The sequence below is a fragment of the Balaenoptera physalus genome (assembly GCF_965194825.1).
Source record: "Balaenoptera physalus genome assembly, chromosome: 2".
Taxonomy (NCBI): domain Eukaryota; kingdom Metazoa; phylum Chordata; class Mammalia; order Artiodactyla; family Balaenopteridae; genus Balaenoptera; species Balaenoptera physalus.
The window spans coordinates 61,306,514-62,393,351 of NC_138883.1; the positions used below are offsets into that span (position 1 = coordinate 61,306,514).

At 38.2% G+C, this 1,086,838-nt stretch overlaps 6 protein-coding genes, 1 long non-coding RNA gene and 1 pseudogene across 30 annotated transcripts; 5 read left to right on the forward strand and 3 right to left on the reverse strand.

Annotated features, from left to right (window-relative positions):
• Positions 1 to 13,344: 13,344 nt before the first annotated feature.
• Positions 13,345 to 17,356, forward strand: FOXA1 (forkhead box A1). The gene is made up of 2 exons (XM_082452184.1): positions 13,345 to 13,540; positions 15,929 to 17,356. Exons 1-2 carry the CDS (start codon positions 13,469 to 13,471, stop codon positions 17,255 to 17,257), a joined length of 1,401 nt encoding a protein of 466 aa, XP_082308310.1. The 5' UTR covers positions 13,345 to 13,468; the 3' UTR covers positions 17,258 to 17,356.
• An 11,260-nt stretch (positions 17,357 to 28,616) lies between these two features.
• On the reverse strand, positions 28,617 to 364,973 carry MIPOL1 (mirror-image polydactyly 1). Of its 16 annotated transcripts, XR_014261134.1 has the most exons (15): positions 364,730 to 364,973; positions 364,273 to 364,341; positions 307,803 to 307,881; positions 291,376 to 291,416; positions 290,129 to 290,360; positions 288,454 to 288,604; positions 287,066 to 287,171; positions 268,135 to 268,264; positions 253,348 to 253,381; positions 252,918 to 253,088; positions 209,788 to 209,895; positions 153,480 to 153,574; positions 102,710 to 102,940; positions 101,789 to 101,920; positions 52,945 to 57,022 (listed from the first exon to the last, which is right to left on the reverse strand). XR_014261134.1 is itself a non-coding variant. In XM_082452170.1 (14 exons), the coding sequence occupies exons 2-14, from the start codon at positions 364,283 to 364,285 to the stop codon at positions 28,715 to 28,717; spliced, it is 1,524 nt and encodes a 507-aa protein (XP_082308296.1). In that variant the 5' UTR covers positions 364,286 to 364,341; positions 364,730 to 364,973; the 3' UTR covers positions 28,617 to 28,714. The 16 variants fall into 16 exon arrangements, 15 of the variants coding, with proteins under 15 accessions (XP_082308296.1, XP_082308289.1, XP_082308291.1 ...); XM_082452170.1 differs by lacking the exons at positions 52,945 to 57,022; positions 101,789 to 101,920 and adding an exon at positions 28,617 to 28,862 and having other exon boundaries at positions 288,454 to 288,589; XM_082452163.1 differs by lacking the exons at positions 52,945 to 57,022; positions 101,789 to 101,920 and adding an exon at positions 28,617 to 28,862.
• On the reverse strand, positions 184,825 to 199,018 carry LOC309656103 (eukaryotic translation initiation factor 2 subunit 3 pseudogene; annotated as a pseudogene). The gene has a single exon. The product of its transcript is annotated as a eukaryotic translation initiation factor 2 subunit 3 pseudogene (transcript).
• A 152-nt stretch (positions 364,974 to 365,125) lies between the features above and the next one.
• On the forward strand, positions 365,126 to 881,807 carry SLC25A21 (solute carrier family 25 member 21). Of its 6 annotated transcripts, none has more exons than XM_082452248.1 (11): positions 365,126 to 365,197; positions 382,309 to 382,662; positions 670,411 to 670,459; positions 729,318 to 729,401; positions 806,507 to 806,573; positions 820,807 to 820,866; positions 824,534 to 824,641; positions 840,043 to 840,207; positions 873,329 to 873,510; positions 874,427 to 874,479; positions 877,610 to 878,797. In XM_082452248.1, the coding sequence occupies exons 2-11, from the start codon at positions 382,593 to 382,595 to the stop codon at positions 877,669 to 877,671; spliced, it is 900 nt and encodes a 299-aa protein (XP_082308374.1). In that variant the 5' UTR covers positions 365,126 to 365,197; positions 382,309 to 382,592; the 3' UTR covers positions 877,672 to 878,797. The 6 variants fall into 6 exon arrangements, with proteins under 6 accessions (XP_082308374.1, XP_082308376.1, XP_082308378.1 ...); XM_082452250.1 differs by lacking the exons at positions 365,126 to 365,197; positions 877,610 to 878,797 and adding exons at positions 879,017 to 879,103; positions 879,781 to 881,807 and having other exon boundaries at positions 365,246 to 382,662; XM_082452252.1 differs by lacking the exon at positions 365,126 to 365,197 and adding an exon at positions 470,375 to 470,457 and having other exon boundaries at positions 365,246 to 382,662.
• LOC309656152 lies at positions 612,856 to 653,293 on the forward strand. Its single transcript, XR_014261182.1, has 2 exons — positions 612,856 to 645,995; positions 646,034 to 653,293. It is a non-coding gene; the product is annotated as an uncharacterized lncRNA (long non-coding RNA).
• Positions 878,889 to 910,866, reverse strand: PAX9 (paired box 9). Its single transcript, XM_082452215.1, has 5 exons — positions 900,242 to 910,866; positions 895,864 to 896,257; positions 894,482 to 895,108; positions 891,342 to 891,484; positions 878,889 to 882,102 (listed from the first exon to the last, which is right to left on the reverse strand). Exons 2-5 carry the CDS (start codon positions 895,865 to 895,867, stop codon positions 881,848 to 881,850), a joined length of 1,029 nt encoding a protein of 342 aa, XP_082308341.1. The 5' UTR covers positions 895,868 to 896,257; positions 900,242 to 910,866; the 3' UTR covers positions 878,889 to 881,847.
• A 65,502-nt stretch (positions 910,867 to 976,368) lies between these two features.
• On the forward strand, positions 976,369 to 977,860 carry NKX2-8 (NK2 homeobox 8; the record flags this gene model as incomplete). Its single annotated transcript, XM_082449301.1, has 2 exons — positions 976,369 to 976,630; positions 977,304 to 977,860. Exons 1-2 carry the CDS (start codon positions 976,474 to 976,476, stop codon positions 977,858 to 977,860), a joined length of 714 nt encoding a protein of 237 aa, XP_082305427.1. The 5' UTR covers positions 976,369 to 976,473.
• A 56,667-nt stretch (positions 977,861 to 1,034,527) lies between these two features.
• Positions 1,034,528 to 1,039,937, forward strand: NKX2-1 (NK2 homeobox 1). 3 transcript variants are annotated; one of them, XM_082450909.1, is made up of 3 exons: positions 1,034,528 to 1,034,643; positions 1,035,346 to 1,035,731; positions 1,036,689 to 1,039,937. In XM_082450909.1, the coding sequence occupies exons 1-3, from the start codon at positions 1,034,567 to 1,034,569 to the stop codon at positions 1,037,414 to 1,037,416; spliced, it is 1,191 nt and encodes a 396-aa protein (XP_082307035.1). In that variant the 5' UTR covers positions 1,034,528 to 1,034,566; the 3' UTR covers positions 1,037,417 to 1,039,937. The 3 variants fall into 3 exon arrangements, with proteins under 3 accessions (XP_082307035.1, XP_082307034.1, XP_082307033.1); XM_082450908.1 differs by lacking the exon at positions 1,034,528 to 1,034,643 and adding an exon at positions 1,035,060 to 1,035,246; XM_082450907.1 differs by lacking the exons at positions 1,034,528 to 1,034,643; positions 1,035,346 to 1,035,731 and adding an exon at positions 1,036,102 to 1,036,579.
• The last annotated feature ends 46,901 nt before the right edge of the window (positions 1,039,938 to 1,086,838 follow it).

A 1,086,838-nucleotide genomic window follows, 5' to 3' on the forward strand; every position in this document is an offset into this window, starting at 1 on the left:
AAAGAAAGAGAGAGAGAGAGAGGGAGAGGGAGGGAGGGAGGGAGGGAAGGGAGGGAGGGAGGGAGGGAGGAAGGAAAGAAGGGGGAGGGAGGGAGGGAGGAAGAAAGAAAGAAAGAAGGAGAAAGGAGGGAGGGAGGGAGGAAGGAAAGAAGGGGGAGGGAGGGAGGGAGGAAGAAAGCAAGGAAGAAAGGAGGAAAGAAAGAAAGGAGGAAAGGAAGGAAGGGAGGGAGGGAGGAAGGAAGGAAGGAAGAAAGAAAGGAGGAAAGAAAGAAAGGAGGAAAGAAAGGAAGGGAGGAAGGGAGGCAGGGAAGGAAGGAAGGGAGAAGGAAGGAAAGGGAAGAGGGGCAAGAGAGAGAAAGGAGGAATACAGTTAGTTATTAATCTAAAAGCATTTCAGATTCATTGTTGATATTGTAATGCCTTCGTATGAAAATGTTAGTACTTCTGGTGCCATCATAAAGAGAGAGAACTTAAACTCAAAGAGCAACATAAAATTACTCATCAATCACTGGAACACTGATTTCATCTAGTTCTTGTCACTCTCAAACTGCCACCTACCCATCCTCTTGTCATCTAGTTTTGGAGCCCCCTATTGGTTCACTACATAGCAAGTAAAGGAAGGTCCAGTGTAATATTCAGCTTCTGTACCTCCAATGTATCCTCACGGAACAAATTCCAAACAAAATTTTCCAAAGAGAATTCAAGGCCCCTCAAAATTAGGGCCTGCCCCAAGGTCTAACTTTTTGGAAAATAAATGATTAAGGTTATACCTTCACTTCATATAATAAATTCCAACTGGATAAAAAATTTTGTTATATGCAAGAGTGGCAGGTGTAGAAAAGACTTGTAAGCACTGAACTACAAAAGGCAGAAACTATAAATAAAAATATTGATGGATGTGTTCTTCAAAATCCATGCATTTAAGAATAAGTAAAATTATAGTGTAAATGAAAACCTGGTGAAAAACTCACAGTATTTATGGCAGACATGGGATTAATATTCTTTAAATGATAAATAGATAAGCACTCAAAACTTTAAATTGGCTAAAGAAGGTGCGAACAGAGATCCCAAAAGAAGAAACATATAGGACCAATAGAAATATAAAAATATTCAACTTCAGTAGTAATCTCTGAAATGCAAATTAAAACAATCATATGTAATTTTTGCCACACTACAAAGTTACGGGGTACATGCATAGGGGTGAGGATTTCTGTTGCTGTTTTGCTAGGTGTTGTGTAGCAAAATGTCTCAGAAGTCTTAAACACTTACGTCTTTTGATCCAGAAAGTTCACTTTTATTAACTTTTCCAAATAATAGAGATATGCAAAAGTTAACAATAATGATACTGAAGAATCGTTTCAATCATTAGAAGGCAAAACTCTTGTCTTAAATTGAGTCTCCTTAGTGTCTAGCACAGAGCCTGGGACATGGAGAGTGCTCATTGATAGACACACCTAAATAATATCACTGACTTAGCATTAGTCAAGACCAAGTTGTTGCCAGAGCACAGGTGCAGGGAGAACTGAGCTCAAAAAAAAAAAAACAGGTTGGATACTATCAATATTTGGTTTTAACATCAATTACTTTCACAATGATATCAAACGCAAATTAGCAAATTAACACGGCGAATATAAAACAAATATACTCAGAGTTTGCTCCCCTGCTAGACCCAAAGGCAGCCTTGCCTGCAGAAAGCAACCAGCACAGAAACCCTGGAGCTTTCACAACTGCACCCCACCATGGTGACAAGGAAAGAGTAGAGCCTTTTGATGAGTTATATGAAGATCACAATGGAAAGAGTTAAAGACATCATATTTGACTTCCATTCCTCTCCTCATCAGTTAGATCTCCACAGGGGACAGATGGCATGCTCAAAAGGCAGGGGGTTGGGGGGATACACACAGAGAATGGAAAGAACTGTTTACAGCGTATAGGCGGGGTTAAAGGGAACTAACATTCAAGGTCTAGCAACAGCAGGAAGGTATTACCACCCTTGATCTGAAGGGAAAAAGGGGTTAAAAAAAGAGGTGTTAGCAGAGCCCAGTGAGAGCTGAAACTGGGAAGAGGAGCTGCCTGACAGGAGCTATAGACACAGAGGCAGTTAAGGACAAAGCCACACTGATGCAGGGAGAAAGCAGGAGGAGTAAGTACTCCTACTGTTCTGTCCTCCCGTTCTCCATGCCTGCATCATTAACCCCACGTTGGCCAAATCCAACTGGAAGTCCCATGGCAAGGAAAACTGGGTAATGTGCCCCCATAGAGATTGGCCTCTGGGGCAGAGGACAGAACAGAGGAGGGAGCTCAGAGGAATAACAGAGAATAACTAGCAAAGTCTACTACCCAAAGTTGCCTGTACTGCTTTAATCCACAGAAACTAATGAACTGAGACAGCTTCCCCTGCCTTAGGGTCCTCCCTGGCATTGCTCACCCCAGCCTGCTCACCTACTTTCCCCGTGGTGACCTAATTAACATATGCCAGGCTTCCCTCCTGACCCTGAACTCTGATTTGACTCTAACACCTGAGCTTACGGAGTTCAGGAATGGACCCCTGGGGTGTCTCAGAAGTCTGGCGCCAGGCCTGATCTCAGGGTTTTTAAGGTAAGATAAAAATAGCAAGCACAGAGCAGAAAGAAAAGTCTGTGAGTAAGACTATCCACTTGAAAAGAAAAGATACAAATAACACTAATAAGCCTGGTCCAAAGCAGGTGTACCTGGCTGAGAACTAAGGATTTATTTTTCTTGGAGGTAGTGGATGGTATTTGACATTCCAGTTACACTTTACACTTCCAAAGGGCTTTGCTTAGGTGTTCTCCAAGTATGGTAATGCACTAGAGATTTTGCTGAGTTTGGGGTCAGACCATTTTTTTCTAAAGGTAAGCATATAAGACTGTTGGATATGCTTTGTAGCCTAAACACTGAGCTTAGAGAACCAATGCTTGGTTTATGCTTAGAAAAACTAACAACTCTCCCTAAGTAAGCTGTAAAAACAGAAGCTGCATTTAGCTAGGGATCCCTTGCTGCCTGAGACTTCTGTGTACCAGCCCACTTCCCCTGAATGCACCTCCCCCAATACCAATCCAAGGAAAATTAATAAGCTTTGAAGATGTGTTGTTTTTCTGTCCTCCAGTGAAGGAAATATTTTATTTTATCTGCCTGGTTCTTATTACTAAGTGAAGCAGAATTCAAACACTTACTAGAACCTTGTACACAGGACCTTCTTAGCCCATCCAAGCTCTGTCTGAAATATGTGGGCTGTTATTCATATGAGCTCCAGGGATTCACCCAAAACTTTAGCTCTTCCAAGCCTCCTCAGTAGGAAGGGTTAATCAACTCGTGAATTTTCACCTCATCAGATAAATCTATATGTATCTGGCAAAGTCCTTTTGTGGCTTGGTCTTTTCATATACTATAATTATTTGTCTTGATTACACCTCAGTGCCCCACTAAGCTTTCTTGCACATGCAAAGTACTGTTTAGGGTCTTCAATATTTGAAGGGTCAGACCTAAGTCCAGCATGCTTGCTTCATTTCAGATGGACTTAGACTACCAGAAAGAAACTTTTTTATAAGGGAATCTATACCAAATAATGATAAAAGACAGGAACTAAAGTTTCCTTGCAGTAGTATTGTCTCAGGTTTTGAGGACTTTAGAAAATGTCTTAAGTGATACTTCTCCAAATGAGTCCTAAGTGGTTTCTTCTAACTCAGTCCATGACAGGGACAGTGGAAGTGGAGAGGGTGATCCCAGGGAGAAACAAAAAAAGTGTTTGGGCGAATCAAGGGTCCTGCTTTCTCACCTCAGTGCTCCCCAAGTTCAGGTGCTGAGGGTGGAATAGCTGGAATAGCCTCCCAGAAGCCCAGACTCACTCCCTTCACCTCTCCCACTGGGATGCTTCCTGGATCCAGGCCCCAGGTCTTGCCTGAGGTCACCGGAGCCAGGGCAATGGTTTAGGTCCACCTAGTGTGCCTGTGCCCCGTCGACGGTGGGGAGGAGGAGAAGCAAAGAAGGGCTTCTGGAGCTGGACCTCCCTCCTCTCACGGGAGGGTGCGGGGGAAGACAATTTGTCTGGCTGCCCTGGGCAGGTTTTGCATGTCCTAGGGGTCCGGAGGCACGAGATCTCTCATCTCTTCGCCCCTTGAACCTCCTCCCGCCAGAAAGTCCTTAAGGTGTGCCTGATGCAGCCTCCGGACCTTCATCTGCCATTGCGCTCCCCAGAGGGCGGCCCCGCGGCTCAGGGAGTTTGGGAGGAGATTCTAGGCAGGGTCGCGATGGACGCCGAGACGTGGCTGGGCTTGCGGCCCTGTGCTCAATAGCCACGCGGGTTCTTCCTCCTCCCTGCCAGCTGTATCCGGGAGAGACCATGATTTCCAGGAGCCTGGCTTGTGACCACCTGGAAAAGACTGGTAAAAAGGGAGGGCCGAAGGCGCCTAGAATGCAGGTTCACTTTACCTGCCACTACGTGTTCCAGCATCCAGCACCGCCCAGGTTCCTAGAGTTCTGTGAAGGCGCTTTACTTTTGTTACCATTTATTGTACTTACACTCTGCACTCAACTGGTGCGATGTAGGTACTAATGTGCCCATTTTATAGTTGAAAAAACGGAGGCTCAGAGAGAGCAAGTCTCCTGCAGAGTACAGATTGGAATCCAGATCTGATTCCAAATCTGTGATCTTAAACATAAACCCTATTGTCCTTGTCGATGGCATGAACAAGCCAGGTTGGAGCTTGTGTAATGAGAGACTAAGCCTCAGAGGTGCCAGCCCTGCACAAGGGAGTGTGCAGAGCGCTGCAGCTGCTTCCTAGCTGAGGAGGCTTTGCCTGGTCTTAGAAACTGAAACACAGCCTCTACTTTTGCTGCTGCTGCTTGCTGTCTTTGGAGATGCTGGGAAATGGAAAAGGGAAAGGTTTTTGCCCAAAATTAACAGAGAAACATAGACCACGAAACTAGAGCAAACAGGAGGAAAATCTTCTGCTACCTGTTGTCCCAGAGTCTTTGCCCCTTGCAGAGAGATGCTTCACCACTCCAGAAGATGAGTCACACCTCCTCACCCTCCATCACCAGAATGGTTTCCTTCCTAGGTTCACACAGGTCCTGGTTCCCCTGGGTAGGGTCTTCAGACCTGACTGTTGCAGCAGCCACTCCAGGCTTTGTTCCTACAAGTGACGGCTGCTGGAACCCAGGCATCAAGTCCAGGCTCCTCATTTATGAAAGGAGGGAACTGAGGCCCGAAGTATCTGTCTGGGTTCCCCAGCAAACTCGGGTCGGTTGGAGGGTAGCCAAACTCCTGACCACGTCCCTCCACCCCTTTCAACATCCTGTCTGTATCTCCTCCTATCCTCTCTGGTCCAGGCTTCCTCCCTCTCCCATCTCTTGGGACAATGCCTTGGTTTATTCCCATTCCCGCACCTGAAGGAGTTTTGGAAGCTTCCGCCCCAGTGTAAACCTTCAACCCGAGCGCTGTGCTGTATTTATTGAAACCACTTCTCTTGGCGGGGGCGTGAGGGGAGGGTCATGAGGAGGTCAGAGGAGAGTAGTCATTCACAATGGAAGGTATTTTGGCAGAAGGAGGCCAGTGGGGTGAGGAGGGTGGGATCCACCCCTCCGACTGCATCATCGAAAGCATTTGAAAGAAAACAAACCACCAGCAGATCTGTTAGAAGCCTAAGCCTCCAAGGTGGGTCGCGCTCCATCCAAGTGCCAAGCCCCTCTCCCGGGCCGCGGGACCGGGGTCCCCGTGAGTAGCTGCCCCGGGAAGAAAGCGTGGTCTGAAAGCAGGGAGTTTGCCGCTCAGCTTCCCGGGCGGCATCCGAGCCTCGGCTGAGCTCACAACGCCGGTGCGGGTGGGGCGTAGGGGAACTGCACATCAAGGACACCAGATGCGGCTGGGGGGTATCGCGCTGCCAGGTGGCTTCCCGAGCGACAGCAGTCCAGAGGAAGAGGCAGACATGCATGCTCTCTCAAGGACTCCCACGCATGGTTTCATGTTAAATAAAACTTCAGGAGGAAAAGTTGACACGACGGGTCTCCAGTTAATACCTTGTAACAACATGGCAGGTTCTGAGAGGTTTGGTGGTCCTTTAAGAAAATCATTACATCCCACTGGGAAGGTGTGTAGACTAAAATGCTTTAGATCCTAAAAACAGGAAGACAATTAAGGTAAAAGCCTGATAATTTCGAGCGCGCTGCCACCTCCGTGGCGCGCTGAGCGTCTGGCACCCGGGAGGATCACATCTGTGACTCTCCCTGCGCAGCCCAGCCCTGTTCGCGCCCCACCCCCCAGGCGCCCCCCAGAGCCAGGGCGGGAACTCAGCGCGCCTCCCGCTGGAAGCCCGGGAGCACATCCCTGGACTAGCAGATCTGCTGCAAGCCTTTTTCTTCTCACTGCGTGGGATCGGCTTCATTTCTTGGACAATTTAAACATATTATTTAAACACGGAGGTTTCCTTTACAGCTCCGAGTGAAACATTTTGCCTGATGGAAAGTTGATGGGGTTCTTTAACTTTTAATCGATATCTTTATTGAAAGGTGCGCTGCTGCCTTTTCACAGCAGGGAAAGTAAAATATTTGCCTTGGGTCACACGTTGACGGCCCTAGATGGGCAAGCGCGACCACTGATTCTGCCAAAGGACAGGTACAGGTGAGGTGGGGGCATTTCCCATTTGATCATGTCACCACGATGATTTTGGTTTAAATTAAGCATTACTGCCAGGGAAAGAGCCATGCCCAGAGGGCCTGGAAGCCCGAGGATTCCAGGGCTCTGAGACCCTGGCCATTCTGCCAGAAATATCTGTCCATCCATTTGTTCATTCTACTGTCCGTTAGTCCATTCATTTCACAGGCCCACCAGACTGAGATGCGTCCCTGGGGGGCTCTCACTTGGAGACTTTGGAGTCAGTGGATACAGTTTCTAGGCTCTAGCATCCTTTCCCGTCTGACACCAACCTGGCTAGTCTCTGGATTGGGGCAGTTAGTTCAGTGATTGAGTCAACAAATCTTCGTAGAAGTCTACTATGCTCCAGGCTCTGCTCTGGCCGTGCAGACAACTGTGGTCCCCACCCTCAGAGAGCTTCTAATCCAGTGGGGGAGAGAAAAGAATGAAAAGACACAAATGGAATTTGCTGTCGAGGAGTGATAAGAGCCCGGCAGGAATTTAGAGCAGGGTGTGGACCTAAGGAGGGCAGACCTCAGTTGGTTGGGGAGGTCTGCAAAGTCCTCACCACAGACCCAGGGAGGCTGCACCGGACTTGCCACAGGTAATGCCCAGTGTTGGCAGCTGCGTTTCCTTACTTTGATCCATTTACAGTAGGCAACCAGGATGGCAGCATTCAGAAAGTGGTGAGAGTTCCTACAAATTTTGCTAGTATCCTAGCAAAAGGGAATGCTGCCAAGGAGGCCTCTTCCTAGTGTTTCTCTTTAGAATCAAACTCACTGCAATGTAAGCTAAGTACTGGTTTTGCTCTGTGACCCTTAGGACAAGGAAAATCAAGCAGCTTCATACAGATGCACTATTTTTAAAACAAAACTCTCCTCTGATGTTAGCTCTGGAATAGCTTGCTGGAAGTCCCAAAGCAGCCACTCAATAGTGTCCTCCAATCGAATTTTAATTTTAAATAATGAATGTAACCTCCCTCTAGTCATGCCATGCCAATCCAAAAACACAATTTTAAAATTAGGAGAGAGATCAGGAAGCCAATACAATGGGAAAAGCCTGGCTATAATGCATTTTTACCCTTTTCCCCCCATGTGTAGGATGATTTATATAATTGTTACAAAAGCATGTGTTAAATAGAACTATGTAAATTTGAGGGTAATCACATTTGAATAGCCCAAGTTAAACCACCAGGGCAGACTGAAGGGCCGTGGGAAAGCTCCTGGGTCTACGTGTGGTGGGGCGCGGGGGAGACGGGTGGATGGGGAAGGGGGCGGTTCAGGGACTGAGAAGTTAAACATTCGTCGACTGTTAGGGAAGGATTGAGGTTTAAGCTAACAGCCTCGACCCTCGGTTTCCGTCACTGCTCCCTACTAGCGTGAGCTTCTGCGCATTTGGAGGAGTCGAGGTTCTGAAACACCAATGCCCAGGCTTCCAGCCTCTTAGCTCTTGCATAGCCAGAGCAGCATACGGGGAAAACGTCGGGATCTCAAAGTCCCCCACCCACCCGCCCCGTCGGTGGCACACAGTAGGGACTCATCCACTCTAGTCCTTTTCTGCTCTCAGACCTAAAAGTTTGTCACGTTTCCCTCGAATTTTTCAACTCTGAAGCGCGCATTTCCAGCTCCTCCCCCAAGACCCCGTCCCTAGAGGTTTTCAAGTAGCCAGAGGAAAAGTGTGGGCACCACTAAGCAGAGATAGCACTCCAGGGGCGTGCAGGAGTGAGGGGAGACTAGTTGGGACTGGGGCACTTCCCCCAGCTGGCGCTGACCGATGTGAATAAAGCAGTCGTCGGTGGTAACTCGGAGAAACAGCTGCCTGAAGCCGCGCGACGGCCGTGGGGACCAGGCCTGGGCGGGGGGCGCCTTGTCCGCTACCCTCCAGGGAGAGAGGCTCCCGCTCTCTGCGAGGACCGACCAGACACTTCTACCTCCCAAGGCTAGTGATTGCTCAGGAGGGCAAGTCGCCCTTCCCAACACTTCTCGTTTGAATACATGAAAATGAGAGTTGCTTTTGGCAAGGAGATGCTGGCTCTCACGGCCAGAGAGACGGTTTTGTCGCCCGCGGGCGAGGCGGGGTGGGAAGTAGCTCCGGCTCCGGCATCCGGCTGCGGGCGAGCCAGGCCCGCGCCTCGGATCGCTCAGAAACGCGGCAGCGGTTCCAGGAGCGGTAGGGGAAGGGACACACCCAGTGGTAAAGAATTGGGATTCAAATGTTACATTAAATTTTTTTCAGTAAAGTGAAAGCCCTAGATGTGCATGTGTTGATCTACACACAGAAACACCGGCCAGGGCTGCGGCCGGAAAACTTAGACTTCCCCGCACGTAACAGACAAGACAGGTTAAGGCGGTCCCGTGGCCCCTACTACTGAGGGTCGGACGTCTTGTGAATTGTGAATTAATGTCTTAATTAATGACTTAATGATAGAAGGAAGGGCAGAGGAAGGACGGAAAGAAACAAAAGTAAAGGAGAAGAAAAGAGAGGCAGCCACGTAACAGGAGCTCGGTGCTTCTCTTCTGCCCTTCTGCACCTCGCACTGGTCCGGGCAGCGGCCGGACTCGAAGGCCGCGCCTCGGGCCGTTGTGGGCGCGAGGCTGACCGCAGGCGCGGGGGTCCGCCCTCTCGCGGCGCCCCGGCCCTTTCCCAGCTCCGGCACACACCTCTGTACTCGAAGGCCAGGCACAAGCAAGAGCAAACAGTTGCTTGCAGCGTCCCAGGCCTTCCTCAGTCCTAAACCGACCCGGGTCCCGGTCCCGGGCGACTCTGAACCGCGTGAAAGACGACAGGTCTTAGTTTCTTTGCGTCTGATTCTCCCCGGGGGGTGGAGGATTTAAGCTTCGTATCCGGGTGGCGGGTGGGAGCCTGCGGAGCAGCAGGAACCACTCTGCAGCGAGCGTGGCTGGGCCCACGGCCGCGGCCGCGATCTGGCTGAGACTCGTCGGGGGGAGGGTTGGAGGGGAAAGGTGACAGACTTTTCGACCCCGCCGCCCCGGCCCTGCTCTCTGCCCACCCGGCTAAACGGTCCCGCTGAACAGGCAGGACCTAGTGCCGCCAAAGGCAGCCAGCTGGGCCCGAGGCGCGAGCCCCCGGCCTTTGCTTCCTTCTCTCGAAGTCGTCACCCTCTGCTTCTCCCTGACCCGGTGAAGATCTGCGGAACGGGCTCCCAGCCACGTTATGCTGGGAAAGCGAAGCAGAGATGGCCGAGTTTGGCGGGTGGTCCACGTGCCGCCGGCTCCCTTGGCCTTACTGCGCGGGGAGCGGACCCCAAGGGCTTAGGAGGCGCAGCTTCCGCGAAGGGCGGGGCCCCTTCCTCCTTCCTCAGTCACCTGGAGTACCCGCGCACCTCACCGTCTTGACTGCCCCGACTCCCTTCATCGAAGGAGCCTGCCCTCCCCGCTACCTGGGCCACTCCAGGCTCGCGCTATTCGCCCTGGCCCAGGTGAGTTTGGCCCGGGACGCCCCAGGAGCCGCCACGTGGCTGCCCTCGGGGCTCCCTTGCCTCGAGTCCCCCCACCCCCAGCCTCCCCGATGCTGAAGGAAGGTCTGGTTCCCCGGAAAGCGCAGCAGTCTTCTGCAACGAGTAAAGACAGGGCCTATTTGGGAGAAAAGGTTGGAAATGGCTGCAGCAGCCAGGCACGTCACCTGGCTGTGTACCGGTCAGCAACCCAGAGGCAGCAGCTTTGTTGTACTTATTTATTTATTTATTTATTTGTTGTTTATTTTCCAAATCAAAGACCCAGCATGGCTCTGATGCTTCTTTTTTAAACCTCGGGGAAAGGACTGACAGACATCTGGGTACACTAGAACTTCACCTTCTAAACTTGTTAGGTGTCTTGGAATACCGCCACTGAGATGGAGAGAGGCTAGGAGCTCACCGAGCTGCCACCTTTCCTTCTTCTTGGCCTCGGGCAGTCAGCTCTATGAACCAAAACTCTCTGGCTGAGGGAGGCGTGCGGGATTCCAATCTCGCCTGCGGGCGCTCCCGGGGGGCGCCTTCGGGAGGATTCAGCGTTCCCTTCCCACGACAGGAGGCGCTGTGATCGCGGGCATTCCTTGGGCCGCGGACCCGGGAACCCCCAAGCTGGATCAAGGCTCTAAAGCTGGCAGAGGCCACTCTTCACCACCGATCTTGGGCTGTGAAGAAGCCCTAGAGAAACTTCGCTTTGGCCATCCCCTATGAAAAGTGGGCGCTTGTTCCCCCTTAAGCTGAGTTTTTGTTTTTAAGATGAGGCCTAGTAGGTTTGAGATGTGGGCTGAAAGGAAGAATATTTGATTTTCTAATTGACCCCCTTTACGGTTACAGCGTTTTGTTTGGTTTGTTTTTCCCTTAAAGCACCGGCTTTTTGTGCACCATAAAAGCTATTACTAAGTTGTTATTACCCATAGAAAATACCCTAGTCATGCTCGATATGGTTGAAGAGCCAAGAGGGCGTTGGAGAATCACCGCGGGGAGGAACAAGGAAGCTCATTAGCACTAAAAGTCCCCCTTCCCCCCATCGGGCTGAGGAGCCTCAGCATCCGTGTACTTTACAAATGAGACTGAGGTCCTGCTGCTGATGGGAACTTTGCACAAAAGCATTAGTTTCTGACTGTCGCCCTGAGAACTATGTGCAGACCCACACATGTGCAGATACATTTACACAAACTGATAGGACTGACTTGCAGTCACAGGGACAGGCTGCAGTTGGGGAGGGCTCCTGCTCTACTGAGTTCCAGGTGGATTTAATTTCACCCTCATTTCTTTTCTTACAATGTGACGTTTCTCCCCCCCCCCTTTTTTTTGTTTAAAAAAAAAAAGGAATTGAATCCAACGCTTTTATCTTTTTTATTTCCTTAACTGCACATCTTCACCCTCTCGTGCTCCCCTGCTGATTTAAGAGATTTGTTTGGTTCAAGGATTTAACGTGATTCTCTTGCCAGATTTCAAGGAAGAAAGATTTAAAAGAACAAAGCTGGGTGGGGGGGAAGGTATCTGTTTGGAAGACAAGTTAAAACACATTTCTTAAAATGAGATTAATAACAGTTTAAAACTTTGCCAAACAAGAATATTTTGCGGATTCTTAGTCCTTTTAGAAAGACTTTATTTTATAGCTACTTAAAGAAACCTAGTGGTTCTCGGAAAGTACAACACATACATGGTCACACACACACACTCAGAAACTCACACACGCACCATGGTGCAACCTCTCACCAACTCAGTGCTTATCACCCAGTCACTTTAGTTGGTCCTCCCCAGGACTTGTGGGCAATCCACTACCCAGAGCCTCATAGGAGCCAAGAGGCTTTGCTTGGAGGAGCACTTCCCACCGATGTCCAGGACTGATTAGAAACCAAGAGAACACCGGGGTCCCAGCCTGGCCACTCCAGATCAGCGATGGGACCAAGCACCGCCGTCACCACCGCTGGCTTCGGCCTGGCACCTCTCTAGCCGAGCAGATGCATTCCCGTGCCCAGACTCTCCCAGTGCGTATTTAGGGAGATGTCCCCTCCCCCTGACCTTTCCCTATCAGAAACCAGACTGTCGCCTCCAGCTTAGTCCCCGAGGCTGCGGAAGGGGGGCGGGAGGAGGAGCTGGGCAGAGGGAGGACGGCCCGACTCGGGTCCGCCTGCCCTATCACACAGACATCTGTTCTCAGTTTCTTCCTCTTTATGATCGCTACAGATGACAAGGGGGAGTAGAGCGGACCGAGGCGGAAAAAAAAAAAAAGTTATGTCATAAAGATATAAAACGGTGCTGTGACTCACCTGCTGTTAGCCGCAGGTACGGGTTTCGTGGCAGCGTCTCCACTCTGCTAGCCAGGAGCCCGGATCGGCCTAACGTCACTCAGCTTGGCTCAGATGGCCGAGTTTCTAGTGACGGGGCAAAAGTGGGGCTTTTTCCTTTATCAAGCCTGTAGACCGGGGCGGGGGCGGGGGAGTGGGAGTGGTGGAGGGAGTCTGTATTTTCCAGTCTTCCGCGGTTGAACTTTAGGTCAGGAATCAGAAGGGCGGGGGCTGGAAGCTGGCAGAAGAGTAGGAGGCAGGAGGGGCGCGGGACGGGGCCGCCGCAAGGGCCTCCGGAGGGCCGTTGGTCCCCCTGGGGAGACCCTGGGGTCATGTAGCCGCACTTCCCCGCGAGCCCGGCCTCCAACGCCACCGCCCCCAGCCCTTCTCCGGCTGCGACGTTCTCATCCAGAACCCTCGCTAGACCGCCCGGCCCCGCCTATTTTTCTTTTTTCCTCTTCCAAAGGGGGGTCACACACACACACACACCCACCACCCCATTTCCTTCTTCCCCCAGCCTCTCGGCTTAAACCAATTACGCCGCTTGGCAAACAAAGTGAGGGTGGGGTTTGGGGGAGGGGGCTCGGCGGGAGGGGGCGCAGGGGGCGCGCGCCGCGGCGGCGTGGCTGGGCGGGAGGCGCGGCGGCTGGACTGGCGGGCGGCCGCCTCGCAGGTGCACCTCGGGCTTTGTAGGTGCGAGCGTCTTTGTGCGGCGGACAAATGGGGAGAGGACGAGGAGGTGGGCACTCGAGCGACGTAAGATCCACATCAGCTCAACTGCACTCATCTCGCAGAGGCCGCCCGCTCACTTCCCGCGGAGGCGCTCCCGGGCGCCGCGCTCCGCGGCCGCCGCCTGCCCCCTCCCGCCCTGTTGCCGCCGCCGCCGCCGCGCACGCCGCGCTCCGCAGCGCCTGGCTTCCTCCTCGCTAGGGTGGCGTTGGGCCGGCGCGGGCGCTCAGTTGACTGCAGCTACTCCGCTCCCCGCCCCCCGCCCCGCGCGGCTGCCAGTCGCTTCGCACAGGGCTGGATGGTTGCATCGAGCAGGGTGGCTCCAGGATGTTAGGGGCTGTGAAGATGGAAGGGCACGAGAGCAGCGACTGGAACAGCTACTACGCCGACACACAGGAGGTGAGAGGCGGGCAGCAGGCGGGGGGTTCCTGGAGCCCGTACTGGGGGAGGCCGGGCGAGGCGGGCCCCCGGCAGGGCGGGGGGGCTGGCGGACTGGGGGCGCCTCCTCCGTGCCACCGCTGCCTACCCACCGGGTTTAGCCCAGGCCGGGCCTGGGCCGGGCCTGCGAGCCGGATCCGCAGCCCCGCCGGGGAACTGGATCCCGGCGATCGGCGCTCAGAGAGGGCGAGACGGTTTTAGGAAACTCTGGCTTTGAAAACACGCGCTCTGAGACGCACTTGCCTCTTCCCTGCCGAGAGCGGGAGCCAGAGCCCGGACCCGGGTCCCGAGCGCGGGTTGGCGGGCGGGCGCCAGCACGAGTTTGAAGCAACTTTGAAAAAGCCAGAATTCGCCCGCAGGGCCGCCTCTTCCTTCCGCAGTTGAATTCTCAGATGTCTTCTGATGAAAGCGCGCAGCCGCTAAGTTGAGCGTCTTCATAATGAAATGATTCCGAAATTTTGTAAAACTTCTTCAAAAGCCGTTTGGGGAGAAGTGTGCTCCTTCCTCTCTATAACCGCTGGGTGGCGCTAGTGCGAGCTGACTTTTCCTCCAGCACTCCGGGCGGGCGGAGAACCTGTTTCTCTTCATTGTCCCCTTGGTGGCACGTTCATGTGGTTTATTTTACAATGTGCACAAAGGGACTGCGAGGAAAACCAGGTACAGGCAGGACCACCACCTACTAAAAGTATTTGTCTGGAAATAGCTGGCGATTACCCTTCAATAGTTTACCATTATTGAAAACGTTTACTGAAACTGTCTTGGATAATCTTGGGAAGAGGAAAAGAAAAGTAAAAAATACTTTAAGACATGGACAGAAAAATATAAAATCAGGAAATATTTTCATGGTATATCTGTTTCATGGTTAAATCGGTTTTTTCACCTTTTATGTTTTCAAATAAAGTCATATTTTCTGATGAAAATAAATTTAAGGATATCATTATTTTTATCAAATCAACAGAGAAGTAGTTTTTATATTTCTGTACTCTATATTTTTTAACATATCTAGTGCATTCTCAGATTGCTATTGATAAGGGTTTTCTCCTACTGATGACTTAAGAAAGAGCTCAGAACTCTTCCTCAGATTTTTTTTTTTTTTTTTTTTTTTTTTTTTTTTTTTTTTTTTTTTTTTTTTTTTTTTTTTTTTTTTTTTTTCTTCCTCAGATTTAATTCAGATACAGTCATCTCCAGTCACTAGTCAATTAAATTCTCTATGAAAAGAGCTCCTTTACAGGTTAAAACTGGGAATTAGGAAGTAGAATAGCATTAAGAGAAAATAAGCGGACTTTGATTTTGGAATTGTAAAGTATTTGAAACTATTCGTATATAGTTTGAAAAGCCAGGTTTTGAGATTATCAGCGGCAAAATATCATCAGAATGTGGAAAAAATATGATTATTTCTACAAACTGTGTCACCAAAATTTTCAAGCCTTAGGGGCCTGGAAATAGGTAGTGAAATTAGTGCAAGTTTATGAATGGCTGTAAAGTCATGTTAAAGTTAAATGTATGTAGTGCATTGATATTATTATGCACCCTTCCCTACCCTTTCTCCTATTATAGATCTATTCTTAATTTTTTTCCAAAAGTTACTTAACTTCTGAGGTTTTTTTCCCTTTTAAAATTACAATTGCTACAAGTAGATGGAAAACACTACTTCTAAATATAATAAACAACAAAAAGTCACCATTTGGTGAAAACTGCTAAGACGGTAAAGCCAGTTGTTTGGAAATGTTTGGTCATATGGCCAGGGATGATTTGCTCTATCGGGGAGAGTTTAATTAACGGCCACCCCGCGCAGCCCAGGCCGCTACGTGGTCAGCCGGGCCTGGCAGGCTTAGGTGAGATGGGTGCCGAGCTGGTGCTCTTGCCCTCCTGGGCGCGGGGGCGGGGCTGCACCGCCATACACACCGTACCCTTAAGGTGGAGTGAATAAGCAAAGGATCAGAGATTAATTCTGTTTTCGGAGTTTTAACTCCTTTTAACCAAAAGGGCGCTTTGCCGAGGCCGTGCTGGGGTGGAAACGGATACCGCCTGGCATGGATAGAGGCGACGTAGGGGCCCTAGAAGCCGGCCCCCGAGCCTGGCGTGTAAGGCGATTACACATCTTCCCGGGGACATATTTTCTGTGAGCTCTTGTCTTTCATGCCTGCGGAGACAGGATTTTCCCCCTGCCGTGCAAGACAACTCTTTGCGGGTTCTGGGGAGGGCGCCCGACGGTTTGCCCCTGGTGGGGAGTCCTATGCTTTGCAGAAATGCTCTCCTCTTCTTTTCGGATTTGCCCCGGCCGGTAGGCCGCCTGCGCCCACTACTAACTCCGCCCTTCGGGGCCTCTTCACGCTGTCTCCGCTCCAGGCCTACTCCTCGGTCCCGGTCAGCAACATGAACTCGGGCCTGGGCACCATGAATTCCATGAACACGTACATGACCATGAACACCATGACCACGAGCGGCAACATGACCCCGGCTTCGTTCAACATGTCCTACGCAAACCCGGGCCTTGGCGCCGGCCTGAGCCCCGGGGCGGTGGCTGGCATGCCGGGCGGCTCTGCGGGCGCCATGAATACCATGACGGCGGGCGTGACGGCCATGGGGACGACGCTGAGCCCGGGCGGCATGGGGGCCATGGGCGCGCAGCCCGCGGCCTCCATGAACGGCCTGGGCCCCTACGCGGCTGCCATGAACCCGTGCATGAGCCCCATGGCGTACGCGCCGTCCAATTTGGGCCGCAGCCGGGCTGGTGGCGGCGGAGACGCCAAAACTTTCAAGCGCAGCTACCCACACGCCAAGCCGCCCTACTCGTACATTTCCCTCATCACCATGGCTATCCAGCAGGCGCCCAGCAAGATGCTCACACTGAGCGAGATCTATCAGTGGATCATGGACCTCTTCCCCTATTACCGGCAGAACCAGCAGCGCTGGCAGAACTCCATCCGCCACTCGCTCTCCTTCAACGACTGCTTCGTCAAAGTGGCCCGCTCCCCGGACAAGCCGGGCAAGGGTTCCTACTGGACGCTGCACCCGGACTCCGGCAACATGTTCGAGAACGGCTGTTACTTGCGCCGCCAGAAGCGCTTCAAGTGCGAGAAGCAGCCAGGGACCGGGGGCGGGAGCGGCGGCGGCGCCAAGGGCGGCCCTGAGAGCCGTAAGGACCCCTCGAGCGCTGCCAACCCCAGCGCCGACTCGCCCCTTCATCGGGGCGTGCACAGTAAGGCCGGCCAGCTAGAGGGCGCGCCGGCCCCCGGGCCCGCTGCCAGCCCCCAGACTCTGGACCACAGCGGGGCGGCGGCGACAGGGGGCGCCTCGGAGTTGAAGACTCCGGCCTCCTCGGCTGCACCTCCGATCAGCTCCGGGCCTGGGGCCCTGGTGTCTGTGCCCCCCTCCCACCCGGCGCATGGCCTGGCACCCCACGAGTCCCAGCTGCACCTGAAAGGGGACCCTCACTACTCCTTCAACCACCCTTTCTCTATCAACAACCTCATGTCCTCCTCGGAGCAGCAGCACAAGCTGGACTTCAAGTCATACGAGCAGGCGCTACAGTACTCGCCCTATGGCACCGCACTGCCCGCCAGCCTACCCCTCGGCAGCGCCTCGGTGGCCACGAGGAGCCCCATTGAGCCCTCAGCCCTGGAGCCAGCCTACTACCAAGGTGTGTATTCCAGACCCGTTCTAAACACTTCTTAGCTCCCTGGGACTGGGGGTTTGTCTGGCATGGCCATGCTGGTAGCAGGAGAGAGAGAGAGAAAGAGAGAAATCAACAGCAAACAAAACCACACATACCAAGCCGACAGCAGCATAGTAAAATCCCAACTATTTTTATTTTATTTTTTTGTGCACAATCTTTCCCCGAGTACAAAAGACTGTTACTTTGTTACTGTTGTTCCGAACGCTTTGTGTATATTACTACAAAAAAAAACAACCCCAAACCAACAAAAATTTTTCCTGCAAAGTTTAATGATCCACAAATGTATATATATAAAATCCTCCTACTTCCTTGTCCCTCTCCCTTTCTTTCCTCTTCCACCTGCAGACGTGTTCTAGTCTGTGCAGGATTTATTTAAAAAAAAAGAAAGATGGTCAAGCTTGTAAAATATTTGTTTGTGCTTTTTTTTCCCCTCCTCACCTAACCCCCATCCCCACATACACACACACAGGAGTTTACAGGTCTATGGCAATACTCTTAACCATAAGAACTGAAAGGGTGGAAAACAAGTAGACACTAGGGCTGTTAAAAGTATTGAAGGACAATGCTGCCATTATGCAGCAAAACATAAACAGATTATAAACATCAGAGCCACTTGTTTTTCAGCTTACATTTCGGATACATTCAGATAGCAGATGTCTTAAAATGAAATACATATATATCATATATGAACTTATGCACATGCTCAGCTATGTACATCTTCCATATATTTACATAACATATAGAGGTGATAGGTAGGAGATATACATGCTCTTGAAAGAGTTGCCTGACCAAGAAGTTACAAAGGCACCCTCCTCCCCTCCTCTCCACCCATATATAGCCCTGGGAATCAATTCCTTGAGAATTGCCCTCCTCAATAACTCTGTTCCTTGCTTTGCACAGGGCCATGGTTTTATCATTCTGAGGTCACATAACGTGTAAAATTAGCTTCTATGTATCCATACCGTTTAAAGGATATTTTTTCCAGAAAAAAAAGGGAATATTACAATGTTGGAGGAGAGATAAGTTATAGGGAGATGTATTTCAAAATTTGGTTCAAGATTCCAAAACCCAGTTGATTGTGGTCATTTTAATTATTGCCATCGTGTGCTTGTTTCATTCAGTGTTAATGCACTTTTCACAGTTGGACATGGTGTTAGTATAGCCAGACGGGTTTCATTATTATTCCTCTACGCTTTCTCAATGTTAATTTATTGCATGGTTTATTCTTTTTTTCTTTACAGCTGAAATTGCTTTAAATGATGGTTAAAATTACAAATTAAAATGTTAATTTTTATCAATGTGATTGTAATTAAAATATTTTGATTTAAATAATGAAAATGATAAATTTTAAGCCGTGGAATATGTTCTTGATCATTTGCAGTTAAGGACTTTAAATAAACCAAATGTTAACAAAAAGAGGATTTCTGTTATTTTCCTTAATTAAATCCAAAATGGATATTCTTAATATGATATTTTTCAAAGTCCAGGCACTGAATATAAATGACAAAAAGGAAAATAATCTAAAAAATTTGTTTTGTTTATGTTTATTATATGAACATCTAGCTAGTAAAAAGCAATTAAGGAGATTCAATAAAAGTTGATAAATAAAAAGGTAGATAAACTGATTTAATATCCTAAGACTTGAGATTTTTAAGATTCTTTATTCCCAGTAATGTTTACTTCAATTTTTGACAAGGTCTTAAGCCTTCTGTGTTTCCTTTGAGCCTTTCCACAATAAACTCAAATATTATTATTTTAACTACCTTCCCCCCTTCCCCAATGTATCATTTTCCTTTATCTGAAAAGTATTCGAGTAAGAATAAAATATCAGATGTAGCTGATAAAATTAAGTTGTCTACCACAGAGGATCCGGAACCCTCTTTTTATTAAAAGAGCAGCAAAATTTAACCATCATGGTAGCTTTAGAGGGGGCCCGGGGAGGCATGAGTTAATTCATTCCTGCAGGGGAAGCTTTGTGCCACCGGGACATTTCAGGGTTGCTGCTATTTTGTATTTTGTGAAGATATTTTTTTAAAATATTGTTTCTAATTTTTTTCCTGAGAGCTTAAAACTGATGATTTGTTTGCCTTCTAAGAAGCTTTTAAATGCAGCTTCACACCCCTACAGTTGGTTGAGATCACAAAATCATTAATCTCCTTTGATAGTAGGCTCACTTTCCAGTCCACCTATTTCTTTGTAAGCCTCGTTCGGATTGACATCAACAATAACAACACCAGCCCAAGCAGAGGCTGGCCTGCCTGAGCCCTTGTGTATGAACTCCATCCTCGCCAGGGCTTGAACTTGGACAGCCTTTACTTTGATCGCCCCACTCCTTACCGCGGACAAGATAAAAAGAGCTGTGTGAGTCCCTAAATTATCGCGTAATTGCCTCCCCAGATGAGAGAAGGGGTGCCATGTAGCACTTGAGAAAAATCCAGAGATCCAACCCCCGCTCTCACTTCAGCTAATGAAAGGAGGAGATGGAAATTACTGGTTTGAGTAATTTCACAATCTAATTTACAGGCCTCTCGGAAGGACGTTAAAGTCTCAAAGAGAGGAAAAAGCTTTCAATCCCAATAGTTATTTATATTTATACAACGGGCAAACGTTGGCAAATTCGAATTCCGAAAGTAATATAAAGGCGTGAGCTTGGGCCTCGGAATTTCACCCGGCCCCACTGAACCTAAGTCGTCTAACTTTGTTCCCTTCCCTCTCTTTAACATGTTAATAATATCAGTGTCTTGCATTCACCCACCAGGCTGAAGTCGGCCTATTAGCTCTTGCTCTTACTTGGCGTAGACTTTTTCAGGTTTTGCGGCGGCCGAGGCGCCGCGGGTTTACGGCCGAGGCCACTTTGTAGACCTGCCTGGGGAGCTAGCCCTGTGGGTGGCGGGGAGCGGGGCTCGCCTCGTGGGCTTCTCACGCGATTTTCTGACCGCTCCCTCAAGCCACCTCTGGGCGATGCCATCTGCGCCCCGTGCGTTAGGGAGCGCGCGGGCTGGGGTCGGGGCGGCCGGTTGCCGGGTAAGGAGGGCAGAGAGAAGGACCGCAAGCATCTCGAGGTGACAAGTGCAGTTAGTTCTTCATTGTTTGGGCATTTTCCCCTCCTAGCGAATAAATCTTCTGTTGAGCCCGAGACCTAAAAGTCAACAAAGAAGGCCAGGCGCCTCGTTACCGCTCCTGCGGCTCCAACGTCCGCGCTGCCGCGGCCGCTCCCGCTGCGTAATCCCTTCCTCGGAAACCCGGACACACAAACGCCGGAACGCCCGGGGCCAGGGCGCCGCGCCCCAGGGCCAGGAGGAAAACATCTGTGGTTTCGAGGGAGTGCTGGGACCCTCCCGGAGCGCGCCGCCTTCCCGCGACCCCCTCCCACCTCCCTTTTCGTCCTGGAGCGTCTATATTTCTTCACCTCGGAGGCTCCTGCAGAAGAGGGCCGGAAAGGGGATGCTGATCCCTCAGCTGCGGTCCACCGGACTCGCTTTATTTAGGAATTTCGCCCGAGGTGGGGGAGGGGTCTCCAGAGGGGAGGGAGGGAGGGAGGGAGAAGGGAAAACCTTCTTTTAGACCCAAGTGCAAAGCTCCGGAGGCCCTCCGATCCACTGACTACGCCACCGAGCAAACATTTTTAGAAAGCAAGAAAAATGTTTTGAGAGTGAGTATAGTGCTGGGGAGGGGAACTTCAGATGTTACCTTCACCTTGTCCCAGCCTGAAACATTTTTTTTAATGGATAAAAAAAAAGGCAACTAAATTTAGGGAAGAAGAAAAGCTCACCAGTTCTGCTCAGAAACTACACAACTTAGAAGTGTTCCCAAGTAGAAAGCAGCTCAGTGTTTCCTACACGATAGCTAATACAGTGTTTAAACCAAAGATAAAATTTAATTTCCATTGTCCCTTGGTGATCCCCTCATTGTAGAATAAACTGGTGAAAATTATTATGGGAGGAGGGATTAAACAAACAAAATCCTATTAAAGTTCTCAACTTCTGTTTTCATTTTCTGAAAGCTAGATACCCGACTGATTTCACTGAAAGTATAAAAAACATTAATTTACTCAGGAGTCTAACAGATTTGAATAAGCCATAGCAGAAAAGAATTCCTGGAGTGATAAAATTTTAAAACTTTGTTGTTTTGTCACTTTAAAAAATTGATCTCAATTCCACGAAAATGCTTATTACATTTCTTTCCAGAAAACTTCTGTGATCGATACAAATTCCTTTCAGTGGAGGCCAATGTAGGAGACCTGTAGCCCAAATTAATTAACCTTTCCTCAAGATCAATTGGTCTTCTGTTGATTTAGCAGCAATATTGCAGAACATTTAGCTATAATGTATTTTAATGTGATACCTCAATATGTCAAGAGGAAAAGCTCATTGAAAAGATAAAATTGCTTAAATTATGTAATGGATGTTTAATAAATTTGTAAAAATGTTTTACTTTCAAAAATTAAATGTTAATTGCTTATTTGAATTGTAGTAAAATGTGTTTGCAACTAAATGGAGTTAAGATAATGTCTAATTACTTCAAGGTAATTACGTGCAAAAAGGTGATTATTTTTAAGCTACCTTGGGCTAAATAGGAAATTAAATTATGCTGAAATTTAGAAATAAGATGTTCCTGAACTGAAAGAATCATTGGCATCTGCAGAAACTCATGAGAGTAAAAATGTAATTAAATGAAGTAACTTGGAAGGTTTTACAATCTTACTAATTAAAAATACAATCCATTTGGGAAGATATAAGGTTTTTTAAAAGAAGCCATTTATTCAAGTTTTATTTTCTACCAATGATCCAATTTACTGTATCCAAATAACATTTAATAACAGATTAAATATTCTGACTTTTTCTTCAAATAGTAAAGTTTGAGGCAATAATGTTTCCATTGGTGTTTCTCTTTTTAGCTCCTAGTCTAGCTCGTTTCATTGAACTTTGGACAGCTCAGACTGCAGCCCTCACCTTTTTTTTCTTCTCCAGCCATCATACTAGTAAGCAATTTGGGGCTGGAAAATACCCATTCAGTTCAACTTTAACTTGTAAAATGCATGCATTTTCCTACTTATAAATATATTTTTTAACCTAAGAAAGGGGAAATCCTCACTTGCTACCTTTCTTGTTCTAACTTCCTCATTTCTCCAATTGTTAGCTGTGACTGCGCAGTGTAAGAGCAGAGCTCATGATGAGCGTGAGCTCCCCTCTGCAGCCCTGGAAAGTGAGGAGCATCCCTCCTTCTAGATGCCACTTCCTGATATTTTGGGGTTCTCTATGTCCTAGTCAACTTAGAGTATAAAAGCAGAATATTCTCTCTCAAAATCCGGGAAGGAAAGGGCTTGAATGGAATAAATGCTTGAAGACTTCAAAATTCAAGTGGGATGCTAATTAAGTCACATCCAGATCAAGTTCAGACCCGGGCCAGCGCCACTCAGTGTGAGGTTGCCTTGGGTTGACTTTCTACTTCTTTCCTCAACTCCTCTTCAAGATTACACATCAGGGCCTTTTTCTTTTCTTTCTTTTTTAATTCCTGAAACTAAGAAAAACAACCTGGAAATACTCCTCCCCCAAAGCATTGCCTGGAATTAGGGAACAATGTTTTCAACTGGAAACCTTAGTTTCTTTCCCCTCTCTCCCATAAAATTTCGGTTACTCCTACGCTTCTCTAATCATGTCCCAGGTCAGTTTTCTCTCTCTCTCTCTCTCTCTCACTCTCTCTCTCTCTCTCTCACACACACACACGGAGTTATTTTAAAACAAGCAATTTAATGAGAAGAATGTAAGGGGCTTCGTGGGGGGTTGTTTCGTTTATATATTTAATTTTAAGGACCCATTATGCACGAGGGAGGAAGGAGGCTCCCGCCTAGCGCTGCACTCCTGCAGAACTGATTTTCTTTGCGCGATTCCGGTGACCGGGGTGTTTCTGGAACGTTTCCGTAGTTCTGGGTCCCATCTGGGAGCCTAGTGCTTCAGTCCCATAGCCCAGCTACAAACGCCTCCGGCTCCGAGGGCCACCTCCTGCCTCGTTCTCCACCGCTTTTTTCCTAGGTGGAGGCTGATTCACAAGCTTAGACTGCAATGAGCCGTATTGCAGCGCAGGGCACCGGCCAGGTTTCCTCTCCTCTTCCTGGAATCACACTGCCTTCTGCTGACACGCGCTTCCTTTGTGTTATGCCTGGCTAACATACTAATGGGGCGGATAACCCAGATCCTTTGAGGAGGGGTGGAGGGGGTTGGAGACACGGAAGGGAGAGAAGGGAACCGAACGGCTCTAGCTGCTGACCCTTGGGCCAACGTGCTCAGAGGCGGGCAGGCGGGCGGGCTGGTGGGCAGGAGGGGGAGGGGTGCGCGGGTTGCGAATCCAGGTGGGGAAAGTTTACGTTGAGGGCGCTGTAAGCAAACTTAAATGCCTGCACCAAGTATTTAGAAAGGGTGATCTGATGCTAATGTGCTGTCCTGCGTTCGGGACTGCGAGGCCCGGACGCCACGGACTCTAGAGTACCTGCCCCGCTGGCCGAGCGGCCGTGCGCCGGCTGCCGAGTGTCCGCTTCCCCGCCCCGTCCTCCGCCCCACCCCCCTGCCCTGAGCCGGGTCGCGCTGCGCGGTGTCCTCGAGCCACAGGTGAAAAGTTCTAACTGCGTGTCGCACGGGTGCCCCTCTCCGAGGTGTACACCTTCGCAGACTCATCAAGCTCTAGATAAGCCAGCCACCTTAGATGCTGGGTTCCAGCGACTAAAGACCTCCAACCTCCCCGGCCCGCTGCGCTCAGCGAGAGCCCTGCCTTCCCCGGCCTCACGTCTAAAGGGCTGTCTGGTCTCCCACTCGGAGCCTTAACTGATTAACCACGGCTGGAACTCCTGCGCTACGCCACAAAGTGGGCACGAGGAAACGCGACCCCGGGGCCGGAGGCCTGGGGCCCCAGAGGACGCTACCTCTTGGCGCGGGCCTGGTCTCGGGTCCCAGCCTCACAGCTCGCACGGCCGAGCCCCCTCTCCGCCAGGCCTGCGGCCCCGCCCGCCAGACGGTGCCCGGGCGCCCCGAGACATATGCTGTCCGCAGGCCGCGCGGCCCGACGTGGTGCTCATTGCAAAGGCGGTTCTCAGCCCATCAAAAGCCCAGGCTTTCTTCAGCCGTATGGGCCGCGAGGTGAACAACAATGCCCGGGCCCCTTCACTTCAAAAGCGGCGATCAGGGGAAAGGCTCCCCTAGAGAATTTTTTTTTTTTTCCTCCTCAGCCTTTCATTCCTGGTTTAAAAAAAAAAGGCATCAGCAACTCCAGGGCCCGGGCGAGCCTAATGCCCTTTGATGGGGATTGAATTCATTATCTCCAATAACACAATTGTGCTTGGCCAACGAAAAGAGCAAAGCAGAGCTCTATCCCGCCCGAGGGGCCCGGTCGGGCGGGGCGGGCAGGCGAGGAGCGCTCCTGGGACCCGCTCGTAGGCGCAGTCGCGGCGGGCCCGGCGGAGATGCTACACCCCCTACGCGCGGGGGCGCGGGCCCGCCGGGAGGCTGCAGGACCTGTGGCGCCGCCCGCGGAGGCAGCGCGGGGAGGGGGCGGGGCGGCTCTCTGGCTTGATTTATTTTTCGTGTCTCCCTTGCAACCATTCCCCGAGGGCGGCCCCTCCGGCTGGGTGTTTACTCGCTTCCCTCCCGGCCTCCAGCTGTGAAGCAGTCCCTGGCGCCCGGCCGCATCGGTCAGAAAGGACGCCCCTGGCTGAGCGCGAAGGGCTTCCAACATCCTGGCCGCGCCGCCCAACCCCGGCGCCCTCGGCTGGGAGCCAGCTTTACTCGCAACCCAGCACTGATAAACCGGGCTTTAAATCGCCCCTGCCCTGGACCCCCTCCGCTCAGGCTCTCCCCACTGGCTTTCACACCAGCCACCCGCACTGATGGCGGAACAGCGCCGGGAGCCTGAGCCTGGACGGCGGGACACCACTCCGGTACCCAGACGCTGGGTCCGAGCCCCGGGCATGAGGCGCCGTTCCTTCGCTTCCGGCCTGGTGGACCCTGTCCCGTACCCCGACATCCACGCGAGCGCCTCCTCCCGAGTTCCACTGCCATCCTTGCCCTTTCAGCCTCCTCCAGCCCCTGCTGTCCTGAGTGTACGCAGGTGAAAACAGGGGCTAAAACGGGCACTATTAGGTGCCTCGATTTCAGGTGTGTGTGTGAGCGAACTTCCCTAAGAATCATGAAGACTTCTCTATGGTTTACTGTCTAAAATTCGACTTTAAGTCATTTCATTACTAGGCATACTTCCTACACAATCCTATTTCCCCCCTCACTCATTACTGAGGACAGTATGTATTGCAGTTTTCAGTCAGATAAAGTATAATAATAAACAGAATTTAAAGTATGTTTGTTTATTTTTGCAAGAATACATAAAATGCTCTATGGTAGTAACTGGGTTAGGATTAGTCGTCCCTCGCCAATTAGTCATGACTATCCCAATCTTGAAGCAATTGACTCTTCACCTTTCTCTTCAGGGAATTAGAGCCAGCCCACATATACTGTAGGAGATAATATAGATAGGTAGATAGCTATATATGCCAGCATACATATGTGTGTATGCACACACACAATTAGATACGCTGATTTAGAGGAGCATACCTAAGATCTTTCTGTCCCTATGACTATCCCCAAAGCATGAAAGCAATAAATTAAGTGATCTGTTGACTTGGGGCAAACCAAGAAAAGCATTTCAGATTTAAGACTTTCACCTAGGCATTATTCTCATCAGGAGATACAGGAATTTAGTTATTTAATCCCCTTCAGCATTAAGTGGTGAAAACTTTACAAATTTAGCCCGTGGAACTCTGACCACTCCCTCCAATTTTTAGGCCTGGGTACCTGGTGGAGGTGGAGGAGAAAAGTCCATTGTGATAGGTAATGTTGAAGAGAAGACTTCAGTTCTTTTTCCATCCCTTTTCTTTTCTTTTTTTCTCTTCTTTTTGTCTTATAGAACAGCATCCTGAATATAACTTACATTAAAACATGCATTTACTTTTGTGAAGACTTTACGGTTTTCATTTACATCAAAAAGTATATAAAACATTTACTTGCAGATACTCTAAATCTCTAATAAAGAGGTCTATGGGTAATGCTAATCTTTAGATGCGTTATCAAACTCCAAATATGTATTACAGATTGTCAAGGAATGAGTGACTTCCCTCCTTCACCCTTACCCCACATTTTATTAACTTATTAAAGAATAGGTCTGAATCTTGGTGACCTATACATTTACAGTGTGGTGTTAAGTCACCTTTTATAAAATCTCTTTTGTAACATCAAGTGGAGGTTTAATCTTTGTCCTCAATATGACATACTATTCCACACCTGGGGGACTGCTGTGTTTCCTTTGTCTATTCATTATCACATGTTTAGAAATACTGGGAAGAGAAAGCCATTTATACAGGGTAAAGATGTCAGTGACTTGGATTTTACAGATTAACAATTTGAATAAGAGTTTAACATAACATGTACGACCAGAATAAATTATATATAGGTATAGCTATTTGGGGATTAATTTTTCCAACATTTTGAGGACTTCAGAGTAACCACATTCTGGACTCAGTGTAAGAACCATCCTGTGAGTAACAATATGTTCAAAACAACCACCAAAAAAGCTTTAATTCTGACGTATATCTGTCAGACCACAGAAGCTACAGGACAGTCTTGTGGCTTATCACATAAACAATTTGTCTAGTGCCAGAGCACGCATAAAGGATTATGTGACTTCAGGTGAGCAGGGTACCATAGGATGGATGAATTACTAAACAAAAGATACCATGATTTTCATGTAGATGTCTTCAACTATGAAACAAAATTAGGAGGGAAGGAAATGTAAAGCATTTCGGTAGAAATGAGAATTTAATGTTATCTAAAGTGTAACCCCAAAGCATATTTTAGCCTTGAGATTCACTGCCTGGGACTATAGAATATGGTAATGGAAAAGACCGATTTATTATGTTTTCTACTCCACTTACCTGTGAGATTCCTCCCCTCAGAGTTTTCACAAGTCAGGTCCAGAATAGATTTAAATGTCAAGAATAGAAGGACTCCCACTTCTTGAGTTTATCAATGTAATGGAGAAGCACTATATTCACAGTGCAAGACATCTTGCCAACAGAATATTTTCTCTGATATTTAGGTACAATCGACTTAAATTTTAAAAACGCTTCTTTGAGGATCCATTTTTATTCAGTCTTAAACCTGTTTCAGATACCTGGATGCCTGTGTCTCTAACTATTTATTTAACCAATCTATACACATTTACTTTCCTTAGTTCTCACCTAAGATTGATCCAAATAAAGTGTCCCAGGTGGGAAAACACCTTTAACAAGTATGAGCATTTGACTTTCTATTCTTAATACTGAAAGGGGAAAAAATAAAGTTAAACCTCAACAATTCCTTTGAATGATACCAGCATTATAAACAGGGGACTTGGCCCACTTGTGAGATGCCACCTAAATGCTACATCATACAGCTTAGCTTCTTCACCTTTTAAGTATGACTATTGTAAGAAGCCAAAGAACTTCAGCTTATCAAAACGTGTTGAGTTCCTAAATTATAAGAACAGAGTCAAAAAACCATCTGGAGGTTGGTTCATTTAGAAGAAATACTGTTTCTCAGGCTAAAGAGGGTTTAGGGTATTTGTTAATTTGTGGCCCACAGATTTACATGTGACCTACCAGGAATATATTATGTCAGAGTTTTATATAGTAAAAGAGACTGAGGAAGTTCATTATTAAAGTTCTAAAGAGAAGTTAAAGCTTTAAATTTCACTTTCAGAGATGCAGAAGCCTGGACCTTCAAAGCTGCATTTTGATTTGGAGTCTCAGACTCGAAACTGGACTCTGGGTTTCCAAGGCTCTGAAGGATTCACCCACTTTTTGTACAGTGACCACTGGGCCATGCTTTGCCAAGGATTAACACTCCAGGCTATACCCGTCTCTTAAGTTACAACATCTCTACTGAGTCAGGCAATTAGAAAGGAAATGTTTATTGAATTTGACAAATAATTCACTTTGGAAGTATAGTCACAGTAAGAACAGATTGAGAGTTAAGTATGGAGAAAAAATGAGAAATGAGAAGTGATTTCCACTGCATTCCACTCACCTATCTCATCTTATAAAATAGAATAGGTGAAAGGGAAAATTGGAATTTTAATAAAAATGAAAGGTTGTAAGGCTTGTGATGACTCAAAGAGTAACAGTAAGAAGTTGTGTAATAATATTATTATCTACATAAATGCATTGAATACAAGGTTGCAAAGATATCAGCTTCTCCCAAGTTGGCTGTTGGGTTCTGAGATGCACAAGTTCTACCCAATTCCTGTTTCATGTGGTGTAACAAGTTATGGTGTTGGGTTTTATTTGTCTCTGTATTTGGTATAACCTTAAAAATATTCAAAGAGCCTTCTTAAATAAAGTGAGGTCTGCATTTTTTCAGGACATATTTAAAGTCTCACATTCACTTACAGTTGTTGCCAGATGATGTGGTTTGTGAAACAACCTGAGATTTTAATAATAAGCACAAATTAACAGAGTAAAACATAGCCCTTTTTCTTTTAGCCTTATCTTCAGCAACAGAAAGCACCATATAGTAGCCAGTGTTCAACCTGAAAAATAAAAAATGTAGAACATAGTGAAAGATCTTTCTTAACTTACACTTAAGACTCCTGAAAATGGATTTATCATGAGGGGTAATAAACAATGATTAACATGCTATGACCAGAACGAAAATTTTTTTTTCTTAGTGTTTTCAAGTCAGGAGGTAAACTTGTTTTCAAGAGAAACAAGAAAATAGAGATTGTCAGGGAAATGTAAAGGATGAAAAGATGAGGGAAAGGGAGGGAGGGAGAAGTACCATAGCAGAAAAAGCAATGTATTGGATCTTATGTAGACTCACAGACCAAGAGACTGAGGGACTGAGAGATGGGATGGAGGCAAATTAATGGCTGGAGAGAGCTAGAGAGAGTGTGATGAGGAAGGGCCAGGCGTGAAAAGATTTTGTGTCACCATAGCAACGGGCTCAGCCCTGCTCCCCCTGAAGCCCATTCAGCTCTGAGCTGCCGGAACACGTTTTTAATTAAAGCGTATAAAAGTTGTTTTGTAAGGACTTCTCCTCATCCGATAGATTTCAAAATGGTTAATCAGGCTTCATCCCCTTTTGATGCTCACGAGAGCATGGGCTCCTGTGAGCACAGAAAATGCTGCTGCTGCCACTGCCCCTGAGTAAGTCATCTCTCAATCACACCTAATACTGGGGATGAGCAAAGCATCTAGTTATTTAGACACACATAAACAGAGAATTCAAGTGGGAGTGCTGGTGGGGTGGGAGTGGGGTCCATTTTTATGAGTGTAAGTGAAAATGTTGATTTTCTTTGCTCTAGATACTATGGAATTCATCCTTCTGGATGACTATTGTCTCTGGTTGATGTTCTATTTAGCTTTTGAAAACAGCAACATTTTTTCCCACCTTGGGAGATACAGTCCAAAAGCCAAAAATAAAAGTTACAAATTATTCGTATCAAATAATATTTAATCTTGTACGGGTATCCCAAGAAAGAGGTTTGCTGCACCACTCTTGTATAAAAAGATGCCAACCCATCCTATTTTTTTTTTAGGTAATAAAAGGGCTTTCACTTCTAAATCCTCCATAAATTCACAATACACAGCAACAGTTGCATTTTCTTTAGTAAAGTGGATGACAATTGAAAACAGCATCTTTTGTTGATTCACTAAACAATGTCTTAGCAAATGTCTTAGCAGATGACTCAAACCTTCTCCAAGCTTTTTCATCTCCCTTTCTCCTAAAGCCTGGCAGATGATCTTATTTCTAAGTTCACTGAAAAAGAAGAAAACTCCAACCTTCACTATAGTTCCCCAAGGCTAGTATGTTAGCCTGAGAAAGAAAAACAGCCCCTCACATTTGGAAACTGGCTTGACACTTCCAGCTAGGCTAGGCTATCCTTACAATTTGGTCCAGCATTCACAGTTAGGCCCAGGTGTTCTGTCAAACATAAACAACTTTAGGGGCTTTCCTGGTGGTGCAGTGGTTAAGAATCCGCCTGCCAGTGAGGGAAACACAGGTTCGAGCCCTGGCTCAGGAGGATCCCACATGCCGCGGAGCAACTAAGCCCGCGCACCACAACTACTGAAGCCCCCGCCCCTAGAGCCCGTGCTCCGCAACATGAGAAGCCACTAGGATGAGAGGCCCGCGCACGGCAGCGAAGAGTGGCCGCCGCTCTAGAGAAAGGCTGCGCAGCAACGGGGAAGCAACGCAGCCAAAAATAAACAAATAAATAGATTATTTAATTAAAAAACATAAACAACTTTATTGAACACCAATAGGAGACAAAGCCACTTTATAACTATAGAAAAGTGAGACAAAAAGAAGACTACTTTGTAATTTTTTCTAAGCACAGATATAAAAAAGGCACTGCAAACCACAAAAATAGCAAACACTCCCCCCATCTGAGCTAGGATTAGTAACTGTTGCTTCTTTATAAAGTACAGCTTTGGCTTTGTTTTACTCTTAACTCCTTCTAGATAAGATTTCTTAAGATACTCAAGCATAGTATTATCCCCACATCCTGACAGCATCCTATTAGAAGTCCCACTTTCTTGAGCCCTCCCTCAAACCAAATAGCACAAGCCCCCATACTATAAGTCCTAACACCCTCTTACTGAAATGCCACACGGTCCCTTATGATGTGTGGTCTCCCTTATTTGCAACAAGCAATAAACCCAACTTGTTCAACTATAAGTATATCCCTGTACCATTCTAAAAGTCCATCTCTGTCCCCAACAAAAGCTCCCATCTTATTTCTACACCTGTCTACAAGGTATTTCCATGAATATTTAATAAGTTTAAATGACAGCAACACATTTCTCTCAGTAACAAGGCATGCCTCCTGATGTCCTTATTTCTCTCATTCTCTTTGTCACTCAGGCTTGAGAAGTCATAGTCTTTGACGCATCCCTCTTATGGCCTATACATCTGTAATTAATTAATATGCTCTATCGATACCCCCCATTCCGCCAACCTTTTATTCCTTAACATCCTAAAGGTCACAATTTTATTTCCTACTACTGTCCACTACCTGCTGAAATAGCCTTCAGAATCTCTTGGCCAATTTTTGTCTGTATACCATTTCTAGCTTAATATTCCTGAGCACTAGCTTTCAGTGAACACAAATAAGTCCTACCTCTTGAGGCTAGAGTTTTCAGAGGTAGAATCAGGAATTACATATGAATAAATCGCATGATTCCCCCCGACACACAACTTACAAAAGATAAATGCCATTGGTGCACACATGGAATGGGGAGGGCAAGAATGCCCTGGCCACCGCAGGATCATTCTAGATCTATTCCAGATCTTTTCTTTGAGAAATATTTAAAAAGTGAGGTGCATTTAAAAGATTCTGGATTAGATGAGATCTGGACCAGCCTTGTGAAGGATGGTTTAGATTGAAGCTGTTTGGCCACAGAATAAAACATTTCTATTACATTGGAGGATAATTTAGTTATTTCAAGCATGAGTGAAAGAAATTAAAATATTTATTGCATATGATTCTAGAGGGCAAAATTAGGGCCAGAAGGTAGAAATTTGAGAGAATTACAGATTATAACTCAATATAAAGACATTTGTAGCACGGCTACAGAGTAGGTGACCTCAGGAAATAGTGAGCATCTCAATATTGAACATTCAAGGGTAGACTAGATGACCACTTGGGTAAACATGTCTCTCAATCTGTGCTTTATTTATTTAGCTATGATCATTAGACTTTCAATTACAATAGATTTGTTTCTTTTGAACAAAATAAACTTTTATTACATGTGTTCTATTTTTTCTTAAATAGTTAGCATTCATTTATTTTCTCACACATTTACCCTTCCAGGTGCTCTCCTTCTTTCCAATATTACTGTGATTCCATCTGTGATCACTTTCCATTTGCCTAATCAACTCCCTTTAGGATTTCTTTTATTGGAGTTGTGCTTGTGATATTCTCTGATTTTATTGCCAAGTTTTTAATTCTAGGTTATAGGGTTTTTTGTTTGTTTGTTTTTTTACTTTCAGCACTTTAAAGATACTACTTCATTTTATTTTGGATTCTGTTTATCTGAGAAGTCCTCATTCTTATTATTACCATTTTGAAATTAATATGTGTTTTTATTCTTATTTTTCCTCTTTTTTAAGTCTCTGATAATTTCAACAGCTGGGTCATCACTGGGTCTGGTTCTATTGACTATTTTATTTTTTCATATGGCTCTTCTTTCTTTTTAGTGTGTCTTGTATTTTTTAAAAATTAAATGCCAGATATTGTATACAAAAGAACAGTAGAAACTGAGGTAAATGCCCCAGATGGGAATACCCCATTCACTAATGGGGATCTGAGTGACTTTAGTTAGCATTTGAGGTGAGTTGGGTCTTGTGGCTGCTATAGTTACCTTTAACATACCACAGATTTGAAATTCCTCCAGTGGTGAGCTGGACTTCCACTATGTTGTGTTTGGTGTGAGGCCTGGAGAACTGGAGGGTTTTGTTTGTTTTCTGTTTCCCTGCTCCGCCTTCAGACTACAGCAGGTTATCTATGCCTGCAACATAGAGGGAGTCTACTTCCATGTTTCTGTTCCCCCCACCAGTACATGGCTGTTGCCAGTTACTAGATGCAAGGCTCATGGTGGGGCAGGGGAGGGGTTTCTCAGGCAGGGCCTATGCACCTCTTCCAGTAGCAGACAGTCTCTGCCTATTCAGTGCAGGGTCTAGAGCAGCGGTCCCCAACCTTTATGGCACCAGGGGCCGGTTTCGTGGAAGACAATTTTTCTACGGATGGGGGAGGGGGCATGGTTCAGGCGGTAAATGCAAGCGATGGGGGGCGGCAGATGAAGCTTTGCTCGCTCGCCCACTGTTCACCCCCTGCTGTGTGGCCCAGTTCTTAACAGGCCACGGACTGGTAGTGGTCTGCGGCCTGGGAGTTGGGGATTCGTGGCCTAGAGCACAGGCAAGTTCCTCTTCCTCCAAATTCCACCTTGTGTTGGCGGGGGCATCTTAGGTGTGAGTTAGTTTGGGAAGATCACCTTGATATAGTTGAAGCTGGTCTATTTACAATCTATCCTTACTCCTATGGCATAGCTTTCCCAGGATCTAAGTCAAAAGCTGAGTCTCTCCTCTTTGGTGAGGCTTGCACTCCATTTATTGTCTCCTCAGCATCATGGGACTGACTAATTCTCTTCTTAGCTTTTTATCTTCTTAGTAAGTGTTTTTTACTTGGTTTCTCTGTGTCTTGTCCTGAATTTAGCCTCTTAAAAATCAGAAAATGCCTTAAGGGAAAAATTGTACATAGTATGTTGGTCTCAACTGTCTATAGTTCTCGTCTCCTGATCTTGGCCCCTCATAGCATAGCTGCTTAATTTAGTTCTAAACTCCACTTTTGATTCTCCAGCCCAGCCAAACTGCCACAAACTCAAGAATGCTGCTTTTGTTATACTTCTATGCCCCAAACCTTGCATAGGCAAAGGCTTCAAGGGAAAAACACAGCTGGGAATGCAAGACTCACCTCAGTGTATTTTCCTTCTCTCCAGGATCCTGGTCCCTCAGGTCCTGGCTGCACTGGTTGTTCTCCAGTGCCTTCAGATTTTGTTTTGTTTTACTTTGCATTTTGTCCAAGTTTTATAGTTATTCTCAGTGAGTGAATTAATCTCATTCTATCAACTCTGTTACAGCCAGAAGCAGAACACGTTTCCTTATTCTAAACCCTGGTACTTAACGAACAATCAAGAGTTGGTGATTCTTATGAGATCCTCTTAATTACCTTGTGTTCAAGCCTCAAATTCATTCTCTTACTCATAATTAATGGATTGATGTATATTTGAGGTCATATTATGGTAGCATTTATTTTTCTGTAAATTTTGGTTGATTAGTCAATAAAGATCATGTCGTTATATATTGTAATTCTAGAAGAGTTGAATATCTTGGTACTATTTAATCTCGTATGTTTGTTTTACCTAAAGGGCAGAAAACCACAGATTAACATCATCATGAAGAGCAAACTTTCACACGTAAAATTCAGATCAGTGTACAGGGTTCATATTGGAGTTTACACTGTTTGAATTAGATAAATACATAACTGATTCAAAGTAATATAGTAGTTGAACAATATATAGAAAATAAGTACAGTGATACATGAATCTAGGTTAATCCAAAAATTCCCCTGAAAACAAATTTTAAGCTGGGTTTCAGATAGCTGGAGTGATAGTAAACTTTGCTGATGGAAGCAAAGAGTTAGAATGTTCCAGAGGTGAAGGACATTTTAAGCTAAAGATTGTTGGCAAATAGCAAGAAGATGGAAGATTAGGGAAGAAATGGAACTGTGTTAGTATTAAATAGTTTTATAATGTCTACAGAAAGAAAAAAGGAAAGATATGAAAAGGCATATAATCTGAGTTTACATTCAAAGCTAAGTCATGTAGGGTGGATTGAAAGAAGGAAGTGACTGATGTTGAGTGATCCTTTTAAGAAGGAAGCTGTAGTATGGTCACCAGCTAAATGAGGTAGTGATGGAGGTAAGTGGAAGGATTTGATTAATACTATAACTTGTGGACTCTTTCAGTGGAATGGATGGAGCTGAAGACAAGGAAGAGTGTAAGAGAATAAGTACAAGGAAATCAAATACCATTTTTAAAAAATGCTATTTTAAGATGGTTAAGCTGAGGAAGTGACAAATTGTGTTCTTGCAGGTAATAGGATGGAATTTCATGGCAGGGAGGATAAAAGATTTGGGTGCTATCTTTGTCTAATTGAATTTCAGGGGATGAATCTCCATGTGAGATTAATTTATTCATTAATATGGTCAATATATTTTTGTAGAACAATTACTATGTGTAAAACATTGTAATAGATAGTTATAGAGCTATATCAGATGATTCTTGACCTCAAAGAATGTACAGTCTGATAGGAGTGATGAGATAAAACTCATGGTTATTCAACCATGGGAAAAAATGTAGAAAATGGCAGTTTCAGTTCCTGGCACATGGTAGGTGCTCAGTAAAGTTGTGTTGAATGAAAGAATAAATGAATGAAAGGCACAGAGAGGCACATATAAATACTAAGAGTTGAGAAGAAAATCTATATGTGGGAAAATTAAGAAAGGCTTTTATAGGGAATATGACAACTAAGACCTAAGTGTCAGATAGGATTTAGATATAAGATTTCAGGGAGATGGTAGTTCCAGGAGGAAGTAACAGTGTCAGGAAATGGAAGGCAGAAAGATCAGAGTGCATAGAGGGGAAGGTGAAGTTGAAGCCTGAAAGAGGAAGCTACAGGAAGATAGAGCTGAGAAAGTAGGCTGGAACAAAAGTCTGCAGGGCTTTGAATTCTCTAAAAACTTTGGAGTTTATTCAGTAGGTAATATTTAGCATTAGAAAGATAATGTATGGACAATAAAATATTTGAATCACTTGAGGATATGTGGTTAGAGGTACAAAGAGAAATTATAAGAAAGTTGGAAGAGAGGAAAGAAATAGAAAGTTTCATCAGGTTACACTTTGCAATTGAGACTGTGGAATTCCTGAATAGAAAAAGGAATAGAATTAGGGATCAAAGACATTCATAATACAAGGGTGTAGATATGACCCTCCTTCAGTGCTAAGGCTCTTGCTGGAAGGACTTATGCTCTTGAGCTTGTACAAGTGGAATGCAATTTATTTACTAACACAGAAAAAGAAATCCATTACTATCATTGCACTTAATTGTGCTATGCAATGTGAAATTCCTTATTAAATCTTTTCAGAGGCAGCAAGCAAGAAGAGTTAGAAGGTAATTTCCAGGCAAAAGTAGTCTATATTCACTGTGTCTATTTCTACATTTTTCATTCACCTTAGTTCACTGCAATTTGGATTTTGTCTCTCATTACAGTAGAAATTGCTCTCATTAAAGTCATCATGGCCTCCTTAATTGCCAATCCCAATGGCACTTAGCTCCAACACCATCTCCTCTGGGAAGCCTTCCTTAATCTCATAGACAGGGCAAGATACACTTTCTTCTGTTCTGCTAAAGCACTCTGAGCCTACCTCTATTATGGTACCTATGATACTACATTACATTATTTACAGTTCTGTCATTCCCTCTGGACTGTGATTTCCATGAGGATAGAAACTGTGTCTTATTCAACTTTGTATCCCCAGCACTTGGGATGGTGTTGTCTGAATTACTGATAGAAACAAATACCCCCTCTATTATCTCTTTCAATCCTCTCATCAAGATATACTTTTAGAGAAATACTGAAGATTTCCAAAATATAATCAGAATGGAAACTGTCCTGAGGACTTCCAAATATAACCAGAATAGAAAAATATCCCCTGAGAACACTACTTTCACCTTCACTTGTACTGTAAATTATTTGTATGACCTTAAATGAGTAATATATTAATAGGGCTTAGATGCTTTACAATTGATTCTCTTGTCCCCTAGCCCTTACCCATTGCCACAGTACATCATCTGTAATTCTTGTGACTCTATTGTGATTTCATTGGTAAGGACAATTTTAATTTACGCTAAATGTTTTTAAGTGTCTCCTATGGTCAGTATGTTCTAGTTGGTGCTGGAGATTCACAGATAAAATAAGAATTAATACAATAATACATTTCATGAACAAACTCATTATTTATTATTTCTAATTTCATCTGACACGTATTTGTCTAGTAATAGAGCTCGTGGTCAGTAAAGATGCTCAGTATTTTATTATTTTGTTTTGCCACATCCTGACATCTTTAAAATTTAATAGGTGAAGACCACTCTTGTCTACATTGTTATAAACACACACACACACACACACACACACACACACACACACACACACAACCTCTTTTATCCAGTTTTGCAAATACTTTGGGATTCACCAAAATTCATTCATGTGGCGGTTTGGAATTATCTTTGGTTCTTTCTCTCCCTTTTGCTCCTTTATTTATTTATTTAATTTATTTATTTTTGGCTGCGTTGGGTCTTTGTTGGTGCGTGCGGGCTTTCTCTAGTTGCGGTGAGCGGGGGCGTTTCGGTGCGTGGGCTTCTCATTGCGGTGGTTTCTCTTGTTGTGGAGCATGGGCTCTAGGTGTGGGGGCTTCAGTAGTTGTGGCACGTGGGCTCAGTAGTTGCGGCTTGCGGGCTCTAGAGCACAGGCTCAGTAGTTGTGGCGCACGGGCTTAGTTGCTCCGGGGCATGTGGGATCTTCCCGGAGCAGGGGTCGAATCCATGTCCCCTGCACTGGCAGGCGGATTCTTAACCACTGAGCCACCAGGGAAGTCCTGCTCCTTTATTTTGTTTTTGCCAAAGTGCTTCTCACCATCATCTGCGAAGTCCACACTTTTCATTCTTTTCTTTGTTTCTGGTTAACATCTGCCTTTTCAGTCTTATACTTAATTATTACCACTTCTCCCATTATCTTGTTCATTTATCATTTTGACAATTTTACTCCTGTGAAAGATCTTCTTACAGATATCTTATGGTAGGACCATGAATAAATGATATGCTATACAGACATCTATATATGCCATGGATACAGTCACCCAAAGCCATTCTTGGAAAAATCTGGGGGCAACAGATGTATAGGGCTGTTATCTTTTAAGAAAGTCTGTATCAAACCAGTGTCTAATGCAGTGCAAATTCCAAGAGAAACAAGGATTTGAGTCTAAGAAGTAAATTAAAATGTTCCATTTGTCAACTCATTATTACTGTGAGCTTATAATTTCCATGAAAAATAATACATATTATGAATTTAAATAACAACATAGTATATAATCAAGTGCTAACATGTGGTAGAGACTAAGCTTCAATAAATGTGATATGAGGGTTGATTCGGGTGGAACCAATAAATGTAGGCAGGGCTGAAGTGGGGAACAATGATACCCTGATTTGATATTTCTTGTGATAAATGTCCTAACGTCCTAAATGTACTATGCATGTATTCCATAGTTTTTAAAAAACATCTTTATCAAACTAATTTTAAAATAATAGTTTAAATAAAATATACTATGTAATAAGGAAATATGTGACTGTAGGAATCTATAAATATTTTGCTATGAATTTTTTATTTTGCTATGAAATTTTCAATTTAATAATGCTGAAGATAGTTATTTTGAGTAGAAGAATTGAGTACTAGTCAAGTTAAATATCATGTTCATATTTTTAAAATTAATATCTAAGCTTATACTCAAATTTGTTTTTTTCTTAATGTAATAAAAGATAATGAAGGAAAATCATTTGAATAATTATGTTTGTTGGTAGATGCTATTAAAGAAACTTCAAGTACTATATATACTAACAAATGTAAAATAGATAGCTAGTGGGAAGCAGCCACATAGCACAGAGAGATCAGCTCAGTGCTTTGTGACCACCTAGAGGGGTGGGATAGGGAAGGTGGGAGGGAGACGCAAGAAGGAGGAGATATGGGGATATATGTATATGTATAGCTGATTCACTTTGTTATAAAGCAGAAACTAACACACCATTGTAAAGCAATTATACTCCAATAAAGATGTTAAAAAATTAAAAAAAAAGAAACTTCAAGTATTCATAAAAGCAGAATTTTAAAAAATGTAAACTTAAAAGTTTTTTGGGAAATACTCTCTGCTGCTTATAAACAACTGGTCTGTTATGAGGGCGGGAAGCAGCCATGGAAATTTTGCTTTTACTTTTAAAAAGAAGCCTTGGAGCGTCTGTGGATTTAGATACATTGAAAGCACTGCAAGATTATGCAAACAGACTGAAGGAAAACAGAGGTCAAAATTAGTCTTTCAAATACATCTCATCATTCCTAATGTAAACTTTTCTTCTAATGATTCTTTACTTCTAATAAGGCATAAACTATGCATACATGACAATGTTTGCTAGTAAATGAATCTTAGAAAAGATTTTCAGGAAATAAAATATTCTTTACAATGTACCATTTGTTAAAACAAGGTAATGAACAATAAGATATATAAGTATAAACTGGCTATATATTTATTTAATTTTAAAGTTATCAGAATTAAACCACTCATACTTAAAAGCAAGGCATAGTTGTTTGCCACAATTATTTTGATATATTTCTCTTCTAAGATTATTTTAAACTCAGGAAAGCAAGATTTGGAATGGGAAGAGTTAAAAAACACGAAGCAACAGTAACCCCATTTAGATAAGGGAATAGAGGGGTGGAGCAAGGGAACAATACACTAAAGTGCTTTTCTTTCACAGATCTTGGTTCAAATTAAGGTTAAATTCCACAGGAGGATGTGTTTTCCCCATATGGAGTCTTAAAGGACATGCCTTTGTTTCCAACTTCCCAGAGAAGATATATGTTAACACAAACAAAGCATTTCATAATAAATTTAACTTTTATAGAGTGACTAATGCCCCGTGGAGATAAGGTAGACTCTCAGTCACCTGTGTTTAATCCAGGCTGAAGATATTATGCCAAGAGCACACTGACAAAACTTTATTCCTTTCGAGAGAATGGCAGTAACGTGGTAGGGAGCAGAAAGGGTCTTGGTTTTAAAAGTCTCATTAGAATGACTCTCCCTTCCTCACTGTGAACACAGTTTAGCATTTATGTACTTTGGAAGGACAAAGAGGTGAGGTAAGCCTGCCAAAATTTGAACCTGGGTTTCTGGGAACCTGTTAGTAGGTCAACTGTTACAAATGTAAGAGAAGCTGCAAAGGAGCGTTAAATACTAGAAATTTGGAAGTTGGACTACAACTTTATTAAAGCCTGCATACTTTTTCTTCTTCTAGATCTCAAGTGAGGTGACATAATGTTAAAAATGCCACAGAGGACCACTATTATTCAATCAAACCAGCCTTTGGTGAAGAATAGGCGTAGGAGGCGGAACAGCATAGAGACAACTCTTTCTGCTAGAAATATTTACAGTTAACAGATAGAAAAATGTCTTTAAAAATTACTTGGGGTCTTATTAACAATAATTTATTAATCTATTTCTTCCTTCTAAGAAAGACAAATTACTTTTGTAAATAGTGCTTTTCTTTCCTCTTCCCCTTTCTTTTATCTGCACATTATTCTTTATTAACTAGATGCCTAATTCTTACGTCCTTATTCTTGCAAAATGTCTCCAAATTTGTGTCTAGGTAATTCACTCATTGACTATATCATCCTTTTTCCATGTGACTTCAATATTGACTTCAGTTGAAGATTGAAGATGTAAAAATTAGTCCTGCGGCATGTGAAAAAAATTCCTTTTGTCAGAGAGAGACAAAAAATCTATTTGTGTCAAACGTACCAAAATATCTGATCATATAGTATACAACATTTAATTTATTTTGTATATTTATGAATCATCCTTGATGAGAGGTTTAGGAAATCTATTTAAAATTTAAATAAAATAGAGTAACATTTTCCTCTCCCACTCACTAAAAACGGAGACACTGACATAGAAAAAATTTGATTTTAAATTGCTTTATGAGAATCTTGGAAACATCTCTTTAGTTTATTAATCTGCAGGTCACTAATATCAATTCTAGACAAAATTCTTATCATTTATTCCAAGCTACTAATTTCTTTATAGTGCTCAATTTCCTTCTTGTACTCTAAATTAAATTAAAAATATAAACTCCTTTCATCTTTTTATGTTGGCCAGTGACTAACAGAAGAAAAATTTTCTGGTCTTAGACTGCTAGACAAGAGTAAAGAGGTCTATCTTCTCAGGCTATGTAATACCAAATCCAAATTTCAGAAATCAATGAACTATTCAGAGAGGAATACCACAAGGGGGCAGGTGAATCCAGGCTAGGTCCTAGGTAAGAGGGTCTTAGTGTTGGGAATTCTGGCCAAAGGAGGGGGAAAGGTGAAATGAAAATCAGAAACAACTCTAAAGAGAATATTTCTCCATGAACTTAAGCATTATGTCTGGATTGTCCAAGTGAAATTTTATTTAAAATATATCCAAAGACATTTTTTACAATATACCAAGAAAATGAATAAAAGAAACCAAACCAATGTAGTCACACATTGAAAGTGCCTGCTATATTTACGAAGGCCAATAGTATAGTTTTATCAAGAAGAGAAAGGCTATACACAAACTGAGAAGAAATCCAAAATTTACTACAGAGCAATTAGGGTATACTTTGAAAATAAATTACAACCAGATGAAAAAGTATCAAATAATTAAAAAGATATATGAAAAGATACCTTTGCTTCAAAGTGATCTTAATAAGCAACAATTTCATAATAGAAGCATAAACTTTGAATAATAGAGCTATACCAGTTTTTTTTTCCCACAGAAAAATTGAGAAATTAATTTCAGACATTTTAGGAAAGATAAAAGCTGCTGCTTAAAAGAATCTGCTTTGATTTTCATTAGAAATTAAACTTAGCCTACCAATAGGAGGCAAAAATTGATGAAAAATAACTTCTCCTAAACAAATACTTAAAATTGACACTAGACATCACCCGTGAGACTGTCAATGACAATATCATCAGTCATATATATATATATATATACCTTCTATGCAAAGTAACCAGGATTAATTCTATTTGGTAAAACTGCAAACTATTGACAGCCTCCCTTTTATACTTCACTAAGGAAACACATTTAATTATTTGATGTGGGTAGATAGTGTATTATTTTATCTTTTACAGATTAGTAAAATGAAATGCATGGACCATTGTAGCATAAAATATAGTATAATATATAGTATAAAAGAGTATAACATATAATGTAGTATAATAAAGTGTACAAGTTTTGTCTCTTACTGGTGGATTTATTTAGTTCCTAATAAAAATTAGAATCTTTAAAATGCGCTTTTAAGTAGCTTCTCTTATTTATGATAAAATTAACTTCTTATTTAGGCTTCTATCATAATTTTTTATAGTAACATTGTAGAAGTCACTTCTTCTATTATAAATCTGTTGATTGATGAAGACATCTCCTAACAGACTTTAGGGAAAGCTAGTTTTTAGAATCTGGGGGCCAAGTTGAGTAATCTTTCTGTTATACTATGATATACTTGGTTTTTTAGTACCACAGAACTTAACACTGGCCAAAATATCATTAAGCTTATTTTTTTTTAAATTTATTTTATTTTTTTATACAGCAGATTCTTATTAGTTATCTATTTTATACATATTAGTGTATAAATGTCAATCCCAATCTCCCAATTCATCCCACCCCATCCCCCTCCCTTGGTATCCATACCTTTGTTCTCTACATCTGTGTCTCTATTTCTGCCTTGCAAACCGGTTCATCTGTACCATTTTTCTAGATTTCACATATATGCGTTAATATACGATATTTGTTTTTCTCTTTCTGACTTACTTCACTCTGTATGACAGTCACCAGGTCCATCCATATCTCTACAAATGACCCAATTTCGTTCCTTTTTAAGACATTAAGCCTATTTTTAAAGCAAAGCTCTGGACTCAAATATAAATGTCAATTCTTATGTCACCTTAACAAAGACTATTTTTTTCAAATTCACTCATTCTTCTCTTTGTGTGTATATGTGTATATAAATATACACACATATATAATATATGCTTATACACATAAGCTCACACACACACACATATACACACACACACATATGACGCAATCTGCTGGTGATATTTTAGGTTATTCGTTCTTCTCTTTTCAGTCTGTGAATTAGCTTTCTCTTCCTTGTCTTTCTTTATCCTAAGTAACTGCAGGGTCCTCAGAGGCTTTGTCACCTAAAGGACATGGAAGCAGCTTCTGCAATACTTGAAAATAATAATGCTTTGATTTGTCAATGTGAAAAGTTGGATGGCTTTTTAAAAGCTGACCAGTCCAGGGCTATTTGCACATAGTAGACATTCAATAAATATTTGTTGATTTGATTTATTCTAGGGTAAAGACTGGGTTACAACTCTTTTTTTTTCTTCACTGATGTGCTATGATTTAGCCTGTGTACAAATGCATTTATGAGTAACTATTAACGGTCATGGTCATTGAAGATGTTTTAGAGAGAAAAAATATCTAGATCTGCAGGCTGTTAGGAATAGCAATGATTGGGAGTTAAAGTTTAATAAAATACTCTAAGTAGTTATAGATGACAGACACCATAAGACAGGGTCTAACTGAAGTGCATTCTTATAAATTATTTGGAAACAAAGTAGCTACTTCATAGTTTTTGGATCAATCACATGTTGAAGGCTTACATTTTTGACTCCATATAATAAGGCAAAGGACGTTTTCATTTGAAAAAATTAGGGATTATATTTTGGTGATGAAATTTAGTGAGCATATTAAAGCCACATTATTGCCTTTGGCATATTCTCCCTTGTGAGAGTCACAAAAGTGTTTATGTATGTTTTATTGACAATTGAGAGGTCGTGAACATAAAAAATGAGAATTTCTCTCAAATTTCAAGTCATGTGTAACTTTTAAAGAGTTAAACTCTCTACTCCTATCATTCAAAAGAGCATAATTGATTTATTTCCGTTTCTCGTGACTAACAGCAAAAACTGTTTCTGAGCTTACAACATGTTAAATTTTGGCTCAAGGCAAATTTACAACAGCAAGGTTTATGATAAAATCTGTCAAAACATTAACCATGGTGGCACAAGTTTCAGCTCTTAACAGAAACGGGGAAGCAGGAGCTTAGGAATGGACGCATGTTTGTACTTCTAGCTCTGAAAATGCCTGCTTATGTCGTATATGAAAGTTACTAGATTCCTTTTTTTCTCATTTTACCCTAATGTGAAAGTTCTATAAGGTGATTATCTGTTTTAATTAACTGGTTTCAAAGAGATGGGAGATCCTAGGATTAAAGATATAAATCTAAGTAAAAAATTACTAGCTAAGAGAACTTCAGATGTTCAAGATGAAAGCTAAAAATCTATAGCATTTTCACTTATTGTCTGATGAATTTCAAGAAAATCAAGTCTTAACGTAGGTAGTGTCTTACACTTTTTGCTACTTTAAGACAAAGATTATTCATTTGGCCATGTGCCAGCATTTGAGCACTATTCATTAAGATGATTTTAATCTTTCGACATGGGAAACAATGTTGGTAGTTTGGGTTTACTATTTCTTGATGAGGAAAGAAGATGTATGTCCTAGAAAATTACTAACAAAATACTGTTATCAAAAGTGAGTCTTTCTGCTGGCAGTCAATTATAACCAAGATAGTTAACTTTGTGTGTGAGGCACGTACTAGGAATAATTTCAGAGAAGGACATACTATCTTGAAAAACATAATTTGATTAGACACAGCTAGGAAAGATGTATAAGAAGAAAGTCTTCTTTAGGGAACTTAAAGGTTTTCAGTGTGTTAATGTCATGGTCACACAAGTAAAGTGCAGTGAATATTCTATGCTTAAGTGTTTCAAAAAGCCTTTGATATTACTGACCTATTTATTGAAGAATGGTAGTCATTTTTAAGCTTTAGAATCTTCCTTCAACAAGGTGCATGATGAAAATTGGTGGAGACTAAAATAGAGATAAAATAAAATTAGTAACTAAATGTTAATTTTTGAAGCTGTAGCTTGGTGGGTAATGTTCATGAACAATTTATTTTGGCTCTCAAATATCTTACAATAGGGCTTAGGTATTGATAGAATAATAAAGAACCAGAAAATAAAATCTCAAGAAAGCTTATCAAAATAATCGGAATTCAGAAGACTTTAGTTACTTTTAGGAAATAAGGAATTACTGAATTTGAAATCATGATTTAAAGTGGATTGTAGCATTATCAGAAAGCATCCAAACATGCCCACTGCTTTATACATTGCTTGCCTTCTCCCTTTCTTTGAATTTTGACATACTTGGTTCCAGAAAGCAATTTAGTTATTACTGTTGTTCAATAAAGATTTAAATGACCTCTCTTGTGGTCTGGAAATTTTGTGTAAACTTTCCAAGACAACAAAACCACATCTTCACTTCATCATGGAGTGAAATTTCAAACTATGGACTGTATGGGACCAAAATTTAACAGAAACACAAGAAATTCTGATTAAAAAAAAACAAACCTAAAAAAAGAAAAACAAAAAAAACCCAAACCTAATCAAATCAAACATATTACCCCCTCCCCCCAACCCCAAAACTCTTCACTTTAAATTGATTACAATTAAAAGTTAAACTCTTTAGGTAAACTCAATGTTTCACCTGGTAATGTGCCAGGTGCTAGATAATTTGACATAATAGTATATTTTAATACCATTATTTTAAAAAAGGATACTCAAATCTTAATCTTTCAGTGTATATATATTTTAGAAAGACAGATTATACAGATGTTTATAAAACAAAAATATGGTTTGAAAATTTAGGTTTCATCATTAACGAGAATGATTATTCATTAAGTATTTACCTGTGCAAAGAAATATGAACAAGACTGAATTTCTGACCTCCAGAAGCTGCATGCTAATGGGAGATAGTACAGGAATAATGAAACAACAGGGAACTTAATAACTGCCCTAATAGAGATGAAGGAAGGGCTATAAATCATACAGAACAGAGATTTAACTTCTACTTGGTGGTGGGGTGGAGGTGGGGAATTAGGGAAAGCTTCATGTTAGGAGGTGGTATAAAAGTGTTCTTGAAGGATGAATTGGATTTAAACTCATGAAGTGAATATGACAGAGTAGAGGATTAAAAATGGCAAATGAATTAAATAATAGAAGTATAGAGTAGGAACTGAAATGGGGAGTAGCGTAGGGTCTAAGGTATTAGTACGAATGAGTCACTTTTATTAATATTCTTGCCATCCACAGAAAAACAAACTAACATATCAGAACCTCGATGTATGATTTGGGCAATTGGTTCTTTTAGAAAATTCCAAAATGGGCCCAGAAAACTTGCACACAGGCACTCTTCATTCTTTGATTCTAGAAATGATGAAGTCACTGTTTGTCTTATTGCAACTTAAAGACAATAATATCTGCAATATTTAAACTTACAGTCCACAAGGTAGCTATAATTCTTGAAAAAGTTGTTGCAATTTTTATAAAAGAAGAAATAAAGTGATTATATGACATGATTGAAGTCTTAATTGAAAGGAAACTGATTTCAAGTTTTTCTTATTTGACAAACGAGATTACATATTCACGTTCCTCTACGTCACCTAAATAAAAGTATATAATTACTCTTCATAGTATGACCATAATTTAAGAAAATAAGATGCAAAAAGCAAAACTAATTTTGTAAAGTGGTAAGACTATGATGTAAGACATTAGTAATCAGTGTACACATTCAAGTAGAGTAATTCTTCAAAGCAATAACACTGAGACATTTTATGTCAAATTATTATATCGCTGTTCAAACTATATTTGAATTTTCTCCTCCAGAATTATCTTCAGGACTTGTTTATAAGTTGGGGGAAAAAATTCAGTCTCCTCTCTTTTAGTCACCTGGTTTTAGTTTCAAAACAGTATGTTCAGAAGCAAAACGAAGCTTAGAGATTTAAAATCTAACTTGTCTTTAAAAAGCCAGTGTGTACATAATCTATATGGGTTTGAGAAACATTCTTTGTGACATTATCAGGAGGATCTCCCTAAGCAACAAAAACTGTTGGCATGGAAGAAAAGTCCACATGAGACAAAGTATATTTGACTGGTGCATTTGGCAGCTCTTACCTTTTCAAATATTACATAATTTTGGTTTCTCTATTTTATGCAAAGCTCCTAAGTTTTAAAACAAGTATACATTTTGAAGTTTCTGTTACAGTAGCTGTGATTTTTTGAAATAAAAGCCACTTCTTAATTTAAGCTTTCTTAGGTGCTACCTTGGTTTATTTCTTTATTTTTCATACATGTTATGAACGCTACTATTGAGGGGATCAGTTGGAATAGACAGGCAGGAGCATCTTACTTTCCGAAAGACATATGGTTTTATTTATAAAGCCAGAAATGTTGATTGCTGCTGTTTTCTAAGTCTTACCTTACATGGAACCAGTGTTAAAAGTTCGTTAGCTAGAGCTTAACAACACAATGGCTGAAGGAATGGAGTTACCACACAAGTGTTTAAATTCCATGCTGGATCCCTAGCTACAACAGAGAAGAAAGTTCAAACAACAAAAACAGAGTTGCAACGTCTGAACTTGTGTGTCACGGATACCTCTTACTCATCACCAGGAAGCTCTTATTCAGGGCAACCAGGCCCTCCCAAGCAACATGGTTAATTGAATAAGGATTCTGAATCTTTTGGCTGCAGATAAACCAAAGTGGCACATGGCTCATAACTCAAACATTTCATTTTAGGCAGCTGTTAGTTTTCTTGCCCAGGCTAATTTGGATTATTCAATCATTTTCTTTTCTCTAATGAAAAACTGCTTGTAGTTACTGTTGGGGACAAACAGCTGCAATTATGGATCTTGGAAGGTAAATTTATTACCTACTCATTTTAATCATGTATACAAGTGATACTAAATTCAGAACATTTTATTAGTAGTATAATTATACCTCTGTGTGTGTGTGTAAATTTAGTAACATTCAGCCCTGACTAGAGTTTCCTACTATGATGGACCTGGAACCTCCCACAGTGAGCAACTAAAAATGTTGGACAGAAAATTACAAACATCTCCTCAAATGCATCATGATGTTGGCAAGTTGCTAAGGAATACTCAGAGGCCAAAACCTAAGTTAAACTGGGAACCCTTAATGGTATGTGAAGCATGAAGGGCAGTTTTTACCTTGAGAGCATTTGACTTATGATAGAGGTGAAGTTGAGCTTTGGTGTTCATGGCCTCCTAATGGAGTAGGGGATAGGGGATAAAGTCCAGGGCCCACCCACGAAGAGAAATCTTAGACTATGAATGGAGGATAGAAAAAAATATTCCCCTTATGAATTTTATAAACACAAGCTAGCCCTCATGTGGATTTTCATCCCAGATTATTATTTAAGTGGCCCAATAAAATTCAAATTAAGATTTTAAAGTGTGCTAAGGCCTGTACATGTTCCCAGGTAGAAGCAAATGCAAAGCCTCTATGAAGGAACCCACCTTCAACTCAGGACTGAAAAGACCCACAGAGACTAATCCTAAGACATATAAGCTCACATTCATGAATCAGTAAACATCTAAAGAAACAAGGCAAGATAAATGTAGCTAGCAGAAATAATCTCAAAACTGGAGCAGTAAATACTTGAGATTTTAAAATAATCAGAAGTATAGAATAAGCACATTTAAAACATATAGGAAAATTAAAAAGGGGTTGAAAATATGAGATAGAAACGAGACAACAAAAATGATCAAATGGATTTGGGAATGAACAAAATATAACTTCCTGAAATGAAAAATATAATAACAGAAATTAAAAACTCACTGGAATTCTGCTTCCAGACAGAACAGAGTCGTTCATGGCAGACCAACTCTCCTGCCAAGGAACAACTAGTAAAGCTGGACAAAATACATAACATATTTGTTTAAAAGTATCAGAGAGGGGCTGAAACAAAGAAAACTAGAGGAACTAAGATTCCAGAGAAGAGAGAACTGAGAGGTAAACTGATGGTCTGCAGCCGCTCTTCCCCTGAAGGCATTTGCTGGCTCTGGGTTCGTCCTGGCAGAAGACTGCTGCTAGGGACAGGGAAACCAGCAGAGCTTTTGGCAATCTTTCAGGGCTGGAGCGACAGACCGGGAGAACCAAAGGGGCCTGAAACACATGCCTAGTTTCCCCTTCAAAGTATTTGGCAAATTCTGGGCTGTCGTAAGTGGGAGGTTAAAAAAGCTCAGATGAGAATATCTAAAAGGACTGGAGTGAAGATATTACCTTCACTGTTGAAAGCCTAGTGAGCTACCCCATAGCAAAAGAGGCAAACCAGAGAAAACAGCCTCACTCAAACTGCAACCCCGCTTCAACTCAGCATACCTGACTGGATTAAGGTGATTAGCTTCCACTCAATCTTTCCAATAGAGGAAAGGCTAAGCCCTCTCTGGTGGAAAACAAAATCACCTGGAGGATCAGGATGTCTTACATTAAATCAACAATTGATAGGCATGCCAAGAGACAGGACCACGCATCTAGACACCTAGAAACAAAACAGACAATAGAGAAAGACCCATGGGTGATTCAGATGTTGGAGTTGGCAGACATGGATTTTTAAGTACTATTTTACAGTAAGTAAGTTACTATAGTTTCTTATAGTTATAAGCAAAGGGGAGACAATATATTTAGAAAGATGAGTATTTCACCAGAGAATTGAAATGTACCAAAAACATCAAGAGGAGTCTGTAGAATTAAAAAATACAAAATCTGCAATTAAGAATTGAATAGATGGCTTTAACAGCAGAAGACAGGATTAGTAAAATAAAAGACAGGTAATTTTGAAAATTCAAAACTAATGCACATAGAGAAAAAAATGGAAAATACAGAAGAGATATGCGGGAACACAGTGAAAAAAAATATAAAAAATATATAATTGGAGTCACAGAAGGAGGGGGAAAAAGATACTGAGCAAAGATTTTCTAAAACTGACAAACAATATGAAGTCAGAGACTTAATAGGTCTATGAACTCAAGTAAAGAACATCACATCTAGGCACAAAATAAAACTTCCAAACAAAACGAAACAAAACAAAACAACCCCCAAAACCCAACAACGAAAAAGATCTAAAAAGCAATCAGAGAAAACAGAGATTTTACTTTCAGGAGAAGAACATTAAGACTGACAGCTGATTTCCCAACAGGGGAGAGGGAAGCTAGACATTAAGAAGATGACATTTTAAAAGAGTTATAGGAGAAGTTTTACTTTTGGCCATGATGGAATAACAGGGACCACATTTAACCTCCCCACCTTAAAAAACCAACCAACCAACCAACCGAACAAACCAAAACCAAAACCAAAACCAAAACCCCAAAACAAAACAAAAAAAGAAAAAGACCCACCAAAACCAAAGCAACAACAACAACAAAAACAACAGTGGGAATACCTGAATCAATGTTTTTGTACTTTGGACAACAGGCAGCACAGGACAGTGATCCCAGAGAGAAGGGAAAGAAATGGAGTCCTAAGATTACCCCAGTTTATCATATGGCAAGTTTACAGAGCAGAGTATAGGAGGGGGAACAAAACAGAGCCTGGCAGCTTCCCTGAGTCGAGAACATAAGACTTGGGAATTTGGGGAGGTCAAGGTGGTTAGAATTTGCAATCAAGAGTACTGGAGAGGGGAATTCTGGAACAAAAATTGCTGCACAGAGAGAGAGTGAGAGAGTGAGTGGGCTCTGGAGAGCTACAGAGCATTCCTTGAGTCTTCCTCTGAGTATGGACAAGCATATGTGTGTAAGTAAACTACCAAGGCTAAGGTAAGAACCGCCAGAAAGGCGCAGGCAGAACAATGACCAAAACTCACACATGGTTATGACCAGTCAGAGCAGAGAAAACTCCTACTGCACAGGGCATCAGGTATTCAGAGGGCGATTGGCTGAGCTGTGGGGGGAATCAGCCCTAGACTAAAGGCGCTCTGGTCCCACCTACTGAACCTCTCTCTCTCTCGTCTCTCTCTCTGTGTCTTTCTCTGTGTGTGTGTGTGTCTCTCCCTCTCTCTGAGTCTCTCTGTCTCTCTCTTTCTTCCTCTGTGTCTCAAAACTGTTTCCAAATAATGTAACTGCATCCCTGAAGAAAGTTTGAAAGTTTTCAATGAGAAACAAAAATATCTAACACCCAACAAATTAAAATTCACAATGACTGGCATCCAAAATAAGTTATCAGGCATACAAAGCAGAAAAATACAAGTCATGATTGCACAGCACAGGGAAACAGTCATTATTTTGTAATAACTTTAAATGGAGTATGATCTATAAAATATTGAACCACTATGTTGTACACCTGAAACTAATATAATATTATAAATCAACTATACTTCAACTAAAAAAATATAATTCATGATAAAGAAATCAATAGAAACAGACTTGGAAGTAGAACAGATAATAGAATTAACAGACAAGGACATTAAAACAGTTCTTATGACTGTATTTTTTATATTCCAGAAGATAAGGTAAAGCATGAAAAAATTAAGGAGAGAGATGAAAGACATTAAAAGGCCCCAATTTTCACTTTTAGAGACGAAAAATATGTCTGTGAAGAAAAAGGCTCTGGATGGGATTAAGAAGAGCACATTAGACACTGCAAAAGAAAAGTCTGGTAAATTTAAAGACAAAACAATAGAAACTATCCAAAATAAAACGCCCAGAGGAAAAAGAGACCTTCCCCAAAATGAACAAAGAATGAATGAGCTGTAGGACAATCTCAAGTGGCCTAATATATATTAAATAGAAGTTCCATTAAAGAGGAAAGAGGAAAGAGTTTGAGGACAAAAAATATTGAAAAAAATAATAGCCAAAATTTAAAAAAATTGATAAAGATTATAAACGCACAGTTCAGGAAGTTCAACAAATCATAAGCACAGAAGCATGCAGAAATTTATAACACATCACAATCAAATTGGCTAAAACAAGTGATAAAGGGAAAACCCTTAAAGCAGCCAAAGGATATATGTACAGAGAACAAAAATAAAAACGACAGCAGGAACAAAGCAAGCCAGAAACAGTAGAGCAACATCTGAAAATATTTTTCAAAAAGTTAACCTAGAATTCTATAGCCAGCAAAAAACTTTTCTTTTTCACAAAATGAAGGCACCAAAAAAAAAAAGAGAGAGAGAGAGAGATTTTCAAACATACAAAAGCTGAAAGAATTCATTACTTACAGCCCTGCACTGTATAAAAGATAAATACTTCAGGAAGAAAGAAAATGGTAACAGGTGGAAACTTGGATCTACATAAAGAAGAGCACCAGAAATGGTAAACACGTGGGTAAATATAAAATAAGGTTGTTCTTACTTTTTAAATCACCTTAAAAAATAGTTGATTGTTTAAAGCAAAAACAATAACAAAATTATTATTGTATACCTATGTAGAAGTAAAATCTATGACAATATCCCAAAGGCCATACATGGTGAGACAATTTTTTTACACAGTAATATGACAGTTTAGATATTACCAGTTTATAGAAACTTTACCCCAACAATTCCTACTGACCACCCCACCCTGGTCCTCTTTTAGCCATGTACCTTAAGCTTTAAATTCTAAGTTCACTACAGGTGATAGAGTGTTACATAGTCTGTTTATATTTACCTTATCTTGATTGAATAATCAAACACAACAGTAGCAATGTTTTTAGATTTCAGCTATTGGTTACAGCAAAATTCCACATACAAATTCCAAAATTAGTAGAGATGCCTTGTAGTAGATTTGAATCAGTCTACTATTTTTTATTTTTTTATTTTTTTATTTTTTTTTTTTTATTTTATTTTTTTTATTTTTTTTTTATTTTTTATTTTTTAGTCTACTATTTTTTAATTAAGAGAATTTGATTTCCCTTCTTAGGTTCTTTTTAACCATGTTTACCAAAAATACTATTTCTCTTTAATATTTTACTCCTGCAAGTAGTAAGGTACCTAATATATTTGTTCATAATGAATTTTATCTTCATTAAACTTGTCAGGAAAGTCAGACACAGTTTGACAGTGAACTTAATCTGTTTCCTTACTGCAGTATATTTTATAGGCATATTTAGTACAGTGTCTTCAGGACTGAACACTTATAAGTTTGATTAAATGTATAATAACTGCATTGAAATGTGTAGGATTTGCAGTAGAGAGTTTATATGACTAAAAAGTAAATATATATTTCAGATATCTGAGTTTGTGCATTAAAATGCACCTTTGTTAATAATCTGATAGTCAAGAAACTGGTGGCTTCCAAAGTACAAGCATTCTCCAAAACTATATTTAGAAAACAATATACATTAGAAAACAATATACAATAAACATTAAAAATAAGTGTATTAAGTATATTAAGATTTCTGCAAAGAAATATCAATAGGACACAATATTTTAATGATTCTTAAAAATATACATTTATCATTGTCCAATTCTATTTATGAAATCCTACATTAAAAATAACTTCAACCTTTATAAATTTAACTTAAAGTACATAATAAAAAAGAAAAGAAAACCTTTCCAAAAAAAAGTTATTCTAGTACAAGGATTACAAAAAATTTGGTAACTTGAGATGCTATTCTGGAACGTATGCTACTAGTTCAAATGTGCAAGCTCCAACTTAACAAATGTTTAAAATATTTGAGTTTTTAAAACAGTGCCAAAATAAACCACATCGTTTCTAGAGATGACATATTTAGCTAAGCACGAGCAATATCAATCTTTCAGCCATTTCATGTATTTATTTAAAAGCCTCAGAAACCACATGCATTTGTAATAAAAGATGAACAAAATGCTGAAATCACTGAAGCCTAACAATTGACTTATAAATCAATTTTTTAGAAAGACAAATGTATTTGTGTGTGTAGGTGTCTGTGTATTTATATATCTCTATATATCTCAATACGAATAGATAGACAGGTTAGCTGAAAATAGTAGTTATCAACAACACAATAATGTCTTGTGAAAAATTGGGGTTCTATACAAACCTTATGCCAGAAGACAAATGTATAGGCCATGGCTATTTTATCATTATAATGCCTCACTAGTCATGAGTATTTAAAGACAGACACTTCAATAATTATCTTTAAAAATACACTATCTACAAAATGGTTTTTGATGCAACTTTATTCAATATTAAAACTATAAATTTTTAATATTCTAACTCTTTTTGTGCAATAAACTAATTCTATTGGTAAGTGACCTGATAAGAAGATTCATCAGTTTATTTGAATACGGAAATATACAAAGGATCAACTTTCTCACTGAAAAAAGAAAAATATTTTAAATAATTTTAACATAATGGCTTATTTATAAACGTAGAATGAAACTTTCTCACATATTAATAATTAACTAATAACTTCGCTATAACTGCTTAGGCTTTGCTTATAAGCAACTCAGGCTATTTTTTATCAACAATGAATTGTCACAATATCCTAATCAGTGAAGGCTAAGGCTAAGGCTGCCACTATAACACTATAGGGAGGTAGTAATAATGTGATGCTATTTGCATATGCAGCTCATATTATAGTACTTCATTGAAAGAAATGTGTAGAAAATTCACACATATATGTATAAAAGAAATGGTACAATAATAAAATAAATTGCAGGAGTTAAAATCTTTGATTTTTAATTTTTTTTTTATGAAAGGTCTGGAGACCTACGGTTGCATGGAGTTTAGTCTTAAGATCTCAGCTTTAAGTCCTAGCCAGTCCTTGGCAAATTCCTAGCCCCGCTGAGAGTGTTTCCTTGCTTGCAAAATGTACTACTACTACTACTAAAATTACTATCATCATTATCATTATTACGTGGTTGATATATATAATATATTGTTATTATTATATGATTGTTGATAGGATCAAATAAAAATACAGATGGGAAAGGACTTTGTAAATCATCAAGTGCTACACGTTTATATGATCTTTTCTGCTTTTCCTCTGAACTACTTATTTTTTACAAGGGAAAGTAAATTCTCATGTTACTATAGGAATTAGACTTGATGTTTAAAGTAAACTCAAAGCAACCTCTCTGGGCAGTGGTGGAATACTTCAGATGTTGCATTATAATTGAATATGTAAAGAACTGATCTTCAGTGGGTAAGCTTATTCCTTCATACAACCCTCCCCGCCCCCCCCCAAAAAAAGACTACTTGAAGCATTTGTAATTTTGTAGACAACTCATTTTCAAGGGGATGTGGTAATTGGGGGAGTTTACCTACACTGAGCAATAGTAGATGTTAGAATTGTTTTGTAAATTTAACGTTATAATATCAAATTCTATAACAGTTCTGGATATTGATTATAGGAACTAGTTGTGCTAATCTGATTGTATAGTTATAAAAATAGATGTTTGGAAATTGTAAAATGTCTTTATTCTACACTTTGTGTTTTATAAAACCTCAAGCGAAATAACTCAATAAAGGTTTGTCTGTTCTTCAGGAATAAACTGAAAATTCAAGTTTACTTGTGATTTATTTGAAGAGGATTCAGGAATGGACTATTTTGTGACAAGAACTGTTTCTCTTTACTTACCCGCATGACTTGAAAGGTGCTCTTCCTTCACATAGGGAGCTGTTACATGTTTCAGTTAGAGCTCAGAGAGAAGATTACATGCATGACCAAATTATTCCAAATTTGTATAGTTATATAGTCACTGGTTTGTGAGAAGCTATAATTCTCTTTAGGACTGTAGAGTAAATCCAGTTAGTTTATTTTTAACCCCTATCGTTCCTTATTTTCTAATTCTCATAGTTAAAAAAAAATGTTTAAGTAGGCAACATGAGTAAATTCTAAATTTGAACTCAGTGGGATGAGTCTATCAGTTAATTCAATGGATTTAATAAGAAAGAAATAGAGCTTGTTTGCATCATGATTCTTTTGTTACCCTATGGTAAAGCACCTTTATCATAGAGTAAAAAAAGTTCAAAGGCATAATCTCCAATGGTGTTAATAAATTATTCTGTACTTGTCCTGAAAACAGGCAATGGTAGATTTAGTTCAATCTCAAAGATAAATTAAAAAATTGTATGGACTTAGAAAATTTTTCACTTGCCTACAAAATTTTCACTAATTCCATCTCTACTTGTCAATTTCATCCTGCTGCATTCATATTTATTTTCTATCAGCTTCTCATCTATTCAATCTAAAAATAAATTTTTTTTCCTATAGCCAAATACATGAATCTTAGTTTTATTCAAAATTTCATATGATTAGAAGTGACTGCCATGATGTAATTATTTTAAATTATCCCTTAAATTAAAAAAAAGTAGGTATCCTGAACCAAATCGCAGGTTTACTTTTTTCCCCAAGTCTTTATATTTTTAATTATAATTTTATTCTATATTATATATTAGATTCCCCTCCTCCATTACAAAAATTCAAATGATAATCTAAATAAAGATAATAAAAACGAATACTTAATATGTTTGATGGGCTCTTGCCTTTTAGCATCATGCTGGCACATGCTAATTTTCAAGCCAAAAGTATCCCAGCCTATTAGACAGACTTGGCAATTTCTACAGCTTAAATAGAGTTTAGATCATTATTCAGACCCAACATTAAAAAAATATTGACACCATGAATTTCTAAGTACACATTAACAATACCCTCTTTTTATTGAAAACAGTGTGCATTATTTGTAGTGAAAGAAAAATCATGCCTTTGATTAATGTAATTTTAATATACCAAACTCTTATTAAGGCAAATTACACATTTGATTCTTGGTATCTATACTTAATATTCTTTAAAACTAACAAAGATTACATGCATGCATTGAAGGAGGACTATATACTCTTATGTATGTGCTTCTCTCATTGGTTAAGAAATAAACTCTACATTGAAAAATGTATGTATTTGAAGTTTTGACCTAACACAGTGGATTAAGGTTTAGGCAATATTTACTTTGCTGTACTTTGATTCAGAAAGGGCCATATGTGAAGATATGATCCTGACCAACTTTACTATGTTTCTATAATGGTCTTTCAGCAAAAATCTTTATATTAAATACAGTGAGATATAAAATAGTTACAAAATAAGCTGCAACTTTATAGCTACCCATTGGTAAAAGTCTGTAGTTAATACATTTGGATAAATAACTCAAGTCAGCAGCAAAGTGGTTAAACATTTGTGATTTGATTTTATCTCAGCTTGGAATGTGGTTGGAGTGTCCCACTTCTAACAACTGTTTGCTAAGTTAAGGCTTTAGTGTTTACACAGTGTTGAATGAAGCAGCCTGGTCACCAGATGTGATTGCTTCCCCAGACTGTCGTTTTTTTCTCAGTCAGATCACTGTCCTCATGGTCCCTGTTCCAACCTTCTTCCTCAGGACGTCCACCAGCCTTTCCAACCTAAGTTGGGGGCAGGGGGGGCAGGAGGGAAAAAAATGATTATAAAAAGTGCAATTATTGTCAGGAATTTTTTGGCTGAAAAAGAACAGTATTTGCCTGTGACCAAGCACTCTTGGTAGTCATGTTAAGAAACAAAGCATTACTGTAAGTGAGAGACACGGGTGCAGAGTGCCAAGTATTTGAGGTTAAAAAAACAGCAAAAACACAAACTTTAACCCAGATCTTCAGATTATGTCAGCATTAGATGCTACATGAAAAATCTAAGATACTCATTTTAATACATTTACCTACTTGCATTACGGTTATGAATGAAGTCATTACTATGCAATGACAAGATGGCATATTAAACGTAGAGCAGTTTCAAACTGATTTTCACCAAGAGTACATATTTCAATACATAAATACTATCAGCCTTAGATCTGTTACCTAGCTAACTAAGTAACATATTGGTATACTGTACAACTGCTATGCATTAAATTTCTTCTGTTTAAAGCCAGGTATTAGGTGGCTAGGTTGGAAAAACTTGATATCTCAATGGTATGAATATAACTTAAATGTATAAAAATGATTTGATGCTAACAAAACCAGACTTTCTGTACTACATTTTAAAAGTTTCTATTCCTGAGTAATATAAATAGGCTAGCAATGACTACATATGCTTCTGAGTCAAAGATAAGTGATTTTTCAGTTGATTAAAAACTCACCAATTATACTGAAAATAGAGTCAAAAATTCAGAAGTCATTCGGTAGGTTCTTAGACTACTCTATGGGAGGGAAATCCCATTCATTGAATGAGTGAGAGTTTTGCTTGACAAAAGATGATGGAATCAGATCATTAATTTTTTTTCCTTATTATTTTCTTTACCGTAAGCATAAAACCTCAACCAAAAATCCTGCTTGGTGTCACATACACAGAAATCTTCTTTATAAGTGAAAATCACACCCAGCAGTTTTCATATACACAAAGCTCCCTCCTCAAAGACTGGTGAGTGACACAGTCTAGTCTGCTCCAGCTTGCCTCATTTATATGGACCCACGCATGAGGGTCCTTTGCAAATAAACACAGCACAGAGCTAGACACTAAAGGAATGAGGGTATTCTTAGCATCATACACACTGTTTTAGATGGACTAATTGGATGCATGCAACACTGAAAACAGCTGAAGATTATTGGATGATTCTGCATATATCAAGACTTCCGTTAATAGAAAACAGGAATATGAAACAAATAATTCAGTGCATAAAAATATCTTTGCTTTGAGAAATGTAGTAATGATCTTAGAGTAAAAAGGCAAATCTTGCTTAAATTTATTACTACAAATTTCTCAAATGTAAATTTTACACAAGTAACATACAACCATTAAACCAGCTTTAAGCTAGTGATGCAAATACTTGAACTAGAAGATTTACTGGACAATTCACTGTATTCACAGATAAGTCTGTATTAGTTGGACTTTCCCTAGTGATAAAAACTAGTGCTATTTTATACACTCTGAATACTATGATTCATAGGATTACATAAATCCTTTAGGACAAAGTTTCACTAAGTTGAATTGTGGAGGAGGGGGAAGAAAAATGTCACTATGAAATTCTAACTGTACTGTAAAATATGATAATAACTTGAATTAACTGTTAACAAATGACTCCCAGTAGAAACCTTGATATGCCACTAATAGAATTTCTCAGGATGTGCTGTAAAAAGTTAGAAAATATTACTTTCAAGTTGGTTAAATATATCCCTCCCCAAAATATCATTTGTACTACTATTAAAAAAACTTCCTCATAATGTAAAAGTAAGCTCTACTCTGCACAGTTATTATCACTATGAATTCTGATTCAACGGAATGCCAAATTACTGAGATGAACGTGTTTTGTGCTTCTTTTGCCTTCTCCTTTACAGATGGACTCATTTTACTTTAGTTTCTTTTTCATACAGTAGGATATCTCTCCATTTAGAACTCTTAATACATCTTGCTAAGGTAAGAGGTTAGGAGGAAATACTTAAATATCACATTTTGCAATGTATTTACTATATTTCAACAATTACTAGATCAACCACATTCTCAGTTTATTCAGGTTGAATGATTTATGAAAATTTGATCTCAGAAATGAGAAAAATGTCAATTGCTTAGTTTTATAAAAGCTTACTAAAAAAAAAAAAAAAAAAAAAAAGCTTACTGACTTTGGAAACACAATGAAGCACCTATTCTTTCCTGTAAGGAATGGACTACACCTGCCAAACATGGACTGTGCTGACAGGAAGGTAGGTGTGTCTGTCTGTCGAACCACCTTGCAGGATTTGCCTGCAGGCTATTCTTTACTGTCCAAATCAATAACATCCTTTAAAAAATTACGTAGTTTAATAAAATAGGCCCCAATGGCTTTACATGTTACTCAGCAATAGCTTCCCACAAACTTCATGAATAGGAAAAGGGTTAGATCTAAGATTAGAATTTCTCTATTTTAAATGACGAAACTGAAGCACAGACAAGGAAACCCTCATACAACGTCGTAAGATAAGACAGTTAACAAATATGGCCTGGTTTCCTTGTTCCTATTGCAAAGCTACTTCCACTAGAGTTTTGGCTACTAGAAAGCTACAGATTTCAGATTATAGGTTAATGTATTATTTGTCTTAATAGCTTCATTAAACTGTTTCCTCAAGTTACTACTTAAGTCAAATTGGGTATTTTTTAATTTAACACCTTTATTACAGTATAATTGCTTTAAAATGGTGTGTTACTTTCTGCTTTAGAACAAAGTGAATGAGTTATACATAAACATATATCTCCATATCCCCTCCCTGTTACGTCTCCCTCCCACCCTCTCTATCCCATCCCTCTAGGTGGTCACAAAGCACCGAGCTGATCTCCCTGTGCTATGTGGCTGCTACCCACTTGCTATCTATTTTACGTTTGGTAGTGTATATATGTCCATGCCACTCTCTCACTTCGTCCCAGCTTACCCTTCCCCCTCCCCATGTCCTCAAGTCCATTCTCTACGTCTGAGTCTTTATTCCTGTCCTGCCCCTAGGTTCTTCAGAACCATTTTTTTCCTTTAGATTCCATATGTATGTGTTAGCATATGTTATTTGTTTTTCTCTAACTTACTTCACTCTGTATGAAAGACTCTAGGTCCATCCACCTCACTACAAATAACTCAATTTCATTTCTTTTTATAGCTGAGTAATATTCCATTGTATATACTGGCCACATCTTCTTTATCCATTCCTCTGTCGATGGACACTTAGGTTGCTTCCACGTCTTGGCTACTGTAAATAGAGCTGCAATGAACACTGTGGTAAATGACTCTTTTTGAATTATGGTTTTCTCAGGGTATATGCCCAGTAGTGGGATTGCTGGGTCATATGGTAGTTCTATTTTTAGTTTTTTAAGGAACCTCCACACTGTTCTCTGTAGTGGCTGTATCAATTTACATTCCCACCAACAGTACAAGAGGGTTCCCTTTTCTCCACATCCTCTCCAGCATTTATTGTTTGTAGATTTTTTGATGATGGCCATTCTGACTCGTGTGAGGTGATACCTCATTGTAGTTTTGATTTGCATTTCCTAAATGATTAGTGATGTTGAGCACACTTTCATGTGTTTGTTGGCAATCTGTATATCTTCTTTGGAGAAATGTCTATTTAGGTCTTCTGCCCATTTTTGGATTGGGTTGTTTGTTTTTTTGATATTGAGCTGCATGAGCTGCTTGTAAATCTTGGAGATTAATCCTTTGTCAGTTGCTTCATTTGCAAATCTTTTCTCCCATTCTGAGGGTTGTCTTTTCATCTTGCTTATGTTTTCCTTTGCTGTGCAAAAGCTTTTAAGTTTCATTAGGTCCCATTTGTTTATTTTTGTTTTTATTTCCATTTCTCTAGGAGGTGGGTCAAAAAGGATCTTACTGTGACTTATGTCATAGAGTGTTCTGCCTATGTTTTCCTTTAAGAGTTTTATAGTGTCTGGCCTTCCATTTAGGTCTTTAATCCATTTTGAGTTTATTTCTGTGTATGGTGTTAGGGAGTGTTCTAATTTCATTCTTTTACATGTAGCTGTCCAGTTTTCCCAGCACCACTTATTGAAGAGGCTGTCTTTTCTCCACTGTATATTTTCACTCTTTTATCAAAGATAAGGTGACCATATGTGCATGGGTTTCTCTCTGGGCTTTCTATCCTGTTCCATCGATCTACATTTCTGTTTTTGTGTCAGTGCCATACTGTCTTGATTACTGTAGCTTTGTACTATAGTCTGAAGTCTGGGAGCCTGATTGCTCCAGCTCCATTTTTCTTTCTCAAGATTGCTTTGGCTATTCGGAGTCTTTTGTGTTTCCATACAAATTGTGAAATTTTTTTGTTCTAGTTCTGTGAAAAATGCCACTGGTAGTTTGATAGGGATTGCATTGAATCTGTAGATTGCTTTGGGTGGTAGAGTCATTTTTACAATGTTGATTCTTCCAATCCAAGAACATGGTATATCTCTCCATCTGTTTGTATCATCTTTCATTTTTTTCATCAGTGTCTTATAGTTTTCTGCATATAGGTCTTCTGTCTCCTTATGTAGGTTTATTCCTAGGTATTTTATTCTTTTTGTTGCAGTGGTAGATGGGAGTGTTTCCTTAATTTCTCTTTCAGATTTTTCATCATTGGTGTATGGGAATGCAAGAGATTTCTGTGCATTAATTTTGTATCCTGCTACTTTACCAAATTCATTGATTAGCTCTAGTAGTTTTCTGGTAGCATCTTTAGGATTCTCCATGAAGAGTATCATGTCATCTGCAAACAGTGACAGTTTTACTGCTTCTTTTCTGATTTGGATTCCTTTTATTTCTTTTTCTTCTCTGATTGCTGTGGTTAAAACTTCCCAAACTATGTTGAACAATAATGGTGAGAGTGGACAACCTTGTCTTGTTCCTGATGTTAGAGGAAATGGTTTCGATTTTTCACCATTGAGAACGATGTTGGCTGTGGGTTTGTCACATATGGCCTTTATTATGTTGAGGTAAGTTCCCTCTATGCTTACTTTCTGGTGGATTTTTATCATAAATGGGTGTTGAATATTGTCAAAAGCTTTTTCTGTATCTATTGAGATTATCATATGGTTTTTATCCTTCAGTTTGTTAATATGGTGTATCACATTGATTGATTTGTGTATACTGAAGAATCCTTGCATTCCTGGGATAAACCCGACTTGATCATGGTGCATGATCCTTTTAATGTGCTGCTGGATTCTGTTTGCTAGTATTTTGTTGAGGATTTTTGCATCTATGTTCACCATTGATATTGGCCTGAAGTTTTCTTTCTTTGTGACATCTTTGTCTGGTTTTGGAATCAGGGTGATGGTAGCTTCGTAGAATGAATTTGGGAGTGTTCCACCCTCTGCTATATTTTGGAAGAGTTTGAGAAGGATAGGTGTTAGCTCTTCTCTAAATGTTTGATAGAATTCGCCTGTGAAGCCATCTGGTCCTGGGCTTTTGTTTGTTGGAAGATTTTTAATCACAGTCTCAATTTCAGTTCTTGTGATTGGTCTGTCTAAATTTTCTATTTCTTCCTGGTTCAGCCTCGGAAGGTTGTGTTTTTCTAAGAATTTGTTCATTTCTTCCAGGTTGTTCATTTTATTGGCATAGAGTTGCTTGCAGTAATCTCTCATGATCCTTTGTATTTCTGCAGTATCAGTTGTTACTTCTCCTTTTTCATTTCTAATTCTATTGATTTGAGTCTTCTCCCTTTTTGTTCTTGTTGAGTCTGGCTAATAGTTTATCAATTTTGTTTATCTTCTCAAAGAACCAGCTTTTAGTTTTATTGATCTTTGCTATTGTTTCCTTCATTTCTTTTTCATTTATTTCTGATCTGATCTTTATGATTTCTTTCCTTCTGCTAACTTTGGGGTTTTTTTGTTCTTCTCTCTCTAATTGCTTTAGGTGTAAGGTTAGGTTGTTTATTTGAGATGTTTCTTGTTTCTTGAGGTAGGATTGTATTGCTATAAACTTCCCTCTTAGAACTGCTTTTGCTGCATCTCATAGGTTTTGGGTCGTCGTGTTTTCATTGTCATTGTTTCTAGGTATTTTTTGATTATCTCTTGGATTTCTTCAGTGATCTCTTGGTTATTTACTAGTGTATTGTTTAGCCTCCATGTGTTTGTATTTTCTACAGATTTTTTCCTGTAATTGATATCTAGTCTCATAGCGTTGTGGTCGGAAAAGATACTTGATATGATTTCAATTTTCTTAAATTTACCAAGGCTTTATTTCTGACCCAAGATATGATCTATCCTGGAGAATGTTTCATGAGCACTTGAGAAGAAAGTGTATTCTGTTGTTTTTGGATGGAATGTCCAATAAATATCAATTAAGTCCATCTTGTTTAATGTATCATTTAAAGTTTGTGTTTCCTTATTTATTTTCATTTTGGATGATCTGTCCATTGGTGAAAGTGGGGTGTTAAAGTCCCCTACTATGATTGTGCTACTGTCGATTTTTCTTTTGTGGTTGTTACCATTTGCCTTATGTATTGAGGTGCTCCTATGTTGGGTGCATAAATATTTACAATTGTTATATCTTCTTCTTGGATTGATCCCTTGATCAATATGTAGTGTCCTTCTTTGTCTCTTGTAATAGTCTTTATTTTAAAGTCTATTTTGTCTGATATGAGAATTGCTACTCCAGCTTTCTTTTGATTTCCATTTGCATGGAATATCGTTTTCCATCCCCTCACTTTCAGTCTGTATGTGTCCCTAGGTCTGAAGTGGCTCTCTTGTAGACAGCATATATACGGGTCTTGTTTTTGTATCCATTCAGCCAGTCTATGTCTTTTGGTTGGAGCCTTTAATCCATTTACATTTAAGGTAGTTATCGATATGTATGTTCCTATTACTATTTTCTTAATTGTTTTGGGTTTGTTATCGTAGGTCTTTTCCTTCTCTTGTGTTTCCTACCTAGAGAAGTTCCTTTAGCATTTGTTGTAAAACTGGTTTGGTGGTGCTGAATTCTCTTAGCTTTTGCTTGTCTGTAAAGGTTTTGATTTCTCTGTCGAATCTGAATGAGATCCTTGCTGGGTAGAGCAATGTTGGTTGTAGGTTTTCCCCTTTCATCACTTTAAATAAGTCCTGCCACTCCCTTCTGGCTTGCAGAGTTTCTTCTGAAAGATCAACTGTTAACCTTATGGGGATTCCCTTGTATGTTATTTGTTGATTTTCCCTTGTTGCTTTGAATATCTTTTCTTTGCATATAATTTTTGATAGCTTGGTTAATACGTGTCTTGGCATGTTTTTGCTTGGATTTTTCCTGTATGGGACTGTCTGCACTTCCTGGACTTGATTAACTATTTCCTTTCTCATATTAGGGAAGTTTTCAACTACAATCTTTTCAAATATTTTCTCAGTCCCTTTCTTTTTCTCTTCTTCTTCTGGGACCCCTATAATTCGAATGTTGGCACATTTAATGTTGTCTCAGAGGTCTCTCAGACTGCCCTCAATTCTTTTCATTCTTTTTTTCTTTATTCTGCTCTGCGGTAGTTATACCCAGTATTTTATTTTCCAGGTCACTTATCTGTTCCTCTGCCTCAGCTATTCTGCTATTGATTCCTTCTAGAGAATCTTTCATTTCATTTATTGTGTTGTTCATCATTGTTTGTTTGCTCTTTAGTTCTTTTAGGTCCTTGTTAAACGTTTCTTGTATTTTCTCCATTCTGTTTCCAAGATTTTGGATTATCTTTACTATCATTACTCTGAATTCTTTTTCAGGTAGATTGCCTATTTCCTCATTTGTTTGGTCTGGTGGGTTTTTACCTTGCTCCTTCATCTGCTGTGTGTTTCTCTGTCTTCTCATTTTGCTTAACTTACTGTTGTTTGGGGTCTCCTTTTCACAGGCTGCAGGTTCGTAGTCCCCTTTGTTTTTGGTATCTGCCCCCAGTGGCTAAGGTTGGTTCAGTGGGTTGTGTAGGCTTCCTGGTGGAGGGGACTGGTGCCTGTGTTCTGGTGGATCAGGCTAGATCTTGTCTTTCTGGTGGGCAGGACCATGTCTGGTGGTGTGTTTTGGGGTGTCTGTGAGCTTATTATGATATTAGGCAGCCTCTCTGCTAATGGGTGGGGTTGTGTTCCTGTCTTGCTAGTTGTTTGGCCTAGGGTGTCCAGCGCTGTAGCTTGCTGGTAGTTGAGTGGAGCTGGGTCTTAGCGTTGAGATGGAGATCTCTGGGAGAGCTTTGATATTATGTGGAGCTGAGAGGTCTCTGGTGGACCATTGATATTATGTGGAGCTGAGAGGTCTCTGGTGGACCATTGTCCTCACCTTGGCTCTCCTATATCAGAGGGACAGGCCTGACACCTGGCCGGAGCAACAAGACCCTGTCAGCCACACAGCTTAGAAGAAAAGGGAGAAAAAAAGAAAGAAGGAAAGGAAACAATAAAGTAAAACAGTTATTAAAATAAAGAATAAAAAATTATTAAAAATTTTTAAAAAATGAAAAGCAATAAATAAAAAAGAAAGAAAGAAGAGAGCAACTAAACCAAAAAACAAATCCACCAATGATAACAACTGCTAAAAAAATATACAAAAAAAACCCCACAAAAAAACCAAAAACGTACAGACAGATCCCTAGGATAAATGGTAAAAGCAAAACTATACAGACAAAATCACACAAAGTCCACTGCGTCAATTTTGGGATGATTTGTTGTCCTTTCAGGTATTCCAGAGATGCAGGGTACATCAAGTTGATTGTGGAGATTTAATCTGCTGCTCCTGAGGCTGCTGGGAGAGATTTCCCTTTCTCTTCTGTGTTTGCACAGCTCCTGGGGTTCAGCTTTGGATTTGGCCCCGTCTCTACGTGTAGGTCGCCTGAAGGTGTCTGTTCGTCCCTCAGACAGGATGGGGTTAAAGAAGCAGCTGCTTCGGGGGCTCTGGCTCACTCAGGCCGGGGGGAGGGAGGGGTACAGAATGCGGGGCGAGCCTGCGGTGGCAGAGGCCAGCGTGACGTTGCAGCAGCCTGAGGCGCGCCATGCGTTCTCCCGGGGAAGTTGTCCCTGGATCACGGGACCCTGGCACTGGCGGGCCGCACAGTATCCCGCGAGGGGAGGTGTGGATAGTGACCTGTGCTTGCACACAGGCTTCTTGGTGGCTGCAGCAGCTGCCTTAGCGTCTCATGCCTGTCTCTGGGGTCCGCACTGATAGTTGCAGCTCCTGCCTGTCTCTCAAGCTTGTTTAGGCAGTGCTCTGAATCCACTCTCCTCGTGCACCCCGAAACAATGGTCTCTTGCCTCTTAGGTAGTTCCAGACTTTTTCCCGGACTCTCTCCTGGCTAGCTGTGGCATAGTAGCCCCCTTCAGGCTGTGTTCACGAAGCCAACCCAAATTGGGTAAGTATTTACTGGTGTATTTCATCTGCTAGTTTAGTAACACATTATAAGAAAGTAAATTGATGACACTGTACCTAAGTAGGAAATAATAGTTACAATCTATTATTTTCTATAACAAATCTTTTTGTAAACTTAAAAATACATTTGCAGCTACATTTTAGAAAGAAATCCTAGTTTTTTCAGTTAACATCACTTTTATATTTTCTTTGTGTCTATGTAAGATGTATGTACTACAACGAAATACATAGTTTTCCATCAAGTAGATGAACCATAAGTTATTTACCAATTTTCTGAATTGGTTTACTTTCATTTTTCAATCTTAATGAATATTGTGATACATTTTAAAAGGCAAGTAATACGTAATGAATACTGACTATGTGCCAGGAACTATAAGAAGTAATTTATGCACATATTTAATTTTCATTACAACTCCATGGAGTAGATGTTATCATCAGATGACAAACCAAAACATATAGAAGGTAATTTGGTCACAGCCATACTGCTATTGAGTTTTGGAGTTGGAATACATTGCAAGGTGTAATTACCACATCCCTGATCTCTCTGATGTGCTACACTGCTTCCAAAAGTATTGTGACTTTTAAGGTTTATTTCTGATTTTTTTATGGGGTTGGACTACTCTTATGGACTAGATAATATTTTTTCCAAAGTGAGAGAAAGAAGTGAAAACAGGACAAATTCCTTATCCTCAATTGAAAAATCTCACTATAGATTCCATTTTTGAGAGCAATTTTTGTATCTGTCAATGTGAGAGGAGAATTCTCGTTGGCTGGACAATTTCCTCCCTAGAAAAAAACATTCCATTTCTACTATTTAGACAATGAGATTGCCTGATCAAACATATTTGTCTTCTGAATTTCATTTTTTCTAGGAGAAAGAACCAGGGAAATCCAAGAGACACGGATAAAAATCATCCTTCCAATAGAGGAGACAGAAAAGCCACTAGAAACGCTGCCCTTTGGGTTGGTCATTAGTATCAAAGATCTTGCCCTCTTTTAATCATGGCAGCAGGGCGCAAAAAACATTTAAATGTAGTTTCTTCTTTTACTATTATGGCTGTTCTTCCTCTGCTGGTCTCTTAGATGTTGTTTTATCACCTTTTCATAACACTTTTCATACTTTCCTCAAAAGTTGTTATTTGTTCCTTTGATTCCACTTAAATGCTTATGGCTCCCAAATACAGACCATTAACCTAAAACTCTCCTCTGAGTTTCAGACTCAAATATCCAACTGCCTTCAAGATATCTCCTTTTGCTTATTCCACAGGCATATGATAATGAGCATATCTAAAACAAAGCTTATTTTACCTTCCATGCATATTTCAGTATTTCTTATTTTGATTAATGTTGCCATTCATTAACTACCCAACCTTTAAGTTGAAAAAATTTAGAAAACCTTGGTCCATTGATTTTTTTTCTCTCACTGCAGCTTGGACCTGTGAAAACTTTGTGATGAAACCACTAATGTAGACAGTGGGAAGCAATAAAAGGGTTTTAACTCATCTAGTAACATCATTTACCTTTTAGAAAGATCACACTGGCAAGAATGTAGGGATGGGATGGAGGCAAGTTGGCCTATAGGTATGGAATCCAGATAGCTTCTAGTGAGCACAAAAATGTGAATGTACTTAAGGTCACAAAACTGCATACTTAAAAAAGTTTATGATATAGATTTAAGTTCAATCAATAAGCATTTGTTCAGTAATTCTTATAAATGAGGTACTGTTCTAGGCATTGATTATTCAAAGACTAGAACATGATTCTTGATAAGGAGCAGTAAGGTGGGGAAGCAGATCTTTATATGGTAACTGCAATAAGTTACTGGTAAATGCTGTACTAAAAGGATAAGCATGGGTACTATACAGAACCTAGCTTGGGCAGGGAAAAAGAAGAAGGGCCTGTAAAGGCTTTCTGATGATGCCTGAGTTAAGTTTTGAAGGATAAGAAGGAAACAGTCACCTCAAGAAGGGTGGGAACAGAGACGGGGCAGGATGGGCATTTCAGATAAAGGAAATAATATATGTACAGGCACTGAGGTATGAAAAGCATGATGTGTGTCAAGTCCTACCAGTTGTATGGTTTCTCAGGATCATGAAGTAGGGGGTGGAGGATGATGGGAAATAAGGCTGGAGAGGTTGGTCATGACTAGGTCTTGCTCTAGGTTGTAACTGAAGGCATGGGAGTAGATGGAAATGCCTAGAGAGAGACATAGGAAAGGAGAAGGGAGGTGAGAAGAGGATAGAACCAAAATGAAAACAAATACTTAAAGTAAAGAGACTGACAAAAGAATCTGAGAAAACAGTCAGGGAAGCAAAAGGTAAATCAAGAGTAGGTGCTGTCACAGAATTCAGAGTAGAGAATTTCAAGAAAGGAGTGATCAACAGGGTTAAATACTTAAACAAGATCAAGGTGAAAAATGACCATAAGATTTGGCAATTAGGAAATGACAACCTTTTCCGTGCAGCTTTAATGGCACAATAGAAGTGGGATGAAGCCTGAATGGAATGTGAAAAAGTGAAGACTAAGTATCAGCTTGGTTAGAAAGTATAAAAGCTTGGCTAGAAAGTAAAGAGGATTATAGTTACAGGGGAATATATGGCTGAGGAAGTTTTTAAAGAAATGGATGGCATGTGAATATGTTTATGGACTATGGAAGAGAAGACTGCAGGAAGACGCTAAAGTAAAAGGGAGGAAGACGATACCTTTTAAGCAGGATCTCAGAGGATGGAATCATAAGCAGAACTTGCAGCAATATCATTCAAAATATGACTGGACAACTTTTCCTTGGAGATTAAAGGGAAAGAGGTGGAAGGAATACAGCTGTGGATAACTTTGTAGGTGTGGAGGAATTTAACTGACAGAACTCACCATTGCTAGATTCAATTTTCCCCAAGGAGTTAAGAGGCAGAGTTCTCCGCTGAAAGCACAGGGTAAAGAAAAAGGCTGGAGGAGAATGGTGAAGGTTTAATGGGACAAGAAAGGGAGATGATCTGGGACATGTAAAAGGAATGTTAGTGGGATTGATGGGCCATTGACATTGAAGTTTCTTAGCATGAACACAGAAGTTGGGATAGAGAGGAAGACTGAATCAGGTGCCTGAAACCCACATTAAAGGAATGGCACTGATCAGGAGATCAGTAGATATCACTGAAGAGGAGAGAGAGTGATAATAAAGCTGGGTGGTATAAACCTCAAAGAAGGGAGGATTTTTACGTGGATGCAGAAGGTATGAAAGTAGCAAAGGGGAACCAGAGAACTCTCCTTCCTAGTACATAGGATATGGGGGAAAGACCAGTGTCCAGTGGGCTGCTAGGAAAGAAATGCCCTTGGTAAATTCAAATTTCAGGTAGAATGTATGTGTGAAATATTCAGTGCAGAAGTTGTGGAAAGATGCAAGGTAGTAACAATGGAAAGAAGGTTCCAGAGGCAAAATGAAAAGAGCCGAGGTCAGAGGATTATAGAGAAGGAAGAAAAGATGGGGAAGGGGACTTCCCTTGTGGTCCAGTGGTAAAGAATCTGCCTTATAATGCAGGGGACGTGGGTTCGATCCCTGGTCAGGGAACTAAGATCCCACATGCCACGGGGCAACTAAGCCCGCATGCCACAACTACTGAGCTGTGCGCCTCAATTAGAGTCAGCGTGCCGCAAACTACAGAGCCCATGCACTCTGGAACCCGTGCACCACAACTACAGAGCCCACGCACCCTGGAGCCTGCACACCACAACTACAGAGGAGCCCGCACGCCGCAATGAAAGATCCTGCATGCCTCAATGAAGATCCCACATGCCGCAACTAAGACCCGACGCAAAAACCTTTAAAAAAAAAAGAAAGAAAAGATGGGGAAGAAGGAAGCACACAGCTGCAAGAATGAGGATAAATAATCGATAGAGTGTACCCACTCTTCCATGCATAACTTGTAACCAATGAAATAAAAAGTTCCTTTTCAGTTTTAGGTACACTATGTAACTGAAAGATACAGACTAAGATACACACAGATGCACAAAAAATGTACATATATACACATATTTATAAATATGTAAAGACACGACCACATAACTATGAACACACGTGCACAAAAGTATGGGTAAGAAATAAGGGAATATCAATAGAAGACAGAATAAAATGGAGAGGAAAAGGAAGAAAGATTATTCACATTTGAAAGAGAATGGAGAAAGAATTTGTAAGTGAAAAGTTGAATGTAGAAGTAGATGGGAGAGTGGGTTGAAAAGTCATGGTGAAGAAAGTGGAAACAATAATTGGTAGAAAGTGGTTAGAATGGTGAACTGAATAATAATAACGCGGTCAACATTTTTCTTATATTAATAGGAAATTGGCCTCCTTGGATCTTCTACTTACTACCTAGACCTACCCTTTAAATCATTACCTTACTTGATTCCCTGTATGAGGTGTTGTCAAAATGTTAAGAGAATTGTCATGTCCTTCCTGTGTTATTTTTTTCAAGGTTAATACTTCCAGAGCTGTCAATCGTTTTTCACATTAAAGTTAATAGACTGCTAACCATATTGATTATTCTTTGTGCAGGTTCTCCAGCATGTCTAGTGTTTTTAAAAATATTAAGCCTGATCTAATAATAATCCAGTCTAATCATTAGAAAGGAAAGTGGGACTGATATCTCTCTTGATCTGGACTTTTACTTCTCTTTTGATGCTGCCATGTTTCATTACTGGCTTACACTGAGCTTTGGTGCAAATGAATCTACCCACTGGCCTGCTTTGCCTACCAAGCCAAGCCAAGTCTCTCCTATTTTGGACATATACAATTAATATTTCTGTATCAGTTATTTATTGCTGTGTAATAAAGCACCCCAAACTTGGTGGCTTAAAGCAACAGCTATTTTATTTAATCATGTTAGTTTGGGCTTGGTGCAGCTGGGCAGTTCTGCTGGCCTTGCCTTGAAGCACTCATGCAGCTACAGGCAACTGGAGCTGGGTGTTCATATGCCTGACAGTTGGTGCTGACTTCTGGCTAGGACTCTCTCTTCTTATGGATCTCATTCCCAAGTAGACTAGTCCAGACTTATTTACATGGTGAGCATGAGTTAGCAAGAGGGGAACACGGGCAATACCCTTGAGGCCTTGTTCAGAAGTCAACATCACTTAGTTTATTTTATTGGTCAAAGGGAGTCACAGGCCACCCCAGATTCAAAGGGTGGGGGAATAGATTCTACCATTTGACAGGAACAGCCACAAAAAAATTGTGGCTATATTGATCCTAAATGTTATGTAACTGGAAAAAAAAGGCTACCAAGTATACCTACATTTTACTATAAAACAAAGCTTTAACCCAAATCTGTGAATCTCTAATGGAGGAATTTCAGGTATCAATTGATAAGTGTTAAAAAAGATACATTTTGGAATTTGCATTATCTCTTAAACAACACCTAGGATGTGACTCTCATCTCCGTCAACATGTAAGATTGTCCCTATTTGTTGTCAACTGGGTGCTTTTTGCTGGATCTCCATTTATTTTGAAAAAAGAAAGAAAAACAAAAAATTTGGTACTTGCAATCAATATTTAGTTTTAAAGCATTGTTACTAAACATTTACTAATTAGTTTGTTGATTTCTACCATAATTTTCAATTTAATCAAACCTAATTCGATCCTTTCCCCAAAATCTTTTTGCTATATAAAACATATTTTGTTATTAGAATAAAAAATACAAGGAAATCATATAGATTAATTTAGCTCTTCAGATATGCTATTATACCAAGTACTATCATTCATTCATTCAGAAATATTTCTTGAGTATTTATTTTGTGAATGGCACCTTTTAAACAGTTGTGTTCTAAAACGTTTTTAATGTGTCTACTGTAGGTGTATGTTATATGAAGTCTTTTTATAAATACAAAATCCTCTGTAAAGATGTGCCATGAAAGGAATTTTCAGCTATAGCAAGTTATGATATAGTGAGCTCAGGTTATACCTTTTGCAAATAGTCCTAAGGTTTTTACATATTGTGGACAAGAGGGTGTATCACAGGAAGATAATGAGAAAGTGGGAATAAGTTGTCCTCACACATCACAATTTTGGGTCATTTAATTTACTATACTTTGTTTAGCTTCACTTTTAGATTGATATTAACACTAAGAAATTGCTTCCCATCTTGAAATTAAGCAATAAACTTGGATTTATCTTTGAGATTAAATAGAATATAGAAAAAACTTAATACATGTATATTCAATTGTGCTTAGATTAGATATATGACATTCCTTATTCAATGTCACTAATATCTAAGGCAGACAAGGCAATGAAAAGTTACCTATATTGTAAACATAGACTAACATTTGCTATCTTCTAAGTAACCTTGAAAAATTAGTCTCACCAATCAGTCATAGTACCAATTAGTGTCAATTTAGATGACTAGTAAACATACAAGTTAGAAATAGAACAATCAAAACATGTAAAACTTGGCATTCTTTACTTTTATTTCACCCTGCTTAAAAATTAGAACATGGAGAAGAATTAAAGCTGTATTTCCTTCTTTATAGGATCTCTAGAGTAATTCTACTTCAAGTTTTGGATTTTAATTTAATAACTTTGGTATAATTTTATCCAGGGCTTAATTAAGACTTTGTTAGTAAATTAGATGTCCAGATAGTCTGCTGGATTCCAATTGTCTATGGCAGTACTAGTGCAGTGGGTGATACTATTAGGAAAGTACTTACAGAAGATAATGGAGTTATTTTGCTTAAGTCCCTAACTTAACATCATAAAGTCATTGAGATAATAGGATGAATTAAGATCAAGTGACAATTTTATTGGGCTCTTTAACTTTGTCTGTCAGAGGATATTTAAGCCATATGTAAGATTCCCAAGAAAACTCAACACGAGTAACAAGCTCATGAAGCTCCATGAGGGCAGGGACAATATATATTTTGTTCATAACTGTATTCTTGTAACTAGCAGAATAGGCTCTCAAAAATCAATAGGATATTGTTTATTTGTTTGTGAACAAATATTACACACACATGCACATGTCAAGGGTCTCTGCAGAAGCACATTAAATGATAAAGCAGTTATTTGAAAAGAATAGATTTCTCCCACTTTAAATGCAGGGAGTTTGGAGGCTTGGTGGGAAAGATGTTAAATGAAATTTCATTCTTAGTGAGAACTAAGTTAAGGTTATCCTTTTCGTATCAGGAGGAATTTTGTCAATGTGATAACAATAAATTACTAATTCTGAAAACCAGCATTTTCAGCCCTTCTTTTTGATTTTGTATCTTATCAGGAGAAAAAAATGAAGCATACAAAGGAATAAAATTGCCATGGATGCACCTTCTATGCATCTTATGCATCTTCTATGGGAGAAGCCTCAGAGTCAAAAACAAGCAGGCACATGGCAATGTAGGAAAAACAAATTGAAAATAAGGTAAACCATTTTTAACTATTCCATTAAAAACTCTTGATTTCTAAGAATTGAAACAGTGGTATGTTAGTGGTATTTTTTAAAAAGGACACAGATTTGGGAAAGTTCCTTTTTCCTTTTTTTGAAAAAAATATTTATTTATTTGGCTGCACGGGTTCTTAGTTGCAGCTCACAGGATCCTTGTTGTGGCATGCGCATCTTTAGTTGTGGCATGTGGGATCTAGTTCCCTCACTAGGGATCGAACCCTGGCCCCCTGCATTGGGAGTGTGGAGTCTTAGCCACTGGACCACCAGGGAAGTCCCAAGTTCTCTTTTTCTTATTCTGGTTTTTGTGTTTTGCCCCTGCTCTGCAGCTTCTAGGATAGTCCTATGAATTACAATTTGCATAAATTATATCTTAAGGCACATAGAAGACCTTTATTTCTTTTAGACTGAAAGACTATTGATTATATCACTCTTCTATTTAAAATATCACAGTTTCACTATTTTTAGAGTGTATTTTGTTAAAAATTAAGGGTAATAAGTCATTTTCTTCTTAAATATTGTTTCAAGAACTGTTCAATTACATTCTCCTAAAAGTTCCTTTTTCCTATGAAGAAACTGATCCATGGTTTCAAGATAAGGATACAGTAAACAAAAGTTTGAAGTTTAATCTCATTCATGATATCATTAGATGGCTAGGCAGTCACTGCTTCTTTCTGTCAGTTTAAAATTGTATGTTATCGATCTTAGATACTTTATATATAGTCAAATTTTTAATACGAACAAGAGAAATTAATCATTCTAAAATATCAAAATTTAGCTAAGTAACATAACCATGAAAAGGCAGATTTCTCTGAAAAGTTTATGATGCATACTGGTCATAAAACATACATTATTTAATTAGAATTGCCATCAGAACATATTAAAGGAAAATATTTATAAAGATCTATACTATACATGTAAAAGAATGAAAGAGGTTTATATTTTCATCTATCTCAAAAGAGCATCTATTCCAAACATACACACATTTTTTGGGTAATTTATTGATACAGAATTCTGGATGCCTTCAAGGAGAGCATTTCCGACTGTTTCATTTCCTCCTGATTTCTTATTTTTATATGTCCTTGTAAATGTAATTTCCATTCTTTAATATCAATTCACTTCACAGTTAATACTTTTCAAGCACCACAGAAGACTTGAAATTAAATCACATGTATCTTTCTTTAAGTGTTAGTATTAAGGATGAAATGGGCTTTATTCTCGGTGTCTAGATTATTCACTGGTGGTAAGTTAGTGACGTAGGGACACTAACTTTTTTGAGCTGACAGGACAGTAGTAAATTGCAACAGGGACTGAGCTACAAAGATCTGAAATGTGAATTGTACTTATGTTCAAATTTACTTACAGTGAGTAACTTATTCACTGAGATGGATTTTTTACATGATTTCCTTTAGACTTACAGTATTTGTAGTGTTAACAATACATATAGGTTTTTATATTCTAGAAACTACCTTAAATTTGCCACAAGTAATAATAAATAAGGCCTCATATATTTATAATGATTATGATTTACAGAGTATTAGAGGGAAATTTGTAAGGCCAATAAAACCTATTCTCTTATCTTAATTGGTATAGCTATTTCCATCTGGATGTGAAGAGCTGGGCCTCAAACCTGCCTTCTGATAAAATTGATAAAATCCTAAAGGTTTTTCTCATATTCTATAAGGCATCATGCATGAAAATTATAATTTGTTATTTTTCCTTAGACTAGGTTTGGGTAATATGGTAGTGTTTACATCTTCTGGTATGTGTTTTGCTACCTAAATTTGGTAGAACTCCTTCTTTTGAGTAAATAATCTAGGTGGTATTAATGAATAATTGCTATAAATCTTTGCTAGTAGCCTGTCATCATCATGTGTCTTTTTAAACAAAATAATTATAAAAATTTTATAATTTTAAAATTTTAAAAATTTAATAATTTTATAATTATTAAAATCATTATAAAAATATATGCAGCAGAAAGCAGCATATATCTGGACTTTTAAATATTCACCCACCAGCCTCGTTCAGACAATTCTTCCCAATGCTCTCGCCTCAGGAACTGATCCGCTGCTTGCCCACTAGAGGAGTTACATATTGCCTTTTGAAGAATGACACCTCAAACCACAGCCTTGACATTTGGCCTATCTTTGAATGGCTTCAGATACAGCTCTTAAGAACAATCTTTATGATCCAGAATAACTTTGGACATTCTGACTTTTAGCACTGAACTCCACAGAAAGAGTTTAATTATGTGGAAAAAAGGGTTATATAATCTAAACTGCTATCATTCTAAAGACATTCTCATGGGTATTTCTATTATTCCCAGAGAAGAATCCTTAGAAGCCCTTCCCTTCTTTTGCTCTTCAGTTTCCGGAAGCCAATTTTGATGAGTTTTATATCTGCCATCTGAGAGTACTGTTCTCAAACTCAACTTAATATTTTTTCTCATAAGTTTATAAGTTAGAGTTACACAAAAAGAAAATGAAATTAGTTCTTAGCACTGAACTAAAGACATTCTATTAATGGCACTGTGTTGTTCCTATCTCTTAGGCAGAAAATCTTAAAATACCGACTACTTCTTTACCCTTCACATCTCTTTAGTCACCAAATTATATTGTTTTTCTCTATAGTGTTTCTGCTATGAATTCCTTCCTCCCATTCTCACTGCTACCAGCCTATACCAGCACACCAGTTCTCTATATTATTAGACTATATTATTGATTTCTTCTTAGCTGGTATTCTTATCTCTAACACCAACCTGCTTCAATTAATCTTCCACAATACTAAGTGGGACTGATGTTCCTAAAATGCTATTTCCATCATGTAACCTTTGCTACTTTCAAAACTCTACAATGGCTTCTTATTTCCTATCACATGAAATCTAAATGCCTCTGCATACTTTTGAAGGCTCTCAGTAATTCAGCCTAGCCTCGCCTACCTGATGTCATCCCACAGGAACCTCTGCTCCTGCCAGGCTGACCTCTGTACAGTCTCCTCTCATATATTATACTCACACGTGTACCTCTGCTTCATTTATGCTCTTTCTCTCCTCTCTTATCCTTTCTTCTTTCCTCTGTGCTAATTTGTATCCCACCCACTCTACAGGGCCAAGGTCAGTTTCCTTGAGGCCTTCCTTTTCTCTGTATTACCTGCACTGAACAATTAACAAGCTATTCAGTACCATTTTGTTAAATAATTAAAAAGGGCAATACATATATAAATATGTTACCAGCATTACATACAGATGCTAGATGGCAGACACTCTAACAATCCCACTTCTAGGAATCTGTGCCCTCCCTAAACATCTAGCTACAAGTATGTTCACTGCAGCAGTATTTGGAAACAACTAAGTACCAATGATCTAAATGTCTTGTGAGCAAGAGCTCTATAGCATACTTTTCACTTAGTCCACCAATTTGAGTGCTACATACGTAAAACAATTTTTTGGTGAGGTGTCTTTCTCTGTATCTTGTAATAACAGTAACATAGATGAAAATAAAATCCAAATTCATTGATTCCTCCCCATTACTGTTCCATATTTCTCACTAAAATCCCAAATCTTTCCAAGAGATAAAATATTTTAAATTCCATATAGTAGTCAGACTAACAAGAAACACAAGAAACTTTTTGCATTAATGCCTACAATGAAATGGCCAGGAGAAAAGGTATTGCCAGCTGTAAAGGAACAAGTTGCAAGAATTAATCTTACTCATAATCGTTACCTTTTTGCCAAAAAGTTTCCACAGGCAGCGTGCTTCTAATGCTATGTACATACACTCAACGACTTAAATCATTCATATGAACCTGTCAAAAGTGCTGGTCCACTATTTTGACATGCTTACTGAGAACAAAGGATAACTTACTATTGTCAAAGCAAGCTATTAACTCCTGTCTAAACTTTCTCTCTCAATCTGAACTACTGTAGGACGGCTCTTTGATGGGAATCACACTCTGCCTTTTTCAGCTTCACATCATTCTGCTCTATTACATGCCAGTGTCTTTGAAGGCTGCAAAGAAGCCATATTAACAAAGTATAGACATTTTGAATAAAAAGATTCTCAGTCCTTGTACCGTAAGAAGTACATCTAAAATTCTAGCTATCACTATATATCCTTATATAGTGATATAACTTTTTAACAATTTAGGTCATTATTATAATAGAAAGTATTTATGATAAGGTGTTTTATAATTACAGGGCAAGATGAAGTATTATCTATCTACTATTAAAAAACCCAGCACCGGCTTCCCTGGTGGCGCAGTGGTTGAGAATCTGCCTGCTAATGCAGGGGACATGGGTTCAAGCCCTGGTCCGGGAAGATCCCACATGCTGCAGAGCAGCTAGGTCCGTGAGCCACAAGTACTGAGCCTGCGTGTCTGGAGCCTGTGCTCCGCAACAAGAGAGGCTGCAATAGTGAGAGGCCCGCGCACCGCGATGAAGAGTGGCCCCCGCTTGCCACAACTAGAGAAAGCCCTCGCACAGAAACGAAGACCCAACACAGCCATAAAAATAAATAAATAAATAAATTAATTAATTAAAAAAACAAAACAAAACAAAAAAACCCAGCACCATATTTCTCCTTTCCATATGGCTGAAGAGATTTAAATCTGCTGTTCGTCAATGGCATCTCTACAAATGGCCTAACTGTATTCCTAATTAATAGAAACCTTTTCTAACAATTCTAAATACTTTTTAACTCAACGATTCCACTTCTAGGAATTTGTGTCCCCTGCAGTAATTGCAGATATGTGCAAATATTTAGATGCAAGAATGTTCATTGCAGCAGTACTTTAAAACAACTAGTAACAATAAATGAATTAAATAAATTATGGTATATCATACAATAGATTTAAAGCCATTTATTTAGTAAAACATTATGTATAATGATATAGAAAGTTATTCATAACATATCAAGTGAATCAGGTTATAAAACTGTATGTACTATATGAAAACATTTTTTTTAAATGTCAAGTTGCTTAGCAATATTTAAAAATTTTTCTAAAATTAGTGTATATTGCTTTAGTAATTTGCATATATATATATAGTGGTTAAAAAGCATTTTAAAAATGTTTGGCCTATCAAAACAATATTATTTAATATTTCTCTTGATAAAGCTGAACACATGTACTTAACTACTAAAGTGAACAAGAGGTCATTTAAAAGAAAAAAAAATGCAACCTCTTTCTATTCCCATTCTCACTTATTTTTTGTTGAACTCTCCACAGGTTTGGGGATCTAATAAGGCTGACAGAGAGCATGAGGCTTAAAAGTTACCCGAGGCTATAAAGTATTTTTATTCAGTATGTATATTTTGCAGGTTTAAAAATTTTACTTCTTGCTAGCTAGAAATTTCCCAGAAAAATAAATGAAGGGGTCATAAGGTACACAAAGATGGCAGAACTATTTATTTCATTGTTTTTTTAACATCATAAATCAAGGCCGTATGATTTTCCAGTTAAGTTTTTACAATATTTAAAAACATTATTTGAACTGAAAGAGACTTCTTATATAGTGAAGGCTACCTCAGGTACTTTCCTTTAATCTCCCACACCCAAATGAGGCCAATCCAGCAACTAAGAGCTCAAACCTCTCATTGTGTTTTGATCCTGTTTGTTTTATCCTTGCAGGATATTTGCTTTGGAAGAGGAGATTTATAGCTGAAGAACTATGACTAAATAGCTTATTTGCTAAGATAAACCAACCTGCATTAGTATTAAGGTAAAAAAACCATTACCTACTGGACTACTGATGAAAACAACCCTTTCTTTAAAAGAAAAAAGGTACACAAAAATCAAGTTTATAAATAGTTCTAATGCTTTTTCTATACAGATAATCATAAGTAACAATAAAAAAACCCCTCAAATAAGCAACTTAACAAATAAACCTGACACTGTAACAGAAAAAGTCTCTGTTGAAAAAAAAAAGTTTTAAACAAAAAAAATGTTCACTGTACATATAATAAAAAGCTAATTTATTTACTATCCAAAGAGTTCTTTCAAATCAACAAAAATTGATTAACAGTCCAATACAAAAATGGGAAAAGGTCATGAACAGGCAGTTCACATAAAAAGAAAAATATACTGCAATAAATATTAAAAATTGCTTAACTTTATTCATAATTAAGGGAATACATATTAAAACGAGATATAATTTTTCATCTTTCAGATTGGAAGGTTAAAAACTTTGATAATACTAAATAGTGATGAAGCTTAGGGAATAAGCATTCTCGCAGATTATTGTTGGTTGATACAACTTTTTAACAGAACAATTTGGCAATACTTAGAATTAAAGACACATACTTTTTTTAACCTTAAATTTTTCATTTCTAGAAATTTATCCTATAGATCTAGTGAAAGGACTACACAAAAATATGCTTAAGGAAGGCTGTTCACTTGTAGCATAGTTTGTAACAGCAAATTTAAAAAACCCAAATAAACAAACCCAAATTCTTTTCTCACAGAACTTGCACTCTAGTCTACAAAAGATATAGGTATACGGTAATATGTTTTAAGATTCAAAGTATTATTTCACAATGTTTTGTATTGGCTGGGAATTAGCAATTAATGCTTATATTTTTGAAAATCTGTAAGGAAGTTTATAATATTTTAGAGACTGAAATTTCAAAGTTAATTTTTTTAGCACTATTAAGATACACACACTCGCCTTTATCTTTCTTGGACACATCAGTATACATTCTTATTCATGGGTAGGCAAAATGCTTTGCTTAAAACAGGGATCATATTCACAGAACTGTGAGGAGAGGTTTTTAGGGAGAAGGTCAAAACAACTTAAATATGGGCTCTAATGAGAACTTGATGCTCTAAAGTAATATGAATTGTTTCTAGTTTCTCCTCTCTTTTAGTGGCCCATCCCTCAAAAGCTAGCTGGAGCCTGTAATAAAAGGACATCATTTCCAGAGAAAACCACAGATCCCTCTTTCAAAAAAAATCCTTTAGGTGTGGCACTTGACTTTTTCTTTTTATTTAATGCAACTAATAGGTGGTTATGCATCTCAGTAAACATAAAACTTAATTGACTTGTAAGATTCCAGAAAAAAAAAATTTAACAACAATGGAATAAAGTTTTGGGAAAATGTTGAAATAAAAAAAGCTTCCACTGTGACAAATCTCTCTCAATAAATTCAGCCTAGTCCATTAAGTTACTACATTATCTGATACTATAAAGCAGCATATATACAACTACCCTGACCAGAGGCCTGACATAAATATTAGCCTGGAGAAGCTAACATTTAATAAAGTTACTAAAATTTCTATTTAAAAATATTTATCACACTTTTGTGATTCTTATATCCCTAAAACTTAAACAACTTTTGCTATTCCATAATCTCTTAGAAATACTAGTGGTAAAGAAGCCATTAGGAATATTCTTTACTTTTTCCCACTGATTCTCCCAATCATCGAGAGATAGTCAATATACCATCACAGAGGAATGAGTGAGATCTTTCCTTTAAATTTCAATGATTGATATTATAGGCACAAAAATAATGCAAAGTCTTCATTGGATATCCTTTTGTTAATTTATCAGGTTCCAATTACCTTTTTATGGAAAAGGAGGCTCTATTCATAATCCTTCAATGTACAATTTCAAAACTGAAAAAGTTCTGAAAAACCAAAAGTATTTTTATAAGTTTGTTGCAAACTCATGTAACAGCAAAACCTGATCTAGGGTGGTAATTCATATATGTCACTGTGCTTCTCCACAACAAATGAAGATGTTTAATAAAGAGAATATACATCATATTACCTTTACAAAATTTGAACAATTCTAAATTCTGAAACACAGTCCTTAGGGCTTTAAATGAAGGATGTAGATCTGATTAGATTCTGTGTTGTTATTTCTTTAGTAGGTGAATATTGTACATATGCTAATGGCATATGCAATATTTTAAAAATCAAAATTTGGGAGGGCTTGAATCTTAGACCTTTTTTCTATGGCATGCTGTAACAGGTAACCAAGACTACTGGCAACATAACCCACAGAATTAATGAAACATATATGCTTTTCACAACTATGAAACCTCCCCTGACTGATCCAAGTCTGATGCAGGTATCCTCTTTAAGCGTTCCCATAGTAACACACACTTCCTCTTTCTAATTGCTGTTTACTTGTCAGTATCGTTTGCTAGACTGTAAGCTCAGTGATGGCAAATGCTGCTATCTTTAATTTTATCTACCAGTGATCCCCCGTGCCTACTTCAATGCTTGGTGAATAATACATACTTGGTTAAAATAATAATTGAATTGAAGAGCAGAAGAAATAAGTTTCAAAGAATTTTCTAAGTACCTTCACATAGTTCAAGGTATTTGGAAATGGGCAGGCACTACTCTCATTCAACTTTTATCTTATCATTATTTAAAGCTCTTTTTCATCTTATTTTACAAAAATATTTTAGCAGCTGTCCATTCACTGACATTTCTATTGTAACAATAATCATGTTTATTATTATTTCAACTTATTTTTTGGTAATCTTTCATGTTAATGATTATAATTATTTGCCCTTTTAAAATACGCTTCAGTGTTTAAAAACTTATATTTGGTAACAAATTTTTGCTGAATTTCCATTGCTACTGATTTTTTAAAAACTGCGTATAATCATTAATAGCATCAATATCAACAATGAACAGATCTGAAATACCAATAACCCTGCTACACTTCAGCATATATTCAAATAATACGGACTGGTTTCCTACCTTCACCACAGATGAGCACTCCCCCACCCCCGTTATTTTATTTTTTTCATTTTTACTAGTAGGACTGGCCTAAATCTTGACTCAGATTCTCTGCATTCATTTTTATTTGAAAGAGGCAAAAATCTAACCCCTCCCTCCTTGTTTCTTACACTAGCTAGTGGCACTTTGAATTTTAAAATTGAAATTTGTAAGTAGGAACTGACAGCACCAGAGACAGATTCTGCTGGCTACCCTGTTCGTGATCTATTAGTTTCTGAATATGCATGATTCCTGGTATTGGGTTGGCCAAAAAGTTCCTTCGGTTTTAAAGTAAAAATAAAAGACACATTTTTCATGTTCACCAAGAACATTATTGAACAACATATTCACCCTTTTGTTCCACTACCTTCAGTCGTTTTTCAGGCAACTTCATAATTCCATCTTCCCAAAACTTTTTATCTTTTGGAGAAAAGAACTGTTCCAGGTGCATTTCACAGTCTTCCAGGGAACTGAAATTTTTTCCATTAAGAGAATTTTGTAAAGACAGAAATTAATGGAAATCCAAAGGTGCAATGTCTGGTGAATACAGCGGATGAATCAGAACTTCCCAGCCAAGCTGTAACAGTTTTTGCCTGGTCATTAAAGAAACATGCAGTCTTGCGGTAATGTGATGGAAGATTATGCGTTTTCTGTTGACTACTTCCGGACGCTTTTTGTCGAGGGCTGCTTTAAGTTGGTCTAATTGGGAGCAGTACTTGCTGGAATTAACTGTTTGGTTTTCTGGAAGGAGCTCATAATAGAGGACTCCCTTCCAATCCCACCACAGACACAACATCACCTTCTTTGGATGAAGACCGGCTTTTGGTGTGTTTGGTGGTGGTTCATTTCGCTTGCCCCACGATCTCTTCTGTTCCACATTATTGTACAGTATCCACTTCTCATCACCCGACACAATTTGTTTTATTTTTTCTATTTTTAAAATTTTTTATTGGAGTATAATTGCTTTACAATGTTTTGTTAGTTTCTGCTGTAGAACAAAGTGAATCAGCTCTATGTATACATATATCCCCTCCCTCTTAAGCCTCCCCCCATCCCACCCCTCTAGGTCATCATAGAGCACCGAGCTGAGCTCCTTATGCTATATAGCAGCTTCCCACTAGCTAGCTATTTTACACATGGTAGCGTATATATGTCAATGCTACTCTCTCAATTCGTCCCACCCTCCCTGTCCCCCCCACCACTGTGTCCACAAATCCGTTCTCTACGTCTGCGTCTCTTTTCCTGCCCTGCAAATAGGATCATCAGTACCAGTTTTCTAGATTGCATATATATGCGTTAATATACGATATTTGTTTTTCTCTTTCTGACGGAACATTTTTGTTACGTTTAAATAGAGAATCGCATGCGGAAATATGATCAATGTGTTTTTCGCTTAACTTATGTGGAACCCTAACGTCAAAGTGATTAACATAACCAAGCCGGTGCAAATGATTTTCAATGCTTGATTTGGATATTTTGAGTATGTTGGCTATCTCCTGCGTGATATATTGATTTTTCTGAATGTCTCGATTTGATCGCTGTCAACTTCAACTGGTCTACCCAACCGTGGAGCATCGTCCAGCGAGAAATCTCCAGCACAAAACTTCACAAACCAGTTTTGACACATTCTATCAGTCACAGCACCTTCTCCATATACTGCACAAATCTTTTTTTGCATTTCATTTGTGTTTTTACCTTTCTGGAAATAATAAAGCATAATATGCTGAAAATGTTGCTTTTTTTCTTCAGTCTTCAATATTAAAATGGCTACACAAAAATCCACCAATTTTGATAAATTTTTTTTTAAATGCACGCTGATATGACGGCTGTCACAATACAATCTAACAAAACTGTTTTGAAATACGTTAAAGACAACTAAGCCATCTTATGGGAAAAACCGAACGAATATTTTGGCTAACCCAATACTTAAATTTTGGCTCAGGTGTTGGTTTCTGTAGAAGTTTTGACCTTGCCATGACCTTTGGTTTCTAGATAGGATCTTGTAGATTTTCAGAGGATTGCGATGGTTTCCTAAGGTCAGATTGCGGTTGTGCATTTTACAACTATCACTGCTCTTGAAGCAATATGATCAACTGAATGTCTTACAGACCACCAATTTTTAGCTACCCAAGGCCCAATAAAAGTAACTTAACCTTCTGAAAACTTTGTGGGAGGCAGCTTCTGACATAGCTCTCAATGATGCCTGCCTTCTGGTATTCACACCATTGTGTAATCCTCTCCCCATCGGTGTGGACTGGACCCAAGGACTTGCTTCTAATGAACAGAACGTGGCATAAATGATGGAATGTCACTTCTGTGATTAGGCAACAAAAGACTGTGACTTCCATTCTGCTAGCTTTCTCTCTCTCTCTCCTTCTCGCCTGCATTCCAGTAAAGCCACCTGCCATGTTGTGAGATGCTACATGGAGAGACCCACATAGCATGGAACCAAAGAAGGCCTGAGGCCTTGAGTGTGAGAAGAACTGAGTAGCTTTGCTCTAACAGCTTGTGAGAACTGAATCCTGACAACAACCATGTGAGACATCTAGAAAATAGATCCTTCCTAGTCAGGTCTTGAGATTACTGCTTGTGAGACACGTGGAGCCAGAGGATCCAGCTAAGCTGAGATCCCTTATCCAAAGAAACTGTGAAATAGTAAGAGTTCTAAGCTATGAAGTTTTGGAGTAATTTGTTATAGAGCAGAAGATAAGTAGGCTAATATAAACCTCAAAAGTATATTTTTTGTCCTGAAACAAAATATAACTAAATTATGGTTTCAAATTATATACTTAGATGGTTAAGATGTATTCATTATATCTTTTGTATGATATGTATTCATTATATCTTTTAATATGATACAAGTTCAATATTAGCAGGAAATATATATAACAAGGATGAATTCTGTCACAAAATATTGACACATATGTATGAATGACATAGTTTTAAAACCTAAGCTGATTCTTGGCAAGATGGTTCAATGAAAACTTTTGTATAAAAATGTTCTGTTCTATTAGATGGAAAAATATACTAACTAAATAGTGTTCATAGGTTACGCCTGGCATTGTAGACATCAATCATATCACAGTATGTTATCTGGCCTCCTCATATAGCCTAATGGTAAAGTTACCATGCAAGAGAACTGCAGGTTATCCTCTTTTCATTAGAATTTTAAGCTCTAAATATAAGTGATCACTTTAAATATGTGACATAAATCTCAAGTATTTTCTTAAAGGACCTGTTAACAATTCTGAACGTTTATCTGTTATAAATGTAAGCCCCTTTCTTGAGAAACTAAGACACCAAGAAGGATAGCTATTTGGAAGTCTTGCGTACTACTCAAATTAAACTCGTTAAAAATGTCCTTCCATTTCACATCTGTTCTTCCTCTAGTTTTCTCAGTCTCAATAAATGGTATTTCCATCTATCAGGTTGCTAAAGACAAAAATTTGGGAGCTTCCCTTAACACCCCGCATCTTATCCAGGCAGTTTACTGCTTGGATGCCATCCATGTACATCTCAAGTCCCACTCCTCTCTATCTCCAATGATACTCCCCTGGTCCAAGTCATCACAATTTCTCACGACTGCTATTCCTTCCTAGTGAGTCTCTCTACTTCTATTCTTATCTCATTCCAATCTATCCTCCACAGAGCATTCAGGGTTAATCTTTTAAAAATGCAAATCAGAACATGTACCCTCATTAAAATCTATCAACGACTTCCACTGCTTAAGCTAAAAAAAGGAAACTAACAGACAAAAAACCTTGACAAGGGTTACAATGTTCTTCAAGATCTGACTCTGCATACTACTCCATCCTCCTTTTTTGTTCCAAGCTGCCCTCTGGCCACAAAGATCTTCCTTCAGTTTCTCCCATGTGCCAAGTTCTTTGCTGTGGTTTCCACATGAAAGGTGTTTTTCCCCTGGCTGATTCCTATTTATACTTCTGGCCACAGCTTAGTAAAAACCTCATCCCTTTAACACAAATCTGAATTCAATCTGTTATATTCTCTTACAGTTTGTAGAGAATTTTCCCTCATCATGTTAAGGACAAATTGTAGTTACATACTTATTTGTATGAATATTTAATACTTATCTCTCCTGAACGAAGGTTTGCTTCATGAAATCAAGGTAGAGTTTGATTTTGTTCACCTGTGCCTGACACTGCACATGTTTTAAAAATATTTGTTGGATAAAGTCATGAATACAATTGTTCAAGATCCTGCTTATTATAATTGGTAAAATATTTAAATTATGGACTTTCATCCATTAAGAAACTTTCTCTTTCACCTTTTTTATTTAGAATGAAATACATTCATTTTTGAGATCTGAAAAAATTCTAATATTTATATTGGCATGGCTATTTACTTCCTCAATCAACCCAAATGTAATGATTTATACTTACTTTTTCACTTTACAATAACTAATTAGGATATCTACATCAACCAATTATAAATACAAACAACCACTTTCTAGTTGTCAAAGCGGCTATTTCTGAAAGTGACAAAATCTATCAGGAAAAGAGTATCAAAGCTATGTTTTATCATGAAAGTACAGTTTCATTAAAGAATTAGGCAGCCAGATAGGTTAGCTATTTAAGACTTGGCAAAATTTTAACAAGTAATGAAACGTTACATTAAGCAGGAATTATTTTAAAATGAGCAAGACAACATGATTGTAAAGGAACTTCTTTGATGCATTCATTTTATTACCTTCTAAACACATTTACTTAATCAATGTAGAGTTTATTGTGTTAAATTGTTACTTAAATGTATTTGAAAGTTTTTAATGCATTTTTGCTTCTATTATAATATGATATAGAAAATGTATGAAACCAATATAAAATTCAATGACTAAAGATAAAAATTTTATTAGCAGGTTCCAGTTTCACTCTCTAAGCAAGAAATATGATTTATTAATTTGCTCAAAGATACCACTAACATGTAGCTCTTCAGAATAATTACTTAAAATGTATTCCCATGATATAAATATTTTTATTGTTTTAGTATTCATTGGATCTACTATTCAAAAGTTATGAACAGTACTACAACCAATTTATACCACACAATACATGATGCATACTGTTAAAGTCAAATGTTCTCAGAGTCAATATAATCAAAACATACCTTTTTTGGACTCATGCATTCACTTATAGTTTGCTTATTATTGCTTCATAGAGATAGGATTTTGTACATTACAAGATTTTATTGATTTATTAGTTATAGAATATACTAAGCATACTCAGTAGACCGAAAAAGTTAGCTCTGGGGCTAGTATCATATAATAGCAAGTTGTAGAATACTTTAGAGCAAAATCAGAGTGTTGGCATAAATGATAAATACATAAAACTGGACTAGTAAAGACTAATATTTAGTAAGTCCCCTAACAAAGAAAATCAGGTCTTAGAGTTGTACACTTTGCTCATAATGAAAGGAATATTTATTAAGCATCTTAAAGCCTATAGTCAATTATTCTATAATAAACTATTAAATTTCGTTTTTTAAAAAATATTTTTTTATTTGAAGATATGTAAGGAAACCATTAACATTTATTTATTTGTTTATTTATTTAACATCTTTATTGGAGTATAATTGCTTTACAATGTTGTGTTAGTTTCTGCTGTATAACGAAGTGAATCAGCTATATGCATACGTATATACCCATATACCCTCCATCTTGCGTCTCCCTCCCACCCTCCTTATCCTACCCCTCTAGGTGGTCACAAAGTACCGAGCTGATGTCCCCGTGCGATGCAGCTGCTTCCCACTAGCTATCTATTTTACATTTGGTTGTGTGTATATGCCAATGCTACTCTCTCACTTCGTCCCAGCTTACCCTTCCCCCTCCCTGTGTCTTCATGTCCATTCTCTACGCCTGCGCCTTTATTCCTGTCCTGCCCCTAGGTTCATGAGAAACATTGTTTTTTTTAGATTCCATATATATGTGTTAGCATATGGTATTTGTTTTTCTCTTTCTGACTTACTTCACTCTGTATGACAGACTCTAGGTCCATCCACCTCTTTATCCATCCACCTCTTTATCCATTCATCTGTCGATGGACACTTAGGTTGCTTCTAAAAACCATTAACATTTATCTAATATGCTGTAATACATACGTTTTTCCAGCAAATGATTCCTTTCAATAACTTATATCCTAATTTAACTAATTCAGATAACTTACTCAACTTTAATATGTACTTGTTGGGGGGGCTGCTTAATAAATGATGAAATTATTTTAAAATATGCTTTTGAGGAAATAAATTTTTTTAAACAATATAAAAATGTGTTTAAATTGATGAAAGAGTAAAGTGGGTGTGTAAAACTTGTAATGAAATTCTCTAAAGGATCATTTTAAAAAATTTTGCACTTTAAAAATTCACAGATCATGTAGCTGCTGAAGGTGATAATGTTGCTAATGAGTAGTGTTCTGAGTTCTATTTTTGAAGCCAAAGCAAAAATTATTATTAAACATTTTTGCCTTTAATTAAATTAATTTATATAGCCTTTTAAAATGGACTAGTTTGAGGTCTTCTGAGTGCACATGAATGAGCAAAATGAAGGTTCAGCAAAGATCAGCATAGAATGTTCATGACTCAATCCCTCAGTTGATTTATCATATAGCTGAACATAGCTGGTCAACACGTTGTTTTGAGCAACTTTTTTTTCTTTTTAGCTGTAAATTGTTTAATTTCTACCTCTAATGGACCACTGAAATACTCAGAGGAAGCAGAAAGTAGACTGAATTTCAATTACAAATGAGGAGCATCAAAATAAATCCATAAATTCACCTCAAGATTCTCTTCACCAGATCTCTATGTTGTGTTCATTCTATCAGACTATTCATATTACTTATTTAGTAGCTGTTACTTAAAAAACAAAGTTAGAGAGAGAAAACACTGGAATAATAATAATAATATTAAATTTAGTTTTACATACATTGGAGTAAGCACCAAAAACACTCATAATGTGCTATTCGTGGAAATATTCTAGCAAATGTAGGCTAAAAAACCACTATTATTTCATTTTAAAAGTAAAATGTTAAGAATTCCCAATATCATCTCATAAGCAGTTATTTAATGCCATAATACATTACTAAATTTTAATCTATTAATACTTCCTTATATGTATTTCAAACATCATATGATGTTACATATGAATACTAAAGACTGTACTTAAAATAAAACTTATAAAACAATCAATGCAAATTAACTTCTTTATCTTACAACAATGCAAGAAGGATACTTAAAACTCTGCCTAGAGAATATGTATTACTATTAAAGGGAATTAAGAGTCAAGAAAGGTTCGGAAACGTTGCTATAACATTGCTGAGGTTTTTGATCATTTTAAACCCAGAAAAGTTTCAATTAATGATGGAGGAAGTAAGTCACTGATTTTTATACTGCCAAGTGAAATGCAGCAAGCTAGAATAACTGGTTAGTTTTATTAAGGTATCTTATTAAGATGGCTTATTAAGCTACTCACTATTGTTTTCATAGGGCTTTAGGCTGATACTAAACTTTAAAATGTAGGATTCTTTTCTTCCTAACTTTCATAAAAGTCATATATAATTAGCACTGAATGAAATTTTCTAATGTCAACATATCAAATTTTGATTAACAGGGAATACAAATCAACCTTATTCAAGTTTAATTCAAAAGACTGGCAACATCCTTTGGGAGACTAGTAGAGATAATATATCAATGAACCTTCAAACTTGAGACTAAGCCAGGGGCCTACAAAGTAAAAGTAATATTCAACTTATTAAGCTGGAATCATCACAGTAATTTTCTCTATCTGATTTATCTTTGATTCATAAATACCATATATTTTCAAACTGAAATCAACACTTAGGGTCTAGAATACAATCACGATCCTACTGTAGATAGATACAATAACCCAGCTACTCAGATGATTGAAATAAAGACAAAGCAACAATTGATAAAACTGGTGCAGGTAATGACCATAAAGTAAGAAACAGAAATTCAGACAGTGGTAGATTTTCTGGACAGTATATAATTAAAAACCTGGTCAATTCCCATAGGATGGGAAGAACCACAGTTGTTCAGCTCCATTATATGACTAACATTTCTGAACATGAAACACCATTCAGTATAAATCATACACACTAGGGTAACTCAGTAAAGTTGTTCTTACTTTTGAATGAGGGTAAACTAGAAGTGCCCTCTTAGAGTGTCTTTTTCATATTCTATAGAGTATTCAGCGCTACATCTAGGGTAGGTGAATGGGGCACTCAATTCAGATGAACAATTTAAAGAGGTGTAAAAAATCTCATTATCAGGATAAATATTTAAATGCAATATTCAAAAAAAAAATCAAAATTAACACAAAAACTCCATGATAAACAAAATATCAAAATTTAAATAAAGGATCAGTACCCTAGTCTAATATTGATAAAATCTCTAAGGCAAAACTTCTTTACATTATAGTGAGTTTCTTTAAAAGATGAATTTTGATAAAAGGTTGAATGATTTAGGTCTATCTTCTATCATTTACATAAGCACAGAATATTTGAGTAAGAAAAATTTCTAAAGTAAATTTTAATAATAAATCCCTAAATATTGTTTGAAGGCACCTGACATCTTAAATCCCCATGTCTAAGCCCTCTCTGATTTTTAAGCTCTGAACTCTCTGGTATATGCTAAGCAAGTTTCCCCAAACTAGACTGACTGACTTTAGTGCCAAAGTAGCTTCTTTTAACTCATTACATGGCTGATGAATGGTCTTTGCTTGAATTAATTACAGTGGGGGTTACAAGGTGGTGATTTTCTAATTCTATTATTCTATCTGTACTTGTTAACTGCCGTTCTCCTTTACAAAAGAGATTCTTCCTTTCCATCTTCCATCTTTTTTTTTTAAAGGATCTTTATAAACCCTAGATGTAACAATTAAGGATTCTATAGTCAAATACAGTTCTTCTTTTGAAGCATACATTATCCCAAATTTGGTCTATGGGAACGTTGTCAAGCTGCTCCTGTGCCCTTTCTACATGACTCTATTAGTCTCTGAGTACTTTCTTGCTTTCTGGCACAAAATGATAATCTAGACTCACTGTAGTTTCCATGCTCCAAACCTAGGAGCTTTGGTACCCTTTAATAGGAAATGTATTCAGAAACTAAAATCTGGGTGTTAGGTGTATCCCTTCCTTCTAAGGCCTTTTCAATGAATAGAGCTAAGGAAAAATATACATTTTTGAAAGCATGAATTCATATTGATAGTTTCAATTCAAATTGAATATTACAGTTGCTTTTTTCTAATGCCATCTATTTTACAGTGAAAATCTTGGCTCCTAATATTTATTTACATATTTCCTCAATCCAACAATATATAGAAAATAGTTTCAAAATTTTAATAATCAGTAGTACAACTAAGTATGAATATACTTAGCAAAGTTTAAGATTACTTTGCATTTCTTTTTGTTCTTAGAATATATGCCACTAATGATGTATATTCAGTCTGATAGTCAAAAGATATTTGAGTTAATTATTTTCTCTCTATAAGAATCTAACCAATCTCATATAGTTAGGTACATTGACTTCTATTTGTATTCACTTTCAGAGTTTGCTTTTTTTATCTTTTTCATTTGATTTTAATTTCTGAATATTTAAAACATATACATGGTTCAAAAGTCAAAACTATACAAAAAGGCAGTTAGAAAAGTTGCATTCCCATCCTATGCCTGCATCTCTTTCCCATCTATCTCCAAAGGTAACTATTTTCATTAGTTTCTGGTTTATCCTTCCTGTTCCTTTTATTCTTATTTCTCACATAAAAGATAGCATATTATAAATACTTGATTTTTTTCAGTTAGCGATATGTCAATCAGTATTAGTTTACAGACATCTTCCTTACTGTTTTTTTTTTTTTTTTTTTTTACAGTTGCATCATATCACGCTACGTGAATATTTGCCATAGTTTATTCAGCTACTCTGCTATTTGGGTTGTTTCTGTTTGCTATTAAAAGTAATACTGTAATTCTTACATTGTTTCATATTCAGGAGGTATATATTCAGGAGGGATTCCTAAAAGTGATTTTCTTTAGTCAAAGGATAAATGTAATTTTGTTAGATACCATCAAATTCTCCTCCATAGGGGTTTTTACCATTTTGCATTCTCACTAGTAATGTGTGAGAATGCACAGAATCCTCTTTACTTCCAGTTTCCAAGATCTATGTGGAGAATCACTTTTTCCAAAGTTACATGACATTTACATTATGTCTCTGAGGCTAAAATATTATTTTTCTAACTTACTATTTCTGGTTCCAAAGAGGTAATTATAACGTTTTCTCTAAAGTGTATATTACAAGTAGAAGATATTCTTCAGTCAATGGCTTGCATTTATAGAGTGTATTATATTTTTCAAAGCACTTTTATGCACTTGCATCTTGTTTGATCTGCACAGCCATGCTTTGAAGTAGATAGGGCAAGTCTATCAGCTCCATCTTCTAGATGAGGAAACTGAGAAGAAACACAAGTTAATAACTTGTACACACCCAGTTAATGACAGGCAAGGGTCTGTTAGTTTACTGGTATTTCTATTAGATACTAAGTTGCCTCCTTTTTAACTATCAATTCTAGTATTTTATTATATGTTTGTGTCACTTATTAAAGTATTAGGAATACAGACATTCATTATACTTACTTCACATATAGTAGAAATATGAAAGCTATTAATAAGTCATGTTCATATTTTAAGCTTATTTTGGAAAATAAAGTTTAATTTATTTGGGTTTAGCTCAAGAATTTTACAAACTATAAAGTGCTATCCAAGTCTAATAATAAAATTTATTCTGGAAAAATGCCCCATATTTTAATTTAAAGTAAGATTCAGTTATGTAAGCATAAATAACAAGTTGAATATAATGAATTACTTTTGAATATATATACAATTAGTATGAATTTATAAAATCTTAGAAAATCAAATGCAAAGTACCAAAAATGTAATTTCAAGACTGCATTGAAGCTCAAAGGCTTCCTTTGTACTAAACAATGTGTCTTTGCATTTTCTAAAAAGGCAAGACAAAAATTCTATTCCAAGTATAAAATATTTTGGCCTAAATTTTTAATTAGATTGATTCATCTTTGAGAATGGCAACATATATTTGTCCTATCAAGTGAGCTTCACGAAAACATTAACAGATGTTATAAATTGAGAGTCCTCAAACAAAAGCTGTGAAATCAATGAGTGTAAATATAAACTCTGATTTTGGTCTCTTTTTCATAATGTAAACTGCTTTCCATAAAACACAATCTGTAGGCTTGTCATTTATTTTTGAAGTTGAAAAATAACGAAAAGACTTTAGACCCACATATAAAAGGTACTCTTTTTATCCTTTTCTGAGACACTGACCTGTATACTCATTTAAAAATGAACACCACATCTTTACGTTATTAAATCTTTGTTTTGATCTATTAGTATTCACCAAAGTGCCATTTTATAAAACCTCACACTGAATAGACAAGGCTGGAGGTGACCATCTGCAGCTTTAGAGTCTGCGTTTGAATTGATGAAAAGAGCTTTGTGTTTTCATTGCCAAGTTTGATTCTTTCAGTCATTAGGCATTCCCCTCAGATCGCATCAATGAAGCCGTACTCTCTTACACCCATGTGTTAAATTCTCTTCTCCTCATGGTTTCCTTTGCCGGCTCTACTCAAGAATGACTATTGGGCCTTAGCCACATTCTTCTCACAGCTGTGTTAAAAAGAGCATCAGAAAGTCTTCTTAAAACCCATATGTGTATCTGGTCAGTTCTCTGTCTTAGGGTCACCTCACATTGTGGTGTGATTATACAGAGATTCATTCTTGTTCTTGAACTGTGCTACTCCCATCATTCTGGGAACGATTAGGCCCTATAGTCAGTAGTAGAGAACTTCTTGGAAGACTGATGTGAAATACACATAGTTCAGAAGGCAGATTTTTTTTAGTTTAAATTAAGGAAGAAGATGTTTCAAGATTTTAAATATGTTTATATGTTATTTTTACCATTATGTAGCTTGTCAAGTGGTAACATAAAGAGAAAGAACATATGCTTTCATTATGCTTTTAGGATACTGTTGTATGTGAAGGAAAAAGTCAAATGATGATGATGTCCCAAGAACTATTCGTTTGTATGCTATAAATGCCAGAGCAATTTAAAAAATTAAAATTACTTAAGTTCAGAGAGTTCCAAAATACTATTTACTATTTTTAGTTTTCACTTTTAGTTAGTCTTTCTATAGAAACACCTGATGAAGTAATAATCTGTAGTAGCAAAACTATTCTTTTCTTTATACTTAGGTTAAGAACTGAAGGAAAAAAACTGTTTCTGTTGAGTTGTTCAGGAATATATAACAATATAAGAAAGAAAGAAGATGGATTTAAGCTATATATGAATGGATTTAATCATTCATATTGCTATAGAATGATTTTTTTCTCTTTAAATGTAAATGATCAAGAATGAAGTTTATGTGTGGACACTGTTTATGATGTCACTATCAGACAGAGTTAGCCTGAAATAAACAAGATTCTTTCATTCTATACTTAGAGGGCCAAATGTGCATTTGGGAAAAATCCCTTAGTGGGGGGATACAGTCAAACATGGAATAATGGGGAGAAATAATCAAACATGGAGTCTTAGAATCCAAGTAAAATTTATATTTCTACTTGCTCTTGGGTTCAATTTAGATTTTTCAATTATATTTTGGGAATAAAACCTATACCTAGTAAGGAAGTGTACATCAGATTTTAGATGAGAATACTGACAATTTATTAAAAAAAACTCAGACCCTGATTTATATAAATATGCAGACATTTTCTATATCAACAGATAGATACATTATATCCACTCAGCTGTGTGTTTAAGAATAGAGAAAGCAGAAGAGGATGTTCCCAGTGAGTTATCGATGAGGCTGAGCAACATCCAGGCAGGGATGATGAAAACGTCTAAAAATCTAATTTCTACAATAGCTTCCTTTTTTCCTTTACTACAACGGAAGTATTCTAAAGTACACTAGTGGTTAGTGTTATTTGTTACCTTTCCTAGGAAGTTCAAATCACTTTATATATCTTATTTTTATCAATTCTAAAACTATTCTCAGGTAAGATGGTTCTCCTGTCTTCACAGAAGTACCCTGGAAGCAAGGTTTAAACAGTTAAGAAGGCTTTTAACTGGAGCTAAGAACAGAAGCAAGGAAAAGGGTACTGGTTAGAGCACATGACCCCTCTAAGGAACTTACATTTCATATACACGTGTGAAAATCACATTAGAATGCCTCTGCAGTATAAGAACTCCTGTCGTATTTTTTTCAGCCTGTCCAGTTTCAGTTAAAGTGTACTTGATCATTGTTAAGTGGGTCCTATAATTTCCCTAAAATAATAGGAATTCTTATCTCTGACTTTCAATTACTGTAACACTGCGATTAATGAAAAACAACAAAAATTCCTGCATTTTATTTAGTCTTAAACGAAAACTGTATGACTCTCTCTCTTATTTAACCCTTTTGTTCTTTTTCTCTCATTCCTCTCCATAGTGATCATCTGAAACATGTTTTCTCTACCTTAGTAGGCTGAAATGTGTACTAGCCCAACTCTAGATCACCTATTGGAAGAAAGATTCTGAAATGAAGAAGCAAATCAAATGTAAGAAGCCATGTTGTAATTTAACTTTTTAGTCCCTACTTTCATGCTTTTTATGATTCACTCCATAAAATTAACTATAAAAGGGAACTAATCAGGGACAGTGCAGATACTTAGGTTTAAAGAATCCCTTTTCTTCTTTAGCCTGGATCCTTCACTTTCCACTTCATTGGAACTTCTCAATTTTAATAATCCCACATTAATTCTTCCCTGGTAGAAAGAAATGAGCTAGACAATTAAAACTATGTTTCTTTTTCACGTCAAAGTGAGACATTCCTTGAAGATCAAGGTATAAGCCTCAATTCTTTAGTTTTTATAAAGAAATGAATATAATTATATCACCTATCAAACATGGTAGGTATCTCTGTATATAATAAAAGCAGCTCTAAGAAAACCTACTTTATGTACTCAATGGATAAGAAAGGTGATCCACTATACAAATATATAATGGAATTAAATTTTTTATAAAATACATACTTGTTTGATAGAGTACAACAAGACTTGTATTTCATAAGTTAAATATGTATTTAATTTAAAAACATGTGTTATGATTAAAAACCCAGAACATTAAATTCTTAAAAAACATATCATGTTCAAGAATAAAAATTAAGCATGCTAGAGGCTTTACGTTTTACGACAATTGTTTAGGAGGAATCTGAGTCCATCTTCCATATATAAATGACAATAAAGCTGTATCTAATTAGATCTAGATTTAGAAGGTGCCTTCCAAAGCTGACTGGGGTGTTCAACTGTACATAAACTAGAACAAATAAATTAACTATTTGATTTATTATTTGCTGAGGTATGTATCATATTTCACAGAGCTTTTTGAATCTCAAACATAAAAAAGATTGAAGAAATTTCCAGAAAAATTTTAAATCCTCTCATTTACTAATAATACTAATAAATCCAAGTCAACTTTCAACATTGTATTAAATATTGATTTAAACCTTGCGCTGAGAATTTATGAAATGCATTCCTTGATTCAATCAACAAGTATTTACAAAGTGTTCAGATACATCTAGCACTGCTCTGCAACTTGTAGTCCAACCAAGAATTTAGAGGAAAAATATCAAGATAAAGTTGGCAAGAAGCAGAACAATTTTAATGAAAACATAATGTAATTATATACAAAATTCACTGATGCTTTTCATATTAAACTATGTAAAACTATTTTAGCACAATTATTTTACTAATTATTAACCATTATGGTTAATATCAGATTCTAGAAATAGCAACAAAACTACAAAGTTTAGTAAAGTCTTTTGATGAAAAATGTAGGCTTTAAAAAAAAAAAAAAAGAATAGTAGGCTTTTTTTTTTTTTTTTTTTAAAGTCAAGAAACTGTGGAAATGCTCTGTTCCCCTTCCCAGCACCCAGAGTCGTCTACCCTGTTTTATAATTCAACCTGCAAACAGATTAAGCAGCTGAGTTTGTGGAAAGTATGTTTGCTCTACACTAAGAACCCTTGTGTGACACTATGGCGACTCCCCTGATACCTCGAAGAGAACTACAGACAGTTTTCACTCATCAGCAGGGAAACCAGGCTGAGAATTCACGATTTCTTTGTAACCTCAACTTCTTCATAGAAATCAGTATTTGGCCAACAGGCAGGAAAGACTTTTTATTAGCTTTACATGTTCTTTTCTTTTCTTTTCTTTCTGTCAATACCACTCAAAAGACACAGGATGCCCTATATTTCAAAAGGAAGTGTTTTATGCTGATCTTTGAAATTTTAATTATGCAATTAAAAATTAGAATACGTGCAAATGTTAAGTAACTGATTTTTTTTAAAGCATAGAAAGAAAATTCTAAATAGTTGATGAATTTTTTTTCTTGAAAATTTGTTAAAAGTTTACAATTTTTTCTTACATCTTTTAGTCCAATCTATTTATTATATAGTTATATTTTATGAGGGAACTTGAATAGTATCAGTGTAAATCTGGCCCACAGTTAAGATGATATGTGATAAAAGTTATTTCATTGTAAAACCTAGATCTTTGAGAGGTCTTCTAACCATATATGTCTGGTTGTAAACACTTTCATTTTAAGTAACTATGTATAGCTTAAACATGTTAAATTTAGTAAAATACATTTAAAAATTCCTTTGGGAAACTTGCTCTAGGCCAGAAGAAGTGTATCTGTAGATGGAAAGACAGATGGAAAAGTATAGCACAAAGAATCAGATTTCATAACCTCTTATGATAAAAAACATCATTTACTGGATTGGTGTGTCAGCTTTCTCTTTAATAAATGAGGATTATGGATGGTCTGGGCAAAACTATTAAAAGAAGTTTTTCTCACAAAGTTCTCGTGCTCTTAACCTGCTCTCTAGCCTCCACATAACTCTCTGAAACCAAGTGCATCCAGGATCGGCAAAAGAGTCATCTAAAAAGCTACATCACTATGTGCTCTTCTTCCACAAACATACACATTTTTTAAAGAGATGTACATAAGGAGAGTAATGCTTAACATGAAGGAATGGATTTCCATTGGTGAAATTTTAGGCTTTATGATACCTGGGCCAAGAGGCTATTTTGGGGCAGTGAGGTCTGGCATTTACCACATTTTACTTTATAAGTGACTATCTGCTATAAACACTGGCTTGTTTATGGATGGTAATTCTGTACAACTTTCCTTTCTAAGTATACTCCTATAGGTTAAAAAATTCAAGAAAAATGTTAGACTCTCAAAGAAATAAAATATAAATTTAAAATTCTACAATTATTAGAAATAGTATATGATCTCTCTGTCCTATTACTGAAGATTTCAGGTCTTTTAAATGTAATTAAATTTGATGGAAGTTGGTGGTTAGAACAAGGGTTAAAAGCTGATCACTAGCAAGTAAGAGATCCCAACTCTGAGGAGAGTGGAAGGAGTGGTGATGCCAGTGCCATACTCTTCTATGAAACTTGTGAGCTCTAGGTACTTGGCTGGGATAAAAAACTTTATCTAGGGTCTAGAGCACACCTGAAGTTTTCCTGTGTATTCCTGACCTGATCTGCTTTTATTTTATTCTGTCATTCTATTAAACTACTAAATTGTTCTAGTTCATATGTTCATAAGCATTTATAGAGTACCCACTTTACAGCAGGCATCTGTGCAAGTATTTGGAGGCAATGGGGATACAAAGAGGAATAGAATACTCTCTATGGCTTGGAAAAGCTCGATGATGAGTGATTTTACAGGGATTAGAGTAGATATACAAAGCAATTATAACATCTAGATGACTGAGACCTCTAATAAAGGTATGGACTAAGTATTACAAAAGAATTGAAGAATGAAAAAATAAAGAAGCATCATAGGGGTAACATTTAGACTAGAATTTAAGGAATAACAAAAATCTGGCCAGGTACTAAAAGGGAGGAAATACGTTTTTAGAAGAAGAAATAGCATGTGCAGAGATACTGTGGTAGGGGGCATGTGAGGAGATGCCACTAGAACAATGGCAGAAGGCCAGTGATAGGCCTCCTATATCATGCTAAGTTGTTTAAACTTTAACTTGTAGAGGTTGAAGGGTTCCTGAAAGATTTCAAATGGGGAAATAATATAACCTGATTTCTGTTTTAGAAAAATTAACTCTGGTGGTGGTGAGGAAGATAAACTTGAGAGAGCTAGAGGCAGGTAAACTAATTTTATGATTATTTCAATAGTCTAGAGGAATGATTATTTCAATAGTCATGAGGAATGATTAAGGCCTGAATTAATGCAATTAACAAGGGAAGAGGTGGAGGGAATCAGGAGATACTTAGGCAGCAAACAACAGGGACTGATGGCAAAGTGAACGTGAATGATAAGAAACAGTGAGGGAACAAGGACAGTTCTGAAACTGCTGAGGACTAGGAAAGTCACATCAACTCTCCCTGTGAAGCCAATATAACTGTCCAAATTTTTTAACTGAAAAACTTTTGCTTCCAGGAGTTAAGCAATTTGCCCTAAATCTCACAGGTAATAAATAGGTGGGAAAGCAGGGACTCAAACACAGGTCTGTCTGACTTGACCACAAAGCTTGTCTCTATCTTTTATACTGCACTGAATCTCATAGGACGAATATGTTTCTCATGAGGAGAAGGGCAAAAGGCTCCAAGGAGAGAGGCCAACGTATATAAATGCATTAGTCCTGAAAAGGTAGTGCCCTTCTGAAGAATGAGATAGTGCAGTATGAGTGAAATGACAAGAGAAGGAGGGACTATGCAACACGCATTGTTCTAAAAGCATCACACGTATTATCTCATCTAATTCTTACAACATCATGAAGTAGGTGTATTATTGTCCACATACTATTGCCCACGTCAACGCAGTGTTTTAAAATGTCCTAGTTCACATACCTATGCATTCTGAATCCAGAGCCTGAGCTTTTAAATTACCATGTTGAAGATATATGAGCATCTTTACTTATTTTACCATGCTCATATATAAATTTTATGATAAAGTATAATTAGGAATGGGCCATTGTATTCAATAATTAGGAAATTACTGGTAATCTTAAGAAGAACAATTTAGTATAAGAGCTAGCCATAGTGTATTGACTAGTAGAAGAGCAAATGGAAATTGAAAAACTAGAGGTAGTGAATACAGATCAGTTATTTAAGGAATTTGGTTGTGAAGGGAAAAGGGGAAATGTGGACCTTTTTAATTTAAATTTTAATTATTGCCTGGAATACTGACATATTTTCAAAGGACCTTCAAAAATAATTGCTAGTAATAGTGATTTCAGATTATATGGAGAATACTAATACCTAACAGAATACTAATACCTGCTAATATCTAACAAAGTCTTATACGTTGGCTTCCTGAAAGGTTATCATCTTATATCCAACAAAATAGGCTGATGCCCACATTAACGGTAATGAAGATACACTGCACACTTGAGGGCAATTAAAGATGATATGTAGTGGATTAAATATGAAACGGAAAGCCTGATAATATTTCATCTAGGTCTGATTGCTAGAAATCAGAATAAAAGATTTAACATTTAAATTAAAATTTAACATTTAACTCTTGTAAATGACATAAGTGTTGCACTTAAACTCTGTCCATGGATTGGTGCCATTTCCATTAAAAAGTCTTGATTTGTCTGTTGTTAAACGTGAAGAATAAGGACAATATAGTTAGTTTTTCAAAAGGTTAAACTTATTTAATTTAAAGCGTTATCTGAGAAATGTTATTTCTACTTCTTGGGGTACAAAGTTATTTCTTTTAAAAATAATAACAATAGCTGATGAGATCTAAAAAATAAAAGTTGACATTTCCAAATTTTTTTAGAAATCTAATTGCTCTCTGGGAAACACTGTTTTAGGGAATTTTAGTTATGTATAGAAATTAAAGGATTACAGGTAAAGAAAACTTTGAAATTTTTAAGTATTTGTATCCTTTAAGCAAATAGAGCTAAATCCGATCTTGACTGTCAAAAGTTACTGATTTGTAATTTACAATGAAATGAGATCCACCTAAATATCTATCTTGGGGTTCTTAGAATGTTAATATACTTTGTGAATAATCAGATACAGTTTCTGACTGAATATAAACTTAATCTTTAAACCTATAAAAATATAACACCATAACTCATAAGTTTCAAGGTACATATACTGTAAAGATTAATTCCTAATCTGTTTTAAAACAGTCTTGACTACATATTTACCTGATCTTGGGCTAGTAATCAAGATATAATTTCAGGGACGTTGAGGAAATGTTTGAGATGACTTATTTTCAAACAAAAAGTAGTGAGAAGTAAGAAACCTTGAAGTTACCACTACTTTTTCATACTGTAAAACTGAAAAAAAAAATTGTTAAGGAAGAAGGTATGTCTTAGAAATTGAATTCAATTAGGTGTGTGAATGATGTAATGCTGTTAACAATACATAAAAAAGGGCTCAGTTAAAATTACAAGTTCTATTACATTAAAGCTGCTTTAGAAAATTCTGCTACAGTGTTCAAGTGCCATAAATTAACAAGTGACTTCCTTGTCTGATAAGTTATTTGTTAATATTTTGCTATCTATCATTAAGGACTGACTGATTATGCAGCTTTATTTAAATTATAATAAAAATGCAAAGATTACTGAAAATACATATAATCATGTACTGTGAAAAGCTGTATTGAATACTTCAGAAGAACAAAACAGAAAATTAATTTCACTGTACTGGATTCTATGTGCCTAGAGGTCTCAGATTGCAAGGTCATAGATGATTTCAGCTCAAGTAGGATTATTGTGAAGCTAAATGAGTACAGTTGGTAACTTGACCGTCTCTTCCCCTTGCTAATTACCTATTACCTATGAACTGATTTTAATCGTATGGCCTCCATGAACTCCTGAAGATCAATTTATTCAATAAAAATGGTTTGCCCTAAATAGTAACCATGATTCCCAAGTAAATGACTTTTTGACCCCAAATATAGATATGACAGGCCGTCTAAAAAAGTTCATTTGGCTCAATCCACTTTTGTCTTAAACTATTAACAGCATAAATAATAAATAATATATTATTTAGTTGCCAAAAGAATGTGCTTTTGTTTTGTTTTGTTTCATGCTTTTGAAATAATGGAAGATCATTTTACTTACTTCTGAACTTTGTCATTGGCTGCTCGGGAGGCTTCTATGGTGTGCTGAAGCTCTAATTCCATGTTTGCTCGATCTGTCAGAGCTTGCTGCAGTTGGGTAGCTAGTTCGTCATTTTGTTGTTGAGTGATGGAAACAATATTCTCTCTATTTTTTAAAGCTTCTTCATAGGTACTAAGGGTATGGTTAAACTGATCCTTCAGATTTTCTTCTTGGGATAAAGATTTGTGTAAACTGAGAAAATATAAAAATAAATAATTTAAACATGAATATGTAGGCTGACTGACCAATAATCTATTTAACAAAAATCTCCAGTTAGAAATACCCATTTCTAAAAATCAATAAAGACAACTTAAATGGGTAAATAAAAATAATTTTTATATCACAATATTATACTTGATAATTATCCATTTCTCTGCTTCTAGGCTGAAAGCTACCCAGACAAATGATTATCTTTGCTACCAAAGCATACAAAAAGATGCTGCAGGATGTTAATTTAATTATATCAGTGTAAATATTACATTCAATTCTCTTTAAAAGGAATAGCAAAGAATTGGAGAATAAAGTATCTCTAGGTAAGTAAAAGAATATAATAAGCTGACTGCAAAGAAGTGAGAAGTAAGAGAATGGGCATCAGTTTAGGAGATCCAGGGTCTATTCGGCTAACACGTAATGAGAATGAATGAGATTTGTACAAATACTGATCAGCCTTATACACAGCATTTTCTACTTGTCACAATTGAGATATAAATGAAGTTAAAATCACAAGTCAACCTGCACAGAAATAATATGTATTCAGATATATTTTCTTTTTGTTAATGAATCTTATGCCAAATACATCCACTCATTAAGTCATACAGAGAAACAGCATATAAATTAAGACTAAATTAATGCAGAAGAAAATGCAGACAAATAGAATCTTAAAATGCTAAAGGTCAGATCTCTGATATGTCATTACACCTACCACCTGAGGTTATTTTGAAATGGCACCAAGCACCTCACTCAATTAAATAAAGACATTTTGAAAATATAAATATTTAATAACGGGAAATTTAAAATCCACACAGGAGATGTTCTTTTTTTATTAAATAAGATCATTTCAGTATATGCATACAAAAGAAATGTCGATGGGAGACTTGAAGTAAAACACCCTAACTATATAATACAGATTGATAATGTTGAAAGAAAGTAATATAATTCTTAAAGCTGCAGAAAGCTAGTCAGGGAACTTTAACTCTGGCTGAATATCTAGTCTGGTACTTTACCTAAAATTTTCAAACTAATTATAAATTTCTTCTTTTTGCTTAAATAGCCTATAAGCCTCTCCAGGGTGCTCACTTTGGAGAAGGTGTCACACAGAAATAAGATGGACTTGAGACAGGGATAGTTAGCATACCAAAAGAAATCATGTCAGAATTCAGTTTAGTCCCTAAGAAGAGAGAGGCTGCGAAACTGTGGTCAAGTGATTACTATATACGAAATAAGAATGGTGTATAGTGCCAGCTTTGCAGAGTGCAGAGAAAGTATCTTCCTTCATGGTTCTCACCTTGTTATGTATCTAACCCTTATTTCATTCTTCTTGGTTCTTTCTACCAATCTATATGCTTAAAGACTCCTGTCTCTTGCTCATTTTCCTAATTCTTTCTCTGTTCTCTCATACTTTCTGCATTCTTCCAACTTCCAATTTCTTTCAGTCTACTCTCTTCATTTACTGGAAACACCCAAGAAAGAAAGAAACTAAAAACAAACAAAACAAAAAAACCTTTAAAAAGTCTATGCTCTTTACCTTTAAATATCAATTTCTTTTTTTTTTTTCTTTAAGTTTTTGGCTGTGCCACACAGCATGTGGGAACTTAGCTCCCCGACCAGGGATTGAACCTGTGCCCCGCCACTTTGGAAGCCCGGAGTCTTAACCACTGGACCGCCAGGGAAGTCCCCAATTACATTTTAAATTACATAATTTGCACAAATCCAAAGTATTCAGCTTGACAAAATGTAAAGAATAAAATACAGAACAAACGCAGAACACTCCAGTCCTCCCAGTTGATCCCCTTTCCAAAGGTAATCACTAGTCCAACCTCTATCTAGATTAGTACTGCCTGTTTTTGAACTTGTTGTCTGACTTAATATTTTGCTTAACATAAAGTTTCTGAGATTCATCCTGTTGTTGTATGTAGTTCATTGTTTTTTATTCTATGAAGTATTCCATTGCATAAATACATAGCAACTTATTTAACCATTCCACTGTTGCTGCTATGAATAATTCCTGTATGCGTCTTTTGATGGACCTAAGTACCCATTTCTTTTTGGATTGTTTTTGGTTTTTTCCCCCAGCTTTATTGAGATATAACTGACATAAGTACTCATTTCTGGAGCAGAATTCCTCCATAGGGTGTATATATGTTCAGATTTAGTAGATACTGCAAAGTTTCCCAAAGTGGTCATACCAATTTATACTCCCATCAGCAATGGAGTTCCAGTTGCTCTATATGCACCCGTAGAGTGGGATTGCGAGTCCTCTTAACTTCAGCCATTTTAATGGGGGTGCAGTGACATTTCATTCTCTTAATGTTGTCTTTTGATGAATGTAAGTTCTTAACTTTAATGAAATCTAATTTATTATTATTCCATTAATGGCAGTGCTTTTTTGTGTCCAGTTAAAAAAATCATAGCCTGCCCTATTCTTTATATTTTCATCTTACATATATGCTCCTCATTTATTATTTATTTATTTAAAAAGGTATTTTAATTTATTTATTTTTGGCTGCGTTGGGTCTTCGTTGCTGCACGTGGGCTTTCTCTAGCTGCGGCGAGCAAGGGCTACTCTTCATTGCAGTGTGTGGGCTTCCGTAGTTGTGGCACATGGGCTCAGTAGTTGTGGCTCGTGGGCTCCAGAGCGCAGGCTCAGCGGTTGTGGTGCACGGGCTTAGTTGCTCTGTGGCAGGTGGAATCTTCTGGACCAGGGCTTGAACCCGTGTCCCCTGTGTTGGCAGGCGGATTCTTAACCACTGTGCCACCACGGAAGTCCTATGCTCTTCATTTAAAACTTGAAGTAGATCAGCATAGCTTGGGAATTCTGCATTTGTTTATGATACCTAAAACACTATCTAGTCTATTATAACCAATTAAATATTAAGAATCAATGACTCAATTTTTAAAATCATACCATTATTAAAATCAATATTATCCCCATTTAATCCCCTAATCATTCATCATTTACTAGTTTTCTACCATTTAGTCTTTTCCTTTTTTTGGCAAATTTATACTACCTGATTTTAATTTTTCTCTCAGATGGACCTGTAACTGGGACCCTTTATTCTCAAGCTCAAAAAGCTACTACTCATTCAAAATACTTTGGAAACCTTTAAATCCCCATCAAGTCTTTCTCAAACTGAAGCAGTAGCTACAGTGATCTCTTAAAAAGATAAATCAGATAATGTCACTCAAAATCCTGCAATAGCACCTCATCAAACTCAGAATAAATCTCTGAAGATAACAAATTACATATTTTAACTCACTAAACCTCACAACAACTTAGGAAGGGAGTCCTATTAATATTACTTTTTTACTAATGAAGAAACTGAAACAAAGAGGTAAGTAATTTAATTAATCTCATACCCCTACCCTAGCAGAGCCAGAATCTGGACACACGTCATAGCCTCCTTCCTGGGCTGGAATCCTCCCCTACTCGCCATGGGCTACAAAGCCCTCTATCATCTGGCCTCTCTACCTACCACCTTTTAGCAGACATTCCATTTCTCAGGTACAGTAAGCTTTTCCTACTTGAAGCATTTCTTTGAAATGCCTTTCCCTCCATGCTTCTATGTGACCAACTCCTACTCATTCACTAGGTCTCAGCATAAATACTACCTTCTCAGATAAACCTTTTATGTGTCTTTAGTCTAAACTTTGATGTTCCCTCCTTGTTATTCTGTCTCATAGAACCTCTTTTCCTTCTTAGAACTTACAATACTTTGTAGTTTTTTTCAGTTTCATCATGTGATTTACTTCCCAATTCCAACATATTAAATTACATAGGGCAATTTTATTTATGGGAAGAATGCATTCATAAATTTAATAAATCAAAATGTATATAATTTAGGGAAATTTTCTTATAGGAATAAAAGTGAAGTAGAGAGGATATATTCCCAGCATGTATAAATCTATAACAACTGAAGTGTATTTTTGTTTTAGTGCTGCATTTTCCCTCAGAAATCTCTTCCCTAAATTGACAAGAGGGCCACATTGTTCAGCTTTCTTCAGAGTCATATCACATTTAACCTCTGTGCAAAGTTGATTGAGATGCATTGATTTTCAGATGCATTTTTTTGTATAGCAGTGGCATTACAATTTAATGGCACTTAAATGACATTGTATGGGAAAATATTTTAAGTTATAGTAAGAATAAATTATAAAACAACAGAAAAGCTATTCAATCACTCTCAGAAATAGTGTGGCTCACACAATATTAACATAGGATGGTAATCATCCCTATTTATCATGAAGATAATGAAGTAATATAAAAAATTCAGTTAACTCTTCCAGTTTTGAAATTATATAATTCTTAATGAATTAATTTTTCTAATTTAGTATAGAAAGTGAGACTTTAAAAATATTTTTACTTAGTAATCTTTCATATAATCATAATTCGAATCCACATCAACTGTGACTATACATTATCTCTTCGGCTGCTCACCACATTGAGTCCAACAGCAGGCCAAGGTAGGAGATGCCATTCAATGGGTATTAGACCATTAAGTAGCATGTAATAGATTCCTTTCTGTAGTGGTTTCTGTCTTCATTTCAGTGTCTCCTGGTCTGTTCCCTCATGACTGTGGTCCTGACTATTTTCCTGATCTCTAACTCTCTGTACTGCCTCAGCCGAAAGTATCTCAGAATTTTCAGGTTTATGACCCACTTTTACATTTTGCTTGTAGATATTTATGGTCCCCTCAACTTGTGTTTACCTGCTTGTTGAACTCTCTCTCAACTGTAACATCACACATGGATGCATCTTATTCTTGCAAACTACTACTTTTCCATCTATACCAAGTTTTGATGCTACTTTTGTTGGCTTCTTGTTTCTGTGATCAACTGTTTAAGTCCTTTCATGAGATCACTTTATTCACCATCCCACAATATGCACTTACACTTCTGTTTATGCTTCATTTATTTACAGTAATTGCTCAAGCATTCATGTGATCTATATATAGTGTTTATTTTAATTGAATAAATATTCTTGGATTAAAAATTTAGAGATGAGATATCACAGTATAGGCAAATAGTTCTTTTTAAAAAATAATTAGTTAATTAATTAATTAATTTTTGGCTGCGTTGGGTTTTCATTGCTGTGTGTGGGCTTTCTTTAGTTGTGGTGAGCGGGGGCTACTCTTCGTTGCAGTGCGCGGGCTTCTCATTGTGGTGGCTTCTCTTGTTGCAGAGCACGGGCTTTAGGCACGTGGGCTTCAGTAGCTGTGGCGCGCGGGCTCAGCAGTTGTGGCTTGCGGGCTCTACAGTGCAGGATCAGTAGTTGTGGTGCACGGGCTTAGTTGCATGTGGGATCTTCCCAAACCAGGGCTCGAAGCCATGGCCCCTGCATTGGCAGGCGGATTCTTAACCACTGTGTCACCAGGGAAGTCCCAGGCCAACAGTTCTTAACTAGGAGTAATTTTGTCCCTCAGGGACATCTTGTAACATCTGGAGACATTTTTCACTGTTACAACTGGAGGGGGGGGGATGCTACTAGCATTTAGTGAATAGAGGCCAGAGATGTTGCTAAACATCCTACACTGCAGAGGACAGACCCTCACAACAAAGAATTATCTAGTCTAATACGTCAAGAATGCTAAATCTGGTAAATGAAAAGATGTCAGATTTGGACCTTGAAGAAGTAGATTCAAATTTCAGCCTTGCTGTTCACTCTGTCTGACCTTGGGAAAAATACTTTATACCTTTAAGTGTTAATTTCCTCAACCCTAAAACAATGAGAAAAATCTCACTGAGTTCACATGAGAACAAAATAAGGTGATCTACCTATGTGAAAATATCTAGCACAATATCTGGCAAAAAACAGGCATTCAGGGCTTCCCTGGTGGTGCAGCGGTTGAGAGTCTGCCTGCTAATGCAGGGGACACGGGTTCGAGCCCTGGTCTGGGAGGATCCCACGTGCCGCAGAGCAGCTGGGCCCATGAGCCACAATTACTGAGCCTGCACGTCTTGAGCCTGTGCCCCGTAGCGGGAGAGGCCACGAAAGTGAGAGGCCCGTGCACCGTGATGAAGAGTGGCCCCCGCTTGCCACAACTAGAGAAAGCCCTCGCACAGAAACGAAGACCCAACACAGCCATAAATAAAATAAATAAATAAATTTAAAAAAAAAGGCATTCATACATTGTATAATCTTTTAAGAAATAATTTATTTCTAATTAATTCTGTGTAAGATCTCATACAATATTTAGATATTTTATAAGTAGTTTGATGAAAAACAACTCCCTGTTGCTACAGGTTTTTCATGAATTGGGAGAACTAAACTAGTTTTCCTAACCTTTATCACTTACTGATAATATTATTAAATCATTCCGAAAAAAAAAAAAAAGAGGCAGGTTTGGCTTGTTTCACTGAATAAAAATAAATAAAGACAAAGCGAGTATGGAAAGCAGAAGTATGTGCTATGTTGTCCTCAGTATACATTTCCTGAAAGGACAGTGTCTGTTTTTACTTCCTGGTTTATTGCATGAATTAATTTGATCTGAGTTTCCGCCTTACTGTGATTGCCTTTTCTCAGAAGAACTTTTTTTTAACATTTCTTTCAAGGCAGGTGTACTGGTGACAAATTCCCTCAGTCTTTGTTTGTCTAAGAAAGTCTTTATTTCTCCTTCACTTCTGGAGGACAATTTCACTGGATATAGAATTCTAGGTTTATGTCCCAAGTTTTAGTCTGACATTCAAGGTGCTCCAGAATTCTGTTCTAGTTTTCTTTTCAGACTTTTTCTTAACTATTCTATCAAAAACTTTTATTCTAGCCAAATGGAAATATAAACTGTTCTTTAAAAATGCCCTCACACTTTTCACTCTGGGATTATTGCTCACACTGTTGCCTCCACTTGGAATGCTCTTTCCCTATCCCTCTAAGCGCCCGATCACTACACTTCAAGATCCAGATGAACTGCCAAACCGTCATGAAGTCACACTCCCATATCCTGCCCAAGGAGACACTACTTCCTCTAAGCTCCATACCCTTTCCATACCCCTTGTATTATATTCATCACTTTCTACTATCCTTTATAGCTACTTTATACTCATTTTATCTTCCCTACTTTAGTCTAATGCTATTGAAGGAAGGGGCCATTTTTTACTCTTCTTTATTTTCTTCTAGGGCCTAGCACAGTGGCTTCTCTATAAGAGGCAGACAAAAAGTATTTACTGAACATTGTTGCTTAAATGCTCCATTCAAACAAGTGGGCTCTAGTATTATAGAAGAGTCACATCAGTTTTATTTCCCTTCCTTTTCTCCTTATCTTTATGTGCAGCCTCATATTCTCCACTGCTTCCCTCATCCACACTCCATTCCATTCCATTTTTGAGGAATATTTAAAAATTAACATTTTTGTTTTGAGATCATTACAAATTCACATGCAGTTGTAAGAAATAATACAGAAAGATCCCTCATGTCCTTTACCACTTTCTCCCAAAAGTAACATTTTGTAAAGTTATAGTATAATAGCACCACCAAGATATTGACATTGATACAGTCAACATACAAAACAGTTATATCACCACGAAGATGCCTCATATTTCCCTACTTCCTTACCACTCCATTCCCTCCTTAAACCCTAAGAACCACTAATCTGTTTCCTATTTCTATAATGTGATTTCAAGAGGGTTATACAAATGGAAAGGTTTGGGGATTTTCTGTTGTCTCTCAGCATAGTTCTCTGGGGATTCATTCAGGTTATTGCATGTATCAATAATGGAATAAGAGTTTTTTTGAGGAAATGGTCTATTACTTCTAAATTGCCATTTTTATGCATGTAGAGTTGTTCATAGTAATCTCTTATTGTTTTTATCGTTACAAAGTCTATAGTGATATCCTATCATTCCTGATATTCATAATGTGTTTTCTCTCTGCTCTTATGTGCTTCTTTCTGTTCTTATTTTTAATATTTTCTTCCTTCTGCTTGCTTTGCATTTATTTTTTTGTTCTTTTTCCAGATTATTGAGGTAGGACCTTAGATTGTTGATTTGATACACTTCCAATTTTCCTAATGTATGTATTTAGTGCTAAAAATTTCCTTCTCAGCACTGCCTTAGCTATGTCCCAGAAATTTTGCTATGCTGTACTTTTATTTTCATTCACTTCCATATATATTTTTTAATTTCCCTTGGGAATTCTTCATTGACTCGTGGATTATTTAGAAATGTGCTGTTTAGTTCCCAAGTGTTAGGAGATTTGTTACATCTCCTTACCACATAAGGTAACAAAGGTTCCAGTGATTTAATGTGGGTATCTTTTGGGGGGGCCATTTTTGGCCTATTACAATTAATAAAATCAATAAACCTATAGCCAGGCTAACCAAGAAAAAAGAAAGAAGATAAAAATTACTAATATCAGAAATGAAAGAGAGGTCATCACTACTGATCCCAGGGACATTAACAGGATAATAAAGTAATGTTATTAACAACTCTATGTCCACAAATTTAATAACTTAGATAGATAAAATGGACCAAACTCCTTGCAAGATACAAACTACCAAAATTCACACAGGAGAAACAGACAATCTGAATAAGCCTTTATCTATTAAATAAATTGAATCAATAGTCAATGCATTCCAAAAAAGAAAGCATGAGGCCCACAGGAGTTAATCAAACATTTAAGGAAGAAATGATACCAATTCTTTTTTTTTTTTGATACCAATTCTTTAAAATCTCTTCCAGAAAGTAGGAACAGAGGAAATATTTCCTAATTCAATCTATGAGTCCAGCATTACCTTAATACCAAAACCAGATAAAGACATTATTAGAAAAGAAAACCTATAGAATATTATCTCTCATGTATATAGACGTAAAAATCCTCAACAAAATATTAGCAAATCAAACCCAAAAAAGTACATAAAGAATTATGCACTCCTATCCAGTAGGATTTCTTCTCGGTATAAAACATTAGAAAATCAATTAATGTAGTCCATTACAAAACAATCTAAAGAAGATAAATCATCTGATCATACCAATAAATGCAGAAGAAGCACTGGCAAATCTAATATCCATTCATGATAAAAACTCTCAGCTAACTAGGAAGAGAGAAGAAATTTCTCAACTTGATATAGAACATCTACAAAAAAAACCCTACACCTAACATCATACTTAATGGTGAGAAATTAGATGCTTTCTCCCAAAAATCAGGGCCAAGACAAGGATATCTCCTCACACCACTTCTGTTCAACACAGTACTGGATGTCTAGCTAATGTAATAAGACAAGAAAATGAAATAAAATGTATACAGATTAAGAAGGAAAAAATAAAACTGTCTTCATTCACAGATAACATGATTGTCTATGTAGAAAATCTCAAAGACTCAACGAAAACAAAACAACAAAAATCCTGGAACTAATTAGTCAGTATAACAAGGCTGCAGGATGTAAAGTTAATATAAAGTCAATTGCTTTCTTATGTTGCAGCAGTGAACAATTCCAATTTAAAATTAAAACATAATACCACTTATATTACCACTCTCCCAAACGAAATATTTAGATATAAATCTAACAAAATATGTATAGGATCTATATGAGGAAAACTCAGATGAAAGATATCAAAGGACTAAATAAATGGAGAGATATTCCATGTGCATGAATAAAAAGACTCAATATTGTTAAGATGTCAATTCTTCCTAACTTGTTCTATAGATTCAATGCAATTCCAATCAAAAGCCCAGAAAATTATTTTGTACATATTGACAAACTGATTCTAAAGTTCATATGGCTAGGCAAAAGATCCAGGACAGCCAACTCAATATTGAGGGACAACAAATATTGAGGGAGAACAAACAGAAGACTGACACCATCCAATTTCAGGACTTAAAGCTATAGCAATCAAGACAGCATTACACTGGCAAAAGAAGAGACAAACAGATCAATGGAAGAGAATAGAGAGCCTTGAAATAGATCCATACAACAATGGTCAACTGATCTCGACAAAAGAGCATAGGCAATTCAATGGACAAGGAATAGCCTTTTCTTTAACAAACTGTGCTGGAACAAATGGACATCCATACAAGAAAAGAAAATAATCTAGACCAAAAATTTACACCTTTCACAAAAAGTAACTAAAAATGTGTTATAGGCCTAAGGAGTAAAATGAAAAACTATATAACATCTAGAAGATAACATCAGAGAAAACTGAGGTGATCTTGGGTTTAATAATGAGTTTTTAGATACAACACCAACACCATGGATTTTTCATAACCCATGAAAAAAACAGATGTTAGACCTTATTAAAATTAAAAACATATGCTGCAAGACACACTGTTAAAAGAATGAAAAGACAATCCACAGACTGAAGAAAATCTTTGAAAAATACATATCTGATAAAGGACTAGTATGCAAAATATACAAAGAACTCTTAAAATGCAACAATAAGAAAATAAACCTCAATTAAAAAATAGACAAAAGAAGCAGATATATCACCAAAGAAGAAATACAGATGGCATATAAACATACAAAAAGAGGCTCAACATCATATGCTACCAGGGAATTGCAAATTAAAACAATGAGATACCACTATACCTATTGGAATAGCTAAATCCAGAAAAGTAGTAACACGAAATTCTGGTGAGGATGTGGAGCAACAGGAACTCTTGTTTATTGGTAGTGGGAATGCAAAACAGTACAAGTACTTTGAAAGACAGTTTGGCAGTTTCTTACAAAGCTACACATAATCTTACCATATGATACACTGATCGTGCTCCTAAGTGTTTACCCAATAGTAATGAAAACCTATGTCTACGCAACAACTTGAACGTGAGTGTTTATAGCAGCTTTATTCATAATTTCCCCAAACTGGAAGCAACCAAGATATCTTTCAATAGGCAAATATATAAACAAACTGTGGTACATCCATACAATGGGATATCATTTACTGATAAAAAAATGAGCTATCAAGCTGTGAAAACACATGGAGAAAACTTAAACGCATATTACTTACTGAAAGAAGCCAGTCTGGAAGGCTATATACTGCATGATTCCAACTATATGACACTGTGGAAAAGGCGAAACTACAGACACAGTAGAAAGGTCAGTAGTTGCCAAAGGTTCAGGGGGAGGCAGAGGCGGATAAAAAGGCAAAAGCACACGGTTGTTTTTTAAGTGCTGTGACACTATTCTATATGAAACTGTAACAGTGAGTACATGATGTTTTGCATTTTTCAAAACCCACAGAATGGTACAACACAAGGAGTGAGCCTTAATGTAAACTATGGACTTTAGGTAATGACAATGTATCAATATGGTTTCACTAACTGTAACAAATGTGCCACGCCAACACAAGATATTAATAATGGGGAAACTACGTGTGGGAGGAGGTATATAAGAACTCTGTATTATCTCAATTTTACTGTAAATCTAAACTGTTCTAATAAATAAAGTCTATTAAATCTCACCCTCCTAAGACACACACACACACACACACACACACACACACACACACACACACAGTAGTAATGAAGGTTGACTAACCATAAGTCCAGTAGGAATCAAAAGTGACATCAGATAGAAAAGAGGGCAAGCATAGCCAGCCATGGCATAATAGCCAAATCAGACCTAATCACACCTGAATTTAGCTATGTCTGTTATAAGTTATAAATTGAAGCATCTCCACAGGAGGACTTATCAGGTAGGGTAAACCCTACCTGTGATCAGGTGTCATATTTATGTAGACACTAGATAACAAGCTGTTGGAAATAGTGTAGAAGAAATCCCTGCACAATGTAGAAGACTGGACTCAGTCACCTCTAGGTATAAGTGAGCTCACAATGCTGAGGCCTAGTTAAATGCCAGATATCATAATTTGTCATCCTAATTCTACTGAAATGGGTACTCCATCTAAGAACAGTCACACAAAGGAAGAGTGTCACCCGCATAAGGGTCAGTTCTAGACAAAAAGATTTTTGAGGAGCTTGGCACACACTCTCATTAGCCAATTTCTTAGCAGATGGCTGAGAAGTTTGCTCAGCTACTGAAAACTATGTCCCATACCATCTGCATGAATAAATGATTTTACTAAAAATGTAAAAACCTCAAATAACCAACTGTTTGTTTTTTTAAAATTTATTATTTATTTATTTATTTTATTTTTCGCTGCATTCGGTCTTTGTTGCTGCGCGTGGGCTTTCTCTAGTTGCAGCGAGCAGGGGCTACTCTTCATTGCGGTGCGCAGGCTTCTCTTGTTGCAGAGCACGGGCTCTAGGCCCGCGGGCTCAGTAGTTGTGCCGCACAGGCTTAGTTGCTCCGTGACACGTGGGATCTTCCCAGACCAGGGCTCAAACCTGTGTCCCCTGCATTGGCAGGTGGATTCTTAACCACTGCACCACCAGAGAAGCCCTAACCAACTGTTCTTACATAGGGTAAATATTTTTCAATTTTATTAGTGATCCTAAGTGACTCACTTAGGAAAAGTAAATAAAGTCCTATTAGATATATAGTTTTATTTCACACTATATAAAGCTTAGGATAGCACTGATGCTGACCTCAGCTATGAGGTTTAAATAAATTCATTTTATGAGACCATTACAAACGCACAGTGCTTGATACACAGCTGTTGCTGTACAGTTATTTGGTTAATTGAATTGTTGAATAGGGTTCAGTCGGTATGCATACTGGAAGCATGTGCTTTGTTTTACTTGGAATTGGGTGGCGGCATGGTGACACGTCAGGCCCTGCTTCCCTTCCTCATGTAAATGAATGACTACTGTGTTCTGGGCACTTTGCTAGAGCTAGAGCTAGAGTAGTGACTAAACACACATTTCAAATTATTTTAAGTGCTATAAAGGAAGGGATGTGACATTTGAGTTGAAATTTAAAGGTAAGAGTAGGTATTAACTAGAAGAGAGGTGAAGGAAGCATTTCAGGCACAGGGAAGAACATGTGCCAAGGTCTTATAATAAGAGAAAGGATGGCTGATGAGCTCAATGAAGCCCAGTTACAACCAGTGTTTGTATCAGTGAACAAGTGGTTGGGTCTAGATCATAGAGGGCCTTTTTGGAACATGAGGACCAAACAGGAATTTGGTCTTTTTCTTAAGGCAAATGAGAAGCTGCTAAAAGATTTTAAAGAGAGGGGAACAAGACTTGCCTTTTAAAACAATTGCTCTGCTCTGGCCAGGGGGTGTTTTGTGTCTCTTCATCATCATATACGACAAACAGCCTCTAACCACTAAGATGTACCTTGCTCCTTCTCTGAGTGGAATTTCAAGAGAGCATGGAACTATATACTGAGGCTTAAATCTAGGAAATAAATTTCTAGAACTCACCTTTTATTTATTTTCTTGGGTCAGATATTCCACTTATGAAGATTTTTTGTTTTGTTTTGTTTTGTTTTCTGCCAGGGATTCTGACTAAGTTCAAAGGTATGCCAGTCTGGTCTAAAAGATGGGATTTCTCTTGGACCCAGTTTGGGATCATCTCATTTAGAATCAAATTGTCTGTGCTTGTTGTCTTCACCTCAAATTCTATTCAAGGCTCTGCCATCTGCTCTGTCCACAACAGCTCCAAAAAAGATCTTGTTGCTCAGTATAAAAGACATTTTTCAATCTTTATGTTATAGGACCTATCAGAAGCCAATTCTTTCTGGAAATGCCTTCTTTCCCTGCTTTCTATGAAAATACACTTCTGGTTTTCTGCTTCATCAAAAGTATTTCTTGATGCTTCTTAATCTCCTTTGGAGGCTTGTTTTCCTTTACCCATCCCTTAACTGTTGGTGTCTTCTCATTCTAGCCACTCTCCCTTGATTTCAAACCAGTCCCATGGCTTCACTCAATCATTTATTTCACTAATGACTCCTAACTTGGAAGTCTTTCTCTCCAGATCAGATTTCTATCCTGAGCACCAGATCTACACAACTACCTAGTAGACACCTTCACTTGACCATCCTGCAAATATCTACAACTCAGTATGTCTAAAACAAAACTCATGATCTCATTTTATATCCTTCTACTAATCAGCCCTTTCTTTCCCTCCCTTCTCACTGGGCATCACTTTCTACTCAGTGCTCATGCTCAAAACTTATGCATCATCCTTGACATCCATTTCTCACCTAAAAATCTAATCAATCCTTTTGATGGATCAATCTAATCAATCCCTTGCATCTTTCTAGTATTCTTTTCAGCTCCATTACCATTATCATAATTTAGAGTGCCTGCTACTATTTTCTTAAGTGGATTACTTCAATAGTCTTCAATTGCTCTTTGCCTTGAGTGAGTTTTCTAAAGCACAAATATGAATGTATGACTACCTGGATTAAAACTCTTCAATGACTCCTCACTGCTCTGAGGATAAAGTCCAAATTCCTTAAGCATCCTTTACAAAGCTCTTCATGCTTCTCTATCCAGCTCATTTCTCTTTATTCACCTATTTACCTCTATACTCAAGCCAGGATGAACAAATTTCATATCCCCTAGAACACTGACCTTATCCTCTTTTACTTAACTAGCCCCTACTCATCCTTTAGATCTCAGCATGGATATGAGTTTCTCTAAGAAATCTGACCTGTTGTCCAGATTAGGTGATCCTCTCATGTTTTCCTATAGTACTCTGACCTTCCAACTGGATAGATGTTAAGTGATTTATTTTTTCACCATTTGAGTGCCCAGAAAAGGATTTAATAAATATTTGTGGAATTGATTAATTAATTACTGGTTCCATAGGCTTGCTTCATGTGGTTCTTAATTTTTTTAATGTTTTAATGGTTGACTAGAATCTCTGTGATTGGTATGTGCCCTGCAGAATATAAACTATGGATATGTAGTACTGGTCTGTAGTTAACTGATGTGGCTTCCAGGTTGATTGCTTTGTGAACACTAAGAGTAATAAAAAGCCTAAGATTTAAAAAGAAAAAGAAAGAAAGAAAAGTAAGCAAAAATAACTCTGATGAATTATTCTCTTCTGGAAGGAGATTTTACATTGACTCTCATTAGTATGGCACCATTGTGGATTTCAGCAGTTTTCCTGGAATACTAGAAACAAGTGCTACTGGACTCCCCCCTGGTGGATGAATGAACATTTGCTTGTAGTGAAATAATCCTTGAAAGGAGTCATTCATTCAATAAATATTTACTGAGCAACTAGACATATATAGCACCAAGTACAAATTAAATGCTTGAGGATACAACAGTAACCAAAGCAGATAAAAATGTCTGATCTTACAGAGGTTTTGCTCACTACTCTATCTTTAGTGCCTGGAAGAACTGCTTAATATTTGTAAATTGATTAATTAACGTTACTTAAGGCCTGCTTCTAATCTGAATCATTCTGTACTTCCTTACATCTTGATAGCCTTCCATTCTAGATATAGGATTGCATGGCAGATGCATAGAGAAGGAAGAAGGAGAGCTGTAACACAATCCTCCTGGGGGTAACCTCTACACCTCTCCTATTTTCCTTTATATCTCTGATTTAAAAATCATTTTTAGGGACTTCCCTGGTGGTCCAGTGGCTAAGACTCCGTGCTCCCAATGCAGGGGGCCCGGGTTCGCTCCTTGGTCAGGGAACTAGATCCCACATGCCACAACTGAAAGATCCTGTATGCTGCAACTAAAGATCCCGCAAGCCACAAGAAGATCCTGCATGCGGCAATGAAGATCCAGCATGCCGCAACTAAGACCCGACACAGCCAAATAAATAAATAATTAATTAATTAAAAAAAATCATTTTTACCATAATTTAGTGTAATCAACAAATGCCAGCTTGTGAAATTTAAAGCAGGTCTCTTTATAGTGAATAGAGTTATAAGAAATTATCTTTTATCAGAATTTTGTTGATGATTTTGGCTATGGTAATTGTAGAGAAATGTTATTCACACACGCCAGAATGATTCCTTATTTTTAGGAAATTACACATGTGCTATATACATCTTATTTAAAAGGAAATCAATCTGTTAATTATTTTGTTATATTTTTTAGCAGTTGCTCTGTATAATATGTGAAAATTGAAGACATGAATAAAATCAGTCCAAACTTCCATCAGACTACTTTATCTACATGTTTTAGGGATTATGAAGATAAAAGTAAGGTTATTGTTTCTTTGAGAGCTAAAGAACTCAGTGAAGCATTCATTCAGGTTTCTTCAGAAGGGAATACTTGGTTTATCAGCAGTCTGATAACACTAAAACATGCCTTATATCACATTTACAGGCATCAGAATTCTTTCAAAAAAATGTAGCTAATAATCAGGATGAATGTCATTTACTTTTGTTTTGGTCTCCAGGAAATATTGTTTACTTTGCTTTAAAATTTATGTGAGTCATTTTGGTTATATGCCTTTTTTAATTAGGTTGAAGGAAGCAATCACTGGGGAGAAAGCGGAAATCAATTCTGATCTGATATTGATAGCTACTGTGCTGTAAACTGTGTGTTCTTTCTAATTAAATGTAAACATGTTCAGTTCTAAAGTCCAGCAGCAATGACAACAGTCGCTAGGAAAGATTGCCTAAGTACTTACTGCTCAACTGATCTGCTTGGCCTTTATTTCTTTCATAGTTGTGCTTGTGCAATCATTGCTGGGGTGAACGCTGGTTGTAACTGACTTTTTTTAGGTCATCTTCAGAGAAAATATTTGACAAGAATGTAGAGTGCTCTGTAATACCTAAAGTTATTTATTAACTATGTCCTTCTGATAGCTAATCAATGGCATTGCACAGAGTCAAATTTGTTACGCCAAACTGCCCCCCTGCCCAAAGCCGAGTCTTGGTAAATATTTAATGGCAGTAGAGGTGTTTTGCTAGTTATCAACTGATATGTTAAAGGACTCTTAAAAGCAACTTTATCTTGCTTTCCCTTCCATAAATGATTTGCTCAGCAATATAGTGTGTAGGTGTAAAAGCATCTGGCTTTCATTTTACTGAGTATCTTGCTCAGAAAAAGACCAAGTAAGAATAAACATGAAAAAATGCTCATTTTAATCAGTACTCTGTCACTTAAACATAAGAGGGGAAAACAAACCACCAACAAACTTCTCTCCTTGGTAAAATGCCAACTCAAAGCATAAAACAACCCAGCCCCTTTCACTGTACTAAACACTACACCAGACTTATTCAAAATCCATTGTACAGCCGCTGTCATCAGGAAATGTTATAAAGTTTCTGTTGCTACAGAGTTGCTACGTGCTCTGTAAAGATCAGAAGACGTCTGGATTTTTGCTTTTTATTCAACACAGTAAATGTTGGGTTTTACATCTTTACCTTTTTAATTACTGAATTTTAGGCCCTCTTGTTTCACTTACTCTAACTCCTGGCTGGGCAGGAAAAAATGGCAGTTTTATTTTTTAAATATGGAAGAAATCTCTTCAGACTTAAGTTTTATTAGAATACTTGATAACTGTTTAGAACCTTTCTAGAAATTAGGCTGATTTAAAATTTTTTTCACTTACTTAATTCTTATAGATTTTAAAGGAAGTTAACACATTTTTTATTCTGGCATGCCCATCAGTCTAAAAATTTAACACTAAATTGACTACTCAATACTGTCTTATGAAGTATGAATTTTAATAGCCTAAATCTAGAAGGTCACAAAATTATTCTCCTAAATATCAAATAAGAATGGGTGACTCAAAGCATTGTACTGAATTAATGGCCCTTTATGATGCATCCTACATCAAAAGGGTTTTCTTTATTGAAAATAAAGAAAAAAGTGTGAAAGTAAAAAGTTTAAGTTCTCAGAATGGAAAAATATTACAAATGTGCCAGATCTGAGGTGGAAACACTGGATTTCACAATCCTTGCATGATCTGTTTATTTACTTTGTGGTGGTCTGAAAGGAATGTTTATACATTTTTTTGCCTGACATGGCTAGTGTATAGAAGAGAAATAGCCGTCTACTATCAGTGACATATGAATTTTTAAGATATTACTGATGGGCCAATTGCTATGAAGGCAAGGTTTCTCAATTTTTCCTAAAATTCTTTCTAAGAGTTATTTAATAATATGGTGCTTTGAGAGAGCAAGGTACCATACTCCAACTTTAAAAGGAGTTTCATTTTGTACATTGTTGACCTCTGTATATTAAAGTTTAGAAAGATGGCATAGAATATGTATGTTTTTAAATAAGTATTTCTGGTTTATGTCTCTTGAAGACATGTCTATATTCATTTTGATATCTGATATTTTATGTGATATAATGGTATTTCCCTACTTCTCAAAATTTGGCCAGGGACCCAGGTCAGACCAGAACTAGGGGCAGGCCAGCAGGTACATGTCTGGGGCCTCAATTTTAAATGGTCACAAAAACCTCACCGGAATAAATTTAAAATATGGGGGTCATTAACTCATGTTGCACAGGTAACCAATTACTCATGTAAATGAAAAAATGTAAATTGGGGTACTGCTGATAAATAGATGGGTACCTCAACTGGAAATTTAAAACAATTTTTTTTGCTGTCTCTGATATACAATTACATATTATAATGTATGACAAATCACATCAACTACACTTTACCAGCCAGCTAACTTCTGAAACCACATAATATGGGGTGTGATGCCATAGGTGGTTTAGTTCTAATATGTTTCTTCAGAAACTGTCTGGTTTGGGAAGTTGCAAAAGACAAATAGAAGAAGCTATGGCAGTACATAGTAGGGCCACCTAGCCCAGATTGACTGAGAGGTAGGCAGGAGCTTCTTAGACGACATGATGTCTAATCTGAGGTTTGAAAAAGGAATAGGAGTTGCTCAATCAAACAAAGGTATATAAAGGATGTTGTAGCTAAAGAAGGTCATGTGTATCAGCATGGTGGTACGAGAAAAGCTTTGCTGAAAATACTTAACTCATTATAGACTTGCAAATATGTCCAGTCCTAAATAGAAACTTTCAGATCTTTGTAAAGTAGGGGAGGGAGAGGAGATTATTTTAAGAGGGAAAGAGAGTGTTCTCTTACTTCCAAGTATCTTCTGAAACTAAGAGACAGGATAACTGATGCTCTGATTGCTGTAAGGTCAATGTGTGGCAACTCTTTGGTCTGGTTGAGGATATGCTCATTTACTGTCATCACTCATTCATTCAACAAATATTTACAGAACATCTACTTTGTGCTAGACATAGCTCTAGGCATTATGGATAGAGTAATGAATGAAACAGACCAAGATCCCTACTCTTCTGAAATTTTTGAGAATGAAGTTTACTTGGCTTTATTAGCAAAGACCCACCTGGCAGGTGAGGTCCCTTCCTGGAGACCTAACATACAGCCCTAGTCTGAGAGCCTCTCATCTCTCACCTGTTTTCCACTCTATCCTCTACATAAAGACTCCCAGATACCAATTCTTTGGTTTTTAAAACTAATGCTTTATTTCAAATCTTGTATATATTTTCATGGTAAGTCCTCTTTTTATATTATATGTATCTCTGGAATAGATTTTCTGTCAACAAAGTATATCTTGCTATAATATGTCCTTTTTAATAGTAAAGGTATATTTGAATATTATGCAAACACCAAAAAGAATATTAGTTACAATTTTAAAGAACAATTCAATTGTAAAAACAGTTCCTTGAAGGTAGCCTGTAAAGTGAGTTTTCATATATCCATGCTTATTTTCCAAAAGATTTGATATTCTTATAAGAAAAAACATTAGAATGAACTGAAATATTTTGATAATAAGAAAAGGTCTGAAATCATTAATACTAGATTTTGTAGTATTCAACATCCATCTATATTCTGGTAATCACTGCCCATAAGAGGTTTACTCTGAGGAGAGACAAATATAACTTCTAGGTCTCTTAGAAGTAAATCATCAAAACAAACAAACCAACCAATCCAACAAACTGACAGTTAAATGATATAGCAGGGAAATTTCTACTGTCCTTACAGTCCAATATTTAGCTAGCTTTGGATTGAAATAGTGGATTAGGACAAGATGTACTGCTGCTGAGCTTATTGTAACAAAGAATGTTAGGCTCCTTTCAATAAGCAAGGTTGTATTTCCTTTATCTGAAAAATTCGTAGCTGCAACATGCTTGTTTTTCATTTATTAAGTTCCTATTGTGGGTATGTATAGAACTTATCTGTAATACAAATATAAACATGGGCCCAACTATAATTTGTTCTTCACTTGGGGAATATGTATCTGACCTTGTTCACTACTCAAGAAAATATCTGCTAATTGAAAGGTAGATTCAACTAGGAAAAAATATAAAAAAGACTGATTTGGATGGGTAAAGGACTGAAAGCTAGACTTTAGTTTATTTATTTTATTCAGTTTGTTCCTGCTATGGGTATGGTAAATTCATAAATAAAGAGCTACCAATATTAATATAATATAGAAGAAACCTATATTTTCATCTACATGAGACAGGGCTTCTGCAATAATATTGTCAGCATATATTACTTTTTTTTGTAACTTATTGAAACATATTGCAAAACAGAATACAATAACAAATGATTATTTTAACGAGAAAATTACATATATATGGATTAAACCTGATTTGGTAAACATGAATTTACCAAATTTGAGCTATTAAAGGGATCATTCACAACACAATGAAATAAATTTTAAAACTTAAAAACATGTAGTTTTCAAGAATAAGACATTTCTAAAAGTGTACCCGTTTCAAAAATATCTGAGTGTCTATAACATACCAAATACACTACTAGCCCAAGTGTTACAAACTGAATAAGGGTATGTCTGCCCTTAAGAAATTATAAGTGCAGTTGAGAAGACAGATAATTCTACTACAAACAGAGCAGAAGCAGACCTAATTTGGCTGGTGAATGGGAGGTGAGGATGGTAGTAGGTTATTTAGAAGAGAACAATTCTTAAACAGAAAAAAAAGTAAGCAAAAGCCTACTGGTGAATCAACTATACTCCAATAAAAACTTAAAAAAGAACAAAGCACACTGGTGAGAAAAAGAACAGCATGTGGGCAACTGTAAGCAGTCTGTTGTGGATGGGGTCTCAACTAGACGGCAGGAAGAGGGCAAAGATGACACTGAAGAGGCAGTCATGGGGGAGATCCTGAGGAGCCCTGAAAACTATGACATTATCCTGTGGGAATGGAGGACTATTACTGAAAGGCTTTAAGGAGGGAAATGGCAGCCACGAGTGGGGAATGGACCCGAAGACAGCAAAACTGGCTGCAGAGAAATTATTTAGGGGGCTATGCCAGTAGTTCAAGTGAGATATAATGAGGGTCTGAATAGGGTATTGGTAACCACGATTGAAGAGAAAACAGATTCAAGAAGTATTTAAGAAGGGAAATAGATGAATTTGTTGACTCAGGCATTTAGAAGGAAGATCAGTTTTTTAAATAAAGTTGCTGCCTTCAGTTTCAGACATTCTGAGTTGGGGTGCCCATGAAGTATCATCTGGAAATGTCCAGCAGATAGTTTTCATACATAGACTGAAGCTAAAGAGAAAAGTCTGGGCTGTGTATCTGCATTTGGGAATCATTAGCATACAGGTGGGGGTTAAAATCAGAGGAATAAGTAGAGGCAGTCCAGGGAAAAGATTTCTAAAATAATTATTATCACAAACAATGAAAAAAATTGCTGAGAGACAGTTATAATAAAAATAATAGACTTTTTTTTCCAGGAGAGACAGTGTCTTTTTTTCTGATATTCTAAGTGAAATAATAATAAAAAATATTTATCAGCTACCTCCTACGTGCTCAGTATTGAGAGAAATAAGAGAAATTTAAGACTTATTCCCTAGTTAACACTGCCAATACTTTATTTCTCACACAGATTCATATATAGATGCTTCTTCCGCTAGCTTTCGTATCACAACAGAGTACTTTACATTTTCATTCTGTTATTATCTTGGGACGCTTTTGTTATCCTTTGCCAGCAACAGGATCAAAAGCAGTGATTAAGAGGTGAAAAGAGCATGGGGTTTGTGGTCAAAGGCCCTGGGCTCTTCCATTTACAATGTATGCTTTTGGGCAAATTACTTAACTGAATTTTAGATGCCTCAATTTTAAGACAGACAATTTGCTTACTTCACACAGTTATTATGAGGATCAACTTAGATTATGATTATGAAAGAACTCTGCCAAAAGTAAATCTCTGTGTAAGTATTAGCTAACACCATCACTACACCTCTGTGGTAGACTACCTAGACAGCATGGGAAGTGAGGAGTGGAAGAGCCACATCAAGGTTGGCAAAGAAAACTGGCCCCGTAGAAGGCCAAACCTGGGAAGCATCCTGAAGCCTATAATCCAGTAGGAGTGAGACCTGGGGCTCTGAGCATTGTTCTGGTCAGAGAGCATGGAGTCATGAAGAGCCAGCAGACAAAACACAAGGTGCCTTGGATCAGCAGGTATTTATACTGGGGCAACTGTATGACCTAGTGCGGAAATATCTTATGTTATTTATTCTAGGTCATAGCTAACTAGAAACATTTTCCAGATTCTGATAACTGGCTGTTGAAAAAACTCTCTTGATTATAACAGTGTTTGAAAGCATCTCTTTAAAAATAACAGAATTCTTCAAATCACACATACATGAAAAAAAAATCTGGGATTCTGGCCTAAATGACAGACATTCAAACCTTGAATTTTGGGGAAAGGAAAAGAAAGTGATGATACTATTGAGTAACATCAATATTCACCAGTGGAATAATTCTGACTAAAGACCCTAGACAATTTCAATCATTAAGAGGTAACACTGCATATGCAAAGAACACTGGATTTGGTTAGAATACCTTGGTTCTAAACTCTATCCTTGTCACTAACAAGCCACGATACCTTGGCTGATCCTGTTTAACTTTTCTAGGACTGATTCCAAATCTGTAGATAAAAATGAAAATGATGCCTATTGTTTTACTGAGTGCTTTCAGTGTTTTAGGCACTCATTTGGGCATTTTACGTACGTTATACCTAATTTGTACAATAATGCTGAAAGGTAGTTATTATTTCCATTTAAAATGAGAAACTGGAGGCTAAAGAGGCTAAGTAATTTACCCAAGCTAGTAAACGGCTGAGTAGGGTTCCAATCACAATATATATTCTTCCAAAAATTGTCATTTTTGTTTTTTAAAATATGATTTTCTCAGGACTCTTTCAGCCTTAATATTTTATAAGACCAATGTTTAATCAAGTAAAACGAGTGCAAGTACACATTCTAAGTTCTTTTATGTAGGATATCAAAGATTAGTTATGGGATCCAAAGAAAACTACCGAGCCTCTCCTTGTTTCACTTTTTAAACCATTTTTATAAAGATAGTAATTCATGATATTAATTATCTCACAAGAGGTAGGAAATAAAAAGTGCTTATGACCTTGATGTGGAAGACACAAAGAATAATAATATATAATTGCCTATCATACATCTAAGAAATTTTCTGAAATTTTTTTAAATTAAAAAAATCAGTTTTAATGTTCTATGTATGACCTAATAATAAAGATTATCAGATGGGAATTGAAGGAAATTTCTTCCATTGGTAAGCAAAATGTACATGCTAACATCTTTCATTTTCCAATCCATTACTGCAGCTTTTTAATACCACTGCCTGGTTTCTGAAATGCAATTCCTTAGAAGTCCATTTCACCAAAAATACCTAAGGAATAAAGCTTAAGGAAGAAAGAATGAACATCCTGCTACTTGACATTAATCCCATTAACTCAGAGATCCTAACAGACAGATATGGCATTACTCCTAACTGGAAGACATTGAAATTAAAGCACAGGGCTTTAAAATTAATGGGAGTTGCACAACTGAAACACTGTATGTCAACTTGATAATATGCCCCTAAATTATTGTTCATGGAGAGTGCCATTCCTCTGTTTAATCAAGAGTTAAAGCATGTGCAGTAATTCCTTATTTTCATAATATTCTTTCTGACAATAAAGATAACAACTACGAGAGCAGTTTTTAGCTGGCTAAACCTGATGTACTGGTTTTGTTAATAAAAAATTCATGACAATTAATGAAATGGATCTATTAGGACAGTCCCCCAAAGTAGTACAGCTGCCCCACCTACAAATGAACTTCTCATGACCTATATTATCCAGAAAGAACTGTAGTAACTTGCTCTAAAAATTGTTACATACAAAAGGTTCACACACCAAATCAAAGCATTACTCAGAATCTGGCAAGATAATTCAAGAGAAGAATGTTTGATATGGCCACCTTTAATCAAGTTTTCATTTGTCGTTCATATTCACGAGACTATTTCTCTAATTAATGCTTTTCTACTATATTAAATTATAATGAATGCAAATCTACATTTTAAACATCATTTTAAGATATTCATAACTAACACTTGGCTGAATTCCAGATTTCATACTTTGTTATTTCAACTGCACTGAAAAGATAGATTACTGAGTAGCCATATCTCTTTCTTTTCATCTCAAGTCCTTAGTGGTCAAGTGCTAGGCAAAGAGAACAGACAAAAGAACTTTAAGATTAAAATGATTTGTTTGATATGCTTTGACAAATAAAACTCAGCAGAACACTTATTTCATACAGTTTCCCCCTTAAAAATAATCCTTTGCCTGAACTAAGTCATGCTTTGTGTTTAAAATCTATTGGGCGTTAACGCTTTTTCTAACATATATATGTATTTTTCTTTCATTAAACAATTTATGACTATCAGGGAGATAATTAACTCCATTTCCATATACAAAAGTCAGAGTCTACACAACAAAGTTCATTGTACAAGAATGACAGACTTGTACAAAAAGGCAGGTGATGTGTTGTGTTGCCCATGATGAGGATATGGAAAACTTATGACATACAATCTTTTCTAAACCAAAGAAGCCTTACCATATTTAATTTATCTTTAATTTAGGAATTAAAATTATTTAAAAAAATCTCTACTTACACAATAGCTAATGAAGTCCACATCAGATACTAAGCCTTTTTTTACCTATGAAAAGACATATGATGAGAGCCACCGGACGAAGAAGAATAAAACAATGTAAATAAACAGAAAACCTGATCCCTCAAAAAACAGTTTAGATGACAAAAATAGGAAAAAAATTAATATAGACAGGAGAGATATGAGAAGACAATATGTTGAGTATAAAAGAGCAGGATGCGGGGCTTCCCTGGTGGCGCAGTGGTTGAGAATCTGCCTGCCAATGCCGGGGACACGGGTTCGAGCCCTGGTCTGGGAAGATCCCACATGCCGCGGAGCAACTAGGCCCGTGAGCCACAACTACTGAGCCTGCGCGTCTGGAGCCTGTGCTCCGCAACAAGAGAGGCCACGACAGTGAGAGGCCCGCGCATCGCGATGAAGAGTGGCCCCCGCTTGCCACAAGTAGAGAAAGCCCTTGCACAGAAACGAAGACCCAACACAGTCAAAAATAAAAATAAATAAATAAATCAAACATACGCATCTGATAAAAAAAAAAAAGATCAGGATGCTATGAAAAAGGAATAAGACATAAGAAGGCATTTTTAGAGAATAAAAATTTCATTGACTAAATTAAAAGCAAGTAGAAGGACGTGACTGCACAATGTGAATGCATAATGCCAATGAACTGCACAGTTAAAAATGGTTAAAATGGTATACTTTGTTATATATATTTTACCACACTTAAAAAAAAATGAATGTGTGAACTTTTATGCAATTTGCTAAATGGGAGAATATTTCCCAGAAAAACTCCTTTTAACCAATAGCTGTGGTAGAAATTTTGTATCTACAAACAACTTATTTTTATTCTTGGAAATGGAAAGCTACTTAAAAGCAACAATGAGGAAGTAGACTGCATTATTTATACAAATAAATGTTTTCAACCCATTGACAAAAAAAAAAAAAGTTGAAAAAAAGTTGAGGAAATTTCTAAACCATGTATCAGAAAAAAAAAAAGAAAAATATGAATCAGTCCAGAAAGTACAACATCTGGTAATTAGGAAACCAGAAAGAGACCTAAGAAAGAAAGAAACAAAAAGAGGAGAGGAAACTCTCAAATAATCTTAAGGAGCATTTCTCAGGGATGAAAGACAAGACTCTTCCAATTGAAAACATCTATAAGTACGGAGCACGATAAATGAAAGACGATCCGCTCTCAGACCCTCCCTATGAGATTTCATAACATCAAGGTGAAAAAAAAATTAATATCTTTCATGAAAAAAAGTCTACAAAGGAAGACTGATTTGAATCATTATGGAATCAGTTACTGGAAATAGAAAAAGAGAAGAGTAATATCTTGAAAGTTTTGAAGGGATGTAATTTTCAAATTTAACTTCTATATTCAGAGAACTTAACCATCTACCCTTTGTTTGGAAGCTACTTGAACAGGAAATAAAGCAAGAAAGCAGACATGGAATCCTAGAAACAGAGAAACCAACCCATTAGAGAAGTGAAGAGAATTCCTAGGATGACAGCTGTGAAGCAGCCTAGAGAGCAACCAACAGGTCCAATTACAGCAGGAGGATGGAGGGCTCTGCTGAAAAAGGGAACTACAGAAAACAGAAAGTAAGAGTGACAAGATGGAAAAAAGCTGAAATAATAAAGCACAAGATCCAAGAAAAAGAAAGGTAATTAGAAATTTCAGACAAGATGAAACAACTGTAAAGAGAAAGTCATGGCTCAAGGAAGAAAAAGACACAAAATATGGTATGATTTTAAGTACTTGATGGAGTTTAAAGAATCCTTTTGTCTTGATCCAAAGAACATTCTTCTTTGGCACAGGGACTGACAAATTCAACCCAAAGGAAAGGAACTATAATTCTTGAACACCACATGGCCAGCATAGTTAATAACATTGCTTTCTGTTTTTCAAACAGGAAAAAATTTTAAATCTTAACATCATCTGTATATAAAGCAATAAAGAATTTCATTACTAATTCCACTGAAGGACAGGTGGAGAAAAGAAAATAAAACTCAAATTCTTCACCTTCATTCAACTTGTTGAACACTTTTTTAGGACAACTGGGACAATAAGAGTTCTTTACAGATCTATTTCAATGTTTTCTAGAAGTCTACATTTTGTCAGTGATTATACTGATAAACATAATTATTTAAAATACAATCTGAGTGAATGTTTGCCTTATTTTAATATTTTAACAATTGTTTGTGGATCATCTCTGACAAAGATTTCTTCCATTTTTAAAATTGATAATATCAGTGACAGAACCCATTAACAGGGAGATTAAAAGAAAATGAAATAGAGCTATTGATTCTTAGAAATGACTTTGACATGGCAAAAATTTCAGCGTGTCTGATCAAGTACCAATATATGAAATGAGAAAAATACTCCTCAGGTGACAAAAAAAAGAATGTGATCTCACTGCTATTCCCTTCTTTGCTGGCATAAACCAGATTTATTTTAAGGTAGTCTTTGAGAATGTCTGTGGAGTCATATATGAGTTAGAAAATAAATATGTAAAAATAAATACCTTGAGGAATACCTAAAGGAACATGTCTGTCGTGGAATTTGAACATAGTATATATTAATTAATAAATATTGACAAATGCAAAAACTACAAGTGATCTTCATACACATGAAAGAGTCAGCAGCATACTGATTTTGAAATCTGAGATCTTTTGGTTCTTTTAGTATAATTAACAGTGTAAAAGAAGACTTTCAGTTCTCTAAGATCCCTTTAAGAAGTTTTCCACCCCTTGAACTCCTGATTAACCCCACCCCACTGATTTTAAAAGGCAACAGCATAGCAAACAAAATTAATTTCCTTGTAAAGATTTTAAGACTATTTAACATGTAAGGAATAAAATGAACTAATAAGACTGAAAACAGCTAATGATTTTTCTGGTTATTATTTATTGGCAAATCAAACAATCTTTTAGGAAAAAATGGTCAATATAGTTTAATCAAAAAGAATTTTGCTATGTATTAGAACTTATTTATAATAATATCAACATCAATAATATCAAACAAAAATAACTTCCTGCTAGCAACACTGTGGGCAGTTTATAAATAAACTACTTCAACGCTAGAACTTAGACTAGTTTCAAACAAAGCAGCATATATAGGACACCTTGATTCACATCCTTGTTTCAGAATATGAGCTGCCTTCTGCAATGATACTTCTGTCCTACATCACCTCACACTGGGTATTGCTGCTCTTGCTATAGTAGAGAGGCTGTCCCCTTTAAAAGGAAGATTTGCCAGTCTTGAAGAGTTATAAAGGACTATTAGAACCTAACTGGGGTTTTCTCTCTGGTGAGTGATTGAACCAGTATCCTGAAACACAGCTTTTAAGTATTTAATTTTCTGTGGCTCAGACTATTTTTTTGTTTTCTTTTTTTTTTTTTTTTTTTTTAAATTTTATTTATTTATTTTATTTATGGCTGTGTTGGGTCCCCGTCTCCGTGCGAGGGCCCTCCCCAGCCGCGGCAAGCGGGGGCCACCCTTCATCGCGGCGCGCGGGCCTCCCACCGTCGCAGCCTCTCCCGTCGCGGAGCACAGGCTCCAGACGCGCAGGCCCAGCAATTGTGGCTCACGGGCCCAGCCGCTCCGCGGCACGTGGGATCTTCCCAGACCAGGGCTCGAACCCGTGTCCCCTGCATTGGCAGGCAGACTCCCAACCACTGCGCCACCAGGGAAGCCCTGTTTTCTTTTTAATTTAAGAGCATACCCAGTTCGCAGCCAAGTGATGAGGGAGGTATTCTTTAATACAGCCTACTCCTTTAAGGATTGTTTTATCAAATCAGCCATCAGGAGTCCTGAACTTTACCTGCGATCTTGCTCTTCCGTGTCAATGGTCAAGTCATCTTACCTCTCTGGTTCATCTGTCAACATTAATCACTGACTATCTACCCATACATTGAAAAGATAGGTACCAATATCCTTTAACTTCTTTGAGCAAAATAATGTCACATTGTATCTATATTTTTTTTTAAAAGGGAACTCGCTGGGATGAAATATTAGGGTAAATGAATATGTCATGTTGACTCTAGCTGCCAGTGGGAGTAAAATGCAAATCAGCGGCATCAACAAACTGTACTGAATTATCCACAGGCACATATCATTGTTCTGCTTCTTGTTACTCTATCTAAGTTTAACATGTTCTTATGCTTGCCACTTCTAATAAAATACACATGCAATGACACAAAGAAATATCTGTAAAACTGTTAAGCACTTCAGAGCCAGGTGCGTGTATCTGGAAGCTATGATTGTAAAGTTACCCAGATTGACTCAGTGAAATGAGGGAACTAGAATCTGTCTAATTAGGTTATATCTTATTGAAGCTAAAACATAAAGTTTGTGTATCTTTCTAAAAGTGTGATAATCATCTCTCACTGAGAGTAGAGCTAGACACCAAGAGAACTAGTCTAATCATTTATTTATTACACAAATAATTATTTAGCACCTACTATCAGACAGACAGTATATTAGATGCTGGAATAAAAATTCAAACAAGACAAAGTCCCCATCAAGGTAAATTTTGTGAATGATGTGAGGGTTAATGTTAATTTTTTACATATAGTTATCCAGTTGCACTATCACTATTTGTTGAATAGACTTTCCTTTTCCTGTAAACTGTCTTGTCTTCACCACTGAAAATAAATAGACCATATATGTGTGGGACTCTATTCTATTTCAATGATCTACATGGTACTTCTGTCCTTTCACCAGTACCAGTGTCTTCATATCTGTGACTTTACAGAATATATCTTTCAATCAGGTAGTATAATTCCTCCAATGGTTTGTTACATAAAATTGCTTTGGCAATTCTAAATCAATTGCATTTTCATATATATTTTGGAATTAGTTTGTCAATACCTATAATAGTGGTATACTTTTTATTAGGATAGTGTTAAATCTGCAGATGAATTTGGAGAGAATGAATATCTTAGCAATCCTGAAAACTTAGAAAAGTCTTCCCATTTATGAACACTGTGTATTTCTCCATTTATTGTACTTAGGTCTTCCATAATTACTTTCTGCATTCTGCAGTTTTCAGGGCACAGTGTTAGATTCATCCTTAAATTTTTCATAATTTTGAATGTGATCGTAAAAGAAACTACAAATTTAACTTCATTTTCTAACAGTCCATTGCTAATAGATGAAAATACGATTGATTCTTGGTTATACTGACCTGACTTCACTTATTCCAGTAGCTTTTTTGAAGATTCCTTAGGATTTTCTATGTATACAATCATATTGTCTATGAATAAAGGCAGCTTTATTTCTTTTCAATTTCCAATGATTATGGGCTTCCCTGGTGGCACAGTGGTTAAGAATCCACCTGCCAATGCAGGGGACACGGGTTCAAGCCCTGGTCCAGGAAGATCCCACGTGCCATGGAGCAACTAAGCCCGTGAGCCACAACTACTGAGCTTGCACTCTAGAGCCCATGAGCCACAACTACTGAGTCTGTGTGGTGCAACTACTGAAGCCTGCATGCAAGCCCGCATGCCTAGAGCCCGTGCTCCGCAACAAGAGAAGCCACCACAATGAGAAGCCCGCGCACCGCAACGAAGAGTAGCCCCCGCTCACCACAACTGGAGAAAGCCCAGGTGCAGCAACGAAGATACAACGCAGCCAAAAATAAATAAATAAATAAATAAATAAAAATTAAAAAGAAAAAGTTTCCAATGATTATGACTTCCTATGGGAAGTTATATTGAAGTGGTGAGTGAACTTCCCTGTCTTGTTCCTGATCTTACATAGAAAGCACTGAGTCTTATATCATTAAATACGTTAGCTGTAAGTTTTCCCCTAGATGTTCTTTATCAGTCAGATTGAGCAACTGAATGGGTTTTGAATTTTATCACATGCTTTTCCTATATCCATTGAGATAACTGTTTTTTCTTTATGTCGTTAACATGGTGAATTACATTCATTTTTAAATGTTAAATCAAACTTGCATTGCCACCTGGTCACAATGTAGTGTCCTTTTTATATACTGTTGGATTTGAGTTCCTAATTTTTGTTGAGGATTTGGCCTGTGGTTTTGGTTTTTTGCAATGCTTTCACCTGGTTTTTACACTAACATAAAATTGGCATAATCAACTAAGTTGGGATGTATTCCCATCTCTTCTATTTTCTGAGACTTTATGTTAAGATTGCTTATTGTTTTCCTTAAATGGTTGACAAAATTCACCACTAAAACACTTCGCCGTAGCATTTTTTTGTAAAATGTTTTAAACTATGAATGCAATGTCTTTAATAGACATAGGGCTGTTCAGTATTCATTTCTTCCTATGTCAAGTATGGGTTTACTTCTAGACTCTCAACTCTATTGAATTTATCTAGATATCTATCCTTATGCTAGCACCACACTGTTTTAATTACCATTGCTTTGTGGTAAGTTTTAAAAACAGGAAGTGTGAGTCTGCTTATTTTTTTATTTTTCAAGACAGTTTTTGCTGTCCTGGGTCCCTTGCCATCCCATATGCAATCTCTACAAATAAGACGGGATTCTGACAGGAATTATGTTGAATCTGTAAATCAATTTGGGGAGTGTTGCCATCTTAACAATATAGTCTTCTAATCCATGCACATGGGATGTCTTCCATTTATATTCTTTAATTTCTTTTAACAATGTTTTATAGTTTTCAAAGTGTATGAAATGTATTCCTAAGTATTTTACTCTTTTTGATGTTATTATAAATGTTGTTTACTTGATTTCATTTTTGGATTGCTCATTGCAAATGTATAGAAATATAACTCATTTCTGCATATTGATTTTGTATTCTGCAACCTTACAAAACTTAGTTTTTAATGAATTTCATAGGATTTCCAAAAATATGATCATGTAATCTGTGAACAGAGATAGTTTTACTTCTTCTTTTCCAATCTGGAAGCCTTTTATTACATTTTCTTGCCTAATTGCCCTTGCTACAACATACAGCACAATGTTAAGTAGAAGTGGTGAGGGTGAACATCTTTGTCTCATTTGTGATCTTAGGGAGAAAACACCCACCCTTTCATCATCAAGTATGATGTTACCTGTGGGTTTTTCAGAGATGCCCTTTTTCAGATTGAGAATATTCCTTTCTATTCCTATTCTGTTGGTTATTTTTGTTTGTTTTTTTTAATCATGAAAGGTTGTTGGATATTGTCAAATGCTTTTTCTGCATCTACTGGTGATCATGTGGGTTTGTTCTTTATTTTATTTTGTTTATGTTTACTTTTATATTAATGCATATGCGATATGTATGTGGATATGATGGTTAACTTTATATGTCAACTTGGCTGGGCCACAGTGCTCAAATAGTTGATTGGACATCCTAGATGTTTCTGTGAGGGTGGTTTTTGAATGAGATTAACATTTAAATTGGTGAACTTTGAGGAAAGCAGATTGCCCTCAATAATGTGGGTGGGCCTCACACAATCAGTTGAAGGTCTTACTAGAACAAAGACTGACCTCCCATAAGCAATAAGGAATTCTAGCAGTCGATTACCCTTGGAACCAAACTGCTACCATGGCCCTTCCCTGGTTCTTCAGCCTGATGGTCTTTGTACTTGAACTGCAATATCAGTTCTTCCCTGGGTCTCCAGACTGCCGGGCTACCCTTAAGATTTTGGATTTGTCAGCCTCCATAATCACATAATCACATGAGCTGATTCCTTAAATTAAATCTCTCTATATATGTACACACCCTATTGGTTATTTTTCTCTGGAGAACTCTAACTAATATAGATCTTGGTACCAGGAGTGGAGTTATATATATAACAAATACCTAAAAATGTGGACATGGTTTTGGAACTGGATAAAAGGTGGAGGCTGAAAGAGTTTTGAGATGCATGTTAGAAAAAGCCTATATTGCCTTGAAGAGACTGTTGGAGAAAATACGGATGTTAAAAGGTGATTCTGGTGAGGTCTCAGATGGATTCGAAGAACATGTCTTTAGAAACTGGAAGAAAGTTGACCCTTGTTTTAAAGTGGCAAACAACTTGGTCGAATTGTGTTCTAGTGTTGTGGAAAGTAGAAATTGTAAGTGATGAACTTGCATATTTAATTGAAGAGATTTCTAATACTGAAGGTGTGGCCTGGTTTCCCCTCACTGCTTAGGATAAAATGTAAGAGGAGAAAGATCAGTTGAAGTAATTGTTAAGTAAAAAGGAACCAGAACTTGAAGATTTGGAAAACTCTCAGCCTATCCATACTGCTAAAACTGAGAAAGTGTGTCCTGGAGAGAACACTAAGACAGGACATAAAGTGATTGCAGGTGTGACTCATGGATCTAATCAGCCATCTCAGCAGAAGCTAGGAATAGACATGGGATTATATCAGGAGAAACACTGCCAGTCTGGACTAAAGGGGACAGAGACAGGACAAAATGAAGGAAGGCTGTTGGACTTCTGAGATTCTGTAAGATGAGACAATAGAGATATCCATCTTGCTGCACAACATGTGTCATCCTTCAAGAAAGAGAAGAACAACCCTAGAGGTGGTTCAGATATCAAGAGCGCTGCCACTCTAAAACAGAATTACCATATGACCCAGCAATCCCACTACTGGGCATATACCCAGAGAAAACCATAATTCAAGAAGACACATGCACCCCAGTGTTCACTGCAGCACTATTTACAATAGCCAGGTCATGAAAGCAACCTAAATGCCCATCGACAGACGAATGGATAAAGAAGATGTGGTACATATATACAATGGAATATTACTCAGCCTTAAAAAGTAACGAACTTGGGTCATTTGTAGAGACGTGGATGGACCTAGAGACTGTCATACAGAGTGAAGTAAGTCAGAAAGAGAAAAACAAATATCGTATATTAATGCATATGTGTGGAATCTAGAAAAATGGTACAGATGAACCAGTTTGCAGGGCAGAAATAGAGACACAGATGTAGAGAACAAACGTATGGACACCAAGGGGGGAAAAGTGGTGGGGTGGTGGTGGTGGTGTGATGAATTGGGAGATTGGGATTGACATATATACACTAATATGTATAAAACAGATAACTAATAAGAACCTGTTGTATTAAATAAATAAATTAAATTAAATTAAAAAAAAATAGGGCTGCCACTCCCACTACAGGTCCAGGGGGAGAGGCTGTCTCCTCCTTAGTTTTATGGGGCCAGGCTCCCACCAAGGGTGAAGTGGTGACACTGCCAACCTAGTGGGCCTGGAGGTGGGGCTGCTACCTCACTGGGCCTGGAGAATAGAGCACTGAGTCAAAGATTATTCTAGAGCCTTAAAGTCTAATGGATTCTGCCCCGATAGGTTTTGGACTTGACTGGGAACTGTGACCCCCTTTCTTCTTCCTGATTTCTCCCTTTGGAATGGAAATGTCTAACCCTATGTTTGTCCCGCCACTGGATATTGGAAGCAGATAACTTGTCTGGTTTCACAGCTGGAAAGGAATTTTGCCTCAGGATGAATCATACCTCAAGTTTTGCCCACAACTAATTTAGATGAGATTTGGGACTTAGAGTGATGTTGTAATGGGTTAAGACTTTTGGGCTGTTGGAATGGGGATGAATGTGTTTTGAACGTGAGAAGGATGTATATTTTGGAGTGTTATGACTGAACTGTATCCCCTCCAGATTCATAGGCTTAAGCCCTAACTCCCACGTAACTCCCAGTGCCTCCGCATGTGCCTGTTTGGGGATACAGGGCTTTTAATGAGGTAGTTAAGATGAGGGCGTTCGGGTGGGCTCTAATACAACCTGACTGGCGACCTTATAAAAAGGGATCAGGGCATACAGAGATAGACATCAGGGATGTGTGCACACAGAGGAAGGGTCATGTGAGAGCGCAGCGAGGTGGCCACCTGCAAGTCAAGGAGAGAGACCGCAGGAGGAATCAGACCTCTGACACCTTGATCTTAAACTTCTAGTCTCCAAAACTGTGTGAAAACAAATTTTCATTGTTTAAGCTACCTAGCCTAAGGTATTTTGTTATGGCAGCCCTAGCAAAAGAATAAAGTGTATTCCACTTATTGATTTTCAGGTGTTAAACCAACTTTGCTTGGTCCACGGTAAATAATTCTTTTTATATGTTGCTGGGTTCAGTCTGCTAGTGTTTGGGTTTTTCTTAGAATAAACATATATGAAATATACTATTAGTGACATTTAGTATATTCACGATGTTGTACAATCACTATCACTATTTAGTTCCAGAACACCTTCATCATCCCCAAAGGAAATCTTGTATTCATTAAGCAGTTACTTTCCATTCCTCACTATCTCCAGGCCCTAGAAACCACTAATCTGCTTTCTGTCTCCATGAATTTGCTGATTCTGGATAATCCATGTCTAAAAAGTCATGCAGTATGTACCTTTGTATGTGGCTTTTTTCACTTAGCATGTTCATTCACCTTGTAGCATGTATCTGCATGCCATTCCTTTTCATGGCTGAACAATAGTCCATTGTATGTATATACCACACACTGTTTATCTATTCATTAGTTGATGGACATTGCAGTTTTTTCCACCTTTTGGCTATTGTGAACAAATCCGTTATGAACATTCATGCACAAGTTTTTGTTTGAGTATCTGTTTTCAATTCTTTTGGGTATATACCCAGGAATGCTGGGCAGCATGCTAATTCTATGTTTAACTTCTTAAGCAACCACCAAACTGTTTTCTACAGTGGCTGCACCATTTTACATTCCTACCAGCAAAGTATGCTGGTAAAGTATGAGAGTTCTGGTTTTTCTGCATCCTTGCCATTATTTGTTATTTTCCATTAAAAAAAATTATAGCCATTCTGATGGCTATAAATGTTAACTTTAATGATAATTACAACTTTGCTGGGGGACTTCCCTGGTGGTCCAGTGCTAAAGAATCCGCCTTCCAATGCAGGAGACGCGGGTTGGATCCCTGGTTGGGGAACTAAGATCCTACATGCCTCGGGGCAACCAAGTCCGCGTGCCACAACTACTGAGCTCACGCACCTCAAGGAGAGAGCCCGCGTGCCGCAAACTACATAGCCCACACGCCCTGGAGCCCGCAGGCCACAACGAGAGAGAAAAAACCCGCACGCCACAACTAGAGAGAAGCCCGTGTGCCGGAAGTGGAGAGAAACCCGAGCAGACCGTGCACCGTAATGAAAAGATGCCGCATGCCTCAACAAAGATCCCGTGAGCTGCAACTAAGACCCGATGCAGCCAAAAAAAATAAGGAAAATAAATAAATAAAATAAATAAATATTAAAAGAAAACTCTGCTGTATTTTGAGTTAGTTTATTATGAGACATAGCTCTGTGACTGTGTAAACCTGGAGGATCTTCTTTCTATCAGTATACTCCCATGCTTGAAATGAATTCACTGTATTTCTATTTAAGGTTCATCTCAGAGACTATTTTATGACAGTTCCATGATTCCATATTATACAAAAATTCATATGATAGTCTTCTGAATGGGTGCCAATACACCTCTTTTATGTGATACCAAACTCTAGTTTCAGTTCATAGTGGGTCAAATTTTAAATAGGCATAGTATATTTATTTTAGTTTTTACCTTTTACCAGCTGTGAGGAATATGAAAGAAGCTAAGAATTAGTGTTAATATACAGATCAAGAACAATGAGAGAAGTAGTAGATAATGCAGGAATTAATAGTATAATACATAGTATAAGAAACTGGCATAGAATTATTAAGTAAAATACTTTTGAAAAAAAAGTACTGTATAGCTAGTCACAGGAAAAAAGTTTAGAATTATACATTCCAAAATATCATGAAAATAGTAGTGGAACTAAAGCTCACTTCTATTTTTGTAATTTTGCATTTTCTACTATAAATATTATAAATAAATTTTGCTTGGATGACTAAAACGTTATAAAATACTTTCTTTGCACAAAATAGATAGCATGCAACACTTATTGCTTTTTTCTTTCATAGGTTGACTTACAATCTGTTTCTAATTTCACAAAATTATTGATGAATATCATATAATAGCCTATAAAAAGGAACAGGTGAAGACTGAAGTGAATGATGTATGTTCTAAAAAATTAGACATTCTCTCTCTATATATATATGTATACACACACACACATACATACACACATATTATAAGTATAAAAAATGGTAACTTGAAAAGTTCATTCAATGCTAACTACCTCATGAGATGAAGATGCAATTAGCAAAATTCTCACTGTGGAAACTCTACAGAACAAAGAAACCAGTTTTTCAACAAATAAATTGTAACAAAAAAAATAAAGGTGTAGTGGAAACATACAGATTAAAAAATATGTATCAACCAACTGCAATGTGTAGACCTTATTTAAATCATTAAAACAAATAAATTAATAAGACATTACAACATAATGAGACAACTGAAAGTTTGAACTGTGGATATTTGAGGATATTAAGAAATTACTGTTAAATTGTTACTAAGTGTTTTGATGGATTATAGTTATTTTTTAGAGATACATACTGTAATATTTATAGATGAAATTAAATGGTATATGAGATTTACTTTAAAATAATGCCAGAGAGTGTGCGCATGTGCATGAAGGTGTGGATGGAACCAGGCTGACCAGGAGTTGATAGTTCTGGAGGCAAGTGATGGGAATATGTGAAATTCATTCTTTCTTCTTTATATATATTCAAAATTTAAAAATTCATTTAAGCTTTCAAAATGCTTTAAACTTTATGTAAATTAGAAAGTATATTTCTTTTGAGTATAAATTTTATTTTTAATGTTTTTAAGAAAAAGTTCCAGATTCCCAAGGCTCTGTTTCCCTAGGGAATACAGAATCAAAACTGAATGCAAGCAAGTTGCAGGGAAAAGTATATAGTAAAATCCCATGTATGTGAAATACCAAATTTATGTATTTTATGTGTATATACATGCCTAGGAAAAGGTAGAAGAATAAATTTTAAAATGCTAAAAAACAAACAAACAAACCAACAACTGGATGCACGTTAGCATTCAAATTTCTGCAACTTTCTCTCAATTCCATAGCGTAACACAGTATGTTCATTACAACTTCTTCATTTTTGCTTTTATTGTTCTAGGCTAGAATGCCCTTCTTCCTCCTCCTCTCTTTCTTTCAGAATCCTGTTTGTTCATACCTCAGTTCCCAAGCATTCCATAAAACTCTGTTTATTTCAGTCTGCAATAATTTCTCCCTTCTGTAACTTTCTATGGCAATGCCAAATTATTTTATTTAACAGCATATAATCTTATATGCTCATTTTGAGCATACTTTTTCTTTCTTTCTACTTAATTATAATTTATTTGAGGGTAATAATTGCACCTTACCCTTTGTTACTCTATTTTCTATAAAAGACTATACAATTCTTTGCATAGAGTAGGCTCTTAATAAATTCGTATAGTACTGAAAATGGCTATTTGGTTAATGATTAGTTCTAAACATAGTTAATGTTATGTTAGTGATTGTGCTACGGCACTGATAAAATAACAATACCACAACATACAAATAAAAATAAATGATTGTGGGGATAAAATTACTTTCAAGCATAGTATTTACCTTTGTTGTCTGACATATGATACAATGCTAGAGCTTAAAGGTTCTTAAAAAAAAATTCAGAGGTAGTCTATAAATTCAGACACTGACTGCGGTTGTAATTCATATAGTTTGGCTGAACACAGACAAAGACTGTTGAACTCCAAAGCAGGTCAGGTTCTTTTATCATTTTAATATGTCTTTAACATGGTCTCAGAGGTGTGTTTTATGTGATAAACATATCAAGCATATCCAAATCAGGAAAATAATGCTGAAGTACCAGTTTTGCCTTAGCATTATTTATGAGAGAGGCAGGGGTCGGGGAAGCTGTCTAGCAGATAGAGTAAAAGGCCCAAGTATAAGACAGGTTAGGTAATATTTATACTTCTGTTACTGGCCCTGATGTGACCTAGAGCATGTTAGTTTATAGCTCTGTGTTTCAGTTTCCTCATCTGTGAAAAGGGATAATACCTCACAAGGATGTTGAAGAAGATAATGTTTGTACTGAACTACAAGATACAAGATAGAAAGAATAAGGAACATAACTTTAAAATTACATCCTTATTATTTTCTGGGGTAGACTTTAAAACAAAAAACATGGTATATTTTGAATGTGTACTCTATGAAAAATATATTTTTCATAGAGTAGAAAAAATTGAAGAATTATTAAATTTCTAATTCTCAATAGATTTCTGAACATTAAAATTTTCCTCTGTGAAAAACAACACCTGAAAATAAACTGTTAATCAAAAAGGGCCAAATCTAAGTTGAAGCACATCACTTTGACTAAATATTTTTCTAAGTGTCCCGTAACAAGAAAAAATATTAACCCTCTAATTCCAGTGAGAACTTGTTCCCAAAGAAAAATCAAACGATTCTGTATTGCAGTCACAATATTGTATTTTGAGCCAAAAACACTAAAAACATTTGAAATACATTAATAGAATCTCAAAGAAAAGCGAATGATAGATCAGTATAAACTCAGCATAGGTATTATAACAACAATGGTTCACACTTATTAAATACCTAAATCTGTACTCCGGTACGGTACAAATCATTTGACACACATTATTTCATTTGATTTTTCTCAAAAATAATATGATGCAGATATTAGTACAATTCCAATTTTACAGGTCAGGAAATTGAGGCTTAGAGAGGTTAATTACCTATCAAAGGTCACCTCAGCTAGGAAGTCAGAATCTACACCATCTGTCTTACTACAGCGTTAGCTAGGAATTAAAACACTATGTTGTACCAACAGAATCACTGCAAAACAAAAATTTTTACTAATAAAAAGATAAAGACCCAATTAAGTCAGATTTAGAAATAAGTGAAGTTTTCTTTATATAAATTATAACTTAAGTCTGTTTATGTCACCTTTTAATCATGTTACTAATTATAAACCAAAAACAAATATCGATTAAAAATCAAGTCAGAGAATAACACTTGACTTCTTGGTTTCACTTAGTTTTCAGGTGATAGAAGTTTTCAGGTGACAGAGTACAATAAGTGGATGAGTGATTATTTCAATTTTGAATCATATACAACAAAACAAAACAAATAAACAAAGAACAAATGAAACCAAACTAGAGTTAGAAAACGTATACATCTCAGTTATGAGCCAACAGTGTGTCCAACTTTCCAGATCAAAATCTCAATTCTCACATCTTTTCATATAATTGATGTTTTAGAAAATTTTTATGTTTTACAGTTCAGATCAGTTAACCAAGCTTGACAAGACAACTAAACTTTCTACGGATTAAAGCAAATTAAAATATTTATCAGCTCAGTAAAGTTTAATAAAACTAAACTAAAAGAATACCTAGGCTTTTGAATTTCTTCATTGTTTCATGAAATAACAGAATATTGTTTATTTCTGATCTAATCTGAACCAGTTATTTGGGGAAATACTGGAACTACAATAGTAGAATACTGACAATCACAAAACCCTTAAAAAACCCAACGGGAACAAGATATACTGCATAACAACATTTAAAACTTAACTAAAGAAAACAGTAAATTAAACCCTAATAAATTCTGAAGTTTCATAAATACCTGAGGTCTGAAATAGCACGGGGAAAAAATATTTTAATATTGACCTGAGTTCATAAAACACATTTTTGTTTGGAAATACAAGAAAAACATTCAATTAAGTCTTTTTTGACCTTTGCAAACTTTTGGAACATCACCTTAAACTTCAGAGAACAACTACTTCATGATTTAAAGAGTGAAGACTCTAACTACTTCACAGATAATTGAGACTGGAATATTTACACATTTAAATGCTCAACTGCAGGTAAACATTTGTCCTTTTGCGAGAGGCCCAGGTGGAAGGGCCCCACGGCAAAAAGACAATGTTAAGTCCCGGATATCTGACCGTACTGCCAGTGCCACCCAGTCTTAAAAATATTGCTGGATCATAATTATCATCCTCAGTCAATATTTACTAAGCTCTTTATGACAGCAGTGGCATTAGAAAGTTTATAAAAATCAAGAGTAGCTCAAAGATTTCAGTTTATTGTATCTTGGTCTGTAAGTTAACTTTGATTTTTATTTTTTTTTTTTGCAATTAATGAATCAATGTTTCTGAACAAAGGTCTTTATTATTAGCTATTATTTCCATTTATTTTAAATATTTTAAACTAGTTTAGATTCAATAAAACTTTAATACATTTAATAATGTATATACATCATATGCAGAAAGAGAAAACATTTATAATGCAAACATGCTAAATAAATCTAATTGTACTGAGTGAAGTCTCTTGAAATATGAAGGAATTTTCTCCTTTCATTGTCACTTCTGGCCATAACTAATGTTCATAGGATTGAAGTTTTGTTTTGTTTTGTTTTGTTTTCATACTATGTCATAATATTGACATTCAGTCCAGTAGGGATTGAAGTTTTTAAAAAGGCACCCTTTTCCTCACTAACCTGTCATGGGCCCCCACTTCTACCAAGTGGCAGAAGAATGTTATGATTAACACTTCTTTTAAAGTTTCTAATATTTTTCTTAACATTTTATTTTTTAAAGTGCTTGAATTTCTGAAATGTAAAGTACTTTGAAAAGTAGTTTAAAATATTGGTCAAACTTAAAACATAAATGAGGTTATCATTTATAGGCATCTATTTCATAAGGTAAGTGAATCTACTTTGGATTATCATTCCCTTATATATCTGATTGTGTTGTAAAGCACAACACTAATAAAATATATTAAAGAGATGAACTTCACTGATATAAATATATTATACACACACATATGTAGACATTACAGACCTATTTTTCATAGAAGCTTATTTTCTTCTAGGCATCAAATTTAATTTGTGCAGGTTATTATGAATAAAGGCATTAAAACTTGCAAACTCATTTTTATATAAAAGTAATGTATACACATAAAAAATTCAAACACTTGATTAGGTTATGAACGCAAGTTAAAATTTCCTCTCCTCTCATTCACCACGCATATAATAAACCTAACTTCTAGACATAGTTCCACTTCCCAGAACACCTGCTGTTGAGTTTCTGATGTATCAGAAAAAATTTTATTGACCATTAAGGATGCACCAAGCACGGATTCAGGTATAAGATGCAAAGGTAAATAAACAAAATCCTGGTCCTTGCAGAATTTAATTTCTTGAGGACAATCCACAAATACAGTATAGTGTCCTGTAGGCTTATTTCCATTATTAATGAATTATTAATTTCCATTATTAAGAAAAATAAAGGAGAGTAACAAATAGAGTGATGCAGTGAGGAGGTAGGTTATTTTAGACAGTGTGGTCAGGGACATTTAAGCAGAAAGTGGAGCAAAGTGAGAAGATGACTTGTGACACTGGGGAGGTGGGTGGGAGGTAGATCACTCCAAGCAGAGAAAAAAAAGTCAAGGCCCTGTGATGGGAGCATTCTTAGAATGTCTGAGATAATAAGGGAGCTGGTGTGGCTGGAGTGAAGCAAGAGTAGACACATGTTAAGAAATGAGGTTAGAGAGGTAGCCAGGGGCCAGTGCATAGTTATATGTGTACAAATACTTCTTTTATAATTAAATAAGAACACAACATACATCAGGGGGTCACAAATGTAAACGCTTATATGATTAAGGCAGTTGATGTTAAATGCATGAAGTAGGCAGGATGGAAAATGTGGTAAAATGGTAAATGCATGCCCCTTTTAGAGAAGGTAGCTTCTACGAAGCCTCAGCTAATTGCTGAAATACACAGGTGTGATGGTTAATTTTATGTGTCAACAATGGCTAGGCTATGGTGTCTACATGTTTGTTCAAACACCAGTCTAGATGTGGCTGCAAATGTATTTTTTAGATATGATTAATATTTAGATCAGTAGGCTTTGAGGAAAGCAGATTACTGTCCATAATATGGATGGGCCTCATCCGATCAGTTGAAGGCTTTAAGAGAAAGACTGAGATCTCCCGAGGAAGAAGGAATTCTGCATCTTGGAACTCCCAACTGCAACATCAGCTCTTTCCTGGTTATCCAGCCTGCTGGCTTGTCCTGCAGATTTTAGACTTACCAGCCCTCACAAATGTATGAGTCAATTCCTTAAACTAAATCTCTCTCCCTGTATATACACAGTCTATTGGTTCTGTTTCTCTGGAGAACCCTAATACACATGCCATGCTAAGGGTCCCCACAGTGGGCAGATCTTCCAGTGTTTTTTTTTTTCACTATAAGAAACAATATTGCAAATGAACATGGGATAATGATACTGTTTCCTAAGCATTTTTTTTAATCCTAAATTTCAAGAAAGGTAAAATCCAAACAAATGTTTCTGATAATGATTTTCAAATCTGAACACTGTTGGCCTGAAAAAAAAAAAGAAACTTTGTTGGCAGATGATACTTTCTTTATCATATGGAGACCTCATCTTGCCCCACACCCCTGCAACTGACTAATTGAAATGGCGAAGTAAGTCCATGTCATCTCCAATCATTTACTCATCATTGTTCTTATTATGTGTATTACACAGACTACCACTCTGCAGAAGAAACTTTTAATCTGAAGAAACTTTCAATCTAGTGTTAAATTTGATTATTTATTCACTTGTTTGGCAAATATTTACTGAAGGCCTATTATATATAAAGAATAGAAGCCCTAGCAGGGAAATACTCATACAACTATTACATAGGTAAGCATGAGGTATGTATTGTGAGAGAGCACTGTGAATAATTATGGTAGTTAATTTTAGGTAGAATGAGATCACTTCTGGTTGAGAAGATCAGAAAAAGATTACCAGAATAGTTAGTACTTATTGTGTTCTAAAGGCTCAATAAGAATCTGATAGGTTAGAGATGGAGTATTCCAGGGGGAATAAGGTGACATAAAAGAAAGCACTGAAGTGGGAAATTTGGGGGGGGCGCGGTGTGTGTCTAGGAAAGAGCGAACAACTCATTTTGAGAGTGCAAGTAATAGTTGATTTAGTATAACGAATATTTGTTGAGTGCCCACTATGTGTAAGGCAGTGTACTAGCATCAGTGACACAAATATGAATGAAACCAGAAGGTAAAAAGATGATTAGTGGAATACTAAATCAGAAAAAGAGGTGGCAAAAAAAAAAAAAAAAAAAAGAGGTTAGCGGCAATATCTAGGGTTCATGAGTGTTAGGTTAAAGAGTTTGGAATTTATTGTATAGGTAATGTGGTATTACTAAATACTGTTGATGGCCGATTGAGAGGTTGAGAATAACGTTTCAGGCATCTTAAGAGGAGTAAGGAATGGAGACAAGTAGATGAAGTAGCTAGAAAAGCCTGGGCATGAAAATGTACAAGTCTGGTCTAAGGCAGGAACTTTGCAAAAGAAGGAGACATTGCAAGGAAAAATCTAGCAAAATTTGGTTACTAATTAAATTTGTAAAAAGGAACAAATCAAAGATTACCTATGTAGAAGGCAACAGGCATCTGTGGAACTATAATAATAGTGCCAAGAACAAGGGAAACACTTTACTTTTTTGTTTAACAAAATATAAAACTAAATTTTTCTCAAGCTGATAAAAATAATGTCAATAGATGGCAAACTCCAGGATCTATAATTGGCAAGCCCATTCTAACTTTGGACCTTTTGCTAACCACAATGATTAAATGGCAAAATATTTTGTTAAATGTTTTTAAAAGAGAAAGCTGGGTCATTTTATACAATAAAAAAGAGCACTTGAGAGCTATACATGTTGAATTTTAGTCTTATTCTTATAACTTACTGTTAAAATAAGGCATAGAAAATAGTGAAACTCAGTAATGCAAAAAAAAATGTCCTTCTGGATACAAAGTCATAGAAGACATAAAATATTTTGTTAGAAATAGCCTCTGTAGTAATTTAATTGTTGTCTTATATGTCAATAAAGCAAAAACTTTTAGAGTATTTTGATCAATGATACTATTAATATATTTCCTTTGCACAGTACTTTACAGTTTTCAAAAAACATTCAACTAAATCATATCCCTGATTTTCATAATAAGCAGCTCAGATATTATTTGTTCACAGGTGAAGTAATTGACATACAGGTGCAACTCATTGGTATAAGAAGATAGTTCTTGATTCTAAACATCACTAAACAAAAAACTTAATCTGCCTCATATAAAAGGGTTATAAATTTCACAGAATGTTAGAACCAGAGAAAGCCTCAAGTCCAAGTTAAAGAAATTGAAACCTAGAAAGCTTGCAGCTTGCCTACATTAAAAAAAAATCTGATCAATGGGAAAGATGGAAGAATTCAGGTACTCTTTTGTTCTTTTTATTACTGCTTTGACAGCATGGTACCTTGACACAGCTCCACGATAGTCCCTATAGAAAATATATATATGACAAAATGTTTATGTCTTTGGGCAGTCCAGTTAGCACAACTGATTAGAACATAGAACTAAGAGGTCAGGATCGAGTGTTCAACCCCTCTTGATGAGGGATTTGCATTGAGAAAAATGTTGCTTCATGGCTAGAGTTGCATGCTATCATCACTGCTGATTGTCTTATTGATGCATAGTTCTGACTAAAAGAACACATAGTTGAATGAAAAACTATCACCGTCACACACACAAAAACAAACCCAACCAGTTCCTAGTGACAGTCAGTAATATTTCTGATTGCTAAGGATAACATATATACAGACAAAAAAATGGACATAAGAAGTAAAAAAGACCCACACTAAATAAAATTTATAAAAAGAATGTAGAAAATAAGCACTTCATCCTCTTTTTGAGTATATTTTACATGGCTTCTATCTTTATGGCTTCTGTGACTCTGAAATGTAGTATATCATGAACCCAGTAAGTAGGATTTATTTTTAGTCCTGTATTCACTATGCCAAACACTTAACTATTCTATTTAATTATTTAAAAAAATACTATTACAATTATAGGAAACGTATCACCTTAAAATATGAAGCACACTATTCAATATTTTTGGTCTAGAATGCGAAATTTACCATGTTCTGAAAGGCATCACAACTTCTCACTTGGAATTACACAAAACATAAAAAAAATTTAAAATATAATCTGCTACTATTACAAATATATTAAATCCTAGTCTACTGGCACCAAACAACAGGATCTAATTCTTATCTACACAGTTGAATTTATACTTTCTGTAAGCAAAAGGAAATATAAGGAAGCACTATAAAATCAGCAAACATTGAAACTTAGGCTTTCTCTCGATTAGAAAAGAGTTTGTTATTATTATGCCTCCTGAGCTTAGGAATGCAGCACTACAGGTTTAAAGAACAGGAAAAGATCATTACTAAATACAAATCTAACTCTTAAAAGTTTAAGATTCTTCCCTGATGAAACTGTTTAGACTAATGAAGCTGTTGCAAATGAATTCAGCATTCGGCACAAAGGAGGTACTAAGATTTTAGTAATATGTAAAATTTATTTTAAAGCTTCACTTTGCTATTCCTCTCCTGCTATCCTTTCTGCTTTAATGTGAAAGAGCCATCAGTTATAATGGTAAGTTTAGTATCCCTACCCATTCACCTCACTTGCCTCTGTCTCTAAGTGTGCCAAAGGACACAAAAGGCCAACATTTCCTTTTCTTAGTATTCAAAGTCTTCTAAAACTCAAAGGAAACAAACAGAATAGAGAAACCTCGTAATATCAATATATACTTCCATATTCCTTATTTCCATTCAGGGAAATGGAATGCTTATAATAACAGTAGCTCTTAGCATAACCCAGCAAAAGAAAATGATTTTTGGAAAAAAATTTAAAAAGAATAAGGTCAGTATCACTAATTGATAGAAGTAAAGGCAAATAAAATAAAATAGAATAAAAGTCATCAGCATATTTTAATCTGCTCCTAACACTAATAACTGATCACATATCCTCTTCTGCTTTGGCTGCTGGAAAGTCTGAAAGCCAGACTTATTCTTAAGGCTTATTCTTTCCCTGTTTCATGGTATACATGCAAGCTGACTTACTCCTGGCTCTAGCTTACTGTCCTATTCCTAGATTTTTCTCAGTGTATTTTTTCTTAATCATTGATGAACAACTTTCTTTGACATGACAAAATACACGTTATGTATGTATATGTACATATATATTTGCATGTAAAACTGATTTGAATAACTGAAAGTGTATTTTTTCTTAAACTTTATTTAAAAAATCCATTATCTATGATGACATACATACAAACATGCAAACACACATGAAAATTACATAATTAGTCTTGCTTTTCTTCACAATAAATATGGAACTTTTCCCTTGTCCTCTATAACAGAGGAAACTTTGAAGAAACAAAGGTAATATCTCTATGAATTTGTTGTGTTTCACGTATGGATTTGTAACCACCATCTATTCAGGTGTGTAAGAAATACTGTTTACTTTCACTTAAAGCAGAATCTGAGATTCCAGGAAATTTAAGCTTTGTTGTTTTGGGTAATTGTCTCTCCCTTCCTAGGATTCTACATCCCAGGGATCTTACTCCTGTTCCATTTAAAATAAATTTCTGTATATCCTCACAGAATGTTCTCTATACCTTAAAAAAAAAAGGAACTATTAACTGTGAGCTTAAATTTATTAACATTCACAGCTATTCTTATCTCCTTCGCTCCTGTCTATAAGCACAAGGTGACCATCTTCCTGTTCAAGGCAAACCCTTCTGCAGATTCTCAATTGCATCTCTTTCTAAATTTGGGGGAATTCTGTTCTCTCTGTTGGCTCCTTCCTATGAGCCATGAACATGCTCAAGTGTCTGCCATTTTTCAAAATCAAAAAACAAAATCCTTAACCCACATTCCTTTCTTCTCAACTATCATTAACATCTTTCTTATTCAAGTTTATTCAAGGATCACTTTATAGTCCAAATTGCTATGCTTCTTTCCCTCAAATCACTCTTGAACTTACAAAAAACTGGCTTCTATACCTAATACTGTATTAAAACTACTCTTGTAGAGGTCACTAATGACCACCTAATTTCAAACAAAAAGGATACTTTTTGCCCTCATCTTACTTAACCATTCAGAAACATCTGACTTTTAAAAAAAAAATCTCCATCCTTGGCTTCAGGGATATCATAGTTTTTGATTCTACTCTTACCTCACTGACTTCTTGTTGTAAAAATAAGTTTATCTTAACATTAGTTGAGCACTAACAACAAGCCAAATACTGTGCTAAGAGCTGTATATACTTAAAATAACTCTGTAAGATAGGTACTATAATTCTCATTTTACAAAAAAGAAATGGTCTTGGAGAGGTTCATTTATATAAGGTCACGCAAGGCAGGGCTGTCAACTGCAAATCCCTGTAGCTTAACGACATCATTAGCAGATTTTTTTTAAAAAAGTAGCAGTGAGAGGGGTCCTTGTGAAGCTTATCTTTGAGCCAATAATTGTTAACTCTTTATTTAGAAGAGGTTATTTAGCTGTTAGATTCATGTAGTTTAAAAAAAGTCTTTGAAAGATAACTGTTTAAGCTTCATAATTTTCAAAAATCTTTCAATAATCTTCCGCAATTCAGCAAAGAGGAGCATCAAGAATTGTTATCAAGGTTTGTTTTTCAGTAAGTAATGTCAATTCTTGCAAGGTTATCGCATTGCTCTCAGCATTCTCAGACACTGTCACTTTAACAACAGAGTACCTGCTGTCCTATCTCACGAGGACGGCAGGAGAGGTTTCCATAAAAACTCTCCCTATCAATGGGGTGAAACTACTACATACCATACTGCAATGTCCAAGGTCTGGGCACAAATCACACATTATTCATAAGTCTTAATAAAGGGTTTAATAAATGCTTCTATTATACTACCAAGAAGCAACCCTAATTTAATGCAGCTAACTGAAGTGTGAATGTAAAATGGCAGCCTTCAAACTTGGCTGCACATGGGAATTTCTAAGGAGCCTGAAACACACTGATAGCTGAGTCTTACCCCAAGAGATTCTGAAGTAATCGGCCTGGGATGGGATGGGGATCAGGATTTTTTAGAGGCTCCTCAAGTGATTCTAATGCACAGTTACAGTTGAGAATTCACTGGTGTAAAATACAGAGGAAAGACTGTTACATTTACTCTCTTAAAAAAAAAAAAATGGATGGGATGTCTTCAATGGCTATCAGGGTTCTGCTTACCTATGTGCCTACTGATTCTAACTGCAAGCAAATGATTCCCCACAGGCAGTCATCAAACAAACATACTTGGTATTCGATAACCATATTAGTTTCCTAGGGCTGCTGTGACAAAGTACCCAAACTAGGGGGCTTAAAACAAGAGAAATTTATTGTCTCACAGTTCCGGAGGCTACAAGTCCAAAATAAAGGTTTCTGCTGGGTTGTGTCCTCTTTGACAGCTGTAAGGGAGAATCCTTCCATGCCTCTTCTAGCTTTTGGTGTTTGCTGCCAATCCTTGGTATTCATGTGCTTGTAGATGCATCACTCCAGGCACAAGGCTGTCTTTACCCTGGGTCTTCATATAGTCTTCCCTCATGCTTGTGGCTCTGTGTCCAAATTTCTACTTTCTATAAAAACTTCAGTCATACTGGGTTAAAGCCCATGCTAATGACCTCATTTTAACTTAATTAGCTTTGTAAAGACCCTATTTCCAAATAAGATCACATTCTGAGGTACTAGGGGTTAAGACTTCAATATATTTTTTTGAGGGACCCAATTTAACCCATGACAATAACCAATTACTGTATATGTCAATAACATTGCTCCAAAACATGGGTTCTTCACATGAGGGTGGGGAAAATTTTTCATCTTTATTTTTCACTCTCATGTAAATACAGTATTTCCTACAATTATGAACACAGGCAACAAACTATAGTACTATTATTAGTGGCTCTTGAGAGTTTGCGCCATAGAAACCACTGGTATTTTCATGTCCCATTTCAGTGTTTGCAGTTATCCTCAAAATACCATTTACAGTCATCACTACTTTGAAATTACAGTTTTTAATAGACTTGCTGTTAGATCTAGTTATTTAATTATTAATATATTATAATGTATTAATAATGGCACATGTATTTTATTTCAGTAAAACTGATTTTGATTTAATTACATTTTATGCACTTATATTTTAAGAGGGGGATCAAATTTTAAAAAAATCTTTCAATAACCTACAGCTCCAGTTAGTGAATTCTTACATTTCAGACGAGGTTTTTAAAATCTTTGTGAGTATTAAAAAATATGCAGGGCATTGTACCTCACTTTTCAAACCTTTTTTTTTTTTTAAACTATGATCCACTGTGAGAATATATATTTTAAATATAGCCCAAGACACAATCTTATTTCTCTCTCACACAACACAAAACTGAAACAAAAATATCACAAAACAATATTCACCCTTTCTGCACTCTGACATTTTCTATTCTATTTCTTTTCATTAAAAAATGCCAGTGTGACCTACTGAATTAATTTCACAACTACTCTTGGAGCATAAATTAAATAAGTCTTAAAAATCCTTTAGTGGCCTTCCTTTAGAAACTTCTCACACTATGATAGGTGAAAGCCTATTATTACTGCTTTTCATGTACTATTTAAAAAATGTACGCCATCATTTTAGAGGTGTCATTTAGATGAGCAAATTGTTCAAGAGCTAAGCAGGTGCCATTTAGACAACTAGTTAAGAGTTATGTAAATTTTATAATTCCCATTTTATAATGGGAGTCTAAACTTATACTTTACCAAATGCAGGAAGGAAAAAAGGTACAATAATTAATATTTTATGCCTGAATCATTTTGAAACTACACAAATGTCTTAAGTGAATAATGTTTAATTTCATTGAGGTATTTCCTCATTCACCACTATAAAATTAGGTAGAAACATTTCCCAGACTAACATTTATTTATGCCTAGGATAAAAAGAATTTTACCTGTAGTAAACTCGAAGTGTCTGGATTTCTTCTTCCAGTTTTTTGTATTGTTGAACTGCAGTTTCTCTGGCTTGTTGCATAGCTAACAACTTTGCCTGCAATTAATTAATATTTTAAGAAATTTAATATTGGTTTGGTACATTAAAATACAGTACTATAGTATGAATAGAAGTCTTTAATTTCTGGGAGTTTAAAACCTATCATATTTTTAGTAGTGGTTCATAACTTCCCACAAAATAATCCAATTATATTAATAACAGAAATACTAAAGACATGAACATATTAAATTTACCAACTTTGCTCATTACTAAACTTCAACCTTATTCATCTGTATCATCAGATATATGCCTTTCTGCAATGTTTAACTTTATACACAGAATTCAGAAAGTGGAACGTGGGTTCAGAGCATTATCTAGAGATAAGCACAGTGGGTGTTTCACATATAAATTTTATGTGGCTCCACTGCCTGATTGCTAGATTTTCTTTTAACTTTATTAATAGAAACTCAGAAAATTCTAAATATGTTAAGCCATCTTTGATATTTAACATGAAAAAAAATACACAAGACTACAACCTGATTCTTACAGATATGATTTAACCTCTTCAATTCCTTTTCTGCAGAAAAAAAGAAAATCTCTAAAGGGAGAATGGCAGCAATCTTGAATGTTAGAAATATTTTATTCAAGGGATGTTATTGTTCATCTCTGCCTATAATACTCAAATTTTAAAGAGTCTTAATCAGTTTTTCAATAGGGTTCAAACTAGTAATTTTAAAAGAATTGTTACCTTCCAACCATCATTCCCACTGAATTTCAGGCATAGTCAAAAGGAGTTATCAACCCAACTTTTAAAGTATGGTACTGGTAAGTCAGATTTCAGTTTTGTTTATTCAAAGTTTAATTTCCATGAAAAGGCTATCTTTCACTTTAAATGGTGTTTGATAGATAACACAAAGCAAACTGGTATCACATACCTCACAAACTACACTAATTGTAATAATTAAAAAGTAATCAAAAGTTGGAGGCAGAAATTCACTAATTTTGCTGAAATCATATGACTTCACTAAAATTATTTTCTTGCATAAGAATGAAGTCACAAGACAAATTGTGAAATCTGATCATAGGAAAATTAATGAGTGTAATATAAATGAACATTAGACAATGCCACTTTTCTATTTTAATAATGCAGAATTATAAAAGCATGTAGCAGTTTACATCTTTGTATATAAAATTAGGCACTAAATTAATTAATTAGTTCTCTATCTGGGCTAGCAAATTCTAACAAAGAGTTACTTTTTAATTAAATTTAAGATGTTTGAGTGCTTGCTTCAACATGTCACATTTTAGAATTATAGATGAAACATTCTCAAAAATTATTAAAAAAGCATGTAAAGCTGGTTCTTGACGCCAATAATTAACAGCTTTGCCAGTTTTGAGTATACTATAATATGTGATTGAAATGGTAACTTGGAAGACAAGATACTCAATGTGACTAATAACAAATCAAAAAGAATTGCCCAAAAAAGGATATATCACATTCAACTTACAAAACATCAGACATCCTGTTGCATGCAATTTAAGAAATATCAAATATTTGACAGGTAACTGAGAATTTGCTAAATAAATATGTGACAATGTTAAATACCTTAGATGATTATTTTGAAGATTTTGTACCTGGTACTTCTGCAAAAAGCAAACCAAAACCCCCCCAAAAACCCAAACCAAGAAACAAAACCAACAGTGTTCTAGCAGGAAAAAGTCATAACAAAGATTCTGCCTAAGAAATTTCTGCAATGAAAATGAGATCGTGAGAACTGTACTTAAATTCCTGTGCTTTGGTAATAATGAATATTTCACTTCTCTTCCTATATTTAGTTGGCTACGAAGATTTGGTGTTGCTTCATAGCAATCCACTTAATTTATTAATTCCAAATGCCTAATCTTGTATCTAGGCCCTGGTGACTATGTTCAAAGTTATTATAAACTTTCTGGCATTACAAGCTCCTTCCGCTACTTTATCAGATATACGCTTACCTGGTCAACTTTGCCACAGTGATCCTGTTCAGTCTTGGTGGCTAGGATGAACTTCCTTCCCCACTACCTCAGGTATATCTGATCTAGATCGTTCAAACTGAGTAGTCTATCCCACTAGGCCCAGAAGAAAACTGAATCTTGATGAGGTCATTTGTATCCTGGATCCCGGTACACCAGACAGATCTAGATCCATTTCTTGGACTTCCTGGGTACATAAATCTTTTTTTTTTTTTTTTTTGGCTTAGGCTAGTTTGAGTTGGATTTATGGTATATGCAATGTAAGAAAATTTAACTAACTTAAATGTGCCACTTACGTCTACTGCGTTTCCTGCTTCCATTACTAATATCATATAATTCCACCACATTACAAGTCAAAAATATATTTCATCTCAAAAACAAAAAATTAGCAAACAACATACTTTTCCTGTTTCTCTGTCATCATATTTCCCATATTTCTGGTAATTACTTGTAAATCTCCCACCCCCAATCTTCAGTACTACAAATCTCCTTCTGAGATTTCCAGTTACCTGTTTGTTGTATATCCTTCCAGAAATAGCCTATACACATACAAGCATATATGTATATTTGCAACTAAATACATCTATTTACAATATTGATGGTACTCTTTACACACTGTTAAAAACCTTGTTTCAAATTTAAAAGAATTTTTGTTATTTTGCTTCCTATTAAAAAAGAAATCCTCCACCCCAACCCATATGTTGCACTCGCTAGCTGCATTCCCTTCCTTCCCTCCAACCCCCAAAGTGAATCACTTCCATGATTTTGGGTTCATCATTTTCAAGAATATTTTATACGTTTACTATGTAGTTATGTACTTACAGAAAATATATCTGATTGTTTACACATTTCTAAACTTTATATAAATGGAGTCTACACATTCGCAGACAATTGCGTTTTGGGACAGTATTATGCTTTTGACTCTTATTTGTATTAATATGTTTATCTATTCTGATTATAGTACCGTCACACGTTGTGAACATGTGCAGTACATTGGGATTATAGATATATTTGGACTTATTTTTACATGTTTTTCATATTTGGCATCCTTTTCCTTTGTTTCTTTTTTCCTCTACTTATACTGGATTAAAATATCTATATTCCCCTTTTTACTTACTATTTGGAATCTTTGTATTTATATTCTACCTTGAAATTTTGGATAAACATACTTAAAAATATATTTTTGAACAAAGCCTACAGTGAGTCAGAATTTCTATATACCATTAGCTCTCAGTATCTGTGGGTTCCACATCCACAGTTACTTGATGGCCGACTAAGGGACCTAAACATCCACAGATTTTGGTATCTGTGGGGGTCCTAGAACCAATGCCCTCCAGATAACGAGGGGCGACTGTATGGACAACTGTATGCTAAACGTTTTACACAAGTATAGCACTTTTTAAACTTGAATTTTTAGGCAAAAATTTTATTGAAGCAAAACATGCATCACATATGTAAGTATACACATGGATGAATTTTTTAGGCAGGCTTATTGAGTTATAATTTAGACAAAGTAAAAATTCACCCATTTTTGATGTACAGTTGTGTAAATTTTGAAAAATGTATAGAGTCATATAATAACAATCACAGTCAAGGTACAGAATATTTTCACTACCCCAAAATGTTCCTTCATGCAACACTGCAGTCAATGTCCTTCCTTTACATGCAGCCCCTGGCAACCACTGATGTGATTTTCACCCCTATAGGTTTCCGTTTTCTAGAACGCCATATAAATATCATATAGTAGGCAGCCTTTTGAATTTGGCTTCTTTTACTTAACGCTTTTAACATTCATTCATATTATTACATGTATCCGTAGTTCATTCCTTTATATCACTGAGCAATATTCCATGGCATGGATGTACAACAATGTGCATATTCTTTCACCAGTTGATGAATATTTGGATTGTTTCTACCTTTTGGCAGTTTTAATAAAGCTGCAATAAACATCTGCATATTGATCATTTTGTGGAAATACGCTTTCATTTCTCTTACTTACATAAACACCAAGGACTGGAATTGCTGGGTCCCATGATAAGTGTGTGTGTTTATATACTTTAAAAGTTATGTATTCTATTAAGTTATATACATTATAAAGAAACTGCCAAATGTGCTGCCTAAATTGATAAAACTTAAAAACATCTGTGCTTCAGCAAGGGAAACCATAAACAAAATGAAAAGACAACCTACAGAATGGGAGAAAATATTTGCAAATGATGCAGCCGACAAGGGATTAATTTCCAAAATATACAAACAGTTCATACAACTCAGGAACAAAAAAGAACAATCCAGTCAAAAAATGGGCAGAAAAACTAAATATGCATTTCTCCAAAGAAGACATACAGATGGCCAACAGGCACATGAAAAGATGCTCAACATCGCTAATTATTAGAGAAATGCAAATCAAAACTACAATGAGATACCACCTCACAACAGTCAGAATGTCCATCATTAAAAAGTCTACAAATAACAAATGCTGGAGAGGGTGTGGAAAAAAGGGAATCCTCCTAGACTGTTGGTGGGAATGTACGCTGGTGGAGCCACTATGGACAATAATATGAGGTTCCTCTAAAAACTAAAAATAGAGTTGCCATATGATCCAGTAATTACACTCCTGGGCATATACCCAGACAAAACTATAATTCGAAAAGATACATGCACCCTTATGTTCATAGTAGCACTATTCACAATAGCCAAGACATGGAAACAACCTAAATGTCCACTGACAGATGAATGGGTAAAGAAGATACATATACACAATGGAATACTACTCAGTCATAAAAAAGAATGAAATAATGCCATTTTAGCATCATGGATGGAACTAGAGCTTATCATACTAAGTGAAGTAACTCAGAAAGAGAAAGACAAATACCATATGATATCATTTACATGTGGAATCTAAAATATGCCACAAATGAACTTATCTGTGAAACAGAAACAGACTCATAGACATAGAAAACAGACTTGTGGTTACCAAGGGGGAGGTGGGTGGCAGAGGGATGGAGTGGGAGTTTGGGGTGAGCAGATGCAAACTATTATATATACAACAGATAAATAACAAGGTCTTACTGTATAGCACAGGGAACTATTTTCAAAGTCCTGTGATAAATCATAATGGAAAAGAATATAAAAAAGAATGTATATATACATATGTATAACTGAATCATTTTGCTGTACAGCAGAAATTAACACAACACTGTAAATCAACTATACTTCAATAAAAAACAAAACAAGGGCTTCCGTGGTGGTGCAGTGGTTAAGAATCTGCCTGCCAATGCAGGGGACACGGGTTTGAGCCCTGGTCCGGGAAGATCCCACATGCCGTGGAGCAACTAAGCCTGTGCGCCACAACTACTGAGCCTGCGCTCTAGAGCCCATGAGCCACAACTACTGAGCCTGCCGCGTGCCACAACTACTGAACCCCGTGTGCCTAAAGCCTGTGCTCCACAATAAGAGAAGCCCCCGCTTGCCACAACTAGAGAAAGCCCGCGTGCAGCAACGAAGACCCAACACAGCCAAAAATAAATAAATAAATGTATAAAAAACAAAACAAAACAAAAAGCATTTGTGGTTAACTATCAATACAATAGCAATGCCATTTGTTGAATGCCTTCTATGGGTTGGACATTGTACCAAGTACTTGAAATCCATTACTATAGTCTATCCTCACAATCAATCTATGAGATAGCTCCTAGTATCCCTATTTTACAGGTGATAAAACTGAGGTTCATGAACATTAAGCAACTTGTAAATATAACAGAGCTAGTGACTGACAGAACTCAAATACATATTCAAGCTTATTTGGTCCAAAATACATATTTCTCCCTTATACTTCAATATACAGCATTCTGGGATGTGTGTGTGTATGTGTGTGTGTTGTACCTTTTCTCTTTTTTTATTTCCAGTTTTATTAAGATATAATTGACATACAACATTGTATTAATTTTAGGTGTACAACATAATGATTTGGTGTATATACATATTGCAAAATAAACACCACAATAAGTTTAGTTAACATCCGTCACCTCACATGATTACAAATTTTTTTTCTTCTGATGAAAAGTTTTATGATTTACTCTCGTAGTAACTTTCAAATATATGATTCAGTATTGTTACTATGCTGTACATTATCACTTCTCCAGAACTTATTTACCTTAAATGACTGAAAAAAAATGTTGGTTAACTAATGTTAGGTTAACCTTTTAATTAAGTATCTCATTATTCTTAAACTATATCTATCTTCAGCAATGCCATCTAAATAGGACAACCATTCGTACTACTACTGGATTAGAAATGAACTACATCGTTTACTACTGGATTGGAAATGAACTACATCGTTTCCTTAGAATTTTACCTAGTAATGTGGAATGACAAAGAAAAGACTACACTATTCACATCACTGAACACTATTTGTTACGGATATTGTGGAGAAACCACTTTTATCTTACTTTAAAATCTTGTTATGTTTGTTTTTGAATGTGTTTTTAATAGTAATAGTCTGATACAGTTAAGCCTTCCTTTGGAACCTGCAAGACCATTAACAGAAATCTGTTTTTATCAGAGAACAGAGGCATTTGATCTTTTTTTTTTTTTTAACATCTTTATTGGAGTATAATTGCTTTACAATGGTGTGTTAGTTTCTGCTTTATAACAAAGTGAATCAGCTATACATATACATATATCCCCATATCCCATCCCTCTTGCATCTCCCTCCCACCCCTCCCTAACCCACCCCTCTAGGGGGTCACAAAGCACCCAGCTGATCTCTCAGTGCTACGTAACTGCTTCCCACTAGCTATGTATTTTACATTTGGTAGTATATATAAGTCCATAGGCATCTGATCTTATGTGTGATATCTGCTAAATAAAGAAACATATAGCACAAATTAAATCACGGAATCAAATAATGTTAGACCTGAAAAGGATCTCAGAGGTAATACAGTCCCCTACTTTTTTTAGGTGAGGAAACTTTTGCTAATACAACATGTTTAGGGAAACATTTGGAAATTGTTCAAGGTTTCATAGCTGGTTAGAAGAAAAGTTGGAACTAGAATACAACTATCTGGAAAATATTGCTTATTATTAACATGTAATTAACATGTGTGTTAATTGTTTTTTGTTTTTTTTTTTAAATTTTATTTATTTATTTTTGGTCGTGTTGGGTCTTCGTTTCTGTGCGAGGGCTTTCTCTAATTGCGGCAAGTGGGGGCCACTCTTCATTGCGGTGCGCGGGCCTCTCACCATCGCGGCCTCTCTTGTTGCGGAGCACAGGCTCCAGACGCGCAGGCTCAGTAGTTGTGGCTCACGGGCCCAGTTGCTCCGTGGCATGTGGGATCTTCCCAGACCAGGGCTCGAACCCGTGTCCCCCTGCACTGGCAGGCAGATTCTCAACCACTGCGCCACCAGGGAAGCCCGTGTTAATTGTTTTAATAGAAGTGTTTTACAGAGTAACCACAAGTATATAGACTGTGCTACATTATTAAACACATCTGTAAGATACCTTATTAGATGTTTTCAAACAATATGTCTAATTACACAATTGCTCAAACAATATGACTATAGCCATTCTAGTATTTGACTTTTGAACCTCAGAAGCATGTTAAGAACCTAGTAAAGAAACACTGCGAAAGGATATCTAAAAAAATTAGAAGCTACTATATCAGAAAGATACAAATTACTGATTTCAATTACATTTCCCCTTCATAGGAAGACTGGGATTGTCCACCACAGTATATCACTACAGTGTATTGCTCTTCAAAGGTTATTCCTCAGAGGTTGTTATGTTTTGTCCTCATGTCATGTCTCTCAGACCAAGGATGATCAGGTTCTAGACTTAAAAGCAGTCATATATGCACTGTCTAGTGATCTATCATCTGACATGAGAGAGGAAAGAAATGGAAACAGAAATAAAAACATTCATAGGCAGACATTGGCCTATGAGCAGTGAGAAGAAACCATGAAACAAGAGAAAAGGAGGGTAGAGAGAAGTATGCAAGAAAGAGAGCACAGCACAGTGATTAAGAACAAACTTGGGTTTGACTTCCAGCAATTAGTTCTTTGAATTATTCTATGAATAACTGAACAGGTTAGGGCCACTGAACCTCAGTTTTCTCTTTGATAAAATGGGGGTGATAATCATCACGTCTCAGGATGATTATACAATGATAAAATGAGATAACTTACCATACTATATAGCCAGATCAAAGTGAACAAATATATAAGCTGTACAATAGACACGATTGAAACTTTGATGTGAAATTATTGTGGAAATAACTTATGTCAGTAAGGAAGAGCATTGTATCAAGTAACAGGTCAATAAGGTGAGAAGGAATTGGGTTTAAAGTGTAAGTTCAAGCCATGTGGTCGTCTAAAGCATGGTTGTTAAGGACTATGATGATAGTAAATATTTTAGACTTGTGAGCCATAAAGATTCTGTTGTAACTACTCAATTATTGTTGTAAAGTGAAAGCAGCCATAGACAATATGTAAATGAACAAGCATGGCTGTATTCCAAAAAAACTTTATTTATAAAAACAGGCAGCCGGTCCAGAGGCCATAGTCTGCCGACTATGTATCTAGAGTACCAGAGACTACAGGTTTACACAGAGCCTGCTGAATATCTGTTGGTCTTTATAAGCTTTTGGTTAATGATGTCAGATACATGGGGAAATGAAGAAAGGAAATGTTTGATTTGTCTAGGTGAACATGTTTCTGGGGGCGATGAAACAAAATACCTGTAATTCATACTGTTCTAGAACAGGTTTGCCAGGGCACATAATGATAGGAAGGAAAAAAAGGAGTTAATAGTGGTTGTATGGCAACCACGAGCTTGCATGGTAACACTGCATTGTGACAGGAAACCATCTTGTCAGTGAGCCATGATTTCACCTATTGTATATAAAGCAAAATAAATGAATTTAAAAACCTTGCAGCTTTAAATTCTATTTTCCCTGATACTAATAAAGTTTCAACAGCATTCTTTTTATTTGTGTTTGCATGGCATATCTTTTTTATATCCTGTTAACGTCAATCTTCTTTACATGCCTAGGTTTAGACGTGACTACTGTAAACAGCGTAAAGGCAGACCTCAGAGATATTGCAAGTTCGGTTCCAGACCACCACAATAAAGTGAATATTGCAATAAACAAAGTGACATTAATTTTCTGGTTTCCCAGTGCATATAAATGTTATGTTTATACTATACTGTAGTCCATTAAGTATGCAACAGCATTATGTCTAAAAAAATGTGCATACCTTAATTAAAAAATACTTTATTGCTAAAAAATACTAACCATCATCTGAGCCTTCAGTGAGTCATAATCCTTTTGCAATAGTAACATCAGAGATCCCTGATCACAGATAACCATAACAAATATAATGAAAAAGTCTGAAATAGTGAGAACTATTAAAATGTGACACACAGTGAACAAATGCTGTTGGAAAAATGGCGCTGATAGACTTGCTTGACAAAGTGTTGCCACAAACCTCCAATTTGTAAAAAACTCAGTATCTGTGAAGCGCAATAAAGCAAGGTGCAATAAAATGAGGTTTGCCTGTATTTTTTTCCAGTCTAAAAATCTTTGTCTTTTAACTGGGACATTTGATCATTTTACATTTAATGTAATTACCTCTAGATTTGGGCTTAAGTATACATTCTTATTTTGTGCTTTCTATTTGCCCTGCCAGTTCTGTTACTTTTTTGTTTTAAAATTACCTTTTCTTGTTATATTTTGGGTTCTTTTATTATCACATTTCTCTTCTTTATTTGAACCTAATACTTCCTTCACATTCTTTTGACGGTTATCCCAGAAATTACAAGACTCAAGTTGACTTATCATAAATCTAATATTAATACTCCTGGACAATGAGAGGACCTAAAATCCTTTAACTCTATTTACTTTCCTCCCAATTTATTTGTTACTGTTCTTTAAATGTATTATAATTCATCTTATTTAGGTTTGAACCCCAAAGGACATTATTAATATTATTTTCTTGAGTCAATGTGCATTTATACTTGTCACTTTTTTTGTGTTTCATTCCTTCCTGGTTGGAAGGTTCCTTATGGCAGCCGTCCTCAACCTTTTTGGCACCAGGGATTGGTTTCGTGGAAGACAATTTTTCCAAGGACTGAGGGGTGGGGGGAATGGTTCAAGCGGTAATGCGAGTGATGGGGAGCAGCAGATGAAGCTTTGCTTGCTCGCCCACTGCTCACCTCCTGCTGTGAGGCCTGGTTCCTAACAGGCTGTGGACTGGTACCAGTCCATGGCCCTGGGGTTGGGGACCCCTGCCTTATGGAATCATGCTCCTTCTATTTAAAGAAAGTTTCTTTAATACAAAGCTGAAAATGACTAACTCAATTTTTAGTTGTCTGAAAATGTGTTATTTTCATGTTTTTTTCTTTTTTTGGAAATTGTATGTGATTCTTTTTCAGATTTGCCTGGTGTTTCCTAGAATACACTGTGGCTTATTCACATAGTTGTGATTCATAATCTATTTATTTAAATATTCATTGAAGCATTTTGTACATAGCTATTCTATATTCTACAGATGACTTTATTGTGTTAGTGTGTTCTCTTTTTGGGTTTGTTGTGTCTGTTGACTACCATTTATAATGGTTTTCTTTCTCATGTGCTTGATTGACCTTTGTTGTGCATTCACATTTTCCAGATAATAATTTATGGGAATTGTGCTGGACTAAATTGGCGATGCCTTTCTCTCAGGAGAACTTGTGTCTGTTTCATCAGGGAGTCAGTAGGGACAATTCCTAGATAAAGTTCAAGGAGTCTGGATTAATGCTGCAGTTTCTGGCTCAGATTGGGATCCCAAGTGAAGATCAAAGTACTTCTATAGATGTTTGCCCCTGGTGTAGCTGGGGTACACTTGTTTGCTTACCATTGGAGAGGGGGATGTTTCTGGTTCAACTCCCAATTTTTTGGTGAAGTAAAATCTTTGGAAGCTTTCGTCTAGTTTTTGTGAGTCTAGCAATGCATGAATTAGATTTTGTCCAGGACCTGGCAGGTCAGCAGCAGAACGGTCGCCACAGTATGTTTTTGCCACACTTCAGGAAGGAAAAGCCTATATTGAAATTTAACACATATTATGCAATCAAAAGTAGACCAAACTGTTTTTATAATTTAATGTTTGGAATTCTCACATTTGGTACATTAACTGGATTTAATTATTTTAATAGTTTAATAATTTTCCTGAATTGCTTTTCAATAGAAAAGATACAAGAGAAGGTTTCAGATTGCCACTTGCAAGCCCTTCTCTGAGAACAACCCACTGTGTGGCTATCCAGTCTAAAATCCAAATATATGAAATGTAAAGTAAAATTTTGAACACAGTCACCCTAACAATATTTTCAATATCATAACTTTTAAGCTCTGTATTAACTAGTGTGACATGATTAGTATTTCTTTTGCTTCCTGTCTTTAAACAATAGCCTCTTTGTTCTACAATAAATACAATATAATATAAGAATGAAAACTATTTAAAACAGTTTAATGGTCAGAATCACTACAGCAGCTAGCATGGTTCAGTTGAGTGATAAACTGTATCATAAGCTTGTTAGATGTCTGATTTCCAATAACTGCCACATATTCTAATTTAACAAATACTTAGGAGTTATCATAGTCTTGTTTATTTTAAAGGGGAAAAGTATATATAAGTAATTATTTAATTGATAAAATGTTGAAAAGTAGAAATTGAAACATTCCCCATTAACTACCTTTAACAACGTGAATCCTTCAGGAAAAAAAATTCCTTGTGGTGGGAGAACCACTTCTTAGGAAATTATTTACTTAAACCTCTCAGGTTTTAAGGTTATAAATAACAGTTAGTGTCAGAACCAGAATTTGAGTACAGAACTCTTAACTATCCATTAAATAAACAATCCTGAGTCTGTGCATTAACTACTTTGCCGACCTCTTCTCCAACTTTTAACAAGCTGTTATAGCCTATTGTGATGACTCTAAAGGTAACATAGTTTACTCCAATTTGTAGCTCTTTTTCTGTTCACTGTCATTTATTTTAAAGTCTTATTTTTGTGCTTTTATTTTTAGTGTATGATATCATTCAATTTTTAAGCCATAGTAATTTAACATATTTAATTTGAACCATTTCTTTGTCCATTAATTCAGACTGTGGAGGCTCTATCTTTTCCACTGAATGAACTCTATCTCAGAAGATACTACCTTGATCTTAAATTTGTTGCTAGTTAGATCCCATTAGATGTCTGGCTCCCAGGACTTCTTGACTATACCTCTGAAAGTCATTTATACCGATATGTACAAAACCACTGACCATCTCACTGGCTTCACTAATAATCTATCCATCATTTAATGAGATTTGCTTCTTTTAATGTCTAGAAAACAAGTTAATCATGCAGTATTCATAGTCTTCAGAGAATATCCATTAAATTATTGATTTTCTGTCTATCACACCACTTGTTCTTGAGGTTATTTCCTCTGGAAAAAAAAAATATATGCAAGAAAACACTTAAAGCATCAGCTGGAATGTGAGTTCCCCCCAAAAGTCCATTCTCCTTTCTCATGGCATGATACATTCCTTTCACCAAGCTTGCTCTCTCTGGTACTACCTAAGAACATGAGCACACAGAGAAAATTAAATTCTTATTTAAACTCAAGATGCAAACATTTCCCAAAATGACAATATTCCCCTCCTTTACAGGAGCTGTAAACATTTCTCTATAGGCCGGTGCTCTTCTATTTAGTTAGAATTTTAGTCAGCAGTATTTTGTTTATTTGTTCAGGATCGTGTATGTTTTTCACTACATCTATAATACACTTCACCACCTGAACACCTGCTGAACTAAACTTAAACTTGTCCTGCCAGCAAGAAATTTTGAAATTATGCAATCTGCAATTCAGTCCACGGCAAGCACTTGGGTAGAATTTCTTCTATACCTTTCAACATACCTAACAACAATTAAAGAACTGCCTGCGTAGAAATATTGCCAACTGAAAAGTTAGTGAAGCGAGTTTAATCAAGTGAACTTGAGTAACATTTTTGCTAAGGAATTTTCTAATACTCATATTAAATGAGTACCGTAATCACTGTCTATCAGATTAACCTTAACATTAATCTAAAATTTTATGAATGTATTAAAAGGAAAATCACTATGATCATGTAATTTCTAATTAATAAAAATATCATTCACTGTAAAGTTTTTATATATATAGGCTATAAAGAAAATGTAAGACTATGGAAAAGGCTACTGAAAAATCAGCCATGATAACTGGAAAAACATATTCTTATACAAAGGAAAACAGCATCTTAATAAGTTACATTCTACGTGGAAATTTTTAAATAGGTAAACATTAATATGTAACTAGCAAAAATTACAATTATATAAAACATAAATATAAAGCTTTATAACCAAGGTTATATGAAAGATATTTTTACTGAAATAGTTCATAATTAAATAAGAGTACTAAGAAATTTCAAAGAAAAGAAATGTTAATTTATAAGTCTCTCATTTGTGAAACCATTTTACTCTGGTTTCTAACACTAAGCCAGTAAATTTCCTAGTCATCTTAAAAATCAACAAGAAATAACTGAAGTTATCTGAATTAAAGACGAAGTTTTAAAAAAGACCAAGACACATTTTAAAGAAAAACAGAGGAAGCAAGATTTCACATACAAATTAAAAGTTTTCTTGAATACTTTAAGTTGACATAGAGGCATTAAACAAAGCAACTGAAGTTTTTAAGAGATGACAAAACAAAGGAAGAGAAACTGCTAAACCTGACTTCATTTGTGTTAATCAATATAAACATTAATTTAAACGAAAATTCTGTATATGAACGTGGAATTATTTGGGAGTTGTGTTTAAGCATGTGAAAAGCATAAAAAAAGAGAATTCCCTGTTTCCTTTTGGATGCTGCAGACAACAGCAACACAGCCTAGGGCACACTGCTGCGGATTTTAGCTGTTGTATGGAACTACTCAAAATGCTTTTGATCCATTTTATCTTGCAAGTTAGCAAAGAAATGTTGCAATAAGAAACACCAACAAAGATCTGAAAAAGTTAAGCTCTGGATTACCATATTGTGTTCTCTTGCCATTCAATGCTTCATACAAAGGCAGTGGTGTTCAAAGTAAGGGAAAAAAAGTGGAGGGAGAGAGAAAAAAGAGAAACTGGTTTCAGAGAGAGCAAAGCACAAAGTAAATAATATTCTTCTACATCCCTTCTTTCACAGATTGGATGTTAAAAGAGTTGCAGCAATTAGGCTTTTGTTAATTACCAGCTGTTGAAACAGATGTGTTGACTATCCTTATTAGCCAACAGTTGGGTGGGAAGAACAATTGATGCTCCCTAAAACCAACAGCCAGCTGCTCTGCAGTAATTATCTCCAATTAATAATACAGGTGATAAAGGCAAAAAGCTCCTATCCCACTGTTTCAATAACTTTGGTAGTTTTAATAACTATGGCTCTATCATTACACAGTAATAGAGAATACATTTATTACAACAAGTAAGGTTGTGTATTTGACTCGCATTAACCCTATGGTAGTTTCCATTATGCAATTTCTGGAGAAGGAAATCAGACAAGTGCTAAGAGTAGAAGCAGACATTCGGTAGGCTTTTATTTATCATATTTCAAATGTCACTGCCAACTTACTTCTCTAGTACTAACAATAATAGCTAAGCATTAAGTTCTTTGAAAAAGAGAAGCATAACTAAAATCTGTTCTTTTTGATTTCCAGGTGTTTTCACTGATCATGTTTTATATTCAGTTCACTGAAGCAATATATTTCCTCTTGGTAGGACTAAATATCAGTGTCTTGTTCCCTAGTTTACATTTCCTCAGTGACTGGTAGAAGCAATTTTACCAAACCCAAAAAGAATTTACTTCATAGAAGTAAACATTATTTTATGTACACAAAGAGATCAGCAAAGCAAACAAGCAAGCAGGAAAACAAAACATAAAACCTTACTTTTATTTTGTAGACATCATCTTATACAATATTCAAGTTTCTAATTATGATGATGTTAAAAAAGAAACATCACAATGGAGCAGACTAATAAAATAGGAATAATTATATGTATAAAAATTACTTTTCCTATTTTCTATTGTCAAATGTTCATATTAAAATTTCACTTAACAGAAATGTAAAACAAAGATTTTAAACAAGCCAGGTATCCATCTCTATCCTACAAAAAGGTATCTACAAGAATTTACAACCGTATCTATTCACTAATTAGAGAACACTTAAAGACACTGTCTTTCTGAAAACAAGGATTAGAGCTGGATGAATACACCCCTTTCACAAACCTTCCTCATGTCTCTGTTGGGTCATCATAAGCAGCTTGTTCTTCCAGAGTTAAATACAAAAGCTACTGATTATCAGTTCTGAACGCCCTCAGTTAGGCATCAGGACAATTAATAGGGACAGAAACTTTAAAAAACATGTAAATAAATCATTTCACCAAAAGAGGCTGTAATAAAAAAAAATAATGAACAAAGGCAAACTTTCTATAGAAATATTATTTAGGTTGCCACTTGGGCACTCTGGCTTTCCAATATGAAAAATCAGAAGCTTGCCACATTCCATGTAATTACTGGACTTTCAATATTTATATAATTATATAATTACAAACAAGAGAGATAAGCACATTACAAAAAAAGAGAAAGATGGCACATTTCTATGAAACCAATTTCCCATGAAAATTTGTAATATTTAAAACTATATAATTCATAAGGAAGCTCCTGATATATAGAAGCTAGCAAAATGTGCAAATAGAGGAGCAAACTGTTGGTTTTAATGTCTGGACATCTTTATTAGGCTGTAGAATTTATTCTGTGATTTCTCCGTTCTAATACAAGACCTAATTTCTCACATAGTACTGTTAAGAGCAAACATCTACCCTGACACTGGAGCAGTCCTCCTTTCCCTCTGCACTATGCAGGAATACTGGAAAAGTACACACGTGACACAGCAGCTGATCATGCTTTCTCTTCTCTGTGGAAAGGTACAGGTTGTAGTTACCATCCAAGGCAGCCATAGCTACTACTGAAGCAAGAGGGCCGTCCTCTCATTATATCCTAGGTGACCTAAACACAGGGAAGGCAGAAGTGAAACCTACTCCTAAACTCACTGCTGTTTAAAAATAAGCCAGGAAATATATATCCGCTCTCTTCCACAAAAAAAAAGAATGGCAATATGTAGTGAATATCTGATTGCTGCACACGATTCCTCTAAATGCTGCTTTTTTTGAAATTTAAAAATACCTAGGGATAACTCAGAACAGTACTCAAGTATTCACAGCTAATTTCAACAGGGGGTGCTTCAGATATCTTATTTTCATGCCAATTTCAATGCATTTCAATTTAAGAATTTTACTGTATGATTTAATAACCTGGGATACACATCTGCATTTTCTCATTCATAACATACATTTCCACTGTTCAGCATGCCTTTCCCACCTTGCTCACTGGCACACTCATTAACTTGCTCTGCATTCTTTCAAATCTCCCCACAAAAACTGTTCTTTGGGGCTTCCCTGGTGGCGCAGTGGTTGAGAATCTGCCTGCCAATGCAGGGGACAAGGGTTCAAGTCCTGGTCTGGGAAGATCCCATATGCCGCGGAGCAACTAGGCCCGTGAGCCACAACTACTGAGCCTGCGTGTCTGGAGCCTGTGCTCCGCAACAAGAGAGGCCACGATAGTGAGAGGCCCGTGCACCGCGATGAAGAGTGGTCCCCGCTTGCTGCAACTAGAGAAAGCCCTCGCACAGAAACGAAGACCCAACACAGCCAAAAATAAATAAATAAATAAAATTTTTAAAAAAACAAAAAAACAAAAAAAAACCTGTTCTTTGTCCTATGCTTCACTTCACCTTGTGTATATATCTATTATAGCATTCATCTAATTACATTTGCATTTTTTGTACATTTATCTACCCAATAGATGGCAAATTTCTTTTCCTTTTAGCATTTCCAGCATGTAGTATATAAGATCTTATTATATTTTCAGTGAATATAAATATTGAAAAAAAACAAAGATATCCTTGTCTACTTATTGTTCAAAAAGTAAATTTTTATAAATGTAAATCATATCATATAAAGATATGGTTTATTTAATTTAGGTTGACCTACCATGTATATCCCCATGAATAGAAAACTTTATCCTCTTAACTGAAATAATCAATTTGGCTTTACTGAATTTCATATTCCACATACTAATTCCAGTTTTACATCACCTCATAATTGATACACCTCATAAATAAAGGTAAAACCTTAAAAGTAAAAATAAGGTTTTTTAAAACCTCTTCTATCCTCACTTACCACTCCTACAGTTTACTTGAAATAGTTTAAAACTGTAGTCCATGCCATATTTTGGATTTTTCCTGTTGTATATAACATATTTTGAGAATCCTTTCTCAACGCATATCACAATTAAAATCATCTTATCACTGCTTAAATTTATCTATAAATTTTAAGGCATATTGGCTACCACTGGTTCTTATACATTATCTTTCCTTCTTTTGAGATCTGTTTTACTTTTCTTTAGGCTATAATACTTCTTCAAGTAAGGATAAGTAGGAACTTTCTTAGACTTACTTGTTAAAAAACAAAAGTCTTTGCTTTGCCCACTTGTATAAATGATATTTTGGATAGATATAGGATTCTTAGATTGCAGTATTTCCCTGTAAGATTTATTAATATAGTTGCACTGTACTACTATCAGTTTTGCAGGTGAGAAATTTAATACAAGTATGATGCTCTTTCCTTTACAAACCATTATTCCTATGCTGGAAAGGAAACATTTTCTCTTCACCAACAGAGTACAGATATTTTAGCCAGATATATCTATACACTTAACATATGTAAATAAATTTACATATGAGTAAAAAATTTATTCTACCCAGTCCTTGCGATGTACTTTCATTTTGATAACTTGAGTTTTTGTTTGGTTCAAGCGAATTTTCATCTATTATTTCTTTGAATATGGTTTCCCTTACATCTACTCCTTTCACTTCTAGAGTTACTCCTGTTTTCCACACACTAGGTTTTCTTTGTCTAGCATTTCACTCTAATTCTTTGTTTTCTCCCTTTGTTCTTCCAGATCACTAGATTTTTGTCCCTGATCATTCTGTTGTTCAAATCTCCTATGATATCTTTTTTTTAATGCTGGTCTATTTTGATCACTCCCTCAAAATATCTGACCCTTCATAAGAAGTCTTGTTTTAATTTTTAAGTTTTCTTCTTGTACTAAAACGGCTTCAACTGGAGCCAACTGTGTGGTAGAATATGGTCTTTCTCCATGCAGCAATCAAATTCTCTGAACTACATGTGGACTCTCAAGCCTATTCATATCAGCCCAAAAGGGTTCCCTCAGCACATCTGAAAACTACAGCAGTGTATTTGGAAGAGTGGTGATGAGCAAGATTTAGTAAGTAGTTTCTTCATTAGGCAGATTGGCAAGTTTCTCTTAGGGCATGATCATTAACTGGACAGAGATAGCTTCTTTCCAAGACAAGAGGGTCTACTGGAGCTCTGGTATTCAGGGCAAAAACAACTTTTATTCCACCACTTCTTTTCCTATCATTCATTCAAACTTTTAAAAGTTGTATTTGTTTTCCTTTTGTACAAATGGCAAATAGTCCTCCTTTTGGATCATAATATTGACTCCATAGGGAGTTAGTATTGATCCTGCAGGGTTCATTGAACTTTGTCCTATGCTTATCAATGACCTCCAGTCCCAGTAATTTGAACTTATGCACTTCATTCATTAAATACTCCAACAGCCTCCAAGCCAGTCTTTCCTACCTTCCTACACCTGCCCTAGTTAACTCTATTAAAACCTGTGAGATTACTTTCCTCCAACTCTGGTATTATCAAGTCACACATTTTATCATTCCTCCAGGAAAAAAACATCAGAACTGCCTTATTTCTATCATACCAAGTACAACCTCCTTTGCTTCACTTTCAAGAGTCCACTCTCTGACATCAGAGTTGTCCATAGGCTGACCAACCATTTTGGGAAACCCCTCCATGGGATGTAAAAAGTTCTGATCTTTGGCAATGGGTGCAGAAGTCTGGCAGCGGGGAGTACAAACTCATATGGTAGTCCAAAAAATAGGGCTGAAAGCAATACTGGTTTTAGTATCTGACGGACACAGCAAAATTATCTGCCTTTTCCTCTGCAGTTGCTGCTTTTTCCTCTGGCCACTAATTTAGCAACCATGATTTGTGGTTCACAATCATGGATCATTCATCATTGCATCACTCCTAGTGATGCAACTTAAGTTCAACAAAAGTACACTGTCAATGTTAACAGTTCATCTCTGACTTCCTCTGTGCAGTAATTGTTGTGCTTTGTATCAAGATAGTGCTAGTTTAATGCTTAACACAGTGAATATTATGAACATGCTTTCTAAGAGTTCAGATAATGAAAATGAGAATGACAATCTCAATGCCGGCATGACTGAGACATCACCAAAAATGAAGGCTAAACGAGAGGACACATGCACACGTAGATTAGGCAGATAAACAATCAAAACAGAACATACTGTAAGATATGCAGAGAGAATTTGGGGTTGGACACGCTGGAGAGCGAGATGTGAAAGAACATATGGAAACAATCTCCCAAGTCTGGGGTGAGACAGGCAAGTGTTTCTAAATCAATCAAAAGGGTTTTTTTGGTTTTTTTGGTCTCTCCAAATCACACCAATAATAATAAATTACATCAGGCTGCATTAGCCTGGGCATACTACACAAAACATACACAAATTATTGTTTTGTTTCCTTGACTGTTCTATGAAACTGAGTAAAATTACCTATTTTGGCTCAGAGGCTGCAACTACGGATAAACAAAAAGGGATTTTGATAAGAGTTGTGCTGGCCCCTTACAGTGTAGTGCTGACTTTGTCAGCACTTAATGGCAATCACGCTTTCTATACCATGTCAAGTGATGTGCCAAGTCAGAGCAACAAAAATCATCCCCCCTACTTATTAGGTATTTTCATTTGACAAATCGAGTTTCAAATTGTCTTCTTGATTTCTATGAGGGTTTTAAACCGTAGAAAACATAAAACAAAAGATTGTTGATATCTTGTCCAAATATAAACTAGACTTTTCTCATTTATCTGGATATTAGGCAGACAGTGTAAATGCAAATTTCGGCAGTTTCTTTTCAGTCTATAAACTTCTTCCCAAATAAAATGAAAAGATCTTACCTGTCAAATGTCCCTCACACCTTGTATGCAATACTTCTAACACAGGGGTATGATCTGTTTACCCGTGATACTGAGGCTTTTATAACGAAAGTTTTTGTTCACTTTTGATTCTCTCAAAACATGCAAAATTATTTAAGGAGATTCTTTACTTTATAGAAATGGAGGTAGACAGCCTCCTTAGATATGTGCCTATGATGGCTATCATTGTTGCTGGCCATAGAAAAGATATTAAAAGGCTGGCCTGTAATAAAATCATATTTTCAAAGTACAGGACAAAAAGAATGTCCTTCTATGATTTGGAAACACAATGAGGATATTTATATGCTTTTCTCTAAAACTGTTTGGTGATCACTGAAAAAGCTATAAGGAGCCTAAAGAAGGAAGAGTGGACCACCTGAGTTGTTTAATGTTATGTGTAGGTTGTGAAAAATACTTATACGACCAAAAAACAAACAAAGAAGACCAGTTTTTGGAATAAAACCGTTTTGGAACTCAAAGTCACCAGGAAGCAGCATTATATTAGTTTCCTAGGACTACTGGAACAAATTACCAGAGATTGGGTGGGTTAAAACCACAAGAATTATTCTCTCACAGTTCTGAGGCCAGCAAGGTGTCAGTAGGATTGCTTTCTTCCAGACACTATGAGAGAGAATCTGTTTTCTGCCTTTTTCCTGGCTTCTGGTGGTGGCCAGCAATCCTTAGCATCCCTTGGCTTGTGTACACATCACTCCAATCTCTGCCTCTGTCATCATATGGTTTTCTTTCCAGTGTCTTCTGAGTCTGTGTCCAAATCTTCCTCTTATAAGGACATCAGTCATTAGATTAGGGTCCACCTTCATGCAGTATAACCTCATTTTAACTTGATTACATTTGCAAAGATTTGATTTCCAAATAAGGTCACATTAATAGGTACCAGGGATTAGAACTTAAGGATTTTTTAGGAGGACACAATTCTACCCACTACAGGCAGACAAGTTAAACAGGGCTTTCTCAATTTCTGTAGTAAACTGTAACTTATTTGGAGTCCAATTTTGAATTCATGAGTTCAAACTACTTCTGTGTTCAACTGATGCTGAGAAAGCCTTTGAGAAAATTCAACATCCATTCATGATAAAAACTCTATAGAACGTCTTTGTTGTGATAAAGAGTATCTACAAAAAATTATAGCTAACAACGTACTTGAAGATGAAAGACTGAATGCTTTTCCCCAAGATTGGGAACAAGGCAATGAAGTCCACTCTAACCACTCTTACTCAACACAGTGCTGGGAGTTCCAGTCAGTGCAATAAGGAAAGAAGAGGAAAGAAGAGACATACACATGTGAAAGGAAGAAATTAAAAAGTCCCTATTTATAGACAAATGATGGCCAGTGTTGAAAATCCCAAGGAATCTTAAAAAACACCCCAAAACCCAAAGAACCTAGAACTAATAAGTGAGTTCATCAAGGCTGCAGGAAACAAGATAAACAAACGAAAATCATTTGTATTTCTGTATACTGGCAATATACAACTGGAAACACAAAATTAAAAACAATATTATTTACAATATTGATAATAAATACTTAAGTGTAAATCTAACAAAGCTTGTACAAGGTCTGTATGCTCAAAAAGACAACTGCTATTAAAGAAATCAAAGAAGACATAAATGGAGACACATATCGTGTTCATGGACTGTAAGATTCAAAATAGTAAAGATGTCAATTCTACTTGAATCAATCTATAGGTCAATTCCTAGCAAAATCTCAGCAGGATTTCTTGTAGATGTAGACAAGCTGATTTAAAAATTTACACAAGGTAAGGAAAGTAGAATAGCTAAAATAATTTTGAAAAGAAGAATAAAGTTGGAGTAATCACACTATTTAATTTTAAGACCTCCTATAAAGCCACAGAAATCAAGACAGTCTGGTATTGGTGAAGGGATAGACAGACAGATCAACAGAACAGATTGGCTAGTCCGGAAGTGAAGCCACACAAATACGGTTAATTGTTTTTTTGATAAAGGTGCAAAGCAATTCAACAGAGAGAGTCGAGTCCTTTAACAAATGGTGTTGGAACAATTAAACATCCATATGCAAAAAAAAAGAAAAAAAGAAAAAAAAAAGACTTCAACCTGCCACATGTTACACAAAAGTTAACTCAAAATGGATAAGTCTAAGTGTAAAATGTAAAACTATGTAACTTCTAGAAGAAAATGTAGAAGAATATCTTTATGACCTAGGATTAGGCAAAGAGTTCTTAGGATGATGCCAAAAACACAGTCCATAGATAAAATAATTGATTAACTGGAATTCATAAAAATGAAAAACATTTGTCCCACCAAAAGTACTAAAAAAATAGCTAATAGATCAAAATTCCATCCATCAGTGGTCCCCGCAACCGGTTACATATGAGAATCACCTGGAGAACTTTTTAAAAACAGATTTTCAGGGCCTATCACAGACCTACTGAATCAGATCCTCTGAGGGAGGGCTTTAGAATCTGTATTTTTTAAAAACTCTACAGGTAATTTTGATACACAGCTGATCCACAGACTATCATTTGGAAACAACTGTTATAACAAGAGAACACAGGATTGAGAGCACAGCAGATGGAATAGCTCTGAATAGAAGGAGGGATGTCACCTCCTCTGAGACATTAGGAAAGCAAATAAGGATGAGGTTGAGAGATCATACTTACTAGACCCATTTTCTCTGTGAAGTAAGATACAAGTTTATCCTCTCAGAGAGAAAGAGGAAGAGCACCGGAATTAAGACCTCTAAAAGAATAGTGGAAGTTAGAAACGGTTGTTGCAGAGATCATGCTAAAAGAATCGCTAAGGGGCACTTAGGACAAAATTAAGGTTGAAGATAAAGCCACAATCACAGCAACTGGCTCAACTGGGTAATTATTTTTTATAGCGGTTTAGGATTAAGAATGAAGAAATTGTACTGTATATACTTTGATGTCACCGCAATAACATAATGGTGACAAATTTGTGATGTATCTATAATTCAGACCACATTTGAACCTCGCTTATGCCACAATTTCCCAAACTGAGTGACAGGAAACTCGCAACCGATGTTAACTTGTGCTAAGGGAACAAAGGGTCCCTTGGTCTTATAAGTGTCCCTGCTGTACTTTAAATCTCTTTTAGAAATGCACAAAGAACATTAGAATATTAAAAACTTTGAGAAATCTCACAAAGAAATGTGTTTAATCTTGTTTAATAAGTATGCAAACTTATTTTCTGGGGAAGACTGCTTTTCAACACACTTATTAACATTCCCTCACTACGTTACTTGCAGTTTTGGAAAATGGGAACAAAATATCGATTTATCACATTGTATTTGATCTATTTGATGCAAGATATTCAGGTAAAAAATTCCAAGATTCCAAGTTTCCAAACATTCGCAAAATTCTATAATTAACTAAACATATTTTTATGTAGATTTTATTGTATTTTTTAAAGATTTTTTTTTTGATGTGGACCATTTTTAAAGTCTTTATTGAATTTGATACAGTACAGCTTCTGTTTTATGTTTTTTTTAAAGTCTTTATTGATTTTGTTACAATATTGCTTCTGTTTTATATTTTTGGTTTTTTGGCCCGAGGCATGAGGGATATTAGCTCCCCGACCAGGGATCAAACCCGCACCCCCTGCATTGGAAGCCGAAGTCTTAACCACTGGCCCTCCAGGGAAGTCCCCTTCATGTAGATTTTAAATGTATTTCTAACAATAATGTTGGACAAAGCACTAGGACATCCTGGATACCTAAAAAGTCCTTTCTTAAATCACAAATTAATGGAACACAACCAACATCAAACTCCTTAACTTATCACAAAGAATTATAGTCAAGGTCCAACCATTACTGCAGATTTTGGCATGAGGCAGGTCCATCTTAATCCACTTCCAATGATTTTTACTATTAAGTTGTTAGAGATAATAAACAATTAAAGAAAGGAAAAAGGTGAAGAAAATGAGATTGTACATTTTTCTTTTGGCAATGCATCTCTGGGGGAAATAAAGGTGAATGAGGTTAGTAATCCGCAGCTCTATTTTACTGGAGAAATGGGGGTGAGACCTTAGTCCTCTGAGGCCTAAAGAGTTAAGAAAGAATTTCTGATAGGTTGTTAGGTGATCTGACATAAGCTTACTGTGGGCAGAGCTAAGGATATGTACCTTATGTGTTAAAGTGAGAGGATGAAAAATAGCCCAAGATATTATCTCTACTTTCTCACTTTTCATTCATTCATTCATTCAACCTCACAAACTGAGGTTTGCTTCCATCAAAATATGAAAAGTTAAGGTGAAAACAATATTCAAACTGTTTACGTGTATGAATACATATCCTTCCTACACTGTATTTTTTTTTCTATATTTCAGATGTATCCTCCTTTGACACAGGTCTCCCTTTAACTACCACTCCATCTCTGTAGTTATACAGCAAACTGATACTTGTTTACATTATCTTTACTTTCTCATTACACATTTTCTCTTCAGCTTACTCCCCCAGAGCATTTATACCCATTGTTCCACTGAAAATGCTCCTACTGAGGTCACCATATAAGTCTCCGCACAGTCAAATCCAGCAAAAAGTATTTTTCTTCATTTCACTAGATGGACTATACAGCAATTGAAAGAGTTGACCCTATCCCTCTCTGACTTGAAAATTTCCTTGATTTCCTAGCTACTCCACTCTCCTGTGTCTTCCTACTCTCCTTTGTTGTTCCTTTTCTCTCCTCTCCTTCACCTCAAATATGTTAGAATGACACAGGGCTTCATCTTGTTCCTCTTCTCTATCTGTATTCTTCCCTTAATACTCTAATCTAGACCCATGGCCTATTAACCATGTATATAGATGATTCTAAAAATTTACATCCCCCGTCCTGGCTTCCTCTCTGAGAACCCCAAATGTCTGTACCTAACTGCTACCATGGTATATTCAAAGTGACTAAAGTGAAAACTAACATAGCCCATCGAAAACTTTGAGTTCTACCCTATCTCTTCTCATCTTTCCTACCTCAATTGCAATACTACCGTTCGCCCAGCCTAAAATCAGAACACTGATCCTTGAATCTTCTCTTTCCTTTAAGTTACTCCCCCAAGCACCCCCCACCAATGAACACAATCACCATCACTATGATATCCAAACACAGAATGCAAACATAAAAGTACTTTCAGCCGTTGTCTTGAACCCATCTACTCTTTCTACTTCTTAACACCCTAATCTAAGCCACTATCATCTCTCATCTAAGCTAATATAATAGTCTCCTAATGGTTCTCCCTGCTTCTATTCCTACCCTTTACAAACTCTATTACACATAGTAGTAGCCAGCATGATCTTCTTAAACCTTAAATTATGTCTCTCATTTGCTATTAAACACCACTGATACATACTTATCATAAAATCCAAAGTCTTATCAATGTAAAAGTCACTTTAAAAACATAATAAAGTTCCAGCTTACCTTTTATTCCCCCAAGTTTTAAAAATGTGGTAAAATACACATAACAAAATTTATCGTCTTAACTATTTTTAAGTGTACAGTTCAGTGGTATTAAACATATTCATAATGTTCTGCAATCATCACCACCATCCATAGCCATAATTTTTTACATTATGTAAAACTGAAACTCTATGCCCATTAAATAATAACTCTCTATTTCCCTCCACCCCCAAGCCCCTGGCAACCACCATTCTACTTTGTTATAATTTTGACTACTCTAAGTATCTCATCTAAGTGGAATCATAAAGTATTTGTCTTTTTGTGACTGGCTTATTTCATTTACCATAATGTCCTCAAGGTTCATTCATGTTGTAGCATGTGTCAGAATTTCCTTCCTTTTTAGGGGTGAATAATATTCAATTGCATGTATTCACCACATTTTGCTTATCCATGGACACTTGGGCTGCTTCCACATTTTACCTATTTTGAATAATGCTTCTATGAACATGGGTATAAAAATATCTCTTGAGACCCTGCTTTCAATTATTTTGGCTACATACCCTGAAGTGGAATTGCTGGATCATATGATAGTTTTACTTCTGATTTTTTGAGGAATACCATACTGTTTTCCACAGCGACTGAACCATTTTACATTCTCACTAACAGTGCACAAGGGTTCCAATTTCTCCACATCCTCACCAATGCTTATTATTTTGTCTTTTTTTTTTTTTTGATAGTAGCCATCCTAATGAGCGTGAGGGAGTGTATCATTGTAGTTTTGACTTGCATTTACCTAATGATTAGTGATGCTGAGTATCTTTTCATGTGCTTATTGGTTATTTGTATACCTTCTTTGGAGAAATGGCTATTCAAGTCCTTGCCCTTTTTTTAATTGGGTTGTTTTGGTTTTTTGCTGTTGAGTTTTAGAAGTTCTCTATATATTCTGGATATTAATTCCTTATTAATCATCGATATATGATTTGCAAATATTTTCTCCCATTCTATGCAGTCTTTTTACTCTGTTGGTATTGTCTTTTGATGAACAATTAAATAAAATTTTAATGAAATCCAACTTATCAATTTTTTCTTTGGTACCTATGTTTTTTAGATTCATATCCAAGAAATCACTGCCAAATTCAATGACATGAAGCCTTTGCCCTATGTTTTCTTCTAAAAATTTTATGATTTTAGCTGTTATATTTAGGTCTTTGGTCCACTTTGAGTTAATTTTTATATGTGATGTTAGGTAAGGGTCCAACTTCATTCTTTTGGGTGTGGATATCCAGTTTTCCCAGAATCACTTATTGAAAATACTGTCCTTTCCCCACTGAATGGTCTTGGCACCGGTGTCCAAATTCATTTGGTTATATATATACGTGAAGGTTTATTTCTGGGCTCTTTTATTCTACTCTATTGGTCTATATGTCTGTCTTTGTGCCATTAACACAGTGTTTTGATTACTACAGCTCTGTAGTAAGTTTTGAAATCAGGAATTTTGAGTACTTTGTTCTTTTTCAAGATTGTTTTGACTATTTGGGTTCCTTGAGATTCCATATGAATTTCAGGATGGGTTTTTCTATTTCTGCAACAAATGTTACTGGGATTTTGATAGGGATTTTTCATTGACTCTGTAGATTGTTCTGGGTAGTATTCTTTAACAATATTAAGTTTTCTAATCCATGAACATGGGATGTGTTTCCATTTATATATGTCTTCTTTAATGTCTTTCATCAAATTTCTTTTGTAGCTTTCATTGTACAAGTCTTTCCTCTCCTTGGTTAAGTTAAATGCTAAGTATTTTATTCTTTTTGATGCTATTATAAATGGAATTATTTTCATAATTTCCTTTTGAGATTGCTCATCATTAGTATATAAAAATGGAACTGATATTTGTATGTTGACTTGGAATTTTGTTACTCTGTTGACTTATTAGCTCTAATGGTGTTCTGGTGGACTCTTTAGGGTTTTCTATGTATAAGATCATGATCATCTGCAAAAAAGAGATCCAGCTTAACTTTCAGATCTAATTTTATATATCTATTCCCCCCTCACTCACTGTGTTCCAGCCATTTTGAATTTCTTCCTATTTACTCACTATATCATGTATATTCCTGCCTCAGAATGTTTATCAATTCCCCCACCCCCAAGTGCTCTTCCCATAAGTTCTTGTCTGCCAGGTTCATTGCCATTCAGCTGTTCTTATTCTAGCTTCTTGAGGTAGAATCTTAGAATATTTGCTTTCGGCCTTTTTGCTTTTCTAATAAATACATTTTAAGTATATCACTTTCCCTCTATGGTCTGTTTGAGTTGCAAAGTTCTCTCTCTCTCTAACTCCCCCTGCCCCCACTGTGTGTGTGTGTGTGTGTGTGTGTGTGTGTGTGTGTGTGTGTGTGTGTGTGTGTATATCAGGTGGTTAACTATATTGTTGAAATCTTCTATATCCTTTCTGATTTTGATTTGTTTGTTCTATCAATTACTGAGAAAGATGTGTTAAAATCTACCACATGATTGTAAATCTGTCTATTTCTCCTTTCAGTTCCATCAACTTTCACTTTATATATTCTGAAACTACTACTGGGTGTATATAGATTTAGAATTGTTATATTTTCTTTATATTTATCAATGTTAGATATCCTTTATTTCTAATATAATGCTTCTTAAAGTCCACTTTGTTTGCTATGAATATAAATACCTCAGCTTTATTTTAACACCTGCATAATGTTTCTTTTGTCACTCTTGACTTTCAGCTTTTTGTACCATTATAATTTAAGGTGTATTTCTTATAAGCAGTACACAGCTGGGTTTTGTTTTATTACATAGTCTGACAATCTCTGCTTTTTAATTAGAATATTTGTCCTTTTCATTTAGCAAACTACCCTTATTACAATTATGTTTACAATTTTAATCTTGGTTTCCATCTGATCCATTTTTTGCATTCCTTTTCTCTCCTTTATCATCATCTTTTGGATCATTCAATATATTCTATTATACCACCAATCTCCTTTAGTAGTTCCTAAGTATACATTGTTTCCTCTCTGATCTTTATTATTTCCTTCCTTCAGCTGACTTTAGGTTTTGTTTGTTCTTCTTTTTCTAATTCTTTTAAGTGGTAGCTTAGGTTGTTTATTTGAGATTTTTCTTCTTTTTAAGGAAGGCCTGTATTGCTATGAACTTCCCTCTAAGAACTGCTTTTGTTGCATCACATAGATTTTGTATAGTTGTGTTTTCATTTTCATTTGTCTCAAGGTATTTTTAAATTTCTGCTTTGATTTCATTGTTGTTCCTAAGCATGCATTGTTTAACATCCTTTTTCATGGTTATCTTAGAGATTCTAACTTTTCTAACTTGTTTTCCTGAATTTTAACTAATATGAACAGTTACTTTTATCAATCATGCTTAGACATTTTGAGTACATTACATGCTTGCTGGCGTTAGGGTTATTTTTGCCATGCATTTTAGTTATAAACACATTTTAAACCTCAGAAGGCATTATTGTTGTTGTTTTTGAATAGGCTACATTAAGTCAATATTTTAATGTTTCTCAGTACACTTATCCTTTTGGTTGCTCTTCATTCCTTCCTACATTTCTCTGTTTATGTTTGGAATTGTTTTCCATTTACCTGAAGAACTCCATTTACTATTTCTTTCAATGCAGACAAGCAAGTGACTAATTCTCTAAGTTTTTGTCCTTTCACTTTGAAGGATATTAAACTGGGCATAGAATTCTACATTGGCAACTTTTTCCAGAGCTTTAATTATGTCATTCTACTCTCTTCTGGTTTCCATTATTTCTACTGAGAAGGCAGCAGTCAGTCTTATTGTTGTTCTTTGAACAAACCATTTTCCTTAGTCTGCTTTTAAGATTTTCCTCCTTCTCTCTGAAGTTCAAAACTTTTACTATGTTGTGTCTATGTGTGGTTTTCATTTATTTATCCTGCTGGAAATTCTTAGAACTTCATGAATTTGTGGTTTGAAAGTATTCCATCAGTTTTGGGAAAATCTTGGTTGTTATCTCTTCAACTATTGCTTCTGTGCCACTGTTTTCCTCATCTCCTTCATTGACTCCAATTACACATATACTGGGCTATTTAAATTTCACCTGTCTTCTCAGATACATTTTTTTCTCACCCAAATTTCTTTGTATCTCTGTGCTTCAATTAAAAAATTTACTGTCAATCTGTTATTTAGTTTACTAATCTTGGCTTCAGCCCCTAAACCAATCTAGTAAGTTTGCAATTTCAGATACTGTGTTCTTCAGTTCTAGAATTTCCAATTGATCCTTTTATAGAGGTTCCAATTTTCTGGTGAAATACTTAATCTGCTTATCTGCTTTCTCTTTCATTTTCTCTATCTTTTTGAATATTTTAATCATAGCTATTATTTCTTTTTCCAATTTATCCCTCCCCCCCTTATCCCCTGGTAACCATAAGTTTGTTTTCTACACCTGTAACTCTATTTGTTTTGTAGATAAGTTCATTTATACCTTTTTTAGATTCCACATATAAGCAATATCATATGACATTTGTCTTTCTCTGTCTGACTTAACTTCACTCAGTATGACAATCTCTAAGGTCCATCCATGTTGCTGCATGTGCCATTATTTCATTCTTTTTTATGGCTGAGTAATATTCCATTGTATATATGTACCACATCTTCTTTATCCATTCTTCTGTTGATGGACATTTAGGATGCTCCCATGTCCTGGCTATTGTAACTAGTGCTGCAATGAACATTGGGGTGCATGTATCTTTTCGAATTATGGTTTTCTCCAGATATATGCCCAGGAGTGGGATTGCTGGATCATATGGTAGCTCTATTTTTAGTTTTTTAAGGAAACTCCATACTGTTCTCCATAGTGGCCGCACCAATTTACATTCCCACAAATAGTGCAGAAGGGTTCCTTTTCTCCACTCCCTCTCCAGCAGTTATTGTTTGTAGGTTTTTTTGATGATGACCATTCTGACTGGTGTGAAGTGATACCTAATTGTAGTTTTGATTTGCATTTCTCTAATAATTAGTGATGTTGAGCATCTTTTCATGTGCTTTTTAGCCATCTGTATGTCTTCTTTAGAAAACTGTCTATTTAGATCTTCTGCCCATTTTTTTAATTGGGTTGTTTTTTGATACAGAGCTGCATGAGCTGTTTGTACATTTTGGAGATTAATCCCTGGTCAGTTGTTTCATTTGCAAATATTTTCTCCCATTCTGAGGGTTTTCTTTTCATTTTGTTTATGGCTTCCTTTGCTGTGCAAAAGGTTTTAAGTTTACTTAGGTTCTATTTGTTTATTTTTGTTTTTATTTCCTTTACTCTGGGAGACAGACTGAAAAAGATTTTGCTGTGATTTATGTCAAGGAGTGTTCTGTCTATGTTTTCCTCTAAGAGTTTTATAATATCCAGCGTTACACTTAGGTCTTTAATCCATTTTGAGTTTATTTTTGTGTATGGTGTTAGGGAATGTTCTAATTTCATTCTTTTACATGTAGCTGTCCAGTTTTCCCAGTACCAGTTGTTGAAGAGACTGTCTTTTCTCCATTGTGTGTGTGTATATATATTATATATATATATATATATATTTATTTATTTTTTAATAAGAGAAAATCTTTATTTCAAACAGGGTCAGTGGTATGTATGCTATAGCAAAGGCTGGTTGTAACAGTAGTTTCATTTCAAACCTGAATTGATGCACAAATGTAACACTGTTTAATGATCAATTACTGCTAAAATGTGGATTAAATCCATCAGTCTACCAATTCTGACATTTATTATAGACCCTATTATTTACTTTAGTAGTAGAGGGTAATTTTCATCAGAAGAAAATGAAAACAACCTTACATTTCTACTAATGTAATGAACTGTATCCCCAGTATTGCTCTGAAATTATACCCCTAGGTTGTTAAGAGAAATTCTAACTTCATCCAAATGTATTATTTAACTGATAATCTTCAGTCATCATCTACTGTTGGTTTGATGTTACTCCTCTTCTTATCTGACCCCAACAATTAAATGCCAGTGTTTCTCAACTCTTCAGCTAAGGGCTATTTTTTCTCCTACTTCTGTGCACACAGGATTAGTGAGAACTATTTTACCCAAATCAGCCTTGACTGCACTAATTCTTCCTCTTGTTGAAAGGGATCCTATGTTCACCATAAGCACTTCATTCTTAGACAGCTCTTGCACCTTTGCTGCTTTTTTGTCTCCTTCTGTGCATGCACCAAGAAGTCGTCTAAGTAGGAAATAGGAAATTTCCAATTCTGTGAAGATCTCAGGTAAAGCTCCAACTGCACCAAGCACCTGTCCCATCATTCTGTCAGCCCGGCACAAAGTGGGATCAATTTTTGTTCCAACTCAAATAAGAGCCCCTGGAGCAGCATACTGAAGATCACTGTGTTCCACAAAAAGTGATACAATTTTGGAAAAGATTGGTTTACACATGAGTTTTCCTTCACTATCTTTGGAAACAATACCAGGTCTGACTGCTATCTCCTGGCTCACCTGAAACATGTAAGTGAGTAATCAAAATATGTGGGACAACACAAAAAAATATGGAACGTTTCACGAATTTGTGTGTCATCCTTGCGCAGGGCCCATGCTAATCTTCTCTGTATCATTCCGATTTTAGTATATGTGCTGCCAAAGCGAGCACTCTCCATTGTATATTTTTGTCTCCTTTGTCATAGATTAGGTGACCATAGGGGCGTGGGTTTATCACCAGACTTTCTATCTGTTCCATTGATCTATATTTCTGTTTTTGTGCCAGTACCATACTGTTTTGATGACTGTAGCTTTGTAGTATAGTCTGAGGTCAGGGAGTCAGATTCCTCCAGCTCCACTTTTCTTTCTCAAGATTGCTTTGGCTATCTGTGGGCTTTAGTGTTTCCATATATACTGTAAAATGTTTTGTTCTAATTCTGTGAAAAATGTCATTGGTAATTTCATAGGGATTGCATTGCTATTATTAAGTCCTTGTCCATCTAACTCCATCTAATATCTGGATCAACTTTGAGGTGTTTTATATAATGTGCATTTCTCCTAGTTTTGGTCATGTAGTCTTATCTTTTTTTGTGCCTAGTAATTTTCAACTGAATGCCTGTCATTGCTTGTAAAATAATGGTAGAGATTTAAGACATTATTTATTCTGGAGGTTCAGCCTTACTTATGCCAGGCAGATGGAGTAGGAGGTGATCACATTAATTCAAACAAGAACTGTGCAGTTGTAAATGCCAGTCTGTAGCCTCTGGTTCTCATAAAACAGCTGTGAAGTCCATCCTGATTCTCAGAGACTTTCTGTTTATGTTTTTAATCTCCTAACCTGTACAGCCTCAGATGTCCTGAAGGCACTACTAAATGTGCACTTGAATTCCCCTTCCCTCAACATCACCACCAAAAATCTGCTGGTTTTTCTGTGTCCTAGCAGTGACACTCCATGAGTATAAGGCTGGAATTTTCAGATTTCTACATACAGATAATCAGCAAATGCCTACAGGGTAAAAGTGACTAAAGAAATCAGTTCTCCTTTCAGATTTTTTGCTACCACTGTCTGGGGCAATTTTGTTCTCATTGCCCCCAACAGCTCTCTGATCCCTTTAAATAAATTACTTTTCTCAGTTGTTCTTGAAAGGAGTGCTGCAATGTTGTAAACCACTTGATCCCACCCAGAAGCAGAAGCTAAAGCCTTTTATTTCAAAACACACTGAATTTTCATGAAGAAATGATTCTCAAGAATAAAAAATCAAGGGCCAGAAGACACAACATAGAATATATACCATAAAAATTGATGAAAAAAAGAATAAAGACGTAGATTTCCAGACTGTCACGGAATCCAACTTAAAAAACACAGATCTATTCCATGTAGACCATGTGATTAGCCACAATATGTATGAATGAGTATGCATAAATATATGAATGTATATACACATATGCATGTTAAATTTGTGCTTATCGTCTTTTCTTTAAGAGTTGAAAAGGTAAGGAATAGAAACTAAATGCAGTTTTACTACATGCCTGCATAAATTTTTAGTCATGTTATTAAAGTAGAAATCTGTCTTTGGTTTGTTTTATTATGCTTCATTCTTTCTTAGTTCTTCTGACAAAATAATATTTCAAATTTCTTTTGGAAACCCATCTGTATTAGTCAGGATTCTCCAGAAAAACTGAACCAATAGGGTTCTAAGAAGTCCCACGATCTGCCATCTGCAAGTTGGACACCCAGGAAAACTTATGGTGTAGTTCAGTCTGAGTCTGAAGGCCTGAGGAACAGGGGAGTCAATATTGTAAGTCCCAGCCTGAGTCTGAAGGCCTAAGAACTATGGTAGCTGATAATGCAAATCCTAGTCCAAGTGTAGGAGAAGACTGATGTCCCAGCTCAAACAGTCAGGCAGGGAAGGAACAAATTCTCCCTTCTTCTGCCTTTTGTTCTATTCAGGTCCTCAATGGATTGGATCATGCTCGCCCACATTGGGGAGGGCAATCTGCTTTACTGAGTTCAACAATTCATATGTTAATCTTATCTGGAGACATATCCAGAAATAATGCTTAGCTAAATACCTGGGCAAACTGACACATAAAATTAACCATCACACCCTCCTTCCCCACTCACAATCTAGCTTTAGGGATAGACCTGTATTGTCCTAAGGCAGTCAGTATATTTCATTCCTTTGGCCACAACAATCATTTCAGAGATAAGTAAATAAACACATGATCCCTATTAGTCCAAGCCAAGTTAACTAGCCCCAATTCTAGGATTTCTATTTTTGATAATTTGCTTTTTCCTTTTAGACTTCAACTGGGAAGCATAAAGGCTGAAGTTTCTAGCTCCATATAACCTGAAAATTAAGCTAGTATACAGAGGAAAACAAACAAAATCCAGAGATGGAATAAAACTTCAGAGAGCAAGACTTTCCTGAAGCTGAAAAAAGGAATGAACTACTGATACACGCAACATGGATGAATCTCAAAATCATCATGCTGAAAGAAGCCAGATACAAAAGAGTACATATTATATGATTCTATTAATATAGCCTTCTAGAAAATGCAAATGAATTTATAGTGACAAAAAGCAGATCAGGGATTACTGGGGCCAGGGGTGGAGGGATGGATGACTGAAATGCTCTGTATCTTTATTATGACGGACACATATCTGTCAAAATTACTGAACTGTATACCCCTACGATGGATGCAATTTATTGTATTTAAATGATACCTCAATGAAGTTGACTAAAATTACAGTTAACAACTGAACAAAAAGTAATCTCTGGAAGTTAGCCTTATCCTTGGTCTTTCGGTTATGTGAAAAATAAGCATTTTTTTTTTTAAAGAAATTTTGGGTGTGATTTTCTGATCCTTGAAACAAGCAAACCATATCTGATGCAATTATATTAGGTTTACAAAATTTACTATGGTAAGCAAATATATTAATATATTTTTGAAAGATAGTCAGTATTGGTTGAATTAAAGGACTTACGTGCTTAATGACTCAGCTTTCTTTTAAATAAAAAACATGGTTCTCCAATAATGCTGATTAACTCGTTTTATTTTTAATCCTAAGAAGAGAGTCCAACAAAGTTTCTTAAGGTGTTACATTGTTTCAGAGTTGTTACTTAATGATTTTCCTGATCACTGATTATTTTTTCTGTTCATGCTTACTTCAAAATTGGACATGAAATAATATGTAATTCTCCAAGTTACATTATCATATATTTGCATAGTTACAAGCCATATCTTTGGCTTTATCTCTTGTTTCAATCATTTTATCTTGTCTCATTTAATTTTTAGAATATCTTTTGGATCATAACGTTTTCCCATTTCCCCTTAAAGTTATATGGGAAAATATTAGTTTTAGAGAAATATGAATTTTAAAACACCCAATGCTTTATAATAAATACATTCCAAACATAGGACTGATAGCTCAAGACTCAGGAAAATGCTGTGTATGTATAGAGAATTATGGTCTTACAACTAGGGAAGTTGAAAGTGTGCTTGAGACAGATACACACATTAAATTTTTATTAAAGAATTATAAATCTTATAGAACACAAAAAGTGACTACACATGAATTACGCTGAAACTTACATCAGAGATATATACTACTATCTAACAAGAGCTGCCACCAGGACAAAATTGGCACACCCAATGGAAATCCTGTATCAAGTTTCAAGAGTTAAGTTAAGCAATTTGACAGTTTCTGGAACAAATGTACTCACCGCACTAAGAGAATCTTTTCTCCCTTTTACTTCCTCATTAGTAGTCACAGAAAAGAAAACAATGGAAGATTTTAAATAAAATTATTCTTTTTCTCAGCAGTTTCATTTGCCCAAGATAGTTTTTCTGATTCAAGTTAAATCATATACAATAAAGTATTATTATAAATCCTTATTAAAATATTTTAGTTATTTGTCATATAACTTATGCCACTTAATTTTGCTGCTTTTCCTCTGTTTCAAACATTTTAAATTGTCTTTTTCTGAATTCTTTCATATTTTAACAACTTAATTATCAGTTATTTTCCTCAAGTTTTCATTATCTTTCAGGTGATACACATTATTATTACACATAATTCCTTTAAGATACTGTCTGTAGCTGAGCATTATCCACCTAGATGGATGCCTACACCAAAATGATTCCATTTTTGAAGTAGAATATCATCTTTTTTGCATCTTTTATGTAATAATATTAATTGCCTTTATCTTTCAATAATATAATAGGTATATTGTCAATTGCTTCTGTCTAGAAAAATGAGGTAATTATCATTTTTATTTCAAATCCCCTGAGGTGCTGAGATTAGGACACTGACAATGTGTAGCCATCATAGGATTTGAAGTATATTGTTAAAATACTATTTATATTTAAAGCTGGTAAAATCAGTGTCTGCTTTATGTTTTTCAATTCCTAACATGGTGATTTGTACTAAGCACTTAATACTTTATTTGACTTGGTGATTTTCTGATATACTAGGTTAACAACTGTCTATACAACTATCTAAAGAATTAACAACTATCTAAAGAAAATAAGACCTAGAATAGGGTTCTTATCCTGGGGCACATGGATGGGGTTGGGAGGGTAATAAACTCCTTGAAACTATAAACAAATTTCTGTGCATGTGTGTTTTTTAAGGGAAAAGCTTCAAAACCGGCATTTGCTTCTCAAAAGGGTTTAAATACATAAAATGTTAAAAACTAGTTATATGGAGAAATAAAGAACACCTATCTCTTACCAAAAGATAGAATTATTTCTTTTATACACCAAGGAGGCTTGACATTAACTGTAATCTCATGGAAATGTCTTGTTATTATAATCAAGAATTTGAATATTACAGGAATGCATCACAGAGTATATGACATCTGGCTTCAGTCTATAATTATGAGGTCTGAAAACAAAAAAATACTGAAACAAATAAATCAGTAAAAACTAAACTTCGTTAAACTAAACTGTCACAGGTAAGAATACCTCAACTTTGAGAATAATAAAGTTTATACAATATGTAGGTATCATTTGAATATTATAAAATAATAAGAAATGTCCAAAATAATTATTTAAAAAGCGCATGTCCCTAAATTGGAAACAATGACCAGTGAAGCAATGATAGGCAAGTTGAAACATCAACCTATATCCAAACCACTAAAGATAATAAATTAACAAAATAATGTAATACATGTTAGACTATATTCATTTCTCTCTGAAAAGGTATTGAATTTTCATTTTCATTTTTTTCAGTAACATCTTTATATTGTGAATGAAAATACATCTGTACAATATACTGAAGAGTTTTTCACCAGCCTTTTTCCAATCAGTGAACAAAAAGCAAAACATATCTATAAAAATAATTATATATTATAATCTATAGATTATGTAAATAATGCATTATCTGATGTACACATGTAAGTATATGAAGAGATAAAATGTATAAACTAATTAAATGCTTGCAACAGAAAACTGAAGTATAAAGTTTAATTCTTTCTCTGTATTATAAAAAACCCCAGCCATCATGAAGGCCTGTGCCATTCTTAGGCCACTTTCAGGCAGACTCTGAAAAGCTGGAAAGTAAACACAGGTGTTTTAAAACTAGAGCTGCTGTCACGGACAACCACAAACACCCTTAACTCTGATGTGGCAACGCCTCTTTCCCGCCCTCTGTTTTTTAAAGCAATGCCCGAAAAGAAAATGTCAAATGTTTCACCTTTCAACACCTCAAAACAAGTAAGAGCTTAAAGTATTGTTTTGCAAACCTCTAGCAAATAGATCATTTTTTCACTACTTTTAAATCTAGCCAATTAAACACTACTTGCATAAAACAAAAGCAGAATTTTGTAAAGAATTACTACCACCCCCAACTTTACACACCCCTCTACCACCATATTTTATAGCACTTTAGTTTCTGAGAGCAAAATCTTTTGTTTGACCACACTTAGATAGTTTGCTCTGTTGTATAATTTTTAGAGAAAGTATCTGATCTTCTATAAGGTTTAACATACAAATGAGAAATAAATAAGAATTTTTTTAAAAAAAAGCAGTCGAGTACCTTTGGTTACAATGCAAGGAAAGATTTAGATTAAGAAAAATTCAAAGCTTGAAAATATGTAATTCTCTTTTAGAAAACTGTTCTAATGAATACCTAAATAGGGGTAGAAACTGTTTACAGAGAAAAAGAGAAAGCAAAATAATTTCCAAACTGCTATAGACATGGAACTCATATTCATAAAAGGAATCAATTTTCTAATACTGAAATATCATTTAGTATACAAAGTCCCCCCATAATACTATAAAAGAGCCCCCCAAAGCAAAGATAACACTCATTAACAGTTGATGAGCTCTTACGTAACTACTGAATATAAAAACCAAGTGAATGAATTATTCACATTTTACCATAATCATCAAGAAACAGGTGCTGTTAAAAGAATGGCCAAGTTTCTATCAGTCCAAATAAATCTTGGGGGATATTTTGAGAGGTTTAGCCCTACCCTCAGAATTCCACATATAATTCCTTTCTGCAATTCATATTATAACTGCTCTGTGAAATCATACTTGTGTATTTGAGTATTCATAATAAAACACTAGTAGTTTCTCATTGCCCGAAGTTTTTTTGTAAAGAGAGATACTTGCCTTTCAAGATGACAAGAAAATGATAAAATAAAAAGTAATCAACAGGAATAAAAATTAAGAGTGAATAACGTTTTTAATCAGTACCTAGATTTTTCAAAAATTTCCTCAGATATGTTATAATTTTTTCTTGTATTACCTTTTTCAAAATTTAAAGAACTACATCAGAGCTGCACGATATTGGCTAATCAGAGGCAATCAACTGTAAATGAGAGAAAGCAAATAAACTTTTCCATCTTGTTCCGATTCACGCATGCATTGCTTCATCTCACATGTGAAGGACATTATACAGCATTAAGGGACAAAATAATAATATTAAGTTGTGACATAAACCAACAAAGTAAAGAAATTTAGAATTATGTTTGACAGTTCTGAACTAAGTCCACTGTACTTTGGTATCACTACACATACATGATACCTACAAGCACAAAGGAGCAAGGAAAGGGCAGTGTGTCAGCCTTAGAAGTTAATTTCCTGCTTTTGTTGGTTTATATTACCATCTAATATTACGTAAACAATCTGTTTCTAGGCAATTTATTTTTTCCATGATGAGCTGAGCTCATTTGGATGCTACCTTTTAGCATATAAAAATCCAGCTTAACAGCAACAGCACAAAAACCCACAATGGAATACTATTTAAAAATCAATTTACAAAAATATAAGATATACAATATCCACTTAACTGGAAAGAACATTATTACTTATATTTTACAACCTCTCAAAAGGTAAAGGTAATTGACACCAGAATTTATTAAAAAAAACAAATGATTTACCTTAGAATACTTAGAGTTTATTATTAATTATTTCTTGGTCTTTCTAAAGTAAAGTGATTACTTGAAAACTTATGGATCTAGATAAAAGTCTACATAAGTGACTACTAACACAAGTTAGATTCCAGAAACTTTTAAGAAGAATAAGTGAATTTTTTAAGAGGCAGCTCAGAGTTAAAAGCTGATCACCATATAATGCAACAAAAATACAGGGGACATATACACTTTTTGATCAGTGATCATGACTTAAGTTCATCATCCTCTTATTCTAGTAAAAAATGAATAGTCGTTCTACTATTTAAAATGAATAATTATGTAAAAAAATTTAATTTTAAAAACTGGCACTTTTAGAAATGACAGAAAAGTTCATATATCTTCAGAGTAAAACGCACAAAAATGATTCTGGACTTAATATAGCAAGTATCAAAAGGAAATGAAGATTTAATGAAATAGTCATAAACTGCAAATAATACAGTACTGGAAATAGAATATTGGATTATACTGGGAAGACTTCTATGGGCTATATAAAATCACACTGTATGATTTTGTGAAATTATTAAGGAAGCAGAAATACAAGAAAATATAAATGTCATTCAGATACAATTATGGTTGTGCAAGATTCAAAGTTAACGTTTTCTAAAGAAAGGGTTACAAGTTATCAAAACTCCTGAGGCTGCTATTTATCTAAAAATACTCAAGAGTTTTTTCAAGACTATAAAATATATTTTAAAACACGTATTTAATATGAATATAAGATAATAAAAATGTTGGTGGTATATTTTGTATTGTATTGAACTTTAAATACTAAGCAATAAATTATAGGATCTTTTAAAACGTGTCTACGAGTCACTAGGCAAGAGTGATTTTTCAAGATGCCTTTTTTGTTTCAGTTAAAATTAAAATCCATGCTGTCTAATCCTTGGAGTCAATTTGTAATTAAGGGGATTTGATGAGAGACCAGGCACTGAATTAATGATAAAATTTAATATCTGCTTTAATGCATCAACATAACAGAAAAACTAACCAACACTGAACAACAGAATGGAGTCATTTTGATACAGAAGACATACTATAGCTATGTCAATTTATGTCAAATGTTAGTTTTCTAAATAAATTAAATATGCCAAAGCTCTGTAGATGCATTACTAAAAACTATGTGTCTAAAAACCACTCAAGTAAAAAATGCTACTATAATAAGGATTTGCTTGGTACAGAAAACTACACTGTTAAATATAGTTACTTTTATTGAGAATTTTATGTAATCTCTAATGAAGGACTTAACTGCTTTCTATCATCATGTCTGAAATCAGAAATATTTTTACTTAGTAGCCAAAGTAAATTAATTGTATTTGATAATCTAAAGTTTTTAAAAAAAATATATTTTACTTTAGAAAGAACATGTAATATTAAAAAATCCATCAAATTAAATTTCATAGTATTTTAAAAAACCATCTGGACTTCGCACTACACTTTTCAGTATTACTACACTGGAATTCATAAGAGAATTTAATATGTCATTTATTCCAAATCACTATGAGGTACAACCTTGTGTAGAATTTGGTTGCTGGAAATGCTAAAAATGAAAGAGAAAATTTTCATTTGGCCAGCAATCTCTGTGTAGCCTCATCCAGCTTATCCCTAAAATACCAACAAAGAACTTTATAAAAGACATAAAACTGATGATGCCACAAAAATACTGATATCAGCCCAATCCAGAAATCAATTAGAAAATTAAACAAAACTAAAATTAAAAAGCACAATTGGTAGAAAACAAATGTTATTATTTTCAGAAACAAAAATTCCATAGGCCTAAAGAAGGCTGGGGAAATATTTTGTCCCTATTTTATGTCCAAACACCAAGTCTACGCCAGTAAGTTTCCAAAGTCAGTGCAATATATTCCAATTCAGTATGCTTTAGGTCAGGCCCAGATTTATTATTTTGTAAACATTCTTTTCATGATTCTGATATATGCCTCTGTTAAGAACCATTAACCTATACTCATTACCTAACAACCAATAGAGTGGACCTTTATTGTCTTTAAAGGTTCCCAGGGTACTATTTCCAACAATGCATCATGGACTCTGCTCTTTTACACCTTCTTGGCCACCATAATACCAAAGACCAATAGGTCAGGAAGAAAAGAGAGGAGATAATGAGGTGAGAGCAGAAGACAAGGGGAAGGTAGGACTGCTGATGTGGGCAGACTTAGGAAAGACTTGGGAAGAAGTCCTGGGAGCACTGAGAGTTTCTCACATATTACATTTCTTTTCAGATCAGTACTTATTTTGTTATTAAAACAATTTCATTCTAACACAAATCCCTCTCCAGTTTGGCCAGAGACAAGAGGACTCTGGCCAAACTGAAGACAGGATGAGTAGATATTATCTGGACAAAGGAAGTAAGGCAATAGATGATGCAGGGCATTTCAGTCAGAGGAAATACTAGGTCCAAAGACCAGATGATACAAAGACTGGAGAAAAATTTCAGCATCTATCTAAAGTCAGCTCACATAATGGTGAATCTGCCTGGTGTGCCTAAAACTGTCTCCTACTGAAGGTGTATGTCTTCATTCAAGTAGTCATTTTGATTAATTTTTTAGCATATTACAAAACATATAAAACAGGAGGGAAGCATGCAATGTAATGTTATATTTCTATCATTATTTATCAAAATAATATCTAAATTCCTAAAATAGTACTATGAAAGTCGAAATTAAAAAAACATTAGTAACCAATGTTAGGAGCAATTAAATGTAAGTATTCACAAGTATTACGTTTGGGGTTTGCCACTGATAATCTCCACAGAAGTTTCCCACATGTAATTCAGTATTCCTTTTATGGAAGAGGTAATAGTTCACAGTTGTTTCATCTGAACCTCATCAGTTTTATTGTATCTTGGTGTACTTGATGAACTTACACAGGCTTTGATGATTTGGCTATACCTGGTGCAGTAATCCACAGAGCCACCCTTTAATGCAATTGTTCATTTCAGAGAGCCTATAATGAATGCTGTCACAGCAATTCCCCATTTGGTATGCAAAGACTATAAACCTGGTCTAGCTGAGAGTCTTGCTTTTTATAAAGAAAGAAAAAAATTATCATGTGGAAAACAAAGCCTGCCATGGGAACAGAATGCTATTAGGAACCAGGATAGAATTTCTCTCCATCTCCCTTGTTCAGAATTTTGTGTTTTTTAATATATTGGCCCCAACTTTTCCAATTGGCTGATTCATAACTTCAGAGTACCCACGGCCTACAGCAGTCTACCTGGCCCTAAGCCTACCTTGGGATCGTTTGGTCCAGCATTCAAAGCTCACTGTCCTGTTCTCTCTCAGTTTCCCAATTCCAAATTATTAAATTATCATCTGACCTACCAATCTTTTTGAACCAGGCTAAACAGGTCATAACTAGCTAGCTTTGGGCTAGAGAGGCACACATCAGCTTTCTTATAAAAGGAGAATGGTTAAGGATATGTTAGCTATTATTCTCTCCATCTTAAAATCTTCCTCCAGGTCCCATTCACATTACACTCTAACCCTTACACTTTTACTTCACAGAAAAGCTCCTAAAAAATAATCTACCTTTCTCCCACTTTTAAACTTTTCATTAACTATACAATTTACTAGATTCAAGGCTACCACCGGAACCACTGAACTGAAACTGCAACTACAAAGCTACCACTGCCTTCCTAACTGTCAGATCAAATGGACACTTGTGATTTTATTTGACTTCTCTGTAGCATTTGACACTATGAACTACCCCTGTCACAGAACTTTATTCTATTCTGAATCTATGATAACACAATCTCTTTGTAATCCTTTTATCGTTCTGACTATTCCTTCTTAGTCTCCTTTGTGAACCACTTATTTTTGTGCACCAATAGAGAAATGTTGGAATTCACTATTGTTTCATTTATTTCTTTTCTTGTAAATCTGACCTCTGAGTACTCTCAAACACTTCAGTGATTTGAACTGCAACCTGCACAAGATCTGGTATCATCCTCTCCCTTCTCAAGTAATTTCCTGCCCCTATACTTCTCACTGTATGGTCACTTATGCTCTAAGACAAAGATGTACATGCAAGACTATTTTTCAAAGTTTTGCTTATGATATTGAACAGTTGGAATCAAAATATTCTAAATAGAAGACAGAAAATTACATGCTATGTATCAAGCACAGGGATCTACAGAGCCAACAAATGGATGATGCAGATTTGTATTTACATACAGAGAAAGATCTTTATGACATATTTGGTAAGTTACTCCATTTTTGTTTAAATTAAATCCATAACAATATAGAGAAAAAAGGCCTGGAATCATTGGCTTCAAGTGGTACAGGTGCCTGTTTCTGGAGCCACTGCTGTGGCCAAGGGAATCTGACATTCTGATTTGTCAGACCTGAGGCCACAGAGGTATATCACCTCCAACAAAACCACATCTGAGAATGAGGGAAAGTCTGTGTCTTACAGGAGAACAAGGGTTATAAAAATAGGGTGAAGGATGAATAAACTCTGAGTAGCAAAATTACTGCTGAACAGCACCATTATACTAGGTAAATGTAAAAACAAAACAAAACAAAGAAAAAAAAAGAAAGAAAAAGCAGTTGCTATCGTCTGAATTTTTTCATCACTCCAAAATTTCTATGTTGAAATCCTAACCCCCAAAGATGATGGTATTAGGAAGTACGAGCTTTGGTTTGGGAGGTGCTTAGGTTATGAGCGTGGAGGCTTCATGGTACTGATGTTCTTTTAAAAGACACCCCACAGTGATCCCTTGCCCCTTCTACCACATGAGGACACAGCAACAAGGTGCCGGCTATTAAAAAGGGAGAGGGCCCTAACCAGATCATTATCATACTGCTGCCTTGATCTTGGACTTCCCAGCCTCCAAAATTGTAAGAAATAAATTTCTGCTACTTACAAGGTACTTAGCCTGTGATATTTTGTTATAGCAGTCTGAATGAACCAAGAGAGTAGTGCTAATACATATATCAGAAATAGAAGACTTAAAGGTATGAAGCTGTAAGCAGTCTGAAGAGGAATATTATATAATGACGGAATGTACATGTATAGCCTAAGAAGATATAGTAGTCATAAACACTAGATAACAAAGAATGGAGCAGACAGATGTATAAAGCAAGAAATTCCTAGCAATATGAGAAAATTATAAAAATGCAATTACAGTGGAAGCTTAAATTGAGTTCAACTGAATATATATCGAACCTCATGCTCTGTGAACAGAGACTGTATTTTATTTATTTAGTCGATGATACCTTTCAAAGTGGACTATTTACATGGTGAGAAATAAAACATTAATATGTTTTAAAACATAGGAATTTAAATTATATTCTCTAAATTACCCTGGATCAACCAAAAAAATCAAAACAGAACAAACTAGTGAAAAAAAGTGAACATTTGATCCCTCCCAAAACTATAAGACAAAGTTGGAATTATAGTCAAGAGTAAAATGTGTAGCCTTATAATTTTACTTAAAAAAAAAAAAAAAAGACTGAGGTAAGCTAATTAACTTGTAAAAATTAGAACAAAAAAAATAAAAAGATTGAAAAGGTAAACAGAAATGGAAAATTTAACAAGTTGAAAGGGTAAATAAAACCAAGAACTAATTAAAAGAAAATAAAATGCATAAAGCCCAGGAAAGACTTTATAAGAAAAAAGAGAGAGAGAAGAAGAGAAAGAGAAAGCAAATATATGCCACAATACAGACGAGACAGTAAATACAGAGAAATAGAAGAGATTCAAAAATTAAGAAAATTATCTATAATTCTATCATACCAAATCTGGTAAGTTAAAGGGAATAGGGTGTTTCCTAGCAAAACATACAGACCAACAAAACTGACTTAAGAAACAGAAAAACTAGATAAATATATTGAAACAATTGAAAAGGCAATTAAATATTCTCTGTTATAAAAAGGCACCAAGAATACATGGTTTTAAAAATTGATTCTATTTAATACTTGAGGCAAGATCATTCTAATGCAATTTTTTTAAACTTTTTTTTTTGGCCACTCCCCTCGGCATGTGGGATCTTAGTTCCCCAGCGAGGGACTGAACCCGCACCCCCTGCATTGGAAGCGCAGAGTCTTAACCACTGGACGGCCAGAGAGTCCCCATTCTAATGCAATTTTAAACTTGTCAGGACCACAGCTGAAGGCAGAAATTTTGGTCATTCACTAAGCTAGTAACATTAACATCAAAACGGATACAGCCGGGCTTCCCTGGTGGCACAATGGTTGAGAATCTGTCTGCCAATGCAGGGGACACAGGTTCGAGCCCTGGTCTGGGAAGATCCCAAATGCCGCGGAGCAACTAGGCCCGTGAGCCACAGTTACTGAGCCTGCGCGTCTGGAGCCTGTGCTCCGCAACAAGAGAGGCCGCGACAGTGAGAGGCCCGTGCACCCTGATGAAGAGTGGCCCCCGCTCGCCGCAACTAGAGAAAGCCCTCGCACAGAAACGAAGACCCAACACAGCCAAAAATAAATAAATAAATAAATAAATAAATAAATAAGCTTTCATTAAAAAAAAAAAAGACGGATACAGCCAAAACAAGCCAGAACAAAGTTGGAGGACTCGGGTCATGATGACGTGCCTACTACAAAGCTACAGTGATCAATAGTGTGGTACCAGCATACAGAAAGATATATTAGATCAATGGAACAGAACTGAGAGCAGAGCTAAACCCTCATATTTATGACCAACTGACTTTTGAGAAGGTATCAAGACAATTCCGTGGGGGAAAAATAGTCTTTCAACAAATGGTGCAGAGAAAACTGGATATCCACATGTAAAGAAAGTATTTGGACTCCTACCTTACACAGTATCTAAAAATTCACTAAAAATTTGTCAAACATCTAAATGTTCAACCTAAACGTCCATCAGCTAATGAACTGATAAACAGAATACAGTATATCTATACAATGAATATTATGTATTAACCAAAAAGGAATGAGGTACTTACTGATACATGCTATAACATGAATAAACCTTGAAAATATTATGCTCAGTGAAAGAAGCCTGTCACAAAGGATCACATATTCCATGATTTCATTTACACAGAATATCCAGAAAGGCAAATCTACAGAGACAGAAAGTAGTTTAGCGGTTGCTTGGGACTAGGGGAAGGATGTTAGCAGGAATGGGGAATGAGAGCTAATGTGTACAGGATGTTTTAGGTGAGTGTTGAAAATGTTCTAAAATTAGACTGCGGTGATGGCTGAACAAATATGTGAATATACCAAAAAACACTGAATTGTAAACAGTAGATAAGTGAATTTTATGGTATATGAAACATTTATCAACAAAGCTGTAAAATGCAAAAAACAAAACCACTGATGGACAAAAGACCAAGAGAAAGCAAACAAAAACCAACAGAAAAAATGGGGAAAAAACATGAACAAATACATCTATTTATATTCACACACACAATCCCTTGAACACATGAAAAAAATTCAAACTTACTAACAATTAGAGAAATACTTTGGTAAAACAAAACCAAACCTGATACAGTAGAAAAAAAACCTCTCTAGGTAATTTTCATTTATATTTGAGATTGTGAACTTTGGAGATCAGTTGCCTTGGTTCAGATCTGAGGTCCACCAGTAACTATTACTCATAACATTGGTCACATTAGTGAACACATGTTGCTCAGTTTCTTACCCTACAAAATTATAAATAGTTGTACCAACTATCTCAAAGAGTCACTTTGAGGTCTAAATACTACTTAAATACTATATGTAAAGCATTAGTAACAGTTCCTGGCACTCAGTAAGTACTGTATGAAGGCAGACTATTATAAGTTTTAAAATTCTCAGGAAAACAGTGACAAAACAAATCCAAAATTTATTCAAGGAATTGTTCAACATCAAGAACTCAATAAAATGTGTTACATCTACTAATAAAAACTTTTAAAAAATTCTAGAAAGAAACTACTTAAATATGATGAAACAGTATCAAAATCCAACAGTAGATGTAATGTTTATGCCTAGGTCTCAGAAAGCTGGAACAAGCTGTCATTCCACATTGACAATAAGAAAAGCTGAATAAGGCACAAAGTCATAACTTTTCTTGAGTTCATTAGACAGCTAAGCTCAGAAGACAACCAGTCTTAATTTCAAGGAGGGACAAGCATCCAAGGCAAATGGGGTACACAGACTAGCTCACCTAGAAGAGAACATGAGAAGAAGGGTCAGCCAACACACAGAACCTTCAGAAATTCCTGACAAAAGGGGATTTGCACCTACTGGTAGATTTTTCCCACAGATCTCCACCAGGTGCTCATGAGAAATATCAAAGATAGGGTAGAAAACCAGAGATACCTTCCTACAGTGATAGACACTTGGAGGGGATATGGGGGAGGGAACTGGCTGCTGCTATAGAAAGGAGCAAACCACCCCCCCCCACCCCAGTCCCAGTTCCTTCTGTGAACAGAACAAAAGCCATATACAGCTAACAGAGGGGCAGTAACCCTCAGGACACAGAAAAAAAAAAAAATCCTGCTTGGGAATGGTAGAAGAAAGAACACTTTCTATCCCTGGGTGAGTGGCAGGAAATAGACCTGGTCACAGGATCCTATACCAATACCATTAGATAGCTTCTACACTGAGAGAGGGGAATGAAAGTCTCTCATACAATACCTGCCTCAGATACAGGTCAGAGTTTGTCTGCCATGGAAAGGAATCCTGAGGAAGCCCCACCCCAAAGTCCAAGCACAAAGGGACTGCATAAGATTGAAGCAGAAAACCCTCAGTCCCCCAACACCAGATGATACAAATCAGCATTCCAATGCTGGGAGAAGGGCAAGAGTGTACAGTGAGATACCCTCCAGGTGTAAGTATACAGGATCAACTAAAAACAAAATGGTGGAGTATGAACATTGAAAAAAATCCTCCAGTACCTGAGCTTCCATCCTGAGCATAAGACAACAGCAACCCATTCCAAGAGCAGCTTGAAACTTAGGATGCACTAACAGTGACCACAGCAATAACAAAACCCAAATCCATATCAACTCCTGAGTGGATCAACTCAATACTCATACTACTGGCCTGATGGAAGAAGTACTGTTCTATCCACAAGGTACAGCATTCAAAAAAAAAATTGTGAGACACGTGAAAAGCAAAAGCAAAACAAACAAACAACAAACATGTCAAAAAACAAAGCAATCACAAAACCAGACTCAGAGATGATCCATATACTGGAACTATCCAACTGAGACTCTAAATTATGAAGGAAAATATAAAATCCCATGGTAAGTGTCAAAACTAATGGGTGTAACGTAGAATCCATTCTCACTAAAATTAGGTAAAAGTCAGGTAAAATAGAGTATCTGTTATAATTCCTAGTCAAGATTAATTTGGCAGGTCTAGAAACTATGAGAGGGGAGAGGGAATATTATTAAAATTTCCTTTATATATCTTAGCACTGTTTTCACTGGCTATGATGAATATGTAAATTTTTTTAAAAAATTTATTTATTTATTTATTTATTTATGGCTGTGTTGGGTCTTCGTTTCTGTGTGAGGGCTTTCTCCAGTTGTGGCAAGCGGGGGCCACTCTTCATCGCGGTGCGCGGGCCTCTCACTATCGCGGCCTCTCTTGTTTCGGAGCACAGGCTCCAGACGCACAGGCTCAGTAATTGTGGCTCACGGGCCCAGCCGCTCCGCGGCATGTGGGATCCTCCCAGACCAGGGCTCGAACCCGTGTCCCCTGCATTAGCAGGCAGACTCTCAACCACTGCACCACCAGGGAAGCCCAAATATGTAAATTTTTAAACAATGTATTATTTTGAAATAATTCAAGACCCACGAAAACTTGCAGAGTAAGAAGAGTTCCTGTGTAGACGTCATCTAACTTCTCCCAATGATATCATATATGTACCACAGCATATTATCAAAGCCAGGAAATTGACATTGGAACAATTCTCTTAACTCGGATATAAACCTTATATGGATTTCATCTGTTTTTACATCCTCCCTCCATTACTTTCTGGTATAATTCTATGACGCTTTAATATTATAAAATTATAACTGTTATCACTACAAAGAAACTCCCTGTTACCCTTTAAGAATCATAGCATGCTCCGCAACCTAACTCCTAGAAACCACTAATCTGTTCTCTATCACAATGATTTTGTTACTTTGAGACTGTTATATAAGTAGAATCATATGAACAGAACCGTTAGAGATTGGCTTTTCTCATTTAGCATAATGCCCTTGAGACCCATCCAAGTCGTTGTATGTATCAATAAACTGTTCCTTTTTATTGCTGAGTAATATAAGCATACATCAGAGATAATGTGGGTTCGGTTCCAGACCACTGCAATAAAATGAATATCGCAATAAAGCGAGTCACATGAATTTTTTGGTTTCCCAGGGCATACAAAAGTTATGTTTATACTATACTGTAGTCTACTAGGTGTGCAATAGCATTATGTCTAAAAAATGTACAGATTTTAATTTAAAAATACTTTATTGCTAAAAAATGCTACCATCATCTGACAACACAGGGTTGCCACAATCTTCAATTTGTAAAAAAAATATAATATCTGCAAAGTGCAATTAAGCAAAGCACAATAAACCAACATACGCTGGTACTTCACTATATAGTCATCTATGAATATTATAATAATAATGTAAATACTAAACACTGATCTAACAAAAAGATGAGAAAGGTAAATCCTTATCTTCATAGTAGAAAGTCAGTTAATAATAACTAAAAAGGAAATATCAAGAAATAGTATAAGCTTTTCATTTAGAAATATAGTATAGATACAGAATAAACTGCTAAGAGTTGAAAGTGATTTCTTTTCTGGAGCAGAAACCAGGAGAGGTAAGATGAGGATGCTGATTACAATGTTTTTATTAAACCCTTATGTAATCATTCATTTTCAAAAACATGTGCTTTATCAAAAATAAAAATTTGAAAAATAATAAAATTTTTGTTTGCTAAATGTGATTAAATATTTACACGAAAATATTTTTCACAGCAGTGTTTATAAGAGTGCAAAATTGCGAGCAACCTAAATATTTAACATTAAGGGAAGATTTAAGAAAATCATGGTACATTTTTGGATTGCAATTATGTAATATATTAAGGTGATATTTATAGAATAAATGTACTGGATAATACTTATGAAGTGCTAAGCAGGGAAAGCAGGATACTAAATTGTACATGTGGTATTAATTCACTCAACAGATATTTATTCAATGGCTGCTATACGTATTTGCAGGAGATACATCTATAGCTAGTTTCAGCTGGTACACAAAGATATAGCTATACAAATTGTTAACATTTGGCATCTGTTATGATTGGTCATATTTGTGACTTATTGCCTGTCAAGTATTTTTAATACCATCAGTAGATACAGAGGTATATGAAGTAAACAAAAATCCCTGACCTCATGGAGCATTTATTCCCATCAGGAAAAGAGACAACAAATATAAGATGCAAGATGGCTTCATGCAATCACTTATTTCCCATGTTTTTATTTTTTTTTCTATTTCTACTTTATTTTAGTGGCCTTTTCAGATTCCTTATCGTCTCAATAATGTAAAATATTCTTAAAATAATAGCCTTCCTTTTTATTGTTCTTATCAGGAAAGTTATTTACGATAGCTCTGTTTTCTTACACTGATGAAAATGTTAGACTTAGTAAAGGTTTTGGGGTAGAAAAGTGTCACCTGTGTTTTAGAATGACAGCTAATGGAAGTGTGACAACTGATTACAAAGGTGAGAAACTGAGGACAAAAAAGTTAGTTAGGAGGGTACTATTACCATCTAGATCATGAACTTGACGTAGGGTAGAGGTATGATAATACAAAGGAGACAAATCACTGTTGCAGAATTGACAGGACTGGATACTCTATCACTTTGTAGTAGGTGAAAGCTTGAAAGGATATGAAGATTATGTCAATTATATTAGCCTACATGTCTAGGAGTATGGTAGTGCCATTAATTAATAGATGTTAACTGATCAATTTGGAAGTAAATAGAAAACTGTTGAGAATAATTTAAAATATAGGGCATTATGTCACCAGAAAAATAAGTCAGGGTATAGTTGCTTAAAGTTCTCAAAGTGGCTCACTGGCTAAAGGGCTCAATGGTGTTAAAGGCCAGCTTCTCTTGATGTTTGCTTCATAGCTATAAAATTGCTGCTGCTGTTCCAGGCAGCAAGTAAGTGTTCAAGGTAATAAGAAGGGAAGAAACAGTGCGGGCTGCATCTGTCATGTCAGGAAAACAAAAACTTATCCAGAGACACCCCTCCTTCTTCTCCCACCCCTGCTGCAGAATTCCTCTTATGTCTCATTGGCAAAAAGAAAGGCTCAGAAAGTGTTTAACTTTTCCAGCTTCAATAAAGCTGTCAAGGTAAACAAAGGAGACTATAACTAAGAATAAATGTTAAGTTATACAGTCAATAGTGTTTGGCTCAGGTCCTGACTTCTTCCTAGGTTGAAGAGAGGGCTTAGGAAGTCGAATTAGGGATTTGGTTTTAAGTTTATTGAGGTTAAGGAGTCACTAAGATATCCAAGTGGAAAGGCAGACAAAGCATCTGTTAGGATATAAATGATAGATGATGTCATAGGAACGGATGAAATTAGAAGAGACAACCCTACAACAAACAAAACACCAAATGCTGGCAAGAATACGGAGTAACAGAAACTGTCATTCATTACTGGTGGGAAGGCAAAATGGCATAGCCATTTTGGAAGACAGTTTGGTGGTTCCTCACCAAACTAAACATACTCTTACCATACGATTCAGCAATCAAAGTTCTTGGTATTTACCCCAATGAGTTGAAAAACTTATGTCCACAGAAAAACCTGCATGTGGATGCTTACAGCAGCTTTATTCATAATTGCCAAAATTTGGAAGCAACCAAGAGGTCCTTCATTAGGGGGGTGAATAAATAAACTGTGGTACATTCAGACAATGGAATATTATTCAATGCTAAAAAGAATGAAGTATAAAGCCATCAGAAGATATGGATGAACTTTAAATGCATATTACTAAGTGAAAGAAACCAATCTGAAAAGAACTACTACATGACATTCTGGAAAAGGCAAAACTATGGATACAGTAAAAAGATCAATGGCTGGTACATGTTGGGGGGAAGGAGGGATAAATAGGTGGAACACAAAGGATTTTTAGGTGAAACTCTTCTGTATGATACTATAATGGTACATACTTGTCATTTATATTTCTCAAAACCCACAGAATGTACAACACTAAGAGTGAGCCCTAATGTAAACTATGGACTTTGGGTTACACTGATGTAGATTCACGTATTGTAACAAATGTACAACTCTTGCACTGGATGCTAAAGGCATGTGGATGTATGGGGCACGGAATATGAGGGAGCTCTGTAGTTTGCTCGATTTTGCCGTGAAGCTAAAACTGCTCTAAAATAATAAAGTTTGAGGGTTTTTTCAGAAAGAAAAATTAAGGGAATAATCACATAACCCAGGGGAACATTTATACCTTAGGAATTGGTAGAAAAAGAGGCACCAGCTAAAGAATAACGACCAAAGAAAAGAAAAATGATGAGGATATAGAAATAAAGAACTACAAGAAAGAATTTCATAAAGGCAGGGGCCAACAAGATTGAAATGTGTTCCTCTTAGGCTGACTGGGTTATTGAGAAGGATATGAAATGATAAGTCTTAAAGGTTTAACCACCAGAGGTCACCTATAATTTAAGAAAGAATGTCTTTCAATGGAATTACAGTGTTGAAGGCCAATTGTAGGAGGTTAAAGATGTGTGATAAGGAAGGTAAATAAATAAAATAAAAGAGGAAAGAAAGGCACTTGATATGACATTTCTTATTAAATCTAATGCCTGCATATTTATGGCTATTCTACATTTACTTTAAAATCATTAAATGTTCAAAATTGTGTTCACCAAGAAACAAATTTCTTAATATAAGTGGATAAAATTTATTTTAAAAGAGAAAATAGTCTGTCTTTTTAATTTAAGTAACTCTCAGGGTATAGATTAGTATCAGTATAAATTCAGCCCCTCATCCTATATGTACCACTGTGTTCTATTTATTATTAGAGAAAATTGCAAATATTATAAAAGTAGGGAAAGTGTCATGCTAGCAAATTTATCTAGTATATATTCCATGCTACTTCAAAAATAATGCATATAAGTGATCACCAAAAGTCTAATTTTATGCTCTATCATAAAAATTAATTTAGAAAGAATTTCTTGGTTATTAGAATAAACAAAGACATTATTATTCAAATAGCACTAGATTACTTAAAAGTATATCCACGTATGATAATCATGTATTTGCAATAGTCATCACTTTGGAAAGTTCTATGCAATGTATGATCATTAGCTTAGATTTTTTTCCAAACCTATATCTAGGACTGTTTCCTTTAGGAATTATAGCATAATACAATGAAATAAAATATAAAATTTTCAGCTCTCATCCTATTCAAATTTATTTACTTATTTATATTACTTTTATTACTGATACTAATAATAGTACTACTTATGTTAAAATACTAGAAATATTATTGGCAGACTGAAAGCTCCTAGAGACAGTGACTCTCTTTAAGTATTCTTTCTAAAACTCATCTAATACTAAATAAATATTAAATCAGTTAACAAATTAAAAAAATGACACTTATAAATGCATTGTAAGAGATAAGCATACTGCTCAGAAAGGAGACAGTTTGTTCACCAAATAGCTTGGTAGTAAACTTATTATTATCCATATCTTATACGGCAACTTAAAGGCAAGAAGTGCAATAATAAAAGAACTAAATAAAGAATAAAGTCCCCCCCCCCAAAAAAGAATAAAGTCCCTGAAAGGTAAGAATAATTTTTAGAAAATGATTCAGAATAAAGCAGATATATTATAAATGACCTAATTTTTATAATAAACTTAAGGTTTCTCCATGAAGAATTATGGCACAAAATAACTAAAAAATGATCCAACACAGGGGCTTTAAAAAGACTGAATTGATGAGAGTTTTTAAAAATGACTTCTTATTCTACAAAAAATTTAAGTTGGTTTAGTTGATCAATGAAGTTATGAAGGATTAAAAGAACAGAAAAATCTGAGACTTTTGCACAAAAAGATGAGCAACTAGAAATATTTTAACGTAGTGTATTTGTCAGGAATAAAAATGTAGCTTTGTTTATATATTAAATTATATAGTCTACAGTTTATAGAGATTTCTATTTTACGGAGGTTTATTTTTATTTTGTTTTGAACTTCCAGGTTTCTTTTGGTCTACAGTTTGCCTTCTAATTTTAATAATCTCTTAGAAATATGCATCTTTTTCTCTTCATAAATAGCAGCTGCCACTTAATTCAATTTAACATAAATACACAACCAAAAATGCCAGAATAAAGACTATGCAATTATTATGTAACTTAACCTAGAATTTTTATTTTAGGTTCTATTTTAAATAGTAATAGCCATAACATATAGAGCACATAATATCTGTCCCCTAATGCTGGTAATAAATTAGCACTCATAATGGAAGCTGTCTTTAAAAGATTACATTACTTTTGATTTGCAAATATACATCTAAATAATTATATACTTAATTTTACTCATACAACAGTAAATTCCTCAGGGTAACTGAAAAATAATCACAGCAATTCTTTTCTTTCCCATTTATTGTTCTGGTCTATATATAAATTCAAGAGAAATAAAGAGAAAGTGCATTAAAGAATAATAGCAAAGTTATTACACACCCACCACTGAGAATTTCAAAATGAAGCTAAATACATTTTGTAGAAAAATCTGACTTCAACCATATCTCATACTTTATAAACAGGTTAAAATTATTTCCACATCAAAATGTCACCATTTTTCTCAATATCGGTAGATGATTCTGGCTTAATGATTTACCCTGCTAATGACATATTTTTTCATAATCTGCAGCAAAAAATGAATTTAAGACAACAAAGTACAATACAATCCTCTTGATAGCACATCTTTTTTTAACTGTACAGTAACAACAATGATGAATCTTTTATGTTTCCTGTGGATATGTTATGTTTTATTTTTAACCCGTTAATGAGAACGTAAGCACCTTGAGGGCAGGGACCCCTACTATGTCACAGGCACTATGCTAGGAACTGGGGCAAAGACAAAAGAAGAGAATGAAAAGTATCTTAAGAAAAAAAGATAATTAGTAGAATTGAAATAATGTCCTTTTTCATGATTACAGGATCTATATTAAATGAAACAGAACTTTTGTCATGATATGTACTCTTTACTTGTTACAAGTTCTAGTAGAATATATTTTCTCCCTCTTTTTTTGATGTAAGTAACATTTTAAGTACTCTTTCAATTCCCAAACATATTCACATACCTTTCAAGGAGTGTCAGTTCTGTGCGTTACTAATATTACAAGTCATTTAGAAAATTATTGTAATAATGGATGCAAAGAAAAAGCCCATTATTTAATTTTTTTTTCTTTCAGGGTGGCCACTTTTTATTAACTATAAAAGGTAACAACATATTTTGAAATCAGAAACAGAATGAACATATACCTGAAGTTATTATTATACCACCACTTGAAATTCAGAAAATATGTTGTTTTCATGTACACATACACGAAATAAAATAATACCATAACAGAAGGGTGCTGTATCTGTGTTTAAAGAACGGGTTGTTGGCAAACACCACAGCTCACTTCTGCTGAAATGTACACAACTGATATATGCAGCACAGAAAGCTGGCACCAAGGGCTTACAACCTTAATTTGCCTGCAAGAAGGAATGGAGATTTACCTTCAGAGCACGTTCTTGATTGTTTTCAGCAGTCAGATGTCTCACGTTGTTTGCTGAAGTCTGGTTCTGCTCTTTCAGATGATGAAGCTCCTGCTCTAGCCGTTTGCACTGCCACAGGGGAAGAATCCCATTAAGTAAAGGAGTTATAGCATTTTTTTCAACAACCCACATGAATTAATGTAAATAATACCATTGTATTCTCTAAAAGACAGAGTATCCTTTGCAATAAGAATAGTAAGTTAAAAGTCATGTTGAATATGAACAAAATAATATAGTTTATAATACTCTGGCAAATTCAATTGCAATTTTCAGTTTGACTTTTATTAATCTACATACTACCATATAAATTAGAAAAATACTTATTTCTTATAAAATTAAGATCAAACTATATTTAAAATTATTTTCTTCATTAGCCAAATGGCTTTCACTATGTATCTGCTGGCTGAATAAAAGTATACTTCTAAAAATCACAATAGGTTCTAAATAAACTACAATATGATATTTGTGATGACTTATTAATTTTTTAAAATAAAAATATATATGAGATTTTTCAGATTTTTAGAAATATCTAAAGAAACAGTTGAGTAGAGAAAAAAATAACAGCCAGACTGCTACATGACTAGGAAACAACTAAGGAAACAAGTGTTTTTAATTCCTATTTTGACTAAACCTTACTTTTAAGTAAAACAAGGGATAACAAAGACGTGACATGACATTTTGACCTACTGGTAATATATAAAAATGTAAGTAAAAAAGAAATTATTAACAAAAGCATAAATGGGCTAATAGAAGCATCTATGTTCAAAAAAATCACTGAAATGTCATGCCATTTGAAAACAAAATCTTAATATAAATATAGCAAACATTTTACACAATAATTGTACAGAATATAAACTGATATGCTGCATATCAGGACCATATGAAGATACAAGGGTTATTGGCAAAGGAATAAAGTACTAAATCTATCGTTCAGTAAAATATTAAAAAATCACTCCTTAATTTATCTATTTTTAAATTAGGATATTTAACAACCGATAAGTAAGTACACATACTGATTCAAGATCTAGACAAAGTTACTTCTACATTACCTGACAAATGGTTAACTGTCATAATGAATTAAAAATCATTATTATGATACAAAATCAAGATGCAGTCATAATCCAAACTGGCATTTTTTAGTACTCTAATGATGATTTCTGCCTCTGACCTCAATATTACTCTGCAATCTGTATCAGTATTTCCCAACCTTGAGTAATACACAAATTCTTTTAAAAGAAAAAGTCTTATCAAACTCCCGATATTCACTTAAATTATATACGTAGTGATGTTCACATAACAATGACATTTTTAAAAATTATGTGCCTAAAACCTTTGTGAGATGACATCATTTGGACTTTATTTGGAGGGGACACATGAGTTACATATTTGTATTTGTCCCTTTTTAGTTTGTAACAATTAAAGTACCTGGTCACAAATGCAATCAAAATACAAATGTGTTTACTGAAGACACAAATCATGAGGCATGAAAATGAATAAGACATAGAAGCATTACAATCTACTAGACATATTCTCAATTAGAATAATCATCTACATTTTCAATTAATTTTAATACAAACGATTACATACTAAGTATTTAGAATGACTAAATATGACCTATAAGGTTACAAAGGTGGGGTAGATAATTTTGGCTGTGGGAGTAAAAAAATGTTTCATGGAGCAGATGAAATCTAAGTTGGGCTTATTTTGCATACATAATTTTATAAGCTGAAAGAGGAGAAAGAGGAAGAATATAGGAGAGAAAGACTGAAGATAGAAATATCAGGGGTCAAGTGAGAAAGCATGGTCACGAGTTGTCTGACCACCTATTTTTTTGTGTTTCCAAGTAAATCAGAAATGATCCAAAGATAGAAACTTCTTTCTTTCTACATGATACACACAGAAAAATTCACTCACTCTTGCTCAAGAAATAAATGTTGAATTTATTTTCATTTCTTCATGAAGTTTAAATTTAACACTGACCTGGGAATCAAGCTGTGGCAAGCCAACAATAACTTTGAACTGAATAAAACCATACACAAATGCTCTTGTCAAATACATGTTTGTGACTTATACATATTCCCGAAATTGCATATTCTGTATAATTTTTCCTAGTTTGTTTTTTTAACCAAACTCTTTAACCTTGAAATTTATTTTGAATATTTATTTGGCTGTGCTGTGTCTTAGTTGCAGCACGTGGGATCTTTAGTTGCAGCATGCAGGCTCTTAGTTGCAGCATGCATGTTGGATCTAGTTCCCTGACCAGGGATCAAACCCAGGCACCCTGCATTGGGAGCGTGGAGTCTTAACTGCTGGACAACCAGGGAAGTCCCTGAAATTTATTCTGAAGCAAAGAGATAGAACTGTTTTTTCATTACCAAGTGCTACAATCTATTAATTATTGTCACTTTATGATTTTACATAATATTTGTAAAGTAGATAAAGATCCTACCCTTTAATTTACATCTCAAATTTTCTTGACATTGTCACCAATTTAGTCTCTATACATCTTTATATTTAAAATTTTAAAATTTAATTGTCATTTAAATATTTAAAAAAAGACAGGGAATAATACAACAGAAACTGTTGTACTGATCACTAGTATTTACTAAATGAAAATAAATTTGCTGTAATTCTTTCAGATTTCTAAAATATAAAATATTAGAACTTTATCACAAATTTTTCCTTCACCCAATCTCATTGCCATCGTTTTCTCCCTCAAGGAACCCCTATTTTGAAGTGCATTTTCATTCAACCAATATTTGTTAAGCACTTACTCTGTGCTAGGCATAATTATAAGTGGTGGTGGATACAGCATTTAACAAAATAGATAAAAGTCTCTGTCCCCATGGAACTCATATTCTAGATGGGAAAAGAGACAATAAAATAAATAAATGAAATACATAATATGATAGAAGGTGAAAATGTTATGGAGAAAAACAGATTAGAAACATATGGAGTACCAAAAGAGTAAGTATGGAAATCTTTTGTAACTTTAAATACGAGAAATTTTAAGTTGAGTAAACAATATTTGAATAAAGACACTGAGAAGACAAAGCAGTAAGTCTTCAGCTCTTTGGAAGCAGTGGTTCAAGCAAAAGGAACAAGTGAAAGGCTCTGAAGTGGAAGCTTGTCTGGTATGCTTGAGTATTAACAGGGGGAAGAATAGCAGGAATGAAGTAAGCAAGGGAAGAATACTGGGAGACGAGAAGAGAAGAGCCTTGAGATCTTACAGACCACGGCTTTTACTCTGAGTGGGAAAGTTGCTGGAGGGTTTGGAATAAAGAAGCACCATGATTTGCCTCATATTAATATAGGTTCACTCTTCCTGCTATGTTAGGAATAGACTACAGGAAGACCAGGGCAGAAGCAGGAAATCTAGCTGAGAGGTTACTGAGTCCAGGAGAGAGATGAGATGGCTCAGACTAGGATGGTAGGGAGCAGTGGAGGTAGACAGCAGCAGTCAGACTTTGGATGTATTTTAGAAGATGTAGCTCCCCAAATTCCCTTTAAGTGGTGGTCATTCTTCTCTTCTTGTTCCTGACTTTAAAAGGAATGCTTCTATCATATAATCATTTAGATGAATTTTGTTAGATATCACTGGTTACATCCATTTGAATATGTGTATATGTGTAGGAAAAATAGATACCTTAATTTGGTTTACAAATATTTTATATATCAGATTGCTGGTATGTTCCTAAGTAAGACTGACCTGTATTTTTCCTTTTTTGTGCTATCCTTTCCAGTTTTGTTATCAAGGTTGGATTAGTCTCACAAAAAGTGTTTTATTTTTGGAAACAGCTTATATAAAATTATCTATTCTTATAAGAATTGGTAGAAGTCCCCTATCAAACCATCTTAGCTTCCCTTCTGGGTTCAAGTTCCTCTTTTCAGAGGCACAGCTTTTAAAAGATCTCTCAGTGAGACATTCTGCCTAAAAATGTGATTATTTTGTTCTCGTGACACTCTTTACTGGATATAACAGTTATGACAAAAGTTGCATCTTCAGCACTTTGAAGATACTGTTCCATTGCAGTCTGGCATCTATTGCTGCTAATGTGAAGTCACTATTAGTCTGATAACCATTCTTTTATAGGTTTGTCTTTTCTCAATGGTTGCTTTAAAATTTTCTGTAGTTTAACTTTGGAGTTCTTCAATTCTACAATATGTCAAGAGGTGGATTTATTTTAATCTTCTGGATACTTTCTATGCTTCCAAACCTGGAAAACTCACAGCTATTATATTTTGAAATGTTACCTAGTTCACATTTTGAAACTCTTATAGGTCATGTATTAGATTTACTCATCTTCCTTTCATATCTTTATTTTTTATTTTTTTTTTATTTATTTTTGGCTGTGTTGGGTCTTTGTTGCTGTGCACAGGCTTTCTCTAGTTGCGGTGAGCAGGGGCTGCTCTTCGTTGTAATATGCAGGCTTCTCATTGCAGTGGCTTCTCTTGTTGCAGAGCACGGGCTCTGGGTGCGCGGACTTCAGTAGTTATGGCTCAGGCTCTAGAGTGCAGGCTCAGTAGTTCTGGCACACGGGCTTAGTTGCTCCATGGCATGTGGGATCTTCCCAGACCAGGGCTTGAACCCACGTCCCCTGCATTGGCAGGTGGATTCTTAACCACTGCGCCACCAGGGAAGTCCCTCCTTTCGTATCTTTTAATCTCTATTTCATATTTTAAATCTCTCAGTATGTGTGTGAATTCTGAGCATCTATCATTAATCAACTGAGATTCCTGATTCTATCTTCAGCCGTGTCTATCTCTTCCTCTGTTCACTTACCTTTTAATTTCAATGACTAGTGTTTTCACTTCTAGATATTTCCTTGTATTCTTTTTCAATTCTATCTTTTTTTCACAGGGCTCTTTTTTATATGTATTACTTAATGATTTCTCTGTTTAAATACACATATTTTATACTCTTTCATATTTTCCTATTATCTCAAATTGTTGATGGTCTCTTTTAATTGTGTCTCACAGTGGACTGTTTTCTTATGTGGAGAATCCTGTTTTGGTAGAAGTTTTATATTAACCTGTGTGTGGAAGAATTGCCCAGACTGGTTTTGCATTTGCTTCTTGTAGGGGTGATCCAAAGTTTTCATTCATCTGAGACAGGTTTTTGGTTTCTTTTGTAAAAAATTTTATTTATTTATTTATTTATTTATTTTTGGCTGCATTGGGTCTTCGTTGCCGTGCGCGGGCACACACTCTAGTTGCAGCGAGTGGGGGCTACTCTTCGTTGCGGTGCACAGGCTTCTCACTGCGGTGACTTCTCTTGTTGTGGAGCACGGGCTCTAGGTGTGTGGGCTTCAGTAGTTGTGGCTCACAGGCTCAGCAGTTGTGGCTCATGGGCTCTAGAGTGCAAGCTCAGTAGTTGTGGCACACGGGCTTAGTTGCTCTGCAGCATGTGGGATTTTCCCAAACTGGGGCTTGAACCCATGTCCCCTGCATTGGCAGGTGGGTTCTTAAGCACCAGGGAAGTCCCTAGGACAGGTTTTTATGCTAATGTCTTGTTTGTGAATCCTCACCATGATGGTTATTATATTTAGTGTCCAGCCCTTTGATTTCTCAGTATAATTGTCCCCCTTTGCTCAGTCATGACCAAAGACAAATTTCCTTGTCCCTTTCCTAAACCAGTAAGTTGTCTATTTTTCCTAGATTCCCTTATACTAAAGAGTTGTTCTTTCTATGGTTCTGGATATACATGCAAGGGTCTCCATTCAGTTCCCACCTCAAGTGGTCCCATCATCATTCCTTTTAAGGGCAATAAAATCCAAGTTCCTAGCCCTTGGGATCTATTTCTGGTCTTATATTCCTAGTTAACTGATATGTTTGTAACTCTTTAGGTTTCCTTTTTTTTTTTTTTGGTTTCCTCTTAATTTTTAATCTTCACAGATTTTCTCTTTCATTCCTTCTGAAAATATGGGGGGGAGGGTACTCGCGGGCCAATTTTTATATGAAATACTGTAACCAAGAGATAAATATAGCTTAATAAAGCTATTTTTGTGATGAGGACATTTATCTACATTGCATAGTTGGGCTCAGTTTCCATGGCCATGCAGTACAAGAGGGACAGAAGATAAGGCCCAGGGACCACTCAACGTGGCAAAGTGTCCCAAAGTGCCACACTTTCAGATGTTAAATGATTTTCCATAATTTAATGAATGAAAAGAAACAAGACAAATGCTATGGAAGAAGAATGTCCCTAAATTAAGTAATATATAGTTTATTCTATAGTTTCAGATGGCTTCGTTTTAAACTGACACAATTAATAATAACACAATATCTTCTGTGTTCATATTCTGCCAAACATTAATGTTCTTAAAAGTTCTAATGTGTGAATTAAGACCTAGGAGGTTTTATTTTTCATATTTTTTATACTTAAAAATTTTTAATACTCAAATTGAATTTAAGTAAATTCTACCTGTATAGTGTCAGTGTCCTTGAGAACTAGGATTCTCACCATAAAAGACAAAACATACAGATAAAAAACAAGTTAACTAAAAACACTTTAGTTCAGAACTTGAGTTGGAAGTATAAATATGAAGATACAAAGTTTTACCTTTAAAAAATGTGTGTGTGTGTGTTTAGTTTGTCCATTGAAAAAGGCTAGAAACAATAGGAGACCCAGGAGCAATGAGTACCCTTAGCACCCACACTGTGGGTTCCAAGTACCATTTCTTACTAAAAATAAAGAACTTCATGGATATATTGTTGACTACAAGTCTAGGACAAGAAATGTACAATGTGATCCAAGAACATATGTTCTTGGCGGAAGTTTTGTATTAACTATCAAAACTAAGGAAATACCAAAGAAACTCAGAAAGGACTCATGAACTAAACTGAAAAACTCCCCCACTAGCTAAAGACAAGACAGTCTGAACATCAGATTAATATACTAAGAGATCTAGGCACTGAGATCTGTTAACAACATAGTTTTTTCACAAACTGACATATGTTTCCAGATGAAACAACACAAACCACATGTAAAATAGTCTTGCTAATAAAAACTAATCTACATCTGATCAAGCCTCTAGATCAAATCACCATACTTACAAAAGACAGAAGAGAGGAACATGTTAAATGATACTACAGAGATGCAATGAATAAACTGGGAAATGCTACAATTTACATACTTTGTTTAAAAAAATAAATTCCAAGGGAAAAAAGAGACAGAAGGGAATCTATAAATTTTAAAAAGGCTTAAGAATCAATTCAATCATTTGCAATGTGTGATTCTTATTTAGATACAGGTTCAAAACAAAGAGAAAACGTTAGGATGTTTATGAGATCATTGGAATTTGAAAACTCATTGGATATTTCACAGTATTAAAGAACTGTTAATATTTTTGGTATGATAATGGTACTGTAGTCATGTTTTAAACAACTGTCCACATCTTTAAGAGATACACAATAAAAGTTATAGATAAAAATGACATTATGTCTGGGATTCCCTGCAAGATAATAATGAGGAGTAAATGAGTGGGGCATATAGATAAAAAAAATGGATAGTTGTTGTAGCAGGGTGAAAACATCACATAGGTTCATGATTCTGTGCTCTGTAAGATCACTAATAAGAAGAAAAGAATTAAATTTGCCTCTGCAAACAAACAAAACTAATTCTACAGTATGAGTGAGCTAAACACATAAAATATATCAAAATTTAATGGCAAATTTTTATTAAAGGATTTGACCCATATTTGCTATAAGATCTGTTTTCATCAGTAATTTCCTTTTACTCATTATTGTGAATTCTGAAGAATTTTATCAAGCAGAAAATACATTGTTATGATTCTGTTTTACTTTATGTTTACTTCCTGAAAGATTAACATGCCTTAAGTTTTTAACAAAAAGAGGGAATTCCCTGGTGGTCCAGTGGTTAGGACTCTGCACTTTCAGTGCTGAGGGCCTGGGTTCAAACCCTGGTTGGGGAATTAAGATCGGGCAAGCCACACAGGGTGGCAAAAAAAAAAAAAAAGTTTTAACAAAAAGTTCTCTCTAATATTGTCTAGGTTTTTAACAGCTGTTGTTTCTCCTCCTGTACAATCTCCTTTCAGTCACAAATCATGTTGACTGCGTTACAATCAAACATCTTCCCACTTGGATGCTATACAACTCTTTCCTTTGCAGACAAAAATAACACCAGACTCTTCCAGTCAAAACAGAAACTAAACTTTGGTGTCAATGTAAATTATGTACTTTGAACTGCAGACGGTTGGAAGCACTTAGGATTATATAAGTAAGTATTTTTCCTTTTCGTTTAGAAGAATTTTAAAAAATCACTTGATTTTAGATTAAAAAAAAATAAATAGAATGTTTTTCTCACATTACAATAACTTGGAATAAAGAGCTTCCAAATTCAAAATGGTAACTTGTTTCTTCAAAGCCCTGGCAAAGTATCAACAACTTGGTTAAATGAATAATTTATACAATACTGAGGTTTAAAAAAACCAAAGATTAAAAAAGAAAAACAATAATTATGTGACTGAGTCTCTGAAAACACATATGCTACAGCTGATACACACACGTATGTGTGCATGCACCTGTACACACAGACAAAACATAAATTATTTAGTAAACACTCATCGAGCATGCACTAGGCAATATTATACCACCACTTACCAGGCAACATGCCAGAAAATAAAACGCTTCTACCTATTTATATATATGATATCTTAATTATGTTTACATATACCATTTTGAAAACACCATATGAAAGTAAATAACTAAGGATTTAATAACAAAGACAGTAATTAATATTCATTTTAAACAATTAAATTGTTCAAAAAAGATTAAAGAAACATTTTAAATCACATAGTAAAAGTATTATTAGTAAACATGACAATTATTTAAAAAGGTGTCAACATGTATGTAGGTATTTGTTTAGTATGCTATGCTATTAAAATACCATTTTTGTAATACTGTTTAAGATTATTACATTAGTATTCATAAAAAAGCTGTTCATTTAAAAAATCATGGTTTACATCTCTGTTTCAAAATAAAAGTTAACACATGTGATTAATGATAGTCAATCGACTCTTAGTGAGAAATTAGTATGTGCCAGGCCCTGTTCTAAGAACTTTACATGTATTAAATCAGTCAATCTTCATGTGGACCCTATGAATTAGATATTATCCTGTTTGGCGGAGAAGGAAGCAGAAGCAGAGAGTAATACATACCTTCTTTAAAGTCATGCAACTAATAAGTAGGATTCAAATTCAGGCAGAATAATTGTTTATCAACAACATTTATAATGAACACACATAGGAAAATAGTAAAAGCAATGGAAATAGCTAGAACTACAGAAAAAAGTTGATGATGACATTTTAAAATTTGAACTTTGAGCATTTAGAGATAGTTAATTTTTAAAGTAGTACATAAATTTGATATAAGGAAGTACATAACATAGATCAGAGTGGAATATGAACTAGCCAGTATACACGATTACTACATTTAAGTCAGTTCATTCAGACCTAATCAAGTCTAAGCTAAATTAATAAAAACCACCTTGGCAATTATTTCTCACCTTTTAATTGCACATTCTATGGCTAACATAGTATCTGAAATCATAATGTTCTTTTTAGGAATATAAAACAAAAAATTGCTATTATTTCATTAATGGAAGTATTTTCTTTGAAATGAAGGCCTTTATAAAAGCTACATACATATATATGTATACATATATATACACACACACATTTTTACCCCTATATTAGTATGTTAACAAATATACTTATATATGCATATACAAAAACACACATACATTTATACATAATTATACATATATATATTTATATGTATATTTATGTATGCATATACAAATAGACCTGATATAATCAGGTCTTCACATGAAAATGTCCCAAATATCTATTTTTCCTTCATATAAACTGCAAACTCCAAGAAGGTAGAGCCCATAGCAAGGTACCTAAAACACAGGTGATATTAAATATGTATTTATTGCATTACTGTATTCCCTGCTTATAAATGGCATTTACCCAATCATCCTTGCTAAACCTGAAAATCATTTTAAGCTTCCTCCCATCTTTATCCTAAAGTTGGAGTAAGTCCTATTCCTTCAACATGCTTTATTCTCTCCCCTATGTCATACCTTTCATTCAGCCTCTAAGTTTCTCATTAACTGGCAAGTGTCATGGCTTCAGTCTGAAGCCCTTCCAAACCACCCTCTATTTTGGTAGTTCTCAAAGCTGGCTGCAAAACAATATCATCAGGGGAATTTTAAAAAAGAATGTGTGTGTGTATGTGTATGTGCACGTGTTTTCAGGTTGCATCTCAGAGCTAATAAATACTCTAGAAAGCTATTTCTAAAATACAACTCTGATCACACTAACTCCTACCTACCCTATCTTGATATCCTTTATTGGTTCTCCCACTGCTTACAGAATTAAAATTAAGTTTTGGAGAATGACAGTGGCATTTCATGAGCCAGACCCATTTCATATTTTCTCATTCCTCCTTAATTACACACTTGGTCTAGTTCAGACATGATAAATTATCCACAGTCCCCAAAATATAAACATTCCTTTCAACTTTCATGCCTTTGCACAAGTTTTTATATATATATGATTTACCCACACAGCACCAGACCCCATCTTTCCACTGGGAAGCCCTCCTGAGGAATACCATTCTCTCCTTGCTTCTGTGGACTCACTGCCCTTCCTTTATGTTCCCATCTGCAACCACCTGCTTAGCATTCTTGGTCACATCCACCTACAATCCCAGGGACAAATCCAGCATATAGTTCGCTGAAGCTATATAATGCATGCTTAATAAATAAATGATGTGAATTTTGTTTAATGAAATCTTATTTTTTCATATTAATTTCCTTGTAAAATTATAGGCATGTGCCACTAGACAATATTTAGGCTATCATATACTGTATTAATAAGCATAAATGCAGCATAAGAATATAGAAATCTGAAAACATTATACTTAAATAAAAATAACTAATTTTTAAATACAGAAATATGCAAAATGTTTTGATGATGATATATAATATTTCCATCACATCAGAAAGGACTTGGTGCTTCCAATCGGCCCTCATAGCCATAGGCTACCATTGTTCTGATTTGTAATTTCATGAATTATTTCACTTGTTCTTTAACTTCAAAAAAAACAATGAAACCTTTAAGTTGTAATCCTTTGACTTCTTTCAATCAACATATGTATTTGAGATTCATCTATGTTTTTCTGTGCATGAGTGGTTCATTCTTTTCAGGCAAAATAATATTCTACTGTATGAATATACCATAATTTGTCCATATTCCCAAAAAAGAAATGACAGTTGAGTTGTTTTTGGTATTTGGATATTATGAAAGAGCTCCTATAAACATTGTTCTAAAATTCCTACAGCATGTATATGTTTTCATTTTCCTTGGGTAAATACCTAAAAATGGAATTGCTAGGTCATGAAGTAGATATTGCTCAAGTGTATAAGAAACTGTCAAGCAGTTTTCAAATCCAGTTGTACCATTTTACATTCCCATTAGCAATGGATCAGAGTTTCAGTTGCTGCACATCCTCGCCAACATTTGCTGTTGTTGGTCTTTTTAATTTCAGATGCCACAGTGCATGTGATATGGTATCACATTTAAATTTGTGTTTCCCTGTTCACAAGTTATAGTAATCTTTTCATGTGTTCATCGAACATTTGTGAAGTTTTTTTCCAGTCTTTGGCCAATTTTTTTCTTGGGTTGTTTCTTTTTATTATCAATTTGTGGGAATTATTTAAATATACTTAATGCAAGTCCTGTGTCAGATACATGAATTGCAAATATTTTCTCCTAGGTTATGGCTTACCTTTTCATGTTCTTAAAGTTGGCTTTTGACAAGCATTAGTTTTAATTTTGTTAAAGTCAAATTTTTTGTTATGGTTGGAGCTATTTCTGTCCTTTCTGAAATCCTTGCCTACCTCAAGGCAATAAAGATATTTACCCATGGTTTCTTACAACATCTTTAAGGTTTGGTTTAAGCTTTCTTGTTTAGGTCTATAATCCACCTTGACTTTATTTTTGAGTATGGTGTGAGGGAAGAGTCAAGTTTCCTTTTAATTCTATACTGACACCCAGCTGTTCCACCACTATTTGTTGTAAATACATACCTTTCTCCAATGGACTGACCTGATGTCTTGGTCAAAAATCAAGAGTATCACAAGCAAAAGAATGAAGTTAGACAACTTTCTTAGGATATACAGAAAAATTAACTTAAATTTGATAACAGATCTAAATGTAAGAAATAAAACCATAAAAATCTTAGGAAAAAACAGGAGTAAGTCTTAGTGACGTTGGCTTCGGCATAACTTTCTAAGCCTTCAAGTGACAAAAGAAAAAAGATAAATGGGACTTCATCACACTGAAAAACTTTTGTGTTGCATATGACATCATTAAGAAGTGAAAAGATTACCCACAGAAAGGGAAAAATATTTCATAAATGATATATCTGATTTAAAAAAAAACAACCTTGTATCTACAACATATAAAGGACTCTTACTACTCAATAATAAAAAGAACAACATAACCAAACAACGGGCAAAGGACCAGAACAGACATTTCTCTAAAGTACATAAACAAATGGCCAATAAGCACAAAAGGCAGTCAGCATCATTAGCCATTAGGGAAATGTAAATCAAAACCACAATGAGGAGAATGACACCTGCAAGATGGTGGACAAACAAGCTCCAGGCCCTAGCTCCCTAATGGAAAAAAAAGTAAACAGCAAATGGACTAAAGCTTTGTGGGAATTCTAGAAAACAATTAAGGATCAGCAGCAACCAAATAAACCCCCAACCAATTTGACACTCTTCAAATTGGTAGGAAAATATGCAGCATTTTTACTTGCTCCTCCTGGACTGTCTCCATGGCACACCATAGTGATGTCAGTTGGGAGGAGGCTGCCCAATTTTCAGTTCCTCCTTTGGATGGAACAAAAGAGAGGCACTTGTTTCCAACATACTGGTCTGTCTAGGGGCTGCCCCAGGCACTTGTTTCTGTCTTTCCTGAACTGAAGTACTTATGGGAACGATGGCATGGTTTGCGTATTAGGTTGGAGGTTGCCAAAAGCTGTAGTGAATGCCGCAGTGATTGAGAGCTATGGGGGAACTGTAGAGCCGTGCTGTCTGGAGTCAAGAGATTATTAGCAGAGGACTACAATACATACCAAAGGCTTTGTGAAGAAGCAAGTGTGAGACTTTAAGAGAAATAAGCCATTTAAAAGCAGACAAGTATACAGAAGAATTGGAATAAAAGTGCACACATGGGCCCAGGGAAGATACATCTCCAGAAAAGGCTCAAGAGGACCTTCAGTCATCAGAGCAGGCTGATTAGTGAAAGTCTTCTGCACAGAGCCAGTCGACAGAGAATGCGAGATGTGGGTATTATTTCAAATGCCCAATTTTCAACAAAAAAATCAGAAGGCATACAAAGAAACAGGGAATCACAGACTATCTGAAAGAACAAAATAAATCCACAGAAACCAATCTTAAAGAAACACAGGTCTCAAACTTACTGGACAAAGAGTTTAAACCACTGTCTGAAGTATGATCAATGAGCTAAAGGAGAACATGAACAGAAAACTAAACAGTATCAGGAAAACAACACATGAACAAAATGAGGATATAAACAAAATAAAAGAATTATTTTTAAAAAGAACCTAACAGATATTTGGGGCTGGAAAACACAATACCTGAATTGAAAAATTCACTAGGGTGGTTCAACAGCAGACTCAAACAAGCAAAAAGAATCAGTAAACCTGAACAAAGATAATTTGAAATTACAGTGTCTGAGGAAAAAAGAAAAAATAATAAAGAAAAGTAAACAGAGCCTGAGGGATTTATGGTTCTATCAAGTGGACTAATATACACATTATGAAATTCAAAGAAAGTGAAGAGAGAGAGAAAGGGGATAGAGAGCTTATTTAGAGAAATAATGGCTGAAAACTTCCCAAACTTGAGGAAACACAGGATATAAAAATACACAAAACTCAACTAACTCCAAGTAGGATAAATATAAAGAGACTTGTACCAAGATACATTATAATCAAACTGTTGAAAGTCAAAGACAGATAATCTTGAAAGCAGCAAGAGAAATGCAACTGTTCATATACAAGGAATCCTCAATAAAATACCAATTGATTTCTCAGGAGACACTTTGCAGGCTAGAAGGCAGTGGGATGATATATTTAAATTGTTGAATGAAACAAACAAACAAACAACCCTGTCAAATGAGGATTTCATATCTGGCAAAAACATCCTTCAAAAATGAGGGCAAAATTAAGACATTCTCAGATAAACAAAACCTGAGAAAGTTCATTAACATTAAACCTGCTCTAACAAAAAATGCTAAAGAGAGTCTTTTGAGTTCAAATGAAAGGACAGTACAGAATAGCTAAAAGCCATATGAAAATATAAAAGTTATCCAGTAAAGGTAAGTACACAAATATAAAAAATCTTTATTACTGTAATTTTGGTTTGTCACCCCACTTTTTATTCTTTTATAGGATTTAAAGACAAAAGCATAGGATACTTAGAAATCTATGTTAATGAGTACATAATATATAAAGATGTAATCTGTGACAACAATAACATAAAGTGGGGGAATAGAGCTTTAAATGAGTATAGTTTTTTATGTGATTAAAGTTATCAGTTTGAAACAGATTGTTATAACATTTAGGATATTTTATGTGTAACCACAAAGAAAATATTTACAGAATATACACAAAAGGAAATCAGAAGGGAATCAAAGCACATCACTATAAAAAATCAACTGAAAACAAAGGAAGGCAGTAAGGGCTGAAATGAGAGACAAAGAAGCTATAAGATGTACCAAAAACAATGAATAAAATGGCAATAGTAAGTCCTTTTCTATCAGTTATTACTTGAAATGTAACTAGACTATATTCCTCAATCAAAAGACAAAGATTGACAGAATGGATTAAAAAGCCAGAATCCAACTATATGCTGTCTACAAGAGACTAACTTTAGATCTAAAGACATGCATGGGTTGAAAAAGATATTCCATGCAAATAGTAGCCAATAGAGAGCAGGGGTGGCTTTATTAACATCGAGCAGAACAGACTTTGTCAAAACTTGGTACAAAAGACAAATAAGGACAATATATGATAAAATGGTTACTCCACCAAGAAAACATAACAATAACATGGAGGCTTCACACTTCCTGATTTCAAAATTTATTACAAAGCCACAATAATCAAAAGAGTGTGGCATTGGCATAAAGACAGACATGTAGGCCAATGGATTAGAATAGAAAGCCTTGAAATAAACCCTTGTATATATGGTGAAAACTTTTTCCCCAAGGTTACCAAGACCATCCAATGGAGGAAAAGACAGTCTTTTCAAGAAATGGTGCTGAGAAAACTGGATATACACATGTAGAATAATGAAGCTGGACCTCTACTTTACACCATATACAAAATTAACTCAAAATGGATCAAAGACCTAAATAAATGTAAGAGGTAAAGCTATACAACTCCTAGAAGAAAACATAAGGGAAAAAGTTCAGGATACTGGGTTTGTCAATGACTTCCTGGATATGACACCAAAAGCACAGGCAACAAAAGACAAAACAGATAAATTGGACATCAAAATTAAGAACTTTTGTGCATCAAAGAACACAATCAACAGACTGAAAATGCCTCCCATGGAACAGGTGAAAATATCTGTAAATCACATACCTGATAAAGGTTTACTATCTAGAATACATAAATAACTCCTATAACTCAAAAACAAAAACACCAAACCTGATTAAGAAGTGGGCAAAGAACTTGAATAGACATTTCTCCAAAGAAGATACAAAAACGGCCAAAAAACATATGAAAAGATGTTCACCCTTACTAATCATTATGGAAATACAAATCAAAACCACATAATATACTACCTTACACCTATTAGGATGGCTATTATAAAACAAAAAACCCCAGAAAACAACAAGTGTCAGTAAGTATATGGAAATTGGAAGCCTTGTGCACTGTTGACGGGAATGTAAAATGATGCAGCCACTATGGATAACAGTATGACAGTTTCTTAAAATAGTAAAAATAGAATTACCGTATGATCTAGCAATTCCACTTCTGGGTGTATACTCAAAAGAATTGAAAGCAGGGCCTCAAGATATATTTGTACACCATGTTCACAGCAGCATTATTCACAATAGCCAAAAGGCAGAGGCAACCCAAGTATCCATTTTTGGATGAACAGATAAATATAATGTGGTATATACATAAAACAGAATATTATTCAGCCTTCAAAATAAAGGAATTCTGACACATTCTACAATATGGAGGACACCATGCTAAGTAAGTGAAATAAGCCAGTCACAAAAAGACAAATACAATCATCAAAATGTTAAATATAGAGTTGCCATATGACCCAGAAATTCCACTTTCAGATATACACCCAAGAGAAATGAAAATATAGGTCCACACAAAAACCTTAAATGTATGTTCAGAGTAGAATTACTTGTAATAAACACAAAGCAGAAATAAATGTCCATCAACTGACAAATGAATAACAAAATGTGGTATATCCATATTATTACTTGGCAATTTAAAAAGGATTAATTTAGCAATAAAAGTACTAATACATACTACCACATGGATGAACTTTAAGTGCATTATACAAAGTGAAAGAAGTTAGTCATAAAAGACCACATATTGTATGATTCCATTACATAAAATGTCTAGAATAGGTAAATCTATGTAGACAGACACTAGATTACTGGTTGCCTAGGGCTGGTGGAGGGCTGTTTTGGTGGAATGAATGGGAATGACTAATAATGGGTATAGAGTTTCTTTTGGGCTGATAAAAATATCCTAAAATTGTGAGAATGTACAACTCTGTGAATACAGTAAAAATGCTGAATTGTAACTTTAAATGTGTGAATAGCAAGTAAATCTCAATAAAGCTATTAACATGTAAAAAAAATTAAGGGACTATATATGAGATTTGTTTCTGGGCTCTCTACACTGTTCCACTGATTTGTGTATGCACAAAGCACAGTCTTGACTATTGTAGTTTTAGAGCAAGTCTTGAAATCAGATAGCATGAGTGCTCTAATTTCATTCTTTTATACTATTCAGCAATCATAATTGGTTCTTTCTGTAACTGCTAAACAATCTAGACAAAATCATTAACACTGTAGAAGGCTTGACTTTTCATTCACTTTGACCTAAGTGAAATTTATAAAACAATCAACAAATGCAGAATACACATTCTTCTCAAAGGAACAGTAAAAAAAAGACTATATGCTGGACCTTAAAATATATCACAATAAATTTGAAAAGACTGAAATCACAGAGTATATTTCTGCTCACAAGGGAACTAAATGAGAAATTAACAAGAATAAGATATCTAGAATATCCCTAAATATTTGGAGGTTAAACATTGTTAGACTGCTTGATATTGTTCCATAGATCACTGAGGTTGTATTCTTTTATTTTCATTTTTTCCTCTTTTCTTCAGGTTGGATAAATTGTAGAGATCTGTCTTCAAGTTCACTAATCTTTCATTGTATGGTCTCTAAACTGTTATTAAGCTTGTCCACTGAAGTTTTCATATCAGGTATTACAATTTTAGCTTTACAATTAAGCTCTTTCTAGAGTCTCATTTCCTTGCTGATATTACCATCAGTTCACTCATTGGGATCACCTTTCCTTTAAATCTTTCAAGGAACTTAGAATAACTTCTTCAAAGTACGTTTCTGCAATTTCTGACATATTGAGGTATGTCAAGACTTGTTTCTGTTGACTATATTTTCTCTGGACTGTGGGTCACATTTATCTGCTTCTAGTATTTTTAATTATATGCTGGTCATTGCAGGTGGTTCATTGTAAGGTACCTAGATTATATTGTCTTTATTTGAAGAATGCAGATTTTTCCTCTAGCAAAGAGTTAAGTTATTGCTGGATTCCTTTGCACCCATCAAATTTATTTTTACAATTTATTTGAGGTCTATTCCAGTTTTGAACTTAATCCTAGGGCGTGACTCTTAACCTAGCGCTGCTCTGTCTGATATGGTAGCCAGAAGGCACATGTGGCTATTAAGATTTAAGTATACATTAATTAAAACTAAATAAAATTTAAAATAAATTATTCTTTTGCACTAGCCACATTTAAAGTGCTCAAGAACCAAATGTAGTCCATGGCTACCAAACTGAACAATGCAGAGACATTTCCATTATTGTAGAATGTTCTATTAAACAGCATTGCATTCAGGCTTGGTCCTTAACCCAAGGAAGAATCAATTGAATGACCAAGATTCTCAGCAATGGACTTACTTCTTTTAACTCACAGTACTCTGGCAGTGCTTTTAAACCACTTGTGTGCAAGCCCTGTGCATGCACTGCAGAAGTCTTGGACAAGGACTGAAGGTGAATAAACACACAGATACCTGGTGTTTCCACTCTAGTCTCCCTCCAAACATATGGGCATAGTTTCCTCTGATCTAATATCATCTCCTGCAAGTTTCAGCTATTTCAAATACCTGGACTTAAATTTCTTCTTTTTTAGTGCAGCAAGATCACTGCTCTGCCTGAGTTATACCTTCCTGAGTCAGCAAGAGTAATTCCCAGGCACAATACAGGGAAATCATTGCGCTCACCTCTGTGCATTCCCGAGCAGCCTGTTGTTCACACATTTTTTTCCAATTTTATAATTGTTTTTTGAGGGAACACAAGATTGGTAATAATTACTCTGACATGACAAGAAGTCTCTATTGCTTTTCAAGGGACCAAAAGCAATTTTTCCCTAATAAGGAAAAGGTTCCTGCAGTATAGACTGGAATGATAAGTTTTCATTTATTTCAAACTGACTTAACACCCAACGAAACTCTTCCCTTCCAATTTCCTATAACTTTCAATATATCTTTTCCTAATATCTGTAAAACTGGTTATTTTCTATAATAGTCAACAGAAAATGAAATTATGTACATAAATTCCTAAACATTTCCTTAGTAGAAATTTCCCCCCAGGTTTTGCAATAATATGTAAATGATAATAATTACTGAATTATGAGTAAACTAAAAGTAAATTAGTAATAGTATTTACTTAGCTTCTAATAACTAGACACTGCTGACCTACCAAATGTGATTACTGAAGTGGAGAGTTATGAAATTACCTTTTCTGGATTTTAATTAGAACATATCTAGAAATGATTACCAACATTTGAGCTGTTAATAACATAAGAAACTAAGAGATTAAAAATGCAAGTAATACTTCCCTGAATAAAAAAGTAAGCCAAAACTAACTTATCATTTGTCCATTCAACCTACCCCTCTCTGAGCTCTCTTGCCCAGCATCCTAATTCTCTGGCTGTGTATTCTAACTGGCGGTGTATTATGGCACATTGTTCTGGGAGTTAAAAAAGGGAAGAGTAGGCTGATAAATCCAAGGGAGTAATCTAAACATGTTGCCCAAAAAATGAAGAAGGGAGAAAAATAAAAGCCACAGAGTCCCTTGATTTCAGTAGTATCTGCTGTGCTGGGAAGAGGCACCCCTCCCACCATACCCACAGCTTCTCAGGATCTCAATCTGCTGGGGTAGCCTTCAGGTCTAATAAAAAGAAAATGGCAATCTAACACCGAGGCTATTATATCTCACATCTAATGTATGAACTGTTAATTATGTCAATAATTATTAATTATATGGATTCATAATTACTTAATACATTAAAATTAAATTAGAAATGTGTTTATATAAAATTTAAGAGAAGTTGGTTTGTATTTTCCAGATGTTTTAGGATGATCACCTAAAATCTTAAATAGATTTGAGATTACAATTCTAGTCATTAAATTAAAAGTTACAGGGACTTCCCTGGTGGCACAGTGGTTAAGAATCCACCTGCCAATGCAGGGGACACGGGTTCGAGCCCTGGTCCAGGAAGATCCCACATGCCGTGGAGCAGCTAAGCCCCTGCGCCACAACTACTGAGCCTGCGTTCTGGAGCCCGTGAGCCACAACTACAGAGCTCACCAGCCACAACTACTGAAGCCCACGTGCCTAGAGCCCGTGCTCCGCAACAAGAGAAGCCACCATAATGAGAAGCCTGCTCACTGCAACAAAGAGTAGCCCCCGCTCGCCGCAACTAGAGAAAGCCCACACACAGCAACGAAGACCCAACGCAGCCAATAAATAAATAAATTAATTAATTTAAAAAAGTTACAATTCAAAGTTAATAACACTTCTTCAATTTCAATAATAAAAACTCTAGAACTGCTTTGAATTTTTGTTTTGTTATGAATTATATCAGAAAAGTACTACATTTCTAGTTTAATAGGAATAACCAGAAATAATGAATAGTATAACAATATTTTATAACTGAAATAATTAAAATAAAGATAACTATAAAATTACTACATAAAAGATCTAATCTAGCTTATTCAATTTCTATAATCTCTTCAGTGCTGCAAAGGCATTTATTTCTAACATGATGACTTTACTTCTCTGGCTAATGCCACGACTAGGATATGGTACTGTGATCCTTTTTGTACAGTTATAACCTTGTAATACTGAACCTTGTAGGTAGCTAATGGTCAGGAAAACAAAGTTCAGTAAATAATACCATTGTAATGAATTGGTTCTTAAGTAAACTTCAATGGATTTTCTCCAAATCCACAAACAAACAGTATAACCTAAATGCTAAGTTGGCAGTTATTGCACAAAATAATAGAGATGCTTCTTATATTATTGTAAAACACAAGGCAGAGTTCAGGAAATAGTATTAGTATGCACCGGATGATAGCCACAGTTTAATACTTTATTAAGCTCTTTTTTCAGTTATCGTATTCGTGGAATCACAGATGCCTCCTCCTCTTGGTTTGAAAACTTTGTTTGTTTGCTATTATAAATGTTGTAATCTCAATAGAGCTGTCAATTACTTAAGTGCTCATTCTTAATTTTCTTCTTTTATAATGTGTGTTGTCCAAATGTTGTTAAATCCTAACAGAAGCCACTCCAACTTCTAAGATTACAACAGGATAAAAACTAAAAAATTGTGTGATAAAGAAAAGTATCAACAAGTTGAAAATTATATAAAAGTTATTCTCTTTGAGAGGTAAGACTAATTATCTTTGAATATGTAAATATAACTAGTGTTCTCCATAGGAAACCAGTAAATACTTGTGGACTGATTTAGTGACTACTATAAGAAATGCTTTGGAAACTTGGGACAATTCTCAGGACACTTCCTAGTTTTTCAATGGAGTCAATCATTTCACCTATTTTTATTTATTTATTTGGCCACGCCATGTGGCTTGCAGGATATTAGTTCCCCAACCAGGGATCAAACCCATGCCCCGTGCAGTGGAAGCACAGGGTCCTAACCACTGGACCACCAGGGAATTCCCCATTTCACCTATTTAAAAAAAATGTTTAAATGTTCTTGAAACTGTTTTATTAATATGCATATGCAAAGCCAAGAACATCATCCAAACTATTTAGCAGTGATTAACTTAAGAGCAATCTCAGTGAAAAATAAGTCTACATTATATTCAGCTCCCTAAAGTCAACTAAAACTTGAATTCGCTTCTGGCTTAGCTCTTTCTCTTACCTACCCTCCTTGTACTTTTGGCATTATGGACTTTGTAAGTACTTTTTCATTGCCAAGATACTTCCATACATTCTTAAGCTTAATCCCTTTATTTCCTCAGCTCAATAAAAAACCACCTCACTTCCAGTGACACTTTCATCTACACCCTCTCTAGTACAGCGTACTCTTCTTTCATATACTGTTACTTCAGAGGCAGAAAAAAAGGACATGTATTTTTTCCTGGTTCTCAACTGTCATTTCCAGTCCACTAATCCTTCATTAAACAACCTTTTCACTTTTGAAATTTCTGTTATCCATTCATAATGTGTGGCCCACGGGCTAGTAGTGGTCCGAAACTGATACTGCCATGAAGCTAGTACTAAAATTCAGAAGAAGCAATTAAACATTTTATAGGAATTTCACAGAGCAAACTTTATGGCTTTGAACTCATTAAAAGAATGTTTGCTTGAATCTTGAATGTCTATATATTTCTTCGTTTCATTTTTTGATTAGTCATTTTTATTTTGTTATAAAAGTAGTGGTCCATAACGCATTGGAAAAATGTTTTTTTTTAAACTGGTTTTCACCACAGACAGTCTGAGAAGCACTGATTTGGATGACTTGCTTCTCATCTGTACCACTGTGATTTGACAACAAAGGTTACTTTCCCACATTAAAACATTTGTTTTCTTGTCAATATTCTAGACAAAAAAGCAAGAATCACCCATACAACACTCTAGCCTCACAATTTCTTGACTCATTTATTCCAATAAAATTACCTTCAAACAATAACCCCAGCCATATCCTCTCCTTAGTCCTCTTTAATCCTTAACTCTGAAACTCTTCTCTTGGATCACAAACTTTCATTCTCCTACCTTCTTACCAAAACTGCTCTTTACTGTTCTTACTGGAATAAACACTTTGTCCGGATATGGATTTGCTTCCCTGAATGCAATGTTTATACAAAAACAGCCATCCATGGACTTACAGAATGCCTTACCTATCACCATGAGATTCCACACAGCATTGTTCTGATCAAGGAACTCACTTCATAGCACATGAAGTGTTGCAATATGCTCATGCTCATGAACACTGATCTTACCAAGTTCCACATCATCCTGATGCACCTAGCTTGATAAAACAGTGGAATGGATTTTTGAAGACTTGATTATAGTGCCAGATATGTGGCAATACCTGGTGGGGCTAGGACAAGGTTCTCCATGACACTGTATATGCTCTAAACCAGAATCCAATATATATACAATGGAATATTACTCAGCCATAAAAAGAAATGAAATGGAGGTATTTGTAATGAGGTGGATGGAGTTAGAGTCTGTCATACAGAGTGAAGTAAGTCAGAAAGAGAAAAACAAACACAGTATGCTAACACATATATACGGAATCTAAGGGAAAAAAAAAAAAAAGGCCATGAAGAACCTAGTGGCAAGACGGGAATAAAGACACAGACCTACTAGAGAATGGACTTGAGGATATGGGGAGGGGGTGGGGTGAGATGTGACAGGGTAAGAGAGTGTCATGGACATATATACACTACCAAATGTAAAATAGATAACTAGTGGGAAGCAGCCGCATAGCACAGGGAGATCAGCTCGGTGCTTTGTGACCACCTAGAGGGGTGGGATGGGGAGGGTGGGAGGGAGGGAGATGCAAGAGGGAAGAGAAATGGGAACATATTGTATATGTATAACTGATTCACTTTGTTATAAAGCAGAAGCTAACACACCATTGTAAGGCAATTATACTTCAATAAAGATGTTAATAAAAAAAAAAAAATTAAAAAAAAAAAAAAAAAAAAGAATCCAATATATAGTACTTTTTCATCCACAGCCAATATTCACAGGTCCAGGAATCAAGGGGTTGAAATGGGAGTGGCTTCATTCATTATTACCCATAGTGATCCAATAGCAAGATTTTTGCTTCCCATCTCTGCAAACTGAGATTCTGTTAATCCAGAGGTCTTAGTTCCAAAGGGAGAAAAACTTCCACCTAGTGACATAACAAAAATTCCATTAAACTGGAAGTTGAAACTGTTACCTGGTCACTTAGGGCTCCTCATGCCTCTGAATCAATATGTAAGGAAGAAGGTTAATGTACTGGCTGGGGTAACTAATCCTGACTACCCAGGGGAAACAGAGTTGCTACTATACAATGGAGGTAAGGAGGAATATATCTAGAATACAGGAGACCCCTTGGGGCATCTCATAGCCATCTTATGTGTTATATCCATCTATATCTAGTGACTATGTCTTTAAAAAATGAGGGTTAAATAAAGATACATGCAGATAAATGAGAACTGAACTAAACAAGAGCACATGTATTTTAGAGAAGAGAAAGAGAGAGAGAGAAAGGAAAAAGGAAGGAAGGAAAGAAGGAAGGAGGGAGGGAGGGAGGGAGAGGGAAGGAAGGGCTAAAAGATGTTATTCAAGTTAGGGAAAATAACAAAAAAGGAAAATTCATTCCAACATGAAGAAACAGAGAGTATCTAAAATCAATGATGGATAAACATAGAAAAGTATATTTTTAATTCTCATAATTTCTTTAAAGGACAATTTATTATTTGAATCAAAATAAATATAAAAATATATGTCAATATATCAAAAGGATGAAGGCAAGTGAAATTTTACTGTTTTAAGATTCTTAAATTTAAACCATGTGGTGCATTATTAATATCAAGAAGACTGTGAGAAATACCATGGATTTAAAAAAAAACAAACTGAAAACTGTTAAGATGTCAATCCCCCTCCACTCCAATGATCTACTGATTCAACACAATCTAATCATAATCCCACCAGGCTTTTTATAGAAATTGAAAATCTGATTTTAATATTTGTAGGAAAATACAAAGAATCTATAATAACAAAAACAACCTTAAAAAAGAACAAAGTTGGAGGACTTTCAATGCCTAACATCAAAATTTACAGCAATCAATGCAGTGTGGCATTGGCATAAGCATAGAAAAATAGATCATTAAAATAGAATAGTATGTCCATAAATAGATATATATGGTCACTTAATTTTCAAAAAAATGACACCAAAGCCATTCAATGGGGTAAAAAATCACCTTTTCAACAAGTAGTGCTGGAACAACTGAATATTAACTTGTTCAGAAAATGATCCTGAATCTTATACTATACACAACAGTTAACTCTAAGTAAATCACTGATTAAAAGTAAAAACTAAAACAATAAAGCTTGTAGAGGAAAACACGGACAATATCTTTGTGATCTTGGGGTGAGTAAACATTTCTTAGACAAGGTACATTAAAATACTGATATACCAGACTTCATCAAAATTGAAAACCTCTGTCCATCAGAATATAAAATTAAGAAAATGAATAAACAAGAAAAGACTAGGAGAAAATATTTTTACTACATATATCTGACAACTGACTTTATCTAGAATATACAAAGAACACCTACAAATCAATAAAAAGTCAAATCACACTATTAAAAGATAGGCAAAAGACTTGAACGGATGTTCAAAAAGGAAGATGTATAAATGATCGATAAGCACATAAAAAAGTGTTCAACATTATTAGTCATTGGGAGATGTGAATTAGAACCACAATGATATATATATTACTAGACACCGAATAAAATAATTATAATTAAAAATACTGACAATTGTTGGTGAGTATATGGATCAATCAGAACTTCCATAAATTGCTGCTGAGACTGTAAAATGATACAACAACTTCAGTGAACAATTTGCGACCCAGCAATTCCACTTTTAGGTTTTTAACCAAGAGAATGAAAACTTACATCCACAAAAAGAGTTGTACAAGAATTCTCATAGTAGTCTTAGTCATAAGGGACAAAAACTGGACAAATTCAAGTTTCCTGTTCCATCAACAGGAAAATGAATAAGAAATGTAAGTTTATACACAATGGAATACTACTTATCAACAAAAAGGAAAGAACTACTGATACAAAGAGCAACATGGATGAATATCATAAATATTTTGCTGTCACTGTATAATCCACTTGAATGAAGTTCTAGAATAAGCAAAATAAATCTGTGGTTAAAAACAAAAAAGTTGTTTGGGTGGGGCAGGCGTGATTGGTAGGGAAGGGAAATAAATGAGGGGACATTCTTGGGATACGGAAATGTTCTATATCTTTATAGGGATGTGGTCGTGTGGGTGTATTTGCCAAAACTTGTCAAATTGGTGATTTAATATTTATGTATTTCATTTGTGTGTAAATTTTATCTGAAATAAAAACTGTAAATAAAAAGTAAACATACTAATAGCGAAAAACGCTCAATTTCCAATGATCACTAAAGCAAAATAACACTCATGAAGATCTAGAAATGTATTTATGATTTATAGATATATTTATTGAAAAATTTTCCAGATAAATTATAATTTAAAAGTATATTTTATTATATATTTTCACCTACTAATAACATTACTATAATTTTTTACCACAAAGGTTAAATAATATTAACAATGAGTTAATATATAAATTTGGAATTTTTTTCAAGGGTTTCTAATACTGAAACAGGCTATTAGTAACAATGAAAACCATTACCCCCTGAATCATTGCAAAGTATCGACATTAAATATTGAAATTAATTCTAGGAGGTGGTTTGGGAATCTGATCTTTTGTGATCCCAGAGCTTAGTACTATGATAGATGAGTCAAGTAGCAATGAATCAAACAAACCTTTAGGCAAATGTACAAGCACAGCCACAGAGTCATTTTCAAAAGAGTGGAGGCCTTGATGTTGAGAATACAAGTTTTATTTTAAAGTGTTCTGATACTTTGGACTAAAGACATATATTTTGTGGTGAATGATATATTCAGATATCTTTATGTTCCTCCTGCAATACTTGTGTAAGCAAGCCAAATAATTTTACTAGATATTTGGTTGCATATAATTGTGTTTTTGAAGATAAAATTTAGCAGAAATATAATCCACCAAGATGTTAACTGAAATCTTTCCTTATGAAATCAGAGAAGTACTGAAGAAACAAAACCACAGCAATTTGAATTTTTGTGCCCAAATGGCAGTTTATGAAACTATCAAGTAGTTTTCCAAGAATACTACTACAAAATTTGGGAATTTAAAAATGATAAATTTATAACTTACACAAAAAACTTCACAGTCTTTAGAATAAAGATGGCTTTCACACCAAAAAGTTTATAATACAGGCTCCTCAATACTTAGAGACTTCTACTAATTATCAAACCTGTTCATGGTTTAAATTCACACTCCTTGCAATCTTACCCAACACTGCTTCTTCTGGAAAATAAGGATGGGTTTACTATTACACCGAATAACAATATATCAAAGAAAATGGTATTGTGTACTTAATACAGTCTATTATATTTTTTAAAGTATTAGTTACAGTGCTGCTGAAGACTAATTTTTACGGAAATAATTTCAGATTTTGATATCTTAAGATGGCAAAACTATACGTAGATCTTTAGGATTGATATGCTGAAATGCATAGTCATCATTCTAACAGAATGACCCACAGGAATTAGCACAGAAAAAGAATAACAGAAATCTTACATCTACTTCAAAAAGATGAAGAAAATCTTAAGAAAAAAAAAATCAGTCCTTAACAGCAAGATGCAAGATTAGAAAAATACATATTTCTTACCTGCACAAGAATATAAGACACAAATAAATGTGATCATCTTAGGTATATTGAGATCTCTAGCATATAACTTTTCAGAAAAAGTAAAACTAATTATTGATGTAAAAATATGAGATTAGTGATTGCTATTGGGGAATGGTAGGGGCATGGATTAACTGGAAAGATCATGAGGGAAAATTCTGGGGTGATAACTAATTACATGCTATGCTGAAGAATTCAAAGGCCAAAGTACTGATGCCTGCATTAATTGAAATGCATTAAGTGAGTGAGATAAACTGACGGATAGAGGAAAGGATGGATAACACAGAGATAATGTAATAAATCAGGCTTAGCAAAATATTAACAATAGATTCCAGGTGGTAAGTAAATAGATATTCACTGTAAAATTCTTACAACTCTGCCATATGTCGAAAATATTTCATAAGAAAATGTCGGGGGACGTCCTATCTGAGCGAAGAACAGACGCCCTCAGGCGACCTACACGCAGAGGCGGGGCCAAATCCAAAGCTGAACCCCGGGAGCTGTGCGAACAAAGAAGAGAAAGTGAAATCTCTCCCAGCAGTCTCAGAAGCAGTGGATTAAAGCTCCACAATCAACCTGATGTACCCTGCATCTGTGGAATACCTCAATAAACAAAGAATCATCCCAAATTAAGGAGGTGGACTTTGGGAGAAAGATATATTATTTTTTCCCCTTTTTCTCTTTTTGTGAGTGTGTATGTGTATGCTTCTGTGTGAGATTTTGTCTGTATAGCTTTGCTTTCACCATTTGTCCTAGGGTTATGTCTGTCTGATTTTTTTTGTTTGTTTTTGGGTTTTTTTTTTTTACTTAAAAAAATTTTTTTTCTTAATAATTTTTTTTTAATAACTTTATTTTATCCTCATTCTTTCTATTTTTTCTCCCTTTTATTCTGAGCCGTATGGATGAAAGGCTCTTGGTGCTCCAGCCAGGCATCAGGGCTGTGCCTCTGAGGTGGGAGAGCCAACTTCAGGACACTGGTCCACAAGAGACCTCCCAGCTCCATGTAACACCAAACGGCGAAAATCTCCCAGAGATCTCCATCTCAACACCAAGACCCAGCTTCTCTCAACGACCAGCAAGCTACAGTGCTGGACACCCTCTGCCAAACAACTAGCAAGACAGGAACACAGCCCCATACATTAGCAGAGAGGCTGCCTAAAACCATAATAAGGCCACAGACACTCCAAAACACAGCACCAGACGTGGACCTGCCCACCAGAAAGACAAGATCCAGAATCATCCACCAGAACACAGGCACTAGTCCCCTCCACCAGGAAGCCTACACAACCCACTGAACCAACCTTAGTCACTGGAGACAGACACCAAAAACAACGGGAACTACGAACCTGCAGGTGTGAAAAAGAGACCCCAAACACAGTAAGATAAGCAAAATGAGAAGACAGAAAAACACACAGAAAATGAAAGAGCAAGGTTAAAACACACCAGACCTAACAAATGAAGAGGGAATAGGCAGTCTACCTGAAAAAGAATTCAGAATAATGATAGTAAAGATGACCCAAAATCTTGGAAATAGACAAAATGCAAGAAACATTTAACAAGGACGTAGAAGAACTAAAGACGAACCAAGCAACAATGAACAACACAATAAATGAAATTAAAAATACTCTAGAAGGGATCAATAGCAGAATAACTGAGGCAGAAGAACGGATAAGTGACCTGGAAGATAAAATAGTGGAAATGACTACTGCAGAGCAGAATAAAGAAAAAAGAATGAAAAGAACTGAGGACAGTCTCAGAGACCTCTGGGACAACATTAAATGCACCAACATTCGAATTATAGGGGTCCCAGAAGAAGAAGAGAAAAAGAAAGGGACTGAGAAAATATTTGAAGAGATTATAGTTGAAAACTTCCCTAATATGGGAAAGGAAATAGTTAATCAAGTCCTGGAAGCACAGAGAGTCCCATACAGGATAAACCCAAGGAGAAACACGCCAAGACACATATTAATCAAACTATCAAAAATTAAATATAAAGAAAACATATAAAAAACAGCAAGGGAAAAACAACAAATAACACATAAGGGAATCCCCATAAGGTTAACAGCTGATCTTTCAGCAGAAACTCTGCAAGCCAGAAGGGAGTGGCAGGACATATTTAAAGTGATGAAGGAGAAAAACCTACAACCAAGATTACTCTACCCAGCAAGGATCTCATTCAGATTTGATGCAGAAATTAAAACCTTTACAGAGAAGCAAAAGCTGAGAGAGTTCAGCACCACAAAACCAGCTTTACAACAAATGCTAAAGGAACTTCTCTAGGCAAGAAACACAAGAGAAGGAAAACACCTACAATAACAAACCCAAAACATTTAAGAAAATGGGAATAGGAACATACATATCGATAATTACCTTAAATGTAAATGGATTAAATGCTCCCACCAAAAGACACAGACTGGCTGAATGGATACAAAAACAAGACCCGTATATATGCTGTCTACAAGAGACCCACTTCAGACCTAGGGACACATACAGACTGGAAGTGAGGGAATGGAAAAAGATATTCCATGCAAATGGAAATCAAAAGAAAGCTGGAGCAGCAATTCTCATATCAGACAAAAGAGACTTTAAAATAAAGACTATTACAAGAGACAAAGAAGAACACTACATAATGATCAAGGGATCGATCCAAGAAGAAGATATAACAATTGTAAATATTTATGCACCCAACATATGAGCACCTCAATACATAAGGCAAATACTAACAGCCATAAAAGGAGAAAACGACAGTAACACAATCATAGTAGGGGACTTTAACACCCCACTTTCACCAACGGACAGATCATCCAAAATGAAAACAAATAAGGAAACACAAGCTCTAAATGATACATTAAACAAGATGGACTTAATTGATATTTATAGGACATTCCACCCAAAAACAACAGAATACACATTTTTCTCAAGTGCTCATGGAACACTCTCCAGGATAGATCATATCTTGGGTCACAAATCAAGCCTTGGTAAATTTAAGAAAATTGAAATCATATCAAGTATCTTTTCCGACCACAACGCTATGAGACTAGATATCAATTACAGGAAAAGATCTGTTAAAAATACAAACACATGGAGGCTAAACAATACACTACTTAAAAACAAAGTGATCACTGAAGAGATCAAAGGGGAAATCAAAAAATACCTAGAAACAAATGACAATGGAGACACGACGACCCAAAACCTATGGGATGCAGCAAAAGCAGTTCTAAGAGGGAAGTTTATAGCAATACAATCCTACCTTAAGAAACAGGAAACATCTCAAATAAACAACCTAACGTTGCACCTAAAGCAAGTAGAGAAAGAAGAACAAAAAACCCCAAAGTTAGCAGGAGGAAAGAAATCATAAAGATCAGATCAGAAATAAATCAAAAAGAAATGAAGGAAATGATAGCAAAGATCAATAAAACTAAAAGCTGGTTCTTTGAGAAGATAAACAAAATTGATAAACCATTAGCCAGACTCATCAAGAGAAAAAGGGAGAAGACTCAGATCAATAGAAATAGAAATGAAAAAGGAGAAGTAACCACTGACACTGCAGAAATACAAAGGATCATGAGAGATTACTACAAGCAACCCTATGCCAATAAAATGGACAGCCTAGAAGCAATGGACAAATTCTTAGAAAAGCACAACCTGCCGAGACTGAACCAGGAAGAAATAGAAAATATGAACAGACCAATCACAAGTAATGAAATTGAAACTGTGATTAAAAATCTTCCAACAAACAAAAGCTCAGGACCAGATGGCTTCACAGGCGAATTCTATCAAACATTTAGAGAAGAGCTAACACCTATCTTTCTCAAACTCTTCCAAAATATTGCAGAGGGAGGACCACTCCCCAACTCATTTTACGAGGCCACCATCACCCTGATACCAAAACCAGACAAAGATGTCACAAAGAAAGAAAACTATAGGCCAATATCACTGATGAACATAGATGCAAAAATCCTCAACTAAATACTAGCAAACAGAATCCAACAGCACATTAAAAGGATCATACACCATGATCAAGTGGGGTTTACTCCAGGAATGCAAGGATTCTTCAATATACACAAATGAATCAACGTGATACACCATATTAACAAACTGAAGGAGAAAAACCATATGATCATCTCAATAGATGCAGAGAAAGCTTTTGACAAAATTCAACACCCATTTATGATAAAAGCCCTGCAGAAAGTAGGCATTGACAGAACTTTCCTCAACATAATAAAGGCCATATATGACAAACCCACAGCCAACATCGTCCTCAATGGAGAAAAACTGAAACCATTTCCACTAAGATCAGGAACAAGACAAGGTTGCTCACTCTCACGACGACTATTCAACATAGTTTTGGAAGTTTTAGCCACAGCAATCAGAGAAGAAAAATAAATAAAAGTAATCCAAATTGGAAAAGAAGAAGTAAAGCTGTCACTGTTTGCAGATGACATGATACTATACGTAGAGAATCCTAAAGATGCAACCAGAAAACTACTAGAGCTAATCAATGAATTTGGTAAAGTAGCAGGATACAAAATTAACGCACAGAGATCTCTTGCATTCCTATACACTAATGATGAAAAATCTGAAAGTGAAATTAAGAAAACACTCCCATTCACTATTGCAAGAAAAAGAATAAAATATCTAGGAATAAACCTACCTAAGGAGACAAAATACATGTATGCAGAAAATTATAAGACACTGATGAAAGAAATTAAAGATGATACAAATAGATGGAGAGATATACCATGTTCTTGGATTGGAAGAATCAACATTGTGAAAATGACTCTACTACCCAAAGCAATCTACAGATTCAGTGCAATCCCTATCAAACCACTGGCATTTTTCACAGAACTAGAACAAAAAATTTCACAATTTGTATGGAAACACAAAAGACCATGAATAGCCAAAGCAATCTTGAGAATGAAAAATGGAGCTGGAGGAATCAGGCTCCCTGACTTCAGACTACACTACAAAGCTACAGTAATCAAGACAGTATGGTACTGGCACAAAAACAGAAATATAGATCAATGGAACAGGATAGAAAGCCCAGAGATAAACCCACGCACATATGGTCACCTTATCTTTGATAAAGGAGGCAAGAATATACAGTGGAGAAAACACAGCCTCTTCAATAAGTGGTGCTGGGAAAATTGGACAGCTACATATAAAAGAATGAAATTAGAACACTCCCTAACACCATACACAAAAATAAACTCAAAATGGATTAAAGACCTAAATGTAAGGCCAGACACTATCAAACTCTTAGAGGAAAATATAGGCAGAACACTCTATGAAATAAATCACAGCAAGATTCTTTTTGACCCATCTCCTAGAGAAATGGAAAGAAAAACAAAAGTAAACAAATGGGACCTAATGAAACTTAAAAGCTTTTGCACAGCAAAGGAAACCATAAACAAGACCAAAAGACAACCCTCAGAATGGGAGAAAATATTTGCAAACGAAGCAACTGACAAAGGATTAATCTCCAAAATTTACAAGCAGCTCATGCAGCTCAATATCAAAAAAACAAACAACCCAATCCAAAAATGGGCAGAAGACCTAAATAGACATTTCTTTAAAGATATAGAGATTGCCAACAAACACATGAAAGAATGCTCAACATCACTAATCATTAGAGAAATGCAAATTAAAACTACAATGAGATATCATCTCACACTGGTCAGAATGGCCATCATCAAAAAATCTACAAACAATAAATGCTGGAGAGGGTGTGGAGAAAAGGGAACCCTCTTGCACTGTTGGTGGGAATGTCAATTGATACAGTCACTATGGAGAACAGTATGGAGGTTCCTTAAAAAACTAAAAATAGAACTTCCATACGACCCAGCAATCCCACTACTGGGCATATACCCTGAGAAAACCATAATTCAAAAAGAGTCATGTACCAAAATGTTCATTGCAGCTCTATTTACAATAGCCAGGACATGGAAGCAACCTAAGTGTCCATCAACAGATGAATGGATTAAAGAAGATGTGGCATATATATACAATGGAATACTACTCAGCCATAAAAAGAAACGAAATTGAGTTATTTGTAGTGAGGTGGTTGGAGTTAGAATCTGTCATACAGAGTGAAGTGAGTCAGAAAGAGAAAAACAAATACAGTATGCTAACACATATATATGGAATCTAAGGAAAAAAAAACAAAAAAGGTCATGAAGAACCTAGTGGCAAGACGGGAATAAAGACACAGACCTACTAGAGAATGGACTTGAGGATATGGGGAGTGGGAAGGGTAAGCTGTGACAAAGTGAGAGAGTGGCATGGACATATATACACTACCAACGTAAAATAGCTAGCTAGTGGGAAGCAACCGCATAGCACAGGGAAATCTGCTCGGTGCTTTGGGACCACCTAGAGGGGTGGGATGGAGGGAGATGCAAGAGGGAAGAGATATGGGAACATATGTATATGTATAACTGATTCACTTTGTTATAAAGCAGAAACTAACACACATTGTAAAGCAATTATACTCCAATAAAGATGTTAAAGAAAAAAAAGAAAGAAAACCTATGGATGGGCTCATGCTTTCATTCATTCGACAAAAAAAAAAAAAAGAAAAGAAAATGTTGGGGGTAAAAGGTTGAAAGTAAGGATGGAAAAGGATATGACATTTCGATACTTAAGTAGACTTTAAGGCAAGAAGCATTATAAAAAAGATAAAAATGGACATTTCATAATGATAAATCAGTCTACTGAATAGGAAGATACAGTAATCCTAAAGATTTAAGAACCTAAGAACATGGCTTCAAAATAAATTAAGACAAAAGTTAACAGAATTAAAGGGAGAAAAATTCATCATAATCATTTGATACTTTAAACACCTCTCTCAGAAACAGATACACCAAGCAAGAATAAATCTATGAATACAGAACTGAAAAAAATGATTAATCTACTTGGCGTAAATGACATATAGAGAAGAACACGATATTCGGCAACTGCAGAATACACAATATTTTAGAGCACACAGCTCATCTAACAAATAAAGCCTGTCTTGGGGTCATAGAAAAGTATCAACAAATTTCTAAGGACTGAAATAATATAGTTTGTTTTCTCGCCACCGTGGAATTAAATTCTAACTCAATGACAGAAAGGTAACGTCAAATCTCCTAATGTTTAAGTATTAAGCAACACACTTCTAAATGCTTCATGGATTAAAGAAGAAATCACATGCAGAAAATAACAAATATTTTAAGGTATATAATAATGAAATACAACATATCAAAAACTTGTGGCATGCAGCTAAAGCAGTATACAAAGAAAAATTAATAGTTTTCATGAAAATATCAATGGTTTGGACTCAATATTGCTAAAAGGCCAATTTTCCTCTAATTGATCTTTAGAGTGCATGCAATTCCCATAAAAATACTAGCAGATTTTGTTTTTTAAGGGAAAATGACAAGCTGAACAAAGGACCAAGAATCCAGAAACAGACCCATACATATACAGCCACCTGATATACTACAATTCACTGGAGGCAGGAGGAAAGGAGATGATCTTTTTAATACATGATAGTGGGTCCAGTCAACTGGATATCCATAGGAAGAAAATGATGTACCTTGACCATATAAAAATTAATTTGGAACTGATGAAGACCTAAATGTGAAAGCTAAAATAATTAAGCTTCTAGAAGAAAGCATAGCAGAATGTGTTCATCACTCTGGGAAAGCAAGGGTTTCTTAAACAGAACACAAAACACATTAACTATAAGGAGAAAAAAAATTATAAAATTTACCTCATTAAAATTAAGAACTTTTGATGACAAAATTAGTCTTCACCAGCATTGTAACTAAGAGAATAAAAATGCAAGTCCCAAGCTATATAAGCATTTGTATCCAAATTATATGAATCAATAAGAAAAAAACAAATTTAATATTAGGCAAAAGTCTAACAGACATTTCACAAAGGATATCAAAATGGCCAATAAATATAAGAGGTGCTCAACATCATTAGTGATTAAGGAAATGCAAATTAAAGCCTAATGAAATACAACTATATCTCCATCAAAATGACGGAAATTAAAATAAATAATGATACCAAGTGTTAACTCTCACAACTAGAGACGCTCTTACATTGCTGGTGTAAACTGGTATAACAACTTCAGGAAAATGTTTGGCACTACCTACTAAAGCTAATAAATCTGTGACAGCTATTCTTCTCCTGTGTGTATACCTGTATATGCAGCAAAAGTAGTGAATGCTTATGCCCACCAAAAGACATGTAAAGAACAACCACAGTACTTCATTCATAATAAATCAAAAATAGAAACAACCTACATTTCTAACACCTGTTATTTTCATACAATAGAACATAACACCACAGTGAAAAAGATAAACCACTGATAACTGTAACAGTACACATCAACATACTGGCATAAATAACACTGGATGAATGAAATCAGACACGAAAAGAGTACATAGCACAATTCCTTTTATATGAAGTTTAGAAACATGCAAAATGACCTATGGTAAGTAAGTAAGAGTAGTGACTACCCTTGGAAAGGAATCCTGACTAGGAAGAGACAGAAGGAGTTCCTCTGGAGTGCTGCTTCTGGGTGCTGCTTACAAGACTATATACATTGGTCAAAGTTCATCAAATTTTTCACTTAAGATATGCATTCCTTACTGTAAGTTATACATCCATTAAATTGTTTTTTTTAAGTACAAGTTTAGCTATTCATATCTATTCCTCTATCATTTTTCCTGTTTAGACCCGCATTTCCTCTTGCCTGCATTATTACAATAGGATCTCAACTATTTCTTCAGCCTTGGACGTGTATTGCTCAACTCACTTTATGCAGTGCCGCCCAGAAATCTTCTTCAAGAATATACTTTCTATATTACCAGAAAACTAAAAAATCTCAGGGGACCCCACTGCCTATAAAATAAAGTCTAAATTCCTTAGCATTTTATTCCTCTAAAGTCCCCTTGAATGAAATCTCAAATAACATTTCTATGTACAATTTTTCTAGGAAGCAATTCAAAAATATATACTTATTTAAAATGTTTATATTCTTTGATCTAGTATTTCCACTTCTAGGAATTCTCCCTAAGGAAATAAACATGGATGTACATAAAAATTTAGCTACAAAAACGTTCCCACTACCAAAAGAAAAGAAAAAAACATAAACACCCTCCCAAATAGCACATAAGTTCAATAAATCTCAATATATCCATTTATAAATATACAAGAATATCTGACAAAATATAAAATCAAAGTGAAAAATCAGGTTATCAAGTAGTATATATGATATAATATGCATTGAAAAAAAGACAAAGGATCTGTATATGATTGTTTTCCCTTCTTGCTTATCTGTACTTTTCCAAAGTTATCTATAGTTTCAAAAAGTTGTAAAAATTTTATAATAAGAAGAAAGAAAAGTTACCAGAATAGATCAAATAGCAACAATATAATTCAGCAAGACGGACTGGAAAAAAATGCACAGGCAAATAACTGTATGATAGACAGGAAAGCAAATTAACAAACTGACAGGGGAAAAAATTAATAAAATTTAGAGTCACTATAATAAAGAATGTTGAACACGTTTCCTACTTTTCTTGAAAAATGAAACTCTAAATGTTATGATTTATTTTCTTTTCAAGTATGAGTTTTTTGTCAAACTTCTAATAACTTAACAAATCATTATTTTGCATCTATTAGGTGCTAGCTACTATGTGAACTACAAAGGATACAAAGTGAAGGCAACACTAACAATGGAGAGATTTAGAAACTTGGTTATGTTTTCCTCTGCTAAGGTTACCTTTGATGGTTACATCACTGGCCAAGACTCCGTGTTTACTTGAAGAGATTTGTTATTTTTATGTTCATTTACACACAAACCAAGACAACTACAGGCATCCTGGGGGTATTCACGGGGGATTGGTTCCAGGAGTTCCTGTGTATACCAAACCCCACAAATGCTCAAGTCCCTTATATAAAATGACATAGTACAATGAATACAGTTGACCCTTGAAAAACACCAGTTTGAATTACACAGGTCCACGTGGATTTTTTTCAATTGGTATACAGTTGGCCCTCCATATTCGGGATTTCCGCATCTATGGATTCAAAACCTACAGATACGGAGGGCTGACTATATTTAAAACCATTGCCTCTATAAATCTCCACCACCATCCACTGACCTATCACACTGGGAAACTAAATAAACCTAACATTTTCATTAAGAAAAGGATGGCCACCCCACTTCCTAAATTTATCAACTTGCCAACATATGTATCCATCCAAGTTCTTGGTATTCCTCTGTTAACAACGAACATAGTTTCACTGTCCCTAGCAAAAGACAACTCTTCCACTTATGTTCTAGATCACATCCCCTCTCAATTTACTTATCTACTCCAGGACTTTGCTACTGCAATACTCTCTTCTCTCCCTTAAAATCACCTTTCCTTCTTTTCTGGTTCACTTCCATCAACACAACAACATCATGTCTTAGAATCTCCCATTAAAAAAGAAAGAAAAACTCACCAACGACTCACCCTAACCCTAACCATAAGCCCCCTCTCCATCTATTGCCAATTTCTCTATCTCCATTACAGGGAGATAAAAGTTGTATACATTCACTCGGTTCAGTTCCTCACCTTCCATTCTGTCCTCTAACTACTCCAATGTGGCCTCTGTCCTGGACAAAACTCTTGTCAAGGCTCTCAACATCTCCCCTGTGATCAAATCTAAAAGTAACCATTCCATCTTCACCTTGCTTGACCTCTCAACACCATTCAAGGGAACTAATCATTCTCATCTTTTGCAAACACTTCCTTTTCTTGCCTTTTCTGACACCATACTCTCTTCAGTTTCCTTCTACCTCATTTGCTATCATTTCTAGTCTCCCCTGTGTGCTCCTTCTACTTTGGCCAACTGCTAAATTATTGACAGACCACAGGGCTTGATCCTAAGCCCTTTCTTTCTCAATTATCTTTCCCTGGTTTGATCTAGACCCACAGCTTTAACTATCTATATGCTGATGACTGCAATAGCCAAGTGCCTGCTCAATACTTCCATATGGATTTTTAAGAATCATCTCAAATATACTACATCCAGACAAAATGTAAATTCCCTTCCAAAATACGTTGATCTTCCCCCCAAAACTTGCCCATCACAAAAATGGAAGTGAATATCTATACACTGTTCAAGCCCAAAATAGACTCAGCCTAATTCTTCCAGCTCCCTTATGCCCCAAACCAATCTGTCTTCAAGGTCTACTCACTATACATTGAAATATTTCCCAAATCTGTCTACTTCTCTAAATCTACAATTGCCCCACTGAGCTACCATCAGTTTCATCTTTGACTTGGACTATTTCAACAGCCTTTCTCCCTCAATATCTTCTGCATTTATACATAACTTTTAGCCCTTACCATGGCATACAAGACCTTACAAATTTGTCTGCTGCCTATCTCTTCTACCTCATCACTTGCTGCTATCTTCCTTGCTCACTGCACTTCAACCATATTTAAGCTTGGAGTATTTACATCAGTGCCTTAAACACACTAAGCTTGTTCCCTCTCACAGGGCATTGCTGATGTATTCTTTTCTGATTCTCTTCACAGATTTTGCATGGCTGGATCCTTCTCCTCTTTCAAGTCTCAATTCAACTATTCACCAAAATTCAACAATTAAACAAAAGGACTGCCTTGATCACCCTATTTAAAGTGACAATCCTCCTACCAATTGCAGTCACTCTCCATTACCCTTTTATTTTCATTACATCCCTAACTGAAAATACTTTATTCATTTATTTGTTCACTATCTATATTTCCATACTAAAATGTAAGTTCCATAAGAGTAAGAGCCTTCTATATTTGGATCATTGCTGAATTCCCCAACACAGACATATAACAGGTCCTCAATAAAATGTGGATGAATGAATAATATTTCACTAACTTCTTTTAGTTCAATGTATCTTGAAATAGATCTAAAACAGCTAAGCTCATCAGTTCATTAATTCAACAAGCCTATATTTTGTGCCTACACTGTCTTAAGGACTAATAGACACAGATAAAGAACAGTTCCTACCTTCATGCTAGGTGGGAAGACAGGCATAAAGTCAGTTAACTGTACTGCAGTGTGACAAGTACTATAATAAGATGTAAAGTAAAATGTGGGCACAAAGAAGATATCTATAAATATTGCTTCATGTGAGAGAACTTTATTGAGAGATGATACTTAAATTAGCTTTAAAAAACTGTACTTTTTGTACATTGTTCAGCTGTCTTCCTAGAATTTTCTTCATTGTATTATTGGACTGGATTCATGTCTTCCTCTTATTTGATTTATCTTTCATTTTGTTGGGGCTTAGTGCATGGTATAGCTTGGGGCTATAGAGAAGGAGAAACCTGACTAGTGAAATGTTTAGCTGAATTTCTTTAATTAACCTGATGATTACCCCTTGGTCCTCCCTGCTTTTTGTATTTGTCAACTCTGGACCTGAAAGATCTCAGGATCTATAGTTTTCATTATAGCATTTGACAAAAATGAATTAACTATCAAAAAAAGATGTGCTAATTATATTCTGGTTAAAAGAGGCACATAAATGTTTTAAAAGTATTTTCAACAACAAACACAATTAAGAAAAGTGTACAAATTGAAAGGGTTAATATTGAATTTAGATATTTGGAGTGACTTATTTCCAGAAAATAGTGGTGAGTTAAGATTCTCTGCATGGTGTTCAGGTAATAGAAATTTATGATCAATCATTCAGCCTTGATAGACCAAGAAGGGAAAATTAACAACTAGAAGACAACAAAAAAGAGGAAACTCAGGGAAGGGGTTGAAGGATGCTGAGATGCTTAGCCTGCGGAAAGAGAAAATAGTGCTAATTAAGGTGAAATTTCTGTGGTATTCTTTCCAAAAACTCAAAATCTCACTCTAATCATAAGAAAATGGTATAGTTCCGGCTTGAGTCCGAAGGCCTGAGAACCAGGAGAGCCAATGATGTAAGATTCAGATGTTAATCTCATACAGAAACACCCCGAAATAACGTTTTACCAAATATCTGGACACCCTGTGGTCCAGTCAAGTTTTCACATAATTATCATACTATTCTTTGGGGTTCTGGCTAAATTAGGCTAGTTCTAGGGTAGCTTCGACTTCCAAGTACATGCATAGATGGTCAGAGCCTGGTAACAGGAGGCTTTGGGCCTCACTGATACTTGTAGTCGGTAGGATAATATTATAGAGATTTTCAGTTATTGGAACTCAGCTGGTACCTGATGCAGTAGGTGAAGGGCCTAGCCTCTGAGCACTGAATAAGTTAGGCATGGGAATGGAGGTTGGGATGTGGACTTTTGCCAAAAGGGCCAGGGGGGTTGGTATACAAAATATATCCAAAACACAAAAGCAAAGGCCTTGTAATAAATACTTGGAATATAGCAGGGATAAAGGAAGAAAGTGGTAAGTTCTCTATGTACATGGGTGTTTTAGTTAACTTAACAAAATAGATGATTTCTAAAAAATCAAATGTTTGAGTTTATAATTGTTTCAAGCACATAAAAATAGTTTTGGCTATCTCTTCAACAATATATTGAATGATCCAAGATTGAATACACTTGGTAGGGCACAAAATGCTAAAAACAGCTGCTCACTTTAAAAGTTTAAATTGAACTTTTCCCAATTTTAATCTGAAGATAAATGTCAGATTTCCACGTTGAGATAGAATAGAATCATTTGTGGCATAACAATTCTCCAGCCAAGAACAAGGAAAGCCAGATTAAATTTTTTAAAAATATCTGTTTAAGACATCAGAAGGTTGCTGCTGCAACAATAACTTGAGCAGCTAGGATTCTGAAGAGGGGTTAACTGGAGACAGGTGATTTGAAGATCTGAAGTCACTGTTTTCCCCCTGAATTTTAAAGCTTTGGAGAATGGGCAAGAGGCTGAGAAATCCGGCTTTGACTATACAGAGGGCTCCTGCTGGAGAACAGAGAAATCATCTAAGCTTCTGGCAGTTATGCAGGGCTGAAGTGATAAAATTGGAGATTTGAGACTTGGTTCCATCTCAAATCATTTGCTAACTCTCAAAACTGTATAGGGCTTAAAGTTAAAAAGCTAAGCCTTAAGCCCTGTGAAAAGAATAGTGGAGTTTCCCATAGTCTTACAATGCTAAAGAGACAAAACACTAGAATAGAGGATGCTTCAGGAGTAGATCCCTAGTGAATACTCTGCTCTCAGTGTGGGAAGCAAAAGTACAGGGGTGAACCACAAGCAGACCAAGACTTACCAAAACTTTCACCCAGCCTCCATGGGATATAGTAAAGAATTTCACACAGTGATATAAATGAACTAATAAGGAAACATTTTATGAAGTAGGAGAGAAAAGGGACAATTGGTTAAGTGATAACCTTAAGCAGGCAAGAAAAGATGTAAACTATGGTGAAACAGAGAAGTTGTCCTTAAACAGAAGCATGTAAAAAAGAAAGTAGAAAAGGCAGAGTATATGGGTGCAAATGCAGGTAGGCTGGTGAATGAAATGGTGGGGACAAGCAGAAATTCTTTTTTCTATTGGGAAGCAGACGTTGGATGCTTGAGGAGAAAGGAGAAAGATAAAATAGTCTTCCAGAGGCGGAGAGTGCGTGGAAGGTTGCCAGGCAACACCAAGGGTCTACTTGAAGATGGCGGTCATGAACTCGAGGTAAGTTCAGTCAGCAAATTTGTGTGATAGTCTCCTGCCATATAAAGCTGTAAAGGTGTAGAACAGGCAGAAAGTTAAATTTATAAAACTTAGGTTTTGCTAGGTGAGCAGGATAAAGGAAGAGAGGGCCAAAACAACTGAGGTTATATTACATGCAAGTTGGTGATAATTATGGTGAGCCATGGAATCCAAACTAGATAAAGAGGGAAGTGAGGACATGAGGGGATTAAGGGATAGGAAAAGAGGTGGTAAGATCAATATAATCAGGTGCCAGGAGAGTTGACAATTTGCTAGAGTTAGAGTTCTAGAGTGAGCTGGAAAGATAACAAATGGTGGTCATCAAGCAGGATGCTTGAAATTGAGACTGATAATGACCAAGAACAGGGTATAACCATAGGGTGGATGGCAGAAAGACTATAGCGTATGTGGATTATTGGAGGAGAGAGATTCAAAGAGATGAGAGGGATATTGAAAGTATCACCTACATAGATATTTAAATCACCAAGAACTGTGACAGGAGTAGGCTGAAGAAAGAGACAGTGAAGTAGATCCTGAAATCTTTAAGAAATGAGGGAAGCAACACGGGAGTGTGTACACGACTGCAACAGGAGTGTGTAATGGGTGATACAATCTGATGCATGGGCCTCAAAGCTGGAGGTGTTTAGAGAGAAAAAAGGAACAATGATCTAAAAACACGAATGAGGAACAAGCCTCCAAGCCCAGTGGTCCAACTGCTGGGCGAGGGAATATATTCACATTTGAGAGGACTGCAGTGGAAGCGGTATCCTCAGGGCGGTAATCAGGTTTCAGTTAGAGCAGGAAGGTGTAAGTAATGTTCAGAAAGGAATACCCTAATAATTTGATTCCTTTATCAATGTTTACTAAAAGGTACTGAATTAGGCACTGGGAATAAAACACTAATAAAGACAATGTCAGCCCTCACAAAACTGTGACTCAAGTAAGAAGTCTCATATAAAAGTGATTACTTTAAAGAATATAACTAAAATTTTATAAAAAGCTAACAGCTTTATTAGAATGCATATACTTGAAGAATGATATAACAAAATATGTGATTATTTTAATATAGCTAATCATTGTGGTATTAATTATAAGCTAAAAACTAATTCAAATTAAGAATATGTGGGGAAAAGTCATTTTTTAATGTAAAGAAAGAGGGGAAAATGGTAAGTGTATGCTTTTTACAGATATTGTACATGCAGTTACCTGAGACAAAGCAGCATCCCGTTCTTCAATCACTGCATTCATTTCTTCTGCAGTTATTCTCTTTTTACATTCCTTGGTCTTGTAGATTCTATCCACAATTATAGCTCCATTCTTCTGAATAGCTATCCCTGTGTCCGCATTGTTTATTCTGTTCAGTAATTCCTGTAATGTCTACCAACACCATTATATGTTAGTCAGACATGAAGTTTTAATATATTTTATTTAATATAGGGTTTTAATTAATAGGCACATGTGAATTGTAAATTGACTGAGTGAAGTTATTGAATTTTCATATTGCAGCAAAGATGTACATTATTAGTGTGTCAATTCTTCTTTTTCCCACATCTTAGTTCTTGAAACCCACTCAATTGAACTTAAGCCTCTAAGATATAAGACTGACATCAAGAAATCTCCTCAGAGAATGGCTTACCATGTCATTTTCTTCAGGGTTAATATTTTCTAGCCTAGAAAAAAGGGACACAGAAAGCCTGATCAGTAGCATTTCCTTAGTGCAGCAAAATGAGTTCGCTTTTTAAATCTTTAGAACCTCAAGTAATTTCATTCGACTAGTCTTTAGAGTCAACCATGACATTGAACATATTAAAGTGCCACCTGCTCGACTCCATCTTTCAATAATGCTCCATATCTTCTGCACTGACTTCAGACTGTTAAGTTATTAATGTTTACTGCTATATATGACTACAAGGATCAATTGTTCATATGTGCTTAGATGAAGAAAGTTCCCCAGTGATAGAAGTACTCATTCTCATCATTATATTTATTTCTAGACTTTCAATTCTTACCAGAAACTGTATTTCCTCTCCTTTTTGGACATTATCACAAATAAAACAAGGCAAGTATTTTTATTACAAAGTTTAACTATGTTCCCTCAAAAGCAATGACAAATAACTACCACTAAATTTGACCTGAAAATCTCCTGGTGCTACCTATTTGTTGAAACAAATATGCTATAAAGAAAGGCTGACCAAAATTGGTCACATTTTTACATGACTGTTATTTTCTTTTTTGCATAACATAGAATTATTCAATTTAAAGGCAAAAAAAGTAAACTGGTTCCCTTCATAAATGGACTTTTTGTCTTTCAAGAGTCATAGTGTTAACTGAAATGTTTGTTGATGTTGGTAAATTGAAGAAATGCAGTTAAAGTAAAGAAAGAAGTTCTAAATGACATATTTAGAAAATGTATATAATATAATTTAGGCAGTCATTAAATTGGGTAGATTAAGTGAAACCTGTAATGGGTACCAGTGAAATGACGGAGATTTTAGAAATGATTTCAATTATTTAAAAATTGTACTTAAAAGCTTAGATATCCAAATTCGTGTTTCAAGTTTTCCCCCTCCATTTCTGTGCTCCTGTGATTTAACATTTACTACAAAAAAAGGATACTAGGAAAAGATTACAAAAGACACTTAATAAATTTGTTACAAAATTGCTCCAAACTCCACAGTTCAATCAAACTGCTATAATCATGGAGAGAAAGTATAGATTTTAGAACATTGCATTTGCACAGGAAAAAATATGAACACATATCAAAAAAACTATTTCTACCCATATTTAAATGGTGTAAGTCAACAGGTAGGTGTAGTAATTTTGAATTATATATATTTAATGTTTATCTCAAACTACTAATGTTCCCTTGGATTCACATTCCAATAAGGGCAAATATGTACTCATCTTTTTCTCCCAAAATACATCAACAGTTTTCAAATATCCTGTTTCATAAAAGCTTAGTCTACAAAAACTATGAGGATAATCACTTCCTTTTTATTCAATTAAAAAACACAGTGGAAAAGTATAAGATAAAATTCTTACACTTATTTATGATCATGTAAAAGTATGTGAAAAACATGAGCGGCATTTAACCATCAGTTATTGGTTGGCTAAATATGATTTTTAGGGAAGCCATATGTGGTAAGGAATATTTACCTTAATGTTGTTCTTTTTAGATGAAATCAAACTAAGAGTCAATTAATGGCTGTTTCCAAAGAAGTTTCAATTTTTATAAACTTCGCAATTTATTAAACTTGATCATTTAAAATGTAAAAAGATACACGGAAATTAAGCATTTAGATTCACAGATTACTGGGAACTTAAAAAAAAATTAGTTTTCAATATTATGCAACTCCCTTTTTTTGTTTCAAAGAGTTACATATGATCAAAAAGAAAATAACAGTGTAGGTAGGTTAAGTAATTCATATATTCCAAATAATCAACATAACAAAAAGTACATGAAATTCCTATGTAATATTTATATGTTTTTTTCAGGTAATGCAAAATGAAGAACTGTTACTTTAAGGAAAAGCAAATGAAGAGTTTAAATGTTTTAAATTAACAGCTTTCAATAGGAAATGGTTAAGATAACTGTATTTAGTCTAATATTAAATTCCCTGCTAACAACCAAAATTTAAAAAAATTAAAATCAAATTTTCTTATCAGATGTTATATACTAGATCCTCGGCACATAAATTTAGCATTCTGACTATAAATAACTTATGTGATTACCCTTAAAAGTACATGATATATAGTGATTTATCATTTTCTGATAAATGAATCTGAATCATGTTTTGGTGAGTGAGTGTGTCAGGTATGACATGCAGGGCATGAGTGAGCCAAGTCAACCACTTGGCATGTGAATCTCTATTTTGCTTTATTATTAGCCTTTATAATTGATATAAATATAGTGATAAATGGTCACTAAGAGGAAAATAAAACTTAAAACCTTTTATTATACAGCAGGTTCTTATTTGCTGTACACCTGCAACTAACACAGCATTGTAAATCAACTATACTCCAATAAAAATTAAAAAAAAAATAATAACAATGCCTCTTTAAAAAAAATGAGGGACTTCCCTGGTGGCACAGTGGTTAAGAATCCATGCAAGGGACACGGGTTCAAGCCCTGGTCCAGGAAGATCCCACATGCTGCGGAGCAACTAAGCCCGTGTGCCACAACTACTGAGCCTGTGCTCTAGAGGCCATGAGCCACAACTACTGAGCCTGCGTGCCACAACTACTGAAGCCCACGTGCCTAGAGCCTGTGCTCTGCAACAAGAGAAGCCACCGCAATGAGAAGCCCACGCACCGCAACAAAGAGTAGCCCCTGCTTGCTCGCCACAACTAGAGAAAGCCCGCATGCAACAATGAGGACCCAACGCAGCCAAAAATAAAATAAATAAAATAATTAAAAAGAAAAACTCTTGTACCTACTAAAGTCTGCCTTTGTAGTGCAAACTCATTCATAGACAATATGTAAATGAACAGTTATGGTTGTGTTCAAATTTGCATTTCTTTAAAAGTTTCAGGAAGTATTTGTCACAGATATCAAAGATCAACTACATAGTAATTTAGTCTCAACTAGATTATATAGAGTAGGGACGAGCAAACTTTTTTTGTAAAGGGTCAGATAATATTTTAAGCTTTACCATATGTTCTCTGTTGCAGCTACTAAATTCTGCCTTTGAAGAAGAAAATCATTCACAGACAATATGTAAATGAACAGGTGTGGCTGTATTCAAATAAAACTTTATTTACAAAACAAGTGGAAGGCAGGATTTGCTCCATAGGTCCTTACTTTGCTGATCCCTGATACAGAGTATTGAAAAATGAGATCAGATCTTTGATGTTAATACACTGTAATGCCAATTCAGTATATTTGACACATTTTTCTGAGGTGGGTCATTCAATATCTAGTTAAAGATAAAAAACCAACAATAGTGGCTTCCAGAAAATTAAATTCAGTCTTACAATAAGGACATTACTTACTGTATCACTTAAGAAAACAAAAATTAGACAAACAACTTACCTTTAAGAAAAAGGAAGCAATTTGAAACAGTTATATAAGACACATAATTTTCTATGTAAAATGACTTTTTAGGTTTAAGGTTTACAAGCAGCATGTACAACACATAAAGTTTTATGAGCTTAATAAAGACAAAGTAATAGTCGGTATTATATGACATACAGCCAACAAACTACACATTATGTATCATTAATATGAAGTTTACAATTAAACAAAAGAATTTCAACCTTTCGTAATCTTTAAATTATGCCTACAACAGTCTAACTAGACAGTCATGATAATCAGTAAGAATATTGCTGAAGTAAATGACCATAGGTTCAAGTTTCAATTGATTTCCTATACCATGCAAATTCTGACTGACAACCTTGCACTCTAAGTGAAAAGACTCATGCATGAAATGTCACATTTCTTGATTTATTCCTAAATCAGTCAATATCACATCTTTTCTTTCTGAACCTATAGTCCTTTACCTTGTTCAATGGGAAGAAGCAAAACTTTGACCCCCCAAATGATAAAAAGAACTAGTGATCAGCTTATCAAAAAATTCTAAATTGTTTTTTTTTTCTCTAAGTCTCCTTTCTTACACAGTGCCACCTTTAATATAAAAAATACACCAACAATAACAGATTGAAAAATAGATACCATGGTCTCAAAAGTTGGAATGTACATATGCAAACATGTCTATATTGGCATGCATATGTAAGTCATTTTAACCTGAATCCTTTTTACTTTTTCCTAGTTTTGGATAAAAGCAAAAGAAACAAAGAAAAAAGCATTAGAAATTCAAGAGGTAAGGGAAAGCAGAGAAGCAGGAGAATTATAAGACAAGACAAACATTATACAGAAAGATGCAAAGTAGATCAGAAGTGGAAAAGATGATGAGAGAAAAAAGAAGGAAGGAATTTCCAGATTATAGGAAGCAAGAAGTAAGGAATTAAAACAAAAAGATGTGAAATAATTTATACAATTTCATCTTATGCTCAATGCCTCTAAATATGCCTTTCAGTCAAGCAAAGCTCAGTTATAAATTGGTTCTATCTTAACAAAGATTTAGTCTAAAATGCACTATTGAAGTTCAGAGCCTATAGACTTCAACTGAGTAGAAAAGAACCTCCACAGTGCCATTTAAAACTGTACTGACATGCTATTTGTTGTTGTTGTTGTTCTTGTTTCTTATGCATGATTTTTCCTGATCCCCTCACCTGAACCCCTAGACTGTAATACAGCTGTCTATAAACTTTTCTTAGGAACCAATAATTCTTCATATCACTTGATACTATTTTAAGTATTTATGTAATTATTCATATTTACTTAATGCTGATCTTCTTAACTAAATTGAGACCATAATGCTGTGTTCCCAGCAACTAGCGCTGTACTTGACACATAATAAATATTCAATAACTATTTACTGAATGGACTAATTAACTAAAAGATAAGTCTTGGGATGGGACTGTTTTCCTTTTCTCCATTCCCCATTCCTCCCTCAATAGGAATGCTACCAAGAACAAAATGAAAAAGGCTCTGCCTCAAGGAACCCTAATTTTCATGTACTGTAATAAAAACTATAACAAAACATATGTACAGATTAAAGTAAATAGACAATGGAAGTTTTAAAAGTTTAGGGAAGAAGGATAGGCTCAATTTAGATCCATCACTTAAAGAGAGAGAATGAACACAACTAAGAGATCAATTTAATAGGAGTTCTGAGGAAGAAGTTTTTGTTTGGATATGTGGGCAGGTGGTTGTGCTGCTGATAGGTACAGGGAATTAAGGAGGATCAGGTTTTAAAAATAAAATTAATAATTCCATTTTGGATATGCTAAGGTTGAGATGCCTGTATAGCACTGAGTTAGATAAGTCCTACAATGTGTAAGTGACTGACTATGACTCTTTGGGCAGGGAGTCAACCACTCTAAGTTTTTTCACCTATAAAGCCTGAATATCACTCAATGAGTTGTGACATTGTATAAAAAACTGATATGTTATCTTTTGGGGGTGAATTTTATTTCTAAAAACAGTAAAAACTATTTAGAAGCAAATTTTATGAATAAAATTGGTGATCAATCTACATAAAAGAATTATGGTCATAAATTACATGTTACGTATAGTACTGTGCAGCAGTTGACAAATTGAAGGTAATAGTACTTGCAAATCCCTAAAGAAAAGTTCTAAAGTTATTAATAGCTGCATTACTGAAAAAAAGAAAAAAGGTATCTATTTTGAAGAGTATGTTTAAAAACATTTGGTCCCAGCAACTGTTTTTGTAGATAAAAACAAACTGATTCTGAAAGGTATATGGAAAGGCAAATAGAATAGTCAAAATAATTAGAATAGTCAAAATAATTCTACAATAAAAGAGCAAAGTTTAGAGGGATGACATTATCCGATTTCAAGACGTAACATAAAGATTTAGTAATCAAGAATGTGTGGTATTGACAAAGGGATAGACACACAGATCAATGGACAGACAATAAAGTCCTGAAATTAACACACATGAATAGTCAAATGACTTTTGGCAAAGGTGCAAAGGAAATTAGTGGAGAAATGATACCATTTTCAACAAATGGTACTGGAATAAATAAATGTCCACATGCAAAAAAAAAAAAAGACCATTTACATGTACCATGTATCACTTTACACAAAAATCAACTCAAAATAGATTGTAGACCTAAATGTAAAACACGAAATTTATAACTTATACAAGAAAACATAGGAGAAAAATTGGTGCGACCTTACAAATGACAATGAGTTTTAGATTCAATACCAAAAGTACAAAACATGAAAGAAAAAACAATCAATAAACTGGATTTTATCAAAATTTAAAACTTATATCCTGCTAAGCACACTGTTAAAAGAAGAAAAATACAAAACATGGACAGGAAGAAAATATTTGAAAACCACATACCTGAAAAAGGACTTACATCCAGAATGTATAACGAACACTTAAAATTAACAAAAAGGAAACAAACAACCCAACTTAAAAAACTCGTCAAATATCTGAACAGACGTTTTACTAAAGAAGATATACAGATGGTAAATAAACATATAAAAAGGAGCTCAATATCATCTGTCATTAGAGAATGGCTAATGTTCAAAATAAGAAAAAAAGCAAAAAAAGAATGACAATTCCAAATGCTGGCAAGGATGGTAAGCAACAAGAACTCTGATTCATTGCTGGTGGGGTGGGCATATCCCTATAAAACATGACCCTGGAGCAGGTTGCAGTGCCAGTAAGTAAGAAAGTGTTAAAAAAATCAAAAGGATGGGAACATGTCAAAGGGATGTAGGAGCCACCTGAAAGAGTTTCCAATGGTCAAAGTTGGAATACTAAACAATAGCAAAGATCAATAAAACTAAAAGCTGGTACTTTGAGAAGATAAACAAAACTGATAAACCATTAGCCAGACTCACCAAGAAAAAAAGGGAGAAGACTCAAATCAGAATTAGAAATGAAAAAGGAGAAGTAACAACTGACACTGCAGAAATACAAAGGATCATGAGAGATTACTACAAGTAACTATATGCCAAAAAAATGGACAACCTGGAAGAAATGGACATATTCTTAGAAAAGCACAACCTTCCAAGACTGAACCAGGAAGAAAGAGAAAATATAAACAGACCAATCACAAGCACTGAAATTGAGACTGTGATTAAAAATCTTCCAACAAACAAAAGCCCAGGACCAGATGGCTTCACAGCAGAATTCTATCAAACATTTAGAGAAGAATTAACACCTTGCCTTCTCAAACTCTTCCAAAATATAGCAGAGAAAGGAACACTCCCAAACACATTCTATGAGGCCACCATCACCCTGACACCAAAACCAGACAAAGATGTCACAAAGAAAGAAAACTATAGGCCAATATCACTGATAAACACAGATACAAAAATATTCAACAAAATACTAGCAAACAGAATCCAACAGCACATTAAAAGGATCATACACCATGATCAAGTGGGGTTTATCCCATAAATGCAAGGATTCTTCAATATATGCAAATCAATCAATGTGATACACCATATTAACAAACTGAAGGAGAAAAACCATATGATCATCTCAATAGATGCAGAAAAAGCTTTTGACAAAATTCAACACTAATTTACGATAAAAACCTTCCAGAAAGTAGGCATAGAGGGAACTTACCTCAACATAATACAGGCCATGTATGACAAACCCACAGCCAACATCGTTCTCAATGGTGAAAAACTGAAACCATTTCCTCTAAGATCAGGAACAAGACAAGGTTGTCCACTCTCACGACTATTATTCAACATAGTTTTGGAAGTTTTAGTCACAGCAATCAGAGAAGAAAAAGAAATAAATGGAATCCAAATCAGAAAAGAAGAAATAAAGCTGTCACTGTTTGCTGATGAGATGATACTATACATAGAGAGTCCTAAAGATGCTACCAGAAAACTACTAGAGCTAATCAATGAATTTGGTAAAGTAGCAGGATACAAAATTAATGCACAGAAATCTCTTGCATTCCTATACACTAAGATGAAAAATCTGAAAGAGAAGTTAAGGAAACACTCCCATTTACCACTGCAACAAAAAGAATAAAATACCTAGGAATAAACCCACCTAAGGAGACAAAAGACCTGTATGCAGAAAACTGTAAGACACTGATGAAAGGAATTAAAGATGATACAAACAGATGGAGAGATATACCATGTTCTTGGATTGGAAGAATCAACAAGGTGAAAATGACTATACTACTCAAAGCAATCTACAGATGCAATGCAATCCCTATCAAACTATCAATGGCATTTTTCACAGAACTAGAACAAAAAATTTCACAATTTGTATGGAAACACAAAAGACCCTGAATAGCCAAAGCAATCTTGAGAAAGAAAAACAGAGCTGGAAGAATCAGGCTCCCTGACTTCAGACTATACTACAAAGCTACAGTAATCAAGACAGTATGGTACTGGCACAAAAACAGAAATATAGATCAATGGAACAGGATAGAAAGCCAGAGATAAACCCACGCACATATGGTCACCCTATCTTTGATAAAGGAGGCAAGAATATACAGTGGAGAAAAGACAGCCTCTTCAATAAGTGGTGCTGGGAAAACTGGACAGCTACATGTAAAAGAATGAAATTAGAACACTCCTTAACACCATACACAAAAATAAACTCAAAATGAACCTCCATACTGTTCTCCATAGTGGCTGTATCAATTTACATGGATTAAAGACCTAAATGTAAGGCCAGACACCAACAAACTCTTAGAGGAAAATATAGGCAGAACACTCTATGACATAAATCACAGCAAGATCCTTTTTGATCCACCTCCTAGAGAAATGGAAATAAAAACAAAACTAAACAAATGGGACCTAATGAAACTTAAAAGCTTTTGCACAGCAAAGGAAACCTAAACAAGATGAAAAGACAACCCTCAGAATGGGAGAAAATATTTGCAAATGAAGCAACTGACAAAGGAGTAATCTCCAAAACATAAAAGCAACTCATGCAGCTCAATATCAAAAAACAAACCACCCAATCCAAAAATGGGAAAAAGACCTAACTTGACATTTCTCCAAAGATATACAGATTGGCAACAAATACATGAAAGAATGCTCAACATCATTAATCATTAGAGAAATGCAAATTAAAACTACAATGAGATATCATCTCACACTGGTCAGAATGGCCATCATCCAAAAATCTACAAATAGTAAATGCTGGAGAGGGTGTGGAGAAAAGGGAACCCTCTTGCACTGTTGGTGGGAATGTAAATTGATACAGCCACTATGGAAGACAGTATGGAGGTTCCTTAAAAAACTAAAAATAGAACTACCATATGACCCAGCAATCCCACTACTGGGCATATACCCTGAGAAAACCATAATTCAAAAAGAGTCATGTACCAAAATGTTCACTGCAGCTCTATTTACAATAGCCAGGACATGGAAGCAACCTAAGTGTCCACCGACAGATGAATGGATGAAGAAGATGTGGCACATATATACAACGGAATATTACTCAGCCATATAAAGGAACGAATCTGAGTTATTTGTAGTGAGGTGGTTGGAGTTAGAATCTGTCATACAGAGTGAGGTAAGTCAGAAAGAGAAAAACAAATACCGTATGCTAACACATATATATGGAATCTAAAAGAAAACAAAAACCAAAAAGAAAATGGTCAGAAGAACATAAGGGCAAGATGGGAATAAAGATGCAGACCTACTAGAGAATGGACTTGAAGATACGGGGAGGGGGAAGGGTAAGCTGGGGTAAAGTGAGAGAGTGGCATGGTCATATATACACTACCAAACGTAAAATAGATAGCTAGTGGGAAGCAGCTGCATAGCACAGGGAGATCAGCTCGGTGCTTTGTGACCACCTAGAGGGGTGAGATAGGGAGGGTGGGAGGGAGGGAGATGCAAGAGGGAAGAGATATGGGGACATATGTACATGCATAACTGATTCACTTTGTTATAAAGCAGAAACTGACACACCATTGTAAAGCAATTATACTCTAATAAAGATGTTAAAAAAAAAAAAAGAAAGCCCAGAGATAAACCCACACACATATGGTCACATTATCTTTGATAAAGGAGGCAAGAATATACCATGGAGAAAAGACAGCCTCTTCAATAAGTGGTGCTGGGAAACTGAACAGCTACATGTAAAAGAATGAAATTAGAACACTCCCTAATACCATACACAAAAATAAATCCAAAATGGATTAAAGATCTAAATATAAGGCCAGACACCATCAAACTCTTAGAGGAAATCATAGGCAGAACACTCTATGACATAAATCGCAGCAAGATCCTTTTTGACCCACCTCCTAGAGAAATGGAAATAAAAACAAAAACAAACAAATGGGACCTAATGAAACTTAAAAGCTTTTGCAGAGCAAAGGAAAACACAAACAAGAGGAAAAGAAAGACAACCCTCAGAATGGGAAAAAATATTTGCAAATGAAGCAACTGACAAAGGATTAATCTCCAAAATTTACAAGCAGCTCATGCAACTCAATATCAAAAAAACAAACAACCCAATCCAAAAATGGGCAGAAGACCTAAATAGACATTCCTCTGAAGAATATATACAGATTGTCAACAAACACATGAAAGGATGCTCAACATCACTAATCATTAGAGAAATGCAAATCAAAACTACAATGAGGTATCACCTCACACTGGTCAGAATGGCCATCATCCAAAAATCTACAAACAATAAATGCTGGAGAGGGTGTGGAGAAAAGGGAACCCATGAGAATGTAATGGGAATGTAAATTGATACAGCCACTATGGAGAACAGTATGGAGGTTCCTTAAAAAACTAAAAATAGAACTAGCATACAACTCAGCAATCCCACTACTGGGCATATACCCTGAGAAAACCATAATTCAAAAAGAGTCATGTACCACAATGTTCATTGCAGCTCTATTTACAATAGCCAGGACATGGAAGCAACCTAAGTGTCCATCGACAGATGAATGGATAAAGAAGATGTGGCACATATACACAATGGAATATTACTCAGCCATAAAAAGAAATGAAATTGAGTTATTTGTGGTGATTGGATGGACCTAGAGACTGTCATACAGAGTGAAGTAAGAAAGAGAAAAACAAATACCGTATGCTAACACATATATGGAATCTTAAAAAAAAAAAATGGTTCTGAAGAACCTAGGGGCAGAACAGGAATAAAGATGCAGACGTAGAGAATGGACTTGAGGACACGGGGAGGGGGAAGGGTAAGCTGGGACGAAATGAGAGAGTGGCATGGACATATATACACTACCAAATGTAAAATAGATAGCTAGTGGGAAGCAGCCACATAGCACAGGGAGATCAGCTCAGTGCTTTGTAACCACCTAGAGGGGTGGGATAGGGAGGGTGGGAGAGAGACGCAAGAGGGAGGAGATATGGGGATATATGTATATATACAGCTGATTTGCTTTTTTGTAAAGGAGAAACTAACACACCATTGTAAAGCAATTATATTCCAATAAAGATGTTTTAAAAAAAAGAAAAAGCTGGAATACTCCAAGCAACAAAATAACATAGTATTAGATTATAATTCAAAGTATTAAATGAATATCAATGAGTCCATACAGATATAACTAAATAAAAAAATGAGGGATACAAATGTCCTGTACTGAAGAATTACAAATAATTTATATAGATATTCTCTGCTGAGGAAGCTAGAACTCAATTAACCTCCTAGCCCATACTCCCCAGCCCCATCATTGAGTATGGGCTGCACTTTAGTGATTTGCTTCAAAGAGTAGAGTATGAAAGAGGAATGTGGGTAACTTTACAGAAGAGAAACATGGCAAGTACTACCTTTTCCAGGTGACCAAGATTAACATCACTGGCTGTAAGTCATATTGATAGAAGACAACCTTGAAATGATGTGATGAAAATGGCATTTCACCCCTGTACTCTCTGTCCCATAAAACCAATACCTCAGTCTAATCATGAGAAAAACTTCAGAAAAACTGAAATTGAGAAACATTCTATAAAATACCTGACCAGTATTCCAGAACTCTCATCAAAAACAAGGAAAGTCTGAGAAAATGTCACAGAGCAGAGTAGGCAACGGAGACATCGTAACTAAATGTCTATGGAATCCTGGATAGGATCTTGGAAAATAAAAAGGACATCAGGGAAAAGTAGTGAAATCTGAATAAAGTGTGGCCTTTAGTAAATAGTTGTATAACAATGTTGATTTCTCCATATGGTGACATATGTACCATAGTAATGTAAGATGTTAGCAATAAGGGAAACTGGATGAGGGTTATAGGAACTCTGTACTATCTTCACAACTTTTCTGTAAATCTGAAAGTATTCTAAAATAAAAAGTTTATTGAAAAAAAAAGGCCAAGTAAAGATGGTGGAGTGAAATGTGAAAACAGAAATCTATGTATCCCATCACACACCACTTGAATGGAAGATAAAAATTAATCAAACAGCAAAGGACGCAGGACATCATGTAGTAATTTTTTAAAGTAGGGATAAGGTGGAGAGTGGAAAAATGATTTTGAACAGGTTCAACTAACTTCTCTTTTTACACATGAAAATAGGTATTGAGAAAAGACAGTGACCTCACCAAATCCTGGAAATTTTTCACTAATACCACACAGCTTGAAAATAACCTGAGAGACCAATGAGTTGAGTAGACAGACCAGAGAAAAGTAAAGAAAATCTTCCTGCATTACTGAAGAATCTTTACAGAGGAAGCAAGAATCATCAGGGCTGGCCGTTTTTTTTTTACTACACTGGTGGAACAAATAAAAGCCCAAAAGAAATACTCCATGGAATCAGGATATCCACAAGACGAGACAGAGTGAGCCGTCAGAGCAGTGCAAGACATCTAACAAAGTCCTACAAGCAGAGGACAGAACTTCAAACAAAATCGGTATCTAGCCCCAAGGAGGTCTTCCCAACCACTACTCCTACCCCACTGCCTTACAGCAATGAAGAAAAGTGGCCCAGAAGCACTACCTAGCCAAGAATCAGAGGAGAAGGCAAATAGGTTTCAAATAATATGAAATGTTTATCAAGGAAAATTCACTTGCACTGTATCAGAACAAAGAAAAGTTCTTGACAATTAAGCATGAGCAAGATGAAGAGAAATGACATGTCAACTATGAATTCACCACAAACACATGACAAAATATCATGCAAATGAGATAAAGATCATAATATAAAACATAAACCAAGAAAAAGAAAAAAATTGTCCTATCGTGGTTGGCATTCTAGAAAAACATAAGAAGAATATGAATTCAATAAAAGAAGTTCAAAGAGAAGATGCCAAAACAAAAGAGTAGATGAATAGGAAAATTGAAAACTTAAGGATAGACCTGAAACTTATATAATTAAAAAAAGAAAGAAAAGAAAACTTAAGGGAACATTGAGAATAAATAAACAAACAAAATATTTAATAAATGAACTAGAAAGAACAGGGAATGGGACAGTAACAGTTGGAATTACTAACTAAAGGAAAGGCTTAAAAGTATCACAGTGAATGCAGAGACAAAGACAGCAATTAAAATAATTATTGAAGAGATAATAGATAAGGATAAAAGTTCCCTATAAAAACAACTGAAGTCTCTAAAATGGAAAACCTAAAAAACAAATGTAAAATTTCCCTGAAATAAAGGAAGAATCAAATAGTCTTTAGAGAGGCATGCTGTGATTCTAAAAATATTATTACAGATCAACACGAACATCCTGATTAAGTTGTTCTACTTCAAGAATAAAGAAAAAAAAAAAAGAATAAAGAAAGAATCATTCAAGTACTCAGGCAGAAAAAACTAAACTACCTATAAGTGAGGAAAAAAGCGATATGATTGACCTCAGACTTCTTTTCAGCCAAACTCAATGTTAGAAAAGTCATTAACATTTTTACAGTGTTTAGAATGAAAAAATACTTGAGCCAAGAATTTTATTCATAACCAATTTGAATATAAGGATAACAAACAGCCAGTCTGGAGTATGTTAAAGTAGAGAATAAAGTATTTATAAACCCTTCCTTAAAAAACTATTTGAAAACGCAATTTGGTTACCCAGGAACTCCCCACAATAAAGAACTCAGGTGTAAAAATGCCATGTATGATAAAAGTTCGAGTAATGATTACTCAACTCTTCTAAATATAAAATAAAGGTTAAACAAGGGGGGGGGCACTTTGGCTATAGAATCCAATACAGCTTTTACAAATTTTTTAGAAGTAGAATTCATAAAGAAAAAGAAAAAAAGGAGTTTAAAACTGTTATTTATTTCATAGCTGAGAGTCAAATAATATTGCTTAACTAAAACACTGCACAAAAAATATTGATGAGAGTCCAACACCTTAATGTTTTTCCATCTCTTAAATTTAGACAGTTCTTTAGGGAATTAATATATCTTAATACATACCAGAACCAGAATCACCTGGTTCGCTTGCTAAAAATGTAGATTCTCAGGCTCTACCTTATTTCAGGCGTCAGGTCTCAGTTTAGGACCCACAGCTAAAAGATGTAAAAAGTAGTGGAGAATAGGAATGAGCATAGTAAGCAGAGAGCAGTAAAAGAACCCAGAGAGCTGAAATAAATCAAGGAGGTGATAATAAGGAGAGGGAAGAAAAGAGGAGTCACACAGGAAGGTAGAGTAAGGATATCAACAACAGAACTATGAAGAAATAAAGAAAGTAACTGTACTAAGAGTGTTGTGCATTTCTTTCTTTCTTTTCTTTTTTCTTTCTTTTTTTTTGGGGGGGGCTGAAAACTACTAGCGTGCCAAAAGTTTTAGAAAAAGACTGTGGGGATATGGAATTTACCACTGTAACATATAAGCATCAGTAACATTTTTAAACATGTAACCACCACATAATTCATGTACTTTATAAATGCTCCTAATGTCATATGTAGTTTTAAATGTGTACATACAGTTTTAGAGACATTTCCATATGCTTGGCTCGTGCAATTGCTTCATCTCTCTCCTCATTGGCTAACTGCAGTCGAGACATAATAGCTTCATCACGTTCTCTCTGTGCAAAATACACCTCTTCAACCAGAGCTACCAAAATATATAATTCATAATTAATTAGCGAAAATAAAGGAAAAGTGCATACTTTTAGCAAAAATAAAAAGCAAAAAAAATTATTTTATTCAACTGAGTTAGCATCAATTAGTTTACTTGAGAAAACATTATCTTTTTAAGCTACTGCAAAATTGAGATACTATTTCATACCCATAAAAGCAAAAATTAAAAGGTCAAATAGTAAAAAATATTGAGCTTGTGAAATAAAGGAAACACTCAAATATACTGCAGATAGGTGTATATGTTTCGACAACCATCTGATGAGTAATTTGGCAATGCTGAAGTTGTGCCTAGTCCATAACCTGGCAAATCTCCTCTTTGGCATGAAGCCTAGAGAAACTCTGGCACATGTGCACAAGGAAACATGTATAAAAATGCTTAGGAACAATGTATAAAAATGTTTATTTCAGCATTATATAATAGCAAAAACTTACAAATAACCCAGTTGTCCAATAACTGGAGCAGGAATAAATAAATTACTATACATTAAAAATGGAATACTATGCAGCATTTAAATGCATTAACTATGGACAAATGGACAAATCTCAAAAATGAAAATTTGACAAAAATAGCAAGTTGCAAAATAAAGCAAATCTATTATTTGTGGATAGACACAATTAGTAAAAAATATTAAAATAAACATGGAAATGATAAACACCAAATTCAGGACAGTAGTTACCTCAGTAAGATGATGGAAGGAGAGGAAGGGGAGAGTAAATGGGGGCAGAGTTGTGTTGGTTTAGCACTGAACATCTCTGGGGGCACCATTTATATCGATTATAATACAAATGACATCATGTAAACTTCTGCAGCACTATATAGGGAGCTTTTATGTTATCTGAAATTGTCATTTCTCAAACTTAATTTCTACTTGGAATCTTATATAACTTTTAAAATATCACTGCAATTTTAGACAGAAAGGGGCTCAAATACTTGGATCACTGAACCAAATTTATTTATACTGTCAAACCACAAAATAAACTTAGGAAAGACATTTGAAATGTTCTTTTAGGTCATAAAACACTGGGTTTCTGCTAAGATTTGTCATAGATTAATACACTGTTAATCAAGATAGTTACTTTTATACTACTTAAATTATAAGTAGTGGAAAAGAAAAAAAACCCTGAGAAAAAAGTAACTGTATCTCTTCCATAATACAGTATAAAATGGAACATGCAATGGCAAAGCAAAAGTCAAAACTACTTCTAAGAAGCTAAGCCTGAGGGAAGATGAATAAATTAATTAATTCATCAAATATTTATCAAGCTCCTGTGGCAGTCATCAATCCAGTTTTAAGGAATATGAATATAGCAGTCTAAGAAGTCCTTGTCATCCTAGAGTATACATTCTACTACAGGGAAACAGACAGTAGAGAGAAAAACAGGCCAAAAATTAGGTAGGTATGTAGGTATGTAGATAGTTTGAAGGAAAATACAGCTATCAGAGAAAAGAGAGTGATTTGGTAGATGGGGAATGGGGCAGACTATTTTAGAAAGGGTGGTCAGAAAAGACCTTTTTAAATAAGTGACATTTCAGCACATTCAAATATAGGAAGAGTAACTATATTCATATTTGAAAGTAGACTAAGCTGAAGAAAAACCGGGACAAAGGCCCTAGAAGCATTAGAGATATAACAGCAATATGGCTGGAGCACAGAGAGGGTGAGAGTTTTGGGAGATCACACTGTAAGTCACAGCAAGGAATTAAGATCTCATCTAAATATGATGGTAGCCAATGGCGGTTTCTGAGCAAGGAAATGACAGCATCACATTTACGTTTAAAAAGGAATTCTGGCTTCCAGGTGAGAAGTAGTTCATAGGGGGGGCAAACATGGAAGCAAACTCCAGTAGGGAGACTATAGGAGTAGTTCAAGCAAGAGTTCACATCAATAACCCACAAGAATAACCCTCTCCCTGAAACTTTAAGCTACCTAGAAATAAATATCAACTTCTAGAATAGGAACAATTTGAACAGATCTGTGTTTCAGAAGGAAACTCCCAGAGATGAGCATTCAGTGTGTGGAAGATGCAGGGATCACCTGCATCAACTTCCAAAAGTTGCAGGTTGGACTGTACATGCCCCTTAACCCAATATTAGATTATTATAAAAGTCCACATAAGAAACAATGAAACCCTGAAGTAAGACAACGGCAGCACAAAAGAGAAAGAAAATAGATTCAATTCGTAACAAAAAGTTAAGTATGTACCAAATTTCAGAGGAGAGAAAAATAGGACAGGTGACTTCACTAAGGCATCCCTCAACCTACCAAAAGGTAATCTCCATGAAACTCTGGGGTAAACAGGCTACTCTTCTCCTTACTGCTGCCACATAGATTCCAAGGCAAAAAAAAAAAAGTCTTAGCCCAGCATTCAAGGAAAACTGGAGTCTAGCTCTAGCCTACCTTCCAGCATCATCTACCACCATATTCCCTTTAAGACAGTATTTCACAAAATATAGGATGTGAAACACATTTTTTAATAGTTATGTCACTTTAATGTATATTAGAAAACCATAACTAGCACATCAGACTTATAATTTCTCTGAGTGGCATTTAATTTAATGTCCAGTTAAAATTCAAATTTCTTTAAATTACCCATATTGTTGAGGTAGATGCCAAAAAAGGGTAATTTTCCATTATTTCATTTATTTAAAGTTCAAAAACAAAAAAGAATGGCCTGGCTATTAAACTTAGGATAATGGTTACTAACTTTTGGAGGTAGTACTAGAAGGGAGGATGAGGAACTTTTCGTGATATCTGGTGACATTCTATTGGAAATATTTGGTTTTTTTACATCTGGGTGCTGGTTATACGTGTGTTCGCTTTCTGAGATTCATAAAACTGCAGTTATTTGTGCACTTTTTGGGTACAGACGTTAAAAGTAAAAAAAATTCCATTAAAATATATATTTATCTAGTTAAAAAGATGAGATTTTAAAAGAAAAACATTAAGTGAATAATAGGAAAAAAGTTAGCATATATGATAAAATCTTTGAGAGTATATGTTAGGATTAAATTTTAAGCAACACAGCCTTGTCCTTCTGGTCAAGACAGGGTAACAGGATCCAAATTTGTATTCCCACTTAAAACAATTTTTTTTTAATGGCAAAACGTGCATGGGATGACAGCTTTCAAGATGATAAGGAAACAAAGACAGAGACCTGAGAGAGGAAAACAAGAGTTGAGCCCTACGACTGGCCCAGCTTAATACATTGAAAGAGTTTTCTGGATATGGCACAGGAAAGGAAGAATCCAGGAGGAGGCCAGCAGACTCCACAATTTGAAGAGAGAAGAGTCTAGGGAAACCAAAGCAGCTAGAATTCACAAGACAGACTATCAGAGGAAAAAAGAGCTGCAAAGAGAGAAAGCTTTGGAGACACGCAGAGGGTATTCCTCAAGAAATCAGCTGAGGACTGAGCACACACATGTGAGTAAACTACCCATGCAGGGGAAAGAGCCACCTGAAAGCTTTAGAGGCATCAATGCCCTGAGCTCCACAAAACCAAAAATAGTACGTGTTCCCACTAGCCAGACTGGAAAAACTCCTGATTCATGAACTACTACATAGAATACACAGAAGGGTCTTGCTTCAGTAGTGGGGATTAATTAACCCTAGGCTTAACACTGCTCTGGTAATAACCTACCTATCTTTAAAGCATGACCCAGAAGTAGTGACCTGTTTCCAAGAAACATAACTATATCTCAGAACAAAGCTCAAAAATATTTTATAAGAATACAAAAATACCAGCTCCCAAAATGGTAAAGTTCATCATGTCTGGTATCCAATTACGAGGCATGCAATCAAGCAGCAAAATTAGGACCCATAAAGAGAAAATTTAATCAGCTAAAATTGATCAACATTTTGTCAACTAACACATAACCTTGTTTCATGTATGTTTCTTTTTAAAAACACCTTAGTTAATATATATTGTTGATTTATTAGCACTGAACTCCTGGCCAACAGTACAATAACTCATGCTTGAACAAAGTTTATCCATAACACACAACACAGCCTTCCGTGTTTCAGGAACATTAGATTGCATTTCAGCATGGAGCTGTTTTAAACAGTGAAATCACCAATAGAAGGTACAAAAATGCAATAAATGTAGCACTAAATAAGCTACAAAAAGGACACTTATTTACAATATAAGAGCTGAAACATAAAAGCAGAGTGTGGCCTTAAGATGATCAGATTGTTTTTCTTTTCTTGGTGTGTTATTTTGGTAATATTGATAGATTTTTAAATGGTAAACCAACCTTGCATTCCACAAAATAAATCACAGTCCCAAATGCAAAACCTAAAATTATGAAAGTTCTGGAGGAAAACCTCTTTGACTTTAGGTAGGCAAAGTTTCCTAACTATAATAATAGCAAAGCATAAACCAATTTTTAAAAATTGGTAAGTAGGACTTCAATTTAATTCAATTAAAAATTTCCACTCTTCAAAAGATGCTAAGAAAATGAAAAGACAAGCCACAGACTGGAAGAAAATAATTGCAAAGCATATATCTGACAAAAAGACTTGTATCTAGAACATAATTTTAAAAACTCTCAAAGCTCAATAACAAGGAAACAAAAAACCCAATTAAAAATTGGGCAAAAAACTTGAACACTTTTTTCAAAGTAGATATACTGATGGTAATAAGCACAAGAAAAGGTGTTCAACAGCTTTACTCATTACAGAAATGCAAATTAAAACTATGAGATAGCCACCACACGCAGCTGACCCTTGAACAACACCGGGGTTAGAGGTGGACCCCACCCCCCACCTCCTGCAGTCAAAAATCCGTGTATAACTTTACAGTCGGTCCTCTGTATCCACAGATGCAGAACCGTGGATCATGTAGTACAGTAGTATGTATTTATTGAAAAAAAAATGTGCATATAAGTGGACTTGTGGAGTTTAAATCGGTTTTGTTCAAGGGTTAACTATACAAACCTATTACAATGACTTATATGAAAAGCTGATTAAAGATGTTGGCAAGGATGTAAAACAACCTGGAACTTTCATACACTGCTGGTGGAATATAAGATAGTATAATCACATTATGTCAGTTTCTTAAAAAAGTAAATATACACCCACCACAAGATTCAGCTATTCCACTCATAAGTATTTATCCAAGAGAAATTAAGGCATAGAAATTAAAGCATATGTCTAAATACAAAGACTTCAATACAAATATTCATAGCATCTTTATTTATAAGAGCCAAAACCCAGAAAACACCCCAAATTTTTAGTAACAGATGAATGGTTAAACAAACTATATAACAAATTGTGCTAGAACAACTGGATATCCTCATGTATAAAACCAAATGCTTTTAATCAACAGTTTAGATAAAGTTAAGGAATTCTTGCTATGAACACAGCTTTTGGAAGATCCAGTAGTTTCCAGTACAATTTTCATATATTTTTTAAGGCTGTATCATTACTCCTATGTGGTTGTCTGTGCCACATTATTCTGCTTCTATGTATCAATTCATCATGCTGTTTTGAAAGAAATTTCTGCCCATAATGTAGTACACAGTAATGAATTTTATTTTCCCCTTCTAGTTGTATACAATCTCCTACGAAGGATATTCATAACAGCTTAGAGAAAACAACATGATGTATTATGAAGAATATGGGCTTTAATTCAGATCCAAGGTGTTGTCACAGTAAAGTTAGGCAACTTGTTTTTTTTATACTTTTCTTAAATTATGTTAGTCACCGTTCAGGTGTATAAAATGCACAGAATACCATCAGTTACGGTTATTAGGGGAAATTAAATGAGATGCTATATAAAAGCTCTTAGTCAAATAAAGTAGATTCTCAACAAACGTCAATTCCATGCCACCAATACCATCATCACTCTCAATCCACAGACTCACAATTTGGCTTCATTTCCAGACATATTAAAAATGTGATTTTGATTAATTTGGACCATTTATATCTATAGCCATTTCAACATTTCTTGCTTTTTTCATTTTTACCTTTTTTATTGGCATGCAAAAACTACAAATGGTAACTGAAGGAGATATTATTCAGAACACATTCAGAACACTACAGTATAATGACACAGGTCTGTACAAAATATGATATTCTAAGATATTTTTACATTATAAAATACTTCTAATTTGTGGGTCAGATAGGATGCACAAAATGATGCTAAACAGTCACCTAGGTACAGATTAACACGTATGTTACATTGCCCTGTAATATTCTGGCATATTGAAAGGTTAAAACACTATTTACTAAACTTTAAATGCCGACAGGCCTCCTATCACTTCTGTATAGTGTGATGAGATCTTTATAAAGTGACATTTAATGTAAGCTGTGTTCTACTTTATATACAATAACACTTGATTGAAAAGGTAAAGCTGTTAATATCAAGGGCTTTAATAAGTCTTGTTAACTCTATGCTTAAAGACAAATGCTTTACATCAAGGGTATATTGGGTCCTGTGTGATGAAGAGAAAACATTTTTCCCTCTATAATGCTGTATCAACTTTAAATATATAAACAATGTGTGTATCTAAAGAAGTATTCTAAGGTTAAATTTTAAAATGCCATAAAACACACACACACAAAAATCTGATTATATATTTTATAAATGCTAAGAAAAGTTTTCCAAAAGTAAGGTATTATAAAATGATAATTTTTAACACCTATTAGGTTATATGTGAAATTTGTTGATTACAAAAAACCTGATTCTTTTTCTAGAATTCAGTACTTCTAAAGAATCAATGTGCAACTCTCAAATATTTTTAGTAAAGAAAACTTAATTGTAAACACTGAGCTTTTCCAAGGTAGATGACTATTACAAAGTTCACTAGAAAATCAATATAGCATTTTAGTTGGAATTTGCTCATTAAACACCCACAGCTCTAATGCAAATTATGATGGAATGAATAAAGCAAATACATATGCTTCTTTCTTTTTATTAAATGTAAAATCTACTGTTAATTGCATCTCGTATGTCATACAAACTTTTCTCCTTAACTATTAAATAGAAGCTTTAACAAAAGTCATTAGAGATTCTCTTTCTTTGACTTGAATAAATTTCAATATTTGTTCAGTAAAGGTTCACAGCAGTTAAATTACATTAACAAATATTATTAGCTACTATGTAAGCCAACCCAGTAAAATACTTGTATTGTAGGTAGAACAAATCATTGGGTGTTTACAATAATATTTGGATATCTCCATTTTTAAACACGGTTATCAAATATCCTATAATTCTTAGTCAAATGAGAAAGATTCAGAGAGGATCACCCCCACCCGCCACCCACAAATACTCAAATTTGTTTAGTAAGCTAATTGTTTTCTAATATAGGCAAAAGTAAATATGAAGAAGCTGAACCATACTAAGTATGAGTTTATTGAATCAAGACAGAGTACATACTTCCTTAGTAGAACCCAAGTCTATTGACAAGCCCATATTCTACACTTCTCAAACTACTTTTAAAATACAGTAGCAGTGAGACAGTATATTGGAAAACATTCTAGTTTAAACACTGAATCATGATTCTCTAAATAACATAATTTGGAGGACAGACATTTCCCAGGAAAAAGAATCCATTTAACATCTTCAAGGTAGTTATGTAAACAGAAAAGGCTGAACTAAGGAGAGGGAAGAAGAAATCATTAGGATTTGAATTTGAAACATGTAAAATAATCACTGATTACAATTCAGCTTCCAAAATTCTAAGCAACAAATATAGATAATAGTTCGGTAAAAGACTTTATTATATATAAAAGAATTTCAGATTGTCTGAGCATTTACTATTATTGCTTTACATGATGTGAAATGAATTCCTTGCAAACATAACATTTAGTGTTTTACAAAACCACCCATATATATTCCAGAACCACAAACATTATGCTATGTCTTAATTTCCTTAAAATTTATAATTTCTCTTTGTTGGCATAAATTGCTTATTATAAATTTAAACACAGATGGTAAATGCCACACACCAGTAGAGAATTAACCAACCTATTCCAAGTAGTTTGATGGTTCTACTCTTGGCATTACATTGCTGGATTCAACTCATTTCGTCAGAACTTCTTTTACAAGCCAGAATATTGTATTTCTAAAACTGGATTTGAATGTTCACCATTTTACATGACTATTCTGTAAATAACCTTTTCTGATTAAAAATACAGGCTCGTAAAAATGTGGGGACAGAAATGTTTTGCATAGTTTTGTAACTTTCTGTGTATAATTAAAATAAACAGGATATGTTCTCATATTCTTCAGTATTATTCAAAATTATAAAATAGAATAGAATAGAATTTAATCATTTGGACATGACATATTTGATTGAACTAAGATGCTCCTAAAATCAGATTTTACACTGTTTCCAATTTTTCACTATATAAACAACACTGTAATGAACATCTTTGTACACAAATCTTTATGTATACACACAGGTAATTACTAAGGAAAATTCCTAGAAGTATGATTATTACATTAAAAAAGTTTTTTAAGCTCTTTACATATGTTTTAAAATTTTCCTCTGTAAAGCTGCTATAAATTTATACTTACCAAGAGTACAGAAACTGCTAAAGCTTGATTAGAAAATTATATAAAATTGTGACTTTAAGTAGCAAAAATATAAAACAGTAACTCTTTTTGGCAAAACTCGCAATCATTATATATATGTATTGAGTACAGATAACTCAAAAGACTATATAAGCACACTTTCCAAAAATGTTCTTTTTACATTCATACCTTTAATATATCTGATATTAGAGCTATAATTTTTTTTACATGTTTATTGGAGTATAAAATTGCTTTACAATGTTGTGTTACTTTCTGCTGTATAACAAAGTGAATCAGGTATATGTACACATATATCTCCATACCCCTCCCTCTTGTGTCTCCCTTCCACCCTCCCTATCCCACCCCTCTAGGTGGTCACAAAGCACCGAGCTGATCTCCCTGTGCTATGTAGCTGCTTCCCACTAGCTATCTATTTTACATTTGGTAGTGTATATATGCCAATGCTACTCTCTCACTTCGTCCCCGCTTACCCTTCCCCCTCCCTGTGTCCTCAGGTCCATTCTCTACATCTCCGTCTTTATTCCTCTCCTTCCCCTAGGTTCTTCAGAACCATTCTTTTTTTTTTTTAGATTCCATATATACGTGTTAGCATACGGTATTTGTTTTTCTCTTTCTGACTTACTTCACTCCGTATGACCGACTCTAGGTCCATCCACCTCACTACAAATTACTCAATTTCCTTTCCTTTCATGGCTGAGTAATATTCTATTGTATATATGTGCCATATCTTCTTTATCCATTCATCTGTTGATGGACACTTAGGTTGCTTCCATGTCCTGGCTATTGTAAATAGAGCTGCAATGAACACTGTAGTACATGACTCTTTTAGAATCATGGTTTTCTCAGGGTATATGTCCCATAGTGGGATTGTTGGGTCGTACGGTAGTTCTATTTTTAGTTTTTTAAGGAACCTCCAAACTATTCTCCATAGTGGCTGTATCAATTTACATTCCCATTACATTCCCACAGGTTCCCTTTTCTCCACAACCTCTCCAATATTTATTGTTTGTAGATTTTTTGATGATGGCCATTCTGACCAGTGTGAGGTGATACCTCATTGTAGTTTTGATTTGCATTTCTCTAATGATTAGTGATGTTGAGCATCCTTTCATGTGTTTGTTGGCAATCTGTATATCTTCTTTGGAGAAATGTCTATTTAGGTCTTCTGCCCATTTTTGGATTGGGTTGTTTGTTTTTTTGATATTGAGCTGCATGAGCTGCTTGTAAATTTTGGAGATTAATCCTTTGTCAGTTGCTTCATTTGCAAATATTTTTTCCCATTCTGAGGGTTGTCTTTCTTTTCATCTTATGTTTTCCTTTGCTGTGCAAAAGCTTTTAAGTTTCATTAGGTCCCATTTGTTTGTTTTTGTTTTTATTTCCATTTCTCTAGAAGGTGGGTCAAAAAGGTGCTGTGATTTATGTCATAGAGTGTTCTGCCTATGTTTTCCTCTAAGAGTTTTATAGTGTCCAGCCTTACATTTAGGTCTTTAATTCATTTTGCATTTATTTTTGTGTATGGTGTTAGGGAGTGTTCTAATTTCATTCTTTTACATGTAGCTGTCCAGTTTTCCCAGCACCACTTATTGAAGAGGCTGTCTTTTCTCTATGGTATATTCTTGCCTCCTTTATCAAAGATAAGGTGACCATATGTATGTGGGTTTATCTCTGGGCTTTCTATCCTGTTCTATTGATCTATATTTCTGTTTTTGTGCCAGTACTATGCAGTCTTGATTACTGTAGCTTTGTAGTATAGTCTGAAGTCCGGGAGCCTGATTCCTCCAGCTCCATTTTTCTTTCTCAACATTGCTTTGGCTATTCGAGGTCTTTTGTGTTTCCATACAAATTGTGAAATTTTTTGTTCTAGTTCTGTGAAAAATGCCATTGGTAGTTTGATAGGGATTGCACTGAATCTGCAGATTGCTTTGGGTAGTAGAGTCATTTTCATAATGTTGATTCTTCCCATCCAAGAACATGGTATATCTCTCTACCTGTTTGTATAATCTTTAATTCCTTTCATCATGTCTTATAGTTTTCTGCATACAGGTCTTTTGTCTCCTTAGGTAGATTTATTCCTAGGTATTCTATTCTTTTTGTTGCAGTAGTAAATGGGAGTGTTTCCTTAATTTCTCTTTCAAATTTTTCATCATTAGTGTATAGGAATGCAAGAGATTTCTGTGCATTAATTTTGTATCCTGCTACTTTACCAAATTCATTGATTTAGAGCTATAATTTTTAATATAAAAGAGATAAGCTCATCCCTGAAGTATTAAAATCAATATCAATAATTTTAGGCACTTTTCAAATATACTATTAAGGAGTATTTAACTTATTTTCTGCACAGAGTTTCTACTTTAAATTTTAACAGATACCAACATGAAAATTCTGTGAAATATAACTGCTACCTAACCTTTTTCCAAGATCATTTCCTCTTTAGAATTGGTTATTGTTATGTACGATGGTTTCTCTCTTTTCCTCTGTGAGACAGACTGAAGCAATGGGAAGACTATAAGCCTTCGAATCAGATGGACTAAGGTTCAAGTCACAGTCTTGACACTTAGTACCGACCATGTGTCTTTGGGCAAGTTACTTATTAGCCTCTCCAGGTTTACTTCCTCCCATGTAAGATGTAAATATTAACTAATTTATGAGATTATTTTAAGGATTAGAGACAATGTATAGAAGCACCTAGGATATAACTGGTACTCAGTGAATTGTAGCTAATATTAATATTTGATTATTTTTATGAAATTCTTAAATCTTTGATAATGTCAGAAGTCATGAAAACATTTTTGTTCTGTTTAGCTTTTAATTTAAATTCATAGTTCACTGTGAATAGATTTTAAAAGGGAAATAAACAGAAAAGTGAAACAAAAATGTTTGAAACGAAGGATTGGATGATGAGAAAAATTACCATTGAGATATATATATTTATTAGCATTTATTACTTTTTACTTAAATGTGAATCTGAAATAAAAGAAATGAGATGCACAGAATTTGGGTTTTAATCTAATATATATCTGTGATAAACCTTCATGTAGACTGTTACAACAGCATTTCCTTTGCTTCCCTGTTAGTTTTTACATAATGTGAATACTATCATTATAATGTGATCTCATGTTACAAAATTGGCCATACTCTACCTGTAAGCATTATTTGACCTGGCACTCATTATAATTTTCATACTCATAGGATTCTACAGCCAAAGATAATAATATAATCAGCATTCTACCTATCAATATTTCTAACTGCTGTATTTCACAGAGATGGGACTTTTTGTTTTTATCTGAAATGACTAGCTATATTCTTGAAGTCCTTTTTCCTTCCAAATTAAAAAATATATAGATAGATAGATACATGTAATACTCCATTATGTTAATACTGTTACATCATTTAAGTGTTAAAGACTAACATATTTTATTAATGCCCATTTATATACAGAAAAATGGGATTCCACTGTGCATTATTTCTTGAAAGCAAGTATTATGCTATTTTCTGTTCTTCTGATATATAGAACTAACTGACTCTTGTTCTTTTTAATCATTATACGGTCAGCATCATTTGAGATATGATATATGGTTAACAGGTAATTTTTTTTTACAAGAGAAAAATGTAAACATTTTCTATTACACAACAATTTTTATTTTTCTATGTTAATTAGTTGGGATGTCTTAATATATTCGCTATAATGGTAGATTACATACCTATACTTTTAACATTTACATGTTAACCTGAATAGGAAAACTTAAGTTATACGTTTCAGGGATTCTATGTTCTGGTGCTTTGGATAATAACATTAAACTCATCTCATCTCTACCAAAAATAAAAGAACATTCTCTGTAATAAGAAGGGCTTAACAATATTTTCTTTTATTTACAAGTCAGTCTAAATATGGGTGCCCAGGGAAGAATCTATGTTTAAAGAGAAAAAGCAGATTAAACGCTTGCAGAGTCAGTACAGTATGCTAACTAAGCAAATTATGTAACCACTGAATTATATGTAAAATGTAACTAAGATAAATAGATAGATAGATTGATTGATTGATTTATATAAATATAAGACTTAAAGAACTAAGGAGTTCTTCTGACTAAAACCCAATATTGGCCTTATTTCAGTTTAATTGGAAGAGGATCTCAAATTCATCTTCTCCATGAGATACCAGGAACGTGGATTTCTCTTTGTACCAAAGGTTAATAAGAAATGTGTCTGCAAAAGTCAAACAGCATTAAATACCAAAATCTGATTATTATTCTACAGGAGTTGTTCTGTCATTCATAATCTCTCCATGCTCCAAGCTTCCACAGCTAATCTTTAATGGATGACATGCAAGAAAGAAAAATAACTAAAATATAGAGCAGAGACTCTAAAGTGAGCATTTAAGAAATAGAAATATAAGGCTTTTGAAGAAATATAAATATTTTAAATATCACAAAATAACATAAAAACTATTTAAATAAATACTCGTATAAAAATTTACACATCTGTATACTGTAAATGCAATAGATTAATAAAAATTAAGAGACATTAAACACTAGACAATGCCCACTGAGACTGTTTCAGAAAAATGAAAGGCTTAATTAAACAAATTATTTTTAAAAGTTATAACCACGTCACTCACGTAAGAGTGATTAAATTAAATGGATTCAGATCAGGTCATACAATACTATCTCTCACTGTCAAACTTAATTTAAATAAAAGAATTTTTGAAGTATTTATGATTTAATCATTTTATTTAGATGAGAAAAGACATTTACCTAAAGGACAGAGACAATGTTTCAGTTGTGCTTCTCTAAAACATCCCCTAGTATTTGAAGGTCATACATGTCAATTTACAAATCATATCATCCACATATATAATTTAATGAGTTAAAACATAATAAGACCTACTTATCAAATTCCTTTTTCTTTTTTGTAGAGATGTAAAATTTTTTTTCATATTTTCAAACTTTCTAAATAAGGTTAATTCTGAAAGTCAAGGAAAACTAAAACCTGTGTGGATAAGATGAAGTAAATAAAATATATTTTTAACAAGGAATACATATCAATTCTTTGTGAAACAAAACCATATATAAGTAGCTATGAGATAGTTATTTATGTTAGTTACACTTTGATATGCCCCCTATTAGATCAAGAAGTCTTGAGAAAACACGATGGTGACATCATCACCTTATCATCATAATTACCATTTACTGAGTGCTTTCTAATGGGTTAAGCACTTCACAAACATTATCTCACTTAAACGTCACCAAACTATAAGGTAGGTTTTAACCAAATCTTAGTGAGGCTGTCACTTACACATGATAAGCAGTAGAAAGATTAGAACAAAGGTCTGAATCCAAAGTCTAAGCATTTAACCACTATCTACTACAATGGTGTATTATGAATGAGAAGTGACTGCAAACAAAAAGACATGTTCGAAATACCAAATCTGTTTTATTTGCTGATGCATATTCAGTGCCTAGCACAGTGCCTAGTACATAAAAACCCCTCAATAAACATTTCTTTAATTTTTAAAGAAGTTAGCATAGTCCCTATTAAGCACCTAATAAAAACAGTATCAATGGTGGTGGTGATGATGACAGTGATGTCAAAAAAGTAAGGGAAGGTAAAAAGGTCAACCATTTGAGATTTTATCATGATGTAGGTCACAACGGAGTTTCCAATTCTCATGAGATCACATTATAATGACAGTATTCACATTATGTAAAACTAACAGGGAAGCAAAGGAAATGCTATTGTAACAGTGTACATGAAGGTTTATCATAGGTATATATTAGATTAAAACCCAAATTCTGTGCTTCCCATTTCTTTTATTTCAGATTCACATTTAAGTAAAATGTAATAAATGCTAATAAATATACATATCTCAATGGTAATTTTTCTCATCATCCAATCCTTCGTTTCAAACTTTTTTGTTTCACTTTTCTGTTTATTTCCCTTTTAAAATCTATTCACAGTGAACTATGAATTTAAATTAAAAGCTAAACAGAACAAAAATGTTTTCATGACTTCTGACATTATCAAAGATTTAAGAATTTCATAAAGATAAAAATAATCAAATATTAATATTAGCTATAATTCACTGAGTACCAGTTATATCCTAGGTGCTTCTAAAACATTGTCTCTAATCCTTAAAATAATCTGGTAAATTAGTTAATATTTACATCTTACATGGGAGGAAGTAAACCTGGAGAGGCTAATAAATAACTTACCCAAAGGCACATGGTCGGTATTAAGTGTCAAGACTGTGACTTGAACCTTAGTCTCTGATTCGAAGGCTTATAGTCTTCCCATTGCTTCAACCTGTCTCACAAAGTACTGGGAACATTTTGTTTTATGCGGTTTTGATTATACAAGATTCTTATTCTTATAAATTATACAATCAGCTGGGGAGACAAGTTGGACTAACATATACATAAGTTACGTAATAAACACATAAAAGTAAAAAAGGGAGAAATCTGAAGGACAAGAAAAATGGCACAGTTTAAATGGCAAGATCTGATCAAAGCCATCACATGGATTTCACATGACGTTGGCTTATGTAATCTTTATGTGTTGAACCTATCACAGGAATTATTTTAAGATTAGAGATCAAGTAACTTAAAAAAATCACATCTTTTAAAAGTAACATTACTATTTCTAATACTAAATCACTGCAGAAAACCTGAAAAGGCAGAAAAAATCCTGTTAATTGAAGCATTTATACACCCATTAACACTATCAAAATTTGACTCTCATTTTATATTATATACATGTGTATATAGTTTTTTAACAGAAATTATAAATACAGCTTCCCCCTACTTCTTTCACTTAACTTTAATTCATAAAATTTTTTTCATATCATTAAATATTCTTTAAAAACGTTTTTTAATTACTGCACAATGTCTCATAGCATAAAGGTACCTGAATTTATTTAACCATTGCCTTATTATTCGATTGATTCTAATTCTATTGCTATCATAACTAATACTGATATGAATATTCTTATATATATATAAATCTTTACATTTAATATACTCAAAGAAAATGGCTATTTCCTTAGAATACCTCATATTTTAATTAACATTTTATTTGAAAAACCTATAGACATACATTTTTGTATCCTATTTGCAATTTCCAATGTTCAGATATTTTAGCACGTATTTCTTTTAATGTGGAATATTTTGGCTTTTAAAACATTTTATATTCTGCTTAAGTATACTATAATACTTTTATGTGTATGCACATTTGTAATATACTTTAGCAAATACATTTTTATTTTGAATATAAAAATGAGCAGTGATAGAAACAAATATCCATGCTTGTGTGGATTCTCTGTTCTTTCATATGACTAAATAAAACATTTATCACATGTACTCATAGTACCATAATGTTCCTCTTTCTATGAGGGTAGTAACATACTTTTGTTATTGTGTTTAGCTTTTTGATTACACTTACTATTGATCACGTAGGAGATAAGCTTTTTCAAGATTAGCTTTCTTTTTTAAGATAAACTTTTAAAAAATTCATGTATAATGAGAAAATATGAAAAAGTTCAAGAGTTACCAAGTCAGTTGATAAATTTCCTGTAGTTTCAAACCAATGGATTTCTTAAACAATTCAGTTTTTTTCTTTTGACATATTATAATAATAATTCTAAGGTTAAAATTAAAATATCTTAAAGTTTTTAATAAGATAGAACTAAAACATTAAAAAGTAAAGATACATTTTGAAAATTTATACTTTAAAAAACTTAGGGGATTTAAATTTTGAGTCATTTTTTTCTTTTTTTAAAATTTATTTATTTTTGGCTGCATTGAGTCTTTGTTGCTGCGCACAGGCTTTCTCTAGCTGCAGCGAGTGGGGGCTACTCTTCATTGTGGTATGCGGGCTTCTCACTGTGGTGGCTTCTCTTGTTGTGAAGCACAGGCTCTAGGCATGCGGGCTTCAGTAGCTGTGGCACATGGGCTCAGTAGTTGTGGCTCATGGGCTCTAGAGCGCAGGCTCAGTAGTTGTGGCGCATGGGCCTAGTTGCTCCGCGGCAGTAGGATCTTCCCGGACCAGGACTCGAACCCGTGTCCCCTGCATTGGCAGGTGGATTCTTAACCACTGCACCACCAGGGAAGTCCTTGAGTCATTTTTATAACTAAGTGGTTGGACATGTTTCTTTAGGATTGCTTAGCTCCAGAGAAACTATATAGCACTGCTATTTTCATCAATTTAGGAAGCTATAAAAATATCCTAAGCATCTTTCAAACATTCAACATTTATTAAAATAGTATTTTGTCATTAATGAGAAGAATTTGATCTTAACAAGAATCATAAAGCAATCAAATTCTTTCCATTTTATGCATGTGTGATTCATACTGTTTAGTAATAGGGAAGCCTTAAATATATACCAATAAATAAATATGTAAAGTATATGATTAGCTATATTACACAAAAGTTTAAAGAGTAAATATTAATGCTTAATGAATTTTCTCCTCCAAGAGATAAATGAGCTACCCAGATATATGAATTCATGATTTACAATAAATCACAATGGCCTAAATCTTATTAAATTACATCTGTTAAGACACATACAAAGTTAAATTATAATGCAAACACCTTAAAACAAATGTATTTCTTGTAATACCATTCCAGCAATTAGTATACATATTTGATTATAAAAAGCCAAGAAACTTCTAAATTGTTCTAAATTTATATTTGAATTATTTATTTTTAACATACTGTTAATTTTCCTTAAAATATATTACTCTCATATTTCCCCACTAAAAAAGAAACAAAAATTTCATAGTTGTTTAACATAATAGAAAAACAACCATCTGGTATTTGGCTGGAGTATTTATTTATGATCATCTTAGTTATATTTTCATGGTGATGTTCTACTTTGCACGGTAATATTTTGAAGACAGACAGTATCTGTTAATCATGTCTCTGACCTAAAACACCAGAATTCTTTCATATGCAACCAGGTTAAGTGGTTTGTTTTTTTTTTTAATTTTTTATGTATGTATGGCTGCTTTGGGTCCTCCTTGCTGCGTGTGGGCTTTCTCTGGTTGTGGCGAGTGGGGGCTACTCTTCACTGGTGTGCATGGGCTTCTCATTGCAGTGGCTTCTCTTGTTGAGGAGCACAGCCTTCAGTGGTTGTGACACGTGGGCTTCAGTAGTTGTGGCTCGCAGGCTCTAGAGCGCAGGCTCAGTAGTTGTGGTGCACGGGCTTAGTTGCTCCGAGGCATGTGGGATCCTCCTGGACCAGGGCTTGAACCAGTGTCCTCTGCGTTGGCAGATGGATTTTTAACCACTGCGCCACCAGCGAAGTCCCAGGTTAAGTGATTTATAAAGTATGATTATAACTTCAAACTAATCACAAAATACAATTACTTTTTAAAAGCATTCCAATTGATATAAAAATGTTAAAATAAGGGATCTATAAAATGCCTCTGAGTGCTAATTTCTACTATTCTATGAAATGTCTCTTTTCTTAACACACTAAAACAGTGTGAGGAAGAGAGTTACAGGGATAATATATAAAATGTAGAGAGAGAGAGAGACAGAGTCCATCAGAGACAACTGAGAATCACCTGATCATATCTGTAACACATCACAGATACATTTTAAAAATTTTCTCCTTGCCATGACCTGTGAATGAAGATAGACTCCAAAACATATTTCAGGCATTCATTTATAATCTTAAACTCTGGCAACCTTTTACCAGAAAACATTATCTTCAGGGAAAGATCTTTTCAGGGCAAACATTATCTTCATCATCACCCACGTCATCAGATGAAAATTAATTAACTGCACAAAACAGATTTTTGAATCAAATGTAGGTTTTCACTGGCAATGAATATATGACTATCTTCATACAAAGGAGAAGTATTTCCTCTCAACAAGCTAAAACAGTAAGTGGTATGTGAACTGCTGGTTGAAAGGTAGAGGCACTGGTAATCATTATTTCCCCTTGTTTGTTCAGGCCCTTCCAACAAAACAAACAACCTTTTTGTGATTGGATTGACATGGTGTTAACAATGCATTTAATGCCCAAATCAGTATGAATACAGGTAAAGCTCTCACTAATACCAGTACCAGGATGTTAAAGCCACCTATTTTCTAAGCAGCCAAAAAAAAAAGAAAGAAAGAAGACAGAGCTTTCCCTCCTTTGACAAATAAGCTAGTATGCTACTATTCACCAAGCCACATCAGATAATAACCTTGTGTATGACTTTGAATGCCATATGTTAATACTGATCTACTATACCTGCTGTTTTTTCAGCAATTTGAGCTTCTGTTGCTTTTTCTTGGAGTTCCAGTTTAAGCTTTAGTTTTCTCTGTTCTTTATCTTCTTTAGTCAGTTTTTCTTGAAGCTAAAACACATTGAAAAAAACATAGATTCTTACTAATAAATTTCTTGCACAAATATACTTAATCCCGAAGATAATTTTTGCTTTTCTCTAGACCCTTATAGAATAACTGTATTAACTTACTGAATACATAACTCCAGGGGGAAAAAAATTTAAGGTTTTAAGATATTTTATAAAATAATAATTACCTGAAATGACATAGAAATTATAAAAACATTTTAATATACACTTAATTTATGTGTGTGTATAGGCAAATGAAATTAAAGAAGGAACAACATTATTATTAAAAATAACTACTGCAGCAAAAAGCAATCTGATCCATTCTTTTGTCTTAAAGCAAAAGACTTGGAAGGGACTATCATAATAAAATAATGGGTAGCACAAATTATAGCTTCTTAGTAATTCTAATATTTTCAAACAAAATTAATTAAGATAATAATCTTAATATTTGATACAAATCTCCCTTTGAGAATGCTATGCCATCATATTCCATTTAAATTGGCATTGGCACCTGGCTCATAATTGGCATGTAATAAACAGCTGGTAAATGAAAATACAGAAAATATCTCAGGCTTTCATACAGGATCCCTCCAAATGTTTTCTTTTTAATTTCTCCCTCCGTTTATATCATTTGTGCTGTTTTCCGTCAGACACGATCAACATTCTTAACATCATGCTTCAGTTTGATTAGGTCAAACAACTAGAATATTAGAATCAGAAAAGTATGTAGAGGTTAAAAAGAAGAAAAAGAAGGCAAGCATAGAAAGTGAACATTATTTAATAACATTATTTAAAGCTCAAAGGAATGTAACTAGAAAAAGAGTCAGAAAAGATAAAACATGACATGACAAATTGGATTGGACAAAATGTAGCAGTATAAGATAACACAAGGTAAATGACAATATTTCCAAGCCTTGCTACTTTAAAGTTTACATATATTATTGAGGTGAAATACAGGGCACAGATACTACTAAAAAAAAGAAAAAAATGTTAAGAAAGTAACATGAAATCAATGAAGTAAAATTTGAATTTTTTAGGTACCACACATCTATGAAAAAGGAAGTGATATTGCAAGCCACCAAGGCAGGAAACCAAAGAAATTGCTTTTCACAGCTCATGTCTCAACTCAATCACACTGTGAATGGCATGGTATGGCAACAGCATAAAGCTACTGTTAAAGGATTAAAGTACACAATAAAACTGAATTATGATGAGTGACAAAGCAAACTTAGAAGGTCAACAGCTAAAAGTATACTGTACAATCATCAGACTTTCTATATTGTACCTTTTTATTGCTTGCTTTGAGAATGTCCAGTTCTTTGAGAAGTAATGCTATTGTTTCCTCTTCATTTAAGTCTGAAGTAACTTGACAAGGAATCATACATTTGTAATGTAAATCATTATTTCTATGTTCCATAATGCTGTAATAAAGAAAACTATTAAAACAATATACATATAATTTCAACTATATAGGATCTATACATTTTACACTTCAAATGGGGGAAACATTTAATTTTAACAGTAAGTATGTAAAGTTACTTAGTTTAAATTTTTTCTTGTTATGCACTGTTAAGAAAATACTATGGATGAAAAAGACTAAACATTGCAATTTCACAGAGGTGCTAATATACAATATATCACAGCAGTGCTAATACATCAATTTCACAGGGAGAGCTAAATCTGTGAAAAGCATTTAGTAATGTCTAGAGATTCATGGTTCAGTATACTTAAAGATCGCAGTTTTTAAGGGCTTGTGAATATTAATTCAATTTGTACTTCTTGTCAGGACTCTAGATACATTTCTTACTTTTCTGAAAATGGGAACAATAAATATTCTTTCATTATAATTGACAGAATATCATATTTTCATTATTAAATTCGTAACATTAAAAATGAAAACCTATTCCTGTAACATTTAGGCAAAAAAAAATTTGTACAATGTGTATGCTATTTGAGAACAATATTAACTTGTTAGCAAGTACTATAAAGGAAGGGAAGGGAAAAGAGATGACTTTAGCCTAATCTCTATTATTTACTTTTCCCATGTGGTTATAAAGTTTATCACCTCTTCATTCATCCCTACTCCCCAAAAATGTACTCCAAACTGCACTTTGATAAGAATATAACTGATTGCGAAGAAAGTGGAACATATTAATATATCTACTTCATTATATATTAATATTCATTAATATAGCTATTTCATAATTTTTAAGTAAATAGAAATAGCTATTCCTATGTAAAACTCCGTTAAACAGTATTCCATAAAATATGATTTTTGTCTGGACTGAAAACATAATATTTATATTTCAATATAATTATAAATTATATTAGTTTGAGAATCTTTAAATTTAGCAGTATTTTCATAGTACATGACTAATTATCAAAGTGCTTTTCTCCCATAGGTAAAAGTCACAGGTGTCAAAATTCAAATCCCTTCATGAAATAGGTAGCTACATAAAGTGAATGGGTAGAAACTACAGAATGCAAAATAATAAGGAAGGTAAATGGGAGAGTAGACAACCCTTCTAAAAGCATTCAAATTCATTTAAATGAAGAAAAGTGCTGACCAAAATCAAATCATATCTTTGGGCTTATTTTGTCTTGGAGCTGCCAGGTTATGGCTCTGATGAATAATATCCCATTTAATATCAACTTAATAGCTATTTCCAGATCCTTAATGAAAGGTCACTTAAAATAATATTCAACAAAAAAATATAAAACCTCATGACCTTCATTCAAACTCACCTTGTGCTTTTTCACTCAGTGATTTAGATACATTATATCAATGTAATGAAAATAGTAGAAAACTCTAGTATTAGATTCCTCAAATTCTAATAAGTTAATGATATGTCAAATTTAGGCCACATCAAAAAGAAGAAAGGGAGGGACAGAGAGAGGGAGGAAGGAAGGAAGAGTTCTCCCAATTCTTACTTTCTAAATCTAAGGCTGCTAGCACTCACTTGGACTTTTCTGTAGTGCAGTAAGCTGTCTCATCACCTAGATGAGGACTGATGACTTGAAAATTCCTTGATCTCTGCTCTGGCAATTCTATGCCCTCATAAGTAGCTTCATTAACTAATTCATTGGATTTCTGATGCATGCTTCCCTTAGAATTCACAGGCAGTTGCTCATCTAGCTGTGTACTTTTATTTCTCCCCGTGGTCTCTTGTTCAAGATAACCATGGGTTACGTCTGCATTTAAAACAAAACAAAAACATGAGATATGAAACACCATCATTACATATTAAATCAATCAAATGAATATTTTTGTGGAAATAAGAGCTCTCACAGCTTTAAACATGCACTTACTAACCTTACTCCTATTGTTATCAGATAAACATGTACAGGGTGATTTTGCCACAAATATTTCCATTTCCACAGTCAGTGGGCATTTAGGACAGTGGTTTACAACCTTAAGTGCACATCAGCTGAGGATTTTTTAAAAATCCTCAAGCTCAGGCCACATCTTCTACTAATTAAATCAAAATCTCTGGGAGTGATCACATGATTCCAGTATACAATCAAGGGTGGGAACCACTGACTTAGAGGTTATTATTTTCTACATTAACTTTTCTTTCCTAGATTTTGAAAAATAGGATGCAATAAGTTAACTGATTACAGTGAAATGATAATGTGCATGGAATTTGGGTATTGGCCTGAGTTAAAATTCTGGCTTTGCCAAGCACATAACTTTGGGGAAATTACTTTACCCTTCCATACCTCAGATTCTGGTTTGCAAAATGGACACATAATAGTACTTACTTGAGTTGTTGTAAGGATTAACTGAATTAAGAATTAATGAATGCAAAGTGCCTGGCCTAGTGTTTGGCACATCAATCAATGTTAGCTATTATTTTTGTAATCATCATCATATAAAAATGGAAATAATACAAGGAGAATTATTTTTAACTTCCATTTTGTCAGATATGTATTATACATTAGAGAATATTTTGTAATGCCTGGCTATCTCATAAATATTAGTTATTTTAAGCTGTAACTAGTAAATAATAGCTATTTCAAAGGAAGAGTGTATATCTGATGTTATAGTGAAATTCTGGGGAGAAAATGACACACAAGCAAGTGCACAAACAAACTCTTTTAACCAGTAAATCAGATCAATAGGCACAAATACTGATTGTAACTAGGACTTTATTATTTCCAACAGAAATAATTCTTCAACTTTTAAAAGCAGGTGAATCTCACCTACTTGTTGATGATGCCTTCTTTAACTTGCCGAACTTAAAATCCCTTTGAGGCAGAAGAAGAGTAGTTTTAGAATAAAAACAAATGGGAAACATAAATAAGGTACTCATTCTTTAAGAAGAAATTCTTTGCTTACATATATGCTGAAATTAGGTAGAGCCAGTCATAAACTCCAAGTCCTGGATATTATCTTATTGGTGGCTGAATGCTAGATCAGAAACCATTCGTTTTTGGTCAATTACTCTCTATTTCCCTGTGTTTGTGGGAATAAACTGGGAGAAAGTGCTATCATAATTACATACTGTGATATATCTATGAAATTTCATTATATTTTGTTTTAAACTTTAACAAATATGGTATCTGAAGATTATTTGTTGGTTCTTGACATTTCAAAACACTTAATTTGCTTTAGATGTTCATCATGCTACTTTTCTAGAATAGGCTGGTATTAGTACCCCCAAATCTGAATGAGGTATTATAAAATTTTATAAATGGACACTAAGGAATACCACTATCATTAACAGGCCATGCTTTTTTAACACTAACATATAACTTTATAGGCAATTCAAAGAAAGAAAATTATAAATAGTTATGGAAAACAGTATCAAAATAACAAAAATTGTCTCCAGGGGCATATCAGAAGGTAACTATTAGGCTCTATGCTATTCTCCAGTTTATGAGGTACAAAGATTCTTCAGAAGGTAAAAGGATAAGCCAAGGAGCATTGCCAGCTAGAAAAAGCCCCTAGTTCCCCATGACAACACCTTATCAATTGCTTCAGAATCTGAAGTCTTGACTCTGTGACCTGTTTTTGAGACCAAACTTACCATTATCTGCAACTTGTCCCATGTTTTCACCTCTGTATTTCTGGGTCTAGTGCAGCATCTCTCTTCTTTCAGTTTTTTATTTCTAACCTGTGAGTGCTTACTTTACCCCATCCCTGATATCTATATTGCTATTTGGTTACTAGATTTATAGCTCTCTTTCTCACTTCAGCTTACCTAATGTCAAATTTCATGATCCCTGAACTCTTGGTAAATCACTGCCTTTTAACCTGTGACTGTACTATATTCTCCAAACTGAGAGCAGACATGGAACCTTCTCAATAACAGGGCTCTTTACTGATCCCTCCTGGATCCTACTAATTATAACCCCCTGAAGTATTATCAAAATAAACTCATCAAGTTCTAACACACTTCTGGATTTTAATTTTAAATGTTTAATATTTTTGAAGAATTCATACTGTATGATTTGGCTCTGTTTCTGGATGTTTCTATCCTTGCTCTGTAGCAAAAGCTTTTAGATTCCTAACTGAAACTGTTCACCAGATATTTGGAACCTGCTCTACAACTATCCATACTCTTCCACTGAGAATTTAATTTTACTTTAGAGTAAACAGAGCTGATTTATAAAATTTTCCTTCCGGTCTTTTTTTTTTTTTTTTTTTTGGACCAACTGTTTTAGCAAATATTGCTTAAATCCTCTGAATGCTCTCAATACTTTTCTACTCTGCCATACTGCATTACCCGATATCAGAATTTGATCATTTGTATAGAAAGTTTGATGCCCTCAATTTATTTATTTATTCATTAATTTAATAATAATCCATGGAAATGCTGCAGTGTGATATATCCTGTGATAAGTACTGGGAAAACAAAGATGGGTAAGAAACAGATTCTTCCCTCAAGGACTCTACAGTAAGAGAAGGAAGACAAACTGATCTAGTAAGTAATTTGAATACAATGTACTAAGGAGTATGCTAGGGCTACAGAGACCACAAAAAAAAACATGCTAGACATCCTGATGCTCTACTGGAAGACTCGGAGAAGATTTCACAAAGGCATTTGTTCCAAAACAGGACAAGCAGAAATATGCAAAGTAATGAACTGTCAAAGAGTTTGAGCTTGGTGAAGTAAAGAGAAAGTTGACAGACTATAAGAATAAGAGAACAGGAAGAATGAGTACAGAAGAGAAGAAATAGCTTTAGGAAAAACACAAAGACATTTGTTGTTCTGAAAGGACAAGGTGCTATAGTTGAGTGAAAACTTGTAAAATGAGTAACACTGTAAAGACAAATTCCAAGATGTGGTAGATCTGGGAATGTGTTGATTAAATAGACTGATGATGAAGGTACTTGGAGAAGAGGAAGTCAAGGTATCAGGGTACAGGGAGTGCCATCTTTCAAGAAACTGAAGTCATTCAGAAAAATGGCAAGAAATGGAGAGGAGAAATGAAAGACAAATGCAAAAGACTTCACTGACTGCATAAACATGCTAAAGAAGACAGAGCCAGATGAGAAAGCTAACTGATGTTAGTTAACAGTCATTTCTTTCTACCTGTTTACTTTGAAATAATTCCAGTCTTATAAAAAAGTTGCAAAAATAGTACAATGAATTACTATACACTCTTCATCCAGATTCCTCAATGTTAACATTTTACCATGCTTGCTTTATTATTTATTCTATGTCTGTCTACCTACACATACATAATTTTTTCTGAAACATTTGACAGTAAGTTGCTGGCATGATACACTTCGACTTTTCAAGTCAAATTTTAAGATACTGCTGTATCATACTTCATTTTACCAAATTTTCTTTATCTTATTCACAGCTCAACTTAAATTCAGAGAATACGATAGTATTTAGTTACTCTAACTCAGTCTTCAATTATTTTTCCTAAACTCTCCAGCCCCAGAAGAAGGACTTCTATCAAGTGATAACAGGATGATGCCACTAAAAGCTTTAGTTGAGATGCTGTATTACCCCATCACTTGAAAGAAAATTGCATTAGAAATATACCAATAAAATGCAACAAAAAGTGAAGTTATAGGTCTGTTTCATACACTATTCGAGTAGAAAGATAAGATAGATGTTTTAAAGAACAATTCACTTCTGATTCAAATTCATCTCTAGGCAGATGAAAGTTTAAACTAAAACTATTCTATTGATTGCTCTCTATCTCTCTCATATGGTTTGAAATGGAAACTCTATAACTTTCTTTAGTAATTTGCTTCAGTGTCGAATCAATGTCATTGTTAATTGTTCCATCATTATGACTAACAGAATTAATACTATTTAAATTCATTTCTCCATAGGAACTTATAGAATAAGTTATTAATCTCTTCTTCATAATTCATAAGTCTATGAAATCGAACTTTCTTTTCTCAAATAACAGGAAATTTTTTATGACAACTATCAATCCCTTTATTTATTTGCTCTTCTGCAGGCACACTGCACTATTTGGACATAAGAATTTTAACCACTTCAAACCAAATATATTCCCCCATTTTTGCTATTATTATTTAATGCTATCACTGCCATGTAAACCTATCCTGTGACCATTTGAAAATGATGTTATGGAAGATTATTACTCACTATTCCTCAAATGCCACCTACTGCTATTGTTAGAGACAGTTTATTCATCTGGGCAAAGTGGGTAAATTTAGTAAAGACTTTTTAGAATCCTAATACTTAATACATGTGCCTAGGCCAGCTGTATTATATGCTTTGAAGACCCTGTATCTCCCTAGTGACTTTCATACTGTTTCCAATGGATCATTTTCATGATCTAACAAATTCTCCCCTTACTCCTGGAGGTATTACTATTGTCAACTATCCCAATGTTAGCGTTGCTACTAAATTCTCAGTTCCTTAGTCTAGAAAATTAACAGCATTATACTATTTCCTAACCTAGTAAAGAAAACTTAAGGATCCCTTTTGAGTTCAATTCTCCAGACAATTATACATTAATGTCAGTTAAATTGATTGAATTGAATTAATTGAATATACTCAGTTAAATTGATGCTACCCAAGAAATCATAAATCATGGCCAAAAATAACTGTTACTTCACAACTACTATATAGAAGTGAGGAGGTGGCTAGAATCAAATAGGGATTCTTAGAGGCTGGGGAATTTTGTTCTGTCTGGCTTTGTAAATAGTTTGTGACAACTGGTATCTGTGTAAATGGATTTGATGGTCCCCTGGGGGGTCAATACTGTTTACAGAGCTGTTTCTTCAGAGTGGTTGAGCTAGAATTGTCTCTAGGGATCCTACAGGGGTTACTCAGAATAGCAACATCTCCGGTACCTGAGAGCTCAGTGGCAGAAAAGAGAAAGAGGAATGGAGGTGCTATAGGCAGGTACATTCGAATAAATGGATCTCTCTCCTTCAGATGCAGGTGCTACTCAGGGGTACTTGTATCTAAAACGAACCATAAAGGAAGCAATTTGTTAATGTGCTCTCTGACACTTGCTAACATAATTGGTCACCACTTCTTTACACTCTATCTTTTCTTTTTTTGGAAAGGTTATTACTTATATCGTAGCATCTGATTTTATAAATAGAAAAAGAACAAAAACCTCACGTTTATTGCTTCTTTTGTATATTGTCTATCACTACATTATGTAAAAACACCAAAATGATATGATACTTTTTGCTATTAAATAAGTGTAAATTTGATTTCATGATGGAAGTACTATAGTAGTCCCATATTTTAAACAAATGTCTTTTTTTCAATGGTTAAGAATTTTTCTAAGCAAACATTAGTTTCAACACAGTATCAGCTAGTTGCTCCTAACCAATTCCTTAACTGAGTTACACGTAGATTATCTATCTGCATGTGTGTATAAATATTCTTTATTCCCTTTACTAAATATTTCCGACTATTTGCTTCCTTTATGTGTGTGTGGCGGTTAGTTTTCCACATAGATGCATATATGGGTTTTTCTATCCCCAAACATAAAAGAAGGACATCAGAAACTTTTGCCATATCATAGTGGTTCCACTTAATATGAGTGAGTACAAGAGCAAAGTTTAGACCTTCCAAGTAGAATACTGGTGTATTTAGAGTTTCCAAGCAGAACCACATACAGTGCATGGGCTCTGAAGACTGACTGCAGAGTTTGAATTCTGGCTCTACCACACAGCTGTATGGCCTTTACCAAATTACTAAACCTCTCATCAATTTCCCTATCAGTAAAAAGCACATAATAAAAGCACCTACCTCCAAAGGTTATTATGAGCATTAAATTATTTAAATTGTATAATCTCTTGGAAAAGTGTCAGTACAGAATACACACTCAATAAATGTTAGCTATTATTATTTGCAAGAATCTACTTAGCTAAAAGTAAAAGATTTTCTTATTAAAATGTAATAAGAATAAATAAAATATAGTAAGAAAAAGTTTTCTTATTAAAATAGCAGAAGACATGAACATGGAAAATAAATAAAATGTTACTTCGTTCAATGAAAAACATACAAAAAAGAGAAAATACTTAAGGTTAAAACTTGTAGTTAATACGTAATGGTTTAATAAAGTTTGTATAAGATTATAAAACTAATAAATTACAAAAGTAACAGAACTTCAAAATTCAGAAATCCTGACACTAATCTAAAGAAAGATCCTGAAAGAAAATTCAATCTCACAGAAAGAAAATTAAGAGTATATTTCTGTAAACTCAATCCCATGGCAGGAAAATAAGAAATTTAAATAACGTGTTTCTGTAACATAATTTGAACACTACCATATTGGCACATGATATTAGATATGATCAGGATCATAGCTAGTAGACCACAGGTACTTATCCTACAGAGATCCTAATTTAGGAGTCACAAGAAATTAGGTAACTTTTGGATCCTTGGCTTAAAATATGCAAACTTGTTACCTGGATACTGTATACTCTCTCAGGGGGTTTTCAATTTATTTTTCGGCTTGACCAGCCATAAGAAGAAGAAGAAAAAAAGTACTATAACTTTCATTTTCATTGTTCTGTATTCTCATTGCTCACATTTCAAGCATCCAAAACTACATATAGCCAGTGGCTGTTACGTTGAAAAGCACAGATACAGAGTTTTATGTGATTCTGATAAGGTGTATTATATATATTGAAGGAAAGTCAAAAACATGTGATGGGGGAGAGCCTGGATATAGCTATAAGATTTTGAAATAAGGCTTGATAAAGGTTTGTTAACCTGGAAAATCATGAAACCTGTGAATGTCAATAATTTATTCATTTGGACATAAATTCAAAATAAACTATATCCTTTACATTCCCATACATGGTTGTATCTCTAAATAAACATGTCAAAAAGAACTGGTAAGGTTATTTCATCTGTGATTAAGACAATTCAAAGGCTTAGTGTACCATGTTACAAATTATCCACTGACTAGTCACAGAAATCACTTTACTGAAATTTTGTTATTTGTTTTATTATTAAAAAATTAAAGTGGTGGTACTACACCAAATTTTTATAAGTTTTTGTTTGTTTCAAGTCTGAAATAGTCATGAACACATCCATATGCATTCAACACACTTCTGTGCAAGAACTGTTCTATTGTAACGTTTCAGCTTCTAAATTTTAACGTCTTTCATCAAATGAAGGCCATGAACACAGTATAATAGTGTAATTGCCTAAACCTTACACTGCCTAACTTATGAACATATTGCATAAATTAAAAGCTTTGTAAAAATTCTTTCACCCTATTTAAACCATTGTAAATATCATTTAAGCTAAAATGATTGTGAAAACTATCCTAAAATTAGATTAACTAGCACAACAGTACTCTTTATTCTCTTTTTTCCCCAGTGATATGAACTATTTGGCTACTTACTATATATTTCTAACCTTTTCAATTTTCCTGTTATAAGAATAATTTATATAAAGTAATTAAAAATATGAATCAACTAGGTAAGTCTTAAATTTCTACCACTGCAAGTAAAACAGGTTTCATAATTATATATTTTTTGTTTACTAAGTATGAACACATACTAATTATCTATGAATTCAACAATTCCATAAACCATTTATGGAAGGTAACTTTTCCAATAACAATTGTAAAGAGAGAAAAAAAACTATTTCTTTATACGTGCCTTTCATTTTATTTAAGAACATTTTTAGATTTGGAAAACAAAACAGAAGAATCACCAGTCAGATACCAAGTGGAAATCACTGAAACACAATGTTAGTTCTAATGGATGGATGATTGTATTTGGTCTTTTGAAACTTTGAAGTATAGGTAAGTCTTGATCACACAAATTAATAAATCCTAAAGCTGGAGTTAACAATAACCATTACACCCAAATTCTGCAGCTTAGCCCAGCCAATTTTTCAAAAGGTCAGGTTGTGAACTGGAGAAGATCAGGGAGGTCCACCGCATAGCTTTGTTGCCAGGCATCTCTCGTCTGGATTGTTGCAGGCATTTATTAGTATTCGTCAGCAGACTCAACAGAGCAAACAAGAAATTCAAGCACGAATAATAAAATGAAATGCTGCTATATAACCCTTTGTCATTCAGCAAATATGGGACTTTTTAGCTACATTGTTCCTAAACCTGGGTTACTACTTTAATTTTTCTCCCCAGTGCTGACTGAATGAGTATGCATGTGTGTTAAATGCAGAGCTCCCCTAACAACTGCAGGACTGCCATTTAATCTGTTGGTAGATGGACCATTTCCTGTGGGAACCCTAGCTATGATTTCCAGATCCACCAAATAAATCTCAGATTAAGATTCCAAATGAAACCTGCCTTTGGCAGATAAAAAATGTCAAGATGGATATAAACAGTAAAATTATAAATTATCTAGGTGTTGCATGACAAACCAATGTTCAATTTTTTTTTGTTGACATGTGCCTAGATATCAAAACTATATGAGACATTCATCAAATGTCACACTTTCATAATATTGGAGGCATCATTAAAACTGTTTGACTAAGGACCTCAAAGTGTTTAAGCAGTAGCTCAAAAGTATATTTGTGCAAAGTAGAAGAATAAATTTACATATCAGCAGCAGCTCATAAGGGATGGGTAAATATTCTGTTTATCTCTCATTGTAATTCAGGTTACTTTAAATACAAGGTTTTAGGAAATCATTATAGTCTATATGGCATCATTACATAACTTTCTATGTAAATGATGTATGTTTTATTCAAATTCACCATTTGTTTTGGGGGGAGGGAACAAAAGGAAAAGGAAGGGACTCTCATTTTATTAATCAGCTGTGACTATTATACTAGTGCCTTGTTAGTTGCACCATAGCATCATCAGCTCCTTGTTAGTAGCATTTTTTAACTTTTAAAAGCAGCATTGAAAACCTGAGACAAAAAAAGCCTAAGTAAAAAAAAAAGAAAAAATTATAATGTTTTCGTTTCAAGTGACTCTGGGGAGAGGCAGAGATCTTTAAAAAAGAAAAAGGTAATGAAAGACCAATATAGAACCTATTAGAGACCAATGGCCTATTAAAAATGCAGAGGAAGCCTCTGATGCTAGTCTCTACTGCATTCTCAGGAGATCAAGGACTTCCTTTTTAATGAAAATTTTTGTTTTGTCTTTGCTCTTCTTACCTGGGCTAATGCAGCACTATCCTGGTGTTAAAATATACTGGTTGATTATAAAATATAGGCAATCAAGGTTTCTGAAAGGAAAAAATCAGATTTGCTGAACTGAAATCATTATTTTTTTTTTAACTTTGAACTCTTGAAAGCAATTGAATAAAAGGTTTCAGTGACTCCAAATTCTGCAACATTTGGTTTCTTGATGAAGATTCAGAATTCATCTAATCTACTTAAAATGGGGATTTTTTCAAATTGTAAATTCTCTACACTTATTTTAATCTGTGGAAAGGATACAGAATATTATACATTCCATATTCCAAATGTTAGAATTTATATACAAGCCTGAATCCTTCAGGATGATGTATTTGTCCTGCTTCTCCTATCATATTTCCTTCAATGTGTGTTGCTGGTTCAAGGAAACTAAGGCTAAATAAACCCTACCCATCCTAATCTGTTAGGGATCAACATTAACCTGAAAATTCTGAACAGAAGGGGTAAAACTTTAAAAAACAGGATATTAATTAAGGAAGGAAATAAGGTATTTTGTGCTTAACTTTGATTATACTTCTATATTAAAATGCTCAAAATCAAAGAATGTTACTATGTTTTAGAGTACATCAAATTACCTTAAGTACAGCCAGTGAAACTATTAAAAAGGATACGATTTTTAATTTAAAAAATATTTAATTAGCAAAAACTAACATATTCAGTAACTATACAAGTATAATTTTATCATTGTGAACTGATCACTTTTAACTTTTCATCCACTAGCACCCTGATTTTAAAGTACCAAAAAGTTTCAATATGTGAAGACAAAAATCACCCAAAAAATAAAGTCCAAATAGAATTTTCTAAAATAATTACTTTTACCTTACATCTTGTCAGCACAATTATTCCATTTGACAAAAATTATCACTTTTACCCAAAAGCTACAGATTAGAATATTTTTAATTCAATCATTCATTCAGACTATGAAATAATCTATGTAACCGATTTCAAAATTTTATAGCCTGATTTGTTCTAAATCTGTTTTTCATTCCCCAAGAAAAAACAAAAAACAGAAAAGGCAAAACACAAAGAAAATTTGTATCTGAAACTTCTTCCCAAAATATAATAATGTCTTACACGATAGGTTGTTTTGATTAAAACACACTTACATACATGTACTAAAACCCCAAATTTTTAACTACCAGATTTATTTATAACCAAAAATAGTGAGTAAATGCAGTCACATCAGTCCTATTCTACAAACAGCCAGACAGCCTGAATCAACTGTGTAAATGGTCATAAATTCAGTCTATACACCACTGTATACTGATTCAGATCTACAAAATCAACAAAATGCCAATGCACACTCAGGACTTTACAGTAATTACGCTAAAGGTGACAAATGCAGCTACTATGGAGACCATAATAATCATCTTAAATATGATACACTGAAATTTGAATTTCTAGAAAATTTAAGATTCAATAATATTATATTGAGATTTGTGTCGTAACTATGTGGTCCAGGAAGTGCTCTGGCATGAAAGGGCCATAAGCAGAAATGGATGAGGACTTTTATCAAAGAGCTCAGAAACTTAAGAATGGAGAACTTACAACAAAGCAAAAAACTTTTGAGAAATTCAAGTAACTTTTCTATTTCAAAAAAATATATTTATATTTTCATGGCCACAAACAAATTTAAAAGAGCTTATTAAAAGTAGAATTGAGTTTCCTTAAACCAAAGAAATAGTCACAAGCTGTACAAAGAGAGGATCATATAGCATAGCAATGGAGAAGCAGTCCTATTAAAAAAAGAAATTTACCATTTTTCATGCTTATTCTTCTTAGTAATTGTCATTTTTATAAAATGAAGGACCAAAGGTGTAGTAAGAATTCCATGTGAAGAGTGTAGCCTGAACTGACCTACCTAAAACACCCTAAATTTAGTAAAAACAAACAAAAAAAGAAATAAAGAAAGACTCCTATTATCTCCCAAACTTCTCCCTTATTAAGAATTTATGGGCAGGTTCATCGACTGTAGCAAAGGTACCACTCCAGTGAGGGATGCTGACAGTGGCGGAAGCTGTGCTTGTGTGGGGTTATGAAGTAGGGGTATAATGGGAACTGTGTACTTCATGTTCAATTTTGCTGTGAACCTAAAACTGCTCTACAAAATAAAGTCTTTTTAAAAAACTGCCAAAATATAAAAGTAAAAAATATTTATGGCATAAATTCATAAATGTGAATTACTCATATCAGAAATGACGAGTCTCAAAACAGTTTTTAACAAACTTCATAACCAGCTAGAAAACTAAGTTGCCCTTATAAAAATTTTTTGGTTTTCCATTACATTTTCTTAATGAGGCCAAGAGTCAGGACAGAATCATTCATATCAAGCTTAAAAAACAGACACCCAGAATCTCATTTAGTTTGTAAACTTATTTTAAAAAAAAGAAATTAATTTTTTCTAAAACAGTATAACCGCCATCATGCTTTTAAGGATAGCCTTAGCATTTCCTCTGGAAATGAATCAATCCTTGTTGGCTCACTGCCAGTAGTCCTAAAACTACTCTCTCAAATATTCTGGATGGTCATGTGTAAGAAACTACCAGTACTCTATTAAGTTAGGTCCTATGGAGAGCAATAGTAAATTTAAGCAGACCTCGATATGCTCTTTTTTTAACCCTTCTATGGCAAAATGAAAATTAAAAATGTATTCTTAAATTCACACTTGCCAAAAGGAAAAAGGCACATTGTGTGATATCACTAGTCTGAAGATTTTTATTGCAATTGGGATTTCAATACAGACAAAATTAGATTTTACACTAAATGAATATTAACTGATTTTACATTCTATTCTACAAAATATAAATATAGTAAATACAAACTATGCTACTTAAAAGAAATCAAGTTTCTGATACTGAGGACATTATATCTGAAGAAAATAAACTTCCTATAAAACTAATAATAACCGTTTCAAATACTAGTATTTATGTTTCTTAATAATTTTGAAACTTTTTTGTAGATCTACCTTTCACAGCTGGATGGAATAACAATGACAACAACCACCACTTATCTAGGCCATGTAAAATACTTCAACAATCTATTTTTTTATAAACATCTATAAAAACCATTATCACCACCACACTATTGAAAATAATTACTCTGGTATGTGAAACCCATATTAAATAAACTCGTTTCCTGTTTCAGGTATTGTAGTAGGGCTTTTACATACACAGTCTCTAATCTTCAAAATGCTCCTAAAGGAAGTATCTCCCTATTCCACACACAAGAAAACTATGGCTTAAAAATAACTACAAAACTTCCACCCAAGTCCAGGTAGGTAGTAAATAGAAGATTGAAAAATTAAAACCCAGGTCTATCTAGTTCCAAAACCTATATTCTTTCTACTATAACATTTCACTGAAATTATTAAATGCATTAGTTCTCCAGTGCAATTTTCCTTTAAATTTAAACAAATAAAAATAAAATTAACAGACAAACAAAAAATTGTGTTACTCATTCAGGGAAAATATACCATTACTTACTAGAAAGCCAATTATTAAATACAATTCAAATCCTATAATTCAATACAGAATGACTAATTATGTAGATATTTTCAAAACCTTCAATTTCAAGGAGGGTCTAATCATAATGTCTAGGGAATCATTTTTTTTCTACCAGCTATCTCGCTGATAGAAATGGATGTCCATTCTATGCAAGTTGCCATTTCCTTCCTATCTGCTTTAAAATAAAATAGTTTATGAAGATGATATGAGATTCCATAATTTTTGTCATAATGATCAAAGACATTTAAAAGCATTCTAGTTGTTTTCCCATGGTGTTTCTATATATGTCTACTCTTATAAAATGCTTGCAAATCATGCAATAGCTTTAGATGTAATTCAATTACAGAACAATATATGGGCAAAAAGTAAAAAGAACACATACTTTGTGAAAAGAGAGAAAGATAAATGAACCAATAATAAAAGAGGTTGATGGTGGCACACAGGTTCCAAATGCCAAGCAAAAATAAATAGTATTCTGACTCAAGAAGAAACTAACAAACCACTTGTAAGTTACCTTTTGCTACGTTTTAGTTCTAGTTACTTATTTTGTTTGATAGAAAAACCATAAAAATCATGGAAACAAAATCATATCCTCTTTAGAAATAAAAACAGTTGCTTTTTACTTAAATCAGCAAGATTTTTAAAAATATTTGCTAGCCTCCAATAAACTGCAACATGTAAGAAATCTATTGACATAAGCAGTTCTAGAAGGTTTTTCATCTCTCAAGTTTCAAATGAGTTGATGATTTAGAATCATGCTCACTTTTTAAGCTTAAAATAGTTTAAAAACATATGATTCATATCTAAATTGAGATAATACATAAGTGAAAATAACTACTCTGTGTATAAAACACACATTAAATATAATTTCCTAAAATAATAAACCTAACAATAATATTAAAGAAACTCATAAAATTGAAAGGTTTTTGTCTAAAGCTTCTTCAAGCTGTATGATTCCTACCATTTCTTACCCTCAATTGGTAAGAAATATTTAAAACATAGCAAACAATGTTTAATTTGGGTAGGCACAGTAACCTTCTTTAACCTTTCTTAGGGAACACTGACCCCTAAAGGTTTTAAATTTAAATAAGTTTCACAATATTCTAAATTTAACTGGCATTCAGACCTCATTTTTACCTATATTATTGTAGGTATGTATACTTATGGCAGACATGTTTATTCATAAATAATACTTAAACTATTTCCAATGGACTGTTGTGTACGATAAAACAATTAAACCATGTTTCTGCTAATTTAATAAAAATCACCAAAATTTAAGAGCTATCCAGAAATTTATCATACTATTCCAAATAATTACTCGTAAGAGATTTCTGACCCCCATGAGTTTTTTCTTACATAGTTAAGTAAATAATAAGTAAATGCTAAAAAAGGCTAAACAATCATATAATAACTGACTCTTTCTGAGGGTTAACTTTGCATATGTCCTTTGTGCCATTTCATTTTTTTTCTTAAAAAGCAGGGGAAAAAAAAGAATGCTGAAAAACAGAAAGCTCTCATGAAAGGACAAAACATCATTTACTTCTTAAGAAGCCAGAAGATGTTACCAATGCTTGCTTGACAACACATGTTTACTCACTCACCTATTGCTTTCATCAACCTAAAATTTCATTCATTCAGGATTTTTTTTTAACTACCTAAAGAAACCTAGACAGTTTGTAGATGTCTTCACTCATCCTATCTACCAACCTCAGCTTTACATTTTCTAAACTGAGAATAATGACAAAAACTGAGAAAAATGTAATCGTTTTACCTGTTAACATTATTTACCTCATACTCTTTGACATCAAATATTTCAGCAATGTTTCTAAAATAAAGCTAGGAAAAGAATAACCATTTCAGCACTCCTTATAATAAAACTTCTAAGATGATGCAAAGTGTAATAAAAGTTTTTAATTAGCTCCATTTCCTTAAAAAAATAAGATAACTTTAAATAAAAATAACTATTTACAAGAACAGCCTATGAATATTTGTAAGATAGAGCTTTGAAGTAATCTGTGCTTTATGAAAAATCCCATGAACCCTGATATCAAAGAAATAACCATGTGAGATTTTACTGTTTAAACATATCACTTATCACAAAACTAAAAGATACTACATTTACCTGTTTAACTTTATTCGTTAATAATGTTTCATTAGTAGGCCCTTTATATAAAGGAATGTCTTATTCCTATTTCCAATGTCCAAAAAATGTCTGTAAAAATGCAAATTTTCTTAATGATGTTTCAGTCACGTCTGTGCCTCCTGCAAACTATTTATGCATCTGTCTTTAGCCCTAAAATCTTCCTTTCCATAAGTGTCCTACAGCAGCTAGGACAGCTTAGAGCAGCCTCAGCAGCTCCGTTCCTTAACATCTTTCCTGGTTATTTTACATTTATGAGAAGTATTTCTTCTATAGCCCCTATTCTTTAGATATATTAAAAATAATTCCTTTGGCTCCTTAAAGATCCTTTTGTCTGTAATGTGAACGACATGGCTTTCATAGCAATGCGGCCTCTGAATAGGAAACATAAGCAACAGGGGCATCATTATTTACTTCCTCTTTTCTTATTTTGTACATATATTGAGTAAGAACTGCTCTGAGTTCTTCAAAAGAAGAGTGTTTGCTTGCTTATTTGCATAAATGAGTAAAAACAACTACAACAAATCAGTTTTCGGCTTCACACCAATACATCCTTATCACAAACTTGAATATAAAGAGTAGACTAAAATTAAGTGCCCCAAAATCCATTCACTAAAGCTATTAACTTTGCATTAAAAACCTTTAACTATGTTACTCAGGTATTACTTGCTATTCCTTTATACACAATGCAATCAGTTACCTGGATTCTAAACTCATAACAAGTAGCCTAGAATCACAAATAAGAGGAGAAATGTTGCTAATGGTCGGCATAAACGACAAGAAAATTTATAACAGCGTAGAAATCAAAAACAAACGCAGAAATCAAAAAAGGTATACTCAGTACAGCATCTTTCTATTCCTCAAAAGACTGTGTAGCTATTAACTGATTTAGTTTAATGATGATAGAACAGTTCCCCAAAATGGCCTTTAACCTTCTGAAAAAGGTAACAATGTGGTTGATAAATGGTAAAGAAAGAGCCCTGTTGAAGGAGGGGGAATCAAAAGAGAGAGATGTGTGCAATGTTTTGGTAATAATTCTATTTTTTTTTTAATTTAGAGGAAATAAAAACGATGAACATAAAGGCCGAAGTCTTCAGTTATATGTAATACTATATTCAGAATGATTTGTTTTCCAAGGATTTCAGATTTGCAACTGTATCCAGATTTAGTGTAAAAGACTTCAATTAAAAACCTAACATTTTTTAAACCTCTGTCTTTATGGCCCTCTCTCTACCTTGCTCTATACATAGATAGATGTGCTCTACTTACCTACCTATGTACCCATACATGCATCCATCCCTCCATCCACCATTTCTCCCTTTTTCAGGCCATCTCTCAGTCTGCCTGTCTTTCAAACTGTATTTCTGTCTGACTGTTCTCTCCCTCTGCCTGTGCATATCTGTGTGCATCCTTTTCTCTGTTTCTCTCGTTGTCTCTGACTCTGTTTTCATGTCTCTGTCTCTGTTTCAAAGTACCTTTTTCTGCCTCCCTCTGCACATCTCTGTAAGTCTCTGTGGCCCTGACTCTCCAGGGTGAGTCCTCCTCTGACTCCGTTTCTTTGTGGGTGTCTCCGAGTGTGTCTTTTGGTGTGCATGTGTCTCTACATGTGTCTCTGTGCCTGTATGTGTCTTGGTCTGTTTCTCTGTGTATATGTGTCTCCCTCTCCATATATGTTTGTCTCTCTCTGTATATGTGTGTATCTTCCATGTCTCTTTAACTTTGTGTCTCTTTCTGAGTGTGTCTGCATGTACACCTGTGCCCCTCTATCTCAGTGTGTCTCTTCCCCAACTCCCTCTCCCTCTCCCTCCCTCTCTCTCTCTCTCTCACTCACTGTATGTCTCTGTCTCCTTCTCACCATGTTTCTCTCACTCTGGTATCTCTCCTTCTCTGTGAGTCTCAGTATGTGTGTCTCTTTTTGTGTGTATCTATGCATGTGTGTCTTTCTCTGTGTGTGTGCCTCTGTATATGTGTCTGTGTCTTTCTCAATGAGTTTAGTATCTCCCTCCTGTGTCTGTGTCTCCTTTCTCTGTTTGTGTTTCTTTCTCTGAGTATACCTCTCTGTATTCATTTCTCTACCATTCGTTCTCTCAATCTCCTCCATCACTTTGTGTGTGTTTCTCTCTCCCTGTGTGTCTGCTTTCCTTTTTTCTCTCAATATCTCTTGCTCTGTGTGTGTCCCTTTCTCTGTGTGTGCATGTCTCTTTCTCCATGTGTCTTTGTGTCCCTTTTGCAGAATGTGGGTCTCTTTGTGTGTGCCTCCTTCCTTGCATGTGTGTGTGCATGCGTGTGCACTTGCGCTTGTCTGCCTCTGTCTAATGGATTGGTTAGAACAAACACACTTCATTCAGTGCCTTAAACTAGCACAACACCTGGGGTTTGGTATTAATACCTTAAAAGTCCTTACCTTTTGACCGGTCGTCCATCTGTACTCCCGTTCCTGTTTGCTCTGGTAATGTCTCTGGTTTCTGCGCCAAGATTTGAAGCTAAAATAAAGCCAACTCTAGATAAATAAACTTAAAACAATATATCAGAACACACCTAAACCTTACCTTTGTTTAACAGAGAATTTACAGGATAAATGGTTTTCTAAAACATTTGTAATAGGACAATTAACTGTGTATTTCAATACATGAAATTAAATCTTTTTTCTCAGAAAAAAGTTCTTTCATTCACACCTATATTTTAGTAAATACAGTTCAGGTTAAGCTTCTAGACATTCTTGCTCCTTTGGTTAGGGAACCATTTAATTTATTTAACTTAAGTCTTTCCAACTACAATTTCAACAATTAAAAAAAAATTAAAAATTTACTCTATTTGTCAAATTTCAAATTTGATTTGAATGTATATTTTCATATAAAACGTTTCATACTTATAAAAGTAATTTTAAATGCTATTCTAATTTTTTAAAAGATTATCATTAACTTGTGGAATTACTGGTATTTCTCTCTTGCATTTGTTTTCATAATAAAAATGATAAAAGCTATGCAAGTTTGTTTTGGTTTTTTTTTTTTGCATGCTTTTAAGGAGAATAAAATTAGATTTACCTCACAGCTAGAACTCTGCGTTCTTTAAAAAGTCCTCAAATAAAGCTGTAGTAAGCTTCTCCTTTCCAATTTTCTCTAAATATGTTGATCTGGAGTTGGCAATCTTTTTCTAAGTTCCTCATTTACTTTTGGATTAGTTGAAAATATAGGAAGTTATTAATATCAAAGAAATATGTTCCAGTCAATGAAGCCACTTCCCTCCATATTGCCCAAAAAGGTTAATAATAATTGTGGTCTTTTAATAAGAGATTCATATAGCAAGACATGTAGAAAATACAGCCTTTAATAACCTCTGGAGTATTTTAAAACATGTCTTACAGGTCTTAATGTGCTTAGTAATATACTACTTAAAACCATAATTTTATCCCTCTTCAATATACAGTCACTCTTCCTCATCATTTACCCAGCTAATGAATGCCAGCAATTAGTAAAATGTAATCCCATTGCACAATCATTTTAATGCTTTTAGCACTCAGAAAAGTAAACACCAAATTAATACTGCTCAAGCCATATCAGATCCTAGTTGGAAGCAAGCAATTATAGTTCATCTCCTCAGGTGTAATTAAATGATTGGAATGATTTAGTTCCATAAATGCAAGTTAATTCATAAGCAAGCAACAAATATACTGGGAGTAATTACAAGAAACATTGACAGTCTAAGCAGGGCTAATTCTTTTATGAGACTGATATAGTAAAATGCTGCCCTCTCCTGGGCATATAAGTGAATATTTCAGAGCCAAAAACAAAACACGTCCCCCCAACCGAAAACCTAACTTTTAAAAAGACACTAAAAAAAAAACAAAAAAAACAATAAATCAATTTATCAATTTGATTTCATTCCTTATACAAAAAATTTTAATTTATGGCTTACTGTGATAATTTCTACACACCCTAGTAATTAATGCTTTTTCCATTCAAGTTCTGAATGAGTCCCAAAACATACCAGGCAATTCTTATAAATCTAATGAAACTAAATCATTCATATATAACACTGACTGCAAGTGAAACTTCTAGTACCCTCTTATACTGCAAGACCAATACCTATATTCTTTCACTGGTAAACCCGAACTGGCATGTTAGAGATAATAACTAAGCTATGCTTTTGTAAGTACTAAAATTTGTAAGAAAAATAATCTCTGATGAATGTAAAACAAAATACTCGGTATTATTGTAACTATACAAAATGGTCTAAAACGAATTGTTTTTAAGGAACTCCTATAACAAAAATAAAAACTAGAGCACAGGTATAATATCATTACAAGCACATTCTAAAACATAAAGAGGAGCAGGTAGTACACAAAATAAAACACACCCCAGTTTTACTTAAGCCATTCCCCACTTTTTACTTTCTTAGGCTAACATTCAAAACAAATTTACTTCAACACTACTCGATGCTTATTAACTAAACTTATACAAACTTTCAGAAATGTATTTATTATACATTTGAGTTATGCTATAATCAGTAAATCTGTATTAACACATATGTATTTGTAGCACTAAACCTATTCAGAATCATCCCTTTAACTTTCTGCAAAATTGAACATATTCTCAAATATTACCAGTAGCACAACAAATGTTTAATTCTCCAATAAATACAAAAGATACTTGTAGAGGATAATGTTTAACATACCAATATTTTTTGGTGGGGGGAAGGAACATTACTCCTTTCTATTATGCTTTTAAATTCATTAAAATAACCATATTCTAAGTCACGGCCTATGCAAGCTATAAAAATAAAATAAACCAAAATATTAAACAGTCTTGCCACTAAGTTTAAAATGTACAGCACATTTGCTTTGCCCTTGATGTCATAGTCTTATTTTTCAATTCATATCTTGTACACTGTAAGTTAATTGCTTTTGGAAAGTACTTATTATTCATGTAAAAATTAATGTGCCAATGTGTTTAAATCCTCTTAAATGACCATTCATGCATCTTTCTTCTTTAAGTACCAATGAAATCTGTCAAAAGACATCAATGCAAAATGGTCTTAAAGAAAGTTCTAATAGAGATTTTTTTCTGCTAACACAAGATTTTCATATTCACCAACTTTACTTAAATTCCATTAATTTTTTAAGCTACTTTTAATAAATTCACCAAGTAAAATTTTTAGGCCCCGAAGTCTGTCATTTGTGTTCCAGCTGACATTATGAATATTAATAACAGTGTTATCCTGATTAAATAGGCTTCATATGAAATCCCTGTGAATCCTATAGCTCAGACATCTCATTTTTCCAACTCTTTATGAATTTGGATTCAGACATTAAACTGGAAAAATCTTAAAAAACAGATTTAATGGCACATTTGCATATTGTCAAGCAAAAATTAGATGTTCTAATGATTCAAATAATTACAACTTACACATCTATATATTGTAATAGGACTAGAAGATTTTTGTAAACATCAACATATTTTACACATCTACTCATTATAGGACAAAGGATTAAGACTATTAAAATACGGATTCCTTTCTTTACACTCACCTTAAAGATTTGATATCAAGAACTTTTCAATCAAAAATTATATATTCACATTAAAACCAGCGGGATGATTTTTATAGTAGACATCAGATAAACTAGGCTTCTTAAAGTGCTAAATCATTATATCACAGACAAAATATGTTAATTGCTTTATCATTATTAATGTCACCAGGTTCAAGCAGGAAAATAAAATCTAACTAAACTTCGTTTTTAAGTTGTGTTAGAAAAAATTACCCATGTTAAAAAAGAAAAATAAAATCTTTACTATAACAGACAGAACATACCATATCAGCATCTGTTAAACTAAAATCTTCTCCATCACAGATTCCTGACCTCATTCCTCCAAGTTGTTTTTAGTTCTCAGAAGAAGTGAAAAAAGGAGAAATGAATAGCCAGGGAAACCACATACCCCCTTCTCTCTCTAAATATACTGGAAACTGAATATATCTGCCTAAATTTCCTACTTTCACCCTATCGAAAAACAGCGATTGAAAAAGATTAAACAAACATCTCTATGCTCTCAAACGGGACTTGACTCTCCTTGTTTACTCAGCAGTAAAATACTTGATGAAACAAAATTTGTTCTTTGACTAGTCTAAAATTTCTAATCTGCCTAAAAAATTATAAGTAATTCTGACATTTATCCTTCAAAATTAAACAATGCTTCTTTGATAGAAAGGCATTTAAAGAAGGAATTTCATTCCCCAATGTAACAACACCCAGGATTTTTTAAAACTTATTTTAAATAGGAGATACCCTTCTACCTTCCTCCACAAAAGCCACACATGGGCAAGGTGATCGGCTGACTTTGTTTAATGGTGTTTTTTTTCATAATGCCTCCTTAGTTAATCACAAATTTGTGTAATGTGAATCCAAAGTGTCAAACTAGGCATCATTTATAATACTGCCTCATATCCAACTATATGTAACTCCAATTATATCAAACTATAACCATGCCAAATTTTGCATTTTCTAGATTGAGAAATGTTGATAATTTCTGCACTGGAATGGTTTCATTAAATGGCCAAAGGAGAGCACTGTATTTCTGAGAGCCAGATATTTTAACATATAACCCAACATATACAACATATGCATATTTTCTACTGCTGGATTTTCATCTTATGAGACAAAAGTCTCTCAAATAGCCACAGTTCCTGGCACATTCTCTCACAAAAAGAATTCCTTTCACATCACAGCCCACTCCCTACCAAGCTCCAGACAACCCAAGTTCCCCACAGCCTGGAAAAGCAAGAAAAGGTTTAGGGAGAAAGGATAAAAGTAGCCCCATGCAATAGCTATCAAAATTTTAAATGCATATACTATTTGACCCCTCCACTACTAAAAGTCTTTTAAAAATATGTAGAACATATTTGTATGTACAAAGATACACACTGAAGCAGTATTTATTTGTATGAGAAAATACTCATGCTTTAGTCATACTGAACTTTTCTGTTCTTGAACTCACCAAGCTTATTCTTGCCTCAGAACCTTTATACTTAACTATTCCCTCTGCCTAGAATTCTCTTCTCTAGATCTCTAAACCATTTTTTCTTATCATTTAGGCCTTGCTCAAAATTCACCTCTTCAAAAAGGTATTGCCTGGCCATCCTATCTGAAGTAGAAACTCCTCTCTCACTCTCATCACATTACCTGTGCTACTACCTTCATGAAACCCATTTGTTTAGGTTTTATTTCATTGTTTTTGATATGTATCAGCCAACTATGTATAAGGAAATTACATTCAGACACAGCCCTTGCTTTTCTCTTTCATCTGTGTCCTTAGAAGGGTGTTTGGCATACAGTAAGTACTCAGTATGTATTTGATGGGCACACAGGTGGATAGACAGATGTGGAAGATTCTCTCAACAAGTATTTGTTAAGCACCTATATATTATGTGTCAGTCAACTGTTCTAGGAGTTAAATATAAAATAAATAGGTAAGACAAATAAATTTCCTACCCAAAATAAATCTTTAGCTAAAACAATACAGGTACAGAACATGGATAAATTAAAGACAGAAAAAAATGTAAAATTACACTTACATATGTAAATATACATGCTTGAATAGGATATACATAGAAAACTATTACCAGTGGTTACTCTGAAGAAAGGGCCTAAGAGTTGAGGTAGGGAAACTGAGAGACTGAGGGAAAGAAGTATTTCTGTTTCATTTTATATCTATCTATCTGTATAATTTGATTTTTTTTTACCAAGTACATGTATTATTTTTAACTTAATGATCAAATATTTATTAATAACCTTGGAATTTAACAAGAAACTCTGAAGGAAGCCACATTACATCTAAGAGATTCAAAATGAATAGAAAGAAAGTAATCTTTATGACTCCCTTGAAACTTTGAAAAAATAATTATTGCCTAATTAACTTTTATAATTATACTTTGTTATGGCTGTTTGCTTGCTTGCTTGGTTTATGTAGAGTGAAAAGTTCTAATTTAACTAATATATGGCAGAAATTTTTTAGAACAGAAAAGTTTAAAATGAATGAGTTTCCTGAGAATTAAGCATATATTTCTTAAAACAATCACACTGCTTTGTTCAATTAGGGACTATTTTAATAGCCTTAGTGTTCGGGATTCTAACGTTTAAAAGTTTATAATAGAATTACTATCAAAAAAAACGAACTACTTCCCCTCATTTAAAATCATGGAAGGGCATCAAATTAAGAGGAAATAAATATTTAGTGTTTAAAATATATGGCTTTCAGATTTTCAAAACCTGGAACACTGCATATACCAGACGGAACACTGCAATAGCTTTCAGTGCCAGTTACAAATGACACTTTGAGAATGAATCTGGTATTGCATGGCCTACTGATAAGATTTTAGAAAGCAAAACTTTAAAACTAGCGTTATTTTCAGAGGGTTAATGGGATACAGGATTTTCTAAAATATCCTGAAACGTTTTGCCCTAGGCCAAACTAAACTAAATCACTTAATCTAGCACAGAACAGAATATAAAAACAAAGTCATCTTATAGAATAGTTTCTCTACGGAACAAACAGCCTGTTTTCTTAAGATTCATGTGATTGCCAAGTTCTGATGCAAGGACACACTCCTTCACACAAAGGCTTACATTTCCACACAACCAACTGAAGTTCTTGGCAAATCAACGGTAAAAAAGTATTAAGAGTAACTTAAATCGATCTGTAATGACAACTGGTATGAGCAGCCACTTGAAATCAAATAAAAGAACAGTTGTCAGAAAAACGTCTTTCTAAAATAAAGATAATCATATAAGTTCTTAATTAATTCATCATATTTCATAATGCTTACTAACAGACTTTATCAAAAAACTGTTTAATAATTCTCTATAGTTTATATAGTTAAATAATAAGTAGTAACATGGACATTAACAAATAACATCAACATACTCTAATAACAAGTTATACTTTTGCATTTTGAATACTTTTTTTAGTATTAATTCTTTTCTCTTTTTATTGAAGTATAGTTGATTTACAATGTTGTGTTAGTTTGCATTTTGAATACTTTTTTTGTATTAATTCTTTTCCTTTTTTATTGAAGTATAGTTGCTTTACAATGTTGTGTTAGTTTGCATTTTGAATACTTAATAGCAATTCATACATTGTATAATAAATATAATGTTTATCTATGCAATTTGCTAAAATTACAGTACCTAATCATTCCCAATGGACAGTGTGCTGTATGCAAACTATGCATTTCACTTTTTAAATTGTAATGTTAAAGGCAACTTCTAGGTTGCAAAATACAATTACTAGAAACAAAATCTTTAAAGAAAGTACAACAAATGTTATGCTTGCAGCTCTAATTTCTTGTTCAATATCAAGAAAGTCACAGCCATCAGCTTCATTTATCTGACGACCTACTAAAGCTCATGTAACTTCTTAAGTCATTCTTAATAAATGTTTTTGTTAGTGAAAAGTATGTAATAAGAATATGATCCTAAAGTAGGTAATCCATAGTAAATGCAGAATAAAATACAATATGAAAAGGAAAAATGTAAGAAGCCAACCAGATAGAGAAATTTCCTTCAATAAACAATTTTATTCTTTCTGCATTTAAAATTATAAGATAATGTCAACTATAAATTATAAGTATTATACTAGCTCTTTTGTTCACCACACCATAAAGAGTTTCTTAGGATCTAGAAGTATATGTTCACTAAAAATCTGTTTCAGGAAAGTTATTTTTTAAAAAGTCTCAAGATGGCAAATCAACTGAGTTAAAAATATTACTTACAAAATTAATAGTAATACAACTGTACAGTGTTCCAAAGTACTAAATTAAGCAATGTGTGCTGTTAATTTTTTAAGATATTTTCCAAAAGATAATGCTCTTTCATTTTAAAAAATAAGAATTTTATTTAAGAAATTCCATCTCTATGATGTGTTGATTTATACTATATTCATGATTACCGCAAAATGGCTGTATGAATAACCTGACATTTTACACTACTAACTGTATAAGAAAACCTTTCATAAACTGCGTAGAAAATAAAGAGAAACCAAAAACTGAAACTTATCTAGTCATAAATATTAAAACTATTATAAAAGAGCAGTCAAGCATTATAAGGCTTCTGGTGGAAGTAACACTAACTAATAATAAACTAATAAAAGATATTATCCTGGGGTAGGAGTTGTGGGTAGAGATTGGGGGAGGGAGGAGAGCAGGATTCACAGGGCAGGCAGAATATGGTGTGTAAATGAAACAAGATTAACTATCATGAACTATGAAGGATAATTGTTGAAGCTGGGTTATGAGTACACAGGGGTTCATTATTCTGTTTCTCTACTCTTCTCTGTTTGCAATTTTCCATAATAAATAGTTTAAAATACATATTATAAAATAAAAGAGTATATACACTATCATTTACTTTCACAGAACTAGCAATGAGTATACCATTTTATAACAGAATGTTATCAAAATCTCATCAGTCTCATGTCTGATACATATATACGCACAACATATCACGCAACAAATATTGCACATCTTCCACGAATATATACACACACACCTCACACGGATTCTATACTGCATGTCATTTAGAGAAAAACCTAAAAATTTCATCTTAGTATGTAGGAACCGAAAAGAGAATATTATCCGCTGAGGGATATGTACTTTATTTATTAAAATGCTTTGGAATTACTCCCTGACCTTAAATTTAACAATTTCCTGAAAGTAAGACCTTATGTTACCAATGACCTAGTGCATATGGGAAACTGAATAGGTATACTCTGTCACCTTTAGCAAACATTCTCTTCACCAAGCCACTTAGAGGCCATCTGCTGAACCCTGAAGCAACATCCTAGTTAGTTACTGCTAGATTTGCAATGTAAGTAACCAAATTTATCATTTGTTGGAGACATAACTATATGAATCTGAAATATTCCCTAATTTCATCTTAAAAGACATGTATTTCCATTGCTAGATACGTTTTTCATTTGTAGAACAGTCATAGTTCTTTGTATATGCACAATAATTACCTTTTAGCTAACAAAGATGGTGATTTAGAAGAATCATAAGCAGAAATAGTGACAATGACTATACTACCATGTCTCAAAATATCAACACCTTTCACCATTTAATAGGTAAGTCTATACTTGCTTGGACCAACAAATTTAGGTAAATTTTATACTTCTTCACAACGTTTAAAAATTATTTTAAGGGCTTCCCTGGTGGCGCAGTGGTTGAGAGTCTGCCTGCCAATGCAGGGGACACGGGTTCGAGCCCTGGTCTGGGAAGATCCCACATGCCGCGGAGCAACTAGGCCCGTGAGCCACAACTACTGAGCCTGCGCGTCTGGAGCCTGTGCTCCGCAACAAGAGAGGCCGCGATAGTGAGAGGCCCGCGCACCGCGATGAAGAGTGGCCCCCACTTGCCGCAACTAGAGAAAGCCCTCGCACAGAAACGAAGACCCAACACAGCCATAAATAAATAAATAATTCCCATTTAAAAAAAAAAAAAAAAAAAAGCCTAACCTTTAAAAAAAAAATTATTTTAATAAATAACTCTTCGTATCAGTGAAAGAAATAAGTATGTCTGTAATCTTTCAGTAAGGTGAAATTATAGTTTGTCATAGGTCAGGTCCCACATTCATTTTCATTTTTATCTCTTCATTTTGAGGAACTGCAAATTCAAATCCCATTCCAGTTGAAATAATTAAGCATTTGCTGAAATGCCTCCTAAGAACTACCACTGCAAACTTTGAAATACTGACTAAAATATTTTTTAAAACATAGATAAGCTCAAAAGGAAGAACAAGAAACATCCACATGTCAAAATCAAACCATAACAGAGAGTAGGACTTGAAGCCAAGTAGTCCACGAGAAGATTGAGACCAAATAGGCTTAAAGGTTAGGGTTCAACTATGCAGACTTTCCCCTTTTTCCAACCACCTGCTCAATATGTGAGCCAGACACAAGGCACCCACCAAATTCGGTGGAAAAGTTAACTACCTAAGATCAAAACCAAAAGCCTTTGCCATGGTGGGGCAAGGAATCCAAACTTGTACTTAAGCCAATCAATTAATGTAAAACTGGTTAGCAACCTGAGATCATATAGTACAGCCAGAAATTTAAAAGGGGGGGGGGGAAGGAAAAAAAAGAGAGGGGGAAGTAGGTCATGAGCTAGATTCGTTTATAAGATAATTTCTTTTGAAAATAAACTCATAGCCACAAAAAACTATAACATATATGAAAGAATTTAACATAAGGAAAAGTAGTACAGGCATACAAAAGAGAGAGGTGGAGACTCATACTTGAATAACTAGAGAAAACTAGGCAACCTGAAATCAATCTTCAAAATAGGTATAATTTTAAATTGCCAGATTGATAAATCAACACAACCCATTAAATAAGAGCAGGCAGTTTTTACAGAAGCATAGATCGATATAAAAATGAACCAAGTAGAAATCGTTTAGAAATAAGAAATGTTAACTGAGGTTGAAACTCTATAGATGAAATAAAAACTAGAAAACAGTAGAGCACAGAATTAATGATTTGGAGGCAGAAGGGAAGAAATTCCTCAGAATCGTGCACAGAATAATAGAGTTTAAAAATATGAAAAAGTAGTTAAGCAACATGGAAGATAAAATAAGATGCTTCAACATATGCCTAATAAGGGTTAGAGAAGGGGAGAACCATAAAAAGAAAGGAAAAGCAAAATAATTATATGTACCCTAATTAGGACAGAAAATGTGTCCCTGGAAAAGAGTAACTGAATCAGTTATACAGTATTAACATCACATAATTCTCATGGAGATGCAGTCCCAGCAACACATTCTGGCAATGATCTTTCATTTTCTTCAAATTTCCTGAAGCTACTGCACATCTACATTGTTTTGTTAGCTACAAACCACAGTGAGGCATATAATACCCTTCATAATACCAAGAGATGTTTGAAAATGCTAAACCTGTTGATCTTTATCCTCTGTTGCCTCAACCTTTCTATCAAGGCACAAGCAGTCACCAATATAACTGCATGTTAATAGCCAGTGTGATACTATTTCCTCATTTTTTATAGTCCAGCATTATCACTTGCACATCTCTTGTCACCAATTTGGTCAAAACTGTTTGCCAAAAATCAAAATAAATGGCAGAATGCAAAGCCATACTTAAAGGCTGAGAGCATATAGTACAGTCTGCGGTCTTAGTTCTCACAAGCTAAGATCATATTACAGCTCTTGGAGCATAGGAAAAATATGTATTAGCAATGTTCTACAAAGTTTTTCTTTATATACACAGAAATAAAAATAGGACTCAAAAAAAAAAAATCACCTGGACCCACATCTACATTCTTTCTCAGGAAGCTAGTAGAGAACGTGCTCCACCAAAACGTGGGAGTAAAGTATGAAAGACGTGAAAATAACACCCAAGGTCATGGTGAGAAAAATCACAGGATAATAGCTATACACCAGACATACAGAAAAACCATTCAAAGTTGACAGCATTAAGAAAACTCCAGGAGCAATTTGCTCAAGAAATAGGTGTTTGAGAAGAGATTCAAATAAATGATAAGAGAGTTTGGGGTTGAATCAATAATAAATACACAGAAAACCAAGCAACAAGTAAATAAAATAGCAAAAAACTATGCAGGGGAGGGGGAAGGGAAAATAATCAAAATATACTACATGTATTAGTTGTGAATAGCATCTACATGACCATAATAATGTAAATGCTATATATTTTTCTATACAAAATTATAATATAACTATATTATAACAGAAAGTGAACATGTGTACTGGGGCAGAGGTATCGAAGAGACCTATATCCTTGTCTTAGTTACCAGGATCAGCTCTCCCAACTTTCACTCTTCCTTTCTATTTGGAAGAGGTTAACAGCTAAAAATTATACTTCCCAGTCTCTTTGTAGCTCATGGTCTGAACATAAAAAAAAAAAGTTCTACCAAGCAGATGTTCTCTAGCAAGATATGGAAGGAGAAAGTAAAGCAAAGGTCATCTGTCTGCTTTCAGCATGTAAGGTCAGGCAGCTATGATTGTTTCTGGTGGCAGAGACTCTGCAGTCTAATGTCCAGCATGAGCCTCCTAGATAAGACAGCCACCTGTGGTGTCAGCAGCAACAACAGCTTTCTGACCTCTAGATTGCAACAATATCACAACCCTGAACCATGGTCTAGAGATAGTCCCTGACTTCTGTTCCAGCACTTGGAATAATTTTGTAAGCTGTTAATTCCCTATATAAAGGACCTTTTGCTCGAAATACCTAGAGTTGTTGTTTTTGGGGGTTCTTTTTTGCTTTTTTTTGTTTTTTATTTCTTCTGTCCTATAATGCAGCGGTCCCCAACCTTTTTGGCACCAGTGACTGGTTTCGTGAAAGATGATTTTTCCACGGACTGGGGGAAGTGTATGGTTCAGGCAGTAATGCGAGCGATGGGGAGTGACAGATGAAGCTTCGCTCGCTCGCTTGCCTGCCACTCACCTCCTGCTGTGCGGCCCAGTTCCTAACAGGCCAAGGACTGGTACCGGTCTGGGGCCTGGGGGGTTGGGGACCCCTGCTATAATGTGACTGATATCCTCCCCACCTTTGAAAGCAGTAAGTCCATTAATTACGATAAAACTAGGGTAAGGAGGATCAAGAAGCTGGCATATAAGCATGCTATACAGAAATATTTCAGGAGATCTGATTCAAGATGGTGACATAGGAAAATCCTGAACTCACTTCCTCCTATGACCACAACAAAGCTACAAATACATGCGGAATAACTCTCCCTGAAAGGCAGCTAAAAACTGGATGAACAGAGTCTCCACGACAAAGGGTAAAAGGACAACCTTGAGGCAGGTAGGAGAGGCAGAGGTGGTCTCCCCAAGCGAAAAAACACACCCCAGCTTCAGCAATCCACGGACAGGGAAGACTACAAAGGTATGGTTATTTCCCCTGGGAGGGAAGGATTCAAGCTCCACATCAGGCACCCCAACCCCTAGATCCTGCACAAGAGAGAGAAGCCCCCAACAGCTGGCTTTGAAAACCAATGCAGAATATTCCCAGGAAAACTACAGAACTGCAGGAAAAGGAAAACCTGCTCTAAAGGGCTTGAGCACAGACTCATACCACCCAAAAACCAACATGAAAACACCTGGTTGAAAAGCACATGGAATGAAGGTAAAGGGGTTCCACCCACTAATCTTGAAACGTCTGCTGGTGAGGCAGGAACAGTTGGGACACTCCCTGGAGTCTGAGATACTGATGAGAATCATTTTTGTGATCTCAGGCTACCTTGCAGATGCTGGGGCTGGTGGGTGCCATTTTGAAATTCTCCCTCTAGCTTGTTAGCACCAGAGAGCACACCCTGTTGAGAGCCTTGCCCACCCCTGTCTCTGCTGGGACTCACAGCCAGAAGGGTGACAACTGCACCCATCAGCTCACTGCAGCAGCCACCATGAGGCCCTGAAGCCAGCTCCAACCACCAACACTCCATACCAGCAGTCACAGCCCCAACATAAAAGAATGCAGAAATACAAAGAATCATAAGAGACTACTGTGAACAATTATACACCAATAAATTGGACAGCTTAGAAGAAATGGATAAATTCTTAGAAACATATAATCTTCCAAGACTGAATCATGAAGAAACAGAAAATCTGAATAGACCAATTACTAGTAAGGAGATTGAAACCATAATCAAAAATCTCCCAAAAAACAAAAGCCCAAAACCAGATGGCTTCACTGGCAAATTCTACAAAACATTCAAAGAAGATTTAATACTTAACCTTTTCAAGCTCTTCCATCTGAAGAGGGAAATCTTCCAAACACATTTTATGAAACCAGCATTACCCTGATACCAAAACCAGACAAGGACACCACAAAAAGAAAAAATAAGAGGCTAACTTCCTTGATGATCATCAGTGCAAAAATTCTCAACAAAATACTACCAAACTGAATCCAACAATACATTAAAATGATCATACACTACAATCAAGTGGGATTTATTCCAGGGAATCAAGGATGATTCAACATCTGCAAATCAATCTACATGATACATCACATTTTAAAAAATGAAAAATAAAAATCATGATTATCTCAATGGATGCAGAAAATGTATTTGACAAAATTCAACATCCATTTATGATAAAAATTCTCAACAAAGTGGGTATAGAGGGAACATACCTCAACATAATAAAGGCTATATATGACAAACCCACAGCTGAATGGTTAAAAACTGAAAGCTTTTCCTCTAAGACCAGGAACAAGACAAGGATGCTCACTCTCACCACGTTCATTCAACAGAGTATTGAACATACCTACCCACAGCAAACAGGCAAGAAAAAGAAATAAAGCGCATCCAAATCAGAAAGAAAGAAGTAAAACTGTCACTATTTGCAGATGACGTGATACTATATAGAGAAATTCATAAAGATTCCACCAAAAAAAAAAAACCCAAAATGATTAGAACTAATAAATGAATACAGTAAAGTTGCAGGATACAAAATCAATATACAGAAATCTGTGGAATTTCTATACACTAATAATAAACTATCAGAGAAGGCAAATTAAAAAAAAAATCTCATTTACAACTGCATCAAAAAGCCTAAAATACCTAGAAATAAATTTAACCAAGGAGATGAAAACCTGTACACTAAAAACTATAAGATATTGATGAAAGAAACTGAAGAAGACACAAAAAAATGGAAAGATATTCTGTACTGATGGACTGGAAGAATTAATATTGTTTAAATGTCCATACTTCCCAAAGCAATCTACAGATTCAAGCAATCCCTATCAAAATTCCAATGACATATTTAACAGAACTTGAACATATAATTCTAAAATTTGTATGGAACCACAAAAGATCCTGAATAGCCAAAACAATCTTGAGGAAGAAGAACAAAACTGTAGGTATCACATTCTCTGACTTCAAACTACAGTTAATCCTTGAACAACTCAGGGGTTAGGAGTACTGACCCCCCATGTAGCTAAAAATAACATATAACCTTACAGTCGGTCCTCCATATCCAAGGGTCTGCATCTTCAGATTCAACCAACTGTGGATACTGTAGTACTGTAGTATATTTTTATTGAAAAAACTCTGTGTATAATGGACACACTCAGTTCAAACCCATGTTGTCCAAGGATCATCTGTATACTACAAAGTAATCAACAGTATGGTTTGGGTGCAAAAACAGTACACAGATGAATGGAAAGCAACTGAGAGCCCAGAAATAAAGCCATACATATATGGAAAATTAATCTACAACAAAGGAGCAAAGAACATACAATGGAGAAAGGACAGTCTCCTAAATCAGTAGTTTGGGGAAACTGGACAGCCACATGTAAAAGAATGAGACTAGAGCACTACCTTACACCATATACAAATATTAACTCAAAAGGAATTAGACTTGAATGTAAGACCTGAAATCATAAAATTCTTAATAGAAAACATAGGCAGTAATCTTACTGACATTGGCCTGCGGCAATGTTTTGGTGGATCTAACCCCCAAGGCAAAGGGAAACAAAAGCAAAAATAAATAAATGGGACTACATCAAACTAAAAAGCTTCTGCACAGCAAAGAAAACCATAATCAAAATGAAAAGGCAACCTACTGAATGGAAGAAGATATTTGTAAATTATATATCCAGTAAAGGGTTAGTATCCAAAATATATAAATACAACAACAACAAAACAAACAACCTGATTTAAAAAGTGGGCAGAGGATCTGAGTAGACATTTTCCAGAGAAGACATACAGATGGGAAAATAAAGAGAAAAGATGTTAGAAATCAATATTTATGAGGGAAATGCAAATTAAAACCAAAACGAGATATTATCTCACACCTGTTAGAAGGGTTATTATTGAAAAGACAAGAAATAACAAAATGTTGGAGAAGATGTGGAGAAAAGGGAACCCTCATAATACTGCTGGTGGGACTGTAAATTGGTGCAGCCACTATGGAAAACAGTACGGAGATTCCTCAAAAAATTACAAATAGAACTACCGTATGACCCAGCTATTCTACTTATTTTAGATAGTAATTTAGATAGTAATCATGACTCTTTCAACTATCACTTTCTTTTCAGCTGCTTGGATAAAATCATACATAAAATCCACCTAACCTGACCGAACCCATACAGTTTCACTTTTTATATTTACACTACAGTCCTGTTCATAATATATAGTTGAAAATTTTGAGTGGCAGTAAGCACATTAGTATTTTCACCACTACACTTAGGATTCAACTAAAACTTTATTTTCTTTACTTTAAAAATCAACTTCAAGATAAAATTTACATCATGTAAAAATGCATCCATTTCAAGTGTACACTTGATAAGTTTTGACAATTGTCTACAATGGTTTAATATAAAAAAAAAAACACCATTAAAATGTTGCTCACTGGGCTTCCCTGGTGACGCAGTGGTTAAGAATCCGCCTGCCAATGCAGGGGACATGGGTACGAGCCCTGGTCCGGGAAGATCCCACATGCCGCGGAGCAACTAAGCCCGTGCACCACAACCACTGAGCCTGTGTTCTAGAGCCCGCAAACCATAACTACTGAAGCCCGCGCGACTAGAGCCCATGCTCTGCACGCAACAACAGAAGCCACCTCAATGAGAAGCCTGCGCACTGCAACGAAGAGTAGCCCCAGCTCACTGCAACTAGAGAAAGCCTGTGCACGGCAACGAAGACCCAATGCAGCCAAAAATAAATAAATTAAATAAATTTTTAAAAAATGTTGCTCATGCCCCTTTGCAATGAATCTAACCCACTTCCCAATCTTAGGCAACCATTAATATGTGTTCCTTTACTATATAAATTTGATGCTACTTCTAGAGTTCTGTATAAATGGGCTCAAACAATGAACACTTGAGTAGTCCAGCTCCTTCCTGTGTGTGATTTTTCAAACTCAACCTTAAGCAATTACAAAAGCTTTACCTGGCAGGTGTCACAGCAAGAAGCTGCCCTTCCCACATCAGACTTTGCACAACCAATGTATTTGCAGTCTCTAAAGTGAGTTGCAGTCAAAGACTCAGGCCCCCCACCCCCGCTGGCCAACTCTTACGTGTATCTGCATTCCTAGCCATTCAGAGGTCTCTTTATCTAGAGCCTCCCTCAGAAGCAGACCTCCTTAAGGGGGGGTGGGGGGGGGTAAGGACACTTTTCTAAACTTTGAGTCAGTAAACAGCACTTTCCCACTCCTAGTCCTTTTCTCTCTCCCTCCTCCCTGCACTTCCCCCAACCTAGGTCCATAATAATGCAGCAACTTTTTGTTAGGGGTTCCCCAAGTAGTGAGATGACCCCCATGTTTGTGCTGATTCACCTGCCCCTCAGGCTTCCCTGGTGGTCTAGTGGTTAAGACTCCAAGCTTCCACCGCAGGGGGTGAGGGTTCGATACCTGGTCGGGAACTAAGATCCCACATGCTGCATGGCTTGGACAAAAAAGAAGTACTAACACCTGACCCTCAACTGGGTGCATCCACACATCCACTGGGGAAAAATGGAACAGCAGGGAGGTAGTGCTTTCTCTGGTTTAGCCTCTTGCTTATGCTATCACAGTAAGTGATTAAAGCTTTGACTATTAATTTCATTTTGGCTTATTGTTTTAATCTGCAACTGACACCTGGCTCATCAGCTCTCTCCAGCTCAGCTGAGCCCTGACAATACTCTCCTGTATCTGAATTTTTTCATTGAGAATAAAGTTTATGAGATTCATGTATGTTGTTGTATAAAACAGTAGACTGTTCCTTTTTATTGCTCAGTAATATTCTGTTGTATTGTTTAAAGATACTGCAGTTTGTTTATCCATTCACCTGTTAATGAATATTTGTTTGTTCCTAGTTGTTTGCTATTATGAATAAAACAGTAATGAATGTGCTGATACAAGCCTTTTTGCAGACATATGTTTTCGATTCTCTTGGATAAATATCCAGAGTGGAATTGCTGGGTCATATTAACTTTATAAGAAACTGCCAAATTGCTTCCTCAAGTAGTTGCACCATTTTACACATCTACCAGCCATGTGTGAGTTCCAGATGCTCCACAAAATAGATAGATACATATACACACATATATATACATATATATTTTTATTATTCATTGTAGCTTTTATTAATCACTGTAGCTAATATTACAATATTACAGATTGTAATATTACAACCTAGAACAGACAAAACACAATATATTTTGCTTTATCTGGTTTTTTATATTGATATAATTGACATATGACATTAGTTTCAGGTGTACAATATGATTCAGTATTTGTATATATTGCAACATCATCACCATAATAAGTCTAGTTAACAACCGTCACCATACATAGTTAACAAAAAATTTTTTTCTTGTGATGGCAACTTCTAAAATCTATTCTCTTAAGCAACTTTCAATTATGCAACACAGTATCACTAACTCGTGACCATGCTGTACATTACATCTCCATGATTTATTTCATTCTTTTTAATTTTAGTCATTTTCTTGTGTATGCAGTTGTATCTCATGATTTTAATTTGCATAACCTGCTTAATGATAATATGCATTTTCACAGATTTTCAGATTCTCGTGTGAAGTGTCTGCTCAACTCTTTTGCCTTTTTTTTTTTTTTTGAGTTGCTTGTCCTATTAGTAAGTGGTTATAGTTCTTTATATATTCTGAAAACAAGTCCTCTGTCAGATATATGTATTGTAAATATTTTCTCCCAGTCTGTGGTCTGCCTGTTCAGTTCCTCAATGGTGTCATTTGAGGAAATATTTTTATTTTAATGAAGTGCAACTTACCACTACTTTTTTCTTTTGAGCTTAATATTTTTTTGTGTTCTAAGAAATACTTACCAATCCCAAGGTCACAGCAATTTTCTTTTATGTTTTCTCCCACAGGTTTTGCAGTTTTAGGCTTCACATTTAGATCAATGTTTCATTTCAAATTTTGTATATGGTTATGAGGCAAGGGTCAATGTTCATTTCTTTCCCCCCAAACAGATATACAGTTATTCCAGCACCATTTGGTGAAAAGATTATCTTTTCTCCATTGAGTTACCTTGGCACCCATACTGAAGATGAGTTGACTATATATGTGTGGGTCTCATGTTTGGGCTCTTATTGTGTTCCAGGTCTACCCTTTCAATAATACCAATCTGTCTTCATTACATGAGCTTTGCAGTAAGTCTTGAAATTAGGTAGTATAAGTCCTACAACTTTATTATACTTCTAAAATATTACATTCTAGGCCCTGAGCATTTCCACATAAATACTGGCATGAGCTTGTATTAGTAAATTTCTTTTTAAAAAGCATGCTGGAATTTTGATGGAGATAGATGAATTAAGAAAGAATTAAAAGCTTAACCATCCAATCTATGAACATGGTACACCTCTTATCTTGTCTTCTTTAATTTCTCTCAATGTTTCATAGTTTTCAGTGTAAAGGTCTTGCACATACTTTATACAGGTTATTCCAAGTATTTAATGTTTTATAATGCTACTGTAAATGTAATTGTTTTGTTTTTTTCAACGTTCTCAGCTAAACATAGAAATACAATTGATTTTTTTTATATGAACTTTGAATCTTAAAACCTCACTAAATTCACTTATAAGTTCTGCTCATTTTATTTTAGACGCTTTAGGATTTTCTACATATAGAATCATGTCCTTTGCTAAGAAAGACATTTTTACTTCTTTGTTCACAGTCCATATGCCTTAATTTCTACAAAGCCAAGTAATTAAGACAGTGTGGTACTTGTGCAAGGATATAGAAATAGACCAATGGAATAAAGAGTTCACAAACAGACCCTCACACACACATGCATACACACTTGATTTATGGTGAATGATCCACTGCAGTGAGGAAAAGTTGGTCTTTTCAATAAATGATGCAGCATCAACTGGATATCCATAAAAAAAAAATTACTCTCCATTCCTACTTCATAGCATACTGAAAACTTAATCTGAGCTAGATGATAGATCTAAAAGTAGAACCTAAAGCCATCAAGCTTCTAGAAGAAAACTAAGGAAGAATATCCTATTGACCTTGGGATGGACAAAGATTTCTTAAAAGGGATACATTAAACACTAACTATAAAAGATTGACAAATTGGACTTTATTAAAATTAAGATTTTATGTTTATAAAAAAATGCCATTATGAGAATGAAAAGGCAAGCAAGAGGCTGGAAGAAGATATTTGCAACATGTTTAACTGATAAAAGACTCATATTCAAAAATATTTTAAAAAGCTCCTACAAATCTATATAAGAAAGACAACACAACTTTTTTTAAATTGGAAAATAAATTTCCATTTGACAAAAGAGTTAAAAAAAAAAAGGCTAATAAACATGTAAGAGGATCCCCAGAATCATTGGTCATCAGAGAAGTATAATTAAAGACACATTACACATATACCAGTGTGGCTACAACTAAAAGTTCTGACAAGGCAAACTGGTGGAAAAGATGTGAAACAACAAAAATTCTTGCATTCTTATTCATATGATATAAATTCTGGCTGAAAAAACCTAACTAAAACTCAAGCCCTGGTCCAATCTAGGAAACTCTGGAGAATGATGTGTGCCAGAAACATCAAAGACATCCTTAATCTTTGAAAAATAATTTAGTATCCCTTATGACCTCTCCCTAGACAGACAGCCCAGACTAGTAGGACTATTTGAGTTTTGGCAAAGCCACGTCTTCCACCTAAGGATGCTGCTAAGCCTATTAATAAAATCAAGACAAAGAAATCTGAATTTGAATAGGGCCCTAAGCCAAAATAACCAATAAAAGATTTACAAAGCATTGTCTCCCAGGCAGTGCCTCTAGGTCCTTTAGTCTAGGACATTATGACCTCAGTGCTCAAATTATTTTAGAATATCTTCAATGCTGACACAAGAAGGAAGGCAAGAGCCTTGGGCAGAAATCGATTATTACACCTCAGTAGATTTCAGGAGATGAGTAGAGTTTGGAAAAAGCTTCCTCATGTGTTCAATATAGCCCTTTAGACTACAGCTAACTTGTTATTGGGTATTAGTAGAGACAGCACCTATCATTGAAGGTCATCAAATAATCCTGAGGTAAAAAACACCCATCATGTGCTGGATGATGACAAAGAATCACTCAAATAAGGAGAAGGCTGCTCGGGAGAGCTCACTGATAACACAGAAATGTCACATGCAAGAGGTGTTCTGCACGGGTAAGTTCAGGAGGAGTTCATTGCATACACACACAGGCCCATTCACCACCTTTGAAGCCACTAATAGAAATACCCTCTCAGGACCTCCCAGTGTGAATTGCTGTATGATGTGAACCCTATGATTCTCAGCCAAAGCAAAACATTTCATTTGTTATAGCAATGGGAGTTCCCTAATTGTAATGGAGTGCTAAAGTCAGCCTGCCAAGAGGCATTTGTATCTTTTGCCAACTTCAAGATCAGTGGTGCCATGTTTTAAGCTTGAAATCGGCCACAGTGTGAGTATGCACACCACAAAAAACAAATGTGACAAATAAGAGCTTTTTTTCTTTTCTTTGTTTGTTTGGTTTTTTTTTTTGCCAGAGAGCCTATACTTTATCATTTACCAGCATACCACTGCCTATTTAAGAGTTGTGATATTTTTGAAAATCAGTCATATATGGCTTACAGGCAGTAAAACCATGGTGGAAGGCAGGAAAGGTAAATCTCCACAATGAACCTTTGCGGAAAGACCTAGATATTCACAAAATCTTGGGTCACTCCAGTACTGTCTGGCAAAAAGGCCTTGGATGATTGGGAAATAAAAAAACAATCCCTTAAGAAGTGTCCAGCTATAGAAGTCCCTGTGAACATTTATTTAAAAAAATTAAAATGCTGGTTCTGGGGGGTGGGGTTGGAATGCTGAGGCAAATGCCCTAGTTAGACTCTAGAACTAGACTCCCAAGTTCATGAAATGAGCAAGCATTGGGTCACACAGCAATACAAAGAGAGAACAAATGACAAGATATTTCCTCTGCACTGAATAAAACTGTATTATAAGTCAATAGGAGGGGACTTCCCTAGCGGTCCAGAGGTTGGGACTCCAAGCTCCCAAAACAGAGGGCGCAGGTTCAATCCCTGGTCAGGGAACTAGGATCCTGAAGGCCGTACCACGCGGCCAAAAAAAAAAAAAGTCAATAAGAGGAATGTCAGCAAAATGGCAGGCTAGAAAGCGCCAAGCTCTCATTACTGCAGAGCAATTAAAAAAAAAAAAAAGAAGCAGAAACAGCCGAAGCCAATTTTGTTGGAGCTCTGGAAAACAGTCAAAGTTAATAGCAGCCAAGCAAACACCAAATCAAGAAAAAGCCACCTTTAAAGTGGTAGGAGAGTTTTGCGGTGTTTCCCCTCACTGTTCCCCCACCAATGCAATGATGCAATGCAATACAATGATGGTCTTGTTCCTGAAGCAACAGCAGCCCAGTTCCCAGCTTCCTCCTTCTACCAGAGGGAATAGAGAAGACTTGATATGGAAATTATTGTGCAAGTCTTTTCTAACCTGTCTGGGGGGTATCTGAAGGACTGCCACCTAATTTGGAAATTAGGTGGGTAAAAAGGCAGTCAGTGCTTGGAAAAGCTGCAAGAAAACTACAGACCCACAGATACCCAGGGCAAGAAAAATGGAGACAGACACTAGACCATCTAAGGCCTGGAAGAGAAGCTAGGGCGAGAATCTGGAAAATTAACACACGTAAAAGTAGCTAAGCATATGGGAGAATTAAAAGAGTCAACTGCATGCTCAGAAAAGACCTGAGAAGACCTTAAGCTTTTACCTCAGGCTGATCCCTAGGCTCAGAGCAAGCCTAGTTAAGGGTTGAAGGAGTGCTTAACCACAGGGGTAATCTGCAAATACTGGAAGAGTTGGCATTCAAGGAAGTCTCTGTAAATATATTAGGTAGCATGAACTAAAGGAACAGAGACTTCAGTGATCACACACAATGAGGAAGAGTCTGCAAAAATAATTTGGAAAAGTCTCAAAACAAACTACTACAGCCTTCAATAGTTAAAAAAAAATAGGACAAAGAATTCGAACAGGTATTTCTTCAAAGAAGATAAACAAATGGCCAACAAATACATGAAAAGATGCTCGACATCACTAGCCATTAGGAAAATCCAAATCAAAACCACTTCGCACCCAATAGGATGGCTGGTATCAAAAAACTGAAAATACCAAAGTTGGCAAGGATGTGGGGGAAATGGAACCCTTGTGCACTGTTGGTAGAAATGTAAAAATGATGCAGCTGCTACAGAAAACAGTTTGGCGGCTCCTCAAAAAGTTAAACATAGAATTACCCATGGTTCAGCAATCCCACTGCTAGGTATATACCCCAAAGAATTGACATCAGGGACTCAAATACTTGTAAGTGAATGTTCATAGCAGCATTATTTATAATAGCCAAAAGATGGAAACAACCCAAGTGCCTATTAACAGATGAATGAATAAACAAAATGTGGCATATACATACAATGGAGTAATTTTCAACCTTAAAAAGAAGAAAATTCTGACACATGCTACAATATGGATGAACCTGGAAGGCATTATGCTATGTAAAATAAGCCAAACACCAAAGAACAAACACTTTATGATTCCACTTATATAAAGTACCTGAAATAGGCAAATTCATAGAGACAAAAAGTAGAATAGAGGTTATCAGGGGTTGGAGGAGGAGAGAATGGGGAGTTATTGTTTAATGGGTACAGAGTTTCTTTCTATTTGGGATGATGAAAGTTCTGGAAATGGGTAATGGCAATGGTTACACAACATTGTGAATATACTTAGTGCCACTGAAATGTCTACTCAAAAATGGTTAAAATGTTAAATTTTATGTTATGTATATTTTAACATATACACATACAAAGTAGAATGGATGCTATCTATGATTAATAAACAGTCCTCTAATTATAATATGCCCATACACAAAGTCAATGTTAATGGGTTAAAAATGGTCTAAGAAAAAAAAAAAAATGGTCTAAGACCTATTATTCCCAAACTGTGCCAAGGTATCCCAAAACACTGTAGCAAACATAGTGGGGTTCCATGTATATTTTAAATTTTCAAAGGAAAGAGCAACATCTTCTGAACACCACATGAACTACTAGTTCAAGGAGGTTCATTGTTAGAACATTAAATCTCACTACATTCTTTCAATGATTTCATATCTTTGCATTGCTGGGATAAAAAGCAAGTATCGTGCACAAATCAATGTGGAACAAGAAGAAGGCAGCTTAAAAGCACCATGAAAATATCACTAAGACACTAAGGGCATCATAAAAAAATGTTGAGGAACTTGTGCTTTAAGAATGCAGTAAGTGGACCATACTAGAGCTCTACCAGTACTGCAGAGACCTATAAACGAGTAGTGACTGGAATTGACACTTATTTTATTCTAGAATTTGCTTACACTTTAATGAAAGTATTAAACCACCAAGATTCAATTAAAGGTCTGGAACAGAAAACTGCTTATTAATTTGAACCACCTGAATATGTTTCCTCTGATTGTTACCTATGTACAAAATTAGGCAAAGAAACAAAATAGTACATGGACATAACACATTCCTTACCACTCTCAAAGTAATGATCTCAAAATTGGAACGGGCAATTAAAACATTTGTTACTTAAAATGACAGGAGATAGGGCATTGAGGGCTGGCTAACTCAACTGGGCCACTGAGTTAAAAAATTAAATATGAGAAGAAGTAAGAGGGGACCCCACCAGAAAGGTTTCTAGCAACTAAAGTGGCAGTTAAGGGGATGGTGGTAATGCAATTCACAATTTTCTATCTTTCCCACCTCACAAATTTTTCTTTCATCTTGTAGACCCAGCTGCGCCAAGATCAGGATAGCAGTGCCAGCAGAGGAAGATACTGCTGCACAGGACACATTATCCATAACATACAATCTGGCCGTACATATTCCTAAAGGAACTTTTGACTTCACTCCATGTAGCTAAATTAAGATTAACTGTAAGTGCTGCTTCATTACTAAGCAGGAGACAGTCCTTTAATTCTTTACTTGTCAAATTGTACAAAATTTTCTTAGGAAGAAACAAAAGCAGAGGTTCTGGCAAGGCTGCTGTAACTGCCTACCATGTGGACAGGCAGTGTGGCCAAATCAGAGCATTGCACCAGAGGAGGAAAAGTAGAGGTTAAAATGAATAATAAATGGAAACCAAAATAAATAGTGGCTAATAGTAAGGGAGCAGAGAAATGGGCTATGACACAAGGAAGAATGCTATTATTCTTTTTCCACAAGAACTTTTCAGAGCAAGAAAATAAGAATGACTGAGGCTGGGAAAAAGCAGTTAACCCATTATCTCTAGAAGAACTAAACTAATGCTGACTTACGACAACTACCTCAAGTGATTTGGAGAAAGGATACCAAAGAAAATCCCCTTAATGACTCACTTAAATGGGAATAAATTAGAATCATCATTTAAGTCATTTTTGTTGGTTATATTTATCACATTGGTTCCTTTGCAGTGCTTAATAAAAATTCTACCTTTCAATCAGGTGGGATGAATCATAATAGGTAGCAGACAATTGGTGTATTGTATTGCCACCAATCAAGATCACTCCCTCTTAAGAAAATTACTGGGGTATATGAGGGCAAAAGTACTGCTGCAGCTTAGTCACTGTGTGAAAAGCCTGCTGCTTTGTCCCTTTGGTTATAAAAGGCATGAATACAAATGAAATAGCATTCACAGGATTAAAGTGGTCTCTAAAAGAATGAATCTGATACAACATGATGGCTACTTATCACTCATAGATTTACCCCTGGAATTCAGTAAAGGGCTACTGTATTAAACCTTGTGGTTTACAAAGACTAAACTTTACGTGAAAGTGAAATACCCCTAATTGACAATTTCTTGGGGCACAAAATATATTTGGGTGTGTACATTATATTTAAATCACCCTCAGGCCGCAAGTACTCAATGCCAACAGGTTTTATGGTGGCTCTATCAACACTGGCCCCAACAATCAAGAGGCCACTAGGGAGCCTTAGGGATAAACTTGGATTACTGAACCAAGCCCAAAAAGGTGTTCCGAGAAGCACTTCATCAGGATAAAATATACTTATTACCTCAAATAGGGACACTAGAGGGTGCTTTATTCCAGAAGACTGGTCAAGACTAGCAGTCAGTTTAGAAAGATGAAGCTATACATGAGTGAATCTGATGCCTCATTAAGCCAGTGAAACAGTATACAACTCAGCTACACTAGAGGAGGCTTATACGCTTACCCAGGAAGAACTATTGAATATTTTAATCACCATGGAATCTGGCAGTTTTATATCGGCCATGAGATTTTAATCTTTCTGCCATGGCAGTATGATGTAACAATGAGATTATAGGTTCATTAACAGAATTAAATGAAAATCAAACTTATTTGAGCTCCAGGATAAAAAAAAAATTGAGGAGACTGATTTAAGGTCCTCATTTGATATGATACTTATGGAAAATGGACTAAAGAAAAAAAAAGGGAATTTGACTTCAGAAAAATTACACATGCAAGTAAATGCCTCCATCAACAAATATAAAAAGGTACAAGTATCTGTTGATGGAGGAGGAAAAAGAACAGTCAAAATGGCAAGAGTATATTTAAAAGACTTGTGAAGGGATACAGCTGCGATTAATACATCTTGCAGAAGAAATTCTCATTTTCCATTGGATGGCTCTCCTGGCAATATCAGGATATTAGTATGTTTCCCCTTTTATATAAAAGATTGCATATTTTCAAAGCAAATTTTGAAAAGATGACTGAGAAATACGTGGCAAGGAGATACTGATAAGGGACAGGTAGTAGACTGAATGAAGGAGCTAAGCTGATACATGACTGGGTTCCTCCCTCCTAAGAAATGCCTGAGGTGGTTATGACCTTAACCAAAACTTCTTATAAACCATGATGGATGGAATTTATTAGCTGAAATATAAATCTCTAATCAGTAAGTAACTTTTTCTTTTAACTGTTTTACTTATTTTCTCAGTATTAACTGCATTCATGATGTATTACAAAAGCTACACGTTAGGTACATTGTACAAGGAAAGTGTAATTATATACCAATTATTACATATCCACTAATGAGTTCATTACAAATTATATAATTAGGTATAAGTATTTTAAATGTCATACCATGATAACATCTATATATGATTATATAGATGTGGAAGAGTGTTTCAGTGATACATAGAAAATTTCTGGTTAGGGTTTGGGGATGGGCTCATAACACTTTATTACTCTTTCCATTTAACACAATGGAACACAGGTCCTCCCAGTATCAGAAAATTCACTTTTTAATACATTTTCACGATGGGATTATATTTGCACAATAAAGATTGCTATATTTATTAAACCCTAGGAAAAAAAATCTATGTATCTCCTCCATTTTCTGGTCCATTTGCACATTTATTTCATACCTATTCTATGTCTATATTATATAGAGATAGATTGATAGATTGATTGATCTATATTTATCTATATTTATTCCAAATGCCTTTTAAAAACTTTATGTTACGAAGTTTCTCAGAACCTCAGAGCTGGAAAGGACCTCAAAAAATCATTTAGTGATATTCCATCTCACAGAGGAAGAAACTTAGGGTTTAGGAAGATAAAGCAATTTCCTCCACAGTCAAAGAAACAAAGTCAAAGGTACATTAGAACTCCTAAGTTCAGTATTCTGAGTACTGTATCAGCTATTGGCCAACGTCTAATACTGATCTAAAGCAGTGGTCAGCAAACTTTTTCTATAAAGAGTGAGAGAGATTGGGATTGACATATATACACTAATATGTATAAAATGGATAACTAATAAGAACCTGCTGTATAAAAAAATAAATAAAATTCAAAAAAAAATAAAAGAGTGAGAGAGTGAATGTTGTAGGCTTTATGGGCTACGTGGTCTCTGTTGCAACTATGCCACTATAGCAATAAAGTAGCCACAAACAACGCATAATAAATGTGCATGGCTGTGTTCCAGCAAAATTTTATTTACAAAAACAGACAGCAGGCAAGTTTTTCCGATGGGCCATAATTTGCCAACTCCTGATTAAAGACTTGACTCAGATACTAAAAAAAATGTGGCTCCCAGTAAATACGGAAATAAGGAAGGTTGTCCATACTGTAATCCTCCTAGAAAAGTTAAAAGATCCCAGAGAAAATAAATCTGTTGACTCTGAAGACAGAGACATTAATTAAATGACTTTATTTATCAAATTATTATTTCAAAGGGTCCTTCATCTACTAATAATCTATCTAAAAATCAAGAGACCTGTGACTGAAAAAAAGTTACCCTATAAGAAATATCCTAAAAGAAAAGGCAAAGATTAGACCAGAATGCTAGAAACTATCTAAAGGTCACTCTATAAGTAAGTGGCTAAATAAAGTTTGGAACAACCAGAGCATATCATTATAATAATAACAGCACAATCATGGCTCATATTTTCTGAGTGCTTACTATATAAAAGGTAATGTACTAATGTAAAACAGATTTTAAAAGTCATTCACTAAATGATGTAGATCAATATGTACTGACACAAAAAGATATCTACAATATAATGAAAAATGAAAGAAATATCAGAAAAATATGCATAACGTGACTGCATTTATTTTTTTTTAAACTAAAAACTATATACATATACTGACATCTGTATGTGTGTTTGTACAAATGAAAACATAGAAATTAGTCTGGTAAAATACCCAGCTACTTTTAACAGTGGTTAACATAGAAAAGAGAAATGAGATTGACAGTAAGGTAAAATGCAAAACATTGAAAATGTGACAAATCTGGGTAGCTCAATACACATCTATTATTCTCTATGCTTTTCTGAATACTTGATACACTTCATAACACAAAACAAGATGCTATGTACAGTGGTACATAAATGTTAATGCATAATCAAAATATTACAATTATTAATTGCAAAAGATGAAGTGAAATTTTCTCAGGTGCTTGAAGTTCTATGGAAAAGAAAAATATCTGCTGATACCTTTGCCTCCATCCTATCCCACATGAAATCTCAGAGGCCCAAGTGGGGGGAAATTGAATTGAGAGCAATATTGCTAAAGAGAGGAAAGGTTTAAAAAATTACACACTGTAACTGGTGGTATAACTACATGTTAGAGAGACAAGCTATTGGGTTCTTGGTTGCTTAACAAGAGAAGGTACAATCTTGAGTGAAAATACACAGCTTAGAGAATTTAATGACTGACAGTGGCTATATCTGACAGACTATCAGTTATTATAAACAAGAACTTATCTACAATGCTCTGATTGTGAGTTTTCCCTTACTTTAAACATGCTAAATTCCTTCCAATTCCTTATGACAATGATCTAGTTTATATCATTTTCATATGAAGAGAGATAATCTAAAGTAAAATATTGCTAATTTTCTATTTAAAAAATGTACTTCTTTGAGAATTTAATAACTTATCCTTTTACAAAAACTACATTACTGGGTTTCTTTCTAAATTAATTAATATTTTTCAGAATAATTTCACAAGTTAATGGTTGACCGTTAGGAGAAACACAGAACAAAAAGTTTAAGTCGAAGAATTAATGGTCAGTGGTAAAGTGGTATCTATTAAGAAGTTCTACCTTATTTCACAATATATATGTATATTAAATCACCACATTGTACAACATAAATATATACAATTCTTATTAGTTAACTATATATCAATAAAGCTGGAAAATGTGGTTTACAATATAATAGAGCAAAGCTGAGGAAAAAAAGAGTTCTATTTTTTTTTCATGCCTTTTATTTTTTGAATTTTTTTTTAAAGATTTTTTTGATGTGGACCACTTTTTTTAAGTCTTTATTGAATTTGTTACAATATTACTTCTGTTTTATGTTTTGGTTTTTTGGCCACGAGGCATGTGGGATCTTAGCTCCCTGACTAGGGATCGAACCCACAGCCCCTGCATTGGAAGGTGAAGTCTTAACCACTGCACTGCCAGGGAAGTCCCAGAAGTTCTACCTTAAGTAAAAAGTTAATTTGAGTTATTCTCAATACAACAAACCAGGTTATTTGGACCAACCTTCCTGAAAACAACAAAAATATTGGATAAACTGTAATAAATAAAGTGACCTACGATCTGAAAAATATAGTAAGAAATTATTAGGCCAACAAATAGCTAAAGCAAGAACTCAGAGGGCAAACTACAGTAGATGCTGTGGTACAAAACCCAGATGTCTTTCAGTACCAAGGATACAACTCCCGCAGCTGCTAAGAGTGTAGCTACTGATAGCTTTCAGCTAAGACTTACCAGGAACAGCCCTCAGACAGAGAGAGCCACCTCGCCCAGGACCATGCCTCCTCCATCAGAGTAGCCTGTGTGCAGTCTGGGGTCTATCTGGGGGTACAAAAGCGAGCCTCTTGCCTCAAGATGAGATATCTCTAAAGGGCCATCTGAAGGATCAACTAAAGTCTTTCTTGCAATTGACTGTAGTTCAACTTTCTCCCTCTGCCCACTGCTGCTTCTCTCATTCCTCACAGATGTTGTTCCTGACAGTATTCCTCCAAAAAAATCTCGAAGTTTGTTTCAGAGGAAATCTAATCTATGAAAGAAGCTAAACACAGAATCTGATTTAGCCTAAGACTATTAGCCAAACATAACTAATTGAGCTGCTGGATTTCCTGGTCTTCTGAGGATCTATAAAGGAAGATAAATCCCAGAACGTGTCCCAAGGTACAGTCTACTAGAACATTCCTCTTATACAGATGTGGCCCCAAAGGTTATGAAGGTACCAAAGAAGGAGAGTGTACAGACACCAAAGAAATAAACTCCACCCATCACACCCACACTTATAGGACTGCAGCGAAATCTTCCATGGTATTGTCCAGAGCAGGAAAAAGAGGTCTTCAAGAAATTTTCACCACAAGCCAGTTCTCTCAAAGGTCTGCAACTCAAATTCACATCAACTGGGTGATCCAAAAAATGTCAAACTTGAATTTAGTTTCCAATGGATGCAGAGTGGTAGGGCCCTTTGCCACCTGGCACAAAAAAGCAAAGTTTCTCTCAAGAAAATAAATCTTTATACCAGTCATCCAAGAAGTACCACAGAAAAACAAAAACAAAAAAACAGAACTTTTAAAATATAATGAGTATCACACAGTGAAAAGTATCCAAGCACACAAAGAAATAATGCACTAAAATAAAGAACCAAAAGAAAAAAAAAAAAGTTGTGCAAGTCACAAGTAATTCAGCCTTTGGGGCTGTTATCAGATATAAATAATAAAACCATTCATACTGTGTTTTAGGAAATAAGAACAGACTTAAAATATCTGCAGAGAACATGAAGTGATAAAAACTGAACTAACATATATTAAAAGGAAATAAATGAAACTTCTATAAATACAATGTAACAACTGGAATGTAAAATTTAATGTGTGGTAACTTCCAGTAATGGCGACAGGGTAAAGTAGTTGAATGAACCTTCTTACAGAATAATTACAAAATTTAGACAAAATTAAGCCAATGGAAAGCATCCCAAAGCAGAAAAAAGACTGACAAGAATTTCTTCTTGAAAAACTGGAACTTCAAGAAGTAAGATTTATGAGTTTATGGCTTATTTGTCCAAGAAAATTCCCCAGGGGCTTCCCTGGTGGTGTAGTGGTTAAGAATCTGCCTGCCCATGCAGCGGACAGGGGTTCAAGCCCTGGTCCGGGAAAATCCCACGTGCCTCAGAGCAACTAAGCCCGTGTGCCACAACTACTGAGCCCATGTGCCACAACTACTGAAGCCTGAACGCCTAGAGCCCGTGCTCCGCAACAAGAGAAGCCACTGCAATGAGAAGCCCACGCACCGCAACAAAGAGTAGCCCCTGCTCGCCGCAACTAGAGAAAGCCCGTGCACAGCAACGAAGACCCAACGCAGCCAAAAATAAATAAATTAAAAGAAAGAAAGAAAGAAAGAAAATTCCCCAATCCTCACAACTACCTCAACAGAACAATGATCACAGCTGGCTTAAGATGGCAGAGGACAGAGATCAGGACTAGAAGACCACCTGGAAATCTAAGGGTAAGACTGGTTACAAGAGAATCAGACAGTAAAAACCAAAATCTCAGTATAAACTCTGCTCAGATCTCTGATGGACCACAAAACGGGGCATGCTCAGGGAAAAACGCAGCACGTCCACCAAAAAAACAAAAACAAAAACATGACAGAAGAAGTCTACCCTTGAAAGACTCTGTTGTTTTATTCCTTAAACTTTTGCTGAGTGTATTCCCCAAACAACAGGCAGCAAGGGCAACAGAGAGCTGAGGCCTGAGGTATTAGGGAACAAAGCCCAAGATAAGGAGAACAGTGGAAAATTAAGGGAACGATCCTCAGAAACAAGGAAAATACAAAAATTGTAAGCCTCCAAATCTGATAAGTGCTACCTAAATCCTTGGCGGACCACCAAACTATACTGGCACACCAGAGAATGAGGCTAAAAGAAAAAAAGCAGCATGTGAAAGATTGAGAACTAAACACAAATAGCAGCTAATGCAATGTTGAAATTCAGAGTTTGTAATTTGTGTTTAAACAACATAACTGCCTCCAAGGGAAAACCAACAAGAATACCAACCTTTAAAAGAATAAAACAGAATTTTCTGACATGCAAAGAAACAGTACCCAAGGTATACGAAAACTATAAACCCACAGATCCAGGAAGTTCAAGAAACTCCAAGCAGCAATAACCAGAAGAAAACTACATGATAGCACATGATAATTAAACTGTTCAAAACCAGTGTGAGGGACAAAACATTAAAAAGCAGTCAGAGAAAAAAGGACATGTTACATACTGAGAAACAAAGATAAAGATGACATCAGATTTCTTGCCAAAAACAATGCAAAGCAGAAGACAGTGGAGCAACGTCTTTAAAATACTGAAGGAAAAAACTGTGGATCTAGAATTCTACAGTTGGAAAAACATGTTTCAAAAACAAAAGCGAAATAAGGACTTTTCAAGTTAGTCCAATATTGAAAAATCAATCAATGTAATCCACCACAGTAATAGTCTAAACAACAAAAAACATGGTCATATGAAAAGATGCAGAAAAAGTACATCCTAAAATATAGGAAAACTCTCAGCAAACTATGAATAAAAGAAACTTTCTCCACTTAACAAATGGCATCTACAAAAATCCTAAAGCTAACATCATACTTAATGGTGAGAGACTGGAACTTTCCCCCCAAGCTCAGAAACAAAGCAAGGATGTCCACTCTCACCTCTCTTATTCATCAGAGTACTAGAAGTCTTAACCAGAGTTGTAGACAACATGATTATCCACGAAGAAAATCCCAGGAAATCTACACACACACATACACACACACTCTTAGAATACATGAGTTTTACAAGATTGCAGGATATAAGGTCAACACACAAGAGTCAATCATATTTTTGTACACAGCAAGGAACAATTTGAAAATGAAATTAAAGAAATAATACCATATATAAAAGCTAAAAGAAATTTAGGTAATACAGAATCTATGTGCTGAAAACAAACACTGATGAAAGAAATCAAGGTCTAAATAAATGGTGAGGCATATCATGATCATGAAAGAAGATTCAACATAGTAAAGATACCAATTCTTCCCCAAAGTAATCAATACATTTCATGCAATACCAATCAAAATCACAGTAGGATATTTTATAGATACCAAGTGATTCTAAAAATTAAATGAAAACTCAAAGGAATGAGAATTGCTAAAACAATTTTTAAGAGAAAGAACAAAGCTAGAAAAAGCACACTACCCAACTTTAAGATTTACTATAAAGCTAAAATAATGATGATAGCATGGTACCAGCAAAGAGAAAGGTGCCTAAATCAAAGGAACAAACTAGGGAGTCCAGAGATAAACCTAAATAAACATGACCACTTGATCTCTACCTACCAAAGGTGCAGAAACAATTCAAGAAAGGCTAATTTTCAACAAGCAATGTTGGAATGCCCAGATGTTTAAAAGAAAAAAAAAAACATAAACTAAACTTTACATCATTTGCAGAGATTAATTAAAATGGGTCATAGATCTAAATGAAAGCAGTAGGGATTTCCCTGGTGATCTGGTGGTTAAGACTCTGTGCTCCCAACGCAGGGGGAGAGGGTTCGATCCCTGGTCAGGGAGCTAAGATCCCACATGCCTCACGGCATGGCCAAAAAAAAAAAAAAGCAGTAAATCTATAAAATTTTTAGAAGAAACATAAGACCAAATACACCAGCAATGAACAACTGTATTTGAAATTAGGCATAAATCTAACAAAATATGGATAAGATCTATATGAGGAAAACTACAAAACTGTGGTTAAAAAAAAATCACAGATCTAAATAAATGGATAGATATTACATGTACGTGGAAAGGAAGACTCAATATTGTCAAGATATCAGTTATTCCAACTTGATCTATAGATTCAATGTGATTCCAATCAAAACCTGAGCAAGTTTTGTTGTTGATACTAATAAACTAATTCTAAAATTTAGAGACAAAAGATCCAGAAGAGCCAACACAATACTGAAGGAGAAGAACAAAGTCAGAATATTGACACTACACAATTTCAAGACTCAATAAAAGCTATTGTAATCAAGACAGTGTGGTATTAATGAAAGCAGAGACAAACAAATCAATGGAAATGGGCCCAGAAATAGACCCACATAAACAGAGTCAACTGATCTCTGACAAAGGAGTAAAGACAATTCAATGGAGAGAGAACAGTCTTTTCAACAAGTGGTACTGGAACAACTGGACATCCACATGCAAAAAATGAGTCTAGACTGTATATCTTTCACAAAAATTAACTCAAAACAGATCACAGACTTAAATGTAAAACACAATAAGATCAAAACTCCTAGACTATAACATAGATACAAGAGAATATTATTCAGTCTTAAAAAGGAATGAAATCCTGATACAGGCTATAACACGGTTGAATCTTGAAAATATTATGCTAAGTGAAATAAGCCAGACACAAAAGGACAAATACTGTATGGTTCCACTTATACAAGATACCTAGAATATTCAAATTCATAGAGAAAGAAAGTAGAACAGTGATTACCGGGGGCTGGGGGACGGAAAAATAACGAGTTACTGTTTAGTGAGTATAAAGGTTCTGTTTGGAACAAGGAAAAAGTTATAGAGATGGATAGTGGTAATGGGGCACACTGTGAATGCAGTCCATGCCACTATACTGTCCACTTAAAAATGGTTAAAATGATAAAACTTTATGTTATGCACACTTTTTTTTTGGTCGCACGTCTTGTGGGATCTTAGTTCCCTGACCAGGGATTGAACCCGGGGCCTCGGCAGTGAAAGCGCCGAATCCTAACCACTGGACCGCCAGGGAATGCCTACACTTTATCACAATAAAAAAAATTCATAGGAACAGACACCAAATGAAAAAGAAGTCATTACATAATAATTTAAAATGTAAAGTTAAATAGAAATTGTCAAACTTGATTTTTTATAATCTATCTTCATGTTCACAACAGACTCACCCAAAATGAAAGGGATCAGAAAAGTTCAACAACAACAACAAAATGATGTAAAAAGATACACCATATGAATATTAAGCAAAAGACCTTAAGCTGCTATGAGGCAAAATAGACTTTAAGGCAGAAAGAGGGTCCCTTCATAATAAGTTTCAATTTGCAAGGAAATAAAAATTCTAAATGTATACAAGCCTAATAACATAGCCTCTACATATGTAACACAGAAACTAACAGAACTTTCAGGAGAAAGTGGATAAATCCACAATGATGGAACAAGACCTCAGTAAGAATATGGAAGATTTACAAATGTCACTAACGAACTTGACCTAACAAATCTGAACATAAATTAATGCTCTATCCAACATCCATAATACACACTCTTGTTAACTACATATAATACTGACCATATTCTGGGAGCAAGGAGAATCAAATTTCAAAGAACTAAAGCTTGGTAGAGGGACTTCCCTGGTGGTCCAGTGGGTAAGACTCCATGCTCCCAACACAAGGGGCCCGGGTTCTAACCCTGGTCGGGGAACTAGATCCCACATGCATGCCACAACTAAGAGTTCACAAGCCACAGCTAAGAAGTCCACATGCCACAACTAAAAATCCCACGTGCTGCAACTAAGACCTGGTGCAGCCTAAATAAATAAATAAATAAAAATAAATATTTAAAAAAAAAGTACAAGAAAAAAAACTTGATAGAGCATCTTCTCTAATCACAATATAAGGTTAGATACAGATAACAAAAAGAAAATCCTACGTTTAGAAATTTAAATTCTCACATATTCAGAAATCAATAAAGTTCCCATATGTTCAGAAATTAATAAATAAGTCAATGAAAAAATCATGATTACATTTATAAAATATTTTGAACCCTACAATAACAAATTCCACAAAGCAAAACTTGTGAGATACAACTTAAGTACTACTTGGAGGCAACTTTATATCTTAAAATACATATATTAGGAAAGGAGACTGAAAATTAATGAGTTTGAGCTAAGAATCTATCAAAAGGAATTAGCACTAAAACAAAATAAGCTCAAAGACATTAGAAGGAAAGAATTAAGAGCAGAAATTAAATAGGAAATAAACATATCACTGAGAGAATTAACAAAGCCAAAAGTTGGTTCTTTGAAGAGAGTAAAAAACTTGACAACTCTTGTAAAACTGATCAAGAAGAAAGGAGAAAATACAAAAATAATCAATATCAGGATTAATAATATATATGTATAACACAACATTGTAAATCAACTATGCTTCAAAAAAAAAGAAGAATATTATTAACATCTTTATGGCAACATATTTGAAAATTTAGACGCAGCAAATACCTAGAAAAAAATAATTTCCAAAACTGACTCAGTAGATATAAAACACCTGACTAATCCTATAATTTTCAAAGAAATTAATCAGAAGTGGAAAATATTCCTGGGAAGTAACATATTTCAGAAATTATTATTATTCCAATCTTATGTGGAATTATTCCAATCTTACTTTAAAATTATCAGCAAGTAAAAGACAGCAAAATCTTACAAGGACAGCAGAAATCTTGATACCAAACCCATATAAGAATAGTATAAGAAAGAGGCAAACCTCATTAACGAACACAGATGTAAAAATTATAAACAAAATATTAGTAAGCAGAAACCAACAATATAGGAAAAGCAATCATGTACTGTGACTAAGTTGTGTTTATCTCATTATAGATTTATTCAATATTTGAAAAGAAATTAATGCATTCATTACTAACATCAAAGGATAGATAAACATCTATAGATGAAGCATCTGGTAAAATTCAACACGCATTTCTTTAAAAAAAACTCTTTGCATTCTAAAAATATAATAATCTGATAACAGGTGTCTTAAACAACAAGCAAGAAAAAAATCCTCTAAGAATGGTGAAACATTAAAAATTGTTCCCTTGATTATGGAACAAATCAAGAATCTTGGCTATTCACACTTCTTTCAACATCTACTTAAGGTCCTTGCCATTACAACAATGCAAAACCCCAAGGGAGAAAATAATACAACTTTATTGAGAGATATAAAGGAAACCTAAATAAATGGAGATATTTACTATAGTCATGGACTGGAAAACTTAAAATTATGAAGTGCCAATTCTGTTCAAACTGAATGCAGGCAAGCCAGTTAGGATTCAAGGGCAGAGTGAATGGCTATGAAGGCCACTAAAACCTCATTGGAATGAATTAGAAGTATGATGGCAGTTAACTAAGGTTTCTGTATGTCACTCTTATCTGGAAATTTTACAACATTCCTTGACAATACCTACTATACATGCAGTTGTACTGAGTTAAAATTCAAATGGCACTTTTTCTGGTGACCTACCTTATCCAATTTTGAAACTCATAAATATGCTTCCCAAGAAACTGTTGGTTCAGAAGTGAAAAGAAGAGCTACAGAACACTGAAAAATATTTTGCAAAATCTTTTTCAGAAATGTTTTCTTCAACTAGTGAAAGTTAATGTTTTACTGTTCTGTATAATGATTTCAAGATAATAAAATCAGTTTTCCTTACCCCCACTAAGTAAATGTCCAAACAATATCTACAGGTTTAAAGGGGCTATCCACTTGCCTCTGTCCAGTTCTATCTATACTTAACTTCATCAAAGCACTTGTCAAAGTGCATATTACTTACTTACGTGTTCCTCTCAATTAAGCAATCTGATTGAAAGGAGGCTTATATTTCTCATTGTTGTGCCTCACTCATAACACTGAAGAAGTGTGTGTTGAATTAATAAAATCACATTTTATAGATAAGGTTCTAAGAGAAGTTAATTGACCAGGTTAGAGTCTCACAACTAATATGGAGCAAAGCTACTCATTCATTTCTGTACTGAGCAAATATTTATTGTTCTAGGGCCTAAATTCTAGGACTAAAACCTAGACCTTCTGACTCCTAGTCAAAAAATCTTCTACCTTTTCTTAGTAATGAAATTGCTCTCAGAGAACTATAGTGGGGAAGAGAAACTCCTATTAGAGAGGAACTAACTCACTACTGAACAAAAATTGCCCGCCTTGTATATGTGGAGGAAGACAAGCCCTTGCTAGTTAAACATGAAGAGGCCAGAGAACCTAAGGACCAAAATTCAAACTTTTGTCTAAAGAAACAATTCAGCAACAAATCATAAAATCTGGAATCATAAAAAGATAAAAATCATTACATTTACTCAACAAGAAGACTGAAAAAGGCTATGTTATTTGCTAAACTATCTTTCTGGAGCCTTTGATAAAGTATTAATTTTCTTCTATCTAAATACATTTTGTTTTCTACTAATAATTTTTATTTAGATTTCCTCTAAATAATAATCAGTTAAAACAAGCATATGAACTATAGCAAGAAAGTAATATTAAGAGAGAAACAAACTTTAAATTACTAAGCACTTAAGTAAATGCTTTAACTTTAAATAACTTTCATCCAGGACATTCAGCATCTTCAAGAAAAATTTTGTGGAGAGTTATCTCTCAGTTATAAGCATCAAAATGTGAAACTTGTACATGTGTAATCACTCTGTTAAATAAAAGCACCTTTTGTACAGAATTTACAGAATTCCAAGCATTTTTCTGCCTCATAAACAAGTGCATAATCTAGGTTTTTTCCACAGCTTTCTCACACCTACTTTGATAGTAAATTTTTTTAGCCATTCACCTGACTGTTGCTAAACATCACCTTAGCTTTCACAGGAAGAACACTTTTTATAAAGATATTTCCATTAGCTCATCTAGATTGATTTAAATTATATGACAGATACAACTGGTATAAACAGGTTTGGGGACAAACTCGAGTCCTTCTTGGTATGTAAGTAAATCAACTGAACTAGTAGGAGCAGAAACATCTACAAGAGATCAATACTAGCCTGAACATTAAGCATACCACAGGCATCAGTCGGTATGTTTATACCAAAGGAAATGCAGAACTTTAGTTATTCTGGAAGATCATTAAGTGGAAGCCATTTAAGATAATTTCAACTGTATACTGAATTTTTAAAATATTTTTGGCTGTTAAGAGACCATCGGAATTAGCAATCCTACCAAAAAAATCAAAATTACCCATTCCCCACAGACGACTGGCAAATAACATTTTTATATATAAGGAATAAAGTTATATTTTACCTTTAGTTATTTATTATTTATTATTTACTTCTATTAATATACGGGTTACTGAAGTTTAATCTTAGTATTACCTCATCAGATAAATGGCCTTGTTTGCTAGAGAAATAACAAGTATACGTCGCCACCTAGTGGAAAAATAGACAAACATTTCCAGCACCTCTGTTTCAGTCCTTTTAACTACTTTCACAGCGAACCTAACAAAACTGACTTTTAAAAAGCCCATCTTTCACTCATAACAAGTAATTACAAGTTTTTTCCTAATCAATATTCTAGCCAACATTTTGCATTTGATCAGTGATATTTATGAATATTTGGGATTTCCTCAATATCTTCAAATGAACTTTTCTGTAGGAAAAAAGAACAGTAACAATTGATTTTGCAAAGGAAAAACTTAGAACTCACTGTTCCTTTAAAGAAGAGAATAAGATACACAAAAGTGTATTGTTGGTGTCAGTCTATTTATCTCTTGTAAAAAAAAAAAAGTGTATTGTGACAAAAGTCACTATACAAGCATACAAGTATGGAGTAATATTCTGTAGGCAAATACTAATGTAAAATGTTCTTCAAAGTTCCTAAGGTCATAATAACAAACAGCTAGGGAGATATGGACAAAACACAAGCAAGGTTTCTAAACACTTTTTTGACCTTTCCCCACTATTAAATAACATAATAAAAAATTTTTATATTTTTAAAATTTTGATGCAAAACTTAAATGTTATAGCAGCCTTTAAAGACTATGAAAAATTCCCCCTTTAATAACTACTTTAAATACACATATTTTAAAACTATAAAAACATTCTAATCATTAATGTAACTAAACTCAAATCAAACTCAATTATTTCTGAATCATGATGCAATGTATATAAATTTAACTTAATATAAAAGCTGATTAAAATCAGGCACCAGGCATGAAGAGGTATACAACCAGTAGTAATTACAAATCTAATACTCATTTCCACATCTCTGTATAAACTCATTATAAAATTTAAGTGTATTTCTCTTTATGTTGTCAATTTAATTAAAATTGTTGCTTAGTCCACTACTCTGTGATGTTAATTCATATGAATAATAGGGTTAGCAAACCTTAATCTTTTAATAATGTCTAAGGATTTAATACTACACTAATTCATATCTCTGGTGCCTATTGAGCACAGCACCTAGCAGAAGAGTACATATATTTTAATTTTATTTATTTATTTATTTATTTTTGGCTGTGCTGGGTCTTCGTTTCTGTGCGAGGGCTTTCTCCAGCTGCGGCAAGCGGGGGCCACTCTCTTCATCGCGGTGCGCGGGCCTCTCACCATCGCGGCCTCTCTTGTTGCGCAGCACAAGCTCCAGACGCGCAGGCTCAGTAGTTGTGGCTCACGGGCCCAGCTGCTCCACGGCACGTGGGATCCTCCCAGACCAGGGCTCGAACCCGTGTCCCCTGCATTGGCAGGCAGACTCTCAACCACCGTGCCACCAGGGAAGCCCGAGTACATATATTTTAAATGAACAATCCAACATAAAGACTTTTTATGAGACTGTTGGCTTATTTTGGGGAACTTTAACATTTTCAACCTTATAACTTTTCTTTATTGGTCAGGGTGCTTATTTTATCAAATCAAATTGTTTTAAATTTTTCTACCTTTTGGCTATCAAAAGAGACTAAAAATTTGAAGCAATGTACTTGCTTTGATAAACGCGCTTTTAAATTATTATTTCAGATCTTCAACCTGACCTGAGGCGGTGGGCAAGGATAGTATCAACAGTTGGAAGAAGGAAAATCCACTTGCTAAAACAAGAATCATATCCACAAATAACCCAACACAAAGTTTTCTGCTATCCTTGGTCACTATCATCTGACAAACTTTTCCATAGGAAAAGTTACTGGTTTATCAAAATTACCCTCTTGCCTAGATGCAAGGAATAAATTGTTTACTCTATTTATAAGGACAAAAAATGAAACTGTTTCCAGTTAAGACAAGGTTGGAGTTTTTTCCTAAGGATGATTTTTTATAAATTTATTTATTTTTGGCTGCGTTGCTGTGCATGGGCTTTCTCTAGTTGCGGCGAGCAGGGGCTACTCTTCGTTGCAATGTGCAGGCTTCTCATTGCGGTGTCTTCTCTTGTTGTGGAACACAGGCTCTAGGTGCGTGGGCTTCAGTAGTTGTGGCTCGTGGGCTCTAGAGTGCAGGCTCAGTAGTTGTGGTGCACAGGCTCAGTAGTTGTGGCGCATGGGCTTAGTTGCTCCGTGGCATGTGGGATCTTCCTGGACCAGGGCTCGAACCCGTGTCCCCTGCATTGGCAGGTGGATTCTTAACCACTGCGCCACGAGGGAAGTCCCTCCTAAGGATGTTTTATTCAGAAATTAGGAAGGCTTCCAGTTATTCAGAAACTAGGAAGGGTCAAGACAGCAAACTATAAAGATTGCTGGCTCTCCCCCAAAATCAACCTTGAAAAACTTGAAAAGTGAGAGGGAATCATGGACCTGAGGAACCAACCAACAACTTCAAGAAATCCATGTGTCAGCTGCTTTGAAAGAGGACTGGGGAAGAGGAGGACTATAGCCTTGGGTGAACAGCAGACACTGATGATGCAGAAAGAAGAGGTGAGAGAAAATTTTGCCTGGCTCTAACCTCCCCCATGTTGCATTAGAACAATTCTTGTCTGTCCCACCAACACAGAAATCAGGAGCAATAACCCAAGCTGCAAGTGCCATGGGGTAATAAGGCAGTGCAAAAATCCTACTGGGTCAGGAAAAGAGATGAGATCTGTCTTAGTCCATTTGGGCTGCTCTAACAAAAATACCACAGACTGGATGGCTCACAAACAACAGAAATTTACTTCTCACAGTTCTAGAGGCTGGAAGTCTGAGATAAGAGTGCCAGCATGGTCAGGTTATGGTGAGAGTCCTCTTTTGGGTTGCAGACTACCAATTTCTCATTGTACTCTCACATGGCAGAGAGCAGAGCTGGGAAGCAAACTCTCTAGTGACTCTTTTTTTTTTAATTAAAAAAATTGTTTTTCTTAATGTCAGCTCATTTGGAAGATATAAGCTGAAACTTTTTTTTTTAATTAATTATTCATTTGGCTGTGTTGCGTCTTAGTTGCGGTACGTGTGCGGGGTCTTCATTGCGGCGCGTGGGCTCCAGAGCGTTCAGACTCAGCAGTTGTGGCGTGGGCTCAGTAGTTGTGGCACACAGGCTCTCTAGCTGTGGCATAGGGGCTCTAGAGCGCACGGGCTCAGTAGTTGTGGAAGGTGGGCTTGGTTGCCCTGCAGAATGTTGGATCTTAATCCCCCGACCAGGGATCAAACCCATGTTGCCTGTGCTGGAAGGCAAATTCCTAACCACTGGACCACCACGGAAGTCTCTCTAGTGACTCTTGTAAGGGCACTAATCCCATTCATGAGGGTTCGTCCCTCATGACCTATTGAATCCTAATTACCTCCTAAGTTCCCACCTGGCACACCAAAGGTTTCAACATATGAATCTGGAGGAGACATAAACATTCAATTCACAACAAGATCTAACCATCATTTAATTTTTTATCTTCTCCCCTTGCAAACCCCAGACTGGTTGGATTATAAACCATAGCAATTCCTGTTCCTGAATGTACAGGAAAACTGCATTTCTTAGCCTTCTTTTTTTTAAAATTTATTTATTTAATTTATTTATTCTTCGCTCCGTTGGGTCTTCATTGCCGCGCGTGGGCTTTCTCTAATCGCAGCGAGCGGGGGCTACTCTTCATTGTGGTGCACGGGCTTCTCATTGCAGTGGCTTCTCTTGTGGTGGAGCACGGGCTCCAGGACGTGCAGACTCAGTAGTTGCGGCGCACGGACTTAGTTCCTCCGCAGCATGTGGGATGTTCCTGGACCAGGGATTGAACCCGTGTCCCCTGCACTGGCAGGCAGATTCTTAACCACTGTGCCACCAGGGAAGTCCCTTCCTAGCCTTCTTTACATTTGGGTCGTGTAACTGAGTTGTAGCCAAAGCAGTGTAGGCAGAAGAGATATAAGCCAATTTCAGAAATCATCCTTAAAGATATTCTATGAGATCCTCTAGCCTTCTCTTCCCCTCCTGCAACAACCTTAAAAACCACATTTGAGATGGTGGCCTCACAATACAGAAGGAACCTCGATCTCTAAGCCAAACTCTGTATGGGTGAGAAATAAACTTGTGTTGTATTAGGTACCAACAAATGTCAACAGTGATTCTATGGTACCTGAAACTCTTTAACTGCAAGCTCACCCCATCCCCTCTTCTGAAAATACACTCACTCTTCCTCTCACACACATTTCATTTTTTTAGACCTTGGATATACCTGTTCAGCTCCATTTCCAAACCCCAGATATGGGGAGACATAGTAGACAGTGGCTCTGTGATGGTTAAATGAAATCAACTGTACTAAATAAGTTCAAAGAACCAAAAACATGAACAGACTATAAAATGTTAACTGATCACCTCCTTGGGGAAATGTACCGTAAAGTTGAAAAGCAGACTGCCTCTGAAGCAGGAAAAGACAAGAAAAGAGAACCTCCCTTATAGAGTCTACAAAGGAACACAGTCCTACTAACATCATTTTAGCACAGTGGGAATCATTTCAGATTTCTAACCTCCAGAACTGTAAGATAATAAATTTGTGTTGTTTTAAGCCACTAGATTTGTGGTGATTTGTTACAGCTGTTGCAGCAGCAATAGGAAACTAATACATATGTCTCGTGAGTTTTCCAGCTCTCATAGCACCTATGTTCAGAGATATTTTTAGCCTCTCTTACAGAACAAATTTAAAATAAAAGAGGGATCACAGTCATGAATCAACTGGATATTGTGTTCTTGATGATCAGGAGCCTGCCAAAAGGCGTATCTCCACTCTCCCTAGAGGAGTTATTTCTCATACTATTCAGAAGAGAATCCTAACTCAGCATAGCCACATATTAGCTGAAGGATAAAACACTTTCTAAACAGAGTTCACTTTCACTCAGTCACTTCCTGTAACTAGTTTAGGGCTGATTATTGCGGAGTCATAAAATGAATATTTAGACACTGATGCTGCCACTTAGTAATGCTGTAGCTTTTGGCAAGTCATTTATTTTTTCTGTTCTAGGGAACTGAGGAAATAAGTGGTCACTAAAAATTTTAGATTTCACAAACTAGTAAAATTTCTAAAACAAAAATTGTTGCTAGGCTATTATTTTATAAAATAAAGAACATTTTAGCAGAATATATCTTCAAAAAAGACAACTGTTTAAATTGAATAAATTTAACTTTGTGCAAAAGCCAAGAACATTCTGGGAAGACCATGGTAGAAGCTGCATAATTTTTGAATCTCCCCAAATATCTCCATAAAAACAGACAGAGAGACCAGGATAGCAAAAACAAACCCATAAACAAAATATCAACCACAAAACTAGGTAAACACAAAAATACAACACCAACAACTATAAGACCTGCATGACATCCAACATCTGTGCAGGAAAGAGGAGAGGGGAACAACAGGGAGCAAAGCAGTATCTGAGAGCCACAAGAATCTCTATAAGCAGCAGGTATGTTCACAGCAAGCCAAGGTCCTCAACAAGGCCTGAAGTGAAGGGGCTGGAGCAGTCAAAGCCTTATGAACTCTCAAAACATTCGGACAATGTTTCTTGTACATTGAGGAGAAACTGAAAACAGTCGAAATTCAGCACGGAAGACACAATATGGACAAAATAAAAACAAAGTCCAGGAAATTCCCTGGCGGTCCAGTGGTTAGGACTCTGCACTCTCACTTCCAAGGGCCCAGGTTCCATCCCCCGTCGGGGAACTAAAAGCCCACAAGACACGCCGCATGGCCAAAAAAAAATTTTTTTTAATTAAAAAAATAAAGTAAAATAAAATAAAGAGAATATGGACAACACACAAAAATCAGCTAAAAAAAAAAAAAAAGTCCAGACAAAAGCTAGAGAAGGGAATAAATAATTACTTCTAAATAATTACTAAATAATTACTTACTTCTAAATAATTACTTACTTTTAAAAATAATTAAATAATTACTTACTTTTCTAAAATAATTACTTACTTTTAAAAATTTTCACAACTCATTTAGAAAATTTCAAAGGGCTTAAAAATCATTATATTCTTAAAACAAATACACTCGTTACAATCAACTATAATCATTAGAACTCAGAGCAAATCCAATAGTAATGTCAAATGATGCTGGATTCTTGATTTGGTAGAAATCACTGATAGAAAAAAAAATTAGAGACAGAAATTCTAGGCAGTGCCCAAATGACCATATCCCATAGAAAATAATCCAGAATACACTAAAACAAAAGTAGGAAGAAAGAAAAAAAGATCATTGCTTACATTCACCACCAAAATATGAAATACTCTTAAAATCTTAGTGTGTTTTCTTTGCCACTTTTGTTTTACATATTTATATATGTGCAACCAATGTCTACACATACTTGACTTTTTTCACAATATTATATCATAAGCATTTTTCTTCAGACCACTTCAATGGTTGTTTAATATTCCATTGGATGGCAACAACATTGCTTCCTGTTATGAATATCACTAGAAGGAACATCATTTTGGCAGCTCTTAAAAATCTCATTAATATTAAATGTGGCAATGTTAAAGAGTAGTCTTAATTTTTATCCACTGACAGGCAAATAATACAATCTTCTGTTTTTCATAAAGTAATTCCTAAAATTAAGAGCATGTTTTAGAAGAAAAATGATTCCAAAAAACTTCAGTGAAGAAAATAATTAATTTCTCTAATTTTTAAGGTATATTTACATGTAGACCAAAAGCTTCCAGAACCAGCTATTAATCATGTGACAAAATATTTTAAATGAGATTTTACTTCTAAAATGGCTAACAAACAAAAATATAGGCATTTTAAAGATGGGTATGAAGTTTTTAATTTAAACTAAAATGAAAATTAATCACCTGCAAGAAATAAAGGCAATAGAAACTAAGCCACTGAAATCCTAAGCTGAGTTTCTTAACCAGTAAAGAATCACAAGGAAACTCAGACAATGAGTTTTTGTATATGAACTTCCTAAGTTACAGTTCACCTACCCAAATGAATTAGAATAATCTTGCCCACTGTGCCAGCTCATGCCACTGAATAAAATGTTCTGCTTTGGGAGATCTTAAGCTGTATCACACAATATCTGCAGCTTCCATGCTGGTAACAAGCTGTTTGACATAAATTAAGGAAATAGCTTCAATTTACATTAAATTTAAAAGACAATAAGAGTATTAAACTACTAATTAGTTTCAAGACATGCTGCTTAAAGAAGAGGTCTGCCACACTTCAGAAAATGTCATTTAAAAAAATGAATTTAAGTATTTTAAAAAACTTTAAATTTTATGTATATGAGACAATGCAAAAGAGCATTTCAACACCCAAATACAAATAGTATCTGTAAGAAATTACCATTCAAATTCCACCCAAGAAGTAGAGCAATAATGCAAATTTTTTTTCTAATTATGTTATGAACACTTATATCCTTGTACCTTAACATAAAATGACGTGCTTTTAGGTCATACTTGGTAAGACATTACTTCCTAAAATCAAAACATTATTTAAAATAAATACATAAATAACAAAATGCACACTGTAGGGGTGAAAAACTTTTCCTTGATCCTCTTGGGATCCCTGGCTGGGCCTGAATAGTAAACTGACAAAGACAGATTAACAAGAGAAAAGCAGACAAGTTTATTTAATATAAGTTTTACATGACATGGGAGCCTTCAAAAGGAAATGAAGATGTGAAGAAAGCAGGCCCGAGCATTTTTACACTAGGTTTATGATGAAGAGTGGAAAGTCATGGAAAAACGTTATAGGACAAAAGGATATGAGCCAAGAGTAGTAAACTGGGGAAAACTTAGCAAGGCCTGTTCGTTCAGATTCCTTTTGGTATCCTCCATCTTTGAAGATAAGGATGTTCCTTTCCTCCAGATAGAGGGAGGGCACCTCTCACATGAGGTTCTTATGACCTGCTGCAGTGAGGAAAGGGGAGGTCTGAGAGTCCTTCCTGCACCTGCCATTTCTCAAAATCCTTCAGCTTTAAAATATTCAATATGCCAAGGTATTATATTTTGGGGTAGCATGTTCTGAATCCTGTCAACACAAAATGAAAATATCCTACAAATTACCCTTTCCTAACTATATATTATTTAGGATCATAGAGCACAGTGAAAAAAACAAGCAAATACTAATCAAAAGAAAGCAAAGTGGCTATATTAATATTAGACAAAGTGAAACACGAAACATTACCAAGACTAAGGACATTGAAGGGTTTAAGTCACTTACAAGACATAAATAATCCTAAATATGTAAGCACTTCACAACAAAATGTCAAAATACAAGAGGCGAAAATTGATGAAAGGAACAACAGACAAATCTGTGATTACAGCTGGAAACTTCACCATACCTCTCTTAGTAATTAAGAGAATAAGTACTCAGAAAATCAGCAAAGACAGAGAGGACTCAGCCTTATCAACCAACTTGACCTATTTGATATTTATAGACAGCTCTACCCAGCATAGGAGAATACACAATCTTTTCAAGTACACATGGCACATTTACCAAAAAAGACCCTATTCTGGTCCATAAAAAAAGACCTCAACACATGGATAAGAACTGAAATCATACAAATAATGTTATCTTACCACAAAATAAACTAGAAATCATTAACAAAAAGGTATCTCAGGAATCCCCAAACACTTCTAAATAACACATGGTTCAAAAGGAAGAGTAAAGGGAAATTTTTAAATATTTCAAACTGTATAAAAATGGAAACACAACATAACGAAAATTTGTGGGATATGGCTAGATCAGTGCTTAGAAGGAATTTATAGTATTAAACACATGTATTGAAAAAGAGAGGAGGGTTCCCTTCTCTCCACATCCTCTTCAGCATTTATTGTTTATAGATTTTTTGATGATGGCCATTCTGACCAGTGTGACGTGATACCTCACTGTAGTTTTCACTTGCATTTCTCTAATACTTAGTGATGTTGAGCATCTTTTCATGTGCTTTTTGGCCATATATATGTCTTCTGTGAAGAAATGTCTATTTAGATCTTCTGCCCATTTTCTGACTGGGTTATTTGTTTTTTTTGATATTGAGCTGCATGAGTTGCTTGTATATTTTGGAGATTAATCCCTTGTCAGTTGCTTCATTTGCAAATGTTGGTGGGAATGTAAATTGGTGCAGCCACTATGGAGAACAGTATGTAGGTTCCTTAAAAAACTAAAAATAGAACCATCATATGACCCAGCAATCCCACTCCTAGGCGTATACGTGGAGAAAACCATAATTCAAAAAGATGCATGTACCCCACTGTTCACTGCAGCACTATTTACAACATCCAGGACATGGAAGCAACCTAAATGTCCATTAACAGAGGAATGGATAAAGAAGATGTGGTACGTATATACAATGGAATATTACTCAGCCATAAAAAAAGAACAAAATAATGCCATTTGCAGCAACATGGATGGACCTAGAGATTATCATACTGAGTGAAGTAAGTCAGACACAGAAAGACAAGTATCATATGATATCGCTTACATGTGGAATCCAAAAATAAAGGGTACAGGGACTTCCCTGGTGGTCCAGTGGCTAAGACTCCATGCTTCCAAGGCAGGGGGCCCAGGTTTGATCCCTGGGCAGGGAACTAGATCCCACGTGCCACAACTAAGAGTTCCCATGCCACAACTAAAAAGATCCCGCATGCCATGCAACTAAAGATCCCACATGCCGCAGCTGAAGAACCTGCATGCAGCGACGAAGATCCCACGTGCTGCAACTAAGACCTGGTGCAGCCAAATAAATAAATAAATGAATATTAAAAAAAAAAAAAGTACAAATGAACTTACTTACAAAACAGAAGCGGAGTCATGGATGTAGAAAACAAACTTATGGTTATGGGGGGATAAGTGGGGGTAGGGATAAACTGGGAGATTGGAACTGACATATACACACTACTATATATAAAATCGATAACTAATAAGAACCTGCTGTATAGCACAGGGAACTCTACTCAATACTCTGTAATGGACTATATGGGAAAAAAATCTAAAAAAAAAAAAAGAGTGAATATATATATATGTATAACTGATTTACTTTGCTGTAAGCCTAAAACTAATACAACATTGTAAATCAACTGTACTCCCATAAAAATTTTTTAAAAAGGGGGGGGGGAGGACAGCCTCTCATTAGTACTTAAGCTTCCGCCTTTAAAAAAATGCAAAATTAAGAGAAAATTAAACTCAGAGTAAACAGAAGGATGGAAATGGTAAAGAGCAAAAATCAATGAAACTGAAAATGTGAAATCAACATAGAAAAATCAATGAAACCAAAAGCTGGTTCTTTGAAAAGAACAATGAAATTGATACCCTCTTGGCCAGACTGATCAAGATAAAAATAAAGATGACATATATTGCCAATATCAGGAAGAAGAGGAGGATATTAAAACAATCCCATACACATTAAAAAGATAAAAAGGGAATATTACAAATAACTTCACACCTATAAATTTGACAAATTCCTTGAAAGATACAATCTACCAAAGCTAACTCAGTAAGAATAGATAACCAGAATAGCCCTACATCTATTAAAGAAATTGAATTCATAGTTTTAAAAACCTTCCACAGAGAAAACTCCAGCCCCAGAGGATATAAGATCTCTTAATCCTTTCTTTCTTGGAAACCTCCTTCCTGAGGAGGCGTCTCTCAAATCTGGACCATCTGCTCTCTAGGTCTGCTATATAGCTGTCCTTCCTGGGACATCATTTCACTGTTTTCCTGGGTTGAATTTACTATTTCCTACAATCCAGGTCTTTCTTTCACTTCTTTATTTTGCTAGAGCACAACTTCTGAGGCTTTTCAGGTGTGAAAACATCTTTGTTCTAACTCCCATACTTCACTGATTGTTAACTAGCCATACTGCTGGTCAAGAAGACTGACGCTGATATATTCAATTCTTTTTTCTTTTTAGGTTTTCTCTCTGGAAACCTTCCGATTTCTTTTTTTTTTTATTGTTGGTGCTGTGAAATTTCACAAACATGTGCCTATGGCTAGGCTTTTTTATTTTTTTAAATTGAGTACTCTTAGGAAAAGAAACATAGAATGCTGTACACCTGGTTTTTAATGAAGGTTATTTTTGTTGGGGTGATAGAATTTGGGGCAATGTTTTGCTGTCAACTTTTTATTTATTTATGTTGCTTGAAAGAGTGTATAATGGTTATGCATTTATTATTTTCTTAATAAAAGAAAAGAGATAGTTGTAAAATAATACAGTATGACCACTGTTACATTAAGAAAATAAAAAAGCAAGCAAACTAAAACCGTGTGTTTGGATACATATATACACATAAGGAAATGCATAAAGAAAGGTCTGAAAGCATTCATTCCAGGATTCTACAGTTTCTACAATAGCCACTAAAAGAATTACAAAGCATGTATAATTTCTGAAATAACAGAGGGTAAAAAATGGAATAATATAAAATATGAATGGATGAAATGCTCCAACTACCAAATGCTCCAATTTTAAGATAAAGATGTCCCACTGGATTTTTAAAAATCCAATTCTATGTACACATTAATCAAAAGAAGGCTGATACAGCTATACCAAAATCAGAAAGAGGTCACAGATTGGAGAAGACTCAGGAAACATGACAACTAAATACAATGTGGGATCTGGATTGAGTCCTAGAACAGAAAAAGAACACTATTGTAACGGGAAAACTAGTGATAAAATGTATAGTGACTAGTATTGTACCAATATTAATTTCTTGGTTTTGATAATTGTACTATGATTATACATTGTGTTAACATTAGAAGCAGGGTGAAAGGTTTACAGGAATTCTCTGTACTATTTTTGCAACTTTTCAGGAAGTCTAAAATTATTTCAAAATAGTTTTTAAAAAATCAGATTAGACATTAAAACAAACAGCATTACTAGAGATAAAAAGGAACACTTCTTCATGGAACAAAGGTTCAATTCATAGGAAGATAGACTAATTAGAAAGTTGACTACGCTTCCAATAACATGACTTCAAAATAAATAAATCAAAAATTGACAGAAAACTCCTAGGGAGAAATAGAATCCTACACAGCGAGATTTAACACATAGTAAATTGTCAGTAACTGACAATCAAGCACAGGTGTGCACACGTACACACACACACGTACACACACACACACACACACACACCAGTAAGGAAAGAGAAGATTTTAACAACAGCATTAACAAACTTCACCTACTAGTCACATATAAAGCACTGTACCCATCAATTGCAGAAGTTACATCACACATACACACACACACAGTCATACTCATACAACATTTTTTAAAAAGCCAGATACAAAACTCATTTCAATGATTATTCAATTGAAAATACCTGATGGTAGTTACATGGGTATTAAATTTTTATTTATTCATTGAACTGTCCACATATATTTATATACTTCTTTTTTACATGTATTGAATTTCACAATAAAGATATTTAAAAGTTAACTGATCTATATTATTTATTTATATACTCATTTATTTATTTTTTCAGTTTTTCAAAACTTGTTCCACAGTAGCAAAAACCTCAAGATAAAACTATGAAGATGAGAAGCTGGTAAGCTCCAACAGAAAAATAAAACAAGATTCAGGATTAAGGGTTCCAGTAAAATCATCCCTGTTGTACTCTAGTAGCTTTCAAAACTTATAAATCAAGGGACACTAAAGGCAATTCTCAAAATAATATTTATACATACTCAAATCACCCTAATGCAAAACTGCAGATAAATAAGAGCAGACTACCTGGCTATCTACATCCCAAGCAGTATAAAATCTAAATTAAAAAGACCTTCAATACAGACAATATCTGAATCAGAGGTGCTCGTACCAATTGCCAAAAGCAGTTCTATGGTAAGTTTGTCCCATGATTACCCAATTTAATGAAATGCCAAACGAAACCAACCTTCAAAGTAATCATCTCTTTATGTTGCCATTTTTGAGAAAAACAAATACCTAGCAATTAAGTTAAAACAAACATAGGATAGTTAAATGGTTAATATTTTTCCTTGCACAAAGGTAAAAATAATATCCTCAAATATGCTTAAGATGTTAAAAATACATTGAAGCTATGTTTATAAAAAACTTCAAGGAGAATTATTCCTTTTACTAAAAGTTTTCTGAAATTAGTAAGAGCACTTTATTGGTTAGCTATTGCTACCTAATAAACCACCCCAAAACTTAGCAGCTTAAAACAATGCACATTTGTTTTCTCACACTTTCTGAGGAATTGGGTGTTGCTCAGTTAGGTTCTCAGTTCAGAGTCTCTCACAAGGTTGCGGCCACAGTGTCAGCCAGGGCGACAGTCATCTCAAAGCTTAACTCAGACACTATCTCCCAACTTCCGTCAGTGGTTGTTGGCAGGATTCAGTTCCTAGGGCGTTGTTGGTCTGCACAGGCTACTGGCCAAAGGCTCCCCTCTATTCCTTGACGGGTGAGGCTATCTATAGGTCAACTCATGATATGGCAGTTGGCTTCATCAAAGTGAGCAAGCAAGAGTGCGCCAGAAAAAAGGAAATTATAGTATTTTATAATCTAATCTCGTAAGTGACATCCCACCACTTTCGCCATATTCTATTACAAGGTCTAGTCTACAGTCAAGGGAAAGGGATTACACAAGACTGTGACTACACAGATACAGGGTTATCTTAGAAGGCCGCCTATCATAAGCAGCATAATGGAAAAAGCAACTGGAATAAAAAGTTAGGAGAACTGGATTCTAGTAACTATGGGACTCTACACAATCTCTCAAGGTCTTAATATTTTCACTGAAAAAAACTGAGAGGGCAGCCTAAACGACCTCAAGGGTTACTTAAATTCTAAATCCTGTATTTCTCTACTGTGTCTTTTGGAAAGGATTACCAAGGATTAGAGTTACTTGGTCAAAATGCCTCATTTTACAAAAGAGAGCTGAGTTGCAGGAAGGGTTAACACAGACAGGTAGTAAACCGCACTCATTCTGCTCTTATGCTCAGTGCTCTTTGCACTGTAATGTATTCCTTTCGCAATTAATACCCTAAAACAACACTATCCTTTCTTTATAACAGTCTCAAAATCCAATAAATTCAAAGGAAGAGAGAATAATAGTACTAACAAGAGCAGCCAGAATTGGATAATGTTGTGCAAGATATCTTTTTCTCTCATCAAACCCTAAAGCTATCTCTGTAGGTGGCATGAGAGATGAAACTGAACTATACTCTGCCCATCCCCAGTCTCAGGTATCTGGACATATTAGTAATAAGGGTATTTGCTGGAAGGCAAGTATGAAAGCAACAGATAATAGATCATAGCAGAGAAATATAGTCACCTTAAACAAAGTAAACAAGATTAATTATAACCTAAATGAAGTATCTAAAAACAGAAACTGCAACCAAAAAGGGCAAGGTTTGTCCCCACTGGAATCCTGGAAAGTGGACAGTCCCAGAAGTCAACAATGGCAATGCACGCAATGAAGGCAACGTCCATGGGAGCAGGTACTCGAGGAAGCTAATGACAACAACTGAACTGACAGATATATCCTTATGAACACAGAAACATCAATCGGGATCTAGTATCATTACACATTTCTACTACATAAATACCCTATTTGCTCCTATACCAGGTAGGGGTGGGAGGCGGTTTTCACTTGTCAAGAGAATCCCCTCCACCAGTATAAACCCTTTACCAGCCATAATAATTTGTAATGACTCCAACTCTGGTGCAAGAAGTGCAGTGAAAACATTGCATATAAGTACAACTGTGGTGTGTGGCAATTATAAAGCAGAAAGGTATTTGTATTAGTCAAAATATGTGTATATAAACACACACATAAATCAATGCATAAGTGGATCCAAAATTTCTATATAAGAAAGGCTTAAGGACACTAGTGGGTTGGTGGTGGAAACTGGGGCCTAGTGGTTATCTTAAATCTGTGTCTGCGTAACAATCAAGCAAGATCATCCATATCAAAGAAAACATCACATTGATGGAGACTGCCCCAAGCCTCTCATTAGTATTAGCATATATCTAAGTATATACCTAAATTCACTTCTATAAGCCATCTAAAGAAAAGAAAGTGTTAGCTAAAAATGTTAACATATTTTCAAAAGTTTTTTTGATACTTTTGGTGCTGAGTGAAAGGCAGGGGACCAAAAGTAAGAGAAGATGAACTGGACAGCCCAATGGGGCATTTAAGGAAGAGAGCACCTCCAACTTGGGCAGGGGTACCGCAGTTCAGTTTCATGGCCCAAGCCATTGACTTTTACTTCCTATATTATGAGCATACTCAATTGGGTAGATATAAATTTCAACCAAGCCATCCCATGATGGAACTGCTCAAAAGACAATATCCATCTCAAAGTATTGCAAAAAGTAGGTATGCTTTTTTATACTTTTACTCAGTGTCGACAACCGCCTGCATATTCATCTCTTTCTTAGCCTTTTATGCAAATCAACAAAGGGTTGTATTTCCTTTCTTTTCTTGCTTCTTAACCTGGGATGGGAGATAGCAGGAGCAATAAGAACAATTAAGAGAAGTCTCAAAGAGGTCTCTAATTAGTCTCAAGGTAAAACTGGTAAAAAGCAAAGGAAGTATGTTTAGAGATTTGAAATTTAACATCAAAACACTACAGCACACATTACTTAGTACTATTATGTATTTATACTTTTCCAATATAGCCCCATCTAATGATGTCACCAACAATGAGCAGAAGATCAAATGGTCATTTATGAACAGTCATTTTTCAACATAATAGTGGTTAGCAAAGGATGAAATGAAGGAAGGAAGGAAGGAAGTTAAAGAAAACAGAAAGGGAGGGAGGGAGGAAAGGAGGGAAGGTAAGCAGGGAAGCAAGCAAACAGGCAGGCAAAAAAAAAAAAAAAAAAAAGGAAAGAAGGAAGAAAGAAAATACAACAGAGACTGTACATGGCCTGCAAAGCCTAAAATACAGGCAGTCCTAGCTAGGACTGCTTTAACTGAAACTCTTCAAAGCAAGACTGCCTATATTAACTATCCAGCCCTTTACAGAAAATTTGATAACCCCTGCCAATGCAGATATCCAAATGGCCAATACGTAGACATATGAAGAGGTGTTAAATATCATTAGTCCTTACGGGAATTAGGGAAAAACCTCAATGTGATATCACTACCCACCAGAATGGGTAAAATGAAAAGGACAACGCTAAATGTTGCAAACATGTGCAGGAGCCAAAATTCTCAAACACTGATAACAGGAGTGTTAACTGACAACTAATTTGAACAACTTTTTGGTAGTGTATACCAGAAATACATATTTGCATATCCTATAATATAGCCATTTCACCAGTAGGTATACATCCAACAGAAATGTATACATATGTCCACCAAAGTACTTACAAAAAATGTTCAGAGCAGCCCTACTGGTAATACCCCAAAAATGGATGGAATACTGCTACATAACTTGTATAAATCTCATGAATATAATATTGAGCAAAAGTGAGACACAAAGGACTATAAACTGTATGATTCTATTTATATAAAGTCAATAATAAGTAAATTCATTGATGTCAGAAATTGAGATAACGGTTACCTTTGGAAAGGGGACACAAAGTGGGGCTTCTAGGATGCAAGTAATGTTTTTTCTTGGATATGCACACTTTGTGAAAATTCAATGAGCTGTACACTTATGATTCATGCACTTTTCTGTGTGTCTATTACGCTTTAATAATTAACACACTAGAAACATATCATATCTACAAACTCTATGCCTTTGAAGGAAAATTGTGTACATCTCTCGTTCACCTTTCGGATTTGCCATCATTACCTCTCCCCAGTGAGATATCTTAATTCCTGTTACCTTATATAGAAAGCAGCTTTGTTTTAATTAATTCTCTTGGTATACTGTTGCACAGGATACCCACGTTTATGTAACCGTCATTTTAGGTTAGTTGCACACTAGATCCCAAGGAGAAACTTTGAAAAGCCAGTAACTTGTTATTGTGAAAGTTATCTGGGGAAGGAAAAAAAAAAAAAACCTCCTTAAAATGTTTTGTTTGGCCCTTTGTTTGGCTCACCTTTGTCTACTACCACTGTGATTTAATCTGCCTAAAATGTTCAAAGGAGCTTTTCAAAAAGCCTGTTCTTGTGGAAAGTTTTTTCTTTCTACAACATCCTGTCTAATAATGCTGTTATCTTGTGTTTATCCAGTTCCTTTCATCCATGGAGCTTAAAGTACTTCACAAATAACTGTCGGGTGGTGTCACCTTCCAGTCAGCGAAATGTGGGCCCAGAGACATTGTGAACCCCCAAAAATTCTAACAGTACCGTTGTACAGCATGGCTCAGCGTGCCTAAAGAAGCACACATTCTTTGCCGAAACTTTCAAGTGTGAGACCTGAAATACAAAACGAATGAGTGACTCTCAAGGGCACAGAGTCAATCATAGGTTGAGCCAGGACCTGAACCCTCCAATTCACTGCCTCTTAAGGGAAAAGCAAACAAACAAAAACCTACACTCTTGAATATATGCTCAGCTGCAGAACTCTTGTAATAGGAAACAGGGGAAGATGCCAAAATCATGCCCAGAAAGAAGACCGGAGGACCCCACGACGCTGACCTTCGAGGGAGCCCCATCACTCCCGGCCACACGGGGCCAACCTTCACCGGGTGCAGTTTCTGCGCGGCCCCTTCTCCAAGGAGGCTACGGCCGGAAATTCCACGTCTGGCCTCAACCCACTCCTCCTTTTCTCCGGTCGCCCAAACCTCCCACCCTACCCGTTTACCTGAGATGCGCCCCGCACCGCCCCAGGAGTCGACTCTGCGCGCTCGCCCAGACTTTCTCAGGCCCGACGCGCAGGCACCACGTCAACCAATTGACGCTCACTCGGCGCCTCCCAGACCGGGGCTCTTCCGCGCGGGGAGGTGCGCTCGCCTGCGAACGTCCCCACGGGCCGCGACCGGGGAGCTAGCCAGCCGCCAGCCGCGCGAGGGGGCCCAAGGGGAGGAGAGGCTGAGCGGGCGCCGGGCGGGGGCAGGCGGCGCACACCGGGCGGGGGCAGGCGGCGCACACCGGGCATGCGCGTGCCGCACCACTAGGGACGTGGGGCGGGGGCGGGGGCGGGGGCGGGGGCGGGGGCGGGGCCTCCGGGCAACGGAGCGAGCTTGGGAAGTCTTCGCTGGAGTTTCGGGAAGTAAGAAGGCGGTGCTAGTAGTCTCCCCTCGGCTGCTCCGCAGGGCGCTACGGTTGTCAGGTCTGAGACGACGGACGCATTCTGTGAGAGTAAAATATTCCCCGGACAAAACCTAATGTGGTTAGAGGAGGGAAACTGCGTGCTTAAAAACGTGTCTTGTGGCCTCAACTTGAGCGTTGTCGAGTCTCCACAGGAGCAGGCGGAATTGTGGTTTCCGGTTTTGTTTGTGTGTGTTTTGGGGTGAGAGGGACAGTGGGGATGGGACCCCAGGGAGAGAAGAGGGCCGTGCTGGGAAGGGATGGTTGAATGAAAAAGGCCGCTGTTGGGCTCCAGTTGGATAAGCAAAAAGCAATACCTAGCTCCTAGACAAAGAATGCTTCAGACTAAAACTTGGAGATGGTTAACTTTTGATTTAAGTACTTAAGAAAGAGATATGGATACTTAACGTTCAGTATATGGATTCTTTAAGACAAAATGTTGAGCCTTCCAGAATTAAAAAATTAAGTCCTCAATTCGTGTACCTCCCTGTTGAAACAAGAAAGGACTACAGCTGATAGTAATTCACATGTGGTTTTCTTGCACTACAGATCAGTATTTCTTTTATGAATGTCACGTTAACTCCTTAAGATACCACATAGTTATTGAGCACATACTATGTGCCAGGGACTCTCTGGGTTTGCATAATAAGCAATAATGATGATTTCTTACACATTCCCAAAGAACAGGCATAATATGAAGTGTTGACAGTTTTCCAAGTTAGTGGTTAAAGTTAATGAAAGGAACTTACACTTTAGTAAAAAAGAGGAGTGAAAAAAAAAGAAAACATGAAAAAACTGGATGTAAATTAGTTGGAAGAAAATAGGTTATAATATTCACAAACTCTTGGTTATTATATTGTAATGAATGCGCAGTGCTCTGAAGAGGTTTTTTGTTTATAGATTCAGCTTTGAAATGCATTTTTCTTTACTTCAGTCAAGGTCTGAATCAGATATTTATGGACAAAAAGTACCATAAAAATATATGAGGCAAAAGAGGAGTGATATAGTTTGTCAGAGTAGATGGCAAGGGTACCCTAATCAGGAAAAATGATTTGTGAAAGGGTTTAAGGCCATCTCAAATTTATGTAAGAGAAAGGAGGGAAAGTTGCTTTTTCTAGCTAAGGAATAACAAGAAATAAGGGGGAGATAGTGACCACAACACTGAGAAAAGTCAAATAATGAATTTATAGGTTAAATTTAGAGAACATGCATATACTATTTTTTTGGGGGGGTAAAGGTGCATTAACCCTGGTTTTTTAAAACTCATTATCTGGATGCCAGAAGTCTCCAGGGTAAGGAGAAAATCCATATTTTCTTTCCTTTTAGTAACATGTTTTTTCTTCTGTTGTTTTTATTCAGTGAGTTCAAACATTATGCCTTTTCTCCTTAGTCCTTCCTCCAACTTACCTGAGGTTACTCCTTAATGTTCTTTTCCTGAACTTTTCATACCACAAGAGCTAATTTTTTCTCAACCGCCTTGCACCACCACCATCACTCACATGTACATTTTTCATTCTCTATCTTGCTAACAGTTGCCAGTCTACAAGGAATGAAAGGCACCAATTAGAGCTTTTCTTCTCTTCTCAAGCTAATTATCAAAGATGTTGTCTATGTCCTTATCCCTCCTATAAGTTGGATAAGTATGAGAGGGCAAAGAAAATGAACCTCTTTTTCATTACAGAGAGCAAAAGAATGTCAGTCAGATCATGAATACTGTCAAATTCACAAATATCATCAGCCTCCCACAATGTGCCAGCCACACCAATCAGTTGTGGAAATGAAATAATGAATTAAAACTATGCACACAAGTAGCTGAGAATGTCATGTGTATTAGTCAGGGTTCTCTAGAGAAACAGAAACTATAAGATTAGTTAGATAGATAGATAGATTTTTATTGTAAAGGGTATCTTGTTTTAATTTGCAATTCTGAGCTTAATCCTCTCCTGATCTCAGTATCTATTTATCTTCCACCATTCCCTTTCTTATGTACCTAATAACAGAACTTCAAAATACATAAAGCAAAATGTGCTAGGACCACAGAGAGAAATTCACAATTAATATAAAATTATAGTCAGAGATTTCACACTCATCTCTCAGAAATTGATAGAACAAGCAGACAGAAAATCAGTAAGTGTATGTAAGACTTGAACAACACTATCAACCACAACTCTATTAACCAACTTACCTAATTGACGTTATAGAACACCGATTAACAGCAGGATACACTTTCTTTTCAGGTCTGCATAAAATATTCCAAGACAGACCATAATCTATATCATAAATACAAATTCATTTAAAAGGATTAAAATGAGGAGTGGCATTAAGAAAATGGCAGAATATGCAACCCCATACCCTCCTTCTCCCATGGAGACACAAACTTAACAATAATACATGGGCCAATTGTCTTTGTGAGAAATCCAGAAACCAGTTAAGTGGGTCCTGCACCCAAGGTTAGTGTGAAACCAACTGTACCAATGCCTAGTGGGAAATTTTGTGGCACTCACTTGCAAGTGATCCACCCCCAATATAACATGATTGGGAGGAAACCCTCAACTCCCATCTTCTCCCTGAGGAGAGAAAGGAGTAGAACACATGTCCAGTGATCTGAATTTCCAAGAAAGAGCCTGAGTGACTGGTTTCTATCTTGCCTGAATCTAAGTATTGACAAGAATGGGTGGCCAGTTTGGGGCTGCTGAGAACAAAAGCAATCAATGTGCCCCAGAGTCCACCATACTACAGACAGAAGCTAGGTGGAAGTCCAGTACTACAGCTTACTACTGCGCCACAGAGGCCACAGTATTGCAGACAGGTGCCAGAGGGAGATCCTGAGTAGAAACTGGCAAACCTCTTCAATTATTAGATTACATGCACAAGCCCAAAGTGGTCACATCTCCAGATAAGGCTTTAAGAGGTCTCCAGGATCTCTAGCTGGATTGATTGTAGAAAGTCCTCCCTGTATGAAACCAGACCACAAAAACTGGGAGAGGTGGCTGATTTTTCAAATGCTGAAGTCCCAACAGAGGATGACAAGCCATACAAAGAAACAGGGAAACATGACCCATTGAAAGAAAAATTAAATTTGATACCTACCCTAAAGAAATGGAGATATATGAGTTACCAAAGAATTCAAAATAACCACCATGTGGATGCTCAGTGAATTAAAAGAGAGCACAGATCAATAATTGATGAAGTCAGGAAAACAATACATTAACAAATGAGAACATTAACAAAGAGGTAGAAACTATGGAGAAGACAAACAAATTCTGAAACTGAATTCTTCACCAGAGAGAGAAGAATCAGTGAAATCGAACACAGGACTTTCAAAATCACTTAGGCAGAGGAACAAGACGAAAAAAGAATGAAGAGAAATGTAGAGAGGCTAAGGGACTTGTGGGACACCAACATGTAGAATAACATAAGCATAATGGGAGTCCCAGAAGGAGAAGAAAAAGAGAGGACAGAGAGCCTATTTGAAGAAATAATGACTGCAGTCTCGCCAAATCTGAGAGAAATGGACATACAAATTCAGGAGGCTCAAAAACTCCAACTAGATAAATGTAAAGACCTGCACTGAGATACATTATAATCAAACTATCAAAAATCAGAGACAAAGAGTGAATCTTGAAAATGGCAAGAGAAAAACAACTTGTCCTGTACAAAGGAGCTTCTATTAGAATACAAGCAGATTTCTAAGTTGAAACTTTTCAGGCTAGAAAGGAGTGGAATGATGAATTCAAAGTGCTGAAGGAAAAAGAAAAAAACTGCCAATCAAGAATACTATATTCTGCAAAAATGTCTTTGAATAACAGAGGAGAAAAAGACTTTGCCAGATAAATTAAATCTGAAGGAGTTCCTCACCACTAGGCCTGCCCTACAAGAAATACTGAAGGAAACCATTCAAGTTGAAGTGAAAGAATGATAAACAGCAACACAAAACCGTATGAAAATATAAAACTCCCTGGTAAAGATAAATTTATAGACAAATATAGAATCCTACAGTATTGTAATGTAGATGCATCAATCACTTTTAAATGTGGTATAGAATTTAAAACATGAAAGCATGAGAAGTAGTTACAGATCTGTGTTAATGGATATGCAACATAAAAAGAAGTCATCTTTTGTGTGTGTCAAAATACAGGGTGGGACAGAGATGTAAAGGAATAGAGTTTTTATATGCAATTGAAATTAATTTTTTATCAGGTTAAAGTAGATTGTTACAACTTTAAGATGTTTTAGGTAATTGCAATGGTAACCACAAGGAAAATACATAGAATATGCATAATGGGGAAGGAGAAGGGCATCAAAACATGTCACTATAAAAAAAATCAATGAGACATTTAAAAATGACAAGAATAAATGAAGGGATAGGAAAAAAACTACAAGACATACAAAAAGCAATTAAGAAAATGGTGGGACTTCCCTGGTGGTGCATTGGATAAGAATCCACCTGCCAATGCAAGGGACATGGGTCCAGGAAGATCCCCCATGCTGTGGAGCAACTAAGCCCATGCATCACAACTATGGAGCCTGCGCTCTAGAGCCCATGAGCCACAACTACTGAGCCTGTGTGCCGCAACTACTGAAGCCCACGTGCCTAGAGCCCATGCTCCGCAACAAGAGAAGCCACTGCAATGAGAAGCCTGTGCACCACAAGGAAGAGTAGCCCCCACTCACCACAACTAGAGAAAGCCCGCGCGAAGCAACAAAGACCCAACACAGACAAAGTAATAAAAATAAAATTAAATCTTTAAAAAAAAAAAACGACAATAGGAAGTCCTTCCCTATTAGTAATTACTTTAAATGTAAATGTATTAAACACCCCAATTCAAATATGTACATTGGCTAAATGGATGAGGAAACAAGATCAACTATGTGTTGCCTACAAGAGACTCCCTTTAGATCTAAGGAAACACAGGTTAAAAGTGAAAGGAAGAAAAAAGATATTCCATACAATCAGAACTTGCAGAGAGCAGGAATGGCCATACTTGAATCAGATAAAATAGACTTTTAATTTATTTTTATTTTTTAAATTTTTGGCTGTGTTGGGTCTTCATTGCTGCATGTGGGCTTTCTCTAGTTGCGGCAAGTGGGGGCTACTCTTCATTTCGGTGTACAGGCTTCTCATTGTGGTGGCTTCTCTTGTTGTGGAGCACAGGCTCTAGGCACACGGGCTTCAGTAGTTGTGGGTCGCGGGCTCTAGAGCGCAGGCTCAGTAGTTGTTGCGCATGGGCTTAGTTGCTCCACGGCATGCGGGATCTTCTGGGACCAGGGCTCTAACCCATGACCCCTGCACTGGCAGGCAAATTCTTAACCACTGTGCCACCAGGGAAGTCCCAGATAAAATAGACTTTAAGATAGAAACTGTCACAAGAGACAAAGATGGACATTATATAATGATAAAAGTGTCAATTCACCAGCAAGACGTAACAATTTATAAATATACGTGCACCTAACATTAGAACTCCTAAATATATGAAGCAAACATTGACAGAACTGAAGGGAGAAATAGATTACAATATAATAATAGGAGACTTTAATACCCAACTTTCAATTAGAGGTAGAACAGCAAAACAGAAGATCAAATAAGGAAACAGAAAACTTGAACAACACTATAGACCAGTTCAACCTAACAGACATAAACAACACTACACCCAACAATAGCAGAATACACATTCTTAAGCACACATGCAACATTTCCAACATAAGTTAGGCCAGAAAACAAGTCTTAACAAATTTAAGAAGTTTGAAATAATATAAAGTACCTTCTCCAATCACAGTGAAAGAAACTAGAAATCAACAACAAGGAAAACAGGAAAATCCACAAATATATGGAAATTAAATAACTCACTATTAAATAACCAGTAGGTCAAAGAAGAAATCACAAGAGAATTTAGCAACTATCTGGAGACAAAACTACAACGTACCAAAACTAGGGGATGAAGCAAAAGGAATACTAATTGGGAAGTTTATAGTAGTAAATGCTTACATTAAAAAAAAAAGATCTCAAGTCAACAACCTAACTTTAGACCTCAAGGAGCTAGGAAAAGGAGACCAAAGGCAGCCCAAAATTAAAAGAAGGGCAGAAATAATAAAGATTAGAGCAGAGATAAATGAAATAGACTAGAAAAACAATTTAAAAAATCAACGAAGCCAAAGTTGATCTTTTTAAAGATCAACAAAATTGATAAGCCCTTACGTAGACTAAGAAAAAAAAAAGACTCATAATTAAATTAGAAATGAAATAGGAGACATTATCATTGATGTCACAGAATTTAAAAGGACCACAAGCAACAACTATAAACAATTATATGCCAACAAAATGTTTAACCTAGGAGAAGTTGATAAATTCCTAGAAACACACAACCTACCAAGATTGAATTAAGAAGAAATAAAAAATCTGAACAGACCTATAACTAGTAAGAAGATTGAAGCAGTAATCAAAAACCTCCCAACAAAGAAAAGTTCTGGACCAGATGGCTTCACTGGAGAATTCTACTAAACATTTAAGAATTAACACCAATCCTCCTCAGACTTCCAAAGAATTGAAGAGGAAAGCACACTTTCAAACTCATCCTATGAGGCCAGCATACTTTGATACCAAAACCAAAGACACAAAAAGAGAAAACTACAGACCAACATCCCTGATGAACAATGATGAAAAAATCCTCAACAGAATACTCCCAAATTGAATCCAACAGCACATTAAAATGATTATCTACCATCACCAAGTGGGATTTTTACCTGGAATGCAAGGATTTTTCAACATACAGAAATCAATCAATATAATATACTACATTAACAAAACAAAGGACAAAAACCACATAACCATCTCAATTGAAACAGAAAGAATTTGACAAAACTCAACACTCTTTCATGATTACGTGAAACAGGGACTTTCCTCGTGTTCCAGAGGGTAAGACTCCATGCTCCCAATGCAGGGGGCAGTTTGATCCCTGGTCAGGGAACTAGATCCCACATGCATGCCACAACTAAGAGTCCACATGCCGCAACTAAGAATTCCGCATGTTGCAACTAAGAAGCCCACATGCCCCAAGAAAGAAGCCCATGTGCTGCCACTAAGAAGTCCGTGTGCCGCAACTAAAGATCCCACATGCTGTAACAAAGATCCCGCATGCCACAACTAAGACCCAGCGCAGCCAAAATTAATTATTTAATTAATTAGTACTTTTTAAAAATAAAAAAAAAAGACTCAACAAAACTAAGAATAGAAGGAAACTATCTCAACATAATAAAAAGCCTATAGCAAACATCATGCTCAGTGGTGAAAGTCTGAAAGCTTTTCCCCTAAGATCAGGAACAAGGCAAGGATGCGCACTCTCACCATTACTATTCAACATAAAACAGGGATTCCTAGTCAGATCAGTCAGGCAAGAAAAACTAATAAAAGACGTCCACATTGGAAATAAAGAAGTAAAATTAGCTCTCTTCGCAGATGATATTATTTTATACTTTGAAAATCCTAAAGGTTCCACAATGAAGCTACTACAACTAATAAACAATTTCAGCAAGGTTTTAGAATATAAAAATCAATGCACAGAAATCAGTTATGTTTCTATACACTAACAATGACCAACCTGAAAAGGAAATTAAGAAAATGATTGCACTTACTATAGCATGAAAAAGGATACAATAATTAGCAATAAACTTAACTAAGGAAGTGAAAGACTTGTACACTGAGAACTATAAAATATTTCTAAAAAAAATCAAAGAAGGTACAAATAAATGGAAAGACATTCATGCTTGTAAATTGGAAGACAATATTTTTAAAATGTCCATACTACCCAAAGTGATCTACAGATTCAGTGCAATCCCTATCAAAATCCCAATGGCATTTTGTACAAAAGTAGAAAAAAATCCTAAAATTCATTTGGAGCCACAAAACCCTCTGAGTAGCTGAAGCAATCTTGAGAAAGAAGAACAAAGTGGAGGCCTCACACTTCCTGAGTTCAAAACATACTACAGACAGCTGTAATTAAGTGGCATTTTCCACGTCTCTTCACATAGTCTTCCCTCTGTGCATGTCTACCTGTGCCTAAATTTCCTCGTTTTATAAGGATACATCATATTGGACTAGGGTCACCCTAATGACCTCATTTTAATTTGATTACTCTGTAAATACCCTATTTCCAAATAGGTCATATTCTGAGGTACTGGGGATTAGGACTTCAACTCATCTTTTTTAGAGGACACAATTCAACCCATATCAATAACTTGAGAAACACGAAAATGAAAACACAACATACCAAGGTTATGGGATGCAACAAAAGCAGTGCTCATAGGGAAATTCATAGCTGTAGATGACTATATTAAAAAAGAAGACATCTCAAATCAATAGCTTAACTTTACACTTTAAGGAATTAGAAAATGGAGAAAACAGCAGAAGGAAAGAAATAAGATTACAGCTGAGATGAATGAAATAGAGAATAGGGGAAAAAATAAAATTAGCTAAACCAAAAGTTGGTTCTTCAAAAATGTTTTAAAATTTTCAAAACTTCAGCAACATTGACTAAGAAAAAAGAGAGAAGATGTTAATAAAATGAGAAATGAAAGTGGGGACATTACTACTGGCCTTACAGAAGTTGAAAGAATTATAAGAGAATATTATGTACAGTTGTATGCCAACAAATAAATAATTTAGATGAAATGGACACATTCCTCAAAATACATTACCAAAACTTACTCTAGAATAGAAAATCTCAACAGACCTACAAGTAAAGAGATTGAATCAGTAATTAAAACCATTCCAATAAAAACAAGTTCAAGACCAGATGGCTTCACAGATGAATTCTACCAAACATTTAAAGAATTAACACTGATTCTACTCAAACTTTTTCAAAAAATAGAGAGGAGGAAATACTTCCTAATACATTCTATGAGACCAGCATTTCCCTGCTACCAAAGCTAGAAAAAGATATCACAAGAAAACTACGGACCAATATCCCTTACAATGCAAATATACTAGCAAACCAAATTCAAAAGCACATTAAAAGGATTACAGTCCATGAACAAGTGAGATTTATCCCACTTTTGAAGAATAAAAAGGTGTTTTGACATAATAGAATCAATCCATGTAGTACATCATATTAATGTAACAAAAGAAAAATACCTACGTGATTATCTCAATAGATGTAGAAAAATCATTTGACAAAATTCAAACTCCTTTCATGTTAAAACACTCAGCAAAATAGGAATAGAAGGAAACTTCCTTAACATGATAAAAAGCATTTATGAAAAATCCACAGGTAACATCATATTTAATGTCAGGAACAAGACAAGAACACCTAATTTCATCACTGCTATTCAGCATTGTACTGGAAGTCCTAGAGAGAGCAATTATTCAAGAAAGAAGTAAAAGGCCTCCAAACTGGAAGAGAAGTAAAACTATCCCTATTTGCAAAGGAAATGATTCTATGTAGAAAAAAATCATGAAGAATCCACCAAAAAATTAATACATGAATTCAGCAGAGTTGCAGGTTACAATATCAATATACAAAAATCAGTTGTGTTTCCATATACCAGCAATGAATTATCCAAAAGGAAATTTTTAAAAATTCACTTACTACAGCATCCAAAATAATAAAATACCTAGTAATAAATTTAACCAAGGAAGTGAAAGGTTTGTATACTAAAAACTACAAAGCAGTGTTGAAAGAAATTAAAGATAATTAAATGAAAAGGCAGTCCATATTCATAGATTAGAAGACTTAATATTGTTAATATTGTTAAGATGGTACTACTGTCCAAAGTGACCTGCAGCTTCTGTCCAATCCCTATCAAAATTCCAATGGCCTTTCTTACATAAATCAACAAGCTGTTGCTCAAGTTCATATGGAATTGCAAGGGCCTCCAAATAGTCAAGACAATATTGAAAAAGAAAAAGCTGGAGAACTTACGTGTTCTGATTTCAAAGTTTTCAAAGCTATATTAATCAAAATAGGTACAGGCATAAAGATAGACATATTGACCAATGGAAAGAATAGAGAGCCCAGAAAGAAACCCAAGTATCTATGGCCAATTGATTTTCGACAAGGGTCCCAGGGCCATTCAGTGGGGAAAGAATAGACTATTCAGCTTTTGGATTTCATGAAAATTAAAAACTTGTGCATCAAAGGACATTATCAAGAAAATAAAGAATGGAAGAAACATTTGCAAATCATATATCTAATAAAGTTTAATATCCAGAATGTACAAAGAACTCTTACAGCTCAATAGCAAAAAGACAAACAACCCAATTAAAAAATGAGCAATGAATGGGCTTTAATAGACATTTTTCCAAAGAAGATATACAAATGGCCAACAAGCACATGAAAAAGATGGCTAACTTCATTGGTCATTGAGGAAATGCAAATCAAAGCCACAATGTGATACCACTTCACATTCTCAAACCAACAATGATGGCTATAATTTTTTTTTTTAATGGAAAATAACAAGTTTGGGGAGGAATGCAGAGGCACAGGAAGCTTTGTAAATTGCTGTGGAAGTGTAAAATGGTAAAGCCACTGTGGAAAACAGTTGGTAGTTCCAGTAATTCCACTCCTATGTATATACCTAAGAGAAATGAGACTTGTACACAAATGTTTATAGCAGCATTATTCATAATAGCCTAAAGGTGGAAACAATCCAAATGTCTATCAACAAATGAATGGATAAACAAAATATGCAACATACAATGGGATATTATTCGGTCATAAAAAGGAATGGAGTACTGATACATCCTACAACTTGGATGCATTTCTAAAATATGGTGCTAAGTGAAAGAAGTCAGACATGAATGGTTACATATTGTATGATTCCTTTTATATGAAACATTCAGAATAGGCCAATCCATAGAGACAGAAAGTATATCAGTGGTTGCCAGAAGCTGGGGAAGGGGTAAATGTGGAGTGATGACTTAAAGGGTATGAGGTGTTCTTCTGGCATGACTATGATTCATACACTGAATTAATATTTATTACATGCCTACTATGTGCCAGCCAGTATTACAGTCACTTTTTCATGGACTTTACATTCAGAAGGAGGAAAAGACTAAGAATAAACAAAAAAATACAGAATATATCTAGGTGTTGAAAATTGTAATGAAGAAAAATAAATCAGTCTAGATAAAGTGTGAAAAGATTAAGGAGAAGTACAATTTTACACAGGTAAAGCCTGCCTGTCAAAGTAATATTTGTGTCGATGGCCTGAAAGAAGTGAAGAAGCAAGTCATGGGAATGTCTAGGAAAAGGACCTTCCTGGCATAAGGAAAAGCAAAATGCAAAGAGGGGGAGCGTGCTTGGGAATGTTCAAAGGAATGCCCCCCAAAATCAGTGTGACGAGAGCAGGGTGAAAGAGAAAAGGATTAGGAAAAGAGTCTGAGGAGGTAGCCCTAAGCCAAATTACATAGGATCTTTAGGGCTATGGCTAAGACATTGGATTCTATTCTAAGGATGACAGGAAACCACTGGATGGCTTAGAACAGGTGAATAATATGTGAAATATGCTTTAAAAGGATCACTCTGGCTACTGTAACCACAATATTCAATTCAATTTATGGGAAATAGCCCAGACATCAATGTCTAGATTATCAGTTCTGAAGTCAGGAAATGTCAGGCTTTCCCACCCAACTCTTCCCCTAAATAGTTTGGTAATTTAGCCAAGGCCCTCAATCTCTTCACATCTCAGTCTCCTGAACTGTCAAATAAGAAATCGATTAAAGTCTCTTCCAGATCTGTCATTCCATGATTGTCGAAAGTTAAAATAGGCTTCACTATTATATTAGCTCTTTTACTTAAACCAGTGCTTCTCAACTAAGGGCATTTTTCCCCTGCAGGGGACATCTGGCTATGTCTGGAGACATTTTTGGTTGTCACAAATGGGGAAGGAGTTGCTACTGGCAGCTAGTGGGTAGAGACTAGGAATGCTGCTAAATATCTGGCATTGCACAGGACACCCTCCTGTAACAAAGAATTATCTGGCCCACAATGTCAATGGTGCTGTTGTCAAGAAACCCTGACTTGATAAATAGAAAATTCACACTATTTACACATAATAAAATTTATGGCACTGAAGTTAGTGCTTTTCTAACTTCAGATGTATAAAGTTCCTGATACATATTATCAAGTCATTGTTTATGAAAGTCCTTTGACTTTACCACAAGCTATTTACTGTGAATAATTGTACGTCTTTTCTGTATGGGTAGAAAAGCTGAAATAACAATTAGACCATAAAAACAATATAGCTAGTGATTCAGAAATAGGCCTCCTAAATTATATATACTTAGGTTCAAATAATATCTCAAATATTCAGTGTGACTTCAGGCAAAAGTTACCTAACCTCTGTGCCAGAATTTCCTCATTTGTAAGATGAGAATATCTCTATGATATTATGAATGAGATAATGGGTAACGAAATTCTTAGCCCAGTGCCTTGCATAAGTAAGCATTACATGAATATTGTAATTATTACAATTTGCAAGGCAGGCTGAATATGGCCTGAAGGTTGCAGATTGCTCTTCACTTTTCTATAATCTCTCGATTTCCCTCTGCCCTATTCTCTCTTTCTAAAAATATTTATTTATTTTATTTATTTGGTTGCATGGGGTCTTGGTTGTGGCAGGCGTGCTTCTTAGTTGTGGCAGGTATGCTCCTTAGTTGTGGCAGGTGGGCTCCTTAGTTGCAGCTCGCTGGCTCCTTAGTTGTGGCATGCAAACTCTTAGTTGTGGCATGCATGTGGGATCTAACTCCCTGACTGGGGATTGAACCCGGGCCCCCTGCAGTGGGAGCACAGAGTCTTAACCACTTTGCCGCCAGGAAGGTCCCTGCCCTATTCTCTTAGTTTGTTTTTTCTAATCTGCTGTGAACCAAGATATTAGATATCCACCCTATCAACCTTTTTAGAATTGGGTCTAAAATTAGTTCTAAGTGAACCTGGGAAGCTCCTAGGAGGAAAGTGCATGGATTTCTGCATGTTGACAGCTCAGAGGCCTTAACTCCTAGATTCACAGTTACATCTCAAATAACAGAACTCTGTAATATAAATGGCCTCTAAGTGTTGTTCTTATATCACAATAATATATTGAAAAAAGCTTCTCAAGTAATTATTTTGTCCATACTGCCCAGTTAAAGTCCCTTGGAACTTAGAAGTGCTCTGTTAGGTGATAGGATAATCTAATGCATCAGAACCTAAGATCTGTCCTAAATAATATGATGCCTTGGTATCTGTAAGTTATAAATCACTGAGAGCTTAGAGCAGTGATACTCAGACCGGCAGATTTTAAAGCACATAAGAGTCTTTCATTTGCAAACAGCATTTCTTTAATACTTCTAATACTTCTGCATAAGAATATTCTAGAATAATAGGTCTTTTGAATAGTTCAAGAGTTATAATCTCTTCTATTGGTCAAGATTTCTTAAGCTGGTATCCACAGACCACTCTTCCCAACTTCCCACCGTATTCCATGGATGGGCTCCATGTATGCTAAATTCTGCATTTGTGTGTCTGTGTGTATATAGAGAGTGTTTTTTTTTTTTAATGTTTTAGTGAATAATCTTTTTAAAAAAATTTTATTTATTTATTTTTGGCTGTGTTGGGTCTTCGTTGCTGTGCGCGGGCTTTCTCTAGTTGCGGCGAGCAGGGGGCCCCTCTTCGATGCGGTGCATGGCCTTCTCATTGCGGTGGCTTCTCTTGTTGCGAAGCATGGGCTCTAGGCACGTGGGCTTCAGTAGTTGTGGCACGTGGGCTCAGTAGTTGTGGCTTGCAGGCTCTAGAGCACAGGCTCAGTAGTTGTGGCGCACGGGATTAGTTGCTCCGTGGCATGTAGAATCTTCCTGGACCAGGGCTCAAACCCATGTCCCCTGAATTGGCAGGCAGATTCTTAACCACTGCGCCACCAGGGAAGCCCTAGAGAGTGTGTTTTGACATCTAAAGAAGAGAGTCTCTAGCCTACAACGGCTATGTATCTTTCAGGGAATGGTATTTTAAAATGTGACTCGCAGTTATAGTACATTGAGTACCATGGGATTATACAGCATTTTCCAGTTAGAAACTGATGAAGATAAACTTTAGACTTGAGGAAAACAAAATCTTTCAAAATGAGCAAATACTATAATTTTAAAGTATAGCTCTTTGTTACTAAACCTTTTCCCAAACTGTGGTTGACACTGCTAGTTGTTTCCCAATATGTTTTTCCCTTTTTCCATAATGGTATATATATTTTTTATGGACACATTGTCAGCCGGCAAAATACTACCTTTCCCAACCTCCCTTGTACCTAGGTTTAGCCCTAGTGGCCAAGTTCTAACCAATGAGATTTATGTAATTTCCAGGGCTTTCTTTGCCCTTCTTACCTTTCTTCCTCTCCGCTGGCCCGAGCTTTATTTGCGGCTTACAATTGTGTCATTACATGAGGGAGAAATAAAGTTCTATCTTGTTTAAGTCACTTATTTTGGTCTTGAACAGTAGCTGATCCAATGGCCCAATACAAAAACTTTATTCCAAAAAGATATTAAAGAAATTGTCAGATACTTAAGTTCAGTAAGTATTTTAAGGTTCCCAAAGGTTTAGTTTCTAGTCACTTTGCAAACTGATAAATCAATAATTTAATTATGTAGTTCTCAACCAAGATCAGCTAAATATAGTAAATCAATAATTAAAAAATATAAGCTTGATACTTTAGCAGTTTTGCTCTAATATTACAGCAAATATTAAAGCATTACGTAAAATAATAATAGAAAGAGTAATGTGATGGATTGTGTGTAAGGAATCTGAACTAGTAGGTCAAGTAAATTTTACTTTTCCCAGTGCTAAGCCTCCCAGCATTCCAATACTGGCCATGGGCAAATTTGGCTGCTGGTAAGACCTATGCCCCATAATCAGAGCTCTTAGCTCAGTGTGTACTTGTTGACTGTGGATCGACACTGGCTGACTCCCAAGCTCCAGAATGTTCTTATACCTAGGCCCTATCTCCTCAGCTAATCTGGAGGTGTAGGACTAGACTACCTGTAATATCAGGCCTTGCTTTTTTTACTCAAAGATATCTGTTCTAGTGCAGAGAGGTTAAAAAGAGGTAGCAATTTTCTAACAGGGTATTTGGAAAGATGTCTGGGAGAGTCTTCTGACTGAATCTGTAGGGATCTTGAGAGATTGAGGTCTTAGTGAGACCACAAACTTGCACCCACCTCCTCAGGTTAAAATATTCAGAGATTAAGATATTTATGAAAAAAAAAGATATTCATGGAAATAATGGATGATGTCAAAAGGCTGTCTTTAAATCTTGACCTGGGAGTATTATTGTATTTCCTGAAATAATCTAGGGAAGGCAAAAATTTACTTACATTGCAACATGGTATGATCTCTTCCATTAGATTATATGCTCCAAGGGAGGATTTTAACTGTTACATTGCCAGCTCATAATGCTGACACTCAGTAAACTCTCAATGAATGAATGTAGAATTTGGTTCAGTGTGTGCCTTGGGGTTTAATAGTATTTAATAATCCAACAAATTTCTTTAACTTTAAAAAATTCTCTACTTACATATGAGTAAATGAAATTAATTTTGGTAGCATTTAATTATTTTAGGTTTCAGTGTGAACGAATGTAGTTTGGCCTGTGGTTAATATTTAAATCTATAATGCCACGGCTATTAGAAGAGGGAATCCTGGCTATACCATTAACTTATGGTGTGATCTTGGGAAACTTAGTTTCTTCAATGGAAAATTAGGAAAACATTAGGAGCTCTGAAATTCTGATTTTAGTGCTTAGTAATATAATAGGTTCTCAGTATTTTTTGAATGAATAAGTGATTTTATATTGTACTCAAGACCTCATATTTAATTAGTAAAAGACTGAAACATAGCTCAAAAGCTTTTACTATATCTAAATAGCAAAAGTTTCTTAAAACTATTTCTTGGTAAACATTTCAAACTTAGTAATTTTAATCAAATATGAGAAAATTTGTTTTTGCGTATCTGATCACATAAGTAGCAAGTCTCTCGAATTCCTCACTTTAAATAATTTTGCCAGTCAGATTATCATTACCAGCTTTTAATAGCTCAGACTAAGAAATTAAAACAAAGTATAAAACCAATTATTGTATTTTGTACATTTAATTGGAAATCATATATATTAAGTTGAACCTTATTACATATTGCTGATATTCAATGGCCTTCAAAAATGGCAATTTTATATAGTTCAAACTGAATATGTTTAGTATTAAGTACCGTGTTTAAGAAATAATATGACAATAAGGGTTCCAAAGCGTCTCATTCTCCCTTTTACTCTTATCATTTCCTGCCTGTTAGGGGTGTGGCAGGTATTTTTCTAAAATTTGAGAATCTTGTGTCTCTCCTACAGAGTTTTTGCAACTTGTGGTTTAAAAATAGTATAAACTAGTATTTTTGTTTTGCTAACTATCCTAAAGGGCTAGTATGAATAATTAAACGTTTTACAGAGAAGAATATATTGGTAGTTACTTAGTGTTCCTTGATTATTTGGGTCAGTGGTTCGCAAACTCTAACATACATAACAATCACTGGAGAACTTATTAAAACACAGGTTTCTGAGCCCTATATCCAGAGATTCTGATTCAGTAGGTCAGGGCTGGAACATGAATTTACTTTTCTTACAAACGCACACATTACGCTGATGCCCACGGACGTGGGGTATAGATAGAAGAGACTTATTTGTAATAAGGCCTTCTTTTTTTTGGTCTTTCAGTAAATAAAACTCAAGTTGATGAGGTATGAGATATATTCCCTTAAGCCAAAACCATTTCTTAGAAAAGTACTATATACAGTAGCTCAATTGTAAGATACCTGTAAATTGGATTTATTTTGACTTAGTTGCTATAGCCCACAATTTCGGGACAACTAACTCCAAGGAATTTATTCACCTGTCCCTTCTTTAGAACTGCACTGTGCTCTGGCTTTCCAGAGGGCAAGGGTCGCCTGGGCCCTGCCGCTGGAGTTCTAGGCCAGGATCACTTTTTTACTTGCGTTATCAGAGGCAGAGCGGCCAGCTGGACAAACTCTGCAGAAGGCTCCTGATAGGGAAACCCGTGAGCGCCAATCTAGGAGACCAAACCGATCTGCGGCGGTCGACCAACCCAATCGCATCTGCGTGTCTTTTCTCCTTCAGGGTCCCTGCAGGAGCCCAGGGAGCAAAGCGGGGTCGAGAGGGAGCACCTGAAGCAGCGCAACAGGCAGGTCCCGACCCGCCGGAGATCACGCGGCGAGTCTGTGGCCCAAACCGCCCGCCGCCTCCGAGCAGTCGCCGGATTGCCGCCCCACAGGGAGCCACTTGGCCCAAGGACTAACCCAGCCCCGGCACTCTCGCTCAGGAGAGGCTCTGCAGGCCGGCATTCAGGCTGGCGAGCTCGCCCACGCATCTCAGCCCAAGCAGTGGTCGTCTGGCTTGCGAAGATGTCGGCCAAGCCCGCTGTCGGCTTCGTGAACGAGGCTTCTCGGCAGATCCTGGCCGGTGGTTCCGCTGGTAAGGCCGCCCCGCCGGGGGCTAGTCGTTTTTCCCTTCGCGTGTTCCGAAAACGTTTCTCAGACGAGTCTCCCCACCGAAGTTTTGCCTTCTTCCTCTGCCTTCCGCGCTCCCGGGGCAGAGCCTGCCGAGCCCGAGCCCGCGGAGCGCGCGGGCAAAGGAGGCCGGGAGCGGGCGGCGGGCGGCGGGCGGCGGGTGTCCCAGGTCAAGTCGCCGCGGCGCCCGCGCTGGCCGCTCTCGGGTTCCCCACCTTCTGTGTTCCTAGCTTGTAAAGCAAGGCAGGCAGCCCCAAGGCCTGCGACTTGGAGGAGGCCTTTTTGCCTGGCTGGCTATTTTATTTGAAATGATCCAGTTGGCGTCAGATTTAGTTGTGCTATCAGTTGTAGCCTCTTTTTTCCCGGGCTAACTCAGATCTAATGTAATTCCTACCTCCCTCGTTAAAGTATGTACCTCAGGACTCCACAGGTTTTCTTATTGCATGCTGTGCTAGCTTGCTTGCAGCTATTCGTGCCTTAATAAGCATATTAAAATTAAATGAATATATTAACACATGTAAACACCTTTGATATGATAGGTTCACATTAATTTATGGAGAGTTATGCTGTGGGGGAAAAAACCTTTAGGAAGAAACCTGTTATAACTAATCATGGAAATAATGACTAAGTGGCTAGAGAAAGTTACCCGCGGGATTATGTTATGTGAACGTATTTTAAAGATATTTTAAAATATAGATTATGAGTTGATTGAAAATTTAATCTTACATACTGTGATGCATTTTTTTATTATGAATATATAAAATAATATAGTTCACTCATCAGCATAAAACATTTTTATAAATGTAACTATTCTCTTAATAAATTATTATGGTAACACTAGTAAATCATATTAAGATGCCTAGATGTCTAATGTTTAACTTTGACTAGTAAATTTTATTTTCAAACAAATTTGGACAAATTATGACTAGTTATCATCATGTCACAAACTCCTTGCATCTAGGAGTACCACAAGCAGCCAGATATATCACTTAACAATCTCTACACTTTCCTAAAGATGACATCTCATTAATACGGCAATCAAGGCATTCATTTCTTATATGTAATTGTGCTATGTCTATTTGTTGTTATGATGTCAGTGACCCCACTTTCTACTTTTTTAGTTGTTTCCCAGTAGTGATGATGAATTTGCACCAATTTATACACCATTTTGGTCAAATTTCCACAATGTCCAAGACTCTGCCAGCTGTCCCTGACTTGGCTTAATTCAGAGTCCATGACCCTGATCAAATAAAACTCAGCTGGCCCAGTAGGGAAATGAAGCTAACTGGCGAACATCCTAACCTATGACTAGTGATTCATAAGTATCTGTATATTGGCTTGGATGATTATTCTGGGTATTAGACACAGCTAAACTCAAGGGATGTTAAAAGTAGATCAAACTCTAATCCTACTTACGCTGTTTTGTTGGATGATACATATTTGGCATAAATATAATGTGTTATTCCATCATGTTCTTACAATTGTAACTAATATGAATGAAAATTAGTACATTTATAAGATAAATTAAACAGCATAGTTGACTTACGTATTTAGTACTATTAAATTACAATTGATAAATGATGAGAGTAATTTATACTTTCATCATAGTGAAAAAGAGTCATTTTTTTTCCCACTTGGCCAATAACATTTTCATAAAACTTTATATTTACTGGACTTTTATAAGGCAGGCTAATCATGTTACATATACTACGTCAAGGGCCAAAAAGAAATTAATATATGAGAGGCAGAATTTTAATAAAAACAGAAAATACCTTTGCATTGCTAACACTGAAGTTCTGATTACTGATATTGTCATCAAATGCAACACCAGTGTGTGTATGTATTATATGATCTTTTGATGGTAAAGGTTAGAAATACTTTCTATGACTGTACAGTAGAAGCTAACACAACATTGTAAAGCAACTATACTCCAATAAAAAGTAATAAAAAAAATACATTCTAGCTTTCTTAAGGGTAAAAAAAAAAAGAAGCTGGAGAGGTTTACTGGAGAAATACTAGGGTATCTCATGGAATTCAAAGTCTGAAATGCATCCCTGAGAACTGACTATAATCAGGAGCTGGAGCACTGAGGGGATCTCGGGAAGTGAACTCTTGCCATTTCTTACTTCTTCCCTTGGCCAAATGGTTAAGCATTTCCAAGGCAGCAAGGTGGTGGCTAATGATTGGGTCCCAAGTAATACTTCTGTAGCCATTAGGATGGCTTGTCATACCTCCATAGATTTGCCCAGTGAGGAGTAAACATGACCAAATGGATTCAGACGGTTAATTGCTTACACAGACAGCAAAAGCAAGTCATTGTGGTGTCAGTTCCCTGTGCCCCTTGTTCTATAGACAACACTGTACTGAAGAGGCCAGATAACAGATGGTATGAGTGATGGGTCACTCTGTCGTTGAGGAGCCACCTCAGAACCACAGCCGAGCAGTTTTATAGACTTACGCTGAAGTCTGCAGCTTTACCCTAAGTGGGAATGAGGTGGAAAGTCTTGTGCTGAACTGAAACTAGGGAGATGGATGAGAAATGGCCTTGTGTCAGTCTTCCACAAGGTAACGGGAGAAACGCCTCCCAACAGCTCCTCACCAGGCTGTTTATCTTCCCTTATGTTAGAAGAAATCACAGGGCATTCTGCTAAGACTCAGGTCAGACTGTGGTCAAGCCTTGCCTACATGGTCTATGTGGAGATGAGCAAGGATGTCAGGGTGCCAAACTTTAGAGCTGTTTCCCTGTTCCTTCCTGGTATCTTCATCAGTTTTCTTTCTCACAGATGACTGCTGTTTTCTTCTCTTCAGTCCATGTGTCAGAATGTTGTCCCTAATAGCTCCTGAGCTTACATGCTCTTGACTTCTGTAAAGAAAGCAAGAGACTGACTTGCTTTTTTTTTTCAGTCCCAGTGTAAAATGCTGGGGAAGGACTCAAAATAACCCAGTATTGGTCAGGGGCCCACCTCTGCACCAATCAGTTGTAGCCAGTGCCCACGGGGAGGGGTGAGGATCTCAGGGGAGATTATTTTCCAAAGAAGCTTAAACACTTCATGAGATGGGCAGTTGGTGTCTTTTATAACGATATATGTGTCTTTTGTTAAAAGATGGTTTGTAATATTTGCATTTAAGAGACCAAATGATGCACTGATAGTTACTTGGACAATACACATCTAAAGACTGACCTTGAGTTTGTAGCTACAGCTATTATATATAGATATTGTTATCAATGGCAACTTTGTTTTATATGATGAAAGCTGTGCTCAAGACAAGACAATATGTACTGGAGTTTTATAGAGCAGGCTCCTAGTCTGCATTCTCAGCTTCAAGTAATAGCATAAAATTCAGGTGAGTGAGTAGAAGCCAATGATGAGAGCATCAGGAAGATCAACAAGGCCTAATACTGCAGAGGGGGTAAGGATGAGATGGAGAAGAGGCCATTGGATTAGTACTCAAAATTGGTCCATGGATGAGCAGCAGGGAGGGGCATGGTAGCGCCTGGAAGCTTGTTAAGAATATAGGATCTCAGGCTAAGCTTACTCCAGACCTACCATATCAGAACCTGCATTTTAGGAAGGTCCCCAAGTCACTGGTTTGTACTTTCAAGTTTTAGAAGCACTGAATTAGAAGACCTTTGAGAAAAGAGATTCCATAGAGTGGGAGCCAGATTGCAGAAGGTTGCAAGTTAAATCTTTCTTGGCTTTCATTGCTGACCAGAGAGAGAAGAATGAATTCTGTACTCCTTAACTGCGTGCCCTCAATTTAGCTTTCAGGCTTATTTTCCTGTCCTCTGCCATACATTCCATTCGGTTTCTGCTCAATAGATCTGCTCACTATACTCGAATGTTGCCTGTGCCTTTCCACCTTTATTCCCAATGCCTAGACTGTCTTCCCCTAATTTTCTCTACCTTTTGAAACCATGCCCATTTTCAAGGCCTGACTTGAAAACCATTTTCTGCATAAATGCTCCCAGATCGCCTCTACAGACATACCAGCTTTAACATTCTCATTAACATTGAATGATACAAGTAATAAAAATAACTAACATTTATGGAGTAAATACTAAGTGCCATACCCAGTTCTAAGCTTTACATGTATCAACATTTTAAATCCTAACCACACCTCCAGGATGAAGAAACTGATACCCAGAGGGCCTAATTAACTTGCCTGTGGTTGCACAAGCATGCAATCATTTCTGTAGGAACAGGCTACAAAAGGGACTAGGAAAATATTATTCCCATTGGCAGATATTTTTAGAAGTTGGAGAGATCAAGTCTACTATCCTTTATCATCTCTCTATCTTTTATTAGTTTACATCCCTTAAAATAACTTTTATCTACAAATACAATCCTTACGGTCTTTTTGCATAATAGTATCTTGCTCTCTCCAAATAATTCCATGTGTGGGCACAAGATTTGCATTTAGTGAAAAGGAAATTCTCAATCCATTTAGGGCCTCTATGTACAGTTGGGTAGATTGTGGACTGAAAAAGGGCTCTGGCCGCTTGAGCAAGTGGGACCTGAAATCTAGTCCATGCACTGATTCATAATCTATGTATCCTAGAGCAGAGATGAGTCCACCTTGGGGAGAAGGGAAACCTTTTTCTACTTCTTGAAAAGACACTAAATGGATTGGCAGCAAACCTGACAGCAACACTGACAGAATTCCCCCAAGCTTGCTAGGGCTCCCAAGATCCCTGGGCCTCAGCATCCCCCAGGTCCCACTTCATTCTGTTGTCTGCTCTCAGTGGGGCTCCGGCTCTGGGAGGTTTCCCTTTTATGCACATCTCTTCCTTTAGCCAGGAGCATAGCTCCACCTCAGACCCTCCCATTCTCCCTAATGACCAATTTGGGCTCTTCCATGTGTTTCCAAAGCTCATGGGGTTCTTATTTCCCATGTCATGTAGGAGCCTCTTAGGCCCGCACAAATGGGTATTCTCCCCAAGTTCTCATAGGGCTCTGGCACTCAACTTCAGAAATCTCCCTGGGTCTCTGATGAAGTCCCCTTGACCCCCTGAGAGACCCTGCTTTTGCCCAGGCCTGTCAGGCTCCCTCCTGAGGGCACACCTAGGCCCTGTCCACGCTGAATTTTCTCCACACTGGCATCGCTAGGACCCTCCTCCTCCTGCCTCCCAAAATCTTACACTCATATTACTTGACGTCTGCAAGTCCCACTCAGAGTTCTTCTTAGGGCATTTCTTCTCCATCTGTCTTATACATGATCACCATGCTGGCAGGACACTGATTTATTTCCCAAAATTTCCAGGCCGTTGTTTCTTCCTCTCCAGCCCCATCCTAATCCCCCATATCTTGTAGGCAAACACACTACCACATCTTCAATCACCGTTTTTATTTTGTCCATCTGGCTGGAGATGTCTTAGTCAAATTGTTTAGTCAAAGTATCCTGAAAATAAGTTTTCTAGTTTTGCACTCAACGCAGTTCAATTACTTTGTATAGTTTATCTCATTAATCATCTTCAAGGGATCAAATGAGAAAGTGAAATGAAAGACTTTCTGGAGGAGGAAAACCTGGGATTAATGGATAGGCTCCTGGGAGATTAACTATTGAGAGTATATGTAAAATGTACATTATATTGATGGGAGAGAGTCCAAGGCTTTCAACCTAAAAAGGTCACTAAAAAGGTATAGGATAATTTTAAATCTTATTTTCTAAACTCCTGATCTTATATATCTTATGTCACTTCATTTTCACAAGATTTCTACCTTTTCTTACTCTAACCCAAAATAGTTAAAATACAGTTAAAAGAAATGCATTAATAGGCAGAATGTATGCTAGTAGTTCTCTGGATTTTAATTTGGACTTGGTAATAAAAGGCTGATGCACCAGGGGGTAATCAAGGTTAAAATTTTGATCAAGGAAAATTCTTTTTCAGAATGCCTGCAAAGGGGACACACACGTGATTTGGATAAATGGCACCTTTGGAAATTCAGGATTTGGCAAACTGCATTTGTTTGATAATAAATAGCAGGTTGTAGTGAAACAGGTGAGCCTTTATGACACATCAAAGGGAGGCTGGAACCCATCATCTGGGTAATTAGGGAGGAAAAATTCCCCTTATTTCAACCCCCATAGGAGGAAGCAACTCTATTGATCAAATTAATTATGAAATACCTTTAAAGGATCTGTTTTAATTGAAATATAGTCTTGTCTCTCTCAAAGAAAATCTAGTTCTCAAAAATATGAATTTAAGAACAAATAAAATATGAATTACATAAGGACATGTCAAAGGATTTATCTTACTGTCCTTCACTGAAACATGTTTTAAAAGTGTAAGTATAGTATGTGGGCACATGAGTCAACTGATATAAGAACATGAAACAACGTTTACACATTTTAGGAACACCTTGTTAAACCAGCCCTTCCTTACTTCCCTACTCTCTGGCCCTGTGCCCCACCACTGTCTTGACTACAACATCTCAGACCATTGAGAATCTGGTGTTTTAGGTATAGCACAATAGGTGCTCAGAAATGTTTGTTGACTGTATTAATGAATAAATGTCAGAAGCCCAACCCACAGAATATTATTCTTAGGGTCCTACTCTGAAGAAAGAAAAGTACTCTGGGGTTCTAGTCATCAGACAACTGATACTTGCAACAATATTTTCCTTCAACAATATTTTATTCTATTGTAATCATTTAAGAAATGACGTGAAAACATTCAAGTCTGTAATCTCTGCCACCTTCTGAGTGAGAGGCCCATGATCACTTTTAAAATTTATGTATCATCTTTCGTTCCAGGACCCCAAACTGAAAAGAGATGCACCAATCATTTTTAAACATCTTTATGATTTACTTATGTGGTATCTTAAAATGACAATGAATGAAACCAGGTTAAGGGACTTCTACAGGATTCTTTATAATTGTTCCAGATTTTAACTCATTTTTCTTACCAATTTTCTTTTCCTTTTAAATTATTATGTTTGTGTCAATTATTTCCATACTTTGATGTGATCATGGTTTATACACCTTGTAAATATTATTTTTTAAAAAAAATTTTTATTGGAGTACAGTTCCTTTACAATGTTGTGTTAGTTTCTACTGTACAGCAAAGTGAATCAGTTATACGTATACATATATCCCCTTTTTTTTGATTTCCTTCCCATTTAGTCACCACAGAGCACTGAGTAGAGTTCCCTGTGCTATACAGTAAGTTCTCATTAGTGATCTATTTTTTTTTTTTTTTTAGTGATCTATTTTATATATAGTATCAATAGTGTATATATATATCAATCCCAGTCTCCCAATTCATCCCACCCCCACCTTTCCCCCTTGGTATCCAGATGTTTGTTCTCTACATCTGTGTGTCTATTTCTGCTTTGCATATAAGATCATCTATACTATTTTTCTAGATTCCACATATATGCATTAATATATGATAATTTGTTTTTCTCTTTCTGACTTACTTCACTCTGTATTACAGTCTCTAGGTCCATCCACGTCTCTACAAATGACCCAGTTTTGCTCCTTTTTATGGCTGAGTAATATTCCATTGTATATATGTACCACATCTTCTTTATCCATTCCTCTGTTGATGGACATTTAGGTTGCTTCCATGTCCTGGCTGTTATAAATAGTGCTACAATGAACATTGTGGTGTGTGTGTCTTTTTGAATGATGGCTTTCTCTGAGTATATGCCCAGGAGTGGGATTGCTGGGTCATATGGTAGTTCTGTCACCTTGTAAATATTCTAGTAGGTCTGTATCTTTTGAATGTTATTGGCAGTCCCTGTTTATTAGTTTGTTAGGGCTGTCTGAACAATGTACCACAAACTGGGTGGCATAAAACAACAGGAATTCATTGTCTCACAGTTCTGGAGGTTAGAAGTCTGAAATCAAAGTGTGGGCAGGGCTGGTTCCTTCCGAATCTGTTGTATGCCTCTCACCTAGCTTCTGGCAGTTGCCCACAATCCTTGTGTTCTTTGGCTGTTATCACATGGCTTTCTCTCCGTATTTGCCTCTGTGTCTGTATCCAAATTTCCCTCTTCTTATAAGAACACTGCTCATTGGATTAGGGCCCACTCCAGTCTGGTATGACCTCATCTTAACTTGATTATGTTTGCAAAGACCCTATTTCCAAATAAGGTCACATTCTCAGGTACCAGGGATTAGGACTTGTACATATATTCTGTGGGGGATACAATTCAACCCACAACAGGCACTTCATTTTATTTTTCTCTTCATATTGTGTTTCTCAGATTCACAGTCTGTATCTAAAGCTATGGTCCTGTGTTTCTCTTCCTTTCATTGTCAACCTTTGTGAAAAGTTCCTCACTCAGTTTTCAACCTACTCTAATTAGCATATCTGCCTTTACCTTTTTGCTGAAACTGTTAACTGCTGGTTTTTGTTCCTAATTTTACCTAATCTTGGTGGAATTTCACATCTGTAACCAATTTTTTAAGTTGTCTCTGCTGTTGATTTTCACCCCCTTCTCCATGTGTGATCACTCTTTTACTGTCTTCTTTGCTGGTTCTTCTTCTTTCCCTTTCCTTAAAAATTGATGTTCTGCAGGGTTCCAAGTTCTCTACCCATACCCACTCTGCTATCTCTGTGATCTCTGGCTTCAGTATTATCCACGTGCAGGTAACTCCCCGATCTATATTTCCAACTTTTCTGTGCCCCAAAGACTTGAATTTCTAAATTATACAGTAAAAATTATGTGGAAATCAAGAGTCATGTGGGTTCTAATGATTTTTAAAAATATTTCGGAGGTAAATTTTGAAACTGATGTTAGATCCTCAGATACCATTTTCTCTTTGTTACATAGCTGTGCTCATCCTTATTTTGAGTTCAGTTTTTCTCATTCATTCTTTTTGTTATCTTAAGAAGTTGCAAATGAACTTCTCTGGGTGCTTGTTTGGGTTGGGTGGATCCTACCTAATTATTTAGTCAATAATTACAATAAGACAACAGGAAATGATAAGGTAAATCTTAAGTGCTAACACTTATTGAATGACTACTATGTGTAAACACCTTACTTTGCTTAAATCGTCAATATTAACTTGTAATTTCTTGAGGATGAGGAAAGTGAAGCTTAGAGAAATTAAGTAACTTGCTCAAGGTCAGTGACAGCATGGGCTCAAACTCTGTTTTCTTTGCTTTCAAAGCTTTACTCTTACCCACTACCCCACCTTGCCTTGTATAATAGTATGCAGAATGATATATCAGGTTAGCAGCCCCCCATACAGAATACTGCCTTTGTAAGACCTCTTTTTTTTCTGGTTGGGTTAAATATTGTAGCTGCTCTGGGAACTTGAGTACTGATGAACCAACAGGGTCTACCCTTGGTGCAACTGGCCATTTCTTGTTTTTGCCAGATCTTTAAGTGCCAGCCACAGCACTGGTATGAAATTCTCCATATTACCCAGCAGGGGGCTCTGTCAGCATCTACAGGGCTACATCTTTTCTGCCAGCCCCTACAGGCAATTGATTATGAACAAGCTGAGCCTCAGTCCTCAGGTGATTGTTCATCGAACCCTTATACAATTAGGTAAGGCACTGGAATGACTCACTGAGCCGACTGGACAAGCTAATCTGTGACAAAGGAGGACATTTAAGTTGCATAAAAAATTGATTTGTCTTGAGCCTTTTAACTTGTATGAGTCTGGTAGCTCTAGGTTAGACGCAAGGGTGAATTTAGTTGAATGTCTGTAAAAACTAGAATGGACTATTGTAGGGAGAAGATATAACTTTGGAGAAAGAATAATGAAATATATGTTTCAATAGGATTGAATGACACCTAAAATAGAATTGTGACCAAAAAGTTTTACATTGTGTGTGTATGTGAGAGAGAAGACACGCCAATGTCCTAATATTTCTTGAAAAGTGACCTATATTTATGAATCATCAAGTCTACCCAAATCAGAATAATGCAATTATGTGAAACTTTGGTTTTAGTTCTTGTTCCTGTGGCTGTTGTTGTTATTATTACAATCATTATTTTGGAGAAAGGTTGTAGCGATAGAGTAAAATGCTTTGGAGAGATTTAATAATGAACAGGGTTATTCTGGAACTTTCTTCTAGGGTAGTACATTTGGTTAGCTACTGTATCACAGTGGGCAGTAACAGCTAAGAACTTCATTCTGTACTTGGGCAGACCTATAGATGGTGCTGTCTTCCTAATTTTGGTGATTTGCTCAAAAAAAAAAAAAAAAAGGGAAAAGCTTTCTGATGACAGTTAGATGTAGAAGTGTCTTGACTTTTAATTAGATTCCACCATTGTAAAACATTTGGAACAGGTGCCTTACATAGATTATAGAGGATTACACACTTGAAAAATGTAGAGGACTGTACTTTCAGAATTAATTTTTCCATTTAATTATAGTTCTTAGCTATATATGGAAAAGTAGGTTGCTATATATAAGAGGGGTGGAAGAAAGTAGTGCTTCCATCTATTGCCATAATGTGGTGCTTTTGAATTTAGGGTCCTAGATCAAATAACAATTGTTGATAAGCTTAACATAAATGTCATATTAGTTGCTTGTAGGTCTTGGAGATTACCTTGTGAAAACAGAACTCCTAGATTCCATAATTTTGTTTCTCTAAATTCTCAGGGTTAGAGTGTGTGTTACACTAAAAGTAAATGATAAGCTACTGTGAGCAGGATCTGGAGTGCCAAATGCATAGTTCTTTTTATTTATCTATCTGAGGCTGCCACTCAAAATGCCGTTTCTTGTCTTAATCTAGTGGGATTTAACATAAGAAAGTGAGAGATGTATGAAGAATATAGTTTTCTTTTTTTTTTTATTTAAAATTTTTATTTATTTATTTTTGGCTGCACTGGTTCTTCGTTGCTGTGTGCGGGCTTTCTCTAGTTGTGGTGAGCGGGGGCTACTCTTTGTTGCGGTGCACGGGCTTCTCATTGTGGTGGCTTCTCTTGTTGCGAAGCACAGGCTCTAGGCACGGCTTGCAGACTCTAGATCACAGGCTCAGTAGTTATGGCACGTGGGTTTAGCTGCTCTGCGGCATGTGGGATCTTCCTGGACCAGGGCTCTAACCCGTGTCCCCTGCATTGGCCGGCGGATGCTTAACCACTGCGCCACCAGGGAAGCCCCTATATTTTTCTTAAACATAACTTCCAAACAGGAAATTATCTTTCTTTAGGTTAGTAGTATACAGTGTGTTGTGGAGTTAATGGGAAATACCAGTAAGTCCTTTTTGCTGTAAATGAACCTTTAACCACGAGATGGCAGTATAACTTTCCCATGTCTTTTAAGCTGTTTCTAAAATGATTACTAAATTAAACAAATTATTTTTTAATGAGAAATGTATACAGTTATGAAATTTTAGGAAAAAAATAAAGAAGATGAATATTTAAAGTACTTAATATAAGAAGTACCAAAGACTCTAGCGATTTTTTTTGATTGAGCAGTTTTCATTGCACTAAACATGTTTATTTTATATTCTTTTAAGTTGAAAGTAGAAATGTGATGATATCAAAATTGTAAGGCATATCAGCAACTTTCCTTTACAGTGCAACGTAGTCTCGTGTTTGCCTGATAATGCATCAAGAAATGATAAGACTTTTTTGTATCCTTCATGTTTTCATGAAGATCTGCCTTGGCCTGTACCTTCTATTCTTTCAAGAACACATGTGCTGGAGATTAGAAGGCCAACAGAGAAGCAAAGAAAGGAAAGAAAAGAAAGAAAAGTAGAGATACTGGCACCTAAGTTATTTAAAAAAAAAAAAAAAAAAAAAAAAGAGGCAGCGGTGATGAAGTCTGGTGACCCTTGCTGGATTTATATATTCTGTGGTTTAAAAATGTATCATCCTTCCATTCAGCATTGGGTATTTAAATAGCCATTATCCAGTAGTATCTGTATTTTTAATGTTTTTATTGGTATGTTTATATATTACGTAGTATTATATTTCACTCTACATGGATGCTTTTCACAATTACTTTAGTTTTTTAAAAAAATTTTTGTGATTAATTTAAAAGATTACACTGGATCTATCTCTTGGTTTTTAAATCTTGCAAAGAGTGAGCCCCTTTTAGGTGGAGACCAAGTCTTATTTATTTTGTATCTCTAGGCCCAGCACAGTGCTTAGAATGTAGTAGCCACTCAGTAAATCTATTTTTATTTAAATTGCATTTGCTGCAAAGTAATACAGTTCTGCTGAGACCTATTTTGCTTTTGTGCCCCTGCCTAACCAGCCCTCAGTGTGGCAGAGGTAGAGAAAAGACCTTTTAGTTTAGAAGCCAAGTACTTTGAATTTTTTCGTAGCACCTTGTTTTGCCAGTGGTGAGGCAATGTTCCTTGTAGGAGTGATAGTTTCTCAGAACAGCACTGAAAGTAAGACTTTTATTTTTTGATCAAAGGTGTCTAAATGAAAATGGTCCTATGCTAAACAGTATGATTTGCTTTCTATAATGGGATATTTGACATCTACTCAATGTAAGATGTACAGTTGCTGCTTACGTGCAGCTATACACAGAAGTATTTTATATTGTAAACTCAAAAAGGAAGTCTGTTACTTTCCATTATTTACATAAGTTATAAATGGATGGCAAGTTTTTTTGTGGGCAAGTTAAAATTTAAAAAAAAGACAGTTACCATGTATGGAAGAACATATAAGACAAATATATAAGAAAAAAAGAGGAATGCAGTTATCATGTTTGAGAAAATATAGTTTCATGTAATACCTTAAATTTGTAGGTCATGTTCCAAAAATTTGTAGTTTTAGGTTAAGTTTTTTGCAATCAGGGTGCATTTCCTTCTAGAACAATGTTATGAAATTTGTAGGTGAGACGCAAAAATCTTTTTTTTAACCTGTAGTAAGTGTGAAATATCACTAATAGGAGCCCTGAACTCCCAGGACATTTAGGACTCTTAAGACCAAGTATAGGATCCTGTGCCCTTCTGAGGTTAACTTCCCTGGAGGGTTCAAGGGCTGTAAGCAATGGGGAGTGAGAGTGAGACATTTATATGTGGAGATAGCCTGGTGGCATCTCCTTAGCAATGAGACAGAAATGTGCCAGCAGCCAAGAGGGAAAGGGTGCCAGCAGGATAAGGAGGGCCCTTTGAATGCGGCTTCACATTCACAGAGGACCTTGTAAATTTAAACTTCTGGCATTTCTTTCAAATAAAGCTAGACATAAAGTCATTGCTTTTGTCATTGCAACTGTGTGTTTTAAAAGCATTACTATGTGAAATTCAGGCGTTTAAAATAAGCTACATGTTAATAACTCTGTTAGTTGCATTTCTTTACTTTTTAATAGAGGAAATTGAGAGTCTCAAAAAAAAACCGGAAGATCTTAGGTCTCTTTCAACCTCTGAGAAACTCTGGTCTTAAGGAACAAGGGCAAATGGGTTCTAGAAGTTCTCACTTCAGTTGTTTCTGGACATATTTGTGCAATGAATAAGTGGATGGATGGATGGATTTTGAATAGTCAGACAGCAGAGGAGGACCAAAGGGGAAGTACAAACCAAAGAACTGTAATATAGGAAGCATCAAGGTTGGAGAAAATGAGGGTTGTGGTGGTCATTAGTATGTATACGTTGTTAGGAAATTAATTATTTCTGCATTGGAAAATGTCTGCATTCTTTGTTATGATTTGTGCAGTCTATATGAACTTATGTATTCTTGCATTTGAATGAACATGAGGGAAGTCATACTTTTAATATATATTTTATTAACATTGCATAGCTGGAAAAATAGCCATATATTAAATTAAAAGAAAAATCCTAGTTTTTATATTTTATTGATCTGTAACATTGACATGTTTATTTAAATGTAAGAATTCATAATACTAATCGTTAAATAAGCTTGATGTAGAACAATGACAGATGCTAAAACATGTTCTTATTTCTCTCAGTAGACAATAAGCTCCCTGAGGATAAGAATCTTGGACTGTTTGGTATCCTGCTATATCCCCAGGGCCTAAAACAAAATCTGGTACAGGATAGGTACTCAATAAACATTTGTTGAATGAATACATGACTGAATGAATGAATGTCACATTTATTTTGGTTTTCAATTTTGAATGTTAATTAATTTGAAAAATTCTAAACCTTTCATCAAGACACTAGAGCATATATTGCTTCCTAAATGACCTGAAGGAGTTGGTTCAGTTCCCGCCAGGCCCAGTACATGTCATTGATGCTGAGGAGAATCACTGCTGCTCTCCTGCCACCAAAGTGAGACATTACCCCAGGAACCACGCACTGCTTAAGTTGCACTATTCCATTTTTATTCCTAACAGCTGCAAAGGAAGAAAAAGAAAATCCAAAGAGGCTTAGTTTTCCTGCCATGATTGTTCTAAGTAGGAGTCAATCTTGGAGGGATTTTAATCCTAAGTACCGCAAGTCCCATTGATTCTGCGAATGGATGTGTGTCTGGATCTTGACTGTGTGTGGGTGTAGACCTGTTTCTTCCCAATACCTGGTTTCTCAGGAATGATTATAACAAGTGTAGACTGATTGTTGAGTTGTTTACTATTTGGAGCTTGGTTTATTTTCTCAAACTCAAAGCCCTGTGTTTTAGTTGTGTTTTTTTCTAGTCAGTCTTTCTGCTTGTCCCATGTTCCCTCAAGAACTGCCAAGTCACCCCCACCATCATTGCAGACACAGAGAGATGCATGTAGTTACATGACAGGGGGCTTCTTTAGTGGGGTCAGAGCAACCTAATCTTTATTTTCTCTTCTGGTCTATTAAGTTTCTACTCTGGTATCCCAAAGAGTTATTTAACACATTCATTGTGTGTGTGTGTGTCTGTGTCTGTGTATGAATATATATATATATATATATATATATATATATATATGGAAACATTGATCTACCTCACTTTTGTTATTGGATCTTTGTTTTGGAATTACATAGTTTTCCAAAGATAGTTACACAGATGGCAAACTTTTGAGTACACCTTGGGAGCTAAGCAGTGAAACAGGTACAACTGAGATCAACAAAGAAGAAAATAGGACATCCCGTCAAGAGGCATCCATGTTTTGATAGTGAACTTTACCTTACAAAGAGAGTAGAGGTAGTACCAGGAGGTGGTGTCCTGTGGGGATTCTGATGCTTTACCACCTGGCATTAGATCCCAACTCGGATACTCGCTAGATGTGTTACCATGGGCAGGCAGTTTAACATGTCTGTGCTTCCTCCATAAAATATGGAGACATTGCAATCTGCTTCATAAGGCTGTTGGAAGGGTCAGATGGGTTGATATGTATAAAGTGCTTATAAATGTGCCTAGTAAGTGTAGTTGTTATTGATGGAGAGGGAACACATAGAAGTATTTAGGCATATTCCAAGCATTTTAGAAAATCTTCATAGATGAGTGACACATTATATGAATATAGGGTAACTGTAATTCTGTTGTACAATTTATAATGTAAACTCTATTTTTCTGTTTACCTTTTTGAAACCTAATCTTATTTTTGCTTTACTCGACTGATTTGGGGTGGTAGAGTCTTGTTTTTGTTCTCAAACCTGGATATCATTAATATAATCCTATTTTTCATCAGATGAAGTGGTCTTTTTATTCCCCAAATGGAGTCATTAGGTTGCTTCTGGAAATCTTCTTTCCAGTATTCCACAGTGAGCCTAGAGGAGTGATTCTCAATTCACAGCCCAGTGGTCACCCTGTCAAATAACTCGGGGTATGCCCTTATCCCAAGGCTTACTTTTTTAAAGGAGAAGGGCATTTATATTTTTGTAGTTATTCTATTTATCATTCGTAATAACTTTTAGTATCTTAAAATTGTATAGTAACGTTTGGAGTAAATTTTATCAAGCATCATTAATCAAGACAAGTAATAAAGACCTTGTCTTTAATTTAGTTATTTCCATATCCCACCCAGAGATAAAGAGACCACCTGATCAACAGCTACTGATTTATAGGTTAACTAGGTTCTGTTAGTCTTTTTCCCAGGCAAAATTATTACCCAAGTTTGTAATTAACTGTCTGTCCTCTTCTCATTAGTTTCTGTATCTTTTTCCAATCACTCAACTCCAAGGTTCAGTGCTCTCATTCAGGGCCTGTCCAGGGCTTCCCACCAAAGCCCCCCATGCTTTTTGACTCTCATCAATAGTGGCTTAATCTGACTTTTTTAAAACCCTGATTTTATTTTAGGAAAATTTTATTCTAGTAGCTAAATTGATATATTTAATTAATTGTATTTTGTTCCATGGGATAGTCTCCAAACTGCGCCTTTCACCCCGAAAACATTTAACTTAACGGTAGGCCAAGCAGGAAAAAGGTTTTGAACCACCTATAAAATAAACCCACCCCATCTACTTTGTCACCCCAATGTTGGAGAAAGCATAGAAGGTGCCTTTCATGGAACCCAGTATCTGATCCTTGATACTAATGGTTATGAAATTATCAGTCAAATGCCTTCTGTTTTCAACCTGGTTTCTTCCAAAAAACAACACACACACACACACACACACACACACACACACACACACGCAAATGAACATGCACATCAAAATACTTTCTAGCTGGGCTTTAAGCAGTTGTTCTATTATTTACACACTGACATTATTATTATTTACTGTGTATACAGTCTGCTTTTCAAAAATATTTTTTGAATTAGTTCTCCCCAGTGTTCATGAATTCATTCAGAAAATATTTCTTATATATACCAGGCCCTGTGATAACAGGTACATGTGGCTGATCTGATTTTAACTATGAGGAATGTGCAGCATAGAAAGGGTGGTAACAGTTAACTGAGTCCATTTGCCAAAAGGCCGGTGCTTAGTTCACCAAGCCTCACTAAAATTTGATATTTTGCTTTCGCAAGCTGGTTAGAAGAATTGCATAAAAATACTGCCAAATTTTGTCCCTTTTTATCCAAACTTTTTTAACTTGAAAAAGGAATTTCAATGTGTAAAACTTTCCATTATAAGGCCACCTGTAAACTTAAAATAGTCAAACTGTTTTTTCAGCTGCCTTCAGCTCTGTTTCTCAACTGACTAATACTGACAGATAAAGATGGCTTTCCCCTGAGAAGGATTGTTTTGTTTGTGGTTATTCTGTCACTACCAGGAGGGACAGCTCCCCTGATCTGTAGGGAATGCAGAGATGCAGTTTACAGACGGAATCATATGCTGACTAGCAACTGAAAAATAATAGTCAAATAATGATTTCATTGTTCCTTCCTGTGTCCATGACAACTGAGAGATATGCAGCTAGATCAGGACACTGCCTGGGAGTGTTTTTGTTTGTTTGTTTGTTTGTTTGTTTTTGCCTCAAATACTACAATTTTGAGAAAGTTTGTAATTTATTCTGACCATCAGGCTAAGGAGAAAAATGGACATTTTCAATATCTTGTTAAGTTTAGTGTTTTTATATCCCTGCAGGTAATTCTTTGGTTATTTCTATTCATTAGCACTCTGACTTGCCCCTTTAAAAGATCTGGTTTATGGCGTGGTTTCTACCATGAGGGTAGTTCCCTCTCTGGACTTGGAGTTGGAGAGAGCTGTCTCTGAGTCCTCTGTCAGCCAATTAACAGTGGTAGAACGTTGGGAGAGCTTCTTAATCTTTTTAATCTTCATGTCCTTATTCATAAAGTAGGAATTAATAACAGAATCTTTCCTCGTAAGGTTGTTGTGAGTTAAATGAGATAATGCACATAAAGCCTTCGCCTGCTACTTGGCACAAGGAAGCACCCCATAATTTGCTGTTTGTTGCTGTTATTAGTAATCTCCCCTACAAGACTATAAACTTCCAAAGCAGTGATTCTCAGCCTTGAGTGCACATTAGAGTCACCTGCGTAACTTTAAAATCTCTGATGCCAGGGCCACACCCAAGATCGACTAAATTAGCATCTTTGGGGGTTGGGTCCAGGACTTAGCATTTTAAAAATTGCTTCAGCTGATTCCAATGTGCAGCCGAAATTGAGAAATACTGTCCCTGAAGGTGGAGACTGTGTCATATTAAAGCACTCAGACGAATATGTATGAAAATCTTGCTTATGTGGATATTTTGAAAAATAAAAATCAGTATGATCTAGAAAAAAAAAGTGACACATAGTGCTTTGCATATTTTGTAACTGAATAGGGAAAAGCCAAATTAAGTGATTTTTCAAGGAGCCACTTACTATCAACATCATAGTAGAGCAAATCTACAAAGAAAGAAATGGAAACTTATAAAATATGTAGGAACCCAAAGTTTGAATGTGAGAAAGTTATACAAATGGGGACTACAGTAAAGCAAAATTATTTTTATATTTCAGTGTTTTTTTAAAAATGGAATTAACTGACAGCAATGATCATAAAGATAAATCTGTGCTATTTTAACACAGAGATCAGTATAAATTCCCACTTAGGTCATATCTGTGTTTAAATTTGGGGGAAAACCACTGGCAATAGAAGAATCATACTTTCATCATTGCTTATGCTGAATCAACATCTTTAGGCATCTATTATAGTATCAAACCTTTTGGAATGGGAAGGCTAATATCCAGGATAAACTCACTTGTATTAACTATATAAGAAGGCTGAATTTTTTCCTGGTAATTCAAAAGACATTAATAAGTTTTCAACATCTTATAAAGTTAAACAAAATGATACAAGACAAATTTTCCCAAGGGATTTCTTAGCCCCCAGTTTTTAAACTGTACTTCCAAAGTGAATTTCTCTTTATTTTGACGTAGCACGTTATTTTGGTAAACAAATTATCTTAATTTTAACCTTCTTCAAAGGAATGTCTTTTAATAAATACTTTGTCTCACATTCAGTATCTGTTTCTCTGTGTATACAGTTTTAACCTACATATATTGTTGAGAATCATCATAATAATTACACTTGTTTACTACTGTTAGTTTCTGGGATACTTTTTTATGTATGTTCTCGTTCAGTTTTCACAATACTTCAGTGAGGGTGCAGGTTAAGAATCATCCTCATTTTATAGGTGGGAAAACTAAGGCAGTTTATTAGTAGGCTGTTTCAATTGAACCAGGGTACAAATTCTTGGTTTTTTAGATGTTCCTTTCATTAACTAATTCATGCATTGACCAAGCATTATCAAGCTGTAGGTATGTGTTTTATGCAGCTCTAGGCAGTGGGCATCCAAGATGAGTAAGACACACTTCTTGCTTTTAAGGAGTTTCATACACAGTGTCACAAATGCATTTTAAAGTTCTTAGCCTGTAGCTATCAAGGCAGAATACATGACCTGAAATTACCATGGCCAAAGCTATCAGTTCTTCTGAGCCGTAGGCAGGAAGAAGAAAAGAATTGTGGGAGTTCTAAAATCCATAACTACCACCTTCTACAGTTAGATTTTGTCACAGCCTATTAGATGCAAGATCAGCCTGGACATTAATATCCCTTATATCCCTTGTGCCTGAATTTTCTGGTGATTTCTGCTACATTAGGGAATGTTACAGTGTTTTTCTAAGAATGTATTATTCAGTGATGCTTTAATTTGCCTTCTCCAGCTTTTCGACTCCTAACGTTCATTTTAGTTTTGGCAGAAACTGTTTTGAAGATGAAGCATTTTGGTTTATTTTTAATGCTAATTTATCTCAAGTATTTAGCTGGTTTTTGAAGTAATCCTGTTGCTGAATTAAAATACTCTTACTTACTAGAAACAAATTCTGCAGTAAGGTATAGAGTTTGTTTTAATTAAACTTTCTTTAAAATACATCAATTTTTTGCTAATTATAAAGTCTTGAAGGGAAATTATTGCCTTAACTGTCTTTTGTAATTAGCCATGTTCATTTTATTTTAAGGCATAAAGCATGAGTCAATTAAATGGATAGAACTATTTTAGTCCTTGTGGAGGATTCGTAGTTGCCCTAAAGGAAGAAAAGTTCAGAAGAATATTGTTAGTTTTTCAGTTACTGAGTGGAAACATTTTGTCTTGAAAATTTTCCTTGAATATTTTGCAATTGAAAATACATGAAGAGATAAAGGAATAGTGTATAATGTTGAAAAGCTAAAATATAAGTATTGTTAAACAGCAAATAAATGAAATACACCTCTTACTCTTGTAAGAAACTATTTTAACTTAATGTCAATAAAGTTTAAATTAGTTCAGACTTTTCTTATTAGAATAAATGTTTCCTTTTAAAATGCATGATAATCATAATCAAGACAAAATTTGTCCTGTTATTTATTTTCAAAATGATTGTACATGTTTAGCAGACTTTTGATTTAAATCCCCAGTGATATATTGGAGACAGATGTTTAGATGACCTCATGTTTAAAGTAATGTTATATTTGGACACAAGATTAAATTTTCCTTAAAATCTTTCCTTATAAGTTAAACTGTGTGGTAGTATACAAAAACTAATCAATGATTTGCAATGGATTAATGCAGTTCCTGTATTTTAAATAAAATTTTCTATCTTTTATGGAATTCCACAAAGTACAAAAGAGCTGATTATGAAACAGCTGTTTACAAATGAAAATACTGTTTTTGGCTGGTCAGCTAAATGGGAAACAGATTTGAAAAGTTCCATGAATTTGAATGCAAATTTACCATATCATTTATACTGAACCAAGGAACATTGGTAAAAGACTGCAACAATAGTTTACCAAAAAAAATTCAGTTGAAGACTGTTTTGTAGAATATTATATAAACATTTAAAATAGTTTTTCCTTTTTCAAAATCAAAATTATATTGAATACTTATGAAAATCAATATACCTATAATATGTAGCTAGTATTTTGGGAAGGTTTTGAAGGAACTCATAAACAATATTTAACATTTCAATGAAGAGAAATTAGCAGAGGGAGCTATTAGAAACGTATAGGCTATTGAGTAGAGTGAAATAGATAAAAGATAAGAGATATTGTTGAAAGACAATAAATTAATGTATGTGACAAATATGTTTAAGGCAGAGCTGTTTAGGTATAAGCATATTGTCATTTTCATCAGCAGCTAGCATGTTATCCTGGAAATCACATTGCTGTGGAAATTATAATTTAAAAAACATGGTCTGCAGTGAAAACCTTTACATTTCCCCTCAAATTTTAAACAGTCATTAAGAATTATTTATTTTGGAAATTATTTTACATACAGTTAAATAAGATTTAAAGGTCTTATCATATGAATTTTGAATATGACTCCTTTGAATGCCAAAGTACATAATTTACTTGAGGTAGTTCATGAGTTAAAACTTCTAGGAGAACTATTGTTTGTTTCTTTTTCTTTTTCTTTATCTCTTCTATTGTTTTTATGCTTGTCTCAGTTTTCTGTCATTGAGATCATGTTTCTTCAGTAGCTTTTTAAAAATCACATGGGGAATAAATGCCTTTTTGGGGGGGGGGGATATTACATCTGATTCTGTTGTCACTATAACAGAGTGGCTGTTAATTCCCTGAATGGTTGATAATCACTCGAGAGAGAGCAAGTAGAATATGTGCAAACTATTTTATACACTTATTTATTTATTTATTTATTTATTTACTTATTTATTTATGGCTGCGTTGGGTCTTTGTTGCTGTGCACGGGCTTTCTCTAGTTGTGGTGAGTGGGGGCTACTCTTCGTTGTGGTGCGCGGGCTTCTCATTGCGGTGGCTTCTGTTGTTGCGGAGCACGGGCTCCAGGCATGAGGGCTTCAGTAGTTGTGGGTCATGGGCTCTAGAGTGCAGGCTCAGTAGTTGTGGCGCACGGGCTTAGTTGCTCCACGGCATGTGGGATCTTCCCTGACCAGGGCTTGAACCCGTGTCCCCTGCATTGGCAGGCAGATTCTTAACCACTGGACCACCAGGGAAGTCCCTGTGCAAACTATTTTAAGAAACAAGTTTTTGGGCAAAATGAAAGCAAGAAGAATCTAGGAATGCAAGCAACATAAGTAAAAGCACTTAAAAATAAAAGACTATTATATTGACATTGATGAATCATGTCAATGGAAAAATAATGGAGGATCCATCTTTATCGTACTTGAATTGTTTTCTACATATTCTATTGAGTGTCAGTAGTTAATGAATACTTGTACAACGAATTCATTTGCATACAGACATGCTAAATGGTAGTAGACTATAAGTTTTAAAGAAGGGTCAATGCCTGTGGACCCTTTAATGATGTATCCTTTGCTTTTGAGAAGAGCAGATATAATTGCCACTTCCTAGATAAGGCAGACTACATGGTAGTGTTGGCTTATATCACATCATCCCATTCTTTTTGGCTTTATTTGTGATTCTGTAATGTAGTGATGTATAAGAATCAGGCAGCTGGCATCTCAGATGAAGATGCATTTGAGAGCCATTAAAAGAGGTTTTCTTATTTACTTATATTTCAGCCTAATGTCTTCACACACTTGACGTAAATAGTAAGAATGTTTTAAAGAAAATCAGCTGATATCTATGCTTGTAACAAGAAACTAAAATTGGGATTTTTTTTTTGTCTATGGGCAAAATTTAATTTTGGAAAGAAATGTAAATGATACAGATGAATGAATAGTAATACTTAAACATAAATGTAACATTTTAATACTGGTATTTAAAAATTCATGCCATACTGATTTTTGCCAAATGCATAATGTCATGTATCCACCATTACAGAATTATACAGATAGTTTCACTGCCCTAAAACCCCTTGTGTTCCACCACAGCACCTGACAACCATGACCTTTTTACTGTCTCTATATTTTTTCCTTTTCCAGAATGTCATGTAGTTGGAATCATACAGTATGTAGACTTTTCAGACTGACTTATTTCACTAAGCAATATACATTTAAGGTTTCCCATGTCTTTTCATGGCTGGATACCATTCCATTGTATGGGATGTATTCAGTACTACAATTTGTCAGTTTACCTATTGAAGGACATCTTGGTTGCTTTCAAGTTTTAACAATTATGAATAAAGCTGCTGTAAATATTTTTATTTTTATTTTTTATTAAAATATGGTTGATGTACATAGCCATTGTTTTATTTATTTATTTATTTTTTGGCTCCGCCATGTGGCATGCGGGATCTTAGTTCCCCAGCCAGGGATGGAACCCATGCCCCCTGCATTGGGAGCGTGGAGTCTTAACCACTAGACCACCAGGGAAGTCCCAAAGCTGCTGTAAATATTTGTGTGCAGATTTCTATGGATATAAGTTTTCAACTCATTTGGGTTAAATACCTAGGAGTGTGATTTCTGAATCATTGAAATATTTTTAAATGAACTTAACTGTAACAATGTCTCTGGTATATAAGAATATCCATATCTTTATTTTTTAATTAAATTAAGTAATTAATTTTTTTAAAATTATTTTTTATTGAAATATAGTTGATGTACAATGTTTCAGGTGTATAGCAAAGTGATTCAGTTATACATATATATATATGCTTTTTAAAAAATTCTTTTCCATTATAGGTCATTACAAGATATTGAATATAGTCTCCTGTGCTATACAGTAGGTCCTTGTTGTTTATCTATTTTATATGTAGTAGTGTGTATCTGTTAATCCCAAATTCCCAATTTATCCCCTACCCTTGGTAATCATAAGTTTGTTTTCTATGTCTGTGAGTGTATTTCTGTTTTGTAAATAAGTTCGTTTGTATCATTTTTTTTAGATTCTACATATAAGTGATATCATATGATATTTGTCTTTCCCTGTCTTCACTTAGTATGATAATCTCTAGGTGCATCCATGTTGCTGCAAATAGCATTATTTCATTCTTTTTTTATGGTTGAGTAATATTCCATTTTGGTATATATATATATATATATATATATATATATATATATATATATATATATATATCTTCTTTATCCATTCATCTGTTGATGGGCACTTGGGTTGCTTCCATGTCTTGGCTATTGTAAATATGCTGCTATGAACATTGAGGAAGGATATATGTATCTTTAGATAACAGTAGGAGAGGCAAAAATATGTTTCCTGGATTCATACAGTTGAATTCTAGATAAATAAATATTCACTTTCTGTTTCTTCCTATATAGTATACATAGGTATGAAAAGGTATTCAAATCCATGTTTGTTTATTTTTGATGAGATTTCAAGGTGAGATAAACTCATAATTTGATAAGACCATTACAGTTAATACTTAAGGATGGGTCATCTCAAAGACAGTGGAAAACATAGCACGTAAAAGATGACTACTAGAATATAGTCAGGAGATTGCAGTGTCTCCCTAGGTTTTTTTGAAGGTCTGTTTCTAAGTTAGTTGTACTAGAATTTGGTTCTGTGCTAGGTATCATTCAAAACCTTTGGTTAGATATACATCCTTCTACTTCCCCTGAACAACCAAGGACTTTTTAAGCTACGGCAGATAATACCAATACAGATATTCAAGATGGACTAGTCATTGAACTATCACAACTATATAAATGATATAACAATAGTTATTATCATAGTGCCTAACATTTAGTGAGCACTTACTATGTGCCAGGTACTGTTCTGAGACTAGAGCAGAACCAGGTTTTGTGGGATCTGTCAAAAACTTCATTTTACAAATAAGGAAACAGGAAGAGAGAAAGTTAAGTAACACTTGCTCATGTTGTAAGTGGCAGCACTGGAATGCAAACCCAGATGGTCTGGTTCCAGAGCTCTCACTGAAAAGCATAAAACATTACTATTTTACCTATTAAACTAAATTATTAAATTATGTGCAGAAAGAATTAAGTATACTTTTTGGATCAGTGAAGAGGGTGCTATAAGATTCAAACTTGGAGAAGACTTTCAACTGGGATAGAGGAGATCCAATAAAAATGATGTTGAGTAAATTTGCCAAGGGACAAAAGGGCAGGAATTATGGAAGAGAAATCTGTCTCTTCCATAATATAAAACTTGATTATGAATCTCCCTTTCAAGGGAATTATTTGGTAACTCCCTGTACTTAGATATTTTTTCTGGACCATTCAGTTTTCAAGCTCAGAACATAAAGACTAATCTAAAGAGTCAGTGTACTACAGTGGAAGAAGTTCTGAATGTCAGGATGCTTGATTTATAGTAATAATTCTGCCATAGAGGACCTCAGGAAAATTATTTTACCTAAGGGCCCTCTTAATTCTAGGACTGAAATTTGAAAATTTTAAAACTTGAACATTTTTTCACATACTTTTCACATAAATTAAAGTTGGATTTGGTGTGAAACCCATCACAGGGAATAAAGTTTATTTCATCTTTTAATTTTTCTAGTACTACCTATGAAACATCAATCTTCAAATCTCCTAAGCACAAAAACATTGGGTTATTTTGATCTTTATTCTGCTTTGTGTACCCCTCATCAAAACTGTCGCTCATCTCTCTGGCCTACCTCCTTCTCTCTATTTTGACCACCATTGTTTTGGTTTCTTATAGTTTCTTGGCTAGATGACCTCAATAATTATTTAGCTTCCTGGGTCAAATTTCTCAGGTCTTAGTTTAATAAACATTGAGTATATTGAGTATCTGCCTGGTGCCAGGTGCTAAGCTTGGACATGAGAAGACAACACGGAATAAGGTGGGTCCTGGGCCTGGAGGAGTCCACCTGTACTGTGAGACCCAAAAGAGGGAGCCAGGAACAACTTTACTGACGAAGTAAATAATTGTGTTGAGTATTGAAAGGTGAGTAGGAGTTTTCTGAGTGAACAAGGATGTTCTAGGCAGAGGATGTATCATTTGCAGTGGTATGGAAGCTTGAAGAATCAAATGGACTTAGTGGTGGATTGGAATGGGAAGTCGAGTGAGAAAAAGCCTCACGGTTATAGACTGGGTGAAGCTGATGTCTGATGCCGTTGAGCATGATAGGGAGTATCAGAAGAGGAACTCAGCAATAGTGAGCTATGTTTTATGTATGTGAGGTTTGAATTATTCAGTAGGTGGTTGGAAAATAGACGGGCTGTCTATGAAGTTTTGAGAGTCATCAGCATATTTATTAGTGATTCTTACATTGTGTGTATGTTGGGAAAGGGTATGTGTATCAGGACCACCCGAGGTGATTAAAAAGTACATCTCTACCTGAGATACTTAAACATTCCCCTCTCCACACCCTCTGCAGCCCTATTAAGAATCACAGTTACTAGAGAAGCCAGAAGGGCAGAAGAGCAGTACATTCAGAAATCAAAGTAGACGAGGAGAGGAGAAGAGGCAGCAGCTGCATTAAACGAGTCTAAAAAATGAATCACCTGAGAGATGGATAGAGAACCAGAAAAGAGTGCCCTGAAAGCTAAAGACCTTTTCAAGGAAGTCAGTAGTGTCAAGGGACTTCCCTGGTGGTGCAGTGGTTAAGAATCCACCTGCCAATGCAGGGGACACGGGTTCGAGCCCTGGTCCGGGAAGATCCCACGTGCCGCGGAGCAAGTAAGCCCGTGCGCCACAAGTACTGAGCCTGCACTCTAGAGCCCGCGAGCCGCAACTACTGAGCCCGCGTGCCTAGAGCCGGCGCTCCGCAACAAAAGAAGCCACCGCAATGAGAAGCCTGCACACTGCAACAAAGAGTAGCCTCCGCTCACTGCAACTAGAGAAAGCCCACGCACAGCTACAAAGACCCAACGCAGCCAAAAAAAAAAAAAAAAAAAAAAAAAAGTAGTGTCAAATGCTCTTCCAATCCGTCCAAAAATAGTTGCCTGAAAAACCTTTCTTCTACATTTCGCCCCATGTGCATCTGTCACCAGCAAGTTAAAATTCTGTGCCCTGGTGTTTAAAATTTCCACCTTTAAATTTGTACCTCCTACCCATGCTGTTCTCTCCCAACTTACCTGTGAGTATAGTGGAATGGAAGACAATCAGACTGTCTGGCTTTGAATCCCAGCTTCTCCATTTATTAACAGGTGACCTTGTCAAGTTCTACTTCACCATGGTTCAGTTTTTGCATTTTGGGATTAATAAAACTTATCAGTCTCATAGGGTTGCTGTGAAGGTTACATGAGTTAATGCAAGTAATGTGCCTGACTCAATTATTTTTATGTGTTGAACCTAAAAACATTGGTAGTACAGTATTGTCCTAAGTACCCTTAGCATGTTTCAAAGTACTTCACTAGCAATATAATATCTCCATCATTCAAGGTGCGGAAGAGAATATAAGGGCTATTCTGGACTAAAATTGTGATTTTCCTCCTCAGAAATCACAGATCATAGATACAGATAGCTATGACCAGGATGAATGATGCTGGTCTTCCTAAGCCCAAATGGAGACCAAAAGAAACAAAAATGAATTCTTGTTTTTTGTTACCCTAGGGTGGAAACTGCCTGAGACTTTGTGAACCACTGATCTAACCTGATCTCTCAATATGAACCTTTGCCTCTGGTTAAGCATGCTAGCTGTTCCTAATCATAGGACCTTCCTACTCATTCTCATGTTTCTCTAGGTGATGTTACTCTTACCTGAAGTGGCTTTGCAATAGGCTGTCAACCTAAGTCCCAGCCTAAGCAGTAGTTTTCATCCTTGGCTTCACATTAGAATCATCTGGAGAGTTAAAATAAAACAAAACCAAACCCATGGCCAGGTCACTCCCAAGACTAATTAAATCAGAATCTCTGGAGGTGGAACTGAAGCGTCAGTGCTCTTAAAAATTCCCCAGGTGATTCCATTGAGCAGCCAAGGTTAAGATCATTGCTCTAAACTAGTTAACTATTCTTGGAGATCTTTGATTAATCTAAATGATTAGTCATTCTCCCTTTAATACTTAAAATCTTAGTGTGAATCAGCAACTTGCTGATATGTTACTTACAGGAAAAAAAGGTCAGTCATTTTTATTTCACTGTGGGCATAATACTTCTCTTACCAGTGTAGGCAGTGCTATGCATCTATGAGGTCTTCTGCATATATCTGCTGGCTGACAACTGCTTTGGTTAGTACCAAACAGTCAAACATGAAACATCTTGTTGAGTATGCACCAATGAGCTTGGACTGATGCCACACCGGAATGTTCACAAAGGGACTTCATAAGATGAAATGTCATCACAACATGTGTCTGACTCAATGACATGCCCTAGTGTTACATTAAACAAATTCCTTTTGTTGCTGCTTTCTTAGAAACCCACAAAGATTCTGAGGTTAGTCTGTAATGACTCTCTGTTGAGGAGGGGGCATGTTTTAACTTCTTTACATTTAAAAAAAATTTTGTGTAACACACATAAAAATATACAAATTTTAACCATAGAGCTTGATGAATCATTCAAAGTGTACAAACTTGTGTAGCCACCACCCTAGTCAAGAAATAGAATATTACCAGCAACCTAGAAGCTCCCTTTACTCCTCCCTCCAATTATTACCTTCTTCCTCCCCAGCAATGGTAGGGCATTTAACTTTGGCTTTTCCTTTTTAGTGGCTAGATCCCCTCAGACTTCTTTCTCAATGAGGTGTATTTTGCTTGCCCACTAGGAGAACCTTTTTACAGTCTGGCCAAAGCCAGCAGCTTTTTTTCTATGATTATTTTCCCCATCTGTTTAGAATTCACATCCACATTGTATTGTTGCCTCATCTAATCAAGTGAGGGAATGTCTCAAGAGTATGTGCTCCATAAACTACTTAATTTTCTGAAATACTCACTGCCAGGGGCTTAATGAGAAACCACCAAATCTTCTTTGGCTATAAGTCTCTTTCAGGACCCGTGCTTTTCAAAAGAGCCGTGCCGTGCACATGAGCTGCTGTGAATTTAAAAAAAAGGTTTTTCTTAAATTTTTGCTTAGGTCATAGTTCCTATCATATTTGTAGTTGTAATAATGCACTTTATTATTTTTCTCTAGATGTGTGCTTTAAGCAACATAACATACTGCATATGCTTGTTGTAAGTAGAAAAGTTAAAAATAATCGGAAGATAGATCCAGTTTACACGTTAATGCAGAGCAAACGTCTTGCTGCTATCTCAGGATCTATATCATGATATCTCTGCGGACTCACACCAGCCATGGCTTTCTCTTAGTGGGGACAATCTGTTACAAAATGGATCTAGGCTGCTTTAATAGCAGGACTCAGCTTTATTTTTATTCTTTGTCATTCTAATAGGACACTGTGGTTATTGAGTCCTTGTTTTAAAAAAAGACTTTTAAAAGTTTTGGATAATGCCAAAGACACTGGTCTTGAGAAAAATTATTGAGATAATTTTCAACTGTATTTGGAGACTTTAATTCAGGCAAGAAATAAATATAGATTCCTTAATTATATTTATAAGAACTTTGAAACTGTATAATATAATTAGAAAAGACTGTAAACTTATTTTGAAAGCTACATGTGAGTACACTATGGAATATTGATTGTCTGCCTTCTGAGTGGACTGTTTTGAGCACTCTTATGTAAAATGTATTTAGTACAGTGTTCCTATATCAATGATAGAATATGGGACCTGGGGAAATGCACAGCTTTCCTCTATCCAAGATCAATCCTTTTATTATCTTGAGGGCTTATTATGGTTTTTGAAAAGTACAGGATTGTTGCTGGTGTAAATGTACGTGATAGTCACTTAGGAACAATCCTGAAAGGAACACTGGGAGGGTCTGGGTCATTGCTGAAGGGGGAGCATCATGTTTTCCATTTTCTCACCCAACTGTGTTCTAATCCAGACAAGTGGAACTGCACAGATAACTCTTGCCAACAGAAAGATCAGGACAATAGCATCTGCAAACTAGATGTTGACCTGCCACTGTGCATAATAAAGTGCCAGTTGTTGGGTTTCTCTAGGATGTAAATCCAAGAAGGTGATATTTATGGGACTGTGGGGTATAGCTGTCGTTGTATGAGTGCTGTGAAATCAGTGTTGGATCAGAAGCCAGAAATTTCTTGAAATAGAAGCAGCGGCTGTAGCAGTGGGTTCTCTGCTCTCTATCGCGTCCTTCTTGACCGGCACGTTCAAGTAGATCTTTCTGCATTGAGGAAATGTTCTATATCTGTGCTGTCCAATACAGTAGCTACTAGCCACAGGTGACTGTTGAGCACTTGAAATGTGGCCAGTGGGATTGAAGAAATTAATTTTTAATTTTATTTAATTATAATTAATTTATGTTTAAATGGTTATATATGGCTAGTAGCTACTGTATTGGACAGCACCATTTAGATTATGGGTTTGTGCAAACCAAGAAATAATGTTTAAAATGTAAAAGAATGGACCGTATTGACCTGTGTATTTACATTGAAGTGGGGAGATTCTTTTGTGTTAATACATCAGAATAACATAATTCAATCTAACTTATGCTTCACTTTAAGAGATAAAATTCTTCCTAAACAATATAATGTTATTGGGCTTAAAATAACAGATACTTAACTGTCTTATAGTTCTGGAGGCTAGAAGTCCAAAATCAATGTGTCAGCAGGGTTGGTTCCTCTGCAGGCAGTGAGGGAGAATCTAGCCTCTCTCTCCTAGCTTCTCGTGGTTGCTGATAGCGCTAGGCATTCCTTGGCTCAAATAACATAATGTTTTTAAACCATTGTAGTGTGGGCATTTCTTAAAGATGAATGCCTGTTCACATGAAAATAAGGAGATGTGGAATGGGCATTTCTGTTTTTATAGGAATGGCTGTGTTTAGCATGCAACAGACAAGAAAACTAGCTTCCACCTGTTAAGTATAGATTGTAACATAATTTTTTCTTGGTAAGTTTGCTTTTTGAATTCATAGGTCCCTTATCTTAGAGTCACATTCTCATAGCTTTTTGACTGATAGCAAAATATTTGGTTTCTCCTAGTCCTTAAAAATTTTAACAGTCTCTTTTTTGACAGCTTGTCATTGCCTTTACCAAGTGTCAATCTGTCCCATCTTTACCAGAATAATTCCACCACCATTTAAAACTGGAATAAGAAATTATGTTGGTTTTAGTCCACTTCCAGCTTCCTAACCAGGTCTCTAGTTTTGAGTTTTCCATATGCCAGTGTGTATTATTTGAGACAAGACGATTGAATGTAGCAGCTAGAGAACTGGCCTTTTTGCTCTTGAAAGTTTACTTTGCATTTGATCAATGAAGATATTAGATTTTAGGTTTATACAAGCAAAAAAGAACAATTTGTGACCCATTCTGACTCTGTGCCAAGTTAGTAATTGCCACACCCTCTTTCAAGCTTTCTTCATTGAGAGAAAAAAAGGCAGAAAAGCACTAGAAGTCAAAGATCTAGCTGCAGAGGAGGTCAAAACTGAGAGGGTGCTGGAAATGCATTGTGTAGTATTTTTTTTTTTAAACATCTTTATTGGGGTATAATTGCTTTACAATGGTGTGTTAGTTTCTGCTTTATAACAAAGTGAATCAGCTATACGTATACATATATCCCCATATCCCCTCCCTCTTGCCTCTCCCTCCCACCCTCCCTATCCCACCCCTCTAGGTGGTCACAAAGCTGATCTCCCTGTGCTATGTGGCTGCTTCCCACTAGCTATCTATTTTACATTTGGTAGTGTATATATGTCCATGCCACTCTCTCACTTCATCCCAGCTTACCCTTCCCCCTCCCCATGTCCTCAAGTCCATTCTCTACATCTACGTCTTTATTCCTGTCCTGCCTCTAGGTTCATCAGAACCATTTTCATTTTTTAGATTCCATATATATGTGTTAGCATACAGTATTTGTTTTTCTCTTTCTGACTTACTTCACTCTGTATGACAGTCTCTAGGTCCATCCACTTCACTACAGATAATTCAGTTTCGTTCCTTTTTATGGCTGAGTAGTATTCCATTGTATATATGTGCCACATCTTCTTTATCCATTCATCTGTTGATGGACACTTAGGTTGCTTCCACGTCCTGGCTATTGTAAACAGAGCTGCAATGAACATTGTGGTACGTGACTCTTTTTGAATTATGGTTTTCTCAGGGTATATGCCCCGTAGTGGGATTGCTGGGTTGTATGGTAGTTCTATTTTTAGATTTTTAAGGAACCTGCATACTGTTCTCCATAGTGGCTGTATCAATTTACATTCCCACCAACAGTGCAAGAGGGTTCCCTTTTCTCCACACCCTCTCGAGCATTTATTGTTTGTAGATTTTTTTGATGATGGCCATTCTGACTGGTGTGAGGTGATACCTCATGTGCATCATTTAATTAAAGTTCAAGTCAAAGAAATTTGTTTTGGCCAAATGGTAGGTATCCATGTAGGTATCTATACAGGTATCTCTCTGTAGAGGCAGCTGATGAATGGAAATTCCTGGTGTTTGGAGTGAGACATTCCTGGCTTAGAATCCTGGTTCTGCTACTCCTAGCTGTGTGACCTCAGGCAAATTTCCTAAGCCCTTTGAGCCTCAGTTTCCCCATTTGTAAAACAAAGGTAAAAATGCCCACTTTGCAAAGTTAATAGGATAATGTTTGCAATGTGCTTGGGACTTGGTTGGCACTTAATAAATGGTAGTTATTATTAATCCTGCCTAACCCAGGGCTGTATTATTATAAAAGTGCTACCCCATCACTCTCTTGTTTTCTTTTTTTTAATTTTTAAATTTATTATTATTATTATTTTTTGGCTCTGCTGCACAACATTTGGGATCTTAGTTCCCTGACTAGGGATCGAACCCACAACCCCTGCAGTGGAAGCCCAGAGTCTTAACCACTGGACCACCAGGGAAGTCCTCACTCTCTTGTTTTCCTTTTCAGTTTTACCTTAGTGGAACCTGGTGTTTTCAGAACAAGGGTGGGCAAGCAGTATCTCTTTAATATTAGTATTGTAGAAACATGTGTTTCAGGAATTTCCAGTAGACCCTGCTATTTTCTTTCAAGTCATATCAGTTGCATCTTCCCAAGCACAGGCCTGTAGCAAAAATATAATTCATTAACTTCCAGAAAAACCTCTTCCTGGGAACTCTATTAAAGAAAAAAAAGAACCATTGATTTTCTAGGACTTTCTTTATAAGGGAGGCTAAAATGTCCTTGTAAGCTCCTTGAAGGTAGGGAGGTGATGAACACATCTTGAATGTCCCTTTGTGCCCTGAATCTACAAGCCACTTTGTACATGCTTGTTAAATTGAATCAGACAGACATGTTCATGTAAACTTTTTGCTGTAATTGAACTATCATGTTGAGTTTATGGAAATCAGTGTGGTGACAAATAGCCTCTTATTTTTTATGTTTCATTACATGTGTCGTATAATTTTGCCAAAAACATAAAATTATACACATGTACATTCTTCCTTGCTAAACGTTCTTTTTTGTAGTCTCAATAACTTGTATGTGAAATGTACATTTACAGTAGTAATCTGGCATCACAAATAGGAAGTGAAGGATAAATACTATATGTAGTATTAAATAAATTCTACAAATGAGTTTTCCTTCCTTAATTTAGGTATACAATGATAAGGGCATTGATATTGGTCAAATTCCATTTCAGTGGTTCCAGTAAAGCACCAGTGCTGCCAAACTTTGGCTGATGCTTTTGTAATGGTGTCTTGTTGAGCCAGTGTTAGTGAACTAACAGTTCTGTGACAGTCAGCACAGCTAGTGCTCAGTTCAGTCCTTATTGATGACAAAGCTGTATAACTCCTGATTGTAGTATACACATAGCAGGTGTGTAGGGAAGAAAGCCATCAGCCAGTCCATAGTGGAGCAATGCCCTGACTTATGATTAAAATAAAAATATAGATAGTATTTTTAACCTGAGTTGTGTGTTGGATAAAAAGAGATGCGATGAAAGACTTAGGACCACATCTTTATATATTATCCATTTTGTTGAAAATTATGATATCATTTGTCAGATTATAGGTTGGAAAATGTAATTGCTCCTTATTTATATGAAGAAGGAATATTTCTTTTGAATTGTTAGGTACCTTGCGTTCCTTTTGACACTTACTCGATACAATGAGATCTTGCTGCAATATTTGGACAGCCTTCAAAGTAACTGAAATACTGTATATCCCAGTTGGCTTCTTCTCACTGTGCTAGGCCATAAGCACATAATGGATATTTAATGGGTCCAAAGACTTTGGAGTCTTTTGAAACAGAAAGGAAAGGGATTTCTAAACACTAAATCCTCCATTGAAGACTGCCTGTTTCTAGTCTATCTTCACTCAAATAGAACAATAGTAATTGTAACTCATAAGGTAGATATTTATAAAGTACTTTCTAGTTGTGAAAAAGTGCTAGATCGTCCTGCCTTCTGAAGCTAATTATTATATGTGAAGTAATAAGTTAGCATTTGGGTAACTGATTTTCTGCCTCTTAATCTAATCATAATTGTTATGTTTTGTTTTTTAAAATAATTGCTCTCTTACCATCAACTAGAATGTATGTTACTCCCACTTATCCTTTCACCAAATAACAGAATTAAAGAAAATCTAACCCAGTGTAGAAACAAGGAAGTTAGAGACTTTCAATCCTTTCTTACCTTGTTTCCCTTTGTCCTCTCTAGGTGCATATTTGAAATCCAAATGATAGCTTTCAGAGGTAGAATGGAACTTAGAGATCATCTAGTCCACTCACCTTTGTTTTATAGTGGCCAAAAGAGATCATATGATTTTCAGAAAATCATACCGCTAACGAGTGGCAGACCAGGGGCTTGTAGATTATAGATTCTGGACCCTTGGAGAATCTTCTCATAGCTGTTTACATTGACCTAAGTATCACCCCATTCCGTATGTGACTCTCCAGTGTTTAAGCATTTGCAGCCCTCTTTTTAGCAGGGTCCTTCCTTGAGCAAGTAAATTGTCTAATTCCCCAATTTTACACATGTGGAAACTGACACTTAAAGAAGTTGTGATTTGTCCAAGGTCACACAGCTTTTTAGTAGCATAACCAGGACAAGAGGCTTGGTGTCCTGACTTTTACCTAGTGCAGAGCTCTTTCTGTTGGGTGGCCATCTATCCAGGTCCCATTCACAGTTTACCCTATATTTGCATATAAGTGACATCTATAACCAAAAGAGGTCTTACTGATAATTGTAGCCTTGGAATTCAAACCCTCCAGCTTAAGAAAAGAATCATTATAACATGGCCATATGCTCAGGAATCGATTTTTATCTTCGCTACAGGTAACAATAATATATTGGGAAAATCTGCTTAGTGTTGTATATGCCCTATGATGTAACCCTAGGTATTAATCGCAGGTCTGCTGTCTTTAAACTGGATACTTTATTTACAGGGTTGTTGACAGATGTCCTTGGGCAAAGGTGATAAGAAATTGAAAATTCTGTTATTATTCAAGGTCCTATATCAGTGCCCCTGAAGGAAAAATAAAATGAGAAGGAAGTACCTTTAAGAGGATATTATTATTTTCTCTCTTTTAAAACCAACACAACTTAATTTGGGGAATTTGGAAAATACAGAAAAGCATAATGAAGAAAGTGAAAATCACTAGTAACTCTCCCACCCAGTGATAATCATGGTTATTTTGATATATTTCTTTCTGGTCTTTATGTGTTTATAAACGTATATATAGGCTCCTCATGATTCATTTTATAAAGTTTCATATTTTTAATTACATTATAAGAATATTTCTGTCATTTTGTGAGTGTAAACACTACTTTTTAATGTAGGTATTCCACAATTTATTTAATCAATTCCCTGTTGTTGACTACGTGTTCTTTCCAGTTTTTCACTATTTAAAAAACACATCATTGTATTAAATAGGAAAATTTGAAAGCCTAGTCAGAGGGAGTGTCTGGTGGGGCAACAGAATTAAGTGGCATGTTGATTCGCAGAGTTTGTTTTGTTTTGTTTTTCTTTTAGTTTTTAAAAATTGCTCCATAACAAGGAAAATCACATTCTTTCCTTTCTGTACACCTGAACACTCTTATCATGTTTGTTATATGTGCTTGTTTTCACTTAGTTGTTGATGATTGAAAGTGAGGAATTGGAAGGGCAATTTGTCCAAAGCTGGCTCACTCAGCCTGGGTGCATTTATCTACCTTAAAGGATTATTGTGAGGATGAAATGACCTAATACATAAAAAGTGCATGGACAATGCCATCTACATGCTATATGCTCAAGTAATGTTAACTGTTATTTGTTTACTATTTGCTATACACTTTGGAAAACAGTGACTCACAGATAGGTGTTTGAGGGGGTGCTATAGGATTCTCTGACCTTGGTTTGGTCTTATTCAATTGTTTTACTGATTATTAATTGATGACTTCTCAGATGATTGTTTCTTCCATTGTGCTTCTATAGTATTTTATTTCATACACTTGTCCTCATATTAATTTTCTCATATATATCCTTTTGGCTTATTTCTGATGGGAAGATTTTAAGGATATTGATGAAATGGAAGATATATTTAAATGGATGACGAAGATGATGAAGGGTCTAGAAGTCATTTCTTATGGGGGAGGGGGTGTTTAGTTCAGAAAATAAAACATAATGAAGGATTATACTATGAAAGTTAGATTAGGCTTCTGCATAACTCTAGAATGTATAATTTGGATTTATGGGTAAGAGTTACAAAGTGGTTTAACATAAGGAAGGGCTTGTAAACAATTAGAGGAATTCAACAAGAAAAAAATAATTATTCCTTGTCACAAGAGACATTCTCAGAAATGCTAGGAAGGAGTTTGAAGACCTATTAGGGCAAGGCATCATCCTAGTTGTCCTGGAGATAACCAAGATGGTTAAGTTCCTCAAGAAAGAAAAATGTTCTCACAAGGAAAAAAAAGTTCTCATCATGAGAAAAAAAAATGCTTACTATGAGGTGATGGTTGTTAACTAAACTTATTGTGGCAATCATTTCATGATATATACATATATCAAATCATTATGTTGTACACCTTAAACTAATACAGTGTTACCTGTCAACTGTATCTCAATAAAACGGGAGAAAAAAAGACAGAAAAATGTAACATAATAGAGCATGACAAGGGGGATAGAGAGACTATTGTCAGTAGAGATCAGAAGAGTTTACTGCTGTCTCTGGGCATTAGGGAACATGATAAAGGACATGACTTTCGAGCTAGTTTTTGAAAGAGAGAAAGATTGGAGCATGCGAGGAGATGGGGTATAAGGAAGGGTGTCAGCTTCTCCAGCATGAATTCCCCACTCATGATGTTTAATGAAGTCAGCACTTTTTTATTTAAAACAGATTGCGTGCTTGTACCCATATACTGCTAAATTATTATGTGCCTCTCACTCTTTTTTACACTTCCCTCCCCTCATTTGCATGTATATGCCATTTTATTCCCACCCAAAATGTCAGTGAGATTAAGAACATTGAATTAATTAAGCTCACATTCACACAACTTACCTCAAGGTCAGAGTCATGCCCCATCATGTAATCAGCCAAAAGAAAGGACCAAATAACTGAAGACATGATCACTCCAGTAAGGATATCATGAAAATCGAGGTTAGTCTTCAATAATTTTCTTGAGCTTTATCTAAGAGCAAGTGGGGTTACTAAACTTTTTGCTCAGCACAAGTGGTCTGGAGTTCTGAAAAAGTTTGAAAATTACTTTTAAAGGGTGCGTGGCCACCTGCTATTCCCTTGGGGTGTTTACTGAAGTCACCAAGGTTAAAAGACCTTGGCCACGATACTTTTTGCAAAAAAATATTTATTTGCCCCTTTTATTAGCTTCAGACTGTCCTGACCTCCTTTAACGAGTGACCTCAGCTCTGTAACACCCACAACAGCTCTCTCAATTTTCCCCTTATAAGAGGAAATAATAAAAGGATGAGGCTGGTAGTGCTTATACCAATGAGGACATTTTCACTCTTCAAGGTGTCGAATATATTTTTTCTACTTATATAAAATACATGGAAAACTTCTGCATAGTGTTCTCTCGTTGCTGGGCCTGCTGGAAATGCTGCCACTTATTAACGCCAAGAAGAGGACCTTAGAAAAAACATCCCAGGTCTTTTCCTTGACAATTTTTTTTTATCCCCCAAATTGAGCCAACACGCCTGGTAATGAAACCTGAAGGATGGCAGACCTACTGTAGTGTGCAGCATCTTTTTTTTCAACGGACCAAGGTGAAGTGGTCAGTGATGGTTTTCCTTGTGCTGCATCAGTGGCCTCACCTACGTCCTCTGCAGTACAGAGTTGGCAGCTATGCTTGGTGGCCTTTGTTTCTGACTCTGGATGAAAGTCAGAGAGGACTTAAAATTGGCATTGCATTCTCAGAGAACTGAAGGCAGTATTGATGAACATGAAATCCTTTTTGGTCATTTAAAAACATTTGTCATTTTTACTTTCTGTAACACATTTTATAATAACTTTTCAAGACATTTTCTTTCATTAAATGCATGTAAAATATATGCCTCTTATCAAAAGGGTCTAAAGCCTGGGACTTCTCTGGTGGCACAGTGGTTAAGACTCCGTGCTCCCAATGCAGGGGGCCCGGGTTCGATCCCTGGTCAGGGAACTAGATCCCACATGCATGCCGCAACTAAGAGTTTGCATGCCACAACTAAGGAGCCTGCGAGCTGCAACTAAGGAGCACGCCTGCTGCAACTAAGACCCAGTGCAACCAAAAAAAAAAAAAAGTCTAAAGCCCAATTGTTTAAAACACAGATCGATTGAACTTGGAGGTGGTGGATGAGGAGATAATTTGCTCCACTAACTTCTATATAAAACTTAGAAGTTATTAGAGGAAGGGGAAAAGTCTCTTAATTCTGATTCATTTCATAGTCAGTTTACTTAAAGAACAGCTTTCTTGAAGTTTTGAGTGATTAAATTTACAGGGTGTAAAAACGTCTATTATTATATTTTTGTAGTTAAATTTTAATATAGTTCTTATAGCTTACATGAAGTGTGTTCTTCATTGGATAGATTCACAAAAAATGTTTCTATCTTATTTTCTACTTTCTAATTTTTCCTTTTTTTTGGCCACACCGTGCAGCTTGCGGGATCTTAGTTCCCCAACCGGGGACTGGACCCACGCCCTCAGCAGTGAAAGTGCTGAGTCCTAACCACTGGACCACCAGGGAATTCCCCTTATTTTCTACTTTCTATTTCTAAAGTCTGAACACTGAATCTCCTTCTACCACTCATGTTGTTAGAGCACTGGTCCTTTATGACTACTTCTGTAAGAATGAGCACATCTTTTTCCCCCTTGGGTCAATGGCCCTTCTTGAGCTTGAACCCCACCTTTAAGGATGTGGGCTTTTGGTGTGTCAGCCAGGGCAGCAGAGGTGTTTTGTCAATGAGTAGCCTGTCTAACAGCTAACAAGACGGTAAATTTACCTTGTTCCTTCTAGACGTCTTTCATAGATCTAATATACCAGGGGGAGAAAAGGTGTTTCGCTAAACAGGATAGGAGTACATGTGATGGAACTGTGCCTCCTCCGAGCCGCTGATTCTCTCAGGCTGATTCTGTTGTATTCCTCTTTGCTTTGGATCTGAGACATGGCTGCAGTCATAAGTAATCTATTCAGTTTAGGAGTGAGAGATTCTAAATTAGCATTTTTATTCTTTTGGAAAAGATAAATTGCTCAAGAAGTTAGTGATAAAACAAACAGGTGCTTTAACATTTATTTTAGCTAAATAATTCTTTACTATTGTTAATTAAGAATGTGTTGCGTTTCATAGTACATGGATTTTGCCTCTTAAGTCCTATAAGTGTAATACCTAAATAATTCCCCGAGAAGCCCTCTTACCCTGAACCTTCCCATTCTACTTACTCTCCACCTACTCACTTTGGTAGTGGCCCCCCATTTGCCACAGTGGCTTCCTCTCTTCTGATAAATCCTGCCCTCAAGAAGGACCTAAGACTAGGAAAATCATATAATTTATCAAGATTGATAAAGCAGAGTTTTTAATAATTATTCTAGGACAAGAGGTATCAACTGGCACTGTCCAGGAACTTACTGTCACCCTGTGGGATCATGCACAATAAGAGCTATGTACTTGATAATACATTACAAATGTACCTCTCAGTGAGCCCTTTGCATTTTAATAGAGCTCAAATCTTTAAGTTAAAAAAAAGCATCCTAATGATGGATTTTCAGATATCATTTTCTAGGTAAGGAGACTATTAGAGTCAAAGAATAAGTAGAAAAGCCCTAAAATATAGTTCAGTGAATTACTCTGCCTAAATTTGAGGCTGGCTTTATTGACTCGGTAGTAGTTATCTCAATCCTTATCTTCAAAATAAGAAAAATAAGTTGTATTGTCATCAATAATAGGATGAATAAATTAACTGTATATATTGCCTTTTTGGGAGGGGGGAATCCACAAAAAAATTAGTCATTTTGTAGTTAAAAATATTTGTTAATTTAGTAAAGCATATATACTGTATTTAGTAATTGAACCTTTCCTCCAAAATGACAAACATAAAAATTATGTGTTTGGTGAATTTTATGTGTCCAGTAGCTACTTCCTTTTGCTTTGTTATCCTGTATTTTTATCCTAAGATTGCTCCTTGTATTTCAGCATTTAAGAAGGAGATGGCAGTATTGAGCCTTGACTCTCACTTGACACTATCTGAAGGAGTTTAAAATTCTTCATAAGAAGTATCACTTTAGCTAAATTCAGTTTCATCTCTTGGGATTTCATTTTCTACCCTCACTCCGCTTTGTAATTCCATATGGAGAATGAAAGAGTGCTCTAATATATGTTATATTAGATCTGTCATACAAAGATACTATCAAATTACTTATTCTCATTTCTGCACATCTAAGAACGCCGATTTATGGGACACATAGAAATAACCCTCTTCCGAAATAAAATGAGGGCCAGCTCTTAAGTGCAAAAATATGTTTACAATGTGCCTGTTTTCCTAAGGCTTTGACAGGAAGAATTAACTTTACATTTCCAAAACACAAAACCTTTGCTGAGCCACGTCTTATAGTAAATAAACTGCTCTCTGCGAATAAATTTTTCTTTTCTTTAGGGCAGTAGGCTGCTGCTAAGAAAATGACTTTTTTCCAGGGCTGATGCCCTGAAAAAAAGTTTAGATGATGAGAGGAATTATTTACTTAGTCTCCATTCACATCCACTGTTTTGCCTGCATTCCAAGTTTCAAAAGGATGATTCATATACCTTTTAGCTCTATGTTGAAAAATAAAATGAGTAACAGTGCCCTTTGTCAATACCAAAAGCAATTTAACAGTGCATTTTTAGGTTATAAACTTTGAGAAAGATAGAATGCTACCATGTAAAGTTGTAATAAGTTGTTTTTAAAAGTGTAAGCCAAGATTAGCAAACTAAGCTGCCATGTCAAACGATATGAAACAGCAGTTGGAATGGCACCCAATACTACAAGTTATATTTTGAAAAGCTGTCCTACCATGCTTAAAATATGTAAAAGCAATATTTTAACACGTGAGATTATGTGGGTTTCTTTGAAATCTGGGCAATTAAACCACATGCAAAAAGATGTGTAATTGTTTAGTTTGATTATCATTGATAGTGGGATTTTCTTTTGTGCCTTAATTTTTATATGTTTAAAATTATTGTTGAAATGTTACATGACGAATAATTTATGGATTTAACTAAGACAGCAAGCCTATTTGGTTTCCATTATAAGTGAAGGACCCAACAACAACATCTTCATTTCATATTGTTCCGATAAATTTAATGACATTATTATTTTTTTGAACCAAAAGGAAATTTCTTCTCAGCTGGATTCTTTCACTGTAGGTTTTAATCGCAAACTTTGAAAATGAGAACATAGCTATTATTTTTTATTAAAAGGATATGTTCTGGTTAGTTTGGAAAGGTCTGCTTAGTAAACGCTTCCAACAGCATGTCTAAGGACTTAAAATGTAATGCTGAAGTTAGAGGATGTAACATATGCCTTTGGTACCAGTGTGTCTTGTGTGTTGTAAGATGCACACATGGTGAATGCACAGGCCTGGTAAGAAAGTTTATACTACTCTCAGAACTCCAATTAAGAGTAGCCTTCTTACATATTCGTTACTTTGGGTGGGACAAAGGTATATACATTCAGTACCAAGCCCATCCTGTGAGGTGGATAGAAGTGAGAGATTGTATATTGTGTGCCATGATGCTTGAAACAGAGTGTCTTATGCATAACATGTGTTCACTTACTATATTCTGGCTGATTTAAATTTTATGACTATCCTTGCTCAGTAATTTCAACTTTGTTTTTAAAAGCACAGCTCATCCTTTAAAAAATCATTTTGAACTTTCTTAGCCTTCATGTTAGAGTAGGATTGTTTTTCTGGACAAGTTCTATTTTAAATAAATAAGTCTATGATGTGAATTTCTTTAAAATGTATTTCTACTACATGTATTTTATTTTATTTTTTTGGCCACGCTGCATGGCTTGTGGGATCTTAGTTCCGTGACCAGGGATTGAACCCGGGCCCTCAGCAGTGAGAGCACGGAGTCCTAACTACTGGACCACCAGGGAATTCCCTTTATATTTTAATTCTTAATGTAGTTGTTAAGTAGAAGAAACACTTGAAATAGTTAAATATTTTAGTTGAAGTGCTGAATAGTTACAATCACAGTATCTGAAGCATTCATTGGTTTTTAGCTTAATTAGAATGTGCTTTACACTTGCTAGATATGATATCTTACGCTGGTATAGAATGAAGCAACTCACTGGACATGATGTTTCAGTCATGCTTTAGTTGTCTCACCAGTATTTTAACCTTTTAAATATATTTGAGGCTGAATGCTGTTATCAGCAGAATCCCCTTAACTTTTCCCAGCAACCTGAATAGGTACAATGTCAAAGTTAAATACACTCTCCTAACCCTAGATGGATTTCTAGGAGGAACAAGTGCTAGGAAAATGCTGTGCACTAGAATTGTTAGTGTTTCTACATAAAGTGAGGAAGCCCTGAGGAGAGCCTTTCAGTACTTTGGAGTTATGTAGTAATGCGGTGAAGAAATTGGTGCGTGTTCTCCCTTTCCCATCAGTCCTTCCTGTGTCTTCCACGCAGGGGCAGGCCTTATATTATTTTGCTAGTGATGTGTGATCCTTATTAAAAAAATCCTCTTGATGTTTATTCATTCAAATGTTCATCAGACTCTTCTATAAACTAGTGATGCAGAGGAGGAGAACTAAAAATGGCCCTGTCCTGTTTTCAATACTCTGTAGCATCAGTTCCTGGCAAAGTTCAGTGGGGCCTTGGCAGTGCTGCCCTCCCCGACGTGTGCTTCATTATGGTGTGTAAAGAGCCACCTCTCTTAGCCAGGCTTGTCAGGATATAGCCCAAGGGAGAAGACGCCAGAGAGTCTAGGATATTTGTTCTTAAAGAAACTCCTTGATTGAGTGGTCAGGGCACATATATTAGCCAAAGGCTTGATGATATGCTGGTATCTGGCCATCCCGCATTTGGAGCAGGATATTATTCTGGATAGAAACGTCATTATTTCAATCGCTTTGGAGCCAGAACAATTGTTATCTTCAGCTGAAGTGCCTATTGTGTCTAGATATGTACCCCAAAGAACTCACTTGACATAATTTTACCAGAATACCATAGAAACTTGATTTGAATATAAACGAGAAAGCATCAAGATTCAGCTTTTCTGAAAAACAAAAGTGAAAACCAGCAATAACCCCCCCCAATAAAATGACATTCTGTTTAAGTTGTCCCACACTTCCTCACATCTACTTCCTTCCATGTGCTGCTAATTAGAATGAAGCTCTGCGATATATTGATAATGTGAAATTAAACAGATTGTTTACTCACTCTTAAAAATAGCACGTTTTATTAGAACAACCTCAGAGGGCCATTAAAGAAAATGATTTAAGTATTGCGCAGCAACAAATAATAGTGTCTAGTAAAATTGGATTTTTTTAACCTTCTAATATACTTGGTCTGTTTAGAAAACAAATACATTTAATTGTTTCCATCTCTTAAATATGTCTAGTGAGTTCAGTTTTTAGTTGCTGTACAAATAAATTGGTCCTAGTTGCATTGCTTTCTTTTAAACATCATTTCAAATTAGGGCTTAATGTGGTTTGAGCATTTTGCCAGAACAGTCATCCTACTTTTGTCTGAGGGTGGCTGATTACATCTATCTTTTCCCGCTTACAAATGCCAATATATTTAGAGGAATGCAAACCCAACCCTGAGACCATTTGTCATCACACGTTGATTGTAACTCTATGTTTTATTATCGTTCATAGGAGGAAAAGCAAACAATAAAGAGTCTGAGGAAAAATGGAATGTCAAGACATGCTAAACATTTTTATTACATCACCATGTTCAACCTATTTTTCTCTACCACTTTTAATGCTTAATTACCTGGGTTATTAAAAAATACATAAATACCTTCTCATGTTGGACTCAAAAATAGCTTTCATATATCTTAGTAGCAAATATTCAAGCAGGTATAAAATATATTGAATGGAAGAGAGAAGTTTAGCATTATTATTTCAAAGCAAAAGTTTCAATAATTATATATGGTATTCTCCAAGTAACTAAAGAAAAGGCTCTGAGGAAAGAAGGCAATGTCAGTGATAAAATAACGTATAATTGGTTTTGTGCCTGCATATATTCTTGGTGCTGTGTCTGTATTTGCCCAGTTTGTGTACACTCTCTATCATTCTCTATTTTATTGTCACGAGGAATGAAATTAAAGAATTAAGAGACTAGAAATATTTAGTCAGTTCCACCCCAAATCCATCCCTCAAAACAAAATGGAAAGGTAGAGATGTTTGTGTGATAGGGAAAAAAAGGTGTATTTTTAAGCTCCATGTAATAGGAAACTAGTAGACAGCCATAGTGAACATAGGAGCATGGTGAATGATTTCAGCCTCCTGCTGAAATTTCTTTTGGTCTGTTGAAATCTGAACCTAGCTGAAGTGTCTATGGAAACCCTCAGAGTCACTTTATGAAGCTTTCTTAGTGTGACTTGACGCTGTAGGAACTGAGCTAAGTTAAGACTCCCTGGTGATTTTAGCCTTCATAACATCGAGGCAGAGCCGCTTGTTGGGTGTTGTCTCTTTGCATCTATCCCTATATTTTTGTTTCCATTTGTTAATCATAATAAGGTAGAAGGAACTTATGTTAATTAGAATATAATCTAAGATGCCGTAATAAAGAGATCTTAAAATACAGAGACTCAAAAAAGGAAGAAGGCATACAGGAGTTTCTGTTCCGTAAGGTCAAGGAATGTAGGTTACTTCTATTTTTCCCTGATTTCCCTAGAGTATGATCCCCTTCTGCATAGTGAAAGCTGGGTTACCAGCACTATGTCCTCATCCCAGCCTGAACTGGTGGTGGTGTGGTCATAAGTAAGGAGGAGAAGCAACTTCCTTAATAAAGATATGACCTGAAATTGCTTACATCACTTTCTTTAACATCCCATTGGCTGGAACTTAGTCATATGGCCACTCCTAGCTGCAAAGGACTCTGGGAAGTGTAGCTGGGAATAGGCAATTATGTGTTCAGCTAAAAGTAAGTTGTAATGGTGGGGTTTTCTATAACCAAAAGGAAAGAAGAGTGGAATGAGTATTGGAGTGGTCTCTGCCAGAATGGTCTCTAACAGTTGTGATCTTCTCTAATTCAAATTCCTGATTTTCTTTATTTCTCTTCCCTTTACTCTTCTTTCTCCCTCTTTATTCTTATTCTTCTTTGCTTATTGCTTCCTTTCCCTTATTTTATACTGTAGTAATGACAATGCTAATATTCAGCGTAAATAGCTAGTGTTCATCAGTGGCCTGTGCCCTGTAGGAAGTAGGTAGAAAAAGAAAGAAACGAAAGAGCGAAAGTGAGAGAGAGAAAGGAGGAAAAGAGGAAGAAAGAAAGAAAGAAGGAAGGAAAGAAAGAACGAGAGAAAAAGAAAGAAAGAAAGGGAAAGAGAAAGAAAGAAAATGAAGGAAATGAAATAAGACTATAAGCCTTAGGAAGGCAGGGATTTTTGTCTGTTTTGTTCACAGCTGTATCTCCACTATCTAGAATATTGCCCAGCTCATTGTTGGTACCCAAATAATATTTGTTAAATGAATGAATGAATGGATTTATTTTTCCATCTCACTATTTGTCTTCAAGTTTGTTTCAAACTTTCAGCTCATCCAACATATGTACTAGTTCTCCATTAGAAAAATCTTCCCTGAGTGCAAAGTAGTAGGAATTTGCTATCTGCAAATTCTCAAACTGCCTCATAATAACGGACTTAACTTTTTTTGCTTTGTTTTGTTTTTATTTGTTTTATTTATTTATTTTTGGCTACATTGGATCTTCGTTGCGGTGCGTGGGCTTCTCATTGCAGTAGCTTCTCTTGTTGCAGAGCATGGGCTGTAGGCACACGGGCCTCAGTAGTTGTGGCACGAGGGCTTAGTAGTTGTGGCTCGTGGGCTCTAGAGCGCAGGCTCTGTAGTCATGGTGCACGGGCTTAGTTGCTCCGCGGCATGTGGGATCTTCCCGGACCAGGGCACGAACCTGTGTCCCCTGCATTGGCAGGTGGATTCTTAACCACTGCGCCACCAGGGAAGCCCCAACAGACTTAACTTTGTTTTTAGTTTGGATTTCATCTTTGAATAACATTATAATTAGTTGTTTCTCTAAGGGATGGTTGACATAGAATTATTATGTAAAAGAGCAAATGCATAGGAGGCAACCTATACCTTAAACATAATTTGGCTCTCCTTTGACAGGAGCGTGATTGGTGAAACTCTGGTTTCCTGCCCTCTTTTCAACCAGAGCAGGTTCACTCTTATCATTTTAACAGGTTGGGTTCATTAGTAAATTTTGTTGAAAAAAAAAGGGGTTCTTATTCTAACAAAAGTTTAGAATCCTTCCATTGAACTCAACTTCCTTAATTTATAGTTGAAAACACTGAGATCTAGAGAGAAGTAATTTTTCAAAGATTTCAAAGGCAGAGCCTGGTCCAGAATTTGTATCTCCTTACCCCTGGGCTGGATATCTTCCCGCTACACTGTGCATGCACTGGTTCCCAAGCATCCTTATATCAGTGATTTAGCATTGTTGTTCAAAAAATGAGTAGTTATCTTTTTTGGGATTATCTAGTGAGGTTTGGCATAAAATAGGAAACCAAGTTCTTCCAATAGTTTATAGTCTCTTAAAAACCAAATAACATGTATGATAAGTATTGATTCTAACAGGTTGTTCCTCCATTGTGAGTATTATATTATCCATTGTTATTATTGATAAATAGTTTGGGAATGAAATATTTTCATTGCCATGGCTTTAATTGACAATTATTGAGTGCAGTATGGTGGGGTCCCTTACATAACTGAATCATGGTGCTGGGGAGGTTTTGTGGGTGGGGATGACCCAGGCCCAGCCCAGGGACTGGCCTAAAGAGAAACAAGTGACCCCATCACCTTCTCTTCTGCATTCTTCAACCGAAGCATCAGGTACCTTCCTTGTATCTTTATCATAAAAAATTAAGTCTGTACATCCTGTGTTTTCGGTTCTGAGAAATAAAAGTTGAAGATTCCTTCATGCTTAGAAGGGCCTGTGTATGCCATATTTCAAATGGATGTGCTTATTTAATACTTCAGAATTGAATGATACTCACCTGTCCTCTGTAAGCCTATTAGGTGATTTTGGTAAATGTGAAAGTTGCCTTCATCCTGCTATTTACTATCTTATTTTGCATTTAATAATGAAGCAAGTTCTCTAGGGACTAGTTTTCTGGCTAACAAATGCCTTTGCAAACCAATACAAACTCTTAACGTAAAACAGAAGTAATCGAAGTTCAGAGGAAATGAGCTTATGGTTACCCTAGAGCATCGTTAGAAAGTCTGAAGTAGTGTTCATAAACCATTGTTTTATAGCAATTATACATTGTTTTTCACAAGTATGAAAATGTTCTTCATGGAAAGCATGGGTCAACTTAAAGTCAGAAGCGCTGGTTCTTGGAATACTATGATGTTATAAAGAATACTCAAAACATTTTAATAATATTGTATTAGTTTCATTATATATGTTTAAGCTGTTTTGGTTTTAGACATGCAATGTTAATAATTTTTACATCTCTGTGAGAAATCTAACTGGCAAAATATTATTTATTAAATTTCTGTTTTTATTTTCTTTCATAAAGACCTCAGATTATCTGTAAAAAAGAATTAGTCAACTATATGGCAGTTTTGCAATGTGAAAAAAGTTGTGAAGCACTGAAGGTATAATCCCTACCGTTATTTCCCATTCTGAGAAATGCCTCAGGAACCATGACAGAATCCAGGCCTATGAAAACCAAGTGACTTGCTTGCTCTTGGGCAGTTAGTTAGAAGTAGAGCTAAGGCTAGCATATGAGTCTCCTGACTGCATGACATCGTTTACTTTCACAACCACTCTTTATGACAGGTAAAGACAAAACGATTTTTCAAAAAGCCGAAATTGCATTTATGTATCTTGGCTTCGTATTTCACATTCTAATGACTAACAGATAAGATTTCACTGGAGCAAAAAATTAAGGGAATGCCACAAATCTGACACGTTTTTATGTACCAAAAGGTTTTTTCCTTCCCTCCTTCCCTCTTTCTTATCCTCTCTTCCTTCCTCCTTTCCTTCTTTCCTACCTTTCCTTCCTTGATCCTTTCTTCTTCTATTTGACCAGAGATTTATCGCTTAATTGAAGCAGAGTCAGTTGTTATGGCAATTTTTCTTCCCAAAGGAAGATAGAAATTATGATGGTGTGAATTATTCTATCCTTGTCTCAGTTTGAAGCATTTATTAAAAGCCCCCCCCCAACTCACACAATATATTGTGATCTACAAAGCTGTGAATTTCATGGTGATCAACTGAATGAAACTTCTTAATTTATAGGTAAGGAAACTTTAACCTAAGCTCTGCTTTTGCAAAGTAGGACAAAATGTAAGAAAAAAATGCAAGGAATATACTTAGATTTCTTCCCTTATTTTCAAAGAGATGAGTGCATTTGGTGAGATAGTAAATCAAAGAGGAGCAAAGTAAGTGATAGACTGTGATATAGTGGCCAATATGTCAGAAAGTAGAGTGTGGCGAAGTGAATGGATAGAAATCCCGGAACAAAAACTTGAAAGCTGAGGAGAGATACAAAAAGATAAAAAGGATATAATACCTTTATCCATTTTAGATGATCTTCTTCTTCCTGTATTTGTGAATTTCCATACCAAAAAGCCAGAACACAAAGGAATAGTCCCTCTGTCTCTCTCTCTTCTCTCTCACTCACACACATACACACACACACAGTTACACCCCATGATAGAACTCACACCTTTTAATTCCTAATATGTACGTTATTTTCCTGAATTTCAACTCATTTCTATAGCAGCAAGGTCTCATTATACTTTTTCTTTTTAAAAAAAACTATAGCTTTTCTTTCTGATGAATTACTTAGCAGTACTAGCCTTTTAAACTGTATTTTTAAATAACAAAACAGTTTATTCTTTTCATTCTGCTCATTTTTCTTGCCTATATGGAAATAATGAGCCAACCATAAAGTGGATATTATATAATGAAATTAGCAAAGCTTCCTTTCCAAGTTTCTTGACATAGTTTCTGGTTCAGTAATAATGGTTAAGAGTGACTTAATGATTTGTTTGTTTGTACTCTATCCTGACACTAAGGTTTCTATCACAAATGTTTGTTTTGTAAGAATAAAAAAGGCATTATAGGGGCTTCCCGGGTGGCGCAGTGGTTGAGAATCTGCCTGCCAATGCTAGGGGACACGGGTTCGAGCCCTGGTCTGGGAAGATCCCACATGCCGCGGAGCAACTAGGCCTGTGAGCCACAATTACTGAGCCTGCGCGTCTGGAGCCTGTGCTCCGCAACAAGAGAGGCCGCGATAGTGAGAGGCCCGCGCACCGTGATGAAGAGTGGCCCCCGTTTTCCGCAACTAGAGAAAGCCCTCGCACAGAAACGGAGACCCAACACAGCCATAAATGAATGAATGAATGAATGAATGAATAAATAAATAAATAGGATTATATACTCAAGGGCAATGAGTCCGCTAACAAACGTAAAGCATCCACCTTCATGCGTTGTGCATGATGGGAGATCAGCAGTTATAGAAGCTTCCTATGCAGCTCTCTGACATTTGTAACATTGCAAAATATCTTACATTTATACTCTTCTTTATAATGCCACAATAATATCATCTTGGGAGGTAGAAAGAGAGCAAACATTAGCATTCCCATTTTACAGATAGGGAAATTATGGGTAACAAAGCTTAAGAGCCTTGCCCGTGGTAGCAGAATAGGGCTTTTCTAAAAGGTTGACCCTGTAATTTATTGCCCAAACTTGGACAGTATTGAGAGTGAAAGGGATACTATTAATAATTATTGGGACAATAGTTATGATCTTGGACTGTCTCAGGGAAACTGAGACCTATTGTCACTTTTACTAGGATCCACAACTGATTCTTACATATTTCCATTTCTCAATGGTTCTCAGACTTCCCCTCTGTTCTTGCTAAGTATGTACAAATAAATATAATATATTATGAGAGGGAATGGCTGGGTTTGAACTTCACTTATTAGCTGTGGGCTCTGGGCAACCTCGAGCACCTTAACCTTTCTGTACTTCAGTTTCTCAATGAAATGGGGGTGATAATAATAATAATACTCACATTATAGGGATGTTATATGGCTTGAATGAGTAAAATTCTTGGCATAGTGACTAGCACTTAGTAAGCACTATGTACTTGATAAATAAAAATTTGAATATTGACCCTGATAACTACTTTTTAAAGGAAAAGTTAGAAGCTCTTTAGCTAAGAACATTCTTTTTATCCCAGAGCACATTTTCTGAATAAATTCTTGGAATATTGTCTACTTTTGGTGTACTTTGAATATCTATACCTGAAATTACTAATGTCTATACTAAGGTTTTCAAGGGACACGATCTTACTATCGTGTTAGTATGTAGCACTATTAACATGTACATGGTAAGACAGCATTAGCAAGCTAATTCTCATCTTGGAGCATTTTGGATTTGTAATGAAATGAGATTTAATAATAATCTACCATTTCTTGAATTTTGCTAATAGAATTCTATTAATTCTATTCTATTCTACTAATAGACCTTTATGTCTTTCTTTAAGCTAAGTAATCTGTTATAGTTGAGATCACTTGGTTTCTTCGTTTTACTAACTCAGGATATCTGTTTTTTTCCCCTTTTGGAATGGATAGCCTTGATTTATCCCCACACTGACTCTCCTCTTTCTTTCTTAAAATTGAAAATAAAATTAAAAAGCACAGTTTAAGATAGGAAACGCACAGAAAGGCATTTCCCCTGCAGTTTTGCATTGTGATGATTTGGCCCTGAGGAGAAAGACCCACACCTCCAGCCCCCCCAGGACCTGGTGGGCTTCTGTTTTGGATTCAGGATTGGACACCTCATTTTCCTTTAACCCTTTAGGCTTGCACCTTTTCAGTCAGACCACCTCTGACTAAAGCCATCACTGATTTGATGTTCACAATACTGAGATACTCACTATCTGTTTTATTTGGTGCATGAGTGAGTCCAAATCTAACTCTTTCCTGTGCTTCAAAATTTGGCTTTATTCTCCATTATTTGGGAAAAATGGTGGCATCCAGTTCTGAATTTTTTATTTGATCCCTTTTCTATCTCCTCCCTTAAACTACCACCCTTCTTAATATTTTCTCTGCCTTCCCAGTGATAACAATGCCATAGCTAGGGGAGGTAAAGGAACAGGAAATCCTAGGTAGCTGGACAAAGTCCCAGAAAAAAGAGCTGCACATACATTACTTTTTTTTTTTTTTTTGACTGCGCGGCACGGCATGCAAGATCTTAGTTTCCCGACCAGGGATCGAACCCGTGCCCACTGAAGTGGAAGCGTGGAGTCTTAACCACTGGACCGCTAGGGAAGTCCCATACATTACATTTTTTAAAACATTTTTTAAAGAAAGTAAAATTTCCAGTCCTAACTGCTGTAATTCATACATATAATAAAGTTATATTGTTGTCCAATAATTTAATATTTAATCATTACTTTTAAAATTTGTCAATTATTTTTATGTCTGTTATCTCATCTGCTGCATTATAATATTTGTGAAACATATTCTCGTTGTCCTCTTCTTACTGATGAAGAGACTGAAATGTGAGGGAACTCACATAAGACATTTAACACAGTCTATAAAAGTCAAAACTGGAACTATTAATGATCAAGAAGAAAATAAAATCACCCATAGTTCATCTCATTACCCAAATAAAACCACTGTTAACATTTTAGTGCATTGTCTTTCTTTTGTTTTTTCTATACATATATGGGTATTTGTATAAACATATTTAAATGTGTAATTTAACATAATTAACTGAATTTCTGTATTCTGCTTTTTTAAGTTATTCTTATATTGTAATGTCACTTAAAAATCTTGACAAACCTTTTTTTTTTTTTTTTTTTTGCCACGCCGCACAGCTTGAAGGATCTTAGTTCCCCCACCAGGAATTGAACCCAGGCCACAGCAGTGAAAGCTCCAAGTCCTAACCACTGGACCGCCAGGGAATCCCCTTGGCAAATCATAATTTAAAATCCATTGCATGACTATAAAGTTTGTTAGACCATTCTTCTATTATTGAACATTTACTTTTTTCAAATTTTTAACAATTAAAAATATGATAACATTATAATGAATGTCTTTGCATGTGAGTAGTTTTCATGTACCTAGTTATTACATTTTAATAGATAGTTGAGGTTTTTAAAGCATAGGGTGGTATCTTTACCCACTGGCATCTCTTGTGATAAATGATTTTCATCAGTAACATTGGCTAATATTCAGGGTAGATTCTATAGCCATCAAAAAGGGAACAATCTGATTTACAAAAAGAATGAGTTTATGACCTTGACCACATCAGCATTTGTGTGTTCACACAGGGTCAGACAAGCAGAGTTAGAGGAAGTAAGAATGAAGAAAAATAAACAGAGAAATGTAGAGTTTAAGTAGTGGAAGTTTTAGAGGTGGAAAACAGGAGGTATATCTGTGTTGGGAGAAATTGTACAAGTGAGAGAATGTCTGGTCAGTTAATTGTGCTTTGTATAAAAATCCTCACACCTGTTTGGTGTAGGCATTTTTAGATAAGATTAATACATTACTTTGCAGTACATGATAAAGACCTTTCGCGAGGGTTCTTTGTGAAATAATCATGTTAGATCTTTTTATTTAATTTCTTAATTTGTAATGGCTAATTAAGTTGGCTAACAGTGAAAGAGGAAGAAATGAGCTGGATGACCCAGGGAATGATAGTAATAGCTAATATTTATTGAACTCTATGTTTTAGGCAGTATTCTAAGCTTACATATAATGTCTACAATATAAATTGTGTTCTGCAGCCACCCAACCTGGTAGGTTATTTTCCTCATTTCATTAATGTGGAAACTGAAGTTACATAAATTGCCCAAAGTCAGGTGTGCTGACTCCAGAGTCCATTCACTTGACCACTGTATTATACTGTCTCCATTGTACAGCTCTACTCTACTGATGGTGCTCCACAGGGTATATCTGGATACAGTCAATAGGGAGTGGAGAAGTAAGCTCCCAACCTGAGTGGTGTCGGGCGGAGGAGGTCATCTGCTTGTTTTAACTGGCCATATCTCCAGTGCCTAGAATGAATAATGAATCAATGGATGCCATTTCCACCTCAGTCTTAAGTAAGAGATATATCGAATTTGACGGACATCTATTAAGTATCTACTCTGGGTTGGGCCCTGGGAAGACAAAGATGAATAACACATGATCCTGAACTCAAGAAGCTCATAGTCTAAAAGGAAAATGGACATGAAAAATATGATTAGATTACAGTGTGGTATGACAAAGAGGGATGTATAAGACAGTGAAGAAGAATGAAACCTTCAGGGAGGAAGTGACATTTGAACTGGGAGGAATAAAGATTGCCAGGGAGACAGGGGTGAGAGGGCCTGCCAGCAGAGCCTCCAGCTATGGAAGTTGGAGCACCACCTGTTGTTCGTTTTTAAATTAATTAAGAAGGAGTGCAATGCAGCATTTGGAGTTAGTCACAACTAGGTTCTTACCAACTATATGGTTTTACGCAAATTAGTCTTTCAGAGTTTAGAATTCTGAATCTGGAAAAGTAAGAAAAAATATGCTTACCTCAACACGAAGGTTAAAGAAGATATAGAGTTCCTAGTATAGAGCCTGTCATTGTTGATGCCCAGCAAATACTAATTATTAACACCCCAATTATGTAACTAAAAGAATGTGAAAAGCATCGTAGAACAAAGACTTTCTTACCTAAGGGGAGGAAAATGAAGCCTGGCAAGGTCTACCAAATAAGTGCAGAATAGTAAAGATAAAACACTGTCCTTCTGGAGTTCAGATTCCATTTATGACTGCTAAATGGAGACTGCTAAGAATAAAAGGCCTTAAAAAGACTTGAGAGGATTCTTGGGACAACAAATGACTGTTACATCAGAATGTTTTGATGTGTTAAGTGTAAATTACTCAGAAGCATATTGATTAAATTTCCTTTCAGCAATGCATGGGTTTCAACGTTAACGAGAAAGAGATGCAAGAACAGAGCCCCTCCTGGGTTAGGAACTCTGATGTTTGCCTCAGGAGGGTTTTAGGTGGACTCACAGAGCAAAGGCTGAGAGATGCTCCCTGGGGAAGGTCAAGAGGAGAAGGACCCTCGGCCCCAACTTTGGTGAAGTCCAAATGATTACAAATCTGTGTGGCCTCAACTCCAAAGGCTTGAAAAACATTCTAAGTCCTATTAGGAGTTTAGGTAATAGCCATCGGCCCAGAAAATGGTAGATCATTTTTTCTTCTTGTGAATGGTAAAATTCAGAGCTCTTCCTGTAAAAGAAGATAGAGGATTCCCCAGGCACCCAAAAGCAGAGAGTTCCTATGAAACCTTTCATAAGTGGTGTGAAGTGAAAGAAGCAGTTATCTTAGGACACATCTTGCTAACGGATGCACAAAAAAAGTTGAGATAGGGCTCAGATGCTCACAGACACAACAGTTCAAAGCTGTGGTGGCTTGATGCTGAGATGCTGAGTGTAGTTTCCCGGGAAGGAGCTTGGCGGTGACATTCTTGCCGCCATTCTCGCCGCTTGGGAGTGCTGTTACACTCCCTGCAAAACAAATGATGAACACTATTTTCGCTTTTCACCTTTTTTGCCTAAAAGCAAAAATCTTCGGATTTCTATCAGTTACCAAAAACAGGTACTAACATAGGTCTTTGATAACAGTGAAGACGAGTATAGAGAACTTTTGAAAAGCGGGGGTTAACTGTAATATCCTGGAAAACCAAACCTCCTTTGTAGCAGAAATGGACTTGAAAAGAAATATGGTTGTTCTCTTCTTTTATAGACAAGAGACTTGAGGCCCAAGTAGGTGAAATGACCTGCCTAACACTCCCCAATGAGTTCGTGACAGAGCTGCAACAAGAAACAAAGTCATCTAAGGAATTTCACACTCAAGAAAATTACTTGACTTCATCAAGGCCACACCCTAGGTAAAGTGGGCACTGAGGAAATTTCAGCCAAGATCTGTCTAGCTCCAGAGGCCACACACTTTCTACGACTCCACACTGCTGCTTTAAATTAATGAGGCATCCTTTTGACAAAGGTAGCATATGTTCATATTACATTATGACAGTAGAGAAGGATATTAAATGAAAACTGAGTCCTCCTCCCTCTCAGTGATCCTATCCCCTCTGCCCCCCCCAAGCCCTATATTTTCATTTCCTAGAGGTAAATACTGTAAACATTTTTTAATATTTACTTTCAGAAACTGTGTGTGTCTTTTTAAAAAGTTTTTATTTGGAGAAAAGCTCAAACTTGCAAAAAAGTTGCAAGAATGATAGAAAGAAACTTTTATCCAGATTCAGTGCTGTTGACATTTTGGCCCAGTTGCTTTATCATTTATTCTCTATAGCTGCCTCTCTGTCTGTCTATATATCTATCTACCTATCTATCCATCCATCCACCCATCCATCGATATTATTTTTGTCTGAACCAGTTGAGAGTAAATAGTTAACACTGTGGCCCTTTAATTTCTGTCTTAGTCCATTGGGCTGTTATAAAAGAAGACTGTACACTGGATGGCTTATAAATAACAGAAATTTATTTCTCACAACTCTGGAGCTGGGAAGTCCAAAATCAAGGCATCTGCTGATTCAATGTCTGGTGAGGGCCTGATTCCTGGTTCTCAAATGGCTGTCTGTCTTCTCGCTCTGTCCTCACAGAGCAGAAGGGGTGAGGGAGTCCGCTGGTCTCTTTTGTAAGGGCACTAATCCCATTCATGAGAGCTCCATCTTCATGACCTAATCATCTCCCAGAGGCCCACCTCTAAATACCATCATATCAGGCATCAGGATTCAACATATGAATTTTGGGGGGACATAATCGTTCAGTCTGTAGTAACCCCTAAATATTTCAGTGTGTATTTCCTAAGAATTAGGATATTCATAAGCATAATACAGTCATCAACTTCAATAAATTTGTCATTGATACAATACTTCTATCAGATTGATCCAACAATATATATTATAGTATTTTTCCCCCATCAGCATCAGGTCTAGTTTAGGATCTTGCATTGCACTTAGTTGTTATATCTCATGAGTCCCTGTCAATCTGGAATAATTCTTCAGCTGTTCTTTTTTATCTATAACATTGACATTTTTGAAGAATTTAATAGATTTTCATTTTGGGTTTGTCTGATGTTTCTTCATGGTTAGCTACTGGCTATACATTCTTGGGTGGAATACTATATAAGAGATATGGTGTTCTTTTAGGGTATCAGAGGCAAACATTCATATGCGCCTCATTTGTGATGCCAATTAAGGTATTGTTTATAGATATCTTTTTTATTCATGCCCTTTCTTCCATATGTTTTTACTGAATAACATAGTTATTTCAATTCAACACTATTTATGGAGTGCATATGTGCCAAACACTGTTCTAGACCTTGGTGATATAGCAGAGGTCAAAACAGGCAAAATTCCTGCTCTTACAGAGCTTACATGTTATTTTGGACATATATTTTTTATTACCATATGTAGAGCTATTTCAGTTTTTAAAAAACTGGATACTAGTTTTCTACTTTATTGTATTTATGTACCATAGTTTACTCAACCAGTCACCACTAATAACATTTAACTTGTTTCCACCTTTTTTTTTTTTTTTTGCTATTACCAGCCATGCTACCATAAGCATCCTGCAATGTGGTATATTCATCTAGATGCATGTGTGTAGGTATGTATATCTGTGTGCATGTATGAATGTTAGTGTGTATTTGTGGGTATGTGTGAATGTTTCAGCAAGTATGTATGTGTGTGTATAAACTTGTTTATCTGTGGAATAATTCCCTAAAAAAAGAATTTATGAATCAAACAAATTTGGTTTTTACATTCTGATAGATGCTACCATTTCCTTCTAGTTTTTGTTTTCAGTACAGTGTATTTTGTCCTCAGTACAGTGCTTATTTCTCCCAATCCTCACTGGGCATTGTCAAAGGTTTTCATCTTTTCCATACTAACTGGGATCATTTTAGCTGGATAGTCCAGCTTTTTCCAGGTCTGGCATGTAAAGTGCCCGGTTTTGTTTGATTGTTGCAGTGCTACTCATCTTGTCCTCCCCAAGACCCACCTCTGGTGAACAGAGAGACTGATCACAGGGTGGCTACTTATATCTTTAGAAAAAAATGCCTAATTATTTTCTTCTTCCAGCTTTACTGAAGTATAATAGACAAAAATCGTATGTATTTAAGATATACGATGTAATGTTTTGGTATATGTGAATGGTTACCGCAGTCAAGCTAATGACCACATCCATCACCTCACATAGTTTCATTTTTTGTGGGTGAGAACAATTGAGATCTACTCTGTTAGCTCATTTCAAGTATACAGTACAATATTGTTAACTGTAGTCACCATGTTGTACATTGGCACTCCCAAACTTCTTTATCTTGTATATCTGAAGCTTTGTACTTTTTGAACAACATTTCCCCGTTTCCCCCACCCTGCAGTCCCTGGAAACCACCATTCTACTCTACTTCTAAGAGTTGGACTTTTTTAGATTCCACCTATAAGTGAGAACATGCAGTATTTGTCTTTCTGAATCTGGCTTATTTCACTTAGTATAATGTCCTCCAGGTTCATACATGTTGTCACAAATGACAAGATTTCTTCTTTTTTTTAAGGCTGAATATTATCCCATTGTGTATATATATATATACACACACACACACATAGGGTTGGCCAAAAGGTTCGTTTGGTTTTTTTCCATAAGATGGCTCTGGTAGCACTTAGTTGTCTTTAACTTCATTCGAAACAATTTTGTTAGATTGTATTGTGACAGCTGTCATATATCAGCGTGCATTTAAAAAAAAAACTTACCAAAATTGGTGAATTTTTGTGTAGCCATTTTAATATTGAAGATGGAAAAAAAAGCAACATTTTCAGCATACTGTGCTTTATTATTTCAAGAAAGGTAAAAACACAACTGAAACGCAAAAAAAGATTTGTGCAGTGTATGGAGAAGGTGCTGTGACTGATCGAACGTGTCAAAAGTGGTTTGCAAAGTTTTGTGCTGGAGATTTCTCGCTGGACGTTGCTCCAGTCGGGTAGACCAGTTGAAGTTGATAGTGATCAAATCGAGACATTAGTTGACAGCAATCAACGTTATACCACGTGGGAGATAGCCGACATACACAAAATATCCAAATCAAGCATTGAAAATCATTTGCACCAGCTTGGTTATGTTAATTGCTTTGATATTTGGGTTCCACGTAAGTTAAGCGAAAAAAAACCTGCTTGACCATATTTCCGCATGTGATTCTCTACTTAAACATAACGAAAACGTTCCGTTTTTAAAACAAATTGTGATAGGCGATGAAAAGTGGATACTGTACAATAATGTGGAACAGAAGAGATTGTGGGGCAAGCGAAATGAACCACCACCAACCACACCAAAGGCCGGTCTTCATCAAAAGAAGATGATGTTGTGTATATGGTGGGATTGGAAGGGAGTCGTCTATTATGAGCTCCTTCTGGAAAACCAAACGATTAATTCCAACAAGTACTGCTCCCAGTTAGACCAACTGAAAGCAGCACTCGACGAAAAGCATCCGGAATTAGTCAACAGAAAACGCATAATCTTCCATCAGGATAAAGCAAGATCACATGTTTCTTTGATGACCAGGCAAAAAAACTGTTACAGCTTGGCTGGGAAGTTCTGATTCATTTGCCGTATTCACCAGACATTGCACCTTCGTATTTCCATTTATTTCAGTCCTTACAAAATTCTCTTAATGGAAAAAATTTCAATTCCCTGGAAGACTGTAAAAGGCACCTGGAACAGTTCTTTGCTCAAAAAGATAAAAAGTTTTGGGAAGATGGAATTATGAAGTTGCCTGAAAAATGGCAGAAGATAATGGAACAAAAGGATGAATATGTTGTTCAATAAAGTTCTTGGTGAACATGAAAAATGTGTATTTTATTTTTACTTAAAAACCAAAGGAACTTTTTGGCCAACCATATATATATATATCACATTTTCTTTATCCATTCATCCATTGATGGATGCTTAGATTGTTCCCTTTTCTTGGCTATTTGAATAATGCTGCAGTGAACATGGGTGTGCAAATATCTCTTCAAGATACTGATTTCCTTTCCTTTGGATATATACCCAGTAGTGGGATTGCTGGACCATATGGTAGTTCTGTTTTTAATTTTTTGAAGAACCACCATACTGTTTTCCATAGCAGCATCATTTTACATTCCCACCAACAGTGTATAAGGGTTATAGCTTCTCTACAACCTCACCAACACTTGTTATCTTTTGTTTTTTTGATAATAGCCATTCTAACAGGTGTGAAGTGATATCTCTTTGTGGTTTTGATTTGCACTCCTCTGATGACTAGTGATGTTGAGCATCTTTTCATATACCTGTATATCTTCTTTAGAGAAATGTCTATTCAGGTTCTTTGCCCATTTTTTTTTTTTAATTTTTGAATTTTACTTTATTTACTTTTTTATACAGTAGGTTCTTATTAGTCATCAATTTTATACACATCAGTGTATACGTGTCAATCCCAATCGCCCAATTCATCACCCCCCCACCCCCACCCCCCCAAGGCTTTCCCCCCTTGGTGTCCAGATGTTTGTTCTCTACATCTGTGTCTCAACTTCTGCCCTGCAAACCGGTTCATCTGTACCATTTTTATAGGTTGCACATACATGCGTTAATATATGATATTGGTTTTTCTCTTTCTGACTTACTTCACTCTGTATGACAGTCTCTAGATCCATCCACGTCTCAACAAATGACCCAATTTCATTCGTTTTTATGGCTGAGTAATATTCCATTGTATATATGTACCACATCTTCTTTATCCATTCGTCTGTCGATGGGCATTTAGGTTGCTTCCATGACCTGGCTATTGTAAATAGTGCAATGAACATTGGGGTGCATGTGTCTTTTTGAATTATGGTTTTCTCTGGGTATATGCCCAGTAGTGGGATTGCTGGATCATATGGTAATTCTATTTTTAGTTTTTTAAGGAACCTCCATACTGTTCTCCATAGTGGCTGTATCAATTTACATTCCCACCAACAGTGCAAGAGGGTTCCCTTTTCTCCACATGCTCTCCAGCATTTGCTGTTTGTAGATTTTCTGATGATGCCCATTCTAACTGGTGTGAGGTGATACCTCATTGTAGTTTTGATTTGCATTTCTCTAATAATTAGTGATGTTGAGCATCTTTTCATGTGCTTCTTGGCCATCTGTATGTCTTCTTTGGAGAAATGTCTATGTAGGTCTTCTGCCCATTTTTGGATTGGGGTGTTTGTTTTTTTAATATTGAGCTGCATGAGCTGTTTATATATTTTGGAGATTAATCCTTTGTCCATTTATTCGTTTGCAAATATTTTCTCCCATTCTGAGGGTTGTCTTTTCATCTTGTTTATGGTTTCCTTTGCTGTGCAAAAGCTTTGAAGTTTCATTAGGTCCCATTTGTTTACTTTTGTTTTTATTTCCATTACTCTAGGATGTGGATCAAAAAAGGTCTTGCTGGGATTTATGTCAAAGAGTGTTCTTCCTATGTTTTCCTCTAAGAGTTTTATAATGTCTGGTCTTACATTTAGGTCTCGAATCCATTTTGAGTTTATTTTTGTGTATAGTGTTAGGGAGTGTTCTAATTTCATTCTTTTACATGTAGCTGTCCAGTTTTCCCAGCACCACTTATTGAAGAGACTGTCTTTTCTCCATTGTATATCCTTGCCTCCTTTGTCATAGATTAGTTGACCATAGGTGTGTGGGTTTATCTCTGGGCTTTCTATCTTGTTCCATTGATCTATGTTTCTGTTTTTGTGCCAGTACCATATTGTCTTGATTACTGTAGCTTTGTAGTATAGTCTGAAGTCAGGGAGTCTGATTCCTCCAGCTCTGTTTTTTCCCCTCAAGACTGCTTTGGCTATTCGGGGTCTTTTGTGTCTCCATGCAAATTTTAAGATTTTTTGTTCTAGTTCCGTGAAAAATGCCATTGGTAATTTGATAGGGATTGCATTGAATCTGTAGATTGCTTTGGGTAGTATAGTCATTTTCACAGTATTGATGCTTCCAATCCAAGAACATGGTATATCTCTCAATCTGTTGGTATCATCTTTAATTTCTTTCATCAGTATCTTACAGTTTTCTGCATACAGGTCTTTTGTCTCCCTAGGTAGGTTTATTCCTAGGTATTTTATTCTTTTTGTTGCAATGGTAAATGGGAGTGTTACTTAACTTCTCTTTCAGATTTTTCATCATTAGTATATAGGAATGCAAGAGATTTCTGTGCATTAATTTTGTATCCTGCAACTTTACCAGATTTATTGATTAGCTCTAGTAGTTTTCTGGTGGCATTTTTAGGATTCTCTATGTATAGTATCATGTCATCTGCAAAGAGTGACACTTTTACTTCTTCTTTTCCAGTTTGTATTCCTTTTATTTCTTTTTCTTCTCTGATTGCCGTGGCTAGGACTTCCAAAACTAAGTTGAATAATAGTGGTGAGAGTGGACATCCTTGTCTTGTTCCTGATCTTAGAGGAAATGCTTTCAGTTTTTTACCATTGAGAATGATGTTTGCTGGGGCTTTGTCGTATATGGCATTTATTATGCTGAGGTAGGTTCCCTCCATGCCCACTTTCTGGAGAGTTTTTATCGTAAATAGGTGTTGAATTTTGTCAAAAGCTTTTTCTGCATCTATTGAGATGATCATATGGTTTTTATTCTTCAATTTGTTAATATGGTTTATCACATTGATTGATTTGCGTATATTGAAGAATCCTTGCATCCCTGGGATAAATCCCACTTGATCATGGTGTATGATCCTTTTAATGTGTTGTTGGATTCTGTTTGCTAGTATTTTGTTGAGGATTTTTGCATCTATATTCATCAGTGATATTGGTCTGTAATCTTATTTTTTTGTAGTATCTTTGTCTGGTTTTGGTATCAGGGTGATGGTGGCCTCATAGAATGAGTTTGGGAGTGTTTCTTCCTCTGCAATTTTTCGGAAGAGTTTTAGAAGGATGGGTGTTAGCTCTTCTCTAAATGTTTGATAGAATTCACCTGTGAAGCCATCTGGTCCTGGACTTTTGTTTGTTGGAAGATTTTTAATCACAGTTTCAATTTCATCACGTGTGATTGGTCTGTTCATATTTTCTATTTCTTCCTGGTTCAGTCTTGGAAGGTTATACCTTTCTAAGAATTTGTCCATTTCTTCCAGGTTGTCCATATTTTTGTCATAGAGTTGCTTGTAGTAGTCTCTTAGGATGCTTTGTATTTCTGCAGTGTCTGTTGTAACTTCTCCTTTTTCATTTCTAATTTTATTGATTTGAGTCCTCTCCCTCTTTTCCTTGAAGAGTCTGGCTAATGGTTTATCAATTTTGTTTATCCTCTCAAATAACCAGCTTTTAGTTTTATTGATTTTTGCTATTGTTTTCTTTGTTTCTATTTCATTTATTTCTGCTCTGATCTTTATGATTTCTTCCCTTCTGCTAACTTTGGATCTTGTTTGTTCTTCTTTCTCTAGTTCCTTTAAGTGTAAGGTTAGATTGTTTATTTGAGATTTTTCTTGTTTCTTGAGGTAGGCTTGTATAGCTATAAACTTCCCTCTTAGAACTGCTTTTGCTGCATCCCATAGATTTTAGATCATCGTGTTTTCATTGTCATTTGTCTCTAGGTATTTTTTGATTTCCTTTTTGATTTCTTCAGTGATCTCTTCGTTATTTAGTAACGTATTGTTTAGCCTCCATGTGTTTGTGTTTTTTACATTTTTTTCCCTGTAATTCATTTCTAATCTCATAGCATTGTGGTCAGAAAAGATGCTTGATATGATTTCAGTTTTCTTAAATTTACTGAGGCTTGATTTGTGACCCAAGATGTGATCTATCCTGGAGAATGTTCCGTGCACACTTGAGAAGAAAGTGTAATCTGCTGTTTTTGGATGGAATGTCCTATAAATATCAATTAAATCTGTCTGGTCTATTGGGTCATTTAAAGCTTGGGTTTCCTTATTAATTTTCTTTTTGAGTGATCTGTCCATTGGTGTAAGTGAGGTGTTAAAGTCCCCCACTATTATTGTGTTACTGTCGATTTCCTCTTTTATAGCTGTTAGCAGTTGCCTTATGTATTGAGGTGCTCCTATGTTGGGTGCATGTATATTTACAATTGTTATATCTTCTTCTTGGATTGATCCCTTGATCATTATGTAGTGTCCTTCCTTGTCTCTTGTAACATTCTTTATTTTAAAGTCTATCTTATCTGATATGAGTATTGCTACTCCAGCTTTCTTTTGATTTGCATTTGCATGGAATATCTTTTGCCACCCCCTCACTTTCAGTCTGTATGTGTCCCTAGGTCTGAAGTGGGTCTCTCGTAGACAGCGTATATATGGGTCTTGTTTTTGTATCCATTCAGCAAGCCTGTGTCTTTTGGTTGGAGCAGTTAATCCATTCACGTTTAAGGTAATTATCGATATGTATGTTCCTATGACCATTTTCTTAATTGTTTTGGGTTTGTTTTTGTAGGTCCTTTTCTTCTCTTGTGTTTCCCACTTAGCGAAGTTCCTTTAGCATTTGTTGTAGAGCTGGTTTGGTGGTGCTGAATTCTCTTAGCTTTTGCTTGTCTGTAAAGCTTTTGATTTCTGCATTGAATCTGAATGAGATCTTTGCTGGGTAGAGTAATCTTGGTTGTAGTTTCTTCCCTTTCATCACTTTAAATATATCATGCCACTCCCTTCTGGCTTGTAGAGTTTCTGCTGAGAAATCAGCTATTTATCTTATGGGAGTTCCCTTGTATGTTATTTGTTGTTTTTCCCTTGCTGCTTTCAAAAATTTTTCATTGTCTTTATTTTTTGCCAATTTGATTACTGTGTGTCTCGGCGTGTTCCTCCTTGGATTTACCCTGTATGGGACTCGCTGCGCTTCCTGGACTTCGGTGGCTATTTCCTTTCCCATATTAGGGAAGTTTTCAAATATAATCTCTTCAAATATTTTCTCTGGTCCTTTCTCTCTCTCTTCTCCTTCTGGGACCCCTATAATGCGAATGTTCTTGCATTTAATGTTGTCCCAGCGGTCTCTTAGGCTGTCTTCGTTTCTTTTCATTCTTTTTTCTTTATCCTGTTCCGCAGCAGTGAATTCCACCATTCTGTGTTCCAGGTCATGTATCCGTTCTTCTGCCTCAGTTATTCTGCTATTGATTCCTTGTAGTGTAGTTTTCATTTCAGTTATTGTATTGTTTATCTCTGTTTGTTTGTTCTTTAATTCTTCTGGGTCTTTGTTAAACATTTCTTGCATCTTTTCGATCTTTGGCTCCATTCTTTTTTGAGGTCCTGGATCATCTTCACTATCATTATTCTGAATTCTTTTTCTGGAAGGTTGCCTATCTCCACTTCATTTAGTTGTTTTTCTGGGGTTTTATCTTGTTCCTCCATCTGGTACATAGCCCTCTGCCTTTTCATCTTGTCTGTCTTTCTGTGAATGTGGTTTTTGTTCCATAGGCTGCAGGATTGTAGTTCTTCTTGCTTCTGCTCTGCCCATTTTTAAAACTGGGTTGTTTTCTTGTTATTGAGTTACTTGAGTTCCTAGTATATTTTGGATATTAATCCCTTATCAGATAGTTTGCAGATATTTTCTTCCATTCTGGAAGTTGTTTTTTCACTCTGTTGATTGTTTCCTTTGCTATGCAAAGCCTTGTAGTTTGATGCAGTACCATTTTTTATTTTTGCTTTTGTTGCCTGTGCTTAGGTTTTCATATCCAAAAAATCATTGCCCAGACCAATGTCAAGAAGCTTTTTCCTATATTTTCTTCTAGTAGTTTTACAGTTTCAGGTCTTACATTTAAATCTTTAATCCATTTTGAATTGATTTTTGTACATGGTATGAGATCAGGGTCCAATTTCATTCTTTTGCATATGGGTATCCAGTTTTCTTAACACCATTTATTGAAGAGATTGTCCTTTCCTTTTTGCCTCTTCTTGGCACCTTTGTCAAATATCATGTAATTATAAATGTGTAGATTTATTTCTAGGCTCTCTATTCTGTTCCATTGATGTACATATCTATTTTTATGCTGGTAGAATACTGTTTTGATTACTATACCTTTTGTAGTATATTTGAAATCAGGCAGAAGAACAATGCCTCCAGCTTTTTCTTGCTCAAGATTACTTTAGCTAGTCAGGGTCTTTTGTGGTACCATATGAATTTTAAGATTGATTTTTCTAGTTTTGTAAAGAATGATATTGGAATTTTGATAGGGATTGCATTGAATCTGTAGATTGCTTTGGGTAATATGAACATTTTAAACAGCTAATTCTTGATTGAAATCTTTTAGGAAAGAAATCTTTAAAATCTAAATTCCATTCTCGACTACATTGCTGTGATGTAGGAATGCTATCTAGGACTTAGAGACATTTTAGTAGGAAGCTAATGAAATAGTATAATCATAGATATATAACTGAGAAAAATGTACATTTAGACCCAAATTTTTTTATGCTATCTGATATATTCTATGAAGAATGGGCTGTAACAGTCTCCAAAATTGCTAGAGTATCACTCAAACATTTTTGAGACATATAGTAAACTGAAGAAGAAATATTTGTTCATGGCAGATGGCCGTAGAATTATTTTAAATGTTTAGCTAGATGTCCTGATTTCTCTTTAAGATTATTACTGAGTTTATTTTGGTGCGGGGTGGTTGGGTAGAATTTCAACATCTTGGGAGAAAAATTCAGATTAAATGAGTTTTTGTTGTTGTTGAAGAAACCATTAATTTTTCCATTTATGCCTTATCACTTCATCCTCTCCCCCCCCTTTTTTTTCCTGCAAGTCCGCTCCCCTCCATTCATCCTCCAAAAAGGAGGTGTGGATATTTTGAAAAGGAAGCCTCTTTCTTACATGCAATGAGTTTTGCCCACAATGGGCTAATTGCCAAAGCAGTTGGCCACCTGTGGGAGTAATTAGTCACTTGTCAGTCGTTCTGAAGTTAGTCAATTGCAGTTGCAATTTATTATACGCACAGTTTTGCATCCACAAATAACCGTGGCTTTTTAAACCACCCATGGAGAAAGAAAAGGTGGACAGAAACTTTAAAAAAGTTAGCATATTGCTTTACATTCATGAACGAGACTTGGGTAACACTCAGCCCTATTCATTTTATCCCAATGCACAGAATCTGACAGGGATACTGAAGAAAATGTATTCCAAAGTTCTCCTACTTGGAGGGGTGGGCTGGAGATATGATCATGTTTTCTTTGTAGTTTTACTTGAAAGTAAAAAAATGATTCTTGATCAGTTATATTAAGATTTTAGCCTTCTGTCGGACAGATGTATGTAATGTAAAATGAATCACTTTATGTATAAGGTAAGCATAAGAAGAACTTTGTTCTCACGGGTGGGCAGCAATGTGATAGCAGCCATTTTGGTTAACCATTGTGTGGTTAACTTGGTTTACTGTTATGATTACATCCACAGAAGGTATTCTCCATTCTACTAATTAAATTTTATATATTTATCAATTGCTGCTATTATCAGTCATGATGCCAGGAAGTAAAGAGTATATAAAAAGATGAATAAAAGATAAATCAGGTAATTAATGTTTCTGTGTGTGTGTGTGTGTGTGTGTGTGTGTGTGTATGTTAGGAGCAGGAGAGTAAAAACTAGCATGTAAATATATCAGGATTCTCTTGGGTACAGGAAAAACAGAATCTCACCCAAGTTGCCTTAAACAATGAAGGATATTTATTAGTATTTATTAGTTATTGAATTGAAATATTACAAAATAGATTGGGATAAATGTGAGACTTTTTTCCAGAAGCACAACACTATCACCAAGGACCCAGATTCTTTGCATTTCTCTGCTCTGCTTTCCATAGTGCCTGCTTCATCCTGAGGCTGGTTCCCACCGTGGCTCTTACAGAGAGGAACTGTTTTTCCCAGATGAACTCAGCCAATATCTCCTTGTGTGTCATTAACCCAGACTGAGTCATGTACTTGTTCCTAAATGAATCGGTGTGGCCAAGGGGATGGATGCCCTAATTGACTTAAAGGCCAGTAGCCTAGTCCTAGAGACAACTCCATTTGAACAGCATGAGTGGAAAATCTGAGACCTAGGTAGGTAGGGGGAGGAGGGAGATGGATGCTAGTAACAAAAACTGTCCACTACAGCAAATAACAATAATTCAAGTGCTGCAATAAGGTAGGGGCACAGTACAGAGTACTGTGTAAGGCGAGCTGGGTGTGGGTTGGCACTATTACTGCAGTGGTTATAGGTGTCATCAATGTTCATGTTCCTAGGATGCTAAAGAACAGAGCATATTTGAAGGACTTTGTAGCTTACCATGTTATTAGGAATTCTGTGGCCACCTACTTTATCAGTTAGCTCATGAAGGCTTTGCTTGACTTTTAGGCTATGACCCTTGTTTACGGAGAGAAAAAACTCTGAGACCTTCAGTGAGAAATCTGAAGGGAGAAAAAAATGTATGAATGTATACACAGTTGATCCTCATTATTTGCAGATTTAGTATTTGTGAATTTGTCTACTTGCTAAAATTTATTTGGAACCTCAAAATCAGTACTCGTGGTGCTTTCACGGTCATTTGCAGACATGTGCAGAGTGGTGAAAAATTTGAGTCATCTGAAGCCCACGTTCCCAGCTGGGGTCGAATTAGATGATGCTCTGCCTTCCTGTTTCAGCTCTCGTGCTGTAAACACGTGTCCCTTTCACAGTCTATTTAGTGCCACGTTCTTCGCATTTTCATGCCTTTTGTTGGTGATCTCACTGTTTAAAATGGCCCCCAAGCATAGTGCTGAAGTGCTGTCCAGTGTATCTAAATGCAAGAAGGCTGTGATGTGCCTTATGAGAAAATACATCTGTTAGGTAAGCTGTGTTCAGGACTGAGTTATAATGCTGTTGGTTGTGAGTTCAATATTAATACATCAACTATGTATTAAAATAAGGTGTCTTTAAACTGAGACACACATAAAATAAAGTTATGTACTGATTGGTTGATGAAAAGGATGTGACCAGAGGCTCTCAGGAACTCAGCCTTGTTATTTCCCTAGGAGCAATGGGTTTCGTATTGACTAATTCAGTGTTCACAGTGACTTCATAGAATATAACTTCTGCAAGTAATGAGAATCGACTGTATATGTGTGACTGCATTCAAACAAATGAAGAAAATATCTTGGTGCTATATCCAGGCAAGGATTCAACCACGGAATTCTAGTATGTAAAGGGATAAATGCTTTATTTTTAATTCCTGTTAGTTAAAAGGAAAGAGTTCAGAGTTTCTAAGTAGTCCATTTGAGGAGACATATCCAATCTATCTGCAAGTTACATTTCTCTCCACCTGGACTCTTCCACCTACCTCCTCTCCACCTTCTCTGAAATGATAGGCTGTGACTTACAGCTTCAGCTGACTATAGCTTCAGCCTCATTCACAGGATGTAATAAACAATAACACATGATGAAATCTGCTGTCTTGTCAAAGACCACATTTGTTATCTTCCTCTCCCTAATGCCCCCAAACCAAATGTCACAAAACTTTGAGCTTCCCCAGGAGATCATGAGTTGAGACCCACTAAGTAAATCGTGATGGGTAGGGTAAGGAGGTGTCTTCTGCATCTAGGGCTCTGCTTGCATCATTCCATTTGACTTTTGTTTCGCTCAAGCTTGGGGCTGTGTTGCCAGCAGCAAGTATGCTGACTGAAAACTGTCACAACAGCGATCATTACAATCTGGGAGTTGAGTTTGACTAGAACATATGTCTTCAATTTTAATAGCTCAGCTTCCCAGATGCCCTAAAGGAGAATATTGCCTGAGAAGGAGCTTTTCATGTAAGAATAATTTGTGTTAAGTAGCTCAGTGATCTGTTTGTTAGGTTAGAGCTGACAGTTTGTTTATATTTCTAAAGGGGTATGATGAATGGGGGAGAAGTTGATGCTAATTAGCCTAAATTGTTCCTAAGAATGTAGAGGGCTTTGCCAGTTTCATTGTTTCTGTTTCTTTGCACATTTTAAATAATTGAATGGAGCTCAGACCATTCATCATAATTTCAGGCAAGATGGAAATAAATGAATTTAGCACGGGTCTGCATGTGTAATGGAAGATGTCACTTTAAAGGGCAATTAGATAAGACATCAACTTGGGGCTAATGCAGACTAGTCTAATCCATTTGCATAAAAATATCAAACATGAACGTTTTCATTTACTCCATTAATTATCTCTGTCATCATAGGAGGATATAGTCCTTCTTTTTGAAAATCCATCTATGTCCATTAAAGAAGTAGTGCTGTGGTATAAAATTTGGGCTCAGGCTTCTGGACAAAAGATCTGTGGCCATCTCGCTAAGAAAGTACCCCCACCCCCCACCCCCGATGTCATCAAATGCCTCTAAGAAACCTGTTTGATGGTGGACTCAGTGCCTGGCCAGGTAGATAGTGAAAAAGGCAGCAGAGAAACATTTTTGAAACTTGGGATTCATATAATGGTATGAATTTCCCAGTAAGAGCTAATGTACCAGTGGGGGAGTATTTTCATTATTTCTCAAGAGTTCTCATATATTTATTTCTCATGTATGCTGGGTTACATAGTGATATGATGCTAAGCCTATGATGTAACTTCCTATCTGAGTCGATCCAGCATTTCCTCTGGGTAATAAGGTTAACATAAATGGATTATTTTGTAAGAGTGTAGGAAAATATATATGTTTTGTTAACACACATTTTGAGAGTTAAAATAAGAAAAAATGAAACTAAATTTAGAAAAGCCTATGATTTTTTTCAACCTTTTAATCCTCATTGGAGGCCATTCTTTTTTAATTTATGCACATAAAATACCACAGGAAGAGATGGTATAAATTTGTGGACTGTGGAGAATGAGTGAACATTTTTGAATCAGGATCTTTAAAAGGGGTGAAATTTGAGTATGATTAAGTTAGGAAAAAGCCTCGCTTACGGCGGAAGTCGGAGACTCTGTATACATTATGGGCATGTCATGGCTTTTAAAAAGTTATGTTAGACTTCTATACAAATTGTGAAGGAATTTGTATAACCCCAAACAAAATTCTGTGTGGTTCTGAACTTTACAAAGTTGATAAAAGAGAGAGAAATAATGCTGGTTATTATTCTGATCAGGAGCAAACCTTACTGTCGGTGGGCTAGTTGCTTGTACTGCTTGGGTGTTTTCTTGGTCGCTAGTTTTCTCGGAAGGAAATGATCCTAGGGCTATGCTAGCCATGTTTGTGCATATATGCCCTATAATTGGCATTTATTAAGGAGACCTTCAGTTTGATGGATGACTGTCAGAGCCGACCCTGCTGGCTTTGAAGAGAGTTGACTTTGCCGAGTTTTGTTACATTAACTCATTAGAACTCTGCACTGCTTCAACCCGCTCTATGTTTACTTTCTTATAATTAAGCTTTTTGAACAATTGATTTTCAGAGACTTGGCAGGGGCCCATTCCCAACTCGGAGACTTTGCCTGACAGAAAAGTATGCGAGGGAACAAATATTCAAAATAAGAACCTGTGACTATTAAAAGTAAGGTTTTTGTACTCTCTTTAGTTAGCTGCCCAGTTAATGAATTGCTCTTAAACATAAAATGGTTTATTAATTATCTTTATTTCGTTAACTGCATTATTCCTCTACTTAAAAAAAAAGTGAGTCCTACAAAAGCAACAGCTGTAGAAATATTTTCAAACCAGGGTATTTAAAATTAGAGCTTGTATGTATTATATTTTAGCAACAATGTAAGCAAATAATTAGGAAATAATTAGGAAAACAAAAGGCCATCTGAATTTAAAGATACATTTTCAAGAGAAAAAATGCATTATACATACATTTAAACATTTGATTGTGAATAACCAATACATCCAATTGTGTTTTTACTTTTACAATATGAAAATCCCCAAAGCTGTGATGACACGTTTAAAGTTAAAACTGGTATTTCACTTTCTCTTTTTAAACTCCAAAGAAAGTACACATGAAAATGCTGAAAACGGGGATCTTTTCCATGCGTTGGTGAGACGAACCGTATTTCCTCTAGGCTTGATGTCCCTCTCACACACTATCTGGAGAGGCACAGAACGGTGATGTGGTGTTTGGTGTGTGCAGTTTGAAATATTTTCAGTTGATAACTATAAAAACTAAACACTTGAGGAGAAAGGATGTGCTTTTACAAAAAGCAGACATGGTTGGAGAGCGTTTGCACTAGGATTTCAGACTCACTCATGGTTGTCTTTTTTCGGACTTGTTATAACCAGTTGATGAGGTGATTATCTGTGAGGTCTGTTTGCCAAAGATGGAGGCTTGATGAGTAGGTGCATTCATCACGTTGTCCCAATATCTAGATGAGTGAGAAAGGAAAATAAAGAATGAATGAGGAAGGAAAAATAAACAGCATCTATTTATGAAAATGAAGACCATGCTGGGTCATAATTTACAGGCAGCTCTCTAAGTAATGGGCTCTTAAAGTAATTTTATGGGGAGTGCTACTGTAAAACTGTACTAGGTCACTTGACTGGTGTTCACAGAAGGAGAGGGAAAATGAAACTTGGTTGTTTTCAGGTCACAGATAATTCAACTTTCCTTATTCTCTAAAAGGAACTTGAGTTAGCAGAAAATAGACTTCTTTGCCAATGAAGACAGCCTTTTAAGTTTAGTGATGAAGTTGATTCATTTGTATTTCATTCAGATGATGGAAGATACAAGTAATTGGCTGCCTTTTTGGTCCACGATGTTCAGTTAATGTATTCACAGTTATTACTAGATTAAAAAAATGAATTCACAGGTCAAAACTTCTTTTATTGTGAAGGAAACTGGCAGTCATCAAAAGAACCATTAAAAACAGTTTAATGAGGAAATATGTGACTGTTAAAGAAAAGCGTCTAGTCTAAACTTAGCAGGAGGGCCATGGATCCTTTTCCTAGGAGGCTGCAACAGTATAAGAAAATAGTCTTGCATCTTTTAGGCTTCTGCATAAATCTTCACTTCAGAAAGTCATTACTTTAGCTGTACAAATAAAATATAATTTTACATGGAAAGCCTGAAGCTAAAGTCAAGTCTTCCTGCTAATTTTATATTAAAATGTGTGAAATTATGTTTTAAACTTTTACTTGATATATAAGTGGTAACTAAGACTTTAATTTTAAGTGCTTTTTCCTTTCAACCTAAAAACAATAGCTAGCACTTATTGATGGTTCCTATGTAACAAGCACAGTTCTAAGTACTCCACATGGTTAACATTTAGTCATCACAGCCCCTTGAGTTGGGTGCTATTATTATCTTCACTTTAAAGGTTATTAAACTGAGGTACAGAGAGGATAAGTAACTTGGACAATGTCACACAGCTAGTAAACAGTAGGTTGGGGATTTGAACATAGGCATCCTGACTCCAGATTCAAGGCTCTTAACCACTCGGCAATGCAGTCCTTAGTTTGTTTAAGTAGTTGAAGATCTATACATAAACATCTAAATTCCCCAAATTTATTATTCAAAAGACTTTTGGAATGGTATTCCAAAGAATATTTCATTATGTTTAGAAACCTTTTCTAGAAGGAATATTATGTTAATATACCTATGCACATAGTAATATCCTTTTTTCTTAACTTTTGTATCCTGGCACATGACTAACAAAAGGGTTATAGGCTTAACAGTGTGGTCAAGTTTATACCACGTGTGGTTGTCGCATTTTGGGAGGGACAGGATTTGACCTATGGCCTACCCAAGCAGTTGTAATATTGAGCCATATCATAACAGCGTTCTGCATTGTTTTAAAACACAACCATTATTTTGAAAAGGAGATAAAGAAACAACAGTAAAAAAAAAAAAAAAAAAAATCTAGGCTCCAAGAGGTAGTTTCTATAAAAATTTGTCAAGTTTTCAGAAGTAAGTGTTTTGAAGTCTGTTTAACAAAGTCCAGCAATATTTAGGTTCAATAAAGGAGGCTGGTTTTTATCACTAGAGTGGAGTAATGAATTCTGGGATAATCTAAGTGATTAAGTGTTAAAAAATTATGGGTTTTTTTGTAACTTTAAGAAAGCGACATTGCAAAGTTGAGTGAATTACAGCTCATAAACCTCGTTGAAGAGAATTCAAAGGTATAAAATGCAGTACGTAATTCTTTTTTGGCATTCAGACTCCTAGACAAAGAGATTTTGATTGTCCTGACACCTCTGAATTATCTAGCAGAATACAATGTCCATATAGGAAATACTCTGATGAGGAGACGGGTGAGAATCAGCGTTTTCATCTCAAAGTAAAAAAACAGAAAGTGTGCACAAAGATAAAACTTATTTGAAGAAATTTAAGCAGTAGATAAAATTTTTAGTGTTTATTTATTCACCAAAACTGATTGAATGTGTTCTGTGGATTGAGTATACAGGAGTGAGCAAGACAGAGGGGCACTAATGTTCTAGCAAAGGAGACAGGAATAAACAAGTAATATAATGTCAGATAATCGTAAGAGTTGTAAAGAATGTAAAGCTGAGTAAGGGGATAGAAAGTGATGTCATTTGGGGACATGGAGTGGTTTCTATTTTAAATAGAGTGGTTAGGGAAGGCTTCCCTGAGATTCCTTTTGAACAAAAATCTAAACAAATAATACAGAGCAACAGTGGCATTTCTAGTATATTTGTCACCTGGGATAAATAATTTAACATTTCTCTCCTCTTTAGACAAAATTGTTTTTAGTAATATTCAATATTCATGCAGTGAAAGAATGATAATAATGGCCAGAAAAAAACAGCAATGAAAAAAAGTTGCTGAACTTCATGTATTATCATGCTAGTAACAAAATTATTTTTAAAAATAGAATAAACATACTGTACAAAAAAGGGGATGGAAGTAATGGATTAGTACTTTTTATCACGTCTTTTTTTTATAAAAAGGGAAAAATAACATACATCATATGCGGTTTGCACTGTTTCACTATTTTAAATCTTTTTTTTTTTGAACAGCTTTATTGAGATACACAGGCTGTAAAATTCGCCTATTAAAATTGTATAATTCAGTGGTTTTTAGTAAACACATAGAGTTGTGCAGTTATCATCACAATCAATTTTAGAACATTTTCATCACCCCAAAAGAAAAACCTCATACTCTTTATCAATCACCTCTTGTTTCCCCATACCACCAATCCTTCCCCCCAGTGCTAGGAAATGACGAATCCACTTTCTGGGTCTATAGATTTGCTTGTTTTGGACATTTCATATAGATGGAATCATAAATATGTTATCATTTGTGCCCTGTTTCTTTTATTTTGCATCATGTTTTTAATGTTCATCTGTGTCATAGCATTTATCAGTACTTCATTTCTTTATTGCTGAATAATATTCCGTTGCATGGATATACCATATTTTATTTATCTATTCATCAGTTGGTGGACATTTGGGTTGTTTCTACAGTTTTTCTATTATGAATAATGTTGTTATGAACATTTATGTGCAAGATTTTATTTGAACATATGTTTATATTTTGGGGGGTATATTCCTAGCAGTGCAATTACCAGGTCATATGGCAATTCTATGTTAAATCTTTTGAAGAACCGTCAGTCTGTTTTCCAAAGTGGTTGCATCATTTTACATCCCCAGCAGTAATGTATGAAGGGTCTAACTTCTCCAACACTCCTTGCCAATGCATGTTATTATCTAAAATTTTGATTCTGTCCATCTTTGTGGGTGTGAGGTGGTAGTTTATGGTGATTTTGATTTGCATTTCCCTGATGGCTAATGATGCTAAACATCTTTTCATTTTCTTATTGGCTATGTGTATGTTTTCTTTGCCCATTAAAAATTTTTTTAAATTTATTAAAAAAAAATTTGATATAATTTTAAAGGTTACTTTCTATTTATAGTTATTACAGAATATTAACTATATTCCTCATGTTGTACAACACATCCTAGAGCCTATCTTACACCCAATAGTTTGTACCTTTTACTTCCCACTCCTATATTGCCCCCTCCCTACACTGGTAACCACTAGTTTGTTTTCTATATCTGTGAGTCTGCTTCTTTTTTATTATATTCACTAGTTTGTTGTATTTTTTAGATTCCACACATAAGTGATATCATATAGTATTTGTGTTTCTCTGACTTACTTCACTTAGTATGATAATCTCTAGGCCCATCCACACCTCTGCAAATGGCACTGTTTCATTCCTTTTTATGGCTGAGTAATATTCCATTGTATATATGTACCACATCTTCTTTATCCATTCATCTGTTGATGGACACTTAGGTTGCTTCCATATCTTGGCAATTGTAAATAATGCTGCTGTGAACATTTGGGATGCATGTATCTTTTTGAATTGGTGTTTTTGCTTTTTTCGGATATATACCCAGGAGTGGAATTGCTGGGTCATATGGTAGTTATATTTTTAGTTTTTTGAGAAACCTCCGTAGAAGAAGAACTGTTTTCCACAGTTCTTTGCCCATTTTTAGTTGCTTTGTCTTTTTATTATTTAGTTGTAAGAATTCTTTATATATTCTAGATATGTCATTTATTAGATTTATGATTTGCGAATATTTTCTCACGTGCTATGGGTTGTCTTTTCATTTTCTTTTTTCTTTTTGGCTGTTTCAGGTCTTAGTTGCGGCACGTGGGATCTTTCGTTGTGGCACGTGGGCTTCTCTCTAGTTGTGGTGCGTGGGCTCCAGAGCGCACGGACTCAGTAGTTGTGGGGTGTGGGCTCTCTAGTTGTGGCGCACGGGCTCCAGAGTGTGCGGGCTCAGTAGTTGTGGCGCATGGACTCTCTAGTTGTGGCATGCAGGCTCAGTAGTTGTGGCACGCAGGCTTAGTTGCCCCCCTAGCATGTGGTATTTTAGTTCACTGACCAGGGATGGAATCCGCGTCCCTTGCATTGGAAGGCGGATTCTTAACTACTGGACCAGCAGGGAAGTCCCATCTTTTCATTTTCTTGATGGTTTCCTTTGAAGTACAAAAGTTTTTAATTTTGATACAGTCCAATTTCTATTTTTCTTTTGTTGTTTGTGCTGTTGGTATTATCTAAAAACTATGGCCTAATCCAAGATCACAAAGATTTACACCTATTTCTTTTTCTAAAAGTCTTATAGTTTCAGGTCTTGCATTTGGGTCTTTGGTACATTTTGAGTTGATATGAGATGGGGGTCCAACTTTATTCTTTTGCATGTGGATATCCAGTTGTCCTAACACCATGTGTTGAAGACTTTTTCCCCCATTGAATTGTTTTGGCAATTTTGTTGAAAATTAATTGATTGTAAACATGAGGCTTTATTTCTGGACTCTCAATTGTATTCCACTGACATATGTGACTGTCTTCATGCCAGTACCAACACTGCCTTGATTACTGTATCTTTGCAGTGAGTTTTTAAGTTGAGAAATGTGATCTTCCAACTGTTCTTCTTTTTGAAGACTGTTTTGGCTGCTCTGGCCCCCTTGAATTTCCCTATGTTTAAAATCTTAACTACAAATCAAAATTCCAAGAAGTCAAATAAGATGACAGAATTGAAGTAAGTCAAGTTCTATGTCTTCATCTTTACAGTCACTTCCACAATTTATTTCAAATCTACTGCTTAAATTAAGAAATATGTAGTAACAAAGGGGTTGTGTAGTAACACATAGTTTATCCCAAATAAACTATGACTATTCTGAAACTGTTGGGAATTTACTCTTCAGATGAATGCAAGCTGAATATCTGTGTTTGTGTCTGTTGGGGGCCACCTATATACCTGAGAGTTCTCCATATTAACTTCTCTGTAGAATACAATGTTTATTAAAGGACAAGTAACAAAATATTTTGGGTGGGAGCAGTATTTTATCACTAACACTGTTTAAAATTGCTGGTGCATGGTGATAAATAAAAAGTAGACTGACTTTTAGTTGGCTTTACTATTGTTTTAAAATTCTCAAAATTGCCTGTGTGCTGTGCTCCACCAGCCCACACTTGGGATGCTACTGAGGAGGAGCAGATCATTCTGAGATCTAGAGGAAGAGCTGCCCTGGAAGGGGGAACAGAAATGTTAAGGCCTTGAATGAGTGTGAGATCTTTACGGAACTGAAAGAAGGCCATTATTGTAGCTAAAGAATAGAAGTGGGGGGTGAGTGGTAGGGCATGTGAGGTTGGAGAGACTGGCAGCCAGGGAAAGTAGTATCTTACTGCTGGGACTACCATGTGACTTGTGGTCCGCCCCTTAGCACTGCTGAGAGTGAAAGAGGCCACTGTTAATTATATCATGACTACTGTTAGTTAATGGGATTTTCGACTTGGTTTGAATTTCAGATTTCTTGGCTACCAACAGGGTGAGCTTGGCAAGTTAAATATTCTTTCCATAGCCCTTTTCTTCATCTGGTAAAATAAGGATTATAATAATCCCTGCTTCATATGAGTGTTGTGAAGAGTTAATGGGATAAAGCACTTGCGTTGTGTCTAGCAGTATGATAAGCACTTAGCATATGTTATTATTATAGTTAAGAAGAAGATAATTCTCATTAGATAAAACTATGAACGTGTTTTAGGTGCTGCATTGTGAATCAGCTCTAGAAGTATATACCTACAACTGTATACCCTAGAACAGTGTATCAGTGCCTGGCATGTAGCAGGCTTTTAATACTTGTTGACTGAGTAAACGAATTTTGAATCCACTTAATAGTACTGTGTGGACTGAAAGAATGATTTCCATCCTATTACACCTGTTTTACTCTTAGAGCCTACCTTACCTGCTGATAAGTGTAAGAATAAGAAACATAAGCATAAGAAAATAAGAAAACATAAGCATAAGAAAAGTCCTGCCTCACAGCTGCAAACAATTTGATGTATTAAGCCAGTTAGGATAGATTTAAACTTGAAATTGATGAGACAGTTACATTGGGAGTTCCCTGGTGTTTGGGTATACAATGAACTTTAAACTTATTATACTATCTTCAAATAGAGGTAGTTGTAGAATTATATACTTTAAAATTAGTTTTATTTAGGTTGTTGTGCCGAATTATTGCTGAGTTAAACACAGAGTTACAAAATGCACTTTATTCACTACCATGGAAGAAATACTTCAAAAAATGACAACCCTAATTTCTATAGGAAAAATAATAGACCAAATTACTGTAAAGAGAGGCCTACAGAATGGGACCTACTCATATCAGATATGAATGGTTTCTGTTTTGTCCAGTGGCTATGTGATTGCCACAGCACGAAGTAGGTACTTGAGTGTGGGTGGGGAAAGGAAGAAGGAAGAGAACTAAAATTTCTGAATACCTATTATGGGCTAGGTACTTATGTGCTAGGAGATATGCATGTACTAATTCGTGGCTCAGAACCATCATGCGAGGTAGGTATCATCACTCTCTTTTCATTTCTGAGGACTGAAGCTTTAAAAAGACAAAAAAGAGAAATAAGTGGGCCAAATTTCTTCTCCAGGTGTCCCTATAAAACCCATTCTCTTTTTTACTACTACCTTTGGAAAGGGCACTTATATAGAAAGTTGCTATGTGGTTTTCCAGAAAAGTTGCTGCATTGTCGTAGTTTCCTGGCTCATATACTAAGAACCTTAGATACTGAAGAGATTCTAGTATGGTAATTGAATAGGATTATTCTTGCTAAGCCTTTATGTTTAGCCAGAGTTGATCTAATTCATTCCATAGTTTTCTATACAGTATCTTACTTTATATAATTTACAGTGCTGGAATTTGAAGCATCTGTAGTTGAAGTGCAGAATTAAGGAGACCACTGAAAATGTTTTAATTTTTAATTGTTACTATATTTCATCACGTAAGCAATATAGAGTTACAAAACTGTTAAACCAGTAATGATTTTGGCTTCATAATGTAGTCTTCTATCAGTAAGTCTTAAGAATAAATAAGACAATAAGAAATTCCTGTTTGATGTAACACTTGGGAGACAGGGACCGTTTATTTGGAGATGGTCATATTGATAGCAGCAAGGAGCAGAACATTATAAGTGGACTGAGTGCTAGTCGTGAGGCAAGACCACTGCAGGTGGCATGCCTTTTGTTTGGATCATGTCTTCTGACCCAACTTTGGCACAATTGTGTCATTTTCCACGCTGTATCACTAACATTGCATCTTCTGTCAGTTAAACTATTGTAAGAGATTATATCTGATGTTTTATCTAACATCAGGAGGAAACATACCCAAGGGTTAGAGAGAGTTAAAATGGCCCTTAAAAAAAACTCTTCTAATTTAGGTATCATTGTAATGCCTGTATAAACCCATGATTTTTCTCATGTTCTCAAGGTTGAAAAAGTTCACAAAAGCACCTTACTGGCAACATGGTCAGGGTCTCAGTGTGTCATTGGTAGTTACTATCAATTAGACTCTGGGGATGGGTAAAATATTCCTCCAGCTTAATAACATCTTGAATAACCCCCCACCTTTCTCTAAACTAGGTGACAGGATGAAGGAGAATAAATGGAGGTAGTAAATAACCATTTAACAACTTTGTTTATTTTACTCACAACTTTTGGATTAGCCAAAGGCAAGCATGTCTTTGGGTCTGGCTAAGCTTAGATGACCCTGCTACTATCCTGTTAAGTAGGCAAAATGTGGGGCAAGTGATGCCTATAAATTCTATGAGATGTCTTGATTATGGCGCATCCTGAATCTTAATTTCTATCTGGGATGGCTCACACTTCCTCTGTGGTGAATGAACCAGTCACTGATAAGTATATAGCAGGTCATGTGGCCTGTTGTGCCAGTAAAGAAAGAAATATATACATAAGTACATTCATTTGTTCAAAGAGTATTTATTAAATACCTCCCAAGTACCAGGTGCTGAGTAGTAATTAATAAGACAAACGTGGTCCCTGTCCTCATGGAGAGTACAGTAATGTGGAGGAGACACGCACACAATTAAATAGTATGTGATGAGTATTGCACTAGAAGTTTGGGTGTTTTACAAGCACAGTTGGGACCTTAATCTATTTTAGATCAAAGAAGTGTGTCCCTAAGAAATTGACATTTGGGTTAAGGATAGGCAGTGAGAACTGCATGTTCCAACTGAAAGCATGGCAGGTTCTACGGAGTAAAAGATGCTCAGTGTGACTGGAAGGGGAACTGAAACCTCATCAGTGGAGAAGTAGGCGTAGGCTAGACAGTAAGAGTCTTTCCAGTTAAGATGTTTAGACTTGACTGGAAGGATAATGAGAAATTATTGATGGACTTTACATCTGGCTGTCATGATCAGATTTGTGTTTGATGAGGATCATTTCAAGAAGGATTACTCCGAGGGCTGTGTGGAGGGTAAATGAATCGGATAGGAGTAAGATTAGTGGTAAGGAGACCCGTTAGGATGCTGTTTCAGGAAAATTCGTCAGAGATAACAATGACTTAGGATGACGGTGGAGATGGAGATAAAGGATATTAAAGTGATATTGGGGAGGCAGATTGATGGGATGTGGTCATTAGTTGGATGAGATAGAAGAGTCAAAGAGATCCTTGGATTAATTATTTGGGCTACCTGGGTAGACACTAAAGACAAGGAATGCAGAGGAAAACTTAGAGAAGAAAGAAAGGCAGTCAGTTCACTTCTGAACGTGATGCGCTGGAGGGCTTATGAGATACCAAGTAGGCTGTTGTTCATTAGGCAGTTAGATAAGCGGGTCCAAAGAGCAGCAGATCTGGACTGAGATAAAATATGAGGGTGACCAGTACATGGATGCTAACTGAGGCTCTGCAAGTCAATGCAGTTACTCAAAGTGCCTGGAATGAGAACAACAGAGGGCCTGTGACTGAGCCCTCAGAGAAACACTGACATTGAAAGGATCTTTTTCAAAGTGATGATTTAAAGATAATATTAGATGAAAACATCTTAAAAATGTTTTTAAAGAAAAGAGGAAGGCTTGCAAGCCTGAGAGTTTCCTTCCTTTTTCAGAACTGATTTCCCGTTTACTTGCACCTCAAGTGAAGTCATACAAATTCCAAATCAGAGTCTCTTCTGTTGTGGTTAAATTGATTCTTGAACACAAACCATTTTCAAACATGCAATGAAAAAAATGGGGAATAAAGGAAAACCAAAGCATCAAATTATCCATGGCTAAAACTTTTGAATTTAGCGCATAATCAAAGCAACCATAAAAAGCAGTGTTGCCAATATTCAGTGATGGCCAAAGAAAGACCTTGCTTCCTTTCCCTCTTTTCACTGCTGACTTGCAGTATCTTTCCATTTTTAAAATCCTTTAGAGATTTGGATCTCTTTGTATTCTCTTCCATCTTGATCTCACAGGTGTGTGGCAGAAACCAAGAATAATGGCTCCCAACTTGCTCTTTAACTGCTTGTAAAGGACCTTTGAGTAATTGGCAAAGCCACTCTCTTTTTTATGTGGACAAACCCATGTCCACAAAACTTTGATTTTTGGTAAGATTGTAGTGGAACTCTTCCTCCTTCTTAAACACATGGTGGACCTATTCCTTATCCTGACATATCATCCAACTTTGTTTCTGTTTTCCCCCCCTGGGGAAGATAATGTGGTTTACATTCTTTCAGAAGTCTTGGACACCAAGAATGTTGAGGTCAGCCCAACTGGGGAAGTGAAGGAAAGAATGTCAGCTAACCCAGCAGTGAAACCTCAGGAGTGTGCTTCATAAAGCCCATTTCTCCCTGTTTTTCTTTTTTTCCCTTTTGTATATTAACCACAAATAACCCATAGCCTTTAAATCAGCTTCACAAGAAGCCACCAATAAATGTTTAAGGCATCTCAACAAGGTTTCCAAGAAAGTCTTGAATGAAATTGTGTTTGTATGATGAGCAATGTATCAGCTTTCTTTTTTTTTTACCCACGGTCTCCTGTTGATGCAAAATTTACTGAAATGTCAAATTTTAAGAAATCAGGAAATGTAGCAGAAGGAATGGTTGTATTTCTCTGAAGTAACTACTTTTAAATGAAATAAATGAATGCTTAGTTGGACAGGGAAAGGTCAAGGAATGAGAGACTTACACGCCCTCCAAAATAATTGGATATTAGTGTGTTTTATGGGCAATTCTCACTGAGTACAGAGAAATATCTTTCTTTAAAAAATTTAGAAAACATTTCTAAAATGTTTTTGGATTTAAGTTCTTTTAGTTTGGGAAGAAGGAAAGCAAAGCCTGATGGAGTAGATTAACATTGAGAGTGTTGTTCCCGGCAGATTTTAGTGGCTTTTTTTTTTTTTTGGTCAAAACCTGTATATTTAACTGAATATTACATTAATACTTTCATTTAGATTTGGGCAAAACACACAAACATACTCAAATATACACACATATGTAAAAGTACTTTCTTTTCCTTTAGGAAATATTTTTAATACTATCCAGCAAAGATTATGAATGGCATGTAAATAACCAGTGTTGGATGGTATGAGAAAGAATAATACCAGGTTTTGAGTATTTTTATAGAGGGATCTGCTCCTTGTACACCTGGTCTTTCTTCTGAGGCATATTTCCATGTACTGTGTTACATGTTCTAAAATTCCTTTGTTATTCATTCCACAGAAATTTCCACGGGTTCATAGATTGTGCCTGGGTGTGTAACATAGTGTGAAGATAGTCAAGTAAAGGAATAGACAAAGGGAAAGCAAAGTAATTCACTTGAAATCCACAGACCTTTAGAATGCTGAAAAGTAAGTAAAAGCAGATGTTGTAAAGTTTAGAAAATCAAGACATTATTTTCCTGTTTCCATTGAATTTTTTCTAAACACATTATAAATAAGCTTTGAAGTAATACAAAGTCCTCTGTTTGTTTTGCTGATAGCATCTTTTGTAAAAAACTTTATCAATGCTTGTTTAAGTTATAGACTAAATGATATCTCAGTTGGTGAAAGAACTGACTGTATCTCCTGGCAAATACAATGCTGCAATGCTGAAATTACTTACAATGTCTGAGTCACTTAGATATATTGTTGATTAGATCTTTGAGGTTTAATGTTAAACAGCTCAGATATGCTGCTATCAGAGTACAAACATGGAACCCCAATATTTCATTATTCATACAATTTACATTTAATTTTATATTTTATGGAGACTTTATTTTACTCTGTAATAGAGAGAACCTACTCTATGAATCTTTGGAATTATTCTGAAGAAGGTGGGCTAGGAATTTGAAAATAAGGCTATTTATGCCACTCTCCTCCCTTCTACTATTCTCTAACGCAGACTCTTATTCAACTTTTAAAAGTCTTACAATGTGGTCTCTAGATATGAAGTCCATTTCAAAGGAACTGTCATTTTTCAGATTTGCTTCTAAAACTTAATACCTAAAAGAGCCCAGGGGAGAGTTCATTGCCAGAGCAAGGTGTTTGCCAGATCAGGGAAGTTCCAGGACAGGTGCCCATCTTCACACGCTCCTGCTGGCCCTCATCATTTGGAGTCACTGAATGTCTTCCAGCTGTTAGAGAATGTCCTAGGCTCAAAACAGCATCCCTGCTGAGGATATTTTCAGGGTCTAAGCCAATTCTGGAACTGACTGGCTGCTAAAATATGGAACGAGGGAAATCAGTTTCTATCAACGACATAAACCATCATCTGTCTGTTATTACCCATTCAGCTGGGTCACATATGACTCAATAATCAAATTACCACCCTATATATCTTAAATCTGTACGTTCATTTGACCACCATATGGACATGGGAAAACAAAAATAATTTAGGCTGTTCTCTTTATTTTGTTTCTTTTCAATGTGTTTTCTCTGTATATATAAGTAAAATGCCTGTAAAATTTTGAGAATTATATAATACAAAAAGCTAAAATCTCCAGTGGTGGCCTCACCTCCTCCTCCTCACTTGACATGTATTATTAACAGTTTGGTATGTATCAACCACTTAATCATTAATGGAACTTTCTATTGTTAATACTTTACTAATGCAATTTTGGCCTTTTAAAATTAATTTAAGTGGAAAATTAGCTGGATCAATCAATAAAAAAACTTCAAAGGTAGATAAAATTTAAGGGGGAAAAATAAAGCGATTTTTGTTTTGTTTTGTTATTTATGCTTCAACTTTTTTCAAGAAGCATTTGAAACAGCTTACAATACAAACTAGGGCAAAGGAAAATACAACCAAGAACCATTCATGAAGTGTAAATTAGAGAAAGAAAGGAGAAATATTCAGAGAAGAGGGGAATGTTAAGTCAAGAAGTTGGAGTGGTAGAAAGCTGTACTGTTTGATAAAAAACATTGCACAAGGTTTCAAAGTGGTCTTCCCAGTTCTTACTGGAATGCAAAAGGAAACCAGTTCCTCTGAGAAGAATTTGCATAGGCATCCATCTGTGGTCAAAACATGATCCTCACAGGGTCTATGTGATTAACAATGCTGCTTTCAGGTAGGGACGGTGCCTCACAGAACTTTGTGTTTCTAGGACCTAGCACCATGCTGTCCAATAGCAGACCCTAAACACATTTTATACAACAATAAATGAATGAAGCAGTGAATAAAACAATGAGAGAGTGACCACAGTACTTGTTAGCAGTTTATTTATAATGCATATGTGTTCCACCTATGATTGTTCTTTGTTATTGTCTCATCACCCATTAAATTCAAAAGCATAATGTTCAGTGCATTCTTTTTTTTTTAAACAAGTATTGTTGAGTGCCTAGTGGCACAGTTTTAGGAGCTGTAAATACTGAACTGTTTAAGACAGTTTGTGCTCTCACAGAGCTTGTAATCAAGTGGGGCAGATAGATAAGTAAAATTAAAAAAACAGCTACAATGTAGATAATCAAATAGATAAGTTCAGGATGCTGTGAGAGCCCATAGGAAGAATTGCTAATGCAGACCAAGGAAATGGGAGAGTCAAAATCCTTTACAGTCAAAACAGTGCTGCAGAATGTGTACAGAGAGACATGGTTGAGGTATAGCTTCCTTGTGATCTGGCCTAAAATAAGGATAACACTTGGGTGCTTGAGTGGTTAACATATACCATCCTCTTGACTATCAGATGTTTCAGGCAGGATTTGACAGTAACAGAATGGTTAAAGTTCTCTTAATTTTTCAAAATTGAGATTATTAGCAAGTATCTGAGGAAGAGATATCCTTCACTTTAGACTGAAGGACAGAGCCACATGAAGCATTAGGTAACATGTATTGTTGTAAACTCTGATGTCTCCATTAGGTCTCAGCAGGAAATGGCACACTTAAAAGGCGTAACTGAAGAGAGATTAATAGAAGAACTATTGAAAAAGTTGGGTACATTTAAGGAACCAACAGGGGAGAGTGCAGCACCAGGGCCTGGCAACAGTGGGAAACCATTACCAGCCCTGGCCATAGCTGAAGCAGGAGGAGAAGGCTGCCTTAGAGGATCTGTGGCCTTAACCAACAGAAACAATTCTAAGCCAGGTTTGGAGAGCAGAGAGCTGGGGAAAGAAATATTCAGCCCTCTCTCCCCTCTTGCCTTTGAATTCTTGTAGGTACCTCCCTTTGGTCGAACCTAACTGGATGCCAGAAGGCAAAGAGGGAGTACCGTTGATGCAGTCCTTAGAAATTAGCCTCCTGGGTAAAAGGTGGAGAAGAGAGGATGTAGAGGGGCAAATGAAGAATATCTAGCGTAACTGAGGATCCTGATTTCTAATTTCACAATGGAGAGCTGTCCAATTTCATTCAATAATGGATATAAAGTATATGTTAGGAAATATAGAAAACATTGATTTCAACCCTAGAAAAGAGTATCAAGTCATTAGAAACAACCATCTTTGTTGTAGAGAACACTTTATCTTTTTGATGCGTTTGAGATGTTCTATTGTTGGCAATGCTACAGAAAATATTAAAGATTGATCCATTAAGTATTAAGTTGTCTTTGGAGTAATATTTCTTTCTTCTTTCCTTATTTTCTAAAGTAAGATGCTGCCTGACTGATTTGGACAGAGGTGAACTGGGGAGATAAGGAGACTGGTTCTCAAGAGAATTGAAGAGTAGATTTCTGAGCCTCTTTCTAGAGCTGTATGGGGATTTTGTATCTCAGATGTGCAAAGGGATTTTTTTTTTTTTTATGTAGAAGAAAGGCAGGAGGTGATTTGGACACTACAGATGAGTTTCAAGAGTATATAAGTCTAGAGAAATTATTAAGTTCCATGGTCAACCAATGACCAATGGTCAACCAATGATGTATTCCCGGGAGGCCACCCTGGTTATGCTCAAATCAGACAGGTCAGCACTTTATCTTGAACTGATGCCAGAGTGCACAGTAACAGAGCATTTAACCTGGACACTAAGAAATCCTGTTGGCTTCAGGAGCAATGCCAGGAGAGAACCTGGGTAGCAGGGGCAGGCTGTACAGAATCAACCTGGGAACCAAGCTCAAGGGTAATGCCTTGTCCCAGGACTAAGTTGTCATATAAGTGTATATGTTTTTTATTATTATTGTTACTATTTTTGGTATTGAAAGACAATATATCTGATGGTGACTGTGCTTTCTACACGTGCATGTGTGACTGAAAGGACTGCTTCATAAGCAGTGGTTCTTTTAAGCCTGCTAGACAGTTTCCTGACTTCTTATTTTAAGTGATATTTCCAGAAACTGTTCTCCTTATGACTCTTGCTCTTTGGTTTGCAGTCAACCAGAAGCCTTACCTCAAATAAAACCCTGCTTGTCCCCTACTTCTGACTGAGTGTGGGAGGCTGCTGACAGTGATGCAATTTCCCAAAATTCGCTAATTTGAAGCTGCCTTTAGGACAGCCTGTGGAAATCAGAGCATGGGGCCTGGATGAAGAGTGTTCTCAGAATTTGGGATTGGTCTGAGAAAAATATGAAAATGAAAATACTATATTTCACAGATTTCAACATACATTCCCCCCCACACTTTAACATCTCTGAAACCCAGGTGTATTTTATAATTGCATTTTCCTGCTGCCGCATAAAACAATGGTGCATTCGATGATTGATGGACTCTTAGAGTCTTTGAAAAACTGAACCTTGAAAGGATGTAAAAATAATTTGGGTATTTCTCTATCTTGAGTGACCGAATGTATCTCTGGCACTAGAATATAACTCAAAAAGTCAGAAACCTAGTTAATTACTAGTAACCTATTAATAATTTTTATTAATAATTTTGTAATGATTACCAAAAATACTGAATTAAGAAACATTCTGAAGCTGCATTCTGACTCAGAGTCTGTTCCATTTATAAGGACTTTAATGGGTAGGGGATAGAAAGATGCTGCATGTGAGCCAGGCATTTATCTTCTTTCGTATAAAGTAATTGGAAAAGAATTGTCTACCTGGAGTTTATATTAAAAAAGGAATTGGAAATTGCTAACTTATAACTGTTTGTCTGGCATTGTCCAGGTCTCTGAAAAATAGTATCTGATGGGCACAAGTTGTCTGTATCACTGTAATGATAGTGATATATTCTGCAGTAGGATTAATTTAGCATACTTTTTCATTTTCATCAATACCATGTAAACATCTTTGCTTTTATTCTATGCTTGCCAAGAAACCTTCTGAATTAGCTTTCCAGGGGATTTATGCCCTTGAAGATCTATTGGATGTTTTATAAATGGGTAATCACTTTGGAATGTGGCTTAATATGAGCACAAATGGGCAAATATCCTAGTATCTTTCTTCTTTCTCTTTCATATGGTCACTGTACTTTAGCTTGTCTTATAAAATTATTTGAAAATTGTGCTTTCAAGGAAACTCTTGCTGTTTCAGAGCCTTGTGTGAAGAGGTCTTATCCTGGAAAAATTGATGTGACAGCTTGTCCAGTGAGGAAGGCAGCCCAGAATTAAGAGGAGGTGAACCTGACAAGGGCAACTTGCTTCTCACCCCTGCACCCTATCTTCACTGACAAACACCATTTCACCCAAAGCCCTTCTTGATTCCAGTGTGGTGGTGTGTGGTGATTCCACAAGTGTCTTAATCATTTCCAGGCGTGCTTATAAATTGTTTTAGAATAAACAATCTTTCTTTGTACCTCATTATGCACTGTACCAGGAACATGGTGTGCAGTTCTGGTCAGCAACCCTCAACGAAGACATGATTAAAGTGAGCGGGTCCAGAGAAAGTTAACTAACATGGGCGAAGGAGTAGGCTTCTATATTGATTAATTAGCTTAAATTGGTGAATTCATTCACTAAATATTTTTCTGCGTGTAGCATAAAAGGAGGAGGGCTCTATTTACAAAGGAAGAAGGTTGAGATAGAGGATATGATTAAAATCTATAAAATTATGAAAGCTATGCTTTCTCATTTATTGAATTCTGGTATACTAGAACTCAGAGCACTCTCAGAAACTTAAAAGAGGTCTACAATGAGTAGAAACTTGTGGAAAGCATTATCCGAGGATGTGGTGCAGATTGAAAATATAAACAGATTTATTAAAAGTTTAGATAAGCTCATGAATAACAGATTGGGGAAACAATGACACTTTGGGGTATGTCCACAACTCTTGAAGGAGATCAGACATACTCTTCTATTATATGTCCCTTGGTATGCCCATCAGAGAAGGAATATCATGCTGAATGGGCCATGGGGAAGATATATATTACAGTTGGATTAGGCAGGTAAGACAACTGCAAAAATGTGGGAAAAACTGGACTCATTAAATTATCCAGGTTCCAAAGACATGTAAATAAAATAACCACATGTGAATTCTAGGGCATTAGTGGTGGAAAGCCTCTGTGAAAGAGTGTACTTTGTACACTAGGAGCATCTGATCTTTGTTATCAGAGGAGCGAACAATAATGTGCATATGTTGGACACAGGCAGAATTAGGGATCATGTAACCTTCTGTTTCATAGACCACCATGTTGCTTGTGTCAAGCCTCTTTCTGCAGAGAACCAAGGTTTTGTCTGCAATTAATGCATAATAAATGAGACCCAGCCATATATATAAAAAAAGAAATGAAAATTTCCTTTAAGCTATATCCTTTTAAAATGTTCCTGGAAGGGGGCCTCTATTCTTTTATTTAAAACAAAACTGGAAATGTGGTAGAAATATTTTTGTAGTAATTTTTTTGCAAATAAATTTTATTGGCCTTCTTTGTTGTCTCTCCCAGTATGAATTAGTTCCTTACATGATTTACTTCTGTTTTCAACAAAGAAGGCTGAAACTAATTTAAATTAAAACAGCCTGCAGTTCTGTTAGGATGCATGTGGTACTGTTTCTCACCTTCTGTCTTCAGTGATGATAATAATGTATTTTTTCTTTCACCAATTTTCTGGCATGTTTTAAAAGGACATCTCCACATGTGTTCATAAGCACATATTTGTACACGCATGAGGGACAGAGGCATATAAAAATTATGAAGGCATAATCTATTATTGCCACCGATACTCACAACCAAGTTATGCTCTCAGCACTTTATCTTATGAAATGATGGATAAATATAGTTGCTCTTGAAAACCATATCCTTGAGTCTCAAAAATGATCAACTAATATGATCATACAGTTAAGTATTAAAAAAAGTTATAAGAGAAGTACCTTAAGTTTTTTTTTAAAGACTTGAATTGCTTGATTTAGCTCCTAATGTTTTGGTAGTCTCAAAAATTATGGGAAAATTAAGACTGTGTTTATAGCTCTTTTTCTGCTGTACTATTTCGTTATGGCCTTTTTATGTCTTTTACATGGGGTATACCTATTAGGTGTCAATAAGAAGTCAATGCCTATACAATATATTTTTCAACTGAGGACCATCATTTGTAACTGAAGAGGCAAGTACATTACACTGAATATTAGCATCTGGAAGCATTTTTCCAGGCAAGTGACTAATGAGTTTAAATCAATTAACACAGTTAAATCACATCTAAAATTTGATAGTACTAAATGATTTCAGTATAGCTATGTGATACAAATATACAAGATGTATTAATATCAAAGAATGCAACCAGAACTGAGAGAGCAAAACATATATAACTCTTTCTGACACATTCATTTAATGAAAATCTACTGCAGGTAAAATCATCATATCTTAATTTGTTATAGTGCTTTTACAGTTTAAGACACACTTTATTATACATTATTTTATTTGGCCCACAAAGAACTCTGTGTGAATTATCACTCCCACTTTATAGACAAGGAAACTGGTCTCAGAGAAAGCACTTTAATCAACATCACAAAAAAAATCTCCTAGTGTCTGATCTCCTCTATTCCTTTTACCACATGGCAGCTAGAGTGACCTTTCTCCTGCTTAAAATCCTTTGAAGACTTTGCATTGTCTGTATGTTTCTGTCCACAGCATAGCGACTTATGAGCCTATGCCTCTCCTGTGCCTGCCCATGTTCAAGCCAAAGCGTTGGAAACTTTTTCTGTAAGGCACCAGGTAGCAAATGTTTTAGACTTCATGGGCTATACAACTGTTGTTGTAGCATGAAATCACTCATAGGTTATATGCAAACAAATGCCCTCTAAGATTACTTTCCTTGAGGTATATTCTTTTAAAATTCCTTTATCTTCGGTCTACTGGAGGAAAAAAATCTCTTTATTTGCCTGAAAACATCTTTATAATAAAGATACTTTTGCTGTATATAGAATTCTAGGTTGGGGGTTTTCTCTCAGCACATTGAAGTTGTATTGTAATTCCACTGTCTTTTGGATTTCAGTTTTGTTTTTGTGAAGTCAGCTGTCAAATTGCTGCTCTTTTGGAAGTAATCTGTTCTTTTTTCCTCTACTTTCACTTTTTTGGTGTAATGCAGTTTTACTATGATGTTCCTTTAGGTGCATTTTATTTTATTCATTGTGATTCATGAATTTGTATTGGTGGCTTTTATCACTTCTAAAAAAATGTTAGTCATTACTTCTTCAATTTTGTCCCTGTTCCTGCCTCATTATTTTTCTCCTCTCTTTCTGGAACTCCAGTTAAACATATGTTTGCCCTTATTCCTTAGCCCATGTATCCTAACCTCTCTTATAGTTCCATTTTTTTCCACTATGATGCATTCTGAAAAATTTCCTTTTCCCTACTTTCTAGTGTACTAATTTTCCCCTTATCTATGTCTAGATTGCAGTTGTATCCATTCATTGAGATTCATTTTTAACCTTTTTATTTAGAAATAACCTTCAAACATTTAAAACATATGGATAAGTTGAAAGAATAAAAACAGTGCAAAGAACATCTGTAAACTCTTTGCCCAGATACGCTTACTATCAAGATTTTACTCCATTTGTTTAATCATTTGTGTTCTGTTTATGTATAATTTTATATATTATATAAATTATAGGTAATAATTTTTATATAGTTATACATATATACATATATGTATGTATATATATGTAAATAATTTTTTTCTGAAGCATTTGTGGGTAAGTTACATTCGTCATGGGCCTTTACCCCAATTACTTCACTGTTTATTTATGAAGAATAAGGGTATTTTCATGTAACTATAGTAAAGTTATCAATTTCAATAAATTTTTACATGGTAAGTTTAAAGTCAACAATTAGAAAGTATTGGTACAGGGCTTTTGTCTAATCTGCTGCATTCCATTTTCCAGTTGACTCTAGAGTGTTTTTTATAGCCTTTTTTTCCCCTCCACTTTAGTGTTCAGTCTAGAGTCAGGTATTGTATTCACTTGTCATGTCTGTTAAGCCTCCTTTAACCTGGAACATTTCCTTAGCCTTTCTTTGTCTTTTATGATATTTATATTTTGGAAGACTATAGCCCCTATGCCCACCTTTTATAAATAGAGTATTCCTAACTTGGGGTTTGTCTGATGTTCCCTCATGATTAGAGTCAGGTTATGCATGCTTGGCAAGAATACTGCATCTGTGATGCTGTGTCTTTCTCAGGGTATCATATCTGTAGGTGGTGATAGTAATTTTGATCAATCAGTTAATTTATCTGATTTCTCTACTGTATAATTACTTTTTCCTCTCTCTTGCAACTAATAAGTAGTTTGTGGGGTAACACTTTAAGATCATACAAATATCCTCCCTCTGGGAGGGGGAAATGGGGAGTTGCTGTTCAGTGGGTATAAGATTTAAGTTATGCAGGATGAATAAGTTCTAGAGATCTGCTGTACAACATTGTGCCTACAGCTAATTATATCATATTGTAGACTTAAAAATGAAGAGGGTAAATCTCATGTTAAGTGTTCTAACGTCAATTAAAAAATAAACCCTGTGTCTGGAGGAGATAATAAAATCAAGTAAATAAGTTAGCTGTGCATGCAAAAACAAACAGACAAAAACAGCAAACCCAAATAGATTGCTTTTTATCAAAATCTCCCCCTAGATTTAGCAATCACTGATGATTCTTGCCTGATCTAATCTTTACTGCAATTGTTACAAAAACATTTTAAATTAATTTTATTTTTCAATTGTAAAAGATCTATTCTTTTCAAATTTTCTAAGGGTACATTTTGATATTTTCCTTTCCCTTTTAAATTTTATTCTACATTTTCCTTATTTCTTTCAATATACTAGTAGGAATAACTGTTTTATAATATATGTCCAATGATTTGCTGTCTAAAGCCTTTGAAAATCTATTTCTGCACTTTACTGTTTCTGCTGGTTCTTGCTCATGGTACCTTTCTTTAAGTGATGTGAATTTGGTCTTCACATTTACTCAAGGGTCATCTTATGGTTGCAACTTCTCAGGGACTTTCCCCCCAATCTGCTCAGCAAAGACATGTTTCTTTATAGTCCTCTGGGGTTGGGGGTGGGATAGGGTACATTTACTTCTAGTTCACCCTTTCCTTTGAGGATATAGCCATTTGGGGAAACAGCAGAATGTAGGGATTTCTTTGATTTGTCTCCCCACCTTAAAGGACCTGAGCTTTGATTTCATTTCTCCTCACCCCAAGAGGTCTACAAATAAAAACTCAAAGTTACCTAATTGGCAAATGTCCTGGCGCAAAAGCAACTCCAGAGCTCTGCTCACCTCTCTGAGTTCCTGCTTCACTTAGATTTTAACCTGGTTATTCTGTACTCGTCAGCTTTTTAATGGGTTTAAGATGTTTTTCTGCATTATCTTATATTGTTTTCAGTGGGAAGACTGGTTTGAATAACCTAAGCTGCAATATTCCCCCATGCTATAATCTCTACATTGAGTGTTTTTCTTCATCAGTTCAAGTGTCACCTCCTTCATAAAGACTTCCCTGAACAAATCCCTCTCCCAAGGTACAATAGATTATTCTCTTACTCCCGTTTGCCTTCCTGTCTGTCTTTCCCAAAGAGACTATGAGTTCTTTGGGAGCAGGTGCCATATCTTGTTCATTTTTGTATCCCCAGGACCTAGTATTGTGGCTGGCAGATAATAGGCCCATAATAGATGTTTGTCAAATGAGTGAATGAAAGCAGATCCAACTTTCCTCTGGACCGTACTCTTTGAGAACTGGTGTGTCTTATTTGTCTTTGTGTTCCCAGTGCTTAGTATAGTGTCTGTCACATAGTAGGTGTCTAATAACTATTTGTTGAAAGAACTTTTTTGTCACCCTGGAATTGAGATAGGCTATGGGACAGAATGACCAGTGCAGTATACTCGTATACTAGGCCAGGGGACCCAAGCAGGTTAATTCATAGAATGGGTTGTTGGTGATGGTGGTAGCAATGGTGGTAGAAATACTGTGAGTCCTGAAAGGATACAATCTGGTTTATCTAGCCAAACAGAAGCAAATTTGGAATGTTTGGGGATTTATAATTCACAGTTGTTCAGAGATACAGGCTAGGGAAGAGGATCCAGATAGAAGTCATAGTTCAAACAACTCCAGAACTAGAAAGTTAGGTGGTGACTCTTAATGGCACAAGTGGAGGTGGTTTCAGGAAAGGTCTTCTTTGGCTTGCATTCTGGTCTTGAGACTTGATTGTTGTATGCGACTGTTGTGTGTATTGAGCAACACATGGGCTGCTCTTTAGGGTAAGGCAAACTTCTTTTGGGTTAGCTATTGCATCGAGGACTAAATTCTCTGGAGAAAGATTTTACTTTCACCAGGCCTGCTTTTAAGACTTCAAAATTTGGCTCCTTCTAGCCTGATTCATCTGTCACCTTTCCATAAGTGCCAGTAGAGCCAAAGTGTCCCAAAATCCTAGGAGTAATTGCTGCTCCTAGCCCTCCCTCCATAACAAATTCCCCAATTTGTGCCTTTGCACAAATATTTTCCCATTCCAGTATGCCTTTCTTTGTATCTACTCAGGGTTCAAGGCCCAACTGAAATTCCACCTCTGCTTAGATACCCTCTCTGTTATCCAGCCCATTGACCAGACTCCTATGAACTTATCTGAACTCTCAACATTTTGCATTTAATTATATTCAGTTTTGTCATGCTTCTTAATTATTTCACAAGGGTTACTCCTCTTTCCCAATCTTGATTGTTGGCTCCTTAAAGACTATTGTATTCACCCTGGTGGGCCATTCATTGCTCAAGAAATACTTTTTGACCTGTTGAGTATAGACAGAGACCATCCCCATACCTCTCAAATCCCCTGTCCTGTATGTGATAACATCCCAGAAAATTCTAGGAGTTGGATTGAATAGACAGTCCTTTTTGTTTTGTTTTATAATCTTTGTTTTACAAATATATGAGAGGAGATTATGTGGTTTGCTCAGCTTCAGGCATTTAGAGATTTAAGTCTGGGAGTGGCACAGTCAGAATTATAGTCTAAGCATGATGACTGCCGTTTAGGACCTATTCTCCTGACTTTTCTGTGAGAACACAGGCGTAGCATCATTTACCCTATAATAGGTAGTGTACCATGGGGATGTGGTATTGTTTTCCTTTCCTGACTTTCAGTGTCTATAGAATTTGGTTTAAATCAACACATTGGTGAAAGTTATACCAATTGGATTTGTTTAATCCATATGTAGTTAAAATTAAAGAATCACCAAAACAAAGTATTTCATTACTTCTGTTCTGTTTACAGGTTCTTTTTAGTGTTTTATTTAGACTGTCACAGCTACTCTGTACATGGCAAGAGCTATCAGTGGATTATTGTACATGGGGTTTCTACAGGGGGGCCATGGTGTTCGGACCATTTTCCCATGGAAGGCTCTGCCAGCCCTTACTGTGCCCTGGTGCTTTAAGTCTTCTTGTGGAGGTGGCCTCCCCTTAGGCGGTCATTCTGAAGAGCCTTTCAAGAACCTGAAATGTTGCCATTGGAGCGTTTCCCAGAAGGAAATTGAACCACAATTTTTTTGAAGTTCAGGGAACTCTCTACCAGGAGTATGTCATGTGTCTAGACATATTCTGATGTGTTTTTCATTACAATAATGCAATAACATGGGCTGCACCAAATGATAGGGTAAATTCATTAAGACTGTTTTCTTGTCCATTTCTTTCAAAACACTCAGCAAAAAGGACACTACGAACTATGGACTACCTATATGTAGCATCTCCCTTCTTTGTTTCTTTTCCCTTCTAATCTCTTTGTACTTAATTTTTTCTCTCCCCCCCCCCACTTTTTTTTTTTTGCTTCTCACTTTTCTCTGAATAGAAAAGTAAGAGTTTATCAATTCTACTATATTTCTCAACTGATTAGAGATTTAAAAAATCATCCTGAACTAATAGAGAGCAGGGAATTCCAAATAAATCAGCAGTTGCATAAGGGAAGGAATGAAATTTAACTAAGGAAATTGGGATCTCTGCTGCCATGAAGAAAATAAATGAGACAATGTAGAATCATTATAAGAAGACTGGGTGGTCTACAAGAAAGAGGGCAGATTGTGCAAACTGACATTTGAGGAATCAGCCTGAATGTTGTTGCTTGGGACCAGCGCTGTTCATTGGTGTCATAGCGAAATGTGCTTTATTTGTAGAATACTCGAGGAGCCCTGGCAGACAAGGGAGGCTCTGAAATACAGGAGGGCTTAACCTTCTTGTCTCTGAGGAGGTGTGCTTCCTGTTTAGAATGGGAAGTTCAGGGACCCTTACCCTAAGAATCTCCCTGGAATCCCAACCGACTGTCCCTGTTCCAGAAGCATCAGAGCACACCTGCAGGGAGAGGGCTTCTCTTCCAACCACCTGCATTCACTTCCTTGTGCGAACTGTGGTTCCAGAGATGGTTACCACCCTCTCCCAGCTTCAGCTTACAGCAAGAAGTAGGGGCTCTATTAGGCAAAACATCCCCTGGCTCAGGTTGCTCTTTGTGGTTTGGATTTCTGGTACCATTGTCTTAACCCACTGAACTTCCTAGCTTCTGGGCTCTGTCCCTCTTTCATGTCCAGGATTCCTTTGCTTCTCCTCACCTTGTCTAACTTGCTGAATTCTATTCTCTGTTTTTATTTCTGACCACAAATAACCATATTTGCCCCTGTAGATGTTTCCTGTTTTCTAAATGTCGGGGAACTCAGAGCCTCTATTCCAAGGTTGCAAACTGGTGGGCCAAGGGCCAAGTCTGACCTGCATTTATGTTTTTTTTGCCACATCTAGAGTTTATTGGCATCGTGTGTGTGTTTTATTTGAATCAGTTGCTAATATTTTCAAAATTGAAAACTTTCACGTTAAAATCTGGATTTCTGATGTCCCATGAAAAATTGAAAGATTTGGCAACTAATGCGTGGAACGGTGTATGTTTCTCCCATTAGTTCTCCATAGTTCCCACCGTTTCCTCTTTTTCTCATGGTTATTATTATTTTTTTTTTAATGTAGTGGAGTTAAGAGAGAAATGAAATATTTTCTTTTATCCCAGTGTTTTTAAATGTTTTCCTAACAAGATATCCTTCAATCTTGTTAGCTTCTCGATCCCCTTAAAAGCACTGACTTTGTGACCACTCCTTAGGCCTTGCTGGAGTGGAGCTTGCTAGGTGTTGGCCCCAAGTTTGGATCCAGAACTGTTGCTTGGTGCTCCTCTAGTTTCGACTGGGACTCTGCCAGTGCCCTTACCTGGACATCCCAGACTAGTTAATGGCTATACCTTGGGGTGGCAGTATTGGAAGATGTCAGGTTCCATCCATACAGGACCCTGTTTATGTTTGTCAACTCTGTGAAGACTTCCATTATAAACGATGATGCTTGCAGGTTCTGCCTTTGTGGTCATTTTCTCCCAGTGGCAAACACCAAAAAATCTATTCCTCGTGCTTTGTCTTTTTGCTTTTTTGCTTTTTCGTTTGTTTCAGTTAACCTATCCCAAATGGAGTTGTAGCTATTTTTAAAAATACAGTTCTGGGAATTCCCTGGCGGTTCAGGGGTTAGGACTCTTTGCTTTCACTGCCTAGGGGCCTAGGGCCCGGGTTCAATCCCTGGTCAGGGAACTAAGATCCCACAAGCTGTGCAGTGCAGCCGAAAAAAAAAAAAATGTGATTCTACTTCATATAATTCTATATGTAACTTCCATATGTCATCTGGAGGCCCAGCCTAGAAACAATAAGCCTTGTCTTAGAAGGAGGGGAAGAATAATTTGAGTGATAATGTATATCACAGTAACATACTGAAAGATACTATCATGTAATAATTAACCACTACATAATAGTTAATAGCACAGACTTTGGAGCCAGACTCTTTGGATTCATATTCATATCTGTCACTGTCTAGCTGTGTGTAGCTGTGGACAAGTTACTTAACCTTTTGACTCAGTTTCTTCATCTGTAATGTAGTGATGATAGTAACGGTATATACTTCATAGGGTTGCTGTCCTAGGGTTAAAAGCTGTTATTTATAAAATGTCTTCCACTTAATAAATACTCTATAAATGTTGGCTCTTACTGTTATTTGAACATCTCCTGTGTGATAGGCTCTTGTGTCAGATACAAAGATAAATAAGACATGATCCTTACCCTGAAGAAGCTGATGGTTTAATATATGAGAAGATAATAAATAATGGTAATACAGTATGAGCGTAACCACAGATACATTGAAGTTAGAATAGTGATCAGGGAGGGAGGGATACCTATCTGGAGAGGTCACGGAAGGCTTCATGGAGATATTTAACCTTTCTTGAGGGAAGAATTTTAGGGACAGGGAAGGAGTTGCCACCAGTTCAGATACCATGTACATTCGTCTGATCCAAGAGTGCAAGGCCAAGCAAGGCTCTCAGGAGCAGACTGGCAACTGGTGCCAGTCTGTACATTCCTCTGAGTGGAAAAGGATCAGTCTCCCAGATCAGCTATCAGCTTTAGCAAAACTTGACCACAAATGTGACAGACCCTCAAAAGATCTTGCTATGGCCTTTAAACTCTAATGTCCCCCCAATCCAATCGGTATTTCAGATATTGTTACAATGCACAGAGCATCTGTCTAGTCCAGGTAACGCTCCTTCTTACCAGACAAACAGAATCCAAGTACCCTAAAACTGGCTGGTCCAATCCCTTCATCTTACAGCTGAGCATATTAAAACTCATGAAGGAAGAGTAACTTTTATAAAATGATTGATTACCATATCTGACATGCCTGGACCCAAAGTAAATATTGAGATGCCTTTATTATTTCATATTATTTCACAGAAGTGATATAAAACAAAGATTGCCACTGAAGGTCTGCTTTAACAGTTGCATACACAAGTTGGTCAAATGAGTTATATCTTTACCAATTTAAAGTCTACCGAAAGAGTGGGGGTCACCTTAATGGTAGTAAAGATATAAGGGCTTTGTTAGGTACTAAGGATTGTGTTTTTCATCATTAAATTTCTGGCATTTAATACTTATTTGCTGAATTGATTTCAACAGATTTAATTGAACAGTAAGTATGGAGAATAATTTGCCATTTATATGCTTTAATCATTTTTCAAATTATTTAATAACATTTTGAAAGTTTTGTATGAATAGACTGTAGTTCTACTGTGCTTTGAATATGGGAAAGTTCTGGCTATAGGATCTCATGAACGCATTCCAAATTCAAAATTGCATGGATATGATCATTGCTGCGTGGGTAGAAAGCTGTCCATATGCCAAACATAAAAATACAAACCATTCCAGGCACTATGAGGGTTAGGCTGAAGGTTCATCTGTGCAATCTGTGTGGGTATCTGGGTCTTCAATGTTAATTTGTTAAGATATCAATGTTCTGGATCTTAATATGCGTATGTTGTTAAAATGGAAAATGCACTCAAAATACTGAAGGAAGCATCCACCAACAAGATAGAACTAAAAATCCAGGAATAAAATATTTTACCAAAGGAAAGCTTTTACTTGTATGAAAACTCAAGTTTACATAAAAAGTGACAACAATGTAATTCATCATTAGAAAGAAAAAAGGAGAGTAAGATAGGGTTTACTTCTAATTGTCCATAAGTATTCACTAGAATCAGTCAATGCTTAAGCCTTTTATTTTTAAAGGATTATTATATTTTATCTAATTGTTGCTAATGTCTATTGATTTAACTGGGAGAATTTAACAAGATTTTCAGATCCAGTAACTTTTTGGCTGAGGATATGAAAAGGGAGCTAGAAAAATCAAAGGAAACTGCACAGTTTGTATGAATATCCTCCATTTATAACAATTTGTCCTTCTTCTAGCTGAACTTACTGAAACTTTCCTAACTTAAATTTATCATAAAATTGACTGGCCAGAAGAAAAAAATACTTTATAAAGGACAACTAACTCAGGACACACCTGGAATACTGCTTTAGGTTCCAACTGTCATTGTATCACAGATGAAAGCGAAACAAAATTGTTTTTTAAAAAATGAGCTGGGATGAAGAATGTCAAGACTGAAAAAGCTAAAAATAGTTAGGGAGCCCATGACTTAAGAGAGGTTATTGTAGCCACGTATACATATTTGAAAGTTCTAAATCCAAAGGGAAGAAAATGGTACTGCGTTACTTTAGATATAATGGTAACAATTTAGAGGAGTATTTACATTAAATCTCAATTAAAAAATAATGAATTTGTGAAATCTGTCTTAAATGGTCTTTTACTTTCTCTTGAGATATGGTTAAAAAATCCAACTCTTAGTGTGTGGAAATTTATTTAAATGCTTCCATGGAGGGGAATGAGAAGATTTTGAAGTGTTTCTAGTCTTTATGGATTGAGGTTAAAATCAATACCATGTCTAGGTAAAGATTTTTGGAAGTTCGTATGTGAGAAAGAAAAGCCTGATGGTTTGCAAAGGTGTGATGGATGTGGATGAATGCTTGCCCCTTGTATGTAAAAATAAATTACCTTTCAGTGTTGACTTGGCTACAGACTCCAAGTCTGTAGTTGGAGGTCAGTGCACAGCAGGGTGGCCAGAATGTAAGGAAGAAAACTGTGGCAGGTCCATCGTGTGTGGACTTGGTGGAAAAGGGTGCGAGTCATTCATAGACTTGGAGAATGTGTAGATTATGGAGATGTGTGTTTGTCACTTTATGGATGTACAGATTGGATATTCTACTTTATAGAATTTATAGTACTTGTGAAGTTTCATAGTGTCTTCACTTAGCCTGTTACCTAATCTTTTAAAGAACAGAGTGAGATAGGAATCTTTGTCTCCAGTCTACAGCTCTGGACAGTCATTCCTGTGTCTGATGCATTGATGAGGATGCTTGCAAGATTAGGCTCAGCTAGGACTGTCATCTGGAGAGCCTATCTTTTGCCTCTCTAGCAGAAAGATCTCAGAGTAGTTGGATTTCCATGTATGACAGGTCAGGTCTACCAGCAAAACGTTTCAAAAGGGCCAGGTGGAAGCCTTAAGGCTTCTAAGTCATAAGAAATCCTAAGAAGTCACCTTTACTGCATTCTTTGACCAAGCAAGCTACTAAAGCGAGTCCAGATTCAAGAGGAAGGACATGAGATGCCACCTTTCAATGCGAGAGGCAGTGAAGAGTTTGTGGTACACATAATTTACTTCAGGCTACATTCCTACATTTCTACTAGGCGCAAAAGAGAGTTATCTTCTTCCCAATTCCCCCAAACTCTCATCTCATTATGGTCTCTTCTTTGAATCCTAATATTCATTGTCTGTTATGGACTGAATGTTTGTGTTCCCTCTGAAATTCTTTTGTTGAAATCCTATCCCCCAATGTGATGGTATTAGGATGTGGGCCTTTGGGGGGTAATTAGGTCATGAGGGTGGAGCCCTCATGAATGGGATTCGTGCCCTTATAAGAAGAGGCACTAGAGAGCTTGCTTCTTCTCTCTCTGCTCTCTGCCATGTTATGAAACAGCTAGAAGACGGCCATCTACAAACCAGAAAGTGGGTTCTTATGAGAACCAAATCTGCCAGCATCTTGATCTTAGACTTCGTAGCCTCCAGAACTGTACGAAATAAATGTTTGTTGTTTAAGCCACCCAGTCTATGGTAATTTGCTATAACAGCCTGAACTAAGACATTATCTAAATCAGATCCAGATGCTAATGAAGTTACTTGCGTGTGATTTCTCAGGTGTAGCATAGTTCCTTTCGATCTGACGTTCTGTGAATTAGAGACAAGTTTATCTAACCTTCCCCCACCCTTAACCCCTCCCCATATACCTAACATATGATGGTGGCAAAGGTATAAGATACCTACAATATACATTTCCATTCACAAAGGGGTAAAACAGGAGGTGCATAGCCAAGAAGGTCTATGGCAATTCTGAATTCCAGCTGGGCAGATGTCACCAGTTCAGTGACCAGGGCCCAATCCTTTTCCCTAGAAATGATTCTCTGTAGCTCTTGGCATGGACCTCTGGGCTTTTGTTTTCACACTGAGTCATTCTTTCTTTTCCTTTTTATTTGCAAAGTAACAACCTTCCCAGTCTGATTCCTGCTAGTAGAAGTTTGGGAATCAAATTCCTCTTTTTCTTTTGGATTGTCTTTGCACCTTTTATTTGAAGCTGATACACTTTCTTAAAGCAATTTATGGGCTTCCTGTGTATCAAATTACAATCCACTTAATTAGATAAAAGAAATGTCCCCATTTTATTCCAAAAATTTGCCCTTCTCAATGTTGAGCTGAATGTCTGGGTGCTGTGGGATAGTGACTTTAAAATAGAAGACTATTATTTAGCTGAAAAGTGCTATGAGGCACACCCTTAAGATTCCTGGAGGCCAGATTGTCTAGCAGAGAGGGTCTAAGAGGCATACCTGTATGATTCCTAGAGACTGTACTAGGCATACCCTTAAATGTTTTGGAGGTCTCACCAAAGAATTTTGGAGCCACAACTGACATCTTTATTCTGAGGCCATGCTTTACTTATAGGGCTCCAGATCTGATTTTTGCCCTGAAGCCATTTCTAACTTGAGAATATTTTGCTGGGAGAGATTAGAGATGAGAAACAGTTTTATTTAAACTTAGAAAGTCCTAGATCTTTTTTTCCCCCTCTAAATTCTTCTTAAAAACCAAACAATTCTTCTTTTAGTTCCTTTTTCTTCTATATTCCAAATTACTGAAGGCTGTAATATTGTCAAACTTTCTGCCATCATATAAGGGTCCCCCCTTTTCCAAACTCCATTAGCGTTTTTCTCACTGTCCTTTAAGTCCTCACCAACAGTCTCCCCAGACCCTTTAGCTGTCACTGCTAGTCTCCTTGAAGCTCTTCCGGCTTCTTCCCACCACCTAATCCCAAAACCAATGTTTTTACATATTTTAGGTTTTTGCTACTGCTGAACTCTACTTTCCAGGTGTAAAAATACGTTCCAGTTATGCATAACAAGCTATTTTACTATATCACATGCTTTTGTAGGTCAAGGATTTGAGCAGGTTTTGGCTGTGTGATTCTTTTGCTCCATGTGGCATCAACTAAGGTCAGTTGGTGGTATTCAGCTGTAGATGAGTGGGTCTGAGAGATCCAAGGTACTGTGTATGTGAGTACATGTCTGATGATAGTCAGGATGGCTGGGAGGCTAGGCTCAGCTAGGACTGTCAACTAGAACTGTCTTATTAGTGACAACTCAGGGCTCCCAGAGAATGTTCTAAGAGGACAAGATGAAAGATGCAAATCTTATTTTGACCTAGACTTTGAAGCCTCAGAATGTAATTTCCACAGCATTCTATCTCACAGGCAAGTTGCTAAAGCCAGCCCATACCAAGGGAAGAGAATTAGATTTCACTTCTAACTGGGAAGAATAACAAAGAATTTGTGGTCATCTTAATCTACCACACTTATTATTCTAAGATTAACTTCTTAAAAAATGGATCATTCACTCTGTATGACAGACTCTAGGTCCATCCACCTCACTACAAATAACTCAATTTTGTTTCTTTTATGACTGAGTCATATTCCATTGTATATATGTGCCACATCTTCTTTATCCATTCATCTGTCGATGGACACTTAGGTTGCTTCCATGTCCTGGCTGTTGTAAATAGTGCTGCAATGAACATTGTGGTACATGACTCTTTTTGAATTATGGTTTTCTCAGGGTATATGCCCAGCAGTGGGATTGCTGGGTCATATGGTAGTTCTATTTTTAGTTTTTTAAGGACCCTCCATACTGTTCTCCATAGTGGCTATAGTGACCACCTAGAGGGGTGGGATAAGGAGGGTGGGAGGAAGGCACAAGAGGGAGGGTATATGGGGATATACTTATGCATATAGCTGATTCACTTTGTTATACAGCAGAAACTAACACAACACTGTAAAGCAATTGAACTCCAATAAAGATGTTAAAAAAAAAAGGATCATTATCAATTCATGGATAAATATATTTGATGTGCTTCAATCCATTGAAGCTATCATTTTTTTATTGATGATCAAATTGTCTTATTTTTGACTAATATGAGCCTCCTCAAGTTGACTTCTGGATTCTTTTGACCTGGTACTAATAGCATGTGATACTTCTTCATTATCTGGTATGACAAAATGTTTCAGGCTTTACATTTCTTCCCTAAACCTAGAGTCAGCCATTTATCCAAGAAGTCCTGGTATCTTGTAGTGGGAAATATCAATAGTATTTTAAGACCACAAATTGGATGGTCCCACCAAAAGGATTATGAAAACAGTTAAGAAAATTATTTTTGCGCATGCTTTACCCCATTTCCTTCATTTGTAAAACTAGTTGTACTGTATTTACATTGCCAGAGTATGTGGCCATTGCATACTTTTTTGTAAAAATAACGTTATTTATTTATTTATTTTTGGCTGCATTGGGTCTCTGTCGCTGTGCGTGGGCTTTCTCTAGTTGCGGCGAGCTGGGGCTACTCTTCGTTGTGGTGCACAGGTTTCTCATTGCAGTGGCTTCTCTTGTTGCGGAGCACGGACTCTAGGCGTGTGAGCCCCGTAGTTGAGGCTCGTGGGCTCTAGAGCACAGGCTCAGTAGTTGTGGCACACGGGCTTAGTTGCTCCGTGGCATGTGGAATCTTCCTGGACCAGGGATTGAACCCAGACCCCAGCAGTGAAAGCCCAGAATCCTAACCACTAGATCACCAGGGAACTCCCTCTTCAGGTGATTCTGATGCATTGTCATGTTTGGAACCATTGGCCTAAAGTTCACAGTATCATTCTTCAGTGTTCTATAGCCCCGTCTCTGTATCAAGTTATATGATCAAAAACACATCTCTTTAGGAGAACACCGGAATCACAACTAACTGCTGAACAATCATTGACAGGAAGACACTGGAATTCACCAAAAAAGATACCCCACATCCAAAGACAAAGGAGAAGCTGCAATGAGACGGTAGCAGGGGCGCAATCACAACAAAATCATATCCCATAACTGCTGGGTGGGTGACTCACAAACTGGAGAACACTTATACCACAGAAGTCCACCCACTGGAGTGAAGGTTCTGAGCCCCACGTCAGGCTTCCTAACCTGGGGTTCCGACAACGGGGGGAGGAATTCCTAGAGAATCAGACTTTGAAGGCTAGTGGGATTTGATTGCAGGACTTCGACAGGACTGGGGGAAACAGAGACTCCACTCTTGGAGGGCACACACAAAGTAGTGTGTGCATCGGGACCCAGGGGAAGGAGCAGTGACCCCATAGGAGACTGAACCAGACCTACCTGCTAGTGTTGGAGGGTCTCTTGCAGAGGTGGGGGGGTGGCTCTGTCCCACCGTGAGGACAAGGACACTGGCAGCAGAAGTTCTGGGAAGTACTCATCCGAGTGAGCCCTCCCAGAGTCCGCCTTTAGCCCCACCAAAGAGCCTGGGTAGGCTCCAGTGTTGGGTCGCCTCAGGCCAAACAACCAACAGGGAGGGAACCCAGCCCCACCCACCAGCAGTCAAGTGGATTAAAGTTTTACTGAGCTCTGCCCACCAGAGCAACAGCCAGCTCTACCCACCACCAGTCCCCCCCATCAGGAAACTTGAACAAGCCTCTTAGATAGCCTCATCCACCAGAGGGCAGACAGCAGAAGCAAGAAGAACTACAGTCCTGCAGCCTATGGAACAAAAAACACATTCACAGAAAGATAGACAAGATGAAAAGGCAGAGGGCTATGTACCAGGTGAAGGAACAAGATAAAACCCCAGAAAAACAACTAAATGAAGTGGAGATCGGCAACCTTCCAGAAAAAGAATTTAGAATAATGATGGTGAAGATGATACAGGACCTCGGAAAAAGAATGGAGGCAAAGATCGAGAAGCTGCAAGAATTGTTTAACAAAGACCTAGAAGAATTAAAGAACAAACAAATAGAGATGAACAATACAATAACTGAAATGAAAAATACACTAGAAGGAATCAATAGCAGAATAACTGAAGCAGAAGAACGGATAAGTGACCTGGTGGAATGATGATTTATAAATCATCAAAATGATTTGTTTTATAATTTATCCTCCATGTCCAGTTTTGGTTAGCTTGTTATGCAATATAAGTGAAATATCAGGTTTTTACTCCTGTGCCCTTTTTATCATTAAAATTAACACAAAAAGTGCAAAAAAAAAAAAAAAAAAAAAAAAAAAAACCCAGACCCCAGCAGTGAAAGCCCAGAATCCCAGCAGTGAAAGCCCATGGAACAGAATAAAGAAAAAAAAGAATGAAAAGAAATGAAGACAGCCTAAGAGACTCTGGGCCAACATTAAACACAACAACATTCGCATTATAGGGGGTCCCAGAAGGAGAAGAGAGAGAGAAAGGACCAGAGAAAATATTTGAAGAGATTATATTTGAAAAATTCCCTAATATGGGAAAGGAAATAGCCACCCAAGTCCAGGAAGCGCAGAGTCCCATACAGGGTAAACCCAAGGAGAAACGTGCTGAGACACATAGTAATCAAACTGGCAAAAATTAAAGACAATGAAAAATTATTGAAAGCAGCAAGGGAAAAACAACAAATAACATACAAGGGAACTCCCATAAGATAAATAGCTGATTTCTCAGCAGAAACTCTACAAGCCAGAAGGGAGTGGCATGATATATTTAAAGTGATGAAAGGGAAGAAACTACAACCAAGATTACTCTACCCAGCAAAGATCTCATTCAGATTCAATGCAGAAATCAAAAGCTTTACAGACAAGCAAAAGCTAAGAGAATTCAGCACCACCAAACCAGCTCTACAACAAATGCTAAAGGAACTTCGCTAAGTGGGAAACACAAGAGAAGAAAAGGACCTACAAAAACAAAACCAAAACAACTAAGAAAATGGTCATAGGAACATACATATCGATAATTACCTTAAACGTGAATGGATTAACTGCTCCAACCAAAAGACACAGGCTTGCTGAATGGATACAAAAACAAGACCCATATATATGCTGTCTACAAGAGACCCACTTCAGACCTAGGGACACATACAGACTGAAAGTGAGGGGGTGGCAAAAGATATTCCATGCAAATGCAAATCAAAAGAAAGCTAGAGTAGCAATACTCATATCAGATTAAATAGACTTTAAAAGAAAGAATGTTACAAGAGACAAGGAAGGACACTACATAATGATCAAGGGATCAATCCAAGAAGAAGACATAACAATTATAAATACATATGCATGCAACATAGGAGCACCTCAATACATAAGGCAACTGCTAACAGCGATAAAAGAGGAAATTGACAGTAACACAATAATAGTGGGGGACTTTAACACCTCACTTACACCAATAGACAGATCATCCAAAATGAAAATAAATAAGGAAACAGAAGCTTTAAATGACACAATAGACCAGATAGATTTAATTGATATTTATAGGACATTCCATCCAAAAACAGCAAATTACACTTTCTTCTCAAGTGCGCATGGAGCATTCTCCAGGATAGACCACATCTTGGGTCACAAATCAAGCCTCAGTAAATTTAAGAAAATTGAAATCATATCAAGCATCTTTTCTGACCACAACGCTATGAGAAAAGAAATGAATTACAGGGAAAAAAATGTAAAAAACGCAAACACATGGAGGCTAAACAATACGTTACTAAATAACCAAGAGATCACTGAAGAAATCCAAGAGGAAATCAAAAAATACTTAGAGACAAATGACAATGAAAACACGACGATCAAAAACCTATGGGATGCAGCAAAAGCAGTTCTAAGAGGGAAGTTTACAGCTATACAAGCCTACCTCAAGAAACAAGAAAAATCTCAAATAAGCAATCTAACCTTACACCTAAAGGAACTAGAGAAAGAAGAACAAACAAAACCCAAAGTTAGCAGAAGGGAAGAAATCATAAAGATCAGAGCAGAAATAAATGAAATAGAAACAAAGAAAACAATAGCAAAGATCAATAAAACTAAAAGCTGGTTCTTTGAGGAGATAAAATTGATAAACCATTAGCCAGATTTATCAAGAGGGAGAGGACTCAAATCAGTAAAATTAGAAATGAAAAAGGAGAAGTTACAACAGACAATGCAGAAATACAAAGCATCCTAAGAGACTACTACAAGCAACTCTATGACAAAAACATGGACAACCTGGAAGAAATGGACAAATTCTTAGAAAGGTATAACCTTCCAAGACTGAACCAGGAAGAAATAGAAAATATGAACAGACCAATCACAAGTAATGAAAGTGAAACTGTGATTAAAAATCTCCGAACAAACAAAAGTCTAAGACCAGATGGCTTCACAGGTGAATTCTATCAAACATTTAGAGAAGAGTTAACACCCATGCTTCTCAAACTCTTCCAAAAAATTGCAGAAGAGGGAACACTCCCAAACTCATTCTATGAGGCCACCATCACCCTGATACCAAAACCAGACAAAGATACTACAAAAAAAAGAAAATTATGGACCAATATCACTGATGAATATAGATGCAAAACTCCTCAACAAAATACTAGCATACAGAATCCGACAACATATTAAAAGGATCATACACCACGATCAAGTGGGATTTATCCCAGGGATGCAAGGATTCTTCTAAATACGCAAATCAATCAATGTGATAACACCATATTAACAAATTGAAGAAGAACAACCATATGATCATCTCAATAGATGCAGAGAAAGCTTTTGACAAAATTCAACACCCATTTATGATAAAAATTCTCCAGAAAGTGGGCATAGAGGGAACCTACCTCAACATAATAAATACCGTATACAACAAACCCACAGCAAACATCATTCTCAATGGTGAAAAACTGAAAGCATTTTGTCTAAGATCAGGAACAAGACAAGGATGTCCACTGTCGCCACCATTATTCAACATAGTTTTGAAAGTCCTAGCCATGGCAATCAGAGAAGAAAATGAAATAAAAGGAATACAAATTGGAAAAGAAGAAGTAAAAGTGTCACTCTTTGCAGATGACGTGATACTATACATAGAGAATCCTAAAGATGCCACCAGAAAACTACTAGAGCTAATCAATGAATCTGGTAAAGTTGCAGGATACAAAATTAATGCACAGAAATCTCTTGCATTCCTATATACTAATGATGAAAAATCTGAAAGAGAAATTAAGGAAACACTCCCATTTACCATTGCAACAAAAAGAATAAAATACCCAAGAATAAACCTACCTAGGGATACAAAAGACCTGTATGCAGAAAACTATAAGACACTGACAAAAGAAATTAACGATGATGCCAACAGATGGAGAGATATACCATGTTCTTGGATTGGAAGAATCAGTATTGTGAAAATGACTATACTACCCAAAGCAATCTACAGATTCAATGCAATCCCTGTCAAATTACCAATGGCATTTTTTACAGAACTAGAACAAAAAATCTTAAAATGTGTATGGAGACAGAAAAGACCCCGAATAGCCAAAGTAGCCTTGAGGGAAAAAAGCAGAGCTGGAGGAATCAGACTCCCTGACTTCAGACTATACTACAAAGCTATAGTCATCAAGACAATACGGTACTGGCACAAAAACAGAAATATAGATCAATGGAACACGATAGAAAGCCCAGAGATAAACCCATGCACCTATAGTCAACTAATCTATGACAAAGGAGGCAAGAATATACAATGGAGAAAAGACAGTCTCTTCAATAAGTGGTGTTGGAAAAACTGGACAGCTACATGTAAAAGAATGAAATTAGAACACTCCCTAACACTATACACAAAAATAAACTCAAACTGTATTAGAGACCTAAATGTAAGACCGGACACTATAAAACTCTTAGAGGAAAACATAGGAAGAACACTCTTTGACATAAATCACAGCAAGATCTTTTTTGATCCACCTCCTAGAGTAATGGAAATAAAAACAAAAATAAACAAATGGAACCTAATGAAACTTAAATGCTTTTGCACAGCAAAGGAAACCATAAACAAGACGAAAAGACAACCCTTAGAATGGGAGAAAATATTTGCAAACGAATCAACGGACAAAGGATTAATCTCCAAAATATATAAACAGCTCATGCAGCTCAATATTAAAGAATCAAACAACCCCATCCAAAAATGGGCAGAAGACCTACATAGACATTTCTCCAAAGAAGACATACAGATGACCAAGAAGCACATGAAAAGCTGCTCAACATCACTAATTATTAGAGAAATGCAAATCAAAACTACAATGAGGTATCACCTCACACCAGTTAGAATGGGCATCATCAGAAAATCTACAAACAACAGATGCTGGATAGGGTGTGGAGAAAAGGGAACCCTCTTGCACTGTTGGTGGGAATGTAAATTGATACAGCCACTATGGAGAACAGTATGGAGTTTCCTTAAAAAACTAAAAATAGAACTACCATACGACCCAGCAATCCCACTACTGGGCATATACCCAGAGAAAACCATAATTCAAAAAGACACATGCACCCCAAAGTTCATTGCAGCACTATTTACAATAGTCAGGTCATGGAAGCAACCTAAATGCCCATCAACAGACGACTGGATAAAAAGTTGTGGTACATATATACAATGGAATATTACTCAGCCGTAAAAAGGAACGAAATTGGGTCATTTGTAGAGATGTGGATGGATCTAGAGACTGTCATACAGAGTGGAGTAACTCAGAAAGATAAAAACAAATATCGTTTATTAACCCATATATGTGGAACCTAGAAAAATGGTACAGATGAACCAGTTTGCAGGACAGAAATTGAGACACAGATGTAGAGAACAAATGTTTGGACACCAAGGGGGGAAAGCAGCAGGGGTTGGTGGTGGTGGTGTGATGAATTGGGAGATGGGGATTGACATGTATACACTGATGTGTATAAAATGGGTGACTAATAAGAACCTGCTGTGTAAAAAAAAATAAATAAAATAAAATTCAAAAATTAAAAAAGAACATCTCTTTGGTTCAGTTAAATGCTTTAACAGAACTATACTTTAATGCTGTGAATTAGACTTTTATCATATTAAGGGAAACATGTTAAGTATATAACTTGACTTTTTAGATGCAGTGACAACAATTTTATATTTAAATAATTCAAATAATGGTTTTAACTTAATAGTGAAACATGAAGTGTCATAAAACAAATCTCCCTTTCAGGTTGCATTTCACAGGGTCTCCTGGGTACCCTTCACATCCACTCTTCACTCTTCTCCAACATGCTCTGAAACTGGAGGGCTGGCCTCTGGACCGCTCAGTGGGCTCCCTTGTCCTCTGGCTTCCTGTTGAATTTAGCTAATGGGAGGCCCTGGTGGGAGATCAGGCAGGATAGAGCGAGAATGAGATTAGAGTATTTATCCACTATCTCCCTCGCTACCTGGTTGGTCTGTGTCCCCAGGACAGAGACTGCAGCTCCTATCAGCTGTGGATAGCCCTTTCCATGCAGCTATCTTCTCAGGGTCTGGCCCCCCTAGTCCTTTTAGGTTCCGGGGTGGGAATGGTTTCACTTATCCCAGGGTTCTGAACTACCTATTGTTCGTTTCCTTAAACCCTGCCTACCTATTTGTAAATAGTCCCTTTATTAAACTCTTCTTAAATTATCCAGTTTTCACTTGCCATCTGTTTCATACCTATCCTGACTGAATCACAGGTCATCATGGTCCAGGAATTCAGTGTAGGTGAATTAACTTGAAGGAAAAGCCTTTTGTAAATGTTAGGCCATTTCTAGTATTGTCTTGCATTCATCAATAATATTTCCTATTTGTAGTTCTGGAACCAGCCATGCTATTCCAAGCCCCCAAGTCATCATACACAGTATTTTTGCTGCCCCATTTTCCTCAGGTGGTCTTTGATAGCCGGCATTTTGAGATTAAGAACCCTAGAATATTTCTTCAAAAGGTATTTTAAAGAATATTTACAGACTGCCTAGATTCATGGAGTGGGAATGAAGTAGTGAACGAAAAAGTTCCTTTCCTCATAGAGCTTGTATACTACTGGAGGTCCCTAATATTAAAGAGGTAAACAAATACATGAACAAGGTAATTAAGATAGTTCTAAATCCAGTGGAAAAAGATGGAATAGGCTAAATTGATATATAGTAAGTGGGGTGTAGGAAGCAGTTATTTTACGTGGAGTAGCCTGAAGAGTAGATATTCTGTGTTATTGTCTGAAATAAGGTCAAAATACTTGAAAACCAGGCATGTAGGTGGCTAACCTGATTTTTTGCTAGGAAACTAAAATTCTGATTTGCTTTATGCCCAGAGAGTGGGCCATTCAAGCTTCTTACTAGTAGAGGCTGCAGGTTAATATTTTCATAGGAAGCTACCTTGGATCTCAGAACTACTTGGTTGCCACTTCAGCTTTTCATTATTGAGTTTTAGCAAGGAAGAGATGACTTTGGCTTGGAAGGTGTAGAAGATGGGCCAGATTTGTCATCTACGTCTACCCAAATGAATTAATTCTAATAAAGCTCCTAGTGCTTCCAAGACTTAGGACAACCACTAGAATATATGGTTCTGTTTCGCTGTGTTAGAAAAAAAGTGTGCCCCTCTAGGCTGATGAATTGAAGAAGAATCCAAGGTACCTCTGCCATTGGTAAACAGAGGGAGAGCTGGCTTTCAATTTCTACTTGCCCTCCTTGTTGTGAATCTTTGTGCAGTGTAGATACTGCTCAACTCTATGTGCTGCATCCCCGGATAATTACCTGGAGTTACTTCATATATGCATGAGTAAACATGAAAGATGTCTGATTTCCTAGGAGGAGCAATGCTTCTAAAGGACATTATTTTTGAAAAACTTCATTCGAGGTACACTTTATTTTTCTACCCTTCTTATTATATATTTTTTCACTAATATTATAAATTATTTTGAACACACTTCTCACCATAGGTAAAGTAATCCTGCCCAGTAGCTACTGGAAATAGTCATCGACTTTATTACTTCCTATGACAGCCGATCCGCATTGCTGTCATACAGGTGTGAAAACTAGTGTAGTGTTTTTACGCGTTGTGAAAGGAATTATATCAGTTTACAGTCACAGACATATGTATTACAGTCTAGAGCTGTGTCGTCCAGTACAGCAGCCACTAGCCACATGTGGCTCTTGAGCACTGGAAATGTTGCTTATCTGAATAAGCTGTGCTCTAAGTGTAAAGCAAACACCAGATTCGAAAGACTTTATGGGGGTGGGGAGTGATGGTGGTGGGATGAATTGGGAGATTGGGATTGACATATATACACTAATATGTATAAAATAGATAACAAATAAGAACCTGCTGTATAAAAAATTTTAAAAAAGACTTTGTACCAAAAAAATGAAATATTTTATTAATAATTTTTATGTTGATTACTTGCTGAAATGATAGTATTTGGGGTATATGGTGTTAAATAAGATATGCTATTAGAATTAATTTCATTTATTTTCAATGTGGCTACTAGAAAATTAGAAAGTACACATATGACTCACAATCGTGGCTCATTACGTATCTATTGCACAACATTGGTCTAAAGTGTGTACCTTTTAATTCTTATTTTAATAATTCTTGGATTCTTTGAAAGATGTGATGCCTCGATCTTTTTTACATTCATGATTTATTTTTTTTTTGCAAGACTTAGTGACTGATTTATTCAGTTACTATTGTTGAAACTTTGGAAATTCAAGAACATTTGGCAGTTGTTAGTGGTTTTTAACTCTGCTTGCTTTATAACCTGTATGGAGATTAAAAACAAATAAATAAAGCTTACCTTAACCCTACCCCTGCAGTTTCTGATTCAGAAGGTTTTTTGAGGGGTGGGAGGAGGAGTGGTGCGGCATATGTTTTAAAAAACAAAAATTAAAACAAACCCCCCTAGAGTGAGAGTTGAGAATAGCTAGTTTATGAGGCTACGACAAGATACAGTATTTGAAGTCAAGGCTGCCAGGGTAAAACTAGAAGGTGTAGCTGCACTACTTGCGTGTCTGAGTGGCTAAGCCCAAGGTTCCCAACAAGATTCAAGCCTGTAAAGGTTTGAGTGCTCACCATACATTAGCTCCCTTGATCCTCTGAAGAACTCTGAGTGTGAGGCACATATGCCCAACCTGTGTTTCACAGATGTGAAGCTGAGACTCAGAGAGGTTAGACAAGTACTTTCTCATTCAAGTTCCTAATTGCTTCCATGACCTGACTATTGTAAATAGTGCTGCAATGAACATTGGGGTGCATGTGTCTTTTTGAAATATGGTTTTCTCTGGGTATATGCCCAGTAGTGGGATTGCTGGGTCATATGGTAGTTCTATTTTTAGTTTTTTAAGGAACCTCCATACTGTTCTCCATAGTGGCTGTATCAATTTACATTCCCACCAACAGTGTATGAGGGTTCCCTTTTCTCCACACCCTCTCCAGCATTTATTGTTTGTAGATTTTTTGATGATGGCCGTTCTGACCAGTGTGAGATGATATTGCATTGTAGTTTTGATTTGCATTTCTCTAATGATTAATGATGTTGAGCATTCGTTCATGTGTTTGTTGGCAATCTGTATATCTTCTTTGGAGAAATGTGTATTTAGGTCTTCTGCCCATTTTTGGATTGGGTTGTTTGTCTTTTTGATACTGAGCTGCATGAGCTGCTTGTAAATTTTGGAGATTAATCCTTTGTCAGTTGCTTCATTTGCAAATATTTTCTCCCATTCTGAGGGCTGTCTTTGCGTCTTGTTTATGGTTTCCTTTGCTGTGCAAAAGCTTTTAAGTTTCATTAGGTCCCATTTGTTTATTTTTGTTTGTATTTCCATTTCTCTAGGAGGGGGGTCAAAAAGGATCTTGCTGTGATTTATGTCATAGAGTGTTCTGCCTATGTTTTCCTCCAAGAGTTTGATAGTGTCTGGCCTTACATTTAGGTCTTTAATCCATTTTGCATTTATTTTTGTGTATGGTGTTAGGGAGTATTCTAATTTCATTCTTTTACATGTAGCTGTCCAGTTTTCCCAGCACCACTTATTGAAGAGGCTGTCTTTACTCCACTGTATATTCTTGCCTCCTTTATCAAAGATAAGGTGACCATATGTGCGTGGGTTTATGTCTGGGCTTTCTATCGTGTTCCATTGATCTATATGTCTGTTTTGGTGCCAGTACCACCCTGTCTTGATTAATGTAGCTTTGTAGTATAGTCTGAAGTCAGGGAGCCTGATTCCTCCAGCTCCGTTTTTCGTCTCAAGATTGCTTTGGCTATTCAGGGTCTTTTGTGTTTCCATACAAATTGTGAAATTTTTTGTTCTAGTTCTGCGAAAAATGTCAGTGGTAGCTTGATAGGGATTGCATTGAATCTGTAGATTGCTTTGGGTAGTATAGTCATTTTCACGATATTGATTCTTCCAATCCAAGAACATGGTATTTCTCTCCATCTATTTGTATCATCTTTAATTTCTTTCATCAGTGTCTTATAATTTTCTGCATACAGGTATTTTGTCTCCTTAGGTAGGTTTATTCCTAGGTATTTTATTGTTTTTGTTGCAGTGGTAAATGGAAGTGTTTTCTTAATTTCACTTTCAGATTTTTCATCATTAGTGTATAGGAATACAAGAGATTTCTGTGCATTAATTTTGTATCCTGCTACTTTACGAAATTCATTGATTAGCTCTAGTAGTTTTCTGGTAGCATCTTTAGGATTCTCTATGTATAGTATCATGTCATCTGCAAACAGTGACAGCTTTACTTATTCTTTTCTGATTTGGATTCCTTTTATTTCCTTTTCTTCTCTGATTGCCGTGGCTAAAACTTCCAAAACTATGTTGAATAATAGTGGTGAGAGTGGGCAACCTTGTCTTGTTCCTGATCTTAGTGGTGAGAGTGGGCAACCTTGTCTTGTTCCTGATCTTAGTGGAAATCGTTTCAGTTTTTCACCATTGAGGACGAGGTTGACTCTGGGTTTGTCATATATGGCCTTTATTATGTTGAGGTAAATTCCCTCTATGCCTACTTTCTGGAGGGTTTTTATCATAAATGGTGTTGAATTTTGTCAAAAGCTTTCTCTGCATCTATTGAGATGATCATATGGTTTTTCTTCTTCAATTTGTTAATACGGTGTATCAGGTTGATTGATTTGCACATATTGAAGAATCCTTGTATTCCTGTGATAAACCCCACTTGATCATGGTGTGGGATCCTTTTAATGTGCTGTTGGATTCTGTTTGCTAGTATTTTGTTGAGGATTTTTGCATCTATGTTCATCAGTGATATTGGTCTGTAGTTTTCTTTTCTTGTGACATCTTTGTCTGGTTTTGGTATCAGGGTGATGGTGGCCTCGTAGAATGAGTTTGGGAGTGTTCCTCCCTCTGCTATATTTTGGAAGAGTTTGAGAAGGATAGGTGTTAGTTCTTCTCTAAATGTTTGATAGAATTCGCCTGTGAAGCCATGTGGTCCTGGGCTTTTGTTTCTTGGAAGATTTTTTTAAATTAATTAATTAATTAATTTATTTTTGGCTGCGTTGGATCTTCGTTTCTGCACGAGGACTTTCTCTAGTTGCGTGAGCGGGGGCCACCCCTCATCACGGTGCGCGGGCCTCTCACTATCGCGGCCTCTCTTGTTGCCGAGCACAGGCTCCAGATGCGTAGGCTCAATGTTTGTGGTGGGCCCAGTTGCTCCGAGGCATGTGGGATCTTCCCAGACCAGGGCTCGAACCCGTGTCCCCTACATTGGGAGGCGGATTCTCAACCACTGCGCCACCAGGGAAGCCCACTTGCAAGATTTTTAATCACAGTTTCAATTTCAGTGCTTGTGATTGGTCTCTTCATATTTTCTATTTCTTCCTGGTTCAGTCTCCTATGGTTGTGCTTTTCTAAGAATTTGTCCATTTCTTCCAGGTTGTCCATTTTATTGGCATATAGTTGCTTGTAGTAATCTGTCATGATCCTTTGTATTTCTGCAGTGTCAGTTGTTAGTTCCCCTTTTTCATTTCTAATTCTCTTGATTTCAGTCCTCCCTTTTTTTCTTGATGAGTCTGGCTAAGTTTATCAATTTTGTTTATCTTCTCAAAGAACCAGCTTTTAGTTTTACTGATCTTTGCTATTGTTTCCTTCATTTCTTTTTCATTTATTTCTGATCTGATCTTTATGATTTCTTTCCTTCTGCTAACTTTGGGGTTTTTTTTGTTCTTCTTTCTCTAATTGCTTTAGGTGTAAGGTTAGGTTCTTTACTTGAGATGTTTCCTGTTTCTTAAGGTAAGAATGTATTGTTATAAACTTCCTTCTTAGAACTGCTTTTGCTGCATCCCATAGGTTTTGGGTCGTCGTGTTTTCATTGTCATTTATTTCTAAGTATTTTTTGATTTCCTCTTTGGTTTCTTTAGTGATCTCTTGGTTATTAAGTAGTGTATTGTTTAGCCTCCATGTGTTTGTATTTTTTACTGTAATTGATATCTAGTCTCATAGCGTTGTGGTCAGAAAAGATACTAGATACGATTTCAATTTTCTTAAATTTACCAAGGCTTGATTTGTGACCCAAGATATGATCTATCCTGGAGAATGCTCCATGAGCACTTGAGAAGAAAGTGTATTCTGTTGCTTTTGGATGGAATGTCCTATAAATATCAATTAAATCTACCTAGTCTGTTGTGTCATTTAAAGCTTGTGTTTCCTTATTTATTTTCATTTTGGTTGATCAGTCCATTGGTGAAAGTGAGGTATTAACGTCCCCTAGTATGATTGTGTTACTGTTGATTTCCCCTTTTATGGCTGTTAGTATCTGCCTTATGTACTGAGGTGCTCTTATGTTGGGTGCATAAATATTTACAATTGTTATATCTTCTTCTTGGATTGATCCCTTGATCATTATGTAGCATCCTTCTTTGTCTCTTGTAATAGTCTTTGTTTTAAAGTCTATTTTGTCTGATATGAGAATTGCTACTCCAGCTTTCTTTTGATTTCCATTTGCATGGGGAGGGGATCTTTTTCCATCCCCTCACTTTCAGTCTGTATGTGTCCCTAGGTCTGAAGTGGGTCTCTTGTAGACAGCATATATATGGGTCTTGTTTTTGTATGCATTCAGCCAGTCTATGTCTTTTGGTTGGAGCATTTAATCCATTTACATTTAAGGTAATTGTCGATATACATGTTCCTATTACCATTTTCTTAATTGTTTTGGGTTTGTTATTGGAGACCTTTTCCTTCTCTTGTGTTTCCTGCCTAGAGAAGTTCCTTTAGCATTTGTTGTAAAGCTGGTTTGGTTGTGCTGAATTCTCTTAGCTTTTGCTTGTCTGTAAAGGTTTTAATTTCTCTGTTAAATCTGAATGAGATCCTTGCTAGATTGAGTAATCTTGGTTGTAGGTTTTTCCCTTTCATCACTTTAAATATGTTCTGCCACTCCCTTCTGCCTTGCAGAATTTCTGCTGAAAGATCAGCTGTTAACCTTATGGGGATTCCCTTGTGTGTTGTTTGTTGTTTTTCCCTTGCTGCTTTTAATATTTTTTCTTTGTATTTAATTTTTGATTGTTTGATTAATATGTGTCTTGGCATGTTTCTCCTCGGATTTATCCTGCATGGGACTCTCTGTGCTTCCTGGACTTGATTAACTATCTACTTTACCATATTAGGGAAGTTTTCAGATATAATCTCTTCAAATATTTTCTCAGTCTCTTTCTTTTTCTCTTCTTCTTCTGGGAGTCTATAATTCGAATGTTGGTGCTTTTTTTTTTTTTTTTTTTTGGTGCATTTAATATTGTCCCAGAGGTCTCTGAGACTGTCCTCAATTCTTCTCATTGTGTTTTCTTTATTCTGCTCTGTAGTAGTTATTTCCACTATTTTATCCTCCAGGTCACTTTTCTGTTCTTCTGCCTCAGTTATTCTGCTATTGATCCCTTCTAGAGAATTTTTAATTTTATTTATTGTGTTGTTCATGATTGTTTGCTCTTTATTTCTTCTAGGTCCTTGTTAAACGTTTCTTGTATTTTCTCCACTCTATTTCCAAGATTTTGGATCATCTTTACTATCATTATTCTGAATTCGTCTTCAGGTAGACTGCCTATTTCCTCTTCATTTGTTAGGTCTGGTGGGTTTTTACCTTGCTCCTTCATCTGCTGTGTGTTTCTGTGTCTTCTTATTTTGCTTAACTTACTGTGTTTGGGGTCCCCTTTTTGCAGGCTGCAGGTTCGTAGTTCCCGTTGTTTTTGGTGTCTGCCCCCAGTGGCTAAGGTTGGTTCAGTGGGTTGTGTAGGCTTCCTGGTGGAGGGGACTAGTGCCTGTGTTCTGGTCGATGAGGCTGGAAATTGTCTTTCTGGTGGGCAGGTCCACGTCTGGTGGTGTGTTTTGGGGTGTCTGTGACCTTATTATGATTTTAGGCAGCCTCTCTGCTAATGGGTGCGGTTGTGTTCCTGTCTTGCTAGTTGTTTGGCATAGGGTGTCCAGCACTGTAGCTTGCTGCTCATTGAGTGGAGCTGGGTCTTGGTGTTGAGATGGAGATGTCTGGCAGATTTTCGCCATTTGATATTTTGTGGAGCTGGGAGGTCTCTGGTGGACCAATGTCCTGAACTTGCCTCTCCCACCTCAGAGGCACAGCCCTGATGCCTGGCTGGAGCACCAAGAGCCTGTCATCCACGTCACTCAGAAAAAAAGGGAGAAAGAAAGAAAGAAGGAAAGAAGGAAAGAAAGAAAGAAAGGAAGGAAGGAAGGAAAGAAGAAAGGAAGGAAGGAAGGGAGATAAAATAAAATAAATTAAAATAAAATAAAATAAAAAGTTATTAAATTAAAAAAATAATTATTAAAAAAAATTTTTAAGTAATTAACAAAGAAAGAAAGAACAGAACAACCAAACCAAAAAACAAATTCACCAATGATAACAAGCACTGAAAACCATACTAAAAGAAGAAAAAACAGAAAAAAAAACAGAAAAAACAAAAAAAGCAGACAGACAGAACCCTAGGACAAATGGTAAAAGCAAAGCTATATATACAAAATAACACACAGAAGCATATGCATACACACTCAAAAAGAGAAAAAGGGAAAAAATATATATATGTATCGTTGCTCCCAAAGTCCATCTCCTGAATTTGGGATGATTCATTGTCTATTCAGGTATTACACAGATGTAGGTACATGAAGTTGATTGTGGAGATTTAATCCGCTGCTCCTGAGGCTGCTGGGAGAGCTTTCCCTTTCTCTTCTTTGTTCGCACAGCTCCCGGGGTTCAGCTTTGGATTTGGACCCGCCTCTGCGCATAGGTCGCCTGAGGGCGTCTGTTCTTCGTTCAGACAGGACGGGGTTAAAGGAGCAGCTGCTTCGGGGGCTCTGGCTCACTCAGGCCGAGGGGAGGGAGGGGTACGGATGCGGGTCGAGCCTGCGGCGGCAGAGGCCAGCGTGACGTTGCACCAGCCTGAGGCGTGCCGTGTGTTCTCCCAGGGAAGTTGTCCCTGGATCGCGGGACCATGGCAGTGGCGGGCTGCACAGGCTCCCAGGAGGGGAGGTGTGGATAGTGACCTGTGCTCGCACACAGGCTTCTTGGTGGCGGCAGCAGCAGCCTTAGCGTCTCATGCCCGTCTCTGGGATCCGCGCTGATAGCCGCAGCTTGCGCCCGTCCCTGGAGCTCCTTTAAGCAGCGCTCTTAATCCCCTCTCCTCGTGCACCAGGAAACAAAGAGGCAAGAAAAAGTCTCTTGCCTCTTCGGCAGTTCCAGGCCTTTTCCTGGACTCCCTCCCTATTAGCCGTGGCGCACTAGCTCCCTTCAGGCTGTGTTCACACCGCCAACGCCAGGCCTCTCCCTGCCATCTGACTGAAGCCCGAGCCTCAGCTCCCAGCCACCACCCGCCCTGGTGGGTGAGCAGACAAGCCTCTCGGGCTGGTGAGTGCAGGTCGGCACCGATCCTCTGTGCGGGAATCTCTCCGCTTTGCCCTCCGCAGCCCTGTTGCTGCGCTCTCCTCCGTGGGTCCGAAGCTTCCCCTTCCGCCACCCACAGTCTCTGCCCGCGAAGGGGCTTCCTAGTGTGTGGAAACCTTTCCTCCTTCACAGCTCCCTCCCACTGGTGCAGGTCCCGTCCCTATTCTTTTGTCTCTGTTTTTTCTTTTTTCTTTTGCCCTACCCAGGTACGTGGGGAGTTTTTTGCCTTTTGGAAGGTCTGAGGTCTGCCAGGGTTCAGTAGGTGTTGTCTAGGAGTTGTTCCACATGTAGATGTATTTCTGATGTATTTGTGGGGAGGAAGGTTATCTCCACGTCTTACTCTTCCACCATCTTGAAGCTCCTCCCTATGGTCTACCTTAATCTTGCAAAATCAGAGTGTGTTACTGTTCTCATGAGTTCTTAGGAGACAGCATTTTTTCCTGCAGGTTTTCCTTGGCTTCCTTTGAGATATTATGTTGAGGAAGGAATGGAAGTAGTGGTCATTTTTCAAAACAGCCTGAATAGGTATGCAAACATTGTAAACAATGGAAGAACTTTGTGAATGGACCTGGAAAGAAGTTTTTAAAGAATAATTTTCTGTCTAAAAAAGTCTTCATTCTTTGGGTGATTGTGGTCAGTTCCACATTAATTTTAAAATTTGCTTTTTTTTTACCCAAAGAAAGGACAAACATATATATATACATTTCTTTTAGGAGTGGTATGAAATCCAGCAGCTACAATTCTGTGCTATTAATATATGCTTATTGTTTTTCCTTATAAGCCTGATAAAGGTAATTGAAAGCCTGACATGGAGTGGGTGAAACATTGAAAACCACATCTACTTTGCATGAAATTCAAGAATGGTTTTGCTTTCTGTCACCACATATGGATATCAATAAAACACTTTTATTTTCTAAGAGCAAAGCAAGTCAAAAGCAGAAGATTGTATTTTGGTTTTTAATCAATGTGAACTTCTTTACTGCCCCATTTCAAAACTCTGCTGGGACTGATTTAATTGTTCTTGTTATGTTACATATTTTCTGTGTTTCTGGAATGATCGTGCTGTTTGATAAATAATTACTCAGCATTCATTCATTTATTTTTGCATTGCCATCTGGGTTTGGTGAGATCCAGAGCCTCCTACTTTTGCCTCTTAGCAAAGTTCCAGCAATGAGCCATGGTCTGCTCTTTGCTACATTGCCACTTAAGGTCATGTTTTGCTTATTGGTCCCATACTTCTGACTTTGTTCTGGTTTCACAGCAGTTGATTAGTATTGGTTATCCTTGTGTTAGTGCACAAAATGTGCACTTCAAAATATGTCTCAGTTACCTAGACAAAGTGTCTTACATGTTCCAAGCGTCTGGACTTGACACCCAGGCTTCATTTCCTTTAGCCTGCAGTGTGCTCTTCTTAATCTCACATGAATCGATTTCCAGATTGGTTTAAGGTTAATACAACCCCACCAGTATGCGTTTCCTTAGCCTCAATGCCTTTCCAAATCCTTTGACTCATTGTGACTTTTAGAATTTATTGAAGTCTTGGAAGGAAGACTAGTTAAATTATTTCATAGTTCCTGTACGAGAGACTTCTTTCTGATTAGTGCAACTCTGTAGTTACTTAGAGGCTTTTGAACTGTAATGTCTTAAAACAAACTACAGTAAGGCCAAATGTTCCGGATACCATTGTCCTGTTTGGCTCCTACTGAAGACAGACCCAAGGAATCTTGGGGGAGTAGGAACCAGGGGCGTTCCATGGGGCAGAAATAGTTCAACATTTGCAGCTGTGTTCATCAGCCCAATACACTTTCAGTTGTTTTCTCATTTCTGCTGGGACCTAAGAATCCCCTATCCTGTACAATCTGATGGTAGAAGTTCTAATGGTGGGGGGCAGTAAAGGCAGAACACAATCATGAATGTATACAGACTTTACAAAGTCCATCTAACATCTGCTTCATGGAAACTTGATCTGCAACAGTTTTCACTTTACAAGCTGTTATCTTGTTTGTACTTTGATATTAATTGCAAAGTGTCTCTAACAGAAAGTTCAGGATTTGCCATTATTATTAAAATGACTGTAGGGAGTAATATTTAACAAAATTTTCAAATCCTTTTTTGTTCTAAATACATACATATTGAGAGATAGTCCAATTCAGTTAAAATGCCATTTTGAATTTATTTAACCCTCCCCCTCCCCCAGCTGCCTGCATCCTGCAAAGCAATAAAATCCTTCTGTAGGGAGAAAACAGTATAAGGCCAATGTATGTCATAGACTATGATTGTGTGAGAGAAAACCTAGTTAATCTGATTAGACAGGCAATTAAGAGATGAGATATGCTCTAGCCTTCCTGTTCATAGCAACAGGTCTGGGAAAACCCAGCAGCTTCTTTGGAGAAGAGGTGGTGCAGCGTGAAGAGCAAGGACCCTAGAGCCAGGCTGCCTGTATTAGAGCTCTGGCCCCGCCACTTACTAGCTGTGTGACTTTAGGTAAGTTACTCAACTTCTTTATAATTTTGCTGTCTCATTTGCAAAATGAGGATGATGGTACACCTAACTAATAGGGTTGTTGTGAGAATTAAGTGAGTTAATTTATGTAAAGAATTTAGAACAGGTCCTGGCACAGAATAATCCCTCAGAAAGGTGCTAACTGGTGTTTTTAGGTATTGAAATGAAAAACATTGGTAATAAAGTATCAGCATAACCTTGTTTAGCATATTTCCAAGGGCTAGGAGACAATATAATCTCTATAATTCCTCCTTCATCCAGAGGGGAAAGATTATTTCACATATACTCTAGAGGGGAGAAATTGTGACTCTTCAAAAACCCTGGGGGTGAGTCAATCACAGAATCAGATAGAGAACCCAGGTTTCCTAATTCCTCGTCAGGTGCTGGACCACGATCAGGATGAATGATATTGAACAATGGCTCCTCTGTTCAGAGCCTGACCTTCCAGGTCCAAATGGAGACTCCAAAACAAACAAACATGAGGTCTTGTTTTTGTTACCCTGGGGTGAAACTGCTTTCGACTTTGGGGAATTAAACTCATTACTTTGAGCCTCTGGATGTCTTGGGGTTTCTTCACACTGAGTTCCTGTCATTATTTTGTGGTTCCCGATGATGAAACCCACTCTTTTCACTTTCCAATTTTGAAATATTAGTGAAGTTTTTTTTCTCCAGCAGTTTGTCTTTTCATTCAAGTGTACATGCCCTCACAGACTCCTTTAAATGATGGAAAGTATTAGATTAAAAAAATAATTACAGAAACATTATAGAATTCATTAATTCTATGATAATGATTTCCAGAGAGCTTTCCTTCATAATTGTCGTTTTCAGAAGAAACATGCTCAATTTTGCATTTAAATAAATAAGACAAAGTAAAATTTTGTATTTTTGTTTTCATTTTTTATATATTGTGAAACTAAGAGCGTATGGTTTAAAAAAAGGAAACCTAAACACATTGAGTTAAAATATTATTAATTACAAAATGGGAAAGATGTTTTTAGTCCTCGGCTTATGTTTCTTTACATACTTTTATTCATTCCTCTCTCTGCTGAGTGTCTACTATGTGCTAGACTTTGTTTTTAGCACCAGGGGTGGAAAGTAAGGCATAGTCCCTGCCCTCAAGACGCTTACAGTCTAGAAGAGAAGACAGGCAAGTGAACAAGCAGTTACAATAAAGAGTGATAAGTGCTTAAGTCTGGGTAAGTACAGGGAACTTCCAGAACATATAGGAGGGGCACTGTCTTCTATATGTTAAGGGGTGGAGACTGGTCAGGGGAAGGTTCCTGGGAAGATAATATCCTGAAATGAGATGTCAAAGGCAAGTAAACAAAGGCAATTCGGAAAGAGTTTAAGAGGGTTGCAAACTCATGTTAGCCAGAACAAATGAAGTGCCAGTGAAGGGGTACACAGGGGACTGCAGGTAGCTGTGTAGGTTTGGAGTTCAGACTAGAACATGGGGAGGAATGGAAAGAGGTACATCTTGAATGGTCGTTTATGCCATGCTAAGGAGTTAGGCCTTATCCTGGGAAATTCTTTAAGTATTTAAACAGGAATGATTTACTTAGATTTGTAATGAAATGAATGCATATAGGTGATATTAAGAAGGTGGAAACCAATGGACTTGAGTTGGATCTGTCATTAAATGTGGGGAAGATTTGAGAATGTCCCCGGGGTCCTGGCTAGGCCTGCAGGTGGCTGGTTCAGCAGTTACCTGAAATAAAGAATTAGAAGGGAATCAGGAAGATGGAGTGATGCTGTCAGTCCTAAATGCATTGGATTTGGATTTCCATGGGTTAAACAAGTGGAGATGTCTCATAAGGAGTTTAATCTATGCGTCTGGAGTGCAGGAAAAGTATTTAACCTGGTGGTACAGAGTTGGTAAGTTCTGGCATGTTAGGAGGAAGTTGAATATGTAAAGGGAAACAGAAGAGAATGATAGCCTGAGTATCATAGACCCATTGTTATAAAAAAAATTCACACATGCCTTGGATTACACAATAAATGTGTTTCCCCAAAGGCTGTGTGAACAAAACTTTTATAAATTAATTTTTAAGTTCTCTGAAAAGACTAATATATTAACAAATCTCAAAATGTGAAGAATGCTTTTTAATACAATTAATATCCTCCTAATTTATCTTCTTCATAAATTTTCTTAAATCAAGTTATATCTAAACAATCATTCTGTAAAGAGTTAGGAAATGTACCTAGAACTCAAACCAATGTTGTTTTCTACTTTCAAAAAAGAAACTTCAGAAAAATGAGAGTCTGAGAAATTCCTATGAAAATTGTTAGACATCTTTTGGAGATGGTAAAATTAAGTTTGTTGTTTTTATTTCATTTGTAAGGTTTTCCACCTAGAAGAAATTGGAGGGTATTTTGGAAATAAGTTTGATAATATCAAGAATAAGAATTTTTCTCCCTCAACATAACATAATATTTTTGCTGTTCTTGGAAATCAGAATAGACACTTTGCTATGTCCTGAGCTCGGCTTCCAGCTAGCCATGTGGCAGTTGAAGCAAAAAAATTTCACATTCTGCACTCTGTTTGCTCGCCAGCTTTAAAAACATGTCAACAAACTCAGAGTATCAAATTCACATGTCTGTTTTTCTATGGCAAGTAAAGGTTACTCCTTATTGTATTATGGGGAAAAGATCATGGAGGAAAAAAGTTACAGGGGAAGCACTTTCCTTAGCAGAAATTGCCTAAATCACAGCTTCTCCACTTGATGTGGTAAGAAAAATGAGGACTGATTCACTGAAGTTTTCCTGACCTCCTTCCACTCATTTACCTTGAGTTGGTCTAGTTTAAAGATACAATAATATTTACAATCTTTAGATTTAATTTGGATTAGGAAGGCTTTCCCAGTTTTGGTGAGGGTGTTGTTGAGAGAATTGGGATTCTTAATCATTTATGCGAAAATATATCCAACTTGTCACCTGCTAAGTACTGCATGATGTGAAAAAAATGGCAAAAGCGATGTTCATTGTGTTGTCAGAATTTTTTTTAGCTGTATATGTAAGCCCACTGCTGGACCTGACTGTCATGGTTTGGCTAAAGTCACATTACTAGATTTGAACCTGGAAGCACTTTATCCTTTTACATATTTCGTTAAATATCAGAAAATTCTGTAACTACAATTTCTGTTCCTACTCAACAGAAATAGATTACATCTATGATAGCTCATGCTCTGGCACCATTAAACAGTTGTTTTAGCATTTTAGTATGGCACATGGATTGATTTCTCAGAGACAGCTAGTTATAGACCCAGACTGACCATATTTCCAATTTACAAATATGCAAATAATGAGTGAGTTTTGAACCCCTTCTTGGTCACAGGCACTCAGTTACTGAAAAGTTTAAGGCAAAGCCTGTTCCTTTAGGAATTTCCAAACTAATTAAGGAGCAAAAATAAATATATGAGATACATGAGCTACTTTTTCCCCGCAAAGACAGTGTTTCCAAGAGCTGCATTTTAAGCCTTTTGCTCTTTCATTCTTTATCCCCTTCCTCCTTCAAGCCTGTAAATATGAGGAAATGTATCTTAATCTCCAGACTCCTGCACAGTCTAAACCCATATTTATATCCATCTAAGTTTTGGACTTCTCCCTTTGAATTTTATCATCCTCCCAAACCCTACTTTCACTTCTTAATCCCTTGTCTATTTACCTAGTTGCTCAAGTCTTAAATGTGGGAATCTACTTAACTCTTCCCTATGCATTTAATCAATCAACAGGTACTTAGAATTCTATTTCCTTTGTCTCTTTCAGTTTCTTTGTGGTCTTTCCACTTCCTCCAGTCTCTGCATCCACCATATGAGCCTACACCTCTATCCCCTCTCATCTGGGGGCACTTTGATACCCTCTTAATTGGTCTTCCTATCTCTGGTCTTGTTTTCTTCCAGTTCATTCTACACAGTAAGAAGTATATTTAATTATGTCATTCAATTGCTATTTAAATGTCTTTAATAAATCTCGATATTAATTTAAGCTTCTTACCCAGCATAAAAAGGTCCTTCTAACTAGCTTCCTCTGCCCCCATCATGCCAGGCATATAGAACTACTTGTAACTCTTTGACCTCACTCTGTAACAAATTTCTGCATATCCACCAAAACCCACCTCAAGCACTACTTCCTCCAGGAGGCTTTGCTGAACCTCTCCTCCCCAAGTCTAATTTACAGGGTCTTTGCTGAGGCTTCAAAAGCCCTGTATTTACCTCCCTTGCAGCATAGATCAAAAGTTTTTTGTCTGTCTCTATATTAGACACCAAATTAGATCCTTAAAGGCTGAGACCTAGCCTTTAGTGACTGTATATTCCAGTGTCTAGCACACTACCTGCCACAAAGAAGAGGCTCAATAAATGCCTTTCAGATAAGCATATCCTTACAGTGAAAGGCTACTCAGCAATTAAAATAAACATACTAATGATACATATGACAACATGGATGAATCTCCAAATAATCATGCCGAGTGAAAGAAGCCAGACAAAAAGGAGCACATACTATATGGTTCCACTTAAGTAAAATTCTAGAAAATGCAAATTAATCTATAGTGACAAAAAACAGATCAGTGGTTAGAGAGGCAGAAATGGGAGGGAGGGATAACAAAGGGGGATGAGGACACTCTTGGGGGTGATGAATATATTCATTAATATCTTGAATTATGGTAATAGTTTCACAGGTGTATACAAGTGTCAAAAATTATCTAGTTGTACATTTTCAATGTATACAATTTATGGCATGTCAATTATACCTTAGTTAAAAGCAACACCAGTAAGACAGAGGAATGAATGTGTTAATGCATGCCTTTAAACTTTATTAGGATATACAGTCAGGGACTTGACAAAGAGGCAGGATCATGTCTGCTGATAACCACGGTGCTCTGGTGGTGGCACCCCACAGTGTGCTTGGGCGGATGGGTCCCACCCCCACCTTACTGTCATGGTACCTCACCTGATGACTACTTAGTAACTGTTCCCTACTTCTAAGGCAGTGTCATACTCAATTGTTTGGGGGTATTGGAAGTAACTAAAACTTTGGATCATGGGATTATTGATTATATTCTAGAAGAAGCACAGTGGGGGCTGGGGAAAGGCATATCCCTTGTCCCTGTGGTGGTGGGGTGCGGGAGGTGTATGAATGGCAGTGATGCTGGAAAACCCAGGCCAGGTTGAGGGCATAAGACTGCTGGCATTTGTACGTCTTGGGGCACAGGAATCTGTGTATTAAGGAAAATGGAAAGGCAGATACTCTGCTAGTCTCTCACTAAGCCCAGAATTAAATGGAGCACAGATTTTAGGGCCAAGGAGAAGACTGGTCTACACCCTTCTCCCCCTATAACATTCTCACTTCCTGAATGTTCTCTAGACTCCTCTCTCAGGAGATACTTTTATTGCATAACAGGAAATGAGGCTTAAAATGGAAAATTCTTAAAAGAGTGAACATATTTGTGATAATCAATTTTAGGTAAAGTATGAAAAGTATTACATCTTGCTGTTTTTATTTGGAGAAGTTAGAAATTAAGAAGGCACTTAATACCTGAGGTTGGTAAAGGAGAGAGGACTCACAGATACTGAAGGGGAGACTAGAGGCAAAAGACACATTTTTCAGATGTTATTACTTTGCCAGCTCTATTATTCTTCAATTTTGTACCGACAATAGAAGGTGGCTATATGCTGTGTAACCTCAGAAATCTTGAGTCCAGAAGATGTTACTAATAAGCCTACATGATAACAAAGGACAGTGAGTGAATGGTCATTTAAGATATGCTTCGCCATCACAGACCAAAAAGCACGACCTCCAGAAAAGCAATTTCAGTCTTCAGTTCAGTCGGGTAACCATATTTCTTGATTTTCCTCCATTATAATACAGTGAGCACTGAGCGGAGAACTTTAGAAACACACAAAAAGTATTTGGTTATAAGATCATTCCGTACTTACAAGGAGCTTTACGTTTCAATAAGGACAAGAAGATATATGCAAATGAAAGAACAGAAGCAGAAGAATCATAGGAAAAATATAAACATCTGCAGAATATAGAAACATCTTTCTAAGCGACTTCTGTCATTGTGCAAACAGGATTGTTGAAGTGATTTGGTTGAGCAGAGCCCTACCGGGTTAGTTTAAGAGATGATTCCTGGCAGCGTTCTGAAGGAGGAGGGACATGCATTGACAAAGATGATCTGTGAAGACTTCTGGGCTGGGGGAATGTAGAGGTAGGAGCAAGAGGCTAAAATTCTCTTGAAATGTGAAAAATGACAAGAATCAGATACTGCTAAAATGTAAGCTAGAAATGTGTCAGGGGGACAGGGTTGAACATAAGCAAGAAAGAAGGGAAGGAATCACCAAAATCACCTCTGAAGTTTGGTGAAAAAAATTGTTAACTAATGGGGCAAAAGAAAAGGATGAAGTAGCATGAAAAGGGAGAAAAAAAGAGATGGAACTCTAGCCTTGCTTGATAAATTGTCAGGTAATGGCTTCTTCCATATGGAAACAATGCTGGCGATTTTAGGCTTCCCTTGTGTAGAGGATTCAGATAAAATTCAAAATCAAGTTAACTGCTTTTTTTAAAAAAAAGACTGATCATTATTAGCAAAAGTAAGATCATGGTGTGATGGTTCAGGGAACTCAGTACTGTGTACTAAAGGGGATCTTCTGAAAAATCCAAGTCTGTTACATGGCAAGAATGGTTAGAACTTAGAAATCCTGCCAAAGAAGGGGACTAGGAAAGGAAGGTGTGCCAGGTTAAAGAGCAAAATGACTTATCCGTTAGCAAAACATTTGAAAATTTTAAAATAATTTTGTTTCACCAAGAACTCCGAAGCCAAGTTCCTCACAGTCTTCCCCCAACCAACACTCAGCTCCCCGTCCCGCTTCCCCCCTTCTTTCTCCCCTTTTGAGATTATCTTTGGCTTCTAACCTGTCATGATGCATGTACCAGGGCACATTGTAAAATAATTTGATGTTCATTTATGGAAAGAGAAAACATTTCCTAAATCTTCTTTCCAGGCCACCTGTAAACCAGTGACAGGACTAGCTAAGTAAACAGGAAAGCCAGCATCCTCTGCTTCAGAAACCAAACACACACAAGGACTGATTCTCTGGATAGGTGGGTTAGTCATATCTGAACATCTGCTTTTCTTAGCCTTCCTCTCCTTTTGCCTCCCTTGATGTAGAAAGTCTTTGACTTTCTCTACTCATGTGAAAAAAACGTTCGCTTTATTAATAATGCAATGGAAGCAGGTTTAGATGACTTGAGCTTTAAAATTTTGGAAAGTCTGGGGAAGGGGTAGAAAAAGAAACCAACCAGATCCATTGATTAAAGAGCATACAAAAGAATACATTATAAAGAGATAGGCATTTTGGATTTTTTTTTTTTTAACTAAGAAAAGATTTCATCTTGTTGATAAATGTTGGGTATGTATGATAACAGAGCAGGTGTATTTTAAAACTGCCTGCAGCAAACAGAAAGACAGGTAGAAATCCACATATTGCATGGGAAGAGTCAGCTTAAGCCTCTGGATTTCACTCCATGTTCCTGATCTGCAGTTACTTTTTGATTATAGCACAGCCTTGGCATAAGAATTCGACTTGCTAAAAGTGTTCCAAGAAAAGAAAATCTCTGGCATTTCCTGTTGGTTGGAAGCTGTTTGGCTTTCTGCATTACTATTTAGTGTTATCATTGGCCAAGCACCTTTGCTGGGTAGAAAAATACTGGTGCAAATTTTACTGGCGATGTGGGAATAGAAGCCATAAAAATTCTCAATTTCCCTTTTAAAAACTTAACTCATTTGTCCAGGAGGAATGAATACAGAAAGACAAGAGATTTTAAACTTCCCGTACATCTGGGTACAGCAGTGTATTTTGACTCCAAGTACAATAAAACAACCTTACTTGCTGGTGGTATATGACATAATGACCCAAATATGTTTTAAAAAAATCATTTATTGCTGTACATAAACAGCGAAGTTAGCGCAAGGGATGATAAAATAACACGGGTAATTCTTCCTTTAGCTGGGAACCATTGGCGGCCCATTAGGATTCCAGATGTAGCTGTGTGTGCTTTTCCATTTGTTTTCCAATGTCTAGTGCTTATGCCCTTGGTACCTTGACGGTGCTTGTCAGGCATGTTGGCTTTTCAGCTTGAGGTCTTCCTTGGAGAAACACACTGATCAGGCTCTGGGCTATAAAGCACACTATTGTCTTGGGCCCAGTTTGTTGAGAATATAAGACCCAGGGCAGCCTCCTGCCAAAGGTCAAATACCAGCTTGACCAAAGTTCCTCAAGTCAACACTGGACCTCCCCAGACAAGAGACACTTCAACTCTTCCTGAAGAAAAAATGTTTTTATGTTTTTATCACTCTGTAATAACAGAGATTGTTAGAGTGCAAGTAAGCTGAAATGCATTTTGATAAATTATTTATTATAGTTACTCTCATAAAAGACAGCTCACAGGGACAGAAGCTTATAGATAAAATAAAAAATAAAATTTATTCACATGTTTTGGGCATTTAAAAAAAGAAGCAATCTCCCAGGCCAAGAGACAGTCTTAATAAGCAGTAGAGGAGGGCATAGCTGTAAAACTGTACAGATAGAATCATTGTATTTTAGGCAGAGAAAGAAAGCAGCTAAAAATAGAACCATAGCTAAGTTAGGCAGCGCCCTGACTGCCAAAAATGCATGTTTGAAATCAGGTGGGTGTTTCTTTATGAGTGACTTAGCCAAATGTAAAATTTATAGCCCAGTCTTGTATATACTCTAGCAAAGATTCAGTGCATCAGTTTATTACAAGGCTACTATTAAGGATGCTTAAAATTCCCCAGCTTTACACTCCTCACTCCAAGGGTCTAGCCTTAGCTAGTTATGATTGGGCCTGGCCCAGATGCTCTTATTAGAGAGGGATTTCAGTATTCAACAATACAGTTAGGCCTTTTCTGTGGTGCTGAATGCTCTTCCTCCAGGGGAGCTCAGTTCACCCCTCCTGTGTCCAACAACAGCAACTTCCCTTTGCTTCTTACCACTTTTCACCTGTGCCCTGGCTTAGCCAATCGAGGGGAATAATGCTTAAAGAAAACAAAATAAATAGCAGATGGTCGAGTGTACTCTGGGATGAATAAATTACGGCTGCAAAGGGGAAAAGTGACTTAGTGGATGCACACTGCTGTATTTGTCGCTGACATACAGGATGCTCAGCACGCTGACCTCAACATGTATCAGGCCCACCACCATTAATCACTCCACATAATCCAAGCCAGAAATTTATTGAGCCCAGGGGATCCATGACCCCTTGGAGTGGGAGCTGAGAAAGTGAACTGGAGGCAAAATATAAAATACAGAAGTGGCGCCAGATAAGATGGCAGTGGGTTTTCAGTGCCCAAGAAATTCAAGTGATTTTGGATGGACTTTATCCATGTGGAATCAGATGGAGTACAGTCATCTGAAGAGCTACATCCTGTATGGTAGGTTCATTTTCTCTAATAGATAGTAAAATAATTATCCCCCCCATGATATCACAGTGTCATTCCGGAAACTTTTCTAAGTTGCTAAATGGAACACAGCCTTTTAGACGTCAAATGGTTTATCAAATTCATCATCAAAATAAACCATGGAATACCTGTAACACAAATTTTCTTTGAAAAATTCAGGACTTAAATGTAATTTTTATTAATCAGAAGAAGTTTTAATCTGAAAAATTTGGCACTCTCCTAGTCTTCATCCATCCATTTGTGGTACTTTTTTCTCAGTTGAGCTACATCTCTTAACAGCTATATCCCGAGACCAAGGGACTAAAAATATATTTATATCCATCAGCATCCCCTGAATAGTTCCATCAAAAAAGAATACCAAAAGAAGAGGGGAGTAGAAAACAAAAGTAGATAAATAATAAATTTAGTTTCTTATAGACCCACTGAGTAATTTCCATCAGGTGTGCCCAGTTTCTTATAGTCCCTGGAGTGATGAATATCAAGTGGCTAGACTTTGTTCCAGTAATTGAATATCCATTCTTTCTCCTTGTTGCTTAGTTGAGTTTTTCTCACAGCATATTCTATTTCAGTTTCCTCAGAAAATATATTAAGATGAAGACTTTGAGGTGGAAGTAACCCAAATGTCCATCAACAGGTGAATGGACAAGAAATAAAATGTAGCATATACATACAATGGAATATTATTCAGCTTTAAAGAGGAAGAAAATCCTGTCACATGCTATAACATGGATGAACCTTGAGGACATTATGCTAAGTGAAATAAGCCAGTCACAAAGAGACAAATACTATATGATTCCACTTACTCTAGATATCTAAAATAGTCAAATTCATAGAAATAGAAAGTAGTGGTTTTCAAGGGCTGAGGGAAGGGGAAATGGGGAGCTGCTGTTTAGTGGGTATAGAGTTCCAGTTTTGCAAGATGAAAAAGTTCTGGACAGCCATTGTTCAACAATGTCAATATACTTAACACTATTAAAGGTCACTTAAAAATGGTTAAGATGGGGGCTTCCCTGGTGGCGCAGTGGTTGAGAATCTGCCTGCTAATGCAGGGGACATGGGTTCGAGCCCTGGTCTGGGAAGATCCCACATGCCACGGAGCAACTGGGCCCGTGAGCCACAACTGCTGAGCCTGTGCGTCTGGAGCCTGTGCTCCGCAACAAGAGAGGCCGCGACGGTGAAAGGCCCGCGCACCGCGATGAAGAGTGGCCCCCGATCGCCACAACTAGAGAAAAGCCCTCGCACAGAAACGAAGACCCAACACAGCAAAAATAAATAAATTAATTAATTAAAAAAAAAAAAAAAAAAAGCTGAAAAATGGTTAAGATGTTTAACTTCATGTTATTTTTTTTTTAACACAAAAGAAAAGAGGAAGACACTGGTTTTATTCTCCTTTACCTTTTTACTGTTTTTTAAAAATTTTATTTATTTATTTATTTTTGGCTGTGTTGGGTCTTCGTTGCTGTGCACAGGCTTTCTCTAGTTGCAGTGAGTGGGGGCTACTCTTTGTTACGGTGCGAGGGCTTCTCATTGTTGTGGCTACTCTTGTTGCGGAGCATGGGCTCTAGGCGCACATGCTTCAGTAGTTGCGGCACGTGGGCTCAGTAGTTGTGGCTCGTGGGCTCTAGAGCTCAGGCTCAGTAGTTGTGGCGCACGGGCTTAGTTGCTCCGCGGCATGTGGGATCTTCCCGGGCCAGGGCTCAAACCCATGTCCCTTGCATTGGCAGGCAGATTCTTAACCACTGCGCCACCAGGGAAGCCCCCGTTTTTACTGATTACAACAGTCCACTGGTATACATTGGGACTTGGTAATTGTTTAAGTTCTCCCAAAGGGCAGTATGTGGATTAATTTTTAAAATAAACAATATATTATGAAAAATTTCAAATATTCACTGAATAGAATAGTATAATCAACCACATATATCTATTACCAATGGTAATTTTACAACAATTATAATTATAATTAAATTATAATTACAACTGTGATTTTGCCGATCTTGTTTCATCTATTTTTCCACCTTTTTTTCCCCTGGAATATTTTGAAACAATGAATCGATTAATTTTTACTTACAGACTTGGCACTTATTTCAGAACTCAGAGTGTATTGTTTAAGATTTTGTCACATAAAAATAATATTTGTGATTTAGATATTATATTAGATATAATATAATAATATAATTAGATATATTAGATATTATATTATTTAGATTATTATATTATTTAGATATAATATTTTCTATTGTACCTTAATTCCTCAAATATAAAATTCAGATAGCTGTATAGGGCAAGACTGTGGGGAACGTCTGTGATTACAGGAATAAGAATGTTGAATGGGAATGATCAAACCCTCATGACTGAATTTGGTCCTGCTTTGGAAGTGCTAAAGAGTAGAGGACTAAAATGTTTAATTTTAGGAATTGGGAATTCTTTAAAGAGACCATCTTTGTTTCTTCTGAATATAGTATGAGATAAAATCTTTTTTTAAAAAAAAAATGTGTTGTTTTACTATTCCTGCCCAGAGAAGAAGAAAGAGCTAGTCTGGGTTCATCCACCCACCAGCCATGCGACCTTGGGTGATTTACTTCATCTTTCAGGGACCTTAATACCTTCATATGTAAAATGATGGCTTTGGAAAGAATAGCTGCTAAGGTCTTTTCTAATTTAACAATCCTATGATTTGAGACTAGGAGTGAATATTTTACTACAGAATATTTCAGTTGATTAAATTCATGGCTGAATTTACTCTAGTAAAGGCCCTAGCTTTTGATGTGGTAGCCACTATTCACAGGCTATGTAAGTTGGGGTATCTTCTCATAGCTCAGCCAAAAATCAAGTGAAAAAATACCTGTGATTCAAGGTAACCTGTAAGTTAGTGTGGAATAGTTGCCAAAACATCTTTGTAAGATCTATGAAAGTTTTATCGAAGTTGATGTGATAAATAGTATTTTATATTCTATACCCATTTTATATTCTAAATTTTTAAAACTTAAAATGAAAATAATCTATAATGAAATAATTTGAACTAAGGGGCTACTTGGTTACTTTGAACCAAGGAATTTTTTAAAAGAGGAATTTTTTCATTAGGGAATCTAAGAGGAAAAGGAAGAATCTGTGGGAAACATGCTTTGAAATGGTTGGCTGGAAGGGTGTAAGCTGTGTGATTGTAAGAAATACTGCTCACCATTCAAGTGCATATGTTCTTTTTTTTTTTAATTAATTAATTAATTAATTTATTTATTTTTGGCTGTGTTGGGTCTTCGTTTCTGTGTGAGGGCTTTCTCTAGTTGCGGCGAGCGGGGGCCACTCTTCATCGCGGTGCGCGGGCCTCTCACTATCGTGGCCTCTCTTGTTGCAGAGCACAGGCTCCAGACGCGCAGGCTCAGTAGTTGTGGCTCACGGGCCTAGTTGCTCCGCGGCATGTGGGATCTTCCCAGACCAGGGCTCGAACCCGTGTCCCCTGCATTGGCAGGCAGATTCTCAACCACTGCGCCACCAGGGAAGCCCTCACATGTTCTTTAGGGTAGTTTTTTAACAAGCATGCCCAGAAAGGCTTGCGGCCTTGGAAGGCTCTGGGTTGTTGTGAAGTGGCTCTTGTTAGAGTCCTGAGGAAAAGGAAGAAGAAGGCAAAGGGAGGAGCTTAGAGAATGCCAATCTTTGCAAAATCCATTTCCTTTGAATAGTGGTGTCCTGCTCATCTTCAGAGTAAATGTGAATGATCAAAGAAGCAAAGGAAGTAGAAAAGAATATCAGGAGTAACTAAGAGCTAGGGAAAGATCAGGGACTCAAAAGAAGTATTTGAGCATAACATAAGGGATTTTCAGGGAGGGACATTCTCTTTTCAGCATAGGGATTCTATCTGGAGGTACTGCTCTGACACTGCTTGTGGAAACCTGTCTAAGGAAAACTGAATAGAGTTTGACCTTATACTTGACTTAGCAGTTAAAGATGTACTGTTTAAGTAGCTCTGACTATGCCCCATTTTCTTTATAAATTTGAGTTAATGACATTTGCCTATTCACTAGGATTTACGCAGTAACAAGAGCAGGCTTTGTGTTTCTTGAAAAGAAAACACTGACTATGAAAAGTAGTGGGACCATTCCTCCATGTTACCCTCCTCGGATTGCAGACAGCTAAGAATGTAGACTGGCTTCTTGTGCCCTATCATTTTTGAAGATCTCAGTTAGTAGAATTTACATTAACTGTCTGAAAGGGAAAAATTAAACCTTCCTTTTAAATATTGCTTTTCACTGAGTTCCTCTCTAATCCTTAGGTAAATTGTACACTGTTGATCTAGTTCCACAGCACATTTTCTGAATGGAAACTCCAAACATGATATATTCTCCTATTTAAGGAATATTGACCCCAAAGAAGGATCAGAATGTGGAAACATTTTAGAGAAATAACACATGTAACTCTGTTGTTTCTGTTGTTCTGATGTGCTGGCAAGCACTAGTTAGAATAATTGGCAAGGGCTAGCAAGAAATACTGTTTAGCCTTAGGAAAGTTATGAAACTAGTCCACTGGAAATGTAAATATGTCATGTTTTGAGTCCAGCAATAATAATTACAACAAGAACATCTGAGACTTTTGCCTGGGCTTTACACCACTTAAGTAATTTTCTTCAAAATATTAATTTTCTGATGCAATCTTTTCTCTTTCCCTCTCTCTTTTTTGTTGGCAACCAAATTAAATGTATCTAAATGAATTTCAGTGCTCTAAAGATGTCACTTTATTGAAGAAATAATTTAAATAGTTGTTAGTATTAGAAAATATTTTTATGTTATTGTTTATTCATACATTTAAGTATCCATTCAGTGATATAATGGAGATTGGCTTAAAAATTAATAGTGGCCAAGACTTCAGTCCTTGTTTTCTTCAAGAACTTAACGTCTTGTGTTAGACACTATTTAAAATTTTTTTAACCATTTAAAAATAATTACTGGGGCATCATTTAAAAAACTACCAACAACCTACCAGTGATTTGTCCTTTGTTATCACAGACAAGCTGAAGCAGAAATAAAGCGTTTAAATAAGAGAGGAATAGCATTTATGATGGTGATAGATGAAGGAAAAGCAAAAGTCCACAAATAAGAAACGGAATTTGAAATGACTTGAGTAATTTGTCTTACTCTGAATAGTGTTAAACCCAAAAGCCTCTTCAAGAATCTTCCTTTGCTGTGATTCTTCATTATAATTGTTTTTCTTCCCAACCACTGTTGGTATGCCAATGTTGAATTAAAAAAATAAAAAGATTTACACTATTAAAATAGACTTGTTTGGGGGCTCAAGAAGTAGCTATTCATTGGTTACTCTTCATAAAATCTCTATACAAAAATGATCTTTACAGTTATTTGAGAATGGGGATATATCACTTCAGTAAAACTTGAAAAACTTAGTGTTTTAAAGTTAAAATATTAAAATATTTTCTCAGCATAGATACTGAAAGTTATTACTGTAATGTAATTATGTATTGTGTAATTATGTCTTGGAAGATTTAATCAATCGGTATTTGAAAAGGTTTATAGGTAAAGTTTTTAGAAGATTACGTTTCTGGAATTTTTTATACAGTGGAATTTCTGATGCTACAGTAAATTAAAAAGTTGGATGATTTTCATGTGATATCCTATTTCACTAATACAGAACAACCTTGAACCACACTAGAGCAATAATTACTTAACCTAAATCAGAGACCAAGCCAGGCCAAACAGCTGTTTTCATTTTGTTAGGAGATCCATTTGATTTACTCTTTTAGTCAGCTTTCATTACTGTAGAAGACAAAACTTCCCTTGAGTTTTTAACCCTGAATTCTCTGCCTTGTTTGCTGCCTGCTGTAAAATTGCATGGTTGAGCTGCCACAGCCGCTGAACACGCTCCGGAGCTACTGTAGTGCTGTGGGGAGGCTGCACTTCAGCTCGGGGGGAAAGAAGAGCTTCACGAAAAGAGATAACATCTAGGTGCTTCCCGCTGCCCTTTAAAAAAAACGAAACAAAGCAAAACTGGTCATCATTATTCTGACTATAAGAGAAACCTTTAGGAATGAATATCTGATTTGAGTTCCTGTAGTAACTGTGTCATAGCTCATCTGTCTTGGAAACTAGGGAAAGGAATGTTCCAGAGACACAGAGATAAGATATTTGAATTCAAATGAGTTACTTAGAGCTAGATTCAGATGTATTAGGTATTAAGTCATTACCCCTAAAAATTGATCTCTTATATGCTGTAGTATGTCCTCTCTTAAATTGTGAAACCAGTTTTCCTATAATTTCTAAACACGAGGATGCACCAGTATCTTGTGGTTTGTATCTTGGTGTTTGTAATTCCATAAACGTGTTGTCCCCACGCTCCCCAGTGAAAATAAGGTGAAACAGTATTGGGACCTTGTGACTTCATGGAAAAGGTAGCTTAAACTATTTCTTAAGATTGCTGTCACTTGGGGGGGAAAAAAAAATCCTTGGAATTGTTGGTGCTGATTAAATCTGTTTTTCCCTTCCCTCAAAGCAAATCTGTATCTACTTCTTAAATAAACAGAACCTGGCAAGACAATAGGTTCTCTGTGGCTACACAGATTGGCATAAATAGAGTCAACCACACAAAGACAACTATCTGATGGTTGTGATGAACTCTTTGACATATTTCTGCCATATTACAGACCTGCATTTCTTAACCATGTCTATTCCAGAGTTTTAGAGTTCCCTGAAAAAGACTTTCATGGTCAAATAAATTTTGTAAACACTTCTTAGAATATCACAATACATGATAGCATATTGTAGCTCTGAGAAATCCAGCAGAGAAAAAAATCTTTTAAACCTAGTTTAATTCAGTGTTTCCCAAACTTACTTGAGTATGAAAGACTTTTTTTTCACATGACACCATAATATCCCACAAAATAGTTTTACTTTGGACACTAGTTTGCCAAGGGGCATATGCTATATAGATATTATCTAATATAATTATTCCTTCAAATGCAAAAATATGTGGAATTTAAAGTTGGTGGAGACAAGGAGCTCTTTTTGGTGCTTATTTTTTTAATAAAAAAATAATTTGGAGGTCTTGCTGCTGCTAGCTAAGAAAGACCCTTGGGAGATTACTAGCTTGGTCAAGGCTCTTCATAAGTACCTTTATTAAAGGGTAATCATTTTGACAAAACCCAGAGAACTACAGTGATGCCTCAACCTTTTTCTAGCCAAGTCATAATAGTTAGTGCTGGGGAAGAGTCTTATTGAAAATAATTGAGAACTGATGATATGTAGAAAAACAAAGATTATTTCCTGTGGTGCAGCAGAATCTTTACAAAGAGCCATGGATTGCATCTTAGATGTTAGTACTTCACAAAGAGGAAAAGCTAGTTGAAGATTGCTTCTTTATTTAGGAAGTCTAGTCTTTAGGAAGAGGGCTGGCATCCTCTGTTGCTTTCCTGTTATCTAAGACATAGAGGATTATGTCTGGGGTAACTCCTGACTCCCATGGTGAAGTGTCAATGACTGCATGCTCGATCTAGGGCTTCTTTCCTTCACTGCAGGTTCTGATATTTACCACCCAGTTTTGTCCACACCAGTTTGAATTTATGCACTAGTCTCTTTATCTCACTTCTTTTTTCCCTCTTTTTCTTTCTTTCTCCTTTTTCTTTTCTTTCTTATTTTTTTAAAGAAGGTTGTACAGGAGTTGCTGAAATTGCATTTGCAACAAGCAAATCAAGGAAGCCGAAGGCTACAAATCTCCATCTGAAGTTTACTCTTTTCACAGTCAATTTAATAAAATATGATTGATATGTACTAACAAGTTTGTTCTACAAGAGTGAGGAGGAAGCCACATAAGAAAAGGACTCCAGTTTGAAGAAACATGAACTATAGTCTTTTTCTAACAGAGCTATATAGTATATGTGTTTGTTTATTACTCTCTATTTAAACTATTATAAGTTGTTTTCACTTGATGTTGAAACAAATATTTCAGCCTTGCAGATGGCTGAATCTGAACGAAATTAATTTGCTCTCATGATAATTACGTCACTAACACCAGAGCACTAGCGATACATCTGATGGCAAATGTCAGGCCATTACTACCATCACCACCATCAATATCCACATGCCAAAATAATAAAAATGATGTCTTTATATTGTATAGCTTTCCATAGTTTTAAAATTACTTCCATTTATGTTATCTTATGTTCTCAAAACAACCTGAAGAATTAGATAAGGGTGGAACTATTATTTCTATTTTAGAAATGAGCAAAGTGAGGTGTAGAAAGTTTCAGTGACTTGCCCAATGTCGTGAAGTTTACGACTGGCAAAATGAGATTCAAACTAGGATTTTTCTGACATCCAGTTCTTTCTACTTCTCTATACTGCCTAAAGTAGTGTAGTTCTGTCTTATTGTAGTTTTCATTAAATATTTTGTTTGCCACTAATTTAAAAGAGTACTCATCCTGCTTTTAAATCTTTAGGGTATAAAAAAAAATCCTGTAAGTTTGACAGTGTTGATGTCAAATATAGTTATGTTTTCAGTGTAGTTTTTTTCAGCTATTTGCAAAGTAAATAACTGCTTATAAATTGAAAGATTTAAATTTACCAATGCAAACAAAGTGTTTTCTGAAAATTATGCTTCCTCATGAAACACATAAAAGCTTTTTCCCCATTTCTGAAGCTAGACATGTGTACATAAGGAAATTAATTACAGGCACAGAATGACAAAAGATGAAAAGTGTTTCAATTTCAATCTGTTGCTTAGTTGTTTGAGTAACTTTGCTTTTCCTGCTTAGATCAAATACAAACTATCTGGGAAAGGAAAGATGCCAACAAATATATACAGTATAAGTAACAAAGCTGTTGGTCTGTTTAAAAAGCTACATTATTTTCTTCCTCTAACAATCCTTCAAATCCAGTAAAGATTTATCTTCATCCCCAAAGTTAAACGTGTTGAGAGACCCACCTTACTTTTTGTCTAGAGGATTATGCAGACTTCATTTGGAGAATCCATGTGCTAAAAGTAGAATTAGTTAATATAACTTGCTAACTTTGATATATAAAGTAGGTACCAGTGACTCACTATATTAGTGGGATGTGGTCTTTTAAAGTGTGGGTTCAGTCATGGGTTTCACGGAACTATCTACACTCTGCCCTCAACTGACCCTGCTTGGAACCAATGACACTCCCATGAGACATTGACAGGGATTAGGATGTTATTTTTGTCCTGTGCACAAGAAGTGTAGGGTATGTTCAGCATCAATATAAAACAGGTGACTCAGTTATAACACAAAGCACAGGAGAGAACAGGACTGCCCCACAGAGGTCAGATTTCCCTTAGCAAAGCTAAGCATTGGAATGAAATGATGGATTAGATCAGTTAGGCAAAATCTTGCTTACTTACTTTGCCCAGATTAGCACATTTTTTGCCCTCAGTGATCTGGATAATTACTTCATTTCACTGCAGTCCTCTGTGGAAGCCTGGCCTTAACCAGTAATTAACATGGCCTGAATTACAATTTGTCAATCCAGTTCAATTCAGCAAATAAATTTATGGAGCACCTAGTATATGTTAATTACTATGCTGTGTTTTGAAATTCAAAGGTGGCTAAAACGTGGTCCTGTCTCTCAGGAGTTCACAGACTATGCTGGCAGGGAGGAAGCAAACGCACATCACCATTGTACCACGATGTGGTAAGTGCTGTGTTAGTGATGCAGGTGGGGAGAGACTGTTCTGTGAGAGCACACATAGGAGAATCGTTAATCACAAGTCAAGGAAGTACTGTTTGGAGTAAGTGTAAGCAGGAGTACAGAGTATTTGGAAGAACATTCTCATTATTTACATTTGAGATTGTAAATGCCAAATAAGCAGAGAATTAAAGCTCTTGCGCACAAAGGCAAAGATAGTTTTAGAAGAAAGTTAATTTACTGATCAATCAATAGATGGAGAAATGGGAATCCATTGGTTTTCCATTTCTTTGCTATTGTTAAGGTAAGTTAGTGCTCCTTCTAACAGAGGAAGTAATTATGAACTCTTGACCAAAGGTGCAGGGAAATTGGATCGTTTTAAACAGATTTTTTAAGGTCCCTCTTGAACTTTAGAGATGGAGCACCAATTTAAAACAAACACACCATTCTTAAAGCAGCACATGGGTGCCCAACTGTGTGCCCTAAGGCTTTTACTTCCATTTAAAAGTTCAGTCTGAAGTTTCCTGGCAGCACAGAAAAGTCCCTAGATAATAATCCATGTTAAGGGAAAGGTTGACTTTTGGAACACTTCTGGAATAAAGATTGACAGAGAGATCCCTTCCAGAAAGCCAACAGAAGCAAAGATTGTTATAGAATGTCACTCAGGTTTTCACCCGAGGAGCAAAACCGTGCTGGAGGTGTGTTCAGCCTGTTGGTGATCACAGCAATCAGAGGCAGGGTTTGAGAGCTGGGATGGTCACCTGGAGAAGTGATACTGGAAAAGGAAAAGGACCCTGTAGGAAATTACCTTAAGTTGATAATCATGCCTACACCAAGGGTTCCATTACATTATCTTTTAAAACCTCTTCCAGGGAATTCCCTGGTGGTCCAGTGGTTAGGACTCCGTACTTTCACTGCCGAGGGTGCAGGTTCAATCCCTGGTCAGGGAACTAAGATCCCACAAGCTGTGTGGTGCAGCCAAAAAATAAAAAATAAAAATAAAATAACTTAAAAAAAAAACCTCTTCTGCTTTAATAATTATATGCTATTGTTTTTATGCTAGGAGGGAAATGTTGACTGACAAAAGCATTTGCTTGGAGTAGTTTGTCTAGAAGTGATTTGTCCCAATCCAATTATTTTCTTATTCCTTTACAGATGACATTAAATTTCAGCATAATTGGGCATAATCAAAGGTTGTTGCCTGCCACCACAGAACTAAGTTAGGCAAGTATCTCAGGTTCCAGATTTTATTAACTCATGATTAGAGTAACGTTTTAGGAGGATTAATTGGAAATGTGTGCAGAAGCTGAAGATCTGATAAAAACTCAAAGCAAAAAAGTTTGGACAGAATGAAATAGTAGTAATCTAGGGTAGAGGTGATGAGATCTGGTACTAGGATGATGGTGGTAGAAAAAACAGTAAAAAACAAAATAAGAGAAATACAAAAGGAAGGACGGACAAGATTAAGTAACAATGGAATGTAAGTGGAATAAGGTGTAGAGCTGGAATGCTGGTCACAGAAACGGCCAAGTGGAAAAGGAAAAAAGTGAAAACACATTTGAGGAGAAAAGGGGAGAAGTGTTGGTTAGGGCCAGTTGGGAAAACATTTGCTGAGAGATTAAATGAGAGAGTCAGAGAGAGAGAGAGAGAGAGAGAGAGTGGGGCAGAGAGGGAGAGATCTATCTTATGTATTGATAACAATAAAAGAGTCTGCTAAACTGAAGTGATGGGGTCTTGTATGGCATTGACCTTCAGAAACAATTTGGTTTGGAATATTGAACTGCCTTCCTTGTCCCTATTCTCACTGTTGTTCTATTTCAATAGACACTTGGTTCAACTTGAATGTAGTGTTATTTTTTTTAATAGGAACGTTTAAAACCACATCATGTTGGATTTTTAATGAAAATATCCGAGAGTCTGTTTCCTAATGTGATCAGTGTTGGTATAATATTTGTAAAGTATTCTTATTATGAAGTAAGTTTTTATATAATTAGCTATGCTTTACACCCTAGTTGTTATAGTTATTAACCATTATTTTAAGTGAGACCTACACTATACAAAAAATAATGGCAGTCTCTCGAGTGTCTTCCACCTCATCAATGGATTTCTAGAGGATTTTTCATTTGAGTAATAAAGGCATCTGAAGGCTTATAGGAAAATAAATTCCCTATGAGCCATCTAATTCTCAGAAGTTTATTTTAGAAATAATCCTCCACCACCACCTTTGTCATACAACTTCACTCTTTTTAAGGTGCTCTATTCCATTTAGAAATCTTAACTCCAAGGAGGCATTAGTCCAGCTTACGTTATGCTTCTGATACACTCTGTTGGGCTTGTAAGAATCCCCTGAGAGTGTTCTGGGGAGAGAATCTCCTTTGGATATTCTTTTTCAATCCCGAGTATTTCTGGACCGCCTGTGTTCTATATCAAGGCACAATAGTTACTGGAGAAATTAACAAAAGTACAAGTTGTGTTATAAGCTCTTATTCTGGTACCAAACTCTCCTTCCTCCCCCTACTTCCGGCCCCACCAATTTGCAAGTTGTCCCAGCCTAACTCAAGCAGGGATTTAAAATCTGTTCGAGAGCTCAGCCTTTGATTTACAGAGCTGAAGTCTGCACAGAGGAATCATCTGTAATGAGATTCTTTGCTCCCTGGAGAGACATTACACAGCAGAGCTGTAAATTACTGAAGAAATAGAGGAGGAGGAAGGGGAGGGAGGAAGAGTATGCTCAGCAAAAATAGGTTATACTATTGATCAGAGCAGTTGTCTTTAACTTTTTATTTTTCACCATAAAATTAAGTGGTTGTCCTGAGAAAAGGAAGAGTGGATATTTAAGAAATCGAGTGTGCTGTATTTGTTGTCCCATTTACTTAGTATAAGATGTTTTGATTTGTTTGGTTTACCAGTGGTCTCTTAGTAAATTCTCTTTTTTTCCTCCTGGAATTTATTTTTAAGGCATTCATCTTCTTTAAGTCTATGTGACTGTGTATTTGAATCTGATTTACAGCCAGAAGTCATCACAATCAGCCCTTTACCCTTTCTGCATTATCCCTGAATCAAACTATAATACGGGTTTGATCAGGGTAATGTAGAAGGTGTAGCGATATAAAGTTCTAAGTGAAAATGTCCTAAACACATTGCCAGTGCAGTGAGACTAACCAACAGAGAAATAGATGACCTCAGGAAATGTCTGGCTTAACAAATGTATATCTTTAAATTGGAAATCTAATTATTTGCCTTAGATTTGCACTGCTGGGAACCTAATGCAAGACCATGTTAAATAAACTTATTATTTCCGTTTTTCATTTAACCTGTGGGTTGTAGTATGACCAATCTGTTTTATATCCTCAATCAACAGATGATTGTATTTGGTAATAATTTATCAAGAATAAAAATCTGTTTTTGAAACTAATCACCTCATGTTAGGTCTGCCCTTTTTCAAAACCACCATCTGATATTCATTTTGTCTGCAAAACAAACATACTGATGAAAATGCATATACCACAGGATACAGCCAGTGGAATGAAGCGTTTCCACTCTTTGTATATATTTAGAACATTTTCTGTCCTCCCAACAGATGGACCAAATTTTAGTATTAAAGAAAAAAATCAATTTTACATAGTACAAACAAATCGAACAAGTACATTTTATATTTCTAATTACTTTGTAGCAGAATGTCCAGTGGAATTTGGGGTCAAATCAGGTCATATCTAAACTCTGTGATTTGACTTTTTTCATATTTACTAGGTTTTTTTCCCCTAGATTACTGGATGAATCTCTAAATGGAAACTAATGTTTCATGTGTTTTCCAATTAAATTGTTTTTAATTTAATGACTTTTCATTTATGTACAAATATTTGACATTGTTTGTTTTTCTGTAAGTCCAGCAACCTTACCATATAAGGTTTACCAAAGTGATACATGGATTATAATCCTCAAAAATTTTTTTCTTTTTAAATTAGGGCAAATTACTCTGCTCCTGTTCTTATAAACTAGCTACATTGACTGACTTTTATCCAGCACAGTTTTGGCACTGGCTCCTTTGGAAAATTAGCTGACCTTCCCCAAACTGCATTACTTTTAAAAAGTTAACTTTTTAAAATATATTTGAATTTATACCAAAAATTTACATGTAATTTTTCTTATATATTCAACTTTAATTAAAAACTATACTTATTTCATCTCTCATGTTTTAGATTTGTATTACAGATCTTAATTTTGTTAATGAGGAGAGTTGGGGCTATAGATTTGTTTTTTAGAGGATAGTCTCTAGTCTTTTCTCCTTTTACTGCATCTAAATCATAAATCTAATATTTCACTCTCTTTCTTTTAAGTTTCCTGTGACTCCCCAGTGTGTATAGGACAAGAAGAGGCTCCTTAGTCCTTCAGCATCTGGTTGTACCTATTAGCCTCAATGCCATATTCCTCACTTTCCTCCTTAGGCCCCAAATATAGTCTTCAGGAATTTACATGCTTTTGCCCAGCTTCACCAACTGTCCCCTTGACCTGGAATAACCTTCCTCATTTCCTTTCTTAGCACATTCCCTTAAGTTCAGGACTTAATGTCATATTCTAAGAGGTCTTCCATGACTCATAGCTCTCCCTACCAATGGCTCTATCGTGGCTGTGTTGCACAGAATGTCCAGAATGTTGGGAAGACAGCTGACAGACAAGTAAACAAACAATTTCAGTTTGTGCCAAGTGATATAAAGGAAATGAATATGGTGATATGAGAAATAAAAGTAGGAGTAGGCTACTTACTGGTCAAGGAAAGACTCTCTGAAAAAGTGATATTTAAGCTGAGACTGAAAATATAAGAAGGAGCCAGCTATATAAAATGTGGAAGGAAAAATATTTCAGGCAGAGAGGCACATACAAAACTCCAAGATGAAGAGATTGGTGTATTTGAGCAACTGAGAAGAGGCCACTTACCTCAAGTGTAGTAATCAAGGGGATGATGGCATGAGATAAGGTTGGAGAGCTAAATGGGGGCTAGATCAGGTCGGTCTACAGCATTGGAGGCTTTTAAGCAAAGAATGTCATGAATATATTACCTCTCTTGATGCTGTATGTAGAATAGATTGGAGGGGAGCAAGCATCTCAGGGAAACCAGTAAGGAGACTATTGCACAGGTCTGGGCAAGAGATAACTTTCAAAAGGTTGATCCTGAGATGAACCCACTGCTATCTTCAGAGTAGTTACTGATAGTTACAGTTGACTCTTGAACAACATGGGTTTCAGCTACGTGGGTCCACTTACACGCGGATTATTTTCAGTTATTATGTACTGCAGTACTACGTGATCTGCTGTTGGTTGAATTTGCGGACGCAGAACCATGGATATGGAGGGCTGAACGTAAAGATACTTGGATTTTTGACTGTTCAGGTGTCAACTATATATTTCTTAAAAGTTCTTTTGAAACCTAAGTGAGGAATTATTTGACAATATCATTACTGCTCTTGCAATAATAGTGCCATTCGCTGGAGAAGTAGTCAGTGTTGAGATAATGCAGTTGGTGTAGGCTAAGGAAAAGAGAGTAGATTTTCTCTAAGTGCAGAATGACTGCATGGAATGTTTTAGGCATGGAGTGACATGCTCCAAAATTTTTAAAAGGGTATAAAAAGTGGATTAGAAAATTGCCAAAGTAGAAGACAACAAATAAGATAGAGGCTATTGTAAAAATCAGGGGAAGTATGATGGCGGTGTAGGGTAATGGCAACAGAGATAGCAGGGAGTAGACAGATTTGAAGTGTTTAGGACGGGATTGGAGATGGGAAATACGAAAGAGGAAGATGTCCCTGGTTTCTTGAATGAACAAGTGGATAGAGGTATCATTTAGTAAGATAGGGGACAGTGTTGGGCGAAAGATCAGTAGTTCAATTTTGGAGACATTAAATTTGAGACATGTGTGCCTAAATAGAGATTTTTAAAGTAGACAGCTAAATATATGGATCTGAAAGTAATATACATGTAAGTATTTATAAATTAAAGAAATATCATACTATAAATATTCTGTTTGGTTTTTTTCATTAAAACCAAATTATGGGAATTTTTCCATATCTAATATAGAATTACGTTACTATTTTTTAAAGTTGCATGATAGTATAGCTATACTATAATCAAAATTTACATATATGGTCGTTATTATGTATATCATTACATAATTTTACAAGTATTTCTATAGGATAGATTTCAAAAAGTAGAATTTCTGGATCAAAAGGTGTGCACATTTTGAATCCAGATAGAAACTGCCACCCTTGAAAGGAACGGCACCATTAACCGTGTATTAGAGTGCCAATTTCCCTAACTTTGGACTCTGTCCATTTATATTATGCTTTACAATCTGAAAGGGGAAAATGCAATCTCAGTGTTATTTTACTTTACCTTCTTGTGATCCATGTTGCTGAGCATCTTTTGATATGTTTATTAGCTATTCCATTTTTTGGTTTTATGTAAAAAAGATATGAAATGATTCTAGAAATGAAAAAGCAAAATAAAATTCAGATATTTAAGAGAAACAAAATGAGAAGTTCAAAAATGAAGGAAGAAAAGAAGGAAGGAAGGTAATAGGAAAACATAAAGGAGAGAAGTGGAGACCTAATTACTATTTGCTTATTTGTTTGTCATTGGATGACTTATGAGAATTTTGAAGAGTGGTTGGTGGGGGGAGGGTTAAATACTTTACAAAAATCACCAGTTATGCTTTTGTGTATAAAAGTTGTACATTAACAAAATATTAAAGGTAGGTTTTGGAAGGCATTTTAGAAATCAATGTTTTAATGTCTGTTTTAGTTACCTATATATTAAGAGACTTGAAAACAAATCTGCAAATGCTCAAGAAACTTTGATGGTTAGAATAGAGAAAGTTAACAAGGAGCCTGGTGAAGTATTTTTTCCCTTGGAGTAGCCAAGTGTACTTCATAAAGTAGCTGTTCTTTGCAGGCTGCCACAACAGTCATAGCAAACCCAGCAAGAGGTCGCCCACAGCCATGTGTATCCTGTTCTATTAATAAAGGAAATGTCGACTAGGACACTGGGGATTAGACACAACTAATTTTCTAAAATGCCATTGAATTGATCTTTATCTGTAAAGCCAACACAGACATACAAATAGTTAAAATGAGCTCCTTGCCTCTCAGATTTCAGTGGGATAAAGCCTGGTGTTTTATTTCACACCCATAGAACAGCAGCTCTGAATGGCAAGAAGTCTTTAAAAATCATATTTGTTAAACTATTATTTTCAAATACTACTCCAATTATTAGGGTTCTAGGAGTATATATTTTTAATTACAAAGCAATTTAACTGTTGTTGAACTAGACTCTAAGCCCTACATTCTACCACTATCTCCCCAAGAAGTCTGATACTGTGCTCTCAAGAGTTGCAGGTTCGTGGTGGTTGGACCAAGTTGGCATGTCCCCAGAGTACACTGGCCTCCTTTGGAGACTATTTATGATCAAATCAGTTTTGTCATTTCAACAGTAGGAATGACAAGTTAAACATAGTCCAGCACTGTGGATTTTTTGTGGTGACCCCTAACTTCAAGAGCAGTTATTTTACACTGAATGTCCTAAGTGGTTGGTCTATTATGAAAATTGAGTCCTTTAAGCCAAATAACTATTATTAAAATTGGGAAATTTGGCTACCACACACATGCAGACACTGTTCTAAAAACGGTTTATTAAATGATGGAATCATGAAATAAATAAGAGTCAGAATTTGACTAATATTTATCAAAACTAAAGAAAATATTAAACTTCTGTTAACGCCTTGAAACTGAGGTTAACTTTTCAGTGACAATTGAGAGTTATTTACTACTTTCTGCATGTACAGTTTATACTATTTGTGGGCATGATATTACTCAGACATATAATTTAGCTTCTAATTTCCTAATCTCATTTAAAGGGTGGTAGAGGCAGAAGTCACAGTACTAAAATTTTCTTTTAGTAGGTTAATAGCAAGTGCGATGAAATATGTGAATTACGTGTAAAAAGTACACAGCAAGATAACATAAAAAAGACATGTGATGGCAGCGGCTTTTAAACTTTATTCCTAAATATTACAGCTGTGTTCTCATTATGTAGTCTCATTATGTAGTCTATACATCATGCTGTCTCCTAACTTCAGCGATCATACACAATAATAGGCCTTTGGATTTAATATCCTTGATTTCACTCTTCATGCATGGTCCCAAAGTCCTGACAGGGTACTAACTTGTCACCTTGCTGAAGCATGGCTTGAATTGCTTGTACTGGGTAGGAGCAAATCACTGTGGTTACAGAGTAAGCCCAGCCGACTACTCTGCAAGAACTTCTCAGGGCAACTTAGTTGTTCCGATTTGGTCATTGCTATATTGTAGTTCTTGTGAAGAGTTAATGATTTGGTTTATTTGTGAAAAGTAGTCCAGAGGAAAAAAGCTAAGAGCTAAGTGGTGAGTATGCTATGAAGTGAGAAGGTAAAAACCTATGAAAAATGATGTTTATTTATTTCACCATGATTTAGGTGTATGAAATGAGCCTATTATATGCTCCACAGAGAAATAAGAAATGATTTATAAATCTGTTCTGGGAATGCTGTAGCCAGTGTAAGAATTGCTCATCAAATAAGAATTTTTTTAGCAAAATTGAAAAGGCCGTTGACTTTTGGTATGATAAGATGCTCACCATTTGGGGGAATAAATGGGTTTCTATCTGTCAAGTACTTGAGACAGTATTTAGCACGTAAAAACCATGCAAGTATTAGCTGCTATGATGATGGTGATGTAATTCTGGATGATACTGTGATTTGAGAGAAAACCAAGGACCTCTATAGGCATTTCCATACATCAGATATCAAGGGTCTGCTGTGTTGTCTCCCAGTTAATAACAAGCATGTAAAAGTAGAATGTTTGATGTGGTTTTATCAGTTTATTCCCATCACTGTTTATTCCTTTAGAAGTTCTCATGAATCTCAAAAACATACCTATCTATATTACTTTTTAAATTATCTCAATTAGAGTCACTGGGGAAAAATGGGTACAATTATGAATGGTTTACTATGGACACATAACCCATGAAAATTTAGAATTCAGGCACCTTCAAGGGGAGCATTTTAAACATTTAAAAATATTTTAGAGTTTGGATATCTTTCTTTAGGTTCTGTCTGGAAGACTTCCCCACTCTCTCAGATGCTTGGCAGATTCCTTTCCTGATCCCTAAGCCTGAGTCCAAGTCCTGCTTCCTGCCGAAGCCTCCCAGGCTCCCCTCAGGCTCCTGGACTCCTCTTTTCCCCGATGCTGCCAGTGGACCACCATCTGCCTTGTTGTGGCAGTTACACCCTGGGTTGTAATAATTTGCATTTCTCTCTTACTGCAAGCTTGTTGAGGAAGAAAATAGGTCCTCACTAAATATATGAATGAACCTCAAATCATTTCACATATGACAAAAGGAGATAAGAGAGACCTAGTATTTCAAGCAATGCAGATGCCAGGCAGTGACCATATCAGGAAGAATATAAGTTTCTCCCTATCCCCCAGAAAAAGGTTTTAAGTTATGAATTGATAGCACACAGCTGCAGTGAAGGAAAGTTGTTTTTGTAAAATGTTTATTGAGTATCTACTGCATTTCAAATACTATGCTGTTGTTTCTCATGTTTCATCTTATTAAATCCTCCCGACAATCCTATCCTGTACGTAGTTGTATTTTCCCAATTTTCAGATAAGGAAATTAAGACTAAGAGAAGCAGTGTTCTCCAAAGTCACAGGTAGAGTAAAATTTGAACCAGATGTTCTGACTCTAAGTGGAGTTTTCTCCCCACCATTCTGTTCAAACCAAGTTTTAATTCTTATTCACCTAGACTAGGCAATTATTTGAGCTCTAGAGATATTCTTCACACTATGTCAAAATGTCTTAAGTTGTTAAAGCTTACAAAGTTATGATATATTTCCTGAGCCCTGCCTCTCCCTGCTATCTATGATATGAATTTATCCTTGATTTTGCCTGTCCTATCCTGTCTTGTAAGCATTAACACCTAAACTAGTAGGACCACTGAGAGGATAATGTCAAGACATCAATCTATCCATAACTTTCATTGAGCATTCCATAGCTAGGTTGTTGCTCTTACTGGGGGAAAAAGTTGCTTAGAGGGCGACAAATGAGTCAGGATCTTCATTATGTTTAGACACCAACACTAATTCAGAGATGTCACCAGTGATGCTAAGATAACATTTAGGGACAAATGGAAGCCTCCTTTTGTTTCTTCTCTTCTCCAGGTTTTTCTGAATTAAGATTTTTCTTACAAAACTAAACTAAGTTCTTTATTCCTTAGTTCCAAGGAAAAGCACTAAGCCTGTCATTGAGGTAAATCAATGGCTCTGATGGAGTGAGATTAAGAAAGGAAAGAGAGAAGCAAGAACAGGTATGGGAGGGGAGACAAGAACTAAGAGAAGGCTTATGTTTGCCTTGCTGCACTCATGCCTTCACCTGGGCCCTGGGTTCCTCCCACACATTTTATCTCCATGCACCTCTGTCTATAGAGAATTATTCTCCCGGACTAAGATTGTCTTCCATTTCAACTTGTTTGCTGGATTCCTTTGGTTACATGGATGTTGTATTAGAAGGAGGAAAATATATTTGCAGCCTCTTGATATAAATTGTTTTTTGTTGTAAACAGTCCTTTAACTTGACCATAAAATAATTGAGACATAAAACTCTGAGGGAAAAACTTTAAAGAAGGGACAAAACATTAGCATTTTTTTAACATCTTTATTGGAGTATAATTGCTTTACAATGGTGTGCTAATTTCTGCTTTATAACAAAGTGAATCAGTTATACATATATATGTGTTCCCATATCTCTTCCCTCTTGCATCTCCCTCCCTCCCACCCTCCCTATCCCACCCCTCTAGGTGGTCACAAAGCACCAAGCTGATCTCCCTGTGCTATGCGGCTGCTTCCCACTAGCTATCTATTTTACGTTTGGTAGTGTATATATGTCCATGCCACTCTCTCACTTTGTCGCAGCTTACCCTTCCCCCTCCCCATATCCTCAGGTCCATTCTCTAGTAGGTCTGTGTCTTTATTCCCGTCTTACCATTGCAGCTCTATTTACAATAGCCAGGACATGGAAGCAACCTAAATGTCTATCATCGGATGAATGGATAAAGAAGATGTAGCACATATATACAATGGAATATTACTCAGCCATAAAAAGAAACGAAATTGAGTTATTTGTAGTGAGGTGGATGGAGTTAGAGTCTGTCATACAGAGTGAAGTAAGTCAGAAAGAGAAAAACAAATACAGTATGCTAACACATATATATGGAATCTAAGGAAAAAAAAAAAAAAGGTCATGAAGAACCTAGTGGTAAGATGGGAATAAAAACATTAGCATTTAATGAAAGCCTCTCTTCCTTCTCCAGCATCATCTCCTAATTGGGGTTGAGCTGCACCTCTTTGTCAGGCCATCTCTGCATTACACCAGCTCGTTAAAATTATGGGGTGCTGCTCTAGCAGGTAGAGTGGGTGGATGTGGTGAGTCATCATAAAATATAGTTTAAAACTCAACGGCAGAACAGAAAAATCAGGTTTATATGTAAAAGGTTCAAGCTTGATTTCCATTGCTTTGCTTTCAACTCTTCTATTTTTAATTTATACAAACTAGAAACACCAATTTGGGTAAAACTATAGCAGATTGCTCCTTTTCAAATGCTACCTTTCTATACAAATATCTTTGGATTATATAAAATGAAAAAAAAAAAAAACAATGGCAGAGGAGGTGTCTTTAAATTGATGTGGTTCCAGCTGCTGCAGGAGACTGTGTGAGCTTTGGAGCACCACATGTATTGCAATGGCTGAAACTCCCCCACTGCCCCCCATCCCAACCTCCTTTGTCAGGTTCTATAAGGACGGAGCAGCATCATGACTGTATATCTAACCTGTAACATTTTCACACAAATATGGATAAAGATAGTTGATGCAAGTGTCTAGAATTCTGTTCAGTAATTAAGCAGAATAAGCTCTTGTTTTGGAGCAAAGAATACACGCAATGCTATTTGGAGCAATGAGTAGCCTGGCAATTGGTTTGATAGTCTCTTCCAGCAATCAGCTTTGGGCAGTCTGAAAATCTGTACAATCCTTTCAGCCTGATGGTTTACTTGCACGTGCTGAGTGAGAAATGATGTTGGGAGTTTGAGTAGCAATCATATAGACACGTTCTTTAAAATAATCAGAAGTAAATGCAGAAATTTTGAGATGGTAGAGGTTTTAAATGGAATTTGGTATATTTTAAAATGTGCCTATCATACTTTGGTTGAAAAGATGAATGAGTATACAAATGAATTAACTATTGCTAATCTTTCCCTTAAAGTGTGCCAATAAAATCAAGATAGATGAACGAGCTTTTTTTTTTTTTTTCTTTCTTACCAAGAGAAATAGATTTCTTGGGCAAGTTATAGTGAGTGGTCTGAAAATTCTGGCCTTTTAATACCAAAATAAGTTCCAGATCATCAGAGGTAATTTTTAGCCAAGGCTTTTGCATGAGTAGTTCTTGGAAGTACTGCATGTAGTCTGGCCAAGCTAGTGTAATGGCCAGTTCTTGGAATAACAACGTGTCATCTCATAAGAGAGTCCCTCTACAACAGATAATTCATACTGGCAATTTGGCAACTAACCTTATTATTTTTCAGTAAGTTTTGGTCTCTATTATCTATTTTTCTAATCTCTAAATCATTCTCTGGTGTCTTCACTTTGGTAAGTGATAAAATGACTTGGCATTAGTTGCCATTGTAGAAAAAAAATATGTTAAAAAAAATTGATTGGTTCCAGGATTATGCTGTTTCTTTGTTTTAGGAGATTGTGAGAGCTCCACTTTGGGTAGGGTGAGTTGTAACTTTAGCAAGTATTACTGGAAGAAATGGCAAATTAAAAAGTACTTAACTTAGAGTTACCCTTGGTGAGTAATACTGTATTTACTATATTTCTATGATTCTGAATCTCTATCTCTTATCGTGTCTGACATCAAGTTAGTATAGTTCTTTCTTTTTTAAAAGGAGAACTAACATAAAATGTATATGTTCTTTGTAAGATAATCCCAATTTTAGAAACATTAAAATATAGGGAAAAATAGGAATTAAGGAAATTAAGGAAATAATGTTGGCTAAGATTTCTCTGAGATTCTGGCACAGTGTTTTAGGAAATTAACTGTTGATAAACTTGGACAGTATGGAATTTTGCAGGCTCTCTTTTTCCAGCCAGTATAACAAATTGTTGAAAGGCTGTGCTAGAGATTCCCTTCTTGTCAATCCTGCTTTTGCACAATTTTGGTAAATCTTTTCACAGGGATCTTATTTTAGCAAGTTGTTTAATAAATATATGAATATGCATGCTGTTCTACATATATATAATATTTTAAGATTGGGGTATGATTTGCGGTAAGGAGAGAAAAATAGGGATATTATACTTCAAAATAAAATGCTAAAACTAATACAGGAAAGTTTTCATGAACATTTGAAAATACTACAAAAAATTTAGAAAAGGAGGCCAATGACTGTTCTTTATCATTAGTGAGACAACAATGGGAAAAGCTCACACTTTGCAAATGCGATACTATGTATGTTATTCAGTTATTTAAACATAAACATGTTAATCCAAACAGTTTACATTGTATTTCATATAATGGTATTTTTAAAAATTAAATATCTTTGGAATAATTGGTGGGCTAAAGCCAAGATCACAGTACATTTACCATTACCTAACAGTATTTTTTTTAAAAGAAAACTGCATTGTTATTTACTCAACAAGTAGATAATGGGCTTTATTTTTTAAGAAAAAAGAAAAGGAAAAAATACTCTAGGGAAACAATGGCCATATACTTTATTTTATATAGGCAAGGAACATGCTATCCGTGTTTTATGCTATAGTTCTTTTCATTTTGTGTGTAATGTGCTTTAATTCCACATATACTGATTTTGTATGTATAGCTTTGAAAAGTCTTAACTTTTGAATCACATGCAGATATATATATATGTATATATATATATATATATATGAAAGGTATACAGTATATTGATTTATAGGGGAAAGTAAATTACAAAATATACATAAAACAAATCTAATCCATAAGTGCCGTATTTAAAAACTAAAATGTATGATCACTAGGTAAGTGAACTCAATTCTTAACAGATGCTGTATTATGTTTCATAGTTTGTAACAAACTTTTTTTTTAAACTTTTGTGTATCATCCTACTATCCAATCATGGCTCTTTAATAAAATATAATGGATGGATACTGACATAGTTCTTAGAGTACAAATAAGAGAAACCAAACAAGATACCATGTTGGCTACAGATGGGAACTGAGAACCAAAAACAAGAGGTTAATTTTGAAGAGCTGCCTGAGCTTCCTGTGGAAGTCAGTCAAAATGAGATTGAACGTGAAGACTTGCTTCTCTGACCTCTGCTGTGTCCAGAATTCTTTTTGTCATGACGTGTTTGTGCGCGTGCGCACGCATGTGCATGAGGTGCAGATGTATAAAGGATGGCTACTTAGATGGAATAACTTGGAGGGTAGTATTCCAGAGAGCAGTATCCTTAGGGGATTTGGTGATTCCACATAAGTATGTGTCACATGGAGCACTGCCTCCCAACAAATGGCTGGTTGAAACCCAGAGCAGGGATCTGAAGGGGTGGGTATGGATCATAATTATTCCTTGGCCTGGCCTCTGTTCTTATTCCACTTGCTAGAATGAGGGCAAAAGGAGGTGATTTAAAATGAGGAAGCAGTATAGCATAATAGTTATGAAATTGGGCCTTGGAAGCAGCAGATTTGGTGTGAGCCCTGGCTCTGCCCCACACCAGTTTTGCATAGCAGGTGCCTCTGACTAATGAGCTATTTACTGGGCTCTGAAGGGAGGGAGGGAGGATGTGACCTCCCAGGGCTCAGCAGCTGGTCCCTCTTCTGAAGGAGCCCTCAGCCGGCTGATGGCTGCTCACGCCAGAGGCAAGAGGTGGTCAGAGAACGGCTGGAACAATTCTGGATCTTGTTTTTCTCAGAGGTGTTTACCTGATCATTAGCCATTTGGTGGCACAGAAAATGTTCAGTCCATCCATCTTCCTGTCTAGTGGCTTTTTCAGTTACCCCGTGAATTACACATTTTCACTGACTTAACACATAACCTTGGCCCAGGTGCCCTCAAATGCAGCACTAACATGAAATGCATGTGTTGACTCTGCGGTCAGGTTTCAGGTTAGTAGATAAAACACTCTTGACATCTTTAATACCCTTTATAGGGTCTTGTGTAAATAATAGTTGTCAGTCGATAGTTTTTTTCTCCAGGCATTGATGACATTTCGAAATAGAATTTGGTGGGCGGCTGCAGGTTGTTTTGGGGAAATAAAGACAAGCTATTTACTTACTTTACCGTCAAATGACTCTTGCATTATTTTGCCATTTAAAAAATGTTTTAATGCCCCATAGAACATGTGGCACCAGTGAGCTAATCATAGTCAAAGAAAACATTGATTCTAAGAGTGGTTTGCAGGAATACTCTCTACTCCCATTATGCTTACAGAGGGAAAGATTATTAACGCTTAGATTGGGTGGGTTCTCAGAGTGTCTGGTCTTTGGTAGAGTGACACACAAAACTAAGAAACACGTGGCCTGGGTGTTGGGACAGTGAGGGGAAGATAACGTTTTGTGGGGGTGTTTTATTGAAAAATAACATACTTTAAGAAAAGTACATTTGATGAATTCTTACCAACGCCCTATGACCACCTGACTAGGAGCAAGAAACAAATGTTACGAGAACATTAAAAACCCCCTTGTAACTCCTTACGGTTACTATACCCCTAAGAAACCATTGTCCTAACTTCTAATATCATAGATTAGTTTTGCTGTTTTTGAACTTGATTTTGATTCAAAGAGCATGTTTGCTTTTGTATCTGGCTGTTTTGTTCAACATTGTATCTGTGAAATTCATCCGTGTTGTTGCCTTCCATTGTGATTTGTTCATTATAACTGCTGTCTAGTGTTGAATGAATATACTACAGTTTATGTTGATGAGTATATGGGTAGTTTCCAGTTTTTACTGATTATAAATAGTGCCATTGTGAATATGCTTATAAATGTCTTTTGGTGAACATATGAGCATTTCTGTTGGGTATATAGTGATGAGGGGGTATTACTAAGAACCATAGAAATGTTTAGTAGGTACTCCCAGCTTTTCATCATATTTATTACCATTTTAAAATGCAAATAATCACTGAAGCTTTCTTGCTACACCATGGTTTCTGAATTGTAGACTTAATGGAAGGACTGCACCAGCAGATTATGGACTAGCCTTATCTCTAATACATACACATGTTTGTACATAGACATATACTATATTCACTATATGCACTATATTTACTAGTGCTATTATGTACAGTTTGTAATAGTTCTACCTGAATATTACTGCATTTTATCTAACTAACTGCTCTCAGTTTTCGTCTTGCTTTTTACCATGTTTGTACCATCACTGTGCTGTAGATACTTCTATTAACCTCACTTTACAGATGAGGTACAGACAAGCAGCTTTCTCAACGTTACATAGTAGGAAGTAGGGAAGAATGTGTGCTCCTTCTTTACATGTAAGATCTTTAAAACAAGATCTTTAAAAGTCTGACCAGGTAGAATTCTGAAGACCAGACCTATATGCAGAGAAAGCTTATAGGGTCATCAGAGCCCTTAAGAATTCTGCAGAAGACAAAGCGTTTGGATAATTTATGTTAAAATATCTGAGATGAAGATTGTCTACCTTATAATGCTTACCAGTGCTAAACCCATATCAACCTCAGTGAGCACAGTAGAGAGCCATGGTTAAGAATACAGGCCCTGGAACTGAGCTCTCTGCATTTAAATCCTCAACAGCCCTCCCAGAGAATCTAGTTCTCTGCAGAAAACACATGGGACCCTGCACTTCCCTTGTGATGCTTTCTGCTGGAGTCTTGCACTGCAGTTATTTCTTCTGTGTCCCTCTGCCTGACCGTGACCTCACTGAGGAGCAGGTGCCATGTCATAGTCATTTTTAATCCTGCAGGGTGCCTAATGCTGTGCCTTGATGATAAGTATCAATAAGTAATTGTTTAAGGAACAATGAAATACTTAACATTTTATGTCATTTACTATTTATACTGAATCTACTTTCCAAAGAACCAGAAACAACTTGCAAGGGAAAAAAATACAAAACATGGTCTTTACATATTTTATGGCAATTGAGATAAGCAGATTACAACATTTAGGCAATGACTGACTAAAATTTCTTGCAGTTTAACGCAAAGCGAACAATATGTTGCGTAAAATGATTCCTATTTTCTGAGGGAAAATAAATACACATCTTGGAATTATTTGTTTATATGTCTGCCTTCCCTCTAGATAGGGCAGCTCTTTGTGAATGGGGAACATGTCTTATTTAAATTTGTATCCCCAGAGCCAATCACAGTGCTTAACATGTGGGCACATGAAAGAAAGAATGAAAGAACAATAGGAAAAAAGGAGGAAAAAGAGGAAGAAAGGCAGAGAGAAAATACATATCTGGGAACTGTCATGAAAATAAGAATATTGGAATGACTGATACACGTTCACCATAGCAATGTAAGCAGAATATAGAGCACAGAGGTTCAGAGCCAGAGCTGGCCTCCTTGGGTTTAAATCTTGACTTCTTTACTGGCTAGATGTATGCCCTTGAGCAAGTTACTTAACTTCTCTGGGCATCAATTGCTTCATCTGGAAAGTGAATTAATAATATTAACTGACTCTTTTTATTTATTTATTTATCTAGGCTACGCCGGGTCTTAGTTGCGGCACGCAAGATCTTCGTTGCGGCATGTGGGATCTTTTAGTTGAGGCATTTGGGCTCATAGTTGTGGCATGTGAACTGTTAGTTGCGGCATGCATGTGGGATCTAGTTCCCTGACCAGAAATTGAACCCAGGCCCCCTGCATTGGGAGCGCGGAGTCTTACCCACTGGACCACCAGGGAAGTCCCTAACTGACTCTTAAGGATCATGAAATAGTGCATTTAAAGGTCTTAGTGTATAATAAGCATTTGACAAACATCAGCAATTAATTTATTTAGCACATTTTTGTCAGGGCTACAATGTGCCAGGTACTATTCTGTGTGCTGAAGCTACAGAATTTAGCAAAACAAAGTCTCTAGTTTTATGGAGCTTGCATTTTAGTAGGGTACAGAGACAGAGAACAAATAGCCATACAAAATCAGAGAGTGGCAAGCTATGAAAAAAATAAGGGTAAAAGCATGGAGGGAATCATGGTGGTAAGGCTGCTCTTTTAGGTTTCTCGGGTGAGGTAGCCTCCAAGAGAGACCTGAAGGAAGCAGGAATGGAGTGTGGATGAAACGAGGGAAGATCCCCAGGTGGAGGAGCAGTGAGTGTAAGGCCTTGCAGTGTGGAGTGTGCTGGAGGTAACCAGGGACAGCAAGGGGTCCAGTGAGCCTCGAACAGCAATGAGTGAGATGGAGATGGGGCTAGATCATGGCCTTGGAAGGTCTTGGGCATGGGAGCAATGGAACCTGATTTATAATTGTAAAGGACAATTCTGGCTGCTATGTGGAGAAGAGATGCTAGCAGGGTATTAGAGGAAACAGGGAGAACAATTAGGAGGCTATTAAAATAGGCCAGACAAGAGTTGATGATGGCTTAGACTAGGGTGATAGTAGTGGAAATGGGAAGAAGAGATCAGAATTGGGATACAGATAAATGTAGACTTGATTTGGTTTGCTATTTGATTGTAGGAGGGTGAGAGGGAAAGAGGAATGAAAGTAAATTCCAAGATTTTTGGCCCAAGGAACTAGGTCAACTGGAGTTGTCATTAACTAAGATGGAAAAGATGAGGAAGATTTCTTCTGGGTGCTGGGAGTGGGTGGAGGAGAGATCAGAGAGTCTGATTTGACTGTAAGTTTCTTTTATTCATTTATTTATTCACTGTTATTGATCTCTGACTGGGTGCCATTGCCAGGCACTGTTCTAGACACTTGGGGTAGATCAGTGGGAAAAAAGTGAAAAAAAAAACTCTGCTCTTCAGAAGTTTTCATTCAATTAGGGGAAGATAATAATAAATATGTAAGTATTATAAATAATACATAAGTGAATTTGCCATTACTGCCTCAGTCCCCTGGTGAGCTCTCAGTGTGCTTCTAAAGGGTGTTGGACCACAACCTTTTCTGTTGTATCTGATGATGCTTTCTTCCAGTTGGATTTTTCTCCTCATCCCTGTTTAGATGCAATAAATAGGTTCTTTTTTTGGTCACACAATTCATACCAATTGCTGTCTCTAACATTATTTATATCTGAATTCTCCATAATGAAATACACACATGCACACTTATCCAGACTTAGCATTGCCTAGATATTTATGGATGTGTGGTGGTCTAGTTTAGGGACACCAGCTCCTTTCTGCTTAATGGTAAGTTGTTCCAAGTAGATAATTTATTCCAGAATCATCTTGTCATAATTCTTCTACATCAAATTTATATTTCTCTGCTCACACTCAAAACCTGTCTAGCTTCTTGCTCATGTCAGTCCACATTGGTGGAGCATTTTTCAGTGTGCTCCATATTACTCTAAGTCCAAGAGATAGACCATGAGAAAAGTGTTCTGTGATCAAATAAGTTTAATAAAAGCCACATTCTACATCACCTATTTGGAAGCTCACATTGTACATGATCATTTTTAAGGCTCTGAGAAGTCTCACAGTAAGAAATTATTTAACTGTTCACTCAGCATGTCCGACACTTACTTTACTATAAAATAGAAACTTGCTCACATTCTATAGAACTAGTGTTTCAGAGCTCGACTTTGGGAAAATGCTGAGTGGTCGACAGCATCATAGGCAAGAAATCCAGAGACATGTGTTCCAGTGTTGAGGCTGGCTTTGTTTGTGTAACCTTAGACAGGCAGTTAACCTCTCTGTTCCCTAGATTTCCCATTTGTAAAATGGTGATACTAACAGGCTCTCCTAGGCTTGCTTTAGGTTTCACTCAGTACCTCTAAGTGTATAAAACATGAATGAAAGCACCTTCTACAAGTTTAAATAAAATAGTTTTAAATCTTACTTTTTGTGTCTCTTCAAGCATTTAATTTCCATCTCATGCATATTCTGAAGTAATATTTATTCTTAACTTACATAGTAATTTTATTGCCAAGTTAAGTTTCTTTTACCAACGGTCTAATTTGTACTTGTGATCCACAGCTAAGTGTAAACTGTCTCCCCCTACACGAAGTCATCCTCAATTCAGCCTCCTCTCATTTCTCCCCTTTACTCCTTTGGTCATTCATTGAGAAAGTCTGCCTCTCTTCTGGTATGTATCTCTGCAAGGCCACAGACCATATCTTCAGTACCTGGCCCAGAGCAGGGGTTCAATTAATATTGAGCTGAATCCTAGATTGTTCCATTTTTAAGAATTATATCATCCTGTTTTCAATTATGGTACCCACAAAATTGGGGGGAGGGGTGCTCTCTTTCCTTCATCTTGAGTGTGTTTATCATCAGGATGCCCACAACATAATCCTTCACTGACTTTGCTTTGGTTCTAGTTCTGAGAACAAATTGTCCTGTGGTTCAGGGCACTCCCTGCTTTCCTACCGGGATTTGGGCTGTTTCTTCTCTCTCATTCCTTCTTTTCCCTTAGTGAAGTCAAACACTAATCAGTAGAAGTAGGAACAACTCCAAGGCTTCCTTCTTCTTTTGAATTAATAGCTCTTCATTTTGAACCTCTTTATTTTGTCTGCATTTCATATACTCTGTATTGGTCACCACATTTCTGTTTGAAGACACTTGGAAGAGACAGAGCCCATGGCTTTGTCATTTCACCTGTGAGTCTTAAGAAAATGTTGACTTCCTGGGTAATTCCTGACACCATTCTCCCTCTTTATCCCACTGTTTTCTCCTTTATTTCTTCACCTAATTGTTTTGGTTTTATTGCTTTTAAGTTTTCTATTATGCCATTTCCTCATACAGGCAGCAGGCTGTGGGAAATTAAGGAGAGGAGAGCAAACATTCAAACAGTATAAAGGAGAATGAATAGGATGTACATAACCAATGTGATTAATCAACAACTTCTATTCCCTGCTCACAACAATGTATTATTATCCGCATTTGGATGATGAGGAAATGGAGTCACAAAAAGGTTAAGTAACTTGCCCAAGCCAGAAAGTAGAGAATCCAGGCTTTGAAACCTGGACATCTGGCTCCAGACGCCCTTCTTTTAACCACTGTATTATACTATTAACCATATACAGTAGGAAGTCATTAATATCTGATGCTGAGCATCTGTGAGGACCTGGTAGAGGCTGGCTAGCGTGGCTTCGATATTATGATCAAGTGAAGCACAGAGAACTAAGATGATGAAGATTTGGTGGACCAGGAAGTGGAAGTTAGCTGAACAAGAATGCTAGGTACAAAATTTTCTGACGTTAATGAAGACATTAACCAAGAGATGACACAAGGGACGTGATAGACCATGAGGGCAGGGAGAGTGGAAGCCAGCTATGGCAATGACAGAAACAACGAGTAGTTGGCGAGATGGTACAGCAGAAAGGTTAAGAACTTTTGAGGCATAAGTTGGAAACCAGGCTTTGCCAGTTTTAGCTGACTTTGTAGGTGGCCTCCCTACCATAATGCTCAAAATGCAGTGGTTGACTGTTCCAAGATCTGAACAACATGTTGACTCTATATCGTATATTGCTTTCTTAAAGATTCTTCCAAGTGCTTAGAGTCTCTATACAATTTTCTGATATACTTGGCAAGTTTGGGACAGGATCATAAGCAAATAAAGCATCTTAGTTCCCGATGAGGAAGAAAGAGGTTTGGCACAGTTTGTAGTGGCTGGCATGGACCCTACATAAAATGAAGTGTCCTGTGTTCCTGTTAGTATTCTTGTTCCAGGCAATACCAAATAGTCTCAAAATCTGATATTTAAGACATATTCTTTCTGTAGGCTTGAACTCAATAAATACAAGTCTTTCAATACTGTATATGGCTCTGGTTTGCCTTTTACCTGAGTTTTTTTGCTCAAAGAGATGTATGAGTTCTCTCCATATCTAAACCTCTGAGATAACAAATGACATGGATAAAGAGTAAAACCTGGAATAGAGGTTTTCAAATTCCACAGTGGGCTTATGATGTAGGAGCCATCATTTCATCCCTACTTGTTGACTCAAATTATAAAAATGAACTGGACTTGAAGGAAAAATTGTTTAAAATATCAAAGCTGGATTAAGAGCAGGGGCAGTTAGTTATTCAGGGCACCAACACATTACTGTATGTAGTAATGTGGTCACCTCTATGAATGAGTTGCTTAGGTGAGGGACCACAAAAGGTATACAACAATAGTGACAGACGGTTGCCATATGGCTTCCAAGTTCAGTGGGTCCTGTTATCTAGGCCTTGGTGTACAAATAGGGATATGGTGGTCCTCCTCCCCGCCCCCCACTTCCTCTCCCCTCTACCCCCCACAGTTAGTTCACAACAGTGTTAGCTGAATAAATAACATCAGCTTGAAGAAGCCAAATTATTAGCCTGCCTTGGGAATCCAGTGTCTTGGTCAGAGCTGTGCACTATCTAAGGGAATATATTAAACAGAAAAATGTTCATCTATTGATATTGCAAAAACGTAAAATCTAACAGCTTGGCTCTTCATTATGACAAATTATGAGAAGGAAGCCTCACAAAGACAAGAAAATATGATGAATAGTCAAGAGACTCAGGTTCCAGTCCAGAGCGTATCCCTAACCAACACTGGGCATTTGGGCTAATCATCTAAACATTTCATCAACTGCGTTTTTTCATTTCAGTTTATCTTACTTATAATGCCTTAAATCCTAATGACAGGAGTACTAAGCAAATCAATTACTTTGAAAAAACCCTGAAAAGGCATACACTTCCAGGTAGAATATATACTGAGGAAAAATATATTATAATGTTACAAAAACTCACAGACTTAACTAAAGCAGATGTTTTTCACAAATTCAAAGAATTTTATTGCTGAAAAGAATATCTGAGTTCAATTTGCTTAGTACACTGAGGCCTAGAGAAGTTGCTAAAGGCCACAGAGCTTTGCCCTGATATTTAAAATTGCTGAATGTTTGGAAAACACTTTCTCAAAAAAAAAAAAAAAAAATACACTTGGAATTGCAAATGGGAGAAGGAGAGAGTTTTATTCCTTTCCCCTAAGTAGCCCTTTAGTTGTTTCCAGCTCCTTTTCTTTAAATATGAAATGAAAGAATGTGTTTCTGACTTTTACTGCCTGCATTTTGCCGTGGTGTTTATTTCAAGTAAAATGTTGCAATCACAACTATAATTCTCACTACGTATTTTTTCCCCAATGAGCTTGGCTCAAAACCCCACACTACTTCTTAAACATTATATGTTATTTTTTGGAGAAAAGGGAAACCTCAAAACTAAGAAAAAAAACTAGCTTGAACCCATACAATTAATTTAAAAACCATATCAGAGGCTTAGAAGGGCAGGGTGAAACTCTGTGACTTCCACTCACTTGATCGTAGCCAGGTTTGATGCCCAAAGGAACTAATTTTAGGGGAATTGCACTAGAATGTCCTCTTAGTCAGCGTCTTCTGAGCAGACACCAAACTGGGATTATATATGCAAGGATTTTACTGGAAGATACCAGGGCCAGCCTTAGGGGTGAGCTACCTGTGCAGTTGCACAAGGCCCTGCATTTAGAACAATTGGTTTAACGCTCTGCTCTCCCGGTCTTAAAATTCTTAATGATTTTTGAAGAGGGCCCACATTTTAGTTTTGTACTCAGATTATGTGTTTGGTCCTGGAGGAAACTCCCGTGAAAGGAAATGGGAAGGCAGGAGAGGCAGAGCAGTTTTGTCTGGCCTCTTTGCAGATCTGACCCTGAGTGGAGGTGGGAGGAAGGGAAGGTGGTTGGAAGTGTCCTAGCCTGCAGTGCAGTCTAAGGAATGTTCCGCAAGGCTATCATGAAATGAGGCCTCGAGATAGGCAGTCAGAAGAGCTTGGTGTCTCCTGGAACCCGCCTGCCTCAGCATGGCCGCTGGCTCAGTACTGAGCTGGGAGCAGCTGTGGGACACACGGTCTCTGCACAGACACCAAGGTGGAGTGCAGAGCAGCAGCTGGGGCCCGAGGTCGTTTATGCTTCCGGGAGTTGCAGGGTCTGCGAGGTGCATCTCCTGACTCTGCATAATATTCCTCATCCCCCTTCCTCTGCCTGATGACTGAAGATTCAAAATCAACATCGGTATCTGTGCTAGTCTCCTATTGCTCTTGTAAGAAACTGCAACCAACTTGGTGGTTTAAAACAACACAAATGTTTACCTTACAGTTCTGTAGATCAGAAGTCCAGCATGGGTGGCACTGGGCCAAACTAAAGGTGTCAGCAGGGCTGTATCCCTTTCTGGTAGCTCTGGGGAAGAATATGTTTCCCTGCCTTTTTCATAAGCCTCCTGCCTTCCCTGGCTCTTAGCCTCATTCTCCCATCTTCAAAGGCACCAATGTTGCATCTCTCTGTGCCTTTATTCAGTAGTCAGGACTTCCTCTGACCACAGCCGGGAAATGTTCTCTCTGATTTTAAGGATCCTTGTGATTAGATTGGGCCCACCTGGATAATCCAGGCTACTGTCTCCATCTCAAGGTCCTTAATTTAATTCCTTTTGCCATGTAAAGAAATATATTAGGCTTCAGGGGTTAGGATGGCACATCTTTGGGGGCCATTATTTTGCCTACTGTACTACTTTTCCCTCCAAACTAGCTTTTCTTCCTAAATTTCTCTCTCTCTCTCTCTTTTTTTTTTTTTTTTGCAAGAGGATGTTTTGTTTGTTTTTGTGGCCAGGTAGGTAATGAAAGAGGTGGCATTTTGTGGCCTATACAGTGTTCACTGTAAATGATATTGATGTCAAACGAGTGAATCAATGACGAGGACGCTCTCTTTCACTTCAAACTAATGGTAGGACACTTAAAGGAAAAATTACAACTTCATTAACTGTGCATGTGTGTGTTTGTACACTTTCATTCTAAAGCAGTAGTTCTCAACTTTGGACTTAACGTTAGAATCACCTGGGGCGTGTTTCCAAGTCCTGATACCCAGGCACAGCACATACCAATTAAATCAGAATCACTGGGGCTGGGACCCATCGGTGGTTTTAAAAAGCTTCCAGGTGATTCCAACATGTAGCCAGGGTTGTGATGTTTTATAAGCCTTAAACTGTGTGGCTTAATTTTAACTTGGGCAATGACAAGTGAAAAGGTTTTAATATTAGACTTTTCTGTAGTAGGTGCTCTTTGTCTTTAACAACTTTGATTTGTAAGATCCTAATAAACTGATGAAAAGCATTATAGTTTCTTTTATCAGCAGCAACCCATGACCTATAGTCAAAGACTTAAAGGCACCAATGATTAATTTGCATTTTTAGAAAAATAGCGGGTCAATAATGATTTTGTTCATATTCTCTCTGCCAAAGCCTTTAGTATTATAAAACCCTGAAAAGCTTAACATTATAGGCCTTAAAAGCAAAATAACTAACAGAACAATTAGATATTTAAATTGCACAAATAGAAAAATAATTGACAAATGGAAAACTTAGAATTAACATATTCATAATCCACAATTGCAATTAAGAAATTGTGGGATATTTAATTTTTAGTAAAAATTGGTGTTAAATTTCTATGATCTTAAGATTTGCTAGCCAGTATGACTTTAAGTTGAATAAAACAGCACCACTTCAACACACTTTGGGAAGTATAATGAGACATCAAAAAAAAAAAAAAAAAAACCCAATAGAAGACTCAGGACAGACCTTCGAGGGTATCATTTCAGACAAACTTGAGTAGCCATTTGACCCAGCATCAGGAAAAACGGAAAGAGAACTTCAGTCATTTGCTTATTTAACTATTTTTAAAGACATAATTAGTTCTATTGAATTATTGCAGTGGAGGAAGGATAGAAATATGAGAACTGGTACAAAGTAAGAGGGGAAATAAAGGCAATGGTGACTCAACTTGAAAATTTCAAGAGCTAAATAATGTTGAACACAAGGACCACTTGGTTTAATGGCTTGTTTCCTTTTGTTTATCACTGGGCACTAAGCAGGAGGTCCATGGGCCGGTTTATGGAAGAGGTGCTGGTAGGTTCAGTGTACCTGCCTTCACTGACCTGGTGCTGCTCAGGGTCAGCTGCAGGCAGATCTAGACAGATGGGCGATAGTGCTGGTCTATGTGTTTGTTCTCAGATGATGCTAGGTTCACCTTATACCCCAGACTCACATTCTGCCTGTTGTAAAATGGATTTACACCCCTGTGTAGAGTGTGTAAAGCTGCTTGGACAGAGAACAGTGGGGATGAATCAACTGCAGACAGAATGTGGAAACTTGTCCTCTTCAGAGAACATTTACATGAAGGAACAAAATCCATTTTCCAGCCATTTTATTGAATACTTCACAAACTTCCAAGTTCCTAAATAAGGATTAGTGAAAGGGAAATATCTGATTACTTTATTTTCCTTCTTCTCCAAAGAAATTGATTCCTCCCCTGTTCTGTACCTTCTGTGCTTCCCTCCTCTCCTGAAGGAAATAAACAGAACAGGATGTAAGAATCTTTGGGACCACCTTTAAGATATTATGCATTTTCATTTCCTAGACTTCTTTCCACCCTGAGAAGCAGGTAACATACCATGGTTTGGACAACAACATCTCCCCCACCCCCAATGTCTGACCACTCAGGTTTAATTTATTAATCAGTCATCACTCAGGTTATACCTGAGAGAAATCAGTTATTAGAAAGTTAATTGTCTTCTTTGTACAGAGCTTGTTATCTCTGAGGTCACTAATATTGTGTATGCCTCATTCATCATTATGTGTAAGTGAAAAGAAGCTCTTCTCTTTACCCAGTGCAATGTAAAAACTCTCATCTCCTTCCAGTAAATGGAACGCTTTCCTTGTAGACTTATTTTGTTGTTGTTATTCTCATGGAACGTAGTCATTTTCTGGGTTTACGGTAAACTTAGGTGAAAGATTGTCAAGTGGCCACATTTGGCGGATTGATGAAGTGTTCCATTCCTTCCTTACAAATTCACCCCAAGGTACACAAGTTTTCTAGGGATTTTTTTCCATGCAGAGAGCTGTATTAGCCCCATATTAGTTAATATTTATGATGAAAATGATAAAATTTATTGTCTAGAAATGAAAATGTCAATCTCTCATACCCAGTTTGTCTGTTGTGCTTTGGTATAACCTCAATCAAAATGGAGTTAATCAGGAATGACCTCAGAGGGTCACTAACTCTAAAATTAATTCTGGTTTTAATGATATATATCTCTAATTTATACCTAAAAAGTGTGGACCACCTGTGTTGTTGACTGGTTGTGATCATCTTGAGACCTAAGGGATTTGTATCAAGAGAAAATCCAGACATGAAGGATACATGTTTCTTTAAAGTGATGCTATAAAAATTATTTTCTCAATTGAATCTGTGATTCACTTTTTATTTTGTAAAGCCATAAAACTCGTGACTTTGAAATGATTGAATATATGTTTGTGATTTGTTTTCACTAGCCTCTTTCCTTATTACCCTTCTCCAATGACACCATTCATGTAGCGTAACCACAGGTCTTTTAAAGCACATTTCGTAGCCAGGGCCACATTTGGCACTGGGCTGTAGCTTTCAGTGATACAATTTTATAGAAAATAGCAGTATTAATTAGATATATTCTGGTGAGCTAGAAGTAAATGTTTCTGATTGTTGTCTAAAGCCAAACAGGAAAATGTAAAAGCAATAATAACTATGTTCTCCCTCATTCTGATATACCAGCATAGGCAAATTTTTGGCTGGAATAGCATAAGTGAGTAATTAGATAATTGCTGCCTTGATTGAGCTTAATAGGAAACATTTCAATTAGGCTAAAACTACATAGAAAGGAAGTGGGTTTTTTACAAAGGGAAACATTCCTTGTCATGCAACTGTCAGCTTGTGCCCACACTAAGAGATGGGATTAAGTGGATCTCTGCAAAGGAAACAAAAAAGAAATGATTGCGGTAATTAGACCTATACTTAAACATTGTGTCTTCTGATAGAATTTCTTGATGATTCTAGCTTCGATAACGCAGCCCCTAGAAATGTCTTGCCTGTAACAAATTACTGCCTTAAATCTGTGGCAAAACAAGTTCCTGGAAAAAAAAGTTATGATTTTCTCATACCACAAAAACTAACATTCTAGAATTGCAGTCCTCTTCTCCAAGCCACCTGCATGCTAGCAAATAATCAGAAAAGCCATTTGGGGCTAGTTTGCATGGTTAATTGTTTCTCCTTAGCATACCTTGAGCTTATGTAGCTGGTTGCTGACTCAGGACTTGAACCAGATGTAAAAAGTCTCCTTTACCAGAGTAAGTGACCAAGGAACAGAGCTATTCTTAATATCCTGGGAGTTGAGGCAGTGATATGACCTCTCCAGCCCATCAACATAGGGGTTTTATTCATGGGAAGGGCAAATGGTTCCACCCACGTGTGGTTAAGTTTGTGGGGATCATGTAATTACTGATGCCATTTCATGGCCCCCAGCCTAAGGCCTCACACATATAGGCACTTAATAAATCATCAATGTTGTTTTCATATTGCTTTATGTGAAAAAGAGAATCACTTGAGCTCTTGCTAAATGAGAAATGGAGAAGGCACTGATAGAACACCCAGCTACTATGCTACCTCTGTAGAAACGTGATATGTTGCCCAAATCTTAAGGATCTTGTCAAGTCAAGCATAGGTCCCACTTAAGGTATGCTGAGTCCTAGGCACTGATGTTACCTGAAACAACCCCCAAAGCAGTTGATCCTTTCTGTCTCTCCTGAGTGGGCATCCTTCTCCTTCAGTGTTTTTGCTGTATGAGGGAAGAGCCCAGGTTAGGAGACAGCAGCTTGAAGAGATCATTAATTTCCTTGTATTGTGTGGTGGTGAGGAGCACGGACTTTGGAATAAGGTAGGCCCAGTTTTAAATTTGGGCCTTCTGGCTGGGTGATCTTGGGCATGTTACTTAACGTTTTCAAACCTTAGTTTCTTCCTCTGTAAAATGGGAATAATAGTATTACCTCTCTCCTAGGGTGTTGTGAGGAATTAATGAAGTAATGCTGGTAAGGCCTTGGCACAATTAAGTACTCAAAAATTCTTGGCTCTTCCTCTTATTACTAGAGGGTGAAAATTCTCATAATGGAGCAAAGTGCTTAAATGCTTTTTGAAGTCACTGTCGCCAAGGGGTTTCTTCCACGTACCCTTCTCTAAACCAGCAGCCAAGTTCGTAAGTTTTAATGCCTTGTATCAGGGCCACCTCTTGCCTGCTTCAGTCTGGCAGAGTGTAAAACTGGTGTGAAGCTGAGGAGACAGAGCGAGATGAGCTGAAGCATTGCGTCAAGTGGTCCCCATTAACAGTCCTCCCACTTCTGGTCAGTGTTATTCAGCTGTCTGACAGATGACCCATCTCCCACTGTGATCAACTGCTCTGTACAGAAAGCAGCCCTCCTTGCTCATACCCAGGTAAAGCTGGCGGGTGTGTGATGTTCTTTCAGTGCTAATGACTAAAAATGCTCCATTTGACTATTTACATTATTAGGACTTTTACATAAAACAGGCTTCAGATGGAGTTAACTTTTTAAAAGAGTCCATTTGAAGGGAAAACTGTATGCTGTTGAATAGAGTAATTTGCACTGATTTGTTTCCCAGCACATGGGGATAGGAACTCCAATCCTACTGCCTGGGACATGGCTGATTTTAGAGTCTTAGAATTAGATTCTTGCAAATCTGTACTTTGCAGTTTGTATACTGGCCATGGTAGGGAAGATTTCTTTGGGGGATGAATTTCTAAGTATATCATGCACCACATACAGAATTCTTTCTATTTCTTTTTTTCTCTTTCCTCAAAACCAACCGTGATAGGTTAAACAGAACAAAAATTTCTGGCTCTCATTTAGTGTGTAAAACCTTAATTTGTTTTTCTTTCTTTGGGAAGGTGGCCTACTAAATGAGTAAGTGGAAGAGGATCCACAGATTAGTCCCATGGAGGGAGCTGGGGGCAGTTCCATGGAGGGAGCTGGGATCAGTCCCATGGAGGGAGCTGGGGGCAGTCCCATGGAGGGAGCTGGGATCAGTCCCATGGAGGGAGCTGGGATCAGTCCCATGGAGGGAGCTGGGATCAGTTCCATGGAGGGAGCTGGGATCAGTCCCATGGAGGGAGCTGGGATCAGTTCCATGGAGGGAGCTGGGATCAGTCCCATGGAGGGAGCTGGGATCAGTCCCATGGAGGGAGCTGGGATCAGTCCCATGGAGGGAGCTGGGGGCAGTCCCATGGAGGGAGCTGGGATCAGTCCCATGGAGGGAGCTGGGGGCAGTCCCATGGAGGGAGCTGGGGGCAGTCCCATGGAGGAGGCTGGGATCAGTTCCATGGAGGGAGCTGGGATCAGTCCCATGGAGGGAGCTGGGGGCAGTCCCATGGAGGGAGCTGGGGGCAGTCCCATGGAGGGAGCTGGGATCAGTCCCATGGAGGGAGCTGGGATCAGTCCCATGGAGGGAGCTGGGATCAGTCCCATGGAGGGAGCTGGGATCAGTTCCATGGAGGGAGCTGGGGGCAGTCCCATGGAGGGAGCTGGGATCAGTTCCATGGAGGGAGCTGGGATCAGTCCCATGGAGGGAGCTGGGATCAGTCCCATGGAGGGAGCTGGGGGCAGTCCCATGGAGGGAGCTGGGGGCAGTCCCATGGAGGGAGCTGGGATCAGTCCCATGGAGGGAGCTGGGGGCAGTCCCATGGAGGGAGCTGGGGACAGTCCCATGGAGGGAGCTGGGGGCAGTCCCATGGAGGGAGCTGGGGGCAGTTCCATGCAGAGAGCTGGGAACAGTGCATTTGGGGCTGGGGACGGCTTGTGTAGGTTGATAGGCCTTTGCTTCTCTTGAAGAGCTGATAGAGATTTTCAGTGTCCTTAGACTGTTAATGAACAATTTTCCTGTGGGGAAGTGCCAACCTGGAATCTCAGGTAGCAGATCCCACTTCTGTGGTAAGACTCAGGGGCTGTGTGTGCCCTAACGGACAGAAACTGCTTGTCTTTTCTATTATACTTTCTCCTATGTGGTTCTGTGTTCAGTACTGTGTCCTTTAAGAACCCCTTTCACTGAGAGTTCTATTTTATGACAGCAGCTTGACTTGCTGCCAGAGAAGCTGGAAATGAAGGAAGTTTAAGATAAATATCAACGGTGATTTTTTTTCTTGGTCACTCTCTCTTGCTCTTTTTTTTTTTTTTTTTTAAAGGAGAGTCATATGCTCATACCCTAACTTGTCCCAGTAGGGGGTCAATTACAACCAGTTGGCTGTAAATCCAATCCAAGAAAAACACTGAGAGAAGGAACTGTAGCACTAGATACCAAGGGTCTCTAGAATCACTGTAAATGTTAAGAACGTGTCAGCTGTGAACTCAGGGCCTTTAAGCGATATTTTAGGACACAGCTCTTCCCAACATGGCCCCAGATGAATAAAAATTAGCAAGGCATTTTTGTATGGTTAGATATTTTTTTTCTGGAAACTGTTTAAAGTTAAAACAAAGCTGTAGTTAAGACTTCATAAAAGACGTGATTAAAAGTTCATTAGCAGGCTGTCCAGAGTCAAAATTAAACTGTTAAAAACTGGTTTGTTTAAGGCCTTTTACCACCGAAGGTCTTTAAGATCATCATACCTCTGCTATTGCTGACCTAAGCAACATTCAACATTCACCCCTTCCCCAATATCTAAAGAGGAAACAGTATATGTTAAGAGAGGGGGTCTTCACAAATGTTCATGGCAATAATAATAATTACATTTTAGAAATTTAAAAGAGTTTTGGAAATGGCAGCCCATGGAGAACCTTTCTGACAACATCTACACCTCAACCATTGCACTTTTAAACAGTTTTGAAAACCAAGAGTTAAGAGAACTTAATGTACTGAGGAGAACTAGCAAAGATTCTGCATTGCAGCAACAGTTGCTCACTTCTCGGGGGAGAGCAAATGGCAAAGCAAGCATTTTTGGGCTCTTCATCCAGGTGAGAACTGAGATCTAATTTCTTCATCCTGCACATACGTACAATATGAAATATGATAATTTTAAAATGAGGGCAGTAATGACCCCTTGCCAAATGCCAGTAATTGCTTTCAAAAGATTGATTTTTGCATTTTATGAGATGTTTGTCTTCTGTCTAATAAGCTTCTTTAAGACATTCTGGCAGTGTGCTAGAATTCTAGGTTTTCGTCCTGTTATTACCAAACTATGTGATATTTAGCAAGTAATTGAACCTCTGTAGGCCTTATTTCCTAATCTATAAATAAAGGGTGTTTAATTAAAGGTTTGGATGACCATTTCCAGTTCTTTCATTCCAGAATCTATGAACCACATTATTCATTAAACCTCAAATTTGGCAGTGAATCAGAATCAGCTAGGGAGCTTTAAAAAATACAGATACCTGGGCCCCATCTCACAGAAGTTCCAATTTAGTACGACTGGGTGAAGCTTTTAAAGCATCAAAAAAGTAGATGTACAACTAGGGGTGAGATTGCAATAAATAGTTAACTCCTTGCCAGGTCCTTCTGTGTTCCTAGATAGAGCAACCTGATCTGATCAATTGAAACATGATGAAATATCTTATACATCTGTTCCATTTTGGCTTCTATATCCTAGATGCCCTTTCCCCTAGGCCAGTCCTTTGAAAGTCACATGCTTTCCTGCTGCCACATTACAAAATATAAGCATCCAATATATGAACTCACCTGTCAGGTATATGGTAGAATGGTGTATATACTAACTGATATGTGGATACTAACTGTGACCCGTGTAAGAAGCATGTCCTGTTTTATCTGGCTCATGAAATTGTCTTAAGGGTAGATATTCAAATCTGATGGGGAGGCATAATTAGGGGATAAAGACGTATCAGGCAATTTTACAGTTAATCCTCGTAATCAGATAGGCATCCGTATTTCATTCTACAGATAAGGAAAATAAGTCTCAGTGAGGTTTTACCTCTCTTACTCAAGATTACACAGGTAATAGGTGGTAAGAATGGGACAGGTATGTCTAACTCCAGAGGCTGTGATCTTCCCACAAGGCCATGTTGCTACTAAGAAGGGAAGAAGTCCATTCTGCATAAACAGGGCTTTTCAGGTGTTCCTATGATCATTCTTACACAGGTATGTCTCGTTGGAGATCTAGACATAGATCCATGGATCCATCCATGGTATCCCCCAGGCTCTAGTCCATAATTCAAGAGTCCTTTAACTTGGAACTTTAGAAGAATAATGAAAAGGAATACTTGAGAATGGTCCAGCCCATATGGAAGAACCATGGTAAGGACATGGTAAGACCAGCTTTCATAAACCCATAATTTGTATCACAAATTGTTACTATCTTTTTGGAAAGTAATTTAGCAGTATATATCAGGAATCTTAATTACATTCACATCCTTTGACCTAGAACGTCTGCTTCTAGGAATATGTTTTTAGGGAATAATTATTGGTGTGAACTAATATTGAATAAAAATAATGTTCTTTAGAACATTATGTATAATAGGAAAAAAGTGGACAATCTAAATATTTAGTGAAGGTGAATAGTTCACTATACTTAAGTACATCCATATGATGAAATATTATGTAGCATCAAAAATAATGCTTATGAAGAGATTTTAATGAGGTGAGGAAATTTTAATGATATTATGTGAAAAAAAGATGCAAAACTGTATGGTATGATCTCAGCTATGAAAATAAAGGATGTAAGCATTAAAACCCCAAAATGTTAACAGTAGTTATCTCCAGGTAGTAGGATTATAAATAAGGTTTATTTTTAAATACTTTGTATGCATTTAATTATTTTCTAAAATGATCATGTATTATTTTAATAACTGGGAAACACATTAAAATATACTTATAAAAATAATCATAGAGTTTGGTTAAAAAAAGATTGGACAGAAATAAATTAAGGATAGTAGACCAGAGACCTGAGTTCCAAACAAATCTAAGCAAACTCACCAAAATGCCATTTATTTTGGTAGAAATCCTTCCTCTCTATTTGGGCTACATTTTCTCCTTGTGTCAAATTAGGGGAATGGATCAAAGTAATGTTAATGATCTTTAATATTTAAAAAAGACTTTACCTTATCACAACCTTGTTATAAATAATCTCTATTTTCTGATAAGAACAAAATAGAAGTGTTACCCAATAATTTCTCTGGTCTCACTTTTTTTTCTGCCTTGAAACAGTAATCAGGCTGTAGCAGAGATTCCCATGGTGTTTCAAGGGCACCAAGTTTTGTGACATAGGAAAGATCCATCCAGATAAGCATATAGACACATAAAGACAAATTATGGCTGGTTAGAAACTCTGAAGGGCTCCACTACTTAGTACAACTGGATCTGGATAAATTAGAAGGCTAACTTTCAAAGCATTCCTGGTATTGCAAGAAGCCAGTGGAAGTCTTTAAGGGCAAAAGCAAAAAATAGAAACAAAGACTACCCAAACAAACAAAAAACAAATAACACAATAACAAAACAAAACAACAAAGAGTACCCTACCCTCCAAAAAAATTCTTCCCCCAAACACTCAGAGAACTGAAATTGGAAAGGAGAGCAGTAAATGGTGGGATAAGGAGACTTTGAGGCTTGCTGTAATATGAGATTGCTAACCCAAAACTTCTGAATTAGCCAGGATTCTCTGTAGGGGAGTTTACCTGATCTCACACTGATTGTGCCTTAGGCTCCTGGTAGAAGCAAACCCAAATCCTCTTTATAGGAAAGCAACCTCACTGTAGGCCTTTAGGATTCCCACAGACTAAGTCCAGTTAGATATGAGATTATAAGGATCAACCAAGCAGATAAGTGGGGGTGGAGGCCCAGCAGGGTCAGGACATTGGCTACGTAAGAGGGAATGAGCACACAAGTGGATGGATTGAGAATAATGGGAATAAAATTTCTTACTTTTGAAGATGGATGTTACTAATATGAAAAGGGAGAATACAGAGTAAAACCTTGTGGTATTGAATTGGAATTGCAAGTATTGGTGTGAACTCATGACTTTCAATATATGTTGATAGACATAGAAATAAATACAAATCTAAAAAAGTGTGTATATAGATATGTGTGTGCATGCATGTATTTTGTTGCTCTGTCCACTTGAGAGTGTCTGAGAGATCTCAGTAGTAAAGAGCACACCTAATACCTAAATCTTGGTTTCTAAACACCACTCTCCACTAAAAGGAGAGGGCTCTCTGGAGAAATGGTGGATTTCAGGGCTGGGGCAGGGATAGTATAAGATAAGATTAGAATGTCTTATATCAGAAAGTAAGGACATGCTCAAAGAATGATGGGGATGTGAAAAGGACATATAAAACAGTTTGAAGGGGCTCTCACTGGCCAAATCTGGGACAATATGAGCATTAAAATAATGATACTAATGAATTCTATCACATTGAATAGAATAGGAAGCCAGAGTCCTCACTGATATAAATAAATGAATGAATAAATACATGGAGATAAGAGAAAGTTCTTTTTTATAATAGAATGCTGACTATTAAATGTAGAGGAAGTAAATGGGATCATTTCCACTGGACAAATTACAATTGGGTACAGGCAAGCATGGCTTCTTTGAGTATATAAGGACATTCATCCATGTTTTAACTCCATATTCATCACTTGTTGGTGTAGGTGTTAAAATGTCTGGGTAGCCCCAATGAGAACCCAGAAAGGAAAGGAAATTCTAAAATGTAACAATACCCTCCTTTTTGGGGTACATTATTTCATACTCTTTCCGTTAGTCTCTTTCAAACAATATCATAAGCAGTTTCACATAATACCAGAGTAATTGCAGTTCTTTGTTTACAACATTGTCCCTTAAATAGCCTTGATGGGGCAAATGAAGAAGAGACAGTACATTATACAGAATCCAATTAATTTTGCCACTCACTATTCTGAGGTTACTTGGAATGGATTACCCTTAAATACATGGGGTAAGAAAGAAATATAAACCTATGAGGATAGGGTTTTTTTTGTCTGTCTTGTTTACTGCTATATATTAGCACCTATGCCAATGCCTGGTATATAGTAGGCACCCCAAAATGGCCTATTTGGCCTATTTTGAAGAATTCAAAAGAAATTAGTGTCTTTAATGTAGGCTTAGAAAAGGAAACGGGTATGTTTCCTTAAATAAGGGGGATGTTATTTAGTAAAGTATATCTACATTAGCCAATTAAAAATATCAATCTACTAAAAAATGTACTAGAATCTTTGATGGTTAAGAATGCTATTATTCATGTATTCCTGTGCTTTTTTTTTGTATGTGGGGTTAGTTTTTTTCCCTCTGTGCTTATTTTATTTATTTATTTATTTATTTATTTATTTATTTATTTATTTATTTATTGCTCTTTGTTTCATGTGTGCAAGCCCAACAGAATGAAAATAAGGTTACTGTGTTGTGATTTTTGAATAATATTTTACTATTTTGGGACACTACAAAGTTATTCATTAAGGAGTGTTCACACTAAGAATGATACTATGAATAATACACAATGAATAATTTAAATTCTTAAATGAGTCACACTTTCTGTGATGGTACATTTTCTTTTTTCTTTTCTTTCTTTTTTCTTTTTTTTTGGCCATGTCATGTGGCATGTGGGATCTTAGTTTCCGACCAGGGATCGAACACGTGGAAGCATGGAGTCTCAAACCCTGGACCACCGAGGAAGTCCCTGTAATGGTGTATTTTAAAAGATCTTCCTATATGACATACATTCTTTAAAAATGAGTTTAGAAGATTCCAAAATCAGTTCTACATTCAGTTGGTGCTGACCTTTTACTGCTGCCTATAAGCATTAGGATCACATAATGTTGACAGCAACAGACATTCTCCATGTTTTACAGGCACTTTCCAGAATATTTGACTATATTACTCCAAAAGACATAAAATTATAAGGGATGGCCAATAGAAAACTCAGAGTATTGCTTGCATGACACCAAAACAATCATTCAGTTAAGTAAAAGTGCAAAGAGTGAATTCAATTAATAAACAAGCCTATTGGGTATCAAGTGAAGCAAACAGTGTTTTGTTTTTTTTTTTAAGTAGTTGTCACCGTATATACCCAGCCTACACTTCAGGAAATAAATAAAAGGTAAGGAATGACCCCTTCTTCTGTGATGGTCTCATCCTGCAAGCCAGAAAAAAATGTCAGTGACCTTAAGGTTGCCCTGTAGATAATGCTGTTGAGTTAAAGCATTGGACTAGGTCCGGGGGGGAATATAATCAGAGGATACACTGTCTCTGCTCTCCAGGATTTTATAGGGGCTATTTTTGAAAAGGAAATCTCATTGTTTAATGGAGAAAGAGCTTCCAGACAACAGGTTAGGAATTTTTGTTCTCTCTATTTGAATCTCTGTGGCCTTAGAGCTTGCTGGATTATGGGTCTGCAGATCCTTTGTCCCGCGCAAGATTCTCCTCTCTCTGTACAGAGAATCAAAAATGAAGATGTTAGCACTGTATCTAATTTACACACAAAAACTTTTCAATTGGGTTTTGAGAGCTTGGCCTTTTCTCCATGATCTGTTATTTATTTAACCAATGAAAAGATTATTTTTAGACAGCATAAGCAAGTTTTAAAACATACTACCTCAGCTGGTTGTTTAGATTACCTCACAATCTTCTATATTAATTTTCACTGAAAATTTTGGCTGACTTGTTTTCCAAAATAGTAATATAAGCTCTAAGGTAAAAGACTCCATATTCTACTTAGTTTGAATACCTCAAAGGACCAGGTACTTGGCAAATACTTGGGTTTCGAAAGTACCAGCATCATGGTTTCTAACCGGTTACAGCATATTGTCCTCTTATTGGAAACTGTCTTTTAAAGACTAAGAATAGCTGCTTAATAGCAGTGATCAATCAGTTAGCTAACAAAGCAATGATCCTAGCAACGTTGATGAATGGCTTAGGCACTGACATCATCTAACTCTTTGGGGAAAGGACATTTACTTCCAATCTAGTAGAGAATAACTAAGTCTAAATAGAAAATGATGTACAATACGCAAAACTCAATCTTCCAAGCCAAATAATTGTAGTATTCTAGAGCATACTGAAAGTATGTGGGTATTATATTTTATACTTTTATATTACATTAGATTTTATACTCTACTTTGAGGCATGAGTTATCATCATGAAATAGAATTTACTTATTTATTTATTTATGTGGATGAAAAAAGCCTCCTGCCATATCAGTAAACAAAGGATGTTGTGGCCATCAAGCCATCAGCCGCTGTAGCCACCCCCAACTGTGCACCCGGAGGGGATTCAGGATGGAGAAAAGCAGGATACTGGCCCTAGATAGTTAAGGTGCATATCAAAGGAATGATTTCAATGAGCCCAGACTCTTGCAGCTTCCCATACTTAGAAAAGCACTAAATTCATGAACTTGAGATGTCTGGTTTTCTTAAATTAATAGTAATCTTTTGATGTTCTGACTACCTGGCTTTTGTTGCAAAGCTCCTGCATATCCTAGGCTCCTCCCTTACCTCTTCAGAGCAGCCCCTCAGAGCGATCTGAGAAGCTGTCTTCCAGGCTTAAGTCCTCAGTTTTGTCCGCCGAATAAAACATAATTCTCAACTTTTAGGTTGTGCATAAATACATTTACATGTATTTATTCATATACATGTATATACCATTATTTATATGTAGGTAAGTATTATCCATCAAAATTGTCATCTTAGAATTGTTGCTGCAGTTCTGCCACTGCTCAAAAGTTTTTGTCTTAGAGCTGGGTTGAATTGCAGAAAAAAACAACTAATCACTCATATAGTACTTTACAATCACACCTTGATTTTAACCAAATGGTATCCAGCTTGATCATGTTATTGCCGATGGTTGCCTCCAAATTTGGATATTTACAAAATTCAAATTAATTCCCAAAAGAAAAACTTCATGACCACCGAGGGGAATATGCAAATTAAAAAAGGAGAAGGAGAGAAAAGCTCTGAGGACATTTCCAAAAGAATTCCTAAAGTGTCTTGTGCAAAGAGAATGTTCCTGATACGCATTTGCCTTAACAAGACCACGACTTTGAAGGAGACAAAACCTGTTTCAGTTTTGAAAATTAAGTAATATCTTTCTCTTTTAAGTAATATCTTCTTTCCCTCTTTGGGAATGGTGTGTGGTATAAATAATACTGCCATAGATTATACTATATAATTGATAGTATCTAAGAAAACAAACTTTATTAAAAGATCCCACTTGCATTAGAACATATAGAAAATTGTAGTGTGGTAACATTTTCCTCCAAAGGCCATCTTGCTGTAAGAGAGGAGAAGTATCAACAAACATTCTGTTTTCTCAAGAATTTGGGAGAATTTTTTATTTATTAAAACACTCAGCATTTACTATGTGCCAGTGGGTCTGCAAAGTAAAGAAAATAAGACAGTCCTCCCTCTCTGATCAATCAAAATACCTTATTTATATCAAGAAAAAGAGAGAAAGTGTTCATTTAAAAATGAGCTAAATCTCCTCCTCCCCAAATTACAAAACCCAAATCTAAACTGTTGAGGACAGATTAGGCAATTGATCACTAGGTCAGAAAAATAAACTAAGGAAAGAGGATGGAACAAAGAATTAAATGAAGGTAGAAAAAAATTAGTGCCTTGAAAGCAAAGTCCTAAATAGAGAAGTGTAACATGTTTAAGAGGAAATACAGGTCATGTAAACATTTTGTCCTCCATGTGCACAAAGGGAAAACTTAAGGATTTTGAAAAATTCTGAATAACATTTACTCCCGAGTACATGTGATCTGGCTGAGAAAAAGATGTGAGAGGCTGTGGTGATGATTAGCTGGTGGGAAATGGGGCCCAAGGCCTTGTATCCAGCAGGGAGTCTGGAAGAGATGACTAGTGCTTTTCACACAAGGCTCTCAAAAAAGAATATTAACTCACATAGGCAGCAGGTGTGGCAACAAAGCAAGGGGAGCACACCTGAGGTGCAAATCCTAATTGAAACTTGGTTCCTTCTGAAGCCGAGCCTCTGCTGTCCCACCTGGTGCCTGGTGAGCGACTCGGCGATTTCCAGGAACCCCGGTTTGAATCAGCCTCAGCCTGAGGGTGAGGTCCTTCTGGAGCTTGGGATAGCAGGAGAGGTGAGATGCAAATTCTCTCACCATATCCTGACCCCACTTTTCACAGGCACTTCGCATTTGAGTTTTTTTCATCTACAGACCGTGGCTTGTTCTTAAGGAACCGCTAGTCATTTAATTTCAGTGATGCCTAAAATGTGGGCTAAACAAAATCAAATGATATTATAGGCAACAACAGAGAGAAGTCTGAGAGGTAACTGTGTAGTTTGAGCCTCGTGAAGATACTCGAAATAGGTTAGGGTTTGCCCACTGAAGTTTCTCAGGTCCCTTGGGGACATTCCAACCACTCCTTGCCCAATACTGATCTCACATTTATATGTTCTCGTGTGACATTTACACAAGGGGGCCCCCACCACTTGTTGGGGACCTGCCTACAATCATTTCTTGGGCTCCTTGCACGTTCCTTCTCTCCTATGCTGCATGATTGGTGGTCTGCTGTACACTGTGCAGATGTTCTCCTGTGCTATTTCATGATTATTTTTCAAGTGGCCTCTTAGTCAAGGGATGGCAGGTCAGCACATGGAAACATCTGCTCTTACCATTTTTCTAAGCAAACAGCAGATGGCATTGCTGCTGTCCTTTTGATCTGGAGCAAAAATTCCCATGGCTAAGGTGTTGGTTTACATTGACGCTGCCTGGTAAGGGACTGCCTGAGGGTCTGCTTCCCCCAACAGTAGCACTGCTTACAGATGTTTTCTCTGGAACTCTCATTTTTAGTTTGTTTCTTCCTGGGACTCTACTTCTGCAGGGTGTCTTGAACTTTGACTCTTCTTTCTGTGCTTGTTGCCTGATCACCTCACTGATATCAGTCATAGTTCCCAGGTTTCTTCCCATTTGTCACCTGTTGGGGTTCTACTCCTGTTGCCAAAGAGGAGACGGAACTGTCAGTCTGGGTCACCTCAGGATTTGAACACTGGATATGTATGTGCCATGGACTAAACAAGGTTATCTGGGAAGTAGCTGAACCACCAAGCTTTTTCTAGGTGCTTGTTAAGCCAAACAAGACCATCTTTTTTTTTTTTTTTTAACATCTTTATTGGAGTATAATTGCTTTACAATGGCGTGTTAGTTTCTGCTGTATAACAAAGTGAATCAGCTATATGTATACATATATCTCCATATCCCCTGCTTCTTGCGTCTCCCTCCCACCCTCCCTATCCCACCCCTCTAGGTGGTCACAAAGCACTGAGCTGATCTCCCTGTGCTATGCGGCTGCTTCCCACTAGCTATCTATTTTACATTTGGTAGTGTATATATGTCCATGCCACTCTCTCACTTCGTCCCAGCTTCCCCTTCCCCCGCTGTGTCCTCAAGTCCATTCTCTACATCTGCATCTTTATTCCTGCCCTGCCACTAGTTTCATCAGTACTGGTTTTTTAGATTCCATATATGTGTGTTAGCATATGGTATTTATTTTTCTCTTTCTGACTTACTTCCCTCTGTATGACAGACTCTAGGTCCAACCACTTCATTACAAATAACTCAATTTTCTTCCTTTTTATGGCTGAGTAATATTCCATTGTATATATGTGCCACATCTTCTTTATCCATTCATCTGTTGATGGACACTTAGGTTGCTTCCGTTTCCTGGCTATTGTAAATAGTGCTGCAATGAACATTGTGGTACATGCATCTTTTTGAATTATGGTTTTCTCAGAGTATATGCCCAGTAGCGGGATTGCTGGGTCATATGGTAGTTCACAAGACCATCTTAAAATTACCTTTTTAACAGTTGGATTTGTAAAGCTTTAATGTTTGTGTTCCTTTAAGTCTATACCCATTGAACAACTATTATCTTTACAAACGTTGCAAATATACAAAGAAATTTCTTCAACTTTGTTTTCTAGTTGGAGTGTTAATGTGTTGGAAGAAAAAAAATCTTACATTTTTTCCTAGTTATATTGGATTTTCAATGGATATTTCATTGTAATATAACCTTTAGTCATCTGTTGTGCTTCTTCATTCTCTAGCATCTTTCTTTGGTAGGGGTGTTTCTTCTTTGATGTCATCAGTCAAGACCTTTATGTATGTCTTTACTTCTTCTTCCTAGTCTATATATCCTGCCAAGAGTTCTAGAAAGCTTCAATTTCCTCATCTGTAAAATGGAGATAATTATTTTCCTTATAGAATTGTTGTGAGGATTAAATGAGATAGTGTGTGCCTAGGGAGTGCTTTCAAAGTGGCAGTCATCATCATCTTATTCTTCATCATCGTTCCATCATTAGTAGGTCAAGGAGTCAGAAGACGCAGCTTAATCATTTCCCTGCTGAAATGTTGGGCACTATTATTATCTCTTCTTTCTCACCGTAGGTCCAAGTTTGATTGCCTTTTAGTATACTACTTGATTTCTTGTTTTATGTATTCCAGCTCTGCATTAATTTTTTTATATCCCTAGAGAACTATACTCAGATATAGTTCTTGAAATGTTTTTGGTCTTACGTGATACAAATATTATAGCTTTCTGGCTCAAGAATCCCCAGGTTCATACTTATGACTTTAACATAATATAGTAATTATCACATTTAAAGATTTATTCTAATCTTTGCCTTTGGTTTTTAGCAAAAGAAAAAAACTACAGCCATACAATTAAACCCTCACAGAGAGATTGAAATACATTGAAACATGCTGCAGAGAGAGTCCATGCCTTTCCATGTATTCTCAGTTTGCTACTCTCTCCTCAGAGTTCCAGCCCCTCAAAATGGCAGGCATGGGACTTCCCTGGTCATCCAGTGGGTAAGACTCTGCACTCCTAATGCAGAGGTCCCGGGTTTGAACCCTGGTCAGGGAACTAGATCCCACATGCATGCCGCAACTAAGAGTCTGCATGCTGCAACTAAGAAGCCCATGTGCCGCAACTAAGACCAGGCACAGCCAAAACAAATAAATAAATACATATTTCTTTTAAAAATGGCAGGCATGTACGCACGTTGATTGCTTCTTGTGTATCAGGTGGCCTGGCTATGGTAGCTCCATTCAATTTAAGTTTTATGCAGCTACTAATGTCTGTTATATTCTTGCAAATCAGACTTCAAAATGGCCCAGTTTTTAGGGTATGTAATTTTTCATAGCAAAGTATTTGGAGGCTTAGGAAATATAAACTTTTAGAGTATTTGGCAGCCGCCTGAAGTGATTAGAAAAAAGAAATAATATGTGTGCCTACTGTTTTTTAAGACAAGTTCTCAAATGTAGAAGAGTTGTCAAAATGAAGGTCTTGGTACATGCCACTCTTTCAGAATTATATTAGCAAATAAAAAGGGAGGAGTAGAGGGGATATTTAAGAGAAAGTATGAGTCATAATTCTAACAAGAAAAGGCAGTCACCAACTTTGTATGGAAACAATGTAGGAGCACGTCTGTTAACGTCTAAGTCATTCTAGAAGTTGGGATTACCAAGAGTCAGTAAACTTTAAATACTGGTGATTAGTTTACGTAACACTGGAAAAACAAATCTCCTTCTATCTTTCAAACAAATATTTCTGGTGAGCCCATCCCAGTGTTCTTTTATTTCACTTCCACTCAACTATTTTGGAATTTGTCAAATCTTCTTATTCAAATGTTGCTGTTTTTTTCCCCTCATGTGTAGCCTTAGGAATAAGGCTGTCCCCGAAAGAGGTTTACCCATTCTTAGCTAACTTCTTTCTTAATTTAGTACCACATTTGACTTTGTCCTTGAAAATTTTGATTTGAAAATTTGATTTGCCACACTTCCTTCTCCTGCCCCAGTTAGGCCTGATCTTTATCCTTTAAATGAATGCTCTTGTGCTGTTTCCTTTCCCTTTTCCCCTGAGAGCTTTCAGTTCATTTCTCCATTTACTTTGTTTCCTTCGATCTTTACAACTATTTTGCAATCCAGTTGGATCAATTTAACTGATTAATATTAACGCGTTATAACTTGTTGTACTTTCAGTTTAATTCTCATGGTAAAAACCGTTCCTCTTACTAGTTATGTAGTCTTTCCTGAATCAGGAAATTGGTCAGTTTTCCACTCGAGGTTAACTCCAAAATTGGCCCTGCCTCTCTCCTGAACTCGAATCTGCCTTTCTCATCTGCTGCTGAACATCAGTTACATTGGTGTCCCTCCAATGCTATAAACTCATCATGTCCCCGTGTTTGGTAATGGAACCACTCAGTTATCCTAGCCAGCAGATTTGGTGTTTTCTCCCGCTTATGCTTCCTCTTCTTGTTCCACATTCAACTGGTCACCACATCCTGTAAGTCAGCTTCCGGTGTGTTTCTCTCGTTGATGTGCTCAGTTCCACGCTTATGTCACTGAATTCATTCAACCCCTCACCACTTTTCTCCTCCTCCATTGTTCCCGACTTACAACTCATCCCCCTGCCGTTACCACCACGCCACACATGTCCCACCCTCAGCTGCCCTGCCTCCTGCCACTGCCAATCCAAGATACACACAGCCACCAGATTTTTCTTCCTAAAATGTGGCTCTAATAGTTGTTTATTTCTGCCCCAAATCCTTCAGTGCCTCTCTGCTGCCTACTACCTCCCTCCCCAATCACTACCTGCAAGGACACTGGTCATTCTTCAAGACCTGCTCCAGGAAGCCATCCTTGGCTCTGCCATATTGCTTCCCAAGCCTGCTGACCATCTCACTTTATTTGTTCCTCTTGCCTAGTCTGTCAACCTCTATGTCCTGTTATAGCTTACTGTATTTCTTTCTTTCTTTCTTTTTGGCTAGAATTTAAGATCCATGAAGGTGACAACCATTGCCTTAAATATTCCTGTATTCTTCATGGTGCCCAGCATAAAGCCTAATACATGCTTGGTACTTGATAAATATGTATATGTTGAAATATATATATATATATATATATATATATATATATATATATATATATATATATATATATTTACATATATAATATGTATATAATTAAATTTTAATCTCCAATATCTTCACTTATTTGTTACTTTTTTTTAACATAATACTCACACCTAGTGTTTCTTTACTTTTGCAACACTCCAAGACTCAGGACCTCCCCTTCCCAACCAGTTCTTATACTTTGCACAAGAAAGTGGGAAAGAATCCCTCAAAAGCCTGTTATTATCACACTTGGATTAATGAGGAAATGCTGAAGGAACTCAGAAAGTTCATTTCAGTTTGCCTTGCCTGGCGAGCTTACATATTTACCTGAACTTTAAAAATCTGGAAGAGCTTTATTTGCTTATATATTTATCTCCTCTGCCAAAAAGTCTTTGAATCCCTACAGGCAGGGACTGATTGAGTATATTCAATGTGTAAATGTTGAATATACAAATAAATGTATAAATATAGACTGTATAAATGTAAAAGAAGCTGGACATTTTAACGTAACTTCTTTTAAGAGCTCTTTGAAGAGTAAAAGATTAGTCATATGACTAATCTGTAGTAATTTGTTACCTTTACTTTTAGTTCAGCACAAGGATACCTGCATGAAAATATTAGGTTAAACTACATGAAACTGATATTTGAGCATTTTAACAAAAACAGCAATTTTACATGGCTCGACCTATGGAGGCATGGAGTGGGATCAGTCTTGAATCACTAGAACTTAATGTTTGTACTTTGGATCTGTGTACATCTGGTTCTTTCTTCTCCCTAAACTGGTTTGTTATTTTACTTTCGATTCAGCCTATAGAGACAAAATGCTAATTAGTAATGCTACTTGTTAGTCATTACTGGTAATTATTGGCTTAATTCCCTGCAGTTATAGGTTCATATTAGTTCATAATTAGTTGGTTTTATTATACCAGTAATTAAAATAGAAAATTAATTATTTCCTTTTCTTTGATGTTGGCCTAAAGGTATATACATGCCATGTCATGACTCTGACTCAGTAACTTTCATGCATGTTGGTGAATTATGCTCTTAAGCTCATCCATTCATTGACGATTCCATCAGCAAGTGTTTCTTGAGCACCTACTCTGGGCATACGACCTCAAACAACATAGGGCTCCTGGCCTCAAGGAGAGATGGTATGAAAAGTGCCTGGCCTACGATCTTTGCTCAACTGACAGTCGCTGTGATAATCGTTATTGTGATGGTGGTCACAAACCCAACTGATAGTTAGCTATATTTTAAGAATTGCTCTTCATAATAAAAAAATTATTGTTATACTTTTTTTTTTTTTCCTTCTGACATTTTCATGACTAAGGAGAGTGAGAAGAATCTAGAGGGGGCGTCATTAAGTAAATGCTCAATTGTGACAACTTTAGAGGAATTCATTTGGATCTCTGCTCAAGGTGTGCAGAGACAATGGGATCTGGAGCCTCTTCCCTCTTTCTGCTCTTCCCCTGCTGGGCACTAAAGCACATGAGAAGTATTTCCCCTGTGAGAGCACGGCTCAAAACCTGTACCACCAAAACGGTCCTGCTTGCATCTGCCTCTGTCGCCTGCTTGGGATAGAAGATTTGAAGTACAGAAGTGAGTGTCTAGGGCTTCTTTGGACTCTAATACTGAGCTTGGTTGGTGGTAATAAAAACTAGAGTGTGATTTCAGGCCCCCAAGTATCGAGTAGATTCACTGTGGTCCAGCCCCTCATTTCACAAAGGTCTTCCATAGCCCACAGGGGAAACCAGATTGTGAGACAAGATAGCAAAAGCTAAACAAACCTATTGCCGCTCCTGGAAAAGCAGCTTAGCCCGCAAGCTCTAGAGCAGGACCCTGGAACACCAACCTTGGGCATGAAAGACCACATATTTATTTATTTATTTAGTTTCTGCTTTGTATATAAGTCATGTTTCCCAAAATTTAATTGTGATTGTTATGCAGTTATTCAGAAGAGGAAAAAGCTAAATTTTCCAGTATACTTTCTTAATTTTTATACTTTTTCTGACACCATCCTTTGATTTTTATGTCTCTGCAACTTCGTAATTTAAAAAAATCAAGGCTGAATGAACTCTAAAGGCCTTTGTTCTTATTAGATTTATTAATCCTGCTTTATTGAGAAGACTTGACCCCGTGGTTGCATTATCTTGGGATCAGGATATATTTCCCTATATTTTCTTTGATATATGTACAGTAAAGTACCAGACCCTAAAGTAAAATCCCTTGCTGGGCCTCTTCACCCTGGGAAAGAATACACTTTATGGCCAGATGGAATGGCATCATGTCTCACTGCTGGGGTAGCACAGAAAGGACAACATCACTGAACGCTATCCATTCTCATTCAGCGGAGCCTCCTTAGTTTTGTCAGGTGCTGTAACTTGGACCCAACACTGAGCTGCAGCTCAGGAGACAAAACAGTTGGAAAACTTGGGGAAAGGCTCTAAGGGTCAGTGAAATTTACTGTGGGCAGCTGCTGCTTCAAAGCCACTCTCTGTGCAGAAGCCTATTAAGAAGTAGTAGGTTACGTTCCTGCCGTTTCCCCCAGCATGATGGATGATGCTCTGAAAAGAGAAAAGACTTCCTGTTCCACAGAGGTGGTTTTCCTCTAAGCCTGCCTCACTGTGTTTCTCAGGCTCTCTCCGTTCCGTTTCTAACCATTGAATTCACTGCTCCACTACATTTAATAATAACCTGGATTTGTCAGGAATGACTGACTGTGACTCACCAGTGACTGCTTGTCAATCAGCAGGACCTCCCACTCTCAGACAAGGGGCTTAGCTGTGCTGCCCGTGGAGGGGAGAAGCTCTGTGAGGGAAAAGAATCAGGTTGCATGTGGTCGAATAACAGAAGAAGAAGTGGCTTCAGCGTTTGCTTGACCTCCTTTGCCTTCAGAAGCATTTTCACTTTACCTCATGTAAAGAAATTATTCCTCCCTGGCCTTCTCTCAGGCCCTGGTAATTGCCAAGCTCACTCCTACCACAATTGTACAGGCTGTTCCCTCGACTATGCATGCTTTTCCCTCCTTGCTTTGCTTTCTTAACTGCTACTCATCTTTCCATTCTCAGATTATGAGAGAATCTCACCCCACCCCCCGCCACCCACTTCTTGCTTAGGTCAGAGCTCCCAGCTCAAGATGTCCATAGGACAACGTCCCTCCCTTGGCCGCAGAGTTTCAGTGACCATTCAATGGATGTCTTTCTCACTCTCTGTGTTATTAAGTACTATGGGTCTGTCTGTCTGTCTGTCTCTCCCTCCCCTCCCCCCCCACACACCATTGCACAATGCCTGTCCTCCCTGCCCCAACTTCAGGTTCCTCAAGGACAGGGATGGTGGCTCCCAGTCTCCATCATTTTTACTTCCATTGCCCACTACTCAATGCATGTTTCTTGTGGCTGGATACAGTGACATTTAATTTCTCTGTCATTAGGAAAGCAGAAACTTGTCATTATATCCTTTCCACAGGCATAAACAGATACACAACATTCATGGTATGAGGTACCTTTTAAGAGCACAGCCAAGTTGCTTGCTTAGTAAAAAGCATAGCAACCCCTCTTTTTGTGGATGGGGAGAGGTGGTTCATAACTAATGGATTAAAGAAATCCAGTATTTTCAGATCAAATGAATATACATATTTCAAATAAATTCTCTCTTACTGACTCTATCAAATAATGGTTACCAAGTGCTGGTTATTGTTTAGTACAGTCCTTTGCTGTTGTATGGAGATGACTGACATAGATAAAATCCCTGCCCTCCTGAGGCTTATCATCTAAATAGGAAACATCAGATAAAGACCAGAGAAGAAAGTGTTCACTTGTGGGAATGTGAGAGAATCACAAACATGAAGGAGAGGAAAGTTTAATTCTCCCTCCTTCTACAGGGTCAGATCTGTGGACTCAAGAAAGATAAAAATGTAACTGACCCTTGGTTAGTGGTGATTTATGTAGACCTACAACCCATAAATCTTGTGATTTCAGTCAAAAATTAACCCAATATTCAAAAGGAAAAAAAGTCAAGATTCCTTACAAGATTTTGGGGGTGGCAGCAGGTGCATTTTGTTGACATTTGTATTTAGCCAGAGCTAAGGAGTTAAGTATTTAGGGAAATAGAAATTCACACAGAGGTTTCCTCTTGCTGTATGATTTAGAGGCTTTGCATTCCCTGTGAAATCCCTGCAGGAGCTTCTAAAGGAGAGGTCAGGAAAGGAGGAGCACAAGGGATAAAGGTCTGGTCCCCCCAGTCCTCCAACCAGAAGGGCTCTGTGTTGAAACCTTCATTTTAGAATTTTAGAATCTCATTAGAAGAAAGAGTTCTGCTGCCATGATTCGCTAACTTTTGTTTAAACGGCAGAATTCAAGAATTCTTGCGCAGGGCAAATGACAGTAGTCAGTGAATTTGAATGTTGGAGGCCAAGAATGTTAGTAAGCTGGGAGGTGTGAGTATAATATGTAGACAGATACGTAGTCACATGTCCTATAAGAAAAGCAAGGAATTGATAAGATCGTAACACTGATCCACTGATCAGTGAGGACTTTAGGTCAGGCTGTGCTGAATCTACTCCAGCACACACAAGGGCTCTTCTTTGAGGTATCTGAGTTGAGTAGAAAGAGACTCTTGAGCAGTTCCTTTGATCAACTCGGGAATTTCCTCTAAGATGCCTTCGCGTTGCTTAGAGGTTCATTCTGTACGGTGGAAATGGGAGTTGTTGGAATGTCTGGGAAGTCATAGATCGCTGTGCTGATGGGAAACTCCCCCTCTTCCCTTTTTTGGATACTTTCTTGAAATGTTTGTTTAGAGATAGCAAATGAGGCAGAAGAGCAGAGGAAAGAGAGAAGTCACCTTGAAAATGGAGATTCAGCTGTTTCTCATGACTGTGACACCTCTGAGCCATCCACTTTCTTACGTTCTACGTAGTTCCTATCCCAAACCAAAAGTATGTTTACAAATTGTTGTCAGACAGTTAGGGCTCTCTTAGGGGCTATGATTTATTTTTATGTTTAAGTATCATATTAAAATATCATATTAACTAAAATAAATTATATTAAACTAAATGAAAATATTATATTAAATGAAAACACAATATTTCATAAGAATATGTAAATTATTTGTCATAATTTAATGAGAATCTGTTAGAGTAAGAGAGTGGGGAATAAACTCAGAAGGAAAATATTTCTGGTCTAGTGTACTCTAAAAAATATTGGACTTGCTCCAGAATATTTTACTTTTATTTTTGATAGGAATAAATAGGAATGCTATAGTTCTTACTTGGAAAGTATGTCTATATATAGTGTGTGTGTATTTATATACCAAAACCAAGTGAGATTATTCAAACATTGGAATGTTAGAGATTATAAAATTCTCTGTAAATTTCACTGTCTCATGGGGTCTTTGTTCTTTGTTAAAAATTAAGAAATTTAAAGGTCTATTGACAATCCTCAAAAATAATAAACATTTGAATCTTAAATTATCAAAAATCATAACCAAGATTCACTGATCTGATTGAGGGGAGATTCATTTTTAAAAGAATATAGCCTAAGATTTTAAATTTAGTAGAGTGGAAAAGATGGATAATAACTGTAGAATTGTGAATTTATTATGTTTGCGTGGAAAGTCATGATGATTGTGATATGAAATAACGATGTCCTTTGATTAAAGCATAAATCTATTCCATAGGTCAGGATCAAAAGGCAGCATTTTCACCTTCAATTTGATCAATTCTGAGGATTCCAAAAGAGAAACAAAGCTGGCAAATATTAAAAAAAAAAAAAAAAATCAAATTAGCACATCTGCTAGCCAATTGATCCCTATCCTTTGAAAGGAACCACAAACATTTAAAACCGACTGAACATGAAGTAGGTAATTGGAAGACAAAGTCAGATCCCAACCACAACCATTCCTTTAACTTAGAAAAGCCTTTTCTCAATCTTAGAAACATCCACATGGGTAGAAAAAACAAACTCATCTAACCACACAAATCAGAACTAAACTGATAAGACAGATATAAGGAAATTGTTACCCTCCCCATCACAAGCAAGTCTGTAATTCCGATATTAGAATAGATATGTCCATGTTAAATAGTTTATCTTCTTGGAATGCATAACCAAATTATAGTTCTGGGTGAGCACACTGGGTGGGATTGTGTGATTATATTGCAGGCACTGATTCTACTTATATTTATATTCACTTTTGCTTAATACCTAAGTGTATTGTTTGAGTGTTGACAAGGTACCAAAAATGTTACTTTGTCCTTTTACTGCACCTCTCATGAGAGGATCTTTAAGAGCTTTACTCACATTAGTGTGTTATTCCCAGGATTATTCTTCCTGTTTTATAACTGAGGAAACTGCTTCCCATGGATATAAGTAACTTGTTCAAAGGCAGCAAACCAAGTCTCTAATGTGGCTACAAAGCCGCTCCTGATTCCGGGGCTTGACTGTTCCACCCTCGAGATTAACACTTGAAGGAGGCATTCTGTGATGGCTGTCACCCAGAGAATGGTCATGTGGACCCCATTAAATTAAGAATTTGTGAACATGCATGAGGGATCCACTTTGCAGAGTCCATACAGAAAAGGGTTGCTGAGCAAACAAAGTAATAGAAATACAGAGAAAAATGGTTAACTTGCTGCATCGAAAGATTGCCAAGCATTTCATCTGTACTGGCTTAGACTCAATATGCTGATTATAAACAAGCTATTGATTCATAAATTAAGATGCATATACTTCGAAACATTTTATTGGTATTTGGTTTGAGTCCATGATAATTAGTATTTATGAGAAGGTAGTAAAACTATATTCAGTTAAAAATATATTTACTCATTTTGGTTTTTCATGGATTTAGACTAGGAAATTGTATATGTACATACGAAGTCTTGGAAAATGAAAGCACTAAATAGCCTTTGCAAATATAGCAAAAGTGCAATTTCTAAAAGAGGTTTCAAGGGAGAGATGGAGAAGAGTATTGTGGAATTGTGAATGCAGCAATCCTGGTAGACAGGAAAAACCATTTTTCACTGAGACTTTTGAGTGTCCCTCCGCTTCAGTTAACAACTTTCTTCACAAACAAAAAACAGTGATGTCCTATCTGTGATTCTTTTGGATTTTGCCATGTAATGAGAGGTCACCAGGTGCTCCTGGCACTCTTTGAGCAGGCTTGCAAAGTTGGAGCAAGACTGGCCTGGCTTGGAATGAGGGTAGATGCACTTGTGTGCATGTACCTTTGGCAGCTCATTTTGCAGGCAAGGTTAAAGGTTGTAGCAGCTCCATTTTCCATTGGTGAAGAGTCAAAACATGGCTTCTACCAAGCGGGTGCAGAATACCAGCAAGAATAGCCTGCTTGGTCATGCACATTGATTCAACTGTTTATTTTGATCACAACCCCATGCATGGTCTTGTATCTCTCTGTGCTGAAGGCGGATAGAGCTATTATTATTATGGTCCCTGCATGAATAATCTATTATTTTCAAATATAAATTTTCCCTTTACTCTGTCAGCCATAAATACCTTCTTTGCTAACATGCTGTTCAGGATCACCATAATCTGGGGAAAGGCCATTTTATATCCTCTGTTCACATGATCTAAGCAGCATTTTTGCATGGCTTTGGGGAATAAAACAGGAAAAAGGGGGAAATTTTAAAAATAGAATAAGCTTAATGGCTTTTTCACTTATCTTTTCTTTAACCACTTTAATATACTATGGGGGGATACGTACTAACCTTTGGTAAAAAGGGGGGCCTATTTTGTAACCAAAAGAAAGTGGAAAATATTTCTGGAACATTTTGACTTTCTTTCAACCTCTTAAATGACTCAAAAGAAATATGGAATAATAAAATAAAAGCTTGAAGGCTGCCAACTCAGGTCTCACAATAACTTTTCTGCCAAAAACTAAAATTACTGCTATTTATATTAATAGTTCTACCCCACTACCAAAAAGAAAATTTCTGACTCAACCAAAACCACATATCTACTACCTCCACCTCAAATTCTAGAATCAAGGAAAGCAGTAAAATTATAAATTTTTAGAAGTGAATTTCATTGTGTTTGTATGTCTAACCCCTAAATGAGACTGTTATCCTTAGAGGCAAGAAAGGCTGGATGGTTACATGGCATTCTATGACCTTTAATTCAACTTTTGAAAAATTTCTTGATTCCTTTCTGGATGAAACATACACTATTAATACCCTTTGCAGTTGTTTTCCAGATATTGCAGCTACTTACTTAAATTTGATGCTATTTGATTGTGTTTTAAAAACATTACACCAAGGAATAGCATGGAGCCTTATAGAAGCAAGAATATTAACACTAATAACGATTTATATGTGAGAAAAGTAACTTTGGTAGAAGAATAGAGAAAGGACAAGTGGTAGAAGAGAGTGGAGGCAGTGAGCCACCTTGAAAGTAGCTGCATTTATCCAGACAAAGATGAGGAGATCTCACACCGGGACTGTGGAGCTGCAGTTGAAATACTTCCAAGAGGTGGCATTGTTCATAGGCTGGTCTGGGGTTCTAATTCTCCTTCTTTCTTGTTTGTATGGGAAATTATGTCTTAAGACATACAGGAAGGAGGGAACATGTCTGTCCTGGAGGGAGCTCTCACAACTGCTTCAGCATCTAGTGGACTCAAGGAGTTTAGAGTAGGGGTTCAGGGAATACTTCTTACCTCCCCAACTCCAGAGAGGGGATGTGCCTCTCCACTTCTGATGCAGCATTTGTGTGCTAAGGGCATTTGTAAGGCACTTTTTCATCACTCTGGAAGGGCCTGTATTTCCTTTGCTCTTCCCCTGCATAGCCTATAGCTTTGGGAGTCAACTGGAGAGCCCAGCTGCCCTCTGCTCCTCACCAGCAATGGAGCAGGGATGGCAGGAAGAGGAATGGCCCCTGAGCTTGTGGGTCAAGACTGAGGCTAAGGATAGTAAGGGGTAAACACCAGGCCTGGTGCCAAAGTGACCCTCTTGGGACCATGACCTCTTAGAAGATTTTCAGGCCTTATATAATAGTGGCCACTTTCTCAGCAAAACCTTAGAGCAATGTTTTTCAAAGTGTGGCCCTTGGATGTTGTTTATCAGAACGCCTGGGGAAGGCTTGATAAAGCTATAGATTCCCAGGTCTTACCCCAAACCTTCAGAATCAGACTCTGAGGGGGTGGGTTTTTACAAGGTCACTCAGTTCCACACATGAAAGTTTGAGAACCATTGTCTTAAACCTCCTCACCTTAACAGATTGTGATTAGTTTAAAAACTAGTACAGTGATGACAGCGTTATTGCTGTCAGAATTCCATTTGAGCAGTTAGGCTGTTGTGTTCTCTATTGTGTGAACCTTCCTTTTTCTGATTATTGGCGAAAAGCAAGAGTTACATATAATGAGAGTGGCTCCATACTTGGGGTGGCTTGGAGAGCGGAATCACCACTGCTGTTTAGATAGGTGTTCCCACGAACTTTCTTGCTTGTTTTGGCTGTAACTGTGTTTGGTGCTGCTGAGCAGGGCTGTGCATACAACTACAGGCCATAGCTTTACATTTCTCACTCAGGAGGGATTTGCTGGAAAGATACAGGCCTGCAAAGAAACCAGAGAATAATGGTGAGGCCATATTCAGGGAGAGTGGATCAGAGAAGGGAGGGAAGGAAAGGACTGAGGTGGCAGGTTGGGGCAAGGAGGAAAAAGAACAAAAGAAAAGAGATGGCAAGAGCATGACACCAGCACAGAGTCTGCATTGTAAGGTAGGAAATTTACATGGAAAAGGCATTCTTGAGAATAGAAATAATTATTGATATTTTTATGATTTGAAAAACATAGCAGTTTAATATTATCTCTACCTATCCTCTTCTCTCTCTACTCCTCATCACGTGAAACCCCGAACATGAAAATCTAGTTCTGTTTTGTGAAAGCAAATTTTCTCAACCCTGGCTTATTCACTATTGGTATCCTAGAAATTCCACATAGCTTTCTCAGTCACAAACATATGTCTGTGTGTGGTTAAGTGGTCAAACTACTGAAATGAAAAAGGTAGAATTAGATAGGAATAGGATTCACAAGACTAGAAATAGGGATGACATAAATTGGCCAGTGAAAATAGATTATGGTTGTATAAACACCTTGATGTATTTTGGATTAAATGATTAGATTCCCATTTTCCCTTCTAAATTAAAAAAACAAACAAAGACACTTGTGGAGCTCTCCACTTTAGGCTTTTATGGGTTTCACACCCACCTCATCTCATTTGATGCTCTGAACAGTCTGCGGAGAAACAGGAAGTGAATTCTTGCCCTAATTGGACAGATGGAGAACCTAACAGCTAGAGAGCTTATGTGACCTGTTGGACATTTTATGATCAGCAAGTAACATAAGGAGGACTCAAGTCCATTTCTTTTGGCTCCGAGTTCAATGATCTTTCCAGTGTGCTGCCTTTTCTCTTAATATTCCAGGGAAAGATAGATGTTCAGACTGCTTATTGATCACTGATTAAATTATTACTAAATAGGTACTGGAACATCCATCATGTGTTGGTCTGTTTACTGGGTTCAGACAGAGGAATTGTGGTCTAAATTGTGCAATCTAGGTTTAGGAAATTCAAACAAAGATGTGACGGTGGAAATGAGCCAAAACTTGGGTTGCCCTTCCTTCCTTTCATTTTTTTCTATAGGTGTCTCTGGTCAGTTGGTGGCCTGAGCCCTTTCCTCTCCATCTCTTTGGCTTTGTGGAGAGCCTCCCTTTCTAAGGGCCCTTAGAAACATGTGCAAAACTGGGCATGCTTGGGTTTGGAGACCTTATTTGTCAGGTTGTAAAAGCAGGTGAAGCATCACCTCCTCCACCTGCAGTCAGTGGGGGATTATAGGGGATTAGAATATTTAAAGACATTTCTTGGGATTTGTTTTTAGAGGCAGTAGAGAGAAGAATGTCCTAGTTTGAGTGAGTAGGATCAGACACAAAGGGCTTGGGATCTAGCAATCAAACCCAGTCAGCTCCACTTGCCCTCACTCCATCATAGGATTCCTGATGGAGGGGAGAAAGGGAGGAGAGTGGGGCAGTTGGAGGAGGAAGCAGTGAGTCAGCTGCCCTCAGGCTGTGTGCCCTGGAAGAGTGGGGCACATTTGTTGTGGCAGTAACACCCACTGAAAGCAGAACTGAGCCTTGAATTCATGCCACACACTCTGAACACCCTCATAAGACATTTTCAACTTATAGTCAAAGCAACCACAAGAAGCACATGACAGGACTTCCCTGGCAGTCCAGTGGTTAAGACTTCTCGCTTCCACTGAAGGGGGTGCAGGTTTGATCCCTGGTCAGGGAACTAAGATCCCACATGCCACATAGCACGGCCAAAAAGAGAGGGTGTGGAGAAAAGAGAACCCTTCTATGCTGTTGGTGGGAATGTAAATTGATACAGCCACTATGGAGAACAGTATGGAGGTTCCTTAAAAAACTAAAAATAGAACTACCGTATGACCCAGCGATCCCACTCCTGGGCATATCTCCTGAGAAAACCATAATTCAAAAAGAGTCATGCACCCCAATGTTCATTGCAGCGCTGAACTATTTACAGTAGCCAGGACATGGAAGCAACCTAAATGTCCATCAACAGAGGAATGGATAAAGAAGATGTGGTACATTCATGCAATGGAATATTACTCAGCCATAAAAAGGAATGAAACAGTGCCATTTGCAGAGATGTGGACGGACCTAGAGACTGACATACTGAGTGAAGTCAGAAAGAGAAAAACAAATATCGTATAATATCGCTTATATGTGGAATCTAGAAAAATGGTACAGATGAACTTATTTGCAAAGCAGAAATAGAGACACAGGGGCTTCCCTGGTGGCGCAGTGGTTGAGAATCTGCCTGCCAATGCAGGGGACACGGGTTCGAGCCCTGGTCTGGGAAGATCCCACATGCCGCGGAGCAACTAGGCCCGTGAGCCACAACTACTGAGCCTGCGCGTCTGGAGCCTGTGCTCCCAACAAGAGAGGCCGCGATAGTGAGAGGCCCACACACCGCGATTAAGAGTGGCCCCTGCTTGCCGCAACTAGAGAAAGCCCTCTCACAGAAACGAAGACCCAACACAGCCATAAATAAATAAATAAATAAATAAAAATTAAAAAAAAAAAAAGAAATAGAGACACAGATGTAGAGAACAAACTTGTGGATACCATGGAGGGAAGGGGTGGGGTGGGATGAATTGGGAGATTGGGATTGACATATATACACTACTATATATAAAATAGATAACTAATAAGGACCTACTGTATAGCACAGGGAACTCTACACGATACTCTCTAATGACCTATATGGGAAAAGAATCTAAAAAAGAGTTTGATATGAAAAAAAAAAAAAAGTACATGACAATGTTTTCCCCACTCCATGTTTGTGTATGGCAGATTCATTTATTTACTGGGCAGCTAAAGGGCTAAGAGTTTGTGGAGTCAATATGCACAGTCTAGCAATAAAGTTTAAACAAAGAAGGCTGAAGCAGTATGTTGTCAAATCTACCAAGAAGCTGGTTGCAGAAGACAGTCTTGTTTCTAGAGGCATCCTTTGGTGAGTTTGGCTCTTTCCACTCCGTTCTGATTCATTTGTGTGGCAGCCCCGTGTAAACTCTTGAAAACCAAGTGGCTTCACTCAGTGTCCCCCTCCCTCTGGCTCCTTTGCACACGCGCGTGTGCATGTGTGTCCATGCACATGCATGTGTGAGCTTGACAGTGTTATGTGGGCGGAGATTGCCAGTCTCCCATATCTGGGTAAGGCCTTAATACCTGGTGACAAGGCCAATTTCCACAGGGCACAGTTAATAACTCTTAATATCTCTGATGTCAGGAACCTTGCTTCTGAACTAGTGCTGGGTGTTCATTGCATAAAGGACCATAATGAAACATACCTACAGGAAGACTTCAAAGGAGTTTAATCTTGGAGATTCCTAAAAGGTTGAATGGTTTCTTAATTATGAAACTTTGTTCAGACTCATTTTATATTTCATTATGTGGAATAAATGTGTGCGCTGATTAAATGAGACAAAATATAAAATTGAACGTTGCCAGAGCTGTAGTTGTCTGTGTTTCTGAGAGTTGTCTGTCTTAAGCAGCAGGGCCCAGGGAGGTGGGTGTGGTTACTTGCTTGTACCTATGGCACACAGGCAGTTAGGCAAAGTAGGACAGTGGAGGTGTTTTGACAGTTAGGCTGTTCTGGGCAAACACATCTGGAAATGGCCTAGTTGCATTATCCTCAGTAGCTGTTTATGTGTATGATAATGGTCTAATGGCTGAGTGAAAAAATGAGCCTTAAAGAGTAATTTCTGAAGACATTCTTTGTTTATTCTCTGCTAACATGTAACCCAGTCATGCCCTATGTTATTATATATGTTCAAGTTAGTCAACATTATATTTTATCACTTCCAGTGGAAAGATTAGACTCTTACCCAGAAAAGAGAGATATATTAACAATGAAACATAAGCAAAATTGAATATAAATGAATATCATTAAAGAACAAGTTCTGTATAATAAAACCATTTTCCTGACCTGGCCAGAAGTCTCTACTAATGCTGATTGTTAAGGTAGACATAATGCATTACATTGAAAGAGAAATAATTTAGCAGGTACATTTTTCTCAACAGAAATATTGCTGTCTCAGTTGGTATTTATACTGGCAGCTGCATTTGGAATCCTAATCAAAGTTAAATTTTGTTCAGGCAATGTGATTGGTTTCTCAGATTTGGGGGTTTTATGCCATTTTAGTTGTGGCTGATGCAAGATGCTTTCTGATCTTTGGTGGTTGTCTGGGAGGGGGTCATAAGACTGTGAAGCAGGAAGAATCTATAGAGATTACCTGTGGTACCCCCATCCCCACACCCAACCACCTTATCTTGTAAGTGAGGAAGTTAAAATCCATTGAGTTGGGTTCCCTTATTAAAGTAGCATGTTAGTGAGTGGAACAGGATGGGAACTCAGGGTTCCAGCCACGGTCAGCCTGGTTCAGCCCTGCATCAGCTTTGAATACTTCCCATAGGCATCCTGGTGGACACTGAGGAAGGCGCCTCTTACTCCGTACCCTCAGCAGGTTGCTGCCCTTCTTTGAGTCTCTGGATCTCTGCCACCAGCAGCACCAGGCCCAGGAATGAGGAGGAAGCAAGAAGTAAGAGGAGAAAAGAAGAAAGGGGGTGATGACCATGGAAGAGTGTTCTGGTTTCTAAAATAATAAGATGGACTTTCTCTGGTGACCGCAAAGCATCTCTGATGGCCAAATTCAAGACAAGGGCCAAAAATGCTTTGAGCAGCCGATAGCATCATTTGAATATGCATCCAGCCTTTCAGTGTGGTGCCTTTCAAAAACAATAGAAATTTGGACGAAAAACTCTGATTCCATTTCTGTTTGTATGCATACAGAGACATGAACTTAGGGGTACCTAAGAACTTTTTTGCATTATTTGTACATTCTCCTTACGTCCATGACCAAACCATGTGACATCATATGTAAATGAAGGTGTCTATTTTTGTCACTCTAAAAATAATTTTTAGATGATAAGGCATTTAGCACAGAAATTTTATAAATTTCAGGGTTTTTCCTTTCAGCTTTGATGGATATCCCTGTGATTAGTGAGTTACTTCTGCTGAGACTCTTAGGGGAACACATAAATATTGATAAAAATGCTTTGAGTTTCCATATATATAAAAAATAACATAATTCCCCTCCAGCTACATAAAGTAGGTATGTGATAAATATTCTCTTTGTTGAAAGAATGAATGAATGAATGAGGGAACGCTAGGGAGCTAAAAGTGGCTGGCTAAATTAACACAGATTGGGCTGCTTTAAAAAAACATTTGGCGACTGATGTTATTTAGTAGACACAGTAAGGTACAGTATGCATTACTAACCTCATTAAGTTCCAAATAAAACTCTATACTTTATACCATTTCTACAAGAGGTTTTATTAGATTTCCTTAACTGGTGTCATATTTTTTGGCCAGGGCATTTTTAACCAGCTTCACATAAATAAAGTTCTATTTTGTCACCATGTCATAGTAAAATAAACTGCTTGTACTATGCATCCCTGCCAAAGCCAGAGCAGACGGGGAAAGGATATAAATGTGTCAGTATTCAGGGAGAGAAAACACATAAATGCACATGGCAACTCTCTTAACTCCAAGGCTCAGCGTGATACTAATTCATTTGGGTGACATTTAGAAAGCTACTCCCAACATAAATAATATGTATATGGTGGGGGGTATCTCTGACAGACACAAAGTTGAAAAAAATGGCCTGAAAGAATGCACATCGGATTTTACAGGTGCTCAGAACATTAATGTACAGTGATGGATGACCTTTTTGCTGAAGGTTGACATAATGTTGAATGGAATGTTTTGTTTATATCTGGTACCGGGTTTATTGACCAGCACCAAAGGGTAGGACCAAGCTGGGATTTGAACAGTGTCTACTTTTTTCTTTTTGTGGAAACTGTTTTCTGTGTCCCACCCCCTCACAGGCAACAGTTCTTAAGTTGTTTCACAGATATCATTCCACAAGATGGATTACTCTTTTTAAAAAAATATCTTAGGCCTAAGTATTCATTACCAAAGGTGAAATTTTTGATGGGTAAATATGAAAAATTAATCACAGAAGGTTTTTAACACATTTATCATAAATCTTGAATCTTGGTTTGTCGTCTCTAATGTTTCTGTGGTTAAAATTCTCATGGTTAATGGCGAATTGCTACTGAGAATGCCTGTAGATAAAATCACGAAGTCTACAAATATAAGAGACCAACAAGTCAACCAAGCCATTTCAATGACAGCATAGACTTGTCCCCATGGTGCCCTTTCCCATGTGCATGGACACAAAGTTAGAATAAAAAATAGGAAAAACTTTTAGTATCAGTCCAAGTGATAATCTCCTTTCACCACTAAGTAGGAAATTATCACTATACAAAAATAATTCCTTTGGGAAAATTTTCCAAGTACTTAGCATAAATTATTTCTTTCATAATGTCAGCCATTATACCTAGTTATTATAACCTCTTGAGCAATTCTGTACATTCTTTTTTCTCGATGGTTACACCTTTCAAGTTTAGTTTACCATGACCGTCTTTAGTCACTTTTAGTTTGTTTGCTCATTTGTTCATTCTTTAACTTATTCATTTTGTTCAATAAATATTTCTAAAGGCTACACTGTGCCAGGTTTTTAGGAGGAGGCAAAAATGCCTCAGACAAGGAACTTTCAATGGTTTAAAAAGTAGTAGAGTAGGGCTTCCCTGGTGGCGCAATGGTTAAGAATCCACCTGCCAATGCAGGGGACCGGGTTCGAGCCCTGGTCCGGGAAGATCCCACATGCGGCGGAGCAACTAAGCCCGTGCGCCACAACTACTGAGGATGCGCTCTAGAGCCCGCGAGCCACAACTAATGAAGCCTGCAAGCGTAGGGCCCGTGCTACGCAACAAGGGAAGCCACCGCAATGAGAAGCCCGCACACCACAACAAAGAGTAGCCCCCGCTTGCTGCAACTAGAGAAAGCCCACGCACAGTAACAAAGACACACTCAGCCAAAAATAAATAAATTTATATAAAAAAAAAAGTTGTAGAGTAAATAAAACAGGTGCAAAAATGCCCCGAATATGAGGTAGAATGTGATACATGTCCTTAGAAAGTTACAGATAGCATTGGGAGGTGAAGATGCAGGGATGGCCATTAGTTCTTTTCCTTTAATTTTTTAGATTTTTAAATTAAATTTATTTATTTGTTTTTATTTTTGACTGCCTTGGGTCTTCATTGCTGCACACGGGCTTTCTCTAGTTGAGGCGAGTGGGGGCTACTCTTCATTGCGGTGCACAGGCTTCTCACCGCAGTAGCTTCTCTTGTTGCGGAGCGCGGGCTCTAGGCACGTGGGCTTCAGTAGTTGCAGCATGCGGGCTCAGTAGTTGTGGCATGCGGGCCCTAGAGGTCGTGGGCTTCAGTAGTTACGGTGTGTGGGCTCAGTAGTTGTGGCCCACGGGCTTGTAGTTGTGGCTCGTGGGCTCTAGAGCACAGACTCAGTGGTTGTGGTGCACGGGCTTTGTTGCTCCACAGCATGACCATTAGTTCTTGCTGGAGGGCTCTGGAAAGACTTCCTAGAAGTGACAGTATTTGAGGTGGGCTTTAAAAGATGCCTAGAATTTGCACCTCCAGAGAACAGGATGAAGTAGAGGAAAGCCATTGAAGGCACAAGGAAAATGAATAAAGGCACAGAGGAAGGGAAGGAAGGGAGAAGTAGATTAACCAAAGAATAATGGAAACAGAAGATGGGGCCAGATCACCAGGGACCTTGAGAGGCGAACCTAAGGATTTCAGGCCTTCTTCCCTAGTCAGGAGGGAGAATTGAAAGTCTAGCAGAAACAGACTTGATTAGCACTGTGCTTAGGAAAGTGTTCTCTAGAATGGGGTGGAGGATAAGGAGACCAAAGGTTAGGAGGCAAGTTTGATGAGAGGGAGAGAATTCCTGTAAAAGAATATGGAGAGAAACAGGGGGGCAGTGGAGTGGAAACATGAGGCAGAGGTCACATCAGAGGGTCAGAGACATGTTTGGGGGGCTGATGCCTCAAGGTTTCAGCTGAGTGACTGGTAAAGTCAGTAAAAATGGGGCAGGTTTAGAAGGGATGGAATGCCAAGTTCATTTCTGGACACCAGTATGATAACCTGCTTCTACAGAATCATATTATATGCATATATATCTTTGAATTCCCAATTTCTAACAAAGTGTGGATGCTGAATAAAGTTGGAATGTTACTTGACAAACAAATTACCTCATATGAAGATGTCCAGTAGACAGCTGGAAAATCAGGCAAGTCACAATTTATTTTCTCTCTTCACAGTGCCTGGTATGTAGTATACACTTAAGCATGTGTTAAATATCTAATAAGTTTTATTTCTTAGCCATAAGAGTGGTTAAAATGCATAAATAGTAAATAAATATTTTTGAATAAATTTCTTTCTTATTGTGATAATTTGCAAAATGATAGATTTATGCCTTCTTTTCCCAGCTAATACAAATCACAATATTTGAAATATGTGGCCTTATGCTGAGAAAAATTTTATGCCAAAAAACTTGGTGCCAATATTAGTTTCTTCCAGTAAAAGACACTCCCAGCCATTTGCTTGCAATACAAATAAAGAAAATTATCCTAAAGTTTTTACCTCTATTAGTTTTGCCATCTATTGAATATTAATTTTAGCAGGCATGGATTTACATTTTTCAGTTTGGAGCTAATCACTTATAAATTTTTATATCCTATTTTGTTCTGTTTTGATTTTTCCTTGGTATTCCATATCCCTGACTTTATATATGCTTTAAGATTTCTGATTTCATTTTGCCAGCTGTTTATGCTATTTTCATGTTATGAACAGTGTAAATCTTATGGGTTACAAAATAGAAATATTAATGCAATCTTTGTTATTTAGCCCAGCCTGCCATTTACACAAAGTAGCCCAAAAGTATCCCACTGTATTTATATTAAATTCAAAAGCTGATGATTAAGAAACATCTTAAAGTTCAAGCACATTGCTGATTAGTAATAGTTTATATGTAGTATGTCATGTTATCATTAACCAAATATTTTCTGACATTCAACCCCTTATAACCAAAAGCAGTGTTTAGACATGGACCATAATGCAGGCAATTGATACTTCAAAACTAAATAAGTAGAGGTGGAGATAGAATAGCAAAATGATAAAAATCAAATTCCACAACACCGCTGAAGGATTCAGAGAACACTGGGTGGCCACAGCTTGATGATAGATGAGTAACCAGATCTAAATGTTCTGTAAATACCCAGTCATTTGAGAGAAGTCTTCTTGAATATCCCATTCTTAATACCTGAAACATGACAACTTGGAGACTGAGCCCAAATTCTAGAAGGTGTAGTCTTTTTGCCCAAGACCATAGTCTTGTGGACTGGATAAAAATGGGATTTATTTGTATTATACTTTGGGGATTTGTCTTCTTAGGATTTATTGTTATAATGTTAAGGCATCACTGTTGTTTTGTTTTGTTTTGTTTTTACCCTTAATTATTATAGCACAGAATTCCCAAGAATTGTCCATTTGAACTCCAAATATCAGGAAAATGGTGGGACCTTTTGAGTCTAGACTTCTTTGGTCTATGATTTGCTTCTAATCCTGATGTCACTTCTGGTACTGAGTATTTATTTAGTGAACATTTATTTAGTGAACCATTTATTTAGTGAACGTTGGCATGTGATAATACAGTAATAAAGTTAAGAAAAGAATTCCACTTTTTAAGAAACGTATCCACAGAGACAATAATAGTCATAGAGATATGTAAATATAGGAATCTTTAAGAACATCAAATAATAGACCACCCCCCACCAAAAAAAATTGACACTCTATTTCCTGCTTCAATAGTAGTACTGCCAAGAACTGAAAGGAAGAAGACAATTGTTCATTCCACTGTGATCCCCTTTTTTTTGGTTCAGGTTTACCCTTCATTCATTGTACCTGAAGCAAGACTACCTGAAGCATGAGCAAAAATGAAGCCATTTCAGGACTCCCCTGCCTAGGGTGTGTGTAACCAGTGAATCATTCTTTGGGGTTCCAGAATGCAAAGTCTTAGCTGGTGAAATCTCTAGATAACACCCAAAATTTTGTAATCCGAAGCTCTGAATTGATTTTATGTACGTGGATAGAACTGTACTGTACATCCACGATGGCAGATCAAGACTGATCTCTTAGCGATGTACTTTCTTTGTAGGAAATATCAGGATCCCTCAGCCATCTATTTTCCCAGTAGGGAAAAACAGGCTAACCAGTGGAATTGAGTAAGTGTTTTTGGTGTGCCTGGATTTCATTCATTCATTTGGTTATTCTTTCACTGATTTATTCTCTTATTCATTCATTCATTCATAAAAAGATATTCAGAATTTATTAGATTAGGCATTGAAGTCAGAAGATGAATAAAATAATCCTTAACCTCATCTAGTGGGACACACACAAATGAACAACTATATGATACAATGTGATTACTTCTATAATAGAACTAATATGAGCAAATTCTTAAGGGAAATGGAGAGAGAAAATACCCTGATAGGGTAGGATTAAGGAAAGGCTTTACAGTATAAATCAGTGATTCCCAAATATTGTTCCCTAATTCATGCCTATTCATAATAGAGTCTTCGCTGGTTTGTGAAATAAGAAAAGTAAAGAATACATCTTCACAAAATTAATTTTAATCAATTTAAGGAACTGTCATTTTAAAGACTCTGTTCTTTCTACTTCTGTGCTATTAAAATGTCCTTTCTTTTGTGAAACAATGGTGAGAGTAGATGATAGTAATCTAAAAAATTTTCTTGCTTGGCAAAATAAAAATTGGCAACTCTGTTATTACTCAAGATTTAAAAAAAAAATTTACTGGTCTGTGAAATCTGGTAAATTAAGAACCATGTAGACAGTATTTGAAGTCAGCTTTTGCTTAGGTTTACCTATTTTCCAAATCCTGACAATAGTTAGTAACTAGTAAATCCAGGAATATTATTTTTTTGAAGGGTAAGACAATCTGAAAAGATAATTAGTTTTAAAGAGCATAAAGTGTCCTCACGGACAATTCTTAAGAGGCAAAGTCCTCAGTGAATAAGCTTTTTGGCAAGCGTTCCTTTTCTCGTCCTCTTTGTGAACTCATGGTGGTCAGCTATGCGTTACCACAAAATTGACCCTGGTTCAACATCAGAGACAGAAAATAATGTAGCATGGACCAGTGTCTGCTTCAGTGAGATATAGTCCTGTAATAAGTGGATATGTTTGTGCTTCCACTATGATTATAAAAAACTCCAAATTCATCTGCTTCATTGATAAGGAACCACTGAATTGAATGAGATTTCCTAACATCTACCAATTAATTATCTGAAAAGTCAAGAGTTTTCCTCACTGTGATCTGCACCCCTGGCAGAACTCTGGAGACACAACCAAATGCTTACGAGTCTCACTTCCACAGCCCTGGTTTGTGCAGATAGTAAATGCCCGAACAGAAGGGCCAGGCCCCAGAGCCCCGCTTCCTCTGGGTCCTGGGCATGTCCAGTAAAGAACAGGGATTAAGAGCAATAAATATGTCCTGAAGGGAATGATTTTACTCTGTCTGCATTGATACTAAATTGCCAATTGTTACTCGATCACAAGGCAGAGTATTTAAAACAATGTGAGTGTGTACAATGATATACAAAAATATATTAACTGTTTTTATACAAGCACACACGTAATTAATTTGTACAAATCTCATACTCATTCCTTCCAAGAGATTGGCCTTGTCTCTATTTCTAGACAAAAAATAGTAGCACACAGTTGGCATTGTTTTGCTTTTTCTTTCTATTTAAATAAAAACCACATCTCAACTGTAGTTTTGCAATGGCGAAAAGTTAAATAGAACTAGCGTATTTTCTTAGTGGATCATGAGTTGACTAAAATTTAGAATTGCAAAATATAAAAAGAATGGAGTTTTAAAGATAGCTCTGCAGTTAATTTTTTTCAAGAAATCATTTTTTATTTAATAATGGCATTTAGGGATATTTTAGAGATCAAATAAACTTTTCCCTTCATTTTGAGTTTGAGAAAGCAGGTTCAGAGAGGGTAAGTGACTTTTTCAAGATGCGATAGCCAGATCTAAACTAGATCGTCTTAATACCACTGGAATTGTTTGAATGTTACTACATTTTAATTGTTTGTTTATACTTTTGCAAAACAATTCTTTGAAAAAATATCTATTTCTTGTACAAATATTTAGACAAAATAATTAACTCTGTCTAATGGACAGGTCTGTGGCTAAGGAAAGCCCCATTTATTTGCTCCAGTGACACAGCTAGAGGAATTGACAAGGTCTGTGCAGTGCTTAGTAGGGAGTTTGGCATTTGAGATACAGAGAGTTGCAATGATTCAGAGACAGTGCAGTGGAAAAAGTAGTAGAAATAATGTAACTAATCAGCAGTCCCCAAACTCCTTAAGTTATATATTTTTAAACGTTATTACTATTTTAAGTTATTATATTGTTTACACCATGTTTCTGAACACAATTATTGATTGCTTAAAAAATAGAGTATTTGTCTTGGTAATAACTAGGTTTGTTTTTTGTTTGTTTGTTTTTTTATATAATGGCAAGAGAGAAGTCAAATTATTGCTCTTTTTGTGTAATTTTAAAGGAGAGGCATATAGTTCATGGTGTGTGGCTTGGTTACCAAAACCTTGTCCCTGAGACACATAGAGGAGGCTGCATCTGTAAGTTGCCGTGGATGGGGTTGGCTTCAGATTGCCGCCTTTTTTCTTTTGTAGATTCAAGGCAGAGGGTGTCCACAGTGTGGTTTCAGCACCATAGCAGAGGAAATCTTGGGGTTAAGATATGGAGCCTAGCGTTTGGGCTCCTGTAGAGCTGTTGGGGGGTGGGGTGGGGAACATGGAATGTATATTCCTGACTGGTTGGAATATCCTTCCACACTCTAAGACAAGGGTGAAGGGACTCAGGCTTTGATTCTTGGGATTCCAGGTTTTTCCTGAAAATGAGAGGGAGGCAAGAGGTCCAATTGGCCCATTTCTCCTTCAAGTAAGAATTTACAAAACAAATCATTTGATTATCCCTTGAAATGAGAATGTAAGTTGGAGGTTGAGCTGTGGGGCAAGTTGTTGCTGACCCCAAGTCAAGTAATTGACTAGTCTAACACCAGAAGGTTACTCGATGTTTCCCACACTGCCCTTGAAATAGAATGCAGACTCCTAGTGGCCAGGGACTATTTCTGTTTATTCACCATGTGCATCCTCTAAAACATGATAGGAGCTATGATTAGTCTGCTAAGGTGGCAGTAACAAAATACCACAGACTGGGTGGCTTGAACAATAGAAATTTATTTTCTACAGTTCTAGAGGCCAGAAGTTCCTGAACAAGGTGCAGCAGAGTTGGTTTCTGGTGGGACGTCTCTTCCCCCCTTGTAGACAGCTGTCTCCTCGCTGCGTCCTCACATGGCCTTTGGAAAGAGAAAGATCTCTGGTATCTCTTCTTCTTTTTATAAGGACATTAGTTGCATCAGATTAGGGACCCACCCTATGACCTCATTTAACATTAACTACTCCTTAAAGGCCCTGTCTCCAAATACAATCACACTGGGGGTTAGGCTTCAACATATGAATTTGGGCGGGGGGCAGGTGTGTGTGTGTGTGTGTGTGTGTGTGTGTGTGTGTGTGTGTAATTCAATCCATAACAAGCTAATAAAAGTTTATTGGATAAATGAATTGATAAAATAAATGGTAGTTATTCAGCAATAATACAAAGGTTAAGGGTGATATGTAATTTTATAAAGTATCTTGCAGTAAATTCCATGGTCCAGGGTTTCCCCAAATGTGTTATATGGGATACTAGTCTCTCAAGATGCTCTCTGAAAATAGGATTTACATGGTTTAAGTAGGTTTGGAGAACTCTGTAGCTATATCCCTCTCTTGGAGAGTCAGATTACACATTAGCATAGTAAAGTGTGTGATGCGTACTTCAGAAAAGAAACCGTTTAACTGTATTTAGCCCAAGGTTTCCTCCCACATATGGGATACAGAACCTTCCCTCCATTTTTTTTTTGAAACCTGTTGCTGTTTATTGCCCACTTTGAAAAATGCTTCAAACCGTGCTGAAGGGTAATATCCTTAGGCTCAGAGTTGGGAGGGGAGAGGCAAATGGAGATCTCTAGTCCATCCTGTTTTCTATTTACCATTTCACCTCAACCCCAGACTCTCAGGAAACTGTAATCTAGAAATGGACATTAATATATAAACTTAAACTTGGCATCATGGCAAGAACAATAAAAATAAAAGTTGTTTTACTGAGATTAAAAAAAAAAATTATCTCGGGACTTCCCCACTGGTCCAGTGGTTGAGAATCCGCCTTCCAATGCAGGGGACGTGGGTTCGATCCCTGGTTGGGGAACTAAGATTCCCACGTGCTGCAGGGTGACTAAGCCCGGGCGCTGCAACTACAGAGCCCACATGCTCTGGAGCCTGCGCGCCACAGTGAAGAGCCCACGCGCCACAAGGAAAGATCCCGCATGCTGCAACTAAGACCCGATGCAGCCAAAAATAAATAAATTAAAAAAAAAATCTCTTAGATATGGAAATAATTGTGGAAAGGAGACACCCTTTGTATGGGCGTAGGGCATGGAGGGAGCGAGGGATGGTAGAGCGGGAGGGGGAGAGGGTGGAAAATTCCTTAGATAGAAAATGGAGCTCATGTGAACGGTGACTTAGCCTTTCTTGTGCTTTAAAGACAAGTTGAAAGCATATATTAAATTGGTTTGGTTTACAAACTTGTTCACCTTCTAATTAATTTATCTTAGTTTATGACATGAATTAAAAATCTTCAGTGAAATACATACAAATAATGCTAATGGTACGTAAAAGACACATCTTGGGGTAAGTGTCCACCACCAGAGTCAAGCAGAGAATGAAGACAATTGCATAGATGACTGTAAGTCAAGATCAAAGTTTCTTACATTACAGCTCAAAAGATGAGAGAAGAGTTTTGAAACTGCCTGAAAGTAGAGTACCTTTGATTGAGAGATGAATCGTTATCTCTCCTTCACGATACTCTCATAGAAAGAAAGGTGGATTGATAGACACTGGCCTCTGAAAGAATCTACAGCTCATTCTGGGCTTAACCAGAACCCATCACTTTATCTAAGCCTTGGTTTTCTTGTTTGTAAAATGGGGGGGTTTGAACACTATGATTTGTAAGTTCTCAGCCGGTTTTCACATTCTGTAACTTTATCCTTTAGATCAAGGGTTGCAAACCACCCATGTAAGTTCAAATTTTTGCGTAGCCACATTTTAAAAAAGTAGAAAGAAACTGGTGAAATTGATTATATTATTTTAATATAATTAATTCAAATATTAACCTATCAACATGGAATCCAGTAAATATGTTAATGAGATTTTACATTCTGTTTTTAATACTGAGTCTTTGAAGTCGATGTGTATTTTACACCTACAGCACATCTCCGTTCAGACTAGCCATATTTCACGTGCTCAGTTGCCACTTAGGCCTCGTGGCTCTCGTATTTGGTTGTGCAGCTTTAGACTCAGAGCATTAGAAAGACAAATTTTCATCAGTATTTGGTAAAGAAAGTAACTTTATTCTGCTTTTCAATGTTGGTTATTTTATTATATACTACTAGATGTCTAGTTACTTCCATTATCTTCCAGCAGATTTTCATTAAATGATTCCTTATTAGTTTTTTCCTGCCTCTTTTTCGTTTTTCACGATGGAACAGTTTTCTTTGAGTGCAGACTTGTCACTTATGCCAAACTATCTGTGATGGTTTTGTAACTCTTCCCTGCTGAGGATAACAAGCTTAACTGAATCCATTCATATTCTAATTTAGCATCTGAACTCATGCTTCCATGTATATCTAAGGAAAGTATATAAATCTATATACCAGCTAACTTTAAAAATTTATTGTTTTCTGACTTGTGTTGTTATACCAGCTAACTAGGGTGGCAATTTTTAAAAACTGGAGCCTTTGACTTACATATTCTGCACACCTATGTATGTCATACATAAGGCAGTACTTATAGCCGTGTCTATAGTTGAATGTATGCATGATGTAGATGTAAAGTCACAATTGCACACTTAGGAACCCATTTCTGATGTGTCCAAACTTCCATCAGCACTAAAGTTCCTTCTTATTAATACTATATATTTTTCTGTGCTCTTATAAAATATTCATACTTAGGAGTAATGATGGTCTCTTCTTAGAAGAAAAATAAATATCTAGTTACTAATCCAACATTCCCTGAGAAGCTTTTGCTATTTATTTCCACATACACATCATTTAAAATAGAGTAATGCCTAAAATGTGTTTTGGGTGCAGTACTTCTAAGTCTTAAAAATAGTCCCTTCTAAGAGGAAAAATGAATCTCAGGTTACTAACCCAATAAAACCTGAGATGCTTTTGCTATATATGTTCAGATATATATCGTTTAAAATAAAGTACACCCTAAAATTCGTTTTGAGTGTCACGTTTGAGAGGGAAAATGTGTGCAGGTGACCAAAACTCTCTGGTTTTAGTGGCATAAAAGTAAATCAGACCTGAAATATCATCAGATGTGTGTGTCTGTATATGAGAGAGACCTTTTTGGAACAGTCTGTGTCATGGATTTCAGAGCAGACATGATAAATCATCATAAGCTGAGGACCACCACTGTGTTTGTGGAGCAAAAACCCAGCCTTTCTTTGCTGGATAATAAATGATTGCAGGGCTGGAAAAGAGTCATATGTTTCAGACTGGCCAAAGACAAACTATCTTTGAGTCCAGTCTTCTTAATTCACCTGTACACATCCCACATTATTACTCAGGTGCTAAGCAGAAGTGCTTTTTGTCTTCGAGGCTGAAAAGACCCTTTAGTTTAAACTATGAACCTTCTCTGGTTTTCTTTGAGAAAGTAAAATAAATGCTGTAGTGGTTACTAGTTGTAAAAAGTTGTTAAAATACACAAGTTCTGCCCCATTTCCAGTGAAATGCTGTGACTTAAGAATGCCTGTTTATTGTTACTTGGTGTGCAGCTGAGCTATGCAGGTAGATGTAATTGGATTCTCTCTCTCATTCCTTTATGCATTTCATTATCACTTATGGGCTGTTTCAAAAGGCCAGAGTTGAAACAGCCTAAGAGTAAAAAACTAAATAACTTTTAACTTTTGCTGAGCATATGGGGTGGGGCAAGAGGGGTCGGAGGATACGGATTTAAGAAATTTCTCAGCATTAAAAAAAAAGCTGTTACAAAAGAGAAATCGTTTCCAGAATGGGGTTCCTATAAGACAGACTGAAGAAAAGTTGTAATGTTATGCCAAATAAACACATATAAAATACTAAAACGTGGTCTGAGCACAGGTTGGTTTGTGTTAATAGCTCATTTCCATTATCTGTCAAGTTAGATTTCATGCTCAGGCCATGACACGCTGACAGCCTGGAGGTATTAGTAAGATTATAGGGGTGGCCATCTTTCATAGGACTGCTAGGCTGGACAGTTGTTGAGCAAAACCAACTGTTACTTGGATTTTAATTAACTGGACTTTTGAGAATTGTGACAACACTTTTGTAGTAATGATTTATGGAAGAAAAATTTCACCTACTCAGTATTTAGCAGGTCTTTTTCTTAATGCTGATTATATCAGGCAGGCAGATGCATGTATAAAATAGAAGTTTAAGTTCATGTTATTGAAAGATTTAAAAACACAGACACTAAGCTTTTGTTGGAATTACTATTGCTATTATTTACCGAAGGGGCTATATATTTATTGGCATTAATAGCTGACAAAATAGGAGTTTATTTATGATATGCTTGGTTAAACTCAATGAATTACATTTAAAGTAACCACACACACTTCTTTCTCCTGCTTTGATAATGGCTAGTGGCTAGTAAATACAGAAATTATTTAGAAGCAAGAGGATTTAATCCTTGAATGCACCTATAGTTTGTGAGATCCCAAACCCTGTTTAAAGCTTTTAACATTGTATTTTAATAATAACATTTTACTATATTAGTACAATGCAAAACAAGGAAGTAAATTGGCACTTGCAAACTTGTTTCATGTATTATTCATAATTGATATCATCATTCTGCTTGTTTCTTGTTCTGAATCTAATATTATTTTTATATTCACAACATTCTTGAGGTATTCACTAATTTATCGGATACCTTTATCTTGTACTAACAGAAGCATGAGCATCATTCACATCATAGGTGCATCATAGGATTAGAGAGTATGTTGCTAGCTTGCTTACATTCATATGTTCAAACTCCTAGAGTTTGAACGGTGAGGTATGATTTTTCCAGCTTTTTTCTTTATTGAATAATATTAGGTATGTTCTTTATTGTGATAAAATACATATATCATAAAATTTACCCTCTTAACCATGTTTAAGTGTACAGTTCAGCAGCATTAAGCATATTTGCATTGTTGTGCAATCATCACCACCATTCATCTCTAGAATTCTTCTCATCTTACAAAACTGAAACTCTGTGCCCATTAAACAATTATTCTTCATTTCCCCTCCTCCCAGCCCTGGGCAACCACCATTCTGCTTTCTATCTCTGTGACTACTCTAGGTACCTCATATAAGTGGAATCATATATTATTTGTCCTTTTGTGCCTGGCTTGTTTCATTTAGCACAGTGTTCTCAAGGTGCGTCTATGTTGTAACATGTGTCAGAATTTCCTTCCTCTTTAAGGCTGAATAACATGCCATTGTATGTATATACTACATTTCGTTTATCCATTCATCTTTTGATGAACACCTGGGTTGCTTCCACCTTTTGGCTATTGTGAATAGTGCTGCTATGAACATGGGTGTACAAATATTTCTTCTACTCCCTGCTTTCAGTTTTTCTGGGCCAATGCCCAGAGGTGTATTAACTGGGTCATATGGTTGAAATTTGTTTTAAATAGGTTAAAAATGAGATATATCATTTGGGTGCATGGTTTCTACTTCCGTTTGTAGCAATGTTCTTAACTTCAATGTCTCACTTTCTTCATTAAATGAAGATAATAACTTTGCTCATTGCCCGATAGTTTTGAGATGATTATGGGAACATTTTAGAGGCAGAATGAATAATTACCTCCTCTTACACTCACAGGTAGTCAGTCCTTAATAATTAAAAATAATAATCTGGATCAGAGGAAAGAAGGTTTATTGTTTGGTTTGATTTTGGTTGTCCTGAGAACTTCGGCTGGTAAGGGCACTCCTGGAGAAAGAAACATGATTTGACATGTCCTTAGCAACTATTCCAGGGCTTTTATGAAAAGGACAAAATGATGACAAAGCATGATATATTTCAATTCAAAAATTAGAATTGTTTCACACAACAAAAATGAACTACGATGGGATAATCAGCTGCAGGCTGTGGACCTAATTTTGGGCACTCAGTCTTGGTTCTCTGTTTTGTTGGTTTGGTTTCTGAAGTAATGCTCATTATACTTAAAAAATGACAGGAGATGGAATGGGCTGGGAGAAAGAGAGAAAGGTGGAATTTATCATTGCTGTTGAGGCCATGGGTAAACTCAGTGGGCTTAGAAATACTTCACAAATGTGCAGTGGTTTTCTTGTGGACTAACTAGGGCAGTTGTAGTCACTTGTTCACGCCTATGCCCAGGCTGGCTGCTGGGACCTCCACCCTCCTGACGCTGGAGCAGATGGCTTTCTCTTCGGGTTGTCTGGCTCAGGGGGAGAGGAGATCCCGTCACCATCTGCGGTGTATCCTCGTACACAGTGTGATGGTTTCCCAAGTCCTAACCATGTCTCATGTCTTAGCCACCTCCTTTGGGAAATCTTCTTTGATCCCATCATCCCCAAATCCCCTCCCTGAGCTGCAGGCAGGTCCCTTCCTCTGAATTCCCATAACAGTCTATCTGAGTCCACTGTGGCTATCGCTTTTTTCTGCCACTTGTCCACATGTCCTTCCCTCCCACTCATGGCAGGCTCTAGCTCTTTCATCTTGTCCTTGTCCCACAGCTGGGTCAAGGTCCCAGATGCAGACAGGCTTCAGGACATGATCCTGACAACTGGCCTTCTGGGGACAGAATCCTTTACCTCTGGTCACTCTTAGGCAAGGTCACCTGAAAAAGTAGAGACATGGCCAGAAGACCATGGTTCTGTGATGTGATTGGAGTGGGGTTAGGGAAGAGGTTAAATTTGTGTGAATTTGGGATTTCAGAGGGAATTGGGGTGTCCTTTGCAGGGAGCTTTCTCTTGCCAGTGAACTAGGACCATCCATGTGTCCATCTGGGGTCTGTCTGTCCGTCACTCTGTTGGCGCTGTGCCCTCGGCTATCCCAGAGAGAGGGAGGACTCCCCTGTAGCTCTGCTGATAAACTTTTGTCTACCTGCAAAAAAAAATTCTATTCTCTTATAAATTTCTTATTTTTTCTCATAAATTTAGTGTGATAATATCAAACTTCATATAAAAAGTCAGTTGTTGTATATTTTCTCAGTCAGTTAATCATACTTGTCACGAGGAGGTTTCCTAGCCAGCCAAAGGATACTTGGCCAACTGGAAGGCATAGTCAGGTGGCCTAGGACACGAGTCCTGTTCTAAGTTTTGAGAAATAATTCTGACCTGACCTGGCAGAGCTTTGAGGTTAGGTACGATATCAGTTGTATGGAGCCAAAGGAGTTATGCTGTTGTGAATGTGGGCTGTCCGACAGTTCCCTGCAATTTCAGGAGAACCAAAGTCACAAGGGACAGTTGATCTTGTTCTCTCATGTTGCAGCAAAGCAGTGGCCACCAGGGCAGAACCAGCCCTGGGAATGGTGTGGTACTCAGAGTAGTTCCTCCACGTCAGCGGTCCCCAACCTTTTTGGCACCAGGGGCCGGTTTCGTGGAAGAGAGTTTTTCCACGAACAGTGGGTGGTAGGGGGAGGGTCAGGTGGTAACGCGAGTGATGGGGAGCGGCACGTGAAGCTTCGCTCGCTCGCCCGCCACTCACTCCTGCTGTGCGGCCCTGTTCCTAACAGGCTGCGGACCGCTAGTGGTCCGCGGCCCGGGGGTTGGGGACCCGTGATCCATGTGCTCTGAAATGAACTTCTAGATGTCTAAAACATTACATGAAACAAACCAATTATATTAGCTAAAATATCAGTTTTTAAAGTCGAGCATCAGTAACGTAGATAGGATAAGCCTTAGGCACATGATTAGGTGTGAGATATCAGGTTAATACAACAGGATGAAAACAGGTTGCTCTCCATGATTAAAAATGAGGAAAAGGTTATTAATAGGAAAGACTGTGTATGTAAACTTCTCTCATCATGTATATATTAGTTAAAAATTAAACTAGCTTCCTAAAACAATGTAACTGCTTGATACAGCAAAGGAGACTTGGAGTAAATAATGGGGTACTTGTATTTTAGTAACCTAAGTTATGCAGTTATGGAAAACTTGACTCCTAACCTACCATAAGACAGTCTTGGTTTGACTTTAGTATGATTTGATCCTTCTGTGTCTCCATCATAAAATAATTACCAACCATTCCAAGAATAACAAGAAATAAGGAGATAGATGCAGTCCTTGGAACACTAATAGGGACAGTGAACTAAAATCCATTTCCTAGTGTAGAAAAATATAAGTAAACGTTTTCTTTTGGAAATCATAGAATCTCCCAATTGGAAGAGATTGTAGCGGCACTTGAGGAACTAAACTCAAGTTTAGTTGTATGATTCCCCCCGGCAAGTTGTAGTAATTCTGCCTTTACTTGCTCTCGTTGGTTTGGGGACTACATTGTCTTCTGAGGCAGAAGCTCTCCACCAGAAACATACCTGTCCCCAGTCCCAAAAGACAGAGGAGGCAGAGCTCAACTTAAAATTTGTCCTTCTCCTAAAAATGCTGTGAAGGAAAAATAACTATACCTCTGCATGTAATACTGACATTTGAAAATTCCAAATTTAATGTTAAGAGGTGTGTGTTAAGTAGTGTTTGGTGACGTATGTCCCCAGTACAGACAGATCTTCACAAACAGCTCGTCAGTTGATTTCATAAAAATTCTTTGCTTGACGGAGAATAGACTAGTGTGACCAGGTTTGGCAGAATTTATCAAGGGAAAAGAAAATTGCACAAGTTTTGCTTTTACTATGTTTTCTTTTTCTTTTTTTTTTACATTAGATAATTTCTTTTTTGAATTTTATTTTATTTTTTTTAATATAGCAGGTCCTTATTAATTATCTATTTTATATGTATTAGTGTATATATATCAATCCCAATCTCCCAATTCATCCCACCACCACACTCCCCCCACCCCACTGCTTTCCCCCCTTGGTGTCCATACGTTTGTTCTCTACATCTATGTCTCTATTTCTGCCTTGGAAACCGGTTCAAAGGTACCATTTTTCTAGATTCCACATATATGCGTTAATATACAATATTTGTTTTTCTCTTTCTGACTCACTTCACTCTGTCTGACAGTCTCTACTATGTTTTATTTTTCTCCATAGCTAGTCATGTTCCTCTCTACCACCCTCACCCCTCCAAATTTTCTTTTTGTCTTTACAGAAAATTAAAATCATAACATTTGGTTGCATACTTAAGGTGAATTACCCCAGATACTTTTCATTTGTCTTCTTTTCAGATGTGTGTGATAGAAGGCATAGATTTTTCATAATTAAAATGTGTCCTTTTCCCAGCATGACTCTGAGACCCAAAGTAATGACTCTTCTACTGCCTTGTCCACTAGGTGCCAGCACAGCACCGCTCCCTGCTTTTGTTCATTTCTGCAGATGGTTATTTCAGACTCCTTAAAAACATGGACTTTGCATGTATGGTGTATTTTTGTTTGGTTGGTTTGGTTTGGTAATTTTGACTAAATTTAACCAAAAAGAGTTCCATTAGATTGGTTTTCTAATCGCTAAGAATTTCATTTTCAAAAACTATTCAAAGTATGATGAATGTAGGTCGATACAAGCAGCAAGATCTTTTATTTTTAGTCTGAACTCTTGCCTTCAAGCTCAGTATTAATTGTGAAAGAATAACTAATAGTCAAAATAATTGAAAACTAAACAATTGTGTAATATAAATAATTCTGAAGCAGGGTGGTGTATTTCTAAAGTAATAAGAACAATATTAGATGTTTACCAGTTTTGTCATTCAAGAATTAGTTTTTCAACTTGATATAATTATTCCTCTTTCAGTGTTGTATATGTAATTTGATGTATCATTTGTTTTGCTTCATTCAATTACATGTTTTAAATTTATTTGAAAGAATTCTTATACATTTCAAAATGAAGATAACACTACCATATTTGCACTCAGTCTTTTACTTGTTATAGTATTCTATGTACATAATAAGCTCTAAAATTATGTATTTAAGCACTTCATTGTTCACCTACTCTCACAGGTTTCATTATTTTTAAACTAATTTTTTAAAAATAAAAACCTTGAATTTTTCAATAATTAGAAGTTAATATTTTGACTACAGATGAATAAAGCATCTAAAATTATTCTCTGAACAAAAGCATAGGTATATTTAATTTTGTATATCCTAAGCTATATAAGAAAGCACAATAAAAAGGTCCATGCCATAACTAAATATATACTGCAGATCTTCTACCTAGAAAATACGATCAAAAATGCAAATTTTAAAAAATTTTATCTTTTTTTTAAAATTGAAGTATAGTTGACTTACAATGTTGTGTTAGCTTCAGGTGTACAGCAAAATGATTCAGTTATATATGTAGATAAATATATGTATATCATAATATGTGTATTCTTTTTCAGATTCTTTTCCCTTATAGGTTATTACAAAATATTGAGTATAGTTCCTTGTGCTATACAGTAGGTCCTTGTTGGTTATCTACAAAATGCAAATTAATGTGGTAAACATATTTACATAAATGGTGGGAACTGTAAAATTCAAGGTATATATCAAAATTATATGAATTTCAAATTTATTTGATGTAGTTATCTTAATAATGTAAGCTAAAGCTATAGTCAGTACTATTGTTGCCATCATTCCTATTCTTTTTAAATGTCAAATATATAGTCAAAACATTCTCTGTACAATTTTGTGCAACATAATGTTTGAAAATGATGAAAGCCATAAAATGTTGACTGCCTACACTGTATATTTAGGTTAATAGGGCAGTTTCATTTCTAAAAATGTGAGACGATTTCTTTCCCCTGTTTTATGGTATATTATGGGATAGGGTCGCTGCTGTTACTGATCACACACATTGTAGAAAAGACCACTGTGTGCTCCCAGAGTTTGGTTTGATACTACTTAGTGTCAATACTTTGAGTAAAGCTTGGCTTATTAAAATTTCAGGAACCTTCTGGACCTATGTAGGTATACTACATCCTGCATAATTCTGTTACTCCATTCTGGTTGTTTCTTTTAATCTGTAGAAGTAATTTTGTGTTAAGAAGAAAAGAAAAAGGAAAGCAATGAAGTACTGTTTAATCTGAAACAGAGGTTTTTAAGTTCAGTCTCAGAAGCAAGATCAAATAACCTATCCAGTCATTCTATATCTGTAATTCTTTCACAGTACTTTTCTTGAGTTTCTCGGATCAGCCCAAATCCTGGTTGGAATACTGTATGCTGTACTTTGTCCATTTTTAGTATCAGACCATCATAGTATGATCAGCATTCTCTCCAACTTCAAAATGGTCATCTGTAAGTTTGAAATTCTTTGTTGCTGTGAAGTTCAATAAAAGATTTCAGTGTTGAATTCAACCCAGACCACAGAATGATTAAATTCATTGTTTTTGATATGTTGCATGGGAAGATATTATGCGTTGCTTCCATCTTTGCAATTTATTTTCTTAAAAAAAAAAAAAAAGGTCAGGCTATTAACTATATATGGCAATTAAAGGAAAGTGCACTGAATGTCCTGACAACACATCACTTTTTTTCTGTGTTTGATTTAGGTGTCTGTAAAAGGACACCACTCATGCCTTTATAGTTAAAATGCTGTCATTTCCACCATAAACTCCTGTTTTTAGGAGTTTTGGTTTATAACTCAACCGTTAAAAAAACAAACAAAAAACTTACACTCAGATTAGTATATTTCTTTTTTTAATCTGAGAGAAAATTTTACTAAAAACTTGAAATCTATGCAGTTTCATCATTTTAAATTTGGAAGAAACCAAATGAAAAAAACTGTCAGTGGTTTTGAATGCATTTTTGTTCTTTTTCAACTCCAGACTAGCTTAGTTGTGTGGGAAAATACGTTTTAACATATTCAATCAAAGAGACTGTCGATAGTAGTTTTTTAAAGTTGGCTGAATTTAAGTATGATTATGAAACTTTTGCAATAAGCATTTTAGAGTATACATTTTAAAATTTCTTCTTAGATTCCCTTTCTATAAAACCATGGGGGAAAGTAGGTATGTACAGAGAGAGCTAAGGTGATTTTTAAAGTCTACTTCTGTACCCTGCGGATAGCTATGGGTGACCCAGATCTCTTTAGGAAAGTCTGAAGTGAAAAAGAACGCTGAGCATAAAAAAGAGAAGCACAATAATCAGAAACTAGATTTCCTTATTTCTTATAGTTCACATTCTTAGTCACTAAAAGTGTCCATGTTTCCTGTTCATTCATTTACGATTCTAGCTAAGTGTTGCTAATGGTGCTGACCCTTTCAGTTTCCCCGTGTCTTCTGAATCCGTTTTTTTCCCTTTTGTGAGATTAATAAAATGTAAGTAAAACTGTACGTATACAACTTATTTACATGTGTATGTAAATATTGAATACTTTCCCCTCAAAGAACCCATTGATCTATTTGATATAAAATACATTTTCTTAAAAAGGCTTCTTCGCATAGGACAACAGGAGGCAGATTATTGTGAAAGTGAGAGAAAGGAGAGAGACTGGGTTGTGGGAGATTTGAGAAAACTCAGGTAACCTGGAGATGGTATGTCAGGAAGGTTTAGGTGGACAACAAGAAGATTATAGGTATGAGAAAGAGGGGCACAAGTTATGTTTACTTGACAGAATCATTTAACAAAAATGCTGTCTTAACAAGCAATGCATGTGAATATATTCTTTTCAATCATATTGCAGTGAAACCCCTCACAGAAGGAAATATGCATGATAGAGAATTCATATTTACATTTCCCCCCTCTGGTTCCAAATTACTGGATTAGGAAAAAAAAAAGCTATCCCCACCCTCCCTTCTTTGAAACAGAGAAACATGACTTTCTTGTATTTTTCCATAAATGAGTCTGACCACAAATTTAGATTTACTAAAAATTGTTACAAGTTATCTGGGAAACACAGAATTTTGCAACAAAACTCACTATTAAGCAAAATCTATCCTATGAAATTCCAGCTCTACACAAGAGACGTGTTTGAGGGAACTTCATTGATTATACACAGATTCATAATTTAAGTAGTAAATTCTGTTAATGTATTTAAAGCATGATTAGATTTGCAAAAATTTGGTTTACATAAAACTTTTCAGAAACGCAAGCTGAAAGAAGTGAACAAATCTGTTATTATCTAAGCACAAGAGCATTAAATCTGAATGTAATACAGGTTAATCTATTTCTATGATGCAATGAAAGAAATAGATTTATTATTTAAATAAATTTATGTTTTACTCATCACATAAGCCATACATATACACACACACACACACACACACACACAACCCAACTTGACTGTTTTTCATCAGGTTCTTGTTTAGAAGTTTATGAGATTAACTGATTGCTTAAAGAGCCACAATTTCTTCATGGTTGATCCTGTTTGGTCATTAAAATGAGTAAAATAACCAGATGTGATCTTGGTGATTAAATTGGATTGGCTGTGCAATGATCCCATTGATTGTTTGGCAATCCTTTATTATTATGTTTTAAAAAATAAAAATCCATCAAGCAGAAGAAAGCTTTTTTGATCCTGCTTTTAGACAAAAGCCGAGTGGGATGCATAATAGAAGGGGCTGACACAGAGGTGCCAAGGATCCCAACCTTCCTGCTCCTCTAACACTGTCCAGAGCCTGATAGTCTCCAACAGTACTTTGCCCCAACGTACAAACAAGGTGGCCTTGCCCTTGTGAAGAGCTGTGTCATCCGGCATCAAGTAAACTTGACTAATGAGAGTCCTACATCAGTAGACTCCTGTGGAGTCTTGGTCAAAGCCCAGGGCACCATCCACCCTGTGCCATGGGGACCAGATTTGTTGCCATCCATCATTCAGTTTAAATAAACTTCTAGGTGTTGCCAGGAGAAGGCTTCTCTAAGAAAGATAAAGAAAAAAAAAAAAAAATTCAACAGTGGGCCCTGTATTTATAGCTTAACAACATGTTTACAGGGGTGTTTGAGAAAATAATCTAAATCAAGAGTAGAAATATAGATTGCTCAGGCCTTATCACAGTATTTTCCTGGGCTCTCAAAGGAAAAAACAAGCCAAACATATTTAGTCCCTGGAAAAAAAATAAGTAAAATAATAATAACAATAACAACAATAATAATAATAATAAAGTGTTCTCTCCAGAAAATGTCTGAAATAATAGATTAATTTTAAAAGTAAACATATTTAGTTAATCCATGCTTGTTTATTATATACTTTTGTTTATTTCTTAGCTATCCATTAGAAGCTCAATCATCAAAACAACAACAAAAAAACCTTTTTTCCTCTGTACCATGAGTTTTTGAGCATTTTCTATTCTTTCTTACCTCATGGACTTTGTATTTGCTTTATTCTCTGCCTGGTTTGCTCTTCTGGCTCCTGGCATGGCTAACTCTTTTTCCATTTGATAGAGTATTTTATCTATAATAGTCAGTCCTCTCGTTGCCCCATTACTCTATCCTGTCATTTTTTTGTTTGTTTCCTTCATGATCCAAAATTACGTTGACATGGTTTCCTTTATTTTTTCCTACTCTCCACACCTGTCCACTCCAAATTAGCCCAAGTGGGAATCCCACTTCTGGGGGGTGTTCGGTGGCCCTGTTCTTCCTAGGGCCCCCAGACACTGTGGGACGATGTGGGGCAATGTGGGACAACATGCCTTCAGCATCGCTCCAGTTTAGTCAGACACAGCAGTTTCTACAATGCAACTTCAGGTTTTTGTTCAGCGACAGGCATTCAATCAACTAGCAAAAAAAACTTAGCAGTGCTCTGAGAAGGAAGCAAATATTTAGTAAACTCTCCGGCCTTTTTTTTTTTTTTTTTGGTCTCTCAAGCTGAAATGTACTGTCTATCTGTCCTCATCGTACCATAGAAAGAGTTCTGGCTGTGTCCTTGTACCTCCAGTTACACCATTGGTCCCCAACCTTTCTGGCATCAGGGACCGGTTTTGTGGAAGGAAAAATTTCCACGGGCGGCAGGGGGAGGTTCAGGCGGTAATGCGAGCGATGGCGAGCGGCAGATGAAGCTGTGTTTGCTTGCCCGCCGCTCACCTCCTGCTGTGTGGCCCGGTTCCTAACAGGCTGTGGACCGGTACCAGTCCGCGACCTGGGGGTTAGGGACCCCTGAATTACACTGTTATTGAACCTCGGACGGAGGGGAAGGGTTATGCTTTGATCTCCCTTCATTTAAGCATTTATTATGTTTCTAAATGAAAGTCAAAGTTTGTAATTCTTCTAGGGTATCAGATTGAGAAATTGTATGATTTTCTTCTGGATAATCTAAAAGGAGAAAGTGGAAAAAATAAAAGCAATTTTAAAACTATGACCCCCGCCAAAAAAAAACCCAGTATGTATACTTTTATTACTATTCCTGGTATTCCTGCCGATTAAACAAGAATGAAAATAGATCTTGCCTTCCACATGTGCTTTGAACAGATCTGTGGGTGAAATCCTTAGGAAAAGATTTCCAGAGAACCTTTGGGTGATTTCCATTTATTCTAAGAAGTTCTGGTGTGTGATTGAGTTATCGCTTTACATTGTCAACACTTCTATCACAAATCAGTTACCAAACATGGAAAAATTGTCAGAGGCTTTGAAAGCTAATGCAGGGTGGTAGTAATCATTTAAAGGGCTTATCTGTCTGCCTTGAGCAACACAGAAACTGAGAAAAGGCAAACAGGACAAATGGTGGCCAGGGTATGGGAAATGGAGACGGGATGTGGGAGGGGGACTCCTGAAAAGCATTCCAGTCTGTTTGGGTCCTTCACAAATCCTAATGAGATAATAGCTCATCCAGTCAAGCCCATTCCTTACTTTCAGGAAGTGCCACACAGGTAAATGAAGAAATTATTTGAAGAGGGATCATGTTGGGTGTGGACTGTTTGTGATTCAGCTTGGAAGAAATGTAGGTGTTAAAGATTTCTTGAGCCTGACTAGGATTGATTTCCCCTGATGGGGTTCTCTCAACTCCTGTTGATTGTTGGCCTGAGGTTTGCAAAACTGATGGTACTGACAGATAAAAACCCAGTACCAGTAGCTGAAGGAAATGTGGAATAATTTACCCCAGAGTAACTATCACATCATTTAGAGACAAACTGTTTCTTTCTTGACATCCACACCGTGCAGAATTCTACTCGTTAAACTCTTAGGACTCTCTAAGGTGGCCTTTTTGAAAATAGAGGATCCAGATATATTTGTCTTTTAAAAGAAAAGCTTAAAAATGTTATTTTACGGACACTGAAATTTAAAATGGAGGAGATGAAAAATCTATCACCTTTTTGGGGGAGGTGGGGGGCAGAATCTCAAAATAGATACAAACAACATTTATCCTGATGGTACTTGAAGGGTGCCCACCCCCACTTCCAGGTTTCTTTGCTAGCTTTGCCAACAGTGTTTTATTCTGTATCAAATATACTATAGTCTGATATATTCAAGGAGATGGCAGTGAGGAAAACTTGGAGTTAAATCATCTAATCACTGTTAAAGAATGACAATAATGAAATAATGTGCATCTATTCCACTAAAATGTCGTGATGAATGTAGATGCTAGGTGGCTCCCGTATGATCCTGTTTGCTTCTACAAAATAATTTAGTTCTCAGAAAGGAATCATAGTGTGCACAGTGACATCATCTTTCACATAGTCCAGGTGAGAGAATCCCTTGAAAACAATTACCATATTAGAGTTGGGGCTGGGGAATAGGGGGACCTCTCAAGTCAAGCTCTGGGTCAACCCCCTGTTTGTCAAAAGCTTGGTCCATGCCAGGATAAGTTGAAATGGAAAGATGTGGAATGAAGAAATTTGACTATGATTCTAAATTATCCTGTTAGGAGATCCCTGTGGAACATTAAGGGACTTAGCTAGAACAGCATTCTGCATACTGTGTAGGCAGCTAGAAAGTCTACACTAGCTCAAGACTTTAGGATCCTGAAGAGTTCTTTGTAGCTGTCAGTGGCAAAATAGGGAATTTAGACTGGATTTCCCTATTTAAAATATGCTCACAGATTACTGAGAGTCCTGGTGATGAACCTCAGGAGAAAGGGGAGGAACCGTGAGGTTTTAGCTGCTGGATATTGATTCATTAAATAATTCATTCATTTGTCAGGGGTAGTGCTGGGTAGGTTGTTTGAAGTATCTTGTGGAGTGAAACTCATAAAAGTGAAAAAGTGAAGCTACTAAGATGGAGATAGCGCCTAGAAAACATAGTAGGTGCTTAATAAATACTAATAAATAAATCTTAAAGTTTTGGGAATAAAAGACACTAAGCATATAAAAAGTTTCAAAATCTCAGCTCCTCTACTATGTGTGTGTGTAAAATCTAATTAGAGACCAAGAGTGAGAATTTTCACAATTGTATTTTGTAAACTAAAAACAGAGAGTTCTATTACCTTCTTTTCACCCTGTAAGTCCTGGAGAATTAGACGTTAAGTGGAAATGGCATAAGAACTAGTATCATTAATTTCAGTCAGTGGTTGGTGGCTGGTGATTTATAGCTTTAATATAAATGAAGAGTTAATTCCCAAGGGATTTTATATTTTTAATTTTTTTATATCCCAAGATAAAACAGATACAGATTTGGTGTAAGGGAGAATTTGAGTCTAAGAATTTTAAGTCTCTGGAATGTGTTGCTCAGAAAGTTGCGGAACTCAAGAATTTGTGGGCTTGCTTTTGCTTAGATACTTTAATTATTAGAGATTCACCTTTTGTAAGGGATTTATTCACCTTTCAAATAAAGTGTGTGAGGTTCCCTGGATTATAATGAATAGAAAAGGCATAGTTTTGCCTGAGATTTAGACAGTAGTTCTTAACTCATGTCCTAAAAGATTAATAATAATGTAATTTCCACTTGTTGTCCAAATAAGCCTCTTTTTAAAACAATTTGGGTTTAAACAAATATGAATTTTAAAAACACTAGTTTGAAGTTTAAAGAATCTAGTTAAAGTTTTATGTTTTTCTAGCTAATCTTTTCCCTTTATTTACTTTCCCTGAATGCTAGCTTGTAGTCAAAAGCCATATCTGAAGATTTGCTTTAATCTTTCAGCCATGCTTAGCATCAGAGAACTTTATGCTGCTAAAATCTTAGGATCCAAATGTCTCCTCACCCACCTCTTCTATTCATTTCCTCTTTCGGTAACTAAAAGAGGAATTGTGAGTAAGATTAAAAAAAAAAAAAAGAAACCCACTCTGCTCTTTTTTTATCCTCCTATTTACAGCACAGAAGCAAAAAGAGAAAGAGATACCATGATATTGCTAAGTCCGTTGTTTCCCTAATCAGTAAGCTTTCCATCCCAGGATGGACTTGAGGAGGGTACTGAATAGCTTTATGATTACTCTTACTGAGCTTAGAGATAGGTCTAATGTGGAGGTGGGTGGAGGTTTTATTAGTTTAGCTTCTCTGTTTGGTGTTAGTGTCTGCTTTAGCTCTGGGTATATTAGCCAGAAAAATTTCATGAGAAATTGTCTTCTTCTGGAGCCTGGATATTTTATAATAGAACTTTTGAACAAAACCTAAGTAAAGTTTTTGAGCAAAGACCACTGATTTCCATTACAGTCAACCTCTCAAGGTTAACAAATGATTCTGCTGTTGAAGTTGACATACATCAAATACCCTGGTTTGGAGGTGTCCCTGTTTTGGCACTGGAGAGCTGGTAGCATAATCTTCAATGGAGGCATGATCCCCACCAACTGAGTTTCTCTATGAAAGCTGCAACCAGGTGAAGATTCATTTTTAAAATCCAAGAGTGGTCAACCCAGGTGGGGCTCATGCTCACCTTCCCAACTTTATAGACATAAACTAGACATCTTGTAAGTTCTATCCTATGTGAGGAACCATCTTTTAGTCGTGCAGCGGATTCCAGTTTTAATTTTAGTTTTTAACTAGATCTGTTTGGGGTGTGTCCTGATTTTAGTTATTCAACTAACCATGCTTTCATCTTGGGATATAAACTTCCATTAGAATAACTACAGTAGGCTTTTAACTTTAATGTAATTTTATGTAATGCTACCAAACAACAATACCTAATATTTATTTAGTGCTTTTTCTTAAGGCTTGAAGTAGTTAATGTGCTTTTACTTATTTAATCCTTATAATATCCTGTGAGGAATATTAGAAGTAGGCCTTATTATCTTCATTTTATAGGTAAAGAAATGGAGTCACAAAGTAGTAAGGGAGTTTGCGAATGTTCTATGAGTTCCTAGTGCACTCATGATGATTTTTCAGTTTTCCTGCCTTCCCTTCTCAGGGGACCTTGTTGCCTTGCTATATACTATAAATACATTATACAGTGTATAGTTTTACTATTCTCAGGCCCATCAAGTTTAATGGGGTAGCCTGGCATGGTTCCTAGAGCAGGATCATGTACATGATAAATATTACTTTATAAGATGATGGATTTTGGCTTGAACATGGTTTACAGTTTAAAAATGTAACAAAAGGGAGCATGTCTCATTTAGTTTTGTTTCTCTAGCAACTAATGTGGTGCCTGGCACATAGTAGGCACTCAATAAATATTTGTTAAACAAATGAAAACACCTCATTGAAAAGTAGCACGATAAAGAGCTAGACTATTAAGACAAATAAAAGGAAGTACTACTTCACTCAGCAGGAAGTGCTTAAATAGGACAACCTACCTCCACCATAAATCCCTTGGTTCTTGTTGAGGATCAGCCGCTGATCTGGGTAGAATGTAGCTCCAACCAAGTGTTTTGACTTATGGAGTTATTGATCTTAGAGCTGAAAGGGCCATTTGAAATCATTTAAGCCTTCTCTTCAAAAAAAATTTTTTTAATAGAGGAGGAAATTGAGATTGTATTTCATTTTGCCTTTTGCAAACAGAAATTACCACACAGGCAAATTTACTTTTAAATTGTTTCATTGAATTATCTGGGAGGCATATATTTTTTTCTTACTTATATGGAAAAATTTGCAAGATTGAGGTGCAGAAAGTTTAATGACTCTTTGGGATCACACAGAGAATCCACGGCATAATCCAAAAGAATTATATTTCATGACTATTTCATAGCAAATGGACACTAGTGTCAGAAACTTCCCTTTCAAAACATCATGCTTCATATTACAGAACATCTCTAATTAGTTCAAAATACATGATTAAATTCTCAAAAACCCTTGAAAATTAACTTTATTTTAATTTGACATCACCAACCACAAAATGACACAGAGCAAAATTCTGAGAAGCCTTCTAGTTGCCCCTCCCTTATATACAGTTAACAAATCTTGTGAATTCTAATTCCATGTCTTTTAAATTTACCTGAATTACTGAATTAGACTCTTAACCACACCTCTCTGCTCTCTATATCCCTCCTTGAATCAATTTTCCACAACTAAGCTTTCTAACACATAACCCCAATGTTTCTCTTCTGGTTTAAATCTTGTACTTGCTCCCCCTTGCCAACACAATAACGTAAAATGTCCTTCTCAGAGCACGTCCCCACCCCCCACCCCCACCCCCCACCCCCGTCTTCTGGCTTCTGCCCCGTCTTCTGGCTTCTGCCCATCATACCAGCCTCACAAGCATTCACCACACTGATCTATTTATGCTTCCTGAACTCTGTTAATCTACTTCTACATCTTTGTGAAGGCTTCTCCTTCTGCTAGGACACTTTTGCTCTCCACTCTATCTGGCAAGTTATCCTCATCCTTGTTACAGTGACCTCCGAGAAGCTTCTCATTTACCTCTAGTTTGAATTGCGTGCCCCTCCTCAGAGAAACGATTTTATACTCACAGTTGGAAGTAATATTTATGATTTTCACTGTGTAAATGAAAATATCATGGCTTTCAATAGTCCATTTATTCCCTCAAGGAATGTTTATTGAGGCCTGATATGTGTCAGGTATGATCACAGTCTCCCATACTTTAAATAAGGGACTCAGGAAACTATCTCAGGGTGCACTGAACTTACAAGCGGAAAAGCAAGTGAGTCCATGGGAGTCTGAAGGAGAGGTGTCAAAATTAGATAGATCAATTCAGGGAAACCTTCCTAAAAGAGGTGATTTTTGAGCTGAATTTTGAAGAACAAGTAGGAGTTAGATTAAAAAGCGGAGGGATGGGTGTCATAAGCAGAATGCAGAGCATTTGGGTAAATCATTGCAGAGGTACCTAACTCCCTCAGATGGCTACAAGAAGTTTGATATGGTAGGATGTGCGTATGGGGACGAGATGGTAGGGGACAAGACTTGAGAGGCAGGAGGATGCCCGATCATGAAGGCCCTCGTGTGTTAGATTGAGGAATTTAAAATTCATTGCAACCGTTATTGAGAGCCATTGAAGGATTTTAGGTAGAAAGGTGAGAGGAATTTGCTGTGAAAAGATTATTAGGGTAGTAATATGAAGGATAGATAGATATGGGGTTGTGTTATGAATGGTAGAGCAGGGGTTTGAAGAGGGTTTAGATGGTCTGAAGGAAGGAATATTAGTTGTGTAATTTAAACGAGAAGTTCAAATGTTATATAAGGCAATGGCAATGTGGATGAGGAAGAGTATATAAAATCAAGTGATATTAACAAGGTTAACTGGAGAACTTGGTGATTAGAGGAGGGGACTGAATGAAAGGGAAGAGTTTATCATGACTCTCAGTCTTCTGATTTTAGCAAGTTGTAGAATGGTGAACATTAGTTTGGTTTCTACTTTATATTATTCTAAAATCTCACTTTTTTTTTTTTAATGTTCAGCAATAGAATAATGTTAAATGTTATTCTGAAAAACCTGACTGATGGTGGTTTTGTGTGGTGTTCTTTAGCTTGCCAAAACTTAATGGCTTAAGACAACAATGTATTAATATGTCTCTTGTTTTGGGGGGTTGATAAACTCAGCAAGGTAGTTCTCACTTGGGGTGCAGCTAGATGCAGGGAGGGCATAGTCATCTGAAGGCGTCTTAACTCACATTCCAGGCTATAAGGACTGGTTGGACATTTCTCTCTCAAGAGGCCTCTGCATGTGGCTGTCTTGGGTTTTCTCACGACATGGTACTCTAAGAGTAGTTGGACTTCTTACATAGTGGTTGCTTCCCCCAGAAGTGAGTGTTCCAAGAAGCCAGGTGGAAGCTACAAGTCTTCTTATAACCTAATCTGGGAAGTTATACGGTGTCATATTCTATTGATCATGGTAGTTCTAGACCAGCCTAGATTCATGAGCGTAGAACAGATTCTAGCTTTCAAAGGAGGAATGATTGCACATACATGGAAGGAAAGAATTAACGGTAGGCATCTTGGAGAAAAGCTGTATTATAACCTCCTGTCATAATTCTTTTTAAGTCAATCAAGGTGACTTTCATCCTTTCCCCTTAAATACTTTTTTCTCTATCCTAATGGTAAAAGAATTACAGAACCACTTTTTATTTAGAAACTCAAGATGTTTTCCAACATCCAGTGTTAAGATGTTTATTCTATTTAACATTGTAGCTAAGCCTTCTAATTCTAACCCATACAATTCCTATCATTTTTCCTTGGTCACACCCCCCAAATCTTCTCTTATCTAACAGTCTCTAATTGGAAACAGACTTATCTTTTAAGAAGAAAAAAATAATTGCAATGTCTACTTTTCCCATTCTTCTCCAAGACAGGGATAGTCAATGAACTAAAGCAATGAAAAACACATTTAAAACATAATACAGTATCTCTATAAAAGCCCCTGTTAAAAACTACTTAAGATGGGAATCTAATTCTCTACCGTTTTGATAGGAACAAAAGTCCCATGAACTGTGAGTGAGATATTTCAGTATTCATTTGACACATATTTATTATAGATGACTGTGTCCAAGCATCTTGCGTGCTAGAGTTGTTTACTTTTACAAGAATATGCTTGCTTGTTTAGAGCAGATTTTATTTTTTATGGAGGCCTTACATGGTGTTAGGTACTAAATTACCATTACTTTGAACTTTTTATAAAATATCATGATGTTAATGTAGCTATTCCTTATATGTCAATGGAGTCATATGAGATTGTTTTATAGTGACTTCAAGTTTTCAAAAAATGCTCCAAAATAATAAATTCCATTTCCATTTTCTCTGTGTGGTTATTTCTAACAAGCCCGCCATTATGCAGGATGAGGGAGTTCTTTCTTCACTTCCATTTAAGTGCTGTTGATATTTATAGTGTTAGTTTTTCCTGCAAATAAACTCCTTGAACAACTGGGCAAACTGTTCACATTTCTCCAGAATGATTCTTAGCCAGGAAAATGGAAAATGGGGTACATTTTAGGAAGAGGATTTTCTTTGCAAGGATTTTGTTCTGATTGAATAACCAGATGGAGAGTCACGGATTTGAAAATGTTTAGCTGAGTAGTTCAGCATTCTCAACTGGGTTCCACAGTAGGATGCCAAATAAAAATCACAATTTAAGCTGTTATGGATTAATGAGAGCCTGCAATACACATACCTACTCATTCTAACCCAGACCTAAATATGCATGCATTGTGGATAAATACATCGGAGGATAAACATGGATCCATAATGTACAACATTAACCTCCCATTAGTTAACCATGGTAAAGTTTGGAAAAGTGCTTCCATTATTTTTTTAAAAACACAACACTCTACTTAGAAGCTTAATCCTACCATAAACATTGATTGAAATCCGGCAAAAAATAAAATAAATAATCAAATTAACCACATTTTATTTAAAAGCAAAACTATCACGTTTAATGTTTCTGGCATTATTCCTTAAGTAAATTAGTCCTCTTTGGAGTACCTGTTTATTTTTCACATGTGACTATTATAAATTCTTATGCTGTGACTATTGCCAGGACTTATGAATTATTCTGAGTTGTTTTAAAGATAAGGGTATCAACTCGATGTTGTCATAATGAGGCAAACTATACCAGGAGGCAAAACCGCTCCCTGGGAACATTAGATGCTTTAGGAAGTCAGCATTAATGCTTCTGAGCCTCTGAGGTATCATTAAAGAGTCAGTGTTTTAGGGCCCTAGCTTCCATTGCCTCAGGTTGTATGCTAGGTCCCAAGAATTCCTAATGAAGGCTGGTTTCTACACAGTGACGGGAATAGGAAGATTTTTTTTTTCCCCCAAATAGTTGCTTATAGTCTACTGCTGAGGCTATTAGCTGTTGCATCTGTGATTTCAGACACCACAGAGTTCATTATTCATATTTTTGGGGACATGTACAAAGCTAGATTCAAGTCAGTTTTGGTTGCTATTTCCATGCTTGGATAAGGCAAGGGCACTGTGGATATAATGAATTTGCTATAAAAGGTAAAGTTTTTCCCCACACAAACTATATACTGGGCTGGTTCTCCATACTACTAGAGTTGCTTATTTCCTAGTCATCTAGCTAGAGGTAGCATCAGAATCTATATCGAATAAAATAGGGACACAGTCAAACATTTCAAATGCATGCTGTTGGTACAGACTCCCATGGGAATTTCCTAGCCCTGCTGCAGAGCTGTCAATTTCCTTAGCGTTGTCCAGGAAAATGAAACAGAAAGAAGCCCCTCTGTCGCTTCACCTTTCAATCTTTAGAACTCCAAACATAGAGATGACTCTTGGAAGAGAGAATAAGTGATAAAGAATAGGTTCAGGCTATTTCTAGATTGAGTTACTTAAAGATGTATTGAAAACATTCTGATTTATTCAAATGTCTAAAATATCATTTTATGAATTCAATAATTTTCCATGCTTTAAAAAAAAAGTCATTAGTGGCATCAGTACAACCTAGAAATTTCTCTAATGTGCCAAAATGAAGAAATGAGACATATTCTACAAGGGCTTGGTTATTATAACTTTTCAGCGGTACAGAATTAGTACACAATGCCCTCTTTAGATTTAGTTGGAAACAGCAGATAGTCTTTACAATTCTTTTTTTTTGTGGATGGGGCACCATACAAACATTATGAATGTAATCCAAAATATTTAATATATGAGTGCCAGTGTAGTTAAATATCCAAACTACTGTAGGAGCCAGTGTTCTAAGCCATGATCTCTTCTAAATCCACCGAGCTGATCCTCACCCAGGTGCTCTTTCGTGTACTAATCCTAATGTGTTTCATTACCTATGTTGCCCTCTCTGCTTTCTCTTTTACCTGACTTCTTGGTTTTGTTATTTGGCATCTTAAGATAAATGTCATTCCACCCGTATCCTTAGATAGTTCTGAGAAGTTCCCTACCGCAACTGACTTATCTTTCTTCTCTCTCTTCCAAGGGTCTTCTTCTTCTGTTCTCCCTCAAATGTCTTTGTTTAAATTTATTACTTCCGTTTTCTTTTATGATTAATGCTTTTTGTGCCCTGCTAAAAAATTGTTGCCTACCCCAAGGGCAAGTTTTGATACCCTGTGTTTTTGTTATCATTCAGCTAAAAATATTTCTAATTTCTGTTATAATTTCTTCTTTGTGACATGAGTTATTTTGAATTGTGTTAATTCCAAATAATTAGGGATTTTCTGGATATTTGTCAATTATTGATTTTTAATTTAATTCAGTCATAGTCAGAAAATATACTCTTTTTGATTTCAATTTCATCCAATTTATTGAAACTAGTTTTATGGCCCAGTATATAGTCTGTTTTGGTAATGTTTCTCATACACTTGAAAGACTGTATATCCTGCAGTTGTTGAATGGAGGGGTTTATAAATGTCGGTATGGTCAAGTTGGTTGATGATATTCATCTCTTCTTTATACTAACTGATTTTCTGTCTTCAGCTAATAACTACGTTTGCGAATTTGTCTATTTCTTTTTTCACTTTTGTCTGTCATTGCTTTATGTATTTTGAAGCTCTGTTATTAGGTGAATGCATATTTAGGATTATTGTGGGGTTTTTTGATGACTTTACCCTTTTATCATCATAAAATGTCTTTCTTTATTCTGATAATATTCTTATTCTTAAGTCTGCATTGTCTAATATTAACATAGTCATTTCTGTTTTTTTTAATAATTAGTGTTTGCACAATATATCTTGTTTTTTTTAGCCTATCAGTGTTGTTATATTTAAAGTGGATATCTACTAGACAGCATATAATTGGGGCTTATGTTTTAATTTAATCTAACTGGATAAAATCTGCCATGTAATGGTTTAAACCTTTCACATTTAATATAATTATTGATATAGTTGGGTTGAAGATTACTATTCTGCTCATTGTTTTCTTTTTGTTCCACTTTAATTTGTTCCCTTATCTCTCTATCCTTGCTTTCATTAAGATCATTATTTTTTAATTAATTAATTTGTTTATTTATTTTTGGCTGCATTGGGTCTTTGTTGCTGCACATGGGTTTTCTCTAGTTGTGGCAAGCAGGGACTACTCTTCGTTGGGATGCACGGGCTTTCTCATTGCAGTGGCTTCTCAGTTGTTGAGGAGCACGGGCTCTAGGCACGTGGGCTTCAGTAGTTGTGGCTCACAGGCTCTAGAGCACAGGCTCAGTAGTTGTGGCACATGGGCTTAGTCGCTCCTTGGCATGTGGGATCTTCTGGGACCAGGGATCGAACCCATGTCCCTTGCATTGGTAGGCGGATTCTTAACCACTGTGCCACCAGGGAAGTCCCAGGATTATTTTTTACTGTTGTATTTTACCGTCTTTATCGCCTCATTAGCTTTACATTTTTACTTTTTATAGCTTTATTTGGTTTTAATTGATATACAAAAACCACATATTTAATGTATACAATTTGATGGGTTTGGACGTATACATACACCCATGGTAGCGTCACCATAGTCAAGGTAATAAACATATCCAACACCTCCAAAAGTTTCCTTGTGTGTGTTTAGTAAGAACACTTAACATGAGATCTAAACTATGACCAAATTTCTAAGTGCACAATACTACATTGTTAACTATAGGCACTAGGTTATACAGCACATATCTAGAACTTATATCTACCATAACTGAAACTTTATACCCATTGAACAACTCCCCACTTCCCCCTCCCCCCATTCCCTGGCAACCACCAATCTATTTTCTGTTTCTCTAAGGAAAAGAGACTTTTTAGATATTTTAGATACTTTGACTATTTTAGTGGATCATGCATTATTTGTCCTTCTGTGACTGACTTGTTTCACTTAGCATAATGTCTTCCAGTTCCATGCATGTTCTCACAAATGGTAGGTTTTCTTCTTTTTGAAGGCAGAATAATATCCCATTGTATGTATATACTGCATTTTCTTTATTCATTTGTCTGTTGATGGACATTTGTGTTGTTTGCGTATCTTGGCTATTGTGAATAATGGTAGAATGAATATGCAAGTGCAGGTAATCTCTTTGAGGTCCTGATTTCAATTCTTGTGGATATATACTCAGAAGTGGGATTGCTGGATCATATGGTAGTGCTATTTTTAATTTTTTGAGGAAACTCCATACCATTTTCCATAGCTGCTGCACCATTTTACATTCCCACAAACAGTGTATAGAGGATCCAATTTCTCTACAACCTCGGCAACACTTATTATCTTTTGTTTTTTTGATAATAGCCATTCTAACAGGTGGGAAGTGATATCTCATTATGGTTTTGATTTGCATTCCCTCATGATTAGTGATTTTGAGCACCTTTTCATATACCTATTGGCCATTTGCACGTCTTCTTTGGAGAAATGTCTATTCAAAGTCCTTTGCTCATTTTTATTTTATTATTTTTCCCGGCGTCGGGTCTTAGTTGCAGTGCACTGGCTCTTTGTTCCAGCACGTGGGCTTCTCTCTAGTTGTGGCACATGGGCTTCTCTCTAGTTGTGGTACGTGGGCTTCTCTCTAGTTGTGGTGTATGGGTTTTCTCTCTCTAGTTGTGGCGTGCGGGCTTAGTTGCCCCACGGCATGTGGATCTTAGTTCCCCGACCAGGGATTGCACCCGCATCCCCTGCATTGGAAGGCAGATTCTTTACCACTGGACCACCAGGGAAGTCCCCTCCTTTGCTCATTTTTAAATTGGGTTATTTGTTTTTTTGGCTCATGAATTGTAGGAGTTCCTTATATATTTTGGAAATTAACCCCTTATCAGATACATGGTTTACAAATATCTTCTCCCATTCTATAGGTTGTCTTGCACTATGTTGATGGTTCTTGGTTGTGCAGAATCTTTTCAGTTTGATATAGACCCACTTGACTATTTTTGCCTTTTGTTGCTGTGCTTTTGGTGTCATATACATGAAATCACTGCCAACACCAATGTGACAAAGATTTTCCACTATGTTTTCCTTTAGGAGTTTTACAATTTCAAGTCTTTTATTTAAGTCTTTAATCCATTTTTAGTTGTTTTTTGTGTATGGTGTAAGATAATTGTCCCATTTCATCCTTTTGCATTTGGATATCCAGTTTTTCCACACTATTTGTTGAAGAAACTGTCTTTTCCTCATTGTGTATTCTTGACATCTTTGTTGAAGTTTAGTTGACCATGTATGAATGAATTTATTTCTCAGCTCTCTGTTCGGTTCCATTGGTCAGTATGTCTGTCTTTATGCCAATACCATAATTATTAACGACTATAACTTTGTAATATATTTTGAAATTATGATGTGTGATGCTTCCAGTTTTGGTCTTCTTTCTAAAGACCACTGGATCTTTTGTTGTTCCGTATGAATTTCAGGATTTTTTTTTGCTATTTCTGTAAAAAATGTCATTGGGATTTTGATGGGAATAGCATTGAATTTGTAGATTGCTTCAAGCAGTATGGACATTTTAACAGTATTAAGTCTTCCAATTCATGAACGTGGGATGTCTTTCCATTTATTTGTGTCTTCTTTAATTTCTTTCATCAATTCCAAAGCTAGATAAGGACAGTACAAAAAAAGAAAATTACAAGCCAATATTCCTGATGAACATAGATGCAAAAATCCTCACCAAAATATTAGCAAACCAAATTCAACAATACATTAAAAGCATCATACATCATGATGAAGAAGGCTTTAGTCCTGGGATGCTAGAATGGTTTAAGATACACAAATCAATAAATGTGCTACATCACATTAACAGAATGAAGGATAAAAATCATAGAATTATTTCAATAGATGCAGAAAATGCATCTGACAAAATTTAATACCTTTCTTGATAAAAATGATGAACAAATTAGCTATAGAAGGAATGTCCCTCAACATAATAAAGGTAATATATGACAAGCCCACAGCTAAAATGGTGAAAAACTGAAGGATTTTTCTCTAAATCAGGAACAAGAAAGGATGCTCACCTTTGTCACTTTTATTACACATAGTACTGGAAGTAATAGCCAGAGCAATTAGTCAAGAAAAAGAAAAGCCGTCCAGATCTGAAAGATAGAAGTAAACTATCTGTTTGCAGTTGACATGATCTTTTACAAGCAAACTGTAAAGACTCCACCAAAAAACTGTTAGAACTAATAAACAAATTCAGCAAAGCTTCAGGATACAAAATCAACATATAAACAGCAGTTGCATTTCTATACATTAACAATGAACTATATGAAAAGGAAATTGAGAAAACAATACCATTTACAATAACATCAAAAAGAATAAAATACTTAGGAATAAACTTAACAAAAAAGGTGAAAGACTTGCACACTGAAAACTACAATACATTGATGAAAGAAATTAACAAGACACAGATAAATAAAAAGATATCCTGTGTTTATGAATTTGCTTTATTTTTAAGTGCTTGCTTAAGGGTTTACAATATGTATTCTTACTTGAATTTAGTCTACCTTAAACTAATATTGTACCACATTCCATATTATGTAATAACTTCACCACAGAATGTTTCCAGTTTTTGCATCCTGTTCTTTGTGCTATTGCTGTCATGCATCTTACTTCTGCATATGTTATAAACCCCACAATACATTGTTATTATTTTCTTGCTTTAAGCAATCTACTGTTGTTTAAATAAATTTAAAAATAAGAAAAATTATTTTACATTTACTCACACATTTATCATTTCTGATGTTCTTCATTTCCTTGTGGCGATCCAAATTTCCATCTGGTATCATTTTCCTTCAGCCTATAGGACTTCCTTTAATATTTCTTATAGTAAAAGGAGTTGCAGGCAACAAATGCTGTCAAATTTCGTGTGGAAAAAAATATTTATTTTACTTTTGCTTTTTAAAGATATTTTTCTCTGGATATAGAAAGCTAGGTTGTCATTTTTTTCTTTTTTTCCTTTTTTTTAATACTTTTAATTGGAGTATAATTGCTTCACAATGCTATGTTAGTTTCTGTTGTACAACAAAATGAATCAGCCATATGCATACATATATCCCGATATACCCTCCCTCTTGATACTCCCTCCCACCCTCCCTATCCCACCCTGCTAGGTCATCGCAAAGCACCAAGCTGATCTCCCTGAGCTATGTGGCTGCTTCCCACTAGCTATCTGTTTTATGTTTGGTAGTGTATATATGTCCATGCCACTGTCTCACTTTGTCCCAGCTTACCCTTCCCCCTCCCCGTATCCTCAAGTCCATTCTCTACTAGGTCTGTGTCTTTATTCCCGTCTTGCCCCTAGGATCTTCATGACCTTTTTTTTTTTTTTTTTTAGATTCCATATATATGTGTTAGCGTACAGTATTTGCTTTTCTCTTTCTGACTTACTTCCCTACGTATGACAGACTCTAGGTCCATCCACCTCACTACAAATAAATCAATTTCATTTCTTTTTATGGCTGAGTAATATTCCATTGTATATATGTGCCACATCTTCTTTATCCATTCATCTGTTGATGGACATTTAGGTTGCTTCCATGTCCTGGCTATTGTAAATACTGCTGCAATGAACATTGTGGTACATGACTCTTTTTGAATTATGGTTTTCTCAGGGTATATGCCCAGTAGTGGGATTGCTGGGTTATATGGTAGTTCTATTTTTAGTTTTTTAAGGAACCTCCATACCATTCTCCATAGTGGTTGTATCAATTTACATTCCCACCAGCTGTGCAGAAAGGTTCCCTTCTCTCCATACCCTTTCCAGCATTTATTTTTTTTAGATTTTTTGATAATGGCCATTCTGACCACTGTGAGGTAATAGCTCATTGTAGTTTTGATTTGCATTTCTCTAATAATTAGTGATGTTGACCATCTTTTCATGTGCCTCTTGGCCATCTGTATGTCTTCCTTGGTGAAATGTCTATTTAAGTCTTCCACCCATTTTTTAATTGGGTTATTTGTTTTTTTGATATTGAGCTCCATGAGCTGTTTGCGTATTTTGGAGATTAATCCTTTGTCCGTTGTTTGATTTGCAAATATTTTCTCCCATTCTGAGGGTTGTCTTTTCATCTTGTTTATGGTTTCCTTTGCTGTGCAAAAGCTTTTAAGTTTCACTAGGTCCCATTTGTTTATTTTTGTTTTTATTTTCATTATTGTAGGAGGTGGGTCAAAAAAGATCTTGCTGTGGTTTATGTCAAAGAGTGTTTTTCCTATGTTTTCCTCTAAGAGTTTTATAGTGTCTGGTCTTACATTTAGGTCTTTAATCCATTTGGAGTTTATTTTTGTGTATGGTGTTAGGGAATGTTGTAATTTTAGTCTTTTATATGTAACTGTCCAGTTTTCCCAGCACCACTTATTGAAGAGGCTGTCTTTTCTCCATTGTGTGTTCTTACCTCCTTTGTCATAAATTAGGTGACTATACGTGCGTGGGTTTATCTCTGGGCTTTCGACTCTGTACCATTGATCTATATTTCTGTTTTTCTGCCAGTACCATACTGTCTTGATTACTGTAGCTTTGTAGTATAGTTTGAGGTCGGGGACCTGATTCCTCCAGCTCCGTTTGTCTTTCTCAAGATTGCTTTGGCTGTTTGGGGTCTTTTGTGTTTCTATACGAATTGTAAAAGTTTTTGTTCTAATTCTGTGAAGAATGCCATTGGTAGTTTGATAAGGATTGCATTGAATCTGTAGATTGCTTTGGGTAATATAGTCATTTTCACAATATTGATTCTTCCACTCCAAGAACATGGTATATATCTCCATCTGTTTATGTCATCTTTGATTTCTTTCATCAGTGTCTTATAGTTTTCTGAGTACAAGTCTTTCATCTCCTTAGGTAGGTTTATCCTAGGTATTTTATTCTTTTTGTTGTGATGGTAAATGGGATTGTTTCCTTAATTTCTCTTTCTGATTTTTCATCGTTAGTGTACAGGAATGCAAGAGATTTCTGTGCATTAATTTTTTATCCCGCAACCTTACCAAATTCATTGATTAGTTCTAGTAGTTTTCTGCTGGCATCTTTAGGATTTTCTATGTATAGTATCATGTCATCTGCAAACAGTGGCAGTTTTACTTCTTTTCCAATTTGGATTCCTTTTACTTCTTTTTCTTCTCTGATTGCCGTGGCTAGGACTTCCAACACTATGTTGAATAAGAGTGGCGAGAGTGGACATCCTTGTCTTGTTCCTGGTCTTAGAGGAAATGCTTTCAGTTTTTCACCATTGAGTATGATGTTTGCTGTGGGTTTGTCATATATGGCCTTTATTTTTTTGAGGTACTTTCCCTCTATGCCCATTTTCTGGAGAGCTTTTTGTCATAAATGGGTGTTGAATTTTGCCAAAAGCTTTTCTGCATCTATTGAGATGATCATATGGTTTTTATTCCTTAATTTGTTAATGTGGTGTATCACATTGATTGATTTGCGTATATTGAAGAATCCTTGCATCCCTGGGATAAATCCCACTTGATCATCGTGTATGACCCTTTTAATATGTTGTTGGATTCTGTTTGCTAGTATTTTGTTCAGGATTTTTGCATCTATGTTCATCAGTGATATTGGTCTATAATTTTCTTTTTTTGTGGTACCTTTTTCTGGTTTTGGTATCAGGGTGATGGTGGCTTCGTAGAATGGATTTGGGAGTTTTCCTCCCTATGCAATTTTTTGGAAGAGTTTGAGAAGGATAGGTGTTAGCTCTTCTCTAAATGTTTGATAGAATTCACCTGTGAAGCCATCTGGTCCTGGACTTTTGTTTGTTGGAAGATTTTTAATTACAGTTTCAATTTCATTACTTGTGATAGGTCTGGTTATATTTTCTAATTCTTCCTGGTTCAGTCTTGGAAAATTATACCGTTCTAAGAATTTGTCCATTCCTTTGTGGTTGTCCATTTTATTGACATATAGTTGTTTGTAGTAGTCTCTTATAATCCTTTGTATTTCTGCAGTGTCAGTTGTGATTTCTCCTTTTTCATTTCTAATTTTATTGATTTGCATCCTCTCCCTTTATTTCTGATGAGTCTGCCTCAGGGTTTATCAATTTTTTTTATCTTCTCAAAGAACCAGCTTTTAGTTTTATTGGTCTTTGCTATTGTTTTCTTCATTTCTATTTCATTTATTTCCGCTCTGATCTTTATGATTTCTTTCCTTCTACTGGCTTTGGGTTTTCTTTGTTCTTCTTTCTCTAGTTGCATTAGGTGTAGGGTTAGATTCTTTATTTGAGATTTTTCTTGTTTCTTGAGATGAGATTGAGTTGCTATAAACTTCCCTCTCAGAACTGCTTTTGCTGCATCCCATAGGTTTTGGGTCATTGTGTTTTCATTATCATTTGTTTCTATGTATTTTTTAATTTCTTCTTTGATTTCTTCAGTGATCTCTTGGTTATTTAGTAGCACACTGTTTAGCCTCCATATATTTGTGTTTTTTACAGTTTTTTTCCTGTAATTGATTTCCAATCTCATAGCGTTTTGGTCAGAAAAGATGTTTGATATGATTTCAATTTTCTTAAATTTGCTGAGGCTTGATTTGTGGACCAAGATGTGATCTATCCTGGAGAATGTTCCATGTACACTTTAGAAGAAAGTGTATGTTGCCACTTTCAGGTGGAATGTTCTATAAATATCCGTTAAATCTATCTGATCTATTGTGTCATTTAAAGCTTGTGTTTCCTTATTTATTTTCTGTTTGGATGATCTGTCCATTGGTATAAGTGGGGTGTTAAAGTCCCCTACTCTTATTGTGTTACTGTCAATTTCCCCTCTCATGGCTGTTAGCATTTGCCTTATGTAATGAGGTGCTCCTATGTTGGTTGCATAAACATTTATAATTGTTATATCTTCTTCTTGGATTGATCCCTTGATCATTATGTAGTGTCCTTCCTTGTCTCTTGTAGCTTTCTTTATATTAAAGTCTATTTTATCTGATATGAGTATTGCTACTCCAGGTTTCTTTTGATTTCCACCTGCATGGAATATATTTTTCCATCCCTTAACTTTCAGTCTGTATATGTCCCTGGGTCTGAAGTGGGTCTCTTGTAGACAGAATATATATGGGTCTTGTTTTTGTATCCATTCAGCCAGTCTGTGTCTTTTGGTTGGGGCATTTAATCCATTTACATTCAAGGTTATTATCAACATGCATGTTCCTAATACCATTTTCTTAATTGTTTTGGGTTTGTTTTTGTGGGTCTTTTCCTTCTCTTGTGTTTCCCACCTAGAGAAGTTTCTTTAACATTTGTTTTAAAGCTGGCTTGGTGCTGCTGAATTCTCTTAGCTTTTGCTTGTCTATAAAGCTTTTGATTTCTCCATTGAATCTGAATGAGAACCATGCTGGGTAGAGTAATCTTGGTTGTAGGTTTTTCTCTTTCATCACTTTAAGTATATCCTGCCACTCCCTTCTGGCCTGAAGTTTCTGCTGAAAAATCAGCTGATAACCTTATGGGAATTCCTTTGTATGCTATTTTTTGTTTTTCCCTTGCTGCTTTTAATGTTTTTTCTTTGAATTTAGTTTTTGTTAGTTTGATTTATATGTATCTTGGTGTATTTCTCCTAGGGTTTATCCTGTATGGCACTCTCTGCATTTCCTTGACTTGGGTGACTATTTCCTTTCCCATGTTAGAAAGTTTTCCACTATAATCTCTTCAAATATTTTATCAGACCCTTTCTTTTTCTCTTCTTCCTCTGGGACCCCTATAATTTGAATGTTGGTGCGTTTAGTGTTGTCCCAGAGGCCTCTTATATTGTCTTCAAATTTTTCATTCTTTTTTCTTTATTCTGCTCCTTGGCAGTTATTTCCACCAGTTTGTCTTCCAGCTCACTTATTCGTTCGTCTGCCTCAGTTATTCTGTTATTGATTCCTTCTAGTGTATTTTTCATTTCAGTTATTCTGTTCTTCATCTCTGTTTGTTTGTTCTTTAGTTCTTCCAGATCTTTGTTAAACATTTGTTGTATTTTCTCAATTTGTGCCTCCATTCTATTTCCGAGATTCTGGATCATCTTTACTATCATTACTCTGAATTCTTTTTTGGGTAGATTGCCTATTTCCTCTTCATTTATTTGGTCTTGTAGGTTTTTACCTTGCTTCTTCATCTGTGACATATTTTTTTAACCATCTCATTTTTTTTTTTTTGGATGGGTGGGATTGAGGTCCTGTCTTACTGGTTGTTTGGCCTGAGGCTTCCAACACTGGAGTTTGTAGGCTCTTGGGTAGAGCTGGGTCTTGGTGCCAAGATGAAGAACTCTGGGAGACCTCACTCTGATGAATATTCCTTGGGGTCTGAGGTTCTCTGTTAGTACAGTGGTTCGGACTTGGAGCTCCCATTGCAGGAGCTTCCACCCGCCCCCTGGCTCATGAATCAAGATCCTGCAAGCCACGTGGGGCAGCCAAAAAAAATAAAAGGAGAATAATAGCAAAGAGTAAAAAATAAAATTATGTTAGGAAACTAACAGATATGTTAGAAAAAATATAAAAATAAAAATATAGATGAAACAAGAACCGGAAGGTAAAACAGAACCACAGTAGTAAAAAAGAGAAGAAGAAGAAAAAAAAAAAAAAAAGATGGCAAAGGCCTTGGCTGTGGAGGGCGGGGCCTAAACAGGGATGGGGTTTGGGCAGTGGGCGGGGCCTATGCTTAGGACCCACAAGGCTGGAAAAGGCCCTGGTGGGGGGGGGGTGGAGTGTTGGGCTTAGGCTCAACAGGAACAGAAGGGGCCCAGCTGTGCCTTGTGCCTCTGGTCTCACAGGGTGGGGGACCCCACCTGGGAGCCCAGCAGGCTTCCTGAGCCCAAGTGGGCGGGGCAAACACCCTCTGCTCCTCTCCCACTCCCCTGGTCCTGGAAGGCCCCTCCCACCTGCCTCTGTTGCTCTCCCCAGGCCTCCCTCCTACACCCTCAGGATCCACGGGCTGGAGGGGGCTTTTGCAGGTGGGGGACCTGATGTGGGAGCCTAGCAGGATTCCCTGCCCGAGTCCACTTTTTTCTATCATTACTTTAAAAATGTTTGTCTAATAAATTTCTGATAATAATTCCACAGTCATTTTTTATCTTTGTTCTTCTGTACATAATATCTTTTTTTGGTGGCTGAAATTAAGATTTTCTCTTTATCATTGCTTTACAGCAATTTGATTATAGTTTGGCTTTGAATGGTCTTCTTCTTCTTTATTCTACTTGAGATTTTTTTGTGCTTATTAAATACACAATTTATAGTTTTCCTTTAAACCCTTGATATATTTGTTGTAGCTGCTTTAAAATCTTTGCTAATTTCATTATTTCTGTCATTTCTGGGTCTGTTTCTGTGGATTGATTTTTCTCCTGGATATGGGTCATGTTTTCCAGCATCTTTGTTATTTTTGATGGGACTTTGGACATTGTAAATGTTACATTGTTGAATGTCTGGATTTCACTGTTCCACTTTAAAGTGTTTTTAGTTTGTCTTTCAAGTAGTTAAGTTACTTTTGGATCATGGTGAGTCTTTCAAAGCTTGTTTTTAAGTTATTTAGGATGGATCTAGAGTATCTCTTATTTTACCACTACTTTAGCCCTGCTACAAAGTTGTGACCCTTCTGGAGTCTCTACTGAATGTTCCATTTTTTCAGTGGTATCTCTCTACTCTGGCTGTTTAAAACATGTGAATGTCTTCCAGCCCTGTGTGAGCTCTGAGAATATTTTAGCTCCAATTCCCTCATAGTTGTTCACTTGCTCTTGTAGAATTTTATTATACACATGTGCATCCTATATTTAGCAAAAAAACAAGACACCCTCGTGAAGATTTCTGGAGCTCCTTCTCTGCATAGCTGATTCCTCTCTGGTATTTTGTCTTCCAAATTAGAGCTGCCTTGGCCTTCCTGAGTTCTAATATGTCTCCTAATTGAACAGACCACTGTACTTCTGTTGGACTGCCCCTTCCTGCACTTCAGTCTAGAAATTATTTCCAAGAAGAATGCAGAGGCGATCATAGAGATAATTTCATTTGTTTCCCTTCTTTTAGGGAAAACAGCCCTGCACTGCTGCTTATCCATTTTCTGAAAATAGCTGCTTTGTATTTTGTCCAGTTTTCTTGTTGTTTTTTGGTGGGAGGGCAAGTTCATATGTTTACAGTGGGAGACAAAATCATGGCCAGAATTGAAAGTTTTCATACTGTAATTTTTAAAGTGACTTTTAAAGTATAGCATACATACAAAAAGTGCACAAATCAATAAATGTTCAGCCTAACAAAATTTTCACGAAGTGAACACACCTATCTAAACTAACATCACAGAACATAATCAGCACCCAAGAAGTCCCCTTCTTTCCCCTTCAAGATATTACTTTCTCCCAAGGAAGGGTAACCACTATTCCCGAAAAATACCACCCTAGATTAGTTTTGCCTTCTTTTGAACTTTACTGAAGTGGAATCATACAGTATGTATGGGTCTGTATTCTTTAATTGAATATATTTATAAGATTTATCCATTTTGTTTTATGTAGCTATAGTTCATTCATTTTAACTGCAGTATAGTATTACAGTAAAATAATTTATTTGTTTTACTCCTAATGATCTAATTTGAAGATACTATTGATACATTTATGAACATTCTTATACATATCTTGTGGTGAATATATATCTTTCTGTTGGAAATATTCCTAGAATGGAACTGTTGTGTCATAAGGTTTGTGCATATTTGGCTATAGCAGAACCTGTCAGTTTTCCAAACTAATTTTACCAATTTATAGTCCAGTAATATATGGGAGTTTCAGTTGTTCCACATCCTCAATGACACTTGGTAATGTTTGTGTGTGTGTGTATATGTGTGTGTGTGTGTGTGTGTGTGTGTGTGTTCATTCATTTTAGCCATTTTTTTTATTATTCATTTTTATTGGAGTATAGTTGCTTTACAATATTGTGTTAGTTTCTGCTGTACAGCAAAGTAAATCAGCTATACATATACATATATCCCCTCTTTTTTGGATTTCCTTCCCATTTAGGTCACCACAGAGCACTGAGTACAGTTCCCTGTGCTATACAGTAGGTCCTTATTAGTTATCTATTTTATATATAGTAGTGTATATATGTCAATCCCAATATCCCAATTCATCCTACCCCCCCTTCCCCCCTTGGTATCCATACGTTTGTTCTCTACATCTGTGTCTCTATTTCTGCTTTGTGAATAAGTTCATCTATACCATTTTTCTAGAGTCCACATATAAGCAATATTATATGACATTTGTTTCTCTCTTTCTGACTTACTTCACTCTGTATGACAGTCTCTAGGTCCATCCACATCTCTGCAAATGGCACTATTTTGTTCCTTTTTATGGATGAGTAATATTCCATTGTATGTATGTACCACATCTTTTTTATCCATTCCTCTGTTGATGGACATTTAGTTTGCTTCCATGTCTTGGCTATTGTAAATAGTGCTGCAATGAACATTGGGGTGCATGTATCTTTTTGAATTATGGTTTTCTCAGGGTATAGTCCCAGTAGTGGGATTGCTGGGTCATATGGTAGTTCTATTTTTAGTTTTTTAAGGAAACTCCGTACCATTCTCCAGTATGGGTGTACAATTTACATTCCCACCAACAGTGCAGTAGGGTTCCCTTTTCTCCACACCCTCTCCAGCATTTATTGGTTGTAGATTTTTTTTGATGATGGGCATCCTGACTGGTAGGAGGTGATACCTCATTGTAGTTTTGATTTGCGTTTCTCTAATAATTAGTGATGTTGACCATCTTTTCCTATGTTTTTTGGCCATCTGTATGTCTTCTTTAGAGAAATGTCTATTTAGGTCTTCCACCCATTTTTTTTATTGGGTTGTTTGGTTTTTTAATATTGAGCTCCATGAGCTGTTTGTATATTTTGGAAATTAATCCCTCATCAGTTGCTTCATTTGCAAATATTTTCTCCCATTCTGAGGGTTGTCTTTTCATCTTGTTTCTGGTTTCCTTTGTTGTGCAAAAACTTTTAAGTTTAATTAGGTCCCATTTATTTATTTTTGTTTTTATTTTCATTATTCTAGGAGGTGGGTCAAAAAAGATCTTGCTGCGATTTATGTCAGAGTGTTCTGCCTATGTTTTCCTCTAAGAGTTTTATAGTGTCTGGCCTAAATTTAAATCTTCAATCCATTTTGAATTTATTCTTGTGTATGGTGTTAGGGAGTATTCTAATTTCATTCTTTTACATGTAGCTGTCCACTTTTCCCAGCACCACACATTGAATAAACTGTCTTTTCTCCATTGTATAGTCCTGCCTCCTTTGTCATAGATTAGGTGACCTTATGAGCGTGGGTTTATCTCTGGCTTTCTATCCTGTTCCACTGATCTATATTCCTGTTTTTGTGCCAGTACCATACTGTCTTGATTACTGTAGCTTTGTAGTATAGTCTGAAGTCAGGAGCCTGATTCCTCCAGCTCTGTTTTTCTTTCTTAACATTGCTGTGGCTATTTATGGTCTTTTGTGTTTCCATACAAATTGTAAAATTTTTTGGTCTAATTCTGTGAAACATGCCATTGGTAGTTTGATAGGGTTTGCATTCAATCTGTAGATTGCTTTGGGTAGTATAGTCATTTTCACAATATTGATTCTTCTAGTCCAAGGACATGGTATATCTCTCCATCTGTGTTTGTCGTCTTTGATTTCTTTCATCAATGTCTTATAGTTTTCTGAGTACGGGTCTTTTGCCTCCTTAGGTAGGTTTATTCCTAGGTATTTTAGTCTTTTTGTTGCAGTGGTAAATGGGATTGTTTCCTTATTTTCTCTTTCTGATCTTTCCTTGTTAGTGTATAGGAATGCAAGAGATTTCTGTGTATTAATTTTATATCCTGCAACTTTACCAAATTCATTGATGAGCTCTCGTTTTCTGGTGGCATCGTTAGGATTTTCTATGTATAGTATCATGTCATCTGCAAACTGGCGGTTTTACTTCTTTTCCAATTTGGATTCCTTTTATTTATTTTTCTTCCTTGATTGCTGTGGCTAGGACTTCCAAAACTATGTTGAATAATAGTGGCAAGAGTGGACTGTAGCAGATCCTATAAGTTTTCCAAACTAATTTTACCAATTTATAGTCTAGCAATGTATGGGAGTTTCAGTTGTTCCACATTCTCAATGACACTTGATAATGTGTGTGTGTGTGTGTTTGTTCATTTCAGCCATTCTGATGGGTGTATTGTGATATTGCATTGTGGGTCTAATTTGCATTTTCATGATGGCTAATTCATTGGAGAACTTTTTCTTATATTTACTTATATGAAATGACTTTAAGACTTGTACCCCTTTTTTCATATTGATTTGTGAGAGTCATTTACATGTTCAGGATAAAAGTCATTTGTCGATATACATATTGCAAATATCTTCCCCCACCCTGTGGCTTTTCTTTTCACTCTTGTAATTATTCTCTTGGTGAAACTTTTTAAAAAATTAATGTAACCTAATTTATTTTTTCTTGTATATTGCACTTTCTGTAACCTGTTTAATAAATCTTTGTCCATCCCAAATATCTGAAAATTATATTCTATGTTTTTTCTTTAAAGTTTTATTGTTTTACTTTTGATGTTTAGATGTACAATCCATCTGGTCTTGATTTTTGTATATAATGTGGTATAAGAGTCAAGATTTCTTTTTTTTCCTATATGGATATCCAGTTGTCCTAGTACCATTTATTGAAAAGACCTTCCTTTCCTTATAGTTCTTCAGTGGTGCATTAGCTATAAATCCTGTGATCCTATATGCATAGATTTACTTGTGGATTTTAAAATTCTATTCCATTGATATGTTTGTTTATTCGTATGCCAATATCACATTATCTTACTATAGCTTTATCATACATCTTGATATGTGGTAGTGTAAGCCCTCTAACTTTGTGCCTTATCATGATAGACTTAACTAATCTTAGCTTTTGCATTTCCATGTAAATTTTGCATTTTAATGAGAAGAATTAGCTTGTCAATTTCCATAAACATACTGTAATTTTTTCTATTATATTGTCATTTCACTGGGGGTAAAGGACTCCATTTTTGTATCTTTAGAACCCAGTATGTGCCTTGCATGTAAAAAGTGCTCAATGTATGTTCATTGAATGAACAAATCAAATATTATCCTTAATGGGAAAATCATTGGTACCACTGTTATCTCCTTTGAGTATGGTACAGATATGGTACAAATTCACCAGTTATGACTCAGTGAATTTCACATAGAAACAAGGACAATTCACTGTCAGTCTAGGGCAAAGTTTACTGGGCTACAATTTCTAGCTTGTTTGTTAGTATCTAAACAATCTTAAAGGATGACTCAATTTTTAAGAATACATTAGACCTAAAAATCTAAAAGTTGTTTTATGCAACAGTTGAAAGCAAACAGATCCACTTTCCCATATGATTGATTGTAAATCATGAATCAGTAATTATCAATGTAATTTGTTTTCCTAATACACAGGTAGTATGTGACCAATATTTATTGAACAAAAATGAGTGAATTAACTTTGGTTAATTTTAGAATTCCTGTTTGGTTAAGTGCCATAACATTTCCCATAAGATCTATGGAATTGCTAGGGCTTTTCCTTTTCTGTTTTTGTAACTTTAATCTACTATAATTATCTGTGAAACCTAGACTGCAAAAATGGAAGTAAAAATGTTCAAATTTTCATTCAGTGTAGCATTACTACATAAAACATGTTTGTCTTCTCTCTCTCGTGACACTTCTTCCAGGGACACTTAACGGAGGTATGATGGAAAGTCTCTACTTGGGAATGGCCCAATTTTTTTTAAGACACATGATACCTTCTCAGCATGTGGAGCCTCTCAAATAATATTTACATTAGTTTGTTTAGAGATTCTGTTAGGGTAGCTGTCCTGATTATAAAGAATATATAACCTGCCATGATTTTAAAATGATGTAAATATAAACATAGTTAAACTGACTTAAATCCATATTTTAAAAAATTATATCACATTCCTACCACCTGTGTGTGAACATAAAATTTTAACGGGAGCCTGTTTTATAATTCTAAATTTTCTATGGAAATAAGACTGTAATTGATACCAAGAATTATTTTACCTTAATCAATAGTTTTTCCACACATGTGTCTCTGTAAGAGGATAGATATATTGTTTAAAGAACATTTTGCCCTTCCATAAATGTAAGTAGGAGAAAAAGTTCTTAAAATTAAAACAGTATCTAGAAGAAAGGTTAACTGGTTTACTTGCCCAATGCAGAAAAACTTCAAAACTTGCCTCTTCAGCTACATTTTGTGTGTTTGTTTTTATTTATTTGACTGATTTCCAGAGTTGAAATGAGTAATCAGAAAAGAAAAGGTTGGAGAACTGACAAAACAAAATATCTTCAGGACATTTATACAGAATAAGAGCTTTTTATGGTGGTGTAATTTCACTTACAGAGAATGAAATTCATTGGCAAGATCTTTACTTTCATTCATCACCATCATTTGTCTTCGTGTTTAAGTATGTGATATAATAATGTGGTCTGCGGTCTTTATTAAGGAAACATTTTGATTGCAAATCAAGTGAGTGTATATCTCTGATTCAATCAAAATTCCTACTATCTGTTCTTCTGAATAATTACCAAAAATTCAGCCCTTGGACATTTCAAGTCTTTGGGCTGATATATATACATATATACATATACGTACATATGCATACACATACACACACATATATTTCTCCCATTCCATGAAGGGACTATCAACTTTTTCATTTCAGGAGATAGAGAAATTGCTTTGGACATAGGAAGTGCCATTATGAGGTCCTAATTCTAGAGTCATATATTATACCAACGTCAATTTGCTGTACCTCTTAGCAAGTATTCATACAAAGATTAAACTGTACTTAGAAATATTCAGTGCTTTTAAAGATGGATTAGGAATTTTTACCCAAAAAGATGACTCCATAAACAAATCATGTTCAAACATGGATGGACAAACCTAATGAAGATATAACCTGATAAGTAATTTCCTAATTCCCAGCATGGAAATAGCTGTTTAAATCTCATTGTGAAGCAGTTTAAAATAAAGTATTATATCTGATGCTAAAGTGGATTTGGTAAAGAATTTTGGTTTCAGAAGATTTAGAGAGGACTTTAGCGTCTGAGGTTATAAGAATAAATTTATCTTATTTATCTTTTTGAGGTGAATATTTCTAGGAGCGATGGGAAGAACATGAACTCTGTTTTGGTCTCCAAGGTTGGACCTAACTCTTTTTAGTGTCTGTTTCTCTCTGTTTTAGTTACTATCTAGAAGTTCTGACTGATCACATAAAACCTTTTTTTTTGTTCCCACAGAGGAGGGCTGTTAAAAAAAAGAGAGAAAGAAAAATTTATGTGCCTTACACTTAAAAGGATCTTTTGGGCTTTTCCTTTTACAGCTTCTCTCTTTTTTCCCCCCCATTTGATTTTTGTGTGTGTGTGTGTGTGAATGTTTTTCATTAGTTATTTTTAAAGGTAATAAAGATGTGTGACAAAGTTATAGCTTCTGCATTTTTTTCTACATTTACAGTTGTGTTGGTTTCTGATCATTTACAATGAGAAAACATGAAATTTATATTAAATTGAAGGCAACTTCTAAAAATTGCTCTAAATTTACGCAGTTATTGTGGACAGTATTTCCCTGCCCTTGGTGAAATCCCTTTAAAGCCCTCTGTGTTGGACTTTCTCATCCTGCAATTCTGAGAACAGTTCTGATTCAAGTCCAGCCAATTCCCTAGGTCCAGATCGGGAGTCTGTAGTAAATTTTGTTTTTCAGGAAGGATTTAAATCAACTTGAGGATGATAGCTTTTCAATAAGTTATTTAGGAAACTGAGGATGTTTGAGAAATACTTGCTTATCATGTTGAGTTTGGCATTTTGGTGGAAAATCATGGCATCCCACAATCATCCCTTGATCTCTATAAAGACATGTGATTCTGGGATGGGTGACCCATGGGTCTGACTCAGTGTAGCAAGGCTATTTGTGGACATCTGGAGCTCAAAGTATGTCTAACATCTGCTATACTGATGTTAAGATTTTTTGCAACTTTTCAGCTCAATCTTTATAGTAAATCTTATGCAATAAGAAAGCTGGCCTGAGCTAAGGAACTTATGGGGCTTTCCATTTTATATTCCTTTTTAGAGAATGTACCTCTGCATCACAGTCACTTAAGAAGTCTTTGTCTCTTCCCCGAGGTCTAGTGCCTTGATCACTGTAGATATTCATACAAAAAAAGTGATGCTAAACTACACACCTCAGACTCAGATAACACTGTATAACCATGAAATGGTAAAAAGTAATAGGATTATGATGTCAGTTTTAGTTTTTCAGATGAGAACATTTAATTTGCCCTTAGGTTGTATTTGACTGAAAATAAAATTCAGATTTCCTGAAATTTCACCTTTATCTGTAAGTGTTTTTACTCTTTTCTACTAATGTTATAATGCAAATGCAAGGCACCTCCTGGATTTTTATATAATTAGCACTATGTTTCTCAGGGACTTAATTTTCTTCCTTATAAATAATATTTCACTAATGTTTGATTAGGAACTATTCAAACTGTAGATGCCATCAGTTTGCCTCTATATTTTCTGCCTTATTTATGTAGCTTTGAATCTAAGAGTTGAAGCATCTTTCAGTGCTTGATTGGTTCATTTATTTATCTACTCAACATTATTAAGTTTCTTCCTGTGCACCATGCATTGTGATAGATGCTAAGACAGAAATATGGACAGCACATGGATTCTGTTTTTTGAGGAGCTCACAGTTTGGTGGGAAAGGGAATAGATATGTGTAAAATTATAAGAAACAAGTTATAAACATGGAACTGTGGAAAAGGGACTTCACTCTGTTTGGAGGTGCCCAAGTGGCATTCAGAAGGCAGACAAGGAACTCAGGGCATTCCAACCCCTGGTGTCCAGAAGGCCAGGGTCAAACAGGACCTGCAGTTACTTTTCTAGGGCCAGAAAACAGGAGGCCCACCGAGGAAAGAGAGTTGAAGGTTATAGGTGAAGTCCTGGACGAAGAGATGGCGTTTGGATGAGTCTTTGTCCTGTGAGTCGTGGGTAACCACTGAGGTAATGGAGTAGTAATATTAGAGATGCATAAGAGTGAAGAGAAACTTGAAGCAGAAAAAGCCATAGTAGAGGATATTGTTGAAGTCCAGTCAAGGGACTTCCTTGGTGGCACAGTGGTTAAGAATCCGCCTGCCAATGCAGGGGACACGGGTTCGAGCCCTGGTCCAGGAAGATCCCACATGCCGCAGAGCAACTAGACCTGTGCACCACAACTACTGAGCCAGCACTCTAGAGCCCATGAGCCATGACTACTGAGCCCGTGCACCACAACTGCTGAAGCCCGCATGCCCTACAACCTGAGCACCGCAACAAGAGAAGCCACCATAATGAGAAGCCCACGCACCTCAACAAAGAGTAGCCCCCACTTGCCGCAACTAGAGAAAGCCCACGTGCAGCAACGAAGACCCAATGCAGCCAAAAAAACAAAAACAAAAAAGTCCAGTCAAGAAATAATGAAGGCCTGACATTTGATAAGGATAGTAGAAATGGAGAGAGGGGAAGAGATTTGAGAGAAGTCAAGGCGTTAGAAATACCAGCATTTAGAGACTGCTTGGAAGTGAGGGGTAAAGGCATCTAGGATGAAGTCCAGTTTCTGATTTGAATTATTGCATATAGAGTGTGTGGAAAAAGCCAAAGGAGGAGCAGGTTGATGGTGGGCTGGGAAGAGAGCTGAGAGATGTGTTCTGGTCACATGGAGTTTCGGGGGCTCCTAAGACATCTAGGTGGAGCTGCCCAGGAGACAGTTCAAAAGCCGGTCTGGGCCTTAGAGAGATCCAATCTATATAATACAGATCTGAAAGTCAACAGTTCGAAGGCAGTAGTTATAAGCTAATTACTTTAATAATTCCTATAATTCTGTCAGGGTCCGTGTCCATTTTTTCTAAATTAATTTAACTTTAAATCTGTACTATTGAAACAAAATCAACAATTTACACCATGTGGCCTACAGTTAGATAGCATCTTTTTTGATGTTTCAGTAGACCCCACCAGCATATTCACATTACCCACAGTTGTTAAAAAGTGGATTTAAATGAAACCTCAATCAAAACTAGGTTGGAAATACATTGTGTTTTGTTTTGTTTTGTGCTGGAACAGTATGAGTAGCTCTGGACTATATATGCACAAGAGAGAATGAGAAATATTTATATTTATTCTCCTTGACAGTGGGGTATAAAACAAATTAATTTTTGAGGGAACACAGGATAAATAGCCCAAATGAGAAGTGAGCTCCTCAACAGACAACATCTGAGCTCTTTTTCATGTCATTTTATGATCCCCAGGATGCTATTAGCATGGTCAGAGGCCACTTGTATTGAAGACAGTCCAGATCTTTAGATCTCTGTTCTTTTCTCAGTGAAATTTTCTCATATTGTTGAGAATCCAGGAAATGCTTTAATCAAATTTTTTAAAATCTGAAAATCACCTTTTACTTCTTTTTTTTCTCAAATCTTACCAAAAGTTTTGAACATTTCTTTTTTGTTTCCATGTTCTTTCCACATAAATCCTTATGGATCCACTTATCTGAGAAAGGTTTCAGGTATGTGGGCAGCAATGTCCCTCCAGTGTATGCCTCTCAACTTGACTCTGACAAATTATTTAGAGATGCTGATTAGATTACATGGGGGCCATGACCTTCAGGGGCTAGGCCGATTTGTCCTGTGGCTGCTGGTCATTTTTCAAGGTCAACAGGCATGGGGCAGTGCTAAGAGAAGCCATCAGATAGTGCGTAACTTGGCTGGGGATAGAATGTTGACCTCTTGTCATTAAAGGGGACATGGGGCAGATCACGGCCAAGGCTGATGCCTCAAAGTGTGATGATGCCTCTAGGATGTCACAGCAGGAACCTCAATAGCTGTTCAATTAGAGTCAGATGTTCCACAGAGGAAGGGACGTGGCATGCATCACAATAAGCTGAAGGGCATGATCCTTTCACTTTGGAGGGATCGCGACTCTCACTCAGATGGCCATGTGGTTCTTAATTAGAAGAGTTTGTTCCCTGACAAGACAAACAGTATTGTTTTCCAGTTCCATAGTTAAATGTTCATGGTGGATTTTGCATGATTATTTTACCTTTTGGTTGTAGAGTTGTCTCTAGCCTCTCCTCATCCAACTCTCTCCACTCCTTTTTGCTGTACTTCTGCTGTAATTAAGTTTTGAGAGAGAAGAAAGTATGTGGGAGTTTGCCCCTGTTAAAGACAGGTTAATTCTAGACATGGCTTTACATGTTGACATTTCCCAGTTAGCTTACAGCTCAGAGTAGAATTCTGTTGAAACTGTGCCATGATATACTGCCAGCGAGTGGGAGTGGTGAAAAATACTAGGAAGGCTAGTGACGGCTAAAATAACACAAAATAGTACTGCTGTCATCACCTGTTTCGACAACACAGATCTTACCAAAAGTGCAACAAGAAGACCCCTACATATTTGATAATATTTTAAGGAGGAATAGTTAGCTTGCATCATCCTGATCTTTTTATCAAGTGAAAAAATAGTAAGTTTCAAGCTGGCCATCGGATGGTTTACTTACCCCCCTTTATTTATTTTTATTTAAAATGCTTTGTCTCTATTACTCCTTGCAGTTTGAAATCAACTTTCAGTTTCTTTCCTTCAGGGAAAAGACAATCATTTAGTCCTTTAAAGTTCTTGCTTTGTGTAATAGCCAAATTTTAGGGAAATATAAATTAAAACCACTTGCTGTGATTAAATCTGAAACTAACAAATACTTCCATGCATGCAACATAACCACTTTTTTTTACTGCCATGATTATTTGGTGCAAGATACCCTATTTGTAAAATGTTTGCATTTGGCTCATCATAAAAGGTGTCTTCTTTTTTTCTCTGAAAAATACCAATTAGCCCTGATTATGTGTTGTCACTCACTTTATGTTCTTTTTCCAATGCAAAGAAAAAATAAACAAAACACAGAAGTTGGTCTTAAATATCAAAGATCAAACAAGATGAAGAAAAAAAAATCCATTACCCTATGGACTCTTGGAAATTAAAATATAAAAGTCTCCTGAAATAGCACTGCTTTATGTAATGTTGCTGTGAAGCACGGGCAAAAACCTGTTTATATTAATCATCCTTTCCTGTAGCTTCCATTGGCAATCAACTGCTAAATTTCAGCTGTAAGAGCTTACCTTACCAATGTTTTCTGTCACTGGGTAGTGCTGGAAAATGTTTTCACAAGCCTTGGGTATACCAGATGGAGACTATACTGTCTCCTAAAGCACTGACAAATCATTTATTAATTTTCATTGTGGTGATTAAAACCACTCAGGTACAAGGGAACCTGGAAACAAATTAAATGCATATTTATTGTAAGTTGGAAGATTTCCTTAAACTCTTCCTGATTTTTATGTTTATGTTCATTTGTTCTTGTTCACCTTCCACCGATATTAATGCATTTAGCTTATAGGTAGAAGATCTGCCTTGGAAAAGTTGCTTGTTAAGGGGAATCCTTATATAATTGCAATTGTACCATATTATTATGACTTGTTATTACACAACTTAGTAACATTCTGCATAATCACGTTGTAAAAGCCTAATATTTCTTGGAGTCTTTTGATCCTTCTTAGAAGACTCCTCAAGCCTTGCTTTATTGTGATAATTCAGAATATTCTGATTTATCTGATTCCAAATTTCCATGTTTATCAAAGACATGCTCATGTGGCACTTTCCATTTATGTTTAAATATTTAACTTGGTATTTAAGAAAATTAATGTTTAACATTTGCTGTGATTAGTTTACTCTGATGACAATGAAATGATCCATAAAAGGTTCTTTTGACAATATATGATTTACCATAGACTAAGAAATCTCTTCACTTAGACTTCTTAACCCTTGTTCTTCTACCGTTAATGGTGGAAGGGATTGTAAACATCTACTCATACAACTAACTCATTCTTGTCCTTCAAAATTCAGTTCAGACATCACTATTTCTACCTCTACCTTAAAGTGTCTTCCTTCCCAGGATATGTTTTGGATTTTAATTATCTAAATAATACAGAGGATCATACAGTAGCCCTTGTGTTAGGAATTTTCCTTTCTTTTCATATCATTTTCTGATTCTTAAACCCATACCGTGTAAGTTAAAAGTCTTTCGAAGTGGAAGGAAAAAAAATGACTTAAAATAATGAAAACTTTGTTCATTATAACTTAAAGTTATGTTATTACTGTTATTTCTCAGTAGGATGAACAGATTTTCTCAGCCACTGGCTAGTGCAAGGGCAGCCCAAGTGGGTGGCTGCTGGGAGAGGAAGGAGAAAAGTTGGAGGGAGGCCTCCTTCTACCCTAGGATTTATTCTTTTGCCAAAGATGCTGCAACAACATAGATTAAAAAATATATATTTCTTGTTCTCAAAGTCTTCTCAGTCCAGTATGAGTGGGAGAAAATTAGGAAGTAGATTGGTGACTAGAACATTAGAATTCGCTGTGATACATTACATGACAGTTAAGATTGCATCTAACTAGACTGGGGTAGTCCAGGTTGGTCAGTTACCTAAGGAGTAGAAGATTGCGCTAATAATCTAAGCACTGACTTTAGCTAGGCAAAGTCTTAAAATCTTTGCAAATTAACCTGTGGGTAAACTGTTATCCATGAGAAAGAGTTTTATGCATCAAACACTAATTTGTGTTTGTATATTAATTTGAAGATAATCTATAGACATCTTAAATTGTAGACTATATCAGTTTAAGTGAAAACTAGGAATAGGCACTTTGAATGCTTTTTTTTTTTTTTCCCTTGGCCATGCTGTGTGGCACGCAGGATCTTCCCCAACCAGGGATGGAACCTGTGAGCCCCCTGCAGTGGAAGCACAGAGTCTTAACCATTGGACTGCCAGAGAAGTCCTGAATGCTTTTTAATGAGACTAGTATTCAGTGATGCTTTCAGTCAGATTCTTAGCTGTCATAATTTACAGTGCCTGTATGGCAGCATCAAGTGCAGCAGCATGTGAGGGAAAAGCTTGGACTCTAAAGTTAGATGGACTTGAGCCTTGACCCAGGCTCTGCTGCTTACCAGCTGTGACCTCAGGCGTAGTTCCTGGTACATCCCCAGTTCTTGGACAGCCTCGTGGTTGTGAGGAGCAAATGTATGTAGACTGCTTAGCGTGGTTACCAGCACATAATATTTGTGCAATAAATGTTAACTATTTGTTGAATGATTGAGTAAGTGAATGAATACTATTGTTATGAATTCTTAGCAGAGTTAGTGAAAGAGATGTAATCCTTTCTGCAGATTGGTTCTTGTGGTTAAACTGAACGTGCTTGGCAATGGATAGGAAGTTTGTTAGTTTTAATTCCCAGGTTACATTTTGGATTTACAGTAGAAATTTATAATAAGTAATATAGTATACCACACAGAAAAGACAAATTGTATAAATATAAATTTAAAATAAGTAATTATTATAAGTATACAGTAAATAAATACTCATTAAGTTATTTACATATAATATATATGTATTTTTTATATATTTAAATATATATTTATATATTTTAAGTGATTATTTATATATATTTATATACTTTAAATGATTATTTAGGAAGGTAACTTCAGCTCAGGACAGCAAAGTGGTTAAGAGCACAGATTTGGAGCCAAACTTGATTGGGTTTTGTTTTGTTTTTCTATTTCTGTATAATAAGTCACCCTAAAATTTAGTAGCTTAAAACAACAACCATTTTTATTATCTCTCACGATTCCGTGGGTTGGTTGGATTCACATGGGCAGTTCTGCTGGTCTTGACTGGAGTCTTTCATGTAGTTACAGTCAGATGGTGGCTGGGACTGTGGCAGCTGGGGTGACTCCCTCACAGGGCTGGCAGTTGGTTCAGGCTGTTGGCTGGGACTGGAGGGCCTCTAGCGTCCTCCAAGTGGCTGGGTTTTTCAGCACATGGCAGCTGGGTCCCCCAAAAAAGTGTACCAGCTGAGCAAACACCAATGTGCAAGCAACTTATAAGACCTTGCTTGCTAACGCATGCTAATGCCTCATTGTTGAAAGCAAGTCATGTGACCAAGCTTGGCCTCAGTGCTAGAGGGCATTCCACCAGGGCAGGAATCCCCGGAGGTGTGGTTTATTGGTGACCACCTAAGTAATAGTCTCCAACAGGGTTGCCCCTTAATAACTATGTGACCTTGGGCAAGGTATTTCTCTACCCTGTGCCTCAGTCTTCTTATTAATCAAATAGGGGAAATAGCAGTACTCTCCTCAGAGTGCTGTTGTGAATATTGGTAAGTCAGCTTACTAATTAAGCTGACTTACTAATGAATTAATACACGGAAAAGACATGGAACAGTTTCTGGTACATAAAAGCACTTAAAGTAAGCCAGTTTTAGTAGTGATGGTGATGATAGTAGTAGTTATGGTAAGAGTAGTATTATTATTAGTAGTAGCAGGAATAGTAGTATAGAAGAAATATCATCTTAGGAATAGAGTCTTCATGACAGCTGCTGATTTAGTTTTACTAGAGCTTTAAATGTCTATGGTATGTTGATACTTAGAAAACTAACAGGTTGAGTTTCCATTTGATAATATTAAAGACTAATGAAATTTTCCTCACAGTTCAGGGAATAGAAAACACACACTGAAAGATAGGTACAATTCATTTAGAGAAGCAAATCAGAATATAGAAAATCCAATAAAAGGATCTTTGATTTAAAGAATTAATTTAAAGACCTCTTCCCGGTTCAGTTAAGAGTTTTACAGATCATTAACTTCTTGACAGAGCTGTTCAATGAAGAAATAGCTAAAATTCCAAAATAAGCCACTAATGAGTGCTTAGCACTTCCATGGTATTTCTAGGGGAGTATCACAAATAGAGGCTGAGAAATAATTAATATCTTTAGAGACACCTCCTGAGATCAAAAATGTCTACCCAATCCTCCCAGATAATAACCTCGGAATTATTTCTCAATTTCCAAATTGACTTCTAAATATCTTTCCGATTAATCCCTTTCTCTCCATCCCCACTACCGCTTCCCAGTTTCAGGCACTAATCTTTTTTCATCCAAGTTAATGTAAAAGCCTCCATTTAGGAGGCTCATGAGGCCAGCCTCTCTGCACTAATTCTGCTCCCAGCGTTCTCTCTTTGAAAACATAGATGAGATCCTGTCACTACCACACTATGTCTCATCTCCCAACACTCTGATGCCTTCTTTTCTCATACCTATGAAGTCCAAACTGCTCAACATAATGCTCAAATCCTCTATAATTTGATACTTAGTAAATGCTTAATAAGAGGTTGTTAAATGAAATAGCCCAACATAGGGTCTGTCATGATCTATTTATGTGTCAGTTAGGTTCTTGAAATAAGAATGACCCATTTATAGTCCCTAGATTTATATTTGCATTGCTTGATAGTTTTTATGAATATTTGAGGTGCAATAAATAACGTCTCAGTTAAGGCATTAGCTGTGCTTCCCCAAATAAGAGCATTTCACAGTCTGATCCACCTATATAATTGAAAGTAGTACTTACATACCTTTACCCTGCATGATTTTTTTTTTAAGATTTTTTTTTTTTGATGTGAACCATTTTTAAAGTCTTTATTGAATTTGTTACAATATTGCTTCTGTTTTATGTTTTGGTTTTTTGGCCTCGAGGCATGTGGGATCCTAGCTCCCCGACCAGGGATCGAACCAGCACCCCCAGCATTGGAAAGCAAAGTCCCAACCACTGGACCACCAGGGAAGTCCCCTACCCTGCATGATTACAAGTTTTATGTAGGAGAAGTGGCACCCTCTGTTAAGGCTCTTATTTGCATAATAAAAACTGTTGATAAAGCAAAGTAAAGTATAGTTGTCTGGAATGGTATCATTGTTGTTTGTATTTATCTAGGAGAGTTTGTATTATGCTTCCACTTTTACTTTTTTTTAATTTTATTTACTTATTTTTAGCCATGTCCATTTTCTTTCTGCTTTAACATACTCATTATAGCTATCAAACATTTTGGGGGCTATTTTTAAATTGTGGTAAAATATACATAGCATAAAATTTATCATTTTAACTATTTTTAAGTGTACAATTCAGTGGCATTAAGTATATTCACAGTGCTGTGCAACCACTTGAAAAGAATGTGTACTCTGGTTTTTTTGGATGTACTGTCCTGAAAATATCAATTAAGTCTAATTGTTCTATTGTGTCATTTAGGATCTCTGTTGCCTTATTGATTTTCTGTCTGGAAGATCTGTTCATTGGTGTCAGTGGGATGTTAAAGTCTCCTACTAATATTGTATTCCTGTCAATTTCTCCCTTTATGTCTGTTAGTATTTGTTTTATGTATTTAGGTGCTCCTATATTGGGTGCATATATGTTAACGGGTATAATATCTTCATCTCGTATTGATCCTTTTATCATTTTTATAGTGGCCTTCTTATCTTTCTTTATGGGTTTTGTTTTAAAGTATATTTTGTCTGATATGAATATTGCTACCCTCGCTTTTTTGTCATTTCCATTTGCATGAAATATCTCTTTCCATCCCCTCACTTTTAATCTGTGTCCTTCACCCTGAAGTGGGTCTCTTGTAGGTAGCATATTGTAGGCTCTTGTTTCATTATCTAACTAGGTAGCATATTGTAGGCTCTTGTTTTATTATCTAACTACCACTCTGTCTTTTGATTAGAGCATTTAATCCATTAACATTTAAGGTAATTATTGATAGATATTTATTGCCATTTTAAACCTTGTTTTCCAGTTGATTTTGTATTTCTTCCTTGTTCCTTACTTTTTCTTATTGTTTTTTCTTTTGTGGTTTGATGGTTTTCTTTTGTCTTGTGCTTGTGTTCCCTTCTTTTTGGTTTTTGTGAATCTATTGTATGTTTTTGATTTGTGGTTACCCTATTTTTCAAGTATGTTAACCCATTACTGTATCTACTTGCTTTAGACTGGTAGTCACATAGGCATAAACACATTCTAAAAAAAAAAATCTACATTTTCTTACTCTCCTCCCCCGCATTTTATGATTTTGATGTCCTCTTTTACATCTTCATGTTTATCCTTTTGCTGTTCATTGCAGTTATCACTTTCACAAGAAATTTTTATATTACTATTATCTGTGTACTGGCTTATTTAAGTGATTTACTTTCCAGTTGTGGTTTTTCTCTTTCCTATATATTCTTGCTTCTTTTCTATTTAGAGAAGACCTTTCAATATTTCTTTTAGGATAGGTTTAGTATTGTTGTATTCTTTTGGTTTTTCCTTGTCTGAGAAGTTCTTTATGTCTCTTTCTATTCTAAATGATAATCTTGCTGGGTAGAGTATCCTAGGTTGCAGGTTTTTACCTTTTAGGGCTTTGAATATATCTTGCCACTCACATCTGGCCTGCAACGTTTCTGTAGAGCAATTAGCTGATAACCTTATGGGGGTTCCCTGGTAACTAACTCTTTGTTTTTCTCTTGCTGCCTTTAGAATCCTCTCTTTAACTTTTGCCATTTTAATTATAATATGTCTTGGTATAGGTCTGTTTGGGTTCATCTTGTTTGGGACCCTCTGTGCTTCCTGTACCTGGATATCTGTTTCTTTCTTTAGGTTTGGGAAGTATTCAGCCATAATTTCTTTAAATACATTTTTGATACCCTTTTCTCTTTCTTCTCCTTCTGGGATCCCTATTATGTGTAGATTGGCGTGCTTTATATTATCCCATTGGTCTCATATATTGTTTTCATTTTTTTCATTTGTCTTCCTGTCTGCTGTTCTGATTGGGTGATTTCCATTATTCTATCTTCCAGATCACTTATTCGTTCTTCTGCATTATTCAGTTTGCTAACTATTGCCTTTAGCTCAGCTTTCATCTTGGCAAATGAGTTTTCTAATTTTAATTGGCTCCTCTTTGTAGTTTCTAGTTCCTTTTTACAGTAATCTGCATTTCTATCAATAGCCTTTCTTTTTTTTCCATAAATTTATTTATTTATTTATTTTTGGCTACGTTGGGTTGTCATTGCTGTGTGCAGGCTTTCTCTAGTTGCGATGAGCAGGGCTGTTCTTTGTTGTGGTGCGCGGCCTTCTCATTGTGGTGGCCTCTCTTGTTGCGGAGCTTGGGCTCTAGGTGCACGGGCTTCAGTAGTTATGGCACCTGCGCTCAGTAGTTGTGGCTCGTGGGCTATAAAGCGCAGGCTCAGTAGTTGTGGCGCATGGGCTTAGTTGTTCCGTGGCATGTGGGATCTTCCCAGACCAGTGCTCGAACCTGTGTCCCCTGCATTGGCAGGTGGATTCTTAACCACTGTGCCCTCAGGGAAGCCCTCAATAGCCTTTCTTAATTCCATCAGTATTTTCATTACCTCCTTTTTGAACTCAGGATCTGGTAGACTGGAGAGGTCTGTTTCATTGCTTATTCTTTCAAGGGAATTCTCTTGATCTTTTAGTTTGGAGTGGTTCCTCTGCTTCTTCATTTTACATAGATTTCTCTGACTCTATGAGTTTAGGAGAAACAGTTATCTACTGTGGTCGTGAAGCGCTGTTTTTATGTGGGAACATCCCTGTGTAGCATGTGTGAGTCTAATATTTTTGGTGTGAGGGCTGTCTTTAGTATGGATGCCTGCCATGTCTTTCCTCAGTGTGTGCTGGCCATCATCCCCTTGATAGGGGTTGTTACTGGCGTTGTGGTGACCAGAGCCTGCACTAGAGGTTGAGCAGGGCCTCCTCTTTGCTCTGTGGCTGTCACAGCCCTGTTGGGGGCAGGGTCTGCTCCCCGGTTGTTGGAGTAGAAGCCCCCAGATCTATCTCTTGAGTTGCGGTGTAAGGGAGGCAGGACTGCAGTGCTCCCGCTGGGAGAGGAGCCACTGAGTGTTCCTCCACAGGCGCTGTCCATCCAGAGTTGCACTCTGTGGTGTCGCCTGCCACCCGTTGTGTGGGCTCACTGTTGTTGGCACTGCCCCCAGCCCCTCTTCAACCGTGGGAATGCAAGCAATCAGCCTGGGTGTCCCTCAGGTGCTGTGCTCGCAGCGCCACCCGCTCAGATTCATTGGTACAGATCTGCTGAAGTCAGGCACTGGGACAGCCATAGCTGGCACCTGGACCTGCTGTTGGAACTGCGGAATCAGCCTGGACCCCGGCCCCGCCTCTGAGTGTGGCAAAGCCCAAAGCCACTAACGCCAGACCCATCCCAGCCACAGGAGTACCAGTAATCCGCTCAGATGTCCCACAGGCAGGCACTGAGCTTACAAAGCCACAGGAGGCACGTAAATCTGGGGCTAGCACAGCTGCTGGAAGATGGCTCATCGGCTCAGATTTCAGCCCCACCTCAGCATGTGGGCAACCCTGTCAGCGCTTGTGCACTCTCAGAGTTCATACAGGCAGAGCCCTGCCCGCTGTGAACACACCGGGAATGAGGCTGCTATGGTGGGGTCCCACCCGTCCCTTTGCATGTGCATGTCTCCTCCTGCGTACACCCCCAGTTGCAACTTGGTATGCTTCCACTTTTAAAAATCAGTATATTCCCTCGTTTTGCAGTTAGTTGTTGGTGGTTTATTTGATGGCTTGCCAGATGTAGGAAGGGCACTGGACATTTGTTTGATAATAAATTTACAGGGGAGAGAAACACTTGTGGATATTTTTTTGTTTTATTTTAATTTTTTTAATTTATTTTTTATAATTAATTAATTATTTATTTATTTACTTGGTTGTGCCCGGTCTTAGTTGAGCAGGTGGGCTCCTTAGTTGCGCCTCGCCGGCTTCTTAGTTGTGGCTCACCGGCTTCTTAGTTGTGGCATGCGGGCACCTTAGTTGTGGCATGCGAACTCTTAGTTGTGGCATGCATGTGGGATCTAGTTCCCTGACCAGGGGTTGAACCCCGGCCCCCTGCATTGGAAGCGTGGAGTCTTAACAACTGTGCCACGAGGGAAGTTCCTTATTTTTGTTTTTTAAATAAAATTTTAAGTTTGGAATAATTTTAGGTTTACAGAAAACTTTCAAAGATAGTACAGAGAGTTCCCATATACCCCTCACCTATTGCCCATAAAGTTAACATCTTACTTTACCAGAGTACAACTAAGAAATCAACACTGGTGCATCACTATTAACTAAATTCCAGATTTTATTCATATTTCACTAGTTTTTTGTGGATTTTATTTTTGATGACTGTGTTATTAACTTCTTTTAAAACACACTTAACTATTAAGAATATAGTCTCTGTTACCAGTAATTTTTTTTTCTTTTTGTATTAACGTTTACTTTTTTATCTGAAATTGTGTCCTGAATGAAAAAAAAATGAATTTAGAATAATACTTTTCACATGTCAAGGTGTCCTAACATGGGGGTTGTGGGGAGAGAGAATCTCAACTACTCATCTGTTGAGAGAGAGCTGTGGGGTGGTGAGACTGTGAGCTTGGGGTTTTTATTTAAAAGATTCACGAGTGCAGATTAATATGGTTCACTACAATATGTAGGAATGAATATGCAACTGACTTAAAAACAAAAGAATCATGTCAGGGTATTGGTATTCTTGGGGTTTGGTCCTAGGCCCTCTTCTTCTCACTTTCAGACTCACTTTGGATGGTCATATTCCCTCCCATGGCTTCCATCTGCATGTGCATGCCTCCCAAATGTGTATCATCCCATTTGGATGCCTAGCAGGCCCCTTACACTCAACGTGTCTCTAACTGGACTTGTCTGCAAACCATGGCACCACCATCTACCATTCTTAAGCCTCGTATATCTATTCCTCTACCTCCCTCATTCCTAACATCCAATCCATCCTTTCTTCCACCTCCCAAACATCCCTCAAGTCCCTCTATTTCTACCCTTTTGGGTCATGACATCTCTCGCTTAGATTATCCAATAGCCTTTTCCCTGGTGCCCCTGCCTCCTAGGTAAACCATCATCCCAACCCTAATCCATTCTTTTCAGTGTAGCTTGAGGTCAAAAAGCAAATAAATTGATCATGTTAGTTGCCACCCATCTTAAATCTTTGCATTGGCTTCTCATGTTCCTTAGGATAAATTTAATCCTCCTTAACATAGCTGGAAGATACTCTGGTATCTAGCAATCTCCTATATAATTCCTGTATATCTCCTATATAACTCTATATCTTCCATATAATTCTCCATCCCTGTGTCACAGGACCACCACTCCATGCTCTATCCTACACTATTCAATATGGTATCTGTTACCCACATATGGCTATTTAGATTTAAATTAACTAAAAACAAATAAAAACAAAATATCATTTCTTCAGTCATACTAGCCACATTTCATGTGCTCAGTAGCTACATGAGGCTAGTGGCTACCATATTCGACAGCCCAGATTATAAAATATTTCCAACATTGCAGAAAGTTCTGTTGGACAGTACTATGCATACTGAAATCCTTTTGTTTCCTGGAACTTTGCCTTCTTTTCTCATTTATAGTCTTTTATCCTTTTCCTGGAATGCTTTCTAATTCTTCTTTCCTCACATTCCCCATTAATGCCTTGTGCTTTCCCACCATCATTTTCTTAAGTAGACTTTATTTTTTAGAGTATAAATGAGGAGAAAATACATAGGATTCGCATAGGCCTTCTGCCCCTGCACACACACAACACCTCCCACTTATCAACATCCCCCACCAGGGTGGTGTATTTGTTATGATTGGTGAACCTATATTGATACATTATCATCATCCAAAGTCCATATTTATATTAGGTGGTGTACATCTATGGGTTTTGACAAATGTATAAGGACATGTATCCATCATTGAAGTATCGTAAGGAATAGTTTCACTGCCACAAAAATCCTCTGTGCTCCACCATTGATTTTTTTTTAACACCTTTATTGGAATATAATTGCTTTACAATGGTGTGTTAGTTTCTGCTGTATAACATAGTGAATCAGCTATACATATACATATATTCTCATTTCTCCTCCCTCTTGCATCTCCCTCCCACCCTCCCTATCCCACCCCTCTAGGTGGACACAAAGTCCACCATTGATTTTTACACACCATTCCACCTCCCTGAAATCCACTCTTTGTCTGCTCTCCCAACCCTATCTTGTCTATCCTTCAGTAACATCAAACCCAAATTAGACTGTAAAACTTTCCCATATCTCCCTCCTCTAAAATCCTGTGTAATTACAGAGTATGAATATAAAGTAACCAGTTCTTTTTTAAATGAAGAAGAAATCAGAATTTATTCACTCCATTTAATACTGCCCTTGTAACCAATAGCTTATTTTAAGGCACTGCCTTAATCAAAATATTTTTGGGATACCCACTGTTGGAGAATACTCTTCAGAAATAATATGTCTTATGTACAATGATTAATTTCATTATTCTGTGGCCACATGGTTTTCCTATCTAAGGTAGTATGATCCAGTCTGATTAGCCTCTGCATTCACCACTCTTGGTTCCATCTGATGCTTGGTTCTTTCCAGAAACTGAATCTATCTTAAAAATTATCACTTTAGGTTTTTAAAAACTATATACCATAGGCTCAAGGAATCCCATAAATCTCAAAAATGTTTCGAAAATGGCAATACCTTTTTTTTTCTTTATAAATTTATTTATTTATTTTTGGCTGCATTGGGTCTTCATTGCTGCGCGAGGGCTTTCTCTAGTTGCAGCGAGCAGGGGCTACTCATCGTTGCGGTGCACAGGCTTCTCATTGCAGTGGCTTCTCTTGTTGCAGAGCACAGGCTCTAGGGCGCAGGCTCAGCAGTTGTGGCACACGGGCTTAGTTGCTCCGCGGCACGTGGGATCTTCCCAGACCAGGGCTCGAACCCGTGTCCCCTGCATTGGCAGGCGGATTCTTAGCCACTGCGCCACCAGGGAAGCCCCAGCAATACCTTTTTAGTATGCTTGTGGATGGCGAAGGTGATGACTTCGAAAAGGGTAACACTCATTTTTGTTGGTTAGTTCTGATATGTGTGTTTAGGAACAAATAAAAACCTATACTTTATCATCCCTTGTCAAATTTTTACATTTCATTTGATGGTTATCTGGCACACTGCTTGCATTGTAATTTGAACCTATTTTCAAATTTTAATTAATATTTTATTTGTTTATAAATTGTACCTGTAAGTACATGATAAAAACTTCTTGAAGGTAAGTTCTTATTCATTTTTAGTGTCTTCCACAGCACCTCAATTACTGCTAATAATAGTTAATTAATTAATTAATTAATACTTTGCAGTTTCCAAAGCATTCCCAGAGATACGATCTCCTATTTCTTTTGAAAGTCCTGTGAAGTAGACTTTTTCCCTATGATCTTTAATCTTAAGTCAAGAGAAAGCGGAAGTCAGGGTATGGAGCTTGCCATTCTGGGCCTATAACAAGTAAGCTAACAAGCAGATCTAAGAGCTATCCAATCACTTTGGGGATTATACAGTGGCTTTTCTTTTATCCATGCTGGAGATGTACTTTTAAGAGATCAGTGCAGACCCTGACAGCCATTTTTCTGGTGTTGATAGAGGTTAATGACTTGCCAAAAACCGGACTTTTTGCTCCATCATCCATGCTTTGTAGCCATCTTGGCCATCTACAAACAGGTACTGTGCAACTTCACTGGGGTTTTTTGTTAGTAGTACTCAAATTTTTCTCTTGATTTAAATATAAACCTTAACGAGATTCTCCCAGAGGCTGTGTTTTGGGAGAATTTCATTTTCTTTCTTCCATGTCTCTGGGATTTTTCAAGTATTTAGAATGAGTATGCATTGCTTTTAAAATTATAAGAAGTTATTGTTTCACTTGAGAGATTTAGATTTAATAACATTAAAAAAATCAGAACAATTGTAAATTTTTAAAAAAAATATAAATACTGGGGCTTCCCTTGTGGCGCGGTGGTTGAGAATCAGCCTGCCAATGCAGGGGACACGGGTTCGAGCCCTGGTCTGGGAAGATCCCACATGCCGCGGAGCGACTAGGCCCGTGAGCCACAATTACTGAGCCTGCGCTCCGCAACAAGAGAGGCCGCGATAGTGAGCGGCCCGCCGCGATGAAGAGTGATCCCCACTTGCCGCAACTAGAGAAAGCCCTTGCACGGAAACGAAGACCCAACACAGCCATAAATAAATAAATAAATAAAAATAAATAAATAATTAATTAATTAAAAATAAATAAATAAATAATAAAAGGAGAATATTCATTGCCCATTTGGAGTATAAACCTCACATCTCTCCTTTAAAAAAATATATATATATATAAATACTACACAAGAGTGTTCTTAGTTCATTTTCTTTCAAATCAGCAGATAACTATCACCTCTCAAATGTTACCTTTTATAATCTGATTATCTACCACTACCTCTTTATAACAAACCGTTGTATTTTTAATGTGGCGAAAGACTCACTGCTTTCCAATGGAAACTCCAGGTGACTTCTACATATTCCAGTTAACTTCACTGTCATTTGCATTCTTCTTCCACAACACTTCCTCTTTCTTAAGCCACACCCTGAACATTCCTCCCTTTTTTCCATTTGTATATAATTTGAGACATATCCATTTCTCAGGTTTGGCGACAGTTCAGGACCAAGGGACAAGGTCACAGAGATTATAGACTGTTGAATGTGTGACAAGGCGGCTCATAAAGAATCTGGTCAGATGTCCTTCATTTGCCCTTAATTAACTACAGCTGCTTTTTATGTTGCAAGCTGATCTTTGATCTGCTTTCCCCTTCAGACCTCTGCGCACAAGGTAGTTAAAAACAAACTAGGAGGCCGTTTTAAAGACCAAAAAAAAGGAAGAAAAAGAAAAAGAAAAGAAAATCCCTCTGGGGTAATCAAGTGACAGTTGAAGCAGCCATAAGCTGTTAGCTTTATTCATTAGAGAATTTTAAACATGTCAAGAAATAGAATAATGTTCCTGCTGTTAGATCAGCCTCAACAATGAAGATTACAACAGCTTTGGGACGCATGAGTGGGCAAACTTCTTGTGAAAACAAGTTTATTGAGGAGCATTTTACTACAGTGGCACAGAATCTAGCTTACACAGTTTCATAGCAGGAATATTGGTTCAATATGCATTGAGAAAGTTGGCCCTGTAAGAATGGCAGATTTACAGTGCAACCTTGCTCTAACCCAAATGGCCCCTGCTATTAGGTTTAAAAAAACTTCCTGTGGTCTATACTGCTGGAATGGATGGCCTCTTTTACCCCATATTGCTTTTGCTGAAGCATCTACTATGTAGTACATGATCCAACATAAATTTTACTTTGGTAATGACTGTATAAATCTTGAAATCTTTCACAAGTCAAGCTAACTGATATAATCTTCTTTTGAATTAAAATTCCAATGCCAATATCACCAATTTTTAAAACATAGAGTGTTTCTTAGAGCAAATAATCTTGAACTAGAGCTTAAGAACTGTTTTGGAAAGGAGTCCATTCTAACCATATCTAAGTGGGTTTCCTGTTGTCATTTTTTCTTCTTTATTATAACCCATATCATCATTATTTGGGGACCCTTAATAACATGAGAGAACATTTGATTTGAAAAGGAAGATTGGGTACTTCCTAACCCTTCATTTTTCACTGTGCATGTTCAGTTTTTATAGTGGCTCTTCCTCCTCATAAGTTCCAGAGAAAAGTCAGTCTTATGCAGTCTCTTGTAACCTATGAAATTTAAGAGAAAGAAACACCATCCTGTATTTCAAAATTTTCTTATCCTTGAAAGTAACATTTTTGCTGAAGATAAAACTAGGAGGCCCTTTGAGTTGCTGATTCACTTCAAGTTCTCCCAAATGATATGTCAGCAGTCTGCCTATTTCTCTGTACCTATTGACTTGTCCATGGTCAAATTATGAGTCATGGTCAGAACTTCGCCTTGGCTAAAATGGCTTTTCCTCAATCTCGTCACATGCCTCTTTTTTGGATCTTTTAATCACATCATGGGTCTTGCCCTTCAATATTCCTGTTAGAGGACGTTCTTTCAAAGGACAAAAATTCACTAATAGAAAAAGCAATGTATATGGAGAATATAGACACTTTGTCCTCAATTGCCTGAATGTCTATGCTGACTATTCTATATTTGCAGTTTGAAACTTTCTGAGAACAAAAAAGGGGGACGTGGCACCTTATATATTTTTAAAGCAGAATGATTATACTCAGTTAAGATTTAGAATTGACATCTATAGGATAGGGACCCTTATGTGTCTAGTTAGTCAAAGGAGAGGAACAGGAGAACTAGATTCAACTGTGGGGGGGTGAGAGGGGTGGTGGCACACGTCCCTGTACTCAGTGCTGGCTGCAGGAAGATGACTCGGGGCTGCCAGATACTTCAGTTTTCAAATAGCCTGGAAATCTGATTTTTTGAATATGAAAACTTCTGATTGCTAAATGTTGACAACCAATTCATTTTAAAAAGAACGCTATGAGAACTGAACAAAACACATCTATAGACTATTTTCTGGAGGTAGTGCCTCAATCTTCTTTTCAATGCTTACTGCTTGGGCAAGCTATGACAGGCTTGCAAAAAGTAGATGGAAGATTTTCAGGTCCTTGTGGGTGACACTGAGTAATCGGAAATGTTCATAGAAACTGATAAAAGAAATACTGACAGCAAAGTTAGGAATAACAAACGCTTGTACGGTGGTGACTTACAGTGTGATTTCATATTCTGTTTAAAGGAGTCCTCAGGACAGCTCTGTGGGACCAGTAGGACTATTATTTTTATTCCTGTTTTACAGAGGAGGAAATTGAAGCTCAATGAGCGGTTCTTGATCATTTTAAGGATGCAGAATCTGTGGAGAAATTGTTGAAAGTCACAGACTACTCTTGCCATAAAATTGGACATTAAAATCAAAACTTAACATATAATTTCTGGGAGTTCGTGGACACCTTCCTCGTTCCAAAGTCCGACTACAGGCTAAGATCCTTGGAATAAGTGATCTGTGAAACTTCATACAGAACTCAAACTGAGGTTTTCAGAGCCCTGTGTGTGTGTGTGTTTGTGTGTGTGTGTGTGTGTGTGTGTCTTTTTCTACTACCTGCTTCTTCCCTCCTTAGAGAAGGGTATAGTTGAGACAGCAGCCACCAGAGTAGAGCCTTCCCAGGCTGAAGAATCATTTGCAGTCCCACCAGTGTCACCACCGCTGGAATGTCTGGACTCTGAGATGAGGCTGGGACTGGGGAGGATGACATCAGCAGTGCAGCTGGAACCCTCATCACTATAGACTCTGGAAAGCTTCTTAGGGTTGTCTAAGAAGTCTCAGAGTTACAAATAGTAGTAGCAACAGTAAAAGTAGCCACTACTTTTATCCCATGCTTTTAATATGCCAGGCATTGTGCTGAGTGCTAAAGTCAGTACAGTTTTTACCTCCATCGCACAGAGAGGAAACTGCTAAACCAAGATTATCATCCTGACTCGATCTGACACCAATAACCACTCTGCTATACTGTTTTTCATTGTAGAGTGAGCATATGAGGGAGAGGAAGGTGCAGGGGAGGATCCTTTATTCTGTCATCATTCTTAAGATATATGATAGTACAAAAATTCCTGAACAGTTGTTTCTCCTTTTAAGACACAGTAATTTTTTTTTTTTTTCAGATAGCATGGGTTTAAAAAAAAAATACTGCGCATTTAAGAAGGTAAAAGAAAAACTTTAATTGTACCTAGTCTGGTGGGAATTTTCATGTATATATATCCGGCATTGCTAAAACCCTTGTTAAGCTGACAAAATCAGTGATAATCTATGTAATCTTCAGTGTCCCTTAAAGGCCAATGATACCAAATTCATTTACAACCCAAATGAGTATCCAGTATTTCTAAACATTTGGGGAAATAATACATTATGGATTTAATTTCTTCACTTTTCATGTATAGTGTTATATGACTCATGTAAAATGGGATACTTGCCAAATTAAAATGAGCAGATGCCAAACATGAATAACTTACACAAGATACAGAATTAATCATATTTTTATGTGGAAAACTTCAGTACCCAAGAGTATATCCCCTTAAAAGAAGTGCATAACTTTTAATGAGTTCTATAAACCCCTTGATAAATGGATAATCTTGGAGTTTACGGAACTAGAATAATATTTGTTATGCACACAGTGTATAGAAGATTAATTTGCTATGTGGATAATACTCAAAATAGAAACTTAAGCTTCAAGTGAACATCTAAAATGGAGAATTTGAATTTTAAAAAATATTTTACTGTTATTTATATGATGGGAAATGTAAATAAAGAGTCAAATTTTTTTGTCGCTCTATATTCTTGGGAATAATTTCCACTTAAAAAGTTATTTAGGTTTAAAAACAAGATTTTATGTTGGGAATCCAGTTTAAGTAAAGCAAACTCTTTGTTGTCAGTTGTTAAATACAATTCCGCATTAACTGGTACTCTAGGACTCAAAAATAAAATAAAAATGGATATTTTATGGTTTCTTAAAACCAGGTGAGATTCTAAAAGTGTGTGTTCTATTTGGTTTGTCTTAGTATTATTGTATTAGTAATATTTTATAAAACTGTATTTATTTTTAAATGCACAATTATGTATAATGCTTATGCTTATGAAATTAGTTTTCACAGTACATCTCATCCCCTAACCTTTCTAGATAATAGTTTACCATAATTCAGGTTAGCTCAAAATACGTCATTGTATTGCCTTTATCCCCTATTAGTTGAGATTACTAATCTTGTATAATTATACCACTACTTTGAAAGTTTGTCAGCCCTCACTTCTTACTTTTTATGTTTATTTAACTTCTGCTACTACTCCTTTGGATCATATAAAATATTGTCTCACTCTCAACTTTTTCTGGGGAAAAAATTGTGTGATGTGTCTTTAGCTTATTACAGATCCATTTCTAAAACTTGCAAATTAACCTGTTTCCTTCCTCATCATTCTTTCCTCTTCTCCCTCCTTCCTGCCCTAGTGGTCCATGCCTCCTAAGTTTTTCTTTGGATTTCTATCTCATGACCTAATGCCTTAGGTTTTTTCTTTTTTTCCATGAGGCAATGTTTGCACACAGCTGCTCTGTAATGTATAGCATATATTGGCTTGAGAATGGAAATTTCACTTCTGTAAAGTGGTTTGGGATACACTTTCGTGCAAGATGCTATGCCAAACTGAATTGTGGACTGTAACATGCAGCCAGAGTTACCTCTGTTGCCACCCCCAGGAAGCAGTGTACAGTTTTAATAACCATGATGCCCTATTGCAATGGCTTCCAGTGTTATTATGGAAGCCACTGCAAGCAGGGATTGCCACCTTTCAAGCAGCGATTATGTCTATGCTGTTTCTGCACACCTTTCCTGATACAATAAATACTTTATACATGACAAGTTTAGGTGAGCCGGGCCTTATCCATAAGTGAACATAACATCTTATGCAATATATGTATATTTCAAACCTGAGACATTTCATTTTCTTTCCAAGTTTGCTCGTCACACAGGAATATAGAATAACCAAACCATAAACTAGAGCTCCTAGTAGAAAAGTGTTTTTTGAAATGAAGTGCAATTAATTAATCCAGTACCATTGTCACTGGATGGTTAGCAGTGTGGAAAAGAAGTCAGTTAATTAGGATGAAAACTTAATTATTTAGATAAGGAAGCAGCTAGAGTGTTGTTTAAATATTCCAAACCCAGACTTATTTTCCAAAGGACAAAGAAAAAGATGTTACAAAGAGATTTTAAAACTCTGAAATTTTATTTTCTATAGCCTTCCATCCAGGGGTACACATGTGACCAAATCCCCACCAATCAGATGTCCACAACCTCCTTCCCACAGTGATTGGCCCAAGGAGTCACATGTGACCAAAGTGAGATCTATCAAAGCCCTCCCAGGATTTTTCTGTTGGAGCCCTCAGAGAAGGGTCCTGCTTGCCTCTTGCACCTGAAAGATGACAGGATGGGAATCAGGGGTTCTCAGAGGCAGTTTACCTCTCTGTGTTAGGAAACCTCTGTAGCAGGAGTGAATAAAGACAAGCAGAGACAAGCAGATGAGGGAAGGGGAGAGAAGGTCTTGGAGCCAAGCATCGCTGCCAATTCCATCATTTCAATTATGAACCAACAAATTCCCTTTTTGTGTTTAAGCTGATTTGTGTTGAATTTTGACTGAAACAACCAAAAGAGCCCTGACAAATGATTTTTGTTGGAATTGACTACCTGCATGAATAAGAAAGCACTGTTTCTCTCACACCAACTCCTCCAGCTTTTCATTGGTAAGGTAAAACAGAAAGCGTGGAATATGTGTTCATTCTGGAAAACACCCTTTTAAAACACAAACAGCTCCTTGTAGGGGTATCTTTCAAGCTGTGTGAAACGAATACTGAATAAATTAAACTCTGCAATGGAAAAAACAGTATTGTTTCATTTTTTAGACAATGACATTTTAGACTCTTTGCTCATTTTAATAATTGTATTATGGTCCAACTTGAGCCATATCTTTCATATCAACTTTAAATCTCACATTCTTAAATTCAGTTTCAATTACCAGCGCTCCAAAACCCATTCCAAGGCAAGAGAAAGCCATAGGTGCAGCTTGAGTGAACCCACTGTAATTTCACAGCCCTGGTCTCAGCACACTTCATAATGTCACTCTTCTTCTTCTTGGGAGACAGGGGAATCCTCTCTCCTCCATGGTCGTAAGTTGAATTTAGTTCAGAAAAGGTGCCATTTATGAATTCATAATACAGCTAGCAACTGTGTGATGGTGCTAATTGATTTGGCATTTGTAACTGCTGTATCAAAGAGACCCAACCATACAGTGGCTTAAAGAAAAAAAGTTTATTTTTCTTTCATGTGACAGTACTTTTTAAAAATTTTTTTTATATAATTTTATTTATTTTATTTATTTTTGGCTGCATTGGGTCTTTGTTGCTGTGCGTGGGCTTTCTCTAGTTGTGGGGAGCAGGGGCTACTGTTCGTTGCAGTGCGCGGGCTTCTCATTGCGGTGGCTTCTCTTGTTGTGGAGAACGGGCTCTAGGCGTGCGGGCTTCAGTAGTTGTGGTTCGCGGGCTCTAGAGAGCAGGCTCAGTAGTTGTGGCGCACGGGCTTTGTTGCTCTGTGGCGTGTGGGATCTTCCTGGACTAGGGCTCGAACCTGTGTCCCCTACATTGGCAGGCAGATTCTTAACCACTGCGCCACCAGGGAAGCCCCCATGTGACAGTTCTGATGGTAGTAGTTCAGTTCATCACGAAATCTCTGCTCCTCATAGTCACTCTGGGACATGGGTCCCTTCCAACTGTTGCTCCACCATCCCCTAGGGCACTGTTTTGTCATCTGTAAGGCATAACTTGAGTTACTACCACGCTGAAGTTCCAGTTAGTGGGAAGGGGAAAGTGGGTAGTAAAGAGGCATACTCATGGTCTTAAGCTCTATGCCACTCACATTCCGTGGTGAGAACTTAGTCACATGGTCACACACAAGAGATGCTGGGAAATGCCATCCTTCTGAGATATCATGGATCATGGAAGAAAGAGAAAATGGATTTTGGTGGAGCTCTGGTGTTGTTCCCAGAATTATAGTACCCTTTTAGTTTCTGCCATTGTTTCACATGTCCTCTAGATTACTTTAGTGCATAGGAAAAAAATGAAGACTTTGATCCTTGGAGCATCAAAGTAGCACATGAAGAAATTTTATTTGTCTGTATTTTCCGACTTTGTAGGCACCCTGTAGATTTCCAGGGTAGACTGTCATAGTTTTAAAATTCATCCATCAAGAGATTCTTCTAGTGAGGATGCGTTTTAAGTTGCTTGACAAAAAGTTAGGGCTGCCTTCCCTAGAAAAGATGATTAATTCATTTACAATGTTTCATTTATTACTATCTAAACTTGCTTCAGAATATAAATATGAATGTGTCCCTTTACTTTTGAGGACTTAATATTGTAGATTCAAAATCTCTTAAAGTAGTTTTGTTTGGGTTCTTGACCCATCTTTAGAGGCCTGTGTTTATTTGTATAATTATTTTAGTTGATGTTTCAAATTTCCTACATTTCTAAATGATGTACATTGGCTATTAAGTGTATTAACTGCTTAAGGTGTACACATTCTGGTCATTATAGGATCTTAGTTAAATATTTGTCAAACCATAAACTCAAAGAAACCTTGAAGATCAAAACAAAACAAAGAGAATATCTGCTGAATCTAGTTCAGGGAATGGTGAATGTCCATCAGTGTATTTGTTCTTCACATACCTGGTATTACTCAATAATAGGATCAACATTTTGTTCATTCAACACTTTCATTCAGTATGTAGATGATGTACCATACCTTGTGCTAGACACTGGAGATAAAGAGAGAAAAAAAACAACAAGCTTTAGTTACTATGTATTAATAAAAATGGAACTTAGTAGTCATCTCAATGTTACCTCCACCTCTTAGCTTTCCAGCTCTCTCCTCTAGTATCCTGTCTCCAACAGGACCAGCAAGCCTCTGCTCTTACCACCATGTCCTCATCCCCATTTGTCCTCACTTCCCTCCTTCCTAGCTTCCGTAGTCAACCATTATAATCACTTTCTGGCACACATTCTTTTCGTTGCCCTCTGTCACTTCCTCATATTCATTTGGCAAAACCTCATCCTGGTTAAATATTACCCTGCCTACTCTTCCTGCACGCACACAGCTGAATGTGGCTACAGAAAATGACGCTATATTCATGACTGCTGGCCTCAAGTGGACCCTCAGTGCTACCTACTAATCATACTACGTTTCCCTGATCCATCGCCTCCCTCAGTCCTACTGACAACTGTTTCATACCTTCTCTCTGCTCTCTCTAACATCTCATCTAACATCTCTTCCTCATCATCACTCTCAGTTGATGACCTTGCTTTCTGAGAAAATGGAAAACGGAAGCAAGCAGAAGAGAACCAACATCTAGAAATATGCTGGGATAACTAGGTACACAGTAGGCACTCAAAAAAATTTGGTGAATGAAAACCCTTCTGGACATGTACTTGTCCAACACCTAGAAAACTGAGATTAAGTACATTTAATGTTATACAGTAGCAAAGACACATACCACGGTGCTCGTTGGGATGGAAGCCATGCAGGCAAATATTGTTTCTAGTGAGTTAGTAATTTAAGCATATTAACTGAAATCAAACATTGATTATTATTTAGATAATGTTTCTGTGAGTAGTAATATATTCAGTGCTATTACAGCTAAATATTTGCGTTATGAAATCTACCTGCCGTTGTGTTTATGTAATGTCTCACACTTTAGTATCCAAATATTGTTTTTCAGCTGGTACTTATTTTACTTGAAGCGCAGTTTCATTTTTGCAAGTTTTTCATGTGGAAATAAAGATTAGCTTAATCCATACTTAGTAGTAATTCTTTGTGATTAAACTGTATGGCTGAAAATGAATCGGCTTTCTTCTTTTTTTTCCCCATAAGCCAGACCTTGATAAAGCATTTGGTGTATTGGGATTTACCTAGAATACTTGACTCAGTAAGCTGGATTTCCTGGGAGCATGGTACGGAGGCTGGTGTGGAATAACAGTTCAAAAATAAGAATTTGTGTAACTATGGCTCTAGGTCATGGCAAATAAAAAATTAAGAGCTATCACCTAACGGCAAGTAGTAAAGCAGTGTGATTAAGTGCAGAAAACTTGGCTATATATTAATTAAGGCAATGGTGGCAAATATTTTAAAAGTTCTAAATTTTTAACTCTTTCAAGATGAACAATATGATTGCAGGAAGTAGTACTATTTAGAATAGGAAGAAAAACATTATAATTCCATCCTTCTTTTTCTTTGATGGTAATTGGTACTAGTGACTTTATTTTCTAAGGAAGAACTGGCTACTTGTGACCTAAAAACCTGAATTCTTCATTTAGCAAGATGCTGTGCTATTTGCCCAAGGTCTTCTTCCTGTTTCTGGACTTCCGTCCGGTGACTGAGGCGAAGCTGGCTTCGTAGCCACATTTCCTCTCCTCTCTTTTAAGGTGCTCACGCTCTTGGAGGAGGGCAGGGGCAAGAAGCTGTTTTCTTGAGAAGTGGAAGACTGTTGCGCTCGTTACCAAATCTCTACGTGGTCTAGAGAATAGAAGCATCTGCACAACAGCATAGCAAATCATAGGTGTGGTCGGTAGTTTGGTGGGTTGGTTGGTTTTCTTGGGTATCAGTTCCTAAGGATTTCTTTAAAATTCTGGGGTAGGATCATAATTCTTATTGTTAAATTGTCGTGAACAGAGAATATAAGCTAAAGATTAATTTACAGCACCTTTGGAAATTTGCGACAAGCAGAGTTAAAGAACTACTGGAAATTTAAAACTCTCCATGTACTATACTTTTAAAATTATTTGAACCTAATAGGATAGGCAACAGAATCTGTGTTTAGATTTGGGCAGCGTTGTGCTGGTAAATGTTTAATTTGGCTCTCTGGAAAACAAACAAATAAACAAAATCTCTGATTTGTAGCCTTTGCCATTTTCCTTAGTGTAAATACTCCCAGCGTGGCCAATTTCAAGCTACGAACGTGATGCCGCTGAATGCATCGTTGGGAAGAGAAGCATAGTGTCTGGCCTGTGAGAGCCAGCTTCTGCGCAGGACTGGAGGGGTGGGCAGGGAGGGGCTGAGTTCTGTTCCTGAGTCTTGTGACAAATAGAGGGATCCTTCTTTCCAGGCAATTCAATAAAAGAAGAAAGCAAGACCAATCCTGTAAAAAGTTATCAAACTTTTGAAGAGACTGGAATTTAATTATTCCAACCACTAAAAAGAAAAGATAATTATGTGATGTGATAGAAGTGCTAATTATTGCTACAGAGGCGATCATATTACAATACATAAATGTATTAAATCATGTTGACACCTTAAGTTTACATAATGTTATATGTCAAATATATTTCAATTTAAAAAAAAAAAGAAGAAATCCTGAGGCAGAGCAAATGTCTTTTTCTTTCTTGTTGATAGAGAAGTCCCCAGAATTGGGCAAGTCTTCTGTTGAGTTGGAACGAGAGGTCCTGGTACTTGGCAGACATACCATAGATTCCTAATCCCTTCTTCAGCTGCCCTTCTGCATTTTGATAAACTTCCAATGCTGAAATGCTGGTCAGCTTGAACATTTTTTTCACTCTAGATAAACAAAATGCAATGCAAACTTTTTGTGAATGTATATATATTATACACACATATAATCTGTAAAACAAGTGATAAGTCTCTTTCTCTCTCTTCACATTTCCTTCTCTTTAAAGCATTTTATACATTTCTAAAGGTATTTTACCATCTGCCAACCTAATCCACAGCTTATTTTTCCCCTGGTTTTCTCATTGCATTACTGATTGTGTTAAGGCCCATATATAGCAGTTAACTTTCCATAAAAGACCAACATATCTGAAAATTGGACCACTTACCTAAGTGCACTTGGAGCTTACTTGGGGTCTAATATAAAGTTTAATAACAAAAAAGGAAAATAAAAGGATAACGTCCATTGAATTAAAATAGCAAACAACAATTTTAAAATACATTACATTGGGACTTACCTGGCAGTCCAGTGGTTAAGATTCTGTGCTCCCAATGCAGGGGGCACGGGTTCAATCCCTGGTCAGGGAGCTAAGATCCTGCATGCCACATGGCATGGCCAAAAAAAATATGTGTGTGTGTGTGTGTGTGTGTGTATTACACTGAGCTGAAATTGAGTTTAAAAAATATATACAAACTTTGCTTACAAGTGAGATTTTCATTAGTTTAATAATTTTCAAACTTTCTGTCTCTGCATTCAAAGTGTGATTTTAAAAACTCACTTATTTTTAAACTCTGCCTAAACTTTTCTTCCTCCCTTGTACATGCTCTATCTACCATGATTTCTAGACCATAATGTATGCATATGTTTATAACTGAAATGTATTTTCCTAAATTCTTAAATCAATGAGATAATAAACTCTATGAGAGCAAGAAGTATGCACCAGGAAAATTACTGCACTCCCTTTACATTCATGCTAGCGGCCATTGCTTAGGGTTAGTTTCTTTAGAAAAATACATGCTAACAGTAAACTTCCATGAAAATATTTGCTTCAGAATTTTCAAGGAAGGCTGTGGCTTGCCCAAAAGCATAACATTTAACAACATCTTTCAAGCCTGCCAAATCACATTGCCTATTTAGCCAATTCAGTGTGCATAATATTAATTTACTGTGCCGCAAAGGTAGTGCACTTTAAATATTATTAGGGGAAAGTATAATATATTTGATTTCCCTTTATGAGTCTCACATTGCTTGTAATTCAGTAGGGCTACCACATTTTCTGGGCAGGCTATCAAATAGGATGTTGTAATGATTTGCTTGACTAGTAGAGTAGATGAAAAACTATCAGTTCTGTCTCTAGCTGTTCTGTTTTTGAATTTCAAATTTACACAGTTTGAAACCATTTATTCCCTCTGTGGTTCTCTTTAAAAAATAAAAAGATTCTTTTATATTTTAAAGAGTTATAGTTTTAAAGAGTTAAACATGTCACACAAAATCAGTTAAGGTAATAGGATAGTGTGAATTTCAGAGAACAAATGAGAAGTCTTAGATTTAATTTGAAAATGCCAAGGAAGGGGCTATAGTACAATGCAAAAATTTTTGGTTTGATGAAAGGAAAACATAGGTCTTACTTGTAACTGATATCTTGGGGATGCTTGAATGCCTCAATTCTCTGTCTGCACTGCTATTCCTTTGTGTCTTCATGGAGATGTTGAGATGTTCTCTGATTCGTAAAATGTTACTTAACAAAATTATCTTTGGAATAATCCATTCGTTCTACAAACGAACTCATAACATTTCAGTAGACTTACTCCCTATATTAGACATTATCATGGATTCCTTGAATGACTGGGTGAATTCTCTTTGTGTACACTAAATTCTTAAAACTTCATCTTCTACATACCACTGTAAAGGAATCCCATTATTGTGTCAGGTTTATTATTTTATATCATTCCATTTCTTTTTTCAACAAATATTTATTGAGCAACTATTAGGTGTCAGGAATATTCTGGGTACTTAGTGCATATCAGTGGACAATACAGACAAAGATCTCTGCCCTGGTGAAGCTTATATTCTACTGGGAGAGACAGGAAACAAGAAACATAAAAAAGAAGTAAATAATGTAGTATGTTAGAAGCTGATAAGTACCATGGAAAAAGGAAAAAGCAGAGCAGCATGAGGATTTTTTTTGGTGCTGGGGTGGGGAGGAGCAGACCTCTGTGTTAGACTGGTCAGATTATTCGTTGACCGTGTGAAGGAAGTTGGCCAAGTAGAAGCTGGGGGAGGGGCATTCCAGGCAGAGGAAATGGCTAGCACTAAGGCCAAAAGCTGAGATAGTCCTGGCATGTTTGGGAGACAGCAGAGGCCACTGTGGCCAGAGTAGAATCAGTGAGGGGGAGAATAGTAAGAGAGTTAGTTGGTGCGAGAAGTAATGCAGGCCCGGATTATGTATGGCTTTTCTCTGAGTGAGATGGGGAGTCATTGCTGACCAGAGAAATGACATGAAATGACTTACATCTTAAAAAGGATCACTTGGGCTGTTGGGTGAGAATAGATGGAAGGAGTCAAAGGTGGATGAAGGGAGACGTGTTAATGAGGTGCTGCAGTTAATCAGCTGAGAAACGGTGACCATGACTTAACCAGAAAGGGGGCGAGGGCACAGGCAGTAAAGGAAGTGAGAGATGGTAGAAGTCTGGTTATATTTTGAAGTAGAGCCAATAGATTGGAAGAGGATTTTGAGAGAAAGAGGAGTCCAGGGTGACTCTAAGGTTGAACAGGTTGGCTTTTGTTTTGTTTTGTTTTTTGTTTTATTTTGTTTTGTTTTGTTTTTTGAGTAGGGGTGTTGGTGAAGACACTCAGGAGTCCTGTTTTAAACACGTGAATTTTGAGATGGCTGTTAGATACCCAAGCAGAGATGTCAAATAGGCAATCAGATATTTGTCTAGACTTTGAAAGAGAAGTCTGGGCTGGAAATGTAAATTGGCAAGTTGTTAGCATATAGATGGTAATTAAAACCATGGGTTGGAATGAGATCACCAAGGGAGTGAGTGTAGATAGAGACCTTCCTGAGTGAATTTCATGTATTTAGCGTTATTTACTCAGTGGGCCGATAAAGTTAAATACTCCCTCTTCTCTAAGAACTCATGGTTTGTATTTGACTACACATTTTCACAAGTGCAGGAGATGCCATTCACGTAGACTACAGTGTCTGGAGATGAATATTGCAATGGCCAGTATGGGGATGGGGGGAGCAGTGTGGAGAGACAGTTATATATTTCTGTATATTACTGGCCATAGTATGGTGTGATAAATGCTATTCTTGATATATGTAATGGAATTGTAATATAATATTGGTAATGTAAAATGTAATATAACTGGTATATGTCATGGAATTGTAGAGAAAGGAAATGTGAATTGACTCAGTGATAAGAAGTCAGAGTAAATTTAGAAGACTCTGTTCTCAAGTAATTTATCTTAGAACAGATTAATGTATAATAGCATTGTGTATAGTTAAAATCAAAATTAAGACCTGAACTGAAGGATCACTTGGCATTGTCCTTTAATAATCTATATTCAAGTCTACCTTTGGGCACCTAGTTTGTCTTCTGCATTCCCCCATTTTATTGCTAAAAAGGTTACTGAAGCCATTGCAGCACTGTTCATGGGTGAAGGCAGAGGTGGACCAGGAAGGAAGGCACAGGAATGACAACAGCATTCTTGGTTTCTATACTTGAGGATTCTGTTAGGAGTTAGCAGGGGTGGTGTGTCCCATGGTCAGTCCATCAATGTGGTCCTGTACCTTCCATTGTCTCTTTTCTGTGGCTTAGGTTGTAAAGGGATAGTTTGGAAAAAAAGGGTCTTCTGCTTTACGTTGTAAGCATTCTAAATCTCCAAAATAAAAAAAGAACCATCCCACCCACCATCCGTTCTGTGAAGTGTGATGCCTTTAACGTGACTTTCTATTCCCAGCTTTAAGGATACCCTTGAGTCCTCCACCAGTGGTTATTGGCAAAGTAGGTGAAAATTGTAGAAAATGCTTCCTGGTGAAATATATATATTCTCTCTCTCTCTCTCTCTCTCTCTCTCTCTATATATATATATATATATATATATGTTTAAAAATTTTTTGTAAGGTCTTTACCTTACAGAAATCAGCCTTGTGTCCTAGGATAAATAATCTCAAATATAAAGCACACCCAGGCCACAGCTGAATTAAAATTTTACTTAAAAATTGTAAATATTTGTATTTTCTGTCATTCATTTTATGAGAACCATGGCATAGTTCCTTGAAGACAGTTGACAATTTGACAATAAAAGTAAACTGTTATGCAAGACTAGAATTGGTACAGAACATAAATAGCAACATTTCACACTGTAAATAGCAACACTAAATCACTGGGCCTAAAACTTAGTTTTATGCATATTGCTGTTCTCTGTTCATTGTTTTCCCTTTACATGTAAGGTTGTTCTCAGTGTGTCACTTCTGTGCCCACTTTTGAAATTCTTCATTCTTTCAGGCACCCTTGATACTGCATCAGGCTATGTCCCAGCACTGAGCACAATACCCTGCATCCACACCCCTCTCAAGAATCATTTGTCAGTCTATTAGGTGTTGAATCATTGGTCACTTTCTCACATTTACATAGCTGCTGAACATCTGGATATGTGATCAACAATATTGCAATTCTGCATTCAAATACTTCCTGTGCTTTATTTCATATCATATTTACCAGTATTTCTCTGTCCTTGCTTGCTTATTTGTGTTATGTTCAAACTAATGAAATAAATGTAGAATAAACTGCTGCCAGTTCAGTTCATCTAGAGAATTAGCTGACATAGTGGCATGTGCAGTAACCCTAATCAGCATCAATTTATTTATTCAACAAATTTTTATTGAGCTGACTGCCAACTATTGTGCAAAGTGATGGGGATATAAAGGTGAATAAGGCAGGTGGAATCTCTGTCCTTGTGGAGCTTTTAGACAAGAAAACAGGTACAGTGTCGTGTAATAAGACAAGTCCAGGGTACTGTGGGAGCACATCAAAGGGTACCTGTATCAGAATTAGGTTCAGGTACAAGTGGCAGAAAACCCAAATAGCAGTAGTTTAAAGGAAATGAAAATTTTCTTCAACATGAATATCTGGAGGTAGACCATAGCTCCATGATGTCAGGGACTACTTCTGTCTTGTTGCTGTGCTACATGTGACCTCCATACCCAAAATCACTTCATTGTGCAAAATGGCTTCTCCTGCCCTAGGTCCACATTCCACCAGAAGGAAGTAGGAAAAGGAAAGAGAGGAACAGCCTTCTTAACTTTAAAAGACTTCCTAGAAATTGCTCAAACCACTTGCACTTACCTCCCATTGGCCAGAACTTGGTCACATGTGACCTAGCAGCAAGGAAGGCTGGGAAACGTAGTATTTATTCTGAGCAACCAGGAAGAAAAGGGGATGAATACTAGGGGACAACTAACAGTCTCTTCCCCAGGATTTCTGGGAAAATAGTTGCCCAAATTGAGATCTGGAGGTAAGTAGGATTCTCAGAAGAAGTGTATGTGTGTGTATCCTCACAGGAGGACAACATTCCAAAGAGAAGGAAAAGCTCAGGGAATTGAACACTGAAAAGAAACTGTTCTCCTTGGATGATAGTATTTGTGCTCTTCTTCTAGTTGGGCATTGACTCTTTCAGACTTAGAGGTGCTTGTGACACCAGTACATCCATGCTGTGATGAGAGAGATGGTGCATCTACCAAAGGGGAGAGGGTTGGAGCATCACTGCTCAGGTGTTTGCATGTTAATAAATGTGATTGGGAGCAGTGGGAGGGTTAATGGACAGATGATTAGATTGTTGGGAGAACATATTAATAGAAGTTAACATCACTCCTCTGTTTAAAATCTCCGTTTGTGCCAGAGCACTTATAAAGAAGTAATCACTCATGTATCTTGCTCCCATAGAAATAAAATCATGTTATTCATTAGTCTTTTGCTATTAGCCTCTATTACCTGTCATGTCCAAAGTCCCAAGTTTTTAATTTGAAGATTCATACTTGAGAAACCAATAGGGTCAAGGAAATAAGAACCAGTGTTTACATAAGTGTTTATTGGACTTTTCTTTATCATCTTTCAGGTCTTGTAGAAATTTGCCTGATGCACCCTCTCGATGTGGTGAAAACCAGGTAAGGTTCTGCATGAACAAGTTTTATTGACTTTGGCTGATATCCAAATTAAGATCTGTCAGAACACTAAATGCTAGAACTTGTCCTAGGCCGGTAGCTTCTCCCAATAATGGCATTTATATTTACTTCTTAAAGAAAATACTATTTGACAGATAAAATATAAGCAGTGAAAAGCATTTCTGGATAGAGGTCATCCGAAAGTATATAATATTTTACTGCCTTCACATGACAATCATAAGGTATAATTTGTGACTAAACTGATAAGTGAGGGAAATTTATCAAAATGATGTAAAAACTAAACTCTATCTAGTGAATTAAGACAGCAGACTTTCATTTGGCATTGCATATAACATATACGTTATATAGCATATAACAGATTGCTATTTAATAGTGAGCATTTTGGTGTGAAACTCCAAAATTTCAAGTAAACTTCTTAAATGGTGCTTAAAGAATTTATTCCTACAACTGTTTGCCAATACAAAGTGCCATATTTCCTAGAAAATGCCTTTGCTCTTAAATGCCTTAAAATCAGGGCAATGTATTAAATCTGTTTACCAAGAGAAAAAAAAAATCTTGTGGGTTTTAATATGATCTAGAGCAGTTTTTTAAAAGTTAACTCCATGGCTAAATTACTGAACTCTATTTTTTCATATTAAAAGCTCTGAAAGTATAGTGAAAGTTTCCATTTATTTGCATTGTGTAAAACGCAACAACACCATACCTAGGTTGGAGCTTAACAGCAAAAAGTGCCATGCAACAGTGATGGTCAAACAAACCCTTACTGCCACAATTAGGAAATAGTTGATGAGTCAGGCTGGTCATTGAAGGGACATGTTGCTTAATTTACCTACAGAGGCAACAGAATCTTAGTTAGGCTGGTTGCTGAAAGCAAGGAAAGGTGTCTGTGACATGCAAATAATATTACATTTCTGATAGAGATAGAGAAGATAAGAATTTGGCTTCTTTCTTAGTCAGCTTGGGAAGCTATAACAAAATTTCATAGACTGGGTGGCTTAAGCAACAGACATTTTTTACAGTTCTGGAGGCTGGGAAGTCCAAGATCAAGGTGCCAGTCAATTCGGTTCTTTTTTTTTTTTTTTTAGAAAGCAAGTTTAATTTTTTTTTTTTAAGATTTTTTATTGATTGATTGATTGATTGCTATGTTGGGTCTTCGTTTCTGTGCTAGGGCTTTCTCTAGTTGCGGCAAGCGGGGGCCACTCTTCATCGCGGTGCGCGGGCCTCTCACCATCGCGGCCTCTCTTGTTGCGGAGCACAGGCTCAGATGCGCAGGCTCAGTAGTTGTGGCTCACGGGCCCAGCTGCTCTGCGGCATGTGGGATCTTCCCAGACCAGGGCTCGAACCCGTGTCCCCTGCATTAGCAGGCAGATTCTCAACCACTGCGCCACCAGGGAAGCCCCAATTCGGTTCTTGTTGAGAGCCCTCTTCCTGACTTGTAGACAGTCACCTTCTTGCTGTATCCTCATGTGGTGATGGAGAGAGGAAGCTCTGATGTCTCTCTTTCTTCTTATAAAGAACACTAATCCCGTCATGGGGCTCTACCCTCATGACCTCATCTAAACCTAATCACCCCACCACCACCAAAGGCCATCATATTGGGGGTTAGGGCTTCAATATATGAATTTGGGGGGCCGCAAACATTCAGTCCATAGCAGCCTCAAGTCGCCAAGCCCAAACAGAGAAAGAAGGAAATCCAAAATTATATTCAAATGTAAGGTGGGTGTACTTCCTGGAGCATCTTTTATATAGAGTTCAGAAACAGAAAGCAAAACTCACTGGCCTTTCCTTCTTAGTTTCCATATTAACCTTCTTTGAAAAGCCAGATTATTGTTAATCTCTCTGAGGAATAAATTGTCTTTTTCATTTAATGGTAATTTCCTAAATTAGTGCAGTGTTCAAATGAGCAAGGAGAAATAAGAATGATTTAAACAAGACAATATTGACATTACGGTTACTCATTCATTCCCTCAATCCTTCATTCATTCATTTAGCAACATGTATTGAGCATCTAGTGCATGTGGGTTCTAGGTTAGCTCTGCCCTCAGAGAGCTCACAATCTGATGAGTTAATAGGAATCTCATCACAATGAATTTCAAAAACGGTATCATTTCATGGTACTGGATATGAATCGGATATTTCTTGAAATGGATGTGCCAGGTTATTGGGGCTTTATGTCTTCTTTTTTATATAGATATTTTTATGAAAAGGGCATTCATTGATTAGAATTAGTCACACACCCTTACCTAACTTCAAGGGAGAGGGAAAAGTACAATCCCTCCAGGGACCCTGAAGGAGAAGGGAACTGGATGGTGGATGGTATTTGACCTGCATAACAATAAAAACGGTATTGAATAAAGACTCACAATCATAGAATAAACTGAAAGCCCCAAACTTTTGCAGTTGGCTAAATCAGAAGTAGAACATGCAAGATTGGTAGCATTTATCACTGGGCACTAACACACAGGTGGTAGGGAGTGGACAGGACAGACTAAATTATTGCTGAAATCTTCACTATTATAGTACTGGAGATGACCACGTTTCTAAATAAGACAAACTGTAAACCATGAAGGATAATTCATGAAACCATGTAGCATTAGTGATTTTAGCAGGTTACTTTCCTTAATGACATCCAAGGGCATTGGATTCTAAGTTGTAGCAGGCATTGTCAGAGTGGGGCATGGGATACAGCAGGCCAAACCTCACTTGCTTCAGTTTTCTGTGGGCTGTTTTTGCCTCTCCTTGGATATTTTCCTTGAAGAATGGGACAATGAATTAATCTGAGCATGGAAATGGCTTATTTCCCACAACATCTCTTGTGCTGGAGTATGGCAAAATCAATAAGTTTAGTCTTTTGGGGTTCTATTTGTGCCTAATCCTTTTCTCTGCAGAAGGAAAGAAAATAGATTCTAAAAGTGTACTTCCAGATTCTTTCTTCACAGGAATTTTTCTTTCATCATTTTTTTTGCACTCTTTAAATTACCGATTCTGTTACACCCGGCTCGAGGGAGAGGGGAGGTGGTGGTGTTACCTAAGCCCAGGCACCAGGACTACCTGATGAAAGCTAGAACCACAGTAGATCTGTCGAGTGGTAGCTGGTCTCAGAGGAACCCCAGCCACTGCCAGATTTCCTGCCTGAGGCAGACAGGGAGAGGGGAAATCCTCTGGTTTCTCTCTTCTCTCTACCCATTAGTCTCTGATCAGTGCTCCTATATGCTGAACCCAAGGAAGACTGGGAGGCCCAGCCTGGCAGAGGGCTGTCCCTCTGCATAACAGAACAGAGCAGGACAAGGGAAGAGTGAGAAATGGTCTGAAGACAAACAAACAGAACTGACACACTGTTATTTTAGTGGGATTTGGAGAAAGAGCTGACATCAACACGCATTTTCTTTCTTTAAATTGAGATATGATTGACATATAACATTATATTAGTTTCAGGTATACAACATAATGATGCAATGTTTGTATATATTGCAAAATGATCACCACAATAAGTCTAGTTAACATTCATCACAGCACATAGCCACAATTTTCTTTTTCTTGTGATGAAAACTTTTAAGATCTACTCTCTTAGCATCTTTCAAATATACAATATAGTATTATTAACCATACATTACATCCCCAGGACTTACTTATTTTATAACTGGAAGTTTGTACCTTTTGACCATCTTCATCCTTTTTCCCCATCCCCATCCCCTGGCAACTACCAATTTGTACTCAGCATCTATGAGTTTGATTTTTTTTTAGATCCCACATATAAGCGAGATCATACGGGTATTTGTCTATCTCTGCCTGATTTATTTAACTTAGCCTAATGCCCTCAAATTCCATCCATGTTGTTGCAAATTTCCTTCTTTTTATGGCTGAATAGCATTCTACTGTATATATATATCACATTTTCTCTATTTAATCATCATCCATTGATGGACACTTAGGTTACAAGCATGCATTTTCAATTCAGCATGTTCAACAGGAACTCACTTTGCATTTTAAAAGATGATTAGAAGTTGTAACTGATAAGAAATAGCTTATTCTCCTCCATGTAAGTGTGGCTCTAGGGATAGACCTAATGTGAGCATAGGCTAACCACATGACAACAACCTTGTTCTAAATGTCCGCACCTGATTTTGCAGAGGAGATTTGGCTAAGATGCCGTAAACATGGTAGTTAGGTAGAATCAAGGTCTCCTTTGAGATTCTCCCCAGAGACATGCATATACACTGTTTTATAGTTCTGTTTATACACCAAGAACTTTGTGTACAGTTACGGTTGGACCCCCAGTTAAGAACCCATACCTACAAAAGACAAAAGACTATTCACTTGTATAACTACGAAGACCAAAGGCAGTTTAGTTTCTCACTTTATATCCTCCAGAGATTCATATTAAATAATCAGTAATATCTCATACATCTCTCATATTGTCTCTCTGTCTCTGTCCCTGTCTCTCTGTCTCTCCCCCTTTCCCTTCAGCTTTCCTCTCCCTACATGGGCTTCATTTTTGGCGTGGCTTCTCTCACTTGGCAGCAGGTGGCCTTAGCAGCTTCAAGCTTACATGGTCCTTGGTGTTTGTTTGTATTCTCTCTGAGACAGGATTACCTAGTATTTAAGAACCCTGGCTCTAGAGTTAGGCTGCCTGGGTTCAAATTCTGCTTCTTTATCATCCGTGTAACATCAGTTACAGGGAAGTTACTTAACTTCCCTGTGCCTCAGTTTTTCTCATCTTCAAATAGGAATAATGTGGTACCTACATTATTGTAGGAAATAAATGACTATACATATATATATATATATATAGTTTTATATATATATAGTTATATATATATAGTTATATATATAGTTATATATATATATACACACACACATACATACCTATATATGTACATATATTTATATGAAAGCATGGTGTTTAATACTGTGTCAGCAAAGGAAATGGGAACTACAAAGACAAATGGAGTTTATAAGGTAGTCAGGGAAACATGAGGGAGAATACAAAGTGTGAGAGAGGGGAAGTGTTTAATATGGAGTCAGAAGGTTTCAACTTTCCAAGCCGGAAGCCCTGTGTTATGTTAGTACTGCATTTAAATCCTTCCTCAGAAGGGTGTTTGCAACTAGAGAGTCCTTCTGGCTCTGAGGGCAGGAGAGCATCAGTTTCATCTGTGTGTTCCTGTTGACATCATTTTAGGGCTGTGTGCTGACGTTTTTAGGTAACCCCCGTGGCAAGCACAGTGCCTGGCCTCCAGGAGGTGCCCAGTGAATGCTGTTGAACAAATGAATAAATGAGTATTGGGAAACAATCAGAAATAATAGCCCTATGAGTTCTATGGCCAAATTGGAATGTCTAGAAAATGAGTAATATGCAGCTGTGTTGTCTTCATTGAAAAACTTAAGATTTCATGAAAGAGATGGGAAGTGAGAATCTGTTGAAATAAAAAGGGTGAAATGACTTGATAGGATGGTGGGCAAAAACATTTCAAGCTTTTGGTGGAGTTTTGGAGACTGGACTGGGGAAGAGTGAGATGAGAGGGTTTCCAGTAGGCGCGTCAAGATGAAAGTTGGGTGGAATGAACCTGCACACGGCATCGAAGGTACCGAGGGAGCACGAGTGACAAGCTTTGAGATGAAAAGCAAAATGCTGGACTTCATCTAGGACAGCACTGGCTAATTGAAATACAATGCATGACACATACATAAATTTAGGTTTTCTAATAGCCACAATTTTTAAAGTAAAAAGAAACTTTTTATACAATTACTTTTAACAATATATCTCATTTGACTGTATCTTATTTGAGCTCATTTATCTAAAGCATTGTCATAGCAACATGTTAATCAATATAAAAATTATTGAGATATTTTGCATTCTTCTTTTTCATACTCAGTCCTTGAAATCTGGTGCCTATTTTACACTTAGAGCACATCTACATATTGATAGTCACATTTCAAACGCTCAATAGCCACATGTGGTTAGTGGTTATGGGATTAGACAACACAAGCCTAGAGTGCAATGGGGAAAGGACTTCTTTAAGGGGAAAGAGAGGTGGTCCAGTGGTTCCTTAGTAAGAAAAATACTCTTGCTTAAAATGGGTTGACAGTTGCAAATAAACAAGGTCCTAGGTGGGAGGGAATTCTACTACATATGCATTTGATGGTCTGTACTGGTGTGTAGAGAGTGGTATTCAAAACCCCACAGATTTATCAAAGTCACAGTCCAAGGGGGTTTTAGCTTACATCCCCTTCACACTTTTATTCCCAGGAAGGGAAATGACTCATTGTGCTTCAGGAAGATGGAATTACTGAGGTGTTCATTCTCTTTGGCCCAGAGTCATTTTTCATCATTTTTGTTTTGTTTCATTTTTGAATGGGGCATAAATCAGGTGCAAATGAACTAAATTACCCATCCTGTAAAGACTGATCTTTTAAAAGCCTGTCCTGTCAAAGAGCTGTGAGACATGTCTTTTTGGTGGATGCTGGGGAAGGCGGGGAGAGGTGGGGGTGAGGAGCGTCCTGACAGCTCCTTACAGATGCACAGTTATAGGCTGCTGGTGAGTGGACAGGCCAATACATACCTTGGCTTTCATCCTTCCTCACATTAGGACTTAACTTGCCCTGAGAAGTCTTATCATACTTCTCTCCAAACATGTTAATCACTGTGTGAATTCTAAAGACTCACATGGTTTGAAAATTTGGCATCCACATGTCATTATATAAGTGCTTATGGGGCTTTTACTGAAGCTGTTGAGATTGATTTACACACTCTCTCTCGGTGGCTCCCAAACCCCAGACCTGCTGAATCTGAAACTCTGAGGGTGGGGCCTATGGATATTTACACGTAACAACCTCCTGGGTGAATCTTAAGGCTGACTGGTCACTGGGTCAGCCTTTGGGAACCATGGCTGAATACCCCATAGGCAGTTCTGTAAAAAGTCTTCATGTAAAGAATTCTTTTTGTGTGTGTGTTAAACATCTCATTAACCTGTGGTTCTCATTGGGTTTTTTTCTGTAAACCGCTTTGTTAGCAGTGACGGGAAGTGGTAGGGCAGAGGTTTCCCTGCGGAGCTCATTCTGTGGTTTGTGAGAGTGATATGGGAATATATTATCTACAGCCAGAGAAAACACATTCTGTCATACTGAGTGAGGTCACAGGGGCAAAAAATCAGTGCCAGGCGATGGGAGAGGAGTGAGCGTCGGTTGTTACAGAGGGAACGTAAATGGCTCTGATGGGTAAAAATGATTTAGAGGCATAAGCCCACCACAAACTTTATTAAAAAGAGAAATCTGAGGACAGGCTATGGTGAGAGGCTGCTTTGTGAGGAGCGCAGCAGAGAGCGAGGAGCTGGGGCTGGGGAACATCCACACCTCCCTTTACAGGGGGAGGGGAGCACAGCAGTGAACTTGAAAATGAACACTTAATTTAGAGGTTGGAGAGGGGACATGGAGCAGCCATTGGGGCCAACAGAACAGCAGGGTGGAAACAAGGAACGAAACTTTTTTTTTTTCCCCAGTAGATCCTCTAAAAAGAAAAGAAAAGGAAAAAAATCCTTTTATAATGGGGAGAGAACAGTGGAAAAAGTTCAGGATGGAGTATAAAGTCAAGGCAGTAGAGTCTATAGGATTTAAAAAATTACAGAGCAGCTGAGAGGGTTATTTCCATATGTTAACAATTTGTCCGTGGTATAAAACATTGAGATCACATTCAGGGTTAGACCATGGTTATGCCTGATTTCTCACCATGCATAGAAATCCAGGGCTAGACCACTGTCATGGCTTGTTTCTAACCATGGAGAGAATGTGACTGAAGTAAAGCAAGCAAGGAGTAGAACCACATTTTTATAAACTATATTTTTGTTGCATCTTTGTCATTTAGCTAAATCAATCAGTGGCAACTCATAATAGTATAAAATGGTTACAGAATCCCAAAAAACATTGGTGTAACTTCAACTTTGCTTTTGAAGTTGCATGACCATATCCGGGTTTCTCTGGGATTTGTTTTATTTAATTGAAATGTCTTTCTGTACTTACTGAGCCAAAGCAAGGAAGTCCTGGGTGGTGGGCACACTGCAGCTCTGCATTGATTGAGTATGTCATTCTTTCCATGTAGTCATCATTAAAGATTTTATTTATTAACATAATCAAATAAAAATGGCACACAGGATGGATAATATACTTGGAAGAGGTAGAGGTGACAATTTTTAATAGTTTTTTTTTTTTTTTTTTAATTTATCCACTTATCCATTTATGGCTGTGTTGAGTCTTCGTTTCTGTGCGAGGGCTTTCTCTAGTTGTGGCAAGCGGGGGCCACTCCTCATCGCGGTGCGCGGGCCTCTCACTATCTCGGCCTCTCTTGTTGCGGAGCACAGGCTCCAGACGCGCAGGCTCAGTAATTGTGGCTCACGGGCCCACTTGCTCCGCGGCATGTGGGATCTTCCCAGACCAGGGCTCGAACCCGTGTCCCCTGCATTGGCAGGCAGATTCTCAACCACTGCGCCACCAGGGAAGCCCCAGAGGTGACAATTAACTATGCTCTCCTTGGCATATTGTAGGGCTGCAGTGAATATGTGTTAAGTGAATAAATGTGTGCTTTAAAATGCCATTTGCTCCCACCTAAGTTCTTTATTACAAATTAAATTCGTCATTGCCAATGAGTTCATGCAAACTTTAAAAGGTCCCACATTTGTATAGTGATTTAATTAAAAAGACTAATATAATCTAAGCTTGACCCTAAAACAAGAGAAAGTAATCCTGTTTGTGCACTGTTAAGAATGCTGCATGACATTCTAGATACCTGTGACTTTCTGGGGAAAGACAGAAGGTTTGGGGATGAGAGACCATAACCCCATGAAGAGATTTCATTAATATTACTCCTGGGATTCTTACTTTGACAATGTTCTGCCTCTTTGGGAAACAAGGGTTGTATCTACACTGTGGAAAACTCAGAGGGGCCCACAGTAGACAGCCCCACTGAACATAAACCCAGGCCACTGGCGGGGCTGGTTGCAAAAGCTTCCTGATCCATAGGAAACACTCCATGTACGTGGGCCTTTGCTGCTACCGAACAGTTTTAATCATTTCTCCAGTGGCCCAATAATAATGAGGAGGAGATAGAAAGAGAGGACATCTAAGGACCTGTTGCTCTGAGGCACTGGAAAAAAAATTGGTCCCAAAGATCTTATGCAGAATAATCTTGCTACCATAGGCTAAAATTATTTTTCAAATTTCTTAATAAGGAAAAAAACTTTTCTTTTAAAAAAAATCCAGCCAGTTCTCCCTACATAAAATAACATAGTTCTATTAGGTTAAATCAACTGTAATTCACTTTATAATCTTCAAATATTTCTAATCTTTCTTTCTTTGTCTGTCTTTCTTTCTTTCTTTCTTTCTTTCTTTCTTTCTTTCTTTCTTTCTTCCTTCCTTCCTTCCTTCCTTCCTTCCTTTCTTTCTCTTTCCTCCCTTCCTTCCTTCTTTCTTTTCTTTTCTCTATTTTGTAAATGGAATTCTTTTTAAAATTACTTCCTAGAGGAGCATACTATTTTTATGACTCACATTGTGGAACCTTTGTAAAATGTTTCATCTCTCCTTAATTTGTGTTTTTGTCTAAATTTTTAAAATACAGATTTGGTGTTTGTTTAAAGTACAGTAGCTATTGTTCCTCAACTAATGAAGTGGGCTTAGAAGATTCTCCCTTAGCTAATAAGTAAGGCGTGTTCTATTTTGACACTTCTGTCTTCCTTCTGCTTAACTGCAAAGGCTTTTCCTTCTATGAGGAGCCCAGCCTGGAGGATGAGGAGAAGCATCTGTCCACTCTTCATGCCTGCCAATGGGCTTCTCCAGACATCCTTTTTTTTTTTTAAGCTGAAAGGTAAATAATTCTTAAATGGCTTTCTTATCTTTGTCATGGGAAAGTGAATTACTTCTAAAGTGAGTGTCAGCATGAAGACTACTTCCTCTATTCCCCCCCCCCCGCCGCCCCACCCCGTCCCCATCCAGGGTTATATCCCAATTGCTTTAAAAATTTCAGCAACTTCATTTAGCGAATGCCCATCACAGGTTCCCCTATAATGAGATATTTTGCCTTAACCATGGCTTAGATTCCAATTTTGGATTATTAGAATAGAATATGCCTATAAAATATAGGAATAAAATAAACTGATTTGGGATTATTTTGAATTAAAAAACAAATGGGAAATTTTTAAGTGTTTTTTAATGCAGTCATAAACTTTTCTCAGATAATCATCTATTTTAAGTACAGGTTTTGGGGGAAAGAGAGAATCTGAAACTAATAACCATGTCTATTTTGAGATAAGCTCTAGCTCTAAATTCAAGAAGTAAAGTAAAAGTTCAAAATGTTTGCTGTTTATTTGGCTATAGTGCTTATTTTATTTTAAATGATTTCTAGTTAAACTCTAAGCAGTGTCACCAGTGAAAATAAAATTCTTATCAGAGGTGTTTGTTCCTCATCTGCGTTTATAAAGAGCCTGTCTCAAAGAGCTGGAATATTCCTTAAAAGTCATGTGCCATGCAGGAAACGCTTTAGGTTACTTACTTGGGTGCTTCCTGTATCACCAGAGAACCAAAAGTGTTGAGAAAGGAGCTGCTTGAGAAGAGAAAGCACAACTGTGAGCTGACCCTTGGAACCTCGGGCCCTGCCCATGGGATAGCTGCTTTTGAGTTGAGCATATAGTGGGAATGATGCCGAATGAAATCGGAATTGCTGGGATTGTAGCACAGCTGAAAACTATGGTTATCATGGGCATGCTAGAAGATTGTTTTTCCTTTTTGTGAAGCAAGAATAAAAATCATAAATTTCTTTAGACAAACATAAATCCAAGGCTGATAATGTAATACCATAACTGTGAACCTTGACCAAAATTGATAAAAGTTGTTTGAACATTCCTGGAAAATCGATTAATTCTCAAAATATTCTTGTTGAGATGGCTTAAATTGCCTGTATTGCTTTTGCTTTGCAGTCAGGGCACAGCTGAGATTTAGTTTTGACATAATGAAGAAGTTTGCAAGATGATAAATAGAGCTGTATATTCTCTGGATGCAACTCTACGTGCTCTGGGCCAAATTCCTACAGAATAAAATTTTCCCATTTGGGGCTTATTGAATAATATTTTCTCCAGTGAAACTTTTGCAAGTACTGAATAGGTTACATACTTTCATAGCAAAAACAATCCAAAATTAAACTGACTATCCTCAATTTTTGGTAATCAAACTCTATCTGGGATATGCATTTCTCTTTTTTATGAAGAAACACAACATATGGCAAATGTCTATCAGATCTAATTCAGTACTGTTAAATTCTCAAGAAAAAAAAGCCTTTAGAATTTCAATTATCTCTGTATTTGTGTCCTTTTAAATTCTGAAAAGTAACCAGTAACCAGCATACTTAAAAAAATTTTTTTTTCAGATGTTCTCAAGTGGGAACTGGTTAGAATTCTGACCCATTTTCCTTCCAAAAGAACAGGTTAGCAGAAATGATCCCTTTGTAGACAGGCTTTAAGTGTCAAGTGAGAATGTGATTAACACATTAACTCCAAGAGACATCTAATCAAGCAGGAAGATGAATGGAGGAGCCCAGCATTCTGGTTCAATGCTGTCGGCTCCAGCGATTGGAGTCAATGGAACGCTCGGGGACTTGATTCTTCCCCTGGAAATGAAGACTAGTCTCCTAAATGATCTCAGAGTCTTCTTCCAGTTTGATATTCTGTTTCCAAAGCCACGTTTTCATTGCTCAAAAATAACGTGATCTTAGTACATGTCCAGCAGTGGGATTTCTCTGTTGAACATACCAAGCTTTCTCCTGTCTCAGAACCTGTGTGCTTGGTATCCCTTCTTCTGGAAGGACTGGCTCCTTCTCAACCTTCAGACCTCGGCTCACTTGTCATCTCCTCTGAGAGTCTTCCCTGGCCGCCTCATCCAAAGTGGCCTCTTGTGCTTCTCTCTTTCTCATTACCCTGTTGATCCTTTTGCTGTAGTCTTCTGATCTCGTCACGTTGATTTCTTTGTGTACTCATTAACTGTTTGTCCACCTCCCCTGGAATGTAGGCTGGGACCTTCTTTCTCTTGTTCACTGATGTATGTATGCAGTGTCTAGAAGAGTGTTGGCACAAAGTAGGTGCTCGATAAGTACTTATTGAATGAAGGTAGTTTAAAAATTGATGCATGTATATTTTAAAATTATGTATTTGGAAAAATAAAACAAACAAAAACACTAAGGTTGTCTTTTGCTCCAGTCATGAGCCAAGCTTCACACAAGGGCAATTCACATACTTTATGCAATTCACATATTTCTTTTGGCCACGTAACCTGGGCATTTTATACAGCACATGTTGTATTTTCTTCAGTGCTCAACTTGTGGTTTATAGCTTTATACCACAGAGAATTAGAAATGATATTCATATATTCACTCTGTGTCAGTGAATTTTCCAGGACCTCTGCACCCGACGCTGTTTTACTACTCCTGACACTGTGAAATTTTCATCTAGACGCAGGATAGTTGTGTTTCTCTCAGTCCTGTCCATTCTTCTCTGCCAAGGTTCAAGGCTCTTTTTTCCGGTGCAGTGCAGGGACGACCCCTACCCACTACCGTGGAAAGAGAAGGACTCACTCTCGTGGGTGATGCGAGGACTGGTGGGCTTCCTGAGGCCAGCCTGGACACTCCTTAAGGAAGTGTTTTTAGTGCACACAGTTATTTTTACTTGCACAGCTTATCAGGCTAGTTTTTTTGTTTGCTTGTTTCTAATGAATAATGCCAGATGGAGTAGGGAGAGACTATTGCACTGCTCAGTGGATTGGCCTTGCCTCTTATTGAATTAAAAAGTATAGAAATCTCTTTTTGATCAGGATTTGCTAGGGATCTTAAGCTTTTTCTTTTTCAAAGCAACCAGGATTAATAGAGTAGTAGTGTCAAGCAGGGCTCTAGCTCCATTTCAAAACAAAAATAATGCATGACTTCCAAAAGTAATATTTTCTAGGCTCTTCTCCTGGAATCTGAGAGAGGCAGAGGCGGGGGAGAGGGCGTGGAGGAAGAGGGAGAGGGAGAGGGAGAGACTTATTAAGAAAATGTTAATCGTTGCTTATGAAGTAATAATCTTGGAATAATTTTTGGCTTTTTGCTATGCTTGGTCCTAAAGAATCTCAAATTAGCATTTCTGTTTCCTTGTTACATACTGAAAACTTAAGTAGATTATTTATTTGGTTTCCTTTTAGTACAAAAACAGAGAAACTTTTAGGTTAAATAGGAAAAAAAGAAAAAGAAATGACCTCGAAATTTATCCTCAGGTTGAAGAATTGGAAAAGAACTATTGCTTTACATTTTGATTTCCCGGAGTGTGAGAAAACTGTCCCTGTCCAGATGCTTGCCAAGTTCTCAGAGAACACTTAAGAGTGTTTTTGGGGAGCACAGGGAGATAGTCAGGGTCTTGTATGCGGGTGTTCCAGGTTTCAAACTGCAACAAGGGAACAGGAGAAAAGAGGGAAGCATTCCCAAATCAAACATAACTCTCAGGAAATGAGCCAGAACACCTGTGAGAGGTCGGGGGTCAGAAAAGACAAACTCAGGGTTCGCTATTTTGATCACATTACACAAAAGAAAATGGTCATAGATAGTGGACAGAAGAAAATCTGGAATTTTATGGAGAAGTTAGGAACTAAGGACTCTGCTGTTCTAAAACTCCTTTCTCCCATGACTCTATGATGTTTCAAAAAATATTTTCAGAATTGACACTGAAACTTTCTGGTGGTCTCTTGTTGCTTAAGCATCAGGTTGAGGAATTATTTATCTCTTTCTCGTAATTCCCAGAGGTTCACTTCTGGGAACCTTCTGAGGCGGATTCTTTGGCCAGTGCTTACAAGGCTCTTGGCGGGGCGGGGGTCCAACAGTCAGAGACAGAGAGACATCACAGCCCTGAATCATGGGCAATTCACTTCTATGGAGAGAAAAGAGGTTTGCAAACGTTACTTCATGGGACCTCCTAGGGAAAAAGAGGGTGTTTTTTCCATCTCATTTCCCAGCTCCAAATTCTCTGAAATCTGCTTGATTTTTGCCAGGTGTCAAATTATAACCCTCCTTGTCAACCACAAATGACTAATGATTAGCCTAATGACTATGAAAAGTTTGAAACTCACATTTACATTGTAACTTACTGGCTACATTGTATTTTCATAAATAGGGAAAACAAATTTTTTTGTCCCCAAAAGCCAATAAAAACAAAGTTTTAGAATCTAGTTGCAATATTCATTTGCAGTTGTTGACCCTGCAGGTGCTCAATGAGAAACAAAATGGGAGCTGCAGCGGCCCATCTTCAGGCCTGCAGCCGGCCAGCTCAGCAAGCGATGCCATTGCCCTTCTCCTGGGGAGAGTTAAGAGATGTCAGCACCGCTGGGCACAATATTTGACCCTTAAACTCTTTCATATACAAGCAGCTGTTTTCCTCTTTTCACCATTCCCTGAAGGAAGCAGGAGGGCTGAAATAACTGATACTCTTTTTTTTTTTTTTTTTAATCCCCCTTGCATAACGTAAATTTAAAACTTTAATTGAACGATGACCAATTTGCTCGCTGGCCGTTTACTGGTAGGCTGTCGTGCTCAAAAAAAGCCTTTGCATAATTTTCTTTTCTTTACATTGTGTGTAAAAGGAGCAAGGTCTCAGCAAGTTTCCTCCATATTTACTCCTGGCCCCCAGTGTGTGCCTTGAGAGCTCATAAAAACAAATCTGCCTCTCAGCCGGCAAGTCGGTAATGGGATCTGGAGCCTCTCTCCGCAAGGTCACCTGTTTAAATAGACTCCCAGAGAGCTGCCTGAAAGGTGTTTCCATCCTCGGGCCTCTCGCTGCCTCGCTAGCTGTCTTTTAGGAAGTGAGCCTTCCAGTGTGGGTCCTGCCTCCCGAGGAGTCTTCGTACTGCCCGTCTGCACTGCAGTTGATGATAAGAGATCTGGAGACCCAACCCAGGCAGACTCAGACCCCAGGTCTAAGATAAAGCACACTTTAGACTCTAAATACAAAGAATTACCTTTAAAATTAAAATAGAACTGTATCCCATTTGCTGCTAGAGTGCATTATAGAGTCGTCACACCGTAGTAAACGTGAAAAGACCCCGTGGCAATGTGAGGGCTGTAAAAATCATTGTGAAAAAAGAAGCCAAGAGTTGTTCACAGGAATTTAATGGCTGTTTGCACCAGGGGCAAGCTTCCTTGGACCGCACAGCAGACAAGCCTCCCCCAGATTACATGAAAAAACAAGCCAAGTATTTGTGATGCTCGTTCTGATTCCACATTTTTTGTGTGGGACATGCTTCCAGTGTCCAGCTTTCAGTCTCCACAGATCTGTCTCCTTCCTGCCCCTCTGTCCCACAATTAAGCGCAATTCCTGCCTTGTTCAGGTTCTAGCCAAATTCACTCAGTAAGTGGCCCTGTGTGCCCTCCTCTACTGTACCAGCCGTGCGCCAAGGTGTGGGGAACCCAGGGCTTCTTCCACATATGGATCACCCCCTGTGTCTGGCACAGCCCTAGCCAGCTCCAGATCTCTCCAAAATGGTGCTAGTGGCCCCCTTTCCACTGGCTTCTCCTGACTTAAGAAGGGAGGGAGTCTTGGCGTCAGCAATTCAGTGAGGTTGTCCCCCCAGCACCCACTACTGGAACTGCCAGTCTCCAGAATCCCCCCCTCTCTTTTTACAAGCCATGTCTGAGCAGCCAGGACTCAAGGCTGAGATCCAGATCAGGACTGGCCTGACGGCTTTGGAATCAAAGAATGAAGTCAGGGTAGAAACAATATACAGAAGGACAAGCTCAAGAGAGGGAGAGCAAACAAAGCCGGCAGTTCCTGGTTAGGGTCATAAAGCTCCTACTTCCTTTACAGACCAACAATAAACAGAGTCAGTCACCAATCAGTAAACATTCCTCACACACGAGTGGGGATTTGTGTTCAAAGACACCAGATTGGACGCCGACTTCCCCACCTTGCTTTTCCCTTCCCCCAACGTAATAGGGATCCTAAAGAAACTTCTTTCTCTGTAAGGTTAACCTGGGTTTCTCAGTCTCAGCTCTTCTGACACTGTGGGCTGGTTAATTCTTTGTAATAGGGGGCTGTGCCCTGGGCATTAGTAGAATGTTTTAGTACCATCCACAGCCTCTACTCACTAGATGCAGGAAGCACCTTCCTCCCAGTCTGACAACCAAAAATGTCTTCAGACGTTGCCAAATACCGCTTGGGGGACAAAAATCACCCTCTACCCCCTTTCAGAGCCATTGGGTTAAACAAAGGATCGAGTCCACTGGTCTCATGCGTGATAGGCTTAAATATCGATATGTGACAAATGTGACAAATGCCAGTGAGGCATCAGAACACGTACGATGTTATAACCCAGAACATGCAGTACTGCACTTCGGGAGTTGCTCGGCAGGCGGGAAGAGCAGTGATTCTCAAACTTCAGTATGTGTCAGAGTCACCTGGAGGGCTGGTTAAAACACAGACGCCTTAACCCCACCCCAGCGTTACTGATTCAGCCGGTCTGGGTGGGAGCCAGTAATTTGCCTTCCTGACAAGGATGCTGATGTTGGTGCTCCTGAAAACCACAGGGCTGGACCTTTCTGGATTGGCACTTGACCTATCAACGGTGAGGTAGCTACAGATGAGGAAGCTACATTGTTTGCAGCCTTCTCTGTGTCTGTATCTTCCTCTTCGTCGCCCACCGTCCGGTATCACATGACTTCTTTCTCCCAGGGTCTACTTGATGGTGCCTCCCCCTTTGACCGTTTTTCCTTGGAAGATGCCCCCAATTTTTCCCAACTACTTGGCTAGCTAGAACTTTCAGTTTGGCTGTTTGTTCCTCAGGTCTACTTCCTGCTCTTGAATTAACCCATACTTAACGTGTCAGGAAGTACTGATGGACACTTCTGGGTGCTTGTTAATCCTCCTCAGATTTCACAAAACAAACTACCAAGCCGTGGCATACCAAGAAGGTGGCTTGCCCAGCAGGGAAGAACGTATTTTATCACTGACATTGTTCATAATTGCCAGGGCATGGTGATAATAAAAAGCAAGCCAAAATTTATTATTTTTTCAAAATTCTGTACAGACAGTGCACCTCCTTATCGTCTGCACCTCAGGCAGACTGCTGTCATCACTTGCCCTTGGTAGTTTCCAAGGACAGCAAAATACCTCCCCAGCCTCATGCCCTAGAAAAGTATAAAAGACACCAATTACTCTTCCTGCACTACAGGTTTCTGTACGTTATAGGTTTCTTAGCAGGTGCTTTACTGAACTCTGTGACCATTCATCGTTCCCCTTTGTTGATGAGATCAAATCCAGACTCCGTAGCATGACATATGAGGCCTTTTGTGGAAGACCGCAACTTACCTTTTTCAGAATCCACTGTATTCACTGACTCTGATCCATATACCTACCATCTGCACCAGACTATCATTTATTATTCCCCAGACATGGCCTGTAACTACACATAATAGTGATGATAGTAATAAAAATAATTAGCAACTACCTTATTGAACATTTCCTATGTGCTATGTACCGTTCTTTACCACGTTGTCTATTTTAATCCTTCCAACAATCCTGTGAATTATTATACCCGTTTTACCGATAGGAACCTGGAACTTAGGTCAAGAAATGAGTAAAGAAGGGAGTCAGGATTTGAACCCAGGCAATCTGACTCTATACATTGGACCTTTCTGGATTGGTACTTTACCTACCAATGGTGAGGTAGCTACAGATGAGGACAGTATATTGTCTTAAGCCTTCTTTCTCTCATCTTTAATTTTCTGTGTTAATCATCTTTAATTTTCTGTGTTAAGCACAGTACGCACTATTTATATTTGCAATGATTACTCTCACCCAGCTTCTCCTTGGGCAAATTCTGTCATCTTTCAAAACTCAACTCAAATATAACTACTTCCATGAATCCTCTTCTACATCTCCAAATGGAATGAACCATTCCTTTCTCTGACACTGAATAAAGCTCTGTACGTGTGTATGTGTATGTATGAGGGCACATGTGCCATGTGCATGTGTGTCTATATGTAATATGCATGTTTCATATCATAGCATTAATAGATTTTTGTAGTCCCCTCTGTTAAAATATGAGATCATGTCACATTTATATTTGTACTTTTAGCATCTAACATTGTGCGTGGTACCATATAGATATGATATATGTGCTAACTGAGGGAGTGAGTAAGTAAAGGAATGATACATCCCAACTTTAAATACTGCTTTCAATGTACACTGTCCACATCAATCTACCCGTTGTAAAACATGAGTTGAAGCGAAGACTGAAACATATACTTCTCGTTTCTATAGTTTAAAAGATTTCACCCTACGCAGTCTTGTATAAGAGAGGGAAAAAATAAGACAGTATATGAACTGTGCTCTCTAATCCAAGTGGAACAAAAGCACCGGATGCATAATGCAGCCGTGTTTGTTGGAGGGTCTCAGAGGACACCTAAGACCTCTGAAAAATAGGGTGTTGGCTGATGAAAGTCCCAGGGATCAGACCATTAAAAAGCTGTGGCATTTGTCACTGGTCCAGCAGAACCAGGAGTAGCCAAGCTGAAGCAACTGCAGCCGTCAAAGCACGTCTCCCCGTTATAACCAGTTATTTATTGGAGTAAGTGCTAGTTTGCATGTCCACATGGGCAGAGGAAGGGCTTTGGAGGAGTGAGATAGCAGGCAGGCCCTGCCTAGGAACTGGGTGCTGATGACTTGGGCTGCGAGCAGGAGTCTTGGGAGGTGAGGAATTAAGCTGGTCCTGGCACTGCTTGGCATATTAGGAAATGATTTCTAGAAGTTAGAAATGAATGCTTAGATATAAAAAACAGTGTGCCCTAGCCACACCGCACTTCAGAGAGGGCTGTTTGTTTATAAGAGATTAATCAATTGAAGTATGGAGTGTTACGCTGAGAAGTGTTCAGACAGTCTGCTGTGAAATGCTTTACTTGAGTACAACATTCACTTGGTTGGATCTCAGATTTTGCAGTTTTGGGGTTGTCCTTGGGAGATTTTAATGGAAGCAGAGCCCTGCCAAAACATTTATCTGGAATATGTGATTCATATCTTATCATTACCGTTTTCAAAAGAACAATTTAATTATACTGTTTCCCCCTGAACAACTGTTGTTTTGTGCCAAATTCCTTTGTAATATTTTATTTTATTTTGGCTACTGAAACAATCATACAGTATAAGTACTTTGCTGCACTCCTGGTTTTCACAATAAGAATGTCACAATTTATTACCAGGGATATATGTTCTAACAGATTTACAATTTTCCTTTTTCAGTGCATGGAAGCAATTTGATCCCATTTCATGTTTATGATATTCGTTATATTCAAATTTGGTATATTTGGTTTCCATGTAAGATTTTAGGAGTGTTTCCTGTATGGTTTTTTAATATGTGTATTTAAAGCTGAATATGGTTAGCTGTGTGTTTGTCTTGGAAATATTCGAATGACAATTTTCTTATCCAGAATTTCCTGTATTATGCCTAACACATGATGGTAGACTCCCAAAGAATGCTATGACCATGCTCTAAATGCACAAACAAAAAAGCCAGTAGGAATTTATAAATTTATGTGAAGGTAGACTTCAATTTTTCTAGGTTTTTATAATCTTGTGAAAATTACATATTTCACATAATATATGAATTTGGCACTCCAGAAGGGTCAAGTTCAGTTATGTAATGCTAGGAACTCTAACTGTACTTTCAGCAGTTTTAGCCACGTAATGCACAGGAATTGCATTGACATTTTAATATGCTGTCACTTTAAGATACACTGTGAAGTGTGAACAGAGCGCAGGATACTTTAAGCAGGTGTGTCTAATTGTTTTGTTTTTTTCCCAAATAGCAATTGTATATTTAAGAAAAGATTAGAATCCAAGAAGAGTATTTCAGCGCTAAAGCAAACTAACCAGGTTCACTTTTGCTGGCTAGTGGTAACAGATTGGACCTTATCTTTGCTGTTGTTCTGTATGTAGGTGGTTTTGCTTGGTGGGTTCTTCCTGCTCCATGCAGTAGAGAAAAGGGTCCATAGCACGCTCATTTGGATAGCAACAAGTGTGTTTCCAGTACTTTTTGGCTTTGAGTTAAAGTCTGCAACTGCAAAAATAATCATAAGGTTGAGGGGAGGTAAATCTATTTTATTATTAAAAAAATATGTAACTGTTTTCGCTAACTCTTCCAAATGTTTAATGTCCTTGATATCCTTCCAGAATACCATGTTCATTATTTAGGAATTAGGGAAACCTCCTTAAAGTAGCTGATCTGTCCCAGGAAAAGACTTTGTTTTCAGATGTGGTCATCATATTGGCAAACAAGCGAGCAAGCAAACGTTAGTATATATAAAACAACACTTTGTGAGGTTCTGGGGATTAACAACTCAGAGAAGGCTCTTAGCTGCTCAGGAGAACATACATTAAAATGTAAGTCTCTCTCTCTCTCTTTTTTTTAATAGGAGACATAGCATTTTGAATACCCAGATATTATGCCATTGAGAGTAATAATTTCCATTGTTTTTCTAGTCCCCATTTTTTTGTCTAGTTTACCAGTTTATTTTATAATCAGCCACGATCAACTGATTAATTCTCCTGACACCCAGAGTGAGCATGTTGTTACCCAAAAAATGATATTATTCATGAAAAATAGTCTGCCTTATCCCAAGCTAACAGGTGTCCCAGCTCCTTGAAGTGACATGGCTTAGAGCTATTGAATATTCCGAGGTGACTTGCCTTTCTGGGTTCTTAAATTCTTGCTGCTGGATTGTAGAAACTCATGGGTATCAACTTGTTAGCCAGGCTCTAGTTAAGGTAAAGGAATTCTGATCAATTTGCTCAGAATTGTCTCCAGCTGTGCAGGTTTCCGTCCTTGGTTGAACAGAAGCTGACCAAACTCTCCCTTAATTGCTTACCTCTTTTTCTTCAGCCGCTGAAATTAGGTGTGATTGGGCCCTAACAAATCATGTGACGCATATGGCTACCAGGTTATCATGCATACTTTACTTTGTGCATAGTAAAGAGTACGTTTAATAAACTAATAATGACTCCAGCATCTGTGAGCTTGTTCATAATTAGAATATTTTCCTTTAAATAGAGATATCAAGCAATTCCCTGTACCGAACATACGTTATCCTTTAAAATCTTAAATTGTATCTCTTATTTAAAGAGGACTATAGAATGTCAAAATCTCTAATCACCATTTTTACCACTAACATGTTTAGTAGAGGGAAGGAATAGGTAGAAAACACGATTCTCTGTCATCTGCTGTGGTTGCCCTGTGAACTGCCTGTATTATGCATTAAATCTGAATTTCTAGTAGTGAATGAAGGAGTCCCATGGAGCATAATCAAGACCAAAATATTGCTTCCTAAATAGATGCTAAATCCCCACTCTCCTTTTTCACTGAATGCTGCTGAAATCCATTCAGAGTCTTTAGTAGGCTATTGTGCCCTGTGCTACGGCTCTATTAGATGCCTGGAAATTACAGGTAATACGTAGAAAGTAATATGTTATAACAAAGCAATGAACTACCAGACAATGTTCCAAGGTGGTTACAAAGTACTCTGGTGAACATCATTTTTGAGAGATTGAAAAAAAAAAAGGTAGTCAGATCTGAGTTCTGATTAAATAGCTTTCTGTAATCATGAGCCTTTTTCTTAAGAGAGACTGCAGGTGGGACCTTTCTTTTCATCTTCTTCTACTGCTTTTTGTAGCTGGCAAGCTAAGGTATGGAAAGAATTTGAGTTTTAGAGCAAGACAGGCCTGGGTTTGAATCCTGACTACAGCTTACTAACAGCGTGACTTGACCGATTACTTAACTGATCCCCAGTTTTCTAATCTGCAAAATAGAGATCATGATACCCACCTAATGAAATAGTTGTATTAGATGCTATGAAATATGTAAAATGCTGTGCAATTTCTGCTAAAGAGTCAGTCACTGGTAGCAATCATTACTTCTCTGCAAACACGGATTGGTGTGATTGGAAGCCTGCATGAATATCTTGTTTGCTTTGTAAGCAGGGAGTCAGGATAACTCTGTTTAGATAAAGTTCAGGCTCCGCTCTGATCTTTGGGGCTCTGATCCCCCTTACCCTCAGATAAAGCCCACACTCCTCAGCCCTACTTACAGGGCTGTCAAATCTAGCCCCTGTGGCTTTTTCCTCCTCCTCTCCTGCCATTCTCCCATCCTGAACTCCTTGCTCCAAGCACCACACTCTTGTTTCCCTCCGCCGCTGCCGATGCTGGTTCCTCTGTCTGGAACACTCTTCTCCCACCACTGCATTCCTTCCCCTTCCCCTGGATAAACGCCTCATCCTTTAGGTCTTTGTTTACACATCACTTCCACTTGAAGGCCTTCTCCCCCTGAGATGTTAGGGTCAGGTACCCACCTGCTACTGTCCCCACGCCCCCATCACCACACTTCATATGCAAAGTATTGCCAATTACCTGGTCACTTACCTGTATCCACCTGAGACTGAAAGTTCTGTGGCTGTGGGAGCTGTACATCATCCACTGATCCCCAGATACTGGCACATAGCTGGAGAACAAACAAGGTTTGAAATAATGAGTAGATGAATTAATTAATTAACCGGTCAATTAACAAATAATTAGAAGTAAAATAAGTGCAACTTTTAAAAAGTCTAGGGGACTTCCCTGGTGGCACAGTGGTTAAGAATCCGCCTGCCAATGCAGGGGACACGGGTTCGAGCCCTGGGCTGGGAAGATCCCACATGCCACAGAGCAACTAAGCCCGTGCGCCACAACTACAGAGCCTGCGCTCTAGAGCCCATGAGCCACAACTACTGAGCCCACGTGCCGCATCTACTGAAGCCCCGGCGCTCTAGAGCCCATGCTCTGCAACAAGAAAAGCCACCACAATGAGAAGCCCGCACACCGCCATGAAGCCCCCCCACTCACCACAACTAGATAAGGCCCACGTGCAGCAACGACACAGTCAAAAAAAATAAATTAAAAAAATAATAATAAAAATAAAATAAATAAAATAAAAAGTCTAGGACTTCCCTGGTGGCACGGTGGTTAAGAATCTGCCTGCCAAAGCAGGGGACAGCCCCTGGTCCGGGAGGATCCTACATACCGCGGAGCAACGAAGCCCGTGCGCCACAACTACTGAGCCTGCGCTCTAGAGTCCGCAAGCCACAACTACTGAGGCTGCATGCCACAAGTACTGAAGCCTGCACGCCTAGAGCCCATGCTCCACAACAGGAGAAGCCACCACAACGAGAAGGGCGCACACCACAGCGAAGAGTAGCCCCCGCTCGCCGCAACTAGAGAAAGCCCACGCACAGCAATGAAGACCCAACACTACCAAAAATAAATAAATAAATAAATTTATTAAAAAAAAAAAATCTTAAGCCTTTGATTCTGAAAAATTAACTGAGCATGATAACAGATCCTAATGAATCCATTACAGTTCTGGCATGAATTTTAGCAGGAAATAAGCTCTGGGTAACTGATTTTCAAGATCCACCAGAGATAGACTTTCCCAAATATTAGCATAGCCCAAAGCTTTAGAAATTCCATCTCCATTTTGTTGCATTTTGTATCACTTAGAGTTATTTGTACACAATAGGCAATACAGAAATTTTTATTTCATTGAATTGATATGAAAAGAACCACCTTCTTCTCTCCTTAGAATGGTATTGGTAAAATAATTTATGTCAACTGGAGTTAGATTGTTTTGAATTATTCTCAGACTGGTAGTAATAGTTTTTGCTTATTATGAAACATATAAGCCCTTTTCATCACCGTTATTTCCTTAACGTCAGATTTGCTGAACTGGGGAGTCGTTTCAAAAATGTAATTTATCCTCCTGTTATCCAGAAGAGCCATACTTTAAAATAAAAGTACTTATTATGGCAGTGTCTCATAAAATTATTCCCCGAATTCCTCTCCATGTCAAATGAAAGGGGAACAAATACAGATGGGCAGACAGGGAGAGGAGGAATAAGAGGAGACCTGTCTAGGGATGTACCTGAGTAGTACACAGCAAACTCAAATTCCCACATTTTATCTTTAAAACTTATTTTAATGTTACATTGCACTTCACAGTATATCAATTTTGGTATTTATCCCAAATCTTAGAATAAATTAGAAGCTCCAGGCGTATTCACTATATTGATTTTATGACTTTGCAAATCCCCTGCCTTCCTTAGTTGGAAAAGCACAGAATTATGAGAATATTTTAGGGGGTTTACTATGATCAGCTGGGCCTGAGCTAACAGGAAGAGAGATGAAAAGTTAGGATTTGATTGGGTTGCAAGTGACCCCTCAAAAATCCAAACTTAGATGAAAAAACAGTGGATTTGAGCACATGAGATTCCAAACAGCCTGATTCAGTTCAGTTCCACAGTTGTTTATTGATCTCTTTAATATGTGAAAAAGAAATGAGGTTCCACCTGAACCCACCATGTCCTGATCAACTATTAAGGAAGTCATTTCCAAAATAAGAAATGTAATTTGAAATATATAATATAACTGATTTTCTTAGGTAAAGGACTGGTATTGATTCCATTCAGAGGTATTTTTTTGTAAGAAAGGAAATCTGTTGACCATTTGCGGATAAGAATGCATTTCTGCTGTGCTTCTACTAAGCGTAGATGAGACCCTGTTTGGACCAAGTTCCATTTTGGGGAATTGCGTTCCACAAACCTAAATGCTGCAGGGAGCCCCACGGGGACTGTGCCTCTTCTCTCTTGTTCTGTCCCCGTGGCAGAGTGCTGCTGACAGCTGTTGGGCAGCTGAGGCAATTCACCTCCAGAGTTGCATAATTTGGAAAGCGCTTTGGGATCCATTCGGTTGAAAGGTTGTTAATTATGATGATTTATGACACTGGAAATGAATCTGGGCCTTGACAGTATGGAGAATATACTTAATGTCTCATTCTTCTGCTTGTCCCACTAGAAAGTCCCCAAGTACAAGAAAAAAAATTTTAATCTTATTGTGCCTTATGAATAGGACCCACAGTGGTGTAAAACAGAATATAACTGACCTTTCAAGGTAGGTTGATAAAAAGGACAACATCTGGGTGTTGATGGATAATGCATAGCAAGCCCTTAAGAGCATCTTAATTTATGCTGTTTTTCTCACTAGTGTTCCAGGTTAAACACCCTGACTCTTCCCTCTCCCTCCCTGCACACATCCATTGGTCACCGCACCCTTTTGGGTCTGCCTTGGAAATGTCTCTTACATCTACCCTCCTGCCCTCACTGCCCTTGCCTTGGTTCAGCCTTTATCACCTCTTCCCCAGGGCCTGCCTTCCAGTATTGGTCCCTATTCAAACCTAACCTTCATACTGCTCACAGAGTGATCTTCCTGAAACAATAAATGAAACAAAGCAAAAAGCTGAGCGTTTTACTTACCTCCATGCCTGTACAATATCCTGTAAAAAAAACATCTATGCCCCTTTGCAAAGCCCCAGACAGGCCTTCCTCCAGTCTTTTCCACCTTGGAGCTGTCTACCCTGTGCACCCTCTGCTACCACCACAGTGACCTTCTCACCTTTTCCTCAAACACGCCTTATCCTTCTCGAATTCTGTGAGCCTTTGAACATAGAAATCCACCTCCTGGAGGGTCCTCTCTCACCTCTGCCTGGAAAACAGCTACTCATCTTTCAGCGCTCCTTAGATGTCACCTCCTCTGTCCAGTCCTCCCAGGCAAAATAAGGTGATTGTGGCATTTATCACAGTGTGTGACATTCTTCTGTGTTTATATCTGTTTCCCTTACTGGATTATAGTTCATGAAGACAAAGACTATGCCTCATTCATTTTAGTCTCCTCAGCAAACCAAGTAGGTGTAATAACTGAACCAGTAAAATTAGGGCCAGTAAATACCAAATAACCTGGGTTTAGGTTGTAGACATTGCAAAGTGTATAAATCTGCTGATACCTAAGTATTTTAATTGTATTATCAGATTCACCTGAAAAAAATAATTCTAAACATCTATTTATTCATCCATTCATCCATACATCTATTCATTCACTTCCAGACATTGTGGTATACAGATCTAAATTCCTTAACCAAAACTCTTGCACACTGTTGGTGGAAATGTAAAATGGTGGAGTCACTATGGAAAACAGTATGGAGGCTCATCAAAAATGAAAAATAGAACTACCATATGATCCACCAATTGCATTTCTGAGTAAATATCCAAGAGAATTGAAATCAGGATCTTGATGAGATATGGGCACTCCCATGTTCTTTGCAGCAGTATTCACAATAGCTAAGATACAGAAACTACCCAAATGTCTACCAACAGATGAATGGATAAAGAAAATGTGGTATATACATACAGAGGACTATTATCAGCATTGAAAAAGAAGGAAATCCTGCCATTTGCAAAAACATGGATGGACCTGAAGGGTATTATGCTAAGGGAAATAAGCCAGTCACAGAAGAACAAATACTGCATGATTCCATCTATATGAGGTATCTAAAATAGTCAAGTTCAGGATCAAAGACTACAGTAGTGGTTGCCAGGGGTTAGGGGGTGGGGGCAGTGGGGAGTTGTCCAATAAGGATAAAGCTTCAGTTTGCTAGATGAGTAAATTCTAGAGATCTGCTGTACAACGTGGTGCCTGTAGTTAACAACACGGTAACAATTTTGCATTTCAAAATTCAAGAGGGTAGATCTCATGTTGTGTTCTTATCACAAAAACAAAAACAAAGGTACACAAGGAAACTCTCAGAGGTGTTGTCTACATCTGTTACCTTGATTGTGCTGATGATATCACAGGTTTACATATGTCCAAATTTATCAAGCTGTATACATTAAATATGTGCAGTTCTTTGTAGATCAATTATACCTCAATAAAACTGTCTTTAAAAAAACTCTTGGGGACACATATGTTTTGGAACTCAGAAATTTTTGTATTTATAAAAGTAATATGGTGCACTTACTTATCATGTGTCCTACAAATGCCCCGGTAGGGTCTGGGGCAGCACTCCATAATCAAATACAATAATTCTGCAGCTTACCATATAACTGTTCACACCGAATGGCAGAAAAACTACAGATAGCCTCACTTCTTTTCAGGTGAGGTTTTGCCACTAAATGAGTTTGCTACAAACTCAGGGGAAAACCGTGGTTTTTTAATGTTTTGAGCATTTGGATTTGGGAATAGTGGAAGGGATTAGGACCTGTTTGCGAATTTGCCTATTTGTTTATTGTTCGTCTCCTTCCCTGGATTATAAACTCATTGGGGCCACAGACTTTGTCCTGTTCACTCCTGTATCTCTAGTTCTAGGACTGTTTCTGACGTCTAGTATGTGCTCAATACATTTTTGTTGAATGAATGGATGAGTAGATGAATATATGAATTAGACAAAAGCCTAGCTTAATATAGATATAATCCAAAGAATGGAAACTATAGTGTATTTCTAAGCATTATTTTTTCATGGACTGTGCGTTCTTATGGGTCAGGGTACTTCACTTCGATCACATCTTGTTCTCTGTTGCTTTGTATAGATTTAGTTAGTGTTGCCTATGTATAAGGAATTATAAATTCCTTTCACAACTAGAAAGTGGTAGTTTGGATTTTTTGAGAAAATTTAAATTCCTTCTAGAAAGTTCACTGAGTTGCAAAGCAGAGCAATGAGGTTTAGGGGTTTAAAAGTAAACACTATCAGTCACTCTTCACTGGAGCCCTGGGTATAAAGAAGCAAATAAATATCCTAATCACCATGTTTTAGAAATATATTGCCTTACTCTCCAGTTTACTATCCATGTCCAGTGCTGAACTATAAACTTTTATTTCCCTCAAACAAACCCCCAAACATTTATCACATTAAAAATGAATCATCTGTTATGCTCCAACCATAAACTGAATAATAAACAGAGGCAGGAATTATGATCTCTGGAAAACTGGAGAAGCGCCGGTGTGCGATCACAATATCCCGCCCCATAAATCTTCAAATTCATTATTTACATTGAATTCCCAGACTTGCCTGGCAAGAGAATGCCTAAAATTCTGGCTAACTGTTTTGCAAGAATAGGTGGAAACTAATAGCAAGACCTATTTCTTGAAAGAGGAGTTTGAGGCAAATACAATAATTTGGCCATCAATTGAATCATATACTTCTACGGAAATTTTACTTGAAATAGTTCAATTTGAGGCTCTCTCAAACGTGTAAATGTTCTCTGCATTCCTGAAAATCCCACTGCCTCATACATGGCTTGGCACGTTTTAGGCTTCTGCTGTGTGTAAGCAAGAACATTTTTAGAATATGATTTGACTTATGGCATATCTAAGTCCCTGTACTAGGTAACTGGAATATAAGTTCTACTGTATTTTAAAATAAATCTGAAGGATATAAGGTTTGCATCCATCCACATGAAAGTGGCATCTGATCTTTACATTTTTCTGTATGGCTTTTTCTTGCACTCTGAAAATGATACATGCTTTTTTTCAGAAAGCCAGTCATTTCTGTGTTGCAATTCTAAGCAATTAAGACAGATATTAAAAATAATGTAAAACGAATCCATGCTTGATTCTCTGGGAGATGTGAATTTTTCTAGGGTCAGTTTTAGTGAAATTGTTAGTTTGCCTTATGTGCTTATGCCCCTAGAAAGATGGAGTAGCTAATTTGGAGGCTGGCTTTCTACAATGCTACATGATTGCAGTAGGTCAAATCTGACATGGCGTTGAAAGAAAGTTCCTTTTGCAGATAATTAATGAAATGCAGCACAAAGCATGCCATCACCTAATAAAAACATCAGCTTGTGAGAAATGTTTACTGCCCTTTTCAGAAACTTCCCCTTGGACTTGGGCATACGGAATATTACCTTTCATGTACGACTCTGTCTTCCCATGCATTTTTGGAGTACTTGCTGCATCCCAGCTAAAGCAGAGATTCTATAAGGAAACTATTAGCCTTTGGCCAGTCTCTCAGGCTCATGATTCAAAATGACCAGCGTTCATTATACTTTATTGCTGAGCTGCATGAAGTTTCTCTGGATTGGGAGACGGCATGACCCTCTGTCCAGATTTCTGAATGGTGCTGAAGCTTTTCATTAACCTGGAAACCTTCTGTTTACATGGTTCGCAGCCTGGTCTCAGCTCACTTGGAGGTAACAAAGAGTGTCGGGACAGGAGGGCAGTGGGGGTCCCACTCCTCTAAGGCTTCCATCTGACTCTGATCAGGCCAGCATTTAAACTCCTGCCTCATTAGGTAAAATAAAGTGAAAATGAGTACTCAGGGATCGTATTTCAGATTTGGCTCGCCTCTTCCTCACACCTTCTCTGGGCAACACAGTTTTACGTGATCTGGTTTGCTGGGCTCTCCCCCTGTGTGCTGCTGACATTGCTGGTACCCGTCTGTCGCCAGCTACTAGCAAGGGTACATGGAAGGGAAACAGTGAGTGACGCTGTGTCCACATGTTGTCTGGAGCAGGAGCAATTCTCCTTGACAGAACGCTTGTCAGAAATAGGAAAACACTCCTGTCTCTAACGAAAGGTGAGTTGTAAATTAGGAAGGATGTGTTCTTAAGGTGTGACGAGAAAATGAATGCTGAGTAAATTGTTAGTAACCTGGTTAATGCTGGATTAGCATCCTAATAAGTTTGATGCCTTTGAAACAGCTGACTTCTTTAGTATTGTACAGCATTAAAATCTGTAGCTTTGCCCACTTCTAATGGAACAAACTGGCATTGTGTGCCTCCTTATGTGACATATGAAAAGGACAGAACATCACCTAATTTGTATTTTTATCAAAACTGATTCTGTTTAACCTAAAAAACTGTAAGGAACCAGTCGGTCAAATTCAAATTATGGGACATTTTACAAATAGCTGGTCTATATTCTAAAAGGTCTATGTCTTGAAAGACCAAATAAAAGGTCAGGGAACTTTCTTAGATTAAGGAATATTAAAGAGACATGACAATTGAATATAATTTGTGATACTGGATGCAACAAGCAAACAAACTACAAATGATGTTATTGGGACAATTTGGAAATTTGAATGTTGATTGACTATTAGATAATATTATTGTACCAATGCTAAATTTTGTGAATGAAATGATAGATAGCATTTGGTTACGTTGGAGAATGTGCTTGTTCTTAGGAGATATGTTGTGAAGTATTTAGGGGTGAAGTGTCATGATGTCTTCAGCTTAATATCAAGTGATTCAGCAAAATATTCATGTTATAAGTCTATATCTATTGATACACACACATATGGAGAGAGAGAGGGAGAGAAAAAAATGTGTGGCAAAATGTTGAAAACGGATAAATCTAGATGAGTTTTATAAATGAGGTATGTAATATTTACCTCATAGGACTGTTTTAATAATTAAATAAAAATTATGTAAGCAAGGTGATTAGCACACTGATTAGCAAAATGAGTGGTCTCTGCTACTATTTCTAGTGGTGTTAACAGTAAAGTCTTGATAGCCTCACCTTCCTTATGTCAGCTGTCGAGTTTCCATCCATCATGCAATATCCTACCTGATTAGAATTCTCAGACTGATTGACAGCTATTGTGAATGTCTTACTTGATATATGAATTTTTAACCAAGGTTCTGTATAATATTAGCCAGGCTCCAACCCTTATGGTACCAAACATATCCCCGGGCAATTTCTTACCTTTTAATACCGCGGGGTCAGCCCTCTTAGAATAATGGACCCTGGTACATTGGTCCCTTAGCCCCCTTTGGCTGCCTTCCTCAGCCCAGGTTTCCACTTCTGTAGCATCGGGACGGAGTGCCATGTGGGTGGACCTCTTGATACGCCATGTCTTTCTACCCAGTTTTTAAACCTTTTCTGCTTTATTCTTTTCCTGTTAATACCAAGGATTGTGATTTTCTCCTCTCTTTAGAATACCTTACACCCAAGCCTCTTTCTCCTTTATTGTCCCCAAATAAGTTAGGAATTGTACTTAGCTGTAAGTAATAGGAAGCCCTCTTTCCCAAATGAATCAGGACTGTAGTCCTACAATATCATCTGGGACCCAAGCTCCTTCTGTCTATGGCGCCTCTCTTTTTTGTACCTTCCATCATTTTTGCAAAGTCACTTCATAGTACAAAATAGCTGCCAGAACTCCACCTATATGTCCAGCTTCCAGGCAAAAAGAACATGCTTCCCAGCTGAGTCAGCCCCGTTCAAAGTAGTTTCCTGGGAGTCTTACCTAATAACTTCTGCCAGCACTTTGCCAAGTAGCACAGAAGGTTGAGAAATGTAGTCTTTCCCCTGGGCACATTGCTGCCCCAAATAAAATCAGAAGATCTATTAGAAAGAAGAGGAGAAAGAACACTGGCTAGGCAGCTAGCAACCTGGTGTTCCAGCATCTGTTAGGGTATCATTCATTGAGTCAGACGTTTGAGTATAGACTTTGGGCTGAGGGGGGATGCGTAAAAAATAGGAGACGTCTCCCATACCACCTAATCCCTTGGAAACTTACAGTTATTAGAGGAGGCAAAAGGTGTGGAAAACTTAGAAGAAAATTTGGTGCTAATCTAAATGGAACTCAGAGAAAAGAGAGCCAAAGTCTTCAGGCAAAGTTTCTGAATTTGCATAAGATTTACATGAGAGATTTGGTAAGAGAATTTTCAAGGGAAAGCAAGAACACAGAAGCAAAGCACAGAAGAAGAAATGGTCAGACTAGTCGGAGTTCAGTGCCTTGGCCTCATTACTGGACGGAGGGGTTGGTTTGGAGAAAAGCAGAAACTAAAACGACAGGTGGAATGGGGATGGATTATGGAGGTGATTGAACCCAAGACATGTGTTTGGCCCTGATGGACTAGGCACTAGGGAGCCATTGTAGGTTCTTGAGCAGGATATTATTGAAGTGAAAGTGGTATTTTTAGGAAGACTGCTAGCTGCAAATAAAAGTAGGTAGAGGCTGGAGTTAATAAATGAGTACAGTTGTGATTTAATATAGACCTTGTGTGAAGAAATCAATGAAAATGGAGAGGAAAAGACAAACCTGCAAGATGTTTGAAAGAAAAATTGAGGTAGAATGATGATCAAGGAATGGAGGAAAGGAAAAAAAAATACAAGATGATTCTGAGATTCCTAGCCTGGGACATTAGTGGAGCCTTTGGCCAAAGGGGATAGTTGTGAACTCTGGAAGACTTTGTACATTTGAGGAAGAACTGTAAAGGGTGGATAGAAGAGATATAACAAAGGTCATTAAGTAATTCTTATACAGTTGAAAGTCCCAAATGTATTTCTGTTGAGTTAATTGAGACCTGAACTATGCTCTTGTGTTTACCTATGTGTATTTCTAGTTAGAACATATCCAGTATTTTGTGTGGTTTTTTTTTTAAGGGTAAAGTCTTCATGAGAGAGACCACTACCATTTTTGAAATCCTTATGTACTCCATATAGTAGGCAAACTAAGGTTGTGTTGATATTTTGGATATGCTTCAAAAAATGCAAGGCTTACTATGTTAATTCTTCACAAAAAGGAAATCTCATTAATTTGTGCTATAATAATAATAAACTAAAATATAAATTAACATTTAACACTTTGCCAGACATAATTTCATTTCAACCTCCAACACGCTTATTTTTAGACCCAGAGCAGGTAAGTGCTGTCCTCGGTTACACAGCTAAGTGGTGGAACTAGCATTCAAACCCCAAAATACTAATGTCGAAGCTGCCACTCACTCTTTTCCATACTGTCCTGCTTGTCTTCTTAGTTACTCCTTCCTTCTTTCTGGTGCATCAGATTGCAGATCTATTGAAAAATTACTCATCTACGATTTCTGGAAGTCACAGCTTATTAAAATTTAGAAAGATTGTGAATACCTTGTGTTACACAATTCATTTTATAATATTCAGTGGAAGAACTTTCAAATAGCAACATTTGGTTGTTCAGAGCCTAAGCTAAGGAGATCAATGCTATCAAGCCATTTGAAAGACAATACATTTCAAGAAAGTTTATCTGGGTAAAGTCTGTCCAAAACAAATGGATTCTTTTGTTGTTGTTAGTGAGGCTAGTAAGGAATTTGCTCAAGTTACTCATCTGGAGACCTTATTTTTTTAATGTTGCTGAGAACACGGAAATATTTGGTAGATAAAAGATAATTTTAAGTAGGGATAGCATAACAGTTCTTTTGCTTGAGAAATTCAAAAGATAAAGACAAACAAATATATTTGTGGTTGAAATAAACTCTTCCTTTCATTGTGCATTAGAAAAGTTTCTTACCTCTAATCACTGAGGATTGACTCTCCTGAGTTTTCCCCAGTGACTTCTTGGATAATAATTTTTCTTTAAAAACTCTTGTTTTGACTCTGTAAATTCAGTTTTACTCTGACGTGTGGCAGTGAAGCCTATCAAAGAATGCTCTTGTGGCGTTAGCTCTGTGAACCCGTTTCCCTCCTGGAAGCTCACCTCTGTGGTGCTGCGGGACAGTTAGGGCGTGAGTCATCTCTTTCCCCTCAAGTCACAGCCCATTTCTCACCCGCTTTGACCATCTCCCAGAAGTGAGCTAGATCCTCTAAATCTCTTTTGCTTAGGAGCTTTGTGTCCCAGTTATAATTGTCAACGTTTGACTGGATTTGAGCAGATAGGGAAATTTGTTTCAGATATGTCACATTAATGTTTCAGAGCAATTTAGACTTACAGTGTGGCCTTTTACTAAACTGAGCTATAGGAAAGTTAATTTAGTTCCCTTTAGTCAGTTCCATTTAAGCGATGGGGATGATTTACCTGCCAGTTTCTATTTAAACGAAACTGGTTGTTTTCATTCCCAGTTTTGTGTTCCCTGGGAAAAACACCCACATCATAGTAAATACCCAATGAATGTTTATTAAATTTCCCCTAGTACATACAAATGCAAATCCTATCTGTTTCTAGAATTTGGTTTGAGAAATGAGTTAATGTGTTAAGACCGTGGGGACTTATAGTAAAATTTGTCAATATAATTTGAATGAGGGGAAAAGACAAACCTGAGAGTCTCACGGTTGACTGTAAATGCATTTTAATTAATGTTTAATAACCTTCAGAAAAATGGAAAATTACTATAAGTAAGTGATCTTGGATAAACTCCAGTGACTCCTTTAAAGGGAACATCAAATAAAAATATAGCAAATATATTTTATGTAGCAATTATGTAGATTAAAGAACCTCATTCAGCTTCATGCTTTTTGGCAGATTGTAGAATGCACACTCCCTAGCAAGTGAGATGTTGAAAAAGGTACCAGCCTTGTAACAACTTGAAGTTTCCATTCAGAGACTAGTAGATGTACTGGGTATAATGTACTTAGCCAATTAAAATGCTTATTAAAAGGGAAAGGTGTGTTTCTTCTGGCAACTACTGACTACTCACAAATGAATAAGTCTTCCCACTCAAGTCTAGAGGTAAGCATCACTGTTTCACGCTACCATGAACAAAAACGCTGGCTAATGTGTCAAATAATATCTCCCTAACACTGTAGCCTAGAATATCAGTCCAAGTAATGTAAATTGCTTCTGACAATGATCTTTCCCCATCTTCCAGCCCTCCTGAAATTTACTTTTTCCCATTTCTGAAGACCAGGCCATCTTTCTGGGATGTCAGGTTTATGATGTCATGTCCTGTCCTTTACACCCCATCTGCATTACCTCAGGTAGGCTGGAGCTTGTCAGGAAGAGACATGCAGTCATGCTCTGTGAGTCTGTATTACAGTCCTGATTTATTGAGAAAAAGCTACATGATCTGGTAGAAGCTAGGTGGCCAGCCAGAGCAGGTGCAACGTGTCCCAGTGTAGCTGCCCAAAGACCTCAATAGGACTGTGCAGCTGCCAGTACCAGTGTTTGAGAAGGTACCAGTATGCTGTACTACAGCTCTCTTATAATTTGCACTTATTTCACTCTTCCTGAAGCAGGTAGGACGTCTTTACAGTCATCTGGGCCCCTCTGTTTTCCATCCGAACTCCACATCAGCAAGCCCAAATCCTCACCCATAGGAGAAAGCTGATTGAGAGCCCTGGCAGCCATGAGCACTTTGCCCATATCTGGCCGCCTCAGTTTCTCCACAGTCCTGCCTCTTGACTCTGACTTAATTCCCTGCATGAGTAACCTTGATGTTTGTGGTACCAGTTTACTTTGAGGACCATGATCATAAAACCGCTTGCCTCTGTCAACCTTCCATGGGGAAAGCTGAGGCACACCTGGATCTCTGATCCCTTCATTGACTCTGGGGTGATGACTTGGTTCCTGGTGCTCGTTGCTAGTGCAAACCTGGAGCCCATGTGCAGGCCCTGCTGCCCAGGGATGGGGTGGGGGAGATAGTAACAGGCACTGGGTCCCGGGACTGAAGAGCTCATTCCCCGGAAAAATCGGAAGGACAAGACAGCAACAAGTCGATGTCTGAGATCACGGTAGTGGAAAGTCTCCCAGTGTGATGAGGTCAAGCTTTAGCTATATGGGGGGGGGGGGGGGGTCACGGGACTGACATGAGGAGACAGAGGGCACTGGAGCTGAGAAAACCAAGGAACTACAAAGCCAGGGTGTCCTCATGCTCTTGGACCCCAGGCTGGGCCAGCCCGAGGTCACCCTGAACTTGCCCCACCTCTGGCTGCTGCTCCTTGCCCCCTCTTTCTACCTCTTGGCCTGATTCTCTCTAGTACTCCTCCCAGCTCTCCAGAAGAGGCTGCTGCTGCTTCTCTTCTCAGTTCACACAAGGGGCTGGCATGTTCCTCACCTGCCATTGTTCTTGACCCTCATTCAACATCTCTTTCATTCTTTGGTCATTTACCAAATGCCTGGACATGACGCCACCACCGTCCAGGACTCCAGAGCCTGTTCCCTGGTAGCATCAACCTCAGTGCTACCGAGCATTGAACCTCAGTCCTCACAATTCGTGCACCAACCCTCGCCCTGCTCTCCATGCAAGGTGGTGACAGGAAACGCACCTCCCTAATGTCAAATCTGAAATATTCCCTCTTCTTGCTCTTCCACTGCTCTCCTCTCTTGTGTGTGCTGCACCTCCTCTTCATCCTGTTCAGGATGCCCTTCAACTCCTTCTTCTTCCCCTCATCTTCCATTCCCTTCTGACTTCACTTGGCTGTCAATCTGGATGCCCATAGTTGGCCTTTTCAGCCAAATGTAACCCCAGCTCCATGTTTTCTGGTCCTACTGCAACTTGGCAAGCTTTAGCTATATGGGGGAGTCACTAGTCATTTCTGACTAGTTTCTTTCTAAGTCCCCATCTCATTCCCACAGCAGCCTCTCCAGGCCCCCTCCCACTGCATAAGCCTCCGGTCATTCCCCATCACTCTCTGCAGGTGAACTTGCCTTTCTTTCTCCGGAGGAAACTGGGAACATCTGACATGATTTCCTTCTAAATTCCTCTACTTGGCCTTTCACCTGGGTTGTTTCTCTTTATTCTTATTTCTAAAGAGGAAGTATCTGGTCTCTTTTCTAAGATTAGTTCCTCCGGATTCTACTCCTCCTCTAGAATTTACTTTATCCCTCTTTCTTTTGCTTCTTCGGTTTTCCCCTCTAACTACAAATATGCTCATCTCCCCCATCCTTTTTAAAAAAATTCCTCTTGCTGTTGTCCTCTCTCTCTTTTTCTAAGTTACCAAACTTTTTGACGAAGAATATTGTCTATATCTGTTTTTCTCTGCCACCTGCTCATTTCCTTACGCAGTTACTCTGATGCCCACCTCCACCATTCTACAGAAGCTGCCTTCTCAAACGTGGCTCTTGTAGCGTTTCACTCCAGCAGAGCTCAAGGGTCAAGGCTTAGATCCCTCCATCTCCATTATATAATGCTTCCATGTTGGCCCTCAACACACCTGTGTTTAAGAAGTACCTACCCTACTGGTCTGAGAATACACATGAAATGCAACAAGATCATTATGGGCCCAATTCTAAAGCCTTCAAGCTGGCAAATAAGAATGTGAATGTATAGAAACATTATCTACTGTTCACAAGACAATATTGTGAACAGAGGCATACTGATACATCATAAGAAAACTATATTGTGCTTTCCCATAAGATTCATGGTTTGAACCAAGTTGGGTTGTAGCAAATACCAATGGATGTCCTAAGCATTCCACATTTTCTCCTCCTGCTGCTTATTAGCAAGTTACAGAAGTAGCCAGTCTCACTTTGGCAGAAGTTGGTCCATTAAGTAACAGAACAGCTTCTTAACAAAAGCACTCTTAATTTATGCTAAACGCTCCTAAATTTTAACTTCATAGATAACAGGAACCACATGTTCTGCAGATCCATTATATTTTCTTTTCTCCAAACATTGTACAATGGAATCGGGATATAGTCAAATGTAGAGACTGGTTAGATTCGATTTCGCCAAAAGAAGCTGAGTGTCTACTCTGTGAAGATATTTGGTCAGACTCTGGAGGGAGAGGATGCAAAGGTAAATTAAGACGAACTCCCCACCCTCAGGGAGATTACAGTCAAGTAGTAGAAACAGGACAAGTACCTGGAGACCGCAACTGAAGAGAGGCAATAGTGAGTGCTATTCAGAGGAGGCAGGGACCACTCCAAAGGAGGGGGGCCCCACTCTAACCCCCAGCAGGAGAAGATGGTCCTCTGCGAATGAAGACTAAGAAAAAGCCAACAGATTTGATGTCTATGAACAAACCATACCTGTTATTTAAGAAAGGCTCTGTTGAGAAAAGGATGCTTTTATCTGAAAAATCAGAAATCTCTCTGAACATGTATTTTCACAAATGCTAACCTATTAAATTTGTATTTAGAAGATAATAGGTCCTTGTGAGTTTGTCAAAATTGAATTGTGTCATTTGTGTTTTCTGGAGAGTGCCTTTCTTGTGGGCTCCTACCTCATGACATTGTGTCCATTTAGAGGCTTTATGACCAAAGAAAGGCTTCTGCAGGGAGTCAGGGGCCCTATGTAGATAAAATGCCTTATGTTTCCCTGCAGGAGGTCTAGCTCTCTCAGGCAAGTGTAATAGCCATTCATGCACTGAGAAGATCTTATCTTGTGTCCTATTGGTTCAGGGTCACTTGCTGTCTCACATTATATTGAAATGTGGACAGAGAGAGGGAGTAATTTGTTAATGTCATGTAGGATGAACTGGGTTGGAAAGGGAAGTGTACCCGCTTTATAATAACACAAGTGTTTCCTTACTAATCCCTTGGCAGGTTCATTATCTGTGCAGCCCCGGGCAATGGTTAGCCTATGGTGAAAGTGAAATTTAACCCTCAGCATGAAATTAATCCTCAAAGACTTACGCCTGCTCAGTCTAAAACTAATACATTCTATTCTAAGTGATTTTATAATCCCTGACTCTCTCTTTATTGCGTAGGTGCTAAATTGTTATCAAGATGTTATAGAGCACGCTAGGAAGTTGATTTTTTGTTTACTTGAGAAAACTGGACAAATCTATAAGAACAAGGAGACTGATTTCCCAGTTCAGAGTTGCAGTTGTAAACCTGACATGGTGGGATGGCTATATTTTAAGCACTAATAGAGTTACCATTTGTTGGTGATCATACTCATGTTTGCTCTGTGTTTTCCCTAATATGTACAGGAATAAAGAATTAAAAAAATAAAAATCACTTGACAAGGAGACTTTCGTTCAGCTTATTGACATTTGACATGGAAAAACTGGGAAACACCGGGAGAATGCCAAATAAGTGTGAATGGTTCCTTGTGGGGTCAGGAAACCTTTAACAAGTGTTTAAGAGTAAAAGGAAGTAGTAAGGCTGTGTCCCTTTTCCTGTTTCACAAGACAGGGTTTTATTCTTAGCCTTTTCGTGTATCTTTCTCTCCAAGGTGTATGTACCGTTAGGGAGAGAGAGGAAGGAAAGATTAAGACTGAGAAGTGGTGGAAGGGAGCCAATATTTACTGAGAAATATACATACCAAGCATTTTACACACATTGTCTTACTTAATCCTCACTGCAAATGGCAAGGTAGGTATCACTTTTTCATATAAAGAAACAGAAAGTTTTAAATTCCCTGCTGAGGTTTGTACAGTGGGTAAGTGACATAGTCAGGATTTGAATACAGGTCTGTATAACTCCAAAGCCTTTTCTATTTCTACTGTATCACAGAACCTAAGAAAAGATCAAAGATTTGGAAAATCAATGAAAAGGTCAAAGATTTGGAAAATCAATGAAAAGATCAAAGATTTGGAAAATCAATGAAAAGATCAAAGATTTGGAAAATCAATGAAACCTTGCCTGATTGAAATTCAATCTTTTTCCCCCCAAAATGCAAGAGATCCTTGAAGTTTACCTAGTTGCAGTGTAGAATATTAATGTTCCTCTGTGCTAATTTGTGTTTTCTTTTAATGCAACATGATGACTTATTTTTACCATATTTATAGGTTGCTCATAGTTCCATATACTGCATTATTACAAAATTAGTTCATACCTTCACTCCTAACACTTTAAAAGGTGGTTGTGAGATAAATGCCCAAAAGGCTCAAAGGCGTGGGATAAGTGTACCCTAGAATTCACAGAATTCTTTATTCCTAGATATTTCAAAGAAATCGAGGGTCTCCTGAAATTAGGAACTACATCTGACATGCTATTTTAATCCAGGAAATGCACATTTATTAGAAGTCTACTGTTGCTTCATTACCTACCTCCACAATTTTAAATGATTTTTACATAGGGAAGGTGGACTTTTAAAAGAATTACAGCTGTCCCTGTGTGTATCCTTACTTTGCCAAACCCTTATCAAATTAGTGTTCCAGATATTGGTTCTCTCGTGCCTGGCCTATTTTAACATCCTTTTTTGCTGTTGCTTCCTGTTGGTTGACATTGCCTATCGCTCTGCTGTGGAAGGAAATTAAATTGGTCTGGCACAATTTTCCCTTCATAGAGCCAAGTTCAGTGGAAGCCAAGGCCCTTTCCTGAGTAGACACAAATCAGCTCTTTGATTTACTAATTTACTCCCATTTCAGCTTATTGTTTAGGTACTTACTTCTTTCTGACTCTAAATGTACCTTTTTGTAAAATTCTAGAACATTCCTCCTAAGCTTTCAAAAATCATAATCTTAGTTCTTAGGAAAAAGTTATGAGCCCTTTCCGATGTACCCATAACTCCTTTTAAAACTCTCTGCCAGGCTCTTTTCTGTGCTGGTTTAACTTCCCACTTACCCAGGAAAACACGTGCTCACTGCCCCAGAACTGTCCTTCCTGGCTTCACAAGTTAACTGCTTCAAATAAGTTTTCTCCATTTAACCCCATATTTTCTCCAATCCATCAACTCAATTTGTATAACCTATCTCCTTTAAGTGTTTATTTATATTCTGTGTGTGTGTATAAAATTTATTTTAATAGTGCTGTATATTTACTTTGAATTCCCTTCTCACTGACTCTGATTTTCAAACTTCCTTGCATCTCACCTTTGTGTTCTTATGGCTGGTATAGTTTGCTATGCACTTTATAGATGGACTGAAAAATTAACTTTGATGGACTTATATGGAAGTTTTACATTTTAGTGAAATTAGTATTTTTTTCTAATTTTAAGCAAAGCAAAATTATTCAAACTCTGGTAAATGAGTATTTAGTAAAGTTTATAGATTCTGATAAAATGTTCTTTGTTGTTTAATCACACAAAAAGGGGTGGCATCTGCTTTGTTTTCTGAAATTTGTTTCATCATTGTAGAGTGCCACAAGATGTTCCTTTGAAGTGATGATTTTCTTAAGGGTAGAAACAGTCATTTATAGTATTAAAAAAAAAACTTAAAAAGGCATAAAGCTGAAAATAGGCAGTAAAAATTTGTTGTAGATAGATTCTTTTGAGTACCCAAGAATGCCTTCCTGTTGGCATTTGTTTATAACTTTGTTTTTCTAAAATTACTTCCGAACTGTCAGCCTGCAGAAAAGCATGAAAAGTTGTAATAATCACACTTCATATCCGTGAAGTTAATACAGAATATTATGGAAAATTGTTTTAACTCTTGAAAATCCCTCTACAACTATAAAAGTGCAAATGAGATTGTCCCTGCTGTTTTAGCCAGGCCTGTGAGCCTCAAAGCAATAGGATATTTATAAGAAAATTCCAGACATAGCAGTGCTGCCATGATCCACATGACCCAAACTTTGCAGTTCTCGTCTCTTGTCCTGCCTGAGGAAAAACAAAGAGGCATAAAATTTAAATTGGAAGATCTCAAATCGTTGTTATGACTCGTCATGAAGATAAGTGCATTATTTTATAGAGTCAGTCGGTTGATTTGGAAGAAGAAAGCACTTCTAATTTTCATTATACTCTGGTGATTTTCAAGTCACTGTCTCTCCATAAATAGCTCCAACTTCTCTCCAGCACTGTCCTGAGAAACTGGCTATTTCTGTTTTTGAGTGAGGGATTTGGTTTTCTTTAAGACTATACTGACAATCCCTTAAATTTAAAAGATTCTGTTTAATTTTTTATCAAACTAGCAAAGACACAGCATGAAAATTACTTGAGCATATCTATGTATTGATCTTTCTCACATTTTATACTTGGAAAAGACTACACTGGTATCTTCAGCTGGGGCTCAAATAGCTTGAAGGAAAAGTACATTGTGTATTTAAGAGTCTTTTCAATGTTTCTAATTTGGTTTGGAATTTAATTCAGTAGATTCCAGTTTGGATTTCTCAGAAAACATTTTTGCCAGCCTTATGGGCACCGTGGCTTCGTTCTAAGGGTTGATGCCTCTCATGAAAGATTGTTCGAGAAATACCAAAGAGGCATCTTTAATCAGTTCAAAACTGCCATAATAAAATTATCTTGTGGTGGAAACTCATTTTAGTTTAAACCTAGATAAACAACTGAAGTAAGGAGGGGCTATATACAGCAAGTAATACTAAGCTTATAAGAGGAGATGAATTTAAAATTCAGGATTTTTTCCTGATTTTATACCTACTGTATGTACTAGAGATGTTCCCCCACGAACTCTGATACTGCTACATATATTTGGGTGCCGCTGTGTGCAAAAGATAAACTAGCATTTTAGCCTTAAATCTTAGCTTTTCAGCCAAAGCTTTCTAATAGAAATATAATGTGAGCCATACATATAATTCAAACTTTGCTATTAGCCACATTTTAAAAAGTAAAAAGTACATTCTTACTACAGTATATCTTATGGGATCCAACGACCATGTTATCAATCTATGACTTTTAAAACCAGATAACCATCTCCCACTTCGAAACCCATCATGAAATTCTAGTAAATCTAAGCTTTCATGTACATCCCAAGTCATGAAATTGATGACGTAGGATACTGAGGAGGGAATGGTGTGGGTTTTCATATGTATGGTGAAGGGCAGTGGTAATATTCCTTAAGAATATATTAACTTGGAAAAATAACTATCTTGCAATATTAACCTTTTTTCGCCTTATATAAGACATGCAACTTTAAAACTAAGTAGAGTGAAAATACATCTTTTCTCCCATTTTGTCTTCTCCCAGAGGAGGAATGTGAGTGCTTTCTAGTTCCCTATTTCCTGAAATAAGAAAAAGGATACAACTGTTATCACCAAAGTCTTACTAGTATCCTAGGATAAAATATTTAGAGAAAAATAAGCCCTTAAAAGGGAATGTATGGATTCTGTACCTGGATATTCACACAATTTTCATAATGCCTCAGGTTACATACTTTACTGAAACTACCTGTCCCCCCGCCCCACATGTGAGGCACTTTTCACACTGAATGGAAGCGATGAAATGTTTGGTTTAATAATATTAATAATTTCCCATTCGATTTGGTGCTTGTGTAGCATCTTTTGCTGGGAACTAATGGCAGTAAAAGAACGTGAATGATACCAGAAAAATGTGAAAGAGAAAACTGTGATTCGTTCCTTGGATGCAAATTCTGTATGACATATTCATAGCATATCCAGGTTGTTAACAAAGATTTTTTTTTTTTTTGGCCCTAAGAAATAACATGGCAATGCATGATTCTGTGGTGATTTCTACTTGTTTCTCCCTTTTAGTTTTTATGAACATGTGCATTTTTAAATGTAAAGACTTAGATTCTAAATGGTGTACTAGGAATATGCACTATTCACAGTGTACTATCCTATAGAAAGCAATAATGTGTTATCTCAGCAGTGAAGCAATCCACAGGGGAAAAAAATGCAACAACATGTGATGGCAATCGTATAGCTGACGAGGAGTGAAAAGAAGAAGGGAAGCTGTTACTGGAAGAAATGAAGGTGTACTATTTGGTAGACATGTTTTGAGGTACCTGCAAGTTCCTGCTCTGCAAGTTGCCATCACTCAAAGGCTTTGCTGAAAGGGTGGGCTTGACATCCATGTTTGCATGATAACTCCATTCCCTGGACGTGACTAAGTGAGCCAGGGATAGATAGCTGACTCCCTAGAGAATTTTAATTGTGATGTGATTTTGCAGTGAGAAAACCAACAGGAGACAGAAAGCACTCTCAAATTAGGACAATTTGAAGAGGGTTTATAAATGGATTCATTATAAGAGTATGGGCAGGGTGTAAGGAAATTACAAGGAAGAACTCAGGATCCTGGGGCTACCAGCAAAAGGAAGTAAAGCTGCTCCTATGCCTAAGCTCAGAGGTGTGTGTGAAGGGCAAGGTTAGCAAAACTTGAAAGATGAAAGTCACAAAGAAAGGGCTCCTTAGAGGAGCAGTGAACTTCTGTTGATAGAGACAAGCCTGAGGAAGCCTCACGGGAAGGAACCAGACAGATAAATATCCCCAATGCATTTTCCTCCCTTCTTCTTGTCACCTGCCATGGCTTCTCATTGACCAAATCCAACTGGAAGGCAGAGAACATAGTAGTCTTTTGATGTAATCAGTTCGGATCGCCTCTCAGGGCAGCAAACAGGGTGGAGAAGAGTAGAGAGTGGATCTGGAGGAGCAAATGAAAGGTATTTGGCACATGTAGTGGCAGAAAGGAGTAAGTGGTGAGCGCTGGTTTTGTGTCATATTACACCAGGGCTGGGATTGCTCTGTCAAGGTCAGTGCTGTGGAGGAGCAGGAAGCATGAGCTGGTGTACAGAGAGGACATGGAGAGAGACAGAGACACAGTACAGTGTTGATCCTTGGTCAGTTAAGGCAAATCTAGCTGCAGTAACAGATAAACCCCTGAATTTCAGTGGTTTACCCCCAATCAAATATACTCATATAATAGTACAATGTGAGTATTACCAGGTGGTAGGAGGTTCTCCTCAGTGTGTGATTTAGTGATCCGGGCTCCTTCCATCTAGTAGCTCTGCACCCACTAGAGCTTTGGATTCCTCTGCTTTCTTCTTGCAGGTGATACAGATTTGATGTAAGATGCAGCTAGTCTCTGCTATAAAGGTATCTTGCAAAGTACCTCTCGCAGGAGCAACAAGAGAGAGAATGGAGGAGCCCCACTCACTTCTTTAAAACCTCAGTCTGATATACACTACCAAATGTAAAATAGATGGCTGGTGGGAAGCAGCCGCATCGCACAGGGAGATCAGCTCGGTACTTTGTGACCGCCTAGAGGGAGGGTGGGAGGGAGATGCAAGAGGGAGGGGATATGGGGATTTATGTGTACGTATAGCTGATTCACTTTGTTATGCAGCAGAAACTAACACACCATTGTAAAGCAATTATACTCCAATAAAGGTGTATAAAAAACAAGCAAAAACAAAGCAAAGAGAAACAACCTCAGTCTGGAGGTAACATACATTACTTTGCTTAGATTCCACGGAAGAGAACTAGTCACATGACCTACACCTGGATGTACAGGGGGCTGGGGATGCACTTACTATCTGGCTGTGTAGGTATCTCCCAGCATCAACTTTTCACAAGGAATCACTTCCGCAACACTTCCTGGTGGATTCCCGTGTCCCAGTCCCAGTTCCCAGGAGACCAGGAGACCTCATTACACCTACTTGTCACACATGGTCTCTGTAATAACCACCTCCGCCCCTGATATGACACATGTCACATGGCAGTGCTAGCAACCAAAGCCCTCGGTGAAGCCAACATAAAAAAAGGCATCTGTTTATGCCTTCAAATTTCTAGAATGTTTAAACTGGGGATTTTAAAGAAAATTTTATCTTATTTGTATATAAAAGTGTGGTATCTTGAATTGTGTACTTGTTTATCCGTATACATGAAAACTTTCAGAAATTGTACAACTTTTTAATTCTCATGATAGTTAGCTGAAACTCAACCTGACACAAGTAATATTAATATATACATACATATATATATGTATATATGTATGTATATATATATATATTTGAACCAATCTTCATCGCAGAAAGTTCTCTTGGCATCCTATATTTAAAGTTGTGAGTATACTCACTTCATCATTGAAAATACTCATTTCTCTCCTTCCTTTATTTCAAAAGTTGTCTATATTCAAGGGAATGAATAAAACAGGGAATACCTTCCAACTCTTCTATAAATTACATCAAGATTTCTTTTAATAGACATTTCAAAGTATGGAATTGCAGCTGTCCTGCGATTTCTGCCAGAATTTGACCTAACACACATGAGTAAGAGTGGGCCTAGCAGTTCCAAAAGTATTTGTACTGGGAAGTAGAGTGTTTTACAGTGGTTCTTCCCTTTCTTTCTTTCTTTCCTCCCCCCTCCCTCCCTCCCTGCCTCCCTTCCTTCCTTTCTTTCTTTCCTCCTCCAAAAGGGCTAATGTAGTACCACCAGAGCCAACAGAAAGCCACAGTGATTTGGCCAGATTTCTGAAAATATATACATTTTTCAAAAGAAATTTCCATATTTTCTCAGAGTTTTCAAACTAAACATGCATCTATGAGAATCTAAATAACAGACACTTACCACTAGTCCATAATGCAGAAGTGGAAATCAAACACAAAAAAACAAGAAGGGCATTTTATTTCAAGAAACAAACAGAAACTAAATCCACAAAATACATAGGGGAACAGAACGAAGAAGGGATCGTTATGGCTGCGGTCAGCTGTGCTGTGTCCTCATCATCCTCATCATGTTATATTAGTTCTTGTTTGGCTTCCAGGAGCAACAGGACTCCTTATTAAGCCCTCAAAGTGAAGAAATCCCAGAGAGATAGGCACATGGCAGCGGGGCCATCCTCCCACCAGGAGGAGAGACTGTACCTGCCTGAGGTGCTCTACCTCACTGTGACCACGGTACCAGGGGAGAGAATACCAAAGGAAACTGGAGGCTGCCTGCCCCTTCCTCCTCTCAGGACGACCCATTTTCAAGGAAAGTTCAGACTCAGCCAGAGGCCACTTATCTCAGAAGCTCAGCTCTAGTGCAGAGCTGAGAAACGAAACACATGCAAAAATGGTCTCTGGACAGCCAAATTGCATGGTGTGCTGGGAAGGCTCTGATGTTCATGGACCTGACTCAGAGTCTGGCCCCTCCAGTCCCTACTAAGGGTCATGACCAAGCTGGGTTATCTGGTCCTTAGTTCACTGCTGGGTGTAAGTGATGAATTAAAGGTCATGGGAGGAAGGCAGGAGAGAAAAATGGGAGAAGGAGAGAAAAGCAGGGAGAGTGCTTAGGGGCAGACACACTGATGGGCGAGAAATGATAGCTCACTACCTAGCACGAAAAGATCGGACAAAACCATGTTGGGAAAACCAAGAACTAGAAAAGCACTATGGGGCCATCAGTGCAGGGACTGGCCTGCCCATGCCTTGCAAGGCCTGATGAGATCACTGTGTAACAGCACAGGAGGGTAGTTCCTAGTCAGAAGGTCCCCGCCAACCCCAGGCACTTCAAAAACGCTGTGTCGTGTTCCCTGTGTACTGTTCAAGGAAGCAAGCAAGAATACCACCAATTTGGGAAGACTTGCCTGTCATTAATGTTTTAATGCTACATGTTTGTCTCCTATTAGAATGCAAACTTCTGTAAGAGGGTCAGTGTCTAAGTTAAGCAGAGTCTCACACCCAAGTACCCCATACAGAGTAGGCATTCCATAAATGCTAGTTGGCTTGAATTCTCTGTGAATTTCACTGTTTCAGAACACTTCTGCTCTTTTATACTCAATGGTAACATATTACTTGTGAAGGGAGGGACTAAAACTCCAAATGTTTAAGTCTAATCTTCACGCTTAGAATTCATGATGATTAAACGAATGAGAGTGATTGGAGTTTCATTGGAGACCACCAGAACTCACCCTAGCAAAAGTTTGAAGGAGGGGTTTTAAACTCATGTATTTACTATAGGTTTCTCGCTTGGGTGTCATTTTATATGAATGTCATGTTTAGTCTTTAAGATTTTAGGGAGCCTAGGTTAACCAAGATATCCGATTATCTTAAATTGTAGAACAGAGAACTATTATTTAAAAAACTAATTGTTTTAAAATGCAAAGTTACATTTATGTGAAAGCTGCTAGTTAGAATTAGATGAGCATTTTATAAAATTAAATGACTTGAACTGTCTTGAATTGCTTTGTTACCTGCCAAAGTACCCATCTATAATTCAGCCAAAAACATTAGTTGTCTTTTATTAAACATTTGGTTAATTAGTGAAGTATAGAGTCCTATACAAGTTCTGTGGACAAGTTAGGCCTGCTCCTGGGTGGGAATAATTCACGCATCTTTTCTGTTGCCAGTGTTCTAAGTGATTTTTAATTATTTTTAGCATGTTATTTGATGATAATAATGAAACCATACCCTTCCACTGGGGCTGTCTTGAGTGTGGGTTCATGACATAATGGTATAGTCATCATTAAAAGTATTTAGTTGAGAGAAAGAGAGAGCGAGCAAAAGAATTTACAGAGTTATTAGATGGTGGCCTTGACAATATTCCCCAGGCACACAGTAGGCACTTAAAACACTTGGAATATGGAATAACTAACGCAGATGTAGAGAACGGCTTGAGGGCACGGGGTGGGGGCCGGGTGGGAGGGGAAGCTGGGATGAAGTGAGAGAGTGGCATGGACATATATACACTACCAAATGTAAAATGGATGGCTAGTGGGAAGCAGCCGCATAGCACAGGGTGCTTTGTGACGACCTAAAGGGATGGGATAGGGAGGGTGGGAGAGAGGCTCAAGAGGGAGGGGATATGGGAATATATGTATACATGTAGCTGATTCACTTTGTTGTACAGCAGAAACTTAACACAACATTGTAAAGCATTTATACTCCAATAAAGATGTGAAAAAAAAAAAAACAACCCTCGGAAATAAATCCCACAGAATAGATGCTAGGTAAATACAGAAATGTGGTTTTTTGGTCCAGAATGTATCAATTCAACTGTCTACAATGAGAGGGCTGAAAGGAATCACATGATGTCTTTTGCTCTTCAAAAAACATTGCATCTAAATTCTTTTACCAAAGATGTCCTGCCCACCTTCCCCATGCAGAGATCTCTCTCCATCCATAGTGTATACCCCGACAGGGAGAGATCAAATTAAATGAACACAATTGCCATTCATTTGGGTGATGTGCAAGTAACATTATTCCCTTCTTAACAAATGAAAAAGCTTGGCTTCAGAATAGTGATTTTACTGGTCCTTCACTGAACTCGAGAGACAAATTTCTAGTACAACTGGGAGACTTCAGGGAAACCTACTCCCTCCAGTCTGCTGCCTTTGTAGCTCCAAGCTGCTACTTTTTCTTTTTTAAGTGATTTTAACCCTACAAATAGAAGGAACTGTTAAACTAAGGGGTACCCTGAGATGAGATGAAAAATGTAAAAATGCAATCTAAGTTAAAAGTGATTTACAAATAAGCAGGATTATTACCATTTTGGGGTCATTTTCAGGTCCTGTCCACCTATGAAATGCTTTTAAAAACTGTGTTCTCATTTGGATCCAATAACTTACCCAAATCTTGGTAACATATGAGGTAAATCTTGGTATAAAAAAATAAACTTCCCTTGAAATTTTCCTCAACTCTGATAAGCATAAGCATGTTTACTTCCTTAATAGCCAAGTTTATTATCTCCATTCTTCAAATTTCTTTCTAGAATAAGCATTTATGCTTATGAATACAGAGAAACCACCCACTCTTTTCATCTTTCTTTCTTTGACATTATTGAAAAGCGTCCTTTCTTATCAGTACTAAATAAAATAGGCACATTTGATCAGTTAAAATAAGATGGATTGTATATATTAGGCCTCCAGAGACTCTATCTTGCCTGACATTCCCCCTCACTGGGACCCAGGCTTATGGTCTCTAGTGCATAATTAATTTCTGTCAAGTGGCTCAGTTCCCAGGGCAAGTAAGATTCGGGTAGATGTGACTGCTTTTGAATCCCCTGTTCTGGAAACCTTTTATGGAGACAAGAAACCAAGAATTTGAGTCTCATCCAGAGCAATGAGCTGAGGTTCAACAGGTAAGAATGATGCCATATGGTCCTCTGTCATGAGATAGTAGGTGCTATTGGTGAACGTTAGGGAAAGTTGTGAACCCAAGTTGGTGGGGGCAGGAAAGGGAGGATCAGAGAGAGAAAGAACATAGCTAACTTTTTTTTTAGGGGGGTTAAATTTTGAAAAACTATCATTATTTTGGGAATATGGGAAAACTATGATACTTGTCATGACTGTGGTTATTTTAATATTTGATTGCTGAAGTTGATTTAGCCCTCTCTATTTTCATCACCTTGGTAATGGGTTTTATTTCCAATCTGTGATCCATCCTTCCCTCATTTCCCAAGTATGACTTGGATTCATGCTAATCAACCACTCTAATGGCCAGCCTAGGTTAGTGTACTTGGGAAAATGTAGATGGGTGTATCGGGGTGTAAGGTCATTTGTTGGCATTAAATGTGAATTTTAATTAAATGTAGGCATACATACACACATATGTATTTTCAAAGAGTGGCAGAACTATAATCTGATATTAAGCTTAGTTTTATAATGTGACTGGTATTTTACAAAGCAAAATGACTGAAACACATGCTAGTCAAGCTTTTGTTTAATTGAGACCAGTTTATGCTTGGAACATTTTAATCATACAGCTCTGTCAATTAACCTGTTTTATTGCTTGTGGTTTAACATTATTAGATTTAGGTTGTTATCTCTAATGATCATTTGTCTCTGACTTGTTAACTAGCATATCGTCATTAAAATAAATTGTAGAATTATATTGTCAGTGTACTTAGTTATTATCCCTTAAGTAATATAAACAACTGGAAGAACTTGTGCCAGATGGTAGCATAAACTCTCTTATCATGATTCATTTTACAATGTCAAATTTTACCCAGGTTCTAAATACTAGGAATACTATATGTCTTATAATTGTGTTAAGATGTACAAAACTAGATCTATTTCATCACACTATTCGGGACAAGTAGGTAAATGTTTATTGTAACAAAATTTGTGGTTAGCAAAATGATGAACCATTTACAGGATATTTAAGTGTACTGTTAAAGTGTGAACTGTAAAACGTACAGTCACAGACTATCAGGTTTTAAATCTTCTTGGCTTGTGAAAGGAGACTGCAATTAGATGTGTCTAGGATCACAGGAAATTACCAAAAGTATAATCAGGCTATCTGGGTTGATCTGATAGTTCAGAGAGATAATATTTTTGAGGCTCTGTTCAAAAATGTGTTCGAAATTACATGGCACAGAAGATTTCCCTTGCTTTTGTGGCCTTGCCAAGATGTTATTACCTTATCTGTAGTAATTATCTAGGCTGACTGAGCACTCCAGGTTACATATTTCTTCAAATTATAAACTGTTCTATAATAACATAGAGAAATTTATTGGTCTTCTTTACAACATCATAAACGCTAAGCCAAAGCATAGCCCAGCCCACCTACTCCTAGTAAAGACATTCAGACTTTTAAACAGACAAAGGGCATCTTAATTTTTACCAGGTAAAGGTATCTATTTCTTTTATAAAGAGACTCTCTCCTAGGGAAATGACTGAGCAACAATCAGGAAAAGTATATTTCTTTTCCATGAATTTTCAGAATAATTTGATGAGTAGCCAAATATGTGAGTACAGCTTTTGAACTTCAGTCAGTGATCACTGCTGAGGCAGAGCCAAACTCACGACCCTTGTGGATTTGTTAACATTATTTTAGGGTGTTAATTGATGCCAGGCCTAGACTGTGAACCCAACAAGCAAAGGCAATGCTTAAATTGCAGATAAACTAAATTCCTAGAATCTCTATTTAATACTTGTGTTGTGCCTTATTTTATAATTGATTACTAACATTTCCCTGCCCCCCATCTGTTTGTTCCATTCGTGGTCTATTCATTGTTGGGTCTCCAGAACTCTTAACCTTGCCCCTTGTGCAGATGGGTATCTCAGGAAATGTTGAGACAGAAATCTGCATCTAGAACTGTAAACCACACCCTTCCAACATGATTAAAGGACTCTTGTGCTTATCATGGCTAAGGCAACGTTATGTGGATTTTTGTTATATTTAATCTGGAGTAAAACAAAAGACCCATAGCTGAGATTTTTTTTTTTTTAATTACCATTCACAATCACCAGGGACTTAAAATTAGAACAAGAAAGCTATGGATATAGAGAAATGTTAGGAGAAAACCTTTCTCCCCAGCACTTGCTAAAGAAAACTGATAGAATCATCTCCCAAATCAGCAGTGTCAACTCCCCATCCGATGCTGTCTTTCTACAAGGATGACAAATGCAAAGTCCCCTTCCCCCTTCAGTTCGGTGGTTAGCCTTTCATGGGAAGGGGGTATTTCTTCTCTTGGGGCAGCCTCAGTATAAGGTGATTTTTCAGAGTACAAGAAACAAATACGGCTTCCCTGGTGGCTCAGTGGTTGAGAGTCTGCCTGCCAATGCATGGGACACGGGTTCGAGCCCTGGTCTGGGAAGATCCCACATGCCACGAAGCAACTAAGCCCGTGAGCCACAACTACTACTGAGCCTGCATGTCTGGAGCCTGTGCTCCGCAACAAGAGAGGCCGCGATAGGGAGAGGCCCGCGCACCACGATGAAGAGTGGCCCCCGCTTGCCGCAACGGGAGTAAGCCCTCGCACAGAAACGAAGACCCAAAACACAGCCAAGAAAAAACAAAAAAGAAACAAATATACATGATGGGAATTTTTCTAAAGATGTGCTTTCTAGGGCCTTTTTCCAAAGTTTGTAACATAGGCGTGTACACCTAAATTTCAAAGCCTCAAACGTGTCTTTGCATGTTCAGTGACTTTGCCCATGCTCAACGAACCAGTAAGCAAGCAAAAATACTCTGTAGGAGCAACATCTTATTTCAGTAAGATAGGCTAATTACAATGAATTAAAATCTTTATTTAATCTTCCTACAGTTATCCTTTTAATGTGTTCTGTAATTGCAAACCTTTAGTCTGTTAATCTCTGATTCATTGGTGGGTTTCTTAAGTGTTTATTAAGGAGCACATGTAACATTCTGGTAATTACTAATAATCTTTGTTCATAGCACATTTACAAAGATCTCTGCAGGGAGTTTCATTAGGCTCATCACCACTTATTGACAGTGTACAATTTTTACTAACGGTCTCCCACCCTTATAAAATATGGAATTTGGAGCTTTACTTTACAAAACACAATGAAATGTCTCTTCGAGAGAAGAGACATTTCTTATGGCTAACAAACTCAAATATTAAGTCGGTGTGTCACCGTCCCTTCAAAATCAAAGTATCCTCTAATGTCTGTGGTGCCATTTTACCACTGAGGAGAAAGGCAAAGAGGGGTTAAATTACAGTTCTCACCAGTTTACACTATTTATCGGTGACAGCACTGGAGCTGAAACTGGTGGCTCCTAGTCAATGTCTCAGTCTCCCAAGTGCCTCACCTCCTTTGACACAAAGGTGTAATTTTTGTGTAGCAGTGCATTATGGTAGCATAAAATTCCACTCAGGAAAAAAAGAACCACTTAGGGCTGTCTCTGGTGGGAAACAAAACATCCTCACCCTAAACAAAGCCATCCTCACCCTAAACAAAACCAGACCTTCGTGCCACCTCCTTGAGAGCTGAAATCCCTTTAACAGGGGACAAGTTCCGGAAGACAGCATATCAAATTAAAAGGCACGATAAGGATAAATGATTGGTGTGAATGCTTTTCTGAGAGCAGGGTCGAGTAGGGGAAGGTAAGAGAGAGCATGAGAATACTCTTGGACTGGAAAATGATCTGGAGATGATGCTAGAAATAAAACCCACCTATCTCACTGCTTGGCTTAAGATTGGTGGCAATGCCAAAGGGATGGGTTAGGATGGCTTTTGCCCCCATTCCCAAATCCCCATCAGTTCTCAACCCTAAAGCACCGCAAATAATCATATGATCTAACTAAAAAGCAGAGCATGTGCTATGCAAATATAGCTTCAGGACAAATCTTATCCCCTACCCCAATCTGACTCTTTGCAACTCAATTGCTGCCCTTCATATAAATATATAGATTACATATACATATACATGTATATATACATATATATATGTGCATGCGTGTGTGTGTGTTTGTGTGCCCTAAAGCCTCCACTTCCCAATATAGACTCCATCAGCCAACAGTAGATGAAGATGATAGATGTAAAATTTCCTTTGGAAAATAAAGGCATTGCATAAATGTGAGACTTAGGAATTTTCAAACAGCCTCATTCTACAGCTTTTAAGGCAGTAATAAAGTCATTGTATTTCTCAACACGTATCATTCTTATGATATCTTAGGAAGTGCGCAGACAAGCTGAATGCCTAAAGTGACATTTCTAACAGTGCTAAGAATCAACAACAGACTTTGGTATCACTGACTAAGCACACAATTAAGTCGGAGGAAATAGTGCAGTAATGGTTCTTGACCAGTTTAAAGAAAAATATTTTAGTGAGTGAGAACATTCTTTTGCTTTTAAAAATATGTTTGTACATTTGCTCACGAACATTGAGCAGCTCTTCCTTGCCCTGTCGTAACCGCAATAACTTGCTTCATATTTATGGTGTGGTGGATGGTAGGGCTGTTCCCTCCCAATTTTAAGAGTGTGCAGTACCAGGCTCCCTGGCTCCATGGCAGATGGGACCACTGGCTGCTGGGCAATGGAGCGTAGGGTTTGAGCCACACTCCTTTTCCCTGTGTTTCTTTCTGACCTGATATTAGGCACTGAATATTTCTTAAGTATTACTCCATTGTCCAATTTGCCCATTTGGCAGCAAGTTTTCATTCTAATAAAAGAAGTTCCTCAGATGGAGATTCCAGATGTGGCTAAACTGCTTTTATTAGGACAATGGGAAAGTCCAGTCTTTTCTTCTAGATATCTTGATTGTATTTAGAGTAGTGTGGCTTTGCCTTTGTAATTTTACAAAGAGTTCTATTACGTAACTGGAAAATTGTCTCCTCGAGCATAGAGAGAATTTGTTAGCACAGAACGCAGCTTGGAAAATGCTGATGTAAAGCCTCAATTCGAGAGAAACCTTTTAAGTTGCTGAAATGTAATGGAGACGAAGAAGGAAATTGCTGTTTTACATGATTGACCAAAATGCACTGTAATTATATCAACTTGAAACAGATTCCTTAGAAGAACTGATAACTCTGTGATCAGAATAAGTCATGTGTAGTGGAACTAAATACAGCATGGACTTTCTCTGCAGAGAGCAGACATGCCGTAAGTGAGATGTGCAGTAGAAGAGACAGCTGTGCTTGCCTTAGCCTGTTTAATGGGACCTCTAGCTGCTTTAGGATAGTAAGGAATGGTGGGAGGCTTTACAGAGGAATTAGTATGTACCATGCCTGCCCATCCTTTTGCATTGCTCTGCAACACAGCTTGTGGACTCTCCTCGTGTGATGCTATTTGATGTTGCCGTTCCTGTTTGTAATGAACACAGCATCACTCATCAGACAGTCAGCTTCTAAATGGAACACTCCTCAAAGATTCCACTGACTGTCCTTGCTGCCTGTTTTTTTTTTTTTTAAAGTGGGATGAATATCAGGAGTCCCACTTTTTTTTTTTTAATTAATTTATTTATTTATGGCTGTGTTGGGTCTTCGTTTCTGTGCGAGGGCTTTCTCTAGTTGTGGCAAGCAGAGGCCACTCTTCATCACGGTGCGCGGGCCTCTCACTATCGCGGCCTCTCTTGTTGCGGAGCACAGGCTCCAGACGCGCAGGCTCAGCAATTGTGGCTCACGGGCCTAGTTGCTCCGCGGCATGTGGGATCCTCCCAGACCAGGGCTCGAACCCGTGTCCCCTGCACTAGCAGGCAGACTCTCAACCACTGCGCCACCAGGGAAGCCCTTGCTGCCTGTTTTAAAGTGGGAGGGTAAAGTTTAATCACAGATATTTAGCCCAAATATATCCTTCCCGTTTTCCCTCTTCCCTCTAATGTCACTGCATAGTATTGATATTATTTTCTGTCAGCCATAGATAAGATCATCTCCAGTAAAAGTAATACTAGTGTTTATTCAGTGCCAGTAAAACTCATTGGCTGACATGTGATACTCTGAAATACTATTCCTAAACATTATTCCTTGCATATGGTAATCATCTATTTGTACATCTCCTTCACATAACTATAAGTTTCTAAAGGGCAGGATTATATCTTATTTCTTCATAATGCCCCAAATAGTGGAGTACCTAATACATAGTAAGTATTCAAGAACTCATTAACTGAGAATAGTGGATTGGAAATATTATCTGTTGGATTCTGAAAAAAGAAAGAAATTGCAACTAATGAGTGAAGTGCCTAGACTTCCAATAGCCAAGTTAGATAACTAGTTAATTAAGAAGTAATTGGGGGGCTTCCCTGGTGGCGCAGTGGTTGAGAGTCTGCCTGCTAATGCAGGGGACACGGGTTCGAGCCCTGGTCTGGGAGGATCCCACATGCCATGGAGCAACTGGGCCCGTGAACCACAGCTGTTGAGCCTGCGCGTCTGGAGCCTGTGCTCCGCAACAAGAGAGGCAGCGACAGTGAGAGGCCCGCACACCCCGATGAAGAGTGGCCCCCACTTGCCGCAGCTAGAGAAAGCCCTAGCACAGAAACGAAGACCCAACATAGCAATCAATCAATCAATCAATAAATAAATCTTTTAAAAAAAAAAGAAGTAATTGTACTCTGTATTCATTTTTGTGTAAGCTGACAGAGGACCCACCTTGGTATTACTGAAACATGCAGACATCATAGACAAAGCTGATGTCTCTAACCCCATCAATAAAAGAGGAGCTAAGGTCAATTTTCTTGCCATTAGGATTCAGTTGCTTTGGTCCCTCTCATGACTCACAGTTCCTTCTAGGACCGGGTCACATGACTGTGAGATGGCCACAGAGTTAGTTGAAATGCTCCGCTGAGGAAAAGGCCAAACGCTCTATATTGGTCATTGACTTTATCTCATAAACACCCTCCTCTAACCCGCTCAGGTCTCCATCCACCCTGAGCAGCTGAATGCCACCAGCAGGGTGCTGTAACATCCATCCTGAACGAAACACGGGAAGTTGTCATGGTGGGAGATCTTTTCTTTCACTTCTATTAAAAGGACATCTTTCCCCCTCTCAATTCCCTACCTGAAATGCTTTCTCCTGGCTTACTCTTTTTGCCTCTCTGAATCCTATAGGACCAGCTTAAATCCCTTCTCCTTCCTGAGATCCTTCCTGATCCTCTGCAGAAAACAGTAATTGCTCCCTCTGATGAACACCTGGGCAACTTATGCTGATGCTACTTGACATTTTGGATATTTTCCCTTTTATTGTAAAAATTTTTTTCTCATTTATTTACTGTGTTTCTTGAGAGTGGGGATAATGCCCTGGGTTTTTGTAAAACCTATAGCATCTTATTTCATATGGCAAATATTTTAAAAATACTTGGTAATTTGGGAGAAAAGTATCCAGAAAGGAATTTGACAGAGGGAAATGAACTTAATGAAAATGATTACAGTTATTATGAGAAAAATCTATAAGCATGTAATGTTTTTATAATATATAAAACTATTTTAAGTTATTCTCTTGAACGTTAGACATAAGAAATTTTTCATACTCAACAATGAATGTAGGTTACAAATATGCAAATGCAGAGATGGAGATTCTTTTTTGAATTAGAATCAAAGTCGTATTTTGGAAATCGCTCTCTATGTTCCAAAATTATTTGTTGTATAAACTTACATGTAGTTATTCCATTATACTGTTTTGTGTTTAGCATTATTAATTCATTTGTATTCCAAGTCCCAGATTATCTCATCTACATACAGTAGTCCAGAAATACCAAACGTGGTCCACCTACCTGACCATCAAATCATGTTCTCGATTCTAGACAGAACTGCTTACTGTGTCTTCTAGGCCAGTGGTTATACACACACCAAATGCACCTCTGGATCCAGAACAGTTTAAATGAGTTAGTTGTAAAGCTTCATGATCTTCTGATAAGCTCCATGCAATTTAAATTTTAGGGATATAGTTCTTGCCACTAACCTCCTAAAAATGATCATGCCAATAGAGATGTAAGTTTGACAAGCAAAAACATTATGAATATTTATGACATTTTAAACATTGGCAATAGTAAGTCTAGGGCAGTGGAATATTACTTGCTGGGTTGATGAGGATCAAGAGAGGATCATGTTGAATGTATCATTAAAAAAACCCATTGATTTAAAGAGAAAAGTGATCACCCAGCAAGCTCACCTCTTTTACTACATTTCTGTTTCCTCCATTCATATTCTGGCATCATTATCTTCACCCAGACTATCATAATTGCCTTCATCATTATTCTGCCCCCCATACTCCCATTCTAATCCACCCAATCAGACAATACATATTTTATTAGGAATTTGTACGTTTCAAGTACTCTACTGGAAGAATCAACTCCTTCATCTCAGGACGGCTACTCTCCTGCACAATCACGTTCAGCAACTCTCCACTTCACAAAGTCAAATGTAATCCAGCCTCACTTTCCAGTCTTATAGTCTACTTATTCTGTTCATATGCCCAGTCACTTCAATCAAAGCAAAATATTCACACTTCTCTGTGATATATGTGTTAGTTTTCAGCATAATTCCCTGGGGCCTAGAACTATAAAATAAATCATTCTCAGAATTAGAAGTTATGTTCATGTCATAAATCTAACAATCTGAGAAAAGCATCTTAGAGTAGACAATATTAGAGGTGTTTCCGAGAATTTCTATTTTAAAAGGCTTGCTAAAACTGTGGAGGGAAGTACAGAAGGAAGAAGGGGCTTAACTTAGAATTGGGACAAGAAGGTTAAACCCAAGGAGTAGGCAGCCTAAAGAAAACCGAAAATGGAGAACTGGGGTGTAGGGAAATGACAGTACTTGCCATAGATGTCATTAGAAACAAACCCCAGGGTAAGATGCAAAGTACATAAGACCCTCATACTGGGAACTTCCACATTTTGAAGGTTAGAGTTCTGAGATGCATGATCATACCAAAAAAGAAGAGGAAAAAAAAAGAATTTGGCTTTCCAAAATGGGATACATTTTTATTGCACGCAAACTACGTGCAGAGCACTGTGCTTCTGTGAAGGTCCAGGTAACCTGAACTACCCCTAGTGACCAACTCTGCTCCATCATGAAGTACTGATAATAAATCGTATCACGGTACGACCCGAATTCTTGCTCTAAACGCAGGCTCCTGTCTGCCAGAATGAATTCCAAATTCATAATCAGGATCAAAGTTAGGCCATATTAGCTGCTCTGTATTTTTAAACTTTGTATTAAATTACCATCAAAGAGCACTAATTAAGATAAGAAATAGAGCTACTTATTTGTTTCATATGCATCTTCAGATTTCTGAATTATGCATTAAAACAATCTATGACATCTGTGTGTGCTTTTCGCAAAAGAAAAAAAGCATAAATGCCTCAGGGTGCATCTGCCTAGCTAAGAAACAGATGAAAAAAACTCTTTCTGCAGTTCTATTAAAGTACAGAGAAATATCATAATTTTAAAGGCTACAAAAATAAGGTAAAGATTATACAAGACAAATAAATCAGTAAAATCTGTAGCAAAACCCAGAATATTTTAGATTAATCTGAAAAGGCTGAGTCTCCTAAGACTTTGAAAAATGAGAAAAGCCATTTGGCAAAATCCTTAACTTGGATTTTTTTTGTTTGTTTGATTTTGTTTCTAGGTTCCAGATTCAGAGATGTGCAACTGATCCAAACAGTTACAAAAGCTTAGGAGACAGCTTTAGAATGATTTTCCGCACAGAAGGGTATGTATGGTTCTTTATATATAGTCTCTATGTTGATGTGGGCATTTTAATATATTACTACATAACATGTTTTCTCATTTTGAATGATTTCTTTTCCTAGTCTTAGTAGGGAAAAATATTTAAAAGGGTGTCTTCCTATTTTTGTGTGTGTTTTCCCTGATAATACGGTTGAAAATTAAATATGTATATTATAGAAACTACCACAAAAAGGATGTTAATAATATCCTTTATTAATAATAGTTCGATGACTAGAGGAGAATTTTTATTTTGTGCTATTGAGGCTTTTTAAAGTTCTTATAACTGGGGATATCTAAATGTGATAGTTCTTTATTTTGATTCTTAAATATAGCACCCAAATGTGTTCCTTGTTTGCATTCTGGTTTATGAATATTCAGTCAAAACATATCTTTATCAAAAACTGATGTGTCAAGTTCATCATCCTATCTATTAGATGATAGATAAATAGAATATTTTTGTTACATAAACTAAAATTGTCTTCGATGTATAGATTCAGTTAAAGCCTCTATCGAGCATAATTTTCCAAAGGATATTAGATGTGCTTTTTGAAGTTGTTTTCATAAGAGAATTGGTTGAAAAGAATAACTATACCAAAAAGATAACAGTAATAATAACAACTAGTACATGTTTAGCCTCTACTATGTACTAGGAATTCTCCATATAACTCTTTGAGGTAGGTTCTGTTAGGATCCGTTCCAGTTGGACAGATGAAGAAACCAAGACTCAGAAAAGTTAGTAATTTTCACATATCTGGTAAACCTTGAAGCTGGGACTCAAATCCAGTGAGCTTGACCCCAAAGCCCATGCTCCTAACCTCTGTAGTTCACTACCTCTCTTAACAGATTATACTGGGGCTACTATTTTGCTAATTAAACATATGTCATTGATGTCGTTCCATGCCAATAGATTCTTTTTAACAACAGCATAGTAATTTATTTATCTACATACTGCAGTTTATTAAATTAATCCCTTTGGTGGCCCATTAGGTTGTTTCCATATTTTCACTATTATAAACAATAGTACAGTATGTATTCTCATACTATTTTTTCACATTTATGTGTGTATGTATATATATATATATATATATATATATTTCTATTTTTTAAAGTTGCTAGCAATGGACTTATAAGATCAAATGATATGCACATTTTATGTCATAGATGTTGCCAAATTATCTTCCAAAAAGTATGTACTGACTTTTATATCCTTAGTATTTGAGAGTTCTCACTTCTCCACACCCTCTCAAACACTGGACATTATCAATCATTATTTGTTATATCTGTCACTCACATGCATCTCCTGTTTATAATCTAATAGGTGAAAAATAAAAGTGTCTTAATAGTATTCCTTTGATTGTAACTGGGGTTGAGCATACTTTTATATCATTAGGTATTGTTTCTTTCATGAATTGCTTATTTGTGTCTCTCGCCCATTTCTCTTAGGTTAGATTTTTTTATTAATTTGTAGGAGTTTTGTATATATTATAGGTACTAATCCTTTAACTATTACATAAATTACAAATATTTTCCCCAACTTGTCAGTTGTCTTACAACTATAGTGTCTTACACCTTTCAGAAGTTTGTGATTTTTGAAGATTGTGATTTTGTGATTATATCTATCTTTTCCTTTGTGATATCTGACCTTGATGGCACATTAAAAAAGAAGGACATCCTCTAACCCCAAGATTATAAACATTTACATTTGAATCTTTAATCCATCTGTGATTTCTTTTTTTAATGTGCAGTATGGCATATAGGAATTAAATTTTATTTTCAAATGGTTATTCAGTTGTCCAAACACCACTGGTCGAAAAATCCATTCCTTACTCACTAATTGGAAATGCTAGCTTTTTTGTATATTAAACTTCCACATATATATCAGCTAAATTTTCTATTCTGTTTCTCTATTTCCTTTTCTGTTTCATTAATTTATCTATCTCTGTGCCAGTATCATACTGTTTTAATTATTTTATCTTTAGAGTGTTTCAGGAATATGTAAAAATATGGCCTTCAGTGTAAAGTCTAAATTCCTTATCAGGTGTACAGAGCCCTTCCTAGGACAGCCCTTGCTTCTTCTCCAGGCTCATTCCCCGTGCACAGATCTGTTATATAGCGTGCACCACCCTGATTTATTGAGCTTGTTTTCTGTCTGTCTCCCCTCTCCCGCCTCAAGAATACATTTCCCTGAGGGCCACGTCTCATTTCCCTCTGTTTTCCCTATCCCTGTGTTTGGCACTGAGTAGAGATACTTAGTAAATGCATGTTGAACAAATGAATGAAAGTCATCACACCAACATCATGATGATGCAAAATGAAAAAGAAAGATGATAATTCTTGCTATAGACCACTCCCTCTGAAGCTATGATAATGATCCTGAAGGCTGATTAAATATTTTGAGGTCATCTAGTGACACAGAATGAGCAAATTCTTGCTATTCCTCTGGTGATGTGGTACCTAAGTGTCATTGATAATGTGCCCGCATTTATGGCAGTTGGGATCAAAATCATGTTCATTTTACCCAGTACATATATATAAAATTGAAGAAACCATAGTGTATTATATAGTCAATAAATTATCTCTTTCCAGTAAAACAATAGTGTCAGCATTGCCAAGTTCTGTAAACTGTAACAGATATCTCTGAATTGGATGTGGGAGTTCCTTAGCCAGACTCTTCATTTCAAGTGTGTTTTAGGAAGAATTTGATGTTTCTGCTTTGATATCAAGTAATGTAACAAACATACAGTATGTGTGGTCCCTGCATAGTAAAATTGGCCTTTTCCTCGACTGTATGTTTAATTGCTTCTAAAGCAAATTGACATTCTTTCTGTAATGCCTTTAGATCTGGACATGTTGTTAGCAAAAGCCAGAAAGCTCCAGTCTTAAAGATGGAAATATTTGTAAAAATACAAAAGAAAAAGCTGCCTGTTATTTTTGATACAGAGCAAAAGCATTTCATAGTCTTAAGTTTAAAAAAAAAAGGAAGAAAAAAAAAACCTTTTAACACATGCTGTGTTGAATTTTTTTCCTAGCAAAACAGTTCCTTTTGATTTTCTTAGTTAGCTTTTAGAGTATACTCTGCTTTCAAAGATGGTTTTTCACTCAGGTGTGTAGAGGCCAGTTTGCTCTGTGGCCTTCAGGGAGGATAATGCTAGTCAGTTTGACTATTAACAATTAAGAGAGCTCATCTTTCCTGGTTCTTCTTATCTAACTCCCCCAGCTCCGCAAGTTAAAGGTTTTGAAAGCTAGTCCTTTTCTGTTGTTTAAAAACATTAAAGTCTGTTAATACACTTAGAATCTGCACAGAGCTCCCATTTCCCCACTGTAAGAAAGTGAAGTGGTATTTTCACCTTTCTTAAGAGATGCAATTCCCCACCTCTCAGCCCAGAATTCACATTTCTAAGAGACAAGAGCTCATTCACATGGGTCTGAATCCCTTTACTGCTTCTAAGATTTGTTTTCTTCTTAAAAGCATAGATACATTGTGCTGTTATTAAGGACATAGTTTTTCAACCCAGCTTTACAGAGGTGAAATTAACTTAAGTTTTTAAAACTAGGCCTTCCAAATTCTGAGTAAGGATTTCTGTTATGTGGAATTGTCATATTTACTTAGCTTTTACCAAAAAGGTCGTCATTGCAGAAAACTGACAGGGAAGGAATTTGTCACTGTTGAGAGTACCTCCATCATCACCATGATTCTTCATCTTTCTCTGGTTTGACAAAATACACTAACAGGTCCATCTACTATAATCATGAGCCCAGAAGACATGAAGATTTAGCCTAGTTGATTAGGTGCCTTCAAAACCAATAAGCTTCATTTTGTAAACTCCCCTGGCAAATAGCAGCTGGTATCTCTATTTACCATGCGTTCATGCATCACACCTAATTTCCTTTTGCTTCAGAGCATCTCATGAGAGTTCTTCTAGTCTCTTTTGTACTTATCATTCCTTTAAAGAGAGTGATTGAGATGTTCACAGATGGGTGAGGGGATTATAAATTATGCTAAAATAAAACCAGGACTGCCCACCTCCTCACTCTTCCTTCTCTGAAAACATCTAGTGGCCATTCTTTCTGAAATGAAGGGAAAAAAGAGTTAAACAGAACTTAAGATATTCTGGTGACATAGGTAAGGAAAGATATGAAACTAATATTTATTTTCTTCAGTGTACCAGGCCCTGTGCTAGGGACTTTATCATTTCAGCACAGCACTAGTCTCAACACAGCTCAGCATCATTATGTATGTCTGTATTTTGTGTGAGGTAACGGATGATCAAAGAAGTAAAACAACTTCCCCAAAGTCAAACAGGTATTAGTGACATACCATGGTTTTTCCATTACACTGTATCACCTTTCATTAAACACCAAATTCTGTTGTTTATTAAATGAAAAGAAGACAATGTGGAAGTAGTGGCTGTAAACCTCTAATTTTTAAATAGCTATTCTAAAACTTTTGGTATTCCTACCCTCAAATCACATACCAATTTAAAGCAGCTTTTATCTCTTCCTTCAAGTAAAGTATGCGAGACCAGTATATGGTCAGTCAACCAAATCCTGTCGATTCTGAGGCAGCACCACAAACCTCTGACAACTCCAGACTCTTAATCCAACCATTGTTCCATCTCTTGCAGAGAGCTCCATATCTCTGATGAATTCATGGTTTTCCATCAGTCTGCTCTCATCCTGCTTGTTCCTTAGTTTTCTTATGAGGAAAATTCTTGGGCATTGGTTTGCCCAAGGCAAATAACTAGGAAACAGGAGGTCAGATTAAACTTAGTTTCAAATGAGAAACATGTTGATTGCTGGTGCCTTCAGAAATATGGTATTCTTCAGAAAGTATTACTGTAGAAAATATGTGGTTGCATTTGGGGGGCATTCGAACTGTGTTTTGTTTCACGATTTGTTTTCTGTAACCACTGATGCTGCCCCAAGTATCATCTTACAATCAGACCACTTGGTGATTATAATATTTTCTAGTTAAATGACATTTAAGGCCTCGTTTTATGAGCTCCAGCATAATTGGCTAATTTGGTAAACTCCAGATGTGTGAGATAATGTGCCACTCGTTTAAGTGCCTTTCAGACGGCATAAATGGCACAGCCCCAGGAGGTATAATCACTCCCTCTTGTTTTCATTAAGAAGGGGAATGAGTGGCTTGTGACACAGACAAATGAAGCGGGCGTCTACGACTCAAAAATCAACAACTTGGTAAGATTTGAACATTTTTCTTTTTACAGGTGGACTCACTCCAAGATCTTTAGCTTAATTTGGTGTCTAGGTGGGTCTGCCTTTTAAAAAGTGGTTTACCTAGTCTAACAGGGCCAGGTGATTTTAAAGCAACCTCTGTAAATAGAAAGACCTGCTCTTATAGAAAACCCCCCTAAGTAAAGTAGTGTCCGGAAACTGTCTCTCACTCTCACATGGAAGTGAGGGCAAGCATTGGATTTGAAGAGACAGTGGAGGAGGTAACTCTTCCCACTACGAGGAATTGTTATTTGAGCAATCAGCAGCCTCACCACCTAAATCAAGTTCCAACTTCACAAGGCCCAGTAGTTGCTGCTACTTTTTCTCTCTCCTTTCGACCCGACTTCTCATCCAACAGAAACCCACTCATCTACCCAGTATTGCCAAGTTGGAGTGGAGCAGGTGATTCTTGGCATCACCGGTCCCTGGATCCTCGGGCTCGTCCCTCTTATCTGACAACAGATCCAGTGGAGGACTCACTGCCACTTAACGAATGCAGAATTTTTACTCAGATGAATAATTACAGACCGTACCCCAGAGCCCTAAGCAGATAACCCACAGTATAAATCAATTATGTAGAGATCACTGGGTATTGACTGGGTTTGCAAGCTTGGTTTACACAAATGAATTTGATCTTTGGTGGGTGCCAGATGTGCAGTGTGCCTTCTGTGATGAGTTTCCTGGTGCCTTGAGTACCTTCTCTCCTCTCCTTTTTACTTTTCCAAAGAGGCCCTTCCTGGTACCTACTGGACCTCCCTGGAGTGCTCCCTTGCTTTGTTTTCTTTTGTTTCCAGCTTTATTGAGGTATAATTGGCATATAACTTTATGTAAGTTTAAAGTACACAACATGATGGTGTGATACATGCATCTATTGCAAAATAATCACCACAGTAGGGCTAGTTAACACACCTATCACCTCACGTAATTACCACTTTTGTGTGCGGTGAGAATGTTACGGTCTACTCTCCTAGCAACTTTCAAGGGTACAGTACAGTCTTGTTAGCTGTAGTCGCCATGCTGTGCATTGCATCCCTGCTCCCTTGTTTTTAAGTGGTGATGAGAAGGAAAGCAGACAGTCCCCGCTGCTCTTGCTCCCACACTGCGGAGTTCAGCCCTGGCCTGCCTGGTCTTCTTAAGGATGGCAGAACAAACGTCCTCTTTAGTTAGGAAAAAAGGAAAACAAGAAAAAAAAAAAAAAAAAACATAGCAGGTGAGAGTTTGGAGATTGAAACCATAGCAAATCCATCTGGCAAATCTTATAAGTGATGGACCCAGGTCCAGAATATGATGTTCAATAGACTGAAGCCATTGTCTTCTCCCAAGCTTTCTCCAGTTTTAGAAAGACAGAAAAGAGATGACCTCAATCCAGGCATGGGCCTACTATTACTATTCTCTGATGATCTGTGTTCCTTTTAAAAATCATTTATCAATACTTTAGTATATTATACTCTTAAAATTTTAGTCCTAAAGTATATGTCATAGCTTTTCACAGAAAGCTATGCTAAGAATTTTAAACTCTAGTTAGCAATTCAAGGTTGAAAATTTTTTAAAAATGAAGGGTAAGGAGAAAAAAAATACTAAAGAAAAACATTTTTTTAAAATAAAGAAGCTGTGATATATATATATATATTCAATGGGATACTACTCAGTCATTTAAAAAGATGAATTATTGCCATTTGCAACAACACAAATGGACCTTGAAGGTATTACGCTAAGTGAAGTAAGTCAGACAGAGAAAGACAAATACTGTATGATCTCACTCATATGTGGAGTATAAAAAAACAAACAGGGCTTCCCTGGTGGCGCAGTGGTTGAGAATCTGCCTGCCAATGCAGGGGACACGGGTTCGAGCCCTGGTCTGGGAAGATCCCACATGCCGAGGAGCAACTGGGCCCGTGAGCCACAACTACAGAGCCTGCGCGTCTGGAGCCTGTGCTCCGCAACAAGAGAGGCCGCGATAGTGAAAGGCCCGCGCACCGCGATGAAAAGCGGCCCCGCACCGCGATGAAGAGTGGCCCCCGCTTGCCGTAACTAGAGAAAGCCCTCGCACGAAACGAAGACCCAACACAGCCAAAAATAAATAAATAAATAAATAAATAAATAAAGTAGCTATTAAAAACAAACAAAGAAATGAACAAACCAATCCAAACAAAAACAAACATGTAGACACAGACAACAGAATAGTGGTTACCAGAAGGGAAGGGATGGGGGGAAGATGAAATGGGTAGAGGGGATCAACTGTATGGTGACGGATGGGAACTAAATTTTTGGTGGTGGGCATGCTACCGTGTATACAGAAGTGAAATATAATGTTGTACCCAGGACACTTACATAATTATCATTAATGTCAATGTTACCTCAATAAAAAATAAATTTAATAAATAGGCAGTTGAACCCACTAGTACATTAGCATTTCTATTTTACCAAATTATTTTACACTGCTGCTAAAGCAAATAGTTGTTGGTTTAAGCTGTATTGGGTTGTAAAGTAGTCTTTACAATCAGGGAGTGGATAATGAATTTTCAGAGTGCTCAAATCGCAGTGTCCTGGTGCTTCCATGTCCCAGAGTTCTGTTTCCTTTTCTAAATTAGAGGTCTTTGGTTCTGCCCACAGAGTGACCTTTAAAATGGTTTCAGCTCCTAGATTTGCCTCCTGTCATCACCACAGATTGCTAGCTGACAGTCACACTCCCACTCCCCCAGCCTCGCACTAACAGTGCTTTCTGACTTCACTGACTGGCCTTTGGCAAGGATTTAAGTGTTGCCAGAGAGTAAGTGAAAACGTTTGCAGTGATGTCAGCCCGTCAGCAAGGTCTGATTAAGAGACCAAACACGGCCTCTCTCAGCAAGCAGTGCTGACAAGAAGGAAGGGAGGACCAGTTGTTTGGGTGGAAGTAGTTGTCTTTTGGGAAGGTTGGTGTCTCGATTCAGAGCCTGAGCAGATATTCTTCATGTTTTTATAGACTGTTAATGGGGGGTGAGGGGATTTCGCATCTCAGTGGGAGATGTCCATTTGAAAATATTTCCAGGCCTTTATTTTAACTTATTCTGGATTTCTGATGGGCTGGATGCATAGTCATCTTGGGAGGAAAAATGTGTTTACAAAAACCAGAATCCTTTTTCTAGGTTGTTGAACTGAACATTTTCAGATGAGAATGAGAAAGAAAATCTCCAAAAACTCTTCTACCTTTGTCTGATTCTCTTATTGTAGAAAATAACTTAGGGATGATTTGACATAGACAAGGTTAAAGGAGTTAATATTTTATCTTCATCATTGATTTCAGCTAGTGTCTCTGACTTTGTAGAATTACATCTTCCAATATACTATCTTTTTTGGTAGGAAGTCTTCTATTCCCAGCCATATGCATATTTGATCTCGTTTTATTTTCCTCAGAAAGAAAAAGGTCACGTGGATTTTTAATATTCTAGAACACTGTTAAGAAGTTGAAAGCATTGGCAAGATACATACATACATATGCACACATACATGCATTTAAACTAAATTTAATTGCTTATGGTTTAGATTGCTACGTTTTCTCTGTAAATCCCATGAGTCAAGTGCCATTGGAGCATCCATGAGTGTGAATTATGATAAGCTTCTACTCAGTTCCTGCTTAGGAATCTGTTTAGTTACCCAGTTACAATGCTCTCATCAGCAGCCCGTGAATTTTTTGTCTGGTCTCATGACTCTAGCTTTACCTCTCCTCCAGCTCTTTCAAGTGGTTTGAAACTGGAAGAAAGGAGAAGGTTCAGATGCTGTTTTTATAATAGTGATTATATTCCAATCAGTGTTTGCGATTTTGGCCCTTTTGTGAAATGTGTCCACATATCTTACTTCACTTGATACTCACAAGAACCCTGGCAGGTAGAAAGGTGGGGAGTATGATCTTTAGTTTTCTGGTCAGGAAACTGATAAGATGTTAAAGGCCTTGCCCAGCACCTCATAGCTGGTGTTTGTTGGGGCAGGCATTCATCCAGGGTCTTCTGCATCCTTTATCATGCTCCCCATTCTGTCAATAACTTAATAGTAGTATTGGTAATAATAGAAGCGACATCTCAGATTTACACTGTTCCCATTGGGGGTTCAAAGCATTGCCACAGATCTCATCTCACTTGGCTGAATAGCATCTGGGAGAGGTAGAGAAGAGATGGTATGGTTGGTTACATTCTACAAATCAGAAAATTTCAGCAGAAGGTAATCTATTGAGATTCCCAGAATAAGAGATTGGATCCGGGCTTCCCTGGTGGCACAGTGGTTGAGAGTCTGCCTGCCAATGCAGGGGACACGGGTTCGAGCCCTGGTCTGCAAGATCCCACATGCCGCGGAGCAACTAGGCCTGTGAGCCACAATTACTGAGCCTGCACGTCTGGAGCCTGTGCTCTGCAACAAGAGAGGCCGCGATAGTGAGAGGCCCGCGCACCGCGATGAAGAGTGGCCCCCGCTTGCCACAACTAGAGAAAGCCCTCGCACAGAAATGAAGACCCAACACAGCCATAAATAAATAAATAAATTTTAAAAAAAAATTAAAAAAAAAAAGAGATTGGATCCTAAGATCAGCACGCAAATACAAAGGTTTAATTTTTTTAATGGCATCTTAGGCAAATGAAATTAGAAAAAAAAATATTCTAAAGTGTGACACCATCATCTCATGAAACCAAGGTAGAGGCTCTTGATCCTTAGGACAGAGCCCTCTCCAAAAGGAAGTTACAGGATGCAGTTTAAGGTTAAGGCTCACTGCATGAACTAACTCAGTTATTTGACCTGTTGATGCCTTTGCCTAACTCAACTTGAATATTGGATAATAACCAGGAAAACCTCATGAAACATGAGATAAGGCATGTAACCAAAGTTCCTTGGATGACTTGTCAGATGGGGTGGAAATCATCATATGATTGCAATATATGTTGAAATATGCGGTCACCAAAGTCTAGAGCAGATGACAGCCATATGCAGTGGCCTAGTTCTCCTGCTGATAAACACTATGTTCATAATTCTCCTTCTCTGGCCACAGAGAACTCATGGGAAAACAAAGCCGGAGGTACCAGGAATTCTAATGTAGACACAGTCTCAGTAGTAACAAAAAATGAGATAAAGTGTGGGATGAGTTTTGGAAACTGTTAAAGAGAGTTTGTAAGCTTGTGTTAAGTGAATGAGTTCTTTGATTTCCTTACATAAAGTTTTTCCTAAATTAGAAGAATCAAGAACCACAATAAGAGAAAAGGCCATGCTCTGCTGTCATTACCATTTTGTATCCTTTAAGTTTTCAGTGAACAGGTCAACATGAATTTCAAAATTCAAATAAAATTCCCAGAAGTTGGCACTATTTATAAAGGAACCTAAATTAAAAGTGTATTGCAATGTAATCCACTAAGCAATAAGACATATCAGTTACTAAAGATCTGGCTTCATGTATAGAATAGAATATGTGTTAGATTACAGAATGTTTCTTAACCACTTGTTCACTCCTTAATCCTCATGATCTGGCTTCTGTCTACACCCATGTTTACAAACTGCTCTTTCAGAAGCCACCATGGGACCCCTATCCTCTTCCATAGAATCTGAGACACTAATGATTGTTAGATGTGCTATTATTTTATGTACCATTAGAAAGAAAAAATGCTGACCATTAAACTCCTTGGAGTGATGTGACAAGGGATATGGGTGTTGAATGAGAAGGAGAAATTTTGAATGACTTCCTAGTTTTGAGCATGGATGACTGGTGATAGCCAAGTTATGTCATTTGCACATTCAGAAATCTTTGATGATTTCCCATTGATCCATGTGGTAGGCCATCACTAAGATGGCCCCAATGACCCTGCCTCCTTGTATTTATGTCCTTGTATAATACCCTCCTTTTGAGCATGGACTAGGCTTATTGACTCTCTTTCAATGAAGTGAATATGGCAGAAGTGATGAGATGTCACCTTTGAGACTAGCATATAAAAAAACTGGCTTCCATCATGGTAGCCCTTTCTTATTCTTCCTGCTCTTTTGGTTTCTTGCTTTTCTATTGCCTTGAGATCACTGCCCTATGGAGGAGCCCATATGTCAAGGAATTAAAGGTATCTCTGGCCAATAGCCGGTGAGGAACTGAGGCCCTCAGTTCAACAACAACCTGGAAGGAACTGAATCCTACCAAGAACATAAGTGAGCTTGGAAATGAATCTTTCACCAGTGAAGTCTTCAGATAAGACCTCTAGCCCAGCTGACAGTGTGTCTGCAACCCCTTAAGAGACCTTGAGTCAGAGGCACATGCTAAACTATGCCCATGAAGTGTGTGATAATAAATTTTACCACGAAGTTCTGGGGAAATTTGTTACACAGAAAAAGTTAACACAATACACAAAAGCAAATCCGAAACACTTGATATGATTTTTATTTGTGGCCCTCCTTTCACACTTTATCTTACCTGGTGTCATCACATGCATCTTATGTTCAAGCCCTGTGGACCAATTATAACTGCTGAAACAATTTTCTGTGTTTTTCTCATGCACATTTATCAGCCAGAATGGCATTTCGCCTTTTTTTTTTTTTTTAAAGAAATTCACGTTCTTTTATTTATTTATTTTTGACTGTGTTGAGTCTTCGTTTCCGTGTGAGGGCTTTCTCTAGTTGCGGCAAGTGGGGACCACTCTTCATCGCGGTGCGCGGGCCTCTCACCATCGCGGCCTCTCTTGTTGCGGAGCACAGGCTCCAGACGCGCAGGCTCAGTAATTGTGGCTCACGGGCCCAGTTGCTCCGTGGTATGTGGGATCTTCCCAGACCAGGGCTCGAACCCGTGTCCCCTGCATTGGCAGGCAGATTCTCAACCACTGCGCCACCAGGGAAGCCCCGGCATTTCGCCTTTTGTCCAGCTATGGATATTCTGGTCATCCATAAATGCTCAGCTCATATGCTACTTTCTCTTTGATGCTTTTTCTCATCATCCAAAATGGAAACAGTTTTCTCCATCTGTTCTCTTATGGCACTTTTCTTCTACCGTAACATTTCCCTTCAGAGTCAGAGAAACCTGGATTTGAATCCTATATATAAGTTTTGGGACCTCAGGCAGATTACTTAATCTCATTATACTCCAGTTTCTTTATTTGTAACATGGAGATAGTAATATCTACTTTACTATGTTGCCAGCACTAAGTGTAGGTCTATAAATATGCACACAATCATTGTTAGCTAGTTCCATTATTAGTTCCTTATATTATAGCTAATTATTTGTAACTGTTCACAATTATTTAAATGTGTGGAACTCTGATGAAATCATCTTTGGGGCTTCTAAAATATATCACACAGTTCTTTGTATATAATCATCATCCAGCTTATGTTTGCTGAATTTAATTGAATGATTGCTATTTCCTTATACTCAGCTCTTCTGGCCACATTAATATAGAAAATAAATATGGTCAAATCAAAGCAAATACCAAGGAAAATTTATGGCTCTGGTAATATCATTAAGACCAAGATTCTAAAGATTATAATTTGTCTCTATCTCCAGAGTAACCTCTTTTAACAGCCTTGGGAAGACAGTAGAATATTTTTAATGGCCATGTGGCGGCTGAAGGTAGGGGGTTGGATTTTGGCATGTGGGTTTTAGATTCAGGGGACTCACCATTCACAAGTGTTGCTGGGTGGTATTGGGGGATTTAGTTAGGGAAATTGGAAGGGCTGATGACCCAAGTCAAGGACAAACAATTTACTCCCATTGCTTAGAATGTGTTCCGTCTTCACCACTGAACTTATGACACTGGCTGACTGACTCCCATTGCTTAGAATGTGTTCCGTCTTCACCACTGAACTTATGACACTGCCTGGGTTTAATAAGCCCAGGAAGCTAAAACAGTACAAATAAAAACCAAATACTCAGGTCAATAAAAAGATGAATTAAAATGAAAGCAAAAGAGTGTTTAAAACAGAATGAGAGGCAAATCAAGAGTTAGAATTTTAAAAGACAATATTAACAGACTTTCGGTTACAACAACCATAGTAGCTTGTATCAGAGCAGCTCTCCTGCTAAGAACAATTATAAACATTGGACAAAATATACAAACTACTTTTTTAAGGCAATAGAGAGCCACCAAACCAGGCAGAACTTGTGAGGGGCTACAAGACCTGAGGGAAAGAAGCCCATCTCAGTGAGCTCTACATTCACTCTGGCTTTTTCTGTAAAGGCTTTGCTAAGTCTTACAGGAAAGGTTGGGAGAGGAAGATGAGATCAAGTCTTAGTTGAGGAGAGAGATGAGTTGGAGGCTGGCGTTCAGGGCTGGCAAATGGCTGGGACCTAAGAAGCAAAAATCGCAGAGAAGAGGGAAACTGCAGAGGAGTGAACCCAAAGATCTATAAGCAATTTCCCCTTGAGGCATTTGCCAACTCCTAAGCTGCCTGTGAGCAGGAAGAAACTCCAAGAAACCCAGCAATAACAAACAAACAAACAAACAGACTAACCAAAATAAACCCCGAAAACAACAACAACAAAAAAGCCCCAGAGGGGCTTCCCTGGTGGTGCAGTGGTTGAGGGTCCACCTGCCAATGCAGGGTACACGGGTTCGAGCCCTGGTCTGGGAAGATCCCACATGCCGCGGAGCAACTAGGCCCGTGAGCCACAACTACTGAGCCTGCGTGTCTGGAGCCTGTGCTCCGCAACAAGAGAGGCCGCGATAGTGAGAGGCCCGCGCACCGCGATGAAGAGTGGCCCCCGCTTGCCGCAACTAGAGAAAGCCCTCGCACAGAAACGAAGACCCAACACAGCCATAAATAAATAAATAAATAAATAAATAAAATTAAAAGTGCCATGATCTTCCTAGTTAAAAAAAAAAAAAAAAAACCCAGAAGTTGAGAAGCATAGAGATGAGCAGAGATTTCAGCAGCCCCATGATGCTGGGGAGACAAGGTTTGGCGTTCAAGCCCAACCAGGTGGAAGAGTTCTGGTAAACACTCTGAGTTTTCAGCTGAGACCCAGAATGTCCACTTCTCAGATAAGGGCTATGCCTTAGGAATAAAACACAAACTCATTGTCCCTATAAAGCCTAAATCCAGCCCTCAGCAAGATGAAGGTGATCTACTAGACTCCATCTGTTTACTAAGAGAAAATTATTCCTCTTTGGGGGGAGATAGCACCATCCAGAGACTCTTTGATTTTTTTTTATGCACAATGTCCTGTATTCAATAAAAAAATTACAGGATCTTAGGGGGAAAAAGACCAAATAACCAAATAGCAAGAGAAACAGAGACAGTAAGTGACTCAAATTTTGGAATTATCAGACAGGAATTTTTAAATTTAATCTAATTTTTACTGTGGTAAAATATACATAACATAAAATTTGCCATTTTAACCATATTTAAGTGTACAGTTCAGTGGCATTAAGTACATTCACATTGGTGTTGAAACCATTGCCACTATCCATCTCTAGAATTTTTTCATTTTCCCAAATTGAACTCTGTAACCATTAAAAAGTAACTCCTCCTTTTTCCCTCCCCTCAGGCCCTGGCAAGCACCATTCTACTCTGTGTCTATGAATGTGACTACTCTAGGTACTTCATATAAGTGGAATCATACATTTGATTCATATCACATTTGTCTTTTGTGTGATTGGCTTATTTCACTTAGCATGAAGTCTTTAAGATTCGACCATGGGAGCATGTGTCAGAATTTCCTTCCTTTCTAAGTCTGAATAATATCCCATTGTATGTACAGATCCCATTTTGTTTATCCATTCATATGTCAATGGACACTGGGTTGTTTTCACCTTTTGACTATTGTCAGGGATTTGAAGAAATATTTGTATACCCAAGTTCATAGCCACATCCTTGCTTTCAATTCTTTTGGGTATATATGCAGAAGTGAAATTGCTGGATCATATGGTAGTTCTATGTTTAATAGACAGAGACTTTTAAAGATGTAATAAATATGTTCAGAAAAGTAAAAGAAAAGATGGAGAATTTCACCAGAGATTTGAAATCTGTTTTTAAAAAAAGACAAATGGAAATCTTGAAAAATACTATAACAGAAAATAAGAATTCAGTAGGTGGGTTTTCAACCCACATGTTATATTGTCAGCATGTAACTTGTTAACTGTTTTATAAGTTCTTAAATATTAGGGACTGTGTTTTATCCTACCAGTGTGCAGTGGTAGGTACTCATTATTACAATTACTTGATTGAATAAGTACAGGAGTAATAATAATGATAATAATAATAATTATACATATATTTTTGATGAGGGAAGTCACAAAATTTTTTAAAAACTCATTTTAAGCAACCAAAAAAAAATTAAAATTTACCAGAGGCCAGTCACTTTGCTAAGTGACTAACTTAGCATGCACTAACTCGGTTAGTTCTCACAACCTATAGGGAGGAACTATCATTCTTCCCATTTTATCGATGAGTCAGCCAAGGCCCAAAAGCTTGTGTAACTTGTCTAATGTTTCATAGGTTGAAGAAATTTGAACCCACGTGATCTGGATCCAGATCTTTACCTCTACATTATTTAAAAATAATTTTTTTTAAAGAAACATAGATTGTTCTGCTTGGCTGACTAGCTAGGTACAAATTTTAGAAAATAAATGGAAAATTGAGACACCAAATTGCATAGTGACATCTGCTAGGGCACTAAACTCTTTTTGTAATATGACCTTTACATTTTTTCAGATGTTCCTTCTGGACAACAGGGCACTACTTAATGTATTTTGGCATGGGCTCTGTTATGCATGTTTGACATATAAGAAACACCACGATAATGAACAGAATGTCCCTTCTTTCTCCTGAAACTCCAAATTGCTCAGGGCCATAAGATACAAACTGTGGGTTTAAAGTTGACACTGAATTTCCTCCTTTCATGTTTGTGGATCTCATTTGCAGGATGCTGACATTTTACCTTTTCTACATCCCTGTCTTCACTCCTCTCTCTACCCCATCATCTGTCTTAAGTGTTTAATCTTTTTGCTGTACCACCTCAGAGCATGTTGGCTTTTGATGGCAGGTGTCTTCTCCAATGATGGGACATTCCTTGGGAAAATCCATTTTCTTTCAGCCTTGGCAGGGAAGATCATACACTTAGTACACAGAACAAAGGGAGTATTCATCAGGACCTTAAGACTCCCGATATATTTGCCTTCAGCTCTCTTTTCCTCAAACTCTTTGTTCATCCAGGTTACAGTTCTAAGTGTCCTGCATCCTATTTTGATCTCTTCTTTTGGACCCTCCAATATAAAAGATCTTTTCTTTATCTCTCTCCCTTTCTTTCTTCCTTTCTTCCTCCCTTTCTTTCTTCCTCTCTTCCTTCCTTCCTTCCTTCCTTCCTTCCTTCCTTCCTTCCTTCCTTCCTTTCTTTCTTCCTTCCTTCCTTCCTTCCTTCCTTCCTTCCTTTCTTTCTTTCTTTCTTTCTTTCTTTCTTTCTTTCTTTCTTTCTTTCTTTCTTTCTTTCTTTCTTTCTTTCCTCCCTCCCTCCCTCCCTCCCTCCCTCCCTCCCTCCCTCCCTCTCTCTCTCTCTCTCTCTCTTTCTTTCTTTCTTTCTTTCTTCCTTCCTTCCTTCCTTCCTTCCTTCCTTCCTTCCTTCCTTCCTTCCTTCCTTCCTTCCTTCCTTTCTTCCTTTCTTTCTTTCCTTTCTTTCTTGGAAAAAGAGCTACTCATTTCAGACAGAATTAAAGTAAATAAAATTTTAAAAACAACTCTTTCTTGTGATATTAGACAATTGTATTATTAAGTATCCCTTATTCCTCTCTGGTGTGAGGGCCAATTCCCTAAAGTTTACAAAGTTTTTTTATATAGGCAATGAACATTATGCAAGCTAAGAACAGATATCTACATCTTTTCTATATTTATGCTGTTTCTTTGCCAGCTTAGAGGAACACTTGTAACCCACCAAGCAAATAGTATTTAGTGGCTGCCCATGTATACACAGCCCTCTGTTAGGCAGCACACAGAGTATGTAAAAGAGACACAGCTTTGGCCTTCTAAAAGCTTAATTCTGCAATGCAATGACTGTAATGAGCAAAAATTCTTATTTCAGTCACATGACTCTATTAACCTTTGTGATAAAAATATTACAAAAGCAACAGGTAGAGATTTGACCAGCTGGAAAATAGATTTGCATTTTCAATACCTCCGTATCTCTTAACACTCTTACAAAACCATTCTCAATCACAGGGAAAAGACGCACGAAAACTGCATAGGGACTTTCCAGACAGAAGTAAACTGTCCCAATAGGAAATAAAAATCTTCAAAGTGTCCCTTTCATTGGACTTGTTTCTTTTCCTACAACAAATGGACACATCAGACATAAAATTTAATTGAGACACACTAAAGTAAGACCTGGCTTACCTGAATAGGAGAGGTCACAGCATTCCATTAAGGAGACAGCAAGGCGCTAACAACGCATTGACTACTTTATATCACACTATATTGAACTTCTAGTCACCACCAACTATTTAGGATTTCAACAGCCTCCCGTTAAACTCTGCTGCGTGATTCTATTTTACATTTCTCTTCCTGTGTGTTTGTTTTAATTTAAGAGCTAGTATGCATATTGACAATTCTTTGACAGCAAAGGTAAAACCACCAGGAGTGTATCTGTTTATTGAGGACTGACAGCTTTATAGCTAACATAAAAATAATCTAATGTTTATTGGGGCAAATGTTTGGACGGAGGATTAAGTGAAACTACTGAATAGAGAAAACCTTTTCATCCTATTCAGACTTTGCAAATAAGGTTTGGGATCAAATACATAAAAACTTTTTTGTTGATTTCTTTAATGCTCTTCCCTTAATTTGTCCCACTACTCACTCCCCTCCACTTCGCTACCTCAAATGATGTTTTACGACAGGGGTTTTGAATTGAGTAAAACTTTGAAAGGGAAGAAGCTACCGTCATAGATTCTTTGCTGTAGAATTTACATGTGCCATGCAAACTTGCTAGATAACAGTAAAGCAAAATCTAAACCACATTGCTCATAATATAAACTGTCTTTTCCTACTGTTGCCTATAGCTTACATATAGTAAGAGCTCTTACATTTTTTTGTTTTTGTTTTTTGTTTTTGTTATTTTTAATACTTGTAGGTGGGGCAGGGGAACAGAAATAGCTTTTAAACTGTTTCAAAACTGGTTTTAAACTGTTAAGGAGTTTTCAGTTTTGCCTTTAGCCGAGTATCAGCAGCATTAGATTGTTATCTTTATTTTAAAGGAGCTTTTTGAAATGTTTTAAAAATAATTTATTCTTTCTGTTAGTGGAAATATTACCCATTTGGAAATAATTTATTTAATTTAAAGTAGCTCATCAAACTATTATTAGATTAACAATGCTTGACTTTAGTTTTTTTAATTTGACGTTAATTATAATTACCATTAATATCTCTTTTCCTAATATCTTTCCTTCGAAAATTAAGAAGAATTTTATACTCACCTAATTCCCCTAGCAGTGTTCAGGTCGGCTATTACTACTCCTCTCTTCACTATGCGCCCCGACCCTCACCTGATCCCATTTTACATTGAGGAAAATAAAAGGGAGAGAAAAATTAGGCAGCTTGTTAAAGGTCGCTTGCTAAGGAGCGGCTGCAGAGCTAGAAATGGAAACCAGGTTTACTAGGCGAGTCCAGAGCCCCAGGGTAATTAAAGTGCTTCAGCTTTTTCCCTTTGAAAAATCTACTTATCTCCTGACAAGGCCGATATGTGAACATTCAAATAGCTCAGTTTTCAACTTTATCACCGGAACTAAATGTCCCCACAGATATGGGTAGGTTTTTGGGCAAGTGTGCTGTGTATCATACATGCGAATAGACCAAAGAGATTCTGGGAATGTCAGAATCTTCCAGCAGCTGAGACGTAGTTTTTTCAAGGAATCTTGTACCAAGTATGCATCTAAAGCTAATTAGCACATCACCTCTAGGCAGTATGAGGTGTTCAAGGGTCAGGATCCTAACGAACTATCTTGATGTCCCTGGGACCCGAATCAGAGATGGAATTCAACCAATGTTTGTTTAGCTCAACTAAACCGTATTAAATTTTTAGCTCTGTTTAAAGATAGATTTGGCCCTTTTTTTTAAAAAAAAAGAAAATAACCTACTATTTTTAAAAATTTACTAAGTGGTGGACTTCCCTGGTGGCGCAGTGGTTAAGAATCTGCCTGCCAATGCAGGGGACACGGGTTCGAGCCCTGGTCCGGGAAGATCCCAGATGCTGTGGAGCAGCTAAGCCCGTGCACCGCAACTACTGAGCCTGTGCTCTAGAGCCCACGTGCCACAACTACTGAAGCCCACGTGCCTAGAGCCCATGCTCCGCAGCAAGAGAAGACACCACAGTGAGAAGCCCGCCCACCGCAACAAAGTGTAGCCCCCTTTACCGCAAGTAGAGAAAAGCCCACGCGCAGCAACGAACACCCAGTGCAGCCAGAAATAAAATAAATAAATTAAAAACAAAAGGGGAAAAAATCTTTTAAAAAAATAAAAAAAAATAAAATTTACTAAGTGGAACACATAATTTATTCCTCAATAGGTTTAATTTATTCTTAATTCCTTTCTGCCTCATCTCCATGGTGGTGATGATTGCCTACATTTTAAAGGGTTATAATGTCTTGTCATGCAGAAGTTGTAAGTTGCTAGTTACGGTGTCTATGGAATTTTCATTTCATTTCCAGAGCATCAACATGAGGCTTAGAGGCTTGTGGGCCCTTCTTTTGATTTACACTGTGCAACATTTCGCTTTCTTAATAAATGAGGGAGGGCATCTCCTCCCTTGATCAGACACACTGTTGTCCTTTGTCACACTTCCCATGACTCTGATGCACTGGAACAACTCCTTGGCATTTAGCTTGTGCTTGATCTGAGGAGGTTATGTACATGCTATGTTGCATGTATTGAATTCTGTTCCTCTTCCCCACGCCCTCCGGGTCAGTCTGCATGAACTGCCTATTACTTTTCAGCCTCTGCTTATGGTACCGCCGTGGTTCTCTAACTCATTCTGTGAGTTTGGTTCCTCCTCTGGGTTGGTGACAGGAATCTTAGCTTGGCAAACAGTCAGCTACTACGTGTCGTCCCAAGAAGGACTGATGGGCTTCATTAGGGCATGTGAGTCACGCTGCACAGATGCTTCTCACACCCACACTCAGTCTTATATCCACACTAGCCCCAGTTTTAGAAATAAATTCTTCCTCAGTCTTGGGCTTCTGTGATTAGAAACCTAGAGGTTACCATAACCACTTGTAAATCCATTCTTCCTTTAAAACCCAAACCAAAAACCTCTAGCAACATGCTAAGTCTAAGTGATTTGCGTTTTATTTTACACTTTCTTGAAGACATCTGGACCCTTGTTAGAATCTGCCAGGCAAACAGAGTTGTGGTGCAGGTGTGCTGTACTCTCACCACAAGAAGCTGGACTTCAGAAATCAACCTAAGGAACCATGGAACACAGCAAAATCCTGCTCCGGGCAAAGTTGTGCTCAGAATGGATCGGTTTGCCTGTAACAAATTGACCAAACTGACCACTTTATTTATGATCCTTAGGACTTAATAACAAAGTTAAAATCATTTCCAAGCTGTATATCACTCAGCAGCATTTTTAAATCATGTTCTAGTTTTGTTTTTTTCAAAAGCAGTTTCCCCGAAAGCCCCCGTAACAAAAAGGGCAATTTAAATAGATTATTTTGTTATTGTATCTTTAAGGTTATTATAATAAGTTATAGTCATATAGGGTGACCTGGGAATTCCCTCTTTTCCCTTTGATTCACAAAGTTGTAATAAATAAAGTCTTCACCATAATGGTCTAGTGGCCTCCAATAATAATATAAGCATGGTGTATGGTAAAAACAAATATAGTGAATGCATAAATTCATGCTGCAAGTAAAACTTAGATTATTGGAAATTTATGAGATTTTTATATTGTTGATTTCTGAGTCAATTTTATGCACTGAGCTACTGACATAAACATACCTTTAGTTTTTATTACTTGGTCAAGACTCTTATTTTACTAGTATGTTTATAATACATCATCAATAAGCAGGTCTACAGTTAGATTTTTGATTCATTCCATAATCATATTTTCTAACCCTGTTTCAGTCTGAAGCAAGCATATTAGATACTGGCGTTGTGTGTCTGTTAAAAGACTCATTACAATTTATTTTATTATTTTATTAAAGGTGAGGGTTAATTTTTTTCTTCTTTGGAGGAAATAAAACCATTCTTGTGGAGAAATTAAAAAGTGAACATCACTAACTAGGAAACACTTCTTACTCTGTCCTACACCCCTGTTAACACTCCATGCACCTGCCCCTGGTTGTACGTGATCATTACCACGTGGTATTTTATCCCCACTAGCCTTAGCTGAAGACCTTTATTTTTACGCATTTGCCTCGATGCTTGATGCTTGCTGATTGACACCTTCATCTCTATTAACTATTTATTTGCCTTTGAGGTTATATCATATTCACTTTCCAAGTCTGTATTTTTTTCATAGCTCAATAAGATAAATGTGTTTCATGAACTTCTTTGATTTGCCTCTTCTTGCCAAGTTTTTTCTACTTCTTTACTGAACTTCACATGAGTATTTTACTCTGGTTCTCTTGAAGGTGTGTGTGAGTTGATGAAGCCCCATTGTATAAATAAAACCAAGCCAAAACTTGCCACTCACAAGATAAAGCCAGAAGAGAATAAAGGCCACATGTCAATACAGAGAAAGAGACTGACTGCAGCTCTTTTCCCCTGCTTGATGTTTATACTTATTTCTATGGAAACTGCACGTGGCCTTTTGAGGGTTGAATTTGACCCTGGGGTACATGAGTAACTCTGAAAACAATTGGTCCCTGAACTTTGGGTTTGTCACATACGTATGCTTGTCCTTCTCCTTAACTCCTAGCATGATATGGATGAGACCATCAAGGTAATCATGCTGGGGGATTTTTGTGTGTGTCTTTCGGGGCAGAGGAGGCAGCAGAGGGTAAAGCAATGTGGGAAGAGGCTTCTTCTCCTTCAGGATGACTGAGAGGTACAGAATAATGTATTAGCTTCCTTGTTGCTTAGAAGTAAGAACCGGAGGTTCCCCACTTGTTCTATTTGTTCAAATTTTCCAATTAGTAACTTTGCCAGAATCAAAAACAATTTGCCTACCTACCTCTTCTATCCCCATTCCCGCCCCCGTCCACCCTACCTCTATTTTCTCCCAGTAAATAGCTGTTAGGAGGTTTTAAATTATGAGGGACTTCTCTTTTTGCATTCCCCACACAGCGTAGAGAGGCAATCAGACCACAGTATCTTTGCCTATACGTTGCCTATTTGCGTCCACATCTTGTGTACATACATGTATGTTTAAAGATGATACTTGTATTTTACTCAGATTTGAAAAAAAACGCAAAAGTCAAGCCAGTATAAGACCCCATTTCAGAGGGTAAGAGCACTACAGGAAGACAAGGATTAGCAAATAAGAACATGAAAGAGGAGTTTTAGGAAGAGAGAACCAGAGAGGACTGCCTTTAGGATGTGGGGGGTAAGATGGAGGAGGCTCTGTGATAGGGGTAAGAATATTCTCCTTCGGAGAAGTCCTGGCTGTGTTGGGCAACTGGGCACTATTTCAGCATGCACAATACCAAAAATCAATCCTACACATTGTTTTTAATTTTTTAATCAGAGAAGAAATATTACGTTGAAAAAAATGGAAGTAGTAAATATTTTTATGCTGATGGACTAAACCTTAGAGTCTTAAATACCAAAATTCACAATAGAGCAAATGTGCAAATTAAGCTTTTGCTACATAAAAGTATCTACTTAATGTGTCCAGTTCTAGAATTTTTCAGGGGATCATCAGCTGGATGGTGTTCTTTACTTGCCCTGCAGTTGCCTAAACTTTGGACATTTCACAGTTTATTAGCAACTCAAACACAGACCAATTTTTCTATTTATGTAATACTTGGGCCCCTAGTTGGATGGGGGAGGGGGATATTCCAGCTCTTGACTGTGGGTTTTCAATTACCCATGTGGCCTGCCTCCCATTAACAAGAATAATTGGAAACTGGATGTACAGAATACAGATTCACAGCCATAGAAAAATTCTGCTAGAAATATGAATTTTATAAGCCTCTGTTAAAGTTTTTTCAAAAAGATCATGTGTTTGTGGAGATTTCATATATGAGACCTCCGATACACGCTCTTTCTCTCTCACACGTATTTTTCTCTCCTAAAATGTAAAATATTACCCTCTTCTCTGCTTCTTTAGGGCTAGCATGGGACGCATCACATAAGCCACTGGCATAATTTTTAGTTCTAGTAACACAGTTTTGTGGCGGAAGAGTTGATGGTCCAACTATACCTCAGAGTACAAAAAAAGAGTACTTATCTAGTTACACTAAATTTTTTTCATACTATCATTAAAACAGAAAGTATGCAATCTCTTTTTAAAACTTTTCATTGAAGTATAGTATAATACAGAAAGTATATGTAAGTGTCTAGTTTCAGTGAATTCTCACAAGCTAGATACCCACATATCCAGCGCTCAGATCAAAAAACAGAATATTTTCAGCTCCCAGAAGCCTCCTGGGTGTCTCCCTCTGTTCACTGTTGCACCCCACCCCCAAAAGGTAAGGACCATCCCGATGTTGACTCTTTTCAATTTTCAAATATCACATCGTTTTCTCACCAGGTTTATTGGCTGATTTTTGTGGGAGAGCAAAGGGGGGTGGTTAATCCCCTATAGCTGACTTCTTTGCATTGTGGGATTTTCCTAGCTGTTAATTATTAACTTTTCCTTAAAATAAAACTCCCATTGTGTAAGGAGAAAAACTCCATGAGCACAGTACATGTGATATAAATCACTTTTATGTCTGTGAAACAGCTGAGTTTACATTTTTATTACATTGTTTGAAAAAGTATCTTTTCATCTGGAAAGAATCAGTTTAAAATGTGATTGTCAACACAACTAAACCAGTTTCTGCTTAAAATGGCTGCTCGTGGAGCTAACTATAATTAAGCCATGTTTTTCTGCGTAGGCATTAGTTGCTAAAACCTGGAGGTTTTCACTGAGATTTGTCAAAGAAATTTCTAGACTTTAAAAGGCAGGTAAAGTGTTTTTGTTTAGAAGGAGGAAGTAATAATTAATGAATAAGAATATTATTGTAAAGGGCAGAACGTTTCCCCGTGAAAGGTGGTTCAGTGGTGTAGTTTTAAGTTAAATTCAAAATAATACATGCATTTATAAAATGTTGCCTCACAGGAATACTTCAGTTTGAAAAAAGATGCTTACTTATTAATTAGCAACTTCTAGCATAATTTTCTCTTTAAAATGTTTTAGATATAAATAATTCTGAGAGGATCCTTTTAGAAATATACTATAGTTTAATTACATTAACCATTCTACTATAAGCATAAACAGTAGTTTTGAAGCCTGTAGTCATTTGCTTATTTTCACTAACTTCTTGCTATTTATTTTGAAATTTTAAAAAAGGAAGGACACATCTTTTGGTGGTATTTTTTTTTTGCTGCATTTAATTTTGAACTCTATTATTAAATGAAAATTGATATATAGCATGTACCTTTTATTGCTGAAATACTTTCTTTGGAAGATGTGATATAGATTTTGGTTATACACATCCCCTTGTTTCCAGTACTGTGATGCCATTATATGTGTAATTTTATAATAGCCCAACCTTCCCAAATTCCTGCTTTCAACAGTTTATTTTTCAAAATGTAGGGCAGTCATCACCATGCAATTGTGTGTGCTCACTAACCTTTCATCTTAAACCAGATTTCCCAAATCCCATTATTTTGTGGCTTTTCTAACACAGGACTTATTTTTACACCCTCAAAAGTGTTGCAGGCTTTTTTAGAGAACAGCATTTCTCAATAATCCATAATTTAGTGATCTGTTTAAATATGAGCCGAGCAGAGACCATCTTGAATATACAATATAGGTTCATCAACAAAAGAATTTTATGAATTCACAACACTAAATCCATAGTTTTTTTTTTTTAATGAGCTAAAGTAGAATAAATTCAGCACTTTACTTGGCAAGAGCAGATGTGGTAAAACTTCAAAGGCAGGAGGAGAGATATAGACAATTTATAGATTTAAACAGAATATGGCACCAACCCTCAAAAATTAGGTTTAGAAATAATTGAAATTTTTGTGCAGATAGAAACTTGGATGATGATGATTTATTTTGGATTAGACATTTCCTTTGAGATAGTTAATAATTATTATTCTACTTATTACCTTTGAATTATCACTGTAAATATATTTCTATCCTAAGATGCCGCCACACTTTAGAAAGAAAAATTAACCTTAACAAAAACACTTCTAGATCCTGGGGCCAACAGATGTTAAATGCCACCCCATGAAGCCGTGGATCTCACCTTGAACGCTCCTAAACAGTACTTTGTACCTACCTTTCTCTTTTTATCAATTATTAATTTAGGTGGACTGCTTTTCTCTACTAGAAAAAATATGTGTATAAACCTAACTCTAGTAAGAAGATGAATTCTTATATGAACAAGATGAACATTTTTTTCCTGCTTGCATTTTAGTTTTCTATATATTTTCTTAAATGTTGTATTTTTATCTGACCCTGCCTCGTATGTGTTTGTGCCAAATGACAGACACAGGGTATAGTGAGTGTTTTCTGGTTTCCTTGATGAAGATTGAAAGAATTAAATTTTTTCAGGAAGGAAAGGTGTTAGTAAAACAAAAGCACAGCATAGGTATATCAAACTCCCAATGGTTTTCTCAAAACAAAATGGCATGTTCTTTCTTCACTCTAATACTCGTCCTTTCTTCCCTGAAGATACTTGCTTCCTTCTCCCCCCACCACCATCCCCCCAAAAAAATATAAAATACTTTAAGGAAAACAGATTGCCGGTAGCAGAAATTCAAAGGACTTCTACTCATTTCACTGAATTTAATTATTTATGAGAGATTATCATAGTAATGCAATGTCAGTATTAACTCCAAATAATTCAACTTCCTATAGAGTTTTTAAAACTTCTCTTATAAAGTTAGTGCTTTTTATTTCTGTCATAAAGTTAATGTTTGCCTGTATTATACTTATCAGCTCATAAATGAAGTTTATTGAAAATAAACAAAGAAGTCAAATGTTAATACATGATTGAAATAAAATACACATACAAAAGCAACAAAGAAACATTAGGTAAATACCTTTTTCTGGGAAATCTGTAGATATTTTGTTTGGTTGCAGGAGCAGTAAAATGAGTAAAATCAAATCTACAAAAATCCTATTTTTACCTGAAATTTATAAATTTGACAAGTCCATTAAACCATAAACCCTTATGGTTGGAAAATTGATCTTTCCTAGGTAAGTAAAATAACTAGAGAGAAAGCAGTGACTTACTTTTCTTGAGGGCCAAACCAGTAAGACAAGTTTAGTTCTCAGGAATATGAGGTCCTCTTAGGAAAGGAGAAGAATGATAGATGACAGCAAAGCACATACTTTCAATATTGATAGAATCCAAAGATTTCCATCAGAATTTTAAACATATGCACAGACTCATTCCTTAGTTGGTTGTGAAATTAAAGATGCAGTTAAAATACTAAATATTTTATAGTGTTACAAGAGAATGTTTGGAGCCTTTTTGTTTTTCAACACCTACAGATGTGGGATGCCTGGCCGCAAGTGCTGTGGTCGTCCACATTTAAAGCGTGGTGCCGTGCTTGGGCTCAAGTGGTCCATAAAGGGGGTGGGCTATGGGGAGGCAGTGTCCCTGGGCCCCTGCCTCGGTGGCTCAGCCTTCCATGACCGCCACTCTTTGTTGAGAATTGTTGGCAATGGCAGCAGTTTGCAGCTCCAGATAAGAGCCGCTATTCTCAGGTAATGCCCTCGATCTGGGCCCCTGATGACAGACTGTGGAGTGCAAGTTTTTTCAGGCGCTCTGTTTGCTCAGTAATCCTTCAGTGCCAATCTCCCGCAAAGAGTGAGCGGGACCCATCAGTAATGGACATCAGCCATTAAGCTCGTAATATTTGTCATATATCAGGTTTCTGCTTTGTTACTCTCAAGTGATGAATGGATGCTGTTATGCTTTAAGAAAATAAAGCAATGTTGTAAATACGTCCAAACCTATAAAGATGGCTGCTCTATTTCTTCCATTTCTTGAGAAATAAAGGCTGAGTACCCCAGAACTGCTAGTCTTTTCCTTTCAAAGTACAGAGAGCAATGCACTTTAAGTTAGTGTTTGTAGTTGCCTAGGGTCCACATCAAACAAATTACTCTCAGAGTGTCTGCACGGTGTTTCACCTTGATTTGATACAGCTAAGTTTATGCGTTGTCCAAGCATTCTGATTAAAACAGGCATGCTTGCAAAGAACTAGTCAAAGAAACCATTTGTTCCTGCATGAAAAAACCCAAACAGGGAACTTAGGTGTTAAAAAGAGCATGAGGCCAAAGCAGATCTCCGTCTTAGTTATTCCTCTGTTAGGCAGACATGTTTCTGCATCACAGAAAGAATAATTTTTTAAAACTTCTTGATATATTTCAAGAAGAAAAACTTTCTAGAAAATGATATTTATATTTAATATTATTTTGTATACAACATTTGCATCTTCTTGTTGATATATGTATACAGTTATTTGGAATGATGTGACTTCTGTTTAGTATGAAATGGGCTGTGTTTTCGCTCTTTTCATCTTTTCTAAATTAGCGTCAATTTCACCATTAATTTTTGAGATTCTTCAAGAAAGTTTGTCCTTTTTGAAAATATCCAGAAATTAAATTCTAGAACTGGCATGCTAAGTATGCTTTAAAAACCTGTGTGTTTTTATCTATCGTTTCTGTAAAGTTTTTGGAAAATGCCATTGGCAACTTTGTAAAGAAAAGGAAAGTTATTGGTGACAGTCCTGAGGTAATACTATAATAAATGAGGACCCAGGCAGGATTAGAATCCATGACTGTCTCCCACCCCACCATGGTATTCATGGCATCTCAGGCTATTCTCAGCAGAGTGTATTTGGAGGGCTATTTCCTTGACTCTGTTTTGATGGCCACTCTCCTCCCCACTGCTTTTGCCAACTTACGCAAAACTCCTTCGCCTCACTGAGAGAAAGTGCCTGGAGTTATGTGTGAATCCCTCTCATCAGGGCCACTGAGTAAATGTTAAAGAACACCGCCCCAGCCCCAGCCCTGACATCTTTCATTATCAAGACTCTCCGTGTTGATTCTGCAACCCTCGAGCAAGAAAACTTATAGAGGACAGTGGCTGTGTGTGTTTATTTTATTACCACGGGCTCATAACTGTCAGAGAGGTGAGGGGCCTCACCTCCGACAGCTGTAATCGCTGTGAAAGCCTGGGGGCCTCTACCGACGCCCATGGCATGGCCCAGGGCGATATGCCATACTCTTTCAAGGTTTCCCCACCCCACCCTCATTTTCATGACATTTTTTTCCTCCTTTTCTAGATGGCCCTTAAAAGGCATTTTAAAGTGCAGGGCCATCCAGTAGGATGAAGGGAGCAAAAATTGTACAGGACCTCTGTGCTCCAAGAGAATAGAATTGGAGTCATCTCAGGACTCAGAGGAAGAACTTTGCACAGACGTTGTTGGAGGGATTAAACTGTCTAAGAATTTAGGTTCTGCCTGCAGAATGAGGTCTCTGGCAATTTAGACACAGATTAGGAATCTCCTGGAATTCATTTAGTGGCGATTCTCATGATTATTTTTCAAATGGGTCTGTTCTAGTCAGCCTGTTCTGAATGGGCCTGTCCTAATTGCAGAAATACTGCAGAACATCTCTTTTAGTGAGTTATCTATAGAAAAGAAAGGCACCTCTGGGTTGCTCAGCATTTAGATTCAGGTATTCAAAACTAGGTATTTTTTACATGCCAGTATATCGATTATGTTTGAAGAACAATATAGATGCTTGAAACGTGCCAAACAGCAGGGAACAGGAATAATCTTTAACGAGTGCCTACTGTGGTGCTGGGTTCTTTATACACATTACAATATGTGATCTTTGAGGTAGATTTATTGTCCCCATTTTATAGGTGGAAACCAAGGTGCCTGAGGTCCCACAGCTAATAAATAAATCCAGGCGCGTCTGATTCCAGAGCCCATGCTCTTGCCTGTACACCAGGGTGCCTCCCGAGGATCAAACCAATGGGCAGGGTCTTAAATGACTAGAAATCTCACATTTGTCCCCAAGATGAATGTTCTGTGATACCACATCTTTAGTTTCTATCAAAATTCTTCACTTAGCAAAGCAAAATTTCAGTATCTGTTTCCAGCTGTTCTCAGGTCACATAATCTGTACATTAAGCACTTAATAAAGACTTGTAAGAGTCTCCCAACTTCACTGCGGTGGGACTTTGTAATATAAACATGCATTAAAGAAATGAGAGTTCAAACATCCATTTTGCACAGGTGTTACCTGTACATGTCTGTTCTTGCATCTTCATTATTCTTCTTGCAGGGTGACTACATCTGGCCCCTTAAATGTACTTTCATCAAAAGAATGCTTTAATATGCGACCTGAGCGTGCAAAGACAACCAACTTCAAATTGAACTTAAATTATGCAGGATGCTGACACACTGATCTAAAGACCTTGCTTTTCATATTGTAGTTTTAAACCACATAACAATGGTAATGCTAATAATAATTGTTTCCCAGTAGCACCTTTTGGTAAGAAGCTCAAATGGCTTTATGGTTATTGTCTCAGTAAACCTCTCACCATCCCTGGGGTAGATGAGGGAAAATGTATACATCTCCACTTTCCACATGGAGAAAGTCTAGCACAGCGAGGTTACTCTCTAGATGACAGGCAGAGGAACATGTCGGACTATTAACTGCGTGTTGATGAATCCAACAAACATGTTTTTGTTTGTTTGTTTGCAAGTTGATTTGGTTTGGTTTGGTTTGGTTGTCAAATGGAGTAAATTTCACGGGAAAGAACAATGCAGCCCAAGAGCATGTGTTTGGCTCTGCTCCATTCCTGAGCACCCACCTTTATGCCAGAGAGGAATGGTCGGGTCTTAAATGACTTTCCCTGATCCATTCTTGAAGAGGACTGACCACATATTCTTGAGTCAATTTTGCATCCCATGAGGGAACAGAAACTCATTGAGACACTGTGTTGGACCGTCTTTCCTTGGCTACCACCCTTTCTGAGAGCCGCTCAGGCCAAGGAATAGTAACGATAGAGGTCACTTCCAAAACATCCAAGAGTTCATTTTAGCTTTCTGTTCCAATGTCACACCCCTTTGCTTCCGATATAAAACATCTTTTAAAAGCAAACTGCCAAACGTAGATAGCATAGTAAGCGTATTCTATATACGGGAACTCTGTTTTCTTATCTATAAAATGGGAATGGAGATAGCCAGCTCTGGGGTAAGATAGCAAGTGACACCTGTAAGTACTCAGTGATTTTTCCGTCCCCACCTCTCTTCTGTTCTTGTGCAGGAGAGAGACACAGAGCTGAACTCATCCAGTTCAGCCCCTTATTCTGCTACTCTTGCTCTTGTCTCCAGATGTTGTCTGGCTGGCCTTAGCTTATAGGTCTGTTTCCAAAAGGAAGGGATGTGCTCCTATCTGGGGACACCTGAGGTTACTAACCCAGTCTAGCTCGCTCAAACCCTGAAGGAGATTATGGTTGGCCCTAAAACTGACTGGGGAGGGTGAGGTCAGTTCTAGAAAAGACAGCTTTCTTCTTAGGGGAGGTCCCAGACCTCTCTCACATAGAACTATTGCCACCGATGAGCTAACTCTTAAGAACTCTCCAACCCAGACAATAGGAACAACCAGGGCCAATGTTCTGGGGGCACGTGGATCATCCAGACTGCATGAAAGTAATACGTTTCTATTGGGAACTATTGACTTCCTTGCATAACAAGCCTAATTTAAAACACTATCTCTTGTGCTAATAGTCGTGGAGATCAAATCTGTCTCCTGAATTCTGTGCTGGAAAATGCCCCACAGCTTGACTTAAACATTCTTCAAATCTGTCATTAAGAGCGTATCTATGGTGCCTGGGCTCCTCTGCTAAGGACTAGTAACTTTCATCAGCAAGGTATCTGGCAACCTGAGTAATCATTTTGGGTGGTGCAGGGAGACTTTCCACCAAAAAAGGTGAAAAGAAGGTCTAAGCCCTTAAACTTTCTTTCATATTTTGAGTTAAAAAAGTTTTTTTTAATTTACTCATCCCAGGAGCACAATACAGGTTTGGGCAGTGTGCCTCACTGACTGGTGAATGCTCTCGGGGTGGGAGGTGGAGAGCAGAACCCAGGAGGTAGTTACTGCTTTGTGTTAATTCCTCCCTCAGTCTGGGACTAGTTCTGTGCTCCCTTGAGCCTCCATTCTAATGGTAAGGCTGCACCCGCCCCTCCAACCATGCTTTGTATGTGTCTTTATTGAATCTGGTCTTCTCTGAACAATTATTTCACAGCCATGGTGAATTGATCTCCCCACCCACCTCCTGTCCCCAATTTAAGTTCATGCTCAATTTAACTTAAAATGATTGAGTACAATGGAGAATGATTTAGACACTGAAATAGTTTGCATCATTCTAGAGTCAATAAAGTTAACTAATCACTTAATTTCTACTTTTAACTGTTATCAATCACACACACACACACACACACACACACACACACACACACACAGCTTGGCCCTGGAGGGCAATTTTTTTTTTTTTTGGATTTTTTTTTTTTTTTAATTCAAACAGAAAGTCACAAAAATTATAATCATCCTCATCAGTTCACTCAGTCCCATGCTGGAGGGCAATTTTGATGTGTGTGGGGAAACCAGATGAGCAGTGCTGCTGCTTAAACACACTTTTGTGCCTGTGCAAAGGCTTGTGACAAGCGACTGTCTCCTGTGAGAGCATCTTTAGATGATGCCAAGATCAGAAACCCTCTGAGCTCTGCAAGGCCAATAGAAATGCCAGTGGGCTTTTTTTTTTTTTTTTATGACTTTATGGCTTGTGAGAATCATGTATTAGTCAGAATCACTTCTTAGTTATTATTTATTTATTTATTTATTTTTGACTGTGTTGGGTCTTAGTTTCTGCGCGAGGGCTTTCTCTAGTTGCGGCAAGCGGGGGCCACTCTTCATCGCAGTGCGCGGCCCTCTCACTGTCGCGGCCTCTCTCATTACGGAGCACAGGCTCCAGATGGGCAGACTCAATAGTTGTGGCTCACGGGCCTAGTTGCTCCGCGGCATGTGGGATCTTCCCAGACCGGGGCTCGAACCCGTGTCCCCTGCATTGGCAGGCAGATTCTCAACCACTGCGCCACCAGGGAAGCCCCCAGTGGGCATTATTAATGCTGCTGTTGTTGAGAATGCTTTAGGGAGGAGAATGAAAACATGACTAATGATGAGATGCTGTTGCATTAAAAGCACATTCCGTGCAGGACCATGTGCTAAAAAGAGATGGTTCTCTGAGAAGTTTTCAATGTGGGCATTTTGCTGTACAGCCTGGAAACATTACCCATGTATTTATTTCACTTAGTAAAATTTGGTAGAACTGACTGCAAGTTTTCTGGGAAGCCTGTTGGATCCATGCATTGGTTTCTGGTTTAGACTGTAAGTTGGTAAAGGGAACAACTGTGCTGGTTTTAGTTTGGTGCACCCACACTATCCTGTGAGGAAGATATCACCGACGGTTTTGCCCATTGCTCCACTGGTCCTCCCATCCTCCAGTCTCTTTCCAACTCTAGATTCCTTAATCCATCCCTTGCCAAATCCTGGCTGTGCTTCTGAGATGATTCTTCTCTGCCTCTCCATTCCCGCCGTTACCATCGTAGCCACTTGTGCCAGCCTTTCTGCGTCCTGTCCCCCTTGCTCTTCTCTTCTGTGTCCACTTTCTGAACATCACTACCATCACGTTTCCTCTGCTCAGAAATTTCTACAGGCTCCTCATTGCCTTCCCTGCGCCAAGTCAGATTTGACGCTACCTTATCCTCTTACATCCTTTGCTCTGCTCAAGCTTGCTCTAACATCTCCTCAAGTGGGTCACCTTGATGTCCTCCACATCATGCCTTTATTCATGCCTTTCCTCCTGCCTTGAACACCCTTTTCCCTCTGCTTACTCAATCCTAACCATACCTGAAAATCCAGATCAAGCCCCACCTTAACTGAGCCTTGCCAAATGACTTCTTCCCTCACTAACCTTCATACACAAAGTAGCTTTTCAGTTACATTCACCGGGGTTGAGAGCAGGAAGTGGAGTGCACACGTGCTGACTGACCAGCCTGGCGATCAATGTTCATTGAGCAGGGATTTTTTAACTTAGGGTTCATAGACCTCAACAGGTGTGATGCTGTCAGCCAATTTTTGTGTGTACACGTGTTTTTCTGGGGAGAGTCCATTGTCTTCATTTCTCAAGGACGAATCTCAAAATAGTCCTTATAGGATGGGGGAAAAAAAAAAGGTTAGAAGCACTGCTGCTGTTAGGAGGTATGAAGGAAATGGTCGGGTGCAACCACTGCCCTCGGTGCTGTTGGAGTCTTAATGAAAGCTAAACATAACCCCACATGGAACAGTTGAATAGAGTTATAATTTAGCGCTTGACTGGGTGGGGCTAAAGGCAGAGCTACATTTTGGAGGCTTTTGCAGTAACTCAGGAGAGAGGTCATGTGGGCCGCAGTGGATGTGGGTGCTGGGAGAGTGGAGGCGAGGGACCTGATGAAGGAACATCAGGAAGGAAGAAATTATGGGACTTGTAGGGGGACAATTAACAGGGGTGAAGTGATAAAAGACAGAAATGAATCAGCTTTGTGATCCCAAGGGCTTCTACTGGGGCGATAAAGAGAGATATGGTGTCATTAAAGAGCAAAGAAAACTTTTGGGAGAGAGCGGGTGTCAGATTGAGCTGGGGGAACGGAGACATTAAAAGTGGACATGTCCTCTGGGTCATGAGAAGCACAGAACAGGAAATTAAGGGAGAGATTTGGGCATTGCCCACATCGTCTTGCTCAGGTGGTTTAGGTATGCCCTAAAGCTAATTTTTTAAGGTCTTGATGAAAAGACTCTTTTACTTTTCTTGTTCCTTAGCGTTGGGCTCAGGGAATCCAAATAGTGGCTGTACGACTGTGTGCGATCAAAAGTATGTTATTCTCTCTAAGGCTCCCTTTCTCTCTCTGAAGGGTGGGGTACCTATGTTATCAGGTGACTGTGAACATCAAATGGAACAGTATGTGTGTGTTTGTCTGCCTGGGATGCCATAACAAAATACACAGATTGGGTGGCTTAAATTGTTACCGAGTCTAAGCTCATACTGCTTGCTGCACGACAGGCCAATAATCGAGAGACAAATTGTTGGGGCCAGGAATAGTGACTTTATTCAGAAAGCCAGCTAACCAGGAATATGGTGGGCTCATGCCCTAAAGAACCATCTTGCCTGAGTTAGAATTCAGGCTCCTTTTATACTAAAAGGGGAGGGAGTAAAGTCAAATACTTCCTGGTTCCCATCAGCCTCCAGAGGAGATGTGTTAATTTCTTCCTCCCTGCAGTCATTCACAGGTGGGCCTGGTCAGGATGTTTCCTGTGAGCTAAACAAAGGTATTTTAACTTAATGCTCATTACCTGGGAAGCAGGGCTCCCAGAGATGGGCCATTATGTATAATTTAAGCGTATAGGCAACATCCCTTTAGTGATTAACTTGTAATAGAATACAAAATGTTCTTCCCTATTACAAAACAACTGAAGTTAATTTTCTCACATTTCTGGAATCTGAAAGTCCAAGATCGAGGTGCCAGTATGGTTGGTTTCTTGTGAGAGCTCTCTTCCTGGTTTGCGGATGGCCACCTTCTCTCTGTGTGCTCACATGGCTTTTCCTCTGTGCACAGGCAGACAGAGAGCTCCCTGGTCTTTCCTCCTCTTAAAAGGACACTAATCCCATCAGATTAGGTCCCACTCTTATGATTTCATTAGCCTTAATTACTTACCTAAAGGCCCTGTCTTCAAATATCATCACATTGGGGGCTAGAGCTTCAACATATGGATATGGGGGGGACATAAACATTCAGTCCATAACGTACGTAAAAAGCTTAGCTCAGTTCCTGGCACAAAGTGCTCAAAATATGGTACATCCCTCACTGCCCCCATTCATCCATTCAACAGTGTTTTAATGAGAGTCATCTATGTGTCTGCTACTATGTTAAGTGCTGAGATAAAAATGTAAATCTGACAGTGTTCACCTCTAAGTCATTCCCAGTCTAATCAGGGAAATGATATATAACTTAATGATGTGTGTTATGATAGCTGTGTCCACAGGAAAGTTGGGTGAACTATGAAGGAGTAGATTACACCTGAGCTGAGTCTTGACCAAATGGTTGAAATAGCCAGGTGAGAAGAGGAGAAAGAGTGTTCTAGGCAGAGAGAAGACCACGTGCAAAGGCATGACATATGAGAATACATGGCATGTTCCGGGACAGTAAGTGATCTGGTGTATCCAGAGTACAGGATGTATGCAGAGGAAACCAAAGCTGGGGAGGGAGGCAGGGGCAGATGATGAAATAGCTCACAGTCTAATCCTGAAAGTCCTGGGGAGCCGCTGAGGGATTTAAGGCAGGAGAGTGACACATTCAGATTTATGTTCAAACCCTACTTCTTGGATTCAAATCCTGGCTTCATCACTCACTATCTATGGGACTCACAAAAGTTACTTAATCTCTTTGTGTCTCATTTTCCCGTCTGTTAAATGGAGAAAATAGATAATAATAATACCTACCTTCAGAGGGTTGCTGTGATGTGATTAAATTGTTCGCTATGGGGCTTCCCTAGTGGTGCAGTGGTTGAGAATCCGCCTGCCAATGCAGGGGACACGGGTTCGAGCCCTGGTCTGGGAAGATCCCACATGCCACGGAGCAACTAGGCCTGTGAGCCACAACTACTGAGCCTGCGCGTCTGGAGCCTGTGCTCCGCAATAAGAGAGGCCGCGATAGTGAGAGGCCCGCGCACCGCGATGAAGAGTGGCCCCCGCTCGCCACAACTAGAGAAAGCCCTCACACAGAAACGAAGACCCAACACAACCAAAAATAAATAAATAAATAAATAAATTTATTAAAAAAAAAAAATTGTTCGCTATGTGTAAAGCACTCAGTGTCTGATACATTTGATATGTTCCATAAGGTTATCTATTATTACTATTTTAAAAAGATCACTCTGGCAACAATAGGAAGGATTCAAAGTGGGAAGAGACTCACAGGGACAGCTCCTTTCAGAAGCAACTGCAATTATCCAGATGAGAGATTGTGGCCTTTCCCTGCTCACTATTCTCCAGATGCTGTGGCCTCCTTCCTCTTCTCAACCCCACCAAGCTCATTCATACCTTATTCCTTTGTACTTGAAGTTTCTTCTACCTAGAATGTTCCTTCTCCCAGCTCTTTGCAAGGCTGGCTTCTCATCACTCAGCATTCAGCTCAAATGTAGCGTTTCAGAGAGATACTCGCTGACCACCCTAGCTAAAATACCCCCCTTCCTGGTCATTCTCTAATATATCAGTCTATTTTTTTTATCCTTTATAGAAGTCATTACTATCTGAAATGTTCCGTTGTATTTATTTGTTCATTTTCTTTTTCTTCCACTAGTATGTAAGTTACCCTGTCTGTCTAGTACCAGAACAGGCCTGTTCATGGTAGTGCTCAGTAAGTATTTCTGGAGTGAATGAATTTGAGCTAAGGAGATGGACAGGGGAAGGAGCTAATCTATGTTGAGTAATCACTTGTACTACATACTTTTCATGTCTTGGGTGCAGCCCTACAGGTTGCTGGCCTCATCATAATATAAAGGAGGAAACTGAAGCTCAGAGAGATTTGTGCCTATGAATCTTTCTGCACACCATCCTCTTCTGACCGTATTAGAAAGATTAAATGTGAAGTATGTGTAGGAGATGGAGCCAGAATGCTCTGGAGAGTGAGAAGAGGGCCAAGGAAGAAGCTGAAATTTAAGACGAAAAACAAGTGCACTGAAGGGACCTTGAAGGAACAACCAAAAAGTAGGAAGTACTCCACGGGTAGGAGGTATCATGGAAGGCTTGGGAGAAGTGAGTTGTGAAGAATGAAGGAGGGGACCACAAACAGTATGGGATGCACCAGAGAGCTCAGTGAGGGAAGGACTGGGAGTTCCCATTAGATGCGGGTGGTGGAAGATAATGCCTTTGGGGAGCACACTTCCTGTGTCACAGGCAGGGTAAGAGACAGAGTATAATAAGTAGAGACTCTTCTCTTAGAAGGGAATAAAGGTAATGAAATCGTTGGTAAGTAGCAGGGCTTATAGAATGAAGTATATATTTGTTTCCTAGGGCTGCTGTAAAAATTACCATAAGCTGCCTGCATGGCTTAAAACAACAGACATTTATTCTCTCACACTCTGGGAGCCAGAAGGCCCCGGAGAAATCAAGGTATCTGCAGAGTCGGTTCCTTCTGGAGGCTCTGAGGGGGAATCCATTCCGTGCCGCTCCCCTGGCTCCTGGCAGCTGCCGGCAGTCCTTGGCTTGTGGCTGCATAACTCCACTCTCTGCTTCCTCTTCACATGGCTTTCTCCTCTGTGCGTCTTCTCCTCTTCTGTCTTTTCTAAGAACATCCATCATTGGATTTAGGACCCACTCTAACCCAGGATGATGTCCTCTCAAGATCCTTAAGTTAAGTGTATCTGCAAAGACCCTATTTCCAAATAAGGTCACATTCACAGGTACTAGGAGTTAAGATTTGGACATACCTCTTGGGACCACTATTCAATCCACTACAGAGGTCATTTTTTTAAGATGAGAGGGATTTATTCTAGGTTTTATGCAAGAATGAGGTAATTTCCAGATCTAAACCTCTAAGGAGGCAGGAGTTGATGATGCTGGTAGAGAAATACACTCTAACAGGATGCGCTGTCTCCAATTCTCCGAGACAGGATGTGTGAAGGTAAATAGAGTTAAAGGTGGGGAGCTGGATGTTGACAGATATCCTACCTGATAACCACTATTTACTCTGTGAAATGGAAGGCAAGATTATCTGCTGATAGTGAAGAGGGAACTTGAGAAAAACAGTGTGAAGGTTAGAAATAGCACCTGTGAGAATAGAAAAGAGAAAAGATCAGGAACTCATAGCAGAATTGAGTCATTGAGTTCCCAGTTGACATGGGGCACCATACATTTGGGGTGGCACCAATTTTCAGATCATGTGATATTCTCCAGTGATGCTAGAACCTGAGGATAGGGGCAAAGAAAGCACTTGGTGGAAGTTTTTAAGAAGTGATAGATTGAGTGTGATTGCAAAAAGGAAAAGAACATACCAAGAAGAAGGAAAGAGGAGAACATGAGAGAAGTTCCATTAGACTGGGATGAGTGGGAGAGATGAAAGGAGCAAGTCTGGATGAGGTTGAAAGGCAGGTATACTGAACCAAGGCAGTGAGAGGGGCGGGACAAGGATAGAAAAATGGGCTGTTGGCACTTGGTGTCTCAGAATATCTCAATGCCAGGTGATGTAATGCCCAGGCCTTGGGAACAGGTTGCTAAAATGAGGTGGTGGTAAAAAAAAATTTTTGAATTGAGGAAGTCAAGGAAATGTTAGGCTAGGGTGTTTGGGTAGGGGTGAGGGAATTGTTCAATGCGATGACTAGTATTAATGAGTGCAAAGTAAAAGAACTTCAATCCTCACTAAATGTGGGCCCCTGGAACAAAGGTCACTCCCAGCCCTAAACAATGGGAGAAAGCAGAATGGGCACCCCTCTGCCTGGGGACAGTCAAGAAACAGTTATTTATTGGTTGCTTGATTATGGAGTATAGACGGTTCTTTCTCTTTCAGTGGGTTTTATACACATCCAGTCTTCCAAACCTTGCTTTCAGTGTCTATGCTGCGACTTCAGCAGTGCAGAACCCCTTGCTTAGCTAAATATTCTGCCCTCCCTGCAACCCAACACTGAAACCAATATTTCTTTTTCCACAACCAGAGTTGACTGTTTTTGACTTGCAAAGCCCTTAAATATTTGACAATTTGTAAAATTATACAAATTAGCTGGGAATAGATCTTTTCCAGAGCTCTGTACAAACTTCACATCCCTGGTTCCTTTCAATCATTCTTATGTGTAGCTTCTAAGAGTAAATCTATCTAAGTATTCTGGGAACCAAACTGAAATGTGGCACTGAGTTGCTACTCTTCCCCTCTTCTGCTGTTGATTTCCTGAATGGCAATCGTTTACCTTTCACTAAAGCTGACATACTTCTTCTTACAAGTCCCATGGGAATTAATTTCTACTCAAACAGTTAGTTGGAAATGAGCAATTACAGAATGTCCCATAGGCAACTCTTGAGTGAGGGGAGTAAAATCTTATGAATGATAAGAATGAAGTATGTGATTACTGTGGTTATATTTATTAGTATAGCAAAGATGATTAAAATAATAGTGCACGTCAGTACCATTGGGATCAATTTTAAATTATTTAAATTTTTATGAAAATATTTTAAGTGGTGGTGATTTCTGAAATAGAAACATCAGCTTTTCCCTTTAATTTGCAACAATTTGTTTAAATAAGATGACAGGATAGTTAAGGAAATTTATACTATTAAGGAAAGAAAGGTTTCTAGAGTTAGTCAACGTCCTCAAAGACCAACAGATAATGTGAGTTCTTACTGTACCTTTTTATTTTCCATTTAAAACTAGGCTTTTAAAAAACTCAACTTTTGTTAATAAGATGGATATAGATCCTTCTGTTCATCTTAGAACTTGGAATCCAGAACATATTGTTATCAAAATCTATCCAGCAAGCTATCAGTTCTTTTCCTTTTACCGGCTTTACCTGACGTAATCTCAAGAAACGAAGAATACTGAAAAAACATTTTATTTTTGTTTGCTTTTAAAGTATTTTTCCAACGTCACTTGGAATAATATCTGCTAACGTGCAAGCTAAAGCACTTTGTAGAAACTAACAATATAAGCAATCGAGAGCATATAGAGGTGACTACTCCCTATACCTGCTGAGTAATTGATGAAACTGTTAGAATTTACAAATGTCAAGTTCCTACCATATATAAAACACTTGCTACCTGTTAAGAAGGCAACCAAATCCTTTTTATTCAAGAGCTTACAGTCTAGTACAAAATTATAATAAATACATAAATCACTACAATAAATGGCAAAAGACTGACATGCGTTATTAAGGGAGGATGAAGAAAGACTCCTAGAAGGTCTCCCACAGAGGAAAGGAGGAATTTGAGCTGGTATCTAGGCGTTCCCCTCACCTGCTCAGCAGAGGTAGGCATATTAATCCAAGACATCTACCAATGTCCATCAGATGGACATTTAATATAGTTCATGTTTATTCATTACATAAACCATCGATGAACACCACTGACTCTTCACCTTGTAACAATTCTGTTTTTCCCCACTGGGGTGTGTGTGTGTGTGTGTAAGTATGTATGTATGTGTAAATCATGTAATGGTTAAAAGCATGTGCTTTGGAGTCAGAGAGACCTGATTGGGTAAATCATTTAACGTCTCTAAGCCTCAGTTTTCTCATCTACACCCTGTTGACAAACTTAGAACTTTCCACATAGGATTATCATGACAATTAAATGAAATTGCACAGCAGCAGCCATCTGGTAAGCGTTCAGTAAATGGCACTATTATATTTGCTCTTAGTATGCTGCTTCTTATCAACACAATGAGATTTGGAGCTCCTTTAGGACAGGGACTGTTAATTTTTCTTCTTTTATAAGTTATTCAAAACAGCTCTAGATTTTGAATAAATACTTAATGGATGTATGTTGCTTGGACTTTTAAACTTTTGAACATAATCCCTCTGAGACTGATGAAATCTGAGGACGAGCCAAGCAGGGAGTCTTTTTCCATCACATATTCTATTTCTGACTTATCACTTATATGCCGATTAGGGGCCTTTCCAGGTGAACGTGAATTGATATGGCCTTTGGTGACATGGGCACCTTAGATGGTGAGCCCTATATCACAGGAGTGTCTGGGAGGGCTAACTCATCACTCACAGCTGAAAAGACATAAACATACCACACTGTTGTTTAGCCATCCAGTGGCTGGTAGGTGACTTTTTTTCTTCTCAAAATCTGTCATCATGCATGCAACCAAGCAAAGTATTTTAAGTTTATTTTGAAAGAACATGAAATCCTCAAGAATGCTGGTAAATGTGAGCTATTTTTTCTTTAACATAGTACCTCGGCACTAAAGAAACCTTTAACCAGCTTTTCCTCCTGAACAATGTTCAGCTATCTCCCAGCTTCTTAATTCATAATACGCATTTACCGCCATGCCAGTGCATAGTGAAAACAAGAGAAGTTCATGTCGGCAATTGGTGTGTTAGTTTTTAAAAATATATTTTGCTTGTATTCTATTGTGCTTTGAACTGTAACAAAAGATGATGTCGTTAGTGATCGTTACCATTCCAACAGCAGCCTGGGTTTCTCACCCCAAATTATATAACACTGAACTGCCAGAGAACTATGCGGGAGACCCTTGGAATCCACAGATTTAACACTCTAGGTTTTGAATATTTGCAATGGACCATGAAGGTTTGTGATGTGTTAATTGGCAGTTTTGCTGAGGTTCAAATTCGAATCACATGTACTTTGAAGCTAGTGTTGGGGGTGATTGAGGAGCTAGTAAGTAAGCCTCGTCCCAGCCACTCAGCAGTCCTCTCCAATCAGACTTTTTTCTTCTCCACTCCTGGCCTAGGCAGTAACTCTTGGCGTGATTAAAAACTTGGTTTCAGTGAAAAAGAGAAATAGTCATCTTATGAAAGATAAGGTGAGTAAATCTTTCAAAAACATTTGCCTGGTTTCAGAAGATGATATGCTTTGGGAATACATATGTCTCCAAAAAAAAAAAAACCCCAAACTAATTCTTTAAAAACATGAGGAGCCTGTGCAAATATCTCCATATTCACAGATTTGGAGATTTTTTGTGTGTCTCGGGATTTATCCCTTGCAAATATCAAGGATTTCCAAACATGTAGCTTGGAGGATCTAGATGAGATTTTAAAATAATAAAAAATTTCCCTTGCTTTGCTTCTGGAAAAGCTGAAATATGAGTGCCTAGTGCCAGGCTACAAGAGTTCTCTTTTCACTGCCCACAAAGGCTCTCCATGGCATGACTTGCTCCTGAAGGAGCCCAGGCAGCATGAGAGCAGTGCTTTGTGGCCAAAGTGTGGCCTTGAAGTGGCACGTGCTGGGAATGTGACATCTTAGGGTTGACAAGCTCTCCCATCGCCTGGCCCTGAGGAAAGTGCTGCCCCACCTGATGGTGCTTGTGGAGTCAGACATCTGAGCATCAGTAATCAGCACTTAATCAGACAGGGGCGAGGCCACTGGGCCCAAATACCATGCTGTGTAACAAACTGTTCTCTCGCACCCCGCAGAATAAGAAGACAGGGTTTTTTGGTAAAGCTTAAATGTATTCAGTTTTAAAAGGCCACTCTTTATTAACATTTTTATGTTAAAATGTCCTTTTTAATAAAATGATAGAGATGGTAGATGGTAGGGTTTTTTGTTTGTTTGTTTCTTACTCAGCATGATTAAAAGTTGGCAATTTTATGGAAGTCCCCCAACATTTTTTGAAATTTTACTTATCTGGGAAATCCAAAAGGCTCTATCTAGTTCTAAGGTTCTAAGGTTTAGCAAGGAGGAAACTTCTGTAGAGAGCACAGGTTTTTCCTCTCAATCAGGAATAGACACAGTATGTGTGGCCTCTGGGCTTTTTGCACAAGAGCATCTGAGTTCTCGGGTCACACCTGAACCCAACTCTTCTGTGGCAGTGTGTTTCATTGCCACTCAAGCTATTAGACCAGCTGTGTTTACATATCTTGAGCCATTCAAAGTAAGTGATCTTTGTTCTGATAACAATGGAAGGAGTTTGAATTCATAAGCCGCATCAAAAAAAAAATTCCATCCTTGGCTATCATCCAAAAATGACAATTGCAAAAGATAAGATTGAATCAATGATTTATTTTTGTATCTTTTGTTTCCTTTTTTTTTTTTTTTTCTTTTAGTTATAGTCTTTCTGTTTTTGTAGGACTCATACAGTACTTGAGGAATGGTGAGATTTACAAATTAAGCAAAATTTTAGGCAGTAATTTTTTAAAAAGCATATTAAAGATTTAAATTTAGCAGCAGACTGAAGACCAGATGGGCTGTCAGATAACAAAACTCGAGCTAACAAGAGATTATTCTTGAAGACCTGCATCTTCACCTGTTGTTTATCATAGTGGAATGTTGACATATCAGTTACTGCTCTGTGGCGTCAGAATCCTGCACCTTAGACCTGATCCCCAGGAAGGGCCTTTAAATTTAGACTTGAGTGTAAGGTGGACAGCAGAGCATAAGTTAAGCAACATCTAAGTAAAACAGATATGCAGAAAGTCAAGAGGGTTACAAGAGAAATAGAATATAGCCGACAAATTTTTAAGACTGATTATATATATAACATAATTACATATGGCAAAATGAAGTACAGGCAGTCTCCAAATCTATGTACACTCCCAGTAAAGGGAACGTAAGTAAAAAAAGACATAAGTCAAATCTGATTTCCTCATAGAAACTGTTATAATAGGGGATTATATGCCTCACCAAGAGCATGATGTCTAAAGTTTTCTAGAAATCACCAGAAATCATAAATAATCAACAACAAATGCTATGTATACATAGTGTAATGCTTTCTGAAACAGATATAAACCAAGCTGGGCAATCCTTCAGGTTCCAGTCTTAGAGACAAGCTCTGTCTAGACTGGAGCCCCTTAACTTGGATGAGGATGAATTCTAGACAGCTCTCTGAACACATGTAGCTGCTGTGTTCAAAGATGCCAGTCTCTGACCTGCCAGGAAATGTGGATTTTTCATTCTTCAAACAAGGCACCGTGCCACGCCCTGTGAGGATGCAATACTAAATAAGGTAGAAGACAATGGTGGCCCCAGAAGAAGTCTAAGAGTAAGAAGTCTCCATTAAAGAAATGTAAACATTTCTTCATGGAGATGACACAGCAGTTTAAGTAGTTCTGTGCCACTTGAGGTTTCCTATTGAGAGATGTGTTCGGTTTCTTTGTTATGAATTAATATTTTTGTAGGAAAAACATGGGTCTACATATTTTAAAAAGAATTTTAAGCAACTAAGGAAAGTTTAACAATCTTAATACACCCTCGGGAGAAGAAATATGTAAACATGGAGCATCCAAAGATAAATTGCCGTCCTTGTTAAGCATTTAGATAATATGGAAATGTGATGAGAGTAGTTCTTCTTGGGATTTTTAGAAATTTAGCTCTGTTTTGTAATCACTGGTATTTTATTTTAAAATACTCTAACAATGTTGATAGATGAAAACTTTCCAAATTATGAATGACCTTCAAAATGTATATAGTTTCTAAGAACAGTAATACTTGAAGGGCTATGGAGAACTCCTTGAAAAATAATAATAACAAACAAAGAGAGCAGGAGGAAACTTTTGGAGGTGATGGATATGTTTATGGCATAGATAGTAGAGATGGTTTCATGGGTGTGTACTTATCTCCAAACTCATCAAATATGTACAGCTTCCTGTATGTCAATCATACCTCAATAAAGTGGTTTAAAAAAAGAAATGAGAAAAGAAAACTCCTTCAAAAACAAGCTCTTCCATTCATGAGGATATTGAAGAGAGAGGGAGAATGTATGCCTGCCTGACAATTCCCAGAGAGAGGAAAAATTTGTAATTGTTGGAAGTGTGATAGAAATGTTAACTAGAACCAAGGTAGAAAACAAAGACAAAGGAAACTTGAGAAGAGCCCTATTATTACACTTCCAGATAAATCTGTTTTATCCACAGACATTTAGTAATGCCCCATCATCATGTTCCCCTTGTCTTTGGCTGCAACAATACCAAGTGACATTGCATTAAGTGATATCATATTGCTGTGTGAAGGAGTATAAAGAATATCTAGCACATGGATTTTTATCACTTTGAGCAATTATAATAGTAGCTACTATTTATTGGGTATGTTCCCAGGCATGGTGCTAGGCTTGAACATGCATTACCCATTTTATCTTCTAAACAACCCTAAAATATGGCTTCTACTACTATCCCGTTTTACAGACATGGAAGCTAAGATTTAGAGCAGTTAAGTAACCTTCCCATTGTCATAGAATCTGGAGAGATTTAAACCCAGGTCTGTCTGAAAGCAACTTTTGGTCAGCTGAAAGCAATTTGTGTCTTATTGCCTCAGCCAGAGGGATTAGGGATGTGGTAAGGATGCTGTAGCCACAACTAGAAAGCCTGGATAAGTCAGAAGCAGTGTCAGAATAAGAGAGACATGCAGTGCTACTCTCAAAAAAAAAAGGATGGACACTAAAATAATTTTAACCATTAATTTATTAAAAATAAATTAATTGGTAGTTAAGCCCCAGTCATTGTCAGTTTACTGATTTGGGTTTTCTCTCTGTGTTTTAAGGCCGTGAGCACTAATAGAAAGTGACACAGTTGCTTCTCTCCTTGATCATTTTGCCCCTGGCACTGATGTTAGGTGCATCTCTCTTGCTGGTTCTCAAACTGTAGCTGGCTCACTTCCACCACCCTCTCTAGGTCAGTAACTTACTGGGCCCCTCCTTCTCTGATACTTACAATACCAAGCCCATCCCAAATGCACTGAAACCATTAAACAAAGGCTCTTGCTAGTGAGTGATTCCAGGGCCACAGAAATGTGAAGAGTCAGTTGGAATCCTGAAAATTCTTAGAGTGCAGCTCTGTGGGCCGCTACACGTTTTTCCACACTGCAAATTTCAGTGAAACAGTGCCGCCGGAGTGGGCCCAGATGTGTGTCAGGATTACAGCAGCCTCGTCACAGCAGTATTTGCAGCACCAGATGTCCAGTAAAAAAGGGTTAAAACTTCAGATCTGAGGCCTGTTTTGCCACCTCCTCACAAAGTGCCCTGGTGAGACAATCCTTTGTGATTACCTCATTATTCATCACCTCCCAGCAGATACCAGTGGGCTTGATTTGCTGGGCTAGAAATCCTTTTGGGTGTCATGTGTCAGCTAAACAGGCTTAGTTACAATAGAGCCTGATTAGTTTTCACCTTGGCCTCATAAAATGTGGCATATGTATTAGCATAATGGATTAGGAGGAAAAGAGCATTCACTACAAGAAGTGAGTAAGTGCAGTCCTGGGATTTACACATTTGATCTTTGGTGTGTTTGACTCACTCCAACTTTTCAAGATTTGATGGCTCCTTTTTCTCCTTAAAAAACTAGTTTCGGATTCTCACAGTTTTTACTTTTATACGGACTTTCCCAAAGTACCACACAGAATTTATAGACTTGATAGTCATAGCCTTCTCTAAGGCAAAACGTAATACCACAATCTATTTTTTACCCTAAGAAGAGGTCCTCATGGATATAGACTTTAAGTTTTATATGTATGCAACCATCCTGTGAGTTCAGAACAAAATAAGAATAAGGAGTCAGGATTCACTCTCAGTTCGTTTATACAGGGCCCACAGATGTAGAACTTTTCTCTGGCTAGAATACAGCGTGGTAGCACTTCTGTTTCTAATTCCATTCGATTTTTTTTACACTACTTATATAAAAGCCATTTTACTAAGCACTGTGAGATACAGCAGATAGTTTATTTTAAAATCCCTGATCTAGGAGTATTAAGTCCACTGAAAGATTAACAAGCACAAGAATCACTGAATTTAAAACAGAATAAAATTAGGAAGAACGCTTGCAGTGAAACAAACAAACAAAAAAAGAACTAATATTTGAGTGTCTCCAATATGCCTGCTATTTTGTTATATTTGTTTACATGTATAACAATATAAGTGGTAGCTATATTTCATTAGAAACATAAATATCATCACACAGTATTGGCATGTTGGAGACATTCATAGATACCTACCAGCTGCTACACACTGTGCTGAATGCGTTATGTGCTTTATCTCATGTAATCCTCACGCCAATCCTGCAAGGTCCCTCTTAGAGATGAGGAAATCTGGTCTCAAGATTATGTAACTTGTCCACAGAGTAAGTGACAGAGCCTGGAATCAATTTCTGGTTGGTGTGACTCCAAGGCCTGTCCCTTTCCACCAGACACCACTGAAATGTGGACCCACTGAAATGTAGTCAACATGTGGAGATGTCGGAGAGACCAGGGCAGGCAAAGGGAGCAGCAGAAGCAAAGACTCAGAGGACAGAAAGCCTGGAGTATATTCAGGGAACAGATCACAGCCCACTCTGGGATGGAGCTTATAAAGACAAGTAGTAGGAGATAAGCTACAAAGGGGCTTAGGCCAAGTTGGGAAGGCTGTGGAACCCAGAGTGAGAGTGGCACTTCCTTTGGTCAGCAATAGTTAGCCATCAAAGGCGTTTGAGCAGTAGAGCAATATGACCAGAGCTGTACTTTAGGAACATTAGTCTGAAAGGAATATACAGTTCAGACCAGTGTTTTCTCACTTTTCTTTGATCACAACCCACGATAAGAAAGACATTTTGCATTGCAACCTAGTGCATGCATATTTAAAACATGGTTTTTTTGTTTTTTTTTTTTAATTTAGGGAAGGCTCTTTTATTTATTTATTTATCTTTATATTTATTTTTGGCTGTGTTGGGTCTTCGTTTCTGTGCGAGGGCTTCTTCTAGTTGCGGCAAGCGGGGGCCACTCTTCATCGCGGTGCACGGGCCTCTTCACTATCGTGGCCTCTCTTGTTGCGGAGCACAGGCTCCAGATGCGCAGGCTCAGTAGTTGTAGCTCACAGGCCTAGTTGCTCCGTGGCATGTGGGATCTTCCCAGACCAGGGCTCGAACCTGTGTCCCCTGCATTAGCAGGCAGATTCTCAATCACTGTGCTACCAGGGAAGCCCCTAAAACATGTTTTTAATTGAAACAAAAATTGTGTAAGATACTTCTACTGTATGCAAAATACTGATACTTTCTATTCTGTTGTATTATATTCTATTTCTGTTTCATTTTTTTTAATAGTACTAGTTGTAATTGATTTTCATAACTCAGCCACGGGTTTCAACACACAGTAAGAAAAACAGTGGTTTAGATCATAGTTGGGAGAGATGGAACGAGGTGGGGAAACCAATTCTAGATTCTGGCAGGAGTGGAGGCTAGGTCCAGGGAAATGGGAGGGGCACATAAAAAAGATATTTCAGAAGGGAATGACTTGGCAATTCAAGAGTCTCCAGGCTGACGGCCATTAACAGAAGTTGGAAAGATGGATGGAGAAACTGGCTTTGTGTGGGATGAGAGTTTGATTTTGGATGTGCTGAGCTTCGGGTTCCAAGAAGATGGTTTCAGGTTCCAAGAGGTATCAAGCAGGCAGTCGAGTAAGAACCTGTAGGCCAGAAGAGATTTTGGGACTAGAGTGTTCTGTACTGAGTGTTCTGTATTGAGTAGTGTGTATTGAGTATTGCGTATGGCCATCTGTACAGAGAAGTAGTTGAAGTTGAAGAGAGTAAATAATATCCAAGTGAGAGAAGGGAAAAGTCCAAGGACAGATCCTTTTGAACACATATGTTTGGGGTGTAGTAGAGGAAAAGGATACACAGGAGGAGCCAGAAAAACCAAAACGCAGGAAGAAAACCCAGGCACTGCAGTGTGTAACTTCTTCCTGTTTTAATTTTTCATCTTTTCTAGTACAATTTGAGTTTTGACAGGCCACAGCAGACTGGCCCCAAACAGTAAAAAATGATGAACAAAGTTGGCTTCTACTCTCTCACATCCGACAGCAAAATCATTGGTATTTGTACTTTTCCTTCAGCCCTCTGGTTCTAGTCATCTTCTGCTGTGTAACAAACTACCCCCAGAACATTGGGGCTTAAAACAACCACAGTATTTACTTCAACCTTTTGTGGGTCAGGAATTTGGGAAGGGTCCACTTGGTCAGCTGGGGCAGTGGGAGTAAAATGATCCCTTCCAAGGTGGTTTCTTCACTGACAGTTCTGGTGCCTCAGGCTCCTTGGCATTTAGCTCTCTCCATGTGGAGTCTCATCCTCCAGGGCCTCTTCTTAGAGCATGGCAGCCTCAAGGTAGTCAGACTTATGATGCGACAGCTCAGGGCACCAAGAGCAACCATTTCAAAACACAAGAAGTGGAAGCTTCTGGTTGCATAAGGCCTGAGCTCCAAAATTGGTCCAACATCACTTCTACCATGTTCTATCCATCAAAGTAGTCACAGAGCCCACCCAGATTTAAATAGAAGGGACACAGATTCTCCTACTCAACTAGTTCCCGAAGTCTGTACAAAGGGTCTCAAATGTGCTCAAGAGCAAGCTGGCCAGTTATCTTGTGGTCCACTGTGTTCTTCCTCTGGGTTCAGGTCCCCTGTGTAGAAGGGCTCCTGCAACATGTGAAGCCACGTGGGATGGCTTGTCATGGACCCTGCTAGGGGGCCTGCCATCAAAACAACACTTTAGCAGTGTTGTCTCCAATTACTGAGAAAGCTGTGGTCACTGCTTCCCCTGCTGGTGGAGTGCTTCATGTTGGGTCGCTGCATCAACTATTGCAGCTCCAGATACATCAAAGCCATGCTGGGTCCTGTGCCAGAAGCGTGTGTGTGCGTGCGCACACACGCCCGCATGTAAAATCACTTTTGGTACTATTACCTTGGTCTCCAAGCAATGCAGCTTGTGCTTTAAAGTCTCAAGGACATTTTATATGAAAAACACTCTTCTTGGACTAACTTTTTTCTCCATTGTTTCCATTTTTAATAGGAGTCCCCAGGACTCAGCCCTAGTTCCTACTGGGGGCTGGACCTGGGGAGCAATCTCAGTGAAAAACAGCACTGACCCAGGGCTGGGGCATTGTTATTGGATCAAGTGAAGGTTCCTAGATGGCTCCTCCCTTGGGATGCATTTAGTCCTGAGAGGCTACTCAGTGTCTATTGTAGTGAACCTGATGGGGCTTCTTCTTCTGATCTTCTCAATGTGCTCCACTGTCTGACTCCTATGTAAGTACCACTCTGAATCAAGCAGGGACCACACCCCAACAGTGAACATATGCTATTTCAAGCTCACCACTCCTACCCAAATACCTGAGGTAGTCTAGCAAGCATTTCTTATCCAGCACAAGCAGCTCAAATTTCTTCCTGGTCTCACATCCAGTGGGAAATGACTAAGAGACGTATAGTTCTCATTGAAAGCATTCATCACCTTTCTAATAAATCAGTTATTTGTTAATAAGAGAATATCCTCTCCCTCCCAATGGACTATAAACCCTACAAGGACAAGGGAAAAGCTCCTGTGATTCACCCCAGTATTTCCAGCACCACCCGAGCACAGCTTAGTAACACTCAATAAATATTTGTCACGTGAACAAAAGAATGACTGAATGAACGAGCGAAAAAACAAATAAATGTTCTCTTCTGTCCTAAATCCTTCCAGAGAAAAACCCAGGTCTGGGCCTCTGCAGTACTAATTCAATCCCATCCTAGAATCAGTATGTCCATTTTTTTATTTGGTGTTTGGAAGCCTACATGGAACATAATTTAATTAGCATGTCTCACTTGTTTTGTAAAATTACAGTGTTACTTTTTGAAATTTCAAGATCTAATCTCTTTGCTTTGCATGGTTTAATGCAGGCTCTTTAAACTTAGACGAAGATAATTATCACATGATGTTCACCTTACAGTAAGTTATAAGCTCGTGCGTTCACATAACTACCAGGGTCTATGTAATTTAGGTAATGGGTTTATTTTGGCTAAATTGTCTAAGTACGTTGGATTAATTCAATGACATATTCTTAAACTCTACTTTATGCTACAGAGATACAATAATACTAACATTTACTAAGGGCTTACTATGCACCAGGCAAAGGTGTAAGCTCTTTACAGACATTATCTCAATCTCCATATCAACTCAAAGAGACCTGCATAATGTCTCATTTTACAGATGAAGAAACTAAAGCTTAGAGAGATCCATGTCAAGGTTACACAGCTGCGAAGTGTCAGAGCTAGGATTTGAACTAGGATCCAGTTCCAGATTTTAAATGCTTGATAACCACATGTTACACTAGAATTGATTATGGTTTAGATTTTCAAACTCAGATGAGTTTGCAACATTCAGGGAAGTCTGAGCTTCCTAAATACCCCGTGATTCTGGTGTGACACACGTAGTTTCACATTTTTGCTATCTATGTGACTCTGGACAAGCCTCAGAGCTGCCCTTCCCAGAATGAAGACACAGTTTCCATTGAGGGCGGGGCCAGGGGAGCAGTGAAAGGCAGCACGCTGACCCAGGCTACCCTGCGCCCACCCACACCCCCTGCTGCTGGCACTGTTAGCTCAGTTTCCTCAGCTGGAAAAAATGGAATTAAGAAAATCTAATCTCTTATCATGAGAATTAGATGACATAATATGTATAAAATAACTAACTCAGTGCCTGATAGGTAATCAGCCTCCCAACATGAATTGGTATTGATATGATCATTTTTACTGTTGAGATCAAAGTTTTCTGAATACATAACGGATTTCTTCCGAACAATCACTGGCGGAGAGAGCACCTCCGTTCTGTGAGGCCTAACTAGCATTGGTGGTGTTGCCTTTGCTAAGGGTCACTCATGATACCATCTTACACATGCAAATATAGCTCGTGTTATTCAAATCTACCTATAAGCCCTTATGGTACCTACATTTTGAAAGATTTTGACAATAAAAGCAGATTTGAGCTATACAATTTCTCCTCTCTTGTCTATACCCCATTTTTAAGTGAGAGTTTAAACAGAAATCTGGCAGCAGGAAAGATACAAAGAACAAAAACTAAAAATGGACCCCAGATATTATCTATACAAGATGAATAATTAGCACCTAATAACCAGAATTCACCATGTCCTTGAATCCCGATCTATTATTATGTATCAATTTGCATATCTTTGTGGTTGACTTGATAATCTGATCAAACTACTAAATGCTATATAATAGTCTGCATTTTCATATATCATTTTTTGTTGCTATAGATCAACCCCATTTTAATTCTTAAGTTGCTTCTATGCAGATATATCCTAATGTCAGTAGACCAGAAGAGTGATTCACAAACTGAGCTTTTAAGCCGGCTCTTTTCCAACTGGCTGTGTGACCTCTGAGAAGTCAGTTAAGATTATTGGTTTGTTACTTTATTTACAAAATACAGCTTATGATCCTCCATGAAAATTTGTGCAGATTAACTGACTTTCAGTAATTGTTGCAAATCATTTTAAAATGCTCATTAGCAGGCTCTGCAACTTGATTGGGTCAGCTTTAAAATGAGCCAACTCTATAAAGAGAGTAGCAGATATTTTCCTGATCTGCATCTTTTAAGAGAGAGGCGTGTGGTTGCTGCCCCTTCAAGGAAGCTGTCTGAAGTGAATGCTGTCGTGAGGACATGTCTGGCACAGGGCAGGACACTAATGTGATGTGTGCTCAAGAGGAGAACAAAAAAAGGGCGAGGGAGAGTAGCAAAGTCACACCCCGCGGCCTGGCCGTGCCAACCTAAGCAAGAGAAAAATGCTTCAAGGCTTCTGTTTGGATGCACAGACTGAATGGTGACATGGCACGTATAACCTTTCAGGAGATAATGGCGAGGGCCAGAGCCGAGCCCCAGAAAGGCCTGAGATGAAAGGGAAGAGGAACATCTCTGTGGCTGTAATTACAGAGATGCCTTTAAGCCTGGTCTAGACATCCAGTTGGTTTTCAAGGAACAGGCTTTGCAGTCTCTAAGAATCTGCCAGCAACTGTGGCAGCAATGAGAAATAATGAGGCAGAAACCATTTGATACCCTTTTCTTTCTTTTCCTTTCTTTCCATTCTCTTCTTTCCTTCTTTTTTTTTTTTTAATCCCTTCTTTCTCTTATCTTGTGATCATCTTTCCTCCCTTCCTCTTTCCCTCTCTCTTTGGGAAGGAGCCAAGTATTCTCCTGAAGGGTATTCTCAACATACACTCTGGCAGTCCATGTCATTAGTAAGTATGGAAATCAGTGAGGGAGTTAGACAGGAGGTGAAACCATTTTCAAAAATTAATAAGGTTTAAATGGGTTGGTAACATAGCTTCAAAATACATAAAGCATAAATTGACAGACCTTAAAGGAGAAATAGATGAATCCACAAACAGAGATATTTTAACAATTTTAAAACACTATTCTAAATAACTGGTGTAATTAGACGCAAAAGGTTTAGATAAAATATTAGCCAACTGAACCAGTGGGTTATAAATAAGATCACATATCATGAACCTAATGAAAGGTTAATTTAGCATGAAATAAATCAGTGCTGGATATAAAATCAATATATTAAAAATTCAGGGCTTCCCTGGTAGTGCAGTCGTTAAGAATCTGCCTGCCAATACAGGGGACACGGGTTTGAGCCCTGGTCTGGGAAGATCCCACATGCCGCGGAGCAACTAAGTCTGTGCTCCACAACTACTGAGCCTGCGCTCTAGGGTCCGTGCTCCACAAGAGAAGCCACCGCCATGAGAAGCTCGCGCACCGCAATGAAGAGTAGCCCCCGCTCGCCACAACTAGAGAAAGCCGGTGTGCAGCAACGAAGACCCAACGCAGCCAAAAATAAAATAAATAAAATAAATAAATTTATTTTAAAAAATTCAATTGTATCTCTATGTAGCAGCAATAATCAGAAAATTAAGCTTTAAAAATTATGGCATTTATAATAACATCAAAGAAAACATTACATTTCTAGTAAAAAACCTAACTAAATAAAGATGTGCAAGATTTCTACACTGAAAACTACAAGATAGTAAGAGAAATTAAAGATGACTTAGATAAATAAAGACTCAATTCTGGGAAGATATCAACACTACCAAAATTAATCTATAAATTCAATAAACTTCCCAGATGGTTAAAAAAATCAATGAGGTAGGGGCTTCCCTGGTGGTGCAGTGGTTGAGGGTCCACCTGCCAATGCAGGGTACACGGGTTCGAGCCCTGGTCTGGGAAGATCCCACATGCCGTGGAGCAACTAGGCCCGTGAGCCACAACTACTGAGCCTGCGCGTCTGGAACCTGTGCTCCGCAACAAGAGAGGCCGCGATAGTGAGAGGCCCGCGCACCGCGATGAAGAGTGGCCCCCGCTTGCCGCAACTAGAGAAAGCCCTCACACAGAAACGAAGACCCAACACAGCCAAAAATAAAAAAAAAAAAAAAAAAAAAAAAAATCAATGAAGTAGCTTTTTGCTCCCAGACATCTCTGGCTAAGCCATTCCCTTTAGCACAGAAAAGTCGTGGGTGCTTAGACAAACTGTGGGTGTGCCGGTGTGGAGCTGACAGTTCCTTCCCTGTAACAGGCAGGGAATGTGCTTGGTTTTGTGTTTAATTTTAATTTTTCACTCCCAGCAAATCTGAGAGGACTTCATTGGGACCAAGCTTCTCCTTGCCTTCATAAGACAATGCAAGAAAAAAAATTGTAGAGTTTCTTCTCCAGATATTATCATCTACAAGGTCTTTTTCTTCCCCCTAACATGGTAATAATGTCACAGTAATTATTTAGTCACACCTAGTAAAATGTGACTTGGGCTGACTCTGCCATGGCTTGTGATGATGCAGGACAGAGCACTGCGAAGTGTCCATCACAGGGGAGGCAGACCTTGCTGCCACTGGATTGTAGTGTCCACATCTCTTGGGTGCATCCCAGGAGCACAAGTCCTCAGTAAGCTGCCAGTGAACAGCTAGGTTCTCTCCTCACTCATCCAGATTGAACACATGCCCGAGAAGATGTCAGCTGAATTGTTTACTGAAATAACGTAAGGAAAAAATTGCCCAGGGACTTAGCAGTTTACTTTTGTAACTGCTTTGGTCATTATTATCTGGAGGTGAGAGCTATATGCTGTGAGGGAGAGATGGGCGATCTTTTTCTACCCATATTAACCGAGTTACTCTTTGATCCTGGCCTTTCCCCCTTTGGGACGTGGTTTTCTCCTCTGTAAGACATAAACGAGGTCATCTTAGGGCAAACAGCAGTGAGAGAACATGAGGGCTATGAGGGCTCACTTGTAGCCAAGGGATTATGTCAGCAACGCAAAACATTTAGAGCCTATCTGCGGAGAGTTTTGGAAAATCTGGGAGTTTGAAGACAAGAATAAGCATTTCCATGTCAGCACAGCAAAATGTCCCTCTTAGAACTTTGAAATGGAGATGATGTTTACAGAGAAAGTGTCTCCTGGCTTTCTGAGAAGAAAACTAGGTACACATTTAAAAAATACTTTCCCTGGATTTAGATGGCAACCTCACTTTCATACAAAAGAGGCTGAGAGCAGGAAGGCTGCCCACTCAAAAGAGCATATTCAGAGGAAAAAGAAAACATTTCTGAAGGGATGTGTAAAGCAGGCCTGCTGGGGCAGGTTTCCATTCAAAGGGATCTTTGCAGGGTTTTAAAAAAATCCTACAGGAGCTGCGTGTTAGGGGCTGGCAGGTCACTGATGAAATGCCAAGCCCTGAGTCCTCTCCCAGCGCAGGCAATGCCTGGGACTCAGGGTGCCATGTCGGAGCCCAGACTGAGCAGGAGATTCATAATGAAAACACTCCCTCATCGCTGGGTTGTTAGCAAACCTCTCTTCAGCCTCCTTTGACGTGGGTAATGCTCGCTCCAGAAGTGAAGCTGAATCAGCCTTTGGTGAAACACATCCATTCTCCATGTAACTTAAACTTGGTTGTTAGCCTGGATGCTTTCACTAAGGGCTGCTCTCATCAGGACCACTTGAGGTTTTAGCAAGACCGAAAAATTAGGTCCCCTCACTGCCTTTCAGTATGCGTTTAGTTCTCATGCAAGAGAATTTCAGGTCTTTGAGCCTTCGGGGTATCCAAAATTATTTTTCTTCTCGATTGTAAAGGCAGAGGGAAGTTATTGCTGGATTTCCCCCATCTGGGTTAACCAAACCCAAGTTGATGAACTTCATGGTACAAACCTAGAACCTCCTTTTCCTTTTGACCTGGCTAACCCAGGAGAAAGGAAAACTCGTCTTTCTGCCTGAGCAGTTTTGCCTTCAACACAAAATCCTTTCCAGGATCTCCATACGTGCCTGGAGACCTAACCTAATTGGCTGTGTTGGAGCCATCCAGAATATAAACATCAGAAACACTACACCCCTCCCTGGGTCGTGCCCTGTGCCTGGAGTGAGAGTACTGGAGCCAAATGCTCAGGTTCATCTTGACTAGACCTGCCTGCCTGGGAGTGTGGTTTACCCACACAAAGCTGACTGCTCCCTCAATGGGCCACTTGAAGCCTGAGCAGTAATGTGAAAACTCACACAGGTAATCATGTAGAGCCCCAAATTCAGCAAAAAGACTGCCAGAGAGGAACTGGGCACTAGCCTGAGATTAGTCACCAGGCAGACCTCCCCTTCCTGCAAGCTGTCTGCTAAAGTCTGAGCCACCAAGTTAAGAGCTGAGCGTTGGCTGAGTGGCGGTGGCGTGCGGGACCCCCGAGGCAGCCTGCATTCTGGTTGCGTATTCACTTTTCTGCTACTCAATGGAAAAGGCAAAGCCTGTCCATTAAAGTATTCGTCCCCGCCTCCTTCAGTCTTGCAGCCTCTGAAGGAGGGGGTGCCTTATGCCATGCGTGGTGACAAATGCTTATTCCAATCATTTCACCACCATTGTGACTCTGAGAGCTCAACAAGCTGGTTTGAAGGAAAAGAACCTTTGGACTGCAAGACATTTTGCTTTTGCTCACAAAGTCTAAGTTCTAACAAGTGCTTATGGTGACTTTGGCATCACAAGGCGTATGGAATTAATACCACTCCATTTCTAGAGGTCATGCCATCAAATTTGGACTATAAACAAAATCTAGATACCATCTGCATGCCCATAAATATTGAGGCTAGCTAAAAATAATTGTAGTATATTCATAATGTTGAATACCTGGCAGCCACAAGAAAAGAATGAGGTGGATTTTTAAGAACTAATGTGAAAGATGTAAGAATATATTAAGTACAGAAGGCAAGTTATAGACCAATACGTATACTATGATTCCTCTTATGTTTAAAAAAATGTATCTGTATGTACATATGTTTGATATGTGTAGAAATTTTTTAAAACTTTCCAGTGGAAACGAGTAGTCAATGTGTGGCCCACAATAAGTACAGAAATTGAGAGTGTTTAGAAATGTTATAGCAATTTGATATTTTCACTACGTCCAAGTGTGTGATCTGTTGAACTTAAACTTTTTTTGGATGGGTTTGTATTTTGTATGCCTTTGGGTGCTTTTTTGTAATTGTTCTAGTAATTCATTTTTATTGTATTTTACAAAAGTACTGGTCCATGAGGGTTGGAGATAAGGAAAATTTATTCCTTTACCTCAGAACATCTGGGAAGCACTGTTCTAGGAATGTGAGCAAGAAATCCTACTTACACTTTTGCTTCACACTTTCCATAGTTATGTATTGTTTGAGTAAAAAATTCAAACCTTGAATTACTTTTATGATTAAACATTTGGAAATGTTTAAATTTGGGTGTAAGAAATTACACCAGGTCCGTGGTCTTATCTAGCAGAGCCTTCCTTGACATATTTGTCCTAAAGCCTCAATCATAGCATCTCTCGAGCCTTCCTTATGTTCAGAAATTGCCCAAGCTTCAAAAGAAGCATTTCTTTGGCAGAAAGGCCAAAGGGTTCCAGGAGAAATGGGCAGGCAGTAACCAATCAAGACAGACTGCCTGTATTTTGCAAAAGAAGTTTTCCACATCCATGAGCACAGCTGGAGTGAGATCCTCTCTCACAGATGAAAGCACTAGGCTCATGTCTCATTAAAATCTCCTCACTGGATTACAGATCCAAAATCCTCCGGGGAGCCTTGTGAACCACGTAATGTTTCTCGATTTGCATCTTCAATTATGCATCTTTGATTTAGCTGACAGATGTGAAGCAGCGTGCATAGCCAGGCAATCCCCTGGTGGCCACACATGTGCAGAGGAAGGCGGCAAAGAGCCATCTTCCAGCTCCATCTGGCACCGACTTCCAATCACTCAGAACTTTTCCTCATCCACCTTCCCAGCCCCCGCCCTCCCCTCCTCTGCCCAGGCCCTGGCATGGATTGGGTGGACACACCCACTTTTATTCCAGCACCTCTTCCTTTTGGAGAGGCTCCCAAAGCGAATGGGAATGGTGTGCCAATCTGAAGGACCACCCCTTTTATTATGGGATGGCACCACCCCAGCATTCCAAAAAGCTTTTCAGTGTAGAAATCAGGCCGAATTCTGGCTCTGGCCCAAGCCATGGCTGCCAGGACCATATAGAGAAACATCTGGCTGGACGGTTGGAAGCTCTTGGCTCAGCTGTGCAGGAAATCCACTTTCAGCCCTGAGTCCCAGGCTCTCATTTGCTGTCCTGGTAGAGAAGCCAGGCCTCTAGACGGAATCCACTTGGTCTCCAGGGAGAGAGGGACAGCTCTGAGGCTGTTACCAGGAACATCAACTGGTAGCTCTGTAGCATAGATGTGTTGCCAACCTACGTGGGAGTGGGACACGTAGCGTTCAGTGATCATCACAACAGGGCACTGATAGAGATGGAGAGAAAAGCCCTCCACGTATGTGAGTGTGCCTATGTGTGCACACATGTGATTCATGGTATTGTTCTATGTGCAGAATGCCCACTTTCTGAATACGGTTTTGGTTTTTCATGATGGGTGGTAACTGAATTCTTCTCAGGTATCACACTGTTGCTTCCTTCAGCGAATAGGGAACCTCCATACCTATGGCTGGATGAAAACTGTTCAGTGTCAGATTTTTCTAAAAGGTAGTCAGAGAGCAGATTTGTCCCCATTCATTATTACTTAATATAAATGGGGTATGTTTTGGGCTATGATTTTCAAGGGTCAAGACTGAATGACATTCTCTATTTTATTTCCTTTTTTTCTCTTTATTTTAGAAATGTAGATAGGAGTTTGTATTATTTTAATCTAAAACTTTTATTTTCCTACACTGTTGTTCCATCAGCACTTATAGTTTCCATCATAAATACCAGTTTTAGTTAACAGTCATGATTATCGAGTGTGTATTTTTTAATTCCATTTCCTCACCCCTTAGCTCACCTGAAAAACATATAATTATTCCTCCTTTGCCACATATTCTGCTACTGGTGATAAGAATTTTTCTATGAAAATTCTTGAATTCTGTAGGGAGGTATACAAAGAACTAATAGATGGATTAATAATACCTTTGCTATTAAGTTTAATTCTTCCTTGCATTATTCTTATCTTCCTTTTTCCTCTTTTGGGCACTGTCTTTCTCTCATATTTTCATACCATCACCTTATGTTACTCTGGAGATTATTTTAAGTGCCCACAGTGTGCATGCTGTATGGTGTGGGGCAGTGGACAGACCATGGGTTTCAGGATCAGAAAGCCCTGGACTTCAACTCCATCTTAATTACTTCCTAACTGTGAGGATGTGGATAAGTTACTTAGGCTCCAAGAGTCTTTTTTTTCCTGCATCTGTAAATAAAGATAAAATAAGATTATGTATGTCAAGCAACTCTTGTTAAATCTTATTTCCATCCCCTTTAATGTACTTGGAACATATTTATCCTTACTCATCCCCTTTTCCTTCTATCATGGCCTTAAGGAAGTGGAAGAGGGGTAGGTTTACAGCAGCAGGTTGTACGTGTGTGTGTGTGTGTGTGTGTGTGTGTGTGTTACACATATACACAACAGAATGGCGTGGATGAAATCAAGCTCAATTGGTCTTTGGTCGCATGACTATAACGTGTAGAACAAGGAGGTAATTGTCTTCCTCTCCTGTGCCCAGATCAGCCCACACTAAATGTGGATTTTGGTCCAGGGAATCCGAGGTGGATTGATGAGAGGTCAGGGACCCTGTTATATAAAGAGCTGAAGTGTTTTACTTATGGAAGAGAGGCGTCGGGGTGCTCAATAACCACGTTCAAATATTTTGCAGTTCCTCAAGAGGACCGGCATTAAACTTATTTTGTGTGGCCTGGTATGTTAGTCAGCGTTCTCCAGAGAAACAGAATCAATAGGATGGACGGATGGATGGATAGATAGATAGATAGATAGATAGATAGATAGATAGATAGATAGATAGATAGATGTATTATAAGGAATTGGCTCACAAGATTGTAGAGGCTGGCAAGTCCAAAACTGCAGAGCTGATGTCCCACTTTGAGTCCAAAGGCTGGAACCAGGAAGAGCTGATGTCTCAGTTTAAAGGCCATCAAGCAGAAGAATTCTCTCTTACTTGGGAAGGGGTCAGCCTTTTGTTCTCTTTAGTCCTTCAACTGATTGAATGAGGCCCGCCCACATAATGGAGGGCAATCCGCTTTACTCCATCTATTCCTGGCCCAGTCAAGTTACACATAAAATTAACCATCTCACCTGCTGAGTAGAATCAGCTGAAGGTCACCTGAAAATAGAACTGGGCTCAAAGCAGGAGGGTCTCTCTTTCCAACTGCAAAATCATCCCAGGATCAGATGGACACTCTGAAAGGATATAGGATCCTGGCATCTAGAAGTGCCTAATCAGAAGCTGGGTGCTAACTTGGCAGAGACATTGTAGAGAGAACTCAAACTTCAGAAGAGAGGACTAATGAGTTAAGTTCCCTATAGGGATAAGAATGAATCTAAAGCGCAGGAACTATTTTTAAAATTAGTTTTTAGAACATCCCAAGAGACTACCTTGGAAATCATGGTTTCTTCCATGATTACATGAAGAGTAAAGCAAAAGCTTATAAACTGCCGCCTTAGATTCTCCCAGGATGTAGTGATTTTTTTCCTAAAGCTCTCCATTTCTAAAAATTTCTCTCCCCTTCCAGTAGATTGTACCTCTTCTAAATACAAACCCTCTTAGCTCAGCAGGTATCTTCTCAATGAGGCCCTCCCTGGAGAACCGATCAGAATCTGTAGCCTCCTTCCTTTCCATATAGCAACCAGTTATCCTGTTTTATTTTCTTTATAACTTTTTACTCTCTGGCATCATTTTTTTATTGTGGTAAAGTATCCACAATATAAAGTTTACCATTTTAACCATATTTAAGTGTACATTTCAGTGACATTAAGTACATTCACATTTTTGGGCAACCATCACCACCGTCCATCTCCAGAACTCTTTTTATCTTGCAAAACTAAAACTCTGTGCCCATTAAATACTAACTCCCCATTCCCCCCTTCCCCCAGTCCTGGGCAACTTCCCCTCTACTTTCTGTCTCTGTGAATTTGTCTTTCTGTCTTTATGAATTTTTCTATTCTACGTACTTCATTTAAGTGGAATCATAGCAATACTTGTCCTTTTGTATCTGGCTTACTTCGCTTAGCATAATAATGTCTTCAAGATTCATCCATGTTGTCTCATGTATCAGAATTTCCTTCCTTTATAAGGTTGAATTATATTCCATTGTGTGTATATACTACATGTCGTGTATCCATTCATTTGTTGATGGATATTTGGGCCACTGTAAATAACGCCGCTGTGAACATTGGTATACAGATAGCTGCGCCTCTGCTTGCAGTTCATTTGGGTATATATCTAGAAGTGGAATTGCTGGATCATAAGACAAATCTATGGTTAGCTTTTATGAAGAACCACCATACTGTTCTCTGCAGCTTCACCATTTTACATTCCCATCAGCAATGCATAAAAGTTCCAATTACTCCACATCCTCCCTAACACTTGTCATTTTCCGGCCTTTTTCATAATAGCCATCCTAATGGGTGTGAAGTGGTATCTCACTGTGGTTTTGATTTGCATTTCTCTAATGATTAGTGGTGTTGATCTGACATCATTTTATTCATTTGTTTTTTGCCTGTTCATTGTCTGGCTCCCTCAACAGGACACAGGCTCTGTGAGTCTGAGAATTGCGTCTGACCTGTTCACCGCCTTATCGCTAACCCAGAGAGCCGTGACTGGAACGTAACAGACACTCAATTATTTGTTGAATGAATGAATAGATAGATTTACTGGAGAGAAATATTCAAACTCCATACATGGAATCCAGATTAATCTTCAAGCACTCAACTTTTTGCCCGAGATGATAAGTAAATATAACCTTTCCATGACTCAGTGTTCCTTGAAAAATGGGAGAAAAATATACTTGTGCCTTTCCTGACTCCTGGACTAACTACACAGGTTAATAGAATACTGTGGCTGGATCTCTCTAGCTTATGGACTTGATACTTGACAAAATTATAGCATGTTTGCTATTTCAATGACCAAATTAAATGTACTGTTAATAATTAGTACTAGGTATATAGTAGGTGCTCAAGAAATACTTGCTGATAAATAAGTAAATGTTCTTGAAAATGGTAACCAAATGGTAACTAAAAATACAGACTGTATGTAAGAGATGTGGAACTCCTTGGAACAAAAGAGCCCCAGACACTTAGTGGCTTTGGTGGGAAGTCTAAGCATCAAGATTAGTGGGTAATTCAGAGGTCTTTTTTCTTCAAATAAGTAATTATCTTAGAAGCTAAATCTGTAGCCACACTCCCCATGCAAGACCGCCTCTCTAAAAATCAGTCCCCTGCAGAACCCTAGAGAAGCCTGACTTCTTTGTTGGTTCACTCCCTAAAGCATAAGGAAAGCATTTTCCTATTCTTCAGCTCAAACAGCCATAGGTGTGGTCCTGCTTGCTTTACACCAGGGGCTACTTCCTGTTGTACCTGTTCTGCAAAATGCACGACTATTTAGGAATGAAAGAAAAGTACCCTCATTTGAATTTTGTTCTCATATTCAAACAGTGAAAACATGCTTCATGCCAACCAAGATTTCTGCTACTCTTGTGGGAGGTGGAATGAAATATTAACCTCTTCTGAAAAGATGTGGGTAAGATAATAATCTGTTTTTTGCACGTCTCAATGTTGTTCCTAAATAAACCAAAGAGGAAACCAAGAGATAGGAACAAAGTACCCCTAACCAGCATGTCTTGGGGGGATGCAACCTGCTATTTAGCAGTGACTGATGGTAAGAATACCTGTACCTTCCTGGTCTTGGAGGCCAGGATGGAGCACACCTTCAATTAGCAGTCTTTGGCTCAAAAAGTGAGTGCATTCTAGACTAGAAAGTGGAGGAAAGTGAGGGTGATTTCATGACCTTCCTGGAGTAATTACCTGATAATGGCACTGAGTATTTGGCCTGCTTCCTAACAGATAGACATCTGGGTAAGAGCAGCCCCAGGTCATTAACCTTATAGGGAAGTTTTTTGTTTTGTTTTTTTTTCTATTTTTCGATATGCAGTTCCTGGACTTTCCGCATCAGAATTGGGGGTGGTATTAAAAATGCAAATTCCTGAACCTCCACTCAGACTTACCAAATCCAAATTTCTAGAGGTGAGGCACAAGAATCCTATTTTTTTAGGAGGAGGAAAAATCCTCTCTCAAAAGCCCCCTCAAGTTTTATTGGCTAGAATTAAGTTGCATGCTCATGTCTCATTCTATTACGAGCCAGGAGAATAAGACCAGATGATTTACTCCATCACGCCAGGGCTGGAGAGAGTTCCCTTTCCAGAGCACATGGCGTCAAAGGTGTGAACACTAGAATTAGGTTCTGCCAGCAGGGAGAAGGGATGGGTGGGTTTGGTGGGTAAAAATGCCGTTTGCTATCATGGCTTGCCAGCTGATGGGGAATAGTAACTCACACTAAGTCTAGGCTTTCTCAGTTGCTATTTCTTGAATTCCACTCATGTGCACTAGATCAAATGTCCAAAACTTTCCTCTTTGATAGCCATTTTGGTGACATCTAGGTGATTCCAAAGAAACCAAGAAGAATTGACATTTGGTAGGAAAGTGTAAGAGATTGATCTTGGAATAGTTCAAAATGCTAGGTACAATTTTCTATTCACAACACCGTCACACTGGATCAGTGGGAATATAATGCATCTATTCTTTCATTCAACAAGTATTTGCCAAACACCTCTTATGTGTCAGTTCCCATATTTAGCCAGGGGAATACATCAGTAAATAAAATGGACAAAAACTCCTGCCCTGTCCTCATGAATCTGGCATCCTAGTGGGGGCAACAGGCAATAAACAAAGCAAGCAGGTAAACTACAAACATGTTTGAAGGGGATAAGTTCTATAAAGAAAAATAAAGCAGGCAGAAAGGATAGGTAGTACTCAGGTGAGGGTGTTGCAATTTTAAGTAGAAGAGAGATGAGGTCAGGCCTCACTGAGAAGGTAACGTTTGTGCAGTTTAAGGAGGTGAGGAGTGAGACAATGGGGATAAGTGGCGGAGAGGATCCCAGACAAGATGCCCTAAGTGTCAAGGCCCTGGGGTGGGAGCGTGCCTGCTCCAAAGAGCGAGAACAAGGTCCGTAGACTGGAGGGCTGTGAGCCAAGGAAGGCATAATAGGAGATGAGGGGGGAGGTATGATGCAGTGTGTGGAAGCAGATTGCCTGGGGCCTTTGAAGGGACTTTGGTTTTGTTCTGAGGGAGATCGGAGGACACTGGCAGGTTGGGAGCAAAGGACCGATATGATCTGCCTCTCATCTTAACGGGACTATTCTGTCACTGCTTTGAGAACTGAGCGTAGAGAAACTAGTTAGGAGACTAGCACAGAGGTTCAAGTGCAATATGATTAGGGCTTGGGCCAGGGTAATAGAGATGAATACTAGAAAGACAGAACTCAAGTATGCTTTCAAAGTTTCTGGCCTGCGTGCCTGGAAAGATGGACTTACCGTTAAGAGATTTGGAGAATATTGTGGGTGGAGCAAGTTTGTGGTGGAAGAATCAGGAGTTTCTTTTGAACAGGCTAATTATGAGATGCCTCCTAAGTATCCAAGTGGAGGTGTTGAGTAGATGACTGGGTGAACTGGAGATGGATGACAGTTAACAGCATAAGGACGATAATTAAAGTCATATGACTGGATGAAATCACCAGGGAGAGATAGATGAGGTCCAGAAACTGAGCCCTAGGGTTGGCTTCTGCATTGTTTTTCAGATGTCTTGAATTCTATGTAGTTTATCCAACTTGTAGTTTTCTAGAACACTGACTGAAAGAGTTTGTTAGGAAAACAGTTAACCCTTAATTATTCATTGATAATAATGTGGTATGAAGGAAACAATTTTTCAGAGTGATCTGGAAGACTGTGCACATCCAGAAATCCATAAAGTACAGATAGACTTTGATTTATTAAATCCAGAAAGCTCGGTGACTACCCGTTTATCTTGTGTTTAAATCAATTAACTAAGAACTCAGGTGCTTAAAAAACTGGTGCAGAGGACTTGGATGACAAGAGGGGCTACAAACCCTGGCTCAGCTGTTCTTCCGTTCAAAACCCAGCATTTTAGCCCCTCCCAGAAACCAAGCAGAACCTGGGGCCCAAGTACTGGAGACACAGGCACAGAAGGAGCACTAGAGCCAGGAGGTGGAATGACATTTCTCAGTGACCTGACTCTGACTCTCTCCCTGAGGACGTGGGAGTCAAGCACAGCGTTCAAGGGTAGAAGTTTTAGAGTCAAGTAGACTTTCGTTCTTATCACAACTACACCACTTACAAGCTGTTTGACCAGTAGGAAAGTTGCTTAACTTCATGGAGTCTCTTGTCCTTGTCTATGAAATGGAAAGAGTAGAATCTATTTCATGTAAAAGTTGAATGAGATAATAGTTGTAAAGCATTAAGCACAATGATTGATGGTTTTCTTTCTCAAGTTTCTCTCAGTAATCTCAATTCCGGTAGAAGTCCAAGCTGTTATAATACTGTTCCTTTGGAGCCTAATTTAGTGAATTGAAAGTCTGCTAAATCAGACTGTAATCTGTAACCTACAAAATGCCCTGGTCCAAAGCTTTGTTCTTTGGCAGGGTTGGGACAGTTGTTGAGTTGCATTTAACTCTGGTACCACTAGGGGGCACTTCAAGAAATTAATTTGGAGCCTACTGTAACAACTGGTGGTCATAAAGAGTTAATACATTTCCAAATGTGACTTATACTTTGGGAGTAGCCTACTTAATGCACAACATCTTTGGTCTCAAACATGTATGACTTGGTTGTAGCAGAATTCCACAACGGGGTGTGAATTCCTAAGGCACTGGGTCACACACTTAGGTAAGGTTCCATTTGTAAAGGACATCTCTGAATACTGAGGCTTTCTGCCCCAGCTGTGGTCATATACAGCCCTGCAGCTAGGTCAAGCTATAAAATCAGGCAACTTACAACAATGTACTAACTCATTTCCATAAGCACTTGTAGAGAGAGCTGGCATAAAAAACATCTCTATTCTGGCAGTAATCTTTTGGAATTAATTTGCTCACCTTTTGTGCCAACAGTTTTTCATGCTAGGTAAACACCTAACACATGGTTGAGCTAGAATTCCAACCCAAGGAGGGTTGCTCCAGAGCGCACATTCCACTACATCATATTGCCTTTACTGACAGGTAGAATCAAATGAATATTAAATGCTAGAGGGTGGTGATAAAGAACAGGAGTGGCCATTGTCAAGCAATTTATAGGGACTTCCCTGGTGGTCCAGTGGTTAAGACTCCAATGGTTAAGACTCCATGCTCCCAATACAGGGGGCCCGGGTTCGATCCCTGGTCAGGGAACTAGATCCCGCATCCCGCATGCTGCAACTAAGACCCAGCACAGCCAAATAAATACATATTAAAAAAAAAAAAAAAAGCAATTTATAATCTGGATTAAATATGGTAATCACGTGAATAATACTCTATTCAGTTAAAAATATACAAGTCATTCAGACTGTTAATATGGATACCAAGTCATATCTATGTATATGGACTATATACATACGTATGCATATGTATAGACATATATGCATAAGTATATACATTTCTTATTTGAATATCAGTGTATTCAATATAACATCTGAGTGTTTCCAAGTGCCAAGCACATAGTGTAACATGAAAGGCAACATCTTGGTCAAATATTGCAAGCAGGTGCAATATCAAGATATTTGTCTACCTCCCAGAGAAAGCTTCCTGGAGAAAATTAAGGTCTTAGATGATTTGGGGACAACAGAACTACTCTATCAACATTTGACCCTAGAAAAAGGTGTTTAGCTTAGTGCTTGGAACAAAATATACTGAAAGAATAAGTGAGTGAATAAATGAATGATGACTTCACAAATGGGGAGGACAGAAATTGGAAACAGAGGCAGTACAAAAAAGGGGATTGGGTGAAAGGATGGGGGTGACTAGAATGGAGCAAGGAATTTCTTCAGCAGGACTTATTTAGCAGAGAGCTGGGAGCTGGCTGGCAAAGGACTTTTTGACTCCACAGTCAGGTCCTTTTTTCCTGGTTTTCAGTCCCAGTCCAAGAAATAGAGTTGTTTTGGTTGCTTTTTTTTTTTTTTTTTTTGAGTCTTTTTCCTCAGAGTTACCATCCACATGAGTGAAAGACTTCCCTTACATGATTCTTATTCCCTAATGGAAACATGTTCATCTTCACAGGCAAGGTAATCTGCTGTAACTGAAAATGACTACACTTTTTGCATGGTCAGTTCTAAATGTGTCTCTTCACTTATAGATTCATGGAGCAATTAGCACCACATTCTACCCATATTATTTACCATGTGAGTTGCTTCTCAAATATCCCTTTTGCTTTTTCTTTCCTTAGCGTTTTCCATCAGGGTTCTGGTTCTTATATCACGCTAATGCCTTCCCTGGGCTGAGCTGTGCAACATGTTTGGTGCGTTGAACATCCTGCCAACTTTCCAGGGAATGGAGCCATGGACCTACCTCCTAAATGATACTGACAGCTAAACTAATTTTTTGTATCTTAGAAAATCAAAGTTGTAGTCTATTTTAGACACATCAACAAAGTTTAATTGTGGTGGTAAAGGCATACTGAAAGTTCAGTTAAAAAGTGTGTTGAGGAAAACTTTAAAGAATTCCTCCGTACGGCATGTAATGAAAGTGGTAGGGTTTGGGGTAACAAATATATCCAAGGTCCATATGCAGAAACTCAATTCAATGAATTCTCTGTAATGAAAAATAGTAACTGTATCGTTTGTGCCTGGAGACCTGATATGAGTTGAAGCAAAGAGAACTTTTGTTAGTTTTATGTTAGAATCTTAGCTGAAAATTTCCTTAAGTTGCCCTTTCTTGAAGTTCAGTCACTGCTTTTAAAAGAAGAACCTGTGTCACTCACTCTCTGTAAGCTGTTTTTCCTCTCCTTTGAAGGATATCTAGTTTTCCCTCTCTCCTTTGCCTAAATGAAAATGGCCCCAAGATGCATGCAATTTTGAGAACTTCAGATTGCAGATTCTACATAATTCAAATAATAGAGCCATGGAACTGCACTCTTTCATTTGGATTCTGTGAGCCGCTAAGACTTGTGGAGTGTAAATGATATCAGAATTATGCCCTAAAGGTGTAGCGTCAAGGCCAGAATTCTGCCCTGGGATACAGGACCCATCGAGCAATGGGAGCCATACACTCGTAACCCAGGGCTGAGTGCCACCCTCATTGTTTTAATTACAGAGCTACAGCATGTGGGTAAGAAACTTGGATTTGACAACAGCAGAAGAAAGAGGATATTCTATGCCTTCAATCAGCTTTGTATTAGGAGATCCTTAAAGGGAAAATTATGTGAAAGAAAGAAGGAGGAAGAAAACAAACTAGCAAGATCCCTATTTCAATGTAATTTGGAGAAAATGACTGATTTGGGTTGGTCATGTTGCCAGAACAGATGACTCAAGGCTTCCAAACAAGAAATGGAAATCAGGAGGATGCCTGAAGCCTGAAAGAAGAACAAATTGTGAAGATATGATTGACTATAAGGCTTCAAAATCAACTGTACCAAAGATGAGCTTGGATCATTGCCCAGAACAGAACTGAATGGTGACGTTCATTTAGGTCCTGACTGTTGAAACAAAATAAAATGTAGTAATTGTGCTCTGTTAGGTACACAGACACGTTAATGTTTTCCAGTTTCCCCAACTGGGGATCTGGTGTCACTTTCCCTGTCGCTCCTATTTCATGCTTCAGCGGTGAGAGTTATTGCTGCTCTGGACTTGTACTGAATGCCAGGTTTTTGGCAAAGAAGTGGGATCCAGGTGAAGACATGCATCTCATGCTGCATGTGAGTGTGCTGCAGGTGGCTTTGAAAATGACTTTTCAACTTGGAAATCATTTCTTTAATTGGCCTTTTCAGGCTTGGATGATGTGCGCCTCCATCCTGGTGTGTGATGGTTGCTGGACCCAGGTTATGAATCTCAGCAGTTTGGGCCCCAGAACCCTTCATCTCCAACAACCAGGGAAAGCTTTGGTTTCCACAGGCAGCAGATGTGTCCATTGATCTTCTCCTCCCTTAAGAGGGAAATAATTTATTCACAGTTTCCTCACACTCATTTCTCAGGAATCTATCAGTTGAGTTTTATGATAACCTTTCTGATGGACAACAGGTATGACTCTCTCTAAAGGTCACGTGTGAAGCAGCTGCACTGTTTCCCTTTCTCCTTGGGAGCTGCAAAGAAGAAAAGATTCCATGTTGTGACTCCTAAGGCCAAAACCCTGCTTACCAGCCTAGCAACTTCGGAAATTTCCCAGCCCCCCTGTAGGAGCAGTCCAACTCTACAGTACAAATGACTTCCAAACAAACATTTTCTACATACTAAATTAGAAAAATAACAGCAAAACCAACAAGGAGGTGACTCAGAGGGAAAAAATGAGGGGCAGATGGGACATGTGATTTATCTACTCCTTTTTGATTTCTTTACCTGAGTCAAATTTTGAGAATGTTAAGCCCTCTCCTGTCTACCCACTATTTACCACAAAGTCTTCAGATTTCAGTAGTTGACTTAAAGCAGGTAACTTTTTTTCAGCCTTCCAAATGCACTAAAGATGTTGTCAGGTACAAGATATTTCATTAAGGATCTGTCTGGTTTCTTGTGGGGGTCTAAAGTTTGGGCCTTAAACAAGGTAACCTAAAATTGCTCCCTACTAATGAGAGACAGCAGGAAGGCTTCTTCCAGGGTTTGTAAATGAACCACCAACTGGAACTCAAAGAAAATTCCACATCTCCTTGCTTTGTACAATCAACATCTTTTTACTAGTTGGTGTATGACCTTGGAGCCACCCAATATGTTAAATAGCTTCACACTTTAAAAAGGGGGTTGGGGGGAAAATGAGGGGTAAAATTATTTTGCAGGGTTTGGCATAAATCTGTATTTCAAATAAGCTATGTGTGAGCTGAGTCTTTGAGAAGAACACGTGCAATGCAGTTTTGATCTTCATTTTATAGATGTACATAAGTAATACAAGGCCTGTTTTGATCATATAATTAAAAACAAATGTGATCCAGTATTGTAATACTTTGTCACCGATATTCCTGAATAACAACTCTCAATCAGTATGGGAACCATCATGATCGAATGGCTTTGGAGACCTGGAGCTCCGTCCTCATTTTTGCCTGTGAACTTCTCCACATTCCGTCTGCAGGGTAGGGGCTCTTTCACAAGTAATCATCCTAATGGGATAGGGTTTTAATGTGTGACAGGCTCCTGAAAGAAATAATGTAAAAACATTTTCAAAATGGTTTTCACAGTCTCCTTCTAAGTGCTTTGCTTAACATTTAACAACTATCTACACTATGATTATGATTTAAGAATTACAGTTTAAGACTTTTTCAGAAATGGTGGTGTTAAAGCTGTTTGTATCAGAATGCTTTTAGCTGTAGGTTAACAGAAGATGTAACTGAAAGCAGCTCAAATAGTAAAGGTTTATTTTTAATTTCACATAACCAGAAATCTGGAGGTAGGATGCCAGGATTGGTTCATTGAGCAGCCCAGTGATGTCATCAAGGTCCAGGTCCTGTTTGCCTTTGATGGCCATGCTCAGCTTGTGGGCAATGATATCTCACTTGGCCGCGGTACACAGGGATCTCATGCAGTGAGGACAACATCTAGTGGAAAAGAGGGGCTTTTCTTCCTATGTGCTCTTTTCCTTAGGCTAGAAATCCAAGACTTGCAACATGCATCCCTCCCTCTTTGCTGGTACAGTGGGCTAGGCTTGGGTCGTATGTCCATACTCAACTCACTCACTAGTAAGGGAATGGGACCACCGTGATAGGTTTGAAGAACTCTGCTTCACCCCCTGGACTGGAGAAGGGGACATTGAATACCTGCACCTCAAGGAACAAGGAGGGTTGAGGAGCGTATCTGTTAAGTCAACAGCCAAAGGTGCTCCCCACTGACTTTTGGATAACAACTGTTTTTATTTTAATATTTAGTATTAATATTTCTGTGTTTTATTATATTACTGAACTATGCATTGACTTTTTCCCCCACTGACAGAATTATCCTTGTGTCTCTCTTAAGGGCAAAACTTTATCCTATGGGGAAAAAAATTTGATCCTAGGACCTACTTTTTTTTTTCTCATCTGATCCAATAGAAAATATTTAATAAACAGCCCAAAAGTTTTCCCAGAAAATGATCCTGTTCATCTCAGCCCAGATCTATCAGTTATGCAGGTAGTGTGGTATATTACTTTAAAAGAGAATTGAAGGGAAATGGACTAGAAACCTGATTTTTAATTGCTTCTTCTGCTTCCTCCTAAAATAAGAAATGACAAAATATTTTTGCAACAGAAATAACTTGACTTTTCAAAGGTGTTTGTAAAAATGATTTTATTTTAAGAAAAACTACAATACCCTTACAGCTCAGTGGTCAAGGAAAGAGACTGTGAGGACAGTGGAACTTGATTTGAGTTGCCGTCCCCTGTTCAGTAGTGATAGGCTCACAGGCTTCACCTGCAAAATGAAGAAAATAATTATTGCTACTTCAAAGGATTGTTGTGAGAGTTAGATGAGATTAAATATGTCCATATGCCTTCATATATTTATTCTTAACAGAGTGGCTAGTCCATATTAAGCATTCAACAAATGTGACTATTTTTACTCATAACAATGTCAACAAAAGTCTATACACATCCAAGTTAACATTTTCCTACACAGGATAGTTAAAATCGAACTCACAACTTTTAGAAGAAACAAATCTGAGAAACGATATATGAGGGCTTCCATACGGTTCATACAACAGTTTTATGGGAGGTCTTGCATTGGTTCTTGTGTCTCTTCCAAAGAGTTCTCCAGTTGGCTTGATGTGGGTCAAAACTTAAAACCGGGCTTCCCTGGTGGCGCAGTGGTTGAGAATCTGCCTGCCAATGCAGGGGACATGGGTTCGAGCCCTGGTCTGGGAAGATCCCACATGCCGCGGAGCAACCAGGCCCGTGAGCCACAATTACTGAGCCTGCGCGTCTGGAGCCTGTGCTCCGCAACGGGAGAAGCCGCGATAGTGAGAGGCCCGCGCACCGCGATGAAGAGTGGCCCCCGCTCGCTGCAACTAGAGGAAGCCCTCGCACAGAAACGAAGACCCAACACAGCCATAAATAAATAGATAAATAAATAAATAAAATTAAAAAAAAAAACAAAAAACAAAAAAACTTAAAACCACTGTGGTGGTTTTACTGTCTTTCCAGTCGACATTAGAATCTCAGTTTCCATTCATTCAGGGAGTCGACTGAATGTCCTGGGAAGTAAGCAGGATAAAGCATGTTGATATGGGTGTCACAAATCTCTTAACTTCCCTGCTTATTGTCCTGGTAAGCTATATGCTCTGTATTTCAAGCCAAAATACATGAACACAGAAAAAATTGGCAGAATGAACAGTGCACGTGAGTAAAAACATCAGTTCTTTAGCCAAAAAAAAAAGTATCTTCTTCATAAAACATTACAAGTCCTTTTGGTTTTTTAGAATCTGTATATCATACTTTACATTAGGAAAACTTCCAGTAATTATCTAATCAAGTCAGAAAAATATGTCATCAGCTTGAGGCCTTACCCACATTCTCTTGCTCACATTTAAAAAAAAATTTTTTTGAAGTATAGTTGATTTACATTTACAATGTTGTATTAATTTCTACCATACAGCATAGTGATTCAGTTATGCATATATCAATATATACTTGTTTTCATATTCTTTTCCATTCTGGTTTATCACAGGATATTGAATATAGTTCCCTTTGCTATACAGTAGCACCTTGTTTTTTATCCATCCTATATATAGTAGTTTGCTAATCACAAGCTCCCAATTCTTCCCTCCCTCACCCCCTCTCCCCCTTGGCAACCACACGTCCATTCTCTGCCTATGAGTCTGTTTCTGTTTCATAGATATGTTCATGTCATATTTTAGATTCCACATATGAGTGATATATGGTATTTGTCTTTCTCTTTCTGACTTACTTCGCTTAGTATGATAATCTCTAGGTCCATACATGTAGCTGCAAATAGCATTATTTCATTCTTTTTTATAGCTGAGTAGTACTCCATTGTACATATATACCACATCTTCTTTATCCATTCATCTGCCGATGGACATTTAGGTTGTTTCCATGCCTTGGCTATTATAAATAGTGCTGCTACGAACATATGGGTGCATGTATCTTTTCGAATTATAGCTTTGTCTGGGTATATGCCCAGGAGTGGGATTGCTGGATCATATGGCAACTCTATTTTTAGTTTTTTGAGGAACCTCCATACCGTTTTCCATAATAACTGCACCAATTTACATTCCCACCAACAGTGTAAGAGGGTTCCCTTTTCTTCACACCCTCTCCAACATTTATTATTTATAGACTTTTAAATTATGTCCATTCTGACTGGTGTGAGGTGGTACCTCATTGTAGTTTTGATTTGCATTCTTGCTCACACTTTGGGTGTGACTCTTTGGATTGGCCCAAGTGCACTCTTACCTGACCAAAGGCTTTTCATGGGAGAGGGCGTGGTACAGAGGTACAGCAGCAGCCACTTTGGCTGTAGGGGCCAATTTCCCGATCCGGGACTTTGGGTTGTAAGTAAATAAAGGAATTTATTATAAATGTTACTGGGTGTCTCAAAGGATCAAAAGCAAAGGGAAATGTCAGTATTTAAGAAGGGTCAAGGTGTAACTAGGCTTAAAGAAATCCTGGCAGCAGGATCACACTCACAGTACCAGAACTTCTCTATCTTGCTTCTTTGTTTCCCTGAATGATGGTTTCCTTCTTTCTTATCACTGCAGATTGACAGAAAACATGACTGCTGTTGATATTCTAGCTTTATATCTTAGAGCTTCAACCACACAGAGTGAGGCTGACCTTTTCAATTCCAATTCCAAAATCCTGGAGAAAAGCACTGCTTGGGTCAGATTAACTGGGGCACAGAGGCAGAATACCACTTGGATCCATTTGACGAGATGCCCAGTCAACCACTGCCTACAAGCAGTATCATATTGTACTAATACGTTGGTTCCAGTGGTTTAAAAAAAATTGGGTGGGGCAATTCTCAGCAGAAGAGGTGCCAGCCTGGCTATTCCATAGTTGCCCACTACTGCATGGATATACTTTAAAAATAATGCAAGGAAATACATAGTTCTAGCTTCCCATTTGCCAGCAAACGCTGCCCATGGTCCTTGAGAATCTCCCTTTAAAGCTCTTCATTCCTCATTAGAGAGTTCAGGATGGTGGGATGGCTGGAGCTGGTGGGGGAGGGGAAGATGATTGCACATGAAAGGAGCAGAGCAGAGAGAGGAGAAAGAGGACGCATCAAGGAACCATCGCCAACATGAAGCAGAGGGCTCTGGACCTCCCAGCTCTTTTCAGATTAAATCCTTATGGTTCTCCCAGCTGCCTTTCTTCCCTCCTGCCTTACACCTCTTTTTAATATTTTCTCTCATCATTTTTAAAATGAAGACCTTCTGTGTTGCTTATAAGACTTCTGTCCTCCAGAGAAGCAGTGCTCCATGTTAGGCAAAAGTTTAAAGTAATGCAGAGTTTGTCTCTTCAGAAAAGTGCTTTCCCATGTCTTCTTGTTCTTTTTCTTAGAATACCAAAATCTGAGGATTGGAGTAAACCAACCTTGAGGTCCTCAAATCCTTCCATTGCTGTGTATGTCCATTTCAGGCATCCATGATGAGTGGCCATCCAGACTGCTTGACCACACACCAAAAGGAACTCATACTTTTCAAGAGAGTCCATTGTATCTTCAGATAGTTCTGATTATTAGAAGTACTTCCTTGTATTAAGCTCCCACTGAGCCAAAAATGTGTCTTTCCTTGCTGCTTGAACCTGTTGGTCCTAGTTCTACCACCTGGAAACAAACAGAAAAGTCTAATCTCTTTCCTACATGCTCATTTTTCAAAAGATCCATCATGTTCATCATCTTTGTCCCTAAGCTGTTTCTTCTCCAGGCTGAGCAACTGTTTGTCCTATATCTGTTCTCCGTTGTATGGGATTTCAAGTACCTCTATTAACCAGGACACTCTGTCCTAAAAGCTTTACTTACTTAAATGTTCTTCTTTGTTTCCCCCCTATAACCAGACATAATCTTCCAGATGTGAAAAAATCAGCCCAAGAAGAACAGAACTAATAATGTCTTTTATTATAAATATAGAACTTCTATTCAGGAAAATCACATTTATCTTTTAGGAAGACCAAACCTATGCTTAGTCACTCTCATGCTGAAAATTATATAATAATTAATTTATAATGAAATTTAAGTGACAAGAGTATTTCAGTTTTACAAGTGAATTTCAGGCATCAGTAGTTGGAATGGAAAGGAGGTGGGGGGAATTCATGAATTCCCATAGTTCTTCAAAGCAGATTCTGCTTTACCTCCTATATACAAATGCTAGTACTATTCATTAGGTTGAAAATAGTGGGCAAAATAAGCCCACATCAGGGGATCATTTGATTCCTTTCTTCCTCTTCATAAAATCCATAATCTTAACAAATATTTGGGTCCTGGTTACAAACACATGCACGCACACACACACACACAAACACTCTGGAATAAGCACTGTAGTGCACACCTAGCCCTCAAGGAACTAACAATTAGAAGCTGTAAGAAAAGCCTTTTGCTCCCCACACTGAAGGGTGCTGTGTAAGCCAGTGAATCGAGGAAGAGCAAGAGATCACCATGTTGGATTGGGTGGCACAGTGGGTTAATCTGAATAAATTCTTAACGTTATTGTTACAGAAGTTCAGCTAGAAGCAGAACCCAAATAAGGGAGCTGGAGTGATGTTTGATGGGTCAATCAGAGAAGCTCCAGCTTTCTCTAGGATATTAAATGTATATCCTAAAATAGGAACACATTGAGTCCTGCCTTTATCTGTAGCCACTTACGGGTTCACCAGGGAAACATCATCTCAGAAAATGATGCAGAATATTCTCTTCTGTTGAAATATTTTCAGGTTTAAATGAGGGTATAGCATATATATATGTAAAGATTCCAGGACAGACAAATTTAAAATTTTGAATCTTAAATTTTAATGAGAAATAAGTGGTGACTTTTTATAAAACTTATCATAAGCATATGACACTCATTCTTTTTTTTTCCTAAAAATGTCTGAATATGTAACCATGAGTCCCTCAATATTGGCAACAATAGCTCTCCCATGCCCTGTGAGATTGCATATCAGCAGGGAAGTTTGACATTTCTTCTGTCAGCAACGTATGTTCCTGTAATTAGCCCTCCCTGACCTCCTTCCATCTCCATCAAGGAAGTTAAAAAAATTATGACTAATTCAGGACAGAGCTGGGAGCCCTAGTTCCACAGCCATAGAGTTTGTTAGTTCCCCTGTGTTAGTAAACCTAAAATTGAGGTTCTCATCACCTGGTTAGCCTCAGAAGTTTCAGTCTAGGGGGCTTAGGTATAGCACTAACCTCATTTGGTGACCACAGGGAGGAGATGCAAGACAGTAGACAGGTTGAGGTTACTACCAACCACACAACTGGGAAAATAAATTCAAGATTCCTTAGATTAAGGAGGGTTGACTTTATCTTTAAGGTACAACTCATTATTATGTTTAGCAACTTACCTAAGGGGTTCCAGTCTCAGTATCATTTATTTCTCTTCTGAATGTCATAGTAGACATAGATGTAGAATTCATAATCTCTTCACTTTAGAATTAAAACAAAGGAAGATTTCATGACTGATGTGCTACATTGAATAATTGGGAATACTTTAAGGTTAGTTGCTTTATCCGTAAACAATGGCAAAATCACCTGTTTCCTAATTCACTTACTTATATAAATCTTTTTATTTCTCCAATAGGTTGTTCGGTTTTTACAAGGGAATTCTGCCACCCATCTTGGCTGAAACACCAAAAAGAGCAGTGAAGGTAAACATTGTATGCCTTCCCACCAACTGAAAATAGACTGTAGTAAGAGCTTCAGCATCAACACATCCCACCATAAACTATGGGACATTAATGGATATTAAACATAAAACACTAAAACTTTAAAAATTTTTAAATTTTTAAAAATCTTAAATTTTTTAAATTGTAACAATTTTTATCATAATTAGACTTAGTCAGTCTCTCAGATATTGCTATATTGATTTGTGGATTTTTTTTTTTCCAGGTAAAGGCATTCCCTTCTAATGGGGAAATTATACAAAAAGCACAGTGGTGAATGAAATTCATGTAATCAAACCACAGCAGCCACAAAAGAGCTTGGACTTTTTCTCAAGGCAGTTCATAACTTTGCCTTTGGAGCAATAATTATTAAAGAAAGAGAGAGGGAGAGGAGAGGAGGGGCGAGGTAGAAAAGCCTTTCTCCTTAAATCAGTCTCATTTATGAACAGAGCACACTAAGACATTATATTTCTTTGTGTATGATTCTCATATAGCGCATTTATTAGGTGTGCTAACTTCATTTTCCCCCCTGGTCTCCTCTGTTAAAATTCTGTATTCTGGTTTTCACAAAATCATTACTTCCACTACACTGATTTCCATTCTTTTTTTTTTTTTAAACATCTTTATTGGAGTATAATTGCTTTACAGTGGTGTGTTAGTTTCTGCTGTATAACAAAGTGAATCAGCAATACGTACACATATATCCCCATATCTCCTCCCTCTTGCGTCTCCCTCCCACCCTCCCTATCCCACCCCTCTAGGTGGTCACCGAGCTGATCTCCCTGTGCTATGCGGCTTCTGCCTAATCATATAACTATGGACGTTTATGTACTACCTGCTGGTTCAGTATCTGGATAAGAACATGGAGATCTAGCAGGACCTCCGGGGAGAAAGAACTAAATCTGATCGCGCTTTTATAAGTTCTTTCGGACAAAAGTCCCGATCCCAGTGGCTCTGACGGGCATTGCCCCTCCCCCCACACCACTGACATCACCAAATATGGCTTTGTCTTTCCATAATAGGGATAACATAAACTTAGACTGAAAGACTTCCTTTCCAGCTAATGACATAAAGCTTTTTTCACATACATTACTCAATTTGTATTCCCAACATTCCTGAAAGGTAAGAAAAACAGCTTATATACCTATATCAGTTAATTAAGAGGGTGACTGAGTTAAAAATTATGATTAAAAAAACCCCAACATATATACACAGACACCAAACTTTTACATCCTGTGAAAATGGTGATTTAATAGGATTTAATTCAGGTCTAGAATTCAGAAAGCAAAGCTTTAAAACATGCTTCCTCTGTAAATTCATCCTCTTCATTGCCATAGTTTTTGTGATTTTATATTATTACTTCAATACAAATTTCATTATAAGGATCTGAATCAAAAAAAAAAAAAAAAAAAAAAGCAAAGGATCTGAATCGCAATAGAGAATCTGGAAAAAGTTCACCAAAGTACACAAGAGGGCTGAATTGAATTATGAAATGGCTTCACTTGATAAAAGATTGCCCAAGTAAACAAACAGAGCATAGTTTCTGTTCAAAAGGAAAGTCACTTTGTCTCCATGGAATAATATATTCATTTGTTCAGAGTTTTACGTGTATAAATAAAGTAAACTATAATTAGTTTTTCATGGAATATTTTTGCTTAATACTGTGTGTTGGAGACAATTTAAACGTTAAGCGGATTAAGGTTTATCAATGTTGAACAGTCTTTTACGGAAGAAAAAAAACTTGAGCTTTACAAAACTGAATTAGTCTCTACTTAAAAAAAGCAATGCTCCCTGCCAGAACAATGGTTAACAGATGAACTTTTGGGCAACTGGATATGGTGTATGTGTCCCAGACATCTTGTTTCAAGTAGATTTTACCTTAAAATTATTGAGACATATGGTAAGTACGTTGGCTTTTTAAGTATAACTTCGAGTTTAGTGTATCTTTGCCAGATGGATAGCACTAGTTTTTCGACACAATTTATGAAAACACTCATTTTATAGATACTTTATCTTAGGATTTGTGAGGAAAATGATCATCTGATTGCAACAGTTTCATACATCATAAACTGCTTCATTGTATGTCATCAAAGTTTACTTTGAAAAAATATTCAGAGACCATAGATATATACACACACATACATACATATATATGCTCTCTGAATATTATGTGTGTGTGTGTATAGAAACAGACAATGTCTAGAAACAGATAATGTTGTTTTTTCTGTACTTTATTCTTTGAAATGAGATTCATCATTAAAATAATAAGATTCACTGATGCTAAATAAATGAAACTTCCCCTTTCACAAATGAAGACAGAATTAGTATTGTAGTTAGCAAAAGGAAATGAAGACCTCAGAAAGAGATCAGCTGTTCACTCAGGGATGGCAGGAACAACATGCCAGGTTCCAGGATCTAGTCTTGAGCTTCACAGGTTCAGAAACACCATTATTCCATGGACAGATTCTCAAGGACTGCTTAATGCTAACCAAACTCATGAAAGATTATATTGATATACTGTGAAGTCTATTTGTTCACCACTGTATTTCCAGCCAAGATGAAGTCACAGGGACCAGATTTACTCTCCTGCCTGAAACAGCAAGAACAGAAAATGAACAACATATATGAAACCACAATTTTTAAGACACTGGACATAAGACAAGGAGGGAGAGTCATACCTGAGATGGAAAGCAAATGAGATGAGCCCTATGGATTGCCCCAGCTCACTGGCTTGAGAGAGTTTCCAGGGACACACAGGAGAAATCCAGTGGACTCCCTCAACCAGTGGGCTCCCTGGGTTGAGAAGGAGCTGAGAGGCCAGGGAGGGCAAGGCACCTAGAGTTCACAGGTCATAGCACCAGAGAAGGAGAGAGCTGCACAGAGAGAGACACTGAAGATCTGCAGAGGGACGCCTCAAGTATTCAGCTGACCTGAGCACATATGAGGAAACTAGCAAGGCCTGGAAACAGCCGTCCGAAGGATTCGAGGGATCAGCGCTGGGCAGTCATGCGGGGCTGGGAACAGTGTCTGCTCCCACCAGCCAAACTGGGAGGCCTCAAAACGCACAGGGTGGAAGAGACCTTCAAGATGGCAGAAGAGTAAGACGCGGAGATCACCTTCCTCCCCGCAAATACATCAGAAATACATCTACATGTGGAACAACTCCTATAGAACACCTACTGAACGCTGGCAGAAGACCTCAGACTTCCCAAAAGGCAAGAAACTCTCCACGTACCTGGGTAGGGCAAAAGAAAAAAGAAAAAACACAGACAAAAGATGAGAGATGGGACCTGCATCTCGGGGAGGGAGCTGTGAAGGAGGAAAGGTTTCCACACACCAGGAAGCCCCTTCACTGGCGGAGACGGGGAGTGGCAAGGGGGAAAGCTTCGGAGCCACAGAGGAGAGCGCAGTAACAGGGGTGCAGAGGGCAAAGCGGAGAGATTCCTGCACAGAGGATCAGTGCCGACCAGCACTCACCAGCCCGAGAGGCTTGTCTGCTCACCCGCCGGCGCGGGCGGGGGCTGGGAGCTGAGGCTCAGGCTTCGGAGGTCAGATCCCAGGGAGAGGACTGGGGTTGGCTGCATGAACACGTCCTGAAGGGGGCTAGTGCGCCATGGCTAGCTGGGAGGGAGTCTGGGAAAAATCTAGACTTGCCTAAGAGGCAAGAGATCATTGTTTTAGGGTGCGCAAGGAGAGGGGATTCAGAACAGGGCCTAAATGAGCTCCAGAGATGGGTGCGGGCTGTGGCTATCAGCACGGACACCAGAGACGGGCATGAGACGCTAAGCCTGCTGCTGCAGCCACCAAGAAGCCTGTGTGCAAGGGCAGGTCACTATCCACACCTCCCCTCCCGGGAGCCTGTGCAGACCGCCACTGCCAGGGTCCCGTGATCCAGGGACAACTTCCCCGGGAGAACGCATGGCATGCCTCAGGCTGGTGCAACGTCATGCCGGCCTCTGCCACCGCAGGCTTGCTGCGCATTCCGTACCCCTGCCTCCCCCCGGCCTGAATGAGCTGATCCCCCGAAGCAGCTGCTACTTAACCCCATCCTGTCTGGGCAGGAACAGACGCCCTCAGGCGACCTACACGCATAGGCGGAGCCAATCCAAAGCTGAACCCCAGGAGCTTTGCAAATAAAGAAGAGAAAGGGAAATCTCTCCATGCAGCCTCAGGAGCAGCGGATTAAATCTCCACAATCAACTTGATGTACGCTGCATATCTGGAATACCTGAATAGACAACGAATCATCCCAAAACTGAGGCAGTGGACTTTGGGAGCAACAATATATAGGTTTTCTTCCTTTTTATCTTTTTGTGAGTGTGTATGTGTATACTTCGTTGTGTGGTTTTGTCTTTATAGCTTTGCTTTTGCCATTTGTCCTAGGGTTCTGTCTGTACGTGTTTTTTTTTTTTTTTTTTTTTATGGTATAGTTTTTAGTGCTTGTTATCATTGGTGGATTTGTTTTTTGGTTTGGTTGCTCTCTTCTTTCTTTCTTTTCTTATTGCTTTTAAACTTTTTTGTTTTTAATAAGTATTTTTTATTTTAATGACTTTATTTTATTTTTTCTTTCTTTCTTTCTTTTTTTCTTCTGAGCTATGTAGCTGACAGGGTCTTGGTGCTCCAGCCGGGTGTCAGGCCTGTGCCTCTGAGGTGGGGGAGCCGAGTTCAGGACATTGGTTCACCAGAGACCACCTGGCTCCATGTAATATCAAACAGCAAAAGCTCTCCCAGAGATCTCCATCTCAACGCTAAGACCCAGCTCCACTCAACGACCAGCAAGCTACAGTGCAGGACACCCTATGCCAAACAACTAGCAACACAGGAACACAACCCCACCCATTAGCAGAGAGGCGGCCTAAAATAATAATAAGGTCACAGACATCCCAAAACACACCACTGGACACAGTCCTGCCCACCAAAAAGACAAGATCCAGCCTCATCCACCAGAACACAGGCACTAGTCCCCGCCACCAGAAAGCCTACACAACCCACTGAACCAACCTTAGCCACTGGGGGCAGACACCAAAAACAATGGGAACTACAAGCGTGCAGCCTGTGAAAAGGAGACCCCAAACACAGTAAGATAAGCAAAATGAGAAGACAGAGAGACACACAGCAGATGAAGGAGCAAGGTAAAAACCCACCAGACCAAACAAACGAAGAGGAAATAGGCAGTCTACCTGAAAAAGAATTCAGAGTAATGATAGTAAAGATGATCCAAAATCTTGGAAATAAAATGGAGAAAGTACAAGAAATGTTTACCAAGGACCTAGAAGAACTAAAGAGCAAACAAACAATGATGAACAACACAATAAATGAAATTAAAAATTCTCTAGAAGGAATCAATAGCAGAATAACTGAGGCAGAAGAAAGGGCCAGGGACCTGGAAGATAAAATAGTGGAAATAATTACCACAGAGCAGAATAAAGAAAAAAGAATGAAAAGAATTGAGGACAGTCTCAGAGACCTCTGGGACAACATTAAATGCACCAACATTCGAATTATAGGGGCCCCAGAAGAAGAAGAGAAAAAGAAAGGGACTGAGAAAATATTTGAAGAGATTACAGTTGAAAACTTCCCTAATATGGGAAAGGAAATAGTTAATCAGGTCCAGGAAACGCAGAGAGTCCCATACAGGATAAATCCAAGGAGAAACATGCCAAGACACATATTAATCAAACTATCAAAAATTAAATACAAAGGAAAAATATTAAAAGCAGCAAGGGAAGAACAACAAATAACATACAAGGGAATCCCCATAAGGTTAACAGCTGATCTTTCAGCAGAAACTCTGCAAGGCAGAAGGGAGTGGCAGGACATGTTTTAAGTGATGAAAGGGAAAAACCTACAACCAAGATTACTCTACCCAGCAAGGATCTCATTCAGATTCGATGGAGAAATTAAAACCTTTACAGACAAGCAGAAGCTAAGAAATTCAGCACCACCAAACCAGCTTTACAACAAATACTAAAGTAACTTCTCTATGCCGGAAACACAAGAGAAGGAAAAGACCTACAATAGCAAACCCAAAACCCAAAAGCAAACCCAAAAATTAAGAAAATGGTAATAGAAACATACATATTGATAATTACCTTAAATGTAAATGGATTAAATGCTCCAACCAAAAGACATAGAGTGGCTGAATGGATACAAAAACAAGACCCATACATATGCTGTCTACAAGAGACCCACTTCAGACCTAGGGACACATACAGACTGAAAGTGAGGGGATGGAAAAAGATATTCCATGCAAATGGAAATCAAAAGAAAGCTGGAATAGCAATTCTCATATCAGGCAAAATAGACTTTAAAATAAAGACTATTACAAGAGACAAAGAAGGACACTACATAATGATCAAGGGATCAATTCAAGAAGAAGATATAACAATTGTAAATATTTATACACCCAACATAGGAACACCTCAATATATAAGGCAAATGCTAACAGCCATAAAAGGGGAAATCGACAATAACACAATCATAGTAGGGGACTTTAACACCCCACTTTCACCAATGGACAGATCATCCAAAATGAAAATAAATAAGGAAACACAAGCTTTAAATGATACATTAAACAAGATGGACTTAATTGATATTTATAGGACATTCCATCCAAAAACAACAGAATACACTTTCTTCTCAAGTGCTCATGGAACATTTTCCAGGATAGATCATATCTTGGGTCATAAATTAAGCCTTGGTAAATTTCAGAAAATTGAAATTGTATCAAGTATCTTTTCTGACCACAACGCTATGAAACTAGATTTCAATTACAGGAAAAAATGTGTAAAAAATACAAACACATGGAGGCTAAACAATACACTACTTTATAACCAAGAGATCACTGAAGAAATCAAAGAGGAAATCAAAAAATACCTAGAAACAAATGACAATGAAAACACAACAACCCAAAACCTATGGGATGTAGCAAAAGCAGTTTTAAGAGGGAAGTTTATAGCAATACAATCCTACCTCAAGAAACAAGAAACATCTCAGATAAACAACCTAACATTACACCTAAAGCAATTAAAGAAAGAAGAACAAAGACCCCAAAGTTAGCAGAAGGAAAGAAATCATAAATATCAGATCAGAAATAAATGAAAAAGAAATGAAGGAAATGATAGCAAAGATCAGTAAAACTAAAAGCTGGTTCTTTGAGAAGATAATCACAATTGATAAACCATTAGCCAGACTCATCAAGAAAAAAATGGAGAAGACTCAAATCAGTAGAATTAGAAACGAGAAAGGAGAAGTAACAACTGACACTGCAGAAATACAAAGGATCATGAGAGATTACTACAAGCAACTATATGCCAATAAAATGGACAACCTGGAAGAAATGGACAAATTCTCAGAAAAGCACAACCTTCCGAGACTGAACCAGGAAGAAATAGAAAATATAAACAGACCAATCACAAGCACTGAAATTGAGACTGTGATTAAAAATCTTCCAACAAACAAAAGCCCAGGACCAGATGGCTTCACAGGTGAATTCTATCAAACATTTAGAGAAGAGCTAACACCTATCCTTTTCAAACTCTTCCAAAATATAGCAGAGGAGGGAACACTCCCAAACTCATTCTACGAGGCCACCATCACCCTGATACCAAAACCAGACAAAGATGTCACAAGAAAAAACTACAGGCCAATATCACTGATGAACAGAGATGTGAAAATCCTCAACAAAATACTAGCAAACAGAATCCAACAGCACATTAAAAGGATCACATACGATGATCAAGAGGGGTTTATCCCAGGAATGCAAGGATTCTTCAATATATGCAAATCAAGCAATGTGATAAACCATATTAACAAATTGAAGGAGAAAAACCATATGATCATCTCAATAGATGCAGAAAAAGCTTTCGACAAAATTCAACACGCATTTATGATAAAAAAAAACCCCCAGACAGTAGGCATAGAGGGAAGTTACCTCAACATAATAAAGGCCATGTATGAAAAAGCCACAGCCAACATCATTCTCAGTGGTGAAAAACTGAAACCATTTCCACTACGGTCAGGAAGAAGACAAGGTTGCCCACTCTCACTGCTATTATTCAACCTAGTTTTGGAAGTTTTAGCCACAGCAATCAGAGAAGAAAAAGAAATAAAAGGAATCCAAATCAGAAAAGAATAAGTAAAGCTGTCACTGTTTGCAGATGACATGATACTATACATAAATAATCCTAAAGATGCCACCAGAAAACTACCAGAGCTAATCAATAAATTTGGCAAAGCAGCAGGATACAAAATTAATGCACAGAGATCTCTTGCATTCCTATACACTAATGATGAAAAATCTGAAGAAGAAATTAAGGAAACACTCCCATTCACCATTGCAAGAAAAAGAATAAAATATCTAGGAATAAACCTACCTAAGGAGACAAAAGACCTGCATGCAGAAAACTATGACACTGATGAAAGATATTAAAGATGATACAAACAGATGGAGAAATATACCATGTTCTTGGATTGGAAGAGTCAACATTGTGCAAATGACTGTACTACCCAAAGCAATCTACAGATTCAATGCAATCCCTATCAAACTACCAATGGCATTTTTCACAGAACTAGAACAAAAAATTTCACAATTTCTATGGAAACACAAAAGATCCCGAATAGCCAAAGCAATCTTGAGAAAGAAAAACTGAGCTAGAGGAATCAGGCTCCCTGACTTCAGACTATACTACAAAACTTCAGTAATCAAGACAGTATGGTACTGGCACAAAAACAGAAATATAGATCAATGGAACAGGATAGAAAGCCCAGAGATAAACCCACACACATATGGTCACCTTATTTTTGATAAAGGAGGCAAGACTATACAATGGAGAAAAGACAGCCTCTTCAATAAGTGATGCTGGGAAAACTGGACAGCTACATGTAAAAGAATGAAATTAGAACACTCCCTAACACTATACACAAAAATAAACTCAAAATGGATTAAAGACCTAAATGTAAGGCTAGACAGTATAAAACTCTTAGAGGAAAACATAGGCAGAACTCTCTATGACATAAATCACAGGAAGATCCTTTTTGACCCACCTCCTATAGAAATGGAAATAAAAACAAAAATAAATAAATGGGACCTAATGAAACTTAAAAGCTTTTGCACAGCAAAGGAAACCATGAACAAGATGAAAAGACAACCCTCAGAATGGGAGAAGATATTTGCAAATGAAGCAACTGACAAAGGATTAATCTCCAAAATATACAAGCAGCTCATGCAGCTCAATATCAAAAAAACAAACAACCCAATCCAAAAATGGGCAGAAGACCTAAATACACATTTCTCCAAAGAAGATATACAGATTGCCAACAAACACATGAAAGAATGCTCAACATCATTAATCATTAGAGAAATGCAAATCAAAACTACAATGAGGTATCACCTCACACCGGTCAGAATGGCCATCATCAAAAAATCTACAAACAATAAATACTGGAGAGGTTGTGGAGAAAAGGGAACCCTCTTGCACTGTTGGTGGGAATGTAAATTGATACAGCCACTATGGAGAACAGTATGGAGGGTCCTTAAAAAACTAAAAATAGAACTACCATATGACCCAACAATCCCACTACGGGGCATATACCCTGAGAAAACCATAATTCAAAAAGAGTCATGTACCAGAATGTTCATTGCAGCTCTATTTACAATAGCCAGGACATGGAAGCAACCTAAGTGTCCATCAACAGATGAATGGATAAAGATGTGGCACATATATACAATGGAATATTACTCAGCCATAAAAAGAAACGAAATTGAGTTATTTGTAGTGAGATGGATGGACCTAGAGTCTGTCATACAGAGTGAAGTAAGTCAGAAAGAGAAAAACAAATACCGTATGCTAATACATATATATGGAATCTCAAAAAAAAAAAAAAAAAGGTTCTGAAGAACCTAGGGGCAGGACAGGGATAAAGATGCAGACGTAGAGAATGGACTTGAGGACACGGGGAGGGGAAGGGTAAGTTGGGATGAAGTGAGAGAGTGGCATGGACTTATATATACTACCAAATGTAAACTAGATAGCTAGTGGGAAGCAGCCACATAGCACAGGGGGATCAGCTCAGTGCTTTGTGACCACCTATAGGTGTGGGATAGGAAGGGTGGGAAGGAGACGCAAGAGGGAGGGGATATGGGGATATATGTATACGTATAGCTGATTCACTTTGTTATAAAGCAGAAACTAACACACCATTGTAAAGCAATTATACTCCAATAAAGATGTTTAAAAAAAAATTGTAATGCAAAAAAAAAAAAAAATGCACAGGGTATTGAGAGGGGTACCTAGAAGGGGTTTGCCTCTGTATTGGAGAGTAGTTAGCCCTAGTCTGAGCAATGCTCAGGTCACACTTGTTAAAAGTAGACCCAACTGGATCAAACTTTTTCCACGTAATTTAACTGCCTCCCAGAATAGACGATCTGGGAGGTCAGCTTAGTGATCAGACTGCTTAGTGAGCGTGGATGAAAGCAAAGGGGAAAGTGCCGTCCGGAGGGTTGGGTCGCCCAGGCAAACTGTACCCATCTCTCCTTCCGAAGCACAACTTGACACTTCTCCAGGGACCACATGGCCTGTCCCTGAGGTCCAGCCCCTCTTCCTGGGATAAATCCAACCAGACTACCAATTTCAAGATTCCACTTTATAGGTTATATATAACATATTAATTTGGATTCAAGATTTTATATTCAAGGTTCCCAAAGCCTTGACTGACTACGAATGTTTTCAAAACTCTTTAGTCACACATTTGCATGACTCTGGGTAGGTAACATTATTACACGTTGACCCTCCTAATTTCATCCTTAGAGTGTAACCTCATGTCTTATGTGATAGGGTACCTTTATCACATCTCTGCACTAACTAATGTTGTGGATGAGAAATATTAAGAAATATCATGAAGGCAGTGAAAGAGTAGTGCTGTATAGAAAGGAATTAAAGTAACAACTAATCTACTAGTTCTTAAGAATATAGTTGTAGTATAATGTCTTCTAAGCTTTGCACATGGAAGGCATCCAGTAAATATTTGTTGAATGAATGAATATTTTTACTTAATATTGGTTTCAAACTATAATGACATTATGTTATTTACTATTATTGCAAATCCATTTTAAAAGATTTTAATATTTCCTTTCTTGAGATACTATTTTATTTTATATTCAGTAAATTAGACTTTGGTTGCAAAGGTAGAAATTAAAACAAGATTTTTTATTTTTAGTTTGAAGCACTATTTGCTTATTAGAATATGTAATATATATTGTTCACTACTTTTCTTTAATATTTGTTTATTTATTTGGTTGCGCTGGGTGTTAGTTGCAGCAGGCGGGCTCCTTAGTTGCACCTCACGGGCTCCTCAGTTGTGGCATGCGAACTCCTAGTTGTGGCATGCGTGTGGGATCTAGGTCGCGGACCAGGGATCGAACCCAGGCCCCCTGCATTGGGACCGCGGAGTCTTATCCACTGCACCACCAGGGGAGTCCCTGTTCATTACTTTTGAATTTAATACATTAGCAACTTGTCTCTGATCTGTGAGGCTTTTTTATTCCCAGGAACCTGAATCACTTCATCCTAGCCATTCACCAGAATCTTCCAGCCAGACTGCTGATGAGTACCAACCAGCTGGTGGTAGTTTTTTTTAAACAGTTTTAGAGATGGGGAAATGAAAAGCCTAGAATTGCCCCAAAGTGTAGACTTGGAATTGCCTGTGAGAATTGCTTGGAGTGACAGGTCAAGTCTATGTCCCCACACTTCTCCTCTGAGATCTCAGTTTGTTCCTTAATTCTTTGTCATGACAGAAAGTCAGAAGGAAAAATAAATGCATCCTCACACTGGAAGGGAACAAGGTAGTGAGGCATTCTGTGAGGTCCATCATCTCCCAGAACTTTCCCGAACCCACATAGACCCCTTAGAGCAGTGTTTCCAAAGTATGGGTCATGACCTGTAAGTCCTGAAATCAATTTTATGGGTCACTAGATGTAGTGGTTCACCAGAAAATTTTTTGATGAAATAGAGTAGAAACAGAATGCAATACACATAGTGAAGAGCTAAACATTGTTTTACAGCAATGTTTTGTTTCAGTTATAAATATGAGTGTGTACTACATGTGCATGTGCACCTGTGCTGGGTAAATAGATTATGGTAAATATGGTAAATAATAGACTGTGGTCAGAAAAGTTTGAAATCTTCTGCCTTAAGGGACTCAGCCTCCAGGGTCAGGGAAGGCAAGAAGACCTCAGCAGAAAGAAAACTGTAGCACAGAGAACCTCTTCCCAAACCACTAAAAATCATGGCTCAGCAGTGAGCAGTACAGTGTAGTGGTTAAGAGCATACCCCGGCTTTGGAGTTAGACTTAGGGAGAAATCTCACTCCTTCCATTCACTAGCTGCAGGACAGGTATCTACAAGTGGGAATCATGGTTGTACTCTAACCTGTTACCTGGTGATGTTGTATGGATTAAATGCAGTAGCACATCCAAAGGCCTTAGCATGTTTCCTAGACCACAGCGGGCTCTCATGAATGATACATGTAAATAAGGGATCTATGGTTCCTTTAGTATCCAAAGTGAAGAAAGGAAATGGAAACTGAGATTTTCTGAAAGTCTCCTATGTGCCAGGCATGTCAAGAAATCTTACTCAAGTTCTCTTATTTAAGGACTACTCTAGAAGTTTTGTGTTCTTGAGTGTTAGAAAGGTCAAGCTATGCTTCCATAGCTAAGTCAGGATTCAAACCTAGGACTGCTTGTGTCAAATTCCACACAGGGTGATTATCAAAGAATAGTTACCATGATGACCATGAAAAGGAGGAAAAAATAAATTATTTTTTAAACCCAAGATCGTAACCCTTTTCCTTTTAATCGTTTCTAGTGCATCTCTCATCAAACCTGTTGTGGCTCCTGGTGGTATTATTTGAACACTAGGATAGTTTCAGGGTTATCACCATCCACTGGAATGTTAGACCACGAAGGCAGGGGTTTCTCTTTGTTTACTGCTGCATCCCCAGTGCGTAGAACCAAGGAATATTTGTTGAATGAGTGAATGAATGAATTCCTGTTCTACAGAAATCTACATCCATAGTTGATCTAAAGGAACATAGCACAAAAATAGTTCCTGAGTCTTTAAGAGAATCAATCTATCTGGTGATGCAATGACTCTGGAACTGCCCAAAGACTCATGAGAGCCATGTTTACATGGAACTACCTCTTTCTAACAACAGAATATTATTTGGCTCTCAAGTCTATATTTATTTCTTGCCCCATAGTACTGGGTTATAAAGTAATAGAGTAGAAGACATATAAGACCATAAAATACCCAGGCCATTTCTGAGGTCTTGAGAATCAGACCCCAGCAGGACCTAAGAGTGTGTTTTATCAGTGATGTTGGTAGCTACCTAACAAGAGTACCCCAGGAGCAAACCATCATGTTCAAGCAGATCGTTGTCCAAAATGTATAATATAGAAAGAGAGGAGAAAACTTTATTTGGAACATATTATACAAAGTGATTGATTAGATTTGCCTCCTTAAAAATCCATTTACAGAGAAAATTATATTAAACATCATCTACTGAAGGAACCAACAAAATCTTCATCATCATCAGATTTTTAAGGGAGGAATAAGCAGCTCTCTTTCTTCACTGAGGTTGAAGACAGTCTTACTTTCAGGCAGGGGATGGACTAGATGTCCTTGTTGGGTCCTTCCCTAGTTTATCATGGCATCTCCATCATCATTGAGTGTTTAGAAATCCCATGGAACAGTAGAGATACACAGCAGTATAAATGCGAGTTAAAGCTGAGAAGTGGATGTCTTTTACAAGGGTTAAAAAATTGGGCATTCACTGGGAAAGCAGGCCATAGAGAAAACATAGGAGACCAAAGATTTCAGGTCTCTATGCCTATAATTTTGAATCACTGCCATAAAAAAGGAGTCTATTGATGTCTGGGGAAACTGAAAATGGTCATGGTAAATGGAAGCTGTATGGTTCATTTACTGCTATAAAGGATTCCATCAGCTCTTCTGTAGGTTATTATAGCTGCATTTGAAAATGTGAATGTTCAAGTAAGATTCAATAGCAACTACCCAAGACTGGATTAAAAACTGTGTTTGATGGTTTATCATTTTTTAGAATGCTGGTGAATATAATGATTTACTAAAGAAATCTGAGTCAATTAAAAGGTTTGTTGCAGGAAATTGTTATAAATCTCTGGGTTTGGTTTTGTTTCACAGTTTTTCACCTTTGAGCAGTACAAGAAATTGCTAGGATATGTGTCACTGTCACCAGCATTGGTAAGTGAGAGTGTTTATTATACTTAAGCGTGTGTGTTATTTCATACAGCAAAATCTGGAAACAAAAACCCTTTTGATTCCCCAAGCTCAGCTACTAAAATATGAATTCGAGTTATTCAATGTTCAGCTACTTGTTGAAAGCCATCTTCCTAATAACTCACAATTTGGCTATTTTATAGCTCCCAGTGATGAATTTATGATAATAATGATATGTGTGGAAAGGCCCATATGAGATATGGTCAAGAATATAAAGAGTACATTTGTCAAAGACTCTTTTGAAGCCAAAACATGCATATGTTTACATACATACTGCACATATCTATTTATGTGAAAGTCACTGTACCTAAAATTATTTCCTAACAGGTCACTTTTCCAGCTTTTGTTCAAGCTGTATTAAGTATAGGACTTCAGGTCACTCTGTGGTCAGATGCAGGCTGAGGGGCCTTTTATAGTTGGGGAGAATAGTGATCTTACAATGACACATCTCAACTATTACATGAAAGACATTTTGGTGATTTGAACATTGGCCGATGCCACTCCTTTCCTTCTTCATGATTTCGCTGCTTTTCACAAAACAAGTTAAATTATATTGACCAAATAGGTTCTATCAATATGCGTGCAGCGAGAGCCCCAGCGAGAGCCAATGCACTAATTTCTCCCCCGAACCTGCAAAGCAAAACAAAACAAAACTAAACTAAATCTGCAGTGGCCCTCCAATTGGTAATGTGCCTTCCAACCTCCAGGAAAATCCGCCAGTTTACCTGCTGGAATGCACCTTAGAACTCAGCCAGAGGGGCAGAGTTCTGAGCTTCAACTCCTTCATTACTTTATTTCTAAAGATTCATTAAGGAGAAGTAGCTGCTATTTAAAAAATCATACATACTCCCTTTCTAGGAAGGATCCAATTAAGAAACCTAATAGTGTCACTTTGTTTTGTGACAAAGAAACCTCTGGTCCAGCCTCCTGCTTAAACAAGGGGGCTGTGAAGCAGCCTCTCATGGAAGGAGAAGTGGTAGCATGAGTCCTGAAATTAGCTGAGATTTTTTTTTAATTCCTCAGTGTCTTCCCTGACTGTCTCCCTTTACTTTGAAAACATCTTGTTAAAAAGAGGATTAAAAACTTCCTAGCAAAGGACAGTAAAATACAGTTTCCAGAGGGCCGTGGCTGATCCTGTGTCGAGCATTGGTACCATGTGAGAGACTGCACTTCTGTCTTGAGAATTCAAGCAGAAAAGCATTTGGCTACTTCAGCTCCTCTCACTGAATTCATGCAAACTGTATACAGTTTTTCTCTTTTCTTGAACTCATTTATTACCGTTTCTTTTTGATACAGCTAGACACTTAAACAGCCATTAAATGTCCCCTGGTGCTCTCACATGAAAAGCCTGGGAGGCTGGGAACCCAACAGTTACCACTGGTCTCTAGAACAATCTGAGTAACATGACCTGCTGATAGCTGATCAATTCTTTTGACAAGGGACTGCTGAACACTAGTTCTGACAGCAAATGTAGCTGAGTTTTATAGAAGAACAAAAAAGTGAATTACTTGGAAGATTGCATATAGTAATAAAAACCTGGACATCTGGATTTTAGCTTTTTCAGTCAGAAGAGTTTGGGACTAGTATTTTTTTTTTCTTTCTGCCTTTGGATTCCATGATGGAAGTCTGAGGTAAATCAATAAAATATTTTGTCTGTTACCCTATACAAATATGTTTAAAATTGTAATAAAGGGGCATGAAAGGAAAACATCATTAGTTATTCCCTCTCTCCTAGAATCTGTATCCATTCCCATTCTTCCTCGTGGTGCAACTGTAACAATGGTTTTGTACAGCACTTTACAAAAGGCTTTCACACATTATTTTGACCCTCATAATAACCTTATTAAATCAAAGATTAGATATTGTTGTCTCCATTTTACAGATGAGAAAACAGTAGCTTATAAAAGATTCAGTGATTTTTTTTTCATGGAAAGGCATTTTATTTTAAATATAGCAGTGTGTACATGTCAATCCCAAACTCCCAATCTATCCCCCGCCCCTAACCTTCCCCCCCCCATAACCATAAATTCGTTCTCTAAGTCTGTGAGTCTGTTTCTGTTTTGTAAATAAGTTCATTTGTATCATTTATTTAAGATTCCGTGTGTAAGTGATATCATATGACATTTGTCTTTCTCTGTCCGACTTATTTCACTTAGTATGATCATCTCCATGTCCATCCATGTTGCTGCAAATGACATTATTTCATTCTTTTTAATGTCTGAGTAATATTCCATTGAATATATGTACCACATCTTCTTTAAAAAGACTCAGTGATTTAAACACAGAGCTGCAGCTAACACACATGGCGTTTTTGTGTGGATTATGAAAAGGTGCCCCTTTCTCCTGACTGATGCCTTTCTGGCTTGGCAAGTAGGGTGCAGGCTGATTTCAGCCTCCACATGCACCTTTGTGCCCAGACTACTGTACATGGCATCTCTGGTCACACAGCCAATAAAGTGGCAAAACCAGAACCTAAACCCAGACCTCCTGGCTCTGGATCCTGCCCTGGTTCCACCTTGCCTCCCCTTCTAAGGTTATAGAACATTCCTTTCTCCCTTTTCTCTTTTAGTCTCCTACTTTGAAGAAATTAGAGACTCCGGATAAGAGCTTCTCTTCTTTACTCTTCATTGACTTTTTTTCTTCTCCTAGTTGTATACAGTATTACCTCTTCCCCTGGAATTAGAGCTTCAGCACCCAAGAATTATTTTTTCCAGCATCTGTTTTGAAGGTTTGAGGCTTTGTTTCATTTTGTTTTCCTGCTGTGTGTATTTGTGTGTGTGTGTGTGTGTGTGTGTGTGTGTTTTAATAGTTGTGGTTATTTTTGATACAAAGTTTCTGAAAATCCTTTAAGCATTCTACTCAGTGGAAAATTCTAGAAAGTTGTTCTTTCCTACTGCAGAAGTTCTTAACAGATAACAAATAAGAGCCTGATACACAGCCACCTTTTGATAAATGTTCTAGATTTTATCTGAGCCCTTCAAGACAACCTATTTATCTCTGACCTCAACTTTTATTCCTCAGCTTCTAGGTCTAGAAGAATAGGGCAATTATCAGTTTAAAAAGACAGATAAAGGATTAATTTTAAACTGTTTTTTTTTGTTTCTTAATTTCCTAGAATACTGACTCTAAGAATATGGCTAGACATTTAAATGTTTTTGGCTATACTGCTTGGTTACCTGAAATTTAGCTTTTTATAAGCATTTTATTTGTGGTTCTCCTCCTTGAATTTCTTATATGCTCAATAAATGTATTTAAGAACATGTTCAAAAATGAAGCTCTCCTTTTATGAGTCAAACTCTCTTTTAGTTGTTACATGTGCAGATGTTTTAGTATCCACCTTAAATAAGTAAAACAACCTTTCTTTTCATTAAAGGACAAAGTCATTGTTGATGGGGCTTTGACATTTTATTTTGAATTGTTAGGATGTGGTTTGTGGCTTCTGTAATTTCTTCTTCATGAATTGTCAGCATCTAATCAAGATCTAAAGCTGTTTAGTAATGGTATATGGTGCATTTATGTGAGTTTCTCCATTTTCATTATAACATTCAGCTGCATAGTGTAATGAATAGGATGTTTAACCCCATACACATGATGACTTGTTTTAAAATATTGATTGACTTAATTTTTCTAGACCTTTGCCATTGCTGGATTGGGATCTGGACTAACAGAAGCCATTGTGGTCAACCCTTTTGAGGTAGTAAAAGTTGGCTTGCAAGCCAATCGGAACAAATTTACAGAGGTAATCATTTAATGTTTTCCTGTTGTTGATGGAATGTAAAAATTATTTTTCAGAATATAATGTCAAATTATGAACCCAGCCCATAGCCACTTGTTAAAGCCATAGTAACTTATTGTTAAGGAAGTAGCATAAGAAATAGTAAAATTTCTTCCGCAACGAAAGCGTTAACAAAAATGCAGTAAAGTCTGATGGACACCATAAAGCAACCATACTCCAATAAAAATTAATTTTAAAAAAGTCTAATGGACAAACACATGTTTAGACATTTTTATTTTAATAAAATCTATAATATAATATTATATTATATTATATATAATATCTATAATATATATATTATAGATATATTATATATATTATATATAATATATATATTATATATATAATATATATATAATATATATCTATAATATAATATAATATAATCTATAATGACTTGTTTGGAAATGTGTTCTGTACTTTTGGCAGAACTTCTATTTCACGTTTTACTAGAATAGACTATAGCAAAAACCACTAGGGTGATAATATGACTGTGCTTTTTAAAAAAACAATTATGAAGTCATTTGTAAAATTACCTCACGCTTTTCCCGACTCCACACACTGCCCTCCCCCAAAGATTCTGATAATCTGTCAAGCTTGTCTTTTGGTTAAATCTGAATGAGCATATTACTAAACCTGTGTAGACGTCACCACTTGGACAATGATGGGTGTTGACATTTAGTCACTGGTACATGATGTTCCATGAAGACAGCTTGCCTTGGTCTGTGCTGCCTTCACTTCCTTGAAGTTGCCGAATAATTCCCTTTAAGCCACCAAGTCCAACTGTTCTTGTTTTATTCTTTTGGGTACCAAGCCCAAGGTAGGGAAAAGATAAGGGGATTGGCAGTCCAGGTCCTTTCTTAGCATTTGAATTTACTTCCACAACTGGGTAGCACATGGTATAAATTGGTTTGGAGTATCTGCTAACCTGAATTTCTCCATAGAAAAGTTCCCCTGCCTACTACTTAAGCATCTGCTAATGGGTGGAGACCCCCCCCACTCCCACCCCACTTCCTGCCTGCTGCTACTGCCTGAGAGCTCGCTGGCAGCTTCTTGAGCAGGGGTGTGGGAACGGAGAGGGGGCCCCTACTCACCTGTAATTGCCAAGAGCTGCGGAGGACAGGGTTGGGCTGCTACAGCAGATGGTATCTACTCAGAGGATGTCAATCTTAATTAAGGTAGATTTTTTTGTTTTAAGTTTCAAAAGATTGTCTTAATTGCAGAGATATATAGCACTTCAGAAAAGGTTGAAAATTCCTGTATTGCCCTAGCCTCTGTTCCTGTTTTGCTTTTTCTCTATTCTTCCTTGAATGATGGGAAAAGATGGCAAGGACCAGGAAGAAATAAAAAGAAACACTTTTCAAATGTCCTATCAATATGGAGCATTAAAGACAGCCCCCATGGAATCTGCTCAAGGAAAATTTGGCTGGGAGAATTACCAGCTAGAAGAAAACTTGGGGCTCCCCATTCAGTGTCCCATTTTTACCCATTGGGAAGCTTGTCTCGGGGCAGCAAGGAGTAAGCAAAAGAATACACAGGCCTTCAAACTGCAGTCCTTTATCAAGACAGCATGTAAGCAGAGGAACACACATGGGACAGAGCACCAAGAAGCACTCACAGGAATGAAAATAACGAAGTATCACAGCACCCCTGCTCATGCCTAATGTTCTTTTTCTCTCCTCTGCCCTCAGGGAGGTTCTACACTGAGGCCATGTAAGAGCTGCTAATGTTTTGCATATGCTGAGGCCTTGCTAGAACATGGTAAACACCCTTCCAGCCCAACACAAGAATGCTACATGTGCACGTGCTCCTAGTTCATTGACACGAGTGTGGTCTGTGTAAATTGTTTATGTATATATGGCCATTTTTTTAAGTGGGGGAGGATGGGGAACTTGTTTGAGGTCGTTTCTTTTGCAGAGTCCACTGAACTGGATTCGTTGTCAGATATTTACTTAGACAAAATAAAATCTATTAGGTACCCTATAAAATATTTGTCATATTACTTCAACTAGTCAGAACTTGATAAAACAGGGATCACATAGGTCACACACGTCAGCATTTTGTTTCCAGCAACTATCAGGATTCAGTAGCTGATCAGAGGTGACACTTTATTGGTCAAAGGTGCCAATATTGATCAAATTGAAAAGAAGTTAGTGCATAGTCAGTCACCCAACATAAGGTCATGGGACTATGCCTATTACAAAAAAATCTGAGTGAAAGGAATGACATGATTGATAAGAATAGCAAATTTCAAACTGACAAAGGATTAATCTCCAAAATATACAAGCAGCTCATGCAGCTCAATATCAAAAAAACAAACAACCCAATCCAAAAATGGGCAGAAGACCTAAATACACATTTCTCCAAAGAGGACATACAGATTGCCAACAAACACATGAAAGGATGCTCAACATCACTAATCATTAGAGAAATGCAAATCAAAACTACAATGAGGTATCACCTCACACCGGTCAGAATGGCCATCATCAAATAATCTACAAACAATAAATGCTGGAGAGGGTGTGGAGAAAAGGGAACCCTCTTGCGCTGTTGGTGGGAATGTATATTGATACAGCCACTATGGAGAACAGTATGGAGGTTCCTCAAAAAACTAAAATTAGAACTACCATATGACCCAGCAATCCCACTACTGGGCATATACCCTGAAAATACCCTGAAAAATAATTCAAAAAGAGTCATGTGCCACAATGTTCATTGCAGCTCTATTTACAGTAGCCAGGACATGGAAGCAACCTAAGTGTCCATCAGCAGATGAATGGATAAAGAAGATGTGGCACATATATACAATGGAATATTACTCAGCCATAAAAAGAAATGAAATTGAGTTATTTGTAGTGAGGTGGATGGACCTAGAGACTGTCATACAAAGTGAAGTAAGTCAGAAAGAGAAAAACAAATACCGTATGCTAACACATATATATGGAATCTAAAAAAAAAAAAAGGTTCTGAAGAACCTAGGGGCAGGACAGGAATAAAGACGCAAGTCCATGGAGAATGGACTTGAGGACACGGGGAGGGGTAAGGGTAAGCTGGGACAAAGTGAGAGAGTGGCATGGACATACATACACTACCAAACGTAAAATAGCTAGCTAGTAGGAAGCAGCTGCGTAGCACAGGGAGATCAGGTTTGTGACCACCTAGAGGGGTGGGACGGGGAGGGTGGGAGGGAGATGCAAGAAGGAGGCAATATGGGGATATATGTATATGTATAGCTGATTCACTTTGTTATAAAGCAGAAACTAACACACCATTGTAAAGCAATTATACTCCGATAAAGATGTTTAAAAAAAAAAAAGAATAGCAAATTTCAGATCTAGACATTTAAAAATACCTACCAGTCATTTTGGGCAAGAGCAGCTGTTTCCTCTGTCTTTTGTCAAGGACTCATTAACTCCAAAGCCTTCGTCTATTGACTAGCACGTCCTTTTATCCAACAAGGGATACCCTTTTGTTAATCTGTACCTGTGTTGAATTAATCTAAAAAAATGTTAGGTGTGCTCACTTCAGCATCTGTGTGGCGAAGAATAATTATTACCTTCTTCACTCTGAGGCCTTGTAGGTTGTCAAGAACTATGGGGGGGTGGCGGGGAGAGGAAAAGGAAGAGAAAGGGAGGAAGAAAGGAATTTTTTTTTGTTTTAGGAATTAATTTAATGCCTAAAGCATTTAAAGATTATGCTTCCTTTTTTAAGAAAAAAGTTTTAATTCTGGTATAAAGTTTTAATTATGTATAGATAATGCATATTTATGTTAGGAGACACCAAAAAAACTATATATTTCTGTATGTACATATAAGTGTACAGATGTACTAAAAATGGTCTAGACTCTCAAGCAGTGCTGTCCAAAAATAGAAATATAACATGTGCCACCTATATGTAAAAAGGTAAAAAGAAACAGATGAAATTAAATTATATATTATTTAACCCAGTATATCCAAAATATTATCATTTCAAAATGTAATCAATATACAAATTATATGAGATATTTTACACTCTTTTTTCATACTGGATATTCAAATCTAGTGTGTATTTTACGCTTACAAGCACGTTCCAGTTTAAACTAGGACATTTCAAGCGCTCAGTAGCCTCATGTGGATGGTGATGTCCTTAGAAGACAGTGCAAGTCTGGAGGAATTCATACAAACTTCTCACTGTGGCTGCCTCTGGAAAGGAGACAGGAAGGAGGAGAGGAAGATAAGAGTTTAAGGGAAGAGCTTGGTGCATTTGAATGTTTAACATGAGAATGTATCCAGTATTATCTGTGAACATTTACATTAGAAGGTAACACTTGCTCACTGTAGAAAATTTAGAAAATACAGAACCGTATAAAGAAAAGTAAGTAATCCAAAAGAAATGTTCTAATGGCTCTGCCGGGTCAAACCCACTTCAGGGAGAATCTTTTCAGCTAATTCAGGTGGGAATGACTTGCTGACCCATCTTAGGACTCAACCTTGCGTAATTCCGGTTCTAGTACTTCATTTATAGTAGCAGGAACCCCCGTTTTTTCCTGCTCTATAATTTCTTAAAGAGTTTAAACCTTATGTGCAAATTATCAAAGAACATATATAAAGAAAGCTGTCTAGAACAGAAAGGCAATTGGTTTGGGGAGCAAAAACCCATAAGGGTTTGCGGAGTGATGTACCCATCAAGCTCTTTACCATTTCCTAACAGTATGGCCTTGAACAAGTTACTTGCAGTTCCCTCTGTGGTAAAATGATGGTGATCAGTCCAACTACGTTACAACAAGGTATTTCTGTAAGGAGATAGAAGCACAAGCCCCACAGGGCCATCTAAGTTACTGACTTTGTAACAGCCCCCTGCTTCCTAGTCTGACCATAGCCCAGTTTCCTCTTTTGTTAGGGAAAAATAATAGTAATGGCCACATCAAATGGTGTAATAGGGTTAGTTGAGACATGCATATAAAGCTGTCAATACAGTCTGTCATGTAGTGGTGGTTTAGTAAGTGTTAGTAGTTATTATTACGACCTGCTTTTTATGAGAATTTAAATGTGATAGTATACCCAAAGGTCTTAACACAGAGCCTGTACATGATAGGCACTCAACCAATGGTAACTATTTCTAGATGCAAATTGATCTTATAAATCCTTAAGGTTAACTAGAGACAGATCTATCTTGAGATATTGCTGCAATGAACAGTCACACCCGACTCCCAGTTGTGGGCTCAAAAACAGCTTACTGAACAATGGTTCGCCTTAGGTCATTCCAACTGCCAATGCAATCCATTCAGCCTGAATTCTTTATCAGGGCTTCAGGGCTGGCAGCCTAGTTACGGTGCCTATTGACAAGATCTTTAAACTTAGATGCAGGTCTGTTACCATAAACAATAGTAGTTGGGCACCTGTTTGCTATAAATAACTTGCATATAGCAGCAGAAGTTCAAGAGGAAACTAAAAACATTTGAAGCCACTTTGGAAAGAGTTCTACCACAATCAAGATATTCTTCCTCCAGAATAGTCATACAAATTGAACGTGGATTCTTGATCAAGCCTTCACGGCCACTTCACCTGGAGGCTGTGAACGAAGCTCATTTTCAGCCTTTTCAGTCAATTACAGCTGCCAGCTGTGGTGAAACACTAACTAGATGGGCTGCATGCAGAATGGCCAGATGGCTTGACAACACCTTTACGAAAAGCAGAGCAGTTTCCCCGGAGGCTTATTTTGCAGGGAGATAACTCTTGCTGCTCCGCCAATAGTAGGAGTTTCTCAGGCCACAGGTCTGTGGCTCAGCCTTTCTACCTTCCTGCCTTAGATTTGAACCACCATGGATTCGTACACAGTAATTGTGGGTTTTCCTATTTCGTCAGCCTGAGGAGGTGAGTCTGCTGGTCCTTTAAACATGAAAATTTCCCAAGAAGTTATCTGTAGTGGAAGACAGCCTAGGGTAACAGTAGTCAATATGACTCTTAATATCACACTTAAAGTCTTGGAGGCGATGGTAGAGTGATAAAGATGGAACAAAAGGACTGCCATGGTCCCAGGTGCACAGAGCATGGTCTAGAAGGAGGTTGTGGAATGGAGGTAGATGTCCATTTGGCCCTGTGGGGAGGGAATGGCTGGCAACGGGCCAGAATGGGGCCCTCTGAAGCATGGGGTCCAGGAAAGGCGCCCCTCTAGCTGGGGTCCAAGGGCAGTACTGGCTGAGAGCAAAGGCTCTGTGTGCTATATTCTTGGGGCCCTCTGAAATTCCTGACAGGATTTCCCAGGAATGGCAGGTACGCGGCTGGCTCCAGCTGCCTGTGTTCTCCCCTCTGTGGTCTAGGACTGATTTTCTAGCCAGTCAGAGGTATGTTATCCATAAAATATGCCTTCCCTCCCAGTTAGCCCTACACTATGCTAGAAATGTAAAGGAACTTGTGGTTAATTTGGTTATTGTTACTTCCCTTATATCCTTCCAGCTTCTGTATAAAGTATTTCAATAGGTGTACTTGTCTTGCCTCCACTTTTAAAGTTACCACCATATCAGTCAAAGACTATAATCCCTGCCACACTTCCTTCAATTCCAATACCAGAATCTTGGCCAGCATCTTAAAATTCACAGTGAATAAAGAAAACCGGTCTCTAATTTAAATACGCTTGACCTTCTGTGGGGAGCAAAGTAATCACAGCTTTGTCATGCTCTGGTTTGGTTCAGTGGGTATAAAAACATGTTCAGGTAAAATCAGGATAGATCCAAATTTCCCCCCATCCTTCAAACTAAACCCAAGCAAAGTGTTGCTCTGGTTTGTAGTCTTTTTGGCTTAGGACCAGGCTTGCCCAGGGATTTCTCCATTGGAGATGGTGTGTATACCCAGTCCTGCCAAAAGTGTGACTTTGTAGCTTGTTGTCCTTGTAAGACCCTGCTCCCTTCTAACTAGGTGCATCGTTTTTTTCTGTACACTTATAAGAATGAGAAGTCCCCTATCAATTATGCTAAACCAAGTGATGTTTTGCTGGCATGCTCTCTGCTAGCCTGGAAAAGTGAATTTCTCCCCAGGAGCAAAATCTTGTATGAATTGTTTCCCAGTTTTTCTCTCCACTTTGAAATCTACTTCAGAGTTATTATTTGGCTAACGGGTTATGTTTTCCTTCCCTTGAGGTCTATAGGATTTGCCTCTGATGTGTGGATGGGGCACAGGTTATCCTTCTACTCTGTCATTTTTATCTATGTTACGTATGAACATAATCATTCTCACCCCCAAATATGAAACTAAACCTTTAGGAAATTGCAAAAGCCTGTTTCACCTCTATTTAGTCTTTAAAGATGCTCAGCCCAAGAAGGGAATAGTCTTCCACCTATGCTCTATGATTAAAACTTAAGGATCAACGAACTGATAGCAAATGTATCATCGATGGTAGAATCTTTAAAGATAGGGATTTTTTAAAAATTAGTTCAGGGTTTGATTCTTGTTTTGGATAACACCACTAAATATAGCTCTACACACTCTATCCTGGGAGCTTAATAATCTAATAGAGACCAGGTAGATCATGTACAGTATCACAAAGCTTAGTGATTATTTTCTCCATAGGCAATTAACAAATGCTTAAACTTAGTCATATTATGTAGAGACAACACAAAGTGAATAGGACTGTACTTTGCGATCCTCTCTTTCCAGAAGGAGAGAAGTTGAGTTATATAGAGAGTGAATGTGTGGCTCTGTTTTCAGAACGTGTGAGAAGCTAGCTTCAAGGGCATGTCAACATTCATGATGACGTATTGAGTTAAGTTCAAATTTTTCCTGCATTACCATGTGAAATCCTGTCTGGAAGCTGTTCAGTACATAAATTATTTCTTTCCAGTCTATGATTCTTGTAGGCAGAAGAGTGAATTATGTGTATGAATCCATTCCTATAGTTAACTTTCAACAGTACCTAAGGCAGCAGCCAAGTTGCCTCTCTATTATCATTTACAGAAAATAGACTTCAGTCTTCCACTCAGCTGTGCCAGAAACCCTAGATTTTTGCTTTCAGAATTGAGACTTTGAAGTAATGATAATAGCTACCATTTACAGAACATTCACTATAGGCCAGATACTGTGCAAGATGCCTTACATGTTTTTTCCTTTATTTGATTTTTTAAAGTTATATAGTTTTTTGTAAATTACAAAAGTAATTGTTTTCACAAATCAGGTAATACAAGGCTATGTAAAGAAAAAATAATTGGTGATTGCTGCCACTACCGCCCTGCAATCGCATCGCTCTGGTAACTAACTGCTCTGTCTCCTTCCGCCTTTTACAGTGCTCACACGCACCTGATACCTAATCCTCCCATTATCCCTATAAGGTCAGTGGCTCTATCTCTATGTTATGGATAGGGGAAATAAAACCTAACGCAGTTATTAGCTCTAAGGAACTGAGCATTAACATAGAGGTCTCTTTCTAGAAACCACACTGTTTTCACTGGGATAAAGAAAAGTGGGTAATGAAGACGTTTAAGGGAAAATCGTTAAGTGTTTCTGGAACCATGAAGAAGCAAAGGCTCCTTCCATGTTGCCAGTCCCCCCTGAGTAGTCACCCCTGTGTCCACAGCGGAGTCACCTTCCCTCCTGCTCTGCCAGCAGTGGGGGGGGGCAAAGCACAGGGTCAGCGTCTCGTCCCGTCACCCCGAGGCCCCGTGTTCCTCCAGGCGGTTATTGGACAGCAACTTGGTGTTGACATAGCTTTGTGGCTCAGCATCTGGAAGAGTTTGTTTAAAGCAAATTATCTTCCACTCACAGATTGTTTAAAAATAGGCCTGCTCATCAAATGTAAATTCTAGAAAGAATATAATTATATTTTGGATGTCTTTTTGTCCCTAATCATGCCCTAGTAAAATAAACTGCAACAACAAATTAGTGAAATACCTAAGCTAAGAGAGATGTGTAACTGTGGAATTTTGAGCCCGATTCTTCTTCTTTCACTTACATTTTGTTCTCAAATAAAAGGAAGAGTTTTCTTCTTTTTTCAGATTTATGAAAATGCTTCAAGACTTCGAGGAATGAAGAGCTTAAGTGATCTATCTCCTAATGAGCAAGGGTATTTTCCTACCTAAGTGTAGCAACTGGATATCCTCTTAACAAAGCAGTATTTTTCTTAAGGCCCAGATATGGACACTCACTTCACTGTATAAAGGTCTCATTGGTTTGCTTTCCAGTCATGTGATGAAATCCAGTGCAACACCTTATTCCATTGGCTCTAAAACGCACCCGAGTTCCCCTTGCCATGGGAAGCAAGTAAAGGGATGCATGTGGAGCGTGTTGTCTTTGGACACGGTGTGCCTAGAGCTTTTCTCTCGCTTTAGAGAGGGAGGAAATCCACTGACACACACCCCACGCTTGTGCCTACTGGCCATGCTCTGATAGCTATTTACCCAAGGAACAATGCCTAAAACCTCTGTCCATGATCTCACAAGGTAATCAGAGCCAGCTATGGTCAGTAGTTGGATGGAAGAACTCCAGAAAAAATAGCTGAGGCTGCCATAAGTCATCTCAGTGATTTGTTGGTAATTCTGGGCTCTCAGAGAGTAAGGAATCAGTGTCCCAGAGTGGTGCCTGGGAGCATTGTGTAGGCAATGGATCTTTGCTTTTATTTAAGCCCCTTAAGGATTTTAATTTTTAAAAGAATTTTTTATTGAAGTGTGTTGATTTATAATATTATATTTTAGGTAGGCAGCATAGAGATTTAGTATTTTTACAGTTTATATTACATTAAAAGTTATTACAAGATAATGGCTATAATTCCCTGTACTGTACAATATATCCTTGCTGCTTATGTATTTTATACACAGTAGTTTGTATCTCTTAATCCCATACCCCTAACGCACCCCTCTCTCTTCCCTCTCCCCACTGGCACCCACTTGTTTGTTTCCTATATCTGTGAATCTGTTTCTGTTTTGTTATACACATGCATTTGTATTATCTTTTAAATTCCACATACAAGTCATATCATACAGTATTTGTCTTCCTCTGTCTGACTTATTTCACTAAGCATGATAATTTCTAGGTCCATCCACGTTGCTGCAAATGGCAAAATGTCATTCTTTTTTATGGCTGAGTAATATTCCATTGTGTATGTATAGCACATCATTTTTTTTAAAATTGAGGTATAGTTGATGTACAATATAAATTACAGGTATACAACATAGTGATTCACAATTTTTAAAGGTTATACTCCATTTATAATTATTATAAAATGTTGACTATATTCCCTGTGTTGTACAATATATCCTTGTAGCTTATTTACTTTATACAAAATAGCTTGTACTTCTTAATCCCCTACCTCTATCTTGCCCCTCCCCCCTTCCCTCTCCCCACTGGTAACCACTAGATTGTTCTCTGTACAAGTCTGTTTCTTTTTTGCTATTCACTATTTTTCTTTATTTTTTAGATTTCACATATAAGTGATATCAGTTTTCATTCTTTTTTATGGATGAGTATTATTCCATTGTGTATAAACACCACATCTTCTTTATGCATTCATCTGTTGATGGACACTTAGGTTGCTTCCATATCTTGGCAATTCTAAGTAATGCTGCTATGTACATGGGGTGCATGTATCTGTTTGAATTAGTGTTTTTGTTTTTCTCAGATGTATACCCAGCTGTGGAATTGCTAGGTCATATGGTAGTTCAATTTTTAGTTTTTTGAGAAACATCCATATTGTTTTCCATAGTGGCTGCACCAATTTATATTCCCACCAACAGTTTATGAATGTTCCTTTTTCTCCACATCCTCTGCAACATTTGTTATTTGTGGTGTTTTTTTGATGTTAGCCATTCTGACAGGCGTGAGGTGATTTCTCATTGTACACCACATCTTCTTTATCCATTAGTCTGTTGATGGACACGGATTGCTTCCATATCTTGGCTATTATAAACAGTGCTGCTATGAACATTAGAGTGCATGTATCTTATAAATTTTTTTTGGATATATGCCCAGGAGTGGAATTGCTGGGTCATATGGTAGTTCTATTTTTAGTTTTTTGAGAAACATCCATACTGTTTTCCATAGTGGCTTCATCAATTACAGAAATTCGATTTCATGTTTCATAATCATTATAGAATATTCTCATGGGTAGATATAAAATTTTTCAGTATATCTCTCCAAATAAAAAGCAAAGCAAAAATATTTTTATGTTTCTCGAATATGAACAAAGTACCGTACTAGATAGTTAACACAGTGCATGGCACCTAGTAGGGCTCAATAGGTGTTTGTTGAATAAATGAATGCATAAAAGAACATGGAGTTCCCAGAAGTAACAATTGGCAGTAGCTGACATCAGAGTTAAAGTAGACTTTGAGTTCCTTCCAATGGAAATACTTCCGGCAGGTACCAGTGAACTGAAGATTTTTCTAAATCAACGTGGAGAGCAGTGTGACATCGCAATATTAGCTACGTTCCGACCCACTTATTCTTCCATGCTTGCAGCTCTGATGCAATCAATGAAAGGTATATCTAGGAAAGTGAGAATGCAATTTGGCCCACAGCTGGTAGCTAAATATGAAAATTGGAGTGGATCTAAATATTGAAAGGAAACTGAATTTGTGGGTGACCTGCTGGGTTGGATAGTATTGGAATCATTTGGCTGATGATGCTAATCAGTCACCATTTCATTTTGAAATGGAAGCCCAGTAATCAAATAAGTTTAGTAAAACTTGTGTTTACAGAGATCTAGTCAAAATGATTCTATATTTTCCTAGTGGAAGTCATGTTTTGCCTTTCTAATTAAATATTTGCTTACATGTGTGTGATACAATGTCTCTGAATGAAGCAAAAAGGTCACTTCTAATTCTTACGGGAATTAGAGTTTAGGTTTTTCTTTGTCTCAAGGCCCCAAGTTGCCAGAAAAATACATTTGTATTTATCTGTTACCTGTATCAGTTGGATTATCAAACTCTGAAAATCTTACAGCATGTGTATAACAAGAATGAGTCAACAAGCATGAGAGCACCACTGGATGAGATGTAGAATTCTGCTTAAGCCATTTTCCAGTACTTTTCCCTTAGGAATATTACTTAATCCTTGGTTTCCTCACCTGTAAAATGAGGATAATGCACCTGCTGTCCACATTACAGGTTGTTGAGAGAGGCAATCAGATATGATAGGATGGCAGAACCATGCAGAGTATAAAAGTATGAACTTGGAGTCTGAGGGGCCTCAGTTTGAGCTCTGGACCTTCCACTAACTCTGTGATATTGAGCAAGTAACTTAACTTTAGTTTCCTCGTCTGTCAAATGGGGATAAAGATAATGCTCATCCCACACACTTGTTCAGAGGATTAAGTAAGATGATATATGTAAAGTACCAAGTATCTATGATAATGACTAACATCGATGAGCACTTCCTGTGTTCCAGGTACCTGGTAACATGCATGTATATGCTCTCTAGGGTATAAATAAACTGTGTCAGGTGGAGGCCTGGTTAGCGTGCTTTTCCTTTCCCAACCTTTGCTCCCGCATGGTGGCCTTGCTTCTATAGTCCATAGACCTGTCAAGTGAAGAGTTCTTACCGAGGATGTTTACCAAGCGGTAGCGAAGAGACCATTTTACAGGATCTACTGCTCCCGAGAGGAAACCCCTGGGGTGATGACCTAGGAGATCTCTAGCCCAGGAGTTGGATATGGTTGGCTCCCAGAAAAAGCAGACCTATGATCTTGCACTCTGGATGCATTTCTGTAGGAAGGATCATGTCACAAGGGTCCAGGGCTCTGGGAAAAGGAAACCACAGCCAAAAGGAATGAGCAGGAAGAGGCTAGTTATGCATGTCCTTCCTCCCCCTCAAATCAGCCTCCACCTTTTGATTGTCATTGCCTTCAACTACCAAAGAAATTACCTGTTATTTTACTATTATAACTAGTTTTATTATCGTCATAATTGCCATTATTATTAACAGCTAATGTATAGTAAATGCTTACATAGGGCAAAGTTCATTGACTTATTTATCATCACAACAACAATCCTATGAGGAAGATTCTATTATTATCCTTATTTTACAGATGAGTAAAGTGAGGATAAATCAGAGGATAAAATACCCGCTTAAGCTAGCAAGTGGTATTGCTGGGATTCAAAGCTTGGGACTGTCTGGCTCTGACTCCCTATTTCTAACTACTGTACTACCCCCTGATTTGCTTAATTATTCACAGCTGAGTTCAAACTCAACAAGGCACTTGAGTCAAAATCCATGTGTTACATTTCTTCGTACCTCCCTAACATCCAAACTGGTAGAAATCAGGCAATAGGCCATCAGTAAATGTTATTTGGATTGACGTATACACACTACTATATATAAAACAGATAACTAATAAGAACCTACTGTTAGCACAGGGAACTCTATTCAATACTCTGTAATGACCTATATGGGAAAAGAATCTAAAAAAGAGGGGATATATGTATATGTATAACTGATGCACTTTGCTGTACAGCAGAAACTAACACGACATTGTAAATCAACTGTACTCCAATAAAAATTAATTTTAAAAAAGATCTAATAGAAGTCCTCTCTTTAAATTTTGATGATTTAGCACCCTAGATTTTTAAATGATAGACACATCTTTATACCTGTTTTATTTAGGGAAAGCCATGTTAGTCTGCACTCTCATTCAAAGCCATTGGTTCCTCTGTTGCTGAAGAATCTAGATGGCTTCTGACCTCCCCATCTCTCCTGCCCTCGGGGCTTCAGAGTGGGTGAGGATGGAGAGAAAGCTTGGGCTAGAAGCAGGGAGGACTGGTGTTGGTCAGTCTGGACCCAGGCAGCCTTACTTCTGCCTAGTTTCTTTCATCCCCGGGAGAGCTGCCTCCTTTCCTTGCCTCTGCCCTCTAGGCTGCCTTTCTCACAGCAAGAGAGCAGTGCCTAGGAGTTTGCTCAGCACTTTCAGAGTCTTTCCAACAGAAATGAACTTCTGCTCAACTTGTCCTCAAGTCTCTTTTGAAACCCAAAATAAATAACTGGAGTTGATAGTCAATGTGCCATAACACAAACAAAAAAATCCCATTTTGTAGCAGAGAGTGAACTTTAACCTTCTGAGAATTTTTGGTTTTCCTATATGAAATGTCTTTTATTGTTTTAAGGTATGTTCTCATGTGTTTTTTTCATGGCACAAAAAAAGGGTTTTCTTGGGATTAATGTAATTTATTGTAATTAATCCTCTTAAATGAAAAGGTGAATTTGAGTGTAGAATTGTAGCTAGAGTTTTAAAAACATTTATCAGTTAAAGCTATAGGGTTTACTCTCTAAACAAGCTCATTTAAATGTATCAGGTTAATTACATAGCTACAAAGTTGGATGAAAAGCCTTGATTGGATTTGTTCTGTTCTGTTCTGCTGACACAGCCTTAATTGCACGTGATAAGAAAACACTTTTAGTCAGTAAGTGCATCAGACTGCCATGACCACTCCAGCAACCTGCTCCAGTGAAATTTCAAACGAGTGTCATGTCAGTGCTTGCCTTATGGGAAAAAAATTAAATGCTGAACGTTTCCCCTTATTTACTATTCAGTATTCAAAATTTAAGAGGGTGAGAGATCCTTTGTGCTGTACCTCCAAAAAGGAAACAGTCACTCAACCTTATTTAAAAACCCACATGACTTGTTGTAATTGTACTGTAATGAATTATAAAACTCAGGGCAACTACAGTGATTTCTTTAGCAAGTTCCAAAAGTAGCACTGGCTGGATCCCAGCAGTCAAGGTATTTCAACCTTGGGTAATCAATCAAAGGGCTGGAAAGAAGTAAATTAAAGGTAACCCAGTACTCTCAACACCATTGATTTATCATTTATCACAGCAAGTGTTACACACACTGATTGCCCACTTTCTTGAGGAGGTCTACAATCAACTGCTATTTATCCACAGCCGATTTCTAACCTAACACCAGTTTAAACTATTGAGGCAGTGGAATCAGGACTAATTGTAACATTCGCTTTAGAAAAACATAGTTAGAAAGTGAAATATGCTGGATTCAGGAGCCAAATATACATTCCTTTTGGATTATGCACAGTTATGGATTACCAGTATGGATTACTAGTTTATCTATATGGTTAATCCCCTCTATTAGTGTGGATGATCCAGAATTGGATGCAACTCTTGACATGTTGAAAATGATATTAGTTATTATATGACATTAGTTTCACTAATTCCATCAAAGATATTTTTTCTTTGCCAACAATCTTCCCTTTAAGGCCTGTTGTTATGCATGCAATTTTGTTTACTTTTGGGGTTTCCTAATTTTAAAAAGCATGACTCTAGGCATGATTATTCATGATTATTCATCTTTGGGGAAAAATAAGTCCCTAATAATTTTGGGCTTGAAGGGAAGTTAAAACAGTAATTTATTCTGTTTCACGGCCCCGAAGATGACCTTTCTCCTCTCTCGTGCAGCAACCATCCACCGTGAGTTATGCAAGACACATCATTAAGAAGGAAGGCTTGGGACTCCAGGGCCTCAACAAAGGATTTACAGCAACTTTGGGACGTCACGGAGTTTTCAACATGGTTTATTTCGGCTTCTACTACAATGTCAAAAACATTACTCCTGTCAATAAGGTAACTGTTTAATAGATTAAAATACTGGAGGAAAAATCCTATCAATGATGATAGCTGTGTTTGTAGAGTATTTATCCTTCCAAGTCACTGTGCTGAACTTTTATGTCTGTTATCTAAGTTGATCCCCACATCAGCCTTGTTCATTGAGTGTTGTGATCCCTATTTTGAATTCAGAAACAAAGGCTTAGAAAGATCAAGTAAATTGCTCAGAGTCACATAATAAAGAGCAAAGCAGAGCCTTGAACCCAAGTCTGACACCAAAACTCGTCTTCTTGAAGAATGCACCATTACACCTGAATGCTTCACATTTATCACTAATAGGAATTTGTAGAAACTGTTATTACTTAATTTTTATCTCAGAAGCATAACTTTCTCAAGAAAGTTGAAATTTTCATAGTGTAAATAAATGTTGAGTTCATGAGGGAAAATTATCAGCCTAAAATTTAAATTTTACCTAGATAGTAATTTTTAAATTCACCTAAGTTAATTAGGGTAAGTAGTAAATCAACTCTTCTAGGATCATTCACTTTTGATATAAAATAATAATAATAATTTTTAATGGTAACTTACAGATGTCAGCAGCCTTTCAACTTTGACAAGATAAAAGTAACACATGATGTGTTTTAAAATGAGCATCTTTTACTAGAGCATCACAGAATTTTCTCCCACCATCATACTGCTTGCCTGCAATCAAAATTGCAATTCTGAAAGCACCAGCTGGGGAAACATTTTTCACATGCAGGCAGTTTCCCACAGGGGTTCAGTTCTTCATTTTGCTTAGTACAAAAGTATTGAAGAACTTTTTATAAAGAATAAAAATATTTCTAATATGGCTATCACCTGATTCTATAAGGTAATGTTGGTTACAGTTGCCTTTTTCCAGCTATCCCCTGTAATCTAGGCCAGTACTTAATCTCAAGTAACAGCTAAATCCAAGGCATGTTCCCCGTTAACCATCTGTTGACATTGCCTCACTTGCCAAAATTGTTAACCAGGTTTCACTCTATTTAGAAACCTCACTTTTTGAGTATAACCTCATGTTTTGTTGGTCTGAGATCTATGAATGGCCACAGAATATATAGATTCCCCCCACTGACTGACAATTCTGACTCTGGTGGTCCTCAGAGATCTTCTCCTGTTGAGTTCTTGAAATACAGAAGTAGAGTGCAATAAACACTTTGGTCATGGATGACATGAGAGAGTTCAACTCTACATACATTAAAAAAATGTTTTTAGCAGGAACAGATTAATAATCTTTGGAGCCCTGGGCGAAATGAAAATGTTCAAAAATTAAGAATTTCAAGACAGCAACTGTAGAGCAATAAACCAAGCATGGGGCTCCTGTAAGTGCAGGCTCTGGGCAACTGCACAAGTCACACACCCATGAAGCTGATGTTTTTTAAACTCTGAGATGAGTGATTCATACAACATGGGAGAAATGTCCATGCCTCTATTTCTCCAGCTATCCAAAGGCTTGCAGCAGATAGAAATTACACACAATGAAATGAATGATATAATTTACAAATATAATATAAATAATATATATTTTATTATATATATTTGTGTATGTATTTTAATGCATATGTTATTACAATAATATGAACTTGGTCATATTTAAAGAAGAATTTCAGAAAGATCAATAAGATTTATATATGATCGTGTTACTAATGCTTAAAAAAATCCACGAATGCAAACTTCATTCTACAATTAGTCAATACACTTAAGTTTTAAATGTTATGCATTATGAAAAAAACAGAAGCTTAAATATTTATTTATTACTTAAAAGACATCATAGTATTCTGAAATTATGGAAAGAGCTTTATCTTGCCAGCTTACAAGGGTCAGATTATATTGGCACTTATAGGCCACACTAAGGATTCTTCTGTTTATCTGAAGAGCCCTGGGAAGCCAACAAAAGATTTTAAGCCGAGGAATTACCTGATCACTCTGGCTGCAGCGTGGAGAATGGGTGGAATGGAGGTGGTGTGCAAAAGACAGAGTGTAACATGGAAATGATTGTTATGTGCAATGCTGGAGTCTTGGACTGCAGTGTTCGTGGTGAAGACAAGGGGAAGTGGACAGATTTGAGAAATGTTTAGAAGGCAAAATCTATAGTATGTGGTGATCGAGGCTATGTGCATGTTGATAAAAGGGGTAGTGGGGAGGGATGGTGCCTAGGTTTGGGGCTTGAACAACTGAAAGGATAATGGTGCCATTCGTTGAGAATGAACAAGTTTTGGGGAGAATATTATGGGCTGAGCCTGGAAAACTGAGTTTAACCACATTTGGACTCTGAAGTGCAGATGTTGAATCAGTGATTGCACATGGGATCTTGAGAGGAGAGCTCTGAAATGGAGATAGACATCTAGACAGCAGTAGTATACCCGGGCGAACATACTTTAACTGGGGAATGATCATGGGCCAATCGCTTTACTGCTCTGAGCTTCAGTATTTTTAATCTGTAAATTGAAAAGCTAAGATTGTCCTTTCTACCTGACAAAATGGTTTTGAGGATTAAGGTAAATAATACGTGAAGTTGTTTGTGCATTTAAGGTGCTGTGGAAGTGTTAAGTGTGGAGGTGCTGATGACAGGGATGGGAGGAGGAGTAGAGATGGCAAGGAGGGTGGTGGAAGCGGTTAGCATCTAGAACTGTGTGAAGAACTTTTCCCCAGGACGGTTCCTTCTGCACTTAAATGAGCGCTGTGGGGTTAGTTGTGGGTTTTGCTTTCAGGGGTTTTTTGCCTAGAACAAAGTCATTGATCTTATGTGTTCTGTAATCTAAGCCTGATTCAAAACTGGGAAACCAGTATTCTTTAAATTTAAACCATAATAAATCAGTTCTTTGTGAAGAGGAAGATATGATAATCATTAAAACATGTTGAAGAACGTCATCAAGTTGTTAACCACGAGGAGGAGGTGGTGTTCCTTGAAGGCTTTTTTCCATCTTTGCTCTAGGCTGGCTCTAGCCATACACTCCAGACAGTTTGTTTACAGGGTTGTTGTTTCAATTCCCTCACCCAGCAATTGGTCATTCTGTTGTCCCAAGGGAATTTGAGATTTCACCAACTCTGACTGGCATGGGATAATTCTAGATTTTTCTTTAATTTAACATTTTTTAAATTGATAAATTGTCTACCAATGTTTTCCATTTTCAAAGTATTTAATTTTACAAGAAACTGTCCATAATGATCATGTCTGAGGAGTGGAAATGGAGAGTCCCATGCGTGTGTGTTTGTGTGGAGCGGTGGGGAGAGCAGGAAAAAGCAGGGAGCAGTGGAGGGAAAGTACTTTTTCTTTACAGCATTCTGAGCTGTTGGTAGCTTCTACAAGAAGCATGTATTAATTTTATAATAGGAAATAAATCTGTGAAAATTTTAATAGAACCTTATAAAATAGAGTACCTAGTTAACTTTTTAACACTTAACTCTAAGACTATGTCTACAGAGGTAAAATAAGAACTTGAAACAGTAAGTTCAGAAAACTCAGATCAGATACCCACCCTGAAGTTTTTAACTTTAACTCTTCAGATTGGTGATCTCTGATATATACATTTTTCAAGCTTCACAGAAATATCCTGACCTTCTGTGCCATTTTATACTATTAAAACCATTTTTGTAGACTTCATGATTTTGCCTGATCCTTGTCACAATAACTGTCATTTTCAGATAAGGAAAGAAAAACAGGAAGTAAAGGCCCAGAGCTGAAAGTTACTGACATAATTTATCTGAAGGTATACAGCAGGGGGAAGGAAAGAACCAGAGGCCGGAACTCTTTCTGCTATACCATGTAATGCTTTAACTCTATATCTTACCTTGTCTTTTGTCACACATAAATTGTCACTTTAAAATGATTACTAAAATTTAAATAAGTGAACTGGCTACAATATCCAGACAGTGTAACCAGATTCTGCTTTTGCCTCATTCAGACCTGGAACCTGGTCTTCCCTTTTCACATCCTTAGTCTCTGATCCATAGACACAAAGAATTATGAAACATGACCCTGGAAGAGCTGGGCATTACCAGTTTGAAAATGGTGCTGTGTTATATTCTTGCAGACTTATTTTTAGAATCTAAATATTCCTATAGAATGGTGAATAAGTGGTTACAATAGAAAAGTTTGCTTTGAATATTAACTGACCATGGAATTCATTTAATGGTGGCATTCATTTTCATCTTGCAGTAAATGGAATGGAATGTCAGTATAAAGAATTATCCCTTCTCCCCAGAAAGAGGCCATCACTTCTTAAAGTAAAGCCTTCTAGAAATAGGTATTGATTAACTTAAATGCTGACATCTTTTTCAAATATTGATGAAGGTAAGCTTTGATTGCAAAACTGATTTCTTTCATTTCCATTCCAAGATAGGGTGTTCAGAGCATTTTATTTGTGATGTTGACACACAAATGAGAATGGTAAGATTTAAATGTTACATCTCTTTGATAACTTTGTCTTCTAGTTTCATATTTACTGCTTTTCCTATATTTCCATAAGCAAAATAATAATAATAATAGTAGAAATTGATGTCTAAAGTTCATGGCTGTCAACAGTATTAAACTGTGCTTTCACTTTGCATCCTAATTAAGCATGTTTGCAGGTTATTTTGCCAAAAACAATAGACCTTTTGTGTTGAATTCTGCCATGATATAAATCACATGTGTGGGTTAGAAATATTCTAGGAGAGAACAATTTTTCATAGGTTCAATCCTTCTTACTTAATAAACCATTTAGACCTGTCCCTGTGGTCATTTTACTACAGACAGGATTAAGTCAAACATTTTACTTTCTCCTAAGGTAATATCCATAAAAGATTCCCTTTTAGAAACGCAAATGCTTTTCTTTTACTTTTGACTTTTAATATTATCTTTGTTTTGTAAATTCTGTAGAAAGTCTGAGGGTGGTGCCAGATGCACTTCAGTTTATCAGAAGAAATGTGGAAATATGTTAGTTTCATGATTTAGAGCTCTATCCTTCCCTAAGGTGTGCACTGGGCTGAATGAAAAATTCACCTTTGGGTTCCAGTGGAGAACTTCGACAGAGCTGTTTATATTTTGAAAAGAAGAATCTCAGTAGAATTAGATCATAGTAGGATTTAATTTATGACCATTTATTTTTCTGATTCTCTCTTACTTGATCATTAGTCTTACCAATCATCCGGTAATAGGAAGGGCGAGAGCATTAAAGTTTCATTAAGAACAAGTCTCCTTTCTGGTAACCACTGGGGTAAAACAACAAGTATATATTATCTATAAAATTCCGGGACATGTGACAAGATTCTGCGGTAAAAAGTGGTATCTTTCATTGGCAGTTTTCACAGACTCCCTGGGGGTTGTGTGTGTGTGTTTCAGGAGAGGAGGGCATGGGGGAGGGCAGAGGGAAGCGGGACAGGGGTTCAGGCACTTTCTTAAATAAACTTCAGGCCAAAAGTTTCCAGTCAGGTACCACCCAAGTGGATGGAAATGAGGTGCAAGTGGCTTTAGATTCTTAGTGGGTGCCTTCTATTTATTCATTCCAGAAGTGTTCATGGCACATCTATCATAGGCCAGGCACCATCTCGCTAAGTGTCAGCACCGCTCCTGCCTTAATGGGGTTTACAGTCTAGTCGAGGAGACAGACAATAAACAAGTCATTACACAGGGAACTGAATCATGGCAATTGTGATAAGTGGCATGAAAGAAAACTGTGAAGCTGTGGGAAGTTTTAACCAAAGGCCCTAATTAGACCCACAGCAGGGCATGGTGGGGATATAGGAAAGGCTTTCCTTTAAAAAAGATGTTTAGGCTGGAGCTCAAGGGTGAGGCTTAGCCAGGCCGAGATGAAGAGGATGAGCAGGATGTGTGAGGGCACAGAAGCAGAAGGAGGCTTGGGGAACCTCGGAGAAGATAAAGAACGAGGGTAGCTGGTGTACGGTGAACCGGGGGAGACAGGAGGCAGTGGAGGCTGCAGGGGGTAGCTGGGCCAGAATGTTTTAGGCATGTTTAAGGCAGTTGATTCCCCTTAAATGATTTAACTGAGGGGCATGTCCAACAAACGTATCACATACGTGGAACTAAACGGGCATGGGAAAGGTTCATTTATAGAAGTCCAGAGGTGGAATCTCATGAAATAAACATGCTTCAAAGACTTCTTCTTGATCATCTGCCGACCCCCACATCAAAGCATCTCAGTGTGTCCTTGTCCTGACTTCTCAACATTTAGGATTTTGTTCTGGGATCCTGATTTGATAGTTTTCCTTGGAGTCAGTGCCTTTATTAAGGCAAGGAATAGAGTACACAAAAACAGAAAAATCCTACTGGGTTCCCAAGAAAATATATTAATACTTTCCTGCATTTTGTCTGATAATACTCAGTGATATAAGTGACTCTCAGAAGATATTATGTACCTATCTATCTATATTTATTTATTTACTTGTAGAGAGATACTTACAAATAATAGATATAGAGAGGGGTGTGTGTATATATATATATATATATACATATATGAAATAATCAAGTGATAACTGTTATGCTTAAATCCTAGCCCATTTTGACATTGTATGTATTTTATAATTTGAGCTAAGTGGGTAAGACCTTTAAAATTATTTTACATTTCACAACCCTTTAAAGAACAGATATCTTAGAAGGGGAAAGGAATTTTCATGCCTATTTTCTGAATGGCTACATTTAGATGCTGAGCTTTTAACAAGACTTTGATTTCATTCCAGAGCCCAGAGCCCTACAAGGATAGGATCTTGGGAATACTCCACATTCCTTAAGGAATGCTTATCAACTAAACCGTCTCATTTTAGTTAGTGACCTTCTGTGGAGTGAGGAGCTAGCATTTCCCCAAATTATCTCACATGAAGAAAAAACAAACACTGTAATAGATTCTTCCGATAGCTGTGAAGTGGAAACAATTTAACTTTTAATTAAGCTCCAATAGCAGGTATTTTCATTGGGGAACAAGACAACATGATACCACAATGTTAGGGGAAAAAATATTTTTGTCAAAGTTTATGATCAAAACAACAAAAGAGAGCCAAGATTAGAGAAAATGAAAGGTGCACACTGAGAGCTGAATTTACTCCTAGTTGACTTGGATCCACTAAAACTAACAATATCTAAAATGCAAATTTCTTCTTTAAAAAAAAAAAAAGGCAGTTCACTCTCACCTCAAGCTGCCTCTTTGTTCAGTTACCGGGAGGCAACTATAATTTCAACACACCACATCATTTTCATGACAAGCATGGTCAGCTGTGGGGAAGGCAATGCTAAGCTGCATTATTTGCCTTGCGGTTCCCACCAGGTGCTTAACCAATGTGTGTATTTACCTCCTTTGCAATTTGCTTCTTAGACCTTGGTTCTTTGTGTATTATGTCTTTATAAAGGAGAGATACAGCATTTATTAAACACCTGTGATGTGTGAGGTCCGGTATACCTACAAAGATGAATGTGACATGGCACAGCCCCTTCCTTTAAGAGGCTCTGGGCTTTGGGGTGACATTTATTACTAGACTGGGTTTTCTGCAATTTCATCACGTGGGGATAATCATGAACTTTATGCTTGTATCACCTCTTACTTGCAGCCTTGAGAAATGAAGGACTGCATCATGACCACCCCTTCAACTATTGATGATGATGTGCTACAAAAGGGATGGAATGGATTAAGTATAGAATTGATGTGTGCTGATAGCCCAAACTGACCATTTGTAAAATTATGGAAATAACTGTGATAGATCCTATTAAAACTGGTTTTGACCACATGTTTATATATCATCTAATTACTAATTAATTGATTTGTTAAAATGTTCGATTCTTTTTTAGTCACCCTTGTTATGGTCATAACATTCTCATTATCAAACAATTTACTTACCCCCTGGGCGGGGGAGGGAGCTGAAAAGAAGAGTTCTGCAAAGAAATACTTTGCAATACCCTGAAAATCATGTGACTCCTTGTACGACCACTATATTGTCTTTAATTTTCTTATCCGAAGCATTTTATGGCAGTCTCTTTTAGTCACTTCTAAACAATAATTTTAGTTCTTCAAATGGCAAACCCATTTTAGCAATTTTTGACAAGGAACATGAAATCCACTCTAGAATCATCCAAGGCCAATCCCGAACAGAGACTGAACAATCCTGAACAGTCCTCTCAGTGTGCTCATTTTAATGTTGTCTGAGGAAGCAGGATATACTGACTTCAAGTTGGGTCATTAGGAACTCTGTTAAAATGACTCAAAGCTAAAATCAGAGAGGATCTCAGATATGGTGTGGTACCAAGAGGAATTAAAGGATGAGTGAATTGCAGCAAAAGAAATGTGATTTGGGTTGACATGAGGTAGGAAGATTCTAAGAGTAGACTTTAATGTATACATTCATGCTGAGCTCCCTTAAATGAGAAGCCCATCACTGCAATTTGCTCAGCCTAACCTTGTGAGGAGCAGCAGGCTTCCTGGCCAGTCTCCCTCACCACCCCTACCTCTCACTAGCTAACAAATCCTGCTTTCCCCATCTTCCTTCACCCCCTCCTTCTGGCATACCTCTGTGTGGAATGTCTTCTTAAAGATGCCAGACCCTAATCACAAAGGCCTGTGAGATGGGCGAAGGTTCTCTGTTTATCAAGCTAGCAGCCAGCTGGCCAGTCACTAACCAAGACATCCAAGTCCATGCCAGGGAAGGTAAAAAGGGAGGCACATGCTTCTTTTGATGAAGATATTTTGCCTCTCTGCATATTAACTCCTTAAGTGCCATCGCTTTAAATTATTGGTGCGGTCTTTAGCTGCTGTATATAATGTTTGGATTAGATGCTTAAATTAGTTACAAATATGTAGTGTGTTGATTGTTAACTACTTTAAGTCATATGTTCCCGCTTCTGAGGACTTGGTGCCTTTTGTTGAATTTTTAGAGGTTGTGGAACATCACTGCCACCAGTGTTTTAGGATCACTTATTAGTGTCTCTTGTTAAGTTGTAGAGTCTATAAACAGTATGTCCTGTCAGGGAAATTCGTTGATCTTCCCAAAGAAGGGCTGGTAAACACACCTCTTTACCTCTGCACTCACACAAAGATTGCAGTGTGATAGAAACAGCCGGAGAGTTCTAATAAGAGATCTGATGTTAATTCTCAATTCTGATACTTACTAGTTAGCCATGTCTCTTTGACAAATTATACCTGTCTCTCTGTCTCAGTTTTCTCATTTGTGAAATGAAAATGCTAACATCATCCTTAAAATGTTTTCAGGAAAATTGAATAATTTTAAAAATTATGAATGTTGGACTTTGTATTGCTATTGCAAAATAAGGTCAATTCATGTAATAGCCTCTAACACTTAAAGCTACTCAGCTCCAGTTTAAAGTCCCATATTTTATGAGAAAAATTAGAAAATATTTAGGGGACAAGAAGAAAACTCATCTGTAGATAGGGAGTTAATACACACTACTACTCAAAATAAATATTTAAAAGGAACTGTGGTTTTTAAGCACGAGGAAGAAAAGATTATTGCAATAATGGTTTTTAAATCATGATGAATGGTGACAGTTGATTACCCTTGCAAGTGAGCAAAAAACTGGAGTAAAATAGTTCAGGCATATGCATGAGGAATGTGGGTCAGGAACAAAGGAAGTTCCCTGATTGATGACAGTTGGAGCAAATTATGGAAGTTAGTTGGAAATGTTTAATAACAGAATACATTTTTATCAACATTAATATCTATTTACATAATTAAGGTGTGATCCATCAAAAATATTTTACTTAGGCTGGGTGACCTTTTTTTACCAATCAATTTTTAAAATTTTTATTTTATTGTGGTAAAAACATATAACATGAGATCTACACACAACAAATTTTTAAGTGCACAATACATCATTGTTGTCCGTAGGTACAGTGTTGTACATCAGATCTCTAGAGCTTATTCATCTTGCTTAGCTGAAACATTATGCCTGTTGATTAGTAACTCATTTCCCCCTCCCCCAACCCTTGGCAACCACTGTTCCACTCTTTGATTCTATGAATTTGAGTGTTTTATATACCTAAATATAAGTGCAATCATGCAGTATTTATCCTTCTGTGACTGGCTTATTTCACTTTACATGTGTCCTCAAGGTTCATCCATGTTGTTACATATTGCAGAATTTCCTTCTTTGTAAACATGAATGGTATTCCATTGTATGTATATACCACGTTTCTTATCCATTCATCTGTCAATGTACATTTAGGTTGTTTCCATATCTTGGCTGTTGTGAATAGTGTGTGATGAATATAGGAGTGCTAATATCACTTTGAGATTCTGATTTCATGTCTTTTGGAGAACTACTAAGAAGTGAGATTGCTGGACTATATAATAGTTCTATTTTTAATCTTTAAGAAACCTCTATACTATTTCCCATAAAGCCTACACCATTTTGCATTCCTATCAACAGTGTACAAGGGTTCCAATTTCTCCACATCCTTGCCAACACTTGTCTTTTGTTTTTTTTAATAATAGTCATCCTCACAGATATGAAGTGATATTTCTCTGTGGTTTTGATTTACATTTCCCAGGTTATTAGTGACATTGAGCATTTTTTCATATACCTGTTGGCCGTTTGTAAGTCTTCTTTGGAGAATGTCTATTCAAGTCCTTTGCCCATTTTTAAATCAGGTTATTAGTTTTCTTGGTATTGAATTGTAGGAGATCCTTATATATTTTAATATTAACCCCTCATCCGATATATGGTTTGCAAATATTTTCTCCCACTCCATAAGTTTCCTTTTTACACTTTTGTTTCCTTTGCTGTTCAGAAGTTTTTTAGTTTGACATAGTCCCACATGTTTACTTTCGTTTTTATTGCCTGTGCTTTTGGTGTCATATCCACGAAATCACTGCTAAGACCAATAACATAAAACTTTTCCCATATGTTTTCTTCTAGGAGGTTTATGGTTCTAGGTCTTATTTTAAGTCTTTAATCCATTTTGAGTTGATTTTTGTGTATGGTATAAGGGTTCATTTTCATTCCTTTGGAAGTGGATACCTAGTTTTCCCAGCACAATTTGTTGAAGACTGTCCTTTCCCTATTGTGTGTTTTTGGTACCTTTGTTGAAGATTGGTTGACCATATATGCTTGGATTTATTTCTTGACTTACTGTTCTGTTCCATTGGTCTGTATGTCTGGCTTTATGTCAGTACCATACTGTTTTATTTACTGTAGCCTTGTAATATATTTTGAAATCAAGAAGTGTGATGCCTCCAACTTTATTCATCTTTCTCAGGGTTGATTTGGCTACTTGTGGTCTTTTGTGATTCCATATGAATTATATATATTTTTAATTTCTATGAAAAATGTTATTGAAATTTTTACAAGGATTACATTGAATCTGAAGATCATTTGGGGGTAGTATGGAAATTTCAACAATACTAAGTCTTCCAATACATGAACATGGAATGTCTTTGTGTTTGTTTCTCTTTTTAAATTTTTTCACCAATGTTTTGGGGTTTTCAGTATACAAGTCTTTCACCTCCTTAGTTCAGTTTATTACTAAGTATTTTTATTTTTGTTGGTGCTATTGTAAATGGGATTGTTGCCTAATTTCCTTTTCAGATAGTTCACTGTTACTGTGTAGAAACACGAGTGATTTTCATATGACGATTTTGTATCCTGCAGCTTTAGTAAAGTAATTTATTAGTTCTAAATGGTTTGTTATGGAGTCTTTAGGTTTTTCTACATATAAGACCATGTCATACATAACAGGGACAATTTTATTTCTTCTGACATTTTTTTTAACATCTTTATTGAAGTATAATTGCTTTACATTGGTGTGTTAGTATCTGCTGTATAACAAAGTGAATCAGCTATACATATACATACATCCCCATATATCCTCCCTCTTGCATCTCCCTCCCACCCTCCTCTTCCCACCCGTCTAGGTGGTCACAAAGCACCGAGCTGATGTCCCTGTGCTATGAGGCTGCTTCCCACTAGCTATCTATTTTATATTTGGTAGTATATATAAGTCCATGCCACTCTCTCACTTTGTCCCAGCTTACCCTTCCCCCTCCCCGTGTCCTCAAGTCCATTTTCTGTGTCTGTGTCTTTATTCTTCTCCTGCCCCTAGGTTCTTCAGAACCATTTTTCTTTCTTTTTTAGATTCCATATATATGTGTTAGCATACGGTATTTGTTTTTCTCTTTCTGACTTACTTCACTCTGTATGACAGTCGCTAGGTCCATCCAATCACTACAAATAACTCAATTTCATTTCTTTGTATGGATGAGTAATATTCCATTGTATATATGTGCCACATCTTCTTTATCCATTCATCTGTCGATGGACACTTAGGTTGCTTCCATGTCCTAGGTATTGTAAATAGAGCTGCAGTGAACATTGTGGTACATGACTCTTTTTGAATTATGCTTTTCTCAGGGTATATGCCCAGTAGTGGGATTGCTGGGTCGTATGATAGTTCTATTTTTAGTTTTTTAAGGAACTTCCATACTGTTCTTCATAGTGGCTGTATCAATTTACATTCCCACCAACAGTGCAAGAGGGTTCCCTTTTCTCCACACCCTCCCCAGCATTTACTGTTTGTAGATTTTTTGATGATGGCCATTCTGACTGGTGTGAGGTGATACCTCATTGTAGTTTTGATTTGCATTTCTCTAATGATTAGTGATGTCGAGCATTCTTTCATGTGTTTGTTGGCAATCTGTATATCTTCTTTGGAGAAATGTCTATTTAGGTCTTCTGCCCATTTTTGGATTGGGTGGTTTGTTTTTTTGATACTGAGCTGCATGAGCTGCTTGTATATTTTGGAGATTAATCCTTTGTCAGTTGCTTCATTTGCAAATATCTTCTCCCATTCTGAGGGTTGTCTTTTCATCTTGTTTATGGTTTCCTTTGCTGTGCAAAAGCTTTTAAGTTTCATTAGGTCCCATTTGTTTATTTTGGCTTTTATTTCCATTTCTATAGGAGGTGGGTCAAAAAGGATCTTGCTGTGATTTATGTCATAGAGAGTTCTGCCTTGTTTTCCTCTAAGAGTTTTATAGTGTCTAGCCTTACATTTAGGTCTTTAATCCATTTTGAGTTTATTTTTGTGTATGGTGTTAGGGAGTGTTCTAATTTCATTCTTTTACATGTAGCTGTCCAGTTTTCCCAGCACCACTTATTGAAGAGACTGTCTTTTCTCCATTGTATATTCTTGCCTCCTGTATCAAAAATAAGGTGACCATATGAGCGTGGGTTTATCTCTGGGCTTTCTATCCTGTTCCATTGATCTATATTTCTGTTTTTGTACCACTACTACTACTATCTGTATTTCTGTTTTGTACCACTACCATACTGTCTTGATTACTGTAGCTTTGTAGTCTGAAGTCCAGGAGCCTGATTCCTCAAGCTCTGTCTTTCTTTCTTAAGATTGCTTTGGCTATTTGGGGTCTTTTGTGTTTCTATACAAATTGTGAATTTTTTTGTTCTAGTTCTGTGAAAAATGCCATTGGTAGTTTGATAGGGGTTGCATTGAATCTGTAGCTTGCTTTGGGTAGTATAGTCATTTTCACAATGTTGATTCTTCCAATCCAAGAACATGCTATATCTCTCCATCTGTTTGTATCATCTTTAATTTCTTTCATCAGTGTCTTACAGTTTTCTGCATACAGGTCTTTTGTCTCCTTAGGTAGGTTTATTCCTAGGTATTTTATTCTTTTTGTTGCAGTGGTAAATGGGTGTGTTTCCTTAATTTCTCTTTCAGATTTTTCATCATTAGTGTATAGGAATGCAAGAGATCTCTGTGCATTAATTTTGTATCCTGCTACTTTACCAAATTCATTGACTAGCTCTAGTAGTTTTCTGGTAGCATCTTTAGGATTCTCTATGTATAGTATCATGTCATCTGCAAACAGTGACACCTTTACATCTTCTTTTCTGATTTGGATTCCTTTTATTTCTTTTTCTTCTCTGATTGCTGTGGCTAAAACTTCCAATACTATGTTGAATAATAGTGGTGAGAGTGGACAACCTTGTCTTGTTCCTGATCTTAGTGGAAATGGTTGCATTTTTTCACCATTGAGAATGATGTTGGCTGTGGGGTTGTCATATATGGCCTTTATTATGTTGAGGTAAGTTCCCTCTATGCCTACTTTATGAAGGGTTTTTATCATAAATGGGTGTTGAATTTTGTCAAAAGCTTTCTCTGCATCTATTGAGATGATCATATGGTTTTTCTTCTTCAATTTACTAATATGGTATATCACATTGGTTGATTTGCGTATATTGAAGAATCCTTGCATTCCTGGGATAAACCCCACTTGATCATGGTGTATGATCCTTTTAATGTGCTGCTGGATTCTGTTTGCTAGTATTTTGTTGAGGATTTTGACATCTATGTTCATCAGTGATATTAGCGTGTAGTTTTCTTTCTTTGTGACCTCTTTGTCTGGTTTTGGTATCAGGGTGATGGGAAGGATAGGTGTTAGCACTTCTCTAAATGTTTGATAGAAGTCGCCTGTGAAGCCATCTTTTCCTGGGCTTTTGTTTGTTGGAAGATTTTTAATCAGAGTCTCAATTTCAGTGCTTGTGATTGGTCTGTTTATATTTTCTCTTTCTTCCTGGTTCAGTCTCGGAAGGTTGTGCTTTTCTAAGAATGTGTCCATTTCTTCCAGGTTGTCCATTTTATTGGCATATAGTTGCTTGTAGTAATCTCTCATGATCCTTTGTATTTCTGCAGTGTCAGTTGTTACTTCTCATTTTTCATTTCTAATTGTATTGATTTAAGTCTTCTCCGTTTTTTTCTTGATGAGTCTGGCTAATGGTTTATCAATTTTGTTTATCTTCTCAAAGAACCAGCTTTTAGTTTTATTCATCTTTGCTATTGTTTCCTTCATTTCTTTTTCATTTATTTCCGATCTGATCTTTTTGATTTCTTTCCTTCTGCTAACTTCGGGGTTTTTTTTGTTCTTCTTTCTCTAATTGCTTTAGGTGTAAGGTTAGGTTGTTTATTTGAGATGTTTCTTGTTTTGTGAGGTAGCATCGTATTGTTATAAACTTCCCTCTTAGAAATGCCTTTGCTGCATCCCATAGGTTTTGGGTCATCATGTTTTCATTGTCATTTGTTTCTAGTTATTTTTTTATTTCTTTGATTTCTTCAGTGATCTCTTGGTTATTAAGTAGTGTATTGTTTAGCCTCCATGGGTTAGCATGTTTTACAGATTTTTTCCTGTAATTGACATCTACTCTCATAGCATTGTGGTCGGAAAAGACACTTGATATGATTTCAATTTTCTTAAATTTACCAAGGCTTGATTTGTGACCCAAGATATGATCTATCCTGGGGAATGTTCCATGAGCACTTGAGAAGAAAGTGTATTCTGTTGTTTTTGGATGGAATGTCCTATAAATATCAATTAAGTCCATCTTGTTTAATGTGTCATTTAAAGCTTATGTTGCCTTATTTATTTTCATTTTGGAAGATCTTTCCTTTGGTGAAAGTGGGGTGTTAAAGTCCCCTAGTATGATTGTGTTACTGTCGCTTTCCCCTTTTATGGCTGTTAGCATTTGCCTTATGTATTGAGGTGCTATTTCTTCTGACTTTGTTGCCTTTTATTATTTTTTTTCTTGCATAATTGCTCTGACTAGGACTCCTGTTACTATGTTACTATGGTGAGAGTAGGCATCTTTGACAAGTTATTTGTTACTTGTTAGTTAGATCTTCGAGAAAAAGCTTTCAGTTTTTCACCAGTGAGTATGATGTTAGCTGTGGGCTTTTCTTATATGGACTTTATTATGTTGAGGTACTTTCTTTCTGAGTGTTTATCATGAAAGCATGTTGAATTTTGTCAAATGCATTTTCTACAAATATTGAGATAATCATGTGATTTTTCTTTTTATCCTTCATTCTCTTAATGTGCTCTAACACATTAATTGATTGTCATATGTCGAACCATCCTTTTATCCCAGGGATAAATCCCACTTCGTCATAATGTATGATCCTTTTAACGTGCTGTTGGATTTGATTTGCTAGTATTTTTTGAGAAATTTTACATCCATATTCATCAGGGATCTTTTCCTGTAGTTTTCTTTTCTTGTGGTGTCTTTGTCAGGCTTTGGTATCAAGGTAATGCTGGCCTCATAAAACGAGTTGGATGTGTTCTCTCCTCTTCAATTTTTTGTAAGAATTTAAAAAGCATTGGTGTTAATTCTTCTTTAAATGTTTGGTAGAATTCACCAGTGAAACTATCTGGTCCTGGGCTTTCCTTTGTTGGGAGGTTTTTGATTGTTGATTTAATCTCCATACTAGTTATAGGTCTGTTGAGACTTTCTATTTCTTTGTGATGTAGTCTTGGTAGGTTGTTTATTTCTAGGAATTTATCCATTTCTTCTAGATTATCCAGTGTGTTTGTACATAATTGTTCGTAATAGCCCCTTATGATCCTTTTTAGTTTTATGGCATCAGTTATAATGTCAGTTATAATGTCTCTTCTTTCATTTCTGATTTTATTTGAGTCTTCTCTCTTTTTTTTTCTTAATTAGTCTGGCTAAGGGTTTGTCAGTTTTATCTTTTTAAAAACCCAACTCAGTTTCATTTTTTTTCCATTGTTTTTCTCATCTCTATTTTATTTATTTCTGCTCTAATCTTAGTATTTCCTTCCTTCTGCTAACTTTGGGCTTAGTTTGCTCTCCTTTTTCTAGCTCCTTGAGCTGTAAAGTTAAATTGTTTATTTGAGATCTTTCTTCTTTTTTAGTATAGGTGTTTATCACTATGAACCTCCCTCTTAGTACTTCTTGTGCTGCATCCCATAAGTTTGGGTATGTTGTGTTTTCTTTTCCTTTCGCTTGAGGTATTTTCTTTTTTTTTTTTAAATTTTTATTTACTTATTTATTTTTTATACAGCAGGTCCTTATTAGTTATCCATTTTATACATATTAGTGTATATATGTTGAGGTATTTTCTAATTTCCTTTTTTATTTCTTCTTTGACTCAATGGTAATTCAAGAGTGTGTTGTTTAATTTCCACATATTTGTGAATTTTTCCATTTTCCTTCTGCTGTTAATTTCTAGTTTAATTCGATTGTGGTTTAGAAAGATACTTGGAATGATTTCAGTCATCTTAAACTTAAGACTTGTTTTGTGACCTAACATGTGATCTATCCTGGAGAAAAATCAATGTGTGCTTGAGAAGAATATGTAATCTGATGCTTTGGGGTGGACTGTTCTGTATATGTCTTTTAGGTTCATTTGGTCTATGGTGTTGTTCAGGTCCTCTCTATCTCTGTTGGTTCTGTCTGGCTGTTCTATTCATTACTGAAAGTAGGGTATTAAATTCTCCTATGATTGTATTGCTCCCTTTAGTTCTGTCAATCTTTGCATTGTATATTTAGGTGCTCTGATGTTGAAAGCATATATAATTGTTACCTTGGTTGATTGACCCTTTTATCATTATATAATGTCCTTCTTTGTCCCTTGTGACAGTTTTTGACTTAAAGTCTGTTTTGTCTGAAATAGGTATAGCTGCCTCTGCTCTCTTTTAGTTACCACTTGCATGGAATATCTTTTTCCATCCCTTCACTTTCAACCTATGTATGTCCTTAAATCTAAAGTGAGTTTCTTGTAGACAATGTATAGTTGGGTCTTTCTTTTTTTTTTTTTTTTCGTTCAGCCACTGTATGTCTTTTGATTGGCAAATTGAGTCAGTTTATACTTAAAGTAATTAGGGAAGAATTTACTATTGCCATTTTGTTAATTGTTCTTTGTTAGGCTTGAAGATCTTTTTTTCTGTTTTTTTCTCTCTTGCTCTCTTCCTTTGTATTTTGTTGATTTTTTTTTGTACTCATATACTTTGATTCCCGTATTTTTTTCTTTTGGATAACTTCTATAGGTATTTTTGTTGGAGGGGGGCTTACATAAAATATCTTATAATTATAACAGTCTATCTTAAGCTGATAAAAACTTAAGTTTAACTGCATACAAAAAGTATACACATTAACTTCTCTCCCCCCACACTTTATGTTATTGTTGTTACAGTTTACATATATTCATATTGTATCTCTTTTAACCTCTTTTTTAGTTATAGTTTTAATATTTTTGTTTTTTAACTTTTATCCTAGATTTAAAAGTGATTTACCCACCACATTGCAGTAATACAGTATTCTGATTTGTCTATATGTTTATCTTTACCAGTAAATTTCATACTTTCTTATGCTATCATGTTGCTGTCAACAAACATCCTTTTAAGTTGAAGAACTCCTTTCAGCATTTCTTGTAACACAGGTCCAGTGGTAATGAACTCCCTCAGCTTTTGTTTATCTTACCTTCATTTTTTAAGGAACATTTTGCTGGGGATAGTATTATTGGTTAGCTTTGTTTTTTTCTTTCAGCACTTTAAATATATTATCCCATTTACTTCCAACCTGCAAAGTTTCTGCTGAAAAATTTGCTGATAATTTTTGGGGTTTCCCATGTGTATGACAAGTCAATTTTCTCTTGATGCTTTCAAAATCCTCTCTTTAACTTTAGGCAATTTGATTGTAATATGTCTCAGTGCGGATTTCTTTGAGTTCATCTTACATGGTTTCTCTTGGGCTTCTTGGATCTGGATGTCCATTTTCTTCCCAAGATCTAGGAAGTTATTAGACATTATTTCTTTGAATTATCTTTCTGGTCATTTCTCTCTCTCTTCTCTTTATGGGACTCCCATAATGCTTACTTGGAGCTTTGTAGTATCCAATAATCTCTTAGGCTAGCTTCACTCTTTTTCCTTCCTTTTCTTTTTGCTCCTCTGACTGAATTATTTCCAGTGATCTGTCTTTGGGTATGCTGACCCCTTCTTCTGTTTGATCTAGTCTGCTGCTGAATTCCTCTAGTGAATTTTTTGGTTCAATTATTTCTTCAGCTCCATGATTTCTGTCTGGTAATTTTTTACATTTTCTATCTTTTCATTAAAATTCTCTTCATTGAAATTCTCACTTTGTTCATGCATTGTTCCCTTGACCTCAGTGAGCATCTTTACGAGAGTTATTTTGAATTCTGTATCAGGTAAATCATGTAATTCTCTTTCATTATAGTCAGTTTCTGGAGCTGCATCTTGTTCCTTTGTTTGGAAAATCTTTGCCTGATTCTTCATTTTCCTTGACTCTCTGTGTTGGTGTCTGTATGTTAGACAAGGCAGTCTTCATGGACTGGCCTTATGCAGGAGAAGACACCCATGATTCAGTCTGACTAGAGATTCTGGGGACCTGTACCAACTCTTTCCCTCCTCAGGGAAAAGTAGGCAGCTGTCATTTTTTTCTGCTCACTCTATACTGAGCAAGAGGAGAGATATGGCTTCTACCAGTCCATACCTCCATCTCAGTTCTCCCCCAGGTGGCTAGACTCTGCAGGACCCATCAGAACTCCAAGACTGGCAAGTAATATACCAGTTCCTTGGGCAGCCCCAGAGAAGTTGGACATGCAAACCAATTCCTTCCCCCCACCCAACCCTGGGAGAAGCTGGAAGCTAGGGAGTCTTCCTGATTATATGGTGAAACACTCGGGGCAGGGACTCTGGTGGGAGGTTGTGCTGAATCTCCCTACTGAATTCTGTAAGTCTGTTAATGTTCACCCAGGGTGCAGAAGACTTTCAACCAATTTCTAGATTTCTCATGCAGAGAATTTGTCCATGAATTGTTGTATGTGTGGGAGAAAGGAGGATCCAAGGCTTCCTACTCTGCCACCTTGCTGATGTCACTCTTTAGGTTAGGGGACATTCTGAGTTCACTTCCAGTCTTGTGAGTCTAAGATTTTATTCTCTACCATTTAAGTCTTTGCTTGGACTGAGAGGTGATCTCCTTGAATGTTGAATTGGAGTACAGTCCTGAGAGGCAAGTGTATATCTCTAATTCTGCTGGGTGACACCTGACAGTCTCAGAGCTTCTCAGTATTTTGGCGTCTTCACTTCCAAATAATAGAATCTTGGCTCTCTTTTGGCTAATTTAAAATTATAGGAGATTGATTCAAGATGGGGAGATTGGTTGAAGATGGCAGAGTAGAAGGACGTGTGCTCACTCCCTCTTGCGAGAGCACTAGAATCACAACTAACTGCTGAACAGTCATCGACAGGGAGACATTGGAACACAACAAAAAAGATACTCCACATCCAAAGACAAACGAGAAGCCACGATGAGACGGTAGGAGGGGCGCAATCACATAAAATCAAATCCCGTAACCACTGGGTGGGTGACTCACAATCTGGAGAACAATTATACCACAAAAGTCCACCCACTGGAGTGAAGGTTCTGAGCCCCATGTCAGGCTTCCCAACCTGGGGGTCCAGCAATGGGAGGAGGGATTCCCAGGGAATCAGACTTTGAAGCCAAGCAGGATTTGATTGTAGGACTTCAACAGGACTGGGGGAAACAGAGACTCCACACGTAGAGGGCACACACAAAGTAGTGTGCACATCAGGACCTGGGGGAAGGAGCAGTGACCCCACAGGAGACTGAACCAGACCTAGCTGCTAGTGTCGGAGGGTCTCCTGCAGAGGTAGGGAGTGGCTGTGGCTCACCATGGGGACAAGGACACTGGCAGCAGAAGTTCTGGGTAGTATTCCTTGGCATGAGTTCTCCTGGAGTCCGCCATTAGCCCCACCAAAGAGCCTGTAGCCTCCAGTGCTGGGTCGCCTCAGGCCAATCAACCAACAGGGAGGGAACTCAGCCCCACCCATCAGCAGACAAGTGGATTAAAGTTTTACTGAGCTCTGCCCACCAGAGCAACACCCAGCTCTACCCACCACCAGTGTCTCCCATCAGGAAGCTTGCATAAGCATCTTAAATAGCTTCATCCATCAGAGGGCAGATAGCAGAAGCAAGAAGAACTACAGTCCTGCAGCTTGTGGAACGAAAACCACATTCACAGAAAGATAGACAAGATGAAAAGGCAGAGGGCTATATACCAGATGAAGGAACAAGATAAAACCCCAGAAAAACAATTAAATGAAATGGAGATAGGCAACCTTCCAGAAAAAGAATTCAGAATAATGATAGTGAAGATGAGCCAGGACCTCGGGAAAAGAATGGAGGCAAAGATCGAGAAGATGCAAGAAATGTTTAACAAAGACCTAGAAGAATTAAAGAACAAACAAACAGAGATGAACAATACAATAACTGAAATGAAAACTACACTAGAAGGAATCAATAGCAGAATAACTGAAGCAGGAGAACGGATAAGTGACCTGGAAGACAGAATGGTGGAATTCACTGCTGCAGAACAGAATAAAGAAAAAAGAATGAAAAGAAACGAATACAGCCTAAGAGACCTCTGGGACAACATTAAACACACGAACATTCGCATTATAGAGGTCCCAGAAGGAGAAGAGAGAGAGAAGACCCAAGAAAATATTTGAAGAGATTATAGTCGAAAACTTCCCTAACATGGGAAAGGAAATAGCCACCCAAGTCCAGGAAGTGCAGAGAGTCCCAGGCAGGAAAAACCCAAGAGAAACACACCAAGACACATAGTAATCAAATTGACAAAAATTAAAGACAAAGAAAAATTATTAAAACAAACAAGGGAAAAATGACAAATAACATAAAAGGGAACTCCCATAAGGTTAACAGCTGATTTCTCAGCAGAAACTCTACAAGCCAGGAGGGAGTGGCATGATATATTTAAAGTGATGAAAGGGAAGAACCTACAACCAAGATTACTCTACCCAGCAAGGATCTCATTCAGATTCTACGGAGAAATCAACAGCTTTACAGACAAGTAAAAGCTAAGGGAATTCAGCACCACCAAACCAGCTCTACAACAAATGCTAAAGAAACTTCTCTAAGTGGGAAACAAGAAGAGAAAAGGACCTACAAAAACAAACCCAAAACAATTAAGAAAATTGTAATAGGAACATACATACCGATAATTACCCTAAAAGTGAATGAATTAAATGCACCAACCAGAAGACACAGGTTCGCTGAATGGATACAAAAACAAGACCCATACATATGCTGTCTACAAGAGACCCATTTCAGACCTAGGGACACAAACAGACTGACAGTGAGAGGATGGAAAAAGAAATTCCATGCTAATGGAAATCAAAAGAAAGCTGGAGTAGCAATACTCATAACAGATAAAATGGACTTTAAAATAAAGAGTATTACAAGAGACAAGGAAGGACACTACATAATGATCAAGGGATCAATCCAAGAAGAAGATTTAACATTATAAATATATATGCACCTAACATAGGAGCAATACATAAGGCAACTGCTAACAGCTATAAAAGAGGAAATTGACAGTAACATAGTAATAGTGGAGGAGTTTAACACCTCACTTACACCAGTGGACAGATCATCCAGACAGAAAATTAATAAGGAAACACAAGCTTTAAATAACACAATAGACCAGATAGATTTCATTGATATATATAGGACATTCCATCCAAAAACAGCAGATTAAACTTTCTTCTCAAGTGCACATGGAACATTCTCCAGGATAGATCATATCTTGGGTCACAAATCAAGCTTCAGTAAATTTAAGAAAATTGAAATCACATCAATCATCTTTTCCGACCACAATGCTATGAGATTAGAAATCCATTACAGGGGAAAAAAACGTAAAAAACAGCAACACATGGAGGCTAAACAATACGTTACTAAATAACCAAAGGATCACTGAAGAAATCAAAGAGGAAATCAAAAAATACCTAGGGAACAAGTGACAATGAAAACACGATGATCCAAAACCTATGGGATGCAGCAAAAGCACTTCTAAGAGGGAAGTTTATAGCAATAAAATCCGACCTCAAGAAACAAGAAAAATCTCAAATGAACAATCTAACCTTACACGTAAAGGAACTAGAGAAGGAAGAACAAACAAAACCCAAAGTTAGCAGAAGGAAAGAAATCATAAAGATCAGAGCAGAAATAAATGAAATAGAAACAAAGAAAACAATAGCAAAGAAGATCAAAAAAACTAAATGCTGGTTCTTTGAGAGGATAAACAAAATTGATAAACCTTTAGCCAGACTCATTAAGAAAAAGAGGGAGAGGACTCAAATCAACAAAATTAGAAATGAAAAAGGAGAAGCTACAATGGACACCACAGAAATACAAAGCATCAGAAGAGACTACTACAAGCAGCGCTATGCCAACAAAATGGACAACCTGGAAGAAATGGACAAATTCTTAGAAAGGTATAACCTTCCAAGACTGAACCATGAAGAAATAGAAAATATGAACAGACCAATCACAAGTAATGAAATTGAAATTGTGATTAAAAAATCTTCCAACAAATAAAAGTCGAGGACCACATGGCTTCTCAGGTGAATTCTATGAAACATTTAGAGAAGAGTTAACACCCATCTTTCTCAAACTCTTCCAAAAAATTGCAGAGGAAGGAACACTCCCAAACTAATTCTACAAGGCCACCGTCACCCTGATACCAAAACCAGACAAAGATACTACAAAAAGAGAAAATTACAGACCAATATCACTGATGAATATAGATGCAAAAATCCTCAACAAAATGCTAGCAAACAGAATCCAACAACACATTAAAAGGATCATACACCATGATCAAGTGGGAGTTATCCCAGGGATGCCAGGATTCTTCAGTGCACACAAATCAATCAATGTGATACACCATATTAACAAATTGAAGAACAAAAACCATATGATCATCTCCATAGATGCAGAAAAAGCTTTTGGCAAAATTCAATACCAATTTATGATAAAATAACTCTCCAGAAAGTGGGCATAGAGGGAATTTACCTCAACACAATGAAGGCCATGTACAACAAAACCACAGCAAACATCATTCTTAGTGGTGAAAATCAAAGCATTTCCTCTAAGATCAGGAACAAGACAAGGATGTCTACTCTCGCCACTGTTATTCAACATAGTTTTGGAACTCCTAGCCACTGCAATCAAAGAAAAAGAAATAAAAGGAATCCAAATTGGAAAAGAAGAAGTTAAACTCTCACTGTTTGCAGATGACATGATACTATACATAAATAATCCTAAAGATGCCACCAGAAAACTACTAGAACTAATCAATGAATTTGGTAAAGTTGCAGGATACAAAATTAATGCACAGAAATCTCTTGCATTCCTATACACTAACAATGAAAAATCAGAAAGAGAAATTAAGGAAACAATCCCATTCACCACTGCAACAAAAAGAATAAAATGCCTAGGAATAAACCTACCTAAGGAGGTTAAAGACCTGTACTCAGAAAACTATAAGACACTGATGAAAGAAATCAAAGATGACACAAACAGTTGGAGAGATATACCATGTTCTTGGATTGGAAGAATCAATATTGTGAAAATGACTGTACTACCCAAAGCAATCTACAGATTCAATGCAACCCCTATCAAATTACCAATGGCATTTTTTACAGAACTAGAACAAAAAATCTTAAAATTTGTAGGGAGACACAGAAGACCCCAAATAGCCAAAGCAATCTTGAGGAGAAGAAATGGAGCTGGAGGAATCAGACTCCCTGACTTCAGACTGTACTACAAAGCTACAGTAATCAAGACAATATGGTACTGGCACAAAAACAGAAATATAGATCAATGGAACAGGATAGGAAGCCCAGAGATAAACCCACGCACCTATAGTCAACTAATCTATGACAAAGGAGGCAAGGATATACAATGGAGAAAAGACAGCCTCTTCAATACGTGGTGCTGGGAAAACTGGACAGCTACATGTAAAAGAATGAAATCAGAACACTCCCTAACACCATACACAAAAATAAACTCAAAATGGATTAAAGACCTAAATGTAAGACCGGACATTATAAAACTCTTAGAGGAAAACATAGGAAGAACACTACTCTTTCACATAAATCACACCAAGATCTTTTTTGACCCACCTCCTAGAGTAATGGAAATAAGAACAAAAATGAACAAATGGGACCTAATGAAAGTTAAAAACTTTTGCACAGCAAAGGAAACTATAAACAAAACAATAAGACAACCCTCAGAATGTAAGAAAATATTTACAAATGAATCAATGGACAAAGGATTAATCTCCAAAATATACAAACAGCTCATGCAGCTCAATATTAAGAAAACAACCCAATCAAAAAATGGGCAGAAGACCTAAATAGACATTTCTCCAAAGAAGACACACAGATGGCCAAGAGGCATATGAAAAGCTGCTCAACATCACTAATTATTAGTGAAATGCAAATCACAACTACAGTGAGGTATTACCTTGTCCTGGTTAGAATGGGCATCATCAGAAAATCTACAAACAACAAATTCTGGAGAGGGTGTGGAGAAAAGGGAACCCTCTTGCAGTGTTGTTCTGAATGTAAATTGATACAGCCACTATGGAGAACAGTATGGAGTTTCCTTAAAAAACTAAAAATAGAACTACCATATGACCCAGCAACCCCACTACTGGGCGTATACCCAGAGAAAACCATAATTCAAAAAGACACATGCACCCCAATGTTCATTGCAGCACTATTTACAATAGCCAGGTCATGGAAGCAACCTAAATGCCCATCGACAGACGAATGGATAAAGAAGAAGTGGTACATATATAAAATGGAATATTACTCAGCCATAAAAAGGAACAAAATTGGGTCATTTGTAGAGACGTGGATGGATCTAGAGACTGTCATACAGAGTGAAGTAAGTCAGAAAGAGAAAAACAAATATCGTATATTAACGCATATATGTGGAATCTAGAAAAATGGCACAGATGAACCGGTTTGCAAGGCAGAAATAGAGACACAGATGTAGAGAACAAACGTATGGACACCAAGGGGGGAAAGCGTGGGATGGGGTGGTGGTGGTGGGATGAATTGAGAGATTGGGGTTGACATATATGCACTAATATGTATAAAATAGATAACTAATAAGAAACTGCTGTATAAAAAAAAAATAAAATTCGAAAAAACCTTTTATACTTATGAGACTTTAAATAAATAAATAAATAAATAAATAAATAAATAAATAAATAAATAAATAAAATTATATTCCTTTGTAAGGTAGACAATTTCTGTAAGCTTCAGATACCTCATCTGCTCAGCAATGTTGTGAGGCTTAAATATACGGAAAGTGCTTAACACAGTGCCTAGCACATCGTGTCTTATCATTATCATCATCATCTTTTTCCAGTTTTTAAAATAAACTAATGGAAAGGGCAAAATGACATTCCAAGTAATATGATAATCAAGCCTGAAGGCTAACCATTAACTAATGCATGGTGACTTATAATAATGAGATGTCTTCCGTTGAGTTCATAAAACCCAACAAGTGACTTAAGTTTTTAAGAGGCAGAAGTTAGGTACTATCTCATTGAACTTTGATAGTGAAAGTCCAGAAGTAACTCCCTTCTCTTTACTGCATGTTTACCCCTGCACTTTGTTCACACCCCCATTTCAGTACTCATCACATTGTACTATGATACTTCATTATAAAGCCACCCCATCCCCTCTCTGGACCATTTACCTTCACACTCAATTCTAGCACCCAGTGTAGGACCAGGCATTTGTAGACATACAATAAATGTATGTTAGATGAATATATGACAAATGAATGGTGAATGAGAAGGAATATAACATAATGAATGGGATATAATATAACAATGGTTGGAAGTCTGAAGAACTTGAGTTCAAATCCAAGCTCCACCTCCTATAAGCAGTGTGATCTTGATCAAGTGACTTAACTCTTTAAGTTTCGTGTCCTTATCTGTAAAATGGTGTTATGTACTTAATTCATAGGGTTCTTATATGATATATAGGTTTTGTACATGTTTTTTGCATATAAAATTGTCTATCAATAAGTAACTATTATTAACAGTACCATTAATTTTCTTAATGAAAGTTATGAATAATAGCACAAATATCATACCATGTACATTATTTTATTACTTCTCTTTACTTTTACTATTAGTTTTATTGTTGTTTGTTATTATGGTTATTGACAGAAATGCTGGAATGATTCACTGATTGCCAGTACAGAATGACCCATTCAAACTATGTGATAGGTTTCACTCAGACCCAACAACCTCACAGATGTGCATTCTTGCTTTGGATGGACCTGGGGTAGGAAAAGGTGAACAGAGTTAATAGCATTGTGTTCAGTTCTGCAGCCTTAAAAAACAAAGCCCTGCTTCCACCAAAGAAGGCTTTAAAATGCTTCCCAGCACATCCAGATCCTTTTAGAGCATCAGTTATCCAGTCCAAGGATCCAAAAAGATGAACCATAAGCTTCAGTTAAGCAGTGGTTCTCAGACAAGCGTCCATCAGGATAATTTGGAAGACTTGTTTAGACAGATTGTTGTGCTCCATCCCGAGTTTTGGGTTCCGTAGGCCTGGGGTAAAACCCCAATTTTCATTTCTACTAAGTTCTCACATGATACTGATGATGGTGGTTCAGGGACCACACTTTGAGAACCATTGAGTTCATAGATATGGTTGAGGTATGAGTAACCTGAGCCCAGAGTGGAAATATTTGCAGAAATCTTTTCACTAAGGTGAATTGCCTGATAACGCCCATGAAAACGAGGGCTTTCTGTTTTCAGCCCCAATGTTTTCAACACTGCACTGTCCTTTTTTTTACTTTATAAATTTATTGGTAGGGGAAATGATTTGATGAAGTTGTTTTGAAGCTCCTATGAGCCTGATAAAACCTATAGACATTTTCTCCTGAAAAGCCCATCTGCACATACCCAAAACCATTGCTTATAATTTCAGGAGGTTCTCAGGCACCTCCGCCAACAGCCCACCCACCAACCCTTAGGAGTATCAGTAGAAAAACTATCCCCTAAGGCAAAGTCTTGGGTTCACTTGGATGTAACAAAGATTCCCTTCTTACACTTAAGCTTTCAGTTCACTCATTTGTAAAATAGGAATAAAAATAATAGTTCTTACCTCAAAGACTGTGAAGATTAACTGATATAATACACTGAAGAGCCTAATTTGAAAGCCAGAAACACTAAATATTACCTTTTGCTCTCTCTTTATAGTCCTGCTACAACAATCCTCATTCTTGAGGCAAGTGGATACCTCTCCCTACTAGGGGAAAGATCAGGAAGTGTAAGAAAGAAGAGCCAGCCCAAAGAGTAATATTTCAAGACTTTACTCCGTGCCCACTGCATTCTTTTGCTAAAATCTGGTCACAGGATGCCATATCATGTTTTTTTCTGTGAGTCCCTGAGTAATGGGGTCTGGCAAGCCCAGGCCTGGCTCTATGACCTGAGAGTCTCAATTCATTTGCCTGGAAATACTCCACTTTGCAAATGTCCTATGCCTTGTCATGTCCCCATGTTAACGCCTCCTGGTAGAAAGAACGAAACGTAAAGTTCTAATAGGGGTTCACTTACAGGGTAGAAGATACTGAGTTTTGAGAACTAGTGTTTAAGGTCAAAGCCTGATTCTCATTGTTTCTACAAAGATAAACTACTGTGATAGGCTAATCCGCAGACATTTATTTAGGACTTACTGTGCACACTGTGTAGTAGGTGACACAAAGAGGAGTAACACATGCTCCTGTTCTGTGCCAGCTCACATTCCAGCAGGGAAGATGGATACACACAAAAATAAACCAGACACAAAGAGAGCCAGAGCAAGGACAACGATCGCGGATCAGACAGTGTTTCAGGAGTGCCCAAGAGGGAGAAATCAATTTTGATGGGGGTCCACGGAAGTCTCTTGGGCAAGGTGGGATTTAAGCTGGACCGTAAAGAGTGGGGCTGCTATCTGTGAATATGATGGAGAATGACATTCTAGGTTGTGGGAGTTGTTTGAAAAAAAACGTGGACTTGGAAAAGTGTTCAGTAGAAATGTGCATGATTACGATTTAACCAGCATGAGTGTAGTTTGGCTTGGGGGTAGAGGTGTAGAATTTGAGGCTAGAAAGGTAGGTTGGAAGCATATCATGGGAAACAAACCAAAGGCCAGTAAGGAGCTTTGGCTTTACTCTCCGTGCTGTGGGAAAGGGTTGAGGGTCTTTGAGTAGGGAGGCACCAGAAGCAGATATGTTTTTACCAAAAAAAAAAAAAAATCCCTGGCGCTACTGTGAAGAACGGATGATAGAAGCAAGAAGAAAGCAAGACTTGGTGAAAGTAATGGGAACCTGAGCTAAAGCCAGAGAAGTAGAAAGAGCAGCCAGAGGGGGACGAAGGGGAGGGGCATTTGAGGGGCTGCGTTCATCCGAGGATGGTTGATGACATGCAGCAAAGAAAGCAGAGGTGAGCTGGCAGGGCTCTCCTTGGCGCATCCGATCCCAGTCTGGGTTGCTGCCTAGAGCAGACCATGGACTCAGAGGAAGAGGCTGGAAAGGGGCCCAGGGGCCGGGTGGTGAGGGATAGCTCTTGGTCATCCCCAAAAGACTTTTCTCCTCCCTAGAATGCCCAGAGGGGTAGCAATTGACCATCTGCTTTGCCTGCCTGGAATATCAAAATCAGTGATTCCCAGACATGGGCCCTCAGCCTGGCAATGTCAGAAGTCCTGAAGTTCTTTTTTTTTTTTTTTTTTTAACATCTTTATTGGAGTATAATTGCTTTACAATGGTGTGTTAGTTTCTGCTTTATAACAAAGTGAATCAGTTATACATATACATATGTTCCCATATCTCCTCCCTCTTGCGTCTCCCTCCCTCCCACCCTCCCTATCCCACCCCACTAGGTGGTCACAAAGCACCGAGCTGATCTCCCTGTGCTATGCGGCTGCTTCCCACTAGCTATCTATTTTACAATTGGTAGTGTATATATGTTCATGCCACTCTCTCACTTTGTCACAGCTTACCCTTCCCCCTCCCCATATCCTCAAGTCCATTCTCTAGTAGGTCTATGTCTTTATTCCCGTCCTGCCCCGAGTTTGTTCATGACCTTTTTTTTTTTTCTTAGATTCCATATATATGTGTTAGCATACGGTATTTGTTTTTCTCTTTCTGATTTACTTCACTCTGTATGACAGACTCTAGGTCCATCCACCTCACTACAAAAAACTCAATTTCGTTTCTTTTTATAGCTGAATAATATTCCATTGTATATATGTGCCACATCTTCTTTATCCATTCATCTGTTGATGGACACTTAGGTTGCTTCCATGTCCTGGCTATTGTAAAAAGAGCTGCAATGAACATTTTGGTACATGACTCTTTTTGAATTATGGTTTTCTCAGGGTATACACCCAGTAGTGGGATTGCTGGGTCATATGGTAGTTCTATTTTTAGTTTTTTAAGGACCCTCCATACTGTTCTCCATAGTGGCTGTATCAATTTACATTCCCACCAACAGTGCAAGAGGGTTCCCTTTTCTCCACACCCTCTCCAGCATTTATTGTTTGTAGATTATTTGATGATGGCCATTCTGACCGGTGTGACATGATAGCTCATTGTAGTTTTGATTTGCTTTTCTCTAATGATTAGTGATGTTGAGCATCTTTTCATGTGTGTGTTGGCAAACTGTACGTCTTCTTTGGAGAAATGTCTGTTTAGGTCTTCCACCCCTTTTTGGATTGGGTTGTTTGTTTTTCTGGTATTGAGCTACATGAGCTGCTTGTAAATTTTGGAGATTAATCCTTTGTCAGTTGCTTCATTTGCAAATATCTTCTCTCATTCTGAGGGTTGTCTTTTTGTCTTGTTTATGGTTTCCTTTGCTGTGCAAAAGCTTTTAAGTTTCATTAGGTCCCATTTGTTTATTTTTGTTTTTATTTCCATTTCTCTAGGAGCTGGGTCAAAAAGGATCTTGCTGTGATTTATGTCATAGAGTGTTCTGCCTATGTTTTCCTCTAAGAGTTTGATAGTGTCTGGCCTTACATTTAGGTCTTTAATCCATTTTGAGTTTATTTTTGTGTATGGTGTTAGGGAGTGTTCTAATTTCATACTTTTATATGTACCTGTCCAGTTTTCCCAGCACCACTTATTGAAGAGGCTGTCTTTTCTCCACTGTATATTCTTGCCTCCTTTATCAAAGATAAGGTGACCATATGTACGTGGGCTTATTTTAAAACGACTTTTAGGCACTTTCCCAGGTGATTCTGATCTGGGAACCTAAGGTGGGTCTGAGGTGGGGCTGGGCATCCATATGTTGTAAAGCTCCCAGGTGACTCTGATGCACAACTGGATTTGGGAACTACTGTGGGATCTTACTGTTGAGCTGGGAAATGTATAGAAAACACGGGTTCAGTGTATGCTTGTGTTAGTGAACACTATGATGGCTTGAAAACCTTAGGATACGGTCCCCAACAGCATCTCAAACATAATGACCTTCATTGAGTGTCTTAGCCGCTCCTCCCTCCCCAACTCCAATCCTCAGCAAACACATCAGGAGGTGGGAGAAGCTGTGTGATTGACAGGGTCCCCTGAACTTCCCAAAAGGTCATTGTGCATACAAGTCATCACTTTCACCCTTGTCCTTGGCTGTGTCGCAGGAGCACCATGAGAGGGTCTCATCACAGGTGTTTTGAGACTTTAGAAAACAGGTTACGTAAAAATACTATCCATTTTCTGCCAGGCTTGTACAATATTCATAGCACTTTTACTACTATTATTGTTTTTATTTCTCAGAAAAACCATGCAGTACAAAGTTAAGGTGGGTGTTAAAAACATCGCTTCTACACACTGGGCTCCATGGGATTCAGTGACTCGTGCAAAGTCAGACAACCAGAGCTGGCCCTGAATCCGCCATCCTCCCGAGCTCCAGTTCTGCTTCTGTGCCAGAATGGAGAAGGGTAACATAAAGGCATTTTTCTCTCCTTGTAAAAGAGAAAAAAATGGGGGGAGGGGAGATTATTTAAACACACCTCACTCATACTGCAATCACTGCATTGTTTCTCCTGTTGAAACACCCTGTTGGTTTTTAAATCCCTTTAAACCCACCCGACACCTGTATGGCCCAGATCCAAGATTTATTACCGAACCCCTCACTTTTTATATTTAACCACATAGGAGTTTCTGTGATGGTATCTGGCTCTTGGTTCAGTTGAAAATTTCAGAGCTTCCAGAATTTTTCTTCTTCCATCAAAGCTATAAGCATGCAATGCTCAGACCTGATTTTTTTTTAATTAAGCAGAGAATGGTTCCCCCTTTTACTTATCCTGCTGGATAAAAATAGCATCATGGCACTACCCTGTATTGTTCCTCTGTGAAGATCCTTCTGAAGTATTGACCAAAAGAGAGGGCAGGGGAAGGATGGGGGAGGTCTCCGTCAGCAACTTACGGTTTGTGAGATGACCTCTCTTCAGGGAAAGAACTGAGGCTGACAGCAAAATGAGAACTTTCCAGCAAATTCATTATAACAAAGCATAATGTGAGCTCACTAGGCACAAAAATAGGCAAAAGGAAAGTGACTTCCACATAAGACCTAATTAAATACTTTGATGTCAGAAGCAGAGCAGGGAGGGGTGGAAAATCAAATCAGACCAAAGTGAAGGACCCAAATTCAAATGGAAAGAAGTATTTTTCTCTCTTTTTCTCCCTCCCTTTCTGTGTGCGTGTGTGTCTCTCTCCCTGTCTCTCTTCTGTCTCTGAATCTCTCTCCCCTTTTATTCCTTTGCCACTGAAGGAAGAATAAGATTCAGGAACAATGGGTTGAAAATTCTTCAGCCAATTAGTCCAGTGACTTACTACTGTTTATAATGCGCAGAATGTCCCAGGCTGTTTTGCAGCCTCCCCAAGTTGGTTTGTTAATAACAGGAAGCTAGCACTTCTCAGTACAGTGGATCAGCTACACGTGAAAATAAATGCAAAAAACCTGGAGGGGAATAGCAGCAGACCGAGAGTAGCCTTGATTTAATTTAACATTTGGGGGTCCACACACAAATGAGCATTTTAGTAGGCTTCATGGTGGAAGTTGCTGTCATTTGTAAAATATTCTGGCCAATTAGCTAATAGTGTGCTTGGATTTCTCCTGTTTTGATACAGTAATACTAAGTACATTGTGAAGCCCAATTATACAAATCATCCCCATATGCCATACCAGTCTTTCTTTATGAACTGTGTTTATAAATCCTGTGTGAGGAAATGTGTACTTCAGCAATTTAGACCATGTGTAAAAACATAGCCAATGGGATTGTCAAGAAAACAAGTTCCAGCCTAGGAAATCCTAATGTGTTCCGCTGGAATAACAGGAGGGTGCCGGGGAGTGCAATGCTCTGCTTAAATACATATTGCTTTATAGTGTTTAACCGACTCAGGGGCTTCCGCTTCCCTTTCTGTTATTTTATTCTTCTTTTCTTTTAGGATCCAACCTTGGAGTTTCTGAGAAAATTTGGGGTTGGTCTTCTCTCGGGCACAATAGCCTCAGTCATTAACATCCCTTTTGATGTTGCCAAAAGTAGGATTCAAGGGCCTCAGCCAGTTCCTGGAGAGATCAAGTACAGAACCTGTTTTAAAACAATGGCCACGGTCTATCAGGAAGAAGGGTAACGCATTCTTATTTTAATAAATGTGCAAGACTAAAGCATTGCTAAAACCATATTGTACTTCCATTTTGATGAGAGCCATTAAGCCCTCCTGAATTGGGTGTGTGTCTGAGAAGCTCTAGGGAATAGATGAGAAACTTTGTGAGATAACACAGTAATGAGATGTTAGCAAAACCTTCTTACGCCATCAAGAAACATGAGCCACGATCATTCAATACACTGTATGTTTGTCCTAGAATGCCAAGGTGAACTTTTTGCTTGTCAGTTTGCACAATATGCTATTGCGTATAATATGCCCTGTTCCCACATGGGCAGGAGAGTAATTGTCTTCTGACTATACATCTAATCAAAATGTCACCTAATTATATTCTCCTGGGAGAATTAAACATGAGAGTTCTGTGAAGGTAGTTCTCTTTTAAGAATTTAAAGTATGTGCCTTTTTCTACTGTTCTTTGTTTTTTTAAGTCTTATTTTTGTCTCTTCATCCCTCCTCAGCAGGTCTTATTCTCAAGTAAGCAAGTAATATTTTATTATTTTGATCTAAACTGCATCGTATTTCCTTCCGTGAGGACTGAGTTTATGGTCTTTTAAACTCAATTACAAGAGTCATTTTGTCCATATACACAGCTGTCTTGAAAGTAAGGCCTGTCTGGATAGCAAAAACCATCTCGCTGATGAAAGTCCTATTTGCGATGGGACAAGATCAGCATAGCTTGGGTATTAAAGAATTAATTCTTTCCTCTCATCCAATTTGCTGCAGAGAATACTTAGCCCGATACTGTCTGTTTTGAGATTTGAAAATTTTTTTCAAATGACTTTTTTTGGGTAAATGCTGGGTCAGCATCTCAGTAAAGCTGAGAGACAACTCCATTTTGTTTTCAGAATAAGAATGTTGCTCTTTCCCTTCCGGTTCTAGCATTTTAGCTTTGTATAAAGGCCTGCTTCCCAAGATTATGAGGCTTGGACCAGGTAATAATGTTTTCATTACTTATATCCTTCCTTCCTTCTTTCTCTAGTATCTCTTTTTTCTTATTTGTGTCTATCTGTAACACAACTAAAGTTTGTCACACTGTGAAACATGGAAACCTTAAGGATAAAAAGTTGTCCAGGAGTATTCAAGACACTAAAGGCGTCCATTAGAAATGTCCTACCTTTGTTCATAAGGTACTATTTGTGGCCTTACTGGAGGCTGATAGAAGCCAAAGCCCACCTTAAGCCAATAGGAAAGGATGCACAGCCAGTCGGAGTTTGAGTCGCTTCTGGCTGAAACCGAGGATTTTTCACGGAGTGAGGGACCAGCCCAATAAAACTTTCCCTGGTGCTTCTAGTTCATTCTTGCTCCTGCCTCAGCTTCGCTTCAGAAAGAGAAAAGGAGGACAGCTCGTGTCCATGAAGAGCCAGAGCAGCTCTCCTCACAGTCGCCTCTGGGGAGCAAGAATGGAGGCGCTGCAGCCTGGCGCTCACCTTCCCAGCTCCTCTCAGCATGATGGTGGAGGCTTCTGGCTCGGGGCCTCACCTCAGGATGCCAGCCCACAAAAAGCCGGCTGCCATTCCCACAGGGAGAGTCAGCTGCCTCTGTGTAAATAGATAAGAAAGCAACTGCTGCAGACTCAACCACCTGGGCAAATAGTCTTGGATTATAAGCAACCTTGTGAATAAGTACAGAAGTATGCACTAGACCACACATATTATTTTACCAGGCTACACTCACCTTCTTAGACATCCTGGAAATCTTCCCCAGAACTGTCCCCTACTCCTCCCCTTTCTCCCTTTCCCAGTCCTCCCTTTGAACACTGATGTCCCCTTCCCCTGCCACACTCACACATATGCACATTTACCTTTAAATCTCAGCCCAGTGAACCAGCATTTCTGCCAACCTGAGATATAGAACAGCAGTCTGTAAATTGAAGCTGGTGAACAGTTCATACTTTCGTATATTTTGAAAACACTTCCACAATTCCCAATCCATCTATCCCAGCCTTTCTAGGCATTTAAGCGTGGATTTTTGCTTCACATTTGAGATTCAGACCTGCCTTCTCTTTGTCATTGGCCCGTGTGTCAACACGAACCCAATGATAAAGAATATTGGTGATTTTGTGCCACTCTCTCTTCACGAATGTGGTGTTTTTCCTTCACCACACAGTAAAAACCTGCTAGTAGACCTAGTATTAGAGAAAATCATAGGACTGGCCCTAATCCAGCTTTCTCAGGACGGGATGGGCCTGAAAAGGGAGAGCGATCAGGGAGAGTTTAGCTAAAACGGTAATTGACTGGAACTTAATCCAAAACTCTTAAATAATCTGACCCCAAGTTTTGTTAGAGGCTTGCAAATGTTTGGTTGGCTTTTTAAGTGTTTTTTGCATGAGGTGTCCTGAGTTGCTGTGGTGTTAAATCCAATGAAAAGGGTTCTTGTGAACAGACTGTCCAGGCTAAACAAAATTGTGAATAACTGGAAATCTCATTCAAGGACCTGGCCTCCGCTCTCATCCCAAACATACCGGTCCTAGCAACCTCAAAGGAAAGAAAGGTGTAGAGAGAAAGGTAAGACTTTTGAGTTAAGGATAAGATTTTTTCGAGAGAGAGAAAGAGGGAGAGCGAGAGACAGTAAAAAAGAAAAGAAGGGTGAACCTGGCATTTTCATCCTTCGTTCTAGAGAAGCATCCCATCCTATTTTTATAACAGCCTTAGCAGCTCTATGTGGTGAATGATCCGGACCTCCCATGAAAGGAGAATCTTGAAGTCTGTGGTTTAGACTCCAAGTATCACTAGGCTGCAAACTAACCCGATTCTGCGTGTTCTTGTCTTATATGGTGAACAGTTAATAAGAGTAAACAGAGCAATTACATACATATTAACAACCCTCTGTAGTGCATCCCTTTTTGTTTGCCAGAGCCAAGAGGGCTACAGCAGCTGAGAGGGGGCTATTAGAGTATTTTCAGGGGTTAAAAATGAAAATTATAGGCAGATAATTATCTTTGGTATAAGGTTACACAAACATGTGCGGCCTGTAGATTAAAAAAAAAAAAAAAGCATATGGTAGTGTGTACAAAATAAGATCAAAATCAAGTTCTGTTTCTTTCCGTCAGAAGTCAGTCTTCTGTTCATGCAGCCAAGTCTTCTCTGAGTTGTACTCTGGATATTTGTCCACAGTTTTTTAAATTGGGCTTTACAATGTTGTGTTAGTTTCTGCTGTTTGTCCACACTTTGATTTTGTAATATTGTTCACATAGACCTGAAAGGATAGAGAATATCTTAAAGGGCACAGGATATGTGCTATTTACTGCATCAGACAGAACACAAAATCATCCACATGCACATGCTTCTCCCGATGTCTAGGTATTCAGCAGCCTCAGTGCTTGTTTTCCATATCATAGTCCTGTTGACATATTACATAGCAAGCCCTTTTGCAGCCAGTTATATAACTCTTCTCTTCCAAGATAAATGATGGTTTTATGACACTCAACCCCGACTACCAAATTTTCAAGTGCAATCCGTATATATCTGAGGCAGATGAAAGGAATGAAGGCAACAAAAATCTGAGGCAACAAAAAGAGGTCGAAAGCTAGCTAAGTTTTGAAATACAGATTTTAAAAGGACTCAGAAGCTACTTTTCACATTGTAATCCAGTTTGAAAGCTGTAAGAGAAAACCAGGCTCATCCATCAAGCACCATCTTAGAGATTTCCTTCTTGAATGCAACTCAACAATGCCAATAATAAACTGAAAAAGATAAATCCTTTGCCTACATATGACAAATCTGAAGGTTTCTGTTCGCGGGAAAGCCACATGCCCTTACATGACTAAATGTGTCTGTATTTACTTACTTTTAAAAATTAAAAGTGCCTGAAAAAGAATCTGATGAGAAATGATGAAAGTTACAGAAACTCATGGGGAAAAAATGTATTTAGAGACTCAAGATGGTCTTGATTTCGCTCGGAGAATTTTCCACAGTTTTCTGTGTATTGGAGCTTGAGAACTGATGATTCTGAACGGCTTCTGCCTGATAGGCTGCATGGGACTCCAGGGATTCAGAAACCCAGTGGGAAAGACAGCACAATTTCACAGGACTTGGGATAAAAACCAGCTCTTTTCTTTTGTAGGTGGTGCAGTGATGCTGCTGGTTTATGAATACACCTATTCATGGCTTCAGGAGAACTGGTGATTGCCTACAGAGTATTTTTCCCCCTTGTGATAATAGATATTCATTATACAGCACCATGAGAAGAAGAGAGTATCGATCAGCTAAGCCGATACAATGATAAATTATAATTATACAATTATATACAATTATAGAGGGTAAAACAGTTTGTTCAAGAACAAAACCTATTTTGATACTTCAAAAATTATCTCTAGACAATTTGAAACTGTCGTTTTGGTCATATCCATAAAACTGTGAGAAGAAAAATACTACTATGAAGCAATGAGGTATAGAAACTGAATATAGAAAAATAGCATGAAATCAGATCTATTTCATAAAAGCAATATAAATTTTATGACCTATGGTCCTCTTACACGGCTTCACAAGGAAAATTCATTGTGTTGATGATTATTTTCTCCCAAAAGGTCAAGAAGTGCTAAAAAGTGAAAAAAAATTAAGCCAAAATTTAAACAGTTTTTATAAGGAATTAAATTCTTCCATAAATAGTGTTTAATCATATACAAGGAAAATATTTCTAAAGTGTATTAAAATGACCTTTTAAAATTTTACGTTAAAATGTGAATTTGTTGGTTTCTTTTAGTAATAATACTCATCTCAGCTATATTTTCCTAAATCTACTTTATATTATTTGCACTGTTGGTTAATATTTTAAAATCATGATATTTGAAGTCTTTTATGACAAATATAAGACATCAAATTATATTAAACTACTTTCCCTTTGAAAACAAGTTTTAATGCTGAAATATTTTCATGCTAAATCACAAATTCGAACCACTCCTTGGGCCCGTTTGTGCTATCTGTATTTGCATCAAATACCTTTGTTCAGAACTCTTACCTATGCCATTCTTAAAAATGATGTTTAGAATAAAACTACATTTCTAGGTTATTAGTTCTAAGTGACAGTTTCAGGTGTGAAGTCGACTAACTGCAGTGTTAAAATCTGTATTATGAAGGGGAAAATGTTTCAAAGGAGAAGTACATTCTTAGCATTTCCAAAGATTCCTGTACTAACATGCACTCCAAAAATTATCTCCTTGGCGTTGATATAACCAAACTTAATTTTATATCCGCATCCTGAAATGATACTACTTCAGTAGCTAGAGGCAACAAAAATATCTGCATGTTCGAGATAGCACCTGTTCTTAACTACTACAAGGTATTTCTACCATAAAGCTGTGTCACTAAAACATTTTGAAAATAAAAAATGAAAGATAACATGGTAATTATTACTTTTTATTAATTTAGAGCATTTAAAGTATAAAAATAAAGGCTTTTTGACATACTGTATATACATACACAGCCTTCGGTTGTACATCCTTTCCAACGTGTTTTTTAATTTATATTTCAGCCCAGTATTTAATGAGGGTCGTTAAAAGTAGGACAAAACAAGAGAAATAAGAATGTGTCTGTTGTCCAACTGCATTCTATCCTTCAGGTAATACTCTTGCCTTCTGTGAAAGAGAGCACTGCCTGCATAGAGGCCATGAAATTGAACCTTTAACCTCTCCATGTGGATGGGATGGAAAAGGATCTCTGAAGAGTGCGTTTGCCAGGTTAAAAACAACACTTTTACCCCCTAAGAATCAGAGGAAATATGTCAACAGTAACCAATAACAATAATGTTTTGAAAATCAAACAACCCCATATCCCATCCCACTTTCCTTCTCTCATTTTTAAGAGCAGCTTTAAATCATAATGTGCTTTAAATAGCCAATTGTATTTGGGCTTTCTCTTTTTAAATTTACTCCATGTGAATTCACTGTTGCTAAGAAAAAACCTAGGGAAAAAAAAGAAAAGGAAAACTTTGATACTATTAATATTAGATTTTTAAAGATACAAGAACCGGAAAAAATATATAAATAGCATAATAACAAGAGATTTCTTAATTTAGATAAAGAAAATAACATTTAGTTATGTTTCCATACAAACAATTGATATTTTTTAAAGACTCCTAATAGCCGCCTGAAAACATCTGATAAGGAATAATTCTGTACCTTATGTCAGTTTTTCTGCATGGCAGGAGAGTCCCTGTACAGTGTGGTTTTAAAGTCTCCACCAAAATATTGGACTGGTATTTTGTTCCATTCGGTTTATAGTCTATTTTCTCACCAGACTGGGAACTCCAGATGTCAATAGGAGTTTTACAAGATCAAAGGAAGACTACGGCCCTGAGAGTTCATCTGCTGCTTCTGCTTATTCTTCTCCTGAAGTTATAATCCTCTGTTTGCAGCACTGAATTTCGGTTGCTTTAGAAATAAATGCAGTTCAAAGCTCTCTATGAGATATCTGCTGCTTGAAAAAAGCAGTTCCTCGAACATAGCTTGTGTGTCAGAAATCTGCTTACTGTTTATATCCTGGTGATTTGAAAACCTAGCTAATCTAGCCATCTGAGTTTTAGATGAGGCCATGAAACCGATGTGACAGAACGGGATTGCCATGTGGGCTGTGCACAGCACAGACAGGAAGAAATCAAAATCACCTAACGAACGCATCTTTAACAACATCCATATCTAGTGATGTGCCCTGTTAGTTATTGCACAGAATTAATACCAAAAAACCCGCAATATATTAACTTAACTTTCCAATAGATGAATTGTACCAATGTTTTAAAAACGTATTTTCAAGCCTATATTGCCAAGCAGGAAGAACTTTCTAAACAGAAGCAATTAAAACTGTAGAATTTTGCCCAAGAAAATCAACTGTTTTAAAATACAACACATAATCACATGCTCACACACACACACACACACACACACACACACACACACACACACATACCCCCCAGCTCTATGATTAACACTAAAGTGAAAAACAAATTGGTTTAGAAAGATCCATCAGTTAAACTGTGCCCTGTAACTCCAGAAATGAATAAAGGGAATTTTTAAAAATTAAATAGCATTTGTATTTCTAATACCACCACCAGTTTACCTACACGTGAAACATGCTTCTGTACAACAATGTAAACTTCACAGCAAGCCATTTTTACATTCATTAGAGCAGAATTTTCCATTGTCTTTAAATTACAACGTAATTTTGGGCTGAGATTGCTGAACACACAGGTAAGCCAACAATAACAACAGTACAATTTAGTTTCACAGTGGTTTTCTTAACATAAAGTTCATTTTAAGTGTCTTTGCAAAGCATTTCACATTAAACTTAAGTTTCTAAGTGACTTCCTTTAGAGCCTTGTTCAGATATTTTCCACCCTCTTGTCTTTATATGCTTGGCATGTGTGTTGTTTGATTGGGATACAAAATGCGAGACTGGATTGTTTTATCTGTGTTTTGAGTCCTCTGTTGTAGAAAGAAAATGTCCTTCATGAGATGTCGAAGCCTTCACTGCACACACAAAATCTGGGGCAAGTCCAGGTCCAGGAGCCTGAGCGGCCCACCACCAAACAGAGACAAAGACATTGCCGGAAAGTCACCTTTGCAAAAAGAAAGGAAAAAAATAGGGGTGGGGGCAGGGGAGGGGCCTATCCCATGGAATGAAAACACAAATGCACCAGAGTCCATATTTACAAACTAATAGAAAGTATAAACATTATTGTATTTGGAACCAAGTCAAAACACCAGGAGGAGCTAAATTCAGATATTGCTTAAGTTATACATATATTTTCCAACAAAATATGCCATCTGTTAAAAATAAACAACGGATCACTCAAGTCAATTGTTGATTGGTTGCCTAATGATGAATTAAGGATTATTTTGTTACCTTATTTGATTAGAGGGTGTAGCATAACTTTTTCTATATCTATTTTCTTTTATTGATTTTGCAAAATCTCAACAATTGCACGTTTCAGAAGTTCAGGTTGATTTAGAATAAATATACACGTGTGGTTTTACCAAAGACTAGTTTTAAAAGTTCCTTAAGCCCTTTGAGGGGTGCAGGTTTCTTCACTACGTTAAAACAGTGTGTGGCCAACACAAACGTCTCATTCAGTCCTTAACATTGCTTTTGTTTTTAACTCCTACAGTCATGTCAGGTGTTCTGTGAGAGAGAAGTTATGGTAAGAGATATTTAAGTGTCATCAGCACAGAGGATGTGAGTCCGTAAAGCCAGCTTTCGAGGCAGGAGGGTTGGAGGGCAGAGGGGTGGGATCCGAGACCAGGGAAGAAGGGGAGGGTGTGCCGAGAGGGGGGGGGACTCGGGTGAAGCTGCGGCAGACGGAATCTCCCATCAGAGTGCGGAAGCCGTGACAGAGTGGCTACCTTCTCGGGCTGCCTGCATTCCCTTGAACGCCAGCGACGCGGGAATGTCACAGTTGTGGGGGGAAAGTGGGGTGCCACTGGCATGTTGCCACCCGTGTCCAGCAACATAACCAGAAGGAGCAGCGCTGTAGGTCATGTAAGGCGACACTTGGGCTGGGGTAGGATAAGGAGCCATGCTGGATGCTGACACAAAACTGCTTACAGCTGGGAGACCATTTGGTGCCTAAGAGGAGTAGGAAAAGAGAAGAGGTGAAAATAATCACATTAGAGCGGTTGACATTTCACGAGTTCTTAGAAAGAAGCAGAATGTCAGTTCTGAGTAGTAACTAACAATATTCTGACCCTACTTTCTGATTTTTTGTTGTTGTTGTTTAGACTTGACTCTTTTTATATTCTAAATGCATTCACCGTCTTGCTACGTAAACATATTCTTTCCACAAAGATTTTGAGGAGGCAACAACCAGAATATTCACAGTATTTGCTTTTGCTACTTGGAATTATAGGAAGGAAATGCAGGGTGAGAAAAGAATTAATTGTGATTAAGTACTCTTAGAATCCATTCAGCTCTCTATCTGCCTTTGTCAACCTTCCCCATACTTCAGTTTTGTTTGACTCTTTTGTTGAGGCATTTGTGAAGGGCCTGGTTGGTATAGCTTTCATTTCCAGTAAAGAAGGGCAGAGTATGGGCTGTCACTTTAGAAACTCAAAATGAGCATGACCTTTGATAAATAAAACGTGGGCCATATTTTAAAACATCATGTTGAAAATGCTTGTTGGACGAAGGACATGCAAAATCAGGCAGTTTGTCTATAAGGGTTTTTTAATGACAATTGGAGGTATATTTTCCAGAGCTATTTTATCAAAAAGGAAACTGTCAGAATATAAAAGAATCGCATATGCATGGTTTTGAAATTGGAAAATCTGCTTGCTAAGTTTTAGGGCCCTGTGATCTGAATTTTTAGAAGCCACATGGATAAATCTCTTGAAATGAATTTAAATGTAAAATGTTAGTTTGCAAACAAAATGCAGCAACGCTGGCAGGCAAGTCTGCCTAGAAGCCAGTGTTCCCTTGGCAACCAATAAATTATTGTTGGTATCGTTACTATTAACAACACCAAAAACACCCTGATTTCTAATCCTCATTCTGGCATGAATACTCGGCATCCTTCTTCAACTAACTTCATTTTTCCCCCTGAATTTCTACATTGTTGGGGCTTCCCTGGTGGCGCAGGGGTTAAGAATATGCCTGCCAATGCAGGGGACAGAGGTTCGAGCCCTGGTCCGGGAAGATCCCACATGCCGCGAAGCAACTAAGCCCGTGCGCCACAACTACTGTGCCTGCGCTCTAGAGCCCACAAGCCACAACTACTGAGCCTGCGCTATAGATCCCACGAGCCACAACTACTGAGCCCGCGTGCCACAACTACTGAAGCCTGCGAGCCTAGAGCCCGTGCTCTGCAACAAAAGAAGCCACCGCAAGGAGAAGCCCACGCACCACAAGGAAGAGTAGCCCCCGCTCGCCGCAACTAGAGAAAGCCCGCGCAGCAGCGAAGGCCCAACGCAGCCAAAAAGTAATTAATTAATTTAATTTTTAAAAAAATTTCTACATTGTTTAGAAATAAAGAAAATCCTGTTTCCTGGTAGTGATGTGAATAAATAAACATATATCACCATATTTCCTAATGAAACTATAATGTAAATAATAGAAATATTATTCATAAAACCAATTTAAGCCTTAGAGGTAAGAAAAGCAGACATATGTTGGATACTTCTTCCAATTGAACTGCAACACAGAAATTGTTTTCTAATTTAATTCATTTGGTTATTATTTTCACTTCCACATCTATGAGAATGCAACAGTGGGGTCTCAAAAATGATTTTCTCAATTTAGAGTAATGCATGGAGTAGAATATATACATGAATGTGATTTAACACTACTTGTGGATTTCTGACAAAATAAGAATAAAAGTAGAGGAGTTAACTTTGCGTAGTTGGTTCTATAAGAAGACACATCTCATGTTCTTTTTGTCAGAGTGCTTGTTCTTTGAGAAATGGGGAAGAGGAAAGGAAACTGAGGTTTCCTGGATCTGTCCTATGTCCCAAGCACGAAGAAATATCCAACATATTTTATCGAATAATTGGAACTGACAAATTGTATCTCATTTTAACCTATTGAGTTTATAATAATTACAAGATAATTTATAATGAGTACAATGTGATGTTCAATTGAAATTAAAATGTGTTACAAAGGATGACGCTCTGTTTTTGAACAAAGAAGCCATTGCATATCACTGTTGAATACAAATGAAATATTATCCTCTTTTTATACAAAAGAATATAGATTAAGGAGTTTAGCCATTTACCCTAGGCCAATCAGCAAGTCCATGGCCATGTGTTAAAAGAAATTATCATCCCTGTCTGATGCAGGATCCTCTGTAGCAAATCATGCTACTCTCCCAGACAATTAAAAGATAGATACAATTTAATTTCAAACTAGAGCATCTTTTCTGGTAAAAGATTCTTTCCTCTTCTAGAACCTGATTCTCATTCTTAGATCCTAATTCTGTTTCTTGACTTCTAAAAGAAACTCTTTTTCCTGCTTTCTGAAAATGGCTCATTAGAAAATGGCTCAAAAAAGACACACTTTAAGACTCTCAACAGATGAGTATGAAGATAGACAACTGTCAAATTGCAGAAGAAATTTAGCATTGCATAGAGATTTTATTTCTGATCATTATTATCTAGAATTTTCCCAATAACCTAAGAGAAATTAGTTTGGAAAGGGATTGTTCCAATTCAGTTATGGAAAGGTGTTTGCATCTATATTTGGCCTCTTCCATTCTAGCATTAATTAATACTTTATACTATTTGTGCCAATGTGCACCAAGAATCATAAAATAAGAATGTTAAGGCTGAAATTACTTTTAAAATAATGAAAACCTTTGCTCAACAGTTTCCAAGTACATAGGTTAGATTATTTAGTGTAATACAGAAACAGCGTATTGTTTAGCAATACAGTTAGCAGAAAAAAAGTATTGGTGAGTTCTATTTTTCATCACAGCTAAGTTTTTCCCACTCATTCTGTTTCTTTATATTTTTTCTATCATTCAACATTACGTTTCTCTCTGAAATACTTGCTTTGTTGTAGTCCCTTTCCCTTCCTTACACCCTTGCCCTTGGAACCACTGCTCCCTGATGTGACCCCTTTATTTGGGGCTCTTCAGCCATTCTGATGTAATGTCCACAATCCCTTACATGGGTCCACTTCTTTTTGCCCAGAGATGTTCTCCCTGAGAAGCCAGGCTGGACTGGACTCTCATTTTAGATAATGCTCCTAGGATGTGGGGGGAGGGAAAATGTTGGATTTAGGCCCCTGTTACCTTCAGGTGCCTTACTTACTCCATAACTACATTTGTTTGTCAGGTGTAAAAAACACTAAGAGTTCTTTCCAGATTTGTCCATTTTCTATTAAGGCAAACTTGTTTTTTATGCTATTAGTCCTATTAGTATGAAATATTTCAAAGTTCTCTAAAATCTGCAATATATTTAGAGTCATTTTAGTGATGTGGGCCCCTCTGTACTGCAGAAAGGAAAGCTGGGAAGGGAAGCTCAGAGAGGTTTGACATCCTCTTGTAGAAAAAGGCAAGGGGAGGCTAATAAAGTGTTTGCTTAAAAAAAAAAAAAAAGAAATCTTTAAACTTAAACAGTTTAAAAATAGCTCTTAGCTTCCCCTCAGGTTAAATTATGACCTAGATTTGGGGTGGAAAACCTGCCACCTTCACTATTCATTCGTTCTAGTAACTCAATAAACACATCAATTTTCTCACTATTAATTTTGAAACATGACATTAGTAAAAGGTATAAATCTCTACCAGGTAAAGTAATTGTTATTTATGATGCAATCACTGAAAGAGTAAAATTTTCCACCACAAAGGAAAACAACTACAGGTAGCATTGATGTTTGTTTATTCTTTCCAATAAAAGAGTACATGACTTAAACTTCCCAAATCTGTTTAATGTTTTCAGTGAAGGGCATGTAATTAATCTGAAAAGCTAGTTAGGCTGAGGAGAGACTACCAAATGTACACCATAAATATAGTGGGAGCAAACATGCTAAATTGCTCTATTTAATTGGATTGTAAATATGATTTATAAATCGACCAACATATGGAATCCCCAGGGAAGAGTAAACAGCTTTTCCAAATGAAACCCCAGCAATGGGCATGTAATGGAAATCTCATTTTTGAAAATGACTTTACCTAAAGATTCCATAAATAAAACGTCAATGCATCAACCCCTTCTTCATGTGGCTCTTCCACGAAAGCCCTGAGAATCCTTTCCTGTAAAGAGCTGTACAAGGGTCCTCCCTAAGGCAAACTGTCTTCTACCTAATGTTGAGAACGAGATTTACTAATACAAAATAAAATAGACCAAATTGTATACTCTGGAAAAAGTAAGTTCCTTGCTCTGTTGAATGTTTTTAGAAAAAGATGGATTTTTATCCCACTGACATTAAACAAAAGAGTCCAGAAAAAATACATAAGATGCAATGTAGTCTAGTTAAGGTCATCACAAGAGAGAATGAAAGTATGAGTTTTCATTGCATTTGTTCTAAAATGTTAGAAATACAGATTTGTCAGTTTTCAAAAATATTCCTAAGTGAATATGTCAAGAACCTATAGTGGCAGAGAGCTAGACTGTAAACAATTTGAGGACAGGAACTTGTCTTTAATCATCTCATATCCCCACAAAATGGGACACATTATAGGCGTTTCATAATCATTTGTATACTTAAGTTAGTGCAGCCTTTTGAAAGCAAAAGATGTGTTGCTCTTGCTTTTAAAAAACAACAACAAGAAAAAAAAACAAAACTGGGCACCCTTTATCACAGAACAAGCATAGCACTTTAAGTAAGCAAAATGAGTAAAGCTGTTGAAAAGGTAAATAAAAGTTGTAACCTAGCTATTTCATTATTTGATTTATGGTCATTCCATTTATTCCCCACCCCCACCCCCAGAGAAAATGGAAATGCATTAGTATCCAAACACTTGTGACCATGAAAAACTGGTATGACAACTGTCTGGCAATTAGATGTTATAGACTATTCTTCAGATGCTGGTAGTTGTCTACTCAACATTTTTTCTCCTGAAGAAAATGCAAATAGCACTGCCAAGTCTTCTATCCACAGTCTTTCATCCACTCATCAGTTCTACCTGGTTCTTCCCTTATGACAAAATCAGTTTACCTTGGCCTTATAATAAAGTAGGTTCAGCCACAAATAGAGATGTGCTTCACCTAGAATTTCAACCTCGATATCATAAGCAAGAAAAAGCTTCAGATCTGAAAATAAACAAGATTCTCTCTCTTTTTTGGTGAAATCATTTTTCTGACTGCTGTTCTACCCTTCTTAATTTGTTATGCAATAACCTAGTAAAATAAATCTGACAAAATGAAATGACGGTTGTAAATATGGTTTCAACATTCATCCAAAAGGATCTTAATTATGGATAACTGCAGATCTAAATGTCTCTAGGTAATGGAAAGCTGCTATTTAAAATGTTCTTCTAAACTTTATGTTTCCAAAATGTTATTAAAATTGATGTAGCCTTGAAAAAAATTTAAATCGCTTTTTTTTGTATATTATATGACACATTTTAGCAATACATAATCAATAATTTTGTTTTAAAACATAGTTAAAAGTTAATCAGGTCAAAGAATATTTTTCATAATAAATAACATGAATTTCAAAGACTATTGGCATTTGCCTAAAATTGCATTCTCTACAAAATTATAAATTATTTAACACAAAGTTAACTTTGTTTGATATGAAGAAGAATCCATGGCAACTTCATTTATATTTTCACAAGAACAGTGTGTCTTCGAGGACAGCCAATCTGTTAAATAATGCACTAGAAAATTATATTCAGGATGCTGAAATACTGTCTTTATTTCAAATACAATGTATAAATGCATGTTTCATAAGAATTTCAGATTAATTTACGTCTCCAAATTAAACTCTTTTCGCATCTCATTTAACTCTGAACTCTTTCATAAATTCAAGTATTTATAGACTAGTTTCCATTCCTGAGATCTCAACCTGTAGCTAATTTTATATTAAACTTGCTGTCTGAGTTGATGTATATACTACCCCAAAAGGAAGATACTCAAAGATTATAAATCTACCATTCAGATTACTTTAATTATAGTACCAGATATTCATTTTTTTCTGACAAAGCATGCACAATTATACAAAGAAAATTTCAAGAACTGTACAACTGTTTATAAACTGTTAGAATGAGGCATTAATTCACTAAGTACCATGTATAAGGGTAGATATATTCCAACCTCATGTTTCTCTGTATGTATTTGTTTTTGTTTTTGTTTTTTTGCCATGCAGTTGCATTCAAGAGAGGTTTTACACTTTCCACAGAAAAGGACCAGCGATTAGGAACCAGAGAACATTATTGTCATTCAGAGTTAGATAAGATTAAAGAGTTCTAGCCCAATATTAAATGTGGGTGAAAAAAAGCCAAAATAAATATGCTTTTTCTTCTATCCTCAAAGATAGACAATATGGACTTCTGAATGGCACTATAAAATATCAATTGCAGTGTAATATTAAAGTGTACAGTTTGAATATTCTAAACTAATGTTTTAAAAACAAGATAGATGTGTGCATAAGGTTCTAATTACTAGCAATCGGGCATCTTTCTTTGCAGTTTAAGCTGAAAATAGAAACTCTAGATTACAGTAATCAATAGAACCTATGATCAGTTGTCAATTCAGCCCCTCTGGTAATTTTACAGGTATATTCTGACAAAGGATTATGCTCAAAATCCTATAATCCTGAACCCTTGATTTCCTCCTTTATACACTAAAATGAAATTGAGATTATATAATACTACACTATTTAATAACAACCATAAATGCACTAAAAGTATTATGTGCAAAAATTTTGAGAATTTTTTTTTTGCCAAAGACTTTCAATTTTTGTTTATAATACAAATAGAGAAAAGTTTTACCTAAGTTTACACTAGGGTTGTGGAAATGTACATATGCTGATAACATTTTGAAAAATAACTTTAAAAAATAAAACTACCCTTTGAATATTTGTAGGAGAAATGCATATATATATGGAATACACACACACAACACACCTTACATTTGCATGTTTGTTTATGAGCAAGTTTTAATGTATAATTTTACCCTCAAGGAACTCAACATCTAAATTCCAAAACTGCTCACAAAATGACACAGTCTAAGTGTATGTGTCTACTTAGCACACCTTCAGCATTAAGCACTATTTTGATAATTATAATAGAGTTGCTACTGATTTAATTATGCAGAGAAATTTTTCAAGTTTTGATATTTTACATCATTTGTATTATCTTGCTACATGGCAATGCAGAAGATTAGCATATTGCCAATAAGAACTTTCCAAATGAAAGTTTGATACAAATGTCTTTTTCTTCTGCAAAAAAATTTTAACTTGTCCTCAAGCACTTAGAACAATACTTATTGGGCCACTTATTTAAGTTATACTCTTATAAATCTGATAATTAAGTGACTTGATATTCACTGTATAAAATGTAATGGATTTTTAATGTTCAGAATATGCAGGATAGATTACTTGACACAGTGTTCTATTTTTATTTTAAATTGATTAGTTTCATTTTGAAGTGTATGTATTAACTAACCATTTCTAAACAAGATAATACACTAGGTCTATAATTCAAGGGAGTAAAAATAAAAGTAATCATAAAGATTTTTGGATTATGCCGCTGCTTTATATATAAACTGGGTTCATCAACTACATGTGGGAATTAGAGACCTTTTTTTTCAACTCTGTACTTCACAATGTTATTCCAGGAAATGATGACCTAATAAACATTACTGAGCACCAATTAAATGCTTACTACTCTGTATGCTAGGTGCTTTATAGATGCTCTATTGTTTGTAAACAAGTACCTTGACACTTTTTGACTATGAGCTGGCTGACCAAAGTATATTCTGACAAAAGAAAAAATTTCTTGTTTTTGAGTCAATCTCTAACGCCATTTCTATCATGATAATATTTAATGAATGCCTACTATGTGCCCGATGGTTGCATTATCTCATTGAAATTTCACATCTCTTGAGGTTGGCCCTATTATTTCCCTATTTTATAGATGAAAAAAATGGAGGCTCTAAAAGGTTAATAACTTGAGTAAGTGGCAATGGTGCCATTGTACATAATGCCTCTTCTTTACGAATTACCTGCTCTTCTGTGGAAGGTAGTGACAAACTTTCTTACAATCTCTCTTTGGCATTCTTTACAGTAGAAGGAGATTCAGGAAAGGGACCCTCCTTCCTTGCTGCTATTTTCTGTGATATTTGTCATGGGAGAGCTACTAATCTATATGGGATTCTGTTTTAACAAAATAAGGGAGGGAAGAGGAACTGGAAATGGGGTTTGTTAGGGAAAATAAAGACTAGGATTTTTTTTTCCCAATTGAATAAACGTTGCAAGTTCCATTGCGCTTAAAAAGTTTATTTTAACAGATAAGAAAACATTAAAAGTTTTAAGATTTCAAAATAATAAAATGAAAACTGGGTATTTTGAGGCTTTGGAATTGGAGTTTGGTATGAATACATTTGCAAACCTACACAGGTCTGCTCAAAGAAACCTTACGCTGCTTTAAGGTCCAGGTTTGTTTTTGCTGTTGTTGTTTGCTTTTTTGAGAGCTTTGAACTCCTGACTCCACCGTGGTGATGAATTTAGACTCAAAAACTCTTGGTCTTTTGTTGTTGTGGTTGCTTAGTTTTTCTCAAAGGGAAAAAAAAAAAAAAAAACACGGGTGTTTTAATTTTTCTTTTGGAGAGTTGGGGGAGGGAGAGAGGGAAAGAAAAATTAAATGGTCCACAGCCAGTCCGTATAATTTGAGGTTTTCTCACTAACCTCCCTGGGGAGATTACGACGTGACCTTTAATCGGGAAACGGTAACTTTACGCAGTTTATCTGCTTGCCCTCTCCTCGCCGTCGCTGGACCAGCCACGCGCACCCGTTCTCTGGGAGCCGCGGACCGTCCGCGCGGGAGGAGCCGCAGCGGCGCGCCCTCGGGCGTGCGGACCGCTCGTCCCGCGCGCAGGTGGGAACCCACGGCCGCTCTCCCGGCCCCTCGGAAGCGCCTTCCCGGGTAAGTGTACCCCGACGCGAGCCGCGGAAAGGGCTTCAGGCGCGACCTCCCCGCGCCTCCAGGGGCCGAGCAGGCCCGGAGGCGCTTCCAGGGCCGCGGGGGTCGAGGCCTCACTACGCCCTCGCGGGTCCGGGCCTCCGTCCCGCCCCCATCGCCCCGGCCTGGGGCTCGTGGCCGCCACGGGGAGTCGACCTGGGCCTCTCCTCGGTAGAGGCTCCGAGAGGGGCCCGGGGCCTCCGTCGCCCGAACCCCCGCGGCCCACCCGGCGGGGCCCTCGCCTCCTCACCTGCGCGTACTTGGCTTCCTGCTCCAAGGCCCCCTTCTCCAGCCCGTTCACCGCGTGCGGGGCGGCGGCGGGGAAGTTGCTGCGGCCCAGGCTGCTCCACTCCTCCACCTTGGGGCTGTGGTAGGGCGAGCTGTCGCTCACTCCTGGGGAGGAGGAGAGAGGGCGTCAGGCTGGAGGGCCAACCGCGCGCCCCCTCCTGAGACCGGCTGCGAACCCGCGACCCGCGAGCGCGAGGGCTGCGACCTCTGCCGGCCCCCTGCCCTCCGCCTCCCAGGGGTGCGGGAGCGGCCCCTCCGGCAGGGAGCCCAGGGCCCGGCCAAGGTGACTCGCCTCGAAGTAGGCCTCTCCCCGCCCTCTCCCCCACGCCCGCGGGAAGATACGTTTTTCTTTTTCATCCGGCCTTTGATTACCTCCTCCCGTCCTCGCTCCCCCGGGGAAACGAGTGGAAGGAATCTGAGAATTTTCCCCCAGTTTTCCCAAATCAGGGAAAGAACCCGTGAAACTGGATGCGCCGTTCTCCCCATTCCTAAGTCAGGGTCCCAATCCTGACCCAGGGTCGACTGGGGTTCGACAAAACTCTGAGACCGGTGCCTTCCGAAAAGGGAGAGAGGGTCTCCCAGGCCTAACCGCGCCTATGCTGGCGCTCAGAAACATCCAGAAAAGTGCTCACTGTGCTGTGGAGATCTAGTACTTATGTCAACAGATGGAACAAAAAACCTGCACAGTCCTTTGCAAACAAATAACTAAAGGATGCCCACAATATACATGCAAAACATAGGTGCACAGGTTTCTGCCTTCCGTATGTGCCTACCTTGTGTGAGACTACCCTTGATGCTCTATCTCTACACATTAAATACATGAGGTTATGTGCATATGACTTAAAAAATAAATACTACAGTTACCACTGTAAATGCCACCAGTGTCAGAGGTAAGGTTATAGGTTTTCTTTTTCAATGAAACAAAAGGTTAGTATAATTAAAGTATAATTAAGTATTTTGGAAAAGAAGTAAAGCCATCAGCTATCCTTTATGTTTTTAATAGAGATGCAAAGAAAATTATACGGGCGTAAACTGATTACCACAATACCTAGAGGTGTGCATATTGAATCACTGGCATCTTTAAAGTGAGCAAGTAGAATTTTAAAGAGAAGATACTTGAAAACTATGAGCAGTTGGTCTTTGGGACCCATGGGTGGAGGACTGAAGTTTGACAAAGCTACTACAACTTGATTTTAAATACTTCCATCTGATACAGTGCTTCAAAGCGGCAATCATTTTGTAGAAACGATCATTGGTAGAACTAATCATTTTATATTCACAGATTTGTCAGAAAACAGGTTGTTTAAAGCTGGCATCCAGAATCAACAACATGTAGAATGAAGAGTTGCTCCTCTCCATAATCTAATACTTTTTCACTGACATTTGGTCTGATTGTAGGCTCCCTAGGGAAGAAGAGTTTTCTTTTCAACTCTGTCAGTCTTTTTTCACTATGCCTCCCCCTCTCCAGAGAATTAGATTGTGTTCCAATTTGCACCAGGAAACTGTATTTTGGCCCAGAACTGCCAGTCTCTTCTTGCCTTCCCAGACAAAAGGCAATCGGTGGGCACAAGCCTGAAGTTGTCTTAAGAAATTGAGATCCCCCTGCGCGCCCCCATTTCTGCTGATCTCACACTTTCCCATGAACCGGGGCTTCCTTTAAGTGTCAGTGAGGTCAGTTTATCCTATAAATCAAGGGCAAACTCTCTTCAACTAAAGCTCCAACCAGCTCCGAACAAGACAAAACCGGGCTCTTAGAAGGATCTTGTAAAGTCACAGTCAGAAAACAAGAAGATGAAAAATCAGGGCTATGCTTTAATTATTTAAAAAGATAATTGTGCCAATGTGGTGGCAACCGAGAAAGGCAGGAAACAATTAAAGGAACTATTTCCCCTTTTCCTATTTAATTTTTCCTCTGCTCTTTTTAAACTTCTGTCTGAGAAATTAAGAAGGTAGGCTCTTTATCTCTGCATTATTTAAATTTTGCGTCTAGGGCATTTTTTACTTTCTTTTCTCCCTACCGAGGAAGAAGTTAACGCTGTTTTTGTTTTGTTTTGTCCTGTTTTAACAACGCAGTAAAAGAAAACAACCTCGGGTCTCCTGCGGAAGCCCGATTAAACACAAGGGCTCGAGGAATCGTTCTTAGCAAGCAGAAAAGACACTCACCACACGCAAGGTCAAGGGTGAGAAAGGAAAGGCACCACTGAAAACGTGCAGGGACTAGATGTCCACTCACATTCCCGGGGACTGGGGGACCCTAAAGGGAAGCGGCAGGCACGGGAAAAACGGCAAAGAACAGAAAAGAGGACAGCATGGAATCGCCGTGAATTTTCTCTTCATCACAGTGGTGGTTGGTGCCACTTCCTAAGATATATATGTAGTGAAATCTGTTAAGGTAAAAAGTGTCGGGGGTGGGGGGAGGAGGGGGGAGGAGGGGGAGGACAAAGAGAGAAATAAAGCAGAAAATTAGTCCCAGAATGAGCAATGCTGTAACACGCAAGTTACTAGTAGTAACTTCAGGACCTCCGTTTCCGAGGAAAATGAAGTGAAGCATAAGAATGAAACCAATTAGGTGACATTTGAACTTCCTGCCTGAGCAAATTTGGTCTGATTGCCAGAATGCAAGAAGAACACTGCAGTTTCCACAGGGTGCCCGACTCCTCGCGGCCGCATCTGATCCCCAAACAAGCTACCCACAACAGTGTCTGCAGCCGGCAGCCCCACGCCTGCTCAGGCCTCTCCGGCTGCGCCCCAAGTCCGGCCCCGGCGGCGCTCTCCAAGTGAGCGAGCTGGTCTGAGGCTGCGGCGGCGCGCGAGGCGGGGGAGGGTGGAAAATGCGAACCATGTGTCGGGGATGGGGGGATGCTGTGGGTCTGGTCGTTTGAGATGAGGCAGTAGACTGCGTGTGGCAAGGAAACGAAGGGCATGAATTTCACGTTAATGAGATCAGGACACCCCCTGGGAGGGCCCCTTACGTTCCCAAAGGAAGAAGCCTCAGGCAGTGGGATAGACGCGGGCCCCCCCGGAGGCGGCAGATACAGAGACCCCAGAGAGGGTGCGGAGGGAAGCTCTGCACATCCACACATCCGGTCCCCGAGCCCTTACCTTGGTCGGTGATGGAACGAATGCCCAGGATGTCGGTGACGGAGTGGGAGGAGGGCCAGGTGCGCGGCATGGCCACTGAGCCGGGGATGGCGGGCACGCCGGGCGGCGTGGGCACCTTAGCCGCGGCCGCCGTGATGGGGCTGGGGTACGAGTAGATGTGGTTATAGGGCAGCGCCGGCTGCGGCGCCGGCTGGTGCTGCTTGTATGAGTCGTAATGGCCCTGTTGGGCCAAGTTGCCGATCTTGTTGCGCAGGATGCGGCTGATAGAGCTCACCGAGGGCACGTTGTACTTGTCACACACGCCGTCCGCCAGTAGGCGGTCCCGTATCTCCCAGGCGAAGATGCCGGGGTCCCTCTGCTTGTAGGTCCGGATGTGCTTCACCACAGTGGGGGTGGTGACCCGAGGCTTGCTGCCCCCAATGGCTCCTGGCAAGATCGAGCCTGTCTCATTGTAGCGCGCCAGGATCTTGCTGACGCAGCCGTGCGAGACCCGTAGCTGGCGGCTGATGTCACACGGTCGGATGCCCAGTTGGGCCAGCTCCACTATGCGAAGCCGGATGGCGTTGGGCAGCGGCCTCCCGTTCACGAATACTCCTCCCAGCTGGTTCACCTCCCCGAAGGCTGGCTCTGCAAAACGAACACATGGCGCGCGGGGACGCGCATCCGCTGTTTGGGACAAGCGCTTGCCACTCGGCCTCCGCGCGCGTCATGGGACAAGGCGGATACACCCGCCTCGGACTAAGGACCCGGGCTTTCACCAAACCGTAAGGTCCCTGAGCCTTGAGGGACGGCCGCAAATCACCGCGGTCGAGTCAGACCCTCCTCCCTCATTCCGGTAGTGCCTGCGGCCGCTACAGGCAAATGTAGTGGTGAGACGCAGGGCCTCTCCGAGTGCTCAAAAGTCTCCGAAGCAGGCGGGGAAATCGGTCTTGACGCCTGCAAGCGGCTGCTTCTCGCCTACTCGGCGCTAAAGTCCTTGTGCCGCTCCCCCTTGATCCCCAGCGCCCCGCCTTGGGACCTGCGCAATTAGACAAAGTCTAGTCTTTTTTTCTGGTTGGCTTTTTTTTCCCCCCCGTGTCTGCGTGTATGTGAAACAAAATTTGGTCCGCAACTGGGACCGCGGGGCTTGCTGATGCCACCGCTCCCTACTCTTGAAATCAGAAAATGGCATCAACAGCAGCAACCCAGTAGCCCGCGTTCAGACTGAGCTGCTGTGCGTCGCTGACCCTTAGCGTGTTCCTACAAGTTGTAGGAACACGAGCAAAGTCAATAAGGAGAGTGTGAGCGCTCAGTGGTGCGCGCCCTCGCGCGCCCTCCCTCCCTCCCTCGCCCGCTCCCTCCCTCCCTTCCCGGTTCTGACAGCGTCCCCCGCCGCCACTCACCCATTGCTCCGAGCAGTACACCAACCGGGCCCCAGTTCCGCACTCCCAGAAAGAAACTTTTCGCGTGGCCTCAGTGGCCCGGTGTATCGCTCCCCCGGGCCGCTGGTGCCTCCGCTTCTCCCCGGGAGGAGGCGGCGAGAGTGCAAAAGGAAGGAGTAAAAGGAAGTCTGTGCCCCGATGAAAGAGGCTTGAGTTCTGCATTTCAATCTAAGCAGCAACGTGGGCTGGGCTGAGCGGGGCCGGGCGGCTCCGTCTATCACTCACTAGGGACACGCCCCCAAAGAGGAGGGCCCGAAGGCAAGCTGCATGATGATTGGTTTGGTCCGTTGAGCGACAGCACAGTCCGGGAAAGTCCTTCCGCTGTCTCTTTCAATCTTGCTCTGCACCTGGGTGACTAAATACAATGAAAAGAGGTGTTTGACACCTTCCCAGGGGCAGCGCAAACAGACAGCAAAATCAGGCTGTTAAAAATGCTGAATAAGCAAATGAAAGCGTTTGTTCTGAGTATGAGAGACTCGAAGGGAGAAGGGGCTGAGAATACTTCTTTGGGGGAAGGATGGACATCTCAGAATTTAACTTCAACCTCTAGGTGGGAGGTGAGCGCCACCGTCTTTGGTGGTGGTGATGGTGAGCCTTCTTAGAATAGCCTGTCCTGTAAGCCTCGAGGGGATATCAGGAGAGGATGGCTGTTACCGGCGGGTCCTACCGCACTGCAGCCTACGCCAGGTGGCCAGAGCCCAGGTGTGAGAAGGTAGGCCCGTCGGAGAGACGAGGAGAATTAGGGGAGACCAAGCCAGAGATGGAGGCCTTTGTTTCCACCAGGTGGAGACCTCTCCCCCGGCCTCGTGACTAACGCCCACACCAGTCTCTAGGGAGTTCATCCAGGAGCGCGGGGTAAAACCCTAGCCTAGGCTCCAAGCAGGAACGTAGCCACACGCGGCTAAAGCAAGCGCACAGCCAACGTCGACCAATTGCCAGCGCATGGGGCACTCTCTGCGGAAGCCAGCGCGCCGCAGGGCTCAACCGTGTTGCTGGTCCGCGGGCCCTTGGTGCCGGCCGAGGTTCTCCGGTTTTCCCCCACCAGTGAACCACTGCAAAGGGCTTTTGTTTAAATATGAGAAAGACTTGGTTCCAAGAAGGTGAACACTGAGCCTGCACATGTATGTGATTCCCACGTCTTCTGACTAGCTGCCAGAGGCCCTGCAGTTCAGCCTACCTTCTGAATTTTCACTTTCATTCACGCTAAGTCTAATCCAAAGTGTACAGTATTCTTTTTGGCAGTCAAAGTTATTCACATTTTGAATACCGGTTATGGAGAATGCTAATCAAAATCAAAAGCAAGATGGGGAACATTTTTAATGAACTTGGGAGTTTGTACTGCTTCTGGTCGAGGATACTGCTGCTGCTACTTGACAGTCATACGTTAGCTCTTTCTTGTGCACACAGGTTTTGGGCTGATTGTCCCACAATCCCGAGGGATGGGCTCTGGTTTACACATAGGGAAGCTGACTGGGCCCCGATCCGGGCCAGTAAGTGACAAGAGCCCAGGAAAAACTCATGATCAGCTGCGCTTTTTGAAACGAACAGTAATCTCCAGATCCTCAGGTTTCTATGGCAGGGGTGCCCTCTAAGCTGAAATTTACAGGTAGGAAAGATCTGAAAGATAAAGGAACTATGAAGTCAAACATCCTTAATTCTTTACAATCAGGTTCTTGTGGAAAGTCCCACAACTAGAAATACTTGAACTTATCTGCCTTTTTGGTTGTTGTTGCTGTTTCAATTGTTTAAAATCTCGAAGTTTGACTTGACAGCGATTTCACCCCGGTCTGACCCGCAGTACCTGTTGTGTGGCACCCTCTGGTGCTCTACAACTCGGAGGTCCTTTGTGGATCCCAGATTTTAAAAGCAGCAGCTCTTTCTTGGGGCAATTTAGTTGAGTCTGTGGTATCTGAGGGGAGTATACGATTTTGCCTGAGGCTTGTGCGATGGAATGAACGTGCTGGGCATCTTGATCGAGAGTCTCCCTGACCCCTCTTCCCACTCGCTGACACACACTACGTAGCGACCCCTGCGCGGACTCTGTGCCCAGCTGTTGGGTGCCCAGTGATCACTTCTCGGACTCTGCAGGGCTGCGAAGTTGATAAACGGCTGTTTGCCTTCTGACTGGCAAGACCCAGTGCCGTGATGTGTTTCTATGTGCTCTGTGAGGGCTTTAGCACCAGCACCAGCCTGGAGTGATCCAGAGGCTCGTATTGTTTGGAGCCCTGGCTAGGAGGACCTAACACACAACTCCCTCTCGTTCGCCCCCAGCTCCCTCAGTTGCCTCATATTTCCCGCACAGGTTTGCTGATGCCTCTCCATTTCCACCTGTGGTAGCAGGCGGTCTTGTCTGCAGTGGATCCCCTGCTCCGCGCCCCTCAGGGCCCAGCAGGCCCTCATTTACGCCGGCGAGGGCGGATGTTTGGCACTCTCAGCTCAGCGCATTCCCGAGAGCAGGCGAAGGATCTTGTTTGGGGACACTGAGTATCCGCAGCAACCTGAGGCCCGGGCTCCGGGGGCAAAAGGAGTCGAAGCTTCAGGGGACAGACAGAGGCGCCCAACCCTAGAGGAAGGGGCTGATGCAGAACCCTCCCAGGACGCACACTGAGTGCTGTGGCCAGGTAGCCCGACACCCGATGAGCTGGCGACCCGATGAGAGACAAGTGGCCTGAAGGGGGAGGAAGAGGGATTGGTAGGGGGGTAAGAGGGATTGGTGGGGGGGAAAAGAGGGATGGGGGAGGGAAAGAGAGAGAAACAGTAAGGGCCAGTAAGCCTCGACCGACGATGGGCGTAGGGATGCAGAGAAAAAGCAAGGGTCAGTTGAGGTCAGCGCCCCCTGGTTACTGCCTGCTCTGAACCCGGGAGATCACACAGAGATCGGAAGAATTTCGACTAAAGAAATTTAAGACCAAAACCAAAACACAACCAGTAAGGTCTGCAGCTGACACAGGCCGGGGAGAAGCCAAAAGCCCTTCCCAGGGCGCTGTCTAGGCCTCCTCTGAGGAGCGACCCGTTCTCCGGGTAAATATTTACTCAGTGGGAGACTGGAAGCTGGCAGGGCGGGAGGGTGTGAAGGAGGGGGCTACACGAGGTGGAGAGAATCCGTACGCTCGACACTGGCGGGGACAGACGTGTACACCGGCCCGAGGGGAGTCGGGACCCGGGACCCCAGAGGCGGCCGGGTTCGGGGTCTCGGCTGGGGAACTTTAGCCTGCCTTGCGCCTCTTTGGCTGGACTCCTTCCCTGCCCCTGCGGGCCCAGGCCAGATGCTGTAAAGTCTTCATAAATCTGTCAGCGGTCCCAGTGCTGCGGGCGGTCACCTGCGCCCCCCCTCCCCTCCCGGCACCAGCGGGGTCTGAGCAGAGGTGCGGAGAAGGAACAGGAGTCTAGCTCCTTCCGAGGCCGCCCCAGCGCCACCCGGCAGACGGCGCCCGGGGGCTGCCGAGGTCGGACCCGGGAGCAACAGGCTGTGCAGGGAGTGGGGAGCCCTCCGCCCTCCAACGCGGAGCGATGTCCTGGGCTGCTCCGCCGGGCGCCTGCTTCCCGCGTCCTGCAGGTCAGCTACGACTGCTGACGGGACGGGGGGCGGGGGGCGGGGGGCTGGTATAGCGAGAGAGGGGCGTGTGTATGCGCGGGAGAGGGGTCCTGCTGTTTCCAGTCGCTTTTAGGAAGACTAGAGTTGGCCGAGGAGCATATTAAGGAGCAGATTCCTCCAGCTTGCCCCCTCTGTCGGGAAAAGACAGGACCGAGGGTGAGGCCCAGGCGACGGCGGCCGCCTCTCGCCCTGCCCGGGGAGTTCCGGGGATCGAAAGCAGCCAGAGTCTGAGCTCCCGGACGGGTTTTCAGAGCACAGTTCCTTTTTCCAGTCGTCTGAGGGAGAATATGGTAGAGGCAAGACCTCCGATCCTGTTCCCCCACGGGAGTGCCTCTTCCAGGGTAAGTGAAGGATTGCGCGCCGCGTAGAGAGGAAAAAGAGGCCAGACTTCTCCAATCCTCGCCAAACCGCGCTACCAACGCCCGGGCCGCGGGTTCCAACCCGGATCGGCCCAATGTTAAGTCCCGGCCCGGTAGGGTCAGCGGCCGCCCTCTGCCCACTGGACCTCCCAGCGTCTGCTGCCGCACGTGGCAGCCGGAGGCGCACCCGGTGCCTAAAGAGAGGGAAGGTCCACCCCGAGCTGCGGGCTGGACTCTGCGCGTGGAGCCGCGGGCGAGGTCGGAGGCGGCGGCTACAGGGAAAAGCCAGGCGGTGTGGGAGAAACAGCCCGCACGGGCCCTCAGCCTCAGCCAGGCCGGGGGGCGGGGGGGTGATGGGGGAGGGAGGGAGTGTCCAGACACTGACCTGCCAGCCTGTACTTCTCTGGGCTGCGGACGCAGCGGGACCCACCAGCCCAAGTAGAGGCCGCTGGGGCCCCCAAGAGGAGCCTGGAAAATTCTCCGAAAGCCTCTAAGGCCTCTCCGCGTCCTCTCTGCCTTCCGGCGGGTGGTGCTCACGATTCAAGACCCTTTCCCCAGAGGGCAGCAGCTCGCGGGGTCCTGCCAGAGCGCGGAAATCTCGCTGCTGGCCGTGGGATCCGCCCTGGGGGTGCGAGCGCTCCTCACCCTCTTTCTCCTTCCGAGGGCAGGGGAGGGGCTTGTTGCCGCCTGAAACCCGCTTTTAATTCTCCGCCTGCCTGTTTCCGATCACCCAGGGTTGGTTTTTCTGTTTGCACACTCCTTCTGTTACAATAAAAACAATCGACATTTCTTTTCAGTTTCCCCATATTAGCGTCACTCAGTAATTGTTCTCCACCCCCTCCCCCTCCCCCCCCCCCCCCCCCGCTTTGAAGGCAAGCGGGATTACTGGTACCCTCGCAGTGGAAGGTTCCCGAGTATATAAGCAAATCTTCCCTAAAGACTTTAAAGTAAAAATAAATAACGGCCCGGGAAATTGCTGTGACCCTAACATCACTTTCTGAACGCAAATTACACCCATTTTTCAGTTTTCAGCAGCGGAATTGCTTTCAGAAGGACGGCGTGGTGCCCCATGTGATATGGTTATGTTTGTTTATTAAATCCACAAATGAAAGAGAACACATTTTGGGGGCAAGGGGCAAAACTCTAGGCTGCAGAATGGCAAGTGCGATCAAGGATCGGATCCCGGCTGGCGGCAGGGGCAGGGAGGACCCGGGCAGGGAGGAGCCCTGCAGGGACGCCAGGCCGAGCGTCCAGCCAAAGGGAGGGGGGACTTCGACCTGCCTAGTTCGAAGCATTTGTGGAAGGCACATAGCTCGGTGACGAGAGGAGGACACTGTCCGCGGTCACTCTACAGCCCTGAGCTGCGGTGGCTCAAGAGAACTGCTGCTGCATGTGGGAAAAGCAGGCTTTGGGGTTCTTAAAGATCCTGCCCTCAGGGTCCATGTGCGGGCAGTGGGGCTGCTTCCTACTGAAGACCCAATTGGCCTAAAGGCTCCCAGAAAAGAGAAACGAGAGCCGAGCCAGGCCTTGCCTGTAAGACTAGGTTTCGGGTCTCAAGCAAACACAAACCCTTCGGGTCCCCCATCATGGTCCAGGTTCTGTTGAACGCAGCGTGATTGGGGTTGCCTGCAGGCTTCAAGGGGCTGGAATCAACGTGCGGGCCGGAGTCTTGGTGCTAAGCATCGGCGTTCCCCTCGTTTTCAGTGAGGCCGAGAACCGGGATTCGCTCACTTCGCAGTCCCCTCGGATTGCAGCTGGCACAGTGTCCCCACGAATCACCTCGGGTACTGCGCAGCTCCGTGAGTCCTCGCACCCGGGCAACGGACATGGTGGTGGGACCGCCTGGCGCGCTGCCGTCGAGGTGCAGGATTTCCAACCTGCCGCCTTCTCCGGCCTATTTCCACCAACCAGCCCCACGCTGACCCCAAGGACGGAGACTCGTGATGCACTGTCCTCCGCTGTCTCTCCGAAAACAGGAACCCGGGTTTGGGAGCAGATACTTAGGGTCGGATTCACGGAAATTTTCCCGCGGTCTTTGAGTCCCTGGCTACCTCTCTCCCGGCAGTCACCTCGTCATAGCGCCACCTACAGGTGCAGGTTTGATCGCGCTCCCATAGTAATTTTTGCCGAGGTTGGGAAAGATTGAAAATCCACAGAACTTCTATAGCCCGAAATTTTTAGTTCTCCCTTCCAATTCCTCCTCCAGCCTCAACTCTCCACTGGGTTACAAACCTCCGTACCTTTTCCCACCATGCTCCAAGGCGAACCTGAGCATCAGTCTTTTCATGATTCACCAAAAGCCCGTCTTCCACGGGATGCCGGGCTGGAGCCTCTCGCGGTCCCCAGGAAGTACTCAGAGCCCTGGGCTATGAACGGTTCCTGCGCTGGGAGGAAAGCCTGAAACTGCAAAAGGCTCCGCGCCTGGAAGGGGAGTGACGGGCCCACCCTTCACCAGCTCATCCTACCATTTGCTGATGGCTCCCAACGTCCAAACATTCACAACAAACTTTCAAAGGAGGTATTGTTGTCTTTCCCGTTTCAAACAACAGATAAATCAGAGACTTAGATTAAATAAGAGCACACCAGACACTTAGATTAAGTGAGATCATACTGTGTATGAACCCAACTGTGTCCCCATTGTCGTCGCTCTCCGAATTTCCCTATTCTGCAGGGACAGCTCACGTTGAAGCCCCAAGAGAAGCCCCTTTACCGTAGGTGTCTGCACGTATAGTGGACATTCCCCTTCCTCCCTCCACTACCTAGAGGAGACAAACCCGCCTAAGGCCGCACTGAGAGCCTGCGGCAAAGAGGACCCGCACGCGACGTCTCCTCACTGTGGGTACAGACTCCGCGCCCGCCGAGGAGGTCGGGACTGACGGGGCGAGGGCGGGAGACCTGGAGCAGGCTCCGCTGCGTGCACTGTTCCCACCCCACACCGGCCCAGGCTACCCCAGGGTATGGAAGCGGCAGCTGCAGCGACCGCGGGGATCCAAAGCGTCCCCCTGGAACGCCGCGGCGGAACGGCAGGGAGAGGGGCACCGCGAGGACCAGGAAGAATGGGAAGCCGCTCTTTGCTGAGATTTGTTCCCCGGCTGCCAGGACGTGCCCATCTGGCTCCCCGTGCGCGTTCAAATCAGTCTACAGGCAGAGAAATCCACGATTGCCTTTCTTGGGAATTCATTCGGGTGTGTGCCTGTGGGTGTTTCTTTTTAAGACCACTCTAGTGGGGACAAACCGGGAGGAGCCGAGATGCAATAAAATTAGAACTCGTTATGATCGCAGCTAGTTGGGCCCAAGTGCGTCGGAAATACAGGTGGTAGCTAGACTGGCTTTCTCGCCGGAGGCTGGGTTACAATTAGGTTTCCCTTGCTCTGGAGTGCATCTTGGAGTCCGGCTCAACTGTTTTCGTCATCTTAGGTACAGCGGAGAAATCAATCATTTCATTTAAAAAACCATAGTGATAAAGGGATTTCAGCGCACCCTGGGAGAGGTGGTAACCAGAAGAGAAAGCCGCCAGGTTGTTATGGGCAGGGGTCATTTTTACTAGCTTGGGGAAATGCTCTCTAGCCGTGGCCCACACAGAATTCGCTCTTTGTCCACTGAGTGGGGATTGGGCACGGCGGAGCGGAGGTTGGGGGGCGGTGTGCTAGGGGGACGCCTCCCAGTCAAGGACCTGGACTTTGAAATCCCAAGCTGGTGCTTTCAGGTTTTGGAAAGAAACTGCAATCCACACCAGGATCTGTCTTTGCTAGGGTTACCAGAGCTCTGCAGGCCAGAAGGAGCCTGACTCTGTTCTTGCAGCAAGAGCCGGTATTCCAGCAATCTTCAGCGTGGGGCGCGAAGGTCCTACGCCACAAATCTTCCTGGCTGTGCCTGTCCTCCCCACTGGATAGGCTCAGGTAGGCTCCTCGGCTCTCTCTTCCTCCGTCTGCCAGCATAGCGTCCCGTCAGTCTAAAAACTCTACCCTCCCCGCGACAAACGAAAGAGCTGGCCTCCCACCTCCTCCGCAGTGGCATTTGAGACAAGGTTTGTGCCGAGCCAGTGGGAACACAGAGGGTAACCACTTCGCAGACACGACTGGAAAATAGTTCTGGGGAAATTGAGGAGGGATGTAACAATGTGGTTTTCAGTGAGTGCATAGAGACTAAGGAAGAGAAATGTAAAAAAGAAATAAACCTAACCTCTCAAAAGCATCTCTTTTCTAAGCCAAGAGAGATAAAACATGGTATATCTTTGCAGAGTAAACGAATTTCAATTTCTTTTTTTCTAAGAAGACAAGGAGGGGGGGGAAATCACTGCCTTTATATGGTTGACTTTCTTTTTCATTCAAATGAAACGTTTTAAAATTCATATAAATTAGTCCAATTCTTTTTTCAGGAAAACCCAAGTAAGTGCTATTGTACACGTATATCCTTTGTGCAAATGTGAAAAAAATTTAAGGTTTTTTTTATGCTGTAAGGAATTTGCACATTTAAAAGCTACTCACACATTTTAAATGTGTGCAAAGATGTTTAAGTGCATATCTTAATTATGTAGATTTATTTTGCTAGTGCACTTAATAAAAAATCAATGTTTTTGGTAGAGCTTTTAACGAAAATCATTATAATTAGTAAGGATGGGCATAGGAAAAACAAAGGAGCAAGAAACTTCTTGAGGGGAGAATTTAGGAAAATAAAAAAAACGTTTTTAGACAATACCAACCCATTGTATTTTATCGCACTTCCTATGATTTTGTGTTATTTCTGTTCTTACATATAAAGGCATTACAATTTTGGTTCTGTTGCTAAATCACATCCAGCGTCTAGGTTTAATGTCTGCAGGGGCTAGGGGGCAGGGGAGAGGATTGCACCAACCAGAGATTAGCACCAGAAATGCTGGACCAGGGTCTCATGTATGATGTGGAGGTTACAACAGTGCAGCTGCCATTCTTGATGGACTCCCAGGGTGTAGAGGATTGAGAGAACCGGCTGGTTCCATTTTCTGCAGGATCAAGATGGGAGCCTATGACAGTGGCTGGCCTGGAAGCCACTTCTTAGAAGGATAGAAAGCCAAGGTCACGGCAAGAGGGGACCTTTAAAAAGCCCCCTAGCACCTTCTTGCAGGACCAGAGGTGTGAATCTGATGTTCTGGTGAGCTGACAGCACAAATTCCCTTAGCAGTTTTTATTGCCTGAGCAATTCCTGTACAGTTCCCTTTGGGATTGCATTCTGCCTAGACGCATAGTTCTGTTCTTGGATACATCCCTTTCAGTGGGGGGAGAAATAATGATCCCATTACTCAATGTAAAAACCTTCAAAAATGACAGTATAAGGCTAAAAATTTAAACCCCTGAAAGTCAGGAAATAGAAAAGTTTAAATTCTTTTAGTTAGATTAAATCGCCCTCGCTGCGCAGGCTGTATAATACAGGGTACTTTTACAAGCCTCCCCAGCGAGGTCAACCAGGCACTGCCACTGCTGTGTTTAAAGGGAGAGTGCTGTACTTGACTGGGGTAGATTTTCCATTTGCAGTCTTAATGTTTCATGCCAGTAGATTTCAGTGGTTACTTGGTAGGTGGAAGTACTGCACTGCATGTATTGGTAAATGGGTTTAAAGATTAAAGAAAGCAAATCAACTTGTAGGTAACAAAAAGCCAACTCAAAACAAGAGAGAGACAGGCTTTAAATGTTTACATACCTCTCAGATCTCCCAGATACTAAATCCAGAGAGTTTTATCATTCAAAACCAGCCTGCATTTCTCCAACTCTGACATAAAATGAAGTCCTCAAATGGGAACTGATGTGAGTACGTTGTATCTTCCTCATCATTTCCTCAATTTTTTATTTTAGAACTAAATGTGTGTATCCATCTCCATTTTTCCCCAAGAGAATATACAGTAGAAAGATGTGTTATTTAAGTTCTGTGCTGGAATTTCAGACATTGCTACGTTACGTATGAATTATGACTTCCAGAGTCTCCTCCAAATTGTCCTCTTTCAGTGAAGGGTAAACAAAAAGTGTGCATGAGTTTTCCTTTGGAATCAGACTTTTTTATATTTTAGCCGTGAAACAAAAAAGACTTTCTGTTTCTCAAAGGCTCCCTATGTCAGAGAGGACAAAAAAAGGCAAACAGAAACTAGAGGGTTAACGTTGTACAGTTGTGTGTAAGATGAACCACAGCTTCTGGCCACACGTGCACATGATCTATGTGTTTCATCATGGAACTGCTAAGTCACATGAGGGTTTTTTTGGGATAAAGGTATTAGGTACTTGCAGGCATTATTATTCCTATTAGAGCAAATTAGTCTCATTGGGGAAAATATACCCTTGGGGGAAGGTATATATTGAATTATATAAGAGGAATGAGTAACATACATTTGGATGATGCTACATAAAAGCTGCATTTTTTTTCCTCATGAAGGAAAGTTTCTTGTGTCAACAGAAATGATGAGGACAAAGCTATGCAGTCTGTACATGTCATCTGTACAGAACTCAAGGCATAATTTGGGATTTCACAATCCTATCACCCAGCTGTCCAAAAAAACTTCAAACAAATATATTTATAAACCCCCCACACCATTGAAGACATACTTCTCATTATGTAGCTAAGCCTTAATGAACCAGATCACCTAGGAAAACAAGTGTGGGTGAAATTTGAAGGAGCACATAGTGTCTTGGGAACGTTTTCTAATGACCTGCACATTTCTAAACAGAGGAGAATATAAGAAAAAGAAGTGTGTCCATGATGTGCTGTCCTTTTACAGTTTTTTGATGTGAAAACTATTTAAAAATCCACTTGGGTAATTCCCATGCCTTTCCCAGAATATGGTATAAGGGAGAGCTCAGAAAGGTGAGTCCAAATGGATGCTTCTTTGGTAACCAAGCCTCCCTGGTAAATATGCTTAAATAGAGCTGAGTGGAGATCATTTGTGTGAATGTGAAGATAGTGAACATCACTATAGAAAGTCTAAATGACCTATTTTTGGGTGAAGAATAGTTATTTTGAGAAGGAAGACAGAATAAGAGTGAAATATTTTTATAGCTGATTAAGATAGATACGTTTCTCCTTTATACCACCCTTTTAAGGTATCTAGGAAAAGCACAATGAATAATGGGATTAATACAATAGCAGAGAGATACAAACATTATTGATTAAAGTCATTGCTATTGTTGTTGCTACAACACATATTGATAATACATTTGTGTATGTGTGTGTATCTCAACAAATAAATTTAATGAACTCAATTATAAGAACAATTTGCCAACTTATCTCCGAATAAGTTATCTCTTATAACTGCATGAGCTTTTTGAAAATGTCCTAACCTCAAAGATCTGAATTTAGATCTCTTATTTGCTTCTAAAGTCCAGTAAAGACATTGTGTTCAGCCTATCGGCCGCTTTGTAGATCCACAGCCCATTTTATCCTATCCTTCCTGGAAGTCAGTGCTAAACTGGGGAAACAGAATCTTTCTTTTGGTGCGTGGCATCACTGTGCCTGGGAGTATGAAATGGTAACTCAAATTACTGGAACTCGTACTCACCAACTAAGGAAAGCTATGGACACCAGGAGAGTTTGCCCTTTAATTAGTATTGTATCCTGTACTTCTCTTTCCCTTGAGCTCAATCTCTTTCCCTTTCTGTGATATACTACTTTTCTCTCTCTCAAACACACACACACACACACACACACACACACACTTACCGATACACTCTCTAGAAGAAAGCATTTTACATAAGATTTTGATTTTTAAAATGTTCTTTTCTAGTTAAAATTCCATGAAATCCCTGAAATATTTTAAGGCACACCAGGAAACTAAGCATAACATTACCAAGATGAGTTTCAGTGAGGTCATAAAGCAGTTAGCGTTTTACATATTAGATTCCTAAACCACCATAAATGCATGTATGCCTGGATCTATCTTGAAGCTTATATTTTAAACAATCCGTGAAAAGTATATCCAGACTTTTACATGTTTGGGGAAAATTAGCACACAGCTAACACAAGGCCAACCTTTGCCATCTGTACTTGCTCACAAATCTCTTCGCCCTAAAAGCTGGTAGATTGACCTTAGTTATACAGCATTAGGAGAAGTCCCCCTGTTTTGTGGCTGGTTCTTTCTCTGATCAGTGGTATAAGTTCACATATACAGTTGTACCAGAAACAATGATGACAGAGCTCGGGCTAGTTATCTCCTGGAGCTTTCTTGCAACACCAGTTTGGGTTCTTTTCTGCAGCACAATTCTAAGTGCTGATCTCAATTAAGGCAGCTGCGTTTTTTTAAGCTCATGATTTTGTGGTGGGGGATTAATTACTCATCTGGCCTCTCAATAACTCTAAATACAAATTGATTATTTCACACAATGCACTCCTCAGGTCACATGCCAAATAAAGTGTGGCTCTTTGCTGCTTCTCTTCCCTCCCGCGCCCCACCCCCCATCCTCCTCTTCCTTCTTCTTCTCCAGCTCCTCCTCCTTGTGTCTCTAGAATGCTATTTGTAAAACAGCAACAGCAGCCTAATCTGTGCCCTCAATGTAGAACTATTTGGGAGAAGACACAAATTGTTTTTTTTAATTGACTTTTAATTAACTTACAATGTTATATTAGTTTTAGGTATACAACATAGTGATTCAATATTTTGTACATTACCAATTCATCACCATGATGAGTAAAGTTACCTTCTGTCACCATAGAAAGTTATTACAATTTTATTGACTATGTTCCCCATGCTGTACATTACATCACTGTGACTTATTTATTTTATGACTGGAATTTTGCATGTCTTAATCTCCTTCACCAGTTTTGCCTATCTACTCCCCCACCCCCCGCCTGGCCACCCTCTGGCAACCACCAATTTGTTCTCTGTATCAAAGAGTCTGTTTCTGTGTTTTGTTTGTTCATTTGGGTTTTTTGTTTTTTTGGTTCCACATATGAGTCAAAGCATACAGTATTTGTCTTTCTCTGTCTGACTTAGCATAATACCCTCTAGGTCTGTCCATGTTGTTGCAAATGGCAAGATTTCCTTCTTTTTTATGGCTGAGTAATATGCCATTATATATATGCATATATATATATATATATATATATATAATGGAATATTTTAGATTAAACAAGATGTGAGATATGTATATCTCACATCTTGTTTAATCTATCAATGGACATTTATGTTGCTTCCATATCTTGGCTATTGTGAATAATGCTGCAGTGAACACAGTGGCCCATATATCTTTTCGAATAGTGTTTTAGGGTTTTTGGGGGGAAAATAGCCAGACATAGAGTAGCTGGAAGGTATGGTAGTTCTATTTTTAATTTTTTCGAGGACCCTCCATATTGTTTTCCATAGGGGCTGCCCTTCTTAGGCTTCTTATGCATAGGTTAGGGAGCAAATACGCTTTAACAACTGTTAAAGGTATCTCACAAGATCTTCCAAAGAGGAACAACACTCCATTCTAACTTGAACCTGGATATGTGCTAAAAATGGATGATTAAACAAAAACATTGCTATTATCATCTTTTCTACAATAATATTTACAGGAAAGAACAGAATGTGAATTTCACTGCTCTGTTTGCACGGATGAAGGTCAGAGAGTGTCAAACTGCAGATCTTGGGTCCTCCGTAATGGGCCACTGTATCTAGCTTCAAGTTCTTTTCCCCACATATAGGAAGGAACAAAATAAAATGTTTTGTGGAAGTTTATATTGAAATGAGGTCAGGTAAACTAATGACTGCTTGGTATTTTATGACAAGTTTTATAACCTTGGAGTTGCCATAACTTTCAAACGATCATCAATAAAGTTTTATTGCGAAAGGGTCTCCATGTGTCTGAATGCTTTTGCACACCGTAAAGGCCGGCTGCCCCATTGGCTCAGCTCCCCAGCCCCTTTTCACCCCAGATGTAAAGTCCTCCTTTTATTGAAGGTTGAAAAGTCCTCAAGTCTGTTCTCCCCCATCAGTTGGCAATTCAAGGACTACATGGAAATTATTTATTCATGATTAAATGATGTATGGGACTAAACTTGCAAGAATATATAATAAGACTTCTAAAAATTAGATTTTAAACTAGACTCGATAAAATAAATGACAGTGGGGTGTGTGTGTGTGTGCGGGGGGTGTCTGACAATAGTTTACTCCAGAAACATATCTTTGAATGCTAGGCTATGGACATCTGCATACCCCAGAGAGCAGACATTAAATAGGTGATTAGGGATGGATAATGGTTCTCAAAGACAAAGTAACAACTGACTTAAGACTCCTCTAGCAGACCAGAGAATCTTAACGATTTAAGAGACCTCACATTTCGTCCTACCCTGAATTGTGCCAAAGGAGGGAGAGGATTGAACCGGGACTCTTGCTTGCGGGACTGTCCCCAAACACATTCCCAGAAACGCTCCTGAGGGTCGAACCAAGAACTCCAAATGTCTAATTAACAGCGTCACCTCTCAGGTGCAGGTTCAAGTTCACCTACACCAGTGCTTCCTTGTCTGCTGTCAACTATTATGTGGAAATGAAGCCGAGAATAATGGTCTGCGATTTGGATAAAGAGAGCTGTAACGAAAAGTCGAGCAAAACGAAGCCTCTGCTGTAATGCGCTCTTCAGACAGCTATACTCCTTTAGACGAGGGTGAGGATTGTGACCCTGGGAGAGAGTGGCAGGAGTTTTGTCAGAATGGTGACAGGAGAAGGAGAGGCAAGACGAAACCTGGAAAAAAGTGGCCGCACGCACTTGTCCCATTCCCGGACCTGTGTCTAGCAGGCCCCCGGGTGGGAAGGCCCTCGGCTCCTGACTTTTTCGTTACCGACACGTGCAGATCCTCCACCCCGAGCCATCCCCGTTTTGCACGGTTGATCTGGGGGGAAGGGGTTGGTGAATATCGCCCTCTCCCGGCTCTCGGGAAACTGTCTCCAGCGCGCTGAATCCGCTCCTCCTTAGGCTCGGCGCCCCGCAGGCGCAGCGGCGAGGGACCTCCAGCCCAATGCGACCGCGCGGGCTGCGAGTCCTCTTCCCGCGGGCCGAGGACTCCAGAGCTTCGGATCCCGGACCCGGGCCCTGAGCCAGATCTGCGAGGCTAAGAGGGCCCGAGCTCCTGCTGGAACCCATAGTTTGGCCGCGGAGAGATCGCGGCCACACGCGACTTTCCTTCCTGTGCAATGCGCCCCGAACCCTGCTCTGCTCTTCGAGCACGGCTGCCGCGGCCGGGCCAGACGGCTGAGTGCGCCGCAAGCGGGAAACTTCGTAGAAATTTTAGGACTTAAGAACTGCCCGCTCCGAATCTCTAAAGAAAAGGGTTTCTTTATGCTGTTCGGTGGCCACCGCGAGCGGACTTGGGGCTCCCCACGGCAGAGGTATGTCGTGGGGGAATTGGTTCCTAGTCACCAGCCGAGGTCCTCCCCTGGGCGCTCCCACTAAGGCACCAAGAGCAGCCGTGGCCTAACAAATGGCTCCTGGGTCATCACGGCGGCGCGCCCCTGCGCGCCCTCTGTGCCTTGGAGAGCCGCGGGGCGGGGTTCCGATCGCCACGCGCCAAAGCTCAGAGAGCCGGAGAAGCCGCGCTGCTGGGGTCCGGCCGCGGCTCAGGCTGGGGCCACCGACTCGCTCCAGCTGGAGTTCGCGCTGCCAGAGTTCCGCTGGGGAAAGGCTTGCTGCTGCGGCGCAGCGACGGGCTGTGGCGCCACCTCCCGAGGAAACGTCGCAGGAAGTGCGGCTCCCCGGGTGGCCCGCGCCGCTGCTGCTGGCGGTAGCGCGAGTGTCCCCGGTCCCCAGTCCGCGAGATTTCGCCTAATTACGGCCCGAAAGGCCTCCAGAAACGCCTGCGGTAACAATTACTAAGCCGTCGGTGGATGTCCTCCGCAAGTGGTGAAAGGAAGATCCTAGCTCCCGGGGATGATCTGCACACTCCCACGCAGGCGCCCCGGCTCCTATGCCCCTGCCTGGGAAGGCACAGAAGCCTGCAGCCTTCCCGGGACGCGACGGCCTTGTATCAGCTACTACGGGATATAGGACCCTCCTCACGTGCATGAGAGCCAGGTCCTCAAGACTCCAGCAAGAAGAAGTAGGAGGAGATGACTGGAGGTGGGGGTGTTTGTGGCCCCGCAAGGCAGGCTCCAGGTTGCAGTGGGGTCCAGCCATCTGGAAGGGATCCAGTTCTGCTCAGCGGACTTGAGCAGAGCCAGCCTGTCTGCGGTCACTTCCACACCCTCCCCGGAGACGTACCCAGCCTCTCCTGCACCACCACGGCAAGAAAGCGTTTCCTTTCCATTTCTACCAACTCGGTTAGAAATTTTTGAAAGTAACGTTTTAAAAAAGAGATTAAGTCAGAAGGTGGGAACAGAACATTGAGAAATACAGAAAGAACATTTTTCAGAGTTAGGTTTCTGACGTCAATTACATTCCCCCCTCCCTACCTCCCGCCCCGCCCCGCCCCGCCTCGCCTCGCCTCTCCATTCAGGGGCACACTATTCCTGAGTTCCTTTCTCTGGCTTCATCCTTGCCTCATTTTAAAAACGTGGGCTTCTCTGTTCGTGAGCACCGGTCACTTGAGCAGAACTACAGCAGAGCAGTGGTCATTTCTCTTTACACATTAGCAATTAGCTACTGTAAGCCCACCTTATTAAAATCAACCAAAGATGGCTGTGAAGGAAGAATCTCAAGGTGGAATCCAGGAGCTGAATCTCTCTGGTGAACTGCTGTGGGTCATGTTCTTGCTGTAATGATCTTGCCATCTTAACATTGGCCTGGGGAGGTGTTGCTACCCTTTTAAAGCTCTGGCCAAGGGGCCACAGGTACCTGTCCTCATTAATGTAGAATGGCACACATATATTCAACACATATTTATTGAGCAGCTGCTATATGCCAGGCACTGTGCTAGGTGCCAGGGGTATAAAGACAAAGAAGACTAGGCCTCATAGCTGGACCATTTGGCTGATAAAAGGCTGCTCTCAGTTTGGGATTCTCTATAGGGCTGGCTCTTTTCTCCTGGCAAAGGCAATTTTTTTTTCCATCTTCAAGTGTCCTCAAATACAATTTTCCTCTTTGTAAGTCAAGGAGAGGGAGGCCACAAGACAAGTGGATTCTCCAACCAAGCTGAAACCTAGCTTCCAAATTCCAGAACCCAGGTGGCTGAGGACCTACCCCTTGTTTGGATGATTCACCCAACACGATGTGGTCTTTTTTTATAGCTTAGGTAAGACAATAATATCAAAGGCAGTGAAATGCCCAGACAGAAAAAGAGATACCCCAAAACAGTGGCACACAGCTGTTTCCTCACGATATCCTTTTGTAACAGAGAAAAACCTGCACATGCTGGTGTCCACTCAGCAGTGCAGAAGCACCTCCCTGCTCATCTCCCAGCTTTTCTCCCTTCCTTACTTGCTAGGGCAAAGGACCATTTCCCCATTCATATGGTGTAAACTTTGATAGCTTACTAAAGATTTTTCACAGGCCCACCCAAGCAAAGATCTGCAGGAGACCTTCTCTGGACCCTTCAACATGGAATTTGGACAACCCCCTAAGACCAGCCAAGAGGGAAGGCTTTGGGCAAGCGGCATCAGCTTTCTCTCAGAGCCCTCCTCCACAAGGAACCAGAGGGTTGTGGTGAATTTGACTCCAGGCTTCATCCTTTGAACCTTTCCCTGCCAGTCTTTTAAGAGGCCTCACTTCCTGCCCCTAAATGGAAGCCACAAGCCACAAGCTCTTGCAAGGTCAATAAACATAATTTCCTTTTTTGATAAGGCTGCTAGAATGAGGGAATGCTTACATATGACATTTGCACATTTTGCAGTTTTGTAAAGCACTTTTACACATCATATTTCATTTATTAATCTTGATAAGCTTTGATAATCTACACGTGGGGAATCTGAGGCTCAGAGAAACACAGTGACTTTTATCCAAAATGGAAGGTAGCAGAATTGGTACAGCTATAGATTTGATTTGTATTTCAATAAGGCACTTGACAAAGTTCTTTTTGGCAGCCCTGGGGCTAAGATAGAGAAATGTGACCTTGGTGATATAATTGGTTGAATGTATCATTCACTCATTCATTCTTCAAAACAAAGAGTTTTTCTTTTAAGCATATTCTGTATGTCAGGATCTGAATCTATATGTCAGGAGCTGGACTCAGTACGGGAAATATAAAGACAGAGAAGACACTGTCCTTGGGGAGCTCACAGTTAAGTGAGGAAAGAGACATGTCAAAATATAATAGGCAATAATATAATGTTGTAGTGGAGTTAGACATAAAATGCTATGGGAATGCAAGAAGGCACCAAAGCTGATCTCCAGGCCTGTTGGCCTGCTCTCATATTTGTGGAAAATCATGACACTTATAAAGGATAAGAAATTTGAAAGGAGACACAGTCAGTATACAAAAATACCTTATGTAGATAGGAATAATTGACCATAACTAAGACTAATAAATGTAGGGTAAGTATAAAATTCTACGTTCAGATACAAAATAATTGCATGAATGTATGAAGGGACGGTCATGGATGGCAGCATAGTTAAACTCAAGGCCTATATTAATTGTTAGTTGCAAGCTTGACATGAGCCTAGAATGTTAATGTTCTTGGTTTGTGCTAAAGAAATAGAGTATCCAGCATAAGGGTGATCATTCAGCTCCAGTGGGGTTGGAACATGTCTCAGTTCTGGGCTCTACATATTTAAGAGGGAGGTTGACAACGGGAGTGTATGTGTAGGGGATGCCACTGGAATGGGGAAAGGCCCTAAGCCAAGTCTAGCAATGGCTTATGGAACTGGGATTGTTGATAGAGACCAGAAGACTCAGGAAGGACGGCATAGCTGTCCTCAAATACCTGAAAGACTCTCATACAGAAAAGATGTTGAATTTATTCTGTCAAAAGAATGCAGTCAAGGTTTTCTCAGTTGGTAATCCAGAAGTTGATTGAGGAAGCCGTCCTCTATGAGCTTGACAGACCTTTCCTGGTAGATACTCCATGAATTGGGACCATGCCTGTCTTGTTCACTTGATAACTCCAATCCCTTGCTCTAGAGGGCAGCCAAAGAAATTTTGTTATAGGAACAAATAAATGAATTATTCCATGTGGCTCCAAAGGACACACCTGAGACTCAAGGGCCAAAGTGTAAAGTTGGGTGACAAATGAAGTCAACTAATTTGGCTATTAATTAGGATCATCAATGTAAGTACAGATGCATGATTCAGATTTTTAATTTCAACCAGCACTCACTTGTTTGGAAAGGAAGTTCAGTTTGGGTGGAATGAACTTCTAGCTCTTATCAAACCCCAAATGCTGATTTTTTACTCATCAGCTATATGTTGCTGCTTTCTCTCTACTGGTCTTTATTCAGAGTTTTAGCAAATAGCATCTCCCTTAAACTAGATATGCTGCAGTTGGCCAGCAGATCTTAGAGGCTTGCTAGTTCTTATGCTCATGAAGTCAGAGGAGAGGTGATGAGGAATGTTCCTCATTTGTCAAGGGATGCCAAATCCCAGACTTTAGAATACTCAATTTCTCCATCCTACCAAGGTCAAGAAATGTGTCAGACATTAGCGCCTCCATTGTCTGCCCCCTAAAGCAGTAACATTTGCTTTTTATGGAGCATCTTAAAATGTTTGAGGATTAACGTTAGAATTGAGGGAGAGCAGGAAAAGACGTCATTAGCTCACTTTGCTGAGAGTGAAATATTTTGTTGTTCTCTCCTTCCCGTCTCCCCCAATGTGCAGAATTAGTTATCAGAACAGTTGCTTAAATGCCGTGTAACTATCTCAGTGAGAAGACACACAGGTGATAATTGTAATAAAAGCGAATATAATTAGGATGTCCTCTGTGCCAGGCATTGTGCTAAGCACATAACATTTATTGTTAAATCCTCAAAACAAAGCCATGAGGGACAGGCTATTATGATCCTCATTCTATGGATGAGGAAACTCAGATGCAGGAAAGCTAAGTAACTTGTTTGAGGTCACACACGACAGATTTTGGCACTTTGGGCGTAGACCTAATTGTGTGCTATAGGCTTAGGAGAGACAGTTATTACATTTTTAGGAATCTAATGAGGAAGTTGTTAAACTCAGCCATTATTTACCACCAAATTATATAAATTTAAAATTAAGTAAATTGTTTTAAAACAAGGTAATAAATATTTAAAATTCATTACTTCCTAATTATATTTCTACATTTTACTGTTCTCACTGTTTGGGCAGTTATCTGTGTCTCCTACGCACATATGGTAGAAATACCATAAAAATAACTTATATTAATGTAATGGCGTGCTACTATTTATCTCTCTCCAATTCTGTGTTCAGTGACATCACATTGGTAGCTTTAAATTTGCTACAGTGGAATATTGACACTGCAGAAACCAGCAGTTGCTCTAAACAGGGCCTTTCCCCCACAGACAGCCAGTTGTTAACATTGACCAGTACACCACTGCGTAGACTTCTAGGCCCAATGCTATAAGCACAGAACCTGAGGAACCTAAGGAAAGATGAAGTGAAAAAATATTTTAGAAGTGTGGTTTCTGGCAACAGACAACCTGATTTGAATCATGGCTTGATCACTTATTGGCTATAAAAAAAAGCTAATGTGTTACCTCCGCATTTTGAACTCCTACTCTTTGCTAGAAACCAGGCAGAGTAAAAGTTAAATTCAGGTGGTTTAAAAAACATTTTACAATCCACAAGATAGAAAAGACTTGCAGTTGACAAGTAATTACATCCTCTATTTTTTAATGCCAGTAGTAGCAAAATCTCTACTAAATCTCACCTATTTTATAAATATTTAGTGGCAAAAACTTAAGGTTCTAAATTAGAGTTGTGTATAACATAATTTCTTGATGACTACAATAGATTGTCTTCTTGAAAGGGAAAGAAGAGCCACCCAAAAGATGAGAGTTTACTCATTGATCTAATTCGTTCATTCTTTCTCCTATGTGCAGGGTGTAAGAGGGCAAAGAGATGAATTTGACAGATGCCTGTTTTTCGAGGTCTTACAACACATGGAAAGAATAGCCATGCAAGCAACTAATTAGAAACAATGCAATGATGAGTGCAAACCTTTAGGATAATATAGAATGCACTGATTATCTTGAAGAGACAAACAATATGCTAAATGTTTATGTGAGAGGGTATAGGCCATGATTAATTCTGACAGGCTAAAATAAAAGGAATCTGTACATAAATCTAAGGATATTCTCAGGTTTAAGTATTTGTTGGTTACAGATAATTGTGGCAGAGTCTTCGGGCTGTTCTTAAGGGAAGGGTTTGGGGGGGAGGTTCTTGGGATTTTTTTTGTTCATTTTTGTTTTGTTTTGCATTGCTTTACTGAAAAGAGGACTAAATTAAGCACAGTGTAAGATGTCCTATCTGTAAGTGGTCATGAAGTGTGTGGGGCTCATTGTAAATAGCTCTGGACTTGGGATTTAAGAGATCTGGATACAGGTCTGGGTTTTGTCACCAGTCACTTTGGGAAGCCATTTTCCCTCTCTGGATCGTCTATAAAATCTGAGGCTTAAATAAATGATCCATAAGCATCCTCTAAGCTCCAATGCTGTGAGACTATCTTGAGAGAAAGATGTGGGAAAAGGAAGGTTTGAATTGAGAGACATTTTTATCCTGTAAGTTTCCTAGATTTGACTACTCATGTTGAGAATGGAGGAAAATATGGAGATGTTGGAGATCATGCTCTCCGTGCTATTGCTTAGCTGTTCTATCAAAGACCTTTTTTGGTTCTAGTTGTAATAGCCTGAATCAGGATGTACCTGAATCATGGTAAGACAAGGGATGCTATAAAAGAATCCCATGGTTGACTGTATTTCAACTCGGTCTCAATTCTTTGGAATTGTACATTACCTTTGCAGAGGAGGGCTATGCTGTAGGAGTTCTTTAAATGTGAGGATTTGGAAAACCTGTCTATTAAGTGTTTTTCTCTTACTATTATTTTTCTCATATGGAATGCCTACTTTCACTTAGACCTAAATTTTCTTAAAATTATTTAATCATTCTTACCCTTTCTGTCCCTCCCAGCCTCACCACCATCCAGCACACATCTTCCAGGATTTATTATGTGTTGCTGCTTTCAGCTATGGGACTTCACTTACACATATTCCCAGAAGACCAAACATTTGTGTGCATAATATAAAAGGTTTCTGATTAATTCTGTGATTTCCCCCCTTTTTCTCCCCATGTGGAACTCTCATTGGTTTCAAAGAGTTATAAATACACCATTGTTCTGTCTTTTGTGAATACCTGGGAAAGAGCTGTTTCAGAAAAGCATACCCTTAAGATCCATCGTGTTGGAAATGCTTAGGGGTCAGATTCAAGTGTGGGTGCACATGTGCAGCTCACATTGTGAGATGAGAAGGGCCTCTTGCTAAGTCTCACGTGCCATTCAGAACTAGTGTTACTTTCTCCGAAAGAGGAAGCCTTAAGGTTTGGATCAGCTATTTGTCAGCAATAGCACAGAGATGTTAAAGTCCATCTTAACTTGGGTGCGTTGTTATAATCCAAGGGATGAATGTGCTGTGTCTTGACCCTCAGATATTCGTCCATCTCCCATGGTGAGGTTGAGAAATTAAAAACACAAGGTGTGCACACCTGAGTCTACCCAGACCAGAGTGAATTTCGGGACTCCCAGTGGTGTGACTCACCAGCCTTAATTACCCATGTTACTTATTTATACCGCCTCTGTATTTCCAAGAGTAAATTGTCAATGGAGAGAAGGGAAAATATTGATGGAGGGGAGGAGCCATTCTGTTGTTCAAAGGTTAGATGTTGATAGAGAAGGAAGGGATCCAAGATCTAGGCAAAGGAAATAGAGACTAGAGTTTCTAAAATCAAGTCTCATTATTACAACACAAAAGCGGTACATATGGTAGCAAATTAGAAAATGAAAACAAACATACATTTAAAAAATTAAAACACTATACACAAAATAGGTAAGCAACAACGATTTACTGTATAGCACAGAGAACTATATTCGATGTCTAATAATAACCTATAATGAAAATAATCTGATATATATATATATATATATATATATATATATATATAACTGAATCACTTTGCTGTACACTTGAAAGTAACACAATATTGTAAATCAACTATATTTCAATTAACAAATATTAAAACATATTCCTACCAACCAGAGACAACCACTGTTAATTTTCAGTGTATATTCTTCCAGATCTCTTTCTATGTATGTGAGTGTGTGTATGTGTGTGTGTTTGCTAAATGAGATCACAGTGTACTTCCTTTTTTAGTCAATAATCTCTGCTTTTCCATGTTAGGGTGTTTTCAGTTTTCCTCTCATAAAATAACTAGATCCAATTCAAATTTCCCAGTGACTCCAAATGTTCTTTACAGGAGGTATCCCCAGTTACCCCTCTAGCATCTGGCTGTGTCCCTTAAGCCTCAATTTGAATGCAGCAGAGCTACAATACAGACTGATTACAGAGACTAAGCCAGTGGTCCTGCAAACTGTTGGACTTGCTGGTTGTGTTTGGCTGTTTCCTCATGAAGTTGTTTAGCCTGTTCCTTTACCTCTATGTCTCCTCTAAGTTGGAAGTTTGATTTTGATTTGAAGGTTTGGAATAGGAGACGACAAATACCTGAGATTTTGTGAAGATCAAGAAAACACTGTCATTAAGAATGATATTCAAGAATATATCAAGTGCCAAGAAACAGGAGAGAAAGCACACAATAAAGGGATTGTGGTGACTGGAGCTGAAAGATTTTATTCTGGTCATGTGAGAGGGATCCTTTTGGAAGTTCCCAGAAATAATAGGGAGATACTAAGTAGGAGCTAAATTCCCAAACGGGCAAATGGAGACTTAGGACCATTACAATTTGAGCATAAATATAAATGTGATCTCAGTTATATCCACAGGCTGGTAACATTTGGGTTACACCTGGAAAGATTTCAAGATATATAACCATAAAGGTAATGCATGCACATGGTTTTTTATTTATTTTTATTTTTAAAAAATTTATTTATTTATTCATTTATTTAATTTTTGGCTGCATTGGGTCTTTGCTGTCTTTGTGGGTTTTCTCTAGTTGCTGAGAGCAGGGGCTACTCTTTGTTGCGGTGCGCGGGCTTCTCATTGTGGTGGCTTCTCTTGTTGCGGAGCACGGGCTCTAGGTGTGCGGGCTTCAGTAGCTGTGGCTCACGGGCTCTGGAGCACAGGCTCAGTAGTTGTGGTGCACAGGCTTAATTGCTCCGTGGCATGTGGGATCTTCCCAGACCAGGGCTCAAACCCGTGTCCCCTGCATTGGCAGGCAGATTCTTAATCATTGTGCCACCAGGGAAGTCCCCAGGTTCCTCTTTTAATGTTACACATCCTCGCTGGCTGATCTCCTTCCCATCTGTGGCTTTAGGCGGATTCCTAACCACTGTGCCACCAGGGAAGCCCCACGTGGTTTTTAAAAAAAATGACACCATATAGGCATATTTAAAATAAAAAGTAAAATCTCCCTTTCCTTAATCCCCGGTGTCCTTCCATCCTGCTAACAATGTCTGTTTCTGCTTCGAACAGTTATCACTGTAATTTTAAAATATATAATTATTCTTATATTTCTTATTTTTATCAAATTCAGGCATTATACACTGGCCTCTAGGTACAAAGTGTGAGGAATTTGGAACTTGAATGTCTTCTCATCTCTCCTTCTGTTTAACTCTTATTTTTAAATTGCATTAGTATTTATAGTGATTACAAGATTCTTAAACCATAACTTAGCCTTCTATCCTTTGTCTAAAGGTTGATTATAATAATTAAAAACCAATGTGAAAAAATAAACTCAAAATGGATTAAAGACCTAAGTATAAGGCCAGACACTATAAAACTCTTAGATGAAAAACATAGGCAGAACACTCTATGACATAAACCACAGCAACATCCTTTTTGACCCACCTCCTAGAGTAATGGAAATAAAAACAAAAATAAACAAATGGAACCTAATGAAACTTAAAAGCTTTTGCATAGCAAAGGAAACCATAAACAAGATGAAAAGACAACCCTCAGAATGGGAGAAAATATTTGCAAACAAAGCAACTGACAAAGGATTAATCTCCAAAATATACAAGCAGCTCATGCAGCTCAATATCAGAAAAACAAACAACCCAATCCAAAAAGGGGTGGAAGACCTAAATAGACATTTCTCCAAAGAAGACATACAGATTGCCAACAAACACATGAAAAGATGCTCAACATCACTAATCATTAGAGAAAAGCAAATCAAAACTACAATGAGGTATCACCTCACACCGGTCAGAATGGCCATCATCAAAAAATCTACAAACAATAAATGCTGGAGAGGATGTGGAGAAAAGGGAACCATCTTGCACTGTTGGTGGGAATGTAAATTGATACAGCCACTATGGAGAACAGTATGGAGGGTCCTTAAAAAACTAAAAATAGAACTACCATACGACACAGCAATCCCACTACTGGACATATACCCTGAGGAAACCATAATTCAAAAAGAGTCATGTACCACAATGTTCATTGCAGCACTATTTACAATAGCCAGGACATGGAAGCAACCTAAGTGTCCATCGACAGATGAATGGATAAAGAAGATGTGGCACATATATACAATGGAATATTACTCAGCCATAAAAAGGAACGAAATTGAGTTATTTGTAGTGAGGTGGATGGACCTAGAGTCTGCCATACAGAGTGAAGTAAGAAAGAGGAAAACAAATACCGTATGCTAATGCAGATATTTGGAATCTAAAAAAATGGTACTGATGAACCTAGTGGCAGGGTGGGAATAAAGATGCAGACATAGAGAATGGACTTGAGGACACAGGGCAGGAAGGGGAAGCTGGGATGAAGTGAGAGAGACATATATACACCACTAAATGTAAAATGGATGGCTAGTGGGAAGCTGCTGCATAGCACAGGGAGATCAGCTCGGTGCTTTGTGATGACCTCGAGGGGTGGGATAGGCAGGGTGGGAGGGAGGCTCAAGAAGGAGGGGATATGGGGCTATATGTATACATATAGCTGATTCACTTTGTTGTACAGCAGAAACTAACACAACATTGTAAAGCAATTATATTCCAATAAAGATATAAAAAAACCAATGTGAAACATTTGTAAAATGAGTACACGAATACAAATCTCTCTAGAGAATAAAATGTAATCCTCAGTTTTGAACATTTTTGTCACTCAAACAAGAATCTTCTACACACCCTTGTCTAAAGGATTGCCTTTAATTTTCTTTTTCACATCTGTAAATCTTCTTGGATCATATCAGGTAGCTGCGGCTTCTTATATCTCATGTTTTCTTCTTTCTTGACTTATTTTTAGATTTTGCTGGGTTACTTCAGAAGTAATTTTTTTCTTCCTGGCTGTGTGATTACTAAATGTACTGAATTCTTACGTACCTGCAAGTGCCTTTCTTTAGCCTCCACATTTGAAATTTGGCTGAGTGTAGAAAAGTAGGTTCAAAATAGTTTCCCCTGAGAACTTTGGAGACACTCCTCCATAGCTGTCTGGAGCTCCATGAGGCGAGTGCGAGTCTGCTATTGGGCTGCGGTTCCTTGAGAATTACCAAAGGGCAGGTGGGCTTTTCTCCAGGGTGAAGGGCTTCAGTGTTATCTACTCCTTGGTGGCTCTGCCTCTTTTACTGAGCTGTTATGGGAGTACAGATTTATCTCCAACATCATGTTGCTTTTCTTAGCCCCCAACTCGTTCACCAGTAGCCCTTCCAGACATATTCCCTAGTCCTCTGGAAGACAAAAGCCGTCTCATTAGCCGTTCTGTTTAGAGAGGGAGAGAGAGCAAGCCCCATGCATCCCAGCTGTCTCAAATGCAGTTCTTTAACATCCCAGACTAACCTGTCAATTCGGAGCTAGAATCACCTGAGGGACTGCCCTGCAAAAGTCAGCTTTTGTCTCTGGAGTTTGGGCTTTTATTGCCTCTACTGTAACTCCTCCACTTACCCATTTGCCTTTTCTTTTCTATTGATTAGAATCCTTCAAACTTTCTGGCTAATTGAAGACTCTTGGTCTTGTTTTTCATTGCTGTAATGGTTTAAATTTTAAAAATAACGTTTTTATCATTTCAGTGGGTTCTTTGGGGATAGAGTGGGTAGATGTGCGCAGAAATGCAAGACACATTGTAGACCAAAAAGTACAGAAGAGTGTGTACATATATGCACACACATACAGAGAAATATTGGAACAATAGTGTGGTTAAAACTTAACGGTGGTTATTCGGTCGTAGGAAAATGCTTATTTATTTTTATTAAGTTTTGTAACAATGAGCATGATTTACTTTTGTAATGATAAAGAAAACAAGGTGTGTGTGTGTGTGTGTGTGTGTGTGTGTGTGTGTGTGTGTGTGTGTGTGAGAAGAAGGAAATGATGGCTTTGTCATATACAGATAGAGCACAAGGGTATAAACCTACACAGGAATGGAGGTTTTCAGCTGCTGAGTAAGTGTCCTTCTCCTCCCCTACAATGCGGTCCAAGCTATTTACATGCACACTAACTTTATGTCAGCCCTCAGCAAAATCAAATCAAGAATATGAGCTATTTACTGCGCACTTTGTCCAATGCTAGGCAATGCAACCTAACGGGACTGCTTCAGATGAGGGTGGACCTCAGAAGACAGTAGCAAAAGGCCGGCTCCGAGTTAGATCCATCCAACAAGGTCCAGTCTGCTTTGTACTAGAGGATCCCCCAAGAGACCGGGTAAATTCTGGGCCTCCTTCCAGGTGTTCTAATTTCTGAGACCATAAATGTCATGTTGCCCATTTAATAGGATTCCAAAAGCGCTTCTTGGCAGAAGAATATGGGAACTACTGTGGCAGATCCATTACAAAGACAAACCAGTTTATTGGTTCAGGCTTCAGAAGAAACACTAGATGAAACTAAAATTTGCTGTAAGAAAAATGTGATAAATCTAGTATTACTTAAAAGCTTCTAAAGCAATGGCGAATAATGATAATAATAAGTTGCATACCTCTTCCACGTGCACAACTTCTGCCCTGTGACTTCAAAGAAAGCTCTTGGAGTCCAGGGGGAGATGCACGGCTCTGCTGAGGAGATATTTATGGGGCTGTTATGGCGCCTAGGATGTTCCTGTTATACTCACCATTCGAACCTCCAGATTTCCAGGACCACAGAAAACAAAAGACTTGTGGTATTTTAAAAGGGGGGTGTGCTTTTCCCTATAACACAAATGATCAGGTTTGCATTGTTGTCAGTCAGTTTTGAACTCTTGGCATTAGGCCTACTTATAGTATGCTTCACCCATTTTAATATGGAGAGACAGAACTGGAGAAGGCCTTAAGCGGAGTAGGGAGCTGGTAGCTATATGGTTCACTTAATAAATGTCACCAGACAAAGAATAACATGTAGAGCTTGCACAATGGAGCGTAGCAGGCTACGTGAGATCTGATAAGCTGGTGTGGTGCAGAGAGGACCCTCCCTTCAGGGCATCAAGTCTGGGGATTGTCACAGCTACACCCTTTGGAAGGTCAGGGAGGGGCTGTAGGCGGAGGGGAGCAATATACAGCATGCCCAGAGGTGGTGGGTGAAGGAGAAGGTGGCGACAGTGTTGAGGTGGAGACATCATTGCTGAGCGCGTGGCAACAGCAGCCCCTTCTCACTCACAGGCTCTCAGGCTGCACTAGTGCAGAAAAAAATCCATAAGGAACACAACTTCAATCACTGAAAAGGTTGAATAAATCAAGATCAGGATATTTTAAGAACACTTCTGGGGGAAATTCTAAGTTTACAAAGAGATGAGGCTTTGAGAGACAGTGGGTGCTTGTGCCTTTAAATTCTCAGAGGAGTCCGTGATTTCAGACATTAAAAAGAAAGAAAGACACCTGGGGTGGAAGTAATGAATGCTGAGGTGGTTTGGTGTTCGTCGCGCAGGGAGACCACAGACAGCAGCTACGTCCATAAATATGGGTGGATGATTTTATGAAACTGTGCATGTAAGGTAAACTCTTTCGCTATGTCACTGTTTCAAAACCAAAAGCTATTTTGAAATGATTCTGTTGAAAGCTGTTTCATTTCTCCTTACTTTCACACAAATAACAATAACGACATGGTTCTTTGTCTTCTTTCTGATAACTTTCTAAGCCTTAGATTCTAAGACAAAGCTTCTCAAACTTTAATTACCATATAAGTCAACTGGAGAGCTTGTTGAAATGTAGATTCTTTTTTTAAAAAATTGAGGTATTGTTGATTTATAACATTATATTAGTTTCAGGTATACAACATAGTGATTCAAAAATTTTAAAGACTATCCTCCATTTAAAGTTATAAAATATTGGCTATATTCCCTGTGCTGTATACTATATCCTTGTGACTTATTTATTTTATGCATAGTCGTTTGTACCTTTTAATCCTCTACCCCTATCTTGCCCCTCCCACTTCCCTCTCCCCACTGGTAACCACTAGTTTGTTCCCTATATCTGTGAGTCTGCTTCTGTATTGTTATATTCATTCATTTGTTTTATTTTTTAGATTCCACATATAACTGATAATGTACACTATTTGTCTTTCTCTGTCTGACTTATTCCACTAAGCATAGTACCCTCTAGATCCATCCATGTTGTTGCAAATGGCAAAATTTCATTCTTTTTTATGGCTGAGTAATATTCCATTGTATATGTACCACATCTTCTTTACCCATTCATCTGTTGGTGAACATTTAGGTTGCTACCATATCTTGACTACTGTAAATAATGCTGCTATGAACGTTGGGGTGCACGTATCTTTTCAAATTAGTGTTTTTGCTTTCTTGAGATATATGCCCAGGAGTGGGATTGCTGGATCATATGTCAATTCAATTTTTTTTTTAATTTTATTTATTTTTTGGCTGTGTTGGGTCTTTGGTGCTGTGCACAGGCTTTCTCTAGTTGCGGAGAGCAGGGGGCTGCTCTTCATTGGGGTGTGTGGGCTTCTCCTTGCGGTGGCTTCTCTTGTTGCGGAGCACAGGCTCTAGGTACGCGGGCTTCAGTAGCTGTGGCATGCAGGCTCAGTAGTTGTGGCTCGCGGGCTTAGTTGCTCCACAGCATGTGGGATCCTCCCAGACCAGGGATCCGAACCTGTGTCTCCTGCATTGGCAGGTGGATTCTCAACCACCGTGCCACCAGTGAAGTCCCCAATTTTTTGTTTTTTGAGGAACCTCCATACTGTTTTCCACAGTGGCTACACCAATTTACATTCCCACCAACAGCGTAGGAGGGTTCCCTTTTCTCCACATCCTTGTCAACGTTTGTTATTTGTAGTCTTTTGATGATAGTCATTCTGACAGGTGTGAGGTGATAGCTCCTTGTGGTTTTGATTTGCATTTCTCTATGATTAGTGATGTTGAGCATCTTTTCATGTGCCTGTTGTCCATCTGTATGTCTTCTTTGGAAAACAGTCTATTCAGGTCTTCTGCCCATTTTTTAATTGAGTTTTTTTTTTATATAAAATGTAGATTCTGATTCAATAAGTCTGAGGTGGAGTCAGACGTACTGCAGTTCTAACAAGCTCCCAGGTGATGCCAATATTGCTGGTGAGAGGACTACACTTTGAGTAGTGAGGGTCTAAGACATTGCAAATTACTCTATTTCAGCAGCCAGTTGGCCCTAGATAAGCAAAGACATACAAACACCTGGCTTAAATATACAAACTAGAAAAAAATGCCTTACTGATTTAGATCTACTGAGTCAGAAGAACATTTGTGGAAGAATTTGACTACCTTTATCCCTCTCCACCCACTTGTTCTCCCCTCCCACAGCTTTGCAACCATATCAAAGCCAGGTGCAGTGCTAGAAGCACCCAAGTTTCTCAGTTACCGAGTTCGAGTCTAGCATCCATGATTTAATGAAATCTTATTGCAAAGAAATAAGTTTGGAAACGTTCCTTCCTATGTTCTTTCCCCACTCCAAAATTAACTCAAATAATTAGGAAAATGTTTCCACCTCAGTGAGTTTTATAATATACTTTGTGTATCAGATGAGAGGGAAAAAAAATGAGTAATGCTGGCTTTAAGATATGGCTGTAAGATGTGCCTATATACACACGTTTGTGGAGGACTTCAATTTCTTTTCTTTTGCTATATAATTAACCTTTGGAGTATTTAGTATTTTATAGCAGTCCAGGCGTTAAGCCATTTCATTCTTACACATGCCAAAAATCGTAGGACATTTCTTATAAACGCATACTGCTGTTATCATACCTAACAAAAATTACTGATATTTCTGTTGTATCATCCAAAACTCAGGCAATGTTCAGATTTTCACAATTATTTCAAAAATATCTGTTACAGGTGGCTGTTTAAAATTTACACATTAGTTGGTTGTTATATTGCTCAAGTATCTTTTGATACCCTTTCTCTTTTTTCTTCATGCCACTGACTTGGTAAAGAAATCAGATAAATTGTCCAGTAGTCTATCTTGCAATAGTTTTTTAATCTATCAGATTTGGAATAAGGGCACCTACCCACTTAAGAGAATGCCTTTGAAGCACATAGAACCTGTACTAGCCCCATACTATTGATGGAAAAACGGGGGTGCAAAGACTTTGAGTGATGTACCTTTGAAGATCTGAAACCAAATCCTCATCTCCTAATTTCTTATCTATTTATTTTTCTACTAAACATTCTTGACTCTGTGTTTTTGTGTTTAAGGGTATGTGTGGTGGAATATTGTAAATATTTGTGGTTTCAAAAAGTGGGCTTACGTATTTCATTTTGCAGGTCATTTGCTTAACAAACTTGACTATAAGTCTTATGAGCACAAGGTCAGGTCTGTCTTATACACCACAGTATTCGTAGAATGTGGCAGAATCTGGTGTAGTTTAATGCTCAAGAATGTCTGTTGAAGATTGCCAACAAACACATGAAAGGATGCTTAACATCACTAATCATTAGAGAAATGCAAATCAAAACTACAATGAGGTATCACCTCACACCAGTCAGAATGGCCATCATCAAAAAATCTACAAACAGGGCTTCCCTGGTGGTACAGTGGTTGAGAATCTGCCTGCCAATGCAGGGGACATGGGTTCGAGCCCTGGCCTGGGAAGACCCCACATGCCGTGGAGCAACTGGGCCCGTGAGCCAAAACTACTGAGCCTGCGTGTCTGGAGCCTGTGCTCTGCAACAAGAGAGGCCGCGATAGTGAGAGGCCCGCGCACTGCAATGAAGAGTGGCCCCCGCTCGCCGCAACTAGAGAAAGCCCTCACACAGAAACGAAGACCCAACACAGCCAAAAATAAATAAATAAATTAATTAATTAAAAAAAAATCTACAAACAATAGATGCTGGAGAGGGTGTGGAGAAAAGGGAACCCTCTTGCACTGTTGGTGGGAATGTAAATTGATACAGCTACTATGGAGGACAGTATGGAGGTTCCTTCAAAAACTAAAAATAGAACTACCATATGACCCAGCAATCCCACTACTGGGCATATACCCTGAGAAAACCATAATTCAAAAAGAGTCATGTACCACAATGTTCACTGCAGCTCTATTTACAATAGCCAGGACATGGAAGCAACCTATGTGTCCATCAACAGATGAATGGATAAAGAAGATGTGGCACATATATACAATGGAATATTACTCAGCCATAAAAAGGAACAAAATTGGGTTATTTGTAGTGAGGTGGATGGACCTAGAGTCTGTCATACAGAGTGAAGTAAATCAGAAAGAGAAAAACAAATACCGTATGCTAACACATATATATGGAATCTAAAAAATAAAAAAAAAAAGTTCTGAAGAACCTAGGGGCAGGACAGGAATAAAGATGCAGACATAGAGAATGGACTTGAGGACACAGGGAGGGGGGAGGGTAAGCTGGGATGAAGTGAAAGAGTGGCATGGACATATATACACTACCAAATGTAAAATAGATAGCTAGTGGGAAGCAGCCTCATAGCACGGGGAGATCAGCTCGGTGCTTTGTGACCACCTAGAGGGGTGGGGTAGGGAGGGTGGGAGGGAGGGAGACGCAAGAGGGAAGAGATATGAGGATGTATGTATATGTATAGCTGATTCACTTTGTTATACCGCAGAAACTAACACACCATTGTAAAGCAATTATAGTCCAATAAAGATGTTAAAAAAAAAAAAGTCTGTTGAATAAATGAATGAATGAATGAGCATGTGTTGTGTTTCACCAAAATGCAACAAAGCCTTGAGTTTGAGTAGCGCCTCACCCTCTACAAATCTCCAGCGGCTCTCATTTAACCATGCAACCACCACATAAGACAAATACTGCAATCCCCATTAACAGATAAAGCAGCGAGATGGACAGCATCCTGCTAGGTACATGTTAGGTATAAATAAAAGTAAGACTCAGTTCCAGGGTGTGTTTATTTCATCAGCTGCCTCTTTATACAACGTCACCCACTCTGGTAAGGCTGACAGGCAGGATACTTTACAACTCGCAAAGCCTCTTAGCTCCCTTGGTCTCTTCAGCAACCATCCAAAGTAGGAGCAATTATCTCAGGATTATAGATGAGAACACTAAGCCTAAGCCACATGACTATCGAGAGGAAAAGCCTAACTTGAACCCAGGTTTTCTGACATCAAATACAGTTTGGTTTCTACTTCACGGCGGATTACATCCCTCCCGTCTGTCCACTGCCTTGTTCCACTGTCAGACACAAGTCCTTCATCTTTCTTACCTCCCTGAGTACATTACTATTCATACCTTTCTGAGTGGCCATGGTATGTCATGGCCTTGTTCATATATTATAGCTTCCTCCCGTTTATATCATTCTAACCAGTTTCCTATCATTGCCTATTACCTCCCTTGATGGAGAAGCAGAGTTTTCTCCTTTATGTACCTAATTCTATCCTCTTAAGTAGATGAAGCCCAACAGATGATGTCAACTGACTAGACATCTAACTGGTCAGTTTTTGAAGGCCCCTTATTTCTAACAAAAATCCAGAAATGAATGAACTAGGGTATTTTGCTATTTGTCTGGCATAAGTTATGCTTGAGAGACTGATATAAAGTAATTAAGATTTCCAAAACAAAATAAAGGAAAAGATAGCATTAGCAAATGGTTTTCTTTTGTTATATAATTAACCTTTCAGTTGCATAGATGTTAACAAGATGGTGAAAACCTGGCCATTTGGAGAATACATTCATCACTTTGGGCATACACTTATATACACACACCCCTTGTATTTTTCCTTACAATGAAACAAACTGCTCACCAGCCATTTAAAATTATTTTTTCAGGGTTCACTTTTAAGAGATTCTTTTTAAAGGGGTTGAATACATGTACTTATTCAATTTGATCTTGAACTCAGGTCTCAGTAATATGAGAATATTGGATTTGGGGGGTCCACTTCCACTACACCTTTGGAAAATTACTTTGAAACATTTGGAAATTTTGCATTGGAGGGAGGATGGGGGCGGTGGGAGCAGTTTTATTATGCACGTTCTTTTATGAGTTGTGGCCAGATATTTTCAATGTGCTATTATCCTAGTTTTATGGAGTTCTTGGACCCTGTTGGTGTAAACATCTGGGAATAAGTGGTTGAGTGCGAGCTATATGCTATTTTGCCTGGCAAGAAATACATTTGTGTTACATTTAAAATTTAATGAATTATTCATTAGGGAAGTAATAACTTAAGTATACTAACTACACATAAGCCAAAATAAGAGATTGAAAAAAAAAAAGCTCTTCTACTGGCTGTATACAAATGTTTTATTTGCATTTTATTTACATGCATATAATCAAATCATACAGATTCTTGTTTTCATAAATGGCCAGGTCTACCTGGAGCATGAGAGTAATTAGTGAATGAAAGTAAGACTCTGCCACTTAAGTCCTTTCAGTGGGTAGACTGAGATGGAACTTGAAATTGGATTCAATGATACTCACTTTTTGAGGGGAGAAAGTCAATACAGTAAGTCCCCTACATACAAACCTTCAAGTTGTGAACTTTCAAAGATGAGAACATGGAGCTTACTAATAAAGACCTGATGGAATTGGAGGCCCAGAGAAAGGATGAAGAGAAACAAGAGGAAGAAGAAGTAACTGAAGAACTGAAGAGATTCACGATGCAGGAAATGGCAAGGGGATTTTCTTTATTTGAGGAGGCACTGTGAGTTTTTGAGGCACAGGACCTGAATGTAGAACGGTAGCTGATTGTGTTAGTTGGGTACCTAGGCGAACTTTGTTGGACTTAGGAACAAATTGGACTTATGAACATGCTCTCAGAATGAAACTCGTTCATATGTAGGGGACTTAACTGTATGTCTATGATGAGTTCCTCTTTTGAAAGTCTTCTTGATTCTATTTTCTCAGACTTCAGTACTTTAATTACGTAACTCTAAAAATGTTCTGTTAGTACTAAGTCCTTTTTTTCCTTTAGCCTTGCTTTCTCCCTCTCTCCTTCTCTATCTTCTTTCTTTTCTCAAACTCTCTGTGGGAAGCTCTCATATATCTCAGCATGTCGGGATCGAAATCACAGTCTCCCAAGTCACTGCTGAATCTTGCGTATTCTACCAGTGTGAATTCCAGCTCTGTCAGCCAGTCTCATTTCTGTGCCAATTCTGAGTTGAGTATGGGCAGTAATCTTTTTTCTGGAGGTAGGATAATCCCTCTGGTTCCAACTTTACCAACTGCCCAAGGAACAGTGTTCTCCATATTTGCACTCTGCCTGGGATAGGCTTTCTAGAATCCTGCGAGTATGGCGCTGGAGGAAAGAGCCACTCATCTCTCTGGTGGCTACAGCACTAACAGGGAGCTATCATCACTTAACAGATCCCAGGGTAACAGCAGTTCAGATGCTCGTGGCAGAGTTGAGACTGGGTTATATCTGGCTTTGATTTTGCTCTTCAGATTAAAATTGATCCACGTTGAGGAAAGCAAGGAATGGTAGAGAAGGAGAAAAGAGGGAGCGAGGGGAGGGAAAGAAAAGGAGGAGGAGAACACATGTGCATGTTCAAAACCCTAACAAGATTGGGTGAGAGCCACTGAGTACCTGGTCCATGCAATTGTAAAGTCTGCTTTCACCATCAGGAGTGGGGTTTGGCATCTGGAAGTGATTTCAGGCTGTGATTACCTTTGGACTGCAACGCTTGTTGGTTCTTTACTAACAAGCAAGCACAGGCCCAGAGCAAGCCTTTCATGCTAACAAGCAAACAAGCCATCAGGCTGCAGATTTCAAAACCAGAGGCAGGAGGCAGATGTGAAGTGGGTCAAAATTCTGCGGCTTCTCAGAGGAAAAAAAAAAAAGTTGAAAGAGAAAGGGAAAAAAGTGCCTTTGTCTTCCTTAGCCCCTGCCCAAAGTACATGGAAAAGTCAACAGTTATTTCATAGATCATGTGTCTACCCATGTATTTCTAAACTTTTGGAATGCAACTGACATTGCCTCAGGCAAGCAGTAAAAGACAGTCTACTCTGTTCAACTCCAGAATATAACTTCGGTAAGCAGGGCGCCTGTGGGCCATCTTCCTTCTGAAACACTTGGGGCCTTCGACCCCAGCCACAAGATATGAGACCATAGTTCCCTTCTCTGTGGAGGTTCACCCAGAAATCACCCATTCAAAATACGGGCGAGATCAAAGAGGTGAAATGTGAAGATTCAGCTCCGCTTCTCCCAATCTATAATGTTTGGTTTCCTGCAAACTTCTGCAATAACGTGTTCTGATTTTGAGATGCTTTATTTTGATGCTGACTACCAGCATCAGATATCCAAAGACTGTGATTATAACTTATACATACTGGTGTCATAAAAAACTGTCCATGAGTTTTTAGCATTGACTAGTTTTATTAATCCTAAGGGGAGTCAAGCCAGGCTTTAAGAGCAGAAAGTTTGAAACAAAATACATTAGATTAAAGAATAGTAATGGAATAATAATGATGATCATAAGCCTCATGATTTCTTTGGTGACTATAATGTGCCAGGCACAATGCTAGGTCTTTTTAATTTTTTTTTTTAAATTTGTTTATTTATTTATTTATGGCTGTGTTGGGTCTTCGTTTCTGTGCGAGGGCTTTCTCTAGTTGCGGCAAGCGGGGGCCACTCTTCATCGCGGTGCGCGGGCCTCTCACTGTCGCGGCCTCTCTTGTTGCGGAGCACAGGCTCCAGACGCGCAGGCTCAGTAGTTGCGGCTCACGGGCCTAGTTGCTCCGCGGCATGTGGGATCTTCCCAGACCAGGGCTCGAACCCGTGCCCCCTGCATTGGCAGGCAGATTCTCAACCACTGCACCACCAGGGAAGCCCTCAATGCTAGGTCTTTATATATGTAATTGTTTTTATTTAATCCCACCCCAAACCCAGTGGCATGAATTCTATTATTACCCCTCAGTTTAGGGATCAAGAAATGGAGCTTCAGGGAAGTTTCTTGCCCAGAGTCACACAGCTAGTAAAAGGTAGAACCAGAACTCAAACCCAGGGGTCACAGGAGAATGTGGAAAAAATATACTGTATTTATGTTTCAGGCTCACTCTCCTCGACAAACTACAGTATAACAACTCTCCCCAGGATCTGTATATGGTTTATGTCCATGGTGCGTGTGCATAACTACATCAGTGCTTGACTTTCTTAGGAAGATTGGTTGATGTAGACAATTATGAGTATTTCCCAGCTTATTCAAAGAGATGAGCAGAGTTACATCTGAGGGATATGACCATTACATCACTGCTTGAACCCATTGTGGACCCTGAATAACAAGGCTGGATTAAAACTTCCAAGGATCCCTACTTTCTGGCATTCAAGCCCTGTGGATTCCCTTCCCCTTGAGTGTGGGATGAACTTAGTGATTTCTTCTAATAAATAGAATAGAGCAAAATTGATGGGCTGTCACTACTGAGATTAGGTCACACAAGACTTGTTCTCTCACTGGTTGGCTGTGAAGGAAGCCTGCTGCCATGCTGTGAGCTGCCCTATGGAGAGACCCACTTGGCCAGGAAGTGATGTTTCTGGCCAACAGCCAGGAAAGCCAGCTTGGAATTGGATCCTCCCCAAGTTGAGCATCGAGAAGGCTGCAGCCCCAGCTGACACCTTGACTACAGCCTTGTGAGAGAACTTAAGTCGGAGGTACCCAGCTAAGCTGCTCCTGGATTCCTGACAATTAGAAACTCAGATAACTGTTTGTAGCTTTAGATCACTAAGTTTTGGAGTAGTTTTTTTTACACAGCACAGATAACTAATACAATTCCTAAGGGTAAAAGGAGGAGAGTAAAGCCTGCTCTCTGTGAGTAACCTCTGGGAGAGCTGACAGAGAACACTGGTCCAAGGAGTGGGGCACAAAATGTTTCCTTCAGGCCATTTCCTGTCACTGGAACACCAGCCCAGCTGGAACCAGGATGCAGCTTCAGGAGCGGTCCACTCTAGCTTTGCTGATGGGTGAATGGCTCAGCTTTCTCCCAGCCTGCTTATTATATCAGGATTTGATTATGCTGATTGGCCCAGGGGAAAGTGAAAGTGAGTTTGAACTAAATTTGTACCTCTTGAAAAAAGAACCAGGTCTAAGGCCTGGAGAGGAGTTCACTCGGCGAACTGTGAGAAGCTTAACAGACCCTCATCCTGCCCTCAGGTGGCTCACAGTGTGATGGTGGTCACAGCCCCAAATATGCAGCTGTGACTTATCCTTAGGGAAGGCCTACAGCCATGTGACCCTGCATGATGTAGAGTCAGCGCAACACAACACAGTCTGCCAACCAAAGAATAACCCCAAAGAATTAAAATCTTTATTCAGTCTCTCGAAGTAACATCCAAGTGGGGAGTCCATTCTTTTTTTTTTTTAAGGATTCAAATAATTTTATCATATTTGAAATTCACAACTCCAAGGTATTTAAAGCAGATATTATTAGGAGTCCCATTTTATAGGCAACTTACGCTCATCTAGATGACTAGCCCAAGGTTTCAGTTTTATTTTAAATTTACTTTACTGAAGTATAGTTGATTTACAATGTGTCTTAGTTTCTGGCATACAGCAAAGTGATTCCATTACACATATATATAATAGTTTGCATCTGCTAATCCCAAACTCCCAATCCATCCCTCTCCCTTGACAACCACAAGTCTGTTCTCTATATCCGTGAGTCTGTTTCTGTTTCGTAGATAAGTTCATTTGTGCCATATTTTAAATTCCACATATAAGTGATATCATATGGTATTTGTCTTTCTCTTTCTGGCTTACTTAGTATGATAATCCCTAGGTCCATCCATATTGCCGCAAATGGCATTATTTCATTCTTTTCATGGCTGAGTAATATTCCATCGTATTTATGTACCACATCTTCTTTATCCATTCATCTGTCAATGGACATGACATGGTTGTTTCCATGTCTTAGCTATTGTAAATAGTCCTTCTGTGAACATAAGGGTGCATGTATCTTTTCGAGTTATAGTTTTTTCCAGATATATGCCCAGTAGTGGGACTGTTGGATCATATGTCAATTCAGTTTTTAGTTTTTTTAAGGAACCTCCATACTGTTTTACATAGTGGCTGCAGGAGTCCATTCTTAATGCCTAGCAAAACATCTTTGAAATCACCTCTCTCAATTTCAGCCACTCTCAAATTCCTCCTCACTACTGGCAGCTGCTCCTCCTAATTCCCTCTCAAGTCCTGATTTAGGACCCTTTAAAACCAGCTTTTTACCCCACCCCCTCCCCCTCATTCCTGCTCCTTTCTGATGGACATCTTCTTGTCCAGGAGTCACACACTGGCAGGCATGTAGGGCCACACCGCCCGTGGGTTGTCTTGTTTGGCTTCTACAACAATCAAGAAATTTTATACAAAAATCCAAATTTGGTTTGACTTGAGAAAGGGTTAGATCTGACCACAAGGGGGCTCCCTTCTGGCCTGGCAGCAGCTGGCCAGCACCTGGCAGCGCCTCACCTGCTTTTGCTTCACAGGCCCCAATTCTGCTGCTTCTACACCGCCCCTCTCACCCACTGCATCCCTGCCCTGCCAGCGTTTCACTCTTGTGTCTCCTGTTCTAGCTTCACGTCCAGCTCCCTGCACTGGTCCCAAGATGGAAGAGAAAGGAGTATGCCAAGTGGACAAGGCCATGATCTTCTTTAGGAGGCAGAGTGGAGGGAGGGAAAGAGGCAGAGAATACACACAGGATAAAAATGTTTGTCACCGTTATATGTAAAATTACAAACTTTGATAAATGCCGTGAAGGAAAAGTCTAGGTTCTTGCTCAGTTCCTGCCAACACCATGACAGTGATCGCAAAGCCTCTGTCCTTCACCACCAGGCAGCACGGCCTTCACGGAAGGTGTCCTGTGGGTCTGGGCTGAGGCCAGGGGCTGAAGGACACTTGGGGTCGGCTGCACCCATGTCAACACTGTGAAGGGGCCCTGGAAGCTGCTCCGGTGACACGGGGAGCCTGGAGGGAGCAGTCCAAGAGCATTTGCTCTGTGGAGGTCATGGCTCTGCTCTGTTTTAAGAAGGAAACCAGGAATGAGCTTATGGGTTTGCTCTGGCAGCAAGATGCAGAGCTCGCTTAGGAAAGGAAGACCAAGGTTTATTATGATTGGGTAAAGCCCTTAATTGCCACTTTGGACGAAGCGTAGTTTTAAAATTCATATTCTGTAACCAAAGGGCCTCTCCTCATACAGAAGTACTGTGGCTAATTAGTGGCTGGGCATCTTGTAAGAAACGGCTATTTATTTTTAGTAAAAGCTTCTTGGAACTTTCCTGACTTCTGCCTCCTTTCAGTGCCCCCGGCTGCCAGAGGACGTTAACAGGAATGAGTAGGGTTGAACTTTGCTCACAGCCAGTTAGCCTTTTCCGGGGGCCTGATTCTTCTCTTTGGGGGAGGGAATGAGCACGGCTCTCGCCCCTTCCGGTCTGCCCCACCCGGTGGCCCAGTGGCAAGAGCTGGATCCCAGTGCTAGGCCCCTGGTTCCCGCTCCAAAGATGGGGAAGCTTTTCCTCCCAGGGCTGAGACGTCAAGTAGGGCGTGGAGAAGGACATTGGCCCCGTGATGAGGGGCTGAGAATACAGGAAAGGCTCTGAGGTACACAGATACTCCCTGGATGTCTCCTCATTGTCCATCCGGATTCACTCTTTTTAAAAAAATTTTATTTATTTATTTATTTATTTTTGGCTGTGCTGGGTCTTCGTTTCTGTGCGAGGGCTTTCTCTAGTTGCGGCAAGCGGGGGCCACTCTTCATCGCGGTGCGCGGGCCTCTCACCATCGCGGCCTCTCTTGCTGCGGAGCACAGGCTCCAGACACGCAGGCTCAGTAGTTGTAGCTCACGGGCCCAGTTGCTCCGCGGCATGTGGGATCTTCCCAGACCAGGGCTCGAACCCGTGTCCCCTGCATTGGCAGGCAGATTCTCAAACACTGCGCCACCAGGGAAGCCCCTGGATTCACTCTTCCTTCCTGCTCTGGACCCGACGAGGCTCATCTGTGTGGAACACAGCAACCTGCTCCCTGGTTCTCTGCTTTCCCTTGGGGTTTGGTAGAACACCAGTAGGAGACTGAGGTGAGGGTATCATTCCCTGGCCCGCATCCCCTGGGGTTGCAGCTCTTGTCAGGAGACCCTCTTCATACAGCTTGCTCCATTCGGATTCTGGAAAACAGGTCCTCCTCTCTTCCCTTCAGACATGGAGCAATAACGGAGCCCTGCCATTACTAGTCCATTACTGCCCACACCTTTGCAAAGAGTGTGCTTATTAAACTCTCGATTATCCTCATTTGAGGGTGCCAGCTGTTTCCTGCAAGAACCTTGACTGATACAGCTATCCTTCCCTAACCAGAGCTCCAAGAACAGGGCTGCCTTTCCTGGGGAGCAGTGAGGAAATTGGCCAGGATTGGGACCTAGACTGCTGTGCAGAGAGGAGCCACACTCACCATGCCAGAGGGAAGGGGTGGGCCCGGACCCGCCAGGAGTCCCCTCTCCATCAGGAGAGAAAGGCTGGAAGATGAAAGAGGGTAAAATCACAGGCTTGCACGAGGCCCTTTCTTCTTCTGTCCTCTTCGATGGCTTTCTGTCACTTGTCTAGCTTCTGGCAGATTATGAGACATTAGCAAAAACATGGATTCTCAAAGAACTGGCCTGTGTGTTTAACCCATGTTCAAATGTAGGTTTGTTCTAGGCCTGAAGGGTTTGGGCTCACTGGAAGGTTTTGGATTTCAAGGCAGAAGGCCCTGGAGGGTAATATGAGTGGACGGAGCCACACTTAGAGAGGTTTTTGCTTTGGCATTGTTCACCCTCCCTTGCTTGAAGGAGTGGATTTTGATATAATGTCCTTCCCCTCTGATTAGTAGCCATTGTCCATGTGAGGCTGTGACGCATGGGCCTTATGTTAGTTTCCTCGAGGTTTAAAACACTCTTCCCTATTTTTCTCTCATGTTATACAATAATTCTTGGGAAGAAGCACAGGAACACATACACACTTGGCCTTTTCAGGGCCTTTGAACCTCTCCTGCGTGTAGAAAATCCTTGCCTTCTTAGTTCAATAAAGACAGCTTTAAAGTACTTCAAATAATCATGTACAAAGACCCTGAGGTGAGGATAGAGGGTCAGGGGTAAAATGAATAGAAACAGATGAGTTTAAAAATGCAGGTTTCACAAACTCTTCCAGAAAATAGAAGAGGAACAAATACTTTCCAACCCATTTTATTAAGCCAGTATTACCCTGATTCCTAAACTAGACAAGAACATTACAAGAAAACTACTGAACAATAATCCTCATAAACGTATATGTAAAATCCTTAACAAAATACTGGTAAATCAAATTCAGTCATATATAAAAATAATAATCAGGACCATCAATAAAGGGAGATTTATCACGGAAGTACAAGATTGCTTCAACATTTGAAAATCATTCAATGTAATTCACCATATCAATAAGCTCAAAAGAAAAATCATATTATCACCTGAAACAATGCAGGGAAAAAAAGCATTTTATAAAGTCCGAAATCCATGCATAATAGAAACTTTATATAAACTAGCAATAGAAGGAAAGATCCAAACCTGAAAAAGGGAATCAGCAAAAGCCTGCAGTTAACATGATACTTAATGGTGAAAGACTGAATGCTTTACCCTGAAGGTTGGGAACACAGTGGGGATGTCTACTCTCACCACTTCTAGTCAAGGTCATCCTGGCGGTCCTAGCCAGTAATAAGGCAAGAAAAGTAAATGAGTCATATATCTTGGAAAGGAAAAAGTAAAACTATCTTTATTAGCAAGTAATATGATTACATAAAAAATCTCAAGGAATCATAACAATTACTGAACTGCTATGTGAGTTTATTGAGTTGAGACAACACAAAGTCAATATAAAAGATGAATTATATTTCTCTGTATTATCAATGAGTTATTGGAAGCTGAAGTAAAAAATACAATTTATGGTAGCATGAAAATGAAATGTTCAGAGATAAATTTAAAAACTATGTACAATACCTGTACCTTGCTGAGAAAAATCAGAGAAGATCTATATAAATAGACCTATACACTGTGCTTTTGGATTGGAATTCTCAATATTGTTGAGATATCAGTTCTTCCCCAAATTGATCAACAGATTGAACAAATCCCAGTGAAAATCCCAGGAAGCTGCTCTTTTTTTAGAAATTGAAAAGCAGATTCTCAAATTTGTATGGAAATGCAAAAGATCTAGAATAGCCAGAATAATTTTGAAAAAGAGGAACAAAGATGGGGGGTTCATAATATTTGAGCTCAAGACTTTATATAAAGTTATGGTAATAAAGACAGGATGGTATTGGTGTAAGAAGGGTTACACATATCAATAGAGAGTTAGAAATAGATCCACACATATGTAGTGAGTTGAATTTTGACAAAGGTGCTAAGGTAATTGAATGAAAAAAGGACTGACATTTTAGAAAATGATGCTGGACAACTGGGCATCCACATGCAAAAAACACAAACGAATCTCAACCCTTACCTTGTAGTGTATCCAAAAACCAACTTGAAATGGATGATAGCCCTAAATTTAAGTGCAAAAATTATGACTTCATTAAAATTAGAAACCCCCTTTTAAAAGACACCACTAAAGAAAAGGAAAACTACAAACCAGGAGGAAGTATTTTCAAAAACTTATCTTTTGAAGGACTTGTCTCCCAAAAATATAGAGCACTTACAAGTCAATAATTAAAAGATGAACTACCCATAAAAAATGCAAAAGATTTTAACACACACTTTACCAAAGGAAGAGATATGAATAGCAAATAAGTACATGAAGAGGTGCTCAACATCACTAGTGTTTAGGGAAACAAATTAAAATCACAATAAGATACTACTTCACACCCACTAGAATGCCTAAAATTTAAAAGATTGACAGTAGCAAGTGTACACAGAATGTGGTACAATTAAAAATCTCATCCATTGCTGGTGTAAATGCAAAATGTTATAACCACTTTGAAAAACAGTTTGGTAGTTTCTTATACAGTCAAACTTCTACTTACCATACAATCCAACAATCCCATTCCTGGGTATTTTCCCACAAACACTTGCAGGCAAATGTTCATAGCAGCTTTATTCATAAAAGCCACAAACCAAATGTTCATAAACTGGTGAGTGGGTAAATGAGTTTTGGTACCTCATCCACTTACGTGATTTCCATTCACAATGGAATACTACTCAACAGAAAGAAGGAATGAGCTATTGATACATGCAGCAACATAGATGAATTCCAGAAGCATTGTGCTAAGTAAAAGAAGACAATACAAAAGACTACATACTGAAAAATTCCATTTATATGATATTCTAGAAAAGGCAGTACTATGTAGTTGCCAGCAGTTAAGGGGTCAGAAGGAAGAGACTGACTGCAAAGGCGCAGGAGGAAAATTTTTTGGGGTGATGGAAATATTCTGCATCTTGACCATGATGGTGGCTGCATGACTACACATTTATCAAAGCTCATCCAACTGTACAATTAAAAGCGTACACTTTATTGTATATAAACTATTCCTCAATAAACCTAACTTTATAAAAATAATAAAATACAGGTTTCTGCTTGTTACTCAACTAAAATCTAGCCAAATTGGCTAGTCTCACAAGCTAATGAAAACACAACCCCCAGTTCCTTTCTCCTTCTTTAGTCCCATGTTGGAAATCCAGTAAAACATTTCTCTTTAGCTCTTGTCTCTTCCTTCTTCCACTTCCATCTCCACCTCTGGTCTAAGCTCTAGCCTCCACCTCCTTCAAAGGGTAGAGAAAATGATGGTGGAGCTCTGCTCACTGACTTAGCTAGGCAGGACAATAATGTTAAATGGCTAAGAGATCACACCCACCCTCACTTTCCCATCCCCATTGGAGAAATGAACCATTGGTTTGTTTGGTTTTTTGGTACCTGTCATTGTATCAGCTCAAACCCAGAGAATGATGACTCACAAAAAAGTAAAGCATCATCCCACAGAGTGGGCAGACTAGCACAGAGAAAAGAATAGGGGCTTCGGAGTATTCCAGTCCTAGATCTGTCACTTACTGATCTTAGCTTTGAGCAAATACTTTAAACCTCCTGAGTCTTGGTTTCCTTTTCTGTAAAATAGGGACATAATACCCGCCTTGGGAGGTGGCTGTAAACATTAAATGAGACCTTTATTAACATGTCAAGAATCTAGCATATAGAATTTCTCAACCAACAGTTGTTATCATTATTATTAATTATTTAATTAGGCTTGGTAAAGAGTGCTGTAAAAAAATCAAATGAAATATGTGGTTGGGCAAGGAAGAGGTCAAACTGAAGTCGAGATGGCTATTTCATTTTATTTATAACCAATCCTTGTTCTATGAAGGATTTAAGGCAATTATATACAAATAAAAGGATAAAAATAAATAATTGAAGGAGCCTATGACAAGGAAATGGCAGAAAAATAGTAATATCAATACCAAGAAATGCATATCTGAAGATCTTGATAGTTGCTATGGGTGAGTCACACAATTTGGCTTTGAAATTTTATGATAATTCAATGTAAAGAGGAAGATATGCTGAGTTTCAAGATTCATACTTTCCACCAGCTACAAACAAGCTAGGTTGTGAGGAAAATGCATATCCTAAGGTGCTGGTAGTTGCTAGGGGTGAGTCACAAATTTGGCTTTGAAATTTTTGATAATTCAATGTAAAAAGCAAGATATGCTTAGCTTCAAGATTCAGACTTTCCACTAGCTACCAACGAGCTAGGTCATGAGGAGAAATACATATTTTTCTTACACCCAAGAGACCTCATACAGAGGAAGCACAGTCATGAAGTGGATGGTTTCTCAACCACAGCCCCCATAAATTCAGAAGTGAGTTTCTTATAAAATCACTCAGTGTAGGCCAAAGCACAGATCTACACCTCTACAAAAAGCATGAGACTCACATGGTTTGGTATAATCCTAAGGTAAAAATTTTAACTATCTAAAGGAATGTGTGTGTGTCTTTTCAAGCCAGCCCCCATAAATAGTTTTTGAAATTTTTGATAAGTGTTGGAGAGCAGAGAGTTCAAAACTGTAATTTCTGGCAAGAATTTGAAGGGTGAATATTTTGAATTGTTAATTAAAGGAAAAGACAGTCACTGGCTAAGAGTAGAGTTATGATCCTTTGAAAATTAAAGAGTCTAACCGAAATCCACCTCTGCATGGCAGTGGGATGAGGGACAAACTATGGGCAGGGTAAAAAATACTCCTAAGAAACAGTCCCGGAGCCTGCTCTGACGCACTGAGGAACAGGCAATCGAGATCCAAAGTTCTCAGCTATAGTGTAAGGCCATAATGATTTTAGTCTGCAAAAATTTCAAAGCAGATGTTAGCAATCACCCACCACGGGCACTGAAAAAAATCTCAATAAAATACACGTAGCATTGCTAATTTTAAGCAGTGTAGGTTCTGGTCAAAGACTTCAAGATGAATTAGTTGCAAATCATATTCTTAGATAGTGAAATGATTTGACCAGTTGTAGGGAAATGTTGGATACAAGCCACACGAAACACAGAGCACATCTGCCAAGGATAATGAATTTGGTTTGGAAAAGTTGATCTTTCCTTCTGGTAACATTTAGATAGCAAGATCAAAAAAAAATTTTTTTGAGACCACTTCTAGAATATGCTAGGAAAGTCTCTGCAAGGGAGCTGGACTGGGTCACTTGAGAGGGGCTCAGCCCAAGAAGGCTACCTGGAGGGGTGAGGAGACCCCAACAGAGACACGCACCTCAAACTAGGACCTGAAAGGAAAGTTGTCAGGCAACTTTAGCTGGAGGAAGTATCATCCAAGTCAAGATTCCCAGTGATGATCAAGAATCAAGAAGCCCCAGGCAAGAGAAGCAAATAGCATTTGGAATCTCCCACACCCAGATGGTGCTAATGTCCTATTGCAACTGTAACAATTGTTGTGGATGTGGGTGTGTGCTCTCAGATCCCTCTTTCAGGACCAAGGCACTCATTCCCCAGCTCACATTTGAGTCCTTCCCCCGAAATTGCTCTTGGCAGAAGATTTTGTCCTCTCCCTGGAAGCAGCCTGGGCCCAACTTCCTTTATAAGCACTGCTGGACCCTGTGGTATACCTGAAGACCATCCCAGCTTCACAACTCCCAGTGGGACTGGCTGAGACCTCTGTGGCAACTGCATTGCCATTCACCTTCTCCCTTCACACATGGACACCAAATTTCATATAGAGTTTTGAGGCGTCCTTTGACCCCCTGAAGGTGAACTAAAGGTTAAGAACTGCTGTCCTACAAGGTAGAAGAGTGACTGAGATAAAATGACCCTAACTAATTCTACCAGCAAGTGGGAATCACCAACAGAGCAGAAGTTACAGAAACCTTGGCATAAGACCATGCTTTTAAATATATGTATACACATACATATATGTATGTAATTGAGCCATATAAGATAAAATTCATGTAACATAAAATTAACCATAAGCCATTTCAAAGTGTACAATTCAGTGGCAATTAATACGCTCATGATATTGTATAACCATCACCTCTATCTAGTTACAAGAAATTTTTATTACCCCAGAAGTAAACCCTGTATCCATAAAGCAGTCACTCCCTAATCCTTCTTCCTCAGCCCCTGGCAACCACTGGACTGCTTTGTGTCTTTATAGATATAGCTATTTTGGATATTTCCTATAAATGGAATCATACAATATGTGACCTTTTGCGTCTGGCTTATTTCATATAACATGATGTTTTCAAGATTCATATACATCATATCATGTATCAGCACTTCGTTCCTTTCTACGTCTGAATAATATGCCACTGTATGGATATACCACATTTGTTTATCCATTCCTCAGTTGATGGACATTTGCATTGTTTATGGCTTTTGTGAATATTATGTGAATAGTACTACTATGAGTATTTGTGTACAAGTATTTGTTTGAATACTTGTTTTCTTTTGGATATATATCTAGGAGTACAATTATTGGATCACTTGGTAACTCTATGTTTAACTTGTTGAGGGACTGCTTAACTGTTTTCCACCATGGCTGCATATTTTAAATGCCTACCAGCAATGAACAAGGGTTCCAATTTCTCCATATCTTTGCCAAAACTTGTTATTTTCTGTTTTTCATTATGGTCAACCTGTGGGTGTGAAGTGGTATTTCACTGGGTTTTGATTTGAATTTTCCTAATGACTAATGATATTGAGCATCTTTTCATGTGCTTGTGGGCTACTTGTATATTTTGGGGGAAATGTCTGATTAAGTCCTCTGACCATTTTTAAACTGGGTTGTTTGTCTTTTTGTTGCTGAGTAGTAGGAACTCTTTATATATTCTGGATACCAGACCCTTATCAGACATATGGTTTGCAAATATTCTCTCTCATTCTGTGGGTTGTCTTTTCACTATCTCGATAGTGTCCTCTAATGCACAAAATTTTGACAAAGTCCAACTTATCTTTTTTTTTTGCTTGTGCTTTTGGTGTCATATCTAACAAACCATTCCTAAATCTAAGGTCATGAAGATTTACCATTACATTTTCTTCAGAGAGTTTTATAGTTTTAGCTCTTAATTTTAGGTCTTTGATCCATTTTGAGTTAATGTTTGTGAGGTAAGGGTCCAGCATCATTCTTTTTCATGTGAATATCCAGTTATCCCAGCACCATTTGTTGAAGAAAATGGACCATGTCTTTTCGAGGCTGTAACAAGATGTTGAGTATGGTTGTGTGTGTTCCTAGGCCAGAGGTTCCCACATTTTCTCAGTTCATGATGCCCTCGATGTCTCAGTACTTTTTTCATGGTGCTCTTAGGCCAAAAGAAATATGTAACAGTTTAATGTATTAGAAATGGTTAGGGCCAAAATCTTCAGAAGTATTTCTGTTCTAACAACTTACTAGCTGTTTGCAAACATATTACACATTAATTGAAAGAAAAGACAATATTTTTATTTTATTCTTAAATGAAAAATACTAAATGCATATACCTGTTTGGCACTGCACAACTTTTCAAACTCTGGAATCAGATAGGACACTGCCACCTTCCTTTCCTGTTCTATATTGATTTTTTTTTCATGGTACTTGCTTTTTATTACAGTATCCACTGAAAATCCAACTTTGCAAAAATATGATGTCCACAAAAGAATGTGATGCAATATAATGGTGAAATTATAAACAATCTTGAGCTAGTAGTTCATACGATGTCTGATAGATGTTGGGTATCCTTGTGTTTTCCTCAGAAGTTGAAAATATTTTGCAGCAAGCCTGTGAGTTTGCTGTAGTGTCCAGGGCACCCCAGCACACAGTTGGGGAACCATGGTCTTAGACTTGTGGAAAACTGATTTTAAAGCACAAGGCAAAAGAGACACAGTTCCATCACAAGAAGCTCTAGAGGGGAAGGCCACTTAAGACTGCTGAGAACTCTCAAAAATGCAATTTTACATGATCCTGGTGTGGAAGGATAAAGGGAAGTTCACAAAGAAACCCTACTAAGTCCAGACTGAAAAACAACATGCACCAATGATGGAAAGTATGTGTGTGGGCGGGGTAAGGGGGGAGACATAATATTAAGTACAAACAACTTAGGAGAGTGGCACAGATGTGCAATGACAGGGCTAGAAAAGTTGATGTCTCAAGTGAGGCAAGTCTTGCAAAAAGTACTAAAGATAGCTAAAAGGGAAATTAATGTTTAGAGTAAGGAAATTAGTTTTAGAGCAAGAAAGAGTAAGGCGGGGTAGGCCAAATATATAGCTTGTTGTTGTCATGTTTATGGGGATCAGAGAGAAATATGAACTTCTGATTGCGTCTGTCTCCCTCGTTAAGGAGAATGACATGCAGACTGAAAAGACTGAATTTACAGTAGCACAGAGGCGTGTACCAGCAGGAGAGCCTGGATATGCTGCAGTAACAAACAAAGCCAAAAAAATCAGTGGCTGAAACAACAAAGGTTTAATTCTCACTCACGTAAAGTCCTTTGTAGGTTCAGTCAATTCCCTAGGCAGCTGCTCTCTGTATGTTGGTTCAACATGCCAGGTGACTTTGGTCTTGTGGCATTGTGACATTGACATGTGCTTCCATGCAGGGGATGGGGGGCATGGGGATTTTCACATGACTCAGATGTTTCCACATGGAAGTGATGCTAGTCTTCACTTCCTCTCACATTTCACTGGCCAAAGCAAGTCACAGGGTCCCTTACTTTGAGGGAGTCAGAAGGGGCAGTCCTCCTGAGCATGTGGAAGAAGAGGGGCTTAGAAAAATAAGGGAGCAGCATTAATGCCCATCATAAGGTATCTCTACCTCCTTTCTCAATTCTGCTACAAACCTACATTTCCTGACACTTGGGACAAGTTTTTAGGTCATGTACAATGAGAAGATATAGTAAACAGAGGGTTCTCATTTGACCCTTTATTTCTGAGTGTATGGAAACTCTTCTGGAGCCTCTGTGGTTTGATTACTCCTCCACTCGGTCCTCCCCGGTCATCATGGTCTATGTGGGTATAATGAAGGATGCCCCATGGACATGCCAGGGCAAAGGGAGCAGGTCTTTGGTGGGGGCGGGGTGGGACTCCAGGAGCTTAAAAGCAGAACACATGGCCAGCAACAGAGAGCAGGTTCTTTTGAACAGACTAGGTTATTTACTGTTCTCTGCTCCCTGGGGATTTAAGAATGCTGCGCCTTGGCTAAACAATGGAAACTGCTATGTTGCTAGGTTGTCCCAGTAGCTGCTTTATGGGTAACTAGAAAAGCCAAATTTATGGGCAGTCCCTTTAGAGTTATAACAAATACTAATAATCCCTTAAGATTAACCACTGGGAATTCCTTTACGACTATGAACAGTGAAGAACATTTGCAGCTCTGCAAATCTCTCTCCAATGCTTCATCCACTTCCTGATACAGTAGTGCCTAAAAAGCTTTGTGGAGTCTCTACTGTGCCTCACTTCACACCCTGCAGAGGTCTGGACTCTGGAGTGGATTAGACTTTGAACAAGGCTGTAGATCAAGTGAGGAGGGGTCTTGGGTCTCCTCTGCAGCAGTAACCCTGAAAGGGCCATTGAATAACCTCTAGGTTCCTAGAACTGGCTTCATGGAGTATTTGAGTTTATAATAGGTCACTATCAACACTTCAACTTCTGGCATAAATTTTGAAATATATCTTTCCTGTTCTATCAACAGCGGGAGTCCCACTCAGGGTAAAAATCTCAACTGAACTGGAATGTTCTTGCCTTTAGTGGAGATTTTGCTGGTGTTAAGATACAGCTGGTAAGAGGCATTGTTTCCACTTTTCTCTAAGCTGTCCTTTATGCACAGCCCACCAACTAGCAGATTGCAAGGATCAAAGATTGGCTGAAGTTCTGGAAAGATTCAGAGCTGAATTATAATTCCAAACAAGACTGAAAATGGGGGTCCTCTGCTGACTTGGCTGCAGACTGTCCACTTAGCGGCCCTGTGTTTCCTTGGCAGTTTGGTAGCAGGATTCTCATGTTGTCAGCACAGTGGAGGTCTTGGTGCACAGGTTTCTTGGAAGTCACACAAGAAAAGAGCCTGAGATTATTTTTAGAAGCATTGACTCCAGAAATTAGAACAGATAATCCTCCCTGGTGCCACGGTACAACCTACTCAGAGGAGACACACTTAACGGAGCGGAGAACCCTTTTGAAAAATTGGCCCCTTCTTCCAAATAAATAATGTGGGTTTCACTTCCAACAGCCAAAAGCCATAAATAGGAAGAGTTGGGAAAGAATTCTGGAATAAATGGTTGGATGGAACTGAATTGTGTCAGAAGATGTATGAAACAAGAATGGAAAGAATGAATAATATGTTGCAAAAAAGAGGAAAAAAAGTGCTTGGGACTGTAGGGACCTGCCAGGTTCTAAATCTCAAGCAGGCCCCGCCCCCATTTGGTGGGAATTTTGCATTAAATTCATGGAGATTTCAGGCAGAGCTGTAGAGGACAGTAGAGGTATGGTTTCCTTGATGAAGAAGGTCACATTCAAAAATGGAGGGTACTGACAGTTTTTGCATATGATGCCAATTTTTTTTTAACATCTTTATTGGAGTATAATTGCTTTACATTGCTGTATTAGTTTCTGCTGTATAACAAAGTAAATCAGCTATACATATACATATATCCCCATATCCCCTCCCTCTTGCATCTCCCTCCCACCCTCCCTATCCTACCCCTCTAGGTGGTCACAAAGCACGGAGCTGATCTCCCTGTGCTATGAGGCTGCTTCCCACTAGCTATCTATTTTACATTTGGTAGTGTATATATGTCAATGCCACTCTCTCGTTTCTTGCCAGCTTATCCTTCCCTCTCCCTGTGTCCTCAGGTCCATTCTCTACGTCTGTGTCTTTATTCTTGTCCTGCCCCTAGGTTCTCCAGAACCATTTTCTTTTTTTAGATTCCATATATATGTGTTAGCATACAGTATTTGTTTTCTCTTTCTGACTTACTTCACTCTGTATGACAGGCTCTAGGTCCATCCACCAGGCTCTAGGTCCACCCACCTCACTACAAACAACTCAATTTCGTTTCTTTTTATGGCTGAGTAATATTCCATTGTATATATGTGCCACATCTTCTTTATCCATTCATCTGTTGATGGACGCTTAGGTTGCTTCCATGTCCTAACTATTGTAAATAGTGCTGCAGTGAACATTGGGGTACATGACTCTTTGAATTATGGTTTTCTCAGGGTATATGCCCAGTAGTGGGATTGCTGGGTCATATGGTAGTTCTATTTTTAGTTTTTTAAGAAAGCTCCGTACTGTTCTCCATAGCAGCTGTATCAATTTACATTCCCACTAGCAGTGCAAGAGGGTTCCCTTTTCTCCACACCCTCTCCAGCATTTATTGTTTGTAGACCTTTTGATGATGGCCATTCTGACCGATGTGAGGTGATACCTCATTGTAGTTTTGATTTGCATTTCTCTAATGATTAGTGATGTTGAGCATCCTCTCATGTGTTTGTTGGCAATCTGTATATCTTCTTTGGGGAAATCTCTATTTAGGTCTTCTGCCCATTTTTGGATTGGGTTGTTTGTTTTTTGATATTGAGCTGCATGAGCTGCTTGTATATTTTGGAGATTAATCCTTTGTCAGTTGCTTCATTTGCAAATATTTTCTCCCATTCTGAGGGTTGTCTTTTTGTCTTGTTTATGGTTCTCTTTGCTGTGCAAAAGCTTTTAAGTTTCATTAGTTCCCATTTGTTTATTTTTGTTTTTATTTCCATTTCTCTAGGTCAAAAAGGATCTTGCTGTGATTTATGTCATAGAGTGTTCTGCCTATGTTTTCCTCTAAGAGTTTTATAGAGTATGGCCTTACATTTAGGTCTTTAATCCATTTTGAGTTTATTTTTGTGTATGGTGTTAGGGAGTGTTCTAATTTCATTCTTTTACATGTAGCTGTCCAGTTTTCCCGGCATCACTTATTGAAGAGGATTTCTTTTCTCCATTGTATATTCTTGCCTCTTTTATCAAAGATAAGGTGACCATTTGTGCGTGGGTTTATCTCTGGGCTTTCTATCCTGTTCCATTGATCTATATTTCTGTTTTTGTGCCAGTACCATACTGTCTTGATCACTGTAGCTTTGCAGTATACTCTGAAGTCAGGAAGCCTGATTCCTCTGGCTCTGTTTTTCTTTCTCAAGATTGCTTTGGCTATTTGGGATCTTTTGTGTTTCCATACAAATTGTGAAATTTTTTGTTCTAGTTCTGTGAAAAATGCTACTGGTAGTTTGACAGGGGTTGCATTGAATCTGTAGATTGCTTTGTGTAGTATAGTCATTTTCACAAAGTTGATTCTTCCAATCCAAGAACATGCTATATCTCTCCATCTGTTTGTAACATCTTTAATTTCTTTCATCAGTGTCATAGTTTTCTGCATGCAGGTCTTTTGTCTCATTAGGTAGGTTTATTCCTATATATTTTATTCTTTTTCTTGCAGTGGTAAATGGGAGTGTTTCCTTAATTTCTCTTTCAGATTTTTCATCATTAGTGTATAGGAATACAAGAGATTTCTGTGCATTAATTCTGTATCCTGCTACTTTACCAAATTCATTGATTAGCTCTAGTAGTTTTCTGGCGGCATCTTTAGGATTCTCTATGTATAGTGTCATGTCATCTGCAAACACTGACAGTTTTACTTCTTCTTTTCTGATTTGGGTTCCTTTTATTTCTTTTTCTTCTCTGATTGCTGTGGCTAAAACTTCCAAAACTATGTTGAATAATAGTGGTGAGAGTGGGCAACCTTGTCTTGTTCCTGATCTTAGTGGAAGTGGTTTGTTTTTCACCACTGAGAACGATGTTGGCTGTGGGTTTGTCATATATAGCCTTTATTATGTTGAGGTAAGTTCCCTCTATGCCTACTTTCTGGAGGGTTTTTATCATAAATCGTTGTTGAATTTTGTTGAAAGCTTTTTCTGCATCTATTGAGATGATCATATGGTTTTTATTCTTCAGTTTGTTAATATGGTGTATCACATTGATTGATTTGCATACATTGATGAATCCTTGCATTCCTGGGATAAACCCCACTTGATCATGGTGTATGATCCTTTTAATGTGCTGCTGGATTCTGTTTGCTAGTATTTTGTTGAGGATTATCACATCTATGTTCATCAGTGATATTGGCCTGTCATTTTCTTTTTTTGTGACATCTTTGTCTGGTTTTGCTATCAGAGTGATGATGGCCTTGTAGAATGAGGAAGTGTTCCTCCCTCTGCTATGTTTTGGAAGAGTTTGAGAAGGATAGGTGTTAGCTCTTCTCTAAATATTTAATAGAATTCGCCCGTGAATCCTTCTGGTCCTGGGCTTTTGTTTGTTGGAAGATTTTTAAATCACAGTTTCAATTTCAGTGCTTGTGATTGGTCTGTTTATATTTTCTATTTCTTCCTTCTTCAGTATTGGAAGGTTGTTCTTTTCTGAGAATTTGTCCATTTCTTCCAGGTTGTCCATTTTATTGGCATATAGTTGCTTGTAGTAATCTCTCATGATCCTTTGCATTTCTGCAGTGTCAGTTGTTACTTCTCCTTTTTCATTTCTAATTCTATTGATTTGAGTCTTCTCTCTTTTTTTCTTGATGAGTCTGGCTAATGGTTTATCAATTTTGTTTATCTTCTCAAAAAAACAGTTTTTAGTTTTATTGATCTTTGCATTGTTTCCTTCATTTCTTTTTCCTTTATTTCTGATCTGATCTTTATGATTTCTTTCCTTCTGCTAACTTTGGGTTTTTTTTGTTCTTCTTTCTCCAGTTGCTTTAGGTGCAAGGTTAGGTTGTTTATTTGAGGTTTTTCTTGTTTCTTGAGGTAGGATTGTATTGCTATAAACTTCCCTCTTAGAACTGCTTTTGCTGCATCCCATAAGTTTTGGGCCATCGTGTTTTCATTGTCATTTGTTTCTAGGTATTTTTTGATTTCCTCTTCGATTTCTTCAGTGATCTCTTGGTTATTTAGTAGCATATTGTTTAGCCTCCATGTGTTTGTATTTTTTACAGTTTTTTTCCTTTAATTGATATCTAGTCTCATAGCATTGTTGTCGGAAAATATACTTGATAAGATTTCAATTTTCTTAAATTTACCAAGGCTTGATTTGTGACCCAAGATATGATCTATCCTGGAGAATGTTCCATGAGCACTTGAGAAGAAAGTGTATTCTGTTGTTTCTGGATGGAATGTCCTATAAATATCAATTAAGTCCCTCTTGTTTAATGTGTCATTTAAAGCTTGTGTTTTCTTATTTACTTTCATTTTGGTTGATCTGTCCATTGGTGAGAGTGGGGTGTTAAAGTCCCCTACTATTATTGTTACTGTTGATTTCCCCTTTTATGGCTGTTAGCATTTGCCTTATGTATTGACGTGCTCCTATGTTGGGTACATAAATATTTACAATTGTTATATCTTCTTCTTGAATTCATCCCTTGATCATTATGTACTGTCCTCTTTGTCTCTTGTAATAGTCTTTATTTTAAAGTCTATTTTGCCTGATATGAGAATTGCTATTCCAGCTTTCTTTTGATTTCCATTTGCATGGAATATCTATTTCCATCCCCTCACTTTCAGTCTGTATGTGTCCCTAGGTCTGAAGTGGGTCTCTTGTAGACAGCATATATATGGGTCTTGTTTTTGTATCCATTCAGCCAGTCTATGTCTTTTGGTTGGAGCATTTAATCCATTTACATTTAAGGTAATTATCAATATGTATGTTCCTATTACCATTTTCTTAACTGTTTTGGGTTTGCTATTGTAGGTCTTTTCCTTCTCTTGTGTTTCCTGCATAGAGAAGTTACTTTAGCATTTGTTGTAAAGCTGGTTTGGTGGTGCTGAATTCTCTTAGCGTTTGCTTGTCTGTAAAGGTTTTAATTTCTCCGTCGCATCTGAATGAGATCCTTGCTGGGTAGAGTAATCTTGGTTGTAGGTTTTTCCCTTTCATCACTTTAAATTTGTCCTGCAACTCCCTTCTGCCTTGCAGAGTTTCTGCTGAATGATCAGCTGTTAACCTTATGGGGATTCCCCTGTATGTTATTTGTTGCTTTTCCCTTGGTGCTTTTAATATTTTTTCTTTGTATTTAATTTTTGATAGTTTGATTAATATGTGTCTTGGTGTGTTTCTCTCCTTGGATTTATCCTTTATGGGACTCTCTGTGCTTCCTGGACTTGATTATTTCCTTTCCCATATTAGGGAAGCTTTCAACTATAATCTCTTCAAATATTTTCTCAGTCCCTTTCTTTTTCTCTTCTTCATGTGGGACCCTTATAATTTGAATGTTGGTGCATTTAATGTTGTCCTAGAGGTCTCTGAGACTGTCCTCAATTCTTTTCATTCTTTTTTCTTTATTCTGCTCTGTGGTAATTATTTCCACTATTTTATCTTCCAGGTCACTTTTCCATTCTTCTGCCTTCATTATTCTGCTATTGTTTCCGTCTAGAGAATTTTTAATTTCATTTATTGTGTTGTTCATCATTGTTTGTTTGCTCTTTAGTTCTTCTAGGTCCTTGTTAAACGTTTCTTGTATTTTCTCTATTCTTTTTCCAAGGTTTTGGATCATCTTTACTATCATTACTCTGAATTGTTTTTCAGGTAGACTGCCTATTTCCTCTTCATTTGTTTGGTCTGGTGGGTTTTTACCTTGCTCCTTCATCTGCTGCTATTTCTCTGTCTTCTCATTTTGCTTAACTTTACTGTGTTTGAGGTCTCCTTTTCGCAGGCTGCAGGTTCATAGTTTCTGTTGTTTTTGGTGTCTGCCCCTATTGGGTAAAGTTGGTTCAGTTGGTTGTGTAGGCTTCCTGGTGGAGGGGACTGGTGCCTGTGTTCTGGTGGATGAGGTTGGATCTTGTCTTTCTGGTGGGCAGGACCGTGTCCGGTGGTGTGTTTTGGGGTGTCTGTGGCCTTATTATGATTTTAGGCAGCATCTCTGCTAACGGGTGGGGTTGTGTTCCTTTCTTGCTAGTTGTTTAGCATGGAGTGTCCAGCACTGAAACTTGCTGGTTGTTGAGTGGAGCTTGGTCTTAGCGTTGAGATGGAGATCTCTGGGAGAGCTCTCGCCGATTGATATTATGTGGAGCCGGGAGGTCTCTGGTGGTCCAGTGTCGTGAACTCAGCTCTGTCACTTCCGAGGCTCAGGTCTGACACCCGGCCGGAGCACCAAGACCCTGCCAGCCCCACGGCTCTTTATCCACAACACAACAACCCAGCTCAGGGCTGGCTGGCTGGATGAAGTTTAGGATGGGTAGAAGGGTGGACTCATCCTGAGAGAATGAGTCTGGCAGGTAGAACAATGGACCCTTCCAATGCAGGACACTAAGAGACACCTCCAAGCTCTCTGTGATCTCTAGAGCAGAATGCTGGCTAAATCCAGATCAAAATGAGCAAAGCTCTGCCTGTCCCCAGACAGATTTCTGGAGTCTTTGTCTCTGAAGCGTTCGGAAGTGCTACTAAAGGAGATGGGGGTGGCAGGATCTAATTTTTGGTTTGACTGAAGTCTGGATTTAAATAGAGTCTAGACTATTAAAGAAATATGGAAATTCAGGCCTTAAAAGGCTTGCAGTATTGTGAAGTGTGTTCAGTCCTCTTATTTTACCTAAGAGGAACTTGGCCCCGAGGGGTAAAGTGATTTTCCCCAGGCCATCTAGTTAGACAGTGGCAGTTAAGCCTGCTCCCCCACCCTGGCACGCTCACAGGCATGCTCTCTCTAACATTTAATCAAGGTTCTAGAAATCCATTCTGAAATCTTTTGGTCATTTGGAGGCTTGAGTTCAAACACATATTCAAGTCCTGTTAAAAAAAGGACTGATGGGCATTCCTAAGTCTGAAGCTGGTGGTAATTAAACATGGACAGAGAGATTTCTCCGAAGAACCAGATCAATTCAAATTTCCTCAGCCCATACTTCTAGGCTTTGGACTCTAGGTGGCAACATAGGACTTTTGTTTTGCTTTCCAGGAGCGGCAGCAATCTGGACAAATCTTTGAGGAAGAAACCTTATTATCGCGGCCCTTCTTGACCCTGGTGGACTAATGGCATTTTCTCTTGGCTAAGCTGATGATCAGGGCTCGGATGCTCACTTCTTCGTTGCTGTAATTATTTTTGTTATAATCCTCTGACAATGAGTTATTTAACAGGTCATACTCTATTATGTCATCTGTTTGGCAGGGTCATATCTAGAGATTAGAGCATTTTATTGATTTGTAAACTTCATAGCATTCATGTGGCTGCTGCCCCTCCTCTTCGCTGAGCAACCACTGCCCCCTCCCCATTCTCCTCCGCCCAGCCACACCTGCCCCCTCCCCATTCTCCTCCGCCCAGCCACACCTGCCCCCTCCCCATTCTCCTCCGCCCAGCCACACCTGCCCTCTCCCCTCACCCTGGTGCCCTACCCAATATTTTAACTCAGTGGAATCAGCTTTAAATGGGCATAAGGGACTGTTCTGAAAGAAAAAAGGATTCAGAGGATGGTCTAAGTTGGGAATGGAGAGAGTGGCACTTCATGCATTTGTTTTCTGGATCTATAACATCTCTAGAGTAGGGTTTCTCAAGAAATGGTCTAAGAACCACATGGGATACTTGGGAAAATGCAGAATTCCTGGGCCACACTTGGGACCTGCTAGGTCACAATCTCTGGGGATGGATCCTGGAACTTGTCTGTTAGCTCCTAAGTAGACTGTGCTGTGAACCACAGCTGCAAGGGAGCTGTAGTTTTTTTGGTTTTTGTGGGGTTTGTTGAGCAGCTGGTGGCGCCATTTCCATCTCTTTTGCTGCCTCTGGTTTACTGGCCTGGTGCCTGATTTTCACTGCTGAACTTGGAGCCTTAAAGTTCAAGAATAAAGGTAGTCCCCCATTTCCCAGTGCCTACTCGTCCCTTCTTTTCCCCTAACAGTAACCTGACTCAGTAGCACCTAAGGACACATAACTGGAAAGGTGATGTGGAATGAAAAGAACATGAACTTTGGAGTCACAGAGAACCAAGATTGAATCTTGGATCAGTTGTTGAGTGATTTATCCTGCAAGGGCTTCAGTTTCATCAATTAACTACAGTCACACCATTTGGAGATAGCCACCTATTAATATTTAAGGAATATTTTCTTCCAGTACTTTTTCTCATTTTCTTCCCCCATTTTAAATTTTAAAAATATGATTTTAAATTTCATAATAATGTACTCTCGTTACAGATATTCAAATGATACGGATGAGATTAAAGTCCCCTTTAAACTTCCTAATCCAAAATCCCTCCCAAGTAGGATTGTGCTCTATATTGTTTTGAAATGTGCTTTCACGATGTGATGTCAGATTTTAGGAATCTTTCCATATTAGTAAATTTAGATCCATTTTGTCCTTTTGAACTGCTGCAGGGCATAGTCTTTTCTCTAGGACTAGGGATTCTCAAAAAATTGTACATACAATTTTGCATACTGCTTTTTCCATCTCACATAGGTGGTAAATATTTTTCTGTCTCATTAGACGTTCTTCAGAAAACATGATTTTAATCATTTCATAGCACTGCAGCATTAAATATACTAAAATTAATAATTCTCCAATTGTCGGCTATTTAGATTGTTTTCAATTTTTGATAATTGTTCCTTTTTAATGATCATCTCAATGGCTGCTTACACTCATCATTCCCACTGCTCCCTTACTTAGGGATTTTTGTTCTTGTTGTTGTCAAAACCAAATAATTGAGGTCCTTGAAAAGTGCCTGATGGGATCAAGGTCATTTTGTAGTTCCTGCACTCACCTTAGGCGCAAATTGCTCGGTGAGTGAGGATGGCTGTTGAATTTTAACTTCTTAAATTTCTGTTGAAACTCCACTCTCCTCAGCCCACTAACTGAAGCAAAATGAAGGTATCTTTCCAGAACTGTTTACTTGGAGCAGGTGAGCATTTTCACAATTAGAAGGGAAGTTTGCAATCAGTTTCTTTAATGGAAAAGGTGCTCTTGTAGAATTAATCCATGCAGGGCTCAGAGGAAGTAAGGCTCTCTGAAAGTGCTTGGATTAGAGGGCTCCTTAAAATCAGAAACACTTGGGCACTCATCTCCTCTGCTGGGTGACTGACAGAGGTCTTCTTTCATGGGAGGTACTTGGCACAGCATCGATGTGATTTCAGAGCTTCTGGATTAGAATCAATCAAATACATAAATAGAAATGAGCTGCCATTATTAATCCTAAAATGATACCCCAACACCTTCACTTGGCCCACTCCTGGGTCATGCAGGAGTGACAGACAGGCTTGCTGCACTGGAAGGGGCACAGCTAAATGCAGATGCTGGGAGTAACGGTCATGGGAAGGGAAGCAACTGGGTTTCAGGTGAAACATGAACTTGAATATCTGTTTTGCCCTTCTAAAAATACAAGGGGAGCCGAAGACATAGTCTCTACCCTTGAGGCCGTGTTAATCAAATATGACTGCGCTACAACAACGTTTAAAGCACTAAACTAGAAGGCTTTATAGGCAAAACAAAATGCAACAGTGACTAATAGCAGTTGCAGATAAAAATAACATTAGAAGGAAATAAATAGCATTACTATTTGCCACACGTACAAGTCATGTGAATATTCCAAGTATTCAGTGTTTCTCCTAGAATTTCAATGCTCTTTGACTCGGAAGAACTTAGATAATTTGGGGCACAATTTAGGTTGTAGGATTTCCATTATATAACATCTGCTGTTTTTTAAGCAGCAATTAGAGGGATGGTCCCTTAGGCTGAGAGGAGACCGATCCTCTCTTCTCTGTTTCTTTGTCTCTGTCTCTTCCTCTCTACTCCCTGACAGATTCACTTGGTCCAAGGAGAAAGAAAAACAGGACTTTGGACACTGTATTTACACAGCACCATCACTCTTGGCATCTGTGATTCTCCTAACACCCTCCATGATGCTGGGAACAGGGCTTGCCGGCTCCATTTTCTGAGAGAAAGTGAGGCAGGAAAGGGTGAATGGCTCACTGGCCACCCAGCAAGACCACAGCAAAGCCAGGATTAGGACACAGGCCTTTTGAATTCCACAGTAGTCCTCCTTTCTCTTTACCCCTCTTTTACATTTTGGGCCAATGCTTGCTTTCTTTCTGGTTAAAAGCATGTCTTTCACTAGTTTTTAACCACAAGTCAAAAACCTACCCTCTGGCCATCTCCTGGGTGGAACTTTGTTTTCAGTCATTCACTTCTAACTCCACAGGGTGATAAGACACTGGGTCTCCCGGGGAATTTGTGCTGGGAAACTGAGGGTGAAAGGTCATCCCCTTCTCCAGCCCCTGTTCTTCCTTTGGTGAGTTGTCAGGCAGCCTCTCAACCATTGATCAATCAACCCAGACGGCAGACTGCCTACCATGCAGCCCTCGCTGACTCTGTCAAAACAGGAATCTTCCTCCTCAACCCATCTGGCCTCTCCCAGCACCTCCATGCCTTTCCCACCATTCTTTCTCTATCGTGTCTTCCTCCTTTTTACTCCCTGGTCCTTACAGCCACACTGACTCTAATCTCAGGAATTAGTCACCAACTTTCTGCTGACAAGAGGAGGTTTCCATGGATTTGCACTCAGCACCTCATCTAGTGCAGTCAAATCACCCATAAATGTGGATTTTTGTACATATGAGATAAACAGTGGATTTATCAATGGATAAAGGCCATAGGCCTTTTAGAGCCAGGAGGGAACGTGGAAATCATCTGATTCAAACAATTCATTTTTACAAATGAAGAAACTTAAAAAGAGGTTAAATGACTCTCCTGGGTTATACAATTTCTGACACAAATACTATTAACCAGATCTTCTGACATCCAAAGTGCTTTTTTTCCCCATGAAACCATTCAGCTTCTACTTATTACAACTCCATTTTAATGATATTTGTCTAGTTCCAATCATTTTTTAAATTTTAGAGATAAAGGCATATTTGTCATTTAATTAAGAAATTACATATTATCTCTCAACTTTATTTATAAAACATGTTATGTCTCACACAGTGTTTTAAAAAAACCCCTAATTTCCCGCCCCCCCCCCCGCTAAATATTAAAGTAATACATGCTCAAAGTGTAAAACTTGGGAAGTAAAGGAACCTATAAAGAAAAAATAAATTACCCAATTTCACCAATTGGAGATAAACCATTGCTAATGTTTTAGTATATTTCCTTCTAGTTTTCATATACTTCTTACATTGTTGAAATCATGCTGTTCACAGAGTTTTGTATTCTAAGATTTCTTGTTTGCTTGTTTAACATATCGTAAGCCTGTACCTTGTCATTACAAATTCTCTGCACACGATATGAGCAGCTCCTTGTAGCCCACCTTTTTTTTTTTTTTAAAGACACCAATTGTACTTGAACATTTGTTACTTTTTTTTTTTAAATTAATTAATTAATTAATTAATTTTTGGCTGTGTTGGGTCTTCGTTTCTGTGCGAGGGCTTTCTCTAGTTGTGGCAAGCGGGGGCCACTCTTCATCGCGGTGCGCGGGCCTCTCATTATCGCGGCCTCTCTTGTTGCGGAGCACAGGCTCCAGACGCGCAGGCTCAGTAATTGTGGCTCACGGGCCCAGTTGCTCCGCGGCATGTGGGATCTTCCCAGACCAGGGCTCGAACCCGTGTCCCCTGCATCAGCAGGCAGATTCTCAACCACTGCGCCACCAGGGAAGCCCTGTAGTCCACCTTTGATGGTAACACCGTGCTCTTAACCATGCCCCTAACCCTGGGCATCTAGGTTCCATCCCAACTTTCCACTTTTTAAGGCAATGTTGCAATAATACCTATGCGTACATATTTCTATATATATTTCTGACCTTTCCTTGAAAAAAATTCCTAAAAGTGGATCAAAACCTATTTACATTTTGAAGGCCCTTGATACATTTTATCCAATTGCTTTTCAGGTAGGTTATGCCAACTGACACACCTAGCAACAGGCTTCACAGTACTTTTTAGAGTATTTTTCCAAAAATGTATCTCATTTTTTTCATCAATTCAGTCTTGACTAGTCCATGGTCTAAAGTAGCTGCTGCCAAACGCCAGTTCTAAATTAAAATTGCAAACTGGACTCCCAGCCCCCTCTGTGACTAGGTTTCTTTAGATTGTTGGCGCTCCATATAGGTCAGCCACGTGCCCACACCCTGGCACTGCAAAGGGAAGTCAGCCGCTTTCTGACTATGTATATTTTACTGTGTTAAATGTATTTGAAAGCCTACTGAGTGACAGACAGCGGGCCACGTGCTCGAGAGCAGAGGTAAAGGACCGAGTTTCTAGCCTCGATCTGTTCTCCGTGTAGCGGGGCAGACAGTCACGGAAGCCAGCAGCGGGGACAGAGTGATGGATGCTGCTGCAGTAGGCGTCCGCACAGGCTGTGTGCCGCCCGGGCACATGGAACTCAGCCTCTGCAGACACAGGCAGCTTTTAAGAAGACATGGCACTTAAACTGTATCTTCAAGGGCGAAGAGGGTGCCAGACGGAAGACCAGAGATGTCAACAGTCTACACAGCGGGAACGTCCTGAAGCGAACTGCACATGGTAGAGTCACCTTTGGAGACTTGTGACCTTGGGACAGTTACTTAACTTCTCTGTACCTCAGATTCCTCATCTATAAAAATACTACTAATATGAACTGCTTCAAAGGGCTGTGAAGAACAACTGAGATAACGCAGGTAAAGTGCTAAGCAAACTGCTCAGTGCATTGTTAGAGCTCCAGAGATGTCAGATATCATCACCACCATCATCAGCACAGCAGAAGCACCGAGTCCAGATGAGGAAGTGGTGGGAAACGTCGGACTGGCAGAAGGGTCAGTGCACGAAAGCCCTTTATAACGTTCTGAATAGGACATACTTTACCCTGACAGCCATAATTCCCTTGGAGGTGTTCGGAGTTAACTGTCCGGAAGCAGGAGGCTGAATGGATAATCTCCTTGGGTTCCTTCCAGCTCTGAGACATGATTCCCACCTGAGAACCAACAAATTCAGTCTCAATCCTAGGCACACAGTCTCAAACAACACAACCCCTTCCACTTAGCTTCGTGTGAATAACCAAAGGAAGGTATCTTTCCTGCCTTTTGGGGCTTTTAATGATTAACATCCACCCAGTGGGAACAATTCTTTTAATAACATCGAACTATTTAGTTAGAGAATAAATTCCTGGGAGTGGGAGTGTATTAAAAGAAAACCCAGACAAATTTTTTTTTCTGAAAAAGATTTCATGAATTTTCACCCACTATGTGGCTTGGTTTTACCGGAAGGGAATGCGAAACAAGATGGACTAATTTTGTCCAGAGAATAGAGACTCTCTGCTCACTTTCCCTCTTTTCTCTTGCAGCTTAAAATAAAGCAGCAGTGAGATAGCCACGGTCCAGCTGCCTGCCCCATCGGCAGCCCTGCCTCCCAAGTTGGGTTCATCTCTGACTACCTGGTTGGAACATGAAGTCAGCCTAGGTACTGTTCCCTGCCCACCTCACTCTTGTCTGTCCCTCCTTCACACTCCTCGGCTATGCCAGCTTCTGTGAGGGCAAATATGTCTCCAGAGATGCACTGTTTTCTCCTTGGACAGACAGGCTGGGAGAAAGGGAATACCATCGCTCCCAGTTTGCACCGGTTGTCCTGGCATAATTATCACAGTGCCTCTTTTTCCTCTCAAAAATGTCCTGTTTGGATAATAAATTATATGCAAATTCTATGGTCACATATATATTAAACACTTAGCTTCTCAAAGCCAGGGACTGGGTCATTTTTTATTATTAAATCTCCAGCACAGTGCCAAGGAGAGGCATCTGGTAGTCTTCTGCACTCTCCATAGTTTAACCTTGGATGACTGTCCTGCCCTTGCAAAGGCCCTAGAATCTGAACCTCAGTTTTTTAATGATCTGTAAAGTGGAGATAACACTACTTAACTTCTAGAGCTGCAAACAAATAAAAGGAAATAGTGATTTTACATTCTGGAAATTGTAAAACATTATGCAAATGTCATTTTCTAGAAATTAACACAGCTTTTGTCACATAGTAAGCATTTCTAAGTGCTTGTTAGTTGAAGGAACAGAATGAATAAGCCTGTGGTAATACGTTAGCAAACCTCAGTGGGGAAAGGATCAATTCTCCTTAAATTGGAATGCTACACCAACTAGAGGGGTGGGATAGGGAGGGTGGGAGGGAGACGCAAGAGGGAGGAGATATGGGGATATACGTATATGTATAGCTGATTCACTTTGTTATAAAGCAGAAACTAACACACCATTGTAAAGCAATTATACTCCAATAAAGATGTTAAAAAAAAATTGGAATGCTACACTTAGCAATCAAAACTGTTTTACAATCCTACCTTGAAGGTGATCTATAGATAAGATAGCAAAACGAACGTCTCCCATAGGCTTGCTATGAGAACTAGCAAGGAAATAAATAATTGAAACATATTAGGGCGAGTGGTAAATGAGACTGAAGCATGGCTGAAGGTGACACAAGGAAGCAGGTCCATACAAGCTGGCCCTTTCTGTAACTTCAGGACTGACTGGTGATTAGAGAGAGGCAGGACCTACTATACCTGGTTTTCTGGTAAAGGTCATAACTTTTACACAGTACTGAGCTAGGCTGGTGATTCAAACTGGATTTCTTGATTCTTGTTTAACTTAGGAGCAGTTTAGGACCCAAGGAAGTTGATTGCTTATGCCAGTGTGGAAATTCCTCTGCCTGGGTGCACTTTTATGACCTAACTTTTTCACCACTAATAGGCACCATGAAATGTGAATTGATCATTTTTTCTGACTGGAAATAGAAAGTACAATTAGAAAACAAAGCACTGAAGTGAATTTGTTTTCAGCCTGTGTGTGTATGTATGATTTTGGAAGCAGAGAGGTCCGACTTCCGTTATCAGGTTTGATTTTCAGTAACCAGAACTAAAAAGAAAATTAAAAAGTAGATGCTGACAAAAAGGCAGGAATCTCAAATAAACAGCACTATATAATGATTCTGCATATTTCTCCTAACACTGGAATTGGTCCTGAACAAGTCGTCTAGCATTTTGTGGCAGCTGAGCCACCACATAAATTATAAAGGCTATGGGATCTTTCATTGAGTGATGGGATATTCGGCATGAGCAAAAGCATGCCTTTCCTTTAAGAAGCAAAATTTTTAACTTGGAAGAATTAAAACTCACCCAGCTTGTCAATGACTGGATTTCCCATTTATTTATGTTTATCAGACATGTTCCTCTCTGAATGTCAAGAACTGGAGATTGGATGAAGTTACTGTTGGTAACACAAGGATGGCAAGAGAGGAAGACTCTTTCCTCAGTAAGCTTGCTGTCTAATTGGGCTGACAGGACACAGGCGTAAGAAGAGAGGTAGTGACATAAGGTGGAGATGACAACCATTCCATTGCTCTTACCCAAACAAGCGAGAGAAGATGTAATGCTTTGGGGCCATGATAGTTGCAAATTTAAGCATGAGATATTTTCAGTAGTCCTTTCCTACCGGATGAGTATCATTAGACACCCCCTGGGGTGGGACAGGCCCCTTGCCTGCCACTTCATCTCAGCTCTTATTATCTCATTCAAATTTTTGGTCTTGTTCAAGGAAGTCTATAACCAACTTCCGTGCCTGTGCTTGGATTCTAGGGCTTGTTTTCTCACGCCTGAACTGCTGTGGTGCCCTGATTTCTCTTGCTTTGATTTTCTCAGGGGGCCCATTGATAAGGGTCTTTCAAGAGATGATCTATTCTTCCCTCTCCTGATCAATGTAAGTTTCCAAGTTCTTTTTTTTTTTTTTAAAGATTTATTGATTGACTGATTGATTGATTGCTATGTTGGGTCTTCGTTTCTGTGCTAGGGCTTTCTCTAGTTGCGGCAAGCGGGGGCCACTCTTCATCACGGTGCGAGGGCCTCTCACTATCGTGGCCTCTCTTGTTGCGGAGCACAGGCTCCAGACGCGCAGGCTCAGTAGTTGTGGCTCACGGGCCTAGTTGCTCCGTGGCATGTGGGATCTTCCCAGACCAGGGCTCGAACCCATGGCCCCTGTATTAGCAGGCAGATTCTCAACCACTGTGCCACCAGGGAAGCCCCCAAGTTCTTTTTTTAAAAAAATAAAAAACCTTATTGTCCACTTTATTTATTTATTTATTTTTGGCTGCTTTGGGTCTTCGTTGCTGCGCACGGGCTTTCTCTAATTGCAGCGAGCGGGGGCTACTCTTCATTGCAGTGCATGGGCTTCTCATTGCAGTGGCTTCTCTTGTTGCAGAGCATGGGCTCTAGGGTGCGCAGGCTTCAGTAGTTGTGGTGCACGGGCTCAGTAGTTGTGGCTTGTGGGCTCTAGAGTGCAGGCGCAGTAGTTGTGGCACACAGGTTTAGTTGCCTCACGGCATGTGGGATCTTCCCGGACCAGGGATTGAACCCGTGTCCCCTGCATTGGCAGGCGGATTCTTAACCACTGCATTACCAGGGAAGTCCCCAGTTTCCAAGTTCTTAACCCAGCCACTTGGGCAATGCATCCTCCTAGGAATGAGAAGTCACTTATTAGAGTTGTAGAAACATGGCAACACCAGCAGAGCTGAAGCAGCACAAAAAGCATTCCTGGACAGGTCTGGGAGTATGAGAGAGCCAAGGAAGTGACAGCATGCAGCCAGGCACACTGTGACATTCTCCAAAGATCTACGGCAAAGGTACAAGCATTAGAGACAGTAACGTTCAGATTTGTATCCTGGTTCTGTCACTTAACGGCTGTTTGATCTTGGACCCCATCAGAGTATCAGTATTGATATCTGTAATATGGGAATATCATGAAACATAACTCCCAGGACTATGAGATCTGAATGAGCTGCCTTTTATAAAATGTTTAGCACTATGCTTGGCACACTTCCTTTCTGGAAGCATGAAAAGAAGTGCATAAAGGAGGCAGGGATTGACCCCTCAACTTGAAGGAGAGTTGCAAAGAGAGACTTAATCCATCTGGGGAGAATTTGTCCACAATTAGTGGTACAATAATAGCAATAAGGTCCTTGAAAAGAAGCTTAATATCAAGGAAAGATCATGAGCTTTTCCTTGTCAAAAATAGTGGAAGAATGCAATGTTCTGGTTAACTGAGTAATCTGGTTAAGAGAGAGTTCTCATCACATTGTTCTTCACATAATGGAAACTCAATAAATATTCCTTGAATATACTATATAACAATATAGTATATGTCACATATGAATTCCCAGTTTTTCAAATAATATACTGTCTATAATGTCAAAACCATGCAACATACAAATCACTCTTAAAGGAAGGATAATTCAGATAATATTAGGATCCTTTAGTGCTGAGAGACATTACTTTGCATATTAGTTTTCTCTGAGTGTAGTGGGGAGACAAAAAATTTTGTTGTTATAAACCGCTGAGTTTGTGGTAATTGGTTATGGCAGCCCTAGAAAACTAATACATCAGGCAATACCTGAGCAGAAGTTTTGATGTCCACATTTTATTACTTGTACTCATAAAAGTAGAAGTTATATTTTAAGGAGAAATGAACTTTAGTCCACTTGGAAGCATACTCATTAAATAATCCTACACTTAAAAAAATAATGATATATTACTGAAAAATTATGTGTATATCAAATTGTAGTACATAAAATAATATGCTAAATGCCATGAAAGAATTCACCATTAAACATTCATGTTCAGTGGAAACAGTTGTAAGGCAATTCATCATCCCTACATAGTAAATTTTCAGGAGTAAAAATAGCAGAGTAGTGTGACTTCTCTCATTATTTCTCAGCCACTCACCTTTACTTTAAAGCTCTTGCTCTTTTCGTATTAAATTAGCTATTATCTGGACCTGCTAGAATTAACAAACTTAAGTACCATTTTGAACAAAACGCTTTTGTCTCCTCTAAGGTAAAAACTTAGCATAAAACTCTAAGCATGAGAAAGTTCAGGTTGCCTTTTATTTACAGTCTTTATGGAGCAAATAATATTCATATTTTGAATTATGCAAATAAGCATTTACATGATAAATCGTAATTGCTCTCAGACAGCTGTTTATAACTGGGTAAATGAGACACACTTTTAAATTGTCTAAATACATACTTACCCATGTTTACATATTTATACACTAGAGTATAACTGTTTTGAATCAGCTGTTATCTATTGTGTCTTATACAGACCAAGGAAAGAGAACTTTTCATACAAACAATAAAATCCCTTTTAATCTGTTCTGAGATCAGAAGCATTACCAGTTCTCTCAAATAAGGGTGACCTCTCTCGACATACCCCTGGCCTGTGGCATTCCACAATAACCTCAAGCAGGAAATGATTTTATATCGCTTTGGTTGGGTGGGAAGTTAATCCTGACTCACATTATTATCTGATTAGATACACCTTTGGCAAAGAAGAAACACGTTCCTTCTAATGAAATGTTTTTAAACCTAAAACGTCCAGTTGTCTTATAGTTAGCAATGTATTCTTATGTCGATCAAAAAAATCAAGTATTTCTTTTGAAAATACAGAAGAACTACAGAGTACAGTGCCTGTCCTGAAGAGGCTGACAATCAAATTAAGAAGATGAAATGCGCACATTTGAAATGTTCAGAAAGCAAGTAAGAGGAAAAGCAGATGGTGTTGACTGTAAGAGCTAAAGGAGCTTAGAAAAGAAAAGAAGGCAGGAGGACATACAGCTTGGGGTGGGGTGGCCTGGGTTTTGAGGACTCTGGGGGCTAGCTCACTCCTCTCTGCAGAGTGAGGGCTGTCCCACCTCTGTAAGGCAGCCAGAGATGAGGAAGGCAGGACCTGCAGAGTCCAACGCACAACTTTCTTCCCACCATGTTCGCTCGCAGACCCACAGGGAAATCCAAGGGCCTGATGTGAGAGACCTAGCCTTGTTGTGAAGCACCATTCTGTCCTCTGTTTTTCCCAGTAGGAGAAGAATTCTACGCCCATCCCCTTTTAAAAAATCTTAATGCATTTCCCTTTGCTTTCTTAAAGCAGTCAACATTTGCCCTGTTTCTGGTCCTCTCCCGGCAAATGCATTTGTTTCTGATTCATCTGATTCTCTTACATGGTGTTTCACATGTGCTGAAGAGAGTGAATTTTTACTACAAGATGCTCTGGCTGAACTGAGAGGACTCAAATGCTACTTCAGGGATTCACACACTGGGAAGAATGAAGCATAGAGACTGGCGGAAAGACACCTGAGGCAGCTATAGAAGCACCCGGCAATGAAAACATTAGGACTTGGGAGGCTGAGCCTCTATCCTTCCATTAAGTGCAATGAGAGCCTTTGCATCTCCAGCGGAGATGTGAAAGCCATAGCAGCAAGTAGGCCTGAGGCCAAAAATCTGAAACTGGAGGGTCTGGGTAATACTGCTGAGTTTAAGGAAATCTCTTCTATAGGCAGTTTTTTCCTAACTGTTAGGAGAAGAAAAGCTACTTCAGGGACTAGTAATGCGGGATGTGCTGAAGTAGAAAGAACCCTAGATGAGGAAAATCTGGGCTCCAAGCCAGACTCTGTGAGACAATGGGCAAGTCACCCAGTCTCTCTCTGTGCCTCAGTTTCTCCTTCTGTGAACTAGATAAAGTTCACTTCAGTTCTGTGACTGATGATCCTAAACTTACAGGACTGCTCCCATTGGCTATATGAGGTTAAAACCCAGCCTCTCCACGTGTATCCCACCTCCCCAAGATATATTATCATCATAGCAACAACTGCCACTATTAATTGAGCACCTAGTAACTGTGGGTAAGCACTGTGCCGGGCGCTTCACACAAAGTATCTGTCATCACAACACGCAAAAGAAATTGTCACTTCCATTTTACCGATGAGGAAACGGAAGCTCCAAGAAATTATAAAACTTGACCTGGGTCACTCAGGTCTTACTGGGAGAGCCAGACTTCAAACCCAGGTCTGGTTCTGTGTCTCTGACCCCCAAATGTGGTGCATGTTGGAAAGAAAAATCAGGTTGCTTCTCCTGCACTAGGCCTTCTGCTTGACCAGACCAGCCTCAGCACTAGCTCAGTGCCTGGTGCTCATGACATAGACCACTGTATATTTGTGGATTACAACTTTCACAAAATTTCTGCCTCCTGAGGGCCTCGCATGATAATAAAGCTGACTGGGTGGGCAGCCTTTCGGTGGGGAGCGGGAGGGGTTATATATTTGTGTGATTCAACTGACTCCAGTTAACGCTCTCATTAATGGCCTCTAGATCACCAGGAGCGTGGCTGCTGACCACAGCTGCCGGAGCGCCTACCTCCTGCCTTTGGGTTATATTTGGAGGAAGAAAACTGGCTGTGGGTAAAAGTGGGGCATGGAACAGGAATAAGACAATTCCGGCCACCTCAGCTCCCTCCTGAGCAGGACCCGGGGTGGCTGGCCTGGCCTCTGGCTCCAGGTCTCTCTCTGTCTCCGGAAGTGACTCGGATCCCCTTGGGTGGTCGCCCCCATGGCCATTATGCACGTGCGGCTTTCTCCCTGTTGACATTAGGGGATGTGTCCCCACCTTCCCTTTGTTCCATCCTCGATTTAAGACCCATTTGTTCTCACTGGCTTTTAACTGGTTTTCAATCTATGTTCATTGCTAGGGTGAGTTATCTTTTTCAAAAAATGCAACTTGCAAAGAGTGTCCAGTGCCCCCAATTAGCATGGTTAAGCGGTTTGGAAACAAATACAACTTAGACAAGATGAAATCACACTCTGCTAGTCACTGAGATGCTGCTAAAAAACAAATCACAGAGGATTCCTAGAAATCAGTCTCTGCTCCCTACAAGGACTTTTGAAATGCTGCAGGCCTTTGGGTCCCTTAATTGGCATCTGAACAAAACCACCCTTTCTCCTCTACAGGTCCCCGTGTGCTGCTCCAGAGGTGATAAAACCCACTCCCTGCCACTGGCCTGCCCTTTACCAGCCTCCAGCTGGTAGAAGCCAGGGCTGGTTGGAGATTGGTGATCACCAAGCTGACACAGGCACTCACTCTCACTTTCTCCTCCCTTTGCCCAACTGCAACCTCCATTCACAGCAAACATCTGGATTCACTTTTAGACGCTAGCAGTTTCTCCTCTATGCTGCCTGCCCTCTGGGCATGTTCTTGTGACCAATCAGCTGATGGGGGGAATCAGGAACCTACTAGGACTGGAATAATAGAAAATCTCTAGGATTTGGCTTCTCTAGGATTTGCATAATAGAAAATCTCCATAATGGAAAAATGAGTGTACATGATAAAAAGAGATATTCATGTACTTTTCCTAGTGGTTCTATAAAAGAAATGATTAAGATGATAATTCCTGAAACCTGGGTGGCTTCTATTTTATTTTTTACTATAGAAGAAACCAGAGGACTAAATTCAGCAGAGGTGACCTGTCAATTGTATTGTATAACCCCCTGCATTCTGGCATCTGAGGTTTCACAAAGTTCATCACTTTTAATAGTCATTTTAATAATATGTAAGAAATAGAATTCTAACTTTAGGCATACATATTATTTCTTTGATTTTCCCCCCTCTAAATTTGTTTTACAGCCCAATCCTTTTGCTTAAGGAAAAAAGGCTTGTTTGTTTTGTTTTTTTTTTTCCTTCTTTCTTTTTTTAAAAGTAGCCAAAGCCAAAGAAGCAAATAAAATCCAATGTGTAGCCATCCATTTCTTATTTTTCCCCTCCGGTGGTCCTATCCAGTCTTTTTTTTCTCGAAGTTAACTTTATTTTTTTAAACTTTTTATTTTATATTGGAGTATAGTTGATTAACAGTGTTGTGTTAGTTTCAGTTGTACGACAAAGTGGTTCAGTTATTTCAGTTATACATATACACGTATCTATTCTTTTTCAAATTCTTTTCCCAATTTGGTTGTTACAGAGTATTGAGCAGAGTTCCCTGTGCTCTACATCCATTTCTTTCTCACAACACAAACCACCCAAACACACACCTGCTCCATTGCCTAAGGCAAGAACTGAGTTCCAATTACATATCCAAAAAAAGTGTGCAGCTCCTGATGCCCTAGCCATCCAGGAATATATATCAAGCTAGTTTTTGTGAACTGCCTTGGTTTGATGTGAAGAGCTGGTAAAGAAAACAAGCAATGGAAATACACCGTCAGCCACAGATGGTCTTTACAGTTGGTTCACGTGGACCATGGACTGAGGGAAGCTGGAAACAGACTTGATGAAAACTGTAAGGGAATGACCTGGGATTGGTTCTAAATTAAATGAGAACTTGACAAGCAGATGGAATTTAAAAAAATACAATATAATTTTTGTGAAGCACTGTTTTAAAAACTTTCTTCAGGTCCACGTTACAAAGCAAAATGTAATATTTTAGGGATAAATCAACAACAGTTCAGGATAGATCTTGTTAAACAACCAAACAAAAAACTTGTTCAGTAGAAGAAATTTTTTCCTTTCAGGTAATTAAAGGTCATAAGCCATTAAAAAATATAAACATATATTAAAGATGCCATTCCTATCTTGGGGATACTCAAGCTGTCATTAAATAATCATCTAAAAAAGTGCAGCTTTACTATACATAGTTATGTTAAATATACAGCATACGTATTTTAGTATCAGAATCCCTTAGATAAAGTCATTTCTTAGTTGTTTCCTAACTTGAATAAGTCCAATTTATGGGTTTTAAGATTCAGAGAAAGACAAATAGAACAATAAATTTCTCAAGAAATTCTAAGCACCCGTCCTTATATCCTGTTGTTGAGATAAAGCCAAACCTAAAATGCCCAGTGTTGAGCTTTGTCATTTGTATATTTGTCTGATGGCTCCAGAGGTAGTTTCCATGGTAAGCTCCCTGTGTACAAGAAGCAGGGTGAGTGGAATGTCTCCTTCCAGTGAAGAACTTTTCACTGACAGTGATAAAGGCCAAGAACCTCCTTCACACAAATGATTGAAAAACAGAACACGAAGGACATTTTTATTTTGTTTTGTTTCCTTTGTGTGGTATGTGACTTCAGTGCAAATACCCATTTAATCAAGAATACAAAGACAGCCACCTTTGCTAGCTAAGGGATTTCCAGAGACTGCAGTAAACATATATAGCTCTTTTCCTTTTTTCATGAGGAAATTCCTGTGAGGTTGTCATTTCATGCTCCTGTTGTGTACTTTTGCCTCCTCTTGGAAGAGGGAAAAAGATTTTTTCCAAAGGAACATTTCAGAGTGAACTAAATCTCATCTGGAAAAACTTGAAATGCTTTAAAAGCTGACATTTATCTATTGTCATTTAAAAAAATATATAATTGACATATAACATTGTATTAGTTTTAGGTGTATAACATAATGATTTGGTATATGTATATATTGCAAAATGACTACCAGAATAAGTTTAGTTAACAACCATCACCACTTACAGATTTTTTTTCTTGAGGTAAGAACTTTTAAGAGCTATTCTCTTAGCAACTCTCAAATATACAAAACAGTACCGTTAACTATAGTCTCCATGTTGTACATTACATCCTCAGGATTCATTCATCTTACACTGGAAGCTATTGTCATTAATTTTTAGAAATATAAAGACTTTGGGGAAGAATATATAAGCCACTACTGATTGGAACTTTCTGGTTCCGGCATTTTTTTCTCTTTGAGCTGATGAGATCAAATTGAACCCGTAGCTCTAAGCTAGCACAGGCTCTCTTTCTCTTTCACCTTTTAATCATTCTTTTCTAACACCTTCTATTACAATAGACTCTCCTTCTCCTCTTTAGGCCCTCTTCATTCTCCTCTCTAATTTCTTCAATTCTAGGGATATCACAGTCTGTCTGCCTTCAAGTTTCTCCTTAAGCTTTGCTTCTTCTAGGTAATCTGTCGTGACTCAGGATGTGATAACAAGGGTGAGTGCACACTGTAAACATTCTCAAATGTATAAAACATAAAGTGATATTTTATTACTAATGTATCATTATCACTGATAAGAAAATGGAGTATTTGATTCTTTAGCTCTCTGAGAAACTGTGGTCCTTGTTTTCAGCAAATATTAACAGATACGCCTCCAGAATAATAATTGGTTTAGTGTTCAAATTGCTGTCAAATAAGACAAATAGTATCTCATCTTAATAATGCAACCCTTTTAAAATCCCAAAGCTAATCTCGGACAAAGTAAAGGTATATTAAAAAAGAGACCTCATTATAATGCTTGGATAATTTAAGGAAAAATAATAACTACTGGCTTGAACTGAAGTGCTGCTGGTTATAAGCATGCCCTGCAGGCAGGCCTCTGTGAGGTACTGGGGCAAGTATCAGAAAATATGTTCCTGGGGTCAGTCTACTTTGTCAGTGTCTGGGTGTGACATTAAATGTGACTTAGGGCCTGGACCCTTAAACACAGTAAGGGTTCTGTATTATATAAATTATAACTATATCAGTCAAGCAAAGGAGTATAAGTTGTTACCTTTTTAAAAAGAAAAGACTAGATAAAAATGAGAAGTTCAGCTCTGGACAAATAAGACTTGGCACCCTCCCCAAAGTGTATTATTATTTTTATTCTGACAATTTACACTCCATGCTATCACAGCTACTCTTATACCATGCAAAGTCATGGGAAAGACCAGACATATTTAATAACCTAATAAACTAGCTGAAAAATAAAAAAGTTATTTGCTAGCTCTTTAAGAAATGGAGACTATATTTAATTAAATACATTTATTTTTTAATTCATTGAACCATTTTACCCCCTACATTTTTTTTTCATGTATATAACTAAACAACTAGATAAACATTTGGACAGAAAAACTTTTCTCCTAGAGATCAAGCACAACAAAAAAGTCCATGTAAAGTCAATATTTTAAGGAATTTAAGGTGGGATCTTTCAAATCTTGTCATTTGACATTAAACAATAAAATCTAAAGCCCATTTCAAAGATGTACTAAATTCCCAGTCTGAAAGTAATTGCTGTTCCCTGTCCCATGTATATATATCATCAGTACAACTAAGAAAGAATTGCAGCCAGGCCTGGACCACCGCCAAGCAATTGATTATTAACCATTAAAAGGGAAATGTTTACTTATTCATGGCAAGTAGTTTTCAGAAGGAAAGGCAAAGAGGTCTGGTTTTAAATGCTGCCTTTTCTTTCCATCCTAAGGCCAATGAAGATCATTCACTTCTTCTTGGAAATGTCAAAAGCGCATTTTTATTTTCCTTTTGCTATTTTAACCAGAATGCTGATAAAAAGGGGAGAGCAGTTGCTGTGAGGCAAAGAAAAATGTCCTGGCAGTTGAGGGTCCTCCATCTCTCAAGGGGAATTTGCAATGTTGCCTCTCTTCAAGACTGTATAGATTTGCAGGATTTTGTGAAACACTTAACCAAAATGGAAGGATTTAAAAGCGGAATGCAAGATATAGATGCAATCATGTTTTAAAAATCCAGATACTTTAGTTTTATTTCAGAATTTTCTAGTCTTAAATTCTCAAGCACGCAGCAGTGATGATCATCTTGGATACTACTTTTGAAAGGGTGATTAGTGCAGACTGCTTAAATATATTCACTATGGCACAGATGCCTTAAGATTAAAAACTCTTACTGGGATTGAGATGCACTACATCCAATTACAGGGAAACAAATACTTATCTAATTAAATAATAATATTCACAAGCTATGTTTCAAAATAAGTTCAAGTCTCCAGAGCACCAAACAATATTTTAAAACCTGGAAAGAATATCCAGTCAGATGTTTACCTGTGATTTGGAGGCAATTCATAGGCATATTTCTAATGTGTATAAAAATTAATATCTTGACTACCTTTTTTTCTATTGACTCAATATCAAAATAATTTTCTCCTCCTATGTCTTTGAGCTTATTCAATGTGAAGAAGCAATTAAAAAAAAAGCACCTTTGTCTAATAATCCTGGCTCTCCCCCTTCTTTCCTGCATTTCTTCAGAAGGCATGGTTTGAATGGAATAGCTCCTGGAGTCCCCAGGCTCTGGCTCTTGGAGATAATTTAGGTACAGTCCCAGAGCAGAGTTGAGAGGAAGACTGGACGAGTGCAGAGTCCACGATGAAGCAGGGAAGTTGCAGTGCTTTCCAGAACCAGCAGGTACAGTTTCCCTGGGACATTCAAAACACAGACTGGGGCCCAGGAACACTTCCCAGATTGGGGAAGGTGAGGCTAGAAGTAATATTTGGAGCTAATCCCAGACACAGGTCCTTCCTAGAGCACAACTGCTAGATGGGGGATGTATCTCCTCTTTGGTAGCCAAATACTAAGAGTAAAAGCAAATATTTGATGCTGAAGAGCTCTGCAAATATTTGATGCTGAAGAACTGAAGAGTGCCATTTACTTATTTCTACACATTAGTGTGGGCTTAGGATGTTAAATAGATTAAAAGGCTAAGAGAGGTCAGTCATTCCAGGAAAGACGCTTCTTTTGCTTCTCCTGACTTGTTTCTCTTTCCAAAATTATCTACCCCTCACCACTCTTGTGGAGGGTCCTTCGGAAACTCAAAAGATGTCAGTCACATCCTCTTCTAGAACATTCTGGAGAGTGTGGAGCCAGAGTCCTGGGGATGAGAGGTCTAGAAGGGGAGGGAAGAGGGAGACCAAACTCTGCTGGTTAACACAATGAAGATGGTTTTAGAAAAATTCCAGAGAGATGTAATCATAAAACTGGTAGGGTCCTTAGAAGTTAGTAAATGTATTCTCTTCTGTTTCAGATGAAAAAAAGAGCCTCCGAGTGATGAGGTGATTAGAGCTAGTTAGGGACCGAGCGGGGATGCCAAGTGACTCCCAGGCCAGAGCTCCTTCTAACCTGAGACAGCCTCGAAGTTCAGACTCGAATTTGGGAGTCTGTCCTAATACTTGCCTAGGACAGTCTCTGTCGGTGCCTTCCTTCCACCTCTCTCAGGAGACGGGCTGGCAGAGGTTGCCAGGCATCGGGCACCATCCAGAGAGAAGTCCACGAGGCCCTGCGCCGGTCTGTGACCTGCCCAACCTCTAGGACGCTGGAGCTTGGGTGCTGGGCACTGTGGGCATCGGGTTTCTGGCTTCTGCCGTCCCCCATCTACCCCCTGCTCCCTCCTCCGCCCCATCTCAGAGAGGACAACCAAGTCATTTCAATTTAATCTTCTTTAAAAAGACATAACTAATAAATCTATTCCCGAGACCGCGGAGAGACGGCCAGCAGAGTCGATCGTGCTCCCAATCCCATTGAACCCCATTGAAAACCATGACAACACAGGACAAGCTCCGATTTATTCCGGAACGCTAAAGCGCATTGTGAGCAGGCGTCAATCACGCATTATTTCGCACTGAACAAATGCAAAATCTTGACTGGAACAAATGCTTCCAACAGGTCCGGGACGTCGAGCTCCGCTTCCCCTTTGTCCACGGCCTAGCAGTTGGCCTGTATTGGGGTTGCCTCCGCCCGACCACCCAGCGCGCAGCACAGCCCCGGGCGCCTCGGGCACGCTTGACAGGGAGGCTGCTGGGGAGGGTGCGCCGGGTCGGGCGGGGCAGCAGCAACTGCACGGGAGGCAGGTCCGGGTTCAGCTCAGGTGGAGCCAGGATTTCAGGGGCGGCCACCCAAGTGCCGCGGCCCTCACCGAAATCCAACAACCTACTACCCGAACCACTGGCTGCAGGAGGAGAGGCCTCTGGAAGCGCGCTCTCTCAGCCCTAGTCTGAGGCGTGGCCACCACGAAGCCACGGGCCAACAAAACGTATCCATGCCCTGACCGGCTCCTGGCACCTTCTACCCGGATCATTTCTTCGGGTGGGGAACTAGAAGATGTCGGGAAACCCCGGGCAGGCCGTCTTTTATGCCCGGCGGGCGCAGTCCTAATTCCCGCAGTCGGTCCCTTACCAGACCAGGCCGGGCAGCTTTGGCGGAGCGGAGAGCCCAAGTCACCCGAGGCCTGCATGTCCAGCCCCCAGCCTAACGCTGAGGCTACGGAACCCAGGTGCACAAGTGGCGCCAGGGGACCTGGCGACGCCAAGGAGGCAGCAACTCCCTCGTAAGCCGCCCTTGGAAACGCCGCCGCCCATGGGGCCTAGAGCGGGGCCTGGCCCCGCAAAGGCCAGCCACCTGGCGGGAGAAGGAAAACGAGGCTAGCACTTGGGAGGAGAACAGTCTGGCCTAATTCCGCCTCCATTTTGCTGGTCTGGAGCAACCGGCGCCGAGCTGGGGCCCCCCGGATGCTGCCAGCCCTTCCCCAGCACCCCTGAAGTTGTGGGAGATGTTTGGGGTGTGGGAGGTTCCTAGCGGCCTTCAAAACCCTCGGCACAGACGCCGGCGGGGCGAAGCCACTCCTCTGTGCCCGCCTGAAACTTCTCGCCTCTGAATCCTCGGAGGGGCCCAACCAAAAAGAAAAAGAGAGCCCGCCAGGGTTTAACGCCGTCTTGTAAATCACTTTACGGATAATTGCGGGAAACGAACACTCCAGCAAACAAGCTCGAGGAATAAAGCAAACAGGGAATAAATTCCTGGGTGCTCATAAACCCACCCATGCCGCCCCCACCCTTCCCAGCGCTCCCGCGGGGCCAGGCCCGATGTCAGCCCTGGAGGAGGAGGAAGCTGGGACCGGCGGTCGGTGGCCACCGCTCGCCACCCAAGATGTTATTCTTTGGCAACAATCCCCATTATCTGTCCCCACTTTGGGCTAATCAGACAGAATCGCTAATGCGAAGGGCTGCTTCCTGCCGCCTCTGGGAGGTAACGGGGCGCCCGAGGGGCGGGGGACGGGGCGGGGCGGGGCGGGGGGCGGAGGTGGCACCTTCCGGGCTCGCCGGGGCTTTGGTCCCGCACGCATTCAGGTACTTGACACTCGGGAGTCCCGGACCTCGCCCGGGTGGGAAGAGCTGTTTATATAAACAGGGATTCCACGGTAGATGCCCTAATATCTCGGCAGCCAGTGCATGGCGTGCGCCTCTCACGCCCACCCATAGGAGCGGCGTCCCCGGCCGCCCCTCGGTTCCCAGCCTGCCCTGCCCCCGCCTCCTTCCCCTCCTCGGCCATGGCTACCTCTGGACGCCTCGGCTTCACCGTGCGCAGGCTCCTGGACTTACCGGAGCAGGACGCGCAGCACCTGCGGAGGCGGGAGCCCGAGCTACGCGCCCCCGGCCCCGGCCCCTACGCCACCTGGCTGGAATCGGAGCGCGGCCACTACCCCTGTGAGTGAGCGGTGGACGGCGGCAGGGGTGGAGGCGAGGGAAGTGGGGAGCGCAGAGCCAAGCCTCCGGCCCTCGCGGGGCTGGGAAGCGGAAACCCCAGCCCAGGGTCTGGGTTTCCTCAGTGTCGGTCTGTCCCAGAGGCTCTGTCCTCCTCAAACCCCTATGCCAGTTGGCACATCTTGAGATCAGATCCCTGCGCCCGGCACTAACGCCCGGGATCTGAGATTCTGTTTCTAGGGGTCAGAATATTTAAATATTTAAGACACCGCCCTTAAGTGCCTGAAACAGTGGCCACGTTCTCCCGGCCTCGGTTTGGGATGGGCAGCACTGGCGAGCCTGGATTCAGGGCTTTGCAAACCTCGGCAAACCGCAGTGCAGTCGACCTGGAAGTGGCCCGTTTTGGTGAGGCAGCTTGCAGTGAATTCGTCTGCCAGCGCAGCGACCAGGACCGACTTGTTTTAACCCGGGGCGGGTTTCTTTGGGGGCGCGGTCCCAGGTTGTGGTGTAAAAGGTTATCGAATTCGGAGAGGTGGGTGTTCAGATATGGGCCCAGGGAAGGAAATGGCCTCATCCCAAAAGCCGCGGGCGAGTGGGTCGGCGCCCACACGCGAGAGGCGGCCGGCCCGCGGAGGGGCCGGCGTCTCACCAGGCCGTGTCTTCTTTGCGTCCCTAGCCTCGGACGAGAGCAGCCCAGAGGCCAGCCCGCGGGACTCGTCGCAGCGGCCGTCCGCTCGGCCTGCGTCTCCGGGCTCGGACGCCGAGAAGAGGAAGAAGCGGCGGGTGCTGTTCTCCAAGGCGCAGACGCTGGAGTTGGAGCGGCGCTTCCGGCAGCAGCGCTACCTGTCAGCGCCAGAGCGCGAGCAGCTGGCGCGCCTGCTGCGCCTCACGCCCACGCAGGTCAAAATCTGGTTCCAGAACCATCGCTACAAGCTGAAGCGCGCGCGCGCGCCGGGAGCCGCGGAGGCGCCCGACTTGGCAGCGGCGGCCGAGGTGCGCGCCGCGCCCGGCTTGCTGCGCCGCGTGGTGGTGCCCGTGCTGGTGCGCGACGGGCAACCGTGCGGTGGCAGCGGCGAGGTGGGCACGGCCGCTGCCCGGGACAAGAGCGGCGCGCCCCCGGCAGCCGCCTGCCCTCTGCCAGGCTATACCGCCTTCGGTCCCGGCTCGGCGTTCGGCCTCTTTCCCGCCTACCAGCACTTAGCGCCCCCCGCCCTGGTCTCCTGGAACTGGTGAGGCAGCCGCGGGGCGCGGGCACCTGGGGCTACGCCGGACTTGGGGTGTGCTCTGCGGCCGGAGCAGGGCTAGAGCCGGAGACCTGGAGCGCGTCCCGGGCCCCTCCTCCTTCGACGCGGGGGTCCCCTGCCCCGCCCTCGTCAGCCAGCGCACCCGGAACTCTCGCCAAGATATATCCTCTCCTCTTCCCTCGACCGCCAGCCCCAGAGCTAGATTTTATTGCTTGAACCTTATTTGTACATTTTAAAATAGCTACTTGTATGGGGAGCGACGTATTTTAAAAGAAATAGAGTATTTTTCCTCTTTGCGGTGCGAGAATAAAATGTGTAGGGTTGGGTCCCCCTGCGTGCCTGCCGGGAACGTAGGTGGGAGCTGTGCTTTCCCGACCGGAGTTCGGGGCGCCGGCCCACTCCTTAACCGGCCAAGTTAAGGCCCACCCCGAGCTGGGCCGAAGGGCAGATCGCAGTCCCCACACGGCTTTAGGAAGATACTGGGGGAAGGGGGAAAGGGAAAGCAGAGGCACCTCTGGGGTATCTATTAGCGGGAGGTGGCTCTGTCCCCGAAGCGAGACGGAGCCCCCCTCAGGGCTCCCGGAGCTGCTGGAGCTTCTAACACCAAAGGTCAACCGAGTCGGCCACGACAGGGCATAACGAGAGGGCGTGATGAGCTTCTCCCTTAGGATTCTCCGGAGAAGCGCCAGCGGGGCCCGGGCTGAGCGTGCTGCGCCGGGGAGCAGCCCAGGCCTGACTGCTGGCCACTCGTTTCCGGAGTGCGGCAGCGAGGTCTCAGGGACCCGAGGAGTATGCGGGGATCTTGTAACCCCCAGCTGAGCCTGCGAGTGCCTCACTTGGCAGCTGTGATTTTCTGCCTCTTCTTGGTGTAACACCCGGCCAGGGTGGGATGGGGAGTGGATGACGTGGTGAAGAAATTAAAAGGTGGCGGGGAATGACCCAGTTCAGGGCTGCCAGCGGAGGGAGGAAAGCCCTGGGGGCCTGACATAGGTGTGGGATCCGCTGGTCGGTCTCATTTCACCCAGGGTCCCAATGTACACCCGGGTGGGGGACCTAGTGTTCTACTCTTGGGGTTTGTAACTGCTCTTCGCTTGGGTATCCCCTCGGTATCAGTAGCCGCAGGGCCTCCCATGCAGTGCAGTGGTCACTCTCCCAGAGAAGTGAGGACCTTCCTCTCTGCCAGCCACTGAAGGGAGATTCGAGTGAAAAGATCAGTCTTGGGTATCAGATCCAGGGGAGGGAGTAAGGGCTTGATGAGGTCTATGAGGAGTAGGCATTGGGTCTTTTTTGGGGCTTTAGCTTTCTGGTCCCAGGAGGAAATGGAGGAGGAGGTAGGGGGTGGGTAGCAGAGGCAGTGTTATCACCTGGGATTTTGGGGGGTGGAGAGAGAAAGGAGGGCAGAGGGGGAAGGGAGAGGGGTGTTTGGGTCTCAGCTGCTGGCCACCTTGCCTTCCATATGGATGCGGTTATCTTAGAAGAATCTCGATCCTTAAACCTCCTTTTGTCTTGGGAACTGAAAAGGGCATTGTCAGGCCTGAAAAGGACCTAGACAAAATCCGCACTGTTCCGATTCAGGACTCTGTTTAATCAGTCCCTGGTGACAATGTAGTGGGTGTTAGGGTGGACAATAGTATCTTTTTAAACCTTGTGGCCTTCAGGAAGACAAAGGGCTTGCATTTCATGGGCTTACAACTTCAATTAGAACAGTGCCAGTGTGCCTGGGAGATTATCAAATTTGTATCATAAAACCTCTTTCTAATAAATGATTGCTGGTGTGGGAGGCTGGATGTTGTAAGACATATATTGGAAACTGCCCTGGGGACTTCCCAGTTAGCCCTGGCAGAGCAGATGGGAAAGAAAAGGAGGGAAAGATTTCTGAAGAAGGCCGGGCTCAGAATGTGTCCCTGCTGTCAGCTGGCTGGGCGCTTGGCTCTTTTCCTCCTGAAGGGGTGTTTCTCCAAGAATGAAGGTAAAGATTTGTAGCTCATTCTCTGCTCTTGGTGGTGACAAAGACCTGAATATTATTGGAGAGAAAGTGCAAAATCACCACCTGTTCAGTTTCTGGCCTTTTCTTTCCTGGAGCTCCAGAGAAAGTAGGACTTGGGGTATGCAAAGCAGGGAGAGTCTATTAAATATGAGGCCCATGGGACTAAGGGATCTGGACTATGGAGAGACTCTTCCCCGGAGGCTCTTTGGGAGAGCATGTCCTCAACCAGATTCACCCAGAGGTCTAACCAATATGAAAGACCATTTATTTGCTTCCCAGAGAGGTGGTCACAGCCATAGCAATCCAGCCTGTGTCCTGGGCAGGAGAAGGGCAGACATTTCTTATGGCATTAGCATCAGGATCCCTCATGTCTACACTGTTACCCACCTCCTTTTGCTTCTTTTCCTTTAGGCCCCTTGCTTTAGAGAGGAAAAGCCATAGGGGAGAGTTATTAATGTACTGCCATCACCACCCACCCATTTTAGAGAATCAGGCCGTCACTTATCTTCTGTTCACACCTGTGATAAGCTGGAAATAATAAATGTCAATTTCCTTTCTGATCTAAAAGATCAATTCCTCCAGGGCTCTGCTGAGGGAAGCTAAACCCAAGGCCTCTCCCAGCAGCTGTGAGAACTGTTAGAATCTCCCTCCCCAGATGAGAGTATTTCATACCTGTCACCCATGACCAATATCACAAGGCAGATTCACACTCAGCAAACTTTTATTGACACTTACTGTGTTCCAGGCATTGTCCTAGGCACTTTCACAGCTGATCTCGCAGAAACCTTATGCATGGCATATATAATACACCCATTTTGCAGATAAGAAACTGAGGCTCAATGTGTAGGAGTGACTTGTGCAAAGCAGTTGTAAACCTCACAGAATGTTATCATTGTCCTCGGCTGCCCACATTTAAGCCACCCTGTAAACTGCCATTAAAGTGGACAATTGGAATCTTGATGTGGCGACAGCACGTATACTACCCAGCCATCATAAACTTGTCTTATGAGTCTAGGTCTTCTAGGTCTTCACAAAGCATCGAACTGGTCTCCCTGTGCTATGCAACAGCTTTCCACTAGCCATCCATTTTACATTTGGTAGTGTATGTATGTCAATGCTACTCTCTCACTTTGTCCCAGCTTCCCCTTCCCCCGCTGTGTCCTCAAGTCCGTTGTCTACGTCTGTGTCTTTATTCCTGTCCTGCCACTAGGTTCATCAGTATTGTTTTTTTAGATTCCATATATGTGTGTTAGCATATGGTATTTGTTTTTCTTTTTCTGACTTACTTCACTCTGTATGGCAGAGTCTAGGTCCATCCACCTCATTACAAATAACTCAATTTCGTTCCTTTTTATGGCTAATATTCCATTGTATATATGTGCCACATCTTTATCCATTCACCTGTTGATGGACATTTAGGTTGCTTCCATGTCCTGGCTATTGTAAATAGAGCTGCAGTGAACATTGTGGTACCTGACTCTTTTTGAATTATGGTTTTCTCAGGGTATATGCCCAGTAGTGGGATTGCTGGGTCATACGGTAGTTCTATTCTTAGTTTCTTAAGGAACCTCCATACTGTCCTCCATAGTGGCTGTATCAATTTACATTCCCACCAACAGTGCAGGAGGGTTCCCTTTTCTCCACACCCTCTCCAGCATTTATTGTTTCTAGATTTTTTGATGATGGCCATTCTGACCAGTGTGAGGTGATACCTCATTGTAGTTTTGATTTGCATTTCTCTAATGATTAGTGATGTTGAGCATCTTTTCATGTGTTTGTTGGCAAAGAGACATGTTTTTAGCATCTTTGTGTCTCTTGGTCTCTCTCTGCCCTTCTCTCCTCCCTTCCTCCCTCTCCATCTACCAAACCTCCAGCTTTTGGACACAGCCTCTGTGTTTCCCCTATGTCTGTTTGTTTGCATTCTTGTTCAGCTCTCAGTGAAACACAGCTCTTGTCTGCAGGTCACAATATTTTCCTGTGACTATCATTCCACCATTCTTCTTCCAGAAAAACATCTGCTGCTGCTTCGTTGACACCAATTGTCCACTCAGCGTTTGGTTGCTGCTGACTCTGATAAGCTCCTCTAAGCTTTCCCAACCCCTAGGCCCAGATCCCTGGGGAACGTTATGACTTTGGTTTCCCTAGCCCTTTCCCCAGTCATCTTTTTCCTTCCAATGTCTCTAGTGTTATCTTTATTATTAAATATCATCCTCTTCATATTTTCTCTCTTTTCTTCTATTGTAAACATTTTTACTTCATCTCACATAAGTCTCTTGTGGGTGGAGATAGCAATCTTCACTTCAATTTTCTTTCCTCATTGTTCAGAGGATCTTACATCTTAGCACATCTCTTGTCTGACCAATTTAGCACTTTAGAATCTTAGATAATGTGCTACTGATGGGTTAGAAGGAAGTTATTTGAGCTCAGCTTAACCTATACCTTCCCTTCTAACAATGGTGTTTAGTTGTTTATTATTCTCTTGCATTAACACAATTAATTGTTGCCTCTTCAACCCACACGCACTTCACTACCTTTAAAACGTTTTGGACTTAGGAATAGAATGCCCAGGCAGGATAACTATGGACTCGGCATGGTTAAATTGTTTGTTAACCATGTTTACCTGTTCTGGGTGTTTCAGTTAACCAGTCTAGGCAGGTTATCTGTAAAATGAATAACAGACAGTCAAAAGAGCTTTTGGAAGGCTAAGGAAGTACTGTCCCTACCACAGGGCATGCTCATTTCTATGGATATGATTCTATCACTTAGTATTCAAAATTTGCATGAGAAATTGTATCCCTCCAGGTCACTCATCATCATTTCTCCAGGCCATCATGTGGGAGTGGATTTATTTTCAGAAGTCCAATTCTGCACCTAACTCCCCTCCAATGCCCCTGCCCAGACTAATAACCAAAGGTATGTGACATTCCCCTTTTTCCTGTATTCCCACCATTCGTGTTACTCAGTCTATAAGCTCACTGAAGATGTGAACAGTATTCCCTTCAATGCTGATCTATAGAGTGGTGTTTTAACCAGGAAGAATCAGTTAGGCTATTAAACAGTCACACATCCTACCCCCAATTTTAAGCATTGGGGTTCTCATTTTTCCCAAGTATGTCCAGCAGAGAGTTCCTGTTGTTTATCCAGAAAAGTAACATCAGATTTTAGAGGCAGAAGATCATATTCTCTTCAATACTCTGCCCTATGGACCAATAAAAATCCCTAGGTCTTTATTTAGGTCATGTAATTTCAAAAGCTGCCATAGTTTCAGTGTAGTTTCTGTGAGTAGGGTGTTATGGAAAGAACGTGTAAGGGGACCTTGGTCATGCTTAATTTCCCCTTGCATTCTGACTGGGTGGTCCTTTATGAGTCAGCAGGTTTTCAAATGCATTTCCCCAGCTACAAGCTCTGATTTGGACTGTCCCTTTTCTCTTCTTGCAGTACCATCTACCCCCTCCTTCTGCTTTCCTAGGGGCTGGACAGCACACTTGGCAGAATTCACTAGGAAGAGGAGTGGAGGCTGCTTGCAAATTAAACCAGAGACTAAAGTGCCCAACAATCCATTAAAAGGGCCCTTGAATCTCTCACCTGAGATGTCTGTTACACCCTTCTTCTCCAGCTTTGCTCAAGGCTAGTGTTTTAAGCAGTGCTTCCTCCTAAAGAAGTTATCTGTTTAGGTTTAAATTACCTCTTGGGAGGTAAATTCTCAACCAGAGGAAACCCTGAGTCATTGCAACATACCAGGGTCTGACAGTCAAACAAGTATCAGTGAAATGACAGGAAACATTGTTTTTTTTTAACAACAAAATTGAAATTCAGAGCAAGAGACACAAAACACCAGGAAAAGACAAAAGAAACCTGGTTTAGTTTCTGCTTTTCTGAGAAAGTGACTGCTTTTCTGAGAAACTGTTTTTCCTGCCTAATCACACTGACTGATTCAGTCATTTATCTGGCCACGTGTTCAACGGTGCTCCTAATTCACTGTAGGGAACGTTTTGTATTTAACTCAAGTCAAAAATGTAGAGATAGAGTAGGATTTTCTTATTTTCCATATTTGGGGATGAAATATTATCTTAGATAAGGTTAATCATTTTATCAGTTTGGGGGTGTGTGGGAGCAGAGGCAACCAACAGAATGTAATGGAGCTCCCAGAATTTTGTTTTCCAGACAACATTACAAGAATCTTCTTCACCTAACTTGTCACCGATTGAGAAGAAAGTGAACGTGTGCTCAGATTTCTTCAGGTATGCCGAACAGTTGAGCAACCTGATTCCACAACAGTCCCTTTAACTTTAAATATGTAAATATTCTATACATGCATATAATACACATATAAATGGGATAGAAGCAGATTTTGGAAATGTTCAGTTCTTTTAATGAGAAAGAAAACCTCTACTTTATAGTCTCACTTGTCAGACCCAGGTAGGATGGATAGTTCGTTATTCTCAATCTAAAAATATTTTCTTTGTAAAATAATATGGAAAATACAGGAATGTATAAATAAGCTATGGTCTTAAGGATACTTATTTTCATATGACATTTGGTTTCTCATGATTATAATACTGATATGATGAATAGGAGATTGAGGTGAGCTATTGAAAGTGCAGGGATACATCTCATTTGTATCACTGTAAATTACAACCACAAAGAGAACCCGGATCATATTGGCTTGGAAAGAACAATTGTCCTCTATCCTTTAGTTTCCTCTTCTTTGCAGCCTCAGATTGTTTCCTGTACCAAGAGTCATGCACTGGGAATCATACCATTTCTGCCTTTAACAAGGGAAAAACCAGACTGTGAAGTGGTTCAAAAGGACATAGACAGGAGGAGCTGGCTGTTAGTTTCTTACTTGATATGAGTTCAAACAGGGCAATACGGTTTCCAGGGGAGATGTAATTCACCAGCTTCTGGTAAATCATGGACTTCTGAAAACTCCACTACCCAAAACCCATGTCTGTGAAGTCTTAGAAGGTAGAGGAATTATCAATTGATTTTAGAATTTTTAGTTGCCTCCAATCCCTCTGAAAAGGCACTTTTGCAGTTTAACATTACCTTTCTTCCTTCATTGCCACTATATGATGCCTCAGCCAGCTAATTTTCAGACAACAGAGGGAGGCTGCGAAACTTGTCTAATCTTAGGCATCTAGGTGTGGGGATTCCCAGGATGGTGAGAACTCTAACTTCTTACCAACTAAGGACTCCATGGGGACTCTGGGGCCCAATTCTGCACAGATGTGGTAACAGCACATCACTGCATATAAAGAAGACAAAAGCCAAAATATCTACCAAAAATCCAAATTAATTCTCTTTAAATTGACCCTTACCCCTATGAACATAGCTATCTATGGCTGCTTTAACAGGGCTCTTCTTTCCCATAACCTCATGACTTATTGAAGACTTCCCTTCATCCTCTTTCTAGGAGGTCTTCACCAAGACCTCCTCGCTTCCCACGTCTCTTTGCACAGTAAGGCTTTGAGCCCTCTTATTGTCTCAGGGAAGTCCGCTGTGCTGCATCATCCAGCCGTCGTCCTCCTGCCTTAGAACTTTTTTTAGACTAATGTTTTGCTCAGAAATGCCCTCGTCTACAAGTCACTACCTCTTTTTCTTTCTGCACATGGTTACAGTTGCAGAACTCCTTCCTTGTCTGTAAAGCTTTCCCTAACTGATTGGAATATAAGTCACCTGGGTCCATCCTGTGTACAGCTGCAACAAACTCAGGACTCCTTCATTCTGAGTGCAGTAGGATACAGTGGAAAGAACATGGACTTGAGAATTGAGCAATCCTTGATGTGGAAAGAGAGAACTGAATGTTGGTTGTCACATTAATTGTGTAAAATTATTTTTCACCTCAGTCCCTTAGACCATCATCTAGAGCTAATACCACCTACCACACTTGATTAATGTGAGTGTTAAATGCATGAATAACATCTGCTAGTTGGCAGTGCATAAACGTAGTCCCTACTCCATTCTACAGACATACATCCAATGTTATGTTCAATTTGTTTTAGTTTATCGTAGCAGTCAGCTAGGACTAAGTTTTGTTTACAAAACACACAAGCCCAACATCTCAGTGTCTAAGCTACAAAGGTTTGTTTCTTATTGATGTGCCATATCCCTGCAGCCTGCACTATTTCATTTTCATCCTGAGACCTAGGCAGAAGGAACAATCCCCTATATAGGACATTTCAGAGGAGAAAGAGAACATACCATGGCTGTTAAAGCTTCTGATTGAGGGCTTCCCTGGTGGCGCAGCGGTTGAGAATCTGCCTGCTAATGCAGGGGACACGGGTTCGAGCCCTGGTCTGGGAAGATCCCACATGCCGCGGAGCAACTAGGCCCGTGAGCCACAATTACTGAGCCTGCGCGTCTGGAGCTTGTGCTCCGCAACAAGAGAGGCCGCGATAGTGAGAGGCCCGCGCACCGTGATGAAGAGTGGCCCCCACTTGCCGCAATTAGAGAAAGCCCTCGCACAGAAACGAAGACCCAACACAGCCATAAATAAATAAATTAAATTAAATTAAAAAGTTAAAAAAAAAAAAAAGCTTCTGATTGAAAAGGATCTATATCACTTCTTGTATTTAATTGGCTAAAGCAAAGTCCCATGATCAAGCTTAATACCAACTGGGCAGGAGGGAAGGTGGATATTTTGAATAATAATACAATCTACTACGTTTGTGTTCTTCTTAAATGTTTAATTTATGACCACATATTATACATGCTTACAATGTTAATTATTCCTTTAAACTTTCCGAAGAAATATCACAATGTGATATTTGATACCATAAAGTATATTTTATACCATAGTCTTCAGAAGAGTAGGAACTATGCCTGTTCCCATTACTTTGAACAGTACCTGTGCCACATGCTCTTGGTGACATTTGGGAGAATGGTCAACTTCCAAATTTACAGGCAGGTAGGAGGGCATCTGAAGACACCATGAGCAACGATCATCAGGCCACAGTGTTTAACCGCTTAGTGTGAGGTTATTCCTATGGAGACTCTTCTGCCATGACTTATCTGTAGGTGATAAAAAACCTCTGCAAGGACCAATTGCATTCTCATTTACTTTATTACTGATTATTCCAGGAAGTCCACTTATGTGGATATCAGAATAATGGAAGGACAAACAACAGTTATTTGAAGTGTCAGATTTTAAGTTTCTCAGTCCAACTTCCAGATAAATCCACAGCATAGCCTCACATATTACCTGACAGGTAAACACACAATCACACAAAACCTGTTTTTAACTTAGGACCATAATTTATTTAACCAATTCTCAATATTTATATAATTGTATTACATATAGTATAATTTTTACTGTTATGTAAAATACTGAAATGAACATTCTTTCAGGCATTGTGCATCTACCTCAGTATTTCTCAAGGGTAAATTCCTAATATGGATCATTTACCGAAGTGGTATGCACATCTTTAAGGCTTTTTATTCCAAGCCATTGGTCCTACCACCCTTCACTATCGCCCAGTTCCTTGATGCCCTCACTTCCCTCCTTACCCTACCATGAACAATCATTATAATCATTCCTTTGAACATACCCTCAACCCCTTGACCTTCTCTCATTTCATTGTACACGAGGCAAAACTATAACTCTTGTTAAATCTAACTCTCCTTCTAGTATGCACCTGTACCCAGGCAGCACAGTATGGCTGTAGAAAAACACACAACCGCATTGACTGGTCTGACTTTAAATTTATGACCATTAACCTCAAATGAGCCCTTAATGTTGCCAGGCCATCATGCTAGATGTCTCTAGACCATTCATCCTCCCATTATCCTCCTTGACTGTTTCATACCATTTTGTTTCTCTTCAACTTCCCACCTCCTCCCTCGTCCTTACACTCAGGTTCCTGCTTCACTGTGAAAATTGAAGTATCCAGAAGAGAGATCATCCATAGACGTCTGCCACGACATCATTGCCTTGAAAGCAAGTGCTCTCTTATGCTTTGTCTTCCCTACTGTTACCATAGATGAGCGGCCCCTGCTTTGATCTTCTCAAGAATATCACGCCAGTGATTTTGCTCTCTTGCTTCTACATTATCAATTTTTTTCTCTCTCCTGCATCATTCCCATCAGCATACAAACATACTGCTATCTCCCCCATGTTAACAATGAAAGTATTTTCTCTTGACCTTCCTTCCCTTGCCAACTATTATCCGTTTTAGCAGAACTCTTAGGATACTTGCCTAGACTCACAATCTTCAGTTTCTCTCCTTCCGTTCTCTCTTGTTATAATCATCATTGAGGTAGAATTTGCATACAATAACATTTATCTATTTGACATCAAGTTTTGACAAATGTAAACAGTCATGTAACAACCACCACAATTAAGATAGAGAACATTTCCATCACTCCAAAAGTGTTCTCACTGCCTCTCTGTAGTCAGTTCCCCACCCTCACCTCCAACCTCTGGGAACCACTGATCAGCTTTCTGTAATGATTATTTTGCTTTTCTATAATTTTATATAAATGTAATCCTAAAGTATGCAGCCTTTTTGTAAGACTTCATTCAATTAGCATAATACTTTGTGATTGATCTATGTATTTTTTTTCTTTTAATTGCTTAGTATTATTCCACTATATTGATATATCACACTATTTGTTTACCAATTTACGAGTTGATGGGCATATGATTTGCTACCAAGTTTTTACTATTATGAATAAAACTGTTATGACCATTCATGAACAAGTCCTTTTAAGGCTCTATTCATTTTAAAAATGGCTTCTTTTTTTATATATTTTATTGAAGTATAGTTGATTTACAATGTTATGTTAATTTCTGCTGTACAGCGAAGTGATTCAGTTATACATATATGTATTCTCTTTCATATTCTTTTCCATTATGGTTTATCACAGGATATTGACTATAGTTCCCTGTGCTACACAGTAGGACCTTGTAGTTCAGGAACAAGTCTTTGATTTTACATTTACAAGTCTTCATTTCCCTTGGGAAAATACTTACAAATTCAATTGTTGAGTCATATAAAAGTATATATTGAACTGTAAAAGAAACTGCCAAACTATTTTCCAAATGGGCTGTAGCACTTTGCATTCTCAATAACAACTAGAATGAGGGTTCTAATTGCTCCACATGTTCAACAGCACCAGGTTTGTCAGTCTTTTTACATTTTAGTCATTCTAGTGAGTTGTGGAGTTATCTCATGATGCTTTTATTTGCATTCACTTAAGGACTCGTGGTGTTGAACATCTTTTCATGTGCTTATTTGCCATCATAAATATCTTCTTTGGTGAAGTGCCTCTTCAAATTCTTTGCCCACTTAAAAAAATAAACCAGGTTGTTTGTCTTTTTGTTGTGTTATAAGAGTTCTTTATGTATTCTGGACAGAAGTCTCTATTCTATCAGATGTGGGTTTTGCAAATGTTTTCTTTCGGTCAGTGACTTGCACTTTTATTTTTTAATGATATTTTTTGAAGAATGAAAGTTTAGACTTGATGAAGTCCAATCTATTGATTCTTTTTTGTGATTCAAGCTTATTTGCTCTAAGAAATCTTTATTAACCCAAGGTAATGAAGATTTTTTTTCTAGAAGCTTTTCTTCTAGAAGCTTCATACTTTTAGCCTTAAGTTTAAGTCTGTGATTCATTTAAAGTTAGTTTTTGTTGAGAGGTAAGCGTCAAGGTTCATTTTTTTCCATCTAGATGTTTAGTTGCTTTATCAGTATGTTTCCTTATACTCTGTATTCCCAACTGTTACCATAGATGAATGGTCCCAGCACCATTGTTAAAGACTATCCTTTCCTTTTGAATTACTTTGATACCTTTGTTAAACATCAATTGATTTATATCTATACTTAGATCAATACCACACTCTTTTGATTACTGTAGTTTTATGGTAAGTCATGAAGTCTGGTAGTGTGAATCCTAAAACTTTGCTTTTGTTTTTGTTTGCTCAAAATTGTTTTGGCTGTTCTAGGTAATTTGCATTTTCAAGTACATTTTAGAATTAGCTTATCAACTTGTATTTTTTTTTTAAAAGCCTGCTAGGATTTTGTTTGGGATTACTTTGAACTTATATATCACCTTTTTGTTTGGAAGATATTTTCACTGGATCTAGGGTTCTGGGTTCAAGGTTTTTTTCTTTCAGCACTTTAAAGATGTTGTTATGTTGTCTTCTGGCCTGTGTGGTTTCTGATATTAAGTCTGCTGTCATTCTTTATCTTTATTCCTCTTTATGTAATGTCTCTTTCCCTTGGCTGCTTTAAAGATTTTTCTCCTTATCACTGGATTTCAACAATTTGATTATGATGTGCCTACAGTGGTTTAAATATGTTTATTCTTTTGGGGTTTCTTGATCTTTTTTGGTTATATGGGTTTATAATTTTCAACAAATTTGGATTATTTTGGTTCTTATTTCTTCAATTATATTTTATGCCCCCTTCTCTTCCCTAAGTCTCCTCTCCTGGGACTTCAGTTACAGATATATTAGAGCCTTTGATTAGTCCCACAGCTCATTAAGATTGTGTTTCTCTTTTTTCCAATGTTCTTTTTTTTTTTCTCTCTGTGCTTCATGTTGGTTTGTTTCTTTTGCAGTGTCTTCAAATTCACTTATCTTTCCTAGTATTATATTTTTTAATCTCTAGAAGTTTTATTTGGGTCTTTAAAACATATATATATCTTCCTTCTTTCCTCATCAAGTTTATATTTCTCTTGAAATCCTTGAGCATATTTGTAAGATTTATAATCCTTGTTTATGAATTCCATGATCTCTGTCATTTTTGGTTCCATCTCTATTAATTGCTTTTTATTCTGCTTATGGGTCATATTTATTTGCTTCTTTGAAGTCCTGGTAATTTATAATTGGATTCAGAATTGTGAATTTGTTTTATTTGCTACTGGATTTTGTTGTATTCCTTTAAAGATTATTGATTTTTTTCCTGCCATCCGGTTAAGGTATTTGTGGATCGTTTTGATCCTTTTGAGGCTTGATTTTAAGCTTTGTTAGGTTGAGTCCAGAACAGCCTTTTTTCGGTGGAGGGAACTAATTTAGTTCCATCACTAAGGCATGATCCTTCTGAGAACTCTAACCAATGTGTTATGGGATCTCTTCATTTTGGTTCAGGACAAGAACTCCTTCTAGCATTGTGTGATCTCTGGGAATTGTTCTGGCTACTCTTCCCAGCCTTGGGGAATTTTCTCTCATTTATGTGCAAATCAGTACTCAGCCAAAGACTCAAGACGACTCCTCTAGTGATCTTCAGAGCTTTTTCTCTGTGAAGCACTCTTCTTTTCAGTACTTTGCCTTATAAATTCTAGCCATCTTGGTATCCTCAAACTTTGATTTTATTCTCTTCAACTCAGTAGGAGTGTTAGGTTCTTTGGGCTCCCCTCCCCTGCAGTGTGGCCGGACACTGGCTCTAAACGGTAAGCTAGGAAATCCTAAAGCTCATCTCATTTGTTTCCCTTCTCTCAGTGAACACAGTCCTACGCTGCCTACTGTCCAATGTCTGAAAACTATTGTTTCATCTATTTTATCAAGTTTATAGTTGTTTACAGTTGAAAGGTAATTCCTATTGCCGCTTATTCTTCATGGCCAAAGGAGAAATCCCCCAGTCTCCTGTAAACTTAATCTAATAAGCTTTTGCTGCACCATTCTGCTGAAACTCTTTGCATTAAGGCCTCCAATGATTTCCAGGTTGCTAAATCTAATATTACTTGTATTTAAGATTCACAAAAGACTGTTAACTCTCCTCCAGAACTTACAAAACTACTGTAGATGACATAAGTAGGGTGACATGTAAGAACACTAAGTAAAACTAAGTATAGCACTTTAGGTCTAAAGAAAATTAGTCATAGATTCTTAAGACTTTCTTAGCAATGGGCTCACCTAGGTGAAATGCAACTTGTTTTAAAATGTACCTGGGATTTTGTTTTTATTCAGGTTTGGTGAGGACAACAGAACAGGAGACAATTGCTATTGAAAATATAGTTTGTTAATTACTGTTTCCAATGAGGCGGGGCATGCCACACCACACAGGGCCACATGGGGAAGCACCAGGGTTAGTCAGGAGGCAGAAGGAGTGAGGGGAAAGCATGAGCAAAGGCCTTTATTTTTTACTTTTTTTTGTTTGTGGGAAGAAATGAGCAAGGCAGGGTAGGCAGCTGATCATAGGGCTGCATAGTTTGAATAATTTCAGTGGGCTCTGGGCTATAGGGGTGGTCCCTAGTCATCCAGTACCTGGCTGTGGGGTGATTAGAGCAGAGGAATATTGCCTCCTAGAGTGTAAAAGTCAGATAGGGAAGGTGGCTTGGAGTATGGGCACTGGATTGGTTAGTTTGCATATGGAAGGCATGCTCATAGGCAAGTTGCTTGCTATCTCTAGGAATTCACTAACCCTGGGAGGGACTGTCCTTCCTCTGTCCACAAGGCCCCAAGATATCAAAGCATCATAAAATACAAAGGTTATTAATATTAACATTATTAGTACACAACAATAACAAACCAACCTGCCTCACAGTGATTTTTCTTCATCAGGGAATGAGAAAGGGGAGATATAGTGATTCACGGAGACTCTGATCCAGTCCTGGGTCCAGGGGCCAGGCAGCAGAGCCATTGCAATGTATGGACCACCGTCTTCTCTCACCTGAGTTCCTGTAGTCTCCTCCTTGCATCTTGCTTTACATTTTTTTCTCCACACTGTATTCACAGGGATGTTTATGTGCTGCATGTGTGATCATGTTTGCTCATCTGCTTAACACCCTGCAGTGGCTACGCACCACTTGTGGAATCAAGCCTGAACTTCTTAACATGGGATATAAGCTGTTATTAAGTCTCACTTCTTGCTGTGAACCACTCCCGCCTTCTAATGCCCTATACTCGCTCACCAAATCCTCCCACCTCACCTCACCCCACACACAGTATAGGCAATTATACTTAATTCATCCAGTTCTTTAAAGACATCAAGCTCTTCTTTCTTGTTCTTCACACTTATTCCTTCTTGTTCTGTCATCAGAGGACCCTTCCGACTTTGATTCAAGCATATCCTCCTCAGAGAGGTTTTTCCTGTCTGTCCTCCAATATAGGTCAGCTTCAGGGACCTGCTCCGTCTTCACATGGCACTCTCTACTTCCCCATCACAGCCCTGACCACACTTCTATAACTGCCTACTTACTTCTTCACTTGGCATGAAGACGGGGACCATATAAATTGTGTTCACCTCTGTAGTACCAGCACTTAGTATGGTGCTTGGTACATGATAGTCTTTCAGGAAATCCATGTAAATGTATATGGATGAATGAATCAGCAGCGCTCTAGGACCAGGCCTGGGTGGGGCAAGGAGGAGCTCTAAGTATTGAGCTCCTCCTCAGTTGAGGGGTCTGAGCTGAGACATTGGTTTGAGAAGTGCCCCAGGTTTCTAACACTTTTTCTGCTGAGATGACTGGTTGGGGAGATCGGAAACCTTCATTCCTTACCCTGAATTGGAACCAAACTGGTCTCCAGGGGAAGAGGGAAGAGGAAGTACAGCATTTTCTTGGGAAATTTCTTCTCAGTAAGTTCACTCTGGGTCATTTAGTTCTTTTTGCCCAGACAAGTTAATCCATCCATCAGTAACAGTGAGTGCTGTGATCTTAAGCTGGTTTAAAATGAGGACAGGGGTGACCATACTTGACAGAAGAAGGTGAGTCATAAGCAACCCACTATTGTTAAGAAACAATAAAAATGTTAAACTTTGTGATAGTCCTCTTTAATTTCAGCATTAGAGAGAGGTGATGAATATTACATCTCTATTTTTCTGAACCTGTAACTTAAGCCACATTTTCCAGAGAAAGATAATTAAGCTCATGAAAGATTTGAGAAAGAAATCCCCAAAGGCTAAAGAAATCTTTCTATAGAAAAAGAAGTTACTCAAATGCCTACAAAGGAAAAAGAGATGAGGAGGAGGGTGGGGTGGGGAGGTGTTGAGTAGCTGTGGTCCATTTGATTGAGGTCTGGACCACAGGAGCTGGCTGCAATTGTAGCAGGAAGCATTAAGTTAGACAGCAGGGAAAGTGAGCAATTGAGTCTCTCTCTTTCTCTACACACACACACACACACACACACACACACACTAGCAGATCAATTTATACCTAGTTTAAAAGAAGCTCCTTTTAAAAAAGAAAAGGTTATGCCAGACTGCTTTCTAAGGCAACTTCAAGCATTAATTAACAGATTTTTTCCCCTCCCTCTGTAGTAGTTCCTTTTGTGAAAGAAGAGGACCGTACACAGTTTGATTTCTTTTGTTTAGAGCCTTGTCAGCGTTGATTTTTTCCACTTCAAGGAGTCATTTTCAGAAGTTATGAAAAAAGAGTGAAATTCACTGATAACATCAACACCATCATTAGAAAAGCAACCACGCTGGTATGTATGCACTCTGTACAATATATTAGGAATAGATGGTGGGAATGGGGCAGGGTGTGGTCACCAAGAGTGGGAGTGGGGTGGGGTTCTTCCTTGCTATTATGTATATTGAGCCAGAACTTTGGAAAGATGTAACTGACATCTTTCCAAAAATAGTAAATATTTGCTATGAAATCCACCAGCACCACCAGAGCTAGGACTAGTGGATTTCAAGATAAAGGCAGATTTAAATGAATGTAATTTAAAAGGACCTGCTAAAATTTAGAGGATTAGCAGGGAAGCTCAGATGAGGATTTGTGCATTTTAGGTAATTGGGTTAGAAAACCAATTGGTAAAGTCCTTTTCAAATTTATGATGTGATGCTATTATTTATTCGTGTGTGTGTGTGTGTGTGTGTGTATACAGGGCATACTGTGTGTAAAGTGCCATCTGCAGCTGTTTATAACTCTGAGAATTACCCTTCTCTGTGCTGTGGCTTTCCACTCCACAAACTCCCCCTCCGCTAACACAGAATCTGTAGCAGCAAGAACGGTTTTACAGCCTGCCCCGACCTTTTTGTTGTTGGTGGTGTTTAGTGTGGGAGGGGTGGTGAGGCAGGGGAAAGGGAGAGAAGTGTCCAGTTGGGAGCAACCCCCAGGGAGGGAGCGCATATCCCACCAGGAAAGGCCTGTGATTCTCTGAGTGGTCCTCCTGTGATGTATGAAGCACCCCAGCTATAGGAGGTCAGAATTCTACTGTTTAACTATTTTATGCCATTTTTCTTATCACTTACCCTGTGCCTCTAGTTTTGTTTTCTATTGTTATTTTAAGTTTTTCTGGCCCACTCCCTAAGTCTCTAGGACCTGCCTTTCTCTCTGGCCCCTGGCCTATACCACAATACTAATTTTCATATTTGGTTTTCTTTCTATGTTAGCAACACTGAGGTTTTGGATGAATGTATTGCCAAATGATAAAATGTATGGTGGTCACATATTTACTCACCTATCTGTAAATCCTTTCATTTAAAACGAAAGCCATGATTATTGTACAAGATCAGAGAAGCATAAAAAGAAAAGTGTCAAGTTACAAATTGTTTAAAAGTTAAGCAATAGCCAGGTGTATTTTTTCTGGTGGCAAAATGAGAAATGCACTGATTTTGGAATAAGAAAACTTGGGTTCAAATAGAGGGTCTGCTGTTTCTTGACTTCTGGCCATTAACAACTCAGTAAAATTGAAGTCTGAGTTTAATGTGGCTGCATGTGGAAGGCCCTACTGAGAGAAGCCACCTATAAAAGCTAAGAGACTTTTGCACTGACTAATCAGGAATTGGAGTATTATAGTTTCAAAATGCCTATTTGTCCCCACGTACCCCACATCATGGCAAATACCGACTCTTGAAAAAAGAGAAAGTACTATATTGAATCTAATACTGCTTTATTTAGAATAGCCTTTAGGATAGGTGATACTTTCTGTGAAATAAAATATTTCTAGAGGTTAAATACAGTTGGATGAAAAGGGTGAATCATTTTTTATCAAAATTCTAGGAAAGCACTTCATTCCCTCAAACAAGTAAGGCTCTTAAAACTCTGAAATCCTCCTCTATGCCAAGTGCTTCAACCCCTAGAGGGCAGCATGCACTCAAAGAAACTCACCCAGGGCCCAATTAGAAGCCCTGGAAATGGCCAGTTGCCTTCTTGAATTGTTTCTTATCAACCTTTAAAGAGACCCTTGAAAATGTCATTAGAAACCCTATCAAGAACTTAGGAGAGTATTATCAATTTCCAATAACTACCATAGAAATATGTTCCATTGACACCATCACAATACAGACCCTGGGAAATTAAGAAATGTGCTTGAATCCTCGCCACATTTACTGAAGGAACTCTGCTCAGGAGGAAGCACCTCCGGTTTCTAAGATGGGGTTGCTTCTTCGGAAGTGATTTCCTATAATAACCTCTCCGCTGCATTCTCTCTTCAAAGTGTCTCAGAGGGACAAGGGGAGAGTAAGAGGTCTCTGCTCTTCCTCATCCCACCCACCTACCCTCTTTACTTTCCTTCACTCTTGGCCCATGCAGCGTTAAGGGCGCTTCAAGCACTTGAGACGCGGTTCTTAGCCGCCCTTCCGAGGATTCTAGGGTTAACTTTCGCCTTGCCTCACTGATGGCTTCATCACTGCCTCAGACGTCGTGGGAAGACGCAGGCCCCGCCCACCCCCAGACCACAACCCCCCAGCGATACAACCAGGCCCGCGGCCCACACCCTTCAGACGCTCCCGGCGGCTCCGCCACCCGGACCACAGCCCCCCCAGTGATACAACCGGGCCCACGGCCCACACCCTTCAGACGCCCTCGGCGGCTCCGCCACGGCTAATGGAACTGGGGCTCTGCATCTTGGGCTGCACGCGGCCTCCTCGGGCGCGCCTTCTTCAGAAGACCTGGCTTGTAATCCAGGCCCAACCTCTAACCAGGGTCCTCAGGCTTCCAATGTGCAGAGTGGTGATTGATGCCAAGCACCTTCACCTGCATTCTGGAGAGGCAGATGGGGATTACCAGCCATTTTGATGCCAAAATCATCTTGGATAACAGGTAACGCAATTTCTCCTATTCATAAAGACACATCAGTGAGGTTTCTGTACTGATTCTGGTTTGATTTTGGATTTTGGGTGACTCTTTCCGTTGTTTCCTCAATGGTCTGTTTTTGGGTGGATAAAACAGTTTTCATCTATGTATGGGATGTTGTCAAAACAGGACACTAGAATTGTTTTTTTTTTTTAAATTAAAAGTAACCCTTCCAGTATTAAAAGACAGTACCCATTAATTCAATCGACCATTATTTTCATAAGGAAATATGTTTGAAAAAATTAGCAAGTAAATGCATAAATAAATTACCTACATTGAAAGCTGTTACTGGCAGGTATGATAACATGTTTCTTGTTAACTAGTTTACATTTCTTTTGAAGTGAATTTCTGGCTGACAGTGTTTATGTCACAGATGGTATCCTCACCTGCTTCATTAAGGCCTGTTTAGAATACAGTTCTAATGTAGGTTTTATTCCATGTAAAGCCACCTAGAGATAATGTTAAATGATCATATCGACTAACAAACACGTAATCAAGAAGCTCTTAAAATTTTATTAAAATTCAGGTCTTTCACCGTTAGCAAACCTGCTTCATTAACATATTAATAGATAATGTTCCTGCTCATAATTAGCGTGTATTTTCTTTGCATCATTGTAGTTGAAAGAATTCAGGTGGAGTTTGATAGAAAAGTTTTTTTTTTTTTTTTTTAAATTTCTGACAACAAAGCACCTGGAGAAAACAACTGAGGCTCCTGACCACCATTTCCATTTTAATCACTGCTTCCTCCTGCCCACAATTTTCTCTCCTTAAACTCCATTTTATCACTGATTTTCCCCATATTCAACCCACTATGAATTATAGACATGATAAGCAATGAACTACATACAAATGGGTGAGGGTTTGGCCCACGCACTGAAGGATGAATGCTACCTGCAAGAGAAACTCCAGGTACAAACATACTTTCATCTCGAGTTTGAGAGAAGTGGCAGCATTAAACCTGAAAAGAAGCTCATGTTTTTCCTTAAAATAAAAAAATTTTTAAATCACTTGTTCAAAATGTGAGTGTATAGAACAAAGAATAGAGCCCGTGTATATGTTTCTATTAAAAGAGTGATATCTCTTTATCTATTAAAAGAGTGGCATCTTACAGAGAGGAATAATTCAGGGAGCCACCTAGGAAGGATTATTTCTTTAATGACTACAACATTAGATTAAGTCTATCATTGAGACCTTTGGAATAAAGTACATCATTATTTTGAAATACTGTATTCTCACTGACTAGCGATGTACTCGTGATACATTCACAATAAAGAATGGAATAAGCATTATCTCTTGAGGTCACAGTTATCCTAAAGTCACAGTCTCATCTTAAATAAAAGGAAAAATGATATTTGTACTAAAAGTAACAGTTATCTTTCTATGGTCTAAACATTTAGCTAATGCTATTTACCAAAATGGTTCTGAAGCAACACCATTCTGTGACTTTAAAACTCATCTGTGACATGTGGCAGAAGCTGCTCACACAGTCTAAGCATATTGGAATCTCTTGCATGGGCCAGAGATTAGTTTTACACATTATAATGCTGCTGCACTTGAGTGTCTTAGGTCTTAGAGAACATCTGGTCGCCCCACTCATTTTATGCAGGAGCATATGCAGGCCCAGAGAAGTTCAGCAACTCTGTTTCCTCAGCTGTTAAGGGCAGAGGTGGGGACTCTTTTTTTTTTTTTTTTCTTTAACCACAACTGTTTCTTACAATTTGCTGACCCTGATATTCTCCATAAGAGAAAAAAATGGAGTGATATCTATGAATTATTAAAGAGATAGAATATGCTGGCTGTGCGGGGAGAGTAAGTTGAATGTGATCATGAAGAATGTTTTCATCATCCACCCTGGACCCCACTTGGATAAAGGGACGATTCAAACACCATACCGAAGACTTAGTTGGGGCGGTCAGGAGAGGTGCTGCCTCTTTGTCCTTTTAACAGTGTGATCCTGAACTTTTATTTCTACATTGATGAATTACACGTACAGGATTTCGTACAGTAGTGTCCACTAGAACTTTCTGCAGTGTTAGCTATCTGTATTGTCCCATATGGAAATCACTAGCCACGTGTGGATATTGAGCACTAAAAATGTCGTTAGTGCAACTGAGGAGCTGAATTTTAAATTTTATATTTTATTTATTCATTATTTATTCTTGGCTATAGTATTGGACAGCACGGGTTTAGTATTGTAGTATTGTACATCCCAAAGAAGAGTTAGATTCAGATAATGTCAGTGAGCTAGGGACCCCTGGTGGACGGGACTGTTATCTGCAGGACACAGAGCACAACTTATTAGTAAGGTGGGTGCTTTTTCTTTTTTCCCTAAGGTGTAGCAATTTCAGGATTCTACACATATTTTGATGCTAACACGACCACTTAAAGTAACATGAAGATTCTCTAGGTGTTACAGGATGGAATAATGTAGAATTCAGGGACTAATTATTATATTGATTGATGTTCACGGTTCACCGATATCAAGTGTTGTTATGTTATTTAGCAGGACACTGACAGGATGGTGAAAGTGGTTTAAAACACTACACTTTTGTTGTCTGACATGAGTAATGGAATATCCTAGGTCCCTAGGCAGGCCAGGAGGTATGCTTCAGGAAGGATGATGGTCTCAAGTTGTATTATATCAATTAAGACATGATACAGCTTGGCCGAAATCTGCACTAAAGTCAAGACAAGTCTTTTCTTGACTAGGAGAGAAATGCTGATTCTCCCTCCGCCCCTTTGCTGACACACAACCACACACAGCTGCCTCCATAAAGTTTAGGTAACCTGGCATCCTTATATTAGATTAAAAAGGAGAGTTGCTGGCCTTTTTAACCTCTCTTAAATCGTGCTCCCTAAAATGGAGTTTCCTGATATATTTGGTTCCTTTCTGATCCCACTGCCCTTATACTGCTTGTTTTTGTCTTTAGCCATCAAAAGCCGTAATTACCCAAACCACAGTCCTTATCTGTTCACTCTGCAGGGAATTGAGGGCTCCCTTTCCTTTTTCTGGCCATTCTTACCTCTTCCCACATTCCATCTTTGCTTGGCTTCAATCCTAAGACTCCTGCTTTCTTGAATGAAAACAGTATGATAATGGCGCATAGCTAGAATAGGCAAAGAACTCATTAGAAAGTTAACCATGGATCCAAGTTCATGTGATAAATGTGTCATTTCAATTCAGTGAGAAAAGAGTAGTTTAATATATGGTCCCAGCAAAAATCATCTCCCATGTAGAAGAAAATGAAGTTAGGTCTTTATCACACACCCTGCAAAAATTTTTCAAATTTGTCTAGGGTTATTTTTATTAATTCTCAATAATCACTGGGAATCCCCAATTTCAGTGTTTCACTTTTTAATGTATAGATTGTATCAAGAGAGGTCAGGGCTAGGAGAATCCTCTGTATAAGGTTGCTAGTTGAAACCTCTCTTTCCCTTAAAAAATACATGTTTATATCTTATAAAAAAAGATATAAAAGATAGACACTAATATTCTCACTTTTTAGGTGAAATGTTAAATTATCTTATTCTAAATAACATGGATAATTGGGGACAAAAATGAGTTTAGAGCCCCAGATTTTAAAAATTCAATATTCAATTATGCAACACTTTACTGTTTTAAAATTTCCTCCTGTCTGATTTTAGCACTGACAAAGTCCTGAATGTCAGGGAAACCCTTAGTCCTGGGCAACTGGACAGTTGGTCGTCCTACAAAAGATCTTCTCTTTTATAAGCTATGACAAACTATAGCAGTAATAGTAAAAAAAAGGTGAAATTATTGAGCCATAACTTTGAAGAGGCCTTTAATGTGAAGAAGCATTATCATCTTGAGGAATTTCTAATACTTTTAATTATAGGCAGCACTGTGTGAAATATTGAGTCTGGGTCCCTGTAGAGAAAAATCAGTAAAGTATATGCATGAAATTGCCATCTTAACTGACAGGGATATGTGACAGGCGAAGATATAAAACAAATGATAATTATCTGATCAATAACCAAGTTTAGTATATTTGTTCATTGATTTTCCCATCTCTGTGCACATTAGCTGTCAACTAGCTAGAAGCTAACTAGCTAACTAGCTAGTTGAGTGATAGATCTATGCCAAATCTTTACCTTGAGTTTAAAAAAAAAATTCCATTTTCTGTCTCTACTGTTTTTATCTACTTAATTTTTGATAACGTATATTAAATAGTATTCATGTAAGTAAAAAATTATGAGAAGGTTTGTTCTTAAAAATCTGAAAACTTCATATACATTATCATAGACTTTAAAACAGATTCCTTCTCCCTTTGAATCATCAAATTTTAAGCCAGCTCAGTATTGAAGCCCAGCTGTGGTGGAGTAAAAAGAGTTTGCACTTTGGAGTCAGACAGATTTACTGGTTGTGTGATCTTGGGTAAATTACTTAGCTTTTCTGATTCTAGTTTCTTCCTTTATAAAATGTGTATAAAACCAACCATCTGAACGAATTGCCTGAGAATCAAATGACATCGTAGACAAACCACCTGGCAAGTGGAAGATTATCAGGAACTAATAATGTTACACGTCATGATTAACAGTGGCAAACAAAATGGATGGTGCTAAGAGGCAGTTAGAAATACCACTGAATCAGGCATCAGTATTTGGATTAAGACTAAACTTGTCACTTTCTAACCTTGACCTTGAAATACATACTTAATAACTGTGACTTTCAGTTTCCTCACCTGTAAAATGGGAATAATTTATCCTTGTGTACCTTTGTTAACTTTTTTCTTTATCTTTTAGTTGCAAAAAGTAAAGTGAAATAAAATACACCCTCAAAGTAAAGAAAGGACTCCCCACCCATGTGATGCTGGGTTCCCAGGAATATTAACCCTCCTGTAAGTTCATGTCCACACATCAGCTCACCTCCCACAAGTTTTGCTTCCTACATCCATCATTTAGGCATCATGACCTCCAAGCTTGGCCTTTATTTAGCTTTTTGTTCCCTTCCAACCAAGGTGTGGCTCCTAGCCACCAGCCCAGTTCCTTGCCCCTTAAGTGAGTTCCTGGCAGGGCAGCTACGTAATTTGCAGGGCCCAGTGCAAAAATGCTGGACACTTCATTCCAAAAGCAAGAAAACAGCACAACTAAAGGTACTAAATGTAAAACATGACAAAATTAAATCGTTTTACCATATGATTCAGCAATCAAGCTTCTTGGTGTTTACCCAAAGGAGTTGAAAACTTATGTTCACACAAAACCTGCATGTAGATGTTGATAGCAGCTTTATTCATAATTTCCAAAACTTGGAAGCAATCAAGATGTCTGTCCTTCAGTAGGTCAGTGGATAAACTGTGGTATACCCAGACAATGGAATAAAATTCAGTGTTAAAAAGAAATGAGCTATCAAGCCATGAAAAGATATGGAGAAAACTTAAGTGCATATTACAAAGTGAAAGAAGCCGATATGAAAAGGCTACCTACTGTATGGTTCCAACTCTATGACCTTCTGGAAAAGGTAAAACTATGGAGATACTAAAAAGATTAGTGGTTGCCAGATGTTGGGGGGAGGTAAGGATGAATAGGCAGAGTACAGATGAATTTGGGGGCAATGAGACTACTGTGTATGATAGAATAATGGTAGATATAGGTCATAATAAATTTGGTCAAACACATAGAATGTGTGGGCACCAACTGTGAACCCTAATATAAGCTATGGACTCTGGGTGCTAATGATGTGTCAGTGTAGGTTTATCAATTGTAACAAATGTACCACTCATATGGGGGATGTTGATAATGGGGAAGGCTAAGCACTAAGTGTAGAGGCAGAGTATATATGGGAAATCTCTGGATCTTCCCCTCAATTTTGCTGTGAATCTAAAACTGCTCTAAAAGGTAAAGTTTATTTTTTTTTAAAGGAACATGGGGTTGTCCCCTTGACAAATTTGCCCATCATTCTTCCTTGGGTAGATTGTAGCTACATCTTATATTAGTTGTTGATTCATCGTATTTCTTTCAAGAGTCCTTGGAAACTCTCAGCATTGATTTCACTATGTAGCACCCACAAGGAGGACTTTGTTTCCCTAAGCTCTGTTTTAACTGTCCAATGAAAGATTCTCTGTCCTCTACCTTTTCTGATTCCTCTCTCCAGGGTATTTTTTCTCAGCTAATGTTAGTGCCAAACAACCCTATTTACTCTTTAATGGTCAATTCTACTGTCTGTTTGAAACTATTTCTCCTTTTTATACAAGTCACTAGGGCTTGATTGAAATGCAGTAGTGTGCAGATTTTATAAGTTATTCTTTTATAAGTAACTGTATCTTGTGTCTTACATTTCTCAGCAGAGACTAAAATCAGAAGTTTCACCTGAAAATGAAATAAAATTATAAACTGTTCTTTTAAAAACTCAATGATACATGTTCCAACATAGGCAAGGGTCAAAAACATTATGATAAGTGAAATAAGCTAGATACAAACAATCACATATTGTATGTTTTGATTCATATGAAATGTCCAGAATAGACAAGTCTATAGGGACAGAAAGTAGATTAATGATTGATGAGGATGAGGAACGGGGTGTTACTACTAATGGGCAGGAGGTTTCTTTCTGAGCTGATGAAAATGTTCTAAATTGCATTGTTGTGATGGCTGTACAACTCTGTAAATATTCTAAAATTATTGAGTTATAATTTACAATGAGAAATTTATGGTATGAAAATTATATCTCAAGTGGTTTTACAAAATAAAATCAATGGATATGATCCTCTGTTGAACATATACATCGAATTCCAGTTTCCTGTCTTTTTCACATCTCTTTTTGTCACTTTCTATTTTTTTTAATTTTAATTTTAATTTTTTATTACTCACTTTCTATTTTTATTCATTCTAGAGTAGGCTTCTAAAACATATCCTGTTACTTTAGAACCAAGAACATCTCAAATTTTCTTTTAAAAGAAATGCATTAAATACATAAAAAATCTGAGCAGAGACAATTATTAAAGTATAAAATTTTGACTTGTTTTATGAGATCTTCCCTAGTTTCTTTAAATTGGCAAATTTGCCTAATAAATTTTAAATATGCCTATATGTATGAAATGTTTATTTAAGCTCTTATGAAAGTTTACTTGTTTTATGAAAAATACCCAGGCAGGGTTAGAGAAGGAGCTGTCCCAAAATAGGGCTGCTGTTGTGGACTGAATGTGTCCTCCCTAAATTCATATGTTGAACCCTAATCCCTAACGTGATAGTACTAGGAGGTGGGGCCTTTGGGAGGTAATTAGGTCATGAGGGTGGAGCATTCATGAATGGGATTAGTGCCCTTATAAGATGAGTCACAAGAGAGCTTGCTTCCTCTCTCTCTGCCATGTGAGGATATGATGCTAAGATGGCTATCTGCAGACCGGGAAGCAGACCTAACTGGACACCAGATCTGTCAGCACTTTGATGTTGGACACTGCAGCCTTCAGAACTGAGGCTGAGAAATGAATACTTGTTGTTTAAGCCACCTAGCCTATGGTGTATTGGTTATAGCAGCCTGAACTCGGACAGCTGCTGAGTGGGAGTACTAGGGTCAGCAGAGCCAGAGTCCCCCAGGGTTCACAGCCACTGGGACAAAGTTGCTGCCAATATCAAAATTTTGGCTACATAAGCAATCCCTAAACATATATTATTTTTCTGGCTGCAGGATCTGAAGTGAAGCAGAAGCAGTAGAGAAAAGCTAAATGTAAATTAATAATAACAACTGCCCTTATTGGCCATCACTAAGCACCAGGCACTGTGCTAAATGCTTTACACACATTCAATTAATCCACACAATAATCCTGTTTCTAAAATACAAATAGAGAAACTGAGACTCAGAGAAGTTAAATAACCTGCCCAAGGTCTCAGAGCTATAAACTAAATCTCCGTATACGTAATGTTAAGAAGATATCAGACCTTTCATGGAGTAAAGAACCCCAGAAAATTACTTGTCCATTTTGGAAGCCACTAGTTGTATGGTATAGAATTGAGACTGGTTTTTATCATCAATGAGGTAGTTGTTTTCTTCATATTTGCCTGTTCTGTTCCAAATTGCTGAGTCTCTTCCCCAAAGTATAAAAATGCACATTAGAGGTTTAACCCATAACAAAGGGAAGTGTGTCATATTACAACTTAGTTTAAACTAACCCCTGGAGTGCTGCGATGTGTCCATGTTGGATCAAAGGTTCTGCCCAAGCAGTCTGATTTTATGAATTTTCCTGAGCTGTGTTAAATAGCATCCCATTAGCATCATCATGAATGAGGAGTGAGGGGTGGGCTCAGCACAAAAGCATGACCTCTTATTAGTTGCTATTCTGATACTTTATTTGTCAGCACTGATTCAATGGCAGGGAGAGAAGCCTCATAGGAGATTATGTAGAAAGACTATGCTACACTTTTCAGCCTTTCTCAAGCCATCAGGGTAAAGAATTGACTGCTACTTATATCCATAATTATATGTGGCAGTTTGGCTCTGTAATTAAATTCAAAATAAATCACATGCAGCAATTTGTTAAATTTAAATAATGTTACAAAAAAATAAAAAGATCAGTGAATGAAATGAGCTTCTGAACTTAGGGATATGATTTGAGGAAAGACTGTCATTCAAACTAACAGGGTTTTTGGCTGCAAAAATAAACTCAGTAACACTTAACTCTGCTGAATCTAGGATGTGATGAGGCCATTAAAATCTGTGCCATTGGACTGGATTATAAAGGAAACGACTGCAATAAACGTTCATGTACAGGAAATTCAAAACAAGTAATGTTCATAGACTGGTTTCAATTTATTTTCCAAATGATTAAGAATTACACATAATATTAAAATCTAGTCGGATTTTCCCAGTGCTTCAGAAGAGGCTGAGGTACAAAGAAGAGATTTATCCAAATCGGTATCAGAAGTAGGATAAATTAAAATAACTATGTATAACAACAACAACAGCACTACGTGCTTGCTGAATTTTTTTTTTTTTAATTAAAAAGCACTCTCATATACATTAAATAGGTACAAGTATCCCAAGAGAGTCCAGAAAAAGACTTGATCTGTGGTCACTTTAAGCTGCTCACTGTCAGCTGGGGGAGACAGACAGGGTGGGACAGGGTGAATGGGGTAGCCTAGGGCTAGATTTGCCCAACAGACTTGATGGACAGAAGAACAAGGATTAATAAGGGGATTTCCCCCAGTGTCCTCGTAAAAAGAATTTCAAGGCCTGGAACCTAGACATTAGGCACGGAGAATGTAGCTGAGCTATCACTCCATGTGGTGGAAAACAGTGTGCTGGTGTGGCTGGAGGTGTAAAGGTCCTCGCTTCTCCAGCGGGGGTGGGGGGGTGAGGGGGGGTGGAATACCTGACCGTGGGCAGGCTGACAAGAGGCATTACGCTTTAGCGTCCCCCCGCCGAGATGTGAGGGGGACAGTGGGAAGCCACATCTATCTACTTGCGTCTCTATCACGTGCGTAAACTTCGTATGCTTATCGACTGCTTTAGGAGTAAATTAAAGTAGAAGCAAACCTGAACCAAGTCTAAGTTACTGTTCTTGCCCATCCTTGAACCTGAACCGAACTTCGTGGTCTGATGAATACCGTGTAGTCAGGCTTCCATGGCTAAAACCAGGCCTCCAATAATTTGAATTATGAGTTAGTCAGTCTATTTTAAATTTTTCCTTAGAACACAAGCAAATAATTCTCCAGCTTGTCAAGGGAGCAATCCACCAAAGGTAGGCAGCTTCTGCAGTCAGACTTTTTTTTTTTAAATTTTCTTTTTATTTATTTATTTATTTGGCTGCTTTGGGTCTTGAGTTGTTGCTGCGCATGGGCTTTCTCTAGTTGCGGCGAGCGGGGGGCCACTCTTCGTTGCAGAGCACAGGCTCTAGGTGCTCAGGCTTCAGTAGTTGTGGCTCTTGGGCTCAGTAGTTGTGGCTCGCAGGCTTAGTTGCTCTGCGACATGTGGGATCTTCCCGGACCAGGGCTCGAACCCATGTCCCCTGCATTGGCAGGCGGATTCTCAACCACTGTGCCACCAGGGAAGTCCCTGCAGTCAGACTTTTAAAAAACTTACAGTTTTATCTAAGAAAATTTGGTAAAATTTTTAATTTATATATATTTTGTTACAAAAGGGCTGATTCTAATTTTCCTGAACTGAAAGAAGCCTGTTCTGTGGTAGATATCTACCGCATCATATCTGCCATATTCTCTCATTAGACTAAGTAAGTCAGTAAGTCCAGCCAACTCTCGTGAGGAGGAGCTTATACAAGGGAATACTATCAGAAGGTGGAGATCATTGGGGACCACCTTACAGGCTGCCTACCACAATATCCAACCTCACTAATAATCAAAGAAACACAAATTAAAATAAAAAAGTATCATTTAAATTGTTTATATTATTAAAGTTTTAAAATTATAACATCCAGCAATTGCCAAGGTATGATGAAATATGCTTTATTGGGAGCAAACGTAAATTGATACGTTTTGGAAAGCAATCTATAAATATGCATTAGAATCCACTAAAATATTAAAAATCCTTTAAAGCCAGTAATCCTGCCTCTAAGAATCTATCCTAAGGAAAAAAATTATAAAAAACAAAACCCAAAATCTGTAGGCATGGATGTGATTATTACAATGCTTTTTATAATAGTAAAAAATTGAGGGGAATGGGAAAATAATATCCAGAAAGGAGTGGTTAAATAGAGGTTTATTTACTTTACAGAATATTATACAGTCATTGCTTTTATTTTTTATTTTTTTAATTAATTAATTTTTTGCTGCGTCGGGTCTTCGTTGCTGCGCTCAGGCTTTCTCTAGTTGCGGCGAGCGGGGGCTACTCTTCATTGTGGTGTGAGGGCTTCTCACTGCGGCAGCTTCTCTTGTTGCGGAGCACGGGCTCTAGGTGCAAGGGGTTCAGTAGTTGTGGCGCGTGGGCTCTAGAGCACAGGCTCAGTAGTTGTGGCGCACGGGCTTAGTTGCTCCACGGCATGTGGGCTCTTCCTGAACCAGGACTCGAACCCATGTCCCCTGCATTGACAGGCAGATTCTTAACTACTGTGCCACCAGGGAAGTCCCAGTCATTGTTTTTAATATCATGAAATAACATTGTGAAATGCTTATGATTTAATGTAAATTGGAAAGATAAAGGTATAAAATTCTTTGTCAATTATAGTTACTATCAAGTAAAAATATTTATAAGAATAAAAGACTAAAAAATTTACTCTCAAGTGCTATCAATAATTGAATTTGAGTGATGGAATTATAGATGATTTTTATCTTCTACTGACTACTTTTAACCTTTTTTTGGATTGTAATTATTAAAATTAAAAAATTATGTAGGAATTGATTCATATATGTATATATTCATCCAATTACTTACCTTAAAAATATCACCATACATCTATACATATTTATATAGTGCTTTATTTTTTGATTGGGGTATAGTTGTTTTACAACGTTGTGTTAGTTTCTACTGTACAGCGAAGTAGAGTTCTCTGTGTTATACAGCAGGTTCTTATTAGTTATCTATTTTATAAATATTACTGTATATATGTCAATCCCAATCTCCCAATTCATCCCACACTTGCCCCCCTTCTCCCTTTGGTGTCCATACGTTTGTTCTCTACATCTGTGTCTCTATTTCTGCCTTGCAAACCAGTTCATCTGTACCATTTTTCTAGATTCCACATATATAGTGCTTTTATAAGTTTCAAAACATTTTACCACTACTCTTCACCTTTTTAAAATAAATTTATTTTATTTATTTATTTTTGGCTGCGTTGAGTCTTCATTGCTGCACATGGGCTTTCTCTAGTTGTGGCGAGCAGGGGCTACTGTTTGTTGCGGTGTGAGGGCTTCTCACTGTGGTGGCTTCTCTTGTTGCAGATGACAGGCTCTAGGCGTGCGGGCTTCAGTAGTGGCACACGGGCTCAGTAGTTGTGGCTCGCAGGCTCTAGAGCACAAGCTCAGTAGTTGTGGGGCACAGGCTTAGTTGCTCTGTGGCATGTGGAATCTTCCTGGACTAGGGCTCGAACCCTTGTCCCCTGCATCGGCAGGCGGATTCTTAACCACTGTGCCACCAGGGAAGTCGCACTACTCTTCACTTTTATTGTCACTATATTCTTTTATTTATTCTTTCCATTGCAAAGATTAGAAACTGAGGTTTGAAGAGTTGCTGGCAAGGTTACAGAGCAAATGGAACTCTCACATGCTGATGGTGGGAATCCAAGATGGTACAGGCGTTCTGGAAAACAACTTGGCAATTTCTTATGGGGTTAAACATAAACCTATCATATGATTCAGCATGCAATCCCACACCTAGAGATTTACCTAAGAGAAATGGACACATGTTCATACACAAAAAATCTATTTGCATGCATTTAGTAGCTTTATTCCTAATTGCAAAAACAAAAACAAAAGCCCCCAGACGTGGAACAACATGCTCTTCAACTGGTGAATGAATAAACAAATCATGATACATCCATACAATGGACTGCTCCTCAACAATAGAAGGAACTACTGATATATGCAACAAAATTGATAAATTTCAAACACACTATGCTAAGTAAATGAAGCCACACTCAAAAGGCTATATATATTATATGATTCCATTTATATGGAATTCTGGAAAAGGTAAAGTTATAGGGACAGAAAACAGATCCTCTGTTGCCAGAGGCCAGGGGTGACAAGGGTTGACTGCAAAAGAGCAGCACAAGGGAGTCTTTGAGACAACAAAACTGTACCACATCTTGGTTGTAGTGGTGGTTACATGACTATACATACTTTGTCAAAACTTACAGAACTGTGTGCCAAAAAGAGTGGGTTTTACTCTACATAAAAGAAAAGAATAAGTGACTTGCTCAAGGTCATTAGACTAGTCTGGCATTGTTTCCAATATTGAGTAGTTCTATCTCTACATCTTTCTACCTTCACCCTGCTATTCATGAAACAAATATCTCTTGTTAAAGATATTTCAGGCAATAGCAAACCAACTGGATACATTTTGTTGAGTCATGGTTCCCGCAAGGATGACCCTGAAAAACAACCACTTTAACGGGTTTAGAGTGCCTGGAGGAATCGGTTTGGAGGTCATTTAAGTGGTGTCTCCTCACTCTTAAGGATCTCTTGCATTCCTAAAGACAATGGGCCCAGCTGCTGCAGCATTAGCATTAAGGCTTCTCCTCTGGGAAAGGAAGAAAGGAAAAACTAACATTTTATTGAATTCTTACCATGGTGCCTGAAGGATATGAAGATAAGAAGTTTCACACATATTATCTCATTTTATCATCACAGCAGCTTTCCAAACCAAGATATTATTATTCCCGTTTTACACATACGGAAACTGAGGCTCAAAGTGATTAAGTAATCCACTGAGAATGAACTCAGACAACTCTGTGCTTAACTGTATTCCACCTTATTTGAACACAGAGAGTTGACTCATAGACTTATTAACCCTTTCTTTCCCATTGCAGAGTCACAAGAATTTTCTATACCTTGAATATGAAGCTACATCTATTCTGGAAGAAGGAGGAAGTAAGTGTCTTTTTCCAATTTGTACAAAAGTGCTATACAGGCAGATAGTGGACCTGGAGTCTTTTATCGGCCCTGACTGCCCTCCCATGTAAGCAGTCATGGTGCCTCTCTCTACAGACCACCCTCATCCCCTGTAACCTACTTTCCTTCTGGCTTCACGAATGAGAGTTTTAGCTGGTATATCTGGGAGAGGGAGAAATTCTCTGGAGTCTGGGGAGGCAGGATGGCAGAAGCAAAGGATAAAAAATTTAAGGAAGTGAGAAGGATAAGGGCAATGAAATAAAACAGTGAACCACCAGGAAACTCTCATTGCTTTGTCTTATGCATTCATTGTGTTAAGCTTTCAGAGTCTGCTTACCATCGAAAAGCTAGGTCTCTGGTTAATCAATCTGGTGAATTAACATCCAGGCCAAAGTCTTTAAAGCTCATCCTCTATAGCCTTAAGTTTTATCCTCATTTTTATTCCAGGAGAAAAGTAGGAGTCAAAGTGATGAGTAAGCTTTGTGACTGAATGTTTTGTCTGCCATGTACAGATCTGAGTTGCTTTTTGCTACAGTCTTCCAGGCAACTCTGTTGGGGTTCCGCAGTCTCTACTATTCATCTGCCCCTGATGGAGTAGAACTGGGGCTGAATGAAATAAGAGCTGTGTTTCAGTTGAAGTTCTATCCCAAGCCTACAGGAAAGAATGTCTGCTGTAGTCGTTAACGCTGTTCATCAAATATTTCCACACTTCTTGAAATATGTTAGGAATGTCCATCCTGGCCCCTTTCTGGTTTGGTGTGGTCATGTGTCTAGTTCTGGCCTGTGAAATGTGAGCTGAAATGAATTGTGATACTTCTCAGCCCAGTACTTAATTGTCCTCTGGCATGGAGATGGGCTGTGTCAGGGGCATGCCTGCTCATAGCCTGGATCCCTGAGAGACTACAGTGAGCAGAGCCCCCTGCTGATCATGGGGGGCATGCTGTTTTAAGCCCCTGAGATATGGGGGTTGCTAGTTACCACTGCATAATCTATTTTGACTGATACAACGCCTTTATGGTTTTGTATAATGTTTTCAGTTTTTGATACTTTTGCAGGCTATTAATAACTGATGGGCTATATTTCTGGTTCAAACAAGGAATGTTCTCACAGAGCTATGTACCAGTATGATACAAAATTTCTCAAAACAAAAATATGGCACCGTGTTTGAGACTGTCTAAAAATAAACTGTCAAGAATTACCTTAATAAAATACTATTAAAGTAGGAAGATAATAAAATTAATTGTTTATCTCAAAACCATCAGGTTAATTAAGCTTTTATTTATTTATTTATTTTTTAAAGATTTATTTTTATTGATTGATTGCTATGTTGGGTCTTCGTTTCTGTGCTAGGGCTTTCTCTAGTCGCGGCAAGCAGGGGCCACTCTTCATCGCGGTGCGCCGGCCTCTCACTATCGTGGCCTCTCTTGTTGCGGAGCACAGGCTCCAGACGCGCAGGCTCAGCAGTTGTGGCTCACGGGTCTAGTTGCTCCACGGCATGTGGGATCTTCCCAGACCAGGGCGCGAACCCGTGTCCCCTGCATTAGCAGGCAGACTCTCAACCACTGCGCCACCAGGGAAGCCCTTAAGCTTTTATTATATGTCTCTAATACAATGTTCCTTTAAGAAAAACTCAGTGGGTGTACAAATAAACCTTTCATATTGACTAAAACAAGTTTTCTTAACTTTATTAATCTTGATATTAACTATTACTTTATCACTTATAATCTGTTTGATGTGTTGGAGGCATTTAAAAAATGAAAACAGAAACATTCTTAAATGTCCAAAAAAGAAAAGCAAAATATTAAAACCATTAGAACTGTTAGATTTCGTTGCCATCTTTTAAAAATATCACTAGCTTTTAGAATATTATATACTGTATAGAGCATGTAGGAAGAATATATTCACAATGAAACTTCCTTTTTTATTTTCTTTAACTTCAAATCTTGCCAGCATGAACAATACTGCTTTGAAGCTGTTCATCATCCTTAAAGAATACATTTTTATTTTTTATCTTATATGTCCCTAAGTTAACAAGGGCATGTATGTTTCTCTTAGACAACAAGAATATCCTGATATTCAAATTACAAGACCCCAGGGAGAAAGTCCTTAAACATTTACTTCTTATATTCTCAGAGCTGAGTGGATCCTGCTTTTCACAGACTTGCTGTATTTCATTGATTCTAAGATACATTCTTAAAATTTTTTACATTTTATATTTTAACATTTACTATTTCCCACTAAATTGTGGAGCTATCACTCTGATATTTAATATTTTATATCTGGGAATAACATGATTTTTATTTCTTTAAAGACAACTTAATTCTTCTATCTAGATACTCCTAGAATTTTTGTTTATGTTTTATATTTAGCTAATATTTTATATTTAGCAAAACACCCCAAAATATAGTAGCTTAAAGATGCAACCAATTATTATTTGTCATGATTCTATAAGGGGAGCTAGGCAGTTTCTCTGCTGGTTTCATGTGGCACTGTTGTACAACTGCATTCATCTGGATGGTCAGCTGGACTGAGAGATGCACAATGACATTACTCCTGTGTCTGGCAGTTGGTCTTGGCTGTCAGTTGTGGAGTCTCAGTTTTCCTCCATGTGGCCTCTCATTCCCCCATTAGATTAGACTGGATTCTTTTCATGGCTGGGTTCCCTCTTAAGGCCTAGGCTCCAGAACTCACAGAACATCACTTCCATCATGTTCTATTGGTCATTATAAGACACACCCAGATTGAAGGGGTAGAGAAATAGACTACACTTCTTGATGGAAGATGCTTCCAAGAATTTGTGGCTATATTTACCCTCTAGTCACATAATTATTTACATTCCTCCCCCATGCATAAGACACTTATCTCCTCCTAAGACCTCCAAAAATTTGATAGAACTATATCATCAGATGCAATATTTCATTATCTGCATCTAGTTCAGATATGGATAAGGTTCCTCCCATATGGCGACCCATGATCTAAAGATTAGTGAACTAAAACAGAAATCCAAAAACGATTTCTGTAAAGATCCCCTTAGTAAATATTTTTGGCTTTGTGGGCCATTTAGCCTCTGTTGTAACTATTCAATTCTGTCGTTGTAGTGTGAAAGCAGCCATAGATAACATGTATACGATGAGTGTGGCTGTGTTCCAATAAGTGTGGTATTTACAAAAACAGGCTATGGAATGGCTTTAGCCCATGGGTCACAGTTTGCCCACCCCTGAATAGAGGATGAGAGGCCCCACAGAGGAAAACTGAGGTACCCCAGCCAACAATCTAAACCAACTGTCTGACATAAGCGTGAGATGATTTGTGCCCTTTCAGTCCAGCCAGCCCTCTTACTGACTTAGCCCATGTGAAACCAGCGAGGAACTTCCCAGCCAACCCACAAAATCATGATAAATAATTAATTGCTGTTTTTTTAATCCACTAAGTTTTGGGCATTTTATTACACAGCAGTATTTTTTTTTTACATTCCAATAAAGCTGGAATATATATATATATATATATATATATATATATATATATGTACTTTTTCAGATTCTTTTCTATTATAGGTTATTACAAGGTATTGAATATAGTGCCCTGTGATCTACAGTAGGTCCTTGTTGTTTATCTATTTTATATATAATAGTGTGTATGTGTTAATTCCAAATCCCTAATTTATCCCTCCCCCTCCTTTACCCTTTGGTAACTATAAGTTTGTTTTCTACGTCTGTGAATCTATTTCTGTTTTGTAAATAAGTTCCTTTGTATCATTTTTTTAGATTCCACATATAAATGATATCATATGATATTTTTCTTTCTCTGCCTGACTGACTTCATGTAGTATGATAATCTCTAGGTCCATTCGTGTTGCTGCAAATGGCATTATTTCATTCTTTTTTATGGCTGAGTAATATTCGTATATATATATATATATCACATCTTCTTTATTTATTCATATGTTGATGGGCATTTGCTTCCATATCTTGGCTTTTGTAAATAGTGCTGCTATGAATATTGGGGTGCATGTATCCTTTTGAATTATAGTTTTTGTCTTTTCTGGTTATATGCCCAGGAGTGGGATTGCTGGGTCATATGGTAGTTCTATTTTTAGTTTTGTAAGTAACCTCCATACTGTCTCCATAGTGGCTGCACCAATTTACATTCCCACCAACAGGGTAAGAGGGTTCCTTTTTCTCCACCTCCTCTCCAGCATTTGTTATTTGTAGACTAGACTTTTTGATGATGGCCATTCTGGTTGGTATGAAGTGATACCTCCTTGTAGTTTTGGTTTGCATTTCTCTAATAATTCACGATGTTGAGCATCTTTTCATGTGCCTGTTGGCCATCTGGATGTCTTCCTTGGAGAAATGTCTATTTAGGTCTTCTGCCCGTTTTTTGATTGGGTTGTTTGGTTTTTTGATATTGAGCTGTATAAGCTGTTTGTATATTTTGGGAAATTAATCCCTGGTAGGTCACATCGTTTGCAAATATTTTCTCCCATTCTGTAGGTTGTCTTTTTGTTTTGTTTATGGTTTCCTTTGCTGTGCAAAAGCTTTTAAGTTTAATTAGGTCCCATTTGTTTCTTTTTGCTTTTGTTTGCATTACTTTAGGAGACGGATCCAAGAAAATATTGCTGTGATTTATGTCAAAGAGTGTTTTGCCTAAGTTTTCCTCTAGGAGTTTTATAGTATCCAGTCTTACTATTTAGATCTTTAATCCATTTTGAATTTAGTTTTGTATATGGTGTTAGAGAATGTTCTAATTTCATTTGTTTACATGTAGCTGTCCAGTTTTCCCAGTACCACTTATTGAAGAGACTGTCTTTTCTCCATTGTATATTCTTGCCTCCTTTGTTGTAGTTTAATTGACCATAAGTGCATGGGTTTATTTCTGGACTTTCTATCCTGTTCCATTGATCTATGTGTCTGTTTTTGTGCCAGTACCATTCTGTTTTTTTTTTTTTTAAATATTTATTTATTTATTTATTTTATTTATGGCTGTGTTGGGTCTTCGTTTCTGTGCGAGGGCTTTCTCTAGTTTTGGCAAGTGGGGACCACTCTTCATCGCAGTGCGTGGGCCTCTCATTATCGTGGCCTCTCTTGTTGTGGAGCACAGGCTCCAGACGCGCAGGCTCAGTAATTGTGGCTCACGGGCCCAGTTGCTCCGCGGCATGTGAGATGTTCCCAGACCAGGGCTCGAACCCGTGTCCCCTGCATTGGCAGGCATATTCTCAACCACTGCGCCACCAGGGAAGCCCCCCATTCTGTTTTAATTACTGTAGGTTTGTAGTATAGTCTGAGATCAGGGAGCGTGATTCCTCCAGCTCCATTCTTCTTTCTCAAGATTGTTTTGGCTATTCAGGGTCTTTTGTGTTTCCATATAAATCTTAAAAAATTTTGTTCAGTTCTTATACAGTAATATTTAACTAGAAGAAAAATTGATACCTGGAAGTGGGGTGCTGTTGTAACAAAATCATATGGCATTTGGTAAATAGTAAATATATGTACAGTTTCCTGGGGAGAGAATGAATAATTTTAATTAAATCCTTATAAGGATATAAGGCCTACAAAAAAGATTAAGAACCCCTGATCTTAATATATCCCAATAAAATTTTTAGTGTTAAGATGTGGTAGATTAAATATGATCACACATTTTTTTGCTCTAATTTAAAAATTTCATTAACAACCAGAAACTCATCCATGGAGAATGTCAAGTTAAGAATCCCTGGCTTGAGTATTGGTATATTTTCATTAATTTTCAGTTTACCCTCTCCATCTGCAGATACAGTTTTTTATTTAGCTTATTAAAATTATTTTTCATTGTTATAGCTTTATTGCCTCCATTCCAAGTGCACCATCCATATGTAGGCTCTCTCTGCTCTGTCTTCCACTATTACTAGCTTCTTGCTTGTCATTTTCATCTCTAAATCCTTTTCTTTGTAATTTTAGCAAGCTTCGCAAATATTTTCTCCATATTACTAATTTGGTTTCCTTTGGGGTTGGTTCAGTTCATTATGGACATATTACTTAAAGGCAATGTGTGGATCTGGTTTGGTTTCTGATTAGATAAGACAAGTACTTGAAGAAATAATTATTGAGACAATTGAGGAAATCTGAATATGGTCTGGGTATTAGATGTACTAAGGAGGTATTAGTCTTATTAGGTGTGATGATGGAATTGTGGTCACCTTTTTTAAACAAAGGAAAAAAAAGAGTATGTATCAGATAAACTCACTCAAGTAGGAGACTTCTCATTAAAATTAATGCAAGGCAAAAGACAATGGAATAACATCTTTTAAATGCTGAAAGGAAAGAAGTTGTCTCATTAAATGATATACATTAAATATGTACAGTTTTTTGTAATGACAATTATAACTCAATAAAATGGTTTAAAAAGAGATTATCAACCTATAATTCCATATCAAAAAATTCTTCAAAAAAGAAAGCAAAATAAAACATTTTCAGACCAATAAAAAAATGACAGACTCATTGCCAGCAGACTTACACTACAAAAAATGTTAAAGGAAGTTCTTCACATTGAAGGAAAATAATACTAGCTGGAAAATAGGAGCTACACAAAAGAATAGAGAGTTCCAGAAATGGTAATCATATGAGTATATATGAAAGATAATTTCCCTAGTTTTACATTTTATATTTTAAATAATAGACTGTTTACAATATATGGAAGTAAAATGTATGACAATAGCAGAAATAACATAAAGAAAAAATTGAATTATGTTGCTGTAAGTTCTTTACACTATGTATGATGTGTTGTAATATTTGAAAGTAAACTATGGTAAATTAAAGATGCATTATAACTTATTTATAAGTTATGAACTCTAGGGAAACCATTTTTTAAAGAATTAAAATAGATAAAACAATTGTGATTTTAAAATGAAATACTAAAACATACTCAACTACCAAAAGAAGGATGAAAAAAGAGGGGGGAAAAAGAACAAAGAATAGAGAGAACAAGTATTAGACTAATAGCAGTATGGTAAAATTAAACCAAACATATTAAAAATTACTTCAGCTAGATATGGTCTAAACATCCCAATAAAAAGGCAGAAGTCATCAGTCTGGATAAAAAAGCAAGATCCAACTACATGCTGTCTACAAGAAAAAGAATTATATAAAGTCACAAATAGATCAAAAGTCAAAAAAATGGGGCTCTGCTTCTTGTAATGGCAATGTAGCTTCTATTTAACTGAATGTTCAACAGATAAGTATACATTCTAGACAAAATATAAAAACAACTACCTAAAAGTCCCAGAGAGTAACAAAAGCAGGCAGAATCTAGAAGGGAGTCAACATTTGGATGAAGAGGACATCGTTGGAGGAGTTTCAGACTTTTATGGCTTTTTTCTTAGAGAGAGGCCACAGTGGAAAATAAAACTCAGTTAGAAACCCACAGAGCCTCTACAATGAATCATTCACAGTGGATGAAATCCAACATTACTATGAAGAAAAAAGAAAATGAGACTCATACACAAAAGATAATCAGTGGATACCAGCCCTAGGATGACCCAAATGTTGAAATTAGCAGGCAAGGATTTTAAAGCAACTATTATAGCTATACTCAAGGACATATGCTTGTAATAAATGAATATGCTTATAATAAATGAAAAAATAGAAACTATAAATAAGAGCCAAATGACAAGGCAGCAGCTTGAGCACATGGTAAGGTTGCGGGCTCATGGACAAAGTGAGCTGGAAAGCACTGGAGCAGAGAGAGTCCAGGCCAAGTATTAAGTTTGGCTTGTGATGCTTATAATTAGAATCAATAATTTGCAATTGCAAGTTCACCTGATGCAGTCCTGTCCTCTTCATCCAATTTCTTAAGGTTCCTCTCAGTTTATGAACCTCTTAAAAGTATTACTATTCTAAGATCTGATAATTAAACCCTGTGGGATAAATCAAATCATTATTACAGAATTATCAAGTTAACTTTGCTGCTGTTTCAAGGTCCAACAATGGGTCTCTTTTTCACTAAAAGGTGTAATGATGACTAGAATACCAAGATCTGGTATAGCCTACACTGTGCTTCTAAAGCTTGGGCCTTTAACCCTTACATGTAGTCACACTGATTGTGACAAAAGAAAGATCTATGAGCTTGGCTATAAAATGTATGAGAGGTATTTTCTACTGCTACATGCACCATGATGTTAAAGTTCAGCAGTTTAAACAAGACTCAACCCATGCCTAGTGAAGTTAAATGACTTCTGTTGGATGTTTTGCAGCCTCAACAGCATGGAAGACATTGACTAAGCAGGCATCAGATCAATGAGTCTTTGAATAGAACTTCAACTGGGTTCTCTGACCAAGCATTGCAGACCCTGCAAAAAACACTGAATGGTATCATTGCACCTAAGAGGCATTTACCATAGCAACCAATCTGTCAGACATGATCATGTATGAGAGGAATTTCTTTCTCCTTCTTGAAGACATATTGGAAAAGAGCAACTAGCCGAAGAACAGAGAGATCATTGTGGAGTTATTAATGGCTGTACCCATCGTACTCAAAAGAAATCTTCAGCCAGACTTTCAAGACAAAAAGTAGATCTAGACAAACTAGTAAAAGAAGCATTTCATTAATTTCAAAAATATGAGATTGAACTAAAGGAAGTTGAAAAAAAAGATGATATGGTTTTCTTTTACAACACTCTCTCCAATCCCCTGGAAAAAAGAGGAACATACAGCTATTTAACAAAGGCTCTGATAAATATTCTGCTGGAGGGAGAAGTCAAGCCAAGCAATAATGACCTGTGTTTGGTTAGCTGGTGAGGCAGGTAGAAGAAACTCTGTTGAGACACTTTGTTCAGAAGTGTGTTGTTTTTTTGAAGCTTAATCAAGGCATCCATAAATTAATGGACTGATTATGCTGGTGAGGTACTTGCCACACTGTTGGCCGAGTTATTGGACCTCTTGAATGCTATAACCAATCTAATGGTAAGAAATATCTTTATTCAAGAGTAAAAAATTTGATGATCATGCCAATAGCAATAATAATCTTCACTGAATGATAGAATACTTTTAAAATGGAAAATTGACCTCTGCTTGTTTAATGATCTAATAGAGTATGAAAATGAATCTGTGCTTTAGTTTTTTGATCACTTGATATTGTCTCACAGGGCAATGAAGCTCTGCTTTTTTAAAAAATCTTTTTTCCTCTGCTTTTCAGATTGGATAATTTCTATCAATCTGTGTTCAAGTTCTTTGTCCCTTTCTTCTTCTGTCTCCAATCTTCTCTTCAGCTCATCCAGTGACTGTTTTTCCCATTTCACATGTTGTAGCTCTTTAGTTTCAGAATTTCCATTTGATTTATAAAATAGCATTTACTTCCCTAAAGTTCACCATTTTGTTTAGCTATTATCAATATAATATTTTAATTTGTCTTTGAATATATACATATATATTATTATATATATTTACCTCTTTAAATGTACTTTTCTGCTAATTCCAACATTTTGGTCATGTAGAATTCTGTTTCTATTAACTGCTTTCTCTTTTGACCTTGGGAACTATCTCCTATGTCTTCACATGCCTAGCAATTTTTTATTATAATCTGGCCATTATGAATAATACATTTTAGGGTCTTGGGATTCTGGATTCCTTTATCTTCTGCTAATCTTCTTTGAAGAGTACTCGTTTTTGTTCTACCAGGAAGTTAAATTACTAGCTGATCCCCCTTGAACTTGCAGAGCATTGGTTTTACACATTACTAGGCATATTTATTGAAATATTTGCCCCTTACCTTGGAGGCCAATCTTTTAGTCCTGTGACATTGCCTGTTTTTCCAAGGCAAACTTTCTTTTGATGGAAAGCCAGAGGTGTTCACTGAATCCATTTAACTTGGTGAGAATCAAACTCCAAACTCTCCTGCTTTTACATTCTTCCAGGTACTGTTTTCTGCTGAGCTCCTTGGAATCTCTCCTGTGCATAAGCATTTTGAGAGTTGGATTGTGATTTGAATAGCATTTAAATGCAAATTTGGGGTCTTCCCTCTCTCCACCCCAAACCCTCTACAGGGTTCCTCTGTTCTGGGATTTCCCTAACGTAATTTTTCAGATATTTTTGCAGCCTCTAACTTCATGCTCTGATACCTCCAGCTGAAAACACTAGTCTTTTCTGTTCATCTTCTATCTGACCTTTGTGTGGTCTGAGTAGTGCCCTCAGTGAAATAGCCCGGTAAACTTGCTTCTCACCCAGTGAATGGTTCCATTAAAGACTAGAACCCCCTTCAGTTTCTGCCTGTTTTTGATCATTTTCCAAAGTCTTCAAATAATTGTGTGTGTGTGTGTGTCTGTGTGTGTGTGCATTGTCCAGAGTTTACTGTTGTCTGAGAAAGACTTAGTCTGATATAAGCTACTTTCCATTACCAGAATCAGAACTCCCATTCAAGAATACACACTTAAACAAGCTTTTAAGGTGATTCTTTTATGCTCTAAAGTTTGGGAGCTGCTGTCTTAGATAAACTGTTGTTCTTAACTTTATCCTTTAAAAGTCATCTTCACTGCAAAAAAGAATTTAAACTCTTTAGGTACATTAGTCACACTCCTTTTAACCGTGAAAGTGAAGTCCTGCAAAACATAATAAATATACTCTTCCCCACAATGTGTTCCTTGTTACTACAGTTTCCTAAAGGGACTGGAACCTCTTTGTTAAAAATCAGAGAACATTGTAGTAGAGTGGAAAGAATACAGTGTGGTACTCGGTTGTTAGGTTTTAAATGTGATAATGCCTAAAGTAAAGTTCCAATAATATCAAAATTATCCTAGAAAATCTTATAAAATGGTGACAAAAATTTGTGTATATAATTTGATACAGTAATTTTTATGTGCGTTAAAATTTGAGAACTACTGAACTAGACAAAAATGGTAATACAAAGAAACTCTCTAAGCAGTGAGTGGACATTCAAACTATCCTGCTGTCAAAATAACTACAAAATTAGAAGATGTGAATGGGGAGCAGGTAGAGAATTCTTAAAACTCCCTGTTTGTCAACCCAATCCAAAAATGGGCAGAAGACCTAAATAGACCTTTCTCCAAAGAAGATATACAGATTGCCAACAAACACATGAAAGGATGCTCAACATCACTAATCATTAGAGAAATACAAATCAACACTACAGTGAGATATCACCTCACACCGGTCAGAATGGCCATCATCGAAAGGTCTACAAACAATAAATGCTGGAGAGGGTGTGGAGAAAAGGGAACCCTCTTGCACTGTTGGTGGGAATGTAAGTTGATACAGCCACTATGGAGAAGAGTATGGAGGTTCCTTAAAAAACTAAGGATAGAACTACCATACAACCCAGCAATCCCACTACTGGGCGTATACCCTGAGAAAACCATAATTCAAAGAGTCATGTACCACAATGTTCATTGCAGCTCTGTTTACAATAGCCAGGACATGGAAGCAACCTAAGTGTCCATCGACAGATGAATGGATAAAGAAGATGTGGCACATATATACAAGGGAATATTGCTCAGCCATAAAAAGAAACGAAATTGAGTTATTTGTAGTGAGGTGGATGGACCTAGAGTCTGTCATACAGAGTGAAGTAAGTCAGAAAGAGAAAAACAAATACCATATGCTAATGTATATATATGGAATCTAAAAAAAAAAAAAAAAGGTTCTGATGAACTTAGGGGCAGGACAGGAATAAAGACACAAACATAGAGAATGGACTTGAGGACATGGGGAGGGGGAAGGGTAAGCTGGGACAAAGTGAGAGAGTGGCATGGACATATATACATTACCAAATGTAAAATAGATAGCTAGTGGGAAGCAGCCACATAACACAGGGAGATCAGCTCAGTGCTTTGTGACCAGAGGGGTGGGATAGCGAGGGTGGGAGGGAGACGCAAGAGGGAGGAGATATGGGGATATATATATATATTTGTATAGCTGATTCACTTTGTTATAAAGCAGAAACTAACACACCATTGTAAAGCAATTATACTCCAATAAAGGTGTTAAAAAAAAAACCTCCCTGTTTGTCTAGGCTATGACTTCTCTTGTGTTTTGGAATATGACATGCTGACAATCAAAACTTAGCTCTACTACTTACTAGCTATGTAATCTTCAGCAATTTGCTTAACCTTTCTGAATCTTGGTTTCCTCATCTATAAAAATTGGGAACCCTTCTTTTGTAATATGAATGCCAAAATGCCTGGAACATTTCCTAGGACATGTCAGAAGGGAGGGTCCCGGACTTTCCCTTTATCTAAGAGTATTCCCTGAGCTTTGTTCTCAAAAGACCCAGGCAAATTCATTTCTGATGATTGGTTTGGATTCAATCTATATTCTCCCAATACCTTGTTTTTAAAGGGGGCAAGGTTTCAATGAACAACTTCAACTTAAACACAAGGGAACCTTTTGAAAACTTATAGTTTCCTGCTCATTTTCCCAAATGAATGCAACTTGATGGATAATTTATAAGAGGCTTAGTCAAGAGAAGAATAACCATGATAATGACGATTACATCCCAGAAAGGACTTAAACTAATGATTATAGAATGTCTAACTCTGATATCTCCATTTATAAATATACTGCCTGCTGTTCTGGGAGCAATCAGTGGTAGTTCTATAATTTTCATATAGGATACAGTGAGAGGTGACAATCTTGTGTGCCTTCAGGCAGATGGTAGGCAGGGCCATGAAACTGTACTTACACAAGGTAATAAAAATAAACTTTCCATATCGGAGGCTGGAGGGAATTTTTAGAGTTTGTTGGGGAAGAGGTGAAGTCCTCCCAATGCTTCTCACTTTGTGCTGTCCCTGGAAACGATGTAAGCCAGAAGACAGTGGAACAACATCTTTAAAATATTGCAAGAAAAAAAAATACTGAACACTTATAATTCTGTACCCAATGAAACTATCTTTGGAAAATGGAGATTAAAATAAAGACACTTTCAGATATGCAGAAGCTGAAAGAATTTATCACCATCAGATCTGCACTACAAAAAAATATTTAAAATAAATTCTTTAGGCAGAAGGAAAGTAATACCAGGTGGAACTATGGATCTACTGAAGAGCACTGGAAATAGTAACTATGTGTGAAATAGAAAAGTCTTTTTCCCTTAGTATTTAAATCTCATTTAAAGATAACTGACTGTGTAAAACAAAGGTAATAAACATTTACTGTGGAGGTTATAATATATTTAGAAATAAAATGTATGACAACAATAGCACAAAGGACAGAAGGCAAAGAGTTGGAAGTATGCATTTGTGAGGTTCTTATACTACACATAAAGTGGTACATCATTTGAAGGTAAACTTCAATAAGTTAAATTAAATCTTAAAGCAGCTACTGAAATAACACAACAAAACAATATAGCTAATAAGGCAAAAGAAGGAGATAAAATGGAATCATAGAGAATACTCATTTAATACCAAAGAAGACCAAAAAAGAGGGAAAGGGGAACAAAGGAACAGTCTCAAATAGAATACAAATAGTAAGATGGTCAATTTAGCCCTAACAATAGCAATAATCACATTAAATGCAACTGCTCTAAATATCCCAATTAAAGGCAAAAATTGTAGAGTTGGACTAAAAGCAAGACCCAACTATATGCTGCTTACAAGAAACCACATTAACTATAAAGACACAAATAGGCTAAAAGTTAAAGAAAGAAAATAGACATATGATGCTAATACTAATCAAAGTAAAGCCATATTAATATCAGAAAAAGAAGAGATCAGAACATGGAATAATACCAGAAATAAAAGGAGTCATTTCATAAGGGTAAAGTGTTGAATTCAAGAGGACATAACAATCCAAAATGTATATGAACCTAGTAACAGAGCTTCAAAATACATGAAGCAAAAGCTGATAGACCTGTAAGAAGAAATAGAGAAACCTACAATTATAGTTGAAGATTTCAATATCTCTCTCTTAACAATTGATAGAACAAGTAGACAGAATAACAATAAGAGCACAGAAGACTTGAATAACACTATGAAGAAAGCCCTAATTGACATTTACAGAACACTCCACTCAGCTTTAGCAGAGTAAAAATTCTTTTCAAATGTACTCATAGATTTACCAAGAGAAACCATATTCTGAGCTATTAAACAAGTCTCAATAAAAATATTTGAGTCGCACAAAGTAAGTACAGTAAGTACTCTGATCACAGTAGAATCAAGAGTACAACAGAATCACAATAGATCACAAGAGAAATCAATAACAGCAAGATGTCTGGGAAATCCCCAAACTTTTAGAAATTAAAAAACATAAATCTATGTAACCCAAGAGTCAAAGAAGAATTCAAAACAAATTAGAAAATATTTTAACTGATTTGCAAATGAAAGTGAAAACACAACCTATCAAAATGTACAGGATACAGCTAAAGCAGTGCTTATAAGGGAAATTTGTAGCACTAAATGCCTATTTAGAAAAGAAGTTCTCTATAGTGGGCTGAATTGTGACTTTCAAAAAGATATGTCCACATCCTAGTCCCGAGAACCTGTGAATGTTACCTTATTTGGAAAAAGAGTCTTTGCAGATATAATTAAGGATCTTGAGATGAGGAGATTGTCATTATCCAGGTAGGCTGTACATGCCATCACAAGCATCTTTATAAGAGAGTGGCAAAGAGAAACACACACAGAAGGAAAGACCATGTGAAACGGAGACGGAGATTGGAGTAATGTATTCACAAGCCAAGGAATGCCAACAGCTGTCAGAAGCTGGAAAAGGCAAGGAACGGAATCTCCCCTAGAGACCCGGAAAGAATGCAAACCTGCTGACACCTTGATTTCCGACTTCAGGCCTCCAGAACTGTGAGAGTATAAATTGTGTTAAGCCTCCAAGTTTGTGGTGATTTGTTACAGCAACCACAGGAAACTCATATAGTCTCAAATCAGTGACCTCATTTTCCATGTTAAGAAACTAGAAAAAGAAGTGCAAATTAAGCACACTGTTAGCAGAATAAAAGAAATAATAAAGATGGGAACAGAAATCATTGAAGTGGAAAACATAAAATCAATACAAGAAAATCAATGAAACCAAAAGTGGAGTCTTTGAAGAGATCAATAAAATTGATAAATCTCTAGCTAGACTTCTCAAAAAAGAGAGACAGAGGGAAGACACAAGTTGCTGATATCAACAATAGAAGAGGTGATGACATAACTCTAGACCCTACAGGTATTAAAAGGATAATAAGGAAATAGCTTATATGAATAATTTTATTTCAACAACTTAGATGAAATGGACGAATTCATTGAAAGACACAAACTACCAAAGCTCACTCAGGAAGAAATAGGTACTCTGAATATCTATTTTCATAATATACATATATAACCTTTCCACAAACAAAACTCCAGGCCAGATGGCTTCACTGGCAAAGTCTACCAGACATTCAAGCATTTGCCGAAGACATACAAATTTTTCACAAACTCTTCCAGAAAACTGAAGAGGTAGGAATATTTCTCAACTCATTCTGTATAGCCAGCCTCTGATACCAGAAATAGACAAAGCCATTACAAGCAAAGAAAATTACAGATTAACATGCTCATGAACATAGATGCAAAAGTTCTTAAGTAACCTTTAACCAATTAAATACAACAATGTATAAAATGAGTAACAAATGATGACCAAGTAGAGTTTATCTCAGAAAGGCCAGATTGGTTTAACATTCAAAAAATCAATTAATGTAATTCAACAAATTAACAGACCAAAACTGAAAAATCAAGTGGTCATATCTCAAGAGATGCAGTAAAAGCACTGGACAAAATCCAACATCCATTCCTGACATAAACTCTCCAGTAAACAGGAATAGAAGGGAACTCCTTCAGACTGTTAAATGGCCATCTACATAAAGCCTATGGCTAACGTTATGCTTAAGACAAAAGACTGAATGCTTTGATAGCCATACACGTAACATCTCACCCAGCTATTCTGCTCCTAGGTATTTACCCAAGACAAATGAGAGCATTATGTATAACATAAATGTTTATAGCATCTTTATTTGTAATAGCCCCAAACTGGAAATAACCCAAATGTTCATCCACAGGTGAATGGATAAAACACATTTGGTATATCCATACGATTGAGTACTATTCAGCAATGATAACAACAACAATAATAATAAACCAACCTATAGATGCATGTGACAACATTGATGAATCTCCAAATAATTATGCTAAGTACAAAAAGCCAGATAAAATAGAGTGCATACTGTTTGATGCCATTTATGTGTAATTCTAGAGAATGATAACTATAGGGACTGAAAGCCACTAGTCTGATTGCCTAGTAATCAGGATGAATACAGAGAGGAATAAGAGAGAGGGCTTACTCTAAGCGTCATGAGAAACTTTTGGGGTGTTATACATGTTTATTATCTTGATGGTGATTATGGTTTCATGAGTGTATACATACATCAGAACATCTAATTTAACGCTGAATACATGTGCAGTTTATTGTATGTCAGTTATACTTCAATGAATCTATATAAAATGAATAAAATTGTGAGAAGTTTAGGGAGACTAGAGTGTGAAGGGGTAGGTAGGAAGGCAGGGAGAAATTAGTTTGAAGAGATAGGTGGGAGTCTGTCCTGTGGTCAGGATCATGGACTAGACTAGAGAAAGCCTAATGGTAGAAACAAGAACTAAGTGATTACGCAATAGATGATATACCGCATTGACGAAGGCAGTGAAAGGAGAGAAGAACTGGTTATGAAGAAGTGGGGCTGGATCTGGGAGACATCTAAGATGTGGAATTGATAAGGCTTTATGACCAGTTGGTCTTATCAGATATCTGATACTCAGATATCTGGCTTGGAAGCTGCTTTAGATTGAATTTTGCTCCCCCAAATTCATATGTTGAACCCCTAACCTTCAATGTGACTGTATCTGGAGATAGGGTATTTAGGAGGTAATTAATGTTAAATATGTTAATGAGGTTGTACAGGTGGGCCGTAACCCAATAGGACTGTAGCCTTATGAGATGAGGAAGAAATAGAAATCTCTCTTTATCATGTGAAGACATGGTGAGAAGGAACTGTGTGCAAGCCAGAAAGCATCTTCCCCTGAAACTGAACCCTGTAGGACCTTGATCTTGGACTTTCCAGCTTCCAGAACTGAGAAAATTAATTTCTGTTGTTTAAGCCACTCAGTCTATGCTATTTGTTATGGCAGCCTAAGAAGACTAACACAAGCTTTTGGGGGTTAGTTGGGTTGGGGGGTGCAGATATGTTCATGCTGCTCACCTAGATCAAGAACACAGAAGGTGAAGCAAGTTGCAGCAGTGTTATGAGTTCAGACTGTGATATGTTATGTTTGGTGGACATTCACATGAGGACGTAAACAATTGGAAACATAGGTCTGAAGCTCTGGAGAGAGATTGGCTGGAGGCACGTATTTGGGAACCATCAGCAATCAGTGGCAGTTGAAACCATGGAGATGGGTATACAGTTGGGGAGGAAAGTCCAGCAATGGAGAAGAAATGGCCAGAGAAAGAGGAGAAGAACCATTACTGAGTGGTGATTCTGAAGCCAATGAGAGAATTTTGAAAAGAGTTGATTAACAGTATCAATGCTGCAGCACACGGGGACATGTTTCTAGGGACATGTTAAGTGTTTGGCATCAAGGACCCTACAATCTAGCTGAAAAGAGAATACAAATGCATATGAAACAATTAAGAAATCATTCAAGTAGGATAAATTGTATTATTAGTGTGACAGAGAAGTGCAGTAAAGATTTGTCCATTTATTCTACAAATGTGTTGAGCTCCTACTGTGTGTCTGATGTTTAGTTGTTGGATGAGGCACTTGGGCTTTTTAAAAAGAAGGGTATGACTGAATTATGGGGATGCGAATAATGATATTCTGGTGAAGTGGAAAAGAACAAAAGCAGAGTAATTTAGGTATATGGGACGAGATGGAGAGGATCCAGTCTTGACAGGAGTCCAAGGAGGGGAGAATAATTGGGGAGAAAGCCTGGATGGGTGAGTTGGTGCCAGAGATTAGAAGACTGTGGGGTGCCCACCCTAGTATAGCTAGTCTCAGAAGTATTCTTGCTCCAGTATTTTCTGGGCACTAAGTACCTACAGCTGCAACAGCGAGTAGAGCCTTCTCATGTCGAGCAAGTAGGGCCACTGCTTTCTGCAGGTTTCGGATATGCAGAAAGTACAAGCTGCTTCACTGGCTACCAAATACATGTACAATTGCCGTCATGCATGGAGGGAGAACTTTCATAACAAGATTCCAAGGCAAAGCATAATTAATTAGGTCTTTAGGTATCACAGCACCTTCCGTGGCTCTTTCAAATAGTGGGTGCGTGAGGCTGGGTGATCCCAAGAGTCCATTGTAACCTATATTGCAATGGGTTTGGCAAGTAGATATGTGGTCGGATGGATAATACGGTGAATAGTTAGATGGACAAATTCGTGGCGGACGAACCACTACCAGGGAACTAATTAACAAAGCTTCTCCAGGACCGCCCTGAGGGCGCAGTTCTCCTGATGGCCGGAAGAGGGCGCTGCGGATAGTCTCGATCTGCAGCTGTCAGCAAAAGAGTCCTGGGCCGCGAAGGGGAAGCTAGCCGTGGTCACGTCCCGGAAAACCCAGAGCTGCAGACATCTCCCAGAGAGCTGCTGGGGTTGGTACTGCGGCTACCTGAAACTGCCCGGGCCAAGTGTTGGGGGAGGGGGAATGGTGGGAGGTTGGAGAGGAGAAACGAGCAGAGGAAGAAAGCCCAGCGCTGTTGCTGACTCCGCGGGAAACGCGAACGCTGAAAACCCATGGGAGCACGCCGCTGGGGCTGTGGTTTGATGAGAGACAGAAGGTAGAAGGAGCAGCGCGTTTCGGTGGTCTAAAGCTGAATGCGGCCGCATACGGACCCTGGGGCGAAATAGCGGTGCTGCCACAAGGATCCTTCCCGAATCTGTCTTTTAGGCCTCAGGTCTCAGCAGCAGCTACAAAACTTTCCTTCGAGCTGCCCGCGCCCCAGAGCGCCTCCGCGGGTGCCCCTGCTCCTTAGCATGGGGGCTTCCCGTATCCTGAGTATGGTGGAATCACCACTATCCACTCTCTCGCCTGTTTAGAGGCTCTTAATTTTAACAGTAACGAAGAACTGGGAAGAAACAGAAGCCGATTCGCTGTGAAGCTCAGGCTCCGATCCTGCATCTGTCTCCTGCGTCGCCCCACATCGGCCTTGCTGAGTCTCCGAGCAGCTGCAGGCCCGCGTCCCCCGCTTCCCACCCACCAAATCTCGGTTTTCCCCATTTCAAAGGCTGCTGCTAGCGCTGAGTGCCCCTTCTCTCTGCTCTGTAACCCAGTCCCCAAATTCTCCCCGTACCCCAAACCCCTTCCTGCCAGGGGGCGCCTCTGGAGTTAGTGGATAGGGTAAGGGCTCTGACTATAACTTGGGATGAGTTGAATCTAGGCTTGAACTGTGTGACATGAAAATAGGAGGGTTTCAAGACCACAGGTATCGACTTCTGGAGGGCTTGACCTGACAAGACACGTTTCTTTGACACCAAAGAGCTGAGGGTGGGAGTCTCCTCTTTTCCTGGAGGATGCTGGCCTTCACATGCGCAATCTCGCCTCTCATTCCAACCCCCAGAGTCCCGAGTGGAGTGCAGGGAGAGGGCTGCACGGGAGCCGCGCTGGGACGTCCTAGTGTCATCGCCCTCCTCGGTCCTGCTCTCAGGACATGCCCAGAGGCCACGGTTTGAGGAGAGCATCCCCCAAAGAAAGGCCACCCTCAAAGACCCTAGATGGTCAAGATGAGATGGAGAGCAGTTAGAGGAATCTCCAAATCTCTTCTTCGCCCCGCGTCTACGAAATCCTCCTCCGGAAAGCTGCCAGACTGTACTCCCTGGGGCTTCGCTTCTCGAGAGGTTCTCAATTTTGGTGCCTGGGAAAAGGGCACAGGGGGTTCCTGTGAGATCCTTCAGGGAGAGGAAGACGCCCTCCAGAGGGGACTCCGGATACTCTCTCAGTTCCTTGCATCTCGGGATTGGAGACCAGCGACCCCCAGCGCCCAGCTGCGTTCCTGCTTTCTGCTCCCTGGGCGGGGTTGCCTCGAAGGCACCCGGAAACCCAGCTCAGCCTGGCTCTGGAGTCTGCGCCTGGCTGAGGAAGACTCGCCTGCCTCTGGCCTGGGCGCGGGAGCAGCCGAGGGGGCAGAGAGCTTCACGCAGAGTAAGAGGCCTGGATTCACAGTTTCTATAAACCCAAGATACAGAACCAGAAGTAATAACCCCTTCCATGTGCTAGCAAATTTTATGATTTACAAACTCATGTACATCCCTAGCACAACCTGGGAGGTACACCGGACAGGTTAGGATCATTTTTGCAGCTCAGGAAACAGGTGCTAAGAGACTTTGTTTCCTTAATTCAACATTTCTTGAGGCAATGGAGGATTCGAGGATAAATAAAGCAAGGACTAGCTCTTGGAGCAGGGGGTGGGGGGGCTGAAAATAACACCCTAGTTTACTCTGGCCGTGAGGGTAGTGGCTCCAGACTGTGACAGGCGTCCACAAGAGCTATACCACATGGCTGAAAAGTGGCAAAGCTGGGGCTGGAACCGGGACTTCTTACTTATATTCAAGAGCCTTGCCCACAGCCCCTGACCGCGTGAAGATCAGGAAATGGTGCATAAACACACACACACACACAAACCTTCATTACGACCCTCTCTATCTCGGTTGAAGCCTGAAGTTAACATTTGTCACAAGCTACATATTATTTGAGGGATCTGTTGTTGATTTGTAAGCTCCATGTAGGTAGGAGCCTCATCTATCTTATTTAAGGCTGAATTTTCAAACCTAGCTTGGAGCCTGGCACAGATCCCACACTTAATAAATATTTGTTGAATGAATCACAAATTGCAATAACTCAGAGCAAAATAACACCACCAGGAAACAGGTCGTTCCCTTCCCTAGGGAGTGTGAAGGACCATAAAGGGAATTAGAAGAATGGGGGAGGGGAGAAGATAGGCTTTCTCATCTCATCATCCCCCACCTGGTCCGAGCTATAGCCCCGAATTAGCCTTCTGTATGAGCCTTCTAAGTTCTCAAAGAAGTGGTCCAGAAGGGAAAGAAGGGCATTTCCCTTTGGCCAGGAGGGTGGTGAGCAAAGGCTGATGGCAGCTCCGCGTGTCTCGGACTCGGCCTGGGCCTGCACCTCCCGGGCTCCTAGATTCCGTGCCAAGCCGCAGCCAGCGAAGCAGAGCGTGGCCGAGATTGAGGAGGGTGTGGGAGACCGCGCCCGGGAAAACTCCTTGAGAGGCCTGAGCTGGGCCTCGCTCTGCGTCTGCCCCACCGGGCCGCGTCTGCCCCACCGGGCCATCTCGCCCGGGAGCGAGCTGGCTGAAGGCTAAGGGAAGATGCGCGGGCTCTATAAGGTGAACTCGGGCTTCCCAAGTATCCCCTGCAATCATGGAGAAACTACTGGTTTAACTAGGGTCCGCCCCATTTAAGATGAGTCGGTGGGTGGGGAGGGGGGGCTAGAAGAAAGGACACTCTGGTCAGGAAGAGGTGTTGGGGCCAGGAGAGGGACTCTCAAGGCCCTTGCTTGGACCAGCCCGGAGATATGGGTAGCCACCTTTTCCCCACAAGGCGCCTTGGTCCTCGGGCTTATTCTTGGCAGTGCAGCGCATCTGGGAAAAGGTGCGGAGCGGTGCGTGTGTGAAGGGACAGAAGCAGAAGAGGCGCAGAGGCAGGTGCCTCAAGGTGCAACAGTGGCCCAGACGAGGTCCAGAGGAGAGCAGGTGCTGGCGCGTGCCGTGCTGGGGGAGCATGGAGCACAGTCTCGGTTGCGGAGGGGAGGGGGCGTGGAGCAGGAGCCCTTGCCCTCCACCCCCCTACTTGGAGCTCCCGCTCCTGCTCAGGGCCCCAACCCAACGCCTGCCAGCTGCCTGCGTGTCTCCGGGTCCTGGTCCCGTTCGCAAGCCTGGGCTGGGGGTGGGGAGCTGCCAGCCACGTGCCTGCTTCGGAGCTGAAAGCATCCGAGGGACCAAGGCCGAGGAGGCATGGCTCAAGGACTGCGGAAGATTCACCCAACTCTTCCCTTCACTCAGATTCAGGGCTTTAACGCGAGGAAGAGGGGTATCCTAATAATAACAATACAGAAATCTCGAGCGCTGGCACCGAACTTTAAGTATTTCCAAAGCTTTCAGAGCACTTTCATGTGCCCGATTTTATTTGAATCTTACAAAAACCTTGTGAAGAATTACCTCTATTTCTAAATGGCACTGAGACTGGGAGAGACATACAACGTTCTACACTGAGTGTTTCTTACGTTTACTGATATATAAAATAATGGAGAGGGAGAGATAGAAAGAAGACGGGAGACTGGGAGACCCATCCCGCCTTGGCATTAAGACCCCAGATGAGACGCAGGCCCAGAGCTGGGGGCCCAACTGCAAATAAGATCTGTATTCAGTTTTGTCCGCTCTCCTCACTTTTGTCCTTTGTCCGTTCACTTGAGCCCAGCGTCGTCCTCTTCCCTCCTCGCTCCAGGACTTAGGCATCGCATTGACCAAGGCGCAGTTGATGGGGGTCTGAGTCATTCCTGAGAGCGCCCCCAAGAGAAGTCCCTTGGAAGGAAGGGCAATGAGCGACCTGGCGCCCGTCTTTCGAAGCACAACTCGACGCGTGCGTCTCGGCGCCCATACACAGGTTTGCCTGCCCCATAAGCCAACAAGCGGGCCCAGAAACACGGGCCCTTGCGGTAGGCAGGAGATGGGCGTGCCCTGAGCTTTCTCTCCCCTCTTAAGGGGCATAGGTGGTGAGGAAACTGAATGTAGTATGTAAGTTGGCTTTGTATTGAGGGAGTGCAGAGCACTCCTCAAGGGGAGGATTGAAATCTTGAAATAAAAAGCCAATAAACAAAACAACTTTCCCTACAACGATTGCTGTTAATGGAAAAGGCGTCTAACCTGCTGAATTAAATCGTTCAAAAGAGCCTGTTCATCATCGGGAGCTCCTCTACAAGGAGGGGAAGGAAAATGTGAAAACAAAACCAAAATCGAGAAGCCTCCTTAACCGGCCCCCGCAGTGTCTTGGAGGCCCCTGCCCGACCGAAGAGCCCTCCGCCCTCCCAGCCCCCGGCGCGGAGAGGAGGCTAAAACAGCCAAAGAGAAAACAGAACAACAACAAAACGTTTAATATCCAAGGGGGAAAGTCGGAGTGGGTCTCCGGATCTGCACCGCACAGGGCTCGGCTCCGTAGTCCACTCTGCTGGAGGCCCGGGCCTGGCCGGAGCGGCGCGGCGGATGCCTCCGGCCGGGCTGGGGAGAGCAGCCCACAGTTTCTCCTCTCCAGGCGCCCAAGGACCCTCAAGGCGCGGGGCTCACACTTGAAGCCTGGGAACGCGCAGACAGGAAACCCACTTCCTCCTAAGCAGTTTCTTGCTAGCCGGATGAGAGGCGCCCAATTGAAGCAGAATGATCCTCATCTACTAATATCCAGAGTGGCCACAAAGCGACTGGCCATTTATGCCGGCACTTTAAACAAAGATATTTGGTTAGTGCCGGGGAAGCAAGTGCACTTTTGCATGGCTGAGCTCCGGGTGGAGGAGGCAAGCCTCAACCCAGCCTCCCGCCCGCTCGGCTGCTCACGCCCGGGGATTCGCCCCCTCCCGGCCAGCTCGTCCCGCCGGGGTTCAGGCTCAGTTCCATCCGGCAACAGGCGGGCGGGCACTCACGACGCTCCCTGCCCGAGCCCTCCCTGAAGCATCAGGGGGGAAAACAGCATGACCCTGGGCTCGGGTGCTGGGGCTGTGATGTCCTCGGAAAGTCAGCTCCAGTCCCAGAACCCCGCGTGTCCGGGCGATGGGCGAGGGTCGGGGACACCAGGTTTGTTCGAGGTGGAGCAACTTCAGCGATGGCCCTTCGCGTTAATCCCCCCAGCTTCTCAGCTCGGGCGGCCAGTGGTGTCCTTGCCTTAGCAGGGGATGGGGGTGGGGAAGGGTAGCCGAGTGTGGGTTGGGGGGGCGGCGTGAAGCAGGGGGCCCTAGCCCTCTGGGAAGACCCTGAGCTGGGGGGAGGGCGGCGCGGGGATCTGGGACAGCCTCTCGGCGGCAGCCGATCCCCTGCTCAGCGCCTCCTCCGCCCGCTGGGATTCTCTCTCGGGTAGGGGGAAAGGGGGCGGGGAGCAGAGGTGTCCTTCTGACGGCGGCAGAAGAGGCAGACAGACTGACAGACACGCAGACCAACAGTGGAGCCCCAGGGTTCGTCCCCTGACTCCCGAGCTCCTTTGGTGGCGACTGGGGCTCGGCGCTGCGAAGCCAGATGTGGTCCGGAGGCGGTGGGAAGGCGCGGGGCTGGGAGGCCGCGGCGGGAGGGAGGAGCAGCCCCGGCAGGCTCAGGTGAAAACCCACCCGCCCCTCGGCCCACTCCCCGTCCCCGCCCGGGGAACCCCGACCGAACTGGAAAGTGGTTCACTTTGTAACTCCGCAAGTTGGTTGCAAAGCGGCGTTCACCTTCCTTCCTCCCCAACAGCCCTTCTCCTCGGCTACTCCCCATCCCACCTCTTGCCCTCCCCTCTCTCGGTTCCCTCCTCCTTTCCCTCCCCCCCCGCCTCCCGCCCCCCGCGCGCCACCGCACCCCACAAAAATGGGGGTAGGGGTTCCGGGGGAGGGGGAAAGAAATGCTTTGGGTCGTGTCTCTGCCTCTCTCTCTCTGTCTCTCTCTCTGTCTCTCTCTCTCTCCCTCTTTGAGACCTAAAAATCCTGACAAGTGAAACTTAAAGGTGTTTACCTTGTCATCAGCATGTAAGCTAATTATCTCGGGCAAGATGTAGGCTTCTATTGTCTTGTTGCTTTAGCGCTTACGCCCCGCCTCTGGTGGCTGCCTAAAACCTGGCGCCGGGCTAAAACAAACGCGAGGCAGCCCCCGAGCCTCCACTCAAGCCAATTAAGGCGGACTCGGTCCACTCGGTTACGTGTACATCCAACAAGATCGGCGTTAAGGTAACACCAGAATATTTGGCAAAGGGAGAAAAAAAAAAAGCAGCGAGGCTTCGCCTTCCCCCTCTCCCTTTTTTTTCCTCCTCTTCCTTCCTCCTCCAGCCGCCGCCGAATCATGTCGATGAGTCCAAAGCACACGACTCCGTTCTCAGTGTCTGACATCTTGAGTCCCCTGGAGGAAAGCTACAAGAAAGTGGGCATGGAGGGCGGCGGCCTCGGGGCTCCGCTGGCGGCTTACAGGCAGGGCCAGGCGGCACCGCCGGCCGCCGCCATGCAGCAGCACGCCGTGGGGCACCACGGCGCCGTCACCGCCGCCTACCACATGACGGCTGCGGGGGTGCCCCAGCTCTCGCACTCCGCCGTGGGGGGCTACTGCAACGGCAACCTGGGCAACATGAGCGAGCTGCCGCCGTACCAGGACACCATGCGGAACAGCACCTCGGGCCCCGGATGGTACGGCGCCAACCCGGACCCGCGCTTCCCCGCCAGTAAGTGAGGCCGCCCCACTGCAGGGCCGCGGGTTGAGGGCAGGAGGCGCGGGGAGAGCCGCCGGGAAGGCGCGGCGCCTGCCGGCTGCGCGCTGGGCATCAGGGTGGGCGGCCGGGCAGTGGCGCCAACGAGTCGGGCGCAGGAGCTGGGGAGTCTTCCCTTGTTGAGCTGAGGGGTCCAAGAAGAGGCACTTGGTAGCTCTGGGGTCCTGAGGGCAGGAGCTGGTATTTGGCGTCTGCCAGATGCGGCCAAGTGGCCGCTCTGCTCCGCGCGGGAGACCTCGGAATGCGGAGGGAGGTGGCCCCCTAACTAAGAGAGCCGGGACGAGCAGGGCGCGGAGAGGCGCGGCCTGGCCGGGAGGGAGGTTGCCCTGCTGGGATGATGCGCTCAGACCCCTGGCCTGGCCCACTCTCCAGTTTAGGCTGGTGGGAGGGCTTGTGGCTCCAGAGGGGGTTCTAAATGGGCCGAACAAGTGCCCTCATTGGGGCTGACAGGAGAGAGCGGCCAAGAGGCAAAGAGTCTGGGGTCTCGGGGTCTCTAGCTTTTCGAAAGCGCACACCTCCCTCTCCTAAGCTCCCAAAGCTGGAGCCTACAGCTAGACCCCAGTTCCTGGCCTGGGCCCAGTTTGCTGCCCGTGGCCCACTAACCGCACGAATCCGGTGGGCTGGGCACGAAAGGAACAGGAGGAGCAGTCTTTCTCCACTCTGCTTTTTGGGTGAAGCACCGAGACTGAGGGAGGTAGCCGGGGTTGAGGCGGGGAGCTCTGCAGTAAACCCCTCGACGGCACGGCCTGGGGCAGGCGCTGGCGATCCCCGCGGCTGGGCCTCTCAGGGTGGAGGCGGCCTAGGTGAGGAGTGCGCCGTCGGGGCAGGGGCCGGGCCGGCCAAGCGCGCAGAAGGCAGAGGTGGTCTGGCCCGGCCCGGCCCCTGCCGACGCTGTGCGTTTGTCGCTTACAGTCTCCCGCTTCATGGGCCCGGCGAGCGGCATGAACATGAGCGGCATGGGCGGCCTGGGCTCTCTGGGGGACGTGAGCAAGAACATGGCGCCACTACCAAGCGCACCGCGCCGGAAGCGCCGGGTGCTCTTCTCCCAGGCGCAGGTGTACGAGCTGGAGCGACGCTTCAAACAACAGAAGTACCTGTCCGCGCCCGAGCGCGAGCACCTCGCCAGCATGATCCACCTGACACCCACGCAGGTCAAGATCTGGTTCCAGAACCACCGCTACAAGATGAAGCGCCAAGCCAAGGACAAGGCAGCACAGCAGCAACTGCAGCAGGATAGCGGCGGCGGGGGCGCCGGGTGCCCGCAGCAGCAAGCGCAGCAGCAGTCACCGCGCCGCGTGGCTGTGCCGGTCCTGGTGAAAGACGGCAAACCCTGCCAGGCGGGCGCCCCTGCGCCGGGCGCCGCCAGCCTGCAAGGCCACGCGCAGCAGCAGGCGCAGCAGCAGGCGCAGGCCGCTCAGGCGGCGGCGGCAGCTATCTCAGTGGGCAGCGGCGGCCCCGGCCTCGGCGCGCACCCGGGCCACCAGCCGGGCAGCGCGGGCCAGTCTCCGGACCTGGCGCACCACGCCACCAGCCCCGCGGCGCTGCAGGGCCAGGTCTCCAGCCTGTCCCACCTGAACTCCTCGGGCTCGGACTACGGCACCATGTCCTGCTCCACCTTGCTATATGGTCGGACCTGGTGAGAGGACGCCGGGCCGGGCCTAGCCCAGCGCTCTGCCTCATCGCTTCCCCTACTGCCCGCCACACACCACCAACCACCCACTACACCGTGCGCTTCGACTTTTCTAAAGAACCTGTCCCGATAAGACCAAGGGGGAAAACACAACGACCAAACTGCTGGACGTATTTCTTTTTTCTTTTCTTTTCTTTTCTTTTTCTAAAACGTGCAGGATTTTTTTTTAAAAAAAGAAAATAAAACAACCAAGTGATCCAGTTCTTTAAGGAGTCTTAAACAGAGAAGGACATAACAAGAACCGCTTTGGGGGTGTCTTTTGGGTGATTCCGATGGGTTTCCCACGCTCGGGTGGGGCGCAGTTTGGAGAGGGCTCTACGCTGACATGCCTCTGGACTCTAGAGATCGAAAACTTCACTCTGGGTACACCGTGCCAGCAAAGTGGACTTGCCTGTAAATACCAGGATTTCTTTGAAGGGGCGACGGGGGCTGGGGAGAGGAAAAGACTCCTCGACAGATCCCGCTTGCCACTGACACAAAGGAAATGCCCCCTCCTGGCCCCCTCTGGCCACCCAGGCTCAGCTGAGACCGGCCCTGGTTAAAATTGTTTTATGTTTGATGTGAACTTGTAGCTGTAAAACGCTGTCAAAAGTTGGACTAAATGCTTAGTTTTAGTAATCTGTACATTTTGTTGTAAAAAACAAAAACAAAAAACCAGTCCCCGTCCCCAGCCCATCATATTTTTTATGGGCCTTGACAAATCTGTGTATATTATTTGGCAGTTTGGTATTTGCAGCGTCAGTCTTTTTCTGTTGTAACTTATGTAGATATCTGGCTTAAGTATAGTTGCTAAGAAGCTTCTAATAAATTATACAAATTAAAAAGATTCTTTTTCTGATTAAAAAACCCATCTTTTGTTTGGTTTTGATTTGGCTTTTTTGGTGGTAGGGGGTGTGGCTCAACATTGGCCTGATGAGATTCGAATTGTTTGGGGGCTCAAAGGATCTGAACCAGCTAAGGAGGCCGGGCCCAGAGTCTTTGCCCCACGGGAAGAGGGAGTTTTGTTCTGCCTCTGAATTAAGTAGAACCAAACCTTGAGCAGTCCTGGGACTTGGCAATAGAGAGTAGAAAAGCTAAACTCCTTCCACCAGGAGGAAAAGGGAGAAACGAAGAAAAAGAGACCAAAGGACTAGTTTTCAAAGCCAGGCTTCTGTTTCTTTAAACCTCAGAAGTATCTACCGTGATCTTGTACAGCTGAGCCAGTGTTTTAAAGCAGCCGGCCTCGGACATTCGTTTTAAATAACCCTGAATGAACGATTATTTTTACTAGACGGATCATGCCTGTAGACTTCAACATTAATTCTTTATTTCGAATCCTCAGCGGAGCCTCCTTGGGACTAGAATTCGGTGTGAGGCTGTTTTCGAAAGCGAGGAAGTTGTTAGGGGTTTCGTTTCTGCTCTAAAACAGTTATCCCCGCACAGGCTGGCCGACGGCTTCTCATGGCTTCTCCGGCCTTGGGCGGTGTCCGACTGGGCTGCTGGCCTTGGGGACACCCCTGGCAGGACTTTGGGAGCTGGCCTTTCTGCTCTTTGTTCCAAGGTTTCCGTCTCTGGGCTCCTGATCTCCTAAATCTTTGTAGTAAGGAATCTTTCTCCTGTCTCCAACTCTCCACCTCTCCCCGTGCTCCCCCGCCCCCATCCCAGCAAAAACAGAAAACAAAACAAACAAACAAAAAACTGACCTCTCTCGCTACCTCTAATTTCTTGGTCTCTTTGGTACCCAGATATAGCTGTTGGGGAAGTCTTAATTGCCCCGGGGAGGCGAGGCAGAAGGGGTGGTTGTGGACAGAGAGAAATACGTAGTCCCTAGATGGGCTGTTGCCCCTTCCGTGTCACTTCTGACAAACCTACAGGAAAAGTGGCCGGGTGGGCTGTGGACAGATGCCCCTCCCAGAACTTTTCTCTAGTCCTGAAAGTGTTTGATTGTGGAGGATTGATTCATATTTGGCATGTACTCATTTATCGCCTGGAATTTCAACTTTCTTTTTTCCGTTCTTGCCTGTCACCACCTTTTCTTCCTCTTCTTTGCAGCTCATTCTGACTCCATCTCTCTCTTCCCAGACCTCCACCCTCACCCCCCAGAAATGTGTAAGGAAAATGAGGGGAGGGCAGAAGGGGGGTATGCTGGCACCAGCAGTCCTCTCTGTTGACTTCCTTGGGGCTCTTCTCCGTGGCGCCCTGACTGGGAACTAGGACGGACTTCCTTCCTCGGGTCTGGCTGCTGAGATACTGTTTTCAGTATCTAGAAGAGACTCGGAGATTTCGAGAGGGCGGTTGGTTGGATCTAGAGAGTGTGCTAGTTGGGGGAAGTCTCAGCAGGCCTCACGTTTTGGAAAACAAGGAAAAACCCGGGAAGTCTGAACACTTGTATTGGAGTGGGCAGCAGTGGTCCTGGGACAGTGTGTGTAGGTAGTTAAGTCACCCAGCTCAGGCCCGGCTTGGCAGGGGAGATGTTAATGTTAAGGTCTGAATTCTGTGGGGTGGGAGCTTCCGCTCCACCTGCCCCCGTGCCCAACTCAAGGGAGGGGCTGGGCGGGCGGTGCCCGACAATGGCCAGGGGGGCTGTCCCCCCAACCCTTCTTGCCCGGAGCGGCCCCGGCCCCAGAGAGTAACAATTTTAGTGAGCTGTGGTACCCTCAGTCTTATCACCCTTGCACTGGTTGGAGTTTCTACCAAATACATTCTTCTCCCCGCCGTCTAGAGTTGGCTTAATTTTGAAGTCTGTTTACTGGTCCCGAGAAAAGGTGAATTCAGCCAGGTCTGCAGATGGGGCCGAGACAAACAGGGCCTTGGCCCCTTCTCTCCATCCATCACACGGGGTCCACCAGCTCCGGTCCCTGGCCGCTCATCGCTGTAGCTGCAGGAAGCGGCCCTGGAAGGCAATCTGAAGCGTCCTGGTAGGGAAAAGGGTGCGCTCTGGGTGCAGCGAAAGACCAAAGACGGAGACACACTTCATCCCCACATCCCAGTCAGCCTCTGTGATCTTTGCCTTCTCCAGCAGTGGACCTCCCCTAAGTCTCCAGCATCTCTGGCCCGGGGAGGTTCTGGTCTCCTCTGGTGGAGAAAGACTTCTGGTGATGTCCCTGACGCTGAAGTGCCTGGAAGAGCCAGAAGCTTCTCCACGCGTGGGGGCAGCACAGTTCGCCCCGAGGTCCAGGAGAAGCTGAACGCCGCCACCTAAGCACCCCATCCATCCCTAGGCCCCGATGGCTTCGGGAAGTGGGGGAGATTCTGCAGACAGCATCCCCCCCCTTTCTCCTCTTCCCCACCCCCAACCCCGCCATGTAAACACGAGGACTTTCTCGAGAGCCTTGGAGAGCGGCTCTAGTGGCTTCAGGGCCTGAAACCCCAGGCTTGGCTTGTTTGATGTTTAGCATCCCAAAGCGGCTCTCCACCCCCGCCCCAGCCTGGGAACCCGGAGCTGTGGGTCGGAGAGGCAGGAAAGCTGCCCTCTCAGCTGGCCGGGCCAGGGACTGGGCCGGGCTTAGGGGAGGCGACAAGATCGGGAAAGAGATGCTCCGAGCCGGAAAGAAGGGAGCCTGGGCTGCCGCTGCCCCCAACAGGAACAGAAGCGGGTACAGCTGGAGTCCTCAAGCCCAGGAGGTGGGTGGGGGCAGGGGATGCGTCACCAGCCAGGGCACCGGCTCTGGGACCGGGCCGGCACGGTGGGAAGTAGCTCGGGGCCCACGAGTGAAATCAGAGGCAGGCCGGAGCCGGCTCGGCGAGAAACGCTCAGGGCACTTACTCCTGGAGGCGGGGGCGGCCCCGCGCGCTCCAGTCCAAGGGCCTCGCAGGAGGCAGCTCTTCTTCCCACAGCTTAGGGCTTGGCCTTTCTAAGGGCAAGACTGGCTCGGGAGGCTTCCAGGGGATTTTAATCGTCCTGGGGCAGGGGTAGGCCTAGGTCTGGCCTTGAGGTCCCCGATTTTGAGACCTCAGGGAAGAATTCTCATACTTTAGAGGCCGCACACTCTCCGAGCGCGCTCGCGGGCGTTTGGGCGCCGATGAGGGGCTTTCTCCGGGCGCGAGTGCACAAAAGGTAGCGCGAGTCTCTTCTCAGGCGACCCGGGATAAGAGGACAGGAGAGCGGGGTTTTCTGACTTCCAACTCATTAGGGACCAGGTAAGGTCAATGCTTTCTCTATTATGGCTTTATCTTAAAAGCGGGTCAATTTAAGATAAGGGGGGGGGGCGCGGAATCCAGGATCTGTGTGAACCGTGCTGATAAAGACTGACCCCTTTCCTGAACTAAAAGCAAGCCAGGCAGACATTCATTTTCTTTAAACAAGAGAGCTGTGAGAAGCTGCCTTGAATTCTGATCTAATGTCCCCAGTCTCTCTAGACATCGCTCTCCCCTCCCCCCAATTATTGGTGTGTATGTGGAGTGGGGAGCCAAGTGATCGAGGATATTGTTTGCGGAGAACTAGAAAGCCTGTTGGGAAATGTGAATCTAAGATGATATGGCTCTTAGGCATGGTTTGCTGGCTTGTTTGTTTCAAATGCTGCTGTCTTTTAGAATGGATGGAAAGCAACAGACTTGAGTATTGGGAGGGATGAGCCTGAATAGGTTCCTTGATCGGTTCCCTATTGGGAGATGCTGGGTACCACCTTCCTCTGGCCCTCCCTGCCTTCCTGACTGGTGTGCTTGTGGTTGTGCAATTGTGTTCTGTGACTTCAGGCCACCCTCTGTGGGGCCCAGTTTGGGCTTCTGCCTCAACTGGGAGCACAGAAAGTTTCCTGGTGCCTCTTTGGCCAGTAGCTTCAGGAAAAAGCCTCCTATCCCCCAATCACCCTCTGTGGCAAGCTTGTCCATCCAAGTGGCGGAAGGAATTGGGTGTTGATGGGAGTAGAGGAAAGAATGTTTTTATTGAAGGGGAGAGCCGAGGTCTGAATGCCATCTCCCCTCCATGTAGTTGTATTTCTAAACTTTCCTTGATGGTCCTCAAAGACACGGAGGAGGGACAGGTTCAGCATCTCGAGAGCGCAGCTTCTGCCTCATCTGAAGCCACAGCTGAAGTGGCTGGCTGTACTTCTCTCTGATAGTGACCTAATGCCCTACTTGGAGGGCATCTAGGCACAGCCCCAGGATCCTCATTTGATAATGTTTCCCATTTTGTCTCTGCTTCCTAAACATGTATTGTGTTTGTTATTAGTTGAGTTGTAACGAAGTTTTGGAAAGGGTGAGATTTAAACTGACTTTCCTGTTTTCTTTCATTTTTAGTTATTTGCAGGACACTGCAATGTAAATTGATCACCGTTAATGTTCTGCTTGAAATGAGAACAAACATAAAAAAAAAATCACAGGCAATAACAGGCTTTGTTAAAGAGGGCTCTTTTTTCCAATACAATATTCACATCTGATTCTGCCCACTCTGTATGTAGGTGTAAGTAGTTGCATACAGACACCTGTCTGTGTGTATATTGTAGAAATATATACACGTATGTATCTAATATATCTATTTTATTAAGATATTCAAAAAGAAAAAATTAATATAGGATTCTCTTAGTAGGAGATCTTACAGAACCTGTTAGATGCAAGAAAGTTGAATGCATTTACTACCTCAAGTAAGATGTCACATGAAACTGAGTTTTCCTTAAGAAAATCAAGTGAACGAAAACCTTCTTTAGTTTTTCCCACGTTAAATTGGAATATTAATTTATTTTCATATGAAACTCTAGAGAACTAATTATGTTTGGGGAAAATATTAAAATTTGTCCTTAAAGAAAATGAACTTGTTGCCTGAGACACACAGCTGTAGATGAGACTTCTTGAAGCAATCTACAACAAAAATTGTTGTCATGTGCTGCACCTACATTACCCACTAGTAGTAATCGTTAGTATGAACACTGTTTCCAGCTAACAAAAACAAATGGAAGTGTTGCCGCCCCTTGTTTGTAGCAAGTGTCCCCCCTATTCTGGCCTTCACAGAGTAGTGGAAATAAAAGGGCAGGTCTGAGTGTAGTCTGACAACAAGAAAAAGACAAACTTTCCTTCTTCTTTCCCCCCATTTTGTACATTTCCTGGAATCCTCTCTTTGATTGCTACATGAAATTGTCAGTAACACCAAGCTGTTGGTGTAGTGTTAAACATTGCATTTCTAGGGTTTCTGGTGATTGTTGACAATGTCATTTCTACAAAAGATGTTGGGGCCTGAAAAGTGTACTTGGATACCCTTTTCCAGTTGCTACGTCCTGGAGCAATTCTGTGGAAAATCACCCAGAATGGCCTGGCCTCCACCGTACCTAGCATTCTCCCTTCCAAGGTTGCTGTGTGAAGGTGTCCAAAGCTCTAGGAAAACAAGGGTTTATTTGGTCTGAGCGTGACCGATTTACCTGATCTCCCAGGCACACACAAGGCTGAGTGCGGGCCTCGCAGATGTAAACCTGGGAATTACCTTAATGACGCGAAGAGGACTAAGCTGGCTCCTCTAACCTAGGAGGCCAGGTCAACTGTTTAACAAATCTGGCTATGTGTATAGAGGGAACACCGCAAGTTAGGGTCCCTTCAGGTGCCCGCAGAGCACCAGGTTTCTAAACAGACTTTTTCAGACAGGCTTTTTCAGAGGAGACTCTGAAGCCTAGAGGATTAAACCTCTCTCTCCCCTCCTGGCCACTCAATGGTGCCTTGAGGTCTGCAAGGCACTGTTTTCTGGGTGGAGTCTAAGGGAATCGGTGGTTCTGGCCAGTGACGGCGTCTTCCTTCCCTGTGGGTGTGCTTCAGATAGAATTGCAACTCTTGCACCACGGGTGTGCACAGAGCATACATCCCTGCCTCTGGCCAGGGCAAACAGAAGTTGTAGCCAGTTCATTACTACTCACCAACCTGCAATAGTCACCGAAATGTTGGTTACTGCTCCCTGGCAGGACTGCTGAGGCTGGCGCCAGAGTGTAGTAAATTTTGGAAGTGCTGCAGTGTATCATACCTACAACTCACGCAGCTGGTAAAACTCAGATAGCTGTCTGCATGTCACTTTGGCTTCATGTTGAAATCAAATGGGAGAGCTGTTGGAAATATTTAACAAAAGCCAGCTTACCCACAGCCATAATCTAGCACAGGATGGGGGCTAAAGAGAAAATCTTTGACAAAGATGGTGCCATACAAGGACCATCATGCATCCGTAACAGTTGACATTAACCTTCCGGTGTGAACTGTTTTCTAACAACTACAATGCCACGCCAACCCAAAATTAGTTGTTGAAAATTCTCTACATGGCTAAATACTTAGATTCTGTTGGCTGGGTGTCTGGGGAAGCTGGGGGTTTGTGTGTTTGTGGTTCTGTTCACTGGTAAGACGAGAGAGGGAAAGAGAGGAGAGTGGAAAGGAGGAGAGGGGAGGGGAGAGGAACAACTGTGCCCAGTGAAAGTGTGCGAGGTTCTGTTGTTGTTTGTGACAGCTGAGTCTCCCGGGTTAGAGCTGGTCTTTAGGTCGAAGCGTTGGGGCAGGGTGGATGAGTGAGTGTATGGTGTCTGGTGTTTAGGGGTGACGCTAGTAAGGAGGGCTGGGGGGCAGAATGGGAGGAAGCGTGTGTACCATGTCTTTGCGTTGGGCCAGTAACACAGTGGCAACGTAATTATCCCGCTTAAACATGCTCAAATGGCAAAAAGTTGCAAAATAGATGACCTCCCTGAGAAGAGAGGGAGCTGGTTACAGAGGTCTGCAGCCATCATCCTTTTTTCAATACATTTTAAACAAGAGGATCTAGCAAGTGATTCCGATTCAATACACATAATCAGTTTGCAAGTCTTATTTCCATTTGAAAACAGGGCCATTTGCAATCATAAAAGCTGGACACGCTGAAAGATTCAGAGCGCTTTCCGAGCAGATGATGGGTGACAGAATCTGCAGGCAAGCACTAAATATTTTCTTCTAGCCTCAGACCTTATGCATCAGCCTTCGGTCCCGATGTATTTTAAATCGAATATTCCTGTTGAATATATAACTTAATTGCTTAGAAAATCGAGACTCAATGATTGGAGGGGGAAAAAGCCGGCAAGAAAGGTGAGAGAAACCACGTTAGTTCTTTTCCCAGGTGCTGGTTAACAGTTATTTAGTGAAGAGTACACGGATAAAAGATTTGATGAAAAATTCAAGCTTGTTTTGAAAGGAAGGGTGGCCAGAAGAGGTTGTCTGGGGCTAAAATTCGAGGGTTAGAGCCGCGAAGCCCTGCGCGGGTGCGGCGGGGGCCACAGGGCGTCTGCGGGGCGGGGGCGGTGAGCTGCCACCGAAGCCCAGGGGGCTGCTCGGCGGCCTCCAGCCTCACCGCCAGAGGCCTGAGACCCCCCTCCCGGCCTCGCGGTTTCATATTGGTTGCCAGGGGTCTCAGCTGGAAGTGTGGGCACTTAAAATCTTGATCTATTTTAAGGTCTCTCGTAGAAAGTTTTGGTTTCCAGGATCAAGAGAAGCAACTGTCCGCGACCTCCCCATTCCCGCCGGCGGCCTCAGCTCTCCCCACCCCCTCGGCCTCTCCTCCAACCCGGGTCCGAGGCCTCCCCCCGCCCACCTGCGGCCTCCCCACCGCCCGGCGGCCAGCCCGAGGCCTCAGTTTCTCCTCCCACCCAGCCTCGCCCCCCCACCCCCAAACCAGCGGTGACTCTCCAGCCGGTTCCTAGTTGGGGACAGGAGCAACTCCGCTCCGCGCTGCCTGCCCACCCGGCCCCCAGCCCCTTCTGGAAACCTCCCCAAGAAGTCTGGTGTGCGGCTGAGTAGAAATTTCCCGTGAATTTTGACCCCAGATTATATAGTGAATATATTAGTTCACTGGGTCACCACGATGATCCAAACCCTAATCTGAAGGGATTTTTAAAACGATCTTAAAACACAACCTTTCTTTGAACAAATAAAATCAAACAAAGCCAGCGAACTGCTGCTGTTTTCCCTGATGAGTGTTCCTAAGGAAAAGAGAGATTCCGTCTCTGCCCAGATACCAACATCTAACGAACTTTCTAGTAGGCTGAAACTCAATCTAATAATAGCATGTGCTTAATGTCGATTCCATTTTTATTTCGAAGGGAGATAATTTATTAACCTCCTCAAGTTGGTGCCTCTTAGGCAGGTATTGTGTTTTTAGACGTCCTTGCAAAGCATTTTCGCCTCTGGGAAGATCTCAGGAGAACCAATAGACGGAGCGGGGGCAAGTGGGGGAGATTCTGCACAGCTCCTGCTGGCTTACTCAGTTTCCTGCAAAACTCATCCTAAAAGCCCTGGTGTTCTTTTTAACAGATGTCAGATTACAGGGACCACAAAGATCTAAAGACATCCTTCACACATACACACACCAGCTATAAACTCTCTAGTTTGTTTGTTTGTTTTCCTCTCTAGGACCCATTTTGTGGATAAGCAAGAGTGGTCCTGAGGCACAGGTCCACCCTGAGCCAAGGGTTGGGAGCAGGTCAGGCCTCCTACAACGGGGAGCCTCCACACTCCCTATTTCTGCAAAGCGGGAGGACAGAACTCCAACAGCTGACAGGAGGTGAGGGTGAGGCTGGACCAGTAGCACCCAATCTGCTAGGGTGTAGGGGAGCTAGCTCGTCCACCTGAGGGCAGGGCCCCAGCCTAGGCTGGTCTGGGTAGTCAGAGGGGGTGCACAGGAATGTGTCCCGCAAAGAATCAGAGAGCCAGAGCAGGCTCCCAGGCAGGAAGTTTCAGCCACCTGACAGCCCCATAGCGATATGGTGACTACATAACCATTTCTAGGAGTGCCGGTTGAATTGTGCTGATTCTGTCCCACCCTCGTGGACCTCCCTGGGGACCAAGCATACACAGGTTTAGGATTGCTGGCCCGTCTTCAGCAGCAATCCTAGTCTGGGGGAAGAAACTTCAACCTGCCTTACTCAGGAAGTTCTGTCCCTGACTCCCAAGGCTGATGTGGGAGACCCTCATTAGGACCCAAAGATCACCTGCAGAAGCATCATATTCTTGTATTTATAGCCCGAAGTGACTTCATTATCTACTTTTCGCTTGTTTCCTCATCCTTCTCGTTTTCTATTTTTTCATTTCAATGCCTACATTTTACTTGCTTACTTGTCCAATTCCAGCCTCATAGCTGCAGTATTACTTCGTAGGCAATTCGGTATCATTTTCCTAATGTCAGTACTACAAGGAAAAAGAGATAAAGTGGATGCGCTAAGCCATAGAGAATGAAAGCCAGCAAGGCCCATATGGGAGGCCAGTTGGGGGGTAAGAAGACCAGAGAACCGCCAAGGTCAGCCTATCAGAGGACTAGCGAGAAAAATGAGGAAAGCAAAGAGAAGCAGCAGTGCAGAGAAATTCAATTAATGTCAGTAGATGGGAAGGAAGGAAAACAGCCCCTACCTAAGGCGAACGCCTGGCCTGGGCAGGCCGAGAACCGGCTGAAGAGGAAACATGTCTGTGTATGGTGGTCCGTCTTTGAGCTGAGGGGCGAATCTAGCAACCCCTTCCTTCCCTCCTGCCAGACCTTAAGAATAGGGACTTTATGCCAGAGCCAATTAAAGGGCTATGGAGCTGAAGGACTAGGGACTGGAGTTCGCCTCCCAAATTCCAGCCTGGCCAGCTCCGGGCTCTTTACCCCGGAGAGGAGCGAATTCCTGGGAACCTGATGGCGGCGGGTGGGGGCGGGGGAAGAGGATGGTGGTCGAGGGCGGAACCACCCGGTGAGGAAATAGTGGCTTCTGGAAACTTCCGTGGAAACATACAAAAACCCTTTCCTTCACACAAGTGCCCCAACCCTCCTCTCTGCAATTGGAGAAGGGACTTTAGAAAAATTGGTCTTTGCCGACCCTGACTGTTGGACAGCGCCCCCTTTCGTCCCGGTCGGCGCGGCCTCGAAGGAGGCGCCACGTGGAGGGAGTCCCAGCCGCCTGCGAAAAAGGCAGGGCGATTCCGCTGGGACTCGGAGCCGAGCCCGCCCCGCAGCCCTCACCTTCGGGTCCTGAGCCGCTTCCTCCGGTGGAAGGCGGGTCCCCAGGGGGCGACCGGTTCCCCGCGACCCTGGAGGGCGCGCTGCGGGCAGAACCGCGTCGGTGCTGGAGATCCCTCCCCAGGGCCGGGCGCGCTCCCCACGCCCTCCCCGGGCCCGCCCGGCTCTGTGGGGCGCTCGCAGCCTCTGAGCCGCGGCCCGCGAGGGGGCCAGGGCTTGCCCCGCCGCCGGGGTCTCTACCCCTGGGAGGAGGGGGAGGAAATCCCCACCCCCCAACTTTCAACGACCGACCAGTGATCCCCTCCTACCCTCGCCCAGCCTGCTTGCAGCCTTCTCCCAGGGGTCTGAATCGCCGGGGCCCTTCCTTTTTTAAGGGTCTCGCGCACACTGTGATATGTTTTAGCTGCAACATATTAACCCTTTTAATACCCTAGCATGACACTGTTAGTGAGGACCTCATGTGGTTGGTGACCGCGGAAGGGCACATTTGAGACTCTTCCCCGCCGTTGAGGCATAGGCTCCCCTCCCCCCCCCGTGAGGCCGAGGAGAGGGACCCAGGCCGAAAGGCGGCCCGTCGGGGCGGAGGGCGGCCGCCCAGCCTTCCCGCCGTCGGCGCCCACCGCTCGGCCCCAGCGGCCAGAAGCGTCCCGCATCTCGGTCTCCGGCCCCTCGGCGACTCCGCCGTCGGGGCTTTTTCCGGGAAGGATGAGGCACCGCAGAGCAAAGGCAGGCAAGCCGGCTCCAGACTCCCAGGTCCTCCCTCCTGGACCCGCGCGCTCGGCCTCCCTCCCTCGTTAATATTCTTCATTAATTTCGGAGGCAAAGATGTCCAACTTTGGGGGGAATTTGTTTCATCTCTCCTAAATTCAGAAACGGAGTCTTCAAAAGTCTTAATGTATGTGTTTAGTTTTTATCTAGCATTCAAATGAATGCGAAGCCACGGATCGAATCCCGTCACTCATTTGGGGTTAGCTTCTCCCGATATTTCACACGGAAAACAAAACTGGGTCCTTCTTATTTGTACTTGTCCTTAACCTTTGCAGCAACTGCTGTAGATGCGGCTCTATCCATTCTCTAATAGATTTTTACCAGGGGCTGGTGACAGAGAACTGATTTCTTTTCTATTAGGGTTTAGCACATCTTTGTTGAAGGCCTGTAGAATGACCAGGGATTAGATTTGCATCTCTTAGACGCCCTGTGTGGTCTTTGTGCGAAGCTTGTAACTGTTAAAAATGACTTGTTAGGAAGCGTGTGGGCTCTCATCGCTCTCCTTTTGACAGAATGATTGTGAAATTCAGATTGGCCCTGTAGGATTTAGCCCGCAGATTCCACCTGAACTCTAAGCAATTAGACCCTAATCTCACTGCAATCATATTTGAGTTAGGATTTGTTGCACATTGTTTACTTCAGTTAAAAGCAGTGGAATATATATATATTTTTTCCCCAGCTTTTAAAGTGAAATCTCCAGGCGTAAAACCTCAGGACTTCTTAGAAACGGTTTTGGTGGTGATGGCGATTTCTTTTCGGTACGGTTTCCTCCTAGTCCTCCCGCCCGCCCCTCCCCCATTTAAATAACTCTTCTTTCTTCCCCTGTGGCCACGCTAATGCCCGGAGCATCTTCTCAGGGGCTGAATTCAGGTCGCCTGGGAAGAACCGCTTGGAGATGACTCCCTGCTTCCAGGGGCGCCCAAACTCCGGCGTCCCCAAGTCCCCGACTGGGCTCCTCCGTCCCGCTGGAGCGCGGAGCTTGCCCACCCTCGCTGGCTGGCGGGCTGGTCTCCGCGTGAGCTCCGTGCACCGGGCGCTGGTCGGGTCGGGGGTCCGGCTTCCCGCGGCGGAGCAGACGCTTCTAAGGCGCCCGGCGCCCTCTCGGCCGCACGGCGACTGCGAGGCGGCGCGGTTACTGCGAGCGCCGCGTGGGTCCGGAGCTGCCCCCGGGACCCACGGCGGCCCCTCGGCGCCAGGACGTGGCGGGAGGGAGGGTGGTCTCCTCCGCGCCTCTACCGGCCCGGCGGGCGTGGAGCCTCGCGGCCTGGCTGCGGCCAACGTCTAGGCCCGAAGCGCCCGGGGCGGCCTCCAGCCTCTCCTCGCCGGGCCCCGGCCCAGAGCGCGGGGCTCCGGGCGTCCCCGCGCCGGGCCGTCAGGCTCTCAGCGATTCTCAGGGCATTTCACCCCGCCGCGGTTCCCAAAGGGTCACCTACGGTTACTAACTGTCAAATCAGGTCACCTTCGTAGCATTATCTTGATCTGTGGTGACTTTATCGCCTTCGTTTATTTATCCAATGCGACTTTGTCACTTTATTTCCTCAGAACATCTCATTTGGGAGACACATGACAATGACTCCGGGTTATCGGGATTTTTCTACTTTGATTCACAACCACTTATTTGCTCCCAGTGAGTTTGATTCGGTTCCCTAACTGACTGCTTCACCTTTCTTAGCACTATCGAGCGAGCCAACGATGTAAACAAAAATTTTCTAGCATGGAGGACCTCAATGCCATATATTTGCGGGGGGAAGAGGGAGATACCACTTTTGAAACTTCCCAATAAACTTTTTAATAGCAAGTGCTCTCATTGTCACTTGTCTCAGGCAGAAAAAAAAAAAAAATTACAATGTTCTTTGTACTTGATTCCACAGGAAGGAAGGAAAGCCAGCCTACAACCTAATTCTGCCTTTGTAACGAAAACATTTTAAATGAGGAGAAACTACTTTGCTGACACTACTTATATAAATGTGAGAAGTGCTAGCTGCTTTAAGCAAGGGTGTTCTCTTCCAGCATTTTCTGCAGTGGAGTCTATTTTAAAGAGGCTTATCTCTTTGGATAATTCTTATAGCTAATTGTTCTTAACTTTATTAAGAATTCTTAAGGGTTCAAAGGAATAAAGGAGATTCTGTCTTGCTGTTGGATGGGGGGAGGTGGGAATGTGGTCTTGGGGGTGGGGAGGAAGGGGGGAACCAAGACTGTGATAATCTCTTTGAGATCTACCAGGAGAAGTCTTGATCTATTGATTGAGGATCGCTGCTCTAAATGAGTCCTGTGTGCAGTTTAGTGCAGTTTTTCATTTGTGAATAGGGACTGTATCAAAATCCTAGTGCAACCATGACAATTGGGTAATCACACACAAGGCATCTTTGCTAATGGAGAGATTCTGTAAATATGTTTCTAGTGAATACACAGATAACAGTCACAGTGGAAGGGTCAGGTGCCACAAATCATAGATTACTCTGCCAAGGGTTGCCCGCCATCTGAGGCTTAGGAAGGACATTAACTGCCTTTGCACTCTCAGAATACTCTCCTCAGTTTGTGATTTCACTTACTTGACCCTACTTCTGTTATTAAAAAGCTGGCAGGCGCAATCAAGGGCAAGCAGGTTGGCTACCTACCCTTCTGGCAGCTCTCCAATATTCCCATTTAGCTGCCAGGAGACAAGGAGAGGGGTGAATCAGTCCTGTAAGCCTGCAGTAGCTAGAAGGTACCAGGAAAACTTTAGTGGCAGCAGGCGGATCCACCAATCAGCCCTGTTTCTAAATTCTTCACTTCATATATGTAATAAATTACTCTGGGGACTTCACTCATAGGAAGGTCAGGGAGGGGAATGATAAGAAGTGACTTAGGTACGGGAACTCTCAAGCAGTTTCTTTTGAAAGTAAGTTGTAAGTGCATTACTTGACAGCTCCAGTTTTGAAAACTGCCACAAACAGAAATATGATTTTCATTGCTAACAGGGAGCAACAATCAGGAAAAGTGTCCCTTATCAGATAGGAGTAGGGAAAAACCAAGAGCTTTTAATGGAATTTGGAGGATTATCACTTCCTGTCCATAGAACAAACCACTGGCTTTTCACATTTGCTTTAATAGAGAAATCAGTGCTAATTTGATAAGATTCAGGTGCTCAACTTTCAGGGAAATGTGGAATTGAAATATATAAAAATAAGTTTTTCCTATCTTAAACTGAAACAAGCAGGTATTTGGCATACAAGAACATTGCAAAAGCAAAATACGTCTCTCGCTAGTATTAGCATTCTTTCCTTGAAGATGTAAAATCTAGGATTATATAACATGAAAGAATCATAAGTGTGAAACAAGACTTTCTAAGTTCCCTTTGTCGGCAGGATAGGCCCTTTTCTCATGCTCTTACATTGGAAGTGGCTCTGGGATCTAGAATGAACTATCATGACTGACGATAAAGCCATCACTTTTACTAGTGGGTACCATGAGAAGTAAACTGACTTCATTAATGAAGTCTTCTCCAGGGGATTTGTTTGTGTGAGAGGACTTATAGCACTTTTTGAACAGGAAAGAAAAATACAATTCACTGAAGTATGAGTGTTCAGGATGGCTAGAAAAGTGTATTTTTGGAAGAATATTATATTTCTAATGTGTCAGGTGGTCTCTAGATGTAAGATATTAAAAAAACTAATTTTTTTCAAAATTAGAGTATCATTACATTAGCGTATTCTTAAAGAATGGAGATAGATATTACTCATCTACATTACCAAAGGGGAAAAATATTTAAAAACCAGATGACAGACCAGCCTTATAATTTAAACAATACTGAATGGTGAACAATCTTCCAAGTTCATTTAAGCAGGAATAGGGAGAGAATCTCTATAAAAGTGAATAAAAAAGATCTTATTGTACCGATATGCCTAATCCCCCATTTTATGCGCTTATAATGCAAATCATTACTTGCTCTTGCTACTAAGAGCCATTTTAATGTAATGGATTCATTTCAGACCCTCAAGAAAACCAAAGACTATGTCTTTTTATAAGTTTATGAGGAACCTTCAACTGGTACCACCCAAGTTGGAGACGTAGATATATTTTTTTCTTGCTTTTTAAGTTAAAAGTTGGAATTTATGCTGATGAACATTTTCCACCTTGACTAACACTTCCTGCTAGAGAAGTTTTTCTCTCAAGAAAACAGATAGCAAGTGGACAAAAGGAGATTTCTAGCCTCTGTGATTTGATAGTAGTCACATTTCCCATTCTTAAATTTAGAGCTGTAAACAACCATATTTTTTTTTCCTTTTGTATATCTGCTGTTAGTCAATACCTGTGTAGTGACTGGCACATAATAGTTGTTTAGTAAGTTTGCTGAATGAATAAATTTATGAAACTCACTATTTCCCTGACTGTAGTTTTTTTCTGATATATGAAAATGTAAAGATAAAGGAGTATTATTAACCTTTTTCTTTTCTTTTAAAAAATGTGAACAAAAAATTGTTAAAATTCTATGTGGGTTTGACTCAGAATGACAGAAAAGTGTCCCCATTCTATGTCAGTTAGCAAGAGAGGAATCTGACTCACATTTCTCTGCCTATTCACATGAAAACTGTTTTAGGTAATGCTGTAATGTTTAAAACAAACAAAAACCCCCAAAGCTTAGATGTAACACAAAATGAACCCTAAGAATTAATGACTTGGAAAATCCACAGACTTAATCTCTTTTTTACATTCCAGATTTAAACTTTCTGTGGCACACCCATCATTCAAGACCTTTAAAATTCTAAAGGGTAGCCATCTTCTGAAGTGGTGAGGGGACCAGAAGGTCACAAATCCCATCATCCGTTAAAGGGTGGGGATAGGAAATGGCCAGTGTGGTCTCACCTACTAGAAATCATGTTGATTGTTAATAATAATGCCGCAGAGGGCTGCTCTATGGAAGGTGGTTGACGGCCAAGAGGAATCCATGATGCAGGTGCAATGGCTACTATTGCTGTACTCCCCACTTCTTCCTTTAATGGGCACCCCTCACATTTGTGTAGGGACTGTAGCTTTGGGGCAGAATGGAACCTTCGAGTGATGTCATTGGAGGAGAGATAATCAACAGATTGGAAGTAGCTTCAGAGTTGGGATGCCCTGTGCCTTTTATTGACCCAAACAGCTACTAGAGCTTCTCTTCATTGATTTGGATAATCAAAAGATTGGAAGTAGCTTCAGAGTTGGGATGCCCTGTGCCTTTTATTGACCCAAACAGCTACTAGAGCTTCTCTTCATTGATTTGGATAATCGAAAGATTGGAGGTAGCTTCAGAGTTGGGATGCCCTGTGCCTTTTATTGACCCAAACAGCTACTAGAGCTTCTCTTCATTGATTTGGATAATCGAAAGATTGGAAGTAGCTTCAGAGTTGGGATGCCCTGTGCCTTTTATTGACCCAAACAGCTACTAGAGCTTCTCTTCATTGATTTGGATAATCGAAAGATTGGAGGTAGCTTCAGAGTTGGGATGCCCTGTGCCTTTTATTGACCCAAACAGCTACTAGAGCTTCTCTTCATTGATTTGGATAATCGAAAGATTGGAGGTAGCTTCAGAGTTGGGATGCCCTGTGCCTTTTATTGACCCAAACAGCTACTAGAGCTTCTCTTCATTGATTTGGATAATCGAAAGATTGGAGGTAGCTTCAGAGTTGGGATGCCCTGTGCCTTTTATTGACCCAAACAGCTAGTAGAGCTTCTCTTCATTGATTTGGATAATCGAAAGATTGGAGGTAGCTTCAGAGTTGGGATGCCCTGTGCCTTTTATTGACCCAAACAACTACTAGAGCTTCTCTTCATTGATTTGGGGCCTGCTCAAGATGATATACATGTTAAGGGAAGACTGTACTGGCAAATTCTTCTCTAGTTTGAATATGGAGCCTTTCATCAATGACTGTGAGGGTATTATTTCAAGAGGAGAATGTGTGTTTATGTACCAAGGACCTCCCCCGCTTCAGCTGAGCTGTCCTAGAAGACATTTGCATGTGGGCAGCATTTTCTCAGCAAGATGAGGAAAACTGGAAGGAGTTAAACCATAATAGAACGCCAAATAAGCTGAGCCTTAAATCTAAATTCCATTTGTTTCAGACTAAAAATCCTCTTTTAAAGCACTCACTTGGCACGAAGATACTGATATTACTTCCAGTTTATATGCAAACAAGCATTTACATTTTTAGTGGGTTACAGGTTATCCTTCAACTTGTGTTTCTAATAAGAAATGGAGTCACAAAAGGAACCGTTCTTTACCAACTGTTCTATACCATGTCTGGAATAATGGTGACCCACTCTTTACCCAAGAATTCTCCTCTTGATTCCCAGTTAGATAGGAGTTGGAATTTCGTCACCACCTTCATGCCAAAGTCAACTTTCTACGGTGAGAGGGTGATTATAAATTTGCTTAGAGCAAACAGTTGAGAGAAACCAAAAACAGAGGTTGACACAAATATCCTGTTGTCAGTGTACATCCAGTTTAGACATTATATAGAAGAACTAGGGGATATCACCCTAAGACTTAAAGATTTTGTGATAAGAAAAAAATATGGTGGTCTATTTATTGATCTTTTTCATTCAGTCAGTAAACAGTCACTGAGCGCTTACACCAGGCAAAGTACTAGGCATGGAGAAAAAGCAGTGCCTCTGACCTCGGAAACAATGTGTTTGGGGAAACAGTCATGTATATAGGCAGAGTTCAATGCAATGAGTGGAGTAATGTGAGCTCTGTGCAAAATGCAGCGGAATCCCATGGGAAGAAGCATGTATATTTGGCAGGAGGAGAAAAAGTAATGTGTTGACTTTTGAAGGAAGAGCAGAGTTTGTCAGGCATTCCAGGTGGAGGAAACAGCATGTGCAAAGGTCTGGAGGCAATGAGGAGCATACTGTGTTTAGGGAGTCATACCCAGTTTGTATTCTCGAAGCAGAAAGTGTAAAGAGAGGGTTAGGAGTAAAACTGAAGGCGTGGTACTGGCTAAATGTTTTGAAGACCCTTGAAGGCCAGACTAAGAACTGTAGAATTATCTTGTAGCACATGGAAAGCCATAGAAAAAATTCAAACATAATCAGATGTGCGTTTTAGAAAGACCATGTTGTCAGCAGACTGGACAATGGATTGGAAGTGGGGACAAATTGGCAACAGTGAGACTATATGGTGGTTGTTTTTACCTGCCTGCTTGGTGTAAGAATGCTAAAGAGAACTACCTTTCACTAAATAGATACAAATTCTCAAACCCTGGCAAGAATAAAGGCATAAAGATAGCTTCCAAAGAGGCATCTTTTAAAGAAAAATGACTATTGACACTGGGTAAAGGTCGTTGGTTAATTTTGTATGCCCTGCGTATACCTTTTAGGGTCAAGGATGCGTTGCTCATTGTTTTACTTAGTTGTATGATTGACATCCACCTGAGCTGCCATTTCTGTTACTGTGTTGGAAGACTGGGTGGGGTTGTAGAAATTGTGCTACCAATTGTGTCTCTAGTTTAGCTTTACCTCCTAGTCTTTGTAAGACCTTGGGGGTGTCACTTTACCTCTTTGGGCCTCAGTTTTCTTAGTCATAAAGTGAGGGGCACAGCATAAGTTATTTGTAATGCCACTTTATTTGTATTGTTCTATGACTTGTGACTTTGTTTGCACTTACTAACCTCTCCTAATGTTTATTTCTTACTTCATCTGAATGATTTTTCACAATTTTAGGAGGGACAGAAATGTTTGGAAGATAATCCCAGATGTGTTATTTAGGGCAAAATTCTGTTTTTATTGCAGTACTTTTAACACAATTAGCCTTCCTCCTGGAAGTAGCAGGATATTGGTAGCCGTTTTGAAACTGTGGCCTTTCTGCTCAAATGAGTCACTTTTTATCCTCATATGAACAAAAAGATGACTATTTAATCACTTTCAAAGTCTACTAGGTTAAGTTGATAATTTAGCTCTGATTTTTAGGTTGTGGATTTTCCTTTTCCAAATGATTTGTTTCTCAGGTCAGATAACTGTATATTCTCAGAAAGCTAATGTATGGATAAAATCGTGGCCCTTAAAATTATAGAAAATGTACTGCTTCTAATAATACTTTCCTTATTTTAAATTCCTCATTTCCTTGGAAACTTTCTGTTATTTAATGCTCTTTTTTTTTTCACTTAAGGGCCTGTTTACATTAGTAATATATCTTCCAGAGCTCTGGGAGTTCATAGGGTTTGTACCTACAAAACAGCACAGCACTGTTTCTGTGCTTCAGAGACGTGCAGGGGTCCCAGGGCAAATCAAAATGTTTTTAAATGTATGACATGTGTGAAGTTGATGAAAATTCATGAATTCTCTCTGCCAGGGCTGCTTGAGCTTAAGTCATCAGAGAAAGGTGAGTATAAAGAATTTTATTTAGTACTTTAAATTCTGGAATCCTTCCCATTCCTTGTGCTCCCACGTTTTAGTTCTGTTCTATTTAGTAGACTGATTACGAAAACAAAGAAAAATAAAAAATTAGCAGCATGCTCTAAATTGCTTTTCAGAATTTCCTGCTTAGACCATCACTCAGATGTATAACTTTTAAAGAGGAATTGAAATGTGGTTTGAGAATGTAATCACGTACTATAGAACATGCAAAATACATGTGAAAGACCACACGAGTGCTGTTAATTTAACTGATTATACTTTATGCTTTAGAAATATTTTCAAACTTATCTTTTAAAATTGAAAAGAAAATATTGCGAGAAAATTTTAAGAGATAAAAAAAGCCAAAATGCTTTTGATATTGAGATCAGCTGTTTTAAAGTAAAAATCCATTCAAAGCAAAATAAAAGGCATTGTGTAGTGTGTGCTGGCTAAAACTGAGAATACAAGAGCATTGCAGTTAATTAGAACCAATCAACAGGATGCTTTGCAACATTTCTCACATCAGTGCACCATCTGATCTTCATAATACAAATTTCCCACAGCCTTGATGCAAAAAGGACTGGAAATAAATATTTGAGTCATTAAAATATATGATGTGTTTCAATTGCTTTTTTCAATAATTATTTTTAGGTCATTGTTATGAAAATAAGATTTTGAAAATCCCCACATGTTTTTCTGTATGTGTTTTAGGGGGATAATCTTAGTTACAATTTTTTGGTTGTAATTTTATATGTGTTTGAACATGAGAAAAAAATATCAAATTTTGAAAATAAAACTTAAAGCATGAATTTGAGTTTTTATATTATTTAGGTATGATTACTGTACTTTTGAAAGATAACCGGGCTTTTCCTGGACTGTTGAGCCATTATATTCTGAGTGATTAATTACAAATAATGAAGTACTACATCATTAACAGGATACTGAACTAAGTTAATTGCATTAACATTTATAACATATATGTCTTAAAAGAATACACAATACTTAACACTATTATATTTCTACAGTTTATTCAATGCTTGGTTCTACTCAGAAGTTTTACTTTAGTTTCATTTATTTATACATCAGGAATTGTTCTATGAGGGCAAAAATATGGCTTTTGCCATATTTCCATGAAGTTCATAGTTTGTTCATTATGAACAACATTTGTTTTCCTTTTCTTTGCCCCCTGCATCCTATATTTGATTTTATAATTTTATTGTGTGTGTGTGTGTGGGTGTGTGTGAGTGAGACAGATTCTTTGTTGTCTTCTCACATTAAAGGTAGAGCTCCCTCTGGACCACTGAGGTGCTTCAAAACAGATTCATAAGACGGCTTGTTAAAAATGGTTAACTTGAATCAGAAATATATACATCTTGACAATAGCTTATAAGTTTTTCTCCCTTATAAAAGTTAATTTGTGAATGTCTAGCAGGTGCCTTTTTTAGAGGCAAAAAATAGCTCTGAAACTGGTGCTATTAATAAGAGAATTGTCTTCCAAACGAGTAGATGATCCGGTCTCCTATATTTATAAAGTACAACTCGCTGACGGCAGTAATTTACCCTTCAGACTGCAATCATCTCTTGCGGAAAGGAGACGTGCTTTAGAAGAAAACAAGTACAGCCCGCTTTTGACCATTTTTGGGTTTTGTTTGTTTGTTTTGTTTTAACCTCTCTGTTTTCTCCTATCACATCACACAAGATGTTTTTTTCTCTCTCCGCTCCCCAAAAAAGCTTTCTGCTGAATAGTTTATTTCTTGAGCACTCATTGTATATTTCTGTAGAAAGAAAAAAAATAATAGTTTCAAAGAACTATCTTCTCTTTAGAACCAAACTTTTTTCTTTGTACTCTTCTTGTCACAGATTCGATCTACTTCATTGCAGGAGGGTGTCTCTTAGCTAGGTTCTCTCTAGGAAATTGACTCTTTCTACTGCTTTACGGAGACAAATAGCTTTTATGGCAAATACTTTAGAACGCTCATCTTACAAGTACAGAAAAGACTATGTTAGGATGTAAATTTTTTTTCTGACTATAGAGCCTATTAAATGCATAGTAATATTTGTAACATTTTAAAAATCGGATCCATTTGCCTGTCAGGATTGGAGCAGTCGCTACAAATGTTCACCGCTCCATGAAAAGCAGTTTCAATAAATAACAGCCTGAAATGGGCTGTGTTGCAGTTAGTTTGGTTTATAGGAATTAGAGTAATAATGCTCTAAAATTCATATTAAAATAACCCTGCGTATCTCTAACATCACTATTTTTTAAAGCAAACAATTCAAATAGAAAAGTCATTTGATAAAAATAATTGGTTCGCGCAAAATGGGACTCACATTCTTCTGCCAGATAATGATTCAGCAGCTACTCTAACTTCAGTGGTACTTCATTAGATGCAATTCTTATTCATCTTGAAGTCTTAAGAAAAAAGCCACGTTCTTTATTTTTAAAAATTATTTTTAAAGAAGGAAACAAATGCAGGAGAATGGAATAAAATCTCTTTACTTGCTGTTATTCAATTCTTTAAACATTTTCCTAGGGGACAAGAATGTTATATGTTTAGTTTCAGGACAAAGACACCTTTTTAAATGAAGAGCTTAAAGAAAATCTATAAAGAAGTTCGTTTAATAAGAAGTAGGCTAACTAAGCTTTTGGTTATAAAAATTATCTACATTACAGATTAGAAAATAACTAATATCTAATGATCTTTAAAACTAATATAAAGTTAATCTTTAATAAAGAACATCCTTAAAAAAATAAAAGCAATTACAAGCAACTTCTGGAGTTCATTTTGGGTAACGTCCAGGGGGCACATTTACTGTTTTTCTATGGTTTTCTATGGTAGAGCTGATTTAATTTGGGAGTTAAGAAAACCTATGTAACTTCAGAATGTTTTCAGGTAGTGGTTTTATGCTGGACTGGTTTTATGAAGGACTAGTTTTATGCAATTAAAAACAGAAACAAAAACCTTAGAATCATATAACATTAATTAACTCATTTATCAATTATGGATTATTATTACTGCTATTATTTTGCTTGAAAAACGACCAAGCTATACAAGCCAGGAATTTCACGTTCCTAGCAATGGTTTAAAGTTCTTTTGATAGGTTAGCAGTTAATTAAAAGCCCCTTACATGTGACTCATTAGTATTCATATTTATATTTTGAGACTCAAATGAATTTAAAAATTTAAGATCATTAAATGATTTTAGCTGCATGTTGTGTTAAGGCAAAAAAAACTATTGTAAACTGATTGAGTTCATTTCAGAGAGTGTTTACATTTATGTTGCTTTTTAATGGAAAGTTGCTAAATGTAAAAACATTTGTTAAAATGTTTTATTTGTTAATGAAAACAATTCCATAGATATTAATAAATCTTCCCTTTCTTGACTTTCTATCAATTTTTAATTTATTTTAAAATAAAAATACTTATCTTCAAAGGAATGAGTAAATATATTTAGAATTCAAATTCACTTTAATGAAAGAGAGTTTAAAATCTCCAACAGGATAGTGAACTATTTACTTGGCTTCAGTTTGTCTGTCATGTACATGATTTGACAGAACTAACTAGTGAAAACTAACTAACCAAAACCAGAAATCAACTGAGAGGATAGTCAAGAAGGAAAAAGGAAGACTTGCAGGAAATGATATTTTCCCATCAGTGGATAGGCATGCATACATTAAAGGCATAAAAGGCAGCAGGGGGAGAAACAAAAGCTGTATACCGAGGATTCTGCAAGTCTGAATTAACCAAATGGAAAAAAAAAATGAAATCATTCTGCTTAAACTTGTTCACTAATAAAAGGAGAATCGCTTTTGTTAAATATGCTTGGTGTGATTATCAAGCAAAATTTTTTTCTCCCAGACATCTATGAATAAAACATGTGTTTGAGCATTAGGTAAACAAACAATAAATGGATGAGTTCAGTTGCAACATAATAACATTTTATTTAGAAAACATATATAATCATATTTGTATTGGCAATCCAAATTTAATGACTTCTTTCAGTAAAATTAAAGTGCCTCACAAATAGCATCTTATGCATAAGGATTGCTTATTCTTTGCCCATTTTTCTCTATTTTTCCAAAGAAACAGATTTTTAAGGTCTCTGCTGAACCATACATAAACTAGATGAAGCACGATTTCTCAGAAAAAAAATTCCTTTTGGATCGTCTTAATTTTAGGTTACAGATGTTGTAAAACTAAATTTTAAAATACATTTCTAGGGCTGAGCGAGAAAACGTTCTCAAGTCGAGTGTGGTTTGGGCTGATTTGAACAAGGCTCTGTGTGTAGCTGAACCACAGTCTTTGGCTTATTAGCCATTTCATTAACACAACATCTTCTGTAAACTATGAATGAGAAGAAACCATTTACAATAAGGAAAGCAAACAACAGAATGAATTTCCTGTGTTGGTGTTTTATAAGACTGTTAAACAGAAAATGGAGGGAAGAACTCTCTTTAGACGATATCACTTAATTAAGTAAAGCATCCTAATCAGAGCCCCCTCCAATTGTAATGACTGTAGGGAGTCAAGTACATTTCTCTCTATATTAGAGTATCTAACTGCAATGATTTATTGATATTTATTTTAGAAGTACAACACAAAAGCAATAAAACAGGAAAAGCAGGGAGAAGGGAACATGCTATTGCTTACTGCAGGTACAATCAGAGCACTTCAACAAAATTCCTGATTTTCTTGTGGAAGGTTCTCCTTTCGAAAATAAGAGCACATTTTGAGATGAGATTGTTCCTTTCCCGCATTTGACTTTTTCAAATATTCGCTGTGACGTTTCTTTGTCCATTGGGTGAATCATTGATTAACTTTCTTCGCTGCAAGAATCACCACAAATGAGTGGATGAGCACCTGCTGTTTTCCGCAGTGACATTACTGGATTGCATTTTACACTGATTTGAGTCTTAAAATACAGCTTCTCTGTATGGGAGAGAGATTTGAGGCAGGAGAGTCAATACACTGTATAGTCAGACAGACATTGGCTGCCCTCCAAGCTGCACACAGCATAAACCTGTTTATCTGCCACATTTCACAAATCTCAAAAACATATGAATAATCAGGCAAGCAACTGGATAAGTGATTCACACTAGGGAACCTAACCAATATTCTGATGAGAGGGTTCTATGATGCTAAGGCTTTGGGGCAAATAGACTTGTATTATAGAAACTGCACATAATAAACGTGATTAGTGGTTCAAAGGAGAAAACACTGTATACCAAAACGAATTTGGAGAGGTATTCCCAACTCTGTGGACTTTGGTTGGATATTTATGTGCAAGTTATCTGGCTAATTGAGTTCCAAAATATACGTTCACCCATATCATTCCAAAAATTGGGGCAATGTGCATTTGGACTTAATATCAGTTGACAAGATAATTCATTTCTAGATTCCTGGATCTAAATTTTGGAGGCCAGTGCCTTAAAACCACAAAATACAACAACATATATTTAAAATTACCAAACATGCTTGGAACCTATTTACTTTGTGGAAGCAAGCATTTCTTAAACAGTTACACTCATTTTTGTAATTGAGGATTAATTGCTTGGTAATAAGTGAATTAGGCAAATAAAGGTACAATTATTCATACATTTACTGCTTTCTTTATTTTCCTCTTAATTTCTGTTATTTCTTCCTCAACTGCTGATCTTTTAACCTCTCTTTTCCTTATCTCAGTGGTTATTGTGCTTTAGCATTCAGTCGTAAAATGGAAGTTCTCAAAAGTTTTGGGGCTAACCTCAAAAGTATGCTTTGGTTCTGAAGATCTCTTAAGATTGTTTATGAATTTCAGGCTTGGATTACTTCCATAAACAAGACCCGGTTATAATTACAGCAAGATGAATTGTCTATTTGCTTGGTATGTTTGTCTATTAGCTTCTAGTATAGACCTACCATCTTAGTACCAAGAGAATGTAGGTTTCTCTACATTTGCAAACACAAAATACTATTCCAGAGAGAAGAGGAATCATATAAGGCATTAAAATTAATGTTGTACACCCCACAACTTTTTTTTTTCTGTGTTGCAGAGAGAAAGGCTAATTGCTAAAACTTTTGACACTGGAAAACTTGGTTAGATTAGTAACCAAAGATATCATCATCTTAGCAACAGGAAATCTTGGAAAAGGTAGGTGACTCAGAAATTGATGTTCCAAATGAAATTTTGCTACTTTCAAACTTCTTGATTAAAGCCTTGCCTCAAGGGAACCTATATTTGGGTCTACTGCCAATTATATTGCCAATGTTTTTTTCTTGCTTTGACTTTTTCTCTTTTTCTTGCTTCTTGTCTCAGGTTTTCTTTCTTCAGGATCAGACACAGTAACTGATTGAGTGGCTCTGCCCATCAGGATTTGAAAACCTAAAATCAGAATCTACCACTTGGTTTAAGTCTGCCCTGAGCAATCTATTCTTTAGCAACAGGACACTTGCGTAATATGGGAGCATCTTTTCTTCTTCACTTCTCCCTGATCTTGTAAAATGTGATACATTTTTTTTCATAATTTTTGAAGTCTACTTCATGGGAAATCTTGCTGCAAATACAATATAAAAACTAAAATTCATTCCTTGAAAGATGTGTGCAGGTAAGTGTCAAGTGTTAAGTTTCGGGGTGATCAAGAGTGATATTAAAATTATCAGTAACCTCACCAACAGTCTGAAGGCTCAACACACTGATTTTTGTAATCACAGGAAATTTTATTAACCTCTCTGCATGAGTTGGGTTTTGAGTGTATGTCCATAAAGTTGCAGTAGAGTTTGTGATCCACAAGATCAACCATAGCTCTTCCCTCAGCCATAACGAACTCTTTTGGAGGATCCTTAAAGTGGTGGTTGTTCACTATAACCAAAATATCAAAAATAATCACTAAACCCCATATAATCTATACACCATAGAAACCTAAGAAATAATAGATTGGCTGTGAGTGAACTTTTTAATTATAAAAGCAATACAAACAGGATATAAAGTTTAAAAACCTTCCTTTCTTTTCCCGTAGCCCCCTCAATCCCATATATATATATAAATTTTTTTGGCCACGCTGGCGTCTTGTGGGATCTTCGTTCCGCAACCAGGGATTGAACCCGTCCCCAGGAGTGAAAACGCTGATTCCTAACCACTGGACCACTAGGGAACTCCCTCTCATATATTTTAACAGACATTTTTATTCATAAGCAAGTGCATCCTCTTTTAAATCTCAAATAACATCACACAATATATTTACTATTCTGAACTTATTTTTATTCACTTAGCAATATATTTTGGCTATATATTGCCTTATACGTGGGTCTATTTCATTCTTCTAGCAGCGGCACAGGGTATCAGGTAATAAGATATTATGGATATAATGATCCCCATATTGATGAATATTTAGTTTTTTAAGACTTTTTGCTTTTTCAAATAATACTTCCACAAACATGTATTTTGTGTACTTTTATAAATGTATTTGCAGAATTAATTGCTTGAAGTGAAATTGCTAGGTAAAAACACATTTACAATTTTTGAATGATACTGTCATATTATTGATACAACCAAAGAGGTTGTATCAATTTACTTTACTATTGAGAGGCAGGTATTTCAACAGGCGCTGAGGTGAGTTCTGTGTGTGACACATCCGCCTGCCATTCTATCTCTTCAGGCTTGGCTTAACATAGTTCAGTGGCAGCTGGGGTGATTTCTGATGGCTTAGTGGAGAAAGAGAACCCTTCTGTGGCCTATATGCTAGGGTAGCAGCGATGGCTGGATGGGGGCAGCCCTGGGACAGTGAGGGAACGAGCTGGGAAGTACAGCTGCCCTCAGTTTAGGACCGGGTCTGAGTTTTCCCCACGACTTGCTAGCAGTCTTCCTGGCAAATGTGAGGGCTGCAAAACAGAATCAGGAGTCATTCCCACAGGCTATTATGAGAACGGAGATGGAGGAGAATTAGGACCATGTGAGACACAGACACACACACACACACACACACACACACACACATATTCTCGCACAACCTCTCTGCTCAGATTCTTTTTTTTTTTAATTAATTTTTATTGGAGTATAGTTTCTTTATCTGCTCAGATTCTTATCCAGGTGTGTGGTTAACCATTTTTTCCCAACCTGGGCCAGGCTTCAAGGAAGTGCTGTTCTCAGTCACTCGTGGCTAATCCTCATCAGGTAGGAGTCCGCCAGGCTTCCTCTGCATTTTACTATTCAGCTTATCCGTGTTCAAAAGACCCAGAACTTTTCCATGACATGTCCCAGTCACTGGATTTGAAGAGGCGTCCTCATCCTTGAAACTTCTACTCCTTATTCAATATTTTCATTTGGCCTGGTATCTTATGAGTCCCATTTTTATCCTTAAATAGAAACTTGGAAGTGCCTCTTAATTTCCACCCTAGATTTCGGCCTTTTAAGTTGAGGGTTACTTTAATCGTCTCAAGGTTATAGTCACACAAGGAAGTTTAGTTTGTATTCAGCATTAACATGCTAGGTGCTATGTAGGGGCTGCGGATGCAAAGATGAATGAAACAGAGGTCATGCCTTCCAGAAGCTCATAAAATAGTGAAGAGACAGCACAAACTAAAGTACAGGCTACTCTTTGATAAGTGTTAAGACTGAGGTATTTACTAAAAGTTCTATGAAGTCCCACTTCTGGAAATGTATCCTGCAGATATATCTGTATATGTACAAAAGGACACATAGACCAATTGTTCACTGCAGTGTTGTTTGTGATGTTAAGGAACATTTTGAGTGTCTGTCGACAAGGACACTTTATGTGGTTTTAATAAACGCTCTCTATGTATTGATAGGAAGTGATCTCCAGGATATATTTCTCTATGAAAGAAGCAAGCTGCAGAACATGTATAGCATATGTTGCCTTTTGTATATGAAATAGAGGAAAATGAGATAGGAAATACAGGAAAATTAATGTTTGCTTGTATATGCATAAAAACATTGTAAGACCCCAAAAGAAACTAATGCAAGTGCTCACCTCTAGGGGGCATCAGGGATTAGTGGGGTGGATGGGAAAAGGGGGTGAAGCACAGCTTCTCAATGCATGCCTTTTTTTTTTTTTAATATATTTATTTATTTACTTATTTTTGGCTGCGTTGGGTCTTTGGTGCCGCGCGTGGGCCCTCTACAGTTGCGGCGAGCGGGGGCCACTCTCTGCCGCGGTGCGCATGCTCCTCACTGCAGTGGCCTCTCCCGTTGCAGAGCACAGGCTCTAGGCGTGTGGGCTTCAGTACTGCGTCTCTCGGGCTCAGTAGTTGTGGCTCGTGGGCTCCAGAGCGCAGGCTCAGCAGTTGCGGCGCATGGGCCCAGCCGCTCCACAGCATGTGGGATCTTCCCGGACCAGCGCCCGAACCCGTGTGCCCCGCATTTGCAGGTGGATTCTTAACCACTGCGCCACCAGGGAAGTCCCTCAATGCATGCCTTTTTATGTCATTTTAATTTTTGAACAATGTGAATGTATTGTCTATTCAAAAATTATATTAAGTAAATTTACACTGTAAGATAAAACTCCCCCCTCTCAAAGCTCTGTATTCTCTGAGATATTTGGGAGTGCTTAGCTGCATTAATTTGGGATAAAGATCATTACATGGGACTGGACAAGGAGACTGAACAAGAGAAAGAAACCTTTTTAGAGACCACCGAGTTTTTCATACCATATTCTTAGACCCACTATCTCACTGAAATTATTTTCAGCAGAGCTAGGAGGAAGGTTCTCTGCAAAGCTCTCAGAGATGAAATTTCTTATAAACAGGACATATGTAAGATGTGGAGTAGATTTCATTCTCTAAACGTCCTATAGGGCAGGCGGTTCAGAGTGGCCACCTCAGGTTTCCCGTGATGGCTTTGTAGGAAAGGCATGATTTGCCCATATCTTGAGTTGACCTGCTTAAGTCATGAAATTGAGCAATGTGGAAATTTTCTTCTTTAACTTTTAAATAAAAGTCTTATGCAGAAATGCTACTTTTCTTTGACAAGGATGTGTTCCCTAAATTTCCCAGAACACCACATTAAGGTGATTTGGGGAAAAATAGTAGGATAGAATTAGATCTTGAGAATTCTTTGGTCACGTCCATGAACTGAGATTATGAGGTTATGAAAAAAGGAGGTAGAGAATAAATAGCTTGTGAGAAAAAAAATGTTGATGATAATTTCATAATAATAAAAGACAGTGTCAGGAGATTGTTGAAGAGTGATATAAGCATCACACAAACCACACAGGGACAGAAAAGACTGCTGGATGATGAGGGGGATTTTACTTCCTTGTACGTTTCTGCACTGAATCTCCTCACTACTACTGCTACTATTACTACTACTACTACTACTACTACTACTACTACTACTACTACTGCTACTACTGCTACTACTGCTACTACTGCTACTGCTACTACTGCTACTGCTACTACTAACAGCTGCTGCTCCTACCTTTTCGGCTCATTTTAGCCATTTTTGTCCATAAGACTACACCCAAGTGATAACCCCTGGTTACCCAGGGAGCTAGTGGCAAGGCTGGAAACATGGAGATGGGTGAGCATGAAGGTAGGTGACTCAGCACCTTCCATTCACCAGTTTTTTTAATTGCTCCCCCGCCCTCTGCCCCGACCCATATCATTTAGTCTCTCAGCTGGTCTCAAATCAGTCCTGTGGTAAAGGATCTGAAAAATCCTGGTGACTTGGGAACAAGGCTTCCAGATATGATAAAGTGACCATATAACTTATTCAACCTAAACCTGGTATCAGGTTCTTTTTCAAAGTACTAGTGACTCACCATTTTTATGCGATTACCACACAAATGTGAACACGTTAAGCAGCTATTGCCAGCAATCAGGGCTACTTGTTACATAGCACCAGTAAGAGGGACTCAGGTGAGAAACAACTCTGATTATAGGTATTTAGCCCAAATGTACATCAGTTGTAACTCCATAAACGTATTTCTTTTAGCAGCTAATTGAAATACTTTATCAGTGAAAGTCTTGACACGACAGTTATACAAACACACATGTAAGAACATGGGGAAATTAAATAAGACTTACAATATACACTTTAACAAAACGATGCTTAATTTATACTCCCTTTGTAATTTTAACTAAATATTGTGGTGAGTATTTCTTACTTGAAATCCCAAGTATATGGGCATTTATTACACACAATATGAAAATACTTCAGGAGGTTGTGATTAACGCCACGGTATTCAGGCACAGTTTATAGAGACTTTCAATCAAAGACAAAAGGCCCAAGAGGATGATGAAACACACAAAATAGATGTATATATACAACCAAGGACTTAATTCAGACGTCTCATATCAGCTCAGCTCTAGCTCTTGTCTTTTCAGGAACGTCTCCAAACAAGCATTCTCTGTACCTGGCCCAAGGCTGCCCTAGGGATCAGCGCCTGGGTAGGGTGGCTAGGTAAATACAAGATGCCCAGTTACATTTAATTTCAGGTAAACAATGAATAATTTTTAGTATAAATATGTCCCAAACATTGCATGCGACATACTTAGACAGACATATACTGTAGCTCTGATGTGCTTACTCTCTGAGGCAAGATGCCTCACAGGTTTGAAACTCCCAAATCCAGAACTTCAGTCTAGCACCATAGTCTTGGTTCTCTTACTGTGTACTGCCCTCACCCTCTATTGCCTAACCTTGCCTCTTCCTAATAGAACATTTTGTTCATACTGCATATTTTCAAAGAATTTTTTAAACATTAGTGATCGGAGAGAGACATAGTTGCCTTCCCACCAGTTGTAATACAGAGAAAACACTAAAACCTACTTTCCTTTCTCTCTCTCTCTGCCAATTTTGATTTTTCAAAGGCATGTCCTTAAGCTTTAGTGCTAGATTTAAAAGGGTGGGCAGGTATGGAATAAGATAGGAGGGTTCCTTTCAGACTAAGTTTGTACACCTGGGTTGGTTTCTAGGGCTTGTGGTAAAGGTAGCTACTCAAAGGCTTAATTTTAAAATTTCTAGGTCAAGCCAAATGCCACCACTATTAAAATCCAGCAACTAAGGAAATGAACAGCAGTGTGGTAGAATAAAGAACAACAGATGTAGAGCTGTCAGATTTGAGATTGAGGCCTGGCTCTGTACCTGAACCAGCTGTGAGATCCTAAGCAAGTCCTTCAGCCTCCATGAACCTCAGTTTCCTTCTCAATAAAAATGGGGATAGTGGAGAGATGAAGTGACCATAATTGTTGTTCCCAAGTCACCAGGATTTTTCAGATCCTTTACCACAGGACTGATTTGAGACCAACTGAGAGACTAAATGATATGGGTCGGGGCGGGGGGCAGGGGAGCAATTAAATAAATGGATGAATGGAAGGAGAGATGGTGAACTATGGAGAGAGATACTGTGTATAGAAATGATTTGTAAACTTCAAGTCCAATCTAGATGTTTGTAGTGATGATGATGATGAGGAAGACGGCCAAGACATAAAGAGACATTACAGGAAGTCATTTATTAAAGAGATATTTTAATTCAGACCCTAAAAATTTTAATACCTACTCGGTTCACAGGATTTATATGCACAAGAGTATTGTTCTTATATGGTTTGGGAAAGAAAAAAAAAAAACAACCCAATTCCATATGCTTTTAGAAGAAAGCTTACTAAAATCTTTCATGTCAAAAAACGGGATTTAAAAAAATTGAAGTATAGTCGATTTAAAATATATATTAGTTTCAGGTGTATAGCATAGTGATTCAGTATTTTTAAAATTATACTCCATTAAAAGTTATTACAAGATAATAGGTGTAATCCCCTGTGCTATACAATATATCCTCGTTGCTTATCTATTTTATACATACTAGTCTGTATATCTTAATCCCATACCTCTAACCTGTCCCTCCCCCTTCCCTCTCCTCTTTGGTAAACATTAGCTTGTTTTCTATATCTGTGAGTCTGTTTCTGTTTTGCATATACATTCATTTGTATTATTTTTTAGATTCCACATATATGTGATATCAAACAGTATTTGTTTTTCTCTAACTTATTTCACTAAGCATAATATTCTCTAGGTCCATCCATGTTGTTGCAAATGGCAGAATTTCTTTTTTTTTTTTTTATGGCAGAGTAATAGTCTATTGCAAGTACATATACCACATCTTCTTTATCCATTCATCTGTTGATGGGAATTTGGGTTGCTTCTATATCTTGGCTATTGTAAATAGTGCTGCTATGAATATTGGGGTGCATGTATCTTTTCAAATTAGAGTTTTCATTTTTTCCAGATATATATCCAGGAGTAGAATTGCTGGATCATATGGTAGCTCTTTTTTTTTGTTTTTTGAGGAGCCTCCATACTGTTTTCCATAGTAGCTGCACCAATTTATATCCCCATCAACAGTGTAGGAGGGTTCCCTTTTCTTCACATCCTCTCTAACATTTGTTATCTGTAGATTTTTTGATGATAGCCATTCTTACAGGTGTGAGGTGATATTTTTGTTCTGATTTGCATTTCTCTAATAGTTAGCAATGTTGAGCATCTTTTCATGTGCCTATTGGCCATCTGTATATCTTCTTTGGAAAAATGTCTATTCAGGTCTTCTGCCCATTTTTTAATTGGGTTTTTTTTTAAATACTGAGTTGTATGAGCTGTTTATGTATTTTGGATATTAACCCCTTGTTAGTCATATCATTTGCAAATGTTTTCTCCCATTCTGTAGGCTGTCTTTTTGTTCTGTCAATGGTTCCCTTTGCTATGCAAAAGCTTTTGGGTTTAATTAGGTCCCATTTGTTAATTTTTGCTTTTCTGTCCCTTGACTGAGGAGACATAGCCAAAAAAATATTGCTACGATTTATGTCAAAGAGTGTTCCACTTATGTTCTCTTCTAGGAGTTTTATGGTTGCAGGTCTTACACTTAGGTATTTAATCCATTTTTAGTTTATTTTTGTATATGGTGAAAAGTGGGATTTTTAGAGTATAATTTATTTATGTAGGGTCACATCGAAAAATGGATAACGGAGCGGCAGTCTAAGAAACATTTTGTTTAAAGCCTTCTATTTTTTGTCGATACTCATTCAACAACCAACCTATTTATTTTGTACAAGCCTCAGGCACATTATTATTTTTGTTGTTGCTGTTGTTATTGTTATTACTATTTAACATTACAGGTTGGAGTCTTTGATGCACAGAGGAATCTTTCATGAGGTGTTGAGTGTATCCATCTGTTCAGAGATAAAGCAGAGAGAGCAAAAGAACAGATGGGACCAGAGGTCCCCTGGTTCCCTTTTAGCACTTCCATCCTATGCTCAAGAAGGGTGAACATTTCAGGAGGACTGAGCCATCAGGGCACTGGGTACCAACTCTGAAGAATATTTACCCTTGCTTAATTTTACTTCATTTTAAACTACATGACCAATATATATGTGTTACAGAAAACTAGAGAATATGGAAAAGCGAAATGGAGACAATCATCCCTAATTCTATCCTCCACTGTACAGTAGATATGATTATACCTGCAAGATGCAGTGGTACTCAACAGAGCAAAAAGCATAAAAGTGGCATCTTCCACAAGAATTATTTAACCAAGCACATGTGAGACACAACCCAAGACCTGTGCATGTATGTGTGTGTGTGTGAGTGTATATGTGTGTAGGAGGGCAAACTCTAGAGAAGGCTCCATCTCAGCCATCTTACCTAACTTCTTCTTCCCTAAAACCAGTCCTAAAACTTGTTACTAAAGTGATAAAATGATGGTCCTTTCCTGGCATTTGACTAAACTACTCCTGGACTCACAACCTTCCTCTAGTTTTCTGTGATTCTTGGATTGGGCTTAGGCCTCTCTGTCTCCCACTCCAGAATTTCTGGGCTAATGGTACTATTTATCTTGTAGGGTTGTTGGAGGATTAGACAATGTAATACTTGGAAAGGGCTTAGAACAGCACTGGGCACATTTTAAGCCCTCCTCAGTATCAACTCTAGCATGATTGCTGTCTAAATTCACCTCCCAAACGGGCCCCATTTTCTGCTTGGTGCGCCTTGAGAGACTTAGGCTTAAATTGTGTCTCACCATTTACTAGCTATATGTTCTTGGACAAATTATTTAACTTGTTGGTAATGTGAATTAGCCCCACAAATCTGGAGTACGTTTTGTGCCAGACATTGTGCCAGGTGCTGCAGACCCATGGAGAACAGCTCAAACATGGATACTGCCTGCCAAGCACTCAGTGCCTGGGGAGTGGGGACAGGCAGCTAGATAAATAATAATACAGAACTGTAAGGAAAGCACATTTGTCCAACTTGAGTTGGATCAATAGTTAATAGATTAATCCAACAAGTCAGTAAAGTAGAGAATTATAAAAAATATTATCTACGTGCATTAAATGTTCTATTTCAACTTAAGCAGATTAGGGGTTGCCAGGGGCAGGAGAGGAGGATCAGGGAGTGATTACTGAAAGGGTACAGGGTTTTGCTGGGGTGATGAGAAAATTTTGAAACGAGAGAGAGGTGGTGGTTGTACAACATTGTGAATGCACTAAATGCCACTGAACTGTATACTTTAAAATGGTAATTGTATGTTATGTGAATTTCACCTCAATTAAAAAAACGCATATAAATGTACTTTATTTTTGCCAACCTTTTGATATAGGGCTAAGGACTTTTCTTTAGGTATATGTCCAATAACTGAAGTCCCAGGTCAGCTTCCTGGCATAAACTACTCCCATAACATATATATTTTGATTTCCAGTTTTAGTTTCTTTAAGTTGGGACAAGAACTTAAATACCTGACAACATTGTTAATCAACTATACTCCAATATAAAATAAAAATAAAAAAAGAACTTAAATACCTGAAAATCTCTCTGAGAGTCTGTTTAGATTTATGATTTTTCTCATTTACAGCTTTTACATACACATATAAAGTGACAGCATTTTTTTAGCATCTCACATTTGTGTCTTTCTACATTATTTTTCATAGAAAAACAACTTTCCTTCTGTACTCATATTTTATGAATTTACATAATATTTTGTTGAATAATATAACAACAAATAAAACAGGTATAAGTTTGGAACAAACACATCTGGCTCTTGTTAGGCATACAATTCAATTCAACTAGTGGCAGCAGAGTTAGATGGGTGTACTAGAGAGTAGTTTACCATGTTTGATCAGTGGTGAGGCCAGGGCTATAGTCACTATGTTTTACAGGGGAAATGATGTGTATCAAGTGAGTTGGTTAAGTGGAGGTCAGTTCTGAGAGCATTTATAATACATGGATGCCCGTAAGAAGGATGTTAACCTGAACTTGGGGAAGTGATTATAAGCTGAGATCTAAAGCTTTGGAATGATCTAACCAGGAAGCTAGGAGATGGTGTTTCAAGCACTGCAAACACCCAGAGAGAAAAGAGAGCACCTACAGTAGAGGAAGAGCAGGAGGTATGGCTGGGCTGTGGTGTGCAGAAGGGGACGTGTTGAAAATGAAACTTGAAGAGGATCTTGCAAGCCACATTAAGAAGTTTAGACTTTATTTTAGGGACAGTAGAAATCCAAGGAAAAGTCTTAAGGAGGACTGACATAACTAGACTTGCATATTAGAAAGATTCCTTGGACTGCATTCCAAAGGATAGATTAGAGATGGTGGTGAGGCAGCAGAGGGATGGGGATACAGGTGAGCGATGGTAGGATCTCAACTGAATGTAGTGCTATAGGGGGCAAGGGAGAGTGCTTTGGGGGTGAGGGAGAGAGGAAAGACCTGGTTAAAGTTCAAATGTTTCTGGCTTTGGTGGTGGTGCCGTTTACCAACATAGAGCACATGAAACTAGAGTAGTTTTGGGGGAAGATGAGTACATCTTTGAACATATTGAATTTGAGGTTCAAAGAAGCTGTGGGATGTCCATTGAGTGGCTAGACATGTGACTCTAAAGCTGGATCAGCACAGAGTAGGTGTTAAAAAACTTAGTTTCCCTTTACCTAGTATCTGTTTCCTCACTGCTTGCCCTCAAGCCATTTCTCTGCTGTCACCTCCTCTCCTCTCAGTCTCCTACTTTTTTTTTTTGGCTGCGCCAGGTGGCTTGTGGGATTTTAGTTCCCCAACCAGAGATTGAACCCAGGTCCCGGCAGTGAAAGTGCCATGTCCTAACCACTGGACTGCCAGGGAATTCTCTACTTTTTTTTTTTTTTTTTTTTTTTTAGCATTTTGGTGTATTTCTCTCCAATATTTCCATGCTTTAGAAAAACACAGTTGAAAACGTACTGTATGTACTCTTTTCACTTGCTATTTTAATGTGAGCGTTTTTCTGTTATTATTATTAGCTATGATTTTGATGACTGCTAGATATTCCCATCTTACAGATGTACCAAGCTTCACTTGGCCATTTTTCTATAGTTAGCATCTAGGTGCTCATATGTTTACAAACAAATCTTTGTTCATATTGCTGACTATTTCTCTACACTAGGCTTCTAGAAGTGGGATTACAACAGTAAACATTTTAAGGGGAATGGAAAGCTAGTTTCATATTAAGGATTGGAAGTGATACTGCTGTTTTCTCACAGGACTATCTTTTTAGTACTTGAAAAGTACTATCTTTGCAAGTCCTGTTGATATTATCACAAAAAAAGGGGGCTTTATGAATCTCATTCATCTTTTATATTTTGTTAGTAGCATCATCTTCTTCATCTTAAAAATATTAATCATCTGTTTGTCTATAGTGTTACACACTGTTCAGAGGGAATTGTATAGATTTGATCCCTACATTCTAAAAGTTTACAGTCTAAGCGAGAAATACCCATGCAGGCAGGCATTCTTAAGATTCACCAGAATCAGACAGAAACTGTTAAAACTACATCATGGATGGACCTCCAAGTGTGTCTAGGGCAATCACATTTAAAGGACCAGGACCAAAGGACATTTATTACATAGACTTAGGGGGAAGAGATCAGTGGGGATGGGCTGGGACACCCAGCTCTCACCTGGACTACATGTGTATCCTGCTCATTCCCTCTAAAAGTCTCTGTTGTAACCTACTTCCTCCTCTCTTCCAGTGCATAATACCAAGTGGCTGCTCTCAGAAATGTACTGTAACCACCACCTGCTTGGCCTTTAACTTCCTCTCCCCTTTCCCTCTTGACCTACCTTTCCCATGTCACCTTTCTGTCTCCCAGCCTGAGGTCCCAGCCTCAGGACTCAGCCTCAGGTCCCTTTATCAGCAGGGGTGATGGGTGGTACTGGTTTGAAGAGCTTACCGGTTCTCCTGTCAGCCTGGAGTTGTGTTTGGAAAGCACAGGCCCTGACCGTGGCTGTCAGCCCTCCCAGACACCACCTGCTGCCTGTCTGTCATCATCAGCTTCAGGTACTGTGCTCACGGGTCTGGGCCTCCTCTTACCACCCTCTGCTGCACGTGTCCTGTGAGTGCCGCCCTCCCTGACACGAGAGAGCCCGTTCTAGATTCTAGGAACAAATCCTCCCTTGTCTGCCTCATTCCCACCGAAGATAAAAATAACACTAATAGCAACAAAAAACATTTAGTGAGTGCTTATTATTATTCCTTTAATTGTTTTGGTCCTTCCATTCCTGGCCATGACAAGAGACACGCTATAAGTTACTCCTGAAGAGATCTGGTGACACATGTGGACAAATATATTAGCACAGTATCACTGGCATCAAAGCTAATACGCCTGTCTACCCAGAACAGGCCCAAGGGAGAGAAAACCCCTACCTGTCTCACTGCTTCTGTGCCAAGTCCAGGAATGGACTTGCCTGCTGCTTCCAGTGACTAGTCACAACGAAGGAGGTCATCAGAAGCCAAGGTGTTGTTAAGAAGAATATTCACTAAAAGAAAGGCACTGACTTCATTCTTGGGCAGATCCTCTTCCTGTGAATCAAGTGATCCCTTTACCTAGTTTTCTTGTTCTTCCTGAGTCTAATCTGTATCTGTTTTTACTGTGTTTCAGCTACAAGTATAGTAGAAGTAAATTAGAACTTTGAAAAGCTTCCCCCCCCCATGTTGACTTCATGCTAATACGAACTTATGGTCTGAAAATAATTTTTTTGTTTATCTGGGTGTGCAGTCATCCTTACCACTGACTAACTAAGAGGTAATTATCACCAAATATTCATCCGCTGAGGGGGAGTTACAAGTTATGGCAGGTGTTTGGTGAATAATAGTAATGCAATTTATTTTACTGTTTACTCTCAGAATGATCAGCTAGTAAAACACAAATTATAGCAACAAGGATATATTGTACAGCACAGGGAATTATAGCCGTTATCTTGTAATAACTTTTAATAGAGTATAATCTATAAAAATACTGAATCCCTATGCAGTACATCTGAAACTAATATTGTAAATGAAGTATATTTCAGTAAAAAGAAAAACATCAAAAAAACCCACAAATTATGGATTGGTACTTAAAATTATTTTGTTTGTAAGTCTTCTGTCCATCCATATTAGATCTAAACTTTTTTCAACTTTATTTTACTAATTATGTTTCCTGTGCATGAATCACATAATCATGAATATACTGTGCTATGCTAACTACCATGCATGTACTCTCTCAGTGCTTGAAGTAACCCCATGAGCCTGATACTAATATTATTCCCATTTTATTGATGAGGAAACTGAGGCTCAGAAATTGAACTCCAGAACATTCTGCTCTCAACCACTGTACTGTGATGGCATGTTTCATTTTAATATATTTTATTATTTCATGGATTCAAGTTTATCATGATTTAAAACTTATCTCCTGAACATACCAACTATTTTTAAGAAAAGTCTTACTAGGCACACCTGGTATATAAAGTAGATATTTTTAAAAATTCAACATTACAAGGAACTTTCCTAAAACTCTTTTGTGCTGCATTATTACCATATATCTCATAGATATAATATTAGATTCATGAATACAAAAGTTTCTCTTCTGTGTTAAAGTAATGATGAACTGTAAACTATTCAGAAGGGTGAACAATTATGGCTGGTATGAGCCCAAAATCCTTGGGAATTTGTCTGCAATTAGAATGCTCAAGTAAACATTAGTTGGACCGTGCTAAATCTTGGATTCTGTCTTTAACTTTGCAGCAAAATTAAAACATATCATCTTGTGTCCTAATTTCTGATCAGGCATAGGGAAATATTAGGAAGTGGAGAGATGTTGAAATGCCCTTTTTCCCCCACACCTAAAGTCCTGTTTGGTTCAGTGTTCTGAGGAGCTGAGATGGGATTATGAACCTACTACTGTGTCTTCTAATGAGAGCTCTTTCTATTCCGCATTTATCAGATGTTAATTATTCATACTGCATGACTGAGGATTTTGGAGTCAGAGATTCACCTGCAATATTTGGAATACCAGTGGAGGTCTACATCAATGCAGAATTTATACAGCAGCTGGTGCTAGTCAAAGCTAATGATGGAATTTCAGTTTAATAAAAAGACCCCCAACTGAGCACACCATCTTGAAAAAAGTATACTTATCAAACAGCTTTCAATCAGTTCAAGAGAGACACCTTAATTGGGAAGAGGAATATTTGAGAGTAGTTTGTCATTGTGCCAATTCCAGATCAATAACTTCACGTCTGTGCTTTGGTAGACATTGCTTTTGCTTTATGTTAAGTAACCATATCTACATCCTCTCCATTTGGATAAGGAGATCTTTGTTTCATTTGACAATGTTAATTCTTTTAATTCTCCTCTGTATCTTCATAATAAACATGAGAAAAATTTAGACTTGTGATTATAATGGTCAATATTGTTTTTTATTTTAAAACAAATTTTATATTTTTGTAACAGGAAAGCAGTGCTTATGAGGTTTTTATATTTTCAAAAATTGTTTCATTGAAATAAAAATTATATGAGTAAAATTAAATTATGGTGGTTTAAGTAAAGGAAGAATATGCTGAGCAATGATGATCTGGAGTCATATAAAATTATCTTGGAGAAAACCGTACAGAGTAATCTACTAACAAGAAACAAAAAAATGGGTTTACTTTTATTTGTTTATTTATTTATTTATTTAACATCTTTATTGGAGTATAATTGCTTTACAATGGTGTGTTAGTTTCTGCTTTATAACAAAGTGAATCAGTTATACATATACATATGTTCCCATATCTCTTCCCTCTTGAGTCTCCCTCCCTCCAACCCTCCCTATCCCACCCCTCTAGGTGGTCACAAAGCACCGAGCTGATCTCCCTGTGCTATGTGGTTGCTTCCCACTAGTTATCTATTTTACGTTTGGTAGTGTATATATGTCCATGCCACTCTCTCACCCTGTCACATCTTACCCCTCTCCCTCCCCATATCCTCAAGTCCATTCTCTAGTATGTCTGTGTCTTTATTCCCATCTTGCCACTAGGTTCTTCATGACCTTTATTTTCCCTTAGATTCCATATATATGTGTTAGCATACTGTATTTGTTTTTCTCTTTCTGACTTACTTCACTCTGTATGACAGACTCTCACTCCATCCACCTCACTACAAATATCTCCATTTCATTTCTTTTTATGGCTGAGTAATATTCCATTGTATATATGTGCCACATTTTCTTTATCCATTCATCCGATGATGGACATTTAGGTTGCTTCCATGTCCTGGCTATTGTACATAGAGCTGCAATGAACATTTTGGTACATGACTCTTTTTGAATTATGGTTTTCTCAGGGTATATGCCTAGTAGCGGGATTGCTGGGTCGTATGGTATTTCTATTTTTAGTTTTTTAAGGAACCTCCATACTGTTCTCCATAGTGGCTGTATCAATTTACATTCCCACCAACAGTGCAAGAGTGTTCCCTTTTCTCCACACCCTCTCCAGCATTTATTGTTTCTAGATTTTTTGATGATGGCCATTCTGACCGGTGTGAGATGATATCTCATTGTAGTTTTGATTTGCATTTCTCTAATGATTAATGATGTTGAGCATTCTTTCATGTGTTTGCTGGCAATCTGTATATCTTCTTTGGAGAAATGTCTATTTAGGTCTTCTGCCCATTTTTGGATTGGGTTGTTTGTTTTTTTGTTATTGAGCTGCATGAGCTGCTTGTAAATCTTGGAGATGAATCCTGTGTCAGTTGCTTCATTTACAAATATTTTCTCCCATTCTGAGGGTTGTCTTTTGGTCTTGTTTATGGTTTCCTTTGCTGTGCAAAAGCTTTTAAGTTTCATTAGGTCCCATTTGTTTATTTTTGTTTTTATTTCCATTTCTCTAGGAGGTGGGTCAAAAAGGATCTTGCTGTGATTTATGTCATAGAGTGTTCTGCCTATGTTTTCCTCTAAGAGTTTGATAGTGTCTGGCCTTACATTTATGTCTTTAATCCATTTTGAGTTTACTTTTGTGTATGGTGTTAGGGAGTGTTCTAATTTCATACTTTTATATGTAGCTGTCCAGTTTTCCCAGCACCACTTATTGAAGAGGCTGTCTTTTCTCCACTGTATATGTGGGTTTACTTTTAGAAGGAAGGATTTGGAATACTAAAGAGGAATGTGACTTGGTCATCAAGTCTTAGTTTCCTTATTTGTTAAAAGGAGATGTTCGTTCAAACTGGTGACTTTCAAACTATTTGTAATGTCTGGTCTTAATGGTACCTAAGGGTCACTGTGGACCAGCAGGGCAGGTGGAGAGGGCAGAGAGGGTCGTGGAGCAGGAGCCCAAACGTGAAGGTGGAGGCGAAGCTGGAGGGGAGGGCTCTGCAGTTCCTTTTCTCACTTCAACCTGGACAGAGCATTTTTTCCCCTTCCTTCCTCTTTTCCTTCCTTCTTTTCTCTCTCTCTCTCTTTCTTTCACTCTCTCTTTCTTCCTTCATTCTAAAATTTATATCTACTTACATAGATATAAATTAACACATAGAAATACTGAGTTTCTGTAGACAATTTCTTTTTGAAAAATAGGGTCCCACTGCTAAAATGTAGTTTGAAAATCACCAAACTAGACAATTCTAAGTCCTCTTCCTTCTATGAATTCCTTCCTTCTAGTAAGTCTTTGATTACTGTTAGGATTTTAAGATCCAGAAACAAAATAGCAAGGGAGGTTGAAGATTTTTTAGGACACACAACAAATATCTATCTTGTATGAATTGTAGTTCTGCTAAGATGCAAAACTGTGGATAAAATGGCATCTTGCAGACCCCGACAGAGATTGGGGCTATGGTGAATAGGTCTAATTTTTTCTTTTTTTTCAGAGCAAGTATGCAGGACAGAGCCAAGCTCACTTAGGCACTTAATCTACTAGGTGATGTTTGGACAGAATGACAGAGTTATGGCCTAATTTTAAAAATCAAAGTCTCTTGCGTTTAGAGGATCATATACTATAAAAGTCGGGGGGGTACTTTGAGATCACTTTCCTCATTTTATGTGTTCACTCATCAATTAAATCAGTAAATTTTTATGAAATGTGTCAGCTACTATGCTGGGTGTTGGGGTAATATATATTGTCCTATCTGTATAGAGATTATGTTTTAGTGGAGGACACAGTCAATTAAACAAATAATCAAACACGTAAGAATATAACTACAAATTTTTAGAAGTGCTATTAAGTACAAGAGTATGCTTCTCTGAGGTCATATATTAGAGAATACATGAGAACACCAGGCTGTAGGGAGAGAAAGTGGCCTCAAGTCTCTAAGCTGAGCACTGAGGAGCTGACACTAGTCTCAGTCATGTGTTCCCTCCATCTCACCACTTTGGCTGTGGAAGTTTAGGCCAATAGTAAGGGCTAAGTGATGGAAATCAGAAATCTATGAGTTCCTTTTCTGGCATCTCCACTACTTTGAAGTGTTGGGCAACCTTGAGAGACACCTAAATATCTGCACTTAAGAATGGAAGCTTCAAATTTTGGAAAATAGTTTTTTAACAATTTTTAAAAATAATTGTTTTAAGGTATCTCTGTTTCCAATATGGTTGACAAGAGGCTGAAAATGGTTTGCAGTGGTAACAAAGTCTGCAATTAAAGAAAAGCAGTCACTTAGTAGCTACAGCAAGACTCCTGTATTATTATTAAAATTTCTAGGCTGCAACCAGGTTCAGCAGCTTCCTTGAGTCTCCTTTTGCAAACTTCCTCCCTCCTCATCTCTCTTCCTTCTACCCCCACCTGTACCACAATCCTTGTTATCAAACTAGCTTCTATCTTTGCATATTTTTAATCTATGTTCATATAATCCTGTGTAAGCATATGTATGTACACAATAATATATATAAATTCCCATGAATGGGTTTTGGGGGCCATGTTTTTTGAAAAATAGATCATATTATATACCCCTTTCACTGGGAAATGCCTCAGGAAGATGTCTCCAAGTCAACTGGTATAGTTCTACTTCTTCTACTACTTCTATAGTATCGATGGGTATTTATAGTGAATGAAAATTTGATTATTTCTTGAGCAGTAGGACGGAGTGAACTCTGGGTACAAAGAAGATAAAACACTACAATGAAAGGAAAAGTGAGGTACAGATGCCTAAACCATTTGGTATCTTTTTGATAGAACTGATTAGTGGAGGAAGAGATATTTCTCTTCCTGAAGAAAAAAATAAAAATAGATCTTCAATACCTCAGCAGCAACTTTCATCATCAAATCAGTTCCAGACCACATGGGATGATTAATTCTTTCAGCCCCCTCAGAGGGTGAGAATTTCAGAAATACCATTAGTTAGAAATGAACTTAGGAAAACATTAGTAAAATCTCTTGTCATCTCAGACGAATCTTAATACAACAAACTACTGAATTGTCAGTAAAACATACAAACTGAACCTCCCCATCTTGTTCACTTAGGAAGGGGGATCTAACCCAGAAGATGCGTTGGATAGAAAGGTCTAGAATCTAGATTGTTCAGTGTATAATTGCTATGCAATTGCCTGAGCATTATCATATCCCTTAAAATTCCTCTTATGTTAATCACATTCATCATTTTGGTTCCATTTTCATTAAAAGAGAAAACATCTTCATACTAGTACTACCTTAGAATCTGCTGACTGACCCAGCTTTCAAAGGCAGTATCTTCTAGTAAAAATATGTCTCTTGTTACATGTACAACCAATAAAACAAAGCTAGCTTGTACAATTTAATGTAACCTTACTGCAGACTTCCACAATACCTATCACTATTTTATTAATGTCTTAATTTAATTCAAAGCATTAGAAACCAAGGTGAGTATCAGATATTGCTCCAATATCCAATACTGTGTCTTCTGAATTATCTGGGACTGACAGTGGATTTGGGAGGGGGAGCCACCCTTGGATTTCTAATGAGACATCTCTTTTCTGTTTGCTGATTTTTTAAAGGTCATGAAGAGTTGGTTGAGAAAGAAGGGAACATGGAATATCTGGTTTTAGATCATCCCAAACTTATCTCATCAATAAAATGTCACTTCAGTTCTGCTTATTTGTTTGACGGGAAAGAGGTGGAACTTTAAAAAGGCCTGGAGTAACTTCGTGGATTGAAGAGAGACCTTCTCAAATCAGAGATGAGGACTTTTTCACCTGCATTTTTCAAACACAAACTTTAAAAAAATAATAAATTAACTTTTCATTTCAACACCTTGAAACCTTAGAAAATTGCATTATCACTGATAAATTATTAAAATAACTTTTTTCTTTTTCAGACATAATAAAGACCATTTTCATAGACCTGTTGTATAGCTTCAAATGGAATAAATAGATAAATGAGCTGCTTTCTATTTTCATTCTAGTTACAGGGGAGGAATTTTTTTGGATTCTGGATGTTAGCAGTCTCCTTTAAAAATTACTCTGGAAACCCTCTATAAATGAAAGAAATATGTATAGTATGCAAATTCAGTGTGCTGTCCTCATTTACCCAGTGGAATTCAGAATAAGCCCCAGCTTGTGAACATATTAAAGCAGATTGAAATGGATATTAGTGGGATTTGTAAGGAGAAGCACTCCAGTCAGTCAAACATGCTATGCACGAGAACTTTGATAATGTTGTTTTACTGATAATTACCTGCCGGCTGTCACCTCAAAGTGGGATTTCATGCAGGTTCCTGTATTTAAACATTACATTTGGAACCCAGCCTGCCAAGACACTTATACCGATCTGGCCATGTCCGTTTTATTTCACAATTACCTGTGACTTTCTTCGTGAAAAGCAATGCAGTTAACTCCCTTTTAATTGTGTTTGATCTGTGCGGGCAAGAGACCATCAATACCGTGTTCCCCCTTCCCTGGCCCAGAGCAGGTTTTGCCTCTCTCCCTCGCAGGCATCGGCAGACACCAGAATTACTGGAAAGCAGCACTTCCTGATGACCAGCATGAATATTCATCGGACCTCAGAAACTGGTCGCTGGGGCAAAGCAAAGACCTTCTACTTATAAACGAAAGGTGTTTTAAACAGGAAAGACCATCTTCTGTGGTCCTCCTGGGTGTCTAGGGTGTTCGGGTCCTCCAGCTCTGCATCAAACTTCCTTTTCTCTGTACCATGCCCCCACTTTTTTCCCCCCATACTGAACTCCTAATTAAATTTAACAGTTTCAAGAGTTTAAACTGTATACCTTTTAAATTGTGTCCTACTTTGTATTGGCTGATGCACAGGTCTGAAAATGGATATTACAGCTTTTTATGATATAATATCACCCTAATTGGTGCTTCATAGGCCGTGGCTGAATTCTTTTCAATTAAGCGCTAACATACAGTAACTGTTTCTCTCTGCAAATGGTGGAAAGCCATTCACAAGAGAGGACTGGTACTGCACAATTCCAAAGTACCTTAATGTGTCAAAAATGTTTTGTGAAGAAAGCTACACTGTAAATGCAATCACCTACATTGGTGTTCCCATTGTTAACTGGGAGTGAAAGTATTGCTAATTGTTCTGCGTTTTAGCTGGGTTTTTAAAGCATTATGTAGTAAGTACACCGGAGGGTCAATTTGTGAAGTGAAATACTTAGCATGCAAAGCGTAATACAAGATGCTGTGTAATACTTGACCTCTCAGCATAATAAATGTAGCAGTGAAACGCTGTGCATTCAGTATTCACTGAATAGAGCCTTCGCAGTGGAACAAAACCAGAAAATGTTCTCTTCATTCCTTTTTTTTTTCACTAAGCGAAAATTATTCTTTATAATGGCCATTGCAGCAATTAGCTGGCATTTGGTAGAATAAATGTGCAGAAATAGCAATTTCTTATTTTAAATGAGATTTTGTATGGAGCCTGAAAATTACTTGAGGTATATGAGTAATTGTGCCTTAGCTTTATGCTACAGAATAGGGTGTGGGTGGGTATAAAGATTTCCTATTTGCAGTTAAATGTTTAGACATTTTATTATTTTAATTTCACTCACAGTCTGCCTGGACTGACCCTGCTTTCCCATTGATCATTTCATGTGCGCCTGGAAGCAGTGTGCAGATGGCGGGAGACTCCCAATTAGTGCATCATGTTTTTTATGAATGTGACATATAAGTGCAATCAGGTCTCCTCTGGAGGCAATGGCGGTGTTGCGACTTTGAGTTTCTAAATCAATACAATTTAATAATTTGCATGGAATGAATGTTTATCAATGTTCTCTGTGGTCAAATGCAATTGGAAACTTCATTAAATTTTTATCCAAAGTTTTTCACCTTATTGAAATGCATTCTTCCAGCCATTCATGATTCATCCAATTAGCCTTAACTAGGGTATTTTTTTTCTTCTCTCAAAGTGATTCAGTTAATTATGTCCAGATATTCATAATTATAAGGTGGATGAGTTGGGTAAAACTGAAATTATGAAGCCTGCAGAGAGATTCTATGAGGTTTAGAATGTAGAATATAAGAAAGGAATGAGTAAAAGTCAGAGCAATGAAGTGCTTTGTTTTAATCTCCCTCAGCCCTCCCCACTCCAACTGCTTTCTCATGGGGTTTTATGTATTTATTTTTTCGCTTATTTGTAATCCAACAACTTGAAAAAATTGATTTGCGGTAAGCTCAGAGTGAATAATAATAATAATAATAAAGCAAACACTGCAGATACTAAGAACGCTTGACTTACATGTCGAAAGTTATTTTTTAAAAAAATTTAAGGTAATATATAGTCATTCAAAGGCTAACTATTCAAACAGTCAAAGAAGAAATTTCCTTTCACCCACTGACCACCATGCAAAGTTCTCTGATCAGAGGTGACTACTTTAGCAGGTCTCTTACATGTTCTCTTCCCACACTTTTAAGTCCTTTCTTCTCATTACCGTCCTTCACACATTTTACTGGCATATTCTAATTATACGTGTTCTACATAATATCTTGTTTCAAGCATTTTATTTTTTCCTAGGCAACTTTTCTAGCTCAAGAACTTTTTTTAGTCTTTAAAATTATGTTTTGGGATTATTTTTTAGCGAAATGAAAGAACAGTCTATCCTAATTATTTTTTTACCTAAGACCTAAGCACATGCAACTTTTTATTCAGACCATCGAGTGACACCCAAAATTCCTCTGCCAAACCCTCTAATGAAGGCAACTCATTAGCAAATGACACAGCTCATCTGTTAAATCCAGCCTGCGACACTGCAGAGTTGGAAACAGCCCTAATTCGTTACTGTTAGTCTAATCTGGGTAAATGATGTTCTCGCATAGCAAGCAGATAGCAGTCCTCTGTCACTCTACAAACAAGGCTTGTTTGCTACACTCCCTCACAACAAGCCCCAGGGAGGGTGCTGGGTCATTGTATTACTGCCTTTGCCCAATGCTCATGCCTAAGAACTTTAACAAACTGCATAGCCACTGCCCAGAAAGAATTATACATGATTTCTGTCCTATTTTAGCTCCTCGTGATTTTTTTTTTAACCGATGGAACAAATAAGAAGTCACAATTAGAGTTTTACCATTTGAAATGATTCATAGTAAACCCAAGAATGTGAGTTATAACATTTTTCTAATTATTCCTTCCTGAAATGTTCCTCCTGAGACTTTCCAAAGAAGGAGAATGTGGTGGACTAAGGGTAAAATTTCATCCCTATCTTTGTGTGGTACAGACAAGTGTTGTATAAATAACTGTGTAAGTAAAGATATTGGTATGTTAGAACAGAGAGAGAGAAATGTCAACTGCGTTTTCATATTAACTGTTATTAAAAATGCTCTGGTCGTGGTGATCACCTGGATACTTTTTCTTTTTTTTTCTGCAAAAACCTTAATTGTTTCCATTTGGTCCAAGACTTGGGAGAGGGCCCCAGGGTGGTTAAAGAGCTGCCTGGTGGCTGCAGAGACCGGCTTCAGGCAGAAGCCCTGACACCACAGGGGCTCCTTAAAGGCGGCTGGGCTTCGGAGGCTCCTAGTCGTGCGTGAGGGTGAGCCTTTCGAAGAGATATTCGCCCAATCCAGCCTGGGGACCAGCCAGCCTGCGATCACGTGGTCGCCCATCTTCTTGATGAGTTTCACCTGCTCTTCCAGGAAGTGGCTCTCCCGGAAGTCATAGAGTTGGGGCTCTGCGTGGACAGAACCCAGGGCATGCAGATCCAAAAGGGGCGGG

Bases quoted from the DNA above. Each gene is read 5' to 3' on its own strand.
- NKX2-1 (XM_082450909.1), top strand. From the start codon at position 1,034,567: ATGTGGTCCGGAGGCGGTGGGAAGGCGCGGGGCTGGGAGGCCGCGGCG. The intron at 1,034,644-1,035,345 runs GTGAAAACCCAC...TTCCTCCTCCAG, and splicing joins AGCAGCCCCGGCAGGCTCAG to CCGCCGCCGAATCATGTCGA. The intron at 1,035,732-1,036,688 runs GTAAGTGAGGCC...TGTCGCTTACAG, and splicing joins GGACCCGCGCTTCCCCGCCA to TCTCCCGCTTCATGGGCCCG.
- FOXA1 (XM_082452184.1), top strand. From the start codon at position 13,469: ATGTTAGGGGCTGTGAAGATGGAAGGGCACGAGAGCAGCGACTGGAAC. The intron at 13,541-15,928 runs GTGAGAGGCGGG...TCTCCGCTCCAG, and splicing joins ACTACGCCGACACACAGGAG to GCCTACTCCTCGGTCCCGGT.
- PAX9 (XM_082452215.1), bottom strand. The intron at 891,485-894,481 runs GTAAGGGCTCGG...CCTCCTCCCCAG, and splicing joins TCGTTCCATCACCGACCAAG to GAGTGAGCGACAGCTCGCCC. The intron at 882,103-891,341 runs GTGAGGAGGCGA...TACTCCTCTTAG, and splicing joins AGGAAGCCAAGTACGCGCAG to GCACCAAATGGTCTCCCAGC.
- MIPOL1 (XM_082452163.1), bottom strand. The intron at 288,605-290,128 runs GTGAGTGCTAGC...TTGTTTTAATAG, and splicing joins TGCACTACAGAAAAGTCCAA to TTTTCTTTATTACAGCATTA. The intron at 209,896-252,917 runs GTAACTGCATGT...CCCCTGTGGCAG, and splicing joins GGGATGCTGCTTTGTCTCAG to TGCAAACGGCTAGAGCAGGA.
- SLC25A21 (XM_082452248.1), top strand. From the start codon at position 382,593: ATGTCGGCCAAGCCCGCTGTCGGCTTCGTGAACGAGGCTTCTCGGCAG. The intron at 729,402-806,506 runs GTATGTATGGTT...TTTCTCCAATAG, and splicing joins ATGATTTTCCGCACAGAAGG to GTTGTTCGGTTTTTACAAGG. The intron at 873,511-874,426 runs GTAACGCATTCT...TTCCGGTTCTAG, and splicing joins ACGGTCTATCAGGAAGAAGG to CATTTTAGCTTTGTATAAAG.